At 38.5% G+C, this 1153433-nt stretch overlaps 1 protein-coding gene across 3 annotated transcripts; it reads right to left on the reverse strand.

Moving 5' to 3' along the window:
• Positions 1-12145: 12145 nt before the first annotated feature.
• On the reverse strand, positions 12146-926713 carry SGCD (sarcoglycan delta). Of its 3 annotated transcripts, XM_077895751.1 has the most exons (9): positions 926462-926713; positions 571586-571739; positions 378491-378679; positions 228986-229087; positions 154741-154828; positions 149046-149165; positions 113379-113451; positions 22152-22275; positions 12146-20768 (listed from the first exon to the last, which is right to left on the reverse strand). In XM_077895751.1, exons 3-9 carry the CDS (start codon positions 378677-378679, stop codon positions 20595-20597), a joined length of 870 nt encoding a protein of 289 aa, XP_077751877.1. In that variant the 5' UTR covers positions 571586-571739; positions 926462-926713; the 3' UTR covers positions 12146-20594. The 3 variants fall into 3 exon arrangements, with proteins under 3 accessions (XP_077751877.1, XP_077751878.1, XP_077751876.1); XM_077895752.1 differs by lacking the exons at positions 571586-571739; positions 926462-926713 and adding an exon at positions 397068-397087; XM_077895750.1 differs by lacking the exons at positions 571586-571739; positions 926462-926713 and adding an exon at positions 396453-396685.
• Positions 926714-1153433: the final 226720 nt, after the last annotated feature.

A 1153433-nucleotide genomic window follows, 5' to 3' on the forward strand; every position in this document is an offset into this window, starting at 1 on the left:
AGAAGAGTGCAAAGCCCGATGTGGGCCTTGATCCCAGGACCTCAAGATCATGACCTGAGCTGAAATCAAGAATCAGACACTTAACTGAGCCACCCGGGTGCCACATTATCACTTTCTTGATAGTGTCCTTTGTGTAACTGTTTTTTATTTTGATGAAGTTGAATTCATCTATTTTTCTTTTGTTGCTTGTGCTTTTGGTGCCATAGAATTACAAATACTTTGCTAAGAGTTTTTGCATCTGTCATCATGAGAGATGAAAATATTTTGGAAATAAAGTTGTGCTGGAATCATTAAAAAAGCATGCTACCTTCACTATTTTCTAAAAATTTCCATGGAAGATTGGAATTATTTCTTCCTTAGACATTTAAAAGAATTCAGTGGTGAACACCTCTCGGCCTTAGGTTTTCTTGGTGGGAAGTTTTCAATAATAGATTCAATTTCTTTAAGCAGCAGTGACTTATTAAGAATTTCTATTTCCTTTTGTCAGCTTTGGTAAACTGCATTTTTGAAGTATTTTCTATTTCATCCAGATATTCAATTTATTGGCAGAAAGTCACTCATAATTTCCTCTTGTTGATGTTTTCATCTGTGTAGATTCTGTAGTAGTGACCTCATTTGACTTTAAATGTTTTTAATTTGTGTTTTCTTTTTCTCCTAATTTTGTAAATTAGTTAATATGTTCATATTAATATTTCCATAAGAACAATTTTCATGATTTTTTGTATACATGTTTGTATTATATTTCATTGGTTTCTGGTTTTATTTCTCATGTTTGATTTATTGTTCTAGCTTCTTGTGGTAGATGTTTAGGTGTTTAGATTTCAGGCTTTTCTTTTTCTAATATATTAACATAAAATTACAAATCTCCATATGAACACTGTCTTAGCTGCATCCAGGCACCCTAAAACTTTTAAAATAACAGCTTTATTGAGATAATTCATATACCATAGAATTCACTTTTTGAAGTGTACAATTTAGTAGTTTCGTATAATCACAGAGTGTGCCACCATCACCACCATCTAATTCCAGAACATTTTCATTACCCCACAAAGAAACTCCCTACACATTAGCAGTCAATCTCCATTCTCTTCTTTTCCAGGCCCTGTTAATCACTAATCTACTTTCTGTTTCTATAGATTTGCCTGTTCTGGACCTTTTATAAAAATGGAATCATATGATATGTGATCTGCTGTGTCTAGCTTTTTTCATTTCACATAATTTTTTTGAGGTCCATCCATATTGTAGCATACACACTAAAGCATTCCTTATTATTGCCAAATATTCCATTACAGTATATACCACATCAATTTTGCCTGTTGACCAGTTGATGGACAATTGGTTTGGTTCTCCTTTTTGTCTATTAGAATAATGTTGCTGTGAACACTTGCATAACAATTTTTATGTGGTGTTTTTGTTTCTCTTGAGCATTCATTTCCCGGTACAATGGGTAGGTCATATGATACTGTGTTTAATATTTTGAGAAACTTCCAAAGGACTTTCCAAAGTGCAATCCCAACAGCAATGCTATGAGGGTTCTAATTTCTCCACATCCTTACTAACACTCACTATTGTCTATCATAGCCATTCTATTGGGTACAGAATGGTATCTTGTCGTGATTTTGATTTATATTTCCCTAATGACTAATGATAGTGAACATCTTTCAAGTACTTGCTGGTTATTTTTATATCTTGTTTAGAAAAATGTTTATTTGAAAACTGTAGTCATTTAGTAACTGGGTGCTCCATTCTTCCTTTTTTTCCTACCTTTTTTTCCTGCCTTCCTCCTAGGGTAACTTTTCTTTTTCTATGAGTTCATCATTTGATAGTTTTCCCAGAAAGGTCTTCTAGAGGGTTTCCCATCTTCTTAGTCTTTGTGTGTATAAAATTTTGTGTTAAAGTTTTTCCTGCCCTATCTCTAATGGCAGTTTTACTTTGTAAACAATTTTATCTTGACAATTATGTTCAACAAGCACTGTGGTACAAGTGATACAAGCTGATGATGTTTATCATCATTTTCTTATGCATTATAACACCTTTTTCACTTACCAGATAGTTTTATCTTTAGACCTAATTCCTGCAGTTTTATTTAAATATGTCTACATATGAATTTATTTTTATTTTCCTCAGGACTCTGCATGTTAAAGTGGAGAATTCTTATCTTTTATTCTAGAACATCTAGAGTGTATATCTTTTTGAATATTCCTTCTCCAGAATCCTCTTCTATTCTTCTGATGCTCCATTCAAACATTGGAATACCTCTGCCTCTAATGTCCATCTCTCCCTAGCACTTTAAGAATTGTTACTCTGTTTTCCTACTGCATTCTACCTGAATTCACTTATACTATTGTCGAATTTACTGACTGTTTTTGTCTGTGTTCATTCCAGAGTTTATCTTTTCCATTAACTATTTACTTCATGATTATTTTTTATTTCCAAAGTTCTACCTAATAATTTCATATAGATAGATAACTTTTCTTTTTGCTTCATGTTTTTCCATTTTAAGTATATTTTTATTTTAAAGATCTTATCATTACTTATTTTAAAGTCTCTTTCAGACTATTCTATAATATTAATTCATCAGCATTGAATTTTGTAAGTTGTTGAATTATTGCCTGCCTATTTTAAAATTCACTTCCTTCATATGTTTTAGATTCACCCCACTCCCACCCCCCTCCGATTGAGATTTTTGTTTTGGTAATTTTCCCTGACTGAAATGATTTTTTTTTAATGATTTTTTTTTTAATTTGAGTTTTCCTAAGACCTCTAAAAGTTTTTAGTCCAGAACTAGTTTTTATATTACCTGCTAAGGTTTCTCTCCCAGGGTAACATCAGGGAAATTCTGAATACTTCTAGGTACTGGTAATGAGGTTGTATCTAATCTTTTTTATGCTGTAGGCAGGAAGCTTCTCATTACCTATTATGCAGACAGCAATCAACTGCAGGCTCTTCTCCTCTCCTTTATCCTTCTTTCCTTAGTTTGAAGCAGTGAGCATATTGCCCTTAGATAACCCTTGTCTGCTGGTCCTATTTCAGCAACTCCAAAGTGTTAACCTTACATGGTTTGCATTTCCACTAGTTTCTGCTTTACACTGTTTGCCTTGTTTTAGAGGCCATCTTAAAACTTTTTATATTTTTAATTTATGTTTAATTTTGATATATGTTTAAATCAAACTGTGGGCCTTAAGATTATGTTATATCACCTTGACTGGATGTCAAAGCATATGAATCTCTTCTAGGTGGGGATTCTTCTCCCTGTGGTGTGGACTCATTTGGAAATTCATGCTATACCATATCTTGGCTTCTGAAACTTTGGCCCCTTTCGGGCATGGAGCAGTATGAAATGTCTGCTACTGCTAGTGACCTCCGACTTCTGTCCCTTTCCTATTAACCTTACAGGATCTCTATACTGTCCTGTCTTGTTAGCCTCAAAGATACTCCCTGTATCCTTTGGTTCTTTCATTATAGTCCTTGATGGTTGATTAAAAAAGCCATCTGAGCACCTAAAAAAGTGTACTCCTGGAGGACAGATTAATATTCACAACCTCCCAGTAGGTTAAAGGCAATAATTACATCCCATATGTCTAATTCACAGAAGAAAATGAAGAAGAACAAAGCAGTTTAGTGTTGAGCCTCCCTAAGTAATGAAACTAATGACATGCCACACTTTTCTAAGAACTCTGTTTCCTCTGCTGGCACATTTTTCTCTTTATGTGCCTGCCTTCTCATTGAATGTTTGCTCAGATGTCATGTCCTCAAGGAAGTAGTTAATTGAATGACTATACTTTTTAGTGTCTGGAAATTATCTTGATCCTTAAAATATTTTTGCATTGTCCCTTCCCACTAGATTGGAAGCTCCATAACAGTGAAAACATGGCTGCCTTGTTATTTCTTATAATTCCAAACACCTAAAAACATATCCAGCACTCATATGTTCATTAAATGTTTGGCCAATGAACTAGTCTTGTCCATGATTCAGAACTGGTCATTTGGATGATAGTTTACAGAACACTGTGTGAAATCACCAGATGTGAGGGATAGTGGAGATTATTCATCTGACACCGTTATTTTATAGAGGAAGGAGCTGAGGCTTAAGGTATAACATAGTTACCTAATTAGTAGCCAGACAGGAAATGAAGTTGACTTTCTTTTATCTATGCTGTATGACAGATTTTGAAAGTAGGGTTGGAACCCCTGCTGCATGGCTGGTGCTCAAGAAATATAGATGCCCTGAACAGATTCTAGATCTGCCTCTGTTGCTTTTACACCTGTAAATTTGGATAGTCACCAGTTTTCTGGGACTCAGTTTCCCTATCAGCAAGATGATATGTGTGTCTTATTTTATAGGGTTACTGTGACAGTTAAGTGGGATACTTTTAAAGGATTGTTTGGCAATCCTTGTGAAGATCCTGCTTGGCATTCACAGAAAGAAAAGCGTAAAAGGAGGTCACCACCCTTGTTCTAACTGCAGTTACTATAAAGACAAAGAAAGATTGATGTCCAAGTGCTGGAACGAGATATACTGAGCTAAAGAAAGAGTTAGGAGGCAAGGAGAAAGTATGAAGAGAGACTGCTGTTATAAACTTATCATCATATCAGAAAGAGTCAGAGAGTGGGCCCCTTTTTCTCTGCAAAAATAATTTTGTAACTATCAGAATCATGATAGAGCTGTCAGAGGAATGACATTAATAATGTAAAATATAAGGCCTATGTCAGAGATCTGAGATGCTATGAAATCACCGAATTTTCATCAAAATGGGGGTGGGGGGTGGGGTGGGAAACTAAGGAGTTCTGAGTTTAATTTATCTAATATTCATTGGTAACAGTTCGTGTTTCCCTGAGTCATATGGATGTCATGCGGCTATCCAGGTATGTGAGTCAGATGACGGTCTGGAAGGAAATGGGATGGGTCAGTGGATCCTGAGTAGGTCAACAACCACAGTCTTCTATAGTATGGATTTATGACTGAGTGGTGTCAAAATGGAGAAATAACTGCTGGAAAATGTTGATTTGACCACTGAGAAGTCAATGGCAGCTTTTTTAGAGAGCAGCATCATATTAAAGAAAGGGGCAAAATTTAGATTAAAGGATATTTGTAAGTGTGCAAACTAAAGAAAAGAGTATAGACTGCTTTCACAAATATGAGTGGTGAATTTTCTTGAGGTGGGCAGAGTTGAGAGAACACTCTTGCATCTAACAGGGAAGATTTGGCAAAATCTGGCAAGATCTAGTGGAAAAGAGAGGCTCAAAAAAAATTTTTTTTTCTTCAAGGAAGAGAATCCTAAGGAAGACAGGGAAAAGCTGAGTGGGGATGGTTGAAGGTATCAGGAACTCAGTTTGTTCAGATCAGAATTTGTTGGCATTCTTTATGGGAACCTGGTTCTAGACAGTGGTCTAACTTATACACAGATCTAGGTGACACCAAAACCAATGTCCTTCCTCAATGTCTGCATCTGTCACTCTATGTTAAGTGCCTCTCCTATTAAGAAACACAATTTGGCTGGAGAATACTCATTTGGCCAGAGAGGGAAAGATGAGGAAGATAAATTAGTTGGACCAGATTATAGTGTATCTCAGAGATTTAGCTTTTAAAAAATAGAGAAAGAACTTTGTGGAAATTAGCCAAAGTACTGGAGAAGGGGTTAATTATTGGGTTCTGGAGACCTTGGTGGATTACATTTTATACAGTCTTTTATAGAAAGCAGAAGGATTAGTCAGATGGTGGAGGAGAAATCATGAATTGCAGTATCATGTGAGCTAAGGGAAGTGGGTTATGATGCCTAGAAATCATGGGAGGGATGGTTTGTTGATATACCAAATCTGTATGAAACTATTTGAAATTAGAGAATATAAGGTCTAACTTTACAAACAAATCTGGAATGTTGAGTTGAGGCAGGAAGGAATTATGGGAGTTTGAGGGGTGAGAGTGAATGATGGTAGTGATGATCAGAAATAATCTTCAAGAATGCACAGCATCAATTACTACTGTCATAAATTAACTATCCAACTCAAGTTGTAGCAAAAGTTTTCTTTGGTTTCCTTTTATGTGCCTTAAAAGGGGGAAGGGTTGGGCCCTTGCTCACCTGGTCCTTGCTTGAAATCCAGTAGGGGAGCCACATCTTTATAACCTTGGTGTCCAAATAGAGCTTAGATGTGTGGCCTGTTCTTTGATGTCAAATCTGTGGTAGAGCTTTGTAACCATCACAGAGACCTGAAGAACATTTTCAAAGATCTTGTTCTTCTGTGGAATGGAAGAAGAGGCCACCTTAAATCCCTGGCTATCCTCTGTGTTCAGAGGTCTTTTCAAATTTGACCCACTGGTAGACTTGAATAAATGGACTGAAAATTGAAATTTAGTTTTTTTTGGCTAAGCTTAAAAATGATTTTTCTTTATCCATTTTGTAAAATTAATGGTTATCAAGTGACTTAAGAAAGTTTAGGAAAACAGATATGAATAGCCAAATTAATATTACCTGAACACCATAACTTTAAATTATCAGTGGTCCCTTGTTGCTTTTGATATAGCAGCAATTAGCTTTCATGTAACACTAGGTCTTTTTAACTCATTTGAAACATGTTACATTGTTCTATGGTTTCCAGTGTTATTTTAATATGTATAATATTCCTTTGCCTGATGTGCCATGATTTATTTACCTATTATTGCCTCTATTGTTGGGGAAAAGGCAAATTCCAGATTTTTTTCTTTAAAAATAATGCACTACAGTAAATAATTTTGAATCTATAAATTTTCCTTCTTGTAGACTATTTGTGGGATCAAAGTATGTGATATTAATTCTATTTTATAGAAAAAGAGCAGATACTAGTCTTTTTTGAAAAAGTTTATTATACAAATATTATAAACACAAGAATGATAATACGAAAAATATACCTATAATACCATCATCCAAATAAATCATCTTCATTTTTCAGTTTTTCTGGAAGTCTTGATTTACGTTTTACAACATTTTTATATATTTAACATTATCTTTTGCCATACCGAAACAAAATCCTTATAACTTTTTTTTAAAGGCAGCATGATATTTCATAAAGTTGAAATAACCATGAGCTAATTAGCCTTCCATTTCACCTGGTTAGGTAGTGTTGCAATTTTTTTCCATCTTAAAATTCAAATCTACAATGCTTATCACTGTTGCCAACAACTTTTTTCTATTTAAATATTATTGCTTGGATAGATTTTGAAAGTGGATTACTGGGCCAAAGGTTATGAACATTTTTATAACCTTCTACTTCCTGAAAGTATACACCAATGTCTACTGCACCAGTGTGCAGATATGTGTTTGTCTCAACCCCTTTTCATAATAAACGTAGGCAGCTTCATAAAATGGAAAGTATTTTAATTGAAGTTGAAACTCAGTGTCAACATTTGTTAGTAGAATTGCCATAGGTAAGTTACTTAATTTCTTTGAACATTATTTCTGTAAAATGGAGATATCTACTTAATAGGGCTAAATATAGACTATAAAACACAGCCTTTTTACAGGGTCCTCAAAATGGTCACTATATATTTAATCCATCCTGTAGGTTAAAGAAAAAATCTCATTGATTTAATTCTATTTTCTTTGCAAAGCTATGAGCATGTTTAACTACCTTTATTTGATAGATTTAACAATACTTTATTTAGGAGGATCTAAGTTGGACTTTTTAACATTTCTGAAAGCAGATTGTATTTTGCAGTCAAGGTAAATAATGTAGCAGGCATTCTTTTGTTCCCCTTGAAAAGTGGGTATTCTTTGTTACCTCTTCCAGCGTTTTAGAATGAGAAGAGTGTATTTTTTGCTTGTGTGAATAGAGTGCTTATTTTCTCTTTTGTTCATTTATTTAGTGATTTCTTGATGATTTTCTTATTAATTTGAACTTCTAAAAGCACAACATTTTAAAACTATTTCTTCAATTTCCTGCTATTACATTATTCTTTTTCTAAGAAAGTTCTCGTGGGTTTGGAGGTGGGCAGCAGAAGCAAGAACTACAGAACTGCATATGGTTCAATTCATTAATCCTATCTCCTCTTTGCAATTTCTTTTGTCATTCTGTTTTAGATCATGGGTAGGTTGTTACTCAATTTCCTGTTATTTTTTTCTTACGTTTTTCACAGCTCTTCATACTACGCTGTAATTGGCCTTTTTAGATCTCTGTTCCCCCCCCCCACCCCCTGCACTAGACTCTGAGATATTCAAGGGCAAGGAGAGTGTGTTACTTATTTAGAAGAGAATAATATTTAATAGATGTTAGATGAACAAATATATTTAATGCTGGTCCACTGGAGGTAATTAAAGGTGGAACTCTGAAGATCCCTCTCCGTACCCTCACACAAAAATTTACTAATTAGTTATCCTAATAACAAATAATCGGTACATTTTTCACTGGTTTCTAATAGCATTCCAGCTACCTGCTTCCCTGGCACCATGTACACTCCATCATTGTTTATTTAATACCTGCAGCTGTTTGTTTCATTGTCAAGATTGCCCATTTGTGAGCTAAATGAGCAGATAAAGAAACAAGTAGGGTGTTTTCCTAACAAGGAAATAATACTAAATGCAATTGATCTGTGTTTCTGGTTTTGAAACATCAGTAGCTTCATTATTGCTGTTTTGTACCTTGAAATAGTCCTTCATTTTAGTGCCTTTTTGTAGAGAATATTCCTTAACTTTTTCTCCTATTTTATTTTGCCCAATAAACTTTAGATTTATTTTGTTCACTTCCCAGAAAATTTCTGTTGGTATTTTGATGAAATTTTGTTAAATGTGTAAATTAACTTGTAATGTGTAAATAAAATCTTTACCAATGTTATTCTATTCAGTTAAGAGTTGGTCTCTTCATTTTAGATTTCTCTCTCTCAAAGTATTTTAAATTTTTTGCATAGGTTATAGTAGATCTCATGGTATTTTTCCTGTGTGGATAAATTTTCAAATATGTTTGCATATATATTATAAATATATGCAATATTTTGTTAATTAATATTAGAAAAGTTATATCTTAAAGAATTTCCTACACAAAATATTTCACTTGTGCTTAAGAAACCAGCACTAATTTCTTTTACTTTGTTAATTCTGGCTATTTTTAAAAATTGTATATTTCATGGAATTATTCTACTTTTTATCATAGGGAAAAACATGTTATAAAGTATGCTAGAACATATTTTAAATTTTACATGTGTATCTCAAACTTATTTTTATGTTTTCAATTTTTCCGATCAGTTTTGTCTTAGATATTTATTTTCAATTTTTTTGAGAGGTAAGATTTAGAATTATTTGTCACCTTATATTTATTGTTGATTTTCGTTCTTTTGTTGATTTTTCTGGCATCTTAGGCTGAATGCTTTGTTTATTCATTTCTTCATTGATATGTTTAAATGCTTTTATCATGTCAGAAGTCTGCTTTGGCAAAATTTCATAATTTCTAGTGTTTTTAATTATTAATTCTTAAATAGGCTGGTGTCCTTTCTCAAATCACTGATTAGATTTTCAATTCATGGACGCCTGGGTGGCTCAGCAGTCAAGTGCCTGCCTTTGGCTCAGGGCATGATCTAGGACCAGGGATCGAGTCTCACATTGGGCTCCCTGTGAGGAGACTGCTTCTCCCTCTGCCTATGTCTCTGCCCCTCTCTCTCTCTCTCTCTCTCTCTCTATCATGGATAAATAAAATGTCTTTTAAAAAGAAAAAAAGATTTTCAATTCAGAAATTCCTGAGAATTTTTGGTAACATAAATCATCTATTTCTATGTTCAGAAAACATAGCCTGAGAAGAAAGATTGCTTTAATTATTTTCACTTTGAGATTGTATTTATTTCTTTTATATGATCATGGATGGTCAAAGAGCAGTTGCTTTCTTTGGTGCCACGTGTAAGGGAATATGTATATGTTCATTTATTTATGCTTTGCCAAATTGCAAGTTAGAAGATAACAAGTGGTACAAAATTCCCACTACAATTATATTTGTCAATTTTCTTCTTATATTTTGAAGTTGTGGACTTCTGGTTTTTATTACTTGTCTGCTCATTATATAGGTTTAATCCTATATATCAGTAAGACTAATTTCATCATCACATGTTGTTCATCTGAATCTCTCTTAATGTTTTATACCATAAACTCTACTTTAAAAAAAAAAAGATTTTCCTTTTGAGTTGTATGGGTTAATTTTTGCCCAACCTATTTTTAAATGCAACTCTTGACAATGGTACAATAATAGATTAAAACAGACAATTTAGTGTTATAGCTTCTACTTTTGATTATTTATTTCCTAAATTTTGCCACCTCAAAATTGTTACTTCCTATTAAAATATAATTTGGAAGATTCTATTTTCATGTTTTAGATATCCACTTTAAGTTCTAATAAGAGTTATCTTGAAATATCTCACAAGCATTCTATAATCATGTCTGATTACTTGTGCTAGGAAGTTCTGAAGGCTGATCTGCTGTCTGTCCACTGATATGTCATGAGTCTTCCTTGGGGGCTGTAAATTAATCAACTATAAGTGTTTGATGTTATTGAGGGTAATTAAAATTTGTCATTCTCCAACTAAAATTAACCTGTTATCAGACTTAGAGAAGCTGATTCAAACGTTGTTCACAATGTGTTCATGTCTCTGCACTGTGATCCCTGTTCACTAGCTTTGGGTTCATTTCCTCTGACAAAGCAAGGCTGGGTTATTAAGTAGGTTATGGAATCTCACATCTTTTTTAAAGGAGTCAAGATTGGAGGAAATCTAAAAGTTACTGATTGATATCTATTGGCCACTTAAAAATTGTTTCTTTCAAAGTGAAGGAATAAGGCTCTTTTTAAATTTCTGGTATTTCTTCTGCTAATTATGTGTAAACATTGATGTCAGTTAATTTGACTTATCAGTAACAGCCTATCCCTCTCATAGTGTTTCTTTATTATTTTAGGGACACTTCAACATTTTGTCCATCAATGCATCAGGTCTCTTGAATGGTGATTTCTCTGTTTCATTCTCTTTGATTTAGGTTTTTTTCTGATATAGTCACACTGCCCCCTTCTCCTCCCCCCCCTTCCCAGATAAATTGCACCTTGCCTGGGAATGAAATTTTTATTATAGCTTTTTACCTTGAGGATTCTGTAATACTTCTTTAGTGTCATTCGTAATCAGAAGTTAAATTTGATGAGATGTAGCCTACCATGAAAATATGGTTGGGAATGGCCACTGGTTCTATCATGTTCTGGATATGTAAAATTTATCTTAGATTTTCTAGATGATGAAATGACTTACCTACCTTATAACATGAGGATCAATTTAGATGTCATTACTCTTTTACAAATTTTAAAAATGAACAGAAGCATTCTAGGGTCCCGGGTTGATAGGTAAATTGATAAAGCATAGTACAATGTAGAATTATGGAAGAAATCAGAACAAATTAATAGGGAAATTGAGGAAGAATGATCAAGACCACTGAGACAAGGTGATAAGAGAATAGGATCCTGAAGAGGATGATATGCTGGCATAAGGTGGTGCTAGATGGAAGGGCATTCTAGGTGGATGGAATAGTATGTGCAAAAACAGCAGTGTGGAAGGCCAGGAGATGTGAGACGCTCAACAAGGAGGATTGATTGTGATGGGTAGATTAGAGTGGTTCTTTCATGATGCTTTCATAGATTGTTTCACTCATGACACCATGTAGGGCAGCAATGCTAGGTTATTCTTTGGATGACAATGAAAGCTGATTGGACCAAGAATGGCCCCCTGGCCCAAAGGTGGCTCATCTGTAGGCTGACCAGGAATGCTAAGGTAGCATGATTAAAAATATTTTACCTAAAATTGACCAGTTGGATAGGCATCTTCACTGATTCAGAGAGGGCTGTGGTAAAATGTAGCAAAAGGAACCTATGCAGGTCGTTAGGAGAGCAGCAGAGGCTGGCTGTTTTCCTGACCTCCAAATACTGGGGACTCTTCCCAATTCTAGGCCATGTAGTACCTTAAAATAAGCTCTCTTTTATGAGGCAGCCTGTGTAAATCTCTTCCAGAGAGGCAAAAGTGGCTTAATCAATGTGCCACTGATCAAAGAAATTTGGAAGAGAAGTTAATCTGAAAATTTATTTCTGAGGTAGAGTCAGTAGGAGTGACTGACTTATTAACTGTGAAAGAGGAATTCCCTGAAGAAGTGGACAAGGGTGCTTTCCTTCTTACCAATCATTATTTTTATTAATATATTTTACAAGACTGCAATTGAAATAATATTAAATACAAATTTTTTATACAGAAAGTGTAATAAAGTTAAAATAGTTCCTTGTAGTTCATAGCATTATTGCAATGCTTACAAAATTTTTGCATAGAGTGTGCAAGGATTGATGTTATTTAAAACAAAACAAAACTAAAAATCTCTTTCTCTTACATCACACCCAAACCCAGAGAAAAACAAAACAAACCCAAAAATAACCCAAAGGCTGAACTCAATTGCTTTATGGGAATGGGGTTCCTTTTACAAAATCTCCAAGCAAATGGGACTTCTATGACCTCATCTTTTCTGTTAAAAGCACCAGAATCTGGCTTCTCCAGAAGCACAGCTAGCCAGCACAATGATGGATGTCCTCTACCTTTTCCTTTTAAAACATGCCCTTCTTAAGAGATGTGTTTCTCCTTCTTAGCGTCCTCCAAAAGGGAGAAACTTGATTGAGGATGTGGTTTTTTAAAATTAAAAAAAAATTTTTTTATATATATTTTGAGGATGTGGTTAATGCATAAAAACTCCATTCCCTTACTAAAACACTAGATACGAATTAGGTTAATTTTGTGTCCACCCCAAATTTGGGTGTGCCAGTTCTTCCCTTTATTTTGCTTACTTATCCCCTTCTTACCGGAGAACCTGATTTCTGGCTCTGGTGATATTAGTTCCATAAGGCTCATAAAGGGTACCCATTTCTGATTTGCCACTGGAAGACAGACACCAGTAAACGAAAATTCCTGAATTATCCTAAAACAAGGTTTTGACATTTTTGAGCTTATCCCTTTACTGAGGTTTTATGGGGTGACTGAGCCAGAGGAGCATTATAGGACCCTGGCTGGCACTGGGGCTGTATCTGTTGGGACCAGTGGGAAGCTCTGTTAACTACCCAGTGGATCAGATATGTGCTGTTGTGAAAGCAAGAAAGCAGGATGAACCTCAGTCTCTGTGGCTGTGGTCTCTCAGCATTGGGTGGGGGTAGATGGACAGTAGGACCTTAACAGGGGCACACTGGTTTATAACCTGTTCAGTTGGTCCCTGGATGAGTTAATTCTTCAAAATGCTTTTAGGTCTTTTAACTCTTACATATCAAACCCTAGTCCCTTTGCTCAGAAGATGAAAGTGCTCCAAAGCCACCAAGTTGTAAGGAACTTCAGATGTACTCATCTTCTCCTTTAGTAGTTGGAAAGACACCAACCTCATTGCTGAATCTAGGACACCAGTTAAAATGTATAAGTTCAAGGTTAAAGGGAGCCACTGTTTAGACAAGAATTGGCAAATGGGTCCCATTTCCTACTCCAATCAATTGGTAGTAATGGCCTGAATACTTTGGCAAGAAGAAATCTGGTCATGGAGGCGGGTATGGCCTATTAGTGATGATGGACAAGGTATGGGTATGGGTCTCAAGCCATTATTAGAGCCAAAGTGGCCAGGTTGGGTACTGAATACATAATGCTAACTGAGTTCTTGCTATTCCTATCTTCTTAAAAGGATAATGGGGACAACAACAGAGATTGAGCTCCCTTCCATTTGATTCTTCCCTTACATTTTGCCACAAATAAAGTTCAGGAAATATGATAACCAAGACCTCACCTAAAATCAGTTATTTGTTCTTTAAGTGAAGAATAGGAGAAGGATGTGTATGTATGCAGAAATGCTGACTTGTTTAGCCCATGCCTATAGATCACTATTATAATTTTCTCTTCAATGTAAGGCTGACAACCTGGGAATCTTTCTACTTGTAAGGACAGGAAGTCTGACTTGATAAGAATCACACACAGAACAAATGAATTACTTTTTTTTTGGGTGGGTGGGGGGGTTCCAGATTCTATTTTTCAGACAAATCACTTATACTTTTACCTAGATATTTCTACTTTAGTACTAGATACTGTCATGGATGAGAGATTACAGAGGGAAGGGAGATGCAAATTCTATAGCCTTATCCACCCAAGAAAGTCTAGTCTAAAAGCCGATAGGAGTCACTTCTCAACAGCTTGAAACATAGTTTGACGTATTGGTGGCTTCATAGATAGTGGGCTGGAATTAGACCCACATTCTAGCTCTGCCATTGTCTAGTTAGTGGCTTTGGACAAGTTTCCTAATCTCTTTAAGCCTCAGTTTCCAAATCTGTAAATTGGAATCCAAAGTAGAAGTTAACTCAAAGGATTGTGTCGAGGGTGAAATAAGTGAATGCATATAAAATACTGAGCATAATGCTTAGCATATAGTGCTTAATGAATACCAGTTAATAAACATTATTAGAAAATGGAATACAGCTTTTGCCATATCTTAAAATGGGCTTCAAGTCCAAGAAAATTGCTTTGATTTTATGTAAAGTTTTGTGGGTGATTCTTTTTTGGGAGAAGGTTGAGTATTCGGATTCTCAAAAGAAGAACCTATGACTTTCAAATTTAGAATCTCCTGAATTGGATGAATATGGGAACTAACGCACCAATGTCTTCCTTCTCAACAAATAGCATCTCCCTGCCTTAGGACACTCCTTTGCTCTACTGCTCCTATGTAACCTAACTGATCAGTTGGGAATTTTTCACATTATGGAGTCTGAGCTAACTCTGATTCCACCAACATAACCCAAGCGTAGAAGTAGGCTGTGAAAACATTGGAAGCAGAGGGACTACTAGCCTCATATGTGAAGAGTAAACTTTAGGTAAAACAATGTTTCCTTTGCCACGTTTGCTGTATTTATCTGACTTCAGCTAGCACTTAGTGATGAAGCCAAACCCCCTCATTCACTACTGAGGGGTCAAGATGCCTAATGAGGCATTTGGGGCTACTCTGGCTTCCCATTTATGTAGACAGGTGGATTTGGACTCTAAAAATACTTCTTGCCTACAGCAAGTTCTTTGTTCTATCCCAATTGTAAAACTCATGGATGTGGAACCGCTATTACCACTTGCTGGGCTGCAATGGAAGAAGAGCAGTTAGCATTGCTGTGGGACAGCTGAGACTATTTAGTGATGGATTTGATACCATCAACACTGTTAGGACATCACACCTTCTATTGCATCAAAGGGCCCCAGATTCTGCAATTGCTTTCTTTTCTCAAAAGAAGATGCTAATTTCTTACTCTGTCAGTATCTATAACAGGAAGTGTATGTGTATCTGTGTGTGTGTGTGGGGGGGGGAAGGAATATGGTTAAAACCAAAGCAAATAGCATATATGAGCATGGGTCACCCTAACTAGAGAATTTTTTCACATTTATGCTCTAACAATCAAAACAAGGACTTCCTGCAAATAATGATTTTTCCTTTGCCATTCAGACTTGCCTGAAGAAATTTCAAGGACTCCGTTATGAAGAAAGCTTTTAAGAACCATAGAAATCCCATTGCTTTTGAAAGGGCTAATGTGTGTGGTGTGGTGTGCTAGCTGAAGCAGCAGGCTTCAGACTGCTTTATCTCTTATCAGTGGTTTTAGCTTTGTGAATGAGAAATTCAGAGGCAACTGTATAATTTTAAATTCAGATTGCCACAAAGAAAGAGATGCATCTGACATCCCAATGCAGTAGTTTTGACTATTTTAATGGAAATACGTTAGAAGTAGGGGAACCTTCCCCTGAGGAGAAAGTGATGAAAGACCAAAAGAGAGACATTTTTATCTTTGAGATAAAAGGCCTGTTTTCTCAGATTGTTTCTTTTAACTTTTCCCCCCACCTGCTACTGGGGCACCATGCAAAAGTATCATTCCAGGAACTGCTTCATTATCCTTTTTGTGCCTAAGATTTCCTGGTGCAGGGGAAAGAGAGCAAACGGTTTTGTTTACAACTTACTTAAATGAGATTCTCCTCTCACAGAGCCTTAAAAAACAAGGATCAGGTGCTTACATGGATCTTTTCACCTATTTCGTTCAAACATCATGCTACCTTTTGCCTAAAATAAACAAAAGCAAGATATTCTCATGTAGTTGCTTCTGTGGAGGGCAGTGTTGCCAATTTAATCCTCTTGGTTGAATCCAGATAAAATGCAAAAGGGCTCTTTAAGTGATGTTGATTAGGTTCTGGTAAGTGGTGGCTGTTTTTATTAAAAAACACAACTTTCTTTTCCGACATATGAACACTCATGCTTACAAAGACTGTCATTACTGATGCTGTTTTAATAATATTGAATAGAAGTATGGATTTAGCAGTAGGGATGTTGACTATAAAGACAAATCTCTGGTAGGAACTTGCCATACTACACAGAGGCAGAGATACTGGAATTCAAAATAGATCTTTTTTTTTTTTCACTCTTGCTACACCAAAGAACAAAGACCAAATTCTTGAAAACAAAATCAAACTGGCATTGATCTCATTTCCCCACTAAACACCTTCATGAAAGACGTTTATTATATTTTTTTCTTCCTACATATTTTAAAATGCTGCTTCCAATATTTCTTTTTTCCCAATATTTATTATTCTTCCAATATTATTTATTGGTCCCACCAACCCTTCAGGCTGGGGAGGGACATAGGAATGGCAAGTGCACTGGAGGTGTAAATAACTGAGTTGATGAATGTCAACAAGACCTGCTTGGTTAAAAATAGTCTCTGGAGGACCATGGAATGGGCATCTTTCTGGAATATGTGATGGTGAAGTGGAAAACCTGTGACATTGCAGAAACAGTCTCTTCAGGAGAAAGATTGTAAATATAAATCATAGGACTTCCATTTCTCTTCTGGTCCTATAAGATGGTGACCAGGGAACCACTTCTCTGTTAAGGGTCCTAAGGAAAAAAAAAAACTCTTGGAGGATCACAGCTTTCCTTTTGCACTAAGTCTCCCCCTGATTCCATCCTCCCTTTTTGCAAGAATCCTGTGAACCTGCATTTCTCAGACAAGTGGATCACTTTTACATGTAACATAAGACTAACCTTTTCTTCTATAGGCAAGTATCTATATTCCTAAGTACACATATACATGTAGGGCTACTCCATGCTACTGTGGAGTTTACTTTCTTTCCAGCGGTGTCCAACACATAGCACAAATGACCTCTTTGTTGGGGCCAGCAAACTTTTCTGGAAAGGTCCAAATAGCATTTTATGCTTTGCAGGCGATGAGGTCTCTGGCACAGTTACCCGACCCTACTGTTAAAGAATGAAATCAGCCACAGACAACGTGGAAATGAATGGATATGTCTGTGTTACAATAAAACTTTATTTACAAAGACTGGTGATGAGCCAGGTTTGGTCTAGGGACCACAGTTTGCTGACCCCTGCTCTAGAGTTAAACTTTAAGCAATCTTTGGTCTATGGTTGCTGGATATACAATGAAAATCATCCAAAGAAACTGACCTAAAGGAAGTTAAAGCCAATTCAAGTTGATAAGATCTATCCCTTGGGTAACAGAGCAATTAGAAAGCCTCATACCAAGTTTCCACCTACAGAGATGCCACCATAAGGGCTTTTGAAAACCTTAGTCATATGCTAGTAGTTTCTTAAGACTGAACTTTTATGACTTATTGAACAAATAACAAATAGTACTGAGGGCTAAACATATTTGGAGATCACTTTTTAATTTTTAAAAATCTGAAGAATATTAGTATACTAGAACTTCTATAAAAGATTCACTTGAACTCTTTTTTACGCCACCTGCTGCTTAATATACTGGAGTGTGATTGTCCAGAATATATTATATATAAAGATTAGAAAGAATCCCAGTTTTTAAAATTAAAGTTTATAGAATTTTAATGTAGATTTCTTTCCCTAGAATTAAAACCTTGTCTCATAACCACTGACCACAGACAAATATTCTAGTTGGAGGAAGTTGGGAGAACAAAACTTTGATTGCATTATACTGAATTCTATAGTCTGAACTGAAATATATAATTTAGACGATGCTAAGTTTCCTGCCTATTATGTGGTATATTACGTGGTCACTTAGCACAAATGAAAATCAGAAGTTTTGATCATGTCTGTCCCTCATAGGTGCTTGATTTCTATTCTTGGTTTGCTATTATTATCTTATTTGTGATCTGATTACCTTGAAGATTAAATTCTGCAAGTGGGATCACCTCAATTTTTTATGGGCATAAAATCACCAAGGTTCTGATCTCAGAATTTCATATGATGATTAGAACAAAATCAGAGGAAAGAGGTTCAGGGAACCTTGTTTTCTTATTATCCATTGATTATGTACTTGAGATGGCAAAATGCAAAGATGGTCTGTCTGCTTAAAAATACTGTGTTAAGGTATTTAGCCATGGAGAGCCTCATAGCTACTACTGTCTGAATGATATGGGGTAGGTGTTCCTTATAGCCAAGGAGGGGGGGGGGGCTCTCCTATTTGACAAAACCCTGTATGTAGAACATGCAAATTCTGGCAGTATGATCCTACAGCATATAAATAATACCAATCCAGAGCAACTTGATATCTTCTTAGGGTTTTCCTTTTTAGACTCTAATGTTACAAACTAAGTAGTTTTGCCGTTGAACAACTCAATTCTTCTACATAGGATGCTGAGGAGGAGTGACTGGAGAGAGTATGGGGTCTGGAAGCCAGCAGGGCTGCTGATCAGGCTAGGAAACCTCTTCTCTCTCCAGGGCTCACCCACTCACTCCTAAGTGACTAAGCAACACCCAGCTTGCCTTTATATCCTTTGTATGCAAATCTCAGCCTGATGCTTGAGTGTCCTCTCAAAACTACCAAATCTCTTATTCATTTTCTATGTCAAATCTTCCCCTGCTTGTGAAGTAAGAAAAATTAAAACCTTGAAGAAAAAACAAATGCCATTCAGGCCTACAAATATGACTTCTTTTAGGATTGTGGGGCCAATGCTTGCCAAATGGCATCCAGGACTGTCTAAACCAGTTATCATTCCATTGGGCTCCTGAGAGTCCATGTCTGTTGGCCACTTGGTTTGTCTATGAGATTTTAAGATGTCCACTCATGACTAAACCATTCCCCTCCAATCACCCAAAATAAACTACAGGTAACAACAAGATAAATAGGATGTGCTTCTCCTTGCTGAGTGCATTGACTTAAGGCATAGGCACATTTCCCCCTCTTTGAACAGAGATGGTGTATCCCCTGTCCCAGCACAAGAGCTGGCCAGGGTGACCCTGGAGCACAATGATGAAGGTGAAGGGATGAGAGGTAGCTGATGGCGGGAACTAGGGAGCTGCTTCCACATATCAGGTAGTGGTGCTGCTGGGCCACGGGAACACTGCGAGTCTGAGAGAGATACGTAACTCAGTTTATGTTACTTTCTAGTGACCATTTCTGGGGGCATGTATTTTAGATTTGTGATTCTTGGGTCACTATTCTTAGAGAAAACATAATGATTTAGTAAAATGAATATCCCAACGAAAAATATATATAAGAAGATTGAAGCCAAAGTTTGTGCATGCCTTTAGAAATAAAAGGCATCTTTAAATTACCTGCAAATCTCAGGAAACATAAAAATTAATTAGGCTTTCCATGCTACTCTTAATTAGGTTTCCATCCCTAAATGGCTTCTCTTGGGATGGGGGTTCCAGTCTTAAGGATTTTGATTGACCTGATCATTTGGGGCTACTGAATAAAGTCAAAAGCGAGGATGGAACAGATCTTGAGCCATTTTTTCCTTTAAACAGAGACCTATCACCCATTTATTCTTTGCCTGTCAGGCCACTGAGTAGCTTCCAGCCAACTGAGAAGCAGCTGTTAGCCTATTTTTGTGCTGATTTACAACTCCTATTTTGACTGTGGGATAATATGTGATTTTGAAGGAAGATAGCAGGCATTGGGTGAGCACTTCAAACTTCACTAATATTCATCCTCCACATTCATCCAACTAACAAAAGCCCCAATACATTTGGCTATGAAGGGAGAACAACCACTTTGAGTTCCTACAGCTGACTTCTATGGCACTGCCCCCATCCCTCACTTGAAGAGGGGAAAGTTGGCCAGTCTTCCTAAAGCTAAAAATGGAAATGAAATGTCTATTTCAATACGAGAGTCTCAGTGCTTGAGTGTGACTCGGAGATTCCCGCCATCACTGCCCTGTAAATGACACTAAAGTGCAAGATATGCAGCTACTCAAATATATCGGTGAATATTCAGTAAGTGTCTGACACACTGTGTGACTTTGAAGGGAATACTGGGCCTCAATCGGTGTTTTGATTTTATCATGTATGTGGTGGGGTTGACATGGAAATGACAGTGGATATCACAGGGTCACCCATGGTTCCTTTTGTACTGAAACCTCATTTTATACAGAGGATATATATATTTATTTATATATATTTATATATATTTATATCCACCCACACACATACACACACGTGCACGCACGTGCACACACACACACACACACACACACACAAGGTCTTTGATAGGCTTTCTGTGTTCTAGTAAAAATAGCTGGCAGCCAGTGTCTAAAGCCAAAAACGGCCTTAATGCTACCAGCAACGTCCACTATGGATGGTCTCTCAAAGGCAGACACTTGTGTTTATCTGACAAGTGGAACCAGTTCCTGCCTGGGACAGGAATAATCTCCCATTGGCGCAGACGCAGATCTCGAAGACCTTCTGCCTCGTTCCTGTAGGTGTGTAGGATCCGTGAGGCAGTCTAGGTAGTTGGATTTTCGCAGCATCTAACTTAATCTAAAGAAACCGAATAGGAAGGAAAGACAGTTAGAACCTGCCATTTATTTTCTTGACATTCAGACAGTAGATGTGTGTTCAGCCTAAGTGAGCACCTACCATATGTTGAGTACTCTGGGCACTGGGAATTCAGAGATGAACAGGACAGAGAGTCTCTACCCTGAGGCTTATAATCTACCAAGACAACATTGCACTGGTCTATATGAGCATTGTGCAAAAGTATATCATGTAAGATATGAATTGAGTCCTAGACTGAAATGAATTTGGAAATGCTGGGTTAACCATTTCTTTACTATGGGCCTTCAGACCCCCATCTAGGTCTGAGTGCATGGGATGACTTTAAGAATATGCAGTATTTTCCACTCTTACATGACTCTGAAGATTATAATCAATTTCTCCAGAGTCTGGATTCTGCAAGCTATAATCTGCATAGGTTATGTAGTCACTATATCAAAATGTGTGTGATTTGTGGCTGTTTGAAGAGAGTGTTTTGATAAATGAATGCTTTATCTGACTAGCTCTTTTAAAACAAATATTGCAAATGCCAAACCAATCAAAAGGTGTGTATTTGGTGCACAGAAGCAGGTGGAGATGGATAATCTCTAAGCAGATATGAAAAGTGGGAAAGAGTTTTGCTTTTAAAAAATGACATTTTCCCCTCTATTTAAAAACTCTTAAATAGAAAAGTTCACTTATGAATGTGATGAAGACATTTTTAAAAGTTTGCAGTTTAATCTAACTTCCTTGGGGGTTTGGCTTACCTTGTCTACACAAATGCAAGCGGCTATTCTATTCACTAAAGTGGGATTATGTCAGGTGGAAGAAGGAATATATGTGCAGTCCTCCATCCTCTTGTTGTTGCCTGCTCTTAACCCTATTTAGGTTTTGTCTTGTTCTGATTTGGGATAACTGTTGGGTCCCACTCTACATTCTCAAAGGAGAAACATACAACATAAGCTTTAAAAATGACTACGAGTAAATTACGTTCAGCTTGTGCCAGATGCATGTGACATACAGCTCAATTAAGCTGGCTACCTAAATCTTGCTTTTGGGTCATGAGAGAGAGAGAGAGAGAGAGAGAGAGAGAGAGAATGAATTCAGAAATAGCATTCATTTTCATAGCTGTTTGTATAATTCTGGACTTGGAGTATATGCTATTACCTCAGCACTTTACAAATAATGAGTCATAACTCTTATATATTGTGGGTTAGGCTTATAACTGTGCTGTTCAACATATTTGTTCTGGACATAAAACCTTCTGATTGGCTCCTCTTGTTAGAAATGTAGGATCAGATTTGATGCCAAGGGAGTCTGGGAAAGTTGTGGGAAAGGTTGTCTTATTGGAGCTGTAGCTCTCCGGACCTGTGTCCTTTGTACCCTTACCTCTCCATCTTTGGACTCCAGCCTCAGCTCTGTTCTGCAGGTAGCTTCCATGTTGCCAGCTTCTGCATTTATTTCTACTCCTTTTGGGGCCTCCATCACCAAAGACCGGGTTGGGGACTCCAACCTGAAATACATGTAAGATGAGGATTAAAAGTCCCATTTTGCCTTTTTTCTTTTGTAAATTTGAGAGGAAGTTGCTGCTCAAAGCATTGACACAAAATGGCATTTCAGTATTCGATCAGGATCTTTTTTTAGTTTTGCTTTACAAACCTGTCAAGTTTATGAGGGAGGAAGTAACATATCTGGGCTCTATCTTCATTGCACATCGAAAAGATTGTAGGAAAGGTGTTCTAGGATCCTGGCTTCATTTTATCTTACACCTACTCAATTATTGCTTTATTGGTATAATTAACCAAATTCTTACATAAGTTTTGTTTTTTTTTTTTTTTTTTTAGAGTAAGGCGGTCCCAGGTCTCAACTGAGCTTTCTAAAATTGATAGATAGATATCCCTTCTACTTTGTCAAAAGGAGCAGAATCAGATAGAGATTATAAAAAGAGACCTAGGAGTTAGATAGACCTGACTCAAGCCCTGGGGCTGACACTCTGTGACCCTGGCGAGACTCTTCTTCCCTCCTGTCTTCTTTGCTTTCCAGAATTTCCCGAATCCTCAGTTTTCTCAACTATAAAGTGTCACAAGTGGTGCTTGACACATTGAAAATCATTATATATATTAACTATTATTAATACTGCTGTTACTAGTGTTATTATACCAGCAAATCATAAAGAAATCTTGTGCCCTCTTCAACTAGTTGTCAAAAGAAGAGAGAAACAGATCATTGGTTGTGGAGGGTTAGAGAGGGTAAGGGATTTGACTGTAAAGGAGCAGCATGGGAAGGGGAGGTATAGGTGATAGAACTATTCTGGATCTTGATTGCAGTGGTGGTTACACAACCCTCTGTGTTTGTGAAAACTCACATAACTGTACCACCAAAGAGTAGATTTTATTGTATGTAATTAAGAAAGGGGAGAAGGTGAATCAGCTACACTCCATGTTAATTATGATAGCAAAACAGGATAATATTCCTTAGAAGGGCCTTTGCTTAACTCATTTAATGTGAAAAATATTAACCACCCCCTGAATAGTCTAGATATTAACATTATCATCAAATAGCAGTGGATCAAGATCTTCTCTCTTTACAACAAGAATATCCTAACTTAGGAAGCACAGACCTCAGCATGGTTTTCAAACTGCTCTGACTCAGATGAGTTTCCTGAGTTTTATTTCTGTGTCCCCAGCTTCTAGACACTTAGAACATTAGGGACAACAGCCTCTCTGCCAACTTTTGGCTCCCTGTTCTGCTTCCACCACTTCTTGCAAACCCTTTTGGGTTTCAGTAAGTGGCAGGAACAATGAGCTGACCAGTAGGGACACCACCACCCAGAGATCCTAAGCCCCATCAAAGATGCCAAGAGTCAGGTCTTTCACACTTCTTTATTGATGTCTGCATTCCCCCTACAGTGACCCAACCAGAGTCCTACAGAGGAATGGTCCTACAGAGGAGTCCTACAGGTCTATAGTCCTGGTGAGAGACAGGCCTGAGCTTCTGTTGAACTTATTCTCTCCTTTCTGACCCCATCCCTTGTGATGGCGAGAATCCCCCTCTCCTACTGGCTCCTCATAAGACCTTCACCACTTTGGTGCTGGGCTAGGGTGGTTCCACCTCTAATTATGACTTACTTAATTTGCATGTGGTTTCTCTCACTAAACAGAGCAATAGAGAGTGATGTCTATGTAGTGCAGTCTTGCCTAGAACCTTCATCCAATCAGTTCAGCTCCTCCTGTGCTCTTGATTCTCTCACTTTTGAAATATGAGGATGCTTTTGTGCCATTTGGTTTCTCTCCTATAAAGTCTGGCTGGCTTACACAGTTATCCAGCATTTTCTAATGGCTTCGGTGTTTACTAGTGTTGATACTTTCCCCCTTATGGCATAAGTATCCCTTCTGGTAATATTTCTGCTCAACTCCAACTTTGTTCACCCCTTCTCAATGGCACTGCTGTCATCCACCCTCCTCAGGTGACAGTCTTCATGCCATCTTCTCCTTCCCCTTGTTCCTTCCCTCTTTTATATGATCAGTTAACTCACAACTTCTCCCTTCTCAGTGTACTAATTCATCTCTAACCTGGACTATATGAGTGCCTCACAAGTTTTGTTTCTCCTTCTTCCTTCTTCCCAGTGTACTTCACACATGAGTCTAGCTCCTGAAGTACATTTTGAATATATCACTTTTTTTCTCAGTAGGTGATGGATGCCACGCCAAGTGCTTTACATGTATTACTTCATTTAAACCTCATAAAAATCCTATGACTCTGGTACTCTTTAGTCTTGATTGTGCACACAAGGTCACAAAGGTGAGAGGCTTGCCCAGGGTTGTACATCTAGTAAAAGGGCAGAGACAAGATGTGAACCCAGGTTTAGCCAGTATATTGTCCAGTATATCTTATCACTTCCAGAAAAACTGGACTTCTTTCCTAACATATCTTCATGCCATTCTTTGTTGTTAAAGGCCACCTTTTCATGAAATTAGCACCTGTATTTCTGAAACCAGTATCTGTAAATGAGGGTAGGATGATAGTACTGCATACGGCTCAGTGATGACAGTAGGCAATATTTCTCGAAACTTAAACAATTGATGTCAGTGACATCAAATTCAGGATATGGTGAATGTGTTCGTATTTGTTATGTAGCATTTAAACTGAAGGATTCATACAAAAAGATAGCTGAGGTTAAAAAAAAAAAAGCTTGACACAGAAAAAAAAAAAATGTCTGGACCTAGGAGAATGTTATCAGGTGAAGCACTTGCATTTCAGATGGACATTAGAATTCACTTTACTTGTATTCATTTCCTAAGGGCTCTGAGATCAGCAGGAGGGCTCCAAGGCTGGAGAACTGGACACAGAATGACTGCTGTCTTCCCTCCCCCCAACCCCCCCCCCCCCCCAGCCTGGGAAGTAGTAGGGAGCCGAGAAAGGGAGCTATGCTGAAACTGTCTCCTATTGTGAAAAATGACAATTTCTTGGAAGCAGAGACAAAAAGGTAACTGCATTCTGTTTCCCAGCCTATCTTAACGTCTTTTGCTGTTAGGCAGACTTAGTAGTTCGTTAAGACAGATACTCTTTACTGTTAATACTAATCTTTCTATTGTGGAAAAAAGCTCCTACAACAGCCCTGTTGGGATAAGGCAGGCAGAGCACTCCTACGATGTCAATTTCTGACCCTAGAGAACCAGTCACAGCACAATGGCTAAAATGCATTGATTGAGACAAAGTGGGAGGAGGCTCCCTTCAGATGTGGGGCAGCTGAGGGTCCTGCTGGCTCTTGGAAAGGACTACTGCTTCCGCTAGAAGAAAGTGCAGCCCTGCTATAGCAGGACTGAAAAGACTCAGAGTGGAAGGATGACCAGGCAGGAGGTCCAGGGCCTGGGCCAGGTCCTTAAGAACAAAAGTTCTCAAGGTGAGCTTCAGAATCCCTGGGAGGGCTTGCTAAAACACAGACTGCTGGCCTCCACCCCTAGAGTTTGGATACAGTAGGCCTAGGGTGGGACCTAAACACTCGGCACTTATGGCAAGTTGAAGCTGCTGGTTCTGGGACCACACTGAGAACCACTGCCCTAAAGAAAAGTCATAATCTCAAGTGTCCACGAAGACTAAGATAGGTGCTGGAGGTCAGTGACCCAGAAGGAAGCTGGGAGGAAAACAACAGTCTCTGGACAACAGCACATGGCAAGTGATGGAAATGCTTTCTGCAGGGGGCAGCTTCTATTCTAATCTGGCTGATTACTGATGATCTTTGTCATGTCCTGAGCTCCTTTTTCTCTTTCCACCATTTCCTTTTCTCAAGAGTAACTACTATTATGAAATTTGTGTGGACTGTTTTCTTGCTTTTCTTTATAATATTACTGTAGGTTTGCCTCCTTATACGATATATTAGTTACCATTGCCGGTTTTTGAATTTGACGTATAGAACAATTCCACTTAAGTGTTCTCCATTGACTTCTTCCCCTCAACATTCTATTCCTGAGATGCCTCCATGCTGTAGCACATAGCTGTCATTAATTCAGTCTCCCTGGTGTCCTCTATAGTGATTGGTTCATCCCTTTGTGAGACATGTGGGTTGCTTCCAGGTTTTTGTTTCTATAAACAGTGCATCTATGCACATACTACATGTGGTTCCTGGTGCACACATGTAATTTTCTTTAGGACACATATATGAAGAGTGGAGTTGCTGGCTCCTGGGGTATGTGTAACTGCAGCTTGATTAGATACCAGTAGGGCATAGTAGTGTACTGTATACAGTTCCCACTAGTAGGATATAGAGTTCTGGTTATACTACTTTCTTGCTAGCATTTGATAATGTCTTAGTATGGAACAAGTGTGAAATGGGATGCTATTGTCTTTTAAATTTGCATTTCCCAGATTAGTAATGGAGTTAAGCATCTTTTCATTTGTTTGTAAACCATTTGGGATTCTCCTTCAGTGAAATGTCTTTTGTCCATTTTAATTGTTTTCTATTATTGTTATTTTATGTGTGTGAATTGTAGCAGTACTTTCTATTCTGAAAAATAATTATTTAGCAGGTCTATGTACTTAAAATTTCTTCTTCGAGTCTGTGGTTGTATCTTTTCAGTCTGTGCTCAGTATCTTTTTAAGATCTTAACATTTCTTTTTAAGATTTTTACATTTTAATGGCAAAAAATTTATGATCTTTTCTCGAGGGTGTGAGCTTTCTGTGTCTTACCTGAGCAATCCTTTCCTACATTAATGTCATAAAGATCTAATATACTGTTTTCAAGACTTTCAAGTTTTGCTTTTTTCATTAAGTTTCTAATTCATCAGGTATTACTTTTTGTGAATGGCCTGAGGTTGGGGTCGAAACATATGTTAAATCGATGGGATCATCATGTATTGAAAAGTCCTTACTTGGCTCTGTCATATGGCATTGCCATATACCTATGGGTCTCTTTGGGGGCTTTCCAGTCTGTTTCACTATTCTATTTATCTATCCCTGTGACAATAAATCATTTTAGCTTACTTGTTACACTTTAAAAAAACATTTAAAGTGTTTTATTTCATAAGGCATGTCCTCTTATCTTGGTCTTCATGAATGTCTTGGCTATTCTTGGTCTTCCACATACATTTAAGAATGAACTTAAATTTTACAAGGAAGCCCTGTATAGAATTTGATTGGATTTATGTTCACTCCATTAACATTGCATTTGTCTCTAGTTACTTATGTTTTCTTCGATGTATTTCAATAAAGTTTAACAATATTCTCTATGTGGGTTTAGCATACTTTTGTGGCTATCCAATATTTTTTGTTGATCTTATAGTCAACATGTAGGTGTAGATTATATTGTTTTTCATATTTTGTGCTGCAGTTGTTCCAAGTCTTTTTTCATAGGCGCTAATTATTTTAATTTATGAAAGTTTTACATCTTTTGATTTCTTATACCTTTCCTTTTTCTTTTCATATTGTACTGTTTAGGACTACCCCATATACTGTTGACTAGAAGTCAAAAAAGTCAAGTCGGTGTCCTGACTTTAAAGGGAAAACTTTGAACAATTTATGTATGATATTTTGTTCTGAGCTTTTTTTAAAAAAATACTTTTTATCAAGATAAGAGAGTTCCCTTTTATTCTTATTTTGCTAATCGTTTCTGTCGTTCATTAATATGAATTTTATCAAGTGATATTTCTCAATATATTAATGTGAATTATATTTTCTAATAATAATCCAGTTGTTTTTTTTGCATTAACTGAACATCATTATTACAGAGCATCTTTTCTATTTCTGAAACTATTTAGTATTTTTTAGGCTTTTGTACCTGTGTTCATAAGTGAGTTTATCCTATCATTTTTCTTTTTTTCTTTTTTTATTTGTTCGTTTTTTGTTTTTAAGTAGGCTTCACACCTTGTGTGGACCCCGGTGCAGGGTTGGAACTCATGAGCCTGAGATCAACACCCAAACTGAGATCAAGAGTAAGATGCTTAACTGACTGAGCCACCCAGGAACCCGTTTTTCTTTCTTAAAATATCTTTGTCAGGTTCCAATGCTTTTCTATATTCTAGAATTTCTTACAGACTAGATTGACTTGTCCCTTGTATATTTAAACTCATTGATAAACCTGAGCATAGAGAGACATCTTTATTTATTTATTTATTTATTTATTTATTTATTTATTTTAGAAAGACATCTTATTTTATTAAAAAAATTACAAGATTATCTAGGTTTTGTGTTTCTTTGCGTATTGGCTTTGGCAAGTTATCTTATTTCTTGGTATTTTTCCATTTCATATAAAGACTTAAATTGGTTGGCAAAACTTTTCATAATATCTTCAAGTGCCTTTACAGTTGTAGTTATGTATCTCTCGTTCCAAATATTTTTTTCATGTCTTTTTTTCCCCTTAAACAGTACTGCCAATTATTACTCTTTTCAAAGAACTAACTTTTGGGTTTCTCTTTTTTCTTTTTTTTAATTTCTAGTTCTTGAACAAAACAAGGATAATTCTACAGTTTTCTAAATGTTTTGCCTTTCTTGATTTTTCATATATGTATCTATGGTTATGTAGGGTTTTTTTTGTGCAGGATCCTAGAAGAGTATTTATGATATGGGTGCAAATATTTTTTAATTTTAGTGAGTTTATCCTATCATTTTTCTTTTTTGTGTGTTTGTTTTTAAGTAGGCTTCACACCTTGTGTGGACCCTGTGGTTTATATGTTTTATAGAGGGGTTTTCCTTAATTTCTAAATATGTAAGATTTTCTAAGATAAATTTCTTGTATATATTTTTTTCATTGGTTTTGAGCTGATAATCTTACAACAGAAAATATTTCCTTCATAAAATCAATTCTTTAAAAAATCAAGACTAGGTATCTGGCCTAGTATGTGTCAATTCATATAAACATTCATGCCGGTCTGAAAAGAGTGTGTATTATTACAGTTGTTGGTGTTATGTTTTATGTTCATGTCATGGTTATTAATTCAAGATATATATATTTATATTTGAGTAGAACAATTAAACACACATATACCTGTTTGATCTATTAATTACTAAAAGAGATATATTATTAAATACATAGCAGATTAGAACTATTCTATTTTATTTTTCTTATACCATGTAGTTGCCCTCATTTTGCCTATTAGTATAGTTGTTCTCACTCTGTTTCTATTAGTTTCAACCCTGTGCATATTTTTTTCATATTTTTATCTTTTTCATACTTTTAAATACCAACTATTCTTTATGGTTATGTTTTAGGTTTTCCCATATAACTGGATTATTATTTCTGATTTTTTTAAGGTAAAATTTATATATAGTGAATTGCATGGGTATTTTTATTTTATTGACAAATAACATTACATATTTAAGGTGTACAGTGTGACTTAGAGGGCTCATGTGCTTTTTTATTAATTAAGGTATAGTTAACACACTATGTTACAGTGGTTTCAGGTGTACAACACAGTGATGCCAAGCCTATGTCATGTTATACTTACAAATGTAGTTACCATCTGTCACCATACAGCACTGTTAGAACACCACTGACTCTATTTCCTATTCTGTATCTTTCATCTCTGTGAACTATTCATTTCATAACTACTGGATGCCTTTATCTCCTCCTCCCCTTGACCCAGTCTATCCATCCTCCCACTCGTCTGCCCTCTGGCAGCCATCAGTTAGCTGTATTTATGGGTCTGATTTTGCTTTCTGTTTGTTCATTCGTTTTGTTTTTTAGATTCCTCATATACATGAAATCGCATATATGTCTTTCTCTGACTTAACTCACTTGGTATAATACCCTCTAAGTCCATTCATGTCAGAAATGGCAATGTCTCATCCTTTTTTGGTGGCCAAGTCATATTCCACTGTGTATGTGTGTGTATGTATGTGTGCGTGTGCCTGTGTATTACATCTTTTTTATCCATTTATCTATGGATAGATACTTGGGCTCCTTTTATATCTTGGTTATTGTAAATAATGCTGCAATAAACAAAGGGGTGCATTTTCAAATTGCTGTTTTCATTTTCTTTGCATAAATAACCAGTAGTGGAATTACTGGATCATACAGTATTCCTATTTTTAATTTTTTGAGGAACCTTCATACTGTTTTCCACAGGGGCTGTATCAATTTACATTCTTACCAATAGTACATGAGGGTTCCCTTTTCTCGACATCCGTGCCAACAGTTGTTATTTATTGTCATTTTGATAGGTGCAAGGCCATGTCTCATTGTGGTTTTGATTTGTATTTCCCTGATGATTAGCGATGTTGAGTATTTCTCACATGACTGTTGATCATCGGTATGTCTTTTTTAGAATAATGTTTATTCAGGTCCTTTGCTCACTTTTAAAATTGGATTTTTTTGGCTTTCTTTGGTATCGAGTTGTGTAAAGTTATTTATATATTTTAGATATTAACCTCTTATCAGATATATCATTTGCAAATATTTCTCCCACTAAGTTGCCTTTTCATTTTGTTGATGGTTTCCTTTCCTGTACAAAAGCTTTTTAGTTTGATGTAGTCCCAATAGTTTATTTTGTTTTGCTTCTTTTGCATTGAGGAGACATAGTTAGGAAAATGTTAGTAAAGGTGATTTCAAGAAAATTACTGCTTATGTTTTCTTCAGGATTTTTATGGTTTCATGTCTCACATTTAGATCTTTAATCTATTTTGAGTTTATTTTTGTGTATGGTGTAAGAAAGTGGTTTAGTTCATTATTGTGCATGAAACTGTCCAGTATTCCCAGCACCATTTATTGAAGAAATTGTCTTTTATCCCATTGTATATTCTTGCCTCCTTTGTCATTGATCAACTGACCATGTAAACATGAATTTACTTTTGGGCTTTTTATTCTTTTCCATTGATCTAAATGTCTATTTTTGTGCCAGTACTATATTGTTTTGAATACTACAGCTTTGTAGTATATCTGAAATTTGGTGATGTAATACTTACAGCTTTGTTATTAAGATTGGTTTGGATATTTGGGGTCTTTTGTGGTTCCATACAAATTTTAGAATTATTTTAGTTCTGTGAAAAATGCTGTTGGTATTTTCATACAGATTGCATCAAATCTGTAGATTGCTTGGGGGCAGTATGGGCATTTTAACAATACTAATTCTTCCAACCCATAAACATAGTATGTCTTTCTCTTTGTGTCATCTTTTACTTTTTCAATTCATTCTTTTGTTTCTTCACTCAAACATATTTATTTTCTTTCTCTGATAATTCTTGTATTGAAAGCTTCCATGGGTCTACATTGGCTGCCTTATTTGCCTGCTTGCTCTCCTGTACATGGTGCCTGATTTGAGTGTTTCATATTTCTCAACTGTGGGTTTATGTTTTTCTTTATCTGAAAACATTACTTGAGACCTATATTTAGGGTGCCTTTTTATCCAGAGAAGATTTGCATTTGTTGCCATCAGTCATTGGTGCTACCACCACCTTTGGCCCAATGTAAACTAATTTCTTTGCTTGAGCTTTTATAACCTCCTAGGTAACATACATTCAGGTTATAAATCAGAGTGAGGGCCAGTTTGGAGTTACCAAACTTTGGAAAAATGTTTTCTTTCTCTTCCTTTCAGTGCTGAGATTCAAAATATGTAACTTCCCTTGCAATCTTGTAAGTGGAAGGGTCAGGGTGGAGAAGATTACTTAGGTTGAATTCTATTTTGTCCTTACACTGAGGGTTTGGTACATTGGGATCCAAATTTCATTGTGGGATCTCTAATTAGACTGCTTGCTTCAGGTGGGCCCTGACATGGTTTTGCTCCCATTAAAACTGTAGCTGAATTTCATCTAGTTTATCTAAATCTGTAAAGTTATGGTTGAACTTGATGCTCAGATTACTTCTCTAAACTCCCATGCTATTTTAGCTCTTAGACTCTGAAAAATCCCAAATTTTAGCTCAAAACATTTAAAATATTTTAAAGATATTTTTACATTGTAGTTTTAGTTTTTTTCAGTGGCTGAGCTAGTCAGGGTACTAAGACTACCATCCTATTGCATTAGAGGTCCAAGTTTCTAATTTTTCAAAAGAAGATGGGAATTGAAATTTTATAGTGAAATCACCTCAACTTTAAAACTTGGTAGCTTATTACTATTTGATACTATGAATGTGCCAACTCTTCAAGATCCAGATCTAGTCTAAGGGTTGCCAATTTGCTAGAAAACTGTCTAGAGGTTTATTGATCAATGTTCAATCAGAGAAAGAGAACCTCTGTGAAATACACACACACACACACACACACACTCTATAGGACTTTAATGTGACTTTCTGTCTTATCCTGGGTCTGAAGTGAGCAGGACAGGCAGTCAGGAAGGGAGGATGCATGTGAGGTGGGGGGAGAGGAAGAGCTGGAACCCACAATGAAGAAGTGATAAGAGACTGTCACAGGTAGCAGTTCAAAGTCTCTGATTCAGTGGAGGAAAAGCTGCTGCTCTTCTTTATGAAGCAAAGTATGGACCTGGCATATGAGTTGGAGGGGTTAAAGACTTGACAGCTGCCCCACACGAAGAAGGTGAGCTGGCTGGTGATCTCCAACTGTGTCTAGTGCCCTCTACTGACCATCTAGAATAAAAGGAGTATGCATGTTATTTAACTCCCACTAAGCCTCAGGCAGCCATGCTAATTCAGTGAAGGGAATTCCAGAAAACGTAGTTCTAACTTATCTGAATTAGTACGATACAAATCCACCCCACATCATCATGTTTTAATGGCTGGTTTGGCTTGAACATACTGTACTCAGTGAAATCAACTTCCAGTACAGAAACTGGTTGAAATAAAATAAGCACCTGTAAAAAGTGAGAAACATGGGCTTTTCTAATTATATAGGATCTACTTTTAAGTTGAGTGAGTTACTTTGAATTCAAGTTCCTCATATCTGCAGTTGGTATTTAAATTTTACCCAAGTGTTATGCTATATGTTGGCAAATTAAGCTTCAATAAAATAAAAAAAATTATAAATTTTACCCATGAAGCTGCTGAATTTTTAGAGATTGCTCTGTCTTTAAATCCTAAATTGAAAGATCTTCTTTTTTTTAATTTTAATTTTTTATTTATTTATGATAGTCACAGAGAAAGAGAGAGAGGCAGAGACATAGGCAGAGGGAGAAGCAGGCTCCATGCACCGGGAGCCCGACGTGGGATTCGATTCCGGGTCTCCAGGATCACGCCCTAGGCCAAAGGCAGGCGCCAAACCACTGCGCCACCCAGGGATCCCCTAAATTGAAAGATCTAAGCAGAATATTCTAGGGTTCTGCTCTGAAGATTTAAGAAATGGATTGGATATTCTCATTTGAAGGCCATTTCTCTCAGAAAAGCAGTGATATTCTGTCCTCTAGAACAAAACTATTTTGAAGTTTGCTTGTATAAAAGGCAAGCCAGACCATCACAAAACATCCTTTTGAATCAACCCTTCTTTTCCAGTGAAGAGCTTGTTGATATATTTAATAAACATTTAAGGCCAACATGCACATGAGAAAATGCTCTGCATCACTTGCCATCCGGGAAATACAAATGAAAACTACAATGAGATACCACCTCACACCAGTGAGAATGGGGAAAATTAACAAGGCAGGAAACAACAAATGTTGGAGAGGATGCGGAGAAAAGGGAACCCTCTTACACTGTTGGTGGGACTGTGAACTGGTGCAGCCACTCTGGAAAACTGTGTGGAGGTTCCTCAAACAGTTAAAAATAGACCTGCCCTACGACCCAGCAATTGCACTGTTGGGGATTTACCCCAAAGATACAAATGCAATGAAACGCCGGGACACCTGCACCCCGATGTTTCTAGCAGCAATGGCCACGATAGCCAAACTGTGGAAGGAGCCTCGGTGTCCAACGAAAGATGAATGGATAAAGAAGATGTGGTTTATGTATACAATGGAATATTACTCAGCTATTAGAAATGACAAATACCCACCATTTGCTTCAACGTGGATGGAACTGGAGGGTATTATGCTGAGTGAAGTAAGTCAGTCAGAGAAGGACAAACATTATATGTTCTCATTCATTTGGGGAATATAAATAATAGTGAAAGGGAAAATAAGGGAAGGGAGAAGAAATGTGTGGGAAATATCAGAAAGGGAGACAGAACGTAAAGACTGCTAACTCTGGGAAACGAACTAGGGGTGGTAGAAGGGGAGGAGGGCGGGGGGTGGGAGTGAATGGGTGACGGGCACTGGGTGTTATTCTGTATGTTAGTAAATTGAACACCAATAAAAAGAAAAAAAAAAAAACCAAAAGTAAAAAAAAATAAAAAAAAAAAAAAAAAAAAAAAAACATTTATTACTCTACGCCTAAGGGGACACAGTGAAGTGACCTGTATCCAAGACTGGTAGAGTCTGGGTTGGTCTTGAAGTTCTATTAGGAATTGGCTCATTTATTTGGTTAACAAACATTTATTGAATTCCCAGTATATGCAAAGTTCTGGGGTTACAGTTGCAAACAAGATAGCCCTAATCCTTGCCTAGTGGGTTTATGTACTATTAAAGATGAGAGACATTAAGCAACTTGTTTCTGGTGGTGAAGAGTCCTTGATGGAAAAGTCATAAGAACCTTATAACTGGGAACTGGGTCATGGAAGAGATGGAGCCTACGAAGGCTTATGATGACATTTTGAAGGATGAGAAGGGGTTATCCTAGTGAAAGATGAGTGTGTCAAGCAGAGGGAACAGCATGCCTAAAGACTTCTAGGACAAAATAGTTTTTTTTAGGTGAAAAGAAATTGTAAAAAGGCTGATAGAGAATAGGGTATTAATACGAAGAGGTAAATCAGGCAGAGACTTGCAGAATATTGTGAGATAATAAAGGATTTAAAATGGAGAGGTGGTGTAGGGGAGTAAAAAGATAACAGACAATATGACCAAATGTCCATGCTGCACAGATGATGGTGATGATTAATTTTACATGTCAACCTGACTGGGCTGTGGCATGCCCAGACAGTTGGACAAATATTATTCTGAATGAGCATGTAAAGGTGTTTCTGGATGATTTCAATGTTTAAATCAGTAGACTGAATAGACTGGCCTCCCTAATGTGGGTAGGCCTCATCCAATCAGCTAAGGACCTGAATGGAACAAGAAGGCTAAGAGGGAACTTTTCTTGCCCTCAGACTGGAACTTATATCACTGACTCTCTTGAGTTTCCAGCTTGCTGACTGGAGATCTTGGGACTCCTCAGCCTCCATAATCCTGTGAACCAATTCCTTATAATACATAAATATAATATTGGATATATGTTTCCTCTTGATTCTGTTTATCTAGAGACCCTAATATATACATACATACACATACATATACATATACATATACATATACATATACATATACATATACATATATATAATTTGTATATATGGCTACAGAGTGGATGTAAGAGGGGCAAGAGGCCTGCAAAGAGAGTAGACAGGGGTTGTCCAGGTGGGAGAAGATGATGACTTGGATTTGATGATGGAGTGACTCAAAGACATGTTAAATTGAATGAGTTTGAGATGGAAATGTGGACATGCAGGGCTAGAGACAAAAAAGTTGGAGGTATGTTTGATCATCATCATTGACAGTATATTTCTGTAGTGCTGAAATAATGGTACTGTGTATATACAACTCAAAAGATATATTTGAAAACCGAGTCAGATTCTATGGACTTAACAGGTGAGACTAGGCAGGTGCACTCCGAGAAGTGGCCATCTCAGCCAAGTAATGATGGTGGCATCCTCTCACAGTGAACATTTCAGAGGGATGTTTTCTATAGCCAGAGACAAAGCAAAGTCTGGACCAGAGTTCCAAAGTGCCCAGACTCTGTTACCCTTTGAGGTGGTTTCATAGCTCTTGTGTGGCCCAGGGAATATGACAGGGAGAAATGTGGTTGTGTCTCCTAGCTTTATAAAGCTCCAGAGAAATGTTTTCTTTATTGAACCATCATTTCCTGGCACATTTCTACATTCATTTGTAACCTTTCCTTCTCTACTCAAATTCCATTTCAAGTACCTGTAAAACATGGGGCAGTAACCATGTCCCTTTCTTCCTTGGTTACACTCAGAAGTGTCATGAATCAAAAAACCCCACAAAACTTTAAATGCTATCACAAGGTCTGTTTTTAAAACTCAGAGAATAATTTATTTGCTGTTGGCATTATCAGTTTGTTCTCTCCGTTTCAAGCTCATTTTTTGTTGAAATTGTTTTTGTGGAAACAGTGATTACTTATCCAGATTTCTCGTTTTCATTTCCTTCATCATAAGAATCTACATTAATCACTTCCAAACCTAGACAAGCTTTTAGATCATATTTTGCTCCCATCCTCAGAGAATGGAGACAATGGCTTTTGTTACTCTGGGGAGCGACCTTCAAAACATCATAAAAACCAAGTAATATATGTGGTAACTCAAATAAATGAGGGTTAATGCCAGCCTCTCCTAGGAAAGAACATATTCCCGCTAACATCAATACCTAGGATTACTGTGTGTGTTCTCAGTTTGAGGGAGAAAAAAAGAAATAGAAACAGTTATGATTGAAAGGGACACAATTTAGAAAAAACTGGTGGGTGGGGTTTTGAAGTTGCTGGTGTTTTCGTTCATTATAGTGGCTGCTTTTGGGGAGTTCTTGAGGCCACGGCTGGGAAATTTCAATTCAGTCAGAATCACATGGGGAGTGTTCAATGCTTGAGACACATCCCACACAAACTAAATAAAGTGCCAGGGCACCTATATATTTAAAAAAAATTCTCTATGTGGTGATGGTTGAAAACTACTGGCTTAGACTGACTTAGCAGATCTCTGTGTGTGTTATAGGTATAGAAACTTTAATATGGAATACTATCATCCCACTGTTGGGAATACAATGATTATGGTATTGCTTCTGGTTGAAAAGTAACCCAAGCTGTGAGACAGCAGCTCAGTTAATATATTTGGTAAAATGAAGACCTGCAGTACATACTCTCAGTCTAATGTACTTCCCTGTCCAACTATATTTCTGTGTTGTGATGTGATGATACTGTGCATATAAAACTTTAGCAAATCAGTGGGATTCTTTACTCAAGTATGTGTATATTTCTTGATCAATTTCTTCACCGATCTTAAGTTCACCGCTCTCTGAAATCTTCAAGAGCTCAAAGACGAATTCCTATTTCAAGAAAAGTTCTTTAAAAATTGCTCTCATATTTTACTTGTGTATTTGATAAACACTAATAAACCAACAGCCACTCTGGTGAACTTGACTTGTATCAGTGTAGAGGACCATTTAAAGTAATGTTGAGTGAGATTTTGATGCCAGAAAACCTTTAGAGCATGGTACTGGTTACCATTATGTTTAACACCATGGCTCCTTCATTTTCAGTTTAAAAATGTGGGGCACCGGGGGAGGGCTCAGTTGGTTAAGAGTCTGACTTTAGCTCAAGTTGTGATCTTGGGGTCCTGGGATGGAGCCCCATGTGATCAAGCTCCTCAGTCAGCAGGAAGTCTGCTTTTCCCTTTCTTCTTGCCTCTTCCCCTTGCTTCTGCTCTCTAAGAGGAAAAAATGCATAGTGCTCCCTCAGACCTCATTCTCCTACACCCTTGTGATTCATCCTGTATTTCTGAGTTAAGCTTTTATTAGTGTGATTCAAAGGAACCTCAGAGATCTCAAGTGAAAGCCCCATGTCCTGTTCCAGGGACAGAGTTAGAATCACCTACCATTAGTGAATGTGTTATCATATGCTCTGCACATTGGGTGCTTTTCATTTTGTTCCATTTGGTATTCAGTACCAGCCCCACTGGTGAAAGAAAGCCATGGAGATTCAGAGAGGTTAAATGTCATGGTCTAGATCACATGCCTAAAGACTTGTATATCAAGTCCAAGCACCCTGATTCCTAGACAGTATGTTTTATAATATTCCATGGTTCTGATTGTTGAAAAGTAGTTCCCCATATTGGGTGGAAGTCTCATTCTCTTACCTGTTATGGGATTTGGAACTTTGATGGGTTATTATTCCAAATTTATAAAGATAAGCACCCTAGTTATTTTGAGGTTTTCTTTATCTGGGCTAAAGAAAATCTTTAGCAGATGCTCCAGAGAGTGTACTGGTATAACCCTCCTGGTCATCCTGCCTGGAGCAGATGGTAGGTCCACCTGCTCCATCCTCTGATCTTTCTCTTGGTATGTCTGGTTTCATTTAAATACCACTTCTTTAGAGAGGCCTTCTCTGACCCCTTCTATCACTCAGTGACTTTCCTTCATGCCACTGAACACAGTTTGCAATAATTTGTCTGTTTACTTGACTTAATCTTTTCCTCTAGAATAAGCTCTGTTAGGGCAGTAATTCCACGAGATTTATGTCTAGAATCAAGGATACTGCCTGTTGTTCAATAACTTTTTGTTGAATGGATGTCCCTCTGAGATTCTGTTACCTATCACTAAACACAGTGCTCCTGTTACATTCTGAGCAAGGTCCAGGACCAAAAGAATCAATCTCTCCCCTTACCTTCTTGGTGTGATACTGGACAACTTAGTGCAGTATAATGGCATTACAATTTGTGGTCATGTTAGTGTTACTGCATACTGAGTTTGGAACAGAAAAAAAAAAGTGTCACTTGTTTTGCTGGTAATCACCTCATTCTGTATTTGTGATTTTCAGGACATATTTTGCCCGTTGTAATATGTTACTTTTTAGATTTTATATGAGGGGCACAGCCTCTCCCCCACCCCCCAAATATATTCATCTAGATCTTTTGGGAAAGCATATAGTATAGTGATTTATAGCTTAAGATCAGCATCAGGATTTAAGTCCAAGCACCGCCATCTGCTGGATGTTTGGTCCTGGAATGGGGGCAGAGGAGTTCAGTAGAGATAACAATTCATCTCTGAAAGGATTGTTACAAAACTGCAATGTGGAATATAGGTGATGCCTTAGTAAAGTATATGATACACAGAAAGTGGTGACAAGTGATAGTTTTATTACTTTAGTCATCCATATAAAAACTCTTTCGCACCTGTTCATTCCCTCTTACACTGGTTAGGATGGGTGATCACTTTTCTTCTCCATCTCTAATCACCTCTGGCGTTCTTAACATTTTACCATTCACAAGAGGCATCCTGGTTAACACAGTGGCAATATAACAGACTTCACAAAAAGCTTACATACAAAGGGTAATTTAAATACAAGATGTTCAGGGGCAGGTGGCTGAAGAAGTCCATTCTTTCTGCACAGTATGTTTCTGTTACAAGATTTACTAAAATGCCAATAACTTGGAGAGGGGAAAATCTTGACAGATCCTATAGAATCCATCAATTACTTTTGCTAGGGGGAAAACTGATCACAAACACTGTGCCTTGGTAGCCTAGCAGGGGCTTCCAGTGATTAAAAGCTTAGCTCTTGCAGGAAATCCTATTTCTCAGAACCTGGGGTTTCCAGCGTGACTACATATGAAACTACAGACATCATAACTGCAGGTTTCATCAGACTTCTCTCCCCAGTTCCTCCGGTGCCCATTCTTCAAACTTTCTCAAGTAAGATAGAAACTAAGTAATTGATTTGAATATCAAAGAAATGATGTACATTTCCACACTCCCACTTCTCATTAATGACTTTCAACTCTTGGCAATGAGACCAAATGCGTTCAGAACATTTAATGACCCATGTAACTAACCTCACTCCATGTGTAACAGAGTTAGGCTGTCAATTCTCTTAATATAAAAATTAAGTAATTAACAAATGTTATTTAGATTTCTCCATGAAATGGAATTTCTAGTTTTGAAGTCAGTTCAGCTCCAGAAGGATTACTGGACCAGTATGGAGCCTAAATAGGTGAAATTTCTCACTCTAAGAGAGCTGAAAAGTGAAAATTAATGCCTCATATATGAATAATTATATTTCATTCAAATTCAGTATTATGTTATTTGATAAAAATTATTGCATACTTGTACATACAAGGCACTGAGGTAATTAAAACAATTTTAGGAGGAAGTTGCAGAGTGGGTATTCTTTATTTATTTATTTATTTATTTATTTATTTATTTATTTTTATTGGTGTTCAATTTACTAACATACAGAATAACACCCAGTGCCCGTCACCCATTCACTCCCACCCCCCGCCCTCCTCCCCTTCTACCACCCCTAGTTCGTTTCCCAGAGTTAGCAGTCTTTACGTTCTGTCTCCCTTTCTGATATTTCCCACACATTTCTTCTCCCTTCCCTTATTTTCCCTTTCACTATTATTTATATTCCCCAAATGAATGAGAACATATAATGTTTGTCCTTCTCCGACTGACTTACTTCACTCAGCATAATACCCTCCAGTTCCATCCACGTTGAAGCAAATGGTGGGTATTTGTCATTTCTAATAGCTGAGTAATATTCCATTGTATACATAAACCACATCTTCTTTATCCATTCATCTTTTGTTGGACACCGAGGCTCCTTCCACAGTTTGGCTATCGTAGCCATTGCTGCTAGAAACATCGGGGTGCAGGTGTCCCGGCGTTTCATTGCATTTGTATCTTTGGGGTAAATCCCCAACAGTGCAATTGCTGGGTCGTAGGGCAGGTATATTTTTAACTGTTTGAGGAACCTCCACACAGTTTTCCAGAGTGGCTGCACCAGTTCACATTCCCACCAACAGTGTAAGAGGGTTCCCTTTTCTCCGCATCCTCTCCAACATTTGTTGTTTCCTGCCTTGTTAATTTTCCCCATTCTCACTGGTGTGAGGTGGTATCTCATTGTGGTTTTGATTTGTATTTCCCTGATGGCAAGTGATGCAGAGCATTTTCTCATATGCATGTTGGCCATGTCTATGTCTTCCTCTGTGAGATTTCTGTTCATGTCTTTTGCCCATTTCATGATTGGATTGTTTGTTTCTTTGGTGTTGAGTTTAAGAAGTTCTTTATAGAGCTTGGAAACTAGCCCTTTATCTGATATGTCATTTGCAAATATCTTCTCCCATTCTGTAGGTTGTCTTTGAGTTTTGTTGACTGTATCCTTTGCTGTGCAAAAGCTTCTTATCTTGATGAAGTCCCAATAGTTCATTTTTGCTTTTGTTTCTTTTGCCTTCGTGGATGTATCTTGCAAGAAGTTACTATGGCCGAGTTCAAAAAGGGTGTTGCCTGTGTTCTTCTCTAGGATTTTGATGGAATCTTGTCTCACATTTAGATCTTTCATCCATTTTGAGTTTATCTTTGTGTATGGTGAAAGAGAGTGGTCTAGTTTCATTCTTCTGCATGTGGATGTCCAATTTTCCCAGCACCATTTATTGAAGAGACTGTCTTTCTTCCAATGGATAGTCTTTCCTCCTTTATCGAATATTAGTTGCCCATAAAGTTCAGGGTCCACTTCTGGATTCTCTATTCTGTTCCACTGATCTATGTGTCTGTTTTTGTGCCAGTACCACACTGTCTTGATGACCACAGCTTTGTAGTACAACCTGAAATCTGGCATTGTGATGCCCCCAGCTATGGTTTTCTTTTTTAAAATTCCCCTGGCTATTCGGGGTCTTTTCTGATTCCACACAAATCTTAAAATAATTTGTTCTAACTCTCTGAAGAAAGTCCATGGTATTTTGATAGGGATTGCATTAAACGTGTATATTGCCCTGGGTAACATTGACATTTTCACTATATTAATTCTGCCAATCCATGAGCATGGAATATTTTTCCATCTCTTTGTGTCTTCCTCAATTTCTTTCAGAAGTGTTCTATAGTTTTGAGGGTATAGATCCTTTACATCTTTGGTGAGGTTTATTCCTAGGTATCTTATGCTTTTGGGTGCAATTGTAAATGGGATTGACTCCTTAATTTCTCTTTCTTCAGTCTCATTGTTAGTGTATAGAAATGCCACTGACTTCTGGGCATTGATTTTGTATCCTGCCACGCTACCGAATTGCTGTATGAGTTCTAGCAATCTTGGGGTGGAGACTTTTGGGTTTTCTATGTAGAGTATCATGTCATCGGCGAAGAGGGAGAGTTTGACTTCTTCTTTGCCAATTTGAATGCCTTTAATGTCTTTTTGTTGTCTGATTGCTGAGGCTAGGACTTCCAATACTATGTTGAATAGCAGTGGTGAGAGTGGACATCCCTGTCTTGTTCCTGATCTTAGGGGAAAGGCTCCCAGTGCTTCCCCATTGAGAATGATATTTGCTGTGGGCTTTTCATAGATGGCTTTTAAGATGTCGAGGAATGTTCCCTCTATCCCTACACTCTGAAGAGTTTTGATCAGGAATGGATGCTGTATTTTGTCAAATGCTTTCTCTGCATCCAATGAGAGGATCATATGGTTCTTGGTTTTTCTCTTGCTGATATGATGAATCACATTGATTGTTTTACGGGTGTTGAACCAGCCTTGTGTCCCAGGGATAAATCCTACTTGGTCATGGTGAATAATTTTCTTAATGTATTGTTGGATCCTATTGGCCAGTATCTTGTTGAGAATTTTTGCATCCATGTTCATCAGGGATATTGGTCTGTAATTCTCCTTTTTGGTGGGGTCTTTGTCTGGCTTTGGAATTAAGGTGATGCTGGCTTCATAGAACGAATTTGGAAGTACTCCATCTCTTTCTATCTTTCCAAACAGCTTTAGGAGAATAGGTATGATTTCTTCTTTAAACGTTTGATAAAATTCTCCTGGGAAGCCATCTGGCCCTGGACTCTTGTGTCTTGGGAGGTTTTTGATGACTGCTTCAATTTCCTCCCTGGTTATTGGCCTGTTCAGGTTTTCTATTTCTTCCTGTTCCAGTTTTGGTAGTTTGGGGCTTTCCAGGAATGCGTCCATTTCTTCTAGATTGCCTAATTTATTGGCGTATAGCTGTTCATAATATGTTTTTAAAATCGTTTGTATTTCCTTGGTGTTGGTAGTGATCTCTCCTTTCTCATTCATGATTTTATTAATTTGAGTCTTCTCTCTCTTCTTTTTAATAAGGCTGGCTAATGGTTTATCTATCTTATTAATTCTTTCAAAGAACCAACTCCTGGTTCTGTTGATCTGTTCCACAGTTCTTCTGGTCTCGATTTCGTTGAGTTCTGCTCGAATCTTTATTAACTCCCTTCTTCTCTTGGGTGTAGGATCTATTTGCTGTTTTTTCTCTAGCTCCTTTAAGTGTAAGGTTAGCTTTTGTATTTGAGTTCTTTCCAGTTTTTGAATGGATGCTTGTATTGCGATGTATTTCCCCCTTAGGACTGCTTTTGCTGCATCCCAAAGATTTTGAACGGTTGTATCTTCATTCTCATTAGTTTCCATGAATCTTTTTAATTCTTCCTTAATTTCCTGGTTGACCTTTCATCTTTTAGCAGGATGGTCCTTAACCTCCACATGTTTGAGGTCCTTCCAAACTTCTTGTTGTGATTTAGTTCTAATTTCAAGGCATTATGGTCCGAGAATATGCAGGGGACAATCCCAATCTTTTGGTATCGGTTCAGACCCGATTTGTGACCCAATATGTGGTCTATTCTGGAGAAAGTTCCATGTGCGCTTGAGAAGAATGTGTATTCAGTTGAGTTTGGATGTAAAGTTCTGTAGATATCTGTGAAATCCATCTGGTCCAGTGTATCATTTAAAGCTCTCGTTTCTTTGGAGATGTTTTGCTTAGAAGACCTATCGAGTATAGAAAGAGCTAGATTGAAGTCACCAAGTATAAGTGTATTATTATCTAAGTATTTCTTCACTTTGGTTAATAATTGATTTATATATTTGGCAGCTCCCACATTCGGAGCATATATATTGAGGATTGTTAAGTCCTCTTGTTGAATAGATCCTTTAAGTATGATATAGTGTCCCTCTTCATCTCTCACTACAGTCTTTGGGGTAAATTTTAGTTTATCTGATATAAGGATGGCTACCCCTGCTTTCTTTTGAGGACCATTCGAATGGTAAATGGTTCTCCAACCTTTTATTTTCAGGCTGTAGGTGTCCTTCTGTCTAAAATGAGTCTCTTGTAGACAGCAAATAGATGGGTCCTGCTTTTTTATCCAGTCTGAAACCCTGCGCCTTTTGATGGGGTCATTAAGCCCGTTCACGTTCAGAGTTACTATTGAGAGATATGAGTTTAGTGTCATCATGCTATCTATTCAGTCTTTGTTTTTGTGGACTGTTCCACTGAACTTCTTCTTAAAGGGGAATTTTAAGAGGCCCCCTTAAAATTTCTTGCAGAGCTGGTTTGGAGGTCACATATTCTTTTAGTTGCTGCCTGTCTTGGAAGCTCTTTATCTCTCCTTCCATTTTGAATGAGAGCCTTGCTGGATAAAGTATTCTTGGTTGCATGTTCTTCTCATTTAGGACCCTGAATATATCCTGCCAGCCCTTTCTGGCCTGCCAGGTCTCTGTGGAGAGGTCTGCTGTTACCCTAATACTCCTCCCCATAAAAGTCAGGGATTTCTTGTCTCTTGCTGCTTTAAGGATCTTCTCCTTATCTTTGGAATTTGCAAGCTTCACAATTAAATGTCGAGGTGTTGAACGGTTTTTATTGATTTTAGGGGGGCATCTCTCTATTTCCTGGATCTGAATGCCTGTTTCCCTTCCCAGATTAGGAAAGTTTTCAGCTAGAATTTGTTCAAATACATATTCTGGCCCTCTGTCCCTTTCGGCGCCCTCGGGAACACCAATTAAACGTAGGTTTTTCTTCCTCAGGCTGTCGTTTATTTCCCTTAATCTATCTTCATGGTCTTTTAATTGTTTGTCTCTTTTTTCCTCAGTTTCCCTCTTTGCTATCAACTTGTCTTCTAGGTCACTCACTCGTTCTTCCACCTCGTTAACCCTCGTCGTTAGGACTTCTAGTTTGGATTGCATCTCATTCAATTGATTTTTAATTTCTGCCTGATTAGCTCTAAATTCTGCAGTCATGAAGTCTCTTGAGTCCTTTATACTTTTTTCTAGAGCCACCAGTAGCTGTATAATAGTGCTTCTGAATTGGCTTTCTGACATTGAATTGTAATCCAGATTTTGTAACTCTGTGGGAGAGAGGACTGTTTCTGATTCTTTCTTTTGAGGTGAGGTTTTCCTTCTAGTCATTTTTCTCAGTGCAGAGTGGCCAAAAGCAAGTTGTATTGGGAAAAAGAGAAAAAGAGAGGAGAGAAAGAAGGAAAGAAAAGAGAAAGAGGAAAAAAAAGGGAAGAGAAAAAAAAACGAAAAGAAAAGAGAGAAGAAAAAGAGAAAGAAAAAGAAAGGAGAAAAAAAGGGGGTGGGGGAAGGAAACAAATCAAAAAGCAAAACAAAACAAAACAAAACAAAACAAAACAAAACAAAACAAAACAAAAAGAAGAACCACCGGGGAGTATCTTCTGATTCTGTGTACTTTAAGTCCCTTGGCTTCTCCTGGAAGTTGTCCGTCTAGCTGGTGTTCTGGGGGAGGGGCCTGTTGTGCTGATTTTCAGGTGTTAGCAGTTGGGGGAGCTGCTGTGCCCCTGCCTGGTGCAGGGCTCGGTGGGGGTTGTTTACCCCGTGAGGCCGCAGGAGGAACAGCCCCAGTGGCGGGGCAGCTCTGGAAACCTGGATTCAGCTCCGGCAGGAACTCCGTCTGCAGGGCCTGGAGGCTCCGGGCGGGGCCGCTGATCTGCTCAGCTGGGGCAGGAGCGTCCTCGCTGTCCTGGGCCCTCCTGGCCTCTGCCTGTCCCGGGGGAGGCGGGATCCTGGGCTGTGTCCCGGCGCCCTGTGCTCCGGGGCCTGCGCTGGTGGATTCGCGCTCCCGCCCCGCAGCCCCCTCCGCGGAGCTGCCGCCCAAGCCCCTCCGAGCTGCTCCTGGAACCGCGCCGCCCCCTCGGAGCCTCTTCCTCTGCCCGAGCCCCTCCGAGCTGCTCCCGGGGCCGCGCAGCCCCCTCCGCGGAGCCGCCGCCCGAGCCCCTTCAGCTGCTCCGGGTCCCGCCGTGCGCGCTGCAGCCCTTAGGGAGCTCGGCGCACTCTCCTGGGCGCGCAGTTGCTGTTACTGTCCCGGGGAACCCCAGGGCATCCCCGCCCTCCTGGGTCCTGCTCCAACTCCCTGCGAGCCCCTTTCCCCCGGGAAGGTCGGTGCAGCTCCTGCGTCTCCGGGACGGGGCTCTCCTGTCCTGGGGACACTCGCCCCGGCTCCTCGCGGGGCCCCTCCCCCTTGGAGGCCTTTGTTCCTTTATTTCTTTTTCCCCGTCTTCCTACCTTGATAGATGCGCGAACTCTTCTCACTGTTGCATTCCAGCTGGTCTCTCTTTAAATCTCAGGCCGAATTCATAGATTTTCAGGATAATTTGAAGGTTTTCTAGGTAGTTTGGTGGAGACAGGTGATTTGGAGACCCTACTCTTCCGCCGTCTTGCTCCTCCCTCCCAGAGTGGGTATTCTAATCACAGCTCTTACCAGAACCCATTCTTTTAAATGTTACCCTAAAACTGCCTCTATTTACCAAGAATGAGCAAATGTTAGAGTGATGAGAGTAGGTTTTAGGGCTCTAGAGGAAAAGTAAATTACAATACAACTTAAGGAGTACCTTATTTGTGCTAGAAGACACTTTGGATGACATGAATTGGAAAATGAATGTGTTCATTGAAAATGAAGGTAGATGGTATCCAAATTTCTATTTTGGGATGCCTAGGGTTTGAATCTACATAGAAGCTCACGAAGTTGCAAAACTCTGACAATAAGTCTTGATTTGTTTTTACTCAGAGCCTGTAGTGCAGGGGATGGGGATTGGAAATCTATTTCATTAGTGACCATAGCTGGTAATGAGAATATTGCACTTTTTTTCCTCATGTGTTTGTCAGTTTTATCACAAAATAAATGAAAGTGCAGACAAAAATGCTTTTATGCTTACTCTTGCTTTTACCATGAGATTTAAATAAAAGCTCACCCTAGAACTCAGAATCTTTCCTTAAAGGAGTTAGAGTAGGGAGATACTGTAGAGATGATAATTGTACTATTTATAATATTCACTGAGTGCTTCTTTATTCCAAGTATTGGCTTAAATCCTTTTTTTTTTTTTTTTTTTTTTTTTTTTTTTTTTTTTTTTGGCTTAAATCCTTTATGTGTTTCATCCCATTTAATGCTTGCTACAGCCCTAAGAGATTTGTCCTATCGTCATCTCCATTTAGCCAAAGTGATGGACTTCACAGCCCAGAATTGTTGTCTCTTAGGGCTTTGCTCCAAACATTTCTGTTTATACACGTAAGAGATTTTCATTTGAGAAATGTAGAATAAGCCAGAGTCTTGTTGCAAGGCAAATTATGAGAATAGTAAAGGCATGTGGCCATAAAGAGAAGGTCTTATTCTCAAAGGAAAGATCATAGTATAATAATGTGCTTTCCTTTACTCAGAGTCACAACAAAGTAAGTAAAAGCTTCTCAGAAAAATCCAAGAATGATATATAGTATATACCATATTTTGATGTAAAGAAAATTCTTTACATGGTGCAGATATCTCTGCTAACAATGGTATTTATCAAGATTATTTATTACAAGGCATTAAAATAAATCTTTTTTTCAATTACTTTCTAATGAAATGTTCCAATTACCTTTTGAATGGTGACATATGGCTGTAATCTATTCCAGTGGGGATAAATCTTGCTTATACAAGGTTTCAAGGGCTCCCTCCTGAACTACATTAATTACTGATGTAAACAAAGATAGAGGATTATTATCATATTTATCGATAAATCCTGAACCTCATTGCAATATAGTTCTCTGGGTTAGATGACATTAATCATCAGGTAATTTCCAACAGTTATGGTGCAAGTCTGCTATAAAAGGGATGCTTCTGCAAGCTAGCTGATTTTGGAGCATATTTATTAATGCAGTTGAATTCTGAGGTAACCAGGGAAAGAAGTCCTACTCCCATTGTACACAATGACATCGGCAAAATAATGCTCTTAAGCAACTGCTGGGCTATCTGTTGGTTAACAAATGAATAACTACTACAGGAAAACGTCAACCAGTATTTCAAAGAGATTTATCTGGGGCTGATGCTGAATTAGGCTTGCTGTTGAGGCCACTTTTTTCCCATTCTGTAACACTATGTCACAATTGGCTTCAAAACCAGGATTTGCCATGAAGTTGTTGAGACCACTTCCTTCCCAGTCTATAACACCATGTCACTGTTGGTTTCAAAACAGGGATTTCCCATGAAGTCATTCTTCCTCATTTCTCTTCACATTTTAGTTTTTAAAAACTTCCCCCAACTTTGGTTTACCCATCTGCTATGTGTGGATAATACTAGTACTGATCTCATAGGATTTGGGGGAATTGAATGTAAGATACTTCATCAATGATGAAATAGCTAACATCTTAGAACTATTGAAATGGGCTAGGCCTGGAGTCAAACAATTTAATATTCATGAGACAGAGAAAACTTGTACCTATACTTATTTCCTCAAACAACCTTCTATATTTTACACTGAAAGGGAACTCATGTAGAAGACAGAAGGTGCTTTATCAATGGAAATACATCGATCACCTTGCCTGTTTACCATGGTGATGAGTAATTTATACACACACTGTACTTAGTCCATGGGTTATAATCTTAGTTTATTCCCATTTCGTGTGTGAAGAAATTGAGGCAGAGAAAAAAAAGGTTATATTATGGAACACAGAGAAGTAGCAGTGATGAATTTCAAACCTAAATCTAATTTCATAGTTTGTATTCTTTCCAGTGTGCTTAAGAATTTAGTTTCAATGGGATGCCGGGTGGCTCAGCAGTTGAGCGTCTGTCTTTGGCTCAGGACGTGATCCTGGAGTTCCAAGATCGAGTCCCGCATCAGGTGCCTGCATGGAGCCTGGTTCTCTTCCCTCTGCCTATGTCTCTGCCTCTCTCATGAATAAATTAATAACATCTTTTAAAAAAAGAATTTAGTTTTGAAGGGGGTGGCTCCGTTGGTTAAGCATCCAATTCTTGATTTCAGCTCAGGTCTCAGAGTTGTAAGATTGAGCCCGGTGTTGGGCTCTGCACAGAGTCTGCTTGAGATTCTTGCTCTCCCTCTGCCCCTCCTCATGCTTGCATGCTCTCCTTCTCTCTCTGAATAAAATCTTAAAAAATAAAAATATGCTGACATTCTTTTGTCAATCTCTGCTGAATGTTTACCAATAGTTTGAATCACTCTAAGAACTTGGGGTTCTTGAGTTCTTTGGTATTAAAGAATTGACCAGAAGGTAGTATGGGTCTATGTACATTCTATCACATTGACCTTTACCTGTATGACTCAAATGTTGAACGTTGACTGTCAGTTGTCTCTCCTCCAGGTATTTATTCAGGCCTTGCTATGCATGATGTATTATATTGAGAATATAGTAAGATACTTTTTAAGAGATTTTATTACTCCTTTTTTGCATGAAGGAAACTGAAGCACAGAATGGTTAAGTAACTTGCCAACATCCACACAGCTAGGTAAGTAGCAAAACTTGGATTCGAACCTTGGCAATGTGGTTCTAAAGTTGGTGCTCACTATACTCGTCTCCTGAAGAAGACAAACCTGTATACTAACAATTGAAAAGCAGAAAGCATACACTGTAAGAGAAATGGAATGAAATGGGTGATATGAGCTGTGGGTAGAGGCACCTTAGAAAAATCCCCCAAGGAGACAGTCACAGGATATGGGAGGGAAGGGGACTTCTCCAGGTGGAGTGAGCACAGGGACTTTATTACCCATGGAGAATAGGGTAGGGTAGGAATGGCGTAGAAGTGAAAGACCCTCAAGACCTTGTGGACCAAGAAAAGGAATGTGAAATGTGTCCTCTAAAAGGGGTTAAATGGGAAGTGACATGGTAAGACTGTTTAGAGAGACTCTGATTTCAGGCCACAGAAAACACTGCAAGCAGTGACAGATAAGATGGGAAGTGGTCAGACAGGTTAGGGGTTAGTGTGGAGGGAGAGGACAGCCAGGCTTATGTCTGTCTTCATGTTGCCATAGACTAAGCATGAGAAGCAGAGATAAGAGATGGGTGGAGCTAAGGTGCTGGCCTGTGGTACTCTCAGGAAAGATGAAAAGTAAATGCTCATCTTAGTGGGCAGTTGTCTTAGGAGCTAGGTTTAGCACCCTCATACTTAACTGTGACAGGCAAGGTCTCTGAAAAAGAAATAAGGATGCAAATAGGTCTGAAATATTTCAGGGATTTTTCAGAACTTTTAAGCATAGCCATCTTCAAGATGCACTGCATGAAGTTAACACTTAGAAAACAAAATCAAATGGATATAAATTTAATTGAGAAGCAGAAACTCTGGGGAGAGGACAAAAATTTGAAAAGAAAATCTTCAGATCTGGTACTGGATTTTATTAGATGCCAAGTCAGTGACTGTTAGAAAACAGAGTAGACAGAAAGCCTAAGATTAATAATTAACCAAGGAGAGATATGGAAATGCAAATTAATAACCATCAAAATAATTAAGAGTTGATTATAAAGGAGAGTTTTTTTCTTCAAAGATTGGAAGATCATTAATTATACTGTGTTGCAGACATGTTAGTCCCTTGTTCAGGGCTGCCCATATCTGCTCCTACAATCTCTGCTGTGGGCCATGTGAAGTCTCCCTGCAAGGAGGTATTTGGAGTGGGGGTGGGCCACTTTGTATCATCTACAGAGAAAGGGATAATTGCCTTATTTCCAGATTGAGCCCCAATTCCTATTCATTGACCCTATCAATCAAGCTAAAATGTCTTGATTCTGATACTCCTGTTTCTTTTTAATACATTTCCATAACCTGCCTAGAATAGACTTGTTTCTTTATAGCCAATTGATTCTATGCTAAGACAGCTTTAATTAGATGCCCCAGTGGTTCTAAAACCATCTATTAGTCTTAGTCCAGTCTTTCTTGGATAAATGGTTTTATAAGACCATGCTTCTAATATGCAGTACTTCTCAACCAAGCTTGACCCTTCCCTGAGATAGCCTATCATTCTTGGCAATACCATGCCAGACAATTCCTTAGAACTCCAGATTTAAATTATTTATCAGCACTTCCATTATTGTGTTTAATCTCTGACATCCAGACTCAACAAATCCCCAGTTTAGGCATGGTATTTCCTCCCCAAGTCTGGTTCTCTTACAGTGCTCCTTATCCCAGTGAGTGGCACCACCATTCTTAGTCACCAGCTAGGATCCATTCCTGACATTGCAGAAGTCCTGCAGAGTACCATGTGAAAGGCTTAGTAAAAATGAGCACCCTAGCATATGAATCTCAAAGAGGGTATAGTCTACTGTGATGTGCACAAAGGACACATCCTCAGGAAACCTCATGTGAGATCTCAAGCTGGAGGATGTTTAAGAAGAGAGACTTTTTAAGTTTCTCCAGATCACCCATAGAGGATAGGCTGAACACTCTCTGTTCAGGGTGAGGTCCTACCTATAAGGAGGAAGAAAGCCCCAGATGGGAACTTAAATACTTATATCCTCTAAATATTATCACTCTAAAACTCCAGCACAATTAACTTGCCTATTTGAAGAGGGCTTTTAGAAAATCTTATCAACTAGATTAACATCCAGTTATCCTATTTTCCTACGCTACAGTTCCATCCTGCTCCTCATCCAGAAGTTACACAACAGTGGTAAAGCCTCCTAGATGAGTGTCACATTCAGTTCTGTACCAACGACCAGTGCCTGGGGTAAGCAGTTGGTTATCTTCCATGATAGATGACTGTTGGGATAGGGGTGTACGTGGGCTAGGCCTGGTGAGGGATTACTACAGCCATCTTATTCTCTCTTGACTTCTAAATTAAAATCACATGATACCCATTGGTTTTATTTTCTAAATCTCTTTAAATCTGATCTCTTGTTTCTATACCTACTGCTAGTATCCTGATCAAAGTCACTAAAATCTTTCCTGTGGACCACTGTATAGTTTCCTAACTGTCTTCACGTTGGTCCCCTCCAGTCCATTCTCTACATTGCATGGAGAGTGATATCTTCTAAATAGAAACTAGATCATGTATATACATACATTCTTGGCTTGAAACACTGTCAGTGGATCCTCACTGCTTGTAGGTTAAAGATGGAAATTCTTTTTTTTTTTTTAAAAAAAGATGGAAATTCTTAATATGCCCACTCATCTCTGCATCATCTGGATACTTCTTATCTCTCAAGTTTCACTTTTGACCTTGATCTTCCTTCCAGCTCTCACACTTGCCATGCTACTTTTCCACAGACTGCTTACCAATGTGCTCCTCTGCCAGGGACCTTTCCAACACATTCTGAGAGCCCAACTCAGCATTCTTTCCTCATGGTAGGCTTCTCTAATCATGGGACTAGCCTAGTTCCCTATTACATACTGATGTAGCTTCTTGAATCTTTTCTTCATGCTCTTTGTAACTTAATACAGTTTTATATATATATTTGTGGAATTATGTTTTCACTCATTTACTAGAATATTAGGTGTAAAAGGAGATGGATTTTTGCCTGATTATTTATTCACTGCTATAATTCTTTGGGAAGATCTTGTATGCCTCAAATCAATATTTGTTGAATAGAAGTGAAGAGAGATGCTCATTGTTGAAACCCTATCACCCAGCTCATAGATTGGAATCTGCAAGGACTGGATAGATATGTGAAGGAAGAAAGACTGAGATTACTGTCTAGTGGGATGAATGTGGATGACTCCCTCCCTAATTTTTGCCTCTCAATTTCAGATAATCATGATGTGCCTTCCCTTTCATATCTTGTAGAAATCTGGGGGATGGAACATTTAAAAACATGATTTCATCATGCTCTATTGATTTGATTTGATAGTGCTGGCATTCAAGGAGCTTTAAATCCTAAATAAAGGCTACTTTGAACTCTACTATAGTAGGTATATTCTTTCTTTAATGTTTAATTTACTAGCAGGTAAGAACTATGCAAAAAGCTTTTACTCTGTGGATGTTATTTGTGATTCAGAAGCTGACTGGACATTTAGTGGGCAAGGTGGAAGGAACAGGATGGATTTCTGGTTCTCTGCCAAAAGGGGATAGAATGTGTTTCCTCTGTATAGCCCTGGAGGTTAGTCAGAGAATAAGGGTTAGAAGTAGAAGGAAGAGATTTAGTTTGTTGTAACATAAAACATTCCATAAATGGAATGGGCTGCCTTATGATGTGGTGAGACCTACAGCTGAGGTTGTTTATAAAGTCTGAATGGCTAGTTGTCAGGGAAGTGACAAGAATAATTCCAGAACTGGATGTAACATTGGATAACATGACCTCCACACTTCCTCTCTGAGATTCTATATTTGGTATAAAGTACATGTTGCATTTTAAGCTTGGGAAGAGGTAGTAAAACAGAGTATGATAACGAGAGCTGAATATCCACAGAATTTATTGTGGTGAATTCTGAGCTTGTAGCCCAGGAAAAAGAGTAAAACCCAAAGCCCAGAGTAGTGGCTATATAGATTTTATGACAATACTGTCATCAAGGCTGTGATTATAGTTGTGACAAGACAAAACTTATTAATGTGTGAATGTTCACAGCTTTCCTTCCTCCCCATATCTTCCCAAAAATAAACTTGGCCTTACCTGCTTAGATTTTTCTACTCCATCCTGTTCCCTTCCCTAACAGAATTCATCATAGCTAATAAAGACCAGACAGAGAGGGGTGGAGAAGGATCAACCACTGTGTAGACTGTAGTGTTGGCAGAATGGGTTGGAAATAGGTGTGGATTAGTTGCCTCATGGGGTGACAACCTATGATGGTGTAGACCATGAGTGGGGTTCCCCATGTGGAATTCCTTCTCAATTACTCTTGCCTGTCCAACGTGATTCCATTCCAGGAATAAGCTATAGTGTATGTAAGGCTTATAAGGATCATACAGGCATTCTCAAAATAATAATTGCTTCTGTGATCAATCACTCCTATTTTTCAGATGCCTATTACTTTTGTGACTAGTGGCTCCTGTTCTTCAGAAATCCAGCATGGGAAATACTGGAATCAAAAGAGAGAATCTTCTTTTTCTTTGCTAATAACTTTGTTGTCTTATTTTTAGTGAAATAGGAAGCAATCAGAAGGCAACTTCTATATATTTTCACCCGTTCAACTAACCTACATCTGTACTCACACTGTCTTTCCTGCTTTCACTGTGCCTGGACTCTCTATGCTCCCAGGGTTAACCTTGAACTTAATCTCTAGATCTCTCCCCTACTTAAGTAAATCATCTTGCTATTCTTTCTCTTCTATAGCATTAATTTTTCTTTCCCTCATGCATCATTTTCATTAGCATATGAACTTGCTGCTTAATCTCTCTTCCTTTGATATCAAAGCTCCTAAACTATTTGTTTATGCTTGCTCCGTTTCCATCCTGAAGACAAAGTAAGCGGTCCACTACCTCTCAGCAGTGTCAGTGGTCATCCCTCCCTCCTTCTCCAGTGTTCCAACACTTGGCTTCCAGGACATCTCTCTCTTTCTCAGTCTCTTAATTTTTATCTCACTGGAAGTTTCTCCTCCTCTCTCTGACCTCAAGACTCATTGCCCAGATGATTTTAACCAGTGTCTTGGCCTGGTTACCACCTGAGTGGAAGACTCTCACAACATCTCCTGCCCAGGCCCCTACTCTGAACTTCAGACTTATCTACCTGGCTACAGAATTTCTCCACCTGAATAGCCACAGACATCTCAAACATTAACACAACTGAAACTCTTTGTTTCTATCCCCCCATTCCTGTGCTGTTCCCCTCTTGCTTCCCCATCTCTGTTAACTGACTGCAATCTCATTTTTCCAGTTATTCCAGCCTTAATCATTGGGGTTATCCACTAATTCCTTTCTAGGTCTTACTCTCATACACTACTCTATTGGGAAATGCGGCTTATCTCTGCTTTCAACATATATTCAGAATCCAAGCTCTCCTCAAAATACTTGGCGCTACCACTCTTGCCATGTCTTCCCTGGATTTTGCAAGATCCTCTTCACCTAGTCTTCTTGCTTTCCTCCCTGTGCCCTTCAGAGTCTTTTCACAGAAGCCAAAAATTTTTAAAGGTGGTGGCACATCTGGGCCAAAGCAATCCTTGGAATGCCAGCCTTATGAGCCAAAGGTACCTTTGAGTGAATTTAGAAAATAAACAAATCTTTCTTTAGGAGAATACAGCCCTCTGTTGGATTGCCTTCAATTCTTAGTAGCCTTCATTTCACTGAGTGGCTTAAAACCCCCAAGTGGTAAGCATGTGGGCCAAAGTAAAAGCTGCAGTCTTTATAACCATCCAGAATGCCTCTGAGCACCTGGCCCCTTGCTGACTCTCTGTTAGCTACATCAGTTACCTGCTGTTCTTTAAACAAAGCATGCAAGCTTAACGGGCTTTGGACCCTGTAATGCAAGCTCAGTGGGCTTTTGGACCCTGTTTTCTGTGATTGGACCACATCTGCCCCCACCTCAATATATACTGGCTTATGTCTTTTATTTCATTCCTTCCAGTCCCTGCTCAAAATGCCAGGTGGACTAGAGGGCTCCCCTGACCACCACTCACAACAGAATTCTCCCTAGGTGCTCACCATCCTGCTTATCCTACTATTTTTTTCTACTACTTACCTGACATCTGTTTATTAGTTTCATGGTCTGTCGCTTCTACTTGGCACATAATGTTCAATAAATATTTGTCGAAGTAATGCTCAGTGGCTGTTCATTGAAAGGCTTTGATAAAATTAATGGATACAAATGTGATATCTCAAAGTTCTGCCTCTCTTCATCCCCTCTCACAAAGAAGTTAGGCAGTGGAGCTTCTGGGATTACCAGAATAGGGGCCAAGATATGTGGACTCAGTGTGGCTAGAGCTATAACATCTGAACCTCCTCTCTTGGAAAGTGTTTCTCTCTTAGGTAGGACTCTGGAAAAAAAGAATTCAAAGGGAACCCTGTAATTCAGAGGTAAATAAGGGATCTTGTGACCCAACTGTGATCCAATTATGCTTCTTAAAGTCTAATTTTGGGTTTGGAAACAAAAACTTACAGCTAGCAATAAAATGTTCCTTGTCCTGTGTGCCTAGGGCCTATGCTAACAGGTCTCCTGACTGTATCTATCCCATCCATTCCCCACTCCCTACCTTCCTTAGAGACCTTATGGGGGAGAGCTGTAATAGTGTATGTTGTGAGAACTCTCCTCTAATTGTATGACACTTCTTTAAAATCCTGGGCCCTGGCTATCTCCTATCTATTTGTATCTTAACACTTCTAAAAGTTGTGGTTGTAATGAAGACTACCATCTACCACTGCTTGTGCATTTAGGTAGGGTACCTTGCAGACCCTATCTTCACTCCTACTTCAACAGGTAGTACTATTAGACTGAACCCTGCTCTCATATCTTTAGGTTAATATACTAGTAGACTCTAAGTAGATTACCCTTTATGAGTGGGCCTTATCTAATCATCAATGACCTTAATAGAAAAATACTGATCTCCCCAGAAGATGAGGGAATTTTGCCAGCAGACTGCCTTTGGACTTTAACTATAATTCCCCTGGGTCTCCTACCTTTTAGCCTACCCTGCAAATTTTGAAATTATCAAGCCTCCACAACTGTGTGAACCAATAGTTAAAAATACCCCTCTCTCTATATTTGCATGCACATACATCCTGTTGGTTCTGTTTCTCTGGAGAACGTTGACTCATACACAGTCGGATAGGAAAGATATGTATTATTCAAAAGTTACAAATGTCAATGAAGAATTATGACAGCAAATACCACTAAGGAGAAGTACACGGGGAGATTATCCCTAGTTAAGAAAGTCTGAGGTTTTCCCTAAAGGAGTGGCTTTTGAGTTGTGATGCCAAGGGTAAGGAGAGCTCACAATAACAGAAAACAACATTCTAGGCAGAAGTAAGAGTTTGTAAAAAGACTTGAGGACCTCTTCTTTTTAATCATTCTGGCACTTGAAGATAGATACTATTATTGTCCTTATTTTATAGATGAGAAAACCAAAGCATGTGGAGGTGAAATATGCTGTACAAAGCCATGTAGCTAGGATGACAGGATTGGGATTGGGGGGTAGATTCTGGACACCAGGCTTGTGCTGGTAGCCATCAATCTGCAGTGCCCCAATCATACAAGAGAACCCATCAGGACAGCATGCATACTGAACTGTTTCCATACTCACCTGCTACTGATGGACTCAGATGCAAAGGCTGAGTTATTGGCAATTCAGCCACTTATTCCTTGTGTGTACTATACATAAAAATATCCTGGGCCTTTTGCTAAATGTTGGGAATTGAGACAAATATGACATAGAATCTAGGAAAGCTCAGTCACATGAAGGAACAGACATGTTTGCCTGCATAGAAGTAACCTCATTTTCAAGGGGAAGGCATCAAAAAAAAAGTGCCTTTTGAGCTGTGCTTTGAAAGATGCTGTCTTAATCAGGTATGGAGACATAGAAATGACAGTCATAAAGGAAGGGTTTGTTTTACTCACAGATCCCTAGAAACATGAGACATGCTATGCAGAGGGGCCATATGGGGAAGCATCAGGATCACCCTGGGGGCAAGAGCCTTTAGTGTGCTTTCCATGGGAAGGAATAGTCTAGGTGGGGTAGGCTTAGCTAGCTTGAATAACTAGAGCAGGCTATGGGGCATACGCACTGTCCTTTGCTGTCTGGTCCTGGCCCTGGAGTGATATGGCAGGGAAATAATGGTCCAGAGTGTGAAAGCCTAACAAAGGAGGTGGCAGGGAGTATGGACTCTGCATTAGTTGGTTTGCACATGACGGGTATGCCTGCAGGCAGGTGAGTTGTGTGCTGTCCTTAAGAATTAGCTATGTCTTGTGGGGCAGTCCCTCCTAGCAAGGCCTCTTGAGGTCAAAATATCAGGATACTGAAAAAGACAGGGTTAATATACACATAGCCATGTGTTTGAAGGAGAGGCATATATCAGGAAGAGATGGGATGGGACTATGTGGGAAAGGCCATACCATGGACAGAGCCACGGAGGCATAAGGGAGCCTGATGGTTTGGGGAATGACAGAGCTAGAGGACAGTCTGCATGAGGTTAGGGGGAGATGAAATTGGAGTTAAAATACCTTGAGGAGGAATTCTGATTTTACCTCTAAGCAGTGAAGCACCATCAAAGGTGGCATGATCCGAGGTACTGGTTAAGAGATAAAGGGCATGTCTTCGAGGCATCACACATACAGTGACCATTGAAAACCAGACTGGCTATTCCCAGCATTGCTTCAAGTGGGTCTGCCTTGACCTATACATTTGTTGGCAAGCTAAAGCCCAGGTAAAATGTTTTAGATGTTTTCCTTTTTAAAATATTCCATGTATTAATTTCACACATGAGGAGAAACCATATTCAATCTCACTACATAATTAGCTAAACCACAAATACATTTTCAGAAACAAAGATGACTCATGTCACTTCCTAATTAAACCTTGAAAGGTTTAATTAAAAAGCGTAATTTGGAGAAAACTAGTTTAGGAGGAATTGGGGCTTGGCACCATGAATGTGTAGGTAGCAGGGCTGCCCTGTTCTCTCCCCCCACTGAGGTTGGAAGCAGCAACCACAGGAACAACAGGAACAGCCCTTTGCAGAGGGATGGGCCATGCTCTCCTTGTGCATGTACGCCGTCTCAGAGACAACAAGGAAGCCAGTCAATGGTAAAGAGCAGCCTTTTAAGGAGACAAAATCCTACTACTTCAGCACACTAGAAGCCAAGAACACATTGGTGGATTGGCAACACAGCAAAACACGGAGAACGGCGAAAGATGTGCCGAATGCTTCATCTACATCGAGCACTGTGCTGGCCGCTTTGTAATAATACTGCAGCAGTCCCTCATGACAAGTCTGTGAAAAGGCAGCATTATTCCCATTTTTCAAACATGGAAACAGAGCCACGAAGGTGCAAGGCAGAGCTAAGACAGCTTGTCTGACTTTGGGGCCCTCTCTTCAAGTTGCCTCTGGAAGTCAATGAGAAGCCAGTGAGGCCTGGAGCCAAAACCCACGTGGCACCCCAGCTGTGGGATTTCAAGCCTCAGGTGCTCATCCATGTAAAGGGGGATAGTCTGACCTTGGAACATAGTAGTGAGGTTTGAATAGACGAATGCATGCATGTGAGCCTGATACAGTGAGGCACGCTACGAACAGCAGCTCCATCTACTGGTACCTATGACAGTACTACCAGCATCACTATGAGGCAAGGTTAGTGAGTGCCAGTGGAATTTTACAATGGAGTATTTAGGAGCACTATGGAGGAGTAGCTCAGCGGCCAATCAGCACTGAAGGGGAATCACAACATTGAGGCTGTGGTGCAAATTTTTCTGGTTAAAAAAAGACCATGTATTGCAGAAATTATATTTAGAACACTGTTTTCTTCTAAACAATGTTGTCAGTGCCCTACTTAAAACCACGCAAAGGTTTCCTAAATGCACTTAAGAATTAAATTTAAAATCCTTACCTTGGCTACCTGTAAGGCCCTGTAAGAGTTGGCTCATCTACCTCATCTTGTAACACTCCTTCTTTGCTAAGGAGATCTTGGCATAGTGACCACCCTTCTGCTACTCAGACAAGGACTCCATCTATGCCAGGCATTGTGCGAAGCTCCGATATGCAGATTAGTTCATTTAATCCTCAAAATAGCCTGATGAGGTGGGTACTAGTGTTATCTCTGCTTTACAGTGGTGGAAAGTGAGGCCCTGACAGGTTAACTAACTGGCCTAAGACCACATAGTTGATGGATGGCAAAGCTGTAATTCAGACCCAGCCACTCTTGCACCATGGTCCAAACACTCCAAATCTCCACTTTACCATATCCCCCAAGTTTGAACTGGCCTGGCTCTCCTATCCACTCCAAGGAAATGTTTGTTGAATGAGACCGGCTTGATGGTGATGCACGAACGTGGCTTAGTCACTGAGGATTGAGAGAAGCCAGCATGATGAACAAGCCCCATCTGGCCCACAAAGGAAACAGTTTGTGAATCCTAAATATGCCTATGTGATGTGTCTACCTTTCTCATCAGTTGTCCCCTCATATGGTCCTCATTGATTTTGAAGTTTGACTGGAGCAACAACCAAATTGCCCTTTGCTGATGAGCTTCTATGAGCCTTAAAGGCTCTAATCTCTTGTCCTTTCCATTTAGTCTAGAGTCAGTCAATTTATAATAATTCCGTTGAATTTAATCTTCATTATTCATCTTATCTATTCCTACCTTTCCCTTTCCATGATTGCTTCTTAATTAATTTTCAGTCAGTCCAAGACAAATGACAGGCAATACGATGAGTGACCAGACGTGTTAGAATGAATGTAGTAACATGCTTTCGTGGCACTTCACTACCATGAAGGCTGAGTGGCTGTGTATCAAATGTCAACTGTCACAGCTCAGTGAGCCCTTTCCTGGGCCTGTCAACAGTGAACTCTAAGAAATACAAGCTCTTTTTCTCCAGTAAGCAGAACAGCTTAGATGTTCAGCCCCAAGTATTCATGGATGTATATATAGTTCTCACAAGCCTGACATCAATGATCTGAGATTAATTTATGATAAGCAGTAAAAAAAAAAATGTGTTGAAAGGATGCACATTCTTCATCAAAGATTTGTGTTCTGAATGGCTTATTTTGAAAAAAAAAATATGCTTCAAGTGAACCTCTTTCTATATGCCTATATATACTTATTGACTATATCATAAATGTGATATGATATATTCAATCAAACAGGTTTGAAAATCTCAAAGTCTCACTAAAACGTGCAGTCTATTCTCATTATTCACAAGAGTTATGTTCTATAATGTCACTGTGAACACTGAAATAGCAAATACTGAACTGTCGCTTTTAGGGGAAATATAGGTTAGGTTCTTATGAGCCTCTAGTCCCACCATTTTTGTCAACTGATCATTTAAAGACATTTAATATGCATATTGTTGATTCACTAACAGTGAACTCACAGAGAGCACCATAACTCTTGTCTGATGAAGCTTATTAACACACATATTTTCTCCATAAAACATAGCACAGCCCTCTTTTGCTGAGGAATACCAGATAGCAGTTCAACACTATGCTTGCATGCCATTTTAAAGGGCAAAAACCTAAAAATAAGTGTCAGTAAACAAGCCACAAGAAGGACACATGTTAATTGCATGAGTTGAAACACTTAGGCAGAGTTTCCCTGTTAAACCTCAGATGGGAACATGCACACACTGAATGCCTCAAATTTTCCATCTTTCTGCCCATGTCCATGAATGGCCAGAAAAACAACAAGTATTTATTTGTGGGTTACAAATTTCTTTGTACTCTTTGTATTTATTTTGTATTCATTTTTTTGGTATGTATTTGGAGAGACATATTTTTGAGGTACTTCTCTTTGGGAGGCTTCAGAAAGTCATTTCAGTGAGTAGGCAAGTTAACAAATACAGGATCTGTGAATAATGAAAATTGACTGTAAATGTTAATCTTGTGCTGTTCGTTTGAGATTCCCATATATGTTGGAGTGAATAGGTAATTGGAACTTATTATTTTTTTTTTGACATAAGCTTGGACCCACACCCTCTTCCCCTGTGAATGGCATAATTATTTAGCTTCTTGAACTGAAGTTGGTTGGTACAGGGATTAGGATCAATTGGTGCGTGATGCCTGACCTCCTGCTTAATTGAGAAAATATTAGAAATTGGTTAAGGTAGCCAAGTGGTAGCTGACATTGTGGGGAGTCTCTTCTAGCCCACAATGGTCTCCTTTAACTACCTGGTCACCCTAGCTGGGGCTAAGCCTATATTTATATATTAATTCAGCTGATGAGGATATAGTAGTAAACAAGCTACTCATGAAACTTAGAGTCAAATTTCTGGGGTAGATCATTTTAGGTGCTATGAAAGAAACAATGAGAGGACAGAGACCAACTGGAAAACTAAGCTATTCCAGAGGAAAAAAAAAATGTGGGGAAATGCCTATCTGACGGAGCCCACGAAAGTGTGAACCCAAAGGAAGAAAATGTACAATGCAGAAAGAAGAGATAGTGCTCAGTGCCCATCACCAAGACATGGGCTCATTATGCCATGCAGACTGAGGACGTTGGGGGTGGGGGGAGGGTAGTGCAGATGGAGCAGAGCCCAGACCACCCTGGCCCTAGTTGTTTCCTAAGAGACTGGATGCTGGTTGGTGGATTCTATGAGGAAACCCAGGAAGTTTATAATATTTCGCCCCCATAACCTGAGTCTGTCTAGTTTGTTTTTTTTCTTTTCTTTACTTTTCTCTTTAAGATTTTATTTATTTGAGAGACAGAGCATGAGTAGGAGGAGGGGGGGAGGGAGGGAGAGAGAGAGAGAGAGAAGCAGACTCTCCACTGAATAGGGAGCCCCATTCAGGGCTTGATCCCAGGACTCTGAGGCTATGACCTGAGCCAGTCAAATGCTTAACCGAATAATCTACCCAGGCAGCCCAAATCTGTCCAGTTTCTAAGAATTGCATCTGATGCTTCTTATCTAATAGGGAAGTTGGAATAGGTAAGTAAAAACATTACCTTGGCTGGAAAAATAAACTTTAACTTATCAAATATAAATTGATAAAATAATGACTATCTTATCTGATTTCTATAGCATACCTATACCGCAGCTCATCTTTAATATTTCTTAAAGATCTGCTAAGCCTGTGGTGTTACTCTCTTCTGCAACAACTGGCCAGACTATTAGGCTATCACACCTCTGCAGAGATACATATTTTTGATGTATTTGACTTTGGGGAGTTTCAGGAAGTCATTAAAATATAAAACCTGATAAAAAAAAAAGTGCATGTACTGGATTAAAGCTAAAATAGTAGCTCCCAGGGATCTCTCACTAAGCAAAATCAGGTCAGGGCCTGGGGACAACCTTTCCCTGGAGTCACAGCAAGAAGTAAAGTTCAGCAATTACCACTCCTAACAGAGAGGGTCATCCTCTGGCAAAATGCAGTGGATTAAAAAGCACTTATGTTGATGCTGATGGCTGCCAGAGCTGCTTGCATCAAAATTCATTTTTTTTTCCCCCAGCTTCATTTTCCCTCTTATCTCTGACTTCTCTGTGAGGGAGATACTGGAAGATACATTTGCAGGAACTTAATGTTAACTTGGCAGGAAGCCATCCATACTGCCTTAGCTGTGTTTACTAAAGTAGGACATTCTATAATTCTACCTTTATGGGACAAATTCTGTAAAGCCTCTTAAAGTATTGCTCAGATTTTGGAAAGTAAAGGTATATTTTTATTTTTTTAGATTAGTTTATTTATTTTAGAAAGAGAGAACACACACAGCAGGGGAAGAGGGAGGCAAAGAGAGAATCTCATGCAGACCCCACACTGAGCGCAGAGCCTGACATGGGGCTTGATCCCAGGACCCTGATATCATGACCTGAGCTGAAACCAAGACGCTTAAACAACTGCAGAAGATGTGTCTTGTTTACATTCTGAAGCGTATTTTATCACTTTGCACTCTGGTTCGTAAGCTGAAGGGGGAGAACTAGCTTATACCAGGCTGTCTTTCACCTTTACCCATACCAGGATAAAACAAAACAAACTGGACTCTTTCAAAAAGTCCTTTTAGATCACTCAGCCAATGGTGCCAAAGTTTATTATGCACATTATACCCGCCCTCATATTTACTTATTATTTTTTAATGAATACTTTTCTTAAATTTTAAAAGGCTATTCCATTCTACTACTATTAATGGAAGTCAATATTCCTTGCCTCAAAGAAGATAACCAAAGAATTAATACAATAAAAAACACAATGTTTTATCCAGAAACTAATACATACTAAAAAGTTCTGAATTTAAAGATCTCTTTGTTTAAAAAGTAGACATATACAAGGAATATTACTCAGCCATAAAAAGAATGAGCTCTTGCCATTTACAAAGATGTGTGGACCTAGAAAGTGTTATGCTAAGTGAAATAAGTCAGAGAAAGACAGATACCATATAGTTACATTTTTATGTGGAAGCTACAAAACAAAACAAAGTAGAAATAGACCCACAAATAGAGAACAAAATGTTGGTTGCCAGAAGTGAGGGAGGATGGATAAAATGGGTGAAGGGGAGTGGGAGGTATAGGCTTCCAGTTATAGAATGAATAAGGCATGGAGATAAAAGGCACAGCATAGGGAATAGAGCCAATGGTACTATAATGGTATTGTGTGGTAACAGACGTGAGCTACCTTGTGGTGAGCAGAGCAGAACATATAGACTTGTAGAATCACTATGTTGTTTATCTGAAACTAATCATATATTAACTATAATTCAATTAAAAAAAGTAGAAGTTGGGCAGCCTAGGTGGCTCAGTGGTTTAGCGCAGCCTTCAGTCCAGGGTGTGATCCTGGAGGCCCGGGATCAAGTCCCACATCGGGTTTCCTGCATGGAGCCTGCTTCTCGCTCTGCCTGTATCTCTGCCTCTCTCTCTCTGTGTCTCTCATGAATAAGTAAATAAAATATAAAAAAAAGTCTATTTCATATACCACCTACCATTATCTCCAATGACACCAGTGGTATGCTTTCTACACTTTGAGAAACACTGATAGTGCTATTCCTTCCTCTATTTTGGAAGAAAATAACAGCTCAGAGAAGTTAAATGATTTGCTTATTAATGACAGAACCAAACTTAGAATCCCTTTTAGGCCCTTAATTAAGTGCTTTTTCAAGTACACAACAATTTTCATTTAGGAAAAAAAATGACAATTAAACATTATTTCTTGGTCTCCCTGTCACAATCATTTATCATATTGATTCAATCTACATCATTAATAAATAGCTTGTCCAATAATCTAGCTCAGAATTCTTCTCATGTTATGATCATCTCTAAAAGGTGAGGAACACTTGTGTATTTTCAAAGATAAATATTCATAAACAAGGTACTAATTCACATTAACTTGATTGTGTTCATTTTGGTTTTGTTGTTTTGTGGTAGCTCAAGGGCCTGTTATCTAGAATAACCATGGAACTTTTATTTTTAAAAGAGAAAAGGTAGGGCATGCTGTAAGATCTGATAATGCACTAAAATGTGTAAAATTTGAGTAAATTCAAATATTCTTTACTGAGAGTCATAATCACAATGAGTGAAGAGGATGTGGGTCTACAGAAATAACTTTATTGAATAGGCATGAAACCAGACAACTGTTCCATGATGTGCTGATTGGTTTAGGCTTATATTCTGAAACAGTCTGCAGATAGGAATAGATGGAAAGACAAGTGAAAACAAATACTAATTTTCATATAAAAATGTCTGGCCTTTGATCAAAAGATGCTCTACCAAGACCCTAAAATCTGTGTTTTGTTTATGACTATATCTATATCTATATCTATCTATATATATCTGTGATATAATAATTTCTTAATATAATAATGGTAGTGCTTTTTTGGAACACTTATTACTTACTGTTATTCTGTAGCTCTTCTCCCTATTCAGGTCACAGATATTGTATTCTATGCAAACTACTTCAAGTAAGAAATGATACAGCAGCATGCAGGTAATGAGACAGTCAAGTTCTTGGCTTTTGGATCTCAAAAGGGCTAGATCAGGGTATAAACAATGGGTTCTTAAAGACCAGTTAAAGAGTCAAAGTAACATATCATCAAACTTGATCAATACTCTCTCAGATGAAGAAAAGAAAGGTGTAAGTCACAAGAGAAGAAGAAAGTGTAGACAATGAAGAATTTCTGAGAATGGGCCCTAGTACCTATTTCATACCCCAGGAAAGTCTAAGTGCAAGAAGGGGAAGCCCACTGAAACCTCCAGTTCAGTGTGGAGACGTTGAGAGCATGTACCCTCATCCTTTCCCCATGAAATGCTAGTAAAGTGTCAAGAACCCAAGAAGAAATGGTTGCCTGATGGGTCCAACAGACAGAGTAGGGGCATTTCAGTGTGCCTCTGAGCAGAGCACAGAAAGGAATAAAATTTTTTCCACCATGTAAGTGCAGTAGGAAAGTGACTTAGAGAATGGACAGAGTGTAGGGTCTTATTGTCAGGATTAGGGGGATGCAGTAAGATACAGCCAAAACGTAAAGATCAGGAGAAATAAAGCCTTCTTGGCAAATGTCAGTGCAACTGGAGAAGGACAAGGATTCAAGTGCCCCCTACCCAGAAACCTCGTTATGACATTAGTACTCATGCCAAAACTGAAACCTACAACCAGAGTGAGAAGGATGGAGGATGGTGGTATATTGAATTAAATAACAGATCTATGCTATCTAGAAAAATAGATGTTCTACTTTTAGAAAGTAGAACATTTCCATTTCTACTAAATGGAAAAAAAAAGGCCCATTTGTTTTTTTATTCCAGGTTGGAATTGCATCAGCTATGGATAGATATAATTTGAGATTTTACACCCATAAAATACATATTACATTATACTACTGGATCCTTCATAGAAATGGGAGAAAATATATCCTTCAAGTGACGTTTACTTTAGAATTTCTGACAAAATTGAATATTATTGTACCAGCTTGATTGGAGTATTTTAGTAAACATATCTGAACTCACCCCGAATAAAAACAAGGTACAACAAAATAGTGGTGAAGGGCAAGATCTAAGTCACATCACTATTAAAGGACTGGCCAAGACACAAAATCAAATACTAGAGTTCTTTAAAGGAAATTAATAAGGTACTATTCAATACCTGTGATCACGGAGTCATGACAAAGAAACTCATCTTCTTTGAGAGGTATGCAATGCCTAGGCAGAATCAATGCAAACTAGTCACACACAGCTCAATGCCAGCACTCAAAATATTGAGTTCTTCCTAATTAGTACAGGCTATAGCTCTCTGACTTTCTGGCGGGAGGGGCTAAAAAGGCCCTTTTGATTTCTAGATCAAAATGGTAATCACATTTAAGCTGATACAATATCCTTTTAAATCTTTGTATTTGTTATCAATTGGTTTAAGTTAAGGTATGCCACAGTAACAAAGACCCAAAATTTCAATGGCTTACAAACACAATGCGCTAAGATCATGGCAGAGTGGAAGAGAGAGGGGCGCCTGGGTGGCTTAGTGGGTTGAGCATCAGACTCTTGGTCTCAGCTCAAGCCTTGATCTCTCAGGGTTGTCAGTGCGAGCCCTATGTTGGGTTCTGCACTGGGTGCGGAGCCTCCTAAAAGGAGAGAGAGAGAGAGACAGAGAGAGAGATAATGGCAGAACCAATCAATGGCTCCTGAAGTTTATTCATGCTTCAGTGGTCAAAGCAAATCCTGTGATTCCTGATATGGGCAGGGCAGTGTAAATCTTCTCCAGCGAAAGTAACATATTTTTTTACAATAATATAATCTATCATAATATTCTTATTTCTATTATTACAAGTGAATTTTTAAACAACCTATTAAATTTTATTATAAGAAGAAGGTGGCTTGATTTATAAATTAGCACTTTAACTTGTGGGAAAAGAAATAGGTACTTAATTAATTAATTAATTGATATTACTAAGGATGCCTATAACAGCATTTGATGTTATAAGTTTTTAGTAAAAGTTTGCTGAATCATTACTATGCATGGGTTATTACAAATTAAGGATCTTTAAGGAAGGACTGAAATGTCATTTCTTTTCTTCCACTCTATCTCAAACTTTCACATCAGGTTTGGTTCTTTGGGTTGATGTTAACAGAAAACACCTGTGTTGTGTTTTTGAGGGTAGCACCTCATATATATATTTTTTAAAACCTAGGTAAGTTATCACCAAATGGTAGTATCTGAAGGGCAACTACATAGACATCCTACAGGCACTGTTAGCTGCATTAAAAAAATGTGGGAAATGTACAGCCAGCTTTCACTATATTTGAATGATGTTATGCAATTTAGACCAACATTTAAAGCAAAATAAACTTGAAGACACTGTTCTTTATCATGTCAATCATTGTTTAACTGATACCTGCTTTACTAACAGACTCAAGTAACCTATTTTCCTATTATAACTACTTGGTGATTTCAAGACTTGTTTAAAGTTTCTACATTTAAACATTTTTAATAAAAAAATAAAAGACCTTGAGGTAGACAATAGACATTTGTTGTTTCTGTTTGCCTCCATTCATCTAGTTACAGTGACCAGAATTTCTTTGGGTTTCTATCCCTCATGTATATTCAGGAAACATGATTTGGATGGCTATACCTTTCCTTCCAACCCAGGAAGAGTCATGTGGGCCATATCTGGCCACTCAGTATGGTACTCTCTTGGCTACTCATTATTGGTTCAGGAATAAGTATGTGATCCAAGTCAGGCTAGTGGGGTTTATTAGAATGGTTGAGAAAAGATTCTTTTTTTCTTCTGGAGTGAATTAAAGGGTGAGATGGAAGCCTGGGAAGCATCTTGACAGAACTATAGGAGAGCCTACCTAAGAATGGAACCCATACAAGAGAAAATAGCTAAAAAATGGAAAGAGTAAAGTGGAGTTTTGGTTATTCATTTGGGTTCCTGGATCCAAAAATATGTCTGCAGCATATTACTCTCTGTACTTTTCAGTTCTGTGAGCCAGTCATTACTACTCTCCCCTCCTTACCATCCTTTTAAAAGTCTGTTTGAGTTAGGTGTTCTTCCACTTGCAACTACGGTTCTTAGTAATACACTTGTCCTGCTGGTAGACATGGTTCATTCCTCACTCTGTATAGGAAAATGATCCAAGAGGGGATGGTGGGTCAGAATCCCAGGGTACCTTATCATTTTATGTAAATCACAAAAGCAGTACATAGCCATGGTTTCTGGAGACCTTGCTCCCTGTGAAATATTAATGGTGGAAGAATATAACAAAATCCATACTGGCATGGATATTGTCTCATATTTACCGCATTATATTGTATTAATTTATTCCTGTGCTTTATAGTAACAAAAATTTCCTATTTCTGTAGCCTCAAGATCTAACACTGTACCTGGCACAAATTAGGTATGTGATAAATGCTTGAGCAAAGGAATGCATGAATAGTCCTTATTAAAATTGATGCCTAGCATACCAAATAATGCTATTAAAGTTGAATTCTCTTATTTCAATAAGTTTTATAGCATGAGCCATTGACTTATTAAATGTATTTTGAGTTGTAATCCTATTCACAAAACTTCCCAAATGCACCTGTTGAGTGATTTAGAAAATATGTAGAAGGCAAGAAATTCTAGGTAGAAGGGACAGCCTGAGTAAAATAAAGAAGCCTAGGCATGTTCCAGAATATAAAATTTTAAAGAGTATTTTTTTCCTTTTTCAAACATTATTTAAAAGTGTCTTTCCCATATATGTCAATAACTACATGTCTGAGATTTCACCCCAATTTCAAACTAATAAGATAGCCTGCTTCAGTTTCATGGACGCTGGCAGAAGACATGAGATTCTTAGGTCAGAGACAAGGAACTCTCTTACTAATGGCACAAGCAGCATAAGCATCATCGTGCCATTGTCAGCTTTCCTTGCCCCAAATCCCATGTGTGTGGAGCAACAAAGATGGGCCCAGATGCATATCTACAAATGTAGTGGCTTACATTACAGGAGGGGGATTCTCAACTTAGGGAGCCCAAACTTTTTTTAAATTTTAATGAGCAATACTTTGCCTGTGCTTTGCTTTGGAGAGAGATATGGTTATTATACTGGAGTGTAAGTATGGCTGCTCTCTGCTCTGGAGGAGATGCTATTTATTTCCTAAAGCTGTTCACCATATAAACTTCCTTGAGAAGAGAGTTTGAAATCAAAAGCTAAACACAAGACATGCAGTAACACAGGAGACCCATGAGAATTGCCTCTTGCCAATAATAAGAGAAATAACGGAAAATCTAAATTAAAATAGTAAAGTCTGACTCTATTAAACTTTGGATATTTAACTTCCCCTCAAATAGAACTCCTACCACCTCAGAAGGGGAAGCTATACAAAGCCAATTTGACTCTGAAGTGTCCAGAAGAATAAAAAGCAAACAACATATTGCTTTTTTTTTTTCTTATTGAGAATCATTTTCCAAAGAAAGTTAGATTCTTTTGGGTTTGTTTTCACTAGATTGAGTTTCAATACATTTCTTCCTGAGTTTGTTTGGGGAGGATTTTAGGGAGGGAAAATATCCATATTTTTGCTGGGACATTAACTTGATGCCCAGGTGGAATTTATGATAAAAGGGTAAAAGAATTCATGGGGAAAAGGAGGTTGAGCTGAGAAATGAGTTAAGAGGACTAGAAATGCAGGCCTTTACCTTTAGGAGGGGAAAATTAATCTAAAGCAGAGGACCCATTGGCATGAATGAAGTAAATTTTAGTTACCTAGCCCTTAAAACACAGTTTTAAACAGAGTTGAATTGTAAGGCAACATTTTACTACTAATAGTACTCTGTAAAACCCAACACGAATGCTTCTAGAGCCAGAGAAGAATCAGGAGATTTTAACTGAGAGGAGCCTTACCCCAAAATGCCTTGTTCATAAGTAAGGCAAACAGAGGGCACAAGATCACTGGGGTTTTGAGACTCAAATCACAGACACAACCCTAATATAATTAAGGAAAAGGCTAAATTGCTTCTATGTATTTCAACTTATCTATGTGATTTTTTTTTGTATGTTACCTTTTTGTAAAAGTACAATTAGGAGAGAGTGAATCTATTTAACATCACATTATTTACAAAACAAACATAGGCAACACATACAAATACTATCGATTTTAGCTTTCTTTGTAAACATAAATGACCACAGTAGTTACTGCGTATCTCCACATTCTCAAATTCTAGAGGGTACTAGAAATCCTGTTCTTCCAGGTCACTGTATTATCAAAACATCATTTTAAAATGAAAATCTGGGGTAAGTCACCTTTAAATCTCTTCAGAGGCTTTCCATTTCACTGAAGATAAAAACCTTCCTCCTTAAAAGCATTTATGGGCCCTTCTACCAGCTGATCTTCTCCGGGTGCCCTGCCTCACCTTAATTAGATGATTTGGGGTAAATAAGGGATATGATTAGACTTTAAAATAGAGAATATACAAGATACACACTTGTAAAGCAGTAGGATGAGTTCCCAGGCTATTACAATAACCCAGGCAAGAGATGATGGCAGATGATGGGGCAGAAGAGCAGTGGTGGCAATGATGGGAGCTGGACATTATTTTTAAGAGAAGTGACAGGATTTTTCTGACAAAATCAATGTAAAGCATGAAAAAAAGAAAAGTTTTTATTTGTTTAGTTTTTGTTGTTTTGTTTTGATTTTGGCTTGAGCAACTGGAAGAATGGAATTTCTACTTACTAAGACAAGAAAGATCATAGGAGTTCAGGCTGGTGTAAAAAATCAGGAGTTCAAAGTTAGTATCTGAGATAGCTATTAGATAACTCAACAGGGAAACAAGAAACTACTTAGGCATAAAATCTGGAATTTAGGGGAAAAGTCTGGGCTAGAGGTAAATAATTGAGAGTCATCAGCATAGAGATGGCATTTACAACCAAGAAATTGGATGAAACCATCAAGGGAATGAATGGAGATAATGACCTGGGTTGAGTCCTGGGGAACATAAGAGGACAAGGAAATAAGGAGAAATAGCCAAAGACACTGAGGAGAGACCAGCAAAATAGGAGGGAAACCTAGAGAAGGAGCAGCTGCAGCAAGAAAAACTTTAAGAATGAAGGAGCCATATCATGTCAAATGCTGCTGACAGATTAGTAAGAAAAGGACTAAAGACACTGACTATTAGATATGGCAACATAGCAGTGAGGTGGGGAATCCAGGTTTTGTGGGATCCAAAGTATATGCAATTTGGGGACTCTCATACTTACATATAGAGCCTTGTCTCTTGGGACCTAGGTATAGAGCTAGAAAGGGCTTGTGAAAATGAGGATCACTGAAGCATAAGCTTTATTAGTTTCATAGTAAAGCTGCCTGTGGTAATGGTCACTGATGCAAGTAGTAAGTATGCTCCGTAGTGGTCAAGAGAACCTACTAGTGTGAAGCAAGAAAAATGGGAGGGGAAAAAAATGAAGACAGAGTAGAAACAACGTTTTCAAGGAATTTTCTTACAGGGGGGAAATGAAAAGGTGGTAGTAGCCAGGAGTAATATGGAGGTTAAAGGAAGGTTTCTTTTTCTTTTGTTTTTCTTTGCTAGGAGATGAGAGCATAAAAGTTGAAGATTCAGGTGAGGAAGTGGTAGTCAGTTGTTGGACTAATATCCCTGAATTGGTACAAGGGAAATGGGATCCATTGCAGGAGTGGAGAGGATGCACTAGAGAGAAGCATGTTGTCCTAGTAACTGGAGGAAGGTAAATGATAAACACACAGCTAGATGTGGTCAGAATGTGTGGAAGTTCTCTTTTTATTGTCTATTTTTATTTATCTATTTTTTTCCCAGGTAAAAGGAAACAAAGCCAGAATAAAAGGAGGCATAGAGAGGGATCTGTTAAAGGTTTAGAGAGAAAGACATATGAGGTAATTCTCTAGGGGACTATGACAGGGAATGGACTGCAGACAGGTTGGAGGATTTCTGGACTGTACTTACAATCCACTTGAAGTTAGAGCTCATGACCTTGAAGAAAGACTGGTTACTATGACTGTGTATTTTTCGCTAGCTATTGTTTGCTGTCTCAGTGAAGACAGAAGGTAGGTAGATTGTTAGATTAACCAAAGATGAGGTTTAGTAAGGCACTAATGATAGGGTGGGAGAGGCAAAGGTCAAGCCCACATTCAACATTCCAAACAGATTAGACTTCTTTCATTTCATCATGATATTTTCTCTAGATCTTCCTCTACTCCCCTACTAAACTCTGTCTCCCACTGTGTCTTGGCTAATTATTACTTATCTTAACACTACTTCCTTAAGTAAGTCTTTACTTTCATAGACCACTGTAGAGGGTTCTCTGCCACTCTGACTTCTTCCATAAAAGACACTCCTTATTCAATCTATGTTTTTCATACATGACCAAGAATTTCCCAAGGCCAGAGATATGCCTGCCTCACCCACCCATCTTGTCTCCATGGCTGGCAAAGAGCATGGCTACACGTGGTCCAGTCACATGATTTGTGAATCCAACATAAACACTGTCATTGGAACCAAACTCCTAGTTCTTGGGTTCCGAGGTGCTAAGGCCCAGAATTAATAGTGGCAGCTAGGGAAGTCACTGTACCAATGACCAAGAAGTCAGTAGCTACCTTCTTTTCTATAATTTTCTGAAATAGTTTCAATCAAGTAAGATTTAAATTTAAGTTGAGCAAACATTTATTGAGCATTCACATACTAGGACCTATGCTATGTGTTTTTATGATTATTATATCATTTAATTCCTAACTATCCTTATGTATTAGGACTATAGAGACTTAACATTAAAAAGAAACCCTCAGGTGAGCAGGAACATTATATTCAGTAACTGACTCACCTTTAGGAATTTAATAGTTACCTAAATGCTGAATAGTTTGGTTGCCTAGATCTGTGCATTTAGATAGCCTTTGTTCCTTCTTTTAACTCAGTGGATATCAAACATTTGAGTGCATTAGAATTATTGCACAGGTTTGAACATATAAAACCTGTACTACAGGTACAATTTGAGAGATTTCCAAGGGTAATTTTTTTTTACTATAATTTGCTCTCTCAGTTCTGCTGACTTTGAAACCTCATTCCTTTATAATTTTTTATTCCTTAGGTATAATAACTCCTATGTGTTGAGTGAAAAAAAAAATACTTGAATTGGGTAGTTTGCTTTCTATCAGAAGTACTCAACAAATCCATTATTGGGAAATTATTAAAGGCCATGAACTTAAGGGTACAAAGGTGGAGCTCATAGTCTCCTGGAAACAGGTGGGCAAGCATGTAAGTTACAAGATAACAGTGCAGGCTACCTACAAAGGTACAGAACTAAGATGTTGGAGGAAGTGCAGGAATGGATGGTGTTTCAGGGTAAGTAGGAGTTATCTTGATAAAGAGAATCAGGGAATGGGTAATGGGATCCAAAGGACAGGGTTAAGGAGAGATAAAACCAGCCATCACAATTGTTCTAGGAATCAGCTTCATTCATTGAAGAAAATAAACCTGGGTTTCCCTAAGGTTCTTCCATTTAAAAAGAAAAAAGAATAGAAAGAAAGAAAGAAAAGAACAGAAAAGCTTTCATCTTTTTCCTGAGCTTGAAAATGCCTCCATCCAAAACAATCAGACCCAAATGATTTTTTTCAGTTGAATCCAGTGATGTAACAAAATGAAAAGTTGGTGACTAGAAAGTAATGACCTCATGGTCCTACAAAAAACATCATCCCCCCTCACTCTTGGATTATTGGGAAATCCATTTCATGTCAACCTTATGTTCAGCCCACATGCACAAGACATACTTTAAATTAGATAAGTAACTTTGACTGAGATCTGGATCAGTGCCACTGAGAGAAAGGCTGAGAAGTCCTTGGCCACTTAAGAAGTACTCTCACATATTTCTCAAGAGCTCTTTCCCCTATAGCACATAGTCACTTTGAGGAAACAGGTTTAGGTCCTAACTCATCTTTCATCAAAACCTTATTCCTTTCTTGGTTTGCTGAGTTGAGAGCTAGGCCCTAACCCTTGGCCCTTTTACTTGTAAGGATAACTCTTGATTGTAATGCAAGATAATTCAGAAAAATCATGAACAATGGTCTTTTGTTTGAGAAGAAGCAGCCAACTGCTTTTAGAAATTAGGCAGAAATTCCAATTATCACCCTGACGAGCTAGAAGTAGAAAAAACAAAACAAAACAAAACAAAACCCCAAACCACAATTAAAGTCATCAAACTCTGCATGAAGGTACTGCTAATAAAGAAAGGTCTTTTCTTTCAAACAAATTGATCTGTGTGATTTTATGTCGTGTAGTGGTACTTACTATCTGGTACAGTAGGAACAGGGGCTTGGCAAGCAAGGTGACCAAGAGGCACAGATCGAACCTTTCAGAAGTTATCACCTTTTTCTGTTCCACTTCTTCTTAAGAAAAGGGTAGCCCATTCTATGTCATGATTCACACGCGTGTGTATACACACATACACACTACCTACACAACTATCAAATGAATTCCCATGTATCACTGTCTCTGCTTAGTAATTCCTCATTCCTAAATTTCCTTAATTTGGATGAGTTTAGGGTCCTTTATTTCAAATCCAGGTATAGTCATGAGATGGTACACATGTTAGAGTGAGATACTACCATGACAATCATGGTAGCTGTAGCTTATTCTGCTCTTCACCTTTATATGCAACTATTAGTCTTAGAACCTTCTGAGAATATTTTTGTTTGATTTTTAAGCTACTACTTGCTGGATATTTCCCTATGTGCCAGGCAACACACTGAATGTTTTGTATATACTTTCTCATTTAATCATCATAATATAACAAGTTAAATATGATTGACCCCCCCTCCTTTTTGTATAGTTAGAAAAATAAGGCTTATAGATATTAAGTAACTTGCCCAAGGACACCCAGCTAGTCAGGAGCAGTGCCACGACTCCAAGGCTTGTGTGTCTCCAGACTCATGTACTTTAAGGCTCTGTTCCACTGAAATGAACTTTCTATGCCATCATCCAACAGGGAAGTCAGTTGTCTCCCACAATAATGAGTAATCATTGCTAGAGATGCACAAAGAATAAAATGAATCCCACAGAACACTGTGGAAGGCACTCTCTTACATTAAGAAGCATGTTGTACCGCAGTATCTGAAATACTTTCCAGCTGATATACTATGGTAAAAGGTTGGCATCTTTTTGAAGTTAGTTTTGGGATCCTGAGTTGGTCACCCTATTAGACCATTGCAGGTGTCATTAGGGAAGGAACAGATGGGAAGGAAAGAAGCAGTCACTCAGGGAATTCCTCAATTTTTCACCATGTTATCCATGCTTCTAGCCTGGTTAAAAATTGTCAGTCCTGCAAATAAGCTCTCATTCTGTTTGGTCCTGTCCTCATGAGTGATTTTATGTCTTGAAAGAAAATGTGGGGCACCCCCTTTGAGCTGCAATGATGTCTCTAAATGGTCCTATACATCTTGCCACCTTACTGTTCTGTGTGAGAATGCAGCTCCCCCACCAAGTTGAAAGATGTTCTCTAATTTATAAACAAGTAGGGAGAACAGCAGGACAGCAGAGCTAGGTCAATTATAATAGCAAATGTGGATGAGCCACTATCCCCAGAGAAAACCTTCATTACACACCACTCAAAAAAATTTAAGATTCTGAAAAAACAAAATGACCGATTTAAATACTAACATCCTCACCTCTCTCTTTCTCCTCACTTAAGTGGGAAAACTATCTTCTTTGTAACTTCTGTCAGTTTTTATTCCATGAAAGTAAAATTCTAAACTGTCTATTAGTAGTTAGTTCATCCATCCATCTATCCATCCACCCATCTACCCTCTCTGTACAATCTTGTAGGCACTGATCTGGGCCCTGAGGATATAATTGTGGGACATGATGAAAATGACTTCTATTCTTACAAAGATCACTTCTAAAGAGGAGGCAATTATAGTCAATAATGAAATAGGCTGTGGTAGGGATATGTCATGATATAAATACATGGCAGGGGCTCTTAACTCATATTTAGCTGATCAAATAAAACTTTATGGAAATAGCTAATGTCTAAATTGTTTCCCAAAGATGAGCTGGAATTCTCTAGGCCAACTACATATGTATGAGATTTCAGGGCAAGGTTAGGGGGTGCCTAGCGAATTTTGTAGTATAGGAAACATGAGGAAGACAACAAAGTACAGGGTTCGGGGAACAGAACACCTCCTGGTAGTTTTTATGCATCTCTTCAGACACACAGTCAAGGGTCCCAGAGAACTAGGTCATTTCCTTCTAAAACTTTTTTTTAAACAGCTATACTGAGATATAATTCACATACCATATAATTCACTGATTTAAAGTGTACAATTCAATGGCTTTTATTATATTTACAGAATTGTACAACCATCACCATAATCACTTTTAGAACATTTTGATCATTCCAAAAAGAAATCCTGTCCTCTTTAGCTGTCATTCCCTAAGGCAATCGGTTTTTAAACATGCAAGTGACCTTCAGAAGTAAAAAAAAAAGCATAACTGTCAATTGCCATCTGTTGTCCAGAAAATAAGCAGCCAGAAACCCAACTTGTGGAATCAAGAATGGCTTTCTAAGTCTTCTGTGATGGTGAAGTCTGTGTGTGTATATGTGTGTGGTGAATAAGGGGCAGGGGAGAGAAGAGAGTTCTAAGAGACCTGAGAATAATGAGTCAGATGCTCCATTTTTAGCACAAAATAGGCTCATGAAAAAAGAGGCATTTATTTTCTAGAGCTGATCCTTTGAGAAAGGGGTTTTGTTTTTTGTTTGTTGGTCTGTATATTAAGCCAAAATCATGGAGTAGTTACGAGGGAGTTTGGAAAGCTTGAATAAGGTCAGTTTTCCTATCCAAAACAACAGAACAAATGGCTGTCAAAACAAGAAGTAGAAGGGAAACATATTCAAAATTTAGAACTTGCCTATGGCTCAGGACTCCAGGATGCTGGGCCAAGGTGCGTAGGGTCAAGCTAACTAGAATTCCACATAGGTCTTGGAGAGGGTTCACCAAACAAAATTAAGTATAGCTTAGTTTTACAGATGGTACTAGAGTAAGCTAAAGATATCAGTGAGAAATTCTAGGTCTTCCTGGTGTCTGAGTGGCAGTGACCAAATGGTCTAACTGTGGAAATAATTTCCTGCCTTCCTGGCCACGCTAGGACAGTTCCATAGAGTCTCAAGGAGAGGAGCATTTTAAAATTTCCCAAGTACCCCAAAGAGGGGGTATATAGTGAATAATTGACTGATATTACTTGAGAGGTCTCTGGTTGAAGAAAATAGAAATGTTTCCGGTTCTTGGGATAGGTACTGGTAACTAAAACTAATGGCTCATCTCAAGTGACTGGACACATTCTGATGGCCATGGATCAGACATCTTCCTCTAAGATAGGAAGATACAGAATTCCTCCTCATAAATTATATGTCCCTGCCAACCGAATCCTATTAATTCAGTCTTTGAAGACTGAACTTAACTACAATTTCTTTATGAAAGCTTTACCCTAATTCATGGTAATATCTGCTTTCTACAAACTTGTAGCCCTTGACTATCCCACTTCTTCGCCACCAAGAGACTACTCTGTATTGCTCATTTTCCTTTGATACTCACAAACCAATTGTGACTCCTCAGATTGTAGTCCACTGCAACAGAACGTCCTGTGTAAATACTGGATTAACATAACTCACTGGAGGTTTAGAATCCTGGCTTTGAAGTCAGGATGACATTCTTTTCGATTCTTAGATCTACTGTATCAGCAAACAGTTCAGTTTTACTCAATTCTAGTTTTCTAGTTCTATAGAATAGGTATGGTTATTTACTTTTCTTTGGGTGTTGTGAGGATTCAATGTGACAGGATAGTATTGTCAAATGTTTCCCAGTGTTGGATATTTTCTTTCTCACTCCAGCCATTCCTCAAATCTAGGAACCAGGCCTGTTTTGCTCACTGCTTCAGAGAAGAGATACCATGAGAGAAAGCTGAGAAAACTAGAGTCTTCTGGTAACTTTTGAGTTTGAAAACCTTAGTAGAGAGGGTATTGGGAATGACTCAAGAAAAGATGAGAAAAAGTGAGATTTTCTCATTTCTGAACCAGAAAAAAAGTTGATCACACTTGAAAAGGGATGAAAGACAGATAGGGGGTGACAAAGTAGGCATTGGCCAGTTCCTACACCCTGCTTCATGAGCTGAGGCTAGAGAAGAGGGAAACAAAGATAGAGAAAAGTTTGTGATATCCATGGTATCCCAATGTTGGAAAGATCCCAGGAGGGGCAAAACTCTGAGTAACATCAACTAACTAGTATATTCTGGTATGAAGACCACAAACTGTTTTAAGTTTTCTCTGCCCTCATGTAATGCAAGAATAGAACCATTATCAAGAGTGGTATGTAGACAGCAGAAAGCATCTTTGGACATGAAAGAGCCTTGCAGACCAGAACTCAGGATATCTCACTAGTGATCTGTGATGACCAGGAATCATGAGATAATAGGCACCACAGTGGATATCAGTGGGATGAAGGTATCAAGTACCACATGGACATATTCCCTTTGTATAGGGTAAACCCTGAGGAAATTATTCTGGCTGTCCCAGCTGGTAGTTTAAGTTCTGTCACTCTGCTCCACTCTGGTGGAATGAGAGCTAAAATTAGCTATTAAATTGTTACACAAAAATAAGGATTCTATATCTTATATATTTGAGTTGTGGTTAAAATGTATACACATTACATGCCATAAAATGCTTGGGTATGTGATGAGTTCTCAATATTTTATTCATCAATCAATCACTGTTACAATGGTTACACAACACCTCTGGAGTGTAGACAGGAGGTCTGCAAGCTATGGCACGTCAAATCTGTTTCACTCTCCATCTTTACAAACAACATTTTATTGAAACACAGTCATGCCCACTTTCTTTCACATTTTCTACAACTGCTTTTGAGCTACAACAGAGCTGAGTAGTTGTAACAGAGATCCTATGCCCCTCAAAACCTTTCGCCCCTTACAGAAAATGTTTGCCAGCTCCTGGTTTAGAGTCTTAATTGCTCATACATGGGCAGCCCGGGTGGCTCAGCAATTTAGCGCTGCCTTCAGCCCAGGACCTGATCCTGGAGACCTGGGATCGAATCCCATGTCAGGCTTCCTGCACGGAGCCTGCTTCTCCCTCTGTCTGTGTCTCTGCCTCTCTCTCTCTCTCTCTCGTCTCTCATGAGTGAATAAGTAAATAAAAGTCTTAAAAAAATTGCTCATACATGGAATATAAGAAATAGTGAAAGGGATCATAAGTGAAGGGGGAACTGAGTGGGAAAAATTAGAGAGGGAGACAAACCATGAGAGATTTCTAACTCTGGGAAACAAACAAAGGGTTTGGAAGGGGAGGTAGGCGGGGGGTTGGGGGTGACTGGGTGACGGGCACTGAGGAGAGCACTTGACGGGGTGAGCACTGGGTGCTATACTATATGTTGGCAAATCAAACTTAAATAAAAAGAAATGTAAAAAATTTTTTAAAAAATAAAAGAAAAAGGATTTTAAAAAATAGGGTCTTAATTGTTTTAGGATAGAACACACAGATATATACACACACACAGTTGCATATACTGTATTAGTCATTAGGTTTCTTCAGAGAAAAGAACCAATAGGGTGTGTGTGTGTGTGTGTGTGTGTGTGTGTGTGATTAAGGAACTGGCTCATAAGATTATGAAGGCTGGCAAGGTCAAACTCTGCAGGGTTGGCAGGAGAGGCAGTCTGTTGACAGGATTCTTTTTTTTTTTTTTTTTGAGGGGGGGCAGGTCATTCCTTTTCTGTTAAGGCCTTTGACTGATTAGATGAGGCCCACCCACATTATGGAAGATGAACTGCTTTATTCACAGTCTACCGATTTAAATGTCAATCTCATCTAAAAATATATCTTCATAGGAACATCTAGAATAATGTTTGACCAAATATCCGGGTATCATGGCCCAGCCGAGTTGACACTTAAATTTAACCAACGTGGGTTAATGCATGCATGTGTGCACATGAACACCCCCACCTCCAGAAGAGCCCTATGTAAACCAGAAAGAGGGCACTCTACCATCTGATTCCTTCTGACAATCCACTTAACTTCTTTTGGTTGGTTTGTAGTCAATCAGGAAAAGAGTACACAATCCTGCCTAGTACTCATTCCTCAGTGCTCTGACAAAGAATATATTTTTTACTACAAAGTTCAAATTTTCTTTAAGAGAATGAAATAAAGGTAAATGTTTCACATTTCACTCCCTGGTCTTTCTGTGTAGCACCAGCATGAAAGTTCTAAATCCAAACGGATTTTTATTTAAATCAGCTGGCATAAAAGATGATGCATTCCTTTTTTCTCTGTGGGAAAACCAGACAGGCCTAATTAATAAAATGTATCATATCAATCTTCAATTACATCTCAGTGGGGAAGGAGAAGAGTGCAGCCTGGAAGTCTTTAGGCCTTGGAGAATGATGTTTTAATTAAATAAATACGTTTTTATTTTTGTATTTAGGAAACAGCTTTATAAACAATGTGTCGGGGTTTGATTTTAAGGGACAAGGCCAAAATGTAAAAATCTTTTTAAAGAACATGCTATATTCCTCTTAGGTTTGTAAAAATAGGTCCAGCCATACATGCCCTATCTCTCTCACAGGATTAGTATGAAAGGCAAATGATATCTCAGGGAAGTTTTTGAAAATGGTAGAAGCCTATACAGAGGATGATAAAGCAAGCGGTCAGAACACTCCAGCTTGCTATAGTTTAGATTTGAATATTAGTACCCAAGAAGTTAAAAAAAATCTTCTGTGAATGGCTGAATACCAAGGCAAAGCAAAAGCAGGGAGATGTAATTAAACAGAATGCAGAACCCTACCACGCTCACCTAACCTCTCAGATCCAGGAGTCAGCATTTCCTCTGAAAATTACAGTGACCTGGGTGAAAAGGTGAGTCCTGCAGTTTGGACACCAAAGCTCCCACTGCTGGAAAACTTTAATGAGACAACATATTGCAACCTTAGCTGATGTTATATTTTACCAGAAAACCACAGAACCTCAGAGACCTTAGAGTTCATAAAGTCCAGGTTATAATTGCAAATGTCTCTGGGGATGAGGCAAGGAATGTGAGCAAAATATGTCAGAAGTCACGTAAGTGCAGGGATTCAGCCTCATTGTTGGGAAGACAGTAAGGAATGGTGGGGAATGGGGAGAGTAAGAAGCCACTCGTCCTCCCCCCCTCCCTCATCCTTTCTGAAGTCAGCAGCTCTATTTGGAGATTCTCAACTCTTGCCATGTTGAAATAAGGGTCCAAAAAGGATTTGGAACCTCCCCAATTTTCAAATACTGGCAGTTACTTTGAATTTTAAAAACCACAAACCTCCCCCCACATAATCCATGTTAAACCAAACATTGACAAGCTGCCAATTGCAATTTTTTAAAATAAATAAGTCACGGGGAAGTAATATACAGCATAGTGACTACACTTAATAATACTGCACTGTATATTTAGAAGTTGCTAAGAGAGTAGATCTTCTTTTTTAAGATTTTATTTATTTGAGAGAGAGCATGTGTGAGACAGCATGAGCAGGGGGAGGGGCAGAGGGAGGGGCAGAGGGAGATAGATAGACTCCCCCACTGAGGAGAGCCTGATGCCCTGGGGCGATCCCAGGACCATGTGACCATGACCTGAGTCAAAGACAGACACTTAACAGACTGAGCCACTGAGATGCCTCAGAAGAGTAGATCTTAAAAGTTCTTATCACAAGAAAAATAAGTTCTAGCTATGTAGGGTGACAGATGTTAACTAGACTTACTGTGGTGATTTTGCGATATATACACATACAAATCATTATGTTGTATGGTTGAAACTAATATAATGCTATATATCAATTATACCTCATTTAAAAATTGCAATTTCTGATAGTCTGTCCTTCTGATTTTCGTGACATGAAATAAGAGCAGAGACAAGTGACCAGGCAGGGGCAACCAGTCAGTCAGTGGCCAGGTGTTCCTACCTCTAAACCATTTCCTTGTCATCACTACACTGTGCTGGCAGATGCACTGATGTTCCCAACATTTTGATTATTCAATGTAGATGTTTAACTGCCTCCAAACCTTCCTGAGGTTGAGAATATTTTTTCACTCTCATTTCCATCTTCCTACCCATTTCTCAAGATAGAAATGAAACTATCGTGGAAGATCCTAAAGGTGATTTTGAGTTTAGATTCATGCACTTCTTTTTTTTTCTTTTTTTGCCTTCAAAGAAAAGGTCTCACATATTTATTATGGAACCAACCTACTGATGCAGAAGCAAGGTGACAGAAAAACTACTTCCCCCAATAAAATAAATCTATTGTTCAGGTAGTAGTAGTGTTTACAGAGTGATAGGATAGGAGTACGTGATCTTCATGCATTATAAATACGCAGGCCATCTCACATGTGATCCCTTTTAGACCAGTTTGGTTCTTCTCCAATGTCTCCTCTTGGAGGTGTATCTGATTTTATTACCAGTTTTCATCCAAATCCACTGGGGAAAGGGATGATTCTGCTTTTGTTTCTTGGTCAGGAATCGCTTGATCCTGAAAGTCTCATGAAGAGACATGGTGAGGAACAGTAAACCTCATACACCACAATGGCAACGAAAAGGAAGAGAGATGCATACATTTCTTTGCTCAAGTCTGGGGATGTAGGATGCACCAGTCTCTTTTTCTCCAGGTTGTCAGAACATGTAACAAGATTTCCTGCCTTCCTTATTGCCATGGTCAGAAATACTAGCCCTGAACTTGCTTGTTCCCTCAGTATCTCTTTTCATGGATTTTGTCAGAAGAATTCAAATTTTATGTAGTAACTGGACTCAAGTTTCAAAAACAACTTGGGTAGAACAAGTAAAATCTCTGAAAGGGAGTATCAGAGTTATGGTGAATAAGGTAGATGAAGCTTAGGTCTACTGGAAGCCATGTTTCATTAAAACAGTAAATTATTCCTTTAATTGCTGCCCCCCACACCACCCACCCACCTGGCTAACTGGCTATCACTACACACACTGGTGCCTCAGCCTGCTTTGTGACAACAACACCTCACCAAGATCTGGATGAAAGGAGGTGACTATGCTGAGCATGGTATCTGGCATGTGGTTGGCACTTGGTAACTGCTGGTTGAGCCTGAGGATACAGCATACTCAGAACCGCACATATTATAAATCATGTCTTTGGACATGTACATGCAAGCATGATAGGCTCAAGTTTCTTTTTAAATCAACCATTTTAACCCTTTCAAAAATATCTCCCTCTGATTTTGCCTTATCACACACTAAACAACACTGAGCGATTTAAAAGCATTTCTTGTATAACAGCAGAAGCAAACTAGGCAGGATTAGAAATGGGTCCAAAGAAACCCTCGAATGCTATGATATCTGTGATTTGCTTCTAAATAACATGGGGATGGGAAAGTGAAGTAAGGATTGGCTACGAGTTGATAATTGTTGAAGTTGAGTGATAGGTACACAGAGGCTCATACCATTGTCTCTTCTGTATATATTTACATTTTTCTGTAATAAAAGGCAAAAATATAAGCTAAAAATAATAGAGTCAAATCTTCAAATATTTCAAAATTTACTATTTTTTCACCCTCTATGTCATGGTGTTCATATAAGAATGGCAAATACTTGTGCCACATATCCCCACTTGGTCACCCATGGCAAACATTAACAGGCAATCATGAGACTTCTCATCTCCTGACTCTCAGCAGCTACTATCAATTAGTGGAAGTTGGTAGAATAAAAGAAAACTCTTTACTACCAATGACTTAAAACAAGGAAGGTCATTAGTGTACTTAACTGAATTTGTTTTTCTTTTTTGAGGATCTTGTTGAGTCTTGGCACAATTAGTGGTTAAGAGGGCAGATGATACTGATATTTCAGGAAATTGGGCTAAATAGGAGAATTTTCTTTTTTCCGCATCAAACACCTAATTTGATTTCTATACAGCAACAGATCTAGTTAGCTAGTCACAAGCTGAAATTCCAGCATATTAATGTGAATGCCACACATCAAAATTTCCTTTTCATCATTATATATGAACAATCTCCCCTTTTATATTCTAATGCAGCTCATGCAATTTTGATGTGTGTTTTTATCTGACTTGCATTATCTACTTGGATGATGAGAAGTAGAGGAACTCAAGGCTGATATGTACTTATTTTAATACTTAGTTCTTGTCCAGCCAATCTCACACACACAGATGCTCAGGCATGTGCTGCTTCTGTTTCTGAGACCCACAGACTAGAAGCTGGTAGACTGCAGCCCATTGGCTAAATTTGACCAGACATCTATGTTTGTATGGCACACAAGTGAAGAATGGAGTTTACATTTTTAAATGGTTAAAATGAAATTGAAAGGGGAGTAATATGTAATGACACAAAAATGAAATTCAGGTATTGCTGTCCAAAAATAAAGCTTTACTGCAACACAGTTACTCTCATTTGTTTGTGTATTTACTATGACCGTTTTCAAGCTACAGTGGGAAAGTTGAGTAACTATGACACAGACAGCGTGGCCCGCTGAGCCTAGAATATTTACTTACCTGACCCTTTACAGGAAAAAAGTTTCCTGACCCATATTTCAGTTCAAGTATTTATATTAGGACTTTGTGCAATGATGAAAATTGTATCTGTGTGGTCCAGTAGTCACATGTAGCTACTGAGCACTTGAAATGTGCTTCGTGTGCCTGAGGAGCTGAATTTTTAATTTTATTTAATTGTATTTATTTTATTTTTTTAATTTTTATTTATTTATTTATGATAGTCACAGAGAGAGAGAGAGAGAGAGAGACAGAGACAGAGACACAGGCAGAGGGAGAAGCAGGCTCCATGCACCGGGAGCCCGATGTGGGATTCGATCCCGGGTCTCCGGGATCACGCCCTGGGCCAAAGGCAGGCACCAAACCGCTGCGCCACCCAGGGATCCCAATTGTACTTATTTTAAAGTTAAGTAGCCACATGGACTTAGCGGACACTACAGTTCTTATCTATCCATAATGGCAATTTGGGTCTCATTTTGACCTACAAAGATTATAGTATCCTGCCATCTCCTTAACCTTCTGACTTTATCACTCACCCTATTTTCCCCCCATACAACTGACCTTCAGTTACGAAATGCAGTGCACCATTCTTGATACTCCTTTTCCTTGGCATTTCTTCCACTTGAAACCAATGATTTTCTCCTTCCTGTGCTTCTGAAATTTCTTCCTATCTCTACTTATTGTGGGCTCTTCTTCTTCTTAAAAAAGTAGGCATTCACTAACGGCTTGGCCATGTCTTCTATTTATAATTGTTTTACTGACAATAACTTCTACTCTTGAGGCACCAGCTGTAATGACTAAGCAGATGGCTTTCATATCTGAGTGGTGTTCCCACAAGTCTGCCTGCTGTATGTCTCTATTTAAACAACTCACCAGCGCACAAGCTCAAGCTCATTTTTGGCTACCCCTTATCCATCTCCCTGAGCACACCATATTTTCTTAACTTTCCAGAAAGACTTCCAGTTGCAAGGCTCACATGCTTGGGGTCACCCTGTTGTACTCCCTCCTGCAGTCCCATCTTCCTTCAAGGAGTTGCCATACTCTATATATTCTCCTCCCTCCCATCCATTCCTCCTCTCTGCCCACTGTTGTTTGAGCATGATCTATTTCTTCTCATCACAACTTTTAAATTATCAAATGAAACAGTGTGTTAAGAGCAAGGACTCAAGCCAGGACAGCTGGGTTTGAATTTTAGCTCTACTCTTTTCTTTACTAGCTCTGTGACCTTAGGTAAGTTACTTAAACTCTCTGTTCGTTGGTTCCCTTACCTGCAGAATAGGGCTAATATGGTAGTTCCTTCATAAGAGCACACAGTATGAGGATCGAATGGCTACATATTTGCAAAACAATCTACCTATCTTGTAGGCTCTATGCCCAGCACATCGCCCAGTACAAGGGCTTGAACTCACAACCCAAGATCAAGACCTGAGCTGAGATCAAGAGTCAGATGCTTAACTGACTGAGCCAGGCAGGCGCTCTTCAAAATTCCCTATTTTTTTAAATGTAAGAATTATGTTTTGAGAATGATAACAGCTATTTGATACAATAAAAGGGGGGATTATCTTTTGGCAATCTTTTACCAAGTTATCATAGATGACTACAAGCAATGAGCCAAATTCCACATCCAGTTTGCTTCTCTAAGCTGCCATAAATAACAGCAAATGTTTAGTGCCTCCTCCAGATAGTTCTGGTTATTGGGATAAATAGACTTTCACTGATAACTATTTCTGTGCTTAAGACACAGAACTGATTTGAATTGTCTCTTGTGTTTGAATCATTTTCCCACCCTCTTTCCTGCTTGCTGCTTCTCTATTCAGAATCTCTCCTACACATCAGGTTGGAATATGCTTTCCAGAAACAGCTCTGATGACATCATCTGACTGCCAACAGAGAGGAGGAAACTCCACATTTTCAGTCTGCACGGTCAGGTCTTCCATGTCCTATCTCATTCAGTATCATTCTTTTCTTATGATCCAGAGACTAGGCTTCCTACTTCCATCTTCTTGGAGATCCAAATTCCACTCTTTTCCATGACCGACTCCAATGCCACCTTTGCCACAACTCTGTCCCCAAATTTTCTTGCCTTGTCTGAGCTTCCTAAATATATTATTGGTCCCCCCTATTCCTTTCTGGTATAGTGACTGTGACTGCTTTTTCTGAACAATTTCTTTCTTTGGTACGGTGGCTGGGATTTCCAGTTTTGTGAATTCCACACTGCCTTGCATAGGGAAGGTGATACATCTATAAACGTGTGTCACTTCATCCCAAACAAGCCTGAGGAGAGCTATCACTCAATAAAGATTTGAATACCAAATATCTATTTGTGCCAGAACTGTGCTAACAATAGCAAACCTTTCAAAATAATTATCAACACAATTCAAGGCTGAAACATTCTGTAGTGAGGAGTTGAGTGTATGAGTGTGCGTGTGTGCATGCTGGGGGCACTGGGAAGGGCTGGGAGGGGATGTCAGCAGAATTTTTCAAGCTTCCTATAGTGGCTGAATCACTCTCTTCTGGTCACTAATGTGCTGAAATGCACATCCGGGAATTAGTCTTGTAATGATGATGGTTATCACCTTTCTTCCCTCTGTTAGGCAGCAAAACGGTGATCAGGTTGGGATGGGTAGGACCCAAAGTCCCCAGCGCTAAGTGAATGACATATTTCTCCTGTGCTGGACCAGCCTTGAGTTCGTATCAGCACAACCTGTCAGCAAATAGCGATTTATGACACACACTGATGATGCAGAGGGAACGGAGGGTCACTGAATGGAAGTGTTATATATTCTCCTGGCTGGGGCTGCCTGTTTTACCAGACACATTATCTCTGTCTTCTTCAATGCGCAGCTTTGATAACAGTGACATTTTGGGTCCATTCTAAGTTGAGGGAAGAGAGAGCTATTCAGTTCAGTGAAATAATGCCAGCACAAGTTGGATTTTCTACCTCCAATAAACAGCCCACCACCCTCTCTTTGTTCTGTTTCATGATCATTGCTAAATGGTGTTTAAAGAGGAAAAGAAAACAACATGGAATGAAAAGATGGAAAGCAAGGAAAGTTTGTTCCTATGTCTTTTTAATTCTGACTTCCAGATTTCCTCAATCCAGATCTGAGGCCGTTCTGTAGTCCCTGAGACCCAATCCCACCTGCCCCACACCCTGGGGTACTCAAATATTAACTCTTCTTGCTAGGTAGGGGGATAAGGTGGGAGAACATGGCAAGATGCCACAGCTACGTAAGGTGCTACATTGTGTGGGTTTCCTGAAATCTCATCTCTGTGTTCCTTGGCCTCTGGGCATCCCTGCCTTTCCTATTAATCTGCCTTCTCTCTTTGTCACAGGAACACATTTCTCTAAATCCATTATTCCTCTGTGAGCCAGCTCCTAGGAAACTGTTGCATTGTCTGGGGAGGTGTGAGCACATCTGGAGCTGCTGATTGCTGGAGCAGGTATCTCTGATGGACGGTCCCTGCAAAGAGCTGCCTGGAGTGTGGGATATCTTTAAAAATGGGACTGCCCCCAGAAGGAACCAGACACGTTAATAAATCACAGCCACAGTTGTTAAATCCTGACAGAGGTTCACAATGAGAAGAAGAAATGGTCAGTTTTAAGGACTGGTCCTGGGAAGTCCTTCAGATCAAATTCCCTAAAGCATAGCTAAGCAGAGATTTAAGAAAAGCCATCCCCACTTACTCAGAGGAGTTAATTAAATTTGTTAATCTCGAAGCACCGTGCTTATATCGCTCAGTGAATCTAAAGCAAATTGAGTGATCAGCTAGTGCTTTGTCCCCTGGACACTCATAAACCCGTTAGCAACTGGGTAAGCTTTGTGTCAAGAACGGTGGCTGCTGTGTGTTCAGCAGGGATGCTGTTTCAGGATGAAGACAGCTGAGGACCGCTGGTATTTAAGATACTAGCCTGCGTAGACAGACTATCAGCATTCTCCTGACAAATGAGGCAGTGTCCGTGCTAAATACACCAGCAACTTTGGCTTCTGTGAGGGCCGGCAGGCAAATGAGGACAAAGGTAGGAGTAAAGTTCCCTTGCAGATTATCATAATCCTGATTTTCTCTGGGTATATGCCTTATGGAGATGCTGAGAGAAGAGTTCATCATAGGAGGAGTAGTCAAGCCTAGCCGTCCTTGGACTCAGACAAGCCTGGGTCCAAATGGCAGCTGAGCCATTTACTTACAGCATGACCTTAAAAAGCTCCTTCAGCTCGCAGTGTTCTTATCAGTGAAATTGGGATACAAATGGTGCCTCTGAGAATTGTTTTAAAGATGCAGTGTTTCATACGGTGCTTAGTGTATAGTGGCCACTATTCTTAGCAATTCGTGGAAGAGTAATCTTCTTTCTAAAGTGTTTTTCAGGGGATCCCTGGGTGGCTCAGCAGTTTAGCACCCACTCCTGGCCCAGGGCGTGATCCTGGAGTCCTGGATCATCTTGCATCAGGCTCCCTGCACGGAGCCTGCTTCTCCCTCTGTCTATGTCTCTGCCTCTGTGTCTCTCATGAATAAATAAATAAAATCTTAAAAAAAAATAGTGTTTTTCATCCATGTGGAAGAAAAGATGTGCAAGTTAAGCCTCATGGCATAAAAGAACATCAGCCCAGCTTGACTTCACTTTCGTGAGCATCCATTAAGTAGCTAATGTGGAAACTGGTTACTGCCAGACACTAAAGTCAATGACAATATCCCTGTTGTCTCCCCAGCTGTACTAGAAACTTCTTGACAAGGGACATATGCACCATGGAAACAAAAGGGTTCCGAGGCAGCACGCAAGCAGGCTGGCAGTTCGGTAGACATGGAAATACCAAAATTCCTAGGAGCTACACAACCAAGCACAAAGATATTCATAGGGAGTGCTAATGGCTTTTTCCTCTCCAACCATGCCACAGCATGCTTGGTCAAATGTTTGGGAAACCACAAATATGTTCTTTGTGACAACATACCCAACTCGGCTTCCCTGTAAGGAAGAAGCAGAAGAAACAAAGAGGATTCATGGACAGAAGAACAACAGTGACTTGCTGGCTCATACCTCACACCCTTGGTGTCCTCTCTACTGTCTTCCATCTCTCCGTTTTCATTGCTGTTCACAGGTGGAGCTCTAACTTGTCTCTACTACATTTGCCCTTGGCCGAGTAGCCCAATCCAGTTCTGATGCAGCCCCTCACCTCACTCTGGCGTGTTAGGGTGGTTGTCTCCACTGCAGCACCCACTTCCTGCAGCACATGGCCTTTGCTTTAATGGCTTTTTAAAATTCCACTTGCAGCGTTTGACCATGTTTCTCTTTTGAGAAACATTTTTTCTTTTCTGGCTTCTGTAACTTAACTCCTCTGTCAGCTCCTTTTAAGTGTATGTATGTCTTTTTTCACCCTTTGTTCTTCTCCGGAGATGTCATCCACTGCAGCCCCGCCTTCTCTCTTCTGCCCTTCTGTTCTATTGCTTACTGAGTATTTTTATTCATCTGACCCTCTGTTCCTTCAAAGAAAACTAAAAACTGAAGTTATTCCACTTTAAGCCCTAACCATCCCCAATCTTCTTATTTCTCTTAGAACATTCTGATAACTCTTTTAGGCTTTACACCTTAGAATGATATTATTCATTCGATATGATTACTAGGTCCCAGACACTGGTTAGTGTGAATGAGGCATGAACTGGCTCTGTCTCTCTCTGGCCCACTAGGAGGGAAAAGAACGTTTCAGTATGGACACACACACAAACATAATTGCAATGACCGTATTAAAGACTGGAACTAGTTTGAGGCTTCAGAGTAGCTGTACAGGAGGAAATGATGTCTAAACTCAGACACAGGGGCACCTGGGTGGCTCAGTTGTTGAGCATCTACCTTTGGCTCAGGTTGTGAGTCTTAACTTAGGTGTGTATGAGCCCAAAGCTGATACTTGTGCAGGTGTTTTGGTGCTTCGTAAGTGGCTGGCTTTGTTCTTGTTAATTTTCAAGGAGTTGGCTTTTTTGGTTGAGTAAAGACATTTGGACCCATGTCAGGCATGATGAAATATGTTCTGAAGAGGTTCTATAATTTAGCAAAATATAATTCTGTCCATATGATTGCCTATCTCCTTTCTTAGGGTTAACTGCACCAGCTGGTTCTGATTAATTCTCCTTTGTTTATCTTGCATTCAACAAGTATTTAGTGAAAAACTATTATGTGTTAGGCACTGTGTTAGACACTCTTGGTAAAAAAGAAAGTAGGGCAGCCCTGGTGGCGCAGCGGTTTAGTGCCGCCTGCAGCCCAGGGTGTGATCCTGGAGACCCGGGATCGAGTCCCGCGTTGGGCTCCCTGCGTGGAGCCTGCTTCTCTCTCTGCCTGTGTCTCTGCCTCTCTTTTGCTCTCTCTGAATGAATAAATAAATAAATAAATCTGAAAAAAAAAAAAAAAAGAAAGTAGCCCTGCCTTTATGGTGCTTTTGGCTCACCAAAAGGGGGATACAAAGATGAGTAAAACATGCCTAAAAGTGAATGTGTAAGAGGAAATAGAAGTAAATGCTATGGAGGAGAAATGTAGGGGCTGTAAAAGTTTAGGACACAGGGTGGAGTATAAGGAGGGGATGCTTAAGCTCAGTACGGAATTTAGTTAGGCAAAAGGAAGGGAATCTTGAAGTACTCAGTAGGAAGATCTGTGTCTGTTTCATGAGCTCACATGGCTTATTGAGTCAATCAAACCTTACAGAATGAAGATATTCAGGTATTTCCTACAGTCCCCTGTGGTTCCTTTACTAGATGTAAACTTCTCTATATACTGGGCAGAAATACTTTTGAGACTTGTGCTTAACTGTCATTCACTCAGATGCCCCCACTCCCTGCTATCAGGGAAACACAAATAGAATTGTGCCTTTTCTTTCTATATTTTATCACAGGCTTTGGCACTTATCGCCTGCACTGAAATGTGTCAATTGTTTTAATACCTTTTGACTTTTTGGGATTCTAAATTAAACCTATGTAAATGTGTGCTGTGAGGAGGATGCCCAGGGAAGGGAAGGACTTTAAACACCCATTAATCCACCACGTGCATGTGTACATTCTGTGTCAATGCTTTAGAGACACTTGGCATTGATAATGCACCCCAAGTCATTAAGTGTTGTCGAGAGTAAAACTAAGCTTCCCCCAGTCCATGACCCCCGATACCTCAAAGCCACAGAGACCCCAGCCTGTGCTGGTCAAATGATGTCCTCTCTTTTCACAGTTGGACATGCTGGTTTCTTCCTTCATCTCCCATTAGTTTTTTGCCTAGTACTTTAACATTCCATGCCCATGTCTTGGTCACTGTGCCAAAACTAAAAAGTAGTTATGGTATAGCCTGAAGATACTGCCTTTTTGGCAGAAGCTGAAAAGATTTCTGCATTTATGCAGTTTGACTTTGGAGAACAGGAGTGAAACAAAAGTCAACAACTTTTTCTCTTTTACTATTCCAGCATAAGTGTTTGCTACAGAGTTCTTTGTTGCTACTGGCCCACACTTGAAGCTATTCAACATGTACACTTGTACAGATGCCTTCCAAAATTTTATTTTAGGAATTTCCATGGGCCCATCCCATCCTATGAGAAAACATAGCATTTTATTTCTCAATGGGAAGGGATCTACCAACTTACAACTTAAGTGTTTCATGTCATTATAACTGTGGTGCTGCATCTGTTTCTGACACCTGTTTTTGACTGACATTTCACAATTTTCTTTTTTTAAAATTACATATTCTTGAATAAATCGGCAACGTGTGTCACATTTGATCCTCAGTAAGTAAAGTCCTGGGAAATGTACCAGAGAGAAAATGCACCTAGCTTTTCACTCTTTTTATATATACTTTAAGCAGGTTTTCATTAAATCCAGTTGCAGGAAACATGTTATTTTAGCTACAGTGAACTCCTTCATTATGCAAGCCCTCAATTAAATAAAAGCCTGCTGAGATTATATTTTCACCCTCGTGACAGCATTTGCTTTGGCTACTTTATTTGAGGCAATCCATTTTCAGGTGGACAGCTTAGAACTAGAATATTTTTCATCAGTAATCCCAAATTGAGAAATAAATCAAGAACATGGATAACAGTCAAACATTAAAAACATCACTGCAATGATTAATATTGTAGTGCTTCCTTTATTTTATGATTATGTTTGCTCTCCCCCATCATCTATAGGTTAAAATCCAAATTTATTACCATGGCATTCAATTCTTTGCATCATCCATTCCTAGCGCATCCCTCCAGCACAGTCTCTGATTGTTCCTTGTCCCAAATGCTCTGTTGACATTATCATCACACTTCTCTCATACCATCCAAGTACTTTCATGTCTCCATGCTCTACCAAGTGCTGCTACCTCACCCTGTTGGATGGCTCTCACCTCTTTCTAGTGACTTCTTATCATCTTTGAGACCCAGGACAGTCCATCTGTGTTGTTTTGGTACCTTTTAGATAGGCCTATTATAAAACTGGCTTTCACATTTAGTAGGTGATGTATTCATTGAGTTGGGGACTATTATTTATTCATCTTTGCATTCTGAATATCCAGGCATATGTTAACTTGGTTGAGAGAATGAAGTACAGGACTCTAAAACACCAAAAGCCTTCTGAAACCTAAAGAGTGCATTTCAACCTGGATTTTCTTACTTAATGGTGTTAGCACACCCATTTTGCAAATGGGAAAACAGAAAGCCAGAGAGGGCAAATCCCTGGTCAAAGTGGCAGGCTCATGACTGTCTTAGTCTAATGTGAAGATTCTAATAGTTATAGCAGGCTGGCATGTGAGCAGAATATAAGGTATGGATTAAAAGTTTTAAGAGGTGGTCTAGTACCAAGAAGTATCCAGGCCTGGAAATCGGGATATTTCATTTCCAGTACTGAGCACTCCTCTTCGCTGTGGGACTTGAGGTAGGCCACTCTCTCTATCTGGGCCTGGACTTGCCTGTTCAAAACATGACAGGACTGGACCTGGTAGTTTCCATGGGCCACCTGCATCTTCAACTCATATGTATTCTCTGTCCTGAATGGTTCCTATTTATAGCCTACAGAATGTTTGTCAAGAAGAAACCAGCTTCACACTGAACAACTCCTAATTCCAGATTAAATATGTGTGGCAATACTAAAAACAAAAAATCTTAGCGCTTGCTCTGTAATTTATCTTAGGGAAGGAATTTTCTTTGGGAAAATACTTTGATATGAAATTGAGGGAAAGACAAGACCTCAAGGGTGCAGGTCCATAGGACCTTGAGTTACCAAGAGTATAATTAAACTGATCAATAGGCATCAGTATTCAGAGAGTTGGGTGTGGGGAGTAGAGGGTAGAGAGAGCAGAAAGAAGGAAAGAGAGGGAGAAAGCAGATAGAAGGAAGATAGAGACACCATGAGATGTGGTCTGGGGACTTTTGGGAAAAAGAATATTCACGTATTATTGAATTTTAGTGTGTTTTGCTTTCTTAAAATTTTGGTAAAATCTGTACATACCAGAGCCATGTATGAGTAGTATTTTTTGTGAAAATTAAATGAAAAATGTTGAGATCCAAATTTAAATCACACAGATTATGTGTGTTATGACACAGAAAACTTAAGCAGGATGGGGAGATGCCCTTTCGGAATATGTGGTATGCAGGTCATGCATTGCTCAAGGGTGACAAACGTGCATGCATATGTGGAGGGGCAATTCAAATCCTAGGCATCATAAGTTTGTGCACTTAAAATTTTCCAATACATGGCAGTAAGTGTTTTGTCCTAAAAAAAAAAAAAAAATCACCATATTAGGGGCAGCCCAGGTGGCTCAGCGGTTTAGCACCGCCTTTGGCCCAGGGTGTGATCCTGGAGGCCCGGGATCGAGTCCCACATCGGGTTCCCGCCATGGAGCCTGCTTCTCCCTCTGCCTGTCTCTCTCTCTCTCTCTCTCTCTGTGTCTCTCATGAATGAATGAATGAATGAATGAATGAATAAATAAATAAATAAATAAATAAATAACACTGTTAAAAAAATCACCATATTATGACAATTTTTTGACAGATGAATGTGACATGAAGAAGGGGCACCTTTTTCTAATCTGCACAACACTGTATGGTCCATTGGTGGTACTCAGTCTTAAACCAAATATATTCATAGAATAGGAGTTCAAAATCAGAGGTGATCAGAGGGCATCGGGACACTTGGCAGGACCTTAGGATGGACATTACATTTTGCTTAGGCTGTCAAAAGGAGTTTTTGCAATAATCGTTCTTAGGTAGATATTACAGATATTACATTAATTTTAGCACACTTCCAAGTAGCATATTGACAAAGCGGTACTAGATACATCAACAGAAATTTTCTACACTGTTCTTAGTATACATACATATTTGCTTCAACTTTTACATGAATAAGAGCTAGAAGAAAAATTGGTGTGTCCAACATGGCACTGGCATTCCACAGAATTATCCAGGGGTGTGATCAAGGCTGTAACATGGAAATTGTGGGTTGCCCAGGTGTGGAAGATACTTCAGTGTCTTTCTCCCGTCCCCAATTAAAATGTGAATAGGGCATAACAGCTCCCTCTGTGCTTTTTCTGCATTTGGAGGACAGAGAAAGAATTCTCAATTGCTTGCATACATTTTCCTTTTACTGCTTGGTTTACAAGCAATCATATCACCCCACACAAACTATAATTTCCTCTTTGTTATCTTTGCTTCCTTCAGACAAACATGATTCACTGAAGAAATAATAATGAACCATTACCTTTGATGTAACGGCTGCCTGCACTGTCAAGATGGGAGTGTGCCAAGACTGGAGATTAATGCAGTATTAAGGAAGGCAATGTAAATTCCACTTCTGGATGATGTGAGCATCCTGCAGTCTACTGTTTACTTTTCATATACTTATCTAAAACCTTGGGCTATTCTTTGATTTTTGGCACCGTAGTATATAGAAACCAAACTATTAGAAGGTCAGCTGTAAACTATTATCTAATAGTTACTGTAAGAACTTCCTCAATTCCAGTAATTGTTATAATCATTAGTTTCTTTATTCACTCACTCATTCACCCATCCTTCCATCTCTCCACCTACTCACTTATTCAGCAAACATTTATTGATTATCCGCTAATGGGCAAGGCAAGGTTTCAGTTTGTAATACTCAGAACATGCACAGCAATGAGGGCACATGATATAGGACCTGTCCTTTTGGAACTCAGTGCTCAACCATGGCTACACTCTGGAATCATCAGGCATGTTCTAAACAAGACCAACATTTAAGCGGCACCTCTAGAGAATCTGATTTAATTTTTCTGGGATGGCAAATAGGAGTCAGGATTATTTTTTTGAACTTCTCAGGTGGTTTTAATATGAAGCAAAGGCTGAAGATCACTGGTTTAGAGTTTACAACTCAGGCAGACAAAGAATAAATAAGTGAACCAAATAATAACAATTACATGAAACAAAAGGCCGTGAAGAGTGGTGCTTTATGCTTTCTGATTAGTTCTAACAAATCTCCATTCTGAGATAAAGGTCAAGGGTTGGTAGACTGTGACTGAAAAGTAAATTTTGTTGATCTGTGTTTTCTTACATTTTTTCCATGGTGGGGTTGTGTTTGTAATAGACATTTCCCTTGTGGTAGATTTTCAGTGAGGCAATGGACAGAAAGCTAAACCTTCAGCTTTTTTTTTACTGTGTCAAGTTACTTTTCCTGATCAGAAAATCTGAAAGCCTTCTTAAATGAATCCAGTTGAAGGCATGAGAAATAGAATATGGACATTGAAATTTCTTTTGTCCCCTGAGAGCAGATTCCTTTTTAAAAAATTAATTAAGGGCAGCCCAGGTGGCTCAGCGGTTTAGCGCTGCCTTCAGCCCAGGGCCTGATCCTAGAGACGGGGGATGGAGTCCCACATCGGGCTCCCTGTGTGGAGCCTGCTTCTCCCTCTGCCTGTGTCTCTGTCTCTCTGTCTCTGTGTGTGTGTCATGAATAAATAAAATCTTTACAAAAAATAAAAATAAAATAATTAATTTGAGAGAGAGAGAGAAGAGGCAGAGGGTAAGAATCTTCAAGCAGACTCCCTGCTGAGTGGGGAGTCTGATGTGGGGCTCGATCTCACAACCCATAAGATCATTACCTGAGCCAAAACCAAGAGTCGGATGCTTAACCAACTAAGTCACCCAGGCATCCCAAGAGAGCAGATTCCTTTTGCATGGTAGTATGGTTTAGCAGGAAGAGTATAAAGTCAGGCAAAAGTGGGATTGTTTTTTCTGGCTCCCTGAACACCTTTGTATAAGACCCTTGCATTGCTGTGAGTTTCTAGTCCCTTATCCATAAACTGGGGATGATTATGGAGTTCCCTCTCAGAGGTGCTTCTGATGTGAAGACTAAATGAGATAAGACACACAAAGGAGCTAGGCTGGTTCTAGGCATAGGAATGTGCTCTATCAAAGCTGATCCCTTAGCTTGGGTATTCAAGGTTTCGCCTTACAGACAATAAGTTCCATGAGGGCAAAGATCATATCTGTCTTGGTCCTCATGATATCCCTAGCACCTATGTCCAATGCACAGCAGGCATTTGAATATTTGTAGAAGGAATAAATTCATGTGAGTTATAGTTATGTAGCCTAGTAGGTCCAGGTAGAAACCTAGAAAGTGAAGTATCCAGATTCTAGTAGCAAATGTCATCTCAGAAACTCCTGAATGAGTTCAACTTGGGAAACAGCACCCTAAGCCTGCTTCCCATTGTCCTGTTTAAAGGTGGTATCCCCAGATCTTAGCAAGTTTTTCTGCTGGGATTTGGAAGTGTTGGCCAACCTGAAGGATCAACATTGCTCAAGGCTAATGCCCTTCAACTCCCTCTTAGGGCTACTCCAGAGAACACACAGAAATAGCATTTCAACCCATGTGCTATTCACCTATTAGACCTCATTAGCAGTCTCTGGTCAGGTGATGCCAGCCCTTTGAAAAATACTGCTGAGGTTTGCTTTTCACAGCCACAGGGGTGTCTAACTATTATTACCAAAGAGAATTAATTCTACTAGAAAAATCACAGCAACTACTCTGTCTTACAGGTTCATCAGGGCTGGAAAAGGGTTGCCGGTAAGAGGCAAGTGTTCAATGACAGCAACCTATGGTGATGAGATAAAAATCCACATAAGCCATGTGAAAAATAGGGACCCATTCTGGCCTTCAGCAAAAAGGAAACACTAGACCTTAAAAGAGAGCAATTTAATGGAAGAGCGAAACCTTTATGAATATAAAAAATAAGGGGCAAGGTCTAGTATGATACAAAAGAGTTAATGTGAAAAATTAAAAAAGAAACCTCATTAGGATTTCATGTGTCATTTCATTCTCCTGCTGGGGTTAGGAGAGAGCCATTGATTCCTTGTGGCATTCAACAACCAGGATGAAAGGTAAGCGGATGAGGTTTCTTGTTTCTGGGGTTTTCTGTCTGGTGTGTCCTCCAGGGAAGCTGGTCTAAACCTCTTTTTTCTAGAAATGGCTAAAGAAGTTAGGAGGGGGAGTATTTTGATCAGTATAGTGTGAGAGTTAGTGGATTTTTTTTTTTTTTTTTTTGAGAGAGAGTGTGTGTGTGAAGGGGGAGAGACAAAGGGAGGTGGACAGAATCTCAGACTCGCCACTGAGCACAGAGCCCCCTACATAGGGCAGGGGAGAGGGGGTCCTCCATCTCAGTACCCAGAAATAATGACCTGAGCCAAAATCAAGAGTCGGAAGCTTAACTGACTGAGCCACCCAGGCGCCCCAAGAGTTAGTGGATTTTAAAACATGTTGATATGTAAGCACTATTGTTTTTTGTTTTTAAGGAATGCTTCTACCCCTTTCCCTCACCATATTGCAACTAAATTCAGAAAAAGTTCAAAAGCTATTTGTGGTTTGAGTACTTAAAACATTCATCTTTTCACCCAAAACCACAACACTTACCACTTTATCAATGTCTATGTAGTACAAAGTCTCAGTTTTCCTTTCTTTTTTTTTTTTTAAAGACACACACACACAGAGAGAGAGAGAGAGAGAGAGGCAGAGACACAGGCAGAGGGAGGAGCAGGCTCCATGCAAGGAGCCTGACGTGGGACTTGATCCCAGGTCTCCAGGATCACGCCCTGGGCTGAAGGCAGGTGCTAAACCACTGAGCTACCCGGGCTGTCCACAGTTTTCCTTTCTTTAGGGTAAGGTTTGCCTCTCTCATGCCTTCATTAAATGGAAAGTGGCTTTGCTTTAAGAAAACTTCAAAAGATGGGTTAAGGTTCACTATTAATACTAGTGAAGGGATGCCTGGGTGGCTCAGTGTTTGAACATCTGCCTTTGGCTCAGGTCGTGATCCTGTGGTCCTGGGATCGAATCCTACATTCAGGGTCCCTGCTTCTCCCTCTGCCTATGTCTCTGCCTTTCTCTCTGTGCCTCTCATGAATAAATAAATAAAATCTAAAAAAAAATACTGGTCAATTTGAATGCCTCACCCTTTTATTGTTTTGATTATATTGACTGGTACAGAATAGGCTATTAACCCACGGCTGACCATTATCTCTGGGAGGCAAAAGATACAGAAAAATTATCCCTTCACTGGGACAGATCTCTTGGCCATAATCAAGAATGGGTAATAATCTGTTGCTTTAACAACAAAGTCCCCCAAACTATCATTTGAGCCTTACCTTCTAGTTGTTGGTTGAAGTTGTTTATATATGTCATGCTATTTGGTTCTCACAAGTCCTTCTGAGGGTGGTGTTGTCCCTATCCCCCTGTTTGCTAATGAGGGAACTGAAATAGAGGTTTTAAACCTTGCCCAGAGGCATACCTTAGCAGGTGACAAAAGTGGGATCTAAGGTCCAAACAGTCAGGCTCTAGAGTTCTGTCCCTAAACTTCACTCCATACTGCTGCCAGTGTGAGAGATTATGCCCAGAGACTAAAACCTCAAAATTTCACTGAGCTCTAAAAAAAGGATAAGGTCTATTCATTATGCCAAACAGAGGGGTGGTGTATATTAACCCCCAGTCTCCTCATCTATACAACTCCACCTGCCCCACTTCAGGGAGTTTTTAAGGGAGTATTTATGAAAATGCTTTGAAATTTACAAAGTACCACAAAGACTCTGAAGAATCTGAATTGTTCTCCAAACACCCATATTACAAGGGAAAACAAAAGGGATCCAATTAATGTTGGTCACAGACTCTGTCCTTCAAGGTTATATTCAACGTCAGCTCACTGAGTACAGCTTTTAAACAGAATTTAATGTAATGAGAGGTCCCTGGTAAAATCACATCCATGAGCCATACTTTGAAGCCTGAGTCTTAGAATCTTGACATAAGAGCAGATCTGAAAGGGCATATAGTTAAAATCTTCCTTCTGATGGATGACACACCTCTTTAATAGGGTATGACAGTCCCCCTCACCTTGAGTCTCTCAGTGGTGAGGAGCTCATGACTATTAAGGAAGATAATTCACCACTTCAGACAATTAGAAACTTTCTTATATTGCACTATCTCACTTTGGGCTCTGCTGCCCTCACTCCTTAGGCATTCTAGGTCATCAGAATAAATTGCAAAAATCTCTTTTTGTAAGAATACCACATCTTGCACAAAGAGAGGAAGACTGTGCCTTTACTTGTTCACTTAGTGTATGACTCAAGCTATAATATTATTATGTGACAAGAGGCAAAATCTACCTTCCATGGATCCTTCTCGAAGAAATGACTTCTAGCTTGAGAATGAGCCACGGAAGTGCTGAATGCTAATAGCCCCTCAAGTGCCAAGAGGGGGATGTGTCCAATCCATTATTGTTGTGTCTCACAAATGGTCCTCAGCGCACAGCCCAGTCATTTGCAGGGGTGGGTAATCAGTGGCCCGATGCCCCCTGCTCTCCATTTTGATCCCACTTGTCAAGCACATTTTCTTTTTTTTTTTTTTTTTAAATTTTTTTTTTAATTTTTATTTATTTATGATAGTCACACAGAGAGAAAGAGAGAGAGGCAGAGACACAGGCAGAGGGAGAAGCAGGCTCCATACACCGGGAGCCCGATGTGGGATTCGATCCCGGGTCTCCAGGATCACGCCCTGGGCCAAAGGCAGGCGCCAAACCGCTGCGCCACCCAGGGATCCCTTAAGCACATTTTCTACAGACATTTGCTCTCAAAGGATGAAGGGTATTTTCCTCATTTCCCAAAGAGCCTTCCATGAGGACCACAGGGAGAACCAAAAACTAATAGACAGATGCATCTTGTTAAGAAGGGTGTCAACACTTTCCTTTAATCAGTACACAGTCAATATTCTCCATCATGAATAACTAATAAGTTTCTGAACTCCTTTCCTCAGATGTCACTGTGAAAATCTATCTGAGGAATGTCATCTGCACTTAATGAAGGGACAAGCATTATAATTAAGTTTTAAGCTATTTCTTCAGCATGAAGCTGCCACGAAGTGTGAAATGACTATAATTCACATTTTTAAGACCCTGAATTTATTAGCATCTATGTTCTATTCAAGGTTAGGGGTATGGTGCTTGGACTGTCAAAAGATGCAAATTGCTCTGTGCTGTTATTCTGGACTGAGTGTGCCTGAGCTCAGATGCCAGGCAAGGAAAATAATCATTCATGACTCAGGCTGTATTTTTGAAAAAAACTCAAAGACCTGGAAACTCATTTCCCTTTGTGAATAGGAAGTGACGATGACATGCATAACTGGGTGAAAGAAGACTTCACATTCTTCTATGAATTATAATAACCATGGTTGAGAAAACGAATAGGAACTGCAGGCCAGGGGCTTCAAGTTAAGCACAGTTCTGCTGGCATGTGACTACAGTATAGCCCATGGGTGAAAAAGGAATCTAAAGTTTTGAAACTGCCTGTAAAAGAAAGAGGAATGAATTATTTTCTTTTGGAAATGACTTAGCCTGGCTAGAAGAAAGAAAGGCATGGGATAATAAGAGTCTTCTGAGACTTTGATGGCTCTCCTTGACAAACCAATGTGAAGGAAGCAATCACTCATGTGTTTGCTGGCTGAGCACATACTTTTGGAGAGAGTAAATTTATAAGGATCCATCTAACCTAAACCTCTCTGTGGTTGTGGGCCATGGGCAAACGTGGAAGACTTCTCAGCCAGTAAATCCTAAAAGGAAGGAGCATAGGGTCTATGTGTGTTTTAACAGTAGGCCATATGAACCAGAGGGCGCACCCAAAAGAGTTTCTTTAGGAAGTGCAGTTTAAGTTGAGACTAGCAATGTGATTATGTGGAAAGAGAGTACAAAGAATGTTTCCAGACAGGGGAGCAATAAGGCTCTAAGTGAAGATTTCAAGGGACTCGGGAGGACACGAAGAAAAGGGAGAATGGAAGAAGCCTACAAATGGAGGAGACAGGACTTCTGACTGGACTCAACACACAGACTACCTATGTTTCTCCCTAAAATGCTAATGCGATGATGATGAAAGGACCCCAGAAAGGCACAGACCTGCATGAGGACAAAGGAAAAGAGAAGCCACGCAGGTAGAAGCAAGATGTTGACAAAGTTTTGGAAGTTGAAAAGCAAACAACCAACAGTGACTTCATTAGCAGATGATAGAAAAGTGAAAGCTAAGAGCCCGCGGCTTTGGTGAAGACCAAACCAAAAGCAAACTCCAGCTGCATAATACTCACCAGGTGCAGGGACAGAAACAAGCTAGCACTTCTGGGGCTCAGAAAGTCTGGTGTAACTGCAATCAGAAGACTGGTTGAGGTCTCCATGGGAAAGTGTGGAGACTCCTAGGTTGCTTCTCCAGTGTATATACCCAGTGGCCGGGACACCCTTACTGTTATGGACTACATGTTTGTGTCCTCTTTTCCCTCCCCCCATCCCCATTCACATGTTGAAATCCTAATCCTCAATGTGATGGTAATAGGAAGTGGGGCTTTTGGGAGGTGAGCAGGCGAAGCCCTCATGAATGACATAAATACTCTTATAAAAGAGATGCCATAGTTCCCTAGCTGCTTCTGTCATGTGAACACACAGCAAGAAGATGGCTGTCTACAAACAGGAAGCAGACCCTAAATAGGAACCTGCCGGCACCTTGATCTTGGATTTCCCAGCTTCTAGAAATGTGAAAAATAAATTTCTGTTGTTTATCAGTCATCCAGTCTATGATATTCTATTATAGCAGCACAAACAGACTAGGATGCTCACTAGGGAAGAACTGAATACTGGGCTCTGTGAGACAAGAACAGCTAAGGGTGGCAGTGCTACCTTGAAAATAGGGAATTAAGTGAAAACCTACATATTAAAGAAGTCCTTATAGGCTCAGCCTGAACATACTGGCCTCCAGATTCATCCCTAATAAGGGATTAGGACACTAATAGGTATCCTGAGGAAACTGACTATTTCAACAGAAAAGGTATACAGATTCTCATATTTGGAGTCACCCACCTTAAAATTCCAGCCTGACCATCCTACCTTGAAGCCCACCATTCAATAAGGCTCATTCATGCACACAAATGTGCCAAAAGATTCTTAGTGCTTTACTCTTAAAAATAGACATCTCAGAATCACCAGCCATTTGAAAAAGTAGCAATCAAAAATCTAGAGACCTGATTTCAAAAACACAGAGAACAGAAGAAATTTCAATCACTAATATAATCAAAAAGTAGAGAGAAGATAACACATCTGTGAAATTAATACAGTGTGTTATAGAAGGGAACCACTATAGAATAAAGTATGTTTAGAAATTGAAATGTGAGAGCAGGGATTACAAGTTCAATGGGAGAAATGGCCAACAGAGAGGAGAAGAGCAGAGGGAGAAACAAAAATGAGAAAAGATTGGAAGGGGAGCAAGGGTGATGGGAAATGAGAAGTCGGGACATCACCCAGGACCACACCAATGATGTAGGTTACTTGTGAGTGCTTTGGGTTGGGAATTTTATTCTCAAGCCAATGGGAGCCACCAATGTGACATTTGGCCCAAGGTCACCCATAGTCAATGGCCAGGAAATTCAGTGAGGGTCTAGCATTGTTTCTGAGATCTGATGGTCTCTATCTCATTTCTATTCTATTCTAACATACTGGAGTAAGAAAAAAATGATATACACTGGCTGATTTTTGTTTTTAAATTATGATTCACTTCTAGCTCTCAACTTATTTCAGGTAAAAACTGTTGTCATCTTGTTCCTTTCTACTCCCATTACTCTTTGTTTTGAAAAGGTTATAATTGGAATAAAACAAGGCTGGCTTCAAGCCAAAATCATGAAGGGTGTAATTAAGCAAGATTTTCTGTCTATGCATCCAGCAGGGCCATCCTACTGAGGGGGAAAAAAATGAGAGATTCAAAAGCAATTGTGTGTTTTTCAAGAATAATAGAACAATCTACCCCACACACTTTACATAATAAATGGCAGCTGCTGACATTTTTAATCAAGATAAAAACAATAATAAAGTCACAGTGCTCCTTTGGAGGCAGAAGGTAGTCCCAACTCAGGAATTTTGGCAAACATACCCACATGCCCATTTTGTTTTACAAGACTGAGAGGTTAGTGCATAATTTATGATATCATGCCTGTCCTGACAACATGGATAAAAACGCAATTTTATCCTCTCCCTCTCCGTTATGAGTTTATATTTTGAATAATTTTTTTCACATTTGAGACCCTCTGTTAGAAATTAATTTAAAGGATATAAATTTAATTTTTAAGTAAAAGCTACTTGTCCTACATAATGTTAATGACGTGTCACATTGCCCTTCTCCAGTTCAGATGAAAATGGGCCAGCCATAAGGGACTATCACTTAGGCACTAAGATACCTCACTGCACATGGCTGACAGCTTTAGCTTTCAGAGATAGTCTAGCAATTATTTGGAGAGACATTTAAAATGTTTTGGTTATTAAGGAATTTCCTCCTATATTTTGTTGGTTTAAAAGATTACAAATCTAGGAACACTTTTGGGATGCATGTTTAAAGCATCAGGTCTGGATTATACTTTCAATCAATGCTAGCTCAAGACGTACAGAGAAACTAAATCACTAATAGCAGTTGCCTGATGATAGATTCTGAAAGCACTTTTTTTTTTCCTTTTGATCATACTCAATGGTTCCTACAAGATGCAGAGGGCATGACTCACACAGCCTTTGAAGCCTGGCAGTCAGCTAGGATGTTGTGACTGGCATAACACCTTATGTTGCAGGCTGCACAATTTATAAATTGTATTCATCAGTGAAAGCAAATGGCATTTCCTTATTGTTCTTACCTGACTTAATTTTTCTCTCAAACTTATCCTTATGGATTGTTAGGAAAAACTAAATTTATTGTGGCATCCTCTCTGTGATCAAAAACTTTTAACTTTCTCATGAGGATAAACAATTACCTTCTCCCTCTTTATGATATCATAACAGACATGGGAGGGATGGGGGTTTTGTAACATCCTGGTGACAGGAACAAAGAAAGTTCAGATTCCAGGAGATGTTGTCTTGATTGTCATCAGGCTAGCAGCCCACACTTCTAAGTCCTCCATGGGTGAATTCTGGTTATTTCTCACTGTGCTCACTTAGCAGCCACTGAGTCCGGTCTGAATGCTGTTTGTGGCATCTGAGGTCTGGGTATGTTTCCCCCTGCACCCCCAAATTGGACCATCTGCTTTGCAGCCCTCAGCCCCACTGCAGGGAAGCTGCCCAGGAGCCTGCCAGCCTGCACCACCATCAGTTAACCATCTGCATTGCCCAACAGGACACCACATGATTCTTTCCTGCATCCGCAGGAAAATCCCCCTCAACCCTCCCTGCTCTGCCAGAGGCTGAGGGAGATTTGACAGTGCTGACCCAAGTCCCCTCTTCCTCTCTAGCCACATGACAGTTCACCCTGAAAGTTGGTTTCCTCCTAGAATCCCAAATGAAAACGCACGATGACCCTTTGCTTCTGACTTTCCTTGAAATCTGATTGGTTTCTCCACTCCGTGACTCAGATAATAAAGGTCATCAGGCTGTATATTTTACCACTTGCTTTCCCTGAATTTTCTATCTTCTTCCTACAATTCACCAGAGACTAGAAGACATGGGTTTTTAACTTCCTCTCCCTATCCAAATGGGACTTCCTCTATGTCCTGGACTCCTTGTCTCCCTTGGACGTTATTCTCCATTTATCCCTCCCTGGCTTCTAATGGTAGAATTACACCGTACAGAGGACAGGCCTGTGGGACACAGAGGTTTGGTAGCTTTACTATATAATCTCTATCACATTTGTAAAATATGACCAAGGCCAAGGCAAAGCTGGAAATACCTCTAATACTGCAGTATTCCTTTTTCTTTACCCCTTTTTTTTTCCTCCTGTATGCTAAGAGAACCACTTCTTTAAGCACTAGCCTGTGGCTTTCAGATATCTGTATTTTTTTCTGGGCTGGCACTGCAGTGTGAGTGAAGGGTTATAGCACAGTCACTAGTGTCACTGGCAAAATGGGAAAATGGAGGAAACACAATGACACACTAATACCACTCAAGGCATGAAGCTTAGGCACTGTCTTCCAGTCTAAGGATAGAATATCCTGTTAGATAAAATATCCTCATCCTTTTATATAAAATGTTGTTAATGATAGATAGAGGTACACAACAGCTTTTTGGTTTTGCCCTTCACCAAAAAAATTGTCGGTCACCAAACTTTTTATGGGCTAATGACGTTGAAAACTCTGGGAACTCCTGTCTGAGGACTGGAGCCCCATGAAAATGAGCTGCTTGTTCCTCCCATGAGCTAACAATTGTTGAGTTAATGTCCACTGAGCTTTCCCCATGTTCTAGGCACTGGGCAAGGAGATCTTGGGCGACTTGCCCAAGTTCACAAGGCAAATAGGCTTTGGGACCAAATTCAAACCCAGTACACGACACCTTCAAAGCATGGCTCTTGATCACCATGGGCATTGCTTCATGACTCTTTTATTTTGGAAGGCCCTTGAATATCTGTGATATTATCAGGCCACTATATATTTTCATTTTTCCTTTGAATCACTTCAATATTCATGCTCTATGATCAAATAATTATGAGTCTCATACATGCAAAATAAACTAAAAACCTGAGTCTAACTACGTGGGATTGGAGGTAGAAGAGAGGGGAGATAGTTATAGAACATGTCTGCAAAATACTGAAAAAGAGAAAATTTAAAGATTTCTTTCACAGTGGTATTGCCTCATATACCAAGCACCCACCCATAGCTAAGGAACACCTCTCTCCCCACTCTCTCTGTCGCTTTCAATCTCTCTGTATGTATATATACGTAAAATATGTGTGTATATATGTTTTAATATATGTACATTATGCATGTGTACATATATGTAAAATATATTTGCATAAAATGATATAAATATGTGATTAAAATATTAACTGCCTCTCCAATATTTTTGCTATTGTGACTATTAAGGGGGGCAAGGGAAGAGAGAAGTATTACCAAGCCTCTAACTGAACTGTGATGCTCTGACAGACTATTCTGGTAGCTTCAATTTATGAATCACTGAGAATCCTGTAGTTAGTTGGCTGCAACCATTTAAAAATAAAACTAAAGAAATAAATTCATTTTTGTCAACTTGGAAGTGCTGTCTAATCCTTGTTTTCTTATGATATACACTGACTTTAAATCTCACACATTCTCAAAGGAGTTCAGATTAGTATCTATCCATTAAGAAAAAAATCCTATAGAATATTCAAGTGCATATTGAGAATACCAGCTACATCTTCAAATCTTTCTGCTTTATTATTAAAACTCTGGTAATGTTGTGGGCATAAAGATCCCAAAGTATCAAAGAAATGCCTATTTATTTGAGGCTATAGAATGGGTTTGATATTAGTGACTCTTTAGGTTCTGAATTAGGTACTGAACTTTGAAGCTTGTAACAATCATTTAAGTCTTGTGTGATCATATTTGAGATTGCCTTCACATAATTTATTAAAGGACACAATTGTCACAAGGAAATTACAGAACCTTATTTTTGTAAATGACACGGTAGTATTTTTGGGAGCTGTAGAAATACATTGGCCTATTTGTCTTTACATTAAGTGGACCTAGAGAATCATGTTTTAATTTTAAGGCCCCCTTCTTTTAATTCTAAGAAAAAAAACTTACTGTTTTTTTTTTCTTTCATCTTGCAACTAAAATGTCCCTTCTTTTGGCCAGTCTTACCTAACCCTTATCATTTATTATATACTACTCTGTATTTTGGTGTGCCTATCTTATTCTCCTGAACTATAAATTAGTTGAGTACTCATTCATTTATTTCTATATTCCAAGTATTTAGCACATGCCTCAACTCCTACCAAGTGTCAAAAAACAACAACAACAACAACAACAACAACAACAACAAAAAACCTGGCAAACAGTTTCTGAGCTGTGATTAAATGGAAATCAGGTCATAACCCTTGTCATAACTATATGTAGAGGAAGAACATGTCTGCACATTAGCTGATGAAGAATTCTTTTATAAAGGCCATTTGGGTTCTTGCTCTTCTGTGGTTCCTTCCAAGATTTTAGTGATATCTAGAGGAACAGAGTTGGTTATCTGTGTTCAGTGGTCTATGTAACTTTCTCCCATTTTTTACATTTCCCATGGCATATGTCTGGGAAATAAGATTTCACAGTCTATTTCCTATTCTTGTAGGATCAGAATCTTACAGGGAAGCTTCACAGTTGAAAAGAATCCTTACAGCAAGGTAGGCATTCAGAGATAGCTTTTGTTCTTACAGAAAATACATATGCAAAACTAAATGGCCTATTTCCTGTCTCAGATCATGCACCGCTTCAGATCAGGGATTTTTCCATTTGTCTTTATATACAGACACCAGGAAAAAGAAATAATGAACAAGTGAACATTTAATATATTCAGATTGTGAATTTCAGATTGTGAATTTATTAAAATCCAGTTTCTATTCTAAAGTAGTTTTTCTTATTTCAAGAGATATTCATAGTGCCTGGTAGATGTTTTCAGTAGAGTCTTGAATCTAGAGCAACATGTCATTATTTCAGAATTGTCCTGCAGGGACAGTCAACAAACTGCCCAAGTTGGATGTTGGGCTCAGACCTTGCTAAACACTCATTATTTGTCTAGAGAGAAGCAACTCTCTTTTGTGATTTTCAACTTAACCCTGGATTATTTACAAACATCTTAAGCAAACACTGTGAATACAGTAACTATAGTAACTCTGAAAAGGAAAGCAGTGAACCACAACTCAAACTCTAGCAGAGAGGAAGCTACCACTCTTTGAGCTGAGGGTTGAGATTTTCTAGGAAGATGTGTTGAAGGCCTAAAATTAGCTTCTCGTTAACAAGCAAACAAAAAACTAGAGAACAAACAAAAGCCCTTTAATAGCCAAAAGAGACATTGGAAGAAACAAGTTATCCCAACAGAGAAGGTCTCTGAAATAGATGTTATTTTCCATTTTCCATAGTTTGTTTTTTTGGGTAAGTGAAGGACATGGATGGATTTAAATTTTGCTCGTTCATTGCAGAAGATGGTTTATGTATAAATAACCTGTAGTCTTTTAACTAAATTTGCTTCCCATTGAGAAGTAAGACCAAGAAAATCTGGGTATAGAACATTATTTAAAAAAAAACAAAAACAAAAAAACACCTCTTATTACAAACATTCCAACCTAACTGCATTGGGAGTTTTAAAGATCCATTAATTCATGTCTCAACCAACAACTTTTCTGTTAAACATCTTTTTTTTTTAATACATATTTTCTAGATCTGTAAGGCATTCATGTGATTACACCCTTTTAAGCAGATCTTACATAAAATATTTTAGGTCTATGATGTTAATTCTTTAGTTTTGACAAATATACCATGGCTATGTAAAATGTTACCATCAGAAATACCAGGTCAAGTGTATGGGGGAATAATTGGTATGATTGCAATTCTTCTTTTAATCTAAAATTATTTTAAAATAAAAGGTAAAATAATGTCAGGGGATTAGCTGTTTGGAGCCTCAAGTAACCTAGCTTTTTACTGACATCAGGGCTCCAGGATTAGCTTAAGACCTCATAGTGTATTGGCTGTAGTCTTCTGTCTCCAAGCTCGATATTCTCCCACCTCTGTCTACTGCTACTGACGAGTGAACTACTTCTGCTTCACCTAAGCAGCTCACTCAGTGCTACCTGCTGGCACAAATCCAGGGATCTCCCTAAATTTATTCTACTTTCCTAAGACTAGAAGATACATGGGCACAAATGTGCTAGAACAGTAAAACTGATCTAACTGTAAAGCCAGAGGCTAGAAGACGTAGTCACCAGGTTCATTACCTATTTATTCAATATCCAAGGTCAATACCATTTAATTGCACAGAATAAAATGTGACACCATGAGTTGACAAATGTGAACCGTCCACAGATGCACTGATCTGGGATAATGTATCAACTATGTTTGATTACCCTTCAATTGGTGGGAGATCCTCCACAAAGTGCCATTAAAATAAAAAAATCATAAGGATAAAGGGGCTAATTATCACAGTCTCAGTTCAGGCTATCAACCATCAACTTGCTAGGGGCAAAGACAAAGTCAGTTGTAGAATTATGTATTACAGTGTTTTTATGGTTCCTATAAGAAAATTTTATTTCTAGTTTCTATAGAAAATACCTACATCTTTAGAATAAACAATGGAAATGCAGCAACGACCAGTGGTCCTTATTTTGTTGCACTCAGACTTAGGAGATTCACTTGTAAATTTTGGAGATTCAGCTTTTTTTAGGGCAAGGTCCTGGGGATTTCCATAGGGTCTACAGAAGAACATCATTATGGCTATAGAGTAATATGAGCAAATCATCTATTCTTATTTTTTCTTAACATGGATATCTAAAGTGGGCTGAGCGGTTGCTTGGAGAGTTGTCTTTTTGTTTGTTTGATGTGGGCTGGGTTTGGTTTTATCCACAGATTTACTTTTCTGTTTATTTTTTAAAAAGATTTTATTTATTTGACAGAGAGAAAAAAAGCACAAGCAGGGGGAGTGGGAGAAGGAGAAGCAGACTCCCTACTGAGCAGGGAGCCGATTTGGAACTTTATTCCAGGACCCTAGGATCATGAAACTGAGCTGAAGGCAGATGCTTAACTAACTGAGCCACCTAGGGGCCTCTAGTTTTCTGTTTAAAGCAAAGTTAGCCTAAATTCTTGACTCTTAAACTTTCCTGGTCTTCTAGGTAATGGAGAGCTTGCTCCATGGGGTGGGAGGTAACTGTATTATTTTTAGAGGTCAGTTTATTTCATTTTTAATTTATTAGTATTTTTTAAAATTTATTTTTAAAAATCATTTATTTTAGAGAGTGGGGAGGTGGAGGAACAGATGGAGAGGAACAAACAGACTCCTTGCTGAGTGCCCTCAATGTGGGGCTGGATTTCACGACCCTGGGATCATGACCTGAGTTCAAATCAAGCATTGGACGTTTAAACTACTGGGCCACCCAGGAGCCCCTAGGTCAGCTTCTTTTAGAGAGCATTTTTCTTTGGACTAATCAGGACTAACTACTGATTAGTTGTATTACAAAGAACCCTGCTCCCAAGGAGGTCTGTGAAAGGGAAGAGAACCAGGCCACATATTAGCTTGTCTCAAAAGGGCTCTCACATCATACATACGAGGATTCACCACAATCTCAGAGAATAAGCTTGCTCTTGGAGTCCTAAAATACAGGTTTCCTTTGGTGGAATTGCTGAAAAGATTCCAGCTTTAGTGCCTATTATGAAATAAAGGATCTAGCTGACAGAGTGGCAGGTAACTTCTGGCAGGTAGTAGCCCTGAGATGGAAGCAGCTGTTCTAGGGAAAAGTAAAGCTTTGCAATGTGGCATATAATGTGAAAACTATAGCCCACTGTATATGGGATTTTGATAAGAAAATGCTCTCTTTTTCCACCAATTAGCATCTTCTTTTAGCCCTATTTATTTCCCTATGTTTATAAAGACTTACAGGCTTAGCAAGAATGTCAGGGGCTTCATAATGAGGTGATAATCGTCCCCATTTACTGAGCGTGTGTTTCTGTTTAGGGAAACACAAACTCCAACATAGCTGTTGCTGTTTCAGCAAGACACAGATCTCGGGGCCGCGTCTCAGAAGAGTAGATACAGCTTGTGTAATACAAACACATTTGCTAATGTTTGATGTCTGCTATTAAACATTCAATGTTATTTATGATGATTTATGATTGGTTTTAGTTAAAAGAACTACAAGAAATGAAGAAAGCCATTATTCACTGAGTTCTTCATGGCTCTGAGCGAGGTAGGGAAGCTAAAGGGACTCCATTATAGAGTGGCTCCATCTCTGCTAGGCCCCATTTCTGAATAAGTCAAAGCAGCTAACTTCTCACTTCAAGGGGGAAGCTAGAAAGTTAATCATTCTTTGAGTTTTGTCCTAGGTTCCAAACACCTAAGAACTCCTAAGAAGAGCCAGATCCCAAACATTTCCCAGGACATTAGCTTCCACAAACCTCAGCTGACACTGGCATCAATGCTCCCTATATTGTGGAGTAACACCTGTTATTTACCTGACACTTGCCTTTGATCAGAACGTGCTCTGGATTCCTGGGGGAACACATACCCTAGACCCCTTTCCAATATTAGCCCCCAACCCCAAGTCATGTCGAAACTCATTCTCTTTCCTTTCTGAGTCTCTCCCAGACACCCTGTTTGCTATTTTATGTTGCTCATGCTATTCAGTAAATTATGCTTTCCCTCTCCTGGCTTACATTTGATTTCTATCCTGCATAAAGCCAAGGACCCTCTTAGCTAGTCTTGCAGGAGCCCCGACTGGGTCCCAGTCTGCCTGCATCATAAGTATATAGCAAAAAAATAGTTATATTAGTGTCAACATACCATTTTTTTAAATGTATCTCCTTTTTGGAACCAAGGATGGTCCTTTGGTGGCTGGAGTGGTTTTTAGGCCTGTTTGTCTGTATGTATCTATTGTTCTTTTTTGTTTTCCTTAGTTGTTGGTACTAAATATACAGCATCTCAGAGTCCTTTTCTGCTAAAGGCAGTACAATTAGGGATATTTGAAGATTAACACCAGTACATGGAATATCCACAGAAAGTAGCTCTAGTACCTTAATGCTTCAACTGATAGAGAGCTTGTTATATACAAACAAAAATCTGTATAGTATTTAGACTTTAGTTTCTTGTTCGTACCACTTTTCTTTGGACTGATCAGTACCAATTACTGACTAGTTTTGTAACTGCTTAGGTTTTTGGTACCACAAAATACAGGAGGAAACAAACGCTGTGAATGAGTGAATCCCAAATCTCATAATTACAAGGCTGGCAATCTCCTCCTCCAGACCCCCAATCTTCTTAAGTTCTCTGAGAAAATTTTCTCTTGGATGTAGCTTATCTTCGCATTCTTTCTAATCTCTCCAAGTTTGTATATTCATGTTGTGATGCCTATTACATTCCATACACTCAAAATGAATCATCAGTCAGTTGCTCAGACAAAGGAAATAGCCACTAATCAATGCAAACCATAGTCAGAAGTTTACCTTAGTTCCTTGAAGGGGTCTGCCCTGACATTAGGTGTCTCTATAGATTTAGGGAACACTGTGCCCTCCGCTCCTGTAAACAAAAGAAAAAAGTAAACAGAGGTTGGAGACTTTGGACATGTCACCTGGAGGCACAATCAACACAATGAGGGGAGCTAAATGTAGTGAATCCTTCATACAACCCAAAGCACGGATTTTGCCAGCGGCTTTAGCTCCATGATAGGGGAGCACTAAATCAACTCAGGCAAACAGCCTTTGAAAAAACAAGGAAATTCTTTTGAAAGTGTTCTTGATGAGATCAGAGTGAGGCCATGAGGCAAATACTATGTCGACTTCTTAAAAAAAAAAAAAAATGAAAAAAAAGAGAAGAAGATGCCTAAGAAATGGCACAGTTTAACTTGTGTCTCTCTTCAACTATTAATAGTCATCCAACTGGAAATGTTTTGAAAAACAGCAGCTGAAGCCTCTTATTGCAGCGCAGAGCACAAATCACAGAACACATCCAACATCTAGGTAGTGGGTGGATGGTGGAGAACACCGTTACACTGTGAGGTGTCCATCTAATGAAATTAAGCAAACAATTTTTCAGTAAATAAAATTCTACACTATTATCTTGAAAAGTTAAACAGAACACTACGAAAGATGATTTGAAGTTCACTGCTTTTACACTTTGAGTATTAACATTGATCCCCAGCCCAATCTAGACATTTAGCTCTTGACTTTGCAATAAGCTTTTATCTTTACAACTTGTCATCACCAGCTGAACCTTCCCAGCCATAAAGATGGTGATTATCTGATTGGTCTGCTCCCAGAGTGTTTTCAAATCATTTAAGCCTCAGTTTATCAAAGACAATTGCACTGGATATTAGTTTTTCAATTAAACTTAGCTAGGCAGTATCCTGTACTTTGAAGTAAAGGTGTTTATTTTTATACCTTATTTGGTGTATTTCTTTGATGCAACAAAAAGGGGCAGAGTAGTATCCTGTAATCAGGTTTGAATTTCTGGAATCCCCTTGCATTGTTAAAATGTCTAGAAATCCTCCATTAACCACTGTTATACCAAATCCAGATTTATCCTCGCATACTGATGAGTCTAGTGAAATGAACCTGTGTAGTAACTACAAAAGTATTTAATCTTTTGGGGGGAAGTATTTAATCTTTCTGATATGAGTAATAGACTACTGCAAATAAAATCAGAAAATAATGCCTCAACTTGACATTATATGTAGTCATTTAAAAGAATATCCTGGTGAATGATAACTATTAATCTAAGTTAACATTATCATTGATATCATTATGTCTACTTCATATGCACTAGCTCAATTATCCCTCGCAACAACCCTACAGACAGTTGCAGTATGCAGAGACATTTGGTGTAGGGACATTTAAGATCTTTTTCTGCATGTAGGTACTTCTACCTTTCAAGACCCCAAACCACATCATTTCAAATGGATCAAAATGTATCCATAGTTTCCATTAAACGCAACTTTTTGATGTAAATTTCCTAAGAATGTTGTTTCATTATACATAAATTATTTTGCCCTTGTGATTTAAGCTTTATTGTCTTTTTATAAATGTGGTGGTTAATTTATGTGTCAGCTTCACTTGGATCATAAGGTACCCAGATATTGGGCTAAACATGATTTCTGGGTGTGTCTGTAGGGTGTTTCCAGATGAAAGAGGCACGTGAATGAGTGGATACAGCAGAGCAATCCATCCTCCCCAGTGCTGGTGGGCATTAGCCAATTCTGTTGAGGGCCTGAACAGAACAAAAAGGTGGAGGAAGGAATAATTAGGCCCTTTATGCCTAACTGCTTGAGCTGGGATATCAATCTTTTCCTGCCCTCAGCATACCTTTTTCTCAAGCCTGCAGACCCAGACTGGAATCTACACCATTGACTCCACTGGTTCTTAGTGAGCCTTAGGACTCACTCTGATTTATGCCACCAGCCTTCCTGGGTCTCCACCTTACAGACAGCAGGTCATGGGACTTCTTAGCTTCTATAATGACATGAGCCAATTTCTTATAATGAATCTCTTCCTCCATGTATAACCATATTGGTTCTGTTTCTGAAGAACTCTGATACAATAACTGAATAAGATTGGGTTGGATTCTAGACTATAATGTAGCATTTGTTACCCATATATTAAATTTGGTTTGGCAGAGCATGCATTCCACATCTCCAACATTTCTGTGATCCTTTGAGGAAGACCTAGATCAAAGTTACTGTGGAGGATGCCTAGTGGGTAAAACAGGCTGGTAGAAGTCACAGGATGATGAGCAACACATTGGGATGTGGTTCTAAAGTGTCTGTGACTCAAGAGCATGGACTAAGCTACCACATCTCAGTACTATCCCAAACCTGTTACTAAACAGCTCCCATTTGTCACTACTGCAGTTAACATGGGCTTCCTTTGAGATTCTTTTCCTTTCTATTTCTTAGAAATGCTTAGTTCTTACCCTTTGGAACCTTTTTTTTTATTTATTTATTTATTTTAATGATGAAAAGGAACACATATACCTGATTAAAGCTAGAATGGTTATTTCTGTTTATTTACATTTTATACATTCTTGAGTCCCAGCTCATATCTCCCCTTCCTCTACTAAGAATTCTATGAAAACTGCAAGAGAAAGAGCATTATTACCTCTTATAAAATTAGCCTTAATTGTGTGACTTCCCCATATGACAATTAGTACTACTCATAGACAACCTTCATTATCTGAACCGGTATTAAAATGTTGTGAAGCTTTATGTTTTACTGATACCTCCTGCACCCTTCTATCATTTTATAAGGCCTCTGAAGCCAAAGAATACCTATTTCATAAATTTCAATTATGCAAAATATATACATACCTAAGGATATATGTTGCATTTATTCAGTCGAATTGTCCAAGAATGAGGAGTGGCATTTTTTTTTATGCAAAATGAACCTCAGAAGCCTGCACACCATTTTATTTATTCCATCCATACTTTTGCTGAGCCTGTTTTCCCCATTTGTCAGATACACTAACAAAAGTTCACTTGCTAACATCTGGCTGCACTGAGCTCAAGAAGGAATCACCCTACTGCAGCTGGTGGTCCCTAGCCTGGCCATCCTTTTAAAGCAATTCCAAGATGGATAAAGGAAGGTTACATAAAGTCATCCAATACATTGCACTGTATGTTTGTGGAAGGACCATGGTCTCTGAATAACTGAGCTTGGGTCCTCAGCTTTCTCAGATCTACAGTCCTATTTGCTGGGTGCCTTGGAGGCGTGTGCCTTGTTCTCTAACCTATCTCCATTGCCTAGCACAGTGTAGGTTCTCAATAAATATCTGTAATACAACTATAACACTAATGTAGCACTGAGCACACACTACCTGGGATTTTTATTTACCTTACTGACATTTTCCCCATCTCTTCAATAAGACCCTAAGCTCTATGTGAGCAGAGGCAAGGTCACAGACAGAATACAAACATTGAATTTTAGGTTCTGAAGACTTCTACTAGACTCATTTCTAGTTGGTACTACCACTTCTATGGGAGTGCTAATTTACTGTTATAAAATTCCTTATGTATTACATGACTAATTTAATAAATGTCCAAAATCCAACATATTTAACTGTACCTCTTAAAATAAAATATCTATGTTAATAAAAGGATATTATTTGGGCTAAATACAAATATCTCTTTAAAGTAAAATGAGATCAAGCCTTGTAGTGTCTTCCCCAGACCAAGAAAACTAATCAACAAGACAAGTGGGGCTAAAAAAACATGTGGCTCATGGTCACATGACTGCTAGAGTTGAGATTCAGATGCAGGCATCTAACTCCAGGACCCATTTGCAGCCATCATACCCTAGTGCCTTATTTTCTGAATGCCCAGACAATGTGGCACCTGCAAAATGGCAAGCCAGCAAAACCAAGAGGGCTGGGCTCTCATAGGTAGAGGATGTAGGAATGGGACAGGTTCTGGATGTGTGATGAAAGTGAAGGGCAAGACACTCAGGCTCCCTTAGCTCCCACTGTCCAACCAGGTGCCCTCTGATTTTGTTTTTGATGGACTTTGCTACAGGGGCCCATATGTGCCAGCCATGCTAGAAAATAAACCCATAGATATGACCTCTCAGGGGAATGTACCACAATTTCTCATGATCTGAGTGTCCTTGGGCATGAAACCCAATCTCTAAGATGCTCAGTTTCCTTCTTAGAAAAGAAGGGATATTAATAGTAACTTCATCTCCTAGGGGTCTTGGGAGATTGAATGAGATCTCTGGTACATAGCAATCAGCAAATCATAGTCGATTAAATACTTCTAGTAGTACTAAAATATTTGTGAATCCTATTCTTTCCTCCTCTTACCTTTATGACTCTTAAAAAAATAACATTTTTAAAGCACTTACTATGAAGTACAAACTATTGAAACTATTTTAAAGTTGATCATCAGAATACCCTATGAGGTAGGGATGTGCATATCTGTTGTTATGGATGTGGAATCTGAGACTCAGGGAAGTCAGGAAATTTTCCTATGGTTGAGTGGTGGAGACAGGGAGTCAGAATTTGAACTCTCTGCTCTGGAACCAGTGCCTGTGACCACTACTCTAGACCTCTTTAGCAGATCAAATCACTCCCTACTTGCTCATCTCTTTATGAAATATGAACAAATATCAATGTTTATACCCTCAAGTAACTTGCCAAATCTCCCATCACCGCTCTTTTAAAACCAATTCTCATGCACAATGAGAGGAGATATTAATACTTTCAAAAACACCATTTCTTTCCAAGTCCTATCAGGCTTCTGATTTTCACACCATTTTTCACTTTCTCAGAAGCTGCAGAGTGGACAAACATTCATCAGGATGAATTCTCCCATCCTATCCCCTATCCACTCTTAGATAATAAATTACTCTCAATTTTATTATTTCAAAAAGGTTTCTATTAAAGTCATACCTAGTGATTCCTTCTTTTGACACAATATAATTTACTGGCAATAAATGTTCATAAACAGTTTGAGTGAAAAATCCATAAAGCCATTTCAGCTTTATTTTAAGTTCCATTAATGTCCCTCAAAAATGATTTTGTCAATGTGTTTCCATTAGCTGGTTCTCTGCCCAATAACTTAATTCCACACAATCAATTAGGAACTTATAAAGCATGTGACAGGATCTATCTAAAGTGTTTTGAATCACCATAAAGATCAGCTCAATGGCTCTTTTTTCCTTGTAATACAGGTAGGGGGTAAACTTGTCAAAAAATTTCAAATGCACTCCATTGCCATGGTAACAAAAAGCCAGCTTCTCCTCTATGGAAAGTGTCCTCAACTTTGGTGACTTTCCCTTCAAATTGTCCTGGGTGTCAAGACACCTGAGTTCTAGTCCTATCTCTATCATCTCATGCAAATCAGAATTCTTCTCTGACCCTTAACTTTCTCAACTGTAAAATAAGGGATAGGATGAGAAGAATCAGGGCTAACCTGTTTTCCTCTCAAATCAAAAATTTCATCGGGTAACAATCTAAACAGTTGATTGTCTTGAGCCACCTCCATTTCCTACCAGAAAAAAAGAGTAACCCTGAAATATATATTAAAATAAAGAAAAAAAATCCTAAAAATTTTCTCAGTGTTTAAGGAAGAAACAAGTAAAAGCAAACAGACTTTTGTCCAATTCAAGCTGCATTTAAATGGAAGAACTATTCACCAGAAAATAAACCTCACAGGTAAAATGGTCGATGGAAAAATTTATTATAAATGAAACTAATTGAAAAAACAAAAACCTGGTTCATAACTCTTGAAGACTTCAAAAATTGGGGAAAATTCAGTTTTATAAAAAATAACAAACGCTAAAGTGCCTATAGCTGTATATGTTAAATACAGCCATGAACCAAATCCTGAAAGGCAGATTCACATCTGTAAAATGTGCTACAAGAAAACTGGACTGAAAGAAGCATTAGACATAAAGGAAGAAATACTATGCTAGAAGTTATGAATAGTGGCTGGAGCCAGAAAAATAGATGATGAATAAAATCTTTGTTGTACATGGAGAACTGATTTTTCAGATGATAATTTCTAGAAAAACTTTCAAAAAGGTCAGAAATGGCTTAAGTGTGCTATTTAGAACATTGATTAAGGAATTAAGCTAGCTTAATGGAGTTTGCTCTGGAAAGTTCTCTCTTGATGTACATTCATTAACGTTGGCATAATTATGATTAATGCTTTGTATTAGTGAACACAGACTAAAACTCATCTTTGGGCTTAAATATTGGGGCCAAAATATTCAACAAGTTCAAAATGCAGAGTTAAAATATCTAATCACCATTGTCTGAAGTCAAAACATTTTAAGTGTTCTAACTCCATGTTGCTTGGGTAGATATAACCTGAATGACAACCCGTAACAACAACCACATTTTACTTGGTAAGGATATATTTTAATACCAATATTAGATTAAAAAATAGACAAAGGATTTTAATCTAAAATGGTGATAAGACACTTAAGAATGATTTGATTTCTTAAAATATCAGAGAACTGAAAAACCAAAGACCTGATTTTTAGTGCTGATTTTCTATGAGCTTATTATGTGACTTTGGCAATTTGCCCTCTGGTCTTATTTCTCCATTTGTTATACAAAATGGGGGTGGAGATTAAACAATCTATAAGGCTGCTGCCAGCCCTGCAGTTTTACAATCCACCAGATAACCTGGTTGGATAAACCCCAGGGACTAGGAGAAGAGCATGATAAGTTTGATAAACCCAACATTCAATTTATTTAATAAATATGTTTTATGCAGGAGGCTCTAGAAGTGAGCCAGAGAGACATGGAGTCCATAGACTAGAAGAGTGCAGTGTACTCTAGTAGTGTATATTATTAGTTTAAATAACTATTTATTAAATAATTTTGCAAATAAAAATACATAATAGTTACAAATAGTGATAAAGACTTGAAAGGAAAATAAAAAAGGTCTTTGCAATACAACTTAGGGTCATATCCTGGCATGGCAAGTAAGTTTCCCTGAGAGAGTAAAGTTTTGTTATTTATTAAGCGATTAGGAATGAACTAGTTAAGAGAGGGAAGTGGCAGTAGATAAGATAATGTAAAGACATCAGGGTTGGGAAGTTAAAGTTAATAAAGATCAGTGTGGCTAGACCATATTTGCAAGGGGTGAGCAGCATAGGAGGAGGTTGGAGAGGTGAGTTAACCCAGGTAATTCAGAAACTTGTAGGTCATGGTGAAGGTTTTAAGCAGGAATCTGGCTTGATCAGAGTGGTCTTTTTTAAAGATCACTGTGGCAGCATGTTATGGTCTGCATGTTTGTATCCTCCTAAAATCATATGCTGAAAGTCTAATCATCATTGGAATGCCACCATGCTGGCACCTTGATCTCAGGCTCCCAGCCCCCAGAATCGTGAAAAATTCCTATTGATTAAGCCATCCAGTCTATGGTAGCCTGTTGTAAAAGCAGAAGCTGGCTGCAACGTTGTTATCATGGAAAAGACACTTGAGGAGGGCAAGGATAGATGAGATGGGACAGTGAGAGGGATAGTGGTAGGCTGGACTAAAGAACTGGCAGTACAGATGAAGAAATGTGGATGGGTTTAGGAGATACTTAAGTGGAAAGCCAATGGGATCTGATGAGGTGCTGGATAAGAAGAACGATGGGTACCAGAGGGCTCATGGGAAGAGCTGAAATGGATGGTCAAAGCCAAGTGATTAATACTCAAAGTCAGTGGTACCCATGGCAACCTTATACACCTCCAATGAAATCCAGCTTTTTTCATATTTGATATTTTAATTGCAATTGAAATTGCCTTTATTTAATAAAAACTGCTTCTCTGAATCCAACATTTTTCTTATGAGGGTATAGTGACAAAGAAACTTTAAATCTCCCAAAGTATTTATTAGCAAGAAATATTTTAAAAATTTTGAATAATGTAGTAAATTCTTGAATAATGAAGACTGTCCCCTGTGCAAGATAATTTTCTAGTGACTCTAAAGTTTTAGCTAAACACATATACATATATCCTTTTGTTATAAGCTTTCTAAGTACACGAGATACGGTTTTTGCCTAAGTCCAGGCTAGAGAACATAGTTACATGTTAATATTTAAATATCCTTTAATTTCTGAGGCCTATTTTCCTGAAACGCAATCTCTATAGCATGTTATCCATGGTATTATAAGAGTGTATCGTGGGAGCACTCATCACAAGAAATCCCTCAGAAATGGTGGTTTCTGTTTATTTCATAACACGAATTATTGGCTTTCTCCTAATTATAATGTGCAGTGAAAAATTCTTAAGATTTTTATTTATTTATTCATGAGAGACACAGAGAAAAAGAGAGAGAGACAGAGACAGAGACACAGGCAGAGAGAGAAGTAGGCTCCATGCAGGGAACTCGATCCTGGGACTCCAGACCACCCCCTGCGCTGAAGGCAGGCACTCAACCCTTGAGCCACCCAGCATCCCGAAAAATTCTTTTTAAGGAAGTGAGTTGGGTTATATCTAATCTGGGATTTAAAATGAGCTGAGTAATCAGTGAGGTTGCAGAGTTTCCACAAATTTCAAGGTTACATATTTTGAAGGTAGCTATCAGCTTCTGAAAACCTTCCCAAAATAAGCAACAGACATGTGAGACAGTAATTTTGAGTGGAAGAAATCACTTGAAGTAATTTAATCCCCTTGTGTTTCCCTGGCTGCTGGTGGCATTTAATAAATTCCTAATGCAAAAAATCTGTAGTCATTATAAGTCATTTCCAGGATACATAACAAATATTTTCTTTTTAGGAATTAGGGCAGATCTCCTGATCAAAAAAAGTACAGATAATTAATTCATTTAACCACTATTTATGGAGGGCCTACTGCATAAATGGTTTTGTGGGAAAAACAGATTCAGACTTTTTCTCTTTATGGACTCAGAAATAAAAATTTAAAAAAATATATACAATATTTAGCCATTTTAAGTGTTGTAACATTCACTGTCTATAAACATTGAACAATTATCTACTATGTACCTGGCACGGTACTAAGGCAATACCGAGTATGAAGATCTGATCTCTGCTCTTACGTACTTTTAGTGGCTAGACAGACAGATGCTAGAGGACATATTTAAACTGATTTTTGTAATGACAATTACTGTAAATCATGTATTCTCAATGGGGGCGATGTAGCCCCCAAGTGTACAAAAATTGGTACTTAAAGGCACTAGAAATCTTTCTCTGAGTACAAAGTACAGACATACATGCAATACATACGATGATATACAGTGTATCTGTGATAGTAAAGTTGCATGGCAGAAAAGGGATTAGAAAAAAAAGAAGTCTGAAATGATTCCTTAAAAGAGTGATACTGAAAAAAATGGTTGAGAAACACTATTGTAAATGCTCTGAGTAGGAGAGAGAGCTGCTAGAGCTCTGAGCAGGCATCTTGCCCAAGCATGGAGGACCCTGAGAACTTCTCTGGGGAAATGACAGGCAGTTGAGATTTGACAATGGAGCAGGGGTTAGTCCAGCAGTGGTGGTTTGGATGGAGCCAGGTGGAGAGAGGGCGCCAGGGAGGAGGAGGCATGTGAAAGCCCTGACACAAGAGCTGGCTTGCTGCTTTTAAAGAGATGTGTGTAGCTGGAGTAGAAAGACCAAGACTGGCATAAGATAAGGTTGGGGAGGTAGCTAGGGGCAAGGTCATGTAGGAATATTCAAGCCATGGCAAAATTTGAGAATTTTGTACTAATGGGAAAAAGAAATCATTGAAAGGATATAGACAGGAGAATGACTGTGCTCAGATATGTGTTTTTTAAAAATACTATGGTGGCAGATACCGTGGCTTGACTGCCCTAATTTTAAGCACAGTGCATCCTCCCTTGCATTTGCCTACCATAGAGGCTGGAAATCCAAACAGCTGAACTTCTCAGACTCCCTTTGCAGCATTAAGATACTGTGTGATACAGCCTTGGCCAGTGAAATGTAGGTACAAGTGTCTGGGGAGATATTTTCTTCACAAATAAGAAAAGCAAAGCCTAACAAGAAGGCTTTTTTTGTTCTTTACTATTCCTTTTCTGAAATACAGAAGCAATGCTTTGAGGCACAGCAGCCCTGTGTGACCACGAGAGCAAAAGCCATGTTGCTGAAGGTGTGCAAGGAAGAAGGTTGAAGGAACCTGATTCCTTCAGGACACTCTGCTCTATTGTGAGCCCTGGAGACCATGCCTCTGGAATTATTATCACATAATAAAAATAAACCCCTGACCTGTTTAAGACACTGTTCGTGGGTTTGTCTGTTATTTCCAACCAAATCTGATTCCCATACTTAGAGGATTGGACTACACTCTGTAAAGTGCAGAACAGGGGATTGAGAGCAAATGCATGCAGATCAGAGGACTATATCAGTAGCCAGGTAAGAAATTATGGTGCCCTAAACTAATTAATTTGTAATGTGAGAAATGGCAAGACTGAACATGAGAACTAGTGAGGAGGTAGAGTTGAAAGAAGTTAGTGGTGAGTATGGTATGAGGGGTGAGGGTAAGACATGTTCAGGTTTGGGGGCAGAGCATATATTCAATTTGGTCATGTTGGATTTAAGGTATCAATGGATTTAAGGTTCCAATGTTCATGTAGGCAACTGGATACACAAGTAAACAGTACTCAAGGCAGAGTATATAGACTTTTTGGAATACAGATGATTATGGAAACCAGCAGAATGAATGATATGATCCAAGATATGGTGAAAGGGATATAGAAAGAGAGCCACAGTCAGAAAGAGAACCACAGTCCGAATTTTAAAGGATTCCAACATTTCAAGTTGGGCATGGGAACATCAACTATCAAGGAAAGGGAAACTGTAAAGAAATGGCTAGAGAGGTAGGAAGGAGACCAGGAATGGGGTAACACCAGAAGCCAAGGGAAAAAAGTCCTTCAGAAAAGTAGAAGGAGTAACCTATGTTCACTGGTGCCTAAGAGTAGGAGAGGGGTTAAAATGCCCATGAAATTTAACAACACAGAGGTCACTTGTACCATTCTTGGAGCCATTCTACAAAGAACTGGACGCAGATTCTTGTGGGCAGGGGTAAGATGGAAGGGAAGAAATAGTTACATGCAAGAGCTACTACTTTTTCACAGAAGAACTACATAGTAAGACAGCTGAATATTAGATAGTGGATCAGAGTTTAAAGATCTAGCTCTGGTTAGTAACCAGACTTTTACAGGAATACCATTCTGCTCTATGGCACAGGCTTTGCAGAGGCACATGTGCTCAGTTACCTGGATGTAGGTACACATAATGTGAATATTTGGGTTCATGTAGAGTGGGGACTTTAGTAGACACGTACACTGAATAAAGTGTACCAAGTTCAGGGTGTACAGGAAGACTGTGAAGAGGAATACGATGTTGGACAAATTATTTAGCTTTTTTCTAGCCTCAATTCCCAGCTTTGTGGAATGGGGATAGTAACAGTACATTATTATGTATATATACCTATGTAGTATGGAATGGGGATAATAGTACTACATATATACTATAATAGTACTACATATAACATATAATTATATGTTATATAATGTATATATTATATAACATAATATATATAGTGTTACGTGTGCCTCATACATCAAAATGCTCACTAAATAATAAATATTTATTACAATAGATGACATTGAGGACAACAAGAGAGGATAAGGCCAGAAAGACAGAAGAATATTATTAAATAATTTGAATGGTAACCATGGAGAAGAACAAAGTAAGTCGTGCTCCCTTTCAAATACTCTAACAATTTAACTGGCCATACCGCCAAGGTGTACATTTTACATATTTTGGTAGAATGTGAAACTGCAGAGCAATTTAAAGATTCACATAGGAAAATATTCTGGCAAGATATGAAGAGACAAGTAGTTTAATTAAACAAACTCGACTCTTGAAACCAATAGACCAGAACTCATGCTCGGTGTATCATTAAGCCCAAACTGGGAAAAAAAATAAAAGGAATCATCCAAGCAGCAAGCAACCTCATTTCAGTTTCTTATGACTACACTATTTTTGATAGTAAATAAAACCACACAGTAAAACAAATAACTTCAACTCATTGGGTTTGTGTCACAGAGATGGGATGCTGGAACAGGCAGCCTTTAAGTTAGGAGGGTATATGAACACTGGAGCACAACAACAAGCTGAGAAGGCTGCTCAGCAAGAATGAGGAGCTGGGCGTGAGGGAGATGCCGTGTTCCCAAAGATGACACACTGTGTGTGTCCCACGAATGAGATGAATGTGGCACCCCACCCACATTCCCTCCAGGTCTTTGTAGGACGGGTGGCCAGAATCAGGGCAACAGTGCAGGGAGATGGGGGATGGAGTGGATATGAGCTGTGCAATGATGTTAAGGTCAGCACTGATTTTGCCTGGCCCTCCACCTGGGAGTGAGTATAAAATTGGAGCCCTGAACATAGGCAAGATCTTCCCTTCCTTAGGCAACATCTCGACTTCCAAGTGTCTTTCCCAGTGTGAGAGCAATCAGGACTCTTGAGACTCCATGGATGCTGGTGAGATCTAAGAAAACAACACATACATGATTTTAAGGGCTTCCTGGTCATTGAAAAACAAGTGGAACATTCTGTTCCTGTAGCCAAGTAGATGGGGGGGCGATGCTTTCCTATGGAGAAGGAAATTGAAACATTAATTGAAGACCATGGAGAAACATGGTCTAAAAAATAATTGGACAAACTTATAAAGTCATTTACAGGGGATGAAGATGATGAGGACTTGAAAAGTGAGGGCCAGCATGTTGAAATCGTAATAAAAGAGGTGGATGTCTCAATGCTCTAAAACACTTGAATGCTTTAATTTCAGAATACAATCTTATTGTGAAAGCAAGCTTCAAAATAGGCATACTTTACAGGTGACTTACAGGGTAATTTTGATTGAATGATTTTTATCTTATCCCTAGTATGGTCAGCATGTCATTTATCAACATCTGTTTTCCCCTGCCAACAAAATATTGTTACTCTTAGGGAAGCAAAGTACCCAGTTATATATTTACTTTCCCAGACTCCCTTGAAGCTAGGGGTGGCCTTTATGACATGGTTTTGTCTAATGACTTGTACATAGAAGGCTACTGGGGAGAGGCATCCAGTGAGCTATCTTTGTTTTATTTTAATTATTTTTATTTTTTAATTTTTATTTATTTACGATAGTCACACACACACACACACACACACACACACACAGAGAGAGGCAGAGACATAGGCAGAGGGAGAAGCAGGCTCCATGCACTGGGAACCCGACGTGGGATTCGATCCCGGGTCTCCAGGATCGTGCCCTGAGCCAAAGGCAGGCACTCAACCGCTGCGCCACCCAGGGATCCCGCTATCTTTGTTTTAATAGGAAGGTACAGATGTCGTTGGTTCCATCCTTTTTCTGATTATCAACATAATCTGGAGCTATGAGAGCCATCTTCCAACCATGAGACAAAGGCCAAGAGGATTTCAGATATGTTGACCCAGACACCACTAAACCACCAGCAATGGTCTATTACTGGACTTCTTTTTATTTTTTAAAGATTTTATTTATTTGAGAGAGAGAGAGAGGGAATGAACAGCGGGGAGGGGCAGAGGGAGGAGGAGAAACAGGCTCCCCACTGAGCAGAGAGCCAGAAGCAAGACTTGAATCCAGGACTCCAGGATCATGACCTGAGCTGATGACAGATGTTTAACTGATTGAGCCACCCAGGTGTCCCTCATTGGGTTATTCATTTGAGCCACCTTATGAGAATTCTGTTGCTCAGCCTTGCCTAAGGTATGATATCATTCCACCCAAGGTCTGGAAGAGATAAGCGAATTGACCCTTTACGAAGGCCATAATCTTCACCTAGAACTTTTTTGCCATAAGCCAAATTTTTGAAAGTTGGAAAGCACTCTTCCTATACCTGTACCTTCCTATGATTCTGAAGTGCTTTTTTTTTTTTTAAATATTTTATATATTTATTTGAGAGAAAGAGAGAGAGATCAGAGAGAGAGAGAGAAGCAAACTCCCCACTTTGGATGTGGGGCTCTATCCTAGGACCCTGAGATCATGACCTGAACCAAACGCAATGCTTAACTACCTGAGTCACCCAGGTGCCCCCTGAAGAACCTTTTAATCGACTGCGGAGTGGGGTTGGGTTTCCTGTTCCATCTTCTCAGCCAGAAAGTCCTTTTTTTCCTTTTTAGTGCATCAACTTCTTTAAGGCCCAGCTCCAATGCCTCCTCATAATGAAAATTTCCCTGGTTCTCTCTCAGTTATCGCTAATTGTTCCTTCTTCTGTGTTTTCTGTAATGCACAGCTGATATGCTGGACGAGCCGTCATTCTATCTTGTGAGATGGTTCGATGAGTGTCTGTTACCTTCACCATAATGTAAGGACCATGTCATTGGAGCCTTTGTTCTTTTCTAGACAAGGAGCACAGACTTAGATGTTTTGAATTCAATTTCACTTAGGCAGGAAAAGCTGTGTAATGAAGCCAAAACTTCCAGAGGGGAGAGGTCTGAGCTGGTCAGTATGAGCTAACACCACTGTGATAGGCTGATACATCTTTGTCCAGGAAAGTAAATGCTTAAGGCTCTGGCTCTGTGGTCTCAGTGGTAGAGTCTCCCTTCTTTCTAGCAGCTCTCTTGTAACCTCTCCAATTTATCCAGCCAGTGGAACTTTCCTAAACCCAAGTGTCCCAGGACTCCTGCCTGGTTTACAATCACTGATAAGTTCCTTTTTCCTACCACAAAAGCCCAACATTTTACCATGGCATGATCAGGCTTAGCCTGCCTCCTTATCTTTGTCTGTGCCTTGATAAATTTTTAAAATATTGATTTGTGTTTATTCTTCCCATATTTTTATCTCTCCTCCACTTGAAGCAGATAGCCAGGCCCTCTGCCTATCTCTGATGTTTGTTTGTTTCCATAAAGTAAAATGTACTATTTGTAGCACATAGTTCTGTAAGTTTTGATAAATATACGCAGTCATGTATCTACCACCATAAGCAAACACAGCACAATTTTATCACACTGGAAGTTTGCTTCCCCTGTGCTGCTCTTCTCTAGTCAATCTCTCCCTCAAGTCCTTACTCTTGGCTCCCACTGTTTTCAGGCCCTACAATGGTGCTTTTTCCAGAATGTCATGTAAATGGAATCACTCAGTACAAATTTTGGGGTTTGGCTTCTTTCACTTAGCAAAATGCATTTAAGTTGCATGATGGAAGGTTTTCAGTGGACCAAAAGCAGAGCTGCATTAAATCAACAGCTATTCCTGCCCTTGGCAAAGACCTACTCCTAGTGGAGAGTGTGCTGGCTACCCTCCCAGGGAGGGGAAAGAGAAGAGTGCTTTGGAGGGAAGCCAAAAGGAGGGGCAGATTTTGCCTCTGATTTAGAATAATTGCATGATGTAAGGTCTTTTGAGGACCAGAGTTTTCCTTAGGGAGGTGACAAACTCTCAGAGGGCACAGCTATGTCATGCCCCTGGAAGGCAGGACCCTTGGCACAGGAGTCTACAGCCTCAGCAGAGATTCCTGGGCCCTCTCCATGGCATGCAAGTTGAGAGCTGACATATTTTCAATGACCACATAGGCTGGAAAAGATAAGGATAGCAGAAATGATCTTAATGGACCAAGATCGGATAGGCTTGCTCATATTTTCTTGACACTAACTATATGTGCTTTCTGGATCTTGGGTAACCCAGTCATGATGGAGACAGAATTTCCTACCAGACTATTGTGGGAGTTCCATGTCACATTGAGGGAATAAAAGTCATTTCATTAGCTGATATCTATTTTTTTTTAAATTTTTTTTTTATTTATTTATGATAGTCACAGAGAGAGAGAGAGAGAGAGAGAGAGAGAGAGAGGCAGACACAGGCAGAGGGAGAAGCAGGCTCCATGCACCAGGAGCCCGACGTGGGACTCGATCCCGGGTCTCCAGGATCGCGCCCTGGGCCAAAGGCAGGCGCCAAACCGCTGCGCCACCCAGGGATCCCATTAGCTGATATCTATTAAGTGCTTACTATTTGTCAGGCATTTTTCTAAGTACCTCACATGGATTAACTCATTTAATTCTCATCGAACCCATGTGAGGCATACGCTATTATTATCTCCCTGTTTTCAGACGACAAGACTGAAACACAGAAAGGTCTCAGAGAGTGATTGTGGAAACCAGGATTGGAACTTTGGCAAATCTAGCTGCAGAGTATATCCTTAACTTCTTACTGAATGTGTCATTTCTTCTATCATGAGTTTGCGAACTGAGTCATATTCTCAAAATCTCTTCCTCCAGGAAAAAGACCACCAAGGAATAGTGATGGTTGGATATAGCTAATTCTCTGCTGAGGGGTTGTCTAGGTGGTCCTGTTTGAACTGCCACCTGTCCACACAAGACCAAGCAGATTCTAGCTTGAAAATTGAAACCAAGCAGCCCAGAGGACAGTTGCAGTGAGTGACAGGTACTAACTGGCCACTAAGAACTCACACTTAACTGACAATGATGCTATATGCTTTAACAGAGACAATCCTTCCCTTCCATCTTGATGACAACCCTATGGTTGAGAAATATAAGGCTTAGGATGCTAAGTAATAAATTACCCACTGTTACAAAACTAATTACTAATAGGACTGTGGAGAAACTAGACAAATTAGTCCCCTGGCTTCCATTTTTAACCTTCAAATAGAAATGTAGGGCTGGCAGCCATGTTGAAAGGTATGCAAGAAAGACCATCTCCATGTGAAAATGTGAGTGAGCAGAGCAGAGATAAAAGAGGTCACATGGCCTGTGAGGTGCAGGGGCAACACCTGCATTCTGGGAGCTTCCCTGACACAGATCTCAGAACACTTGACTGAATGTAGATCTGCAGCATGAAGTGAGGTCTGCCTCTTTGAAGAGAAAATACCACTCAGGAGGCAGTTCTTCACTTGTGAATGGTGGCTCAGACATTCCAGTTCACCTACTTTGCTACATTAAATCCAAGCGACGGCATCTGTAACAATCTTACTGCCCTTTGGCTTCAATGGTTTGTAACAGGCATCAAACCCTGACCAGGTACTCAAGCAGGGTTAGGCAATGGAGCTATGGAGAAAAGACAAGAGGAATAAAAAAAATGGAAGTTTCATTTTCATCTGTGCCCTTTGTCATTGCAGATCATTAAGACTTTAGCAAGAAATAAAGTCTAAAGGAAGAATTTCAAGAGATGTTCCACCTGCACATGAATCTAGGGAAAAAGGTTGAACGGGGACAATGTCTTTGTCTATTTAACATTCCCTCATTCTCATTTCAGTAGTAGAATAATTATTTGTTTTGGGTCAATCTACCAGGGATGTGATCACATGTTCCTCCCTACACATCCCACAAACACACAGAAGGGAATGTGACCTAGGGTGGCCAATCAGACTATCTGATTCTCTAGAAAGAGTGTTTGCTCCAAGAATATGCTACCCAAGCAGGGATGATCACTTCTCTTCCCCCAGTGACATCCCTGGCTGTCTGGACAAGGTGTTCCCATCTCTCCCTTGCAATACTGTCTGCTAAGGAGCTGCCCGAAGGAACTCTGTGTCTGGAATGAGATATTAAAAGCACCAGAGCTGGCCCTATCTGGAATTTTCAATGATGTGAGTGAGCAAGTTCCCTTTTTCCCTTCTTTTTTTTTTTCTTTAAAAAAAAAATACTTTCCTTAACCCTGATTAATTTTGCTTTCTGTCACATATAATTGGAAGCACCCTAAGTAATGCATTCTTTTCCTCTTGGGTGAAGAAGTTGATGTCATGACTTTCTATACCATGCCACATCACTAAAGCAAGAAGAACTGCTCTCTGGAGCCTACAAACAAGTCTGTCTTTTGCGAGAGATCATTATTCCTATATGACTTCACTTCAAACACCTGCTCAATATGAAATGGAAATCCACAGGGCAACAGAAGCCAGTCAATTTTCACTATCAGACAAGAGTTGTGAAAGCAAATGCGCTCAAGTGGCCTTCTGGGCTGAATTGGTGTAAGACAGCTTTGAGGGCATTTAGCATCTCTCTCTTTCTCTCTGTTTAACAATACAGGGGCAAGCACATTTTGTGAGCCTTTTGTAGTTTTTTCCTCTATTTCTGTAAACAGTGCCGTTGTCACACAGGAAAAACAACAACAATGGTGTCCATGAGGTCTGAATTATTCAGGACCAAAGAGTATGTTCTTAAATGTTGAACTGATTATCTTTTAGAGAAAAGAAAAAAAGCAAGTGTCAAAACCAAAATCTGCAGAGCTTTATAGCTCGGTTTGGGTGTTTGCTAAGTGTATCTTGTGCTGCTTTGTCAATCCAAGTGACAGTTAATCAATACTAATCTGATGCCAGTTGATTCTTCCCTTTCCATAAACAGGATTAAGGTATACTACCTATGAATATATTTTATCCCAGGCTGTAAATCCATATGCTTTAGTGTAAATGCATTAGCATCTCTTTTTAAATGGAATGCACCATGTATACAAGAAAATAAAGATGAATTACCAAGTTGTCCTGAAAAAATGCCTTTCTGATCCATTATGAAAATGTTTCGGCTTTCAAGGCAGTAGTAAGTAGATCAGGCATTTCCCATTATTTTATATTGTGATCTATATCCCCATCTCTGGGGCTACCTATTAAGTTAACACTCAGAATATTTTATGGACATATTGTCCTTCCTGGGTTGGGCAGGTGGATTTTTTTTTTTTTTTTTTACTTATTTTTTTCCTCTGCTTGTTAGTTTGTTTAAGCCTTCACTCCTCCTTTACATCAATATTTATTTAGTGCCCACTGTGGGTCAGGTGATGCCCTAGGGACGAGATAAGATGCTCAACAATAATCTACAGACCTCCATCTCTAATTTGCCCTAATATTGTCTAATTCTTCCATGGCCAGCTGGAGCAATACACACCTAGGGTCAAATACTCCTATGCTGGAGCACTTCAGTCTGTTTATGCACACCAGAGCTTGGTTAAGCAAAGACTCAATCTTCTAATGTCACTTTACAGTTGATGGGGAGTTTCATAGCTACTTTTAAATTCCAATAAACACCTATATGAAGGGAATGGAGACTCATTTAAGGGTGAGCATCTAACAAGTCCAGGACTACATGACAATAGTAATACTGGATGAGTGAGGAAAATATCTACCTCCTAGTTTGCTCTATAAGGCCTTGCTGCTCATGACAGAACACAGGTAAAACATTCTGCAAGGGCCTAGAACACAGAAAGAGTGCAATGAGTGTTAATGGTCATGATTCTGTCCCTGTTTAGCAACAGACATAAACCACTGTCAATCTGTCCATCCACCTACCTCAACGTCCCTTGGAATTTTAGGAATAAAAGGTGAGGGCTTGCCTTGTATGGGCCCATCAGCTTGCTTACATCTGATAAAGCCCTAAATGCAAAAAAAGGCCTTTATGATTTTGACACTACTGATTTTCCCAGAGGAAGTCTTTCTATTGCCTTCTATGGGCAGCTGGATAACCTTGTGAATATATTCTTCCAAAGCATGAACTCATTCTTCTGTGGTCCTACTACTCTCTTCCTACTTATTGTTTCCTTATGATGCCCCAAACGTTTCAGCAATCCTTAGCTTCCTTATGATCTCATGCTTGGCCCAACCTTTTCCCATTATGTGATCACTGGGCAAGGGAACACCATTCTTATGTTTCTTTGCTAGAATTCTTTTTTTTACCAGTATTACTTCGGCTTTTATTACTCAAGTTTGTGTGGGCTAATATATCGAGGAGTTAGAATTTCTTTTTTGTAAATATTATTTTGCATGGGTATTTTAAATATTAACTGTTGGCTTACAGGAAATGTTAAAGATTCTAAGAGCAACAGTAACATTACTTCAGGCACTTTGACTACATTATGCTATTTAATCACTGCAACAACAATGCAAGTTAGATACTATTATCAATCTTCATTTGCAGATGGGGAAACAGAAGTTTTGCCAGAGGTAATTTATTTTCTAAATGATAAAAACCAGTTAATTTATTGAGATTAGTATATCTCAGGAACATGGTAAGCTGTACATGGATATTACTTAATTCTTACAGACACTATCTGGAAAAGCAGGACTGCCCACCCATTCCCATTGTGCACAAAAGGCTCAGTGAGGTTGCTGACTTGCTTATGATCCTGCCTCAAGCAAGCAGGGGCACGAGGACTTGATAATGAGATCTGACTGAGATCTGGAAGGTGTGTTCTGAGAACTCCCATGGAAAGCCTATCCTGTGATAGATTCAAACATACCTATCTCCTCCCTTTTCCTCCCCACTGAATCAAATGTGGGGCCTAGATGTAGCTCCCTCATTTGAGTAAACAGACTTTAAAACATCTGGTTAGTTCCTTTTTGTGGTTTGGTGGCTGGAGTGGTAGAAGAGCTGAGAAAATGGCAGAAGGAAAAGATAAAACCTGTCATGGTGACACCTTCTGCTTAGTGAGAAGCAGATTTAAGCTCCCTGGGATGCCTGATTTCAGTTACTTTGTTATTATTATTATTATTATTATTATTATTATTATTATTATTATATATTCCTTTAAAAATAAACCCTAGTCTAAGTTCTCATCACTAATGGAAGAATAATATTGGAACTCCTGTATATTAAGAAATATATCCTCTACCATCCTCATCTTGGATTTCCCACCAAAGCTACTGTGTGATTCTGAACCTTTAACTGTTCTGGGCTTATTTTCTGTATCTATAAAGTAAAAGTAACCTGTTGCCCAACCGATGGATCAAGTTTATCATGAAGACCAGATGAGAGATGAAGGGGTTTTTCAACCTGCAGAGCAAAGTGCAAATACTAGTGACAAATGGTCCCAGATCAGAGAATTCCCCTGGATCAGATAAAGACTCTTTTTCACTCTTTAAAAACTGCTCCTTTTGTGTGTCCTCTTAAAGTCAGATTAGTAAACTAAATGTGATTAATTTAAGATTAAAAGCAAGACCTTCAACTAAGTCATTAAACTCTCTCTATACATATTCCAAAGCTCTCCAAAGGTCCCACCTCAAGGTCCCATTTAGGGACACTGGATGCTAACAAATCAATAAGCCCAGTGTCATTTTTGCTGAATGTTTTTACTCAGGCAATGCAAAAACTCTTTCCAGATTTTCATGACAAATGGAAACAGCTCAAGGAGAAAGCTCACTAAATGGATGAAGCTGACATACTTCTAATCCATTAGAGCAAAGGACTTTCAGAGACCCAGGGACCCCACAGAAATCATCCTCCCACAAGGCAATTGATCATAACTTGAGGAATTGAGGAATTATTTCAGGATTGGGCCAAAGCAGCCTTAGAGGAGGAGAAGGAAAAACCACCAATTTCAACACATCTCAGAATTTTAAAGAAACATATCTAACTATGAGATAACACATGTATTAATAGGGTAGTTTACAGGGCCTGCTTCTAACACATAATACACACCTTAACATTTGCCATTTGAGTGCCTCAGATGACAGATGCAGCCTGTCCTTTATCCCAATAATAGGTTTTTGTAATGGAGGAGACAACCCTGGTTCTCAATGGAAAGGAATGTAGGGGAAACATCAAAAACAAGCAATGTAATAAATGTGAAGGGCAGATAGCTAAGTACATATTAGAGCTAATACTTATTAGTGCTAGGCCCATATCAGTGCTAAGTACTTAGGTGCTTAACGATGTCAGTGATTCCATAAATGCCTTTTAAGGTCTACTTCGACTACAAGATTATATAATAAAGGAATGGATATCTATCCTATGTGACAGGCATAATTCATGCTATTATCAAGAAGAAACGGAGCTTCCTATTAGGGATGCCTTCTCTAGGCTGCTACATCTCTGACTTCACAAATAAAAGCAGGCCATCCTGCTGCTCTGATTAGGAGGCAGAGATTCAGACTCTACTGGTGTCATTTCCCTTTTCCCCATGCCAAAAAGCCATCTCCTGCAAAGCTCCCATCTTGAGTTCCTTGCTTCTGCCACTACTTTGGAGCCAAGCCCTGTTAGAAGGGCAGCAGGATCACCCTTCACCATTGGCTAACATGGTACACCCTGCTGTATGTACGTACGGCCTGACTTCAGGCACTGTGGAGGGGAGAAGAATGTAATCTACAACCTGGACACACACAAGTTATTTATAGTGGTATGTCAGTGTTCTCTACACCTTCCCTCTGGTACAGGGATTCTCAAACTCTATATTTGGGGCCAGGTAATTCTTTGCTGTGGCGGGCTGTCTTGTGCATCATGGGATGTTCAGTAGCTTCCTCATCTTCTGCCCATTAGATGCCAGTAGCAATCCACCCACCCAAGTTTGTGACCATCAAAGACGTCTCCTGATTATGTCATATTTCTCTGGGTTGAGGCAATGCAAAACTGCCAGAGCCATTGTCTGGTCCTAGTGTGTTGTAATATCCTCTTCCAACCAGCTCCAGGCTAACTCCATCCCCAGAATTTAATGAGAGAGCTCTGCTTGAGACAAACGGTCCGTGATTCCAAACAAGAAATGATATAGGCTTATCTCAGAGTTTGGAATCATGTCTGATTCTTGTTATATTCTAGCTAAATCCCCAACTTAACATAGAGTCTGTACATAAGTGCTAAGCATTAACATTAAGACAGGGGACCTTACTTAGAGATGCCAAGGACTCACAGATAGACAGAAGTCAGTAGGTCTGTGAACCCTGAAAAGGCAGATCTAACATCATTATTTTCACTAAACTTTAACTGAAATATAGCATTTCCTTTGATTAGGAAATAGAAAATGATCTGTAGTAATTATCATTCTGGGACTCTGTTACCAATAGAAATCACAGATTATTTCCTATCATAGTGAAGTTGTTACACACATCTGAAAACATTACTTATACTCATCACTACTTTGAAATGATGGTAATTATTCAGCCTATAGCTAGATCTTTTTATATGTTTGTAACAAAGAAAGACCTAAATTATTACATCACAGAATTGTATTTTATATTTGATAACTGTGTGACATTGGCTTTTTTTGGTCATCTCATATAAAGGGTTAAAAATATAATTCTGAAAAGAGGTCAAATGTCTTCAAAGGGGGCTATGACAGAAAAAAAAACCTCGTGCTTTAGAATGATAACTATTATAATTATCAGGCAAATGTTCAGAGAGCATAATCAATCTCTTAGAACTTTCTGTACCATCCCTAGTGGTCCTTGAGCAGGGAGGGCCATACTCACAGGAGAAATATAACTACTGCCAATGAGAGGTAGAACATGTGGCTGACTTATCTCACTGTAGGGCATCACATGGGGGGGGGGGGAGAAATCCACTCTTACTGTGTAACCTCAGATAAGTTGTTTTATTTCCACAGTCTTCTATCCCTTAATTTCTAAGGTGGTGATTTCTTTTATTTCTTTTTTTCTCCCTCATCCTAAGGGTCTTTAAGGGTAGATTTGGGCATCAAAGAAGATGGCAAAACCAAACCAAACCAAACCAAACCAACCAAACTAAAAACAACCACCGAAACAAAATAAAACAAAAAACCAACCCCAAAACCCTTTGCAAGAATTCCAGTCTAACTAAATGCTACTATGCAGAAGGGGATTACACATTCAGTTCTCAAGGACTGCATTAGTTCTTGTGTGTCAGCTCACTTGTGATTTGTGGTAGCAAAGACATTCCCCCATACTGGCTTCTCACACTTGTAATTAGTCTGTCTGAGGATCACAGAAGGAAAGAGAGCAGGAGAGAGAGAGAGAGAGAAAGAGGAAAGGGCTCATTTTAACAACCAATCAATTCAACTCCCATCCTGTAAGTCATTTTTTATCCCCCAATCATTCAAGTGATAGGACTAGGTTTTTCAACTGAAGTTCAGTTGCCAGGCTGTACTGCAAGAACAAGAATGGCTTTTGACATTATCTTTTCCTCCCAACAAGACCAGCTCCCCCTGCTTCCTCTAACTTCACCCACTGAAATCCTTCAAGGGCTAAGTGAAGTCTCTAATTCTCAGGGAAGGCCCCTCCTTGGAACATGTGTGGCCCCGATGTCCTAGGCCACTTTTAGAGTGCACAGCCTTGCACATGACGGTCTCTGGTACATTTCTCACATCTGATATTCCAACATAAGTTCCCATTCCCAAAGGCAAGTAGAGACCATGCCTTATAAATCCAAGGCCCCGGCATCCTTCCTTGCTCCATCAGACATCTGTGATCAGAATCTGCTAAAGAGACATATTTTCAGAGTCCTGGGGGGAAGAATTAGGCCGGAGGAACTTGCTTAGGCTATCATGCAAGGATGCTCTCATTAAACACAGCTGAAGCACTAGAGCCTGAACACTTCCCAATAACCAGTCAGCTAGACGGATAGGATGTTGAGAGGGAAAGTCATTTTCCTTGGCAGCTGAGATGCATTTAACAGCCAAAGAAGAAAAGCACATTACCTTCCTCCATAGCTCATAGGCACTCTGCATATTGATTTCATATCAGCTCTCTCTTTTGTTTGGTTAAATGCAATCTCTGCCACAAGCCTAGGATACAATACAAGTACTTTAAATGTGCTTTGACCTCCGATCAGCTCCCATCAAGCAAGTTAGTGGGAAGAACAATGGACCCCGTTCAGCATTCATCGGCCATGCTTGCACTCTGTCCAACTGGGATAATTCCACCCTTCCTCATACGCTCAGCCTGTTTCCTTAGGGCTGAGAGTAAAAATGGGCAAGGTGAGCTGTCTTGTGCACTGGAGGTCTGGGAGAGCAGGCTGCATAACTTTCTTTTGGGGATGTCTTTTTGAATTAAACTGCCAAGCAGAGACCTCACAGAGGTGTCTGGTCCCATAAACAGTGGATCTGTCTGACCACCCCCCAGATCATCCTCCCCATACCATCCTATAAATCACATATCAGATCCTGTCATTCCCGTTTGAAGCCCTTCAATGTCTTCCCATTATCCTTAAGTCTAAGTACCTTAATAGGATACACTGTGTCCAAGTTAACAATACAGTTCTATACTAGATGCATACACACACACACATCTCCACAATGATCCATGTATATGTGTATTTGTTGCTACATGTGTGTGATATATGCTAAAAGACTAGGCTCTTTATACTAAAATATGGAATTCCACACTTTAAATGGGTGGATTGTATGATCTGTGAATTACATCTTAACAAAGGTACAAAAACCAAACCAAGTAAAGACTCTAATAAAGTCTGATTATCTAGACTTATATCTCACTTCAGCTGTTGAACTTCTACATAACTTGCTTCTGCTTTGGTCAGTTTGTTCATCTGTAACATGAGCGTAATAATAAAACTTATCTTAGAGGGCTATCTTGAGAACTGAGTTAACACGTAAAGAGATTTGAATGGTATTGGGTAGGGAGTAAGTATTTAATAAATGTTGACTATCATAATTACGGCCTCTCTCTTTTCATGGCTGAGTACTCTGCTCCTTGACCTCCACTCCCTGGCTTTCCTGGAGTTGTAAAACTTTTTCTGAAAGAGCATGCTTCCCCGAGACTTTGTACATGTTGTTCCACACTCAGCCTTCCAATCCCATTTCCTGGACTAACCTCCATTTATCTTTCCAGTCTCAAATGAAAAATAATTTCCTTTGAGAACACTTCCTTGCTGGCTAAATAAATAAATAAATGAAAGAAAGATAAAAGAAAAAAAAAGTTAATATCTCCTAGTTTCATGTTTCCATGACATACTGTACTTTCTCCATGATAAGTCACATTCTTCTCATGTAAATTTTAACAATTGTCTTTCTTATTTGGCTGTGGATTCCAGAAAGGCAGTCACCGCACCCACCCCCCCAGCCCCCAACCCTAGCTCTTTGGTCAGCAAAGCAGCTGGCCACAGTAAGTGCTCAATTTGTTGAATGCAACTGAATATCTTTTTAAGTGAGAACTGCCTACACTATGGCTTAAATAATGCCAAGAACCTTCCTGTTGATGTCACTCCCTTTCTTTTTTTGGACCCATGAAATTTCTTGCATCATAAATAACTCCCATTTGTCTAAGTACACTTTTCTCTTTGGCTTGCAGAATCAAAATCATATCAAATACTTCCATTAACAATTCAGCCACAACCTGCACAGCACATTGCCTTAAGGGGAAAATCCCGAGGAGTCTCTGGCTGAACCCTCAGATGACTCCTTAACTCAGGCTTTGAGGGAAGTAAGTGATTTTTGTTTATTTGATGCTGATAACAACAATCTCTTCCCCCAAAATAAATCCTGATATGTTTATTTGCTGGAAAAAAACAAGCGCAGGTCACCCCACTTCCTCTGTCACCCAGAGCCATGCTCCTGGCTCTGCTGATCCTGCAGTTCAGGAGGCTGTAGGTCATTCCCCTGAATCTGCTAAGTCAATATCCCCCCTTACACTTTCCCTCAATTTCTCCTCTGAAAAGTTTCTCCGGGCCACTTCTGTTGGCTTGGTGTCCTACCCTTCTCTCCAGCATTTTGGGTAATCCTCTTAGTACATACTGCAGCCCAGTGCCAGCTTCTATATTCTATTTAACTTCATAAGAAATGTTTCCAGTGCTATTTAGTATTTCACAGAGAATGTGCTTTGACATTCCTACTAGCCTCTAACCTATTTGAGATCAAGGGAATTTTATGCTGTGTCCTTACATCCTCGCATTGGGCTTTGGTGATAGTTGCACAAATCATGCTCAATTGGAATCTGTAGAAGGAACAATAGTAATAGTCATTGATAAGAGTGGGCATTTATGTGCTTAGCAGTGTGCCAGGAAGTTTTCATACACTACATGGGTACTCTTACTACCCTCGTTTTACATATGGGCAACCTGAGATTTTCAGAATTTAGAGACTTACCCAAAGTTGTGCCTCTAGAACCATGAGAGGTATCCAGGCCATCTGTCTCCCAATCTCATACCCATCTAACCATTCTGCTGTCCTATATTACTGTTTTAAGGGAACTCAGACATTTGCTTCTATCCTGTGCCCTGAAGGGTTCTAAGTAATTTCTCTCTCCTAATTCCTTTTGTTTAGAGTCACCCTTGCCACCTGACCCATCATTCCTAGGGAAGGAAAGGTACAAAAGGGGTTAAGACTAGAAAAGTAGTATATAGCAAAAGCATAGAACAAGGTGGGAGGGAGAGTATAAGTCGCAGAGGGAAGTATTTTTAGCACTCTTTTCTCCCACTCAAATAAGCAGAATTAAATTCAAGTCCCTCCAATAAAGGAGAATGAAGTTAATTTCCTTCCCCAGTCTGCACACTGAGAGTTTCTTATTCACATTGTCATCTCATTAAATTCCTAGTGTCACTGTGAAACACCAACATTCTCCTTGGTCTCTGCTGAGAAGAAAGAAAAAAAAATCAACTCAGGTGACTTGTGGTTGAATAAGAATATTCTGCAACAGTGAATATAATTAATGAGAAAGGTGACAATACACCTAGCCTATATGGACAGCCTCTTGACATTGAAGATGTCCTGGGAGAACTTTATCCCCTCATTTGAAAATACTGTTCTCGGTATTAACTGCCAAGAAGAAAACTCTGATGATAAAAACAAACCAACAGATGCCTGAAAGCACATTAGCCAGTAGCTCAATGGAGAATTTTAAGTCGTGTTGGTTCCGCAGACAAAAAAAGCTGAAACATACCCCTCCCTCAATAAGTGCTGGAATTGGTTCTCTTGAAAGCAGCCAAATAGTGTACCTCATCAACTCTTTAATCAAACTAGAAAGCTCACAAATGTCCCCAACTGTCTTTTCTCCTCCTCTCTCCCTTCTACACACCCCTCCCCCCCCCCCCGCCTCATGTGCAAGTGCGGGAGACAATGGCTCAGCGACTGGGGAGGTCTGCTAAGGCAATGCTGCTGGGACAGCTGGCAACGTTTACACAGTACAATGAATCTATCGCGCTGATATTAAATCACATCTCCCTCTTGCCAAAGGGAAAAGTGTGCAGGGCCCAATGAATACGTTTGCATCAGGAATCAACCCCTCAAGCTTGGGGGATGAAGGTGCACCCAGAACCGTGGCAGCTTATGATGCCCGTGCACATGGGTGGATGGGTGCATGAAACAAGGTGGTGGAATCATGGAAGCTTTTGGATGGGCTTTTTTATTTTTTGGAAAATCATGACAATTTGTACTCTAGTAGCATTTCAGATGAAACCTCATTATTATTTCTCTATTGTAGAATTGTGCTTTTTCTCATTAAGTAGCTCTGGTTTATTAAGGTTGGGGTTGTTCATCTGAGACTCTTTTATACTCGGCTTTCTCGCTACATTATTTATGGGAAATGTATCTTTATGATCGAGTACATTATTTCTGCATTCCTGTAAATAATAAACCAGGTTTGGAATGAAATGCCGGAGAGGAACTCTACAACAGGCAATTCTTTTTAAATAGTTGAATGTCCTGTAGATTATCTCTGATCATGATAATAAAGAGCAGAAAGAGGGCCCTGGCAGGTTCCAGGCTCCTCTGATTTGTTACGCAAATGTTCCTATTAGACTGGTAGGCTCTCATCTCTTAAGGATCAATGTCTGAATTACTCAGTTTTCACCACCACATAGAAGGCACCATGTTCCATTTTTACTGTAACCCTTAGGCCTCTCTCATGTTTCTTCCTACTCACTGATGAGATACTTCAGAAAGGAAGAGAAACAGAAAAAATGGAGGGCAAAGAAAAAGGGGGAGAGGTTGTTTATTCAGAACCACACACACTGCCTAAGTGATTAGAGTCAAATAGCCAACATCACATGGCTAGTAAGTATGGTAGAACCAGTTTGTCACATTCTAAAGTGCTGAGTTCCTTCTCATGGAGAAAGACAGAGGAGATAAGGAAAAGCATAAGAACATAGGATGGGGACCTTAACATGTGAGGATGCCCCCAGGAGGGCAGTCACAGCCTTGATAAAGTTGCCCTGGAGGTTTGTTCAGTGGAAGAAATGGGGAAGGGGTTGTTGGATACACTCTATTTGAAGAGAATCTGTGAGTTCTTGCTCTGGGATGCCCTCTTAGGTCATCTCTTCGGAATCCTTGTGTTCAATCTGTATGGATGACTCTTTGACTCTCTGCTAGCGGACCATCTCTTGTGGGCTTTTTTGTTGGCATTTTCCACTAGACACCTGGCCTCTCTCTCAGGTGCTCAAGCAGCAAGACCCAGGGCATCTAAAGCTGAACCATTTATCTCCAATCCCAAACCTACTGTTGCTCCTCTATAGTTCTATTAATGATGCTACAAGTGTCTGTCTGACAAAGTACACAATACCAGAGCCGTCCCTGACTTCCGGAACCCTCTCGACTATCCACATGCACTTAGTTGTCAAGTTCCATCAATTCTTCTTCAAAATGCTCTTTCCCGTTTGTTCTCTTTTCTCTTTCCATTCTGGTTTAGGCCCTTATGAATCCTCAATGAAAGCATAATAATATTTTCTTAACTTAGGTGCACATTCTCCCTCCCTCCCATTCTCTACACACAAACATTCCAATGTTCAAAATCTTTCAATCTATTCTTGTAACAAATACTACTGAGCACTTGCTCTGCAAGCACTATTCTAGATTCTGAAAAACAAAAGTTCCTGCTGTCATAAAGCTTACATTCTAATGAGGAGGATATAATGAAAATAAACATATTTTACATAAAATAAACTCTTTATCACAACCACGCATATTGTGCTATCTGTCTGAAGAGGAATAAGGCAGAGTAAAGACACGAACCAGGAGTATGCAAACTTTTTCTGTAAAGTGCCAAATAATAAACATTGTAGGCTTTGTGGGCCATATGATCTGTCTCAACTACTCAACTCTGCAGTTGCAGTGTGAAAGCAATCATAGATGATACTTAAAGAAATGAGCACTGCTGTGTTCCAGTAAACATTACAAAACTAGGTGGTGCATTTAGACTCACTGGTCCACAGGCCTACGTTGTCAGCACTTGGTACAGACAATGAAATCAGGAGTGTGCTATTTTTAGAAGACAGCCAAGGAAGAACTGTGATGAAGTGACATTTAAGCCATAAAGGGAGAGGTCTTTTATGCATAGATTGGAAAAGAGCATTTTATGTATAGGGAAGAGTAACATAAATGCTGAGAGGTGAGAACGTGCTTGGTGATGAAGAAAGGAGGGCCACATCTGGGGAGCTGAGTGAGCAAGGGGATGAGAGGTTGTAAAGCATCTTCTGCTGATTGTCACAATTCTTGGGTACCATGGTCTCAGGCATGGCTGTCAGGATTTTCCATTGTCATACCTTTGATGACAATAATGAGTATTTCCTGTTTCTTGTCCAGCATCCATTCTTTCTCCTGGACACAACATCCCAATTTCCCTTTGGACAACTGTCCCCTTTAGCTCATTCTTGGTCATCTCCAACCTTAGCTCTAGCAGTGGAGATATGACCCAGGCCTTGCTCACCAGCTAACTCCATCACTGTGGTCACAACTAGTTCAGGGATGGGCATGTGGCCTGCACCAGTCTAGCCAGAGAAAAAAATCCAGGCCTTTGTTGGATATATATTCAAGATATAAAGAAGATAAGCACTTTCTGCTTTTGAAAACAAAATGCATGATTGTATAACAGAGTCCATAGGTGTTCAGGAAAAGGGACACCCTGAATTTTGGTTACATTATATGAGCCACTGAATCTAGCCTAAAGCCAACTACTGATGGACTTTTCTATCACATGAGTCAACCGGTCTCCCCACCCCCCCAACCAAGTGACTCTTGACTAATAAACATGTGTTGTTCCATTCACCAAGCAAATACTCCCCCTATGGGCTCTGATGCACCAACATGTACTCAAGGTCTGGTTCAAAGCTTCTCAATTAAGCAGCTATCTAAACTCTCTCTAGCATACCACCCCATCACAGTTGGCTTCTGTAATTCCAATCTCTTTGTTTCTATCCTTCTAAGCAGCTTGTTTTTTGCATGTGTGTTTCAACTCCCTGAAGGGACAAAGAACTCCCTAAGAGAGCAGGGATAGGGACTCACATCTGTGTATCTCCAGGACTCCAGCTGTGGTGACTTAGAGATTCAGGTCTATAAATGTATATTTGTGTATATGTATATGTCATACACACACACACACACACACACACACACACACGTATCTATTTAATGAATGACCACCACTAAAAACACCCCACTCCTTTCATCATAATTATCAATTGCCAAGTTGCAATAGAAAGTTTCATCAAAAACTAATTCAGAAGGCTAAATGTATCATCTGATGTCTTCCTAAAAAAATTAGCATCAGACCACATTTAAATTTCTATAAATCTTCTGCTAATTTCAATTGCTTTAGAATTAATTAAAAATGTTTTGCAATCGATAATACTGTAACTCAAATAATTAGCATCAAGTAGCATCTAAAGGACATATTTAAAAAACTAATCTAGAGTATAAATAGACCTAATTAACAATTAGAATAACGTTTTATAATTATGCTTTGTTTATAAGTGCTAGAATGTCCAATTCATTGTTCAATGAAATTGGTCATTAATGAAAATCAAAGTGATTTTTCCCTGATGTCTCCATGAAGATGCCTCTTCGATGCACTGACTGTTATGTTGCCTATTTTCTTGGTGATTTTTAAAGACTATTTCTGCTCAATATTTAATAACTTTGTTCTATAATTAAAGCTGAACAATATCATGCCTTATCTTGCACAGTAACTTACACCTTTTTGGTAATTAAACAGATGGGCCTGACTACAAATCTGAATTCTCTTATGTCTGACCCAAAGAGATAACTTTGCAGAATGGAAATCCCAAGGATGGCAAAGATATCAGGACCACATAAAGAGAGACAGGGCCTGGTACCTGCAAAGAGACTAGAGAACCAGGGCACTAGGAGACTAAGAGAATGACAGCCCTTATCAGCAGAGTTAGGGAAGTGGGCTCTGGAGAGGCAGGGAGTTTGCTAGAGGACTCCTAAGTTCAGCTGCAGAGAAGGGAGGGAGTGATGTCTATGCAGAAAAGTACAGGCTATTTGCTGGGAATTTGGAATTAGAATTGAGAAGGCAGTTCAAAGCAAACTGTGATTTGGGGTTATTTGAAAGGAAGCAAATGTTGAAGTCATATATAAGTGTGGAATTTCCCACAGAAATGTGAAAAGAGGAAAATGAGGGCAGAGCCTGGAGGGAGTCTACACCTGATGCCAAGTGTGAGTCCATGTTACTTGTGAGATGAAAGATGGGTTAGTGAGGGCAGCAGAGGAAAAGTCAGAGACCTGGGAGGACTATGGGGCAGCAGAGTATCTAGAAGCCAGAAAGGGAGGGATGGCTGGAAAGCAGTTGTCCAGTTCTTCTTCCCTCTCCTTGTGGTGGTCGTGTGTTAGGAAGCTCAATGAAATCTAATGTAATAGAAGTCACGCATATAGTGTGAAGACTGCCGAGATTCAGAGCCCGACTGCATCAGTTTCTCTCTATGCAGCTTTGGGCAATTTCACATCCCTCTGTGCCTCAGTTTGTTCCTCTGTATATCAAGATGATAAGCCAGGGCCCTCTCAACCAATGTGGTTATTCATAGTGATTAGTTGAGCATTTTACCCAGAGTAAACCCTCCACATATGTTGGCTATATTCATCTGTGTCATTTCTGGAGCAACATGGTAAAGGCTGAGCCTGAACTCACTGAAAGTTATCAGCAAAACTGGGGCAAAGTTGGGAGTGTCTTAGGTCAGTGGTTCTCAAACTTTCATGTGCATTATATTCACCCAGAAGGCTTATTCAAAGACAGTTTGCTGGGCCCCACTCATGAGTTTCTGGTTCAGTAGGTTTGGGTGAGGCTTGAGGGTTTGCAAAACTAACAAGTAGACTATAGCTGAAACTCACCATTCAGGGACTCGCATTTTCAGAACCAGTATCTTAGTGACTTGAAGAAGGGATCCTATAATGGGGAATTCAACCCAAGGCCTTCAACCCCTCCATCATGTAAGTCAACTTGAGAACACACAGGTAAGCAAGACTAGCCTTGTGTGCCCTTGGGTGACATGGACAGTGCAGTACTTCTTATCAATAAAACGCTCTTTCTCTGCTGGCCCTTCCTATGTCCCAGAAATTCACTAGTCTAAACTTAACTGATATATGCATACTTCTACAAGGTCTCTGCCAATTTCTAAGTACATTCTTACATGAACATACAGGATTGCATAAAATTTTAGAATGTCATGGGTCCCCTGAAGGCCAAGTGGACCAAGAGAAACTATCACCAACATGATGGTTAGCATGTACCAAGTGCTTATTGTATGCCACCCACTGTGCTATTCACTCTACATACACTGTGCCATCCAGTCCTTCCAACTACTGTGACCACCAAGCATTATCATACCATGTCACAGAGCAGAAGGATGCCTAGAAGGTGAAGTGACATCCTAAGGCCCTGGCTGATGAATGACAGAAACCAAGATTCTTGGCCAGTGTCAACTCTAAAACCTGTGCTCTCAGCTACTCATATATGTGGCTCTTGTCTGCTCTCTTTCCCTCAGGAAAGATGTGCATAGATAATAGATCAGCAACTATGGTCTATCTACCTTGATCCCCCCCATATATCTTCCGGGATAAAAACTTCCAGATAGTTGAACTATTCTTAATGAAGTAGGGCTTCTAGACCCTTGGTCATACTATTCAGGGTCCTTTGAATGTGCACAAGGAAGTCAATGACCTGAAAACTGAATAGGTGGATGTAGTTATGCAGAGAAGAATGTAAACAATTGAATTAAGTTGCTATATTCCGGAGGTATTATTCTCTTAGGCTTACTCCTTAATATTTTCTACTGATATTCTTACTCAACTATCGACAGAAATAACTAATTTATTTACATTATGTTTCTTATTATGTTTATTCATTCTCCCATTCTTCATTTTGTTCCATTCTCTTTGTTTCATATACTTGGAAACTAAAGCTTAGAGAGAAAAATAGACTTGAGTAGGGTCACTCAGATCCTAACTATTTGAGCAAGGATTCAAATCTAGCTATGTTAGAATCCACCAAGAAATATGCATCCAGATTCAAACATCCCAAGAGCTTGCTCAGTCTGATGACTCAAAAAGACAAACTTCTCATTAAGCTGAAAATGAAATTGCCTAAACTTCTCGTTCCACACCATATGGCTGAATCCCAGCTGACAGGAAGCTCATTTCTGCAACACACCAGGCTCATTTCACTGAGTAGGTTGATGCGAGATATGTGGGGTGGTCATTTCCTAATCTTTTTAGTATTGATAGCAGCAGTGGTATTTATTATGATGCGTCCTTTCTACATTTTAACATAAAAAAGCAAATGTTCCTAATGATGGAAAGAGACAAATTTTATCTTAAATCGTTCTCTAAGTAAAATAGCACAAGCATACACAATGACAACAACAACAATAACAAAAATATCTACCTCTTTTCAAGTGACCCAAAACTACAATAGTCTTCCAGTCCTTAGTCTACTGAACAGTAGGGTGGGGAAGGTTGGGGGGGGGGTGTTCTTAAGTGATACCATCCTAGTGTTTTTACACAAAGATTAAGCTGAAGTATTTGGACATCTAAAATTATCCTGAATCTTTCCAAAGATTCAGATTTTAAAGAAGCAAGGTGACTCACAAAGTGCCAAAGAACTAATGGGAAGTGCCAAACCACGTTTGTACAAAATGATCTTAGCATAAGATATCATCATTTTCCCCCCTGGGTAATTATTCTACAGCGGGTATAGAAAAATACTCTTGAACAAAAGGAGAGCCTGAAGTTTTCGTGTTTGTTTCCCCCACAACCCCCCAAAACCTAGAACAAATATGGAAAGTGCCATTTCTACAAATAATAGAGAAAAACATTAATTGTAAAGGTTGGCCAAGATCTTAGAACATATTTATGTGCATTTAGGTGTATTGAGGCTGGGGCCCAAGGGTAAGGATTTGAACCATCCTACCACTGGTGCTTGATCTTAGACAAGTTTCTTTATCTTTTCAAGCCCTAGTTTACTTATCTGAATATGGGACAAATTTGAGGAGGTAGCAAAGTATAGTGCTCTAAAGTGAAACATGCCAAATTCAAAATACCTGGTTGATGTAACATGAGCTCATTTAACCCGAGGGACCACTTGAGATGGTAGATGTTCTTGGCTCAACTGAGAAAAGAAAACCAGCTCAGTGATATCAGTACCTTGCCCAAAGCCACAGAACTAATTGGTGACAGAGAGCAGGGATAAATGACAGATTAGCTCCAGCACCAGGATTCCTAAATCACCATACTAGACCATATCAGTAGGCAGCCACAGAACACTACTTTGTTGAATGCTCAAATCTCAGGAGTCCATTGGTGGCACCATAGATATTCCTGCAAATGTTTTCACGAATATATTCTTGGGTCCTTTCACCAGAGCTTCTGATTCAGTGAGACATGGTTGGATCTGTGAATCTAGACTTTTCAGAAGTTTCCTAGGTGATTCTTAATTTACAACCAGGTTTAGAAATCTCTGAATCATGTATATGTCTTGACTGCTTCTACCAAGACTGCCAGTCTGTGAGGATAGGATATGCTCCATTATGCTTGTTGGCATGAACATGCATCCCCATCCAAAGCTAGGTGTTGGCAGTTATGCTACAAAAACTCATGATTTGAGATATTTTCATGGTTGGACCAGGTTCTGAGGTAGGGGGTAGGAGGAGTTCATCTACCTTAATTTAAGAGAATCTCGGTAATTGACCTAAATCTCTTCTAAGCACCATTTCACTTTTCCTCTAAAATGTATACATTGGCATCAAATCAATTAAATGATTAAAGTTTCCTTACCTAAAACTCTTAATCTCTCAGCTCCCACCACCACCTCATTGTTATCTGCAGAGAAAAGCAATTTTCCAGAAACTGTCTTTACTTCAAACTTTTTGCCATACGCTTCTACAGCTTTTGGACCTAGAAGGAAGAGATAGAGACACACACGCACATTAGTCTCATTGCATTCAATTACAAAGAGCTTTTCATAGAACATATACATCTGACAAGATTGTATTGGACTTTAATGTACGTGGATTGGTTTTCAGAAGCCAACCGTGAAAAATCAGTCTTGTGACTCTGGCCATGCCCTGTCAATTACTTTTAATCATATGCTCTCAGGCTATGATTTTAAAGACCATCATGTCCTTTCTTCAGACTAATCCTTGAATGAGGTTTCCCTTCACTAACCACTAAATTACTGTCAAATTCTTGTAGATTTTGGCTTGAATGTATCAAGGCACAGAAAGCTCACCACCTCTTGAAGTAATCAGGCTAACTCTGGCCAGCTCTAACTGTTGGAAAGGGTGTTTTTAAATTCGGTTGAAGTCTGTCTCACTCTGTACCCTTAACCCAGTAGCTGCATGTGACACCCGACAAGTCTACTTCCTCAGTATATAGATCATTTCCTGGCAGAAAAGGCTATAATATATTGCAACTAATTGTTAGAAAGTTGTTGAATCTTTTATGCTAGAATTTCATGCAATACATTTTAGAATGTTTATCATAAGACAACAGATGCTGTTCTTGAAGGGCTATAGTGGTGGCATCTTCTGATGGGGACAGATACAAGTTTAAACATTTATTAATGAATCAGAAAACTGCAGAGTTTTAAGTACGATGGAAAAAAATAAAACAAGTTAATGTGTTAGAATTTAAAACAAACAAACAAACAACAGGAGACATTTCAGTTTATCTGAGCTAGAGCTACCTGAATACCTCAAGTTCAGGTGGCTCTCAAAAGCTGCTTGGCAGAAATGCATCAGAATAACCTGGGGGTGTAATCATCCTCCCTAAACCTCATTCAGATCAAAAGGAATTTATCTTTTGGTCTGGAAGTTCAGAAAGAAAAAAAATTAAGGTTAGAGTCTAGAAATCTTATATTTTTATATTTTTCCAAAACTGCTCAGGGGAGTCTGATAGAGCATTTTTGTTTCTAGTTATTTTTCAAAACAGTGTCACTAAACCATAAAAAGCAGTAATGAAAGGGCCCTCAATGCCTTCCAGGCAAAGACCAACGGGAACACACATACAGGTGAACAAATTGGGCTTATTATTCATTGCTGTGATTGGCAACCACACAGGGCATATCAGTAAGAAAGAACTTATTACAGTATTTGGTATTATGTTATTTTGGGGCTAGGTTTAAGGAAGCAAGGCTTTGCTCTGCATTAGGTGCCGTTAGAAAGTAGGCGTAATTTTACAATTGGTGAGTTAATAAATTTTATCTGGAGGCAGAGAAGACCAGAGCAATGCTAAAACTGTAAGGGACAAAGAAACAGCAGTCACTGATATTAACCAGGACTGAGGAAGGTTCAGTCATTTTGATGGTTTGGATAAATGTTTCCATTTTTGTTTATTTTCAGACATGATTAGACTTGTCTTTGTTTTTTGATTTGTCTTGATCCTTCATGATGACCAAGTAGCCTTGTCTGGTGGTGATGTTCTACAAAATTATTTATGTTCAAACAGGGCAACACAGAGGCTAGGCTTTTGGTATCAGGCCTGGACATCTAGGGCTACTTTCCTCATTAGCAAGTCTACCAGACTAAGAATCAGAAGATAAGAACTATGTGCCAACTTCCTCATTTTTTGGTAATGTGACTTTGGGAAAATCCTTTGATCTTTCTGAACCTCATTTTCTGCATCTGTAAAATTGTACTATCACCATCTATCCTATTACCTTATAGAAAGGTTAAAAGGATCAAATTATATGATGTTTATAAAAAGAACTTTGTAGGTGGAAAAGTGGTGTGAAATGTTGGGGACTGCTCTCATGATTATCATCACTGTCATCATAACCCATCACCATTTTTCTAATGCAATGGTCCTAACACATTGAAAATAATTAATGACAATCACCTCTCAATGCACTCGCCTCATTCACTTAATCATGCCAATTTGGCAGCTAATACACCTGATCTCCTGCTAATACACCCACACTAGTCTTCTGACAAAACGAAGGGCATTGGAAAGGCTCCTGAAATGAGTGGGAAATTGTAACAGACATAGCAGAGACTTTCCAAATGGCATGGGACTTAGCCATGACTGCCTTCATGCTGTAGGTGAGAAGAACAAGTGGGAGCAGAGCTAAGGGCTCTCTCAAGGTCACAAGGTCAATTAATGGCAGATCTGGGTCTGGAACTAAAGAATTGTTCCATAGAAGAGGGATGTGTGTTTGTCTAGAGAGAGAAGAGGGTTAGAGTCAACACATAAGGAGCAGCTAGGAGGGGAGCTTTCGGGGGGTTGGAGGTGGCATAATGGAAAGCTGGAGATAAGGACCAGAGAGCAATTCTCAAAGAAAGGAGATGGGAAGTGAGGGCTTTGGATTAGATGATTCTGGGAGGGGTGAGATGTGATTGTCTTCTTGGTCATACCAAAATTTTAAATTAAATCTGTTAATACTTCGGGATTGTTACCCCTTTTCTAAGGGGGAGAGTGGAGATCAGGAGGTAAAGGAGTGTTAATAAATGAATGAATAACCTCAGGACAGGTATGGGTTTAAGTATAGTTTGCCACTCTGGATCTAGTTAATGGCATAATGGGGGTGACTGAGGTACAAAAATTCTTGCTTGGGCCTTGCCCCAGGGAGATGGGTAGTATCATGAGATAAGGCCCTTGAGGAATCAAGGACATCTGCCTACGTAATAAAGCAAGTCTGCTCTAAATTTACTACTGGTTTGTGAGACATGCAAGAGAATGTCCTAAAGACACTGAAGCAATCATAGAGTTCAAGACACAATTAAGTTATCTTGCTTTTCAGGGTTTCTTAGAACACAAAAAGGAATATATCTACGAATAGCCAGAGCCATTTGCACATATAAAGCTCTGTAGTTGGGGATTTTAGCCAAAATCTCACAGAACAACTACTGGCTCAATGGTGCAGATGGCTTGTCCTTTTGTTGATTTTACCTGGGGCTGCCAAATGGCCTAGACATGGCTGAAATCTTAAAAAAAAAAAAAAAAAAAAAAAAAAAGATTCTGGAGGGAAATGCAAATGGGGCTGGAGACTACTTAGGAGTTCCCTCAGTGAACCCACCGTTCCTCTCTGGGATGGAAAAAAATCATTATTTGTAATCTGTAACTACTCTCCAGTTAATCTCCCTCAGTGCATGGTGGTATATTTTGAGTACTTCCTTAATGCATCTCCTACACAGGGAGAACTGGAATCCATCAGGAAACACCAGCAGCCCCCACACCCAGCCCATGCCATGAAGCAGGGCTCATCCTGCCTAATTCTTCTTCCCAGCTCCCTTGAGCCTGAGACCCTTCCTCACTCTGGTTAGATGCTATGGAAGGTTTGCTTACAACCCCCCTCTTTGCAGGCCAGAGGGCTTCCCATATGGTTCACTACAGAGAGGACACTAAATCAGCAGCAAGGTGGGCCAGATGAGCTTTTGTGGCCTAATCTGACAATTTGGCTATCATTGAAAGCATTGTTCCATGAGGAAAATTTCCCTGAATTACTAACATTGGAATTTCTTCTGGGATTTTGAGACATTCTTGAGGTCAGAAATCCTGATCCTCAGGATTGCCTTCCTAAACCTGGCTACTTGGATGGAGAGTGGTCATTTGCTCTCAAATAGGTACCCCACCAACCATAACAAACTTTAGCAGATCCTGTCTCCTGGAACTGATCTGTGCTTTCCATCACGTGCATACATGCAAAAGGAGAGCCTAAAGGAAAACTTTACTGGGTGAGCATGCATGCGTATATGTACTTAGAATTATATTTTGAACCATCTATTATCCTCTCTAGAGAATCTTGAAAGGCTCCTCCCAGCTGGTGTTAGAGTAGCTTTTGGTCCATCTCATTTTAATATGAGCTATCTTGGGCCTCACTGTGAGAGCTCAGGCTAAGTGTATCAGCTGCCAGGAGGGCCTAACTTGGACAGAGGAGACAGGAAGACAGAAGACAAGGAAGGAAGAAAAGAGGAGAGAATGGAAGAGAAAAAGGAGAGAGAAAGAGAGAGAGAGAGAAGGGAGAGGGTGTGGGGAGAAGAAGGAAGGATGGAAGTAGGGTAGGGGAGATGAGAGGAAGGGGTAAGGAATTTGGGGAGAGAAGGGAGAGGAGGAGGTTGGGTTGGAGGGGAGAAGGGGAGAGACGCCAACTTAAGAGTAGTCACTTGGGGACTTCCAGCTTTATCAAAACTAAATTTCTCAAGTAAACCAAATCTCCCATGGCAAATAAATGGCAAATGATCAACAGGCTAAATAAGTTCCTTTCTGAACAGAAGAATCAGGGAACGAGAGGTTGGATTTATTTCCCTCCTGGAGGCAATTTTCACACATGCTGCTTAAATCACTGCTTACTGAAGCTGTTTATTTAATTATTTAGCATTGTGACTGCAGGCCAGATGTTCTGTAAGCAAGGCCGACAATCCAGTCACACACCGGAACAACATGTTTATGGATTATGGGCTTCGCCGTGCGGCAGTTCCATCCAACCCAGGTCGATGGTCCAAGTTACCCACTGGCCATGAGTCTCCAGCCATCAGATGCAGTGATCCGGCAGGGGACAGAGACGCTTTCCCCAGCAAGGCTCTGGGCACAGGGCACCTGTTTCCTTGTAGCGTGTTTATTAGCAGGGGCTCCAGATGTTTTAGGCACAGTAATGTTTCAGGGTATTTGGGCAACTGGCTTCTCACGATGTCCATCTGTATACTTCTCTCTTAGCCCCGAAGCCAAACAAATGGCATTCTCTCTTTGAAAGTGTAATAATGCCATTCAGACACATACCTCTTTTTCCCTTCCATTGTCGGGGTACATAATGGCTCTGTTCACTGCAGCTCATAACCTACACTGGGGCATTGGTCATACCACACAACACATTACCATGAACATAAAGCCCATGCTGATCATTATAATCATTATGTGAATAACCAACCCTTGTTTAAATTTTAGGAAGATGCAGCTTAAAATCCAGTGAGTGCTTTCCATGACTGTTAGGAACAGATCTGCTCTACTAAAAGAAACCACACAAACATCATCAGTGGAGATATATCTGCATTTTGCAGTTGAGTCAGGTTCAAAGTCAGCACATACCACAAACATGGCATGGATTTAAATTGCCTTTAAAAATCCCCTTTACACCCCATAAAGTCTGTGTGCAGGGTTTTGTGTATATTGTGCTTTCTCTCAATTAATCCAACACAGCCAAGCTTTTCCTCCAGCATTGGAGCAGAGAGCTTTTCTGTTGTTGAGCACCAGATGAAGCAGCTGGCTTATGTTTAGGGGCCATGTTACATGAAAAATAGTTTATTGCCCCTCTAAATGAGTATTGTTGGATTTGCCTAAGTTAAATGTGTGTGTATGATGAGACTCTACCCTTTAGTAGAATCATAGAACACATGCTACCTTCTCCTTCCCCATACTATAAAGCATGTTAGTGCACATTTCTTTGTTTAGTTCACATGGTATTTCATTCACTCTTTAGTTCTATGTTATCTGAGTGCTTAGTGTAGACCAGGTACTGACAAGTCCTTTGTTTTCTTACCTGTTATGAGCTGAGTTAGCACTTTAGTCTGGTCGTTGAGAATGTTCACTGTAACATTTCTGGCTGATTTGAAGTACAGGGCATTACCCTGTAATGACAAAATAAGAGAAAGACATGAAAATGGCAGATTTCTAAGCAACAACAACAACAACAAGAACAACAAACCCTATAACCACAACTCTCCAAGGCACTGAACTGGTCTTCGCCAAGTTCTAACTGATATGTCTTTATTTGAAAACTCCAAATGTTTAATCTTCCCCATATACGTGATAATTAATTGGCATTCATCCAAAATGGATCTCCGCCAAAGAGATCCACAGAGACCAACATACATTCAAAATAGATTTCCTTAACATACACACATAGTTGAAACAGAGACAACCCAGTGACAAAGAGTCTTTTAGATCTTACTCAGATGTTTGTTACCTTTGGTATACAGAACGATCAGGAATGATTGATAATCTCCTAATTTCACCCTTTCTAGTTCATAATTTCTCTCAAAGAACCATAGAGAGTCCTTAATGAAGAACAGAAAGCATGTATAAAATACCTGAGGTCAGCTCCTCTGGCCTATCCACTTGCTGTGAGAATCCAGGGCAACTCTCTGTGCTTTCAACCAATTCTCTGTGCTTTCATTCAATTCTTCCTTTGTCAAAAAGAGCACCCCAGTCCATTTTCACCCTGGGCTAGATATTTCTGAGAATGACTCAGAATAGGGGCAGGCACACTTTTTCTGCCAAGGGTCTAATAGTAAATATTTTAGCTTTTGTGGGATGTACAGTCTCTGTGGGTAACTACTCAATTGCTCATTGCTGTTTTGGTGCAAAACAGCCACAGACAGCATATAGACAAATGGGGATGGCTGTATTCCAGTAAAACTGTATTCATGGACAGTGATAATTGAATTTCAACAATTTTAAATTTAACATAATTTTACTGAATCATAAAACGTTCTTCCTTTTGTCCCCTAATCATTTAAGAAAGTAAAAACCATTCTTATGCCATTGGCCAAAAGAGAATAGGTACAGATGCTGGATTTAGCCCATAGGCCATAGTTTATCAACCCTTGGCTTTCGATGTTCTCCCTTTCCTGGAGTAAACTAAAGCCACAAAGTAAAGGGTGAATTGCTGCCAGAATATGTCAGTATCCAGATAGTTGTTATTAGAAAAAAGGAATGTGGGGGTAGTCATTATCATCTTTCTAAACCTAAATACCACATGGCATTTATCTGCCCCCAAAATTCTTTAATACCACAATGCATCAAGGCGCAAACCCAGAAAAGCCATCATCCTAAGAGCGGTGCAGAAAGTGAAGATAAGCAAGACTCCTCTTTACTTTTAAAGTCTTAGGATCTAATAGGAGGGATAAAATGGACACACAACACCAGCAGAGAACGATGGTGCGAGGGTGGGGGGGTGGATTAAGGAGCCCCAAACAAAGTGTGTGGGGGACCTTCCTGAAGCATAAGATTATTTATTGTTTGAGGCTGAGGAGTGGGAAGCAAAGGAGATGTTTGTTAATGCTTAAGCTGAGCCTTAAAAAGAACATAAATAGGTTTCACCAAGATGAAAGGAAAAAGGGAGGTCATGGAGGTAGGAAGGTTGTGGGATGAGTATCTAATGTCTCTTTCCTTCTAAAGCTGACAGGGCGTAGGAGGGGATTCGTGAGCTCAGCCTAGCATCTGCATGTGGGAGGGCAGCTGGCCAGCAGTGACAGGCAGCCACCACAAAGGCATTTTTCCTGTAGACTGAAGGTCTAGAATCATGGTCTCCCTCTCCCAAGCCACTGTGGGGGACTCCAGTGAATCAGGGGTTGCCCTGATGAAACAGTCACTGTCTCTCTCCCTGACACTACAACAGCAGCTCTGGCTCAAGGTGAACTTCTAAAATGGAGAACTTATACCTTATACCTGTGACCTGCCCACGCCCTGGAGAGTCAGTTCACCTTGGGCCAGAGCTGCTGTCCTAGCGTCAGCTAGAGAGACAGTGACTTCTGTCTCATCGGGGTAACTGCTGATTCTCTGGAATCCCCCACAATGGCTCAGAGTTAAAATTCTTCCTGATGGTAAACTTTTTGCTTTCTTTTGTTTTTTAATTAGGCAAGAGAAGAAGAAATTCAATATTGTCATAGGCTTCTGTCTTCTGTCCATTGCATAACAAATATTAGCCTAAACTAAAACAGTTTCTTTGGCATAGCTTTTGGCAGCGCTCAACAGTTCTACTTAAAGCCTAAAATCAATTCAAGTAATGTGAGGATTCAGAACCTGGAAGCCGGACAGGAGGTTATATGTTTCTAGAAGCTAATGTACTAATTCTTCTTATATTCAGCAAGCTGCCGCTGCAGAGAGAAAAGCTACATGGAGTGAGAGAATGGAATATGTTCTCCTGCCACTGACCAGTGTGTGATCTTGAGTGAATCACTTAACTGCTCTGTGGTTTATCTGTGCGCTCTTCACCATCAACACGGATATGAGCAGCAAGCTCACAGCTGACAGAACCGTGCACTCACTACGAGCCGTATGTACAACAGAAGCCCTGGGGTCAGCCCACCTAGTTTACCATCCCTGCTCTACCACCTGCTAGTTGGGTGACATTATGCAAATTAATGGTTCTAAGCCTCAGTTTCTTGATATGTATAATAGTGCAAATATTATTGAATTATTAAAATTCACATATTATTGAAATTATTAAATTTTATATGTAATTATTAAAGCACATGTGGTCCAGTGCCAGGCACACAGTAAGTCTTCCAGTAGTTATGGTAAACAGGGGTGGGGGTGGGATGGGGGAGTAATGACAGGCAGGAGGAGGAGGGGGAAGGAGGAGTGAGGGAAAGACAGAGGGAAATGAGGAAGACCTCTCTTTGTATTACCAATCTTCACAACCCATCTGGGCAGTGAGTCAGCGACTTCTTCTGTTTCCAGTAGCTTCCATCTCCATATTTCAAAGGAACTCCCTATATGTGACTGGCTCACCATTATTTTTCAAATCCCAGTTTCTTCAAATGCTACTTGCTTATCCTTAGTATTATTCAAAAAAATCCCACTGCAGAAAAAATCTCCTAACAGCTTTGTTCAAGATTTATAGCAAGAAATATAAGAAAGCCACCCATCCCTTTTTATTGTCACGTCAAAATATTATAATTTACCATTAACTGTGTTGATATGCTCAAATCCTGGGAAACACAGCCTTTGCTATGTCAGGGTTTAAACAAAAAGCCTCATTCTAGCCTAGAAAGTGTTGCTGTAATCCTCCCATACATCTTGATAACAAAAAAATCACCAGGTAAAATGCATGAACCACTAACAAACTCTGAAATGCCTCTCATGGCAGCTGGACAGTGTGACTTTTATTTGGCCATCTCTGCTTACTGACACTAAACCAGGAAAATACCAGTCAAGTGAAGCATCCCTGGGGTCTCTGCAGAACAAGGGAGGGAAATGCTCTCCAGTCTGTGTTCCTCCTTCACCACTGTAGCCTCTGCCCCTGGAGAGGTTAATTTCTGCCACAGAAGATTTTGCTCTGAGGCTGGTGACTTTCACTAACCGACCTCAGTGCAACCATCCAAAGATAAGGGGCTTGCAGGGAACTGCTGGCAGATTAGCTCTGCCTGCCAGAAAGGAGTCTGGTGGACCCATGACTTCTGATAAAGATCAGTGCTCTGAACCAGCTCAAGTCAGGCTGAGGCCAGTCCAGAAGACCTCGATTCTTCTGGACACAGAGTTAGCCTGACTGGGAGATGGGGAAGGGGGGCAAGCACCATTTTTCCCACACTGGGAGAGGAAGACAGTCTCCATCAGTTCTCTCCCCTAAATAACTAAAGCACATGGCATTTTGATGGAGAAGAATCCCTGTCACATTTGTTTCCCTAAAGCAGACATGCAGAACAAAATCAAACCTTTCCTTGATCACTCAAGACCACTGAAGTGAACATTATTTGTTCTACGATGCCCTACAGGGGCTACTGGATGCATGTGGCTACTTGAACACTAAATGGCTCCATCAGGGTGACATTTTAAAACTAGTGTGTCTTATTTTTTAAAATGTATTATTTATTCTCATATCAAAACAAATTTTAAATGTCAAATATTATAAAGCTTATAATCAAAGAGCAATAGCTCATACCTCTTACCACCGTAAGAGCTTTCAACTTGCCAGCATGTTCCTCCTGGAGTATTTCTCTCTCTGTGGCCCAAAATATTCTTCCACACTTTCTCCTGATTTATCAACTTTAGACGTTATCTACTGAATGTCTGCAATGGTATGGACTCTTCCATGCAACTTTGGTAAAATCAACATTCAGAATCTACATTACTATGATAATGTGTATACCGTTCACAGCTGAGCCAAGTAGTGTTCTTCAACTACATGTCCTTCACTTTCTTACACATTTCTTTCTCATAGAGCCAGTAAATGCTTCTTTAAAAAAAATAATTTTCTAAATTTTCTTTTTTTCCTCCTACTGTTTAATTCTTTTTCTTTAGCTTCTATTTTGGGGGTCATACTTTAAATCCCAATTTTTCTGTTATTTTTTTTAAACTTATACTACCATACTCTTAATTTTCAAGAGCATTTTCTTATTCTTGGACTCTTCCTTTTTATGCCATCCCTTCCTTGTTTGATTGATATGCTCTTCTCTCTTTCATGAGAATAAAAAGCTGGTTGGAAGCTCTGTGTTTCTAGAGGAGTAAACCTTGCCATAGGGTACTGTAGTGGGGCTTTGGTTAATTCAATGGAGAGAGTCCAGATGTCAGTACCAGTGGGCAGTCAGTACCCATGGGCTACTCTCATCAAAAAAGAATTCTCTAACTCCTGCCAGGAAAGTGGTGGGTGTAACTTTTGATATAGGAGTTCTGAGTGTTAGAGGGGAAGGGGGCTGGGCATTTTGATGTTCAGGGTCAGACTTGTAGTTAAATCTATTTTCATGCCTCATTCCTGATCTTATCTGTGCCTAATATGCAGAACCTAGTGGTTCTCTGGTCAAACTTTCTAGAAAACAATCTTCCTATCTTCTATGAGGTTGGGAAGAGGTACTTATTACCTAACTGAGTCAGCTAGGGATGGGAGCCAGGAATAGATGGAGAGTAGAAGTGAGAGGTCTTTGTGCAGATTTTTTGACCAGCCCAGTCCCTGTTGACTTCTGTGGGCCCCAGGCACTGTACTTAAAATAACTCGTGGATAAGTGGTCCTGTTCCACTCACTCTGTAGAGTGGCTTTCAATCCTACAGGCATGTATAGCCCTCATTTATCTGCTTTTTCCATCATTCTCTCTCCACTGTTTTCTCTCCCAGAGAAGGGACCAAGGGACCATGTGTGTCTACCCCTTTCACTTCTGTTCTCTATTTGTTGTCTTTTTCAAGGGGTTTTTGAACCTTTTTTTATGAGAGAGAGAGAATGAGAGATGATCTCACACAAGCTAGGGGAGAAGGGAAGAGGCAAGGGAGAAGGAGAAGGAGAAAAAGAGAATCTTGAGCAGGCTCCATGCCCATGAGCCCAACTCATGGCTGGATCTCATGATGCTGAGGATCATGACCTGAGCCAAAATTAAGAGTCAGATGCATGACTGACAGTGCCACCTGGGTGCCTCATCAGTGGGGTTTTTGAATGAAGCAGAGACCTACCATTTTTCATGGTTGCCAGTCTGTCTCCCTCTAGGGCCACCTCTTACTACTGCCTTCTCAAGAGGAAAACAGGTTAAAATTGTGTGTAAATCAAGAACACACAACCCAGGTTGTAGTCTCAACCTGGGACTCAAGAGTTTTCTTAAGTATTTAACACACACTATGTGAGTGCCTGGAACCTGTACACTGTCTTGGGCACCGGAGAATGGTCAAGATACAACCTCTATCTTTGAGAAGCTCCTTGACTAGGGGGAAACTGAATCGATGCAAAATAATCATGATAACAATATGATATCACTTTCAGTGGCGATCTATCCTTTCCTGGTATGACAGGCAATGATGTGAATATTTGCCTTTGATGGCAGCTCTATCACCCCAGTCTGTTTGAAGGGATATGGCCTCTGCAAGTTACTTCTTTTGATAATCTTACACGGTAGTAGATTTTCCTTGCTCTCTGAGGAGCTAATAATCTGATCTGGAAATTTAGATAAATGAGAAAAACCATAACACAGCACATAAGCACCTTCCACATTCAGGGAATGCTTTCAACTCTCAGTGGGAAGTTCAGAGAAGGAAGGGATCAGTGTGGCTCAAGTCCTGAGAGGTCTTCCAAAGTATGCTTCACTGGCTTCTATCTTTTTAGGGTGGTTTGCAACAGCATAGATTCCATCTGGTGTTAATTTAGCTAACAAGGGAGGCTGGCCCTTGTGCAGTCAGGCTTTAGGGTGTGAGCTTTAGAGTCAGATAGATTTGGGTGTGAATCACAACTCTTACTAACTGTGTGGCCCTGTGTAAGTCATTTATTTTCTTTGAGCCCTAGTTTCTATGCTTACAAAATTAAGCTGAAGACTGCACAATAGCATTGATATGAGGATTAAGAAAGACAGTATGTATCAAGTTCCTGGCATAGTGGCTACCAAAATACTTCATCAACTATAACAAAAACAAACCTACATAAGGAGGGCCCCTTGGAAAATGCTGATTCTAAAACTGAGGCAGGGAATATAAAAGATGAACTGGGAACATCTTGCACTGCCAGAAAGAAAGGAAGTTCTCAAAAAACAAATAAAAAACCAAACAGAAAAAAAAAAAAACCCTCATAATTATGGGAGCATATCAAAGGGACACAGGAGAGAAATGAAAAAGTCTGTAATCGCCAAAGCTGGATTACTTTCAACAAAACAAAGAAGGTAGTATTGAATTATAACCCAAAGCATAACATAAATATCCATTAGTCAAGACTGATATAAATAAGTGATTGAATAAATAAATGGGAGAGAATAAACACATCTCTCATGTACAAGAAATCCAAACAATTTTCATAGCTAACTCCCTACTCCTTAAAAGATGGATTGCACCTAAAGCCTTATTTTCAAAGAGTACAGCATGGAACGGGGAGTGGTAACTTCCCAGTGGGGAAATCTGACAAACACTATCAGCCAAGTAATAGTCCAGGTCAACATCAGAAGTGACTTACTATGTTGATAGCTTGACCCTCTGATATACATGAAAAAAAAAAAGAACTTTACCTCTGTGGTCTTTATCTTCAAAACCCATAACACCTACCTAATAATGAGGAAAACTTCAGACAAATCTCAGTTGAAAGTAATTTTATAAAATACTTGACTAGTACTCCTCAAAATTGGTAAGGTCATCAATACCAAGTAAAGTCTGAGAAACCACCACAGCCAAAAAGAGCCTTTTCAAGAAACATGAAAACTAAATGTGATGTGGCATTCTGGATGAGATCCTTGGGCATAAAAAGGAAATTAGCTAAAACTAAGGAAATCTGAATAAAGAATGGACTGTAGTTAGTAATAATGTATCAATCCTGGTTCATTAATTTTGACAAAAGTACCGTATTAATGATAGATACTAGTAATGAGGGAGACTATGAGGAATATAAGAATACTCTGCACAATCTTTACAACTTTTCTGCATATATACAACTATTTTAATTTTTAATTTTTATTTTTTTAAAGATTTTATTTATTTACTCATGAGAGACACAGAGCGAAAGAGAGAGAGAGAAAGAGAGAGAGAGAGAGAGGCAGAGGGAGAAGCAGGCTCCATGCAGAGAGCCCAACGTGGGACTTGATCCCAGGTCTCCAGGATCATGCCCTGGGCTGAAGGCAGGCGCCTAGCTGCTGAGCCACCCAGGCGTCCCTATACAACTATTTTTAAAAAGTTATAGTTTTTTGAAGGCTATATTAGGCTGCTAAATTCTAAGATCCAGAACTTTGGGGAGAGTCTTCAGGAAGCCAGCCATCTCTGAGTAGGCAGGAAGCTTACAACCATTACAGACATGTGATTTCACATTGGTGTTGATAATATTAATGAGAAATTCTCCCTTAAATCTTCTTTCATGGGATTTTGTCTTTTGGAATACTAAAATAAACACATAATCCTCCTTCCAGGGCTCTCTATACACTATCATTCTTCCTTGGTCAGCCTACAGAAAACATTGTAATTAGAAGGTACCAGTTCTTTGTGGTAGGTATCACAATATACTGGCTCCAGTGATTGATACTAAGTAATACTCTTGATATGACTAGAAAAAAAATGACACCAGCTTAGGTTTGTCATTAAAATCATCTTCAAAGGTTAGTTTGTAAGTTTATCTTTAGCAAGTTTCGAATGTCTCTATTATCACTATTAATCTGAACAGGATGCTTTAGTTGTCTCTAAATTGACCCTTTCAAAAGCATGACAAGTGTTTAAAAACAATAATAGAGTATGGTTATTTTTTATTTTACTTAAGGATATCTTTTCATAACGATGCTCGGGTAGATTTGTATTGTTTTGAAGTTTTCCAGTCATGAATAATGAAGCTCCACTCTGAAGCACTTACTCAAAATAAGTTGGGAACTGGTCCAGTTTTTCCATTGTAGTGTTCCTGTTCAGCCACTCTGCGCCGTGCCCAAATCTGGGTGCATTTAGGTCTCTCTCAATATTTAACTAAGTTGAGTTGCTCTGTTCAATGATTCCTTTGAGGTGTCATGTTAGCATGTCAATATTGGAAGGGGACTGCCAGATTTTCTAGTGTCTGGCACATTCCTGGCACCCACTAGGTTTTCAATAAATATTTGCTGAATAACTAAATGCTCAGATCAAATTAAGAGTCAACAGAGAGTGAGAGTTGTCAACAGGAGGAGTAATTAAATGAAGGTTGATGCCAACTGTCAAAGAGAGTTTTCAAAAGGCAAGTCATTAAGCATGGTTATTGTGATAGTCCAAATGTAGAAAACTGAGTGTGGTGGGAGGAAGCAGTATAGATATATAATCAACAAATATCAGTGTACCACTTAATGGAGTGCAAGGAACCACAGGTGATACAAATCAGAATTGAGTTGTTGAGTCTCCAGATGACAGGAAAAAGCCAGGGAGCAGTTACCCTAAATTCTTGCTGACATAAAGGTTAAAGCACGTCAGAATCTTCCCTATGCTTGCAGTACCCATCCAGCACATGGTATGGAATATGTCCTCTTTCAATTGCCCCTCATCAAAGCACCCTATTAACATTTTATTATTTTTATTTTTTTAATATTATATTTATTTATTCATGAGAGACACACACATACACACACAGAGGAAGGCTCCATGCAGGGAGCCTGATGTGGGACTTGATTCTGGGACTCCAGGATCACGCCCTGGGCCAAAGGCAGGAGCTAAATCGCTCGCTGAGCCACTGAGCCACCCAGGCATCCCTCTATTAACATATTAAAGTTATCTTCTAGGCATAGAGCACTGTGTCAAGTACTGGGCAGGGGGTCTCTGCTCTCCCAGAGCTTACATACCACCTAGTAAAGGAAGATGGATACGAAATTCAGAGTTCCATAAATGACATATACTTGTAACTCCAAGGAGGGCAATGAACACAAAGTAGAAGGTGAAAGGAGAATGCAATCAGAGAGGGCTTTTCTAAGGGAAAGACATCTTGGCTGAGATCACAGGGATGAAGAGCAATTAGGTGAATCGAGGAAAGAACTTTTTAGGCAGAGCAACAGGCAAGTATATCAGCCCCAAGTCAGGAAGGGGGTTGGTATATAAAAGGGACAGATAGAAAGGTCAATTTGATTGGAGACAGAAGGTCAGGGGATGGAGGGAAATGAGTCCCGTTCTGCTATTAGTGGTGTTAGCTCTGCCACGCTATCCTCTGGTGAATGGGAGAATTTAATTTTGACATAAGAAAATTTTTTTTTGTTTCTCCTTAAGGATAGTTTCTTGGGGTTTTGTAAAGAAATCCTTCCCTTCCCCACTTCATTCTTTATACTCCCTTCTAAAAAACACTTGAGTTTTACTTTTCATACTATGTCTTTATTGTCCATGAAATCCACTTTTGTACATCATTTAAGTGGGAATCTATACAAAAGCCCTTTTCCTCAATACTGTCTACCAAGAGAATGTTGTTTTTTCCACTGATATTTGGTGACAGCTTCATCTTATATCAATTCTTAAATATACATGAATCTGTCAGAGAGCCTTCAGGTCTGTTCCACTGTCTTCCTGTTCTTGCACCAACATGTACTGTTTTTTTTTTTTTTTTTTAATTCTGTAGTTTGTGATATGCCTAAATGGCTGATAGATCCATCCACCCTCTTTGCTCTTCTACACCATTTAAATGACACTTGCTGTATTTGGAAAGACACAGTAACACTCAAGCAATATTCTAAAAGTATTATGAGATCAGAGACAGACTCTGCAGGTGGCACTTGTCAATGTCCAGTGCACTCTTTTATATATTACCTTGGGTGACGATTTCACCCTCATGGTATATAAAATAATACTAGCTTAAGTAACTGCCTGAACTTTCCTTCTGATATTTCCCATGTTCTGTAGAATGTGAGTAAAAATTCTTAAAAATAAAAATCTGCCCCAAAAAGATTTTTTGGGCAAAAAAGCCTAGGAAATTGAACCTACTTTTCTTTTTCCTTCTAGCTGTATGTTGCGTAATAGGATATTAATAACTCTGAGAAGTCCAATATCAACATCATTTGGTTAGCTTTGTGTACCAACAATTCTGAGATTTACTTAGTCCTAGAATTTTTTTTCTTAAACCACATATTAATAGACAGCACTACAGGACCTATTTTGGAAAATACTACTTTATTGACTGCTTTATTTTAAAAAATATTTTATTTATTTATATGAGAGAGAGAGGGAGGGAGAGATAGAGACAGAGAGAAAAAAGAGCAGAGGAAGAGGACCTCCATTGAGCTCAGAGCCTGACTCAGGGCTCCATCTCGGGACCCTGAGATCACAACTTGAGCTGAAATCAAGATTTGGTTGCTTAACCAAATGAGCCACCCAGATACTCCTTGAATGCTTTAAATACATATGCTATGACTTAGATGTCTCTGGCTTTTTCTCTTTAAAACCATGAAAGGTGCCTAGCAGAGAATCTGGCACATGATGGGCTCTCAATACCTGTCGGATTGGATTGGCTAATGGCTACAATGTTAGTGAACAGATGTTATTGCCATTTTATAGATGAAAAGACTGAGCATAAGTGTGGAGGCCATGAGTTGCCTGAGCCTGCATATGTTGGTAAGTTATAGAGAGGACTCAGGGCTTAGGATTCCAGACCTGAGTACTTCACTTGTGTTCTACTGCCCTGGAAAATATAGTCTGAGCTATAATTGACATAAGTTGTGATGGAAGGAAGACTTTGGTGCTGGTTGGCACAGTTAGGGAAATCTTCACAGAAGGAGATGCAGGACACAGGGAGCAACTGTAGCGCAAGGAGGCAGCTCAGGCTTTTCCCTATGAGGGCAAGTTGATTGTAATATTATAGCATTGAAACTCAACAGCAACTGGAGCAAGACAGGCTTTCTTATACTATATTGTACAAAGTAACATAGATAAGAACTCTTCTGTACTGTTCTTTGCTGCAGAAACTCTGTAGGCCAAACTTGTCCAGCTTGGGCCACAACTGAAACAGTGTTCCTCCACCTATGGTGAACTTGCAGTGGCCCAAGAGGACCCCCAGATCTGGGAGCACAAGTCGGGGCTTTGTGGCTGGCCCCCACACATTCCTCAGCCATCTACCCACGTTTCCCTTCTAGCAGTGAGGGCCTTTTGTGTTGGATCTTGACCTTTCACAGAATGGCATGTAGCATTCTAGGAGTCGAAAAGCATCTCTCAGGGAGAGTCTGAGTGAAGATGACATGAGCCTTTCAGAGAAAAACCAGTGCAAGCAGAGGCTGGAGTTGTTAACATGGAGAGAAAGACAGTCGTTGCACAGGACTGGCTTCTGTTATGGGAGCACTGCGATGTGATTTTTTTTGAGATACATACTCAGCCTAATGTGGACTAACTTGGTGGAGCTTCACTTCTTAAAAAAAAATCAATGTGAGTGACATAGCCAAATTTCTAATTTTGGGGTGACTTGAGACTTTGGTGATAGAACCATGTGCTGTCATGGTTATGTTGGGGTTTGGAGGGACATGACCCCCCAGTGGAGACCCCATTTTTGCCATTTTTAAGATAGTAACCCTAGACCACATAGCCTCAACCTCCCAACTGGAAAATGAGAATAATAATATGCAACATAGGGATTATAACAATACATCCCGTATAGAGCAAAAAAGATAACTACAATAGCCCATATAAGGAATTTAGCATCATATTTGTATCTTCAAACATGTATTTTTTGAAAGGGTGTTAGATCATTGATGTTGTTGATTGATAAGCTTTTTCAGCCCCAAGAAAATGGAAGAGCTATCAGGATATGAAATGTTTCTGCTTTGTCTATGGTGGTGACAAGCCTGATTTGGGGCAGGTCAGCTGGGCATAGAACTTGGTGCTTCTCCATGCTGATAGTATAAAGCAGATAGGTAACTTAACCTGTGTCTTTGTCCCTCATGTAAAGTGCAGGGAGAAGAGTGCCCACCTCAAGTGGCTGTCAGTAGTAAGATAACAGAAGTCAAGACATAAGCATATAGTATGGTAGCATGTGGCAATGGTAACCAATAGTAAAGAACAAGAAGAGTGTCTCGCATAGCATTTTGTGCCTAGGCAGGGTAGATGGTTATCCAGTGTGGCTAAGGAGGTGTTGAAAGGCACCAAGACTACAAAAGATGTTTATTGTTTTATTATTTTTTAAATGTTTTTTTTTATTTTTATTTATTTATGATAGTCACAGAGAGAGAGAGAGAGAGAGAGAGAGAGAGAGGCAGAGACATAGGCAGAAGGAGAAGCAGGCTCCATGCACCGGGAGCCCGATGTGGGATTCGATCCCGGCTCTCCAGGATCGCGCCCTGGGCCAAAGGCAGGTGCTAAACCTCTGCGCCACCCAGGGATCCCTACAAAAGATGTTTAAAGAGCCTATGATAGAAGCTGCTTCTCACATGAAAGCCTTTCTCATGAGGTGCCATGGAGAGCCAACTTAGGGAGAATGGAAATAGGATAGGTACCTGTTGACTTAAAGTGAGGACAGAAAACACTAATTTCATGTGGAATCCTAGACCAAGTTTGCCTGGGTGGGGAATTCATGAAGGGTAGGCAGATTATAAAAGGGAGAGTTCAAACAAAATATTTCATACACAAAGCATAATGTCTGTACTATGTATTCATGTAATTATCAGATTCGCATAGAGGTGAAGCAATAATAATCCCCATGTCACACAGACCTGACCTAGGACCCAGGCTCATAATTCAAATGAAGTTCTGGGACCTTTATGCCATGACCCCCAAGTCCTTGCAGCACTTTAGAAGTGGCAGATAAAATGTGATTTCAATTTTCTTGCTCAAAAAATGTGATCATGTATTATTTTCATAACCATAAAGAAATCATGAATATACAATATGCTCACAATAACGAATATCATGAATATGAAACATAAAAATAAATTAATAAAAGAACATGACATTATTATATAAAAAGTATTGAAAACTATAGGAAATATGTGAGTTTCTAAGTTATTTTTGTGTGCTTTTAATTTCCTTCTTGGCAGGTCAGACATTTCTAATTTCTTGGGCAGGTCAAAAGAAGAGAAGAGAAGTGATTTTTGCCGTTGTCACTAATCCTCTGAAAAGAAAGCTCAATTCTTGTAGAAAAATCAAATGCATTTCCACTTCCTTCATTTAACTAAATAATGTCTGCATTTTACTAATTTGATTGCAAAAGGGATGTTAAAATTGGAAACACTGAAATAAGCTTTGATTAAATTGGTTTAAGTCTATACTAGCTTACTAATACATCTCTTTCTTCATTTTGTAGAAAAGTAACGGTATCAGGTAATCAGGTACATTGGCCGCTTAACTCAGTTGTCCACTGAAAACACGTGACTAGAATTGATATGAGGTTCTAATCAGAATGGGGACATTGGGTCATGCTTTGATTGTGCTACATTAGGATAGAACTATGCTGGTATAACAACAATAGTAAAAAAAAAAAAAAGAAAAAGAAACAGAAATGGAAAACAGGTAGGTCATAGTTGGATTAAAAAAAAAAGATAAATCTTCAGAGTCACTAGGATGGCAAACATCATCATCATTAACACCATCACCAACATGATCACACTAAAATCAGATAACACTTCATAGTCACTAGGATGGCACCCACCATCATCAATACCATCACCATCATGATCATATTAAAATAACAAGTATTGGCAAGGATGTGGAGAATTGGAACCTTCAGACATTGCTGGTGGGAATGTAAAATGGTGCAGCCTCTATCGAACAGTTTGTCAGTTCCTCCATTTAAGGTAAACATAGAATTACTGAATTACTCAGCACGTCCATTCCTAGGTGTGCTCCCAATAGAAATGAAAATAGGTGTTCAGACAAAAATCTGTAGACCCATATTCATAGTAGCACTATTCATAATAACTGAAGGTTGAAAACAACCCAAATGCCCATCAACAGAAGAATGAATCAACAAAAAGTGGTCTATCCATAAAATGAAATACTATTCTGACACAGCAAAGAATGATGTAGTGATAGATGTTACAACCTGAATGAACCTTGGAAACATGATGCTAAATGAAAAACCAGACACAAAAGGCCACATAGTATATGAGTCCATTGGTATAAAATTATAAAATGTCCAGAAGAGATAACTTTATAGAGACAAGAAAGTAGATTAGTGGTTTTCAGGGGCTGGTGGGAGAGATGACTGAGGAGTGACTTCTAAGGAATACAGGGATTCTGTTTGGGGTGATAAAGAAGTTGTGGACAGATGGTGCTGATGGTTGTATGACATCATGAATGTAATTAATGCCACTAAATTATACACTTTTTAAAAAAAGATTTTAGATTTAAGCAATCTTGACACCCAATGTGGGGCTTGAGCTTACAACCCCAAAATCAAGAGTTGCATGCTCTTCTGACTGAGCCAGCCAGGTGTACCTGAGTTGTACACTTTAAATTGATTAAAATAGTAAGTTTTATGTTGTATTATGTGTATTTTACCACAATAATGTGGATAATCATTTTCATGGACCAGAAACGGAGACACTAAATGTATAATGGGCTATAGCCACAGGCCTGCAGGCACAGAGGGCTGGGAGCAGGCCCTGGTGATTGTGTGCTTAGCCCAAGAGAGTAGAAGGACTCTAAAGAGTTTTCTATGACATAAGAGAGCACAGCCAAACTCCTGCTGGGAAGTTTTTGTATTTGGCGGGGAGGGGAAGAAGGACCACAGAAAAGAAGGAACATGTGCTAGGAAGATCAGGGGGTAGTAAAATGAACTGATGTCTGGATCATACTTAAGAGGGAAGATGTAATTACCTAATAAGTATATATGCTAAAAAAGAAAGTGGTCTAATAAAATGAAAGTGGCTATTGAATTAATTGCAATATAATATGTGGTCCTGAAACCAGGAGAGAGAGAAGAAATAGAAAAAAATATTAATCCACCAGAAAGATAAAAGTAAAAAAAAATAAAAGGCAAAGAGAAGAGATGAGACACAAACCAAGATGGTAGGAATTAAAATAAATCCATAGTATGTATATTAAAAAATCAAAGAAAATGCTGTTTATAAAAGAAACATTTAAGACAAAACCACATAGAAAGGTTGAAAATAAAGATATGGCCAACATACTCAACACAAATATTTAACCAAGAGAAAGCTCGTTTATCAATATTAATTCAGACAAAATGGTATATTAAGTAAACAACATTAACACATAAGTAGGAACTACATATAAAATTAAAAATCTAAAAAGAAGCTATACAAATCATGACCAGACATGTAATGATACACGGTACATGTAATTATGTAGCAAATTTGTAACTATTTAACAGGTAGCTTAAAAACATTAATTAAAAGTTGTCAGAAGCATGAGGTAAACTTGGCAAACTCTAGCTTGAGATTTTAATAAAAATCTATTAGAAAATTATAGACTCTGTCGACCAAATAATATCAAGGTTATGAATTATCTGAATAACAATATTTAACTAGTTTGAACTAATGGATATGAGGGCTCCATACCCAACAGAGGATCTACATTATTTTCAAATACACAAAAGCATTTGCAGAAGTTAATGTTAATTCACAAAGTCATTAAAAAAAAAAAACAGTGTCATATGGAACACATTTTCTGACTGCAGTGCAATTAAATTATAAATCAAAGACAACAGATAATTAAAAGCCAACCTATCTCGGACATATAAAGATAACTGATGTAGTCCATATTGATTTCCCTGCTCTCACTCTTGCTCTCTTAATGTCTATTAGCCCCAAAGCTGCCAGAGTAATCCTTTTCAAATTCAAACAGATTATGTCACTCTCATGGAATAACAACAAAAAAAATCCTTCAGTGGCTTTCTATCACAACTAAGGCTTGAATTAAGACTCCTTACTACAAGACTCTGCGTGATTTGGTCTGCTACTATCTCTCTAATCTTTATTCCCTACCAGGTTCTCCTCAATCCCATTGTCATTTTTACTACAGTGACACTGGCCCCCTTCTATTCTTCAAACAAATCAGGGGCAGCCTGGGGAGAGGTATTTGTACTTCCTATCCCTAGAGGCTGCAATTACCTCCACTCCCCTCCTCCCAAATGCCCACCTGGCTAACAGGGCAGCCTCTTCATTCTCTGTCCTTTGGAGAAAGAACAGAGATGCATTCTCTTTCTCTGTTTAATTTAGCACAATCTAATGTGTATTGTATATCTATTTGATCGTGTTTTTATAATATGTCTCCTCCTACTTCAATAAAAGATCCAGGAGGGCAGGGTCTTTGTTTTGTTCACCACTATGCTGTCAGTGCCTAAAAGAGTGTCTTGTACAAGGTAGGCATGAAAAATGTTTGCAGATGAATGGATATTAAAGTCAACCTGAATTCACTGAGATAAGTAATTGCCAGAAAGGTCAATACTCTTAGATTGTAGTATCTCAAATGTGAAGAACAGGAAAATGGTCTTATTTTACCATAGTCAGAGCACATCTGGAATACTGTATTCAGACCCAGGTCCCATACATCTAAGTGGGAGACAGACAAAGGCCAATAACCATGATGGTAAATACAGTATGTCCCTAAAGTATGTAAACATTGATGTATATACATAAAAATGGCATAGTATTATTTTACTATACATCATGTGCTCAATAACATTATGAAGGTTCAATGTGTTGTTCCTCACTAGCAAAGCAGAATTCAATGAACTGAAAAATTGCAATCAATGTGGTGTAGTAACACATTTCCTTAACCCTGCACTTGTATCTGTGAAGCATTGTTTCAGGTGATTTGTCTGTTTATTCTTGAATAAACCTGAACTTAGAACATATCAGAAGAGTCCATATCTGACATACAGGTAGTTCACTGCACATGTCTACACATCTAATCCAGCTTGAGACATGATTGACAAGGCAGTCCCTTGCCACCTCCAACAGGATCCTGTTGGAACTAATCTAAGTGGCCTTCTTACCAGGCAAATATGGGTATTAATTAGTCACTTAAATATTCAAATTATTAGTCATCTGTGTTTCCAGAATTTGTGGTCACCCTGTATATTCTACAATGCTTTTCATTGGTTCAGTGGGGGAAGAGTAGGGATCAGGGCCAACTAAACATGATATGGACTCTGGAATCAGATTACTTAAGTTTGTATTCTATCCTTATCTTTTAGAAGCTTCACATAAACTTGAACACATTACTTTTAACTCTCTATTGTGCAGCTTTTGCATCCATTCAATAGAAATGTGATGCTATTTTCTAGTTAATTATGAGGATTAGGTAATGTCAGAAAAGCAATGAAAATTATGCCTGATAGCACACTTCAAATTCATGTTAGCTATTTTTTTGACATGGTTAATAATAAATGTAATATTATTTTCATCCAACATCCATCAGTGACTGACCACCATTTCTGAGCTGCTTAGTTCAAATTCTCAGAATACTGAATTTGTCACATTCAGAGGTCTACATGTTCCACAAGGTTGTATCACATACTTTGAATACGTTGTTTACCTATTCTCAGCTTATTTTGTTAATCATGATGCTTAATGCACGAAGCTATACAAACTGCAGTGTGATGGTTAGCTTTATGTTAACATGGATGTTATTTTGGATGAAATTTATATTCAAAGTTTGGGACTCAGTTGTATGCAAGATGAGTTGGGGAGTCACAAAGCACAGCGATACATATATGAAAGTCACTGCCTTTCAACTCTCTTCTATCTTTCATGATGTTAAAAACAATGTCTCATTTTGGGTCCATAGTGGTGTTATTACCCCTGAAATAGTTCCACATTTCCATTTTTATCAAAGAGTTGGTCTCAAGCTTACTCGCTCACTATTTATAGTTGTTCTCTACGCCTTCCTTCTAATTCATGAGACATCATGCTGGTTTTTCACATAGTGTTAAATTTCTCTTTGAAAATATCAAAGGAAGATAGAGTCTTATAAAAGGAAAATATTAAGTAAAACTAGTAAGGAAGACTCATATCATGCTAGGGGTACATAGATGAGTAAAATTTGAGTAACACAGGACAGAGGGTGTTCTAGCAAAGGCTAAAAAAAGGACCACCACATGGATTCAGCCCAGGTTGAGTGTGGGGAGCAGATAAATTTTAAAACACATTTCTTCCATCTGAGATTTGATTCCATAACATGGTAGGTTCTGTAAAGTTGCTGCGATCTTAACCTAATAATAAAATAATATATTGTTATTTAAAACATGTAAAATAAGACATAAGTAACGTTCAGAGGTAAACACTAGAAAACTATTTTGGGAGTTATCTATTAGTTTTTTGAAACTGAGTTTGGGTAAATTTTATTTTAAAATAAAGTCTGAATAAAACACCAAATAAAAAAGAGATGCTCAGTCCTTTGATTCATGTAATTTGGTCAACAGGCATGTATGGGACTATAATGATGGACAGGTCTATGATATGAGTTGAAAGAGAATAATCCAGGGCTGGCAGGTTTTTCTTTAATTATTGAAATTGAAATGACTTTCACTTATAATTAGTTTTATATATTCTTTGAAGAACTGTCAAATCACATTCCCCAAGGTTAATATTTGAACAAATCTATTACTTGCTATGGAAAGTGATATTTTCACAAAACCTAAATACAACCTAAAAAAGTAAATTGTTTTGCAAACAAGATGATTAGTTTAATTTACAACAAATGAAACATAACAAATGAGATGAAAATGTATGGTGGGAAACCCTCTACATTTATGAGTCTGTGGAAGGAAAGTCAACAGAAGTTTCTGTTCTGTGAACTGTGGGACTTTCCCATTAACTTAGACAAATCAGTTGCTGAGTCTCTGAGGTTTCAGAACTCTCCTCTATAAGGTCTTGGAGCATGACAGAGACTTTCTAGTTTGAGTCCCTACTTGATTACAGAATGATGCAACCTCTATAATTCAAGCAGTTAAGTCATTGTGCTATAAATTCTTAAAATATGTTTTGACTCATCAACAGATACTTGGGCAACTAAATTGTAGTATATACCAACAATGATATATTATTCAACCTTTATAAGAAAGTTAATTCTGACACATACTGCAAAATGGATGAACCTTGAGGATATTAGGTTAATGAAATAAAATAGTTACAAAAAGGCAAATTCTATATGATTTTACTTTTATGAAGTACCTAGAGCCGTCAAATTCAGAGAGATAGGAAGTATAATGGTGGCTGCCAGCAGCTGAAGGAGGAGGATGGGTAATGTTTCATGGGTAGAGAGTTCCAGTTTTGCAAAATGAAGAGTCTGGAGATGGCTGGTGGAGGTGGCTGCATGACAATGTGGGTACACTTAATGCCACTTATGTGTACATTTCAAAATGGCTTATGTGTATTTTACCATGATTTAAAAAAATTTTTTAAAAAGATTTTATTTATTTATTCATGAGAGAGACAGAGAGAGAGAGTGAGAGGCAGAGGCGCAGGCAGAGGGAGAAGCAGGCTCCAACAGGGAGCCAGACGTGGGACTCGATGCCGGGTCTCCAGGATCACGCCGTGGGCTGAAGGCAGCGCTAAACCGCTGAGCCACCTGGGCTGCCCTGATTCAAAATTTTTTAAGAAGCAGTGACCCACATGATCTTGGGGTCCTGGGATGGAGCCCAAGTCAGGCCTCTCTGTTCAGTGGGGAGTCAGCTTCTCCCTCTCTCTGTGCCCCTCCCTCTCTCAAATAAATAAAATCTTAAAAAAAAAAAAAAAGCAATGTGACTTTGAAAGAGTTAAAAAAAAGTGTTTGATAGAATTCTTTGTTCCTTATTTTGTCTTATTTTCCAAAAAATCAATTTGCCAACCAACCAACACACCAACATCTCAAAGGACAAATTTCTTCTTGCCATTAAGCATCAATTTAACTTCCTCATTCTTTGATAATGATTCCAGACAAAGATAGTGAGAGTGGCAAGCCTTTCTTTGATTTAGTCTGAAAAACTTGAGGCAGTGAGAAGAGTCTTTAGAGAACTTTTCACAATGCATTAGACCATACTCATAGCAGAGCTCCAGATTCAAACTGAGTTTGATTCCCAGGTCCACCACTTAGGAGATGTGAGCCCTTGGCTATATCACTTGGTCTCTGTATGCCTCAGGTTCCTTATCTGTCAAAAAAGAGTTAAGAGGGTTTATGGGTGCTTCATACAGTGACTATTTTAGAGTAAGCGTTAATAATTGCCTATCATCACTAACGTCATCCTGTTAATAACTCTCTAAAAGTTAATTAGGTAAATATTACTACAATCTAAGAAATAAAGTGGAAAGACAGACCTGTATGTTTTATTTTGAATCTGATCCCTCCTTACCACCCATGGCTCAGGCCACCATCATCTGTTACCTGAAATTCTGGTCAGCCACTATCTGGTCTCCCTGCTTTTATCCTTGCCTCCCTCTTCCCAGTCCTTGTATCATTCTAGTCCTAAAACAGTAACCTGAGTGACTCTTTTGAAACTGTGTCAGATAACGTGTTTTCTTTACTCACAGTCTTTCAATGACTCCTCCCTCTTTACCCTCAGGATAAAAGCTAAACCCTTATGAATGGCCTGCAAAGCCCTACATGGATCTGGTCCCATTACTTGTTTGGCCTTGTCTCCTATTGCTGTCCCCTTGGTCACTCTGCTTCAGCCACAATGGCCTCCTTATTATTCCTCAATATGACAAGCATGCTCTGGCCTCAGGGCCTTTGCACCTCTCAGTCTGCAACTCTCTTCCAGGAAATATCTTCATAGCCATCACCTCCTTCCTGTCATTGCTCAAATGTCAACTTCTCAAGAGGACCACCATGACCATCCTACTTAATTCTACAACCTCTCTTATTCAACCTGGCCCTTCATAACCTGTATACTGTGCTACATTTTTCTTTTCTCCCCCACAGTAATTATTACTTTCTCACATAGTACACAATTTACTTATTTTTTTTAAAGATCTATTTATTTATTTATTTATTCATGATAGACAGAGAAAGAGAGAGAGAGGCAGAGACACAGGCAGAGGGAGAAGCAGGCTCCATGCCAGGAGCCCGATGTGGGACTTGGTCCCGGGACTCCAGGATCACACCCTGGGCCAAAGGCAGGTGCCAAACCGCTGAGCAACCCAGGAATTCCCCACAATTTACTTATTTTACTATGTTTATTTCTGTTCTGTCCACTAGAAGGTAAGTTTTATAGGTATAGGGTCTTGGTCTGTTTTGGTCTCTAATGTATTTCAAGTAGCTAAAACAGTGCCTGGCACATGATAAGTTTCCAGTACAAGCTTCTTGAATAAAAATAATAAATGTGTATCTATCTAATTCATCTATCCATATATCTTGCCAAGTACAACATGTATATGTGGGGCTCTGCACGAGCTGTCTTAATCCTTATGTTGGTCCTTTAACATGAGTAATATTATCCCTATTTTTAAGTTTGAATTCAGTGAGAGAGGTAAAATAACTTATTCAAGATCATGTATATGGGAGCTAGGATTTAGACCTAAGTTCTTGATTCTAAATTTAGCATTCTTTCCATAAGGCCACATCTTAATATGTCAATGGGAAATGTAGGTGACGTGTAGCAAAAATCAGTCCATTTGCAGATTGCACCCCTGCTGGAAAGACTGACCCAAGGAACCTCCTCAGACACTGGAAAACCACTTAAGTTCATTCAATACCATTAGATTGATTATTTCTACCTTTAGAGAAGCATGTGTCAGTGACCCCTATCCTAACAGGTGCAATTCTGATCTATGTTTCTAACTCATCATAACTAAGTTATCCAAGCCTGAATAGTCAGAAAATTCTTCATAAGAGTTTCACTACTTTGCTTATTGGACTAACATAAGGTCGGATAAATTCCAGCCTGGCTTTTGAGATTCTGTTAGTTAATTCTTCTCAAATGAAAATCCGTTCTTTCTTTTGACATATCAAGGCAAAGATGAGTGTTTCTCTTAATGTCTTCAAAAATGGCCTGGACCAATCCTGGGATAATCTACTAGAAGCCAGATGTGAAGGAGTCCTCGGGGGTTATCCATTCTGACCTTGCCATCTGCAGAGGGAAAACCTGAGGGCAAAAGTTGCCAAATTATTTCCACAAAGAACCAAATACAGAAGAATCAGATCTTGTCAACAGAAGGACTTCATGTGCTGTACACAGGTGGGAGTTATACAATGAAACATCTCTCCACATCTTTCTTAATTCATTCTTCTCCTTCCTTAAGCTTGGATTTACTTGTGTGTTTCTGTCTTCCTTGCCCCCCCAACTCCTGGAGTGCATACTAATTAATGAGGTTTTACTGAACCTCCACAGCTAATAAATAATTGTAATAGAAGTTATTGAATATATGCTATGTGCCAGAGTAAGAGCTAATAATTCTCATTAATTAGAGATATTATCCTGCATCTGCTTTCCAGATGAGAAGACAAAAGATCAAGGGGGTAAAGTGACTCATCTAAGTTCATCTGGAGAAACATGACTGGTCAGAAATCTAACTCCAAAGCCAATATTCATAATTAGTTTACTACTCTGATATGGGAAACAGAGGCAGAAGAGAATTTATTAAATTTCCTTATTACCTACAGCCCATTGACAAGTCTTTGAAACAGGCAAAGTGACTTTCCTCTAGGAACTTAGCTGTAATGTTAATACTTTGCTAAGAGCAAAAGGCAATCTTAGCCTGACCCGCAGGTTCCTGTAAGTCTACTTTAACATATAAAAATTCCTCTGGAAACTTCCTTTATCTCTACCCACCCCTTCCCCAAGATACATGTTGGCAATCATCCCCCCAAACATATGATCCACTGATCACTGATACACATCTGAAGGGTCTCATGACTCAGGTTTTATTAGATAGTTTTAATAAATGACCTTTTCCCAACAATACCTAGCCCCCTTAAGGTCTTGGAAACCTTGCTTACAAAATTTCTTAGAGACTTACACTATCCCTAACCCCCTCCCAATTTGAAAGTATATAATGGGCCACTCTTCATGATCTCAGAGCAGCTCTTTCTGTCCATGGGTCCTATCCCTGTGCTTTAATAAAGCCACTTTTTTTGCACCAAAGATATCTCAAGAATTTTTTCTTGGCTATTTGCTTCAAACCCTAATGTCTTTCCTACATCATATACTATACTGTTTCTTATTGAAATTACGTTAACTTCACTTGCCTGAAACACAGAGGATGGAAAAAAAATAAGTATTATTCTAAACTCTAACAATTTTCCAGTATTAACTTATTAATGTCTTGTATATCCATCTCTGAATTTCTATTATAAGTCTCTTGGTTTCATAGATTCCATGAGCCACCTTCATCATGGCACAGACACAGCCCACAGTTGCATTACTGCCACCACTAGGTAGAAAGGTATGTCAGCACCTAGCAGGATTTCTGGGTTAACCCACAGTAACTTTGAGAAAAGGGAAGCTTTCTTTCCAGATTCCCCTCTTCAACTGCCTGATGCAACATTATTTAAATTTAATTACATCCCATGAAGGATCAGGGCTTTTCCACTTCCTAGGGGTTTTGTTACTGCTCTGCAGCTGGGAATTTGGGGGAGGGTGGGGTTCTGGTGAAGTGAAGAAAAATTATATTACAGCTTGTTTGCTTCTATTATGAGATGTAAGAGAAAACTGTTACATCTGGCTCCATTTCCTTGCCAAATTCTTTAATTGTTTTGTAATTTGAGAAAAAACAAAGGTGATGAAAGAAAACTGACAGAAATAACTAACCATAAATAAAACAAGCTGATAACAGAATCCTAAGTTCATCACCATGGCAATGCATATGTAAGTCTCTCTCCCTCTTTTTTTTTTTTTTTTTTTTGCATATGTATATTTCTAACTTCTGACCTCTATTACCACTGGAGCCTTTTTATGGAAACTTCAGATATTGGCTTTGTTACTCACCTGTTGGTGGGAAAAATATAAAGAGACCCATAGTTTTTACTCCCTGGGCTTGATAAATATCATGAGACAGAAACATACACTGCTTTATAATAATGTGATGTTCTTAGTACCTTCAGATTCTAGAGCTAGAAATCCTCTCAGCATATACTGGGGAAGGCAAATTCCCTTAAAGAGGCACAGATCTCTGAGAGACTCAAAACTAGAAAGGGCACATATTTCGCAAGCAGGTTCAGGAAGCCAGTATTCTGCTTAACAACCACTGTTACTGAGAACCAAGCAGAACCCTTTCATTTTCACAGCACCCCAGAGAGAGAGGCATCTGCATTCCCACTTTACAGAGAAGACAACTGAGAAGTTAGGACTCTTGCTCTGTTATTATTGCTAGAAAATGGCAAATTTGAAACTTTTACTTTCAAGGTTGTAAGTTATTGTTCTCTTCTGCCTCTAGTGGAAATATTTGGGCCATCATAGATTTTTTTTTTTTCCATCATAGATTTTTATGCAGAAGTAGCCTTTACTTCTGCATAAAAGTGAGACAGCACTTTTTAAAATGTTTATTTATTTGAGAGAGAGAGAGAGAGCGCGCGCGCGAGAGCGCGAGAGAGTGAGAGTGAGAGAGAGAGCGAGCAGGAGAGGGAGAGAGAATCTGAAGTAGATTCCATGCTGAGCCCAGAGCCTGATGCTGGGTTTGATCCCCCAACTACGAGATCATGACCTGAGTCAAAACCAAGAGTCAGACAGTTAATGGAAAGAGCCACTCACGTGCTCCTATTTTTAATTTTTTTGTAATGTTCCAACATGTATTAAAGCCAAGTTGAACTTTGCAAGCTTCACAGTACCAATGAGCACTGCTGTCTGGCCCGCGGAGAGCCTTCTCACATCGCACAACCTGGAAAAGCCACACACAGACTAAGCCCAGGGATGGAGAGTGTGGCAGATGGGGGAGTCCCAGCTCACTGGCTTCATGATGTAAAACCTCCTGGTCTGAGAGATTCAGGGCAGCTTTTGAAAATGAATCAGTGTTCCTAAGGCTAGAAGCTCAAACCAAGACCACTGCTTAGCTTTCTTCCACTAGAAAAAGGCCCACCTTAATGCACTCCTACTTTGCACAACTAAACAAAATCTAGAAATGGCTTTTGTTCTCCTCATTTCAAAGTTAATGTTACTTAATTCTTACCATACACCAGGCACTATTATTAAACACTTCATGTTATCCTATTGAATCTCACAACTACCTGTAAAATTGATAAAATGATTGTTCACATTTTACAGATAGGAAAAGTTAAACAGAGAGAGGGAAAGGTGCTGCCCAAGGTCATCTAGTTTTGAAAAGTAGAGCTGGAATTTAACTGCTGTCTGTCAGATTCCAGAAAAGGAGTTCTTATTTTTGTATGGCATTGGCATCCTCTGCTAAATGCCTACTGTTAGTCACACACAATCAAAGATCAATGAGTACCAAACTTTTAATTAAGTCCAGATATCTGAGCCATTTTGTGGTGGTTGTTGTTATGTTTTACTAGGACCATCTGTAAGTGTGTACAGAAACAGCATCTCCAAGCACAGTGAGGATTTGGAGCTTTCTCTGTTAACAACACTGGGCTCCTTGGCTGCTATCTGAAATTCTTCAGGTAGGGCACCATTTCATTTGCTTAGTGTTTTCTTCTCTCATCTTATCAGAAAAATGTACCAGGAAAGGAAATCATCCTCAGTGATTATCAATTTCTGATGCCCCTACCCTCTTTGTGACTGAGCAGTATGCATCATTTGCCGAAAAATTTAAGCATCACAATGACATCAGATCCATCTCTCTATCCTCAGTTATTGCAGAGGTCAGTCTAACAAAGAATAGGAGACAAAACCTTCGCTTATTTGTGTAAGGGGATCTCTATACAAAAATACACAAGTATTTCTAGGGAAGTCATAACTTGGAGGTATCTGACATGATAGAGAGCTGACTTCTGATGAAAGGAAATGGTGAGAATCATCAGTCATGGCGACCATGTGAACATTATATATATGTCAGGCGCTGTGCTGAAACTTTACATGGATAATATAATTTGTACTCCTCAATGACATAGGAGGGACATAATATTGCCATCACCATCTTACAGGTAAGGAAATTTTAGTGTGAGAAGATAAGCAACTTAACCAAAGACTCAGAGCTCTCAATGGTGGAAACGAAGTTTTAGGTCAAGTAATTGGAATCAAGAGACCACACATTTAGCCACTGCCTTTAAAAGAGAGTCACATAATAGCTTGTTATTTTTATTAATAACTCATTCAATCCACTTCTTCATTCATTCAATAATTTTTTGAGTGCATTCTTTGCTTTAGGTACTAATAGGGATATAAATTAGGTAGAGCCCTCCCCCAAGAATGATAATGTTTCCTTTTTTGCTGGACTACTATCTAAATCAGAATATAATATGAGAATTTTCACAGGTTTAGAGAAAATAGCAGTCACAGAAATCATTTGCTTTAGATATTAAGTTATTAAGGGTAATAAGATATATGCAGTAATTGGGACCTGGTCACAGTATTAGAGGACAATAGGAAAAGGGCTTTCTGCTCAATTTGATGGAGCACACAGGGAAATGTCAAGGGAGACTTCCTGGAGGTGGTGATACTGTGTTGTTAGTATGCTGCAAATCTAAAATGGACACGGACTTCATATAAAGGTCATACAGATCTAGTGACAGTATAAAATTTTTTTCTAAATCATTTTCTAGTACAAGGATAGAAAAACTTTGTAAAGGGTCAGATAGGAAATATTTTAGGCTCTAATGCCATATAGTTTCTGTCATAACTATTCAGTTCTGCTATGTGCTGAAAGCAGTCATAGACAAAATAAAAACAAATGAGCATGGCTGTGTTCCAATAAAACTTGACTTCTAAAACCAGGCCACAGGCTGAATTTGCCTGTAGTCTGTAGTTTGTTGATGCCTGTGGCAGCATGAAAAACCAGAACTCATGATAGTTGTATTAGTTTTACCTTCCCTTAAATTTAGGAATACCCACATGGCCAGTAGTACTTATTTGGGTAAGAAATTCTGGTAAATCAGATCAGCTTCTGATCCCAGCATGCAATGTGCCTAATTATGACTAACGCCTCCCATTTTTATCTGAGAGAAAACATTCTGTGAACAACAGATGGTGCTGCTATGGAGTCTTCAACATCCTCCTCAGCTGCAGATGTAACTTATATGGGTTGCAGGCTGAAAATGATCAACCAAGTGATGGCTTCTTGGGAAAATATTTAAAGATAGAAATATTCTGCAGATGGGAAATTCAGAACCATAGTTGATTTTCTCAAATAAAGAGTACCCACTAGTAAAAAAAAAAAAAAATCAAAGGCACTCATATGATACAGCTAGAAAAACCACTATAAGTGGGGGAAGCATAAGCAATTAAAAGTAGACACACCATGACAGCATTATCATTCCCAGAGTCCTCTTAAATTAAGACCCTGTGAAATTGGTTATCTAAACTATAAAAATTATTATAGAGTAAAATCATACAATTCTGTATTTATAAACACACTGGTGTAGAACCTGTAATTGCAGTTGCAGAAAGGTACAAATTTCCTCTAAGTTTTCAAAATCTCTCATATCAAGCCCTTGTTTTTGTGGCTGTCCATCAAAAAATGTTTACAAAAGGTCTAATAAATTTCTCAGCCAAGCCAAGAACAAAGTGTACATAGTTTGACTTCACATTAATTCTTACCTTAAACTAGCTTGGGTCCATAGAGATGACTCTTTGTTCATTTCACAAATATTTTATTTAGGACACACTCTAACAAAAGAGAGGAGCTACAGGGGTGCAAACATTAACTCAATAAAGTCATAACCATGAGAACATCCCCATTAGCTGGATGCCATTTTAAGCCGTTGTTAACCATGTGTTAACCCCTGCTCTGGAGATTAGCATTAGATTCCTTTGGTACAAAGAGGCATACAGCGAAGGAGGGAAAACTCTGGAACATGGCAGTAGGAGGGCATCAAGGAAGGGCAGACCTTAGATATCAGGAGAATGGGAGTCTGAAAAATCATAGGAAAGGACAAATTCTGGTAAAGGATCCTTCAAAGGAGAAGCAGTGACAAAAAAAGAGAAGTTTTTTGGTGACAAATAACCATGAACAATTTAGTCTTACAGTGTTCTCTACTCTAAGGAATAACAGTAAGACTGATTCGGCTTAGCTTACTTGGAGGGAGGTAACATGAGTTTATGGAGCTGACTCTGGGCTCATCTCTGGTATGTGCCTTGTTCTGTTTTTCCTCATTATCTATATTAAAGTGTTTTTTAACATTTTTAAAAGATTTTATTTGTTTATTTGAGAAAGAATGAGTGAGAAAGGGAGAGAGACAGAGAGCATGAGCTGAGGGAGGGGCAGAAGAAGAAGCAGACTTCCCACTGAGCAGGGAACCTAAGGTAGGGCTTGATCCCAGGATACTGGGATCATGATCTGAATCAAAGGCAGATGCCTAACTGACTGAGCCACTCAGGCGCCCCTATAATGAGGTGTTTTAGGTAAAACATGCATAAGTGTAAGTCACTGTTCAGGCAATTAAAAAAACATGCTATTGACTTAAGAGATGGGAAGTTTCAAGCAGAAAAGATGAACCTTCAAAAGGACAAATACCTAAAGCATAAAGGAATATAGAAAACAATTCCTCTGATAATAGAATAATAATAATAATAAACCACTTAGTACTAAATATAACCAAAGAAGTTTAAGACATGTACACTGAAAACTATAAAACACTGCTGAAAGAAATTAAAGATCTAAATAAATGAAAAAATCTGATTTTCATTAATTGGAAGATTGGATATTGTTGAGATGGCAACACTCTCCAACTTGATCTATAGTTTCCACACAATCCCTATTGGAAGCCAGCTGTTTTTTTTTTTTTTTAAATCAGAAATAGATACATAAAATTCATTACAAAAGGCAAAAGATTCCTAATTGTCCAAATAACCCTGAAAAACAACAACAAATGTGGAGGCCTCATACTTCTCTATCTCAAAACTTACTGCAAAACTACTATAACCTAATGTGGTGTTGGTACGAGAACAGACATGTAGACTGAGGGAACAGAATTGAGAGACAAGAAATAAGCCCATACACTGTGGCTGTTTTCCAACAAGGATGTTCAAACCATTCAGTGGGGGAAGAAGTATCTTTTCCACAAAAGGTGCCAAGACAATTGAATATCCACATGCAAAAGAATGAAATTGGCTCCCCATGTCATAACATATACAAAAATGGACTGAAAACCTAATTGGAAGGGCTGAAATTATAAATAATTATAACAAACCATAAGGTCTAAATGTAAATTACAAGTTATTAGGCTTCTTAGACAGGACACTAGAAACGCAAGCAATCAAAGAAAAATCAGATACATTGGACCTCATCAAAAAGCAAAAATGTTTTTGTGCCAAAGTACACTATCAAGATAACTCACAGAATAAGAATAAATAATTCAAAGACATGTTTCTTAAAAGGGCCCTTCCTATATCCAGAACATATACAAACTTTTATAACTGAACAATAAAATGACAAGCCAATTAAAAAAGCAAAGGGTTTGAATACACATTTCTCCAGAGAAGATATACACATGTGTAATAAGCACACAAAAAAGATGCTCAATATCATTAGTCACTAGGGAAATACATATAGAAACTGCAATGAGATACCTCTTTATACTCAGTTGGCTATTATAAGAATAACCATCAGAAAATATGAGGTGGTGTTGAGGACACAACAACTGGAAGCTCATAAGTTACTGGCAGGAATGCCAAGCAGTACAGCCACTTTTAAAAATAGCTTGGTGGGCAGCCCGGGTGGCTCAGCGGTTTAGTGCCACCTTCAGTCCAGAGCCTGATCCTGCAGACCAGGATTGAGTCCCACATCAGGCTCCCTGCATGGAGCCTGCTTCTCCCTCTGCCTGCATCTCTGCCTCTCTCTCTCTCTTTCTCTCTCTCATGAATAAATAAATAAAATCCTTAAAAAAAAAAAAAAACAGCTTGGCGTGTGGTTCCTTAATGAGTTAAACATAAAATTATTGTATTGCCCAGTAATTCCACTCCTAGGTATATACCCAAGAAGACTAAAAACATATGTTCACAAAAAACTTGCACATGAATATGTGTAGCAATGTTGTTGATGTTGTTGTTGTTTTTAATTTTGTTTTTTTTTTTAGCAATGTTGTTTAACACAACCAAGAAGTGGAAATAACTAAAAAATATCCATGAAGTGATGATCAATAAATAAAATGTGGTACATGCAAACAACAGAATATTTAATTTAGCCATAAAAAGGAATGAAGTACTGGTACATGCTATAATATGAATGAACCTTGAGAGCATTATACTAAGGGAGAGAAGCCAGACACTAAAAGCCATAGATGGTATGTTTCCATTCATACGAAATATAGAGAATAGACAAATCTATTGAGACCCAAGGCAGATTAGTAGTTGCCAGGGAGTTGGGAGAGGAGTCAGGAGAGAACAGATAGTAACTGTTGATGAATACGGGGTTGCTTTTTTGGGATGATGGAAATGTACTAGAATAGGATAATGGCAATGGTTACACAATCTAATAAATATACTAAAAACCATTGAAGTGTATGCTTTAAAATGTAAACTTTTATGTTATGTGGCTGGTATCTTTATAAATAGGACTATGATGATATGAATGGGATGATCATGGGCTCGAACGTATGAAGTCTAAGTATGCTAACAAGTGACTTTAGGGTATCTAAAAAAATAAATACATTTGTATAGCTTGATATCCTTTAAAGTGGAATAACCTAAATATGAAGCTTGATAAGGGTTTAGATAAACATATTGAAAAGGGATTCTGAAAAAATAAGCAAACAAACAAACAAACAAACAAAAACCCCCCAAAAACTAAAATATTGGAGCCTCGGGGCAAACACAGGGGACAGTGGTGCTCTACTGTGAAATGTCCTGTGCTATTCTCATTATCATCAGTCATATTATTGCTGCCTCAGAGAGAAGTAAGAGATGGGGATATCCTAGGTGGACAGTGGGAGGATATTCTTTTTTTTTTCTGATGAGCTGATCCTTATTCTTAACATAGGTTAGGAGCCTTTCTCTATTCACAGAGCCGCTAAATCCATTTGTACTTGAATCATCTATATATGGTGGATAGGAAAAGTTCTGTTTGGAATTTTGGTTGGTGGTGTAGTGCCTATCAGCATGCATCGATGGAGAGGTTGCTAGACCAGGAGAGGTGTCTCTAGAAGAGACTAGAAGTCACTGTGACATGGACAGCTTAATGAACATGTATTGTTTCTTTCTTCCTTTTTCTTTACTTCTTCCTTTCCTTGTGTCTTTCATTTCTTTCCATTTGACACTTGTATTCATAAAATGACTACCAGATTTCACTATGTGCCAGGCACTGTTCTAGGCAGTGGAGATCAAGAACACAAAACAGTAAAGTCCCTGCCTTCTTCCCCATGGAGGGATATATCAAGGGGAGGAGCCAGGAAAGACAGACTTGACTGAGGCATCATAAGAGCAATAGAAGATCAGAGAAGATCCAGGAGCTGTGTGTGTGTGTATGTAAGTGTGTGTGTGTGTGTGTGTGTGTGTGTGTGTGTGTGTGTAGGAAGGAGATGAGACTTCAGAAAATATGTAAATATTAGTATGCCCAGTAGTGATTAAGCACAAAGAAGACAAAGTCAACAAGGTTCAAATATTAGGAATGGCATTTTTCGCACTGGAAGGGCACTGAGGTTATGAGAATTTGAGCAGAGATCTGGATGAAGGAAGGGATAAGACTGACAGATGTCACAGTTACAATCTTCCAGGCAGCAAGAAAGTGCAAAGACCCTGGGGATGGTGGTGCGTTGCTTGTGCTACTGGAGGGGTTAGGGCTAAGGACTTAGGAAGTGGGTATAGGGACAAGGTCAGAAAAGATCTGGGGGAGCGGTCATGTTCAGGGATGAAGAACAAGTGTAATGGTTGAGTACAAGGATAAAGAGTGCAAGGGCAAGATGGCCAACTCACGAAAGAACACGGATACTATCTCATGACTGTTTTCTTCGTTGAAGCAAAGAAGATGACTCACAAAGGCAGAAAAACAACATGAAAAGTCGAGTGCAATCTTTATGTGGCACGCTAATTCCTGAGTCTTCCATACTGCACTTCAAAAGTATTGTACACCAATTATTAAGTCCCTGCTTGCTAAAAAAGGACCTTTTTTGCTCCATGGAGAAGTTCTCAGGCAGGCCCTGGTTTGGGCTTAAGTCAAAGGCAACCATGGGCCAAAAAGATGGAATCTATTAGTGATGTGTTATTTCAAATGACTCCTCCACAACCGAAGCCACTTGTCTGCACAAGCAAACAAATAAAATTGAGTCATAAACCTCCCTTCACTGACTCTGGGAGCAGGAGTGCTTGGTGATGTATCTGTGGTCTGAGGAATCTGAGGATAAATCAATGGACATAAAGTCAGCTCTCACAGGGCTGCCAGTGTGTCCCAGGCTCGCCCTCCTCAGACATTAGTGATGGCAGTAGGGTTGGGGGTGGGTGGGGGGAGGGAAGCCATCCTATAGCTTATCACCAAAGCAACTAGAGTGTGAAACAATTACTAGCATCTCTTCTCTGTCTGTTCACAGTTAACATCCTCACCTGGAATGCCCACTTCCCAGCTCTGTACAACTAAATCCTCCCTGTTCCTTTAAAGACTGGATCAGGGATGCCTGGCTAGCTCAGTGGTTGAGCGTCTGCCTTTGGCTCAGATGGTGATCTTGGGGTCCCGGGATCGAGTCCCACATTAGGCTCCCCATGGGAAGCCTGCTTCTCCCTCTGCCTAGGTCTCTGCCTCTTTCTCTGTATCTCTCAGGAATAAATAAGATCTTTAAAAAAATATAAAAGTAAAAAGACTAGATCAAATCCCGCTCCCCCCACCCCTGCCCCAGGCCTTCCCTATTTACACAGATAAGAAATACAACTTATCTGTACTTCTTTCTTAGGATCTGTGCAGCTGTAACCTTGTAGAACAGTTATGAGATGAAGCACAGTGGTTATGAGCTATAAGAGAGACTTAGTGGTTTTAAGTCCTGGATTCATCTCTGATTTGGTGTATCATCTTTTACTTATATTTTCTGTACCTAAGTTTTCCCCATCTGTAAAACTGATCTAATAATGATAGAAACCTTATCGGGCTTGTTGTGAAGACGGAATGAGTTAATGTATGTAGAACACTTAGAATGCTTCCTGGCTTCAATATGCTTATTGTTTCTATAACGATGATAATGGATATTTGTGTTTGGTTTCCACTTGACTATGAGACTGTAAAGTTCTTGATGGCAGTGATTACTTCTTGCCTGCCTGGGAAGTAGGGTTATTTAGCAGAAAGTCAGAATTAGACATAAGATTTTCAGTCCAATCACCTTTGAGTTTAGGCAATGGTGTAGAAAGCAAAGAACTTGAGCAGCAATTAATGAAAATTTAGCTCTTGAACAAAGTACCTAAAGATCATGCAACCAAAGAAAAACTGATGCCTCCAATAATATTAGACACAGTGAATGTGGCATACTGCAATGAGGTAGCTACAGAAATTAGGCAAAATAACACACATATTTCTATCTAGCATATCCTATTTCGAGCTCATTTTACTTGAGGATACAAGTACTATCAGATGATAGTACTTTACTTGATACAAGCCTATCAGATGCTAACCCTTCTAAGTCTCTATCCTCTACCCCACTCAGGAATGTCTTTATAGGCACCAAGCCAAGACCATGCCCTGCATGTAATAGGTGCTTGACAAATGTGTGTTTGATGGAATGAATGAAAAATTTGTAGCCAAGTATGTTAAATAGTAAATAGGTTTATAAAATCCAGGGCTATAAAATACCACGACATTTGCATCTAGGCTGACAATCTGAGCACATCCTGTTTTGCTGATGGACAAACATACTCTACATCCTATTTTACTGAAAAAAAAAAAATCCCATGGAACAGATGTTTTCCTTTAGCAACAGTCTGTGATCAAAGATGATACTGTACCTTGTGCAAGGTAATACCGTATTTAAATGCTCCTGGGATATTAAATATTCCCCAAAGCATTACGCATAGTTCCTGTATTTGGGTTTATGTATTTACTTAGGACTTTAAACACCTGATTTTTGTCTTTTGACACTGGGAAGGGAATGGGGTGGTGAAAAAGGACACATGGTCTAAACTTCTGGTCTGAGCTGGCAATTTTCTAGGTTGAAAGCACCTCTAAATAGCTCAGGGCAGAAGTAAATTTTGGTATGCTGTGATGCTTACCCAGAGAGGGAATTTTAGAACATTATTTAAAGTTCTTCTAGATGTTCTGGAGCAGTCACCACCTCCTGCAGGATCACAGGATCTGCTCTACTGGTCAGTAGCCTCTTTCTACTCCCCAGTCAGTGATAGTCATGTCACCCACCACCACCAGCGACCATTCATTAAAGCTCTTTGATGATCATCATTTATGAGGGCTCACCTCCTCATCTGATCCTCCCACCAGAGTTAAGAGGCAGGGCTTATTCTCCCAATCTTATATATATGGGAGACCAATTGAGAGGGACAGTGACTTGGCTAAGATAACATGCCCAGTGGGTGGCCAAGCCAGCTCCGTTTACAAGCAAGACCAAACCTCTCAAACCATAACTTAATTCCAATATTCAATTTCCTCTACAATTATAGTCTTTGGCTTTTATGCTTTTTTTTTTTTTTCTCCTTTGCTTGCTCAGCAAGCTCTTCCTTTCGGTTTTTTCATGAACCAGCTTCGATTCAATTTGGAATTTTCACTAATCAAAACACTAAATCTATTTGAATCGTGGTTAGCTCAAAATGCATGAAGTACTACCTCAAATTTACCATGTGCCACACCTATCTGATGGTGTCTTTTCCCTTCAAAGACTTTGCAGGGTATGCCATGGCTAAAAACCCAATATCCATTCCACGAAGCTGATCTTATCCATAGTGTCAGTGAGAGGCTCAGGGACTGGGGTATAGGGTAGGGTGCAAAAGTAACTGGGGTCAGTAATATATTAATATAGGGCTTCTTATGGTTTCTGGGGGAAAAACATTATTTGGGGAGTCAGGCTATTTGTCTGTCACTGGACACAAATAAGGAAGCAGTTAGACGCAGTTGCTCCTGGTCACCATCCTATAGCCTGGAAGGGAACCAGCACAATGCTATGGGTGAGAGACCCAAAGTCCAAAAAGAAGTAAGTCCATGATGACACAAAGAGCTACTGAATTAACCAAATATGGTTTGTGACTTGCCTCAGGATCATCTGTCAGATGAGAAAATAGGTTTCCTTCTTGGCCAAATCAGTTTAAATCTGAATATTTGATACTTCCCACCAAAAGCATCATAATCATCAAAGATTTTAGTCGTTTTTCATTTACAAAGGCCTGAGTCCTTGAAGCTAATTTTCAGTTTTCCTATTCTTTATTTATTTAAAAATCCTATCAACATTGACTCCGTCTTTTAGTACAGCAATTCCTCTTTAGAAAACATCTCTGTAAGAGTGGTTCTCAATCAGGGTGATTTTTCTCCTCCTGGGGCAATCTGGGACATCTGCCATTGTCAATAATTATTTTCAGTTGTCACAACTGAGGAGGGGAGGGTGCTACTGGCATCTCATGGCTAAGGAGGCTGCTAAATATCCTCTAATGCACAGACTGTCCCTACAACAATGACATCCATCCTCAAAGGTCAATAGTGCTGAGGTTGAGAAACTTGCTCTTGAAAGATGCACAAGACTGGTCATCGTAATTGCCTCTGTGGAGGTGAAATGGGTAGCTGCAGCAGTCAGTACCCAAAACTAAACAATTACCTTTAAATAAATCATTACATTAATTATATAGTGTTAATAAAGGTGGGTAATTTTTTAATTAAAAAAAGTAAGACACAAATGCAATTTTTCTTGTTGGAAATACGATGTATTTCTTCCTGCAAGATAATGCCATACTTCAACCAGTCACTTGTCCTAGGATTATACCAAAGATCTCCTGTTGATTTTACCTCTTAGATTTCTCTCCACTAAAATGCATTTTCCCTGTGCTATTTCTTTGCTTAAAGCTTATGATGGCTACTAGTGTCCACTAGGCTAGATACTTTTCCTGCCCTTCAAATCATGGCTCCATTTATGTCTGTCCCATATTATTCCTACCTGACAACATCATATTTCACAAATTTTCAAGGTCTAGACAAAATTTCATTTCTTCCATAAAGTTTTTTCTAATCACTTCAGTCCATGATGATGATGATGGCGATGAATGATTTTGCCTTCTATTGCATTTAGTGCCAGAGAACTCAATGGAATCATCTGAAAATCAATCAGCATTAGGACTTCCCTCAAGGATAATGGAATCTACAATGGAGGTTAAAGAGCCATATTCTGTATTGTTCTTCCACTACCCATAGAATCTACCAAAGTAGTATGTACACTGGCATTCAAAATACTTGCTAATAAAATACACACATGCACATACAGATGTATATATGGCTGCTGGCCCTCTAACTAAGGACATTAATGTTCTGAGAGGGAAGAAGAGGAGAAGAAAAATGACCCCCTCCTCCCCCAGCACTTGTATATGTAACACAGATTCTGACAACAGATCCATCAGAATCCCCTTCTATAAGTAATGTCTCAGAGAACCACACTATCTGACCCCGAATTTCCCAATTATATTTTATGAGATGTTAACAAGGATTCCAGAGAGATGAGCACCATGGTCAACCTAATTGGGCAAATAAGTTAAATAAGATAAAATAATGTTTCTCTACTGCAGAAATTCTCAGAATATGCTAATGCTAACATCTAAGAGGGGGGTAGAGTATGCTGTGTTTTTAAAATGGATACCACTCAGACATTTTGAAGAATCCTTGACAGTTTTTAAAATGCTGACCTAGACTAACGCTCCCATTTTTCAAATCAAGAAACTGGCACTGATGGGACACACTGGCTAATTAGCTACAGAACCAGGAGCTGAAGCTGGGTTTCCTGCTGTGGACTCCTTCCTCACAGCCTTTATTTTGTGACCTCAACATTCAAACTCTCTACACCCCCCATGCAGGATTCTACTGTCCACACAAGTTTCCCTTTTCAAATCTTGGATGATAAGCTGAGCGTGTGTGATCCCCATTTGCTGGATGGAAAAACTGAGGTCTCAAGAGGCTTAGTGTCTTGGTCCCAACCATGGCTCAGGGGCAAGGCTGAGACTAGGAACCTGAGGCTCTTGACTCCATGTTAATCCACTGCTCTTAGTACATTTCTTTTTCTTTTCTCTGTAGCAACAGAAGTGACTTTTTGATAAAGCCTGGGTATAGGGAGGCATAATCTACTGTCCCTTGGTATTAAAACACACAGGACTCTCATTATATTATTAAGTATTTCATTTCAAGGGATACATACCTAAATAAAAAATATATATATTATCTAGAACGATGGGATACTAAAGCAAGGAGGGACTTGAAGAACTATATGGTTCAACCTCCTTATTACATAAAGGAACTGATGTGCTAAAAGGAGAAACGGAAGATACAGAGTTAGTGGCAGATCCAGCACCTGACCACGTCACCCAGTCAGAAGATTCCATGTGCCAGCTGTGTGACCCTAAGCAGGTCATTTCACCTTGCTCAGATCTTCCCTTTCCTAAAATGGGAGGCTATTCATATCCAGTTCTCAGTGTTAAGATTAAGGGAGACAAAGGAAAGGTAATTTAACACAGTGATAATAGCAGTGATCAGTATTACTGGTACTATTATTAGCTTTATGCATGTACATGTTGAAATTCATAACTCAGAATATTATCATTGGTTATCATCATTGCCATCACTTCCTGATAAAACATCCCTGAGCTCATATTTATGGGGAATATGTTGTCCTTGTCTAGCATAGTTACTTTTCTCCTTGGCCTTTTCACAAACCCACGTTTTACCCTCTTGGCCAAGTGTAAAACCAGGCTGACCTTTATTTTTGTTTTGTTACCGCCAACACTGTACTTATTTCTCACTGGGTGGGAACAAAACTCAAATATCTCCATGGGCCAAACGGTGAGTGGTGATGCCTAGGGTGATGGCAGCATACACACGTACCCAAAAACCTTTCAATTCAACATTCTCAAGACTGTGGGATGGCAAACACACTTCATGAGATGCCCACATGCCCAATAATGCAGAATAAGTAATTTTTAACGTTCACCCTTAATAAATGTCCTTTTGTTCTCTCCCAATCCTTTGCTGGATTCTTCTAGTCGCTAGGCAATGCTATAATGATAATGTCCTATCCCCTTCTGAGGAAAGCGGAGTTGTTACAATTCAGAAAATACTACTTTCAGGAAATGAAGAACGTGTCCTCTCTGGTCACACACAGCCCACCCTTTGCTCTGAAACCTTCAGAAGCTCTTACATTGGTTTATTTGGAAGGATTAGACTGAGAAATGTGGGTTGTAGGGAGACTACCATCCAGGTCTGGATATTCCAGACTTGCAGGGGGAAAATGACAAAATTGAATCTCATAGTCTGGTAGCTTAAGTAATTCTCTTCCTTGAAAGTTAAACTGACATCCAGGTAGGGTGAGTAATCTGTGCAAAGTTCCCACAGGAGATTAGTTATGGGGCTGAGGATCAGAAGCCCAGTCTTTACTAGTGAGGTTAGCTTTTCACTGCACAACATTCAGATTTCTCCTCTGACTAGGGAAAGGAAAGATAATGATACAACTTGCCTGTTGCTTCTCTTTGATATTCTTGCTAATACCAACTAGACCAGGGGATATCACTTTGAGTAAGTAACCACTCCTTGTTTACTTGAAGTTGAGGTCACCCTTTTTACTTCTGTAATACACACACATCTTGTTCCCCAAAAAGAATTAATTTAGAAAATCCCACTTCACTGGAATATACGCAGCTGAGCTTTCCAAGCTGCTCCTTGAAGAGATGTTGTTAATCTCTTAAATCCTTTAATGACAAAATTGTAGTGGAAATGGAGCCAGTCCACCTTTTGGACAGACTCCACAGGGTCTTCCAGAATTTGTACAAGTTTCCCTACATTCACAGAAAATCCACTTCGTTGGCCACTTTTTGGATGCTTGTCCTGACAGTAGAGCCATAGAAGTGGGTTCAGCAACTGCCAGCTCAGAGCATCAAAGACTATCTTTGGGTCCCTAGTGGATATGACAGACATCACCTACGATAAGGATCACTCGAGTACTTACTGTGTGTGAAGTCATGAGACTGGCACTTGGCCTAGCCTCTTACTTTTATTATCCTATTTAATCCTCACAACAAACCCATCTGTTAGGTATTATTATTATCTCTAGTTTGCAGAAAGGGATCCTGTGGCTCAGAGAGAGTTAGTGACTTGCCCAGAATAAAGATGCCCAAACTCTAAATGGATTAGACTCCCAGCACATGTCCTTCACAATGTTGCAATGCTGTCCCAAGTTTCCAGACAAGTACTATAAACCAGGAGTGCTGTTTTACTGAACTTTCCAATGAAAAGGACCTGCAATCACATGATATTTAAAACTGAGTAGCACATAGCAAGCATCTGTTGAATGAATGAATGGATTCTTTTACATTCTTTCATCTACATCATGCTTGTCGGAGGGGGCACCCGGTTGTCATGACTGATGTATATGTGTGTTGCTACGTACATGTATTGGGTAAAGGTCAGTGATCTTACACTGTGCTGGACAGCTCCTTACAGGGAAGGATTTTCTGATTCAAAACATAAATTGTGCTGAGGTTGAGAAATCCTAGTCTACATGTAACCAGTGAGGGTTCTTGCTGATATAAAAGCAGCTATTTCTATCTAGAGATGTATCTTAGAATTAGAATCTCATTTGATTTCTGTATCTGTGACCTGGCCTTGCCTTCATCTGGACTTCAGGCTTTGGTCTACATCTTGGATACCTGCTTCTATTTTCCTGAATTCACATACCTAGTCACATGGTCCACAGATTCTACTTTCCAAAGATGGAGGACTAGTACCTAGATCTCCTATTTTGGAATTCTTGCTCTGTTGTTGCCCTGATTTGCTGTGATTCCCTGGACAATTCTTTCTTTTGAGTCAGTGCTTTCAGGTAGCCAAGTAGAGGTCATGAGGTCAGTTATTATTAAGGAGATAGCATAGAGTAGAGGTTAAGGTTTGCTCTAAATTCAGACCAAGTGGGAGTGCTAGTTGTGTAGCTTATTAGCTTCAAGACAAGTTACTCCATCTCTCTGAGGCTCACCTTACATTTTTTCCTACCTGTAATAGAGGGATAATAACAGTGCCTACTTCCGCTGGGTTTCTAGAAGCAATACCTGAATTAATACGTGTAATGCACATTACCTGACAGTATATGAAAGAGTGTTTAACTTAATCTTTTCCAGAAAGCTGGTCACATTTATACAAGCTGGTTTCAGAAAGTCAGGTTGCACTCATATAATGCAGATAAATCATTCTGATAAATTCTGGCATTTGGATGTAAAATTCAAAGGTTCTTATGTTTAATATATCCACTGCAAACTAAAATATCTTGAAAGGCAAGCCAGTTATTGTAAATAGGAGAAATGGTTGGGTTAGGACAAAATGAAGTGGCGAGGGTATGTCCATCTGGGGATGGTGTATTTTGCCAAAAGGCATTAAAAATAAACATCCTCTGCTTCCCAAAACACACACACACACACACACACACACACACACACACAGACATTTACATATGCCTGTATGTATGTGCACGCACACGCGCACGCACACACACACAAATCCCTCCAAAGTGAACTTGTTGTCTTATAATTTGTTAACACCTCGCCAAAGTTTTAGTAACTTTTAGTCTATAAAGGTATCCTCTTTTCCATATAAGTTACATATAGTCACTAGTATACAGTGAATTCTCTCCCTTCCCCTCATCTCTTCCAACATCAACTATTTGGCACTCAATCCTGGAACTTCTATTAGTATGGCTTGTGTTTAAAGTTTTAAATACTCTGTGGGGATCGGGAAAATATATGTTTTACATCACCAATTTGGCTGTAGGTATGCTGGGGAGGAGAGGGAGTGCCTGCACACAGTAGGCATGCAAATAAACCTGATTTCCCCCCTAACTTTGCCATTAATATTTTCTCTACTCTTGTGATCAACCTATCTTGAAATATACTGTACTTTTTATGTTCACCAGCCTTTGAAACCTTTGGCATTTCAATAAAGGCAAATGTTTGCACTGATGATTAAAATCTATCACTTAACCAGTATATAATGAATATTCAACAGATGCCTGGCATAATGTTAGTCACTTTTCAAGGAATAAAATATGGAGCTATATAGCACTATCTCAGTCCTCAGAAACAGCATGCTATTATAGAAAGAAATGTGACTTTAGGAACAGAAAGATCTGGTTTCAATTTCTGGTTTCCTCATTTGCCAAGTCTGTGACCTTTGGTGAGTTATTTAACTTTTCTAAGGCTTCATTTTCTTGTATGTAAAGTGTGTATGTCATGATTTTTACTTTGTATGGTTGCTATAAAGAAGATTAAATGGCATATGCAAGGTTAGCAGAGTTCCTGACACACTTTAGGGATGCCATAAGTGGGAGATTTCATTTCCCCTTCCTTCTTATAGTGCCTTCCTCCACTGCCCTCTATCCATGCTAAGGATTGAATTTATGATCTCTGCAAGACCAACACACTTAAAAAAAAAAAAGTTCCAACAGAAATCCAAGAATCACAACTGATTCCTCTCTATCTCTTTTCCCTATACTCTCAGTGGTTATCTCAGCAACTCTAGTCAACTATACCTCCAAAATACTTCCCATATCTCTCTATTCCCCATCTTCTCTGCTACCAACCCAGTTCACAGTTGTCATCATATTTCTCTCTTGAACCACAGAGCAGGTCTCCCCAATCTCCCTGTGGTCCATTTTTTTACATATCAGTGGCAAAAAAACAACATAGGTCCTTTCTCATCTTAAAATCCTCCCCTGAGGGGCACCTGGGTAGCTTAGTCAGTTAAGTGTGAGATTCTTGATTTTGGCTTGGGTCATGATCTCGGGGTCATGAGATCAAGTCCTACATCCAGTTCTACACTGGGCATGGAGCCTGCTTAAGATTCTCTCTCTCTCTCTCTCTCTCTGAAAACAAAAATCTTAAAAAATTCTCCTCTGACTCCCTAGCTCATTTAGGATAAAGCCCCAGCCTATCAACATTACCTACACAGTTTAGCTCATAGTTGTCATAATTAACAAATTGTACTTAGCTTGTACAACTCTTTCCTTTCCAACCACATTAGCCTTATTTGGGCTCCTTGAGAATATCAAGCTGATTGCCTTAGAACCTGTATTCATATTTCTTCAGTTTGAAAGATCTTCCTCTTTATTCTTACCATGGTTAACTCCTTTGGGTCTCAGAAATATTCTCTATGACAACATCCTATCAATTAGACCCTCCTCTGTCATCTGTCTTCTTCACAGCTCTTAAAAAATAATCGATACTTGTTTTTTGTTGTTTACCTCCCTGACTAGACTGGTAACTCAATGGAAACAAGAAAATGTTGATCTTTGGAAAAAATGTATTACTGAGCTTATAGTCTCCCACCCAGCACCTACGGGGTGCTCAAGACATCCTTGTGGAAAATGTGAACTGACTGCCATCAAAACTGTGTATGGTCAGCATGCTGGTGACAAGGCAAATGGGTAAATACACATTTCTGCATGACTGTTTCTATGATGGAGAATGTGGCCCATCAGGATTTGACCAGCACTTTCGTATCTGATAAGACCAAGCAGCAAACTATTATGCAAAGTAAGGATCAATGCTTTTTAAACCAATCATGAGTTTAAAGTCCACCAAGGCACAGAAGCATTTAAGGTCTAGGATTATTAACTAAATATTCAGGGAGAAGAAGTAGGAGTTAAACGTCAACTTAAGTGATGTGGCTTGGGGACTCCTGGCTGGCTTAGTTGGTAGAATATGCAACTCTTAATCTCGTATCACGTGGTTGTGAGTAGGAGCCCCACGTTAGGCAGAGAGATTAAGAAAATGTAAAAAGAGTAAAATTACATAACAGGGCTTGGCTAAGGCTATACATACAAAAGGGAAGACCTCTCTTGGAAGATATCCACAGTACTGCCACAAACATAGGTATAGAGGAGGAAACAAAGCAAAACAAAAAACATTTAGTGTAACAATTACTTCCCTCAAAGAAAATTTTAGAATTCTTACCCTTAAATAATTTGCTATTAAATAGAGGGATAAATCATAAATAAAATATTTATTTATTATACTAGTTTCCTATCACCTGAATGCTGAGCATCTGCTAGAGACTGTGCTAACTGCTTTACAAACACACATAAGTTCTTCCTCATTTGTAGCCATACCAAGTGTGGAATAATGAAACAATATGACATCATGGTCAGGCATATGAACTTGGGAGCCGGGAGTCTAGGGTCAAAATTCTAGATGTTTATAAAGCTTTGGCCAAATTAGAAACCTCTCAGAACTTGTTAGTCATATTTTAAAAGGATGCTGTATATGTAAAATAGAAAATATATTATTCACTTAATGTTCTGCATGGTGCTTATATGATTCTTGACTCCATGAGCTCATATTCACATTTTATAATTGAGGAAAATGAAGCTTTGACAGGTTCAGCAATTTATCTGAGACCTATGTGGTCCCAAAGACTCTGGTTTTTCCAATATACCTTGTTGCCCTTCAAATGGAATCAATCTTTTGAAATGTGTCAGATCAGGAACTCATAAAAAGAGACAGGCCCAAGTGTGCCAAGTTTGGCAGACACATTTCTCTTTTTTCCTACAGCTCTCAGAAGCACCACTCAACACAAAAAGGTCAGACACAAATATGGGTAGAGTAAGTGGTGTCTTTTTACTACAATTTTTGAAGGACGGTGTGGAAGTCTTCATCGGGGTCTCCCCAAAGGCTCTATTTAAGGGCCAAAAATTATTATTTTGATTTTTGAGTCCCCTACAGTCCTTTGTCATAATACACACACCAACTGAGTTTAATATGTGAAATTATTAGCTGTTACTTACAGCTTGATTAGAATTAAATTCCAATTAGGAGTTACTTAGAAAAGAATTAAGAATGGAACAGAGAAATTGAAAAAGATAAAAGGATAGTACAGACCTTGAAAAATTGGGCTAGGGCAAGACATTACAATAGAGGGCATGTCTGTCTTCCAATTCCTTCCTTCCTTCCTCTCCTTCCTCCATTACTGCCCTCCTTTTCTCTTTTTCTCTATTCATGCATTCAATAATAATTTATGGAGCACCTGCTCTGGGCCATAAAACTTATCCAAATGTTTAACACAATGCTAAACAAACAGAAGCAGCTCAGAAACATTTTTAAAAAGTGTTACATAAGAGGTGATGCAGGGCAAGAAGAAATGAAGGTGGCTTAATTCACATGAAGTTTGCAAACTTAATTCAAATTAAGTCCGCAAACACTTGCTAAGTGCCTGTTTTATATAAGAAACTGAGAACAGGGCAATCACAGAGCTCTGAGAATAGAGATGAGAGATTGAAATGATAGGAAACTCACAGGGGATATTGCCTGTCAGTCATGAAAGGGAAGTCTCTAGGTACATGAAGTAAAAGTCATTCTGGACCCTCATCCTTGAATATTCCAAGATATTGGAGTTAGTGAAGTAAGGTATTAAAAAGAAGGCAACAAACACAAAAGAAGGGCATATTCAATGCCAAATGCTGGTCAGTTCTATTTGAAATACCAACTTTCCATTGCAATTTTTCTCATCTGCTCTTCAAATACTTATTTTCTTCCCTTACTTGTTGAAAAAGATTGATTATTTATTTATTTATTGGGGGGGAGGAGAGAGAGAAAGAAAGAGAGCACGCATTTGTGTGCAAGTGTGAGCAGGGCGAGGGGCAGAGAGAGAGGGAGAAAGAGAATCCCAAACCAATTCCCTGCTGTGCAGGGAGCCTGAAATGGGCCTCTATCCCACAATCCCAAGCTCATGTGAACCAAAATCAAGAGCTAGACGCTTAACCAAATTAGCCACCCAGGTGCCAAACCCTTCTTTTTAAAAAAGACTTATTTATTTGAGAGAGAGAGAGAGAGAGAGAGAGAGCAGGCACACAAGCTTGCTTTCTTCCTTAAAAAAAAAAAAAATAATAATAATAAAGTGAATTGCTCTAAATGACATCACTCTAACATCCAGTGGAATCACCTTAAGCCAATCACTTAACTTACCTTATTCAAGGACAATTATGTCAAATATATTATTCTAAAGACCCTGAAGATCTGAAAAGCCAAGGAAAATTTGTTAACCAAGATTCCTCTGGAAGCATACCAAAGCAGGCCCACAGAAACTCAATAGCAAGGAAAAACACATAATATCTCCTTTAAGTTAGATCTTACAAGAAGAAAGGTCAGCATACTTCTCCAGGCCTAGAGCAGGGTAGTGGCAAGGAAAGGCATGAAAGCAGAAATGCCTCTCTTCTGGCCACTGACTTTACTGTTTCACTTTCTACTCATTTGGGCATCCCAAATGGGCATAAACATTTTCTTCCTTCCATCATGTTGTCAATAACCTATTTGCAGCATAAAATAGAACAAGTTAAGGCAGCACTCCTACTCATTTTACCCTGAAAGTCAGTCAAAGAAAATTTTTAGGAAGATACTAAAAATAAGGTTTTATAAAAAATGAAAAATCTGAGTAGACCAATTAGTAGTATAGAGATTGAATTTCCCAACAAACAAAAGTTCAGAACCAGATGGCTTCACATCACTGGTGAATTCTACTAAATAGCCAAAGGATATTTAATACCTATCTTTCTCAAACTCTTCTAAAAAACTGAAGAGGAGAAAATTCTTCCAGAGTCATCATCTTTGGCTAGTATTACCCTGATACCAAAACCAGACAAGTATCCCATAAAAAAATTATAGGCCAATATTCATGATGGACATAGTTGCAAAAATTTTCAACAAAATATCATCAAACCAAATTCAAAAAGACAATTCAACAATTAAAGGGATCTTTCACAAATGTGATTTATTCCAGTGATGCAAAGGTAGTTCAACATCCACAACCAAACAACGTGATACACTATGATAACATAATGAAGGATAAAAGCTACATAATTTTCTTAATAAAAGCAGAAAAAAATTTGACAGAATTCAACATCCATTCTAAAAACTCCCAAAAAAGCAGATGTAAACAGTATATACCTTAACATAATAAAAGCCATATATGACAGGCCCACAGCTAATATCATACTCAGTGGCAAATAGCTGAAAACTTTAGCTCAGGAATGAGAAAAGGATGCATACCCATGCCACTTTTATTCAATATAGTATTGGAAGTCCTAGCCATATCTATTAATTAGCCAGGAAAAAGACCAAAAAAAGGTATCCAAATTTAAAAGGAAGTAAAAATGCCACTATTTGAGGATGACATGCTTTGATATATGAAACCCTAAAGACTCCACTGAAAAACTATTAGAACTTCTAAACAAATATGGTAAAGCTGTAGGGTAAAAATCAATATACAAAACTTTTGGTGCCTTTATACACAAACAATGAACTCTTAGAGAAATTAAGAAACCAATTTCATTTACTATTATAAGAAAAGAAATAAAATGCCTAGGGATAAATTTAACCAAGGAGATGGAAGACCCATATATCAAAAACTATATGACATTAATGATAGTAAGTAAAGGCACAGATAAATGGAAAAATATTTCATGATCATTAATCAAAAGAATATTATTAAAAAGATCATATTAACCCAAAGGAATTAGCAGATTCCAATCCCTATCAAAAGTCCAGTGGCTTTTTTCACAAAATTAAACAAACAATCTTAAAATCTGTATGGAGCCACAAAAGGTCCTGAATAGCCAAAGCAAAGTGGAAAATGATGAACAAATCTGGAGGCATCATGCCCCCTGATTTCAAACTATAATACAAAGCTATAGTCATAAAATCACTATGGGATTGGCCTAAAAATATATATCAATGGAACAGAAGAGAGAGCCCAAAAATAAACCCACGGATATATAGTCAATTAATTTATTAGGAATAAAGGAATCAAGAATATAAAATGGAAAGGACAGTGTCTTCAGTAAATGGTGTTGGGAAAACTAGACAGCTATACGTAAAAGAATGAAATTGGACTGCTATCTCATACCATACACAAAATGAACTTAAAATGGATTAAAGACTTCAATGAAAGACATGAAACCTAGAAGGAAATATAAGCAGTAAGCTCCCTGATATTGGTCTTGGTAATGATTTTTGTGGAAGGGCAACAGAGGCAAAATAAACAAGTGAGGCTACATCAAACTAAAAAGCTTCTTCACAGAGAAGGAAACCATCAATACAATGAAAAGGCAATCTACTGAACAGGAGAAGATATTTTCAAATCATGTTTCTGATAAAGGATTAATGTTCAAAATATATGAAGAACTCATGCAACTCAGCAATAAAAAAATCTGATTAAAAATGGACAGATGATGTGAGTGAAAATTTTTCCAAAGAAGACACACAGAGGGCCAATAGGTCCATGAAAAGGTGCTGAACATCACTAGTCATCAAGGAAATGCAAGTCAAAACCACAATGAAATATCACCTTATACCTGCCAGAATGGCTATTATCATTAAGAAATAACAAGTGTTGGTGACAATGTAAAGAAAAGGGAGCCCTCATGCACTGTTGGTAGAAATGTAAATCAGCACAGCCACTATGGAGATGGTGCCTCAAAAAATAATAAGAAGAAATACATTATCTGATTTCACTTATATGTGGACTTTAAGAAGCAAAACAGATGAGCCTAGGGGAAAGGAGGGAAAAACAAAATACAAAATCAGAGAGGGAGACAAACCATAAGAGATTCTTAATCATAGGAAACAAAGTGAGGGTTGCTGAAGTGGAAGCGGGTGAGGGAATGGCGTAACTGGGTGATGGGCATTAGGGAGAGGGCACGTGGTATGATGAGCACTGGGTGTTATATACAACTGATGAATCACTAACCTCTACTTCGGAGACTAATGATATACTATATGTTAATTAACTAAATTTAAATAAAAATAAAAGTTAAGTAAAAAGAAAATAAATATATGATCTACTAATTTTCCTTTTGAGTATTTATAAAAAAAAAGACAGAGACACTAATACAAAAAGATATATGCACCCCTGTGTTCACTGCAGCATTATTTATGCTAGCCAAGATAGGGAAGTAACCTAAGTGCCCACTGATGGATGCACAGATAAAGAAGATGAGATATGTATTTATAGTGGAAAACTACTCAACCATAAAGAAGAACAAAGTTTTACATTTATCAAAACATGGATGAACCTTGAAGACATCATGCTAAGTAAAATAAGTCAGACAGAGAAAGACAAATACCATGATTCACTTATATGTGGAATTTAGAAAATAAAACAAATAAACAGAAAAGAAATCATAGATACAGTGATAAATTGGTGGTTACCAGAGATGAAGATCGTTGGGGGATAAGTGAAGGGGATCAAGAGGTATAAACTTCCGGTTATAAATAAGTCATAGAGATGTAATATAGTGCATGGTGACCACAGTCACTAGTATTGTATTGTATATTTGAAAGTTGCTAAGAGTATAAATCATAAAAATTCTCATCACAAGAAAATAAGTTGTGACTTTGCATGGTCACCAATGATACCCAGATTTACTGTGGTGATGACTTGGCAATGTACACAAATGTCAAATCAATATGGTGTATGCTTGAAACTAATGCTACATGTCAATTATACTTCAGTAAAAATATAAATATTCAACCAGGCATCAAGATGTAATTGATGTGAGATTCCAAAATAAGAGATCAGATCAAAATAAGCCAAATTTATGGAGGAAATATCCACGAACACACTCACTGGTTTCAAGAAGATGCAAACATCAAGGAAGTGGAAGAGAGGGCATTTGCAAATGGAAATTTTTGGAGGGGGCTGCTACTTTCTAACCTCAAGTCCATTGAAACGAGGTTTGAATGAATTGGATCTGAGATCTTGCTATGTGTTTCCTATGACCAGGGGAATATGGAGAGTAGTGGAAGTAGAAGAGAGCTGCTCTTAGAATCTGTCAGGGAAAGGGTGTAGATTACTTTTCAGAAATAAGACATGGTTCAAGTGGGATAGAGATTGCTGTGCTTGGTGATATCAGAAGCCCTCTCCAAAGGGACTTCTTGGAAGACAAGAGGTTTCTGTGCAGAATGGAAGGGAGTCAGTGAAGCACCCTCTCCAGGGATGGAATGCTTTGCCTCTTTCTGTTCATAGGAGTTGTGAGAGACGTACTGTGCTTCCAGAACTGAGAAGCTTAAAACAATCCAGAAGATGCCCCATGAGGAAAGAAGTCAGCTAAATCACCTACTGGTCCTAGATGGCATAAAGTCACCCAGACAAGTAACAGCTGTCCCAGCCTCAACCACCACTAACTACCCTAAGTAAGTTCTAAAACTATAGCCAACAGCTAGCAAAAACCTCTGAAAGAGGTTTAAAACGTTGATCAGTATCTTAGATGAGATATTTAAAATTTCCAAACTGAGTCTGTATTTGTCTCTTTAAATACTACCATGATGCTTATAATTTTTAAGTGGGTAGAAAATCCACTAGGAATTGCCCAAGTTTTCATGAGAGGGATAGAGGAAAAAAGCATCCTTAACTTATGTTCCAAAGAATAGTGCAGACTATTAAGTTGCATTTTAATGATGAGTTGTGCTTATTTAACATATCAGTTACATATGTGTTCAACAAATATTTGTTGGGTACCAAGTCTGTGGTAGACAAATGAATACAATGGTGAATAAATCCTACAACAGCACTCCTGCCTGCAAGGAGCTCAAAAGGCAGTGGGATAGGATGGGCACTGCCTTGATATAATCTGTACTCTAAAGCAGATTAAAATTGAGATAGAAAACAGGCTTTGGGATAGTTCATATCTGGATTTGATTTCTGACTGCTCGACATAGTAGCTGGAAGGAATTACCTAATTATTTTGCGCTCTAGCTCTCACCTATGAAATGAAGATCAAATGATGTACCTTTAAAGACTGCCAAGAGGATTTAATGAAAATATAGAGTAAACACATATGGCTAGTAATCCCTTAGAATCAAATGGACAAAATGATGGATATTACTATGAAAAAGCCCCATCCTAGAAGTTAAAATGTAAGATTTACCAGAATTAATTTTTCCTAAATAACTTGTGTCTCACTACTCATCTTTCTTATAATCTATAAAAATTCCCACTCGACTGACTGTAATATTTTTTATTTTTTGAACATTTATTGTATAAATCATCAGGATTTATAATCTAGGATTTAATCATCTCATTTCCTATGCTTTAATTGTCTTCTTGAACAATGTCTTATTTCCCAAATTATATTTTAAGAGCTCACTGAAGAGGGGGCCAGCAACAACATTTTGAATATTTGCTAAAATATTTCAGATATTCAACAAATAGAATTGAATAGAAAGGACCTAAGTTTTGAAATCTGTAAGCATGTGAAAACGCAGGCTCTTCTGAACATCCTAAGCACAAACACAAACCAGGCAGTGTTTGTAATCTCCTCTCAAGCTGGGAAACACTCTTACGGCCAAAGCAGAAACACTTCATGATACTCACAAATCATCCTCTGACTGATGAGAAACTAAGGTGGATTCCATACATTACAAAGACAGGTAGGTAGAGAACAAACTTTCTCAAACAATTCTTCAAGTTGAATTTCAACATGGAATCTTAGTGTCTTAGTGAGTCTGCCGATGGCATTTTGAAAAGAATTTCATTAAATGTTGCTAACATGTCATAAGCTCCCTTAAATGGAAGGGTAATGGCTCATAACATTTGTAAGCTTTTTAATTTCATGGAATATGAGCAGCATAATCAGGACCTATTAAAGTCAATCAACTGTGCCAAGTGGGGCTACCTACCTTTGCTTTTGTTTCTATTTTTCCTTGTGGGTACACCCCGTGAACCAGGAGGCAACAGCCCCAGTATCATTCTTTAAGGCTAATATTGGTGTGTAATATTCTGAACAACCTCTGATGAAACCATCACAGAAGCATTTGCATGTATTGGTTGGACAGACACCTCTTGGGAAATGGCTTTTGGCTTCTGGGAAAGAGAGATTTCCCTTTCTATTTGCTTCAGCTCAGAGGGTGCAATTTTTGGTAGGATTCAAAACCAGTCATCTGACCAATGTAAGCAGCATTAATAAATGGAGAGGAATCTAAGGAACCTTATTTATATTTTCAATGGTGCCTACACTACCAATCCTTCAACACCTCTCTCCAGGTTTTCTTCTACCCTGAAGCTTTTAATTATAATAGTGCCTATTGAGAGGGGCTAAGTGTCAAGTACCACTCTAAGAACCCTGTCTGTCTTCTTATTTAATTTTTAAGACAACTGTATAATACTCCATACAGTTACTCCATGTCATGGAGAGAGAAACTGAGGTTTGAGACATCAGGTAATAAGGCTTAAGTTACAAAGTAGTGAGTAGCAGAGCTAAGCTTCAAATCCAGTTTTAGTCTGACTTAAATCATAGGTAGTTTGCTACTATGCTATATTACCTTCACCATCACCCTGTTTCCATTTTCTGATGGGACGGAGACATCCAGAGAGAGCATTTCCACATTGGGACTAGAGGAGACCAGGGAGGATGATAATCCAGGGTGGCTGAAGGCTACAGAATCAAATAAAGAGAAACATCCGCCCCACCGCAGTAAAGGGCGGATGTGTACATCAAAGTTGGAGAAGCAGAAGCGAGCTAATGAAGCAGCTTAGGGCAAGGCCATAAAAGAAGGATGATTTAGAAGTGAGAGAGGCCAAGAGCAGATTCAGAAATGAGTAGAGGATGGGCCAGGGTAAGCCAGTGTGAGGCTAAGAACACAGAGAAAAGTTAGATATACCAAGGCTATGATCACAGAGAAAAGTGAGAGTTCCACTTTTGTACACTGCTGGTGTGGTGCAGGGGACACCAGACGGCTAGATGGAGGTGGGCAGGACAAGACAAGTTCATCATGTGAACTTTCACTGTAAAAAAATCCTAGAATGATGGACATGTCAATGGTGTCCAAATACAGTGTATTTCATTATAAATTATACAAATGGTCAGGAAGATATTCCGTTATTCTCTAGGCTGCCATGAATGACTACTGGATCAAGAAAATGTATAAATTATAAGTGTTACACTGACTGGCAGGCACAACCACCATAATACTTAAAGAAGATGAAAGAAAAGTGCTCATCTTACAAGAAGAAGAAAAATTTGTCCCAAAGCACTTAAAGCACTTGTAGGGGTACGACTGCAAATATGTCAGTTTCGGTTGATAAGAAGACACAACTCAAGGAATAAGAATGGTAGTGTGATCTTGTACTTATTATATTTGAAGTATTTGTAAGAGAAGTTGAATTTAGGATGAAGATGACATAATCCTTTCTCCAAAGGGGTTCCCAGAGGCAATTAAGTTCCAATGCCCTAAGACATCCATTATATATAATAAATTAACTTCTCTCCAATGAATCTAGGATGCTACCAGCTGTTTGAAGAACTGGAAGAATTGATACAATAGTCACTCATATTTTCTGTGCTCTGGAGTTTCAGATAAGGAACCAGAGTTAAGAGAGTCCAGATCTTTGGTTGGAATTTCTATAGATCTTTAGAACTTTCTATTTGTTTCATTTTTATGGGCTCAGAATGAGAAACCAGTAACTCATAGTCTAAGGTTTTAGACAAAATCATAGCTATTGAACCTAATATATTTGGACCTTCATGGGCATTTTCCCAGAGTCAGACCTAATCTACACATGGATCCTTGCTTATTTTTAAATAGATAAAATAATACCATTCTAACAGAAGACACGGCCAGAGAAAAGAAATGGTATAGAGGGAGACTGGTGATTTGAATGGGAGAAAAAACAATGACATCCAAAGGAAGGCCACTGTATGATGCAGACCTATAGAACAGAGGCCATCTGAAGGGGTTTAAGGAATAGCCAGAGAAAGCAATTGACAGCAAAAGTAAATAAGATGCTCTCCTTTTCACGGAACTGGCAAGGGTTCTGCATTTTTTTAAGGGTTTCAGGGAAAGCAGGTCAGGTAAAAAGCATAGGCCAACAACTAAGTACTATTTACTATCCTAAGGTAATATGCATCCGAGTTGAGAATACAGGTGTTCATGATAATATGGGTTGGAACGTGAGGGATGTGTTCTCCCTTGACCCTTGTATTTGCTCCTCTCTAAAGAGAAGATCAAAATGATAGGTTTCTTCTAAGGTTATTATAAGGAATAAATGAGAAAATGTTACGTGAGAACTGCAGCCATTAGCTTTTACAACATGAGGGCCTAATCACACATTATTTATATTCAAATTCAACACTCATTTATGAGCAATTACCATGGGCAAGGATCTCTGCTAGGTGATTTTGCACCTATTAGTTCATTTAATCTCCAGAACAGCAAATCTTTCAACATGTATTAGAGTTACATATATTCAATATTAAAAGAACACAGCAAAACCCTGCGGACACTCAGCAATGCTTTAAAATTTTCTAATCACACCCCATCTCCTGGTAGCAATTTGTTCCTACTTCGACAGAACAGTGCAGGCAATTGTGGATTCTTTCATTCCTCCAACCAGCCTAGCCCCAGTGGTTTTCTTGTACTTTAGTTTACTGTATAAGATTGTACACACAAAGCCATGGAGACTATACTCTGTGGTGATATAAGGACCTTTCAGGAGTGATTTAAACAGGCATATGAGCCAACTCCTATGGCTCAACAGTTGCCATATGAGCCAACTTTAAAAATCAAAACCATGTAACCTTACCAGATAATCAACATTGCTGGATCCCCCGTGATCAAGAGTCCTATGGGCAGTGGTGGTGGTAGGAACCCTGATAGAAACAGTTCCCCCTACCTTCACCCAAAGAGAGTGGGTAATTGTCTTGCATAGACCACAACTCTGCTGGCTCTGGCCATCTTTTTATATTAACTCTGTTGTAATGGCATCAGATTTGGTTTTCTTTTCATTAAACTTCTTCCTGTATCTCCCCAACCAGAGTGCTGTTAAGATAGGATGCAAGAAACTTTTGGTGATTCAGTGAACTCTTTGTGGCAGCACTCAAAAGCACAGGGTGATTTCCACCTTTCAGGAAACTCACATGGTAAGACTAGTCAAAAATTATTGAGAATGCTAAGAAATGAAAAACTTTGGTTTGTTAACAACTAATGTGAGAAACAAACATGGAAACTCTATATCCATCCAATGGAATGAATACTCATGCATTTCTCATCTGTTAATGGGGTGCTACTTAAGGAAAATTCATCTTCCCATATCATTCCTCTCATATTTCTTAACATAACTGCCGGAGCCTTAACCAAGTGCTAAAACCAATCTACACAGTTTGAAATTGGAAAACTGCAATTATCAGACCATCTGTACTTATCTATTACTGTAGAGAGATGTCACTTTTTGTTTCCATGACTCTTGATGTTACAAAATGAAAGCTGTGGCTTACTAGGGAGAGAAATCTACCTTCACTGCACATAGCCAGGGGAAAAACAGAGTAGCCTGCTTGTCTCATTCTTTCAACACAGTGGGTTTTATCAGTCTACCTCTTCTTCATCTTTCTCCAAAATGCAACAAGTTCATCTGCAAAATATTTATTAGTCTTAAAAGCCTCATTTACTTCGAGGGCCTTTTGGTATTTGCCTAGAGGCAGAATCTCTGCTGATAAAAACAGAATCATTCATGGAAGTGGAAAGTCCCACACTCATAATTTAGGCAACTGCCATTTAAAACATCACTGGTGATAATTTACAGAGCACTGCATCACAGGCTACACTCAACTGCTGATGGGGATCACAAAATCAAAGTAAGAGTAACTATTTACTTATAATTTCATATGGCAAAGACATATATATTTTTCAGCCTCTGAAATCACATGTCCTCAAAAATTATCACTGATTTTACAAATGAAAAAGTTCTTAAAAATTAAGACTAACAGTGCAACACACCCACGGCAATATAAACTTCTGGGTATGACAAAAGTTGCCAGGAGATGAGTATGTTTTGACTGAAGCAATTTTTTTAAGGTGATATTTTTGCCAGCCCTTTTGGAGTGAAGAACAATACAACTTTTAAGAATGTATTAAAACATCCTTCTTCCTTAAAGTTGCCTTCTCTCTCCATTATACTCCCCAAATCCTCAGCAGGTATCATTGGCTGTGAGATGCCACCTAACTGAAGTAGGACTCTTTCTACCATTAAAGGAACATAAACCAAAGCACAGTAGACTCTGGTGGGCACTTTTCCCTCTTAAATGTTATTTAGGAGATAAGCAAGAAGCAGTCTTGCACCAAACAGTCATTATAAGCAGCTGGAATGTTCCTGAAACCGGGAGTTAGACAATGCTGATATGCCATAGTGATGATGAAGAGGAGCTCAAGGATGTGAAGGGCTGGCAGTGCTAATTTTATTCTCTTAAACTTTCCTTTCTGTAATACAGAGCTCCACTCTTGGGAGCTTTCATCAGCCTGTAGATGGCAGGAATCAAGACTTATAGCAGGACCAAACTGCAAAGTAGGGAAAGATGGGCTTTTAGTACCTTTCATACCGCTTTTATTTCTTCCACTTAGTCTGTTCCACTTCCCCATGGCCTCATGCCACATAGCTATTCATGTCCTCTTCAACATAATAGAATTTGTGGTGGGTGGCTGGTACAGATAATCAATCTGGAAGGTCTATAAAAGAGAACTTGTCTTTGTCTCTCTACCCGAGATGAGAAGCTTTTATGGAATCTTTGAGCCAGAAGTACCCTAAGAGAACATTCATTTATTCATTTAAACACACACACATACACACTCACAATTTGCTTTACTTCCATGTGACATGCACTACTCTAGAACAGGCATGCAGTGGTAAACAAGGCAAATAATGAATTACTGTATTGAAATTTCATATAATGCTCTACACTCAAGAGCACTATACACTGTACACACAATAGTGTACACTCTATTCTATAAGCAGTAAATTTTATGTAATTATGTAAAATAAATGAACTCTTCTGATTCTGTAATAAGCTTGAGGTAGTGCTATTATTATGCCCATTATACAAATGAGGAAGTGAGGCACAGAAAAAGTCAAGGGATTTGCTTAAGAGTCAGGATATTATTCTAGGAAGTTGGTGCTTTAGAGCCTGCTCTTAAACATCACTTAGTAACTATCTTTCTATGTCCCTGCCATCATGGAGATTATATAGTAATAGGGGATGCAAATTGGTAAATACATAAATATAAAATTATATAGTAGAGTACATATACTAGATAGACGAAAATAAATATACCTATGTAATTTGTATGATAATATAACGAAGGAAAATTAAACTGCTAGGTAAGGGATATATTTTTGATGGAGTGGTCAAGGAAGGTGTTCATGTGAAAGTGCCATCTGAGCAAAGACCTAGATACAGCAAGGTTAGGTTTTCATCTAATCTGGTAGTTCTCAGACTGTGGTGTATTGAACCTCGCCAGGGCCTAGGCAACCTGTGGCTGTTGACAGGAAGACTGGGCAGGCAAGGCAACAGGCTGCAGAGCTCAGGCCTGGCTCAGGCACAGCAGCTGAGCTTCCATCTTATCTGAATTTTGGTGTCTCAGATAAATTTGGCTTCAAAAGGATTCTATGATTTAAAGAAAAGTTTAGAAAACCATTGATCATATTCCATTTTTTAGTTCAGAGATGAAGAAATTGAGGGAGAAGAGGAATGACTTGATAAGTGTTCATGGCTGATGTAGGACAATAAGAAGAAAATTCAGATTCCTTAACTTTGAATCCAGTGTACTTTCTGGAACACTGAACTGCCAGCTTTAACTCTCCTGCCCATCCAGGACATTGTATAATCTCTGGAGGGTAAACACAGATCTTAGGCAAAGGTTTCTCTCTTTGGAAACTTCATAATCAACTCCAGGCTTAGCAAGAGCCCATCTCCTGTGTTTTATTACACTGTCCCTAGCTCTGCTTTTTACTGTAATTTATATTTTTCCTGATCGTAATCCATTATATCAGTTGTTACTGTATTATTATAAATAGTTCGCATAAGCTACCTCAAATCCTTGTGGAAGTATGTATGTGCACAAGAGGAGGAGTATTTGCAGTAGGGGCTTGGTATTAATACACATTTCTGAGTCTTCGGGTAAATAAGATCTGAATCGTGGATCTGTGGGCATCATCAAAGGCAATATAGAAGAATTTGGGGCAGCCTCCCTGACCAAAGGCCCTCAAATCATACAGCCAGACATCCGTCCCTAGCCTCATGTGGCATTTGGAACTACTACTACCAAAACTGGCTGTTACAGTTCTTTTTTTTTTTTTTTTATAAATTTTTTTTTTGGCTGTTACAGTTCTAAGTGAGATCTGACCACAGCCCTCAGTAAACTCATAATTTCCAGCATGACCCTTATTTAAGAAAAGTACACACAGTCAGTTTCTCCCAAATTAAAGGAAGAACAAAAACCCTATCAGCCCATTTTAATTCTACAGCAACCAAAAGCCTCTGAACAACTATCTCTGTTTCCCAGGATAAACAAACAAACCAACCATAGTATGAAGCCTTGATCTATTCAAGATTGTTTGCTTAAAAAAAATGAGTAAGCAGCTGCTTCATACTCTTGTCCACAATAAATTACAATATGCAAAAAGATAGATACATTTCAGGAATGGCAATGAGCTCCACAGTGCAGATGGGCTTATAGATGACCCTTCCATTTTTTAATAATCTCCATAATTTATGTGTGAACAAAGAAATGCAAAGATGCCGTATGCACCCCTCTGACTTAGTACAAATCACTTTTATTTACTTGGGCAATACTTCATGGTCCAGTTAACTTCTTAATTAAAGACAGCAAGATGCTCATGTTCCATGCAAGCAGCATGGAACATACTGTTTTATGTGCAATATGTTCAGCTGGGAGTTGAAGCTGTTTTGCTTACTGAGGAGAAGCCACCGCAGCCTTCATTTGGTTTCTAAACTAACCAGAGACACGGCTCCTCTCATTGCCACTAAATTGTCAATGGAGCCTCTTCAGACAAAGCTCGTACTTGTCTGCCATCCCACATTACTTTTTTTTTTTTTTTTTTTTGTCTCATGCCGAGAATGCTGAATCCAAATTTTCAATGTTCTTTTCTCAATCTGCCTCCTCCTCAGTCATGCTCTGTAGTGGTTAGGAAGCAAGACGAAAAGAAGGCATGTTCTAGGAGACTCAGGAAGGGAGGGGCATGGCTGGAGTGGGCCAGAGCCTCCGCTTCCAGAAACTCTGACCCTGCTAACCCACACTGCCAAGTTGGCATACAATTTCAAACCCACAGGAATCATACCATTAGGAGAAATTGGGGCAAATAAGAAAGAAACAAAACACAAAGTAAGGAACAGTGAGTTATGAGTGACTATGAATCCCTTTTTTAATTTCAGTGACTATGAATCTTAAGAAGCCAACCTAATTTCTAAACTCTTGCACGACAAGATACACACATTCTCAATTCGATAAACAAGGGGCTGTGCTCTGAAGGGTTTCAGGGACCCATCACATAAGTGACTTAAGCAGTTTGCGTATGAGACGATAATGCCTGGTGGAGACTGTGGCCAACCAGAGAACAAATGCCCATCTAAAGGAGGTATCTTTTATTCAGATCCAGCCTTTATTTTATTTTATTTTTTTAATTTATTTTTTATTGGTGTTCAATTTACTAACATACAGAATAACACCCAGTGCCCGTCACCCATTCACTCCCACCCCCCGCCCTCCTCCCCTTCTACCACCCCTAGTTCGTTTCCCAGAGTTAGCAGTCTTTACGTTCTGTCTCCCTTTCTGATATTTCCCACACATTTCTTCTCCCTTCCCTTATATTCCCTTTCACTATTATTTATATTCCCCAAATGAATGAGAACATATGTTTGTCCTTCTCCGACTGGCTTACTTCACTCAGCATAATACCCTCCAGTTCCATCCACGTTGAAGCAAATGGTGGGTATTTTTTTATTTTATTTTTTTTATGTTTTTGTATGTTTTAATTCTACTACATTTTTTAAAGTGTTGCATACTATTCCACCTGATGTATATGTCACAGGTGTCTAGTCCATTCTTTTTTTTTTTTGTTTTATTTATTTATTTATTTATTTATTTTATTGGTGTTCAATTTACTAACATACAGAATAACCCCCAGTGCCCGTCACCCATTCACTCCCACCCCCCGCCCTCCTCCCCTTCCAACACCCCTAGTTCGTTTCCCAGAGTTAGCAGTCTTTACGTTCTGTCTCCCTTTCTGATATTTCTCACACATTTCTTCCCCCTTCCCTTATATTCCCTTTCACTATTATTTATATTCCCCAAATGAATGAGAACATATAATGTTTGTCCTTCTCCGACTGGCTTACTTCACTCAGCATAATACCCTCCAGTTCCATCCACGTTGAAGCAAATGGTGGGTATTTGTCATTTCTAATAGCTGAGTAATATTCCATTGTATACATAAACCACATCTTCTTTATCCATTCATCTTTCGTTGGACACCGAGGCTCCTTCCACAGTTTGGCTATCGTGGCCATTGCTGCTATAAACATCGGGGTGCAAGTGTCCTGACGTTTCACTGCATCTGTATCTTTGGGGTAAATCCCCAGCAGTGCAATTGCTGGGTCATAGGGCAGTTTTATTTTTAACTCTTTGAGGAACCTCCACACAGTTTTCCAGAGTGGCTGCACCAGTTCACATTCCCACCAACAGTGTATGAGGGTTCCCTTTTCTCCACATCCTCTCCAACATTTGTTGTTTCCTGCCTTGTTAATTTTCCCCATTCTCACTGGTGTGAGGTGGTATCTCATTGTGGTTTTGATTTGTATTTCCCTGATGGCAAGTGATGCAGAGCATTTTCTCATGTGCATGTTGGCCATGTCTACGTCTTCCTCTGTGAGATTTCTGTTCATGTCTTTTGCCCATTTCATGATTGGATTGTTTGTTTCTCTGGTGTGGAGTTTAAGAAGTTCTTTATAGATCTTGGAAACTAGCCCTTTATCTGATAAGATCCAGCCTTTAGAAATATCAAACCACTCTCCAGAGTTTGTTTTCTTTTTTTGTTTGCGTTTTAATTTTTTATGAGAATCATAAAATGTAGATTTTTTAAAATGTGAAATCTTCAGCTATTTCAATATCTAAAAAATTCATCTTAAAAGAAAAAAATACTGTATTATGCAAGTAGATTGTATCTATGGGATGCATTCAGTTTGCAACTTCTGTTGTAAGTTCTCATTCCAAGAGCTCGGGTAATAGTTTATAAAGTGGGTCACTGAAGTTACTACATTTAGCCCTCACAATAAATTTCTGAAGTAGACACTATCAGCTCAGTGACTAGATCAGGCATAGTGAAGCTTGTTCTTTTTGTATTATCCACTGTTGTTTCTAATTTCCTTTTTTTTTTTTTTTTTCAGTGCTTTTGAATTTTCTCTGGAACTTAACATACCTTCCAGGAAATAATTCCACAGGAGAGGCAAATGGCTATGCACAACTCAGCTTATTGTTCCAAACAATGTCATGAGAAAAATCATTTACCATACAATGCGGTGGGATGGAAGAAGACTGCAATTCTGGATTTTCATTCTGACATTTACTTGGTAGAACTTAGGTACATCTTCCCTCCTTTCTGAGCTTTGGGACTCTGTTAAATGAGGTGATTGGTCTAACTGACTTCTTGGGGGCTTTCAACTTTTGGCCTACATGTGCCTTGATAATTCGGACTGGTGGAATAAAACTTGATTCACATCATACTAAAATCAAATAGAGGAATTTAAGAAACTCATCCTTCCCTAAAACAAGAGATTACATATCCCAATGTAAAAATGTACAGTGAGGATGTTCTGCTCTGACTTTCAAGGTGAATGCAGGAGTTTCTCAACTTTCATAATTTGGAAACTTCCAAACCCCATTTTATATGTGGCATACAGACTTTCATATGAACCAACCCTTAGCCTTGTTTTTGTATAGCACTGGCGGCTGTGTACACTTTATTATTGAAATATTTTATTATGTTTGGCTCTTTGTAGATTGAAAATGAGTGGAAATATCATTCCCGGATCAAAGTGTATAAACATTTTTAATGTACTTGACATGTACTATAAAACTATTTTTTTTCAGAAAGATTGGAAAAAAATAAAAGGAAAGACTGTGCCAGTAATAAAACATTTTAAGCAGAAGGATGAGGAAAAAGTGAGTTGAACACTGGAAGACTGTAATTCAGTGAAAGAAATATTTAAAGCTAAAAGCTATTTTTTATGAAATTGGTTTCCTTGGAGGGCACTGAGTTTGACATTAAGATGACGTTCAAGAAGAAGAGAAAGACCATCTGGTTCAGAACAAGTTCAAACATCAGGTGAGATGTGGGCCACATGATGATGCTGCTGATGGTGAAAATATCTGTCACTGTCATGGTTATCATTACTGTCACTGTCCTTGTCAGAAGGGAATGAGAGCAGGAGTTACCATTTCAGAAATACTCACTTCATGTCAAGTTCTGTATTAAGGACTTTATAAATATTATCTTACTTATAACCACCACAATGTAGGTATTAATATCAATTTTACAGGCAAGGAAGCAAGACTTGCCAAATTAAGAAACTTCTCAAGGGTCACTCATCTGTCAACTGGTAGCACTTGTTGCCATCTGAACTCAACAATACAGCACATGGGTTTAACCATGGTGCAATACTGTATCTTGGTGCAGGCAACTTTTAAAGCCCCACTTTAAATACTGTAATTATAACACAGGTCTTAGTAAGTGAGACCATCTTAAAATATGAGAGTTTTTATAGGATAGGGACATTTAAGACTTATAAATCTCAAGTCTTTTATGATAATTTTCTACTTTGCTCTTTAAAGTAAGTTCATATCTTTATCCCCCTCCAACTTATTTTTCTATCCCTCCTTTCCTAAACTTCTAAATTCCATATAGCAATGGGCTAGAACCACTATACCCACCAGAAGTATAGTTTGAAGTGAGTATAGAAATAAACTCACCACACAACGTTCTTACTGCTATAGGCCTGGCACAACATACCCATAGTAGCTGCCCAAGAAATGTTAGTTTCCCTTCCAATGTCACTTCACATTAAATCATATAAAAGCACCATCTACTTGCAGCATCATGGAAAGTAAGGTAAACAGTCTCTCCAAAGTAGGGATGGGCCACTTTTATTCAAAATGAGACTTTGTGGTTAAAAGTCTCCTTTCATATTCATTCATTCAACCTACCTACTAATAGCTCTTGCCACAATTTTGTAGTTGTATTTGGGAACTAAAAAAGATACCTTGCACACAGAAATGTGGATTTAGACACAGAGGTTTTTTTTTTTTGGCATTATATCTCCTAACTTTACAATATTCTGTGCTAATGCATTCAAGTAGTATTTCTAGAGACAGACTGGTCTTTAGATGTCATGGAAGAGTAGTTAATTTAGTGCGTGTCCTTTTCAATCTATTTTCTGAGCTGCACGATACTTATAGAATCTATGCATCCATGTGGCTAAAGCTAGCACATCCTGGGACTTGCACTCAATTCCCACGTGGAAGTTTTTGTAGCAATGAACATTTTCTCATTAATATATCTTCCAGAGTGAGTGCTCTCATACTAATCATTTGTAGTGACTCTACAGGATTGCAACCTTCAGTAATGAAATCCGATACAGTATTGAACACTGTGTGGGTTGCTTAACCAACCCCAATTCCGCTCAGATCAATGAAACACAGAAGCAGAATGAACTATTGCTTCATTAGTTATCCTCACTGAGAGGGGCTGAGTAATCTTATTCAAATGGACACTGATATCTCTTCAATGGGATGAAGAAATAAAGGCAGCTGTGACCTATGGGGAAATGATACTGCAGATGTTTCTTCTGAGAGAAGTCGCCCAAGGGTGGTCTATGGTCAGGTGCATCAGAAAAAAACCCAGTAAGCTGACATTGCCAGAGGGGAGGGGGAAAATGCTACACGTGAGGGTCATGTGAGCACCGTGTGAGGTTATGAGTCAGTCAGTATGGCAAATTCTACTGTCACCTGCTCAACCATCCTTCTCCACCTTCTGTGCTATCAGAACCCGGTTCTGTTCAGCAGGCAATTACTCTGTGCTTGAGGGTAGGTGAGCCCTAGGGACTAAGTTACCAGCTCCGTATTGCATTCTGCCTTTTTGATCCAGCATATCTGTTTTTACTTTTTGTGAAAATCCAAAGAGACAAATTCTACCCTGGCTGCCATGCCTAGAGTGCTATTTTCTAGTCCCTTCTCAGTGCTCTGATGGCATCTAAAAGGGAAATAGTCAAGATCTGAGCCACTTCTGCTATCTCTCCCCAGCCAAGCCAAGATGGCCCAATTACAGGCAAAATTCTTCGGTTGGATATTAAATAAATGGTTATGAGATCTTGATGAAGCAATTTAGACAATGTATTTTTAAAACTATTCACATATGCAAATTATACGATTCCATTTATGTAAAGTTCTAAGAAATGCAAAGTAATGTGCAGGGCAGAAAGTACAGGACAGAAAGTTGGGTTGGGAACAGGGTGGGTGTGACTAATAAGCAGCACGGGAGAAACTCTCAGGGGTGACACATATGCTCATTATCTTGATTGTGGTGAGGATTTCATGTATAAAATACATTTGCAGAAATGTATCATAGTACACATTTTAAATAGGTATGATCTATTCCATGTCAATTATGCCTCACAAAAGGTCTTAAACTTTTAGATATTATTTAGATACAGAAAATTTACTGTTTACATCTTCTTTGGAGGAAAACAAGTACTGAAGAGTATGCTAAGTATGGTTTTATTTATAAAAATATGCTTATGGGAAATGGCTAACTGAACTGTTAACCATGCTTACCCCTGCAAAGCAGATGTAGGTGACACTTTATTTTTAATGATTTATTTTTTAATTTCACAAGCATCTACTGAGCACATATTATGTGCTAGATACTGCAGTAGGGCTCAGGAATACAGGAAGCAAAAATCTGCACAATCTTCTGCTCTGCCAATCTATATTCTTGAGCAAACAAGAATGTCAAATGATGACAGTTACAAGGGGTGGGGGGAAACTAGGATGATATTTTATATATGGTTGTTGTGCTAAATGAGGAAGGTCTTTCTAGAATGGCAACATTTAAACTGAGAACAGGATGACCACAAGGAGCCCTTGATGAAAAACATTTAGGAGAGAGTTTTACAGGTCTTTGTGAGGAGTTAGGATTTTATTTCCAGTGCAATGGGAAGTTAACAGAGAATCCTTGGTAAAGGGTAGAGAGACCTGATATTTCAAAAAGTCTACTTTGGCTTTGACTTGGATTATGAGGCTAAGAGAGAAAGTTAGCAGAGAGGAAGGAGGCTGTCACGATGGTGCAGATGAGAGAAGGTGCTGGCTGGAGCCCACAGGGTGTGTGTGATGGAGAAGAGGGGATGGATATGGGCACTGTTTCAGAACTCATGGGACTTACGGGTAGATTTTGCTATATATGCATATCTGTATCTCTTTTTTTTTTCTTCAGTGAGGAGATATTTATTTTGTTGTCAGAAACATTTAAATTAAAGAGCTTTATTCACTATTTTTGGAAGGAAAATACTTTCTTAAGAACAATGAAAAACAGTAAATTCTGAAACTTTATTTTCCTTAAATGATGTGAAAGCATTGAATTTAACTCACTGATTTTTCAAGATTAGATTATGCTTTTTAAAAAATTTGAGAAAAAGCAGAGAGAGAGAGGAAGTGCACACATGAGTGTGGGGAAGGGTGGAAGATGAGGGACAAGCAGACTTCCTGTTGAGTCAATGCAGGGCTCCATCCCAGGACTCTGAGATCATGACCTGAGCTGAAGACAGATGCTTAACCCACTGAGGCACCAAGGTAGCCCCAAATAAGCTTTCTGATATTATCATTACTTTTTAAGCTTTCGATCAAGGGTATTTTTGAGTTGGGGTCAGATGACCACTGATTTTCAGATACACTGGCTGAATATTTGCAAAAAGTTCAATTCCTGCATATTGGCCTAAGAGATGTAATCCCGTATCCCCTTTCAAGTCTTCTAAACACATTTCTCAATTCCTTTTTAAAATTATTTTTCCATTTTTAAAAACTTTAACATTTTTTTTCAATTCTTTTATAGGACTCTAACTGTATGCCAAGGAAACTTATCTCAGGGCATTTTATGTAACACATCAACTATTCTACCCAAATATGCTCCCTTATACCACATGCAATTTAGCTGATCATCTACATATTTATAGAAGTATCACTAATATAGGCTAGAAGGTTTGGCAAACTATAGGCTACAGCCTATTTTTTTGGTGGCCCTCAAGATAAGAACATTTTTTATATTTTTAGAGAGTTATAAAAAATAAAAGTATAAAATATTTGCTATTTGGCCCTTTACAAAAAAGGGGCCAACACCAGTTAAAGGAAATTATCACTCTGAAATAATGAGTTAAATAACTTTAATACAGAATAGGAGGATGTGGTATACACACACACACACACAGGACTATTACATAGCCATAAAAAGAATGAGATAGTGCCATTTTCAACAACATGGATGGACTTGAGAGTATTATGATGTCCGATAAGAAAGACAAATACCATATGATTTCATTCACATGTGGAATCTGAAAAAAAATAAACTAACAAAAAAATCAGACCTAGAAATACAGAGAACAGAGGGGAGGTGAGTTGGCAAAAATGGGTGGAGGGGAGTGTGAGATACAGGCTTCTAGTTTTGGAATGAATAAGTCAGAGGAATAAAAGACACAGCATATGTAATATAGTCAATGATATTATAAGAATGTTGTATGGTGGGAGGAGGGGCAAGACGGCGGAAGAGTAGGGTCCCCAAATCACCTGTCCCCACCAAATTACCTAGATAACCCTCAAATTATCCTGAAAATCTACGAATTTGGCCTGAGATTTAAAGAGAGAACAGCTGAAACGCTACAGTGAGAAGAGTTCGCGCTTCTATCAAGGTAGGAAGACGGGGAAAAAGAAATAAAGAAACAAAGGCCTCCAAGGGGGAGGGGCCCCGCGAGGAGCCGGGCTGAGGCCGGGGCGAGTGTCCCCAGGACAGGAGAGCCCCGTCCCGGAGGAGCAGGAGCTGCACCGACCTTCCCGGGCGGAAAGGGGCTCGCGGGGAGTTGGAGCAGGACCCAGGAGGGCGGGGGTGCCCTCGGGCTCCCCGGGACAGTAACAGAGCAACTGCGCGCCCAGGAGAGTGCGCCGAGCTCCCTAAGGGCTGCAGCGCGCACTGCGGACCCGGAGCAGCTCGGAGGGGCTCGGGCGGAGGGAGAGGCTCCGTGCGGAGGGGGCTGCGGGGCGGGAGCAGCTCGGCCGGGCTCGGGCAGAGGAAGAGGCTCCGTGCGGAGGGGGCTGCGCGGTTCCAGGAGCAGCTCGGGGGGCTCGGGTGGCCGCTCCGCGGGGCTCGGGTGGCGGCTCCGCGGAGGGGGCTGCGGCCCGGGAGCGCGAATCCAACAGCGCAGGCCCCGGAGCACAGGGCGCCGGGACACAGCCCAGGATCCCACCTCCCCCGGGACAGGCAGAGGCCGGGAGGGCCCAGGACAGCGAGGACGCTCCTGCCCCAGCTGAGCAGATCAGCGGCCCCGCCCCGGAGCCCCCAGACCCTGCAGACTGAGAGCTCTGGAGCTACTGCGGGGGCTGAATCCAGGGCTCCAGAGCTGGCCCCGCCACTAGGGCTGTTGCTCCTGGGGCCTCACGGGGTAAACAACCCCCACTGAGCCCTGCACCAGGCAGGGGCACAGCAGCTCCCCCAAGTGCTAACACCTGAAAATCACAACAGGCCCCTCCCCCAGAAGACCAGCTAGATGGACAATTTCCAGGGGAAGCCAAGGGACTTAAAGTACACAGAATCAGAAGATACTCCCCCATGGTTCTTTTTGTTTTGTTTTGTTTTGTTTTGCTTTTTGATTTGTTTCCTTCCCCCACCCTTTTTTTTCCTTTCTTTCTTTTTCTTTCTCTTTTTCTTTTTTTTTTTTTTCGTTTTTTTCTTCCTTTTTTTTCTCTTTCTCTTTTCTTTCCTTCTTTATCTCCTCTCTTTTTCTCCTTTTCCCAATACAACTTGCTTTTGGCCACTGCACTGAGCAAAATGACTAGAAGGAAAACCTCACCTCAAAAGAAAGAATCAGAAACAGTCCTCTCTCCCACAGAGTTACAAAATCTGGATTACAATTCAGTGTCAGAAAGCCAATTCAGAAGCACTATTATACAGCTACTGGTGGCTCTAGAAAAAAGCATAAAGGACTCAAGAGACTTCATGACTGCAGAATTTAGAGCTAATCAGGCAGAAATTAAAAATCAATTGAATGAGATGCAATCCAAACTAGAAGTCCTAACGACGAGGGTTAACGAGGTGGAAGAACGAGTGAGTGACATAGAAGACAAGTTGATAGCAAAGAGGGAAACTGAGGAAAAAAGAGACAAACAATTAAAAGACCATGAAGATAGATTAAGGGAAATAAACGACAGCCTGAGGAAGAAAAACTTACGTTTAATTGGTGTTCCCGAGGGCGCCGAAAGGGCCAGAGGGCCAGAATATGTATTTGAACAAATTCTAGCTGAAAACTTTCCTAATCTGGGAAGGGAAACAGGCATTCAGATCCAGGAAATAGAGAGATTCCCCCCCTAAAATAAATAAAAACCGTTCAACACCTCGACATTTAATAGTGAAGCTTGCAAATTCCAAAGATAAAGAGAAGATCCTTAAAGCAGCAAGAGACAAGAAATCCCTGACTTTTATGGGGAGGAGTATTAGGGTAATAGCAGACCTCTCCACAGAGACCTGGCAGGCCAGAAAGGGCTGGCAGGATATATTCAGGGTCCCTAAATGAGAAGAATATGCAACCAAGAATACTTTATCCAGCAAGGCTCTCATTCAAAATGGAAGGAGAGATAAAGAGCTTCCAAGACAGGCAGGAACTGAAAGAATATGTGACCTCCAAACCAGCTCTGCAAGAAATTTTAAGGGGGACTCTTAAAATTCCCCTTTAAGAAGTTCAGTGGAACAATCCACAAAAACAAGGACTGAATAGATATCATGGTGACACTAAACTCATATCTCTCAATAGTAACTCTGAACGTGAACGGGCTTAATGACCCCATCAAAAGGCGCAGGGTTTCAGATTGTATAAAAAAGCAGGACCCATCTATTTGCTGTCTACAAGAGACTCATTTTAGACAGGACACCTACAGCCTGAAAATAAAAGGTTGGAGAACCATTTACCATTCCAATGGTCCTCAAAAGAAAGCAGGGATAGCCATCCTTATATCAGATAAACTAAAATTTACCCCGAAGACTGTAGTGAGAGATGAAGAGGGACACTATATCATACTTAAAGGATCTATCCAACAAGAGGACTTAACAATACTCAATATATATGCCCCGAATGTGGGAGCTGCCAAATATATCAATCACTTAATTAATAACCAAAGTGAAGAAATACTTAGATAATAATACACTTACACTTGGTGACTTCAATCTAGATCTTTCTATACTCGATAGGTCTTCTAAGCACAACATCTCCAAAGAAACGAGAGCTTTAAGTGATACACTGGACCAGATGGATTTCACAGATATCTACAGAACTTTACATCCAAACTCAACTGAATACACATTCTTCTCAAGTGCACATGGAACTTTCTCCAGAATAGGCCACATACTGGGTCACAAATCGGGTCTGAACCGATACCAAAACATTGGGATCATCCCCTGCATATTCTCAGACCATAATGCCTTGAAATTAGAACTAAATCACAACAAGAAGTTTGGAAGGACCTCAAACATGTGGAGGTTAAGGACCATCCTGCTAAAAGATGAAAGGTCAACCAGGAAATTAAGGAAGAATTAAAAAGATTCATGGAAACTAATGAGAATGAAGATACAACCATTCAAAATCTTTGGGATGCAGCAAAAGCAGTCCTAAGGGGGAAATACGTCGCAATACAAGCATCCATTCAAAAACTGGAAAGAACTCAAATACAAAAGCTAACCTTACACATAAACCAGCTAGAGAAAAAAACAGCAAATAGATCCTACACCCAGCAGAAGAAGAGAGTTAATAAAGATTTGAGCAGAACTCAACGAAATCGAGACCAGAAGAACTGTGGAACAGATCAACAGAACCAGGAGTTGGTTCTTTGAAAGAATTAATAAGATAGATAAACCATTAGCCAGCCTTATTAAAAAGAAGAGAGAGAAGACTCAAATTAATAAAATCATGAATGAGAAAGGAGAGATCACTACCAACACCAAGGAAATACAAACGATTTTAAAAACATATTATGAACAGCTATACGCCAATAAATTAGGCAATCTAGAAGAAATGGACGCATTCCTGGAAAGCCACAAACTACCAAAACTAGAACAGGAAGAAATAGAAAACCTCAACAGGCCAATAACCAGGGAGGAAATTGAAGCAGTCATCAAAAACCTCCCAAGACACAAAAATCCAGGGCCAGATGGCTTCCCAGGGGAATTCTATCAAATGCTTAAAGAAGAAACCATACCTATTCTACTAAAGCTGTTTGGAAAGATAGAAAGAGATGGAGTACTTCCAAATTCGTTCTATGAGGCCAGCATCACCTTAATTCCAAAACCAGACGAAGACCCCACCAAAAAGGAGAATTACAGACCAATATCCCTGATGAACAGGGATGCAAAAATTCTCAAAAAGATAGTAGCCAATAGGATCCAACAGTACATTAAGAAAATTATTCACCAAGACCAAGTAGGATTTATCCCCAGGACACAAGGCTGGTTCAACACTCGTAAAACAATCAATGTGATTCATCATATCAGCAAGAGAAAACCCAAGAACCATATGATCCTCTCATTAGATGCAGAGAAAGCATTTGACAAAATACAGCATCCATTCCTGATCAAAACTCTTCAGAGTGTATGGATAGAGGGAACATTCCTCGACATCTTAAAAGCCATCTACAAAAAGCCCACAGCAAATATCATTCTCAATGGGGAAGCACTGGGAGCCTTTCCCCTAAGATCAGGAACAAGACAGGGATGTCCACTCTCACCACTGCTATTCAATGTAGTACTGGAAGTCCTAGCCTCAGCAATCAGACAACAAAAAGACATTAAAGGCATTCAAATTGGCAAAGAAGAAGTCAAACTCTCCCTCTTTGCCGATGACATGATACTCTACATAGAAAACACAAAAGCCTCCATCCCAAGATTGCTAGAACTCATACAGCAATTAGGTAGCATGGCAGGATACAAAATCAATGCCCAGAAATCAGTGGCATTTCTATACACTAACAATGAGACTGAAGAAAGAGAAATTAAGGAGTCAATCCCATTTACAATTGCACCGAAAAGCATAAGATACCTAGGAATAAACCTAACCAAAGAGGTAAAGGATCTATACCCTAAAAACTATAGAAAACTTCTGAAAGAAATTGAGGAAGACACAAAGAGATGGAAAAATATTCCATGCTCATGGATTGGCAGAATTAATATTGTGAAAATGTCAATGTTACCCAGGGCAATTTACACGTTTAATGCAATCCCTATCAAAATACCATGGACTTTCTTCAGAGAGTTAGAACAAATTATTTTAAGATTTGTGTGCAATCAGAAAAGACCCCGAATAGCCAGGGGAATTTTAAAAAAGAAAACCATATCTGGGGGCATCACAATGCCAGATTTCAGGTTGTACTACAAAGCTGTGGTCATCAAGACAGTGTGGTACTGGCACAAAAACAGACACATAGATCAATGGAACAGAATAGAGAACCCAGAAGTGGACTCTCAACTTTATGGTCAACTAATATTCGATAAAGGAGGAAAGACTATCCATTGGAAGAAAGACAGTCTCTTCAATAAATGGTGCTGGGAAAACTGGACATCCAGATGCAGAAAAATGAAACTAGACCACTCTCTTTCACCATACACAAAGATAAACTCAAAATGGATGAAAGATCTAAATGTGAGACAAGATTCCATCAAAATCCTAGAGGAGAACACAGGCAACACCCTTTTTGAACTCGGCCACAGTAACTTCTTGCAAGATACATCCACGAAGGCAAAAGAAACAAAAGCAAAAATGAACTATTGGGACTTCATCAAGATAAGAAGCTTTCGCACAGCAAAGGATACAGTCAACAAAACTAAAAGACAACCTACAGAATGGGAGAAGATATTTGCAAATGACGTATCAGATAAAGGGCTAGTTTCCAAGATCTATAAAGAACTTATTAAACTCAACAGCAAAGAAATAAACAATCCAATCATGAAATGGGCAAAAGACATAAAGAGAAATCTCACAGAGGAAGACATAGACATGGCCAACACGCACATGAGAAAATGCTCTGCATCACTTGCCATCAGGGAAATACAAATCAAAACCACAATGAGATACCACCTCACACCAGTGAGAATGGGGCAAATTAACAAGGCAGGAAACCACAAATGTTGGAGAGGATGCGGAGAAAAGGGAACCCTCTTACACTGTTGGTGGGAATGTGAACTGGTGCAAGCACTCTGGAAAACTGTGTGGAGGTTCCTCAAAGAGTTAAAAATAGACCTGCCCTACGACCCAGCAATTGCACTGTTGGGGCTTTACCCCAAAGATACAGATGCAATGAAACGCCGGGACACCTGCACCCCAATGTTTATAGCAGCAATGTCCACAATAGCCAAACTGTGGAAGGAGCCTCGGTGTCCATCGAAAGATGAATGGATAAAGAAGATGTGGTCTATGTATACAATGGAATATTACTCAGCCATTAGAAACGACAAATACCCACGATTTGCTTCAACATGGATGGATCTGGAGGGTATTATGCTGAGTGAAATGAGTCAATCGGAGAAGGACAAACATTATATGTTCTCATTCATTTGGGGAATATAAATAATAGTGAAAGGGAATATAAAGGAAGGGAGAAGAAATGTGTGGGAAATATCAGAAAGGGAGACAGAACACAAAGACTCCTAACTCTGGGAAACGAACTAGGGGTGGTGGAAGGGGAGGAGGGCGGGGGGTGGGGGTGAATGGGTGACGGGCTGAGGGGGGCTCTTGACGGTATGAGCACTGGGTGTTATTCTGTATGTTGGTAAATTGAACACCAATAAAAAATAAATTTATTAAAAAGAAAAAAGAATGTTGTATGGTGATGAATAGTATCTATACTTGTGAGCATAGCATAATGTTCCAATTTGTTGAATTATGTTGTACACCTGAAGCTAATACAACACTGTGTCAATAATACTCAAAAATAGTTTAATAAAGACAAGATTAATTTAAAGTACAACTAATAACTCAAAAGATAATTTAACTAACCTACTTACCAGGTTGGGAGAAATATAGATTGAAGCAATGCTCATAAAAGTGAATTCTTAAATGCTTGAAATTGGCAATCTCCATTTAACATTGAATCATCACTTGACTCTTCTTTTATTATAGTTTTATCCCATGATTCCTTCTAGGATATTTCTTCAAGGCAACGGATGCATTTACAGTACTCTTAGAACATTAGTGCCTAACCCAGTATGTGATGGCTTACAGTTAAATTTTATAATCACTGATAGGGTACCTGAACTGATTGCTCTTTTTGATAATTTTAACATCATGGCTCCCACCCTTTTACTAGGCACACAAGGAAGCAAATGTATTGGCAATTTGGTAGCTTACGAGAATTCAGTTTAATAGAATTCAGTAGTTTAGATAACATTCAGATAAAATTACCCACTGCCTCAAGTTGCTGAATTTTATTAATTATGCTCATTAATGCACACTGTGCAAATAATGCTTTGGGGACCTTTCACATACTTTTTGTTTGCATGTGGACATGAACCAAATCTAGGAAGAGCAAATTCATTACTAATCTTCAACCAGCAAATTCCACCACTCCACCAACAAACAAAAAACCAAAGAAACAACCAAAACAAACAAAAAAACCCACTCAGAAACAGAAATTAATTTTGACAATATCAGTTAATAAAAGCAAAATATCTAGAAATCACTTCTATCATGACTAAAAGAAAGAATGAGAGAAAAAGGCTAGGTATCCGACTCTGGTTAACAGAAAAGCTTTAGAACTAGATTTCCTGCATTGAAGTTCTTGCCCTTCTACATACTTTGAACATAGTAGTTCTCTAAGTCTCAATTCTTTAATCTGTAGAATTGAGGCAATCATAATTGCCAACCCTGTGGACCAACCTATGGATTAAATTAAGAAATGATAAGGCACACAAAGCAGCAAAATACATGGAACAAAGCACATATGCTGGAGTGATTATTTAAATACCATTTCAGAACATAGTTGTTGACATATTGAAATGATTTTAACAAACCTTGGCTACAATGTTCAAATTCTTAATGAAAAACAAAATTCTAGTTCTTTAATTCTGTTTCCACAGATAGCATTTAAAGCACCTGACAATTAAAAAAGATAGCAATAATTTCTTGGACTTGCATAGTACTTAAGCACTTTCACATTTACTTTCTTGCCTTATATTTGCAACATAATCTAGAATAGTTCTTTAACAGAGGTTATTACCCTCCATTTGGCAGGAACAGTGAAAGGCTCAGACAGGTCATCACAGTTTCATACAGTACCACACCAGTGATTATAATCAAGACTTCAGATTTGATCATATCTCACTACCTACATTACCATTCCCTCCCATGATGCTCTATACTCAGTTGATGGCTGATGATAAATTTCTCCAGATTTAGATTCCAGATAAACCACCATTCCTTTTTTTCCCCCCCACAGCAGTACTTACTGGTCGGGACTGGATTTCTTTGGCGTAGAGAGGTTGCAAGAATTCGGAGTCTCCTTCTAGTTTTAGACCTTTGTCTGTGATTCTCAAATTCCCCATTCCATCCTGAAATAGATGCACGGAGATAACAGAAAATGCAATTAGCTAATATTTCAAAAAAAATCTCAGGCTTTCAAGAATTGAAACAAAGTTACTGCCTTTTTTTTTTTTTTTTTTGAGAGGTGGGTTGAGAGAGGGTCCAATAAAATACTGAGAGGTATTGTTCAATGCACTTAAGCATATCATCCTCTTTGCTCACTTATTCTAAGGAAATTCTAATTCAAGCAAACTAATGCCCCCTACTCATTCACTAGCACAAATGAAGAAAGTCCTTTTGCTAGGCATTGCAGACAGAATGGAGACAGGAGGTAAGCAGGAAAACATAAAAGGATAATTTTCTGGTTTCCAAAACTTTATGCAAAAACTGTAAAGTGGTAGTCTGTTGGTTGACTCCAGTTCTTGGACACAATGTGTTTTGCTCACAAAATGTTCAAGAGGTCAAATTAGTTGTTGACATCTTTACTGACATTCTATTAAATATTAAAATATATACAAAAATAGAAAGGATAAATAGCAAATACCTGTGTACTATCATTCGTCTTCAACAATGATCCATGTATGGTTATTGTTATCTGCAATGCTCACCACACCCACCTCATTTGATTAAATATAACTATAATACCATCACTACCACCACCACAAAAAATAATAAAATCATTAGTATCATCTAATAGCCAGAGTCAGTGTTCAAATTTCATTCATTTTTATTTTCTCTTCTCAGATTTGCTTATTTGAATCAGGTTCCCTATAGTTGGTTGATACATGAAATTGTAGGTCATTTCCTAAAAATCTTCAAAGTCAGTCAGGTTCTCTCTCATAGATCTACACACATAAACGTACTTTATTTAATGAACAGAACAAACCATTTTTTTCTAACAGCAATGCCCAGCATTTATATTTTGCTGAACATTCCTATAATTTAATACAATGTATTCTGTCTCCTATGCTGCTTGTAAATTGGTAGTTAGAACAAGAAGATTGATGAGATTTAGGCTCAGTTTTCTAGGAAGAACACATTCCAGGAAATGGAATATATTATTATTCTATTGCTACCATCACAAATAACCACAAACTCAATGGCTTACAACAACACAAACTTATTATGTCATAATTCTGTATAAGTCTGACACAAGACTCAAAGGCAAAAATCAAGGTGCCAGCAGCGCTGCTGTACATTTTTCTAGAAGTTCAAAGGCAGCGGGGGGAATGCATTTTTTGACTTTTTCTAGCCTCTTGAGCCTACCCACATTCCTGGACTTGTGGCCTCTTTCATCTCCAAGGTCCACAATGACTGGTTGAATTTGGCTCATATTTATCACTCTGATGATGAGTCTTCTACCTCCCTCTTCAACTTTTGTTCATTAGACATACCTGGATAATCCAGATAATCTCTCCATTTTAAAGTCACCTGATTGGCAAATACAATTCTGTCCATAGTGTTAATTCTCCTTTGTTACATGATGTTACATATTCAGGGGTTCTGAGATTAGGACATTGACATCTTTGAAGTGGATCGCATTTTTCTGTCTACTGCATATTCTTTCAGGAGACATACAATGTCTTCTGCTGTGATGTCATCAGACATTGGTGATCTTTGCCTAGAGGATCTATGATTTCAACCAGAGATTTCAAATTGGTAAAAAAAAAAAAAAATTCTATCATTTCTTAATTAGCTGGGATATTCCATCAAGAGAAATTACATTTCATCCACTGTTTACCCTAAATTATAGTTTACAAAACTTGAAAGGTGTTTGATTTTTCCTCCTTTATTTATTGATTCTCAAAACACTGGTTACCTAGTATCTTCCAATAGGTTTCTAAACCTATTGGTTTAAAACTTATTTTTTAAAAAATATCATTACAGACATTTTTTTATTTGTTTCATTCCAATGTAGTTTCTATTGCTATTCAAGTTTTAATTTTCTTACCCTTGCTCAGTGGGAACCTCTTCAAGTTGGTCCCTAAGTCCTTTTAATATTCTTCAGTAGTCCTTGATGGCCCTTTTGCTTCTGGTATGACAACATGATCCAGGGTTATTGCATTCATGTCTTGTTCCAGGCTGGAGCCAGCCATTTCTAGTAAGAATGCTTGGCTTATTTTTGTGGCAACTAGTATTTAGAGACCACAAACTGATAGCTTTGGGTGCTCATGGCTACTGGATTGACCCATTTTTGAGGATGGAGCTAGAAAATAAGTTCTGTGTTTTTTAAATAGAATATACCATGAATTCCCATTAAACTTCAATTCAAACTGAAGATATGAATGTTTCCATTTAATCTCATGGATCTTAAAGTGTTAGTAACTTTCTTACATAACAAAAAACTATGTTCTCAACACCAAAATGATTACTCATCTGATTTAACCCACAATATACAGAGCCGGTACTATTCTAACATTATAATTAAGAAAAACAATTTAAAATTTGTCTTAAAAAAGCTCTAGAGTGAATCCTTCTAGGCAGGCACAAATGACTGGATTTCAAAGCTACTTGAGTTGATTCCATCCTGTATAGTTGGTAGCATTACCAACTTTCTGTCCAGTCAGGTTTACTTGTTTCATTCCTCCCCACCTCTCAAATTTTCATGACTGCTTTCTTAAGGCTTAGTTTTGTGAACTATTTAGATGGCACCAAAGTCAAATCTACAAAATAAGATATATTAAAAGAAGTCTAGCTTCTATACTTGTTCCTCCACCATGTTTCCTCTTCTCCAAATAAGTGTGGTTGTGTGCCCATATCAGTCAGGGTTCTCCAGGGAAATAAAAAAGGATGTGTGTGTGTGTGTGTGTGTGTGTGTGTGTGTGTGTGTACACATACACATTCATTTTAAGGAGCTGGTTTCACCAATTGTGGAGGCTAAGTTTCAAGATCTGCAGCTAGAAAGCTAGAGACCCATCTTAATAAAACACATCATATATACATATACACACACACATACATATAAATACACACACACATGCACACACAGTGTTTACCAATTGATTCCTACATTTTCCCAAATACATTTGAAAATGGAAAGATCTGAAAAAAAAATAATTCAGGTTATCAGCTTCTTGTGAAACTGGAAGCTCTAGGAAATCTGAACCTGGTTTCTCACGTGGCCACCACTATCTGGAATTGAATAGCTGCTACCCTATGCTACTCTATGAATCATATACTCTACAGTTCACCAGTTCCCATCCAGCCTATTTTACTAAGCTACATTTTCTCAGACTCCTGAGGCTTCTCACCAGAGACTACCATTTCTTCTTCCTGGCACTGCCATGTACTCTGTACATCAATACGTTCAGGACAGACACCACATTGGGGGGTACTGAATGACCAAGTGAGAAATGGGCACTTTTCCCCATCCCTCCTTCATAACAGCACTTCAGCCTATGTATGAGAACAGATTTTTCAGGTCAATGTTGTCCTTTCATAGATAGTGTGCCATCTGTATATTTCTATTTTTGGTACTTGTGAAGACAACTCTGCCAAAAGGACCCCAGACTAGGCATTCAAACCCAGTGAGAGAGGCATTGGGCTGGAGGGTATGTTCGTAACACACTAGTAGCATGTAGAATCCACAACAAAAGGAAAAAAGAAAAAGCAAATATCCATCTAATCCATCTCTGTGCCCAACTGCAATGGATATGTCAATTATCTTGCTTTAGATTATTCTAAAACAAGACTTTTGTTAGTGTGGAGAAGCAGACCTTTACATAGAAACATATACTAAACCTGAATCTATAAACTCTTACATAGAAGATTATATTTGGAGTAATTAGCTAGCATATTCCAAATAAAATATATCTCCCTCCCCTCTTACAGCATATAGATCTGCTATCCTTAACATTTAAGGATGACTTACTAGATGCTCATTACTACATTACTATACTCTGTGCTTTTCATGCTGTATTTCATTTTCTTGATTGTCACTGAAAACTACCATGTTACTTCTTGAATGTAATCATAACAAAATAATCCTATGAATGTGAAATTATTTGGCTATAGAGTTGTTTATCACCAAGCCAGTTATGAGGGAAAAAATTAAAACTTAAAAACTACCTAAAAATCTCAAGTGAAACAGATAACTGAATATGATAAAATAGAACATGATGTATCTTCTGCAGAGATATTTAATAACATAGGCAAATGTAGATAATCCACTATTAATGAAATAATAAATGTAGATAATCCACTATTAATGAAATCACCTATACATACATTTTATTCCATTTTTTAAAAGATTGATTGATTGATTGATTATGAGTCAGGGGAAGGGCAGAGGGACGTGAAAGTGAGAATCTCAAGCAGACCACTCCTCATGGAGTGTGGAATCTGATGCAAGGCCCAATCCCACAACCCCAAGATCACCACCCAAGCCAAAATCAAGAGTTGGATACAGACTGAGCAACCCAGCACCCCTCTTTTATGCCATTTTTTATGTAAATATATATAAATATTCATACACATGCATACATATAATCGTATGTGCACACAAAAAAGATCTGGAAGAGGGATCCCTGGGTGGTGCAGCGGTTTGGCGCCTGCCTTTGGCCCAGGGCGTGATCCTGGAGACCCGGGATCGAATCCCACGTCGGGCTCCCGGTGCATGGAGCCTGCTTCTCCCTCAGCCTGTGTCTCTGCCTCTCTCTCTCTCTGTGTGACTATCATAAATAAATAAAAATAAAAAAAAAGAAAATCTTTAAAAAAAAATCTGGAAGAAATTTCATAGGAGAAAAATTCCAGAAGGAAATTTACTTCATACTGAAAATCTTTGAAGTATTTAGCAGTATCTTAGTAGTTGCCTAAGATACGATTGCTTTTTATTTTCTTCTTTTTACTTGTCTGTACTTATCATTTTTTTGTAAATAGCATTTGCAATTTAAAAACTTGTTATAAATTATTAAGTTCTTTTAACTTAATTTTATATTCTAAAATAAATTAAGATTTATTTTAAAAAGCAACATTTGTCAAGAATCTATGTCATATACTAAGTGCTATACACATATTATCTCATGCCATCTTCTCAATGATCCTATGAGATAGTTTTTATTTTCCCTATTTCACAAGTGAGAAAATTTACTGGTAAATAGCTTGCCTCACAACTGCACAACTAGTCAATGACGGGATCAGGAATATGAACACAAGTCTTTCCAATTCAAGCTATATGCTCTTACTCATTATTTTAACCTAACCTAATGTAAGTGAAAGCAATATGCTATAAGGTATTTGCTGCACTTTGTAGGGTCACTTTGATTTTCATTTTCTCGGGAGGGCACTTAGCAATGGGAGAGAGGGCCCTCTCCAACCACAAGAATAATGCCATCTGTTCTTATGTTCTAAAACTTCTACTTCACTTTTTTGGGGTCCAGAGGTTCTTTATTACAACCCCACCTGCTTCCCATGCCACAGAACATAAGCAAAATGAATCATCTGCTATTTCTGGAAAGACAACTGTGTACACAATTGTGTGCTACAAGCCATGAGGAGTCAGAAAAAAAGGTTCCTCCTCATCCTGTCCTCTGAAACAGTTTGCAAAACAGGTGGCACACAGCCAGAGAATAGTGAAGGAGAAACCAGAAGGATCAACGTTTGAGAAACACTCCTGTAATCCAAGAGGCAATGGATTCCTTTGCAATAGTAATTTAACCTTTACTTAAGTACCTCTTTTGGTAGGAAACTCACCACAAATTTGCCAAATCTCTACCATTTCATTCAGTTATAGGTTCTTTCTATTCTTGAGAACCATCACTTCATTTTTCCAGCCTCTTTCTCAGTCTCTGGGTCTGCCCAATGGTATTGGTGGGAAAGCTCAATCACATAGTATGAATTTATGCTACTGGTCTCTATTTCCTAAATATAATACAAAGCAGATTAGAGTGGCCAACGACTTATGTTCCCATATTAGAATCTCCTTTCTGGCTCTGAAACAGTCAGACTGGATCGGATACACATCAAAACAATTTGAGAATTGCCTTATTTAAAACCATTTCACCTTTAACTGCCGACATAAGAAGCTATCAGTATTATTAATATAGGAGCTTTAGGTCAGTTTTAAAGGAAAATTTCCCTCCCAGTAAGATGCAAAAGAGACATTTAGAAGATTCACAGTCAATCCTAAAGTGATTAGGAGGAAAGAGACCTTTTTTTTCTTTCCTTCCCTGTTCAAATGGTAAAACTTCAATGTTCTTAAAGACAACCATAAAAATTCTAGCAGCCAGAAAGCTGGGCTTAACGGAGCCAATCTTACCCAGTAAGTGTCCTAAAGTCTATAAAGTACTTTTGAAACAAAAGTGGAGGTCAGGATCTTGCAGTCCTCCTGGCGAGGGAAGGGCCCCAGCTGTCCTGTATACTGCAGTACACCAGGGCCTACCTGCAAGACTGGCACACAGGAGTTTTCATAAATACATGAGGAAATCTCATTATTTTCCCAGTCCAATTTAGAATGGCCTCCCTGTAAGGTCTTTTGGGGGAGAGAGGACCGAAGGAGGGAGGGGGTGGTGGTATGGGAGCAGAGGTGGGGGGAATCTGAGAATCTCCCTTTGGGCTAGTCCAAGGATGATGGCATCAGCTCTCTATTTTTTATCTGGTCCACACTGTTTGGTTGGTTGTTTCAAATGCAGTTTTCTACAAAATGAGTACAGAATAAATAGGGGTTTCAAAGTGGCAGGGCAATGGACTGAAATATTAATTTGTTTTTTCTATCTCTCATGTTGGCCTCTGGCCCCTTTTCATAACCATTTCAAATAGGTTCCTAGGCTTTGTCATTATGAGGCTTAGAGATTTGGGGAGCAAAGAAGCAGAGATTTCTTTTGTAAAAGGTAACTCCCACTGAATGGATAAAACTACGTGAGTTAGGGAGGGAGGCAAGAAGGAGAGGATAGGTTTTCCAACTGGGGAGTGGACAAAAGATTTGTGAATCCCATGAATTCCAGAGATCACTGTCCTGACCCTGTCCCCAGGAGGGGACAACCCCTGGGGGGTTGTGGGGCCCCAGCTTCCCCAAAGTCTCCCTTCTACAGGAATGGCAGATAGATCCCTTTCGCAGACTTAAAATGAACCACGGGCTTGGGGGCACAGTTCTCTAGGCCACTGCCCATGAAAGGCAGAGACCAGTGCCCCCAGAGCCCTTCTCACTGGTGTTGGCAAAACACTGTGCTGTCCAAAAAATCCTGTAATGTAAAATGCTCTGCTGGCCTTTGTGGGAGAGGAGCTGGGAATTAGTATTATGCTGATTTAAAGAAAGTATTATTTCTTGCTCCTCTGATTTTGCTTCCACATTAGCATCAAACAGGTTTTTGATCTCTTCAGCCTCTTTCCAGGCTGGAAGTAATGCCAAGTCCTATTTCAGTACACGTGTTGCGAGTCTCTCTCTTGCTGGGCAGTTTTAATGGCAGGCATTACTTAATTTGGATTAAAGAGTGAACTGATGTTATCTACAGAGATTGCTTTAGAACATTAACTTTGTGAGGGGTGGGAGTTTTGCTCACTGTTGTCTCAATTCTTAAAACACTGTTTGGCCCATAGTATGCACTCAGCAAATATTTCTTAAATGACAGAATTTCTTCATTCTAAATGCTGTGTTTTGAAGGGTACTGAGGGGAATATAAAATGTTAGAACCAAGGCTTATCCCTCAAGCAGATGACAATGTATCAGAACATGCATTCTCAACCAGGGTGATACAGTCCCCATCGGGCAAAAATTAGTGATTGAGGGAGAGGTGAGAAAAAATCTCACTTTTTTATTTATAAATAAAAAAATGCTTAGGTATAGACTGTGTGCACAGTAGATCTGTAGTACTAAAATTTCATCTGGAGGGGAATAGAAATTGCTCTAATTAATGTGTCTAAAAATGGTCTCAGGGGAGGGGAGGCAATAAAAAAAGAGGCTGAGAAACAATGCTTCAGAGTGTCAGAGACTTTTGAGACCACTCTAACTTTTTTCGCTTTAATCTATAAATGGTCTCTTCTGTCATTCAGGTATTGAACCATCTTGTTTGGAGCTCCCCTACCTGTAAAATGTGACAGAACAGAGCAGCACAGGTAAAGAGTAAACTCCTTAATGTAATATTTCACACCATCCTCATCTGGCACCTGCACACTTCTCCAGCCTCATCTCCTGCCAGTCTCCCTTTAGTCCACACAAAACACAGTAGCAACTTCTCCAAACTCTTTCACTTACCAAGCCCTTGCAAATGTCCTTCCCTTGGCTAGTAATGTTCTTTCTAGCCCTTCTGTCCTTCTCTCCAGTCCTTTGGTTCTGGTTAGATGTCCTTTCTGGGTCTGGGGTCCCTATCTGAGGTCTCTTATACCCCATGTCCCTTTCTATGAGAGCATTTTTCATGTGCACTGCAGTGATCAATTTACATTTATGTCCTTTCTTGCTAGACTTCAAATTCTTTGAGATCAGGAATAGTGTGTCACTCATTATTCAATCCTCATGGCCCAGTACATTGTATCTCCTTCCTTCCTTCCTCCCTCCCTCCCTCCTTCTCTTCCTTCCTTTCTCTTTCTTTCTTTTTCTTTCCCTCTTTCTTTCTTCTCTTTTTCCTTCCTTCCTTCCTTCCCTCTCTTTCTTTTTCTTTTCTTTTCTTTTCTTTTCTTCTTTCCTCTCTCTCTCTCTTTCTTTCTTTCGACAGAGAGAATCTTAAAGCAGGCATGCCGAGTGAGGAGCCTGATGTGGGGCTTGATCTCACAACCTTGAGATCATGACCTGAGCCAAAACCAAGAGTTGGATGCTTAACCAACTGAGCCATGCAGATGTCCCACACATCTAAATATGTGACTGTAAGAGCGAAAAAGAAATAGGCTAAACTAGAGATGGTTCAGAAAGCATGCATTCATACAAATAAAACAGTAATATCAAAGCTACTGTTTCCATATGCACTTGACAAAGCACTTCATTGACATTATGTCCATTAATCCTCACTGGCGGTAGGCACTGTTAGCCCATTTCACAGTTGAAGACTCTGTTGCTCAGACATCCTGACACACCAACTCCAAAACAGAAGTCCTTCACCACCATGCTTCATATGGCACTGCTAAGCTCTAAGTGTGTAGCCAGCCCTGTGCTGAATGTCAAGTAAGGAGGCATAAAGAGTCTTTCTTCTAGGCACTCCTAGGCTACTGGGGGAAAAAAAAAAACAAAAAAACATGAGTAACACACATGATGGCAAGGATATGGGTATATAGGAACTTTCGTATACCCCTAGTGGGAACACAGCATAGGGCAGAATTTTGAGGAATGGTTTGACTGTGAAAAAGTTAAACCTAGAGTTACCATATGACCCAGAAATTCCACTCTGAGCTACTTGCCAAAGATGAATAAAAACACATGTTCACCCAAAGACTTGAATGTAAATGTCCACTGGAGTAAAATTCACCTTAACCTAAGAGTAGAAACAAGTATCTATTAACTGATGAACAGATGTATAAAATATTCTGTATCTGTGCAATGGAACAACGCTCAGCAATAAAAAGGATTAAATGCTGGCACATGTGACAACATGGATAAGCCTCAAAAAACATTATGCCAAGAGAAAGAAGTCAGACACAAAAGACCACATACATATGACTTTGTTTCTATATAACACCCAGTGAAGCAAACTGATGTGGAATGTAGATGAGTGGTTGTCTGAGACTGGCAGTGAAGAGTGACCAGAAGTAGGCCTGACAAATTTATTGAGGTGACAGAAATGCTCCCAAATTGGATTGTGGTCATAGTTGCATAAGTCAGTAAATTCACTAAAAATCATTGAAATGTATATTTAAAAGGGTGAATCTTAACAGTATGTAAATTTAACAAGGTTGTTTTAAAAAAAGGAGTAACAGACATGTAGTAGTGTTCATAGAAAAGATGAATCTAGTTCTGGAGACCTGGTGTTACATGCTGTGGAATTCCCAAAATCTTCAAAGAGAAGCGGTTTAGAGATGTGTGCTAGGGAAAAGAGCAGGTTAGCGACAGTACCAGTATGAGCCAACCCTATTATTTGCCTTTACCCAGTATGGAGTTGCTAAAGATACAGGTTGGGCTTGTATGTACTAAAGATGGGGGCAGCCCGGTGGCTCAGCGGTTTAGCACCACCTTCGGCCCAGGGTGTGATCCTGGAGACCCAGGATCGAGTCCTGTGTCAGGCTTCCTGCATGGAGCCTGTTTCTCCCTCTTCCTGTTTCTCTGTCTCTGTCTCTCTCTCTCTGTCTCTCATGAATAAATAAATAAAATCTTTAAAAAATAATAATAAATAAATAAAGATGGTCCTGATGTAGTAAGGATACATCAAGGACCAAGCACAGGGGAGGAGGAGTGGCATAAAGGAAGATAGAGCTGAATTAAACACAGGACCTGTTTCTGTGGTCAAGGCAATTACACTGTGGGCTAGGTCATAGTGGTAGCTAGTGATCTTTTCCAGAGCATTAATAATGGGACCAATCAACAGTGCTGGATGATTAAAACAGCAGCAAAAGAGAAGACCAGATGACCCCTCAATGTCTAGGTCATAGCTTCTGATTCTTTGGGTCAGATGCTATATAATCTCAACTTCATCCATATTCCCTTTCTTGTAAAGGAATGATATTAATTTATCATATAGCTTTTCTTTCTTCTCCTTATTACTGCCAAGTTACCATAAAGCTAGAAGTTCATAGATTGGTTAGAATATTATATGTGTGTGTGTGTGTGTGTGTGTGAGAGAGAGAGAGAGAGAGAGAGAGAGAGAGAGAGAGAAGAGGAGAGGATGGGAGGAAGGAAAGGGAGAGAGGGGGAGGGGGAGAGGCCAGGGGGAGAAAGAAGGAGAGGGGGAGAAACAGGGAAGGAGACAGAGAGGGAGGGAGAAAGAGAGAAGGAGGGAGAAAGAAGCAGAGGAGACAGGGAGAGAGAAGGCAGGATATAAGACAAACAAAGCTGTCAAATTGCCTTGGTGCCTCAAGGGTAAGAATTGTGGGTAAGAATTGTGATTTCTCACATTTTATAACATCTCATAAAGTTTCTTTTAATGATATATAGATCCAAGGCTATGGTATCTGAAGCATTCAATATTTCCTGGTTGCCAGTAGTAATACATGGATGGACATTCTTTGCTGTATACTTTTCCTGGAGGTGAGTTAATCAGCCGGAGGGGGGAGGGGCGCTCATCCCACACAAATACACACAGTGAATAAGACTAATTCTCTTTATTTTCAAATTTCTTTATTCCTACTTGTCTTTTGGGACATACCTACCAGTTTCTTTGGGAAACCCTCCTTGATTGTCTTCAATTCTTTAGAAATAAGCTTTCCTCAGTAACTGGAACATACAGACACTGACACACACAGAGCTTTTCAGTATAGGGCTAAAAAATATGAGTTCTGCTATCAGAATGCACGGATTAAATGCTAGTTATTCCACTTAGCTTATTGGTGGCCTTTCTGCATCTCACTCTTATAGAGCCAAGATAATTAGCTCCTCTAAATTGAGGATTAAATCAGACAAATCACGTGTATTGTTCAGGAGAGGTTAGGTTACATCATGGTGACAACAACAAAATTCTCAGTGGCTTCAAACAACAAAGATTCATTTCTCACCCAAGCTATAAGTCCACAGAGGCATAACAGTGAAGTCAGCCAGGGATATCAGATGATCGAGCAGCCATGATTTTAAGACTGTGCTGCTCTCTGTCTTTGGGTACATGTAGGATTATATTTCCCCACCCACTTATGATGGTTTGGGCCGCGAGATTTGTTGTAGCTCGTGAAATGTGAGCATAATTCAATTCTGAGCAGATGCTGGAACAGCCAAGGCATGCTTGACCATGTTCTATTTTTTTTTCTCTCTCTCTAGATTGAAAGCTTCTAGCAGGCAAGGGCAGTATTTTAACTGTCTTTTTATCCTAGTCACCTGTCATAATCCTTACACAGAGTAGATAGACAGTAAATTTTGACTGACTGGATGAAAAGTCTTCTGTCAGCCACAAAGAACTGTGAGCATTGTTCCCAAATGAAGTCAGGTCTGGAAGAAAAGTCAAACAGCCCTAGCTAGATACCACCTACCCAGACCAGTATGGTGCTTGTTAGCCATCCAGGAAAACAGCTAGATCACCATGGGGATTGTTGTGCGCCTCTAGATATTAATTAAAGAGTATCCTTCAAGAATGTTTGCAAGGAAATGTTAGCACATCTTATGGAATCCTAATATTGTAGTACTTGGGTTCTGGTCTTGAGCCCTCTGCTAGCTCTCCAAGCAAACATGGATAAGCCTGTTTCCTCCTAGTTCATGATGGGTAGTTGGACAACATAAGCATTAAAATCTCCTCCACTTAAAAAAAAAGTCCTGTATTATGATGCGCAGGAAACGGGATGCTCTCTGGCCAACAACAAATCACAGCTGTCACTGCGAACTGGTGCCCAAGACTCTGAGAAGCTGCAATTAGGGCATCTTGTATGATTTCCTTTTTGGCAAGGAAATTCTTGCAAAAACTCTTACAAATTACTCCCACCCTGTTTTGGGGAGGATTTAGGCATGAAAACTACTGCCAGCACATCGTTCTGAAACAGAAACTTGTAAGCAACCTTTAAAAAAGTGATCTCGATGGAGAATTTATCGATTGTTTGAAAGGTAGAAAATGAGAGATGGATAATAAAGCACAGGTTGCTACATCCCTGTCCCTGGTGAAATATGTGAGCTTATGAATCCTGAGCTATTGTTGATAAAGGAGGGGGCTCATTTATCTTAAGCAGATGCATAAAAGGAAATAAGTGAAATATGATTAGGCCTATGCCAAATGTTCAGATGAAATTCCTGCCACGGCAATCCCTGCTGCTCCATGAGCACTTCCCACCATCAAAGCCCGATTAAGATGCTGGCCTGAGTGATATTTAAAATGCATGCTGCGAAAATCCCTCCCAAAATAGATTCTTCCATCAGGGTATCCACCATGAGGGAGCTACCTGTCCTGCCTTCTCTCTACTTCATTAGGAAAAGTTGTCAGTTGTACACGACAGTGTCTTTTATGAGACTTCAAGTTACAGCTTCAAAGGACCCAGGGCCTTTTTGATACTTGTGAGAAAGGTTCTGAGGATAAGTTCAGAAAAACAAAGGCAGGTATGTGCACTCCAGGCACTGGAGCTGTCTTACCTATTAATTTGGCCCTCTGTTCAAGTTTTGATGTCCAAATTGGCTTTCTGAAGGATGGTACCACATATACTCTGCCCTTTTCAGATGTCTTACCAACTTACACAATTACCTTTAGCCTTAAACTAACAAGAAAAAGCAGTGGTCTAGAGGTGATGTCTGTTGCTGCCTCCTTCATGTGTACCCCTAAGGCCTTATATTCTTCCCACATTTTATGCATGTATTCTCAAAAGAGTAAAACAACTGAACACAGCACAGGGAATCACGGAACCCTTGGAAAATCCTGTCTGCTCAGAGAACAAAGGCAGGTACTTGTTTCTTTTTACTGGAGCATTACCCAGCTAGAGCCAGGAAGTACTGGGAAGAAGGAGGCAGTGCAAGAAGCTGTGTGGGGGGATGTACTTTTGACAGGATGTTCAAGAAGTTGTCTCTGAGCAGAAATCCAGATGAAGTCAGGGAGCGAGTCACAGGATGATCCAAGGCAAGGGGGACCAGTGTGGCCCAATAATTTAGATATATTCCAATAAGACTTTCATGAAAGTATTAAACCCAACTTTGATAAGTTCACTACCTCAGAATTAATTCCAAAAATAATTTTCTAATAAAGAACTTGTTGATAATAGATTCTGTGATTTTGTTCAACTTAAAAAATGTTTTGGAATGCACTCCCTTCTTCCTTTGCCTGTCTAAATTTCAGAGAGCACAATGAACATGACCATGGGTTTTGTAATCAAAAAGACCTATTTGGGGGTTCAGATCACTTACTAGTCATTGGACCTTCCCTGAGCCTTTTAATTCTGTGAAATGGAGATCAGGGTATCCCTTTTTGAGGACTGTGTGTGTGTGTGTGTGTGTGTGTGTGCGCGTGCATGTGCGCGTGCATGTGCGCGCATTTGATCTGCTCAGCACAGTGCCTGGCACACTGTAAATACTCAATAATGCCCTCTACTGAACCACCCCCAGCCCATCCCCTAGCTCCCACATCCACTTCCTCCTTCCTTTTCTGACTACCTTCTCTGATTTATGGCAGTCACACTCTGCCACATACAATTTAGCACTTAGTTGATTTGATATGCTTTGAGAGGCTTGTGCAAGAAGAAGGAGAAAGAGGGTCAATGGTAGAACTGCCAATGTCGAGTGGATGGAAAATGAAGGAGGTGAGGGACAGGATGAAGAAGCAAAAAGAGTTTGCCGCTGAATTTGAAGAAAGGGAAGGGATTAGCATTCACTCAGTGTTGCCCAGCTAGCAATAAGGGAGGGAAGGAAAGGAGAAGGGGTGTTCTACGGCTTGCCAGAATTGAGAGTGCTTCCCTCTCTGGACAAGACAGTACTTGAATAATTTTAACTGCAAATAATCAAATCATCAAATAATAAGACACTGAAATTGGCTAAAAGATTCCATTTACTTCTTATTCCCTTTGAATCATCATGTAGATATTATCCATATCCCTCCATCTACATCTGAAGAAGGGAATCCTTAAAGTCTAAACAGCTTCAGAGACCAAGAACTATGATAATTCTCTGGACAAGAATAGCAGAGAGCAGAGGAGATTAAAAACCCATAGCAAACTGAATCACAACCATTCTTTAAACCTTATTTAGGAGAGTAGTTGTGACAGTTAATTTTATACAACAACTTGATTGGGCTGTGGGGTGACCAGATAGATATTTAGTCAAACATTATTCTGGGTGTATCTGTGAGAGGGCTTCTGTATGCAATTAGCATTTGAAGTGCAACACCAAGTAAAGCAGAATGTTCTCCCTAAGGTGGATAGGCCTCTTCTAATCAGGTGAGGGCCTGAACAGAGCAAAAAGGCTCACTGCTCTCTCAAGGAAGGGGGAGTTTTTTCAAATTCAGATGGAAACACTGGCTCTTCCTGAATCTCCAGCCTGCTGGCCTTTAGACTGGAACTTGAAATATCAGCTCTCCTGGATCTCAAGCCTTAGGACTCAGATGAAAACTACATCATTGACTCTCCTGGGTCTCCAGCTTGCTAACTGCAGATCTTGGGACTGGTCAGTCTCCATTGTTGTGTGAGCCAATTCCTTATAATAAAATCTCCTTCTATATACACATACATACACGCAAATGTGCACACAGCCTATTGTTTCTCTGAACATGGACTAATATAGAAATAGAGAAGCTTATCCCTAAATTTAGATTATTCAAGTGTCACAACAAAGCAAGTAGGCATGACTTGGAATTAAAAGTAACCTTCAAAAAGAATTCATCCATGTTATATAGTCTCTACCTGCACACTCACCTCTTAAAGATGGAGCCACTCTCTTGGAGAGGACATAAGACTTTCTTAGCCCTTGCATGGGAACAATAGCCACCACTGTCCCTTCTCCTTCCCATAAGAGGGAAACCCCATTATGTGACACTATCAGGAGTTCTCAAGCACTAAGTTAGAACTTTACCATGGATCTTTCCCAGAATTGGATGCCAGGATCAAGATGACAATGTAGTCAGGTAAGAATGAGCAATGTTGCAACAGCAAAGAGCTCAGGGTAATCTTGACCTTGATGGGAATGGAACTTCCACAGGCACTAAGAAATTAACTACTTAATATAATGTAAACTTGTTGGGCATTGTTTATCAGAGTTTATATTTATGGCAGTCATCTAGAAGTTGGAAGCAAGGTGCTTCTTGATCTGTGTGGATTCAACGTGCTTATACAAGAGTCTTGAGAGATTTGCCTTTTGTTATTAATGGCTCTCTATAGGCTTTGATTATGAGAAACACATAGTAAGATTCACTTTTCCTGCATTCTCTGTAACACAAGTTGTGTCTGAGAGGTCAGCAAGAAAGCATCCTCCCTTGTACTCAAAACACAGGAAGAAAGAGATGCCTAAGATGAGTAGAAAGAATACAGCATCCCTCAGGTCACACCTAAAAGATACAATGGAGAGATCTAACGTCAACTGGAAAACGTTCATCTGAGGTGCACTTCTGGTTTTCAGGAACCTCAGATACAAAGCAATATGGTGAGGACTTCTTACACTTGTAAAACTCTTTATATTAAACGAAACAAAAGAACTTGTTCCCAAAGGTTATGTGGCAGATATTCCTCATTTACTTTACTAGCACTTTCAATTTTGGCTCAAATCCTATTATTCAGGAGATATGAATTGGCCAGTGGGAACATTTCCAGCAACAATATTTCAGAATTAAAATCTAATTTAACCAAGATGACCCTGGAAATTACCAAGCTCAGGTAAAAGGAAACCTTTTAACATAAACGGACATGCGTTATTCATTCCATCCAGAGGGTGCTGGGAAAACTCGCCAATCATTTTTTTTTTTTTTAATCATCTAAGCCACCTTTCTCATCAAACAATACCCTGTAATGGGCAAGCTTTAAAAAAAAAATGGATATGTCACCCATTACTGATGTAAGTGTAAGAATAAGACCGGGTCCAGGAAACACAAAAAAGCCATTCCGGAGTGGCTGAGTAAGAGGGGAGTATGAATAGTTCAAAAAAATGCACAGTCTAACAAGTAATTATACAATGAAGATATTAGTTTATGGAATAACTCAATGCCTTCTTCCTTAACTTCAGATTTAAAAATGTCTTTTTCTTTTTTTAACAGAGAAGCATAGTAGCAGCTGGAGTATCCCCAGACCCTTACTTGTATGCCAGTTCTACTCTTTTATTACCTGTGTGACTTTGGGCAGGTCACTTGTTCTTTTGCACCTCAGTTCCTCTTCCATAAAATATGAACATGTTGCCTAGGTGGATGGGTATAAGCACTCAACAACATATTTAAGTTGCTTGGTAAAGAAAGTGGAAAGCTGTGGGTGCTTTGTAAATGTTATTTCTCTTTCAGTTAAAAGTAGAAAGAGATTTGGCCTTAACATGCTCTGTCTTTTTAGGAAGAAAAAAAAAAAAAAAGCTTTCTGTTAAGGTTAGAGATTTTTAAGGTTAGGATTATTTCAGGTTTTCCCTTTCTATCATAATAACGTCATGCACTAGAGAAGGAGTTCTTTAGTGGATCCAGACTAAAGCCTATGGAGTTATTTCCCTTAGGGCCAGGTCTGACATGTGGGACTCACCAGAGTTAGTTTCTGTATATTACAAAGACCTAGCTTTTGGGATGTCAATTTCAGACTGGCGGATGCATTCACAAATTTTCTTTCTGTTGCCTTAGATTTAAGCTTCAAATCCTGAAACACATAACATCTAGGTCCAGAAGGCCATTCTAACTAGCATCAAGTTATCCTCTCTTCCACCTGGATTTAGCTCCAAAGTCTAAGTTATAGTGCAATGACACTTATCTAAGCTCTGTCCCTAGGTTGATAAGAATGTTAGCAGAGATGCCCCAAAACTCACTGTAATCTCCTGGATGATGCCAATTTCACAATTTTGAAATAGAGAAACACTATTATGAACAGCAGGGCTTTACTGAAATCCCATACCTAGAAATGTGCTTGCTCTATTAGTTGTTTCAAAAAACAAAAGTACCATCAAAACTAGACATGGGAAACAAAGTGGTTGGCCTGGCAGGTAGAGAAGAGTGCCTTCCAGTTCAAATGGATGAGGTGGCATGTGGATTTTATTTTGAGAGTCACAACATACTTTATTCACTAAACAGCACATACTAGGTGCTAGGCTAGGTACAAAGGCTGCTTCTCTCAAGAAAGAGGTTAAAAAAATTACTGAAGAAAAGAAAGAACCTGAATTTCCCCTGAGGTTGACTCCATATATAGATGAAACTGTGGAATTCCTGAACTTCTTTCTCCCTTCGCTTATGCATGCACAAGGACAAAAGAGACATAACATATGAACAACCTTTGTGAGCAGTAGAAGTCAGTAAGCATTTAAGATGGGCATACTGTGTCAACTGCAATTTGTATCAGTTCCTTCTCCTCAACCTCAGGGTGACTCCTTTCACAGTCAGACATTTAAGATTTGTTGTCTTCTAAAAATGTCACAGTCTGATTCCTGTTAAATATCAAGCAGGCATAAAAGAAAAGAAACTCTTCTGTCTAAGGCCAGCCCATGATCTTGGGGACTCCAAGGCAAAGTCAGAAGGACCAAAGTCTACTGCTGCCACACTGTTTATCCTCTGAATACATCAAATAGATCCAACCACAGGGTCTTTGTGCTTGCTGTTCCCTCTGCCTGGAATGCTCTTCCCCAAGTTCTCTGCACAGCTGGCTTCTTTGGGTCTCTGCTCAAACATCTTCCTCATGAGGCCTTCCCTGATCATGCTATCTAAAATAGCACCCTTGCTCTATCTATGCCAGTCCACTCCTCAATATCTAATGTTCGTTTTGCTCATGTGTGTATGGTTGGTACCCCATCTAGATCACAGCTCCATGGAGAGAAAGACATTGCTTCACTTACTACTGGAATAATACCTACCACAGAGTAGGAGATCAATACATAATTTTTCAAAGTAAATGTGTTATCCTTGACAAAATGGTAAAGCCAAGTCATTTTTTCTCCTTTATAAACTGAAATAATATCTAACATCATAAATTTTTGCAAATTAACTAATATACTTTGAAAAACTACCCAAGAAACCATAAAATGCACTGAAATGTTAGTAATTTCTATTATCCTCATTACCATGAACTAGCTCTTCCATCAAAGCACCAGGTAGTGATGGATTTTGAAGCTGTGGCCTGATTTATAAACTTGTCCAAGTGTGGGTGAGCTCCTTGAAAGTAGTGATAATATGTCATTGTTTTTTCTTTAGGGCTGACTTACAGTAGACACAATAAATTCTTGTTGGATAAATGGAGGGATAGAGTAAATAAAGTGCCTTAGCAAAGGAAAGGAGATGGGGCCAAATGTCCAGTTTTGACTCATAAAACTAAGGATGAAGACAACACAGTGGCTAGGGTATTAGACTAGCATCCTGAAGAGTATTAGGACTGGACCCTGGTCCAGAGGTCCAAGCTGAATCACTGGCCCCAAATCAATAAAACTGTCATGATTAATCAAATCTTCATAAATAGGAGGTCAAACCTGAGCTGTGAATCCACTCTGTTAGATGAATACAGATACAAGGCCTTAGGGAGAGACAGGAATTCCTGAACCTAAGTACAGTCAGCCCAAGGCCTAAAGCCATCAGCAGGGGCATTTCACTAGGATGGAAATAAATAAGCTGCTATAACTGGGATTACCAATATGCAGTCAGAAATGGCAGTGGGTTCAGCCATGGGTGGGTCTAGGCATCACAGAACTGATGCAGGAAAATGCACATCTCTCTGATCACTTTTACTTCTCATGTTTTGTGAAATCCATAGGAAATTGGACAGACTCACTGAGGCAAACAAGACATAGTCAGTGATTCTGTTTCATAAAGATAGATGAGATCAGAAATTAAGTCAACATATATATATAGACATAAAACTAAAGCAATTCAGAACCAGAAGAAACATTGGAGGTCATAGAACCCAAACTTGCCATTTAACAGAAAAGGAAATTGGAGCACTGGGTCTACCATGACTTGTTCACAGTCACCCAAGGAGTTAGTGGCAGGACTGGAATCAAGATTTAAGTCTCCTGACTCCTCATCCAGTGCTCTTTCCACTTTTCCAGTCTGTTAGTACTGAACAATGACTCAGTCAGCCAGACCCTTTGAAAGTGACCATGGAAAAGAATGATCCAGAATGTCAAGCAATGAATTAAAATAGGGTCTTTCCCTCACTCTAGAGTTGTGTTTGCAGAAACCCAGACATCTAAGTCATTAAGAACATCCCAGACATAAAGATCTCAACATTCCTCCAATAATTTTAAACTTACTTTAAAGCCAGGAGGCCCCTTAGCAATCATTAACTACAATTCCCTAATTTTATAGATGATGAGTTGAGCCTTAGAGACATTAGTTTCTCAGTAGCATATATCCTGTTAAAATGACCCAATGCTTTCCTAAAATGATTCTTACTCTATTCTATATAGTTGGTCTCGACTGTCTCAACCCTGGAATGGGTCCCAGGGATGCTTTGAAAAAAAGCTTTGTCATTCTCATCAAATCAAATGGACATGCTTGCAGAAAATGATACAGTGGAAGCAAGGGCACTTAGCATCTAGAAAAACACTCTCGAGGTGATGTCATTTGCTTTATAACAACTGAAAAAAAATTTATATTTTATCTGACATATGAAACACACCTAGGTCAAATGTATTTCCCCAAACCAGTATTTAATATGGGGCACAAGGCATTGAGGGGACTGGCCCAGGGCCTGACATAGAGTAGACAATAAATTCTTCTTGGATGGATGGATAAGTGGGTGAACAGAGTAAGTAAAAGGCCTATGGTAGAGATAGAAAAGAAAAGTAAATGGGCCCAAGTGTATAGCTTTGATTCATGAAGCTTGTAATTAAAACAAAACACTCAGGGAAAAACACACTAGGTTAAGGTAACAAAGACCCCAAATCAGACACCTTGCATAGTGTCCCCAACAAGGGATTCAAGCTTTATAAACCCTTAATTCAAATGAAGAACTAAGGTCTGTAATATAACAACTGATATGGTACATGGAAGAGAGGGGGAACAAAGGAAAAACCTTGCTAGGGTAAATCTAACCCTTACATTTAGTAAGAAAATAGGCTCTGAAAGTCACTTTGGACCAGATTTTCTGAAATCACTTTAAGTTGCCTTGGGCTGTAGAATTTTGGACAAGGAAGCAACCTTGTTCCAAAGTGTTCTAATATTTGAATATATAAATTGTACTTGGTAGCCATAAGACTAAGATTTTGAAACAAAATCCAGTTAGTGGGGTAAATTAGTGTGGACTGTTCAGAAGGCCTGGGTAGGCCAACTAAACAATGATGACAAGCATGGATGCCTAATTGGCTGAGACGATCCTGGAAGAGCTGGTTTGCATCAAATTCTAGAGGCCACCCACAACAAATGTGGTTACAAATGTTAGTAAGACTCCAGGCAAAAACTTGTACATATTATACAAATTTAGTTGTCACTGATGGCTTGTAAAACATTACTCAAGATACAAACACTTCTAGCCCAAGTTTTTAACAGAAATGCACTTATCCGTTTGCTTAGTGGCATTACCTTTTCCCCAGTCATTCTCCTTTCTGGAAAATTCTCCTCCTCTTTCCCTGCATATATCCCTTCTACTAGCCCACCATACCCAAATCACAGTACTCTTCTTGCCTTTTCATTCCCACCCCATTTTACTCCTATGAAAATCAAAGGAAAGAGAATGGCTTCTATGACAAGCTCATCTACTGACTATGGTATGGCCCTATATAAATGGTTCTCAACCAGGGGTAATTTTGCTCCCCAGATAGAAATTTGGCAGTGTCTGGAAACATTTTGGATTGTCACAATTGGGGAAGGGGTCCTTAATGTAGAATTAATGGTATTTAGTGGATACCATTAGAGGCCAGAGTTGCCATTGAATAGCTGAGATGTATAGAACAGCCCCCAACAATAAAGAATTATTTGGTTCAAAATGTCCAAAGTTCTGAGGTTGAGAAACCCTGTCCTAGATGATTCAAATATTGCTAAGTCTCAGGTTTCTACCTGACCAAAAAGATAATACTTGTTCTTCCTAACTCACCCTCTTGCATGGAGCACAGATTGGTAATGTGCGTAATGTGTTTTGAAAAGTACTTTATAAATGTTACTTTTTTGTTTTTTTACCTCTTGATACTTTCTCAGATTATTCAAGGAGGCTGGTAAGGTGCTTATAATCCTACTCATTTACAATAGAATCTTTGTACTTTGACTTTAGAGAGGTCCTTTATTTTAAAGAGAACAAAGAGAAGAGCTCTTTATTTATCAAAGCCTACTGAGCAAGCATTACCATCCCTGTTTTTGTGATAAAAGAATTGGCAGAAGGAATACCTGACCCTTTCCACAGGAAAAAAGAAACAAACAACAACAATAGGAGTCAGAGTTACTTTGTTCATTGATTCAATAATTATTTGATATTAATATGTGTAAAATAGTAACAATAATATAATGAAAAATATTATCAATCCCTTACAATATCCCAGACAATGAGATAAATGCTTTATACACACTGACTGCTTATCACAACAACCCCTGAGGAAGGTCCTATTATTATCCACATACGTAAAAGATAAAAGTAAGTCTTGGAAACAAACTATTTGCCCAAGGGCAAATAACCAGTAAATGGTGAGGTTTGGATTGAAATCAAGCCCTATCTGACTTGAATAGCTGTGCTGGTAAACACTATGCCACATTGTGCTTGGCACCAAATGTGCATCCTAGGGGTTCAGAGAAAAAGAATAAAAATATCAATCAGATATGGATGCTAGCAGTTTCCTAGAGGAGATCAAAGGCAAACACAAGGGAGAGAGTAATAAGTGTCAAAGATGTACCAATGACCTTCCAAAAAGAGATTCTAAAATTTAGAACTTGAGATATATGGATTCAAAGTACTCAAATCGGTACTTTTTAGGAAGAAAATAAAGTGATGGAAAGGAGGTACCCAGGCAAGCTGGGTTCCTCAAGTGGACATCAATGCTTTGGTATTTTTAGTACTTATAGAATGGTTCTAAACTTTGAAAGTCTATCCTATACTGATCAGAACAATATGATGATAAGATCAGAGTTTCTGGTCACCTTCCCAGTGGTTAAATTTCTTCTGCTACAATTAAAGATCATACACTCTATCAAGGATGTCAAATGTGGCTGGCCATGTGTGATGCCACCCCTCTGCTGAAATGCTGATCAAATGTCATAAATAGGCCACAGCACCTTTTCTTGTGTTGTTTGGAAAAGCCTCAGAGTCCTTCTTAACCCTCTGCCCCAGTCCTTAATGTAGACGAATGGCACATGAAATAAACCTATATCACCTCTCTAGGGCTCTTCTATCTGTATGCTATACTCACTTACAAAACATATTTGTAGGTAGGGTATAAATTACATCAGATAAAGCAAGAGGTCTGTACCACATGGAGTGGCATGGAGTCCCTGAAACATGACAGTTAAAATTAGGTGAAAAAAGATCCAAATGCTAAAGAAGATGTGAGATACACATACACACACACACACACACACACACACACACACACACTGGAATATTAGTCATAAAAAAGAATGAAATCTTGCCATTTGCAGCAACATGGATGGATATAGAGAGTATAAAGCTAAGTGAAATAAGTCAGAGAAAGACAAATATGATTTCATTCATACATGGAATTTAAGAAACAAAACAGATGAATAGGGGGGAAAAATGAGAGATCAACAAAAATCCAGACTCTTAACTACAAAGAACAAATGGGTTACTGGGGAGGGAGAAAGGAGAGATGGGTTAAATATGTGATGAGCACTGAGTAATACATGGAATTGCTGAATCACTATATAACATTATTTGTTAACTACACTGGAATTAAAATTTAAAAAAAATTAAAAAGAAAGGTAGCCTGCAAAGTATTTACAAAATAGTATCTGAGGCATGCTAGTTTTTCTAATGCATAGTACAATAAACTCTGACTAAAATTCAAGAAAAAAGATCCATATCTTTCTATCAGAGGATGATTTCCTGTTAAACTTAAGAGGTTACTAAAACTAAGAACTGGATTTACCTCTCAGTTTCCTGGCAGTCATGGCAAAAAGGGAAATACTGCTAGAGAATATCACTGCCATTTTCTTAAAAAGAAAAGGGTCATAATTACATTTTTTTTTATTCTTAGAGGACACTGCATCACACAAGAATGCTGCTGCATGGCTCCTTATTTAAGGCTCACTGAGTAACTCTTAATATAGGGCATGTGTTTTAGAAAGTAGTATTTGAGGTGACTTGATGAACAAAAGAGATGGACTCAGGGCAGTTGCATTATGACATGTGTTTTTGGCCATGAGGAGGCCATCTTTGAGAGTGTGTATATGGCTCACTTCAAACTCATTCCTAATAGTGGAAAAAATAGCTATAGAACTTGCTTTTGGAAGGTAGGCCTATAGATCAAGGAATATTTTTAGACACTTAACACCTGATACAATGCTCTTTCTGATGGACAAGAGTGATGTTAATTTCTAAGGTCGATGCATAAAGTGAGATTAAGTCAAGAAATAAAAATTGCTTGGTCACCTGGGTGGATCAGTCAGTTAAGTCGCTGCCTTTGGCCTAAGTCACGGAGCCCCTGCTTCTTCCTCTCCTCTCTGCTTATGCTCTCTCTCAGTCTCTCTCTCTCTCAAATAAATAAATAAAATTAAAATCTTACAATAAATAAATTATTATTACTCTTAGAAACTTCCTTAGTTGCTAGGTGCCTGGGTGGCGCAGTACATTAAGCATCTGACTCTTGGTTTCAGCTCAGGTCATGATCTTGGGGTCCTGGGATGAAGCCCTACATCAAGCTCTGAACTCAACAGGGAGTCGCTTAAGTTCTCTTTCCCTCTCCTTCTGCCCCTCTCCCTGAGCTCTCTCTCTAAAATAAATAAATATTTTAAAAAAGAAAATTTCTTTAGTAGTCCATAAAGTAAAATACGGTATGCACAATATTTGTTTATGACCTTATACAATATGTGCATATAAATATAGGATGCCGGGGTGGCTCAGTGGTTGAGCATCTGCCTTCGGCTCAGGGAGTGATCCCAGGGTCCCGGGATCAAGTCCCACATCGGGCTCCCTGCATGGAGCCTGCTTCTCTCTCTGCCTATGTCTCTGCCTGCCTCTCTCTCTGTGTCTCTCATGAATAATAAAATCTTTAAAAAAAAATAGGATGCCTACTACAGTGTATAATATAAATATTACATAAAATAATTAGATTGTTCTTAATTACATGAGAGTCTGAATAATTAATGTGAATTAAAAGTACATGTGAAATAACTTCTCTGTATAGATAGGTCTAAATCAGTGTTGTCCAACAGAAACATACAAGCCTATATGTAATAAAAATTTTTGGAATAGCTACTTTAAAAAGGAAAAAGAAACAGGTAAAATAAAACATTTGATTTAATCCAATATAGCCAAACTTATCATTTCGTGATGTAACCAGACTAAAAAATATGAAATATTCGAGGTTTTTTTTTGTATTAAGACTTCAAAATCTGGTGTATATTTTATACTTATAGCACATCTAGATGTGGAGAAGTTATAGTTCAAGCACTCCAGAGCTTCACATGTAGCCACTGGATACCATATTTACCATATAAACACAGATTTAAGCCTTTTCTACCTTTGACATTCTTCTCCTGAGATTTTAATTAATAAAAACTTCCAGCAAGAACCCAAATCACTGTGATCCGTTGGGCTATGGTGATCTGCACAGCTTCCTCCTTCACCTCATGGCACTTGGAGGCTAAGACTCAATCCCCTGGAGTTGATCTTGTCTCAAAGACTGATATTCAGTGCCAGCAGCTGTTCTGATCTCCCCAATTCAACACCTCATTAAAGCCTAGGGGGTGAAACTGCGGTGGCCAAGCTTGGAAGTAAGAAGACGGAAGTGTCTCCTTCAAGAGGCCTGGGACCAGATGGCTTGCTCTGTGGGTTGTCCTGGTTTGAGTCCCAGATGCAGTGCCTCCAGCAGGGAGCCCAAGGAGGTGGTATGTGATAAGTCAGGGTTAATAAGGCAGAAGAACGCCTAGGCTTCTTCACAGACTTCCTGGTAGAGGCCAAGGGGAGCAGAGAAAGCTGACCTTGGGGCCCCGCCCTGGGTTCTGTGCCTCTTACCTCAGGTTCTCTGTAACAGGTGCCTCTTTAGCAGTGTCTGCTCTGATTTGCCTTTGGAACAGATCTGAGACTAACTGTAGAAACATTTCTACTCTTCTTCTGCCCTAAATTCCTGTGGGGGCAGCTACTATTATTATCTCCCTCTTCTGACAGATACAGATAAGAAACCCCCAGGCTTGTGTATATCAAGAGATATAAAATAGCAAAATTTCAAAGTAGGTGTGCCTGTGGGCTATTTTGGGCCAGCAGATGTAGTTTTTTTGGATGCACCTAGAGTTTTAAATTATAAATAAATAAATAAATAAATAAATAAATAAATAAATAAGGCATTTGAATTGTGAGTTCCTTTTGTAAATCACAATATTTAGCATCAAGGCCCCATATTTCTACATGATTACAATTGGCCGAGCCTAAGTAGTCCCTTTCCTCTTCACACAGGAACTCCAGGTCCGGAGCATCACAAACCCCTGAGCCCCCAACAGTCTTACCCCCTGTCTATTTATTCATTGATTGCCAGTCCTGCTAGATTTTTTATTTTGAGGCCTTAGCTTGGTGAATTACACTTTAAGGGTATGTGCATTTTTTAAATGGAGGAAACAAGCTACAGAAATAAAGGTCCATAGTGTAATTTCAAATATCAATGCTCTAGGGGAAAGAAAAATATCTCAAACGCCAATACTCTAGGGGAAAGAAAAAATATTCCTTCTCTAGACTTTGATACCATGGGCATCATTTCCATTTTCTTCTCAACATTAGGGAATCCATCCTAGTATGTTCTCAATGTATCAGATGACAAAACCAATGCTCAGAGAGATTGAGAACTAGGTTCAAAACCATGATCACATAAACTGTTAGTAAGTGGGTTGGATTTAGCCATCCAAGCCATCTTTCTATTACTTTATAGTGTTCCTCTCACTCAATTCTTGGGAAATAGTGTGACCTTTTGCCTACATAGTGTTCCATAGGTATAGCCCTTGAAAGTAATACAATCTGAATGTTAATCTGATGGGCCTCTTAAAACCTTAAGCAAGTTCTTTAATCTCTTGAGAATCAGAATTTTCTAAATGAACCACACATTTTCAGCAGTGGAAATTGCCTGGTAAGTGAAATACTCAGCATTATTCCTGGGGAAGAGTTGAGTTTCAGAAAATGTTGATTTCTATCCCCCCAAATCTAGTTAACTAAATAAGCTATTAAAGCACTGAACACTTGTGTTCGCAGTCATGCAGGGTGAATAGATTTGACTCCTTTTCAGTTCCAAGGGAAGACCCTGATGGACTCAAGCCCATCAAAATCATCTGATCCCCCTTGCACAGTGTTTGGCTTAGGTTAGGTATCAGGAATAAGTTGGTCCAACCAGAGTGAAGTTCCGGTTTTTTTTTTTTTTTTTTTTTTTTTTGATATGGGGTGGGGGGAGAGAATCTATTTTTATGCTCTGGATGTGTAGTACACAACTGAAACAGCTGCTGCCATTTTACTTCCATGAGTGAAACCATTTGAGGATAAGACAACTTCAAGTTTCTACAAAACCAAAGGAGTCCCAGAAAAAAATAGAATCAAACCTCCCATTAAAGCCTCAGTTTCTTTGGACTTTTATATTATCTACCAGCTAAGAGCATTGTGTCTCATCCATGCACAGCTGTTACATATAGTTGAAAGCACTCTTAGGATGCTTTTAATTTATTTAAGTCCAAAATGATGACTAGTAGGCAACTCTTGGAATCAAGGAAGCATGGTCACCAGAGTACTACTATTGACTAGTCAGTGTATTTGTAATGGCAACTTGTCTAGCCTGTGTTTCAGCCATCCCAGTGGGGATGATGGGGGAACATGAGGCACAGCAGCTGCAGGGCTGGCCCTTCCATTCACAGGGACTCCTCCTAGGCTACCACACTCATCAAGACAGCAGCTGGTGGTGTCGGCTTTGGTTTGAAATTAGAGTGACCTCATAGATTTGGGTCAAAGTGGGACTTTCTTCATGCAAAGTGTTGGGAGAGCCAGGAGACCAGAATTTGGCACTTGCTGTAATAGCAGTCAGTGACCTATGAATGGTGGTTTGTGTCAAATGTGCCTTCTAGAATAACATAATTATGCAATGAAAGAAAAGTAGTGAATCATGCCAAGACTTTCAGAAAAGCCCGGACTGCTTCCCGAGTGCTTTTTCTATATTATCTATTCTTATGCCATTGTACTGGGGTGAAAAGGGAGCTGTAGGGGCTCTTGGAGCTGTGAGCACAGGTAAGGTACCACAATGGATATGAGCAAAAGGAACGAATCCTCCTCAGGTCTTAGCGCTTTAAAGTATAAGGCAGGGGTCCCAAACTCAAATGCTGACAGAGGCTGGCAGGTGACTTTAATGAATGGACACCCAAGTAGAAGTCCGGAGACTGGAGATCCTGTGAGGGACATGTCTGCTCAGCCCCAGTTGAACATTGTTGAAAATAATTTTGGATTTTTTTTTAATACAAAATATCCTCAACTTTAAATTTTCATTCCTTTTTGTCTCTCAACACCTAGAAGATCAAATAAAACAACCTAGGTGGGTGGATTTGGCTCTTAGGCTAAAGACAATTGAGGGGGCTGGCTGGATTACCACAAAGGAATCATAGGTGGTAAACTTTTTGGTTCCAAAGACTCCAAGTGGAGAGTGACTGAACAAGGAGGGGAAAGTAGATGGAGAACTGTGCCATGTGGGTCAAATACAGATCCTCAGGGGATGGGGTTTCCAAAGGGATGGCTACATTGATTCCTGTCAGGACTGAAGCTAACCTCAGTAGTTTTGAGAACTTCCACAAAGATTCCAGTGGCTGACAGTAGCAGTAAGGGAACAGAATGGCCAGCACAGTTACCTGATCTCGAAAAGGACCTCAAGGGTTGATAGCACCAGTGGCCACTGTCAGAGCCTATAGCCGAGGCTGGCTCCCAGCTTGGGAAGGGAGCCCACTCAAATTCCTGATATGTACTTCTCATCAATCTCAGGGAAGTACTCTCAGAAATTGAAGGTAACAAAAATAGAGAAAGCTGATATTGCATGGAGTAGTCATAACTGTTATGTTTGGGATTGTCGTTTCTATGTGAGAAATAAGGAACAGAAGTATTCTACAATACTCAAGGTTCACACAGCTGGTACTGAAGGTTCACACAGCTGGTAAAGGACATCATTTGCACTCAAATCCTAGACTCCAGTCCCAAATCTCCCCCAATTATCCAGGCTGCTTCTCCAGTACTGAAACCTTCACTTTTTTTTTTAACTGTCCTTTATATTTTGTATACTACCTAGATCCAGTGGCAGTTTGATCCAGAGTTTCCAAGCATATATGGCTAAAAATTTTTTTCTCTATTGTCAACTATGGAATGAGTATTCCAGACAACACACTTAGAGAAATGCTGCATTATATACCTAATGACTTAGAAAATAAATGATTTCAAGGTAAATGTCCACTGACCATTTTACCTTCATCACTATTAGTTCAGTTCATTAAAACAAAATTTTTATATAAATTTATTTTTTATTGGTGTTCAATTTGCCAACATATAGAATAACACCCAGTGCTCATCCCATCAAGTGCCCCCCTCAATGCCCGTCACCCAGTCACCCCCACCCACCTCCCCTTCCACCACCCCTAGTTCGTTTCCCAGAGTTAGGAGTCTCTCATGTTCTGTCTCCCTTTCTGATATTTCCCACTCATTTTTTCTCCTTTCCCTTATATTCCCTTTAACTATTTTTTATATTCCCCAAACAAATGAGACCATATGTTTGTCTTTCTCCAATGGACTTATTTCACTCAGCATAATACCCTCCAGTTCCATCCATGTTGAAGCAAATGGTGGGTATTTGTCGTTTCTAATGGCTGAGTAATATTCCATTGTATACATAGACCACATCTTCTTTATCCATTCATCTTTCGATGGACAGCAAGGCTCCTTCCACAGTTTGGCTATTGTGGCCATTGCTGCTATAAACATTGGGGTACAGGTGTCCTGGCGTTTCACTGCATCTGTATCTTTGGGGTAAATCCCCAACAGTGCAATTGCTGGGTCGTAGGGCAGGTCTATTTTTAACTCTTTGAGGAACCTCCACACAGTTTTCCAGAGTGGCTACACCAGTTCAACATTCCCACCAACAGTGCAGGAGGGATCCCCTTTCTCCACATCCTCTCCAACATTTGTGGTTTCCTGCCTTGTTAATTTTCCCCATTCTCACTGGTGTGAGGTGGCATCTCATTGTGGTTTTGATTTGTATTTCCCTGATGGCAAGTGATGCGGAGCATTTTTTCATGTGCTTGTTGGCCATGTCTACGTCTTCCTCTGTGAGATTTCTGTTCATGTCTTTTGCCCATTTTATGATTGGATTGTTTGTTTCTTTGCTGTTGAGTTTAATAAGTTCTTTATAGATCTTGGATACTAGCCCTTTATCTGATATGTTATTAAAACAAAATTTAGATGAAGTGTCTATGGCTATGATATCATACTCTTTGGTTGCTCTTGAATATTTTTAAACTCTGCTGTGAGATTCCAAGTCTAGTTGCTACGTCATCAAAGCCAGTTTCTGGCAGAAGCTCTCTCAAATTGTGGAATACCATCTGCTCTGAAATTTGTACCCATGGGTATTATTTTACAGAGGTGACGAACTGATGACCTGAAGAGGCCAGAGCCATCTTCTGAGAGAAAGGGGCACACACGAAGCTACAAAGGGCCATAAGGAGAAGCACCAGGTTTGATTGGGTGGAGGAGACAGGGCTAAAGCCCTCAGTAGGTTTTCCTCAGGAAAGGAAAGGCCAAAGCAGGGTCAATAGATTAGGACTGGTCAGTTTGAATGATTCTGATGATCTTTGGGCTAGAGGGGTGGTCTCCGGTTACCTGGTATCTGGCTGTTGAATGATTTAGGGCAGGGACACTGGACTAGTGTGATGAGAGTTAGCTAAGGAGGTGGCTAGGACTTGACTTGGGATTGGTTGATTTGTCTATGACAGGCATACTCCTAGGCAAGTTGTTACCATCTTTAGGAATTAGCTAGCTCTGGAAGGGTGGTCTCTCCCAGGATCTGTAAAGTCCCCAAATGCCATAACATTAAGAATAGTGGAAATAAAATATAGTTCATAGAACTGGCCTTGTTTTTTAAATGGATGCCAAGGAGACCAACACAAAATCTAAAACACAATGTTAGAAAGTCATAGCAATAAGGAAAATGCAGTTTTTAGTATGAAGGAAACAGCTAGCAAGAGATCCCCAGGAGTTCTTCCTGAAAGAAAGCCTTATTAGCAGAGTCTAAGTGCAGAGAATCAACTACACCAGCTCTAACAGTCCTAGTCAAGAGCGGCTTTGTCAGTGCTTTTTCCTCTTCTCCTTTGGAGTTACTGAAATGAAATTGTTTTCATGACTCAAAATGTCCAGATGACTCTTCATTACCTGACTGTGACTAGAAAGGTCATAGGACCTGCCCTATATTTAGTCAAGGACAGGGGAAACACTGGGTGGATTGAGGGGGATCTAGCAGGTTATATTATGTTTGAGAGAATAATCTTGCTGTCTGATTACATCTTATGATCTTACTTGTTCAATGGACCGGTTCCACTATAGTATTGTACAAAAACATAGACATAACTAAACAAATACCATATTTTGTTGGTTCCATTCTATTCAATGGAGCTCAACAATACCAAAGGATTCCTTAAAAGTAAAAACAGAATATAGAAAGCACTGAGTCTGAAATGTTCTTTCAAACTACTTTTCAGTTCATTTAACATTGACAATTGTATGGGTTTTCCTTTTTTTTTTTTTTCCTTTTTCTTTTTTCCTTCTAAGTTCACTGAATTAACACTCAATGTCTAAAATGGCTGTTGCTTGCAGTTCCAGGATATTGTGAGTTCCAACAAAGCTTCCTGTAGGCCCATAAAATAGCTTTCATCAAAAAAATTAAAAAAAATAAAAATAAAATCCCTGCTGAGATCACAGTGCTAAGATCTATTTTGGGACTAATTTGTTACTTAAATTGGCAATTTCAGCTGGTCTGGGTGTATATTTTTAAAACAAAAGGATTTAGTTTACCTATCAGATGGTACTCGATTAGGATTCCCAGAGTCATCGTTATAACTGAAGCAGCCAGGATGGGTTCCTCCCTCGGGTGCCAATTTTCCTCTACAACGATCCTGCTGAAGAAGTTCGGGATTTACCATTCACTGCATTCCAATTCCCCTGTGTGCGACATTTAGCTACAGAAGCATTCTACTATGCCCTATTTTCTTGAAATTATTTTTCTTTTCTCCAGTTCCAGATATGGTTCTTCTATGCCTTCCTCTCAAAATTAATTTCAAAGACCTCTGTCCAAAAGTTTTAAACTTCAGGTCTCCTTATGGCTATGTTTGAATGTAACAATTACACCAGAATTTGGTCTCTCCTGATGCTGGGGTGAAAACTGATGATTGTGGAGTGTTTTAATGCTTCTAATCCACTCCCTGCTTCAGCTACTCTATCAAATTAATTCTATTTCTACTTTGGTTGCTCCTGCCTATGCACATTCAGTCCATATCTGGAATGCCTCGCCCCACATATTTATGGATTTTTACCAATTTTTCAAAGATTAGCTCAAAACCCACTGTTTTTATTGGGTTAAGATGCAAATCAAGAAAAGATAGACAAGTCTGCAGATCCCCAGGCTATCCTCCCACACCTCAAGTTCAAGAATCAGTCACGCAGGGGAATTCTTGGAAGCTATCCAGTTCTTGCCTTGGTTTGATGATAAATTATAGGGAGACTGGGGCTAGCCCAATCTGCTCGGACATTAGAGATGAGGAAGAGGCCACAGCTGACCGTTGCCTGAAGGCAAGACAAATCACAGCTACGCAGATGGACTGCCTCTCTCCCTCTGATTTTTCACTCTGTGGCCCTGGGGATCTTACCCTTCAGGACCCAGCACATCCTACTCCAAGACACAAGCTGCTTCTCCTGAATGACTTTGTTTTCTCCTTTCTGCCTTTCCCAGATTTGGCCATCTTCTTTCCCAAGGGCTACTTGGTTCCCTTTCCTGTGCCCCTGCCTCAATCCTCTCAGATTCTAGCAGGTCCTCATAATTTTACCATGCTGAATTGGGGGCCTGCAGCTGCCAGGGAAATACCCACTGCTCCAGGAATTGTTTTCAGCTGTCTGAATGTCTGCGAGTGTTTGTTTTGTTGCCATGGGATAAGCTACCAGTGCTAGCTGCAGAAGGAACTAGAAGACAGGGGAGTTGTAGAGTATCTTGTCCTCTCCTATCTTTTGGATGGATTGAAGTCCCTTTGGGGAGATAAGCTAGAGGAATAAGCCGGTAGAACAAGTCAGCACAGGTTTCTAAGTAAGAGATAGGCTGCTTTGTGGTCCATAAGGAACAAAGAAGATAAAGAGCTGCAAGGAGATTTTCCTCCTTTTGCATGGATCTCAGATGCGCTCTGACTTCTTCCATCACCATGCAGCCTCAGGAGAAGCCAAAGTCTGAACCACCAATATGAGCTTTGACATCTGAAGGCATGCCATGACAAGGGGTACATCTCCAAATGGGTCTGTGGGTAGAGGAGGTCAGCTTAAGTGAGACAGGACATAGTTAGGGGTAATGGTGGCTGCAGCTGAAAGACTGGGGACAATGGAGTGACTCCTTTGTAGATGATTAAAATAATGGATGAGGGTACCTTGAAAAGAGCCTATAACTTGCAGGAATTAAGGCAGGAAGACCCTGTGCCAACCTACTGTTAGTATACAAAAGAAGTGGGAGAGATGTCCTGCATCACCAGAGGCTGGTGGAGCCTGGCATATTTTGCAAGGTAATGGTTCAGGATAATAATAGCTAATAGCTATCATTTAGTTAGTGCTTACTGCATGCCGGTCACTATACTGCAATCTTTATTTATGCATTAGCTTATTTAATTTTTGTAACAACCCTATGGCATTGACACTATTATTCTCACCATCTTGTAGTTGGGGGGACTAAAGCTTAGAGCAGTTCAGTAAATTACCGAGGTTATATAACTAGTAAGAACTGAACCCCTGAGACCCAAGGCACATATAGCAAGTTGATATTACCCTAACAGCACAGCAAGATAGGCCAAATGGGCTCTGGGCACACAGTGAGCATCCATCCTTCCTTATATCCTGAGTTATGAGGTTTACTTTCTACCTGTTACTCCAATTATCCTTTTAAGAATCACAAATTAGAGAGGGCACATCTCTAAACTGGTTTCAGCTTCACTCAAGACCAAAATTAAATCTGTTTCCTTTCAAATCCAGCTGGCAGTTCTTACTGTGACCAGCTGGAGCATACCCTGCCTCACCAGAGAGGGCTGTCAGCAGGGCTGGGGTGGCCCATATTCATGACTCCCTGGCCTGTTGCTGGCAGATGCTGTGTCAAAAGAGATGATACAAATTGCCATGGGAGTGTTAAGGAGTCAGTCTGAGCTGCCTATAGGAGAGGAATGTCTGCAGTTAGTCCTCAGGTTTAGACAAGCATGCAAAAGCATACAGTGTAGCCACCACAGTGGTTTGTGGGAAATCCTGACACATGGTGCTTACACAAGGCTGAATCATTTTGAAGACTATCTGGGACTACATACCCACAATGACTACCTTATAGTTTCTCCACCTGGCACTGATGCCATTTAGGGGGCTAACAGTTCTTTGCTGTGGGGGCTTTCCTGTGCACTGGAGGGCATCTAGAAGCATCCGTGTCCTCTATGCACTAAATGGTAGTCACCACTCCCTCTGCCTCAACTTGTGATACCCCAAAATATCCTCAGACATTGCCCAATGTCCCTTAAGGGAAAAAAATCACCACCACCACCCCGCTGAGAAGATTTCACTTTCCCATCTTGACAAAGCAGTGGTTGGATAGGGAGAACTGGATGAGGTTAGGAATTGGGAGATACGAGTTCACCTCTCACTAAATGGCCTTGAGAAACCCTCTGTTGTTCTCTGTAAAATTAAAGGGTCAGGGAAAATTATCTTTTAATTTAGGATACCTTCTCTCATTGCTATCTGAAGTGTCATACAAAACAAAATAAAACAACTAGCTACAGTTCAAAGCAGGTCTTAGAGGGAGTCATTCAAACTCATCTAGTTTATTTAACAGTTTATTTCTTGGCAAACACAACTTAAGCCTTGTGGATACCACAGAAATGATTCAAATGAGATACAGATCAGTGTTTGTCACAAGCTGGTCATTGGACAATCATCTGGAAAGCTATATAAAAACATAGATTCCTTGGTCAGTGCCAAATCTAACAAACCATTCTAGCTGAAGGGTGAGCCTGGCAATCTGTATTTTAATAAACTCCCCGGGTAATTTTTGTGCATATTAAAGTTTGACAACCACCGATATAGTTGACATTCCCAAGGAATCTGCTCTCTCTTTGAAGAGACAGAAACCAATTTTAAAAACCTAAAAAGCCATACATCTTTAAAGGTGGTAAACGTTGGAAAGTTTCTGGAAGGAGAGGAAATGGCTGAAATACCACCTAAACCTGCAATGAAACTTTAGGTGGCATTATCAAATTTAGGCACTGGGCAAATGGAGATGGTGATGATGATAGATGGCTATGTGAATTCTCCCAGCCATCTTACCTGTTTTTCCTTTTTAACTTAGGAAGGTTTATATTTAGTAAAATGCACAGATTGTAAATTTATAATTTAAGTCATTTTGATGAACACACACACTGATCAAACAGCCATCTCAACAACTAATATCCTCACTCTTAAAAGTCTCCTCGTTTTCTTTTTGGTCAATGCCTACAGCCTACAAACATTGTTTGGTTTCTATCACAGATTTGCTTTGCCTGGTATTGAAATTTATATAAATGGATTCATATGGTATGTCCTTTTGTGTGTCTTTTACTCAACATGGTATTTTTTTATTCACCTGTGTTGTTGCATCAGTAGTTCTGCATTCTTTTATTGCTTATTGCTGAGTAGCTGAGTGTATATATATATATATATATATATATATATATATAAATTTACCCATTCTTTTGTTGATGAATATTTCCATTTTTCAGTTATTTTTAAAAGCTGGTATAAATATCCTTTAAAAGTGTCTCCTTGTGGATATATGTTTTCATTTCTCTTAACTATTTAGAAAGAGAATTGCTGGGTCATGGAAGGATATATGTTTAAGTTCATAGGAAAATACAAAATAGTTTCTCTCTGAGTGATTTCTATGAGTGTTTACACTCACATCAACACCATAGGAGAGTTCCAGTTACTCCAGACCTTTAATATTTGATAATTCTTGTAGAATATGTGTAGAAGATGATCTCACTGGTGTTTTAATTTGGACACCACTAATGACTAATGATATTGAAGACATTTTCATGTGCTTAATAGCCATTTACAAATCTTCTTTTGTTTAATGTTTAGGTTTTTCTGTCCATTTTTGAGTTGTCTTTTATTGCTGGTAGTAGCAATTCTTCATGTATACATAGTTGTCATATATATGTATATATATATTGCAAATATTTTGTTTCTTGCTTGTTTTTCATCTTTCTTAATGTTATGTTTTGATGAGAAGTTTTTATTTTGGTGAGTCCAATTAATTGTATATTCTTTTATGTTTATGTGTTTTTTTATGTCCTAGCAATTCTTGCTATGACAAACTCATAAAGATAATCTTGTATGCGTTCTTCTAGAAATTTAATAGTTTTAGTCCATGATCCATTTCAAATTAATTTTGCTGTGCAGGGTGAGGCAGGGCCTGAATTTCCTCTGTTTAAAAACTAAGTTTGTTTTTGCCAGCACCATTTATACAAAAGACTTTCCCCTCCCCAGTGGTCTTGGCATCCTTGTCAAAAATCAATTAACTGTATAGATGTTGACTACATATGCTTGAGTCAATTTCTGGACTTTCTTTTCTGTCCTTCATGCAGTTTGTCAGTTCTTTTGCCAATATCATACCATGTTAATTTTGCAGCTTTCTATTAAACTTGGTATTGTGAGATCTTCAACTTTTTTCAAGGCTGTTTTGGCTATTCTTACTCTTCTGCATTTCCAAAAAAATTTAGAAATAATGTGTCAGTATCATAAAAAAAAATGTCTCTGGCACTAAGTCTCTGGATTGTGATTGCATTAAAAATATAAATCAATTTGAGGGGAAATGGAGAAATAGCATTAAAATACATAGTAGTCAGTTTTCCACTCCACAGATAAGGTACATCTATTTAATTTCTCTTCTAAAGAGTAGTCTCTCTCCTCTTCCAGGCAGGTCCTGCTGTGTTTATCTATCGTAATGACATTCATAGCTTAGCAAAGGGTGGGAAGTCTCCCAACTAACATCATCCAATTAATTCCTTCTTTTAGGAATTTGAGGAGGTGAATTCTTCAGATTCAATATCCAAAAACTAAGGTTTAGGGCGTTTTGACTGAGCTCTAGAGATAATCAAGCTCCTGTATTCTATAGATGTTAGCTATTAAGCTTTTTCTTGAATTTAGTGAGTTATTCAGTATCCTTTCAAATATTTTCCTCAGGAAGGTAAATTGTTGCTTGTGACCAAAAGCTCTAATACAACATTTGACATTATTATAGATGAACATAATTTGAATCAAATTAATCCTTATTATGGTTTCTTTTGAGATATTCTATGTTGGTTCATGATCAAATGTTTGGATAAGATACAAATTTATACCTGGGCAAAAAGACTTTTTGAAAAAATTCAGAGCAACAGAAATGACAGAAAAAAATCTTAAAACATCAGCCACTTCATGAATTTTATAGTAATCATTCAGAGTTAATTGGAAGCATAGCCTGTGGAATAATTCTATTTGAGTATTCTTCTCAAATAATATCCTGGAAGTAAGCTAAGAAGATAATAGTGAACATAAAATTATTTTCATTTCTTCTAAGGTGCTCAAGAAATAAATTAATTTTAATTTAAAAAGAGCTTGATCACATCCAGAAAGAGGGTATTTCCCTATATAAGCCAACTTCTTTTCTCAAAGCCCTCAGCTCCCCAGCCTGGCTTCAAAGTAGTGCATATAACTCATAGGTAATTCCCTAGTGGCTGATTACTTCAGAAAATGTGCCTCCCTTTATGACCATCATACTTTCTGGATTTATTAAACCAGACAAACTTAGGAGACTCCACACCTAGCAGCATTAGAGAACTCCAGTTGACCTGCCATGTCTGTACTTCTCTGAATAGGTTTTTCTACATCTTGGGTCCTTAGAGCCTTCTCTCTCCTTACAGTAAGCTGAGTCAAATCATCATTACTAATAATAGCTGATGGAGTCACTTCTGTTCTTTGCAGCTGCTTTCCAATCCCCTTTAAATGGATTTCTAGTGCCATTTGATAGCAACTCACAAAAGGACTGATTTCAATCAAGAAACCAGGCACAATTGTGAATTATCCCAGGGTTGAGACAAGGACCAAATGGCATAGTACATATAAGTTACTCTTCAGAGACTACCCTGGAAAATGGTAAACATATATTAGCTATTGGATTTTATGTTTTCACCATGGTGATAATCACCCGGAATGAGCAAGGAATGAGTTATTTCACTTATATTGATTTTCCAAAGTACTGAAATTCACATCCCTAGATTAACTTCATTCTTTTACATGAAAATTGGTTCCGTAGTATCTGGAAATCTCATTAAAATATATCACTATATATTCTTGGGCATCTTCTTAAATATGGAATACCATTTAAAAGAACAAGTTATAGATAACTAGGATCATCATTATAAGCACTTAAGATACAGGCAATAGCAGAGGCCCTGAAAGCACATGAATATGAACTGTAAAGTCTTTTGGGTGTGGATCCCTTTGAGAAGTGGATGGAAACTATGAATGTTTACTTAAGAAAAATGCACACATGGACAAAAAAATTAAAAAACAAAAAAGTAAGTTCTGGTATATACATGTTTTAAGAGGATTCATTTGTTCCTAAAGGGCACATGTCTCAAATGGACCCCCCAAAAAATCATGACACCCAATAAACAATGAGGAGGAAAAAAGGAGGAGGGAGATAAAACTATAATATACCAGCATTTTGCACTATATCAGGCTTTATGTGTGTTATCATATGTAATATTCCTAACAGCCTCATGAGGAATTTCTATTTATACCCACTTATACTAATTTATCAGATGAGGAAACTCGGGTTCAGAATAATGTGCAGTATAGGGGCGCCTGGGTGGTTCAGCCTTTTAAGCATCTGACTCTTGATTTCAGCTCAAGTCATGATCTCAGGGTCCTGGGATTGGTCCTATATTGGGCTCCACACTCATGGAGTGTCTGCTTGAAGATTCTCTCCCTCTGTTTGCATTCTCTCTCTCTCTCTCTCTAATAAATAAATAAATGAAGAAGAAGAGGAAGAAAAGGAAGAGGAAGAAGAAGAAGAAGAAGAATGTGTAGTATAATACAACTAATAATTGGAAAGAGGGGGAAATTCAAATTCTAGAGGCGAATGTTTTAGCACCTGTGTTTTCTAGGTCATTCCTGCCCTGCTGTCCTTTCTCCCAGCAGTGATTATTCCTACTTCTGGTAGGAGTTAAAGTGCAACCATTCATTGGACACCTATTTCAAGTCAGTCAATAGGGGGCCTTCACAGTAAAATCTCAGTTAACCTTCTCACTTGCCATGCATTATGTATAAATATGTATTCTTAATCCCAGGCGATAATTACAAAAACTGAGACTGACTCTGCCTAACACCAGAGTAAGTGGCAGATTCTGGATGCGAGTTCAAATTTCCTCCTAAAGGCTATGTCCTATGTCCTTTCCCCTTTTGCTTCCTTTTAGAAGCCATCCCTATTTCATATATACTACCAACAAATGTAGCCATTTGTTTCTTAGGCCCAAACTGATGTGAACTAAGATTCTGGCATCAAGAAACTGGATAGTGGCTTTTTTTTTTTTTTTTACTATAGTCAAGTACATATGTTTAATGCATGGGTCTTGTCCACCTCTTCAGGGGCTCACTGAGCTAAGGCTAGTCTCTGGGAAGATCTTCCTGCCCCCCTACATAATTATTAAACAGTCTCTGTCTTTAAGCAACTACCTGATCTGTCAAAAGAATCACAGGGAGAGTGGCTTCAAATTACAATGGAGAGCTGCAGAGCATAACTAGATATGTTGTCACATACCATTTCTGTTTATGGATTTGTATACACACATACATTACTTCTCCATAGAGACTGTTTGCTTGATGAGTGTTTTATTTTTCCATACAAAGTGGTCTCTGGGAACACTGAGGTGTGACCATAGATTTTGTTACCTTACGCTTGACTTCTTTCTTTTGGATAGTGAAGAAAACTGTGATGGCCTGTTTTAGTCAGAGGGATCCTGAATAAATGAGACTTTAATGAGATTCTTCTACTTGGGTGTCTTGAATACCCCAAGGAATATCACTTATTTCTTCCCCCTTTTGCTCACATTGTCCACAGACAACTGAATAAATAAAATAAAAATTCATTTAAATAGTATCAGTAATTTAGTCAGCAGTCAGTAAAGTAAGACCTAAAAACCAAATCCAGACTTTGCCTTTATAAACAAAGTTTTATTGGAACACAGTCATGCCCATTAGTTTATATATTATCTATGGGTGCTTCTGTACCAGCACCGCAGGACTGAGTACTTACAACAAAGACCATCTGGCCTGCAAAGCCTAACATATTTACTATCTGGCCTTATGCAGAAAACGTCTGCCAACCCCCAACATGTTTCCCATGTGATGGTCACTGTGCTAAATGATTTACATACATTAAGGGCTCATTGTGACTTTTTTTTTGGGGGGGGGGGGGTTCTAGGCATTTTTGCCTTCGTGGCTCCTCCTTCCATAAGAAATAATCAAAATTATATTTTGTGACTACATTGATACAAACGTAAATGCATCACATATGAAAATGTAACGTTGATATTTAAAGCTCATTTTCTTCTGATTTTAAAAGAAATTAAAATATTTTTGTGGTGCTCCAAAAATATCATGGGCACTGTGCTCCCATGCCTAGAGAAGTCAGCCCTACCTACATCATTTATGCCTCAGCAGCCCCTGTCAGAGAGATGAGGAAACCAAATGAGACAGCATCCGTGCTATGCAAGCCCACTCAGCTAGCAAGAACTCAGGCCCAGGTCTTATTCAACCCATGTGGGCAAACTCTTAAACCCTTTGAAACACATTTTTGTTGCCTTGCCTTGCCCTACTGACCATAGAGAGAGTTAGGTAAATGACTCCAGAACCACCAGAAAGAGAGAAAAGCTTTTCCATTAAAGTACTTGGGCTAATTGAGTGCTTTGTGGTCCTCATTATTCCTAAAGCTGGTAGGCAGGTTAATTAGTGTTTGTAAAATGCTGTGAAAATAAATAGTTGTGGACAAAGGTTAAATATGTTTATTTCATGGGATGTTTTTGCTCCCTGGAGTCTTTACCAGGAGCAGAGATAAGATGACTTCCCTTGTCATCTAGTCCCTCCCCTATACTTCTCCAGTTAAGGAAACACTGAATTTTTATAGTTATATCTGTTCACTAAAATATATGACTTGGCGTTTTCACCCTCAGAATATATTGAAAAATAATTTAAGCTGCCTTCTGGTGTTATCTACAACTTGTATAGGACATTGCTGGCTTCAGAGAAAGCTCAAGAGACTACACAGAAATGAGAGATTTGAAAGATATTGTCCCAAAGGGGAAGGAATAAGTCTATTACTTTCTTTTTCTTTACAAACATGTACCAACTAAGAATTTCTGAAACAAGAAGAAAATCTGGGTTAGCATGAAAGCCTGATAGTTTAGAATAGCAAGTACGAGGGACTGTCTGCTGAGCAGAGAGAGCCATTCTTCAGTGAGCCCTGTCAGTATATACCTTAACCAACATCCAAGTGGCATCTCAGGGATTCCAGAAATTTCCTCGGCTCCCAAATCCCTCTCCATCTGATTTCTTCAAATCATTTGTTTTTCAGTCAAGGCTTTGAACTGGTTAGAATGGCACCAGCATGAACATAAGGTGTGAGAGTTTGAGGCAGGCCACAGATAACTTTTGAGATGGGTTAAGAAAGAAAAAGGGAGAAATCTTAGAAATATGGGAAAGGACGAGAGATGTTCTCAGAGCCTCTGGAAGAGAAGAGCCCGAACACTTAATAACTTGGGGAATAAGAGTTATTGAGAGAGAGAGAGAGAGAGAGAGAGAGAAAGAGAGAGAGAGAGAGAGGTGTCCATGTGGGGTATGTATGTTTGTATTTCAGGAGATGTTTACCATAAATTTTGCCAATATCCTAATATTCCTGTGGACCTTACTACAACTAGCTATATAGTAAGTTGCCCAATAATTCTTTTTCCCAAGTTGACATGCTACATCAATTCATTCTACTAGGATAGAGAAATGTCCTTCAACTATCTTGGTTCTCAAAATGCAGCAAGTAGACCAGCAGTATCAGCATAACTTGGCTTCAGCCCAGACCCACTGAATTCGAATCTGCATTTCACTGGCTCCTGGTAACTGATGCATACATTACTGTTTCCTGTTTCAGAAGGACACACTTGAAGCACTGCAGAGCAGTGGGTGAGTCATTCCCCTAGAGGGAGTAACCCTGACCCCCCCCTCTTAAACATGTGCCTCCATAAATTTCCTACAGTATGGGTAAGCATCCAGTAACATCCAAGTCACACTCATATTGCAGCTGAGAAAATGGAGACTGCTTCAAACAGAGCTCAACAAATCTAAAATGTGCAGAATGACCTTATCCTATGTACCATTTCAGTTCAACTGCAGAAAAATACTGTAATTAATATTAAAGCCAGGAACTGTTAGAGCTTTGACTTTAAAAAAATCAATAGCAATACAAAAGCCTTTCAAGTATTTGGGGGCCCAAACACCTCTGGTACACTCTGCCCACTCCTAAATGTCATTACATTATTTGACAAACATAACATGGAACATTCATGAACTGTAGTGGGTTATACAAGTCATATTTGCTCAGGGGAAAGATAGCTGGAGGAAGAAATAAAAGCGAATGACAAATCTGTAATCAGGTTCTATGGCAATTAGGCTTCCAGGCACCGTTTTTCTATTATTTCCAAGTTGCTCTAAAAAAGAGATCAGGTCAATCAAATAATGTTTTTTGCCACTGCTTTGGTTTCAACAAGAGTATTTGAGAGTGTTGCAAAGAAAGATTTCCCTACATTTCTGTAGATGTCTATTCCCAAATGCTTTCATATACAACATGGTGGTTATAAGCATGATTCAAATCTGGGTCTTCCACTCCCTAGCAGCATGATTTGGATGCAAACAATATCATTTTTGTCTCAGCTCCTTCACCTGTAAAATGAATATCATAGTAGTAGCTACTTCACAGATTTGTTGTGAGTTTTAAAGATTTTATTTATTTGCTTATTTATTTAGAGAACGTTCACATGCATGCACAAGCAGAGGGAAGAACAGAGAGGGAGAGAGAGTCCCCAAGCAGACTCTGTGCTGAGTGTGGAGCCCGAGGCGGGCCTCCATCTCACAACTCTGAGATTATGACCTGAGCTGAAACAAAGAGTCAAACGCTTAACCAACTGAACCACTTTAGCATCCCTTGTTGTGAGTTTTAAGTGAGATAGTGCACGTAAAGCGATAAGCATGATACCTGACACATAATAAATGTAGCTTAGATTTATTGTCATCACTGTCATCAGCTAAGCAACTTTTTACCCTCACTTTAGGTAAGGAGGGTGAAACAGAGAGAAGCTCAGTGAATCCTGCCAGGTCCTATGCTTTTAGGAAGGAGTGGGGGAAACAAAGATCTGACTTCTTCCCAGTTGTTCCCTCTGGTAAACACCATCTGACCTCATTGAAAACTATATCATCTTTATGTAAATTCATCCAAAGAGATATGCAGTTAGGGTAAAAAAAATTGTGCCTCCAAGCCTATATAGAACCCTATTACAAACTTGTTGTTTGCTTGGGGACCAAGAATTGTATGTCTGCTCCCTGAAAAGGACTTCTCTGGGAAAAGTCAACACATTTTCTTTGCCACTGTTAATACACATTTTACTCTGATGTTTCCCAGGGCCAGTCACTCTCTTCTAACATGTCTGTACAATCTTTCTAAGTGAAGGGAAGCATTTGAAAGGAGAGACATATGGACTTAATACTAAGGGCTTCTCGGGGCTAACTTTTCTCAAAAATGATAAACTCTCAATGAATCAGAATATAAGAATGTATATCACGTAATTGTCTATTATTCACAACTCTGTATAAGCCCAAAAATTACATTATAGCCTTCTTTTCTTTGGGAACATTTCTTTGAAAATAAAGTATATATATTCTTTTTTTTTATTCTAAACACTTATGCTTTATTCATATGAGAATGCATTCCTTATTACTATATCTCGGCTGCCACTGCTATCCCAGACACTCAAAGTCCACTTGACATTCCTTTATACCAAATTCTAACAAGCTTGGTACCTGATTTCTAAACTCAGTGGAAAGGACATTGGAATTAAGGAGTCAAAAATTCTATCTACCTTCCTCAGAGGGGGAAAAACTTAAGTCATTTCCTCCATGTGAGTCTTCATTTTCCCAACAGTGAAAAAGGATGGTTAAACTAAATAATCTCCTGGGTTTCCTTTGATTCTATAATTATGCAATCCTATGAATTTCAGTAGAGTTACTATCTCAAGGAGGGAAATGTATCAGAAGTGAGCAGATAAGATGAAAATAAAAAATATACACGTATGTCTGAGGTAACTCTGAAATTTCCTTAAATTTCCCCGTAAAGCCAGGAGCTGGACTTTTAGTAACATACAAGTTCAGAATTAGCTTTTTTCATTTCCATTTGTATTTTGACAGTGGATTCCTGTTCTATAGAACCACAAAGGCCGAAGTCTCATTTGAACAGGGAGAGGAACACAGACTATTTGTTTTCTTCTTCTCACCTCCTCCCCTAACCCTGTCCCTCTCTTCCTCTCTCAGCATTACATAGTTGACTTGGCTATATAAAATTTGTGTATGATAGTATTCTACTATATACAGTTTTTCACATATTTCCTCCTTCACCTCAGTTCTATCCTTGGTCCAAATCTATAATATTTGTAACAACTATATGGATGGATCGCTCAAGGTCTCAAGTACAATTAGGGCCCAAACTTTCTTGATTTAATATAGAGCTCTAAGGGCAATGCAAAATGGATTTATCTAAGAAGGAAGGAAACAGGAAGCACACTTGGTCAATCACAAAGGATATTTTCAGGAGAAGAAAGTCAAGTTAAGTATGAGATTCCCACTCTATGACTCCCTCCCTCTTAAGTGGAACTGAAGGGCCCAAAGGATATTACAATAAAGGTGACTTGAGATTTAATTATTTGAAATATGATTGTGAAAACAACTCCAGAGTAGAGGCTCTGTCTGCCCTAGAAGTTAGAAGGCAAGTGACTAAGAAAAATAGAGTGAAAAACCAAGGACAAAAATGGATTTCCTAACAGTATCTTTTACACAAAAAGTAATTTGTAAGATGGAAGCTTTTTGTCCTAAGGTAATTTAATTTCATTATAGCTGTCTTTATTCAAAAATTAAAATTATTTTATCAGCTGATTTTTTTGCTATACTAAAGTTTACTCTCATTTGATAGTAATAGAAAGGTTTCATTTTCTGTCTTCCAGAATTTCTGATAATGCTATGCTGTTATAGAAACTCCAATGAGAATAGGGTGTTTATTTTGACAGGTGTTGGGTTAACTAGACAAGAAAGCCCAGACACATCAAATTGCTGAATTACATATTATGGTTTTACCATTAAAAAAAATATATGTTTTGAGAATGGAATGCACATTGTATGCCACAGATTCTGACATTTTCAGAAGATTCTTAGAATTGACATAATGAAGGGGAAGAATTGTCATAAGAAATGAAAAATCTGGACTAGGAGAAACCTTACACTGAAAGGTACTTGGAGATTTAGTAACAGCCTAAGTGAAAGGAAACTTTTTTGTGAGCACTTCTCAAAGTATTCCCTGGAAACATTTCCCTATGAAATGCCTTGAAAAAATGAAATCCGTATTGTGTATTTATCTACCTATCCATATAGCTATCTATAAATACACAAATATATAATTACTTTCTTTCTTGGCAAATCATCTGGGAAATGCTCTATATTCTATCAACTTCTTAGAAAATGACAAGGCATAATAGTCTGTTCAAAGTTCTCAGAGGGCTAAAAGTGATCTGTTTAACTTTTCCCCAGTGCTTTGAAAATGTATTTGGCTACAGAACTTCTTTTCATGAACCATCTCTTTATCCTACAGAGCATACCACAGAAAATACTATTATGAGATACCTCATAATTTAGAAATCTGAGGTTATAGTCCTAGATTGAACAATCTCTTAGCTCAACCACTTTAGACTACGGAATGAATGATTCCTAGGATAGCTATCATTCATTCATTCACTCACTCACTCACTCAACAAAACTGACCCTTGCCCCTTCTCATTCTTTAATGTCCTGGTCAGATCCCATTTCTTCAGTGAATTCTAGGGCACTACCTATTATAGAATGGATCCTTCTCCTCTTTGAACTCCAAAAGCATTTAGCATATCTGTAATTATGATAATGAATTCTAAATCTTAATATTTTTAGGTCTTGATTTGATACCTACATTTTTAAAGTTCTTCAAAGGCAGGGACTATATTTCATATACTTCAGACTTATAGACCTAAAATGGTACTGTTTTAATAAATTGTCGTTCACTTGACATATACAGAACACTGAACTCTCTAACTTTATGAATGACATCATCCTGGACTGCCCACAGTTGAGGACAGCTGTCCCCCTCCTTGAAATGCAGCAATCAATAGTGCATTTCCTAGTCTGTATTTATAAACAGGAAATTAACTGCCTTCCATCATTGTTCTAATTGACCTTCAGCTCAGGTTTGAAAGAAAAGACCTCAGCCAAATAGGAAGTTTTATTGATGGTATCAATCCATTAGTGGTACCTTTGGTTTCATTATGATGATGCTATATGCAATAAAGAAACACATTTCAGTAGTGTGGGTTGGGGGAAGGGTGGTATCTCTAAAATAGGTTTCCCTCTATAGGAGCAGGGAACCTTTCAGGCCAAAGCTTATTTCTTACTTGAATTCAAATCTCCAGGGAACATAGAAAGGAAATCCTAGTTAACCTGTAGTAGGAAAGAGAAGTACGTAAACACATGCTATCCAATTGAACCTAGGCCTTTCCAAATCAGTGTAGTTAATCTTAAAAACGACCTCACTTTAAGAAAAATTGTCAAGATGTTAACTGGCCTGTGCTAACTTACAATACAGTCATGGTGCATTAAATGCATTTTATCTTCTCCTTTAAATCACCAAGTGGTTATCAAAGAGCTAATACTTATTTGCCAACAGTTCTTGAGAACACAGATACAGCTGGGAAAAGACAAGAGAAATAGAGAAACTTTAAAGACATACAAAAGGCTCCTAGTTTCTTCCTGTGTAATATGTGGCCACTGAGTTAGGTTCTGAGGCCCAGAGCAGACAAGTTCTCCAAGGACTCATAGATACAATGGAAAATGCCTGCTACATCTCTTGACTCTCACTTTGACCAATGTCTCTTAAGTTAAGGCACATTATTTTTTTTAATAATAAATTTATTTTTTATTGGTGTTCAATTTGCCAACATACAGAATAACACCCAGTGCTCATCCCATCAGGTGCCCACCTCAGTAAGGCACATTATTTTTAAACAAGTTTTCCAAGTGATTCTCATACACACCAATATTTGAGATGCATTATTTTAAAGACTCTGAATGACTGAGAGGGTAAAATGGAATATAAACTCTCCACTTAGACTATAACCTTTCTGGACAATAGGACACTGACACCATGTGCCAGTCACTGGGTAACACTTTGCGAAGATTCTCCCATATGATAGTCATCAATGCCTTTGAGGGTAAATCATGATTGTCTGTGTTTTACATAGGATGGTGATGATGATGAAGAGTGTATTCTTATAAGGAAGCTGTGTTTATCCTTTATATAAATCATCTAATCTAATTTGTACATCTACATATATATTTTTATATATACACATATACATACAGAGTATTTTACAAATAAAAATCTGAACATTAGACATGTTTATCAAGGTACCGAAAGCCACCTAACTAGGTCATACAAAAGCCTGGTGCAGACTGCGGGTCTAACTGCATTTCTTGCACACACACACACCCCAAATGAGAAAACAAGGTGATAAGGGGTCAGTGGTCTCCCAGATCCTAAGCTCCCAAATGAGATATGTACATCTCACAACCAGCCATGAAATACCCTTTTTTTTTTTAATCACTCTCTAAGAGAATCATAGGGCAAGGATTCTCTTATTTGAATTTTCTTTTTTTTTTTAATTTTTTTTTTAATTTATTTATGATAGTCATACAGAGAGAGAGAGAGAGAGGCAGAGACACAGGCAGAGGGAGAGGGAGAAGCAGGCTCCATGCACCGGGAGCCCGACGTGGGACTCGATCCCGGGTCACCAGGATCACGCCCTGGGCCAAAGGCAGGCGCTAAACCGCTGCGCCACCCAGGGTTCCCTCTTATTTGAATTTTCTGAGGTTCTCTTTGTGTGTCCCAGGCTTAGATACCACAGGGCAAGGGACTTTGAGGCAAAGGTAGATATGACAGTAGGGTTAAAATGGAAAGAATTTTATCTTGCATCTGTGTTTTCTTCAGTAGATGCCAAAAAAAAAAAAAATGGTTTCAAGGACAGTATATCACATCCCCCTCCAGGGTTGTGATATTTGATACATTTTTGGATGAATGTGTCAAAATGTACTGTTTTATGCTTTTCATTGGAATGATTTCTATTGGAATTAACTTTTTAAGATTGTAAAACTAATTAAAATTCCCCAGAATAACTACTCTATATTTAATCAGTAAATGTCAAGTCAGCTTTTTACATATGCCAGAAATTAGAGGACTAAAAGTATAGCAATAGTGACTTAACTTGAAGAAAGTAAGCGGGTTTAAAGAAAAAAAAAAAAAGATCTTTACAGAACTATTTGTATTATTCAACAAAAACAAGGTGTCCATTCCGAAGTCTTTACTATTTAGAAAAAAATACAGCTTCTAAATGGGGTATAATCATTAAACACAGACTGTCACACATGAGAAAGCAAATAAGAAAGTTAACAAATGTGCCTTTGGTCTATGTTCCAGTAAATTGTAGATAAATGAGCAATGCAAAAACCTAGGAACTAAAAATAACTGCAAATATTTCCTCAGGCAGAGGCTCCAATCAAGACATGTTCACTAGGACCAAATTATTTTTGGATTGATGTAGTTTTTATTACAATATATAAAATGCAATTTTGCCTATATTCTAACAAAGCAAATGTAATTACTAAATGTGTTTTAATTCCAAATTTGGATTGATAAATGAAACTTGCCACGTGTATTTGTTTCCTGGAGCTGCCAGAACAAAGTAAACTACTAAGCTGGGTGCCTTAAAACAACACAAATGAGTCATCTCACAGTTTGGAGAGTCTAAGTCGAAAATGAAGGTGTTAGCAGGACCATGCTCCTTCTGAAACCTCTAGGGGAGAAGATTCCTTGCCTCTTCTGGCTTCCACTTACCCTAGAAGCTCTGTTTGCCTCATGGTTCATTCCTTGGTTTATTTCCTTTTGCATTTTAGTACAGGCAAACCATGCTGCACTTTCCCATATTTTGCTTGGAAATCTCTTCACCTACATATCCAAGCTTAATGCTTTTAAGTTCTACTTTCCTTCCAGTGGCAGAACATAATTCAGCTGAGTTCCTCATCATTTTATGGCAAGAATCATCTTCCCTGTAGTGTTCAATGGTATGTCCCTCATTTCTGAGATCTCACCAGAAGCACCTTTAACATTCATATTTCCAGCAACACTGTTCATGACAATATAGGCATTTTCTAAGACAGTAAAAGCTTTTTCTAGCTCTCCTTTCTTCCATCTGAGCTCTCACAGGGGTCATCTTTAACATCCCTAATTTCTACCACCATTTTCTTCGACGCAGTCTAGACTTTTTGTATCAAGTGCCTCAAACTTCTTCTAGCCCCTACCTATTACCTAATTCTAAAGCTACCCTTGAAGTTTGAGATACTTGTTACATCAGCATCTCACTTACTGCTACCAAATCTGTATTGCTTTTCCAGGGCTGTTGTAACAAAGTAACATGAACTAGGTGGCTTAAAACAACAGAAATTTATTTCCATGGTTTTAGAAACTAGAGGTCCAAATTCAAAGTGTCAGAAAAAAACATGTCTCCTCGGAGACTCTGTGTAGATTCCTCCCATAGTTCTGGTGGTGAGCCTCCATCCACAGCATGAGTCCAATTCCTGCCTCCGTTGACACATGGTGTTCTTCCTGTATGACTGTCTTCACAGAGCATTTTTATCTCTTTATAAGGATACCAGGCATATTCGATTAGGGCCTACCCTGAAGACCTCAGCTAAACTTGATTACATTCTCAAAGATCACATTTCCAAATAAGGTCCCAATTACTGGTACTGGGAGTTAGGACTTCAACATAACTTTTTGGAAGGGTACAATTCAGCCCATAACAATGAGTCTGCCAAGTATCAATTAAGTCTCTCAGCTCCACATATATTTGCTCTTTGGTATGTGCTTTTTAATAATGGCCACAATTTCTTTAGGCATCCCTTCTTTATGATGAAGATGTTGTTGAGTTTTTCTTCCTGAAGGGACCATGAGGGAGGAAGATATTTTGCTCTTTTGGCCTGTTTCACAGTGCATCAGCACTGTGGGTGTGAGGACTTCCAGTGGAGTTCTGACTCAGCCATATACCTAGAGTACCTAGTCCCTTGGCAATACTGTATCCTCTCCCTGACCTGACAATAACCCATCATTGGCTCCCTTGACAGGAACACTCTATGCTCCAGGTCTCCGGTCCTCAAAAAGCCCTGGTTGTCTTTGTGGCCCACATTCAGCTTTCTTGAGGTCTCCACTCTTACTACTGTACCATCATTCCTTCTATACATCCATGATTAGCTCCCTAGTACTCTACAACCTCCTCTCCGTGTATATTCACATCACCAGCTATTGAATGACTGCACCCTATCTATACTCCAGGAGGTTGCCTGTTGCTTGACCAGTGACTATAGACCAGTTGTGATTTGGACCAACAGGCAAACCTCTGCTATTCAGTGATCTGAACTATACTTTGCCCTACAAAGTCTGACCCTAGCCTTGGGGAGATGGTTCCCTTCCAAGTTTGGCCTTCCTTAGGTGCTCTCCTTCAGTCCTAGGGGGTACCATTTCCTTATGTCTTTGAGTTTGTCTTTCATCAGCATTTAATAAAGTTTTTTTTTTAATTTTTATTTATTTATTCATAGAGATGCAGACAGAGAGAGGCAGAAGCACAGGCAGAGGGAGAAGCAGGCTCCATGCAGAGAGCCTGATGTGGGACTCGATCCAGGGTCTCCAGGATCACTCCCTGGGCTGCAGGTGGCGCTAAACCACTGCGCCACCGGAGCATTTAATAATTCTTTACATTATACTTCTCTTTAACTTCTTGCATGGTCTTCATCTCCTGATTGGACCCATACTGATATAACAAGCTTTTATACACATTTCTTACAAGTCCACTAGATGTGCAACACAATGGATATGAACAATAAAATAATAGCATCTTAAAGTTGGGAAGCAAAAGATCTTGAGTTTAGTCCCTCTCATGTAACATTTACCTTTTTTAAAAATAATTTTATTCAAGTATGTATGATTTGAATTTACTCAAGTTCATCTTTTTTTTAAATTTTTTAAAAAGATTTTATTTATTTATTCATGAGAGACACATACAGAGAGAGAGAGGCAGAGAGAGAAGCAGGCTCCATGCAGGGAGCCCGATGTAGGACTCGATCCTGGGACTCCAGGATCACACCCTGAGCCAAAGGCAGATGCTCAACTGCTGAGTCATCCAGGTGTCCCAAGTTCATATTTTTTAAAGTACACAATGCTGTGAATTTAGACAATTCTATGTACCTGTGAAAACATCACCACAATCAAGATGCAGAACATTTCGATCCCAATAGATTCTTCATGACCCTTTGCCATCCATTCCCTCCCACCATCCTCAACCCCAGGCAACCACTGATGTGCTGTCACTATACATTAGTTTTCATTTTCTAGCATTTTGTGCAAATAAAATCGTGTAATATGTTTTACTCTTTTGTGTCTGGCGGCTTTTGTACAGTGTGTAATTTGGGGATTCCTCCATGTTGTTGCACATATCAGCAGTTTGTTACTTTTTATTGCTGAGCAACTCTGCTGTACGGATGCACCATCTTTTGTTCATCCTGGAGTCTTTCACCCTTGGTCCTACTGCCCTGTGGGCTGGATAATTCTTATCCTCCGTATCACAGGATGGTTAGCAGTCACCCCAGTCTCAAACCAATGGATGCTAATAGCATTCCCTTTCCCTTCTAGGATAAACAAAAATGTCTCAAATTGCCAACAACTCCCTGGAGAGCAAAACCACCCCTGGTTGGGAAAATTGACTTATCCATCCAACTAAATGATGGACTTTAAGATGGTCTCCAGTTTTCAGCTACAGTGAACGTTCATGTTCGAGTATAACACTTCCTTTCATAGCACTCATGATACACAATTTTCCAGTCTCTAATTGAACACTTTTGATGGTGGGATACTCACTACTTTGCAAAACAGCAAGTTCTATAACTGGACACTGAATGTGGTTCCTCCGATGGGGAAATCTATTCATTTGCTCTACACTAGAGGCTTCTATGGATGATCCTCTTTCCTTTTCTATGTGACAGTGCATCTTATGGTAGACTATGTTATTTCTCCTCTGACTTTTTTTTTTTCTCTTCAGGATAAAAAGTTCTCGTTTCTTCAGCCTTCCCTCATATACCATAGTGCTATTCTGTTTGCCTTCTCCAGGACACAGCTTCAACTTGGCAAGGATACTATTAGTATGCAATATTAAAAATGAAGTAAAAAACTCCAACTACTATTTAACAGTATAAATAAAAGGATGAATGTTCAGAGTCATTAAATAAAAGTATCCTACTTAATGTAGTTCAGGATTGAGATGGTTCATAATAATTTATGGTTAAATCAGTCTACCTAATTTTTTCCACATAAAGTACTATTAATCAGGGTCTCTTTTATCTTATTCTTGTACTATTTTGGAGACAGCATAAATGCAAGATTTCATATTTCTCTAAATAACCTTTCACCTTGTTCATATGCACCCTCATTTCAACAAGTCATTGTTCACGTGAATCTTGTGTCATTCAGTGCAGTATCCTGACTTTGTGGCACTCAGACATCATTTAAAATAATTTCTAAATCTTCTATAATTCAAGATAAATGTTGAAGATGAAGGGCCAAGGCCCCTGTTGGCTTCTGCTGATCTGGTGTGTTTTCTGAAAACCATGGTGGCTATAGAAAGGAAAGGCTGTTGTCAGGATCACTTAGAAACTATCACAGAACACTACAGAATTAGGAGCTGTTTTCCATGTATAAGCCAGAGAGGGAACTTTTTTTCTTCCTGTCAAAAAACTAGTAGCTTAAAAAGCCTGCTAACTGTATAGCACAATCTGAAAAAAATAGGTATAAAGCAAGTTGCTAGCATGGTCAGAGAGGAATGCAGACTTGTAGCTTGTGTTACACAAACAGTAAACATTGTGTGAGAAGGAAATGCCAGAAAAACTTCATGAGAGCTTGTACTTAGGGCCCGGCTTCTGAAGGACTGCAGGGACCATGAACTTTCTGCATTGAGAATGAAATACTATGATGACAAGAAGCAGACTTTGGGACCCAGATGAGCACCTGACTAGCCCCTCCAGCAGTGGGAACACAGAAGAACAGTAAGGCATCATGAGGCAGTAAGGGGAAGGTAGTGTTCCTATACCTAGTGACCTATGCCTGGGTTCAAATTTGTACCAGCGAGGTGACCTCTAGCAACATAAGCAGCCTCTCTCTGCCCTAGTTCTCTCATCTATAAATCCAGAATACCTGCCCTGCAGGGGTTTTGGGAGAACAAATGAGATGAGTCATTAAAGTTTTCAGCAGTGCCTGGTACAGATTAAAAGCTCAATAAAGGTCAAGTGTTTTATTATCCACTAAGGAACAAGGTACAGACATTCTTGTTAGCCATACCTAGCTGAGTGTGTCAATGATTTTTCTGTGCAGATAAAACTGAGTGTAAATAATCACCATGTACTATGTTGTAGTTTGATGTTCTAGTTCACAGTCAGGTTAATTATTTATTAAACTCAGTACTACATTCAGCCCCAATGCAACTATAACTTTTCAGTCCTTTGTCTTATTGGTAGAATCCTTTATTCTAAAAGCTCCTCCAGATTTTGTACCAAGTCAGCAAATTCCACAGCACCTGTGCCTGTAACTGTGTCCATGGCAATTCCAGCCCACCAGTCCTACACTTTTAGGATTCCATTCTTAGAAGACTACTCTATCACTGGCTACTGGACTTTTACTAAAAACTGCTGTGAAGGTTTTGGAATTCAGAGTGGACAGATGCAACACTTCTCAAAAATCCCTTCAGAAGGTATATTCTTGGGCAGTGACTAAGCATAATATCTGCTAAACATCCTTGTACAAACACTATTGGGACCTCCTTGTTGGTTGACATCCATGCATTAATCAAGACCCTTGGGGTACAACTGTTCAGCCAACTGTGAACTCACCTAATTGTTCTGCCATCTAGACCATATTTCTCCATCTTATCCACAAGTAGGTAGTAACAGGCTTTGTCAAATGCTTCACTAGGCCTAGACCCAAAATATCTATGGCATTAAACTGATCTACTAATCAAGTTCATCAATTCTTAGCTGAAAAATGTTGTTGGAAAATAGTATGACCCCACTTAAGAAAAAAGAAAGGAAGGAAATAGAGGAAAAGTAGATTACACCAATCCATCTGCCTCCTTCTGGAAGACTGGGGAAAAAAAGAGGCTAATTTCAGGAATGATGAAATTTTAAGTAAATTTATATTTATGTTTTGCTCATTTGTTCTTCAAAATTTTCTACAGTATGTCTGAATTATCTTACTATAAAAACAAAGTTTCCTCTAAATTCTAAATACATATATAGAATTTGCTTCTATCATTAAGTTCCAGCTACACTCCTCTTAGTTTTTGTTTAAAAACTTAAATTCCACAAAATACCTAAATTATATGATTTGAAAACCAATGTCAGTGCTTTGTGAGTGAGGAGATTCCCCTAGGCTCTCAATAATAACAGAAAACAATGAGAATACTGTTTTTTTTTTTTTTTAAATCTCTTAATCTGGAACACAAGAATTCTTTCCAAAGAGGAGTCACAGTTAATTCAAGGGATCTTTTGGTGAATGTCTCAGCTTGCTGTATACTCTTTGTTATCTGACTTATCTGCATTTGCAGGGAAAATGGAGAGTAAGTTTTGGATGACTTTTTAACACAGGATTAAGAACTCTGAATCAACTGTCCTGTCTTTAGCAGCTTTATTCTCATTAAGCCTTTCTATCCAGCATGCAAATTGCACCATATGAAACCCCCGTCAGTCTTAAACACCTGTCTGCATTTTCTTGCTCTGCACCTGGGTTCTCATTGATGGTGTGGACATGAAAAATGGACTGTTTTGGGCACTCAAAATAGCCAGGCTGCCAGCAAAGGAAGCAAATCCAATCTCCAGGAAAAAAAAAAGAAGGGCAATCCAAGTTGCAAGTCACCTAAATTTTCTGAAAGGAATAAGACAGAACAATATTGAAATATAGTAGCAAGTGTTTACAGGGCTCATCTGACCAGCTGCCAGGGTGTGAAGGGTAGTGAAAAGAGCAAGCTCGCAGTAAGTTGGCTCCCAGATGCTCTCATCCTCCCTCCCATCTGGAGAACACACCATTTCAGGCTTTCATAACCTAAAAATAAATATAACCATCCATCTTAACGAATCTAAATAATTCCATCCTTGAACACACACAATTTGGAGTAGGCCTAGCTTTGGAGAAGTTACGAAGTTGGTCAAGTTTCCTTTTTATTTTCTTCATGTTTCTTTCTTCCTGGTGGATTAGTAGGCCTCCTCCTTATCCTTCCTTGTCTAACTCCCTTTTCTTCGTTCCTTTAATAAGTCATTCAGTCATTTAATTTGCAAATACATATTGAATGTGCCTGGTGTCATACAAGGTACTGGAGACTCACTGGTGAGGAAATTCAGACTTAGTTCTGCCCTTATAAAACTCATGGTCTAGTTTGAAATGAACATGACCCAAATAATCTGACAAAGGAAGATAAATTAGAAATTGGGAAGAAGAAATCAGTTCTATTTAATCAACTTATCCCATCATACAACTCTTTTTAGAATAAAACCTATTCAATCCTACTGACCTGATCTTTTGGATGTACTATTAGCAACTGAGAACTCAATCATGTACAGACTTTTTAAAAAAGATTTTATTTATTTATTCATGAAAGACAGGGAGAGGCAGAGACATAAGTAGAGAGAAAAGCAGGCTCCCTACAGCGAGCCTGATGTGGGACTCGATCCCAGGACCCTGGATCATGACCTGAGACAAAGGCAGATGCTCAACCACTGAGCCACCCAGGTGCCCCCATGTACAGACATTTTGAGTGCTTTGATAAGGCCCTTACAGAAAAGGAAAGTAAAGGACTTGAAGCCTTCTCGCATATTTGAAGCAGTCCTGTGAATGAGGTTGCTTCTGCCCATTTACATCGCCATGGCAGTTGCCTATCCTTAGAATGGGCAACTTTTAAGTTTTTGTATACACTGAAATGTCCTGAAAATGTCCAGGCAATGGGAGGTTATTTTAAGCATATCTTTCCAGTTCATGTTGCTATACTGTGTAAAAAGATAGCATTGCTGGGGTGTCCCATGGACAGCTTGCTGTTTAGTGTTGTACCACAGACCATACTAATAAAGAAATTAAATAACTGCTTTCCATCATCATGCTCTGATTGAGAAATCAATATAATTCATCCCTAAGAGAGTGTTCTAACTAATGTGATCTCATCATACTTTGTGCAGACTTTGTGTAGCTGGTCAAACTGAAACTGAGGTCTATGCAACAGGTACAACACAGGGCTTAGTGCACAGAACTGGAAAGTGAATGGATGGCATTTGGGAGTGTGAAATTAGGACATACTTTGGAACAGTTGGAACCATTCAATGATAGTTGTGCTTCAGGAAGTTTCAAGTTCCAGTCACTGGGGGACTGCAAACAGAGAAAGGATGCATTGTGTTGAGGGGCTATAGAATGAGATTTTTCAAAGTCAGAACAGAGTGGACATCAAATGTGTAGACTTATATTCAGAGAGACATGGGTTTGAATTTTATCTCCTAGGTTTGAAAAGTAGTGTGACCTTGAGCAAAGGTGCTTAATCGCATGGACCCTCATATTTTCCTCTCCTGTGAAATGGAGATTAAAAGCAATACCTGAGAAAACAACCTGATTAAAAAATGGGCCGAAGACCTTAACAGGCATGAAATAAGATAGATGGCAAATAAGCATATGAAAAGAGGGATCCCTGGGTGGCGCAGCGGTTTGGCGCCTGCCTTTGGCCCAGGGCGCGATCCTGGAGACCCGGGATCGAATCCCACATCAGGCTCCCGGTGCATGGAGCCTGCTTCTCCCTCTGCCTGTGTCTCTGCCTCTCTCTCTCTCTCTCTCTCTCTCTCTCTGTGACTATCATAAATAAATAAATAAATAAAATTTAAAAAAAAAAAAAAAGAAAAGATACTCCACATCATATGTCATCAGAGAAATGAAAATGAAAAAAAAATTAACAAGATACCACTACATGCCTATTAGAACAGCCAAATTCCGAAGACTGACAGGCTCAATTAATAGCAAGAATGTAGAGTAACAAAAAATGTCATTCATTGCTGGAAGGAATATAAAATGTCAGAGCCACTTTGGAAGATAGTCGGGTAGGTTCTTAAAAAACAACTAAACATACTCTTATTGTATGTGGTTCAGCAATGATGCTTCATAGTGTTTACCCAAAGGAGTAACAAACCTACACACACACACACACACACACAAATTAGCACAAGGATGTTTATAGCATCTTTATTCACAACTGTCAAATCTTGGAAGCAACTAAGATGTCCTTCAGTAGATGAGTGGATAAAGAAACTGTGATACATTCAGACAATAGAATATTATTCAGCCCTAAAAAGGGATAAGCTATCAAACCCTGAAAGACATGGAGGAAACTTCCATTCATATTACTAAATGAAAGAAGTTGATCTGAAAAGGCTACATACTGTGATTCCAACTCTATGACATTGTATTAAAGAGCATTAATGTGGAAAGAGTAAAAAGATCAGTGGTTGCCAGGGGTCTGGAGTGGGAAGAGGTGAGGGATGAAAAGGAAGACTATAGGAGTGTTTTAGGGCAGTGATACCATATATACATCATTACACATTTGTTCAAACTCATGGAATATACAACACCAAGAATGAACCTGTATCAAAAACTATGGACTTTAGGGGACTATGATGTGTGAATGTAGGTTCATTAATTACAACAAATATAACCTCTGGTGGAGGATGTTGATAGTGGGTGGGGGGAAGCTATACAAGTATGGGGGCACAGGTATACAGGAAATTTCTACACCTTCTGCTCAGTTTTATTGTGAATCTTAGATGGTCCTAAAAAATAAAGTCATAAAAATATATCTATACCTCATGGGTCCAGTAGTAAAAATTAAATACAATTGTGTAGATAAAGCATTTACCATGATACATGACTTATGGTAGGTACTCAATAAAGGGTAGTGATTACGATTTTCAAGAAATTTTTTTAATGTGATTACCTTAAAAAAATAACATCTGGGCTGTCCATTAGGGTATTTATATTCGACAAGGCATGTCAATATTACAAGAGAAAGACAAATTTCCATTAAGGCAATATGATCATAGCAGCACTAGAAAATTTGGTTAGGGGATTCAGGAAGTATGAATTATTCCTGGTCACACTGCTGTGTTCTTAGAATACCAAATAAGTACTCATTTGTGTGTTATGTGGCATTAGATTCAATGTTACAAGAATTTCCATTTCTGTAGGTCCAAAGTGGTCAGATACTGACAATTTTCTATCTCTATGGGGACAATATGCCCAAAATCATACCTCTCCAATCTTATGTTCTAAAGAGAGATTTGACGGTGGGTAGAAGTAAATTAACTTCATTGAAATATTTATCTGTGTAATTCCATAGGACTCCCAATAAAACACTGTAGAATTCTTTGTGGGCATTTAAAAAGTTACTTTATCTCATCTCTGGAATCTTACCTATATTTGTTCAATACCTGTCATGTGTTCTGGATACTGTCCTGGGAACAGTTTATTAGGTCTCTGCCACTGCTTGTGGAGACCTGGGGGCTAAAGCCCTAGGTCTGCCATTATTTGATATATAACCTTGATACATATTTACCCAGGCTTCAGTTTCTTAACCTATAAAATGAAGGAGTTGGAGTGGAGGCCTCCCAGATTTTGGTAAACTCTACCATTCCTTAATTCTATAGCTTGGCTTTCATGTGAGAAGCCTGGGATTCATATATATTTTTAAATTATGCCATCCCTTTATTTTTTATTGTTATTTTCAAAGTAAGCTCTACACCCAATGCAGGGCTTGAACTCATGACCCTGAGGTCAAGAGTTAACATGCTTTACTGACTGAGCCAGTCAGGTGCCTCTGGGATTCATATTCTTTCTCACACTATCTCATCCTCATAAAATCATTCCATCTCATGAATTTTACCAAGGGCTAATTTGCACAACAATTATTCCTACCCAGCTAGCCTTTTTCTGGATCCAGCTCTCTCTACCAAGGAAAGGAGATAGAACTCTGGCCATCTGTCCCTCTCCACTGTAGACTGTTTCTGAGTGGGTGCCTACACCAAATTTAATTAGGAAAGCAAGCCTGCTGGGGAAAATCACAAAATATGTTGCAAAACCAGAAAATAAAAGGGGATTTTGAATAAGTTTTGTCCTGTCCAAGGACAAAGACAGCAGACAGTAGAAGGGGGATTTAAATCAGTAGTCTAGCTCCTTAGACCAGATTCACAATCATGCTGCTGTGTTGCCTCATTCCCCATCATGGACACCAGACTGAGGGTAGTGACAATACAATAAAGGTCTTCCCCTCCTTTCCCATCTGAAAGGTGATGTTTGGTATTTTACATTTTCTCCTCATCCTCAAATAAATACACTTCAAAGTAAATTTCTATTTTGTAGCCATTTTGACTCTAAGGTCCACATTTTACCAGGACGATGGGAGGTCAAGATCTAAAGATCTCTCATTTGGGCCAGATGTAGTAATTTTAATAAAAGTATAAAAGGAATGACCTACAGGAGAGATCAAAACACACCATCAGTACATAATATACACTGACACTTAAACGCATAACACAAAGTGAATGTTTGCCGCCTCCTTCGGAAGCCCCACAACATCTAAAATCCTCTGGCTCACAGAAGTCAAAGATAAGGCCTAGAAACCAGGAGAGTTTCTAAAGTAACCTTTTAAGTTAGGGCCTCTCTGTGGCAAAGAAAATTCATCAGTTAGCATTCCATGGAGTCCTGTTTACAGTCTGCAGGAACATTCATTGGGCTATTATGAAGAACGCTAATGCTCTCAATTACACCTAAATTAAGATAAAGCAGTAACCTAGTTACTGTAAAAGTGGTTTTATTTATAGACAGCAATTTAATCTTTAATATGCAACTACCATCTGTAAAACTACTTAGCCCCATCTATCCCATTTATGTCTTTATTATCCTCTTGTAAAAACACATGGAGCATTCTCGGTTATACATGCGAAATGAGTTCTTTCTGCAACACTTTTTTTAAGCTTAAAAATGTTGATGTAATTACAGCAGATAGATACATTTTCATGCTGAATGTTCTTCATCCATTATATACGATAATGAAATTAACCACAATCTCCACAGAAAGGAAAAGCGATTTATGGAAGCTAGAGAGGAAGACCATTTCCCTCCTCTAATAGAAGCATTTGTTTGGGTGGCAGGGATGTCTGAAGGAGCGGGTGGAGGTGGAGGAGGCATAGAGAGATTTCCATTCCAACTAAAATCATCTCTCAGAGGAGAGCAAGCCTGTGGAGCTGGCTGTGTTCTTTTGGCTGGCACTGGTGTAGGCCCAGCTCTGCAAGTGCAAACTGTCTCCTGTGACAGAACACATCTGGAAGACTAGCCAGCTTCTAAGTTAAGCATTTCAGCAGAGGTAGCCAGTCTATCCCAAAGGAGAGAAACGTTATTTTCTGAGCAGGGTTCCCAGGCTCTTGAGAGGCTTTCCAAAGCCTGAAAGTTATAGTAACCCCTTTAATAATGATTAGTTGACAGCTAGAAAGAAAAGCCAACTGACGCATACAACAGAAAGAAAAACTTTTGAAAACCTGGTGGGGTATTCAGAAATCAGCAAGTATCTGTTTAGTTGAGGCCAATTGTTAAAAATGCAGAAAATCTCAATGAACTGGGACTCTTACTATCCTAGAGGTAAAAGATTTCTGTAGCTAGATGAGGACTAGAAAGATGATCTAATCTAGGGTCAGCAAATGCAAGTCGGGAGTATAAACTTCACCTCTCCCCTACCTGTGGTGATATAATCAACTGTGGCAGTCTCTCTCACTGGGCCCCAATTCAGGGTTCCATACTACCGATGGCTCAAGGGACAAAAACTAGAAGCCACTGCATGTCAAACAATACCCTCTTATATATCTGAGGAGCTGAATCCCTCCTTCCTAGTTCTTGAGTCTTTACATGTCACAATATTATTATTGACATACAATCAGCAATGACACATAGTGTAGGAAAACTCGAGCCTGCAAATAGAACTGAAAGAGATGATCACAAGTTCAGTCTCTAGTCAGCCTGACCCACTCTTTAGCCCTCACCATCCCGGGCAATGGCAACATAGGCTTGGTCCAATGATTCCCCCCAGGTGGGGCCACTGCACAACCAGGTATTGCCATGGCTGACTCATGCTGGCAAGACTATTTACAATAGGAATTTAGTCATGCGTTCTACCAAGGGTCTGGGAAATTGTTACTATCATTTGCAATATTAGTCTTAAATTTGAGCATATATTATAAGCAAATAGTCTACAAGAAGGTGGAAAGAAGGCTACATACATCACTATGTACATCTCTATAGAGTGTGTCCACTCTCTCTTTTACTTCATCACAGATGTCCATTTCCTTCAGAAATGCCACCTATTCTGAAATCGCTTTAATTGTTGTCCTGTTTACTGTCTGGCTTCTCTTCTAGAACGTAAACCCCATGAGGGTAAGGACATTTTCTGTTTTCTTCTCTATCATCTTCCCAGCACCTTGTAGGGTACCTGAGTCAAGGTAAGTGCTCAGATCATATCTGTTAACTTAAATAATGAATAAAATTTAGAACATTTTTAATAAAAGACAAAGGACTTTTACATAGATGGTTAGGGAAGGAGGGCTTATAAGGCATGAATATAAATGATCATTATAAAGATGACTTGAAAACTTAGGAAAATGCTCATTACGTAGAATGGAAAGAGACAGGTACAGGCCATAAAGCTGCTCACATACTGTAGGCTGAAATACAATCTTGTACCTTTGAATTTTATCCTATGGTGCCTCTGAGTTGCCATTGGAAAATGAAATAATTGAACTACAAAGGCAATTTTTTCACTCCAATTTTCTCATTACACAGTTAAGAAAACTAACTTCCAGAGATGTGGAGACATGTGAAAATGTCTAGAAGTAAGGAATGGTAGAGATGAGGTTTAAAACAGGGTAGCCCAATTCTACTGGAATACTTTCTACTCTATTAGCCAGACTCCTTGGGTGAGGAATACTGGAACAGTCTTCCTTAACTCAGTCACACTTGCAGATCATAGATAACTGTTTGGTATGTATTTCATTAGCTCAGAAAATAAAGAAACACAATACACAATTTCTTAGCAATTAGACTCAATCAGTATCTGCTCCCCTCCCGCCCCCCCCCAAAAAAAACCTTGGTGCCATATCATGAGCTAAATCTGTTCTTTCTTCCTACCGAACACAGTTCAATTGTTTCTGATATCCAAGAGAGTGCACCATGAGTTGGGGCCAAAGTGGACTGCTGCATAGAAGCTTTCTACTCTTAAATAGCAACCTGTTCCCTCCCTCCTTGGAGAAGAGTTCATTTCACAGTTAGGAAGGTGCCCTTATGACAGTGCACAGTCACAAGTCATACCGTCCATCCAAATCAGCCATTTCTAATGTGGGTGACTGTGAGCAACTCGCCCATTTGCAGAACTCAGGGAGTGCATAAAATTAACCTCAGGGCTGATGACAGCCTACTAATACACTGCAGGGAGCTGAGGTCAGAGAATAGCCTTGGCTGGATTCTACACACGTTTCTAGGTGAACTTTCCCTGTACCTATACAGGTGACCAATAGGTTTCCTATTTTAAAATCCACAGGGAAAGACACTGAGCTACATGTCAACGGCAAATTTTGATTGCAAATGTAGGAGGTTTATCTGTGCAATCATCTTTCAATTAGTCACAGTAAAAGAGAAGAACAGTTGCATGGATAATGCAGAACCACTGAATGTGGGAATGATCATTGCAGTCATTCTGGTTTTGTATAATATGTAATGATTAGTAAAGAATAAAGTAATACCTATTAATATAATAGCTAACAATAACATTTATCAAGCAGGCACTATGTACCACATGCTATTAAGCTATTTATAAAATGTCCTTATGAAGGAGAGTATTATCATCCTTCCTTTATAGAACAAGACAACCAGAAGGTTCATTAACTTGCCCAAGGACACAGAGCTGGTGAGTAAGTGCTGGATTCAAACTAAGATCTGTTTGCTTCCAAAGCTGTACCCATGACCAGTATGCTATACTTCTCAGGGATTCATTTCTACATGCTCAGAGCAGCTTTATTACGTTCCGAGTAGGTGGCTAATCATGTGACAACTTGAAATACATTGTTACAAGGCCACTCTCACCAAAACTAGTAATGACCCATCTTACTACAGAGCCTTGAAGTCTCAATTTTTCAGGTTAAGGATTGAATAGCTACAAGAAGCCCATTAAAATGCCAGCATCTTAGTTAGATGTAATACCAAAAGCACAGCAACAAAAGGAAAGGATCCATAAATTGTACTTCACCAAAATTAAAAATTATTCTTCTTCAAAGTATACCATGAAGAAAGTGAAGAGACAAATGTACAGAATGAAAGAAACTATTTGGAAATCAGACTTTGGAAATCAGATAAAATCTGATAAGGATTTAGTATCAAGAATGTATAGCCAATTCTTACAATAAAAAGATAAAAAATTTGAATTTTAAAAAATGAGGAAGGATTTGAAAAGACATTTCCCTAAGGAAGATATATGAAATGGCCAATGAGCACATGAAATACTTTTCAACATCATCAGTCTTTAGGGAAATGCAAACCAAAACGACAATGACATATCACTTCAAGTTAGGAGGGCACTAATAAAAAGGTGAACATTGAGTGTTGGTAAAGATGCGGAAAAATTGGACACCTCTTACATTGCTAGTGGAAAGGCAAAATAGTATGGCTACAATGCAGAGTTTGGCAGTTACTCAAAATGTTAAACTCAGAGTTTCCATGTGATCTATAAATTCTCCTCTATACCCAAGAGAACTGAAAACACACCCGCACAAAAATTCATCAACAGATTATTCAGCAGCATGATTCCTAATAGCTAAATGTGGAAACAACCCATATGGCTATCAACTAATAAATGGATAAACAAAATGTGGCATTAGCCATGATAAGGAATACCATCCAACCACAAAGAGAAATAAAATACTGATATAGGTTATAACATGGAAGGAACCTGCTAGGTTGAGGAAACCAGACACAAAGGCCACATACTAAATGACTGCATTCATACGACACATTTGGAAGAGGTAAATACATAGAGACGGATGCAGAATGGTAGTTGCCAGGGGCTGGAAGGGAGAGGGAATGAGAAATGATTGCTTAATGGGTACAGGGGTTTTTCTTTGAGAAGAATGTTTTAGAATTCGACAGAAATGGCAGTTGTGCAACATTTTGAATATACTAAATGTCATTGAATTGTTCACTTTGAAATGGTTGGTTTTAGGTTATGTGAATTTGACCTCAATAAAAATAAAAGCAAATGACCTTCTGTAGGATGGGTTTCCTATGAGTTCTGCACCTCAAAAGATTGAGTGAAAGGCACTGAAGGCAAATCTAGCTCACTTCTATTTTTTTTTTTTTTCAGAACAATCTGATACACAGGCAAGGTATTTAGTAAGGGCACAAGCCTAAAGGATTCTTGGCTAATTAGGTGGAGCCTCCTGGACAGTGAGCTTTTAGTTGATTCAAAATTTTACCATGGATTGCTTTTCAAGAGCTCATGCCAAATAGCTTAAAAGTGGGGGCCTGGAAAGACTCGACCACGTGTTCTAATTGGAGGAGAGATGGTATATGACTGCTGACAGAATGAAAATTGGTTTGTGGTAGCTTACATTTATTACTCTTTGAATGCATAAAGCAGAGGTATGCATATAGTACATAAACAAATATATAGTATATCCGTGGTATTGACACAGATTGGGGGTGATTATGTAAAAAGACTTGGATAGGCTCCCTAATGGAGCAATAATGAGAAAATAATTGAGAAGCCCCACCTTAGATAAAGGAAACCAGGAAAAATTCATCTCTCTTGAGAAATGGGTAAGCTTCCCCATGAAAGAATCTTCAAGTAAATGATATTTGTTTATCATCCAGGTAAATATCAAGTATGTCCTAAAGACAAATGTCTTCTTAATGGTGTTTAAGAGAACAGCACCCCAGCTGGTCCATTTACTAACTGCATGACACTGAGCAACTCACTCACAACCTTTTTAAACCTAAGCTTACAATAATCAAACTATGGAAGAGCCCAGATATTTATCAACAGATGAATGGATAAAGAAGATGTACATGCATACACACATACATACACACACACACACACACACACACACACACACACACACTGGAATACTACTCAGGCATCAAAAGATTGGTATCTTGCCATTTGCAATGACATGGATGGAAATAAGAGGATATTATGCTAAGCAAAATAAGTGAGAGAAAGATAATTATCATATGATCTCACTCATATGTGGAATTTAAGAAACAAAACAAAGGATCATGATGAAGAGAAGAAAAAATAAAATGAGATGAAATCAGAAAGGGAGACAAAGCATAAGAGACTCTTAATCATAGGAAACAAACTGAGGGTCCCTGGATGGGAGGGGGGTGGGGCAATGGGGTAATGGGTGAAGGACATTAAGGAGGGCATATGATTTTATGAGCATTGGACGTTATATAAGACTGATGAATCACTGATCTCTACCTCTGAAGCCAATAATATATGTTAATTAACTGAATTTAAATATATTAAGAAAAAATAAACCTAAACTTCCTCAATGGAAAAGGGGGCTGAAAAAAGCTCCCCCGCCTTGATTGGGTTATTGTATTAATTTGGATGATACCTCAAAGAGCCTTGGCACAGCACCCATAACAGTCTACCTTCCCTATAAAGATGAGTTGCTGTTCCTCATCTTCCACTATGGAAAGAGCCCAGATGTCTACTGACAGATGAATGGATAAAGAAGATGTTGTATGTACATACAATAGAATATTAGTTGGCTAACAAAAAGAATGAAATCTTGCCATTTGCCATCTTGAAATCTTGCCATGGATGGAGCTAGAGGGTATTATGCTAAATGAAATAGGTCAGTCAGAGAAAGACAAATATCATATGATCTCACTCATGTGGAAACAAAACATATAAACATAGGGGAAAGGAAGGAAAAATAAAATAAGATAAAAACAGAAGGAGGTAAACATAAGAGATTCTTAACTCTAGGGAACAAACTAGGGTTGCAGCCGAGGAGGTTGTGGGGAGGAGGTAACTGGGTGATGGGCATTAAGGAGGGGACATGATGTAATGAGCACTGGGTTACATGCAACTGATAAATCACTAAATTCTACCCCTAAAACTAATAATGCACTATACATTAACTAAACTGAATTTAAATAAAAAATTAAAAAGAAAGCAAGCCCAGAGGTTAAAAAGAGAGAGAGGGACAAAGAGACTGATTACCTAGGCTTAAGTATTCTGATTTCGGACCACTTACTTAACATTCCTTGTCTTCAATGCCTCTTCAATGAAGGAAATAAAAATAACTCTCAGGGTTATTGAAGATTAAATAAGGAGTCTATTCCTGGAAATGGTGAAAGGTGAAATGGTGTCTACCATCTAAAATGCATTTAATAAATGGAAGCTGTTATGAACAGTGTTACTGCCACGATTACTCTGGCAGTGATTATGATCATTAGCCTATCTGCCCATCATAACCGAATTCAGTGCAATAAGGAATACAAAAGACTTTCAAAACTGTAGACCATTTAAAATGGGAACATTTGGTTAGGGTTCCCTGTGAGAAATGAGAAGGAGAAAAGAGAACTTAATTGAATAATATCACAGTAGAGATAAGTGGGAATCCACAACTCTATCAGCAGAAGAGCACACATTGAGCTGGGGTAGCTCAGGAAAGCTTCCTGTGAGAGAAGATTGCTGAGGTGAACTCTCCTTTCTATTACTCACAAATATAAACACTTCTCTTTACTTCTGGTCCCCTTGGTGCTGCACACGAAAATTTTTTAAAAGTATCTTTCCACCTTTACTTAACTTCCAACAGGCTTCCCTCTCTTGCTGCAAATTGCCCACCTGAAAGCCACATAGGAAACAGAGCCAAAGTCCACCTCACAGAATAATAGGTCCTTAAGCTTCAGTGACTGCTAGAAAATGCCAGCTCTCAGAGCAGGAACATATGGTGAAAATGGCCAAAAAGGCAGTGGTAATTTTTACAGCAGGTTATTACTACAAACCTCCTTTGAATGGCCAATTCACAGCTTGTCCTGAACACTACATTAACTCATTTATGGTTTTCCAAAAACACTCAATTTCCCACTATCCCTAAATCTGACAAATAAGCTCTCCTAATTCAAAACCCTCATGGAGATCCTTAAACTCCCAAGCGAATGTAGTGCCATTTCCAGGTTGAAAATCCAGCCTTCTGGATGCAGCCTCTAGGTAGCACGCTTTGGCATAAGCCCTCAAGCCCTCTAAATGGAATTTCCTTTCAGCTGCCAGGACTCTTCCAGGCTTCTCTGTGTCAAACCTAGAAAATGTGCAGCTGGAAACAATTTGGAGTGCTCATTCAAACTTCCCCTTGTAGAAGGGAGAAGAAATGTGTGGGAAATATCAGAAAGGGAGACAGAACATAAAGACTGCTAACTCTGGGAAACGAACTAGGGGTGGTAGAAGGGGAGGAGGGCGGGGGGGTGGGAGTGAATGGGTGATGGGCACTGGGGGGTTATTCTGTATGTTAGTAAATTGAACACCAATAAAAAATAAATTAAAAAAAAAAAACTTCCCCTTGTATAGTCCAAGCGGTGATTCTAAACCTTGAACTTGCTCATCCGTTTCAAAAGTTAAAATATATATACAAATACAAAAATATGAATATGTATATATATAATTTGAAATCCATATATATTTTCTATTTATTCATATATACACATACATATAACAGGATATACACACACATACATGTACATACACAGTTCTTCCTTCTCCAAAAGAGTGATATAAGCTATCTCTTCTTCGTCTTTTCCTAAACTGCCTTCTCCTCTTAGTCCAGATTCAAACATCTAGCAAATTAGGATTCCCCTTTGTCGCTAGATGACTATCAATCATTTCCATCTGTTACCAAGTCTCTGTTTTCTTGAAAATAATGTAAAATTTAGATGCGAATGTAACACTGTCTGCACTGTTTAATCACAGCAATGAAACAGCCTTTATATGCTATAAAATTTGCCAGACATACAAAGAAACTTTAATTTCTACCTTAGCAACCTCTGTGCCATCTGTCATTTCTTTAAAATAACCAAATAGCTCTGGGCGTGATATTAACATAGAAGATTGTCAAATGTGCCTTGCCGGAGATAATACTGAAGAGGAATTAAGATGACTCTGGGATAGTGTCTTTATTTTCATTTAAATTAGACTATAAAAAGAGTTCTTTTGGAAGTTTATGAATGCTCCCCTTCGGGGTATAATGGGAAGATCACAGAATCCAACTAAAATAACGAGGAGGTTGTATCCCAAAGTGCAATGCACGTACAACTGATTATACATAAGATGACTTACATGGTACAAGGATGGCATTTAAAATAATAATTTTAAGTGTGCAGGTCAAAAAACCCCTAAATAATATTTTCAAGTGTGCATTAAAGGAACAAAAAAAAACTAGCACATCAAACCTGAGATTCCATACATACTACCATTCAGGATGAACCCAATATTTTTTTTTAAGTTCATGCAAAGAAAAATGTTTAGTATTTGAATATAGCAAATATTGTGACAAATAAATGGGAATAAATAAAAGATGGGCACAGTGGATGAAATGATAGTAGACTAAGCTCTAGGAGGCAAGGCTTTCTAACTGTGACAACTTGCAATCATCAGCACTCCTGACATTTTGATAAGAACCTCTCCTTGAATTAGACTCAGCTCAGTTGTTTAGTTATAAAGGAGAAATCTCTCCAGGGGCAGGTGGATGTTAGTTATCTGGGCACTATAAAAAATTGAATTTGTTCCTCATTCTTAATAAAACAAGAGAGAGTTTGGATCTTTTCTTGAGAGGTAGGGGCAGCAAGACTAGCTTCGCTCCCTACCGGGTAGACCACAGTAATGGAAGCATGGTGTAACAGGAAAGGCAATGAACTTGTTGGAAAGCACAGGTTCTGATTTGGTCTCTGCCATGAATGTGCTTGGTGACCTCAGGCAAGTCTCTTTCCATCTGCTCTTCTGAGTCACAGTAGTCAATTGGAAGATCTTCAAGAAGGCTTCTAACTTCTAAAATGTATTACCTCTAAACTTCTGCAGCAACAGGTATAAGAAATGGGATCCTAGCTTAGCAAAACTGTAAGTTGAAGTCTTTAGGAATACTCTTACTACATGATTTTACTTTTTTCTCTTATGATCAGAATTCATTTATTCATGCATTCATTCATCCCCTAGGTGCAAATTGGGTACTTTGTGTGCCTGTTCTTCAGCAAGCTGAGAGGATCAGAAAGTGTTTTCAAAATTCCCAGTGTATAAGAATCACCTAAGAAACTTGCTAAAAATCCAATTTATATTTCTTCCCCTCTGATTAAATCTGGGTAACAGCCAAGAGATTTAAATGTTTAACAGACAATCCAGGTGATTTTGATGTGAGTGTGCCTGGACCACATTTTGAGATACTTACTGTAGGCTGGTGAGAAAGGCAGGTAATCAAGCAGGCCATTTAAAATCTGAAAGATAGTTGCCCTGAAAAATTTAGGGTTATGGCACTGAGACAGGTACACAGGCTCCCTGTGTGGCATGGGATTCATGGAAAAAATATTCAAACAAACAAAGATGAATAAAATTTCACCAGGTCAAGGTGAGGATGAAAGACATTTTGGACAGGAAAGAGCTTAGGCAAACATCAGGACCCATGTGTCTCCTTTTCAACCCAGGGAGAAGTCTCCAAAGGCCTCAATTAACAGTATTTCTCACTTCGAACTCCTCTTCAGAAGTATTTGGAAGATTAATAAATGAGTAGAGGAATGGACAAATAACTTAAGTGGTTAACAACTCATGGATGTTAGCATATTTGGAGTCCAGTGACATATAGTGGTAACAGGATACAGAACTTATGAAGGAATGCCTGTATCGCTACATTGCCTGCCAGAGACACTCAAGAGTACAAACAGAAAATAATGTTAGTACTTGCTGTAGCAGGAGGTGACATCTAAATAGCCCTCATTTCTTTCAGCACTTTCACATGTACCATCCCACGCCATGAAATAAAGTCTAATTGTATTTGTCCATCAGATCTTTCATTGTCCTCACAATTACAAGACTAGATCATAATCTTTTGAGATAACTGCCTCTCTGTAAAAAATGTCACAGGATGTCTTTAGCCTAGTGACACAAGGAGGTGATACATTTTGCAACATTTAATTTACCAGTTACACACCACTGACCATACAGAGAGACTTGTGTCAAAGGCACGAATTAAAGTGCGCTAAACTGTGCGGTCTTGAGCAAGTGGTACAGCCTCTCTGTGCCTCATTTTTCTTCATGAAAATAGAGTGGCATGAATCAGATACCTCCTAAGAACGGTTTCTGTTCTGACAGTCCATGAATCAAAGTAAAAGAACACTTCTAGAGGAATTAATTAACCCTCTGGGGATAAAATGAGATAAGCATTGACTTTTATTCTACATTGCTCTGCAGATGATCTCTGCTTTACAATAATCAGATCTGAAGGAAAAAAGAGCCAGGTGATATGCTCAAGTGTAACCAGACTGTTTTCTAAGAGATACAGTAAATTGAGGAATGATTTTGCGAAGCCCAGATGACTCGCTTGGCAGCTATAATTTTACCTCCTCAATGACTGAGCCAATTTTCTCCTCCAGCTCTCTTACACACCTTTAATGAATACATGTTTCTTTGATTAAATTAACATTTTTGTCTAGCTAATTAGCCTGAAAAACCTATGCTGAACTGATCTGGTAGCAACTTCATTACTGCTCATCGGTGCATGTTTGCGACCAATCACTGTCAGCTCAATCGCCTAATGATTAGGGGAACATTAAGTTTGGCTAATTTGGCTTTCTGTGGCCATCATCACGTTCCCAGTGAGGAGCCAATGCCCACCCTGAATCGACCCTGCCTGACAGTGACAGATGTTTTAATCACAGGGTTTCATTCATTAATGTCCATCAGCACTGCTAGCCAGGTTTGCAGCAAATACCTTGATTTGAAACCAAAACTAATTAAATACTATCTTCATAATTACCTTATATAGTTACCCTTCCCTAAGTGGGCCAATATGACAAGAGCTGAAAAATAAGCCCTAAATGAGGTTGGAGAGGGAGGGAGTCCCTGCATTGCTGAATCGCACTTCCTGTCTGCATGTTTAAGAAGTAGTGTGAGTCTATGGGGGAGCTGTCCCGCCCTCTAAATACAGCATGCAGAAATGCATTTCTCAGTTTTGCCTGTTACAGACCAGCCGGGTTGTAGAGCACATTGCTTTCTTAGATCTATGATGTTTTAATATGATTATTTTGTACACACAGAGCACTGAGAGGATGCCACTAAATCTTCATTTCCAATGTAATCAGCCTTCTTATGTGTTGGCCACTTGGAGACCCACAGCTCCCACGTTGCCTTTCCAAGTGGTTCTGATGGTGCTGGCTCCACCAGCAGCTGCAAGGGTGGCATGAAGCTGGGTCATAGCCAGTAAGTATCGCACATGTCCTAGTAAAAGTGATTTATGGCCAGGCATATTATCCAATGAAGCCAATCACAGGCAATGACTCTTAATTCTGGGACTCTCAGTTTGAGTTGCCCCTGTCTTTCCTGAGACATTTAACGCTCAAAGACATCAAGGTCTTGGAGTGTTATAGCCATCCTGTAAGCACAAATGGAGACACTTTTGAGAAAGGCATTTATGAGGGAAAATGGAGCCTGAAAGCTGGTCAGGAAATAACCACCTTGTCAACATAATTTCAGCCTTTTTATCCAAGCTCCCTATGGTGATAGACCTACTCTTGGAATTTTTGGTTTTATTCCCTTGATTATTTTGCCAAAAGACACATACAACTGGGGCACCTGGGCAGCTCAGTGGTTGAGCATCTGCCTTTGGCTCAGGTTATGATCTTGGGGTCCTGGGATTGAGTCCCACATCAGGCTCCTGCAGGGAGCCTGCTTCTCCCTCTGCCTATATCCCTGCCTGCCTCTCATGAATAAATAAAAAAAATCTTAAAAAAAAAAAAACACAACACACACACACAACCCCAAAGGCAATACCTGATATGGGCCCTTTTTAGCTATTCAACATACTCTTATATTTGATATCTTATATATCCAGAATAATACTTACACAGTTGGGAGGGAAGGCACTGTTAGCCTTATTTTTGGAAATAAGAGGTCTAAAGCACAAAGAGACAGAGGCTCACTAACGCACACAAAGCCAGTGTTAAACTTGGTCTACCAACTTGGTCCTTTATTCTCCTGCTTAGTTCATGGCAACTTGTTTTCCCACCTGGCTCACTCTGGATGGGCATTAGAATGGTGTTTGGGGATGACAGTAGGACGCATGGATAAGTCATGATTTTGCCACCTGTTTGATTCAAATCCCTGCTCCACTGTTTATTAGCTAGATGACATTTAGAAAGTTTAACACATATAAGCACTGGTGTCCATATCTACAATGGGAGTAAAGCACATAGCATGCTCAGCACAGAAAGCCTAGAGGAAATGCTGAAAAGAGGGAGCATTTTTAAAATTGACTCCAACACAGGAATTAGCCCAACTTCGTATTCCTTGTAACAAAAATTTTAGGTTTTGCTCTCTGTGGTTCAAAATCTCCATCACCTAGGCAGTTTAAGAGAAATGCCTCTTGCTCTAGACTGTAGTGTTGGCCACACCCTGTACTTATGTCCATTTAATTAAAAATTTTTCCCAGAAACTTCTTCCAACATAAGAAAATAACAGGTCAAGCTATTTTCAGCAAAGAAAGAGATGGTCAAATCCTCTGTGTCTAATTACCAGAACAAACCTAAATTAATGGCAGAGACTGTGCCAATTTATAAAGGCGATCGAGAAGAAATTGCTTTCTAGAAGATTTGAGGAACGCTTTGGCTCTCTTTTTAGCTCTGTGATCTGGGGCAGGCTACCTCTGTAAGCCTCAATTTCCTCCTCATTTTAAAAAGAGATACTCTCATCTGCTTTCCTGTCAATGTATGCACAGACAGACAACGAAAACAAACATGCAGCAGAGTTAAGTAGTCCCAACTGCTACCATTTAGAAGATCTGCTGATAAGGTTAGCTCTTGCCTGGTGTCTGGGAACTTGTCATTGGGGAGGGTTCCCACCATTCCCAGGATTGATAAGAATGTGTTACTATTTCTAAACAGTTTGTACAGGCAAAAGGGTTTTCCTTCTGGAATTTTGGTATATCCCACCCCATCCCCCACCTCTAGGTTGCCTATGTGACCAATCCCTATAAAAGCCCTGTTCACTGAATCTCTAGTGAGCTTTCCTGACTGGGAACATATTTAGGTGTGGTCAGTGCTGGTGGCTGGGAGAAGTCAGTCTGGTGGGGACTTCCTTGAGAGAGAACTCTGGATGCTGGCATCTGGTGTCCTTTGGACTTTGCTCCAAGCATCTTTTCCCTTGCTGATTTCATGGGCTTAATGTGCTTTTGCTGAAATACAACACAGTTATGTGTTTGACTGTATGCTGCATCCTCCTAGGGAATTACCAAACCTAAGGGCCATCTTGGGGACCCCCAACGCATTAAACATCTTGCATAATACACAGCATATGAAAACATACAACAAACTGATGTGTTTAGCACTGTCATCTTCCTGCTATCTTGACGTTCTTGCTCTGAATGAAACTGCAAGCAATAGTGGTCTCGATGCAACAAGATGGAAAATTTGAAATTCTCCTATTTCAGCTGCTGTTGGACAGTAATGTGTGAAGAGTACATATCCAGATAAATTCACACATGCTTCTTAAAGGTTTATAAAGGAGGCTATTCGTGATGATGTTATTTGTGGAGAGCCAGAGACGCGTGGGTTCTCATTACCAGGAGATCGCAAAGGCAGAATGTGTTGAAGGACATCACTGGCCATCTTGTCAGTATAAAGGAATATAAGAACAAGCAGCAAAAGGCTGAATGAAGAGGAGGAAAAAAACGAATATAGCACAGTATCACTGAACATACATTAATGGTAAGTGCGCACAAAACAATATCCATTTTGTAAGAACACATCGACAAAAAGACATTCAAAAACTACTTTAGAATGATTTTCTACAGTGGGGGAAGAAGGATAGAAGTAGGGTGTGGCAATGAAAGTAAGTACAAGCTTAAAATAAGGGGAGAACCTTGCACAGACCCACAGTGAAAATGTGCCATTTAGAAAGGAGTATGATTAACTTAGCTTTCTGCACCTGGGATCTTAGATAAACCTATTTCACACTCTCTGATGACAATGACAATGCTGACAATACTCTTATGAGTTAACTCCAATTGGGTATCATGTAGCAGGTCCACACTTCTCAGTATTTCTTTATGTAATCCTCACCACAAATCCTAGTAGGCACGTACCACTGGTAGGCCCACCTTACAGATGAGGAAGCCAAGGCACAGAAGAGAAAAGGAGCTTGCCAAAGTGACACAGCTCAGGGACTTTCAGAGTCAAACATGAAACCAGCTCAGCATACAACCATCAAGTTAATTCAAGGATGCTGAGGTTCATCCCATACCTACAGGACTGCTGGTTTTGGTGGTATTCCTGAAATGCCATCCTCCTCTTTTTCTTTCTCTTTAACATTTTTGTAGTAGATATCAAGAGCCAGGCAATATTCCAGAATGAGAGAGAAAATCTTCACAATTCAAATTGTGACATTCAAGAAAGAAAGGATGTAGGATATTATACATACTTTCACCGCCAAGGTGCCTGGGACACTAGGAGACCCAGACCCTCTGCCAGTTTAATAGTTCCTGTTTCAAAAGTGTCTGAAGACCCTTGTGAAATGGAGCCTTATGTACTGCACTAAGACCAATCCTGCATCATGAGCTTTGTGTCTGTGTAAATCAATCACTTTGTGAGTAAACACCGTTGGCCTCTTAGTATTCACAGCATGCAGATTTCTTGGTCTCACCTTGCACACAATTTCCTATAAGCCCAGCAACCTACAGAAGGGCACGTTAGCCTTACTTTACATCAATGGTTCTCAACTAGCACAAGGGAGGAATTTGTCCCACAGAGACATTTGGCAATGTCTGGACACAACAATTTCGGTTATCACAACTGGGGAGGAGGCTGTGCTATTGTGCATCTAGTGGAATAGAGGTTAGGGATGCTGCTTAATATGCTCTAATGTACAGGGCACTCCCTATAACCAAGAATCCCCCAGCATTGACTATTAATAATGCTGCCGAGATATTATGCTTTATCATAAGCAAACTGAAGAAATTCTATCCTGTGGTATTCGTGAATTTGGAGATTTGGGAACATATCAAGTTATCTTGCTTATGAATACTAAGGGTCTAAGCTGCTTATACATTTTCAGTGATTGCCTTTCTATCTCAAGTGTGGATTCTTTTAAAAGGCTGCTGCCATGCTGCTACCATCAATTACATTTGAATGGAAGGTGAGAAAAGCAAAAGAGGGTCCCTTTGCTAGCTACCTGTTGGAAAACAGGCTTCATTCTCTGATATCTGTGAAACAGGAACCAAAGACAGAAGAAAAAAAAATGGTGACTTTGTTATTGGATGACATCACTGACAGAAACAGATGGGTCAAATTCCACATTTGGGGAGCCAACTGTGATATTGTTTCAGACATTGTGTTCCTGCCTTCCATGGCTTGATTTTTATTTTTACTTAGGTTCCTACTTGCTGCAAACAGTTCCCCAAGTGAGCAGTTCTAAGTCCTTGAAAAGCAATTGGAATGGGAAAAAGAGGCCCAGTGATAAGATCAAGATATGAACTATCAACCCTGGCTTCTGGGTGATAAGTTTAACTTTCTGACCTTCATTGGAAACCACATTAGCAAAGTGCTGATAAAACACTTTGAGGTGGGGGAGTGGAAGGTGTAGGTTTCCAAAAGCACTTTGTGGACTCACTGGCCAAGCATCCTACCAGGCTGTACTTATCTCTGTAATTTGCAGAGGGCAGGCACTGTCATTGCACATTTATCCCAAGTGGTAGACCTGGTAAAGCCTCCCTCATTGGGTATTAGGGTTTATCTTTAAACTGGGGCCTACTCAGAAAACTTTCCAAAGGTAATACAGAGTACGTGAAGGAATTCCCCAGGTTTCTGTAAGTAGCATCTGTGATTTCACAGTGGGCCTTTTCAGGCCATAGCAGAGGACTTCAAGTGCTACCAAAGACTCTCATTTACTTAAGGGCCATTTTAGCAATTCAAACTCTATGGCTATTGAGATGTGACCCATGTGCTCATGTGGTTACCCACTCTCCTGCTCTCAAGTGATGTCCTTCATACGACATTTCCAAGTCTCCACTTCAGAGGCTATTGTACAAATAGGAAGATGATGGTATGGGAATAAAATCACACGTGTGGCCGCGTGCCTTTTGTTGCAGGGACAGTCCTACTGAGCCACATTTGTAAAATTCCTTGGCTGTTGTGAGGAGGGCAGTCAGCAGTTTTAGAATAAAACAAAGATAACTCAGTCATCCATAGTGCCAAACACCAACACCAACAGAACAAACAGGAAGGGGAAAAACTGTTATTTTAACAACAGGTACCAGAGTTGCTCTCAACAAGATGAGTATCTATTTGTGAGATGATGCTCAGTTGACTGCTGTGCGCGGGCAGGGCAGGCCTCAAGCATCTGGATGGAAGTAGAGTGGGGCTTAGCCATATGCGGGAAGGCAGATCCCACAGAGAAACCGTGCCAGCTGGGAATTTCTGGTAGGGCTCCAGCCAAGGACTTTTCACCATGACAAAACAAAAACTAAAGTTTAAGTAACTTGTGATGGAAGCTATTTCTGTCCTCCTAAATCACACACCACAATTTGCGTGACTCCTAGTCTCATGTTGGTGATACTTTGGGAACTGAATTTGTTTGTTTGTTTTTTTAAAGATTTTATTTATTTATTTATTTATTTATTTATTTATTTATTAAATTTATTTATGATTGACACACAGTGAGAGAGAGAGAGAGAGAGAGAGAGAGGCAGAGACACAGGCAGAGGGAGAAGCAGACTCCATGCACCGGGAGCCCGACGTGGGATTCGATCCCGGGTCTCCAGGATCGTGCCCTGGGCCAAAGGCAGGCGCCAAACCGCTGCGCCACCCAGGGATCCCTAAAGATTTTATTTATTCATGAGAGACACACAGAGAGAGGCAGAGACACAGGCAGAAGGAGAAGCAGGCTCCATGCAGGAAGCCCGACGTGGGACTTGATCCTGGGTCTCCAGGATCACGCCCTGGGCCGAAGGCAGGCGCTAAAATGCTGAGCCATCCAGGGATCCCCTGGGGACTGAGTTTGAAATGTGTTGGGCATACAGAACAGGGACAGTAGGAGTTTCAAAGTGAAGAAGGCTAGGGCGCCTGGGTGGCTCAGTTGGCTGAGCAGCCACCTCTTGCTATCGGCTCAGGTCATGACCTCTGGGTTCTGGGATCAAGCCCCAAGTTGGGCTCCATGCTCAGTGCAGAGTCTGCTTCAGATTCTGTCTCCCCCCACCTCACCCCTCCTCCTGTTCACACACACTCTCTCTAAAATAAATAAAATCTTTAAAAAATAATAAAAGTGAGAAGATCCATTAACTATACTAAATAGCAAAAGCAGGAATTCAAAGCTAGAAGTGGAAAAAAATAAAGCTAACTCTTTTTACCCTAGAACTCATAAGGATATCAAAAGAGATGTTGAATTCCTCAGTGGGTGTGTAACGGGAGGTTTTATTTAATTTATATCTCAAAGGGCAGTTTGCTTCAGCAGACAATGGGGATACAAAAACAATACTTACTGCAGTTAAGCCTTTTTAGAATATAAGCTTCTGAAGGGCAAGAATAGGACCAGATTTTTGTTTTGTCACCTGAATCCCCAAAGATTTATGCAGTGCCACATGCATAGCACACACTCAACAAATATTTGTGTAGATATGAACAGTTCCTTAATTTAACAGAGGTACCCTAACTTACAGATATAGTAGCCAATGCTAATATGAGATCAGCAACTCATCCAAGGTTATAGTGTTTGTAGATTTGTAGATTCATGGTGTCAAAGTGTTGCTCTGTTGCACCACAAAAAGGTCTAGCTCTGGGACGCCTGGGGGGCTCAGCAGTTGGGAGCCTGCCTTCGGGCCAGAGTGTGATCCCGGAATGATTGAGTGCCACATCGGGCTCCTTGCAGGGAACCTACTTCTCTCCTTGCCTATGTCTCTGCCTCTCTCTCTCTCTCTCTGTGTCCCTCATGAATAAATATATATTAAAAAAATAAAAGGTCTAGTGCTGCAACCTAATTATTACGATGCTTTAACTTGCCCAATCTAGTAGAAAACCCTTGAAGACACTATGTAATCTAGGCTACATTATTAACCTATTTATTAATAACAGTTTAAAGTACATGAGACAAATTAGGATATTTTCATTCTAAAACTCTCCATGTACTTTTCTTTGTGCCTTTTTATAAGTTTTCTGTCAAGTGTCCCTTTGGGACCATTTGAGGGTTTTGGTTTGTTTCTTTTTAAAGGCTTTGCTGAACTAAGTATTTGTTATTTAGGGGAAATAATAGATTTCAATGAAAGTTATTGGGAAATTTAAACTTAACAGATGCTTGTTTGCAGACACCTGATGGAACAGAATTGAAAGCCCCCGTCTAGATCCTAAAAGCCATAAATGTCAGTTGACTAGAATTAAATCAAAACCGCTTTGAAGAAAGGATCACCAATAGATAGCCATTTTAGAATCATAACATCCAGAATGGCTCTTCGTCTTGTCAACACCACTGAGGAATAACATAATTCTTACAGTGGGAAGGAGCTTTCATTTCTAAGAGGTAGTAACTGTAGATTGCAGCTAATTGTCTTGGCAATCACACAGCATAGAATCTCTTTAAAAAAAACATGATGGAAATACCATATTGGTCTCTCACCTCAGCAAAATCCTAAATACCATTGTGCCAGTATGTTTAGAAAAGGCAGAATAAGTTTCTTTGTAAAGTAGAAATTGAAATTAGAATCTGGCCTCAGTTGAAATGGAGTTTTATCTAAATTATATAGAAATTATCAGGCAAAGAAATTCACAGCCCTGTGAAATTCACACAGATTAGTAACGTGAGTTTCTGGAACATTATAGAACATTCTTCTAATATTCTCTAAACTCCTAATGGTCTGGGCTTAGTAAAAATGGCCCAAGAACAAATTTCATTTTGTACTTCCCTCATGCTTCACATGTATAGTATGCACTTCACCTCTGAAGTCGCTCTCCATGCATTTATAATATACTAAACATTTTCATATGTCAAGTCACATGGCAGGGATTTCTTGGACATTTTATATTGGACTCTATTCAAACTGTAATGATATATCCATCAGCGCTCTGGACTCAAACTGAAGTATAAGTAATGCTTAGAAGACTTGAGCATTGTAAAGAAAAAAAATGGTGAGGTTAAGGGCCAAGCTGAGTAAATATTTTGGCAGCATTACTGTGGGAAGAAGTTGAGAAGATTAAAGCAAGATGTGCTAGGACCAATGGACCTTATTCAAGTGTTTGGGAGGAGAGACACTAAAGTGGGGGATAAGGAGAAAGCCATGTCACAAGAGTCCCATCTGCTGGTGTGGTGTTATGTTTGGCAGGGATAAAGAGAACTAGACCACTCTTTTAGTGTACAAGTTTATTGTCAATGTTTAATGCACACTCACACATATGCTCACCTTGGCAACAATCAGTTATGGAAATGGGAAAACCGTTCTGTTGTGTAACCATGGGAATGGACCTAGGTCTTAGTCCAGGAAGATGTGTTAAAACTTGTTCAGTAAAAGATCAAGAACATGGATCAAGATAGCTGTTTTTTCTTGTCTATTTATGAAACCAATAAATGTTACAAATGACAGCCATCAATCCCTAACTCCCCTTGCTTCTTGAGGGCTAGCCCATTGCTGACCCATAACCATCTTGTCATTACTTCTTGTCAGCAACTAGGGCAATTTTATCACATTCTTAAACTGATCCACAAATAGCAGCCAGATGCCATTCTGAGTGGCGGTATTCCTGTTTCATAAAAACTATAAATCTGATCCTAAAGAAGAAAGTGATGGAGGTGCATGTGTCATGGATTATATAAAGAACCCTATGATATCTCACCAACGGAACATAAGTTTCTGAACTTCAGCTGCCTTTTGTGGCTACACTCTTGGAGATGGTTGATGGCTATTGGTTGTGCAGCCAAAGGTAGGATGATAAGAATTCTCCACAGGCACATAATCTGGGACCATAACATTGCTGTCAACAAGCCCTCATTCTTTTGGTTAAGGTAAATACACCTCTTGCTGTTTAAGGGACAGGTAATTATAATTGTTACTTCTATTTAAGTCAAGTTCACAAGTGAAAAAGTGAACCTTTGTGATCAAATTATCATCTTTTGGTAGCAAGATCAAGAGTGACATATGTGTCTGAATTCTGTGGGTGGCTGGAAAAAGAGCCAAAAGAATGCAGTGAGATGCGCCTTTTAAACATAGTAAGCTAACAAAGTAGGTTAATAAAGTTTACTTTTCTTCTGAAGCATCCACGTTGCTATGCATTTCCAGAACTAACAATGGAAATAGAAGGCTGGAATCAACACGTATAAAAGCAGAGAATTCAACATGAGATTTCATTCTGAATGGGAACATAATGGGAAAATAAATGATAATGCCAAATGTGCACTGGTTGCGCAGTACACCAGAGGCCCCTAGGGAAAGCTGAAGCATGAACTTGAGATGAACTTACCTCAGCACAAAATATTTTCAACTGTAGAAGCTCTTAGGTTAGGAACTGTAGCTGATATTAGTTTTGGTTTTGTTTTTTGGATATCCTACACCTAACCACTTTCTATTTTGAAGTATCCCCCGTTTATATGAGGAGACAGGGTCCATGAATCTCCTTCCTGGGACTCTAATAAGACAAAGGACAGCCTGAATTTACCCCAAGTGATGGTGGTGGAGACTGTGCCCTGCAGCAGCAGGGATGAGTGTCCTGTAAGTGATGTTGGAGGTACTTCCCACTCTGTAGCTGTTGGGAATCACACCCCTAGTCACCAAACCAAGTCCTCTTTACTGATTCTGTGAGCCCCCGATATCCTTTTGATTAGGATCAGAGTCAATTTATATTTTTTTGCAACAACAAATATCCTGATATTGGCTTATCCCATAAAGATGGAATTCATTTCCATACAAATTTCACTTGAAATACAACCCATCCATTACCAAACTGAGCACACTGACACTTGTCAGAGACCTCTAGGATCATATCCATAATTGATTACCAGAATGACCTATGGAAAGGCTCCCCAACTCTTTGAATCTTAGCTTCTTCACCTAAATATCTGGGTGTAAGTTGTGCGGGGGTGATTTTTGAGATCTGTGAGTCTATGATCTTGTCTGATCCTCATTACTGCCTTTTATGTTGACAAGTCAGTGGACAGAAGTCATCCAAACCCAGTCTTGAATTTTTCCATCTATTTCATGCTTCTCATAGTAGAGAAGATTAGGAGCACTTGTGAATACTTGTGGAACAATGATGACAAAGGGTCAGGACAAGAAAGCACATTGTGAAATTGACAAATGAGCTCCAGACTAGTAGTAATTCAATTTTGGAGTGTACACTGCTAGGAACTGAACTGTGAGTCTCCCCAAATCCGTAAGCTGAACCCTGCCCCACTCCCCTCAGACACACGACTGTATAGAAAACTGGACATATAGGAGGTGATTATGATTAGATGAAGACATAAGCATGGAGCTCTGATCCTAGAAAACTGGTGCCCTTATAACAAAAAGAGACAGAAATATCAGAGCTCTCTGTTCCTCCTCTGTCATGTGAGGACACAGCAGGATGGCTGCCATGTGCAAGTCAGGAAGGTCTCACCAGACACCAAGCTCTGTTGGACCTGGACCTTGGACTTCTAGCCTCCAAACTGTGACAAAACAAATTTCTATTAAGTCATCCAGTCAGTGATATTTTGTTACAGCAACCCAAGCTGCCTAAGACAACATCCAAGGCAATCTCTGAAAATACTAAGCAAACTTCAAATAGTTCATCTGCTTTCTCCATTTCCCCATGAGATATTCTTGTAGTTATTTTTTTTTAAGATTTTATTTATTTATTCATGAGAGACACACACACTCACACAGAGGTAGAGACACAGGCAGAGGGAGAAGCAGGCTCCATGCAGGGAGCCTGACGTGGAACTCGATCCTGGGTCTCCAGGATCATGCCCTAGACTGAAGGTGGTGCTAAACCGCTGAGCCACTGGGGCTGCCCATATTCTTGTAATTATTATCTCAAAGTATTTATATAGCATTTTGCCTTGAGAAGCACTCACAATCATTTATTAATGAGTAGAGATGTATGCTACTGCCTTTTTGCTTGATATTATCTCCAACAGTGAAACGAGGATGGAAATGAGCGTGTGGCATTTGAAACAAAGGTAAAAAGAGAGAAACTGAGGATTTTATATGGGGAATGAGATGAAGTAATTCAATTGAAACATTGGAACCACTGCTGCATTATCAATGTGCAATGTGTTGTGGAAATAGTTTTCTCAAATAGTTTTCTCTCCTAAAATGAATTTTTAAAAACAGCATTGTTCTCCTCTGCCCTTTCTTCTATTTCCTATCACTACAAAATAGTTTTTTCTTTTTTTAAGCAAAGAAAATCTAAGAACATGATATAGAATTGAAACCATATTTGACTTCGAGCCAAAATTGTGCATTCTTCAAACTTGGTAATAATGTCAGAAGGAAAAAATAAACCAGGTGCCACTTTTCACTCATTTCAATGACTAAAATTTTAAAAGGACACAAAGCCCTTGCTGGTAAACATTATGATGTCATTAGTGTACTCAAAGACTGCTGATAGCATTGCAAATTTGCCTAAAGCTTTTGCAAAGCAACTTGATAATATGTATTCCCAGGGTCTGCCTGAAGCTGAGAACTTCTTGTAAATGATTTTCTTAGAAGATCAACAGGACAAGGGAGACCAGAGACATGAAGTGGTTTGCCCAAGATCACACGACAAGTTAGTGATTCCTGTATTCATAACACGTAGCATAGGAATTGTCACATTTTGGGCCACTTCTTAAATATTTGGGAATGAACAAATTTAGACATTAAAACACTTTATCCCACTCCTAGAAATTCCTCCAGGAGAGTTGAAAGGAGGAAAAGCTTATATGCATAGTGATGTTTAATGGAAAGTTCATTATAACTGTGGAAAGATAATGGGATGATTATAATTTCTCTAAAATAGGAAAATAATTAATTTCTTTTTAGCAACTTGATAAGCAATTAGCCATATACTGCCTAAATATATATTTGCCAGCCCATGAGTCTGCATTTGAAAATACAAAGCAATTTCATTTGAAAGTTTTAAGGAGAATTTTCTCTAGGAATGAATTAGAAACCATAGCCTTACTTCTTTTAACTGCTTTTTAAAATCCCTGGAATGCAGACTTCATTGTTACAGAAACATTATAAGATGGGGGAGTGTTTGCCTGGGTACTCTGGCATCAAGCAGGGGGCAGGACATTCAATGCCTAAAAGTTGAGTTCCTGCTTCCATTCTCATTAAAGTAAGCTCTGAACCTGAACTATGCATTAATTCTCCTGTTCTCTCAGCTAGACCTGGATGAGGAACTTCAAATATAAATTATGTCCATTCATTTCACCTCGAGAACAGTCAAGGATTTGCATGTTACAAAGTACTCTCGGTCTGATCAACAGTTGAATTGTGAAATCAGAAGGAGCCTTAGAATCACAAGAGACGTATGGTGTCAGTCATTTCCAACTGCTTATCCAGTCATATTCCAACTACTCAAATCCCATCTTTAACACTGCTATCAGGCAAAAGAGAGAATCACGTAAAAAGCCTGATTAGATGATTAGAAAGCCTGCTTTCTCCTTTCAGTTGTGTGTATTAATGCCATTTGATAGAAGAAAGTACAGATACCTTCTAATTTAGCACAATATCATGCAAAAGATGCCCAATGCTTTGCTAATACAAAATTCAAGTTGCAAAGAAATAGCAGACCAGTTACATTCCTCAGGTTTTGTTATATTTTAAAATTTGCATTCCCTAAGGATTTGTATCAACGTTTATCTTTTTCTAGAGTATGAGATCAGAGTATAACTAAAGCCAGAACTTTCACCTGTTATCCAAATACTCCTCAGGACTCAAAACTTGCTCTTGATTGAGGGTAATTGCACTCTGTTCTAGTGTAAATTTAACTAGTTTAATTCTATACTGGCTGCTGTCTCCAAAGAATAGAATATGAGCAACTGCTCTAAAGCCATAGTAAGAATATAGTTAAAGATGATTTTTTTAGACTGAACCACCCAGAATTAGTGTAAAGCCTGATTTTTTTTTTCTTCAATATGGAAGTAACTTTGTGGTTTTTGATGATTATAAAGGCAATTATTGCTTATATGAAGATATCAAATGCTGGAAAAATCACTCCATTATTCCATTTCTAAAATAGAATCAACATTAAACAATCTGGTATACATCCTTCCAAATATTTAATTATTGCTTACTAACAAATTATGTCACTCCCTCCGTAGTTTATAATAAGGGCCTGTGAAAAACAGCCTATGGGCCCACTGCCTGTTTTCATAAATAAAAGTTATATTGGAATGCTGCCACACTCATTTGTTTACATATCATCTATGGCTGCTTTCACACCAGCATAGCAGAGAAGAGGAGTGGTGACAGAGACCATATGGCTTGCAAAGCCTAAAACATTTACTATCCAGTCCTTTACAGAAAAATGTATGCTGGCCCCTCCTATAGAACCTGTATTTTCTGTCAACATTATATCAGGAATATCCTTTATGATAATGTTATCTCATCTAGCTCGTTCTTTTAAAAAAAAGATGTATTATCAACCTGTATAGAATTTTAATAGTCTAACAAATACCCAACTGATCGACATTTAAAATTATTTTCATAGATCAAGTTTTTAAATTAAAGAAATGGAATCAATGAAGCATCTAAAAGTGGTGGGTGGCAGAAATGCACAAGCAACATGCTTTTAGAAAACTAGAAAACTAGAAAACCAGAGCTGGGGGAATCACAATGCTGGATTTCAAGTTGTACTACAAAGCTGTGGTCATCAAGACAGTGTGGTACTGGCACAAAAACAGACACATAGATCAATGGAACCGAAGAGAGAACCCAGAAATGGACCCTCAACTCTATGGTCAACTAATCTTCGACAAAGCAGGAAAGACAATCCACTGGAAAAAGGACAGTCTCTTCAACAAATGGTGCTGGGAAAATTGGACAGCCACATGGAGAAGAATGAAACTAGACCATTCTCTTACACCATGCACAGAAATAAACTCAAAATGGATGAAAGATCTAAATGTGAGACAAGAATCCATCAAAATCCTAGAGAAGAGCACAGGTAACACCCTTTTTGCACTTGGCCACAGCAACTTCTTGCAAGATACATTCATGAAGGCAAGGGAAACAAAAGCAAAAATGAATTATTGGGACTTCATCAAGATCAAAAGCTTCTGCACAGCAAAAGAAACAGTTAACTAAAAGACAACCTACAGAATGGGAGAAGATATGTGCAAATGATATATTAGATAAAGGGCTAGTATCCAAGATCTATAAAGAACTTATTAAACTCAACAGCAAAAAAACAAACAATCCAATCATGAAATGGGCAAAAGACATGAACAGAAATTTCACCAAAGAAGACATACACCTGGCCAACAAGCACATGAGAAAATGCTCCGCATCCCTTGCCATCAGGGAAATACAAATCAAAACCACAATGAGATACCACCTCACATCAGTGAGAATGAGGAAAATTAGCAAGACAGGAAACAACAAATGTTGGAGAGGATGTAGAGAAAGGGGAAGGAACCCTCTTGCACTGTTGGTGGGAATGTGAACTGGTGCAGCCACTCTGGAAAACTGTGTGGAGGTTCCTCAAAGAGTTAAAATAGATCTGCCCCACAACCCAGCAATTGCACTACTGGGGATTTACCCCAAGATACAGATGCAGTGAAAAGCTTAGACACCTGCACCCCGATGTTTATAGCAGCAATGTCCACAATAGCCAAACTGTGGAAGGAGCCTCGGTGTCCATCGAAAGATGAATGGATAAAGATGTGGTATATATATACAATGGAATATTCCTCAGCCATTAGAAACAACGAATACCCACCATTTCCTTCAATGTGGATGGAACTGGAAGGTATTATGCTGAGTGAAGTAAGTCAATCAGAGAAAGATAATGATCATATGGTTTCACTCATAGGGGGGATATAAAAATAGTGAAAGGATTAAAGGGGAAATGAAAGAAAATGAGTGGGAAAAATCAGAGGGTGACAAAAGATGAGAGACTCCTAACTCTGGGAAACAAACAAGGGGTAGTGGTAGGGGAGGTGGGCGGGGTGATGGGGTGACTGGGTGATCGGCACTGAGAGGGGCACTTGATGGGATAAGCACTTGGTGTTATACTCTATGTTGGAAAATCGAATAAAAAATATACAGAAAAAAAGAGAAAAAGCATAGAGTTAATACATTTGATTTCCAGGTCTTTCTATTAAAAGTTTTCACAGTAAGAAAAAAAGAAAGAAAACTAGACAACTAATGAAAAATGTCTGTGGAGCCAGCGGCAAATGGGTTTCCCCTTCAGTTCTCAGGAATAGTATAATACTAATATTACTTAAAGTATTTAGAATATTCTTTCAGAAATCCTGGGAGCAGAGAAAGGGACTGCCAGGACACCATATATTATACCCCCTATGAAGGAAATGTGTTGCCAGGCAAAGTTTGAAACTTAGCCTTTCTGGAAGTTACAGATTTCGCATTACTTAAGTCTAAAGGAAGAACTTTTCTCTCTCATCCAGCACCATTTTAAAGCAGCAGCCCATCTGACCCCCATCTTTGAATTCTTATATAGTGTGTTCTCCATTTCTAATTTCCAAGATCTTTGCAAAGATACTTACTTCTATAAAAAAGGCTTCCTTTCCCCAATTCTCTTGCTTCAGTCCTGGGAGGCTAACCTGTAAGGAATCCATTTTGAGTGTCCTGGCCAGCAAAGACAACATCTGCTGTACACCCTGAGAAGGCTCAAGAACGAGGTAAATGCTAGGGATGTGATTCTGCAGCTACTGCAAGAAATTCAAGGTTTCACATGTAAGGAGAGAATCCTCCACCCTCCATCCTGCTGGCAGATGCTTGGTCTGCCTTTCTGGATTTAAAGGGTGAAATGTCTTCAGAAACCAACATGATATGTTACATTTGGTCTTCTCTCCATCCAGTGTTTCTATTTAAGAGCTAGATGTGTGAGGCTACCTTTTTATCTCTTGGGTTTTAGGTTAAATGTTATCCCTTCCAAGAAGTCTTCCTTGATCATCCAATACATATAGAGACCTCCTCTGACCCTTTTTTCTCTATCACAGCATCTGCCAGTTTTAGTTACAGCATCTATCACAGGTCCAATTCTAGATCTCCTCATTCAAGTGTTTATTCAACTACTCACTAGGCAATGAACTCCAGGAGAGTAAGAACCAAGCCTGGCTAGTTCCCTCTGACAACCCCCTCCCCCCATGATTTCTCCCTCCTGACATACAGTCAATAAGTAATACATAGTGCTACAGTAAGGAATGAGTAAATAGAATGTGGAATTTCTCCATATAGCCATTAAGTTCATGAACTGTGGAGACAGACTCACCACATATGAAAACTGTCACCTCTCATTATTACCCAGGACTTCAGCCAAAAGTAATTTAAGATCTCTGTGCCTCCCTGCCCTCATTCAGAAAAGGAAAAAGAAAGAACTTAGCTCATAGGATTCTTTGAAGATCAAATTAGTTAAGTCATAAAGCACAAAATATCTATGTCTGTTATTATTTTTATTATTAGGTTGTTTTCCAGTTTAGAAATGCAAGTAGAAAAAAGTCACTGTTACATTGTATATACTCAGAGTACTACAGTTTTTAGAAGTACTTTCATATATGTACACTATTTTTTAAAATATTTTATTTATTTATTCATGAGAGACAGAGAGAGAGAGAGAGAGAGAGAGAGAGAGAGAGGCAGGCAGAGGGAGAAGCAGGCTCCATGCAGGAAGCCTGATGCAGGACTCGATCCCAGGACTCCAGGATCATGCCCTGGGCCGAAGGCAGGCTCTAAACCACTGAGCCACCCAGGGATCCCCTGTACACTAATTTTATAAGTAAGAAATCCTTGTAAGTCTGGTAAGCTGAGGGCCATGCTAAGCATTCTGAGTGGAAACTAAAGGCCTCCACACTGGTGTGTCTAACTCAGGTAGGATGTGGCCAAGTTCAGTGCTACTTGACTCCCATCTAGTCTAATGTTTTGACATTCCATTCCCATGAGTCACTTTAAAAAGGTGAACCAAGGGGCACCTGGGTGGCTCAGTCAGTTAAGCATCTGACTCTTGGTTTCAGCTCAGGTCATCATCTCAGGGTCCTGGGATTAAGCCCTGTGTTGGGTTCCCTGCTCAACAGGAACTCTGCTTGACATTCTCTCTCTCCCTCTCAAATCAATAAATAAAATCGTTTGAAAAAATTAAAAAGGGGGTGCCTGGGTGGCTCAGTCAATTAACCATCTGCCTTTAGCTCAGGTCATGATCTCAGGGTCCTGGGACAGCATCGGGTTCCCTACTCAGTGGGGAGTCTTCTTCTTCCTCTCCTGCCCTCCCCTACTCATGCTCTCTCTCTCTCAAACAGATAAATGAAATCTAAAGAAAATTAAAACTAAAATTAAAAAGTGAACAGAAAACACAAAGGCAAAACAAATATCCTGTCAACGGCCATTCTGAAGGCTCAGCTCAAAAATGTTAGTCAAATTCCAGACTGTCTTATTGAATTCTCCTCTTTAGGGAATATAAAAATTGATCGGTTCTTGGAAATTCAAAGTAAAGGGACAATGGTAACTTTCAGACGTTTTCTACCTGCTATCAGGGAGGAAATAACAAAAACAGCCCTAACTCACAGGTGGACTTTATTACATTTTCCTCCTGTTAAGCAAGAACAAAATAATCAATTTTTAATGGGCCTGAACATAGATGAGAAGTTGTTCGTCAAGTGTTTGGCATATGAATCAATAATTTTGGCAACATTCTCTTTGGGAGGCATCCCCACACCACTGGGACTGAAGAAAATTCATATTCAATGTCCATAATGGGCCAGGAACCATGCTAGGAGCTTTTTATACAATCTCTTGAACCTTAGAATAGTCAGTAGGGAGAGATTATTATCTCTCCACTTTCAAGATTGAGAAGCAAAGATTCAGAGAGAAGGACTGACTTGTCCCAGGTCTCCAAGCACATAACAGGCAGAGCCAGGATCTGAGCCCAGTCTTGTCTGGCTCCAAACCTCCTTATTCCTTCCACCATACAGAGCTCTTCTTGCTTCATTTCTCAATGTGCCTTGGGGGATCATAATCTGAACTGAGAATTGACAAACCTGAGCCTCCTTTCTACTCCCCAGTACTCCATCTGACCCTACTTCCCACCCACCCCAGAGGGGCTGCCCACCTGCTTTCACAGTTTACAAGGAGGGCGGGAAAGGAAATGACTCATGAGCTAATTTCTGCAAAGCAGATGGAACCTCTTGGAGGGAAAAGTTCTGTGCAGGGGCCAAGGAATAAATGGTGCGACCTAAGGATCAGATGGTACATAAGCTGAAAATTCCATGAAAATCAACCTAGGAAAATCATCAGTGAGAGTTTATTGAGCTTTCAGTGTATAATAGCTCAATATCCATCTCAGCATAACAGAGGCAACAAAGAAAAAAACATAAAAAATGTGTGTTTATATATATAAACAATAATATTTTTAAATAATGTCAAATACTGTAAAATCATTTGTTAAATGTAATGCATTTATACATACTGAACATGACAGAGTTCCAATTAAACTGGCAAAGTCGGGTCTAGATCCCTTCTATCTCTTTATTTCATCAAGTTAGATTTGATAGGGTCCTGGGAGAATTAAAGGGATTGGTCAAGAGGGAAGGGGAAGGGACTGGGATTCCAGAAAGGAAGACTTGGAAAAATAGCAGGGCAGAGGATGAGCAAAAGGAGGCCCCTTACATGGGTCAAATGGCTCATTAGGAGGATTCTAGGAAGTAAGACAGCAATGGTAGCTAAAAGGTCAGGTTGTGGCCAGACTGTGGATGAACCCTGTCTATCCAGCTAAGCTTTTGGAGTGCATTCTGGGTTACAGAGAGGGGATTAATATAATATCCTGCTACTATCATTTCTTGAGTGTGACCTCTGCACTGAACATTGTACTAGGGGCCTGGTACTTTTAATGCCTGCACCACTCTGCATGGTATCTGTGACTATTTTATGTTTAAGTTGAGAAAATTGAAACTCAAAGAGTTTCAGAAGTCAGACCCAAGTTACCCAGCTAATCAGGAGCAGAATGGAAGATTTAAGCACAGGTCTGCCAACTCCAAAGTCTACACACTTGTCATAACATCTTACTTCCTGAACCTTCACAACTGCACTGGTGTAAACCTGATCTAGTATTTGTGTGAAGGATCTAGAGTAAGAGATGGGAAGTTGGAAGACACACAATAGGATTAAAAATGAGACCACTGACTCTTGTCCTGGTAAAACAAAACAAAACAAAACAAAAATCAAACAAGAAAATGTAACCCAGGGGTTGGGGTGGTGTGGATCAGATAAAAGAACTGTTTAGTACATGAAGAGATAAGACTATCTACTATTTTTATTTAATCTTCACAATAACTCTTGGAGGTAGAAACTATTATGATTATGATCCCTATTACAGATGAGGAAATCAAAGCTTAGATCAGTTTAGTTGCCAAAGGCTACACAAATCTTAAGAAACTGCACCCAGAGACAATCAACTAATCTGTCTGCAGAGGAGGAAGTGGGGGAGGCAGGGAAAATCCTGCAAGCAAGGATCTATAGGGCCTGGAGACTGGTTGGGAGTAGGCAAATAAAAGCAATGAGCAACTCAAAGTTTATGCTATGCTCTGAAGCTCAGGAGACCAGTAGTGTGCTACCTTCAAAACAAAACAACAAAACAAAGCAAAACAAAACAAAACAAAGCAGGAAGCCCTTAGTTGGACAGAGACCATGTCCCAAAATGTTCATAGCTGTTTTAAAACACAAGTGTTTTACCAATGCTGCATAAAATACTACAGAGACAGCAAGAAGGAAAAATGAACAAAGGCTATTAGATGTGGATAGGTCACTGGTGACCCTTAAGAGAACAATTTCAGCAGATAGAGGAAGGAAGGATGAGGTTTGTAGTGGTTTAGGAGGTAAATGAATAAGTGGTGAGTAAGACATTTGGGACTGGGAAGAAGGGCCTCTCTCACTCCATAGACAAAGTAGAGAAAGAAAGTAAGCATAGCTTCAAGACCCAGAGACAGAGTCAAGGAAAGTTTGTTTCTTTCTAAGGATAAGAGAACCTCAAGTACAGTTTTAGGTAGTTTTTATTATGGTAATGTTTGCTGTTTGTCTTCCTACTGCCAAGAGGCTATAAACTCCATTCACTGGGGAGAAATACGGAGCAGCAGAGACTAGGAGTGCCAGCAAGAGAGGAATCAGTCTCCTTTCTATAGATGTGGAAACTAAGACACAGCAAGGGACGTGCCTAAAACCACTGTGTGCATGCGATGCACCTGGCCAGGAAGCTCTCAGTTTGCACCTGTACTTCTTCCCTAGACACAGATGTTTTGGCCCTGGAAAGGCAGGGCACAGTTTCCTCTGGAATGGAAAAGAAGGAGTGAATGCCTCAAGGTAAGGGATGCTGTGAGGATGGAAGGAGAAGGTGAGCACAGAGAAGAAGGGGAAGCAAAAATAACAAAGGGTGTTGAGCAAATAAAATCAAGTGTGGACTCCTGCTCGGGAAGCAGATTCACTAAATACAAAGCTTCCAGGGTCTGTTCCATTGTAAGTTCCATATGTGTATGTCCAGAGAGTGCAGAGGTGGCCGCTTCAGCTTGCTTTTACTGGCTGCCTCTTACCCCTTGTAAAATGCTGAAATCACCGAGAAACATTCATACTTAAAACTGAAAGGATAAAAGGGTTAAGGGGGCAGTGATGAACTTTTATTAGGTTGTGTCTGACTTTATAGTCTCACATCACTTATTCAATGGTAAATATCTAGGAGCATGTATGTATTCCTTTGTACCCTTCCTCTCTCCTCACATCACCATCCCTGAGCTGGACATTTATATGCCCCCAACCAAGCATTAAATGCCATCAGCCTTTGCTTCGAGGCAAAGATCTTTCTTCCGTACATGTGTTATATATGATGCCATAAGGCAGAAAGTTTGTGAAAATGAGCTTTGGGAGTGGAATGTCTTAAAACCATCCCTCTGAATGCCCACAATGGCAGAGAGTAGACTTCATCCAATATTTATTAAATAAGTGGAATTAAACATCGATGATCCAATAAAGCCCATATAGCTGAGAAAGAAATGAACTTACTCTGTGTCTCCTTTATTTCTCCCACTCTGTATATCACTTTTTTCTTGCAGTTTTCCTTTTCCCTTCTAGGAAAGGAAAGTGGAAATAAGGCCCTTTTAATGAGGCTATTATTGACTTTACCATAGGAAATTTAATTATGGGATTAGAATTTCTCTTAGATGTTTCTTTCCTTCGTACTTGTTTCCTTTTGCTATTTTTTAAATTTCTCATTTATGAAACTCAGGTGTGTCCCACATTTTATGAGATGCTAAGGATATGCATTAGGGTGATGGGGATGTCACCCTGACCTCATGCACAAACCAACAAGGGAGACAGTTTTAGATAAACAGCAACAGGAAAGCCTGAGAGCTCCCGCAGAGCCCAGGTAGAAGCTGTGCAGATCCAGGTGGCAACATAGCCCAGAGGTAAAACAAAGGGCCTTGACACTGTAAGCAGGGGCATTGGGCAGGTAACAACCTCCTAAAGACCTGGATTCAGCCTCTGTAAAAATAAGGATAGTGCCCACCTCACCAGGCTGTTGTGAGCACTACCTAAGATAATGCCTATAAAGTGCTCTCCGCACAGGGAGTGTATTCAGTCAATGTGTGTGAAGGAGTCCCCTGCCAGGAGGTCTGGAGAGGGTGTGTGGAGGTACTGCTTGAACAGAGTCTTACAGAATAATTGCAGAATCACTGGCTAAATCGGATTGAGGGGAGAGGCTGTAGGAAAGTTTGCTCCAGAACAGGTAAATATGTGGGCCAAGGTTGGAGGGGAGGAAGAGTCTGGGAGAAGGCTCCTAGGTGAGTGAAAGTGGATCAGAAGCCTGCACAAGGACAGCGCTGTGAGGGGCTGAGAGCCCAGTGTGCATGTGATGTTGGAGGTTTTCCTGCGGTTAATGAGAAGCCATTGAAGGGTGTCTGTGCTAACGGCCCAGGAATTATAACAGGACGCCTCAAGGAAGGACGCCACCACTGACAATCCTCTTCCCCGCTGTGTCCAAGGCCTGTGGCTCTCAGGTTATTTCTTGCCTTACACAGTACTCCTAACAAGCCAACCATGTTCTGAACACATTACAGTCATTCAATCTTTAATGCCACGGACCAGCTGCTGCTCAAATTATTTCTCTCTCTGAAAGAGGGATTTATGCCCAGAGGTCTTTACTTTTTCTTTCTTTTTTTTTCTTTAACAAAGATGGGGCCAAATACAGCAGGTGATATCTAAACACAGGAGTGGGTAAAGAATAAAAAGGTGACTTGATTGACTCTATTTAGTAGAGAGTGTAAAATCAACCAATCCAAGAGTATGTAGGAGCACTCCCCATGCCTTAGGGACTTGGCTAGGCTCAGTTAGGGGACAGGGGACATGGTCCTGCCTCCCGCCAGGGAGGCAAGATGAAAAGTGGGGAGCAATGAACTACACAGGATTCAAAGCCACCCTGACAACAAAATCAGAGTCATTTCTCAGGTTTCAAGAACTGACTGTTAGGGGGAAGGAGATTTCTCAGGGGCAGGACATACCTAGAAACCATTGTGAAGATGGTAATTTGAGCTTTGGGGAAAGAAAAAATTCAATGACTGAAGGGGATATATTCTCACTCTGATTTCTAGACTTAGCGATTTCACTGTTCATAGGCAAACCATATAAGGCAGGTTACAGCTGACTCAGATGTATAAATTTCTTATTTTGCCAAAGAAAGAACATTTTGTTAAACATATGAAAACTTATCCTCTACCACCACCATAATTTCAAAAAGCCATGACTATTCTAACAAGCACAATGAAAGGAAAACCAGCCCCAAATAAAAGTCACCTAGTAACTGCCTGTGGTTGTGTAATGGATGACCAGAATTTAGTGGCTTAAATCAACATGTATTTGCTATCTCACAGTTCTGGAGCTTAGAAATCCAGGCACAGAATTGGGTTCACTTTCTGGGGTCTCACAAGGCTGAAACCAAGCTGGGATGCATCCCTTTCTGTGACTCATAATTTTCAACTCAGGTGGTTGTGAAGGAAGTCAGCACTTGGTAACTATAGAACCAAAGCTCCTGTTTTCTTGTGAGCTGACTGCTGGGGGACTACTCTCAGGTCCTGAAAGCTAGGAGGTCCACTTTGCTATGTGGAGGTGTTGCCTCATCTCACACTTCCAATCTCTCCCGGCCTCAGTCTCTGACCTCCATACTTCAACTTAAAGGGCTCATGAGATTGGGTCAGTTCCACCTAGTTTTCTAAAATGTTTCATCAAAATGTCCCTTTTGATGAACTCAGAGCCAAATGATTAGTAACCTGCATTACATCTGCAAAATCCCTTAGGTTATGTAAAATAATATAACATGATCATAGAGGTGATAGCTCATCACATATCATAAGTCCTTTCCTCAGTGAAACAGAGAAAATTATACAAGGCATGTAGCCAGGGTGAAGATCTTGGGGACATCTTGGATTTCTACCAGCATGCATTTCTTTCCAAAAAGGAAGTGGCGCATTTATATCAAGATATTAGAAAGGCGAGCTTTAAAAATTCTTCAATACATAAAAATCATCACATTTTTGCATAAATCCATTTTTTACATATGTAAAAGAAAAATATATGAAATCTACCACTGCCTTCAGAGAGAGGGTACAGATGGAAAAGTCCTTTGAGGTGGAAGCCAGGATCATCGAGCTGCTGTACGTGATACACGGAGTGGCAGGGAGGGGGAATTTGAGATGAAAGAGGTGAATGCAGGAGGGAGGAAATTTAGAAGAGAGATCTTGGGTGTGCCAGGGGAGAAGGGCAGGGGAGAGGGGTAGTCCCCAGTGTGATTTCAAGGGGGATGATCTGACTTAGGAGGGAAGCCAGAGCTGATGCAAACATCAAGGTCCGGGCTACAGGAGATGCTCCTCACTCAGCTCCCCTATAAAATCTTTAGTAGGATTTGAATTCCTCTCTAATGCTCTCTGCGTGACTGGAATTTCCCTGAAAAATGCAAAGAAGTGCTAAGCTCTGCATCAAGGATGGATGGTAAGTGAAAAACAGAGAGCACACATGAAGACAGTGACACTGCACATGCACACAGGCACATGCACAGGGAAGCTGAAGGGAATGGAAACAGCATTCTTAATATGATCTGGGCTCAGTTTTGAATATTTTGGGAAAAAGAAAGATGACAGACCACCTTAAGCCATTCTCCTCTAGGTGCTTCTCCATCCTCTCCCCAAAGATTGGTAAGAAAAAACATCCTTAGATCAGAAGTTGAAGTGCAAGGACTACAGATGAAAGACTAGAGCTCAATCCCCACGAAGCAGTAAGGAATTCAGCTGGGAGCAACACACTTGAGGATCACTGCTCTAGATACAGACACAAAGACACAGGATCAAGAAAGTCAAATCTAAGTCTTTTGCAGCCAAGTGAACATCTGACAAAAGGCTTTGCAACCCCCACCGCCTTATTCTATCATGATGCATTTCCCTACCACTAGCTCCAAAGGGAGGTTATTACCATCATTTCAGTGAGTCAGAAGATAGGGGAAATTGTGGAGGTTAAATGACCTGCCTGGGGCTGCCGCACAATATGGAGCAAAGTTGAGATTAGAACTCCCCAGTGTCTATGCCCCAGGCCTTTGCTGAATCTTCACAGAGTTCGAGTTCTCTAAAATCAGCAGTTTTTCCTCTGGGGCATGGCAATAGGATTATGGAAAATTGTACCAGGATAGAGGAACTGTGATTCAGAGGGACACGTTTGAGGCCACCTGACCCCAGGCTTGAAATCCTGTCTCAATTTCTTATTCTGGAGACTGAAGTGCAGGGCTGTGGCTTTTCTTCACCGAAGACAATGGACTGAAGAAGGAACAGGGGGAAATATGGCGAGGAGCTTATTTCCTCAAATAGTTAAACAGACAATTACCATATAATCCAGTAGTTCCACATCTAGGGATATACTCAAAAGAATGTATTGCAGGAGCCAGAACAGTTATTTGTATACAAATGTTCACGGTAACATTATGTACAATAGCCAACAATGGTGATGGCTCAAGTGTCCACTGGTGGATGAACAAAATGTGGAACGTGCACACAGTGGAATATTATTCAGCCTTAAAAAGGAAGGAAATCCAGACCCATGGTATAACATAGATGAACCTGAAGGCATTAGGCTGAATGAAACAAGCCAATCACAAAAGGGCAAATATTGCATTATCTTACTTTATATGAGGTTCCTAGAGTAGTCAAATTTATGGAGACAAGAAGCAGAATGGTGGTTGTCAGGGGCTGGGAGGGGGAGAAATAGGGAGTTATCATTTAATGGGAATAGAGTTTCAGTTTGGAATGATGGAAAAACTCTGGAGATGGGTAGTGATGATGGTTACACAACACTAGAAATCAACTTAATGCCACTGAATTATACAGTTGCAAATAATGAACCAACCCTGGCCCACTCTTTTTTTTTTATTTTTAAAAAAGATTTTATTTTTTTATTCATGAGAGACGTAGAGAGAGGCAAAGACATAGGCAGAGGGAGAAGCAGGCTCCCTGCAGTGAGCCTGATGCGGGACTCAATTCCCAAGACCCCAGAATCGCGACCTGAGCTGAAGGCAGATGCTCAACCACTGAGCCCCCCAGGTGTCCCAACCCTGGCCCACGCTTGTGGACTGACATCACCTGTGGCTTCCTCTGTCACAGTACCTTGCTTTACAAGAATTTAATCACTGTCCCTTAGCTCAATTTGTAGCTTGCCTTCTCTAGCCTAGGCAGCTCTCTGTAGCTGGATTAATAAGGGCTTGGCCCAGCTTCCTTGCCTTTCAGTCTAACTGGCAAATAAGAGAAAAAGATCTGATAGACTCTACAAACTAGGACATCTGAACTAAAAAGAACTTATTGCAATAGTGTACAATAGAGCACTGTAATATTCAAGAATTTCAAAGATATCCAGTGGATTCCAGTTCTATCTGGTCATCTGCATCAGCTGGAGAGCTTATTAAAATACTCTCTGGTATCACCATTCTGATATCTGATTTAGTAGGTCTAGGATGGGCCCTGGGAATCTGAATGTTTGTTTGCTTAAACTGCTATGCAAACAGATTTGGAAACCTCTGCTCTAATTACTTCATGGGGATGTCTTGCTTCCTAAAAGAGAAGCTCCATGAGGGCAAGAAATATGTCTTATATGTTTTGTGCATCACCCAAAAGGTCAAGGTGGAAGTTGAGTGATTAATAAGATCCCTGGTAAGCATAACAGAGCACAGAGCACTGGGCTATCCTACAGCCACTGCTACCCTTCCAGTATCTTTAAACCTAAAGACCGAGATACAGCTCTTCATTATAACACATTAAAATACATAAATACAAATATACATAAAGATACTGCCTTTTGGAGCAATATCAGCAAGACTTGATTATTCCTCTAGGTCCACATCTGTTCTTTCAAATACTTGGAACTCAGCAGACTTATGAATAACACATTTCAAATCACCGGAGAGTCCAAGAGGCAAAAAGCTGCACGTTGTCAGGGCCAAGCAATGTGTGTTTAAACCAGAACAGCTGCAGATACAAAGCACCAGCATTGCTTTAAACAATAATAATGTCAATGATCTGAGTTATAAACAGGTTCTTTTCCAGGCAGTATAGAGTTGTGATCAACTCTGCCTAATAACTAGGAGGAGTAGCTGTTTTGTTTTTTTTTTATATACTCCACCCCAAAAGTGTGTCATTATTTTGGAATGAGGCCTAAATTCCACCAGCAGCAACATGTTATTTGTGCTTCAGATAGTTCTCTGCCTATATGCCCTTTTTAGAATGTGGGTGCTTGAATTTATAATTCGTTGACACTTGAGTATGAACGAGGTCAGCATATCCTAAAGTTAGCCAGAACTCCAGATTTAAGAAGACCTTCAGTTGTATAGTTTTGGGAATTAGTGAAAACAATATCTTTTCTCCAAGAGTCAAAAATGACCCTTTACAGTGTTTCTCAAAGAGCAGTCACTGGACCAAACAAACATTGGCATCACGTGCCAATAACAAGTCTTTGTTAGCAATGCAAATTTTCAGGCCCATCCCAGGTCTACTGAGTCAGAAACTCTGGAGGTGGAGTCAGTGATCTGTGTTTTAATGGTCTTTTAGGTGAGTCTGATGCTCACAGAAGTCTGAGAACCACTGTATTACCACATTAATGGTACAAGAACATCTACAGTAATGAAACCTGCTTATTGAGAGCAGCATTACTCAAACATATTTGCCTCCACACCTCCTTTTAATGTAACAGCTGTCAATTTCCAAGGATTTTGTGGTTGATGAGATACACATTAGAAATCACAAATCACTATGTAAGATTATAGAAAAGTTAAATATATTCATGGCATAATTGGCAATGTAGAATGTGAAGAGCAAATATTTATTGCATTACACTATATACCAGACCCCAGGAATACTGTGGGTGATCTGACACACATGATCCCTTCATCCCCAGGATATATGGTCTAGTGGTAAAGACAGACAAGCAGTGAACATATGGAAATACTATGTATGAAGTCCACACAGGGTGGGAAGATGTAAGGGCACACTAAGAGGGACAATGAACAATTCACCCAAGGTCATTAAATTTGCTTTGTAAGCCATTCTCATCATTCTCTTGTCCATACTGCCTAGACCATGGTGACTAAAGTACCTGGTACAGCATATATAATCAGACTACTTCACTTCAGATGTACTTATAGCAAGTCCCACATACAAGGGCTTTAGAATCATCATGGTTATCAATAAGGCTGATGCTATGGTCTGGATATGTGTATCCCTGCCCAAATTCTTATGTTGAAATGCTAATGCTGAAAAAGTGATGGTTTTAGTACATGGAGCTTCTGGGAGGTGCTATTCATGAATAAATTTGTATCCTGTAAGAGTCCACAGAGATGGTTAGCTTCTTCTTCCATGTGAGGAAATAGCCCAACATTGCCAGTCTATAACCAAAAATCTTTCACCAGACACCAAATCGGTCAGCACCATAATCCTGAACATCCCAGCCTTCAGAACTACGACAAATAAACTTCTAATGTTTATAAACCTCCCAGTCTCCGGTATTTTGTCCAAATACGGTAGCCCAAATAGACTGGCCAGCAAAGCTACAGCACAGGCTCACAGACCTATATGTCTTCTCTTAGGCTGCTGTTACTCACTGGATTTTCTGAACCTCCAAAATCAGGTCTCTGGTTTGGTGGGCCTGCTGCTTCAAATATAGTTGAGCTTTGGGGAACTAGTGAAAAATAATATTGTTCCTAAAAAGACAACAAAAGCCTAGACAACAGAAGCATTCAGCAGTGCTCTCACTGAAGGCAAAGAATTTTATCTGTGGTGTTCAATAACACATACCCAGACTCCAGAACAGGGAATGGCACGCAGTAGGCACCCATGAAATACTTGCCTTTTATGGTTCAGCAAATCCTCTGTGTCAACCTTGCTCTGACTTATATGTTAGTAGGAGTAGGCTAATTGTTAAAATAGTGTGAAAATTTATAAAAGCTCAATACAATATAGAGGAGACAACCAATAGAACTTTCTACAGAAGTGGAAATGTTCTCTATGTGTTGACTGATATGACAGTCACTAGCCACATGTAGCTATCAAACACCTGAAATGTGGCTAGGGTGATTGAGGAATTGGAGTTTTAATTATAATTAATTTAATTAATTTAGACAGTCTTACAGGGTTAGTGTAAAGACAACACACGGAAAGAGGTATATGACGCAGACTTACAAGACTCTGCTATCCTCAGCATAGAATACTAGAAGTGGATAAAAACTAATTGATTATCTCATTCAGTTGTCAATCAGATATTCATGCTAGAATATTCCACGTGACAGCTCTTCTAGTTCTAAACAGGTAGGTTTCCGAAGTACCTGCAGGGAGGTCTTTCACTCCAGCCCTCTATTTCTCTTTTCCTTCAAGTTCAATATAACTGCATGTTCTCTCAGAGCCTGTTGGGATGGCAGTACTATCAGACGAACATTCACAGGTGAATGAGAATACCAGGGATCCTGTAACTTGATCCTGGAACAGGGCTGCATAATAAATCAAGGACTTTAATGCTTAAGCAGAAGGAATGACCCAAGAGGGGAACTTCATGTTGGGCCATGGGGAGATATTTATCTAACCAGTAGGACTAGCTCTTAAGTTTCCTGGAATGCTTGTAAAAAGGGGCTAAAAAGGTTTGAATGTTGGCTCAAAACTAGAAGGGCATTATGATAATAAATCCTTCCTGGGCCAGCCTCCCGATAGATTCCAAACCATTTCTCAACAGACAGGATGAAAAGAGAGCAACAGATCTCTGCGCCCAGAAACTCAACAAAGGTACTCCTGCCCTTGGTTAGGAGAGCGCAGAAATCACTTCACCCTGCTCCACTGGAACTTAGCATTTAAAGTGTCAATCACTTTCCTGGCAATAATGTATGCACTACTTTTGGGGAAGGTTCTATATTGCTGTTGGGTCTGGGTCTTGTCTGTGTAGACTCTAAGCTGCTAGTGAAGGCAGGGACCTCATTTACTGTGTGAATCACCCAGCTGCCTAGTTCTATGGCTGGTAAGCCATTGTACACAGAGACCTTCTACGTGGTCAGTTTGGTCAACAGGGTCCATTACGCTTTTCTAGGCACTGTGAGATTCCATCCTGGATCAGTGTAGGCAAATCACTTTCCTTTTCTAAATTTGGCTTTATCTTCTAAAATAGAGTTCAGCAAACTAACTACCAGCAGTAGGCCAAATCATGTTTCTGCTCTGTTTTTGTACAGCTTATGAGCTAAGGATGATTTTTATACCTTTAAAGATTTATAAAAATGAGAAGAGGGATGCCTGGGTGGCTCAAAGGTTGAGTGTCTGCCTTTGGCTCAAGGAATGATCCTGGAAATCCTGGGATCGAGTGGCACATCAGGCTCCCTACATGAAACCTGCTTCTCCCTCTGCCTATGTCTCTGCCTCTCTCTCTCAGTGTCTCTTATGAATAAATAAATAAAATATTAAAACAAAACAACAACAACAAAAAAAAAAAACAAGAAGATGCAACTGATACCACGTGTGGGCCTCAGAGTCTCAAAGTGTTACTATCTAGCTTTTTAGAGAAAAAGTCTGCCAACTTCTGCACTAAAATGAAGACAATAAACTAGAAAAAAAATATTTTTCTTCTTTTTCAAATTTGTTTTTTAACCCCCCACCATCTAAAGAAAACAATCTCTCTAAAGAATTGACAGGGAATGGAAACAGTGAGTGTATAACCCAAGGACAAGCCACTGAGGTTGGTGCAAGGGTGAGAATTTGACCAATAACTCTCCTTCCTTTAAGGAAAACCCCTGAAGCTCCTGTAGTACAGTTTGAAAGCCTCAGGCAAGGGTGATGCTTGAAATCCTGTTTTGGCCATACTATGTTTCGGGGAGTCAGTAGAGTTAGAAGTTGTGCTTATGCTTCTGATCCAGAATATTCAGGCTGAGCCCTGGATTTATCTCTTATGACCTGTGGGCACTGGTAAGTTATTTAGTCTTTCCAAACCTCAATTATCTTAAGCAGGAGTCACAATAGTAACTTAACTCTATAAAGGCTGTGAAAGTTCCATGAAATGTTGCATAGACAGCGTTTAGCAGAAGGCCTGGCAACATGCTAATACAGCAATAGAAACCATCATTGTTATTGTGATAATCTACCCTTATCTCTCACACATGTCTGCCTCTTGAAACAGCCTCAGCAGTACCATCCAGAGGTCAGAAAGACCTACGTGGTAAAGTACCCTATACCACGCTCTACTCCAGGGAACACTCAATGCATATTAACCAATCAATACTGTTGGCAAAAGGCTCAGCATCCCACAGTTGAAAAGCCCAACAAGGCCATGAAATATTTTCCCTGAGTGTCTCTTTATTGCCTGGCTTACCTAAGCCCAAAACCCTCCAGGTACCCTCCACGCTGCAGTAATAACAATGCACACAAAACTACATATATAAATAAAATATTTTGCTGCTAATGAGAGGCGACCCAGCAGTTTTCTCGTCACCTCAGTGACAAGTTTATGTGCTCTAAAATTGCAGTCGAAATATTTTTGCTATTTTCATGATTTTCTTGGCTTCCCTCCCAAAGAATTAATCATTTCTACAGCACTGGTGATAGGCTGAGAACTCGGAGACAAGACTGAATGACATGACAGTGCATTCTCTTCGCCCACATCCGATCTCTCTCTGTGCATGAAATTAAATCATTCCGGGGAAAATGGCTTGCTGTGGTAGGGAAGGTATGGAAGCATAACTCCTCCAGGGCTCTGGCTTTGTGGCAAGTGTTCAGTGGGCCAGGCAGGTTGATTTCTGTTCTTGTGAGATTCTCAAATTCTAGGTGAAGCAATAGGAACGCACTCAACACTCAAGGTCCTGTGACTTTGCCTAAATTAAACGCATGGCATCATGGTGTCCTTGGGGTGGCTGGAAATGGCTGCTCTGGTGGGCCAACTAATTTATGACTGAAAGGAAAAACTCCTGAGATCAAGTTTTGAATAAAAAAAAAAAATTCCACCTGAGGAGACTCCACAGATCATCCTCGTTCACCTCCTCATTTTGGGAGCAAGAAAGCTATAAACCCACAGGCTTTGGAAACAGATGCCCATGTATTTGCAACTCTGCTCCTTGTTACCAAGTCACCAAACCCGTCTATGATCCAGTTCTTCTCTGCAAATGTTAATGTGGGTGAAGAGAATGCACCTTCTTCACTGGGTTAGTAATGGGATTGGAGATACAGGGTAGCACAGAACTTGACACATATGTACCAAAGATGGAATATGTATGTATGTATGGCCAGACCATACATACAAACATGACTTTGACCCACATTTGCAGCAACTTGCCCAGAAGACCAACCCCTTGACTACAATAAACTCAGGAAGCCAATCTGCTCTCTTGAGTGACAATACAGGAGGCTAAACAGTAATTTCTTTGACCATTAGCCCCAAATGATCGGAACTTCATTAATGACTGACAGCTTCCCTGATTTTGTTCCTGCTTCCAACTTAGAGTGAATCAGGGAAAATCAAATATACACTTTTCTAACCAATTGCAGAGACACCCCACTTCTAGTTAGTCCAGCAACTTCCCCATGCCAACAGCCTGCCATCAGTGCCCACCTGAAGATTTCCTACTCCTCTCTCTCTCTTCCTTTGAGTCTCCCTAACACAAGTCTCTGATCCCTTTTCTGTTGCCAGCTCTGAATAAACACGCTTTGCTTGCTCCCACTTAATTGGTCTTCCTGTACTTCTACAACGCACACACATACCTGCACAACCACACATTATCATATGGTGAACAGAGAAAAGACACATTTCTTGAAAGCCCATATTGTGCTTTTCAATCTGCTGATATACCCAATTAACAAAGGAAGTAATCACCACAGTATGATTACTCAAGCTTGTTCTATCCAACAGGAATGCTAAAAAGGCTCTAAGTATGTATAATGTTTAATCTTCTAAGAGCTTACCCAACTGTTCCCCTATTTGTTCACTGACTTTATGAATGGAGCAGAGACAGAGGCAACTTCTCCATTAAGAACAGTAGGCATCAAGCCCAGGGCCCATAATACTTTTGAGGCACACAAAAATGGTTTCATTTCTTATAAAATGAACTTTTAGGTGGAAGAAAATAATTTATACATACTATTAGTATCCTGGACTTTATACCAATAGAGGTGTAAAACCTAATTTTAATGCATTTTTGTGCAGGAAGGGACCCACCAAAACAAAAGTGCCTAGAGACTTCAAAAGTCATAGTGTGGCCCTGGTGAGAAAAAATATTTCCTCTTTTTGTGGATGGATAAAACAATGGTCAGCCAACACTTATTTCTTTCAGGATCACCATACACCCCATAATCTCTCTTCTCTATTTTGATAATTCTGAGATTGGTCTTCCATTTATTTTTTGGTGACTGATCCTTTGAATTCATCCTTTCTGCAGCTGTCAAAATTAACATGTTCAACATACAGAAGAGATTACGCAACTTGCAGAAAAAAAAATTAAAAATTTTGTTGGTACTCCACTTTTAGGGTAAAAATCTGATTCTAATTTATAATCCTGTTTTAACCCACTAGCACTAACCCCTAGAGGTTCCCCATCCTTGACTCAGGCATGACTCTGTCACACCTGCCAGCTGTTCCTCCACCTACTGAGAGCCAGTGCATTCTCTCACATCCTGCTTCACCTATCACATTCTAAATGGATGCCTCTCAGGTGTCCCATATGACACTGGTCTTATTTTTCTTACCCTCAAAGCACCATTAGACCAGAAGTAATTGTAATTAGATATATGGCTGTCTTAGAATATGGCCTTGTTGAGGGCGGGAATCTGATCTTATCCATACCATTTTTGATGCCAAGAACTGACATTCCTAAATGCAAAACTCACCAGCAGCAAAGTTGGTATTAGAAGCTAAGTCACCAGGTCCCTGGGTTTGCCTCCTTTCAGTTCATCATACAGTGTCTTGACACCAACCCACCAGATTAAGAAGGGACAGATTGATGCTCTGGATGTCAGGCACTTAAGTACAACAGTGATGTACTAATAAATATTTAAAAACAGGCCTACCAAGAAAAAACACAAGACAAAAATACAAACAAAAAAACACAAAAAAACCCACAACTCCTCTGATTTATAGCGTCTGCCAATTTCCATGGTGTAAATAGTCCCATCATGGCCAATTTTAAGTTATCAGCTATCAACATGACTTCACTGAACACAGAGCTGGGAAGAGTTGTGCATAGGGCCATACCATTATGTAATATTTCCACTTTGTAGATGCCACAGTCTGAACAACCACAAAATCTAGTAAAAATGAGTAAGAAGCAATGATTTTTTGAGTCCCTGTTATCTTTATTTCAATTAATTTAACTGTACACTTATAGATAATTTTATTTTAATAATGGGTTCATAACTGACTCAGCTGGCAAAATTTTTAAAAATTTAACAACTGGCTTACATGAACCAGTACAGACATGCTGTCTCCTCTGCACCACAGACAGCATGGAATTTGTTTGGATGTAGCCAACAGGAGTGCTATGAAGACAAACAACCCTAACATTTGTGGGTTTAGATCAATAACAGAGTAAAAGGCACCACTTAGATTCATTTTGTTTGTTTAAATAAGTTTTCCCTGTCCCTTTGCTGTGCTTTCCTACAACATGCTGTGTGTTATCCTATGTGTTCTGTGCCTACCTGTCTCAGCAAACCACAGGCTCTGCAGAGTGGAAGACTCTATTCCTCATCACTGTATTTCTGGTGTCAGGACCTCAGTAAACGTTTGTTGAATGTGTTGATGGAGTAAATATGTGGCCATATTATTGCCACTCGATGATTTATACTGACATGATACGGGTAATGCTGTAAGCCCTATGTCAAGTGACATGGGGTTTGAAACAGAAACCATAAAAGGATACGTCTTTACTCACTGTGACCTAATACTGCTCACATTTGAGAAATCCCCAAGATAACACTCAGTATATGCGTGCTAAAGTGCCAAGGCTAAAAATAGGAGTTATCTGCTACACTTTCTTGATCAGTTTATACAAAGCACTAGATATTAACTATGAATTAAAAGGCAGAAGAGCAAATAATAACAAGCAAACTAAAGCAATACTGCACAAAACACTCATTTTGTCCACGATTTGAGAAAGAAGTGTCATTAAAGAACACGTAAGACTTTGATTTTTTTTAAAGATTTTTTTTTTTTCCTTTTGAGAGAGGGAGAGTGTATGAGCATAGAGACAGAGGGAGAAGCAGGCTCCCCACTGAAAAGAGAGCCCAATGTGGGGCTCTATCCCAGGACCCTGAGATCATGACCTGAGCCAAAGGCAGAGGCTCAACTGACTGAACCACCCAAGTGCCCCAAGACTTAGATTTTCACAAATGTTCTGCCCTGCACAATTTCAAAAAAATTGTAATAATAACATATTGTGTGTGTGTGTGTATTTATATAACTATTGTGTGCCAGGAACTATGAATACATTTAGTCATATAACAACCCTCTAATGTATGCACTGTTATTATCATAACAAAACTGAGACACTAGGAATTTAAATAACTTGCCCAAGGTCACATAGTTAGAAAGTAATGGTAGTCTGGCTCCAGAGTTTCTGCTCTTAATCATGATGCTATACTACAGTGGACAAAACAATGTCCAGAATGTCCAAAATGTCCTTGGAGCTGTATCCTTCTGGAGTTAGTCCCAGTTGTCATAAGCAAGAGTTTTTGTATTCTTCTTAGGAGATCTCTGGAGTAGGCATCCACTCTCTGGATGAGATGAGGAACAACCCTAGTTTGGGGACACGTAAATATTTCCCCTAACCAGTAGAACAAGGATCAGGAATTCCTGCTAGCTACCCAGCTTTGGGAAAGACCTTCAGGGCATCATCTTGGATAGAGATATGTTTTACAGAAGGGAGAATTTGCTAAGCCTCTATATCCACTCAGATTAGATAGCCAACAGAAGGCCTATAGTAATAAGACACAGAAAAGCTTATCTTTGAAGAGCTCGGAGAGAGGAGGCTTCAGAAATTTGTGCCTCTTCAAATATGTGTTTGCCTGCATGCCTTTGTGGAAGGGTGGTGGGAGGGAATGTGCAAGTATTGTGACAGGCTCATCTAGATAAGAACCATGACTTCCTTCCTCTTTCATGCATATTGCAGAGTCAAATCAACATTTCAGGTATGCATATGTGATGAGATTTTAGTAGGTTTGCAAATAACATTATTCTTCACAAGGCTAGCATTGGGACCTTGTGGTTTCAGTATTTTATATTATAAAATAATGTATGTATTAGGTTTTTACATCCAGAAATGTTTAGGGAATTACTTAAAATACAAATAGGTCTCCATCATTCCTTTTCAGCTGCTTGAAGTTATAGATTAATAAAATCATGAAAGGATACCAAGACTGGGAGTGAGGAAAACTTAAAGTTATACTTATTTTATTAAGAAAATCCAGAGCTTTTCTGGAGGAAGAGGAGGAGGAATTGCTCTAATTAACAGATCCAAGCTCCTAGCTGTATTTTAATGTGGTCCATGTGTGGATTCTGGCAAAATAGAGTCTTCAGGCTGCCAAATCCAAAATTAATTCGTAGAAGAAACAGGAATCAGTCATTAATTGATTTCTGATTCCATTCAGCTTTAAATTAAAGGACACCTCCATGTCCTTGCAAATAAAATAATGATCAGTGATTGGGCACATCTGATAGCGATTTGATTGCTGTACGTATCAGGCTGCTGGGTTTGCCAAAGGCTGCCATTTGCCTGGCACCTGGTCATTGAATGAATCTGCCTTCCATATTTAATTCACCGACTGTCTTTCTGTTGATGATCCAGGGTCCATGGCACAAACAGAAGTGTTCACAGAAACTATCATTAGGAGCCTTTTTAAGGAGCAGATAGTTCTTGAATTCACAGCTTCTATTCCTCAATAGCCACCTCACTTATCATGCAATTGTTTCTAATGGCAGTTCAGAATTATGTTGGTGGTGCTGATAACAAAAAAATGGGTTCACTCCAAAATTGATATATATATATATGACTTCTTTGAAGACTCAGAATGTGAAATCCAACTTACATAGCTTTTCTTGCTAGAGAATCCATCAATATCCCACTGATCCTGAAAAGATAACTTAGCCCAACTTCATATCTACTGAGTCTTAGAATCTCTCTCCCTTCTTCCTCTCTGCCTTTCTAAAAGTTAGAATGGAAAGAACAGAACACAAGACTTGTAGTTAAAGGAGTCTTTGCTGTCAGAGATATCGTAATTGATGAGGTCAGTTTTAGACTGCAATGTGAATGTGAGCAATGGGTAACTAATGTCCTCCACCATTTTGTTTATTGTATTTCATGCTAAAGACAATGCTCATTTCTCCAACAGCATGTACATTCTTCTAAAACAGGGAACTGTTCTTGGGATTGTTTGGGGGCACTTTTTTCTTGTTGAAAATGCATTTTCTCTCCAACATTACAGAAAGTTATTTAGAGACCATACTCTATGCCAAACAGTAATTCTGCTTTTATAAAGTAATGCCATGCTTCAACATCTATTTTTCATCTGCTAAGACAGAGTTAGGAAAGAATATTTTATCTTCAGTTGGGCCCTGTTAGTCCTTCAACTCAGCTTATAGGTGCAATACATCATGCCTGGAGGCCCTGTGGTATTATATAACCTCCCATGCATAACTTGAATTAGCAAGGAAATGACATATTTATATAGCAATTAAAAATATGTTTAGCATTCCCTGAGGTGCCACCCCTCCCAAATATTTAAGCTAAAAGCACATTAATCATCCTGCAGGGTGTAGTACAATAGAGACAGCAGTTGTTTCTGTATCCAGTGTTTAATACTGCACATGAAAATGTAATCTGAATTTCTACAACCTTGACATGTCACCATACATTGATTATACTCACACTTAAACACAGCATGCTCTTTTTTAAACAACACCATTTGGAGCTGTCACATACCCAAAAGCATGAGGCTCATGTGCTTTCATGTTAAGCCATTTCACAATAAGATCATTTATTACTGAGTATGAACAAGAGGGAAAGGAGAGTCAAGCTCATTCCCATAAGCCTTCCTGATTTGAAAGTATATGACAGTTCCCCCACGTGGTTAGACCCCAGAATCTGTTAGATATCTGGAATGTCTATTCCTGACTGCTCACAAAAGACATTTCTTGAAAAGCACACTTTGAAGGGCTGTGTACATCCCCAAACATAACAAAAATGAAAAACAATAGATAAAGTACCCTATTTTGGTGGACCATTTTGACATACTTTTAGCGCCCTAAATTTTTTTGAAATAATAGGATGACCCTGAGATGGTTTTGGCTGATTCCCAAGTAATGACAACCAAATACAGAGCAACCATCACTCTATTACGGGTGCACTCCACCTCTCCATGACCTGGAACACTCCCAAATTATCAATAGTGGAAGAACCCTAGGCAGCTCATCATTGGCAAGGTATCACCACTATCTGTACAGGGCTTCGTGTTTCAGAGACCATTTCTACATACTTCATTTCATTTGGGCATATATACAGTCTGAGGAGTTATTATGACCTCTTATTTATAGCTGAGACACCAAATTTCTGGAATTTTATCTGGCTTTTTCAACAATGCACATTTTATAAGTCACAAACTCAGATATTTATACTTAAATCCATCAAATGTGATAATGTGATGATGATTATAATAATTGTTTATGTGTTGTATTTTCACTGCATGCTATGTAATACTGTATTAAATGTTTAAATGCATTAACTCATTAATTCTTACCACTCCTTTTCTGGTTAGGAAAATATAAACTCAAGAGGCAAGGGGGCTTGTCTTAGGTCACACAGTCAGAAGCCATAAGGTAACCCCTGACAATCTTGGCTGCAGAGCTTCTACCTCCCTCTACCTCACACACTACATGGTCCCCAGATCATACAGTTGCCTGACCACTGGACTTAGTATAAGACCTTCAAGAATATTCATGAATGTGTAAACCCAGGGAAGTCAAATTAACTGTAGTATCACTAACACTCACGGGGAGGTTTTGTGACCCATTTTATACCTAGGAGGAATAAAAAACATGTTAGTCATCATCCCCTGCTGGAAGATCTTCTGGATCTAAGCATTTGGAGTTCACATTCTAACTTTAATTAGCTTTATGTTCCTGGGAAAATCACTCTCTTGCCCAAATTCTTCATTTTTCCTCATCATACAATGGAGGCAGGGATGAAAAGACCCGGAGGGTAGTTTGGGCAACTGTATGAGATCATATATGAAAACCACTTAGCACAGTGCCTGGTGACTATCAAGTACTCAGCAGGTGGGGATGTCTGCAGCTTTTTTTTTTTCTTTTTAATTTAATGATACATCTAAATCCATAATGCTGAGCATATAAAGCACTAGTTCTATGCTCAAGGTGTTCCCAAAACCCAAAAGAGGAAATCTGATTCTATTCCCACCTAAACAATCATTGGTCAAAGCCCTTTCTTTTCTTGCAGGCTAAGGTCAGCTCTTACCTCCTCCAAAGAGAATGCTCAGATGGCCCTGACCGCTCCTTTGGCTCTGATATTCCCAGACACTTTTCTGGATCACTCTTCCAGACCTTGACCCAAATATATTGTGACAACACCAATAATGTTGTCCAATTTTTGAAAGATTTTATTTGAGAGAGAGAGAGAGAGCCTCAGCAGGGGGAAGGGCAGAGGCAGAAGGAGAAACAGACTCTCCTCTGAGCAAGGATTCCCAATGTTAAATCCCAGGACCCTGGGACCATGACCTAAGCTGAAGGCAGATGCTTAACCAACTGAACGACCCCAGGTACCCCTTGATTGTTCAATTTAAAGCACTCCCCCCACCACTGATTTTAATTTTGAATTCTTGTGAAGAACTATGTGACTTCATAGTAGCTCCTTCCCCAACCTCACTTCCCCATTCACTTTATTCTCCCCTACTCCTGTGCTCTAGACTGCCCAAACTTGAGACTCACTTGGGCTGCAAACAGAAAGGGTTGTTTATGGAGTTCCCTCTTCAAAAGCTCCCATTGGCCAGCAAGCAGCTGTGATGTCCCATTGTCTACTGCCCAGAGAGAAGCTGAGACTTTACATTTAGGAGGGTGAGCCAATCTGCTCATTTTGCAGGTAGAGAAAATGGAGCTCCGCAAGTGAGGTGGTTTGCCCAGGGTCACAGTACTGGTTACTTGTAGGCAAGTTGGAATTAGACCTCCTGAATTCCTAGGTTATTGCTTTATCCACTGCAGGTCACTATCTGAGCACAGATCCCTGATTATCCAGACTTTTAAGCAAGCTCTTGGTATTCTCAATAGTCTACATTCTGGCTGGATTCCTAAGTCCTCCCACTGGGCACCAAAAGGCATTCTGTTTGCCCAGACTTAGTGTGCTTTCTTTCCCTGTCTCCCTTACCTGCTGTCTCCCCTTACTCCGTCCCCACCCCGACTCTTCCTACCTCACCTAAGAACTCCAGCTCCACCTCTGGTCCACTTGTTTTTGACAATTACAAGCCCTTCCACTCAAACCTGACTTGTTGTACAGGCCAGACTATGCCCCTTCTCCCATCACCCAAGACCTAGAGCGACCATCAAAGTTTGCACATGAACATGGAACAACTTGTGTTTAAATAGTCTTATATTTAAGAACATTATCCTAGAATCTAGTATTCTTAGGATCTACCCCATCACATCTGATGCCATTGATGGTTAACAGTGGAGGGGGAAAAAACTGGACAGTTTGTTAAGATGCATTTTTTTTTTAAATTGCATTTATTAAGGGATCCTTTTTAGTGCTCTTCCCCATAGATAAAACTGAAGATTGTGTTGTTTCTGGGATTTAAAATTTAAAAAATTTTCTTTGTGCATTTATTTAATTACTAAATGTATGTTTACTATTCTATCTTCCTGCCCAGAACAGTGTCTGGCACAGAAGAGCAGCTCAGTAAATGGAATAGATAAGGTTCTTAATCTCATGGAATTCCTCTCCTAGTGGCGAAGGGCTGAGTCACCAGTTACCCTTAAGTGTGAGAAAGGCTTTGAAAAGAAATACCTATGATGCTAGAGGAGCCTACAAGAGGGACATCTATCTTAGATATAAGGGGTCAAGCAAGGCTTCCTGGCAGGAGGTACTTCTATGCTAAGAGCTAGTGGAAGAATAAGAGCTAAGGAAGCAAAGAAAAAAAAAATCAAGCAAACCATTATTATCAGAAGAGAGATCACATACTCAAAGGGTTACAAGTAAGGAAGAACATGGTACATTTGGGTACTAGAAGATTCTATCCCCCTTGGCCCCTCTTCCTTGGCTCTGAGGTCTACTGCAAGTACACATATTTAGTTGGTGTTTTGATCCAAATATCCCAACCTCAGCCACTAAATATGTACCCACAGACATGCACATAAATGTACACCCTTATAGGCTATAAACACCATGCACTCCAGAACTAGAAAGAGAGATAAGAGATTTGATACCCAGGTGATCTCAGTCCCCACATCTTTCTCACACATATTGAGCCTCTTGCCACATCCGTACAATTCTGGCATTTAAAAATATATTTTTTAAAAAAAATATAAGACCCCCCAAACACAAGCCAATTTGCTACATCTTGCATCTGGTGCATATTATGAGAAACAATGATATGCTCCATTACTGGAGGAATTAATTGCTATTACTGACCACTGGAGAGGTGACATGTAAGTTTCCAATCTGAAGGGACAGTCAAAGGACCATTTGGAGAACATCTATGTTTTGCATTATGGGCCTCACTTGAGACTCTGTTGAAAAGTTCTCATTTAAAGACCAGAGAATCAAGACTGCTAGGAGGAACGGTGACTTGTCCAAGCAGACCGGGGGCAGTACAGCCCCAGGAATCTTGTCTTTCCGGGAAATATCTTACCCTCCAAGCATCCTATTCCTCTTCTGGATGAATTCTAGTGGCAAGCACAGAATGCCTTAGCTCAAACTTCATGATAGGATCATAGTTAACCTTTCAGACCCCATGTATTCCTTTTTTACTAAAATATCATCAGCCTTTAGAATCAGGTGGCATTCACAAATGCTTATCTTCTCTGTAACAGCCCCTAATAAAATGGCTGGTGGGCTTGTTACCCACAGGAAAGAGCTCTGTGGTTGCTGTGAATGTAATCAAGTATACTAAATACAGCTCTTCACCATGAGAGCTCAGTGCCTGGAATGTCCTTATCAACTAGATGTAAATGTAATGATGTTTTCCTCCCCAAATTGTACTATAATCTTTGAAAGTCCACACAATTTCTTATGTAAATCACCAGTTCTAGCAACCTAGGATAAGAGGAGAGAAACTTTTGTTTACATGCTTCAGCGAACAGACTTTGGCAAGGTAGCAACCAAATCAGGAGCATCAATATATCCTCAACTGGATTTAGAAGACATTATGTTCCTACTGATGTGATTATAAGTGAAGCTGAATGTTCCTAATTGGAATTCCTTTCTCTTTTAACACCAACCCCCCTACTCCCAGCCCCTTTATAGTTCTTGGAAAGCACAATTCTTAGGTTTAGGTTTTGAGTAACCACCACTTGACATTGGAATTAAATCAGACAGAATCACTCCATAAAATTCAACCCTGATTTGCTTGAGAATCAAGACATAAAAGAGACCTTCCCATTATTCTATTAAACCTGGTCCTCAGCACTTTCTTGGTTTTTATGTTTGTGCATTATCTTGATAGACATCTTACTTGTTTCTGACATGCAGCCACAGGAGTGAGCTCCTGCAAGTCTTTGAAGGCTGCAAAACAATGGTGGCATTTTTTAGCTAACTTCTTTTGGCAGAGGGAAGTTGACAGAAAAGGACATGAAAATGTTCTAGATAAACATCTAAAAGGCACTAATTAAACAAACACTTGGACAGTGAACACCGTGCGGTCCAAGAACATGGGTTTTGGAATGAGACCTGCCTGAGTTTGCTTCTTGAGACTACAATTATTGCTTATGTAATGTAACATTCCTGATACCTTGGTTTAGCAGGTGTAAAGATGAAGACCATGCATACTTTAACTTGTTGTGGGACCTAAAGGAGATAAAATAAAAATAGTGTCTATGATAATAATAAAAAACATACATTGAGTGGTTATTATGTGCTAAGTGTTGTACACAGATTATACTGTTCAGTCCTTCCAAGAAGCCTAGGAGAAACACACTCTTATTATTCCATTTTATGGATGAGAAAACTGAGGCAAAGAGAGTAACTTAGCCAAAATCAAAGAGGCTTAAATGGAAGAGCTGGGATCTACTCCTGAGCAGACTGCCTCTAGAGTCACACTCACAACTATTAATTGTGCTCCCCTACTGTTAAGTACCAAACTCTTGATGGGTCCCCTTCAGCTCTAAAATGCTATGACCCAATGACATCTATAACAAAGTGTACCTCTTAACAAAGACCAGGACAACCTAGCTAGTTGCAGCATAGAGCAGTACAAAATGTGAAGGATACCCTTTGAACCTAAATAGATACATGCATGTTTACCCGAAGGCATAGATCTCTCTGAGCAAGCACTACACACATGTTGGAAGTTAATGCTTATAGGTGAATTGTAATGGAAATTTTTCTTCCATGTGCCATGCTCAGCCACCCAAATCTCCTAAGGTACTGAAATGGTACCCCAACTCCAGGGATGTTGCAGCGCAGGCAACGATTCCAGAAAGCATATCACTTCTACTCAGCTTGGCAGAAAAAGAGATGCACCACTACAGCCCTCATCCTTGCCTTTTCCGTGCATACTTCCTCAAAATCTAAGATTGAAATAAAAACCACAACAAGTCTATCTACAACTTTGGGCTCTGCTGCACACTTCCTTTGCATTAATTCCTTTGCTTCACTCAAAAATCTTGTGAGATTGGTACACCCCTTCCCATTTTACAGATAAGGAAACTGAAGTCCATAGAACTTGAAAGATGTACTTAATACCAACACAGGACTAGGGAGCAGCTGAAATGGAGCTTAATAACCCACACCCATCTTAACAGCTAAGCCATATTCTAAATGCCTGCTTCTCAAGTGTTAGCACTAGTAAACACAAAAAATAAACCTTCTAGCCTTATAAATCACAACTTCGTAGAAGTTATTTGGTAAGATTTTCTTTGGATGAGTGAGTGCCTGAAAAACATGTTCCTACAGCTTTTATAAATTTGGCCTGGTCAACCCCTTCTGCTCTAAGTTGGAAGAGGGTTGTGTTTAGGCTGTTTTTGTTTTAATGAGAAAAGGAAATATAAACAACAAACTATGCACTGATCAAGCTGTGGATCTCAAAGGTATGGTTATGTAGAGGAGAATTTTTGACACCTGAATCTGACTTTGGTCGAGTCCTCTTTATTACTGCAGCAATTCTCTTTGAAACCCAGAGGGAAGAGAGGTGAACCCACAGACTCTGCAAGGAGAGTAGAAAGCAAATGTTTGCCATATAATTTCCACTGAGAACAGAAAATTAATGGGTAGGGTTCAAGATTTAACCACCAATAACTTTAGGGAACACACAAGACCACAAATGTGGCACCTGGAATTGGCTCTAGACCTGGATAAGCCCAAATTTTGGAACTCTTTACTTTTGTCCAAACGTAGGGAAGTTATTTTAAGCCAGAGATGCATTAACCCTAAAACAAGTTCTTTCAATGGAAAGTTGTTATTTGTACTCAGGTGTTGTTTTTTCTTTTTATCTAAGATGATATTCTCAACTATTCTGAAGAAACCTTCAAAATAAAGAGACTAGTGTGTGTCATCTTGGATTGCTCTTTTTTTTCCCTCACAACCAACATCCTATCCAGCAGCAAATCCTGCCAACTCTACTAAAATATATCTCCCTCCCTATTTTGCCATTGCCCTGGTACACATCACTATTACTTCACACCTGAATTATTGTAATAACCTCCTACCTCCTCCCTGTTTCTTCCCTGCTCCTCTGTGGTGCATTCTTATCCCAGCAACTGTAGCCATGCTGGTAAATAAAACATCTGGCCATTGTTCTGCTTAAGAAGTGGCTTAGAAGTAACTTTCCAGAATAAAAGTTCAGACCTTGTACTGATTTACAGACGCTCCATGATTTGACCCCTGCTAACTCTTTGATCTTATCCCTCCTATTCAATCTGTCATCCACTGCATCATGACAGTAAAACACTCCTCTTTGCTTCTTGAGCTTGGTATCTGTACTCTATTACAGGGCCTTTGCACATGCTGGTTCCTATGATGGCATGCTCTTTGCCCAGACATCTACATGCTTAACTCCCCTACTTCTTGCAGATCTTTACTCAAAATCATCTAAATAAGGCTTTTCTGGACTAGTTAAACTTTTTTAAAAATATTATTCATTCATTCATTCATTCATTCATTCATTCATGAGACACACAAAGAGGGAGGCAGAGACACAGGCAGAGGGAGAAGCAGGCTCCCCATAGAGAGCCCAATGGGGGACTCAACCCTGGGACTCCAGGATCATACCCTGAACCGAGGACAGATACTCAACCACTGAGCCACCCAGGTATCCCTGGACTAGCTAAACTTTTAACTCCATTCCTCCAATGACATTTTCTAATCTTCTTCTAGGAGTTATTTTTCTTTCTTAGTAATTATCAATATCAAAAACATTTTTATCTTGCTTAATGTAAAATACCATATGAGTATGCAAGCTATATTCAGGGAAAGTTTTTTTTTTTTTTTCTCTTTTATCTATTTTGTATCTTGGGAACCTAGAACACTGTGTGACACATGATACTCACTCTTAATAATTAATTGGTAAAAGAATAACTGAATAAAATAATAAATGTATAGGTTTATGGGCAAAAAAAGTGAATGGAATGGAAGTAGATATAAATATTGATACACAGTAGACACCTCAGTGACTTAAAAGATTAAAAAAAGGGATAAATCATAACACAGTAGTATCTGGGAATGTGATATTATAGGTGATTTTATTTTATTCTTTAGGGTTATCTCTATCACACATTTATGTATGATAAAAGTCTACAATTATTTTTCAGTTATATAGAAGTTTAGTTAATAAAAATTTTCCACATACCACATCTTGTTTTGTTTTCTGGGTGGTACACCAAATAAGATTATATTGCCTTTTACATGAGAAGAACAGAGGCCAAGAGAACATAAACTGATTATCCATGAGCTCACAGCTAGTAAGTGACAAGGATGGAAAAATCAGAAGGGATTTATTCTTTTGTTTATGTAAAGTGATGGGAAAATGACAGGAAAAAGATTTTCTTTTTTTTTTAATATAGGTTTATATCAGAATTTCTACACACTAGGAGCTTATTGCCAGTAATAAGGTTAGAGCGTCTAGACTTGAGGCTGAATTTATATAATACTGGACAGAAATTGAAAAAAATGTTATTTTAAACTGTGGTAAAATACACATAAAAAGGTTAAGATGGTAAATTTTATGTTCTGTGTACAGTTCAGTGGTATCAAGTACACTGACACTGTCATGCAATTACCACCACCAGACACCCCCAGAATGCTTTTTATCTTGCAAAAGTGAAACTCTATACCCATTAAATAGTAACTGCTCATTCCCCCTTCCCAATACCCTCTAGCAGTCACAATTCTACTTTCTTTCTCTTAGGAATCTATGTACTTTATTTAAATGGAATCAGATTTGTCTTTTTGTGACCAACTTATTTCACTTAGCATATCTTCAAGGCTCATCCATGTCTCAGTGTCAGAATTGCTTTACTTCCTAAGGCTGAATGATATTCTATTGTATGTATATACAATCTTTTGTTTATCCATTTATCTGTGGATGGGCACTTACTTCTATCCCGAGGCTACTGTAAATAAAGCTACTATGAACACTGGTGTACAGATATCTATTTGAGGTGCCTGTTTTCAGTCCTTTTGTGTATATACCTAGAAGGGGAATTGTGTTATTGTATCATAATTAAAAGTTTATCTCTAAGACATTCTTGCTAGGGAGTGGCTGCTTAAGCCTACATTTCTCTGAGCTTGAATACTAGTATACACCAGTACACACTGTTTCCGTCCCAAACTGCATCACTGGCTTTAGTTCAGCAAGAACAGCCATTCATGTAGTCCATTATCTCCTGAATGCCTTCCATTCACTGGGCTTGGTAGTGACCAAGACAGAAGCAATCCTTGCTTTCATGAGGATTGCTATCATTTAGAAAAGTCAGGAAGATATTGTATAAATCATAACAAATCATTACTTTAGGACTGTGATACATGTTTTAGTGAGAAACACAGTATGTTGTGAGAGTACTGAATTGGTTGGCCATCAGGACTGAGAAAGCGGAGGCTTCTGCAGGAATCAGGAATAAGTTTTTTTTTATGTAAATAGAAGTTCAGCACCCATTAAGTATTAAATTTATTTTGCGGAACAAACAACTGATGTTGAGCATCATTAGATTACTCCCTCCAAATTTCAAAACCATATTCTGAAGATTCAGAATAATGTTGGCAATATTCATATGCTCATCAGATGAATTAATTAGACTAATTAGCTTAAAGTTTAATTAAATATTAGCTATTAAGTTCATTATCCCCATAACACTGATTTATTTTTTAAAGTAGTGGCTTGGGATTTTACATATAATTATTTTCCTCTATAATGTTTTATTTTCTATTTCAGTTATTTAAAGATATGTATATGTCTTGGGAAACTGCTGGAGAGGTGAGCTCTGCCTTTTTCTCTGTCATTATTTTTCAATGATAATCAGTTTTGGTTCTCATCTGTTACAAGTCCAGTATGTGACCAAAGTAAAACCTAGAGATTCAAAAGCTGCATATTTCCTACTTTTGTTATCATCTGTCAACAAATGGAAATTAAAAATTAATTTAAAAAAGCTTCTATTTTTTAAAATATTATTTCAATAGACAGTACCTTGAGACACTGGTAATTCCTTAATAAACTAGAAGAATTTTTAAAAAATATTTTATTTATTTATTCATGAGAGACACACACACGCAGAGAGAGAGAGAGAGAGAGAGAGGCAGAGACACAGGCAGAGGGAGAAGCAGGCTCCACACAGGGAGCCTGATGTGGGACTCGATCCCAGGACTCTAGGATCATGCCCTGGGCCAAAGGCAGGAGCTAAACCACTGAGCCACCCAGGGATCCCCTAGAGGAATGTTTCAATAAATTCCTTCTCCCTAAAGTACTAATTTCCCTCAAAACGTATAATTCAGTTTAAAAAGATTTTTTCAAAGATTTTATTTAATTGATAGAGAAAGAGAGAGAGAGAGCACACAAGCAGGGGACAGGCAGCAGGCAAAGGGAGAGGGAGAAGCAGACTCCCTGCCCAGCATGTGGAGGGCTCCATCCTAGAACCCTGGGATCATGACCTGAGCAGAAGGCAGAAGCTTAAGCAAGTGAGCCACCCAGGCATCCCCAGGTTAAAAATATTTTTATTTTATTTTTTTTTAAGATTTAATTTATTTATTCATGGGAGACACAGAGAGAGAGAGAGAGAGAGAGAGAGAGAGGCAGAGACACAGGCAGAGGGAGAAGCAGGCTTTATGCAGGGAGCCCGATGTGGAACTTGATCCCAGGTCTCCAGGATCAAACCCCGGGCTGACGGCAGCGCTAAACCGCTAAGCCACCGGGGCTGCCCAATATTTTTATTTTTAATTACAAAAATACTTCTTGATTAAGAACCCTCCAAAACAAATCTGACACACAGAAGCCATTTTATTCCACTTCAATGAGTTATGCTGGGACTCAGCTACTCCATTTGTAAAATCTGGGTATTTATACTTGCCCTACTAATCTCAATGGAGTCCATGCAAGAACCAAATGAGATGACATAATATTAACACAAAATGACTAAATCAAACTGCATGAATTATATAGCCACAAATGCAGGTTTTAGAGATAGCTAGTTGTTCACCAACATGTATATTCACTTTTCATATTTTGCAGTTGCTACTTGAAAGCAGGACCCTACCAGCAACAACACTCCCCAGCCTTTCCTGCCAGTCAGACCCCTGCAGCTGATCCTTGTCAGTGGAATGTGCATGTAAATACAGTCCAGTCCCATACAAATTTCCCTCATGATTCTTTATACTCTATTGCTTCCCTTTTGCTGGCTGGATGCAACATCCAAGGTGATTTGGGGAGCCACTGAAATAAAAAGACAAAACTGCCTTCAGCCTGGTTGTTGAGTAAATGTGAGGCTCAGAGCCCTCATCCCTGCTCTGCCACTATACTCCAGGTGAGTGGGAAACTAGCTGTTTTGTTCATCACTGATAGGGGGTTTGTCTCTTACAGATTCTAGATTTTGCTTCATGCAGTAAGATACTACTGTGACACATGGATCTTATATCTATTACAGCATTTATAGAAAAAAATCAAGAATATTTTAAACACAAATTTTACTTTTTTTTCGTTGTATTGCAATTATTTTCCAAGTTCCAAAAAAAAAAAGGCTGACTAGCCTGCAATTGAAAATAATAATAATAATGAGGAGCACCTAGGTGGCTGAGCATCTGCCTTCGGCTTAGGTTGTAATCCCGAGGTCCTGGAATTGAGTCCCACATCAGGCTCCCCATAGGGAGCCTGCATCTCCCTCGGCCTATGTCTCTGCCTCTCTCTCCATGTCTCTCATGAATAAATAAATAAAATCTTAAAAAAATAATGAGAAAGGAATTTTTGAACTGAAATAAATATTGTGGAAATATATGTAACAGCATTTCCCCAACTGGACTATATAGATATATATAAAATTGAGGACATCAGATGGTCTGTGGTCACCAAGTTAGGGAAATTCTGGATTAAACAAATAAGGAGGTCTCCTCATGGCATAATATGCTAATAGTCAGAGCCTTTTATAAGCCAATGCATTCTGTAAACCTCCAAGGAGTGAACAGAATGGAGGTGCATTAAGTACTGTTCAAGGTTTTCTCCAACTTTGAACTCAAAATCTTTACTTTCCAAAGCACTTCCTGGAACAAACATTTTATGGAGCATGCCTTGGAAGATGGTGACATAACATATAATCTTGAGATTATTATTATAGAAGAGTGACCCTCTTGCTTGCTCTCATGGTTTCTGAATCTTTATAAGGAGCCAGGCTAGGGGACAGGTAACATTACCAATGTTTTCAGAAGTGCTTGACAAAACATGAACGATTATTCCTGGGACAATGGTGTGGATTAGATAATAGAATTAAAGCAATTTTCAGTATCCTGATGTCTGATTATTTTGTCATATTTATGTAAGGGAATGCTCCTTTTATTAGGCAATATGAAATCAAATTTTTAAGAGCAAAGAGGCATGATATTTTCAGGTTACTCTCAAGTTGTTGTTTTGAAAAAAACATATACAGGGGGTGGAGAGAAACAGAGGGAGTGGAAAAGAAAGAGAGAGAAAGAGAAAGAAATACAAAGGTAGGGAAGAGAGGGGAAGGGAAGGGAGCATGATAACCAAATGGGGTAAAAAATAAATACTTGGTGAATTGTGGTTAAGCAACTTCAGAAATTTCTACTCTTGTTATTTTGCTATGTTTTATTTTACACATGAGCATGTGCTACTAGAGAAAGTATAGAGTAATGTCCTTTAGTGAGTGAGTTCAGAGCTCAGTTTGGTTGTCTCATTTCAAACTGCCACACATGATTATTTAAAGCTGCCCTTCTCAGGGCTGAATGGCACCTGAATCTGTGAGTTTTGACTTAAAATGGCTCTTATCTTTGGATGGAGGGGTGGTATGCTGTCACTGGTTAGTGGGCAAAAAGTAAGTGTTGCTTTGCATTATTTATTCGTTCAGGAGACTTCTGCTCTAAGAAACAGTTCAGACTTTTGTTTGTTTGTTTTTTAACAAAAATGAAGTTCTCTCTCTTTCTGTCTATCAATGAATAAGCCACATGCTGAAAATAAAGGTCAGAGACAATTTGCTAGGTTTCTGTTGCTCCTGGAGGAAAAGTATTGGAAACTCAGTAGCTGTTGATCAAGGAAACTATTGATATTTTGCCAAGTCAAGCTGACTGGCAGTAATTACCCCACAGATTACTTTTGTGTTGTGCTGTAGTTGCTCATGTGTTACTTTCCCCAAAGCTCTAAAGATGCCGAATGCCAGTTATTGATATCAAGCCAGACGTGAGTGGGTTTGCTCCTTAGATGCTGTGATGCAATTTCTGGGTAAGGCAGCTCCTTAGAATCAAACCCGTATCTTCTCTCACCCTGCTACCCCCACCAGATACTGGATTCGGCACACTTACTGCCTACCTCAAATAAACATATCAGTTCACAGCACTTCTCCTCCTCTAGTTTCTATTAAATATTTGTAGTCCCCTAATCAGAAAACTATCTTGAAAGGGAAGTACCTAATGTCCTGGCACCTTCTTTCTCAGCAATACAGCAGCAATCTGATTGGTCTCTCCACCTATCCCTCCATGTTGACCACTGCGGGATGTGTTGTTCTAAACAGCAACTAACAGGACACAAATACTAACAAAACTATCTATGGAAGGATGACACCTCTTGGTCTAAGTTAATAATAACCCCTATGTCTGTGCCTCATTTGACTGTTGAAATGGTTTTAAGATATTGGAAAGAGGTAACAGCCTCATTACAACAGCTTTCCATTCACTTTCAGTGCTAAAATTCTGCGAATTTTAAACATTATTATAATCAGAGCCATGGCCATTTCTGGAAATTTAAAGAAGTTTTGCTCACTGTGGCATTCTCTAAAATTAGGCCTAATTTCTTCAGGATAATAAATGCTTTCACAGAGATGGAAAGAATCCTGGTGAATTTCCAAGGAAAATGTGTAATAGGTTTTTGCTAAACTAATTCTTAAATGGAGTGATTTTTCCAAATATAGGCTAGCCTTGGGCGGTCTTAATGCATTACTTACTTTAAAGTGATTAAAGGTAACTCCTACCAAATCAATAGAAGAGGTACTAAAGAGGGAGCATTAAAACCAAAATTAGCACTTACTGAGGATACATATAAAAATAATATGAGATCATGTTTTTATTTAAAAGTCCAACAAAATTATTGGAGGTTAAAGAAAAAGAAATGAGAAATTGGAGATGTGATTGGATTGGCAAGTGTCCTCTCTTACAGATATCTGTTAGAGGAAATCATACTCTTCCCCTGAAAATTATCTAAAAGGCATAAATGCTAACACCAACATAAATGAAACCTGTTCTAATGTCTAGACAGCTAAATTACAATCAACTCTTAACTGTTCATTTAAACACCAAATACCTTTAATGATCAAGAATCACTATTATTTTCCTCTGGGATGGTACAAAAGAAGATGGAAATCGCTACATTTCTGTACATTTTATAAAATGTCATCTTCATTAGGGTATCTCAGGCTGGTAACACAAGGGCTAAGGAGTGATACATAATTGGAATCCAGAAAGACCTGAAGGGAACAGAAGGGGGCATAAAACGCACAAGGTCTTTTAGTTTGAAAGAGATGAACTGAGAATGAACAAAACAAATTTGAACACCTAATCCATAGTAAACTGAAGGTATCTAGTACCATGACAGAATGATGAATGCTGCTTTCAAAGCTTCGAGATATTTAATTCACAGGAAGCAAGTTAAGTCCCAGAGTTCTCAGGTAACTAGCTAAAATATCCCTATGTTCCCCAGAGCAGACATTTTTCTGGGTAAATTGGTTGATATATACACATTGTTGGCAAGAAATACATACAAAAGAGTCAGCAAGTAAATATGAATTTGATGATATATGCTGCTATGATTTCTAAGCAGCCCAAAGGGAGGAGGTAAAAGGAAATCAAAAGGCAATTGAAGACGACTTCTTGGGGAAGGTAAATCAAATGAGCCCTGACCAATGGCTTAATGGGCTGAGGAGAGTGGGCTATTATAGGTGAGAACAATAGTAAAAGCTACCCAGCGTTGATGACTACAGACCATCTCCTCTTATTGCATCACCCATCTGTTAAAGGGTACACCAAAGTAAATTATGCTGCTCAAAGAACAGGTTAACACAGCATAAAGACACTACAAAACATAAAGCCCATTATGCCACACCTTGTGAACAATCTTCAGTGATACATTGCCTACAGTGCACCACATTCTTTAATTTTGCTCTTTTCCATTAGAATTTCACACAATCAGCTAGCTCAAGTTCAAAGAGGACCTAAAAGAGAATACAGTTGCACCGCTGTCAACACACGTCAAAATGCTCCACCTTGCCTCAACTTTCTTGAGACCTCTGCTGTTTATTTGTGAATATTGCTTTATTTCCTGATTATTTAGAGAACTGAGGAAAACCTGGGGCATTTCTGCAATGATGAGGAAATGGAAGTGGCAGTCATCCTATGATAACTTGAAACAACAAAAGCCAAAATACAACATACGCGAGGCAGATGAGTATAGTTGCTGCATGTCCTGTATCTTTTGTTAAATAAAAGTCAAAGGCTGTAAGCATCAAGCTCAAAGGCACGGAGACTAGAAGAGCACATTCATGCATGGGACAGTGATCAGGCCAGCCAAAGGGAAAAGGAGGAGCATCCCTTGTAAAGTCTGAAAAGCCCAGGAGACAGTTGGAAGGACAGCATGATTAGAGACCTCTCCAAGTTACACAGAGGAAATTCCTCTTTATATAGCTAGCAGTTGGGAACCGATGACCATTTTGAGGGGTGGGGGGAGGGTGACACACAAAAGCAGCATTCAATAAGGATTTGTTGGGCAAGGCTGGGCCCCACAGGAGCCAGTAGGGGTTAGAGGAAAAAAGTGGGCCCAAATTACAGTGGTGGCCATGAAAATGGAGGAGGAATGCAAGAAGGAACAAGAAAATCCTTTAAAAGGAGATAAATTTCTCCAGTGCTATGGGAGTTAAAATGTTAACTCAGAGTCAGCAGTGCACACCTTGGGTTCTTGAGCAAGTTGTGAGAGCCCAGGGAGGAAGCTTCTACTCTGTATCCAGGCTTTCACCTTCCCCCTTTACTACCGGGACCTTTCCACCCCTGTCAGACACCTGACACTGGGACTCCCTTTTCTCTCCAGCTCCCAAGAAGGAACCTTAACTGGTGTCTTAGACTTCTGCTCTTCTACTTGTGACTCTGTAAGAGGAATTAACAGTGTTCCCTACATCAATCCTAAAACTATTTGCCTCAATATAACACAATGTTAAAAATTATTTTTCCTCCAATATATATTACAAAAGATTATCCCTGAAAATAAACACTTCCAGGTTGAGTAAGAAAAAAGAAAACCTAGGTGTACCTTGGTGGCTCAGTTGGTTAAGCAGCTGCCTTCAGCTCAGGTCATGATCCTGGGGTCGAGTCCTATATTGGGCTCCCTGCTCTGCATGGAGCCTACTTCTCCCTCTCCCTCTGCCCTCCCCCACTTGCGCTCCCTCTCTAATAAATAACAATCTTTTTTAAAAAAATCTGGTTTTGCGTGATATCAACACCAGAGGACCAGCTTTGTGAACTGTTCTCAATTCTGTTTAAAATAATCCCTAGGGATGGCAATATAGGCATTGTTCTCTATATTTAGCAGAAAGGTAAGAAAATGAATCGAGCATATTTGTAGTTGCAGGTTTCCTAAATAAGGGAAAAACATGCTCAGAGACCAGGATAGAGTAAAAATAGAAAGCTAAGCTGGTAACTAAATGTCATAAAAAAAATCATTGTTTCTCTCCCCCTATTATATGAATCATCTACTTGCTGGTTTTTAAGCGGAAAAAGTACAATAAATCCTTTATTGGCCTCCCACAGAATATTAGGAATTAGAGTCCAATTACTTTTAACTGCATACCACTTTGCTGACTACTTTAGTATTCCACTTTCTCATCACTCTTGTTCTATTGGCTCACAATATCTCCCCTACCCCCTTCCTTTTTTATGTTTCTATTAATGTCATGAGATAATCTCTTCCTAAAAATTTCAATAAATACCTAAATAAAACATTCTGCAAGCATCTGCACTGGCTCTTGGAATGTGATGTTTCAGCCTTGTAGATTTCATGCAGGTGACAAAAGGGTTCTCATGTCAACATTTACGGGAAGCTTATTTTCAGACATCCTAACATCATAATAAATGAATAAAATGCATAAATCATTCATCAGGCTCCAGTGTGCAGAGAATAGTTATATGCCCTTCGTGAAACCTGTGCAAACCCTCAAATCTCTCTTAGCCAGACAGATTCCCTCACCTCCCAAGTCTTAGTTTCCTTGTCTGTTACATTGTGATAACAGTGTTTACATCCTCAGCCTTTTCTTGTAAGGTTGAAATAAGGTAAGGGACATGCAACCCCTAACTGTGTTTGGCCAACAAGGAGCTCTCATCGGCAGCAACATGCATCCTTTTTTTAGAGCAAGATCCTTAGTCCCACAGTCCTCACCTCTCCCAGCACTCCTGGTTTTCACCAGCCTCTCTGCTTTTCCTGGTTTCCCCAACCAAAGGTCTCCCACTAAACTGCTGTGCCTTCTGAGTCCTGTATCGAATAAATAATTATTCTCCCAAGGTCACTGAGCAGAATCTGCAATCTTAATCTTGGATGTTGATTTCTGGAGAGTGAGTGACCTTTAAGGAAGGCGCCCTCTGAGAGCACCTGACTCCAGCCGTGAAATGCTGAATCATTAACAATTTAAAGCATAAAAGAATTTAACTAAGTTAGACAACCTGTAATAGCAGTTGCGACTGGGGCCATTATGATCGTTTTGGTGTCATTCAGGCCAAATTAATGGCTACGAAGAAAAAGGCACCCGAAAACAAGTAGAAGGATTCAGCTCTCCTCTTCCCATTTTCAAGCCCTTTTGGAATTTCTCTGGTGTGTCTTTCTAGGTTGACTTCCCCCCGCCCCCCCCCGCATCAATCCATTCTAATCACTCAAATAGTTTCAACTTCCAAAGTCTACTAAAAACAAAAAACCTTTGCACACTGACCATCCTGAGTCTGCAGAGCAGAAAAGCTAATGTTAGAAACAAAATCAAATCCTCCTCTCTCTCTTTTTTGTTTAGGTTACAAATGCCTGTAAAAGCCAACAAGGCAAGCATCAATGGTTAGTGTCCACCAGCGCACGGTAACTGGGAGGGGTGAGGGCTGTGGCAGGATGCAGGGCACATGCACCTCCTATAAAGGCTTTTCATGTTAATGACAACTGTCAACACCCTGGTGCCCTAGTAACACACCCTGCTTGGCAGCTGGGCCAACTAGCAGTCCATAACTCCTAATCTAATTAAAATCTTTCCATTTGCAAGCAGAAATGCAGCCCAGAAAATGCTAAGTTGACTGTCTTAGGCCGCATTAGATGCAGAGCTGCCAGTGGGATTTCATGACTCCAGATCCAAAGCCCCCAATTTCCTCTTCAACTTACTCCTATCTCCTTAGGTGATGTGAGGAAATACACCTCCATAAACCCAGGTCTCTATAGAGTATCAACTATGTTCATGACTCGGTTCTAAGCCCTGGGGTGGATAAAGAAATCATCAATTTATAGCCATTGTCCTGAAGACAGTAATAATCTTTTACCTCTTTTGTTAAATCTAAATCCTCTCTCAGACACACAGACATCCACAAACATAGATCTTAAAGATCTTAACATAGATCTTAAAGGCATCTCGGAATCATCTGGTTTACCCCCTGCCTTTAGGGAGATAAAGTATTAGCTGCCTTTTAAAAGAATGAAGTTACAAAGGCCCTTAAAAAAGAGAGAGAGAGAGAGAGAGAGAGAGAGAGAGAGAGAGAGAATCTGTAACAAAGAAGTTAGTCTTGGTTTTTAGTATAGAGGTTCTCCCTGGAAGAGATATTTCAAACCCTAAGATAAGAAATAATAAAGATAAACATGTGCTAAAGCATACAACATAGACTATACATGCTGAAGACATTGAAGACAAGCCCCAACTTCTGGTCAGTAGAAGCTGGAACAGTTCTTTAGCACTTCGTGGGAAGCTCCTCATTTAAGAAAAAAAAAAAAAAAAAAAGTATTTAAGCACCTGCCTTCAGCTGAGGTCATAATTCTGTGGTCCTGGGGCCCCATGGTGGACTCCAGGCTCAGTGGGGAGCCTGCTTCTCCCTTTCCCCCTGCTCATGCTATTTCTTATCTCTTTCCCTCTCAAAAAAAATAAAATCTTAAAAAAAAATAAAGTGTCAAAAAACTAAAAACACTGGTTTCCCCATATGGGTAAAGATTCCACAGCATTTCTCAAGGTGAAACTTAGATAAGTTCATGCTATTCAACCCTGGCACAATGCTCATGCTGCGTCACCAAGCTCACATGGCACCACCAGAAACTATTTTGTTTACAACAGCAACCATAGCAAAGTGGAAAACATTGGACTCCACTGCCAGAGTGGCTCCACCCTAGCCATGCCTACCTCTAAGTGCCTGCTTGGTTGTAGTTAGGACCAATCACCAGGGCTGGTGCATAGTACAATCCAGTGGGGACTGAGCATATTGTATGAGGGAGTGGTAAGGGGATATCTACATGTCCTTGTCAAATATCTAAAAATAAGCTATATACTGCATGTTCACAAGTGCCATGAAGTTATATGATGGTTTCCTTGTTAGAAGCCATGAAGTTATATGATGGTTTCCTTGTTAGAATTAGCAAAATAGATGGAGTCTTTTACATTAATCTGAATACCTTTCATGCTTGTTTGTCCATTTAGTGCTGTTGCTTTTGAGTCATGATTTTCTTCTTCCCTGACCTCAGGTTTAGAAGAAATATGCTCTTAAGGTTTGTTCATCCATCTGTCCATCTGTCCTTTCTTCCAAGATTTTATATATTTATTTATGGGGGGGGGGAGATTGAGAGAGAGAGAGGGAGGGAGGGAGGGAGGGAGGAAGGGAAAATGGGTATGGGGGGGGAGGTACAGAGGGAGAGGGAGAGAGAGAATCCCAAGCCGACTCCTCACTGAGCTCAGAGCCCGACAAAGGGGCTCAATCCCAGGACCCTGAGATCATGACCTGAGCTGAAATCAAGAGTTGGACACTCAACAACTGAACCACCCAGGTGCCCTAAGGTTTTCTTTTCTTCCTTTTAAAAAAAAAAAAAATTCTCTTGTTCACTTTGGTTTTACTATTAAAGTAAAACCAGAAATGGTAGTTTTTTATTGCTTGTATATAATACACAGAATTGCACACAAATTTACATCTTTATGCTCCTACCTCTGCACCCCTAATTTACATCTCTTTTGGTCTTTGTGGATGTAATCTGGTGTCTTGAATATTGGTTTTTAGATTATTTAACATACTGTATCTCTTTTTATTTGTTCATAATTACATTTTATAATTTTCAGCAGATGTTTAGAAATCTTTCATATGTAAATGGTTCCAAAGCTTACTCAGCAGCCATTGTGTTATGGCCTTCTCATTCAGGTTAATTTGTCTAAGTTTTCACTCGGCTGGAGCAAATAGGGGAGGGAAGGTATGTCTTGTGAGGCTTAGAACATGAGAGTAAGCATTTTCATTTTCTTGTCAGAAAGTAGACAATTTCTCTGACTGTAACATTCATAGGATTCACTTTTCCCTTCCACTCCTTTTTGCAGTACTCTAAAGGAGAATTCTTTGATCAACATAACTTCTGTCCTTTTATAAGATTTTTCTGTTCTTACACTGGAAACATATATTTTTCCTGGGTGTTGAGTGTCATTGTCTTTTTACTTATTTTATGTGGCTCTCAATGAAATCTTTCAATAAATCCAGCTCAGAAAAATGTTCTTCAATTGTGTCTTTGAAGTGTTAGTCTCAGTTCTAGTCTTCCTCAGGAATCTCCAGAGTTCGTAGAAATTTCTATAACTCAGTCACTTCCCCCGTAGTAATCATCTTAATTTTCTTGTGCTTTATCACTTTGCTTCCTCCTTCATTTCCAGGAAAGCACTTCAATTTTATTCTTCACTTCACTGATTTGCTTTTTCTCGGTATGAATTCTGCAATGATTCCGAAGTGGGTTTTAATTCTGTTAGTGCCTTTTCAGTTCCCTTACAGTGTTTCCTGTGTCATTTCCCCTGGTTTTCTGACCTTTTTGTCCACCTGACCTGTCTTTATGGATTTCCATTCTTCTGCGAAGGAGAAAACACAATGACCTTTCCCTGTTCTACCAATTCCCGCCCTTTAGTTTTCTAAATCTTTCTTCTTATGTGTAAAATAAATCATTTTTAGAAGTGTGTTTTTTTCTCCACATCTTCTGGATTATGTTTCTGTCCCTCACTTTATAGTTTTGCCCATGGGACCTGTATTGTCTCTCCTGACACCAAGAGGAAAGAGCGGTGTAGACGCACTGCCGCTCTGGGGTGCGCGCTGTCCCCACAACCACTGATGGGATGCCCTTCTTGCACGGCTGCATAGCTGTTCCTCTGGGGGTCGGGAAGGTGCCCATCTCTCACACTCTGGACAGGTGCAATCCATGAAGGACATTTCCCAGTTTACATGGCTACTCTCATTCCCTGAACCTTCTCTTGCTTGAGGAGCTCTATACCTGGAAACTGCGCCTCCCAAGATGCGGATGTCTTGGCTCCTATTTCTGGCTATTGTGATTTTGGGATTGTAGCCTCACAGTAGTGTGTGTGTGTGTGTGTGTGTATCATATATGGGAATAAATATGTGCACATATGCATATGTATTCGTGCATGTATGTATATATGTGCATATACTAAATAAGCATGTGTATGTATCTAAACAGACATGAAGATTTATTACCTGAGAGGGAAGATGATTGAAAGGCATCCTGACTCTGAAACAGCATCCACAAGGGACAGAGGAGGATATGGTTGTCTTCTCAGTTACTGCCCATATTGGCCTTTGCATCCAAGGCACAGATATGAGTTCAGGGGTAAAGCATCTCCCTTCTGGTGAGGAGATGAATTCTGTTTTTTCAATGGCCTAAAATGGCCTAAAAGGCACCTTTAACTGTGCCCCTTTATGCAGTTTCATAGACCCTGAAGGTTCCTGACAATCCCTCCAAGAACTTGGTAAGAGACCGATTGCCATTCCTAGCTTCTGATGATGGAATAATTCCTCATTCTCTGTTTTATCTCCTACATTTTAGGAGATTGTTTAGAGACTAAGTTAGATGCCATTTTTAATCCACAAGTCCTTGTTTTACATCCTCCCACTCCAGATGTTTACAACTTTAAAGATAAAAGCTATCTGAGATGCGATGTGGTTCTGTGTGCCTTTGAAACTCTCCATTTTATCAACATGTACCATGATGCCTGGAGGGGATGAGGACTGTGCCCCAAGGTCCCAGAGCTTGCGACAAAGCCCAGACCATAACTCAAGTATCCTGACTTTAATAATGATGAGACTTTACATGGTTCTGGGGAGAAAATGATAATGATAGGTATTTAAAAAAAGCTACCAAGTCTGTGTGTACCTTTGCTTTCCCAATCCTTAGGGAAAGAAGGAGTGACTCTCATTATTCTTGAAGTACTGTCCTGTCACTAACAATAGCCAGTTCCCATTTCTTATTCTCTGAAATGAGCAAAACCCCCACAAAGGTAGAGAGGCTGACTTCATACACATAGGGGAAAATGACCTTCCTATAGTCTGTGTACAAGATTAAAAAGGTACTGAACCTCTATAGATCCTCTGAAATCATGAACTAGATTTCTTTTTTTTTTCTTTCTTTTTTTTTTTCTTTTACAACTGCTTACGGCTAACTGCAGCCTAGAGACGGACCAAAGGTTTTTCAATTCATGCAATTGCCAGATACTTTTCCTTCCCGCTGTAAGCCATGCACAGCCCCCAAAGCCAATTTTGCAAAGTGCCACAGTCTTTCTAAATATTCCATGGATTTCATTATGCATTTAAAAAAATGTAGCCCTGAAGCTAATAATAAGATAGGCACTGAAAACATGTTCCTTTTGAATTGGTTCTATAATACTGGTTGTTAATGAACCTTAGAGAGATCTAGCAAGGAAGAGCACTTTTCATATTCAAAATGCACATACACTGACCATCATGAAGCAAAAGTCACTCTAAAGTCAAGAGGTTCCCCAGGCTTCTGCTGTTACAATTCCATTAAAATGCAGTACATTCAGCTCTGTGAGATGCACCTGTGATTGCCTTCCCAATATTTCCAACCCTTCACTTGGTAGGACCCTAATTTTCTTTCTGCTCCTATACCTCTCTGCACAGCTTATACACCCTGGGTACTAGTCTCTGGACTTGTGACTCTGGCCCAAGCCAATGATCATAATCACACTCCATGGCCACAGTTACTGGTCCAGAGATGAGCAATATTCCATTCAGGCCAGTAAGGCAGGTGGTGAGTTCTGGCTGATGCTCCTGGAAAAGAACTCCCTCTAGGTCTGATGCTCTAAAAGCAGCATTCACCCCTTCTGGAAAATGAACAAGGAACAGAGAATCAAGGGAGAATTTCACCACGCTTGATTTATATGCAAGACTTATTGGGGAAATGATAAGGAACTAATAAGAAAGTTTAATTGCCAATCAAGTGAGAAGGCATGTTTTCAGAGAATAATTCCTTAGGATTAAATGGTTTTCTAAAGATTTCTGCAAAGGGTATAGCTTTTGCAGCAAGAGAATCTGGCTCAGTGTATGGTAAAGTTATCATTCTTCTCAGGAAGACAAATCCTGGAAGTATCAGGAGATTTTAAAAATAATAGCTATTCCTTTTGACAGTTAGCTGATCAATGTAATTTGAACTGTCATTCAAATAGACTAAAAAAGCCTAGGTAACTTTATGAGAAGTAGTAGGCTTTGGAAAACATATCAAAATGGTACTTCTAATTTTTCTTTTTGGCTTTCATCAAAACAAAAGCAATGTTATTCTAGCACACTTCTTTCGTTGCATTTTCAAAACATGAAACACGGGTTGTAGAGGTAATCACTGACTTCTGTGATAAAAGTCATAAATCAAAGGGAAGAGTAATACTTTGAGAATTATGCAAGTTGATTTAATATTACCAGGGAAGGTAGAAATGTAGATAACTGGAAATCTGACGTTTAGAGGTCAGCACAGAAAAGGTTACTGTTTGAATGGAAAAGCTACTTAATGCCATTAACTGAAATTAATTATGCTTGCATAAATTTTATGAACATATCACAGATCTGGATTTTTGGCTAATTAAGCTTTAATTTAGTTGAGAAAACTAAACCCTATAAGCTTTTATGGGAAACCACCGCTTACCCATTGAAAGGAAAGAGGTAAAACTGCAGTTTTAGGAAACATCTGGAGAAATAATTTAGAAAAGCTGTAAAAACAGAAATTATAGTCAATTATCCAAGATGCAAAGCCATATTTTAAGGTTACATTGTCCTTCATTTTCTCAAGAGTTCCCCTTAATTAAATGCAAATAATCAGAAATGGCAATTAATAGATTGCTATAATTCCCTGATTAGATAGTGGAGCCCATTACAGTACTTTAAGGTTGCCATGGACTCTGAGAAAAACCAGACAGAGTGTATATTCATATACAGTCCTCCAACATATCTATTGTTGAATGATTTTCTACAGTGGCGCCATCTCCAAGACTAGCTATGAGGTCAGCAGCTATCATGCCATCATCACAATTTCTAGGGCATTTAAACAATTGATCTTCATTTACAGACAGGGATATTGGCTCTGACTAGGTCAGTGATGGGTACAGGGCTTCCAAGAGGCTAGGACTTTCGAGCTGCCTTATGTAAGCATCATACCAATCAGGAACATGTCATTAAAGGTCAACTGGCCTCTCATGAATGACACGGCACAGAGCAGGGACCTGAGTGCCAAGTGTATTGTTCCTTCTCTGTTTCCTCGCCTTCTTCCTCAACAAGGAGTGATAACTCCTTGTTGTCACCATAGGGATGCTGTCAATGCCACACTGTTCCCCATCAGGGCCTTTGCTCTTGCCTCTCCCTCAGCCTTCAATCTCCCTCAGTCCTTTCCATTGCTTCCTCAAACCCATTCTTCAGGTTTCTACCAAAATCCACCTCTCTGAAGAGACATATGCTCATCTGTGTCTCCAGCACATTGTTGCATTTCTTCATTTTGTTCAGAAGACATCTCTGGATACACAATTTCTTTGCCTATTTAGTAGTTTGCTCCTTTATAGGCTGTCTCATCCATTAGAAGGGTTATAATTTCTTGTGTTTCATACAGTTCTAAGTTGAATCAGGAATAATGTGTACATGTAAAATACTGCAATGACTGTAATTCTTACAGTCATTTTTTTCAGCCACACCCAAGTTAAATATGCTTTTAAGACGCCATTAGTCATTCCTTTAAAAGTCAGCTTATGACTGACTCTATGCTAAATTTTAGCAACCAAATCATCTTCTCCTCTTTGCAAGGCAATTCTCCAAGTGCTCAAACTGACATTAATAATGGCAAGCTTTTACTGGTGTCTACCAAGCTCTACCTTCTGTTTACATCTTCATCATAACTCCACAAAGCAGGTGTTATGAATCTCATTACTATGAACGAGTAAATCAAGGCCCAGAGAAGTTAAGCTGCTTTGCTAATACTACCTGGCTCATCAGTAGCAGACCTGATGTTTGAATCCAGGTCCATCTTCTCTACACTCATTAAACCACACTGCCTCTAACATTACATTTTTTTTCCAAACATCAGGATCTCTCTTAAGCATCAGTTGGCACCATGGCTTCAGATCAACTCTGGACAATGAGAGTGTGATGGAAAATGAGCAAAGCAGCTGGGCAGTCTGGAGTAAGAGGATTTGTTCCAACGTAATTAAGTCTTCTGGTTGTGAGGCCTCTTAACCTCTCTAAGTTCAATAAGTGATTTGTCCAATATGAGAGAAGAGAATCAATAAAGTCCATTAGAAAACAGAAAGAGAAGACAATTTCTCAATAAACTGTGTGGGAGGCACACCACCAGTTGAGAATAAGAAGTATTCATCCAAATGTACAGGCATTTAGAAGGTTCTAGAAATCAGCTCATTTTGGGGATATTGCAGACCTTCAGCATTCTTCATATACTGAGCTGCTAACTCTTTGTGACATTATTGGAATGGCTCAGGCGTGGAGACTGGGGGCTCTGAGGAACAAAGATAGTGATCTCTCAGCCTAAAGGGTATCAAGGGAGGAAGTATGGCACAGTTATTAGGAGTTCTGGGTTCATAGTGACTTCATGTTCCAGGTCTGTCACTTATTGCAACCATGGGCAAGTGACTTCTGTTTGAAGCTTCAACTTCCTCATCTGGGAAAAGGGGATCATTAGAAGTACTCAATAAGTGCCCATGTTAAGTGCTCAGTACCATGCCTGGCACAGATAAGAACAAAATCTCAATACATGCCATCCTTCTAATGACAATAATCCATTTGGAAATCCTGCAGTCGATGAATCCTGCAGGAAATCCTGCAGCTGCCAAATACTGTTTTGTGTCAATGAAGAAAGCAAAGCTCTACTGTAAACAAGCTTCTTATTTCTAATGCAGAAGATATTTGTATCAAGTGTGGGGAATTACAATCTGTATTCACCACAAAGGTGAGGTCTCTAATTCAGCCATGATGAAGCTAAATGGTTTTTTAAAGAAAGCAAGTATCATTCTAATCTTTCTTTTATATTTATGATTTTTCTTTCTCCTGTTAGCTCATTTTACTTTTTTTGAACCCCTCAAATGCTACATAAGCTCACACTCCTTGCAAAATATTCAATAAAATAGTGTGACAAGGGAAAGGTATCTTCCATTAGCCTCTCCCACCTACCTCACCACCCTACCCCCTACCACCATCCAGCACTTCTCCCAAAGGGAACTAAGGTTTTCAGATTTTCTAGGGATCCACATACAACATTAGTAAATTGTCTTCATCTCTTTTTCCTTTGTCTTTCTTTGTTCAGTTTCACCTTTGGCATCTATTTAAACATCTCATCTTTAAAGTCCCCTCTTTAATGATACAAATCACCCTTTCTGCATTCTTATAGCATCCACTTGTCACAGTGGCACATTTACTTTTATTTGTTTGATCAGTGATCACTACTTGTCTCTTCCACTGGACAGCAAGCTCCTTGAGGAAGGAGCTGCAGTTGCGTTTGTTCACCCTTATACCTCCAGCACCTAGTATAGTGCTTAAACAACAGCAAGAGATCAATAAACATGTGTTGAGTACATGACTGCTATTCATTCATTAGGCTATAACCAGATAGTAACAAGATTAACAACAGATTTGAAGAGCTGAGAATTTCAAATAGTGACCATTCATCCAATTGGGACCAAGAAACTATTTGTCAAAGAAAACCATGAAATTCAGAAGTACAAAGCTCTCCACAGTGAATAAACAAGACACAAATTATCCCTGTTCTCATGAAATCCTCCTTGCCAAACTGCAATGCAGGTTTCAACTGAGAATATCTGAAATTGCTTATGTGAAAGCAAGCATTCATTTCTAAGACAGCAACCAACTACAAACAGTATGAAACTGGTTTAACCCAGTGAGTGACTAAGTGACCAAATGATCATTTTCCTCTATTTTGGGGTTTTAGGAACACATTTCCCCTCTGATCTTGTAATTAAGAGATAAGCCAGGGAGAGAGAATATGCTTACTTAACATGGCTGAGTACAGTCTTGTGCATTAATGGCCCAAACTCCTTGATAGTGGCCAACTCAAATTTAATGGCCTGCTAAAGAACAAGATTGTGCTGCTTTTCCCATGTATCCCATAAACAATGGCTCCATGACTTGCCTAAGTCTGGAAAAGGCAACTGCTATCAAATTCTATTGCTCATTGTTCTTAGATGTATTTACTCATTTTAGAGAGAGTACACACAAGAGGTGGAGATGGAGGCAGAGGGAGACCCCAATGCTAGGCTATCACACTTACTAGACATGAGACCTGCAACAGATCTCTGAACCTCAGCTGCCCCTTCAATCAAAAGGGTAAAATTAAATTATTCCTTCCATGTCTCTCCCATTTGTAAAGAATCACATAATGCAATAGATGTGAACTGGCTTTCTAAGGTGCAAAGAACTTTTACGAGAGTAAGAATGTGTGTCATTTTGGAATACAGTAGGCACCTAAAATTACCTGATGAAATGAAATGACAATTATGTCAACATGGTAAAGATAATGATTTCATAGATCTTTTCACTGTTAGTTTTTTGAGAAGGGAATCACACATCAGAGGCTCCATCACATTGTCTGGTCATATCAAGTACTTGGTAAGTGGATATTATTAAATGTCCCACATCCTACCATATTATTTTAAACTAAAAAAGGCTTAAATTGCTCCCAAATTCCACTACTCAGTCTTTAACAGTAAACACAGAAGGCCGCCTGTGTGGTTCAATCAGTTAAGCATTGGGCTCTTGACTTTGGCTTAGGTCATGATCTCTGGGTCCTAGAATTAAGCCCATGGTCCTGGGATCAAGCCTAGCATTGGGCTCTCCCTCTGCCTCCATCCCCACCTCTTAGTGTGCACTCTCTTTCTCTAAAATGAATAAATACATCTTTATATTTTTTAAAGCAATATGGGGTTCCTAGGTGGCTCAGTTGGTTAAACATCAGCCTTTGGTTCAGGTTATGATCCTGGGGACCAGGGATCAAGCCCTGCATCAGGCTCCCTGCTCAGCCAGAGCCTACTTCTCCCTCTCCTTCTGATACTCCCCCTGCTCGTGCTCTAGCATGCTCTCTCTAATGAATAAATTTAAAAATCTTTAAAAAATAAACTTTAAAAAAATTTAAAAAGCAATAAACACAGACCACCTACTATTAGAAAAGCAAATTTAAGAGATGCTAAAGAGTCTTCCATTTAATAAATTTTGTTGATAATTAAAATCTGGCCAAAATGCATAATTTTACCTACATAAGCATTCCAACTAGAAGGCTTCTCTATGAAATAGAAGGGCTATGCTCCTACCAAGGAATTTCTTTCTAGTCTTTAACGCCTAATTTATCAATACAACAAGTGGTTAGATATTTACATGTGATTTAGGAAAGGCAAAAAAGTAACTCAAAAAGCAAACAAACCATGATTCCTAGAACATAAGAACCAGTTATGTAGTTAGTATGATTCCTTAAAATATTCATGAGGATAAAACTACTTGAGTAGTTAATGGCTGAAACAGTACTAAAGTAGTTGTGTTTTGTTTTGAGAGAGAGAGAGAGAGTAAGCAAGTAGGGAAAGGGAAGAAGAGGAGGAAGAGAGAGAGAATCTTAAGCAGATTCCATGCTCAGCATGGAGTCTGACATGGAGTTTGATCTCATGCCCCTGAGATCATGACCTGAGCCAAAATCAATTCTGACACTTAACAGACTAAGCCATCCAGGCTTTCCTACTGAAGTAGTTTCAAAATGCCCATTCCTCATTACTCTTAGCTACACACTATCATTGCCATTAGATATTATAAACTAAATACATTACCAGCTAATGACATGTGTATTTTTTTGACAGTAAACATCTATAGAGAAAGCTAAAATCCAAAACTTTTTTTTTTTCATATTTTATTTATATATTCACGAGAGACACAGAGAGAGGCAGAGACACAGGCAGAGGGAGAAGCAGGCTCCATGCAAGGAGCCCAACGTGGGACTCGATCCGGGACTCCAGGATCATGCCCTGGGCCCAAGGCAGGCACTAAACTGCCGAGCCACCCAGGGATTCCTAAAATCCAAAACTTTGACACACCATGACTTATATACTACCCTTGCTACTTACCAGCTAACAAAGTCAGGCAGGTTAAGCAGGCAGTCTGTACTTTAGTTTCCTCATTAAAGGGGTGATAACAGTACCTCCTTAAAGGGTCATGTTGAAGAAGGAAAGAGGTAACACAGATAGGTACTTCACACTGTGCTCAATATAGGGTGTCGAGTTTGCAAGGCTATTAGCAGGTGGTGTTGGTATTGTTGTGGCAGACTAGCCTCCAAAGAAGGCCACAACGCAGTCTCTGTACTGGTTTCTTGTGACTGGCACAGCAAATTACCATAAAACTGGTGGCTCAAAAAAATTCTCTCACAGTTCTGGAAGCCTGAAGTTTGAAATCAAGTTATCAGTAGGGCCGTCCTTCCTCTGAAGGCTCTAGAGGAGAATCTGTTTTTTAACTTTTTCATCTTCCATAAGCTACCAGACATCCCAGGTATGGCATCCTCTTTATCTCTGCTTCTGCGGTCATACTGCCTGCTCCCCTTCTCCATGTGTCAAGTCTTACTCTGTTTGACTCTTATAAGGATACTTATTATTGGATGTAGAGCCTAACTAGGTAAGCCAGGATGATCTCCTCATATCAAGATCCTTAATTTAAAAAAAAAATCCGGGCAGCCCAGGTGGCTCAGCAGTTTAGCGTTGCCATCAGTCCAGGGCCTGATATTGGAGACCTGGGATTGAGTTCTACATCAGGCTCCCTGCATGGAGCCTGCTTCTCCCTCTGCCTGTGTCTCTGCCTCTCTCTCTCTCTCTCTCTGTTTCTCATGAATAAATAAATAAAATATTTTTTTAAAAAAGATCCTTAATTTAGATAAGGCCAAATATGGTAACATGAACAGGTTCCATGGATTAAGACAAGGATATATCTTTTTGGGAGCCACCATTCAACTTACGATAATCTCCCATCTCACATGTTTTTCTAGAACCTTCAACTCCCTCATGGAGAGGTAGAGTCCAGGTGCTCTTCCCTCGAATCTAGATAAGATTTTGTGTCTGCCTTCAACAGACAAAATCAGAAGTAATGCTGGCAGACTCCTAAGTCTAGGTTATAAAAGCATTATGCACTCCCACCTTATGTAAGTGAAACATACATTCTGGAATCCAGCTGCCATGCAGATAGGAAGCCCAACTTATATGGTGGGCCATGTGCAAATTTTCTGGGTTTCACAGAACCCATTTCAGAGATGTGCCCACATATGTAAGTAAACATGCCTATAGATGATTCTAGCCTTAGTTTTTGAGCCAATCTCAGTCTTCGAGTCTTCTCAAATCAGGTGCCAGACATCAAGGAACAGAGAGAATCCACTCCCACTGAGCTTCACCCAAATTAGGGATTCTTGAACAAAATTAATTACTGCTGTTACATCAAGCCATTAGGTTTGGGAGTAGTTTGATGGGCAACAATGGATAGTGAGACAAATTACTCATTAAATAATTGAACAGATTAAAGTTTTAATACTTTTAAATGGCACGTGATATATACTTCCTGGCATATAGCATCTTGGATTTTTATCTAAATATAGTGTGAGTAGGCACACACACAAACACACACACTTATTTCTAGAGGAAAAAAATGATTGAATCTCTCTTATTCTGAGTCAGAGTATGGGAGGATCCAGTAATTAGACACGGAAACTCTTTAAGCTCTGGAGGGAGGATCTTGTATTTCATCTGGTCCAAACTGTGAATTTTTACAAGATTGAGAGAATATGGCTCAGAAATTGTCCCTGACTCTCCTCCCTCAATAGAGCTGTATGCCCAATAAAGAACCACCTTGTTCCTCAATTGCAAGGTGAAAAATTTATCACAGTCTCACTACCCTCCCAGTGAGGAATATTGAAAGAAAGAGAGGGGACTGAGAATGGGTGTATGGAAAAGGAACAAGCCATTAAAACCAGTTATTTTGGGCCATCTGTTCATGAGATTCAAAGAAACTTTTTTCTCCTTCTGATAAATTGAGTTTTGTTTGCTTTTTCTTTTCTACCTTAATCCCATGGCTCCAGGTCCTAAAAACTATCAAGGACATAAAAAGAAAATGCAAAAATTATTGTATGGAGAGAAATGAAAACTTTTTGTTCAAAGGTCTGAGTGTACCCACTAAGACCTAAGAGGTAGGTTAGTAGGGTCCAGACCTGTTTTGTAACAGAGAACTTTCTGCAGTGGTGGAAATGTCTTCTATCTGTTCTGCTCAGAAGAGTAACTGTTGAATATTTGTAATGTGGCTAATGTGACTGAGGAACTGCATTTTTCATGTTATTTAATTTTAATTTCATATTAGACAGTAAATGTCTAGACAAAGTATTTACAAAGCCACTCCGAGCTTAGAAACCCTAACTAATGACTCTCAGGCGACTCAAATGACCTGAAACCTCCTCATCTTTGCTGTTTCTTTCTACAGTCTGAATAACCCCTGCCTGCTGTGGAAGGATTGATTTTCAAGTTCTCTGTGGTAACACACCCGTTCGGATTCGGAACATCTCTCTTACCATTGCTTCATGGCTCAATGAGAGTGAGAGAGCTGGTCACAACTTCCAATTTTGCGAGTAAGTCAAAGTTCTGAGTAACAGAACACATGACCCAGAAGATCTAAAATTCCATGTGTGAGCAGCTACATGTGATGTATGAAGAGAAAAATATTTCCAGGGAGTTGGCTGACATTCTTTGTTTTTCTCAATTCTAGAATCATAAAAAAGGAATCTTTATGGGCACCTGGGTGGCTCAGTGGTTGAGCATCTGCTTTCGGCTCAGGGCATGATCCTGGGGTTCTGAGATTGAGTCCCACATCAGGCTTCCGCAGGGAGCCTGCTTCTCCCTCTCCCTGTGTCTCTGCCTCTCTCTCTTTCATGAATAAACAAAATGTTTAATAAAAAAAAATTTAAAGGAATTTTTAAGTATATGGAAAAAAATAATAAGTGGCAAAAATCATGGATATTGTCCAAATAATAGGTTAACATTGTGGAGTCATTTGTTTATAATTAGAGCTCAAGTTTCTCAGTCTGACTTCTCAAGCCTGCCTATGACTTGCATTCTTTTTGGCTTTATTAGTGTCAGCTTCCACATTTCTCCTGTCCCACCTGATTATTTTTCTCCAGGAGCCTGGGGTCTCAATATTGGAATTCCAGTGTCTGAGGCTTCCCAACCAAGTTTAACACACTACTTCCATTCCAGGCTACAATCATGGTGCTTTCTCTGCTTTAAACATAACTCAAAAGATTTTACCCATCCTTTAAGATTCAAGCCTTCCAGTGCCATCAAGCTTTAGCCAATTTCTTCTTTGGTGCTCCCTTAAAGTATTTGTCATTTTTAGAACAGATTAATATCATGCATGCATTTTTTTTACTTCCTAGTAAAATATGATCTATTAAAGTACAGGATTTTCTTTATTATGATCTTCACTGCCCAAACAAAGCACAGTGTACTGCACAAATAGTGTGCTTAAGAAATACTGATTGAAGTAAATATACCCAATAAATTGTATAAATTTGTAACAAGCCTGGTTCACAGCACTTTGCAGCAGTTACATTGATTAAAATCATCCTTGAAGATTTTCTTTCTTATAAAGGAACAAAACACAGTAGGCTTCAATGTAAATAGGACACTGCAGAGCCATATTGCAGGATGGCTCCGATCATGGAACAGAATGAACTTTTGTCTTTTGTTTACCTACATTATAATATTCATGCCTCCTTAAAAAATGACATTTTGGCAGTTTTTCAGGTTGATGAATTTTAGCTAATGAATAAAAAGTGGTCACAAGAGTTGAGGCACCCAGGGTCAGAAGCATGATGCTTCAATGTGGAAGCTAAAGTGAATGCTGCTCACACACACAACATTCATTAACAGTATTAAATGAAAAGTCTAACTAAAGCCAGTAATATCATTTTCTTTCATTTGCTGAGCAAATCTGTATATTAACTAGGATGACATCTCTTGTTTCAATTCTGTTTCACACTCCATTATTACCCTTCTTTTCTCACGTAATTAAAATGTAGCAGGTAGTTGATACACAGGAGGGAGTGTCTGTATTAAAAATACTTTCTCATAATCAAATTCAAGTACTCATCTCATTTATGATCTGTCTACCTTAATAAATGAACTAATAGTTCATTTAAAAAGCTATATAAAGCTCTATTAACCCATCTTTACACATTTTAATTTAAAGTGACAGGCTATTCATGATTTTTCCCCATTCATTTATTCAATAAACATTCTAAATACTATGTGCTAAGTAAGGTACATAAACTTGTGGATTCAAATATAAACAGTTTAAGGTTCTTGTCTCTGGAGCTCACAGCCTAGCAAGGGAAAGGGCCAAAAAAAAAAAAGTAGTACTGAATGTGCCCCCCCTGCCCCTGCATGACAGCAGGTGCAGCAAAACACAGAAGATGGTGTCATCAGCTTAATCTGGGAAGACTTCAGAGAATAAATGAGAAGAAAGAGAAACATTTTTAAAAAGGCAATGTTTATAGAAGATCAAATGTAGACATTATTTTCAAGTTTATTTCTCACCTAATGGGAGGGAAGGCTGGCCAGGCTGCTCAGAGACAAGGACTTCAATACTGTGACTTTGTCCTGCCAGCCCATGGCTGATGAGGCATCTTACCCAAGTCTCTTTGCATGCAAACAAGTCACAATGTGATGTGCAGCATGTGGGCTAATGAGGTTCTCCCCTGGGATTTCACCTGGGTAACAAGGTGGGAGCTGGAGAGGAAAGGTCATCATTGTAAAGGGAAGGTCAAGGGCAGATATTTGCAAAAAGTGGAAAACAAAGGATTAACACAGACTGTTAGTTGAAGAAAAGAGCAGAAAAAACCTGGCCTGCAAACAGAAGCAAATGTCCCAGGGCATGATGCCCACATGGTCGAGGAAAGCCAGAAGGTGCGTGTTCCCCAAGCAGCCTCAGTTCCTGCCAGTGCTCTGGGTCCCTGCTGCGAGATGCTCCCACGTACCCATGAGATTGCTCTCCCCATCCCCAGGCACATGTATCCTCACTCCCCTCTACTTGAGTTAGTTTGACTGGGTCGCGATTCCTTGAGCCTTCTCCAAACAGATGGTATGTCAGTGCTCTGAGTTATGGGACACACTGTCCATTCTCTCTGGCTCTGACTGTTTTACAGTGTGTCCAATTTACAAGCATTAGAATGTCTTTCTCTGACCCTCAGTGGATCTTTACCTTACTTTAGGGTAAATAAATCATGTTTTAGACATTGCACTGAACAAATTCAATTTGTCTTCATGAAAAATAGCACTTAGAAAATGGGCAGCGTAGTGCACTGATTAAGAGGCTAGGCTCTAGAGCCAGACTCTCTGTGACCTGATCACAGCTTCAATGTTCATTGGCGGCATGACCTTGGGCAAGTTATCTTACTTCTCCAATCTTCCGTTTCTCTACCTGTAAAATATGGGCAATGGTGGTGCCTTCCTCATAGGGTTTTTATGAGGATTATATGGGGAAATCATTAAGTTCTGAGTTTTTATTAAACAAATAGATGTTCATTTCTTATGTAACCACAAATGGTTGGAATTTTATAATTTTAATGAATGGAGAAACAGAAGTTAGGTTATCTCTTAAACAAGGTATAGAAAACTATCACTTACTGAGGACTTTTCATGTGACCTGTACTGACCAGGTACTGGACATCCAGTATCTCATGCATGTGATCTGCACAAAGGCAACTGACAATCGACAAGCACATATTGGAAGCCTACTGCGTACTGGCACTGAGTTAGAGCTACAAAGATAAATAGAGCATAATCCCTGTTCCTAAGAAGTTTCTGGCATGGTTAGGGCAATAGAGTTGGGTCAGGCAACCTCACCATTCATTTTGATTCCATCATCTGCAAAATGAGGGGATGTGATGAGGTGACTCCTAAGCTTCTCTTTTGTCTAACAATGAATGATTTCATACTCAACTATGCTAAGAGATCACGCCATCTATTGATAATTCCCAAACCTGTAAAATTTTATCACTTAATAACCACTTGTGCTAAATGATATTGTAGATGATCAATATGGAGTATTTAGAGAGGACTTTGAGGCCACATTATTTGGACTGTGTTGCTAGAATGTGTTGGCAGGAGCAGCCGCCTTCCACAGAGTGAGATCACACATGGGGAAGGCAAAGACCAAAAGATAATACCATAGTGTTCCAACAGGAACACCTAGTTCAATGCATTCATTTTTATAATGAATCATTTTATAATGAATCAAAGAAAAAAGGTGATGTAGTTCATGGCCATTTTCTGACATGATTCATGTTAGGACTATTTTTTGTTTGTTTTTGAGTAAGCTCAACACCCATCGTGGGCCTTGAACTACTCACAACCTGGAGATCAAGAGTTGCACACTCCACCGACTGCACCAGCTAACACCTCACTCTGCCCCAGTGCTAGGACTTTCTATGCTGCTCCACAATGTATCACAGTGACTAACAGACCAGATTCTAGAGAGACTGCTTGGATTAAAATCTTTACTCTGCCACCTAAGAGCTATGTGATCACAAATCAAGTTATTGAGCTTCTCCCTTGCCTTAGAAAGTTAGTACCATAATATTACCTACTTGCATAAGGATTAAGTTAGATAATACTTAAAATTTGGTGGCACAAAATAAGCCTTCAAAAAGTTATGATGGCAATGATGATAGCAAACACAAACATAGCTTGCTACATGTCAAGCTCCACTCTAAATAGTTTATATTCATCACTTCATGTATTCTTCACAATTCAATAAATAGGTAGGTATTTCTATTACTCCCAGGTAACCACAGAAAAGAGAGGCTGAGGAACTTGACAAATTAAGTAGCAGAAGCCAGATCTGTATCTACAGCATCCATCTCTAGAGTATGAACCCTTAAACACCACACTATGGTGTTCGTATCAAGTCTTCCTATGGGTCAGAGACTACCATAAATGCTCAACACAAATTAACGCACTGAATCTCCATGTCAACCTATGACACAGAAGTAATTATTAAGTTTATATTAAATGTTTACATGAATACAAAATGGAGATCAAACAGAAAGCTGAGACAGTGGAGGGAGAGGGTCATCACATAGTGCAAAGAGAAATGACACGAGTACTGAACATCCTGAACAATCAGGCAACTACTCTATGCAGAAAATCTCAATGGCTATTTCAGATGGGAGAGACATTTGTGACCAGATGAAAGCCACAAAGACAGTGACCATCGTGGCAGCTGTACAGTTTTGTTGAAGAGCCAGATCATTATAGCAATTAGGGAGAGGATTACACTGTAGTGGAAAGGGTTGAGTTTTGAAGTCAAATTTTACTTATTAGCTGACTTTTCTGAGTGCTTTTTATTAAAATGGAGATAACGCCTAATTTATAAAGTTGTTGTGAAAATTAAACAAGTTGTATTTTAAGAGCCAAGCACGGTGACTCATACAATCAACTAACAGAATTAACACTTAGCAAATAGTAATCCACTTGAATAGCACAATGTGTGATTAAACAGGATAATCTGAATTATAGGTGTTCATAGTTTAAGGAGACCACATATTCCCCCATGTAGGTAAAATTGAGAATAAAAAGTATAATATTGCTCTCCTGCCTTGTAACAGACACCAGAATATTCTGTGAAGAACACAGGAGAGTAAAATCATTTGTCTTTTGACTTACCTCTGGGACCAAGAAAGCTTGGTTGGATGTTTGTCCAGATTGTTCTAATGGAAGGGCTCTTCCAGCATATATCCTTGGGGATGGCACAGAATACAGATCTGACCACAAAGTAAAATTCTAGATATCCAGGCTTGGATAAATTGCCAAGTCCTCCCAAATACTTTTATGTGACATCATTCACTTGGTTCATTATTACGCAGAGGGCTTGATTATACTGTGAACTTTCCCAAATTGCAAATTATTGAACATTCCAGATGTACAAAAAAAATCACTCTTGTCTGTTGACGATATTTTAAAATTCCTGCATAAAATGCTTAACTGTTATCCCATTGATTTCCTTGCTCTTTCACCCAACATACTCCAATATAAAATTGGTTAATACCTTATTCTTTTTCAAGATCTTCACTGTCGGTAAATTACTATTTGTGGAATAGAATTATAATTCTAAAAGAATATGTTTTATACTGTGATTGATGGAAAAATATGCTTTTAACTTGCAGGGAAAGATCAATTTTCTGACACTTCAGCTCTATTTGCTCAAATGCATTATGATTATAAAGCACCAATTATGGCTAATAATGGCATTATTCTCACCTCAGTAAGTACTTGGTTTGGTAAAGCTTTAAGAACTCTTAACTTTGGCGATCAATTTAGTTAACTACAGGAAATAGTCTATTTCAAATAGATTATTACCTTACTGTCATATTGCTCCCCAAGCTCACATACAATCAAAGTGAATTGTCACTCAATATATATTTACATATACCTCTCACTATTAAGCTTGCCAGATAAAACACACTCTAGAAGTCATATTTGTATGATTTGTATGAACTCAAGATTTGAGTTCATATTCTCTATTATATTCACCTCCAATCTTTCAGGTTCTATAAATTAAACTTCACACCAGATTAGGTAAAAAATCATAGAAATAGCCCAAATAGGGGACTAGAAGGCACATGAATTCCAGCTAAGTTCCAAGGGAGAAAGTAATAAATTCTATTTTGCTTTTTGTACCCTACTATCCAACTCTCACCAGCCAGAACCTTGGAATGTTCTAGAATCTCTTCCAATCCCTCATCTCCTACATCTTCATTGAGGTATGCCAACATCATCTTTTAAATGTCTTTTTTATCTTTATTCTCCATTCTACTGCCCTAGTTTCGGTCTTTTCTCATTTAATACTGCAAAAAGCTTTACTACTTTATAAGTTCATGAAACATTTAAAAAAAACATCATAGGAGCACCTGGGTGGCTCATTCAGTTAAGTGGTCAGTTCTTGATTTCAGCTCAGATCATGTCTCAGGGTGCTGGGATCCAGCCCCATGTAGGGCTCTGTACTCAGCAGGGAGTCTGCTTACAGATTCACTCTCTCCCTCTCCCTTGGCCCCTCACATAACTTGTGCATGTATGTGCTCTCTCTCTCAAATAAATAAATCAATCTTTAAAAAATGAACACATCAGATAACATGCATCTCAACAGATGGGACTTGTGGTCACTTGGACTTGGGAGCAGATGGACTCTGTACACCTCTCAGGGTCATAAGCTCTTAAAAGATGCATTCTTCTCCAAGTTTGTCTGTGAAACACAGGTAAAAATTACTCTCCAGGCTGAGGAGGATAATAAGATAGAGATAAATGGAGCTACAAGAGGATCAACGGTTTTCCCAGGCAGCTATAGGAATACCAAGCAGATGGAGAAAAGCAGCCTAAGCAGAAAACACTGCCCCAGCAAAGGCAGACAAGTACAACTACACAGAGTGTGTTAAAGATAAAAATGAACTTTATAATCCGGAAAAGACAAAAATCCGCTATCCTACTGAGGACTTTCACATGAAAACTTTACAGTTAGTTGCATTATGGTCACATTTCTTTATCAAAAGGGATTTGTCTTTATTGTCAACCTAATTATTTACTTTTGACATCACAAGAAAGGAAAGGAAAGGAATCTCAGGGCAGCAGATTACTACCCATCATACATTCACTGAGAGTGAAGGTGCGTGTATTGCCAGAATCTCTAAGAAATCTGGGGGGTAGGGGGGGGAACCTTGGGATAATATCAGAAATCCTATTTCCAGGATTTTCTTTTCATTTAAACTTTAACAAGTAAATGTGTAGAGTGCCCCTAACTACAAAAAGCAAGAATTTCTTCAAAGAAGCATAAACACAGGTTCTGAAAAAAAGGGAGAGTGGCCACCCTCCTCTCATTTCCATCCTGCTCAGGCAGTGGTAAAGAAAATTGGCATCCTAAAAATCAAGGAGAATCTCAGTTGACCACAGTAATTAGTTACCAGGCATATATAGACACAGTTAAAACTCAGATAATTCACAAAACTTCATTCTACTCAGATACTGCTACCCTCTATCTCACAAACCCTTTCACAATCACTACCAAAATTTGGGTAAAGTTGGTACTTTGATTTTGGCCCCTATGTCTTCCTGCATAATATACTCCAAGGGCTTAAAGACTATAGGATACAGAAACCTGGTTATCAAAACGGAGGGAAAGCATACAAGAGACTGGAAAGGAAGGAAATGCCTCTAAACTGGATACCCAGCTACTGAGGAGTAAAGATTAGACAGAGGAAGATCCCCACAAGGAACCGAACAGAAATATTTTTTAACCAAATGCCAGGCTGCAAGAGATTTTTAAACCAACTACCACCATTTTTCCCATTCCTTCTTCTTGCTGCATGCTTTCCCTTCCCCCAAGAAGAGCTAAAGAAACGTGTCTTTTTACTTACAATTGTGAAGTTCATGACTTTGAGAATCCAGATGGTCATGGCCAAGTTCACCAGTATTAAGATCATCAGGAGTAGGACAAAGAAATACAGGCATCTTTTCCTCCAGCCATAAATGCCCACCTTGTATACCTGTGGCCCCTCAGAGCTGGGCATGGTGCTCCGGTGGTGTGTGTACTGTTCCTGAGGCATCTGAAATAAACGAGGTGAGAGAGAAGCACTCACATTAAACTGCTGAGAGGGGAGAAAAAAAAAAAAGAAGAAAAAAAAAATCAACTGATGAAGAGATATGGCTGGCTGCTGTCTGTACGTTTCCACCCTCCTGACAACTCCAAAAATCTGTTTCCTCTGGACAAAAGTGGCTCCTCTGGACGCTGCATGAGTCCTCTCATTTTACACAGCTATCTCTCGTGATGCGTACTGAGACATCCACAGGCACACATACCATGAGAGGAACAGGACTCCTAGGAAGCCATTTTCCAAATAACTCTTAGATTCCAACATCTTTGTGAGGGAGACAAACTAAATCACCTACCCAACTACTAAGGGTAAAATTTAGATTTTGAGAAAATAAATAAACCCCAGCAGTTTAACGTGATGGTATGATAAATACTATTCAGACAATTTATTTTGGGGGGTAAATGATCTCAAATGCAATCATTCTGTTCTGCCAAAAAATCAGAGGAGGAAGTAATAACTCTGATCTTCCGCCTATTTCAGAATTGAAAGGGACGTTGATGGACACAGATTAAGCCTCACTGGATTTAGGAGTCTTCAAATGGTAACTTATGCTTAAATGCCTCCCATGACAGAAACCTCATTATGTGTTGGCTTAGTCCTTAGGTATTATACAGTTCCAATTGTAGTCAATCAACTTATTTACTTACTTGTTATTTTTATTTTATGTTATTTTATTTTGTAAGAATTTATTTATTCATGAGAGACACACAGAGAGAGGCAGAGACATCGGCAGAGGGAGGAGAAGCAGGCTCCATGCAGGGAGCCCTATGTGGGACTCAATCCCAGGACCCCCAGGTCATGCCCTGAGCCAAAGGGACATGCTTAACCACTGAACCACCCAGGTGTCTCTTTATTTATTACGTTTAATCAACTCATTTAATAAACATAAAGGAGGCTCAAAGTCAAGGAAAATGTGAATATGCCTTCCAGGAGCTTGCAGGCTAATGGGAGGAATGAACTCATTAAACAGTGATTATAGTACAATGAGATAAGTTAGAAAAATATTTGTCAATATTAAGTAATATACTAATCCCCTTTAAAGTAAGAAAGCATTCCCTAATCCCTGTTGTTGACACAAATGATCTTTATACTAGCACTACTAATTGGATATCAACACAAATCTCAGTAAACTTATCACTTCTATAAAATTCTAAAACCAAAACAAATTTTAAAATTAAATACAAACAAAGCTACTAACGTGTATCATTCAAAATGGACAATAATGGTCTACTGCAAAGGATGAGGATTTCCTAAAACTAAGTGGCATAACGTGGTACTCAGGGCTTAGCACAGCATCTAGGGGTGAGTAGATCATCCCTACTCTGTCATGAGACACATGACAACACAGCCCCTTCTACTTTACTCTATGCAAATATGTGCAACCTTTGAGATCTTTACTTCATTTGGCCCTCTCGTAGGCATACTGCATTCCCTAAGAATAAAGATTACATTTATTGGGATCCCTGGGTGGCGCAGCGGTTTGGCGCCTGCCTTTGGCCCAGGGCGCGATCCTGGAGACCCGGGATCGAGTCCCACGTCGGGCTCCCGGTGCATGGAGCCTGCTTCTCCCTCTGCCTGTGTCTCTGCCTCTCTCTCTCTCTCTCTCTCTCTCTCTCTCTGTGACTATCATAAAAAAAAAAAAAGATTACATTTATTTATTTTCATCTTTGTCAATAACAATTTGTGGGGTACCTGGGTAGCTCAGTCATGTAAGCCTCTAACTCTTGGTTTTGGCTCAGGTCCCAATCTCACTGTCCTGAGATCAAGTTCCATAGGAAGCTCTGCACTCAGCAAGGAGTTGGCCTCAAATTCTCTCTTTCCTCTTCGTCCTTCCTGCTTGCTCTCTCTCTCAAATAAATAAAATCTTTTAAAAAATAGCAATTAAATTTGTTACATGTGGTGCCAAAGTGAACATGATGACAAACAAAATATGAGTCCTAAAATCACATCTTTGGCTATAAGGTCATCTTCCAGATGGGTTGGAATGTGATTATTTTAGTTTTTAGATAATTATTAAAATGGATGCAAAAAATCTAAAAATCCCCTTGAGAACTCAAGGCCTTTGGACATAAGTGGAATTCCATTGAAAATCCCAACGAATTCTTTTTTATGGTCAGTGGGAATGCTGTGAAGTTCTACATGACATATGTTTTGTTCTGGATACTACCCTAGTACCATAATCAGGTCTTCACATGAGTATTTATTTGAATATACATGTATGGCATGAATGAGTAAAAACCAAATACATAGATGATGAATGAATGAATGATTTTCTGTCTGCTATAAAAGCTTCTTCTGTATGGGGGTGTATGGAGGTGTAAGCCAAACACCACATGAGAATTCATTTTTAGTATCCTTGCACATTTTCACTTTAGTGAAACCCAAGTACTGGGTTCCCAAGTAAGCACTGAACTTCATGCTACAAGAGGATCTCCATTTCATAACTCAGCTCCTTAGAATATTGTAGATCAGGGCTGGGCTGTAACAACATGGAAACACAACAAAGTCTTCGCTCACTGGCTTCTTTTAATACATCAAGATCAATTGGAAGGGGGAAAAAGGATCTTATAAGTTGGAAGGAAATTAGGCCTTTCTTTTCCATATAAAACATATTCTGTAAGTTAAGGAAATGAGTACGGAATTTTAAAATCCTATCTGTAAGGTCCCTTAATCCCAATGAACTAATTTTATGAATGAGCTGATTTAAGACTAGAGTTGACCCTCTTGTGCATGGACACGGGGCCTGTGTGGTAGGGCAAGGACAAGAATAACAGTATTGGACTCTTGCAGGGATGATGAACAATGAGAAATTCTTCACCAACGAGGGTGCAGACCCTGGAGATGTCGCCCCCCCCACACACACACACAACAACATGGTACTCTTTCTTTGACATTTGCCCCAACCAATATAGGAATTACATAATTTAGCTATAAAGAGGAGATGACATGTTCAATAAACACTTATAAAGAGACAAGGGATATGGATATCAAACTTGTCATTTTTTTTTTCATAAAGATTGTTAGACCTTGACAGAATGCAATGATCGTGTCTCTATTAGGGTTTCTCAATCCCAGGTGTGCATCAAAGACAGCTGTGGAGATTTTAAAAACCTGTATGCTCATGTTGATTCAGTAATAATCACAAAAGTAGAATCCAGGCATCAGCATTTTTGAAGGATCCCATGTAAACTTAAAGTATAGACAAGGTTGCACACCACTGGTCCAGAATATCTCTCAACCCTGACTATGCATCAGGCTCCAAAGTAAACCTCTGATAAATACAAATTCTGAGCTCGACCATGGAATCAGAATTGCTTAAAAAAAAAAATCCCTACATATTCCAAGCGTTTGGGTCTACTCCTCTTAAAAAAAAAAATGGGCTTTGGTAATTTTTTTAATAGTATGACCATTTCAATACAAAAGGCTTGAAACAAATTCTAGAATACTAAACAGCAAAAAAGTAGAGCTTCTCTGAAGGCTTGGAAGAACACTTGGACTCCTAGGAACCACAGATTTTGTTCACTGTGTTAAATGACTAATTTAAGTACTCAAAGACAGGAAGCATAAGCGAGTCTCTTTCAAGGCACACAACAAATTAAAAGCTGAGTGAAAATTAGAATTCAGATCCCTCATGCATGGTGTAGTAGCCTACTCTGTATGTCATAAGGGCTCTTGCATCACCACCACAGCACCTGCCTGATTTAATGAGCCACATACAACAAAATCCTCCAGTTTACTGCTCAGAAGAAAAGGAAAAAAGAAAGAACAGGGAAGGGAGCGAGTAATTTCATACAAATGGTTACAACAGGAAGCTATGCCAACTAAACATAGGAAATGGGTATGTCTGTTAATAATGCACAGAAAAGGAAAATTTAGACATGCTGACATTAATTTTTCTAGGCAAAACTGAAACATGTTGAGATGATAAAAACCTCAGAAGAAAGATAATCTCCAACCTGTGTTTCTTTTTGATCCTCCCCAGCAGAAAACCCTCTGGGCAATGAAGTTGAAGTTTTAAGTTCTCTGTTTGGTCAGGCCTCTTTCATGACTCTGGGAGGCGCTCTAGTAATGCATTAACAGTATCATCCATTTTTATAAAATTGGCTAAAAGACGTTTTAATTACTACGAGTTAAGACCTTGTATTTTTCAAACTCCCCTTTTGTTGGGTGGCTTTGGAGGATTTACATTAGTTTTGGAGGTCTAACTAACAGGAAGGTAAACTGGGGGTTTCTATGGTTTGGTTGCAGTAGTATTTATATCATATGCAGACAATTCCCTGTAGAGGTACATTATTTCTAGTCCTCCTAGTGTAGGAATCTCTTCTACCCTTTGTGTGAACTCACCAAGCAGAGTGTCATGAAGGTACAGGACCTAAGCACACAGTGTGATATAAACGTGTCGTATGATGGCCAGCACCAGAAATATATGGGTAGTGCAAAAGCCAGAATGTAGTTGGATTTTTTTTCAAAAAAAAAAAAAAAAGAATCAGATATCAGATTTTACATATCAGATATGTAAAATTTCAAGTAAGATTCAATTCTGACACCTAGTCAAAACATAGATTCTCTCCTGACAAGAGTATATTCAATTCAGCATATAAAATGATAAATGCTCCACAGTTTTTTTTTTTTATGGGAATCATGGAAAATAGAATTGGAATTTTTATGTTTGCAGGCTATGTACACTATGTGTTTATCTTCTGTGTGTGTGTAAAGTTTCATGCTTTACACATCACAACCAGCAATAATAAAAAATTCAGTTCTGTTGAAATTGCCATAAGAGACAACAATCTTTCTATTGTCTATACCAGAAAGTGATAGTGCCAAACAGCTGTCATATAAAGAGGTAATCAAAGGCTATGCAACCAAAAAGTGTAGAAAAAGTATGTCAATTAATCACAATATTATTTTTCTAGATTTTATGATTGGCCTTTTAAAAATAATAATTTAATTTCCTTTCTCATTATAAGCATATTTCATGTTTTTAATTTGTATTTCTCATTGTTTAGGTCTCCCCCTCCTTAAACAGCCCAACAAATTGTTTAGGCTTCAGGCCTCACAAAACCTGGATCCTCCTCTAGTCCCTCCCATAAAGGACCCCATGGCATATACAGCAAGACCTCAGTATAACAACATCATGATGAGACATCATCACTTGGCTGAGCAGAGTGGACTGCATTGTTATCTGTCTTTCACTGGGAGTAATTTTTGGACTTTTGAGCAGATAAGAACACTATGTGGAAATTGATTCAATGAACATTCCTAGGGCCCACACCAAGAAATCCTAAGTCTACAGTTCATCCCAGGAATCTGTTCTTAACAAGCACCAAAACTGATTTCGATCTCTGTGGCCCAGAGACCATGCTTTGAGAACATGAATTTAGATCTAACAGATACATTCCTGGCCCAATCTTTGCCTCTACTTGCATTGTTTCTCATGAGATCACCCATTTTCCTCCCATATGTGTGTGTGTGTGTGTGTGTGTGTGTGTGTGTGTATTTTATAAGAATATGGAAACATATATATGTAATAACTACACACACAAGTACATTTTTAAAAAATCTTTGCCATCCTTCACATTTTCACTGTGTTCCTACCCTGGAGCTTTCATTTCCACTGTCCTCTTTCAGCAGTATATTGAATATTATGCCTTTTGCAATCTTTGGTGTCTTGGTTCTTGGTTTTTAAACATGCAGAGATGTTTTCTGCCATGAAAAAGAAATCTCAGCTTACCTGCATCTGTTGGCATGCACTAGGCATGTGAATTTTACAAAGGAGTCCCTCTATATCCCCAAACACTCTCTTCTTGGGAATCATAAGACTAATACTTTCCACCAGTCTTTGGGAACTTCTTTACATTGTTATACAACATATTTTACAGTGAGATATGTCATTTCTCTGAATATATCCTAAACACTTTTAAGTATTTAAAAGTTCTTTAAAATAAAGTAGCACCTAAACCACGGTGTATTTATGCGTATAATTACATGAAATTATATGTGTGCATAGATACACATAGATTTGATGAATGAACAAAAATAAAGCCAAGACCAAGTAACAAAACACATCCTCCAATGTCAAAAAGCTATAAGGTCACAAGGAAAGAATAAAAATTTACACAACTTGGCTCCCTTTCCGAATGCACAGGAAATTATACTGATGTAAAGTAGGCTTAAATCCAAAGCATTATTCAACTCCTTCATGGGGCTATTTTCAGTGTTTACCTGTTTATAAAACAAACAAATAGCTACTAGACAATCCTGTATTGCCCCAGTTCTTGCATTTCATCAGTTGACATAAGGATGATGGAAGGTCCTGGGGCAGAAATTCACATAGCTGGCACACTGTGTGAGGCAGAGTGCATATTCTAGGCTAATACTGCTATAAGCCATTGCTTTGTCTATATTCAGTATTTTATTTCAGCAGGTTTCTTCTTCAGGAAGAGAACATATGTTTTCCTATTCTCCCCCCAAATAAAAGAGTTACCTAGAGAATAGTTACAAAATCTGCATTATCAATTTGTTACAGAAGAACACATTATGTTTTGAGAGATGATTAAAAAATAATCAGCAAACTTTCTAAAGACACATATAATGCCATCAAGTTTCCTGATGATTTTTCTCTTAGACCTATAAAATTTTATGGGCCATGATCTGCTCTACTAGTAAGGTAGAGTTACGAACAAGGAGGCATTGATGTGCATTTTACTAATACTTGCTAGACTTTTCAGCCCACTAGCCTTTAGAAATATCTTGTTCCATAAGAGCATTTAAGGGAGTGCCAATGAGTGCAATTCTCTGTAAAGTTACAGAGGAGAGCACAGGTCTAGCCTTTAAGGAAATCCCCAATCGCAATCTATTTTTTTCAGTCAAGGAAAAAAATATTTTTAATGACCTATTATGTGCCAAGTACCACAGCAGAGTCTAGAGCTATGTCGGGCTTCAAAAGAATGAGTAGGATTGGGTTTCTGGTTTCTTCAAGCTTGTACTTTCATGGGAGAGATGGACCATACTCAAGTAAATCAATTAAGCCATTGTAACTAAGTGAGGCGCTAAGAAGGAAATGAAGAGGATTCCACAGTTGAGAATGGAGGGGACTCATTCTGGCCGGGGAAGGCCAATCCGACAAAGTGACAATTAAGGTGGGGGCCGGAGGTTGAACGGGTTTTTCAGCAGAGGGCACAGCAAGCATTCTGGCCTCAAAGACCTGCTTAAATGAATCAGGGTGGTTGGCAAGGCTGGCACTGAGTGAGCTTAGAGGACAGAGTAAGGGACCAGTTTGCAGAGAGAGTCAGTGGCCTACCTGTACCGTCCATATCTTGTAAGTTATAATAAGGAGTAATGAATAAAAATGGCCTGACTTATAAATCTATCATCTTCTCCCAAAATAAGACAAACAATACAAATCAAAAGAGCAAGGGATTGTGGATAATGACGCTGCATGTTAATATTTCCAGTGCATTTATAAGTAAACATGAATCAGATCTCTGTAGATGATTATAACCAGTTTATGTAAAATAACAGGCATCCATTCCCACACCACTGTATCACAGTATCTGGATCCCAGACTGCAGGATCACAGTCATTTTGGATTATTTTGGCACGTAAGTGGTTTTCCATTAGCTGTGGAAATTCCATTAGCTTCAAAATTCTTAATTTTGAAGTCTCTGATTTAAAACTATCTGCTTTCCAGGGTTGTTTTCATTCAGCCATCCGTATGACACATTAGTCTTGGTTTGTTAATATTTGGCACAATTTAGACAATTGTAACAAACTCGTTACTTTTAGTTGTGATATAACAATCAACACTTCTTTTCTTGTAAAATTCATCCAGAAGAGCAAGGGCTTGTTCATGTGAAATGGTCTAAGAATGGTATCTTTTTTTTTTTTTTTTTTTTAAAAAGCACATATGTGGATTACTTTAAAAGTGTGGTATTCCATGTTTTAGTTTTCTAAGAATTTGAGTGAGTGTTGAACAATTTTTACTGAAAAAAATTAGACAAGTGCGTGTATTTTTTTTTTAAAGCCTAAGAGTATATAGTCAGGAAAAATTAAAGACTTTTTATTTGAGGGAGACTGAGTGTGTGTGCACGAGAGGGAGGAGGGACTGAAGCAGAGGAAGATACAGAATCTCAAGCAGACTCCATGTTGACAGTGGGGTCCAGTGAGGGCTCGATCTCACAACTCTGAGATCGTAACCTGAGCCAAAACCAAGAGTCAGACACTTAACCGACTGAGCCACCCAGTTGCCCCTCAAGGTTTTTCATTTGCACTTTTAGCTTCTCTCTGCAGAATCAATTACCAGTTTTTAAAAATCTTTATAGAGGGATCCCTGGGTGGTGCAGCAGTTTGGCACCTGCCTTTGGCCCAGGGCACGATCCTGGAGACCCGGGATCGAATCCCACGTCGGGCTCCCGGTACATGGAGCCTGCTTCCCCCTCTGCCTGTGTCTCGGCCTCTCTCTCTCTCTCTCTCTCTGTGCTATCATAAAAAATAAACATTAAAAAAAATCTTTATAGAAATGTTCAATACTAAGGCTTAATTCAACATGTACATTCAACATATACCCATTTAAATTTTCCTTTTTTACCCAAAGAAGGGCATATTTACTGCTTTTGGTTGTTCTCAGTGCACTTAATATAGCTAAGCGATAGTCCCATGAAAATATACAGACACTTGTTTTATTTTTAAGTTCAAACAGTTTTAAATTATAGGGATGTATGATATTTAACTTAGCCAATTCCCTAGTTGTTAACATTGATTGAGGTTGTTTCCCATAATTTTTTGTAACCAGGGCTTATTTTAACAAATACTTATCAGATACTATCATGTATGACACAAGATACTAGCAGTAAAAAGATGCTCTGTTTCTTGGACCTTCCAGTCTAATGGGGGAAACAATAAACAGAAAAACAAACAAATATGGAATTTTAAACTCAGCCTTGGGAAGAAGTCTCAGGAAAGAAAAAAAAAGGAAAGCAGGAAAAGGGGACGAACCATGAGTGAGAGGCTCCTGTTTCTTAGATGGTCAGGGAAAACCTTTTTAGTGGAGAGATTTGTGGCCGGGGGGCAGGGGCAAAGCATCAACAAGTAAGAAAGTAAATTATAAAGACATCTAAGGGAAGCACTATGGCCAGAGGAAACAATATAAGCAAGTGCAAAGGCCCTGAGGTGGGATTTCACTGTGGAAGGTTGAAGGACAAAGTGGCTAGACCAGAGCAAAGAAAGGGGAAAGTGTTTGAAAATCAGCTTAGGAGTACAGGCAGAAGGAGTGCACACTGGGTCTTACAAACCACAATCAAAACCTGAAAAAAGGATACAGATTGTGATGGTAAACTATCAGAGAACTGAAGAATCAGAGGAAGAGGATCTGATCTTCACTTCGCATCATTTCAGCAGATCTGTAAGGAACGGACTGCTGGGACAAGAATGCAGGTGGAGAAATCAGGCTCCTGTGACTACTGCTATCACCTCAGGTTGGGGGACAGGAGCCCAAACCAGGGCAGTGGTATAAGAGAAATACAGTATTTGGAAAGTAGAGCTAATGGGACTTACCCAAACTTCCTTGGTGTGTTAAAGACAGCAAGAATTTGAACCCAGAATGTCTAGCTTAAATACCAATTCTCTTACTTCTTACGTTAAATGCTTCCACATCCATGTGTATATGTGCTCAGAACAGCATGATGACTCATTCAAAACATGTTTTGGTAACAGTGTGAGCTCGAATTTCTCAATACAAATATTAATTTTAAGACAATTTATCAATACTACAAATCCTATAGCAACTACTATATTTCAGGCAGGGTACATGTTCCCTAAGTACAGGCAGTTTTCCCAGGTAATAAGCCAACTTTGATAGGTCTATGAAACCCACCAAATTTTACAGCATCATAAAAAAAGAGCTATAACAAATTAGGCACATCCTTTTATAGCGATTCGACAGTTGCATAAAATTAGCATTGATCCAGATCTTCCTTGACAGTTGTATTTGGTAAGGATCTTTAGCTGTGCTCTCTAATATTTGCAATGAAATCTGTGGTCTGAAAGGAAATGTTCATCTCATTTTTACTCATGTAATTTTTTCTAAAATCAAGGTGTCCAGAAACAAACATGCTAACAATAATAATGAAGTTATTATGTACTTAGCTAAGTACCTTACATGCCTCCACATATGTATATAGCTATGTCTATTGAGCTATAACTTAGTTCCAGGGAAATACACAGAAGTTAACTACCAAGCTCTGATTTTACAAAAATCTGTACATCTGTGTAAATGCTATTCAAAGTAAGTAAAAAAAAAAAACAAAAAAACAAAACAAAACAAAAAACAAAGTAGGTAATGTTTCCATAATCCTAGAAAGTTCCCTCTTGGCCTTCCTAATTAATCCCCATCCCCAGAGGCAGTGACTATTGTGATTTCCATCACATTTAAAATTTTATTTTATTTTTATTTTTTTTTTTTAACAGTGGAAACCAAATCACTGATTCCACAAGGTTTTTTTTTTTTTTTTTTTTTTTTTTTTTTTTTGATAGTCACATAGAGAGAGTGAGAGAGAGAGAAAGAGAGGCAGAGACACAGGCAGAGGGAGAAGCAGGCTCCATGCACCGGGAGCCCGACGTGGGATTCGATCCCGGGTCTCCAGGATCGCGCCCTGGGCCAAAGGCAGGCGCCCAAACCGCTGCACCACCCAGGGATCCCACATTTAAAATTTTAAATCTCATGTACAGTTCTATGATGTGATTACTCCAAGGAATATCTGACTTTGAAACCTGTGCTCTACGCATGCTGTCCTATTGCATTTTTGCTAATACCTATCCATCTCAACTGTGCCCTCTAAGAGAATCAGGTTATAATGCCTTACTTTCTTTCCTATTCATCTAGAATGGTACTTTATGTACCACCTTTAAAAGAATTGGGGGAAAAATAACAGTCTTTCAAATAATTTTCTATCTTCTGTGGTTCAGACAAGAAATCCTACAGGAAAGACTGTTATTGTAAACACCAGATTGGGGTTAGTGAATAGTGGACACAAGCCTTCTCAAAGGAACAGGAACTGTTCAGATTGTACTAACTGCCATGCCCTGGGAAACGAGACCAAGGATGCCCTTTGTTAGCACCTTCTAGATTATCTAGATTTGTACATAATATCTCAAAATGTCAAATGCTTTGTAATTGATTAAAAAAAGAAAAATAGGGATCCCTGGGTGGCGCAGCGGTTTGGCGCCTGCCTTTGGCCCGGGGCACGATCCTGGAGACCCAGGATCGAATCCCACGTCGGGCTCCCGGTGCATGGAGCCTGCTTCTCCCTCTGCCTGTGTCTCTGCCTCTCTGTCTCTCTCTGTGTGACTATCATGAATAAATAAATAAAATCTTTAAAAAAAAAAATATAAGCACCACTCTGTGACCCAAAATGTGCCTTTAGGTCAGCCCTCAGACTTCTAGTTTGTGATCTGCAGTTTATATCCTCAGCCTAGGAAACACCAGGTGTAGCTTTGTCCACAACAGCAGTGATGCCACAGATCTCTGAAGTTCAGGTTCAACTTTCAGAGTTAATATCTGTCACTACAGGGTCCAAGTTATAAGCTGACTGGTTTGTCCCTGGCATTTCTGACCACCAAGGGAAGCAAATGACCTGGGTCTGAACTGAACCAACAAACAGAGAAGAAACTTTCTCAATAGAAAAACTGGCAACAGGAAGATAGGATGAAATTTAAAAGAGAGAGAAAAGGAGAGAGTGCTAGAAAGAGTACAGGACAAGAGAGATGATGGCAGACAACCCCAGGTATGAGCATGAAGAAAAGCAGCACAGTATGGCACTGCTCCTCAGATATTTAAGCAATCCTCTCACCAAATATGCCATGACCAGGATCATGACCCTAACCAGAGTTAGGACAATGGGGTGGTGTTGAATGCTTGCTCAGACAAAAGAGCCAACAATTGATATTTATTTACTCAGAGCTCCAGAAAAACAGCTTCAGTGGCTAAAGACTTCAACCTCAGCAACTGGCTAACGGCAGGGTTTCCAGGAATTCAGAAATATGTTATTTGGAAGTCAGGGTGCTCATGAAAGAGTCTGATGCTATCATCTAGCAAAGGTAAGTGGTCTGAACAAGTAGGGAGTTTCTAATCCCCGGCAATATAGTTTTTATCGGGAAACTCTGCTTGTGTTAATAGGTGCCACTGCATTATCGGTCAAAAAAGAATAAAGCCATAGCTTCCACATCCACCTGCACACCCAGAACTCCATTAGGACAACTACCAGCAAAGATTTCTGAGCAAACCAATCTCACAGGATTTATACACTTGGTGAACTGTAGTGACATGTTCCTCCCTGAGTCCTGCAAACCTCTCTGACAGCAGGCCAGGGGCCACAGATTACATGGTTTCCTTTATATAAGGCGATTCACACTTGGCAACAGAAATGTGAAACAGTAATGAAGACGATCACCTTTCTGTGTGGCACCAAAGGTGAAAGAAAGAGGAGAGTAGAATCTTTCGAGAAATCCAGGCAATACAAAAAAGTAACTTGGATCAATCAACATAAAACATTCTCCCCTCTGCTGATTATGCCCATACTTCTTTTCATTTGCCTCTTTCATTCTTTGCCAGTTTATCTCATGCTCTCTCAGTTAATATTAAATATGTGTGTGTGTGTCCCCTTCTGCTATAAGATCTGCCCACCTTTCATTCTTCTTTCCTACTGTACTGCTTCTCCCATAAAATCGCTCTCTCCCCCTTTGGTTAATAGATGTTCGGTGCTCTGTTCACGGAATATGCACTTGGCAGATGAGTGGAATGGAGTCCAGGGAATCATATTTTTGTCAGGAGGAAGTTAACTGGAATGTATTCAAGAAGGATAAAGATAACAGCACAGGAAAAGATGAAGGACAGATGAAATAATTCAAGATGCCCAGCCTTGAGAAAGGGAGAGAAAGACATTCATAAGAAAATGGGAGAACTTTAGAATTACAAAAATCATACATTCTGAGAAACAGAGAACACTCTAGAGGCATCTGATCCCATTTTACAGGTGGTCAAACCGAGATCCAGTCATTAGTGAAGCCAGGACTTATCCCAGGCTTTCTGACCACCTCTACGTCTCTTCTCTTTCTTTACCACGCTTCTGTACCAAGTATCATCACCAATTTCAAATGTGGCTCCAGAGACCGTGACAATGGCCACAAATCACAAAGTATAGGAATCCAATTTGGCTCAGTTTGAGGACACCTGAGGTGGGAAACAACACCCCAGCTGCCTCGCAGTGTAGTGAGGTTCTCCGTCACTGGAGGCACTGCCATCACCTCTGGCTGACACCTGTCTGCAACGCTATACATGGCATCCCTGCAGTGGATACTGATTTAGCCGTGGTGGCGGGGGGGGGGGGGGGGGGGGGAACAAATTCAGCTCTCTGCACCAGTGTCTTGCTTCAAAATAATCACTCAGAGAGCTTTTAAAAATATAGAGGCTCTCCAACTCTAGTTTCTGAAGTTCTGATTTAGGAGGTTTTGAGAAACCATGGAAGCTGGTGATTTCTGAGGAATCTTCTAATACTAAGATTCCATTATAATTTTACTTTCCCTTTTTTTGGAAGCAGGTTTCCAAAGTATTCCTTAAGCTATCATTGCTGAGACAATGCATGTATCATGTAGTCCACACCAGACTTATGGTCAAGGGACAAGAAACATTACCAATGTCTCAGAGTGCCTGTGCCCCTTAGGCCATCCTTTGATCTCAGTGTTCACTTTTCTGATCTCAGTGTTCCCTCCTTTAAAGTGGAAGAAATGGATTATTAGAACAGTGTTTTTCAAATGTATTTGTTTGTTTGTTTGTTTTTTTAAACATTTGTGGCCAAAACTGTCCATTCCTATCCTACAAACATCCTTTCTGGCATTCACTGGTGATAGAACATGGAGAGAAAATAATAAAAAAATAATTTAAAAAATTTAAAAATAACATGGAGAGGCTCATTCTCCATCAGAAAACTCTTGATCTGAATTTTTTTGGACTTCTACTTCATATCCAGAGGGTAATACGTGGTTGGCTTTAACTCATTATAGTAATATCATTGCATGGGGCCAGTGAGTACATGATCCAGTACTGGGGGTGTATTCTGAGATGTGAGGCAAAGTCTCATAGGAGAGGTATTTTCCCCTTTATGCCTTGCTACCTTTGCTCTGACTTGAAAAGGATACGTGGACATGAGCACAGGAAGTTCAGCTGAAGAGCTCAGGACAGTGAAGCAGAAAGTTGGCTTTGGTCACTGGGGACATTGCTCAGCTGCTGAAACAGCTCTGACTGCCTAGGTATAGTCTACACCTCTCTACACCTAAAGCAATGTGAGCATTAAGACTTCTGTGAGCAGAGTTTCTATCATCACTTGCAACCAAACAAGTTTCACCTATACTGCACTAAAATTCTCTTTTCAGATGAAATCTCCTGCAAAACTCCAATATATGGAGCAAGTAAAAGTGGCGGGGCTCCATTAGAAATGCTAGAAATGCAGTTGGGGTGTTTTCATCCGCCCCCCCCCCGCCCCAGATTCCTGTAGAGGTTCTTCAAGGAGCCAGAACCAGCCAGGATCAGCATGTTGACCCCAGGAGGGATCCTCAGATCTTCCCTGAGATCTGAGAGTTCTGCATCAAATTTGTTCTTGTGTTTTTCTTTTGATGTGCTTATTTGTGCAAATTTTGTCCTAGAAAATACAGATCCCATTCCTGACCAATGTCTACTACCATAGAGCTCTGGTGTCTGTGTTTGCATTAACTTGTGTTATCATGTGGGCAGCAAGTGATTCCATTATCATTGTCATGAAGAGAGAAAGGAGTAGAGTGTGAGAGAACATAAAATGGCACATTCCTTCAAGGAGCAAATATAAGGACATAGTGAAGGTAGATATGAAGAGAAAAAAGCCATGGAAGAATCAAGTGTCCAACCAGGATACAAGAATGTAAGAGTGCTGAAATCAAAGTAATTTCCAAAGTCACTGTTAGTCCCACGTTCATGGCATAAACCTTATTAAATTCTAATAATACATTTTCTACATAAAAAAAATGTTGATCATCTAGATGTTATTAGATGAGTTTCTTTGTATTTATTTCAAAAATCTGTTTTAGTGCTCTATCTGTTCAAGAATGATGAAGATAAGAGGCAATATCTAGGTAGTTATTTCTGGTTTGTGTCTATTTAAATGACAGTATAATGAAATCATTAGATCAACCATGAGAAAATCAATCCCCACTCTGCTATAAAAGGGGTCTTCATATTACTCATACTCAAGAAGTTCTGAACTACAGGAGGGCCCAAATCCCTTCCAGATGGTCAAAGTCATAATTCTATAAACCTCCCAACCTCATGAAACTAGTATTAAATACTTTCACCAATAATGTGGTATATGACCTTGGAGATGTTTCTTAAAAAAAAAAAAAAAAAATCATTCATCAAAATGAAGCAGATGTATTCACTTTATATTATTTTGAAAAAGTGTGTCTTTCTGATAAAGTATCCATGGGCAGGGCCTAGAACAAAGTGCTCCCTGCAATCACTCAACATCTCCACCTGGTCCTTTCACTCAACACCCCCAGGGGGAATATCTCTACATGGAAACATATGGGTTAAAAATAAAGCCTGAAGAGCCGGCTCCCTCCTTGCTTAGGAAATTTGAACCCTCGGGTGTTGCCATTCTTACAAAATGCGCTGATTGCTTCCAGAAGGCACAGCAGGGCAGACTGACCATGGGGTCTCCCATTGTGTCAAGGGTAAAACAATTCTCCTCACCGAGGCCACGGTTTATCCACACACTTCAAGCCGAATGGATCAGTGCCTGCTGGTTTGCACTGTTTCTAGAATATGTGCTTCCTTCCCGCGCAAGATCTCCTCCCTCTGCCCTGGCTGCCCAGTGCGTGGTATGGCCACTCCTCTCTCCTGTTACCCACACCTCAGCCCCGGATTTCTCCCTGTCCACCTTCCCACCCCCTTCTTTTTCCTTTCAAATGTCAAGGGAGCTTGATTGGCCCCTCCTCTACTTCTAAAAAAAGGGAAACTATAAAGTTTCTTCCAAGTTTTAGGCACTGCCGTTCATAATCCTGCAACCCGGAGCTGCCATTTCACGCCTGCTCCACTCAGTGCTTGACGCGCACTAAATTTAGACGAATATGACATTAGAGCTCACTTGAGTCTCCTTTTTCACCGGCAGTGGGCTTGGCTATGGTTCACGTCGGTTCCTAATCTGTCTTGGCATTTTGCTCACCCAGTAGGCACTTAGGAAAAACACAAATGTAGTCACTGTCTATGCTGGTGTCCAACCGCACTCCCAAAAGTCCCAAGCCTGCTCCACCCAACCCAACACAAAGACGAGGCTGATGAAGAAAATATTTGTGTGCCATGTCTTGGAGTAAGAAACCCTGCTGCCAGGCATTTCCCAATCCCCTCCTCCAACTGCAAAGCTGTGGAGAAAATGAAATTGCTGGCAAAGAGGGATGACTTTCCACCAACAGGACACAAGGTCTGCCTGCTTGTGTGTTTTACACAGAAAAAGATCTGAAGAACTCCAGCCTTTTATTCTTCATTCACCCATTAATCTTTACTATTAGCTACTCGCGGAGAGATTTTAACGCTGAAGTAAACACACACCTGAATCCATTCATTCATCTACTTCCCCAAAGAGACTCTTGGCCAAGCCCCCTTTGGAGAACACCAGGGCTGTCACTGATTGCTCTGCCAGTAATCACAGAGCTGTAGTGAGATTTAGTCTAGCCCTTTCTGAGCCAAACCACTTTCTTAAATGCAGTTATGCTGTGTATCTTCTACATGCTGAACATAGACTAAGGCAGAACTTTCCTGGGGGAAGGGGGTAAAAATCTATATTGCATTATAGCTGATATGCATGGGAAAGGATTATTTAAAATTTGTGGAGTCTCTTAAAGCACTCTTTTCCGGTAGGGTGCAAAATCAAAATCAATGAACTAAAATTCCCACCATAACATTTCTATCTTTTGACAATGATTTTGAATGAACTACTGTTTTCTGTTATTCTTTGATTCTATTTCCAAAATACAGACAGACTGTTTCAGGGTAAAACTGCCAGTTACTTTTCAACTCAGAAAAGTTGAAAATTATCATAGAAACAGAATTACAAATGTTGATCCAGCATATTTCTGGGCAAACACAGCACTGGGCTCCTTAATGACAGCCCAAATCCCCTATAATAATAAAAGTTGCCAAGAATACGGGCACACGTATCTGCTCCCACACTCTGAAAGTATAACCCAAGATAGAAACTTCAAACTCTGATTCCTTCCTCGAATGAAAGCTATTTTGTGCTAAAAATGCCCCTCTCAAAAACTCTCACGAAGCAAAGAACACAATTTCATCTAAAATGATCTTTTCTGCCCATGAACTGTCCTTCCATGCAGAGAAGTTACAGAAGCCTGGAGCGGGGTGACCATACAAGAACATACTTTGCCTTCTCCTATTTGTGTTGCCGGCTAAACCCTAACTTTCCAAAGTGTCTCTGCCCTGCTGAAAATCCGATCTGGAAGAGGGCTGGGGGAGAAAAAGGATTAGCACTAGCACTCAGTGATGGAATTCTAACTTGCACACACACACACACACATGCACACACACACATGCACGCACGCACAAACTCAGGGTACTTGCACACCAAACAGCAGGCTGAGAAAGTGAAGAGAAGCTTGGAAATACAGGAACTGAAGAGCAGGGCCCTACCTCTCCCGTCTGCTCCACAAAGCGGCTGAGGAAAAGCACCCGGAGCCCCCGAGCACGGGGCGGCTCTGGAGGAGGCGGCGGCTCAGCCCGCCAGCGGGAGCAGGCCCAGCCTGCGTTCAGGAGCTGCCCCAGTCAGATTTTCCAACTGCAGAATTGCAGCCAAGTCCCTGCCCATGCCTGAAGAATTTCCTGAACAGCATTCCCGTTCTTTTTCTGCCTGCTTTGAAACCGTACTCTGTCTGGACTTCAATACGGCTTTGTCAGGCCAACTCGGAGCCACTGGGCTGTCTCCAGCGATCAATGGGAAACACATGTGTCAAGCACAGACCCGCTCCCCAGCGGCAGCGGGCCCACGGCTTCTGCCGGGCTCATATGCACAACCCCAAAGGAGAGAGCTTCTAGGACCAACTCTGATCGTTCAGCCATTCTCCAGGTTCTGCTCTGCGGTGCTAGGTGCCCGGAGAGGAATCTCCTCCTCCTGCTCAACACTGCTCCTTTTTCACTTCTCCCACTGGCAGTCCCGGGCTAGCCCCCGTGAGCCCACTGAGTGCCTGCCAGCCCTGAAACCCAGCCTACCACAGCTGACAGACATGAATCCTAATTTAATTTCCCTACCTGCCTCTGCCTCAGTCATTGCTCACCATTTCAATTGCTGGAGTGGGAACAATATTTTTAGCATTTCTACATTGGTTCAGTACTTCGGAGTTGCCCCCCCCCCCTACATCCTATTAGGTGCATCCAGTGCAGCTGCAACTAAAAATAATGCCATTATTTTTGGGCACTCTTGTTGCTCTCTGCTCTGTAACTGCACTGGTCCAGGAATGTAACATTTCACATGCTCTTCCAGATGTGTGATGGTTAGAGAAAATAGAAAGGAGAAAACAATGTGACTATAATCAGAGTATGTCCTAATTCTGTGCACCTGTGATTGCTTCTGGATGACACTCCATCAAGGTGTCCTGAGTACATTCTGCTGGATCGTGTGGGCTACCTTTGATATTTCCTCTTACCATGAAACAAGAGGAAATCTCTAAAGATACAAAGAGAATACCCCTCTTCTCCCACACTGAAAACCCCACCTATTAAGAGTCAAAAGCTAAGTTGTCAAGGTAACATTGTAAAATAGAGACGACTTATAGAAAGCCTCATTTGTTTTGAGGTGGGGTCTTTTTGTGTTAATATTTTACTTCCTGGGATCCCTGGGTGGCGCAGCGGTTTGGCGCCTGCCTTTGGCCCAGGGCGCGATCCTGGAGACCCGGGATCGAGTCCCACGTCGGGCTCCCGGTGCATGGAGCCTGCTTCTCCCTCTGCCTGTGTCTGCCTCTCTCTCTCTCTCTCTCTCTCTCTGTGTGTGTGTGACTATCATAAATAAATAAAAATTAAAAAAAATATATTTTACTTCCTAAAAACGCACTCTAGTAGCAACTTATTTTAAAGAATGGGTTTGCCAGATTTTTTAAAATGTGTGTCCCTCATGGGCTGTCGTAAATGATAGGATTTGGTGGCGTCTTGAGTTTAGCATCAAAGTGCAATGGGCACTTAGAGCAGGATTAGATTTTTGCCTTGGGAAGCAGTGTATGTGTGGTGGGGGAGGGGAGAATGTGCCTCTCTAAGGTCAGGATGCAATTACAGAATCAGAGAACTTTAGAGTTGGAAGGAACCCCAGAGACCATCCAATCCAAATTGTTTCTACCCTTCATTTTACAGAGGGAAATGAAGGCCCAGACAGATGAGATGACTCACCCAGAGTTGCAAAGACAGTTAATGCTGGATCTGAGGTTAGAAAATGGGATTTTGGCTAATTTTCTATGTGCTTTCTCCCGGCATCATGTGAGAAAGGCGATGACATTTGACCTTCACAGAAGTAGGCTTGTCATCAGTTGGCCTGGGTCTAATCTTCATTCTACCTCTCTTACCGGCTGTGAATCTTGGCTAGCTTACTTAGCCCCTGTGAACCTCAGTTTCCTGAATCCATAAAATGGAGACAATGGTATACTCTACCTCATGGAATTGCTAAGGACTTGGTGAGATAACCCATGTAAAGTGGCCCATAAATTACATTAAATATCATACACTATATTTGCTAAATGATGTGTTATTACAGAGCCTATAAATTTCAGCTTAGCTTTCTCCCAATGGAGCAAATATCAGACCCTTCCTCTTAACTAAAAAGCAAAAATTGTACTCTCACATCTAGTTTGAGTTCCTAAAATAAACCATTTGACTGACTAGTTTTCTGCCACTTTACCTTTACTAATAGGGGTCTATCACCTTAAATACAGAGAAGTTCCTTTTGCCTTAATGAAACATTAAGCCAACCATACAGCTACTTTTCGTTTATCCTGAAAACCTAACACTGAAGTCTTTCCTCAAGATTAACTCACAGGAAAGGAAAACAGTGAGACCAAGTCTGCAGTTAGTTACATGAGGCTGAACAAAGTGCCATTTGCAGAGGACTGGACCTTCTCTCTAAACCTTAAGAGCTCAAGATTACCATGCTAAAAACAGAAGACCATCAGTAATGCCCTAAAATAACAACAATCACACACACACACATACACACACACACACAATCCCATAAACTGACAGAGAAATCTTATTGAGGAAACAGCTGCAATAAATTCTAAAGAGTCAGATTTCTACCTGGGATTCCAGAGCCTCTGTCTTCTAGCCAACAGTAGCAAGTGGTTAATGAACTACTAGCTACTTATCATTCATGTTTGGTATGCCAAACCACTTTTGCAGGAACAAAATAGGAGAAGAGGTTAATTTGGAGTGGTTTACAAATGTTTTAGGAATCAAATAAACAAACATAAAGCAACTGGAAAAAACAAGCTCAGACATATAAAAAGGCAGAACAATGGTGATGGGATTCAAAAGATGCTTCCCTAATATCTCCCCCCAGATATTTGCTGCATGGCTCATTTCAGTATGGGTATTTGGAGAAAGGTCAGTTATGACCTGGCCTCATTATTAGAGCTTGAAAATCCTGAAAAGTTGCTTAACTCTTCCAATGTTAAGAATAATCATCCAAAACTTGAAAATAAGGCCAAAAGAAAATCATGTTCATTCCAAGTTTCATGTGCCAATTGTGTAACATGCTCTCTCAAGAATTACCTAAGAGACACAGGAAACAACAGATGTTGGCGAAGGTGCTAAGAAAGGGGAACCCTCCTACACTACTAGTGGGAATGCAAACTGCTGCAGTCACTCTGGAAAATAGTATGGAGGTTCCTTAGAGAGATAAAAATAGAACTACTCATGACCCAGCAATTGCACCACTAAGCATACACCCAAAGGATACACAAATAACAGATTTGAAGGGGCACATGCACTCTGATATTTATAGCAGCATTATCAATACTAGCCAAACTATGGAAAGGGCCTATGTCCATCAACTGACGAATGGATACAGGAGATGTGGTGTGTGTGCACACACACACACACACACACACACTGGAATATTACTTAGCCATCAAAAATAATGAAATCTTGCCATTTACAGCAACATGGATGGAGCTAGAGTGTATTATGCTAAGTGTAATTAGAGAAAGACAAATACCATACGATTTCGCTCATATGTGGAATTTAGGAAACAAAACAGATGAACGTGCAGGGAAGGGAAAAAAGGAGAGAGAAGGAGGGAAACAATAGGCTTCTTAACAAAAGAGAACAAACAGAGTTGATGGAGGAAGGTGGGTGGGGGTTGGGCTATTGGGGGAATGGGTGTTAAGGAGGGCACTTGTGATGAGCACTGAGTGTTATATGCAAGTGATGAATCACTATATTCTACTTCTGAAACCAAAAGAAAAAAAAAAAGGAAAAAAATACCTAATGAACTGTGCTTTGTTAACTTCACTATTCACTACGAAATAAAGATCCCAAAATTAGTGAAGTTGCATTACCCTGCAGGCTTTGTCTATTAAAGATACAAATTATATCTTTCCAGGAGAAAAAATAATCCCAAGTGTGATGGTTTATTGCCCTATAAAACATTAATCAGTTTTTTATCCAATCTAGTAATCTTGTACTAACGTACTTTTACTAACACACCTATAAACAAAGAACTCCCTCAACTGTTCATGGAACCAACCTTACCATCATATGTACATCTTCATTAATTACTGAGTCAATTTTTTTACATCTTTTTGCTTTATATTTGTAGAAGTCACATTTTTAACTTCTAAAAAGTATAATTTGATATAGTTTCATTTTCCTCATCTGCATGATGTGTGTTATAAATCTCACATGAGATAGTGCATAATAAAGCACTTAAGGTGTATGGCATATGGTAAATGTTCAAACCATGTAAGAGCTGCTATTAATACCATAATATTTGTTTTTCAGCTTTGTAAAAGACTCTAGAGATCGCTAGACCAGATCACTCAACAGTCATCTTCCTATTACATCTTCCAGTCCTTGCCCTTAGATCCTACAGGGCCACCTTAGAATCCTTCCACAGATGTTAATCTCGCTTTTCAGAGATTTCCTACTTTTAATGTTCTAAAATTCATAACTGAAATGCATCTCCCTGTAACACATACAGATTCTAAAGGTGCTAACCATAAAGGTCAGGTTAAAATTCTGACCTTAAGGATCAGATGAGCAAGAAAACTTCATTCTCAACTGGAACAAAAGCTCCAGGAGGACAAGGATTCTTGTCTGCACCATCTCCTGCCATTGTTTCCAATGTCTAACACTGGAAAGTAGTTGGACCTTATATTTACCCAATGAATGAATAAGAGCCTTTGACTTACTTGAAATCAGAGGACCAAAATCATCCTTTGTAAAGGATTATTTGATTACACTTTCAAGATATCTGCTGCCCCTGGATCATTTCTGCTCATTATGGTTCAGATTCCTTTTATCATCTTCTAGGAATGTTTTAGTGTGGCTAATTTCCTCTTGAAATTTGATCCTGAGAGGTGACAAACTTTTCAGGTGTGCTGGGTCTAATTTGGGGGCAGGGGAACAAATCTCTCACTTAAGAAGTTCATTTTCATTAAGGCAATTCACAATATTAGGTTTGGGGTGCAGAGGGGTGGTGATAACCTCAAGTCATACTAAAAAGCCAGCTTGCAGAGACTCTTTATCACAGGTGCTCCTACATCTCCTACCTGGTTTACATCTGCAATTCTCAAGCCTAGCTTTCTGTTAGAATCATCCAAGGGAGGTTTTAAAATGACCAGAGCAAGGGGCCCACACTTTGGTTCTACCTGAATGGAATAGGAACCTGGTAATCCAGGTGATTCTTGTACCAGCCGATTTAACATCATGAAGTTGCAGTGATAACTTTTATAACATAAACCTAATTGTGTCATTCTGTGAACTAAACTCCTTAAATGTCTTTCTTACCATTGCCTGAAAGGTAAAGACAGCAACTGTCACCAGGACTTGAAAGGCCTGGCTTTCTCTGGTCCCTTGTCTATGTCCCCTGTCTTATCTGCTGCCACTGTCTCTTCTTCAAAGAGATCCCGTATCTTTCCACCTGAGAATCTTTTACAAAGCTGTTTTCTCCTTCTGGAAAGATTTTTCTTTTTCATGGAACTTACCTTCACTCTCATGTTTTCAGCTCTTTAACTCCTATTCAACCTTCAAATTTATACTCCATTATCATTTCTTCTGGGATTTAATTATCTCTAAACACCCAGAACCAACAGCCTCCTGCTACACAGGCCCCAAAACCAGTACTTACCATGGATGTGATTACATATTTATTTGTATTTTTACTTGATTCATGTCAAAATGTCCTGATAGAAAATGATTATTTTCCAAGAGAGCAGAAACTGCTTACTCTGTACTGTGTCCTATTTCTTCCCACCACACCTTGCTAATAGCAAATGCACAATAGGTATTTTTAAGTGAATGCAGGTTTTTTTTTTTTTAAACCCAAGACCAAGAAGGTACATACAACTCCATTTTCTTTACCTTGAGTTTTCAGACTTCATTTAATCTTTCTGACAGGTTAAGATATTGTATTGTACTTTGGATACTGAGTTCTCTTACCAATGTAAATACTTCTCAAAACTAACAAGCCCTTTGTAAGACTTTGTGAGAGATTACCAAATCAGATTCCTGGCAAAGACGTTAAGGTCTGAGGTACAAGGCAGGATGGCTATGATTACAGAGGACAGTGTTTGCTGTGTCAGGGCAGGTTAAACTGAGATACTACTGCAGGGCCATCATGAGGCACAAAGTAGTCAATGGCACAAATATGAAAAGAGGCATTCACCAGGAACCTTCTGATTATAGCAGTCAAAACTCATCCAAAGTACCCTAAGGAAAAAAGGGGGTAGGGGGTTCCTAAATCATGTAACTCTAACCCCAAGAGATGAATCATAGGTGGGATGGAGTGCAGCAGTTAAAATACAATGAAGGCTCTATCTCCCTTTCTTCTCTAGGCTTCTCTTGGTTTAATTCTCACTTTTGCTCTCTCTGTTGGGTAGTAAGATGTCCACAGGTGGTCTCAAGCTCACTTCCATAGGAAAAGTAAAAGATCTTTTCCAGAAAAGGATTCTAAGCTTGAGCTGCACGTTAATCCCTGAACAAATCTTTATGACGAGGGAATGAGGTCCTCATGTTGGCCATATTGGGCTCATATGATAGTCCTGGGGACTAAAAGGAAGCAATCAGCAAAATCTGCACCACATGAACTGAGTAGACCAACTTGGGAATTGAGAAAAAATGAAGACAGACAGAAGTCCCACGTGTGCTGTGGATGATAGGGCACCAAGACACGTTCATAATCTCACCCAAGTTCTTGAAAAAACATTGTGATGCAATATTTAATTAAAGGATAGAAAAGTATGTAGTATAGACAAGCCAAAGACAGTTGAAATTGATTTAAACTAATAGCAGGTAATTATGACAGTAACATTATGCCAGCCATTCATTTCACAAATAATACCTGATGCAAAATTACACTCAGCCAGCTTTAGCTCTTTGAAACAGAACAATCCAACCATGTTTTTCACTGGCCAAAGGCAATATTATGTGGTTTATTTAGAAGAGACTTTTTCTGTGAAGGAAGTCTGGCTCAGTGACAAATCGGTGACCCACGGTTTTGAGAATATCTCCATTGGCCAGACATAGTGTCTAAGAAGAAGTCATTTTCTGCTTTGGAAATTCAAATATATGCACGGTACAAAATGAAGGATTCTCAAGCTATGTCAGTATTTTGAAAAGGAATTGACACACTTGATAATTAATATGACTACCAATAAAACATGCCGTAAATATATCTTTTTAAAAAACTTAGTTAAATACAGTAAAGCAAATACTGGTATAATTACACAGATGGTCCCATGTATTATTTCCCTTTCAGCAAAAAACACTGATCAATTCATCAAAAATCCTTTCTGGTCCATAATTTCTCATTGTATTATAGGCTTGCTGAAAGTAAAACTCTGGAAATATCGCATTTTTATTTGGAAATAAAATTTATTGATCAATAAAGATGGGCCAGACTTCATGATAGGTACCCCATACTAGGCAAAATAAATAAGGCCTGTACTTGGAAAATATGAGCACTGCTCATCTTTATTTTTATAGTCCCATCAGTGCTCAGTGGTACAAAATATAACTGCTGGATACAGGAATTCCAAGCTAATTATAAGCCCTCTGAATGAGGAGTACTGCTTGAAATCAAAAGCCAATCCCCAAAATCCCCAAAATTCAACACCAAATTCCAGCAACTGTGCACCAAAAAAATTAAAAGTTGCCAACAGGAAAAAATGCAGTGTTATACATTTCTAATTATTTGATCTTTAGAAGGAATTCATTTACATATATGAAAATGACATAGTTGGGCAAACTCCCAGCCAGCATGTGTCTCATATATAACAGTTGCTTTATAACTGTTTAGTGTTTTACTAATAATGAACATTGCTAGTGATAAATAAGATTCTGATGCTGCTAACAAAAAGCTGAGGGAGTTCATCACCACTAAACCTGCCTTGCAAGAAATGATAATCAGAATTGAGGTAGAAACAAAAGGATGATAGCTAACAATGTGAAAAATGGAAGTAAAAAATAACTGATAAAGGGAAATACATAGTCAAAGTCAGAATACTCTAATACTACGATGGTGGCACAAAAAAAAATGCCTCTTAGCTCTCATTTCAAAATTAAAAGATAGAAGCATTGAAAACAGCTATAGCTACAATAGTTTGTTAATTGATGAACAATATAAAAATGTCAAGAATGACACCAAAAGCTTAAAATGGGGGGAGAAGTAAAAGCATAGAGTGATTTTGTATGCATTTAAAGTTAAGTAGTTATCACCTTAAAATAGGCTATTATAACTATAAGATGTTTTTTATAAGCTATGTGGTAAAGAGAAAAAAAAACTCTACTAGATACACAAAAGATAAAAACGAATCAAAGCACACTATCACACACATACATCATAAAAGGAGACGGTAAGACAGGAAGAACAAAGGAACTAAAAAAATTAAAAAGTGTCAAAAAAAACAACAAATAATAAGTCTCTATCAACAATCACTTTAAATGTACATGAATTAAATTCTCTAATAAGGAGACACAGAATGGCTGGATAGACAGAAAAAGACAAGATGCAGCAATACGCTGCTGGCAAGAGATTCATTTTAGCTTTAAGGATATACATATGTGGATAGTGAAGGGACTGAAAAAAGATACTCCATATAAACAGCAACCAAAAGACATCAGGAGTGATTATAGTCACATAAGACAAATAGATTTCTAGTCAAAATCTGTTACAGAAGACAAAGTCACTATATAATAATAAAGAGGTCTATTTAATTATCAGAGTATAACAATTGTAAACATATATACACCCAACATTGGGACATCTAAATATGTAAGTGTAAAACTATTAACAGAACTTCTGAGAGAAATAAACAGCAATACAATAATAGCAGACCTTCAATACTCCACTTTCAATAATGAATAAATTATCCAGACAGAAAATCAATAAGGAAACAGTGGTTTTGAATAACATTATAAGTCAAATGGACCCAACAGAACATTTCAGCCAGCAGCAAAATACACGTTCTTCTCATGTGTACATGGAACATTTTCCAGGATATATCATATGTTGGGTCATAAAACTAGTCTTAATAAATTTAAAAGGATTAAATAAATATCAAGTATCTTTTCTGACCACAATGGTATGAAATTCAAAACCAGTAACAGGGGTTGCCTGGGTGGCTCAGTCAGTTAAGCATCCAACTCTTGATTTCAGCTCAGGGTTGTGAGATTGAGCCCCATGTTAGGCTCAGTACTTGGTGTAAAGCCTACTTAAGATTCTCTTTCTCCCCCTCTGCCCCTCCCCCCTCTTGCACAAGTGCTCTCATCTTCTCTCTCTCTCTCTCTCTCTCTCCCCCCCCAAAAAAATATCAATAACAAGATAAAAACTGAAAAACTCTCACACATATAGAAATTAAACACACTCCTGAGGAACTAATTGGTGAAAGAAGAATTCAAAAGGAAAAACAAAAAAGTATCTTGAGGCAAATAATAACAGAACCACAACATACTAAAATTTATAGGATGCAGGAAAGCAATTCTTTTTTTTAATAAAGATTTTTTTTATTTATTCACAAGAGACACAGACTCCCACGGGGAGCCTGATGCAGGACTCTATTGGGGCTCCAGGATCACACCATGAGCCACCCAGGGATCCCAGGAAGGCAATTCTTAGAGAAAAGTTTAGAGTGCTAAATATCTATATTAGGGGTAAAAAATCTCAAACAACCTAACTTTAAAAATAAAGGGACTAGAAAAAGAACAAACTAAGCCCAAAGTTAACAGAAGGAAAGAAATAATAAAGATTTTAACACATATAAATGAAAGACCAGAAAAACAATAGAAACAGCAATGAAACTTTTTTTCAAAAAAAAAAAAAAAAAAAAAAGAGGGATCCCTGGATGGCTCAGTGGTTTGGCGCCTGCCTTTGGCCCCGGGTGCGATCCTGGAGTCCCGGGATCGAGTCCCACATCAGGCTCCCGGCATGGAGCCTGCTTCTCCCTCTGCCTTTGTCTCTGCCTCTCTCTATCATAAATAAATAAATAAATAAATAAATAAATAAATAAATAAATAAATAAATAAATAAATAAATAAATAAATAAATAATCTTTTTTTTTAAAAAAAGGAAAACTGAGAAACACTTAGCTAGACTAACATAGGACAAAAAGGGACTCAGATAAATAAAACAATAAATCAAAGAGGAGATATTACAACCAATCTTACAGAAATACAAAGGATAAGAGACCATAATGACCAAGTATGCACACAAACAAACTGGACAACCTCAAAGAAATAAATTCCTAGAAACATATGACCTACCAAGAATGAATCATAAAGAAAGAGAAAATCTGAACAGAGTAATTATTAGTGAAGAGAATGAAGTAGTAATCAAAACTTCTACAAAGAAAAGCCTGGGACCAGATGGTTTCATGGGTGAATTTTGCCAATCCTTAGCAACCCTTTCCAAAAAATTAGGGAGGGAGCACTTCCAAACTTATTTAACAAGTCCAGCATTACCCTCAAACCAAAGCCAGATAAGGCCACTGCAAGCAAAGAAACTTACAGGCCAAAACCCCTGATTAACAGAGATGTAAAAAATCCCCAACAAAATATAAGCAAACTGAACTCAACATCATATTAAAAGGACCATATACTATGATCAAGTGGGATTCATCCCTGGGATGCAAGAATGGTTCACCACAATAAATTAATGAATTTGATATACCCACTAATAGAATAAAGGATAAAAATCATATGATGATCTCAATAAATACAGAAAAAGCATTTGATGAAAATTCAGTATGCTTTCAGGATAAAAGCTCAACAAATTAAATATAAAAGCAATGTACCTCCACATAATAAAGGCTGCATATAACAAGTCTATAGTCAACATGACACTCAACAGCGAAAAACTGAAAGCTTTCCCTTAAAATTAGGAATAAGACAGGGGTGCCTAACCAGAGGGGAGGGGGTTGAAGGACAGGGAAATGGGTGAAGGGGAATGTGAGATACAGGTTTTCAGTTTTAAGTTATGGAGTAAAGAAGTCATGGAAATAAAAGGTATAGGATAGGGAAAAGAGTTAAAGGTGTTACAATAGTGATAACTACAGTAGCATGGTGACAGCTGGTAGATACACTGGTGGTGAGCAAAGCATCATGTACTGAGTTGTTGGTCACTGTGTTGTATACCTGAAACTAAAATAACATCAGGTGTCAACTATACTTGAATAAATCAGAGGGCTCCACTCTAAAAAAAACAAAACAAAACAAAACAAAAAACAAAAAACAAAAAACAAAAACAAAAAACACAAGACAAGGGTGCCCACTTGTAATAAACAGATTAAAGTCCTAGCCATAGTAATTAGGCAAGAAAAAGAAATAAAAGTCATCCAAATTGTACAGGAATAACTTAAACAGTATTGTTTGAAGATGACATAATCTTATGTATATTGTTTTCTTATCCTGAAGATTGTGACAAAACAAAATTGTTAGAATAAATTCAGTGAAGTTGCAGTATACAAAATCGATACACAAAAATCAGTTGTATTTATATACACTAACAAGTGATCGAAAATTAAGATAATAATCTGAATTACAATCACTAAAAAGAATAAAATGCTTAGAAACAAATTTAACCAAGGAAATGAAAGATGTAAATACTAAAAATACAAAACACTGATAAAAGAAACTGAAAAAGAAAAAAATAAATGGAAAGATACAGGTTTATGGTTTGGAAAAATTAATCTTGTTAAGATATCCATACTGCCTAAGGCATTCAGCTTATCTAATTAATCCTTATCAATATTCCAATGATATTTTTTACAGAAATAGAACAAATAATACTAAAATTTGTACAGAATCATGAAAAGCCCTGACAAACCAAAGCAGTGTGAGACAGAAGGACAAAGATGGAGGTATCACACTTCCTGATTTCAAACTATACTATAGAGTTGTAGTAATGAAAACAGTATGTAATGGAATAAAAACAGATGCACAGAACAATGGAGCAGAAAAGAGCACATAAATAAACCCACACATATACAGTCAACTAATCTTTGAAAAGGCTGTGAGGAATAGGATATTCTCTTCAATAAATGGGGCTGAGAAAACTGGATATCCATATGCAGAATGAAATTGAACTTAAACTTGTGTCTAAACAAAAATTAATTCTAAATGGATTAAAGACTTAAGTTTCATACCTGACAAGGTAAAACTCCTAAAGGAAAACATAGGGGAAAACCTCCTTTACTTTGGTCCTGGCTGCGATTTCACGGATAGGGCATTAGAAGCACAGGCAACAAAAGTAAAAATAAACAAGTGGGACTACATCAAACTAAAAAGCTTCTGTATAGCAAGTAAAATAAAATGGCAGCCTATGAAATGGATGGAAACATTTGCAAACCATTCATCTGGTCAAGAGTTATTATCTAAAGTATATAAGGAGTTTATGAAACTCAGTAGCAAAACACAACATGATTAAAAATTGGGCAAGACCTGAGCATACATTTTTCCAAAGATGATATACAAATGGTCACACATATGAAAAGCTGCTCAATGTCACTCATCAGGGAAATGCAAATCAAAACCACACTGAGAGAGAAGTTTACCAGTCTGGATGGCTATTATCAAAAAGACAAGTGTTGGTGAGGGTATGATGAAAAGGGTACCCTTGGACAGTGTTGGTGAGAACATGAGCTGATTCAGCTATTATGGAAAACATTAACAATTTCACCCCAAAATTGAACATATAATTGCCTTATAATCCGGCAATCACAATTCTGGGTATGTATACCAAGGAAATTATATCAAGGTCTTGAAGAGGTATCTGCACCTTCATGTTCATTGTACCCTTATTCACCACAGCAAAGACTCAAAAACAATCTAAGTGTCCAGAGGTGGATGAATGGACAAACCTGGAGGACACTGTGCTAAGTGAAATAAGCCAAAAACAGAGAGACATATATCACATGATCTCTCATATATGTTGAGTCCAGAAAAGTCAAACTTTCAGAAGCCATTAGTAGAATGGTGACAATTAATAATACTGCATTTTACACTTGAAACTTGCTAAAAGGGTAATCTTAAGTGTTCTCAACACACACGCACACACACACATACACACACACGGTAACTACATGAGGTGATGGATGTGTTAGTTCGATTGTAGTAATTATTTTGCAATGTATAGGTATATAAAATCATCATGTTGTATAACTTAAATAGATACAATTTTTTGTCAATTATACTTCACTAAAGCTGGGGGAAAAACACAAACCAAATATTCTAGTATCATTTTTGTAATAGATTGCAGAAAAAATAATTTTACATAATTTTTAAAGCTCACAAATGGTGGGCCGTCACATATTCTGATCTAGAAGGAGACCAGGGATCATCGGGTCCAACTTTTTCATCACTTACATGAAAAACTAATGTTACTTGAGTAACATGATGAAAATCATGGAGATGGGTAATATAGGAGTTGGCAAAAGATGCACATTTTCTAGGGCAGCCCCGGTGGCTCAGCAATTTAGTGCCACCTTCAGCCCAGGGCCTGATTCTGGAGACCCGGGATCAAGTCCCACGTCGGGCTTCCTGCGTGGAGCCTGCTTCTCCCTCTGCCCTGTGTCTCTCATGAATAAATAAATAAAATCTTAAAAAAAAAAAAGATGCACATTTTCTGATACCTCTCTTGCCTCCTAGAACCAATGATGTCATTCAAAGACATGGTTCACTCTTCCACTTCTTCACTTGGGTAATTTTTGCTGGGAGTCTGGTATTAAAATACAGTTTGTGCACCAAGTTGCATTGTCTGGTTATCTACTTTTCTCTTTACCTTTGCTTATGCATTTTAAGAATGTCTAAGTATTGTGTTAATAAAACTAAATGGAAATAAATAAGGCCATTTGAAAAATTAAAACATAAGTCCAAAGATAAAATGCTATCTTTCTAAGTTAAACGCAGGCAAACATTGTCTTATGTACCTACAACCTTGCCCTTAACACAGTAAGGGCTCATTAATTATCTGTGGAAATGGATGGAAGTGAAACACTTCTGTAACTTCAGTGGATGGCAGGGTTCAATGACAAGGTGATTTTCCCCAAAGCTTCCATCTTGATCATCTTCAACAGCCCTTTAATATCCTGACTCTCATCTCTTGTAATTAGCAGAAACTATTAGAAGCAATAGACTGGGCCAATCTGGCTGAACTGCATTACTACCCCATCTTAGAGAATAGCATAGAGTATTGATGTAACAGATTTGTAGAAAGAAACCTTAGGAACATGTACTTAGTGGTTGCGGTGACATACCCTGCTCCTCATTCCCCAAACTGGGAAGCAGAAGAATCATAAACACCAAATAGATGGAAATAGAAATTCACAAGTCAGCATAAAAAGGCAAATTGGCTACCTAATCAGTGTATTCATCCCCAACTATACTACTATCTAATGAAAGAATGTGGTATTCAAAAGGTCATCTATGGATTCATAGAAGAAAAGAGAGCCTCCAAAGGAGAAAAGTAGGTGGAATTCATTCCAACACTGAATGAAGGAGTCTTAGTCAATGGGCTGTAGTCTCATTTGACGAGTGGCCATTCTATGCCAGGCTGTGGAGAGATGACTGATATAAAGTAGATGGGGTCCTTACCCTCAAGGCATTTATAGTCTTTGCTGGGAGAACTCTGTCCTTTGATGCCACTGGTGATGCTGCCTCTGTTGGGCTAACAGCCTGCTGCCATGAAAAAATTCTTTCTATCTAACTCTTTTTGATTTCCAGTATATTAATTTTCTTTCTCATTATATTCCCTTTCTATATAGACTTTCTAAAGGGAGGGAAGATGTAGCTCTCTCGATCTACACACCACTTATTTTTCATTGCAAATTTACAAATTGGTATTTTTAATGTAAACCTTAATCTCATGAGTTTGGTTACAGGGAGTCTGCAATTGATAGATAAAACCTCTCTTGCTGAGCTGATAGAATCAGCTGCCTAAGACTGAAGTTATGAGAGACATTCTGTGAAGACTCTAAGGAAAATACTAACCCCATGAATAATCACTATAACATCTATAAATTTCCATGCCTAGATTGTAGAATAATGAATTGGCAAAGGTTTATATTTATAGTTAGAGAAATGGGTCAATTCTTTCAGCACTCCATTTAACACATTTATAAGAGATCGTGGGAACTGAGCCACTTCATTTAATCCTAAGATATTATCATACATCAATATTTTATTTTCAAGAAACATTTAAAGATTCTAGTTTCAGATGAGCTACAGCAGCACTGAGGCTCCACGTAAAAGGTGAAGTCAACCTTCTTGGGTTTGTAGTGATATAATACTGTCAATAAAATTTTCTCCATTTTTTAGGAACTTATGCCAAAATACAAACATTTACATTCTGAATAAATGCTTTTGAGGTTCTGGACAGATTTTTTTAAAGTTCATTGCATTTCAAGACTTTCTGTGAGTACTCTGTTGAATTTGAAACTGTAGTCTTTTAGTTTTAATGCCATGAATTTCAAAGTATTTTTACACCTAGCTATATGAAATTGAATTAGGGGAAAATTTCTACTTGCCATCGTGTTTATGATTTGCAGGAGTCAGAATTTCTTTTCCCTGGGATGCAATTCGACAGAGGTGCATTATCATCCTAGTGCTGTTACTCTTAGCCAGCAGAAGATGGGAAGTTACATAGCCTCTCTTATCCTTGAGTCCTCATGTATAAAGTAGGAAGAAGAGCAGCCAGCCCATGACACTGTACATAGGTGTAGCAAAATAATATCAGTAAAAGTGGCTTGAATATACATAGCAACAACTAACAAGCACTGAGTGCTTACTGTGGTTCTGCTTAGTAAGTGCACAAATATTAGTAGATATTGTTAAATTCTGCATGGGGATTTTTTTTTTTGAGCTATCCCATTATTTAGCATTTCCATTCAGAATATAGGTATGCTTTGGTAGCAAGAAACTACTTTCAAAATAAAATAGTCTACTATTACTTTTGCTAACTTCATAGTGACTTAATACAATTTCATTTCATCATAATGTAGTGGGTCCATTTATAGGCCTAAGCTCATTGTTATAACTATATAAAGCAGAAACTATGTCATTCTAGTTTACTTATTAAGTAAGAAGATCATATTTATACCAATTCCTCAATGGATCCTCCCTTAAAACCTAGTTTATAACCAGGCCTTCAATATCACTCATCTGAGTTTGGGTCACCACTTTCCGTCTCTGTCTCCAATCAGCCTCTTAACAGTGCATTCTTTCTTTTTTTAATAATCCAATTAAAAAATGGACAGAAGACAGCAACAGACATTTCTCCAAAGAAGACATCCAGATGGTCCACAGACACATGAAAAGATGCTCAACATCACTCATCATCAGGAAAATGCAAATCAAAACTACAATGAGATATCACCTCACACCTGTCAGGTTGGCTAAAATTAATAACACAAGAAACAACAGATGTTGGTAAGAGGAACGGTCTTACACTGTTAGTGGGAATACACACTGGTGCAGCCACTACGGAAAACAATATGGCGGTTCCTCAAAAAGTTAAAAATAGGATTACCCTATGACCCAGCAATTGCAGTAATGAGTATTTACCCCAACAATTCAAAATCACTAATTCAAAGGGATACATGCACCCCTATGTTTCTTACGGGACTACTAACAATTGCCAATTTATGCAAGTAGCCCTCATTTCCATTGATTAATAAGTGGATAAAGATGTGTACACACACGCACACACATACACTGAAATACTATTCAGCCATAAAAAGAATGAAATCTTGCCATTTGCAACAACACAGATGGAGCTAAAGAGTATAATGCTAAGCAAAAGAAGTCAGTCAGAGAAAGACAAATACCATGCAGTTTCATCCATATGTGTAACTTAAGTAACCAGATGAACAAAGGAAAAAAAAAGAGACAGATAAAACAAGAAATACTCTTAACTATAGAGAACAAACTGATGGTTGCTAGAGGGGATGTGGGTTGGGGAATGGGTAAAACAGGTGATGTGGATTATGATGTACACTTATGATGAGCAGAGTCATGTACAGAATTATTGAATCACTATATTGTACACCTGAAGCTAATGTAACACTATATGTTAACAATACTGGAATTAAAGTTTTACCTAAATAAAAAATCATTCTTTAATCTTTAGACACTGTAAGTTTCACTCTTGGCATAAATAATTCAAAGCTTCTCATTTCCCTTAGGATACAATGTGAAGTTCCTAACATGGCTTACAAGATATTGGATGACCTGGACCTTGCACCTCCTGTGTGACATCCGAGGAAACAGTTTACAGGTCCCCTCTTGTAGGAAGCTATGTCTTTCTTCTCCTCCTTATGCACTCTGCTCTATCTTAAGTCCCCTGTTCTAGGCTCCAAAAAAATTCGATTCCTTTATTGTCATACTACTTGCCATTCTTTATTGTTATTGCTTGGTTGTCTGACTGTTCAGCTACACTGCCAGCTCTTGAGGACATGCACATCTGTCCAGTTTACCAGTTCTCACAATAGCCACCACACTGTCTGAGCCAGAGTAGACACTATAGTAGTTGCTAGAATAAGGAAGAAGGGAGGAGCTGAAAACTATGCTCAGAAATAGTACTGGTTGATCAGAAATCTTAATATAAAATAGTATTTATAATACGGTTAATTTTATTCATAAAGTTTAATCTGAAAATTTTGATTTACTCTGGAAAGCAGCTATACTAACCGCTGTCCCACTAATGCCAGGTAAATGTTCATTTACTCCGTCCTCTGTCTGAACACCTAAAGTGCTTACTGATCAATGAAATTTCCACTGAACTTAATTCTCTGGCTTAGGCTTTGTAGACTAAGTTTCAAAATAAAACTTGCAAACTGCTACGCTAATTAATACCCTAAATACTGTATTTAAATAAATACTGTATCCTTGAATTTCAACTGAAGTAAACTCTAAATACTGTATCCTTGAAGTTCAACTGAAATAACCTCTAAATACTGTATCCTTGAAGTTCAATTGAAATAAACTCCTCACCAATACAGTGACCCTTCTCTAGACTGAAATTTTGATGTTTAATTAATTTGAAATTTTTGACTAATTTGGCTTTTTCCCCTAAGAACTCTTTGCTGTATGGAATTATGGAGAACCTAAGACATCTCATCACTGATTCAGTGATTATAGATTTGCTAGTTCTGAAGAGTTTCATGAAACATTAGCCAAGACTTCCAGGATGTATGGCAAGATGATGCTAGAACACCCCAAAGTGTTAAGAACCAACTTTATAAGCCATTGACATAACATCCTTCAGCCCTTCAGACTCGCAGAGCTTTACCACTTCAAAACTGATTTCCACAGCCATTCTGAGATACTCAGCTTTATTTCGGGAAACTTGACCTTATAGGACATTACATTTTGTAACCAGAATTGAATAGGATGCACAGACTCTTTTAATTAACATAATATTTACATATAATCCTAGCAGCCAAAATTTATTGAGTGCCCACTGTGTGCCAGATGCTTTAATTATAGTATCTCTCTTCATCTCCTGAAAACCCTATGTGGTTAGTCCGATCTCAGAGTTTGGCAGACATTTTCTGTAAAGGGTCAGAAAGGAAATATGTTAGGCTTTTCAGGCTGCACAGTCTGTGTTGCTATATTCCTCAGCTCTGCAGTTATGGCAGGAAAGCAACTGTAGATAATGCATAAATGAGTAGGCATGTCTCCTTCCCATCAAACTTTTTTTCTTATGAGCATTGACATTTTAATTTCATACATTTTTTTGTGTGCGTCAAGAATTTTTTTTTCTTTTTTCATTTTGTTTCAATTACTTTAAAACATAAAAACCATTCTTTGTTCATGAACCTTAAAACACAGAACGGGCTAGATTTGGCCCAGGGAAGGCCATGATTTGCCAACCTCTGCATTATCAAAATATTTGGAGCAGAGGATTGAAGCTCAGAGAGACAGTTACTAATAAGCAGAGAGATAATTCTGACTAGATGGCTCCTTCTCCTTTTGATTCATGTGCTCTGTGTTACAGTTTATACTTAATATAAAGGCTAAAATCTTCCCTAACCAAGATCTTAACATGACTGACAAATAAGTGGATTATGAACGAGCTGATAGCTTTCTTCTTCAAGTAACAATGAATTCAGCCACAGACTATTATCTTTAAGGGGAGCTTTTTGTCTCATTTGGAAAGGAAATGGTTCCAGCAAATCAAAACTAATAAATTATGCTTATATTTATTTATTGGTCCTTAAAATGAATAGTTAGTTTACCTATCACTCTATATTTTATTTATATATTCTAGAATTGGTAAGCAACTATTTTGGTTAAAAACTCAAGAGACTATTTGGACCAACTTCTACAGAAAAGGAGGAATATAAAGGAAGGAAGAAAAAGTGTGGGAAATCAAGTATAAATTAGGTTCCAGGGATGCCTGGGTGGCTCAGCAGTTGAGCATCTGCCTTTGGCTCAGGGCATGATCCTGGAGTCCTGGGATTGAGTCCCACATTAGGCTTCCTGCATGGAGCCTGCTTTTCCCTCTGTCTATGTCTCTGGCCCCGCCCCTGTATCTCTCATGAATAAATAAGTAATAAAATCTTTAAAAATAAATAAATAAATAATGTTCCATTTTAATATTGTCTTTTAAATTTGTGTCTCGTAAAATTCAAAAGCAATGTCTTTCCAGCTTCCAAGACAAAGCTCTATTTTTTTTTTTTCCAATCAGAAACTGCAAGCACCATGAATTAATCACTAGGCCTTATTTATTAAATGGGTATGATGTCAGGCAACACAATTCCAAGGAAGAGAATAAGAAGGAAAGTAGAGGAGAAGAAAAAGGAAAGGATGCTTTGGCCCTGAGAGGTGAAGTTAGATACACATGGATCTGGAACACATTGCTTAGAAGAGATGAGGGAGGAAACAAAGTCTGGAAATTGAAAACAATTCTAGATTGGAAGAGGGGAAATGTCAAGGGCTTCATAAACCAATTAAACTTGGGGCGCTTGGGTGGCTTATGATCTCAGGGTTGTTGGCGGGGGTAGGGGGGACTTGGGGCTTTCTCTTGCTCTCAAAGAAAAAATCTTAGAAAAAAGAAATTAAGTTTGTAAATCTTTGTAAAGAAACTTCAACTATGTATGGTGATGATGTGCACTTTAGTTGTGATCATTTCACAATGCTCAGGGATATCAAATTGTTCTGTTGTACATATGAAACAAATATAATGTTACATGTCAATTATACCTCAATTAAAAACAACATCAACAAGTTGAGCTTGAGGTTAAAGAATAAGGGTAGTACCCTCAACAGTGTCTATGGGAAAAGAGAGCTTAGACAATTCTTTATACAGTTAGTTAAATTAGTAGATGAATAAGATAAATATAATTCCATTTTTTTTTTAAGATCTAACTCTCCACCTGGCACTGTCTTATGTGTTTTTCACATACAATTTAATCTTTAGGACAACTCTATGAATTAGGTCCTGGAATTAGCTCCATTTTATAAATGAAGGTACTGAGGTACAAGAAGTTAAGTAACTGCCCCTAAATCACCCAGTGGGTAAAAGATAAAGAAGGGATTAACTCAGGCCTGTCTAATGACAAAGTCTGCATTCTTAATTGCTATGCTAAACTGCTTCTCATTCGTATTAATGAATATGAAATTGAAGTAGAGTGGTGTCACGATTTAATATTTTATGTGAGTAATGGACTAATATAATTTTAATAGCACTCACACACACAACTTTTCACTCAGTTCCACAATTTCCCCATGTAGTAGCTTAGGATTATCTTCTTCTAAGTATATCAGTGATGAAATTTATGTCCAAAGAAGTGACCTGTTCAAGGTTACAAGGCTGGAAAATATTGGCATGGCAGAAGGGAAAGAGCTGGTTGTATCTATGTATCTGGGAACTCTGGCTCTGCTACTTCCTAAATGAATGCTTTGGGACAAACAAAACCTTTCCAATTCCAGCACCTACAAGTGAAAAATGGAGATAGAATTTTTACTTCTCAGAGTCTTTTACAGCATAAAACTCTATAACCTACACAAGTGCCTTTGGTAAATGTAGGCATGCAACAAATGCAAATTTCCTTCAGCTGCCTGTGATACTGGGTGTCTAAAAAACAAAACAAACAAAAACTGAGTATACACATATCAAACCATCATGTTGTACATATACTTTAATTATATACATTATTTATTTGTCAATTATACTTCAATAAACCTAGAAAAAAAGTCCTTAAAAAGAGTTTAAAATCTAGGGTCTTTATTCAATGATGCCCTTAGCCATTGTGACTAAGGCTAAGCCACAGTGCCCTAAGCCACTATGACTTAGTATCGACAGACTGCATCCACTTGTATCCATGGGTTGATTAACTAACTGGCTTGGGTGTGGGGTGGGGGTACACCTTGTGTAATGTCAACATGAACTGAGAAGACCTGTATGCTCATCAGAGATATTTTCACCAATAACCCAGAACTGGCCCCAGCAAACCACCCAGCACAACTACAAGATTAGATCAGTATCTTTTCAAACAGTTTGTAAAAGGAGAAAACACTTTTTTCAGAGATGGTATTGAAAAGCTTTGAGTTAAAAATAAAACAGGAAAATAGGGTCTTCCAAAGAGTTCTCATAGCAAAAAAAAGGAATCAACAGAATTGGGATCCTTAGTCAAAAATCATGCGGAGGGCTAACAAATTAAACAGAATTTTTCAGAGTTTGTATCCAATGTGTATAATGAACCTCCAAAAATGGACTAACACACAGAGCATTTTCCAAGCCTTATATGACCAGAGACTTTTTTAATTGGGCATTTTATAGGACTAATGTTCTATAGAATGCATTTTGGAAAATTTCACTGCAGCGGAAATAAGATGAGCTAACAAGAACTCTAACTCCTCATTTTAATCAGTGCAATATAATTAAGTAATTACCAAACACCCATAATGTGCCCAATTCTGTACGAGGAGGACACACACACACACACACACACACACACACACAAGAACTCACTGCATGGCTTTTTCCTTAGGAGGAAAAAAATAGATGTGTCATGTAAAAGAGCAATGGTATAAGATCAGAAAATGGGATCCAAGGGGCCAGACTGCTTCGATTCTGACTACGAGTATATCACTCCCTGATTAAAACACATTTTGTATAGCAAATGTTGGACACCTGAAAAATATCAGTAAAAAAGAAGTGGACTAAAAACACATTTATCTTAGAATCCATATTGAAATTTTATTCATTTCTGGGGGGAAAAAAACTAAGGGCACTTGTTTTGATCTTCAATCTCACACAACCATAAACACCCTGAGATTACCATTCAATGTTTTTTACTATGTTGGAGGTACAATGGGTCTCAGAAATAAAAAGCCTAGTTGGTTCTCCTCTGGACAAACAGTAAACATGACAGTGCTCCCCAGGGTACCACATAATGCTTACTAGAAAAATAAACCCTCAGAACAGGCAACCAAACCCAGAAGCTTCAAAATAAAGTTAATTTCAGGTAGGCAGAAAAATGTTTCTTCCATCCTGGGATCCAGCTGGGAACAGAGAACAGCCCACATGGTCCAAATGAAAATGTGTGAAAACTGTTAGTTCTACTATGCTAGATATTATACGTGCCAAGTGATGAACTCAAAACTACTGGTTTCCTTAGGTCTTTGAAACAGACTCACAAAACACAGTGAAAGAAAATACAGTGGCAGAAAACTTCCAGGAGTTCTACCCAAATGACCATTTCCAAACTGTTTCTTATCATGACAACTTTCCTGACATATGCCTATATTGACAAAATATTCTGAGGCATACAACTGAGTGTCAAGATCCACCCTGTATAGCTTTTTTATGCTTCTGAGTCCTCTTTATCCTCATGTAATGTTTTGAGAATTTATCCTACCTCAGTTTCATATGCCTTCAAATCAGGATCATCACCACCACCATATATGGTCCAGGTGCAGGGTCTGGAATTTAGCACGTATAATCTGTAGTCACTAAACTGCCAACAATGAAGATAAATAAACATATGTGTACACACACACACACACACACACACACACACACACATATACACACACACGTATCCTCTTTGTGGAGCTAAGATTTCAAGAAGCTAAGTAACATGCCTAAGGCCACCCAGGTAAGGAAAGTTAAAATCACAGATAGGTCCCTCCCGCCCCACCACCTACAGTCTTTCCAACCAGGCAGTTTGCCTGAGCTTTTCACTACCTCTCTCCCAGAGAGATTTTAGTCTTCACTTCTTCTCTTTGTGTCTGTTATTTCAGGCCCCATCGGTCTTCTTTTCTAACTCTGTCTAGCTACATTGCTAGACCTTCTTACTACCCTCCAGCTCACTCTTTCTTAGACTCTGAAGTCCAAGTCCATTTGCTTTAGAAGTACCTTTCAGCCAATGGGCAACTCCCAGGCTCCAGTCCAGGCCGTAGATACAATAGGAATACCTTGGAGTGGAATATGGGAACCTGCATTTTGATTAAGCTCCCCAAGAGATTAGTCTAAGTAACTTCTTCATTTTACTTCTTACCTCAGAATGTACTGTGAGTTTATCCTGTTCTATTTTCCTTCTAGAAGGTAAACTCAACACAAGCATAGTTTTTTGTCGCTTTTCTTCACTCCTACCTCTCTCTACTAGCATCTGAGTGGTCAATAAATATTTGTTGAATAAATAAAGGAAAGGGGATCATTCTATATTTAAACTCCATCTGCAGCAGACTCCCACTGACTGGTCCTGTCAGCAATCTAAATGCTCTATCAATCATTTTTCATCATCCTTCTTTTATGTAATATTGTCAACTCAAAAGTATGTCACATTGTTCCTCACTTTCATCCTTACAGATGCCCTGAGAAGACATGCATGCATATCCACAAATTAATGATTGATAAACCCAAAGCACAATTAGTAAATTAGTAATCTGTTCCCTAGATGAAAGAACTGGTTGGAACTCAGCACTGATTTCATATTTCACTTTTTCCTCACAATGCCAAGCAGATTTGCATCATAACCAACTACTTCTTTGAGTTTGGGCAATGACTCTTAAAGTACAGTCCCCCACCATCAACATTACTTGAGTATTTGTTGCAAACCCAAATATTTAGACATGACCCCAGACATCGTAAGTCAGAAACTCTTGAGAATGAGCCCAGTGATTTATTTTAACAAGCCTTCTAAGTGACTCTGGTGCACGTTCAAGTTTAGAGCCACTGAGTTAGAAAAACAAAACAAAACAAAAGACAGTGTTAAAATGGAAAAGCTTTTTCTAAGGAAGAATGCACTAAGCAATCATCACTGACAATCAACACAGAGAAAGAACTTTATAAAATTAGCAGACATCATAACAGAAGGAGATGATGTGGTAAAATATTTGGCACAGTTTCTGTCACATGGTAAATGCTAAAAAAATGTTAGGAAGAATTGATAACAGAACAAATGAGGGTAAACAAATGTTTAAAAAGAGAGTAACCACAGATTGTAAAAAAAAAAAACAAAACTGCGGGATCCCTGGGTGGCGCAGAGGTTTGGCGCCTGCCTTTGGCCCAGGGCGCGATCCTGGAGACCCGGGATTGAATCCCACGTCGGGCTCCCTGCATGGAGCCTGCTTCTCCCTCTGCCTATATCTCTGCCTCTCTCTCTCTCTCTATCATAAATAAATAAAAATTTTTAAAAAAACATAAAATTAAAAAAAAAACTGCTATGAAAAACTACATGCCAACAAATTGGAGAACCTACAAGAATTGGATAAATTTCTAGAAACATACAATCTTCCAAAACTGAATCAGAAAGAAATAGAAAATCTGAATAGACCAATTATTGGAAATGAAATTGAATCACGGGTAACTGGGTGATGGGCACTGAAGAGGGCACTTTATGAGTATTATATTATATGTTGGCAAATTAAATTTAATAAAAAATGTAAAAAATTAAAAATAAAATCCTAAACCCTAGAATCTAAAACTTTTAGTCACCCTAACTCTTGGAGGATATATAGCATCCCCTAGAAATATGTGGGGTATGAGAATAACCAAAGTTAAGACATGGAAACATGAAGGGCTCTTCTACCTGCTGAATTTAAAGCTATTGTAGGCCTCTGTGACAATAAATAGTATCTGGGAGTTCCCTTCAATTCAGGAATATAATTCTATGCTTGTTGATCACTGGGGGGAAAAAATCTACCAAAAGACAAGTTAAGGACAAGAAAGATTAACAGGTGAATTCTAGCAAATATTTAAATATGAATTAATTTCTATTCTCCTCAAACTATTCCCAAAAATAGAAGGAAGAGAAGCTCCCAAATTTATTCTATGAGTCCAGCATTACCCTGATACCAAACCAAAGACACTACAAAAAAAAAAAAGAAAGAAAAAAAAACTACACACCAATATCCCTGATAAACATACATGCAAAAATTCTCAATAAAAATGTTAACAAATCACATTTAACAATACATTAAAAGTGTCATTCACCATGATCAGGTGGGATTTATTCTGAGAATGCAAGGATTGCTCAAAATTCACAAATTAATTAATGGGAAAATCCACTTTAACAAACTTAAAATTCATATAATCATCCAAATAGATGCAGAAACGGCATTTGACAAAATTCAACATCTGTTCATTATAAAAACTTTCAATAAAGTAGGTTTAGAAGAAATATACATCAGCATAATAAAGGCCATATATATATATGGCCTTTATATATATATATATATATATATATATATATATATATATATATATATATATATAACACAGCTAAAATTATTCTCAGTGGTGAAAAACAGAGCTTTTCCCATAAGGTCAAGAACAAGTCAAGGATGTCCACTCTCACCACTGTTATGTAACATAGAACTGGAACTCCTGGCCTCAGCAATCAGAGTAGAAATAAAAGTTATCCAAATTGGCAAAGAAGAAGTACAACTGTCACTATTTGCAAATGGCATACCATACAAAAAACCCTCAAGACTCCATCAAACAAAACAAAACATAACAAAAACAAAACACTGGAATAAGTAAATTCAGTGAAGTGGCAGGAAATAAAATTAATGTATATAAATCTGTTGCATTTATGTACATAAACAATGAAGTAGCAGAAAAAGAAGTTAAAGCGATTTCATTTACAATTGCACCAAAAAGAATAAAATACCTAAAAATATAAATTTCACCAAGTAGGTGAAAGACCCAAATATACAATGATGAAAGAAATTGAACATGATGCAGACAAATGGAAAGATATAACACAATCATGGACTGCAAGAATTGTTAAAATGTCCATACTACCCAAAGCAATATACAGATTCAATGCAATTGCCAACAAAATACCAACCTTATCTTTCACAGAACTAGAATAATCCTCAAATTTATATGGAACCAAAAAAAACAAATTTATATGGAATAGTCCACCTTGAGAAAGAAGAACTAAGCTGGAGGTATCACAATTCCAGATTTCAATATATACTACAAAGCTATTCTAAACAAAACAAGATGGCACTAGCACAAAAAGAGACACAGATCAGGAACAGCATAAAGAGCCCAGAAATAAAACCTTATTTTCATGGTCAGTCTATGACAAAGAAGGCCAGAATATGTCATGAGGGAAAAGACAGTCTCCCCAACAAATGGTACTGGGAAAACTGGACAGGTACATGCAAAAGAAAGAAATTAGATCACTTTCTTATACCATACACAAAAATAAACTAAAAATGGATGAAAGACCTAAATATGAGACCTGAAACCATAATATTCCTGCAAGATAATATAGGCAGTAATCTCTTTGACAGGCTTTTTTTCTAGGCAAATCTCCTCAGGCAAGGGAAACAAAAACAAAAATAAATTGTTGAGACTAGACCAAAATTAAAAAAACAAAAATAAAAACATTGGCACAGAAGAGGAAACACTATCAACAAAAGGAAAAGCAACCTACTGAATGAAAGAAGATATATGCAAATGATACATGTAAGAAGCGTTTAATATCCAAAATATATTAAGAACTGATAAAACTCAGTAACAAAAAAATAATTAAAAACTGAGATTTGAATACACATTTTTCTCAAAGATGACATACAGATGACCAAGAGATGAATGAAAAGATGCTCACATCACTAACCATTAGGAAAATGTTAAAGCAAAAATCAAAATGAGTTACCACGTTATATTTGGTAGAATGTCTATTATCTAACAGACAAGAAATAGCAAGTGTTGGCAAGGATGTGAAGAAAAAGGAACCCTCATGCATTGTTGGTGGAAATACAAATTGGTACAGCCACTGTGAAAAAAAGTGTGGAGATTCCTTCAAAAATTAAAAATAGAAATACCTTATGACCCAGTAAATCCACTACTGAATTTTATCCAAAGAAAACAAAAACACTAATTCAAAAAGATATGTTTACCCCTATGTTTATTGCAGCATTATTTACAATAGCTAACATATGGAAGTAACCTAAGTTTCCAATGTCAGATGGATGGATAAAGAAGATATAGTATGTATGTACACACACACACACACACACACACACAGCCCTATATACACATACACAATGGAATATTAGTTATTAAAAAGAATGAGATCTTGCCATTTGTAACAATATGGACAGAACCAGAGGGTGTTATGCTACATAAAATAAATCATACTGAGATAGATAAACCACATGTTTTCATGCATATTTGAAATCTACAAACAAACAAACAAATGGACAAACAGAAAGTAGACACAGACCCACGAATACAGTAAACAAACTGGTGGTTGCCAAAGGCGAAGATGTTGGGGAATGGGCAAAATAAGTAAAGAGGAGTGGAGATATGGGCTTCCAGTTATGGAATGATTAAGTCATGGGGATAAATGGTACAGCATAGTCAATGATATTGTAATAGTATTGTAGGGTGACAGATGGTAGCTATTCTTGTGTTGAGCACAGCATGACAAATAAATTTGTGGTATCAATATATTGTACACCTGAAACTAATGTAACATTGTGTGTTAACTATTCTTTAACAATACAAAGAAGCAAAAGAAGAAGAGAGGCAGGAGAATGATATATTAATAATGTCAAACCAGAGTAGAACCAAACTGGGGGCAAAAAAATACAAATTAGTTTTTCAGTTTCTAAATACCAGTTTTGAAAGAAATGAATATGCGGTTCTTCCTTAGGGCCAATGCTGATCACCTTCTCTTCAATAGATTTATATGACCATAGAGAAACAGTAACTACCTTCCCCTACAATCACCATGTGTGAATTTGCTGCTAATTAGTTAAATGTCCCTATTACACACAGTGTTCTCTGGAGAATAACTTAAGAAATGTGGAGGCTCTTTGGGTATAATGGAAAGTGTTCCCTCTTATCCTTCAAGCAACACTAGTGTAATCACCCCAAATATTTTTTGAAGTACATAAAATGGCTAGAATTTTCAGTGACATCATGTACAGAAATATCCAAAAACAATATATTTTCCTTACTTAAGATATTTACCAATTTAATCTATTATTATTAAAAATAAGTATTTTAATTGTAAATATTCAACTAAATGTCTCAGACACTGTAGACAGATAAAACCACAAAAATTTCCTTCTTTAAAGGATAATTTCATTTTCCTTTCTAAAAGAAAAATTAAGAATGAACTTAACCCCCCTCCCAAAAAAAAAACCCCTAACAATTCAGTCAAGAAATGGGCGGAAGACATGAAGAGACATTTCTCCAAAGACCACCTACACATGGCCAACAAGCACCTGAAAAAATGCTCCACATCACTCGTCATCAGGAAAATACAAATCAGAACCACAATGAGGTACCACTTTATACCAATAAGAATGGCTAAAATTAACAAGACAGGAAACAATACATGTTGGTGAGGATGTGGAGAAAGGGGAACCTTCTTACACTGTTGGTGAGAATGAAAACTGGTGTAGCCACTTTGAAAAACAGTGTGGAGATTCCTCCAGAAATTAAAAACAGAGCTACCTTACAATCCATTGATTGCGCTATTGGATATTTACTCCAAAGATACAGACTTCATGAAACGATGGGACACCTGTACCCCAATGTTCATGGTAGCAATGTCCACAATAGCCAACCTGTAGATATATAGAGAGGTGTATCCATATCTATATCTATATAATATACATACAATGGAATATTACTCAGCCATCAGAAAGGATGAATACCTACCATTTGCTTAAATATGGATGGAACTGGAGGGTATTATACTGAGTGAAATAAGGCAATTGGAGAAAGACAATCATCATATGCTCTCACTCATATATGGAATACAAGAAATAGTGAAAGGCACCATAAGAGAATGAGGTGAAACAGAGTGGGAAAAAATTAAGGAGGAAGGCAAACCACGAAACTCCTAACTCCAGGAAACAAACAAAGGTTTGAGGAAGGGGAGAGATGGGGTAATCTGGTGATAGGCATTAAGGAGGGCAAATGATGAGATAAGCACTGGGTATTATACTGTACATTGGCAAATTGAATTTAAATTAAAAAAAAAACCTAACACATACACACAAAAGAATTAATATAAACCACACACAGAGAATCAGAGTAAAGGATTAAAAACATCCCTTGGCCCAAACCAGTAATTATGCAATTGAGTATCTAATAGTACTCAACCATATTACAGCCAATTAAGTCACTTTTTGTTGCTCATCCGATAAGGCAGTTAAATACACACAGCTGCCTTACGATTTTCGTTGTGCTGGCAAGGAAAGAAATATTGAACCAGAGCAGTCACAATCATGTATCTAAGTCTTTCATTTATTCACTTATTTCTTTAGTAAAAATTTGAGTGCCTACCACATCCCAGGACTATTCTAACTATGGGGGATATAATGCTCCACAGAATAAATAGCCCTTCCCCCTACACATACAGTACATGCACTCTAACTTTATTTTCTGTTGCTTCAGAAAGAAAAACTATAAGTGAGTCAAAGTGTATCAGATGTCTATTGCTTTTGCCTTTCAAATACCTATTTTGCCTTCCTCTTATAGAACCTTCATTTTTTTTAGAAAGCAAGTCCTTCCATGTTTCAGTTTACAGGTCTGACTGTGCTGATTCCACTGCTTGGTGCCAGAATTGGTCACATGACCCAGCCCGTACTCTATCAACATATTCTCTTCTCCTGTGATGGATTCGTGTAAGATACACATCCCAAATCATGGTGAAGCTCATGTGTGTCTTAAAGTTATGGGCAGCCTGGGTGGCTCAGTGGTTTAGTGCTGCCTTCAGCCCAGGGCCTGATCCTGGAGTCCTGGGAGTGAGTCCCACATCGGGCTCCCTGCATGGAGCCTGCTTCTCCCTCTGCCTGTGTTTCTGCCTCTCTCTCTCTGTGTGTGTCTCTCATGAATAAATAAATAAAATCTTAAAAAAAAATAAAGTTAGAGCTACAGGAAAACAAGAAAAATGTTTAATCTGCTGAAATTGCTAGGTATATTTACAATGTAAGCTCAGAACTCTTCAAGTTACTATAATGAAACAACTTATGATACACTGAGGAAATTAACACAAGATGGAGAAATAAATGAAGAATGACATTATTTGATCCATTTCCTTAATCAAGCCATGCCTGAAGCCATGCCTATAACCTCTGGATTTACATTAGAAAGCACACATACTCCATATTATTCTTCCTGCTTTACTATTGTTTTTAAATCTGATACTCTATATACTTTAGATATATATTTTCTGTCAAGAACCTCTCACCCCCATACAATATAAGGTTCATGAAAACCTTATTTTTTTTTTGGTGGGGGGGGGTCTATTTTGTTCACTATCATATTTATGCATCTGGAATAAGGTCTAGAAAATGGCAGTCACTCAATGATGATTTTTCAAAAAATTAACAAGAATCAATAGCCAAGACATGGAAGCAACCAGTGTATACTGATAGATGAATGGATAAGGGAAATATGATACATGCACATACACATGGATATTCCACAGCCATTAAAAGATGAAATATTACCATTTGTGACAACAGAGATGGACCTAGAGAATATTATTCTAAGTGAAATAAGTCAGACTAACAAAGACAAATTGTGTATGATTTCACTTTTATGTGGAATCTAAACAAAAAGAAATCAACAAATAAAAGAGGTCTATAGATATGGAGAACAAACTGAAGATCTTCAGAAGAAAGAGAGGTGGGGGATCCCTGGGTGGCACAGCGGTTTGGCACCTGCCTGGAGACCCAGGATCGAATCCCACATCGGGCTCCCGGTGCATGGAGCCTGCTTCTCCCTCTGCCTGTGTCTCTGCCTCTCTCTCTCTCTCTCTCTCTCTCTCCGTGTGACTATCATAAATAAAAAAAATTTAAAAAAGAGAGGTGGGAGAATAGGCAAAATAGCTGAAGGGGAATGAAAAATAGAGGCTTCCAGCCATGGAATGAATAACTCATAAAAATAAAGCACGGGGAGTATGGTCAGTGATATTGTCATAGCACGGTGGACTGACAGGTGGCAGTTAACACTTGCAGTAAGCAAAGCAGAACATATAAAAAGATAGAATCACTATGTTCTACACCTGAAACTAATGTCACATTTCATGTCAGCTATATTCAAAATTAAAAATAAATCATAAAGAGGAATCACTTTCTTCCTAATCTTCCTTTCCACTATTACTACTACTCCCTTCCCTACACACATGCACACAGGATACCCGCTCATTGATTCTACTATGGCATTCTAAATCTCCACTAGGTACTCATTCTTTACATTCAATTTATAATTTTTCTTTTTGTCCTTGATCTTACTTACCACAAAAAATATGTAAGAAGTAAGTAGCCAGAAGGGCACCCGGGTGGCACAGCCGGTTAAGTATCAGATTCCTCCATTTCGGCTCAGGTGATGATGTTGGGGTCATGAGATAGAGCCCTTGCTAGGCTCTGCGTTCAGTTGGGCATCTGCTTATATCTCCCTCTGCCCTTCCCCCACTCACACCTGCTTGCTCTCTCTCTCTCTCTCTCTCCCGAAAAGAAAAGAAAAGAAAAGAAAAGAAAAGAAAAGAAAAGAAAAGAAAAAAGAATGCAGCCCAGGAGGCTCAGTGGTTTAGTGCTGCTTTCAACCCAGGTTGTGATCCTGGAGACCCAGGATCGAGTCTCATGTTGGGCTCCCTGCATGGAGCCTGCTTCTCCCTCTGCCTGTGTCTCTGCCTCTCCCTCTCTCTCTCTCTGTGTCTCTCATTAATAAATAAAAAAAATCTTTAAAAAAAAAAAAAGAAAAAGAAAAGAAGTAGCCAGATTACGTTTTTGGCATAAAGCACAAAAACCAGGCTTCTAAGAGTTAAATTAATAACCTAGTCTCTAAATGAATATGCTGGAATCAGAGCTCAACATTTGTATTTCTAACCTTCTGAAAAACACAAACATATAATATCCTCCGCCTCTCCCCCACTTTTATGTTTCCATCCACATCACCTAGATAGTCTCTACTCTTCTGTATGTACTCATTATGTCTGTTGGATGTTGAATAGATACAAATTAATTGGTTAAAATTTTACTCTGTAACACCACATGAAGTTTTTAGTAACGCCTATATCTTTAATACTTGGAACTGCCTCCTAATTAAACAACCCTGCTCCATGAGTTTGCTCTAATAATGACTTCTGATTCCAATTAATACAATGCAGTGGGAAAACTAATTCACTGTAAAAATTTCTCTGCATTAAAGGGTGGGGGGAAGGTGAAGCAGATTGGATCCAAAATGCTACTGGCAGGAACTGTATTCTTAATTCTTTCTTCCCCAACTCTGAAATGTGCCCCCTCTGTGAATTGCCTGTGCTTGTACTAACTATGTAAATATATCTATGATTGATTTTTAAAACAGCACACCAGGGTATATTCAGCCCCCGAACAAGAAAAATATCATCCAACTGTAAATATCCAGTGGAGCATTAAAACTATTTCTTCTCTGCCCTGTGTAACTGCAGAACCCAAAGAGGGAAGGAACATTTCCCCAAATCTGGCTTCCCATTACACTGAATAAACGTCAACTTGAAAACCAGGAAACAAAAATGCCATTATGAGGCCTTTCGAAATATAAAATATTCAAAAGTCTCTACAGGTCAGGAAGTATTCCTGAAACTGCCTTTCAGGCTTAAGCCTACAGGTGAATGTTTGTAAAAGTCTCCACTCTAATTGCACATCATTATGTGTGTGCTCTTATTCCCAAATCAGACACACTCTCTGGGTTTCCAGTGATAATGGTGCTGGATGCCTATTAATACAATGCTGTTGCAAACACAATCTGTTGAATGAACACTTCTCAGCATCACAAGATACAAACTGGGAGCACCTCACTCACTGTTGCCAGTTGTTGGCCAACATGGGTTTTTTTCATTCTCATTAAAATACAAACAACTGCTGAAGTTGGTCCACACTGGTCAATGCAGCATCCCAACTTATCTGGGAGAAAGAGAGGCTAGATAATGCCTTAGAGAAAATGCCAGAGGAATGAATACACACACACAGACATTTTAAGTAAAAGGAAGAGGGGTGTCTGGGTGGCTCAGTCAGTTAAGCATCTGCCTTCTGCTCAGGTCATGTTCCCAGGGTCCTGGGATCGAGCCCTGCTTTAGGCTTCCTGCCCAGCGTGTGATCCTGGAGACCTGGGATCGAGTCCCACATCAGGCTCCCTGCATGGAGCCTGCTTTTCCCTCTGTTCCTCTCCCCTGCTCATGCTTGCTCATTTTCTCTCTCTCCCAAAAAAATAACCTTTAAAAAAAAGGAAGGAAAAAGGAAGGAAAAAAATCCTTATTTTGGATGCTACTCAGTAGTACTCATTAGTACATAACTTAGGCCCCAACCATTTCACATCTGGATTATTTCTTGGACTGTTATCATGACATGGTCCTATCTGGGACCATAATGTTTATCTAAATGTGTAGCCACATTCTCCTCTTGGAGTAGCTTCTTTGAAATTCTCATTCAGGGGAATTAATATAGGATGGGTACCCTCTTTGCTTTCATCACTTTCTATCTCTGTATTCTCCAATAACAAGATGACTTTGGATATAGCCTAATATAGTCCTTTCTCATGAAATAGTTTGACACTTGCATTTTCCTCACAATTTTCATGACCACTGTTCCCAAAAGAAAGAAAAAATGGATTCTGGTAGATACAAAAAGCAAACATCAATCACTGCATCCTTTCCTACTCTTTAGATATTTTTGTTGTTTTTTTAATAAAAATGTAGGTGAACTTGATATCCAAAAACAGTTTGATTTTGCATCTCATATTACTGAAGCTCTTGAATACATTTTTCATGTTTGCTGGTTTTATGCTTTTCTTTTTTGAACTGTCTATTCATACACTTTGTCCATTTCGTCATTGGGTTATGTGGGGGAAGTATTTCTTATGATGTCATGTTAACAACTAGAAAAATTGCAGACATCTACTTTGGAAGAAATTTGAAGAAGGATCTATTGGGTATAGGCTCTAAGTGCTAGATTTGCTAACACCATTATATAAATTTGAAATACGAGTTATTAAATCTTTAAATTTTTATTAATAGAGTCTATAGCTCTACATTTGATTTTTCACATGTAACTTTTAGAATTTATATTGTAGGGACACCTGGATGGCTCAGTCAGATAAGCAGCAGAGTCGTGATTTCATCTCAGGTCATGGTCTCAGGGTCCTGGGATCAAGCCTTGCATCCAGCTCTGGAAGCTCAGTGGGGAGTCTGTGTCCCTCCCTTTCTCCTCCCTCTGCCCCTCCCCCCTGCTTGCACATGTGCTCTTGCTCTCTCTTTCTCAAATAAGTAAATATTTAAAGAATAGAAATAAACACTTAAAATAAAAAATATAAAGTCTATAGAATTGATTGCACAGGATAATGTTACAGGTTTCTGGATATTTATTTTTGAAGATTTTATTTTAGAGAGAGAGAGAGAGAGGTAGAAGAGCAGAGGGGGAGGGGGAGGGAGGGAGAGAGAGAGAGAGAATCCTTAAGCAGACTCCCTGCTGAGCACAGAGCCCTACTCAGGACTTGATTCCAAGACCCTGGCATCATGACTTGAGCTAAAATCAAGAGTCTGCTGATTAACCATTGGAGCCACCAGTAACCCTGAGGTTTCTTGGTATTTAAAAGAACTTAGGACCGGGATGACTGGATGGCTCAGGGGTTGAGCATCTGCCTTTGGCTCAGGTCGTGATCCTGGGGTCATGGATTGTGTCCCGCATCGGGCTCCCTGCAGGAAGCCTGCTTCTCCCTCTGCCTGTGTCTCTGCCTCTCTCGGTGTCTCTCATGAATAAATAAATAAAATCTTTAAAAAAATAATAAATAAAATAAAAGAACTTAGGATCCTTTGTGTTTCCTACCCTGCCTACAATGGAATATAATCAGTGACACAGGTTAAGCTTTGTCTAGCTATGTGCAGAATCATAAGCCAGTAAAAATCCTTTTAGTTCAAGTTTTCTTAAGCTTGGCATTACAGACATTTTAAACCGGGTAACTCTTTGTCCTGGGTTGGGGAGGGCGGGGGCTATCCTGTGTGTCCTGAGATGTTTAGCAGCATACCTGGCCTCTTCCCACTAGAAGCCTGTAGCACTTCCTCAGTTGTGAGAATCACCTTCAGACATTGCCCAAATGTCTGCTGAAAGATATATTCACCAATTGAAAAATACTGGTTTAGCCTATTCATAGAAATCTGTGATAGTTTCCAAACAAAATTGCCTCTACTTGAAAATGACTGGTTTAGTTTATACATGGAAGATAAATTTTTTATATCCTTCAAAATGAAAACTCAGTCTCTGTCATGGCAAGCCATTTTTCCAAATGCATGAGAAACACCAAAGTCAAGCAACATGACCATGGGAGGGAACACTAGAGTACAATTTTAGATGTATATTGCTCATAACTTTTAAAAAGTTAACTATAGTTGGCCATTGAACAACATGGGTTTGAACTGTGTGGGTCCACTTACATGTTAATTTTTCAATAAATATATTGGGGCATTTTATTGAGATTTGTGACAATGTAAAAAAAACTCACTGATGAACTGCATAGCCTAGAAATACTGAAAAATTTAAGAAAATTTAGCTATGTTATGAATTCTTATATGTACATACTAGTCTATTTTATCATTTGAAATGTAAGCAAAGGGAAAGATGCAGTATTAAATAACAACTCCATAAAATTAACTGTAGTAGACAGATACTTACTATTGTAATAATTTTGTAACCACCTCCTATTGCTATTGCTGTGAGCTCAAGTGTTACAAGTACCTGCATAAAATGCCATGTGACATTATCTCAGATATTTTCCCTCCAGTAAATTGTGCATTGCAGTAAAAAGATGAACCTTCCCAGTTCTTGCATATTTTTCATCATGTTTGGTGTAGTGACATAAACCTTAAAAAAACACCATGGGACATAAAAAGTGCCATTAGTGAAGCTAGGAGTACTCTAAGAAGCAGAGAAAATTCATGACATGACACAAAAAAAAGTTGAATTCCTTGGTATGTCCTATAGAATGAGATCTACAGTACAGTTTCTCATAAATGAATCCAGCCTATGGACCACTGTAAAAAAAGAAAAGGAAATTTGTGAAGCCATATTGTAACTACACCAGCAGACACAAAAGCCTCACACTTTTTGTGATATGCCTTTTAATCTCATATTGAAAATGCAGCTTTTATGTGGGTGCAGGATTGCTATAAGAAAGAGACACTTATAGAGTCTACTATGATTCAAGAAAAAGTGCAGGCACTTTATGTAAAGTAAAAGGAAAATTAAGGATCTAAAGCTGGAGAATTTAATGTCAGCAAAGGATGGCTTGATAATTTTATTAAAAAGTTAGTCTTAAAAAAGGTCAAGATAACAGAAGAAGCAGCTTCTGCCAACCAAGAGGCAGCAGACAAGTTCCCAGAAGCCATTAAGAAAATCATCGAAGAGAAAAGGTATCTGTCAGAACAAGTTTTTAATATAGATGAAGGTGTCATATTTTGGAGGGAAAAATGCCACAAAGGACACTTAGTAAGGAAGAAAAATGAGCACCAAGATTTAGGGCAAGAAGGGATAGGCTTTACTGTTTTATGCAAATGTGGTAGGTCTTATCTAAGAACTGCTAACCACTGAGCCTTGAGGAAAAGGCAAACATTATCTACTAGTCTTTTAGTTGTCCAATGAGAAGGTCTGGACAATGAGAGTCTTTTTTCTTGATTGGTTCTACTGATGCTTTGTCTTTGAAGTTAAGAAGTATTTGCCAGTAAGGGACTATCTCAAAGTTCTTTTCATATTGGACACTGACCCTGACCCCCCGAACCCCATGAATTCAACAATGAAAGTATGGAAGTGGTCTACCTCCCCCAAACACAAGGTCTCTAATTCAGCCTCTAGACTAGGGGATTTTTTTTTTAAGTTTTTAGTTACTTATTCATGAGAGAGAGAGAGAGGCAGAGATATAGGTAGAAAGAGAAGTATGTTCCCTGTGGGGAGCCTGATGTGGGACTCGATCCTAGAACCCGGGGATCATGACCTCAGCCAAAGGCAGACAGTCAACCACTGAGTCATCAGGTGTCCCTAGACCAGGGGATCTTAATGACTTTTAAGGTACTCTATGAAGAGGATTGTCAGAACTATGGAAGAGAAACTTGATGGAGAGAACGGTGTGAGTGTCTAGAAGGATTACAATCACTGAAGATGCTATTGTTGTTTCAGAAAAAGCCACCAAAGTAGTCAAGCCAAATGACTCCTGTGGGGGGAAAACTGTATCCAGATGTTGTATATGACTTGAAAGGACTTAAAACACAGCCAATCAAGGAAATCATAAAAAATCATGAAAAAGTGTGGATATGGAAAAAAAAAAGTGTGGGGGGGGGGATGAAGAGTTTAAGCTATGGATCTGGGATACTTCAAGAGTTAACAGACACTACACCAGAGGAATCAATGAAAGACAACTTGATGGGGAGGGATGACTGTGTCTGAACCCGTGTCAGACGATGAGAAATGAAATGACATTAGACACTCTGGCAGAAGGATTCTGATTATTCAAGACTGCTTTGACTTCTTTTATGACATGGACCCTTCTATGGTAAGGGCACTGAAAGTAAAGTAACTGGTAGCAGAAAGATCTGTACTGTATAGAAACATTTTTAGAGAAATGAAAAAGCAAAAAAAAAAAAAAAAGTCAGACCGAAATTACAATGTATTTCCATAAAATTACACCTAATGTGCCTGTCCTCCCCCCCCCCCCACCTCCTCCATCTCTTCTGCATCTGCCACCCCTGGAACAAGAACGCTGCCTTTTCCTACTCAACAGAAAGATGATGAGGATGAAGACCCTCATGATGATCTACTTCCACTTAATGAATAGTAAATAATCATCATGCTGTATAGTTAATAAACTTACCTGCTGTTAAGTATATTACATGTGTCTTCATGTGAAAATATTTTACCTGTATGGAAGGAACTGTATGAGATATTTCTGTATTATTATTATTACCTATGTACTCACCATGTAGAGCATCTTATGTGAGACTTATATGGAAGTAGGGTGCCTAGGTGGTTCAGTTAGGCAGCTGACTTGATTTTGGCTCAGGTCATAATCTCAGGGTTGTGGGATCAAGTCCCGTGTTGGGCTCTGCACTCAGCTGGGGAGTCTACTTGAGGATTCTCTCTTTCTCTCTCTCTGCCCCTCCCTGCCCCTCAAATAAATAAATAAAACCTAAAAAAAAAAAAAAAAAAGACTCACATGGAAGTAAACAGCCAATCTTTACATAGGCATAAGGTGAGTGGTATTTAATATAAAATTAATGTGTTAGTTTTCTTAGTCTCATAACTGTGCTTTCAAAGAATTACATTACCTACATTACCATACAGTATATGTCTCTTTTTCTTTCATAATTGGAACAATTGCACATCAGCCTATCATCACAGGTAAATGGCTTAAAAAAATTTAACAATGCTTTAAGTGCTATATTATGAATAGAACTATAATATTGTATGCCATAAAAATTTTATAACAATTCATTCACTAGTATATAGACTAGGCTACCATGAAACAATCATACTAATTATACTAGGCTACCACGAAGCAATCATATTGCTGCTTCATTATCAGTGTATCAATTGTTAGACCTGTAAATAAATGAGTTTATTTTTCATATATTCTTTTCATTTTTGATGTCTAATGTTAGTAATACAAATAATATCTACAGTGTGTTATATCATACATTGATATCAATAGGTACAAACAGATGACTCATCTTGTAAACAGAATACATAGACTTTTTTATTTTGAACATTTTCCTCTTTTTTAAAGATTTTATTTTTATTTATTTGAGTGAGAGCAAGAGAGTGCAAACATGAGGAACAGCAGAAGGAGAGGGAGAAGCAGGCTCCCCGCTGAACAGGGAACCCAATGCTAGGCTCAATCCCAGGACCCTGAGACCACAACCTGAGCCAAAGGCAGGTGTTTAACCAACTGAGCTACCCAGGTGCCCTCCAGAATATGTGAACTCATGGTATTAATAAATAGGGCCATGCATTTCTTCTTCCTTATGATATTCTTAATAAAATTTTCTTTTTTTAGCTTACTTTATTGTAAGAATGCAGTATATAATACATATACAAAATATGTTCTAACCAATTGTTTTTGTTATTGATAAGGGTTCTGATCAACAGTAGGCTATTAGCAGTTCAGTTTTGAGGAACAAAGTTTATACATGGATTTTTGACTGCATAAGGGGTGCCAACCCCTAACCTCTGCATTGTTCAAGAATCAACTGTATATTACACGGCGTGTCATGTGGTTATACTGCCATGAGAAAAGTAAGTAAAAAAAAGCAACCCACAATTTCCACGAGGACAGGTTTGAAAATTATTTGTGAAACTGCCACAAAATGACTGCATCAAGAATTACTTCATAAAATAACAGTTATTTGAGTTCCATGTCCCAGAAGGCCTCCTTCTTATTTACTTTTCACTTCTAACCCATAACCAACTCTTGCTTTGCCTGAAAAAAAATATTTTGAGCTGTTTCTGTTTCCCTGTCTTTTACCATGCTATTGGATAGAGCTCTCCTCACCATCTCTATGATAGAGAAAGCTTCCCAAGTAGTTATCTTGTATCTACCTCTGTTCCACTCCAGTCTATGCAGGCAAAAACAGCCAGAGGAACCTTAGAAAACATGTCATTTCATCATGTTAGCCCTGCATCGAAAAAGTTTTCAATAAAAACCCAATGCTTTAGAGTGAGGCCGTGGATCTCACCACAGGTCACCTCAGCATGTTACTTCTTGTCACCTTTTCCCTTGCTCACTATAGTCACAATGACCTTCTTCCAGTCTCTCCTCCATCTTAGTCCGCTGGACATATGCCCTCCCCTCTGCCAGAACGTTCTTGCTTCCACTCTTCACATGACTGGTGCCTTCTCATCTTCAAGTTTTAGCTTCAGCACCTCATTCCCTGATGTTCCAATCTAATGCTTTCTCCCATGTTTTTTCCTCTCTTACCCCCTCCCCATCCTTTCCCTCAATGCCACACAGTCCAATGCTTTATTTATCATGTATGTAACTGTATGCATAAGATCTTCAGATCTGACTGTGGTTCCATGAGGTCAGGGACCACATGTGTCTTGTTTATGGGGACAACACAGTGCCTCACCCACAGCACAGGTGAGATGCAAATGGCTGCAAATATGAATGATCCACAGATCCTCAATCACTCTTCCATCTCCTAAGCATAATATCAAAAGCTTGCTTGCCTATAAAGGTGAGCATCCCTCACTGCGATTAAAACCACCTAATTATCCCAAAGAAAAGAAAAGATCCAGCCTGCTGCTTCTCAAAGCAGACAGGGAAATAAATGAGCTTGATTGCAAAACCACTCAGTGTTCCCCCGCCTCTTAAAGGGTGACACTGATCTATCATTTGTGATAGATAAGTGTTCTCTTCTGCCCTCCTTCTACTCACCAGAGTTTTATTATGCTGTGGTCAACACTGCAGCAAATCCTGCAAAGGTTAACAGGCCAGCTCACACAGCCCACAACCCACTTTGCATTTTCATGTCCTTCATTACAACAAGTGGGTTATTTTTATACCTGTTAGCTGCTAGCAATCGGCGAAACCTCAGGCTCAGAATAAAATATGACAAGGGCCCAGGGAGGTAACAATAACATTGCTTGTACTGCAGCCAGCTTGCCATTAATAATAACAGGGAGAGAAGTGAGGAAGAGACAGGGAAGGGTGTTAGAAGGGAAAGGAGGCTCCTTGGAATCCAGCAAAGACGTTGTCCTGGGGTAGATGACACATGCCCAGCACTGTGACTCATCTCTCTCTCCAACCCTTTACCTTCTGGACTAAAATCCTTTAAGCTATTAAATTTTAGAAAAATCTCAGTGTGGCAAGGCATTACATTGATAAGGCCAAACAACCATCAGGTACTCATTTCTTATAAATAAAATGACCCAGCATTTTGAAACTTTTCAAAGTTCTTTCACAACATTTGTATATGGAAGGAAAGGGACATTGCAAGGATAATCACTGCTTCATGCATTATTAACAGAAGTCTGAAAACACTTCACTGTTCATCGAGAGAGGAACGTCATATAAATTTTGGCACATCTGTACCTTGGAATATTACTACATCACTATCACCGATTTTAGACATCAACAATTGTGAGCTGACATCGCATACATTTTATTATGCAGACCCACTATCCATTTTTAAGTGGACTTATTACTCATTCCATTACAGAAGTGTAAGTCCATGGGGAGAGAGCTTCCATTCCTAAAACAGTGTGAGGTGTGCAGAAAAAGTTTGTTGAATGTATGAAGAATGAATTGGTACATACTCCATCACCACTAAAAGAAGACAATGGATCCATACAAACTTATACTGAGGATTTTAAAACTGTTCTTAGTTGTTTAAAAAAATACAGGGGAAATATGGTACGTGATAACTTGGGAAATGCACCTTTGCAGCACTGAAGGGGCATCCCAGGATAGGAAAACTGGTGCAGAGTGCCAAGCTACCATATCCTTTGCAAGGTGAACTTACCCCCTCTGATGAAAAATTTAAAACTTTGGCTGAGGTTTTAAAATCCAAAGCTTTTTACAAAATCAAATAAATATTGCCAGTCTTCTTTTGTCATTTTGAGCTGCTTCTAAGTGAGCTGTTAACTACCTAACAATGGCATCAAGGTGTCTCTTAGAATGGAATGTACAATTCCAATAGGTGGTAAGCCTCTCTCTAGATCAGAAAGATTATGTTAGCTGCCAGGCACCTAGGTGTCTGTGCCTGGTGCTGAGCTGCCTGAGACAGAGAAGATGACAGAGTGGAATGGTTCTCAGAATGGGTTGACATTCTGGTGGAGCTGGCTTGAAACTACTTCTGCAGCTACAGGACCCAAGGCAAGTCCTTCATTCCCTCTGAGGCTCAGTGTCCCATACTAAAGAATGGGAAAAGGCCTCAAACTGACACTGGGTGATTTTAAGAATTGCCAGTGTACATAAGGAATCTAGAACAGCACCAGGCACATGGTTAAGTGTTGAATAAATTACAATCTTTTATTGGTCTTATTTGGATCTCGGACAAGGAGTTTTGCTTATTAAGTGCTGCTACCTTTTCAAGCCATTAACTGAACTAATATGGTACCTCAACAATGACGTCTATTCACAAAGAAGGGGCCAATATGAGCGGGGGCAGAGATGGCTCATTCAAACTTATTTTCATTTCTCAAAAGGAATGGCAAGCATGCTGGCTAGGACAGACTGCTTTGTCACCCCCAGCCTCATCTCCTTTCCATTCTGGAACTTGGTACCATGCATACTGAAGCTAGTGCAACAAAGTGGAACCTTTGGTAATGCCACCCAATAAAGCAGAGGAAACACTCTTTAAAGCATCATAATGTGCAAGAGGCATGCTAGCAGCAGGTAGGTGCAGGTAATGTGAAGCTCTTGTCTCATTCACTTTTGTCCCCTCAGCAATGGCTTTATGTACACCACTCCAATTCAAGGGTTGTAAGCATGTATATCCAACATATGGGTATTTATTTTAAGTTGTACACATGTACCCTGTACTAATACCTTGTGCACTATAAACTTTTAAAATAGACATTGTAAAGAGACGAGGAAAAGAACGTTGTTTTAGCTCATCCTCTCTAAGTTTTCTGCACCCTCAGGACAGAAAGCTGACCCATATCCCTTCCCCATCCTTGCTTCATCAGGGGAGGAAGAGCTGAGGGAACACAAGGTGAGGACAAGATGTCAAATCTGCCGTCACATGTTTTACTCAGCTTGAGCTATTTTTTTGTTTTAGTTGTCAACATTTTACAGTCAGGACATTTCTTTACCTCAAGAATTAGCAAGTCCAGAACACCAGGCCCCTGGGTCCACTAACACTTCATTGAACCTGAGTAGCAGGCACACCCCATCCCACAACACACTCCTCCTCCAACTTACTTCTCCCATTTCTAAAACTTGCTCTAACTCAATAGATATTTGAGCCTGTAGTGCTTTATAGAGTGTGGGGTCACAGGGCTACAGGAGAAGAAGAGGAACATGTCTATGATGAGGGAAATCTCTTGCCTGGCCAATTCTCCATGTCTGTTAAAACAAGAGCATGGTGGAGCTAAATGGCACAGAAGCCATGCTGAGTATCTTAGCCACTGTGATCTCTGTTCATGTTCCTAGGGCACTGAAATCCAGAATAAAGGATTATCTGACTGTTCTTCTTGACCTAGTGCTTGTGCTTGCCCAATTCAGAATAGGACTGGTTTGTTCTGACAGCATCATGCAGAGTTCTGCGGCCATAGTGGAGTCTGAGGCAAAGGAAAACTGTGTGTTCCTATACATACTTATCAATACAGCCTCTCGTGTTTTGAACCAGGTATAAAAAGCTAATGAGAGCTCTATAATTATAGAACATGACTGCATAAAATGTCCCACATTGCTTAGTCTCTTTACAAATATTTGACAGAGAGAGAAAGAGAAAGTGTTTGGGGCATGCTAAACATTATTTTTAAAATATGGCATTAAAATAGAATTTATTTGAGTAGCTGAGGTTTTTGGCATCTTCTGAAATTTTGTGCCTGAGCTGAGAGCTCCTTCCCTCCCCGTGGGCCTGAGCCTGACCCAGGTAACAAGTCTCCCTCTCCTGCTATGGGCCCACTGCTCAAGTCAGGCTTTGAATCTCACTCAAGACAGGCCTCCAGCAGCAACCCCACCCAGGCCAATGGAGTCAGCCCCCTGGAGATGCTGAGGGGGCTCCCACATGACCAGATTGGCCTACATTATATAGAGCCTTGAAATTACATTCAATCCTTCCTGAGGACAGAATTGGGTGTCCTCATTTACCTATGCTCCCAACAAGAACATGACAACCTTACAAATGCAGCAGCAGCTCTCAGGCTACTAATTTTAGCTATAGGGACTTTTAAAAAATGTTTTTTATCAATTTTTCTCACTCTTCTGGGATCCTGTGATAACCCCCAAGTGACTCACCTCCATTTGCTAGCAGTGAACACTTTCCCACTTCTAAAAATTCCAAAGCCAAATTTTCAATGTGTCCTGTGTAGCAAATAACCAAGACGACGCCTCTCCCATGGTAGAAAGGGTGCTAAAAATTATTTTCTTCTAGATGATTAGACCCTTTGAAAGGTCAGAGGAGAAATAAATTTAGCTCAGGCAGTAAAATGGAAAGATCCCATCACAGAGTTACACCAGAGCCCGATTAATAAGTTATGTTGGAGGAAGACTGCTTTATTGATCCAAAGTGTGAGAAGTCACAGGCATCTGAGAGCTGACCATGTGCTGGGAGGGAGATTCCCATGTTGTCAAAAGCTCTCTCTCACCGCTCATCTTGGCAGGGCTCCCTACTGACTTGCAAGAAAAATGAGTTCAAATCAGCCTGTTGTTGATTTTTTTCTTTCTTCTATATGTGAGGAAGGCTTACTATAAATATATATAACAAGCACAGCAATTATTTTACATTTGCTTCTTACAGGTTAAGGGAAAGCTATGATAAGAAGAGGACTTTAGGACTTGTCATTCTGAACAATGTATATGGGCAACTAATAAATGACCCTGTGTCCTCCTGTCTTCACTAGCTGCCCCCACCCCGATACCGTTCTTAATGGCCCCATTTTTGCCAATCTTCCAAATGGAGAAACTGGAGAAACTCATCCTCAAAAGGTTTAAGGAAAGAAAATATTCAAGTTCTCTAGGACAATCTTTCACTCTCTAAAGCAGGGGCCAGCAAACTATTTTTCTTCAAAGGGCCCCACACTAAATTTTTTTTGGCTTTGTGGGCTCTATCATCTCTTTGCAACATTAACATCACCATTATCATGCTCAAAAGTAGCCAGAGACAACAAATAAATGGATATAGCTGTGTTTAAAACAAAAACAAAGTTTTATTTACAAAAATAGGCTCTGGTTCACAGTTTAATTTTCCCCAATCTAAAACGCAACTGGCATTAAGTCCCCCTTGACTCTTGAACATTAAAAACAAGCAAGCAAGCAAGCATCCTACTGCTAACAGAAATATACTGTCTTTAGCAGAAAGCCAGGATCTGAGGTATTCCTGAGCTTTGGAACTGGTAAGTGCCTGTGCTTTTCTTATGGATGCCATTACATGGGGAGCTCATCTTTGGATTTGACTGGCAAATGCCAAGACAAGTGGAATTTTGCTTTTGCTAAAAAAAGGAAAACAAAACTTTTACCCTGGATCTCATCCTTTCTCTTTCAGTCATAAATTCAAATCAAAAGTTGCCATAAATCATATGTAGTGATGGTGTTTTGCCTGGGCATAAGCTATCTGGAAAACATTGCAGCTCATTGGCTTACCCACTGCACCTGTTACAGAATTTCCCTGAGCCACTGTTGCAAAAATCAAGCTAACTTTAGACTGTGAGGAAGGGAAGAACAGGAATCCATCATGTTCTCTGGAACATGCCCCATGGATCATGGTCTATTTACCAAAATAGCTTCCAAGGACTGTTCTCCTTGACGTCACACACACTTATATACATGTCTCTTATTTTTATGCTAAAGGACACTCCAAAATAGTATTTTTTAATACTCTGGAATCAGGGACTACTTCAAGTATTTGATAAAAGGTACCTACCATGCCAGTGAAATACAAATGCACACACATATTTATATATAATTTTAAAACACCCCTTCCTCCCTGCCCAGGCCAGCCCACAGATCCCAGGATAAGAGAGTCCTGCCTCAAACAGATTATGATTTTTGCCTGGCATCTGGTAAGACCAAAACAAAAGTCTAGGCCAACCCCCTTTTGTCTCCATAAGCTCAAAGGCTTCCCCTGACAGGATGGCAGCATGGCAATCCTTTTCCCACCATAAAAAGGTCACAGAATCTCAGGCCTAAGTGCTGAGAGCTTTCTCTGGCAGGTCTACAACCTCCCGACCCTTGATGTTCTCTAATAACATGCTGGAACTAGAAATATTTTCCTCAAAAAGCTGTTAGCCATAGACTTTTCATAAGGATGCCAGTTAGAGTAGGTGTTTACATGTATGGAGTCACTTGAAAGGAGTGGAAATGGTCTCCTTCTTTCCATAAAGTACCTCCATGAGAAATGACTTATTTTAGCTTAAGCTAGTTTATCAATGCCAATGATGGAGGCAGCATGTTTAAATCTAACTTATTTGAATATTGCTTGTGTTAGGCTGATATTAAGAAGAAGGAGCACCAGTGTTTTCTGTTTGTGCTTTTGGTTTTTGCTTTGATAAACGCAGTATGGAGAAAGTATGGAGAAACGCAGTATGGAGAAAGTATGGATCATGGTCTTTCCCATCATTAGGTGATTGTGGATCCAAACTAACAATAACTAACATATATTGAGTTCCAGGGGCTTTATAAAATGCTTTCACTCCACAAAATGACTTAGTTCTTCCCACAGCCCTACTCTAGAAGGTATTGTCACTGTCCCTATTGTACAGATGAGAACACTGAGGCTTTGGGACAGGGAGTAGTGATCTTTGCATTATACAACTACTAAGTGGAGCACTGGAGATTCAACCCAGCTCCTCTGGCTCTAGGGTACCAAGTCTTATTTTTAGCAAACACATTGTATGCTTGAGAAGTCTTCATCCTATTCTGGCCTCCACAAATAATTAGGTGACCACAGAGAGATCTCTCAACCTTATAGGGGAGGAAGGGTTTCCACTCTCAAGGTTGGCACTTGACAACCTTCAAGATACCAATAGTAACAGTACTCCAGCCGGTACCAAGGGTTAACCTGCTTCAAGTGAACACGATCTTTACTTGCTGACCTAAGTCCCTTGATCTGTAGCAGAACTAGTTCACTTTCTTTGATATTTACAGACCACTGGCCTTAAAGAGGGACCAGAACTTCCCCAGGCCACAGAAGCCAGTGAGTCTATTTGAAGCCCCCTCAGCTTTCTGAATAGCCCACTAATGTTTTTTAGCAATATGGGTTTTTTTCTTCTTTTTTTGGGTCACACAAATGATTTAACTGACCTCCCTTTGTAAATCTATAGACCTGGCCCTCCTGTGCAGAAAGAAGTCTTCCCGTACATCACAGGACAAGAACCAAACCCCTTTGCACACCTCTTGAGCACTGATACAACGTTTCAGCTGGCAACATCTAGTCTGCACATGATGGAGAAATGTTGCAGGCCACTGCACTCCCTTTGCTGATTAACTGCTCTAAACCGCTTCTAAAGCTTCTGGCCACACCAAAACCTGGGAGTTGACATTTGGACAAGAGTTTACCTTCTCCCCAGGTTGCCGGTCTCCTAAATAAAGCTCAAATTCCTTTCCAATCAAAAATTCTTGTGTAACGGATCTTTAAAGCGATGGCAACCAAACTTAGGTTCAGTAACACTACCAGCTAACTTATAATGTACGATCTTTTGATGATCTTCAGTGGTACTATTGTCTTGTTTTTCTTTTTTTTTTTTTTTAATTTTTATTTATTTATGATAGTCACACAGAGAGAGAGAGGGAGGCAGAGACACAGGCAGAGGGAGAAGCAGGCTCCATGCACCGGGAGCCTGATGTGGGATTCGATCCCGGGTCTCCAGGATCGCGCCCTGGGCCAAAGGCAGGCGCCAAACCGCTGCGCCACCCAGGGATCCCTTGTCTTGTTTTTCTTAATAAGATTGTGAATTTCAATAATCCCTAAGTAAAAATATGGAAAAGACAGGTTAAAAGATCCAACTCTAATGTGAACTTTTAAATTTGCCTTGGTAAAATTTGGCAGAATTAAATTTTATCATATGCATTAGGTTTTATCAATTTACTTGATGGAGACTATATCGGGATACCTACAACTTTATGAAGATATAGTTACATTCTTCCAGAGGTTTATGTCAAGTATGGTCTCTGGATCTGGCCTTGGTTGGGACTAGCAAAGGCAGAGGGGACAGGAGCATCAGAGTATCCAGCATCATGGTGTAGGGTGCCTCTCTATGTGCCCACAGAGGGAAGCTACAGCTATGCCTCTGGATGGAGATATATTAGGTACAGAGGCCAATCCTTCTGCCAAATGAGTTTTATGTTTTTGTTTGCCCTTCTGTTGGTGATAACTTATAACTATCTTCAGATATTTAGGGTAAGATTGAAGGCTTCAGAATAAAGAAACAATTTTAAAACATTTTATGGCCAAAAAGAAAACCAGGCTTCTAGTTTAAGGGATCTTAAGAGAAGCCTTGGAATAGGAAGAATGGTGAGGTTTCCACAATGGCAAAACCACAAAGACTTAATATGAAACAAGATAGAGTTACATTTATTGAAGAAACTATCACTTAATAGGTGATTAACCAAGTGTCAAGTCACCTGTTACTAACTTAGCTCTACACAATCAAGTGTTATTGTATTTATGAGAAAATCAAGATTAATAAAGCCTTTGACTTACTGAAGTGTGCACACATAGTAACAGAGCTAGGTGTTGAATAGGATTAGAATATTTTATTTTATTTTATTTTATTTTATTTTTTATTTTTTGGATTAGAATATTTTAATATCTTCATACCATTTTAAAAGGTCAAAAAAACATAGTACAAAGCATTTCATGAGAACAGCATGTTGTAGCTTATATTTCATATTTTGTTCTCTATTTAAAATATTACTGGCACTTCTAGATCATGGAATAAGGCAAGTAAAAGAAATTTTTAAAAAGTTTAGAAAAGTGGGGGATCCCTGGGTGGCTCAGCGGTTTAGGGCCTGCCTTCCGCCCATGGCATAATCCTGGAGTCCCGAGATCAAGTCCCGCACTCCCCCTGCCTGTTTCTCTGCCTCTCTCTCTGTGTCTCTCATGAATAAGTAAATAAAATATTTTTTTTTAAAAAGCAGTTGAACTGTTGGTTGTTTACTGATAATATGATTATAAAACTATCCAAAAAGAATTTACAATCTACTTCAACTAATAAGCAAATTTATCATTCTTATAGCTTAGAATATCAATATTTACCAACAATGAGCATTTGGAAATCAAACTAAAATATTTACAATAACACCAAAATAATCAAAGGCCTTGCGATAAATTAGCAAAATATATACAAGAAGTTTACACTGAAATTTATAAAATACTGCTGAATAAAAGCAAAAATACCTAAAAATGGCTATGAAAATAAAAGTTCATTATTTGCAACACTCAATCTTTAAGGTGTCACTCTCCTTAAGTTGGAATATAGATTCAATGTTATCTTTATCAAAATCCCTGAAAGCTATCTGGTAAACTAAATAAAACTATTCAAAAATTACTTTACAAATGAAAATAGTATTGGATAACCAAACAGTCTTTAAAAAGGAATAAATTGAGAAGACTTAGGCTGATTTCAAAACTTGTTAAAAGGCCATAATACACAAGACCATGTGGTATTAATATAAAATAGCTGCATACAAAAATAAAGAACAGACTTAAGCAACAGAAATTGCCATCAATTCAGTAAGAAAAGTTTATCTATTGCTAGAAAACTTGGATAGCCATATTAAAAAAAAACAAAAACAAAAACGCATCATTGTCCCTTATCTTGCTCCATACATAAAAAGTTAATTCAGTAAATCCAGAACCAGAAAGCTTTTAGAGAAAATAAACAATACATTTGCAGTAGACAAAGAGAAACCATTAAAAAAAATGACACATTAGATTTAATCAAATTTAAAAATATTGCTCCTCAAAAGAGATCATTAAGAAAACGAATAAAATATAGAATAGGAAAAAAAACACATTTATAGGATACATCTAAAGAAAAATTTATGTCCCGAATATATATAAAACTGTACAAAACAATAAAATGACTAATCCAATGAAACGATAGGCAAAATTTTGAATATACAAAGTATAAAAGATACAGGAATGGCTATTAGTCGTGAAAAGATGCTCACCGTCATTAGCAATCAGAGAAAACCAAACTGAAACTGAATTAAGATAAGACTTCACACCACCAGAATGTTGTTTTTTTTTTTTTTTTTTTGAAAGAAAAATAGCGAATGTTGGAGGAACATATAAAGAACAGAAACAGAAACTGCCAGTAAGAATAGAAAATGGTATAATCATACTGAAGACTAGTTGGGTAGTTTCTTATAAAACATTGGTTCTCAAAATTTTTAGTCAGGATCCCTTTACTTTCTTAGTTATTAATAAGCTCAAAGAGCCTTTGTTTATATATTACTTATAAATCAAAAGTTACTATATTAGAAATTTTAACAGATAAAATTTTTAAATATTTCCTTAGTAATGCACTTAAACATGACAATATATGTAATATCTTTAATGATAAATGACAGTATTTGTCAAAACAAAAAGTAAAAGTTTTACATTATTATAAATCTCTTAAAATCTGGCTTATGAGTAGAGCTGGATTCTTTTATCTTTCTCTACATTCTCTTAATATTATTTAAGTTGAAGTATATGAAGGAAATTGTGCCTTACGCAGAAAGTCAGTTGGAAAAGAAAGGACCATTTTAATAACCCTTTTCAGATAATTTCTTAATTATGGGTATTTTGTTGTTACTAAACCAACATCCAGTTGTAGATTTTTGGAAGTAGAATCAAATCACATCAATAAACTCTTTGTACTCAGTTACATTAAAATCCATCCGTCTATCTGGTACTATAGATTCATCTTTATCTCATGTATGATTTTCTAACACCAGGCAGGGACCGTTTGGAAAACACTGGTCTTCCGAACTATATGGATCTTCCAAATGTTGACTCATTTCATTATACTATCTTTTGATATTACATTTGTTAATATTACCCCCAATTTCATCAGAAAAGAGCGTAATCCTGAGAAGTTGTTAAGCTCATTGTGACTAATACATGTTTTTCGAAATTCTAATTTTCTGATTCCAATTTTTGCTTGAAACTTCCAATTTCATCACTAACAACAAACTTAGTAATTTTCCTTAAAGTGACAGGTGTATTTAGTTCATTTACACAAAAATGTCTGCAGAGTATACAAGACTGAACAATCAGTTTGTGTGTCAATAACAAATGATGCTCCATGAAAAAAGCAGCTAGTTCAGCTTGTAACTCAAACAATTGTACAACTATGTTTCCTTGAGCAAACTGGCCTACTTCAGTATGCCGAAGTGCCTTTTTGTAATACCCATTCCATTATACAAATTATTAAAAAGATGAATACACAAAAGTAGAGATTTAATAAAATTAATAATTTTTACTGATTCATCAAGGACTGTCTTAATTGAAACTGCTGTACTGAATGTTTGGTAGAGAACAGTATAGTAATACTGTGACTAAGCCTTCATTCATTTTTACCCAATACTGCTTTTCTGCATCCTTACTGTAAATGTCAACTCAATAAAAAAGGTAAACACCATGTTATTATTATCACAAAAATGCTTTGACCTTGTGAAACCCCTGCAATAGTTTTATGCTCCCCAGGAATCTGTGGACAAAATCCTGAGAACCACTGTTAAAAATTTAAGGATATATCTACCCTCTGACCCAGTCATTTCACTCTTGGATATTTAAACAAAAGAAATGAAAAGGTATGTCTACCAAAATGCTATAAAATAAGTTTATAGCAACCTCCTTCAAAATTGCTCAGAACTAAAAACAACCTAAATATCCATCAATAGGAGAGAAGATAAACAATGCCTCATATACCTATAAAATAGAATGATACTAGATATTTAAGGAAAAAAACAAGTGATAGCAGCAACAAATCCATGTTTTTGTCCAAGACATCAGGTTAAGTGAGAGAAGTAAGACATAAATGAGCATATACTGTATGGTTCCATTTGTAGAAAATTTAAATACAAGAAAAACTAATCTATGATGATAGAAACCACAGTGTCCTGAGGAGGTGAGACTGAAAAAGGGCCAAGGAAAAAGAAAACATAAATAAAAATCATTATGGATGAAAATGATATAACAACAGAAAAACAGAGTTGTGAAGGTAAAGAGAGTACCACCCATAACTGGTCAATAATTTTGAAAACCTAAATGAAATGTCTAGAAAAATAATTCATTGCATTTTAATAACCCACTTCTACTTCCTGAAAACAAACACAATCAGTGATTTCACAGATGAGTACTATTGAAATATCAGGAAACAGATCCAAATTTCACACATATGTTTCCAATGAACAGAAAAGGAGAAACAATCAGTGTGAGTCTGACACCAAATAGAAAAATATTATAAGCAACATTAGAGGTTCTTTATACTAACTAATACATATTTATTTTAAATTCTTTTGAAATAGCTTACTATAATGAACCCATCAGTACAATATAATAACCACACTAAAACTGGTTTTCTCCAGGCTGTGCAGGAATGGCTCAATAAGAGAAAATTCACAAATACTTTGTAAAACAATATCAGATTAAAAGAAAAGAATTCCTATATTTCTGATACCAAAAAATGACAGAATTTAACATATATTTAGGGGAAAAACAAAAAAAATAATTTATGCTGTTTCTAATTAGGAAAAAGTTCCTGGGACACCTGGGTGGCTCAGCAGTTAAGCGTCCATCTGCCTTCGGCTCAGCGTGTGATCCTGGAGTCCCGGGATCGAGTCCCACATCAGGCTCCCTCCATGGAGCCTGCTTCTCCCTCTGCCTGTGTCTCTGCCTCTCTCTCTGTATGTCTCTCATGAATACATAAATAAAATCTTTAAAAAAAAAAAAAGGAAAATTCCTTAACCTGATAAACAGCATCTATTAAAAAAGTAATTAGAACAAACATTGCCATCAATAGTTAAATGTTTGACACCTTGCCTTTAAAATCAGGAATGAGGCACACATGCCAAACATCAGTGTATTACTCAGTAGTGATATTGGGTTCTCAGCCATTATAATAAACTAAAGATTAAAAAAAGAATGAAAAGAATGTAAACTTATATGACTTGCAGATAATAGGATAGTTTACACAGACCTCTCCCTTCTCGAATATATTTAGAAACAATTCCTTGAAAATCATAGAAGAGTTTAGTAAGATGGCTCTTATTATTTTACTTGCAGAATGACTCATTGATCTTGCTTTTTATAGTTTAACCATTTGAAGAAAGGGTAGGTTCTTTTGGAGTTAGGGAAAACATTGATAAGTCTGCTCTTGAGCAAGTTGTCCAAGTATAAATCATAATTATTGCAGAAGTGCATTCAGAACCCCATACTGAACCTCACTATCAGCTAGAGGACAGGTGGGTTATGCCGTTTTTTTCTTTTTTAACCAAGGGTAGCTGACTAAATGCAGTTTCTGTGACCTGAGCAACCTGAATCATATAACACAGGCCAGACATGTTTTCAATGAATTTACTAGGCATTAGATACTTTAGGTGTTCAAACTAAGTAATGTGGATGGTGGGAAGTTCTACAACAATAGGAGGCAATGGAGTCAAATATAAGAGAGTGGAAATATGCTGAAAATACCTTTCTCATTTATGCAATTCTTTTGTTTTGAATTTTCACCCCCCATTCAAGGATCCCCATAACAGGGGACAGATTTGGACAGAAAATGTCTTGTTTGAGTATGTAAAACTGGGATTGAAAAATGCTAGTTTAGGGGCATCTGGACAGCTCAGTCATTGAGTGTCTGCCTTTGGCTCAGGTCATGATCCTGGGGTCCTGGGATCAAGTCCTGCATCAGGCTGCCCCCCCCCCCCCCCCGCAAGGAGCCTGCTTCTTTCTATGTCTCTGGCTCTCTCTGTGTCTTTCATGAATAAATAAAATCTTAAAAAAAAGAAAAATGCTAGTTTGTTTCTCTTGTTATTTGAATAGAGGGCACATTACTATAGAAGGTGTGGGGAGGTCTCACATACTGGGTGATAGCCAGCAAAGTATGTGCTGTATGCTCAGAGGAAAGACAAGGAGTCAGGCTCAGAAAGGCACAGAACCTAAGTCATGATTCTGTACCCTTTCCTGATCCAACTCTACTCTCTGACATCAATACTGTGAGATAACAAAGTCAGTCGTGTGGGTTCCTGCTACTTTCCAAGAATAAATCCTTGACAAAGGTATGTGGGAAAATAAGGTTTTAATGCATTATAAGGACGTTCTATTTGAAAAGACTAGGTATTAGTGATTTTCCCAGGTACTTCTCATCTGAGCACCTTCTAAGAGAGTATGTGGTATCTGTGCCTAACTAGGGCTCAAGGACTCCAGGGCATGTAGCAGCATGGGAGCGGGTATTCAAAGCCACAGGATAAACATGCTGCATCTTCCAGCAGTGTCAAATTTACTAGATATTATGTAATTTAAAACACCTCTTTTTTTTTTTTATTAAACTAAGACTTTGCATGAATATTTAAGATAAAATACCAGACTTCAAAGAAATTTCCTGCTTGTTGGCAGACTGCTTGAGGCTAAGTTTGAGCCTCATGGGGTCCCCTATTGCCTTCCTTTGCATTAGGGGTTCTTTAGAAGAAAAGTTTGAATACTCGTGCATTATAATACCAATAACTAGAACAGTCCAAAAAGTAATTTCCATTTGCCAGCATGTATAATTTAGCCTCAGATTTTCTTCACAATTAAAGTTCTCTTTACTACTTGTTTTTAAAAAGAACAAAATATTTGGAGGTCCATAGCAGCCTCTGTGCAACATTCTGCATTATTTACTCACTCCCATCCACATATTTGCATTACTGGATCCAAAATACTAATATAAAAATGAATGTAATATTAATATACATAAACATACACAAACTAGAATTCTTTTTTTTTTGAAGGTTCATAGCTTTTATTACTTTTTACTTTCCTTTTTTTTTTTTTTGGTATATTTTTAAATTGGAGTTCAATTTGCTAATATATAGCATAACACCCAGTGCTCATCCCGTCAAGTGCCCCCCTCAGTCACCCCATCCCCCAGTCCACCTCCCCATCCCCCAGTCCACCTCCCCTTCCACTACCCCTCATTCATTTCCCAGAGTTAGAAGTCTCTCATGTTCTGTCACCCTCACTGATATTTCCCACTCATTTTCTCTCCTTTCCCCTTTATTCCCTTTCATCATTTTTTACATTCCCCAAATGAATGAAACCATGTAATGTTTGTCCTTCTCTGATTGACTTACTTCACTCCGCATAATACCCTCCAGTTCCATTCACGTTGAAGCAAATGGTGGGTATTCGTCGTTTCTAATGGCTGATTAATATTCCATTGCATATATAGACCACATCTCCTTTATCCATTCATCTTTTGATGGACACCGAGGCTTCCTCCACAGTTTGGCTATTGTGGACATTGCTGCTATAAACATTGAGGTGCAGGTGTCCCGGCATTTCATTGCATCTGTATCTTTGGGGTAAATCCCCAGCAGTGCAATTGCTGGGTCATAGGGGAGCTCTATTACAAACTAGAATTCTGAAGCAAAACAAGGTCACTAACTTTTTGTCTAAACTTAAGGTCATTTTCAAACACAGATCTTACCGAAAAGTGAGGTTAAAACAACTACGGTTTAAGGATAGTGGGGAATAGTATAAACAGAATAAGGTAAATCTTACTGGATAAGTTGGATACACAGTACTGAGCTAAAAAAAAAAAAAAAAAAAAAAAAAAAAAAAAAAAAAACCTATAGCAAAAGGTCTGAAAAGACTCACTTCCAACTGATAAATAGTTACCTCTGAGAATAAAAGAGGTCTAGGGGAAAGACCAAAACATCTATTAACATCTTCTTCACATTCCTTTGCATACAAAAATGGTTTTCCCCTCTAAAAGCAATAAAGGGGCACCTCAGTGGCTCAATTGGTTAAGCCTCTGCCTTTGGCTCATGTCAGGATCCCAGAGTTCTGGGATCCAGCCTTTCATAGGACTCTCTGCTCAGCAGGGAGGCCTGATTCTCCCTCTGCTTCTGCTCCTGTCCTCTCTCTCAAATAAACAAAATCTTCTTAAAAAAATAAATAAAATCAATTGTTATTCAACCACAATGTTTCTAGATCTGCTTTGGGCACTGGAAGAGAGAGGAAAAAAAAGTGTAATGTTGCTGCCTACAATACACAAATACAAACTATATAGAAGAAAGAAACAAAGAAAAAAATGTGACACGTGGTTGCTTTTTTAAGTCATTAAGAGATCCTTTAATGATTTGCTTTTCCAATTTATACTAAAAGTTTATTAATATAAAATGGGTTTATATTTTAATAACATTTTAACCTAAGTTTTCTGCGATAAGAGTAATTTCGTAGAACATAACATTAAGCTAAATTCAATAAACTAAAGCAAAAGAAATCATTAAACTCTCTCCAGAGCAATGCCTGTTTTCAAGCTCTTGGTTAAGTGTCTATAAAAAGAGCAACAAGATATTTAGTTGTCTCTTTATTACCATTACTTCCCCATTGACTTACTTGGTAATTTCAGATATGCTTTATTTTCTGTCTGGATTCATTTTCTGTTGGAATTGACTACAAACAAAAAGAGTTTTAATTTTCCCTGATCGCTAACTCACAACTTCCAGTTCTATGTCAGACAGTTAATAATCTGTAAACAAACATTAAAACACACTTGAGTCTTCCTTAAAGAGCCTTAAAGAGATTTCTAGGTTTTGTACAGAATCATAGAGTTGGTGAATTTTACAGACAAAATGAACACTGGTTAAGCCCCTTTTATTTTTTATTTTTACTTTATCTTATTTATCTTCCTTCTCCCCCCCTCCCCTCCCCCAGCAAATAGAACTGGAGCAGTGAGAATTTTGTTCTGGGTCTCATAGCTCATTAGTAGGAGGACAGGATCTGGACACCCAATCTCAGTCCAGAATATTCTTTCTATGCTCCCTGACCCTGGGTAAAGCAAATTATTTGGAGTTTTATGTATTGGATTTTATATTTATTATTTATATACTGTATTTTATATATTGGATTTATACATCATTAATTTTCTCTGTGGTCCTTGTGAGGTTTGCACCTTTTCCATATTTATCCTAAGATCTATCACATCCTTTGTATAAACATCAAATTTCATTATATAAAGGTCCCTCACTGTCTGAGAAATAACAGTGGTGACAAAGGTAGTCTTCAGTTTCTTCATAAATTATGTCTGACTTTCAAGTAAATTCAAAAGAAAAAGAGGAAATTCAAATTGACACTGTTGATTTTCATGGTCATATAAGAATATTCAAGCAGGAGAATGAATCAAAGCTTCAACGTGCATTAGAGTTACAAAATTCCAGAAGAGCCTAGAGATAACCACATCATATAAAATGGTTCTTAATCTTATCATTTTTAAATGTGTAACATCTATAGGCATGCAATTTAAAACCTGGATGGGCACTTGGCCAGGAAATGTTTCTTACCAAGCAGACAGTTGTATATGTCACACGTATATTTTGTTATACATTTCCTTCCTAAAAATAACCTTATGATTCTGGTTTTTCTCTGATTAAAAGAGTATTAATGTGTTTTTTAGAGAATTTGGAAAAATGTGCATCTCTATATCTTCAATTGATTATGTTCTTTGCATGAACCAAACACTGAGATACCTCCTCTATTTTTGTAATAGCTTTATGAAGCAGTTTTTATACTAATTCCTACAGAACTACATTCATTATTGAGGCTAGAAGAGAGAATTACTTGTGCAAGATCACACAGTTGATAAATAAAACACCAGGACTTGAATTCAAGTCTTCCACTATAAGATCCAAAGTTTTTTGCCTTGTATGATTTGTCTGTCTTGCAACTTCTAGGCTCAGAACATAGGGAACATCAAAGGTTCTAGAAATTCGCTCAGTACCAACCAGAGAAGCAGGATTATTACTGTACTGCAACCTGGTATCCATTTCGATCAAAACTGGCATTGACTTGCTGCTACTCTAATGTATTTTTCAGTCCTCACCCTGCCTGACTTCCTCTCAAGGGCATCTGATGCTGCTACCCTTTTTCCTTAATTGAAACGCTCTCATCCCTTTTTCCATGATTTCTAGTTGGCTACTCATTTCTTTTTTTTTTTTTTTTCGGCTACTCATTTCTTATTTCTCTGTCCATCCTTCCTTCTCACCATCACACATTCCCCACCCCACCCCCAATTCAATCATGAATGTGAAAGCTCCCAGAGGCTGAGTCTGAGCATCCTTTCTCTTGACAGTTTGTATGTTACCATTCACACCCAAAGCTGCGATTTTTACTTATCCACATGGGTGCACCCAGGAGCTCTTATCTGCACTCTGAGCATACATACCCAAAGATTTTCAAAATTTTGATTCAATGTCTCAAATGTACCTTAGAATTCACTAAGTCTTAAAAATACTGATGTCTCCCTTCTCCAGACCTGGTCTCCTTCCAGGCTTAAAGAACTGGTGAGCTGCAACTTCTTACCTTCTATTTCACATGAAGACTGGATCACTTCGAACGGTGGCTTTGCCAAGCCACCAGCCCTACCTTTGTGTCATCCCAGGACCTTTCAAAGTGGCTCCTCCCCTTCTCATCTGCTCCCACCCTTGTCTCCTCCATCTTCATCCTCTGCCCAAGGCCTTCCACTGTGTCCTCACTGATCTCCCAGCCACATTCCAATTCATTTTCCACCCAGCGACCTGGGTCATCTTTTACATGTTGGGGGCTTGATGAATCCTAAATATCTATTACTGTCCTTACAAAGCTCAAAATGAGTTAATTTCTACTTCTCCTGAGGTTCCTCCTGTACTTTTCTCTTACTCTCTGCATTTCACAGACCTAGGTTTTAATTTCTGGAAGTCATACTTCCTTTAGGCCAAAGGGTCTTAGCAGATTCTGGTCCCTCTACCTGGAATATTCCAGTCCTACCCATCCTACTCACATTCTCTCTTTTTTCTGTCTCTGTCTCTCTTACATACACACACATGGATGCCCATGCACCTACACTATACTACACACTTTATTCTACTTAACTCTTACCCTTTAGAACTGAGCTCAAAAGATACTTCCTCAGGGAAGCCATTCCAACATGCCCACTTTACCCCTGCATCTGGCAGGTTTATTTATTACAGACTCCCAGAAAACCATGTTCTGTTCCTTCAGGACACGTATTTCAGCTTACAATTATGGTTTTATTAGTGTAGCTATTTGTCTAATGTCCACTTCCTCCACGAAGGAGGGGCTGGATCCCCAGGGTCTATTGAGGCACAAAGCATTGTAGGTACTCAATAAGTATGAATGAATGAATCAATTTCTGCTTTAGAAAGGATTCCATGTGAGAACCAGGGAAAAAGTACAGCACTAAAAATGTAAAGGTTAATTGCTTCCAAATTTCTATTTTAAATTACTAACCTCCCTTTGGGTATTTTTATTGCATGGGTAGTGCCATCATGTACCAAGTTGTCTATGCTAGAAGACTAACAATCATTTTAATTCCTTCCTTTTCCTAGATCAGCTAATCCTGTTGCATTTAGCATACAGGCAGGGTCCCTCTTTTTCCCTCTTCCCTAGCATCCTTGAAATCACCCAGTCTAAGGCACCATATCTCCTGCTGAAGTGTTTGCAATACCCTCTTAACTAGTCTTCCTAGTTTCTGCTTATTCTCCTAAAATTATTTCTCTACTCAAAGGCTAAAATGATTCTTGAAAATGAGTAAAACCGACTGCTTCAATTCCCTGTTTAAAAATCCATAATAAGGGCACCTAGGTGGCTCAGTCAGTTAAGTGTCTGCCTTTGTTTTTTTTTTTTAATAAATTTATTTTTTATTGGTGTTCAATTTACCAACATACAGAATAACACCCAGTGCTCATCCCATCAAGTGCCCCCCTCAGTGCCCGTCACCCATTCACCCCCACCCCTCGCCCTCCTCCCCTTCCACCACCCCTAGTTCGTTTCCCAGAGTTAGGAGTCTTTATGTTCTATCTCCCTTTCTGATATTCTTCTCCCTTCCCTTATATTCCCTTTCCCTATTATTTATATTCCCCAAATGAATGAGAACATATAATGTTTGTCCTTCTCCGACTGACTTACTTCACTCAGCATAATACCCTCCAGTTCCATCCACGTTGAAGCAAATGGTGGGTATTTGTCGTTTCTAATGGCTGAGTAATATTCCATTGTATACATAAACCACATCTTCTTTATCCATTCATCTTTCGATGGACACCGAGGCTCCTTCCACAGTTTGGCAAGTGCCTGCCTTGGGGTCAGGTCATGATCTCAGGATCCTGGGATTGAGCCCTACATCCCTACATCAGGGTCCCGGCTTAGTGGGGAGTCTGCTTTTCTCCCTTGAACCACTCCTACCCCCTGGTGCTCTCTCTCTCAAATAAATAAATAAAGTCTTTTAAAGTTTTTTTTTTAATTTTAAAAACCCTTAAAAAACAACAACAACTTCTTCCAAGCCTATCATTCTCTGTCATGCCACCAATTCATTCTTCTTATCACAAGACACTGACTATTTTCTGTCCAGTTCCAACAAGAATGTAAACCTCATGAGGACAAGCACCAGCTGCATGTACCTTTTATGAAGGTCACTTAGTAGGTATTAAGAGCTACTGTTAAATTATTGAGTGCATGTTAACTGTAATCTATTTTGCGAAAAATTATCTTTCAGGAAATTTTGGAAAACTTTGCTTATTGACTCAAGTCAGGGGCCCCCTTTACCCTGAGTGTTACTGTGAGTTTCAAGGACCCCAGGAAGCTCAAGTAGGAACTGAGAAATGACTTCTAATGATTAGGCCCCCACAGTATGCTTATTATATCTTGAATAAATCTACTTAACAATTCATGACTTTCAGAATTCATATGAAAGAAGGATAATGTGATCCTCTAATTTCTTGTTCATTCCAGTCCTAACTTACCATGAAGACTAGAAAGTGTGGCTAACAGGGCAACAGGGTAATCATCTTCATTATCTCTTCTTCTTTTCAAAATTGCTCATGAAGTGCTTCAAATGAAAAGGGACCCACTGGTGCCCCAGGACTGTGGGTCTAAGTGGTGCTTTTTTTGTTTATGCTAATTAAGTAGGTTGCAGACTGGTTACTTAGCAATATCCTTCATTGAGATGCTCAGTACTCGAGCTTAATTATATGTTTTAGGCCTAAAGTGGTCATTACTAAGATGTGAGCAGGCGATATCCAGGGATTGGATGCTATTCTCAGCGTTTCTGGGGTCTGGGGCACGCTGAAACTCCTGGAATGTTCAAAGCCATTTTTACAAAAAGATATGCTGAATTATATCGTGGCATTTTACTATCCTATCAGCTCAAATAAAGCACACAAAAAAAGACATTCTCTTTTAAACAAAACTATTTTAAATATATCTTCACATATTTAAGCTTACTGGAATATAGTGATACTATATCTTTGCACGTGGGTTTGAAAAAGTTCTCTTAGCGTTAGCATATCCCTTGTTTGCATTCCCACACTTGCCCTGAGTTGGTGTGAATAACAACTTCCTAAATCAATCTGCTCAGCATATGTGAAAGAACAACTCCATTAAAAATCAAATTTCTCATGGGCTTTAATGGAACCCATCAATATTGTGTGTTACTGGGGAAAAAAATCCATAACCCTATTTTTTCCCAAACAGAAAACAAACTATTGATTTTTTTCCAACAGATTTTTACTCTGTTAGAGTTCTTTTCCCTTGCAAACATCAGTCTGCTGCCACTGTCTATGAGGCAGAGATGAAAATGTGCTGATTTTATGCAAGCACAGCTGACTAGGGAGTACTCTGTGGAAGCAGAGCAAACAAATGTAAACAACATGAAATATTTAGATCACAGAAACATTAAGAGCGATTTTGGTGATGGGCATGAATTATGTTTAGTGGACAGGTCATCTCTGTAACAGTGATAAGCTGATAATCCTTCAATGTTTTTTTGTTTTGTTTTGTTTTTTTCTCAGACAATAGAGACAAACCACAATTCAGAATAAAAAGCTAGAAATTTGGCAGGTTGGAAAGGCAGCCACCATTTAAATGTATCAGATATAAACATAATCTGAATCCTGTCACTGTGATTGTATGAGTGATTTGCATTTTTCCCCAAGCTTCACACTGTTCAATATCCATTTTGTCCCACATTAATAAAGTCTTAAATATTTAACTTAGAGAATACATGTACCCATGCTTTTCTTGAAAGCTGATGGAGGACACGGATTTGGTTCACCAACATATCCCTAGTAAGAGTGACAGTCAGGTGCTAACATCAAGGAAGGGGAAGGGTGAGAGGAGCATGGCTATATATTGGGAGGCTAGCTAATGAGATAGTAAGTCCATAAAAATAAAAAAATAAAAGACATCAAGAAATCTTTCATAGTCTTCTCTCTGGTATTTACTTTAAGCTAGTATAGTCTTCTAGTATATTTTCATCAATTGTAACAAATATTTTATAATTACATTATTTTTTAAAAATCTGATGATGATCCATAAAGGGAAAGTCAAATATTTATTCTTTGTCTGAATGACACCTTAGGGTAATCAAATAGTTGTTCAAAAAAAGTTATTCTTTAGAGAAAAATCTCAGCTAATAAATGAATGAGAAGTGATATATTTGAAAGCCACTATTTTGCATTTCCTATTGAAATAATAGAGCCAGGTAATAATGATGGCTTATATGGGGCACCTGGGTGGCCCAGCTGGTCAAGCTTCTGATTTCTGATTTCAGCTCAGGTAATGATCTCAGGGTCATGAGATCAAACCCCGAGTTGAGCTCCATGTTTAAGTAGTATGCTTGTCACTCCCTCTTTTTCCTTCTCCTCCTCCCCATGCACTATCTCTATCTCTCAAATAAATAAATAAATAAATAAATAAATAAATAAATAAATAAATAAATAAATATTTAAAAATAATAATGGCTTATAAAACCATAAGGGGAAAACCTTATGAGGAGTCTAAAATGGAGAGATTGAACTGATAATATAAAAACCTGATGGCTAATTTTAGCAAAAGATACCCAGACAACCAGACATTATCTAACTTCTAACATAGAGCAATAAAATATACATGAACCACTTTCACAATAAGCACATTAAGAAACATTATGGAGATGAAACCATAAAAATCTAGAAGGTGAAAAATTCTAGAACAAATCACCTTTCAAAAAAATAAAGAGGAAATGGTTACAGATTAAATATCTAAGTAATATACCAAGCAAGAGTAGTATGTGGACCTTGATTATTTTGAACAAGGCAGCTGTAATGTTCATTTATGCAACAAATGAAGAAATTTTAACACTGTGTACTTGAATATACTGAGAAATTACAACCTTACATTTAAAGTGTGGTAGTTGTATTATGGTTACTTGGAAAATATATGAGACATTACTATATAGAGATGTACAACAGAATATTTGCTGGTGATATGATGTCTGGATTTGCTTTTAAATAATTCTCTTGGGTGAAAGAGGAGGATTAGATGAAATAAGATTGTCCATGTGGTTATAACTGTTGAAGTCAGATAATGGGTACATTGTGCTTCCTTAGACTACTTCTCATACTATGATTAAAATTTTCTTCAGAGAGTTAGAACAAATTATTTTAAGATTTGTGTGGAATCAGAAAAGACCCCGAATAGCCAGGGGAATTTTAAAAAAGAAAACCATATCTGGGGGCATCACAATGCCAGATTTCAGGTTGTGCTACAAAGGTGTGGTCATCAAGAGAGTGTGGTACTGGCACAAAAACAGACACATAGAGAAATGGAACAGAATAGAGAACCCAGAAGTGGACCCTCAACTTTATGGTCAACTAATATTCGATAAAGGAGGAAAGGTTATCCACTGGAAGAAAGACAGCCTCTTCAATAAATGGTGCTGGGAAAATTGGACATCCACATGCAGAAGAATGAAACTAGACCACTCTCTTTCACCATACACAAAGATAAACTCAAAATGGATGAAAGATCTAAATGTGAGACAAGATTCCATCAAAATCCTAGAGGAGAACACAGGCAACACCCTTTTTGAACTCGGCCACAGTAACTTCTTGCAAGATACATCCACAAACGCAAAAGAAACAAAAGCAAAAATGAACTATTGGGACTTCATCAAGATAAGAAGCTTTTGCACAGCAAAGGATACAGTCAACAAAACTAAAAGACAACCTACAGAATGGGAGAGGATATTTGTAAACGACGTATCAGATAAAGGGCTAGTTTCCAAAATCTATAAAGAACTTATTAAATTCAACAGCAAAGAAACAAACAATCCAATCATGAAATGGGCAAAAGACATGAACAGAAATCTCGCAGAGGAAGACATAGACATGGCCAACAAGCACATGAGAAAATGCTCCGCATCACTTGCCATCAGGGAAATACAAATCAAAACCACAATGAGATCCCACCTCACACCAGTGAGAATGGGGAAAATTAACAAGGCAGGAAGCCACAAATGTTGGAGAGGATGTGGAGAAAGGGGAACCCTCTTGCACTGTTGGTGGGAATGTGAACTGGTGCAGCCACTCTGGAAAACTGTGTGGAGGTTCCTCAAAGAGTTAAAAATAGACCTGCCCTACGACCCAGCAATTGCACTGCTGGGGATTTACCCCAAAGATGCAGATGCAACGAAACGCCAGGACACCTGCACCCTGATGTTTATAGCAGCAATGTCCACAATAGCCAAACTGTGGAAGGAGCCTCAGTGTCCATCGAAAGATGAATGGATAAAGAAGATGTGGTCTATGTATACAATGGAATATTACTCAGCTATTAGAAACGACAAATACCCACCATTTGCTTCAACGTGGATGGAACTGGAGGGTATTATGCTGAGTGAAATGAGTCAATCGGAGAAGGACAAACATTATATGTTCTCATTCATTTGGGGAATATAAATAATAGTGAAAGGGAATAGAAGGGAAGGGAGAAGAAATGGGTAGGAAATATCAGAAAGGGAGACAGAACATAAAGACTCCTAACTCTGGGAAATGAACTAGGGGTGGTGGAAGGGGAGGAGGGTGGGGGGTGGGGGTGAATGGGTGACGGGCACTGAGGGGGGCACTTGACAGGATGAGCACTGGGTGTTATTCTGTATGTTGGCAAATTGAACACCAATAAAAAAATAAATTTATTATAAAAAAATTCTGCCAATAGTGGAATACAAACTGGTTTAGCTGCTCTGGAAAACAGAATGTAAGTTCCTCAAAAAGTTAAAAAAAAAAAAAAAGAGCTATCCTACAATTCAGCAATTGCACAACTGGATATACCCAAAGAATATACAAAATACTGATCTGAAGGAATAAATGCACCCCAATGTTTATAGCAGCATTATCAACAACAGCCAGATTATGGAAAGAGCCTAAACATTCATCAGCTGATGAATGGATAAGAAGTGATGTGTGTATACACACACATGTATACACACACACACATATACATGCCATGGAATATTACTTATTCATCAAAAAGAATGAAATCTTGCCACTTGCAATGACATGGATAGAGCCAGAGAGTATTATGCTAAGCAAAATAAGTCAGAAAAACAAATACCATAGGATTTCACTCATATGTGGAATTTAAGAAACAAAACAGATGAACATGGGAAAAAAAGAGAAAGGTAAACCAGAAAACAGACTCTTAACTATAGAAAACAAACTGAGGGTTACTGGAGGGGAGGTGGGCGAGGGGATGGTTTAAATGGGTGATGGGTATGGAGGAGGGCACTTTTGCTGAGCACAGGGTGTTAGACCTATGTGCTGAATCACTAAATCCTACACCTGAAACTAAGATTACACTGTATGTTAACCAGCTGGAATTTAAATTTAATAAATTTAAATAAAAACTTGAAAAAAGCACATGTGAAGAAAAACAAGAAATTTTCCTTAACAGTTTAAGAGAGATTATGTCACAGGTTCACAACTACAAAGCACAAAAATTTTGTTTCATGCTAATATTTATAACTCTTAATATCTAAGAATGAGCTATTAAGGGACGCCTGGGTGGCTTATCAGTTGAGCACCTGCCTTCAGCCCAGGGTGTGATCCTGGGGTCCCAGGATCGAGTCCTGCATTGGGCTCCCTGCATGGAGCCTATTTCTCTGCCTCTCTCTGTGTGTCTCTCATGAATAAATAAATAAAATCTTAAAGAGAGAGAGAGAGAGAGAGAGAGAGAGAATGAGATATTAAGATCATCCTGAGTATTTCTGCATCTTTTACGTTTCTTACCTATGTAAGATTTAAAAATCTCAAAATTGAAGAAGTATTACAAATATGGGGAAAATAACTTAAAAAAAAAACACAACACAACCATTTGGAGGTAAAGTTGCCAATGCAATAACCCATGACTGTGGAGTACTTCACTGTATATTTGCTACACACTCCTCTATTACTTCAGTAAATTAATATTGATACATTTCTATCATTTAATCCTCAGATTCTAGTTTCTCCAACTGTTCCAATTGTTCCAAAAAGCCTTTTGTAGCATGTGTCTTTAGTATCCCTCAAACTGAAAGAGTGCCTCAATGTTTTACTTGACTTTCAGAATGTTTTGAAGACTATATTCTTCAATTTGGGTTTGTCTGACACTTTCTCTTCGTTAGATTAAGATCTGCGTCTTTGGCAGTAATATCACAGAAGAGATGCTCTGTTCTTATTGTATTCTACTGGGTGGCACACAATTTTGATTCATCCCATTACTAATTTTGGTTCTTGGCTGACTTAATTAGGGTGGCTTCCGCCAGGCTTCTACACTGAAAAATGACATTTTAAAGTCAGTACGTAGTTTAGGAGGAGATACTGTGAAGCAACGTAAATATTCTCTTCCTCACTATACATCAAATTTAGCAATTTACTCATTTGTATCAGTATGGGCTCACTTGTGTGTGTGCGTTTTTATTCAATGAGTTATAACCCATTATGGTCATTTATTCTGTTGATACTACTGTCCCAGATTTATTCAGTACAAGCCTCTTTGAGCTGGCCTCCGGAAGACCCTGTGATTTGGCCTCTGTGTGTTTTCAGCATTCTACTATCATTATTTGAGCACCTGCCTGCTTTATTGCAAAGCAAGATGCTTAAGGCTCATCTTATGCTTTCCTTGCTCTAGGCTTAGAATCAGCCATCTCTTCAGGCAGCCCTAGTTCTTAGGAACCATATGCAGGAGCCAAGAGCTGGGTGATATGTGTGTCTAGAGCTATTGGGCTGTCTGCTTCTTGGCCATCTCAGGAGACAGAAATAGGAAATACATATTTATTTATAAATATGGCATAAATTATAGTATTACTTCCAATCCTAATACAATACCAATGGGTTCATTTTAATGTTCTCCTTTTCCTTATTTTTAAGTCCTGTCTTCAGCAGTAAAAAAATCTAGTTCTTATTATCCTTAATATATTCACTTCTTTGACAATTTTCCTGATTGTAACCAATATCCCATCACTGCCCCAGCTTTCTCCCCCATGTGGATGACATCCTCACACTATACCTAGCTGCTGGTTGCCCAGTCTCCTACCTTACTTGGCATATACCACTATACTACATGGAAGTCTTCCTCACAAGATTTCCAATTCCAAGCCACCCTCCCACAAAGACACACTCTTCACCTCGCTAGGGCTTCACGTCCCATGCCAGGCAGTCCCTTTGCATGGACATAGTCCTCATCCTGCTCAAGTTCTGACATCTTCTCATGGACTACCTTCACCCTTCCCACATGTAAGGCCACCTGTGTGAACCTTCCTTACCTTGCTTACCACACCCAGCCATCTCCTTCATGGGAACAACTTTCTCACCTTGCTTCTACTTTACATACCCTCCTTTTGCCTCTTAGGCTCTGATTCGTGTACAGAGCCATCTCTGTCCCTGGCCAATAGAGACTTCTTTCTCATCTTCTCAGGCCCTGAAACCACATGTGAGGCAGTCTTTCTATTCAATGTCCTCCATGGCTTACTTGATTCTGACACCCTGCACTGGGCAACCTTCCTACATGAATACCCTCCTCACCCTAGCTGGCTCTTCTTTTACTTCAACATCTTATTTTATGGCCATTATCAAGAAGACAAGAGGCAAAAAAATGTTGACAAGGCTTTAGAGAAAAGGGAACTCTGGTACACTGTTGATGGGGATGTAGAATGGCGTACACATGGTAAAAAACAGTAATGCGGATTCCTCAAAAATTAAAAATAGACCTACTACATGATTAAGCAATTCTACTTCTGAGAATAGATGCAAAGAAAATGAAATCACTATCTTGAAGAGATATCTGCACTACCAATGTTTAATACAGAGTTATTCATGAATGCCAGGATATGAAAACAACCTAGATGTCTACTGACAGGTGAATTATTAAAGGAAATATATTAAGTACACACTGTGGAATATTATTCAGCCATAAAAATTAAATCCTGCCATTTGTGACAACATGCATTGCCCCTGATGAAATTACACTAAGTGAAATAAACCAAAGACAACTACTGTATGAAACCACTTTTATATAGGATCTTAAAAAGTCAAATTCATAAATAAAGTAGAATGGTGGTTACCAGGGCTGAGAGGTGATGGAAAATGAGAAAATATTGGTCAAAGGATACAAACATTGAGCTATAAGATGGATAAGTTCTAGAAATCTATGTACAGTAGGGTAGTTATAATTAACAACACTGTGTTATATACTGGAAAGTTGTTAGGAAAGTAAATTTTTAATGTTTCCACCACACACTATACACAAATGATAATTATGTGAGTGCTGTTAAAGTATGAAATAACCTTATTGTAGTAATCATTTCACAGTATTTATCTGTAGCAAATCACTATATTGTTTACCTCAAACTTACATACATATATATCAATACTATGTTAATAAAGCTGCAAAATGTTTTAAGATAATTACAGATTCACATATACAGCTATAAGTATTACAGAGATCCCACATAACCTTTACTCAATTTTCCCTGAAAGTAACAGTTCACTGAGCTATAGTATTACAAAATAGAAGACATATTAATATAACGCATCAGCCCTATTCAGATTTCTCAAATTTTATGTGCATTTGCATATGTATTTAGCTCCATGCAACTTTGTCACATAAATTCATGCAAATACCACCACCACCATCAACACAGAACATACTCATGTTATCCTTTTAGAATCCCAGACATCTTCCACCCACTCTCTCCCTCCACCACATCTAACCCCTGACAACCACAAATCTGACCTCCTCATCTAAGGTTTTGTTACATCAAGTATGTTGTATAAATGGTATCATAAAACATGTAGCCATTTGGGATTGGCTTTTTTTACTCAGTCTAATTCCTCCGAGATCCATCAGAGTTGCTTCTTTTTTATTAAGTCTATCCCAAAATATAAATGTGTCAAAGTTTATTTAACCAGTAACTTGTTGAAGAATATCTGAGTTGTTTATTGTTTTTGGCTATTATGAATAAAGCTTCTATGAACATGTGATTCCGGGCTTTTTGTGTGAAGACTCTACTTGGCTTCTGACACCCTGCCCTGGCCTGCACTCGACACAAGAACCCTCAGAGTGGGTTTGAGTCCTCACACCCACCATGGGGTCACCACGTGGAGACATAGCCCATTCCTCTTAGCCTCAAGCAGTAGGATCTTTGCTCTGCCCTACTTACTGAATTTAGGACAGAACAAAACGAAAGGGAATATGGAGGAGCTTAAGTAATTATAAACACTGTGCAAAGGCTACTTCGGAGAACATATTTCCAGAACCTACTACTATAGTGACTGGAGCCAGGTAAGCATTCAGTGGATGTCTGTGAATAAGTGAAGGCACATTTGAGAATTTGCTTCCTCAACAAACAAAATGGAAGTTTCTTTTTTTAAGGATTTTATTTATTTATTCATGAGAGGGACAGAGAGAGAGGCAGAGACACAGGCAGAGGGAGAAGCAGGTTCCCTGTAGGGAGCCTGATGCAGGATTCCATCCCAGGACCCTAAGATCATGACCTGAGTCAAAGGCAGATGCTCAACCACTGAGCCATCCAGGTGCCCTCAAAATGGAAGTTTCTTAATTTAATAATTGATGAATGTTAAATTCTTAGGAGTAGGAACAAATGATGCCATAAAAGAATGGAAAAAAATTTTAGGAAAATTTTTAAGTAAGAAAAAATTGGAATGGCCAACAGTGCAGAACCAACCCATGGTTCAATCCTAGCTACTTCCTCCCTCTATCTATACCTCACATCTGGTGCATATGTATTCCCTGTAAGCCCACAGTGAGTTAGTCATCCTCCATGACAACATAGTAAGGAAAGAAATTTATGATCTACCTTATCCTCTTAGTAAAGCTTTCTCTAATACCAGAATAAAGAATAAAGTTAAACTGCTGAAAATCAACTTGCTGAATGATTACTTTTCTGATCCACTAGCTAAATAATTAAGGACCCTCCTCCTCCCCCAATTGAACTCACTATGAATTTCTAATAGCCAGTTAGCTATGAACTCATCAGTGTCACTGAGCTGAATGTCTGTTTTTCAAATGTTTCAAATTTCCAACTTTTGGCTGATCTCAATTTCTCAATGGTTTAATAAGTAATTGGTCACGTTTTCCCTTAAATGCCACTGACTATCTTTGTATCTGTCAGTTGATGCTGCTTCTCAGTGTGAAGCACCTTTGATAAACTATCATAAACCCATTATAAGGTGATTCTTCTTCGTTAGCTTTTCAATTATCAATCCAGGGATGCCTGGGTGGCTTAGTGGTTAAGTGTCTACCTTTGGCTCAGGGCATGATCCCAGAGTCCCGGGATCAAGTCCCACCTCGAGCTCCCTGCATGGAGCCTGCTTCTCCCTCTGCCCATGTCTCTGCCTCACTCTCTGTGTCTCTCATGAATAAATAAATAAAATCTTTAAAAACAAACAAATAAAATAATCAACCCATTTAGTGAAATAATCTAGAGTCAACAATTCACATTAAATAGAAAATTATCTGTTTTCTAACTTTTCAAATCCTGGTATCTATCACTGATTCCCAACAGATCCATGGTGAAGTATCAACAATTAGTTGTTTGCCTTTTTTTTTTTTTTAAGCCAACTTGTCCCTGATTAATAGTTTGGTAAAATATAATGATATGAATTATAATGAAAATGAAAATTAAGAAATAAAGCAAAGATCTATAAAGTATAAACCTTGTTTTTTATTAGATTCAATGGACAAAAACACACTCTGCCAACTTGGTCTGGAAGTTTCGAAGCACTTACTCTGAATTTCGGTTCTTATCTCATCTGGAATGAGTAACAAACAGCGCAGCCTGGCGCCAGTCTACAGACTACACTTTGAGTGGCACTAGTCTATACTGACCCTCATCTCACATCTAATTACATCTTGGCTTTTTCTCATTCTCTAAGACTTCATGCATTTGCATGTATCTCTAGGGACTCTATGTGTTCTTTGAGGTCAAAGACAATGTTTTCTATTTTGTTAGCATCTCCCAAAGCATTCAGCCTGATAGAGCTTAATAAATTCTTATTGATCAATAGAAAACAGCTTATTCTACTCCTTTGATTCCCTCATCTACTTTTCTCTGTTTGAATATAATTCATTTAAAATCCTTTTTGGAAGAAGGCACAAGTTGCAAACTAGTGGTCTGCAGACTAGCTATGGACAATAAATGAGCTTTATTTGTCTCACAGAAACGATGAGAACTCAGCCTTTAACTTATTAAACATGCAATGGTAACTCTGGGCCCTATACCCACAACACAGCAACAGAATGGCACTGGGCAGAGCTACCCCGTCCAAACTGGATGAGCTTCTCCAGCTCCCCACAACCTTACTTGGTTGATCCACTTACTTAGGTTTCCTGCTTAGAACTTTTAGCTTTTTGAAATTGTAACAACCCAGATTAATTAAATCAAAGTTAATAAACCCTACAGAGCACAAAGAACAAACAAAAGAGCCCCAATACACTTTTACAGAGGCTTGTTTCCCAAACAGTGCATAGGACCAAAACATTACCCCATTCAAATATTACAAAACCACATGAGAGGACTTGATAAAATAATTATTTCCATTCATCAGTAAGAAAGCTTAGGTTCAGAGGATAACTAATTGTCTTCAGACACCACAGTAGCAGGTGAAAAAGCCTGGACTCAAAGCCAGTGTCTCTATGCCACACTGTACTACACACTCATGAACTAGTTTCAGTGGTTTTAAATCCTGAGCATTTTCTATACACACAGCAATAAGAACATTTTTGTCTCTAATGTACACAAATCTATTTCCATATGTAGCTAATCAATGTTCATAGTAGACCTGTGATAGCAGTTTTGTTGTTGTTGTTTTTTAGTTTCATACTAAGCAGATTCTTTTTAACAAAGATTCATCTACTAGTCTGTTCTATACTGTTCTCCAGTGTACTAAACAAATCTGATTCTTTATTTCCAAATCAAAGATGTTCCATTGGAGTGGTTCCAGGAATGGATGATGTCCTTAAAGAGGCCTTGCATTTTCATATTTTTTTGGAAAAATGTTCTAGGCTGTCACACAGAATATGTTTGGCCCAAGAGAAATGTCACTTTCCTTACAGATCAAACCCTAGTATCTCATTCAAAAGGTCCAGGAAACCACTGATCAGAAATCCTTCTGTAAGCCTAATATCATAGCAAAATAATCAACTCAAATTTCCATTTACCATCCTCTAGAATAGACTGTAGGATATTAACACTTTGAGATCATAACACATGGACCATCAAACCACAGTTCAGCTCCAGTCTAAATAAGATCTCTTGGTTCTTGATGACGGCCCTGGGGGGGGGGGGGGTCACTTTAGTAAGTGGAGAAACTTTTTATTAGAAAAGTACCTCTTTGATAAGGTAGTCACCATCTACATGTGGCTATTAAAATTTTAATTGATATTAGTGAAGATCAAAAATTTATTTCCTAGCCACACCTCAAACACTCAATAGTAATAAGGAGCGATATCACATGAAGTTTAGCCTTGGTCTAACCAAGGGAGAGGGCCTGAGCCACAAAGGTCAGCCTTATGTGGGTGCAGACACTCAGGCAGTTATGAGCCATGAGCTGCTGACGTGCCTGGGAGACGGCTGCTACATCCAGAGGAGAGGATCTAGTCTCTAGTACTATCTACTACAGAAGGCTGTAGGTTGTCTTATTTCACCAAGTAAAACAAACAAAAATGTAAAATCATGAAATACTGGGCTGGTAAAATCATTCCTCTTATTCTCTATTAGTATTTCCTTCTGAAAGTGGGAATTTTATGAGTTCTTAACTTCCTTGCCTATAATTTCGTGGAAGGTTTGAGCTGCTCTGCTCTTTCATACGTTGGCATCCCCAGTATCTGGCCCATGTCACATGCTCAGTAAGTATTTACTGAATGAATACGGAATATAACAACTATCTTTAAAAGCATTATACTTAAGGTGAACACAGATCCAATTTTGCCTCCTTCATTCTAGTTTATGCCAGTTGTTCTAACATAACAGAATACAACCTTCCTTTCAAAGGTGTCCTAGCGTCCCATTTTATACAGTATATGGTTGCTCTGAGTTAAAGGACATCTAGTCAAGGTGCCAGGAAAACAGTAATAGACTGAGTGATGTTACTAGCTACTTTGGTTAACTTTTTTACTGGGCCTATACATCAGACATTTATCAGGGCAGAAGCTCCCTTTAGAGATAAAATGCCTAGATTTTATTAAAAATTGTTTTAAAATTTTGGCTCAGATGTGCATTCATTGCCCTCCTGGTTATAATCTTGTTTCTTTGTTTTGGGAGGGAGACATTCAAAATAAACATATATAAAATTAGCAACATAGGGATCCCTGGGTGGCGCAGCGGTTTGGCGCCTGCCTTTGGCCCAGGGCACGATCCTGGAGACCCGGGATCGAATCCCACGTCGGGTTCCCTGCATGGAGCCTGCTTCTCCCTCTGCCTGTGTCTCTGCCTCTCTGTCTCTCTCTCTCTGTGTGACTATCATGAATAAATAAATAAAATCTTTAAAAAAAAATTAGCAACATACACTTGTAATCAAGTTGTATGTATAAAATGATCAGTTGGTATTAACTTCAGGTGGTACCAAAGTTAACTACTGCAGACTAAGAACTCACTAGAGCTGAAATGACTGCCCTGGTACTCAACCCAAAGCAGTAACACTGCAAATTAAATGAGGTTTGCCTGGAGTGTATAATAGAACACACACTGACTTTGTCTCATTACCTAGTACACTGTGAAGAACAAAATACTACTCATATTTTAATCAATTAGTGAACTGTACATCTCTGGGTGGGGGTGAAGAGGATGAGAAAGGACGTATTTCTAAAGATAATATCAATCAGATTTTGCTCCTTTAGTCATTTTTTTCTAAAATGATTTTTCTATTCTAAAAAGGTGGTTGGGTATATTACAGAATCAAGTATGTGTTTTTTTTTTCCCACAAAAGAAGAATTTCAGACTATATTTCTGTCTTATGGATTAAATTGTTTTCTTCAAGAAACACTGAATGCAAAGGTTAGATAGAATAAACTGATTTCATGAAAACCTCTCTCCTTCTTTGTAGATTTCCTAATTTCCCTAATAGAGGAAATAAAGGGGAAACCATTGAATTCTCAGATTCATCAAGAATTCAGGAAAATTAAATACCTCACACAAAATAAAACAGTCTCCAATTTATAATCATGTTCTTTGAAGCACATCCAGCTTTCTAATGAACTTTTACATAATAGATCCATGTTAATCAAAGTCCTTAAGACTCTGAATTATTTAATTACAATGGCTTTCACTGAAGGCCAGACAGGGTTGCACTTTAACCTAGATTATCTGTAGAGGAAAGAAGAAGAAAAGAGAGCTGCTTCTTTTATTAAGAAATGAAGTTAATTCATAATCAATAGAAGACTCTTATCTCTCACAAAGTTCTGAACCACATTTGTGCTCAGCAAATACATATTTACACTCAATTTCTCTAGTCCTATTTCCTCACTTTCCTGTTGGCAAGTACCTTACAGAGGTAAGTTAAACCAAAGTATCACAATACATTTTTAACATATGGATAACTACGTTCCCTTGCTTGCTCATTTCTTTTTCTTTTTTTTCTTTCCTTTTGCTCTGATATAAATTATCCAAGAGTTACATGGTACAACATGATTGATCTTCTACCTGAGAACAAAGCTGTGTACCAAAGTTAATTATAAAGCCCAGGTCAACTAGGCCACATTCACAGTTAATCTAAATTTGATTTGCAATAATGGCCATGTTATTTTTCCCAACTGGGTGTTTCAGTCACTGCCAATGATTGTTCCTCCTGCTCATTAAATGTTTTCTCTATGTAAAACCTACCAGAGAGGGCTAGGGAGGGGAGAGGCTATATGTTATTAAGGTATAGACTTTAGTTTATAAATAATTCTCAATGGTATTCTAGAATAATCTATTCAGATCCATAAATCTCCTTTATCAGAGACAGTTATACACTGGAAAAATACACCTATCTGTTCTTGTATCAGGATTCCCTTGGGAGTGGCAGAAAGATCAAATATAAGTGTTGCCCAAGGAACCAGATGATGATAACCCGGCCGGGTACCTCTATTCCTTGGCTTCGTTCCTCTCCAAAAGGCTACCACACTATGGTGTCCAGAAGACAATAACATTTGTCCAGGGCTAAATCCAGCAGAAATGTATGAGTTCTTAAAGTTCTCTAGCAAGAGTCCAGAAATTATCACTGATTGACCATATTCCCATCTATAAGCCAATCACTGAAGCAAACAGAATCAAATACTGTGACTGTGACAGCCAAACTTGAGTACCATGCTTGTATTAATCCCATTGACTGAAAGCAGAGATAGGATGTTCTTGCAAACTGAAATCAGCTCTTAGCACAATAATTGATAACTGACACTGAAGACATTCTATAAATGTATCACACTTCAGATCTGAGGAAAGTTTTCTTTCCCTTGAATCACTATGTGCTTCAGTTCTCTTTTTTGATAATGCCTAATATCAGAAATTACTACTGAAAAATCCCCCACTAATGAATATATTGCTATCTTTTAGATGAAATGAAGATGCTCATTAATAGGGACACTGAAACCATGACTGTTTTTTTTTTAATGCATTTATATTAGGTCACTCAGATTCTTCAAGAGAGGTTGAGAATGTGAGGACAGAAATAATCCTAATCACTTGAAAGATACTTGAAAGTACTCTTCTGAAGCCTGGAACTCAAGATTTCTACCCAAAGGACACTCAACTCTGCACATGCCTAAGACTAAAATGTATCTAGCACTAGGGTTGCCAGAAAAAATAGTAAGTCTAGTTAAACAGGAATTTCAAACAAATAATGACTATAGGGACACCCGGGTGGCTCAGTGATTGAGCATTTGCCTTCAGCTCAGGGCGTGATCCTGGAGTCCCAGGATCGAGTCCCACATTGGGCTCTCTGCATGGAACCTGCTTCTCCCTCTACCTGTGTCTCTGCCTCTCTGTGTCTCTCATGAATAAATAAATAACATCTTTTTTTTTTTAATTTATTTATGATAGTCACAGAGAGAGAGAGAGAGGCAGAGACACAGGCAGTGGGAGAAGCAGGCTCCATGCACCGGGAGCCCGACGTGGGACTCGATCCCGGGTCTCCAAGATCGCGCCCCGGGCCAAAGGCAGGCGCTAAACCACTGCGCCACCCAGGGATCCCAATAAATAACATCTTTTAAAAAAACAAATAATGACTGTATTTTAGTTTAAATATGATCCAAATATTGCATGGGGCATGCTTATCCTAAAAACTTATTTGCTGTACCTTTGTACCTCCAGTGTAAATGAGATATCTCCATTTTATTCGCTATATCTGGCTATCCCCTATCCACTATCTAGAACTACCAGCCCCTTTTTGCATTAGTCTGACAGTTTAATAAAAGTTCTTCCTTATGCCAAGGCTTAACTTTGCAGAAAAGACTTCTAGCTATCAAGATGAATTCTCTTCAAATAGTTTCCTCATTAAATGCTTACAGGAGTATTGTTATTTTTCTTTCCAATCTGTGTGGCCCAATGCAAGGTTGTAATGATTCCCCCATGGAGGAGGTGGGGTGGAGCACTATTGGGTAGGGCTCATGCCTCCCATCCAGGCTTCTGCTTTAATCTAGGATATTAATTTAAGCTTCTGATTCAGAATTTACTATTTTAAAATTATTCCCAAAAATTGGGTTAAGAGAATGAAAGGATAATCCGTAGTTTAGGAGAAAATATTTGCAAAGCACCTATCTCATAAAAGACTGGAGTCTAACATACACAAAGAAAATTTAGAACTCAACATTAATAGAACAGGTCAATTATTAGAATAATACTGTATTGCATATTTGAAATTTGCTAAACAGAAGTTTTAAGTTCTCATTATAAGAAATATTTTGTAACTGTGCAAGGTAGTGCATGTTAACTAGACTTATTCTAATTAATTCATGATATATACAAATATTGAATCTTTATTGTATACACATAAAGTTAATATGTCAAAAACATAAATATATACAAATATATAAATATATAATTATGTAAATATATTTATACAGGAAATATGTTTATAGTATATATATTAGGATATACACATGTATCAATATGACATTGCATATGTACTCATATGTATGTATATATACTATAAATATTTATACTATAAATATTTATATAAACCAATAATACTATATATACAAAGAAAATGGACAAGCTGACTAAAAACTGGGCAAAAAATATGAACATTCAGCTCATTGAAGAAGACATGCAAATTGTAAATAATCATATGAAAAGATAACATTATGTGTCATTAGGGAACTGCAAACTGAAATAGCAGTGAGATACCATTGCACATTCACTAGAATGGCTAAAATCCAAAGCACTGACAACAACAAATGCTAGCTAGGCTATGGGGCATAGGAAAACTCATCCTCTGCTGTTAAGAATACCAGATGGCACAGTCACTTTGGAAAAAAGTTTCACAATCTCTTATAAATAATTTTGGTAGAACAAACACACTTGCCTTTTGAAAACTTGAGCACCCACTTTGTTTTTGAGACTTTTAAAATTTATTTGAGAGAACGCATGAGCCAGGGGGAGGAACAGAGGAAGAAGGAGAAGCAGACTCCCCACTGAGCAGAAAGCCTGACATAATACTTGATCTCAGGACCCTGAGATCTTAACCTGAGCAGAAAATAGATGCTTAACCGACTGAGTGTCCCAGGTGCACCTTGAGCATCCACTTCAAAGCTCCTTTGAAGCAGGGCACTGTGTTCTTATCTGACTGAATCAACCCAAGGCCACATGTTCCCTTGTTGTTATACACACAAATACTGCTTCCAATTTCCCTTCTCAATTTCTTGCATCTATTAAGGATTTGACTAGCTTTAAGTTGAATAAATACTCAGAAGTACCTTTAAACACCTTCTAAACCTTTTATTTCCTTTCATTAGTACTAAATACATTGGTTTTTTAATGCTTGCCTCTTGAATACAACCTTGTTCATCAACAGATGTAGCTGAAGTAAGTGGAAATCCATACACAGATAAACTGACAGTCAAGTTACGGTCGGAGAACTCCATTATAATGTTTAATTACTGGAAGTTATAGGAGCTTTCAAATATAACATTTATTATTCCATTTTATTATACTTTATTGCAAAGGTATTGTGCAAATAATTGCCTTTCTCTGAATAAAATCTGGAGCAAATCTTAGAATTTTAGGCAATGGGTATAGACTATATTCATCTTTGCTATGTGGTATGATCTTGCTTGGCTACAAATTTTTCCATGTTTCCATGAGGATAGGCAAAGTAAACTGCAACTTAGCAAATTTTCTCTGGTTTCCTATTGTCAAGAAAATATACATACTATCTTCCAAAGAGGAAAACAATGCATCAAAAAATCCTTTCAGAAAAAAAAAAATCCTTTCAGGTAATCCCACGTCAGTTCTTCAGCTCCAGCTACCGTACATCAGAGATGAGTTAAAAGGCATTTATTTTGTGTACATAAAGAAAGAATTCCTGTATCTTTGCCTTTATACTTTTCTGATGGGATAAATGGTCCTTTTAATGGGAGAGAAAACACTGGGGAGCTAGGGGAAATGTAGAGGAAGAACCCCAGACAATATGACTCAATAAATATACGTGGAGTGAATTGTGAATAAAGGCAATACAAAGTCCCAGAACTGCCTAAACTACAATGTGACATATTTCTTACAGGAGATCCTAATAGGCACACAAATATACTAAGAAGGGGCTACAATTTCATTAAGGTTTCATGGTCTGCCAAATCATTCCAGGTTTGGGCAGCCCAGGTGGCTCAGTGGTTTAGCACCACTGTCAGCCCAGGGCCTGATCCTGGAGACCTGGGATCGAGTTCCACATCAGGCTCCCTGCATGGAGCCTGCTTCTCCCTCTGCAGAGGCACACTCCCTCTGTGTCTCTGCCTCTCTCTCTGTCTCTCTCTCATAACTAAATGAATGAATGAATGAATGAATGAATGAATGCATACATACATACATACATACTTAAAAAAAAATTAAAAAAATCATTCCAGGTTTGAAATAAGTAGAGTCTTAATGATACATTGTATATGTCAGTCATAACACAGCTTGTATAAGTTAAAGAAACAGTTTGTTGCCATTAGTTTCTCAGGGAAGCAGAGTTAATAACATTAAATCATCAGATGGGATGTGGGGATGTGAAAGACTGGCTAGTATCATATGGGTTGTTAAATTGTGACCTCAAAAGAGGCAGAACAAGAACTCATGGTAGGTACAGAGAGGTGGGTTTCTGCTTCAATTTTAGCCATCTGCCCAACAGCTCAAACTGAGGGTGAAAGTTTTTAGAAGCAGATACTTGAAGCATCCAAGCAAATTTATGTAAGCAGGGATGCTGAAGGGTTTCACTCATTGCATAGGTGCTTCATCTCAGACAGTTCTATTCTTGAGGATTTTTAAAAACCATGAATACTTAAGCTAATTGTAGCAGAACATGAAAATTTTCAATGGAAGTTTTAAAGGAAACTTTGAGATACATTCAACTACTTTAGATGTTGGCTCTACTCTTGGTTTTCATTTTCCTTGGAAGAATCTTTTGACAAACCCCAACTACTCTATTAGCTAAGATTAGGGGACTTCCTTTTTTCTGCTTCCTAGACTAATGCTCTAATGGCTACTGATATCGCCTCTGAGGGGCATTTCTAAAGCTACTAATAGTGCCTCTGAAGGTCATTACTGAAGCTATACCTCAAGCTGTCAAGAAAAGACAGTGATACCTAGAAACCCAAGATAGGAGGTTGAGGGTGATCTATGAGAACTGGAATGGGGAACAGCAAAAGATCCAAGTTCTAAAACAATCCTTCCATTCTTCTGATTGTTATGTCTGTATGACATATAAGTCTTGCTCCCACCAAACAGAACTAATTAAGGTTACAAAATACTAACCCTTTTCTCAAATTCATATGAATCTATAGCTCTTGTACCCTTTCCTATGGATCTAGTTTCTAACTCTTAGTCCAAATTACCAAGATAATCTGAGCAGTTTATCCTGACCTAGTAAATCCTCTAGTCCAATAAACTTTCCCAACATTACCTTGCATTCAATTTTTTTTAATTTTTATTTATTTATGATAGTCACACAGAGAGAGAGAGAGAGAGGCAGAGACACAGGCAGAGGGAGAAGCAGGCTCCATGCACCGGAAGCCCGACGTGGGATTCGATCCCGAGTCTCCAGGATCGCGCCCTGGGCCAAAGGCAGGCGCTAAACCGCTGCGCCACCCAGGGATCCCTTGCATTCAATTTTATTAATAGGTTCCCAGGACCCACCTTTCAACAAAGCATAGAAGGGCATTTCCATGGAAGGGACCTAAGCTATCTCAATTATTGCTAATTCTAACCATCAGTAACCATCTACCAGTTTTTTCTCCATGGATATCACGATGACATCTCACATTCGTTGTGCCCCAAATCAAATTCATTTATCCTGCCCTACCATCATTTATCCTATATCTTCCCAATCGAAACAACCCCCTTCCAGGCTACTTGTTTCCTTGTCTATTCTCAATCATTTCCACTCAAAACCCCAAATTCAGCTTGACTTCTATTTTCTTCATCCCTTGCTTAAACGGGGCAAATTGTATACAGCTGATTATTTCTATGAAATGGATACTCATAAGCTGATACTTAAGGAAATATTTGCATATCTAAATTTCTTGCATGAGTATTAGGAATATTGATGATAAGGGTGATAATTAGTAACTATGCTCAGCTTACATAACTCATTTATTTGACCACTGAACATTTACTAAGTGCATACTATAAACCCAGTATTGTGCAAAGCACTGGAGATAAAGCAAGTGGATATTGCTGCTGATAATCCGGATTCTAGTACTTGTAAATGAAATCTTTTCAAATAAATGACCTAAACACCCAGAAGTTTTCATTTATTTCCCTTATCAAAGTAGAAATCATTTGGGGTCCCTGAGTAGCTCAGTCAGTTGGGCATCCAACTCTTGGTTTCAGCTCAGGTCATGATGCCAGGGTTGTGAGACTGAGCCTCATGTCCAACTCTGTGTTGGGCATGGAGCTTGCTTCAGATTCTTTCCCCCTCCCATTGCCCCCCCCACCACCACCACTCACATGCAGGTATGCATGTTTTCTCTCTAAAACATACACACAAAGTAGAAATCATTCAATTGTGTAGATCATCATGTGGTATAGATATTGCTTTTCTGCAAAACTGTGGCGAACTCTTCTGAGTAAGAAGATGAGAGAGCCTGTCCCAGCTTTCTAGTTTTCTTATATTATTTCTGCTTTGCTCCCTATATTGGAGATATAAAATTATCTTCTGTCAGTTATAGGAGGTATTCAGCAAATACTGATTCTGAATCCCTTTAATTCAGTAGAAATTTTAATTATACCATTGAAAAAATAAAAAATCAAGTTATAGTTTGGAATTTATAGGCAAACTTGGCATCCATTCTCTTAAATTGCTTATTTCTGACCTAGCAACAGCAGCAAGCATGTAGGATGCAGAGTAAGTGGTCCTGAAGACAAATTAAGAGAGACTCAAAATGTCATTTCATGGTCCTGTATATTCTTCTGCTTAAGATTCTCAAATGGCAGTGTGTATTCTTTAATATCTGAGATAAGTGATAATTCTAATGATAATAAAAGTATTAGTCCCTTCAACAGATTGTGCTCATAAGAGATTTTTTATAGTCTCATGTGCTTAGCAAACACCCTATTAATATTCAAGTTTTATGTGTATTAATAAATTAATATTTCAAGGTAGCTAGATAGCTAGATTTCTTATCACCAAGGAATATTTTCAGTCAATAAGGAGGTCTCTCATTGGATACTGAAGTTCAACAAGCTCTGAACTCTGAAACACCAAGGAAAAGAAGAAAACTGTCAAACTAAGGGTTCCTTTGGCACCTGGCTGGTGCTATATTAGTTTCCAGTGGCTTTGACAGGCTTGCATTGGAGGTTCTCATTTAGCTGGGCAGTGATGAAGATATTTTCACAAAGATGATAAAATAGAGACCAAGAGGTTAAGTCACTTGCTCACTAACAACCAAAGAGCCTAACATAGAATATAATTTATCCTTATTTTCTGGTTTGAATTATAACTCATTAAGAGATTTCTACCAGGAACTGAAGTCATGCGGACTTTTCATTCCATCTGTTTTCTTCTTGATAACAAAATCTTTCCCCCATAGCAATTTCTGTGGTCCATTTGAAATAGACTAGTTACAACAAGACCTATTGTTTCTTATAAAACTGCCATTTCACAAAATGAAAATTTTGCCAATTGAGGCTAAAATATAATTTGAAAATAAATCTTACTGGAGTGTATATATTATTAATAACGATGAGGTCATGTTGGAACACTAAAAATCTATTGATTCTTCTGATTGTTGGTATCCTTGTTTTTTGGCTGAAATATCTTCCACTTTTGTCTGGGACACTATTCTTCATGCTATGTCCACTTCAAAAGCTAATTGAAGAATAATGGTTTTGCCTCCAGGGTAGGTCATGATCAGAAAGTTAATTATGAGGTAGGCTGCAAAATTCTTAAGAGAATGGATCTGGGTCTGACGGATGAAGTTTGAACTCTGGCCCTACCATTTACTGGCTGTGTAACATTGGACAAGTGTCTCTACCTCCCCAAATCTCAATGTTGTTATCCATACATTGGAGTCAAAAACTGTACCTAAACAGACTAAATAAACCAATGCATTAAAAAAAAAAAAAAAAACTACTTAGCACAGTGCCTATTTTATAGTAAGTGAGCAGCCAATAAAGGAGAACAATTCCTAACCTCTCTGTGTTGAAATTTGTTACAAAAGCCCAGAATTTAAAGATACAGATAATAATTGGATTAATTAATTTATACACCAATTTTAATTTTACCTTCATTGGATGCATACTTTGCCACATATGTTGATTTATCTAGAAAGACATGCCCTGTTGTGATTACTGTTCCATTTGTGGCTGTCCTTGGACAGAAAGCAACTGTCACACAATCTACATCCTGCTGCTTTGTTGTCACGTTAGCCACAAGCCAATAATGTCATTTAGGTTCCCCCTCTGCATTCAATCTGTCACCACATCCTGCTATTTACTCTTCCATGGCATCACTAATGTTAGCCCCATGCTATCTGTTCTTGTAAACACAGCATTCCAGCCCCTGTCAGCACAAACTAAATCTAACTTCTTTCCCGTGAGCCTACCTCACCTGCACCAACTATTGCTTTAGAAAACCAACAGGTCCAAAATCTTGCCCAATTTCTAAAACCCTACTTTATGGACTTTCAACTCAAAGCTGAGCAAAGACCATATACTCATGTTCCCTAAAAGCCTCATTTTAGAATTCTGGGTCATGTTCTTCCTTGTTAAATCATACCAATGTAACTCAGTTTGCTTACACCATAGCAGCCTTCCTTATTTAAAGAGGGGGCTTTCCACATGGTACTAATCATCTCTCATAACATCTACTTGCTACATACTTCTACTACTCTCATCATCCATACAGCATTTACCATTGATCATTTAAGAGAATGGAACTTCTTCAGTCAACTATCCAACTGGCCCTGAGTTTTCACAACCCAATACTGTGAATGCTATTACTTTCAGTTCATTCAAAGAGTAAACCTTCCTTACTACCCATAAACTTTATCAACTCTTTCTCTCTCATCTGATAAACTTACACATTCAGAGTAAGGAGAAACTGCCCATTGTCAACCACTCACACCCTCTTTACATTCTTCCAAATAAATACAAAGGCTACTTCCATAGTTATCATAATTGTTGTATTATTTACACTGAGATCAGAAAATCTCAGTAATACTATATGAGAGGCTTGGGAAGTGTTGGTAGTGGTTGACCAGGGAGGCATATAAGAATCTTCAAGATGGAGGAAGCCCATTAAAAAAAATAAGTAAAACATGAATGACAAGGAAGGTGACCTAAATGATCTTTTATTTTTCATACTATGTAGAAAAAATATATTAAGCAGATGGGCCCAACAATTTCCAATGAAATCAAATGATACATATTTTTTACTACTTATGTATCTTTGAAAGTCAAGTAACTCTACCTTCTTCTTGCTTATTAGTATGTATTTAAAAATGTTATTTGCTTTGAAGTTTCAATTAACATTAAAGGAGAGCAGTCCACTTTTATGTTCCCCAAGAAGATGTACAGTTTATAAAATTTTCAGAAAAAACAAATCCAGAATGAATCCCATTTCAAAAGCTCACTTCACTTGAGGGCTCTTTAAAATACCATCGGAAATAAAATACTACCTGAAATTATCTATTACCAAAAGAATCAAATGTGCCTCACTTCCCACAGCATAATCTCCAGTAAAAACTAAAAGAAGATGTGGAGTGAAAGAACTTGTTAAAACTTGCCCCTCCTTTCCTCCAAAAGAAAATATTGACAAATTCAATAGAGTACTATAAGGTGAAATCTCTCTATGTAGGAATCTCAAGAGGTAGAAATTATTAATAGTTTTTGGTTTGTCTCCATCAATAAACACTTGCAAATCCTTAACATTTAAAATGGGGAATCTTGGCAGTTGATAGAAATTTAGAAATCATCTAGAACAATATCTCTGTTCCCATGGGAACCTCTTCTATTTGACTTTTGTCTGCAGTCTATGCATAATCATTTCTAATGGGTGAGCCCATTCCTTCTGAAAGAAGCTCCCACCCACCTTTTTCTAATAGAAATATCAGAACTGAAATTTTACTGCTTGCAACATCTGCTCACAGGTCCTAGTCATGCCATACAAAGCCATGAACAATTATCTCAATGGTTTCAACATCCTGGATCCTATAACACTTCCAGTTCACACAAACTTCAAACTCTTCAGTTGTCTGGTTGCCAGTTGTTTCAGCCTTTTTTTTTTTTTTTCTTTTTTTGAGAAAATGAGAGGAGTTAAAATAATGCAGTTGAAAGTCAATCTGATCTAGCTCTCAGTACCAGCCCTGTCCTATAGTAGTTGCAGGTCCTTGGGCAAGTTATTTAATCTCTATGAAACTTGCTTGCATCCAGGAATAACACCATTTAATCACAATTTTCTTATGAAGATTAGTAGATACTGTATTTAACTTGCTTAAAACACACATGAAAACTTAAAAAAAAAGGTTCGATATCATCCTAATGGTTTTATTTTACCATTATCTCTAGGGATTTTATTATCTATAATCTGATAAATCTCCAAAAAGAAGTATGAGTATAATAAATATAATGCAGTTCCCATTACTGTTGTGCTTACTGTAGTTATTATATATCTGTGACTGGCATATCTAGTCCACCATTCATAACATCACTTACTAATGCTTTTCTTTTAAAGAAACAATTCTATTTTCTGATTATTTTCAATAGATACTTCATGCCCGTACCTGAAGCTTTTAATTTACAGTGATAAAACCACAAAAAAAACTGGTCTGGTCGATAGTCTGTGGGACACATGAGTGAACTCACAACTGGGCTTGTTAAGATTTAAGCATATTCAAACACTCACAATACCAAAATAGAATAAACTCCCATACCCAGCTAGGACCCTGAAGTATGAATCGGAAACCTAAGGTACACATTCTATAGCAATAAAACTCCAAAAATATGTACTCATAAAGGCCAAGCTTTGAAAAGCAAATAACAAAACTGGAAATGTTCCTTCCTCAAACTTTGAATCACCATGACAGCTCCAGTATGTGTGAATTCTCAAATAGTTATAAAATGATACCAGATTTTAACTGAAGGCAGCAAAGTGTGAGTATTTATTTTGTCCTATATTCTGCTTCCAGAATTCATTAAAATCTAAGAGGAATTGAACCAGCCTAGGACTTCAAAGATAGTAAGCCTACCCCTGGGAATTTAAAGACAAAGATCATGTTCTAAATTGGCATTGTTGCTACCATAGCAAAATGTGCATTAGGTGCCTTGGTATTTTGTGAATTGTACCTCTACATGTTTTGATATAAAATACTTCTCTAATATAGGGCTAAAACTTGAAAGCTACAGAATCAGACAAGATAACTATTTCCAGCATTAGCAAATCTTATGGCTTGCCTTACTTGTCATTCAATCCACTAAGGCCTAAGTTGCAGAAATGGTATTTGTAGCCATGTTACTAAGAGATAGCAACATAAATAAGGCCTTGTCTTCTATTTTTAGTCTGACCTCAAAAAAGTATTACAGAGTTGCAGCCACTTCTCAATGAAGCTTAGCTATTCAAATCACAAGGTCTCATTTTAACAAACATGGTGATCCTAAAGCTTGTGTGAAGTATTTGTTTTCTCAGTGAAGGAATTATGCAAAAAAAGAAAAAGAAAGAAAGAAAAAGAAATCAGCTTCAGAATGCTTTTCTAACACAGTAAATCAGTTTAACTTAGGATCTGACTACCAAAATGGAAACTCTGTCTCAACTAAAGAACTTTCCATATATATATATGGAACAACATATATATATGTTGTTATATATAACAACAATAGCCATTTCAGCAAAATTCCATAAATTTCCATATATATATGTGTGTTTATGTCTATGTATACAATCAATATGTTTAGCTTTTTAATTTTACCAATTTTTTAATTTGCCTTTTTAAAAAGTATTTTCACAACTCTTCACTAATTGTATCCTTACTCTGCTCTTATAGGGAAAGGTAAATATGAAGAAATTAAAATAGATAAGGATCCAGTACATTTCACAAGGCCACAAAGGAAGAACCTAGGTCTCTTGAACTACAGCTTTGAAAATCTTGACTAAATAGTGTTACAAAAGAAACAGAGACAGAGAGAGAGACAGAGAGAGGGAGGGAAGGGGGAGAAAGAGAGAAAAAGAGGAAAGGAAGGAGAGAGAAACTACCCAGAAACATGTATATAATTAAAATTCATTTCTTTCTTATGGCTCTCATCTCTTTTGACCTAGCATCCATTATTAGGGTAATTACAAGACAGGATAGTGAGTAAGTGCATCAATGAGTAAAGAGAGGCGAGTACGCTACATGGAAAATACTCTGCTAGGTCCTATGGAATGAGGATGGAAATATGAGTGGTTTAAATAGAAAAAAAAAAAACATGCATCTTTGACAACATGAAGGACCTTGAGGACACTCTGCTAAATAAAATAATTCAGAGAAAGACAAACACTGTGTCATATCACTTATACGTAGAATCTAACAAAGCTGAACTCAGAGAGTAGAATGGTGGTTATAGGGGCAGGGAGGTGGGGGAAATAGGGGGATGTTGGTCAAAGATTACAAACTTCCAGTTATAAGAAGAATAAGATCTGGATAGCTAACATATGGCATGGTGATTATAGTTAATAATACTGGGTTATACACTTGAAAGTTACTAAGAAAATAAATCTTAAATTTCTTTAAATTTGCTAAGAAAATAAATCTTAAATGATCATTTCTCAAATAAGAAATGGTAATTATTTGATGTGCCTGGATGTTAATGTTATGATGGTTAACTTTACAGAACAGGGCAGCCCGGTGGCTCAGCGGTTTAGCGCCGCCTGGAGCCCGGGGTGTGATCCTGGAGACCTGGGATCGAGTCCCACAAGGGCTCCCTGCATGGAGCCTGCTTCTCCCTCTGCCTGTGTCTCTGCCTCTCTCTCTTTCTCTCTCTCTCTCTCTCTCTCTGTCTCTCATGAATAAATAAAAAATAAAATCTTAAAAAAAAAACTTTACAAAACATATGTGTATCAAATCAACATGATGTACACCTTGAACTTACACAATGTTACATGTTAATCAGAGTTCAATGAAGCTGGGAGAAAAAAATAGGACATGGCTCTCTTCTTTCATGAAATTTATTATCTGACAGGAATAAGCACAAAAACCATATAAATATACTAATGCACTCATTATTTTATTGGCAGAATGAATGTATGCACAGAGAGAATAGAGAATAAGCCATTCTTTCACCCACTGGCAGACAGAGTTTTAAAAATTACAAAATAGGGGATCCCTGGGTGGCTAAGTGTTTTAGTACCTGTCTTCAGCCCAGGGCATGATCCTGGAGTCCCGGGATCAAGTCCCATGTCGGGCTCCCTGCATGGAGCCTGCTTATCCCTCTGCCTGTGTCTCTACCTCACTCTCTTTCTCTCTGTGTCTCTCATGAATAAATAAATAAAATCTTTTAAAAAAAATAAAAATTACAAATTACAAAATAAAAGCTGCAGGTAGCTGTACAAATAGTGATTAAGGAATAGAATAAGTTTCAACTCATGACTCTGGCCTTTTTCACACTTAGGTAAGCCTCACCAAGACTGCAGAAAAGCATTTAGACAACAATAGCCATTTCAGCAAAATTCCAATTTAGTAAACTGAAGTTGGCTAAACTAAGTTTTGCCAACTAGAAATTGTTGCCATAATGTTATCCCACCCCAGCCTCAGAATTTGATAAGGTTAAGTTCTATTAAACTATTGCCATTGTAGAGTCAGGTGCTAGCAAATGTATGGCAATTTTCTTTCTGGCCAGCCTTAAAGTAAATACAACTTATCTTGTCTCTTTTTTCCTTTTTTCTTCTTCAGACAGTGGTTGATGTAATATCTCCCATGTTATTTAAATGACAATATCAAAACATCATTTTAGTAAATAGAATATTGTCATTAGTGTTAACATTCTATTAATATATTCATTTCTTTATTAGGCTAATCATTACAATATTTTGGCCAGTATTTTTATGATAAATAGATAAAATATGTAGATGAAGAATTAGCAAAAAAAAAAATAAAATAAACAAACGAAAAACCTCTCCTCTCCCACACATATACCTATAGAGATACATATTTATTTTTCATTATTAAGGTAGCTGTTACTCTCTCTGTTGCTTGGTATGTATGGGTCAAAATATTAACATCTCTATTTTTACATTTATTTATATTCTGCCTCACTGAAAAAAATCTGAGGGAGTTAAATTTATCAGAGTTCAAAAGGTCATGCATCTCTAGTTTAAGGCTTTCTTAGCTGTTACCTATACAAATAGAGATAAACCAGAACTGATTTTTGTGCAAAAATAATGATATTTAAAGTTAAGGTAATTTAAAATCCCTTGTAAGTTTACTCCACACCTATTCCTTCTACTAGAAATTCAATAGGAGAAGAAAAGCCAAAAGAAAAAAAAGTATGCAGTTAGCTTAGAAAACTCATGGCTAGTACTGTTTCTTGCTGATCTGTGAATTTGTGGTAACATTATACTCTTAAAAGATTCAAGTTTTATTTTTAGGTAACCTTTAAAACCAAAATATGTTTCACTACAGTATTAAAAATCAATTTTTTTCTTCATGATTGAATAAATTAAGCCTTACATCAAGATACTTTACAGAAGTATATTTATAATACCATTCCACTTTGAGAGATGCCATTGTTTAAAAAAATATGCATTCTGTTTTCAATCATGTTAATATTTGTCAGAGATCCCTTAATATTAAAATATTACATTGATTATACTGCCTTCCTTTTTTTTTTTTTTTTTCCGGAACTCACATCATCATGGTATTCTTTTTTTTTTTTTTGAATTCCTCAAAATATATTTACCTCATGCCTATGACAAAATGTGTTTAAGAGCCTGAGACTAGTACAACAGAATACAAGTCATAAAACTGCATCAAATGCATGTCTTTTTTGGAAAAGCTCATACATCATTTTGAAGGTGCTAGGTACGAGGTAGAAGACTCATGGGTGGTGGTATAAGAGACAAATGGGAATAAAATAAGTATTGCCTTGGCTTTACAAAGATGCTTACATAAACAAACCAATCTAGCATTTCAAATTTAGGAGTCTATCTGTATAAAAATAAAAGCAATAGGGCAGAAGAATATATGTACAAAAATAACTAGTGAAGAAATAACTGTAAGAGCAATAACAGTGAAATGATATTTATCAGTAGAGGAATCTTTAAATATTTTAAGACACATTTAAAGTTGTTGAGTATAAAGAGTCAGAAGAAACTGTCCTTCAAGAAGTCCAGTCAACATTTTCGATGGACCAGATAGTTTCAAATCCTGTGAGTGGCTAATGGATAAAACTACACAACCACCATTTGCTGGTAGCTCTCCATGGTGCTGAAATAGAAGTGCTGGTAATGATTCCTAGAAACTACTTAAAATCATACTACTACAATACAAGTGATAAATTATTGAACACTACATCTGAAGCTATGTACTATAAATAGGTTGGCTAATTGAATTTAATTAAAAAATTAAAAGATGGTTATGTCAGTCAATTCCAAAAGTCAGAAGATGTACAGGAAATCACAGGAATTTCAGAGTCACTTAACACAAATGATCTTATTTTGATAATTTATCAGTATATAATAACTAAAAGCTACAACAGGTCTGGATTTGACTGCATTTGCTTTCTACTGGATCACTTTATAACCAAACTCTAGAGGAGAGACAAAAATGGAGCTTCAAGTAATCCAAACTGTTCACATTTTCGAAGTGGGAAAAATTAAGATCCAGAAATATATTGTGACTAGCTTTAGATTAAAAAGTGCTAGGACCAAAAATCATGTCTCTTCCTTGCTACTTTACTGAATTTTTGTCCTGATATAATTCCTTGCTTTTTAAAAAGTTATATTGACTGAATCAAATGTATCTTAAGCTATCAGATCTGAAGAGCAAAAGGTGTCATTTTTACTCATTTGGCTGTTTTTTGCCTTTTTAAAAATGCTGGGAACTAAAATGTCCAAAAGACATCTGCAAACAGAGGTTTCCCTGAACTAAATCATTCTTTAAAAAAAAGATTTTATTTATTTATTCATGAGAGACAGAGAGAGAGACAGAGAGAGAGAGAGATAGAGAGAGAGAGACAGGCAGAGGGAGAAGCAGGCTCCATGCAGGGAGCCTGACGTGGGACTCGATCCCAGGTCTCCAGGATCAGGCCCTGGGCTGAAGGTGGCGCCAAACTGCTGAGCCACCCAGGCTGCCTTAATTATTCTTTCTAACCACATTTCAAACAAAACACAGTTGGCAAGCTCCAAGCAGTATGTTCACTAATAAAAGTATGTTTTATTAAAATCTTTTTGATACAATAAACATTTCAGTTTAGGTTTATCATTCATTTGTCCTGATAATAATGCCTATAAACATGTGATTAAGGGCTTTAAAACAAACAAACAAAAGGAAACTATCAATCTTTTCAAGAGCCTAGGGAGTCACCTTTGAATAATATGATGCATTTTCATGTAAAAACTCATTTGTTCCTTTTGCATATTAACTATATGATATACACCACAAAAATACTCTAAGAAAAACTGACATAAAGTCAAAGCCTGTCTTTAAATGAACAAACTTACCTATTTTCAAAGCTATAGGACACAAGATCTATTTCACTTTCAGGTTGAATGCAGAGATGTCCTCTGCCTGGCAAAAATTTAATTTCTAAAATACTACATAAAGCCATTTAACCACACTCATCTTCTGTTAATTAAAAATATTTTTAATATTTATGTTACTGAGGCCAGTAGGGAAACCAATAATCTTATATATTATCCATTGGAATTTATAATGATTCCACTTCTATGAAGAAGAATTTTGCTTATCTACCAGAACTCCTTATGCATTCATCTTCTGACCCAGAAATCTAAGAGTTTATCTAAAAATTTATTTCGACAAGAATTAAACACAGGCACAAAACCTTGTGGCATACTGATTGTGGCATTGTGACAGCAGAATATTGGGAATAACTGAAATGTCTGACCACAGAAGACTAGTTGAACATACTGAAACAACTTCATATTGTAGAGTATTAGATAGCCATTAAACAGAAACAAGAAAATCTTTATGAACAAATACGGAGTGATTTCCAAAATATACTGTTAAGTAGAAATATCAAGATGTGAATGAATATCAATCATGTTTACTTTTTGAGTAAAAAAATAAGGGTAAAATGTAAGTGCGTATATACATTTAAATATATATAAATGCATGTAATCATATGTTTTACGCACATAAGTATATGCATAAATATAGGTATATATTTCTAGCACACACTTGAATATACACTCTATCAATATATTAGAAAATAATAAAATAATGGGATGCCTGGGTGGCTCAGCGGTTGAGTGTCTGCCTTTGGCTCTGGGTGTGATCCCTGAGTCTCAGGATGGAGTCCCACATCGGGCTTCCTGCATGGAGCCTGCTTCTCCTTCTGTCTATGTCTCTGCCTATCTCTGTGTCTCTCATGAATAAATAAATAAAATCTTTAAAAAAAGAAAATAATAAAATACTTATGGGAATGTTGGAACAAGGTAGAAAAAATAAAAATGAAAAAGACTTTGCTCAGTACGTTTTTAGTTTTAATTCTAAACCTAGAAGTATTTTACATTTTCAAAAAATTAACTTAAAAAGATTTAAAAGCCATACCTTGTATAAAAGACAAAGAACAAATAAATTTGTCTGTATCAAATTGATGACATATCTATAGATATAAAGTAGCTAATCTAATTAATTTTCTCAGTGAGAAACAATCTAAAGACAAAATCACTACAAAAAAATCTTAAAAAAAAAAAAAGAATTTTATTTATTCATGAGAGACACACAGAGAGAGAGGCAGAGACACAAGCAGAGGGTGAAGCAGGCTCCCTGCAAGGTGGGGGATTCGATCCCGATACTGGCATCATGCCCTGAGTGGAAGGCAGATGTTCAACCACTGAGCCACCCAGGTGTTACACTACAAGGAAGTCTTAAACTTAGTATCAATAACGAGAGGACCAATCCATCTCATATATTTGTACTTAGAATTACACTAAAAAAAATGTACAAGATAAGGTTAACTGTATGTGGGGTATATGAGAATCCTCTATACTATCAATACAATTCTTCAGAAATCTAAAATTATTCTAAACTAAGGCAATTTATTTAAAGAAATAAGGTTTTTTTAAGGAAAGATAAGTGTATTTGCAGAGCTAAGCATAATATCTGACATAGAGAAATAACTTATTTGAAAAAACCTCACCAAGCATCTCAAAGATAGTGAACACTGACCGAGCCCTTGATATTGTCATTATTACTGTTCTGTTGTTGTATTCTGATAGATTTGAGGGGTGAGGGAATTAAATTTTGTGAGACATAGTACCTTAAACAGTTTCTGAGTCATAGGATCAAGTATCCTAAGGTCATTCAACCATACTGAGAGATCATGGAACATTTACCAAATTATCTTATAATTACACTCTCTACAAGGTGTTTGTATTTACACATATACACACATATATACAGAGAGAAGTAGCTTCTTATAGTTTTCAAGGTAGATTCACACATTACGCTACAAAAGCCTCACTATGACTCAGCAAAACAGGACAGATCAGGTCATCTCCCTTGAACAAATAAGCAGAGGTCTAGAGATGATTAAAGACTTGTCCTTGTTCACACAGCTCTTCTGTAATGAAGCAACCAGTAGAATCCTGCTTCCTAGCACATTGTTTTTTCTTGACACATGATACATCCTCATCTATACATAGGGGATTAGGATCTATTTAAGTTAATAAGGTACTGACATTGCAAAAATGTTACAAATTTGTTGTATTTCACTGTGGGTAAAGGTGACTATCCTATATCTTTATAGAAAGTATATTCAAGTTACAGTCTTGGAAGATAATAGTTTCCTCTACAGAATTTAGGCCATCGTGTATATTGATTAGGAAACTCACAGACACAGGGAAAAATAAAATTTATAGACATTTATGCTCTCGATACATTTCTGACATTATAAGAGAGTACTGTTGTATAAAATCAAGCCTATGTGATTATCTTATGAAGTCCTAAAGAATCTAGCTTCATCTGACTTTTTAAACCTTCTCTTCTACTATTCTTCAAAATGAATTCTGCGTATTACCCTGATCTACTCATTAGAACTTTTCAATTTTTTGCCTTTGTACTACTCCCTTTGCCTTCTTCGTTTTTGTGGCTTCCAACAAAAGAATCCTCTCACTAATCTAACCTCAAAAAGAATTGATGAAATATCATGGGGTAGCCCTCAGAATCTAAGGCTTTAGAAAGTAAGTAACCAAGATGGCTGGGGAAGACTGGGTATCTGAAAGTTCTGAACAGTCTATATTGAGTGTGTATTATGAGCTTTTTCTTCACCTCCTATTGTGATGGGGGAAGGGCAACTGACCAAAACAAAAATCCATGAGCAATTATAAAAGAGAGAAATGAATATAACGTCGGTAAAATCCATATGTCCTGAGAATATCTTAAGATTTAGTATTCCTATGTATTCTGGGATTTCTCCTCTGGTCTTTAAAGATCACAGTGCTAGAAATACTAATTTCTATTCCTATATCATTCATTGCCAAACAACACACCTGACACAAATTTGTACTCTCATTATAAATCTCTTCCAATGATTTTTGAGTGGTTACTTAAGCCATACTTTCTATTGCATTGAGATGTCTTTCCAATTCTAAGTTCCTTTACAGGTAAAGGAAAAGGGAATCCAAAGTTTATTGATGAATATCAAACATGTCATATATGAACATCTGTATAACTACATCTATTGTTTTCTTTAAAAGATTTTACTTATTTATTTATTTCAGAGAGAGAAAGAAAGAGAATCCACTAGGAGGGTTTGGGGAAGGGAGCAGAGGGAGATGGAGAAGCAGATTCCCCACTGAGCAAGGAGTCCAAAGTGGGGCTTGATTCCAGGACCCTGGGATCATAACCTGAACCAAAAGCAGATGCTTAACCGACTGTGCCACCCAGGTGCTGCTACATTTGTTCTTCATAGTAATTCCATGAGACAGTGATTGCTATTCCTTTTTCTCAGATAAAGAAACTGAGGCTCATGGGAGTAATATAACTTGTCAAGATGACTTTGGCTGACATGCACCTATAAGGTTTTAACAATGTAGAAAATTAAATTCAATCCACTGTCCACATCATTTTTTTTTACTATGTGATCATGTGGTATCAATCCAGGAGCCACTCATGTTCATGTGATATATAGCATGTGGATGTTTTAGCTCATTGGTTAAAGTGTGATCTTTTTCAATAAGATACCTTGTATACACACTTATAAACCCTACCATGCTGAGCATATTGCTGAACACATCACAAGTTCTTAGGAGATGATTCTGATTGACTAATACATAATTCACATGAGCTATAAAGTGAGCATCATAACCATATTTTTGGAATGGAATTTCTATTCTAACTATATAACACAGATATCTTCGCTGGTCATCCTTGTTAGAGGTTAAAATCCTTGTTTTTGAGTGGATTTATCTTCTGAAGACACAGGCTTAATCACAGTTCATTTTTTAAAATATTTTATTTATTTATTCATGAGAGATACACAGAGAGAGGCAGAGACACAGGTAGAGGTGGAAGCAGGCTTCCAGGACCCTAGGATCACAACCTGAGCCAAAGGCAGATGTTCAACCACTGAGCCACCCAGGCACTCAATCACAGTTGTTTAGGTGGAAAAAACCACTTCACTGTCCATTACCCAGTAAATTAGAATATACAATGAGATGATAACTTCCCACAAACCACACTTTTTGCTTTTATGAATATCTCCAGTAGTCATCAATGTAGTCATGAGATTAAGTCTATAGTTGTAAGCAATTTGAAAGCCTCTAGAAAGTAAGCTCAATGGGGACTTAGTCTTGAAAATAGCACAGGATAAATATTCTTATTTGGGATCTTTCTTGGTATTTTTTCCAACTTGGAGAAGTTTCTATTTCCAGTCATACAAACTTAATCACTACAAAAAAAAAAAAAAAACCTACCCCTTCATGTTTATGTCCCAGTACTAGGTGGGGCAATGGGCTCAAATCCAAATATGTAGGTCCTATACTCTACACTTCCATTAGTTAACTATTGTATCACGCAAGTTATTTCATTATTTGACTTTTTAGTTTCATAATGGGTAAATTGAGACATTTGCACCAAAAAAACTGAAAACCTTACTTCTAACTGGAAGTCTTCCTGAATTCTATATTTAAGAAAGTTCATGAATCAGATGGAAATAGAAATTATGTTTTTTCCACCTTCGTTTTTCTAGTGCAAAGCATAATGTCTGACGCATATGTTCAATAAAGGCAGGATAACAACATAAGTGATTATATATTATATATATATTATAATAATATATATATCCCTTAAAGATCTTTATAATTTCATGAATTTATGACTGTGTAGTCTCACAATCAAGTAAACATCTACAAACCTGTCCTTTTGATGCTACCCTTTATCCATGTCCAATATCAAACTACACAAGAACTACTGCTTTGTACTTCTACACTTATGGTCAACAGAAGATGATTACAATGCAGTCCTATCTAACTTACTGATTGAGGAAATTTTAAATTCTTAGTACCTACAATTTAAGCTTGATGTCCAAATACATATCTTTAAAAGGAGAGTATAGGGATCCCTGGGTGGCGCAGCGGTTTGGCGCCTGCCTTTGGCCCAGGGCGCGATCCTGGAGACCCGGGATCGAATCCCACGTCGGGCTCCCAGTGCATGGAGCCTGCTTCTCCCTCTGCCTATGTCTCTGCCTCTCTCTCTCACTGTGTGCCTATCATAAATAAAAAAAAAAAAAAAAAAAAAAAAAAAAAGGAGAGTATAGACATAATGCAATTAAACAAATGGTAGTGGGAATGTCAGAGAAAATATATGCAGATAAAAGTATATGTGCATTTATATTCAAAATTATAGTATGGTTTCCCCAGGTAGCTTCTATAACATACTATTTCTGAAAAATTCCCATAAAAAATATATCCCAATATCAATTCATTGGGAAATGATAATTATTTGTCACTCTTCTAGAAAGTCCTGAAGCATCTAAGTGTATCAAAGCTTTGAAAAATATCTTACTTTGTTAAATACATCATTTCCCAAACTTACTTGACCATATAATCTACTTTCTATATAAAACATCAATTAAAACACTTGTAAACACTATTTAATAAAACACACTACTAAACACAGGACATAGAAGAATCTAACAGAGCACAGCCTTGCCCATGACCAAATGCATTAAAGCCAACCACTTTTAAACTGCAGTCTTTTTAATTAAAAACAAACAAAAGAACCTCTATTGCATTATTATCATCCAGGAACACATCTAGTACTCTGCTTTGTATCTTGATCTTGACACTTCTGGGTGACCCTACATGATATAGCCAGTTGATCTGTGTCTTCAAAACCCTGGAGATGTAACCTTATTATTTGGAACCACAAGCCTCTTCTCTAAATGGAATGCTTTACAGGAGACTTTGAAGGGCTCTTCCAAAATGAATGTTTCTCTATAGCCTTAGCTTGATCACTGAAGGTCAAGGAATCTCAGTGCTAAAAACAAACCATAACACTTTATCATTAGCCTTACACCTCTTTCAATTAACTCAAGAGCCATAATAAAGGTCAGAATCATTCAAAACTCAGAGGCTAGATAAGTAATAATCATAGTGATAAACTCAAACATGTAAGCCACTCTGCCTTTTTTTTTTTAATTTTTTTTAATTCATTTATGATAGTCACAGAGAGAGAGAGAGAGTGAGAGAGAGGCAGAGACATAGGCCGAGGGAGAAGCAGGCTCCATGCACCGGGAGCCCGACGTGGGATTCGATCCCAGGTCTCCAGGATCGCGTCCTGGGCCAAAGGCAGGCGCCAAACCGCTGTGCCACCCAAGGATCCCGCCACTCTGCCTTTCATTCATTCACTGCAGAAGTATTTATTTTAAGCTTAGTGTGTGCTGGGAACTAAACTGAAAACTACTAAATTCTGCAGAACTAAAGAATACTTAATATAGTATAAGGAACTGGCCCAGGATAAGTCCAACATTGGGTGGAGTCCTAATCAGAGATTGTTTTAATAGTAAGGCTTAAAAAGAACCCCCTAGGGGATGTATTTCCTCTAACAAGGAGGTACCCAATGAATAATGTTTTTAAGGTAAATATAAATGAGTGATGCTTAGAATTAGGTAATTTCAACCTGGATACTGATTGCAATACAACAACAACAATGTGAAATTCTTTTCACTGAGTGGACCCAGAGAGCTGTTTGGAAGTCAGGACCACTCCGGGAGTCACTGAGACGGCGGCTCTCCTGTGGCCTCATTAGCTGCCTCTCACAAGGTACACGCTGAAGCAGTGTCCTAGATTCCCACACACCAACTCTGACATTTATAAAGCACTTTCAGTCCTGACAAGATCAAAAACTCAGCATTCTTTCAAATCTCATAATAACTCCCAAACATGCCTGGCTCAGACTGAGAAAACTGAAAATGATAAAGCACTCATTAGATTTAAAAAAAAAAAAAAACAACAACAAACTGGGGGATGATGGGCTTGTCCACTTCCCTCCTGCAGCATGAAGCATTTATTTGATTTTAATAACACATTTTCTCCTTAGAAAACACTCACTGCATTTTACCTCCCAAACTGGACTCATTTGCAATTACCATGGACCTATGATGTTGGCACATACACCAACAGAATATGGTTTTCCCGTTAAACTGTGGGCTTCCAACCAAAACCTCCCATGGTCATACTCTCATGCCAGCGTGAGATATCTTGGCATTGTGCATTGATCAGAGCTTTCCTTGTTGCTATGGTGGAGGTGAAGAACGTATGTCAATATGTTTACTAAAACTATGTTCTGGGCTATAGCTTGCACAGAGATGATACTCTTGGATTCTCAGTTTTTCAAAAAAGCTATCATACCATTTTTAAACATAAAAGCTGAAATATATGTGTACTTTTAAGTCATGCTGCATATTTTTATCATGCTAAAAAAGCACATTAAATTTACCTTCTTAATTTCTAGATTACAATTCAATAAAGTATATTCACATTGTTGTGAAGTAGATCTCTAAAACTTGTTCATCTGGTAAAACTCAAACTATACCCATTATTTACTAATTACCTCTTCGTCTCCTCTAGCCCCTGGAAATCATCTTTCTACTTTTTGTTTCTATGACTTAGGGAACTTTAGATATATCGTATGAATGGAATAATACATTATTTGGCCTTTTGTGACTGACTTGTTTTACTTAGCATATTGTCCTCAAGTTTCCTTTATATTATTGCATGTAACGGAATGTTTTACTCTCCTACTTTTTAAAGGCTTATATAATATCAATGTATGTGTGTGGTATATATATCATGATCTACATACACACCTCCCACAGGAATACTATGCATACTATATATATATATATATATATATATATATATATATATATATATATATATAGTATACCATATGTATCATATATATACACATAGATACTTGCATATACATACATATATAAATATTATATCTTTTCTTTATCCATTCATCTGCCAATGAATATTTGGATTGTTTCCACCTTAAGGCTATTATGAACAATGCTGCAATGAACATAGGCCTATAAATATCTCTTCAAGCCTGTGCTTTGAATTATTTGCTTATATACCCAGAAGTAACATTGCTAGAGCATATGGTAATTCTATTTTTAGTTTTCCAAGGAAACTCCATGTTGTTTTCCATAATGGCTGCACCATTTTCTACTCTCATCAGTAGTCCAGGATTCTAATACATATGCATCTTCACCAACATTTGGTATTTTTGTCCTCTAGATAGTGGCCATCATAAGGGTATAAAAAGATACCTCTCTGTGGTTTTGATTTCTATTTCTCTTATGATTAGTCACGTAAGGCATCTTTTCATACAGTTTTGGCCATTTATATATCTTCTTTGGAGAAGTGTTTGCTCAAGTCCATTGCCCATTTTTTAAGTCTGGATATACTTTCTGTTGTTATTATCAAGTTGCAGAAGTTTCTTATAAATTCTGGATACTGATTCATGAGAAATATAATTTTCAAATATTTTCTCCCACATCATAGGTTTCCTTTTCATGCTCTTAATATTTTCTTTGATGCAAAGACATTTTAAGTTTCATACAGTTCCATTTGTTTACTATTTGTTTGTTTTGGTGTCATATCCAAAAAAATCACTGCTAAACCCAAAGTCCTAAAATTTCCCCTACATTTTTTTCTAGGATTTTTATAGTTTCAGGTCTTAGTTCAGTTCTTTAATACATGTGAATCTGCCATAAGGTAAGGATCCAATTTCATTTTTCTGCATACAGATACCCAATTTTTTCAGCACCATTTGTTAAAGAAATCTTCCTTCCCCATTGTATAGTCTTGGTACCTTATTGAAAATAACTTAGCCATATGTGTGAAGGTTTGTTTCTGGGCTCTCTATTCTGTTCCATCTGTCTATAGATCTATCTTCATGCCACTACCAATCTTTACTATTGTTGTTGTATTTGAGGTTTGAAATCAGCAAGTCTGAGGCCTCCAACTTTGTTCTTCTCTTTCAAGATTGTTTGGATTATTTGGGGATTGCTTGAGATTGATTCCTTATGAATTTTCGGATGCTTTTCTCTATTTCTGCAAAGTACATTACCGGGATTTTGGTAGGCATTGCACTGAATCTGTAGATCATTTTGATAATAAGGACTTTTTAACATTAAGTCTTTTAATCCATGAGCACAGGTTGTTGTCTTCTCATTTATTTATATTTTCTGTTATCTTATTTACATCATGCGATTTTAAGAAGCCTTCAGTAGACTGATAGAAGATTAAATAAACCTGCTGAATGAATGAATAAATAAATAAACAGACAAACAAACCTGCAGGCAGTATGTTTCTTAATCTGAAGCCCAATTACCCAAAGTCCAAGAAGCTTTGAAAACCTGGGTGGCTCAGTGGTTGAGCGTCTGCCTTTGGCTAGGTCATGATCCTGGAGTCCTGGGATTGAGTTCCTCATCAGGCTTCCTGCAGGGAGCCTGCTTCTTCCTCTGCCTATGTCTCTGTCTCTCTCTGTGTCTCTCTCATGAATAAATAAATAAAATCTTAAAAAAAAAAAAAGGGATCGATGAACACATGCACAGACACACACACAAAGAAAAGGGACACAAGTTTTGAATTTATGTTTCCTATGGAGTAAGATAGAAAGATCAACGACATTCATTAATGAGTCACTTACTCACTCAGCACTAGAGCATCCAATATATGCATGACACCAAGGATACTTAAGAAAAACTGAAAGAGAGCCCTGCCTTCATAAAGTTTCTAGATTTTTGGTGGGGAAATCATCTATAAAAGCTTAAAATTATTGCTAATCCAATGACTTTTTTTTTAAATAAACTGTTGCTTTTATTGGAAGTAAAATGTCTTTTTTTTCCATGCAATCACCAACAACTATCACTGTTCTTGGCTTTAAATTACGCAAATTTAAGTTGAATTCCCTTTTCTGATGCTTCTTCCTCTTCTCTTGCTCCTCTCTCTTCTTCCTTGAATCCACACACATTGTAGTAGTCTTTAATTCTCTAATGTTATTATATCAAAAAGGAAGGAATCAAGCCATGGTGAGGTAATTTCCAAAAGATGAAAAAGCCGAAAGACAGCAGTCAAACTTGGAACTGAGGAGTTCCCAGACTCCCAGCTCAGTGTTCTTTCTTTCTTTTACCCACGCCTCTACTAACAGGACTACTCACAATGAAGCGGAGGCAGCGACTTGCCTTATAGATGGCCATTTTCTGAAAACCAAGCATGGATGATTAATACCCCATTTAATTTATTCCTTCAAGAATCTGTGAGACAGTTTCTGTTCTTGAGTCAAAAATTGTCTTAAGGCTGCTTTTGAGTCAAGAGTCAAAGCAAATGATTCAGAATCTCCTTGGGTCTGAAGCTGATAAACTTCTTTGGAAGTGATTGTACAACACAAAGGAAAACAAACCAGCTTCTCAAGCTCTTGCCACACTCAAGTGGCAAAGTGCTCTAAGACTAAGTTTGAAAAGCCTTCAAAGATCATGTCTAGACTCATAGGCATTTTTTCCCCATGGAAACTGGAAGAGGTGTGTGTGCAAGTATATGGGTATGCACGTGTCTATGTCGAGGTAGTAGAGTTACTGCCCATGTGCTACACTTGCTCCATGTCAAGGAGATATCACAGTATGCATTCACTGGAAAGTCCTGATTCTAAATACATTTGACACGTTCCATGTATCACAAGTCTTTAACTTTCTAAAAATTGAAGCATAAAAGAGGACTCTATCACACCTCAAATAAGACTGAAAATTTTCCTAGTAATGTCAATTAAAATGCCAATAATTATAATTATTTGTGCCATTTGAGTTCTCCATGAACAACTAAAAAGAAACCATTAGCCCTTTCACATCGAGGAACATGTGCCACAGAAAGCAATTTCTGGAAGGTAACTGAGTAAAAAAACAAGAATCTAACACTACAGCCAAATCCCAGTCAAACTACTCATTCACTATTTCCAAGCACTCCAATCCCTATATTTCTAATCAACACAATGGGGAATGTAATAGTATCTATTCCATAGACAGTCAGGAAAATTAAGTGAACTAATAAATACAAAGTGTTAAAACAGTGTCTCACAATCCAAGGACTCCATAAACTACTACTGAGTGAAAAATAAATCATTGAGTTTATTTCTCATGTGAATACAAGAAACATCATCTATACCAAATTTATACAATTCCACAGGGCCAAGTTTCTACTTGGATCTGCTCTAAGAAGTCCTAGACTACTTATATACTCCCTGCACCTGTTCTTATTAGTAAAGATCTCTTTATGTTTCCTTTGTTTCTTCCATGCACATACACAGTTGTCTTAAGAATGAATGTAAGAATAAACACAGCTCTGAAGAGGGGAAAAAAACTAATTTGGGTGTCCTTAACATAGGAAATAGCTAACCAAATTTTAATATTTGTGTTATATTTAAAAAGGGAATCTAAGAGGAACTGGGTGGGGTGGTGGGCGGGGGGCAGTGAGGTGATGAGGTAAGAAGTAAAAGCCAGCATGTTTGGCATCAGAAAAAAGGATAGGTTTTCCTTCCTCCTTTCTCTCCTTCCTCCCCTTATCTTTCCTGTCTTGCTAAGCTCTGTCCCACACAAGCTCATACACTGAAATCCTAGCCCCCAAAGATGATGGTATTAGGAGATGAGATCTTTTAGAGATGTTTATATCGTAAGAGTGAAGCCCTACTAAATGGGATTAATGCTCTTATAAAAGAGACATCACAGAGCTCCCTAGACCCTTCCACCATGTAAGAGCACAGCAGGAAGGCACAGTTAGGAACCAGAAAGAGAGCTCTCACCTTGTGCCTGGTGCCTTGATCTTGGACTTCCAGCCACCAGAACTATAAGATACAATTTTCTGTTTTTTTATAAACTACCAAGTCTGTGGTGTTATGTTATAGCAGCCTCATGTGACTTCCTCCCTCACTTGTTCCTTCCTTTCTGGCTGAGTCTTGGGGGGTAATCTAGGTTGATAATTTAAGAATAAATGAGAAAGAAAGAGAACATGAGATAATAACCAATATGATAAAGTAAATAGGGACCAGAAAATCATACATAATTAATATTTACAAGGGAAAGAAAAATATACACAATTTTCATAGCATTAGGCTTAAAATACATTTAACAACTTAGTGCTTCATCCCTCTGTTTGGCCTTGATTTTCTATTCCCCGTTTCATATTAAGCACTTTTACTCCCTTGGCTCTCTTTCAACTCTATACAGCTATTAAAAGAAAAGAAATAAAAGGGGAAAAAAGAAACATGGAAATAAAAATGATTCAATTCTAAATAATTAATGGAGATTTTAATATGTGGGAATAAATGCGACTTCAACAGATAATTTTAAAAATATAATCCAAGAGAGTGCTGTAATTCAGGTGAGAAAACTGTTTTCCAACTCTTTATACAGTGGTTTCGAATTAATTAGTGAGGGCTGGGAAATGCATATCCTTATTCATTGCTAGTGGAAATGTCACTGGGACAGTTTCTTGAGGGCAAATTAGTAGTGTACATCAAAAGGCTAAAAAAAAAGATCTATACATTTTGACCCCTCAATTATACTTTTAGGGCAAATCTTCTAAGGAATCCTTAAGAATTTATGCAAAGATTTACCTACAAGTGATTTAAAAGGCTTCATTTTTATATTGGAAAACTAGAAGCAATATAAATATCTGACATTGGGGGAATATTTAAATAAATGGCTATTCAGAATCATTCATTGAGAGAGGATTAATGGCATGTGTAGATGGTCATACTGGATTAAGTATACCGGTAGATTAAGAAGCACTACACAGTCCACATACGTTTTTTTTTATTTTTTTAAATTTTTTTTCAATTTTTATTTATTTATGATAGTCACAGAGAGAGAGAGAGAGAGGGAGAGACATAGGCCGAGGGAGAAGCAGGCTCCATGCACCAGGACCCCGATGTGGGATTCGATCCCGGGTCCCCAGGATCGCGCCCTGGGCCAAAGGCAGGCGCCAAACCGCTGCGCCACCCAGGGATCCCTCCACATACATTTTAATTTAAAAAATATAGAAAGCTCCTTCTTTGATAAATGCAAAATGCATGCAAGACTTAAGTGTGACAAGCCATTTTGGCCATATTTAGGTGTGCTAAAATAGGTTTTATCTCCAAAGAATGAAAATATGTAATACATTCCTAATTATATCTAGTCTTTCAGATATAATCTTTGATAATATATTTCTAGATTTTGGGTCATATGACTAATTCTTTCTTTCCCTCATAATATAATTTTTACATTTTCCTGAGTTTCACATTCTCCTCAAATTACACTTAAACTCATGACCAACAGGTGTATGTTTCATCTCAACACCTTTACCTTTTCTTTTAATTTTTGTCCTTTTTTTTTAAAGATTTTACTTATTTATTCATGAAAGACACAGAGAGAGAGAGAGGCAGAGACACAGGCAGAGGGAGCAGCAGGCTCTCTGCAGGGAGCCTGATATGGCACTTGATCCTGGGACTCCAGGTCACTCCCTGGGCCAAAGGGAGGCGCTCAACCACTGAGACACCCAAGCATCCCAGTCTTTCTCGTTTTTTTAATGAGCACTAGACACCTATAATATCAAACAGCTGCATCAGAATATGGTGTGCAGAGATTCCAATATGCGAAGGGCTTACCAGTTGGCAAGTAGACGGCATCCTAATCCTATCATCTATATGTCAGCACTTCGGGGATGCAGCAAGTGTACATTTGGCTTGTAAAGATACTTTGGGGTCTTGTGAGCAATGTTCAAGCAAAGGATGAAAACTGAACGAAACAGCTAAGAAACTTGATGCGTGAGCATATCAAGATCCATCAATTCTTTTAACGCATAGAACCTAATCTGTAAAAATTGTTCAGGAGATATGGAGGCAGTAGAGATGGAAAGGGTGTCAGGCACGTATCACAATGGTAGTGACCACGTTGAACAGTGGCAACCTCTAAGGCAAGAGAAACAAAGGAATGGAATTGGCTTTATCAGAAATGAGAATGCCCGAGGAAGCCCAAGGATGTGGGATCTAGAATCCTGAGAAGGGGGACCCACCTTCACTGGTGCTGGTGCTTTTAAAGCTCTGGGGAGAGGCTCCATAGAGCTACAAAACACAACCCTCAGAAAAGGTGAATGAATTTCACTCTGGGACTGTGGGAATCATACGGAAACTAACAGGAATCATCACAGTAATGAATGCTGCCACAGGTAGTAAGCCCTTGGTGAGGTACAGTTGACAGAATAATGAGGAAATATAAAAAAGGAATTCCTTTACCCACCGGCATCCTCCAATTTACCTCTTACTGTCCCGGTTGGCAAGAGCTATCAGGAAACCAAAGGCAAAGGAGGAGTACGGTTTGCCAAGTTTTAGCCACAGCATCACAAAACAAAGTACACAAGAACAGATTTGGAGTTCAGTGACAAGAACTTATAAAAAACCTAAGTATATATACTAATAGGGAGGAAAAAAAACAGCATATTCATCAGTGTGCTGGCCGTGGTTATTACTGGATGGTAAGAGGCTATGAATGGTTTAATTCTCTTGGTGCTTTCCTTCATTTTCCAATTCTTCCACAAAAAAATAAGTCATAACAATTTTCTTATACAAAAAAGCTGACTTCTGATTAAAAGAATGTTAAATGATATTATGTAACATTTGGATGTGGAAGCCTCTGGTACGTTTGAGAGATTTTTAGAATGAAATTTCTCATTTACACTAATTTCCCTAATGGCATTAAGAATAAAATGCAAGCTCCTGTTTACCCAGCCAAACAATGATTAATGCTAAGTATATGGAAACACATGGTAAGACTAATGAATGGTTTTCTGTTTGAACATGGTAATGGTTTCGTGAAATAGGCTAGCACAGGGTTTGAATGAGGTTGCTAGGTCAAAACCAAAGATTAATCAACTGATTAATAATTTTGACAACAACCATTTGCAACAAAACTAGGATAAACGAATTACTAGAGATAACCATTCCCTAAAGAACACTAAATGCAGCAATAATGGGTATTATCTTATTCTGTTTCTGTGGCATGTTTTGGTTTTCCCTGTGACTTCATAATTGTAATCATCATCACCTCTGCCAGCACCACTATCAATTTTGAGCACTTACTATGTGCTCAATATGTGTTACAGGATTACTTCATTACTTCCTATGGAATTTGTGCGATAATTTCCATTTTTGAGTTTACAAAACTGCCATAAATGGTCTAACTGTCTTGCTCAAAATCAAGGCAGAGCCAGGATTTTAAAGGAGTTGAATTTCTTCAGGTTATTATCAATTCAGAGTAATATTACTAATAAATTTAAGTACTATTATAATATTAATCACTTCAAGGTATATCAATTCAAATTCCAATTATTTATTTTGCATTGTGTTAGTTTATCTGTGGTCCAAATATGTGAAAGACCTTAAATTTCTAAAATAAAATATCTTTGTCTCTCCCCATGCAAATGTATATTATTTAAATTACAATATGGCTGATAATATCCCAACAATAATAAACAAAGGAGAGCTTCATTTGTTAAACATACCTTTCACAGAGAGTATTAATGATCAAATATTTTACATCAAATGAATGCCTATTTAAAAATGTAAATCTTAACATGTTCAGGGAATGGTGTATCTTTTTTTATATATGATCTTACTTGAAATTGAAAGCCTCTGGTACCCGCCTTTTTTGGGTGTCCTGTTTTTCATAATAGTAGTTTCTTAAGGGTTGGGATGTCTGCAGCATAAGTGCTGCTGTTCTTCTATTCTGCACCCATTAAAATGAATCACTGAACTCATTTGCAACTTTAAAATGTAACAACACATGTAGCTTCTAGGTTGAGGTGCTAGAATAGGATGCCCTCACCTCACCCCGCATATTATTCTATGATTCTCTTCTATTTGGATATTCCTGAGTTTTTATCCTTTTAAATAAACTAGTAAACATACTGGCGGAAATAAAAGCCTATTTGGAGAAGGGTTTGACTATAGACCAAGATGGCAATGTAAGAGGCTACTGAATTTCCCTCCTCCAAAAACACCCCAAAATTATAGCCACACATGGAAAAATTTTCTCTGAGAGAATTTCAGAGGCTAACTCAGTAATTCTGACACATTAGACAAATGAGAAAATACCTACATCAAAATGGATAAGAAAGGCTGAGGCACATTCTTGCCATAAACCCAACTTATGGTATAGCACCACACAATCATGAGGGAACATTCAACTCCCAGCTTCTCTTTGAAGAGGAAAGAGTTTGGATCACATATCTAGGACCCAAACCTTCAAGGCCCCCAACTAAGAGATGGGTCCTCAAAATACCTAACTGTAAAAAACAATATGACTTGCATTCACAAGTCCATCAGGACTATAGCAAGCAAAAAAAAAAAATACTGTTATGAGGTGTGTAAAAGCAATTGCATGACTCCCCACAGGGCTCAGTACATAGGGAGCAGGCAAAAATGCCCATCTCTGAATCTTTCTCTAAAAAATGTCTGAATGGCTGATTTATAAGCTGCTGCCTGAGGATTCAGCTCCTAATTGGAAAATATCTAGGTGCTGCAATGAGATCCTCCTTGGAGTCTAAAAGAGCCAGGAGGCAATTCCCATAACGTTACCCTCCAACTCACTACATAAATAAAACCACTTGCAAATATCTTCATGTAAGGAGTTTTTCCACATATCTAGTGACCCAACTTTTAAAGCAGCCACCCCAAAAGCAAGCCCTGAAATTACTGAGCTGGAAAAGCCAACAGGGCTTGCATTCATAATTACAACAGGACTATAGCAAACAAGCACTTCTTAAGTAGACACAGGAACACCCCCCACATCTCTACACTGAGACTCAGCACAGAGACAGCAGGCAAAAATGTTCATATCCAGTTTCACCCTGGGAGGGATTTAACTGCATACTTTGTTAGATGCTACCTGGGGATATGCCTTCTAATCAGCCTGCATCTAGTCACTGACTTCCTCACCTCTGGGTCACACCATCAACTACTGGGAGCCACTAAAAATAAAGATGGTTACTTGAAATTGTTCAAACCAAGGTTTGAGTGGGAAGCAGAAGCTCAGGCCAGGCTTATTGATGAGATACATCTCCTTCATTTGACTAGTCTGTCAAGACTAGAAGCGGTGGCTATTTTATCTAATATGCAGAAAACAATAGAGTCAAAGAAAATGAACAAACTTGGGAATATACTCCAAACAAAAGAACAGAATAAACCTCCAGAAACCCATCTTAATGAAACAAATGTGATTACTTGAGTTTTCAAAATAATGGTCATAAAGGTGCTTGCCAATGCATAACAAAACAATGCATAAACAAAGGGAAAATTTCAACAAAAAGAAAATATAAGAAAGTATCAAACAAATTATAAAACTGAAGAATATAACTAACTAAACTGAAAATTCAAAAGCTAGTGGAGAGGTTTCAACAACAGTCTAGATCAAGTAAAAGAATCCATGAAATTAAAGACCAGGCAGTGGAAGTCCTCCAATCAGATGAGCAAAGTGAAAAGAATAAAAATGTAATGATAGCTTAAGGGACTTGTAGGATACCACCCTACAGACCAACATATGCATTACAGGGGTCCCAGAAGAAGATAAAGGGGCAGAAAACATATTCAAAGAAAGATGGCTGAAAATTACTATCTGGGGAAAGATTACTAATTACTAATTACTAATCTGGGGAAAGAAAAAGACATCCAGATCCAAGAAGTACAGAAAGATTCAAATAGGATGAGTCCAAAAAGATCTACCCTGAACATATTATAGTTAAATGTCCAAAAGTTAAAGACGAGGAGAGAATCTTAAAAGCTGTAAGTAGAAAAAATATATAGGTACGTATAAAGCCCCTCACCCTAAGATAACCAGCAGAGGTTTCTTTAGCAGAAACTTTGCAAGCCAGAAGAGAATGGCATGACACAAAGAAAAAGAATGCCAACCAAAATACTGTACAAATACTCTGTCAACAGAGTTGTCTTTCAGAAGTCAAAGAGATATAGTTATAGAGAAACAAAAGCTCAAAGACTTTATTACCACTAGACCAGCTTTACAAGAAATGTTAATAGAATTCTTCAAGCTAAAATAAAAGTTGCTAATTAGTAGCAGGAAAACATGAAAGCATAAAACTTGTTAATAAAGGTAAAAATACAATTAAAATCAGAATATTCTATATTGTTGACAAGTAAACCAATTAAATAGTGACAAGCAAAGTGTAACTCTAGTATAAAGACTCTAAGAGAAAAGTATTAAAAGATAATCCTAATTACAATAATTTGTTAGTAGATACACAGTTTAAGTATAAAATTTATGAGATACAGCAATCCTAAGAGAGAAGTTTGAAGGGATAAATGCCTAATTAAGAGGGGAAAAGGTCTGAAATAAACAACCTAACTCTATACCTAAAGTACTAGAAAAACAAGAACAAAGTGACCCTAAAGTTAGTAGGAAATAAAGTTGAGGATGGAAATCATTGAAATATAGACTAGAACGGTAACAGAAAAGATAAAGATAAAATTTGTCTTTAACAATAAACAAAATAGACAAAACTTCAATTTGATTCAGAGAAGACAAAGTGCTCAAATAAAATCAGAAATGAGGTATCTGTTTGATTCAGTTGGTTGAGGATCTGACTCTTGGTTTCTGCTTAGGTCATGATCTCAGGGTCATGAGATCAAGCCCTGCATCAGCTCTCCACTGGGTGTGGGGCCTGCTTAGGATTCTCTCTCTCCCTCCCTCCCTCCCTTCCTGCCTCTTTCTCCCTCTCCCTATACACCCCCTTTCCCCTTCTACTCCCACTCTCTAAAAAAATCAGAAATCAAAGAGGAGACTTTACAATTCATATTACAGAAATACAAAGGATCATAAAAGATATTATGAACAATTATAGGCCAATTGTTTGGACAACCTGGAGTCATTGGATAAATTATTAGAAATATATAACCTACCACAACTGAATCATGAATAAATAGAAAATCTGACAGACTGATCATTAGTAAAAACGTAGAATAAGTACGCCAAACCTCCCAACAAACAAAGGCAGGACCAGATGACTTCACTGATAAATTTTACCAAACATTTAAAGAATAATTAATATCAAACCTTCTCAGAGAAGAGAGAAAGGAATACTTCCAAACCTATTTTATGAGTGAGCATTACACTGATATCAAAACCAGACAAGGATATAAGAAAATTAGAGGCAATAACCCTGATGAACATAGATGCAAGAATCTTCAACAAAATCAGGAAACCAAATTCAACAATACATTAAAAGAATCATAGAGGGATAAAGTGGGCTTTATTCCAGGGAAGCAAGGATGGTTTATCATCTACAAATTGAAGTGATGTACTACCTTAACAAAGCAAGGGTTAAAATCATATCATCATCCCAATAGATGACAAAAAAGCATTTAACAAAATTCAATATCCATTTATAATACAAATACTTAACAAAGTGGGTATAGAGGGAATGTACCTCAAATCATAAAGTACATATATCACTGGCCTATAGCTAATATCCTACTCAACTGGGAAAAGCTAGAAGCTTTTCTCTTAAGATTGAGAACAAGACAAGGATGTCTATTCTTACCATTTTATTCAACATTGCAATAGAGGCCATAGCCAGAGCTATACAGCAAGAAAGATTAAAGAAAGGCACCAAATTAGAACAGAAAAACTGTCACTATTTGCAAAAAACAGTATTACATATAAAAACAGCCCTAAGACTCCATCACTGTAACTGTACAATTAATAAACAAATTAAGTGAAGGTACAGGATACAAAATCAACATACAAAAATCAGTTCCATTTCCATACACTAAAAATGAACTACTAGAAAGAGAAATTAAGGAAATAATCTCATTTACAATTGCATCAAAAAAGAATAAAATACCTAGGAAGAAATCAAACCAAGGAGGTAAAAAGACCTACACACCAAAAGCTATACAACACTGATAAAAGAAATCCAAGATGACACAAATAAATGGAAAGATATTCTGTGTTCATGCTCTAGAAGAATACTCTTAAGATGTCTATAGCTACCTAATGTAATACACAGATTCAATGCAATCTCTGCCAAAAGTCTCATGGCATTCTTCATAGAAATAGGAAGAACAATCCTAAAATTTGTATGGAACCACACCCTAAATAGCCAAAGCAATCTTGAGAAAAAAAGAACAAAGCTGGAAGCATCATGCTTCCTAAATTTTAACCTATATTGTGAAGCTATAGTAATCAAAAGAGTATGGTATTGGCATCAAAATAGATTCATATAGATCAACAGAACTGAACTGAGAGCCCAAAGTTAAACCTATGCATAATAAATTTAATTCAAAGGAGTGAAGTATATGCAGAGGGGAAAGGATAACTTTTTTTTTTTTTTATTTATTTATGATAGTCACAGAGAGAGAGAGAGAGAGGCAGAGACACAGGCAGAGGGAGAAGCAGGCTCCATGCGCCGGGAGCCCGACATGGGATTCGATCCAGGGTCTCCAGGATCGCGCCCTGGGCCAAAGGCAGGCGCCAAACCGCTGCGCCACCCAGGGATCCCGAAAGGATAGCTTTTTAAATAAATGGTGCTGGGAACACTGGATAACCATAAGCAAAAAAATTAAATTGGGACCCCCCTTCTTATACCATACACAAAACTCAACTCAAGTAGATTAAAGATTTAAACCCTAGACCAGAAACCAAAAAATTCCTAAAAAAAAAAACAAAAACAAAAACAAAAACCAAAAAAAACACATGGGGGTAAGCCCTGTGACATTGGTCTTTTTTTTTTTTTTTTTCCTAATATGGGTTCCATGCCCAATGTGGGGCTTTAACCCATGACCCTGAGATCAGGAAATGAACGTTCTAATGATTTAACCAGCCAGGTGCCACTGTGACATTTAGTCTTGATGAAGACTTTTTTTTTTTTTTGACACCAAAAGCAAAGGTAACAAAAGCAAAAATTAAAAAGCAGGACTATATCAAACTAAAAACCTTCATCACAGCAAAGGAAATCTTCAACAAAACGACAACTTATGGAATGGGAGAAAATATTTGCAAGTTGCTTTGCCAATAAGGGACTAATTTCTAAAATATATCAGAAACTCCTACAACTCAATAGCATAAAACAATCTAATTAGAAAATGAACAAAAGATCTGAATAGATATTTTTACAAAGATGACAGAGAATTGGCCAATAGGTACATGCAAAGATGCTCAATCAACACTAGGGAAATACAATCAAATCCACAATGAGATATTACTTCATACCTGTTAGGATAGCAAGAGATAAGAAATGCTGGTGAGGATGTGGAGAAAAGAGAACCATGAGGCGCTGTTGGTGGGAATGTAAACTGGTACAGCACTAGGGAAAACAATATGGGAGTAGCTCAAAAAATTAAAAATAGAACTACCATAGGAGCCAGCAGTTCCACTTCTCGGTATGTGTGTGTGTGTGTGTGTGTGTGTGTGTGTGTGTATGACAAAAAGGAAAAGATAAAGCACTATCTCAAAGAAATATCCGTATTCCCACATTCATTGTTATTCACAATAGTCAACACATGGAACCAACTAAGTGTTGACAGATGAATGGAAAGAAAACGTGGCATATACACACACATGTATTATGTAGTCTTAAAAAAAGAAGAAAATCCTGCCATTTGTGAGAACATAGATGGCCCTGGAGGGAATTATGCTAAGTGAAATAAGCCAGAAAAAAACAAATACTATGGGGCATAGCTTACATATAGAACCTTAAAAAAATTACAAATTTAAAAAGCTGAATTCATAGAAATAGAATAAAATAATCATTGCCTAGGAATGGTAGGTGGGGGGAACAGGAGAGGCTAGTAAAAGGAAACAAACTTTCAGTTTTATGTGAATAAGGTCTGAGGTTCTAATGGAAAACCTGGTGACTACACTGTAATGTATAACGGGAGTTTGCTGACAGTGGGACTAAAACGTTCTCACACAAAAGGAGTAAATATATGAGGTGATGGGTATGTTAATTAACTCAATGCTGGGAATCCTTTCACCATGTATATACATATTAAATCAGTACATTGTACTCTAAATATATTACAATTTCATTTGTCAATTATAACTCGAAAAAATAATAAAATCAATATGCAACACAATGTTCCCAGGAAAGCACTCTTGATTAATCAGATTAAGTATAAAAGATTAAACTTCTTAGTTGTTCAGATCAAAGAATGAGGATACTTCTCTGTGGGTGGGTGATTGGGTTTTCTCTGAAGGGACTGGACATTCTGGAATATCTGGTAAAAAGAAGATCCTGTGACAAGAGTAGGAAACTAAGCCTTAAATTGGTGGCCAAGGGGACAAGCTTCTCTTCTCTGAGAAGCTATTATGACTAGCCTGTAAGGTGCTCAGACATACTGGGACATATAGAGTGAGCAGAAGGAATGTGTTCTTTGCCACACAGAGACAAGGGCGGGGGGTGGGGGGAGACAGGCATCCCGCAGAGAGGACTAAACTGAAGAGCAAGGTTATCTATTTTCAAAAAATAACAAAGAAAATTGGAGAAGAGGATAAAATGTAGCTTAATCATTCAAATTGAGCAGGGAAACTGGGGAGGAGCCATGTGCTCCTGAATGGCTAGGCTATTGAGATGTCGGTGACTTGAGAACACCCTTTAAAAAAAAAAAGAATCATGAACCATAAAACTCTAGGTACCTTTCTGCATGAACATGCCTGAAGAATTAGACTTCCATTATACTGGGAACATATATATTGTGTTGATTAGATTGTGTAAGGCAGGAATCAGCAAATTACTACCTAAGAACTAATAATAGATTTTACATTTTTATATAGTTAAAAAAATCTTTTATGACATGTTGAAGTTATAGGAAATTAAAATTTCAGTGTTTGTAAATCACATTTTATTGGAATACAGTCCTGGTCATTAGTATAGATATAATCTATTGTTCCTTTTACAATGACAGCATAGTTGCAACATAGGTCACATGGCCATGAAGTCTAAGATATATACTATTGGGCCTATTCTAGAAAAAAAATTAGTCAATTCCTACTAACATAGATAACCAAAAGAGCTCTTTAGGAATGTGTACCCATTATTACAATTTTCTGATTGAGAATCCTAAAATTTCACAACTATATCACCTCTACAACATCTGTCAAGTATCCAAATGCATCACCATCAGATAATGAAATCAATCCTTTTTTGGAGAAATTGCCCCAGAGTGATCAAATATCTCCCTTAGGCTTATCTTTCTTACAGAATAGAAACACACTGAAATAGAATTAGAGCTGTTAGGGTTTTTTCTGTCTTGAATCCTTAGAAGTCATTTTCTACAATTTATATAATCTGACAACTTTCTCCATTATGATTCACTTTTAAATTTATTAAAGCATATAATTTTGTTTATTGTTACAATTTTTGTTAGGAGAGACAGATGGAACTTAAACAGGGAATCCCAAACCCCTATGTTGGTTGCTGGTTGCCAGCCAGGCGCTTCTGCAGCTGAGCTGTGAAAGTGATTGGCTGGTTCCCACTGAGCCCCAAGACCCATTGGTTGATCCCCACTGAGCTGTGATCCTGATTGACAGCTTCACTATCTCTCTCCCTGAGCCTTGCCTGTAATTTTCTTGTGTCTAGTGGTGCACTTGCATAGCTGCTAAGAGTGGAAATGAGAGTCATGAGCCACATCTTAAATTTTGGTGTCCTTTGTGTTCTCTCAAGGAAATAGGTGGAAGAGGAATGGAACTCTAAGAATAAGAAAAGGAGAGAACTAGACATGCAAAACAAATTATTGGGCATATGAAATTAATATCCTACAAACTTGGGGTTTTAGACTCAACCCAATAACATACCTAACATATTTTAACTGACTTAAGAGTCTCAGGAAGAAAGTTTCTGGGAACCTAGACACACATATTCTGGAAATTGCAAATATGTAGTCATATTATAAATCAATAAATGGTCACCCTTATTAATCCACCTTTTGTTACTTTGATAGGGAGAAATCCATCCCTCAGTGCTTAAGCCCTCACTAGTAAGTTAAGTGATAAAAATCTAGAGCTGTTGGTTTTTTTTTTTTTTTTTTTTTTTTTTGGAGAAAAAAACTCAAACCTGGGATTATAATTTGATGTCTTCAAGATCCGTACTTTGGGATCTTGATTTCAAGAGCCCGAAGATCTTGTCTTTTCCCATCTTCACAAAGTATAGCTTTCATTATTGTAATAGGAATCAAGTGGTTCTAAATGATCACCCTGAACATCACCTACTCTATGAAACCAAGATTCCACCACTTAGTTCCCATCTACTAAATAAAAATTAGTTTATCTTTCTTAACCAAAGAAGTAAAAGATTTGTACAATAAAAACTATAAAGCACTACTAAAACAAAGAAAACCTCAATAAATCAAAACACAACATATTAATGTGTGGAATGACTTGATAGTGTTAATACTGTTGGCCATCAACACTACGCAAAGCAATCTATGGAGTCAGTGTAATCCCTATCCAAATCCCAGTAACTACTATTTGCAGAAATGAAAAAAAATCCCATCCCAAAATTCATGTGGGACCTCAAGGGACCTCCAAGAGCCAAAATAATCTTGAAAAAGAACAACACAGAAAAACTTCCTCTTGCTGATTTCAAATTGTACTACGATACTATAATAAAGCAGTGTGGTGTGTTAGCAAAAAGATTAACATTTAGACCAATGGAACAGAATAGAGTCTAGAATTAAGCCCCGACATATAGAATCAAATGATTTTTGACAGAGTGCCAAGATAATTCAACAGGAGAAAGAATGGTCATTTCATAAAACGGTGCTAGAAAAACTAAACATCAGCATACAGAAGTGTAAGGCGGATCCTTAAATGATACCATATATAAAAACTAACTCAAAATGGACCAAAGGCTCAAATGTAAGACCAGAAACTACAAAACTCTTGGAAGAAAACATAGGCAAAAGCTTCACACCGTTGGATTTGGCAAGAATTTCTTGGATAGGACACTGAAGGCACAGGCAAGAAAAGTCAAGAAATTGGACTTCAAGAAAATGAAAAATTTTGTGCATTAGAAGACAGTCTCAACAGAGCAAAAAGGCAACCCATGAAAAGAGAGAAAACATTTTCATACCATGTATCTGATAGGGGATTAATACCTAGAACATAGAACTCCTAAAACCCAACAAGAAAACACACAATTTTAAAATGGGTAAAGACTTCAATAAACAAATGCAAATCAAAACTACAGTGAGAGATGACCTCACACCTATTGGGAAAGGTATTACTTTTTCAAATGTGTTAGCAAGGAAATGCAGAAATTGGAACATTGTACACTGTTGGTGGGAATGTAAAAAGTATACTCACTGTGGACAACAGTTAGATGAGTTCCTCAAATAATAAAATTACCCTATGATCCAGCAATTCTACTCTTGGGTATATACCCCAAAGAATTGAAGGTAGAGCCTCAAATATTTGTATTTGCACACCTATGGTATCTGTATACCTATGTTTGTAGCCACATTATTCACGGTAGTGAAAATATGAAAGCAACCTAAGTGCCCATGAACAGATGAATGGATTTAAAAATGTGGTACATACTACAATGATGATTCAGCCTTAAAAAGGAAATATATTACAGTATATATAGATGAACCTGAACATTACACTGAGTGAAATAATCCAGTCATAAAGGAACAAATCTTGTATAATCCCACTTATGTGAGGTACTTAGAATAGTCAAAATGATAGAGAAAAAAGTGGAATGGTGCTTGCCAGAGATTGGGGGAGGGAAGAATGGAGTCAGTAGTTAATGAGTACAGCACTTCAGTTTTACTAGATGAAGAGAGGATGGAGATGGATGATGATGATGAGTGCACATCACTGTGAATGTATTTAATGCCGATGAACTGTGCACGTAATAGTTAAGATGCTAAGTTTTTTGTTACGTGTATTTTGCCATGACAAAAAAATAATGGGATAAAATGAATTTATCTTCTGATATGTCTAATTCGTATGACTATTGTGGAAATCAATGATCCTTTATTTTGTGTAGGACATTCCCATGGAAAGCATAAAAATCATACATATCCAAAGTATTATTTGAAGAAACATTTTTTTCTGAAGTTAACTCTACCAGGTTTTCCATTTTTATTAGGTTTTCAATTCTAAAGAAAGCTACAGCAGTAACCACCCCTGATAGATTTGAATTCGTACAGGAGACAAATTCTTAGAACTGACCTGGGTCCTCCTGTAAAATGGAGCATCTTAAAGTGTGAACTACCATCTTGTCCCGTTCTACCTCTTTTTCCACAATACATATCACCTTCTAACATAATAGGATTTACTTAGTAATTATGTCTTTTAGTTTTTTGTTGCTTCTGTTGAGCTTCTCAAGAATTGGTATCTTTGTCTGCTGTGTTCACTGGTAAGTGCCAAGCACCTGGAATAATGCCAGGCATATCGTAGGTATTATAGCAGACATAACTGATTTAGACAGTTTTTATCTACCCCAAGATAGGGTCTTTATAAACCTATTACCTTACAAATAAGTTATTTCTAGGCTGTTTTTTTTTGTTTGTTTGTTTTCTTTTTTTTCTTTTTTTTTCTTTTTTTTTTGCATCTGTCTAAAATACATAGCGGATAGGTCACCAGCTTACTGAATTACTTAACAAATATTTATTAAGCACCTACTATATGCTAAGCACTCTTCTAGATGATTTCCCCAGCTTGCATTCTTTCTGGCCAAGCCTGATTATGGACTCTTGGGTTACTACTAATAATGAAGATTTACATTTTAAGACAAAACTTTCCAGGTCCATATAACCATTTAGACAAGATAACTCACCTATTCAGGCCATGTAATCCTATCTGAGGTCGATTCCACTCTAGGTAACAGAATGTTGTGAAAAGCCTAAATGCTGGTCTTTCATAAATACCAGAAAGGAAACCAACTACACCTAGACTTGCGTAGACTGCAGGTCTGGTTTTCTTTCTGTCAATATCTTCTAAAGGAAACCTCGCTGCTGTGCAACGAATAACTGTTGAATGAATGAGAAAATGCTCTAATGCCTTTTCCCCAATGCTCCCGACCATAAAATCAGCAGCCTTTAATTGTGGCTCATTTACTTAATGCAGTATTCAAAAAAAAAAAAAATATTGCTGTCATGTGGAGCTTTAAGATATCCTGCACTCAATAACATGTTCTTCTGTTTGTACATTAGAAATGGCATAAAACAGAACCTAACGAATTTCAAAACTCCAGTTCTTTATGTCTCTCTTTCTATTTTTTATTTTTTGGCTCATTTATTTTCCTGATTTATTCTTGTCCTTTTGTGCCCTTAGTCTCCTCCGCTTTGTCTTCAAACATCTAATTGCCATGTGTTCTGATGGATAAGGCTGGCTGTGTGCTCCTGTTTTCAGTAATAGCGGCTCTCTCCCTTTATCACTCGTTTTACAAAGGAGATTTTCTTAATTAACTGATCTTTGCACTCATCATTTCCTAACTTTCATTTCATATCTGCTTTGCTAGATGATCGCCAAGGTCCCCTTCTAGTTCTAAGATTCTATGACATTTGTGTGTGACAAATGCTAAGTAGATCATAGAATTCATTCTTCTCTAAATTTTTTGGTATTACAGTCTGCTTTCTCATTTCAGTGATATTTTACAGTCAATTTGCCTTTAGCTTTTCCTCACAGAATCTTTTCCAACAACTGGAGGTTCTTTAGCTTCCAAAAAAGCAGAACATCTGTGTCACTGGCAAGTATACCATAGGCCACCTTAATGCTAGTTATTGAAAGAGCTCAAACTTTTGGTGTATTGTATGTTAGAGGAAGCAAATAGATGGAAATGATAACCCCTTCTCCCTGACTGAACCCATGGCAAACAGTGCCAGTGGCTTATTTCCAGCTGAGGAAAGAGGTAGTCTCAGAATGCTTTTCCAACATAGGAGACTTTAGGAAGCCATTCCTTTTCTTTTTTAAGATTTTTATTTATTTATTCATGAGATACATAGAGAGAGGCAGAGACACAGGCAGAAGGAGAAGCAGGCTCCCTGCAGGAAGCCCAACTTGGGACTCGATCCCGGGGTCTCCAGGATCCCACCCTGGGCTGAAGGTGGCGCTATATCGCTGTGCCGACAGGGCTACCCCATAGGAAAACATTCCTGATGAATGTGAGTAGGTACTGGAAATTGGACCTCCGAAGTGGCTTTAGCCTTCCTTTAAAATACAGTCTCTGTAAGCATGAGTGAATAGCCTTATCAGGCTCCATTTTTACTTTTTTCCACAGAACAAATTCTTACAAACTATACACAATTTACTTAGTTATTATGTTTTTTATTCTGTCTCTGCTGCTAAATCTCTGTCCGTTGAGGTCACTGATGCAGGCCAAAAGTCTGGAATAGTGCCAGCAGGTACTCAAGAAACAGGTCTAATGAAACAATCATTTCTTCCTTCACCAGCGTCAGAAATCTCAGTGTCCAGACCAGAATGAAGTGCATGAGGCATCCACGGTGCAAAACTGACTGAGGCACTCACTCTCAGGGTCACCACTGTACAAACAGGGAGGTGAGAGGACACCTTCAATTTTCCATCTTAGGTCTCTAACTTGCCTCACTCCCATCCCAGATCTGACAACTATCACTAAAAACTCACATCTTTTTAGGGCATCTGTGTGGCTCAGTTAGTTGAACATCTGACTTGATTTTGGCTCAGGTCAAGGTCTCAGCATCTGGAGATGGAGCCCCATGTTGGGCTCCACGCTCAGTGTGGAATCTGCTTGTCCCTCTCCCTTTGCTCCTCCTCCCTACTAGCACTCTCTCTAAAATAAGTAAAATCTTTTGAAAATAATAATTTTAAAAACCTCACATTCTTCACCACACACTGTACCTACTAAATCACAACCACCGTAGAGGGAAATGGTGACTTGCAATCTCATATAGAATGAACTACTTGGTCATTCCTACACACAATACTATTTGAGAATCATGAGTTCAGCAGCTTGCCCAGATTAATTTGTCCCTAAGCCATCTTGAGCCAGTTTGTTAATCTCACTCAAGGCTCTTCATGAATCTTCTGTAGCTTAGCTTTCTCTTCTTTTACCTGATAAAATTCTAATGGTAGCTAATGCATAGTGTTTTCTAGGTTCCAAGCACTGCTCCAAACATTACTGAGTATAATGCACCTTATTGTCACATGATGCCATATGATAGGTTCTATCATTATTGCCACTCACATGTGAGAAAAGTGTGGCACAGAAAGCTTAAGTCACCTGTGATCACACAGCAGGTAAGGACATATCTGTAGAGACTGTGTTCTAGACAGAATGCATTCAAGATTCCAGCCCTATGGAAACTGCTGTCGTGCAAGTCCTAGATCCTCTCGGATTTCTTCTCTTTATTCAGATATTCTCTTTATTGGGAAAGTCTTTTCCAGTCATTCTTCTGCCAAGATCTTTTCCACTGAAATCACACCCATTTTCCATTATCAAAGTAAACTTCCATTTCCTTCACCAAGTCATCTTCAAACACTGTCGTGTGAAGTACACTTCACTCTCTTGTGGTCAATTAATGTTGTTTCTTTACATAAAAGGAAGCAAATACATACATAAATACTTTACATAAAACAGTGGAGTGTTTTATGTAGTGTTTTATGTAAAGTAGGTTTGGAGCAGAACTAACCAGATCTGATTAAATATTTTGAAACATGAATGCTTATTAAACCTTATATCCTGTACCTATTGTCTCTCATTAAAGTACTGCCCATGCCATTCTATACTTCATGCTTCTGAGGAAAAACACATCATGAAGGAAGAAAATAAACTCTCGGCTCTTGAGTTTCAAAAGTCTAACACACTCTCCTAGACAAGAAGTAAGTAAAGGCCACAGCTATATGGATGACTTCCAATTCCACTCACTTGATTAGATTAAAAAACCCCAACTGGGATGAAGAGCAAAGGGGAAGGTAAGGAGTAGACAGAGATTTTTAGGGTCATACAGAATGGGGAGCCCTCCAACAAGTGCAGATGTGACAAACTTGTATTAGTTTGCAGACAGGAGAGCAGAGATGATCTATTTATCAAACACTGGCACCCAAGAAAGTAACAGAACGCTAGAGAAAACCTGCTGCCATATATGTAGGCAGAGAGGGCATTGTGCACAAAGAGCATGACTTGGGGCAATAAAACAACTGATTTGCCAAAAAGCATCCTCAAACCAGACAGAACCTTAGTGCTAAAGGTGTTTTCTGAGGTTAAAGTGGCATTTGAGCATGAGGATGATTTCACATGCCCCAAAGCAGTTTATGGAGATCTGAGGAAAAGCTGTACTTGAACTGTAGGGATAATGGGTGATTCAAGCAGTGTCTTCCAACAGCCAATAGACCACATGGCAACAAGAGTTATCATGCATGTATCAGCACAGATACATCATGACCACTCTTCACCACCCACCTATCACCAACTGTGATCCTGATATCTAATAACTCAGAGAGTCGTCCCCATTTTTATGGGGTGCAAACTGCACTTTGCACCACAAAGTTTCCTTTGATTATGATTAGCTCCCTAGTTCAAGTCCTGCCATAGGGGGTGGTCAACATATATTTGTAAATAAAATGAACTATAATCAATCTCATAAATTTGAAAATGGCCCTTTTTTGCCAGGAAAACTCTCCAGTGACACTGCTAGTCATCAGAGTGGCCAGTTACAAGAATTGAGAAGCGGATGCTTTTATAATGGCTCATTATTCCCTGTCTAATCACAGCTATTTTGTGCAGATCAAAAACACCCCCAAGTCCTGAGTGAGTTCTGGAACACATAGCAGTAATGAACAGTGAGAAGAAAGCACATTAGAGAAACAGCTATTTTATTTTGGTTTGTAAAAATCAGTCTACTGAGTTCTTAAAAGACCCACAAAAGAGGTGACATTTGTTGAGTTCCCATCAGAGAGGGCCTTTGTGAAATTTGTTATAAATGAAACACACTGTTTCTCGCAAGTTTTCCTTGGGGAAAGTTAGATGTTGGAATATCCTGAACTTCAAGTTAATTTGTACATACCAGACAACTGCAGGACTTCATTTTTGATCAAGGGCAAAAAAGAATATCAATGTATAGATTTAAAAAAAAAAAAGAATACATAGCTGAAGACTTAGGATAGAAAAAAAATGAAAGGAAAACGTAACATAGTATAATAAAGCAAGTCATTTTGCCATCTGACCACCACCACTGTTGGAACATTTGAACCAAAGGAACTTAGATTTCAATTTTACAAAAAAAAAAAAAAATTCAGAAAGACCGAGTTAAAAAGAACAAAAAGTATGTAAAAAGTGAGAATCCATGGGGGATAGTAATTCCTTGGATGAGTGTTTGAAGGCTTATCAGAGGACATAAGAATACTGAATATTAGAGTATGCAACCCAAATCCAGTTAATTTTGTAAATTTATTGTTTACAATAAATAAGCTCATCCAAAGAAACAAAAGGCAGGACCCAATCTCAGCCTTAGGGCAATGGCAGGCAGCACTGGGTCACTTAAATGTTTTGGATGTAGCTGGCATTACCATAAGCTGGTGATCCTTAAATTGTTTGTGTTTTCATCCTGGTGGTTTTGTATTCTGCTTACATAGTGAACTCTTGGCTGTAGCACACGAGCTGGAATGGAGGGATTCAAGGGGTAGGGATGGCATGGTTTTCAGAACCAGATGTACTCTTTCATTCATTATTACTAATGAATCAAAGCTTTATTAGTAAGACTCTAGATTTGGGATGTTTTAAGAAAGCTCATTGGGATGCCTGGATGGCTCAGCGGTTGAGCATCTGTCTTTGGTTCAGGGTGTGATCCCGGAGTCCTGGGATGGAGCCCCATGGTGGGCTCCCAATCGGGAGCCTGCTTCTCCCTCTGCCTATGTCTCTTCCTCTCTCTGTGTGTCTCTCATGAATGAATAACGTCTTAAAAAAATAAATAAATAAAAGAAGGCTCATGAATTTCAGACAGGGGAGGAAAAAGGGAATCAATAAACACATGAGCTTGCAATACAATAGCAAGGTATTAGGAGAGTTTAGGTAGGGATAGCTTCTGATACCAACTCTTTAAAAAAAAAAAAAAAATATATATATATATATCTTATCCAGGTACTATTTTTATATCATTAAAAGATCAACTAATAAGATGACTTAAAATGAAAGACATCTGTCCCCTGGTCATCCTTCCCAAGCCTCCCAGACCCCAGAGACACTATTTTCAACCCTTTTAGTTCTTCTTTCTGGTATTTGCCTTCATATTTTCAATTCACATGATGGATCTTCCATGTTTTTCTATTACTCACTGATTTGTTACTATGAAAGATGATGATTTAACCCTCTTCTCTCATCAGCCACCTCCCCCCCTCACCTAACTTCACTTCCGTTTTCCTCTTGATATAATTTCATCACATCTTTAATAAGATCCATATGTGACTTTTAAAACTGTTACTATGACTATGTAAATATTTTTCATTACTAAGCCAAATTCAGTACTATTTCAATTTCATTCCACTTTAACTTTTCATTTTGCCTTGAGTTATTTGCCTCTTTTATCCCTTAAATGTTTGTCTTTCCACAAGATGTGATTAACACTTGCTTGACACTCCAGTTTTCCACCTCTAGAAGATGGCCCCAGCTGGGACAACTGGAGTACCAGAGCACTGTTGTACCTATCTCTTCCAACAGATTAGCCTAAATGTGTACTCTTGGTGCTGGCCAAAACAGACATAGAAATGTGCAACTGCTGTGAGGTATTGTTTTTGTTTTTTCCCCTAGTCTTTGCATAGGTTATATTTGCTAACATCTCACTGGCCAAGGCAAGTCATGCAGCTGAACTCAGATTCAAGGGGCAGGGAGACAGACTTTGAATTTTTGGTGGGAAAACTTCAGTCATGTGGCAAAGAACTATGGAAAAAGGAAGGGGGGAAAAATCAGAGCCATTACTTTAATCAGTCTTTCTAAGTCATTAATCAGGGACTGTAACATGAATGGATCTGTTTCTGATTCCCTAGCCTTTTCTTTTCATTTGTCCTACTCATGCCAATACTCTACTGTCTTAATTAGCAGAGCTTTTGTAATATGTCTTGATAATTTGTATTTAAAAACAGAAAAGAAAAACTCACAGGCCAAAAATGCTATCACTTAAACCAAGTTCTCAAATAGTTCTGAATACATCATCAGTTTCAAACTCCCTCAGAAATGGTCTTAAGAGTTGGTCAGGAATTGCTCAGCAGCACCAATGAGTCTGTCCCATGGACCCTCTCCATCCCTCAAAGGAAGAAAAGGTCATCTGCACCCAACAAGATCCCTTGGCTGGAACAACTCTTCTTTTGCTATCAACTTCCTTGCCCCCACCTTCCCTCTATAAAAACCTTCCATTTCGTTCAAGTTCTTAGACTGTCTACTTGCTAGATGGGGAGCTATTGGATTCATGAATCATTTAATAAAGCCAATTATATATTTACATTTGCTTGGCTAAATTTTGTTATTTAATACTGGTAATGTTTAATTTTAGAATAACAACAGTTCTTCATAATTGCCTTGACTATATTTGGCTCTTTGCATTTCCATACACATTTCAGAATCCAGTTTGCTAATTTCCACAAAAAAATATATGTTGGGATTTTAACTGGGATTGCATTTAACTAACAGTGTGGAACTTAACCTGAACCCTGTGCTCCTGAAAAGAACAAAGATAAAGAAATCTCCCTACCCTCTTGTGTTCCAGAAAAGAGCTTATTGCAGAAAAATATCCTCTCTCATATGACTTAGAGAAGACTCAAAGATGCCCACCTTGTTTATGTAGGACAAATCCAGATACAAGCCCTCTAAATTGCCATTCTTTGGCTCAGAAATGATTAGCTGGTCTCTTTGTATTCACTGACTAATCTGGAAAAAATGAATATATCCTCTTGTGTTTTTTTTATGTTTGCATGCTCAACTATAGCAGCATATGAAAAAGTTGGAAAATCAGGAACTTATTAATATGCATCCATTCAAGTGGGAGGGGTAGAATAAATTGCACAATCTTTAGAGAGGACAACTCATGAATATCATTAAAAGCCTTACACACCCATAATTTTACCCTACAATATTTTCTTAGAAGTGATGTTTTTAGGCACCAAATCCACTAAGTATGCAATTATCTATATACAATAAGGTTTATAGAAGCATTGTTTTTAATAGAGAAAAAAATAATTCAAATACCTAGCAAAAGAGGAATGGATAAATAAAACTACATGTATTGCCAAATGTTATCAGTACACTAGATTTTAAAAAAATAAGTCCACACATGTGGTATAAATCATTTTTGTCAAAAAATGTATATGTATATACATGTACCTAAAGTATAAAAGTACATATTAAAATGTTAATAGTTGACGTCTAATGAACTACAGAAAACGCCTTTAAAATGTAAGCTAATACATGTGTTAAAAATAGCACCACAAGGAAGCAATGATAACAGCAGGAAAGATGTCAACAGCTTTTATTTCTATTTGACTTGAAGGATTGTTATTTATTAGCCTAAGACTGAGCTCTGGCCTTGATTATTCACTTCTACAATGAGTGACTGAGCATTGGATCCTTTAGAGAAATATCAGTGTGAAATTTGAGACACTGCTAGAAGTTCAAACTATATTGACAATAATTAATAAATTCAATAAAGTGTGGGATCTGATCTCTGCTAGACCACCTAACTGTCTTAATGATGATTATCCTTTGTTAAATAAACACGTATATGGCCTGACATTTGCTAAGTATTTTGCACCCATGAGCTGTGCCCAGCATTCTGTAGAAGAGGAAAACAAAGGCTCTGGAGATTAACATTTATCATTTACCTAAATAGATAAAATCATATTAAGAAATTCACTTACACATTTGTAGTATATATACAGCAGGTCATAGAAAATTGACTTGAGATGTGTATGTATAGAGAGGCCTACCTCTCGAATTTGTAAAAGGGGATTGTTGTGATTGCTTTCATATTCATCTATTTCTGTTTTGAAGTATACTCAAAGAACTAAGCTTCCTACATCCCGGTGATTATGTTATAATAGAACATGCGAGCTATTTCATTATAAGTCTTCTCATTCCATGTTGATGTCCTTGAAGCATTATCAAATAGCAACATCTTTAGTTACTATTAAGACAAAGGATATATAATTCATGCCAAGCCCTCCCTTCCCTTAATGTCATTGCTCTTCTCTGTATCTTGTCAAACTGGTCAATGTTCTGTGTTGAACAAATATTGTGTACTTACATGACTGCCCTGCCAAGTTAATCTACAGTGATAAGAATCCATTCACTGGTCCCCGGGGATTCAGAGAGGAGTAGGCTGCATAAGGAGGTAAGGAATCTTTGGGGTATGGTGGAAATGTGCTCTATCTTGATAGTGCTAGTGGTAATTTCATGCATGTGTACATCTGACAAAACCAAAGTGAGCACTTAAAATGAAAGCAGTGCATTGCATGTAAACTATATCTTAATAAAGTTGATTAAACAAACAAATTCCCTAGATAACTGGCATACAATACCCTCAGGAGAACTTAATGATCAAGTAACCAACTCTTTCTCTGTTTTCTGAAGCTTCTATTTTCTAGTTCAATAGAAGACCCACCAGCCACTTTCCAGACCATCCAGGCATATTCCATTTTAAACATCTCAATTTAGAAAAGGTCATCTGGAATTCATTCACTTTTGTTTTAAAGCCGGCATTCAAACACCTGTTCATAGTATATAACGTTGGTCAGAGATAAAGAACTAAAGGGTCCTAGAATCTTTTTTTAGGTATCATTCTTGACAACTTGGCACCTTATAACTATCCCAAGGTGAAGGCAAATAAAGGGAGTGTGTATTGAAGGAGAACTAATATTTTTTGAAGGCATACATATTTAGAATGAAAAAAAGAACACGATTAACAGACTTTTTTTTTTCCCCACATATGATTACAAAACATTTGACTACAATCTTTTGCAGCCTCTAAAAGGATAAAGAAAGACTTCAGACCTCTAAAGGCCTGTGAAATCAGAAAAATTATTACTTTATACTGCAAATAATTCCTGAGTCTAGAAGGATAAACACATGGAGTTCTTCACCTGTTCTCCAAAGTAAAAAAAAAAAAAAAAAAAATAGCTCACATTTCTTTAAAAAAGTAATCCCAGTAACTAAAACATTAGAACTACATTGAAATTAAGATTTCAAACACAAAACATAGCTTGCTATGGGAGAGAAAGATTTTTTTCCTTCAAGATTCTTTATCTCCAGGCATGCATGCGTGTGTGTGTGTGTCTCCAGGTTTTCCTTGGAGATGTCTCTTACCTATTTTTCTTGTCATTCTTCGTATCTATAGTATATTTCTATTTGAACAAAGCTATGAGTAAATACCTCTAAGTATTTTGTACTTTGTCCTAAGCTTTGACTCTGGCATCTCTAAGTACAAAAGCTAGGCAGTTTTGTCTGGTTAGAGACGATAAAATAGAAGAATGCACAAGTGATATCCCGAATCTATTAACTCAGGCAAGTTAGCCATGCTGTCACCAAGCATTAAGCCTACTACCACCACTAAAAATAATATTTCTTAACTGAATTCCATACCTATCACACTAAGCTAAAACCAAGAGAAATCAACAAGACTGCAACCAACTGTCTGAAAGTGATTAATGTAGCATGGGACAGTAGTTATACTAATCAAGTAATTTCTTTTACTTATCACCAAAATAAGAAAAATGACCAGTGAAAAATAGCCACCTGAGTGAATATTTAACTAAGAATGTGTCCATTTGAGATGAGCACTAACCGTTACTCTTCCAATTAAGAGCAAAGTAATTTTGTATCCTTTAAATATAATCTAATTTATTTTCCTCATTATTGATTAATACCAACAAAATGATATTAATTAACCTTCATAAGAAGTCTAAATTATGGCGTATCTTTTGGAGCCCATGATTTCCAAGTGAATTTATTTGGGGCATATTTCCATTTTTCTTTTACATCCAAGTAGTTACTGGCTCTTTATTTTTTTTCAAAAGATAAATTAAAAACAAATTCCTTGTGCCTTTTTCTTTTTTTTTCCATTGAGTCAGTCTTTTAGAATGATACATTTTCCTAGATTAATTACTACATCTTTGGATAATATTCTTTGCTGGAGAACAAGAAAATGATTGATTAAAACTGGCTCCATGTGCACAACAGAAATGAGCCTATATTGGTGATAAAAAACCTATTGTAGTTGATGATTTGGTAGACAGTAAGACACACAAAATATTTTTTTCTGAATAGAATGCTCTCACAAAGTAAGAGCTAGATGCATTTGTAATATTTGTAATTTTTTCTCTCTTCAGCTGACTTTGTTCCTATTTGTTTTACAGGTTTTTGTTTTTCTCTGTATTCAGAATGGACTGACATGCATAGCAAACCCTTCAAGGACTACCTAAATAGCAGGAAAGTGCAGGGTTATATGACTGATGAATACTTAGTGATTAGACCTAAATACAAGTCACTCTAAGTATACTTGGATATTTTTATAGTGTCTTTCCCCTACTGACCAGTCAAATCAATTCTGGACTACCTAATATGGTGGTATTATCGACATAATGGTCTATCATCAACTGATTTTATACTGTTGCTTCATTCAATACATCCCATTTTAACTAAACCATGCTCTTTTCCTAGACCTACTGATCTCTCCTGGTAGGTTCACTGTTTTTCTTCCCTCATCATGTTTTGATTTTTTCACTCCTACTCCTAAACCCCTGGCAGGAGGCAGCTCCCAAGAGTCAATTTTCAGCCATAACTCATCCTTCATCTGTGTTCCCTACCACAAAAGCTATTCCATTCTTACAACCTCAAGTGTTATCTGTGTCCCTCTGGAATTTCAGGTGAGAAACCATGAAGCCTTGCTGGACATCTTTTTTTCACCACTCACTCACATGTGAAATTCTAAGGTTTCCCTGGTGAGCTCTTCACAACATCATTGTGACCTTGTTCTTTCCATTCTCCCCACTCTAGGTATCATAACTCCATACAGTGCTGCCATCTAAAACTCAAAATATACCAGAAATTCCAAAATTTCAGAGTTTAAACTACATCTCTCAATTTGTGTCTCACACCTAAATTATCAACAATTATCACCATTTTAACATTGCATGAAAAATGCAATATACGTGGATCAAAAGGCATGTCCAACCCAGAGGCAAAGCCCATGGTTGGACAAGGTAGGCGGCAGGAAGCTACAGAGATAGGATTTTTGGCAAGATCTTGAGATGTGGAGAATACCGTCACTGGAATACCCATCCTTCGGATTTACAGAATGGATTGGATATTTATTGACAAGTGTAAAAGCCAGACTACCACAGAGGAATCTACACAGAATACAATGAGGCCTGGAGATAATGTTTGATAATCATGTTCTCATTATTGATTCATATGATTCATTATTCTACTAAGATTAATTTCAAAGGCTGCTACCCCAGACTCCTAATTGCTCTGCTGTTCCATCCCAGTAACCTACTTTTATCCACCTCCCCATTCACAAGGAATGTCCCTATTCCCTACCACACCCCCCCCCCCTTTTCTTTTGAAATGACAAGCTTGATTTTTACATCTTCTCAAAACCTGTGTCAGGTCTTAACCTCCTCCAGGATGGTTTCACAGAAGCAATGGAGCAAAGAAGTTATAAGCTAGAGCTGTGTAGCAGAATGCCTGGGTTCAAAAGTTGTCCACCCTCATGTTCTACAGTGTAGTGTTGGGCAAATTGTTGGACTTCTCTGAGTTTCTAACTTTTTATCTGTTACAAAAAATGTGGCAAAGATAGAGGGGTACAAAGAGTACCAATTCCAAGGGTTACTACAAATATTCAATGAGATAATCCATGTGAAAAGCTGAGCATGGAGCCAGGCACAGAATATATAAACTATTAAGCTAGATATCATCATTAGTATCATTATTTTTCTCCTTATCCCTGAGTGTTTTTCTTCTTTTCTGAATTGCTGTAATACATCAAAATTTTGAAGTATTCTGGAACTTCCTAATTCAAAATCAGGTAGGCTGATAATTCATTGTGTACACATATCTTGCTCTGCCAGTGAGTTTAAGTTTTAAGGGCAGAAACCATGTCCTCAATTCTTTGTTGTTCCTCCTAATGATTACATTATTAGTGCTGTTAGTGACAATAGTCATGAAGCGGAGTACTTATCATTTTTAACACAGTGGATGCAGGGGGTCATTTTAACATTGCCAGAAAGGGGTTACCATCTACTTTTTAGGGGTAAGGAAACAAAAGCAGAATAGGTTATTAAACAGAGAGCAATGCACAAAACACGTGCTTTCATGCTTTCAAAATTCACTTCTATAACCTAGCCAGAGCCAACGACATAATAGAATGATCTAAAATGCAACCCATCACTAAACATTGTTTAACAGCTTGTTTTGTGATAGCACTGCACGAGGTACTACTGCCATAAAGATAAGCAGAACCTGGTTCCTAACCTTGAAGGGCTTATGGTTTTAAGTGGCAAAGCAAGAAAAATTAAGCAAACAACAAGCATATTTGATTATTACATTAGATCCCTGATGCTCTGAAAACACAGAAGAACAGCATTTGGGGAGGTAAATGGACATTCACAAAGCTTTCTGGGCAGAAGGAAGAAATATACAGAGGTGTGGGATGGGGTGGGAAGGGCATAGTATGCCACTTAGGGAAGCACAAAAAGAGTCCAAATAAATGTCTGGGGGAGGTGACAAATGTCAGTGGTGACAGCTCATTAGTGATGAGAAAGCACACAAGGGTTTTAAGCAGTTGGGAAGGGGTGGGCCTGCATGAATGGAGAAGGCAACAGCATGATCAGATTTGAATCTAGAACCAAGTACTTCAGAAGTCATTTGGAAGACAGATTGCAAAGAGCAACTTTGGACTCTATATTAGTATAAGAGAGAAATGATGATGACCTAAACCAAGATACTGGTAGGGGGAATTAAAATAGGGGGAAAGGTGAGAGATTTTTAAATTTAAATTCCATTTAGTTAACACATATCGTCTTACTAGCTTTAGTCGTAGAATTTGGTGATCATCAGTTGCTCATAATGTCCAGTGCTCATTACATCAAGTGCCCTTCTTACTGCCCATTACCCAGTTGCCCCATCCGCTGACCCACTTCCCCTCCAGCAACCCTCAGTTTGTTCCCTAGAGTTAAGAGTTTCTTAAGGTTTGCCTCCCTCTCTGCTCTGTTTTTATCTTATTTTTCCTTCCTTTCCCGTGTTTATCTATTTTGTTTCTTAAATTCCACATACGAGTGAAATCACATGGTATTTGTCTTTCTCTGACTTATTTTGCTTAGCATAATACCCTCAGTTCCACTCATGTCAAAATGATTTCATTCTTTTGATGGCTATGTAATATTCCACTGTACGTGTATACTACAACTTCTTTATCCATTCATAAAGAGAAATTTAAAGATATAAACAACTATGAATTATGATGGATAAATCTAGAAAGAGGCCAAATAATTATCTTGGAATATTCTGCTTTCATCCATAGATTATATCTCTAATTTTGCGGCTATTATGAAATAAAGTATTAATAGAAAAAAATTCTTGAACAACTCAAGAAAGCCAACTGCCACACATGACTATTACCTCTTAACTTTGCTTCTTAAAATAATAACAAAGCTTATCCAGGACTCCAGAACAGCCTGGTGTAGATGGCTCAGTAGGATATGGCCCGTGCCCACATTCTTGCTCCACCTTGAATTCCTCTTCCATATAATTCAGCATGCTCTAGCTGCCCTCACCTTCTGTTTGTTCCTTCAATTTAGCTAGTTCCTCCTCTGGAATGCTCTTTGCATATATTCCCTTATTTCTGGCTCTTAATTCAAAGTTCACCTTCTCAGGGAAGCTTTCTGCGACCATTTACCTAAAGTAGGCCTCTCTCTTCTGCCAACCCATTACCCTCCTCATTTAATTTCACATTTCTCCTCTCTACCTGAAAGTATCTTAGTTGTCTTCCCTAATTGTAATTTCAATCCCATGAGTACAGATAATTTTTAAAGTTATTTTACTTATTTATTCATTTATATATATATTTTTTAAGATTTTATTTATTTATTCATGAGAGACACAGAGAGAGAGGCAGAGACACAGGCAGAGGGAGAAGCAGGCTCCATGCAGGGAGCCTGATGTGGGACTCCATCCTGGATCTCCAGGATCATGCCCTGGGCTGAAGGCAGCACTAAATCTCTGAGCCACCAGGGCTGCCCTATTTATTTATTTTTGCTTCGCTAACTGCTATGCCATGAAAGCAGTGCTTGGCACATAGTAAGCACACAATAAATACTGAATGAACTGTTTTAACTGCCCGGGTTAAAGCTCTGGGTACTTTACAATGCACTTTAAAATCCATTAAGCCCCTGATGTAAATTCACCAAGAATTTAAGCTCATTGTATGCATTAGAAAACTGCGACTTAACAAGGTTTCCTGACTTTGTAAAGTCACAGAACTATTAATTGCAGGTGCAATACAAAGAACTTAATTTTCCATATGATTGATCATCATTTAAAAACTACAGAGTGTTTTTTTTAATTTACTATCAAAGGGATAATGATTAAAGGTCAAGTTAACTATAAAAGAAGTTATTACTTCATTATTCTAAAGAAAAGGAAATAAATTTAGATATTTAACATAGTTTGGGGAATTTTAGGATTTCACTAGACTTATGCATCAAATTAGTTAAAAGGGCATTAGAATGTGGGAATCAGAAAGGATTCTATGCATGGAAGCAATACTGTATGAAGACATCACTTTAATCTGTATATTAAAACAAATGTAAATGTTCAGGTACTCACTCAGTTAATTCATCCTCTTTTTCCTGGATGTTACAACAGCATTTAGCAAAATGACGATTACTTTTCCTTTCAATTTTATCCCTTTCAGTTAAATAATTGCTTATTTGCTTCTTTCATGCATTTTTGTCAAGAAAAGAAATGACATTAATTTAGGGTTTTGTGTATTTGTGTGTGCCCCCATCCATTGAAGAACCCTAACTATCCTCAAGATCTTGCAAAGAAGATCAGTAAAAAACATTGAAAAATAATTTTATATTGCATACCAGGAAATGATGTCTTTGGCAAGTGAATATGATTCTTTTTTTTAATTTTATTTTGGTTTTATAGAACAAAGTAGGTCATCACCAAGTAGTATTGATATTTTAAAAATCTATCCACATTGGCTAAATTTTTTTCTAGAATTCAGATGTTTCAATTTTTAATACTAGTCCATCCTAATTTGATTAATATTGATTGGCCAATGTCAAAGATTATAAGAGTAGCTAAGAAGTTATTAAGATATGATACTTGAACTTAAATAAACAGGATCAAACTCATGTTAATCTATGAATCAGAAAGTCTTTCTGATTAATTCATATAAAGTTTCATAAGGTAAGAGTGATTTTTCTGTTATGAACCAACCTATGATATGTGACTCCTTTCAGAATAGCTTATCTTTATCAATGTCTCCTCATTCCTGTCAATAATATGTTAAAGATAAAAAATAAATATATACAAACACATGCAAAAGTCACTATTGAAATTTACGATAAATCATTTATGAAAAAAATTCTCTTACAAGCACTCACACTTCCTGGGATTGGTAGATGTTTAGTTGGAAGGAGTTGGAGGATTATTCAGAGAAAAAAAATTAATGTAGATGAGAGCTCACATGTCACATAAGCCCCCTACAGATCCAAAGGTTATTTTCCATAAATCTTGAAAGGATTTTCACTGGATAGAAAAGTTAAATGGTAACATTTCAATTAAAAAGTACTTTATATGTAGGTCAGCAAGTCAGAGAATTTTGAAGCTGGAAAAAATCCTTAAGGGTAATGAAGCCAAATCTCCTTATTTTATAATGAGGAAATAGACAACCAGAAAAGTTTAGGAATTTGTCAATATCACGGTTAATAAATAGCAGGGCCATGATTGAAACAAATGCATTCAAATTTCCTGGGTGAGAGCAGGTGTGTTCATCAAGGAGGAGGGGCTACAATTCTGAGTCTACTGTCACCAACTGTGCACTTTGGAGGACTTACTTCCCTACTTTATGTCCTCATCCATGCACTGCAGATCCAACCATACTGGCCATGCAGCATTACTTACCTCTTATGGCTTGGGCCACATGGCTTCTAGAGTTGCCGCCGTTATTCTCCCACAGGTGTTTCTCACTGAACTGTAAGTGCCCTGGGACATGGCCTCTAGGGGTAGATTTGAAAAGCCCAAAAAAGATCTACAAACCATGTCCTTCTATATTATACCTATTTTTGTTTAACTTTCTACTTTGAAAAAAATGTAGACTTCTAGGAAAGTTAGACAATACAGTGTGCTACTATATACCTGTCACCCAGCTTCTTGTACTGTTCATATCTCACGTAACTGTTATATTCAATGAAACTAACAAGCGTTGGTACAATACTTTTCAATTGAGATGTTACCATTAACTAAAGAAATTGTTGGTATTTCCCCCAATTTATCTACTATTGTCCTTCTGTTCCAAGACTCAATCCAGGATGTCATACTTTGTTTAGTATAACCTCAGTCTTAATTTAGACCCTATCTTGATCTAATTAAGAATGTAGCAGCTTAGATCTACTGATCAAAATCAAGGACTTCACAGGTAAGCAGAGAACATTGTGAAAGGCACCACTTCATCATTACAGTGAGTGCCACGGGCTTGCATTAGGTTTGTTAATGCACAAACCTATGAGTGACTAAAATTGCAATGCCATCAGTTCTTCGAGAACCCACTTAGCACAGCACAAAGCTATGCTTGGTCTTTTGTTTTTAAGTCATGAAGCATCATGTTTACAAAGGCAAATATGGGCACTCTGGCTAACATGTTTTGGTAACCGATCATCATCCATGAGGCATTACATATTTCTGTTTCTAATGCCCAAGCCATAAAGACATAACCTTTAAATAAAGAAAAAAGTCCTGCCCAAAGAAATCAGACAGATCCTAAGACAGGCCACTCACTCACAAAGGAGAAGGTTATTCCCCAGCTTGGAGATGGCTTAAGAGCCATACCTAATGGATAGTGTCTGGCAACATTTTGTAAATGCCTATAGTCTTCCAAATACTTATTCCAAGCACTGCAAAGAGAAAGCACTTCTGGAGAACTCTGGAAAAGCAGCAATTTCTTCTCCTGAGAGAGCCACATGGGGATTTATGGGGAGATGGAATGTGATTATGGCCTGGACCTGAGCCAGGGCAAGAGGATAACAGCGTGCTGGTCTCTGCCTACGTTAACGAATGGCTTTCCTGATGTGACTGATGCTCCATCGCACCTCCTCTTTATTTGTTTTACCAGTACTGCCCTGTAGCTACCGAGTAGCAAGAAGGACTACAAATGGGCTTTCTGGCACCCTTTGATTATCAGAAATTAGAGAGAGAACACCAAGGACATTTCCTAATTCTGGGAGTCCTATCCCACAAAAGCACTGCCTCTCTGGGGAAGTTCTGATGAGTGGCATCATCCGCTCATCATTCCATTCTTTCATTACTGTTGTATGAGCCCAAGCAATAATATTTACTATGCACTAACTGCGCTCAGACTCCCTGACAAAACCTTTTATTACTCATCAGGGTCCAAATGTACCCACTACAAATTGGGTGGGCAAAAGGAAATTTGGCTATTTTTCATTATTAATCTCATCTTGTTTCCAATCCCTACCCCCCAAGAACAGTACCAAATCTTTCTTTGTGATAGAAATTCATCTTCTGGGATGTCTGGGTGGCTCAGTGGTTGAGCATCTGCTTTTGGCTCAGGACATGATCCCGGGGTCCTGGGGTCAAGTCCCACATCAGGCTTCCTACAGGACATCTGTTTCTCCTTCTGCCTGTATCTCTGCCTCTCTATGTCTCTCACGAATAAATAAAATCTTTAAAAAAGAGAGAGAGAAATTTGTCTCCCTCTGGTTTGAAACTTAGTTTTCCTTAAGCAATTATAACTTATTTCAGAGATTTTCCTTCATCATGGACTGGATCCAGAAGAACCCTTACTTAACAACACAACAGAGAGGGTGCTTCCTCCCAGGACCCTTAGTGTGTCCAGTGGTGTCCTATAAGGACTGTTCATTAACAGGCCCAAGCCCTGGTAGCTCCTGCTTTGTGACTCTACCTCCCTTCAGACTTTAGCTGTGATTTTCTGGGCCCTGGTTCTAATGCCCCTGGCAATCCACCTGTGGGGAGCATAGCAACTAATACATATATCCATCTCTAGCTCTCTGAAACCCTTAGAAGTTTTGCATTCCCATTAGACTTCTCCATTTAACATCTCAGAAACCGAATATCTATCACACGCACAAAAACTGCTCTATTTTGCTTCCTCACAGTATGCTTCCCACCCAACAGGAGAGTGCTACCTTTATTCTTTGTTTTATTTTATTTTTGATAGAGAGAGAGAGAGAGAGAATATCTCAAGCAGACTCTGCACTAAGCCCGATGCAGGGCTCAATCTCATGACCCTGAGATCATAACCTGAGCAAAAATCAAGAATCAGACATTTAACAGACTGAGCCTCCCTGGTGCCCCCAGAGTGATACTTTTAAACATCAATCAGATCATGTCACACCACTGCCCAGAACCCTCCATGCCTCTCCACTTAACTTAGAATGAAACCCATAATTCTTGCCAAGGCCTGTAAGGTTCACTATGGTCTGAGCCTACCCTGTACCTCCTTTATCTCTTAATGACTAACCTACCAACTCCCCATTGCTCATTCAGCTCCAGCTACATAAACTTCCTTCTTACTTTTCCAAAAGGCCAAACATACTCCCACCATAGGGCCTTTGCATGAACTGCTATTTTTTTTTAGATCCACTTTGAACATTTCCCTCCAGAGCACCCACACTGATAGGTTGCTGTCTCAGGGTGACCTTCTGTGCAACAGCACCCTGGCCTCTTCTCTCCAGCCCTTGCTTCATTGCTTGCACAGCAGTTCACCATCGAACATCTTATATAGTCATCTGTTTGTTTATAGTTTGTCCCCCTCCAAGGAGAATATAAATCAAGGGGGAGGGGGAGTGGATACTGCATTATTGATCCACTATCAACAACCCCTAGAGCTGGATTTTAAGATTGCTATTATTTTCATTGTACAGATGAAGAAATTAAGTTCAGTAAGTTAAAGTGATTTGCAGAAGCTCAAATAATGAAATTTGTTGTCTTTCTATTTCAAGGGAGAAAAAAAGTTTACAAAATGTATGGCTATATAAAGAAGGAAATGGGATAAGAAGACTGCTAACAACTTGGTCACAGAACACCAGGGGCTCAAGAGGAGGGCTGACCAGGTACAGTAAGCAGGTGGGTACCTATTCAGCAGTAATTCTACCATTTCCTGGAAACAAACCTCCTTTGGGGAGGCCTGTTCATTTTTCAAGTGGTCAAAGCAGCAGCTGGGTTGCAGATAATCAAGGAGCCTAGGGGCAATTAGTTTTAATGTTTTGACAGCGAGGAAGTGGGAAAGCCTCAGCGATTTAGGAATTGTTGTCATGCTCGGAAAGTTCTTTATTAGGCCTGAAGATCAGATGTTCCTTGTGTCAGCCATTTTGATACCCACTTACAAGGGCCGCAGCTCTTAGCCTCATTTCCTTCAGGAACATGCTTACTGCTTCCAGGACACATGGAGGGTGGGGGTGGGGGCCGTGCAGTGGGGGAGGCTCTAAGCAACCCTGTGACTGCACACTACATGTGTATATACCTTCCTGCTGAACCTCAACAACTTGGGAGCCCAACCAGAGCTTAGTCTTCTTTCTATCTCTCAGAGCACCTGGCACAGAGCAAGTGGTTAATAAATCTCTGTTATATTGAATTGGCAGTTCATTTAATCAGTCCAGGTCTGGTTTTCTTATCTGTCAAATGGGAAGAGTGAAGCTCCCTACAAGGATTATTGGATGAACAAATAAAATCAAATGGATTTTTTTTTCTTAATAGCAAACACAAGATGTATTGGTTTTCTTTAAGTTTAAAAGGTAAAACAAATATGCTCTGAGCCTTTCGGGGGGGGCATGGTGTTATCTCACTTGTCATAAAATGCAGTTTCAGAAAGGGAAGAGTTCGGTTTCTATTGGAGCTATTTATTTCATTGGGGGGCGGAGGTGACACTTAACATGAGAGGAAGGAAATTAAATTCTACATTCACCAAGAAATTAATAAATATTCTAATTTGCTCAATCTGATTACAAAAAAGAAACATGTTGCAAATTTAATTAATAATATTGTCCTACATTAATCTAATACCTAGATTTACTTATTGTAACCAGAGTCTGAAAAATGACTTTAGTTACCATTTTTGTTTGTTTAGAGAGTGTCTGTGCATAGGAGGGACAGCAACTGGAGGCAGGGGACCAAGGGAAAGGGCTAGCGAGAATCTCAGGCTGACTCTGCACTGAGCACTGAGCCTGATATGGGGCTTGATCTCATGACCCTGAGGTCATGACCTGAGCTTAAATCAAGACTTGGACATTTAACCAACTGAGCCACTCAGGCACCCCTATCCCTATCTGAGTTGCCCTTTTATAATTTACTATGTGCTAGGTACTCTTTTAAATGATTGATACGGATGATCTCCTTGTTCTTCAAAATCATCCTGTTGTGTGTTTCTTCCATTTCTCTGAGGCACAGAGAACTTAAACCACTTGCTCAAGGTCATACAGTGAAGAGAGGCAGCTGTTCATAAAGCCATGTGCTGTGGTACGACAAATACAGCACACCCTGCCTCCCTGATATTAGCCATGCTGAACCATTCATCCACCCTTCCATCGAGGCACCCGTGCATACATTCATCCACCCATGCAACAAAGATCTATAAGTGCCTACCACGTACAAGGCCCAGCAGTAGCTGCAGAGAGAAAAGAGAAACAGTTCTGCCCTGAAGGAGCTCGAAATCTAGTGTAGGGTAAGAGCATTAAACAACCAAACCAAGCAAAGGCGCACATAATGACTAATTACAGTACATGCTGAGAAGGAAAATGTCAGGGCACTCTGAGAATACTGGGCACCACAAGGATGAGTAACCAGGGCCCAAATGTGGCTTGTCAGTCAGGGAAGGGCCCTCTCAAATGTACCTGATGTGTGAGCTGAGACAGCAGGCTGCATGTTTCTGGTAGTCAGTGACTTGGACATGGAGAAAGGGCCCAGCCCCCGAATGACAGAAGCAAACAGCAGAGATCAGGGACAAGTGGTAAAAAGCCTGAATATAGAATCAGAGTGGGGCATGCGCAGCCAGCTAGAGAAACGCCTGCAGATTGCTGGATGACGTTGGGCTGTGATTGCCTTCATGGTGCAGGTATGGGAACTGTTTACATTGGGGGAATGGGACATAATGGCCAGGAGGAACACTATTCTCTGGGTGTGACTAAATTCATTTTTCACTGGAAGGGATTTGAGTAATGTATGGATAAGCATTAAAGGTAGAGAAAGTCCAGAGTTGTCTAAAATTTCTTCCCCAGACCTTCCTGTAGGTTTACTTCCTCAGTCCATGGGACAGGTTGGGCATACATCTTTGTTCAGTTCAGAAGCAGAATGTGACTGAGTTCTGCTGTGGGGTGGCTAGGGATCATCTCAGCTTTATCCATACATCCTGGACACTGTGCGCACTAGTCTTTCCTAAGTGGTTGACTTTATGTCCCTATAAAGCAACAACTGGTATTTTTTTAAAAAGAGACATTCAAGTGATGTACTTCTCTGACATATTAAGGAAAATAAGGTACCTGTGATGTGAGAAACAAAAGCAGATGGATAGGTCAATAAAATTCAATATCCTTATCACCTGCAGCCCAATGACAAATACTCAAGGCAGTCAGAGTATAACATTCCTCCAGGAAGCTCCCAATTGTCTTACTGTTAATGCCTTGCTACCAGGAAGGACAACCTTAGCGTGACAATAGCAAGGATCCCTTATCCTATGAGTCTTTAGCACATGAAAGTCCTTTCAGAACTTCCCTTTGTCTTTCCTTAACCCTGACCCCAAAGTTTATCATCAGTTGCCAATCCAGGGCCAGCATCTCTTTCTGCCCATGGGTCCTGCCCTCGTGCTTTAATACAACCAACCACCTTTTTGTACCAAAGATTTCTCAAGAGTTCTTTTTTGGCCTTTGGCTCTGGACCTCAACAGCACTACTCTAAGAAAACACATCACATGTAATTAAAAAAAAAAAAATTAAATTCCAGGACCCTCTGATAATCCCGAAAAGGCAATACAAGTAATAGACACTGAAAGAGAAAGAGAAGCTAGGATCTAAGAATTTGAGAAATCACCAAGAGCAGATTACTAGGGAAACATTTTCATACAGGCATTTTTCATGCTAAGTCAAAGAGGAAAAAAAAAATATTTCCTTGCCATACTTTTAGGATCTCTCTCCAGAATGTTTTTGCTACTTCCTGAATGTTGTGCCCAAGATTGCGAATCCGAGAAACCACCAAGGAGCCGACACTGATGCAAGCGCAGGAGGGTTTATTAGCAAGCTCGAGCTTTGGTCCGAGTATACCCCACACAGCGGAGCAGGGACTTGGACCTCGAAGTGGATTACAGCTGGGTTTTTTATAGGCTGGTCTAGGGAACCTCCAGAAGGGGTGGAGGAATTTCTCAAGTTCTGTTTACATTCTGATATGGGGCTTTCAAGGGAATTGAGCTCTGTTCTCATTCTAATATGGGACTTTCTACCACTGGCAGGGGCGTGGCTCTGGCTTTCTGATATGGGATTCTCTGCCTAGGGCAATTCTGAGCTCTGTTGTCTTTCTGATATGGGATTCCCTGCCAAGGACATTGAGGACATTCTGCAGTTTTTCCTGTAAAGTTCAGCTCTTATTCACAGGGGCCTAAAATGGCTGTACTTGTGCTAATGCTAAACTTTAGGTGGGATGGCCTTAATTTTTCTCGGCCTCCACACTGAACTCTTTCTGAAAACCTTGTAAGATGTATTAGTCCTAAATTCTTCAGGCGCACCAAAGTTGTTGGGTTTTTTCCCTCCTTCTGTTAAAAAAATATCTATTACTACATTTTCACAATCAAGCAATACTGGAGACAAAAGACAGTAAGTAAACTAGAGAATATAATGACATGTCTTCCTCAAGTTGTCTGCCTACAACTTTCAAGCAGTTTGAAGCATTTACTCTTAGAGACCAAAACTTGGAAGATATCTAAAACTCATACATGAAGGCCAAAGGCAACTATTGATACCATCCAGGTCTGGAGCACTCTTACAACTTCATCCACCTATAGGCTTGCATGCACAACCAGAAAGATCAACACATTTCCAGGCAGTATTATGTTGTATGCACCGAAGCACTTGTGTTCCATCGTCTTGCATTTTGGGCAATGCAAATATAAAGTCCTAAGGTCAAGGAAAGAAGTGTTAAAATGGAACAGGGCTACCTTTCTTAGAGGATACAGGCTGAACAATTGCCTTGCTAAACTAAACTGGTTCTCTCTGAAAAAGATTCTATTAGTCCTTCCCCTGCCCGAGTTTTCATTTCACACTATGCTGAGAAACCAGAGGAAAAGCCAAAAGGAACTTAGGGGGATATTGTGCCCCTGCTCGGAATGTCCACTGGCAAATCTTCTCTCTGCCTCTCCTTATTGCAAATCATACTTCATGGCCCAGCTAAATTTCTATGACCTACACAAAACCCACAAAAGGGTCTCCATAAAAACACTTTCCTCTTGAATTCCTGAAGTATAACCATTTAACTCTTAAGCTATTTGGTGCAGTCTCTTGGATAAAAAATGTGCATGCAGACATCACAATAAACTATAAAATTTCCATTCTACCTTCATCCGAATACGTTTTACATATATATATATATATATATATATATATATATATATATATATATACATACACACACATGCACACACATATATACATACACATATAAAATGTATTGAGCAGTTACTATATTTTAGGTCCTAATCCAACATTCTCACATTTTTAATTAATTAGCATAACTCTAAGAAATAGAACATTATCTTGTCCATTTTCCAGAGGACTTAAGAAATTAACTTATCAGCCATTTTAACCTTTAGTTATTTATGAATTTATGAAGACAGGTGCACCTGTCCTGTCTCTTCAAACAGCACTGAGACTTTGGAGAGCTGGGACCTGTTCTGTCTGATTCTATGTCCCTCGGAAAGCCCAGCACACTGTCTTGCACACAACATGAAATTGCATATGCTGATGTGTCCTGATTTGATATTGAAAAGACCAGAGAGGTAATGCTTACTTAAAATGTACCCTCTACAAATGACTGACATTTGAGTTCAATATTGACTTGGAAATAAAATTCAATACCCATTCATATTCGGTACTAGAACCAAATACCAAATGAATATAAATGGGAGTCATTTCCATGTCTGCCATTCTTTTGGTATTTCCAGCATGGGCAGGAGGAGAGTGGAAACAGTCAGAAACAGGGGCCCCTCATTGTAAAACAATGACGCTGACACCAGGGTTCAGTGCCATTTCATGAAGGGAGCAGCAGGGGCAGGAGTGGGAAACAAAGCTGAAAAGGCAAAGAGAAAAGAAAGGAAAAAAAAAAAAAAAAACAGACATTCACATCCTGTGGATTAAAAATCCAACGAAAGGAGAATAAGAAGCCAGTCCAACAATTGATAGAATTTTCAATGCAGTCAACCTAAGCTTCAATATTTATTTCAGCAGGAAAATTGAACCTAAGTCCAAAATCGACTCTCAGCCCCCATTCTCTGCCCAAATACACATACATTTACATTTATGGGTGACTATGTGGCTATATTTAAATTCTCAGCTCTAAGAGCTGCAGGACTGTAAATAGACTCATTTTAGCCATTTTATCAAATTGTATTAGCTTTCCTTCCCTGCCATTCTCCAAGGCAGGCAAAGTTCAGACGTGCAGAAAATGTAAATGATTTCTTTTGATAATAGCGCTGGTAGATTCCAAACCCAGAAATCAGCTCATGCTTATTTCTGAGAGCTTGTTGAGTGATGCCTGGTCATGACTTTGTGCTAAGGGAGTAAATTTCAGCACAAGGAATCAATGGAATATAGTACCTGAGGTTAGAAATGGGGTTGGGGGGTTGGGAGGGGTGGGTGAAGAAGCCATTATGCTAGCACCATATGTGCCTCATACCCAACAGACTTTATATGCTGGGTGGAGAAAGCACCGCAAAAATGCGAACTGAAGGGCAGCCATGATGGCCCAGCGGTTTGGTGTCACCTTCAGCCCGGGGTATGAACTTGGAGACTCAGGATCGAGTCCCACGTCAGGCTCCCTGCATGGAGCCTGCTTCTCCCTCTGCCTGTGTCTCTGCCTCTCTGTCTCTCTCTCTGTCTGTCATGAATAAATAAATAAAATGTTTAAAAAAAAAAAAAAAGGAATGAGAACTGAAGACATCTCCCTATGGACTGAATTGTGTGTAGTTAATTAATGATGGTGTCTGTCATGGACTCTGAGACAGGAAGTCAAGGTCATTGCCAAACTAGAGATTCTTCCAGGTATAATGATGGGTTCCCATGGAAGCATGAGCCTGAACCCAGTTTCTCAATAGGAATGGGCTTTACTCCTCAATTTGCATGCACAAGTGGTGAGATTATATATATCCTAACTATTCATTATCTCCCTAAACTCCAACTATCTTGGTATTTTCTTATGATCTGTCATCAGGAAAATGGAAATCATGCATTCTGCAAATGGAAGATAGTATACCATAATCTTTGAGAAGAAAAATCATTAAAAAGTTTGACTGTTGAGTTTAAAAGTCTCTGAAATCTATCTTATAACAGGAAAAATTTAGAGAGAAGCTTGACTACGTTTCCACCCCAATATCCAATGGCCAAATCTAGAAAAGTGACTGTCTGAACTGAGAAGAATGGAAGTCTGATTAAAAAAAAAAAAACCAAAAAAAAAACACAACAACAACAACAACAACAAAAAAAAAACAAAAAACAATACCACCACCACCACCCACCACCACCAAAAAAGCAAGTGGTTGATGTGATAATAAACTCCTGCCTGGACCCTCTCTCAGGCCCCATAGGTGTGGAGATTACAGAATCCAATTTAGTTTTCAAAATTTAAGGTAGAGGACAATTGTGGCCCATAACCTGCATGGAATTAGGCTGGCAGAATGTTTTGGTTCTGCCCTAAAACCAGTGTTGTGATGTGCACATGAGTCACCTCCCATACATCCAGAGCAACTTGGAGAAACAGTATAACCTTCCCACCCCGAGCAGGTAAGAGGCATCAAGTAAGAGAGAAACTGGAGGTCCCTATAGTCCTCCTGGTCAAAACGCAGGAGGAAAGGTAATAGGTAACATGCACCATTTCTTCAGAGACTATGGTAGGACTTGAAACAATGATTATATATCTCGACAGAACAAGCCAGAATTTAAAAAAAAAAAAAAAAAAAAAAAAAAACAAGAGTCCAACCTAAAAATGGATCTGGCTACTTTTCTGCAAATGCCGAGGTACGTGGAAAGTCCTGGTTATCAGACCAGGTGGTCTGATATGGTCCTCGTCAGGTTACTCAGCCCTGCCTGCCTCCCCATTATTGGCTCAACAGAGAGCTGTGTCCATAACAATCTGGCCTCACCTATCAACACCCAACCTCATCCCCCATGAAGGCCAAACTATAACATACCCTCCATCACATTACATCCACGAAGCTCCTACATCTCTGGCTCTCAAGCCCAATGCCATCAGCTCATAGAGAGCTCTGCCTCTTCTCTTCCAGATGCACATGAAACACTGCTCATGAGACATGGGATGTAGATTCCCCAACAGTTGTCTGGTGAGGGGCTTTGACAAAACCAGAAGGGTAGACAAAGCTTTGGCTAATAAGAGGAAGTCATCTGTGTTTATTTGCCAAACCATAACCGGTTCCATAGTCTTCTAATTTGTATTTGCTTCCTTCCTTCCTTGGGCTCTATCTTTTCCCCCTCACTCCTACCACCCTGTGACTGCACATGCTCTAGTCATTAATATGTAAGATTTTGTCTCACACTTCCTTTCCTAGAGAATGTGGGCCAAGTAGTAGTACTTAACATTAACTCCAGGAAGGAACAGAAGAGGGAAGAAAACATCTAAAGTTGACTTGAAATTAACAAGAAATGGCTAAATTTGACTAAATTTAACAGGCTAGACTAGATTGGGAAGCTGACAAAGGAAATTAAGGCCACAGAACAAAATAGTTACATCTTTATACGTCTAAATTTGTACTTATGAATTAAATAGCCGGTGTATTCAGAAATATTAAAAAATTCAAACTTTATGAAAACCCATTGCCTAAAGGCTTGAAACATGATCCAAAATTCAGAACCATAAAGGAAAGAGAAAAGGAAAGTGTTTATTTCTACAGTACACACATACAGTAGCTTCCCCACCTCCTCTATATCACTCATTCCTCGTTTAGAGTACAACAGGGAAGTATATGCAGTAGCTTAGCATGGAAGAACATGGATTTTTACGTCAAAGACAGTCTTAGTATCGTTTCTGCAATTCACCATCTTTGTGCCCTTGGGCAATTAACACTCTGTTTCCTTATCCATAAAATACAGACAAGAACACATACCTATGAGTTCTACTTTGAGTGCAAACACATACTCCCTAGTACTGGGTCTAGAAAAGAGTTAGCACTTAATGAATATGTGCTATAATTATTATTATCATCAAGATGTTTAGTTGTGCACAAGTTGAAAAATTCATCAATTAACTCAATAAAGAAAATATTCCTTTTCGGGATTAGAAGTAGAAATAAAGCTTTTCTTGCTCTCCACCCTTATGAGGTTGTCCCTCCTCTCTGCAACAAAACAGTCAGTAGGGTTTCTTCAGGATAAAACACAACCCCCCCAACCTTTGGTATATTTGGCCATTGACTTCCTTAGTTTCAAAACTCTCCACAGTAGGCATAGAAAGTAAGAGGTATTCATATATAAAAAAATACACGTGGTAAAGGAACATTATGCCAATATCTACGACAAAGCCTAAAGGTAAATACAGTGTTCTGTGTGTCTTTGCAAACAGAACTCAGACACATCACTCATTTACATTGTGTCTGTGACTCCTCTCACACAAAGAGAAAGACTGTAGTCCACAAAGCCTAAAACACTTACTATTAGGCTCTTTAGAGAGAAAGTTCGCTGACCTCTGATAGAAGGGGAAAACTTAAGAGGCAAAAATCATAGAGACATACTGAAAACAAAAGTTGAAAAAATAAGGGAGGCGCTTTCAAATGATAAGTGACTATTTCATCGCTGAGGATGGGTACAAATGGAGAAGAGGCCAAGAAACAATTCACAAAAATCAAGCTCAATATTAGCAAAAGACTAAGGGCATAAATGCTACTTACAGCTAAATGTTGAAGCCAAGAATGTTCATGTATTTCCTCCCCAGGGTCTTAAAGCAAAAATGTTGCATCCCAGGAAATATAGTTTTAAAAAACACATATAAGTTAAGAGACCGCCTCGTATGTGAACTGAATGCAACAATAACTGGATTTCATTTGTCTGGATTGTTGATTTATATGATTATTATCACAACATCTTTGAGACTATAAAGATACCTTGAAATGAATGTAATTCTGTAGCATTTTTACTTTATTACTTCAATAAATGAATTGAAGGAATAAAACACAGGAAGTGGAGGGTGTTTTTTAAATAGAAAAACTCATAAGATCAATTATTTAACACTTCTAAATTAGTATATATAAGATTGATGCTGGACCAGATCTTCATCTGCACATTGATATGCCCCCATTAAAAAGATAGTTTATTTCCTTTTAGTTTCATATTATGAGCTTTCAAATTTTAGATTAAGATGATGACACATTTTTTTCTGAGATAGTTTTATTCTTTATGTAATTATTGTATCTTATTGTGAGGCACTTACAGAAAATGAGTTAAAGATTTAATAATATGTCTAAACTGATCTAACGCAGGGAATCACACTGACTCAAACATTTACTGAAAACTAAATTTGAAGAACTCATTCATTTGTTTTAAAAAATACAATTTCCTATTGTTTCTCAAGCTCCAGTCTTCCATAAGTACTTAATAAATTAAAAATATCAACTTTTCTTGATCATCAAAGACACTTTTCAAAAATCTACACATATAGCAGCATGAGATTGGTTCAAGAAATTAAGAAATTCTCATAACAGCCATTGTAGTTATGTTGTAATATTGAAGAACATAGAAAATATGTTTACAATATTAAATGAAAATGTTACAATGAATTCCTATTTCATAAGAAAAGTGTGTGTAAATATTTAATACAGTGTGGTCCTTTCTGGACCTGGCAGATTATCAGTGACTTAATTTCCCTTATTTTCATAGTTTATGGATTTTACTTGTTCAATGTTTATTCCATCTGTGGTTAACAGGAAGAATAATTCTACTAAACATTTCATAAACAGTATTTAGATACCAAAAGAAAATGATTATTACAAACTAAAAAATTAACACCTCTCCTGAAGCAAAAGGTATGATAGGTTTCATTTGTAATGGGTAATTGGGAGAGTAAGCATATAATATATACAGTGATTGGATTCTAACTTTTGTAGCTTGACTTTTCATTTGCCTAAAACCTAATATCAAAGGATAATTAAAAATATTATCTTTTTAAAATTTAAAGTTGAAAGTATTCCAACTACTCAACAGATAATCCAGAGCATAAGAAAAAAAAAATCAGTGAATTTTGCATATTTTCATTAACAAAGTTTCATGGTTTTACTTATGATTCTATTCTGATGATTAAGAACTATAATATTTTTTGTATAAATAGCACATGACATTTTATAAGACTAATTATTTGATCTTCCAAATAATCTTGTGAAATAGGCAGGACAGGTATTACCATTCTTTTAATGGTAGAAATGAGGCTTAGAGTAATTGTCTGTATGGACATCATCAATGCACCTTCTGGTCCTCAACACTTCTGGTTGGGTTTGCTCAATGTGGGGCATTAGCAGGAGATCAGGGAGAAAAGAAGAGTAGGGTTAACTAGTCTTTTGACCTCCTTTCCCAGTTCTTCCAGGGCTAGAAGCAAACCCTGCTGTTGCTGGGCCCAGCATATAGCACTCTCTACCATTTCTCTAAATCTTCCCACATTCTCAGTTCAAGTATGCCATCTGTGTCTTGATTGTAATTTGGAAACACAAGGGAAATTCATTCTTTGACCAATTTGACTCCATAGGAAAAAAACAAACAAAAAAAACTTCTTTCCTAAATGGGGGATGTCATACAGTACCCAGGATTGATAGGGATTCCTAGAAGGGTAGAGAAAGAAGTCGTCCTGGAGACTAGGCAATGCACTCAACACCCTTGTTCTACAGATGTTGAAATGGTGGAACAGAGTGTAAGTCAGTTCAGAACTCCAGCCTTTGTATCCATGTGGATCACCAACTTTGTTATTATGTACTTCTTGAGGAATAATGGGTGATTTATGTGATTTCAAACTTTGAATATAAATTCAGAATATATTTGGAATATAAATATATTTTCATATATTATTTCAAAATCCTCAAATTCAAATGCTCAAAGGACTGATTGTATCATATTTCCTGGCGACAAGAAGTTATACAAAGGACCCAGTGAATGCACTTAACTATTATACTAATTATAGTTCCTTTTAATATATCCTTAATTAAAAGTTCCATTTTCAAAACCCATTGTGTTGCAGCACGAATTATAAAAGTTATGAATAGGTTAGTGAAACAAAGCTACAGAAGAACGCTTTGCTTCCACAATGAAGACATCCAGAATGAAGTCTCTTGTTTATATTCTACAGACAACAGCATTTATTTCTGATTGCCTACTTATTAGAAAAATGGTTTTCCTCTTACTAAATACTACATTCTGGTAGTTGTAGAGTCCATGGCCAAGTGAGAGTAAGGGATAGTGATGGAGGTTTTGAGCAGATAACATCGAAGGTCTTTTGAAAAGAAGTTGAGTGGACAATCACCCTCTAGATTGCGGCACAGGGCTAAGGGATCAGCTTTCAAACTCAGCACTGGTTCTGCATATTGTTAACTGCGTTTCTTTGAGCAAATTTTACAGTTGGAGTCTTAGTTTTCTCATATGCAAAATGGTGAACATGATACATTTCAGAGTCCATGTGAGGATTAGATCAGATGTTTCTAACAGCATTTAGTCCAGTACCAGCACCTGGTCTAGACTCTGTAAACTTTACTGCTTGTTTAATTACCTTTACTACGATCACAACAGCTAATCATTCATAGCCAGAGAAGACATTAAAAATCTCAGGGACCAAAGTTAAGCATCTTATAAAAAATTTGCTTTCCAGTAACTTTGGTATATTTTGTTATTCTTGCCTTTGAGAGAGATTCTAGGAATGTTGTTCACATAACCATTTAGAATATCAAATGCAATAAATCTTTGAGCATGCTTTCACTAAAGTTTGTCAAGCATCAGGGAACCATGAGAACCATCTTTATACAATGTGTAATAATTTCTATACTCTTGAATTGATCTCTAAAGGCAAAAGTAAACTCATCTACCTTAGAACCAAGTATTACCAAGAAACATGAACATCAAGAGTTCAAAGAATGTCTTCACTGGAATTCAGTTGTGATTCACCTGGCTGTGGAGTCCAGAAGAAGCCAATGAGTCTCAACTACTTGTCCATGGAAGGATTACCTGAGTGTCATCCAGGGACTGGGGAAAACACACATTTCTAGTTCTCAGCCCTGGAATTATAAATCAGTAGGCCTGGGATGAGCTGCATACCTGGATTTTAATGCTTTTCATAGTATTCTGTTGCACCGCCAGATTTGAGAATCCCTGAAAAATTAATGAACTAGGAGTCTTGAATAATCAGTTCTAGTATGGCTAACTTTAGAGTACCCTTTACAACTTTGTTCTCTTTTGGCCTCAATTCACAAAATTTGTTACACAAAGGGGCTGCATTACTAGCATCTTTAAGATCTTTTCTGGGATCTGCTATTTTACTGGGAAGGTTAAAAGTAACTGGAAATAGCTAGAAATAGGAAATATCATGGTAAATGTGAAAAAGGTCAATGCACATTTGGCCAATCAGATAGAATTTTGGCAGGTCAAGTGAATTTTTTTTTTTTTTTCGGGGGTAGTGGCTCTTTGAATGGCTTTCCTGCCACTCAAAGCAAAAACATGACCCACAACCTTCTGTTTCCTCTTATCTCAGAAGCTTGCTGCCCCTTCATCAAAGCTTCCACTTTTCTTCATTTACCAAAGTGATTATCGAGTTAAAATTAATGAGAAACTGAGCCATGGCAAAAGCCCACTGCCACCTCAACTCTTCTTGTCACTGGCAAAAGAGCACAAGTCAGTCTGCAGAGAGGGATGAGAGCCATTTGGCTCCATAAGCTGCCTGTTGACACTGACACAGAACAGCCAAGAAGCTGATAGATGTACCGGAAATAGCAGAAATTATGCAGGAGCAAAACCTGTGCACTTTTGGGTCTAGGCCTAGCTTAGGACATTAATAGATCTATCCTGCTTTTCAATATTTGGTTTTTGTCAGTTTCTTCCCCGTTGAAAGTAAAGCTTGTGATCTATAGGCTCAGACCCAGAACTAGTTTAAAAACACAATTTGTTTGGCCTCTGCAGGGTTTTTAAACCATTTGAGTCAACTTTGGAAAACTGGAATATTCCACATAAAAATCCAATTTTCCAGATTATTCTGAAAAATCCTAAGTGTCTGGCAACAAAGGTCCACCCATAATCTTTTAGAGCTGAATTACTGACTGTTCTCATTGAGAGGGAACGTGTATACTCCAGACTACTCCCAGACCCTACTGGGGGTACTGTCTTCCAGGCATAGAAGTCTATTGTCTGTGTCCAGTTACTGCCTGGCTCCAGGTATCTTCTGTTTGTTTTTCAATAGGCAAATACTTTGGCTACAGTTCCAACAAAAGCAGGGGTGTGGGTAAAGGGCTGGTCTCAGAGATTTTTGGTTTTTGTTTTTATAAGATTTTATTTATTTATTTATTTATTTATTTATTTATTTATTTATTTATTTAGAGAGACATACATACAGAGAGAGAGAGAGAGAGAGGGAGAGGCAGAGGCAGAGGGAGAAGCAGGCTCCATGCTGGAAGGGACTTAATCCCAGGATTCTGGGATCACGCCCTGAGCCAAAGGCAGACATTCAACTGCTGAGATCCCCAGGTGTCCTGATCTTAGAGACTGTTATGTTTCAGAAACCTAGGATGAGGCTACAGAACTTTTGTAAGTGCTTAAAATGCAAACCTGACCCATTTCACTCATTAGCATTCCCTACTTTGTCCCTATAGATGCTGTGGATTTATAACCCCTCCCTTAATAAGAAGGTTGAGCCAAGGATAGTCAGGGACCTGGGGAACACACCCCTGTGCACTCCAAGCTGGCTGTTACCACTTTTCTTGAAGTGTAAAACACATAACAAGGAGTAAGCTCAGGCTAGTGCAGACTAGTCCAAGATAAGATGGCCACCAAATCTGACCTTTCACTAACTTTTTTTAACTATAATGCTAAAATCATGCCTTATAAGGTTTATTAATACTGCCATTATTGATAGATAAAATGCAGAGTGACATAAACCTGGGATATGTACATTACTTGGAAATAGGTTTATTTTCCATTAATCCCAGTGGCACCTGCATGCATATGACAAATAGTAGCATGTGTATGTATCAAACAGTATTTATTCAGTACACCAACCCATACTTGGTATTTTGGCAGTTCGGTCTTCCTCACTGCCTCCATGGGTGTTGAGGTCAAAGGTGAAGAGGATGAAGACAGATAAGGTCACTATTCCAATTCATGACATCAGGCTTGAATTGTTTCTGCTCCCAAACTGGCTGCCATTCTCTCTTACAGGAGACCAAGTGGAGATGGAAAGAGAAAAGGGAGAAGAGATAGGTATCCTCAGACAAGTCACTGAACAGGGATGAGCTGATAAAGTATGGATTTCAAATTAGATCCAGGACTTTCTATCAGTGTTCCCCAGGGACCACTCGAGGACAGACCAAGGGGCAGGCCAAGTGGGTGGCTACCAGGCTCAGTCTTCTTGCATTAGAAAGCAGAACAGGCTTTTACAGGGGATTCCTACTAATATTGCATGTGTGAAAAGTGTTTTGGGGCTTCCCAAGTGTTTCAAACAATGGGGCTTGATAACCTTAAAAGCAGTGGTTCTCAATCTTGGCAGCATGTTGGAGTCACTCCAAGGAGCTAAGAAAATATTGATGTATGGAGATATAGCTCAGGGGTTAATTTAAATGGTCATAAAAGTGACCTGGATGTCCAGATGTGCAAATGCCTCTCCATTGATTTGGCCTTGAAAATATTTGCCAAGACAAGGCCAAGGTTATCCACTGGTTTGCCCTCAGTTTTTTTCAATGCAAAGATACCATGAAGCATAAGGAAATAAAAAAATCCAATCCCATAAGGAGCAGTCCAGATCCTTCAAGAATGCCAATGATGTTTACTTATTTTCCTGAAGAGTTGATTTCTAATTGCTTTCCTTTGTGGAGACAGTAAAAGAAAATGTAAATGCAGTTTTAAAAGAGTTATATAAAACCATGGTCCACATTAAACAACAACAACAAAATACATCACAGCCTAGATTCCTACTCAGTCTACTAGGAACTGAAGCCCTGCTTTTGCCAGAAAGAAAAAAATAATAATTTTGATTCACTTCACTATGACAGTTCCTTTAACAGGTTATTTTAGTAGGACTTTGTGGCAAAATGAAACATTTCAGTTCATAGAACAAATAGAAAGGTATACTCCAGCAGGTCTACAAAAACATTGTTTGAAACATTTGAACAAGATAATACAGCAACTTAGCTATGAAAAATTAACTGCCAAATATGTATTAACTTATGTTTATACCAAGTGAGGTTTGTCATCTTTGGAAAAGGGAGATTACAGCATTTTCCTTCCTCTGCTTTTGCTAATCAAAACCCACCAAGATCATTTCCTAACTGTCTCAGAGAGAAAGAGAGAGAGAGATCTCTTGACATATTTTTGGTAAATAATACAAGAGGAGTAGCAGACCTGTGAAATTTCTACTTTCGAGAAGGGTATGCATTGCATTTTCTTCAATAAATCATAAACTCACAAGCCATTATTTAAGTCAGTGCTGTCAAACAGAAATACACCATGAGAGACATTTTAAATTTTTGAACAGCTATATTAAAATGCAAAAAGAAAAGGTAAAATTAGTTTTGATATATTTTAACTTGATGTATTAAAAAATTACCATTTCAACATGCATTCAATATTTATAAGAAATAGGTAAATTATACAGTAGGTGAATTATATATCAATATGTTGAAATTATTACAAATATTTTACATTGTTTAAATATGAAGTCTTAGAAATCTTATGTGTATTTTTCACTACTTATCAGTTTAGACTTGTCACATTCATTTCAAGTATTTGATAGCCATACATGGCCAGTGGCCACTGCACCAGATATGTGGTTTAAGTGATTCATGTGTGCAATCATAACTTATGCTAAAGAACTATCACATGCATTTAGGCTATCTCCTTTTTAACTCACTTCTCTATCCCATGATGTTGTCAGTAAACACTACTTGAAATTGTCAGAACTTCAGGCCTTCATATTCTATGTCACTCACAGGAGCAAAGAGATTAAAACAAAAACAGAAACAAAAGCAAGAAAAAGCAAGAATTTCTTGTATCTGTCTCTGGGCTTCTCTCTGGCTCTGCTTCTGTTTACCACGTTTCCCCCATTGGCTGCCCTTGATGTGTCTCTGCTCATATTATTGTGTGTCTGAATGGTTTATGGTCTTCTCTGTTCTCAGTTTAAATGCCAAGTAATGAAATGTTTTATGTTTCTTTTTTCAAGAAATGTTTACCTACTGACAGCATCGTATTTTTCTATTCCAGTTATGTTAAGAGCCCTTGAGGCACAGAAGTTTTTAACCACTAGCCTACGTGAAATTAGATGATGCAGCTGAGTTTTTGAGAGTCCCGCCAGTTCTTCATTTATGTCACAAAGGAACCTAAAGATCAGTGAGAGACTTTCAGAAAAGAAAAAAAATATTAACAACCTATCGTTTGGAAAGGAAGACAAATTCATTATCAGAAACAGCAAAATCACTGCATGGAACTGTCTCCTCTCTGAAAATCAGAGCTCTTTAACAGACTCAGAAATCACCAGGCTGAAGATCATCTTTCCCTTTTTATAAAATCCTACATACTCACAGTATTCCACGCTTCCCACAGGCAATGTTAATTTAATGCCGAAACAATGCCTACTTAACAAACTCTATACTGTGTACATGACATTGTACCTGGGGCTAAAGATAAAGCATGAACAAGACAAACATCATCTTGTCTGTTAAGGAAAACTATAGTGTAGGTAGGAAACTATGATTATAATTTAAGGTTTGATGTACATGATGATGGAGGACAATCAGGTCACATTGGCTGCAAATAAAGGAAATGGAACCAGTCCCATGAAGGGGGTTAATAAAGGTCCCTTAGAGCATAAGCTGAGCCTTGAAAGGTGTCAAAAAGTTCCATTAAAGAACAAGTAGGGCAGCCCAGGTGGCTCAGTGGTTTAGCACTGCCTTCGGTCCAAGGTGTGATCCTGGAGTCCCAGGATTGAGTCCCATGTCGGGCTCCCTGCATGGAGCCTGCTTCTCCCTCTGCCTGTGTCTCTGCCTCTCTCTCTCTCTCTCTCTCTCTCTCTCTCTGTGTGTCTCTCATGAATAAGTAAATAAAACCTTTAAAAACAAAACAAAACAAAACAACAAAAAAACGAACAAGTAGAGAAGAGCAGAGAAGCATCCCAAGTGGCAGGCTAGCACTGGCAAAAGCTGGACATGCTGGTGTGGTGGTTCACATGAGCCAAAAGGAGTCACTGAGAGGGGATGGAAAGAATGAGGTGACATGTGGTGACAGGGGTATAACCCTGAAGACCACAAAGAGCCCCATAAACCATGATAAAGCCTCTGGCATTTACCCCAGCTCTAAAACAAAGAAAAAAACACAATTAGGTCTGCATTTTAAAAAGATGATTCTAGCTGCAGTGTGGAGAAGAGAGAGAACTAGGATGGTTGCAAGAGGACCAATTAGAAATCTAGAAGGGTCCTTTCTTTAAAGGCCCAGGCTTGGGTGGTAAACTGGCTCCTGAGTGCATGGAACTTGTCAGTATGTCTCATTTAGTCCACAAACCATTCTGAAAATTAGATGATTGCATATAAAAATCTGCATTTCCAGCAATTCATATCTTGGAAACTGTAGGCTCACTTAGGTATCCCCAACAACCAGCTGTTGCTGAGGAGCACTATCCTCTTTCAGGCAGGGCACTAGCCCCATTTCCCAAGGTCCCTGCTCATCACACCACCTCACTTCTGGCTCCTAGATACAAACTACAGTTCTTGACCTCCAGGGGAAAATCTTCTAGTGATCAAACTCAAAACAGGAAGAAATTAAAGAGCATGTGCTTCAAGGATAAATTGGTGAGCCGTCCATCACCAGGCTACTTAGGACTGGGAATGGGGTGCCCAGGAGTCATCATAGACTCTGGCATCCTGAGAAAAGCTGAAACACTTTATCCAAGGATCATGCAACAGATCATTTGAACGGTAACATCTAGATCATGGTGCAGTACCACGTGTACTCTTATTAGAGTACACTGCAAACTTAACTTGAAAGACCGTGGTCCAGCTGTATAGATAGGAGGCAATTTCTAAGCAGCTTCAAATAAAGACGCTGGATATGTGGTGTAGAAGTCATCTACTAGTAAGACAGACAAAAATGTAGAAGCCAAACAGCGGCCAGGACCATGCTACTTCTCCTCAGTGGATAAACTCTTGAGGTTGGACAGAAACCCCAACATCCTTTGAAACAAGACTATCCAACATTTGCATATATGGTCTGTGTAGGATAGAGGCCATTCTAGCAGCAGGGGGAAAAAAAAAAGGCTTATGATTATGGGTTTTCAGAATGTGCCAGTGGCAACCATTTCCTAACCCCAAGTAGGAAATAAATGGAAGGGCATTTTCTCCCTGAAATCTTCCCTTTTGTTTCATTCAGGAGTATGTTTGGCATGAAGATGAAAAGTTTATGAAAGATCAAAGAAATAGAGGAAGCCTTAATAAGTCATTTAACCTGAGAGTACTTCTCTCTGAATTCTATTTTCTGTAACATCTAAACGTAACTGCATTAAAACACAGAGTTTCTCCCAGCTATTTATTGGACAACTTATAAACTGCCACATCAACAGATTTTGTAGATTTAAGTTTTCCCCTTCTGGCTATTTATTTACTGATCTTTCTCTTCTTCTGTTCTTATCTCTAATTTCCTGTCTCTGCATTATAAACTCAGCCAATATTTTTTTTTAAGTTAAATTATTAATTCAACCAGTATCTTGAGAATCTACTACGTAGAAGGCCTGTGTGTAGAAAACTTGCTTTCTAGCAGGAGAGTGAAGCAAGCAAAGTACAACTAACATTCTTTAGAGTTGTCATTAGTTGTAATAGAGGTATGCTGTGAAAACAGACGAGAGAGAGAGAGAGAGAGAGAGAGAGAGAGAGAGAAGTCAGGTATTAAGAGGGTTAGGGGAAGAGGGAATTGAAAAATTGAATATTTGAGATCTTTTAGAAACAAAGGCTATCTAAAACGAGTAACTTACCATTTACAAGGTAAGGTAACACACATTGTTCAACAAATTCACCCAAGGATTATTTAACCCTCCAGGAGAATTCACCAGTGTTTGACTTTGCTATTTAGTAGTTCATTAGGGCTCAGACTTTGAGAAGCTACTTGTTAACATGTAGACTTATGACCTGCAGAAAAGGTAATTCCAAGGTTGCAGTTTGATTTCTGTATAGGACTAATCCTGTTATCTCTGATAAAATTCATTCCCAAATACCTTTTTTGGCATACTACAGATACACTGCTCTTTAAAATGCTCCTTGATCTAGCTTTTCTATCTTCCTTTTATTCATATTTATTAATAAGTTGAATATAACCTTGACATATATTTATTACCTATTTGGGTAAGAGTCTTGCTTATACTTTTTGGATACTATACTTTGACAAAGTGAATCTTTAAAAGATCACTAAATATCTACCCGGAAGTCAGAGTAAATTCCTTCTTTTTAATGTTTTCCCCAAAAGAACACAAGCACAGAGCAAAAAAAAAAAAAAAAAAAAAAATAGATGTTGAAACAACAGTTGACTTCCTCACTCTCTCAACCTGGGCTTCCCAGAAGCATATCAACTATTTTTAGCTGCCTTGGTGCTTAATTCTCTTGTGGTTATCCCATGCTCCTTTTTAGGCTTATTTTCCTCTCTCATAATTTACCTTTTTATGATCTCATCTATTAACTCTGAAATATAAAAATGTAGCTTATTATTCCCACCCCCAGCTTTTCTTCTGTGGTTTTACTTGTAACTGAAGTAATACATCTAAACTTTGTTTTGTTTCATTAACCTTAGAGGAAAAACAAAATCTCCTCTTCCCATTTTGTTTAAGATATTCATACTTCCACATTCCCCTTAAGCTCTCCTTCTCTTGCCTCTGTATTTACTATTACCTGTTAAACCTTGCTCTTACTTTCACTGTCAAGGTTTATAACATTTGGTTAACTTGCTTGTATGTGGGGGACCTGGGTGGCAGGGTGGTTGAGTGCCTTTGGCTCAGGTCATGATCCCAGGGTCCTGATATCGAGTCCTGCATCAGGCTCCCCACAAGGAGCCTGCACCCCGCTGCCTATGTCTCTGCTCTTCTCTCTGTGTCTCTCATGAATAAATAAATATTTAAAAAAAAAACTTTCTTGTAGGTTTGCTTTATAAAAGGATGATTCTAAAGTTGGAAAAGACTTTATTATGATATGAATTGTCCACTGGAGAACCAGGGAGTATATTAAAATGCCATTTATTCTTCTTTGAATTAAATGCCAGACCCCCAAACTATCATATAGTCAAATAGATACTTTCTTGATTTTATGCTTCTTTTTGGGTCATGCTTTCCGCATTTAGTTTTTGCTACTGTTCTTGTTGAGTATGATTTCTAAATGTCTTTTCTTTAGAGGAGACTCACATGGTTTTTTCACATCACTTGGTTCATTGTCAAAACTTTAATCTGCTCCAATTTTCTTCTTGAAGATATCCCTCCTTCTTAAAGTTCTTGATTTCTTTAATTTTGACCAAACACTTTCTAGACCTGCTGTATGCCTTACCTTCCACTTTTGGAAAGGGCTTGTTTTCTTCAGTATCACCATTTTTTGAGTATTGTTAAGAAATATTAAATTTCATTGTCAATTCACAGGAATATATCCAGAAAGGGTGTATGAGAGGCCTAGATATCTTCATGTTTTTAAATGCCTTTATCTTGTTCTCACTTATAGCTTGGCTCAGAACTGAATTCTAGACTCAAAATAGTTTTCCCTCAGAAATTGTTCAATATCTTCTTGACTCTAGTGTTACTGATGGAAAGTTTGATACCAGTTTAAAAATACTTTCTTGTTGTATGAAGTTTTCTTTCCTCTTTCCCATCCAGAAGCTTTTAAGATAGTTTTATTCTTAGAATTTTGAAAATTGAGTCTTATAACATCAAGTATCTGTGCTTAATTCCCATTTAGATCACTTGGCTTGTGACATATAAATTCAACTTATTGTCTCCCTTGAATAATATTTTAAAATCTCTTTGATAATCGAATACCTCCACCTCCCAAATTTATCTAGTATCTCTCAAGACCGTTCAATGGGATTCATCTACTATATTTGACTATTTCCACTAAATAGGCTCTTTCCTATGTCCTAGATCTATACTTTATTTCACAACCCCTTCATTAATTAAAAAAAACTTAATTTACAAGAGGTATTTCTTATTCTGTTTTTTTAAATTCTGTTCTGTATGCATCTTATGAATTACCTTTTACTATTTTTAAGGATACTAAAAGGTTTTAAATACACTCCTTTGTCCCTCACATTATCTATTTTTGCAATGGCTATACATTTTAGTAATTGTCTTTCTTTCATGATTTCTCCTATGCAAGGGACTTTCTTCATTGGTATGATTATCTTTTTTTTTTTTTTTTTGGTGTAATAATGGGAAACAATGTTTTATTTATAGTTATGATATAGAAGAACCTAAATAAGTCACTCCTGCTATAATTATATAAACTAGCCAGATAAACCCAATGCATACCTTTCTTTAAAGATCTTCACTGAATAGCTGTAGATTCAAAGAAATCTAAAAGAATCAAAGTCCAGAGAATGGTTTCATATTTGAGAGTAGGTGCAAAGGTCAGAAAGAGGGTGAGCAGAGCAACAAGCCTGCTTAAGAAGGATAAAATAGATGTGGTCTCTATATACAATAGAATATGACTCAGCCATTAGAAATGGCAAATATCCACCATTTGCTTCGACATGGATGGAACTGGAGAGTATTATGCTGAGTGAGGTAAGTTAATCAAAGAAGGACAAACATTATATGGTTTCACTCATACAGGGAATATAAAAAATAGTGAAAGGGATTATAGGTGAAAGGAGATAAAATGAGTGGGAAAAATCAGAGAAGGTGACAGAACATGAGAGACTCCTACTCTGGGAAACAAACAAGGGGTGGTGGAAAGGGAGGTCGTGGGGGGTGGGGGTGACTGGGTGTTGGCCATCCCGTCTCACTTGATGGGATGAGCACCAGGTATTATGCTATATGTTGGCAAATTGAACTCCTATAAAAAAACATGCAAAAAAACCCCAAAAAAACAAAAACAAAAACAAAAAACAACCTTGCTGTTCTGGGCAGGTAAAGAAAAAAAAAATGTATGGCAAATAAAATTGTCAAACAAAAAAAGGAAAAAGAAGGGAGGAGAAGAAGGAAGAAGGAAGAAGGAAGAAGAAGAAGAAGAACAGCCTTTGTTTGACCAGGAGAAAGAGGCCAACTCTGGTTGGAGTAAGCTACCATGTTGGAAATTAAACTGGATATACCCAAAATGCAAAGATTCATTCCATAGTCCTAAATGTAAGAGCTAGAACCATAGAATTTATAGAAGAAAGCTCAGAAGAATATGTTTGTGATTTTAAGTCAGGCAAAGATTCCATATATAGGACACAAAATCATGGACCATAAAATGAAATTTCATAAAATGAAAATGCAAATAAATGGATACTTCCTCAAAATTAAAAACTGCCCTTCAGAAGGTATCACAAAGAAAAAGAAAAGTCAAGTGACAAACTGAAAGAACCTTCTGTAAGATAGAAAAGACACAGAATTTACATCCAGAACATTTAAATAATGCCTACAGTTTAACAATTAAAAAGACAATGCAATTAAAAATCGGGCAAAAGACTTGAACAAAGTCTTTACCAAAAAATATAAATGACCAATAAACAAAAGGTAAAGTGCTTAACACTTAGTCAACACAGACATGCAAGTTAAAACAAAAAGATATCATTTCATACTGACTAAAATAGTTAAAACTAAGAAGGATAACGATAGAATTGTTAGCAGACAGAACTGGATCTCACACGTCTTGTGAGAATATAAAATAAGAATGAAATACACTGGAGAACGATTGGGTGGTTTCTTAAAAAAAATAAGTATACACCTATCCCATGACTCATCAATTCCACTCCTTGATATTTACTCTAAGAAATTAAATGTTATATTCACAAATGTTTATAAGAGCTTAAGTCTTTAATATTCCCAGCATGGAATTGGCCCAGATATCCACCAAAAAAAAAAAAAAAAAAAAAAAAGAACAAAAACAGGATATATTCATTCAATGATACTGGTGAGAAATAATAGTGAACCATCTACTAATACACTCAAAAACATGGCATTTCCCCCAAACCACCATGCTGAATGAAAGAACAAAGGACAATATCATGGATGGCTATTTATAGGAAGTATTCAAAGATAAAGATCACTGCTGCCTCAGAAACATGAGGAGGAAAACATTAGGATTGAGGGAACTTTCAGGTGAGGGAAATGTTCCATGTCTTGACTTTGTCTGTAGTTACAGGAACATATATGTTTGTCAAAATTCAAACTATACACTTACAATCTGTTACCTCAGGAAAATTAATTTTTAAAAAAGGAATGAGGATATTGAGTTATTTTATTATAGATGAAATTTCCTTTGCTGTTTCAGAGTGTAGTCATCTCACATAAGGATTAAAATTTACAATGACCCATATTTGAGGCAAAAATTACCTATAGTCAAAATGACCCTTGAAATTTCAGTAGAAAAGTGTCTAGTATTTCACAATAGATATATCACAAAGCTCTTCCTCTGGGGAAGAAATCAAATTGAACACAATATGAAATATTTACCTTACGTATTTTTAATATATTATTATGGTGAGCATATTCATATAGTCAAGTTGCATTTAATACAGTGAGATGGTCACCTTATGAAAAGCATGAAAGAACTAAAATGAGCAAATATGTGTTCCATATCACCATCAGCCTACAACATGCACTCACGGAGTAGAAGAACAGATACTTAAACTATTTTTCTCAATATTCTTATCAATCATATATAATTGAATTGAACTAAGTTAAATGTACATACTGTACAATAGTCTTTTACATGCAGGTCTTAACACAAGGTTTCTACCCAGGAGTAAAATGGCAACCTGGATGGACATTCTGTGGGTGTGACAGAGCTGTAACACTGACTGACCTTCCCCAAAGATGGACAGGCAAGAAGCTAATCTCAGCCCTGGAATGCCCTGGAAAGGTACAAGCAAAGTCCTTTACTAGGACACCCACACAACTCAACACCTAAGCTCTTCATCTTCCCTTAGGAAGTTCACTCATTATCTTCAGAAAAGACCCTTCTGGTTTATTTTGCCTAGGGGTAAAATTATTTCTAAGCTCCATTAATGAGAAGCAATGGAGAAGAGATGGATCATCATTCACACCAAAGGCAGAATTTTTAATTAATCCTTTCTCTTTTCCTTCTTTCCTCCTTTATGCCCACACTTTGTCATATTTCTCAATTTTAGAGCATTTATTGAGTGGTTTCCTCTGATGTCTTTACTGAGCTATGTTCTATGTTTCATAAAATGGCATCTCCTTTATATATCTTCCAAAGATATTTTGAAGTTTTATCTATTGTTTATACCTTCCCCCATCCTTTTTACCAGTTGAGGTTTAACCAAAAACTATATAGAAGGAAATAGAAACATTTGCTTGAGTTCAATCCCACAGCTTCAAGTAAAATCTCATCTATCAGTGCCATGAACATCATTAATGCCAAAGATTATTTCTGGTTGTTTTCTATGTTTATAATCTCTCCTACAGGTCACATACCTGCTTATATGGAAACTTGGCCTGTCTTCTTATTTTGTGGGTGTACTGTATCTCCTAAAAGGGAGTGAGAATAAAGCCAGAGACTAATTAAAACTAGGGTGAGAATGCTTTCTATGTCATTACAGGAGGAATTCTTAACTTTTAATCCATGGATGCAGTTAAGTGGATCAAATACATCCTGAAATTGTTTATATACCAAGGATGTTTATATGTGGTCACTGTTTTGGGAGAAGAAACTCTGTGGTTTCATTATAGACATAGATAGAAGGTAATGTGATGGAAGAAAGATGCCAGAAAATTAGTGGCCGCAATAAATAGCTTCTATTTCTGTTTCTGGGGAAAGGAGTTTTTTAACTTATTTTATGGTTATAAATCAATTTTTCATCAGACTTTCCTATATCCTTTGTTAGACCAACAATAATGACATCAAAACATTATTTGCAGGAAAGACGTCACCTGTCAGAAAACACAATCAAGAGGTCTATGCCACTAAATCTAGCCTTCAGGAGTCTAAAATATTTTGAAAATCCTCTGTTAAAAAAGTAAGTTTTTTCAAAAACCTAAATAATCTCCAAGGACATTAACATTGATTTATATCAAATTCAAACTGTAGACATAGCTCTTCAGACATTCCATTTGCAGTAAATTGTTGCACAAATGATTCTTGGCTTCTCCAGTCTAATGGATCAAATTGATAACATGTTAAAACTTTCCCAAAATCCTAATACAAGACCCATAATCAAAAAAATAATAATAATCTCTCAAGGAAGGAGTTACACTTTGGATACAGGAAAGGCAAAGGGTACCTAAATGTACTCACTATGTAAGAAACCAAGTCCTGACTTTGGAAAGAATAACTGGAAGTTCTGGAAAGTAAATCTTCCAGTCCAGAAATGGCACATAGGTTTTGCTTTCTATGCTACAATCAGTGATATTCTGGAGTGATGTATTAGGAAGATTCTAGGGCTCCTAAGCTGGGATTGATGAATGATGTTTGCACAGGACACAGGAGAGGGGGGAGTGTAGAACATGCCAGATAGGCATCAGCTCTGTAGTCAGGGTGAGGACTTAATAAAAGCTATAAAGCACTGTGTTATTTAAGAGAGACAGATAAGAAGAGTGGATAGTGGAGCTAGAAAGAAAATAAGAATAGAAGGCCTTGAAGGGTCCCTGGGTGGCTCAGACAGTTAAGTGTCTGACTCTTCATTTTGGCTCAAGTCATGATTTCAGGGTTATGAGATGGAGCCCTGTGTTGGGCTCCATGCCCAGCAGGAGGATTGGCACATGCCCATCTTCATGCTCTTCATGCTTGAGATTCTCTCTCTCCCTCTGCCCCCCTCAAACCCCCACATGCACACCCTAAAAAAAATAAAGAAAACCTCTGAAATAGATGATAAAGATGGAAAAATCAGGAGCAGATAGAAACCAAAAACAAAAATAGAAAGCAGCCAAAAATAAAATTTAGAAATCTAAAAAAAATCCAATAAATCAGGAGAAACTGACATTATTTTTAAAATGAATCCATTCTACAGTATATTTAAGCACCCTCTGTTCCAATGTTTGTGGAGTACCGACTATTTTCCAGGAAAAGTTGAGAACTAGAAGGAGAGTGATTTCTAAATACAAGTATAATGACCTCTCTTTAGCCTAATAGTTACAATGAAGGTTTAGGGGAAAAAAGTCATGAAGCCAGAGGGAAGAAGTGACTCATGGCTCAGGGGAGTCCCAGAAGGCTTCCAGTGAATTGGATCTTAAAATGTGAATTTTTTCATTTTTCTTTTTGTTTTTTGTTTGTTTTTTTTGTTTTGTTTTTTTTTTTTTTTTTTTTTTTTTTTTTTGGCGGGGGAGTAGAGATGAGAGCACTATGGACAAAGGGACCAACAGGTATAAAGGAGTAATGATTTAAAAGGACATAGTATATTTCTCAAAAAATGGAGAAGTTCACTTCAGTGGGTGCAAAGGCTGAGGGGTACAGGGTGGGAGGACAGGAGACAGAGCTGAATGAAATGGGAAGATTTTGGGGTGGGTGGGGAGGGGTTGTGGGGCTGGGGCCTCGCTTCCCCCTCCACCCCCCTCCCCTGGTTCCCTATCCCTGGGGCCATTTGTTAAAAAAGAGTAATAAAAGGATTAAAAAAAAAAAAAAGAAATGGGAAGATTATATATTGGACATAAAGGTCTTTGGACAGCTCTTCAAAGGTGACTTTCTAAGTGTTTTCATAATTATTCCCATCTGTTCCTCAGAACAAAAAAAAAATGGGATGAGTATCCATCAACTCTGCAACACGAGCTAAAGATGAAGACTATCCTGGTGTGAACATTTAAAAAATTGTCATGAAGAAGAAATGGCAAAGTAGGGGTGAGTTTAGCAGCAAAAGGGAAGAATAAGCAAGTTAAAGTCTGTGAATTTGCAGTTCATAGTGTTTTTTTTTTTTCAGTTCATATTTTTTTAACCTAGGCTATATTTGAATAGTTATAAAAACAACATATCCAGTTGCAGGAAAAATTAAAATGGGCATTTTGTCATTGTCATCATCGTTTGTGGGAGTGGTGAGGTTGTGTATTTGTTTTAACCTGGCAAATAAGACCTCAATCTGTACAAGTTTTTGAACACAGCAACAACTCAAATTTTGTTAGTTTCAAAGGCCTTGGGTAAAATTCAGCCCAAGTAAACAAACAGACTGCAAAATATCATGCTCAAGGGGAAAAATACACATCTTTTCTTCAGAAACTGTCAAAAGGAGACTATTCCTAAAATGGTAGTTCTTTGAATTAAAAACAAAACATACAGGCAAAAAGGTACTATCACATTGGGAAGCAGAATCAAAGAACATTGAAGCAGGCTTCCTGTAGTCAGGATGCTTCAGGGCAGGATAAAACATTCGGTGAATGGAGTTGGGCTCGTTACCTGCATTTTAAGAGCCTAACCCAAAGATCAGAGAGTTTCTTCTTTGACCAGGGTGGTTTTCAGAAAGTTGCTTACTATCTCTATTCCTCAATTTCCCCGTGTATAAAATGGGATAGCCTCATAAGAGCCGCTATTTGAGGTAGAAAGGAAAAAAAAAAAAAAAAAAAAAAAAGGATCTCTAGAATAAAAGAAAAAAATTAGACCGTACCTCAAAAAAGACTTTCTGAATGGTGTTCTAACATCCCATGGTATACAATGAGTATGAAAACTCAACAAGCAGAGTACCCATTCACCATGGTGACACAAGATTCTGAACTTACCTCCTGCCGTGAATACAGTCTATAGCTACATATAGAACAATTTCTTCTTAAAATACCCAAAGGCCGGTGGTGTTATGACCACACATCAGGCTAGTGAAAAGAAACTGCATTAAAGCCAGTAGGAGAGGCTGGGATGCTGTCTCACCATAAACGTTGTATCTGGCAGTGTGACCCACAATGAGGGAACTCAAAACCCAGAACTTTGCCCTGAGCAGCAAAGGATTCAAACCACATTGTGAACACCAACCTTTAAGACATGTACTTGAGAAAAAAGGCCCTCAAGATGTCTCATTTTGAAATCCAACAAGACTCACATCCAAAGACTCTTCAGCTATTAGCATCTGAGAAACATCTCTTGAGCTCAGAGTCATCTGCCCCAGGGCCCGACTCAGAGGCAACTGATAGCACCCAGACTTCAAGTGAAGGAAGTTCACCTGCTTATACTAAACCCTTGGCTTGAGGGGAAGCATCTAATTTAACACACACATCTGGGAGTCTGCTGGGACACTCTTTGGACTGGGACTGGCAGGTGTCCATCTTCATGCTCTCCCTTTGCTATACTGAGCACCTGGAAGGATACCTTTATATGCATCTGGTACCCCAATTTTGGCAGCTGCTGTTCAGGGAAGAAATCACCCAGCACTGGATGCCAGGGGAGCTTGTGTTCCTGGTCACTTGAGACTATAATTGGCATTTCCCAGAAAGGAGCTTATACCTGTCTGGTACCTCAATTTTTGTGACTGCTGCCAGGGGACCACTCTATAAGACCTGGCTTGTGGCCAGTGGGGCTTCTGCTTGTAGGTCCCATTGGACTATAACCCAAAGAGAAAGAGCTCATGAAGATACCAGCCCAGATTCAGCAGCCTGGTCTTTCTGGGGAGGTCTACTGTTACTCATCATGCCTACAGCCTGAGGGGCAGGCTTCTAATTAAACATACAACAAGGGGCTCACTGGAACTCTTCCCCAGACTTCAGAGGGTGAGCAGAATCTCATGCTCATCCCGTTGGGTTCTAGGACATATCTATGGAAGAGGAAATTTTTTTTAAAGATTTTATTTATTTATTCATGATAGTCACACAGAGAGAGACAGAGAGGCAGAGACACAGGCAGAGGGAGAAGCAGGCTCCACGCAGGGAGCCCAACGTGGGATTCGATCCCGGGTCTCCAGGATCGCGCCCTGGGCCAAAGGCAGGCGCCAAACCGCTGCGCCACCCAGGGATCCCGGAAGAGGAGATTTATGTGCATCTGGTGCCTGTTTTTTATAGCTAGCACCCAGGAGATTTCCTTTGATTACATGGTTTTCTAGTGGCCAGAGGAATTTTCCTCCCTGGGTCTCACAGGACTGTGGCAATTGGCAAGATGGTTCTTGGCAGGCTACCACTCTGAGGGCACTGCATAGACAGTAGGCTAAGGCATGACCCTTAAGTCTTTCTAGAAAGAAGCCCACTTTGCTTGTTCTGGAGCCTCAGGCTGAGAGAGAGGCTTCAAGTTTGGCACAATGGAGTGGCCCACAGAGCTGGTCTTATAGGCTGTGATACCATCTTGATGCTTTCTGGTCTTGTTCCAGCTCACCAGTATCTTCCAGGAGGGAGCTTATGTACTAGGTCAGAGCCCAATTTTTGCAATTGCCACCCAATAGACATCTTGACATAGATGCTGGTGATGATTTTTCAAATCTTGCACCAAGAACAAATGCAATGAAATAAAAAGCAAGTGGGATTCCTTCAAGTTTAAAAGTTTCTGCACAGCAAAAGAAATCATCAACACAATAACACAGCAACAGACTGAATGGGAGAAAAAGTCAGCGCAGATCATCACTTAATTGATATGGGGCTAATATTCAAAATATATTTTTTAAAAATTCCAACTCAATAACAGCAGCAACACAATCTGATTTTAAAAATGGGCAGAAGACCTGAATATACATTCTTCCAAAGAAGACATCTGGATGGCCAACAGGGCCTGAATACATCCTCAACATCACTAATCATCAGGGAAATGCAAATCAAAGCCACAATGAGAAGTCACCTTACACCTGTTAGAATGTCTAGAACCAAAAAGACAAGAAATAATCGGTGTTGATAAAGATGTGAACCCTCATGCAATGTTGGTGGGAAAGTAAGTTGGTGCAAACTCTATGGAAAACAGTATGGAGGTTGCTGAAAAATTCAAGATAAAACTATCATATGATCCAGCAATTCTACTTCTGAGTTTATTTAAAGAAAACAAAAATGTCAATTTGAATAGAGATATCCACCCTCATGTTCTCTGCAGCATTATTTACAATAGCCAAAATCAGGAAACAGCCTAAGTGGCTGTCAATGGATGAACAGATAAAAAGGCTGAGGTATATAAGCTCAATGGAACATCATTCAGCCATATAAAAGAATGATATCTTGTCACTGCAACAACATAGATAGAGACTGAGGGCATTATACTAAGTGAAAATAATTGAGACCGAGAAAGACAAACACTGTGTGGTCTCACTTAAAAAATTTAAAAGAAAAAAAAAAAAAAAAAAAACAAGCTCATGGAGAACAGAACGATTATTGTAAGAGGTGGGCAGTGGGAGGTGGGAGAAATGGGTGAACTGTTTTTACTGTAAATAAACTGAACAAAAAAATTTTAACAATTTATACAAAAATAAAATTCAATAAGAAGTTTTGTGCAGAATTTTTATCATTTCTTTAGCCCAATCTGTTTGGATTCTCATGTTCCATGTTTGAATTGATCCTTACAGGCAGGTGTCAAACATGCCCAGAGTATACAGCTGTAGTACCATTAATTACTAATTTATTTGGAATTATGTGAAACTTGACTATTTGTTGAAATCTAGGATAATCTCAGGTTTGTGTGATCTAAACTCCCATTTTCCATAGGAGGCAACTGAGAACCAAAAGAGTGGGTAGGAGAGTCATACAGACACCAAGATGCAACCCCTAGGCTCATGATTGTGGTTGGCATATATTGCTTAAATGAAGAAACAAAGCCATCTGTAGAAAGCAACACTGTGGATTCCCCAGCAAGATTCTCTGCTTTTCACAAGGAAGCAGTTCTGCTGATGCTTTCATGACCGGCACTATGATTTTTATTATCAGAGATGAAATGTTGATGCATGATGAATTTCAGGGGAAATCCAGTGAGGGCTGAAGAAAACCATGAGAAGGGCCATCATATGATGGTCCCACACTGAGTGGTAAAGATCAGAAACAATGACAAAACAACTATCCTCAAAGGCAGTTTTAAATTTTTCTTTCATAATATCTTTTGGAGGCATGTAGAGATTTTCTACTTACATAGCAGGTTGGTAATAAACTGATTAATTTGTACTTTATAGGGAAAACACTGTTTGCTTGCACTGATGTGTAATAGCTCTGGATTTTAAGTTTTACCATGGAAATGGAGACTGTAAAAAGCACAGCTAAAATAAAGACAGATGCCCAAGTGTCATGAAAAATAATATGACAGTATCACAAATCAGGGAAGTACACAAAGGCATTCAGCTCCTCTGTGTTCCCAAGATAATTAACCTTGCTGATATCCATTAACCATGTTAAGTAGTTTCCCACTCCCTTTCAATCACCCTGGACAGATAAACCATAACATGCAACTTTAATGACAGTTCTCCCTCAACAGAATTTCCTGCATATTATTTAAACTCTTTTTCTTTTTGGCAACAGGCTCAACTTTTTCCAGTGTTTCTAAATTTTCATAATGGAACAGACACAGTAGTTAGAGAATTATAGTATTTTGCTTTTGGTTTTAGTGAAGTGAACACACTGAATATGCACACGTGAATATGCACGCTGACTCAGAAAGGCCACATGAAATGGACCCAGGACAAGAATTCTTTTGCTCAGGAGTGGCATTGCTCAGGTGAACTCTAAACCAAAACCAGCAGCTTCACATTTATCCAGGAATTAACAGGAACCAGCACATATCAGCACCTTACAAGCAGAATTTAATTTAATCTTTCCTGTAATTCTATCAAGTGTGCATGAGAATCATCCCCGTCCTACAAGCAAAGATGCCGAGGCTGGGAGTTCAGTTGATTTGGAATGAAAAATGGAGCCAGGGACACTTTATGCTGAAGGTATAACATGATGGTTAAGACATGTTTTGGAGACAAAAGGACCTACTCTTGAATTCAGTTTCTGGAACCTAGCAATGGGACTTAGAGCTAGTTATCATTTCTCAGTACCTACTTCCACATCTGTCAATTAGGAAAAGTCACATCCACCCTAAGATGGCTTCAAGGATTAAAGGAGTTGATACATATTAAAAATAGAACTTTTTTTTTTAAGTAGCACTTTTTGACAAAGCGCTCAATAAATGGGAGTTTTAAAAATTATGTATTTTTATATACATCATTTACATGCAATAAGATGCTTAGTGAACTTGCCATTTAATCAGTTTTGACAAGTGTTGGTCAAGCTACAGAACATTTCTGTCACTCCAGAAATTTCCTTCTTGTGCCTTCCCCAGGTAATCATGTCACACCAGAACCAGCACTGACCTATTTCTACCATCATAGAGGAGTTTGACTACTCTATGATTTCATATAAATCATACAATAAATATTTTTCTTATCTAATTTTGATCATTCTATTTTTAAGATTCATTCACGTTACTATGTTTCTCTGTAGAATGTTTCTCTTTATTGTTACAAAGCAATATTTAATTTTGCAAAATATAGCAGAGTTCCTCCATTTTCCTGTTCGTAGACATCTGAGTAACTTTTAGGAAGAAGAAGGGGGGGTAGGACGAGGAGAAGAAGGTGAAAGAGAAGGAGAAGGAGAAAAAGAAGAAGAGAAAGAAGAAAGAAAAAGGAAGAAGAGCTCCTACAAACACATGTGGACAAAGGTTCTCCAGCCTCACGGATCAATACCTATGACTAGAATTGCTGGCTCTTAGGTAAGGCAGTTGTGTCACTCTCTAAGGAACTGCCAGATCATTCATCAATGTGCCCAGAACATTCTACATCTCTACTAGTTTCCTGTGAGTTCCAGTTGTTTGCATCCTTAGAGATTTTGGTGTTGGCCCTACTTTGCATTTTAGCCATGCTGATAGGCGTGTACAGGCATCTTGTGTGTTTTCAATTAGCATCCCCTGAAGGCAGGCTAAACACCATGCTTCTGTCCATCAGCCCTTCTGTACCCTGTGGTATGAAGTGCCTCTTCACATACAGGTTGGATATAGGAGTTATAAATATTCTTTCCCCATCTGTGGGGCATCTCTATCTTAGTGGTGGATTTTTTTTATTTTTTTTTATTTTTATTTATTTATTTATTTTTTTTAGTGAATAGATATTTTTAATTTTCATGAAGTTCAGGGTATTTTTTCCCCTCTTATGGCTTGTGCTTGTGTGTCCTTTATAAAAAGCCTTTGCTTTCTAAAGTGACAAAGGTCTTCTCATTTTTCTTCTACTACCTTTGTTGCTTTAGCTTTCGTGTCTCAGTGTGCAATTTCACTCACATTGATTTGTATGTATGGGATGAGGTAGGGGTTTAGAGTCTTTCTTTTTCAAGTAAATATCCAGTTGTTCCAACACTCTTTACTGAAGTAGCGTTTTTATGCCACTGAATTGATGTGGTGCTCTTGCTTGAAAGCTAGCAGACTCTACATGTGTGTGTCTAATGCAGAGTTCCATTCTGTTTCATCGATCCATTTATTTATAAAGGCAGCTATTCTAACACTACTTTTTATTATTATTTTTGTACTTTTCATTATTTCAGAGGCCATGGTTCAAACCTCAATAACTTTGCTTTGGCATTTGAAAAAGTTTTCATTTTCCTGTTCACTGATATATATATATATATATTTTTTTTTAATTTATTTATTTATTATGTGTGTGTGTTTATGTACACATATACACCTGAACTTAGGCATATTCATTTTTTTTAGAGTGTCCAAGATTTTAGACCTAAGGTTTCCTAAAATCTCTCTTCTTTTCCAGGTACCAGGATTAGCAGTGGCTTTTAAATTTCAGCAACACAGAGGAATTATCTTGAGAGCTTGTTTAAACAGATTCCTTGGACTTCCCCTCAAGAGGTTCTGATTCAGTAAGTCTGGGGAAAAGCTTGAGAATTTGCATGCCTCATGAACTCAGGTGATGCTGATGCTGTGGGTTTCTGGACTATACTTTGAGCAGCATTGGTTCAAAAAAAGTAAATGGCTTTTCTAATGTTCATATGGAGGCTTGATTTGCCTTTTCTAAAGTCTGCAAACATAGCCACTAATTTATACTGTCTTCACTTGAAAGGACACCTGAAAAATCTGCTGAATGCACTGGAGCATAGAAGCCAGGCAACATTAGGGTAGATTGATGTACCAACATTGCCTCATTTCCTCCTTCCTTCCTGGAAATGGAGTTTTGGTCTGTGAACAGGGGCATGCACATCACCTGTGTATACTACAGCGGAATCTATCCCTGGGATGAACGTGCCCTGCTTCTTCTCCCTATAGCCTCTGCCAACAATCAGGGAAAGCTTTATTGTCCTCTTAAGGGTTGATTGGTCTCTAAACCAGGAACATTTTTATGACCGAGTCCTTTAAAACTTTCTCTGCTGAATTTATGTTTTAAGTAGTTAGCATCTAGGTGAATATTCCTGACAGAACATAGGCATTCTGAATTAAAGATCAACACGCTCAAAGCAAAGCACTCAGTCATCAAAATCCCAGTCCCAACCCCTAAGCTTCTCTTGATTTTTATGACAAGCACAGAACAGCTTTTTAGCTTTCTTTTTCAACAGATCAAGAACATGTGGGCAGAGGGACTGCACCACGACCATGTGTCTCTTAAGCAGAATATTGAGATTTGTGTGACGACTCAAGAAAGGGGCACTATTTTTTTCCTGATTGTTAAATCACCTATTTAGCCTCTGAAACCATGTTAGTGGGAAATGAATTCATAAGTAATATTTAGACAAACTGCTTTAAAGGTGCCCTTTGGAAAGGAGATAAATTATTTTCCTCTTTGAGAAAAATTAAAAATTCCCTGAATAGAGGGAAGAGAGGGGTTTCAAATGCCACCTTCACATTGTCACCAATCCCGTAGCACTCTTTTCAGAGGTACTATGAGCAGTGTGAACATCAGAGCTCAATCATTTCTGCATGGGCCTTGGAGGATTTTACAAAAAACTAGAAAGTAGATGTGCTTCCTCCTGAAAGGAAGGGCTCTTCATAATCAACGAAAAGTATATACCACATTTCTTTCAACACTGAGAAAGTCAGAGATAAAATGAAAACAGGCCTGAAGTGACAATGTATTTCATTTCTATCAGCTCTGGACCTCTCCCTTGCACTACCGATGACACACGGGAGGCCTCTGTGCCTGAGAAGGGAGCCAGCCAGTACCTTAGCTACAATTGTTCTCCCAATTTCCAGAGCTTTGGGGTGATGAGGGTCTTCTTTTTTCTTTGAAGGAAATTAAAAGGACAGCAAATGAGCTATAGATGGAGATGTTCTAGAATTTCTCTTAAATTTGTCATGTGGTTCTACGCTGTTAAACCACATTTCCTCACGGCTGGTAACCAGTGGTGTATGCAGGACTACTATTCTGTACAGGAGTTAAGTCTAGAGATGTCAACTCTAATATTGTTGAGACTGAGTCTGCCCCCTGACCCTTCTTTGCTAGAGTCTCAGAAAACCTTTTTACTTATATCTCCTTTGGTTCCCAGAACAGAAATCCCTATTCCAGATGGCTGGCATTAGTTGTATTTGTAATTTTTGCCCTCAAGCTTACATCACAATGCCTGAGCCACAATAAACGTGCCATTCTGTAGGATTCTCTCTGCCCTCCTTCCATCTGTCCCTCTCTCTCCACCTAGAGAGTGTGAAAGAGATTACACAACACTCAGTGAATTTTATATATACCCACATATAATACATATGCATTATACATATGCATGTATGTGTACACACACACACACACACACACACACACACACACACACAGTGGATTCTCACTGCAACCAGAAAAAAAACAAATGGAACCTCCTTACCCAAACTCAGTCTCCCCCAACATGGGTATATATCCAAAAGAAATATCAAGATAGACCCTTCCTAAGACCTTAAGAAATAATACAAAGCTTTGGCACACAGAAAGTGAAAATTAACCGCATATTTCATAGTGTCACTTCTTTACTCATCTCTGTACCTGAAAGTCCCATCACATAGGCACCAACTTCCATTTCACTTTTCTTTCTATCAGAAATACCTGCAAAAGCCTCCCCCCATGCCTTGTCTTACTCCCCTCAGGTCACTTCCATTATTATTGAGATAATGTGGACTTCAGTTTCTCTTACTGTACAGCTTTATTTATCCCACCACATCCCAAAAGTTGGTAGCAAAAATGTTAAAATCATTGCTTAAAAGAGGAAGGGAGAAAGGAAAGAGAAACAGGGCATGAAGAAGATAAATGGCTGTGAAAATGATTAAGCATCTTTAAATGCATTTGTCTTAAGGAAAAAAAAAAGATTATACATATCTGTATACATTACATATATATCATCTCTCAAAATCAAATGTCCATACCTTAGCAGTCCTAATCTTCTTGAATCTTGAACACCAATTTCAGGGCAACATTGAGGTTGAGATAATCTCCTCAAGCCACCACCAAGGGGATAGTTTTCTTAACCTCCACACGGGTTCCAGCACTGCCTTCTGAGGACAGAGGTTTCTTCCACGTCTAGAAAAATCACAAGAGAAAGAAGGTATTCACAAATAAAAACTAAACCAAAACTTGGATGGGGATATGAAATTTCAGGCCATTTGGCTTGGAGGAACTAAACAGAAGACACACACACTACACTCTGATTGGCATAAATACAAATAATAGCTGTATGGATTCAGTCTTCATTAGACTCAGGCCATCATACAAAAGCAGAAAAAGTCACTACATCCAGGCTGGCGAATGTTTTAGGACATGACTAGTCAAATTTGCTCATTTAACTTTCAGGGAAACTTAAGATCATAGAGGAAAAAAGATTTTTCCATGATAATTCATGACCTGTGGCCTAATTCCACTAGTGAATAAACACAAACAACATGACTAACACTGTAGTCTATGTTAGAATGAGACAGGGGACCATGCATCACTTCCTTACCTTGAGATCATTCCCTCACTTGGCTTTCAAGATACCAAACTTGCCAATCATTACTGGCTGCTCCCTCTTGGCTACCTCTCTGAGATCCTCTCTGTCTCAAAATGTTCAAGGTGAGAGCATCCTGGGACTCAGTCCTGAGCCTATTCATTCTCTCTGGGCACTCACTCATCAGGGGGCATCTCCCAGCTCCATGGCTTGAGAAACTATTTATACACTGACAACTCTGAGATTGTCTCCAGGCCCAGATACTTCACTGAACTCCAGACTCCCATATCAACTGACTATCCAACAAATCTGCTTGGAATTCTAATAGCCATGTCAGGACATGCCCGAAGTGAAGTCCTGATTCTATCACTAACAAACACCCTCTGAATAAAAAAAAGGAAGGCTCACACTCTTCCTAATTTATTCTTTTTCAATGGCAATTTTATTCACCCCTCTGGTCAGGTGCAAACCCTGCCAGTCAACCTTTACTCTTCTCTCTCATATATACCCCATGCCTTCTTCAAAATTCAGTGGCTTTCTCACCAGAATGAATACAAAAGCTGACCACTTTTACCTGCTCCTTCACTAACATTCTGGTTCAAGGCATCATTATAGATCTATATGGCTACACAGCAGGCATGCTCAAACCATGGCTGTCACTCTCAACTTGTCCCCTGGGTAAGAGAGTGACACTCTCCTGCTCAATACCTTCCACCCCACTCAGGATCAAAGTCAAAGTCATTACAGCGGCCAAAAAAGGCACCACATGACATAGCTGTGTTACCACTCTCTTTGTCCCCTACCTTCTCTCTCACGAGCCCTGCTGGCCTCCCATCAATTCCTCTATCTCTACCTGAGCTTTGGGACTTACTATTCCCTTCACCTAGAAGGCTGTTTTCCCCCTCACTACTTTCTATCTTTCTTCCACTGTGACCTTGTCACAATTACTTGAAATAGTAAACACTGACTACATCTCCACATTCCCCCTTCCCTGTTTCCAACCAAGACTTGCTCATATACTATATGGTATACCTGTTTATCTACCTTTCCCCAGTAAAACAGAAGCTTCATGCAGGCAAGGAATTTTATCTCTGGTGTCCTGCTGTACTTCCAGCAGGTCACTCACCACCTAGCACCGATGTGGAGCTCAATACGTATCTTTGAACAAATGGACAAACAGGAAGTTTATGTAAAACTTCTCAAGAGCACTCAGATGATAAGTGGCCGAGCCAGGCTTAATGCAAAAGCATCTGTCTCCAGCATTCCTGGCTGAAACAAAAATGGTATGAAGACCTATTAGTGTTGGTAGAAGGAATAGGTTCTGTACAGTTTGGCATGTGACACAGAAGATGTATCTTTGAAAAGCCAAAAATGATTTCTAGAAACTCCTAAAGAGAAAATATTGCATAGAGTGGGATGGATCTGCTTGAATTCTTATGTTGCAAACTCCCTATTAATGCTCACCTTGTCTTTCTTAGTTTTCACTGCTCTTTCTTCGACACTTCAGACACTTCATTCTTGTCCCTCTCTCAAATCTCAGTCCCTGCCTCAACTGAGTGAACAGGAGGAAAGAGATCCAAGATTAGATAAAGAGGTTTAGGGAAGAGATATGAAGCAGGAATCACAGGACCACTGATCTAATTGGGCCACCAACAGACCAGGTGCCTTTAGAGAGATCTCTTTACCTTCCTGAGAGCCTACTGCTCGCTGGGCTAAAATGCATGCCCTCCAAAGAGTTCCCAGCTAGAGAGTGAGTGAGTGAGTGAGTGAGTGAGTGAGTGAGTGAGTGAGATTACTCAGAATGAGGGAGACTTTTGCCAATTACAAGGTAAAAGTAGTCTTAAGACTGGTTAGGAAGTAGGGAACAATGTTTAAGAACTAGGCTTAGGACAGTCCTAATATTATTCACATCCTGGTTCCATCACTATGAACTGACCAAGACACTCCACCTATCACATTTTTATGTCAGAGTGAGAAGTTAGAAACACCTGTCTCTTTCAAGGGTTTATGAAAATCAAACAAGGTAACAGAGGTAAATCACTTGTTACTGTGCATGGCCTAAGTACTCAATAGATATTTGTTCCTCTTAATTCTCATTTTTTATTGTTGCAGGCTGACACTCTGCATGAAATTTCATGATTTTATCTACCTGTCTGCAGAGTCTGAATCTTTTCTACCTTTCTGCATATATAACCGCTTTCATGGCCCTTAATGTCTTTCTCTGGAAATCGTTACCTCAACTGCCCCCACATTCTAAGGGCAGATGGCAGAGCTTTGTAACATGAGAAACTCAAATTCTTTGGTTCATTTCTTGTCCTCTCACTGATGACCAGCAATTTGAGATGATCTTGGCCCTAGTATTATAGCAGGCTGATAATCAGAAACCCACAATCTACAATTATTCCTGCATTCCAAAGCCAAGAAACACAACGTTGAAAGCAAACAATACTATCATTCAGCACAATGATATATGGAGTTATTAAAGAAATTTTGCTGACTGCTTTGAGAATTCAAGTCCCAGTCTATCCAGATGCATCTTTCTTTCTTTACTCCTTAACTGATATTAAGAAACTGTCTATGTCTATGTAGCAACAACAGAAAAATATGTCACCTACTTTTCAGGTTTAGCTACACCACACCTAATAAAAAGTTAAGATGCTTCAGGGAAAAATCACTGCTACCCCATGGTAGGCCACTGAGGGACTTGCTCAAAAATGCATTTACCATCAAATGTTTTTCGAGTACATAAAATTTACTATGCACTCTGTTAAGGGTAGGGACTACTAATGACTTTATCCCTACCCTCTCAAAGCTTTATTCCAGTGGTTTTTCGTTGTCTTTCATAATTTCCTAACTTCTGCCCAGATACAGGAAGACATAAACCCCTAGGAAGCTGTTGAGTCACTCAAATAGTGACATAGAGTGTGCTGTTATAAATAGCCTGATCTCTGCTTGGTATAGGGAGAGAACTCTGTAATCCCTGGTTTTCTCAAGAGACAATCCAATTTCCTCAGTTTGTTCCCAGGCCCCCATCCAACACATACCTTCTCTTCATTGATCCTGGTTTATTTCCCTCCTTCAGCAAAGAAATGAAAAGTAGTCACTAAATTCACAAGTACACATCTATCCATTAACAAGACGCTTTGTGGATGGGATGGTATAGAAGGCACTGGGCTCAGATAACACAGCTGCAGAAATCAGCTCTTTTGAAATCTTTGGAAACACGAGGAGATTAATGCTGTTCTGTGGCAAAATAAACGAAGAAAGGATATTTGAGGAATATTGTCAAAGGGAATAATGTCAAGAAAGAACATGTGTCTTCCATCACCAGCGTCTGCATGGTTACAGTTCTAATCATAGAGGTGGGTATAATCTTTGCCTGTTGGGCAGCCTTGAATGCTTCAGGGAATAGGTCATTTTTCAAAAGGTATCAATTAGCGGCTGGTTTGATGGCAGAGTGTGAACCACACCTCTCTAATGATTGGGCTGTGTTAACAATAATTCCTGTCAGTATAGAACACACACAGGCACTGATCTGCAAAGGGCACACTCCCCACAGAGGGCAGGATGAGGGAGAGTAAGAGAAGGACTTAAAGATCCTGGAAACTCTAAAATGGATCTTGATTAAGATCTCTGGATGGTGCATGCTAGGGGGAAGGGATGAACTGTGAATTGAAATCTATCAAACTAGGCTGGTTTTTACGAGAGAGTACTGCCATAGGACTTAACTTTCCAGGAGAAGCACTGTGATGATACATAAACCATGTATGTGTCCAAGGCTTTGCCTCACAGACCTACACACAGCATCTGTATTGTCAGCAACGCTTCACTGCATGTTCATTTCCTCCATTTGTATATGAGGAAGTCATTAAGTAATTTGTGTGAAGTCACACAATGAGAAAGTGACAGTCAGGATTTAAACTCAAGGTTTTGAGCTTATTGCTCTTACCCAAATATGCTGAAAAATCACAAAGGATTCTTTCCTAGATTTTCTGATTCAACTGAGTTCTGACACTTGGAAATGCTGCAGTTTTAACTCCAAAAGAAGAATTTGGTCAGTCTCCTAAGAATGTAACTGTGAAAATGGGCCCAGCCCCACCTCTGTCAAGGAGAGTGAAAGCAGACGGCAGGTTTCTTCCAAAGCCACAGAGGAGGTCATATTACACCTCCACTATTGGAATAGTTGCTTCCTGAGCAGCAGATTCAGTGAACCGAATCACCACTGGTAGTGGGACTCAGTTTGTAAAATATTACATTTCCTACCAGCTGACATTATGAAACAATGTTGGGTCCATAAAACATAGAATACTTTGAAGATCTGGGTGCTCATCTATAACTGCAATCACTACCTTTGGGCTAAGTCTGCAAGCCTTCTATTTATTCCTAATCTGGACACCAAATAAACTACTAGGGAACAAAAGAAAATTTGTGTCACTGGATTTTAAGGATTACAGAAAACATCTAATGACTTTTAGATACCTGATCTCTTGCCAATTCATTAGCACCTTATTTCCTTACCTAGTTAGCCTTTTAAGTTGAACTGAGAAATCAAAAGGACTCTAGAAGAAATGTCACTGAACATTGTAATGAAACTTCAAAGAGTTTGCTAGCATCTGGGCTAATTGTTGAATTTGCTAGTTAACAAATGATTTATCTCAAAGTTCATCAAGTGGGTCAGACACTGACAGACTATAGGGAGAAAGAGAGCAGTGGTTCACAAGATGTGCTTTTAAAATTTAACAATCATAGAAGGATGGATGCCCACTCGCACTCCTTTCCATATGCACCTACCCACCATTCCTCCCAGTCTGACATTTGCTATTTTCAACATCCTTACATACAGATACGCCTTTGCTTTAGGAAATTGATCACTGTCATCAGAGAGGCAGTCCTTGTTCCCAGCCTAATAGCAAATACATGCACAACACATACACACACACACACACACACACACACACACGATTCCTTAAATATATCTGCCCTTCGAATGATTTGGCTATCCGGCCAAATTCTCCAACTTCCACACATGCCCATTGGCCATAGATAGCTACAGAATTCATAGTGGTAGCATGCTATCTCACATGGCCTCAAATCCAGTCAGTGAGCTTTCTGTGCCACCTCAAACAGACAATGTTAAGTTTACCACACCTCCCTTATATGTTAGCTGGAGATACATACTCCATGAACCAGTGATTAAATTATCAGGGGCATTTTAAGTGGCGGCTTGCCATATATCTCTAGACACTAACCCCACAAAGAATATATCAGAGAGGGATCCCTGGGTGGCTCAGCAGTTTAGCACCTGCCTTTGGCCCAAGGAGTGATCCTGGAGTCCTGGGATCGAGTCCACATCGGGCTCCCTGCATGGAGCCTGCCTCTCCCTCTGCCTGTGTCTCTGCCTGTTTCTCTCTCTCTCTCTCTCTCTCACTCTCACTCTCTCATTAACAAATAAAATCTAAAATATATATATATATCTCTCTCAGAGACCTTCATCCCTGGGACTTGGTGCTCTTGGTGACATATTTAAGCTAGATTCACAATATCATGTCACTATGAGCATCAAAGGATGCCCAGCAAAAACGGATCATTCTGGGTGTTGGTCAACATGGACACCATTTTGCCTCGATACTATCAACTGCAAAGGTCATACAGGCTAAAAGTATTAGACCCGTGCCTGAGGTTGATTCCCAGCTCAGCTGCCCACTCTCTGTGTCATTGGGCATGATTTTCCACCTCTCAGTGCTTCATCTGCAAGACAGAAGGCATAATACATATTTCAAAGAGTTCTTTTTGAGGAATAATTTTAATACAATGATGTTATGTTTGAGTTAATATAATGTATTTATGTTAAAACTCATAGTGGTATGAATTTTCTATTAAATGAGCATAACAACACCTCAATGGCTCTTAACAAGGAATTTAGGAGGTGAAAAATAGTAATATGTGCAATAGTATGGGTTTTGCCTACTAGACCAAGTTGCTGAGAACATCAAATCTATGTCATGTTTCTTTTTTGGAGGCACAGAGTAAGCACAGAATGGGGAGCCATTGCATAATGTCTGTGTGTGGACATAAAATAATCATATATGTTTGATTTCCTTCACTGATTGATCTCCAAAGCAAGCTACACTATTCCTTTGCTAATTCTGTGGTGCAAAGAGGGAAGGGCAGTCTAGGGAAGGACTGAGGAGCGGGGAAAAAACAAATCAACTAAGGATGAGAGGGGCAGTATTACTGTCCAACTTCCAAGCCATTAATAAAAATGTAATAGATTATCAGGGTTTTTGGTAAGTAACAAAAGTCTCAATAGCTCTTAGTTATTGAGCTTGTGTGTACCAGCACTGTACTGAGCCTACATTTGCTCAAGAAATGCCCCTAATAACCTACTGGAGAAGTGCTATGAGGATTTGCATCTTACATACAGCGAAGGAGAAGGCACAGAGTATTCAAGAGCCTCATATACAACACTCTCCTAGGTGGATTAGAACCCAGAAGAGGGGGTCCAGGCTCTGGGCTTCTAATCACTGCTATGGTCTTTCCTGCTGAGTCATGAACTCACTCTTGTCTGTGATAAAAACTGCAAATGTTTTCCCTGTTTATTGTCTCACACTGCTTATGTGAATTTTTGAGGGGTGATGTTTTCATTTTGTAAGATAAAAGAGTTAATATTCCTAAAGACAGGAAAGAATATCCTAGAAAATAAAAATACTAATAAATGCCTAGAAAAATACTCAAGGATATCAACAGGAAGCTTACAGAAAAAGAATTGCAAACAGCCTATGAACTCAGCGACACTCGTGTTAAGAAATCCAAATTATGCATGAGAAAATTAGAGCATCAATGATGCTAAAACTGGAAAGAATTCAAATACCACAAGTATATTTAAATCAATGAGTTTACAATGAGACCGAGAAGAAGAAGAAAAAATTCTCACTGGTCACCTTTGGAAGGTGCTAGAGAACCAAATCATTATTTTGAAAATAGTAAATAAATGGAAACCAACCTTCTATCCTGTTTTTCCTTAGGACCTATAATCAAATACTGAAGAAAGGAAGTTTCCATTTGTAGAAGTCTCTTACCAAAAACTGAAAACAACATAATAAATTTGGAATGCCACCAATGTTTAACTCCTAATGAAATAATGCACCTAGGTAATAATTATCCATGACTACTAACATCATCAAAGAAAGATTTGGAGGCACAATAGCTTCACCTAGGAAGCAGTCTAGCCAAACCATGCAACCTGAATGAAAGCAGCTAGCTTACAGAAAATGCAGGGATAGGAATTTGCTTACACAACACAGGATACAATCAGCAACATCCAGGCTGTGGAACTGTCTGCAGGATAAAGAACCGGATCATCTTCAACAAATAAATCACAGGGATAATAATGAAGAGGGATGGGAACCTACAGATTAGAGAGACTTAAGAAACACACAGTCACTCCTAATGGATGAAAGGGATTTAGATGTTGATATACAAACAAGATGAAAGAAACAATTATGAGCAGTAATCTCAAAAAAGACTAGATATTTTCCAGTACAAAATAATTATTAACACATTTGGTATAATAATGACATTGTTTTATTTACAAAAAGGATGCCACCTTTTAGAGATGAATACTGCAGTATTTAAAGAAGAGATGTTATGGGAAGGAATTTACTCTAGTGGGGCCTGAGTGATGCATACAACCAGACTGGTAAGTCTTACAGCTGATTTATGCTTACCTAGGATTTCATTACCCTGTTCCCTTTACTTTAAAAATATTTTAAAAATTTTTTTAAAGATTTAATTTATTTATTCGAGATTGAGAGAGAGAGAGAGAGAGAGAGGGAGGGAGGGAGAGAGGGAGACAGGGGCAGAGACACAGGCAGAGGGAGAAGCAGGCTCCATTCCATGCAGGGAGCCTGACATGGGACTCGATCCCAGGTCTCCAGAACCACACTCTGGGCTGAAGGCAGCACTAAACCACTGAGCTACCTGGGCTGCCCTAAATTTTCCATAATAAAGTAAACTGGTTGCCAGATTTTTTAAAAAGCACATAGAGCAAATGTTTAACAAAGAAAGAAGATGATAAAATGGTAATAGTTGTCTCTAGGTGGTAAAATTATGTAGGATTTTGACCTCTTTAGGATCCATTATTTTTTGCTCTTCATGAGCAAGTGACACTCTTACAGATAGAAATGGGAAATTTGTTTTAAAAACACTTTTTTCCTATATTAAGCTTTAACCATTAGTGTTTTATTACTTAAACATTTGGGAAGCAAATATGTAAGATCTTAGGATTTACCAACCTGGATGGTGGACACAAAACCATTCATTTTATCATTGCCCTTAATTTAAAAAAATGTATGTATAATAAAATATTATAAAAACTGAAAATAAATGGACTGTCCTATTCTCTCTGTTAGGTCATATTGATTGCTTTCTCCAAAGTGACATCTAGAGGTAAAGAGTGTCCCAAAATTACTTTACTTTAACCATAAATCTAGGAAGGATTTTTGCAACCATTTTCAGGGAACTGTGTAAGAGATGCTAGGAATCTGCCCTCCAGGGAAGACCACAGAACAGCTCACTAGGAGTCTGTTGATCTATGTATTTTTAATTATTTTTTATTTTTAAAGGAATTAAGATATGACCTATAATTCATGACTTTGAAGGGATTTTACTGTAATAATGTTAAAGATTTAGTACCAAGTTCCAATAATTCAATTAAAAACATTTCAAAGAAAAGAACTGGACAGGATCACAGGAGCCAGACAGTCGAACTGTACTATTTTGCAGATGAGGAAAGTGGCTTGTCCAAAGTCACGAAACGATTGGGGTCAAATGAGTGACAAGAATCCAGCTTTCTAATGCTCGATTCCCATCTTTCAGAACTATGCCACCCTAAACAGCATCTTCCCAAATACTTCTATAATCTGGCACAACTACACACCTGCATTATATCTATTATCAAAAAACCAATAAGAACATATAGGACACAGATGGAGTCATGGTTTACATGGGGGTTCCTGAGAGGAGAACAAGGGGTTTATTTTTATATAGGTTATTACAGCAGTTTTGGGTTGATAGCAAACTGGAGCAGAAAGTACAGGGAGTTTTCATATGCTTCCTGTCCCTAAGCATGCACGGCCACTTCCATCATCAACATCCTGGACCACTGCTATATCTGCTACAATCAATGAACCATTACAATGATCCATCATCATCACTGAAGGTCAACAGCTTACCTTAGGGTTTCCTCTTGGTTTTACACATTCTATGGGTTTTGACCAATGTTTATTGGCAGGTCTTCACTGAAACTGTATTATAGTTTCTGTGCCCTAAAAATCCTCTGCACTCTATCTGTTCCTGCCTCCATTCCCTCTAATCTCTGACAATTACTAATCTTTTGAAATATTTCTATAGTTTTGCCTTTTCCAGAAGGTCATATAGTTTGAATCTCCTAGTATGCAGCCTTTTTCAGATTGCTTTCTTTCATTTAGCAATACACTTTTAAGTTTCTCCAGGTCTTTCAGTGGTTTGACAACTCCTCTCTTTCAGCACTGTATAATATTCCACTGTCTGGATGGACCTCAGTTTCTTTACCCATTTACCTACTGAAATACCTTAGTTGCTTCCAAGTTTTGAAAATTATGAATAAATCTCTTCTAAACATTCATGAGTAGGTTTCTGTATGGACATAAGTTTTCAACTCCTTTGGGTAAATATCAAGGAGCACAATCACTAGATCATCAAATAAGAGGATGTTTAGCTTTCTAAGAAACTGCTAAAGTGTCTTCAAAGTGGCTTCAAAGAGTGGTTGCAAGGTAAAAATCAGTAAAGTGAAAATCACATAAAACCAACATCATTCTTCAAAATATCTTAGGAAGGCAGTATGTTAACTGACAGATTTCAGAAGACACTAAGCTCTAAGTTCTGTGAGGGTGAGTAATCTTTCAGTAGTTCACCATATCTTTGGTAGCATTTCTAGTACCTAGCATGGTGCTACATAATAAATGCTCATTTCTTCGTTAAATGAACAGACCCAGAGGGGAAAATCTTTTTTTCCCATTTTGTAGCACATATTTCTTTGGTTGAACAATAAACAAAAGGAAGACTTGGCTTAGGTGCCCTGTAGTTTGAAAAGTAAGTAGTATTAAGGCACAGAACTTCACTCACACCAAATCCTTACCGTATAGGGGCATCAAACACTGAGTCAGACACCGAGGAAAGCAGAATTCAGCTTCTCTTACTCGGGAGCATGTGCTTATTGCATGGACAGAACCCTCTGTGCTATGGAAATGGTTCTCTGTTATTTGCCATGCACGTACAGTTGAATTTGCATAAATTAAATGCACATAAGCTGAGACTCCACTATAATTGCAAAACCATTGCATTGGAAAAAGGCTTTCACTGAAATCACATTAGAAACCAGAAAGATTAGATTTAAAAACATATTTAGCCCCATCAAGAGGTAGATTATGGAATGTTTATAAAACAACACAGATATACATTGTAGGCCAGCAAAGAGCCCGGCTAGGGAAAGGAATAGCCTTGTCACCTCAACAAGGAGAAGACAGCTGTCATCTAACTTCAAAACAAGGACTATGGAGTCCCTCAAACCTTTGAACCAAATTCTTGTTCTGCAAACTTGAAGCAATCCATCTACTCATCTGGCTTCAGTGTTCCATGCTGTGAAAGGAGAAAAGATTATAGGACAGGTCTTGTACCCTGCTTTGATTTTCAAAACACATACAAAATCATAATAACAATTCCTTAAACCTAGGTATGAAGTACTGGGAAATACAGGTTTGCTGATCCTAAACCTTCCAGAATCATCTGTTTTCCCACCATAACACAAGCTAAGTTACAACTCAATATTTATTAAGAACCCACAGAGTTGTATGAATTACATAATGGTGCCTCAGATAGCTGGCTATTATTTTTCCCTCACTTCTTACTAGGCAAATGTGAAGTTAAATTAGTCACTTATCATAAAGTTCTCTGAAAACATTAAAGTTGAAAGAAATGCCAGATAATTGTTCTTAACCATCTGGCACCAAGGGATGCTCATGGATTTACACGAACCATTTAGCTGAAGTCCAAAAACGTCTATCTTAATTTTATATCTCACTCAAAGTTCTAAGTTGAGAAATTTCTAAGAGGAGAAGAAGGTTTATTTTTGTTTAAACGGGTCAATCCTTAAACTTGTTCACAATTACACGAAAGCATAAAAATAATTTTACCTCTAGCCTCTGGTTTTAACAAATAAACTTAAGGCAATGTCACACACTCTACCTGTCAATACGCACATGCATGTACATGCACACAGACTACACATTGTAATGGTAAGCTGTGGTTGCTTTTCTAAACCATTTCACAGGAAGAGCCACACATCATCTTGCTAAGAAGCCAGCACAGCTGCCACTAAGCAGCTCTACTGTAATACCTCTCACAGTGGCCCCTCCAGCCACTCTGGGCTATTCTCTTCTCCTAGATGGAGCCCCTAAAAGCACAACTCCACTTATCTGGAATATTTCTACAACCTCTTCACTGGTCTTTAATCAACCCATCTTGGGCTGCTCCCACTCCTTTTTCTTTCTTTTTTTTTTTTTAATTTTTTTTTATTTTATTTATTTATGATAGTCACAGAGAGAGAGAGAGAGGCAGAGACACAGGCAGAGGGAGAAGCAGGCTCCATGCACCGGGAGCCTGATGTGGGATTCGATCCCGGGTCTCCAGGATCGTGCCCTGGGCCAAAGGCAGGCGCCAAACCACTGCGCCACCCAGGGATCCCCTACTCCCACTCCTTTTTCAATGAGGTTTTAAAAATAAGCCATTTCTACTCCTCAGCCTAAACTTTCCAAAGGTTTTCACTGTTTTTAGAATAGGATCTCAAAATCCTTGATGCAGTTTAGAAGATCTGAGATCTGGCCCATTTCACTGGTCTCACTGTGTGTTCTACACCTCCACCTCCTAACGTGCACCAGCCATACTGGTCACACTTCTGTTTGTGTGAAGCATCAACTATTCTCCTTCTGACCTTCAGTCTTGAATACACTGGAAATAGAAAGGCTGATCTTTCCTCCGCACAATCTCAAAAAAGGTATCAAAATAGACGTGGACTCTCTCCCCTCCCAGCACCATTCATGAGGAAGGTTGGTTCACCAGCCCAGGGAAGTTCCATATGTCCCATGGATCTCAAAGTAATGACCTTCCTTCAGTAGTAGAAGTATGTCCTGTTTCCTGGAACTGTATTTTCTAATAAGTTTTTCTCATTGACATATTATCTTTCTTATTCTTCCTTCCCCACCACAAATCTCAGACATTTCATTACACATTTATCGTTCCTGTGTGTATCAACTGGCAAACTGCATGCTAAACTCACTTCTCAAGCACGAATGGAATCAATTGAGCTACTCTCCTGGAACAGTGAGAAGAAAATTACTTATCTTTCAATGATTTTATGACAAGCTCCAGCTTCTGAAAATTACTGGATATTACTCTAAAAATAAAACATTACATATAATTGCCCCTTAGAATGGAACAAATCATTATATTAATTTGAAAAGTTATTTTGGAGATGGGGAAAGAGTACTTATTTGAAAGATAAAATTGCCAATGTACATGAAGAAGCTCAATTGGAGAGGAAATAGGAGAAATGGCTCCATGCTTTCTCAAAGTCATTGCATTAATGCTGCTCACCAACCCAATGCTGTAGTCTTCCACGGAGGGAATTAACATGAAGTATGCTGAAAGGAGAGGAGAGAAAGAACATTATAGGTGAGTGAAAAAGATATAAGTCCTATTCATAGCTATTGACTCTGTTTTTCTTCCTAACTTGATAGGGAGATTCTGTTATCATCCCCACTAAACAGGAGAGGAAAACAAGCAACTTGCCCAAAGTAGTAATGCTGGGATTTGTATTTAGATGGCTTAAATCCAGGGGCACCTGTGGCTTAGTTGGTTAAGCTGTCTTTGGCTTAGGTCATGATCCCTGGGTCCTGGATGGAGTCCCTCATCAGGCTCCCTGTTCTACAGGGGGCCTACTTCTCCTTCTCTTTCTGCCTGCTGCTCCCCCTGCTTGTGCTCTCTGTCAAATAAATAAATAATATCTTTAAAAAAAAAAAAAGATGGCTTAAATCCAGAGTCTACACTTACAACCATGGCACAACACTGCTTCTCAAGTCTTAAAGGAAGTCAGACAAAAAGGGATATGTTAAATATTACACTTTGACACTGATCTCCAAAGAACAGGTAAGTTAGCAGTTTCCAATAATGCAAGAACAGAAATGCACAAAAAATGAAGAAAACTAAGTCTTAAAGATCTTCTGACTGGCCCCAAATGATGCAAGATCTCCTGATTCCTAATCTGTAAGTGCCCTCAAAACCATGGTTTCTCATTTGGCTAATATATAGGTAGTACTTTTTTTTTTTAAGATTTTTTTTTCTATTCTTTTACTTATAAGTGACACACACACACACACACACAGAGAGGCTGAGATATAGGCAGAGGGAGAAGCAGGCTCCCCATGGAGAGCCTGATGTGGGACTCAATCCCAGGACACTGGGTTCACACCCTGAGCCAAAGACAGTTGCTCATCTACTGAGCCACCCAGGTGCCCCATAAGTAGTACCTTTCAAACACTTGTCTCTATGTTGACAAATGCGTGAGACATAAAGGATGGTTTGAGAGAATTAAGTACCAGACTATGTGCAATCATCAAAACATAACCTTCATCTGGATCATCACAGGGAGGGTAATGTCCATGAGCTCTGAGGCTGAAAAGTGTTCACCTGGATGAAAATCTAAAAGGAGGGGAAGATATGTGAAGACCTTTCTAGGCAAAATAAAACTCCTCCTAGGAAAGCCTGGAAGAAAGAACATTGTGCTTTCCAGGATCTTAAAGAAGTCCTATAGGGATGGAGTTATGCATTTTCAGGATGGAGCATTAAAACCATTATAATGGAGAAATAAATTGGGATGAGACCACATAGAGCCATGCAGGCTACATTAAGGAGTCAGAACAGATTACACACTCTGTAAAGTTAAGGAAAGAGCAAGATTTCTACCTTGCATGGTTCCCCTACTGAAACCATCCCACTACACCACACCCCTACCACTGAAAAATCAGACAAGAATCAAAACTGAGTGAATGAAATCTGTACAGGGTCAGACAGGAAGCCCATAAAAACAGCAAGTCTAGATGTGAAGAAAGAGAAGAGAAAAGGGTGCCCAAAAGGGGAATTTTACTTCCTAAAAAGGCAAGCAACTAAAGGGTGGCTCAGAGAGATGAGATCAAAAGATCTATCATGGTATGCTGAAGTCAGCAAGAGTCATGCTCCTTATCCAGGAATTTTGTGAGCTGGTTGTTAAATCATATACCTTGACGCCAAACATGTTGGGAATATTTACACTCTTAATCTTGGCCAACACTGTAAGACAAGGTGTTCTTTTCTGGAGAGCTGGTTTATCAGTACACCACCACCTATACTCACTGGTATTATTGCTGTTGTTGTTGGAAAATAACTAGACTACTACAAAGGAGTCATTCTCAATATTTCCCTATTACCTTATGGACTCCTTAAGTATTAAAGGCTAATAAACCTGAAAAAAAATCAGCGATGGTGCATTTCATCACTCCTTCATGTTGGCTGACTCACTCACAGTGAAGTAAATACTAAGCTGGATGAACCCTTATATCCTTGAATGTCTATTTGTGTAGATACACAGCTCAACAAAATGTATTAAATAAAAACAATACATTTCTTAGAAAGGCAGTAGGACTTGAGATAAATTTCATCTGTGGATCTTAACACTGCCCAAGGTATTAAATGCCCTTAAGATCCCTAAGGGAACTATAATTAGGAATTTTGAAAGTCTGTTTCAAATGAATAAAATTAAGGACACAACATAAAGATATGTTGCATAGAATTATAGAAAGTAAATATCCAGCCACTTTCCCTATTAATATTTATAACGGATCATATTTATTTAATGTTTGGTAAATGTACAAGGCATCCAGTCTCATAACACACTATACCCAGTTATAACTATTATCCCCATTTTGCAGATGAGAAAATTCAGGCCTATAAATTAGACAGTTTGCCCAAAATCATATAGCTATTAAGAGGCAAGAGCTCCCAGTTACTGATCCCATAGCAAAAGTTCTTAAAATCTATACACAGCTGCCTCACAAAGTTAAAGTCATTAGCTAATACTACAGAATGCAAATAGTAAAAAGTAATTAACTTTTAACTTTCAAAATTAATATTAAAATTAAACAACATTTACTAAAAGGCATAAATCTTGTTTACTCCCATTTTTCTGTCAAAATAACTGGTAGGCTCAGAATTAGTTTCCCTATTGCAAAACAAACTCTCTAAAGTGGCCTACAATACACCAATTCATCAAATTAGACAATACTCTTCATTATTTTTTTTTTACTCTTCATTATTTTTATAAAATATAGCAACCAGTGCTCACATCATGATAAACAATTGAAGCTGCTCATCTACTTTTATTCTATCTCACACGTTTCTATCCCAGCAAGCTGAGCAGTGCACATTCTGAGAGGTGACCATGTCAGTTCCCAAACCTGCTCATTTCAGTTATGCTTGTTTAAAAAAGCACATTTCTGCAGTATTTACTAGTAATATTATATAAATAAAAATATGTGGTAAAAAAAAAAAAGAACCCAGAACTTGTTTCCATAAAGAAGTTGAAAAATCACGGTAGAAATACAACTGTAACATAGTAGAACTTAGGAACTTGTATGAAAGATCCATCTATAAAATGGGATAGTTGATTGTGGGAAGGACAGAATGGTTGTCTACTTTGGTTCACTTTAGAATTCAAAGACTGAGAGCTTCATGGAACAAGTGGTGTTTGGTTTAACTTTAAAAAATTACTAGCATTTTACAAACCAGAAATCACACAAATTTAAGTTACTATGACCAATATGGACCATTAATAGAGTCTAATTTAGGACAATAAGAGTTTTAATTTAGAACATTTTACAGAGAACTATTGAATTGGAACAGAATAACAAGGGGAGAACTGCCAGTACTGGTAATTCTGATTATAGAGGTTTCAACTTGAAACCAGGGATTAGAGGATGAGCTTCAAGGGGGTTCCATTAACCTCTGAAATTTAAGCACAACATTTTCTTATTTCTATGTTCCTAAGGAGAAGGACCACAGTTTCTGATCCAAAATAAGACTTAGAATTGGTGACTTACAGACTTATTCCAAGGTAATTTTAGGGCTAGTGAGAAGTATGTTAGTTGTGATTTCCAATTTTATTTGTTTTTAAATGTCAATAATAAGTATCAGAAGTAATAGGCAGTGACTCTGGAAAGAAAATAAATGCTGTCCAGCATTTTTTTGCTGTCCAAATAAAATGGAGTGACCATATACTGCATTTAGAAAAATTCTGAATTGGACCTAAGCTAACAAGGACCATGTCACATGGTAATCAAGGGGAACAAATGCATTCTGTAACCAAAAAAGAGCATAACAAATAGGATACACATTTTCCAAAAGTTACTAACCAAGAATTGAAGTCTTTCACCCTGAAGGTATTTCATGCTAAAATAATGCATCACTGGAGAGTGAACTAATTAAAGATAAATATACAAATGTGTTTTAATAAACAACATCACTAAAGGGGGGGATTAACCTTACAGATGTATCAGTGAGCAAAGAGAAGCAGTGGTGCTTATCTCCAAAGAGAGAGTAATGGGATACACATGCTCATTCTAATACGCCCCAGAATTTTACTTTTAGTAGTGTGCTTCAAAGTGGTTGAGCTGTTAAATATAGATCATTAGTCAGTGCATGTTTAATTATATACCAGTATTTCTTGGAAGATTAAAAATGTCTACAGTTCAATTATCCCCACATAGCAGGTCCCCTTTTCTGTTCATTCAGCTTGTAACAATGTAGTCACAAAATATATTGTCTTAGATTAAAATCTGTTTGATAGTACCCCACAGGGCTGATTTCAAAGGGGAAAAATATACCTACTTCACTTCTCAGGGAGAACACAAGCTACTGCTTTGTATCTTTCTACAGTCAGTGGATTCTAGAGCACAGCAGTGACCCCCTCAGACCCTCCTCTTCATCACCAGTGCCACACAACTAACACACAGCTGGCTTTTCAAATCCAAGTCATGCAAAATGGCTAATATTTCATATAAAAGATTTCAACTCTGGTTTTGAGGTCCTCTCTCCATATAATAAGCCTTTCCTCTTTAGAGATTTGGATTACTGTAGGTAGTTAACAAGCACAGTAACATTCTGATGAAAAACTAAGTGATCTTTTACAAGAAGAGACCATTCTTCAGAATAGAAAAAGAAAAGAAAAGAAAAGAAAAGAAAAGAAAAGAAAAGAAAAGAAAAGAAAAGAAAAGAAAAGGAAGAAAGAAAGAAAGAAAGAGAGAGAGAGAGAGAGAGAGAGAGAAAGAAAGAAAGAAAGAAAGAAAGAAAGAAAGAAAGAAAGAAAGAAAGAAAGAAAGAAAGAAAGAAAGAAAGAAAAAGAAAGAAAGAAAGAAATGACAGTGTTTAAGTCCTCAGTTTAAGGCAGAAGACCCAGAAAAAACAATTTATGGTGCTTGGAATAATTTACTTGATTACACGTACTACAAGTATTTTCCTTCATGTTTTTGTAATGAACCTGACCATGAAAAAACAAATTTACGTCTGTCGTCTGTCTCATTATGAGCTGAGCTCATTTGGTGCAGAAAACCTACAGTTTAATTGCTTGATTTAAATTTGGCTAGTAGAATGCATACAGAAACATTACTCTTTTAATTATGTTAATTTATAACTGAAAAACTAAATTTACAAAGGCAATAACATTAATTATTTACTTGCCCATTAAAGCTGAATATATATTACCAAGCTAATTGGTTTCATAAGTCTGCCAAAACATTAAAAACAAGTTTGTTCACTGATTTATATGGGAAGGTACACATATTCTCAGTAGGTTATTGGATTACATGAAAATATGTGTAAAATACTTCATCTATACAATATTCCACATATATTCTTCCTTTCTGGGTTAAAACACATTTTACAGTAGAAATAGAGGCAATGAACATTTATTCAATGTTAATTTTATCTCATACTATATATGAATTATCCAATTTAATCTCAGAACTGAATACTAACTAGCATTATTTCCTTTGTAAAGTTGAAGAAAAAAAAAAAAGTTTGGAGAGATTAAAAAGTTTGCCAAGGCAAGGACCAAGATAATCAAATTGAGGCCTTGCCCTAGAAAGAATCAACAATTTACCATTTATGCTCTATTGTTCTAATACCTGTTATTCACAGCATATGGGACACTTGCTAACTCAATATGATTCCCCAAGGAAAAAACTTGCTTTAATATCAAAATCAACTACTTCAATGAAAAAATTAATCATAACCTCATATGGATATTGGCATAAAAAACAACCATAAAGCACAGAAATTACAGATTAGTCTGTACCCCTAGTGACCTTAAATCAGAAAGGCACAAGGATAAAGTCCAGAAAATACACTTGAACCTTATCTCTACAGTAGGATTCAATATTAGGCAGGTTCCTCTTAGACCACAACTCAACAAGGGGATTACAAATTAGAGAGGATAATACCCATCTTACTACCCTCTTGGGTATAGTGTGAAGATCAAATGTGAAATGGGATAAGAAAGAGCTATGAAAATTACTGAGCATTATGCAAATCCAAGTGAGTACAATTAGTGTTAGACAGTCTTGCACCTAAGGAATTCCCATGGAATTTAGTCTGAATTTATATGGAGACTAAAATTTAACTATATTCTCATGTAACTTGAAAGGCTTCTAAAATTTCTCTAATATAAAATTTAGCCAGTATCTTGTCCAGCAAAAATTTCATTAATGTATCACCTTAACAAGGTACAATTAGCAGTTTCTAATTAATATGCAATAAAATAATTGTGAAATGTCTTCAAAAGGCTTTGGGTCATTGTATATTTTTGATATCCACCAAAAAAAAAAAAAAACAAAAACAAAACAAAATAGTAAGCATGTATTTATTCATGCATACTTTAAATCATACAACTGAACTGCTAATAGTTACAGAGCAATTAGGGCCATATTCATATGTAATTAAAAGTGAATGTTAGCATTTTCTAAGAGATTTAAATTATTCTTTGAATGTCCACAAGTGTACTGGAAGGAAAACAATATTCCACCTTAGCTGACTTCCTGAAACATTTCCAAACTTGGCCCAATGATTTTAGGAAATTTCTATAGCAGTTCAGGATGTATTATAGCATATTAAATTATGTCCTAATATTGCTGTGGAATACCTCATATCATTCATTTTGACGGAGTTTTGCTGAGGGCCAGAGGACTGAAATCATCTAATCAAGTTTAAATAACACCTTGAGGGGTACCTGGCTGGCTCATTAGTTGGGCATCTGCCTTTGGCTCAGGTCATGATCCAGGGGTTCTGGGATCGAGTCCTGCATCAGGCTCCCTGCAGGAAGCCTGCTTCTCCCTCTGCCTGTGTCTTTGCCTCTCTCTCTCTGTCTCTCATGAATAAATAAATAAAATCTTTAAATAAATAAATGACACTTTGGGTTTTTTTATTCAATATTTAAGCACTATTATGTTAAGTCTGTGGAAAGACACAGGGTATTTCTCAATAGAGGGAAGAGACATGTACACATCTTATATCCCTTACATTATTAAAATGGAAAAAAATTATTGTGTCAAACTATGAAATAAATACATGAATGCATGCATCCAGCATCTCTTTAGAGCCCACAAAGTGTTAAAAGAAATTTCAAATCCTGAAATTTCAAATAAAAGAAGTTCTTCAGAATGCCAAGGTATCTTACCACCACCACCCACAGCAGAATAACATTATTCAACATCAGAACTGGACAGGACATCCTATGGGCCAATATTTCACTTCTCATTTATGAAGTCTAGAGTAGACATGGGGAGCTGACAACTCAGCTAATTATTCTGACATCAATGGAATCTGGATTTGTAATAAAAAGTTCTTGAGATTCAACTAGAAGCATCTAAAAACTTACCAAATCAAGAAAATCCAATCCAATTATTGAGTTTTATATACTGATTTCTTTGAAGAATTGCACAGAAAACTTGTCATGAATTAAAGTAGTAAATATGGCCTTTGAGTGAACTACTAAATCACATTTTACTTGCTAAAACAGGTTGAGCATTGGTGAAAAAATAGCATTTAATTCAACATAGTTTTGCCTCCTTTGAATTATAAACATTCATCAAAGGAGAACTGTCGTAGAGGAAAATACACACACACACACACACACACACACACACTTAGTGGGCTCTCACTGAGTTCCTAAAGGAAATGTTGATTAAAACTCTGTGTATTTCTCTCGGGGTACCAGGCTGGTTCATTCAGTAGAACATGTGACTCTTGATGTCAGAGTTGTAAGTTCAAGCCCCATGTTGGGTGTAGACATTACTTAAAAATAATTAAAATCTTTAAAGTTTCACATATTACTCAATTAAACTATAATGGCATGCTGGAAAAGAAATAGAAAAAAATAGCCTAATAGACAAAGCACTAGCAGTGCAAAGGATCTATAGAATTGATGTAAAACTGATTTGCTAAGCAAATAAGCATCAACATTTGTTACACGTGTGACTTCTGAAAATTCTCAGAAACTGCTGAAATCTGCATGTATACATCAGCTGGCTTGAGTCACCAAACATCACAATATACAGAACTATTTCAGTTACGAATTGCTGTGTAATTTAAGCAATTAAAGTACACTTACCAAAATGCCACAATAGTAGGCTTCAGAAACTTTTGTTTTCAAATATAGAAGATAAAGACATTTATAAGTAACTCAAAGAAGAAATAAAGATTCATCAAAGGAGAACATCTCTAGCTAAGGCAAAGGCATATTCCCATACTCTGGGTACCATTTTTGTGCTAAAACAAAATTCTCTCCAACCAAACACACAGCTTTCCCTGGCTTCTCACCTAGAATATTCCTATTCTACTCCTGGCACATCAAAGAGGTAAGAGCCTATATTAAACAAGAGATTTCACTGCATGAACCCAAATAGATTTCATCCTGTGTATCCTAAGTTGATTAGATAGAAATGACACATGCTGCATCATAGGAAAATGTCTAATGGAATCTTCAACAGGCTAGTCCATCATCTGAACATTTCTGTTTAGACACAGAAAGAATTTCAGTGCTTTGCATCTAAAATCAAGGTAGACTGTGGCAATCCTTGAGCAATCTACTAGCGTAAGGGCTGCTTTGAAAAGATATTCAAAAATCTTATTAAAAAATATCAGAAAATATTCTTTAAAAAAAATCTCTCAAATACCAGCATAGCCTATCTTTATATCCTCCCTCCTTTGTAGGATGCTCAATTAATATTTGTTGAAAAATGATCAGCCAATTCCTAATTTATCTTTTGTAAAAGCTGTGGTTTTGATCTAATAGTCATGGCTAAAGAAAAACACTATTGTACCAGGGACAAATGAAGATGCTGAGTAATTACACCAGAATCATAATCATTTTTGGATTTCTAATAGCAAAAGGGAAAGTTCTATAAGAAATCCAAATACTTCATACTATCCATGCTATGGTAAAAAAAAAAAATTTAAAAACACATCCACATACACATGCATTAGAGACATCTGCTTATATGTTGGACATATTTCTCATCTCCTTGGTAATAATTAGAATTTTTGACATTCCCAGGTGATAACCATCTGATAAAGTATAAAAAAACCATATCACTTTTCATGCTTTTTCTGTTTTAAGCCAATCCTATTCTTTCCTAAGGGAATTAAGAAAGAGTGAGGGTTTTCATTGGCTCTAGACTGATCAATATAGTCAGTTGTACCATTACTTAACCTAATAATGCTCTCATGTGAACAAATCTGAATAAATACAATCATTTCAGATTTTTACTCCTTACCTTTTTTCCATTATTTTGTAGTATGTCAATGCATCATTTGGAGCCTGTTCTGCTTCAATATGGTGCTATGCAGATTAGACACAAGGAGTCGAAATATACATACAATTACATATATGTGAACATCTCCTTATGAAAAATATATATTCTTGTGAACTCTTTACCACATAAAAAGTTACAAAGTAAAAACTTACAACTTTCCACTGCTTATACTAATATAAAAAACAGAGAGGTATCTTAGTTATCGAATGCTGCCTAACAAATTATTAAAAACTTAGTGGCTTAAAACAACCACCATTCATAGTCTCACAAATTTCAGGGGTCAGGGATATGGGCACAGCTTAACTGAGTCCTCTGCTTCAGCATCTTTACAGGGCTCTAATTACAATTTTGGTCAGGTCTGGGAATCTCATTTGACACTCAACAGGGGTAGGATCCATTCCAAGCTCAGGTGTAGTTTGCATGATTCACTTTCAGGCTATTGAACTTCCCTGTCATGTGCATATGGTGGTTTGCTTCACCAAAGCCATCAAAGGACAGAGTCAACACAGAAAGTAGCAAGACAAAAGTTCCAATTTCTTGTTTTTTAACCATAGTGGTTACATCCCACTATGTTTAGACATACTATGGGTTTAGGAGCAAGTCACTAGGGCAGCCCATACTGAAAGGGAAGGAATCACACACAGAATACAGGAGCATTACACATTATCTTAGCTCTGCATACCATAGTGGGTCCGTAAACAAATATGGAAGTTCATTTTCTAGATGCACTGTGGCAATTCTGTTTTATTCATTTATTTTATTGTGGCTATTTTACCATCCTAGTACAGACCAATCTACTTTATTCTTTTAAATAGTCACATGCTACTTACTTTATATATTTAATTCCCAATGCTTTATCTTTTCAAATGTTTCCATTTCTCCTTGGTTTTTTGTCTTCAGCCCCCAAAATTATAGATGATCTTTTATTTGGGGGGTTATAGAAGACTACTTCCATCAGAAAACTTAATGTTACTATTTCAACTTACTAAGGATCCAGTAGACCCACAGAATGGCTCCAAACATCACAGAAAGGTACAAATATTTGTCAAGTTTATTTTATTCAGAAATTTCTACAGGAATGATATGAACAGACTGAAAAAGAGACCTGGTGATCCCACAAGTCCACTTGATTTAATTCAAACATAAGTTTTGATAAAACTGTAGGAAAATAAAAAAGGGAGCAGCTCAAGGAAGGACTTCCCTTTTCCTCAGGGAAGTGACTACTAATATATTCCTTCAAAGAATTTTAGGCTTTACACACTAGAGAAGGTACATAGTCTTCTGTCTAGGGGAAGGCAATTGTTCACTTGGTAAAATTATAGACTGGTTCCAAAGGCCCCATTTGGCCATTACCAGACCTAAGTGTCTAATTACAGACCTGATTTCACAAACATAAGTGTTCCTTCAACTTCATTACAAAAGTTTTTACTGAGAATATACTATAAGTCAATACTATATTAGGCACTAGCAAAAAGTTGCATGGTAAATAAGTTATAATAATTATCTGTGAGCTATGGAGAAATGTGTTTAGACATAAATCTGACAAGTAAACAAGAAAACTATAGTGCATATTTCTTCTCAGGACAAGATGGTATAAACCTATTTCTCCATGCTCCATTCATGCAAAGCACAAACTTAGAAATCCAGTGAACTGTAAACGCTGCTAGGAGAGACAACCAAAGGGGAACTCTGACAGGCAATAAAAAGACAGAAAGCAAGACCCCAGGATAAGAGGGACAGCACAATGGTCAGATATCTAATTTCCTCACTATACTGAAGAAGGAAGACCTTGCAGACATGGCATTCACAAGAACCCCCAATCTGGGGAGAGAGAGACCGAGACAGAGAGATAGAGACAGCGAGAGAGAAAAGTATCCAGGTAAACTCATTCTTCCCTAGAATCAAAGGAGGGTTTTTTGTTGTTGTTGTTGTTTGTTGTTGGTGGTGGTTTTTCTGACAGTATAAAGTAAACACAAAGCAAATGGCAAGGGGATCCACTGGGAGTCCAACCAAAAACAAGCAGCCAAGGGAGACATGAGCCTGAGACATCTTCTCCCCACCAAAATATACCAAGTCAGGGCACAGAACTATCAGGAAAAACAGCTACAGCAAACAGGCATGATCCAGGAAATCTCTCTGTCCTCTTAGGCCCTTACCCTCTCCCCTAGTCAGAAACCACCAGGATGAGTAGTCAGAACTAGGAAAAGGGAAACAATCACAAAGAGGCTCATATTGAGAAGCTGTTTTATTCCTGTGGACCCAATGACCCTCAATTGCCTACGGACACTGGGTAGAGATACCAAAAAGGGCATACCATAAACTCCTAGCTCCTCTGAAAAAGACTAAGTCGAGTAGTGAGGCAGCCCAACCTGGAGAAATCCCTTCTTACCCCAGGAATTGGGATGAGTGGGAATATCAGTGGTACCAGACAAATCAAGCAGAGCAGGGTATTACCACAAAGGCTCTGAAAATTCAGCCACCTTTGAACTATAGCCCACAAAATTTAACCAAGACTTATGTGCTAAAACAAACCAAAGTAACTGCCTACTAAATTAAACAATTAAACAGGACCTAGAGTCTCCTGACCTATTGACAAAACATCTAGGATACAATAAAAAACTACCCATCTTAGCAAGAAAATCAGAACTTGAATGAGAAGAGACCATCAAATGATGCTAACAAAAAGGACAAATCAAAGGTTGGAGTTGTAGGACAAGGATTTTAAAGTGGTTGTGATTAAAAAAAAAAAAAAAAAAAAACCTTCAACTATCAATTACAAATTTTCAAAACAGATAGGAAATCTCAAAGAAATTATAGAACAGAATCAACAGAAATTATAGCGCTGAAAAAAATATAGTAATAGAAACAAAAAATTCTGCGTGGATAGAATGGAAATGACAAAGGACAGAATCTATGACCTTGAGGGCAAATAACAGAATTCACCCCATCTAAACAATAAAAAAAGAATAGGTAAAAAAAAAAAAAAAAAAAAATGCCTCAGGGACCCAATACCTAAAGAGTAATGAAGAAAGGGCCAACATTTTTATTGCTGGAGTCCTGAAGTAGAATTGATGGAGTATATGGGGGAAAAAATAAAGCTCAAATTTCTCAAATTTGGGTAAAGATGCGAAACAACCTATCTACGAAGTAAGAACACTCTATACAGAGTAAAAAGATCAAAGAAATTAAGAATAAGACATGTCATAATTAAACTTGTGTAAATTCAATATAAAATCTTAAAAACAGCCAGAGAGAAGCATTACATTGCCTAGAGGGAAATATCAGGCAGAGTAACAGATTTTTCACCTGAAACCATGAAGGCCAACAGGTTTTCAAAAACAATTAACCGTGAAATTTCTATCATGCACAAAGATCCTTTGAGAAAAAAAAAGGGGGAAATAAGAACATTATAAAATGAAGGAAAACCAAAATATTTTGTTAGCAAAGATACCCTCAAAGAATGACTAAAGGAAGTTTCAAAGAGAATGGAAAGGAATAAGAAGAAATCTTCGAGTAGCAGGGAAGTATCAGGAAGAAGGATTAAGAACACAAAGATGGGATACAGTGAACTAGCCCTTTCTTAAGTTTCATCAACAAGGTGGAATAACATCTGAAATGCAAGATAATGCTATTTGAAAGTGGTAAAGTTAAAGAGACCAAAACAGAAGTGAAGTTCCCACATTTCACTCTAAGTGGTAAGACGCTAACAGCAGTAGACTGTTGTAAGTCTACTTTTTTCTGCGTATAATAATGAGACTACCACAAAAACTACACAGAAAAAAAAAACTACACAGAAAGATGCACTCCAACACACTATAAACAAATCAAGATGAAAAATTTTAAAAATAGAAAAAGATCAATTACACTATAGGAAGGCAAGAAAAAAATATGAAAAATAAGTTATAAAATGGCATACTTAAGCACTAAGTATTAACTTCTGAAAATTCCTATGCATTTAACAGCTTTATTAAGATATAGTTTACACATCAACCTTATCCTGTTAAAGCATATAATCCAATGGGTATTAGTATATTCAGAGTTATGTATCTATTACAGTTTTAAAATATTTTAATTGCTCCAAAAAAGCCCTCCAGACCACCTGGCTGTCTTTCCCCCAAATCCTCATCTTCCCTAGCCCTAGGCAACCACTAATCTGTGTCTGTAAATTTTCATATTCTGGAAATTTCATCATTGGCATTATGCAACATATCATCCTTTGTGACTGGATTCTTTCAGTTAGTGTAACAATTCCAAGGTTCATCCATGTTGTAGCATATATCAGTATGCTTAATTACTTAATTACTAATTAAGGTACTGATATATACAATAATATTCAGTACCTTAATATAAAGTATTAATATATTAATAATATATTAATATATATTAAGTACCTTAATAATATCCCATTGTATTGATATACTACTACATTTTATTCATCTCATCATCAGTTAATAAATGTTCAGGTTGTGTCTACTTTTAGGCTATTATAAATAATGCTATGAGCATTGTATAGTTTTTATAAAGACATGTTTTATGTTTTCATTCTCTTTGATATACACATACCTAAGAGTAGAGTTGTTGGATCATATGGTAACTATGTTTAACCACTTGAGAAAATGCCAAACTACTTTCCAAAGCAGATGTACCATTTTAAATTCTTATGAGCAGTGTGTGAGGCTTCCAATTTCTCCATATCCTTGCCAAAACTTGTCATTTCTGGGTTTTTGTTTTGTTTTGTTACTAATTATTGCCTTTCTAGTGGGTATGAAGCATTATCTTACTTTGGTTCTCATTTAAAATTCCCTGATGATAAGCATTTTTCATGTGCTTACTGGCTATCTTTATATTTTTATTCAAATAGTTTGACCATTTTAAACTTGCTTTTATCGTTGAGTTGCTATACTTCTTATACATTCTAGATACAAGTTCTTTTCAGATAGGAATTTAAAAAAATCTTTTTCTCCATTCTGCAGGTGGTTATCTCACTTTCTTTTGAAAGTATGTGTTTTGAAGCACAGAAGTTTCAAATTTTGACACAAAGCACAGAAGTTTCAAATTTTGACAATGTCCACTCTTACCAACCTTAATGAGCAGTGCTAGCAGTTCTAGTCACTGCAACAAGTGAAAGATATAAACAGCAGACAGATTGGAAAATAAGAGATAAAATGAAGAAATCTCAAGGAACCTCCCCTATTCCTCCCCCCAAAATACCAGAAGTGCAAAGGCATAGATTTTAAGATCTATACAAAAAAATCAATCACATTTCTATATGTTAACAAGAACATGCAGTAATTGAAGTTGAACACACATCATCATCTACAATCACTCCAAAGAAAATAAATGATGTGGCACAGTCTTTTGCCCATTATCTATATTTTTAAAAAACTACAATTTGCTGAAAAAAAAATTGAAGAGGTCTTAAATAAATTTTAAAAATACAGGGATCCCTGGGTGGCGCAGCAGTTTGGTGCCTGCCTTTTGCCCAGGGCGTGATCCTGGAGACCCGGGATTGAATCCCACATCGGGCTCTCAGTGCATGGAGCCTGCTTCTCCCTCTGCCTGTGTCTCTGCCTCTCTCTCTCTCTCTCTCTCTCTCTCTCTCTCTGTGACTATCATAAATAAATAAAAATTAAAAAAAAATACTGTATTCATGGACTGGAATATTAAATATAGTAAAGGTGAAAATTCTCCCCATATTCATCAGTAGGTTTAGCACAACCTCTATCAAACTCTAAGCAAGTTCTTTTTTTATAAACATAGGCAAGCTTATTTTAAAATTTAATTGAGAAGACAAAGGCTCTTGGGTATCTAAAAAAATGATGAAGTAAAAGTAGAAAGAATTACTCTACCTTACAGCAAGTCTACTACACAGTTATAGTAATCATGACAATGTAGTATTTCTGGGGGGATAGACCACTGATCATCAGCACAGAGAACTCAGAAAAAGATCCATAGAAATAACCTTAACTGATTTTTGACCAAAGCACAACTAAAAGGTGTGGGGGGATAGCCTTTTTACCAAACATTACTGAAACAATAGAATATCCATAAGAAAAAATAATCTTGACCTAAACTTCACAATTTTACAAAAATTACTCAAAATGGATTACAGCCTGAAATGTAAAACAATTCTGTAAAACTTTCAGGAAAAAAGGAAAAAAATCTTTGGAGTCTATGATGAAGAATAGTTGGAAGAAAGGCAGGCAGGGACAAGAGGTCCTCTACCATAAGAAGAAACCACCCTTAAAATGATTTTTATTATCCTGGAAGGAGCCCTCCACCCTTGCCCACATGACAGATAGATGATAAACATTTTACTGGGTGACAGGCATCTGGAGGGTTAATCAGATTAAACAGCCTGCCAATAAGCCCCCAAAATTCCGAAACTTAGAGACTCCAGTGGCAACCCTCTTGAATCCCTTCCCTCTTTGGGAGTTTTGTATTACCACTCAAACATTACTATCAATCAACTTTGCTTTGCTGCCCACCGTCTTCATTTGGCTGCCACTTCATTCATTGAAGTGGTGTGACCAAGAACTGCGAACACTGGAGGAAAGAAATCCTGTGGATTTCTGGGACAGGGAGTTCTTAAACAGATACCAAAAACACAAGCCATAGATGGAAAAATTGGTATGATGGACCCCATTAAAACTAATAGCTTTGGATACATGAAATTACATTTGAAAGAGGATTGAAAGACAAAGGATAGAAACCACCTATCCCCCAAAAAAGACACATATCTTAAATATAAGTCTCATAAATAAACAGTAAACACACATGCCAGAAAATACAACTAGAAAATGGGCAAAAGACAGTTATTTCACCAAAAAAGGTGTACAGATGGCAAATAAGCATATGAAAAGATGTTCAACACCATTAGCCATTAGGAAAATACAAATAAAAGCACAATGAGGTAACACTTAGACATGTATGAGGTAGCCACAAATAAATAAATAAAAAGGTGACAATACTGAATTCTGGCAAAGATGCTGAGGAACTGAACCACTCAGACATTGCTGGTGGGATTTTAAATTGGCATGGCTACTTTGGAAAAACAGTTTTGGGTTAAAAAACATTCAACATACAACTATTACATGACCCAGCAACTCTCCTGGGCATTTATCTCCTTTATATACCTTGCATACTCTAGAGAATTCAAAACATATGCTCATATAAACTCATACATAAATATTTACAGTGGCTTTGTTGGTAATAGCCCTATTGGTAATAGCTATAAGTAGCTATAAATTAGAATCCTAAGGGACTAATGGTTCTACAAACTATGGTACATACTGTAGCATGCTACTCAGCAATGAAAAGAAACAGTAATAAAATGAATATATCCAACAACTTGTATGAATCTATAGGGAATTATGCTGAAATAGAACCAATCACAAATGTCTCAAACTATAGGATTCAATTTTTAATTAATTAATTAGTTAACTTATAGAATGACTATGTAAGTGGGAGGAGGGGCAGGAGGAGAGAATCACAAGCAGCCTCCCCACTGAGCATGGAGCCTGACACAGGTCCATCCAACAACCGACCCTGAGATCACGACCTGAGCAGAAATCAAGAGTTGGACACTCAACCCACTGAGCCACCCAGGTGTCCATATATGATTCAATTGATTTGAAATGACAAAGGTTTTAGAAATGGAGGACAGATCAATAGTTACCAGGGGTGAAGTACAGGGGGCCATGGAGGGAACAGGTTATGGTTATTTTTAAAAAATATTTTATTTATTTATTCATGAGAGACACAGAGAGGGAGGCAGACACATAGGCAGAGGGAGAAGCAGGCTCCCTGCAGGGAGCCTGATGCAGGACTAGATCCCAGGACCCCAGGATCACTATCTAAGCCAAAGGCAGACACTCAACCACGGAGCCACTCAGGTGCCCCAGAGGTTATGATTATAGAAGGGCAACATGAGGGACTATGGGGAGGGTGAAACAGTTCAGCAAATGTTGTGGAGCTGGTATATGAACTCATTCATGTGATCAAACTGTACAGAACTTAGTGTATGCATGGACACACACACACACACACACACACACACAAATGAGTTCCAGTTAAACTGCAGAAGTCTAGGTAAGATTGCCTATATCCTTGCTGTAAAATCATACTACAGTTTTGAAAAATAACACTGGTGAATGGAAATGGGCAAAGTGTACAGGGGATCACTGCGTTGTATCTTTTTTTTTTTAAGATTTTATTCATTTATTCATGAGAGACAGAGAGAGAGAGAGAGAGAGAGAGTCAGGGACACAGGCAGAGGGAGAAGCAGGCTCCATGCAAGGAGCCCAATGTGGGACTCAATCCCAGGACTCCAGGACCACGCCCTGAGCCGAAGGCAGGCGCCAAACCGCTGAGCCTCCCAGGGATCCCCCACTGCATTGTATCTTATAACTGCATGGGCATTTAGTTATCTTCATAAAATTTTCACATATAAAAGTAAACTACAATTTCCCAACGATAATACGGTGAAGTGCTTCAAGAGACACAAGGCCAGGAATGTTCTCTTTTGCTACCTTACCTAGAATTTGGCACTATCTAGAATAAGGTAAGAAAGGACAATTGTTTTTGTTTTTTTTCCCTTTGAGGCAGTAACTCAAAGCTGAAAAAGACACCCAGATGTTTAATGTAAGAAGGTATATTTAAAATGACAGTGAAAAGTTAATCTTTCTAACTTCTAAAGATTAGTTGTCTTTTAGATGCTTCACCCTGAAGCCACACCATGGAAACCTTACAAATCATGTCAAAACGTAAAGCTGCTTCTTTACTGCCGACACTCACAGCCAATCCTCTGTCCAAGAACAGAAAGTGACCTGACTGAGGATGCCTGGGTCACCCAGTAGTGGTAAGACACAAAGAGAGATGCCAATTCAGGGAAGAGGAGTTCTTAGAAAGCATAGAATGGCCAGAGGCATGCGAATGAGTCAGGAGGACGAATGAAGATCTGAAGACGCTGATGAAGAGGGGAACATGAAAAGCCTCTGCTGATCTCGTATTGGAAGCATGTAATGGCAGTTGTTGCTGAACTATTCTTCTATTTCAATAATAAGAATACGGGACTGGGGTTATAGACATCAGTTACTGGGAAAGAAGGAAGAGGGCAATGGATTGTGCTCTGAAGTACCCATCTGGAGGGCTTCCCAGAGCACCAATGTCTGAGATGGGTCTTTAAGGACAGGAAGGAGTTTGCCAGGTGGTGACTTAATCTTACTACCTCGTTTCAGTATGGCAGTTGCTCAAGCCCAAATATTATTGGAGAGAAGTCACATTAAGCCACTGATGTATCTAGAATCTGCTTCATTGGCTTCTGTAACCTGAAGATCCCGAAAAGATCCAAAAGAGGGAGTGAGGGGAGAGGGAAGGGCCATTATCCAAGTGTTTCCATTGACTTTTTCTACCTTTAATCCTTTTTTCCTTTCAGGCATGGTCATATTATGTAGGTATTCCACTTCCCTTCTGGAAAATAAAACATGGACACTCAGTGGTGGGAAAATGACTTGCCCAATGTCACACCGCTTAAAGTGGAATATTTAAAATGCAGGTTGGACTCCAGACTCTATGCTTTTTCCAGGACCATCACACTGGGACTATAAGAGATGTTATTACAGGAAGGGATAGGTCATATGTTTGATGCATAGCAATTAAGAGAACAGGGGTGAATGGGAGCTGAACCAAGGCCCTGAGCACAGCAAAAGGGAAAGGATGGCTCAGAGAGAACTGAAGGTGACCTTCACCTAAGTTACATTCTGTCAAGATAGATGACACTTCAAATGCATCCCAGAAGAGCAAATCTAGGGAGTCCAATACTGCTCTTAACATAACAATGTATCATGGTGAAGTAAACAGGATTTGGAATCAGACCAGCTGGGGTTCAAAACTTGGCTGTCTTGGAACCAGCTGTACCAGGTTCTGTGAACTACAACGCAACCTCTTCACCCATCTTTTATTCCAGCCATGGCTGGCACCCTCTCAAGCAGCCTTCAGCCAGCTTTACAGTGGTACAAACTGGCAGCATATTACCTTGGGCCCTGGACACCATGTTGTTCTCAATACCTGTCCCAGCACTTCTCTGACACCATGCTGGGGAACGCCAATGAAAAACTGCTTGGCCCTTGGAAATGTACTATGTGAAGTCAGTGTAGGACAATAGCTCATGAAAAAAAATGTTTCCTTTTCATCCTCAAGGTGGATGGTCCTGAGATACCTGTCCTAGAGCCCGTCATGACATCCTTCTGACAAGACCAGGCAACCAACTTCTAGTACTGTCCAAATAAGTAACATTCCTTATACTAATTCTCTCCCTCATTCCTTGTCATTCCACTCCTCCTCCATAGAATTTCCCAAGGAAAAGATTCACATATCAGCCTTTGTCTCTGGTGCTGTTTTCAGCAGAACACAGGCCAAGAAACTAGCTGTGCAGCTTCAGCAGCCTTACCCATTTTTTTTCTGCCCCAAGTCCATCAGAATTCCACTGTCATATTATCATTGTCCGTATCAATAGAATTTTTTCACCTCTCTATTCAATAACTTTCAACAGGTTAATTCTAAACCCTGAATGCTGGTGATCCTGATCCCTCCTGACCTAATGGCAACAGTCCAGTCTAACTTTCATCAATGCCCTACATTCAGTCTTTCATCCATACCACAAGATCCTCTGTGTCCACTGGGCTAGGCGCTTGGGCTACCATCAGCATATGCATGGTCACTGAGTGCCATGTTATTTACATTATGGCTGCAGGAAACAGACAATAAGTAAGTAATTAGACAAACCAGACAATTTCAGAGAGGACCAAGGCCATTAAGACAGTACGCCCATTTGGTCGTGTCATCCCTCTACTCCCCGTCCTTGTTGTCTTCTTAGGCTCTGATAAGAATGTCTCTATTTACCTGAATCCTACCACTGTTTGAGACCTAGCAAGTCCTCTTTCTTCCAAGAAATGTCTCTTAAAACCTTCCTCTTCTCCAGTCCAATCCTTGGTAACTTTTCTCTCCTCTAAGGTTTTAGACTTTACAGGCCACGTTCCACAGAGTCTCTAAACAGCTCCTTCCCCCTGAACATACAGGGCTTTCAAGCGAGGAGTCATGAAGAGAACAGTTGTGGCTAAAAGCACAGGCAAAATTGCCTTCTCCTCTTTCATTTCTATATCTTGGCTGCTCATTTGGACGATATGCTCTTCATGGGTAGAAAACAGGTCTCATTCTCTTGTATTTATCACAGCAGTAAGCAACAACAGCTGGATCCCTAATCTTCCCAGCCAGTTGATCTGTCCAAGGATAGAACCTTGGGCAGCAGTGTGATGTAACGGAGAGGAGATCAGAGGAGATACAGGAGGTAAGTCACCTGCTCCCTCCAGAATTTTCTCCAAACTAGGCTTTTGAATTTCATTTCTGAAATGAGACAAAAGGAAAGGTGAGGGCATTATGGCCCTTTCTTATGAAATTTTACAGTTCAAGAGGCATTGAGGGGAGAAGTAAAAAACGAAGGCTGTTGGTTAGACATCTGTTTCAATGGAATTTTTTGAGATACAATTGATAAATCACATGAATTTATGTTGTACAACACCATGATCTGGTATTTGTTGATCAACGAGATTTATAAAGAAAGAATTAAAAAAAAAAAGAAAGAAAGCATTCTACCAGTTAATAAAAATTGAAAATGCTGATATCCGATGATCACCCGATGATATAGAAATGAATCTTCCATCTCCAAGTTTCTACGGAGAAGTTATTCTAAAACACATTTTGAGGTAGCTTGGAAGAGCACCCCAATGCATGTCCCCAAATCTGTTAAATCATCTATGTAATCATCCAGATAACCCATTAAATATTTCTTGCTTTTGCTTTTTATTTTGCCTTTACTTTGAAAATGAATTTCTCTAGTTCCTAGTTTTCTATTTCTTATCAATTATTTAACAGCAGTTATTTCTTCTACCACTACCTGGTAGAGCTCAAATTTATACGAATTCCTACATTTTAACATCACTCTCTGAAAATAGCTTTATTTTTCTACTCAGGGGTCCAATTCACTAATATGCGTGCAATGTGTTCATTTTTAGATTTTTTTTCTGCCCATCCTTTAAGGCAGAAACTAAAACTATGGGAAATCCTGGTTCTCAGGATACTCGTTCTATTCTGTGAATTTCAACACATCCTGTAGCCAGCTCTATTGGGTTTCTCTAGTCTGTAACAGCAGTTAGGCAGTGTAAGGGTATAGCAAGACAGAGCTGTAAAGCACCTGTAATCTATAGACATAACACAAATGGTGCTTGCTCCCTCAACCTCAATTAATAGATAAAAGAACTTTCCTTGCAAAGAAGGCCCCTTCTTCCTTTTACTTCTTTCATTATGAATACTGAAAATAAAAAAGTTCACATTCTAGACTCAGGTTCAGATGTGGAAAAAATCATCTCTCTAGCTTTGCTACTCTGAGGAAAGCTTTAGTTCAACCTTAAAGGGTCAAGCCTGAAAAGAAATAAGTAAATCCTAAGAGAAATTGGGAAGCAAGCCTCTAGGATGCCAGCACAATACCTAACAGATTTAATTAACCTCCTGTCTCTGTCTCTTTTACTAGTTGTTTGTTTTTTCTGCCCACCCCACCCCCAGTGTTTTTTGTTTTATACTAGTTTGGGCAGTTATTTTTTTATTTTTTTTAAACTCCAAGGTCCTCAGATAAAGGCCAAGGATTATGTGCTCTTAGCCTTAAAGAATAACAGATAAAGCAGTCTGTACAGTCTGGAATAATATGAACTCTTGAAAACTTTTATTAAGAAAACATAATATTTTTGCAGGGAGTACAGTTCTTATGGACATATTTTATAGGAAATTTTATTTTCTACCAACAATCACACAAAAATTAAAAATGTGTCTATATAAGACTAGTGTTTTGGTTTGGGTGAGAATGAAGTCTTGAACAGATTTTAAATCAACTCTTCTGAAAGTCCATACATAGTACAGAGACACAGGGAGTGTTTGTCGTGGTGGCTGTTTCTTACAGCTTTTTGTTCCCAGAGAAACATCGTGACACCACCAATTTTCTACCACCATTAAGTGCATTTAACCAAAATTATTATAGGTCACTCATTTCTTGGTATAAAAAAATATCTCCGGTTTTTATACTTATAACACCCAGATTATACGTATTAAGACTCACAGCTGTATTCAGGCTACAGTTGAATCCACTTTGAATTCATCATATTGCCCCCACTTCCAAACAGACTTCTTGATCTTACTATTTCCATTCATTAAACCAACATATATTCCAGCATTAACAAAGCTATATAATTTTCCTTGCCAGGACCTATTCTCCATATGCCCATTGCCATCAGTGTCACTCCCAAGAAGTCTCTTATAGAAAACATCTTTAAAAAAAACAAAATAAAATAAAACAAACTACATATTTGAATGACCTCAGATATGACTTAAGTAATCCTCTCTTCTATCATTTTACTTTGGGTCTACTACAAGTCCTCTGGCCTCAGAGGTAGGGATACTTTACCTCTAGAGGTTTGTTCCAAACCTTCTCTATAATCAAGCCATCCAAAAACCCAATACCAAAGAAATCTCACCTTCAATTCTTATCAGATTATATTCCTGCTCAAAATTTTTCCATAGGTACCTCACTGTGTACCTATGGAAGCAGTATGAAATCCTTACTACTTCATACCGTATTCAAGACTCTGTAAGGATCTGACCCCAGATTTCCCATCTATTCTCACTTGCCACTGCTTCTATTCCTGCCCACTCTATAGTTCAGGAAGTTACTTAAGCAGGCAATTGGACTGCATAGTGCTCCCAAAATCTAACTTTTAAAATTATTTAAACTATAAGCCCAAGCTAATAGTTCAGGATAATTTTTCTGTAACAAGAGTTTCAGTTTCACATAGGATTTTATTTACTAACTCGGGAGCTTCGTGGTAGAATATATGACCTGAACGGTTTTGTGACAACCATATGCGTAAAGATAACCAATGGTCTAAGAACATCTCAGCACTCCTGGGGAGAAGAGCCAAGTTTGGGGTCCATTAGCAACTGAAAAGGAGAAAGCAAGAGAAACAAATGATAAAAAGCCAGTGAAGTGGGAAATGATTCAAAGATTGGTTGAAATGACAGGTGTGCAGGTTTTCTTTTCTACTGACAATAACCTCAAAAACAACTTCTATTTATTGCATGGGAAATATTTCCAGGCTGTGTGCTCCTAAACCTGTGAAGTAGAGTTATTGCTTCTTTGTTTTGCAAATGGAGTTCAGGCTTAAAGAAGGCAAAGCCCTTTGCCATCACCACAAAACAGCTCCACTTCAAAGTTGGGATTTGAACTCAAAGCAGGTTGCCTCCAAAGTCTGTGGGGCTTAAAAATAGGAGACTCTCTTACCTCGCTGGCCTTGCAGAGCCACGCCAACACAAGCATGAAGACAGCCGAATCCAGATGGTGCTCCCTGCCAGCAGAGTCTGATGTCTGCTCATGTTTGCATTTCTAAGACACCTCTTCTGACACAACTTTAAAATAGCTCGATTCAGATTCCCCAAGCTTTCTCCCCCAGCTCTCCAGTTATTAGTTCTGAAGGGCTGCGTCCTCAAAATGCCCCTCAAATTTCTCTACAGGCACACCTGCTAAGGAGAAATGAAATAAACTTGCACTCCCTTTCCTGCTCACTCTCTCTTTCTCCTTTGGGAAACCATGTTATTAGTTTATTTAACTTGCATTCCTCTAGCCAGGTTGTGGTTTTGCTTGTGACACCTAGTCATTTTCAGCTGGGCCAGCAATTAGTGGAATCTCCCTTAATACAACGAGACAATTTTCTTGATTTTCAAGATAACACACACACTTGTAGAAATTTAGACACTATGGGGCAGCATAAAGAAGATAATAAAGATCATCTACAACCACCCTCACATTTTGCAGTGTATACTCCTAATCTTTTGTTTCCATGTGTAGGCAATAGATATTTGTAAACTAACTTTTCTCATGGCAAATCTCAAAAACACACAGAAGTACGCAGACTGGTATAAAGAAATCCAATGTGCCCATCACTCACCACAATTAATATTAACCATGGCCAATCTCATTTCATCTACATTTCTACCATTATCCCCCTTCCTTGATCCCAGACATCATATCATTTCAACTGTAAATGTTCCATTATGTATTTGATAAAGTAAATGTGATTATGATTATGATTATCATAATCTAATACTATTAGTTTACCTGCAAATTTAACAATGGTTCCTTCATATCATTAAATATCCACTTTTAAGGTCCATATTTCCAATTTTTCATGCATGTTTTTAGGTTACTTGTGTGAATCAGAATACAATTTAGATCTACACATTGCTATGGGTCAATACATGTCTTAAATCTTACCTCCTGAAAATGTGTTGGTGGTGGTGGTAGGGAGTAGCACAGGCATCTCCAGGGAGCTTGTCAACCTCACCCTACCCCACCCCACTCAGACCAATCAAAGCAGAATTGCATCTTAACAAGACCACAGGTGATTTACATTCACATGAACTAAAGATTGAGGCTCACTCACTGCTTTTACGTCTCATTTAATCTATGGCTTCCCACTCTCACTTTGTCTTTTTTTTAAAAAAGATTTTATTTATTTATTTGAGAGAATGTATGTTCATGCACATGGAAAGGGAGTGGGGGAGAGGGAAAGGGAGATGGAGAGAGAGAATCCCAAACAGACTCCATGCCCAGCAGAGAGCATAACCTGGGGCTCATCCCATGTTCCTGAAATGAGGACCTGAGCCAAAATCAAGAGTCAGATGCTCAATGGACTGACCTACCCAGGTGCCCCTATTTCATAAATCTTTCTAGAAAAAAAACTAGCTTGCAGATCTCCTCAAATTTTGCATAGTGTAGCTATTACTAATATTATCCTCATGGTATTCTTTAACTGGTCCCTCTGTCTCCTGTGTTTAATTTAATACAAATGAGGAATTTATCTAAAGGCTTGATGAGAATCAGGTTCAATTTTGGAGAGAAGGAATACATAAATGGTGGGACTTTTTCTATCAAGAGGCACATAAAGTTTGGTTGCCCCTTTTTTGAACATTAGTAATCTTAATGATCTTCTGTAGATCTGTTATATCATTAGGCATTGTTAAATGGTGATATTCTATCTTCCTCTTGTACAGCGTTACCATTTCCAAGAGCATCTTTTCCTTATCAGCTATTGGATTCCTCTGAGGCATCATCTGTATAAGAAAGACAAGATGACTGCTTGCTTCTTTCCCTTTATTAGTTTTCAGAATGAGTTGGTTCTCAATCATATTCCAAAGGTGACCAATGAACTTTTGGGATATTTTTAGCATTCTTAGGAATGCATGGATTTAAACATATTTGATATTTTCCAATCACCCCACCTATTATCCTTATAGAAGCTAAAATCCTTCTATCTTTGGCTGGCAAGAGCCTTTTTAAGCAGGGTCCTCCTGGCTTTCTGACGTATTGTCAGGAGCCTTTGAGAGCGGGCCTGCTTTCTGGTACAACAAGATGCTGTACATTCAGTTCACACATTTTCTGCCTCAGACCTGGATCCCTCACATCTCCAAGAAGCCTGACTTAACTTAATGGCAGTCATTTTTTTCTAGCTCTTTTCAGAAGGCAGACCGATTAAATATGTTTTCTTTCCAGAGAAAGTCATCTTAAGTTCAAAATGATACTTACAAATAAAATATCAGAATGATTGTGATTTTATTTAAACCCATCTGTCTTAGAGCCATTTTTCATTTCTCATACGTCAAATACCCTGGATCTCAGTAACATCAACATAATTCCTCATTTGTCCCTAATGATGGACTTTGAGATTGTTTCCTGTCTTTTGTTATTACACTATTGCAATGAATAGCTTTTTGTTTGTCTCTTTATTGTTTGGCAAATTTATCTTAGGATAGGTTTGAAGAAGTGATTGCTGTATCAGATGATAGGCAATATATATACTAATGAGATGCTATTATAAGTTAGTGTATATTTTTACATAATATTACATCGTGAACATTTTTCTACATCATTAAATATTCTTCAGTTTCATTTTTGATGGCTATGAGATGGTCCCTAAAAAAAAAAAAGATGGTTTTAACAATCATCCATGTAAATAAGCCATTTGCACTATTTCAAACCTACTTGGTTATGAGCTGGTTTCCACCTTTGCTTGAAGAAATTGCTTGGAACAACCTTTTACTCTAAGCAGGTATCAGTTATCACATCCCATGGATACAGCAACAAGAATACTTTCAAAAGTTACCTTCAAAGAAAACCCAATTGATATAATTGAATAGTGGATGAATGGCAGCCCTCGACCTCAACTTTATGACTAATTCTGATGGATGAATCTACATTGTCCTACATTGTCATTTCTAAAAGTGAAGCATTAGATTAGGTGATTTTATAAATTTCCTTCCAGTCTTAAAATCAAATATAATTCTAAGGAATTTTGAATGCTTTAGCATTCTTTAGTATTCTTTAGAAGTCAGAGCTGTTATTCTACCTATTTATTCTTTTTTTTTTTATTCCACTAAGCATCTAATATCATGCTTTACTCATGGCAAGTTTTATTTCCTGCATGCTGAATTAACTTTTCAGACTCCCTCCTGGCTACTGAACTAGACTGTATGGCTCTGAGTCTAGAAAAGATTCATGCCTAATTTAAGTACTACAAATATTTACTGACTGCCTCTTATTTACAAGCCATCATGCTTGTTCAAATCTAATTTTTAGATAAATTAAGCCTGTTAGAGGAATAAGTTCACTATAAAATATATAGTCGAAAAATTGTTCTCTGAAACATCCTCTTTATCATCTAAAAACAGTAGAGGTACCAGAAACAGGTAGTTCTTTAAAACTAGGCCACTAGGACTGGTTGAACATAGTTAACAATCTTCAAACCCATATTCATCTGCAGGAAGAAATTCATCTTTAACATAACTTCTAATTATGTCCCTGCTCTCAATGGGCTGCCTGACGCATTAACTGGAAGCAGAGACAACAATGATAATCTAGGGCCTTCAATAAGCACATTTCTAGTTTTTTTCTGACGTCATTTGGAAGAGACCCAATTTAGAGGTGCCCTGCACAAATAATCAAAGACACAGTCACACTGCAATGAGGAGTATCTCCATAATCCATCTTTCAGAGGTCTGGTCTACCCTGTCTGTCTAGTGTCTATCAGACACCACTTTATTTTGTTCTTTAAGAAAATAAAGGAAGGAAAAAAGAGAAAAAAGAAAAGAAATAGCCTAGGGGCTGAATCCTTCTGTGATGGGGGTGGGAATAGATAAATGGAAGTTGGCACTGCTACAGGCAAAGCACTGGCGAAGGGTTTTTCTCACACATCACTGGAAGGCACACATCTCCCAACTCCTTTGTGCATAGAACTCTTACTTTAAAATTTAGACTCCTTCTCACATATAACAGGAGAAAGGAAAAGTGGTCAAAATAGCTTATTTTTGAAATATACTAAGTGAGGAAAAAAATAAAAATAAAAACAAGGATGGTGGCTAGCATGTTCTAGCTTAAACTATATTTGAGACAAGAGAATCTGGCCCAGATGCATATTTTTATTCTATTTTAAGATAAAAGAAAAGTCCAGTGTTGCCCTATGTGTATTCATAATGTAACAGAGAATTCCATTTATGGAAAATCAGAATAATTCAAGGTAATATTTACTTGAGAAACACAAATACTATCTAGAAATCAGAAATTGTCTAGAATAATAAAAATGGAAAATGAATATAGATATATCAAAAAGAAAGACTTTTAAAAATGCATTTTTTAAAGATTTTATTTATTGGAGAGGGAGAGAGAATGTGAGAGAGAGAGTGAAGATGAGCAGGGGGATAGCAGAGTTAGAGGGAAATGCAGACTCCCTGCTGAGCAGGGAGCCCAATATGCTGCTCAATCCTAGGACCCTGAGATCATGACCTGAGCTGAAGGCAGATGCTGAACTGACTGAGCCCCCCAGGTGCCCTGAAAATGCATTTATGTGTCGTCAAATAAATTAAAAGTTTTGCCAAAAATATTTGAGATAGTCAAATATAGTTGATCCTTGAACAACACAGTTTCAACTATGCATGTCACTTCTATGTGGATTTTTTTCAATAAATACAGTACAACACTATAAATGTAACTTTCTCTTCCCTATGATTTTCTTAAAGACATCTTTTTTCCTCTAGCTTATTTTTATAAGAATATAGTATATAATATATACAACATAAAAAATCCTTGTTAACCAACTGTTTGTTATTTGTAAGGCTTCTGGTCAACTGTGGCCTATTAGTATTTAAGTTGTGGGGACTCAAAAGTTATATGTGGATTTTCAAGAGCACAGTACCCAAACCCTGACGTTGTTCAGCTATACAGAAAATTTGTGTTTACCTAGAATCCAACATCTAGATCTTTGGAGTTGTTCTTTACTTCTTCTTTTTTTTTTTTTTTTTTTGTTCTTTACTTTTGTGAAAAAAAGTTGATGAAATTATCAGACTAGGACCCTGAACATTTCAAACCCGCAAGACCTTCTATAACCTCTAGCCTTCTATTTACAATCCCTTCCTTGATATCTTCCCCCACATACATCAAAGGCATCTGGAATTTAGCATGAAGAACTGGTTTGCCCTTGCAAAATGGTTGGTTTTCAGTCTCCTCTTATCTCAGAACATGGCTCCGATATTTATCAAGATGCTTCAGTCAAAAACCCAGGAATCTGGGCCAGCTTCATGGGTATGTGCCCAGCACCATCATACACAGCCCCACACTTCCAAAGGTCCTGCGCCTGGAGTTGAATGCTCTGTGATTACTGTCTTGAATTTCTTAATTGAATCTTCTAAATCTGTGCTTTATAAGTGGAGTGCAATGGAGCACACCAGGGGCTTAGAATTAGGTTCTCAAGTGGTCCTGCCTCCCACCACTCCCCTGCTTCCCAGGACAGGTTCCCAGCCTCCTGTTGCCTGTCCCCTAGCATCCTAAGTCTCACCCAACCTTCCCCTTCCTGTCACTGCACAGTGGCAAGTGCTCCCCTCAACCCAGGATGGTGACCAGATCACCCTGGTGTCAGGTAGGGGCACTGCGTTTTGCTGTAACCCTTCACCCTTAAAGGGGACCCAAGTTCTAGCACTAAGGCTCTAGTTCAGACCAATGTAATCAAAAAGGTTTTTATACAGAGAGAGGCAAGAAGGTCCAATGCAGAGAGATTGGAAGATGCTACCCTGCTGATTTTGAAGATGGAAGATGCTGAGGAATGAAAGTGATCTCTCAAAGCTAGAAAGGGCAAGAAAATGGATTTTCCCCTCAAGCCTCCAGAAGGAAGGCGGCCTTACTGAGACCTTGATTTTAGGAATTCTGCCCCCCAGAACTGTTGCTATTGTTCTAAGCCACCAAATTTGTGGCGCATTATTACAGAAGCCATAAAAAACGAATCTGCTTTGTGATAAGGAGAATTGTATAGTTTATGCCTTTATTCGCAGTATGGAGCAGAAGCACAGGTTAAAAACAAGTCATAAAATATTATCTACCCTACTATTTCCTAAATTTGCCTAGGGATCAGAGTCAGGAGAGGAATTTATTGGAAATGTGATACCTCATGCCCTTCTTTAGACTTTCTGATTCAAAAATTCTGGTCCAATACAGAAAATGAAGCCTAAGAAAGTGAAATGATGTTCCTACGGCCACAAAAAGTCAGTAGCTGGACAGGAACAAAACTCTGATTTTCAGCTGTTAGTCTCAAGACTACAGTTCCACATTGACAATGCTTCTATACTAATCACAAGGACCTCATAAGCAATTGATAGGGATCAAAGCATAATTTCATGATTTTTAAAGGTTAAGAAGTTTCAACAAATCAGGTTCTAAATAGAAGTGGGAGGAGGCTATATTAGACTAATGAGTCTTAAGGACCTACTATGTACTCAGTGTTTGGGTCCCCCCAGAATTAGTATTGAAGCCCTAACCACATTGTGGCTGTATTTGGAGCTGGGACTTCTAAATAATTGAAGTTAAATTATATCATATGGGTATCCTTATAAGAGACACTAGTGAGCTAGAGACTGGGCTCTCTTCCTTCCTGCACATGTAGAAAGGCCATGTGAGCACACAGAAAGAAAGTAACCATTTGCGAGCCAGGAAGAGAGCCACCATCAGAAACTGACCCTATCTAATCTCGATCTGGACTTCTAACCTCCAGAACTGTAAAAAAATAAAGTCCTGTTGCTTAGGACATCCATCCTGTGGTATTTTGTTATGCCAGCCTGAGCTAAGACAGGATTGCAATAACCAGATGCATGTATGGTCCTGAACTGGATACTGATTTAGGAAAACCAGCCTCAAAGGACATTTTTTTTTAATTTTTTAAATTTTTTTTATTATTTATGATAGTCACACACACAGAGAGAGAGAGAGAGAGAGAGAGAGGCAGAGACATAGGCAGAGGGAAAAGCAGGCTCCATGCACTGGGAGCCCGATGTGGGATTCGATCCCAGGTCTCCAGGATCGCACCCTGGGCCAAAGGCAGGCGCTAAACCGCTGCACCACCCAGGGATCCCTCAAAGGACATTTTTGACACAATTGGGGAAATCAGAATGACATCTGGGTGTTAGATTAGATGAAAATTTACATGAGAAGTGAAGATTATGAGCTGAAAATGCAAGATACCAAACAATATGTATGGTATCATGCTGTGAAAAAAATTTTAAAATGTATATATATATATATATATACACACATATACATTTTTTATATACATTTTTTATATCTATAAAATACACCTGGAAGGATATACACTAGTTTGGAGCTTTCAGTGGTAGGGATGTGTTAAATTTTTATTTTGCTTATCTGTGTTCTCAAAGTTTCTGAAAGACACATGTACTGTTTCCAAAAATATGAAATATTATTCAAAAAATTGATGCTAAGTCCTTATTTAGGAAAAATAACCCTCAATTTATGGAATGCTTCTAATTTTCTTCATGTGTTACCCTGAACCACTTTGATTGTCCCATCTTTCTCCCAGTGAATTGGCCATAGTTATGATCCAAGGGCTGTCAGTAAGGAGAACAGCTAATAGATACACCCCTTCATAAAAAAAGAAAAGCAATAAGCACGTTTTGTCCATTGGGTCCTACACTTCCATTCATTTATAGTTGAGCCACCTCACGATTCAATCTAATTCAAATAAAACTTGATAGGTAAACTAATCCACTCTCTGGATGACCAGATTTCTTTAAATACTAAAAAGCATGTCATATCATCTTTTGATCTCACATGAAAGTATTTAGGAAACCATGAGACATGGCAGGAGAAGAGCATAGCTAAAATATAAAGCTTTAATTTTAATCCATTCAACAGTCTTTACTGAGCTTCTAATGTGCCCAAAGCTCTAGGCTGGGACACAACACTCCTTCTTACATGAAACTTTTCTCTTCATTCCTCCTCACCAAATATCTGAATTTTACCTCTTCTCAAAGACCCAATTCTGATTTCTCCAAGATGTCTTATCTGATTTTTCCAGGCTAGAGCAAATAAATATCCCCCTTGTTTGAAAATGCAGAGTACCTAGCATCTCTTTGAGCACATAAAAACACTGAGTCCTCGGTTATTGCAATATGTTTAACTACTCTCCCCAGACAGACTGCAGAGCCCTGCGGGTTACTGTCCTCTTTAAAAATCCTCAGTGTTCTCTACTGTGTTTTCCACTTGGTAGACACTGAATAAATGTTTGTTGATTAACTGACAGATCTGGGATTTGCCTTGCTCTTGCTCCAAGGCTGTAGTACAAAACTGCTAGGGTACAGTTAATATTTATCGAAATGGATGCCAATCCTTGGTCCCCAAACGTGGTAATGATCCCTTTCTAAAGAGTCTTGGATCTTACCCTTTTTTTCTAACTGGCTCTAAAAAACCGGTAGGGCCAGTTTGTTAATTTGCAATACAAAGAAGGAATCTCTTCCTTCTAGTTTGTGCCAGATGGGTTGAAATACCAAATGAGAACTGAAGGTCTCCACACTCATGCTTCGGGTGACAAGAAAGGAGTTTTTTTCCAAGTAGTGACACTGCTCTTTCCCTGCTAAGACACGGTCCTAAGAAGCAAGAAACAGCAGGCCTCACAGTTGTGTCTTTGCCCCCACTCTTCTGGTCCGGAGCCAGGAAAATGAGATCCCAGAGAAGTGAAATTTTGCCAAACCCATGAGAAATGAGGCATTTGCTGCTGGGGACGCAAGAAGGTTGGTGACATTTAATTGAGGAATTGCCCAATTTTCCATCTGGTTGAGGAAAAAAAAATCAAGGTGAAACAGTTGGGTCCCGATTTGTGTGACTGAGCGAGAGGCAGGTGCCATCCAATTTCATTTTCTTAAGGCGATAGATCTTTGCAACAACATGGCTCTGTTCCACAGTCTGAGGGTGCAATTAGAAACACAGGAAGCATTGTGTCTTGACTCTTTCTTGTTCTTTCAGAAAAACACTTAAGAGTATATTAACTTTTAACCTATTCTATCGTGTAACAAAAACTGGTCACAGGTAAGACATGGGCTGTAGAGTCACAGATTTGGGTTAAATTCCTGGCTCTGCCCTTTATTAGCCATGTGACCCTGCAAAAGTAGTCTCTGTGCCTCAGTTTTGTCATCTGTGAAATGAACACTATAATAGTGACTTACACACATAAATACATGTAAATATATATATATATATATATATATATATATACACACATATATATATTATATATACTCACCACAATGGTTGGCTAAGGTAACACTCCTTTCAGGGCATCTGATATACAATTCATAAAAAGTAGTTTCTATTGTTATTCTCTACAACAAGAAAACTTTTTTTTTAAGATTTTATTTTATTTTGGAGAGAATGCAAGCAGGGAGGGGCAGAGAGGGAGGAGGAGGAGAGGGAGAAAGAATATGAAGCAGATACTGCAGTGAATGTGGCCCTGGACACTGGGCTCGATCCCACAATCGCAGGACTATGACCTGAGCTAAAATCAAGAGTCAGGACACTCCAACAACTGAGCCACCCAGGCAGCCCCAAGAGAACTCTTCTAACTATAAATTCAAGATGCTGATTCCTCTAACTCCCACATGTGGAGGAAATGGTCTACCTGGGATAGTTCTACAGAAGACCAGAGCACATTAGTATCATTGGAACAGGTGCATCCAAGACTCTTGGAGTTGCCTCACTTCATTTCAACAAATGCACTAGACTAGTTGTTATTCCTTATTTTGATCAAGTCCTTCATATCTCTGTCTGCTCAGCTATTTATTCCCCATCCCTAGCATGCCACTGGCTGCCACAGTCAATCTAGCCAAATCCCATCACTCTCGAAGGCTATGTCTAAAGGTTACTGCCTCCATGAAATGATGTAATCCATATCAGAAGCTACCATTTTTTTCTAGGCCTTTCTGCTCCCTGTATTTAGATATTTCCTCCATCTAATGTTTATTTCATGCTATTTTTCATTAGATGATCTCTTTTATAGGAAACTTTTTGTATCCCCAGCAGTAAATGCTTCATTGATCAAGAATGTAGCTTTTTATAGAAAGCATACCCTTGTCAAATGTGTATCTTTCACACCTAGAAAGTGTTAAAAGATATACAAGTCTAGAAAATTCTACATGATAGGTACTCAAATAAATAGTTGAGGAATGAATAAATAAATGAGTAGCTTCAAGCCTATTCTTGAATCAAATAAAGAACTTGATCTATAGTATAGGAGCAACATCCTCCCACCACTCTTAATTTCTATCATTTTTCTGATGTTTTTATCTTTCTCCATAAAATGGCAACATCTGCTCCTTTGGAAATATCAGTAAGAAAAATTCTGTCTGTCCTACTCCCACCTCTCCTTACTCATTCATGTCCAAATGAGGAGGATGGAGTAATCTCACCAGTAAGGTTAAGAGAGAGAGGCCCAACTATAAGGCAATCAACTCATTCCAGAGACTCAGCATGCTACCATATGGGTAAATCTCCCTGATTTGGAGGCACTATTGGTCTAGGCCAACAATACTGGTTTAGCTTATCTATGAATACTTGGTGGATTTATTAATTTATTCATTATTTATAGAAGGATAATGAGAGTGCCCTGCCCCCACATACATATCTGATAATACTCTTAACAAATCCTAATAGTGAGCTGGTCCTGGAAAGTATACCATGAAAAAACAATATTTCGAAATATGATACTTCAAAAGGAAATATAGAACATTCTGCAATTTAGGGGCATCTGGGTGGCTCAGTTGGTTAGATGTCTGCCTTTGATTCAGGTCATGATTCCAAGGTCCTGGGATGGAGCAGGGTACCTGCTTCTCCTTCTCCCTCTGCCCCTTTGGCTGCTTATGCACATGCTGTTTTTCCTTTCTCTCTAAATTAAATAAATTTTTAAAATCTTAAAAAAAAAGAGCATTCTACAGTTTATACATCAGAGGTATCAGAGAAAAATCCCAAGAAGCTATAATACTTCTTTGAATTGAGATTCTAAGTCTGCTGATGTTTTATTAATAGGCTACTATAAAACGGAAATGGGCCTCCAGCCAGTGCATTCCTAAATGAGAAGCTTACACGTCATTGGAACAAGCTGCACCAGCATGGCATTAGGTTCAGCAGAGGATGTTAAAAGCCCTAAAATAATTTGATTTGAGATGTAACAGTAGATGTCCCATTACAAGAGATTAAAACTGTCATCCAAATAGAAATGAAGGCATACATCTCCCCACATTCATGGGAGGATCACAAACAGCTCAATGAGAGATACTGAGCACAGCAACACACCATCTAGATCTCTGAATTCAGTTACCCTGATAGCAATTGCAGACGAGTGCAAAGTGGTAGCTTTTTACCATCACTGGTTTTAATTTCACAAGGATCTAATAAATGTCTACTTGGTACATAGCATGCTAGCAGACGAGGCTCCCCCAAGGCATAAAATCATGTCATCCAGTCTATTGTATCTTTAATACAGACACTTTTGTTTGAGTTCCTCTTTTGAATAATTACAATTTGATATATAATTTTATATATATGTCCTCTAAGATTACAAATACAAAATCAGGGCACCTGGGTAGCTCAGTCAGTTCAGCATCCAACTCCAGATTTTGACTCATGTTATGATCTCAGGGTGGAATTGAGCCTCAAGTTGGGCTCAGAGCTCAGCAGAGAGTTGGCTTGGTATTCTTTCTCTCCCTCTTCCTCTGCTCTCTCTCTCTCTCTCTCAAGTAAATAAATAAATATAAGGGGGGAAAAAAAGAAAAAGAATACAAAATTATAAACACAAAATCAAGTGGACATTCTTGAAAGAAGCTCTTGTAAGACATCTACCACTTTACTCTGAAGCTTAAGATTCATAAACCTCAGAAACCCCCCTCTGCACAGTGTGCTTGTCCCAGTAGAACCTCCTAGTTAATGGTCTGCTCAGAGTTTGTCAAAAGACTGTGTAAGTGATAAAACAAATGATGATGAAGATAATGGTGATGATTGTGATGGTGGTGATGATGATGGTGGTGGGGATGAGGATAATGATGATGGTGATGATGATGAAGGAGTAGGAGGGGGAGAAGGAAGAGAAGAATTGTTGCAACACATACCTACGTATCTCTTCATGCTCTTGCCATTGGCCAGTGGAAACCCCATCGGAAACCTAGATGACAGTCCTCTCCATTGTCTTGTGGCTCTGCTCTCCGCTTCTCTCTCACACACACAAATAACCCCTTGTCTGGAACCTGCTGGTCCTACAAATGGTCTGACACTCACTGTAACTTATCTTCACAAGGGCACTGTTCAGAAGAATCTGAAAGGAGTGCATATCAATCTCTTTCATTTCTAGATTGGTTTAGAGAATTTTTTTTTCTTTTATACAGGAGTCATGACAAGAGTCAGCTGAAGCTTTTCTGCTGTAATATGTTATTTCCTTTTCTCTTTCATGACTGTGAAAAACTACTCTCTCTGTAGTAAAAGGAGATTCAATGGATACCCAAAAAAGTGTAAGGGCCAAAAGGAGAAAACATGATTATTACAGTCTAGTTAAGTTGGATTTCCAAATATTACTTTTCCTTAACTGCCCAGCTGGTTTTCAGACAATTGTTTCAACTGTCTAGTTTTTATCTCATAATTTATTTATTCAATAGATAGTTTAAATGTCTATTATGTGCCTGTACTCTGGCAGAGACCTGGAATCTAGCCATGAATTTATGATAAATGGCACATGCCTAAATACCATCATGCAAAAAGAAAACTCTCCCATAAAACATACTACTCACTTTATCAAGGTAGGCACATTGCATGCACTTTTGACTTCAGGATGCGGAAGGGTGGAGATGAAGGCATACCAGGATTTAAAACAACAAATAGTATTTGAGATGCTGTTTTGAAATGGGGAATAAAGGGGCACTTGGGTGGCTCAGTCAGTTGAGCACCCAACTTCTGAATTCTGCTCTAGTCCCGATCTCATGGCTTGTGAGACTGCACCCCACATCAGGCTCTGCACTCAGCAGGAATCTGCTTGGACAGTCTCTCCCTTTGCCTCTTCGCCCCACTCGTTCTTGCTCTCTCTCAAATAAATAAATAAATCTTTTTAAAAATGGGGAATAAAGATAGTCAGCTGCAAATGTATATATTAATAGTGGTATTATAGACAGCAAAAAATTGAACATATAGGACAAACTGTGTTGGTTGCTTCATTAGGCACAGGATACCACAGAAGGGGGAAAAAAGCAAGTCATGGACTAATTGGTTCTTAGAGGTAGAAGGTAGAGAAGACCATAATGGAAGCCTCTCTCTGGGAAGGTGTGACCTGAAGATGGAATGGGGGCAGGGACTCCACTCCGCAGGCAGATAAAAGGATCCTGAGGCAGAAAAGTACAAGACACATTTGGGGAATGACTACAATGGCTGGATTCTAGAGAAGTAAGTCTGGGAAGATGGTCAGAGGCCAAAGATGAAACATTCAGTAGACTGTGCTAAAGATCTGGCCTTTTATCTAGTACATATCACTTTGTACATTTGTAAAAACTATAAATAGAAAAAAATATTAAAACAGTCTCAACGCATAGTATGGTGGAAAGGCCCCTTTAGGATCTTCCAAGCCTTTAGTAGTAAACCCAGAATAGATGCCCTAGGATGGGAAATATTTATATCTCTATATTCTCTAAATAACCAAGTAAGGCTTTAGGGGACCATGTTGCCTCTGTTAAGTTTCAGTCTTCTTATCTATAACATAAAAGCTTTGGCCAGATGGCTTTTATGTGTGCATGACCATCATTTCTTAACTTGGTATCTTGAAGTAACTTTTAGATTTACAGGATATCTGTAGATACAGACCAGGATTCCGTACGTACTCTGCCCCGCTTCCCTTAATATCTACATCTTACATAACCATGGTACATGTATGAAAACTGAGAAATCAATATTGGCATAATACCCTTCATGACACTACAAACTTTATGCAATTGTCATTAGTTTTTCCACTGACACCTCTTCTGGGCTCTGAGACCCAATACAGTTCATCTCGTTGCATTTAGTTGTCCTATCTCCTTAGTCTCCCACAAAGCAAAGATAGCTTCTCCATCTTTCCTTGTCTCTTATGACCTTGACACTTTCAAAAAGCAGTGGTCAGGTATTTTGTAGACAGAATGTTTTTCCCCTTGGGATTTTCTAACGTTTTCTCATAGTTACACTCAGGATATGACTTTGGGGAAGAACACCCTCTCATTATCCATATGATTCTAAATATGGTACCAACTCTAAACTTTATTTTTAAAAGTCAGTTTTCCTAGTCTCTATCCTCTTCATTCGTCCAGGCCCATCATAATCTGCACATCAGACCTGAAAGAAGCTTAAGGCATAATAGTAGAAAGTCCTGTGTCCTACCTCATTTTCTTTTTAGGAGACTCATTAATCTTTAACCCTCCTCAAACAGTGTTTGTTCAAGTCATTTCTTGCATTTCCCCCTTCCCTCTGTCCCCTGAAGACACTACAGATGCAATATGTCTCCTACAATGACAAGATAAGTATTACATTCCTTAGAAGCATTTTCTTTTAACATGATTATTTTTGGTCTCTGATACCCCCAGGACATCCCTTTCTACATAGCATACTCTATCTACATTGGCAGGGAATTAGCACGTGCAAGACCTATGTCTGCAAATTTTCTAAATCTCACTGTTTGCTTTTTAAAAAGACAATGACTCATTCCCAATTATCTCTTCTCTTCAAGACAGAGCTGTCTCCCTGAATTTAAATCACACCAATCAACCTGCTACCTAATCTATGGATGGAATCTGCTAAAATGGAACACAATAGAAGCAAGATTTCTTTGTGCCCTAAGTTAAGTCTCTAAGTAAGTTTGTATAGGCACTTTTCATTTTAGATAAATTTGACAGGCAGAAATGCCAGCTTACAGAGTTAGGAAATTAGGATCTGAGAACTGTAAAGGTGCCAACAGGGGAAATCAAAGACTTGGAGAAAAGCCTGGTGCTGAGGAAACATAGTGGAGAAAATTATTGCAAGTCTTCTGATTTTACTAGCTCCATCACATTTGCATCAATCAGGTTCTTCATATGTTTTCACAATGTCGTGTGCCTTTCTTTCATAGCACTTAACAAAATTCATACTTACTTGTCTGTGTTGTAATCTAATAAAAATAATGTCAACTAATAACTACTGAGCACTCTCTCTATACGTCAAGCACTATACCTTTCATTCAGTTTTCAAAATAAAACTCTGAGGAGTTGGAGGTACAACTAGGTTAATGCCTGATACTCCAGGACTCTAGAAGGGACATGTGGGCAGATTCTATATTTATTTTGCTATCCCCAGAATCATGAGTATCGGCAAAGATCTTAGTAGAAAGAAAACTCATGGTACATATTTATTAAACTAATGACTGCAGCACGATTTAGCAGGAAAAACATGCTTCACAATCAAACACAGTAAAGTTCAAATCTAAATTTGTGATTGGCTAGCTCTGGAAACTGGGCAATTTATTTAATTTCTCTCAGTCTTCATGTCTTCATCCACTTGAGATAAGAAAACAAACCTCATCACAAAAACCTGTAAGAGAATTAAATGAGATAATATAGCACAAAGCACATCACCATGTACTGCATAAATTATATGCTGAATAAATAATAGCTTCCCTATTCTATTAAAAAGCCTATTCTTAGAGATCTAATACTTCTTTAAACAATTCCTCTTAACTATACTACCAGTACTCTTAGACATGATTTGGATAGCTTGCAAACCAAGATGCTGTGCTTCAAGATAAATATTTTGGGTTCCTTTGATGCTATTTCAAGAATGAAGATGGGTTTATTAATGGGCAGGGGAACATATGCCCAATGGAAATCAATAGGAAATAATCGCTTCACAGTTCATTGTATTAGACTATTAGAGAAGGAAACTGCATTTCTGTTCTGTTCTTACAGAACACCCAAATTGTCACCTCATTCTACTCTTCTGGCTTAGAAACTTACCTGCTTAGCCACTTTGATAAAGCTTCAGCAGCAGGTTTAGGTTGTACAGATAACTGGTAGAATTGAAACCCAAATTAAAAGATGCACAAAAGAGAATCATGACATTAGCATTTCAAAGCAGGAAAGCAAACAGAAAGCCTCACAAAGGAAAAGTATAAGAAACACCTTAAGATAGAATTCCTTTGAAGTTTCTTAATCCCCCAAATAACAGAATAGTTATCTAATGCTATCCATTATGTCCTACTAATTACCTTATAAAATTTAGATTGGAAACATGTAGAACGCAGTCACGAGAAATAAAGGTTGCCAATAAAATATGTGAGACTATAGAGTGCTCACAGAAAGAGCAAAACAAAACTCATATTTATTAAGCATTTATGATATGCTCTCCCCTGAACTAGGCATTTTAACTAATTTAATCCCCATTGCATTTATTCAACAAATATTTATCAAATGCTTACAATGGGTCAGGCACTGTGGTCAGAGCCAGAAAGACCTGATCCCTGCCCACACAAAGCATACAGCCCAGCACGGGCGGAAAAGGGCAGATACAGTACAGAATTCCTGTTTATACCCTACCTTGCTTCCTCTAATATGGACATCTTACATAACCACGGTAACGTATGAAAACTGAGAAATCAACCTTGGCAGGATACTTTTCACTCCACTACTAACTTTACACAGATGTCATTCGTTTTCCACTAACACCTCTTTTGTGTTCCAGGGCCCTGTGCAGCTCATCTCATTGCATTTAGTTGTCATATCTCAGTTTCCTACAATCAAAAAATGGTTTCTACAATCTTTCCTTATCTCTCATGACCTTGACACCGTACACATTAAACAGTTGCTTAATGTTTACTGCCTAGCTTAGGTAATTAAGTAATCAACACATCCTGATTTGCTTGGGACATTCCTGGTTTTAGCACTGAAATTTTCAAATCTCTTGAAATACTCCCTCAGATCTGGGCAAAGGGGAAGAGCTGGTCACCTAGCAAAGTGATGCAGGATGTAATAAAATATAGTAAGCGCTATTATTAAAAAGTTCAGGGACGCCTGGGTGGCTCAGCAGTTGAACATCTGCCTTTGGCTCAGGGCCTGATCCCAGGGTCCTGGGATGGAGTCCCATGTTGGGCTCCCCACAGGGATCCTACTTCTCACTCTGCCTATGTCTCTACTTCTCTGTGTCTCTCATGAATAAGTAAATAAAATCTTTTAAAAAATTAAAAAATAAAAAAAGCTAATACACCTGTGTCGGCTGGTATTCAGTAAAGTAGGGATCTGAAACCCATTGGTTCTGACTCCAAATTACATGGTCTGATGTATAAGTCACTAAAATTTTTTGATACCTTAAACTTAAGAATACATATCTAGACTTACACTAATTGATGAAATGCTTCCAAAAGGTTTGGGGGAGAGAATGTTCTTCGGAACAAAGAAGGAAAGATTTCAGAGCAAATCTCTTGGGTCTGGATTCTGAACACAATTCTATCCCTGATGGAAATGTGTGAAAAAAGAAACACCTGCATCTCCTCTGCCATCCCCATCTTTCAGCTGTGGGTCACTCATGGACAGACAAAAGAAAGCATTTTTCAGCTTGACTTCAGTCTTTTGTGACAAACAAATTACGTTTCTTCAAGTGTGAGGAGTTGGGTAAGAGAGAACGACTGTTAAAAATTGGCAGGGCATACCTAAATACCTCGAGAAAGTGGATGAAAAATGCCCCAGAAAGGGGGTGTTTCAGCACACTACACCAGCTCATTTGGGTAAGAAAGATGTAGCTTTCCCTTGGTTGAAATTCAGTAAAGAAAAGATCATGTCTAGCATTGAGCAGCTTTATTTAGCTGGCATCCTTGATATGAGATATGAAATCAAGCAGTCTCAGAAACGGGCAACAATCACCAATAAAAAAGAGACTGGGTTAGCAATACTCCTCCCCGCCATCATGTCAGCTCCAATGCTGGAAGGGTCTTTGGTTTGTTGTGGTCACTGCTGTATTCCCTGTATACAAAATAGTACCTTGCACATAGTATATGGCCATTAATATTTACTGGGTGGGTGGGAGGAGAATGGAGGGATGGATGGATGGATGGATATATGGCAGGCAGGTAAGATAATCATTCCCATTCTAGTTTGTGAACGTAGGGAAGCTACTTAACCTTCCTGGACCTTGGCTTTCTCATCTACTACATGGGAGAATTCGAATGCATGACTTTTATCCCTTCCAACAAAATTCAGAGTTCTATGTTCCAAGGTGTGTACTTCAGGTTAAGAATCCATTCATAGAATGAGTCTCAGTGTCAAGACTATATTTCTAGATGTCCATCTAGCAAAAAAACAGTTAAATAAATATGGCATAAAAAATAAATCATCAGAGGGATGCTTGGGTGGCTCAGCAGTTAGTTGAGTGTCTGCCTTTGGTTCAGGTCATGGTCCTGAGGTCCTGGGATCAAGTCCCACACCAGACTCCCCGCAGGGAACCTGCTTCTCCCTCTGCTTATGTCTCTGCCTCTCTCTCCATGTTTCTCATGAATAAATAAATAAAATCTTTAGAAAAAATAATAAAAATAAAAATAAAATAAAATAAAATAATAAATCATCATTATCATTGACATTACAGGAATATATTGACAAGGAAATTGCTCAGAGTGTTGCTCATTTTTAAAAGTTGCAAAACAGCATACATAGTACACTTTTATCCATACATGTATAAATATGCAGGCTCAGAGAGAGATCTGAAAAGATATACACTAGCACGTTAGCAGGGCCTATTACTGGGTAGTGAATTTATGGATGAATTATTATTTATTATTATCATCATCATCATCATCTAATTTTCCTTCTCTTCCTCCTTATCATCATCTAATTTTCCTCTATCATCATTATCATCATCATCATCATCATCATCATCATCATCATCATCTAATTTTCCTCTATAATACAAATAGATATAAAGACCCAGCATCTATTAGGCACCTCACTCTTCACTAATGAGGTGCTATAATGTAGGGGTTATTAGCACATGGACTCTGGAATCACACAGCCTAGTCCAAATCCTGGTTGAGCCCTTTGGTTACCGTATGACTTCAGATAAGCCACTCAACTTCTCTTAGCTTCAGTTTCCTCCTGTATAAAACAAATAGCAACACCCAACAATTGACTGGTGGTAAAGTTTAAAATATTATTAAAAAATAATATTCATAATCTCCTCTCTCTGTATCTCTCATGAATAAATAAACAAAATCTTAAAAAATAAAGTAAAACAAAATGTAAAATAGGTAATCTACTGAAAGTGTCTGGCATACATTATACATTAGATAAATGTTATTTATTATTATACCAAATACAAAGAGGTAGTTTTTCTGTGTGTGTGCATGTGTGTGTGTGTGTTTTATAAACCTGCCAAAATGACATAGTCATTATTCTCAGGAAGCTTTTAATTTGATGAGAATAAGACTAACACGTAAGAAACAGAGAGCATTCTGATAAATTCTCAGAGTCAAGGATTTAGAACAAGGATTGCCTTTTCTCTCCTTGAACTCTTCCATTCAATGAGATGCCTGAGACCCACCTGCTGGAAATCTCTTGCCTTGTCTTCATGCCTGCTGACACTCCTCGAGCTCATGTTTATCTTTTGTCTGCTCATTACATCAAGCTCCAAAGGGTTTTCTGGCCTTGTATCTCTCCAAGTTCCCATCTCTCTACACCAGTGGTTCTCAAGGGTGGTTCCTAGACTGATAGTATCAAGATTACCTGAGAAATTGCTAGAAATGCAAAGATTTGGGCCTACCACAGAGCTAGTGGATCAGAAACTCTAAGGATAGAGCCCTGAAATCTGTGTTACAAGTCTTCCAGGGGGTCATGGTGCACATACTCAAGCTTGAGAAACTTCCCTGTCAGATCAGTCTTCCCAAAGCATGCATACGTCTGTCACTCTCTGCTCTACAATTCTCTCTAGCTACCAAGTAAATGGTGATACATATTAATATGCTGCCACTGATGCTCTTCCTTCCATGGTCTAAGCTCAGACTCTTTTGCCAGGTTGATCTGCCACTACTTCCACTGTTCACAGAATTCTCTAGCAAAACTAATGCACCTAATTCTCTCTGGATGCAATCCATGTTATGATTCTATTAATATGTTTCTAGGCCTTTACTCCTACTAATTCCTAAAAGTGTAATATAATTTCAACTTTCTTCCTATCTTAGATGTTCACACTCTGCTGCATCTCATGACCCAGGGCCCATGCATGGAACTTCTCTCAATATACCATCAACCCCTGACAAAAATGGCTGCTTTCTCCTCAGAACATCCATAGCATTAAACAAGCCCATTTTCCCCTAATGTCCTTTCTTGGTATCATCATGGTGTGTATTAGTTTCCCAGGGCTGCTATAACAAACTACCACAAACCGAGTGGCTTAAAATCACACATATCCCTCACAGTTCTGTAAATGGGATGTTTGAAGTCAGGGTGTTCTTAGGGTCATGTCTTTTCTCTTAGTATTTGGTGTTGCCAGCGATTCTTAGCATTCCTTGGCTCATAGACACATCACTCCAACCTTCGTCTCCATAGTTACATGGCATTTCCTTAATGTTTCTACATCTGATTCTCCTTTTCTAAGAACACCAGTCATATTTGACCAATATGACCTCATTTCAACTTGATTACATCTGCAAAGACCCTATTTACAAATCAGGTCACATTCTTTAATACTGAAGGTTAGGATTTAAACCTATCTTTTTGGGGAACACAGTTTAATTCATTATAATTTACATATATGACATATGGCCCCTAATCAATAGCAAGCTCTATAGACAGATACTTCTCTAGCTCATTCCTATTTTCCTTTCTCTGTGCATCTCTCTCACCCACCCACCCAATCTCCCCAGACACCTAATTGAGAAAAAGACCTCTTTTAGCATATTACAGTTTCATGAATAGAAAACTCAAAAAATGGTAGAATGTGACTAAGCACTTGTTACAATGACTAGCAATTATACACTAAATTGTGTGATATGTTCTATTCAATTGTGGGGAATTGGGAGGTTGAAAGAGAGGTCCATGAGGCTAGAAGTGCTTAGCTAAGGCTTCGTGGAGGCAAAGGGGCTTTTTAATGAATGGACAGGATTTAGGGATAGAGAAAAAATAAAGTACAACATTCCAGGTAGGGAAACAGTACAAACAAAAGATTGTGGAAAATGTAGTGTGTGTGTGTGTGTGTGTGTGTGTGTGTGTAAAATGTAATTTAAAAAAAATCTGGGTTAGTAGAGTCAGAGCCCTAGCAAGTAGATCTGGAAAGGAAGGTGGATAGCGGGCAGATCTTCTTGTTAGTTCAATGATCATTGTTTGTTCTCTTTTCTATTTTTCCCACTTGTTTACCTACCATTCCCTAGCTGGCTTCAAAATTCATTTCTGGTGGAAGATAATTGAGTTGGCAGCTAAATGTGCCCATAGAATCCTGGACTTCATTCTCCTGACACTGATCATCTTCCTGTGCTAGAGGGCAATCTGAGAGTAGGACAGAGACTGTCTGCTTTGGTTACTCTAGTATCTCCAACACCATGCAAAATAGGCTCGGTGAATACATCCTGAATGAACAAACACATGACAAAGGACATCTATTGGAATGTATGTACATCTGTATGTATGTATGCAATCATGTATGTGTATATGTGTGTATTTATCAGTAGTTATTTCATTCCATTCCATTAATTAGAGCCTCCTGATCACTGGAAAAGAACCACTCAACTGGGTTCCTAAACACTGTTAATTGCTTATTTAACTCAACTTTTTCCTGCATTGTCCCCATCTTGTTTATATTGGCTCATTAGGACTTGTGCTTATTTCTGTTTCATATTCATTTGAGCACAGTACTATGTTTAACTGACACGAAATATACCAGACAATACTAATGCAGAATCTGCTGAGGATGAAAATGGTGGCCTTAATAAAGTCATTCTTAAATTGTGGTATAAAAAATGTCAGAATCGCCTAAAGGCTATGTGGAAAATGTGTGATATTTTCCACATTCCACATTCCACTCCTCCAATATATACATAGTAAAGTAAACAAGCAGTATATACAGCTTGTGCCTTTGTGCTGAGTGGCGAATCTTCTGATGGGTGGCATTAACATTGACAGTCTTTCTTTGATAAGCAATAGTAGGTTTGGGACAGCATCATGCTTTATTCTCTTCCTTGTGAAGGAGGATTATTAAATTTTTATCTTGTGATTCAGATGAAATATTAAATCTCTTTCAAGGAAAAAAAATTCTCCAACACTTTCTCAGATCTTATATTATGTGGTACATACATTTTAATGACTCATCTAGTATCAATGCCTTCATTATGTACAGAAGCTTAAGAAAGTAAAAAATAATATTCTGATTGCTAGGACTCACCATAATTATCATCATAGCAAATATTTATTGAGCAATTACTACATTCTCGGCAGAGTTTTTAGCACTCATTAAGGCAAAGCATCAAGTTCTCTAATTTAAACATCATAATAATGGTATGAGCTAAAAATTGTGATTACTATCATTTCACACATGAAAAAAAGCCTGAGATGTTAGAGGAAAAAACTTGTGTAAGGTCACATACCTAGTAATTTAAAGAATCAGATTTTAATTCAGTTATGGCCGACTCTAGAACACATGTGCTATGTACTAAGTCATTTTGCCCTCATTTTTTTTTTAACAGAGAAAGGTAAACTTTAAGAAATCAGCTGATTTTACAAAATGATAATCACAGAGAAATGTTCATGGGCCATTTCTAGGCTGAGTGCACATTCCATGCCATCTTTCGTACTGCCATCATGGCCATCAACAACAGTCACTGAACCTAGAAATTACAGCAGATTCAGAAGAAACTGAAGTAAAAATACATTGTCCTTCTAGACAGCCAAGTTGATCTGTTATTAAATATACACTTACATGTGTATATACATATACATATACACGTGTATATATATATGTATATTAGTCAGCAAGTACAACTATTTCTTTTCACCTGAATTTTGAATAGTTACTGATACTGTAGCACAGCCTTTGCCTTATCTGTTCATTCATTCACTTATTAATTTCTAAAATATATATTCAGCATATTGAGTACCTACCATGAGTGAGGTTTTATGGGGAATGCATAGCAATTTGAAATGTGATCCTCCCCATCTAAGAAGAAGCTGAAATAACTATAATCATGGTATTTGCTATTTAACTGTCATCGTATACTAGCAAAATAGGAATCAGTGTCAGAACCATAAAAGCTGTGGAGCAAGAGCCATACTCCTACTGGCAACATTCCATTTCATCTTACCCAGGATGGACAGGTCTTCAGAAAGTCTTTCCATTCATTCAAAACTCATTCTTAAAGCCTTTTTTCATATGAAGGTGTTAAAGCTAAACTATCTTAAAGTACCTCCCTTTCAGAAAACTTGGGTGTCCAACTTGGATTTGAATACTTAAAATAGATAATGTACCAGAAGGGGAGTTTGTAATATCATATGAAAATGAATAAGGATTATTTGTGATGGAAAGTGCCAAAATCCTTTCTGATGTTCTTAAAATTGCATTGCATTTGCTGACCTGCTTAAAATATCAAAGGGATGTCACCAAATGCCTTTCTTCATTTCAGAAAAAATATCCCACTGGTTGATAGCAGATAAAAATCAGGTATATATGGATTGTGGATTACACTGGGGTCTGCAAACTATGATCCTTGAGCCAAATCCAGCCTGCCATTTGATTTTATAAGTAAATTTTTATTGGTAGCCACACCAATTCATTTATGCATTGTCTATCACTATTTTTGTACTACAATGGCAGAGCTGAGTCATGGCTATATGACAGGCAAAGTCTAAAATGCTTACTATCTGGCCTTAAAAATTTTTTTGCCAAACTCTGGTCTAAATCATTAGTCAGATTCTTCCCAAAGAGCTATATTCCACTATGCATGGACCCTCTTGCAGTTGCCCCTTCAGGTAGGTTACCGTGGGAACTCTAATAGAACCAGGTATTAGGGAGGACATAGCAACATTATTCCTGGAATTGGTTGTGATTTGGACTTGATACCATCAAGTGGCCCATGAGTGAACGTAACTGATTTCACTTGGGTCTTTCTAACGGCAAAGTCCCTGAATAGCTTAGGCTCAAAAACTCTTTCATATAAAAGGATAGATTTGCATAATTTAAAATGTATAATTTCACAAAGTAATAAGTTTAAATTCTGGCCTTGCCACCTCTGAGATTGCTGGCTCTTCCATTCCTTGGAGCTCAGACTTAATATTACATCCCTATGCTCCATCAGGCTTATGGGGGGGTTTCAGGTATCTCTTTCACCCAGAACATTTATCTCAAGTTATTTATATACACTTGTGATTGATTAACACGTGTCTCTAATAAACTGTAACCTTTATTAGAATTATCACCATGTTTATTTCCTGTTCCCTGACATTCCTAGTTTATTACAGTTTGGGATACATAGTAGATCCTCAATAAACACCTGTTGACTGGTATTTACTATCCATCTAGCAATTAGTATTCACTGCTGCTTATCACATGCAAAACTAAGTTGTATATTTTTTGTGTCCTCCCCAGAGCCCCGCAATGGAACTTCCATTTACCAGGAAATCAGCAACTTTACTTGGATGAATTGAAAGCCCAACCAAATTTGATCTAACAACAACTGACTAGGGCCACCATCTCCACTACTTACTTTATAGATGATGATGTCACTTAGCAGTTCAAATAAACTTGGTGACAGCTATTATTTCACATGAGCGATAGTATTTTCATCTCCTATCCTTCTAAAGTAAAGGGCCAGTGGACTGTTAAAACAACATGAACAAAACTACCAGCAGACAGCGATTCTTTCCTTGTCATCTACCCAGTAATCATTTCTGCTGCATTCCAACAGTCTGTTTGCTTTGCCTTTCTGAATGTTCTTTGCAGACACTGAGTTCCAGTTAAGAATTTTAGTTGCAAGTGGCACACTTATAATTTTCATGATAATAAAGTTTACAGATAAGACCACCACAAGGGAGATGAAGAAAACTGTTATTTATAACAGCCATGACAAAGGTCATGTATAAAGTATCTATTGCAATGCTGATCAAAATATGTTCCATGGAATAGCACTGTTGCAAAGTGTTCCATGAAGGAAGAGTTCTATGTGTAAATGAATTTGGGAAAAACTGGAAAGAATGAACCAATCTTGAAGATGGGTACTCTTTTACCTATTTCAAAGCTTCAAAAAAGAAAAAACCTCCCTGCAGTTATAAAAATATGATACAATTTGACTCAGAACAGTAGAGATTGACAGTACTGTGTGCCCCCACACAGAAAATTTCTTATAGGGAAACATTTTGGGAATCACTACGCCATCTAAAATAGTTTTCCAAGGAACCATGGCTCCAGAATTTTGGGATTCTTTAAACAAACAAAATTAGTCCAATCTGCAAGAGAGTTTAAAGGGAGAATCCAGACAGCCAATTCAAAAGTAGAAGTTGGATACAAAAAAACAGTCAAGGGGCTCAGTGGTTGAGCATCTGCCTTTGGCTCAGCTCATGATCCCAGGGTCCTAGGATTGAGTCCCACATCAGGCTCCCTACGGGAAGCCTCCTTTTCCTTCTGCCTATTTTTATGTCTCTCATGAATAAATAAATAAAATGTTAAAAAAAAAAGAATAAAAACAAGTCAAGTAGGTTGGAAATCTCTAGAGTTTTCTTTGCTTCTTTCTCCTCTACTAACTCTGTCAATGTTGTAGCCCAAATATCTCTTCCTTCAACAATTCACTTAGAAAACATTTATTAAATGTATCCTGAGGGCACTGCCCTGCCATGAGATGCAGTTTGTGATTTATACTCTACTCCCTTCCCCCTTGATGACTTTCCCTGGTGAGCCATCTTCTCTACAAGGCATGTATTGACTATCTTAATCTCTTGACATTTAGCTCAAACTACCCTCTATTGATAGTTATCCATTCACTTCTGCAGAGAAAAGTCTGGATGTTTAGGCTTCTTACACCTCCAAGTACTCAGGTTGCCAGGCTTGGAACCCAGAGCCTCTCCTTCCTTGGCCACAGCTGATTGAATCATGATTACTGGGGAAGCAAAGGTAGCAGCAGGAAACCAGAAGGGACCTGTCCTGAGAATCCTTCCTTCAGGGATGTTCAACACTGGATTCTAACCCAAAAGCCAGCTAGACCTTCTCTCTTGAGAGGAGTCTAAGTCAGAAAAATAGCCAGATAAGTGATCAACAGAAGAAGCAATTGTGATCAGAGTGGAAGCTGAGATGAAGACAGAAGACGTGAGCATGGCAAAGCCTCTTAAAAAGTCCACCTTGTTAGACAGTTAAAGATACATTGTGCATCCTGAATCATGGTCCAATTCTCCATGGCCCTTGCTAGGCATCTCTCAGCTGCCTCAAAGTTCTCACACTTCTAGGTAATTTGAGCCCATCTCAATTCCTGAAGGAGCCTAGCCAATGCTACTCAAACTCATATTCCAAGTTGCTTGAGAATAGTGACTAGGTGCTAGTCCATTTCATTATGTCTTCCATAGTGCTAACCACAGAGCCTGGTACTCAGAAGATGCACAACTCATTGATTTCTGTGATATTTATTGAGATACCTATTCAAATCTCAGCTGTAGGCAGCATTTCACAAGGCAGAAAAAATAATAACATAATATTTTCATAATATTCTATTATATATTCTAATTCTAATACTTTAATCTTTCATTTTAACTTTTTTAATACTGGATTGGTTGGGTGACAGGAATATTAAGCTTAATGTTTGGCAGTATAGGGGCATTATTTTTACATGAAAGGCAAGGCCTAAAACAACAAAAAACACTTTGTGTACCATGGAGTTAAAATCTTCCTTATTGAATAATTGCCCTATTGTGAGCTCCTACTGTGTGCCAGGCACACTACTGCTTGCTTACAGATGCTATGTAATTTAGTCCTTCCAAGAATCCCATGATAGAGATGTCGTCATTCCTAATTCACATGTGAGGAAGTGGAGGCTCAGAGAGTTTAAGTAACTTGCCCAAAGCCTCACAATGTGTGGGCAGAGAGTCATAATTCAAATTCTGTTTTTCTCTGCTCTTTCTAGGCATGTGCTCTTCCCACTACGATGCACTTAGGGAAAAAGGATGAGCTTTTTAGCCAAGGAACAAAGAAGTGACAGCCGAGGTGGCAAAGTATACTGTTGTACTCTATTTTCACTGTGCAATTCATAGTAATCTGACAGCAGAAGATTATTTTCTAGAGTGAGTTTTCCATATAGCAAGGAAAGAAAAGTAATTACTATCTGATTCTTCCTCTATCTTTTTATTTTGGCATGATCAAAAAAAAAGGAAATAAAAAAACTGACAAGATTATAGTACTATGTTCTAAAACAACTAAAAACATTAACTGGAAGGTAACTTCATTCCACTTATTTATGCCGAACAGAATAGGTTTCAAATGACTCCCACAAAAAATTCCCTACATACTGCCCCTAAAACAAATCTCTGTTACTGAGAAAATATACCAATTCTATGTAAATCCTTGCTCTTTAATTGAAGTTATAAAATGTGTCATGTTTACATGCTCTGATAATACTGCAAAAAAATGAAGCACTGAAAATCATGCTGGAGTTATTATTTCTTCAAAAGAGAAAATATGTATTATCCTATTTTGCAATAGGCATTTGCAATAATTCTATTGCATGATATTTAAATGTTTTAAGAATAACAATTAATAACTGGGATATAATTTCATGTTTCTACTGCCCTCAAGGTGAGCTTGTTTTAGGACTTAAAGTCTCTGAAGTACTTTGGAAGCTGCTGAAATCACTCCACAACAAAGATAAAACATCACGAACATTTACTCACAATAAAATTCAGGAATTATTTGGCAAAAATAAAAAGGAAGGAAGTACTGATATAAGCTGTAACATGGCTGAATCGGAAGATATGATGTTGTGTGAAAGAAGCCAGGGCAGCCCAGGTGGCTCAGCGGTTTAGTGCTGCATTCAGCCCAGGAAGTGATCCTGGAGATCCGTGATCGAGTCCCATGTTGGACTCCCTGCATGGAGCCTGCTTTTCCCTCTGCCTCTCTCTCTCTCCCTCTCTCTCTCTCTCTGTGTCTCTCATGAATAAATAAATAATCTTTAAAAAAAAGAAGGCAGACACAAAGGTCACGTACTGCTTCTATGTATATGAAATGTCCAAAGTAGGCAAATCCAAAGAGAAAGAATGCATGTTAGTGGTGGCAAAGGGGTTGGGGGAGCGAGTAGTTGGGAACGGGGAATGACAAGCAATGAGTACTGGGTTTCCTTTTGGGATAATGAAAATATTCTGGAATTGACTGAGATGATGGTTGCACAACTCTATAAACCACTGAATTGTGCATTTTAAATGGGTAAAACTATAGGGCATGTGAATTCCATGTCAATAAAGCTACCGTACTAAAAATCAGGGGATCCCTGGGTGGCGCAGCGGTTTGGCACCTGCCTTTGGCCCAGGGCGCAATCCTGGAGACCTGGGATCGAATCCCACGTCGGGCTCCTGGTGCATGGAGCCTGCTTCTCCCTCTGCCTATGTCTCTGCCTCTCTCTCTCTCTCTCTCTCTCTCTCTCTCTCTGTGACTATCATAAATAAATAAAAATTTTTAAAAAATCTAAAAAAAAAAAGTACAATTAAAAACAAATCATTACCTGCAGTACCCAAAAGCAGCCTCCCCTTGTACCATTCTTCTCATCCTTAGTTCCAAGATCACATGCCTTCCTCTAGTTCCTGAGATGAACTCAGACCCCACACCAGGCCTCTGTACATGCCATTTCTGCTGTTCCCAGTGTCCAGCCTCCCCCTTCCACCCTCCTCTGTTACCTCTAACCCACCACACTTATGTCAGCCAGACCCGAGTCACTCTCACCCTTTAATACCAGATTGCTACTCTCATGTGACAATCCACAATGCTTCCCCTGATGCTCCAGAATAATCTCTGAAGAGCACTCATGGTCACCTGGTACATCTACACATTGATTTAAATTTTTCTTTTTGTTTCAGATGTTTCTGCTCCTGCTTGTTCCTCCAGCTGGTAGCACAACACCTGGCATGCAATGCAAGCTCAGTAAATATTTTAGAAATAAATAAATTTCTTAGTCAAGCTTGTATTTTTAATCAAAAAAGGCTTCCCTCTCTCTATCTGCTTTTCTATCATAGAAGTATAGTTAGAATTTCTCTTAAAAACTTGCAAATAAACGGTTTATACAGGGATGTACTAATGGAATCATGGGTATTAACCAAACACAAAACAGATTTTTTAAGTGATTTCTTCCAGAAGATAAATGCCCTCAAGGAAAATAACCAATAGAATTGCTAGCATAATTTGTGGTTGAAGGAAGAAATGCTTTTTCTTTATATGAACAACATGTGTTTTCTTTTCTGTGCAAGTTTGCCTTTTGCTTTGTTCCAGGCACAATCACTGAGCAAATATGTCAGAGGACCAGCTGCAAGTCTGAGTGCACAGACTGAGAGCACTGTGCTTACAAGGGAGTTCATAGGCAGCCTTCTGAACCCAGTTCAAATACAACCTCCTCTTGCAAGTAACTTCACTTCTTGAAGCTTCAGTCTTCTCATCTGTGGAATGAAAATAACAATCCCCAGCACCATCGGGTTGTTCTGAGGACTGAATGGCATACATCTATGGAGCACTCTCCACAGAGCCTGATCAATAAATGGACGATGATGGCAATGGTAATGATTCAAGCTACAGTTAAGAAGGCAACAGGTCTCCAGGAGATGGGATGGTGGTGAAAGGACGCCACTATAAATCATTACAATTCAAGATAGAAAACAATCTCACTGCTAGGAATTAATCCTACCGAAACCCTTGCCAAGAATTCTCCAATATAAACATTTAAGAATGTGTATAATAGATGCTATTTTTAATGGGTTTTTTGAAAAGACCACAACTAGGAACAGCTAACATATCCATTATGATTGGATGGGTTAATTAAATTATGGCGTGTCCATGCCATGTGATAGAATGTGGCTGTTAAAAATACTAAGCAAGCTTTTTAAAAACTAAGGAGCAATGCAGCCCTTTTCTCAGCTCTCTTGATTTTCTCTAAGGCTTTAGTTTCATCTTTAATTAAGGAGAAAAAAGGAATAGCATTCCTCATTTATTCTTGAAAATCATTGAGTAAAGACATGCATATTAAAAAATGAAGAAGAGGTATATGCACTCAGTTGATATTTAAAAATTATTAAATTGAAAGAGTAAAGAATAAAGCAATATGTACAACATAAATCCCTGTGTCTACGAAAAAATGTAAAGATAAGCACATATAGTGGTCAAATCAGGTCGGAAAAATCAGGGACTATTTTGCAGAGGCTTTGGGGAATCAGAGATGGAAAATTTGAGAAGGGAATGAACTTCAGGGTAAGGAGAGAGTGAGCACCTGGCTTGGAGGTGGACAGGGAGATATTAAGAGTTTGTAGTTCCCAGAGGCAAGAGTCAGAGAAGGTGCACAGGGAGCAGGATGTGAGATTCCAGGCAAGAATCAGGTTGATTGAGTAGGATTTTAAGTGAGATCTAGGCATCTGGACTTTGTCTAGTAAGTGTGGGGAAGGGGAAGTTATAAAGATTTGGAAAGACAGGAATGAGAGGATCAGAGTTGCACATTAGGGATGGTCAGGTGGAGAGGTACGTGGTAAGGGACATGGAGGGCACAAAGCATGAAGTCAGGCATTTAGGACACTACCACTAAGTTGCCCAGGTTTCTCTCTGCATTTTACAACTGCCATGTGGATACAGCTTCAATTTTACTTCCAGATCTAATGTTTTGTGGCTTTCGTAAGAAATAAGTCACATGAATAGAGCTGGTGATTCCTTTCCAAAATTCCTGACAGATGTTCCACACATTGAAAAATTACTGATCTCCATTCAATAATCAAATTTTGGGCAGATACCATTTTTCAAAGAAATGTGATTTTGTCTGTTTAATGAAAGGAAGTGAGATCATTAAAAGACTTCCCTAAGTAATGCATTTTAAATGAAAGGCCTTTTTAAGTCTTTGGGAAAAAAATATCAAAAGTTAAACTGAAACATCCAGGAAAAGCTTAAATTAATATGTTAATTCTGTCAACATCCAAGGTTCCGCGTCCAAGCCTGGAAGGAACAGAGCATATGGTGATTTACTGCTCCCTAGCTAAAATTTTAACTATGCTTATTGAAATCACAAAATAAATGTCTGAAGTGAAGTTTTCATCACTCTTTCAATGTGAAATATGTAAGTATTATAACTTCTCTGTTTTGTTTTAGAGATTAGTTTATGATACTAGGAGCTATCAGTGATTTTCATTAAATGTGTCAAATGGGGATGAGCTAGGGAAATGGGTGATGGATTAATATGCAGTAATTTTGTCTTTACAGTGAAAAATTTAATGCCTCTCTGTGGGTATTATGTATTTCCCTGTCTGACACATTTTTTTCCATAAAAAAGACAATGAACCTTTGAATTATAGGTAAATGAAATTACATGGTTACAACTCGATGAAACTCTTGGAAATATTATGCAGCATCAACTGCTAAGATTTAAGTTTTCTATTTATCTGTTACCACTAGGGAAATTGCCATCAGTGCTTTGGCGATAATAAAAAGGTAAATGTCTGCATATTAATGCTGAGGTAGAGCCAGAGATAGGGAATTTGCTATGACACGCAAAATTATACATATTCCAGCTTTCTTGAGGTTAAAAGAGTTTTAAAATCATTAGATGTTAGCTTTGTGTCCAACATTTACAAGGTGAATGCAAATCAGAGCCACAATGAGATATCACCTTACACTTGTCAGAATGGTTAGTATCAAAAAGACAAGAAGTAACAAGTGTTGGCAAGGAAGCAGAGAAAAAGTAACCCTCACACACTGATTGTGGGAATGTAAACTGGTACAGCCACTAGAGAAAATAGTATGGAGGTTCTGCAAAAAATAAAAAAAACAGGAATACCACATGATCCAGTAATTTCATTACTGATTATTTACCTGAAGGAAACAAAAACATTAATTTAGAAAGGTATCTGCACCCCTATGTTCATTGCAGCATTATTTACAATAGTCAAAATAGGAAACTACCTACATGTGTACACACACATACAAGAATACTACTCAACCATATAAAAGGATGAGAATTTGCCATTTGCGACAACATTAAGGGACCTAGGATATTATGTTAAGTGAAATAAATCAGGGAAAGACAAATACCATAGGATTTCACTTACGTATGGAATCTAAAAAAAACAAAACAAATGAACAAACAAACAAAAGGTAGAAACAGACCCATAAACACGGAAAACTGGTTGTATACCTGAAGTAATATAACATTGTATGTCAACTATACTTCAATTAAAAAAAAAACCAAGAGATCGGTTCATTTGAGTACATAAAATAGAGTTTTCATTTGTCAGTTACATCTCAACAAAACTGGGAAAATATTTTCTCATGCAATAACAAAACCATTCTAAGTGAAGTCAAAATGCAAATGAAAAATTAGGAGAAAGTATTTGCAATAGTACCTCATTACTATTTTTTAACATTTTTTATTTTCAAACATTGAGGAAATGTTCATAACATTTATTTAAAGTATCAATGTTCATTTGGGGAAAAAACATAGGATATTTCTTTTTTACTTCTAAAATTAGATTATCTACCAAATAAACTTATAGAATAAAAAAACTGAGGAAATGAAAAAACAAAGATTATAGAAAAGGCCAAAGATATTTTATAAGAAGATTTCAAAATAATTTTTAAACATATAAAAAGATGTTCAGCTTCACTTGTAATGAGAGAAATGAAAATTTCTCACTATGTTTATATAGTGATGGTGGAAATTCAAGGGTATCACTCCAACAGAGGAGAATATACACAGATATTATAAACTCTATATGCTTTTGTTATTTGATCCAGCAATCACATATCTGAAAATACACCTGAACAAACATCTAACAATACAAAAGCACTTATGCACAGGGTCATTCACTACAGCATTATGTGTAATTTAAAAATACTGATGATTATCTAACATGCCTGTACAGGTGATTAATTGAGTAAACTATGGTACATACATGAGTGGAAAGCCCAGTACCCATAAGGAAGACCAAGGAAGGTCTCTAAGAACTGCATGGAGAATAATTATCAAGATGCATTTCAGTAAATAGAGCAAAGTAAAAGAGCTTATAAATAATATGCTACCTTTGTGTAAGAAACAAACGAAAATAAGAAAACATATGTGCATCTGCTTATTTAAAAAAAAGTAAAATAGATGAAAATTAACCATAAACCAATCAAACTGGTTACCTATCAAGGGCTGGGAGGGGCTACAGATAAGAGATAAGGGATGGAGAGACCCTTCAAGATTACTTCTTTTCTGGTACAGTTTTGAATCATGTTAATATTCTATATGTGTAAAAAATAAAATTAAATAAACTCAGCAAGAATGAAAATAAAACACTGAACCTAAACACAAATAAAAATAAATAAACCCAACTGAATTTTAAATGAATAATAACACTGAAGGAAGCAAAGAAAACAAATCCAGGTAACTTTTAAACACAGTACTTTGACATACATCTTCAACCTAGTGAAAAAAAAAAAAAAAAAGAAGTGCTCATATGTTGAACTCTTTTTAGAAGGTTTGGTTTTTACAGAGGTATGGTTCTGCAAATACTTTACATGGATTGTAGAACTGAGCAAATTAATGAGTATGTTAATGATGGGATCAGGGTTCACACTGTGAAAGAAGGGAGATTAAAATATGTGAAATATCAAAGTGTTATAGGGACCCTGCTTTGTTTCAAAAATCGGCTTATTGTACTAGAGGACATCAGTGATTTGTCAAAGTAAGAAATCTCTGGAACTGAGTTGGTTTTGAATAGGCTTAAAAACAATAATGCCCAGTACTAATGAGCCAGCCAGAAGCCAGATTTGTTTGTTAAATATCGTTCCCCAAACCAGGACGCTTTGAAGAAATATCTGACTCCAGAGCCAGAACATCTGGTGCCAGAATGTTAGAAAATATATGCTCTGATTTCAAAAAATTCCATGAATATAAAGAAATGCAACCTAATTGACTTTGTTATCACAAACTTATTTGGGAGAATAATAGTTAACTAAGTAGAATTATATATCTCTTTCTATAGTGCCAATATCATTAACCATTTATTGTGCAGTGAATATTATCCATATGTATTTTTCTTACAAGTGTAGTTACCATCTGACAACACACAATGTTATTATAATACCACTGAATGTATTCCTCAAGCTGTATTCTTTAACCCCGTAACTTACACATATCCTTAGACACTTTTAAAAAGTTACAATTAAAAAAAAAAAGGTACAATATATATTTTTTCCAATTTCTGGGATCAGCCTATAGTAAGAAACTTTATTATAAAGTATTTGATTGAACAGTTAATTATTATAGGATAGAAGACAAATGCTTTAACAATTTTAATTTATATTTTTTCCCAAAGGTTGTGACATTCGTATGGTTCAAAATAATTTTGCAAAAGAGATATTAGTATAAAAATTTCACTACCACATTTGTCTCCATCGGTTATTTGTCTGTAACCTGTGGGTAACCACTTTTTATATTCTTGACGGATATCTTTAGAGAATTTCCTTGTGAAGAAATAAGCAAATAAGTATATTATGTTTCCCATTTTCTTCATACTGTAGAATACTATATTTTTTGTACCTTGCTTTCTATTGCTTAGCAATAAATCATGAAACTTTTTCATGATCACCATATACATGTCTAATTATTAAGAAAAAATACGTGTACAAAGAATGCCAGAAATGTAACAAAAGGATGCAAAAATCACCTTCAACTGGTTCCGACTGGCTGAGTCTGGGGCAAATTTAGCATCAAAATGATTAAGATAACTGAGATATTTTAATCTACTGAGTAAATAAGAATTCATGGATCCTCCTTGAAAATAAATGGGTAAATCAAAAAACAAAAGTGAGGGCTTATCCTTCTGTTCAAGTATCAGCTAATAAATATGGAGGGGAGGGGTTTAGAAAATCTCTGTTTGGCATCCAAGTGAAGGTTTTGTTCAGACCAGCATCATCAAGGATAAATAGTTTGAAGTGTCCCCTTGAAGAATGCTTCTTAGTTGCAAGGTGAAAAGTACTGAACATGTAGTGGAGAAATGGATGATACCCTGCCTGATGCCACCATCAACATTATCCAGATAGGGCAGATGCTCATTAAATGCCCTTGGTGTAATATTCTGGAAGGAACACATTACTTACATAGTATTCTGATGAGAAATGCATAATATGAATCTTTCTTACAAACAACCATCTTCAAACCACAAATGCAGAACACTATAGAAAATGACTGACCTGTGTTAATCAAAAAATGTCAATTTCATGAAAGCCAAAGAAAGATTGAAGGACTGTTCTAGACTGAAGGAGACTAAGCTGACAGAACAAATGATAATAGTCCAGACTACATTCTCTACTGGAGGAAAAAAATGTGATAAAGGAGATTATTGGGACAATATTGGACAGTTTGGGACAAATCTGAAATATAGAGTCTACATAAGATAAAAACATTGTGTATGAAATTTCCTAAAGTTGATAAATTATATACTATGGTTATAAAAGAATATTCTGGTTCTTAGAAAGTAAACACTGTAATATTAAGGGGTGTAATATACACAATCTACCTAAGTGAAAAATATAAATCATAAATCACATCATTTTCTCAAATGAAAAAAAATAACATAAGCTTGTGGGTAATAAAGCAAAAGGGAAATTGCTAAAAACAACTGAATCTGGGGAAAAGGCATACACTTCTTTGTATTATTCTTGTAACTTTCTAGATATTTAAAATGATTTAAAATAAAAAAGAAAAAAGATTCTACATTTCACTTGAAGGAATAAATAGTAAGACAAGCTAGGGAAGCTTTGAAAGAGTAGAGTAACAAGGAGAGTTATGCTCTACCAGTATTGAATCTCATTATAAAGTTCTAAAATATTAGTCTTGTACTACTCCAAGGATTGAAAAATAGATCAAAGAAAGAGACCTAACAGCCCCCCAAAAGATGCCGCAAATACATACGTTAGTTGGAATTTCTATCTCTTGGCAAAAGATTCATACTTCCAATACGGAAAGCCAAAACAATTTTCTAAAATTGTTCCAGCATTTAGAAAAACAATTTGAGAAAAAAAATCAAAGTAGACTTTATTTCATAAAATAACCAAAACATATGTCAGGTACAAATAAGTAAGCAGAAACAAATGAAAACACATCCACATGCAATGGAAGAAAAATGCTGAAGAAAAACTAACTTAAGAATGAGCAATGTCTTTTTTTTTTAATTTTATTTATTTATGAGAGACACAGAGATGCATAGGTCAGTAGTTTGAGGCATGCCTGAGATTTGCATTTCTCATAAGCTCTCAGGTGATACAATAGGTCCCTGGACCATACTTTGAGTAGCAATGACTTAGGATGACTGAATGCAAGTTAGGTCAAGTAGAGGTCCTCTGTCCCCTTGGTCTCTGAGGCAGAATTCCTCATTTACCAGTGAGTCTCTGTATTCTCATTTACCAGGATACAGAGAAATAGAGAAGCAGAGACACAGGCAGAGGGAGAAGCAGGCTCCATGCAGGGAGCCTGATGTGGGACTCAATCCGGGGACTCCAGGATCACGCCCTGAGCCGAAGGCAGATGATTAACTGCTGAGCCACCCAGGAATCCCTGAGCAATGTCTTTTAAAGAAGAGAGACAAGTGATAAAACTATTAAGGAAAATGTTCATCGGGCACAGATATAACAGATTACTGTCTGTAAAAGAAATATCATAAATAGAAATAAAGGCAAATAAAAAAACTGAAAAAAAAAACCCTATCAGTCATGGCTGATAAAAGCTTAACCAATAGTGATATAATGTCCCATCATTAAATTGGCAAAAATCTAAAACACAGTGTCCCCCTTTTAAACACAGTAACATAAAAGTAAGTTGACACAAAGTCTCTTGAATAAATTTTGATATATGTTAATAGCCTTAAAATTTTCTAATCTCATTTTGATTTTAAATCAAACATGAAGGAAGACAGCAACATATGAAAAACACAGAGATGTCAGCTATTGGGCAATGGAAAATAAATGTATGGCCATATATATGAGGGATGCTACAAACCCATTAAAAATAAACTTTCATGTATACTGAGTGATCTGGAAAATGCTCTTTCTCTATAGATAATAGATATAATCTTTACTGTGTTATTTGATTTAACATGATTATCTGCTAAAAGAGTATATAACAGGTGGAGAACCATGGTAAAAAGGAGCAAATAGAAATCAGACACAAATGTATAAATAAAAGTAGGCAATATATATGGTCTTTATAACGTACACAGTTGATGGTGTCATCTCTCTCCTCTCTCAAGTTCCTAATGTGGTATTCAATAAACACTAAATAATTAAGCTCCACCTCCTTATAAGGTAAAATATATTTGAGAGGGATATGTTTTTATATATACATTAGAATGGAACCTTCCTAGGGATAGAGCTAGAGTTTATTATAAATGGGGGCAATATTTTAAAAGTTATTAATGTGCTTTTGTCTTCTGCCTTCCTATGTATATGACCTTTGTACTCATCAGTCTAAAGCAATTGCCTGCTGAGAAATCCAGATTTACAGAAAAAAATAATGCAGAGAATGATCTAATTATTATTTAGATTTTACATGTAAAAATATAATTATGCAGATGAGTTCTCAAGTAGTGTATCAAACACTACATCTAGAGAACTCAACCTATGCATACCCCTCATGGTACGGATCAGAGTAGGCACTTTTTCTTTAAAAGTCCATGTAGTGAATATTTTGCTTTATGGGACAGTCTTTGCTGTAGCTATCTGATTCTGTACTTTGAGGTGTGGTAGTATTTCAGGTAAGTTGAGATCTGTGCAAGGTAGTGGGGACAGGGGGCTCTGGGACTCCCGCCTAATATGATACCCTTGAAAGAGGTCCCTTGTAAATGCCCTCTAAAATCCTGAAATATAGTTACATCAAATTAAACATGTGGTTCATTGTGCTCAGATGGAAGGTTTAATTTACCAAACTACCTTCAGTTCTCTAGTGGCATGGACTCTAAGTCGAGAGTCAGTGAGAGGGCAAAATGCCTGCTGTTTCAGGCAAGAGTGAGTTGATATGAGGCAGCACGGAGAGCTGGGAATCCTTAGCAAAGAGCCAACAGGGGCTCATCCAGTCATAAAGCTTCATGAGCTCTTTACCAAGGCAAGAGAGACCAGGATACAAATTACACCAACCAAAGACTCTAACACCAAGCCCAGGTAAGTGACTTTAATACCAAATCCATTACAGAAACTGGTAAATGAGGAATTCTGCCTCAGAGACCAAGGGGACAGAGGACCTCTACTTGACCTAACCTGCATTCAGTCATCCTAAGTCATTGCTACTCAAAGTACTCAAAGTATGGTCCAGGGACCTATTGTATCACCTGAGAGCTTATGAGAGATGCAAATCTCAGGCATGCCTCATACCTACTGACCTATTTAATACATTTTAATAAGATCCCAGGTGATTTGTAAGCATCTTAAAATTTGAGTACTGAATGAGGCCACTCCCTCAACTCCTACCTCCTGGCACTACCTTCGAAAGAGAAATGTGGGACAAGGTGACATGATACAGAACACTACAATCCAGGAGAGATCAGCTCCATTACTGGTTAGCTGAGGAAACTATTAACTAAATATCTAATCTAATGGAAACCCTAGATCATGAAATAATCTAGATTAAGGGTCCTGGGATCAAGCCCCATAACTCATTGGGCTTCCTGCTCAGTGGGAAGTCTGCTTCTCCCTCTGCTTGCTGCTCCCCCTGCTTGTGCTTTCTCTCTCTCCCTCTCAAATAAGTAAATTTTTTAAAATCTTAAAAAAAAAAAAAAAAAAAAAAAAGGAACATGAGATTTGGTATCAGGAAACTCTGGGTTCAAGACCAGGCTTTGTTTTGAACCATCTCCCTGAGAGCAGCAAGCTACTTAGATTATTAAATTAACTTCACAGAACCTCAGTCTCCTAAGCTATAAAATAGGTATTAAATTTGTACTTCCATCCCAAGTTTATGCCAAAGATTAAATGAGATGATGTAGGTACAGCACTTAGCACAATGCTTGTCAAATTCCTACATGGTAATAGTAATAACTTCACAATTGAAGCAATTATTATTACAGACTAAAGCTACAGTTGGCTTGATACTAAATCACTTAGACTCATTAGACATCAACAGTCTGAAAAATTCTTTCAGTTACACATTTGATTGTAACAAGACAAAACATATTTAAAGTTAATTTATAAATTAACTGGATTTTAACACTAACAAACAAGTTGTAAGAGCTGCCTAACATGTTTTGACATGCTAACAGCTACAGGGTATATTCTCACACTAAATTATAATTCGTAAATATTTAGTTTGTCAAAAGCCACAAAATAATTACTATATGAGACTTCCAACTGTTAAATCTTAACCTGAAGATTAATATAGTATGTAATAAACAGAGAATCTAATTGCTACTTTACACAGAATTTGTACAACACCCCCAAAGTTATGGTAAATACCAGTAATTCATTTCATCTAAACTTGGGGAAAATTAAGAAACCATTGGTGCACATTTGATTTTACACATTAGCACATTCTAATTAAATCTCTCTCAGAGTCTATAATAATATATGTGGGTCTAATTAACTAAGTCATCAAGCTTCTAAGTGGACCAAAGAGTAAAATATTTGAACTTAAGCAAACCAAAATCATTAAGAGGAAAATTTGCCAAAACTTGCTTGAGTCTGTAAGGAAAACCGGCCTTTTAGACTCTGCTGATTCTTGGCTTTCTACAAATATGCGTTCCTAGTTTGAGAAGCCTGAGGATGTTCATTTCAAAGCTAGTGGATTAACAATGTAGACAGTTGTTAGCCTATGAATAGACTGTGATTCCAAAGTTCAAAGAGGTGTCAGAGCCAGAACTCAGAGGACAGACTGGGCCAGTTTAGTTCAAGAGAGCGATAAAAGCCTGCCAAGGAGAAGCTGGCAATTCTTAAAGATTTGTGTCAAAGATAAGAGTCTGAAGAAGCAATCGGATTATTGGTAGCATCTGGGTCAACTCAACCATAACCTGCTTGTTCCTCTATTCAAATAGTTATTGTGTCTCTAGTGTGTCTCTGGACACTTTACTAGCAATGAATATCCAGGAGGTCTTGGAGCAGGGAATATGAGACCAAGCCATAGGAGCCAAAGAACACAAGGATGAACATACCCAAGGATCTGAGCTAGGAGGCCAAGGACTAAATTGAGCTATAAGAAGTGCAGCCCAGCAGCAGGAAAACAGCCTGGGGCACTTGGCTAAGATCTTGCATATGTATAGCTAAGTAGAATGACAGAGGTCAAGCTATGTCAGCATGCCCAGCCATGGCAACTGGAGGGCTGAGAGGCTGGACAATTTGGTAAGGCATTACATTTTATGAATTTTATTGGTTTGGGACCCACAAGGTCATTTTACCTGTGGAAAAGTCCACAAACATAAATATCCCACAATAAAACTCATGTAGTAATCTAGTAATGATATTAATGAGCCTTCCTCATGTTTACAAAGGTGCTATAGGAAAGAAGATATATGTGGTATCAGGGGACACATCTTCTACTTTCTGCTGAACAGACCTGACTGTGGGGTTGGAAACATCTCTTCCTTCTCTCCAGTCACTGGTCAAGATCCAATATCCACAAGAGTTTCAGGCTGATCTCATATCTGCCCTTCATTCCAACATTCTTACTAACCTCCAAAGATGGTCAAGGTATAGTTTCCAAAATGTTAAACATGATTCTCATATAAACATAGAATTAACATATACTAAAGACATCATTTAATTCATTAATGAGAGGACAAGCAAGATGGTGGCTATGGGTCCTTTCCCACAAAATGATATATTGAAGTCCAAACCCTAAGTACCTTACTGGGAAATAGGGTCATTGCAGATATAATTAGCTGAAGTGAGACCACACTGGAGTAGGGGAGCCCTTAATCCACTGTGACTACTGTCCTTCTAAGGAAACACTCTGAGAGCACAGATAGAATACCAAGTAACAATGGAAGCAAAGGATGGAGTGATAGAGCTCAAGCCAAGAAACACCAAGGACTGCTGGGCACCCACCAGAAGCCAGCAAGAGGCAAGAAAACCCTTCTTGACAGGTTTCAGAGGGAGCGTGACTCTGTTGACACCTTGATTTGAGACAATGAGAACATGATTTTGGACTTCAGAGCATAACACAATAAAGTTCTGTTGTGTTAAGTCACCCAAGTTGTAGTAATTTGTTATGGCAGTCCTAAGAAATTATTTTCTGGGTAAGCGGCCCAAAGACTATTGGAGAAATAGGGTATTTACCATTATTTTGAAAAAATTAAAACTTGGAATAACATTGTTAAAGATACACAACTGGAGAACACCTGGGTGGCTCAGTCAATTAAGCATCTGACTCTCAATTTTGGCTCAGGTCATGATCTCAGAGTCCTGGGATCCAGCCCAGCATAGGGCTCTGCACTCAGCAGGGAGTCTGCCTGAGACTTTTTTCCTCTCCCTCTGCCCCTCCCCATGCTTGTGCATACATGAGCATGCTTGTTCTCTCTCACACTCACTCGAAAAAATTAATTTTTTAAAGAGGTGCGAAACTGGTTTATGTCCTAGAGAGCAGTTGGATCATCACCTTGGGAGATAGAAACCATCTCTCCTGAACAAATATCTATCATTTATCGCATAACTTCACCACGCCTGACCTTTTAATCAAATATGAATGACAACTCAAACAAAAGTACCATTCCCTTGGATAATTCAAAAGCCCATGGGGTGGCCCATTAAATAATGTTCTAATATGACATATTGAAAGGACCTACTCCCCACGCTTACCCTTTTTGCATGACCCTCAAAGATTTGTACCAATTTCTTTTTTGGGCAAGTCCCTTACACGCCTGCCCACTCGAATTTGTGGTTTTACTAGCATGGCTTACCTATTTGCTGACTGTTTGCAGATGAAGTTTGTCATATTATGTACCACTTCTAGAACTCTATTCTTGTCCCAGTTCTGACAATAACCAAACTCCTCTAATTTTAATACACCAGTGCTTTAATGATTCTGTTCCACTACTCTGCCAGAGTAGAGGCTTAGTGAGAAGCAGATCACTTTAGTAGAAAACAAACAAGCTCCTCCGACAGAATTTCAAAGGAAGTTCAGACAACTTTAATATGAAAACTTAACTGCTTTGTTGTTTGCTGCACTAGAAAGGAGAAATGAAATATTTTACCTCCTAGGAGGGTTTAAAGACTAAGCCCACCCTGCTTCCCAACAAAGGAGACAGAAATCCTACCTTGCTAAGAATTTGGACCCAAGATTTAATAGGCCAAAAGGTCTTCATGAAAGAAGAAACAGGTGTGGGGTATAATCCACCTATGTAGCTCCATATGGCAAGAGAACATACAAAGCAGAATGGAGCTGGTGCTGCAGAGCTGAAGCAGGGTCTAGAGGTCTCCTGCCATGCCAGAGGTCAACATTTTAGTTAAAGTATTGAAGGGGGGAGCAGGGGATTCTGGGAAAGAGATCAGGGCAGGGAATAGAAGGGGCACTTGAATGGGGTGGGTTCTTAGAATAGAGGCTATTGATCAACCACTGTGAGACTATTTCAATAGATCTAAAAATGTATAGCTGGATCAGCATGCACCTGCAAAGTATCAGCCCTGAAAGAGACAAAGGTTGAGCAGAAATAGGAAAAAAAATGACTTATTGAAACTAAGAAGAAAAAAGAACAGCCTTCCTGGATTCCCCCAGGACAGCCAAGAATCCAAGAGAAGGTCTTAGAGCCCTTGACTCCTTTGGGGAGGGTATCAGAACTCCCCCAATCCAAATATTCCAACAAGTTCTAGAACCCCTTAGCTGGAAGAATGTTAAATGACACCCTGGTACAGATTTCCATTTAAAGCTTAAAATTAAGTAGAATACAACTCAAATTGAAGGGTGACTATCTAGGAATATATGTTTATATTTTATCTCAGAGTGGCAAATTTAGGGAGAATTATTTCTCCTTTCTAGCATCAAGTGAACAGAACCAAATTTTTTCTGGCTCTCAGCTATGGTAAATGATTAGATACATGGCCTGGCTCAGAAAAGTGGTGCAGTTTCATTTCCTGAAAGGAAGAGAGGTTTAAATCCAGCAGACAACTCATTTGTAACAAGCTTCCAAGTGCCCCTGAGAATGCAGTAACTATCCACCCTGCTTGAATAAGTCAGTGAATGAAAGAAAGGCTTTGACCTCCAATGGAAAAAAAATTAAAGGGATTTGTCACTTTGATTTTGGTTCTGAATTCAAAATCAATGCCAAGATAGAAAATGCCATAATACATAGAAATGCTGCCAGTGACCTTCTTTAGAAAACGGAGTGAAATATTAGCAGTCACTGGATGAACTTGGGTCCTACACACAATCAATAGGGATCCTTCATTCCAACAATAACAACAACATAATAATAATAGCAGATCACATTGACTGAATGTTCACTCTGTGCTAGAGATGTGCTAAGGGATAAATCTGCATTCTCTCAATTGATCTTCACAACAGCCACCTGAAGTACTTATCATCCCTACCCTGGTTTACAGAGGAGGAAAGCACAGCTACAAGAGGTTATGTAACTTGCCATCAATAAATGGAAAAGCTGGAGTTCAAATCCAGGCCCACCTGACACCATAGCCCATGCCATCTTATCATTTAATAGCCCAGAAAAAAATGTGGGGAAGGGCACTCAATAATGCATCCTGGACTCTGAGTCCAAGAGGCTTTGTGAACCAGAGAACCTGCCCATGAAGATTATAAAAACAAAAAACAAATAATAAACAACCCCCCCCCAAAAAAAACCAGCAACAAGAGAAAAATGAAGACTATTCTTGAAAGCTACCTAATTTTTATTTTAGTGTGATTTGATTTCCTTCCTTGAGAGCTTCTTTAATTGTGTTAGAATACCCTCAGTGAAATATAGACTAGGCCAAAACTGCCCTAATGCAGGCTGGAAAGCAAGATCAATCAGGAGGCCATTAGAAGAAGGATGAAGGGCAAGTGGCTGAATGCGGCCAATGCCAAGAATGTATCGGGATCCTTCTCAAGTGTTTCAGATGTCTTCAGTGTCAGTTGCTTCCTGAAATGCTGTAACTCTGGAGTCAATTTCCCATTATCTACCTGTGAATTCCCCGCTCTGCAGATTTATCTTGAGGTCTTTGAAGCTTTATGCCTAAAGTGGCTCCACTTTCTATGTAGCCGACTTCAGGGCTGCTGCTCCCACCTTTCAGTTAGGCTCACTGCTGAATGGAATGCCAGCTAACTAGGCTGTGATTCCCCTAATGCTCCAGTTATCCCTCAACTTTATCTCTGTTCAGGTGTGTGCCACAAGTGCTGCCAGAACCAGAAGCAGGAATGGCCATAATCTGGGAAACAGGGATTAATTCAAGTCGGCTGGAGCCAATAATATATGTATTTTAGCTTAAGAGGTAGGTTCATTCACCAGCTTTTTTTTTTTTTTTTAATTTTTATTTATTTATGATAGTCACAGAGAGAGAGAGAGAGGCAGAGACACTGGCAGAGGAGAAGCAGGCTCCATGCTCGACGTGAGATTCGATACCGGGTCTCCAGGATCGCACCCTGGGCCAAAGGCAGGCGCCAAACCGCCGCACCACCCAGGGATCCCTCATTCACCAGCTTTTAGAGCATTTGTATTACATAAAAATGGTTCAAAACCTTTGAGAAGTTAGCATGACAAAAAGGATAAAGGAAGATGAAACACCAAACTTTATATAAGTGTTGTTATTTGTCTTTTCTATTAAAGATAGCATGCAGGACTTGAAGGAGCTTGAGCTTTTTACTGAAGCTGATCTGGGCATGAGTTGGGTTTCCACCACTCACTGCCTGGGTGACCTTGAGCTAATTACTACCTCTTTCTGCCACTTTCTTGGAGTGCATAAGGACTTACCTTATGGGTTGTTGTATCTATACAAACACCCATTAAGACTAGGAACACTGCAGTTGTTTAAGTAAATTGCAGGGATTATCATGACCATGATCATTAATAGTAGTAATAGCACCAGGATTACTAATAGTAGAAGTGATGGTGGTGGCAATGGTGGTAATAGTAATAGCAGTAGTGGAAGTAGTATGTTTTTTTTAAGATTTTATTTATTTGAAATAAAGAGAGGGAGAGAGCATGCACAAGCAGGGGGAGTGCTAGGCAGAGGGAAGGGAGAAGCAGGCTCAGGGAGCCTGACATGGGGCTGGATCCCAGGGTCCTGGGATCATGACCTGAGCTGAAGCCAGATGCTTCACTGCTTAACCATCACCCAGGTGCCCCAGTAGTAGAAGTATTAACAGAGTTGCAACAGTGCTATTATAGAAAGGAGCAAGTTATAACTATTGGATCCATTTTGAATAAGAGTTACCCAAAACACAAATATTATGTTTAAGAACTACATATATTTGTGTTTTTTTTTAATGCTTTGCCTCTAGCTATGAATATCAAATAGCATCTTATCCTGAAATAAGGACTGGCATAACTAATTAAGATGCTTTCCATTTATTTATTCTCTGAAGATATTAATTCAAGAGAATTGCTTAATCTTCCTCTTTCTTAATCTATTTAAGCATGCAAAACATAAATGTACTTCCCTGAGACCCTAATAACATGAAATATAAGATAAGGCCGCTTGCTTTCAAATTAAAACAAAATCTATGTTTCTATCTTTGTTCCTAATATAGTGACTAATGGAGCCTTAATGCTTTGATCTTCCACTTGAAAAATATCAAAACATCTTTAATATGCAAATCAAGGCAAGAGCTTGTGGGGTCATCTGCAGCAGGTCCCCCCCCCCCTTATAATAGTAATTGGAAAATCTATGGGGCCCTGAGGATCATTATTTTAAAAATAATTCTACGTCTAACAAAAATCCACTAGCTTATCCTTAGTCACATTTTGAAATGAAATTTAGATATTAAATAGTATTGATTTCAATTCAAAAGCTGCTTTGACCATCTCTCTATCAATCCCACTGACTTGGAATGAGAATTGGTGGAAATCATTAAGTCATTTATCTTGTCAAAAATCTCGGCAATGTGCCCAGATGTATCAAACACTGGACAAGGCTACTTTCGGTTCCCATTTCTACTGGGTAACTGACTTCCCGTAAGCCCTTCGGCTAGCCTTTGCCCAGGTCAGACAGCTCTGAGGAGGAGGGAAAGGGAATTTGAAAATACACATCATCAGAAATGATGAGAAGGACCTTTCAAGATGGACATGAGGTGGGGATGGTAATCACATTTCCTTCCAAGGGATGTGACAACCTCCAAAACCCTTGCTCAAGCTCCCTGGGGTTTTCAGCACATATTTCTTTCTGTCTCCATTCAGCAAACACTCACATAGCTTTTATCTTGTGCCAGACACGCTACTAAGTGCTGGATGACAGTGATGAACCCACACAAAAGAAAGCCCTGTAGAGTTTATAGGCCATGGGGGCGGGCGTGGGGGAAGGGAGTCAAGAAGTAAAGTATCGATTGTGCAAATAAATACACAAGTGTAAGTTATGACACCTACTATGGAGGAAAACATTAAGAGTGCTGTGAGAGAGAAGAATAGGGGAAATGATTAGGTGGGAGGAAATGACATTTAAGCTAAATTATGGGGAAAGTGGAATTTGGCTGGAAAGGAAAAGCATTCTAGACGGAGGGAACATATGTGGCAAAGGATTGGAAGTCAGAAAAGGCTGCCTTCTTGATTCCACAGGGATGATATCACTTCATGATTAGGGTGTTTGGGTGTAGACTCTTCTGCAGAGCTTCCTTGGTCATGGCAAAGACTGCGGAGTTTATTCTAAGTGCAATGGAATGATTTTAAGCATAAGTGAAACAATAAAAATCTAATAAAAGTATACCAGAATGCCCCATTTGTTTCTGTTTTTGTTTTTCTGGATAATTGGATAATTTCTAGGATTAAGTTTTTCCTTTTGCTGTGTGGTCTAAGGCAGTTTTTAATCAAGAGTAGTTCCCCTGGATCTCCTGCAGAATCAGCCAAGGTGGTTGCTAAAAATGCAGAACCTCACTGCAGACCTATTGAATCAGAATCTTTGTAAAAGTCTAAGAATCTGCTTCTTAAAGTATCATTTTGATTCCAGTGTACTCTGCACTGGCGTGGACCCACCAGGTACACCATGGAGTGGGCAGAGAAGAGTCAGAGGGGAAGCAGGGCATATTTAGGGCACGCTGGCATCACAGGGATGATATGACAAAAGCCAGAAGGTCATAAACAGACAAGCACTACAGGAGGGGCCTGAGGGGGAGGGGGGCATGCTCTCCTCAGTGAGCAAGGAGGGAACATGAAATATTTCATCCCTAAAACAACCTCTAGGATAACCATCTGTATTAGTTTCTAGAGCTGCCATAACAAAGTGCTGCAGGACTGGGTAGCTGAACATCAGAAAATTACTTTCTCAAAGTTTTTGGAGACTACAAGTGCAAGATCAAGGTGTTGGCAGAGTTGTTTCTCCCGAGAGCTTTCTTTGGCTTGTAGATAGATGCCACCTTCTCCCTGCATCTCCACGCGGTCTTCCCTCTGTATCTATGTCCTAGTCTCTTCTTCTAACAAAAGCACCACTCTTATTGGATTAGGACCCAACCTAATTCACCTCATTTAAACTAAAAAACCTCTCTAAAGATCCGTTCTCCAAATGCATTCATATTCTGAAGTACTGAGGTTAGGACTTCAAAAGAGGAACGTGGGGTGGGGTCAGTGGGGCATAATTTTTCCCACAATACCATCTTACTTCTCTTTCCATTTATTCCTAGCTTATTTTTTTAATATTTTATTTGTTTGTTTGTTTGTTTATTTGGAAGACACACACACACACACAGAAAACACAAGTAGGGGGAGGGGCAGACAGAGAGGGAGAAGCAGACTCCCAGATGAGCAGGGAGCCTGATGCGGGACTGTACCCCAGGATTCTGGCTATCATGATAGGAGTCGAAGGCAGATACTTAACTGACTGAGCCATCCAGGCACCCCTATTCCAAGTTTAGACCCTGTACAGCAAGAGAATCTTCCTGTGTCTCTTTCAGTTTGGGGGCTTTATGTCAGGTAAACCAGCCCTATCATCTCATTTAACTTAGGCTCCTTAGAAATACAGAGCTGTAGAGGGCCTGACCGGCTGCCTTGGGGGTGCTTTCTAACCAGTACCTTCATCCTCAATTGGCCTTCTGGGTCAGCCATGAAGATGCAGTTCTGCCTTTGTCCTGGCACATGATATGTGTTTTTATTTTTATTCAAATAAGTTGCTTCTGCTATTTCTTTCTTTAAAAAAAAAAGATTTTATTTATCTATTCATGAGAGACACAGACAGAGAGAGAAGCAAAGACACAGGCAGAGGGAGAAGCAGAGACACAGGCAGAGGGAGAAGCAGGCTCCATGCAGGGAGCCTGATGTGGGACTCGATCCCGGGACTCCAGGATCACGCCCTGGCCCAAATGCAGGCACCAAACCACTAAGCCACCCAGGGATCCCCAATATATTGCACTTTAAAAATGTAATTGCTGGCCAAAACAATACGTTTATCTAATAGAAAAATAATACTCAACTAAAGCAAATTAAACGTTCAGTAATAACTCTTACAGAACATAAGTATCTGGAAATTGGATTGTTAATTAACAAGAATATTGTTTAAATGGAACACATTAACAGTTCAAAATTGAGACTATGAGCTAAAGATACACGATTCAGACCCCAAGTTGTTCTCAACAATATGAAAGTAAAATATAATTATAACATTTTTCAATGAATTGATGGAATATACAACATTGCTAAAAAGAAAATTTTCACGTATCATTGACAAGATTTTGAAATTCAGCCAGTTCCCCATAAAACAAATTGGTCTCCTTTCTTAACTTAAAAAGCAGTGACAAAAAACATTTCTCTCTGTTCAAGTGCATTTCATCTTGAAGACTTTTTTCCCCAGTATCAAAATAATTTATTTAAACAGCTGTTTCAGATGTTTTACTCTAAACGCAGACTGTAGTGGCCTTCCTCAACAGCTACACGTAACCATTTGTACATCAGCTCCCACTGTCACTGGGGTCCAGAAACAAGATGATGAGAAAAATGCTATGTCAAATACCACCTAAGTAGCAGACCTTGCAGTTTCCCCAAGACAGCACTTTCCTATTATATTATTTCTGCATGGCATCTAAACAATAGGCACCATTTGGATTGGTCCAGTGAAAGACAATCTCCAAAAGTTTGAGTGAGAATTAGCACTAGCTGGATTCTGAGTCATCACTGACCCAGTGGTCCTCAAAATCTGGTCTCTGGATCAGCAGCCCCATCACAGTCTACGGATTTATTAGAAATGCAAATTCTCAGGCTCGATCCCAGAGTTTCTGAAATGGAAACTCAGGGGTGGGGAGGGCAGCCATATGCATTTTCATAAGCCCTCCAGTAGATTCTGATTTCTGCTCAAGTGTCAGAACCACTGATCTAATCCAAAGACAGAGCCCTAGCGTTCCACAAAGGCACATCTGGCATTGAGTATGGGAATGGGGTGGGAGTAAGAATGTAGGGAAAGACACAGAAAGAGAAGACAGAAGGCAGAATGTGGACTCAGGGAAGAAACCCAATCAGGGCTCATTTTGAGCTTCTAGTACTGATATCAACGAGTACCTTTCTCTTACCTGTTTCACATATTAGAGTCTCATATATGGCTCTGTTGAAAATATCAGTTTTCTGCTGATTTTTAAACATAAAAACCACTGTTACAGGGAGACTTCCCTTAGAATAGAGAAAGAAGAGCTTCATGCTTTAGAGGTCTTCTGCTGAGACCCCTCCAAGGACATGCCTTTTCACAGGGACAACGGAATGTGTCCATCTGGGGCCCAAGATCTTCCAGACTCTGCTCTACTTTTGGGGTCCCAGAACTGCCTGCTTAAATATGCCCAAGTCCATAGCTCAGGCTTGTGCTTCTGGTCTCTTCCCCAGAACCATCTTCTGGAAGGTGGACTGTGCAATATTATGTACTCTAGGCCCAATACATCATGTGTTGGATGTCATTTAATTTTTTTAATATTCTGTATATTATGATATTTTGACATCTAGAGAGACAATCTCTCTTGAGGCTGGCCAGTTCCTAGAGATAACAAAGGGCCCAGCTGGGAGCATGCCTTTGACAAGCAAACCAATCAATCCTAAGTTTATACTCCAAACACTTCCTTATCTAACTCTTACACACTATGCCCTAAATCATCCCGGGGTCAGGTGCCAGGAGACTAGAGACCATTTCTATAGCTTAGAGCCCTTGGAAATTATTCAAACTAACCAATCCCAAACTGCTTACCTGGTCCTGACTTGCCTTTCCTGAGAAAACTTCAATAAAGGCCATGGTTAGTTTAAGCTCTCCTTTTCACTTCTATATTCTGCTTCCTGGCCACTCTGGTGTTTTCCCCTGTGGCTTTGCAGAGTATGTGGTGACTCCTTCTCCAGGCTCTTGCAAACCTTGCAAGCCTCAGTTTCATATTCACCTGCAGCCCCACCAGCTCTACCTGCATTCTTAGTACAGGGCACCAAAGAGCAGCTGTATAGAGGGAAAGGGGGTGGCACAGGCCACCAGAACCTAGAAGCATAATGGCCAAGGGTGTTCACATATGGGCATACAAGGTCCCTCACAGAGTAAGATGTACCCAAGCTGGAAGAAGCAGCCTGTGACCCCAGGCTGAAACAACATGCATCTCCATGGTCCAGGTTCCAAACTCCAAGGAGTCTGAGAACCTAAATTTAGACCTGGCCCTTCAAGTCATTTTGAAAACATATTTGTCAAAGTAGAAAAATCAAACCAATTGTAATGAACAGTTTGTTCACCTGACTTATAACTTTGAATCTTTACACACTTAGTGGGTGGACCTCCATGTGTACTTTTGCTTCAAGTACCCAAAGGTTAAGAGAGAACGTGTTCACAGGGTATGAAAAGTCAACGCACTTTGGTTGGTTGCTCATAATGCCATTTTATTTTATTTATTTTGTTTCATTTCATTTCATTTCATTTATGTAGTAGCAGAAAGTTTTCCCACCTATCTTGAGGAAAAGTGAGTAACTAGAAGAAATTAAAACATTTCTGTGTTCTTCCTGTACCATTTTACTTTTAAGGAAGAGTAAAAGTACTTTTGTGTTGTCGAAGATTTGAAGTTAAGTTCTAATGAGTTAGTCAGTTCTTCAGAGGACCCACAGAATTCCAATACAGAGATTCTTTTTATCACTATACCCTTAGTGTCTAGCCAGGAACCTAGCACAGAATAAGTTCCTTATTTTTCCCCTCCTAATCCATTTATTATTATTACTATTATTATTAATATTTAAATCACTTTTGAGATATAATTGACATGTAAAAACCTATTTGTATACAACTCAAGAGCTTGCGAATATATACCCTACACACATGAAACCATCACCACCATCAAGGCCATAAACCTGTTAATCGCCTCCAAAAGTTTCCTCCCATCTCCTTATATTATTATTATTTTTGTGTACATGGTAAGAACATTTAACATAAGATCTGCCATCTTAGATTTTAAGTATACAATACAGTACTGTTCCCTGGGCACTATGTTGTCTAGTGGATCTCCAGAACTTATTTATCTTGTATCTGAAAATCTATATCCTTTGACCATCACCTTCCCATTAGACCCCTACCTCCAGGCCCTGGCAACCACCATTCTATCCTTTATTTTTATGACTTTGATTATTTTAGACTCTACATATTAGTGAGATCATAGAGTATTTTGTTTTTCTGTGTCTGGCTTATTTCACTTAGCAGTGTTTTCAGGCCCATGCATTTGCTGCAAAAGGCAGGATTTTCTTCTCTTTAAAAGCTGAATAATATTCCAATATATGTATATATATCACAGTTTCTTTATCAATTCATCCAGTGATGGAAACCTATGTTGTTTTTATATCTTGACTACTGTGAATAATATTGCAGGTATCTCTTTAAGATCCTGACTTCCATTCCTTGGGATATATGTCCCAAAATGGCATTGCTGAATAATATAGTAGTTTTGAGGACCCTCCATACCATTTTTTCATGATGGCTGTATCAGTTTACATTCCTACCAGCAGTGCACAGCATTCCCTTTTCTCTACATCCTTACCAACACTTATTATCTCATTTTCCTTTTTTGTTTTTTTGTTTTTTTATTTTTTTATGATAGTCATCCTAACAGGTGTGAAATGATAGCTCATTGTCATTGTGATTTGCTTTTACCTGATGATTAGTTATGTTCTCAATAAATGTTTGTTGAATAAATGAAAGAAAAACAAATCATTGAAGAACCAGTTTTAAAAAATCAAATTTCCCAAATTACATTAAGCCACCTGAAGAATCATTTATTGACCTCCTGCTGTATGCTGGGCAGGAGGCACCCAAATTCTTCATCCTTGAAGAATTTATAGTTTAGAAGGGTGGAATGAGCATGCAAAATGAGAATTTCCACAGGAGCTGGTGAAGGCACAGCTGTTTATCTGGTCTTTCCAAGGCAATTGCTTATCAGAGTTTTTGTATTTAAAATTTACTGGAAGGGAATTAAGTGGGCAGGACCCCAAAATGTTGGCAAACTAGTCACAGACACTAAAGTTTCTCTTTATCCAGCAGAAATATCTGTTGACTTGCTCATCTGGCGCCTGGGATGACAGTGTTAGCTGCAGGGGAAGGCATCATTGAAACAGAGACACCACATTTCTATGTGCAGGACTTATTTCACATTATTCACTTACTTCACTTCAGAGGTGTGAGCCTACAGCTATACATAAGACATGGTCATTGCTCAGATTTTACTTTCTAATGAGATCACCAAAGAAGAACTAACAAAGAATGTCTGCACTTTGTCCATTTTACAGCCATTCTCCATTGTACGCCCCATCATTAGGGGATCCCAGCATCCCTTAAGTTGTAAATAGTATGAGCTGGTGTTTTTACTAAGCTTTCTTCAAAATTCCAGGGCTTAGCAAGCCTGAGAATGTAGAAAGGCATTTTACATCCACTGACTTGTACACCACATGAAGCCCTGCACGATGCAGTTACACAAAAGGCCAGACCTACAATTTAAGGTCCATAAGACAAACCAACACTACAGAGTATGATGTACCACCAAGACATAATGAAATCAGTAGATCATATTTTGTGGTGATGCTATCAATGCAAATCCTTAACATTTTTCTGATTATAATGGAAGCCAACAGAAGAGCCCAGCAAACAGAGGGAAATTGCACTAGTCAGCAATTTTCTCAGGAAACATGCACATGGAATTTTAAATAAGCTTTGAGTTCAACTAAAAATCACCTCTTCCTAAGTTATTTCATTGCTGACAATAAAAGGTATTTTTAAAATTATTTTTGAAATCAGACTACGTGTAGGCAACATGACCAGATTTGTCACGCCAGGTGACATAGCTGATTAGCTGACATTACAATTCTATATTTTGATTTGTTGATTGATTTTTTTGTTGATTTTTTAAATGGAGGACATTATTTTCATGAAGTTGATTCTTTTAAACTTCATTTTTAATTTTTTTTAAATGGAGGACATTATTGTTGATTGTCCTGTTGATCAACCCCTCTTGATTTTTTTAAATGGAGGACATTACTTTTCATGAAGTTTGCTTATTGTGTTAAACTGCAATAATGTCATCATTTTGTAAAATTATTATGTTACACAGATCTTCATATTTATGAAAAACACCCAGCATCTTCAACACTTGAGGCAATGATTGTCATCGTAACACATAAGACAATCTAGTCCTACTTAGAGGCAGCCCCTGACACGTGCACAATCAAGGCTTGTAAGTTTCCTTCTAAACCATATATCCTCAGATTTTGTGAGTGATCTGTAAGTGATCTGTACTGTGCATGGACGATAGGAAAGTTCAAATTTAATGTAACACGCTGCAATGATTGACATAATGGGGAAGGACTCTCTGTAATGGAACCATAGAGTCAACAACCAGTTGGAAGTCTGAAAAGCATTTTTCCATAGTGTGTCCAGATGGTACTAGGGGAAGTAGATGCATTCTTGGTAGCTCTAATTAGAAATTATAACATTCTCCCCATGGGGAGATGTCTTCAAAGATCCAAACAAATGACTTATACTCTGGAACACAGAGCATTTGTATGTTGGTTGAAAACAAGTTCTAGTCATGTTAGGATTCTTTTTCATGGGGGATACACAATGCCTTTCTGGCAGAAAGAGTAAATTCTCTGCTAAAGGCTGAGAGAGCCCATTTAAAATGAAGACGGGGACAAATCCCCATACAGTCTACTTTTTGTTGTTGAAGTGTAGTCCATGTTGAATGGTGTGCTCCATGATGAAAAATTCACTTCTAGGAATATTGTTCTAACTCCTGTATCCTTAAACAGGCTGATGATGAAACTCTGAGGGACACTGAAGTCACTCATGCAAGTCTCCCAAATTTAACAATCAAATGCAGATATCTCTAATTCTTGGGGTAGAATGGATAAAAGCCAGTACTCTGGCTCTTGTACTATACTTAAGTTGGCACAGAACAGTGAAAATGAAACAGAGACTCTAGACTCTTCCCCTTACTAGCTGTATGACCTTCAACTTTCTTGCTGTGAAGTGAGATTAATAATATCAATCCAGACTCTATCCCCCAATGGCTGTGTAGTCTTCAATAAGTTATTCTGCATGCCCCAACTCTCCCATCTAAAATATGACTGTGAATAAGAATGGCACCCACAGTCAATCTGAATCCAGTGAAGAGCTCAGCACAGCTCCTGGTACCAGGTCAGTGTCAGTATAAGTTCTGGGGTCTCACCTGTACTGCTTCTGCCTTGTTGACCCTGTTGTACCAAGATTCCCATGACAGGATGCATTAGCATAATTATAAAACAGTTATAGAACCATTTATGAATTATATCCAGATTCAAAGTTCATTCAAGGATAGAGGACAGGGAAGTGATTATTGATTATATCTTACAAATAAAGAAACCAGGTGGTTGGCTAGTTAACAGTAGGGCTAGAACTTGGTTCCAAGAATTGTGACTTGATTCCCAGTGGCACACAGTTAGAAGAGCCAGAATTTAAATTCAAGTCTTTCTGGACTCCAGAGTTCTTAATCAAGATATATTAGGTCTCACATGCTTCTAATGTGTAGTGATCCTTTCTATTCTCCCATTAATATGGCCTCCATTACTTCTCAGGAAAGATATATGGAGTGAAAACCTTGGGGTAGACTCTATTTTCTAAAGATGGATCACTATCATATCTCTCTTTCTTCCTTTTTCAATGTAATCTGATACTTTTCTCATTTAGTAATAGAACCTATGTTCCCTCCACTTGAACACTCCACCTGTGTGGACCTTGTGTCCCATTCAGCCAGAAGTGGCAACATGATCCAGAAGTGAAGCTGTGTTACTTTCATGGCTAGATCGTAAAATGTCATATACTTCTGCCTTGTTCTCCAAAGAAGCTTGCTCTAGGTACTCAGCCACCATGCTGAGAGAAAATCCAAATTGGCACATGCATTACAACCATAGAGGGTCCATGGGCAAGATATTCTGATCCACAGCCAATATCAACCTCTAGACTTGTAAGTGAAGCCACATTCAGATTGCTTTAAAACGTATGCAGGATTTGTTTTAACCAAGTATGCTAAGACACACAGACATGGAAATGACCGTCATCAGGGAAGAAGCTTACACTCAGGAATCCGTAGAAACAGGAGGTGTGGTCATACCATGCTCCTGCTCCTCGCAGGCCATATGGGGAAGCATCAGAGTTGCTCAAGTGGCAGAGGGAGTGAGGGGGAAATGTGAGAAAGAACTTTTATGATGGTTTCTGCAGAAGGAACAGATAAGGCAGACTAAGCAGGTTTAGGATTGGCCAGTTGGAACAATTCACTCAGAATGGTGGGTTCAGAAGTATAAAGATTGTCTCTAGTTGTCTGATACTCTATATCATGCCTGAGGTGAGAATTTGATAAACCAGGGGGTTGGACTATGGACTCTGGATTGGTTAGTTTGCATATGAAAGGGGCACTTTGGGGTGGGACAAGTGTCTGCTATCTCTAGTTCTGAGCTAAGAGGGGCAGTATCAGGAAGGGTTCAAGATGTCAAAGCATCACAAATATAGAAGTTAAAAAGGCATGATTCCACATATTATTCCAGCCCTAGCCATCAATTCAACCTTAAATTTACAACCCTTCCAGGTGAGGTTCTAGATATTTTACAGCAGAGAAAATTGATCCTTATTTTGTTCTGTCTGAATTCAGAACCATGAGTATAATAAACTGGTTGTTTTAGAGTGGTTTGTTATGCAGTGATAGGTGACCAACACAAAGTGTTGGCTTGTGTGATGATTCCAATCAACTCTAGTTCATTTTACCTTATAGAAGGGGGAATTCCTGATTGTTCTATGTCTCTTGGCATTCCTTTTCATCAATGAGTGCTTATGAATGATATGAAAGAGTGTTTAGACTCCTTTTCCCTATCTGAAGGATTCAGAGATTAGTGATGCTAATTTTTCAATGTTCTCATGAAATTTTCCTTTATTAGGAGACAAGTTGCATTCCTATATCTGTGCCACCTGAAGCTGCCCTAGTGAAAAACATGTATCCTGCCTTTCCTCTGCAAAAAGAACAGAGTTTCCATCATTTGTATAGTAACTTGTACCCAGCCAAAAGGACCAATTCTTCTGAGTGTGCACAGAATGGTAAGAAAGAGATGAGTAAGGTTTCAAGAGTCCTATTCCTATCTGATTCAGTTTGCTTTCTATAATGACAGAACTCTGGTCTTAATTTGAAAGTAGCATCCAGCCCAGAAGAGGGAAAAAAATCATGTATTTTGTGGGAAGATGACAAAAATTAAAATTCAGAGGCATATTGCCAATTTGAAAAGAGACTCTGAGGGCTTTGAATACTGAATCACAAGGGAGGTGGAAAAGTGACATAACAATGCCCACATTCACACAGAAATGAGGCAAGGTAGAAAAGTTAAGAGAGAAAGGTGGAATTCTTATCACTCAACCTTATCAACAAACATGCCTCTGGAGAGTGCAGGATACTACCCCTTATGAAAGAGCTGCTTTACATGAAAGGAAGAAAACCTCCTTCTGGAGTGTATGGTAAGTGATGGCAGGCACAGGGTATCGAGGCCCCAGCCAGAAAGCAATGACAGGTATATAACGATGTACGACATCTATTTTATTTAAACAATATTTAGTTTATGTGTAGCAATATTTTTGGTTATGAAATCCCTAAGTTGTTTTGGGGGTTAGGACAAAAAAGTATGAATCAATGATGACTGCAAACTGTGATTTTATTCACATTTGCAATAGTCGCTCAATGAATTTTTATTGAGCACCTACTATGTACACAGCATTGTGATATGATGGGCATTTCACTCCCACTCAGAGCATATTTTCTGCTCCTGAGAACTGAAGTGAGGATTGACCCATCCAAGACTAATTCATCAGTTTGCTCATTCACAAACTTTAACTGTGACTTTGGTATGTGCCCAAACTGCTTACGTTCAGTGATTCTCAAATGTTGGTATGTCATATGGATCATCAGGAAATCTTACTGAAAGGGACCTTTAAACAGATACTGGTTCCCACTCAGTACAGATGAGATGAGCTATAATTTTCAGAACAATCATCTTCTACATCAAGAGAAACCAAATTAACAATAATAACAGTAGTAGCAAGGTCTAGATTAAAAAACAGAACTTTTCAGCACAGTGATGATAGCTAGTAATACTGTGTTATACACTGGAATGTCGCAAAAAGAGTAGATGTTCTCGAATGTCCTCACTACAAAAAAGGAATGGTAATCATGTGATGAGATGGAGGTGTTAGCTACGTGATGTAATCATTTTGCTATAAATATTTTATACATATATAAAATCAACATATGGTATACCTTTAACTTGTCAATTATATCTTAATAAAGCTAAAAAAAAATAAATAAAAAATAGACCTTTTAGACCACCCCATACCTAAAAGTCCCCTGAAGACTGCTAACTACATTTTTTTTTCCTCCTCCTCAAGTCTGTATCTCACTTTATATGATGCCCAACTTGGCCCTGCTTACCTTTCAGCCTCCTCCTCCTCTTCGTCTAGCAACACAGGCTTCCTTTTACTTCCTCTGAAGCACTCAACTCCTCCGGTCTTAAGGCTTTATTCCTTCTAGAATTTCTTCTCTCACCAGTGATCCAGCCAACTGTCCCTGCTTTCTTTAGGTCTCAGCTTGGGCCAGAATCCTTCTGATCCCAGAGTTTAGGTCATACTCTCACTCCTCTATGTTGTCATAGGGCCTTGTATTTCCTTTTTATTTTTATCTGTCTCGTATTATGATAGGAATATAATCATTATTTCAGGGAGAGGTGGGGGTGGGGCGTAGACAGAAAATCCCAAGCAGGCTCCATGTTCAGTGTAGAGCCCAACACGGACTTCATCTCATGACCCTGAGATCATGACCTGAGCCAAAATCAGGAGTCAGATGCCTAATTGACTGCACCACCCAGGTGCCCCTATTTGTGGAATTTTTTGTCTGAACTCCAAAATGGCAGATACCACAGCTTATAACCTATTTATCCCATAACTGGAAACAGCACATAGCCTCCTATTAGATGCTCAATAAATATCTCCTGATGGATGGAAAATGAACCAAAAACCCTTCTTCTTGAGCCACATCAATTTTTGCTTACTTTCCAGACTCAGTTCAAATTCTGTCTTCTCTGGAAAGCTTTTATTAATAATCCTCTATAGAAAACCTCAAATCCCTTAGGTTCAGACCCTGTGTACAGGAAAAGAACCTAAAACATCTATTTAAGGGCAGTGTCTGCCACAGTCCATGACATTTTGGTAAGAGCTCAATAAATGTTTGATATACCTAGACAATAATTTAGATTTTTCAATTAAAGAACAACTGACATACAATATTGCATTAGTTTCAGGTATACAACTAATGATTCAGTACTTATATACCTTATGAAATGCTCATCACAATAATCTAGCAAAGGAAACCATCAACAAAATGAAAAGACAACCTACAAAAGGGAAGAAGATATCTGCAAATGACATTTCCAATAAGGGGTTAATATCCAAACTATAGAAAAACTCATACAGCTCAACACCAAAAAACCCCCCAAATAATCCTAACTAAAAATGAGACAAGGATTCCAGTAGGCATTTTTTCAAAGAAGACATACTGATGGCCAACTGACACATGAAAAGATACTCAACATCACTCACTGGAAATCAGAACTGTAATGAGACATCACCTCACAACTGTCAGAATGGCTAGTATTAAAAAACAAACAAACAAACAAAAATCAATATAAATAACCAATGTTGATCTTGTATAACTGGAGGGAATGTGAAATGGTGCAGCCCCTGTGGAAAACAGTATAGAGATTCCTCAAAAAATTAAAAATAGAAATATCATATGACCCAATAATTCCACTATTGGGTATTTATCCAGGGAAAACAAAAACACTAACTCAGAAAGATATATGCACCCCTATGTGTGTAGCAGCATTATTTGCAACAGCCAGAATATGGATGTAACTTGAGTGTCAAACAGATATCAAATAAAGAAAATATGGCACATGTGTACACACACGCACACACGCGCACACACACGATGGAATATATTCAGCCATAAAAAATAATGATATCTTCTCATTTGTAACAACATGGATAGACCTAGAAGGAATCATGTTAAGTGAAATAAGTCAGTCAAATAATGATCAATACCATATCATTTCACTGATATATGGAATCCAAAAAACAAAACAAACCAACAAAAAACAGAAATAGACACTCAAATATAGAGACCTGGTGGTTGCCAGAGGGGAGGGGCTTAGAGAATGAGAGAAATAATTGAATAGGATGAAGAGGTACAAACTTCCAGTTACAAAATAAGTCATGGGGATATAATGTACAGCACAGGGAATATTGTCAATAATACCGTAATAACTTTGTATGCTGACAGATGGTAACTACACTTATCATGGTAAACACTACATAATGCACAGAATTGTGGAATCACTACGTGGTACACCTGAAACTGATAAAATACTGTATGCCAAGTATACTTCATAAATAAATAAATAAAAATTTAAAAAGTCAAAATATTTGTCTGCCTTGGCTGACACTTAACATTTTCTCTCTCCTTTTTTAATATTTTATTTATTTATTCATGAGAGACAGAGAGAGAGAGAGAGAGAGAGAGACAGGCAGAGGGAGACAGACTCCATGCAGGGAGCCCAACATGGGACTCGATCCCGGGTATCCAGGATCAGGCCCTGGGCTGAAGGCTGCACTAAACTGCTGAGCCACAGGGCTGCCCTGACCCTTAACATTTTCAATGTATGCAGCAAAAATGGAAAGCAATGAAGCATATAATCATCTTTTTTTTTTTTTTTACCACCTCAGAGGTTATTTCCAGCGTTCTATAACTGAATATAAAGAAAAATTTCTGAAAGAAGGTAGACAATGGTTATACATGAACAGAGAGTCTAAAAGAATGCTTATCATCACGCATTGGGCATCACCTGTGAAAAATAATCTTTATTCAAAAGAGTTTCTACTCAGGCATTGCTTTTCTTCCCTTTTAGCATATCATGTAATCTTTCTTAGCATCCTGATCACACTTCCTGCTCCCTCCTGAGCTCAGGGTTCCATCTGTGAAACAGCAATCTTCTCTGGCAGCAGCCCGCTGCTGGCTGTGAACTCCCTTCACTGTGATCTCTTTGAGTCTGAATTCACACTCAGGGCCATGCATCTCACTGTACTGATTCCAACAAACAGCTTGGTTCTTAAGAGATTAACCTGCCAATCCCAGGAAGATGCCTCATACTCCCTTGGCACAAGTAAGCCATACAAAGCAGTGAAAGCCTTTAAATGGAACTCTAAAGTATCAGACCCTTTGTGTGTGTGTGTCTGTGTATCCACATATATACATACACATAGTGCATTCCCATGAAATGGCACCTACTTGGCTTAAATAATGCTCTAAAGAACACAGTGTGCTTTTTTAACATTTTGGTAGCATGTTATACCTCCAAAGCCTTTGCACAGATATTAAACAAAGACATAGAGAACAACATCATCAACCTGATAAGTGTCTTAAACTGTGGTTCTCAATATGTGGGCCTAGAAGCAAAAGCATCAACCTTACCTGGGAACTTATTAGAAATGCAGACCCCTAGGTCCTCGGCCTGAACTGCTAAATCACCAACTTTGGAGGTGGGATCTACCAGTAGTCCATGTGATTCTGAGACATTCTCAAATTTGAGAACTGCTGTTTTGAGAAAGAAGCACAGAAAATTGGGTGCAGTAGTGGTAAGCACACACACACACACACACACACACACAAATGGTCACGGAGAGCTAGGGTTGAAACCCGGCTTCTCTATTTACTTCAGCAAATTATTCACTGACACTGTCTCAGCTTTCCCATCTGAAAAATGGGAATAGTAATACTAATGATCACAAAAGGGTGTTGCCAGAATTAACTGGTAAGATGCACTGAGTACTTGGTGTCACATTCAATAAATGTCAGCAAGTGCTGATGGGGCAGGTCCATTAAACACCGAGGCTGGAAACCCAGCGAAGCCTTATGGCTAAGAGGATAGAAGATGTCTAAAACTATATATAACTAAAAAAGGATAGAAGTCAACAAATAAGTAAAATGATAAGGCATGCATGCATTGCCATAAGTCTTATTTTCTTATTGATTCATGTGTAAATCCCACTCTACCCCAGAAACATCAAATTATCTATAATAATACCATATTAGATCACACGTGTACTTTCCTCCTCTAATACGAAGGAAGAATACGCAAAAACTGATATATCTTTACGTCTTTATGAAAGCACTGCTATTTTTCAAATCTTTGTATGTCATATTCAGAAATTCTGCAGCTGCCTTGTTTCAGTACCACTGTTGATACTAAACACAATGTTGTAGCTGCAGGAAAAATAAAACAGGCATGTTTTTGTGCAAAACAGTTTAGAGGAAAGAAACTCTCACAGCTGCTTAGAACCCTTAGTTGAAGAAATGGTGAATCCCTCAATTGTACACCTTGCAAGCATGCTTTTTTTTTGCTACATGGAAACAAGTCAAAGGCATCAAATGCTGGCTCTGACAGCTGTTGTCTCTCATTTTCAACCTGACATAATGAGTTTCAAGACTTCAAGGCTGCTGCCCAGAAGTAGTGGTAGGGTCTGAGTAATTGGTTTGGAAGAGTGAAGAAATTGAACAAAAAGAAGGAACAAACATGGTCTCATTTTTATTCTCGAGCTATCAGTCTGGCATTTATTTACTCTCAGTGGAATTCTGCAAGTCAAACCATGATTCTTCATGGTGCAAAATATGCAAGGGAATTTGGTCTTTCATTATACAGGCCCAGCCTAACAACACAAGAGATGAGGTGGACACAGAGGGGTGGCTAATCAGACAAATCGTGCTCACCACCTGTTGAGAGTGTGAGATTATTTCTTGCTTCCTCATAAACTGAGAACATTCTAATTATATTGCTATGTTTATTTAAAGCTACATTATCATACTTACAGATGCAAAATAAATTTCATTGCTTTTTAATCCTGTGCTATCATTCCAATAATAGGAGTTAGTAATTTGTGCATTAAAATTCCATTTGGCAATATTAAAATCCACAGTATTTAATTAGGAAGTAGGTTCTGGGGGTGACAGAGGGAATGATAACTTTAACCTAGTATGATAGACAAGATTGCAATGACATTAAGTAAAACCAAGGGTTGGTGTAAAACAGCCCATAGCCCAAATTGAGCTAGGCAGGCTTTTCACATGGCCCATGAGCTAAAAGTGGTTTCTACATTTTTAAATGGTTAAAAAAATACATGAATATTTCATTACTCATGAAAATTATATGAAAGTCACATTTCTTTGTCCATAAAGTTTTATCAGAATGTATACATATTGTCTATAGCCACTTCAATGTTATAATGACGGAGACAGTAGAGCCTACAAAGCCTAGATATTTACTATTTGGCTCTTTATAGAAAAAATTTATCAACCGAGTTAAATTGCAACTGACTTCAGCAGGCTTGACTCTTACTACACATAAATGGATATTTTGCTTAGGATTAGTAAATCAACAAAATAGACAAAAGTTCAAATACCACCAGAAGAATGGAGCATCTTGGCAGACAGTCAATAAGTACTCAACATTCTTATATATTTAACAATGGGAAGAGGGAGATAGGTCTACTGGTTCTATCTTTCACAATAAACTTCTGTCAATTGGAGAAACAATGTATTCTTCAAGAACTATAAAAATTGGAATAATGTCAACAACTAAGATAATTGTTCTGAGTGAATGTGCATTATTTCTCTGAATCCTGACATTAATCTTATGATGTCATCATTATCATTCCCATTTTACACAGGAGGAAACCGGAGCTTAAAGAATTTATATAACCTGCCTACTTAATGATTAGGGCTCATTCATAACCCCATAAACATTATCAAATCTTCAAAATACTGCTCACTCCATCTGTTATTGCGTATCTCCTTTCTTGGACAATAGGCTATTTGGAAGTACAATACAATGGCAGCTGAAGATTGAAGTCAGCTTGGCCACTTGAGAAGAGCAGCACATATGCTATAGCTGGCACAATTAGTAGTCTATGTATTATGTAGCTCCTCTCACTTTCTGTTTACAGAACTTGACCTCATTCAAGGTGAATCTGTACTTAGTCCCAGGTAGGGTACATTTTCCAGATCTCCCTGAGAGCCAGGGTGTTTCTAGGACATGTTTCTGACCAATAAAATGTGGGTAGGGGTTTTTCAGGGACTCTTATAAAACACTTTTTCCTAATAAAAAGTGAAGATATAGTTAAAACCACCCTTGTTTCCTCCTTCTCCATGCTTTAAAAGTGGATGTGAGGGACATCTGGGTGGCTCAGTGTTTGAGTGTCTGCCTTTGGCTCAGGTTGTGATCCAGGGGTCCTGGGACAGAGTCTTGCATGGGGCTCCCCGCAGGGAGCCTGGCTTCTCCCTCTGGCTATGTCTCTACTTCTCTCTCTATGTCTCTCATGAATAAATAAATAAAAACTTTTTAAAAATAAAATAAAAATGGCTGTGATGTCTGGAGTTATAGTAGTCATCTTGTGATCATGAGGCAACATGCACAGGTGTAAAACAAAGAATTGTAGAGATGCTGTTCCTGAACTGATGACAGCAATTGCTATCTCTACATCTCTTCATGTAGTAGTTGCTTTTAGCCATTCCTAACTCATAGAAATACACAACAAAGAAATATAAATTGAGTTCATCTCTGCATTTAGCCCTTCCTGTTTCCTGGATGGACTGCTTCCAGCACAAAATAATCAAATTTATATGATATTTCATAACAATAAATATATAAACTCTATACTTAACCCAACTAAGCTTTTATTAAATTCTAACAGTCATGTCTTTGTTCTTACATTCTCTCACTCAAAAAAATACCCTTTAAGAATCTGTTACTATGGACTATGCACTGTAACAGAAGATTGAGGAAGGGAACACATCAGAACTCAGAGAAGGAGAAAGGCATTTGCACCAGAAAGTCTAATTGCCAGAGATTATTTCTGTTATCATATGTTGTGGAAGGCCATTTGAAGCAGTGTAATCATGGTGCCCAGGACAGCTGGACACAAGGGCGATTAACAGAAGCTGCCATTATTTTTATTGTCATCAGCGCACCAGGATATGAACAACATATACTTAAATCTTGATGAGGGAAAGGAAATGTGGAGGGGAAGGCAGACATGACCCAGAGAAGGCTATCTGGGAAGATGATTAGGAGTTTTCTGGAGAAGAGAGGGAGAATGGAACATTTTGAGCATAGATAACTGCCTTAGGGGGAGTGTTTGGCAGAGGTGACAGATGGAGTAGAGACTGGGGTGAGCCGTGAGTGCTGGCAGGCAATAGAAATGAAAGGCCAGGTTGGAGCCAGATCTTGAAGGACCTCATAAAATAGTGGGCTGAGTCTGGTGCTTTATCTCACAAGCGAGAAGTCTCTGAGGCGTTGTAAGCAAGGAAGTGACATAATCAGGTCTCTGTTTCAGGTGGATAATTGGCAGCAAAATGGAAGATGGGCTGGAGTTGGTAGAAAGTGTAAGTAACAAGAACCATTAGAGGTGTTTTCTATAAACCAGCTATGGGATATGGGATAATGAGGAACCAAACCCGGACAGTGATGCCAGAGCACAGGGAGGAGGGTAGTTTTTAGGGACATTTTGGAGGGAAAGAAGGATCAGTGAGCTTTGGAAGGTTAGGAAAACTGAAGACTCAAAACTGACTCTTAGTTGTTTTGATTGAAGGGCTGAGGGCCTATTAAATGCCATTACAGAGACCTGAACATTCAGGAAGTGTATTAATAAATCAAAGTTCAAATTATAAGAACATGGTCTTTCTGGAAGTTAGCTGTTTCTGTCAAGTCCTTCCTAAAGTCTCACCAACTCTCCTTCAGTACCACTCAAGCCTTCTTGCTAACATCAGTGCACAGGAATAAGGACTGGCCATGTTCTGTTCTTAACAAGCCATTATAAACAGCTGTGAATCACCTTTATGAGAAATAGGATCTCTAACCTTTTTACCAACAATCCTATTAAGACTTGGCAGTCAGGATACATGGTTCAATGTTACTATTATCCACCTCCCCAACCAACCTGCTGTCATGCCCAGTGTAGGGCCTGCAAATGTAAGTGCTAAAAAAAAAAAAAAAAAAAAAAAAAAAAGTTGTTCCTTTGATTCGATATAAAATCACATTTCTTAAGAGCCAACTTTAAAGTCTTTGATGATCACTGTGGAAGCTCCAAAGAGTCCACTGTGGAAGGAGTCTCAGAAGGCAAGGGCATGGAGTTCTTTGCATGAATCTAGGTTCTTGGTGATTTGGCTATTCCATCATAGAGATAAAATATGGCATTCTGTAGCCTGAGCCCCCTACTTTTTAAGGTCTCTACTCAGGGTCAGGTCTCAACCTTTGACCCAGCTTTGCTTGCTCTTCACCATTTATATCCTTCCTATCCCTCAAAATGGTGCATAAGTGTTGCAAGTCGTTTCATGGCATGCATGGCACACATGCATCAATCCTAGCAGGTTTGATGCCCTTCTGGTCTCAGGCTTCCAGGAATTCTCCCGTGCTTTCTGGCAGACTTAACCCTACTTGTTCTGTATTCTCACCCACCATGTCCCATCTGCTCCCTAGAATCCTGGCTCCATGTGTGTTAACTAGTGTCACATAGGCTAGGTAAGTGTGGTCATTGTGAAATAAGTTTGGTAAATAGTTGTTGCCTTTAATATACTAACATGCACTGAAAATAATTAGAAGCAGAAGAACCTTTATAATATTTCCCACACTGACCTGATAATGGATATTCTAAGTGAATGCAACATCTCCAGGATGGGTAAACAAAAGAGTAAAACAAAAAGTATTTTCCAATCTTTGGTCATAAGATTCATACAGGAAATGAATGAATGAATGAAGGAATGAAATTTACAAAATCAATGGAATGAACAAATTACCTACATGTTTTCTCTGAAGTAATTACCTCCATGTGGTGCCTTCATACTCTAGTCTTGACTGCATCAAGAAAAGAGGAAGAGCACTAGGGCTTTGAGAACACAAGAAGGAAATTCTGACGTGTCCAAAGTAAGGAGATTCCTTTTTAGAGAAAGAGGACTGCCTTGGGCAAACACCCAAGGAAGTATTCATGTGAAAGAGAGAAAGCATTTACAAGTAAGTAAGGGTTGACTCCAAAGGGACAACTGTCTATTGAGGCTTGCAGCCGTCTGCCACAAAATATTTTTCTGCTTTGTCCATTTCATGAATCTCATTCAATCAGCATTCCTGCTCCACAAGGAATGAGCTCATTAATGTGAACTGCTACCACTCAAAAGTAATGGAGTGGGAACACCATTATTTTAAGTTGTTTGAAGCCATGCAGTCCCCAATTTCATTAGCTTCATTTCTATGGAACCTATCTACCAAATTCTATGGCATCTGGAGAAGCGGGGGGAAATCCATACAAATGCCTTTCTACCACAAATGCCATTCTCTTCATTATGATGAATCATACAACTTCATAGACACTTTGGATTTATGGTAGGCAGAAAAATGGTTCCCCAAATATGTCCATGTCCTAATTTCTAGGATACATCAATATGATGAGATTATCCTAGAGTGTCCTGGTAGGTCCAGTGTAAGTCACATGAGCTCTGAGAAGCAGAGAAGGAGGAAAGAAGAGGAAGACAGAGAGATGAGGCAGAAGGGGAGGGCAAGAGATAACAAGCACAGAGAGAAATTTCATCATGGGCTGAGGAATACTGGCTCCAGGAACTGAGAGTGGCCTCTGGCCAACAGCCAGCAGCCACATGGAACTGAATTCTACCAACAGCCTGAACAAGCCTAGAAGTAGATCCTCCCACAGATAATAGCACAGGCCTGTCAACACCTTGACTTTGATCTTATGAGACCCAACGCAGAGAACCCAACTGAGTCACCCTGTGCCCAGGCTTCGTGACCCATAGAAACAGTGGGACAGTAAATGAGTGTTGTTTTAGACCATGAAATTTATGCTAATGTTACTGCAGCATTAGAAAATTAATACAAGATTTGTTCACTTAACCTCATAACATTAAAGTTCCAACATTGGTGAGCATTATTTTGATTCACCCACCCAAATATCTGTTTTTGGAGCAACTCACCTACTCTGGTCAGATATATGGTAACCTTTATAAAAGCTAAGTTCACAGTGATGAGCAAAAATGGGCATCTCCTCCAGTGCTTTCATGACAGTTGGGGTCATAAATATTAAAGAATATTATTCACATAAATACATATGTAATATTAAACTATGATCAATAAAATGGAAAGGAGGTGCTTGGTGCCAAGAGAGCCGATATCAGAGGTTCTGGTGGGTCTGTGCTAAAGAAGACTTCCCTGTGGTCTTGACAATGAAACTAAGGTCTGCAGTATAGGCAGGAAGGATGAGAAGGTGCCAGGATTTGGGAGTAGAAAGAACAGTGAAGGCGTTGAAGCAAGAGGGAACATAAGGAGTGTGAGACAGTGAAAATGCTGGGGTAGCTGTGTTGAGCTGAAAAGGGAGGTAATGATGGCTAGATTGTGAGTGCTTTGTGACTCATTCTAAGGATTTTCTTTTTTTTTTTTTTTTTTTTTTTTTATTCTAAGGATTTTCCATGAGGAAAATAAAAACATGCATAATGCTTTAAAGAAAAAAAGAACTGTTATTTAATGCAATAGAATTACTTGATGATTAATGATTATAGAAACTGTTACATACATGAAATGATACTCAGACTGTCCCTGTGAACTGAAGGCTTTTAAGATTGTAATCCACAACTTAGGAAATTGAGTACAGGACATGCCTTTCAAATTTCAGATCATTGACAGGTTTAGAAAAACCCCAAACTTGGCATTATAAGGCCGAGAGACCTATAGAAAGTGATTTATTCTCTCTGAGACTCAATTTACTAACCTGGGGAATGGAAATGATACTTTAATGCAAATAGGAGACACACAACAAAAACTTGCTGAATAAATAGTAAATAAATTTTTGCCCTGCTTGACTCAAGATCAAATGAAACCAAGGACATGAATGTGCCTTGTACAGTGAAGTATGTTTTACAAATGTGACTAATTACTGTTACTATTAAGCCAACAATGTCTTCATAAAAGAAGAAATGGCTTATGTTTCTAAAGAAAAATAAGAGCTAGTACGAATAATACTGACAAATGGACTGGAACAGGTGAGTGAAGAAGGTCATGGAATGTTCACCCACTTACCTGGAATAGCAGCTAATGGCTATTGACAGATTAGGGGGATATCGGTAGAGGGAATAGGAATCAGATCAGACGAGGCATCCTGAGCCCTAGGTTTCTATGTAAACCTGCTCTAACTAGAACAATACAAGGGCCCAGTGACTCTGGCAGCTACTAATGCAACATGTGGTTATCATTAGAGTCAAATCTGCCAAAAATTGCAATCAGCACTAATTTGACATTCTTTTAAAACAGAATGTTTGTATGTTTGCCAGAACCCTTCCTTGGAAACCTGAGAAAATTTTGTTTCTGTGGGGGCTCCTTTTCTGAGATCCTAAATCTAGCTAAGAACGAGTGCCTATGTTGTTCCATATCGCAGCAACGAAAGCATGAGCTCTGGCGGTCCAAAGAACCGTGTTTGAGTCACAGCCCTGACTGATAGCAGGGAAGTTACTTGCCACAAAGACTCAGTTTTCTCACCAGGAAAATAGGAATGGTAAGATGACCTAATGTGTATGGTTGGGCTTTATGCAGTGCCTAGTGCATTAAAATGTTTGGCAAAGATTTTTATCACTGTTGATCCACATTTCCTGTGAGAATCTAAAAGCTTGAATCACTTTAAGACAAAACAACAAAAACAACATTTCAGAAACACAAGCAGTATCTCACTAATTGTTCAGCAGCCTATTTCTTTTCTCCTTACTACTAACAAAGGAAAACAAAAATGAACTGAAATCTGCCTACAGAAGATGTCTTAGCTGGCTATTTGTCTTTGCTGGGGAGCCAAAGGGGTTGTCCGTTCAAGGCAGAAATGAAACAGCAAAAATCAAGGGAGTGTTAAGTACGGAAAGCAGAACATCTTTACTTCAGAAACTAATCTCAACTGCTGGCATTTGAAATACTTTGGCGATAGGAGTCCACCTAATTTCAAAAAAAGACTTACCTCGAGAAAGCAGAGCTGACCAAGTCATTCATCCGCAGTATCATAGAGGAGGCCTCAAAGCAAAGCCCAGAGTTCAGGCATGTGGTAATTAGATCTCTAAATTTACTCAAATGACTGGGAAACCTGTCAAAGAAATTCTTATCATGGGTAGTGTTAATTACACCTAAAGCGACAGAGCAGACACACTGGGAGTCAAGCGGGAACCTGGAGACGGCCAGAGGAAAGGCAGCAAGGAGCCGTGTCCACAGCTGGTCTCTGCACACCCTACCAGCCCCCCAAGTGCAAACGAGTCTGCTGGAATCAGAAGACTGTTTTCAGTGCCCAAGTAGACGTATGTTGGGTTCATTTACAGAAAGCTGAAATATACTATAAAACTGGCAACTGGGAACTTTCTAAGGTTTGATTTACTTACTCACCAAGGCAAGAAGTTCTTTATAGTCTGCTTTCATTTCACTCATTCATTTAAACATTTATAGAAAAAGAGCATGCATCAGACACAAAATCTAGCATGCAGAGACCATCAGTATCCCAAGGTACCCAACATGTGGTACTGATATCTTCTAGGGAAATAATTTGATTGGTTTCTGTTTCTTTGGAGAATTATTTTCGCATCCTCCAATCAAATATAATGAAGCTATTTTTCAAGTCTAAGTTTTATATAGGTTAAAAGGAATTATGAAATCAGTGATCACACTTGCAGTCCATGCTCTTAAGTTCATGCCCTTGAGGCACATCTGTGCAGTTGATAAGAATCTTGAGAGGTCCAAATCAATCATGATCACCAGCAGTGCATGTCCTGGTCATAATCACTCTCATCTGAGCCAGCCCCAGTGGGTACCCCAGCACCAGCACAGAGCATGCCACGATGGGCACTACAGATCCCCTTTTAGGAAGGAACAATTTATTCCTCTATCTGCAAGGAGACAGGCCAGCAGACAGCCCTCAGCTGTAAATCCTCTCTAAGAATTGTCCTTGTGGGGCATCTGTGTGTCTCAGTGGTTGACCATCTGCTCTTGGCTCAGGTCATGATCTTGGGGTCCTGGGATCAAGTCCCACAACAAGCTCCCCATGGGGAGTCTGCTTCTCCCTCTGCCTATGTCTCTACCTCTCTCTGTTTGTATCTCATGAATAAATAAATAAAATATTTTTTAAAAAATTGTCCTTGTGAGCCAACATATATCCAATGGCTGGTCCAGGCAGGGGGGCAAAGGCTCAGTTTCCTAATCTCAACTAGGGATAAGTGTAGAAAAGCTTCCTAGCTTCACAGATCCCCATGGGGTCAGCAAAGGCTTCTTGAAAACTGCACTGCATCCCAACTTCTCCTTGCAATCCTTTCAATGTCGAGCACTTTCTTCTCCCTTCCACAGATATTGATTCCACAGCCCTGCTAATTTCCTACCTCAAAGTCTGCTTCCTAGAATACCTGAGCTGTCCTAACTAGACACTGTTGGAACAGTAATGTGGATTCACCCACAGCATTCATCATACACCTCAGGCATTTATTGAGCACTGTTGTGTGCCGGCCACTGTGTCCCCTTAAGAAGCTTACAGTGCCACTCTAGAACACAGAGTCTTTTTCACAGGTGTATATACATTAGACACTTCTCTACAAAGCCTAATGCACAAGTTGTTATTCCAAAGAGTTTGATCTTTAATATCCAAGGTAGTTGCAATGATTCAATGTGGACCATCTGTTGTTGCGTCAATCTGTTCAGGCAAGAGACTTAAAATCCTGGGAGAGTCTGGAATCACAAGTTTCTGCATTCAAAAATAATGTGGCAGCATTTTCAGCCCAGCTGTGAAGCACTGCCTGACTAAGAAAATACAAGTCCCCGAGGAGACACCCTGTGCTACATGCTAATGAAATCAGGAAGAGGCCAGCTGTATGATCTAATTGGTCATCTGAGAGGCCAGGTATTTTTTTTTTTCTTTTTAACCAGGTCTTTAAGTAGTGATTTTTTTTTTTTTTTTTGCTGTAAATACACTGTCTTCTTAAGGCAGCTGTGTAGTTCTTTCATTTTTTACCTTAACTCTGTTTTTTCACCTCCAACTTTTTTTTCCCTCATATTATTTCCAAAGAAACAGTTTTGCTCCTAAAGATTAACTTGGAAAAATGACATCAAATGCTTATGTTTATACAGGTTTGCAGATTAATAATAACTCTTGTTTTAGAGGTTAATTAAGAAGGAGTCAGTATGCGAGGCCAGGGGTGCTCCTGACACCATGTGAGGGTTCAGACTAGACAAGGGGAGTAAAATCAGCATTAATCCTGGTCATCTAGAAGTTAAAAGCAGGAGCCACCATGCACGACAGGCTACATAGATGCAACAACTGACATCATCCTTCCCACTTAAAGGGAGTCCATTGACATAGTCACCACAATGTCATTAAGATGCTCACCATGACTTGGGTTTTCATTAGTTCAAAAGATTGTAGGGGCACCTAGATCGCTCAGTGGTTGAGAATCTGCCTTCAGCTCAGGGTGTGGTCCCGGAGTCCCGGGATTTTAGTCCTAAATCGGGCTCCCTCCAGGGAACCTGCTTCTCTCTCTGCCTTATATCTCTGCCTCTCTCTCATGAATGAATAAATGAAATCTTAAAAAAAAAAAAAAAAGACTGTAATGGACCAGGGATTTTTAAACTGTTTGTTCTTCTCTCTACCCTCTCCCCCTTTGCCCTCCCAACCCAACTCTCTAGTTTACTCTTATACTGCAGACCCCTGGGATCTGTTCTGATCCTTCTTATTCAGAATGGTTATCTAGAGATGCTCAAGAAACTATATTTTTAGCAAGCACAGCGCGATTATTATGCACAGTAATGTTTGGGACTAACTCTTCTGACAAGTGAAATCACAACTGGTACCCCCAAATACAAATGAACTATACCACCTTTTGGTCTTGTCATAGATGTGTGCATTCTGGCCACTTTATATGCAGCGGCTCTACCCATGAAAACATCCACCTTTACCTATAGCTCTTCACTGTTTACTTCCTGGTTCCCTGGCCCACAAGGCTCCACAAGTTGACTCCTAAGAGCAACCTGACGCTCCCTTTCCTGGTAGCCATTCTAGACTAGCTTTTCATCCCTCCAACCCAGGCACCATGACACCACTAAGAGACAAACTCAGGCTGTGCAAATAATGGAAGAGCTGAGTCCTGTTCCGGCCATGTCACCACATCAATAGAGAAAAACATTCACTCACTTACTCATTTATTCCTTCACTTATTCAATATGCATTAATTGAATACCAATTACATGCCAGCAACTGTGCTGTGCCCTGAGGATACAGCAATAAAAAAAGGGGGGCTTGGAACTCATGTTATGGTGTTATACTTGAGCAAACTTTAAAGTGATTATGTAATGAGTTGTTTCTTTAAACCTGAGTGTTCTGAATGATTATGATGTCCTATGGGGAGCATACAGTAGTGGATCTACCTAGATTTGGAAGGGACAGAAAAGTCCCTGAGGAAATAACACTTGACATGAACACTAAACAGTTGGCCAGAATCAACAACTTGGCCAAAGGCATGAGATGTGGATGGTGTGGGACCAGAGACATCGTCAAGGTGATTCCCTGTGTAGGGAAGCAGTGTATGTGTCAAGATCCAGAGCTGTGTCAAGATCCAGAGGTGTGACAGTGCTCAGCCAAGCTCTGAGAAGAAGGTATCCTAGGACCATGCTTGATCATAAAGTTCACTAATGGTTGTCTTCTTACTCTACAAACTATAAGGAGCCCTGAGCAGGGGAGTGAGGAAATCCAAAATGCATTTCAAATCCCTCTTCTTGGATATAGGAGACAAACAGAAGGGGAAGCAGAGGAGCTGACAAGAAGCAAGAGAAGGCCAACAGTAATGAGACTTGAGATGTGGAGGTAAAGGAGTGAACCAGGAAGATGTGGTGGTTGATGAAAATATGAGAGGAGGGGAAGGCAGTGTACAGCATGACGCCCAGAGAATGGATGTAGTACTGTTTCCTTGGTCCTTGTGAATCCTGATTTGTGGTCTCTTCCCTGGAGAAGAAGAGGAGAAAGAAACTAAGTGTACATATTCCAAAGGCATGTGGTCTGTATGTGTCTCTGTGTCTTCATTTATAATAAGAAGAAAATAAGAGTAGAGAGCTTCCTGGGCTTAAAATGCAGTGATGTCCCAATATACCCAGCATACATAGAAAATATTGTAAGTCAAAGATGTACTTAATATACCTAACCTACTGAACATCAGAACTGAGCCTAGCCTACCTTAAACATGCATAAGACATTTAAATTAGCCCACAGTTGGGCAAAATTATCTAATGCAAAGTGTATTTTATAATACAGTGCTGAAGGTCTCATGTAATTTACTGAATTCTGTACTGATAGTGAAAAACGGGATGGTCGTACAGGTGCAGCATGATTGGAAGTGTTTGACCCTTGTGATTTCAAGGCTGACCATGAGCTGCCACTGTCATTGCCCCATAGCATGAGAGAGGATCATACAGAATATATCACCAGCCTGGTAAAAGCTCAAAATTCACAATTTGAAGTATGGTATCTGAGGAATGCATATCCATTTTGCAGCATCATATAGTTGAAAAATCTTAGGTTGAAACATCAGATGTTGGGGACAGCCTGTACTTAACAGTAGATTTCTAGGGAAATCAAATGAGTTAATACATGAGCTACTTAAAAAAAAAAACAAAAAACAAAAATACATGAGCTACTGAGAACAGTGTCTGGCAGACCATGAGCTCCTGTTCCTCTGACCTCATCCTGCATTGGCTCCTAGGGTAGAAGTAGCATGGTATGGTAATTCCAAGTGTGGGCTCTAGAGACATTTATATCTAACTGAGTCCGATCTCATATTTAGTTACTATTTACTATTTACTCATTTATATCATTTTAGCTCTGCTTTTTGAAAAAAAAAATTAGCCCTAGGTTTTTGTTTCTAAATATAAAGTATTTCAAATATCCAAAGATACAGAAAATAATGTTTCAGGCACCCCATGCTCACTCCCAGATTTAACAACTATTTACATTGTGCTTCAGATCTATTTTTAAAGAATAAAATGGTGTAAGATCCTGTTAAAGAACTCTCTCCATTAATTTCCATTTCTTTCCTTCACAGAAGTGACCATTATTCTCAAATTGGCACATATCTCTCTCCTGGGGGTTTTTAATACTTTTACTACCTATGCAAATGTCCATAAAATATACATAGCATTTTTTTTGGTATGCTTAAAATTTTCATATAAATGACATCAAACTGGATGGACTAAGTAGAATTCATCCTGAGAATGAAAGAATAGTTTTAACATTTAAAATTCTATTGCTAGAATTTATCACATAAAGAGATTAATAAGGAAATAACATATGATTATTTGGATATAATACAAGGATTTGATAAATATTTACCACTCATTCACAAAAAAAAGCCTCTTCAACTTACTAATGTATCATATTAGGCCACAGTTTCTTAACCTGGGCATCACTGACATTTTGGGTTAGAAGATTCCTCATTGGAGAGGTTAAGTGTATATTGCAGAATGTTTAGCCTATAGCACCCTTGCATTCTTAACCATAAAAAAAAGTCCCAGACATTGCTAAATGTCCCCTAGGAACATGTCTCTTGATTGAAAACCACTGAGTTAGGCAAGTTATTAATCCCTATAAGATTCCATTTTATCACTTACAAAATTGAGAAAATATTAAGAACAACACTATAGGGAATCTGCAATAATATGATATAATGTATTTATTATATTTTCTGGCAATTTCACAGTAAAATGTCAATACATGTACTTGCTCAATGGTGGTTGTGGTGATGGAGAGGATGTCAATGTTGATGAGGACAGGAGGGATATTGTTGAAATACACACAACCGTATTTTTGTTCTCAGGATTCTCCTCTTTCTCTGGGGCCCTCTAAATTCATCACTGAGGCCTTCCACAGTCATTTCCTCCAGGATGGATGATATAGCAGAAATGCCTAGAGGCCACGAAGAGGAGTCAACCACCAGCCCCAGGGAATGGTTGGTGTCTCAAGGACATAGTAAATAGATTTAGGAGAAGGTATGCTAAATTAGAGAAAAAATTTCCCACTGTGGTCTAGAACTGACATCCTGGGCTAAAAAGGAGAGATGGGTGTTCCAAGGAAGATAAGAAGCCAGAGAGATCAGACCAAAATGGTAGAAGCTACCTTCAAAGGCCTCCTATTTTCTGTGGGGGATCCCATCAGGGGTCCACCATCCATTCCCCATATCCCCAGGGAACAATGAACCTCTCACATCCTATCGACTCTGTTACCATGAACAGTGCTTATCATGTCATGGAGGCTTCTGGGAGCTGGGCTCCCAGGCTGTGTCTATCAGGGAACACCATACTTAATACTAGCACACTGTGCACTCACTCAACGCTGCTGGTTAGCCAGTGGGAGCTGCACAGATATGTGACCTGGACATGGTTAGATGGCCCAGGTATTGTGACCTGTGGAACCCTTCCTGCATACCTAGATGGCCCTTGACGCCCTGTTAGAAGAGACTGTGTGGAAGACAAAGTCATCTTGTACCTGTACCTCACCCTAAACGTGGGATACAATAGAACCAAGCCAAGACTCCCATGTTGCATAATAATTTTGTAGAAGTTACTTTTTATCACTATTACTCATATTTGATGCTAGGAAAGTAATGTAACTTGCCTGAGTCTCAATTTCCTCTACTGTACGTGAGCCTGAAATCACTCAGTTCTAAAATTTTATGATTCCTCTCTCTTTACTTTGGTACAGATTAACTGTTCTTCATAAATATGTAGTAACTGCTTGAGAAATATTCAGATGTCATCAGTTTTAAGTTGCGAAAGATTGAGATGTAAAAAATAAAATAAAAATGAAAAGTTGGGCTACTTTAGCAGACAGCATGAATCGAGAGCCACAGAGAACTTGCTTATAAAATGCCAAATTAATGGCAGTTCTACTCAGTTTTTATTCACCTCTCTCACTTTCTTCTGCTATGATTTTTAAATAGTGTCTAAACTTGAGGCCAGAGCACACTTATGTTGAAACAGATCACTCAGATTTTTATAATCAACAGTGAAACGAACGTCAAAAATGATAAAATAAGTGCTCTTTAGGTAATGGCAGTTGCATGCATGATCCCGTTTCATGGATATGGAAACTGAGTCTTTGAGAAGCCAAGTAATTTGTCCCACATAAATATTAAGTGGAGAAGCCAGAATTCAAGGCCAGGCCTTCAGGATTTCAAAGACCACACTCATAATGAGAGAATACCCAGAGACAAAGTATCTCTGTTTTCTTCCATGTGTCATTTATATTCATATTGTCTCGGTAACTTGCAGATTTAGTTGAATGGTCAAATACCAAATCCTTTCTTTTTTCTCTTGCCTAATCATTTTTTAAAAGATTTTATTTATTTGAGAGAGAAAAAGCAAGAGAGAACACAAGCAGAGGGAGAGATAGTGGGAGAAGCAGACTCCCTGGTAAGCAGAGAGCCCAATAAGGGATTTGATCCCAGGACCCTGGGATTATGACCTGGACCAAAGGCAGATGCTTAACTGACTGAGTTACCCAGCTGTCCCTCTCACCTAATCATGTTTATTCCCATCCCCTTCACTTAGAAAACCCATCACCATTGACAAGTTTTGGATTAAGCCTACAATTTTATTCATTAGAGAGAACATCTAGGCAAAACAAAAGCCAGAAACTTCCCAAGAAGTTCAGTTACACCTATGCTGTTGTAACTGAGCCTCTGACTCTCCCTTAAAAACCTTCTCAGGGTATAGCTGGATTCAAAGGGGACTCTATTGAAAAATAAGTCGTTCATTTCTCAGAACTAATTTTAAATGGTTAGAAAATGAGAAAGTCTGTGCAAATATGCTATGGGTTATTAAATCCTGGTTTGGACTACACGGCAAATGGGTGTGGGTAAATATCAGCCACGTAATGATAATTACTCAACTCTGACAAGGCCTCACGGTATCAAAGCTCCATGCTAAGTAGATATCCAACTCAAAATACCATATAGTCAGACTGTTTTTGACTTTTCACTTCAATAAGGCAAGAAACTAAGAAAGTAAAAGATAACACGTTTGACTACAGGAACATTTTTAAATTTGGATGGCAAAAGAGACCATAAACACAATTAAAAGACAACAGAGAAGCAAAGATTGACAACATAGGTGCCCCATGAAGGGTTAATAGCTATACTATCTAAAAAAGAGTTCAACAAAACATAAAATAACCTAGTTGAAAAGTGGGCAAAAGTGTAAAGATGAATAAGAAATAGTGACCAACAACCATAAGAAAGATTACTGAAATCGCAATTTATCTAATTAATGCAAATCAAAACAAACACATAATTGTTTTGTCTTTCAGATTAACAAGGACACAAAATGCATGCTACCTAGTGCTGATAACAATGTAGAGAAATAGGCACTCTTGCACACTACTGATGGAAGGTAATCTTGTAATACCCACAATCTCTTAAATCTGCCTACCTTCTAATTAATCAGCACCATGTCTGGGTGTTGTTCCTATGGAAATAATAAATATCTGCTTAGGGATCCCTGGGTGGCGCAGCGGTTTGGCGCCTGCCTTTGGTCCAGGGCACGATCCTGGAGACCCGGGATCGAATCCCACGTCGGGCTCCCGGTGCGTGGAGCCTGCTTCTCCCTCTGCCTGTGTCTCTGCCTCTCTCTCTCTCTCTGTGTGACTATCATAAATAAATTAAAAAAAAATAATTATCTGCTTAAAGACACATACAATGTTCAAGAATGCCTATTACGATATTAAACATTTTGGAAATGTTCATTTGGGGAAAAAATGAAAATGAAATTATCAGGTGGTTGGCTACAAGAATTGTAATTCATTCTTAAATAATACTACATAGCTGTTCAAAATAATTAGGTGCATGTAGATATACCGGTATGGAAAGATGACAATATATTGTTCATAATAAACTGTTAGGCAATGAAAGCTATAACGCACTATCATATTCCATTAATGATGATAACCAGAATAATTACAAAAATAATAACCACTACAAATAGTTATTGAAAAATGTTTGAAAGGATGCAAACTAATCTCTAACAGTAGTTATCTTTTGGAGTTATGACCAAAGAAAACTTTCACTGTGTCTTGTAAACATTTCTGTATTGTTTGTATATTGGACAATTAGCATCCGTTATTCTCTCCTCCAATTATAAAATGTCAGAAAGTATTTTTAAGACTTGATGATCTAATCACTTCAAAGAGCTTTAAGAATAGGCTAGAACAAATCATTACATGAATATTGCCACAATGGTGATTCTCCACCTAACCAACGAAAGTTCAGAATTTCTATATAGGACAGAATTTGGGGCAGTCACCTGTTTGAAGTGGGTAATTGAATCTGCTTCAGTAGTGTGTTTTTGTTTATAAGAGTGAGGAACATATGATTAGGAAATATTAAGCTTGTTTTACCATTTTAAGTCATTTTGATTTTTCTAAGTGTCACTTTACCCATGTAAGAATGGCAGTAAGGACTCCTGCTTTATCTCCCAGGAACAAGATGCAAAGTAGATGAATCAATGCAGGAAAAACAATTTTTAAACTGAAGGACACTCATCAGGAATGAAGGATTCTGTTACTTTGGACAACTCCCAAATAACAGCATATCATTATTTCCTCAGAAGATAAATTTGATATTTCAGTATTTTCCCTATGATCCAGGATCTAAATTGCATATGCAACATGTTTTTGGCCTCTGGATTTGCAACAAACTATGCATGATTTGTGGGCAAACTCTTATGAAACAGTAGGCTGATCAGAGGAAAAGTTGGGCCAAATTCCAATGCCTGGAAAGAACAGAGAGTGATATCGCCAATATTAGCCACACAGCACCCACTGGTGCTGCTGCTAATATTTTAGAAGGAGCTGTCACTGACATCAGTCACCTCCTTTAGGTCCTGTAAGAGACAATGACAATTCGAAAGGAATCAGACAAGGATAGATTAGAAGAGTAGAGCTTTGCTGTCGGACAAGACTTGGTTTACTAGAGGTATACCACAGGGAATATAACTCAGGGCAAAGTAAACATGAGGCCAGCGCTTACTTTTACTTTCTTCCTCACTTCAACTAGAGAATGTGTAAGAACGAAACACTCACTTCCTCAGTCTTCCTCATAGCCAATGGCAGCCAGGGGACACTGATCTCAACTATATGGGGATCTGTCTACTCTTCTTTCTTTCCCGATAAAAGGGACAGATGGAACAGGTGCCTCTGCTCCTTCCTTGCTCCTGCCTGGGATGCTGACATGCTGCCTGGGAAAGCCTCACTAAAACCACCAGGAGAAGGCTGAGAAAATCACAGAGCTGCCAGTGTGGATGTCACTGAGCTGCTTAATCAGAGCCAGGAGCTGCCTCCTTCCCCAAAGTTCTTGTCATGTTAGGAAAATCACCTGCTGCTTGTTTAGGTCAGTGTTCCATGGATGCTCCATTACTTGCTACTGAGAAACATGTAGAATGCATACTTAACCTCCCTAAGCATGTGCGTATGTGTAGATAATCTATGATATACTCACATTCAAATCATCATTCAAGTCATAGTGTTCAGAGAGGTCCTACTTGACAACCCTCTATATCCATTGTATATTTCCTCCTATTAACTTATACTAAAAAAATTTTAGTAACAGTTATTTATTTGTTTTCTGGGACTCTCCACAAAAATGGATCTTTCATAAGGCCAGAAACTTTGTTATTTCCACAACTCCAGCACTTAGAATTGGGTTTAGCACATAAATTACATTCCATGAATAATTGTCAACTAATGAATGAACAGATTAGTGTATGTAAAATGTTTGGAATATAAATGTGCTAATAAATGATAGTGGTTTCTTTGTTGTTGTAAAGTAGAGAGTAATGGTTATTACACAAGCAACACCCACTGGGAGAGACAGAGCTGAGAGCATAGGTCATTATGTCCACCCTAGAGATCTAGCACACGCATGCATATAAACAGCAACATTTCTTTTGTAGCAACAAAAGAATGCAACTCAAGTGTTCATCAGTATGCTAAATAAACTGTGGCCCATCCATATCAAGAAATACTTGGTCATTCTGACAGAGGATGAGTGAGCTGAAGGGTGGAAAGGGATGAGGGTTTGCAGAGAGGGGGAGGCTCTTTTAACAGATCACCTTTTGTCCCTATGTAGAGAATCTCTCACACTCAGATTGCTCTAAATTGGGACTGTCAGTCCTTGACTCTTTTGAGGCTCTGTCTTGAAGAGCTAAAACTTACGGTGTTGTCAGCCTAATCTATATTGTGTGTGACTGTGTCCTGTTAACTAAGAGGCTTACAAAAACAATGAACAAATTCTCAGTTTTTCAAAAGGAAGAACTATTTCTTTTGCAATGGATCTTTGAGATGATCCAATTTGGCTTCCTTTTTATTATGGAATAAATTCATAATATTATTATATTTATATTTATTATTGTACAAACAGCAAACTTTGTGAGATTGAAGTAAATTGGCCAACATCATAATGACGATGTTTAGAATAATAATACTTTCTAAACAATATAATGCTGATGGCCCACTGGGTGGCAGGCCCACCTAGACATTTTATATACACTATCTCCTAACATACTCATGGCCACTCCAAGAGGTAGACTATGGTTAACTCCCTTGTAAAGAAGCTTAGAAATACCGAATGACCAGAGACCTCAAAGCCTCCCATGTCTGGGTCAAGGGTTCAAATCCAGACTATTCAGCTTCACATATCATTCTCATAAATCCAGCATGTGATCCTCACACTATACTTTCTCTGTATAATATATGAAAACAATTTAAACTCGATATCCCTTGAACATTCTTAAACACATACTCATTTTCACTTTAATGGAAAATGATCCAAAAGTTGATTACCATAGATTCTTTAATTTACTTTTTTTCTAAAATAAATTTTCACAGTTCTCTCACATTTGAAGTGTGCATGCTCAGCTCTGCAGGATTTCTTACAGGCAAACAAACACTTGCAAATCACCAGTATGTTTTAATTTAATGTAACACCTTTGCCCAACACAAAATTCACATGCTTTTGCAAATTTATATCGGTTAGCACAGTCTACATAAGCCATCCTTAGTCCATCATTAGGATGACCAACCAGTAGGTTCCAATAATGTAATGTTGCAATAAAAACTTCATGTCTACACTGGAGATGTATAGCACCACATGTATACATAAACAGACAAATACACAGATGTTCATAGCTACATCTTTTTTGCAAAAGGAAAATAATGCAATCTAAATGTCCATCAATATGGTAAATAAATTGCAGTACATCCATAACATGGAATAATAATCAACTCTTAGACAGAATGACTTAGGTCTATATGTACTGATGTGGACAGAGCTGCAAAATACAGCATTAAGTGAAAAAAAAAACCTACAAAAATAATAATGAAATATGATCTCATTTACTTAAAATAATCACAAAGCAAAACTATATATTACTCTTTGTACCAATTTATATATATATGCATTCATGCAAAACATCTGGAAGATACATATACACACACACTAACTGGTATTAATGGGGCAAAGAATAGGTTGAAGGGTGGAAATGCAAGTGTAAAATTCCTCTGTTCTTTATTATGGAAATTTTACAAAAAGAATGGCTTCATTTGCATTGGTACAGCAAAAGAAATTACTAAAACCATTAGTAATTCAAGAATAGATTCAAAAAGCATCAACATGGAGTACAACTGAAGCAAATCCCCCACCTAATTCCAAGCATCTTTTCAGGAGAAATGTCTCAAATATAACTGATCGACTATTATCATTGATGAAACTCAACCATTTATTTTTAAGTTTAGTACCACCACAAAAAATACACATTTTGATCAGCCTCCTACGCTGCCTTGGCTTCGCTTTGAGAACGCGATGATCACTTTCAGGACTGGATCACATAAAAATGAACACAATCACCACCACCACTTCATCCCACCAGCCTGTAACACTGAGGCAGTTAGCCATTTGTGAATTGTCCCAGGCAAACAAATTATAATTATTTACATTCCTGCTTGAAAAGAAAACAGTAATGCTCCTTGGAAAACTACAATGTACTGAAGGAAGAAGGCGAGACACAGAAATCACTTCTGACAATGTTCAATTACAAGGAAGAAGAAAGGTGTCTTAGAGCTTTCCTCCTTAAAGCATCTGTGTGACTCCGATTTCCAGAAGCTCCACACCATCTCCACCAAATTAAGAGGAAATGGGTTGAGGGAGATGAAGGCAGTGAAAGCAAATTGTTCATTCCCTCCTGGCCGCCTCAGAAGTCATTACTGAACGTATTCCACAGGATAATAAATAAAACTGATTGGGTGTGTGGTTAAGAACATTAGAGAAACCTGGAGCGCCTTTAAAGAGCGTTGTGCTGAGAGAGGAGAATTAAAAAGTGAGGCATTTCCTCGCCTCACATTTAAATGTGGTGGCTTGGGAGAGAAACCATACTTGAAATGGATAGGAGTAATTTTCCATCATTATAGAAACCTTAAACAACCTCTGACTGCTTCTACCTTCATCTCTTAGCATCCTAGTAAATTGCAGTTATTTGTTCCAAACAAACAGAAAAGCCCATGGTAAAATGGAGCAATTTAAGGCTGGAAGAACACAACACCTGTAATTCAATTTCATGGCAGCTGGTTTCACAACATGCTCCTCTCCCTTCACGTATGACACAGGAAACTTCCCTCGAAGTGCAGCAAGTCTTCCCTGGCTGAGCCAAGGGCTCGAGATGAGCAGGTGACCTTCCATGGGCAGAGACTCTCATCACGGGCAAGGTGTAATTCAGCCTGGGTTCCTTGGGCAGTGTGCCACCCATTGGGTACTCAGGCCAACAGCGAACTCTTACTCTCTCAACTCTGTGTGTGTGAAGTGAGCAAGTATTCTAGAAGAAAGAAGTGCTCTGGGAAAAAGGGCCCACCAATTATCACAGCCAATATCTGACACATAAGGCAATAAAGTCAGAGCCACACGAAATCTATTACAGATTTAGATCTATATATAGAGATAATTAGAACACCTAAACCTTCCCTTAGCAAAGAACTGAAAACACAAGCCTGCTAAAAGCAATGACTGGTTAAATGTACTTAATAGATTGAACCATAGGAAGCTAACTTTTGGTGACTGTCTGCTGCAGCCTGGTGCAATTTGATGCAAACTGGGATTAGATGGATATTAATATTTATATTGGGCAGCTGTGACCTAGCAGTTACCCTTGTGCTAAACAACTTCAGTGAATTCTCACAACTCCAAGAGTTTAGAACCATTACTGTCATTCTCCATTTAGAAATGTGAGAAGTGAGGTTCAGAGAGGTTTCATACCATGCAAAGTCACACAGCTGGCCAGAGGTTGAACAGGCAAATCAAACCGGCAGGCAGAGTGATCGGGAGTCTGCACATTCCCACAGTCTCCTGCAACTTGCTGATATTGCTCAGAAGGCTATTCTCAAAATGCTTTCATGAAAACTTCTGGCTACTGCACTGTCCCACACATTGCCTTATTAGTTTATTGTTTCAGCCCCATTAGTAAGCAAGGGGTATGATCCTCATTTTGTAGATGAGGACACTGAGACTCAAATACGTTAAGAGAGTTGCCCAGAGTTCCACAACTGGCAAAGGAAGATACAAGAGTTGAACTCGGAGCTGGATACCAAAATTTGCTTTCTCTGTAGCTCAAATTGCAATGCATGATGACACTCAGGAAGCTGAAGTCAAGGGGGATTCACCTGACTCAGTGCACATTTATTAAAAGGGTGGTGATTCTATTTGCATTTGACAAAAATATATGGAATGCAGGACTTCCAGATGTTTCTCCTGGCATCCAGAAATTTCTTGAGGTTTGTGATTTAGGTGAGTACATGCTGTTTTAAGAAGTTTATAAGATTTGCAAGGATTCAATGATTTTAAAAGTGCTTTTATTCAAAGAGGTAAATCTGTCATCTCACGAAGAAAGCACCAAGCAGAGAAACTGCCTTTTTCTCAAGTCCTTCTATTTATATTTATTAAAATCAGCTAAGAGATGTAGAAAGAGAATTAGAGGGAGACACAAGGAAGGACTTCCCTAGTTTGATGTCTGAGGCGTGGTATCAATTGGGCAGCATTAGCCACAGGCAGGATCTAAACTGTGACAGATGTAGAAATGAAGACCATCCTTAAGCAGGGAAGCTCCCTCCTCAGCTGGGGATAGACCAGGGTAATGGATGGGCAAGTGCCTCTGATACTGATGAAGTAGGATAAGGATGAGGATGCATGAAAGGAAGGAGCCATGGGCCCTAGGGCTCCTAGCAGCAACATGTACCACAGAAGTATACTTAAGACAAAGGGAAGGATTCTGAAGCAAGGTCTAACTTCAGGTTCATGGAAATCAGAAAGAATTTAGGACTACCACACTCAATTTTTCCTGTTGTACAGGAAAGAGATGCACCAAATCAAGTGTCTGAGCACTGTGAGAGTGGAGAATGGGGACTCTGGGCCCATTCACTGAGAGCTGCTCTCAATAATCTTCACTTGTATTCAGGCAGCCATGAACAATTCTAGAACTCATTTGGCCAGAGGGATCCGCTACAGTGCCCTAGGGCTCGGTATCTTGGGGCCTGGGAGGAATGCAAATTTGCACTGATATTCACCTATATGAGTAGCTAGGGTATGCTCATACAGGCAGGGGTTGAATGGCCTTTCTTTAGCAGAGTTGCACCAATATCCCAGCTATCGACTCATCAACAGAAATGCAGGCATTCTGGTCACACAGTGTAAGGGAATTGGGGCTTGGAATCATAAGTTCAGCATGCCATCCTAGCTCTGTCACAGATGCACTGTGCATTCTTAGTTCCCTTCTTGGAGGCCCAGCACTCTAATCTAGGCAATGAGGAACCATAATGGAGTGTTTACGGATTAGACTGACAAATCTCTATTGCTGAATATAAAAGCTAGCCCATCACAGATTACCAAGAAAAGTGTGTTTCTCTTCCTTCCTTCCCTTTTTGCCTTCATGGTGAAAAAGAAGATGCAGGCCAAAAGGAAATGCCCAACTGGTCAAGGGGAAACACCACCCTAGTCATAAAATCGCAGCAAAGCAAAACAGATCTAAAAATACGTGCAGATGGTTTTCTCGGACAATAGTAATGAGTAACTGTAAGACAGTAGCTTTTGTAGATACCTTCACAAACAGCTCCTGTGGAAATGAGGTCCGGCACGATGAATGTCGTGGGGTATGAAATAGAAACAAACACTGATTATCTGCAGTGACACACACCAAAGCATCAACTTTTTGGTGCTTCCATTTCAGGTAATTTTTTTAGGCTCAGTTTTTAATATGAGGAAGATGAATCATTTATATAAAATAGAATAAAACAATAAACTTTTAGTTTTTTTTTTTTTAACATAGCACCTACTGAATACATCACTGCAATAGCCAAGAGGAGAATAAGGAAATATGGGGTTCTCCTTGAGGACCAGAGCATCTTCACCAGTCATGGAATTCTGTAAGGCCACTCCCCGAGTCTTTGAGTTCTTAGCTCCAGAACGAGAAGCTAAGAATGATTTTTTTCATCATATGGTGATTGTAAAGATTAAATGAAAAAACACACGACATTTAATTAGAACAACGCCTAGTATGGAGTGAGTGCTAGAAAATGTCATCAGCATCACCACAGTTATTGGTTATTGTTCTCAATCATCTTGGGAGCCAATGAAGACAATGCTTGAGCCAAACAAAAAGACTCTGGGAGGCATCCGTAGTATAGGAGATTTAAAGACTGTCTAATTTTCAACAGGTATGGTTATAACTAGATAATTGTTTCAGGGAGATATCAAATAATGGATGTAATAAAATTATAAATGTAAATTTCAAACTTTGTGAATGAAAAGTATTTGCCTTAAGATACTAGGTTATTCCAGAGATAATACCAGCATTTAGAAAACAAAATTTTTGGTTTCTTTTATTTTTCAATTCACGCCAATAAACTTTTGCTGAATATTTTTGATAAGCTGGCTGAATGGGCTTGTCGCTACAAAGAATACCAAGACAAGCTTAGGAATTGCCTTAATGGTGCATAAGGCACTCTTGTCCATACCCATGATGATGGAAAGCCTTTGTCCTTAAATGTCAGCATTGATTATTGGAAACAGTTCAAATTAGTTCATGGCCAAATCCAGGCAGGTGGGTAATAAAACCAAGGTCTGCTCTGAATGGAGGCAGATTTCCTTGCGTGCCTCCACATAATTCTGAAAGTAATTTTCAAAGGGCTTTTGCAATGGAGCTTTGGCAGCAATGGTGAAATGAGTGCATGGATCACTAAGGTGACTACTTTGAAAAAGACAGCATTATGATTTCAATATGTAATACCTGGTGGTTTTGTCAGAAATCAGTCTCTTAAAACACTCTCTGCAGCACAGCCAAGATTTTCTGTCCCTTTCTGTCTTCCTGTTTCACTTAGTACAGTTTTGCACACATGGTGCAAGCTCAATCAAGCACCTATTGTACCAACTGTGAAAGATGCCCCCAGGTGGTGACCCATGCCTTTGCCCCCCCTAATTTCTCTGGATGGTTCATGACACTTTCTCATTTCAGTCTTGCCACACTCAAGTGAAGCATAACCCATTGCCTTCTGCTAAAATTATATTTCCTGCTGTTCCTGCTACTACCTCCGAAGGCTTCCTACAATGCAAGCTTGCAAGGTTCCTTCGAGGTACAGTAGTTGTGAAGAAACCACTGGAACAGTATCTAGTGGGGGGCACTGGGAGTCATCACTATGATGCAGTTCAGTGGAAGGACAGGAAGAGTCATGTCAGTGCCTTTTGAAAGCCAAAGCCCAGATACACTCTAGACTAGTAATAAGGTGAGGACACTGGAGAGAATGACTCAGAACCATCTCCAAAGGTAAATATACTTTTTAGGCTCTCACAGACACCTGACAGAATGATTTACCTAAGCTCCCTAGGCACCATGGGCTTATAGCCAGTAAAAAGTGGTGATTTAAAAAAAACAGCTCTTAGACAGATTTGGGTTTAAATTCTGACACTACCTTCTAATTGCTATCTGACCAGACACAGATCATTTACCTCTGGAAACCTCAGTTTTCTTAGAGATTTCATAGAGATTCTCAGAGTCCTTAATTCATTAGATATTACAATGATTTACAATGATTACATGCAATAAAGTATCTGACGCATAGTAACCACTTAACAACAGTTATGGTTATCACCATTATCATTGATTAGAAAGTATTCAGACCAAAAAGAAAGTGTTCAGACCGTAAGTATTTGCTTACCCTCTTTATCAATCTGTGAAACTACTGCAGGAGTTTTTCTTCATAAGAAATATGCACTTACTGGGATGCCTGGGTGGCTTAGTGGTTGAGTGTCCGCCTTCGGCTCAGGGTGTGATCCCAGGATCCAGGATGGAGCCCCGAGTCCCACATCGGGCTCCCTGCAAGAAGCCTGCTTCTCCTTCTGCCTATGTCTCTGCCTCTCTCTCTCTGTGTCTCTCATGAATAAATAAATAAATCTTAAAAAAAAAGAAATATGCACTTAATATGCATATTATGCATATGCATATAATATGCAAATATATGTGCATAAAGCCTCTATCATATCAAGTAATATTGTATTCGTGTGTTTTAAAAAAAATACTCTTTTCATTGAAAACCTGCAATTTTCCAAAAAGGTTTGGATTAAAGTGAGGATTTAAAAAGTGATTCTGCAACAGACCTAAAAACATCCAAACAAAACAAAACACCCACATTTGGTTTAATAAATGCCTTACTTGCCTACTTTATGAAGTAACTGATAATTCTTGGTCTTCATTTCTGCCCAATGGAGATTAAAGCTTGCCAGGTGATAGTGGGTGAGCAACATATAAGATGGCTAATTGGATTTTTAATCTTCACTAGTCTTGAGCAACAAACATCCAACAATGTTTATTTGTGAGTCACCACGTTAAATTGCCAGCCAATTAAATGCCAAAGGGAGCAAGTGGTTACCTGGATACTTTTAGTGAGATTAAAACTTTGTTTTCAGGGCAACATTTTAAATTATTTCCCATCTAAAGCATACAAATTAAAGCTGCTGTTGAATTAAAATAAGAAATGTAAATACTCATCAGCCATGGAAGATCATTTTTAAAGACTAATTGAGATGTAATTGCTCAAAAATTAAAATAAAATATACAGAATAATAAAATAGAAAACAAAGATAAATTTTAAAGCAGATAAAGGGGAGTATATTTATTTGTGTCCTTGGGCAAAGCCTAATTCCTCAAATAGTAGTAATTTAACAACAGACACTAGAGGGAGGAATCTACAGCAAGCAAAAGGAAAGTTTGGTTGCTATTTGATAATCCTGATACATGAATGTAACATCAGAAATTTCAGTTAGGGGAACTGATAGAAAAAGGTTTATAATAATTGTGTTCCTGAAAGTTCTAATTATTGATTTCTTACTTAGAATCATTCTTAGCCCCCATCATAATTTTGCAATTATCACAACCTCAAAATGCTTGAGTTCTCCCAAGCAGAAGATTCCAGGTTATAGTAAAGGGGGCAAGGGGGCCCCCAAACCCAGAGCGGAAGTTGAGAACCACTGCTCATTATGTGTGTCACTTTCAGAATCTTGGGAAAGAAGCTGGAGCTTCCTTGGTAGATTACAACTCTGTCCTATAGGGAATCTCTTGTCTGAGCGCATTTAGATATCAGATATAAGGAAAGTACCTACTTACTATTTCCGCATAAGACTATCAGAAGTCTTAAATGTGTGATGCAACCCAAATGCAGGTGGCCCTCAGATGTCAGGCTTTCAGCTTAGTGAGCTAAAATGGGTTCATCTTTATCAGCACTCCCTCCTTTTGGCTACATTTAATTTCTTCCTGACTATGAATTCTAACTAGACTGTCTTAAAAATTGTTTGGGGTGAGGTGGGTAGATGTGTATAGGCTCTTACTATTTTCATCAGAGGACTCACTCAGAGAAGATCATAAATCTGGAACCTGACAGGAGGCAGATGTAAACCCAAACTCTCTTCACCTCATGCTGGGAAAAGTTCACAAGGCTGCGGGGGGTGGGGTGGGGGGGCTGATGTCAGACCAGAGCCAAAACTATTGGTGTCCTACCTCTCAGAGGTGAATGAATGTTGTGTCAGCACCTGTGAGGACCTCCCCCTGGGCCTTAGCAGACCAGGTCAGGAAGTGGCAGGGTTCCCAGAGGGAAATGGATGTGATCACTGTCACTTGTTGGAGCAACAGAGAGGAGGTGGAAACAAAAGGGGGGAGAAAGGGAGAGAGAGAAAAAAAAGGAAGGAAGAAAAAGAAGGAAGAGGAGGGAAGAGAAAAACAGAGGAGGGGAACAGAGGGGAGGGAAGAGAAAGTCAGATCTTATATTATGTCCTGGGAAATTCTGCCACAAAAATCATAGTTTCTGATCCATAATTTCTGATTTTTTTTTTTCTCTCTCTCTCTTGTCCTGGGGTTAGAGCAAGGACTTTGGAGTTGAATGTCACAGTCTGAGAGTCCAGATGAGAGCCTTCTGAAACCAACTACTATATGACCTTGATATGATCAGTTAATCTGAGTTTCAGTTTCATCAAATGAAAAAAAGATAATAAATCCATTTTACTTGAAGCTGTTATGAGTGTTAACCAAGTGAATATATATCATGCTTAGTGTATTATCTGATACATAGTACATGGTGCTAATCAGGAAAGAGCTCTATGATAAGTATACTACTAATACTTTCAAATTTTATTTTTAAAAATATCTCCTGGGACACCTGAGTGGCTCAGTGGTTGAGCATCTGCCTTTGGCTCAGGTCGTGATCCCGGGATCGAGTCCCACATCAGCCTCCCTTCAGGGAGCCTGCTTCTCCCTCTGCCTATGGCTCTGCCTCTTTGTGTCTCTCATGAATAGATAAATAAAATCTTTAGGAAAAAAATCTTCTAAAACAGTGATTGCATCCATAAAATGTTATTCGTCATTTACTTAAGTTCTAGTAATCAAAAGTTACTTGAAAGGCAACTCAACAAAATTTCCTCAAAAACCCAAACAAGGAAACAAAATACGTCTTTCTATACCATAAAGCTGGACCATCTCGGGACAACACAGACTACCTGAAGAGAAAGATTCCACCAAGAGAAGTCAGTCCCCGGGCCCTTCTACATGAACTGGATGAAATCTGGGACATACTAAGAAAGGTCACTGTTGTGCTCTCCAGCCTGAACTCATGATTAAAGCTTGGAGAAAGCCCAGGGTGGCAGCTGAAGATGGGGATGTACAGTGCAGTGTGGTGCAGTGGTGCTGGCTCAGGGCACCCGGTGAAGAGCCTGGCTCATAAATATAAGGGAGATAAATAAATGAACGAGGGGATAGGAAGAAAAACTATAGGTGACTGAGAGAGGCTGATTGATGTGTTAAACTATATCGCATTAAACTGAGAAATGAGGCCAGAGACCCATAAATGACCTCACCGTAACTAAGTGGTACAATACGTTGTCCAGTTTGCAGCAAATGTGTATTTTGGCTGACCTCGACTTACACTCACTGAGGTTCTGTTGAGGAAAATGAAGTACAGAGAGAAGAATGAAGGATATGGTTTTGGAGAATAAACTCCCAAACTGTGGGGGACTAGGAGACGAGCAAGGTGCCAGTGTGAGATTGTGTGAAGAGCTCTGCTTGGCATTAGGATGAGCAATCTCCTCCTCAACACAGCATTTATTTATCAAAATAGGACCTCACGCTTATACATGCTTTCCTGGTGCCAGGCACAGGATTCCTCAGGTGCCTGATTTCATTTCAACCTCACAGCAACCCTTGGAGGCAGATATGATGATCTCTACCTCACAGATGAAGACACCCAGGCTTGGACTTGCTGAATGCACAGTATTTCTAGCAAATGCTTGAACGAGGACTCCAGTGGTGCCCTCAAGATTGATGGTTTTAACTATTCTTATTATTGTTGCCATGCTTATATACATCAGAGAAATTCACTGTCTGCCTCTGTTAATTGCAGTAACATCACTTCCCTGTAAATGGAAGACACTGGTCTTACTCCTTAAGGCACACAAACTCTGGTTGGGAATTGGACATGAGAATCGGATGGGAGGAGTGGAATATCTCAGTTTCTGACTCAGTTTATTCCCTGTTTCTGCCCTTCCCCAGTTGTGGGGACCTTGGGCATGGTACCTCACTTATCTCATCTGTAAAATGGGGACAATAACAATATCTAACTCCTTGCCTTTTGTGAAGATTAGTTTAGTTCCTACATTTAAAATACACCGAACAGAAACTAGCCCAGGACAAGCAATGGATGTTAGCTTTTATTAACACAGCACTTCAGAGTTTAAAGAGTGCTTCTATACATGTTGTTCATCGCAGGCCTCACAACGGTCCTGGGTGGCAGGGAAGAGAGATCGGAGCCTGCAGGATTGCCTAGTGATGCTATAGTCCTGGCCAACTCTTGCGTCACTTCTCTCTTCTCAAGCCCTTGATAGCTCTCAGCTCTTGACCTTCCTTGTTACTTTACTAAGAAAAGTGAAGTCATCAAAAAAGGCCTTCTCTACGTTCCCGATATCCAATTGAACGACCTCTCTGCATCTGTGCCCACTCTTGCCTTCCATGTTAGCAGGGCAAAGTGTTCACATTCCCATCTACGATAGGCAGAAGATGGGCCTCCCAAAGATGTCCTCATACCCCCCCAACCCTGTGACTGCGTTATCTTATGTGACAAAGAGGAGCTAAGAGAGCAGGTGGAGTTAAGGTTATCATTCCGCTGACCTTAATATAGGGACATTACTCTTGGTTACCTGGGTAGAGCCAGTGTAATCACAAGGGTCCTTAAAGTGGGAAGGAGGGAGACAGAAGAGCCAGGGCAGAGTAGTCTGATGTCAGAAGGGCTAGCCCCACTCTCACTGTCCTTGAAGATGAAAGAGGAGAGCCACTGCAAAGGAAGGCAGGCAGGCAGTCATCAGAGCTGGAAAACACGAGGAACTAGATTCTCCCCTGGAGCCCCCAGAAAGGGACGCGGCCCTGCTGACACCTCAGGTTGGGCCCAGGGAATCCCATTTCAGACATCTGAACTCCAGAAACATAATCCTGCCTTGAGGCAAGGGAACCCGGCTTTATACCCCTCAATGAACTAGTGCTAACATGCAGGCTGCCCCAGGGAAGGCAGAGTGACCTTGGAGGAGACTGCTCTCTTCCTCTCTTCCTCTCTCCTCTCTCCAGTCAAGAGCATTTCCCAAAAGATTCAGAGAGTTCCCAGAAGCTTCGGGAGGGAGTGCCTTGCTCACAAAGGGAGAATCTGCAAGGCACAGCACAGCACCCAGGACAGGCACCTCCCATCAATCTTTCCCCCACCTGAAACGCTACCCCCCAGATACATGCAAACCCCTCTTTTCAACTCCTCAGCGATGCCTCCCTTGACTACCTTACTCAAAACAACATCACCTCTCTACTCCAGGAGTTCTCTATCCCCTTCCTGATCTCTTTTCCCCATTGCACTCATCTGATGCACTTTAATATTTTATTATTTTTGTGTATATAGTCTCCTTCCTTCCACTAGGTTGACATCTTTGAGAGCAAGGACTCTGGTCTCTATTATTCACTGCTTTATGCCCAACCCACAGAACAGCACCTGGCCTCTAGCAGAAACACAATAAATATTTGTTGAGTGAGTGGATGAGAGATATGGGAACGCAGAGGATGAGAGACACTGAGTACTCACCCAAGGTTGCAGGCAAGTGTAAAAACTAGCGAGATTCTACACAGAAATCAAAGTTTTTAGACTCTATACCCAGTGCTCTAAAATTTCACTGAGCAACTAAGGTACCCTCCCTGATCTCTCTCCGTATATTGTAACTAAAGAACAAAATCAAGTATGTGGAATTGATCAAAGTGGCTGTGCAGATCTCCAAGTGAAGAGCAAAACAGATGGGTGGGGGGAGACAATACTGGAGTATAATCAATAACGAGTAGCCATATTTTGACTCAAGATACACCATTTAATCAATTTGAAAATATGATCTTCACAGAACATTATTCATCCAGTGAAAGTACTGAGTATCAATTTTATGTCAGGCACTGTATTAGGCTCTGGGGATACAGTTGATGAAACAAGGTAGATGTGTCTGTCACTTCTGTGGACTTTTGACAGCCTTGTCCTAATATACATTCAGGCAATAAGATACATGTGAATCAGATGGAAAAATGTTACTCATCAGAAATCAAATTCCTCTTAATATTTGATATCTAATGGAGGAAAGAAATACAGATTTCACAGCTCATGTTCTAGATGTTATCTCAAGTAATGAAGAGACCTAGGATTTTGGCAAAAATAGAAAGTCACTGAATGTCTTGATAAAATGTTAATTTAAAAGAATTTGAATTATAAAGACTGGAAAATGTTTTTGCTTGTCATGTTCAATGTGGCCTTTACACAGACCTTCCCCAGCAATAGAGGAGCAACTAACAAAAAATTTTTAAAAGATATTCTAAAAAAAAAGATTTAAAAGATCCACTTAGTTAAAACCCTCTCATGTCATCCCACGTATGTTGTTTAACATCCGGGTCTCAGCAAGGTGGTGCTTGCAACAGGGCAGCTCCCCTCCACAGTCTGCATGGACCAAAAAGCAGGGAGAACAAGTGGATAGGGTTCAACTGTAGCTCCCCAAAGATTTACCCAAGTTCTGATCCTTGGTACCTGTGAATGTGACCTTATTTGGAAGAGGAGTCTTTACAGATGTAATTAAGTGAAGGATCTCAAGAGGAGATTATCCTGGATTTACCAGATGGACCCTGACTCCAATGACAAATGTCTTTACAAAAAGGAGAGAAGACAGAGCATCTTCTGAGGGGGAGGCCTCAGTGAGGAGAAACAGGGAGACGCACAGAGAAAGCCAACTGAAGACAGAGGCAGACATGAAGTTAGTCTGCTACCACCAAAGGATGCCTGAAGCCACGTGAGCTGAAGGAGACAAGGGAGGATTCTTTCCTGTAGCCTTAACATAGAGCACAGCCCTGCAGACACATCTTACTTCTGGACTTCTAGCCCCCAGAACTTATGGAAGAATAAATTTCTGTTGTTTTAACCAATCAATGTTGCAATGAATTATTAAGGCAGCCTGAGAAGACTAATATAGTAAGTATTCTGGGGAAGAGAAAAAGTAAACATCAGTGCCTTCCTTACTCTCTATGCAAGCTCAAGATATGAGCAACTGTCACTTGTCACAGAAGAGTCTCCATGTATGTAGAGTTTTGATTTATTTTCCTCAGAGTTGATTAAATGCAGTTTTGATTTTTTTTTTTAGTTTTGATTTTTTTTTAATTCAATGTTCCATTGGTCATAGTGGTTCCTAACTTCAAAAATAACCTAGTCTTAAACAAGTCAGATGCCAAGTCAATGAACTCAACCTCTTGCAAGCTAGTAACATCTGTGATAGATTTACAAGAAACAGCAAGAAGTATCTAAATCATGAACACACACACTTCAGCCTATGGCACACCCACCCCTGATGAACCAGAGGGAATGCCCAGGCTGCAGAGGTGTTTTGAAAAATTGAGAAAAGAATAGCAAGCAGGCAAGTTCAGTGGGATACTGAAAACAGCGTTATAAATTTTTAAAGTAGAAATGCAATTATTTCAACGTTTGCCTCTTCCAATATTACAAGTAATAGTGATTCCTGCTCTTTTGAATTATATTGGTGCTTGCCATCAGTGTTTTACGTTTTATACTTAATTCCCTGTAGTTTTGCACAACTGCCTTTATAGTTAATGCAGTAAGCTGTTTTAGGCTAGGGGACTATTTCATGTTTTTTTTTTTTTTTCTTACACCCCCCAGTTTCTTTTCAGGGCTGAGTAAAGAGGAGATAATTATGAGATAACTATTAATTGATTTTTGTCTTTATTTTCCTGTTCAGAAGCTTCCCTCCTAATACTATAACTACTTTGACTAATGAATGTCAAAGTGTTGCTATATCAGTGCATGAGCAGATCACAAAAATGACAGAGGCAGCATATTTATATATGTGTGTCTACACAATCCCCCCTACACACATGCTAACATGCAGCAGAAATATTTGACCCAAATCAATTCTGGTAACAACTAGAGTCATATCTGAGAGTTCTAGTAATATGTGAGGCAATTATTTTTCACAAAGGAGAACCAGAAAGATGAAAATGTCTCCAAAATAACAGACAATAGAGTGTTTGCATAGATAATATTAGAACCAAAATGCTTCCGCCAAATGTCTCAATCTGAAATATTACATGTTGTATATAATTAGCTATAAGCCAACCCTGGTTCAAGAATGCTTCAAATAATTAATAATAATAACATTAATTTAGCAGTTAATCTGGTCCAGCCACTGTTCTAAATGCTTTATGTTCACTGAACTCACTTATTAAGTCATCAAATACTTACAGAGCGCATGATGGCTAATTTCATGTCAACCTAACTGAGCCAAGGGAAGCTCAGACATTTAGTCAAACAAAATCCATGTCTCGGAAGCTTTACTATCTATCATTTAATCTTAAAAGAAAACCATAATATACCCCAGGAATAGCCTTTTATCCCTGTTTTAGAGACAAGGCACTAAGAATTGCTTTAGCCCCTGACCTGGGTCACTAACCAAGTGGATTCCAGTTGCTATCACTTAGACCTAGTACATCTTAGCAGGGTCCATTTTATCGATTCATGTCTCATCAGTTTAGCCACTACATGCTGTGTGTGTGTGTGTGTATGTGTGCACGTGTTAGGATACATCCTTCTTCAAGTTCAGTCAAATGCTGATTTATGTGGTGGGAAGCAAAAGTGGACCGATTCTTCAGGAGGCAAAGTCAAGAAGCAATAAACTACCCAAAACTGTATAAAATTACTGATGAGAAAGAGATACTATCAAACTCTTTGAAATAATACTTTCTTTCCTTTCACCCTCAGAGGAGTGGGGCAGGACATCTGTAGTCCACATGATAGAGAGAAATGAGATTTAGCAGCCAGCAGTCATGGTTTTAGGTGTCCATTTGACCAGATTTATGAAACTGGCCTATGTGCTTACCCCAACAGTGCCTACACAGTGGGGATAATAAAAATATCTGCCTCCAAAGGCATTAGCTATTTGATGAGGCAACAGATGTAAAGTTCTGGGCACAATGCCTAGACCAGATTAAGCCCTCACTTGATACAGGTAAAAATAATGAATGGAGATAATGAGGTTAAACTTAAGCATCAATTTAATATTTTAATGCATATGGGAAAAATTGATTTCAAGCCTAGCAGACAGGAAAAACATGAATTTGTGGGTGCAAATCCCATAACAAGAAGACGTGATTGTCAAGGTGTCAGGGTGGGAGCATAGATATTCAGGAAATGAGCATTTACAAAGTACCTGGTCCATACCAGGTACTCCATGGACAACACAGCTCCATCAGCACACCTAATTCCATAGCTGCAAATGCAGCTGATGTTTGCCTAAGTAGCTTCAGTGATTTGGGCCCCTGCTGGGTGCCAGGGAGTCAGTGATGAGCAAAATAAGGAGTTCCTGGCCTCATAGAACTTATAGTCATGAACTAGTTGGGTAACAACCCAACTGAACGAAATGCTTATCTGGGCAAGCTTTTCCTGTAAGGAGCCATACAGTAAATATTTGGGCTTTGGAGGCAGTGGTCTCTGATGCAACCATTCTACTTTGCCACTGCGACACAAGGTGGCCCTGGACAATATGTAAATAAATGAGCACAGCAGTGTTCCAATAAAACTATTTGCCAAAACAGGAGACAGGCCGGCAGTAGTCTGATGATGTCTAGATAGTGGAAGAAGCAACTAACTCACAGTCTTGGGGAATTAAGAGGAGCTTTAATCAACGGAGGGGTGGCTAAGGGAGCTGTGCTTTGAAGAAACAACAGGCTCCCTAGAAAGTCAGAAGGGAGAAGAGAAAAAGTAGCTCTGGGCAGCAGGAACAACAGGGCAAAGTCATGGAAGCTTTCAAGGACACGGCTTGTTCTGGAAGAGGTGCCATGAGAACTGGGAGAATGGGGTCAGAGAAAAATGAACAGGGATTTAGGAGGAAAAAAAAAGCCTTTCTGTACATAGCTCTGTGGTGGTTGGAAGCAAAGTTCATATTATCTTTCAGTATTTCTAAAGGTCGAGCTGCGTTTCCCCTCCCAAAGCTAAATGATAACATGATGCAGTTCAAAAGCTGGTCATATCAAATTGCCATCTAATCATTTAATTAAAGCCCCATGCTGGCACCAGCCATCCTCAGGGCCCATTTTTCATTTGGGCACATTTCATTACACTTTTCAAAGCAAATTTGCCTTTTCAAAGGCGAAAAATGCAAATGACTAGGTTTGAAAGGAAACGCATAACACTCTGCATAATGACAGGGATTTTCTTGGAAAGCAGTGATGCACAGACAGAGCTATCTTTAGGGGCTGAGGGTGGCTTATCAGCCCTATAGGAACTCTACATGATACTTCATTACAGCACCAGGATGCAAACGGAAGTGAAATACCAAATAGCAGAAAGCAAACATCTATCCCCTGTCTCTTTTTTCAGCATCATTGAAACCACATTTTGAAACAGGATGCATCCTCTGGACCAGCAAGACCAAGGCAGGCATTGATAAATGGAGGACATTTACAGTGTGGCCAAGAAAATGATGAAAAGCTAGGAGGGACTGACCTGTTCAAAGACAATAAAAGGAACACCTAAAGGCCAATTAACATAAAGCATTCATAGGCAAATTACAGTAGGTTCAAAAAAAAATTCTCAGGAATCAGAAAACATCCATTTTGATGCGGCATAATGTATGTTGGGGGTATTCAAAACAAGACAATGAAAGTGACCTTAATTATAAATCAGCATCTTCCTCCTCAGTTCTCAGAAACTCTCAGAAGCACTGCATCCCAATTACTTGAGTCTTTCACCTTGGAAGATGAAGGCACGGCATGCATTTTATGAATCCACAGACCCCAAAGTGAAAAGCAATAGTCCAAAGGGGAGAGAGTGGTACATAATGAACACCTGTTAATTTCTCATTGTTTACCATCAAGGAAAGAAGAAAAGCTTAACTTTGGAATGTCAGATAAATCATTTCATCCTATGAAAGAACCACCAACAGCACGGTGAGGTTTAGCTTTCAACAAAGTCCAAGGTTGCAGACAGGTTTGATTTGTGGACAGAGTACATGTGGATATTTCAAACAAGAGCTTCTGACCAGGGAAGTTCACTAGCACTTGAACCATAACTGGTTAGCTCAGCAAAGACATCAGTCTGGAGTAAGCCAAAGTCCTCATTCTATTCCTCATATGAGAAAGATGCCCAGGGCAGCCTGGGTGGCTCAGCCAAAGCAGGCCTTGGCGTTGCCTTCAGTCCAGGGCCTGATCCTAGAGACCCGGGATCGAGTCCCATGTTAGGCTCCCTGCATGGAGCCTGCTTCTCCCTCTGCCTATGTCTCTGCCTCTCTCTCTCTCTCTTTCTCTCTGTTTCTCATGAATAAATAATAAAATTAAATTTAAAAAAAAAAAAAAGAAGGATGCTCATTCCTAGACAGGCTGCCTACAGACCCAGGCAGATCAAACCCTATCTCAAACGTAGCATTAAGTTCAGGGGCAAGGAGAAAAACCAGGACACAAGGGGATGTTTTGATATAGCTTGACATGGGTATTTTTTTTCCATTTTAATTTCAGTGATATAAAAATAAAATACACACATGGAAAAACAACACCTATCATGATCATCTGAAACACACCTGTGCAGCAAACAATTAGGTAAATAAACAAATAGAATTACTAGCACCTAGAAGCTAACCTCATACCTTCTTTTAGGATAACTACTGCCCTGACTTCTAACAATATAAGGTAGTTTTGCATGGCTTGTATTTTTGTATAAATGGAGTCATACCGTATATACTATTATGTCTCGATTCTTTGGGCCCAAATTAAATTTGTGAGATTTACCCATATCATTAAGTCTAGTTGTAGCTTGTTCTTCCTCATTGCTGTATAGATTTCCATTATGTAAATATACCACAATTTATTCATCTAATCTACTATCAATGGTGGCTTGTGTTATTTCCTGCTTTGGGCTATCAGAAACAGTACTACAATGCCTTTTGGTGAACATGGCAGATTTTAATTTTGCCACTTTGGTGTGGAAAAAAAATGGTGGTGTGCCATTTTGACAAGATTATGTCAAATTTGTCCTGTTAAAATGTGAAATCCCCATCTTTTATTTAAGGTAATGTATGAAGGAGATATTCCTGATTCACATTCCATCTCTGACCCTTCTACCATCCTTAACTCCGTCCTTGGCCCTCACCAACCTGTCTAGTTCAAGAGGCTGAGATTAGGGAGAAATACATAGAAATGAACACGAAAGAAGCCTGACAGATCGCATGCAATGTTAATCACCTATCTAAAAGAGACAACAAAATTTTCTTTTAAAACACATAAGGATTCCTTAAAAGAGAAATTTTAGGTAGGTGGGTTTCCTGCCTAGCACAAGAATCAATAATTATAACAGACTCTGACAATTTGAAGAGTATCATGTGCTAGCAGTTGTTGAAAGAGAGAATATATACAACTCACTATAATTCAAGCATTCAGACAGGAAAGGCAATAGAAATAGAGAGGGAAGAAAGATAAATTCTGCCTGCCAGAAGCCGGCACAGGTAGACAGAAATGTGGAAGGCTTTGGGACAGGAAGATGCAGTGGGCATTTGGGCGGGGGGGGGGGGGGGGGGGCTTCCAAGCAATGATTCTCCCATTCTTTCTTAATCACATCCAAAATTTCTCATCTATATGAATGCAATGGTGCTCACTCAACCCCTCGCTTGAAACATGGACACTGACTTAATCCAACCAGGCTATCTCATCTTTACAGCCTGGTTCAGGGATGGGTTTAATCCACTTCCAATCAGCATAATTCCTTCTCTTGGTCACAGACATTAGCCTGAGGACAGGAGGACATGTGACCTAGATGATCCAATCGATCATCATGACACCAATCTTTCTGCTGAAGGTTAAAACACAGACTCTCTTTACTAGTCCATTCTGGGCTAAATGGTATGAAATAGGAGCTGTGAAGAGAAAAGCTGGCTATGACAGGAGGGGCATGAATCATGTTCTGATAATCCCATTTTTGTCTTAGAAGGAATTGCATGTGATGTGAGATGAATTTCTGGATGTGTCTTACACAAGGTAATGGATTCTCCTCTTAAAAATCCAATTTGAGTTTGGTTTTCTGCTTGCTTGTAACCTAAACTTCCACAAGCAAAATAAGTGATGCCTTATCTGAACCTGGAAAGGATAAGGGGCATTCAACAGGTAGAGTGGGCATTAAATTTTGTTCCAGGAGCAAGCACAGTAGGAATTAAGGATGTAAAGGAAGATCTGTGGGCAAATTGAAGTCAAGAAAGGTATCACAGCATGGTGGAGATGGTATTATGTATTGGGTTAAGACAGATTAGAGGTCAGCAAAATTTTTGGTGTTTGTAAATATTTTCAGTTTTGCAAGCCAGATGATTTGTGTCACAATTAGTCGGCTCTGCCACTGTAATATGATATCAGCCATAGTCAATACATAAACAAATGAGCGTGTTCCAATAAAACTTCATTTATGAACACTGGTTGAATTTCACGTAATTGCCACATACCACAAAATACTGTCCTCATTTTGATTTTTTCACTCATTTAAAAATATAGAATCATTCTTAGCTCATAGGCCATAATTTGCTGATCCCTAAGGTAGAGTGAACACAGAATTCCTACATTCACATTCTTCCACCATATGCTATCTACTTAGTTAACGCTGACGAATTACTTAATCTTTCTAAACCTGCAATTTCATTGATACAAAAGGGAGTTATTTTGTTCCAAGAATTAAATACTCTAATCCATACAGAAATGCTTAGTAAAATGTCCAATACACCACATCCAATAAAAATGAGCCATCTTTCTTATGATTAATTATAAAAGTCCTTTGATACTAAGTTATGTACCTTAAAAATAGAAAACCATCAGTGCTCTCTGAGCAGAAAATTTACACACATAAACTTTGGAAGTTTACAAAGGCATCTGTCAGAAGGACGGATTAGAAAATGAGTACCTATTTAAAGTAACTTAGTGCGCACCATTTCTAGCTTAGGGAACTCAGATGTTTATTAGCATTTTACTTTTCATTTCAGTGCAACATTCATTTTTTTTTTTTTAAAGGCAGGATTCTTTTTTAGAGGAGGGTACCATGTTTCCAGTCCCATGTAATGCATTTTTTTTGCAATGCATTTCTTTGAAAAAAAATTATTTCACAGAGACTCAGCTGAACTAATAAAAATTTTAAAACCCATGGTCACTTCTGTTTTGAACTGCATTTGTCGGTTTGATAATTTATTCATTGACTAATTAGTTCAGCCAAATCTTAGAGTCTATGTCTCTTTTTATAAGCCCAGATGGTACCCCATCACACAGATGATGGGGAATAAGACCCCATACTGTATTTGTCAGACACCCCACCAGGTAACAGATAACCAAAAAATGGTTCAGTAAAGATTTGCATTTAAGGTTTCTTAAGGTCCTCTGATTCTCTCTAGCACACATTAAAGAGGCTAACCCCATTTAAGATCATTAGCAAATCCCAGTCTTCATAAATATATCACAGGGGAGCTAATGAGATGACTTAGAGAGGGTTTGCAGCTCATTGTAGAAGATGGCACCAAGCCAGTTTGATTTCTCTGGTCCATGCTACAGGGAAACCAGAGTGTGCTTCTGCTTGAATGATGCAAACAAACAACAACAACACAACAACAAACAGTATAATTCAGTTGAATAAATGTGTTAAGACAAGAGATTGGGATTAATAGCAATAATAATAAATCTGCAATAGAAGGTATTTTTCTCAACTTCTGCCCCTTAGGTGAGCAGTCACCAAGTAAGCAACATGTCTTTATTCAGTATGTAAGTCAGGCACTGCACTAGAATTTAAAACGTATCACCTTACGAAATCTTTGCAATTACCCTATGAAGCAAGTCCCATTTTCCCAGCTGTATAGGTGAAAAAGGCCAGGCTCAGAAAGATCATGCTCTCACTCCAGTTCCTAGACCTGATGAGCCTGTGCTTCTAGCCTTTCCTCTCTCCTCTCTCCAGTGTCTCTCTTTGCCCACTCTTGGGGTAGCAGCAAACTGTGCAGCACCATGTTTAAAAGCAACGCATGCCTGCAGGGTGGGAGGGTGGTAGTAGGCAGTAGTAGGCAGAGTTGAAAATGCATCCTGTTGCTCTTTTCCACCTCCATCTCTGCCATGCTATTCTTTAACTTAGTCTTGATTGCATTAATTTTCAAAAGTACCTCTTTAAGAGGTTTCTCTCCCTCTGGGAGCTGAATACTTTTTTTTTTTTTTTTTTTTTTTTAGGAGAGGGAGTATAGGCATGGAGTTGGGGAGGGTGCCATGGAAAGGGGCAGAGAGAGAGAGAATCTTAAGCAGGCTCCATGCTGGGCACGGAGCACCGTGGCAGGAGGCTGGATCTCATAATCCTGAGATCATGACTTGAGTGGAAATCAAGAGTTGCTCACTTAAGGGACTGAGTCACCCAGGCATTCCTGGGAGCTGAGAACTTTTATACTCATTTGACTGATGAAGAAACTAAGACTGGGGGAGGGAAAGTCACTTGCTCAAAGTCCAAAACTAGTGGATGAATGAGCCCTAATTCTTACCTAGATCTGGATTCAAAGATCACAGTGTTTCTAAGACTTTGAGGAAAGTCATAAAGGTTCCTTGTGCATTCCCATTCTTATATAGAAAGTTCTATCTCTATGTTGGCAAATTGAATTTAGGTAGAAAGAAAGAAAGAAAGAAAGAAAGAAAGAAAGAAAGAAAGAAAGAAAGAAAGAAAGAAAGAAAGAAAGGAAGAAAGTTCCATCTTTTTTGTATACAACTGTATAAAAACAAATACAAATTAAAAGTTGTTTCCAAGATCCTTAAAAATGCATGATTTATAAATTATATACATAACATTTAGGTGGTTATGGTAATACTAAACAATAATTTGAGCCTCAGTTTCTTCATCTGCTACCTGGGGCTAATAGTACCAATACCACTAGACTGTCAGAAAAATTAAATAAGAAAATACAAGCAAAGCAACAATACTCTAATACCTATTAAAAAGAAGCCTATCTTTCCATCTGTGTCCATCTGTCCCGCTCATATTTACGTCTCCCTCTTGCTATCTACCCATATCATATGTTTGCTGACAGAATGAAGAGGCAATGTGCTAAGGAAAGGTGGATTTCTGGCCCAATTCTATTACTAGATCTACCACTCTAGTGATTTTCCCTGCCAGGTTGTGTGGCCCCCTTTGGTAAAAGGAAAGGTTTTGCTGGACCACCTCTAAAATGCCCAATATTCTCAGAGTCCACACAAGTCCATCATCACTATAGTTCATCAACTATCCTAGTTGTAGGTGACAAGTACATCCCGTTTCCCAGTTCAATAGGCGAAAGAACAAAATCATGAAATCACGTACAGTTCTGTCCTAAAGATTTGGCTGGTTTGGCTGGCCACACGTTTTGTGGAAAGCTATTACTACTCTGCACAGTGGCTGATGAATTTCACATGATGACTTTACCATGCTTATATAAACAGTCACTTTCAAGTCACTGAGGCTGTGTTGTTTTGGCATGAAAACCAGCTCTGATTAAGCTAGGAGTATCAATCTCTCGTTATTTAAATCTTTAGAAAGATTGAGAAAGGAGAAATTAGGGAGGACATAACCCTATTAGTATTAAAATAATGTTATTTTTTTTAAGGTTTCAAAATACGATTAGAAAAAGAGCCTTCATACTTATCAACAATATAACTACTTGGCAAACATTTGATTAAACTCTCAGCAAGTAAAATAGAGTAGAAATCAGAGACTTGAGAGTTGGCTAGACCCAGCTTCAAACCCCAGCTCTGCCGTAAGCCACTGAATGACTTTGGCTTATTAATCTAATCTTTAGTACCTTGATATCCTTAATTAGAACACGAGTATAATGATATCTAACTTAAAAGATGATTATGATAATGAATTAAATAAAATATGCAAAGAATCCAACAGTGCCTATGACTCAGAGTACCTTAAAGTCAACATACCCTAAACAGAAATCAGGATTTTTTTTTCTTCTTCAAGCCTGCAGTTTGTAATTCAGTGTTTCCTGCCTCAGTGGACACCATCAGTCACTCAGATGCACCAACCAAGTCTTAGAGTTCTCCTTGTTGACCTCCTACTGCTGCAAACATCCCCTTCTCATCTGCTGTGTCACGATGCCGTGCTCATCTTACCTGTTAAATTTCTCAAATGCACCCCCTTCTACCTATCCTCAGTGTCACATCTTCATGCTCCCACCCTGAACTATCCCACCTAAACTGGCCTCTGCACATCTGCCTCTGTCTCCTCTCCAGATGACTCCCCATAACACAACTAAAACAATCTTGTAAAAAGCAAATCTCTGTGTTCCCTTCTGCCATTCAGCCCTTCTGGGTTCCTTCCTACTCCTAGGATGAGACCAAATTTCTCACTTTGATCTCCAAGGCTCTTCCTGAGCTTACTGCCAGCCACCTCCTCAGCTCCATCTTAACTCACCATCCACTTCTTTCTCTGGGTGTTGGCAACACTGGCGTTTCTTGTATGCCTTGAGGGTTGCCAGTGATCTCCAGCTACACAATCTGTACTGATGCTTGAACATTCCCCTCACCAGCTCCCACATCCACCTCTATTCTTAAGAGTAGTCACTCCTGACACCTCAGGCTAGGTTTGCCCCCAACACATGCTTCCAGAACTTCCCAGGCTTTTCCTTTAGAACCTACAACCTTCAGTTAAACCTTTGTGTGATTCTTTGCTTGTCTGTGACCCTTGCTAAATATAAATTCAGTGGGTAGGTGGAATCACTTCTGTTTTTACTATCGTTTTTCTGATAACTAATACAGAGCTAGGCCCACAGTAGGTGTTCAATAAATATTTTTGAATGGATGAAGATTCTCTCCCTTTCTTGTCTTCCTCTTTTTGTTTCTTTCCCTTTCAACCTTCTACAAATATTTACTGACTGTTCGCTATATGCCAGTCACTCCATTTGGTACTCTTCACATTCTTTTCCAAGCTCTGAATGTCTCGAGTAACATGGACCTCATTACTCCCCCAAATCTTCATTTGTAGATAGTTCTGATAGTTCTTTTTCAAAACAAGAACTTTATAAAATTTCTCTCTATGCAACTTCTATTCATTTGTACATGTGGCTTATGTTTCACATTCAAAGTCAAAATAAAAGCATTCGTTTTTACGAAACTCAGTATGTGTTTGTTACCTCAGGCTAGCACCTACATGGTGAGATTCATACTCCATTTGCATGGTTCCTGCATCTTTAATAGCATGTCCAAAGGCAGATAAATGGTAATCTATTTAAAAATGTGCCTAACTTCATACATTTATGTTACATACCAGTTTACAAAGACAGAAAAAAAGGAGAACCAAATGTAACAGAAATTTAGGGACAAATTAAATGCAATCATAGATTCATCATACTCTTGAAATTTTTGGTTAGAGTATCCATCTTTGCCACTAAACCATGAGTTTCTTGAGGGTAAGTTCATGTCTTCATATAGTATATCTGTATCCTAGCACTTACTACAGTATACCCTCAATTCATATTTGTTGAACAAATGAAACAATAATGCCTACTATTACAAAAGCCTTGATTCTAAGTTGAATAAAGAAAACTTGTGTTTTATTCTGGACTCTAACTTTTGATGCCAGGTAGGAGAATGAGGTAATCAACTGCCTGAGATAGAACAATGTCTATAACATATTATGCCTTTTAAAGTTATAAAACAGTACACATAGTGTGATTCCATCTGAGAATGGAAAAAAAAACAAAACAAAACCACGTACGTGTACACAGATAAATGCACAGCATATGCCTAGACATTGTCTGGCATTCACAAACCTTTAACAATTGTTTATAGGAATGTGAGGCTCACAAATACATTTACTTTTCATTTCATACAGAACTGTAGAGTTTTGGAGTTGTTTGGGTTTTGGGTTGATTTTACCTTAATTTGCAGTAAGTATCTATTACTTTTGTGATTAAAGTAAACAACTTACAGAGTTATTATATAGAGCGAAGTGATCGAGCTGATAAAGGGTCTGGATTCCATAGGAAAGGAATAACCACCAAGAAAAATGGAAACATCCAGCCTGGAGAAGGCCAAAGCGGAACACAATAACTGCCTTCAAATTCTTGGAGGGCTGTTTGCACGCAAAAGGCAATAGACTGCCCTCTGCAGGGGAGAATGAGGACCACTGAATGCACAGAAAGCTCAAAGATGCAAATCTCTGGAAAGAAAAGTAAGTTCCTTCCCACCTTGAGAAAAGTTTTCTTCCCAGTATAGAGTCTGCTTCAGTAAAATGGGCTGCTTTGAGGTAGCCAGTATCACATCACAGAAATAGAGATCTCTGCAACAGAGAGTCTGAATAGATTTCAGGGGTCAGCAAGCCCCTCACAACCCGTTCCAAAGCTGTGCAGGCATTTACATTTTTCAGGAGCAGTTCTATAACTTGCTTCAATTTCCTATAGGATTCAGTGGTCCCCAAATAAAGGGGCACTAACAGGGACAGTTAGTCCTGATAATGACTATGTATCGTTACTGACATCAAGGGGATTCATACACTCTTGAAATCTTCATCATCTCATCTATACCAAAGATTAAAAACTAGAAAAAAATGCAGTTCTAGAGTTTCTTGGTTCTCCCTCTACACAAATTGTGTAAAGTTTAAAATTACTTATTCCAGTTTATTGAGGGCAAGGACAATGTCTTTTATAGGGTTATATTTCCTCTATGTCAAGCACAGCTTTTTGTGCAATGTAGATACTTAGTAAATGTTGAATACATACAGGAAGCAATACAGGAGCAGATTTTTATGACAGAATTTTCCCTTTTGACTGTTTGATGTAGTAATTACAACAGCAAGGCAGGATTCCATATAGGAGTCAGTGCGCAATGATAATGATGATGGTGATGATAACTAAAATGTTATTAGGCACGTACTATGTGTCAAGCACTTCATTAAGCATTTTATTTGTAATAGCATGAATAATTCTCACAGCAACTATTTAAGGAAAATGAGGCTTAGATGAATTAAATGACTTATCAAGGTTATATAGCTAGGAAGTGATTCAAATCAAGGCAGATCAACTATAGCATGTGAGCTCTTCACTTCAATGGAAAATTCTACTGAGTATAATAGTAATACCTGGGCTTTCGTGTCAACTTTGTCATAGCTGTGTGAAGAATTAAAGCAAGGTGCTTCTCTATCCTTTATTGTTCAAACCTGTTATGTGGAAAATAGTATACTAATTAAAATCTGGGAGGCAGCATAGCATGATGATGAAGAGCATGGACTGGGTTTATACATTATGAGCACATTTTACTCTATATACCTGAAGATAATTGTAACACTTGCTTTAACATCCTTGTCTGCCAATTCTAACATTTGGGTCACCTTGAGATTATCTCTGTTTATTGCCTTGAGTATGTCCACATTGTCCTGTTTCCTTACATGTCTGTATCTAGTAATTTTGGAGAGTATCCTGGATATTGTGCATGATAATTTGTGTTGGGTTCTATTATGTTCCTCTGAATGGGTGTGTTTGCTGTTGCTGCCATTTGCTTCTTTTAGCAGACATTTCAATTTGACTTAAACTCCAAATTCTGCCTCTACTGTGGTATCAGCTGAAATCTGTTTGATTTTTTAGCTTTCACACTTGCATAGCTCAGGGGTCACCCAGTGATTTGGGCAGAGCTTATTACAAGGATTCCCCTTATGGTGCTCTCCTTTCTAGATTTTACCTTCCTCTTTCCGGCTTCTCAAGTTGCTTCAAATTCTTTCTTTCAATCCTTCATGCCAATAAGATTGCTACTCATGTAGCAGTAAAAAAATAAAGTAAATAAAAAAGTAAATAAAATCATAAAAACAGGAAACTCACCCAGTGCCATTCCCTTCTTCCATGTATCAACTCCCTCCCAATTTCTGTCTTCTCTCTGTCTTCTTTAGATCACTCCCCATTGTATTCACATAGTATATATATATATATATATATATATATATATATATATATATACACACACACACACACTAAATATGCACTATATATATATACACAAACACACACACATATATGTATATATGTATATATAAATGCTACACACACACACATACATACCCCTATCCCATCATTTGTAATGATCTAGGAGAGTCGGTCTGATGGAAGCTATTCCACCAAGAGCATGGACTTTGAAGTCTGGTAGATTTGAGTCACTGCTCTGCCTCTCCCTTAGAACAGAGAATTCTAACCATCATGCTGATAATGGGTTAAAAGTGACTCTCAGCTTTTAAGGTCATTTATCTCCACCACAGTTTAGCTCAATATATTTTCATTTTCCAAGTATGCTACAACATGAAAAAGATTAAAAAACAGTCTTAAAGCTATTTTACCACTTACCTCTTTTATAGCCTTTTTTCCCCCATCCGTCAAAGAGGGTAAAAATGATACCTACGTGAAAGAGTTATTATATGATCTAAAATAAGATGGGGCACCTGGATGGCTCAGCCAGTTAAGCATCTGATTCTTGGTTTCAGCTCAGGTTGTAATTTCATGGTCATGAGATCAAGTCCAATGTCCGGGAACTCAGTATAGAGTCTGCTTCGGATTATTTCTCCCTCTCTCTCCCCTACTGCCCCTCTTTGCTTGTACACGTCCCCCCTTCTCTCTAAAATAAATAAATAAAATCTTTTTAAAAATTAAATAAGATAATGTAGGTAATGGTAGGTAATGTGTGAGATAATAAATGTAGAGGCATTCAGAAAAACCTTGGTAATACTAATATTGTTGCCTTTTAAATTTTTAATAACTATTAATGCCAATGTAACTATGACTTTGGTGATTTAACCAATATCAATGATTATTAATGGTACCATACGTATGATAGGAGTGCCCCACCCCAAATTACATGAGACTATTCAATGTTTTCTCCTCCACCAACTTGTAAGGAAAATATGCCTGCTATGGGTTCCTGTACTTGGCTCTTAATGAAGTGATCAAGACAAAAACAGTAAGAACGATAGCTAATTTTCCAACACTAGCTAATTTTCTATTGCTTTGCTATATCACTGTTCTAAGCACTTTACATATATAAACTTATTTATTCCTCCAATCAGTCCCATGGTGCTAGTATTATTATCTCTCCCTAACCAAAGAGGAAACTGAGATTCAGACTGGTCAAATATCTTGCCCATGATTATATAGCTAGAAAGGGCTGGAGCCAAGGCTTGAATCCAAGGAGCATGTTACCAAGATCTGTTTTCTCAACAACCATAATTAGGGAAGTCAGTAAAGAAAACCGGGAAAAGTTAAAAGGTTAAAATAATTTGCCCTCAAAGAAGCAAGGGACCCCCTGATGGACAAAACCTGGATCTGTAAAAGAGGAAGAAGGAAAAAGGAAAGTCCAGAATGGGATGAATTTTGGAGTGAGATCTCTCAGGAGTCTGGGGCACTCAAATGAGAACTTTGGGGATGAAAAAATTGGGGGAAGATAAATGGAATGTATCTCTTTAGATATGTTACTATGCAACATGCTTTGGTTTCCTTCTTAGGAGTGTTTTAAGACTCAAGATAAAGACTTAAATCACATTAAATTCTCTTTGGTTTGGGGACATGCTATATTCTTATCTCTGCTAAATGTGATACCACACTGACACTGACTCTCAAATAGTACAGCTCCAGCTGTGTGATGATAGTGACACTGACTATAAAACTGATAATGAGAACCATGAGGTATGACAGTAAAAGGGGGAAAATAATAGGATTTCAAGTTTAAATCCCAATTTTGATATTTATTAGTTGGATCCTTAGACAAACTATTTAAACAAGGGGACAGTTCTCTCATCAATGAAATGGGAATCATAATGTCTAGTTCTCAAGTGTAATTGTAAGGTTAAATGAGATAGTACATGGATATATAATACATAGAATAGTGTGCCCAGCATTATGAGGAAACAAAACTGTCCAATTTCTTTCCCCTTCCCCTTCTTTATCAAACTCAAATCAAAACATCCCCTGAAGAGAACAGCTACTGACTTACGAGAAAAATCATTGCCAGAGTACCAGCACTTTGGTTAGTGGCCCAATTACGCTAATGCCTATTAAATTCATGTATATTTCAATAGACCATACATGACACCAGGACCAATAGAGGAGAGAAAAAGGCACAGTGATTAATGAAGCCCCAGCAACAGCCAGCCTGATGCCTCATAAACAACCACATGTTTGTTTACTCATCCATAATTTGTTTATTTTTCCATTTTGAGTCCCAAATTCAGAAAGGGCTGTCAGATGAGAAATTTAATCTGAAGCGATTCCCTAGGCACACTTATCCTGGGGCAGACCCCACTTTATTTCAGGCTGACAGCTGGCACCTGTGGCCTGCAGTGAAATACTCTCTGACACTGATGAAAAGAGACAGGTGGCAGGGCTGCCACCAAATGCCACGTTTGATTGATAAAGTGATCTAAGTATCACAGGCACCAAGAATGTCATTAGCAATCACCGCTTCCCCTGTAGAAAGCACCCCACAGGCCAAGGAGGCAACAGAGAATGTAGCCCTTGGGTGTCCATATATGCAAATGTGTATGTATGTGTCTCTGTGTGAGTGGAAATAGTTCCCATCACTGTGGCTCAAAGAAAAGAGCACTGGATCTGGAGAACAGGAGGGCTACATTCCAATCCTGACTTGGCCATTAATGAGCTATAGGGCCAAGGGTAAGTCATTAATCTTGTGAAACTTGGCTTGCATCCTTCTCATCTCCTTCCTATATTCTGAGCAGTTAAATGCCACTGCCTCAGAGAATCCTTCCCTGATCACCTCCACTCCCAGACAAGGTCTAGTCCCCTCACGATATAGTTGAATTACACCTTGCAGGGTATTTACATTATACTTGTAATTAGGTAAGTGCTGATTACTTATTAATTCAATGTCCATCTTCCCACTAAATTGTAAACTCCATGAGAGCTGAGACTGCATCTTGCTTGTCAAAGCCGATCTGCCCTGCACATTCATCTTCTCTCAGTCTGCTCATCCCCAAATATCTCATTTCATGTGCTCTGGCCTCCCGAAAGACCTTTCTCCAAAACTCATCCTTTTCTGGGTTTTTCTTTTCTCCCTCTTCTTCTTTCACAGATTCATGCTTTTCCATACCATGGTATCCCCCTGCCCTTTTTAGTGAAAATCAGTTTAAATCCCAATTCTTCCCTGGTTCTGTTTTCTCTATTTTCCAAATCACAGATTTTGAGAAAATAAATCGTGGTAGGTGATTACCCAGATTCAAACCTAGGCCGAGCATTTCCTAGACATATGACCTTGGGCAAGGTGTTGGACATGCTGGCCCTTTGTTTCACCTTTATGGTCAGCTAGTTTGCACTTGGTGTTCCTGTGCCTGCAATGCCCTTCACCTGAATCTTTTCCTGGCTGTCTCTAAGGTTCAGGTCATGTGCCTTCAGAAAGCCTTTCTCTGAGCCTGCACCCATCACCTGCTATCTCACTATTTTTTTTTAAGATTTTATTTATTTATTTGACAGAGAGAAAGACAGCACAAGTGGAGGGAATGGCAGAAGGAGGAGAAGGCGGCTCCCTGCTAAGCAGGAAGTCTGATTCTGGGCTCGATCCCTGGACCCTGGGATCATGACCTGAGCCTTGGGCAGATGCTTAACTGACTGATCCACCCAGGTGCCCCTCCCACTATCCTTTTAAGTGGCTTCCATGCCACTTACTGCTGGCTCATATGATCTCTTCTGTTTCATTCTTCACATATCCCCCCTGCAATGAAGTTCCATGTGGACTGTAGCCTCCTTCACTGTAACGACCTACACTCAGGAGCCCAGCCCTGAGGACAGTCCCTGGCAGGAACTATCCTTTCAATACATATATTTTGAATAAATGCATTAAGCAATAATGAATTCATAAGTAAATGAATGAATGAACAAAAGTCACTAGAGTGTGGTGTCAGCCAAGGTTTTCATTTGCAAACAACAGAAGCCAATTGCGGCTGATGTAAGCACAAAGGGAATTTGACTGAAGGGTATTAGTTAACTCAAAGAATTCTTGGGAGGATTCAAAATCGGCTATGGGCTGAACACCAAGTATTTATAGCCTAACCTAAAATCCAGTCACAGAAAGCTAGAGTAAGAATGTCACTGCTGCTACCGTCCCCAGGCACTAGACAGGGCTGCTTGCACCAGGAGCATGTCACATGGCTGGTGGCAGCAGCAGCAGTGAACAGTGGGTGCCCATGCTGCTGCTCCAGATGCCCTCTCCACACAACAGGAACCCTGCCCCCATAGCAGTCCCCGGGCCCCAGCAGCATCATGTCATTTGCTCACGGTCCAGGTCTGCGACCAGCACAGCCAACTGGCAGACTGAAGGCCAGATGCCCACCATATCATAAGGGTGGGGGGAAAGCAAGTAGCCATGGATTTCAGCTTCTGTGATGGAAGAAAGGTTGTCACTCCAACCTGGAATCATAAAGTGAGTTTTTCCAAATGGGAATAAGGTTCAGACGCTGAACAGTCAAAACTAATGACAAATTTCCACTACAATGCTCAATAAATATTAACCACAAAACAATCCAATTACCAAGAGGTCCCCTTTTACAAAACAACTGACAGTCAATTTTTTGAAAAGAGAAGACACAGAAAAACCTACTGCTTAATTCTCTACTGCTGTACCAAGGTGGAAACACACATTTGACAACTTTTTCATGAGTTATTCAGTTTGTCAACTAGCTGGATATTAAATGTGCTTGAGTATTGATTTGAGGAAACTCTTGTCCTGCATAGTTCAGAGCTACACACACACACACACACACACACACACGATCTTTAAAGAGGTTTCTTGCCGACACAGCTCTGGGGATGTGAGTTTGTTGCCAAATCAGCCAGGCCATTTCATAGCTTGCTGTTCACCAAGGAAAAGAAACTTTCAGCTGCTTTCCAAAAATGCAGATGTCAAAGACTTTTTACTGAGGCGGTTGCAGACTTAATGGGTCTCTGAGCTGTGCAACATTCTCTAACATGAGTTGGTGATTTGGTTTGGGTTGGTGTCCTATGTGACACACTTGATCAATCTGAGTCACTCTCCCTGGAATTTGAATCTGGACACAGGTCGTAGAAAAACAACAACAAAATGGAGATGGTATTCCCTAAAGTTCCTGGTACCTAAATCGAGGTTCCATTCAAATTCCCATTCTTTAACTTGGTTCCTGGCTTTTCCGTTCTGTGAATTTTTCACATAGCATCACATCCTGTTGCTTTAAACAATAAACTATTTTGTGCATGCGTGTGCGTGTATGTGCGTTAAAACATCTAGATCTGCATTCATAGCAACTTTCAAGTCTATAATATCATTAACTGGAGTTAATGCTGTACATTAGACTCCCCAATACTTACTTGCCTTGTAACTCTAAGTTCATACGCTTGACCATCATCTCTCCAATCTCCCCACCCCCAGCCCTTGGCAACCACCATTCTATTTTCTGTTTCTAGGAGTTCAGTTTTTTGAATTCCACATAAAAGTGATATTTTGCAGTATTTGTCTTTCTTCATCTGACATATTTCACTTGGCATAATGCTTTCAACTTTCATCCATGTTGTTGCAAATTGCAGAACCTCACTGCTTTTTATGGCTGAATAATATTCCATTGAGTGTGTGTGTACATGTGTGTGTCACAGGAACATGAGTAGAGGGACGTAGATATCTGCCTGATAGAGTGACTTTATTTCCTTTGAATATATAATCAGAAGAGGTACTGCTGGATCATATGACAGTTCTATGCTTAATTTTTGACAAACCTCAATACTGTTTGCCATAGCAGTTACGCCAATGTACATTCCTACCAACGGTACACAAAGCTTGTCTTTTCTCCACATCTTCACCAGCACTAATTATGTCTTGTCTTTTTGATGACAGCCATTTTAAGTGTGAGCTGTCTTTTCATTTTTGTTTTCATTTGCATTTTCCTGATGATTTGTGATGTGCGCATCTTTTTATGTATCTGTTGGCTACTTGTCTATCTCCTTTAGAAAAAAAGTCCATGCAGGTCCTTTACTCGTTTTTTAATCTGATTGTTTTTCTGCTGTTGAGTTATAGTTGTTCTTTAATATATTTTGGATATTAACCCCTCATCAGATATATGGCTTACAAATATTTTCTTCCATGCTATAAGGTGACTTTTCATTTTGTTGACAGTTTCTTTGGCGTGCAGAGCTTTTTAAATTGATGTAGTGCCATTTGTTTATTTTGCAGTTGTTGCTTGTTTTTGGTGTCATATCTAAAAAATCATTGTGTATTCCAATGTCAAGCTTTTCCGCTCTGTTTACTTCTAGGAGTTTTATGGTTTCCAGTCTTACATTGAAGTCTTTAATCCAATTCTAGTTATTTCTTATTAATAGTGTAAGATAGGGGCCCAATTTTATTCTTCCACATATGGATGCCCAACCTTCTAAACACCATTTATTGAGAGACTGTCTTTTCTCCATTAAATATTGATGGTTCCTTGTCAAAGATTAGTTGGCTATATATGCCTGGGTTTCTTTCTGGGCTTTTTAAAAAGATTTTATTTATTTATTCATGAAAGACACAGAAAGAGAGAGAGAGAGAGGGGAGAGACACAGGCAGAGGGAGAAGCAGGCTCCATGCAGGGAGCCTGACGTGGGACTCGATCCTGGGTCTCCAGGATGACGCCCTGGGCTGAAGGCAGTGCTAAACCTCTGAGCCACCCGGGCCACTCTCTTTCTGGGCTCTTAATCCTGTTCCATTGGTCTTTGTGTTCTTTCATGCCCATACCATACTGTTTTTGATTACTATAGCTTTGCAATATAGTTTACAATCAAGAAGTGTGATGCCTTTAACCTTTTCTTTTTCAGGATGGCCTTGGCTCTGAAAGTGCTTGTGTGGTTCCAGACACATTTTAGGACTGTTTTTTTTCTATTTCTTAAAAAACTGCCATTCGAATTTTGATAGGAATTGCACTGGGTCTACAGATGGCATTGGAAATTATGGACATTTAAACAGTATTAATTATTCCAATCTATGAATACAGGATATCTTTCCATTTATTTGTCTTTTTCAACTTCATTCTTCAGTGTCTTGCAGTTTTGAGTGTATGAATCTTATACCTCCTTATCGAAGTTTATTCCAAGTATTTTATTGGTTTTTGTTTCTGATGCTATTTGACGTAAATGGGATTGTTTGTTTCTTTTATTTCTTTTTTGAATAATTCATTGTTAGTGTGTAAAAATGCAACCAATTTGTGTATGTTGGTTTTCCTATCCTGCACCTTTATTGAATTTCCACCTTTGCTAGGATTTCTACTACTATGTTGAATTGGGCACTGACAGGCATCCTTACCTTCTTCCTGACCCTAGAGGAAATGCTTTCAAACATTCACTTTTGAGTATGATGTTAGCTGTATGTTTGTCACATATGGCTTTTACTGAGGTGCATTCCTTTACTGAGGTGCATTCCATGTCCATTTGTTGAGTTTTTATGATGAAAAGGTACTGAATATTTTCAAATACTTTTTCTGCATCTACTGGGATTTTCTGCATTTATGTTTCATTCTATTAATATGATGTTATCACATTTCTTGATTTGTGTATACTGAACCATCCTTAAGGATAAGTCCCATTTTATGATGGTGTATGGTCCTTTTAATTCACTGTTTAATTCGATTTACTTGTATTTTGTCAAAAATGTTTCCACCCATATTCACCAGGGATAGTGGCTCACAGTATTCTTTTCTGTTAGTATCCTCACCTGGCTTTAGTATCAGGGTAAGGCTGGCCTCATAAAATGAACTTGGGAGTGTTCTCTCTTCTTTAGTGTTTTTGAAAGGGTTTGGGAAAGGATCAGAATTAACTGTGCTGTAATGTTTGGTAAAATTCACCTGTGATGCCATCAGGCCCTGGGTGTTGGGAGATGTTTTATTGTACATTCAATCTCTTTACTCATATTGGTCTGTCCAGATTTTCTATTCTCCATAATTCAGTCTTACTAGGTTATATGATTCCAGGAATTTAACTATTCCTTTTGGTTATCCAATCTGTTGGCATATAATTGTTCACAGTAGTCTCTTAAGATCTTCTTTATTTTTGTGGTATTGGTTGTGGTGTCTCTTCATTTATTTATAATTTTATTATCTGATCTCAGTTTTTCTTATTAATATGAAAGGTTTGTCAATTTTGTTTATGATTTCAAAAAGCCAACTCTACTTTCACTGATCTTTTCTATTGTTTTCCTACTCTCCGTTTCATTTATTTCTACTGTGGTATTTGTTATCTCTTCCTTCTGCTAATTTTGGGCTTAATTTGTTCTTTTTCTAGTTCCTTAAGGTATAAAGTTAGGTTGTTTATTTGACAGCTCTTTTTTTAAAAGATTTATTTATTTATTTATTTATTTATTTATTTATGAGAGACAGAGAGACAGAGAGAGAGAGAGAGAGAGGGGCAGAGACACAGGCAGAGGGAGAAGCAGGTTCCATCTGGGAGCCTGATGCCTGCATCCCCAGGATCACGCCTTGGGCTGAAGGCAGTGCTAAACTGCTGAGCCACTGGGCTGCCTGAGAGCTCTTTTTTTCTTAATGTAGGCTTCAGGATAGAAATACTTTCTGTCAGCCTTGTTAGGGACTCTGAGGTTGTCTCAGAACCTTTCTATTGATACTTTTTGTTCCCTCTTAGGTGGAAATTCTTAAGATTTTTGCCATCTCTCTATCCTGCAAAGACAGGTTAGGTGCTGACAGCCTCCTATTTGTTTCCCTAGGACAATGCTAAACACTCAGGGGAGTGTGTTTTCACCCAATCCCACAGAGTAGGGGGATCTTTCTGTGCATATTGACCAGTCAGTCATCTGCAAAGCCTGGCGCTTGCCACCCTTGGAGGCTCATACAGGGAACTAGCCTAGGGTAGTGAGTAAGCATTAGGCAGGAGGGATAATTGGCCTTCATGCCAACTGGGGTGATCTACAGATGAGGTGTCCCCAGAGGCTCATGGATGGGCTTCCTGATGAAGTCTGCAAACTGGTTAGTAGGCCTTTCCAGAGCCCTGGCAGCTGTTCTCCCAGGCCCTCCCCCACTCTCAGTTTTACAGCACAACTCCATCTTCTGGATGAGGCAAAAATAAAAGGAGCCCCATTGGCAGCATTTCACACAGCTGGAGAAGCCAGGCACTCACTAAGTTTTGCCCGTGGGAAAAACTGGGGTGAGAAGGTCTCTCTTGGCCATGAGCCATGCCATTCCAAGGGAGAAGTGACAGAGGTATAATAAAACCATTCCTCGCACCTCTTTAATGCATTCAATCTTGGATTGTTTTTGTTCCAACAGTGCATTGGAACTTCCCTGCTGAACCCTTAAACTTCTCTCCAAAGGCATTCTCAACCTTGGCTGACTGTCAGAATCAGTGCACTCTGAGAAGGAAGACAATAGAAAACTCCTTTTCTGCCATTTTGCGGATGTCATCTCATCATGAGCTTTAAATTATATAGCCTCCTCTGGAAATCAACTGAAGATGACTTATAGAATAATATTAGGGATTAAAATTTAGTTAAACACATATTATGTCACAGCCTTTGGGACAAATGCTTTTTAAGTATCATATCATTTTAGCCTTCACAAAACCTTCAAGGTAGATACTGATCTTATATCCATTTTGCAGCTAAGAAAGTTGCTACTTAGATTGTATATCTGCCTAGCCAACGATGTACTCGTGGAAGTAGCTAAGTTACCGGTTCCATCTTAAGCCAAAGCCTAGGCACTTGACACCTATGCACTAGGCTCTAAGACTGGGATTCATTCATTCACTCATTCATTCATTTCATCATTATTGACTGGACATGTACATTTTGCCAGATTCTGCTCTAGACCCGAGGGTGAAAGAAAAACAAGATTCTCTGTGCTTATATTATAAAATTACATTCCAATGGTAGAGACAAACAATAATAAGTAAACAACAAATAAAACAGTATAGGTTCTAATGATAAGTACAAAACAGGAGACTAAAGACTAAAGGAACAGAGTGGATCAGAAGCAGTATTAATATGGATAAAACAATTAGGAGCCATGCAAACATCTAGCACAGAGCATTCAAGACAGACACAAATGCAAGTGCTATCATCCATGAGGCAGAGGTAAGTCTAAGGTGGGCAAAGCAGAAGAAGCCTTGCATGGCTACAGTGAAATGAGAGGGTATAAATGAGAAGCAACTGAAATCAGGTTGACGGATGTTATGGGAACTTCAGGGTTTGGCTTCCAACCTTAGAGTGCCAACTCTAATAGTAGTTTGTCCTCTGGACACTCACTAACCCTGCCTGGGTTGTTTCCTTATTTGTAAAAAGAGAATGTCAAAAGAGGAGGGGACCTGAAAGGTCTTTCCTTGTCCTGACATTCTGTAGTGAGCAAGAGAACATGATGGATGACAGGAAAAGGCAAAAACTGAATAATGAGTCCAGCCTCACCTGGTGGTCACCTTGAATGTCTCCATCTTTTTGTGTGCGAGTCAATGTGAGGGTTTGTAGATAAAGCCACTCTTTCCAAATATTGTAGGCCCATCTGATAACATGTTTGTTTCATCATTCATTAAATACACGGAGATAAGCCAAATGCCTCTGACATTTAAATCAAGGAAATTAGAAACATTTTGGGTATCAGTGAAATGCTCCACCACTCTGATTAGACAATTTAATCTGATGAAGGTCCAGTGTGAGGTATTTATTAGACTCTTCTACTTCACAAAATTGTTCCAGAAAAACAGCTCTTAGAACCAGCTATTTTAGAAGTGAGTAGGTCAAATCATCTTTGAATGAAAACAAGTCAAAATAGTGCATGAAAGTCAGTCACATACAGAATATAAAGCTAACCTAGACACATTTCTCATGATTATCCCAAGTGACGTAATATATGCATAGGAGAATACCTTTGGATGACAACAATCTGATAAGTAAAGCCACAGATAACATCTGGAGTCAAGCTTGCTACCCAGTGTGTCCAAGTTCAAGAAAATCTATTTATTCCTATAAGAAACTTTTATCCTAGAGAAAACCTACAGTCAGGAAGTAATTACTCAATTGAGTATATGAGTCAAAAGTGTGGAAAATGCTACAAACAGAATAGCATCATGGAAGTCCATGATAGGGTGATGAAGCTGTCACATTTTTGAGTCATATGGGAAGGAAGTGAACTGCATAATGACAGGCAGTAAGTGGTTGAAAGCAAATCTGAACCCAGGTTTTCTGGTTTTGAAGGTAGATATCATCTTGCCAAACAAAATACTAAGAATAGCTAACATATTTCCAGACTTAATATTAACCTGGAATTTACTTAGTGCCAAAATGCTAACAATACTTGTTTATGTTAATTAAGAAAATGTATTATTTAGTGGGATACCAGAAACACCTGCTCAGCACAACTGGATAATCTTGCTTATCTCTTTAATAGCTCCTTAGCAATTAAAAAGCAAAAACTGCACAACCTTTATGTCTCATATAGAAATAATTATATAAATGACATTGAATGAAGATGACTACAAAGAATTTGGAATATTTCCGGTGCATGTATAACTGAATCTGTTTAGGTTGAAATATAGTCACAGGCCAGCATTTATAATAGAATATAAATAGAAAAAATAATCCATTTAGGTTTGAAGCAATTTTGAATAAAATGATTATTTGAACGGTCCCTACTTCTTTCTGATTTCTTATAAGCAAGCCCCCATGCAACTCAGAATATAGATGCATATAATATATTTCATCCACTAAAAATAACAAAAAAAACCTTTTGATTTTAAAAGCTTCAAGAAAATTGGGGCACCTGGGTGGCTCAGTAGGTTAAGCATCTGACTCTTGGTTTCAGCTCAGGTCAAGATCTCAGTGACATGAGATATAGCCTCATGTAGAGCCCTGCTGGGGATTCTCTGTGTCTTCCTCTGCCCTTCCCCCGCTCTCTCTCACTCTCTCTCTCTAAAATAAGATAAAATAATAAAATCTTTAAGAACTTCAAGAAAACTAAAAGGAATGAGAAGAGCTTTTCTGTGGTGTTTAGCAATTTTACTTTTCGTGTGACTTGTTTCAAATACCATATGATAATTCAGGTTAGTAACATATTCCAGCTGCACACACACACAAAAATCCATGTGCAACCATCTGCAAATGTTAACTTATTCTAACCCCATGGAACATCAGAGTACTTTGACAACATTAAATAAGAAGAAAGGAGGAACATAAAAACAAGTAACCCTAGACTTATAACCTCAAAACAAGATTATATGCTTTTTATATGCTCAAAATAAGCTTTAGTATAAAACTTAACATAAAACCTGATGCAATGTCGGAATTATGTTGCTTATGCTGGTTTTCATGCAAACATGATATTTCACCTCAAAATTATTCCTAGTAATGAGGGCAGAGTATCTTAACCCTAATGTTTTCAATAACTCTCAATAGTTATAAATGTAACTGTAAATAGTATCTGATGGCAGAACCTCTGAATTGGAAGGGACCCTTTGGGTCATCTCTTCCTATGTCCTAATTAATGATATTTTGCCAGTGTTATTTTCAGACCATCAGAACACATGTAGAACAGTACTTGTTCATTATGAAAAGTCCATGAGCTAGAGTGAGACCACACTCCTTGCTGCCCTCCATTGATGCTACCACACAGGCTTCTATCTCACTCTTCGAGGATAGGGCACAATGACCCATGGAAGTGAGATTCAAAAGACCATTTACACTGACCACAGCACTCCAGCAATATCACAGAACCTAGTGTATGCTTTGCTAATATTCTCTCCTGCCCTCTCTCTATCATCTGGACATAGGAAACACACTTTACCTCTACAGTATGACCAACCAATGAGAAAACTGTTTACCTCAGCTGCTGAACTTGTTCAACTTATTTACCTCAGCTCTTCACCATCTCCTGCACATTCTCAAACCACCCACCACTGGCTCAGAATAATGTATGACCATTTTCCCATGCAGAAGTCCCTCCTCCTACAGAGGGACTTGCCAGGCATCTGGCACTTGCTACGTGGAATGAGAAATATGAAGATGAACAGAGGAATGAAAGAATCTCTTACATTCAAAAAGTTTCCACCGGCAAGAAAGGAAGGGAAAAGACAAAGGCATAGGGAAGATGTATGTATCCCATACCTTCCAAACAGAGGGACAGCATATATGTGCAATAAGCAAAATACCATCAGCACAAAGAAAGCAGAGCAAGGTCAACCTGGAGAACCCTGGGAATTTTGCAAAGAGAGGACCTTTGGGCTTTAAAGGGCACATAGATTTTTCCTAATAGAAAACAGAGAGAATGACATTCTGAAGAGGGAACGAAATAAGTGAACGCAAGTATGCAGTGAATGTGGGAAATGGAGCGGAAATGACACATAATCAGGCAGCACAATAGGCACACAAATACAACTGGTAGAATGAATGATTATTAGGGCAAAGGCTTTTGAAGAGTGGGGAAGGGTGAATACACCTAGGGAAAGAAGTTAAGAGTAAGCAGACAAGAACTTTTGAGTCTGTGCTACAAAGTGAAGACTACATCTTGGAAGCAATGAGACTCATCTGAAGTCTTAGAGAGGAGAAGGATCCAGATTCATGTTTTAGAAAAATAACTTAGAAAAGAATAAACCTGGGACTGTTTGGAGGATAAGAAATTAGGGAGGGAGACTATCTCAAGAGCTGAGCTACTTTAAGAATTGAGACTAAATGTGATGAGTGAGTGAAAGAGACCAGTGGTGGAAGGGGAGAAAAAAAAAAAAAAGTACTTGGAAGAGAATATGAGGCTAAATTGCAAAGTCTCTATGAAAAGATAAGGGACAAGATAAAATGTTTCTTAATCACTAGTACACACAAAAGCATTACCTGAGAGAAAAAAAAAAAATCCTGCAGTTCCATTGGAGGAGTCCTCTCATTCAAATGCTGAGCAAGTATATATGGCGCTAGGGACCAAGGATGCTGCAGTGGAGAGGAAAAGCAGTCATGATCCTGGCCTCATGAAACATACCGCCTTCTCACATCAAACTGAAGACCAATATTTCAGGTATGGAAGTAAATGTATTCATACCAATTAAAACCAGAAAAAAAATCAATAAAACCTGTGACAATTTAGAATTAGATGAGAACTGGAATGACTCTAGGGATTAAAATTAGACAAAAGATTTTACCATTTACTTTATGCCCTTTAGATCATTTGAAATTACTATAATGGGGAAATGCTATTTTTAACATTTAAAAATTCAAAAGATTAAAAAGTAACTAAAGCTATAAAATTCAATAGACCCCCAAACCCAATTTCAAAAGGATTCAGAATATAAAGAGAATTCATGTATATTTTAAAGATGTCCCTGAAGATTCTTGCTTTGGGTTGTTGCATAAATAGGTTTAATTTAATTTATTTGCCTTGAATGTTACTGAAAAATTTGAAAGAGAGAAAATCCAATTTTTTTCTTTGCTTGTTATTGAATGTGAGACCCTGAAGACATTCATATATTCTTTCACATGTACCGTCTGTTTTTTCTCTCTCCTTTAAAATAATAAAGACAAAGCACATTTTGTTTTCTATAAATCAAGATTCAATTGATTGATACATAATGCCATCTAAACTTGATATCCCCCTTTGAAGAAGCCAGTCAATTTCTGTATGTGTAATTCATTTAAAAAGCCATTACCACAAAGAACCTTTCTTACAGCTTCTATATATTACATAAAGAGAACCACCGAAGGAGTGGGCATCAAAAATAACATTTTGGGGCACCTGTGTGGCTCAGTTGGTTAAGCGTCTGCCTTCAGCTCAGATCCTTGGGTCCTGGGATCAAGTCCCACACCAGGCTCCCTGCTCGACAGGGACTTTGTTTCTCCCTCTACCCCCCACCCCACCCCGCTCGTGTTCTCTCTCTCTCTCTCTCTCTTATTCTTTCTCATGTTCTCTGTCTCTCAAATGAATCAATAAAATCTTTTTAAAAATTAGCTACATTTCTTTTTTTTCCCAAGCTCTTTAATAGCAAAGATCATGAAATATTTTTGGGAAAAGTGTAAATTACTTATAATTTGTCCATTATTACTAATAATATGTCTCCTCCTCCTAAAAAATGCCTATTTTACAGATGAGATTCCATTCTACAATGTTGTGGGCTTGACTCCTTTTTCTGTGAGCATGCTTTTTATTCTTTTTAAATTAACATGTACTCGTTCTTATTACAAAAGTAATAGAAGTTCAAGGTAGAAAGATTCAAAATATTTAAAAGTGATAAGAAAACTAAAAGGACTAAGAAAGAAAAGAGTAACTAACTGATATTCAGAAGTTGGCCCGCCACTCATAGCTGACCATGCTATTCTCCTGTTGGAGATAGACCACCTTACAGAGTACCAGCCTCAGACATGATTAGACTGAGACCATGACAAAATGACACAGAGCATGCACATCATAGTTTTGTGTGGGCATAGACTGTGCCTCCCACAAAAAAATCAAGTACTCCTTCTCTCAGCCAAAATGGATGAGAGTTACTTTGTTTTTGTTTTTTTTTAACCAATTACAGCTCTGTACTCACCCTAGTCTGCTCTCCCTAGAGGTAAGGTGAATTAAGATATCCAATCACAGGGATGCCTGGGTGGCTCAGTGGCTGAGTGTCTGCCTTCAGCTCAGGGAGTGATCCCGGGGTCCCAGGATCAAATCCTGCATTGGGTTCCCTGCATGGAGCCTGCTTCTCCCTCTGTCTATTTCTCTGCTCTCTCTCTGTCTCTCATGAATAAATAAATAAAATCTTTAAAAAAAAAAGATGCCTAATCACAGACCCACTTTCTGATAGCACCCAATCTAGCATGAACCCCTTGCTTCCTTAGACCCACCCACAAGTCACTCTGCCAAAGCTGAAACTCTATAATAATAGGTCATTTCTAACACACTCATGCCAAGACACCCCATGATTTTATTTGGCTTGTGTCCTCTCTGGCTGTAACTTGTTCAACTATCAAAATATTCCCAAAGACCTGTGGCTGGAAGGCACTGACAATACCTATAGTATAGTGTTATCACTGTCATATTTTGCTGTATCTCCTCTTTCTTTGCACTATGACATATAATAGTGAACAACTAGCACATACTGAATGATTAACTGTTTTCCAGTGGCTGTTTTAGTGTTTTACTTATATTAGCCAACTATTGTCACCATAACCCTATGAAGTAGGTATTATTATTTCTACTTTAAAGATGACAGACAGAAATGGAAAGATGAAGCAGTTATGTTTCAAATCAAGGCTTCTCAACCATGGCATTAGGGGCTGGATATGTTTTTGTTGTGGGGAGCTGACATGTACATTAGAGGATGTTCAGCAGCATCCTTGACCTCCAACCACTAGATGCCAGCATCATGCTCCCCACCCCCCAGCTATAATAATCAAAAATGTCTCTGGACACCACAAATGTGCCTGGAGACAAAACTGTCCCCAATTGAGAACCACTAACATTTTTTAAGAAAAGATTTTATTTATTCATGAGAGACACAGAGAAAGAGAGGCAGAGACATAGGCAGAGGGAGAAGCAGGCTCTGTGTGGACAGCCTGATTCAGAACTCGATCCCAGGACCCCGGGATCATGACCTGAGCCGAAGGCAGACGCTCAACCACTGAGCCACCCAGGTGCCCCTAATGTTGTATTTCTATAGCAAAAGGAAGACAACAGTAAAAAGGCAAAGGTAAGTGGTAGGATGGGTTGGGGAAGAGAATGTAGGCACTTATTTCTGGTCTCAGCAGAGAACTCTTTCTTAATCATCTACTTTGTACTGCTCTTTCCCTGAAGTCTGATACATCAGAAAATACCTGAGTCAAGAGCTCTACAGACTTCTGTTTAAGTTTGAATAAGGTTCTTAATTTTCCTAAGACTTAGTCTATTCATTCTTAGGCAATGTGGAACTGAGCCTATTTACTTAGCAGGGTGTTTGTCAGGATGAAATATCACAAAAATGGCCAATAAACAATAGGCGTTACATGAAAAAAATCATCATCTTACTAGTGAAAATGGGTAACTCCTACTGAGAAAAACAAACAAAATCCCTAAAATAAAAGGCACAAAACAAACACTAAGCATCCCTGGTAAAGAAATATTGCTTGCGTTAGCCAAATCCATTTGTCCAATTTCCTTGCTTCCTTTTCTTGCTTCTCTGTAACTCTAATTGAAAGTGCAATGACATTCTTCAATTGGCAGGGCCTGTCACATTAACATATCGATCAAGTGATGGTTTTTCCAAGGGCCTTGTGTGGAAATGTCCATTCACAAGAAACCTACTATAACAACAGCACAAAATAAGTAATTATCAATGTCCATCTTTGCCATATTTTAGTTCTCTTTGCTGAAGTAAGAAATATGGACTTAGGGTTCACGGTCTAACAACCTTTGATTTTAACCATCAAGACTGTAAAAAGATTGGGGTTCCACAAATTTCCTGTCAAAGCACAGAAAGTTATTCCAGGGACATGTCCCTAGAGCTTTTTGATAATGCAGCCATTAATAAAGTGAATTTGAGATATATTCCTAACACATGCACTTTTTGGTAAATCTACATGTTCCATTATGTTTACATATTATACATTTTAGAAAATATACAAAAAGTTAAAAGGATGAAGTAGAAATATATCAAAAAAACACTTTTACAGTTTGTCTCCAGCATCTCAATGGTCTTGCTGACTTTCATCCAGTGTGAGAACCCCACCTAGAAACTATAGTTCTATCATACTGAGATAGACTGTCAGTAGTGGTGAGCATTATCTGCTTGTGCCCTGTCCTGTCCCAGATAATAACTATGTTTCATGCCGTATGGCTATGTTAATAGGGCTCATCTAGAAATCGATTTATTCACCATTGTACACATTTGTTCATTACCCACTGGAGCACTTGGGGCATTGCCTGATGTCCAAATTTTTCAGTAGGCATTGATTGGGCCGGAGCCTCTGGTGATTTATTGCTCTTCCCAGATGGAATAGTCAACCTCTCATGCCCTCTTCTTCTCCAACTTACTTTTCTTTGAGGGCTGAAAACATTGCAGTTTTATTGAAAGTATTTGCAAGTTTTTGAACCAAAATATCTGCACTAGCAGGAGAGTGGGGGGTGTCCTCACAGCCTGGGATTGTAACCTGAGAGTCAGTGCTGAAAAATACCCATGCACATCTACACTTTCTCTGAAGCCATTAGAAAATACTTACCAAATGTAATTTGTAAATTGTAAAATTTCTTTGAAGTTTCATTTTTACCTGAATCATCTATTTTTTTCTTTATTAAGCCATTTTAATTGTAATACAAAAACAATGTTTTAAAATCATGAACACCACATAAATGGATGCCTCCTGGGAGACAGTCCATGTTTACCCTTTTGCTATCCCTATTCTGCTTAGGATCATGCTCCCCCAGCTTTAGCAACTCAAAAATAAAGGATGGGGCCGCCACCTAAGGTTGAGGATTCAGCCACATGCCCACCTTATTGCTCACCACCCACCTAGGGAACTTTGGCCAACCACTTAATTTATCTAAACCTCATCTAAGGGCAAACTCCCATGATAAAAAACTAGGGACAATTTATATGTGCCAAAATCCTTCCTTCTAAGTTACACCCAAAAGATCTCATCTTGTAAATCCAAAGCATGAGAACTCAAAGAAGGCCTAGAAAAGGAGAGTGGAAGCCACAGACTTCCGGATACAGAATACAGAATAAGTAAGTCACAGAGATGAAGGGTCCAGCCTAGGGAATATATAGTCAGTGGTAATAGGCTTGTATGGGGACAGATGGGAGCTACACTCATCATGAGCATAGTATAATGTGTAGAATTCTTGAATCACGCTTGCTATACACCTGCAACTAATACAACACTGTGTGTCAACAATACTTACATTTAAAAAAAAAAAAAGATTTAAAAAAAGGAGGCCTAGAGATCATCAAAGAACAGTTTGAAGATAAGGAAATTGAGGGTCAGAAAGGCTGACTTGCCAAACTCATGGAGTTAATCTTTTTCAACACCAGAAATGATTTTGACTCAAGGAGAAAAACCACCTCACGAAAGAAAGGAATTTTCCCTGAGCGTCCTCAGTGTATCAGGGACAGAACCTTGCCTCCCAAGTACAAGCCCTCCACCCTCTCTGCAGTATATGTTTCTAGTCTTCACATGCAGTAGGTGCATAAAGCATACTCCTTAAAATAAACTGACTTATTCTAGCTAGGGGACGACTTCCCGGAAGTCACTCCAGATGGCATTCTTAGTACTGCCACTTTAATCTTAAAACATTTTCTAAGTTTTCCAATGGCTTCAGAGAGGTTTGTGTGTGGGGTTGGGTATTTTTCAGCACTGCCTCTGATTATGGAGATTTTAACCAAACTCCATCTGCCAATATACCCAATGTTTATCATGGAGTTCTCAAAAGAGCTGCTCACTACATGAATTCAGGTTTCTTCCCACTTTTCAACAGCTAAAATCCTCAGAGGCCTCACACTCCACTCATGCTTTAAATCTGACCCCCATCCTCTTCAGCCTCCTCATCTCACCTCATCTCTTTTCAAATTCTTAGCTTGCTACCCTGCTACCGCTACTCCCTATCAGCACTCTCACATGCTCAATTCTTTCCCTACTTAAAATAAAACAAGGCAGAACCTTCCATCCTGTGCACTCCCTCTACTTCACTCTACCTCCTTCCTTCAAGAGCTAAACTTCTGAGGAGGGCTGCCTGTACGCACTGTGTCACACATTCTCATTTTCTCTTTTATTCTTCTCTTTCTTCTCTACCACAACCTGGCTTCTGCCTCCAGATTTCCACAGAAGCTTCTCTCCCTCAAATAACAATGAATCTCTTGTGGACATCTTCAAGCCACACTGGACCTCGGAGATGTGCCTACCTTCCTGGCTTCTAGAACCAATCTCCCTTGAGTTTCCAACCTCTGTAGACACTTTTTCTTCATGTCTGGGGCTTCCTTTTCTTCACCTTACCTACTGAGTTTTGGTATTACCCAAGGTTCTGTTCTAGTCCTTCTTCTTTCTTCATTGTTATCACTGTTATCCATGACTTCAAGCAACTTCGACACTGTAATGAATGCCAAGTTCGCTTCTAGGCCTCTCTTCTGACCTCCACATCCATGTGTAAATTGCCTCCCTGAAAGCTTCACTTAGCAGAATGGTGGATTCTCCAGGGCTCTACCTAGATCCCATCTTCGCAGCTGCCTGTCCATCCCACTCTGCCCTGGCTGCCAGGAGTACTAGCTGTTGACAGCTATGGTCCGCACTGGACCCTGTACCATCAAGGTGACATTCTCTCCCAGCAGGAAGCCCACAGTAAATGACTAGTTAGTGAGTAAAAAAGGCCAGACCCTCTAGACACAATTTTTAGGACTCAGAAGTGCTATCCAGAGCTCTGGGTAGAGCTGACTGACATCTCAGTTACAACTGCATTTCTCACCTTGTCTCTGCTCATTCCTCCATTCATTGCTTCCTGTAGGGTCATCTCCTCTGAGAACTCCCCAGTACATCTTCAGCATTCAACTCCCCATCTCAAGGAATCACAGCCCACATCAAAAGAAAACTCATTACACTCCCCTAAAAACTTATAAACATTTTTTTACTTATTTAAAATTCGATTCTTTAATTCTCAACCGTATAATAAATAGTCACATCAGGGCTTAGAGGCAAAGGCAGAAATTCCAAAAGAGCTGGCTTTTCCTTAACGTGTCAGACTTGAGAGTTTAAACAAAGCTAGATCCACTCAAGCTCAAACTGCACCCTACTCTATCCACATTCTGGTTCCAGTTGCATTGGCTGCATACTGGCTGCACATCACCCAAGGGCCTGGTTCAAGGGTAATCATGGCTTCTTCCTCCTCCTTTTCCACTCCCTCCAATATTCACCATCTTAGTAAATAGCACCATCATCTTCATATTTTCCCCCTATCTATGAGTAACTCACCAAATCATATTAATTCTTCCTCCCAAATATCTTCCAGGTTAATGTTTTTCTCCACTTTATTTCTCCACTATAATTTCCCCATCCCAGGAAATTTCCCCATCCCATCTCCTCTCTCCAATTATTGCAGAGAAGCCCAAACCACTGATTATCTTATCCCTGAGGTAGCTGTATAGAGCCAAGACAGCCAGGTAGACTACTCATTTGCCTCTATCCAAGAATAACCTCATCCAGGGGCACTTGGGTGGCTCAGTCAGTTAAGTGGCTGATTTTTGATTTGGGCTCAGGTCATGATCTCAGGGTCTTTGGGTGAAGCCCGGTGTCAGGCTCTGTGCTTAGTGGGGAGTCTGCTTGAAGATTCTCTCCCTCTCCCCCTTCCCTTGCTCTCTTTCTCTCTAAAACAAATAAATATTTTAAGTATTGTTTTAAAAAGGAATATTTTTTAAATAATGAAATAATATATTTTATTTATATTTATTATGCACATATACATATTTATAAAAATATTTTTTTAAAAAAAGGAATAACCTCATCCAGAATTCCAAATTCCAGGGCTCCACAATGTCTCATGCAATATTATCATTGTCTGTGTATGTCATGCTGTGAAAAACACAGAAAACACGTCTATTGCCATAGGTCCTAACTGGTTACCCTGCCAAGTGTCTTTCTTTTCCTATGCTAGATGGTAAGCCCTTTGAGGACAGGGACTCTGTATTTCCTGTCTTTCTGTTTCTCAGGGTTTAGCCTAAGACTAACATATAGTTGATACCTTATATTTGTTAAAGAAATCAATAAACTCGTCAATCAGTCCTCTATCAGAAGTAATGAATGAAAGGGGAAGGAAAGGAGGCAACAGTGAAAAGAAGAAAGGGGAAGAACAAGAAGTCAGTTTTTCATCCTTCCAGGAGTCTCGTCCCTGAGATTGAATTGAGGGTCATGAGAAACAATCTATGTTAGAAGATAAGAGGAATATTGGTAACATTCTGAAGAACAAGGTTTTAAATTATAGCTACATTTTCTCATTTTGTTCTTTTTAGTTTGTAATCTCCAAGAGGGCTAATACCAGGTTGTGCTGTGAAGTAGTTTACCAAACAAGGAGAGACCAATAAATCCTAATTGATGATAATAGTTAGGGAGGAATTAGTAGGTGGAGGACAGAACCAGAATGGCTAAATAAGCAAACCTTTCCTTGGAATGGAAGTTTTATACTACTGGTCCCGCCTGTTGCTTTATAATTATTTTTGAAAGTGGAAAAACAGAGTCAACAAGTGGGAAAATAGGTGATTGTCTCTCAGCTCAATCACATACTAGGGGTGTGACCTTGGCAGAGGCACTTAAATCCTATGAACTTGCACTTCTCTGTCTGTAGGAAGAAAGAACTGAACTCCATGATGTTCGTGTCCACTTCTAGCTCCAAAATTCTATTCCATTCTGTTCTATGTCATTTTAACTCTTTCAATGTCTGTCAATCCAGTGTTTTCTGCAAACTGGAAAATGGATTCAAACTGGCTACTGTTTTATTAGAGTTAGCCAAAAATAAGTTTTAAAACAGGAAGCTAGTCTGTGAAAACAATTCATATCAGCAAGCTGGAAGCTTTCTGGAGGACCATTTTCAGCTTTCTTCTTCCTTACCTCTGAAAGCATATGCTTTAAATAGGAAATAGATAACGAGCAAACATACATACTTACTTAGCAAGTTGACCTATGGAGAGGAGGGCAAAGACAGAACATGGACCTGTAGGCAACTGTTCACTTGCTAGGGATGCACAGAAAAGTCTGAGAAAGAAACTGGATGAGAAAGGCAATCCAGTGACTATTGGAAGGCACTGCTTGGATCTATCCAATAATTCACCTCTCTCCCACCACCTTGCTTAAATACAAGAAGAAAAACATATATAATGAAGTGTGAAGCCTAGTTTGGTGTTCTAGTAAATATAGTGCCATAATGTCCTGGATGTATTAAATCACCCCACACACTTTTTTTTTTAAGATTTTATTTATTTATTTGAGAGACAGTGCATGAGAGAGAGCATGAGCAAGGAAGGAGGAGTAGAGGGAGAGGGAGAAGCAGGCTCCCCGCTGAGCAGGGAGCCCGATGCTCCCTGCTCAGTGACTCAATCCCAGGACTCTGGGATCATGACGTGAGCTGAAGACAGATGCTTCACTGACTGAGCCACCCCAGGTACCCCCTTACCCCCTTTCAAACTCTATTCTGGTGATCTTCATTTATTGATTAGCTTCCAAGATACCATTCTTACTATTTCTCTTTTTCTCTTGTTTAAAGGAGAGGGACATTCATATCAGAGTTTTAATCTCATGGGCTGATTCATTTTCTATTCTTTTCAGGTGGGCAGAATATGAAAGAAAATCACCTGAATTAAAAAAAAAAATCAGACCGTTTGTAATATTTGGCCATTTAGCAAATGCCCCAAGGTATTAGAGATCGAAGAAGCACAGTGAGTTGGAGATCAAGAGAAATGGAGCCAAACATATAACAAGCATATGCTGTTCTTAACAAAGTAAGTGAAACTGTTAATTCCTACTTCAAGGTAATTCTTCTCTGTGACCAGATCCAGTGAAATAAGCCCAAGGGCTCTTTGAAAAAATCTTATCAGTGGTCACATTAGAACAGTCCTAACCCTTTAGAAAAATAGGCCCTTCTTGGAAACAGATGTACCTCCCAGCCAGCATTTGTAGAGATACACACTCTTTGCCATCCTTCCAGCAGTGCAGGCTTTCTGCTGTAAGAGCAGATGAGTCCTTTCCTCTGAGCCTGACATCTCAGTAGTATTCTGGGAGCTGAGTTCCTGGGGACATTCTGTTTGCTCTCTAGGAAAGTTTGCTTTCCAACTGACTAGGCTACAGGTAGTATTTCCACTAAAAACTCATTCTTTAATTCTCAATTTTGCCTGGTAACACTATTCTAAGTTCCAATACTGTCTAATAAGAATGCCCAGCATTAAATTGCTTAATTACTGTGAGCCAGAGTCCATGTTAGATGTTTCATGTGCAAATAAATTTCCTTCCACTCCTCGCCACAGTCCTGTGAGGTCTGTAGATAGTACAGTCAACCTCATTTAACACAGGGGCCACCCAAGCAGCCCTTCATGTATGTTCCATCATTTGCCTGTAGCGAGTCAAGGTTACCCCTCTGCAGGAGTAGTATGTAAAAAACTCTCCACTTGGCGCTGATCGAATAGAGTGCAAGGTAAGAAGGGCAACAAAAGATCACTGGAAATTTAAGAGGGGTATATGCCTAGGGGTTGGAAGATAAAGTTAGGGCCAAATGTCAAATTCAAATGCAAGTCACCTTTTATGCATTACTTTCATTATATTACCTTTGGAAATACTCGATATAAATATACTTTTTAATAGGACAAGACGGAATATAGGAGAGCAAGAAAGTCCTAGTTTAAAAAAAAAAAAAAATCAAATAGAAGGAATTCAAGAGACAAGCCAGCTAAGTAGTTTTAGGTAAGTTACTTCACTGCCATGGTTACTTTTTACTGGATCTAGAATTCACAAATGACACCTTGCCTTTTCCACTGCTGGGGACATTTGCAAGATGTATATAAGATAACAAAACTCAAAGAGTTTCAGGAAAGTCGGAAAGACCCATAACTGCAAGCTATTATTGTCACCATCTTTCTAATTCAGTTCAACTCCATTTACCTGAAATTCTATGATAGGAAACTCCGATAACAATCACAGCAAACTTTCTACGCTTTTCTCAAACACAATGCATCCTTTGTACCTTAGCCATAAAATTACAATCCTCCCAGAAATAACATAAAAAAAAACTCAGAAATAAGGTTCGAACAATGAATATCAATATAGACCCAATATTCCGACTTAAATCAAGTTCAATTTGGGACAATTGTCACACTCCATCTGTCAAAAACAGGATTACCTCAGGTCATGATGACCAGGGCACTCGGGCAATCCCCGGTAAAAACTCAAGATCAAAGACCTCATATCAAACTGTACTAAAAATTGGGACTTGTAATTTTTAGGAACTTTAGAATAAATACTAAAGTAGTCCACTAAAATATAAGTAGAATAAAGCCAAGAGTTTTTTCTGAAAGAAATTAGCTTATATCCAACTTTTCTTTTATCTCTTGTCAGAGATCGTAAGATTTTTCACTTCTCCCCAAAACTTTCCCTAATGAGAAACAACCTTTCAATAGCACTTGTGGGAAGTAACAGGATTCTGTTGGGAAACACACAACGAGACTTACTTATTCTCTTTGCTGACATGGTAGGTCTGTGTGTACAACTTCGTATGTTTCACACTTACTAAGAACTAGTTTGTGCAATGAACATATGGCCTTCCGAGGTTTGTAAGAAGAGCTGCTTAACTGAAGATAATTCTGTCAAGCATTTTTTTTTTACATATGTATAAAGATAACAACAAAAGCCACCTTTTTGCTTTTTATCCTTTCTCTCTCTCTCTCTCTCTCTCTCTCTCTCTCTCTCTCTCTCATCTTTGTACCATTGCTGGCACATGGGCAGTCAGGATGTATTCAGATTTCACTATTATCAGAAAACCTTTCCGAGCCTATTTTTAGAAGGGCCACCTAACGTTATCTCCCACATATTAAATGTACTCATATACCACCTTAAATATATTTTTTTTGCTATAAAGCTTTTGAAATGTTTCAATGATTTAGCTTCTGAGCTTCTTCGGTTACGAGTACCTCATTCGATAAGCTTGGGAATCTGATTCAGGCTCAGGGATTATTAAGAAGTGAAAAAAATCTAACCTACAAATTATTTTCAAATGTAACCCAATTTTCAAGAGCTTAAGATGGAAATGAAATCGATACAATGTTTTATACATATTTAATTAAATATTGATTAATTTTGATTTTGCAGATTTCACCTTGCATTCCGTAGCCATTGACTTACAATTTTTTCTTTCAGGCCCTATGTCTATTACTATGATCCTTTAGGATCTTGTATATAATTAATGTCTTTTATTCTATTATCATATATTTGAGCATGGATTATGCTAATCATACGTCCTCAATGAGGGAATAATGCTCCTATGAGGACAAAAATTGGTTCATGGGGAAAGAAAAATCTTATTCTAACTCTGGGTGTAGCACAGATATATACACACAGTCCATAAGCAGATATCCAGTATATCTGTGGTACATATTTTCAGAGGGCAGAAGGGCAATTAAGGGAAAAATAAGTCTGAAAGGCTCTTTAAAGGGGCGATAATGGCATAAAGAATGAGAAACATTGCTTTGGATTGTTTTCATATGCTTTATATGTATCTGTTTGGTTTTGCTAACAGAATTGAAGCTATTTAAGAACAAGGATTATATCTTCTACTTCTGAATGTTTACACCACCTGCTCGAAGTTCCCAACATTTTTTGTTTTTCACCCTCCTGGGAAAACACTGTGGTCTAATTTTATGCAACTCTGAATTATGCAAATTTGAAATAATGTCATAATAAATACCCAGGGTTCAAAATGTGAAATAATGCAAATTTCTTCAAATTAGAAATTTGCCAGAATTGCCTGATTTCAAAGCTGGCAAGGCAAGTGAATTGTTAATTGTGTTTACTGCCAGGTGGTAGCATTGTAGGCACAGAAAGTCCCTTCATCCTTTGTAGGGAACAAATTATGTGAAGTCTGTAGAAACACTTCTCTCCAATAAAATGAATTTGCATACTAGAATCTGTTGAAGCATACCTATAGGAACCTGATATATAACCACTGTATGTGTATATATAATTATATACATAATACACAAATATATACATGAAGAATATATATATGAGAGAGAGAGAGAAAGTTTGGAGTTATTTGAAAAAATCTGTTTAACTGTTAGGGGTAGATTTTGATCATTACATTATCATATTCATATCTCTTTATTGCCTGTGATCAGTAAAATAAATATCACTGTGGCCAGTCTATATTCTATTTGGAATACAAATCTGAACAGACTTTATGATACATCTAGCACTGGAAACCATCAGCAGAAGAGGCAAGAGACCTTAATGTCATCTAGAACATCAGGCTCTCAGCACGTGGCCTAGTTCATGGCACATAGAAATGAAAATGAATTATTTGTTAAATGGATATAAGATCTTGGTCATGCTGAAAAACAACCAAATACCCATTGTGATGACAATATACATCCCGATTTATTACATACAAACATTATTTACAACTTCATCAAAATTTGATGGCAAACATGTGAAGCACTCCTAGTGCACCATGAAAACCACAACAGTAAAATAAGGCATAACAATGGGAAAGTAATGAGAAGGTCAGAGTTCAAGGGTTTCTCCATTCACTAATACTGACACTTTAGGGGAGTTGCTTATGTCCCTGTATCTTGATTTCCCCATTAATGAAATCAAGGCACTGGATAAGTGACACCAAAAAGCCAACATTTTAACTGTAAAGTTGTATGAGTTTCATGCTCTATAAAAGCTCACCAGCAGTTTCTTAGAGCCTGTCCTGAGTTTGAAATTGCAAGCCCATATTCCTGTGCTAGAAAAGGTTAGCATCAAGGAAACTGTCTCAACAGTCTTAATATCAACAGTCTTAATATCTCTGCTTCTGAATTTTGCATGGTGAGCGCAGGCTATGCAAGGAGCTTCCACTCATCAGGGCATGCCTGCTAAATTCAACCATATTTCCACAATATTATGGCCTTTGATCTATTTTTTTAAAAAACAAAAGAAACCCTACTTCAAATATAACTCAAAATAAGAAGTCTAAGTTTTGCTTAAAGAAAAAAAATGAGAATTTCCTAACTCTCAACGTGCTTTTAATTATTGGAGAAACAAAAAGCAGGCATAAAACCATTAAATAACAAGAAGGGATAATATGTATTCAACATTTTTAATGAATGTGCTCAGGAGCAAAGATATAATGTGCAAATAACTGGTGCAAAGCATGGTCAGAATGGGAAGAGATTAAAGTTAACAGAATTCCTGAGAGGTTCAGTGAAGGGTGGCAGTGCCTTGGAATGATAGCATCCTGGACTATAAGGGGTCTTAGAGGTAAGTTAAACCATGCTCCCTATAGCAATTCATCCCCATAGACCATCCAGCAGCATTACCATCCAGCTCCATTATCCAGATAAATATTGCTACTGATGGAGAAGTCAACAGTTTACTAGATAATCCATTTCTTTCTCACTCAATCCTTCTTATTTCACAGTTGGCCTTACATTGACCTAAAGCTGACTTTCCTTTTACTCTTCTGGTTCCTATTCCACTCTCTGGAGTCCCACTGATGAAGGAGAATTCTCCTCCAAATGAAATCTCTTAAGTCACTAATAGGCAGGGCTCATCCCAACTCTCTCTTCACCTGGGCGATCATTCCCAGTTCCATCTACCAGTTCTCTTCCATGACCTTGTCTGGTCTATGCCCATCCCACCCCCACTCCTCATCCTTGTCCCAGTTCAAAAGGCAACCCTCTTTCCTAAGTCTCTTTGATACAAGTAACCCAACGTTGAATAACCCAGGAGTAGGAAAACTGCCAGGAATCTCATTAAGAAAAGAAATTTGGAAAGATACCTATCATATCACCACTATAAAAATACCACAATACAATAATATGAAGAAATCCATGAGAATATAGATTCAGATCTGAAAGGGTATTTAAGAGAAAAATTCTTAGAAATTATTTTTCTAAAATTAAGTGTCGGGCAGCCCCGGTGGTGCAGCGGTTTGGCGCCGCCTGCAGCCTGGGGTGTGATCCTGGAGACCCGGGATTGAGTCCCACATCGGGCTCCCTGCATGGAGCCTGCTTCTCCCTCTGCCTCTCTCTCTCTCTCTCTCTGAATAAATAAATAAAATCTTTTAAAAAGATCTAAAATTAAGTGCCAAAAACAAAGGAAGGGTGGAAGGAATAAAATTAAGAAAGCAAGGAATTTGGAAAGAAATAGTTAAGGCATTGAGGACACTAGAAATAAAAACGTTAGGAAGGGAAATGGGATGGAAGGAAGCTAGGAGAGAAGGACATGATTGGAAAGAAAGAGAAAGAAAAAAGAAAAAAGAAAAGAAAAGAAGAAAGAAAAGAAAAGAAAAGAAAAGAAAAGAAAAGAAAAGAAAAGAAAAGAAAAGAAGAAAAGAAAAGAAAAGAAAGAAAGAAAGATAGATAGTAGGGAGAGGCCAGGAGGGAGGAAGGAAAGTACGCCAGCCAAGATGAAGATGAATTGGCTATCTCACAGCCTTCCAGAGAAAATTAGTGTGAACAAATAAAGACCACATAATAAGGGAAAAATACAGTCAACACAACAACGTGGCTTCCAAGTTATACTTAAAATACAGCCACAAAAGCCATGTAAACTGGAACAAAATGACTTACTGTGTGGTTACTGTGCACAGAGCAGGCTGTACTGCTTCAACCTGGCACTATCTGAAGAAACTTGTTCTGAACACCATTTGGACAGAAGCCAAAGGTGTTCATGCCCCAAGAAGAAGCGCAAATCATTAAAAGAAAAATGTGGAAGGCAGTTTCCGTGTTGGTGTGTGATTTCCCAATGTTCTTGCCAGCACGAGAAATGCTTTGAAGGTGAACAAAAGCTAAGGGAGTAGAGCAATAAACACTAGCAGAACTTGCTCCCACCTCTGCCTCTCCTCTAGCTTGCCAAGGCTCTTGAGTCCCATCTACACCTCACTCTGTGGAGATGGCATGTGTGAGCACACCTGGGGTTTCAGCCAGGTGTGGCATCTTTCCAGTCCTCTACCATAGTAAGCTCAAGAGCCTTCCTATTACATACTAATTGTGAAATTCCAGAGACAAGGAAGGTACAAGCTCCATCACAGCTGAGGATGAGTAAGTGAAGTCACTGCTGACACTTTCCATCTATGTCTAATCCGCTGGCAGGAAAGGCACTTGGGAAGAGGAAGTTTTTATGTACAAAATCCTTGGGCCTGAGATTGAGTGGGTAGTATGGTGAAGCCTGTCAGGCTCCCCACATTAGAGAGCAAGCTGTGGGCAGTAGCAGAGGAAGTTGTTCATTGTTTTCACACGAGACCCTGAGAGGCACTGGGCACAACAAAGCAGGTGTCTCCCAGGTGACAGAAGGGACACTGGTGGAGAGGGCCATTCTGATTTTTTTTCATGTCACATATCTCTGATCTAATCCCTTGACAAGATACTTCCAGAGTTCCAGGACACACCACTCTGAAACACTTCTTGCTCTTGTGGTGGATGCTAGCAGTAGTGAAGGAGAGAGGCAGCAACAAATGAATTCACCAGTAGAGGACACCAACATCAGAGCAGGAGCAAGAGAAGAAGAACATGGCACTACTGTATCATGAATGTAGCTGGGTGAGAATCCACTGAAGTACTTTCAGAACTCTCCAGAAAAGACTTTCCAGCAGACAAAGATGCTGGCCACAAACAGATGTGAGCAGGAATCAGCGTGTCTGAAATATAAATCCCACTGTGAACTTATTTGTACCCAGAGACTATCAAAGTCAAGAAGATGTTTAGATACCATTCCACTTTTCCTTACTTATGACTTAGTAATCTGAGGTAGGCCCTAGTAAAGACTGCAATTCCGGATCCCTGGGTGGCGCAGCGGTTTAGCGCCTGCCTTTGGCCCAGGGCGCGATTCTGGAGACCCGGGATCGAATCCCACATCGGGCTCCCAGTGCATGGAGCCTGCTTCTCCCTCTGCCTATGTCTCTGCCTCTCTCTCTCTCTGTGTGACTATCATAAATAAATAAAAATTTAAAAAAAAAAAAGACTGCAATTCCTCCAGGGGAACATGTGATATACAAATAAGAGTACCTTCTATAAATTAAAAAAATAAAAACTGAATGAAGCTGTCAGAAAAGATTTGGAAATTCACATGCAATAAACAATATTTGAAGATGGCAGTTAAAATTCAAGAACCTGGATATTCTGATATCCTAAAAATCTTGGATTTTATGGATTGAGATGGGTTGTGGCCCTTCTGGAAACAGCAGCATCATGTTTGTGATCATACAGGTAATTAAAAATAATGCAGCCCCTATTCAGCCAACATTCAACCTACCTACATTTGAGTTGAGAGCTAAGGAAGTCTGCTGTGTGATAGAACAGGCAGCTAAATGCCAAATTAGGCCCTGAAACCATCCTTTCAATTCCCCACAAAGAAGATGTACAGCTGTCTCTTCTGAGCAACAAAGCTCAAATATTTATGTAGCAGGCCATAACGCAATTGAAGGAACAGAAAGCAAGTGTACCAACAGGTTGGGGGTATCTTCCATTTTGATAGCATACTCCCCTAAAATTGGGAAATTTCTGTGTACACATGATTCATTTTCTCTTCTCTATTACCAAGTGACAGATTAGTTCCCATTTATTCCCCTTGTCTTTAAGGAGAAAAAATAATTCTCTCAGAGGCAGGGTAGAGACAGTCTTTCTGTCAATTCTTTTGTACAGACTCACATAAATTTGTCATCCTACTGTTGTACCTCTTCAGGGTCCTTTGTGGATAATTTTTACTATCAAGATTGACATGATACACAACCACCAAGCTACTACTTTGGCTAAAAGTCCCTGTGCTGGGGGATCTAATGACTTTATTGGGACCAAAGCCCAAGACTGGCTTTCTTCCCTAATTCCACCTGTCTGTCATCTACCCTCACACTACTGGGTTTCTTACACAGCTTCTTTTACTGAAATATGTTACTAGAATCCTGCAACTCTAGTACTGAAAAAGGAAAAAGGAAGATTTAAGTTCCTCACATTTTTCTCTTAATCACTGTTTTTTAAACTTCCTGAGTAAACGTTTTGTTCTTAATGACATAGCGGGCAGAAACCCATCCTATAAAATGGTAAAAAGAGATGTTATGTTAGCCAAGAATATTGGGGAAGGGGCTGAGAAGGTGATGATAATGGGTCTGGACCACCAGCCACAAGATATTTCTCCTCCTCACCCAACTGTCACCTTCTGTATCTTCTGGAGTATGCAATGTGAAAACCACTAACTCATAACACTATACAACTTTCTGTTTTAAAGAATATTTAAGTTGAAAATTGTTGAATATATTTCATCTGAAACAAAATGAGTACACGTGACATCAACCTGCTCCAAATATGGCTACTGATTATCTCCTGTTCCTAGACTACTGAAGCATCATACTGTGATTTAATCCTAATAATATTACAAATGGTAAAGTGTAAGATTTTTATCTAAAATTCCCTGGGTGGAGGGAAGTCCTAAAATTTGGAAAAATGTTGCCTTCATCTGCTAAACTATTGAAGAAACTGAAGGCACTCAATACTGGTAAGAATTTTAATATTTTTGCCTAAGGTCTACTACAAAAAGATTTAAGACAGAGTTCAAGTGCCTCTCACTTTGTTAAGGGCTTGGGAAACCTGAAGGAAGTGCACAGTGATTCTTGGAAGCTGAAGAGTTTGCGAGGTCTCTAAAAAGAGAGGCGCTTTTCGATGCCCTTGGAAGCACTTGCTATTATTCATTCATCCCCGTCGAAAAGACTTTATAATCTCAGCTTTAGTTCTTATAATCTTATTTTTCAAATGCATGCCATCCTAGAAGTGGCATTCTGGTGATCCTCAGACAGATTCTTAACTACCTGATAAAGCTCTTCTTCAATAACATGAGCATGTTCTCCGCATAAAGGCATTGTGCAAAGCGATGAATAAAGGAGAAAATGGTGGTTATTTATAGAGAAATTTACACCACTGTTCCATCAGGACCCCACTTATCACCAAGTAATAAAGAAGATTCCTTTTGAAAATGCACACTTTCTATCTTCTGAATATTTACTAAGCAAACCAACTGTTTTTAGGGTTTATTGGAAAAAGATAGCTACGGTATAAAAGGCACTTAATGATTCACAGGCTGAAACCAGACTTCCTTTTAGAGACGAGAGAAGGAAGATACACTTTGTTCCTTAAGAGTTCAGCGGGGGACCTGTTTGGAGCATCTGGAGGAGAATTGCACACAATTGCAGAAAGATTATCACTCACCTTCTCAGAGCCTAATAGTCACCACATGATTAGCCTCAAGCTAATCAATGATTTAAAAAATGAAATCATGCTTCCTGTGTCCTTCATGAATGAAGAAGCCACTAATGATTTATCAGCAGTAGGTCATGTGTTCTATTATAACACATTTGAGAAGTATGTTATCTATCCATTCCTTTATTCATCTGACACTTCTTTACTGAAGACCTATGATGGTACAAGATCAGTTGATCTACTGAAGTTTTAAGACACAGAGCTGCCACCTGACAAAGTGGACAGACACACCCACAAGGTGACTAATCTGGTGAATTTGCCACAGGCTGAGGTTGGACTCTAAGCCCAAAGAAATTCAGAAATGATGCTGCCCAATTCCTAGATTTATTTGCACTTATTGATGCTGGGATACAGAAGCAAAGCTGATGTATAGACCAGTAAGAAAAATAATTGCAAAGTGGACCAATGATTTATAAAATGTATCCCAACCAATGTGTTCTCTAGAATTATATGAGAAAAGGTTCAAAATCGGTCACTTACTGTCTGACTTCGTGCAAGTTCACCATATTCTTAGATTCTCAAAGAATCAAAAATTACTCCATAAAATTGTTGCTATTAAGTGAATTAACTTTTACTTAGTGCTTATCCCTTATTCAGTAAATATTTACTGAGCACACACTATGTACCAGATATCATACTAAACAGTGGGGATATAGCAGTGAATTAACCAAATGTCTCCATGGGCTTTTGGAGACAAGGGGAGTGAAATAAAGAGAATGCTGGAGTGCATTAGTAAGTGGGGAGCTAGCTGTATGCTTCACTGAGCCAGGTGTAGTCAGAGGGATTATCTGTCAGGTAAGCAGGTTGGATCCTGCCAAAGTTCCCTCTATGATTCATTTTCTAAACTTTTTTTGTCATCCAGTGTCCCTTTTGATTGGCAGCTGCACTCAACGTGCATATCCAAAAAGCTAATACTAGCTAATAATTACTAAGCATGTCCCACTTCACTCTGACTGGGGATGTGGTCTTCTCCCTAACATAATCTTTCCATCTGTTTTCTTTAATCCAGTTAATACTGTGGGATATTTGTTTGTGCACCAAATAAACTAAACAAGAATTATGCTACCCAGAATGCCCATCCCTGCAGCACTGGCTACATGAGACATCTCCCCTGGAGAGTGGGAAACAAGAAACCTATGTGGGTCTCTCTGCTCTCATGGACACTGGCCCATCCTGCAGGTTCCAGTTTGTCCCTGCTTCCCCTACTTTTGCATCTATCTTTCCTTCTTGATTCCCTGCATGGCCATCTCAGACTGCAACACAAGACATTAAAGCAACAGCTTCCCATGTAACCAACTCTTCACAATTGCGAAAGTGGGATCTCATCATATCACTGAGGGTTTCTGCTTCTCGGAATTCTGATAGAGTGTTAATTTGAAAACATTTCTCTAAGGGTAGTGCTCTCCTTTAAAAGTTTCTACAAAGATGGATGAAAGGTAAAGCACTGTGAGGAATTTCTATCTTTATTTGTTTTTAGAGTTTTTTGAATTAAGACATAACTCACATACCATAAAAGTTCCCTTTTAAACTCTACAACTCCTACGACTCTGTGGTTTTTTATATGTTCACAAAGTTGTGAAGCCATCAGCATGTCAAACTCCAGGGAATTTCCATCACCCCCCAAAGAACCCCTGTACCCACTGGCAGATACTCCTCATTTCTACCTCCCCTTAACCATGGCTATCATCAACCTGCTTTCTGTGTCTGTAAATTTGCCTGTCTTGGATATTACATATACAGGACATAATACAGTTTACAGCCTTTTGTGTCTGGCTTTCTTTGCTTCAACATAATATTTTCAAAGTTTAACCATATTATAGCATGCATCAGTACTTCATTTCTTTTCATTATTACATAACAATCCATTGAATGGATATAGTCTATTTTATTTACTCATTCAACAGCAGATGGACATTTGGATTATATCCCATATTTGTCTGTTATGAATAATGCTGCTATGAACATTCATTGTCAAGTGCTTATGTGAGCATATGTCTTCAATTCTCTTGAGTATATTTACTGAAGAGTGAATTTCTGGGTCTTAGGGTAACTCTACACTTAACATATGGAAGAACTGACAACCCAAGGGTTCTAGTATGTTCACATCTTCACCAATACTTCCTATTTTCTGTTTTGTTTTGTTTAGAGAGAGAAAAAGCACACAAACAGGGAGCAAGCTGCAGAGGAGAGAGAGAGAGAGAGAGAGAGAGAGAGAGAGAGAGACTCTGAAGCAGGTTCCAAACTCAACACAGAGCCCAGTGTGGGGTTCAATCGCACCACCCTAAGATCATGACCGGAGTCAAAAATCAAGTCAGACGCTTAACAGACTGAGCTACCCAAGTGCTCCAATTACCTGTCTTTTTGATGACAGCCATCCTAGTGGATGTGAAGGTCACCTAGGAATTATGTATATCCTTATACAAGGATTTTAGGTGGCCAAAGTGAAGGGAATCACCTCTATTGTCTTGGGGCGAAGTTTTTGTCATCTTTTTTTTTTCTTTTTCACGTTTAAACTTACAGAAGGAATAATAATGATGATGATCAGTAGCATACTTTGTGTCAGCACAATGCTATCTTATGAAGAAATCCCTTCATTGTAACACAGTTTTCTTCAAAACCCTTCAAGAAAGACAGCATAAATACTGCTATTTTCTCAGTATCTCCAATGTATGATGTAGAGCCGCCAGGCACACAGTCCAATGTTTTTTGAGTGGCTAAAGCTCATTTATTTTATAAAGGAGGAAATTGAGACTAGAGAAGGAAATTTTCATACTCAAAGATGTCCAAACAATAAGTGGTAGAGTTTCCTAACTTCTATGTGGGTGCTCTTTGCACAGGAAGATTAAATATGATATGATCACTAGTTAAAATGGAGGGTGGTGTTCAACACATAAGTAAAGTATATTAGGTCAAACGATAAGAGGCTACTTTACACAATTTCTTTGAGAGCATGGTTTTATTTAAAAAAAAAACTATAATTATAAAAATCACAAGTCAAAAAGCAAGGCCACAGTCAATGCCTCTCTCTCTCTCTCTCTCTCTCTCTCTCTCTCTCTTTTCTCCCCCTCTCTCTCAGCTTGGTAGATCATAAGCACAACCCTTTACATGAAAAAATTGTCTATAACATTTCTTCACCCATACCCTATAGAACAATTTAGGAGGTACTACTCTAAAAAATGTTCCACAATACATATAAAAATAAAACATATGACTAAACATAAAAGAAAGGTAAATAAAGTATGGTTTCTTTAACCATTAAAAAAAGGGTAGAATAATGATAGTTGTACAATATAGTAAATATACTAAATGTCACTGAATTATGCACTTTTATATGTGCATAATTGCAGAAACCATGCATAATTTTAAATTAACCATATAAAACGGTTAATTTTATGTTATATGAATTCTGCCACAATAAGAGAAAAGAAGGTTTAAATTCTTTAAAGAAGCCTATTCACTTTTTAGTGGTGAGTTCTATCAAGATTGGGCAAGACCACAAGAAGTGACTTACAACATGGTTGCCAAGGAAACCAGCTTCTCATTGGAAGAAGATATCCAACAGCTGCAGAAATATATCATGAATGTTTCCCAAAACCCTTTCTTCTTTTAACTTAAGCCAGAGAAACAAAGAAAGACATTCTTTTCAAAGGCAATTGTATATACAGATTTTCACATGTTCTCACACACGTGCACAGTCCCACATTAGCAGTCACATGCACCAGGATGAGAAATTCACTGGGAGTAATCAGGGCATTGCCTCTCTGATAGCTAGTGAGTCAAGGCTGGAATGAAGTCAGCTGCAAAAGTCCTTCTGACACAAAGCTAAAGCTCCAAAGCCCTGCTGAGGTCTTTGTGCTGCCGAAGCTCCCAAAGTCTTTTGATTCTAAGAGAACCTCCACAGTGAGTTGAAAGTTGTTTCCTATTCAAGCCAAGGAGAAACTATATGTTTTACTGAAACTGAATTAGGTAAGAGAAACAAATGCATTGTGCCCAGGATTTATATCTCTATAGCTTCTTTGTAGCCCTAAACCTCACCCATGATAGGTGTTTTAATAATTATTTACTAAATTTTATTCTACCATTATCAATGATTATAAATTAGCTCATAATCAATTGGGTAGTCCAAAGAAGTTTGGGTTTGTTTTAATTTTCAAGTATGTAATTCATGCCCATCAGAGCCCCAACTTTACTCATTGCCCCAAGGGTGGGAAGCTGCTTCACCTAGAGTCTCCTGCTTATTAAAAAAGCACTCAGGGTTCTCCTTGAACAATGGATAGTCCCTGGTTGAACAAATGGACTTTAACCCCTTCAAGGTCAACCAAAGGACAGGTTATTTAGAGACCTAGGAGGAGCACCTGTTGGAAACACAGCAAAACAACCACACAAAGCTCTCTCCCATGAAAACAGTGGTAATTAGCTGGTCCAAAAAGATTTTCTCCTTTAAAATTTGTAGAATATACGGAAGGAACGAGCCAGTTGCTAATAAAAGGATAAAGGAGAAACAGAAGAAATTACAGGAGAGAAAGAAAAAGAAAGAGACTGAGAACCCAGAAAAGCTCATGGGAAGGAAGCACAGAGAAACACAGATTGCAGCATTTTTGGGAAGAGCTGGCATGACGTCCTTATAGAAATACCTTCTTTGTTTCTTGTAACATAGAACATGTGAATTCATACAATTAACAAAATCTGATTGTGAGAAAAATTCTAATCTTAATTTTTAATGTTCCAGTAATGCTTAAATGGTCCAACTACATACATGCTCATAGTCCAAAGACTTGGTTGAAAGTGCAGACAGGGCTCAGGAGAAATAAGGTTGCCTGTAAATAACTCTTTTCTACAAAATACTCTCCAATAGCTTGACACTGAATGGAACTTTCTCATGCATTGGGTATGGAGAACAAAACAAATCTGGCCACCTATCTAGAGAATTCTACTGCTGCAAATGCTTATAAATGAGCAGCTGTAACATCCTTAATTTCAAGAAAATGAAGGAACAGCAGAGTAATAGTTAATGTTTACTGAGCACGATGCTAAATTATCAAATTTAATCTTGATAATAATTCCATAAGGACCATTATCATCTCCAAACTGAAAATTAGAATATGGAGGGTGAAGAAGTGAAGTCAGCAGCCCAGGTCACAGAACAACGAAGGGGCCAGGCTGGGGATCCTGACCTGGTTTGCATGTCTTTAAGGACCATATTTTAATGGTTATACTCATCTGCCAATTATGTACTGTATGACCCTGAGAAACCAATTAACCACCCTGTGCTTCCTCAACTGTAAAATGAGAGTATTGGCATAGATAATGACCAAAATTGCTTCTGGCTTGAAAAAGCTATTGTTCAAATAAATAACTTTTGGGTTTAGAAAGGGAATATTATTACCAATACCAACTAACATTTTCATAAGCATTCACTATGAGCACAGCTTCACATGCAGTAGGTGTCCAATAAATGTCAGTTGAATTAATAAGAAAATATACTAGCCTGATTAAATACATTATCTTATTTACTCCTTACACCCCTAAGACAGTTACTGCTATCAGTCCCTTTTACAAATGCAGGAATTAATCTTTAGAAAAAGTGACTCGCCTAAAAGGCACACAATAACTGATGGGAGCAGCTTCAAGGCAAGAAGTCTCAAATCAAAACATGGGACCTGGACAGAGAAGATAAAAACTTGGAGTTGACAATTTCAAGTTGGTTAAATCTTTAGTATTGGATTGTTTATAGTAATCTATGAACAAAGAGGCAGGAAAGATTCTGGGAAATCTACAAACAGTTGTAAATGAGAAATCTGTTATTTTGGGTAAAATCCTACTAAGCCATTACCATCTCCTTTCTGTTCCTGGATCCACAGAGCAGAGATAAACTACCAGTTACAAGTAGGTAATAAGGTCCATAAGCAAGAAGTTAAATGTTAAAGTAGGTATGGAAGCCATTTGAGAGTCACAGTTCAATACAAATGCAAAGGTTTCTTTTTCAATGTTCTATAAAGTTCATCCTCCTGGCTAGATGCCAAATAAGACACTCCTGAAGCTTTCAGATGTGTGAGGTTAGGCCTGTTTTAAAAACTAAATGTGCATTTATTCCCTTACCAGGTGGCTTTATTCTAAGAGCACTGAACTTAGGTAACCTTCTTACCATATTTAGAAGTGCTCCATACATGATCTAGATCTGCCACTTATGATTCAAAAAACAGGGCAAAATCACTGAGTTTCCCCAGACTCCATTTTCCCAGATTGGTGCTGAGTATCTAGTCTCCTCCAGCCCAGAGTTTCAGATTCAATTTCTGAATCTCAATTTCAGAGGTCCAAGAAAACTTAGCAATTTCATTTATATTGTTACTTTTTGATTGGCATATCCAACTAACCATTTAAAACTAACTCAGTTTCTATGTTTCTTTTGTATTTTATACCAACTTTTGAAACTCAAATTCCAGCATTTGGTGATAGAATGCAGTTCTCAATAGTTCCTTAAGCCCTTTGTTGAAAAGTGAAAACATAATTTAGTTGCTATTCATATTTTCAAAGGGTTTAGGATACTCTTGTAAAACACTCTATTAAAAATCTTATTTCTACATTTTGAACTGGAATTATTACTGGAACAGGTACTAACATCTATTAAAAGGCTACTTGCAGAAAAAAAAAGAAATTGTGTGTGGGGTCATTGATGGAAGAGCAATGGTTATCTTCTTGCTGCTGTTATTTTAATCACATTTCTCTGTATTGTTTTTTATGGGGCCTTCATTAATTGATATGAAGGGGAAGCATCTACCAGGTCTCAATTGCAAGAATCTTCTAGAAAAGTTTAATTACAGGCTTTTAAAGACTAGGAAAAATTTATAGTGGTTTGATTATTCTGCATTGTGAACATCAAATGAAAATCTGCAAAATCATGGAAGATACCAAATAAACAAAGCAAATTTACTTTTAGTAGATCATGTGTGGGTAATAAGGAAAGGGGTACCATTTTTTGACCAAGTTAGGAAAAAACAACTTAAATTAGTAAAAAGTGAAACATAAATCTTACAAAGAAAATTCACAGATTCAAGGATAAACAACAGTTAAACCATGCTATACTTTTCCTTGTTAGGGTTTTTTTGATAACTCTGATTTTATAATAGTTAATAATTCTTTCTATATTCCACGTGAACTGCCTGCAAAAGGGCATTTCCAAAATGTTTAGAACTTTATTCTCCTTAGTATTTACGATAGTTCTCCTACATTTTTTGTGTACCATTTAATTGGATATGAAATTATTTTTCAAAGATCTTACAAAAGTTAAGTTTCAGCCTCATTGCCCTACATAAAGCAGATCATAAATTCTAACTAGTTGTCATCTGAAAAAAATCTAAACAGGAAATTACGTGCAGCAAAGAACATTTTTAAATGATCCTTATTTATTTTTGAGGTTTCTAATCTAAAACATGCTTCTTTCCATTCCCAGTGCATGGAAAGAAACACATTCTTTTACGGTGGAAGTGTTAATTAATGTGCATGACATAGAGAGAACAAGGAAAAGGTTAGAGCTGATGGTTTCACTAATAGCATTTCTAAAAATAGAGGATTTTTGAAACAATGCTCTTTCATGTTAGTTAACTTTCTCAAAGCCCTAGGATTAGAGCTAAAATACATTGATTGGTTAAAATAAAATCATCTGTTACACAAATATTATTTACCTGTATTCCCATTACAACTAACTGAATCATTTACTTCTCATCAAAATTGATTTCTAGGAGTGCCTGAGTGGCTCAGTGGTTGAGCCTCTGCCTTCAGCTCAGGGCATGATCCCAGGGTCCTAGGATCGAGTCCCACATCAGGCTCCCTGCATGGAGCCTGCTTCTCCCTGTGCCTCTGACTTATTCTGTCTCTGTGTCTCTCATGAATAAGTAAATAAAATCTTTTTTAATAAATTGATTTCTAGGGGCAAGCTCTGATGTTTTTCTTTTTTTCCACATAATTTCCCCAAACGGGGAGGTTATCAACAGCAGCAGATTTGACTTTGAAGTTACAACCAAAATGGCCTGTAAAGTCATTAGCACAGTACACAAGTCAATGTATCTCTCTTTTTTGTTGTGTTGTTTCATGCCATCTTCCCCATGGCAACCTCTCATAGCCACACTTGACTTTCTTCTGGTTCTCAAACACATGGAGACTTTCTATAACCCCATATCCTTGTGAGTCTCTCCATTTAGAGAAAGGTTCCCTTATTTTCCTCCAGGCAAGCTCTACTAGAAAGTCCTTCAAAACAAACCAAATATCACCTTTTCTGGTAATATCTTCTCTGACTTTTCTAATTTGGCAGATCTGAGCAATTGTCTGCTCAAGAGCCATTTCCAATCTTTCTTCCTTGCTGGCTTCCCATATAAGAAACTAAAAATTAGGGGCACCTGGGTGGCTCAGATGGTTAAGCATCTGCCTTAGGCTGGGCCCCATGATCTCCAGTTCTTCCAGTTGAGCCCATAAGCTCTGGGCTTATCAGGGAATCTGCTTCTCCCTCTCCCTCTGCCTCTGCCTTTCTCCCCCACTCATTCTCTCTCTCTCAAGTGAATAAATTAAAATCTAAGAAAGAAGGGAGGGAGGGGAAGAAAGGGGAGGGAACGGAAGGGAAAAAAAACATTAGCCACTCAGTTTCCCAGTTTCCCCTGCAGCTTGAGGTAGTTAAGACCCAGTTCTATCCAATGAGACATGAGGGATATCTGCTTAGAGGCATCCAGGAGTAACCGTGCATGCAATTAAGAAGTGTGTCCAGAGAACTTCCTCAGTTCACCACCCTGGCTGCTCTGTCTTCTAAAGCAACCTTCAAAGCTTGGTATTCCTAAGCTTCAGGAGCCATTCTGCAACTCTGAGAAGAGACTGTTGAAATGGGGAGGGTGGCAGAGGGGAAGAATGGGGGAAATGCATGTTTATAATATCATGTCGGATACCGGACCCACCTGGCTTACCTACCCAAAAAGACTGGAATTGTTTAAGCATTATTGGCAAACTGTTTTTGAGAGCATCTAACATATTCCTAGCCAGGAGAAATATTCACCTGTGGCTCCCAAAGCATTTTTACACTATCCCTCTAAAGGCATCTGTTCACACTGGAACAATATCTTTGCAAATGTGTGCCTCGTTAAAAGACTGTGTAGAGAAAACAAGCGCTGGCCAGGATGTGAAGATAAATGAGCCCTTGTGCACTGCTGGTGAGGATGCAAATCAGTGTAGCCACTGTGGAAAACATGACGGTGGGTCCTCAAAATATTAAGAATAGGACTACCCTATGATCCAGCAATGCCACTTCTGGATATACATCCAAAGTAAATGAAAATAGGATATTGAGGAGATATCTGCACTGCCATGTTCACTGCATTAGTCACAGTTGCCAAAATATGGAAACAACCTAAGTGTGTATCAACGGATGAATGGATGAAGACATTGTTTTACACACACACACACACACACACACACACACAGTGGAGTATTATTCAGCCATGAGAAAGAAGAAAATCTTGCCTTTTGTGACAATATGGTTAGGTTTTGGAGACATTATGCTAAGTGAAATAAGAGGAAAACAAATACTATATGATATCATTTATACATGGACTCTTAAAAAGCTGAACTCCTAAAAACGGAGAGTAGAATGGTGCTTACCAGGAGCTGGGGATAGGAGAAATGGGGAGATACTGTTTAAGGGTACAAATTTGCAACTCGTAAATAAATAAGTCCTGCAGGTCTAATGCACAGCATGATTATAGACAACAATACTGTTTTATAAACTTTAAAGTTACTAAGAGACTAGATCGTAACTGTTCACATCACAAAAAAGAAATGACAGCTCTGCAATGTGATAGAGATGTTAGCTACACCATGGTGGAAATCATCCTGCAATATATAAATGTATCAAATCAATACACTGTACACCTTAAAATTATGTGCTATCATATGGCAATTATATGCCAATAGAAATAAATTTAAAAACAAAGACTATTGGGGCCCCTGGGTGGTGCAGTCGGTTAAGCATCCAACTTTTGTTTTCGGTAAGATCATGATCTTAGGGTCCTTGAGTCAGTCTCCATGCTCAGCAGGAAGTCTGCTTCAGGATTCTCTCTCTTTCTCTGTCCCTCCCCCTGCTCATGCACACTCTTTCTTTCTCAAATAAATCCAGAAAGAAAGGAAAGAAAGAAAGAAAGAAAGAAAGAAAGAAAGAAAGAAAGAAAGAAAGAAAGAAAGAAAGAAAGAAAGAAAAATTTTAAAATAATAAAAAATAAAACAAATACAAAGACTGTGAACTCCCCATTCCCAGGCATAGGATCAAGTACAGAGAAGAAAATAAAAGTTATTAAATGAGTAAATGAATGAATAAATGAACAGATAGATTAATAAACATATACAGAGACACAGGAAAAGTAGTAGGTGCTGTTCTTATCACATTTACTTCTCCATTACATTTGTTCATATCTGCTATTAAGGAAAAGTATTACCACGTTGTAGCTTACATTGGTTCCAAAGTATTCTGATACTCACCTAGGACATCTGGGAGAGTTCACCCACAGGCAATTGCTGCAAGGTATCCCTGGCACAATTCTTAGAAGTTACCAACTTCTAAGAGAACAGAAGGAAAAGGGGCTGATAGAAAGTGTCAACGGAAGAGGCTTCAGAGTTGAATATAGGAATTCAAACCAAAAATATCAGAAGGGGTTTGTGTTTTCATGCAACTACCTACCTATTCATTCATCCATCTAGAATTTATTGAGCATCTGCTATGTATTATGTTATGGAATAGATGCCAGCAACTCAGCATGATTCACATAGACATGATCCTTGCCCCCACAGACCTTTCAGAGTAGAAGGAATAAGTCATTACAAGTATGACATCACCTCTGAGGACATGTGCCATACAATAGCATCAACACTTTGCATAAATACACACCACTAACAACATGTGGTTTTGCTGAAAATTGTTTTTATGAAAAAGCAAAGAACATAGTTCTTCCATGTTGAACTTAGAGGAAATTCTCATAGATTACTCAAGATTCTGATTTTCAAACTTTAAGTTTGGGGGGGACACAAACTTAAGTGGCAGCTAGGGGAGAGACCCTGCCTGTTAGGCTAGCAAACCCTACAGTGACCAATAGGCTGTCTAAGAAAAACCCTGGGACTCCAGGGAGCATAGTATGCAAATGTCTAATTTACACTCCTTAATTTGAAAAGGGAGGAAAATAAAATTCAACATATAAGATGTTCAACTTAATACCCCCAACTGGTGATAGAGCTGGAATTGGATCCTTTGTCTCTCCATTCCTCTACATTCTCTTTTATTCCATTATCAATTGACTTAGTCAATATGAAAATCAAAAAAGATCTGATGTGGTGTGGATGTTGAAACTTTAGAATTCTGGAACATATTAATATTTCACAAGGAAAAATTGAGTGGAACATAAGAAAACCAAATCAGGGATCCCTGGGTGGCGCAGTGGTTTAGCGCCTGCCTTTGGCCCAGGGCGCGATCCTGGAGACCCGGGATCGAATCCCACGTCAGGCTCCCGGTGCATGGAGCCTGCTTCTCCCTCTGCCTATGTCTCTGCCTCTCTCTCTCTCTCTCTCTCTGTGACTATCATAAATAAATAAAAATTAAAAAAAAAAATCTTTAAAAAAAAAAAAAGAAAAAAAGAAAACCAAATCAGTTTGGGAAAATTGAAGATTTATAGTTGTTTCACCAGACAAACCAAAATGTGTGAGAGAGAATGTGTTAAAGCCAAAGGCCATACATCTCAGACAATGCTATAGGTCAGTTCTCTCATGGAAATGGGGTAGTTCAACTAAAATAATATCAACAGTTTTAATTTTCTGAGCTCTGTAAGGCTTCACTATGCCTATTACTCCCTGAGATACCACTTTATACTCCCATCCTTGCAATATAAAAGCCAAAGGGAAAGTAATCTCTAAATGGGTCTGCATCCCACAGAGAATTTACTTAGATGACATTCAAATCTGTTTTTCAGGGTTTTTTTTTTTTTTTTTTTGGTGCTATTACAAGAAATCATATAGTCATTATACTTCAAATTTGACAGTTCTTTCACAGCGTGAAAGGCAGAAATTAGTCCAAATGTATTTATTTAAATGCAAGGTTTCACTGACCACCAGGACATTTGTGAGAACTGAAAGATGACAGCAGAGTGTGATGTCTGCACTATTGTTATTTCAGGAACCCCTGATGATAGAGTATCATGCTCAAATATTTTAAATTCAAACAATGAACCCATTAAAGAGAAATTCCAACTACTATCTCTCCTTCCAGTCATTCAAAGAACTGAATTTAATTCACTTAGCAATCACATTAAAGAATGGAAGAAAAACATTTGCTATGAACAGGTTTTAAATGTATTTGAAGACAAAGGACCCAATCAGTCAGCACTTAATTAACTGGATCTCAAAACCTTGCCCAGAGTGTCAGCTACCTAAGAACCGAACCCAAAGTGTCCATCTGACTTGTGGAGAGTACACACTCATGTGGATGTGGCATTCTTGCACATTATTTTTAAGGGCAGGAAGACTATTTTCCCATGCAGCTTCAAAGGCCGAAGGCAGGCACTAAACTGCTGAACCACCCAGGGATCCCCCCGCTCCGTGCACTTTTTTTTTTTTTTTAAGGCTTTGCAAACTTTTAATAGTCATGGAACTGATCTTCAAACAAAACTTTATACTGAAGTCCAGTATAAATCTAATACAAGTTGAAATATGGAATAGATTCCTCATTTAATCCTCTTTGTCTCTTGCAAGTTCCCTTAAACAAATTGATAAAACTATCAGGGCTCCAAAGAGGAAGTTTGAAAAACACTCTTTCAGACAAAATGTGGATTATACATATATAATTATACATATATAATGTACACTATACATATATAATGAATTCATTCATGGATAATAATGACTGATATTTTGAAGCATTTTCATTCTGAGTATGATATTAAATGGTTTCCCATTACTTAAATAAGCAGTTGTTAATATACAAGAAATAAAGCATGTTTGGTAGATATTATGATGCATTCAGTTGGTAAATAAAATCTTTTTTATTTTATTTTATTTTATTTTATTTTATTTTATTTTATTTTATTTTATTTTTATTTATTTTTTATTGGTGTTCAATTTACTAACATACAGAATAACCCCCAGTGCCCGTCACCCATTCACTCCCACCCCCCCGCCCTCCTCCCCTTCTACCACCCCTAGTTCGCTTCCCAGAGTTAGGAGTCTTTACGTTCTGTCTCCCTTTCTGATATTTCCCACACATTTCTTCTCCCTTCCCTTATATTCCCTTTCACTATTATTTATATTCCCCAAATGAATGAGAACATACAATGTTTGTCCTTCTCCGACTGACTTACTTCACTCAGCATAATACCCTCCAGTTCCATCCACGTTGAAGCAAATGGTGGGTATTTGTCATTTCTAATAGCTGAGTAATATTCCATTGTATACATAGACCACATCTTCTTTATCCATTCATCTTTCGTTGGACACCGAGGCTCCTTCCACAGTTTGGCTATCGTGGCCATTGCTGCTATAAACATCGGGGTGCAGGTGTCCCAGCGTTTCATTGCATTTGTATCTTTGGGGTAAATCCCCAACAGTGCAATTGCTGGGTCGTAGGGCAGGTCTATTTTTAACTGTTTGAGGAACCTCCACACAGTCTTCCAGAGTGGCTGCACCCGTTCACATTCCCACCAACAGTGTATGAGGGTTCCCTTTTCTCTGCATCCTCTCCAACATTTGTTGTTTCCTGCCTTGTTAATTTGCCCCATTCTCACTGGTGTGAGGTGGTATCTCATTGTGGTTTTGATTTGTATTTCCCTGATGGCAAGTGATGCGGAGCATTTTCTCATGTGCATGTTGGCCATGTCTATGTCTTCCTCTGTGAGATTTCTCTTCATGTCTTTTGCCCATTTCATGATTGGATTGTTTGTTTCTTTGGTGTTGAGTTTAATAAGTTCTTTATAGATCTTGGAAACTAGCCCTTTATCTGATAGGTCATTTGCAAATATCTTCTCCCATTCTGTAGGTTGTCTTTGAGTTTTGTTGACTGTATCCTTTGCTGTGCAAAAGCTTCTTATCTTGATGAAGTCCCAATAGTTCATTTTTGCTTTTGTTTCTTTTGCCTTCGTGGATGTATCTTGCAAGAAGTTACTGTGGCCAAGTTCAAAAAGGGTGTTGCCTGTGTTCTTCTCTAGGATTTGGATGGACTCTTGTCTCCCATTTAGATCTTTCATCCATTTTGAGTTTATCTTTGTGTATGGTGAAAGAGAGTGGTCTAGTTTCATTCTCCTGCATGTGGATGTCCAATTTTCCCAGCACCATTTATTGAAGAGACTGTCTTTCTTCCAATGGATAGTCTTTCCTCCTTTATCGAATATTAGTTGACCATAAAGTTCAGGGTCCACTTCTGGGTTCTCTATTCTGTTCCATTGATCTATGTGTCTGTTTTTGTGCCAGTACCACACTGTCTTGATGACCACAGCTTTGTAGTATAACCTGAAATCTGGCATTGTGATGCCCCCAGATATGGTTTTCTTTTTTAAAATTCCCCTGGCTATTCGGGGTCTTTTCTGATTCCACACAAATCTTAAAATGATTTGTTCTAACTCTCTGAAGAAAGTCCATGGTATTTTGATAGGGATTGCATTAAACGTGTATATTGCCCTGGGTAGCATTGACATTTTCACAATATTAATTCTGCCAATCCATGAGCATGGAATATTTTTCCATCTCTTTTTGTCTTCCGTGCACTTTAAAAAAAAAAAAAAACTGCTTGAGCCCACTTCTCTTACCAGCAAATAATTCCCTTTATTGCAAAACTCTTCAAAGCTGTCACTACTGTTTTCTCCAATCCTTCTCTCCCTATTTTCTTAAATCCAATCAGCCTTGTGATTCCTTCTCCACTGGTTAATGCCTCCCATAATGGTAAATCCAGAAGTCCATACTCAGCCATCATATAATGTGACCTATTATCAGCATTTGACCCTAAATGACATCCTGTCTTACTGGAAGCACTGAAAGGTTTTTGTAGGAAAGCTCTGAAGTTCAATTCAGCTTCAGACATGTAAAATTTTAGATGCATATTATTAGATAGCTAAAGGAAGATGTTAAGTAAACAGTGTGGAGTTCAGGACATGGGTCCAGCTAGAGATCAACACTGGGGAGTAACCACTAGGAAATCTATAATTAAAAGCTCAAAATTGATGCGATAACTCAGGGAGTGAACCCCTCAAATAAGCTGCATGCAGGTCTCAGGGGGAAAAGGAATATACAGTTCAAAGAAGGAGGGAAAAGACAGAATGTAGAGAATCATGTAGGAATGGTGAGAACATTGGGAAGTCAATCAAGGTTCAAATGGAAAAACATTTTAATCATCAGAGTTCCAGAGGAGTTGGGGAAGCTAGCCAGATAGCCACATGAGGCCGTCTTCTGTGTGGAGAAAAAAAACAAAAACAAAAACAAAAACAAAAAGGAGGAGGGATTATACCTCCCAGGATCTGCATATGATGGGGTGAGTCAGGGGTAAGGTACAAGGGCTCAAGGAGGTAGATGAGATGGAGAATAAGAGACAAAGGAATGGGGTAGTATATGTGAGTCCTGGCCTGGGACCTCTAAATATCTGTATCAAAGTTACCAAGCTACAGAATGTTAAATGTGATTGGGTTTTTAAGGAAAATAGAGAAGAATCAGGTTCTGTTTCTGGGCACAATATAAGTCTAAGAGGGAGAAGGCCATGGTGACTCAGACCTGTTGGAATAAAAGCACAATAAAGGGAGTTTGATGATCTCGAGTTGGGGTAAGTTGGGGTGCACTTTGAGTTAGCCCAGATTTTAGAAATGGAGTCAGGCCAAGGGCAGAAAGGTTTACATGGCATTCAAGCTGTACATATATTATCTCATTTAATGTTTACTTATATGTATATAATGCTCGAACTATTGTCACATTTTACAAATAAAGAAAAAAATAATGAAGTCATGTCAGTTGCCCTTGTTCATCTAGCTAATTTACGGTCTGCTGGGACTCAGATCCAGGCCTTGGTATTATAAAGGCTAATATATGTTTCTCTTTCATTATGCTTTTCTCTGATAACTGATCTCAATAATCAAATGCAAAAAAAAAAAAAAAACCAACATAGCCAACCATTCACATAATTCAACTGAATTATGCTGACCATCCAGATAGTTAGAAATAATTCAGGCTTTTCTTTTTTAATTCAAATATTATTAACCTACAGTGTTAGGTTAGTTTCAGGTATATTACATAATGATTCAATAATTCTATACATTACTCAGTGCTCATCACGGTAAGTATACTCTTAATTTCCATGAGTTAAGTTTTAAAACCATTTATCTCAACATTTGGAAGGCTGAAGTCTTTTTCATTCTTCTACTCCACATATTAGGGGTCCCTTCAGAAACGAGTTTAAAATTCATGATATCCAGACTATGGATTGTGTTATTCCACCTACATATTCCACCGTTTTAAGTAAAATAGATGCCAACATTTAAAAATCACAAAAATTTATACAAATATCCCAAATTCTAAGTCATCTTGAAAAATCAGAAGATGGCACAATACTTAACCTTTATTTTCAAAGTGAAAGAATTGACTAGTGGTAGGGGCACCTGGGTGGTACAATTAGTTAAGCATCTGACTCCTAGTTTCAGTTCAGGTTGTGATCTCAGGGTCATGTGATGGAGTCCTACGTCACACTCAGCACAGAGTCTCCTTGAGATTCTTTCTCCTTCCACCTCTGCTCCTCCCACTTATGCTCCCTCTTTCTTCTTTAAAAGAAATAAATAAGTCTAAAAAAAAAAAAAAAAAGAATTGACTAGTGCTGAATCTCAGGCATTCATTTACAAGGGGTATGTGTCCTCCACAGTCCTATCCACTTCCTGTAGCAACAACTAGTTTATTCTTTCATGTCCTGCCTAGCCCCTGTAAGTGTCAAAGTTTATAATTCCTGCCTCAGACACAAGACATATCCCATGACTACTTCATTCCTCCAAAGAGCTCAAAATATAGTTAAAAAAAAAAGTAACGACCTGTGTTCAAAAACTTAAGTGAGCTAAGTAATCTTTCAGTCCCCCAAACAAGTGTACTTTCCCAAGAGAAACTCAAGAAGCAGATATAGGTCTCAAATCTGTTGCCACTAAAAGCAGAGAAAAAATATTTAAGATTTTTTTCTCATTAGCTGGAAAAATACAAATAAGCATTGCATAAGTAGATTGCACCTTGGCACTGGGGTGACTAATGGGGGTTTTAGTTCCTAAGACTTCTCCAAGATGGGAATACTATAGGCATTTATATCCAATGTGAATACCATTTATCTGCCAGACATGGAGCATGTATGCCAAAGTACTTAAGGTCATCCTGGAGAACTGCCATATTGTTTTCATTTCTGTTTTGAAGGACAAATTGAGAGTGTACCCACCTAATAGCAAATACGCTTATCAAATGCATATTCAAAACAAAACAAGAAACCCTAAAGTTATTTTTCTCCTGGGACGCCTGGGTGGTTCAGCAGTTGAGCGTCTGCCTTTGGCCCAGGATGTGATCATGGAGTCCTGGGATCAAGTTCCGCATCCAGCACCCTGCATGGGGCCTGCTTCTCTCTCTGCCTATGTCTTGCCTCTCTCTGTGTGTGTGTCTCTCATGAATAAATAAAATCTTTAAAAAAATTACTTTCCTCTTGAATTTGGTACACCTTTACTGCATCTATAGACATTGTGAATAGCAAGATGAAGGGGAAAAGGGGGAGATAAGTAGTATTATTGCAGAGATTAGAGTCGGAGGGTGCTTAATAAGTCTACCTCCTCATTGGTACAAATGGAAAAAACCAGGCTAGAGGCGATAGACATTTACTGCCTATGGTCACTCAGCAATTTAAGATACAGTTCAAAAGTTTTATTTCACTTTTAGCCACAACAAACTGAAGAGGAACCCTTGGGCTGAATGAATGGCAACCAGAATGAGACACATATCTGAAAAATAAGGAAAAGCTGAACATGAGGTCTCTAAAATAGCAAGCCCCAGGGGTTGGTTTTATACCCAAAATCTATCTAGGTACATTAGGAGTAAGAATTTGAAGACCTCTGTTTCCTAATATTAATCTCCATGTATTGGCCTCTCTCTTTTCTCTTCCAATATGAATTTTGATCCTCCACGGGATATTTGTTGTTTTAAGAGATATTTAAAAAAAAAAAAAAAAAAGAGATATTTAGTAACCTTTTTCTTATACTTTTGGGATACTGCCTAAAATCTTTTGGAGGGAAAACCTATCCTACACGGTGGGTAGAAATAATGAGGCTGATAATCAGGTTGTTCTGTCCTCTCTTGACAGTGGGATGGGCATATGACCTGAGGTTGGCCAATATAAACTCCTGTCTGATTTAACCAGTCTATAGAATAGGTTAGGTGACTACTCTCTGCCCAACTGGCCATGACATGGGGAACAGGGGTGGCACAAGGGGGCAGGGGACCACAAGGTCCTCGTGGAGCCATCCCTGACGTAGGATCTGTGGTATGACTTTACTCACAAGATGCTATGAGTGGCAGACAACATATCCGATGTTGCAAGATCCCTGAATAAGAAAGCAGGTTCCTAACCACCCTTCCAGTACTTTTTCCTCTGACCACTCTCCATTTACAAGGCCTCTCCAACATAATTCATCTTTTGAAAATAAGATCCAAGATATAATGAAATGTGTTTAAATTAACAATTCTCCTATCTAGGAGGTACAGGACTCTAATGAATAATTGGTATGCTGATTACTTAAACACCCGTATTCTCTTGTTAATCACTTTAATTACCACCTCCTGGATCTTCTGTGCAGCAAAAACACACACGCACACACAAAAAACCCTACCTCTCAGAGAATGATGATGCTTTCATGTCGAGTCCCAAACTTCTTTACAGAAACATTAGGTCTTAGATTACTAGACTAGATCCCATTTTTAAGGAAATATAGGATCAAAAGCACCCAAACTTACAAAGATTACAAATGAGGAAGGAAAACTTATTTTTAAAAATCACTCTATAAAAAATATATAGATCTGCCTTGGGAGTTTACTTAATCAGTCTCTACATAGGTGAGTTCATTTACTGGCTTCCTTCTGCATACAATGCTTATGAGAGCTTAGGACAGGAGAACAGGGTCTGATAGGACCAGCAAGTTTAACCCAGTGGGGAGAGTGGAGGCCAGTTAAGACAGACCCAACAGTCTGTGCAAGAGAACAGAAGTGAAGTAGAGAGCACAGATAGTAGAAGAATCGATGACAATCTGGTAAGACTGAATGAGAAGGGTGAAATTGGGAATAATGGTTGTGAAGGGCTGACATGTTTCATAAATGGAGAATCACTGATAGCTTGTAATCTACTAAATGTTATAGAAAAATAACTTTGAGAGGAAGTTGGAGGATGGTTCGAGGAAGGCAAAGCTGGGGGCAGGTGAGAGCATACAGAAAACTGTCTTAAGATCAGAAGAGAGATCTGTAGAACCTGAATGGAGAGAAGGGAACTATTTCAGAGATATTGCAGAACCAAAATGGGCTGTGTTTGGTTAAAGAGGCTTATAGTTGTTAATAGTATGAGTTTTGGAATCAGATGGCCCCAAATATAAGCTGAAACTCAGCCACTTACTAGTTAATGTCACACAAGTTATCTCGTATCTCTGAGCTTCCTCTTCCTCATCTTTAAAATGAAGACAATGTTATCTAGAGGATTAAATAAGCTAATGCTGTAAAGTGCCCAATATAATTAAAGCACAAACTAAATGCTCAATATTCACTGAGTACTGATATTATTACTACCATTATTATTACAAATATTGTAAAGAATCATTGATGGAGAGATGTCAGGGAAGATAATCTGAAAGAACTGTCTAGCTTGGAAGTCTGGCATATGATGGTGCCATTAATTGAAATACGTCATTAATTGAAAAAACTAACATTTATTGAAAGTTTGCCATACGTCAGGCAGTGTCTTAGGAGGTGATCTCTTTTAATATTTATAAGAAACTCGGTTATCATTATTCACAGAGGTAAAAACTGGAGAAGTAGCTTGAGTGAGACAGCTAATGGAGAAGCATGGAGAAGTAGCTTGAGTGAGACAGGTAATAAGTAAAGGAACATAGAACCTGAATGCCACCACTCGTGGAAGGCCAGGGAAGTTCTGAGGTAGGGTGAAGGGACTTTGGTGAGGGGAGAGAGGAATCAGTTTAACACGCTCAGAGACATGAAAATGAAGTAAAGCGGTAGTGAAGTTGGATATGCAGTGTGTTCATAAATCATTTTTCTACTCAAAAGACCAAGGAACAGAGAACATGAGATAGTAAAGCATGAAGAGCTATTGCTAGCAAAAGATTAATCAGAAATGCAGAAGTGTCTTAAAAATTACTTTGTAAGGCAGAAAGAAAATACAACCAGAATAATACAAGTTTGATTTCTGTGCAGCTTCTCAGGAAGCAATCCATGTGTGAAGGAGAGAAGTATCCTTATGATTCCATTCTCCCAACACTTGTGTCCCCAATGTCAACCGTGATATGCGGTCACAGCCCTAGTGTTGTTCCTTGAGCGGCAGTGTCTCAGTGAAATAAAAGAGGAACCAGGAACTTTCCTACCAGGACTGCCCCATCAGATTTCAGGTGGCAGAGAAAGGAAGAATGTGGCTTTCCTGCCAAGGGCTTCACCAGAGGTTTCTGGGAAATCTGCAGCCAGCATGTTCTATCTGGTTCTGAATGACAGAGCTAACTCGGCAGCTGCTTCTGAGGAGAACATCCGGAATCAGTGAGCCTTCCTACTGAGTGATTTGGCTGGTCCTTGGGCACACTCCCTGACAAAGCACTCACAGAAGGCTGAAGGGAAGCTGGAGTCTCAGCTGCTAGTCCTGGAAGCTTGCCTAATAAATCCCTTCCCACCCTGAACTTGTCTTTATTCTTTAATGCCTACATATTTTCCTTCCATCTTTAGTGCGGGAACATCCTTCTGTAACTATGCCCGGTAACTAGAATGTTTTTCTCTGGAGGAGAAAACATCTGGGTCATCTGCCTTGCCCATGACCTACTCACACTTTCTAAGTCTGTGCACACATGTGTGTACTTTCTCACACACACACACACACACACACACACACACCTCCACCATCATGTTTGTGCCAAATGAACCCATCTCTCTGGTTCTCATTGAACCAGGGACAGATACATGACTCAAGATCCATCCATCAGATATTCTAATCTGGGAATTTGGAATCTCTGGCTGGTGTGTGCTAATATGAACTGGGAGCCAATGGAACCATTTGGGGGAGCCCCTTTCAGCTCTAGAAAGAAAGATGGCAGGAAGCAGATACACACGGGAGGTGCAGATCTCCATCCAGCCCCTTCCAAGGACTAACTGAACTTCCTGCTTTTTTTTCAAGATTTTATTTATTTATTCATGATAGACACACAAAGAGAGGCAGAGTCATAGGCAGAGGGACAAATAGGATCCCTCTAGGGAGTTCCATCCCAGGAACCTGGGATCACAACCTGAGCCAAAGACAGACACTCAACCACGAATCCCTGAACTTCATGCTTTTAAATTGTATGAAATACCCCTGTATTTTTCCAATAAATTACCTCTTCTGGGACTAAGTTAAAATCAGCATCTGTTATTTATAACCTAAAAAGCCTCTACTAAGACATGCAGCAAAGGAATCTTATGTCAATGCATATATTGCTGGAAATGGCACTCTCCAGAAGCCCAAAATAAGGCAGAAATGAGGACTTTCTCTCTGTAATAAATTTGTAGGAAAAAATAATCATGATGATAAACAGTCATTTTTTTTTATTTTTCAAAGTATGCCTACAAATAGTTTACTCAGGACTGTTGGTGTGGCATTTCCAACTCTGCTCATAGATGGTGAAACAAAAGCACAAGAAAACACCCTCACCTATCCCAACTTTTCTGCATTCTTGGACATCCTAACACATCCATTCTGGAATAAGTGGGTTTGGACATTTATTGTGTTTTTTTTTAATTTTTATTTATTTATGATAGTCACACACACAGAGAGAGAGAGAGAGGCAGAGACATAGGCAGAGGGAGAAGCAGGCTCCATGCACCGGAAGCCCGACGTGGGATTTGATCCCGGGTCTCCAGGATCGCGCCCTGGGCCAAAGGTAGGCGCTAAACCGCTGCGCCACCCAGGGATCCCATTTATTGTGTTTTTGAGATGGACAGATCATTGATTATGAAAAACTAATCATCACTTATTCATTTCCTTTTTTGAAAGTAACACTGAAAGTTAAATTCCTCTGGACCTGCTTATAGCAAAAATGACACACATTCAAGTTTCCCATTCAGAGAGTGGTTGTTCATGTTGTCAAACATCAGAGCTGGCATTTAATACACAAAATTACTGGTTGCACACAATTCAAATTACAAAAAAATAAGCACTTCGTTCATAACATTTGCAAGAGCAAGAATGTATGCACCCTATCATCACTATTATTTTTTATTTGATCACACCTAGACATAATGCCACATCTCCTAACTCAATAATCTGTATATTTTCAAGTGGTTTCTCTTCACCTATCAACCACCCTTCATTCCCCACTTCCTACCTCACTTCTCTGGGCTTTCATAACACCTGATTTTTTATGCTTGCTTCTATGTCAACAAATATTATCTTGCATTAACATCTACTTAGCTATACAAGGTTGGGAACTTACTGAGAGCAAGATATTTGTCCTTTGTCTCTGCATTTTCAACACCTAATACAATGTCTAGTATATAAGCAAATATTAACTGTTTGCTGTATGGTAAAAAGGGGGCATATTTTATCCACCCAAATAAATTCCAAGTATGTCACTTTGGACGCTATGGATATAAATTCATGTTTATTAACTAAGTACATGCTCTTTCATCCATGATATGCATCTATGCTAGGCGCTGGAGGGGTCAGAAGGGAAAAAAAAAAAGCATAAGGCATTATTCTTACTTTGATGAAGGCTAGAGAGAAAGTACTTATATAAACCATGACTATTTTTCCTGAATTACTGAGATACAGCTGGCTAAGAAAAATTATATATATTTAAGGTATACACTATGAAGTGATTACCACAACCCATCACCTCACATAGCTACTCTTTCACTGGCTGTATGGTGAGAATGCCTGAAATCTACACTCTTCACAAATTTCAAGTGTATACTATATGACTACCTAGGATAGTCACCATGTTGTACATCACGTCTCCAGAACTTACTCATCTTATAACTGAAAGTTTATATCCTTTGAAACATATCAGAACTAAACTATCATCAGTAGTAGTATCAGCCTATTAATTGATCACTTCTTATATATTGGGAATGGTGTTAAGTTCTTTACAATTATTATTTCATTTTATGATCACAAGCTTCTACCAGATAGGTGCTGTTACTATTCCTGCCCCACAGATTGAGAAGCTGAGGTCCACAATGTTTTAGGTAATTTGCTCAAGATCACACAGCTAATAAGAGGCAGAACAGAATTGTGAACTCAAGTTCTATCTCTACAGTTAGTATCTACTTGATGCCAGAGAGAACCATGTCAGATCTAAGGGTATTAATTGTATGGAGAAGGGAAAGAGCAATGAAGCCCAATAAAGAAAACGCTTGCTATATATCTCAGAGTATTCAACCTGAGAATCTCTACTTAGACATAAGGCATATACACATAATATAAAATTGTAAGAGTTCTAAGCAATTTTTTCTTAAGGAAAAGCCCTTAAGTAACAGTACAAAACAGTTTCTATGGTAGTTGAAAGTTGATGATGAGCTGAATTTACTGCCAAAGGTTACATTGGAAGGCTCCCAGGCATCACAGCAGAGAATGGGGCAGGCCTTGTGTGGGATTTATTGTTCCTGAGGACAGCAGCAGCCCCAGCACCGCTAATCAGATCATACATCAGCAGAGTGATTACTGTTGACTCTTCCAGACACACAGAAAGACAAACAAGTGGCTTGAAAGTAAACGAAAGCCGAGCCTCTCAAGCTCCCTCATCTCGCACAAAAGAGCTATGAATCACCTTGGTAAAGGATTCATCATCTTTAGGTGTCACCTGGGTCATAACGGAGGTTTTTAGTTGTGTGCAGGATGGCTTAGATCAGAGATACAGAAAGCCAAGAAGAATAGGGCAATAACGGCGTTCAAAAGCTATTGGTGAGAGTGAATTCCCATTAGAGGCACATTTACATAAACTATGCAATTGGAGAGAGCACTGAAATAGGAGTCTAGAAATCTCGATTGAACTCCCATTTCTGCTATTAACTATCCTGTAGGATTCTGTTGAAATGCTCTGAGCTTCCATTTCTCCATTTATTAAATAAGTGGCTGGCTGAGGAATCCTTTAATCCTTAATTTTTAACTGGTATTAACTACAGGTAGAAGCATGTTAATTATGGAAATGCTGGTAAATTAAAAGTCAGGACACCTGGTCCTAGTCTGACTGCCTAACTAAGAACTATCCCTCTCCCCACCTGAGCCTCAGTCTCCCCATCTCTAAAATAGACATCTCATTAGATGGTCTCCAAAGCCTCTTTTAGCTACTGAGGCCTTTGACTCTATCTTTTAATCTCGGAATATGAACTTTTGGAAATACCAGGGGTGATCATTTTGCCTCTAAGAAGAATGAATCTTTTCTGCTTACCCAGGAGTCAAATAAAAGTAAAATTCTGAAATAAAAACAGCAGAAGGATAGATCAGGTTCAGACAAGACTAACAAACCTACGTGCTTATCCACAGGGGAAATGTATAGGCTGGATTTTCAGGGACAGAAACACACACACACACACACACACACACACACACACACACACAGATTTCTAAAACTTTCCTGGTGAGAATAGAAATGCAGGTTTGCTGACTGGAGTTCAGCTGTGTAGAATCACAAGGTCAGAGCAGAGCGCCTGGAAGAACTGCATGAGTGCGAACTCAAGCATAATGACACCATAAACACTTCTTTATCCCACCTTCTCCTTTCCTATAACATGGCATGCATATGTGCCCACCATGTGCGTGTATGTGCCTCATGTGTGTTTAAAGCATCACTGGATATCTCTGACTGACAGGTTTTGGCAGTGCTTTGTGACAGATTCCAAGTATAAGTGAGATAGGTGTTCGAGTATCAAAGTGAATTTTCAAACCTCCTAGTAAGTAGCAAAATTTAAGATTTATGCACATGCCATTATCCCCATATCTGTGGGAAACTCCACCCATTCAATAGTTAAGTCAAAATACCAGCTACTGCTAAGAGGATTCTAACTTCAAGAACAGTGTCTCTAAACATTTTTACAGCAATGGTGTTGCTGGAAACTTCAGAGGTACCTAGCACGTAGGGAGATTTCCATAGGCCATGCAATGTGCTAAACACATCTAGGCATGTTCTCATTAAATCCTAACAATCATCTAGAGGGTTGGTATGAACTTATTCCCATTTTAAAGGTAAGAAAACTGAAACCCAGAGTCATTCAGTTCATTGCTCCAGGACACACATGTTCTGCAGCAGGCCTGGCTTTGAACTGAGGTGTGGCTAATTTCAGAGGTCTTAAATACCATAGTTGCTATTCTCTTAGAGTCCCTTACAGTTCTCTTATTTGGTTGCTATACAAATCTGGATAAGTTACTGCAAAACTCCTAATTCAGCCTTTCCAACAAGAAAATAGGTACAAAAAATGACGATAAAATCTCTTTGTCTTTCTTACTATAAAAGACAACATAAAATAAAAATTTAAATTAAACGAAACTATGCAATACCTCTGAGAGTAGAGGTAAACCTATTTCTATTTTAACACCTGGGTTTTCTAATCTATCAATTTGTTAAAACTTCCTTATTTTACAGAGTTGTGGTAAGGATAACATTTTTTAATGTGAAAATTATTTGGAAAATTGAAAAGCTATATCTAATTTGCTTTCATTATTTTCATCATCATTTGAACATAATAAGACAAAATGTAGTGGTTGGAATAGGAAAAATTCTTTTACTCCTATATTTAATTTAAAAAATATCTACCTTTGGGGTGCCTGGGTAGTTCCGTTGATTAAGCATCTGACTCTTGGTTTCAGCCCGGGACATGATCTCTTGAGTTATGGGAACAAGCCCCACACAGGGCAGCCCGGGTGGCTCAGCGGTTTAGCGCTGCCTTCAGTCCAGGACGTGATCCTGGAGACCCGGGATCGAGTCCCAGGTTGGGCTCCCTTCATGGAGCCTGCTTCTCCCTCTGCCTATGTCTCTGCCTCTTTCTGTGTGTGTGTGTGTGTGTCTATCATGAATAAATAAATAAAGTTTTTTAAAAAAAAAAGAAGAAGCCCCACACATCCCACTCTGAGCTCTATTTGCTTGGGATTTCCCCCCTTCCCCTTCCCCCTCCTCCCCCATTGCACTAGCGCCCTTCCTCTCTTCCTCTCTTAATAAATAAAATCTTGAAAAAGAATTAAAAATATCATCCTTCAAAACGGTACTTCACATGATAAGGAACTTTTGAAACCAGAAACAGTGTTTTTTGCAAGAAAGAACATTTGTGGGCAGCCTGGGTGGCTCAGCAGTTTAGCGCTGCCTTCAGCCAGGGTGTGATCCTGGAGACCTGGGAACGAGTCCCACGTCTGGGTTCTGGCATGGGGCCTGCTTCTCCCTCTGCCTGTGTCTCTGCCTCTCTCTCTATCTCTGTCTCTCATGAATAAATAAATAAATAGTTAAAAAAAAAAAGAAAGAAAGAATATTTGCATCCAAAGGAAATTCTGTGATTACTTGATTGTCTCAACCCCCCACCTCTGAAGGGTAGACTTGGAGGGCATAACACCTATCAGCAGAAGCTGTCAGAAAATATTTTCCATCACATCATTTTGACACTGACAGTGATACAACCAGCAATGCCTAACTCAGAAAGCAGTGAGCATTCGTACCCATTTCACAGATGGAAGCATGGAAAATCCACTGCACAGAAAGAGAAATCACTCCAGTATAGGAAAGGAGTAGTTTATAGTTTCAGAAATAAAGCTTTCTGTTTTATATATTTAATTAAATACATGCCACATTCTCAGGGCATGATCCCAGGGTCCTGGGATCAAGTCCCACTCTGGGCTCCCTGCAGGGAGCCTGCTTCTCCCTCTGCCTGTGTCTCTCTCTCTTTGTGTCTCTCATAAATAAATAAATAAAATCTTTTAAAAATTAATTAATTAATTAATTACATGCCACATTCATGAGTTCTGACTTTGAAGGTTATACACACTAGGACATTTGATAGTTAGAATGGCAAGTATACAAGTTTTGGCTAGAAGCCATGTAGTTTTTACAGTAGGAGAGAAAAGATTAGTGAATTCAATCTGTCTAGCCTCCAGCCTCAAAGACTTTTTCTAAGTTTTGCCAATGTAGTGCCTGATGATCATAGCTAGTTCCCTGTGAGTATTGAGTGGGTTTGGCTCTTCTGTGCTGTGAAATGCAAAACATACATATCTTCAACTTAATGACAAAAACACAAACTCAATTTTGTATCTTAATAGTCACTAATAAACTCAAACCATCAAGCTTGCTAGAGGTGGTAAAAATTAAGAACATGTTCTTCGGTTTAAAGTATAAAATGAGGCTCAATATTGAACTTGCTTCTTACCTCCTCAAATATGACAGAGTCCATTTTTATATATTCTCGTATGACTATTTTAATTCTACTGGATCTGAAAATAGCACCCGAGATTTAATATGGGTTAACAAAATCAGACTCCTATGCAACATTGTAACATTAGTTAGCAAATTTAAGTCCTTTCTTCCTTTAGTCTACTATCCTCTACATGGCAACATCCTTCAGGGAGGCTGGACTACCCCCCTAGATGCGGAAAGAAATCTTGATTATTCCAAGCCAGGCAGAGCGCTTTTGTTCTCCTAGCAAAGCAACTGCTTTAAGGCATGGACTGGTGACCCAATTTTGACCAACAAAATATAAAGCAACATCTTTTTGAGGACTTCTGGAAATAACTTTTCAGTTTGAATAAAGAAAAAAAATACTAGATGCTCCAGTTTTCTAATTGGCACTGGTTTTCCTTTGCGTGTTTTGAACTGCTTTGAACTTGGCAGCCAACATAGGAGGACATGCCAACATGCTAAGGATGGTAGAGAGGAAAAATGGAAAAAACCTGGGTCCATGGTAACTCACTTTACTGCTGGATTAGCCAATTTTGGAACCTGTCCCTAGACTTCTTACAAAATGGGATAATAAATACTCTTTGCAGTTTGTCTTTTTGATTATTTGTTTCAGTTACTTGCATCCAAAAGAAACTGAACTGCTACCAGCTTCCATTTCCACACTAAAAATTCCACTTCTTAAATAAATAAATAAATAAATAAATAAATAAATAAATAAATAAATATTCCGCTTCTGCCATAAGCCCACTGCTGAACATACATAGTCTCAAATTAATTCAGAGCCACCCACATCCATGGGTTACATTATATAATCCGTTATATTACAAGACTGGGGAAATATGGGGTCATTGAAGATACTATGTTTTAGTAATTGTCCCTTGTCTGCTAAATGAAATGTGATTCTAACTTTTTTAAGGTACCAGGAAAGACAAATAGTTCTAGAGAGAGTTTTTACCTCAACACATATATTCTACATAACAACCCCTTTGAATGGCTCTACTGCTTACTGTCATCATCAAGGTTCTGAGAAGTCTTGCAGCAATAAAGCCTAATTAACTCTACTGTGCTCAAGCAGAGGTGTGTTTCCCAACCTCATTTAATCACAGAACTCTTTTATCCCACATAAAATGTATTAATTGACTGAGCAGGATGAATGCTGCTCAAAACAGTTTGAGAAGCCTTAACTTACCCCAAGAATTTTTATATAAGTACATGGGAACAAAAGGTATTGAAAAAACTTTACCATTTAAGCTTGCCTAGTTGTAGTAAAAAATGTTTTTAAGTTTTTAATTGTAGGGATATCGGGTGGTTCAGCAGTTGAGCGTCTGCCTTCGGCTCAGGGCTTGATCCCGGAGTTCTGGGATCGGGTCCCGCATTGGGCTCTCTGCATGGAACCTGCTTCTCCCTCTGCCTGTGTCTCTGCTTCTCTCTCTGTGTCTCTCATGAATAAATAAGTAAAATATTTTTTTAAAAAGTTTTTAATTATAAGAGTAACTCACAATTATTGAATGCTTACTCTGTCTGGACTGGGCACCATCAGAAACATTTAACTCATCAATTGCAGATACTGTTATAAACCTGACTTCACAGATGAGAAAAGTGAGGCACAGAAAATCAACAGGCCCTGTGATGCTCTAATTTACATCACTCACCCTCTTCACAGTTCCTGAAAAGAACTTTATCTTAAACTTAAAACTACTAGCCAAATCCTATTGCTAGACATGCGTTCCTCTCACTGACTGAAATTGGCCATGAGTAACTTGGCAAACCCCATGAGAAAGCTATGTGGGAATTCAGTGTCAGCTAGCATCTTAAAACATAGGTTGATGGCCTCAGGATGTGGGAGTGTTGATATGATCGGGAGACACTTCTAATTAAAGACACAGTTGGATTTAATTTAATCCTGGCACAAACAGCCACAGCCTCCCTCTTAACAATATTTGCATTTACAGAAATCCTTTGGGATTCTTTAGGCTTTAATTTTTTTTTAAGCCCATGAGACCTTGGCAGATCATTCACAAATGAAAGATCATCGAAGTTGAGGTTTTCTGAGCGTCTGAGTACAACCATAAGATTCTTGAAGACAGCGAAAGATTCCAGAATGCTGACTGTATAGTGGTCATAAAAATTAAAATTTGTCTTAGATTCCACTGTTACATGTTTTTATCAAAATCACTCAAACTAGTATATCCTTTACCTAGTATTTTCACATAACTGTTATGCAGAAATAAATCTTATTTAAGTACAGTGAAGACCATACAAAGAATATCTGTGTCCTTAAAATGTCTTTAAAAAATGTTTTTAAGGATTTTATTTATTTATTCATGAGAGACACAGAGAGAGAGAGAGAGGCAGGGACACAGGCAGAGGGAGAAGCAGGCCCCATGCAGGGAGCCGGCCGTGGGACTCGATCCCGGGTCTCCAGGATCACACCCTGCTCCGAAGAAGGCACTAAACCACTGAGACACCTGGACTGCCTCTTTAAATATTTTTATTTTATTTATTTTATTTTTTTAAAGATTTATTTATTTATTTATGATAGACCTAGAGAGAGAGACAGAGAGAGAGGCAGAGACACGGGAGGAGGGAGAAGCAGGCTCCATGAAGGGAGCCCGACATGGGACTCGATCCCAGGACTCCAGGATCGCGCCCTGGGCCAAAGGCAGGCGCTAAACCACTAAGCCACCCAGGGTCCCCCTCTTTAAAAATTTTTAATAGCCTCTTATCGTTTGACTAGCAATCAAGTGACAAAATGTCATTTTAATATTCTAAAGTAAAACCTACATGGCCAAACACGGAGTGGGGTATCCGCCCAAGGATTCATATTATCACAGAGGACATTAAGAAAGATGGCTAAGTTGTAGATGAAAACAAAAAAAACATAACTTTTAATAAAATGTAAATTTTTTTCTAAGGTCAAAAGGTTTGGCTTAGGAAGTGCATTACTTTTCAAATTCTAAAAATGTCTTTCACACAAAGCGTTATTAAGGCACTTCAGAAAGAAGGTACATTTTACATAAATACAACCTCCATTCATGTGGTGCTTTTCAATGTGTTCTGCGGGGTGTTTTTTTTTTTTTTATTTTTAAAAAGTGCGATACTGTTCCTAAAATGGGAAGGTATACAGATGTTCTTAGACTGATGTCATTCCAAATATAGAGAGGGATGAAGTGTTCTTATCCATGTCAGCCTCAAAACATCTCTACAAGTCAAGCTGGAGGCTAGGGATGGTGTGGAGATCTTCAGACCTAGTTTGCAGACGATGTCTAATATGCTTTCAATTTTTATTCGCCCATCAATCCTTGGAACATTGCAATAATGTGTATTCCTTATTAGTCACATCTCTCCAACCCTATAGGGCCACCCCAAGTGTCATCAATTTATCACAGACAGCGGTGGGTGTTAGGAGATCCTGCCCACTCCTCAGAGGCTGTGACAGATGTGTCACAGGACCGCCAGACATGCCTGCCTCTGGCCCGGGAAACTGCCATCATGGCTTTGAAGGGGAGGTAAAAAAGCCATTAATGACTTAAAAAGAAGACAAGCCATCTTGACTAAACTCTAAATTCTGGTTAAAAATAATACATTGGTGTCTGAGAATACAGAAACATCTTTAAATTGCCACAGCGTGGTGGAATGGAGATGGAGATCTAGAGAAATACCACAAGTTTTGCAAAAGTCCTTAAGAGCAAATGTACCAGGTTGTCAAATCTGATAGAAGTTTCTCAAGTTAAATGTTCTACGAAGTGCTCGTTTCTAGCACTCTTATTTACATTATTTGGATTTTTTAAAAGAGATCTGTTGAGTTATAATTGACATAAACTAAACCACATATATTCCAAGGGTGGAGTTTGGTGATTCTTCACATACATTCATGCCACTTCACTTCCACAATGAGGATGATGAACACGTCCATCAAACCCAATCATTTCCTTGTATCCCTCTGTAATCTCCCTTTCCTATCAATCCCCAATCACCCACTTTCAAACCAGGTAATCACTGACACGAATTAAACATTTCTATAGGTTAACTTGTATTTTCCCCTATTATATATAAAGGGAATTCCACAGTATGTACTCACGTATTTGTCTGGCTTCTCTCAGTGATCATAAGCATTTTCATTTTCATCCACAGTGTTGTGTGTATTAATAGTTTGTTCTATTGCCAACAAGTTCTCCATTGTATGGATATATCACAATTTGTTTATCCATTCATCTCTTGCTGGGCCTTTCTGTTGTTTGCCGGTTTGGGCTACTACAAGTAAAGCTCTCTGAATATTCATGTGGACATATGCTTTCTTTACTCTTGGGTAAATACCTAGCGGTACAATGGCTGGGCCATATGCTAAGTAAATGTATGTTTAACTTCTTAGGAAACTGTTAAAGTCTTTTCCAAAACAGCAGTGCCATTTTGCATTCCCAGTGGTTATGAAGGCTTCCAGTTGCTCACATGTTCAAAAATACTTGGTATTTTCACTTTTTGCCTTTTTTTTTTTTTAAACTTTAGCCTTTCTAGGGATATGTAATGATGCTCCTTGTGGCTTAAATATGCATTTCCCCCAATGGCTAATGATATTGAGCACTTTTTTTACATGCTTATTTTCCATTTGTGTATGTTCTTTGGTGAACCCTGTTTAAATCTTTGTCCCATATTCATTGATTTGCTTTTCTTATTGTTATTGAATTGTAAAATTTCTTTACCTAGTCTAGATACAAGTCCTTTGTTTGATACCTGTTGCACAAATATTTTCTCTCAGTCTGTGTCCCACCTCTTCATTTTCTTAACCATGCTTTTTCAGAAGAGCAAAAATGGTTTTCTTCTCTTCTTTTATACTCTTTAACTTTTTTGTATCATATTAAAATTTTTTTGACAAACCCAAAGTCACTAAAATGCTTCTCCTTTTTCAAGAAGTTTCTAACAAATCCAATAAGTTTTGTTGTTGCTATTACTTTTAATATATATTTGTACTCACACTGTGGTAAATTGTTAAAAATGTTCTTTCCTTTTTTTTCATATCATCATGAAAATGTGTTCCTACAATTCAGTTAGGCCAGAGGGTGATGTTCATTTTTAATAAGATCAGGAGTGTTCCTCTCCCCTTCTTTTGAAAACCTAAGGCAGAATAAGAAGGAAAAAATGCGCAACATTGTATAAAACATATATGGTCACAGAAATTGCTGTGGGATTCCAAGAAGCCTCCTGCTGATAGGAGCAATGGGGTAAATGTTCAAAGAAGTCTATGGTATAGTGAACTATTTCCTTGCAGTGTGTTAGGATGATATAAAAATTGATCCTGGCTGAAAAGAAGAACAATTTTAAAGATTAAAAATAGATGCCACATTAAATTTTCCAAGATGGTATTTAAAACTGAAGACTAAATAATTTAAAACTTTGGATGAGTTGCTTCCTCTCTTCCTTTTAGAAGTACTTTTTCCCCCGGTGAGTCATAAAATTATAACTGCAAAGTGATATGCTTTTTTAACCTTTTAAGAGATGTGCTTTTACTGAAATACAAATATTATGTGTATATTCTTTTAGTAATGACTTTTCAAAGAGAAATGGTGGTACATGATTTAAAAAGAGAAAAGAAAAAAAATAAAAAGAAAGAAAATAAATTAAAAAATTTAAAAAATTTAAAAATAAATAAAAAGAGAAAAGAATAGGGCCACCTGAGTTAGGAATAGGGCTCATTCAGTTAAACTTGGGACCCTTGATTTCCGCTCAGGTTATGATCTCAAGGTCATGAGATCAAGCCCCATGTCAAGCTCCATGCTGGGTGAGAAGCCTGCTTAAGATTCTCTCTCTCCCTCTCCCTTTGCCCCTCCTCTATCTCATGTGAGCACATGCACACTCAGTCTCTCTCTCTCTAAGAAAAGAGGAAGGAATAGTATTTCAATTAAATTTAATGAAAATGTTATTGGTTTCCTACTATAGTTATACCCAAGTGATATGCAAAACAGCAATGGTGGCCATGAGATAGAGAGCTGAATGATGAATAAACTCTGCCGTTAAAAATATTAACTTCTCACAGGTGTCCTGTTAGTTGAAAAGATGTATGTCCTCATGTATACCACTGCATCTAATGCAAAGATCAGGAAATGGAGAAATGATTTGTACCTGGAAGCAATAAATATTTATATCAAGAGGTATTAGAAAGTTAGGATTAACAAAGCATAACTAAGGTTTAAGGATTTGAGGTTTAAGGATTACCTCAAAAGTAACTAGGAGGAGCTTGAACATGAAGTACTGGATAAAGGGACCAAATAAAGAGTTCTTTAATTATATGCAAGGTGTCAATGAAAACTAAGCATGACATACTCCATGAGCCATTGTGCTAGAGCCTGTATCAACAAGGATGGAGAATACACTAATAATTGTCCTTAGAAGATTAGCCAGACAGTAGTAGAAAAAAATGGCTCAGAGAAATGAAGGAATAAAGCAGAGAAATGTTTGCAGAAAGTTGAGTATGAAATGAAGAGAGACCAGGCTAGAGAGGACCAATGGAAATAGGGGGAAAAAAACCAACCAGGTAACTCAGAGGTATTTTAAGGATGCACCCTGTGATTCACTGTATGCTCCATAATTACAGGAGCCACATTTTCCTTATTCATCTTTGCATCTCCAGCAAGTAGCACTATGAAGTACCGAATAAATGAATATTACCTGTACATTAAAAACACTACTGTTCAATCCACAATTATAGCCAGAGCTCAAAACTCCCCTCTCAGTAAATGATAGAATAGGTAGAAATCAGTTATACTATAGAAGACACGAACAATGCTATAAACCGACCTGACCTAATTAATATTTATAGAACATTTCATCCAACAATAGGAGAATACACTTTCTTCTTGAGGGCACACAAAACATGTACCAAGATAGACTGTATTTGGGCCATTTAAAGATCTGAATAAATTTAAAGGGATGCAAGTCGCACCAAGTATATTTTCTGACTAAGAATTCAATTAATAACAGAAAGGTAACTGAAAGTTCCCCAAATATTTGGAAATTCAATTGTATATTTCTAGATAACTCTTTATTAAAAAAAAGAAATTGAAAATAAATTTTAAAAGTAGCTTTAGGGATCCCTGGGTGGCGCAGCAGTTTGGCGCCTGCCTTTGGCCCAGGGTGCGATCCTGGAGACCCGGGATCGAGTCCCACGTCGGGCTCCCGGTGCATGGAGCCTGCTTCTCCTTCTGCCTGTGTCTCTGCCTCTCTCTCTCTCTCTCTCTCTCTCTCTCTCTGACTATCATAAATAATAAATAAAAGAAAAAAATTAAAAGTAGCTTTAGGGGTGCCTGGATGACTCAGTTGGTAGGTGCCTGCCTTCTGCTCAGATCATGATCCCAGAGTCCTGGGATCGAGTCCCATGCCAGTCTCTCTGTTCACTGGGGAGCCTGCTTCTCCCTCTCCCTCTGTCTGCTGCTCCTCCTGCTTGTGTTCTCCCTTTCACACTCGCTCTCAAATCAATAACATCTTTTTTTTTAAAGCAGTTTTAAATGGATGAAAAGGAAAACCAGTGTGTCACAATTTGTGGGATACATCCATAACAATACTGAGAGGGAAATCTATAGCACAAAACACCTACATTAGAAAATAAAGGTCTCAAATCAGTGACCACAACTTCCATCATTATGAACTAAAAAAATCAGTAAACAATACCAAAGCAAACAGAAGAAAGAAAATAGTAAGAAAATAAATTTTAAGAGGGCAAAAATTTAATAAGCAGAGAGCCAACAATGGTGCAACTGCTTTGGAAAAAATTGTCAATCAGTTCGTTAAAAAGTTGAACACAGAGTTACCATATGAACCTGCAACTGTAATCCTAGGTATACATCCAAGAGAAATAGAAACATGTCCACACAAAAGCTCATATACAATTGTTCACAACAGCATTATTCATAATAGGCAAACATGGAAACAACCCAAATGTCAATAAGCTCGTAAATCGATAAATGAAACATGGTATATCCATATGATGGAATATAATCCAGTCATGACAAGGAATAAAGTACTGATAACTATTAAAACATATGTGAACCTTGAGAATATCATACTAAGTTAAAGAAGTCAATTGTACAAGATTACATACTTATAAATATGTCTATACAAAATGTCCAGGCAAATCTAGAGAGACATGAAGAAGATTAGTGGTTGCCAGGGGCTTAGAGTGGGGAGGAAAGTGGGGAGTGATGACTAATGGGTATGGAGTGTCCTTTTGGGGTAATGAAAATAGTTGTACAACTGTGAATATACCACTCAACTCTACACTTTTTAAATGAGTGAACTGCGTGTGTTATGTGAATTAAATCTTAATCTGCTATATTAAAAATAATACATAAACATGCTTAGCAGGCAGTGTTTGTTTCTTTTATTCCCCCATTGTGACCTATATTATTAGGTAGTTTTGCCTGTTTTCAGCCATCTCCCAGTGATATGTTTTACAAAAGAACCATTACTAGGAATTGCCCAAAGAGAGAAGCTCAGAAACTCGTGAGCTCTAGCAGGAAACCACTCATCACTTACCATTCGGATTTGCCAATATGTAAAAATATGGCCACATTGTAGGAGTGAGGATAAATAAGAGTACCTCACACTTGTGTCATGCTTCCAATATAGAACATGGACCTGATAATCCAAAAGGTCTTTTTCAGCTCCAGCATCTTACAAGTTTGGAATGCCATTTAACCTCACAACAACTCCAAAGAGAAAGCAGGTTTATATTACTATATGATTGCTGTCATTTAACAATTGGTAAACCTGAAGCTCAAATACTTGAATACATATTTAGTCCATAAATCTAAGGAAATCATTGATACTGCAAGTTGATTTGCAGGCAATCCTATGGTTAATGCTATTTAATTTATAGGCCAAAATGAAGGTCAAGATGTATAAATATGTTTTCAAAGATATATGGAAATAAAGATATAAGCAAAGATTGACTTCATTAATGATCTAGAATGTTTTCTTAAGCCTTGGTTTTAAAAAGTAGAAAATCACTACTGTACAGATGATTTTGTCACTAGCATTAGAAGCCAAACATGAATGCAAACTTCTCTTTGTGATCATGCCTTCATTTGCAAGCCCCACCTCATAGGGAGAGTCCCCAGACAACAACCTCATCAGTCCACTACTCCTTCATTTCTCCCTAACAATTCCGTCATGTCACAAAATAAGGTAGTCTGAACTCATCTTGTATTGTCTTGGCTTGTCTCTTTTTTTCTTTCCTTTGTTACTATAAATGCATAATACCTTAGGCTTGACCTGCCTTTATAGGTTCCCAAATGCCTCTCTCCAAAAGAATATAAAGTCCATTGTAGAGTCTGGCAGGAGGCAGTGCTTTATAAATCTCCAGTATACAGTAGAGAAAATACATCCCTTTAAAGTTTAAAGATTCCCCCCCCCCACAAAAGATACTTAGAGAAAAAAGCTCCTTTTAAAATCCTTGCCCTGTCACTTCATTAATATTTATAGTTTCTCATATGCTGGTGGCTACTCACTGGGTATCTGAGCATGTTTCTACTGTAAGGGGCAATTTTCCCCCAGCTCTGTCATGGTCAATATTCAAATAGTATTTCAATATTCTACTCAATGGGTTTACAGTCCTTGAAGATATCTAATTGCCTTTGGTTCTTCTTTCTAAAATATTTTGTTTTATTGTGATCTTCCTTTGGACTCCACTTGCTAAGGAATGGGTCTATGCTCCCTCTCCAACCTTCTTACCTCCTGCCTCTTGGGATTTCAGGTTCTTCGTGCTGACAGAGTGCTGGACAGCATGAATGGGAAATGAGCTTTTGCTGGCTGCTGCCCACCGGGTTCCTCTGTGCAAACAAGAATATGGTGCCCATCCCCGTGGTTGCCATGGGCCGGCAAGTGCTCAGCCTAGTGAGCAGAGTAGGAGCAAGACTCAGTATCTCTCACCGCCTCAAGCAGGTATCCCTGGGTAGAACATACACACAACTTTCACAAAGGCCTTGCAAGTGATCACCACCCACATCTGTCTGCCATTCAGCCATCCTTCCCAAAAGCCTTGTATAGCATCTGGCTCCATTCAACCCCTACCCAGACTCCAATTGCATCTACAACCTGACCCAGGCTGAAATCCCATACAGAGTAGCCCCTGGCCTATAGGTACCTCTCTCTGCAGTCCTGAGTACAAAACAGAGGTTCGGTAGGTAAGAAAGGATCACACATTTTGTCATTCAAGTCTTACTTTTGTTATCTATATGACTTAAAGCCATCTCCCCAGCCTCTCTGAACCTAGGGTCCCTTATCTGTAAAACTGAGTGAGGAACCCCTATCTCACCATGTTGCAGAGAATAAGTGAGAAGTTGTATGTAAAGAGTTTAGCACATGCCTAGAGCAGAAAAGACTCTCAAAAATGGCAGTTGCTGTAACTCTCATGCATGTTATTTTTAAGAACATTTATTGATGGATAAACTGCCAAAAATCAACAAGATATTTCCTCTACTGAACTTGTTGCCATAATAAGGCACTTTGCCTCACCAGCATGGCATTCTACAAAGCTAAAATTCTTGAAGCCCAAAGGACAACTGTGAATGGATATTTAGAAGTCTCCAGCTCAATTGATCTGTTAACTCTGAATTCAGGCTTCTTTCCAAAGAAATCTGACATTCGTAGCATAGGAAGCTCGGAAAGAATTTTCACCTTGATTCTCTAACATGCAAATCCTTAGACAGGTATTTTTTTTTAACTCTTTGTGAGTCAACATATGTTGAGGAACTACATGGGCCTTTAGTCAGTCTAGCAGCTCATATATACAGTATCTCATGTAAAATTCTCGACACCCTTGAGTCCTAGGCATCATTATTATCCACATCGCAGAAGTGATCAAACGGGGACTCAGAAGGGTTTTCCTTGTCCAAGGTTACACAGCTAATAAGTCTCATCGGAATTCAGCTTTTATTACTCTTAAAGAATTTTTTGCCATCACGCCACTACAATTTTCATCTCCATAAGATCCTGATTATACAGGCAATATCAGGTGCTAAGAGAGAAGTCCCAGGGGTAGAGCAGATAGGCACTAACATTCCTGAGTGGAGAAGCAAGACTCCTAATGGAAATCTTGGCTAAACTAAAGCATGTTGGAATGGTGGTAACTGACTTAGACATCTACCAAGTGAGGCTTAGAATTCTCCTGGGGAGGGAAGGCCCAACTGAGGATGGCTGAAATCAAAGATGTCCTAGAGGCATGTCGCCTTTGCTCAGGCAACCAAAGGAGTATCCAGTACACTGCTCCTGACTGGCGTAAGGACAAGATCTGATGGAGCTGTAACAACCTCTTGGAGATCTGCCCAGAGATTGGTTTCTGGGAAGGCAAAACTTTTACTCAGTTTTGAAAAACATGCCCAAGCTTTTTTCACAACAGATTTCATTTTATACATAAAGTTTGGATTTGGATTTGTTGCTCTAATTATGAGACCATTTCAAGTAACAGCAAATGCTGGATTTCATCATTTTCCTGGACTGCATTATGAACCTAAATCTTACCCACAACAGACCAGCCATGTTTTCAATGTTAATGGCAGTCCACTAACAGACCAGGAAAAGTATTTCATGGCGATGGCAGTTAATTCTCTTGGAACAGCATCTGGCATTACATGGTACTTAGATAAGTCCTTAATAAAAAATTTAGGACAAACCACTCAATACTTGGCAAAAGAAATGTACACGATGTACATTACCATTTTCTTACAAACACAGAGCAACCTTTAGATTTCCTCCAATATTCTGGGAAAAAAATTCTATTCAAAGTCTTTTGTATGTTGGCTGTCTCCCTTTCTTAACAGCAATGTTTTTGTACCTTAGCAATTATGTTGCATGCATTAAAAATATGATTAAATATGGGGCAGGATTTTAAAGATGTCAATAAGCTATAGTCTTCTGCATGTGTGTGTGTATGGGGGGGGGGTGTGAATTTGAAGATAAGACAATGTGTACTCGGAGGTATCATGTCCTAGGCATCATGCTAGAGATTTCAAATAAACTATCTCATTTCACTCTCACAACCATCATTCTCACACTCGTTGTAGGGATGGAAACTAACACTACAAGAACCCACTCCCCCAGGACATGGTGACTTATTAAGTTCTCCTTCTCCTTCCCCAGCCTCATCTTTCTTAAGTAGCTGCATCATCACATACATGATGTGTGGGTGCTAGAAAAGGCTCATGGTTCTCCCCCTTCTTCAGGGGCATTATGAGTCTGTTACATGTCCCGTAGCTTCAATCCACTGTCCTTGCCTTCCTCTCCCCTAACACAACTGTCCTGCTCTCATTGTTTCTTGCCTAGGCAACTGTCATTTTCTCCTAAGGAGACTTTCTAACTGGTGCTTCCACCCTCTGCCTCATCGTCCATGCTACCCTCAGGGCTTTCAGATCATAAATCTTGAGATGTGGGTGGTTCCCACTTAGGGGCAGAATAATACCCAAAGTCTTCTCAGCTTCACCTCCAGCCCTTTGTTCCCAGCCCTCCCTCAGCACCCCATGCCCTGGCCAACTGTTCTTAAACATGTTCACCTCTGGGTGAAATTTCCATCACAGCCTAGCTTCCTACCAAACGCCCCATGTCCTACACCTTTCTCTCAGTCCCCCACTCAACAGTACCATTCCTAGCTCACAGCAAATGCTCAAAACAGCAATTCCTCTTCTTCTTACCTTCTTACTTTGTTTTCCCACAGCATTGTGTTTATGATCCGACACACCATTAAATCACAGTTGTTCACTTACCTGGCTCCTCAGGTAGACAGAGATTCCAATCCAGGCATTTACCTTCTCATTGTCTAGCATCAGTTCAGCATATTACAGTCCCTAGTAAAGGTTTTTTTGAATAAATAATGACTTTTACAGATAGGTAGTACATCTTCAAGACACAAACATGGGCCCTGGACTTCCTGGACCACATTCTGGAGATACTTGAGCCGTGCAGTTTCAGCAATGGTCTCTGACAACAAACATCTCATTTGTATTGGAGACACTCATTCTACTAAAAGATTTTTGTACCAAAACATTATAATTCTGTAAATGAGGGCTCCAAATATCAAGAGGGATGTCACTTCGGTTGGCAATGAACAGCCTCACATACAATGTAGTAGTAGTTCACAACAAATGCCTCCATTGGGCTGCCCCCTCTGACTCCAGACATTTTGCTACCAGTGCCTCTGCATAGGTTGCAAAGCTAAATCAACAGCACACTATACTCCATCGCTACCTTTACATCCTGCTGAGAATATTTATCTGTTTTTCTGACCCTGCAAAGATTTTTGTCCCAGGTAATTTATTTTGAAAGCAACAATTGTGAAAATGGACTCTATTCATTCTGTTGATAGTGATAAGCTAAAATAATAATCGGGTGCAGCAACCTCTGGATTGAACCAGCAGAGATAGAACAAGGGTCACCTACAAAAAAGGCATCATCTTTGAGAGAATTTCAACAGGATGTTTTCACATGTCTACTCTGAAACCACTTTGGGTGTTTTGTTTTGTTTTGTTTTTTACATGGGAGCAGGACACCTGCGTGGTAGGTTTCTCAGTATTAAGAATTCAGGGCAGGTGGAGAAGGAGTCTAATGAAGTGAGGTTTAGGGCAAATATTCATTTTAAGATAGCCTTTACAAAGATGGAGCAGATGACATAATCATCAGAAAATACTAAAATTCCGGATGCTTCTCCTTTTCTGCCCATCATTAGACATTTTGGGGCTCCTTTTGGCAAGCAAAGTCATAAAAGACAGAAAGGGACATGAAAATCATGCTTACTAAATAACATACTCTTGTAAAGTCTCTGGCAAGGCATGAGGCAAAAGCAAATAATGTAAATAAGATTTGGGGAGTTAGGGGATCCCTGGGTGGCTCAGCGGTTTAGCGCCTGACATTGGCTCAGGGCATGATCCTGGAGTCCCGGAATCGAGTTCTGCATCAGGCTCCCTGCATGGAGCCTGCTTCTCTCTCTCCCTGTGTCTCTTCCTCTCTCTGTGTGTGTGTCTCTTATGAATAAATAAATAAAATCTTTAAAAAAAAAGACTTGGGGAGTTAATTATGATTCAGCAATGATGGTCAAGGAGAAATCAGGAGACAATTCACTGAGCCTAATGATTATAATACATACCTTGTACTAACAAACACTTCAAGTACTTGCATATGCCAGGCACTATTCTGAGCATCTTGTAGATATTAATTCACTTAACCTTCATGACAACTACGAGTTAGGTGATGTTATCATAGCCCCTATTTTGCAGGTGAGAAAACTGAGACACTGAAAGTTTAAGTAACTTGCCCAAGGTCACACAGCAGCCAGATGAAGAGCTAAGGTTCAAACCCAGGCCATCTGGCTTCACAGTCTGTGCTCAACCACTATATAAACTACCCCAGAATTCTTATGTTCTCTTCAGTTTTATGTTACATAGTTTATAGGCACTATGTTATTTCATTTTTTCGATCACTGTACAAGACAGGAGAGGTAAAACACTTGACAAAGGAATGTAGCTTTTAAATGGCAGAGTTGGTGCTCAGACTGGGTCTGACTCCAAAGCCCAGGTTCTAAACAACCACACTGTGCTATAACCTTAGATGAGATAGTATCCGCATATATCAAACTGGTATGATAACAGTGTTCCCGAGTCACAGTATCATGATACTGTGTCTGAAAAAATTAAAATCACTTCACAAATTGCAGAGCTTTACCCAAATGTAAGGAAAGGGTTGAGTGACAAAGAGAGAGGAAGCATCAGATGACTACGTTACACTACATCCATTCATTCATGCAACAACTGGTTCTGAGCCCCTACCATGTATCAGGCTGTAGTCTGGGTGCTCAGCCCCCAAGAGCGTCCAGAAATAATCAGCATGGTCTTTGCCCTTAAAAGTGGATGATGAAATAAGTAATTACCATATAAAGGGATAATCTAAAGTGCTGACATCCAAAGTCCCCTTCAACTCTGAGATTGACAACTCCATTTTAGCTTTATAACAAGAGATAATCTCCATCTTTCCTTAAGTCCCTGAGACCACCAGCCTTGCCAGGCTTTTTTTCTTTTTTTTTTTTATCCTTATTAGCCAATTCTAGTTTCTGTAGTAATTACTCTTCACTCTTCCTGCTGTTTCAGGAGAAGGGCCTGAAGTTGTTCCTCAACCTGCACCCTGTGTCCTGTTTCCTCCACCTGCCTCTCCCAGATCCAGCTCCCCTCACACCAACCTGTACATTTTTTCACTTCCATCATCAACCACATCATTCACATCCCCATTCAACTAACCCCAGCCTCCTCTCACAGAGACCTTCAGTTAATAATCCATGCCAACTTTAAGTTATTTTAGGATTTTTTTCCTTTTATGCACAAATCTCTCCCACAAGCAGTCCATTTTGCTACATTTATTTAGGCACAGTCCCCACTTCCTGCCATTTGCTTCCAACATCATCTGTCTGCTGACACCTCACATAAAGTCCCATGAAGCCAGTCTCCCTCAGTCCTCGTAGCTCTGACCTCACTGGTGAATTTTACACAGACCTTTTTGAACACGGCACATGCCTGGCTTTCCCTGAGATCTCATCAGGATGGAGGAGAGGTGCTGGAGTCAGAGGGATTGGGGGTCCAAGGCTAGCTAGACCAGCTTCCTAGTGGTACAGATCTTTATAATGTTTCTCTACTCCAATTTCTTCATCTCAAAAACCTCTTCTCCAAAAACTCTTCTGAGTCATGAAAGTGTCCTGACAATTCAATAACCCCCTGCATGTCAAGCCTGGCATATAATGAGATCTTGGTGTCAGCCTCTACCATTATTACCATCACTGATGTATGGTGATGGTGACAATGATGATAGCTACAGCTCCTGTGGCTGCTGCTACTACTGTGCATCTACCTTCAAGTCACAACCTCCTTCTCCTCAACTGGATCTTCTTTGTCCCTTCCTCACACCAGACATCCTCCATCATAAAGCTGTTGGCCACCCACTCTCAAGGAATCCACCTATACACTTACTATAACCTCAACACAATGCCACACACATGAAAAATAAAAAACACATTTTGAGAACATCTTTAGATAGCTACACTGACATCACCATGAGTTCACCATAACCATTAGCATACTCACCACCAATTTCTGAGAAATGTCGCACCTCCCCTGAAGCCTCACATTTGAAAGCTGGGAATCCCATGAGATCACTTTCCTCTGCATTTCCCCATTACTGATTGCTACACTCTGGGTGCTTTATCTGGGCTTTTATTTTTCTGATCCTTCTTTCTCTTTGACTGTGGTTCAAGCCATTACCACATACTGATTAACTGCAATGACCTTCAAGACTTTCTCTGACCCTGTTCTCTTTTCTTTGGTGAAACATCCACCAATGATGCTAGTTGAATGCTACTTTCATCATTGGGCTCTGTTTAAGAACTTAAAAGCTTCTCTCTTTTTTTGAGTTAAGATTAGACTCCTCACTCTGATATTCAGGTCCTCAATCAATTCATCCATCCTCCCTTCTCACTGTCTTTAGACATGCCCAATGAGGGGTACCTGGGTGGCTCAGCAATTGAACGTCTGCCTTTCACTCAGGTCATGATCCGGAGTCCTGGGATCAGGTCCCACATCAGGCTCCTCACAGGGAGCCTGATTCTCTCTCTGCACATGTCTCTGCCTCTCTCTCTGCATCTCTCATGAATAAATGAATAATAAAATCTTAAAAAAAAAAAAGAAAGAAATGGCCAATGGTGTTTCCACTTCAGTCTCCGTCTTTATCTGCCACACAAGCCATGCTCATTTCGGTCCTCGTTTACACTTTTTGAATTCTTCTTATCCAGATCACTGTGTCCTTCTGAACAATCAAGTTCATAATTCCTTTAAAGTTCTATGTAAATTATACTCCTGGGTGTGTAACCAGAGGGAGGGGAGCAGGGGGGACCAACTTTCCGGACTAACTTTGGGTCTGACAAGGCTTGAGTTAGAGTCCTCATTCTGCCTCTGACAACCCATGTGATCTGAGACAAGTCCCCTCACTTCTCTAGGGCTCAGTATCTTCATTTATAAAACACATACTGCACATAGCAGTTCTCAAGGTGTGGCCCCAGGCCCATGAGGCTGGGGGTTGGTGGCTGGGCACAGTATCCCCAGATCCTATCAAGGAGTCTTTAGTAACAAAACTACTGTATAATAACACAGAGATGTGTGTGCCTTTGTCATTGTGTTGACATTTGCCCTCAAAGTGCAAAAGCACAGGAAGGTAAAACTGCTGGCACTTCAGCCCGAATCTAGGTAGTGACAGCAAACTATCAGAGTAATTCTGATAGAGTAATTCAGAGTATTTCAGAGTAATTCAGTTGTATTCTCCCCACTTAGGGCTGAGAGAGAGAGAGAAGAAGAAGAAAGTTTTGTTTCACAAATGCTTTGAGTGAAGGCAGTAAATAGGATTAATAATACTAAATATGGACCCTTAGATGCTCATTTTTTAAATATTTTCTGTGACAAAATATATGGTACAGGAAGCACTTCCTCTGCCCACTGAAGTACAATGGCCATCCCAAGGAAAAGCATCTGGGCAACTGTCTGAGGTGCGAGGTAAACTGGCAGTCTTTTCCACAGACCCTCCTTTGCACTTGAAATAGAGTCTGGCGTGCCCTGAGACTTGGATATGTAGTAGAAATCTTCTTGCAAATGAAAGAAGCAAGCCTGTCACTTCAGGGAAAACAAATGACAACATTCATTACCAATTTTGGAAAACTTACATTTGACACCATAATGGCTTAAGAGCTTCGTAAAATACAAAGACTTTCCTGATGAGACTGGTAGTGAGACTAACACATGTGACATTTAAAAAATATATAATGAAATGTGTCAACAATTGGATATCTGCATAATTCAGTGAGTTAATATTTTCCAGGTGATAAACGCATGATGTTACAACACCATGCATGGGTAACATGCACGGTGATCAATGGATTGTAAGTTAATAGAATAAAAAGTTAGTATTATCTCAGAGTCCACATTACAACTAACTTTCTAGAAGCCTCCACATGTTGGGTTTTAGGTTAGCATTAAAGGACAATATCTACAATTATCAAAAAAGAATATGAAAGCGCTCCTTCCTTTTCTGCTATTTATTTGTATGAGGTCATTATTTTCTTCATGTACTTCAACTACAACAATACATCCCAACAGATCGAATATAGAAGCAAACACGACAATCCAGATGTCTTCTATTAAGCCAGACATTAACGAGACACACAAAAATGTGAATCAATGCTGTTCTTAGCACCTTTTAAAATTTTGTAAATAATATTTTCATAGAATATAGCTGTTTGTTAACATATAATGGGTTATTATTTTTAATTAATCATTGTTAAATGTTTTAGTTTTAATTATTAATATAGTAAACATCAGTATATATAGCCCACATAAACAAGAGCTTTTTTTGCTTATGGACAATGCCCATCACCAACTCTGGCAGCTGGTAGACATTCAATACCATTAGGTTTCTCACAAACATTTAAGCATAATTTATACTAGACCATATGTTCATATGTTTTTGTAGTTTATGCAATGAGAAGAAAGTGACTTCTTCACAGAAGATTTTCTAGAACCCTACCATTTAGCTGGGTGTTTATAGGTGCTTCATTAACACTTTTTGTGGTTAAATCTCTATACAGATTCCATTTTTAAAATAGTCATTTGTCAAGATTGCAATGGTGAATTTCAAATACCCCTGTGTTTGAAACATTTTCATTTGACTTAAAGATAATAAATACTTCCAATCACCCCAATAACACAGCCCTGGAAACCACTTTTCCATTTTATTAATCCAAGCCAAACCCAATCTCTTGCCGGAATTACCTCAACCAGCTCCTAAACAACCCCCTTGCTTTCACCCATGCCACCCTTCAGCATCCCCAACACAGTGATCACAGCCATCCTGTTAAAACATAACTGAGATCATGCCTCTACTCTGCATGAAATTTTCCTATGGCTTTGAAGCACAGACATTAGGGAGGAGCACCGTCTTTTAGCACACCCATCTAGCTCATGGCACAGCCAGTGTCCTTGCCATGAAGGCTACATACATCTTGCTCTCATCACCTCTCTAAACTCCTTTCCTACTGCTCTCCCTCCTGATCAGATCCCTCTGCTCTGACCACCCTGGTCTCTGAGCTATTCTCCTGCCGCACCAGACCTCTTGCACTTACTATCCTCGTCTCTGGAAAATGTTCCTCTAGCTCCTCTAGGAGCTCTAGGGAGCTCTCACTTTCTTCTGGGAAACTCTCCAGGGAGACCTACCTAAAATTTCCATTAGCCAGCAGCCCTCACTCCCACACCCCCTCATACCACCTGACTGTCCCCGTTCTCTTTGGCAGTCACCCCTAGCTAACATTCACCTTTGATTATTTGTTTGGTGTCCATCACCCCAGTTGAGGTACAAGTTCATTGAACGTAGGATTTTTGTCTCTTTTGTCCATTATGTACCTGACACACAGTAGATGCTCAATCTGTATTTGTTGAATGGATCAGCTGAATGAATAAACAAATGGCAACTATTCAGACCTTACCGATTCTGATCCCTTCTCCAAAGTGTAAGAGAAGAAGGTATTTTTATGAACAAGATCCCCGGGATACATTTACGGGGGATCTTGACCCTCATCTCCAAATCTCCCATGGAGAGTACATTTCAGTATCCATGGAAAATGCAATCGTTTCAAGAAGATGGGCAATTTTGTTGGAGGTAGGAATTTTTTTGTTCTGCGAATGAAGACTAAAAATGCCTCAGGGAGAGAAGGGTAATTGACTTAGGCCAACCCAGCAGGGAAAGCAAAATCACTTGAGCAAATAAAAACTGTGATTGGTCAAAACGCAGCATCTTTGAGTTAAACTTAAAGGTAAGAAAATAATACATTTTTTTTCTCATCAGGTTGGATCCCTCATTTTACCCTGAGAACCTTTGCATTGCCACTGAAGATCTTAAAGAAAACCCACCAGGAAGTCATTTCAAAATCAACACACACCATGAAGGAAGCAAATTTAATTCAATTTCAAGAACACATTTAAAAAAAAATTAAAGCATAATGAGAACCTGCTGCTTCAAACTGCAGCCAGGTGGGAGCCAGGCTGCAAGGAGACACCATGACAACAGCTCTGCATCTGGATGGAGCCTCCATGCCCTGGGGGGATAACTCAGGCTCAATATTGTTATAATTTGTCTGGCTGCTGGCTTCAGCTGGCAACTCCCACCCCCTCTCCTTCAGTCAAGCCAGAGTACACCAATTGTCCAGTCCAAAATACATTCAGATCTCTCCATGGTTCTTTCGAAACTTCCCTGTTCAGCAGAGATGGAGCTCATTGCTTCCCTGATAACATTTTCTAAAAGGGTACCAAAGGGCATCTCCCCTCTGGATTTTCTCTCTCTACTGTGTGAAAAGCAGTATTAATTAGTGTTCCAAACAAAAATCTCCAGGCTTCCTAACAAATTGCTGATGGTAAGAAAGTAGGATCACACAGACTACACCTTAGGGATCTGAGGGGTGTAAATCTTGCCTCTGCCACTTACTGGGTTTATAGACAAGTTATTTAACTTCTCTGCCATATTTCCACTGCCCCTCAAAATAGAGATCATACATGTCCCTATCTTATAGAATTGCTGGAAGAATTAACTGAAATAAGGCAATAAGTGGGGTGTGAGCAACAAGGGCTGTGTTCCAATGTTAGTTAATAAAGGGAAAATTTGCATAGGTCAAAATATCATTTGCACCCTAGAAATCACACACACTTCTCAGCAAGATGCCCAAAGTACGCAGGTGCCAAGTCGCTTAAGTGTGTCTCTCTAGACCAGTACTCACTGAGAAGAATCACTAGCAGCATCACCCATGTCATTGACATTTTTATTTCTTGCTGTCTCCTTTTCTTGGGAGGAGTTGGGAAGAACCACAAGTACATACAGTTAAAGGCACATACACCATGGGACCTCTCTCTAATGTGCACAACTTAGTGGCTGGTATAAGGCAAACACTAAATAGGCTAGCCATTGCTATTAATTATTGTTTCTGATTATTTAACTATTTAACATAACACTGAGGGGGGCGGCGGGGAGGAAGGACTCATGGCACCTGTAGGAATCAGGAAGCAACTCTTCTCCTAGTGGGAAAATAAGGAGAGACATCCAGGAGTGAGGAGGAATCTATGGATTCCATCAGGGAACTTAAACTGCCTGCAAAATCTTCTAGCTCTCAGATCTTGTTCCCATGGAATTTAAAATAAGCTAGAAAGACCCAACATAGAGAGGCAGGGTTTGTTCCGACAGGTCCCACAGGAACAGAAGTGAAGCCCTGAACTACCGTCCCCACTCCCCAAGGAGTTGGAAGTTAAATAAGATGAAGATATTAGGCAGGAACAATACATTTAAACACCGTTTCTTCAAGGAGGCTTTTTTGACTCCTAAGCTAAGCCATGTCCTCCTGATACAGGTTCCTGTGTTAGCAAGCACCACCCTGGTCATAATATTTATCAGACTCGTTTCAATTACTTGTTTATTGTAAGTCTTTCCCACTACAATGTAAGTTCAACAAGAGCCAGGTCTACGTTTGGCACGTTAAAGGTATGTGACAAACATTTGTTAGGTAAATGATAAATGATTGCTCTATGTATGTGTATACGTGTATCCTGAAAAATGTATGTATATATTAGCTATCCCATATGTGCACATTCGCTGCTCTTTTCCTCAACTCAAGTTTTCAAATTAAACCATTTCTAGACTCAGAACTCATTTTTTATTTGCCAAAGAGTAACCTGCAAGTTGGAGTTTATAAAAACTTTGAATTATACTTTAGGGCTTTAGCTGCTTTGTCTGTGACAGTCATCAAACTGTTTTTGTTTCAGACTTTCCACTTCAAAAGCTATATTCCCTAGATTTTATTTTACTCTTTAAAAATATCTAGTGCAGAAATCTTGAAAATCTTAGGTGCATCTCTTGAGAGGCTCTAAGTAGGCTCTCCAATACGGGGCACTCCAAAATACCAAAATAGGTATTTCCAAATACGGGGGGTGGGGGAATCATTCCTGTGATGTATTGCATTTCATCAAGAATACTCTGCAAAGTATCTAGGAAAGTGAGATTTCAACAGCTTGCAAATAGAAATGAATTTTTCAAAGACAGACCTCAAATTTGGTATCTTAATTATCTGCAAATCCTTTGGTTATTTCCATCTTTCTTATTTCGGTATTGATCTTGTACTCCTGCTATGGTTGTTCAGTGGCTAATTATTATCACTACAAGAGAGTGCTAGGGAAAGTAAATTTAAGACTTTAGTGAACCTGAATTGATGTTTGACTAAGTTTCTCAACTGAAAATCATGATGAAACCCAGATGCAACTCTTACAAGACGAGGAAATGTACCAATAGGATGAAAAATGTTTAAATGTCAGGATTGTCAGTTAAAACCAGGAAATAATGTTTTTTCCTGCATCCTATTTTGTTCCTTTTCTTGGAAATTCATATTCTGTAGCAATGATATACCACACTCTTGTTTATCTGCTCACCTGCCGAGAGACATGGAGTTGTTCCCCATTTTTGTCCATAACAAATAAGCTGTCATGAACATTTCTGTACCACATTTCCATTAACATATGTTTTGATGTCCTCTGAGTAAACACTGAGGAGTTGTATGACTGACTCACATTGTGGATACCTGTTGAACTTCTTTTGAAACTGCCAAACTGGTTTCCAAAGTGGTTACACCATTTCACCCTGAGAGTGTATGAAAGTTCTGTTGCTACATGTCCTTGACAATAATTGGTACAGTCATTCTTTTTTATTTTTTTTCAGTCATTCTTTTTTAAATTTTGCCACTCTCATATGGATGTAGAGGTACCTCACAGTTTTAATTTGCATTTCTCTAAGGACTAAACCAATAATGTTTTCATATCCTTATTTGCTTCCCTTATACATTTTTTGGTGGACTGTCTGTTCAAATCATTTGCCTATGTGTTAACTGAGTGTTTTGTTTTCTTATTATTAATATTTAAGAGACTTTTATATATTCTGCTTACAGATCCTTAATCATATATGCAATTTACAAATATTTTCTCCTACTCCAGATTGTTTTTACACTCTCTTAATGGTGTCTTTCAAACAGAAGTAGTTTTTAGTTTTAAGAAATCTAATTTTTTCTTCCTTTTTTTTTTCTGAGTTTCTTCCTTTTGGGTGTTTTATTTAAAGTGGTTTTCTTGGGGTGCCTGCGTGGGTCATTTAGTTAAGCATCTGCCTTCCACTCAGGTTCTGATCTCAGGATCCTGGGATAAGCCCCACATCAGGCTTTCAGCTCCACAGGAAGTCTGCTTCTCCCTCTCCTTCTGTGTTCATGCTCTCTCAAACAAATAACTAAAATCTTTAAAAAAGAAATAAAGTGAGGACACCTGAGTGGCTCAGCAGTTGAGCATCTACCTTTAGCTCAGGTCGAGATCTCAGGGCCCTGAGATCGAGTCCCACACCAGGCTCCCACTAGGGAGGCCTCTTTCTCCATCTGCCTATGTCTCTGCCTCTCTCTCTCTCTCTCTCTCTTTCTCTATGACTCTCATAAATAAATAAATAAATAAATAAATAAATAAATAAATAAAGTGGGTTTTCTGCAGGTAGTATGAAGTTGGATATTACTTTTTAAACCCAAGCTTACAATGTCTGTCTTTGAATTGGAGTTTTTAGACAACTTAATATTTAATATGATTATTAATATGGTTGAATTTAAATATACCATCTTACTATTTGTGTCATCCATTCTTTGTTATTATTTCCCTCTTTTTCTGTTTTTTTTTTTTGATAAATGTTTTTGATGATTCTATTTTATCTCTTGTGCTGCCTTCTTAACTGTAACGTGATATTTTAGTTGTTTTGTTAAAATGTATAGTGTGTATATATGTGTGGGGGGGGTGGGCGCTATTTCAATTTATTTTTTAGTATATTTTCTCTGTTTCATTTTAGATAATTTTGTTTTTATTGCTATATTTAAGTTCATTAATATTTTTTCTACCATGTTTAATCTGTTGCTAATCCCATCCATTACATTTTTCATTTCCAATACTTTAATTTCCTTATCTCCAAGTTTTGGTTATATGATATACATAATATAATGTTAAATTGTGTTTTATATTGTTAATTATAGAGTATATAACATAATTTAAATAATATACAATGTATATACTAATATAATATATAACATATTATAGATTTATAAAATATTTTCCATATCTTAACATGATTAATCTTTTCCCTTGCTTCTTGAACATACGGAGTACAGTTACAACTGTTTTAATGGACTTGTCTACTCAAGATCCCTGGAGTTTTGCCCTCTTTGTGCAACTCTCTCCTATCCTGTACTCTACCCTTCAAATTTGAGCTGCCTTGGCCTCACTGGTCTCCTGGTTCTCTCTCCTTACTGCTCACTCTGCCTAGTTTTTCCCTCCCTTAAGTTCAGCCCAAAAACTCACTTCAGGTATAAGCTAGGACAAATGTAGGGCTACTTGTTTCCTGTTTCTCCAAGATCATCATTGTTCACTGCCTAATGTTTAACATCTTAAAAACCCATTTCATATATTGGGAGAGTTAATCTCACTCCTGTTACTCTATCTTGGCTGGTATTGGAGTTTTCATAAATGTCTTAATTTTTTTGCTGCACTTTAAGACACCAAAGCTGAACATCATATATGATTCATTATGGATATGGTATGTGCAAGAACAAGAAACCCCTGTGCCCTGATAAACAGATGTATCCTTGTGTATCTAAAGAATGGTAAGTATATGTACATTTATAGGCTTCAAGGTAAGTTAAAATATTTAATGCATCAGTATAGATATATTTGATTATTTCATCAACTGTTGTTGATTATGTCAGATGAAAGTTTTTAAACATTTATCAAGTATTTTGCAAAAATTATATCTAATTCACATATAGGGTCTAGTAAGTTACTAAATCAGTAGTTCACAGCTGTGGTTGCACATTAGCATTCCCAGGAGAACCTTAAAAAGATGTTTCAATGCCTGAGCCCTACCTCAAACCACTTGAATTAAAATCTGATGGCTAGCCCTAGCATTTGTGCTTTTTAAAGGTCCCCAGGTGATTTGGATACACTTCTAGAGTTTAGATTTATGGACTTAGATCTTAGTAGGTGCTCAGTGAGTGAGAATTATTCATATTTATATCATTTACTCTGGAAAGTAAATTGTCATGTACAGAAATTACTTATTATTGGGCAAAAGTATTGGTGGGTTCTAATCCACCATCTGCAATCAAGTAGTATGGTATTGACCAAGTCACTTGACATTCTTGGGTCTGAGTGTGTAAGATAAGAAAACAATCATAATAATTTTTCTGTTTACAGCTCAATATGGTTAAGAGAAATAAGAAAGGATCTCAGAGCTGAGACTTCTAAATAAAACTTTTTTTATAGATGAGAAAGTTGAGGCCAGAGAAGCTAATGGACTTTCCCAAGGCAACCACGGCTACCTAAAAACAGAGGTGGAACCACAACTCAGGTGTTAGGGGTTAAAACATGCCCCCCAAAATAAGATGTGTTCAAGTCCTAACCCTCACTACTTCAAACTGTGACCTTGTTTGGACAAAATGCTGCAGATACAATTAGTTAAGATGAAGTATATGGAGTAGAGCTAGTGTCCTTAGAAGAGGGCCATGTGAAGACAAGAACACAAAGAGAATGCCATGTGACAGTAAAGGATTGGAGTGGTGCATCAATAAGCCAAGATTGCTGGCAAATCACCAGAAGCTAGGAAGAAGCCAGATAGGACTCTCCCCTAGAGCCTTCAGAGACAGCATGGCTCTGCCAATAGCATGATTTTGGACTTCTAGACTCCAAAACTATGAGGCAATAAATTATTGTGTTTTAAACCACCTAATTTGTGCTCTTTTGTTACAGCAGCCCTAGGAAACTAATATATGAGGCTGCTGCCCAGGAGTCTTTCCATTATACAGTTGGCTTCTCTAACACTACATGTGTTTTATAAATTATAAAACTTGAAAATTTTATGTCATTACTCATATTGTTCTTCAATTTTCTTCAAGACTACAAACTTTGTTTCCTGTATTTGGTTGTAAGCTTCTTAAGGAGTAAAGAGCCCACAACACCCAGCACACTCTTTGAATGAGTTAGTTGAAAACATAATATGTATACAGATACTATGGACTGAAATAGGATATAAATAGAGCTTATAAAAAGTGTAAAGGTCACCAAAGACCTTATGGAAGTTGAGAAACTGATTGTTAATGAGACCAAGTCTCCATATGGCATTTAGGCTACACATAAGGATATACACATGGGGAGATTACATTTCAATGTAATATAAAAATATAACATAAGAAACACATTGTGATACATTAGCTGAAAATATTTCAATGGGTGCTCTATCAGTATATGAATGTAAAAGTTTTTTATTCCCATTAATGTTGAACTCTAGTATGGGTTCAAAATCAATCATCAAAGCAACTTAGTTTGGGTTTCCCCAGAAATTGACCTTGAGATAAAGGATTCCAGGGCAAGTAGTTTACTTGGGAAGTGAAGGCAGGTAATAAAGGGTATATTCACAAGCAAGTACACTATTATCATGGGCTTAATGCTTCTGGGAAACTCTGGAATCCAGGATAGCAGCTCAGGGGTACTCAACTTAGAGTTGAAGGACTGAGGGTATATATGTATACAACCAATCCCACCAGTCATTAACTGAGAGTTGCTGAAGGAGCAAGGGTGTTAATTCTCTGAAACATCTTGCTTTAAGTGTGGGTGAGGCAGGAGTAAAGCAGGAAGAGTTAAGGCTGACCCTCAACCCAAGATACAGATAGTGGCAGTTAATGGGAGTCCCCAGTGTTTTACAATGGTTAGCCCGAGGAAATGCCTCAATGAAAAGAAAAGTGGTGGGCAGAACAACACAGAAATTAAGAGCAGGATCTTTAAGAATCAGAAACCCTTCATTCAAGTCCTAGTTCCAATCTTGACCAATAGTTGACCCTGGCTAAGTGACTAAACTTTCTTAAACTTTCTTTATTCTCTCTACATAAAATAATGACAACAATAATACTGGCCTCAGGGTACCTACAAGCATTAAATGACTCAATGAAAGTAAAACTGTGTTACAGTGCCTGGCACAATCAATGCTTGATGAATACCAGCCACCATTATAATAATTTCTATTATTATTGTATTCCAAATCATGAATTATGTATGATGCATGATATTCACATTCGGAGATAATGGTACATCAATATGGGAAGTTCCTCATTAGAGCATCTTTATTCTGGGTTTCGATTTAAACATTACCAAATGTACTACACAGAAGTTTTCACTATATAGGAATAATTTATTGTTTTGTTCTTAATAGCTAAAACATTCTTTCTAAAAACTTGAATCTGTATAATCTACCTACAATCAAAACAGCTTAAATAAAATATAAGAGCTATACTTCTAGGTGAATTATCAGTAGAGATTAAAACTATTTTTTTTTTTTACCCAAGAAAGAGAATCAATTCTTAGAGGAAAACTCTGTAAGTCTTAGCTATGTCATAGAAACACACCAAAAGTGTAACAAAAATGGAATGAAATAATAAAATAAAATCTGGATAAAATTATAATTTTGAGCTGTGTTTCTCAATCTAGGGTGCTTCTTTTCCCACCTCTCCAGAGGACATTTGGCAATGTCTGGTGACATATTTTACTGTCAAAATTAGGGGTCGGGGAATATGCTACTGGTATTTAGTGATTAAAAGGCCAGAGATGCTGCCAAACATCCTAAAATACAAACAGCCCCCCAAAACTGAGGGCCATGCCTAATTTGTTGTTTATATTATATGGCCATAAATCACTGGAGTCTCTAAAGAATAAACACTTCTGATATGCAGGTGTTTTTTTAAATCATAAAATATAGTATACTTTTTCAATGTTACCATAAAAGGGTTTCCTACAACAAGAAGCACACATCTAGAAGCCCTGAATGCTGAGTAGCTCTCCCTATCATAAATTTGTGTTTCCACCTGCCAGATGAAAGCAATTTCAACAAGCTATCAACAAAGCCAGGTAATTAAGATGTTGGTATAGATATGACCTTGGTTAATTCACCCCAACTTGTCATCGCTAAAATAATGACAGAAAGGAACCCAGAGATTCTAAGGTCAAAGCTAAGGCACAGGGGGCTAAAATTTTCATTTTTCAAATTATTTTAAGCAAAATGATACCTTATTGCAACAACACATATTGCCTTTTGGTTTTCATTAGTAAACCGTCTGGGAACTTTAACACGAATACAAGCTAAACCTGATTACTTGGTTTATAGAACACAGAGAACATTATCAAAGAGCTAATGACAATGTCTATTCACTTAGAACTCTGAGCAACCTGCCGACTTTTAATCAAGTTTTAAAGGTACAAGAACAAAATAAAAATTGAGAATGAATGTTTCTACTCCCAACTACTGAAAGGCCTGTCGACAATTGTTCAAATAACATCAGAACCAAGATTAGAACATGTAAGCAGAGAAGCAAACACATTTTCAGCAAGGCATTTTTTTTCCTAACCGACAAATTCCACCAAACTCAACAAGAAACTGTGATCTAAATCCATTTTTTCTACTAAAATTGCTTTGTTACAGCACAGTTGTAGCAAGACTAAAGAGCTCAAAACACATTTTCTTCTCTAAACAAGCTAAATAAGATGAGATCCAAGCATGTAAGCACACAGAGTTTTCAATTTACTAAATATATGTTAATACATGCTAATAATAAAATCTTAAATAATGGTACTAAAACTGTTTTCATTTCCCTGATGTTTCTATCCATTACACTATATTCGAAATTCTTCCAATCTTCAGGTTTGGACATTTCGCATTCCAAAACCTAAAATGAAATCAACTGATTCAAGTCAGAGAAGAATTACTAAAAGCATCTGTCAATTCATATGAAACGTAAATAACAGTGAGAAGAAAACTGTCATTCTGAAATGAAGATTCCGACCCTATAAAATGGGACTTTTCCCCTATTATCCTGAGGACTCTGCCTCACGCACTTAAAAATGCACTGAGTTGTGATTTAGCATCTGTGATATAAGACGTCAGGACATCAAGGCCTATGAACAGAAATGAGAAGAAGTATGCAGAAAGTTTATTATCCTACCACAGTAAGGGGATGAATTTAATTTTCTAAATTCCTCTCTCCTTCACTTATTTTCCCCAAAGACAACAGTCATTCATTTGACCAGAACAGTCTTCAGTGAACTGTATTTTAACTTTTCTATTTTGGGAAAAATTAACATCTGAATTTGTTCCATTCTCCTTTGTTTTTGACATTAATCCTTATAATCAGGGAAGGGGAAAATGTTTCTTTAAAATAATCTTATTTACAGTAGAAAAATCATGATAAAAGTTCTGCTAATACCTTCAAGAAGGCCCCATCACAAATGTATATGCCAAAAAACATGAATCATATGAGTTGGCAAGTCTTCGACTTGACAAAAAGAACTACCTCCACCAAACAAAAACATTAAATTAATAAGGCAATAATTGCTATGGAATCAAGTCTACTAATAATCTCCAAAGGGTTGGACTATCTGAAACACTTTGCATTCATTCAATAATCTGAATGCCCAGTTACAGCACATTTGGGCAAATAAATATTATAGGGGAAAAAGCAGTTTGAGAAATAATGGGATTATTTTTAGGTGGAAGCCAACATAGTTCTTTAAACATCAAACTATGAAAATATTTTTTCATTCAACTTTGAAGAGTCTAGACAGAACATGAACAATGCCATATCTGCTCTGCTGCAAGTCATGTCATTATCCAGGACAGGAGCTCTTTCATTCAGTTCTCTGAGTCCTATTATGACCCAGACTCTGGGTGAGCAGCTGAGGTTGCCCAAATGAAAATGACAACTCAAAGAGCTCCCAAGATTCTCAGATAATTGAGAGCAGATACAGGCAGATTGATAAGAACAAATGAGTGTGGTCACGACAGATGATGGGCATGTGAACAGGATGCTAAGAGGTAGTGTTGATGGAGCTAGGATACAAACCCAAGAAGTCTGCCTCTAGATGCCATCCAGTTCAACACTATGTGAAGCTATTTCCCATCGATTCGTACTGAGGAAGGAAGATGTGGCTCTCCAAAGTAAAATCAAAATGGTGGTACAGGAAGGAGGGATAGATTCTAGGCAGGCAAATCAGCAGATGTCCATGAATCCAGAATGATTTCTTTATGTAGAATATGTAGGGAAGAACTTTATGGGCAAAGGGATAATACTTTATAATTTTTCTTTTGCAACAGTAGCATTCCATTTTTCATTGACATGTGGGTAGGCTGCTAGCACCAGAACCTCACAACTAGCAGAGTCACCACTGACCATTATCATTGGTCATTAACACTGTATTTCTCGACTGGCTGATGTTTCTGTCACATGAAAAACCAAAGGCACTGCTGGACCCTCTAATGATGAATGGCTCAAAGCAGCCAGGAAAACAAAAAAGAAAAAAAGAGTATCAGCTCACAATTGAAACTGCCTTTGCTTTGTCCTCACAACAAACTTCTCTCTCTCTCATCCAAGAACACAATGAGTTTCCCAGGTACTCCTGTGTTCCTCCAGAAACCTGGAAGATGCAGTCTTTTCCTAAGCCCTGATCATTCAACTGATGTGGATCTTGAAAATATTACAAATTAATCCCCAAGAATACACTGTGTTTTCCCATCTTCATGTCAGATTTGTAAGTCAAAGCTTTAAGTTGAGATGTGTGACTAACATAGGCAAAGGATGGGATGGAAAATGAATTTCTCAGAAAGAAAAAGATACCAGCTGCTTGGAACTGTAATTAGTAAAGCTTCTAATTAACTGGTACTCTAAAAATAGGTGAAATCAGATTTAATATATATCCTCTGACAATAATAAAAATCGCAGCTCATTTATTAATGTAACAAGGTCTCTACACCCCATTGATTTCCCATGATTTTATCAGAATCTGCTTTCAAGCAACACAAAAAAATACAAATAAACATTTCCAGTTCTACTTCCATCTCTCCCAACAGATTGAGACTTCCTTGAAGGCAGGAATTGGGTCTCATGCATCTCTGTAGCCCCCAGAATGTGGTGACATCCATGCAAAAGGAAGGAGAAAGGCAAGGGCAAAGTCAAGAAAAAAGGCAAGAAGAGCATGGGAATACTGGCCTAGTGAGTGTTATCGCTGTACCTGCCACGTACCACCTACTATGGCTTCTCCATAATCACTCAGCAAACGTTTGTGGAGCTGCTCCCCAGTGGACACGAGTCCCGTGACTGATCAGCAGTACAGTCTCCTTTGATATTTCTTAGTTGGCCTGCAATGTCACTTTTGATCATTTTATCAATTCACCATCCTTTCATCGGCCAAAGCAGAACAGGCCTACTCTCATCCTCTTATTTTGGCACAGACTGCTGCATGAGTGAATTCTGATTTTTTTTTTCTTGAGGTCATTGCAAAAAAATTTCCCTTGTTTCTTTCTCCCTGCAGGCTCTTAAGTCAAGGCAGGTTTCAGCAGTATCACCAGCCCAGTAAGGGCTCCTGGATAAAAGAGCTGTCTGCCCAAGCTCCTCAATTTATCAGTCTTCAGACATGAAAGAGTAAACCAATTCCTAGTCAGCAAAGTTGCACTACAGAAAAAAGCAAATAAAACCATCAAATGGATTACATACAAGCCTTGAATCCAAAATTAAAGAATATGAGCAAACAAGGTACTTAATCAATTAGAATGAGTCCAATATTCTCTTATGGCCAGAAATGAACCAATTAAACAAATAGCAAATAACAAGCATTCAATTCCTGATATTTATATTGCAAATGATATGGTCATTCATTCTAATGTCCCAGTTTAAAGTTTCTGGCTTAATTCTTCAAATGTATTGAATCAGAATCATTATTTTTTTTTAAACTCTGTCAACTCATTCAAGGTCATTTTCTTCCACTGAATCAGGCATTAGTTTTGTACTTTCACTAAGATTTGTACTTCAGCCAGTTAGGGTATTTAAAAGGGAGAGGCTGCATTTGGGGTGTCTATTAACATATCAAGACTGTTCTGTGCTGACATAATGGAATGATATACACAAAATCCATGTCCATTCTAATGCAGAAACAACGTATCTGTGCCTTTTTACCATACTCTACCCTCCACGCTATGTAATCCAAATTGCTACTCAAAAATTGTACAGTTAATGCCATTATGTTCTCCTGATTAATCAACAACTTTCTCAAAACCTATGTAAGAAAGCAGTTTTAAGTGTAGCCATTACCTATAAAGAGACCACAGGCATGTGTGAGGAAAATGTATTTTTGAAATTCTTTCTTTGGATCATATCTAAATAGGATAGATAGATTATCTCACATAAGGCACCTCATTCCATCAAGTGTCTCCTAGATTTAAACTGGGGACTTTCAGTACTAAAAATTAGCATTTTCTGGGGCACCTGGGTGGCTCAGTGGTTGAGTGCCTGTCTTTGGTTCCGGTTGTAATCTTGGGATCCTGGGATGGAGATCTGCATTGGTCTCCCCGCAGGGAGCCTGCTTCTCCTTCTACCTATATCTATCTCTGCCTCTCTCTCTCTCTCTGTCCCTCATAAATAAATAAATCTTTAAAATAAAAATTAGTATTTTCTGTTCAGTGATATTTTATTTAGTGGGATTAACTAGTTACAGGTTATGTCTTGATAGTACATATGAGAAAGGGTAGGTCTTTTTCATCCATTGTAACTACACTACTTGCAGAAATACATTTGCCATTAGGAATTTAATGAGAGAGTCTTATATAAAAGTGAACTTGTTCATGATTAAAAATACTGAAAATGGTGCTATGTTAGCCATGCCAGACCTTATATAAATAAAGTTAAGGAGACATGGCCTGTTCCCTCCTTATTTCTTTCCTCTGTTTCTTGCTTTGAACAGGCATCTATCAAGGGTTAAGCAAAGCCCTACAGTAAGTGCCACAGTGGATATGATGGTAAGACACACATTCCTTACTCTCACTGCTTTCTCAACCAGCTGGGGAAAATGCTCTATAAACAGCTTTTATATTAAAGAGGATGAGCAAGCATTAGAGAAAGGTGGTGTCAAAGCAACGATCTGTAAGGCAATGGAGGAAGACATTCACGTAACTGAGAATGGAACACTGACTGAATCTAACCAGAAAAAAGTGAAAAGGTTTTGAGTAGCAAAGAACATTCCATGAGAAGGACTACATTTGCGAGAGCATTGGAAGTGTGAGGTTGCATGTGTTCAGGGAGCAATTCTATTGAGCAATGGCCTCACCAATGCTTTTTCCAACCAGACTTCTTTTTTGCTCTGGCACCATGCCCTTCTCAGGCCATGAGAGGTGCTACTGCCAACGGACGAGGAGTGTATGGAAACAGAAAACAAAGATGCCAAACTCATGGTTTTTAGCACCAAAGCCACAGTTCAGGTGACACCTAGGTCCTGTTTGACTTGTTCAGTCTCTGCAGAAGCATCCTCTTATGCTACCTTATTTTCCTTCAAAGCACACACCTGACCCTCAGGGTATTTCTTTGTTTATTATCTGTCTCCCTGCAAACAGTCTAGAACAGAAGCTCCATGAGGCTAGTGTGCCTGTCTTTCCCATACATTCATTCCATCCATTTATTTGCTCATTTAATCACTTAGAATCAATTGAGCTTCAGCTACACAAATGATACTATACTAGGAAGTATAAAGACAAATGAGACGGTATCCCTGTTTTTAAAGAGTGTGTCATTCATAAAGGTGGGATTTCATTATCTAGTCTTCTATTACAATCTACTCCAAAACTTAATGGCTTGATACAAATTATTATCATTATATTTCATGATTCTACTGATCAAGAATTAGGACAGATGATATCAGGAATAAGCTCATTTCTGCTCCATAAAGTCTGGGATTAGAGTGAAAATGGTTTATAGGGTCAGGGTCGGGAACAGCTGCAGACTGACTGGGCAGCCTTCCCTGTTCATATCTCCTTTCCACTACCGTAGCTTGAGCCTCCTTACAGCAAGGAGGCCTCGGGTACTTGGATCTCTAACACTGTCTCAGAGCTCCTGGAGGTCAACGTGGAACCTGCCAACCCTTTAGATGGTGAGGCCAGAACTGCCCTAACATCACTCCCATCACACTTGGTCAATGAAATCACATGCAAGTCCAAGTTGGAGGAAAGGGAAGAGACCCATCCCTCAATGGGAAGAGTGTCACAGAATTCATGGCATCTTTAATCCATTATGGTGAGCCACGCCTGTTCCCAAACTACTGTGCCATAAATTAAAATACAAAATATCAACAAGACAGTGCACTGTAATTAAAAGTATGACCTTGTTGTCTGACAAACATGATTTTGAGTACTGATTCTACTGTGGACTAGGCATGTAGCACTGTAAAAAGGGATAATAACACCCAGCTTCACAGATCTTTTATAAGAATTAAATGAGATTCAATTCATACACACATACACACACACACACACACACACACACACACATACACACTTGCAGACACACATATATCCACAGAGCACACAACTGGCCCAGACGTTGGGTCATGGCAAACATTCAAGGAAGGTTAGTTACTGTTCTCATTAACAATGATACAATTAAAGTAAAAATGACTATTTCATGTCTCCATAATGTTATACTTCACATTTTCAAATATGTGCTTTTGATGTAATCACATCTACAAAGGTGACTGAGAACAATGGAAATTCTTTTTGAGCAAAAAATCAAACCCCGTTACCACCAACTCAAGGAGAGGTTGAAGGTTAAACAGAAAAGAAAAGAAAAAAATGTAAGAGGCAAGAAAATAATTACTAGTTCACATACCGGGGTCCTAGAAGAAATAAAATGGATCTAAGCAGGCAGTAGCATTATAAGCAAAATATTATTTCCCATATCTCTATAAGCAAAATATTATTTCCCATATCTCTTTACTCTGTGTTGTGCAGAGATTCTGCATCAGTTCTCTTAGAGATTTAAAAAAAAATGGTAAAATTAGATGGCAGTTGTGGGTTTGTGGCCAAAGGGAGTATAAACTCTTAAAACCAGAGAGAAATCTCTTTGGTGAATCAGAAAAATGACTTTTAAAAATCACCTTCAGGTTTTGCAGGGAATCAGAACATAACAACATGGATGGAAGGCCTTCACTAACCACAGGTGATGACAATGGGTGAAACAGAGAAGAAATAGCTAGAAAAGGCCCCACCCAATTTTTAAAAATTTTATTTAAATTCAATTTGCCAACATACAGTATAACACCCAGTGCTCATCCCATCAAGTGCCCTCCTTAATGCCCGTTGCCCAGTTACCCCCACCCTCTCACCCACCTCCCCTTTCACAACCCTTTGTTTCCCAGAGTTAGTAGTCTCTCATGGTTTGTCTCCCTCTCTAATTTTTCCCTACTAAGTTTCTCTCCTTTCCTTTATAATCCTTTTTTACTATTTCTTATATTCTATGTATGAGTGAAACCATATGGTTATTGTCCTTCTCCGATTTATATCTGTTAGCACAACAAACACATAAAGGGACTCAAAGAGTGATAAAGTGTATGCCTTTCATTTTAGAATTTTACTCACTTTTTAAGATCTATATGATCAAAAACCTAAAGGAAACCACTATAAAGTGGCTGATTTCACATTTTTAGATTGAAGGGTGTGTCTGGGCAAATAGGTCAATCGATTGATTGTCTAGTATATACTCTAATTGTGGTTGAACTTACAATATAATTAACATCACTAAATTCTTAACTTAATGAAAAATACTCTGATTTCCTCAAGTCACTAAAAGTTATAATCAATAAAATTCTTGAGAAGTTGCAAAGTTCTAGTTATTACTTCCTGCCAGAGATGATGCTCAGAATGCCTGTTATATGCACAGGCATTATCTTTCATGGAAGGCCACAGAACTGATTGCTTTGCCAACCAGAAAACTTGCTCCATTCTACTCAGGTTTATACGTGAAATTTAAAAAAAAAAAAAAAAAAAAAAAAAGCAGACTTATGCAGACCAAAGCACATGAGCAAGATGTCAAGAAAAGTGAAGAATTAGAAGAAATGGATAAATTCCTAGAAACATAACCTTTCAAAACTGAATCAGAAAGAAACAGAAAATCTGAACAGACCAATTACCATCAATAAAATTGAATCAGTAATCAAAAAAGTCCCAACAAACAAAAGTCTAGGACCAAATGGCTTCACAGGTAAATTCTACCAAACATTTAAAAAAGAGTTAATATCTATTTCCTCAAACTATTCCAAAGAATAGAAGGAAAAGCTTCCAGATATATTCTATGATGCCAGCATTGCCCTGATAGCAAAACCACATAAAAACACTACAAAAAAAGAGAACTACAGGCCAATATCCCTGATGAACACAGATGTAAAAATCCTCAACAAAATATTGGCAAACTGGGGTGCCAGGTTGGCTCAAACGATTAAGCATCTGACTCTTGATTTCAACCCAGGTCATGATCTCAGGATTGTGGGATTGAGCCCAGTGTTGGCTCCATGCTCAACACAGGATCTGCTTGAGATTCTCTCTTTCTTTCTCCATTTACGCCTCCCACCAGCTCAAACTCTCTCTCTTTCTTTCATAGATAGATAGATAGATAGATAGATAGATAGATAGATAGATAGATATTAGCAAACCAAATCCAACAATACATTTAAAAAATCATTTACCATAATCAAGTAGAATTTATTCCTAGGATGCAAGGGTATTCAATATTCACAAATCAATCAGCTGTGATATATCACAGAAAGAGAAAAGATTAAAAACTATATGATCATTTCAATAGATATGGAAAAAGCACTTGATAAAGTACAACATCCATTCATGATAGCCCTCAGCAAAGTAGGTTTAGAGGGAACATTCCACAACATAATAAAGCCTAGATATTAAAATCCTATAGTTAATATACTCAGTGGGAAAAAATTAAGAACTTTTTTCCTAAGGTCAGAAATAAGACAAAGATGTCCACTCTCATCAGTTTTTTTCTTAAGATTAATTTATGTATTTATTCATGATAGACATAGAGAGAGAGAGAGATGCAGAGACACAGGCAGAGGGAGAAGCAGGCTCCATGCCGGGAGCCTGATGCGGGACTCAATCCTGTGACCCCAGATCGCGCCCTGGGCCAAAGGCAGGTGCCAAACTGCTGAGCCACCCAGGGATCCCCCACTCTTACCAGTTTTACTCAGTACTAGAAGTCTGATTGCCATGGCAATCAGAATACAACAACAACAAAAAAAGACATCCAAGTTAGTAACAAAAGAAAATTTTCACTATTTGCAAATGATGTGATACTATATACATAAAATACTAAAGACTCCACCAAAAAACTACTAGAACTGGTCATTGAATTCACTAAGGTTGTAGGATACAATAATCATTGTACAGAAATCTGTTACATTTTTATACACTAATAATGAAGTCACAGAAAGAGAAATTAAGAAAACAACCCTCTTTCCAACTACACCAAAAATATTAAGATACCTAGGAATAAACCTAACCAAAGAGGTGAAAAACCTACACCCTGAAAACTATAAAACACTGATGAAAGAAGTTAAAGACCACACAAACAAATGGAATGATATCCATGCTCACAGGTTGGAAGAATAAATAGTGTTAAAATGTCCATTCTACCCAAAGCAATCTATAGAGTTAATGTAATTTCTATCAAAATACCAACAGCACTTTTCATAGAACTATAACAAATAATCCTAAAATTTGTATGGAACCACAAAAGATCCCAAACAGCCAAAGCAATCTTGCAAAAGAAAAATAAAACTGCAAACATCAAAATCTCAGATTTCAAGATGTACTACAAAGCTATAATAATCAAAACAATATGGTACGGACACAAAAATAGACACATAGATCAATGGAACAGAACAGAAAGTCCAGAAATAAACCTATGATTATATGGTCAATTAATCTTCAGCAATGGAGAAAGAATATGCAATGGAAAAAAAATCTCTTCAAGAAATGGTGTTGGGGAAACTGGACAGCTACATGCAAAAGAATGAAATTGGACCACTTTCTTACATGATATATAAAAATAAATCAAAATTGATTAAGAACATAAACATGAGAACTGGAACCATAAGAATCCTAGAAAGGAGCATAGGCTCTAATTTCTCTGACATTGGCCATATCAACATTTTTCTAGATATGTTTCCTGAGACAAGAGAAACAAAAGCAAAAATAAAATATTGGAGGTACATCAAAATATAAAGCTCTGCACAGAAAAAATATTTAACAAAACTCAAAGACAACCTACTGAATCCAGAAGATATTTGCAATGTCAAATCTGATAAAGGTTTAGTATCCAAAATATACAAAGAACTTATATAAGTCAACACACACAAAAAACAAATAATCTAATTTAGAAATAGGCAGAAGACTTAAATAGACACTTCTCCAAAGGAGACATAAAGATGGCCAAAAGACACAAAAAAAGTTTCTCAATATCATTCATCATCAGGAAATGCAAATCAAAACCACAATGGGATATCACTTCACACCTGTCAGAATGGCTAAATTCAAAAACACAGAAACAGCAAGTATTGGCAAGAATGTGGAGAAAAATAAACCCTTGTGTACTACTGGCAGGAATGCAAACTGGTGAAACCACTGTAGAAAACAGTATGAAAGTTCCTCAAAACATTAAAAACAGGATTATCATATGATCTAGTAATTGCAATATTGGATATATACCCAAAGAATATGAAAACACTAATTTGAAAAGATACATGCACCCTTATGTTTAATGCAGCATTGCCTACAATAGCCAAATTATAGAAGCAGCCCAAGTAACCATTGATAGATGAATGGATAAAGAAGTGGTATATATATTCAATGGAATATTACTCAGCCATAAAAAGAATGAAATCTTGCCATTTACGACAACTTGGATAGAGCTAAAGAGTATAATACTAAGTAAAAGAGATCAGAGAAAGATAAATACCATATGATTTCATTCATATGTGGAATTTAATAAACAAAACAAAGAAAAAAAGAAAGAAACAAAGAAACACTCTTAACTATAAAGAACAAACTGACAGTTACCAGTGGGAAGGCAGGGTGGGGAGATGAGGTGGGGAATGGGTAAAATAGGTAAAGGGGATTAAGAATACACTTATTATTTTGAGCACTGGGTACTGTATAGAATTGTTGAATCACTATGTTGTATATCTGAAACTAATATACACAACATGCTAGTTATTCTGGAAATAAGATATTATTTTTAAAAAGGTAAAGTGAGGACAGATATTAGAATATTAAAGATAAGAAAGAGACAGCAATGCCCTAAAGAGTCAACATAATTCATATAGGAGTCTTCCCTGGTCATCTCCCTTGGGTTTGCACAAAACAAAAACAAAAACAAAAACAAAAACAAAAACAAAAACAAAACAAAACAAAAAGGGTTTGCAGACAATTACTTAGCTTTGCCAGGGACTTTGAACCTATACTGCTTGGGAGGCTATGTGAAACACAAAAAGCTATTTGATATCTTCCTAGAAGTCTCCCGTCTTATCACCACAATGATTACATCTGTGGAATATTTCTGAGCTGTTTTTCAGTGGAAAGTTAAGTGAGGTGGAAAGGTTACACATTTATGGAGAAAGGGGTTATAATAAAATTGTTCATTGTTATAGCCTCATTTGGGCAAAATGAAACAGAAGCGAAGGTAATGTGTAAAACCCGGTATGAGCCTTACAGCTTGACCCCTTAATTTTTCTTCAAAATCCAGTGAGAGGAAGGTACACATCCCACACTTTTCTTCTATAATCATCAAATTACTCAGCCACCAAGTCAACATGAAAGACAGCAGGGATGTGCAATTTTTGGATTGAAATTTGGTAATAGCTGTAAGACTGAAAAATGACCATGCCAAGTGCTTCATATGTTATCTCATTGAAGCCAAGACAAGTTAGTACTAAAGATAAGGTGATGGAAACACAGAAAGGTAAAATAACTAATATCACCCAGCCATCAAGTAGCTCGGATTGGATGACCTAGCTTTAACCATTCCAATAATACTTTTAGGGTGTAAAAACCTACTCCTTTTGATGCTGTTTTTAAGCGGGCAGGTGAACTTAGGTGAGTCACCGCCCTTTACTTCCTTATGTTCTGTTTAACAATGTGAGGATGGCAGCACCAAACTTCCCCAATTAAATTTTGGTAAAAAGCAATTAAGAAGTGACTAGATGAGGGATGCTTGGATGGCTCAGTGGTTGAGCGTCCGTCTTTGGCTCAGGTCATGATCCTGGGGTCCTGGGATTGAGTTCCATATCGGGCTCCCTGCAGGGAGCCTGCTTCTCCCTCTGCCTCTGTCTCAGCCTCTCTCTGTGTGTCTCTCATGAATAAATAAATAAAATCTTAAGAATATAAAAGTGACTAGATGACAGTGCTATAAGGTCATTGCTTTTTCTTTTATAGCTGCTGTATCATCTACTCTTTCCCTGCATCATTGTAAGAAAGGTTTTATTAATAAATTATGCCTCTTTCCAGGATTCCTGAGTCACAACCTTCTTCTAGTATGTTATAAACATCCTTGTTTATAATAATAAAACTACAGACTAAGTATTAGCAACACCTCTGGCAATTCACAAACTTGCTTAAGATTAGTTTTTATGCACCAAGTGTAGGAAGAACCTAATTAAGGAAAATGGAGAATTTACAATTAAGAGGGGAAATATAGGACAACATAATTTTGCTTAAAAAAATACAAGATTTTAGAAATCCAGAAAAGTGGGAAGCTGCCATATCCCATTAAAGGAGCAGGGCTATGTGCAAAGAAGAAATGTAAAGTCAAGGGAAATACAAACTCAAAATCAACACACAAAGCCTTCATAAACTGACTGTTTTTTGATTCATAATATTGCCATTGAAAGATTTTTTTTTTATTGTGAGAGACAGAGAGAGGGGCAGAGACATAAAAAGAGAAGGAGGCTCCTTACAGGGGGCCGAACGCAGATGTTCAACTGCTGAGCCACCCAGGCATTCCCATAATATTGCCGTTTATTCAAAATTGCAGAGGAAATTAATTTTGAGTCTCAAAATATCAGTCCTACTAGAAGGTATTTGTGCCACTATAAGAACAATTTGTTGTGTTTGTTCCAGGTGTGGTTGGGACATAAGAGAAACTCACTTCAAGTCAGTGTGAGCTGAACTATGTGTGTGGGAAGAAGAGATGAGGATGCAAGATTTACTAGAAGGATATACAGGTGTCCAGTGGAACTAAGTCAAGGGAAGAAACGTTTTTGTGTTTTGTGAGAGACTGGAACAGAAGACTAGGAAGCCAGTAAGAGTCAAAGGTACAGGTGAGCCTTGGGACCACATCATGCCCTAGCTGTAGCACCTCCTGGTCAATGTTTACCTTCTTAATTCCCAGATCTACATCTTCAGGCAAGAGTTTCAGACTGTTTTGCCTTGAGTCAGAAGCCATCTCTTCTGTTCTATTTTGGTCTTGCTCTGGGTAGAAGGAATGAGTCACATAGTTCAACTAATTCATATCACTTGTCTTAGTTTGGGCTGTCATAACAAAATATTATAGACTGAGGGGCTTAAGCAACAGTAATATGTTCTTCACAGTGCTGAGGGTGGAAGTCTGAGATCAGGGTGTAAACACATTGGGTTCTGATAAGAGCTTTCTTCCTGCCTTCTCTCTGTGTGCTCACATAGCCTTTCCTCAGTGTATGTATAAGGATCTCTCTCTCTTCCTCTGAAGGCCACTAATCCCATCATGAGTACCCCATCCTCATGAACTCATTTAACCCTAATTACTTTCAAAAGGTCCCATCTCAGGGCACCTGGGTGGCCCAATAGTTGAGCATCTCCCTTTGGGAGATCATGATCCCGGGGTCCTGGATCAAGTCCTGCACCAGGCTCCTCTCCACCTCTCTCTGTGTGTCTCTCATGAATAAATAAATACAATTTTATAAGAAAAATAAGAAGGTCCCATCTATAAATATCATGGCATTGGGGGTTAGGGTTTCTACATATGACCTGGGATTTGGGGGGACTCACAACCATTCAATCCATAAGACTTAAGAATATAAATTTGAGACTTCAAATGTACACACTTGACAGAAACATAACAATTTTAAAATTGAAGATTCTGCGTGCTGACTCAATGAGCATATGCCCCCAGTGTATGCATAATTTGGAAAACACAAGTCTGCTGTTACCTCAGTGTGAGCATCTCACTGTGTGCTACTCTAGTATTTAAAGATATGAAGTTTTCCTAAAACACACCCCTTAGACAATGCTAAGTATTTCATCTAGTCAAGGAAATAGCTACCTGGTGCAAAACTTAAGGAAAAATTGGCTATGCCCAACCCATTGAAGGGTAATTCATTATTTTCCAAATGGTAACTTTCTATTTGTTTTTCAAGGTAAATTATGAGCATATGTGTTTTTTTTTTTTTTACCTTATGTGTAGACCTTCTAACATAATCCTCACATAAGACATACTATCTTTGTACAAACATCTCTCTTTAACCAGACCTGTTCTCAAGGATAGAAGTTGAAAATTATTTGAAAATTGGAACAAGTGAGAAAGACACAGCTTTCAAGGTGACTACGAAAAATATGGACTCTGGGTAACCGGAAGCTTTTACAGGGAGTTTATAAATCTAGGATCAGTTTGGAGAAAAGATTCACATAACAACTGATGAGACATCATTACAATCAAAGTGTTAGCAGAAGTAGAAGATAAATGATGTTCTGATATTCATAATTAATCATTTTTTACAGAAGAACAAGCAAGTAGTTTGGAGATTTCTATTTTGTTTTTGTTTTACTTTCATAGTTACCAAAAAGCTGAATTAATGACAAACATAATTAGACATTTCTACCCATTAATTGGAAGACTTTTTGTGATGCTGTGTTAATTTTATTAAAATTCTACATGTCATTTAGTTTCCATGATTATACAGTTGCTTATTTGAGCCAATATTACCTAACACCAGTAGATAGCAACAAGCATCCTTTGAAAACAAGCAACTTTGTCTTAGTTGGTCATATTTTGGTTACTATGAAAAAAAACTCAAACTAGTTTAAGCAAAATGGATTTCTCTGGCTCATGTGATAAAGTCTAAATGGAGGGACGGCTCAATTCAGAGGTTCAAAAATTATCTTCAGGCATCTTTCACTCTTTCTTCACCTGCCTCTCTTCTCTTCTTTCTGCTATTTTGGCTTCATTTCAAGCTGACTCTTTCAAAGAGACAGAAGACATTTCTCCCAACAGCCCTGGCTCATGATGATAAAGTCAGGGAGGCCTTTCCAACAGCATTTCACTAATCCCAAAAGGATTCCCACTAATCTCAGTGAAACCATGCCCCACTCCACTGCCAGAAAAACTAATGGGTCTAGAAGGATGTGCTACCTGATTGGCCAGGCCAACAGAAATCACATAACCTGGGTTATGGGTTTTCTTTCTTACCTCTGACCTTTGGGAGAAAAAGGGTAGTCACATATTAAACCACACAGACTACACAAGAGTATTATAAAATGACAAAGGGATACGTCTCTCACAGGATTTATGGAATGAAAAAAATGTGCATGTTATAAGCATCAAGATAAACTTTCAGAAGTGACACACTGTGAAAAAAATATTTGCAATATGCCTGACTGACAGATGGTTGATATCCCTAATAAATAAAAAGCTTATAAAATAAAAAAGAACAAGACCACCAACATAGAAAAATGAGCAGAGCTATAAACAGAGAATTCACAAAAATAAAATGCAAATGGACTTTAAACATTTGAATAGATGTTCAATCTTGCTCATAAGAGAGATGTGAATTACAACTACACTGAGATGCTGTTTCCCACCTACCAAATTGGAAAAAATCCCGAAGCTTGCAAAGGGTATTGGCAAAGTAGTGAGGAAAGACACTGGCATGTATACACAAACACACGCACACAGAGACACACACACACATATTATGTGTATGTATTTAAATATATCTACTAGGACAAAGAACAAAAAAGAGTGGAGGGGACAAAAGCGGTGTTTTCTAGATTTGACTTTTGAATCACATGAATGTTGTATAGGGTTTTTTTTTAATTATAAAACATAATCTTGAAACAGAACCTTTTTTATTCTAAGTTTAATGGGAAGGCAAAAGATCCAGAATATCTATTACAATACTAAAGAAGAACAAAGTTGGAAGATTGACACCACCCAATTTCAAGACTTACTATTAAGCTATCATAATCAAGATGGCACTGTATCGACACACAAATCAATGGAACATAATAGAAAGCCCAGAAATAGACACACACAAATATAGCCAACTGATATTTGACAAAAGAGCAAAGGACAAAGACAGTTTTTTCAACAAAAGATGGCAGAACAACCGGATGTGCATATACAAAAACTGAATCTACACTCTGACCTTCCACTTTTATGAAAGTTAACTCAAAATGGATCACAGACTTAAATATAAAGTGCAATATTATGAAACTTTTGGGAGAAACAGGAGAAATTCTATATGATCTTAGATTTGGCAATGAGTTTTTAGATACAACACCAAAAGCATAATAATCCGGGATCCCTGGGTGGCGCAGCGGTTTGGCGCCTGCCTTTGGCCCAGGGCGCGATCCTGGAGACCTGGGATCGAGTCCCACATCGGGCTCCCGGTGCATGGAGCCTGCTTCTCCCTCTGCCTGTGTCTCTGCCTCTCTCTCTCTCTCTGTGACTATTATAAATAAATAAAAATTTAAAAAAAAAAGCATAATAATCCAAGCAAGAAATGACTGATAACTTAGACTCTATTACAGTTAAAATTTCTACTCTGTGGAAGACATTGTTAAAAGAAATCAAAAGACAGTCCACAAGCTTGGAGAAAATATTTGCAAACTATCTATCTATGTGGTAAACAAAAGGTGGCAAAGGTTAAATAGTTGAAATACAGTGGATTTTTACAGTGCTGAAACTATGTTGTGTGACACCGTGGTGGTGGATACATGCCATCTATTTATCAAAACCCACAGATCTTACAGCATAGAGAGTGAACCTTAATGTATATAAATGTATATAAATTTCCAGAGATCCCTGGGTAGCGCAGCGGTTTGGCGCCTGCCTTTGGCCCAGGGCGCGATCCTGGAGACCGGGGATCGAATCCCACATCGGGCTCCCGGTGCATGGAGCCTGCTTCTCCCTCTGCCTGTGTCTCTGCCTCTCTCTCTCTCTCTGTGACTATCATAAATAAATAAAAAATTTAAAAAAATGTATATAAATTTCCAAAAAATCATTTAGGAAGTTGGGGGATCCCAGGAAACAATGCATTCTGTGACAAGAGAATCTAATTGTATTATAAATATCTGAAACCTCCCTAAAGGGACCTGGGAGGAAAGGTGTCTTCTGCAAGACTGAGGGTCAAAGGAACTGTGCATAAAGCACTGCACTCTAGTTGGTAAAGTTGTTTCCCAAAAGACTGTGGGTTATTTCTGGTACAGCTACATGTGTATATGGAACAATTAAGTAAGTGGATGGTCGGTGTTAGGAGCCAAGTTTCTCATGTTAGAGTGGGAATTTACAGATAAGCAGAGGGTGAGGACTAGAATGATCCACATGAAAACAGAATTGAAGACACCAGTATAAAACTCATGTTTCGAGTAATGCAAGTGCAGATGGTTACATGAAGAAATATTTAGGGGATCCCTGGGTGGCGCAGCGGTTTGGTGCCTGCCTTTGGCTCAGGGCGCGATCCTGGAGACCCGGGATCGAATCCCACATCGGGCTCCCGGTGCATGGAGCCTGCTTCTCCCTCTGCCTGTGTCTCTGCCTTTCTCTCTCTCTGTGACTATCATAAATAAATAAAAATTAAAAAAAAAAAAAGAAATATTTAGCTACATGTATATATACAGGTTATATAGCTAGCACACCTAGCACCCAGACTGTGGTTTTTAATACCATTCTCCAATAAAAGGAACAAGAACTCTTCAGAGAAATGGCTAATCCCAGAACTGGAGCAAGAAATATGTGAGCCTAAAGAATCACACAGTAGTAAGGAAGTGCTAAATAAATAAAACCTTTATAGAAGTGTGTCAAAGGGACATAGGAGCCAATTGAAATAAATCCCAATAGCCAAAGGTAGAAAATTGTGAGCAAAAAAAATATATAAAATAGTATTGGAATGTAATCTCAAGTATAAAGTAAATATTCATGAATCTATACTGATATAAACAATTAACTGAAAAATTAATAAATGATAAAAGACAAATGTATTAAAATATTCATTTACTAATTTATTTTAAAATAACAATAATGAATCTATCACATATTAATGTAAATAGCATATTTTTATGGAAAATAGCTATTTTTCAAAAACAAAAAAAAGTTTAATGAGAAGATTGGATTGTTTTACATTTTTACAAGTCTCTTTAACATCTGGCTCTATAGAAAAGAACTTGATTCTCATATCTGCCTCTGCACCCAATCTGTTGTAATATCACCTGTCAAACAGATTCTGGAAAACTCCACTGCCTACTTGTGAGAGAATGAGAATTTAAAAGGCAACTTACATCTTAGTATTATTATGAAACCAGTCAAGGTCCCACATATCCCCTGAAAGTGTCTAAGAGACCCCCTGCCATATGTCCCCAGACCACATTTTGAGAATTGCTGCAATTGAACTACCAATTTACAAGAATACAGAGGAACATATCAAATGACACCATAGAGTGTCCGCAAAATACAGAATATGGGCAACAACAGGACGAAACAGTTACAGATAAGATGATGCGACACTCAGGACTTACTTCAAAATAATGCAGCGCAATAGAGGATAGAAGGTGAGGAGGAGCCAAGATTGGGTCATGTGGTCACAAATCTCACTCCACTATTTTCCCTAATTTTGTATGTTTCCATTTTTTCGCAATAAAAAAAGAAAAAGAAAGAAACAAGATGATGTCTCCAGATATGTCCACTGGAACTTGGTGCTCGGAAGGGCCAGATGCCTTTTTGAAATCTCCAAGTACAATTCTAAATGAGAGCTGGGACAGTTCAACAATCCACAAAACAGCCACTAATTCAGAAATAACAATTCAAGGAGACATAAGAGAGCTTTTGCTGATTTCTGCATAAGGAAAGCAGGCTGAATTATGTTCCATGAAAGCTTTTATTCTGATTGTTTTTATGACAATAGGCATTCTAAGCATTTCTGTTCTGTGCTTACAGTCCAGGAGGTGGGACTTGTGTGGGGTTGTGTGACTGTGGGGTGCAAGGCTGTGAATGCCATGATGAGGTCTCTCCTTGTGTAGATTCTGAGAAGCCCTGGATTATCAGAACATTTGACTATGCCCCCTGCCAAATCAAAAATTCCAGATTTGGGATCCCTGGGTGGCGCAGCGGTTTGGCGCCTGCCTTTGGCCCAGGGCACGATCCTGGAGACCCGGGATCGAATCCCACATCGGGCTCCCGGTGCATGGAGCCTGCTTCTCCCTCTGCCTGTGTCTCTGCCTCTCTCTCTCTGTGACTATCATGAATAAATAATAAATAAAATCTTTAAAAAAAAAAAAAAACAAAAAAAAAAAACAAAAATTCCAGATTTAAAAATTTTATATGATGAAAACTATCACAATTTTTTAATCAAGTGACAGATAAGAAACCAGTATTAAAACATTTGTAATAAATAGTTAATATTCACCCTAGAGGAGACCATTATCATGTTGCACATTAAGTGCTATGGACTGAACTGTGTCTCCCCAAAATTCATGTATTGAAGGCCTAATGCACAATGTGATTGTTATTTAGAGACAGGGCCTATAAGGAGGTAATGAAAGTTATATGAGGTCATAAAGGTGGGGGTCCTGATCCAGGAGAAGAAGAGACCCTGGAGAGCTCCCTCTCTGTGGGCACTCAAGAAAGTCTAAGTGACTGCGCATGAGCCAGCAAGAGGGATCTCACCAGAAATCAAGCCCTGCTGTGCCTTGATCTGGGCTTCTTGCTTCCAGAACTGTGAGAGGGTAAATTCCTGTGATTTTAACCACAGGGAATATAGGATTTTTGTTATGACCATCTGCACAGGCTAATACACTAAGAAATACTGTCCAGCAATTAAAATACATTCATGATATATCACTAAAGAAAAAAAACAGCACATCACAGACAATATACTAAGTAGGATTCCATTTAGGCAAAGAGCCAACAGAAACTTAACAGTAAAAACATGATGTATGTGTGCCTATGTGTCTTACGTGGGTCTGGATGATTCTGTGAGCAGTCAATGAGTATGCTTCCCCCCGCAAACTCCTTTTTGTGACATATCCCCACTTTGGGTGCTCCATTGCTGTAAAGGTAAAGATGTCACTGCAGAACTGCAGATAGAAAAAGATATCCACTTCCTGACATTTCAGTTTTTAAAGGCTGAGATCCATGTATATACAATGCTTGCAAAATTATTTTTCGTTTGTTTACTATCCCAAAAGATGTGGGTGGATGGAACACCTTGCCCTGGGTAGAAGAACACAAAAGTATGACAAACTAGTCCTACCTCTGAGGGCCCTGTCTCCCCTAAGGTTACCTTCAAGGGTACAGGAGAAATAGAACCTTCTGACAAGTACAGGGTTGAGAGCAGGGATGCCTATTGCCTGCTTTCCCTCAACTAGGGTGAGCACTTTCGAGGGAGGTTCTCACTCCATCAAGGAAAGAGGGATCTTGAGTAGGAATGGCTGTATGGAGAGGGGGAGTGTGAGAGGGAAACACAGCCCCACCTAGCTCCCCGTATCTTGAAGAGCTATTCGTTATCAACAAAGAAGAAAGAAAGTCGATATACCTGAAGCCTCTTGTATAGACAACCAGATAGTGACATAAACAGCACAGCCAAGGACCAAATGGGATTGCCAGCACCTTACTGGGTGCCCAGGGAACCAGGAACCAGGGAGGATGATCCCTGCCCTAGAAAATTCTAGGGTGAACATACCCCTTTGAGTCCAGCTGTTTTTTTCACTCCAGAAACCATGACTCTCCTTCAAATCCCGGCCTTTAGACAAGCCACAGGGAACCTGAACTATCAGGACTTAAACTTGTAAAAAGAGTTTTTCTCAGATTGACTATAATCATATTTTCTGTCATTAGATAAAATGGGAGCTCAAAATATGGAGTATAAAGAAAAAGTGTGTGTGTGTGTGTGTGTGTGTGTGTGTGTAAACATTGCTAAATGGCTAGGAACAGTGGTTCTCTGGGGGGTCAGAGTAGGGTTGGAGAAGAGGTACAAGAAAAGAATCTCACTTTTCAACCCATCTGTACTTTTATAAATTGTTTCAGCTTTTCACATTGAGCATGTGTTCCCTTTGTGATAAAGGTTTTTTTTTGTTTGTTTGTTTGGAAGAAACAATGATGAAAGCTAAAGGTTCTCCCAAACACTTCCAGGGATGACTGGTGGGGGCATCTGCCACAGTCCATTTGCTGTATGATGCTAGGGCTTCATTGTAAACATGGTGTCAGGGAAGAGTAACAGGGAGGACTGGGTGACTTGTCATGTCACAAAGAATAAAAGGTGTAACTGTGAAAAAACATTAAAGAATTGTCAAAAGTACCTGGCAAGAGCTATATAGGGTGTAAAACATGTCACAGCACTGCCTTTTCTGCAACCATCCAAACACTAATTTTTCATGAAAACAGAAAACATACATTAGTAAGTAAAACTGCAGAGTACCAGTCTTAGGCAGAGTCTACAAAGACCATCTCCTAAATTGGAGTTCCACCTCTACCCTCACCACAAAATCAGTCATATTTCAGCTATCATTTACTTTTTTATCCTTTTTCTTTTTATCAATACATATAGACAAATGCATTTCTAAAAATTCCATAGAGCCTGTGACGATTTAATTACTCTAAATTCCATGTTTGTATGTGGTATGGTCCTCAGAAACATGCATTTCCAATCGGCAAATGTTTATTGGGCACCTGTGATATGCATTCTTGGTGCCAGACAAGTAAGACCCAGATTCCACCATGGGGCAGTCACAGTCTTAAAGGAGAGACAGATATGTAAACAGCTGATAATTGTAGAAGGCAAAATAAAGCAAATGTCATTAATAATTGCAAGAAAGTAGCTGAGGAGTACATGGGACTGAGTAATTCTACATGGGTGTTTGGGCTGGCTGTCAGAGAACCGTGAGGATGCAGCAGGCAGAGAAGGGGCAAGGGCAGTCAAGGCCAACAGAACAGCACGAACAAAAGTGAGGAAGCGTGAAAGGAAGTCTGAGGTCCTTCCACACCTCAGCGCCGGGTCTCTAGGAAAATGCACTCTCCAGACTATTCACCGAAACTATTAATCATGTACATTCCATATTCACTTTCCTCCTGTAGCCAGAGGCCAAGTAGGCAGACCTAGCCTAAAATTATTAGAAAGAGAAAGCAAAGTAGAAATGCGCTCAGCAAATGTGGGTTCCTTGAAAGGGAGAGGTACTCATGCATCATGCAGGGCCAACGTGGGGGGCTCTTCCACATGGCTCGGTGAGGCACTGTGGTTTCCCTCACTTGACCTGAAAAGTGCTGCAACGTAGCACGTAACAAGACTGGAGCTTGCAGAATGAGCTGGTAGGCTTTTTCCCCCTTGGTTAAAAATTCTTCAAATTGGGCTCCAGCTGAACATAAATCATAATTTCAAGTAGCCAGCTGTGATGCATTTAGACCAATTCTTTTGATGTCTTTATCTGTTGGGGTCCATCATAGCTTGTGGAGTAGCAGCGCCCTCTGTTGGAAAGGAGGTCTCTTGAATGCCCAACACTACTAGAAAAACCCCTCCAGTTTGCAAGTAAAAGGGGTTGCTGCTCTATATGATTCATCTACCTTTTCCCCAGGGACGAGATTTTCTTACTCATTTGTTTTGATATTACAAATACAAAACCTGTTTTTTTTCTACAGAATAGTTATTTCTTTATATAAACTATTAAATTTTAGTTCATTACCTTCTGACTTTCTTAAAAACTGATGCACATGTTCATTGACAATACTCCATGAGATGTACGTAAGATTCCTCAAAGTACATACAAGAGAAAACTAGGTACTGTAAAGCAAAAAAAAAAAAAAAAAAAAATGTCTTACTGAACTATTCAGCACTAATCAAAATAATGACTCTTAAAAATCTGTAGTTTTATATACACAAAAGAATCAGTTGCTGCTTTGTTTCATTCACATATTCAACAACATTTTTCATTAAGTTTGTCACACCCTTGACACATGATTTACAAAATAAATAGGGGGCAGCCCCGGTGACGTAGCGGTATAGCACCACCTGCAGCCTGGAGTGTGATCCTGAAGACACGGGATCGAGTCCCACGTCAGGCTTCCTGCATGGAGCCTGCTTCTCCCTCTGTGTCTCTGCCCCTCTGTCTGTGTGTCTCTATGAATAAATAAATAAAATTTTAAAAAATAAATCAATAAATTCATCATTGTCATTGATCTCACATAGGGGAAAAGAATAAGCCAGCCAAAACTTAGGAAACAATGTGACTGGTACTACAGTAGAGGTACACCAGTAAAAAGAGTAGAGCCTCTAAACTCGATCCTCAAGATAGGTGTTCATATACAGAAAGGTGGTAATGCTTGGGTTGTATCCTAAAGACTAACTAGGAATCAACCACACAGAAGAGCAGAGAAAACAGTTTCCCAGAGATACCAAAGAAACTAGAGTATTAAGGGATCATCAGGTTCATAAATACTAGTGAGGTGCAGGCTGCTACCATACAGGGAATGTAGTAGGTAAAGCTGAGAGTGGAGGATGACCCTGAATCTCAGGAGTTGAAAAGGTATTATAGGTCATCCAGGTTTAAATTCTGGAACATTTTCAGTAACCTGACACTGACCACCCACATGGCTGCGCTGGCCCTCATTTTACACCCTGTGGTCTCTCAATATAAAACTAATCCCCTCTCTCATTTGCGAAACTAAAATCAATTTAACTCTTTTGAGATGAAACATGAAATACTGAAGAACTGGCTAAACATTAAGTTTTCACCAATAAATATAATCAGAACTAAGCTGAGGTTGACTTAGAATATTCAGTTAATATGGTCCCTTTGCAGCATCTGTGAGCCATAATAAATAACCAAGTCTCTGAATGTATCCTGACTCTAAAGAAGACACTTCCAATAGCAGGGCCCTTCATAGCTTTTGTAAATGCCATAAGACTTCTGAGTGCAAGTGAAAAGGAATAGCTCTCTTTAATCCCCAAGATCATTGCCTAAAGCGCCTTTTGTACCTCCCTGGAGAACCTCCATTCTCCTCATCAGGCCGAGCACTGCTGATAGCCACTCTCCCTACAGACTCCGTGGAAGCAATTACTAAGTGCGGTCATGATTCTACTGATCAGGCGAGTTTGCAGTACAAGGAAACAAAATCAACCATGTTAATTTCAGCTGAGCAAAGTGGGGGGAGCTGTGGTACTTGCCAAATAGAGAAATCGGAGCTCCTCAGAGAAAGCAATTCAATTTGCAAGCTCTAATTGTAAGCTGAAATTAAAAATAATGGAAGGTACAAAGCAATTGCATACAAAAGTCCAGGTAATGTCAGTGAAAAACGAAAGCATCCTTCAAAAAGCAACTGCACTTCTCAACCTGCTTTCTCCTATAAATCTGACAATGGTTTCTATGTTTGCCACTATTTAATTGGCAAGAGGTTAAAGCAGGCAATGCAATTAAATTTGGGAGTGAAACAGAGGCAGAACTTCCTCTTTCATACTGTATACATCCTATAAGATGAAATGGACTAGGAGAGGGAAGAAAGGGGACAAGAAGAGGTGCAGACCTCCAGAAGAGGTCGTGAATAGGAACAAAAATCGAAGCCACAGAACACGTGAAGGCATAAGAGTCTTTACAAGAGCACAAGAGGCAGTTCATCTCAATGGCTTAAGAGCTAAAGACCCAGGCTTTCGAATCAGACTTGAAGTCAAATACTAGCTCTACCCTTTCTACCTGACTGACCTTAGGCCAATTATTTAAGCACCAAAAAGTTCAATTTCCCCACCTGCACAACGATATAAGCTTATTAAAAGACTAAATCAGATACAACGAACGGATGGCCTTCGAAGTGTGTCTCACATATAACAAGCATCAGTGAGTTTAAGCTTGAAGAAAGAATGCCTGGCATACATCAAATAAGCAATAATTGTTTCCTAGATAAAGGCATAAACAAGCAAGAAGAAAAATTAACTTCTTTTGTGTCTGAAAAACAGAGTGGCCAATGACACCACGGGAAGATGGTAATTACAGAGTGAAGTAACAACATGGCCCCAAAGGAGGTCACAATACTTTCCTACTTTCCAAAGAGTTACCATTAGAAGGGACCCATTTTATTTTATTTATTTATTTTCTTTTTTTTTTAAGATTTTATTTATTTATTCATGATAGACAGAGAGAGAGAGGCAGAGACACAGGCAGAGAGAGAAGCAGGCTCCATTCAGGGAGCCCAATGCAGGACTCAATCCTGAGTCTGCAGGATCACACCCTGGGCCAAAGGTGGCGCTAAACCGCTGGGCCATTGGGGCTGCCCTATTTATTTATTTTCTATGTATGTATGTATGTATGTATGTATGTATTTATTTATTTATTTTTTTTTTATAATAAATTTATTTTTTACTGGTGTTCAATTTACCAACATACAGAATAACACCCAGTGCTCATCCCATCAAGTGCCCCCCTCAGTGCCCGTCACCCATTCACCCCTTCTTAAGAAAGCTCCACGCTCAGCATGAAGCCCATCATGGAGCTTGAACTCACAACTCTGAGATCAAGACTTGAGTTGAGATCAAGAGTCAGATGCTTAACCAATTGAGCCACTCAGAAACCCTAGAGAATGGCCCCATTTTAATTTTATACCAATAATATCTGAATTTGTTGATGAATTATACAGTCTTTCTTAACTGTAATTTGTTAGAATGAGAAAAGTCTTTAAAAACTGAATAATCATTGCAATTTTTATAGTTTATCAATAATACCTCAATAAAGTTATTTTAAAAAGCAAGATTCTTTTTTTTTTTTTTTTATCCATGACAGACTTGGGGCCAGAGAAGTTATAATGATTTTGATCAAAGTCCTATTATCAGAATAGCTGAGGACACTCATTAAGTTCATTGGCTCTAGTTATGGACTGAAATGGGTCCACACTCCCCTCCAAATTCATACACTAAAGCCCTAACCCCCAATGTGACTGTATTTGGAAATCAGGCCGTTAGGAAGGTAATGAAGATTAAATGAGATCACTAATGGAGCCCTTATGAAATAGGGCTAGTGTCCTTAGATGAAAAGAAAGACAGACCTAGAGTGTACAGGCACAGAGAAAAGGCCATGTGAGCACATAGTGAGAAGGTTGCCATCTACGAATTGAGGAGAGAAGCACGAGAGAAACATACCCTACACCTTGATCCTGGTTCCTCCATAACTGAAAGGAAATACATTTCTGTTGTTTCAGTGACTCCATCTGGGGTACTGTGTATTATGACAATCCAGGCAGACTAATATATACTACAATTCCTTGGCAGACAAAAGCAGGTCTAAATCTAGTTACAGCCACTTGCTAATAGAGTGGCTCGGGGCAATGCATGAAGCCACTTTGGGCCTCCACTCCCTCATCTATGAATAGAAATGATATCACTGTCTTCTACACATCATTATTTTTTGGCTATGTGGAGAATTAAGTGAGAGAATGTATTTAAAGATCTTTGCACAATGTCAGGTAAGTATTCACTTTAATTATGATTTTTATGATTCAAATCACTGATATAACTTAAGATTGCATTCCAGGGCTTTTCTCACTCAGTTATCTTTTTGCATGAAATTTTACCCCTAAGATTATGGGTCACCCACATTTTTTTTCTTAAACCAAGAAAGCATTTTTTTTTTTTAAAGGAAAATGATAGTAGACAAGGTAGAGAAATTGCTACTTTGGCTTCTAAGTCTTCCATTCAATTTCCTCCAAAGTGGACTCCTAATCAGGCTATGAGTCAGCTTACCAAGTTTTCTTTGGTCTTTGATTCACTTGTTAGCAGCCTCCTTTGAGGCCCAAGAATGTGTATATTCTCTCTGCTTTCTTCTTATTTATTATTCCCTGGAAATACATACAACCATCACTCTCTGAAATGGAGTTCAATGTGTCTAGGGGAAATCCATCATAAAGGCTTTGGAATAAGAAAGTCTGGTGCATTTTAGAGGACTCAAACATCAGCTATTTACAAACATTATTAGGGAGAATAATGCTTTATAGCAGGTTTCAGGAAAAAAGCTCTTTCAAAACTTCACGCATTTTCAAAAACTTGACCTCCTTGAACATGGAGCAAAGGAAAGACTGTTAGGCTACAGGCTCAGAGGCACACGAAGGCCAAGGGGATGCATTGCATTACCTAAATGTTTATGGCCAGTGCTAAGGGAAGGAAATGGTTCATCCACCCCCAGTACCAGCAAATTTTCATCTCCTTTGAACAGTTCAGTGACTTCCACCACCTCTCAATTACTTTGAAAGAGGAAAGAGTGAGAAATGACTTGATCATTCCCTTCAAGTGGCATTTCAAAAATAGTGGCCAGGTCTTCCAGTTTTCCAAATTCAAAAACAACAACAAAAAATACAACCAAAAACAGTTTGTACAAATTCAAGAAGCACTTCTTGGTAGGAAGAGTTTTTTAACACCAGAAGAGGCTGGGGTAGAGAAAGGAGGCGTTGTGCATTAGATTCATTTGGTTGACAGATGACATCAAAACATTCTCTATATGCATCTACCACGGACATTTTCTTTTTATTTTTTTTAACATTTTATTTATTTATTTATTTATTTATTTATTTGTTTGTTTGTTTGTTTATTTATGTTAGAGAGTGTGTGCACATATGAGTGAGGGGAGAAGCAGAGGAGGAGGGAGAGGAAGAGAAAGTCTCAAGCTGACTCTGCACTGAGCATGGAGCTCACATGGGGCTCCATCTCAAGACCCTGAGATCATGACTTGAGCCAACACCAAGAGTCAGACACTCGACTAACTGAACTGCCCAAGCATCCCATACCATGAACATTTTCTTGTAGAAAACACAAAAATGTCTTCTTTTTTAAAAATTTTTTTTATTGGAGTTCAGTTTGCCAACATATAGCATAAGACCCAGTGCTCATCCCGCCAAGTGCCCCCCTCATTGCCCATCACCCAGTCACCCCAACCCCCTGCCCACTTCCCCTTCCACTACCCCTTGTTCATTTCCCAGAGTTAGGTGTCTCTCATGTTTTGTCACCCTCTCTGATATTTTCACTCATTTTCTCTCCTTTCCCTTTATTCCCTTTCACTAATTTTTATATTTTCCAAATGAATGACACCACAAAAATGTCTTCTTTACAGAGATATTGCTTTGATACACTTCAGAAATGTACATGTCAAGCAGTTCAATTCACATTCAGTTTCTCATTTCATCTCTATAGCCAATGAGGTAGAACCGCGAAGGGTAAGAGAAAGAATGCAGGTTGAGTCCAACCACTCTGGGTTTAAATTCCAGATTTAGCTCCACCTGCTAACCTCACTCTTCTCATCTAAATGAGGATAGTAACACACCCCTTGTAAAATTACTGTATGTAAGATGACTCATAAGTAATGGAACCCAACATATAGGTAGTCAGCCCTTGCTATTACTGTTGTTTTCATGACCACAGTACAGACCTAGAAATAGGCACAGAGAAATGAAGCAACCTTCATGAAGTCACAACATCAATAAAGTAATGAATCCAGATATGGAGGAAGCTGCTAACTGCCTATGACTCATTAACCAGTCTCTCTCTCTCTCTCTCTCTCTCTCTCTCTCTCAGTAACATGTTACTAAGAATTGTTCAGAGGCAATCTGCCCAGCAAAAAAATCATCTCATATTATCCAGTCTCTCTTTTAGCTACAGTGAGCCAGTGAAATGCAAACACAAGATTTTAGAAAGAACACACCAGAAGTCTCCTTATCTCCTTAAGAGGACAGATAGTTGTCACAATGCCTGTCTAGACTATAGATGTGATGGCTGAAGGCTTCAAGAAGCCACAGTAGAAAAGGAGGTTACTCTGAAAATGAACATCATGTACTAGGGTGAAGTTCTCAAACCCAAGAAGGAATCTGGGTCACTGATGATCTTGAAGTTTCCATGCAGATCACATGTGACCTGGCGTGCCCACATGTGAAAGCATTTTATGTGAAAGAATAATCTCTTAATGTTTAAAATAATGTTACTTCTGGATTCTGTTATTAGCAGCTAAATATAATTCCTGATTGATGCATATTAGGTCTTCCTGACTCTAAAGCAAGGGAAAGCATGTAGGGTAATCTAATAACCTTGCATCCTAGAAATCAATTCCGGGCAACCTGGAATGGTTAGTTACCCAGAAAGCAAGTTTCTTCCCTGAAGAGTACTTCAAAACATATTTTTAAATTTCCTGTAACACTTTTTGCCACTGAACAGGAAAATAAATTTCTTAGTTGAATCCAAATCAACAGACACTGTCTGAGCACCTATATGCAAAATAGTCCAGAGGAAACAGACAAGGCCCAGATCCTGCCCTGAGGCTCCTGCAGTCTAGTTATGATCATTCATTCATTCAGGGATCCCTGTAGTCTAGTTGTATTCATTCATTCATTCAGCAGGTGAGCACATATTCTTGAGAATGCTTTCTAAATACCGGGCATGGCAACAGCAAGACATAAACGTCATTCTTACTCTCATGGAGACTGCATTATGGCTGAGGGAAAGAGAGATAATAAACAAGTGAATAAATGAACAATAGAACTTCACTTAGGGTTCTTCAGAAAAAATTCTTTTTTTTTTTTTCTTCAGAAAAAAATTCTTGACACTGAGCAGAAAGGCAGATCTATCTGAACGGGTGACACATAGACCGAGAGCAGCAAAGGTAAAGACGTGAGCCAGGACATCTGGCCAATTTAAAGATTAGCCAAGGATTAAAATGAAAGCTAAAGGAGGGAGGAATCTGTGGAGCAAAGTTGAGAATAGTAAGAGGGAAGTCAGAGAGAAAGAAGGGTCAGAATTCTGTCAGATGGTGTAGACCATGACAGCAGACTTAGATTTTATTGTACATGTAATAAGAAAAATAGGAAGCCACTGGAAGATTCTAATGCAGAGAAGAAGATTTATGTTAATAAAAGATCACTCCAACTCCTGGCTGGAAAATGAATGATGAAGACTGAAAAAGTAGTCCCGGGGAGTCCAGTTGGCAGCCCAACGTTATTATTCAGTGGAGAAACAAAGATGGCCGGCATGGTGGGGCAGCACCCAACCTGGAGAGTGACAGGCAGATCTGGGGGACATTTTAGAGCTAGAGTCACATGACTGGCTAATGGATGGCATTTTACACAAGCAACAGGATTCACCTTTTCAGTGGGAGCTTCCTTTATCCTTTTTTTTTTCTTTTTGAAGTAAAGTTGACACATAATGCAACATTAATTTCAGGTGTAGGACATAGTGAATCAACTTCTCTATATATTATGCTGTCTCACCACAAGTGTAGCTACCATCTGTCACCATACAAAGCTTTACAATATCACCAACTACATTCCCTAGGCTGTACCTCTCAGCCCTATAACTTATTCATTCTATAACTGGAAGCCTGTACTCCCAATGCCCCTTTGCCCATTCTGCCCATCTCTCTGCCCCCATCCCCTCGGGCAACCACCAGTTTGTTCTCTGAATTTATAGATCTATTCACGGGAGCTTCCTTCAAAATTCACTGTTATTTAGAAAAATCAAGTGTCTCAGAAATAATTTACTTGCTTTTCTAGATCCACTATAAACCTCCCCCCAAAAAATCAATGTACAAAATCAACTCCATTGTATGAACAGCCAACACCTTGTACCTCTCTGACATGTTTCTAGCACCTCTAACACTCTCTTGCTCTTTCTGTCATTTCACCTTAAAATTCTAGCACCATATGTTAATAAAGAACCAGAAGTACACCATCTAATCCAAAGACCCCTTAGACAAGCAGTTGTTTCAACAGCAAATATTAATTCTGAACAAATTAGAAAATATCACCAGGATAGTGTAGTACAATGCACCATTTACCCACCAAGACATGTTCTCGCCTTTCTATTTTTTATTTTTATTTTATTTTTATTTTTTCTATTTGATTTTTATATCTAGACACCTAGTTTGTAGGACCAAAGAGATAAAGTCACTGTTTAGGGAACTTTCCCCTTGCTGCTTAGCCACTACTGAATTTTACAAGTTCCCTAAGACTAGAGGAGGTCAGCTTTTCTTTCTCTGCTCCTTCTTACTTTCATTCCCCTCTTCACAGAAGTGCATTAATCATCATAAGTGGCTGGGAATGGAATCATATGGATCACAAGATGTCTTGGTTGCAATTGGAATCAAACTCTGACATAGGCTCTCATTGATGAAATATTCATTTGATAGAGAAAAAAGATTTTAGTGCTATGCCTCGTACATTTTCAATGCTAAAGAAATGAAGGCAGATATTGTCTCTTTTTTTTTTCTCCCAGAAACTGTCTTTTACCATGTAGTGGCCATGGAGCTGGAGCTGGGCTAGCACATCTCCTATATGTGATCTGCTTGGTTTTTCATCTACACAGCAAGTCTAGAGAAGGTATGGTCCTCTAACTTTTACAGATAAGGAAACTGAGGCTTAATGAAACTAGGCAATTTGTTAACCACAATCCATAGTAAGTGGCAGCCCTACAACTTAAAGCAAGATTCTAACAACTCAAAAGCCTTCTGCACTTTTGCTCTCTCAGGCTCCCCTTTCCTCAGCATAACAGAGAGAAGAATGTGGGGTCTGAAGACATGGGTTCATGTCCTAATGGCTCACCACTTCAGAGACTGTCAATTAAATAACCCAATTTCTCAGGGCCTCGGCTTCAGTGTCCCACTGGGGCTTAGTGAGAGAGTAATGCATGTGAAGGTATTTTATTAAATGTAAATTCTGTGACAAATCATTATAAATCTTGAAAACAAAATAAAATTCAAACAAGCAAATGATGGTGCATATAGAATTAACTGAATTTATTTTCCCTACAAGGCCCTTGCATTTGAATAAGTGTTTTCTCAGGTATTTAATAATATAAAAATTTTAATAGTGGGAGATTTGATACTAATGAAATTCTACCAGTATTGGAAAGCTTCAACCTATTCTAATAATGACAATAATTATAATGTCACATTTACTGAGTGCTTGGCCTTTGCAAGATTCTGTTTCAAGATTCTATTCAAGTTCTGATTCTTGTCATTAATTCTCCAAAATCTCTGATACTATAGTCCCCATTTTACAGATAAGCAAACAGAGGTACAGAGAGGTGAAGTTAACTGGTCAAGTGAAACATTAAGATGTGAATCCAGACAGCCTTGCTCCCCTGTCCACATTTAATTACAATGCAGGAGTATAATGCACAACAAAAATCCATTTTCAAAAAGTCCAGGGGTTCTTTTTTTGTTTTTACAAAAAAGTATCAGTTCTTGAACAGGGGACACCACCCCTGTGCCTGTGGTGAATGCTAAAACACTCCCAAGCAAGTTTAGTGGAATGGAAATATCCAAGATTAATACTCCAGCGGCACATCACAGGCTTCCTTTGGCAGCTTAAACCCTTCCTAATCGGACTTTTCTCAGTCCTGATGACTCACGACAGGCTAATGATTTCCTCTGCCCGATGAATTTCTCTCTTTCAGGCCGTTCCAGCTGTCCTGGTATGGTAATCTGGGATTCAAACAGGAACACCAACCGTGAATTTGCAGCTGAAGAGTTCTGAACTCCCAGGTGGAAAGGGTCAGATACGAGCAAACTGGTAATGATGACACCCTAAGGAAGAAGAACCAGGGGATGCTTTCTCTAGTGTCCTGAGGCCAGTGTGTATAGACTCTGCTTACATTTGTTAAAGCAAAAAAGTGAATGCACCGCTAGCTACCAGAAAAGATCCTGCCTCTGCACTGGGCACCTTACTTAGACTTTTGTCCAGAACCCTGTGCTAACATCCATTGTATCCCAGGGGAGCCACATCATCTGCCATTTAGCTCATGGGTTGATTCCCTAACTTTGGAGAAAGAGGAGACAGATGGCTAAGCGCTTGGGAGTGATTGCTACTCAGAGTTATTTAGCAGGACGTCAATGAGGAGAGACAGAAAGCAGGAGGCAATCTCTTCTCTATGAGTTTTCAAAGAACAATCTGGTTTTGGATGTGATCAAGCAAGTTTGAGATTTAGATCAATTAATATTTAGTAAACATCTACTATGTGCCAGTCCCTGAGCTAGATGCTTTTCTATGTATTATTTTATGCAATGCTCATAAGAACAAGTAAAATATCAATGTGCATTCAAGTTACAGAGACTGAATATTAAAACATAATGGATAAAATCCTGCAGTTGAGCAGAAACACTTTAGAATTCTGCATCCATCTCTCACTCAGTGCTAGGGATTATCCAGACAACTGCCTATAGATTTTTTTCTTTGTTCCATTTTTTAATCTAGTTCAGTATTTCTCAAACCTCAGTGTGCAAAATAATCATCGTCTAGGGTTATAGACACCATGAAGCATGGTCAATTTCAGGACATTTCAAGGTTATTTTCAGGGCTTCTGCGTATAAGCTTAAGCAGGTTGAAAGCAGCACGAACATACCCGCTTGAGAGGGCAAGGCAAGGGGGGGGGCAAAACTCAACCTGTTTAACCTGTTTCCTACTGTTTAGCTGATACCTTTCTGCAATTCATGTGTCCAACGAGGGGCCATTTAGAAGCTGACTTATAAATTTAAATAGTTAGATCTAAACCCACTGCTTTTTTATTTTTATGCCTCTCCCCGCCTCACTGGAATGTGAGTTTCTCAGCCCAGAGGCCCTGTTTTATCATTTTTGTATTCCCAGCATCTTATTCAGTGCCTGGCACATAATAGATATTCGGTAAAGAATAGTTAAGCTGAGGCATTTAAATAAAATTAAGTATTATTAATTTCCTTAAATAATCACTGAAGGAAAATAATTTAAATTCAGCCAACATGCAATGATAGAACTAATATGAGTTATGTGTAAGGAATGTAGTAGTCATCATACAGTCCCCACCAAATCCCTTTAATATAGGCATCACCATTACTATTTTAACCCCATTTCTAGCTGAGGAACAAAAATGCATTTAAATATATTTATTTACATATTTAACTAATATTAATATATTAAACAGTATTAAAATTATAGTATGATCTTGCCTTTTCTCTGAAATATTAAACAATAAATACTGCTCCTTGTCATTTACATATCCTTTTGAATTATACCTTTTTTAATATTCTAGAAAATAAATATCCTATCATATTAAAGTTGTATTCTCATGCATTAAAGCATTCGCCTATGGCTGGACATTTGGACTCTTTCTATTGTCATTGTTAAAAATAACTTTCAAAGACTATTTTAGTATATAAGCCTTTGTCTTAATCCCTGATTATTAATTTAGAACAGAGTCCTCGATGTGGGGGAAAAAATAAACTGGGTCAAAGAGAATGAGCTTCTAAAGACTCAGGACATATCTTTGTTTTCTTAAAATTTGCCTTGTATGTTTTTTCTGCTTAAAAGTGATAGACTTAGTTTCAGGTATGTGCTGGGTAATCTACTCAATTGTTCTATTGCTTTTTCTGGCTTTTGCTTTAGAATGATATTTCTATTACTATAGCCACCACTACCATTAAAAGCTAAGATTTATGCAGTATTGGTGGGGCTGGGCTCAACAATTTGCATGCACTATCCCATTTAAGCTTTACAAGCCTCTGGGGCCAGCGAACATATTAATCTCATTTTGTCCATGACATGCAAATGTTAAGAACAAAGTTAGGAACTGAAGTTTTGGCCTGTTCATTGTCAAAGCTGTGATCTTGGCCACTCAACCAGCACCTTTAAACACAGGAAACTCACAAGTAATGGTCACTTGAAGTATAAATTCTAAGGCTGCTATAATTATAACCCTTTTATCTTTATGGAAGTTTATAGGACACAAAGCACATTCATGTGTATTATTTTAACAAATCAGTTAAAGACTAGACCTTTCTTTCCATTGTTGCCTATCTGTGATAGGCTGAAGAGCCAAACTCAGAGAAGATAAAAGCAAAGTAGTATTTCTCAGGGATTCTGTGGCTTAACTATTACGCGGAGGGAACTGGCAAAAGATTAGTGCTTTGATTACAGTTTGACCTTTCAAAGAGCAGTGCTGGGAAATGCATAAAGGAGCACTGGCCCCAGAATATGACCCAGGACTGCAAAACAACTGATGTTGCTCATTCTCACAGCTGTAATGCTTGGACATTCTGGCCTTGTTCAAAATAACAACCAAATCCATGCAATTGCAGACCCAAGTGAAATCAATGCAGGCTACTGCTGTAGAACTATGTTTCTATAATTTAAAATACAGTTCAGATAAGAGAAAGGCTTATGATATCCTGATCAGTTGTAATTATACTTCTGATAGCAACATTTCTGAGCAAAATTTGAAGTCACAAGAGTATCACTGGCACATTTGTATCTTCCCTTTCAAAAATCTACTCCATTTCCCATGGAGACTACAATCTTTGTGCTTTCCATGGACAGAATCTAGTTACACAGATGTTTCTCTCCACAGACCCTCAAGAAGAAGTACCATATGGCGGATAAAAATATAGACTCTCAATCAGGATTCCTAGGTTCAAATCCTGGCTCTGCCCCTAATGAGCTGGGTGTCTTTAAGGAAGTGATTAGGTCTGTATGCCTCAATATCCTCATCTTAAAATGAGGATTATAATAGTACAGATGTTGTAGGATTATTGTGATTAAACAATTCAGTACATGGGAATGCACATGATAAGTGCCATATAAGTGTTTCATTGTTTATTATTCCCTCCTGTCAATAGTCCTTTCCCACATGACACATCCCTACTCCTCCAGCTGTCATCTGAAAAAATGGTTAATGTAGTTAAATCCTTCTAAACTTATAATAGTCAAATGTTTTGGCATATTACCCTTGGGTTGTTTTTATATGGGGAAAAAACTAGTGACTATTGAAAAGCTGCAATACAATGAACTTAAACACTCAAGATAAAATTTCAGATATATATATCTGTGTGTATATATATATATATATATATATATATGTGTGTGTGTGTGTGTGTGTGATAGGTAGACAAATAGAAAGATATTTTAAGGTTTCCCAAAGCACATTTGGGATTTTTTATTTTTTTAAGATTTTATTTATTTATTCATGAGAGACACACAGAGAGAGCAAGAGAGGCAAAGACACAGGCAGAGGGAAAAGCAGGCTCCATGCAGGAAGCCTGACACGGGACTCAATTCTGGGATCCCAGGATCATGCCCCAGGTGGAAGGCAGGCACTAAACTTCTGAGCCACCCAGGGATCCTACATTTGGGATTTTAGAACATTCAAGTTACAAGGAACTTTGAAAAATACACAATCTATTCTTCCTCTTATGTGTGGAAAAGTTGGCAGTACCTGGCTGGCTCAGTTGGCAGAGCATGCAACTCTTGATCTCTGGATTATGAGTTCAAGCCCACTTTGGGCATGGAGCCTACTTTAGATAGATAGATAGATAGATAGATAGATAGATAGATAGATAGATGATAGATAGATAGATAGATAGATAGATAGATAGATAGATAGGTAGATCGTACAATACATGTGGAAAAGCTGAAACCCAGAGAGATCGTGTCATCCCCCCCCCCAAAGACCCAGTATGTTGTCATTATAATCCAGCTCCATGACTCAGTCGGATTCTCTTTTCACTACATCACATTATTCTTTCTCATGTCTCTAACAATTTACAGAGCATTCTTGAAAAACTGTGTAAACATGTAAGCTGCAAAAGAAAAATCTACTATCTCCAAGAAAGAAATTGCTAGAAGTGCTGGAAAGATAGCTCTGACTTTGGTACCCTCCTCCTCCTCTTCATTCCCAAAACAAGGAATGAAAATTAAAATTCCTAAACTACACCTCTCCCTCTGCCTTCCCATGACTATTCCTGCCTTGGTGCTTTCCGCTGAGGAATGTCCAGCCTAATACGAACTCTGTCCACCCTTTCCATCTCCCCTCCTCACACCCATTGCCACAACCTGTGTCTTGCCTCTTCCTCTTCTCTTGGAACACCCTCCTCTCACCTGAATTCTGCCTCCTGAAATTTTGTTAACACTTGAAGATAACCTCTGCTTCTACTGGAATCTTATTAATACTTTGAGATAATCTCTGCTCCCCCCCCCCAACATACACACACCTGCTCTTGTATATGTAAATAAAATTTACTTGCCCTCTAGTTAGAGAATTTTCTCATAATCGTGTATGTTGCTGTGTATATATCTTATCTCCACTATGATATAGAAAGCTTGTTCAGAGTTTAATCATAACCTGGTTCACTTTTGTATCCTTCCCAGCAATCAACATGTTTTCTTTATAAAGTGTTCACTGAACTGAGTAAAGAAAAATATATTCTGCATGCCTGATTCTTCAGAAAATCTACAGTGAAAATTTCTTTATAGTCTCTCTATTCTAAAACATCTTTAACTTATGATCTGAATATCAGTCATAGGCTATTTTTTCAAATATGTGCATCTCCTACCATAAAATAATGTTAATGTCCATTCTTCTGAGCTGTTTCTGCAGCCAAGAGAGGGAGAAGTCCAAGGAAGTGGATCCACTATCAGCCATTTCAATCAGACATGGCACTAGCATATTTATTTATTTATTATGTATTAAGATATGTTCAGGCTTCATGTGGGAACAACAAAAAAGTTTTCCAGGTATGACCTTGAGCTAATGATTTCCTTTGGCCCTACATAAAATCTTATGCCCTTTAAATAATTCTCATATCTGTGAAAGAAAAGAGTTCATTAGCCAAAAAGCCAATGATAGGAACACCTAATTTACATGAATGAGAATACAAATAATAAACAAATTAAGAAACTTACCATCTTCACAAGGAAGAAAGAAACCATAATTAAATCAAACTTAAAGTATAATTTTAAGCCTATCAATTAACAAACACATTTCTAATGATTAAGCCTATTTTGACACAGATAGGAGGACAAGCATCTCCTATATACATTTGTTAGCAGCAGAGTAAAATTGGCAGATCCTTCCAAAATCAGAATGGCAAGCAGCAAGTGCTATAAAAATGTTCTAACCTTCAGATCCAATAAATCTATTTTTGTGAATATGTACCCTAAAAATAATTGAATGGAAGGAAAAATAGTATATGTACAGCAGTATTTATTGCAGCATTACTAAAAATAAAATAAAACCAGGAGGCAATCTAAATATTCAACAATAAGGCAATGATTTAGTAAATTGCAACAGATCAACATGATGTAATTTTATACTATTAAATTATTGTAACTAGAAGGAAATGTAGAAAATGTTTATGACGTACAGTTAAATGAGAAATGGAAAATACAAAGTCCTACATGCACTATGATAGCAACAGCATAAAATATACATAGGTAATGGGATTTGAGGAGCAATATATAAAAAGGCAAGCAGGTACACAATAGTTGTGTTCAGGCATGATATGAATGAGGGACTTACTACTTACATGTATAAATCCTCAAAACTTCTTAAAAATTAATAATTGTTATTATCCAACCTACTATCACATCAACCATTTGTTCAGCCAGCCCTCATTATTTTCTCAGTGTTTTTCCACCATTACCTTATTAGTTAAGCTAATATGCTTACTGAGACCTGTATATGAATTACTTATTCCATTAAAGGTAAGTTCAAGAAGGCACAGCTCTACTTTGTTCCTATAAGCTCTTACATAATCTATAAGCTCTTGCATTTCCAACATTTTGCTCAAAACTCATCTCTAGGAAGCTTTCCTTAGTGATTTATCACAGAATCATTTACCCACTATCTTTGTGAAAATGGTTTCCACTAGTTAATACATCATTTTCTAAGCATCCACCAAGTGTTAGATACTGTGTGTTTTTACCATTCTAAACAAATTTCCAATTCTCAAAAGAAAAGACCAGTCATCTTCCTTTTTTTTCCTCTCACTATTTCCAACCCAGGACAAAGGTTTTTTACATGGGGAATACTCAGTCAGCTTGCTCAATGAACAGAACCCTAAATCTTCCAACTTCAAAATATCTAGTCAGTTTGCTTATAAATACAACTATCAGTAAATGTTTTCCAGTGTGCTAAGTCTGCCTATATTTGGCTTGTCTCTTTGCCTGTCAATCTTTACTTATTGCCAATTTTTATTAATGACTGACATGTCTGTGATAACCTGGAGGAATGGTTCAAATGAGTATGTTTTATAATGTATCATGTATATATCTTCATAATATTGTCCAACTAATATTCTAGATAGATCCTTTGGATTCTAACTTTATGTTGAGAGCAGTAAAGGTCTCAACTTCATGAATCTGGATTATAGTTTTCTCTATGAGCTACTTTAACAGATATATAACAAACAGGCAACAATGGATAAAGAACAAAAATGAGAAAGACCGTTGTCAATTTAAAGAGTAAGAGAACAGAGAAGATTGAAATATATATTCTGCTTAGACTATGATTTGAAATTACGGACAATAGTACAGATATGTTTAAAAAATAAATGAGATAAGTTACAGCAGGTATACTATTACAAAATTAAGATTAAATGAAGCAGATAATAACACTAGTCTTTAAGAATTGTGCTAAAGTTATTAAATTGGGTAGTAAAAGGTTTACTTAATATCAGAAAGGATTATTTGTAAATTGATGAGCCATAAGAAATAACCATTGATTATGTTGTTTACTCTCTAGGAAATGTCCATAGACTAAAAACTTTTGGTTATTTTATTTTCTTATAATTAGGATTTATATGCAAAACAATTTGGTTTTACCCTTCATGGATATTCTTTCTAAAATAGTAGTAGATTTTACTATCTTAGTAAATACAGTCAATAGGGTTTAGTCTGTGGTTGATGATTTAGGATCTTGAAGAGATGCAGGGCATTATTTTGCTTGGTATGTAGATATTAGGTTTATAGTTTTGGCATCAAGGTCTTCCCTGATCCTTCTAAAACTGAGTTTGGTATGCCATTCCTATGTTCTATACATATGCAGTGACTGCCCTTCCCACCTTATATTCATTCATTAATTCATTCAATTATCCAAACAATGCCTACAGAGTGCCATTTATGGACCTGGCAGTAGGTTCAGGTTACTGCAATGAATGACTTAAGCTTCCATCCCCTCTCACATGCAGCTTAGAGTCTAGAATAAAAAATAGAAATATAGCAACACTCATAAAAACAATCAATTATATTGCTGATAAGTTCTATGAAAGGAAAACACAGAGAGTGATGAGAATATACAGCAAGAGGTAAACATCGAGTCTTGGAGGACAAAGAAAGGACCCTAGAAAAAGTCACAGTTTAAGGCTAACACTAAAGGAGGAGCGGAGTCTGGCCAGACAAATGGGAGATGGAAGGACACTCCTGGAAACAGAATGGGCAAACTGGACAGCTCTGAAGTAGAGAGGATGTTGGCATGTATGAGGTGCTGGTGGAACCAAGAGCAGTGTGGCTGGCATATCTAACATTAAGAGGGTAGAACAAGATGTACTTGGAAACTATGTAGGAGATAGGAGCCTTGGGATCCAAGAAGCCAGATGAAAAATGTGTGATGTCACCCTAAGAACAATGGTAACTAATAGTTAGCCATGTAAATGGCGGTCCCTCCACATTTGACAGCTAATGTTCTCATTTCATAATCCCATATTCCCAATATCTTGGGGAGCACCTGACATCCAGTGGGTGTTCAACATTTGTTGGAGGACTGAAAAATGAATGAATGAATGATCCTTTGTCTCTCATCAAAGAATTAAGAGATTCTAAGTTACTGAGGACTGATTTAATGTAAGTAGGAGAAGGAAGATTCTAGCCACTACAGTTTCACTACCTTACCCTTTTCCAGTGGCATTTAAAAATACATACATTGCAAATGATGTCCAAAGGAATGTGATAAGAGGCTACCAGACAAGTGAACTGCTCCATAATCAAAGCAAAAGTCTGGCCAGGGCAGGATCCCAAGAAAGTCTCCCTGGAAAACTATCAAATCACAAGCAAATGTTCTGAGGTCACAGAGTCAACCAACAAGCCTTCAGAAGAATCCCAAAGAGGATACCAGCTCAACAACACAGAAAATGTCTAGAGGAAAACTGCTGTCCTCCAACAGTAACCTGGAAGTGTGATGAGAAGTGATGAAATTGAAGGCTTTGATTAGGACCTGCTCATAGGGTGTTCTTCTGACCTGGGGATGTTTTGTTTTTATTCTCTAGCTAGCCCTTTGCTCTCAGTTGAATTCACGCATGCACAGGCCTTTTCTTTTAAGCATGCAAACAAAAATCTCTTGCAGTTTCAAATGTATTGCCCTCTCCCTTGTAGTCCACTTGATAGTTTGCCTTTCTTGCTTTGCTTTTTGAAGACAAGCTTTGATCATCTCACTCCGCTGCTCCACCTTCAGTGGCTCACCATGGCCGGAAGAATGAAATAAAAACTTCTAAGCTTGCACATAACATCCCATACCTCCTACCCATCAAACATGCTTCTGTAACCCCTTCTCATTTCCCTTCCACATATTCACTGTGATCAAGACATTGTTTTGCTTATTAAATGCAATAACAAAGACAACCAGTTTCAAGCATCCAATGTCCCTATGTCCTTCGTTTCTTCCCCTCATTTGTTTTTTAATCCCACCATCAGTCTCCTCTGCAACTAAAATCAAGATGCCTAAAGACACAGGGGTCATTGAAATCTAAAACAAACTTCTTGGTTCTCCCATTAAAAACATTACTTTCTTTTACAAAACACAATTGTGATGATGCCTAGTTTATTCCCAGGGTGGCTACACAACTAAAACCACAGTAATGGTTCTCCTTGGGGATGGTTGTTTAAGCAACTGAAGACATCCTGGGAGAACATTTAAAATATACAGATTTCTGAATGTGTTTTCAAATATTATGTTGAAATAGTCTGGTGGATTCTGAGAATCCACCTTATAATTAACATCATACCTGCTTCTGATTTCAAAGGCCCAAAGGTGATGATACTCTGAGAAACACTTCAGTGTCTCTGTAGCATTGAAGTGGACTTCCTATGTTTCAAACAGACTGCTCTTCTAATTAATTCTTTCTCTGCTGACATGCTAAAGGCAGAATTCAGCTGAATACCTGATTTTGGTGATGGAAATTTTTTACGGAAATTAAGAACTGGCAATAACATTAGAGTATAAATATATGATGGTTTATTTGTTTTTTCCTGGTCTGACGATGCTCATCCCCAGCTTGCTGCCTTCAAGAAGAAATTATCATGGTGAGATCAAACTGACATTCAGCAGCTTTCTCACCAATAGGCCCAGGATCAGTATTTCTTTCTTGGCCCAATTTATTCTGTAAGGAACATGTCTATTCATAAGTATCCAGGTTTATTTCACAAATACCTTTCAAGTGACTATCAATTTCCAGGCATGGAACTGAATGTTAGTTTTTAAAATCCTGACATCATTTCTGGTTCTGTGCAATAGACATCCTCTTCCATAATTTCACAGATGAGCATTATATCCAGCATCGGCTAAATGACAAACAGAAAGGGGCATTGTTGGAAAACATAATGATTTATTTGTAGTCCCTTGGGATCTACAATCTAGCACTTAATGGAATTTATCAGTAAAAAGCAGACATTAAAGGAATATTACTCAGAGAAAATCTCTTTGCCCCCCAAAATCAAATAATTGATATTTTAAGCCAAATCTTTTTATCCATGCTTTACTGCAAAAGTTTTTATATATCTAACTTTCATGGGGCTATTGTTTTCCCATTCCCAACATTTTTTATGGATTTTATCAACTTTTAATATTTATTGAATTTAGGAAGGTTAATTGTAACTGTATGAAAGTAAACTAACATAATTGATTCAACCAATAAAAAAAGATACCTCTGTTATTATTAGATAGACAGACAGACAGAGGTATCTACAACCCTTTAAAATGCTCCTAAAGTTGGTCCGAGGGTTGTGGGTTATCGTTAAGCTGTTTAAAATGCTCCTAAAATTGGCTTGACATTTGGAAGAAAAGGGAAAACAACACTAAAATAACATACACAATCTTCTAGAAGTAAATATCTTGCAAAGCTTTTGTTTTAGTTTTAAAGAGCAAGACCAAAGCCCAAATTATTAAAAGGTGTGTTGGCTTCTGCATAGAAATTAAGGAACATAAGAAAAGAGCATCTGATAAGAAAAAAAAATAAGTGCAGGAACACATGGTGTAGTAAGTTTAAAGCAATGACATTAAAATTATAATGACTTATTTTATTGGAGATTGTACAATCTTAAATTAATATCCCCATTATCTTTAGTGAAAATAAAAATATCAAAGTATCTGCATTCTTTGTTAATTACATCTAATGAAAGTAATAACCCTGGATAAATTAACTCATACAGCAATAAATGACCAACTTTTAAGCCAAGAGGAAGGAAACAGAGAAGAGAATATTAGCATGGAAAAGGGAGGTTTATTTCATTGTACCCTTTCATTTTATACAAGAGACAACCAAGGCTTAAAGACATCTATTCACTTGCCAGGATCACACATTCCAGAAAGTCTTCCAACAAATGATTCTTACAGAGTTATGTTTTCATTTAAGAACTCTTTGGGAAAGAAAGATAATGCTTTCCTGAAGTAATCATAAATATCCATTGCCACATTTATGCATACTTGATGTTCATTCAGGACCCAAGATGTTCACACAATTCTTTTACCAATTGTGTATCCTTTTCTTCTCTTTGCCTCTATTCTTCTGTCCCTTCCCACTCTTCATTCTTTCTGTCAACTGAGAATGCACAATCATACATTCAGGAATCAGGAAATAGAAGCAAGTCAGCAAGATCATTCACCCACCCAAAGAATCAGTGATATTAAGACTCTTGTTGAAAAAGGCTGGTGACACTAACCTCAAAGTTTAGCCAAGAATGTCTCTAAATAGGCTAGTTTCCTCAATAACCTACTATATTCATCACCTCCTGGTTCTTCTCAATAATTTTAAACACACAGCCAGAATAAGTTCTGTTCTTGCCCTTTGCAATTAACAGTGTGCTACAGGCCAGAATGTTCATGTCTCCCAAAATTCCTATGTTGAAACCTAATGCCCAATGTGATAGCATTAGAAGGTGAACCTTCAGAAGGTAATTTGATCATGAGGGCAGAACCCTCATGATTTAGTGCCCTTATAAATAGGACCCCAGGGAGCTCCCCTGTCCCTTTCCTCATGTGAAGAAACAGGGAGAAGACAACCATCTACAAATTAGGAAGCTGACTTTCTCCTGACACCAACTCTGCAGACACCTTGATCTTGAACTTCCTAGACTCCAGAACTGAGAAATAAATGTCTGCTGCTTACAAGCCTATGTGCATCTGTGATTCTTTGTTATATGGACTAAAGCACAATGAGATGGACAAACATTCTTTTTCTACATATTCTCTCTCTTACTTCCTGATATAACCACTCTAATCAAAACGTATCACATCATCCCTGGCACCAGTCTGTGAGCTTCCTGAGATTGGCAGAGATAGACCTCAGCTCTTAGCACTGTGCCTGGCTGGCTCTCAGAAACAGTTCAGGGACTTGCAGCTAACTGGCCAATTATCAGCTCTACACTTATGAGTTCACAACAGGATAGCCAAGTTCTCTTAAAATATACTTAAAATGTATCCAGCTCATATAAGATACCAGAGTGGCAACAGCTAATGCAATAATGTGTAATGGACCTAGTTATCAAAGTAAAGACGTCTACAAATAGAGAGTTCCAGAGTTGGTGAAGGTGACTCTATGACAGCCAAGACCCAGATCTATCTCTCAATAACTATGTGACTTTAGCACGTACATTATTTTTCAAATCCTCCCAGTTTCTTACAAGAACAATATGGCACTTGAAAGCACTCAGTAAGTTTTTCTATCATTATCATTATTGTCTCAAACATCACTATTTTATGAAAGACATTACCTGCTCAAGAGTTCTGCTAAAGTCAAAATGACAACCCATGAGCTAGATAATCTCTATACTTCTTTCATTTTCAAGTAAATGACTCTGTGTCTTATCTACTTCTCACCAATGGGTCAGATTGTCCAGCATCCTATCGCCACTGGACTTTCCTGAGTGAGGAGGAGTTATGGGACAGAAAAGTTACCTGGTAGGTACTGTATGAAGAGAGCAAATTCTTCAGGACAGCAGAGTGTCAGCACCTCTGTCTGCCTCACATGAGCCTTCTTCACTCTCCCTACCAATGGGGGCGAGTACAAAGGGTTAATGAAAACAAAATGCAACCAGATTGATTTACCATCCAGCAACTGTTTATGCTACACAAGAACCTTTTAAAATAGCACTTTGGTGGGTGTTGCTATTCAGTGGCCAGAAAGAAGATCTGGAAATAAATGAAAATTTTTTAAATGCCAAAAACAAGGCAAAAAAAAAAAAAAAAGAAGAAGATAAATCACCAAGTGGCAAGATACCAACTATAAGTTCTCACTCTGAGTAGAAAGAAGGAAGCCCAGGGGATATGTGGCCTAACTGTAAACAAGTCTGGGAAATGAAATTATAAAAGCAGGACAGCACCCTCAGAACTCCTAGAGAAGTCTTCAAGTGCCAGTGGCAGCTTCATTCATTCATATCTTAAATTTTATTCATCCAAATTTTTATCTGATATAGAAATTTCAGTTAAATACATCCAAAGAGCCAACATGTTACTAATACAAGGTGCTATTTTTGTCTCTTATAATAAATCCAGCTTTCTTTCCAAATTACCTATCTTTGGTCCATAAGAACCTACTCACCCAACCCCAGGATAAGCCTAAGAGGTAAAAAAGAAAACTATCCTCTCTCAATAAAAGGAGTCTTTTGGGAGGAGCGTCTTGCATTCTAAAGGGTCTGAAACATCTTACACTGAAAACAAACAAATAAATAGATAAGTACCTGTTTCCCATAAGAATACACCAAATGCTTTATATTACAAAACAAGGAAAACTTTCTTTTGAACAAAAATACTTGAAATGACCAAGAAATATTTTATGGGCTGCACTTAAAAAATATAATCTAAGAAAGCTCGGAGGGAATGTTTCATGGGATTTATGAACTTATTTCAAGCAACGGATCACAGTTCTACCATAAAAAACACAATTCTCTGACAGTTTGGCATTTGGCTTTGTTTTAATATCTATACACACAACCTACTGGCTGGACCAACACTGAAGTATATTAACTACAAGCTGGAGCATAGGAGAAAATAAAACACAAATGAATCCAAATTTGTTTTCTAGAAAATTCATGTAAGAACATACTGGAGATGGTCTCAGCCTTCAAGGAGCTTACTCTCTTATTGTAGAAGCACCATCACTCTAAAGGAAGTAATGATCCCAAACACACTTTCTTTGAATGGCAATCTATACAGTACATGGGTTCACTTCACAAGGATTTAAATGAACAAGATAGAATAAATTAAGAGCTAATAAACCACTGGACTAATGGGAAAGGGATGGGAATTCAGTCAGGAAAGGCTGCACTTCATGCCATTAAGCATTTAAATCTCAGAAAAGAGAAACATCTCTAGAGACATTTCTTTTTTGCACTTAACCTAAGTAAATCAAGCAGATATTTTTGTTTGTATATATAATGTATGTATCTATATACCATGCACATGTGTTATTTATCCATTCACTTGTTGATTCACTGCTACAGTCTCAATGTTGATATTGTATGTTCCCTAGAGATCAATCTAGCCCTGAATATTCAGAATCTCAGCTTATAAGCCCTCTGTACTAATTACTGTATGTTCTAAATTACAGTAGATGGTTTAAATGAACTAATCACATGACTTACAAGTGAAATTAACACAATAGCAAAATGTTTTCTAAGAGAAGCAGTGAACTAAAAACCACAGAATTTCTATCCTTTCACTGCTGTCTTCTATGGTTTAAGACATTTATATCAAGTAATTACAAGCATTATTCCCCAATACTCAAACTGTTCATCATAATAGCTAGCATTTATCATACTATACCCACATAACACAATATAAGTACATATATATTCAAATTCATCAGAATTTCTTATAAATTAAGATGAAAATCGTATTTTTACCTACTCTGTCTGTCTCAATATAGCAATAAACATGAAAGTAGGAAAAATAATATTTTCTGATGCTTAATTCAACAAGTGAACACATAAAATCACTCTGGAAAAGAGTTTCCTTTCTAATGAGAATATAAAATGCAGAACACAGAGTTTTTTAAAAAATCACATAAATGTCTTCAAAGTCTGTCATTCCAAGGATGTTTTGTCAGTTCTTATGTTAGTCAAGACATCACTGAAAGACTTGATTTATTTAAATGTTGTTGAGTAGCTATGCCAACCTCTTCCCCTTTTCAGCTATCACAACCTTTGGCCAAGGCCTCACTAGGTGCTGGCACAAGCCATGGCATCAGCCCTGGTATAATATGCTTCCAATTGCTCCTCAACCTAGCTTGTTTCCCACTTGGCACTATGTGCTGGAGAACGCTCCACTTAAGGTTTGCCTTCCAAAATAACAAATCCATCCTCTTGCTCTTCTACCATAAAAGTCTCCACTGGCTTTCTGTTGCTTACAACATAGCTTGTACTCCATGGATGTTGTCTGAGGCTTTATCATATTTGATGCCACACCGAGCAATGTGCTCACTCTCATTAGCCCCATCCTCTCCACCCATGCTCCCACCTTAAATGACTGACACTCCCATATTTAACACCTATGGTTTTCACACAGCATTTCCTCTACATTAAGGGTTCTCAACCAGAGCTTATTCCTTCAGAGACTATTTCTCAAGAACAGGAGACATTTTGGGGTAACAGAAATGAGGGTTATGGTGCTATTGGCATCTAGTGAGTAGAGGCCTGGGCAGCTGCTAAATGTTCTACAATGCAAAGAGGACAGCCACCCCTGCAAAGAATTATCCAATCCAAAATACCTATTACTAAAATATTACCTATAGCCCAAAGTAGTACCCAGATTGAGAAACTCTGCCCTACCAGATATGCTGTCCCTCCATCAGCCAACTCTTCCATTTCTCAAGGTCAAACTCAGAATTCCCCTTGTCCTTGAAACAGCCCCTAATTTTCCAGGTTACCAGTCACTCCCTCACTTTCCCCGAACCTGTTTGCTTTAAATTATGTTTCAACCTACACACATAATAGATATCTATTTAAATGTTGGTATCCTCCCCTTCTGTGGACTCCAATCAGCCAAGTCTTATTCTTCTTTCTATCCCTTGATTTGCCTATTACAGGTAGTCCATAACGTTAAATGAGCATATATCCTTTTTCATAATATTATATTTTCCCCTCTAGATCTGCACTGTCCAAATACAGTATTTAAATTTTAAATGTAACAAAATGAAAAATTTCATTTTTCAGTTCTACTAGCCACATTGCAGTAGCTCAAGAAACCCATGTGGCTAGTGGCTAATGCACTGGACGGTGTTGAAGGCTCCACTGGGCAGCACAGCATCTGGAGTATAAACTTCATGGGAATGAGAGGCTCTATCTATGTTTGTACACATGCCTGGTACACAGTGGGTATTTCATAAATATTTATGTGAATGAATGACAGTATAGGGCTCCTGGGTGTGCTAATTTCCATTTGCTCTATTTGCATGAAGAATAAAAGCACATCCAAGACAAAAACTTTCTGAAAATTTCAGTTTGCTAGTGGTCAGCATAGAGCACTCAGTCATGAGTGGCAAAAGATGGTCAGGGTGAGTAATGAATAAACTCCAGGGCATCAGGACAAACAACAGGGTCATATGTCAGGAAATTAACATTCCAGAAGCCAAGTGATAGTTGCCTAATCTGAGTCTCTCCTGAATAGCTTCCTGGACCAGCTGAGCCCTAACCACCAACAACCACAACTAGAGGCACACAGATGATACAATTATAATGCATAACATAGATCCCAAGGGGAAAATTCAAAACCTGGAGAGACAAGGATAGCATAGGAACTAGAACAGGGAAGCCTCAGAGCATATTGACTGACTAAGGACTCAGATTTTAAAGTCAGGCAGATCTGGATCCCTGTTCCTCCTCCATCACTTTCTAATAGAGCAATTTGGGCAAGTCAGTTGACTCCTTTGAACTTTAGTTTCCTTATCTATAAAATGTGTGTAACAGTATTATTTATCTTCCTCACTGTTTTATTGAAGGAATTATGAGATAATGTATAACGCATTCAACACAAAGCTGATACATAACAGGCAATGAATAAATGTCGTTGTTTTCATAATTACCAAAAATAATCTTTAAATATAGAAGAGACTGAGAGGTCAAGCCCAACTCCAACCCCATTTTCTGTCCTCACTATCTGAGTTCTTTATCCTCTTTACAATATTCCTGCCAAGGGCTATTCAGGCTTTAACTGACATCCTTTAATGACCATGCACTTATTGCTTCTTGAGCCAGCTCTTTCCACTTCAGATGACTGGAACATAAAATCACCATGTTTCTCCATGGGGCACAACTGGCATGTGGATGAGGCGATTTTTTCATGGCACTGTCCCATGCATTGTAATCCTTTAGATACCAGTATCTTGTGCACACACACACACACACACACACACACAATCATTTTAGAAACAACAACAAATGACCTTATATATTTCCTATGTTCCCTATTAAGGTAGTACCATCACCTGCTAAAAACTATTTCCAAAGCTAAAATCTCCCTCCTGGAGATTTACCTTGAAAATATATAAATAGAAAGATTCAGTTATGACTGATATTTCAATCATTCCAGGAGCTATCTGGTGGACTTTGCCTGCTAGCTCTCAGATCCATTTCCTGTCCTTCCCCTGCTCTGCATCTCAAGGAACTACATTTCATGGGCTCTTTGGCCAATTGCCTTGGAGGTAGGTTCATCCAATGACAGGTACTAGAATGTGGGAAAAGGAGATAAGTCAGAGTATTTATTTCTCTTTTACTCTGCATTGTGTAATGTCTCTTCTCTGGAAAGCATCTGTCCTTCATGGATCCAAGCACCCTCTCTCCATAGTCCAATTTCCTATAAGTGTATCCCTACCCATGTTCTTGCTCCTGTGGACTCTGACATCAGGACTTTGATAATACTCCCTCCTCTGGTCTCTTTAAGCTTCCTATTAATCCCTGGATGGCCTCGTGCCCCTTGAAGCTCTTTCAACTTTTCTGTCACCCATGTAATGAATTTTCTACACCATTAAATCCCTTCTGTTGAAATACATTGAGCAATTTCTGTTTTCCTGATTGGACACTGACTGACGTGAAGTTAGGGATGATGTTTCTTCCTATTTTCATCTTGGATAAATGACTTAAAAGAGAGAGGAAGGGATTATTCCTGGCTATTGTTTTTCATGGCTTGTGGAACACTAATGTAGAGACTCTTAAGGAAATAATGAATTTTGCAATGTTTTCTTTCCTAGGGATACAAGCTTCAGAGAAACTGTCAAAGTTGAAACTACTTCTTTTTCTATGGATACACTTTCCCTTTATGGAAAAATACACTATTTTCCCAAAGGAGACAGATCCCTCAAGCAGGAAATACCTGTGAGTAGTAGATGGAGGCTGGATTTCAAAGAGACAGCATATTGGCTATTTCCACCACTTTCACTGTAAATCTGGAAATACTGGAGAAATACTGATTCCAAAATGTGACCAAAGTTCATCTCAATTATTTGCTAAAAAATGCTCCAACTTCTGACTGGAACACCTTGGAGACAAGACTAATGGCCCATTTTAAAGTGGAGATGCTGATAAAATATATACAAATAAAACATAAATGAATAAAAATACACATAAATTATTTAAATTACAGATATTTAAGCAAATATATTTGTCCAGGAGAATAGGGAGAAGTTGGGTCTTTATTATTTTGATTATTTTTAACATATTTTTTTCATTATCATTTTCTATGCATACTCACTTGGCCAGTTATAAGGAGAAGTGTCTTACGAATCCTCTAATTCAGACCAGCAGAAACTCACCTAAAATAACTTAATGACACAGAAAAGTAGAAATAAATCTAATATAGAAGCAAACTCATGAATTCCAAGAAGAGAAAATTCAGTCAAGCCTATGGGGAAGAATAAAGCCAAGAACTAGAAAACCTCCAGGAACCAAGGAAATACTCTTCCTATGTCATTCTCTCTCAATCTGGGATTTATCTGCTATCATCTCTGTGCCAGCGGACTCTGACTTCTCCCTACATGTGGCTGAGATGGCTGGCCACCCGACAATAATATCCTTAGCATCTAATGTTAGCCTGCCCTTGGCTCAGGTGGCATGCTGGGACTAAAAGAATCTCTAAAATCCCCAATTCTGGGCAAATTACTTTCATCTAATCCAGCATGTCTACTCCTAACCCCACCAGCTGTTCCTGGGGAAAGGAGGTCCTATGGTACAAGTAGAACTGCTAGACTAGCCCTGTTGGCAAAGCAATTCCAAGAGACAAAGTTAGTGGAAGAAGAGAGTAATGGGCTAGGTATCTACCCCTTAAGTATCTCAACTTCAAAAGAGCATTACTATAATTATTCTCATTTTTCAGAAAAGAAACAGGTACAAAGGGGTTAAATTGCCTATCTAATAACTCACAGTTGATTAATGTCAGAGCCACTACTTGAATCCAAGTCTCTAGAATTCTTTCTCCACAATTCTAAGTTAACACCTATATAATGCAATCTGTGGCAGGTAGAATATGGAAATTTGGGCAGCCCGGGTGGCTCAGCAGTTTAGTGCTGCCTTCTACCCAGGGTGTGATCCTGGAGACCCGAGATCGAGTCCCTCATCAGGCTCCTTGCATGGAGCCTGCTTCTCCCTCTGCCTGTGTCTCTGCCTCTCTCTCTCTCTCTCTCTGTGACTATCATAAATAAATAAAATTTAAAAAAATTAAAAATATGGAAATTTATAGCCTACTACTAGTAGTACTTATTGTACATATTATTTTCATACTAGTTTTTATTTTAATAAAATTATAAATTTATAAATTTTTATTATTATAAAGGAACTGAACAAGTGTTCTAAAAACATGACCTATACTATTTGTCCACCACCATCAGCTTAGCCTTCTGCCTCTCTAAATTCTGTAACTACTATCAGATGTTTAGCAGGACTCAGAATCTAGTGAAATCCCAGGGCAACGAACTTGAAACAAATTTGGCACAAGTGCCAGAGAGCTTCAGAGCCCTATATAAAGCATGGTGATTCCAGATCTTTAGAGCTCAGCAGTGTAGGGTGAGGGAAGTTCAACTTTATCTGTTTTGAGAATGCTAAGTCTCCCTGATGACTCAATGTCCAGGAGGGATCTAAATGGATATAATACATCTTCCCTACTCTCATGGCTTGGAGTGCAGAGGGAGATCAGATTGTGAAGTGGTTTCCTACTACTGTAGTAAAAGGAGTTTAATAGTCCTAAGCCCTTTACTCGCAAGGCAAGAAATCGCTTTTATTTTCCCACCACCACCAAATACAGATGACCTACAATTAAGAATATTCTCACAACTAAACTTGAGTCCCAGTGAATCAACCAAGAAAAATACCTTCCCTTCTTGGGAGGCCAAGCAACTGGAAAAGTGAACCAGGTAAACGGGCACTCCTGGAAGAGAGGAATGCACTTCAATGCAAAATAATTAAGTTTCTAGAAAGATTCAAGTGCAAATATCAAAAGACTTCCTAGAACTTAAAAACACAATTCTGAACTACAAATTTTTTTTTTTTTTTTTTTATGATAGTCACACAGAGAGAGAGAGAGGCAGAGACACAGGCAGAGGGAGAAGCAGGCTCCATGCACTGGGAGCCCGACGTGGGATTCGATCCCGGGTCTCCAGGATCACGCCCTGGGCCAAAGGCAGGCGCCAAACCGCTGCGCCACCCAGGGATCCCCTGAACTACAAAATTAAATAAAAGAACTAAAAATGAGAATAAACTTATTGCTGAGATAATAATGAGCAGCCCAGAAGATGGAATATAGAAATTATTTCAAGGTTCAAAACAAAGAGAAAATAACAAAATGTGGAGATCACAAAGGAAAGTACTAAGAAACTAGATGAAAGATGTAACATAATACAAATGGAAAATGAGGACAGATGACAGAAAGGCTATCATAGCAATTAATGCCTAGGAACCAATACTAGGAAAAGCAAGACACACGCAAAACCAAAAATACTTCCCTGGACTGGGCAAAGATCTCAACCTGAAATTGAAAGGGCTTGTGGGGCTTGTGAGTTCTAAGCAGCACTATGGAAAAAAAGCAAAACAAAACAAAACAAAAAACTACCACCACAACACACACACACACACACAATCCCAGGCTTATTCTGATAAAATGTATGAAGTTTAAGAATTTAAAAAGTATTACAAACTGTCAGGAAAAACAAAACAGTTCACCTAAAAAGAAAACAAAACTCAGATCGGCATCAGACTTTTCATCTGCAGTACTGGAAGCCAAAGCATCAACTGACTATGTTTATAAAAGATCTGTGACTCAAGAACTTTCTACCCACCAAGGTATAATTCACCAATCACAGTGGAAGAAAGAACATCTAGGACTTGCAGTAACTGAGAAAGTATATCACACTCATGCCTAATCTGGAATACCTGAAAAAAATACTCTAAGCAAACAACAAAGGCACCCAAGCTGAAGAAAAGAATAGAAAAGGGAAGATAAACTAAAGGGGATATAGCACTAAGCATTGAAAAGTAACGAGAAAGCTCTCAGGGCATGTGGAATATGAATGCTAAGGAGGGACTTAGGAAACATGACAGGCACCTATAAAGGAGATTCATTTTCTTAAACTATTCCAGAAAAAAAAATTAAAAAGGAAGTAGGAGGTAGAAATAAGGAGCTGATATAAGCATTTGGAAAGAGTTATGTTGCAGGTATGGAAGGCAAAGAAGATAGGGAAATAAAAGTTATTGTCCTTTGTAGGAAGTAACAGGAAAGTAGAAAGGGAACAATGTTATGCTTATAATGAAGAAAAGAATGCATTTTGGTTGGGATTGTATTTTGCTACCAGAGAATAGCAGTCATCTATATTTGAAATAGCAGAACAGGGATTAGTAATTATTATTAGAATGAAAGTAGAACCTCTATGTTAATTAGGCAATTGTTCGGATTTCAATTTTAATCCTTTTGGTATAAAATGCATATCGGATATGTGAATCATGGGCTGCTTATTAAACATATTTTTAAAAGGTACACTGACAGATGTCTGGCCAAAGAGAGAGGCCTCTGTCCCTTTGAACAATGATGATGTAGAGACTACCATGATGAGCTGTTCATCAAATTAATATAAGAAGTAATTTAATTATTGTGGGTAAAGTAACATCTAAAAATCGCTCAGGAATTACCTAGAAAACAAAGAAAAAGACAAACTAATGTTTACATACATGCATGAATTTATTCCCTACGTTTCCTCTACAGATCATTTATTCAATAGGCATTTGGAATGAACAGAAGTATCACACGCATGTCATCACAATGGTTTACGAATCATGGTGAAGCTGTTTTCCCCTAAAAATCCCCAAGGCAAGGTTGCAGTATGCAGAAAAAGAGCATAGCCAAAATCATCTCATTTCCTTAGCTTTAAATGTACTCTTCTGAAAGCATCCCTCATGCAGCTGTTTTTGGCACCCCCACGTCTATCGCCTCCCACAGACAGAGGCTGAGATCATTGATGAAAACAGTGCCAACATGGCATGTGTCATTAGAAAAGAAAATTTGTCTAAGGAAGGCAATTTAGTAATGCATATTCTGATTATGGAACAGATTCTAGAGTAAACTGGTAAAATGAGTTAAAATACACACCATACAACTACTACTATTTTAAAAACTGATGTTAAAAAATAATAATAAAAAAATAATAATAAAAACTGATATTAAAACTTATGTAATTTGTTCCAGAGAAAGAGTATGATACATGGTATTTGTTGAAGGTAAATATATTGTACTGAAGTTGGAAAAAGTATTAAGTTAAATAATTGATCAAATAATTTTGGTTAGAGTATCATTAAGGAAAATGTATAACCACATGGTTCTGGTATGTTTGGAAATACTTTGTGTCACTTAGTTCAAAATAAAATATCTGAAAAAAAGTGAATATTAGTCAGCTATAACAGGTGGCTGTCAGCAAGGTACTTGAGGACACTGGCATAATAAAAATGAGAGACTCAATAGTTTTGACATTCTTATGACAACAACAGGAAAAGAAGAATTGTGTGTGGCAGTATGGGAGGTTTATGGACAGAGATTAAGTCTGAGAACATACAGAGAAGGGTTTAAGTCAAAGTAGGTATCTAAAGGTGGTGACCTAGAGAATGTGTTGCCTTCAGGGCCTGCCTGTTTTCCACTGGCTTAGTAACAACTAGGGAAAGAAACCAAGAGTTTGTGAATTCACACTTCTCTCAAGGCCCACCTGTTGGCCTTGCTGTATAGAGCAAATCAGTAGTATCACTCATAGGATGGCTTTCGTGGGGTGATAATAATTATGGCAACTCAATGCCTACAAAAATCACTCTACATCTTGCCATTTTCCTCTCTCAATAAGATAGAATGAAAAGACAGCTCGGATTTCATCAGTTTTACCCAGAGTCTTTTTTTTTTTTAAGATTTTATTTATTTATTCATGAGAGACACAGAAAGAGAGAGAGAGAGGCAGAGTCATAGGCAGAGAGAGAAGCAGGCTCCATGCAGGGAGCCCAATGTGGGACTTGATCCTGAGACTCTGGGATCATGCCCTGGGCCGAAGGCAAGCCCTCAACTGCTGAGCCACCCGGGCGTCTCTACATGGAGTATTAATGATCTTCAAGCCCAACGTCCTCATTGGACATATAAAGAAACACTGGCTCTAAGATATTAGCTTTTTTGTCTTAGGTCACAGGTAATTTGCACCAAAATGTTTACCCAGTTCTAAATCCTAATGTATTTTTTACTCTTAGACATTCATCATCAAAAGACCTTTAAATCATAGAACTCAATGGAAGTACAGTTCTCTGTACTTCTGACCACTTATATAAAAATTTACTGAAGTTCAATAATAGTTATATTGGCTCCTCTTTAAGATGACAGACACAAATCAGTCTTCAGTATGATTATGTATTTCAAATACATATAAGGAATTAATTTTTCATTCTTCTAACAAAAATTGTTATAAAGGTTAAAATTCCTTTTGAATTATTTTATAGTACAGTAGAATACCTAGGTTCCTAACTTTATTAAAAGTCCTTATACTCTTTGCATTAAAGAATCATGAAACCAGGATAATGTTCCTTTTTTCCTTTTATCTAGAAAATATTATAGATATTCATCAGTTTGTTTTGTTTGTTCATTTCTTGCTGGTTTCTTTTTAGATTCCATATATAAGTGAAATCACATAGTGTTTGTTTCCATCTGGGTTATTGTACTTACCACAATACCATCAAGGTCCATCCATGTTGTTGCAAACAGCAAGATTTCCTCCTATTTATGACTAATATATACATATATATGTATATATAGTCTATGCCTTTTTTTCATATATATATTTGCATATATCACATCATTATCTATTCATCCATCAGTGAACATTTAGGTTCTTTTCATATGTTAGCTATTGTAAATAATGATGCTATTAACATAGGAGTGTATATATCTCTTTGAATTCGTGTTTTCATATTCTTTGGATAAATACTCAGCAGTGGAATAGCAATTTTCTAAATTATTTGAGGACTCTCTATACTGTTTTCCACAGTGGCTACACTAATTTACATTCTCACCAACAGTGTACAATGGTTCCCTCTTCTCCACATCCTTGCCAACATTTATCTGTCTCTTTGAGAATAGTCAAATTCTAACAGGTGTGAAGTGATATCTCATTGTGGTTTTGATTTGCATTTCCCTGATAATTAGTGATGTTGACCATCTTTTCCTGTGCCTATTGAATCTATGTATTATTTGGAAAAATGTCTATTCAGATTTTCCATCTATTTAATTGGATTGTTTGTTTTCTATAGTTGTTGTTGAGTTGAGGAGTTCTTTTTTTTTTTTTTTTTTTAAGATTTCCTGTATTTATTCATGAGAGATGGGGTGGGCAGAGGGAGAAGCAGACTCCACACAGGGAGCCCGACATGGGACTCAATCCCAGAACTCAAGGATCATGCCCTGGGCCGAAGGGAGGTGCTAAACCGCTGAGCCACTCGGGAATCCCCTGTAGGAGTTCTTTATACATTTTGTATATATGATTTGCATAAATCGTCCATTCAGTAGGATTGCTTTTTCATGTTGCTGATGGTTTCCTTCACTATGCAAAGATGCAGAGCCTTTTTAGTTTGACATTGGCCCTTGTTTATTTTTTATTTCCCTTGCCTTTGAAGTTTCAAAAAAATATATAGCTAAGATTTATATCAAGAAGCTTACTGCCTATGTTTTCTTCTAGGAGTGTTATGATTTCAAGTATTACATGTCAGTCTTTAATTCATTTTGGGTTAGTTTTGTGTAGAGGATAGTGATCTAATTTTATTCTCTTACATGTAGGTGTCCAGTTTTCCCAACACCATTTACTGTAGAGACTATTTCTTCCCTAGTGTATACTCCTGCCTCTTGTGTCATACATTAATTGACCATATATATCTGGGTTTATTTCTGGACTCTCTTGTCTGTTCCATTGACCTATGTGTCTATTTTTATGTCAATACCATACTGTTTTGATTACTAGATCTTTGTAGTATTCATTGAAATCAGAAAGTGTGATGCCTCCACTTTTAATAGGGATTGCATTGAATCTATAGACTATTTTGAGTAGTATGAACATTTTAACAATGTTAATTCTTCTAACCCATGAAAATGAAATATCATTCAATTTATTTGTGTCTTTTTTGTCAGTGTCTTGTAGCTTTCAATGTACAGATTTTTCACTCATTAAATTTAACCCTAGGTATTCTATTCTTTTTTATGCAATTGTAAATTGGATTGTTTTCTGAATTTCTCTAATAGAGAACTTTCTTGTATTTCTGTACACTAATTTTTTATCCTGCAACTTTACTGGAAAAAATCTTTTTGCTGCATCCCATAGATTTTTTACTTCTGTATTTCCATTTTCACAGCTTTCTTATTTCCAGGTTTTTTAAAATTCCTCTTTTGATTTCTTCATTGATCCATGGGTTGTTCAGTAGCATGTTGTTTAATCTCTACCTTCTTATTTTCCAATTTTGTTTCCATAATTGATTTCTAGTTTCATACCATTGCAACTGGAAAATGCTAGATATGATTTTAATCCTCATAAACTTACTGAGAACTGTTTAATGCCTAGCAGATGATCTATCCAAAAGAATATTCCAAAAAAAAACCCCAAACAAACAAAAAGAATACTCCATGTGTACTGAAGAAGAATGTGTATGGAATTCTGCTTTTTGGATGGAATGTTCTATATATACCTATTAAGTCCATTTGGTCTAATGTGCAATTTAAGGTCAATGTTTCCATACTGGTTTTCTGTCTAGATGATTTATCATTGATGTAAGTGGGGTATTAAGTTCCCCTACTACTATTGTATTGCTTTTAATTTCTTCCTTTAAGTCTGTTAATATTTGCTTTATACATTTAGATGCTTCTATGCTGCATGCATAAATATATACAATTGTTCTATCCTCTTATTATTTCCTTATATTATATCCCCTTTATTATTATGTAACGTTCTTCCTTGTCTTTCATTAGAGTCTTTGCTTTAAATCTACTTTGTCCAACAGAAGTATAGCTACACCAGCTTTCTTTTTCCTTCCATTTGCATCAAGCATCTTTTCTATCCATTAACTGTCACCCTTACTTTATCCTCAATTCTGAAGTGAGTCTCTTAAAGACAGCATATAACTGAGGAGCATTTTTTAAACCACTCAGCCACTCTGTCTTTTGATTGGAGAATTTAGTCCATTTACATTTAAAGTAATGATTGATAGACATGTACTTATTGCCATTTTCTTGATTGTTTCCTGCCTGTTCTTAATAGTTCCTCTCTGTTCCTTTCTTCTTCTCGTGCTCTCTTCCTTTGTGGTTTGATGATTTTCTTTAGTGTTATGTTTTGTTTTGTGGTTATCATGAGATTCACCTATAACATCATATATGTCTATTTTAAGTTAAAAATAACTTAAGTTTGAGCACATTCTAAAAACTCTACATTTTTATTCCCCGTGAACATGCTTTGTTTTTCTACAAAAAACAAAGCAAAGCATGCTTTGCTTCCTACTCATATTTTACAGCTTTTTATTAGGTGTATCCCTTAATTGTTATGTTATTGTTAACTTTACTACTTTTGTTTTTACCTTCATATTAACTTTATTAGTAACTAATATATTAACTTTACTATGCATATATAAAATGCATATAAAATGCATATATTTGCATTTACAGTGAGATCTTTCACATATTTTCTTGTAACTAATTAGTGCCATTTCTTTTCAGCTTAATGAAGTCACTTTAACATTTCTTGAAGGTTGGTTTAGTAGTGATGAACTCCTTTAGTTTTTGCTTGTCTGGAAAACCTTTTATCTCTTCTTCAATTCCAAATGATAGCCTTGCTGAGTATAGTATTCTTACTTGGAGGTTTTTTCCTTTCAGCGCTTTCAATATATCATACTATTCTCTTCTGGACTGCACAGTTACTGCTGAAAATCACCTCATATCCCTATACATAACAAGTTTTTTTTTCTCCTTCTGCTTTTAATATTCTTGGTTTTAAAATTTCAAGTGTACCATCTCTTGATATGGATCTCTTTGGGTTCATCTTATTTAGAACTCTCTGTGCTTCCTGGATCTGGATGTCTGTTTTCTTCTCCAGGTTAGAAAATTTTCCAGCCATTACTTTTTCAAAAGTTTCCAGCCATTACAGTTTTCTACACCTTTCTCTCTCTTCTCCTTCTCCTGGCACACTAATTATACAAACGTTATTCTGCTTGATGTTCTCCTACAGGTCCCTTAAGCTATCTTCACTTTAAGAAAAAACAAAAATTTGGCTACTCTGATGGGGTGATTTCCACTGCCCTATCTTCCAGGCTGCTAATCCATTCTTCTGCTTCAAGTACCATTTGGTACTTTTTCATATTCTCTATCTCTGTTGAAATTCTCCTTTCACTCATCTTTTCTTCTCCCAAGTTCAGTGACCATCGTTATGACCATTACTTTGAACTCTTTATCAGGTAGTTTACTTCTCTCCATATCATAAGGTTCTTTTCTGAGCTCTTGTCTATTCTTTCCTTTGGAAAATATTCCTGTCTTCTCATTTTGCTTGACTCTCTGTGTTTCGTTCTATTAGGCAAAACAACTATTTCTCTAGTCTTGAAGGAGTAGACTTGTATAGGAGATGAACCTTATCATTCAGCCCTGCCCTAGTCTGGTTGTTTCTCAAACCTCTGTTATTGTCTAAATAGCCTGATTTGTTCTTGATAGTGCTCAGTTGTTGAGGGTGTGCTAAAATGAGTCAGTGTTCCAAAGGCAGAGATCTCAAATACTGCCTAGTTTCAGGCTAACTATAAGCCAGATCTGTAGGCAGCAGCTTTTAAGGTATATAAATAAGTAGAGTCATGCAAGTCCACACTGCTGGCCTCACACCAGGAGGTGTGAAGTTATCTCCTGAGTAATAGTTGAAAAAATCATGGCTTTAGATATAAGCTTCTTTCTTGGAAGTATCAATGAACTATGGAAAAGCCAAGGGGTTGGGGGATAGATGCTAATGTGGTGTGTCCCTGCCCATGTTCCCTGGGGCCACTTCTGTAGCTTCTGGGATATACGGCAAACCTGAAGCCTGTCCCCCAGGCTAAAGCTCCAGGACAAGAAAATAATGAAGAAATGAAGAATGGAGGTAAGTTTCAGTCTGTTATTTGTATACAATTGTTTCAAACCCATGGGGCCCACAAACACAATCTCCCCTGGCCACCAGAGGTAGCACTCAAGGAGCATCCCATGGGTAGGCTGTACATACTCACCATCTGTGGTGGGGCAGGCTGTGGCTGTGGCATGCAGGGCGGGGTACTCCCACCAGAGCTAGCAGGCCAGAGAGTGGGTTATGAAAATGGCCTTAGTGGTGCCAGCACTAACTAGGCAAAAGAAGAATGCAAAAATAGCACCCATCAGCATCTCTATTCCTAGCAAAAGACCTAACAGGTACCTCACTGTCAGGCAAACACTTTAAGATTAACAAGTAAATCTCCTTCTCATATGGTCTAGGTGCTTTTCAAACTGTTGCTTTTGTTTTGGGTCTATGTGGAAGGCCTTTAATAGTGGAATTTCCATTCCCTGTAGTCCTATGGTTCCCCTGGAAGTAAGCTCCATTTTTTTCATAGCCACAGGCTTTGGGGGTTCATCTATCCAATGCAGTTCCCAAGGATTAGAATATCTATTGTGGAGTACAAACCTCAGGGTCAAGCTTCATATTATGAGATCTCTTCTAAATGTGGATGACTACACGTGGTGTAGGGTTTCTTGCAAGACCATGGGGCTGCTTCCCCTATCTGTCTCATTGTGGCTTGTGGCCCCCTTTAATCCTTTGTTATAGGGGTGTTGTTCTCCTGGCTTTTGGGTCATTTTCAGAGAGAACTGTTTCATATGTAGCCATGTATTTGTTGTGTTCTTGGGAAGAGGTGAGTTCAGGATTTTTCTATATCACCATCTTGAAATGTCTTTCTCTGTTTTACTACTGGCACTGCAATTACTTGTATGTTAGATATTTACATTATATTCTACAATTCTTATCCTTACTTTACCTATTACACATTCTTCTATTTCCTCACTGTGTTTTAGTTGAACAGGTTCTATTGAGCTGTCTACCAGATTATTGTCCCTGTATTCTACTGTAAAATGCATTTACTGAGTACTTAAGATATCATACTGTTTGGTTCTATAATTTCCATTTGATTCTTTTTATGGATGTTCCTTCTGTGGTAAAAGTATCCATGTTTTTATCCATTGCCACTCAGTATCTCTATCTTCTTGAACACATGAATCACAGCCACTTTTTTTTTTATAATAAATTTATTTTTTATTGGTGTTCAATTTGCCAACATACAGAATAACACCCAGTGCTCATCCCGTCAAGTCCCCACTCAGTGCCCGTCACCCATTCACCCCCACCTCCTGCCCTCCTCCCCTTCCACCACCCCTAGTTTGTTTCCCAGAGTTAGGAGTCTTTATGTTCTGTCTCCCTTTCTGATATTTCCCACACACTTCTTCTCCCTTCCCTTATATTCCCTTTCACTATTATTTATATTTCCCAAATGAATGAGAACATATAATGTTTGTCCTTTTCCGACTGACTTACTTCACTCAGCATAATACCCTCCAGTTCCATCCACATTGAAGCAAATGGTGGGTATTTGTCATTTCTAATGGCTGAGTAATATTCCATTGTATACATAAACCACATCCTCTTTATCCATTCATCTTTCGATGGACACCGAGGCTCCTTCCACAGTTTGGCTATTGTGGACATTGCTGCTAGAAACATCGGGGTGCAGGTGTCCCGGCATTTCATTGCATCTGTATCTTTGGGGTAAATCCCCAACAGTTCACAGCCACTTTTAAATCTTTGTCTTATAACACCAATTTCCAGATCGCCAGTGAATATATTCTATTGATGGATTTTTTTGTCTTGATATTTTTTCTCAGTTATAGTTAAATGAATGTTAGACACTGTGTTAAAAATTGTAGAGGTTCCAGATTATGCTATCTTCCTCTAGAGAAAATTTACCCTTTTTTCTGCTAAGCAGAAAGAGTCACAGTTGATCACCTTTATTCAACCAAAGAATAATCAGCTCTGAGACTGGCTGTAGTTTTACTAAGGCTCAATCAACCTCTAGAAGTCTGCTCCCTCTAGGGTGCAGTCTTGTATGCTTCCAACTGAATAGCTAATATGATCACCAGGATCATTATCCCAATAGTTCTTGAACACTAATCTCTGATGTTTCAATGATACTTCCCAGAAGTTCCTGACTTTTTGTTTTGTTTTGTTTCTTGCCCCCCCATTCCACTGATTTTCATAATTTATCAAAGGTAATGAGCAAAAAGCAGGCTGTGTTTTGAGTCACCATTTTTTTTTATTTTTTATTTCACTTCATAAGACTACCAAAAGTTCTATAAGTTTTCTTTTACATTACTAGCATCCCTCTGTCTGGGAAGAGGCCCCATCCTCTACTTCCTACCTATGGCCAGAAGTAGGGCATCTCCCCAGAGAAAAAGCAGATATCAGTCATCAGCTCAGCTTTCTATAGTGTTACCATCTCTGAAATTTTTGCCATTCTAGTTCTTATTACTTCAAAACTTCTCTGATGCATTTAAGCATAACATTTTCAACGGCTATCCATATTTTCTGGTTGTCCTCAACAAAAGCATTATTCTACCACAACTCACTCCACTCCATCCTATCCAGAACCCTAATCATATATTTGTTCATTGTAAAATAAATTCCACTAGTCCCTTCAAAAGTTGTCATGGAAGACAGACAGATGGGAAAGTATTATATTAAATAGCTTAGAAGAGCTTTGTGCAGTGCAAAGAAATTTAAAATGCTACTTAGAACACTGCAAAATCACTGTATTGCAGCCTAAGCATAATGCTGCAATGAGTATGCATGTCACCAGCTTTTATATAAAAGACATATAAGAACAAGCAATATACCTATTATTTCCATCAGCAAATCTTAATGCATAGACCTGAAGGAAGAGGTTTTTATGCCAATTCTCTAATATAACAAGGAAATGATACAGTGATGTTCCATGTTGCTCATGTTTTTAGGGAATTGAGTTGCCTTTTTTTTTTTTTTTTGATCTATATATTTGGGAAAAAAACAGCAATGTTTTTATTTAAACATGTAAAATCACTTTGATAATAACTGTCATTGGGATCCCTGGGTGGCGCAGCGGTTTGGCGCCTGCCTTTGGCCCAGGGCGCGATCCTGGAGACCCGGGATCGAATCCCACGTCGGGCTCCTGGTGCATGGAGCCTGCTTCTCCCTCTGCCTATGTCTCTGCTTCTCCCTCTGCCTATGTCTCTGCCTCTCTCTCTCTCTCTGTGACTATCATAAATAAATAAAAATTAAAAAAAAATAACTGTCATTATATTTATGAAATTCTTTAAAATATATCAATGTGAAGTGTCTTATATCTTATTACTTAACTTTGCAATAGTGGATCTGATCAGTCTCCAGATTCGTATCTAACTGCAATGCCGAAAATCATTGCAATCCTCTGAAAGTTACACTTTCCCATATTCACTCATGAAAGTAACCAATGAAGAGTAAGAATATAAAGTTATCTCTTTCTTTCTGGGGTATATTCTAAACAACTATGATATTTTCTACCTCACTAATAACTGAAAACCTATGGTGATACCTTCTAAAACTAGAAAATGCCAACTTAATCTTAAAAACACAGGAGTAAAGCTTTGTTTTTAGAATTTAGGTGTTATGGGTTTGATTAAAATTACTGAGGCAGTAATAAGGGAAGACCATACCATAACATGTTGTTTTTAGAAATATAATCAAGGCTCCTGGATCCTTATTGCTTCCTGAATTTATGCAAAGTCCAAAACACATGGTACTAGTGGTCATTTATACTACAGCAGAAAACAGAGGAAATTCTAAGAAAATTAATAGTATAAGCTGAGATATAAAACAATAGACTAATAATCAAAGGCCCTAGGCCCTAGGCCCAGTTCCATCAATTACTAATTTTGTGACCTACGGCAAATTATTTAACTTCCATGTCTCTGTGACTTCTTATCTATAAAATGAGGCTAAAAATTCCTAACATATTTTATGCAGATCATAATTGTTGTGAGAATCAAATGAGAAGGTGTTTTTTTAAGTATTATACTCAAAAAATGAGAAAGCACCATGCAAATGCAAGAATCAGTATTTGTATAACTCTAAAAGGTATTTTTATCCTATTTCAGAAAACAAACTATCTTCAGGCACTTGAAAACCTCGTCAGCTCTCATTTGCATAAAATTATTATTCTAATTACAAATTATTTTCATGTATTTATTAAAGCAGGTTCATCAGGACATCTATTAAGCAATTCTTTATTAGCTTAATTCAAATTATGTATATGAAAGTAATAAAGCTGCATTTCTCTTTCAATAATAATTTCAAAGAGTCTCCATTAATCCAGCTAACTGAAGTATTACTCTAAATTTTATGCTTTTTGATTGTGAGAGAGGAAAGCCTAAATTTGCAAAATAGGTTCAGTGCAAACTCTAACAGTTACTGATATGCTCTTTGGTGACAATATCTAAATATTATGGACATGCTTTACATTTTATTTTGCTATTTCCATTCACCCTTAAGAAACAGAGCCTAAATTTTAAAAAAGACAGTTAAGATCAAGAGACAGTAGTATATATAAAGGGGAAAGGAGGAAAAATAAGTGGGAAATATCAGAAAGGGAGACAGAACATGAAAGGCTCCTGACTCTGGGAAATGAGCTAGGGGTGGTGGAGGGGGAGGTGGGCGGGGGGTGGGGGTGACTGGGTGACGGGCACTGAGGTGGGCACTTGACGGGATGAGCACTGGGTGTTATTCTATATGTTGGCAAATTGATCACCAATAAAAAATAAATTTATAAAAATAAAAAAAAGAGACGGTAGTATATAACATTAAGTAACATGAAGAGACTAGAACTTACAACTCCCTGGTCTCCAGCTCATTCTACAGTCTTGATAATCCGTCATTGCCTACCTGAATGATGGACATGAGCAGAATCAGGAAAGAAGATATTTCTCTCTTTGAATTTAAATATGGAAAATAAAAGCAGTATATCTTTATGGTTTGACATCTCTTGTTTCTCTCCTTCTGCATTTTCCTTTTCCCAAATACAACAGCATTCCTCAAGCACTATCAATATCTTGACTCTTCTGTGTCTTTGCTATTCTCTTGGCCTGGAGTGTCCAATCAGTGGCCATCAAAATCCTCCATCAAAATCCTCCTTTATCTTCAGACTGTGAAGGGTTTCATCTTTAAGTCCATCATTGAACAAGGCAATTTCTGGTACATCTCCTAAAGAAGCTTCCCTAATTCTCATTCAGCCAAATACGATTGATGATGAATATTAGTGTGGGAAAGGAGAGTCTCACCTGGGGAAAGGCCATTCATTCCTAGGAGTCAATTATGCTTCAGCAAGCCATGCTTTGCCATTATTCCATGTTCTGCTCTGCCTTATAGTGGTGAATTGTTCACTTAACTGATTCTTTTTTTTAAATAAAGATTTTATTTATTTATTCATGAGAGACACAGAGAAAGAGAGGCAGAGACACAGGCAGAGGGAGAGAAGCAGGCTCCATGCAGGGAGCCTGACGTGGGACTCGATCCCGGGTCTCGGGATCATGCTCTGAGCTGAAGGCAGACACTCAACCGCTGAGCCACCCAGGTGTCCCCACTTAACTGATTCTTCAACTGAAGTATAAACTGACAAAGGAAAAGATGATGCCATATTCATCTTTCATGTGTCCATAAGCACTCTGGTGCTTCGCATATGCTTAGAAGGCAAGGATTTGAAAGAAAAAACACAAAACAAAACAGATAAATGAATGAATTAATGAATGAATGGCTGCTATAGAAGGCCAAGTGATAGACATAGTATTTTAAAGTTATAGAGACTGATACTTATATATCTAGCATACACTTGGCAGGAGAGCAAATTCAAATCATAAAAAAATCTACTTAACTTATAAATCTATCTTGATGTAGAAATAATATTATCCAATCTTATCTGGTACAAAAATCTTGGATATTATCACATAAAACTTGATTCAATTGTTCACATAAAACTACTCTGGATATGAAACATTAAAAAAATTTATGTTCCATCAATAATCTGTCATTTTTCATGTGTCTCCAAAGTCATTTTTTACTTTCAAAAGTCTTTAGTATCTGGACCCAAGGGAAAAAAGGACCAGTAATAAAACAGTAGTGGAATAATTAAGCAGATTATTAATGATTAAGCAAATTATTAAAGAGCCATATCATTTCAACATAGCAAAAAAATTAAAAAATCATGCCTTTGAAAAATCTTCCCAAGAAATGTACTAAGTGAATAAAAAACAATTTATTAAGTGAATAAAAAGTATTTCTTACTTTTCTAAGGAAATAGTTTTACCTATATTTCTTCATGCACATAGGTAAAAGGCTGGAAAGATACATAATAATATAATGTTAAAAGTGGTTATCTCTGGTGAGATTTTAGATGAATTTCTTTTCAATTTACTTCAAAATATTCTTTGGAATTTCTAGATGTTCTAAAAAAGAATCTTTTTTTATTAAAATCAGGAAAAAATACCTATATATTGTTTCCATTTTAATAGAAGAAAACCTTTAAAGTTTTAGGTAGAAGGACAGAACAGGGCATGATTATCCTTGAAGGAGGATCCAGTGTCTCCTTACCTTACTGTGTAAACCTAAGCAAGTCACTTAATGCTTGCAGGCTCAGCTTGTTTATTTTTAAAAGGTGGTGCTGGGGTATATGAGGGTTAAAGTGCCATGTAGTCATAAAATCCCGGAACCCTAAGCAAAAAGTAGATAGCTTTCAACAGCCTCAGAAATCTGTTCTATCAGACAGGATATAAACATGAACCAAGTAAATAAGGAAACCAAAGTAGCAACTACAAGAACCACAGAAATCTCCAAAAGACCCAATACTATCACATTACAATACTGTCACCCAAACTCCTTAAACTCACAGCATGGCCCACTGTCTCTTGAGTTCATCCCCTTGAAGGTTAATTAATTGTTTGCTGTCTGGGGGTATTCTCAAGATGCTAAGGAGTCATTTGGGGAGGGAACATAAAAGTTATACTAAACAATAATATGCAATTTATAGTCTGGATGTGGCACATACTGTATTGGCTTACTTTTATTTCACAGTTAATCTCCCAGCTCACAAAAGTTTTATCGGATTGGAGGCATGTGCAGTATTCCCTTTATAAAATTTTATAGTCCCTTGCTATTTTCAGGGGTTTGTTTTATAGGCACAATTTGCTGCTTTAATCTCACCCAATTGTCATGTTCTAAATCATGGTGAATAAAAATGTCTTAAAAGGAGAGCTATGCTGAGGGTAGTACTTAATTACACTTAGTGCCTGATTTAAATGTTATCCGGGCATTGCCAAGTGCTGGGCACAGAGTAACCCAGCAGTGCAAATCTGCATAAACCGACACAAGTCATTACTGGACTTTTAATAGCAAAGCTCACTTGCACTCAGATCACACCCTGGCAGCATTCTGATGAAGGTGGGTCCTCCCGTCTTCCATCAGTATCTGTGCAAATTAAGGCAGCTAATGAACTAGCTCTGATCGCTAATGTTCTCAAAGTGGGAAAGCACGGGTTTCATCTTTAAGCCCATCATTGAACAAGGCAATTTCTGGTACATCTCTTAGAGGAGCTTCCCTAATTCTCATTCAGCCAAATGCGATTGATGATGAATATTAGCGTGGGAAAGGAGAGTCTCACCTGGGGAAAGGCCATTCATTCCTAGGAGTCAATTATGCTTCAGCAAAACTCAAGAACACTTAAAACACACATTGCCTATCTCTTACACGGTTTCTTTAGGGGTGTGAAGGAGAAAACTGAATAAAAGAGAACTAAAGGTGTTCTGTGGCATCTACAGTTTTAGCATGCCTCCTTGACCTAGCCCCTGACCACATCACTCCACAGTCCCTTTAATGAACTACTCCATCCTTATTCCTTCCTTAAAAAAAAAAAAAAGAAAAGAAAGAGATATTTATTTTTATTTATTTTATTTATTCATAAGAGATACAGAGACAGAGAGAGACAGAGACAGAGACATAGGCAGAGAGAGAAACAGACTCCTCACAGGAAGCCTGATGCAAGATCCCAGGACCCTAGGATCATGCTCTGAGCTGAAGGTAGATGCTCAACCACTGAATCACCCAGGTGTCCCCATCCTTATTCCTTCTAATTTGTGCCTCAAACTTCCTTTGCCTGACCAGATCCCAACTAATTTCTGTACCATGGTGATTATTTCAGAAAGGGGCCTGTGACTCAAAGCAAACCGATCCAAAGCCTCCTCAAGACTTTCCTGCAGGAGAGATGGTCTCTGATCGCTTACTGGGAGGATGTGAGTCTGGGGCTGTCTGCTCAGAAGTGATGCCAGAGAGACAGATCTTACAATGAAGTGTTAAGTGTCTGTATCTGACCATGACTAAGAAAACATCATCCAGGTTTTCAGGAGTCAAGCCGATAATCCTCATTTTGTCTTAAGCCAGGGGGACTTCAGTTTCTGACATTTGTGACAGAATGGATCCAGACTAAAATGAGACATTATTGCAAATGGAACACTGCAGTTTGTTCAGAAAAGCACTATCTGCCCTCTTTTTTCTTTATTGAACATTTCCTAAGCAGCACATTTCTAGAAAAAGAGAAAAAATGATCACCTATTCCAAACAGGTGCTGTCATCAATGACAAACACTGCTTTCACATCCCCCAAGGTAGCATTAGCTAACTCCCAAAGGGCCAGTCCAGCATATAAATGGAAAAGTATATGGGAAGCACTAAATATGTGGAAACTAGCAGTAATCATAGTAATATCTGGAACATTCAGGTTTTTTATACTGAGAAAGGCTTAATTTACAGCTCTATCGATCTTCTGGTAGAACTTTATCTTGCTATTTATAGATAAATATACTAAAGACTACAAGGATACTTTTAAAGAGACTGGTGTAGAAGTTGTCTCAGTTTTCTCATGCCTTTGTGTACATTTTATCACACACGTACACATGCATAAGTAATAAAAATATATTGGTTTACGAGTTCTAAAATTTCCAAACTATCATAGTATATTCTTTTAAAATTTCCCTTGTTTTGGCCTGAATTGATGTTTTTTTTTTTAAAAATTTGTCCATGTACACAGAAATATATATCTATTTCATTTCAAGATTTCTTTAGCATTTTATTGTGTGAATCAATCACAACTTATTTATCAGTTTCTCTATAATGGCCTGTGAGGTGGTTTCATCAATCATTCATTACTACAAACAGTAGCATGATAAATACCCCAGCATTATACACATCTCTTATGCAAACTGTTGTGAGACTTTCTCTGAGGCACATAGCCGGAAGTGGACATGGGGCCAGGGAATATATATACAACTTCAAACTCACTATGTCACATAATAAATTGGTCTCCAAAGTGGGCAGACCCATTTATATTCCCACCAGCAATTTAAATATCTTGACTATTGAGAAAATTAGAATCCTATATTAATAAATAAAAAAATGCATGTGAAAAATATCACAACAGTAGAAGAGCTAGGAATACCAGACTTAAAAGTACTATATGTAACCTGACCAATTTCATCCTTCTGTCTTATTAATAGCTGATATTTGTGTCTCTATAATTTTCAAACTACTTTTTTTTGAAGATTTAATTTATTTATTCATGAGACACACACACACACACAGAGATTGAGAGAGAGAGAGAGAGAGAGAGAGAGAGAGAGACAGGCACAGACACAGGCAGAAGGAAAAGCAGGCTCCATTCCATGCACGGAGCCTGACATGGGACTCGACCCCGGGTCTCCAGGATCACGCTCTTGGCTGAAGGCGGCGCTAAACTGCTGAGCCACCCGGACTGCCCTTTCAAACTACTTTTAACATATAACTTTTTTGTAGATACTGGAGATAAGGGATTAGGAAAAAGGATGAAAAACATGAATAAAAAATGGGTTCTGGCCTCTAATTTTACAACCAGGACCAACACTTGCCCCCAAAAAACATCACACTTCACACTTCCAGATGACAACAACCACCTTTGAACTGGTCTCTCCCAGCTGTAGTCACTGGTCCTGATACAGCTGGATCAGGAGTCTCCCCTGCTTCAAACACCTAACTACCCCCTCCTTCTAAATCCTATTAACATTGCTGGTACTGTCTGCCCAGCACGTTTACCTTTCTAGCATCAGCTCTAGCTTCCACCCTTTAACTCTCCATGCTCTGACATTATTCAATAGCCCTTAGTTCTGCTCTCTTTTTCTACCTCAGGACTTCAGACTTGCCTAGAAATCCCTCCCTGTCCACTTCCAATCACAACCCCCCACCCTACTTCGACTAGCTTCAGGCTAACTTCCATCCCCTTTTGAGGTAACAGCTCAGATAGGACTCCCTCCAGGAAACCTACTGCAACTCTCAGCATCTGGGGAAGTGTCAAAAGCACATAGAGCACTCTGCTTCTGCAACCATGGCACCTGGTCCCTGTACAGCACACTGCCTCATCTGTATTTACTTCCCCCTCACTAGACTGGAAACCTTTCCAAAGCAGGAACTGAAGCTGGTTTACTCACTACAATATCTTATACTCATGACTGGCAAATATCTCTGTGATCTAAAGTAACTGAGAGCAGAGCCTGGAGCCACAGAGAAGACATCATGATGCAAAACCAAAGGATGATGCTAAGTCAATTCTCTCTCTTTTGTGTTCCACTTTTCTTGTTTCTTCTGTTTGTCACATATACAGCTACAGATAATTCCTGTAGCTTTGTTATTACCACGTGCTGTATTCCAAACAATTCACGCTCTTCATTTCCACCCACGGGACAGAATGCTTTAGCTCAGCTTTTCTGGTATTTGAGGATTGTAGAGGGAGATGTTTGATGACATTGTTGCAATGTTATTTTCAGCATGAATTAATTCTAGAATGAACAAGCGTTGTTGTTATTAATCTGGGACAATTAATCTGTCTTATTCTGGGTTGCTTAGTTTCATCATGTTCTAGGAGTTCCCACTGTGACAAATACAGAATACCTTCAGTGACTCTGTTTTTAGAGTCTATCAAAAAAGTCCTCTCTAGATCCTAACTTTTAAGAATATAGGAATTCTGTACTAGGTCAAATAAGTCACCAAGCAGCAAGATTGCCTGTCCTCAAGAGCAACCCCAAATGTCACTGGAATCAGGAATGTGACTCTAGTACCATTTAACAGTTCAATATTCATCTGTGAATTCCTATAAACTGCCCTTCAATGTATTTATATTGTAAGTCTATATCACTTAAAAATTTTTAAAGTCCCGGGCACCTGGATGGCTCAGTGATTGAGCATCTGCCTTCGGCTCAGGTTGTGATCTCGGGGTCTCGAGTTCTGTATCGGTCTCTCCATAGAGGGCCTGCTTCTCCTTCTGCCTATGACTCTGCCTCTCTCTGTGTGTCTCTCATGAATAAATAAAAAAAGATTTTTTAAAAAATAAATAAAAATAAAACTTTTAAAGTCTTTTAAATTAAATTATGCTGAAATTTCTGTTATTTCTCCTTCTTTGCCTCTTCAAGCTTTAATAGGATGGGGTGTGGTACTTTGAATTTCCCACCAAGGGCATTCCCACTGATGGAGTTCCTTCCATACATACTGGCACTTCCATACACAATTTACATACACTGTATCATTTCATCTTTAGAATGCCTCACGATAACAGATCTATGAATTTTCAGATGACAGATGTCTGACAGACAGAGGTCACAAGATCTCTCTCTTTCTAATCCCCTTCTTCCTTCCCTCCCTCCATCTATTCCTTTCTGTCTACTCCTTCTAGCTCTGGGATGAATCCTTTGATTTTGGATAATTCTTTTACTTACATGGAACTAGAGTCTTTTGACCTGGTATCCTTTTCCCAAACAATGAGACTTAAGGTCTTAGTTTATCCCTTAGAACAGTTAGAGGCACGATCCTCATCCGTAGAAGAGCTCTTGCCATATAAGAGATCCATACTCGCTAACCTGAAACACTTGCTAAAATTACTACTAATAATGAACTAGTCTCTGTTTGTTCAACTTACCTGCTCCCTAAATGAACTTTAGCAGTTTTTCAAAATTTGTGTGGCAACCAAATTCTTTATAAAATAAAATCCAAATGCAAGTTAAAAAAAAAGAAAGAAAGAAAGAAAAAAAAAAGAAGAAGAAGAAGAAGAAGAAGAAGAAGAAGAAGAAGAAGAAGAAGAAGAAGAAGAAGAAGAAGAAGAAGGGTGCCGGGTGGCTCAGTTGGTTGAGCAACAGATTCTTGATTTCAGCTGAGGTCATGATCTCCAGGTCCTGAAATGAGCTCTAAGTGGGGTTCTGTGCTGGGTGTGGATCCTGGATGGGATTCTCTCTCTCTCTCTCTCTCTCTCTCTCTCTCTCCCTCCCTCCCTCCACAGCACCCCTCCCCTGAAAACCTCACCTTGCCCTGCTTTGGCATTCTCTTTCTCTCTTAAAAAAAACAGTATGGATCTAACTGAAACAAATGTGAATAATGTGGAGTTATTCTCTTTGACTCCTCCTTCTCCATCCACTTAGCCCTTCCTCTCCATGGGACCACCATTTCAAGTAACCCATAAGGAATCCCTGGACTTCATGGTAAGCAGGTATAAGCCAATAACTACAACTAATACTCTTTTCTTTTTCTTTTGGGTTTGTTTTTGTTTTATTGAGAGAGAGAGAAAGAGAGTACACATGTGAGCAGGGGGTAGGGAGGGGAAGAGGGAGAGAGAAAAAGAATCTTAAGCAGACTCCATGCCCAGCCCCACATGGGGCTCAATCTCACAACCTTGAGATCATGACCTGAACTGAAATCAAGAGTTGGATGCTTAGCTGACTAAGCCACCCAGGTGCTCCTAACTACTAATACTCTCCGTTTTTCTTTATCTAGGAAGATACACTGGACTAACTCTAATGATCAAGTAGTCTAAGGAATATGACCATTTAGAATAATTAATTGAAAATATCTATTAGTTTATCAGTTGATTTATAAAATATCCAGAAACAGACAAACTAAAAATCACACCAAAGAACCACTTATTTCCATGTCTTTTTCATTTGAGGGTTTGTTGGTCTCTTATGATGGATGGAAATTACCAAAGAACCTGAGATAAGAAGACCCATATGACTCCATGGCCTATTTATCAGGAAGGTCTCCAGAAAAACTGGAGGAAGGAAGTATTTCTCTTTTGAGAGTTTCCTAAAACTTGAGAAGCTGATCAACAATGATTCTTCAGTTTTAGGAAATGTTGTTTCTCAGAGTCTCAGATTCTTCATTTCTAACATGATCTAGCTAGATGATGTAGAGGGTCATTTCTAGAACTAACAGTGCATCATTTCATTGAATTGAAAGTTAAACTTTACCCCTTAAGGAAGCTAAATACAAAATAAAAGCAAAAGTCATCATACAACTTTATTCTAAATATACAGACAGATAAGCCAGAAGCATGTGAACCTTAACTCAAACTATAGCACTGGGGGGATCCCTGGGTGGTGCAGCGGTTTGGCGCCTGCCTTTGGCCCAGGGCGCGATCCTGGAGACCCGGGATCGAATCCCACATCGGGCTCCCGGTGCATGGAGCCTGCTTCTCCCTCTGCCTATGTCTGCCTCTCTCTCTCTCTCTCTCTGTGTGTGTGTGTGTGTGACTATCATAAATAAATAAAAAAAATTAAAAAAAAACTATAGCACTGGGCTAAAGAATGGACAAGTTAATCAGGTGCTAATTCTGGGTGCTTTAGAAAGTCTGTAAGACATTTTGATCAGTGAAACCGATTATTTCATATAGTGTTATCTTGCTCAAAGTCATTTGGGGTCTTTTATTCTCTTCCAATGATGGATAAGAATAAATATTCCAAAGTGCCCCGTGAACACAGAAAGTTTCAGAATCAATGCTATAAATCATGTTAATGATTTACTATTAATTCATCCTGTACTGTGCTTTTATAAAAATTATGTTCTCCCCTTTGCACCCAATGAAACTGCATTCCCCCCTGCCCATCACTGTGGATTGCTACCTCATCTGAAGTAGTACTGCCCTCATCAATTCAAATGACACTGCACCTCAGCTCCCAACGAGGAGCAAGACAAGTAATTTTCAACAATCATTGTAAAGGCACCAGATGGAAATTCATGGGATAAATAAGTACAATTATAGTGCAGTGGGGGATTTCAAAATATCCTTTCAAACAGAGCCAATTAAGATACAGGAATGCTGACAGAAGTTCCACTCCAGAGGAAGAAAAATAATGTACTATCCATGTCACTATTTTAATTGGCTCCACAAAGAAAGCATTTTCTAACCATTTGAAATCAAATCCTGCCAGAACACATAAAATTTACTCAGTTATGCAGACAATACAATATGACTCTGAATGCCACAAAGCTTCCCAAGTGTCTTTTCCAAAGTGACAGTGTCAAGTGGTTTAGGGGAAAGAACTTAGAGTCAGACAATGAAATAATCCTCCATGCTGTAATCAGATAGAGAAACAATGAATCCAGAATTTGTCTATACTGTTGCTATACAGATAGGAAAAACTTGGACATAATGACCAAATCTACTGAGAGATCATCTACATTTTATTTCGGTGTCTTAATCCCACAAGTCTAAAGGTAGCATTTTTCTTTAGTGAATTAACATATGTCCTTTAAGAATATACCCAAAAGTATGTGAAAAGAAAACCCACAAAAAATAAAACTTGAGTGTCCACTAAATACGAGAAAGTACTCAGACTTATCCTTAATCAGAAAAGTGCAAATTAAAATAATAATATGATACTCGTTCTTACCCACTGTAAAGACAAATATGGAAAATAAAATCATATCAGGCATTGGCAAGGTGTAAGAGGACAAGCATGATTTGGAGAGTGTAAATTAGAATAGCTATATCAAAAGTCAATCTGGTCATTTTTAGATAAATTAAGTATAAATATGCACTATGGGTCAGAAGTCTCACATCTAAGTATCTGGCCCATAGAATCTCTCACACTGGTTCCTAAGAGGCTTAAAATGTGACGTGTACAAGGGTATTAAACAAAGACACCATTATTTTTGGCAAGAGTGATTTGGAGAGAAGCTGAAGGTCTATCAGTAAGAAAGTGGATAATTTAAGCTGTGGAAAACTTATTATGGAAAAGAATTCAGAAAAAACATAGTAGGTTTACAACAATAACTTGGACATATCTCAAAAACATTGTTGATTTAAAAAAAAAAAAGAACAAGAAACAAGATACAGAATAGCATATGATTTTTATGTGAATTAAAACTCAACAGCCTCCAAACTAGTACTATGTACTTCATAAGAATACATGCAAATATAGGGACACATAGAAGGCACTTTAGAGTGAGTCTCTTCAAGAGCAGTGGAATAAGCCAGGGTTTGGAGCTAAAAAGGAAATAATATACTGAAACAAGAAACAAGGGTTGCTGGGCCCAATAATGGAATTTTGCTATGTGCTGAAGTGCTTATAAGCTCGCATTTCTGTAACCAAGATTCAAAAGAAGGAAACAAAAGACAAAACAAAAATTCCTTTTATCTCACTGATTGCCTCACTTAAATATAATCCTACCTACTTAAAAAATACTATATTTAGAAAAAAAATACCATATTCAACAATAAAAGAAAAGATTCATAGCATCAGATTTCACTGAGTAATGTCTATGCATAGGAAACCTCTAGAAAGACACCAACAAAGCAGCCAAGTAGGTAATCATCAGTTGTGTACTCCCTTTGTACGAGATACCAGACTGGACATTGTTACATGAACAAAGGATTAAAATATGGACCCACTCTTCAAATATTTTCACTTTTATTTACTTGGGAAGGAATAAAATCTTAGAAATATACATGGAAATTATAAAATGGTAAAAGTAAACATACATTACAGTAGAGATCAAGGAAGTTTATTCAAACTAAGCTTGCAATACAACTTCTCCCAACAAAGTTCAATTCATTTTAAGAGCTTTCCTTTAGGAACTAACTTCAGAGCCTCTTCCACTTTATTTTGGGAATCCTCAATGGTGGCAAAGCTTATATTTGAAAGATATGGTTCATGTTTAAGTTAACTATTGCCGGGTCATAAAGTAACAACTTGTATTAGTGTAATCCTTTACAGCTTATAGAGTATTCTCATAAACTCTCTTTTGGCAATTTGTTTCTTAATCAGAAAAAAAAATAATGATCAGGTAGGGATACTTGTTAGAGACTTAGTAATTAAATAGTGAAAATGATTTTTAATATGCCATGAAATGGCTCTATAGGCAAGGGCAAGGGCAAGGGCAAAACTATTCCAAATGCATTTTAAACAATGACTGCAATAGCCCAAAAATAAATGTAAAGACTTATAAGCTCCAAGGATGACAATACTAGACACTTTGGCTCTGAAAGTCCTGTATTAATTTCATCATATTTGAAACCAAGTGTTCACACAACTGCTAGCCTTCATAACACTACTGTGTAGAGCAAAAAGTGGCAGTTAGAAGTTCTAGTTTCATTTTTCTCTTCTCTTCCAATTACAGTCAGTTCTTCTATAATACTTGTTTTGAAAAGGCAGATTGATATATCAATCAGAAAACAATTTGAGTATAACATAAGTTTGGTATTTGCATATACACAATTTTTTCCACCAAAAACACTACACTAGGTAAACACAGAAATTCCATCCAGATGAACCAGCCATGCAAGAACACACAAAAGACACACACATCTCAAATATCTAACAGTAACCAGTTCACTGTGTACTATCCTACAATGCTGTGTTTCACTCTTCTTTCATACTCATGAACCTGCCTATGTGAGAAAACACTCTTTCAACATCTATTTATGCAAAGTATCTATATTCAAAAATGCTAGGAAGTACATGCAAAATGAGAGTTTTAAATCCTGAGTAAAAATTTTAGATAAGAATTTGAAAGAAGAGAATATGCTGCTCCCCTGAGCAATGGGCATAGAGAAATCAATATTGCAGACCATCAGAGACAATGTGAGAAAAAAAATGTTTAGGACTACAACAATTCAACTATTGGAAATTCAATAAGGACACAGCCTAAAGACAGAAGAACTGAAGAGATTATTGAGCATCTAGAATGAATAATAAACAGCGAGAAAGAAAGAGAAAGAAAGAAAGAAAGAAAGAAAGAAAGAAAGAAAGAAAGAAAGAAGAAAGAAAGAGAAAGAAAGAAAGAAAGAAAGAAAGAAAGAAAGAAAGAAGAAAGAAAAAAGAAAGAAAGAAAACCCTTTCACAATCAAAGAGAAAGCACCATCTATATAAGAAGACCTTAAGCAGAAATTGCCAACTCCTACATATAAATGTCCCGTTTTGCTAGTAATGGTAGGTTTGGTGGTTTCAAACATCTCTAAAAAGTTCCAAAACCTTTTGGGTGAAGATACAAGTTAAGATAAGAGAGCTATAAAATAATTTGTAGCAGTTCTATTGAAATGAATTAAAGAAAAAGAAGCTATACATTGTATCAAATTTTCAATTTGATGAAACAAGTATCAATTATAAATGTATGCCTCTAAGGACTATTCTCAACAGCAGAAAAACATGCTCCAGAATTTAAGGCTCCAAAGGACAGCAAATTTGTATTACCCTTCTTCTACCCCTTCACAATAACTCATAAGGAGGAGCCCATTCTTTGTCCACTTCCAAAAGCAAACTCCAGATCTTTTTCAAGGTAGAGTGCTATATTTACTGAAGTATTTATGGACACAGCTGTGCTACCATTTTTATTAGGTTTCTTTTGTTTCATGTGCCACCAAAAGGCTTTTTTGTACTGTTCCTAATCCCATTTTTTACCCACAGGCCATGTCGTTTTTATTGCTTGACTTTGTACAGTGTGGTGATTTTGAGAAACATGTAGTTCATGTTATTGCATATCTGCCTGTACTATGTGACCCTGTAGGGTATACCAGTTAATTCACTCAACTTAATAAATTTTCCCTTCAGAAAACTCTCCCTCTCCCAATATCAAGCAGGAAACTTGATTTCTCCACAGAGGAGAAAGAGTCACATGACCCCATCCAGCCAGAATATCTTGAACCCAGTGCCATCATTGTATTTGAACATGTGGTCCAAACAGAGCCAAACTGAGTCCTCCTAAAGAACTATGTTTCCTGGAGCTACCAGAAAAGAACTATCCTCTTTACTTCTGGGTCTCTAACAGTAAGAAAAATAAAAAATCTCACTCCCTAGTAGCCATCTTTGTAACCAGGGATAAAGAATAAATCCAACACAGAGTTTAAATAACGTCGGATAAACTTACAGATCTAATCTATGTGCATAGATTTTTTTTCAGCAATATGACCCAATATACATGAGTGTTTTAGCTATTTTAAATAGAGTTACTATTTCTGGGAAACTAAAAGTACATTGATTAATATACCTTGCTAAGAGAAGCCTTTTGTGATGCCATAGATTTGGTCCTCTATTATCTATTCTACAAAACACTACTTCTCCTGTAGAAGAGTCATGGCACAGGTAATACAGGATTTCCCAGAGAACCATATATTCCTTGAGGGTACAGACTTTTCTCTGTTTACCACTGTTTCCTAAAACCTCACCGAGCATTAGCACCTCGTGGAAGTTCAGTGAATGTCTCTTTAATGAATGAAGATTGAATGAGTGAACACACTTCACCACACTGAGCCTGTTTGCTCATCTCTAAAATAAAGAAGCCAGTGATTGCTGCCTCTTTTTTAAAATGGGTATCTAATAATCTAATGTATGTGAAAGTGCTGTGCTAGCTACAAAGCAATAATTATTCATTCAGCATATACTTTGGTGCAATATAAAGAGGAACATAATGGAGTTGATAAAGCATAAGAGCAGGAGTCAGAGTGGGGTGGAATATTATCGCTGTATCTTAAACTGTTCAATTTGGGACGAGTAATATATCTTCTCTGAGCCTCTGTCTCAGGTTTTTGTGAGCATTAAATAGTTAACACATGCAAAGCACCTAATTATATTTCAGGTAGGCTACATGATCCATAAGATACACTAATAAATCAAAAAAGGACTCTGTTCCCAAAAAGCTTACAGTCTAGAGAAGATAAATCAGGTATATAAACAACTTTAACATAAGAGAGAGTGCATGCCCTAAAAGAGATATACTGTAAGACATCATGGAGGATCATGAGAAATTAATCACTCTAGTTCTTTTTTTTAATTTATTATTGAAATATAGATGACATGCAATGTTACATGAGTTGTAGGTGTACCACATAGTGATTTTATACATTTCACAACACTCACCAGGATAAGTATAGTTATATCTGTTACCATGCAATGTTATTACAATATTATGGACTATGTTCATATCCTCATGACTTATTTATCTTATATCTTTTAATCCCTACCACCTATTTCACTTATTTTTTCACTTTATTTATGAGTCTGATTTTCCATTGCTGTTGTTTATTTGCTTGTTTGTTTTAGATTCCACATACAAGTAAACTGATACAGTATTTATCTTTAGGTATAGACTTACTTTATTTAGCAAAATAACCTCTGGTCCATTCATGTTGTCACAAATGGCAAGGTCTCATTCTTTTTTAGAGCTGAGTAATATACCATTATAATTATATATATATATAATTATATATATATATAATTATATATATAATGTATACACACACACATCTCTCTATATATATATCCTTTATCTATCTATTCTTATATCCTCTATTCCTTTATCTATTTTCTTTATTCCTCTATCATTGGAAATTTTGGTTGCTTCCATATTTTGGTTATTATAAATAATACTACAATAAACATAGGAGTACATATATTTTTTTGAATTAGTGTTTTCATTTCCTTTGGGTAAGTAACCATAGTGAGTCACTTGTGTACTTTAAAAGTAAACATTTCTCTCTCTCTAAAGTTACTAAAGTATCTCCATACTAACCAATATCTTAATTTTTAGGCAAGTCATAAAAAACTCTTACAAACAGGGGCACCTGGGTGGTTCAGTAGATTAAGTGCCCAATTCTTGGTTTTGTCAGGTCATTATCTTAGGGTCATGAAATTGAGCCCAACATCAGGCTCTGCACTCAGCATGGAGTCTGCCTGAGATTCTTTCCCTCTCCCTCTGTCCGACTCTCCACTCATGCCCGCTCTCTCTAAGACAAATAAATAAAATCTTTAAAAAAAAAAAAAACCTCTTACAAGCAATGATATTAAATTTCAATCACTGAATTTCTTATTTGCGTTGTTCTATACAATAAATCCAAAAGCACTTAGGTGCAAACTAGAAAAAAAATCATATACAAACTTTCAACCATAGAAATGTGCAATATGCATGGCTTCAATATGGTCAAGAAGGTAACAGGAGTTTTGTTTTGTTTTGTTTTGTTTTGTTTTTTTAAAGAAAGGTAACAGGAGTTGAACTGCTACCACCAAAGGATTCATAAACTGGTAGGGGACCTTGGCAGGCTTAGATAATATCTTCCCAAAAAAGTCCTCTATCTAATCCTGAAACCTGTGGATATTACCCTACATGGCAACAAGGATTTTGCAATGTGACGAAGTTAAGGATTAGAAATGGGGAGATTATCATGGATCATCTGAGTGGGTCTGATATAATCATAGGGCCCTTATAAGACAAACACAGGAATCAAAAGAAAAGGCCATGTGGTAATGGGAGCAGAGATTATAGTAATGTGTTTTAAATGTAGGAAGAAAACATAAGCCAAGGAATACAGGTGCCCACTAGATTCAGAAGTAATCACAAGTAATCAAATTTTCTCTTCTGAGTATCTGGAAGAAACCAGCCCTATTGACACCTTAACTTTAGCTCAGTGAAACCGGGACTTCTGACCTCCAGAACTGTAAGAGAGTCAATCTGTGTTGTTCAACTCCCTAAATTTGCAGTGATTCCTTAAAACAACCACAGGGACAGAGGAAAAAATGGCCCCTATTCTTTGATTTCTGCTCTTATTTTTAATGAGAAAGAATGTTACAAAGCACCCAGATGACCCTACTTGAGAGTTCATTTACAGATCAGTAGCAACTTTGTGAAAATTGTGAGAAGAGCTTTTTACCACAACAATCCTCTAAAAAAGCTAAAAGGCTAACTAAAAAAATCCAAAAGCACAAAAATATCCTGGCCCAGGATTTTGAACAAAGTGAAAACCTGACATCCTGGAGTTTGAAGAAAAGTTATTCATTGTCTCCATTCTTACATGTTAATTTTATGGCAAAATGAATTCAAAACGGAAGTTAAAAACTTAAGAGTTAGAGCATAATTTTTACTGAGCATTATTCTAGAGGTTCATCACCCATGTACATGTTGGAATCTTTAAAGGTGACTCTGGAGTGAGAAGATAGATCACACTCATTCTATTTTTGTACCACCATCACCTCTTCATTCACATCCCATGCTTTAGTTGCATGATCACCTTTCCCACTGCCTGTCCTTTGCACATGCTATTTCCTGGCTTGCAGTATCCCTCTTCTATTTACCACCCCAAGACCTAGAAAAAAAGGTCTTCAAGACTTATTCTTCAAGACTCAAGCCAAATGTTGTGTCCTTCAGTAGGTTCTCTTTGACCACCCCTAGACAAGCTTCCTGATTTTTTGTATCATGTGCCATAGTGGGAGAGAGTATCATTAGTAGTCATGCCACTGTTGTAATTACTTGTTTATGCATCTGTTTCCCCAACTACCTGGAGGTCTCTCCTGGGTAATGACTATGCCCTACTCACCACTGAATCCTAGATGCTTACAACTGTGCCTGGAACAAAACAGGCATTAAAAATGTTTGTGAAAGAAATCAATGCATAGATGTGGTAACTTCAGAAAACCAGTGTCAACACTTGTTACTTATCTTGAAGACTTAACTCAAAAAACATTTGTCTCTAAAAATCAAATGTACACTTCAAGAAAAGTTGCTAGAGAAGGGTCTATAAAACAATATGTGAATAAAAGCAGAGATTCCAGACTTAGACCTATGCTCCAACCCACCCCTGCCACAGCCTACCTGATCTGCTCTTCTGACATCCTTTTGACTTCATCTCCTACTACTTACTCATTCCCTCATCTACTTGTGTCCAGCCAAATTGCTGTCCCTCCTGGAAACCTACTGGATTTTTCTGAAGATACAATGAGAAAACATACACAAAAGCATTTGGAAATATCAAAGTGTTACACAGATATTTGCTCTCATGATTGCTAGTCCAAATAGCTAGTCTTTACAATATGGAGTCTCCAACATTTAGGTCGTGTCTGTTCCCCTGGAAGCAGCATCTTCTTCTTCCCTGGCAATGAACTGCTCCCCTCTCCCTCTCTATTCATTGGTCCAAACAAAGAGGAGGTGCTGCCTTTTCCAAGGCAGAAACCAGAGCCAAAGAGGGCAGGCAGGTTCTGAAGCGTTGGGGACCCTACAGCACCTGAGGCCAGCTCTACCTCCCATGGCTTACCAATGCACTCCAATATATCCCTGATTTTGAATTTGGTTTCTGTTTCTAGGAACAGAGATTCCTGACTACTGCATGTCCTTAACCACAAAGTAAAGAGGAGCAAATTTCTCAAATTACTTCTTCATAAAAATCACATGAATAGGTTTTTCAAGCTACTTTTTAAGGAGCATAATACAAATATTTATCAGGCACTGTGCTTATCAACATTATACTGTATTACAGATGAATCTAGAGAAAGCTGAACATTTCCATATAAGAGGAGCAACACGGCAGAGCATGGTAAGGATCCAGGAAATCTGAATGTTAAGTAACAAGATGCCTTTGGACAGGGAATTGACCCTCTGGACCCCACTTCATCCGCGAGTTGCCAGGGTCCACCAAAGTTCTAAACCAACAGCAAACGTATATTGTGTGGTTCAGAACACAGCAGCACTCTAATGATTTTCCATGTCAAAAATTTAAATATATTTTAATAAAGAAAAACTAAAGAATTTCTCTATGGAATTTAAATGAAAGTTCAAATATCCAGAATACTTAAGAGATCATTTTGCAGTTTTTTTTTTAAAGCAAAGCCAGAGTCATCATTCAGTATATGATTAATGAACTGAAAATAGGAGATTACCAGGAAAGTTACCTTTTTATGAACTTATCCAGCTTGCTGGATAAAAACTGATAAAGAGAACTAAATTCATCCTCTGCTGAAGTGCGACTAATTCTATAATCAATCACAGGCACATCACTCAATATGGCAACAAGTACTCAGTGAGCAGCAATTATATGCAGGACATTGTGACAGGGGCTGAGGGGAGTGCAGGACGGGATAAACTAGATTTATCATCTCACATCCCTGCCTAAAACCCTGCAACAGCATTGCACTTGGACCAAAATCCCAATTCATCACATGATCTTTAAGGCCCAACTCTGAAGACTCCTACCTTCCCAGCATCTTCCGCCACTCTCTCACTCACCCTCCTTCCTCCGAAGTCTTATTTGAGATCCTGGTGCAGCCAAGCATTTTCTTGCTTCAGGAACTTTGAATATACTCCTACTTGATATTCCATCTGCCTGGAATGTTCTACTCCCACTCACACCATGGCTGGCTGGCTCCTTTCTGGTTTTGAGGTGGAACTTAAATGCAACTTTTCTCCAATCACTCCCTCCCTCCTCCTGCACCCCATCATCACCACAATTATTCTCCTTCTCAGCCCCATGTCTGTTCTCTTCCCAGGGCTTCTCCCAAGTGGCACTTGTATTTGTTTGTCTCCTTTAGCTCTGCCTGGGTCTGGGAAGAGACTAGGGTGTGGGAGTCTGTTTTATATCTTCAGTCCCCAGCACAATACCAAGAACACAGAAGTCATGCTATGAAGATTCACTGAATTAATGAATGAATGAAAAAAGGAGATTCGTATAACTATAATAGCTATAACACAAAGTATTCTAGGTTAGGTGTTAAATGGTAGCATAAAAAGGAGAAGCAAGGGTTACAAACAAAAACATGAAAGAGAAGAGCGCAAAACATGGTCTTCTGTCAGGTATAGGGAAGGACACAAATCATGTAGGGTCTTGAAGGCTAAACAAGGGAATTTGTATTTATTCCATGAGCAATGGGGCTGAGATAAGGAGAGTAAATGGTTATCTCTGTGTTTTAGAAGAATCAGAGCAGTCCAGGTGGCTCAGCAGTTTAGCGCCACCTTCAGCCCAGGGCGTGATCCTGGAGACCCGGGATCAAGTCCCATGTCAAGCTCCCTGCATGGAGCCTGCTTCTCCCTCTGCCTGTAGCTCTCTCTCTCTCTCTCTCTCTCTCTCTCTCTCTCTCTCTTATAAATAAATAAAATATATATATAAAAAAAAAGTTTTAGAAGAATCAGTCCGGGGGACCCAGAGACCTCATTTGGTTGAATGTCTGACTCTTGGTTTTAGTTCAGGTCATGATCTCCTGGGTTGTGGGAGGGAACCTGGTGTCAGGCTCCTGACTAAGTGTGGAGTCTGCTTAAGAGACCTCTCCCTCTGTCCCTCCCCCTGCTCACTCTCTCTCTTTCTCTCTCTCAAAATTAAAAAGAAAAAAAGCTTATAAAAAATAAAGAAGAAGAATCAGTCGGCTATCAGCACAAATGTATAAAGGACAGGACCAGAAGAGAGTCACCCCAATAGGCCAGGCCAGCATATCACAAAAGAATGAAAGAGTCAAAGGAAAAAATGAAAACACACAAAAGACCTTTTGTAATTGGTTGGAGAATAGAAAGCAGAGAATGAGGAGAAGGAGAGTCTTCCAGGGCTACACCAAGGTTGAAAACTGGAGAATCTGGGTAGAGTGAAGGTTTTAGGGTAGAGGAAGGAGATGGTAGGGCTCAACACTGGCTACCATTTAAAGCCAAAGGAAGAACCAGAGTCTGTGAGCTTGTTACCTGCAGCCATGTCCTCCTTCTGCTATGCAAGTCTCCCTTCTAAATTTCCTTTTCTTTCTGCAATTGAATATGCCTTTAGGTTTTTTTTTTTTTTGGCTCTATAAAAATAACTAAAAATGTATGAAATACAGATGTGCTTAAAAGAGAAAGTGAAATCCCCTTCCAGGCACCTCATATACCACCTCCTCCACAGCAGCCTCTATTCATAGGTTGGAACCCATCCCAGTAGATTTTTTGTGCATATATTAATTCATTTTTTAAAAAAACAAACAATATAATACTACATTCAGTTCTATGACCTATAACCTATTTTAACTTTATGTATTGTGAACACTCTTCCTGGTTAATATGTACAGATCCTACTCATCTTTTTAAAAGGACAGTTTGGTATTTCATTGTGGTGTGGTCTTTAATGTATTTAGTCAATCTCTTATTGATGGATATTTATGACATTTTAATTTGTTATTATTATAAGCAATACCTCAGTGAACACCCTTGAATACATGTATTTGTGCAGCTATCTGACTTATTTCTGCAAGTACGTGGCAGAAGCAGTAAATGGGACCACCTTTCTGGAAAGGTGGGTCAACAGAGCTAAGAAGGGCCTCAGGGATACAGGCCAGCAACTCAAGCTTTCCTTTATGGAAGGACAACATGCAAATCAAGAGGAACTTCTGGGATGATTCCACTCAAGATCAAATAGGTCTTTCTATACAAAAGATATGTCATTCATCACCCAGCCCTTCAGGAGTTCTTTTCTTTTCTTTTCTTTTCTTTTCTTTTCTTTTCTTTTCTTTTCTTTTCTTTTCTTTTCTTTTCTTTTCTTTTTTTCTTCTTCTTCTTTTTTTTTTTTTTTTTTGGTTTTCTAATTTAGGCCCGACACCATGACTAACACAGTCTGACATTCCTGAACACTCCAAGTTACCTGCTCTTGGGTGCTCTTGCCACGTTTGGTTCACACTTCAATTTAGTACTTTTCCCACGACAGCATGACAAGTGATTTACTTACCTGCTTCCCAGTATAGATTCTGAGCTCCCCAGAAACAGGGAACTCCCCAATCCATGGCTGTATCTCAGTGTCTAATGCAGAGTAGACTCTCCACCAGCATCTAGTGTGAACAAAGGCCTGGACAAATGTGTAAGCGAGTGAGTGCAAGAAAGGCTATTTGGTAAAACTATTTCCAGTATTATTAGAAAGTTTTTTGGGAAAGAGAGCTGCTGCTGTTGCTTTAATGCTCTGCCACTGTTAAATTCTCACTGCATCTCATAAAATTCAAGGAACTAGAGATCTATATAAAGAGGCAATTGCTCTGCCTTCCACAGGCTGCCACCTGGAGGGGCTGCCTCAGACACTCTGGTGAAAATCACAGCAGGGGATCCTGTGCAAAGTGCATCCAGCAGGCCCTAGCCTACTTCCACGCAATCGCTGATGGTCAGCTACTGAAGCATCTGCTAAGTCACAATGTATGTGATCAAATACAATCTTTAGCATTCACACATGCACAGGGACCACACATGCACAGGGACCACACATGACTTGTGGGAATAAGGTCAGGAGAGTGAGTAGGATGGGTGAAGTACCCACACCCTAAGAAGTACCTGAAGAATCTAGTTCTGCTTGGCCTGGAGGGTGGAAAGGGAGCCAGAGTAGGTGTGGTCACTTCCTCCATATACTGCAGATGCTACTCTCAGGGAAAGAAATCAGATCTACTAAGAACACAGACTCTGAAATCAGATGGACTGGACATGAGCTGAATCCCACTTTGACATCAATTATGCTTGGACCTGGACAATCACTTAATCTCCCCTTGGCTTCAATTGTGCTCATCTGTAAAATGGTCACAATGATGATTACCTTACAGAGTTCTTGAGAATGCAATATCTCCAAAACTCTTAACACAATGCTTCAAGCTCTAACTTTTAATAAATGTGAATGCAATCAGTAGGTTGGACAAGATTCAAAGGATGAAATCATAAAAGCAAATTATTTTTGACTGTTACTGCCCCTAAACTCTGCTCTATGGTTTAGCTGAAACGCTACCTTGGATAAAAATGTAAGCAGTCCAGCGACACTTCTGACCACTCTTAGAAAGCTTTATCATCACTCTAACTCAGTGATTTCTCTTGACTGAGAAATTAGCAAGTGTAGTACAGCAGACAAACACACAATTTATTCTTCTCTCAAAGTTGGGCCTCTCTCTTTTCACCCAGCAGCCACAGCCTGCTGTGGATGGGCCACCTGCCTTTGAGAATGGGCTGTGGCTGCCCTCGGCTTCTCTCCCCTCTTGCTTACCTACTTCCCTTCCAGTAGCTGCTGTGTATGCCCTGTTTAAAGTCCATGTGGGAGGAGTTAGGGAGTTAAGAGGGATAAGAATTCTTCCATGAATTGTACTGTCCTATGGTGGCTTCCTGTTCCTTGGACCTGGCATATTTTAAAAGTAGGCTCTCTCTCTCTCATGGACATGGTCATGGGTCTCCCAGTTAAGTGCCTCTGCCGTGACTTCCTTTGGCTGGCTGAGCATTTATTTCATAGCTTCTGTCTCTGGGGAAACATCCCAGCCTCTTCCAGTAGGGCTCCCCTCACCTTGGTGTGTTGTCCTCTTGGGCAGGAATATTTTTAAATTACCTCTGGCCAATTGGCATACCACAAGTTCTATACGTGGCTCCAGGAATTTGTACACCTTTGACCCGCATAGGAGAGGAGTGCAGTCATACCCATTAGCAGCCCCTCCTCCACAGGCTGTTTGAGTTTTCATAGGTGTGGATCTGCCTCCAGACAACCACATTCCTCAATTTCTGCCCCAGGTGGTACCACTGATAACTTTCCTGCTGCACTTGAGGTGAGGGGGAGACATTCTCTACCACTCCCACTTGGTCATAGAAGGGAGCTAAGAATATCAGCACATTTTAAAGGAAACCCTCACAAAACCATCTTTTTATTGCTTTTAAAATTAACCCTCCTTTTGAGTAGTAATAGTCATCTGATTCTTGATTATCTACTTTGGAATCCTGTATATGGTTCCAGTTGCATCCTGGTAACTCCAAATTGTTGAATTTCATGTCCTGCTACGTTAATGATCATAAATGCTCTTCTATGTAGAAAATTAGATAGCCTATAGGGCTCTAGATTCGGTGTTTCTTAGAGCTTTTTCAACACATACTATTCCATTCTGAATGAACATTTAATTGCATTTACTCTTATGAAAAAGTTCAAGGAAAAAAATGGCCTACGATCTGATCTGTCAATTCCAGTCGACAGTTTAGATGAGAATTCTGTGCATTTATTGTCTTCTCTCCCTAGAAAGATTCCCTCACCGTGACTCTTAGATCTTAGCATGGTCTTACATATGTCTGGCTCACTGATGTTTAGTTTCCAGCTCAACTATCACACTGGCCTTGACTAATAGCATCAATTACTTTGCAGCAATATTCACTTCCATGCACTGTTCCCATGAGTGGAGCATAATTCTCCACACCCTGTCCCTAGGCTTTGGCAGTGAGACCTTAGCAGACAATGAAGCAAAGGAAGGCCTCCAAGGGGCTTGCACAGTTTGACTTGGCTCTTTTGCACTCTAGTGATTGAATATGAAAACAGCCTCCCAGAGTAGCTGTTGTGCTTTCAGCCTGGGACTCACAGTGAACAAATACAGAGTGGACCTGAGCTGAACCTACAACCTACAAACCCAGATGATTGGCCTACAGCTTCCCAGACACATCTCATGTACATCTGCTGAGTCACAGTTGACTAGCAGAACTGAGTAATGGGATAAATGCTTGTGATGAGGCATCATTCAGGGTGTTCTACTTGTTTGTTTGTTTTTTTAATTATTATTTTATGGAGCATTTAAAAGGCAATAGCTGATGGCTATGCTATCTAAAATGGTCCTCCCCCTATTAATATTTATTTTTTTTATTCTTCTTAGCTCTTAGAATTCTCCAAATTCTTTTTTCTTTCTTATTACTCTTTGTTTCTTCAGTAGACGTAGCTTTCTGAAAGTTGGGATCTTGCCATTGTTATAGAGAGCATTATGCTGCCTGGCACAGTAACTTTTCAACCAATGTTTGTTGAATAAATGACTGGATAATTCATTCAGCAATTTTTAAAAAAAAGTAAAAAGTACTAAGTAAAAACTTAAGCTTCTCTTCTCTCCTGCCAAAGCTAACCTTTCTAGCATAATTTTTATGTGTCCTTCCAAAAGAAGAGTGAAGTCTATGCACATGTATAACACAAGGGAGAGAGAGTTTATAATAGAGAAAGAGAGAGAGAGAGATGTTTATTGTTTTTGTAAGGCTTAGGGCTGTTTTTATACTAACAGGATCACATTATTGTTAAAATGGCAAAAATCCAACTGAGTGATTTTTAAGGATCTAATTGGCTTGATTAATCGATTCATGAATCCAGTAGCAAGCCTGTCTAGCAAGTGAAGGAGAGCTCCAAATGGCAACAGAAAAGAAAAGGCTTTTAAAGATAGAGAGAGGGTGGAAAAAAAGAAATTATTAGCAAAGAATCCATTGTTTTAGGTAAGGTCACCCTCTTAAGGGGAACGTTAGGGTCTATGAGTAAATTTCCTAATGCTGACCAGGAAACTCCCATGCTGACTTGTTACAGGTTACATTTCTGGGGGTTGCTGAAACTGCAGCCCAGTTAAGCATTAATTGGTTTACTGATTTGATGCCTTAATGTGATGCCATCTGGGGCCTGTCATTTTCTTTTTAACACTATTCACTGTACCCTTCATATTGTTACTTTAACTCAAAATATATGTTGGAGATCTTCCAATATCTGCACCACTGGTCTTTCATATCAATGGCACCATGATACCCCACTCTATGATAGCCCACAAACTAATTTCAGGCACTCTCCCTCGGATGGGTCTTTTTTTTTCTGGCCCTGTTTGGTTCTGCTATTACAAACAATGCTTCTGAAAATAATCTTAGCTATTTATCCAGAATGGAGATATAGTCCATCACATCATTGACATTTTGAAACCCTGACCTGGAGAGAGAAACACATCTGGTTGAGCATACCTTAACTTATGCCCTACTTGTCAAAAATATTTTACATAGCTTAACTGTCTATAGCCTGGCTAACAAAACTCTATTCATGGTTTCTCATTTATCAGCTATACCATTATTTTTAGAATTTGCATATGAGTCTTTTCATCAATTGGCTGCCCTCTCATCCTCTAAGAAGCCACTCTCCCTGGTTGAGAATTATCATTCTGAAACATCAGGTTCCATGGTAATTCCTTCAGCCCCGAGATTAGAAAGTTCAGTACTATTACGTTTTCAAAGAGCAAGATGATCAGAAACTAGGGGCAGTTACAATGATCTTACTCCCAATAACAAGAGAGTTTAATTGAAGAATTAAATGACCACAAAACAAAACTAAGGAAAAAGAAAAAGAATAAATTCTACTGCTCTTAAACAAATGCAGAGTAGATTTCTGCTTTCTGCACATTTTTCTTTTAGCACCAGTTATGCAAGTCCAGGGTGCCAATTCAGCTCCCCTACTAAGAGTGTCTGCAGGAAGGCAAGGCTAAGATAAACCACAAATCAACAATGTTCGCTCCACTTTGCTTTGCTTCTGACAATATGAATCTCATTCACCTACTCTGGCTGGGTCCTCCTGATGCCTAATGAAATACATGTTGCTGGTACAAAGTCAGAAATAGAAGAAAAAAAAAGAACTAAGTATTGGAAGGGCAGCTGTAATACAATGAACTGGATCATGAGACACAGGTAGGTTTCAAGAAAGTGTACAGGTGAAGACAAACCTTCAGAGCCACCATGAAGATTAAATGAGTCTCTGGCACATGGTAAGTGCTAAATAGGTGATACCTGTTATTATGCTTACTACTGTTATTATTATTAAAATAAGCAAAGGTGTGTTGCAAACTGTGAAGTAACATAGCTGATAATGTTAGTACTATCAGAGAGCAATTTTAGGAAAATCAAAGATATTGCCATTGTTTTTTAGATTGGGTTAGCAGAGAGGTCAGAAAAAAATCACCAAAATTTTTATGGGAAGGGACATTAAGCATCATTTAATCCAAACATCTATTTTTTTTTTCAGGTGGGGAACCTATAGTCCAGATGTGACTTGCACATCACCACCAACTGGTAAGTGCTTCAGCTAGATGTTATTCTTTCATAGCTGTCAGGCCTCGGATGTGTTTTGTCCCTCCTCAACGAGCCTGGGTGTCCCCAGGAAAGGGAAGGGAATGGTCAGGAGGAAGATGAAGAATATAATTATAGAGGGACACCTTGGCATAAGCTTCAGAACCAAAGCACCAATACTGTGGATTTCCAGGAAATCCTAAATAATTAATAAATATAAGCATCAGTATCTTGCATCATTATAACCTGTAACTAACGTGTTACATTCTGGAAGGAAGAAGAGATAAGTAAAATAAATATGCACTCAAGAGGAAAAGAGGCAGGAGATGAGACACAGAGAGAGGTGATACGAATCACCTATAACACGGTAATGTCCTGTATGACACATAACTAAAACATTAATTTCAGCCTCCTGGCTATGATACGGAAAATATTTTTTCCTCCAAGGTTAATATGTAAATCATACAATGGAAATTCAGTTCGAGAAAGTTTTGGACAAATTGGAGACTTTATCATATCTTGGAAAAGTTTCTCAAGCATAGGCCCATGACCAAATACCACAGTAAACTGACCAACAACTTACCTGAAGACAATGGAAGCATAAAATAGAAGGCTAATTAGCCATCCAGAATTGGTCCTATCCATAAGGAGAGAGAAAAAAAGCCACAATCACTCCAATTGCATGAACTGAGAAACTGCACTTGCAAAACCTCTTTTTGCATATTTCACTCAGGTAATGATAAAATTCTCCATGACTTGGATCAAGTTGAAGGCAGAGACTGTCCTTGCCCCTGGTAACAGTGTAAGGAAATAGTCAGGAGTAAACACATGTCTGTAGAGGTGATTAGCCATCAGGAAAGTCATTTTGTCATGGATGTTATATCCTGGCTCTACTTATAACTCAGAATGAAACTATACATTATGAGGAGCTCCAATTCAAGGTGTTCATTTAGGAGACTAAACAGCTGAATTAGGAGCAGACCTACAATACCATCCCAGAGCCACAAGGGCTCTGGAGATCTTGCAAATCTACACAGAGAGAGTGAGAACATGGAAAGAGCTCAGATCCTGAAGAAGACCCACCCAACATCTTGTACTTGGGGCATGTTCCTTACAGCCGTTGGTGTCAGCCACAGTAAGCAAAAGATGAGACAGGGGATAGCCATGTTTGTGTTTTGCTCTCAGAGACACTTGATTTCACCACCTGGATCTGCCACTTAGTTACTATTTGTGACTGAATGAGTCACCTGAGTGCTCCAAGGTTTAATCTTTCCAAGTTCAATATCACCAGCCCCATTGACAGTTATAAAGATTAAATGGGGTAATATAAACAAAACCTTCATGTATCTGGCACATAGGAAGATGGGTAAAATATTGTTTAATTTGCAGGGCTATTGCAAGACTTAAATAAGTTATAATATATGAAAAGCACTTAGTGCAGCGCTTACCCTATGGTAGATACTCAATAAATACTAGTTCATTGTTACTACAGACTAATAAGCCCTTGACATGCCTTCTAGCTCTAGGCTTTCCATGATTAAATTACGTTTTTCTTGTTATTTAAACTTCAACCTGGGTTTCCTGTCTCCCTGCCCAGAATGTTGGCTTAGAAACTGAATCAGAATACACAACCCCACATCAGAAGCCCAGGGAGGAGCTGAGCCCATCCACCCCACATGGCCTTCCACCTCAGCCCGCCATCCACAGCTAGCAGACAGCCCTGGCATCAGGCACATCCTGTGGAAAAGGACTGAAAGACACACATGTCCAACTCTGGCATTGACTGCAGAAACCTGAGATGGAATTGAGGTCTGAGATGCTTTGAGGTAGGGTCAGTTTGATACTAAACCTGTGTCATCTTTGCAGTGACATCTTCCTCTCACCAGTGTGCATAACCCAGGCCTAAGGTGGCTAAAGTTTCAAAGTCACCATTCGAAGTAAGGTAAAGACTGTTCTTTGGACAGCTTCTCAAGGACGTGCTTAATATTAATGAGCTACATCTAAAAATGCTCTGCATTTCTCATAAACCAGTAATGTTTTTATACCAATTCTAGTCACATACAATTGCACCTGTAGACGGGACACAGTGAAAAATATGACAGCAAATGCTTACTGAATGGTTAATTATGTGCTGGGAACTTTATTTTAAACATAATACCACTCAATCCCTGCAACAACTCCGGGCCACTTGTTGAAGTTTACTGGGCTTCATGTGACATTTGCAGTGTCTCTCTTTTATTGGCCAACATATTAACAATTTTGGGAGGGAGTGTAAGATGCTTCCCCCCACCATGGGGGAGCCACCCAGGGAGAAATGGGAAGGGGAGAAAAGACCAACCTATTCAATAAATCACTATCATCCAGCAACAAGGCAAGGGCATTTTCTGATAAAATTAAGTCTCATTCCAAGTTCACTCGGAACTCCCCTGCCCCTTTCTGGACCTCCAAGTGATTTTCTTATGTGTCTGAAACAGTGCACTCCACTTCGCAGAAAAGCACCTCAAGCCACTTACCCTTCTGAATGCTGATCTAAGACCGGCCAGGGGTGTTTTATATAAGTGAGATCAGTGTTCTTTATTACTGTTGCCTCCATTTTAGTGATGAGAAAACAGAGGCAGTGGAATTCACAAAGTCACAAAGCTGGTAGGCGCCAGGAGCACCTGAACCCAGGTGCAGTTGGCTCCAGAGCCTAAGCTCCTTTTTTTCTTTTTTTTGTTTTTTAATGTGGATGAAATTCTTTTTTCCTTAAAGATTTTATTTATTTATTCATGAGAGACACACAGAGAGGGTGGGGGGGAGCAGAGATACAGGCAGAGGGAGAAGCAGGCTCCATGTAAGGCCTGACGTGGGAATTGATCCCGGGTCTCCAGGATCACACCATGGAGCCACCAGACTGAGCCACCAGGGCTGTCCAAGAGCCTAAGCTCTTAATCATTATATACACATTTTGTAATCTAACAAATGGCAAAATGTGAATACCAGCCAGGTGATGAAGTTATTCCTAAGTTTAAATCACTAAATTGTAGTTCTAATTGTTTTTTTCTCCAGTGTGACTATGGAAAGGAAAAATACAAAACCATTGCTGTATTTAACCATCATCAGTTGTACACCAACTATCTACCCAGCCCTCTGCTCCTATTAGGATCATAAACATTAATGAATTGAGTGCTAGCTCCTGAGTAATTCACAGTATAGAGGTGGGGAAATGGCTATTTTTTTAAAATAATAAATTTATTTTTTATTGGTGTTCAATTTAAAACTAAAAGACAACCTACAGAATGGGAGAAGATATTTGCAAATGACGTATCAGATAAAGGGCTAGTTTCCAAGATCTATAAAGAACTTATTAAACTCAACACCAAAGAAACAAACAATCCAATCATGAAATGGGCAAAAGACATGAAGAGAAATCTCACAGAGGAAGACAGACATGGCCAACATGCACATGGGGAAATGGCTATTTAAAAAAGTGTTATGTAAAAGGGAAACTGCATTCTCAGAGATAGTGCCAAGGCTACCAGAACATAGAAGGACCTGGCCTACCACATGGGCATTCCCGTGAACACATGAAGAAAAGAAAGGCACAGTGCAATTCCTACCATAAAAGAAAGAATTCGAAGAGACAGTCCTTTTTAATTTACCAATCACTATGCATTAGCAAGAATAACATTCTCAGCTATGACAACATGCTGGATGATCCCCTGATTTACAAGGAAGGGCCAACTCTATGTTTCCCCACAAATTAAGTGACTCCACAATAAAATGTTTTATGATGTTAGATTTGAGAGGTCTGATGGTTCTATTAGTTTCATAGAATTGGTCTCAGAACAGTACAAACAGAAATAAAATAAAATATCAAGTCCCAGGTTGTGAGAATGTTATTTTCATAGTCTATGTGAATCCACCCAGGTAGGGCACAGTTAGTTACTAATCTTTTTGTTTTAATAAATGTGTTTACCAGCCAGGAGAATGCAGCTTGATTCAATGTCTCATAGAGCACTCAATTTTGGTAAATTAAAGTTAATAACGTTTCTCCATGAGCTACGATAACATCTCATGGTGAATAACAAAGAATATGCACCAAGTTGTATAGAAGCGTGGCAAACAGGGGCCTCATGCATCCTGCCAGTCTCTCTCAAAGGTTAATGTGTGTCCCCATCATAGCTCAGAGTTACGGGCTGTGCATTACCCATTTCTCTGGATTCTAGACAGTTTTCATGGCTGCAAAATTAGGCTGACAATAAGCCAAAAATTGTATCTAGAAAGACATTGAATGCACAAAGTCAAGGGAGAATTATAAGTAGGAGGTTAGAAATAATTGCAAGTGCATAAATCGTCAGCAGACAACTCTGTAACTACTACTAAGCATGAAATTAAGCCTTATGAAATAAAATGCATTATCGATAAACTCTCAGTTATAAATTAAGGGGAGAAAAACTACATTTCCTCTCTCTTGTCTGTTGAAAAAAATAAATGAAGCTCACTTTTGGACAAAGTTTTTTAACACTATGAAGTGGTTTAAAAATAGAATGTTTAATGGTCCACTTTATAATGGATGCCATAACATACTGCTCCAGAACAACACAATACAATGCAGTATGATTATTTGCATAATTGTATAGTTCTCTGGGACTCCATTCAAACTAATATTACCTCCTCTCTCCTCCTCCCTCATGCTGGTGATTGGAAGCAGGGGGTCTTCTCCCTCTGTGCCTCTGTGTCATAACTCTGTAACTCTTGCCCTTTTAATTAGCCCTTTTTTTGTGGTGGGTGCCAAAAATTATAGGGCAGGCTGTCCTTGGCTGGCTTGCTCTGTCTGAAGCCAAATTCCCTCTTAATTATAGCCCCTTCTACTTGAAAAACATTTTCCCATTTACTCAATGTTCTCTTGTCCATTATCTCATTTGGTTTTCACAACATCTCTGAGAGAAAGATAGAGTAGAGGTTCCTAGTCTCAGTTTAGAGATGAGGAAACAGAATCAGAGAAGCACTCAAGGCCACACTAGGTGAAGAGCAAGCTTGCAATTCCAAAGGCTAGTTCAGTTCTCTTTTCCAGAATATGTTGGTTGCTCCCCAGCCCAAGAAGGTTCTACCGTGGTACTTTATACACGGTCAGCCAACTCAAAAGGGATCAGGTAATTAATATCAATGAGTGAATCACATCAGTGCAAGACAGCAGGAAATGGTAGGGGCTATGGCAAAGTGGTAGGCATTTGGGGGGAATTCTGCATAAAAACATGTCAACTCAAAACCATTTTAAACATGATGTGGGCCAAAAAATACACATGGAGTGATGGGTGGGAGAGGCAGTAAATCTGGACCTTGGGCATGCAGTAGTGACTCCTGCATTATACATATTTGTCAACATATATCTAATGAATAAAAGCACCCATACACACAGGGGCACACCTGGGAACCATATTCCTCCAGCAACTGAGAAATGAATTTACTAAAGGAAATTTGTCTTTGGTCTTGAGGACCTCACAGTCTACTAAGAAATGACAGACAATTCCCATCAAAACATCACTTCCTCAGTGAGGCCTCTCATCAGCTCCAGTTCACCATCAGAGGTAGGCAGGCTTTCTCATAAATTCTCACCGTCCTTTGCACATATAGCAAGGAGAAAGAATTTTCTGTGCAATTTTGTGTGCAATTGTGAGAAACCGTGTAGCAATTTCACTCCTAAACTTACCATAGCATAAAGCCTGATCCTTCTTAGCGCTCAGTAACGTTTGACTCTGAATTACAGAAGGCTTTGATAAAACTCATGTACTCTAAAGGCACACAAACAAAATAGAAGAGAGGTAGTTGAAATGAGACAGAGTCTAACTGTAACAAGAGCAACCACACTGAGCATTTACACTTAGTCCTTCAAGAGGCAGCAAAGGCTAGAGGTTAAGAGCACAGGATCAGATGCAAGGTAGCTTGAATGTAAATTACAGCACTACTACCAATGTACTGCGTTGTGTTAAGCAAAGACTTTAAAAATGCTCTGAATCTCATTTTCCTCTTCCATAAGAAAGGAAGATGCCCACCTCACAGTGCCACTATAAGGATTCATTGTAAAGAGGGTAAGTATTCTCTGTTATCTGCAATTTAATTCATTCAACAAATATTGATAGAGGGTCTGTGATCATAAGGCATCTACTAGGTGCAGGGGATACAGACCTAGTCCTTGACCTCATGGAGTTTTCATTCTAGCAAGTAAGATGGAGATTGATTAAATAATCACAGAAGTCAATATAAAATTTTAACTGTGCCAAGTGTTTTGAAGGATAAGTTTATGGCATGAGGAGATTGAGGGTGGGGAAACCAGACCTGACTAGGGAGGCTAACGATCAGGGAAAAAAGGGAGGTAGCTGGAGAGGAGGAGAAATCTGCAAAACAAGTAGGTATTAAGCAGCTGGGAACAGGGGAAAAGGCTCTGAGCAGAAAGACTGACCTGAGTGAGGGTCCCCTGGGGAAGGAGACAGTGAGTCAGAGCAGGACACATAAAAGAAATAATAGCAAAGGATGCCTTGAGTGATGAGAACCATGGGGAGCATAGCTGATGAGGCTGAGGTGGCAGCAGGGGCCACACCATGCCGAAACTTGTAGACTGTTTCTAAGAGCAATAGAGAGCCTTTGAACTGGTCAGATGATATTTACTTTCAAAATATGTCACTCTAGCTGTAAGGCATGTGGAGAATAAGGCAATGCAGGGGGAAGTTAAATGGATATTATGTTCCACCAGATAAGACCAAATTGTCTATTAGGCCACAGGTTTGGCAATGACATGAAGGAAAATGGGAGAATAGTGCTTAGTGTTATTTAAATAACTCACGTTGCTATTATTGTTACTATTATTATTATTATTATCATTACAGACATTACATGCATTGTCTCATTTAATCCTCATGAAACCTCAGTAGAGAAGGCCATTAGGCTCATTAAGTATAGAGAAAACAAGGTCTGGAGGACATCATGTGGTTTGGCCAGGGTCAAATGATTGATTGGCCATAGGCTTGACTTCAAAGTACTTTGTACTATCCCCAAATGCCTTTGGACAGTCAGGCTACAAAATAAAGGTAGTAATGCATTAAAAGGTGGCATCAACTGAGTCAAAAATGTAACACAAAAAAGGACTGAACCTTGGTTTTTGAAGAATGTTTTCATTTTTTAAAATTTTTGAGCCCGATATCGAATCTTTACCACAAACAAATACAGTCATTTCAAAGTTACATGGCAACTTCAAGCCAGAAGCTGTCAAGGTGCTCATGTACATAGATAAAAGAGTATATTTAAAAATGTGCATGCTTATCCACTGATAATTTGTCAAACTCAAAAATGTAGAGCATATTCCTACAGGCAAGTACTTTTACTAATCACTTTCCTAAAACCATTCCACACAATGGTTTCTTATGATCATCATTGCAAATAAATAAATCCATTATTTGATTTTGTGTATATATTTAACTAATACATTTTGTACTTGTATTTACATAGTTAGGTGCTAATCAGTTCTAAAATTAGCAAAGAACCACATTTGTTCAGAAAAATAATTCAAAAATGCGGTAAATTCGAAATATGGAACCTACGGGGTTTGCAATTATTCCACAGAAGTGTTGCCACCTCATCTCAATTACATCCACAAGACCACCCTTCCTCCTTTTTACCCCAGGGGTTACAAAATGAAATTCCTACAGAGGCTCATCAGGAACAGCAAATGTATACAAATTACGAAGGAGTAAGGGCTGTTATAAATCAGGGAGCACACTCCCTACGTAAAGGGCAATCCCATTACACTGAAAAACACTGACACTCAACAGATTCTTGGACTCACATTCCACTTTGGCCAAGGGCCAGAAGTAGCCCACAGACACCTCAGAGTTTACTCTTCAATAAAAAAAGACCCCTAACTGTTCACAAATTAAGTTCAGTATCTTTTAAAATCCTGCCTTACAAAGTATGGTATGAAGCTTTTTTGAAGTTTGCATTCTCAAGAAAACTGTCATTTTAAGATGCTATTCTATAAATACAGACTAGAAATGGAATCTTTGGAGAAATATTGTTCTTCATACACTAATTAAAAGGGACAAATACAGGGTTTTTTTCCCCTCCCAGATGAAATACAGCTTTTAATGCAACTCTCCAGGGTGGTTTCCTTTTACCACCCAGCAGATATAGGAAAATTATATGGAACATGCGAGCTCTGGTCTATGTTTAAATAAACCCTCTGCCCTATGGTGGGACAAAATGCAAAGGAATGAGTAATGCATTTACTTTCTGTACAATCTTAGAACAATCCTCCCACACCAAAACTATTATTTATCTAAATCATGTAAAAATATCTTTTCTATTTGCAGTACATCTGTACATTTATTTTGATGACACTTGATTATACAAAATTGTTAACAAGTGCCCAGATTCTAATTGTAACAACTATGGTTTACTTCAGAACTTTGCAGGCTTCTAGTCCTTGTCTTCTCCCTGAAGTCAGTTTAAAAGTTGAAATCATTTTAGAATCTTTAAGTGAAAGAAATGTCACTTCTCTCAAGCCAAGTAAGAATGAGTCAATATTAGAAAGCAGTGATAACTAAAGTCATTATAAGTTCAACAAAAACAATTTATGCCAAAGTCACCTGAATTTTAAATAAGCCTACTAGTCTTGCAGAGTAGAAGAATTCTGTAATTGTAGGATCTATGGGTTTTGGTAAAGAATCTGCCAAAATACTTCTTAATAAACCTATGAATGAGAAGCAAAACATGTAAAATAGATTAGGCTAAGATTAGGACGGTAAACGTATGTTAGGTCAGCCCACCATATACAAAAAAAACTTCAACTCATGATTGATACAAAGATAGGAACTTCCAAGAATGAAAGTATCTCTCAGAGTTTGCCCCAAGGCTCTCTCTGCTTTGCTGCCTCCCCCTTTTTTGTGTCCCTTTCAAAAATCTATTCATCAGAAACTAGGAAAAAGTCCTAGAAGTCTAACATCACTTGTCAAATGTGCAAGTGGCACAAGTTTGATACAATGAATAAAATTCTGGAGTTTCAGTGTGATTCAAATGGACTAGAATATAGGGCCAATATCACAAATAAATGTTTAACAAGGATAAACATGTATTTCTGCATCTGAGTTCAAAATTAAATCCACTGCCAAATCACCACACAAAGAAATAATCTGACAATAATTCAGAAGGAACAACGGATTATACCCCAATTCCAAGTCTATCTTCAATTGCAAGGGGAAAAGTAGCATGAAGGAGAGGGTGGGGCACATGGTGTAATGTTTAAGTCCCTAGGCTCTGATGTTTGCAAGCTGTATAGTCCCAGAACTTCATCTAAGTCTGTTTCCTTCTCTATAAAATGGCAATAATAAATACCTCTTAGGGAATTATACCAATCAAATAACATGTTGAACATACTAATGATATTGATAATAACATCTATCACTTATTTGAATCATTAACCACAGGCACTATCGTATTCATCTGTCTTCTATTATAGTGTTTGGCATATAGCAGGTTTCTAATAAACTATGGCTCTGATTATGCACAAGTTGGCCTTACAACATTATCTAGGAGAATCACTGACAGGCATGTAATTGAAACTCCCCACAGTTCCTGACTCTAGACTCCAGAGTTTAGTATCTGCAGCAAGCCACAAAGACCCTTGCCCTTGTGAGGACCAGCTCCACCACAAGTCGTATCTATAATTTATGAACCTTTTAAAGTAAGACCCTTCTTTAGAACTATTTGTTTTCTCTGCTCATGATGTCTCAAGTGTGGTGACTCTTTCCCAAGTGGATGATGACCCATGCCTCTTGACCTTCATCATCTTGGGTCACATGGAAGACTGAATTTAATATTGTGACATAGACCACATTTTTGGTCATATTACTCCAAACATAACCTCAAAAATATTTCAAAAATCTGTGTGTTTTTGCGTGATATTGTAACGGTAAATCAAAACCTAATTTTATCTCTTGGATAAGAGATGTTATTATGGAACACTATGAATTACTCTGATTAGGAGAAATTTAACAGATTTAAGGAACACCCAGAAGAAGGTAGCTGGGATTATAAACACTCTAAATACCATGCCTTAGGACAAACAGTGGAAAGACTATTTGAATGTTTGGCTTATAAAGATTGGGGAGGTGAGCTGAGGAAAAAAAAAAAAAAGGTGCTCTCTCATGGTACCTGGGTAGCTCAGTTGGTTAAGCGTCTGTCTTTGGCTGAGATCATGATCTCAGAGTCCTAGAATCAAGCCCCGCATCAGGCTCCCTGCTCAGTGGAGAACCTGCTTTTCCCTCTCCTCACTTGTGCCTTCTGCCACTATCTCTCAAATAAATAAAGTCTTTAAAAAAATTTTTTAAAAGGTGCTCTCTTGAAATGTCTGAAAGGATTCCCTTTCATGGAATCATGAATAGAAGCAGGATATAAGTAGGATGAAGGAACTCAGGATAAGTAACCTAAGAACAGTGAAATGACCAACAATGAACCCAACCACATTAAGTTATAGAAAATTATACATCATGGAGCATCTGCGTGGCCCATTCCATTCAGCATTCTACTCTTGATTTCAGTTCAGCTCATGATCACAGGGTCATGATATTGAGCCCTACATAGGGCTCCATGCTCAGTTCGGAGTCTGCATCTCTCCCTTTGGCCCTCCCCCCTCTTGTGTGCTCTCTCTCTCTCTCTCTCTTTCTCTTTCTCTGTCTCAGTCTCTCTCTAAAATAAGTAAATAAATCTTTTTTCAAAAAAAGAAAAGAAAATTCCACATCATTAGACATACCTAAGCAAAGGACAAACTACCAGATGCTAAGACTGTTGTAGAAGGAATACCTCCCACCTGCAATATAATTTTAGATCTCAGGTTTCAGACTAACACCCCCACAGACAAATCAGACATGTTAAATTTGGCCCTAGATAGTATTTTCCTTCTAATGTGAGTTGTATAAACATCTTCAAATTTAAAATATATAACTAAAACTCCATATTTTCAGCTTCCTTTGAAAATCAGAAGATAAGGCAATACTTACAGCTATACCATGATGAACAGCTGGAATCTGATTTTGATGGTCTGTATTATACTCTATGACTGATATCATTTGTTTTCACGTCTCCTTGGAACTCTTAAGTTATCTCTGGAGATTTTTCAACCATCATGATTCTCTGATCCAAAGGAGAATGACTCTGGGTTTTAAAGCAGAAGGTCCATATATGGTCCAACTTGACTGAGTTTGTGTCCTTGGACAAACTGCTTGAGTCCTCTAGTTCTCCCTTCTCTAAAAGAGGAACAAATGTGTTTCCTAACCATCTCGCAGGGTTGTAGTTAAGAACAACATGAAATCGGGGCACCTGGGTGATTCAGTAGATTGAGCCTCTGCCTTCAGGTCACAGTCTTGGGGTTCTGGGATTGAGTCCCCTGTCGGGCTCTCTGCTGGAGAGAGAGATTCCTCCCTCAGTGGGGAGGCTGCTTCTCCCTCTCACTCTGTGCACTGTGTCTCTCGCTCTCTTTCAAATAAATAAATAATCTTTAAAAAAAGAAAAAGAATGATGTGAAATCATTTGTGCAAGCAATACCACAACACTTGTAAATGTAAGATACTATCACCAAACACACATATGGTTTCCTTATTCATTTCAGGAATACAATGATATTGCTTCAGATATTTTCTTAAAATAAAAACAGATGTGATAAATATCTGAAATACCTACAGTTTGAAAGAACATAGATGAAATCATATACTGCCTGATGAAAACAATAAAAATCCAACAGTAAATTGTGTGTTTGGATATGTATGTGTTTAGCACCTTACCCCTAAGCTGAACCAACCTTATTAATGTATTTTATATCTGCTTCTATAACACTTTGCCTACAAGAGCTTAATAATTCCACTTTTTTTAAGTTAGACAAATACATATAGATAAAAGAAGTTAGAACAGTGTGACAATTCCCAGAAATTTCAAACAAACTTGACACAGAGAAAATAACACCACTCCTGAATGACTCATCCTAATTGCTGGATGCATCACATGCATTGGATCATTACAAAATTCTCCATTTTCTTACATCTGATCAGAGATAGGGTTTGTCTATCTAATCAAGATAGATTAGTTTGTTTCTCTAATCAAGAATCATTGGAGTGAAGCTACTAGAAGAAGGAAATGATCTACAGAGTTAGAACATGGCAGTTAGAGAGTAAGGTGTTGGAATTCAGATCGTGGGAATAGTGCAGTTGTTGAAAAGAACAACCACAGTGAGGACAGGGTGGTCCTCAGGTCAGCAGCATCAGCATCACTCTGAAGCTGTTAGAAATGTCAATTCTCCAGTCTCACTCCAGATTTACTAAGTCTAAGGGTGGGGCACAGCATGCTAAATTGAAAAAGTCTCCCAGGTTATTCTGATACATGCCCAAACTTGAGAACCAGAAGACTAAGATAGGCCCAGGGTAGTAATGAGATGAGAGAATAAGATCACTGAAGGATGATAATTAAATAGATTGGCCAGGAATTTGGGGAAATTATCTGCAGAGAAACTGCAATTGTCAAGAATTATGACCAGAGTTGTTTTAAGTAAAGAGAGAGTGAACCAGGAGTTAAAATCTTCAAGAATTTAGGAAGCATGACCTAGGGGTTTGTAGACTACTATAACCAGCAATATAGTCAAGTGTTACAATTTTAAATCAAACAGCACATAGAAAGACCCTGTGCCCAGAAAGAATAAGAGACAGAAAGAAAAAAGCACAAACAGTGAGAGGTGAGACAGGTGTGAGCTAAGATGGAAAAGAGGGAAGGATTTGAGTCTTATCCTAAGACAAAATGAAAAGAACAGAATAATTTTAAAGTAGCCAAAAGTGACAGGATGAAATCTGCCTTTCTTAAAGACAGAGGTAAATGGTCAAGTCATACGGGTGTTTAGGAATGCTAAGCCTCTGGTGTTTAGGAATGCTAAGTTGTTAGAGGTAGGGGGAATACTGAGAAATGTCTGGGAGAAGCCTGGGTCTTTGGTCTCTGTAACTGGAAGCAGTTTACCAAGATAGAGAAGTGAAGAGCATCATCAGTAAGCTAGGGAATAACCTTATTACAACCTTACAACATGGAATATAATAGGTACTACAATTCAGATATAAACTCTCTTATGTTATGCCAACTTGTGAAGCCATAGAGCTGAGCTTCAATTCCCAGCTTTACCACTATGTAGCTGGTAACTCTTGAGCAAGTAGTTAACTCTAACAACTTTAAAATGGAAATCATGGGCACCTGAGTGGCTCAGTTGGTTAAACACCTGCCTTAGGCTCAGGTCATGATCCCCAATGCCTCGGATTGAGCCCTGCATGAGGCTCACTGCTCAGTGGGGAGTCTGCTTCTCCCTCTGCCCCTCCCCTTCCCCCCTTTCCCCTCTCTCTGCTGGTGTACCTTACTCTCTCTACCCACCTCAAATAAATAAATTAAATTAAAAATTAAATGGAAATCATAAGACTTACTTTACAAGTAAAAATAAAAGATGCCTACCCTCCTAGGAAAAGACTAATTATTTGCATCCATCATCTCAAGGAACTGGTTTTAAACTCATACAAATGGAGCACACAAAATCTAAAAGCCAGCTATTCAAGCGAGAGTCTCTCCTTCCCAAAGTCAATCAATTCCAATAACCGCACTTCCTCAGGTAAAGGGCAGCCAAAATCCCTAGACCCTCTGCTTCTGAAAATCACGCAATCTCTGGACTCCTCTTGCCATGCACCTCTCCTCTTGCATCCTCCTACTCCCTCCTCAAGAAGACCACTGTCATACACTACTTTGAACTTTGTTTCTAGTTCTTCTTCTCAAATAGATATATATGTACATATATACATACACTTGACTATATTACTAGCTACCCTCCCTGGTTATATATAACATATACAGGTATAAACAATAAAAGTTGAGTGCTGCTTATTTTTTAGCAAAATGCAAAAATGTTATAAATAATATTTCATAAATAATGTAATTATTGAGCCTAATATTTATCTCAAGGTTAGTGTATATAGTCATGAGTCACTCATTTTCTCTGCTATTTCATCCACTGCATAAATATCCTACAACTTATTTATTCACCCCTAATGATGGGCATTTTGGTTATTTCTATTTTCTTACTATTATAAATAATGATTTTATGAATACTCTGGTATGTGTCAACTGGAGCACATATGCAAGAGAATCTGGAAGACATATACAGAGTAGCAGAATTACTGAGTCATAGAGTACACCAATGTCTAACTTCACAAGAAAATGCCAAATTTCTAAATGATGCCCAATTTACACTCTCAAAGCAATAATAATAAAATAATAATAAATAATAATAGTAATAAATTCTAATAATAAATAAATAATAAATAAAATAGTAATAAATAGTAAAAAATACTAAATAAAAATAGTAATAAAATTCTCTCCAATGCTTCATGTTTTCAGACATCTTCATCTGTTCTAATCTAGGAAGCACAAACAATATTTCACTTACGTCTCATTCTTCATTCCCCCAATTACTAATGAGGTTTTGCAACTTTTATTTTTATTATTTTTTTGGGTTTTGCGACTTTTAATACATTTCTTGATCACATGTTCTTCCTTTTCAGAGCAACTCTTACTGAAGCACTTACTGAAGTCTGTTTTTCCATTAGGTTGTCTTATCTTTGTTTTTTGTAGTAGCTTTTTATATATTCCACTCACTACTCACTTCATCACCTACCTGTGTAGAAAAAAAAAAGCTATCCAGTTTGTAGCTTATTTCTTCACTTTATGTACCTTTTGAAGAGAAAAATAGAAAATAAAGGATCTGTAAAGTCATTGGGTTTTTGGTTTTGGTTTTGGTTTTTGCAATGTCTAATAAAATGGATAAGCCTCTAATGAGATCAATCAGAAAAAGAAAGAGGGCAAGAGGGAAGAAGGCGGCAGATTGTGATGTTGTTTGGGAGTTTAGTTTATGCTTCTGTGATTGATTAGACATATGCTCTTATTGTCTGGCCTTTTATTTTCTTCAAAAAAATACACGTTAGAAAAAATATACTATGATGCAGATAATATTTAGCCTTATTTCATTTTACCTATTTATTTTACTTATCGTTCCTCCCTCTATATCAAATCTTCTTTTAGTATTACTTTTCTTTTGTTATTTCCATTGCCAAGCTCAATTTGTCTGAAAATGTGTTTATTTTGTTATTATTAAAAGGGAAACAAGTCTACCTTGACAGTTTCTATCAGATCTCTGAAGATACTATTCCAGATCTTCTGTCCTCTACTGGTGTCTGTGAGCAACTGGTAATTAATTGTGAGTCCTTTGTAGATGATCTGTCTTTGCTCTCTAGAGGCTTCTAAGACCTTCTCTTTATGTTTTATATGTTTATGTTGTTTGTTGTGTTTTGCAATTTCACTACAAGTATAAGTATGGATTAATTTTATTTAATGTATCTTGCTTGTACTTTATGTGTCTGTGGATTAACATCATCTATCAGCTTTAGAAAACTCCCAGATTTTACCTCTTCAACTGTTAGGTCTCCTCCATTTTGCTCCCCTTCTGGGGCTCTGATTAAACATATTAAAAACTTAAATCTGTTGTCACAGGCTAACATTTTAAATAACTGCCTATACTTCTTTAAGTATTCATACCTCTTTATTTTATGTTCCATATGCGATAATTCCAGCAACTAAAAATCTCAAGGAGTTAAGCATGTTTTCTGTTTTGTTTTCTTTATATCTTTGACTGATAATGGCTGGTTTTCTTTTTTTTAAGATTTTATTTATTTATTCATGAGAGACACAGAGAGAGAGAGAGTCAGATACATAGGCAGAGAGAGAAGCAGGCTCCATGCAGGGAGTCCAATGTGGGACTCAATCCCTGGACTCCAGGATCATGCCCTGAGCTGAAGGCAGATGCTTAATCACTGAGCCACCCAGGCATCCCAATGTATTTTTATCATCTTTGATTGTGGGATCACTTTTTTATCTTTTTTATGGGATTCCTGTAGTCTCATATAGGGTATGCTTTCCTCTATAGAGAATGTGTGGTTGCTTTTGCTAGAAGCCACAGGAGGCTACCAACCTAGGATCACTTGGTCTCATTCCAGGTCATGATTTCATGTAGGAGTCAAGTTTAGTTTCCTTCCCTTCTGGTTTCCAACTGGCAGGCTCAAGCCTGATTGGTCCTCAGATACAGAGCTATTTGGGTATTTGCCTCAGAACAGTTCTGGTCTTTCTCACTTGTTCTTTGCTCAGTACTTCCTACCTGAGTTTCTGCTCAAGGTTTGTTTTTGTTTTCTCTGAGTGAGATGGATAGGCACTTGGAGGGTTAGAGATGTCCTTTACCTCAAATCAGTAGTGCACTGACACCTAGGTTTAACCACAATCTAGATATTTTAAAGCACTGGGATAGTCTTCCAAGTGAAAGTATAAGATAATTATTTTTAATTTCTTATTTTAAGAGTTCAGTTGATATAATTAGAGTCACATAAAACTATTCATCTCCATTATATGATAGTTCTCTGATGACATGTTGGAAACACCATCCAATTATATTGCTCCTACCAAATCACTTCCTTTCTGGATCCTAGTAGATTTACTATCTACAGCATCCAGTTTAAGTCTTAATTACATACAAGAGTTTTATCATTCTCATTCTGCTCTGAGTAAGTGCTGTCTCTAGATTCTCCAAAGACACAAAGCATTGTCTTTCCTTGTCTTCTATTCTCCCAGCACCCCAAGGACAAAAAGTCCTTGATGAAAAAAACAATTGTTGGCAATTTCAATGTGTAAAAAAAAAAAAAAAGTTCATACAATTGAATTAAAAACAGAATTCTTGAAAACAAGCACAAGAGATATACAATTACAAGTCCTCTCTCCCAAAATAATTCCCCCCATTTATCACAAGTAAAATCAGTGATGAGAAATATAAATACCCAATACCCTGCTTGAAACTACAATTTAAACTGTTCAAGCAAAACTTCCAGGAGGAAGTGGGAGGGGAAATGCTATCATCACTGCCTTGAGGAAAATTGAAACTCTTAATTTTGCATATAATAAATTGCATTTGTTTCTGTTTGAGTCTCCCTCTCTATCACATTCTTAAACAAGAGAGGGGAATCAGAAATATATTTCCTCCTCCAGGTTTCAAAACCAAGACAGACCTAATGATACAAGCACAATCCCTTAGTGAATAAAATTACAAACAGTCTAGCTACTCAGGACCAATTTGTAATCAGAGCATCAAGTCATACTATACGAAAATGTCAATTCTGGCGCAGCCTTGATGAGCTAAGATTGAATGCGTGGGCCAGTTTATCATATTATCCCAAATGCCCTCTTTTAAAGCTGGCAGGTCCAATTCGCGAACAAAAAGGATTTCAGTTTGAGGGATTTTGCATCTGAAAAAGAACCACCCGGACTGGATAGTGTTTTTCATTGCTATTTTATTTTCTTAACAGAAATAAATGCACAGAAAACATCCAACACAAGTATGTTCTCACAATCAACTGGTCCTACATATATGCTTCCACAACACTCTTCATTATGATGTATAAAAATAAAAATCTTATGCAGACGTAGGAGACACTTTTGCTGGGGTGCCTGGGCGGCTCAGCTGGTTAAGCATCTGCCTTCAGTTCAGGTCATGATCTCAGGGTCCCAGGATTGAGCCCCAGTGCTGCCTCCCCTGCTCAGCACGGAGTTGTTTCTCCTTCTCCCTCCTCCACTGTGCTCATACCCTGTCTCTGTCTCTCTCAAATAAATAAAATATTAAAAAAAAGAAGGGATACTTTTGCTGTTAAAAATATGTCATTCAATAAAAATATATTAATACATGTCAAGCATTTTGATACCATCTGTCTCATCTCTCCCTTTGAGCTGGTGGAAGTAATGCTGGAACATGCACATTAAAAGCTTCATTAAAGTAGGGTAAGGGGAGGGGGAGCGAAGACCTGGCTCTTATTAACTCTCAGGGCTGTTTCAGTTCATTCTGTTTCATTCAAGACACCTGATCTTAAAACTGACAAAAACTTACAGTTGGAATACAAAGTAAAATTTCCTCCCTCCTTTGGATGGTATGGACATTCCCAACTGACCATTTAAAACCAGCTTCTTTCATAAATTTCCTGAGTACTCTGCTCATCGGGAGGCAGCTGCCTCTATCTCTTACAACTGTTTTCACACTAGCCAAACCAGTGAATTCACTTTCTAATTCATTCATTTATTCAAGTGTATGGTATGTGCCTTCACTGAACAATTGTTTCCTGACTACATTTCCTTCAAACTCACTAGGATTATAGGCAAGGGAGCTTCACTGAAAAATCCTGAGCTCTATATGTTTATATAAAGGAAAATCTATTTTATTGTTATTGAGAAATAGCCATTTACCCTCTTCAAGCCTTCTACAGAACCCTGGCTGGGGCAGCTTAGATGGAACATTATATTTCTGCCACATACTCATATGCTGGCCTTAAGCTAGGAAAACATGAACTACTACAGTCTCTACTTCAAGAACCACTAGTTTCCTTGCTGGTTCTCCTTGTGAAACTCCAAATCCCTCCTCAGGGCCTGTGTACTCGCTCTCCCTTCTGCATGGAATGTTCTTTTAGCAGTTATCTTCTAGACAGCATCTGGCTTAAGTCTCAATAACACACAATTGTTTATCATTCCCAACCTGTTTTGATTAAGTAAATGCTGTTTACAGATTCATCAAGGACAGGAAGCATTGTCTTTATTTATCTCCTATCCTCTCAGGATCCCAGAGATAAAAGATCCTCAACAAATAATTGTTGGTAGTTTTATTGGTATAAAAAAAGTTCACACAGTAGTAAAAATTCATTTCTTAAAAACATGCACAAATTCAACTCGATTTAGTGGGGCCTTCCCTGGCTCCACTTCTCTCTCTCTCTCTCTCACAAACACACACATACATGCACGTGCGCACACCACACATGCACACACATACACACACACACACACACACACACACACAAAGGTAGGTTCACCCCAGAGTTTAGTCACCAGACTTTACCACAGCTAAATAATTCCCAGTGCATCCATATGGCGTCACACTATACAGCTCAGAAAAATAACAAGGCAGCTCAATATAAACTTATGTTAACATTCCTGAAGATGTGCCATTTAAATTTAAAAGAACAAGATATGTTGCATGCTGTCATTCATATGAGAAGAGGAAAAATATGTGCATCCTGTCCCCATGCATGGTAGGGAAAATGCAGAATACCCTGGAAACATGGTTGTACCAGGAAAGAGGGAACTTGGGACTTGGGATCAGAAATAGAAGAATGCTTCCTTTTCACCCATTTATACTGGTTAGCCTGTTACCATTCATACACAGTGTTAAATTAAAACTTATCACATTTTAAAAATTCTGCCACCAGTCTTAGGTCCCATCATCTTTCCAGAAAGAGTCCTTTGTACACCAAGTATGGCAAAGCCAGACTGTCATAAGATCCTCATATTAATAATGCCTTTAAACCTAGGAGTAGCTAATACCCTCTGAGTTGAGAAAGGGAGGAGTGGGCCAGAGAGAGACCGGTATTGAGAGAAAGAACAGCCTAGTTGGCATCAATGCTTCTTCCATCCTTCAGTATCTTATCCTTAATCATACAATCAATGCATCTGTAGAGGCCTACAGAGGAGCCAAAGGGCCCTCACCACCATCCCTGCTGCTCCACAGACCCATGAAACCACAAATACCCACCACCAAACTCATGCATCACAAATCAACTGTCACTGAAATCTCACAAAAAAATCTCTACTTGGAGTGAGGTAAAGTCAAGGTCAAGTCAAAAGGCAGAAATTATGAACAATCAATGACAACAATTTGCTATCAGATTGAAGCTAAGTAATGGCCCAACATCCACAATCAAAAATGCTTTTACTCATAGTGGGAGTGGATCCTGGGAGCCTGGGTCTAACACTGGCTCTGCACTAGCTTGCCATGGTACCTTGGATCAGAAAAAGTGGCTCTGCCTCTGCAGGCCTCACTATCTCCACTCTAAAATCTATATTTGCCAATTAGGTAAGAGCTTTGCAGATGAAGAGTGTCACACCATCAGAGTCATGGGATCAATTTTGCGTGTCGTAGTATAATTTTTTAAAAATTAACTAGAAGAGAATGGAAAACATCAGAGTATATCACCCAGAGTAAGGGTAAATATTTTTTGAAACTTTTGTTTCACTTATATTTGTATGTTGTGTCTGTACTTGGGTATGTGTACAGCTATAGACTAAAATCAGAAGTATCAGAAAAACATAGTAAAAGTGTTATTTTTTAAAACCTTTGTATCAGTTACGTATGGATGTGTATACTAGATAAGCACGTGAAATATGTTTCTTAATGTACATTACAATCATCTGAAAGCCACAGGACAAGTGAGATATTCTCTAAGCTCCTTTCAATCCAGGGATTTTCTAAGTCAACTGGAGACAGTATTACCTAGTGAAGTTTGAAAATAAGAAAAGTCTGGGTTCAAAGCACTGCTCTGCACTGTTGGTGGTGAAGATTTGATGCCCATTAACCTTTCAACCCTCAGCTTCCTTAGTTCCCTAAAGATCCTACTTGGAGATTTGGGTGTCTGGGAATAGGGAAAAGGATGATCACTTTCCCTCCTACCCATTTGCACTGCTATTCCACAATATTTTCCTTCTTAGACTACCACCTTTTTTTCTTACTATTCTAGTTGTATCCTGCCCTGACTTTTCAGCATATTTATCATTTCTATGGTAATATAATGATTGCCCTACCCATAACTATAATTGCTGGGCTAGTGGGCATATGAAATGAGAAAAAAACATGAAAGGAACTTAGGAGCATGTCAGTTTACATCGTAGGACCTCAATACATGGTGATAGTAATAGTGGAAGAAGTCATATGAACAGGTGGTGGTGGTGGTAATGGTAGTATTTATCCTCAATGCCTATCAAAATGCAGGAAGCTCAAACATATAAATGAGATAATAGGTCTAAACAGCTAATGTAGCTAAACTATATCCTATTCAGAAAATAATAGTGAATCACAGAAAATTCCAAATTATCTGAAGCCCAAAGTAATTATTCTTTAATGAAGGGATTTTAGAAACCCAGATGAAGTAGGAAAAGGAGGAATTCATTCTGGTAGTAGAGGTACAAAGAAAGGTGCCTCTTCCTTGCACCCAGTCCTTGAAGACCAAATCATAAATAGCACCAATAATCTCAGACTGATTATGGCTGAGAGGAAAAAGAATTCTCATCTGGGCCTTCCCTCCTTAAATAATCACAATTTCGTTACTTTGGGTAGGTTTGGTAAGATTTGGGGATGCAGGGAAGGTGCTATGTTGAGATATTTCTGCTGCCTTCTCAGCACTGATTATAATGTTTCCAAAAGATCATCCACAATATATCGCATCAATGATCTGTGTCTTACTGTCTCCATAATATTGACACCATGTGATAAAGATCTGTGTGTTAACAATGTCAGAGTAGACTGCACACATTTCTGTGCCTGAGGATGTATTTAGGCTGGTCCATTTAGTCAGACATCAAAGCACCTCAGAGGGAGAGAGAAGGGTCCCAAGGTGACCATGTCCCATCTAAAAAAAAGCGTCAAGAAGAAAGGGGAACCTGATCTGAAACACTACTTGCCAACAAATCCTCAGCTAGAGGCTTGGCAATGCACTTCCATATATCCTTAAATCTCCTTGAAATATCACACTTGAACATCAAAGAAAGATCCCTGTCAAGTCACATTTCCTTGTTTGAAAAGCAGACTGAGAATCCCAGAAGCCCATAGGACCTGGACAACATAGGACATGTTGACATGATCTCACAAACTTCTCTGAAACGTGGGGTTTGCCCTAGTAGCACAGCACTTCAGTCCTGCTTCCTTCCTTTTCAGCATGAGCTTTAACTTGGAATTTTGCAAAGGCCAAGCTGTGTCCATGCAGGAAGGCTTCCAAGCATGCCTTCGAAGCAAACAAGTAGCTTACCACAGATGTGTTAACCACTCTCAGCTGTGCAGGAAGACTCCAGGGCTAGCAACCTCTGGCTCTCATGATGGCTCTGGCACTTATCTGCTGGATGACCTGGGAAAAGGCCCTTTCCTTCTCTGAGCCTGTCCTCTCTTCTCTTGACAAGCTGGTAGAACTAGATTATCTCTAACTTTGGTTCTAACTCCACAAGTCTATTAATTTTTAAAACTTTTGGGCTGAGAAACAAGTATCTTTCTGAGCAACTAATTAAATGTACAGATAAAATCACATTAACTTATAAATCAGAATGTCCCTTCTAATTACATCTTAAGCAACATCACAATGGAATTTGCCCAAAGCTACCAAAGTAGTTAATCAACAACTACCGATACCATTACATTCCTCCTTCCATCTGAAGGACTGGTGCCTCTGGGGACACATTATACCTCCTGCTTTTCAATTCCAACGGTTGGATACTTGTCTCTTAGAGTTTAAGGACAATGACCACTTTTTCTGGGCCACCAAGAGTTAGTTCAAAGTTTCAATTGGTCACTCAAAGGTATTGTGTCAGTTTTCTATCTGTCATGCATTGTCCTGGCCACTGTAAGTACAACTTCAATTAAGAACAGATTCCTGATCTCAAGAAGTTTATACACAGACTAAATAGCATATATAGAGAAGTAAGTAGACATGTACATTACAGTTTAAGTAGAAGAACACACTACAAAGACTTCTAACCCAGCCCTTGAGGAGTCAAAGGAAATTTCCCAAAGAAGCAATATCTATGCCAAGATCTTAAAAATAGGTAGAAATTAACCAAACAAAAGTAGTGGGGAACTCTTTTTTTTTTTTAAGATTTTATTTATTTACTTGAGAGAGATGGGTGAGCAAGAGAGTGAGAGAAAAGGAGCTAGGGGAGGAGTAGACTCCCCACTGAGCAGGGAGCCTGATGTGGGGCTCAATCCCAGTACCCTGAGATCATGACCTGAGCCAAAGGCAGATGCTTACCCAACTGAGCCACCCAGGTACCCACAGTTGAACTCTTACCAATCCACGAGACTCTTACCAGTTTCTGGAAAAGCAAAACCATATTTTTGGAGGTGATGTAACAACCTAAAAATTATCCCCCCAAATTCAAAAGATCCCCATCTAGAATTGCTCTCCTTAATGTTCTATGTAATGGGTTTAATTAAAATCCAAACCAGAATATGTTGCATATCCAACACTGTTTCTTAATGTATAAGAAGAGAACAGCGAGTTAAATCAATGCAACAGTAAGAGTCTGTGGGGGTTTAAAAGGGCAGATGTGGCTTTCAAGTCTCCCGCTGTTACTTAGGATCTGGGTGACACTGCAAGTTGCTTAACCTCTGTGTTGTCAGTGTCATCCTCAGTTAAATGAAGCCTGGCACAGGACAAATGTGTAACAAATACTACCTAATAGAGGAGTCCTTACCACATGCCAATGCTGTGCTCAGCACTTCAGTCACTGACGAAGGTAAGTCCTGGCCGCATACACAGAAGGGGCACCCTGTTCGTGTCTCCGACGTCAAGGTGAAGACACGGAGGCTTGGAGGTGTTCAACAAGCAGACCCAGGCTACAACAGCTAGCAAGGTGAAGGTAGGCCTTGACCCTAGATGTCTGCATTCCAAGCCCTAGTCTTAAGCACTAACAGTGTTTCTTTCTACCTTCTACTTCGCCACTGAGAGCTCTGCCAGCAACGTAGGTTTTCACCACCGAAATGGCAAAACATTCCCAGCGTATTAAAGATGCAGACGTTGTAAATGGAGGTATTCCTTGGTTTGTGTGCTATTCGAATGGCTGTCATTATTTAAAACACATGTTATTGGACAATTGCTTATCAAAGCTACCTGAGGCTCAATTACCATCCTTGAATAAGAGGTCAGGGTTAAAAGCATCGGATTCAGAAAATAAATCTGGATCTGAAAAGGGAAAAGATGACAAAACAGTTTGCTGGACAAGATGTCTGGCACCTTTGGCCACTTTTCAATGAAATAGAAGGGAAAAGATGTTGAGGTCACCGAGAAAACAATTTAAGTGGGCCAGAAAGAGACAGAGTGTGTGTGATGGCTCCTTTTTCCCTGCAGGAAACACTGACATAGTCTGAGGGAGTCAAAAGTGTAATAATGAAGAGGAGGCAAGGGGTTTTTCTCACACCACAGCTAGATCCACTAAATTGGGAGATGGAACTTGACACTTTTGACATAGCAGCACATTGGCCTGGCTCATGGTGTCATTTTGTGTCAAGTATTAGTACAAACACCGTCACTGATGCACTGAAGGAGCATTTGATGTTTCTTTAAATGGCTTCCAACTTGGCACAGGAAAAAACCGAGTATCATAAACATCAATGTGATTGCTATACCTCTCAAAGAGCTTTCAAAGTTGCCTCTGGGTTGACCAGCTTGTTTCTTTACCTGTGGCACATTAGCAAGAGCTACAGAACACATAGAGCATACTACTTTTTGTGTGTTTTTTTGATTGGAAGCAGGAGGGACTTGGAGTGCTCTTGAAGCTGTCTGAAAGAGACCCACAGTGTCAGAATCCAGGAGTTATGACCGGGGTGAATGGTAATGTGTGGATGCAGACTTGGCGCATAGACAAAAATGGGCTCTTTGCCCCAAGGTTTGGATTTGGGAAGCCTTTAGTGGGGTCCAGGAACTTGTGTTCCAATTGAGATGCTCATGTGACCTTGGTGATAAGCTAGATGCAACCACATTGGTCTGATGGGGACAAGTCTGGACTGAGATTCAAGCTATCAGGGCGCTGGCCCCAGTTCTGACACCTACTGGGTGTAGGATCTCTGGCAAGTCACTTTTTTGTTTTTTCTGCTACTTCTCCTTTTCCTCCATTGATAAAGTGAGAGAGAGAGAGACAGAGAGACAGAGAGTCTCAGGAAAGCTCTCCGAGGATCTTTGGCTCCACCATTCTCTAACAGAGTGTTGGGGTTAGGAGCCACTACAGTACATAAGTAGGACCTTAGACTCAAGTCCCTAAACCTAGGTTCTGACTTTAGCACTGCTACTCTCCAGTTGCTGGACAACTAATATGATTTCTCTGGGAACAAGAATATGTATTTATATTATTATAATTAATACATTTATAATAAGTATTCTAATTATTACAATTAATAGATCTATCATTTTGAAGCTTCTGTTTCCTCAACTCTAAAAGACCGGTGATAGAAAAAAAAAAGGGGGGGGCCCATGGAATAGTTTTAATTATTAAATAGTTTTTGTGTTGGGATGCCTGTGTGGCTCAGCAGTTGAGCATCTGCCTTTGGCTTAGGGCATGATCCCAGGTACAGGGATGGAGTCCCATATCCAGCTCCCTGTGAGGAACCTGTTTCTCCCTCTATGTCTCTGCCTCTCTCTGTGTGTCTCTCATGAATAAATAAAATATTTTTTAAAAATAGTTTTTGTGTTAAATAGGCAGTGTCTAAGGAGTGCCCAGGATGGTGCCCTGCTGAGTGCTCAATACCTGGTAGTTGTGGATAGCCCTGACAAGGTCAACCAGAAGCGCTTTCTGCTGTCCCCTGGAGCTACTGTGATTAATGAGGTTCATGGAAAGGTAACCCTGGCTGAGCAATCCTTGGGCTTGTCCTTATAGCAAGAGAAAATCACAAGAAATGAGCACTTTTGGCAAGGGTGGGCTGCTGGAGAGAGGCATGAAGCTACGTCTCTTAGGAGGAAATATGGGAACAAATGAGAGAAGGGCATTGCCCACTCTACACCACGTTTATCAAAGTGTGGGTCCAGGATGACCTGCTGGAGGAGGGCCCGGGCGGTCATTATAGCACCTTCTTGTCCCTGCTGGCTCAGATTCCCAAGGGAGTGGGTCCTGTAATTTGTTTTTCTCAGAGGCTAGACAGGAGATTCTTCCAAGCTGGGGTTAGAGCATCACTGGCTAAAACAGTTAAGGAAACAACCTTCTCCCCAATTCTCCAGTCCTGTGTTTACCCAGGAAAGAAAAAATAAATAAAGTCAGGGAAGGCAAATGAACTCGTGCACCTGTGCATATACCAAGCATCTGAACTTACACTCTTGTCATCTCCAGTACAGCTGGGTTCCAAGCCAGTGTCCAATTTCTGCATAATTCACGACTCCCCAGAGAAACAAACGCTGGCGAAGGGCTACCTAAGGATGTGGATTATGTCAACTTCCTTAGACTGTCGGAGTGGTTTGTAAAAATTAGATACAAGAAGCAAGTGCCTCCCCTCTTCCTCGGCCCACTCTGTTCTCCCACCCTTTTCTTTCTTGCCCCCTGACTTTGCCACCCTGGTTCCCATTCCTGTCCCTTTGAGGCTTTCCTTCTCATGCTCTTTTCTCCTGATTTATTTTCTCTTTCTTCCTTCTTTCCACTCCTCTCTCCTATTTTTGCTCCCTCTACCCTATAGCTTTCTTTCTCTTTTTCGTCTCTTTCTCCTTTTGCCTCCGTGTGTGTGTGTGTGTGTGTGTGTGTGTGTGTGTGTGTCTGATTCCCCTCGTGTTCGGCCTCTGTGTGTCTCTCTACTCTGTCAAACAGCGCACCTCACTGCCCATCCCTGCTCTTGACGCCTGCTCCTGAGTCCCCTGAACAAGGAGCCCCTAGGGGGCACACTCCTGGCTAGGAAGCCCGAGGCCCACGCTCAATCAGCCAGCGCCCTCTACAAGAGGCTCCCTCTAGTTACAAGTTCTTGGAGACCCGCTGTCAGAGACCCCCAGGGAGGAGTGTCCCTCATGGTAAGGGACATGGAATCCCGCCTGGGAAGACGCAGCAGGGTTAGGGAATAGAAACAGTAAGGCCACAGGGGTCTAGTCCCCAGACCTTCCCCTGGACGGGAAGCCACGGGGCCAAGCCTGGCAGTGAAGAGTTCTTTTGCATTGTGGAATGTCTGTCACCTCATTTCCCTGACACAGCCATACCCCAAGAGCTGGCAGTGGAGTGGCAGCGCCAAGGGGCTGCTGGGAAAGCTTCAGCATCTTAAAATGCCCATCAGTCTTCATCAGCCCATTAACAAAATCTAAGTAAAAACTGAGCCTCTGCTTTGCATGTAGACTCTCCCCCCAACATCCCCTCCCCCAAGCTGCTCCTCCATCTACCAACCCCAGCCCATCTCTGGTTCCTAGACATACCAGAGCCTCTGCCATGAGCAGAGGTAACTTTCCAGATCTACAGTTAGGCAACCGGAGGGATAGAGAAGTTACACAGCAGGCTCTGGAAGATGCTACTTCGGAGGGCCACCGCTATCAGGACCCAGGGTATTTTGCACACTCGAAAACACCGAAGGATGCAGAGTTCAGATGAAACTTTTTCAAAGCTGAACCACAGCCTCTCCCAATTCCAATCTCCGTGGGCAGGTGCAGAACTTTGTCTCTCTCTAGTTTCTTTCCCTACAGCTCTCAAGCTCGACCTGCCCGCACACTCATCCCCGCACACCACCTATACACGCCAGTACCTGGAGCCCTCCGTCTGAGTCTTAGGATGAAAGTGCAGGAGCCAGCCAGGTAAAGAAGAATGAACTCAGGCCGAGGCTCATCGCCATGCTCCCGCAACTCCCCCTCCCCTTAGGGGAGTATAGAGGAGCAAAACGCTGACGTTTGGCTCCCTGCCCAGCCCGGGAGCTGGAATACCCGCCACCAGGGACTGAAGAAGGCAGGGGCTCGCGTCCCAGGACCAGCCAAGTCCACGTCGCCCCAGCTGAATGGCCCCTCAGTTGCCTGCAAGTTGAAACCTCAGTCAGGCACACAATGAGGCCGCTGTTTTCCGACAGGAGGCATTTGGATGCCTCACACACTCAGCGCAAACCGGGCCTGAGAGCAGAGCGCGTTTCCTTACCCATGTTCAGATGCGCCCCTAGATGCGGTTCAGGTGCGGTTCCCTTCCCGCGTGCCTGGCCACAGGGAGCCCGTGCAGGCCACCTGTTGGACTCTGTCCGGCCACCCTAGATCTTGCGCCCACAAACCCGCACTGAGGAGCGGGTCATCCAGGGTACCCAATCCATCAGCAACAGAGAAATTGCACTTGCGCCTCCTCCTATGCTACCTTCCCTGCTCCCAGTCACACACATACACACTTGCTTCATATCCCGGCAGTCACTACTGTTTTAGGAAGCGCGCTCAGCCTCCCCGAGGGGCCCGGGCTGCCCACGATCTCCGAGCGCGCCCAGGCGGCAGCGGATCTCCAAGCGCTCAGCCGGGTGTCTGCTTAATGCGCGGGCGGCGGAAAAGCCCCCAAGGCCACCCTGCTGGGGGAGAGTCAGTGGCCTGCTCTAGGGAGCCCCCTTTCTCCTATGGAAGCGGAAGGGGTCTCCTTCCTTGGTTCAGACGTGAAGGCAATCGGGGAAACCCCGAAGGCAATCGGACCGGGGGAACCAATGTTGCGTTTCGCTGCCAAATCCCAGGATAGGTGCAAAGGGTCTCAACTTTCCCGTGTCTCCCTGCCATACCTGCAAGCAACTAGCCGGGGGGACGGTTCGCCTCCGCGAACGGGCTACTCACCCCTGGGCGTGAACGCCGCCCCCGGAGGGGACCCCGCAGACTGGCGCGCGTGGAATCCGTGCAACGCCTGGGCGTCTCGCTCGTCTCCCGGGCCACGCGGCTAAGGCTACGCGCTCCAAGCGGGGCAGCCGAGGGCAGTCGATCCCATGGGTGGCGACTTGGCAGAGGGCGCGCCGCCCGGCTGGGGGCGCATCGCTCCCAGCGCTGCGCAGGCTGCAGCGGGGCGAGGGGCTCCCGGGGAAGTTGGCGGCGCCGGGGGTGGACTTCGGACTTCGCGCTCGCTTCGGCTCGAGCGGCCCGGCGAATCCTCTGGGATAGGCAAGGGACTCGCCGGCGGAATGGGGGCCGCCGCGGGCCGAGAGGCTGCGGGAAGCCTCCGCTGGCCGCCGCCTAGAAGGAGCCCAGCGGCATCGCGCTGCCTGGAGCCCCCAGCCGCGGCGGGAGCGGAGAGCTGGCGAGACCGGGCTGCACCCCTCGCTCAGAGCCCGGCTCGCCCCGGCCCGCCGCGCCCCTCCTCCCGTCCGAGTCCTCCTCCCGTCCGCGGTTTCACTGGCTCGCAGGGCTCGCGGGGCTGGGCTTGGGCCAGAGGCTGAGCGGAAGGCGACCGCAGAGCCCGCAGCATGGAGGGCGATCTCGCCGGCTCGCTCGGGCTCCGGCTCGGGCTCGGGCTCGGGCTCCGGCTCGGGCTCCGGCTCGGGCTCCGGCTCGGGCTCGGGCTCCGGCAGCGGCAGCAGCGGCCGCCGCCTCCCGCGCGCCCACGTGCCGGAGCCCCGGTGTGCGCGCTCCGGCCGGCCGGGCTGGAGGGAGGGAGCTAGGGCGAGCCGCGGGTGGGGGTGGCGGGGAGAGCCCGCACGCCCGCGCAGCCGAGGAGGGGAAGCCGCCCAGAGGCTCCCCAGGGCGCAGGGCTCCTCGTCTGCAGCTCCGGGAAGACTGGCGTGCAAGGCTCCCCTCGCTCCCCCCTCCCTTTGCAGAACGGAGGGAGCCGGAGCGAAACCCGGGTCGCGGGGGGTGGGGGCGCTCCACTCCGCAGGATCAGCCGGGAGCGGCGGCCAGAGGCGGATGCGCGTCTCCACCAAAGGGACAGGTTCCAAGTACCCTTGAACCCCCTCACCTCTCCCAGGCGAAGAATGGGGTTCGGAAACACCGAGTGAGGGAATATGCGGGCTCCCAGCGAGAGCTCGTTCCGGCTTGCCCCGCCTTCCTCCCAGAGTAAGCACTTTTCCCGTTAACCAACGGACTCTAAGGGGCTCCTCCTTCCAGGGAGAAAGGAGTTGTCTTGCAAGATGGGCCTGACAACCTCCAGTCAAGTGACAGATAATGACTGAGCGCTCACTCTAGGAGATGCCCGGCGGTGCCCTGGATCCGAGGGCCCTCCCTGGCTGCAGGCTGTGTCGTTAGGGCCCTCCGTGGGCCTCCTGGCTCCAACCATTAAACGAGGCTCCTTCCTGATAGGAGTGAGGAAGACAAAACAAATACATATGAGAATTTTTAGATTAGCAGACACTTCAGGATGGGTAATAAATAATTCGTATTAACAAGAAACCTTACTTTTTATTTTAAAAAAGTTACAGAACAGAAACATCTCTAGGGACACACAAAAACTAGCAAAATGTACATATTACTGAGTATGTGTGCAGACACTTAGAGATCTCTGTCTCCAAGCTTCTCATTATTTTAAAGGAAGCATTGAGGCTCAGAAGAGACAAATGGCTTGTCCAAGGTCACACATATCCAATTTGGTTAGGCACATCCATTTTGGTTAGCTCTGGTCCTCTACTGCCAAACATGTCCCTTCTCTGCCACACATCAGGACACAAATTATACTCAGCAGTTTTGTGATGAGCATCAGCAAAAGGAGAGGCATTTATTTCCTCTGGGGCTTAAAAAAAAAAAGACTTCATGAAAGAGACCGGATTTAAGCGAAATCCTAAGGAGTGGGCAGGATCCAGAAATCTGGAAAAGCAAGATCATGCAAGGGAAGGGAGAGAGGTCACGATGAGAGATGAAGAAGGACATGTTACAAGAGCAGCAAACATGTTTGGCAAGAGCAGAGAGCTTGCCTAGGTGATGGGGATCCATTGAAGGGTTTTAAGCAGCAAAAGAAAATAGTGAAAGCTGCTTTTTAGGATGATCAATACATCCCTGTACAGAATGGATTTGAAGGGGGAAGAGATGAGGAAAGGGGAAGGCCAGGGGGAGGAAAGAAAGGGAAGGAACTGCAGGCATAGCAAACCATTAGGAGGTCAAGGCAGCTATCAGGATGCAAGTGATGAAAGCCTAATGAAATGTGGTGGCAGGTAAAGCTGAAATCAATGAAGCTCTTCCCAACCCTGTTCTTTTAAGCCTGTTTTATAGGAAGTAGTCTGCTGTTAATTGCAGGGGACACTGTATGGAAAGGCACATGTGTCTGAGATATAATGGAAAATTGGGGGCCAATCCTCAGAGACTGCAGTGGAGCTTTTCACAGTAAATGGTCTGAAGTTTCCCTGGTCCCTTGGTTTCAACATTCAGCACCCAGGAGCTGGATGGCCACAGGCTTTGGGGAAGAATGGGCTCAATTAGGATTTCTATCAATCAACCAAAACCAAAAACCAGGAAGAGAAGGGGAAATCCTGTTTCCTTTCATTCCTTTGGAGGCTCTTAAAGTCTCAAATGAATGGCTTTGGGGACTTCCTTAGGTTCTTGAAATAGAGTTTCTCTTTGTAACACTCCAGCTCCTTACAAGGACCAGCACCAGCAGCACCACAGGGCATCTGAGTCCCCTGCCCTATGCGACTGAATCAGAATCTTTGTATGAAGATTCCTAGCTGATTCACATGTATAAGTTAGAGACACATTTCTCTATTCCTCTCCTAATCTAGTGTTCTTCAAACTTTTGAGTGTTTGAGTTTTTAAGCCATATATTACACCTTACCTACACACACACACACTTTCCTAATAATTTATTTTTTTCTTTCCTTATAATTTAAATAAAAGTTTCATAAAACAACACATCTTTAATGTGTGATTCCCTTCAATATTTTCTATCCAATTTATTTCATTTAAAAAAATGTTGGTCATGACCTGCTAATTGATTCCATGACTTGCTAATGGGCTGCAATTTGTGGTTTGAGAAATATTGAGCCAAGCTATTAAATATTTTATCTTGGGTTTTGTTTCCATGTGTGTGTATCTTATCACCTCTATTAGACCATGAGTTCCTTGAGGGCAAGGTTCAGATATTTTTTATCAGTGAAATATAGATCAGAGTTAATAGAGAGTTTTGTAGGTAGCAGCAACTCAGTAACTCTTCAACAAGTAAATCAATCCATTAAGGCATAAGTGGATGGAAGCCCAGGGATTGGGGGCAAGCTGGAAGAAGAAGAGACTGAAGCTTGGAGTATAGGAAAAGTCTAAGCCAGGAAAATATTTACCTAAAACTCCAGGTCCCTGAAGCAGTATCAATGGACTATGAGCAGAAAAGGACGTTTCTAAAACACTCATGCATTCCAAATGCTCCAGTGCAGGCCAGAATCTTATTTTCCAATAGAGTTCATCTTTATTGCTTCACAAAATTCCAAACTTTGGGGACTTAAGTAGGAAGGAAAGCAGCTGAACAGCTAACATAGATTCTTAGACAAGGAAAAGAAATGGAGAAATGACAAGGACATGTCTGTGCAAATCTGACAAGAAAAGAGGGAAACCTCTCATGCATGGTCTTGTTCTGGGACCAGTGCCACTGACCAAAAGGAGGGAAGAGCTGGGACTGAATACTCGGTTGGAAGCAGATTCGTCCGGCTCTACAGAGATGCTTGGCAATTATATCTTTCCAAAACTCGAAATAGCTTCTTTTGGAGGCAGTAATATCCCTGCTGCAGGAAAGAGACCACAAGGAATGAAGAAGTCCTTATTGTTTACCAACCAACAAAATGAGGGGAGAGTATTGATTTATTTAAAATAAATAAAGTCACACCTAGAGTGTGAACAGAAGAGTTACAGTATCTCATATTATAAAGTCATCTCAAATGTCCACCAGTTCAACCTTTCATTTTAAAAGAATCTGTAGAAATTGTCACAGATTTCCTTATCATGAGATTTATAAGAAAGCTATAGATCAAGGATTTCATCTTAGACTTTCAAATTCAGGCATATATATTTTACATAGGAAAGCTATAGATGACACATTATAGGCATCTCTAATTCATTGTGAAGATAATCAATGAGTTCCTGGAAAAGGCTGTCAGTGGATATATTTATTGAGTATCTACTATAGATTAGGCACTGTAGCAGGTATTTTGCATGCTTTCATTTCATAAAATCCTCTTTTAAAAAATTCCATAAAGTAGGAGGTTTTAATCACCGTTTTCCAAATGAGGAAAGGCAGGATCAAAGAGAATAAATAACTTGCCGGAAGATTTTAAGGTTAGAAAGTTCCAGAACAGGATCTGAACAAAAGCCTGTGTTACTCCTAAGTCCATACCCTTTCTTTTTCTATGCTTTGCTTCCCAACCACGGAAGATTTAGAGCAAAAACTGATGGAAAGTTGGAAGGACAGAATTCTGATTGGGGTAAAGGATTAAATCACTGACTTGATATTACCACGGTGTGCTGAGATTCTGGGATTCCATGAAGAGTTGTTCACATTGAGGTGGAAATACTATTAAGTACTTTTGAGTACCCCCTGCTGTGCAGAATCCACAAACTGACTCAGTGGTGGTCCATTACACTTGAAAGTTAATGCTGCTGTTGAAAGCTGCTTTAGCTGCAGCTCACTAGGAAGTTTTTGCATCCGGAGAATTTCACTCCCAGTGTAAATTAGAATACTTCGTTTTTTTTTTTTTTTTTTTTTTTCAGAGTAACAGAAACCAACCTAAGTTAGCTTAAGGGGTGAGGCAGGAAACTGATTTTAAAGAATCAAGGAGACTCAAGAAATACATGGAAAGTAATGAGGCAAGATGGGAAGGTAGGAATGGAATCCTGCTAGATCTCATATTCTTTCTCTCTTTTTGTATCTCTTTTTCATCTCATTGTCTTGCTATGCTTCTACTTCTTTCCTTTCTTGCTGCAAAAGAGCTCCCTGCTTTTCTGCTTCGGTAGAAGATAATATCTGCCCCATGCATTTCTTAACTTGTCTTTGGGCCTCAACTCTGTTTATCAGGGTATCTCGTTGGTCAAATGTCCACCTGTGGCCCATCAGACAGAAGCAGGAGGATGTAGTCACAGTCCTAACAAAGCTGCTAAGAACTTAACCCTGTGCCTGAGATATGAAGTGGGGAAGGAAGGTTGGTGTAGACAGAGTGCAGAAATGTGGCTACTAGACTCCTTAACGTGAGCAATGGAATGCTTTAGAAGCAGTGTGAGGGATGTCAGTATGCACACACTAGATTGTATGTCGGAGATCACTAGGATGACATGAAGGTTGGTGATGTTACTGCTGATTTAAAGCCCTAAAATGCAACGGAGAGTATTTAAAGATCCCTGCCACCCATGAACCTATATAGATGAACCAGAATTGATAGGAACCAACGACTATCCCAGGCGTGTTGATCTGGATATTCATTCTGTTTCAATTCATTCTGATTTATTCTAGTTTACTGGGAAAAGCACTGAATCAGTTTGCAGAGAACCTAGATTCAAACCCTGCTCTGCCTTTACCTGTCATGCAAGTTATCTCACTTCACCAAAATTGGGGGTTAATAAGCATGCCCTGCCTACCTCAGAAAACTGTTTCAAGAAGCAAATGAGATAAAATCTGTGAAGCTAGCACTATGTAAAATCTAAAGCACTGAGCAAATGTAAGAAATTATTAGAAATACAAGAAATAACAGGAAGCCAATGAGTTGTAACACTTAGGTTACCTTTGCAAATATCTATTCCACCATGCTCTTTGGAGTAGAAAAAAAAAATCATGCTGCAAGAAATGTAATGAATGTGAAGTGTGTTTATTCTATTTTTATGAGGTATGGTTGGGTGAAAATGATCAGTGCACCTCAAAAATGACGGATTGAAAATGTACGGTTTTTAAGAAATAACGAGAGCCTTCAGTAGCAGTAGTAGGACTAACATTACCAAGAATAACAATATCAGCAAAACAGTAATAACAATAATAACCATATATTTGCCGTGTTCTGCGCCCTGTGCTACATGCTTTCCACCAATTCACTCACTGAATTCATATAACCTTTCCAGCTGAGTTCCATTTCTGTCCCTGTCTTAAAGACAAGGAAACTGAAGCAAGGCAAGTTCATAACTTACCCACAGTCTCAAAAATGACAAGTGGCAGAGTCCAGATTAAGACTCTATTTACTTAATTCCAAAATTAAGGTAAGTAACCAATATACTATTCTGCATTTTATATATACCCTTAGAAAAAATGAGATAAATGGAAAGTTTTGGTGATACAAAAAAGTATTATAAAAAGGGAAACTTCTAACAATCAAAATGATTCCATCATAATCCACATATATTTGGGATGTGTGTGTTTTTCCATTGAATATGGATGGTCACTAAACCAAATTTAATTTAATGACTACACAATCTATTAAAATGGATTTTTATTTTTTAATAAAGGGCAGAGAGAGAAAGAGAGAGAGAATCCCAAGCAGACTCTATGTTCAGTGCAGAGCCCGACATGGGGCTTGATCTCACAACCCTGAGATCATAATCAACAATCAGGCGCCTAACTGACTGAGCCACCCAGGTGCCCCCCAAATGGATTTTTAAATGGCAAACCAATTATTGGTGAAGATGGTAGGTAACAAGAATGCCCATTCATTGCTAATGGAAACACAAAATGGTATAGCTACTTGGAAAACAGTTTCACAGGTCCTTAAAAGCTAAACATAGTGTCACCATACAATTGAGAAATTGCACTCATATATTTACCCAAATAATTTGAAGATATGTCCACACAAAAACCTGCAGGCATATGTTTATCACAGCTTCATTCATCACCAAAAACTGGAAGCAACCAAAATGTCCTTCAGTAGGGAAATAGATAGGAATCCCTGGGTGACTCAGTGGTTTAGCACCTGCCTTCACACCCAGGGCATGATCCTAGAGTCCCGGGATCGAGTCCCACATCAGGCTCCCTGCATGGAGCCTGCTTCTCCCTCTGCCTGTGTCTCTGCCTCTCTCTCTCTCTCTCTGCGTCTCTCATGAATAAATAAAGAAAATCTTTTAAAAAATAGGGAAATGGATAAACAAACTGTACTATATCCATATAATATATACAATACAACAATATTCATCAATCAAAAGGAATGAGCTATCAATTTATGCAAAGACACAGTAGAACCTTAAATGCATACTGATAAGTGAAAGAAGATAGTTTGAAAGGGCTATACACTATATAATTCCATTTATGTAACATTCTGGAGAAGGTAAAACTGCAGGATGGTAAACAGATGAATGGTTGCCAGGAGCTTTGGTGGGAGGAGGAGGATTGAAGAGTGAAGCAGAGAGGATTATTTTTAGGTTGGTGAAACTATAGTGTAGGATACAATAAAGGTAGATAAATGACACTGTGCATTTGTCAAAACCCATAGAAGGTTATAGCACAAATAATAAATCTTACTACATGCAAATTTAATTTATTTAATAAATTAGGAGACCAGGTGATCCAGGAAGGAATACAGACTCTTAATTACAAACGTGTGAAACACTCTCACTGAAAGAAGTGGAGAAAGAAGATGCTGACTTAAGTAACTACAAATGAGTGGGGCATATATGACTAACAGCTAAAGGAACTGTACATAAGCACAATTCTATAGCTGATAAAGTTGTTTCTCATGAGGGCATGTGTTAACAATTAAGAAACCACTATAAATGTCTACTGGAACTGAACAAATATCTAAAGGAATGATTGTGGGAATCTGGTTTCTCACTTTTGGAGTGGGAGTTTCAGATAAGCCATGAGAGAAGGCTAGAATGATCTATGTAATAATGGAGTTGGAGAGATCATTATGAACTCATGCAGATACAGATGGATATATATAGAAATTATTGTATGTGAACATGCATACATGTATATACATGCATATATTTCTTTGTTTTGTCATCTGAGGACTAAAACATACATATATTTTCTTGTTTTTTCATCTGAGAAGGACTAAAAGCAAAGACATGCTGTAACAATGAGTATGCCTAGCACCCAGATCCTAGTTTCTGATACCATTTTCCAATTAAAGGAAAAAAAGCAGAACATCTTCAAGAAATGGCTGATTCTAGAATTAAGGCTAGAAATATACAAAATGAGGCTGGAGCATCTTGTAGTGTCAGAAAGTAAGGAAGTGCTCAAAATACACACACACACACACACACACAGTATTGGGGGTATGTCAAATGGAGAAAGGAGCTAACTAAAAGAGTTCCCCGCAGCCAAAGGTAGAACAACTGGAAAAACTAAATAAAGTAATATTAAGTTACAACCCAAAGTCTGAAATAAATATTAAAGTGTCCACACTGATATAAATAAATGATAAATAAAAAAATAAAAAAATAAATGATTGACCTAATAAATAAATAAGTAGATACAAATCTCCCATATAGAAGAATTCCAAACATTTTATGTACATACTCCCGCCTCAAGGAGATAAAGCATAACTCTTCATCCCATAAGCATGGGCAGGGCATCTATGTCACTTTCTTCCAAGAGCACAGTATGTAAGGAAGGATAAAAGAGGAACTTTATAATGGAGAAAGCTCAAAAACCCTGCCTCAGCCAAGTGATCAAGGTTAAGATGAGCAGTGATGTCATGTTGAGAGTATGCACTCTTGATGTGATGTGATGAGAACAGCATTTTACATCTATGATCTTCCTCCCAAGGACCCATAACCACAGTCTAAACATGAGGAAAACATAGAACAAATCCCATTTGAGGGATATTCTACAAAATGCCTGAGCAGTGCACCTAAAACTGTCAAAAATGATCGAAAACAGAGTTTGAGAAGCTATCACAGCCAAGATGCATCTAAGGAAACATGACAACTAAATGCAATGTGGTATCTTAATGGAATCTTGGAACAGAAAAAAGACATTAGATTAAAAACTAAGATGTCTGAATAAAACGGACTTTAGTTAACCATAATATATTATTGGTTCATTAATTGTGACAAACCTATCATACTAATTTAAGATGCTAATAATAGGGGGAAGTAGATATGATGTATGTGTGTATATGGGAACTCTCTTACTAGTTCAGTAATTTTTCTAGAAATATAAAACCATTCTAAAGTAAAAAGTTTGGGCAGCCTAGGTGGCTCAGTGGTTTAGCACCACCTTCAGCCCAAGGCCTGATCCTGGAGACCTGGGATCAAGTCCCATGTCGGGCTCCCTGCATGGAGCCTACTCCTCCCTCTGCCTGTGTCTCTGCCTGTCTCTGTCTCTCATGAATAAATAAATAAATAAAATCTAAATAAATAAATAAATAAAGTAAAAAGCTTTTCAAAAGAAGTAAATAAACAAAAGCCCCAAAAATGTGAAGCCCCGGGAGATAGGCTACAGGAAATACATAGCATTCTTTTCTCAAATAATAAAATATATATTTATTTATTTTAGAGAGAGTAGGGGGAAGGGGAGAGGGAGAGACATAATCCTAAGCAGACTCCCTGCTGAGCAAAGAGTCCAGCCTGGGGCGTGGGGGAAGGAGGGGGGACCTGATTCCACAACCTTGAGATCATGACCTGAGCCAAAATTAAGAGTCAGATGCCCAATCGACTGAGCCACCCAAGTGCCCCTCGGATAATAAAATATTTAAGGCAGAGAAAAAATCCATAACAAAACAAAAATGAAAACAAAACTAATTTAGACTCATCAGTGAGAAAAAAATAACAGTTAATTTTCCAGACAGGCCAATGTCCCATTCAGAATCATTAGAAGCCTCATGTTGTTGTCAAAAACAATCTTCTTTCTCATTTTTCTGCTTGCTAGACCTGTTCTGTTCATATTTAATGGCTATTTAGACATCCCCAAGATAATATTGATCTGTGTCTTAAAGTGGAATTGATTATTCAGCGTGCCGCTATTAAAATGTCCCTTCATTGCATAGGCATTTGCCTGAGTGCACATTAATGTTATTTTGTCAACAGCATGTATTCAGTAGCTATTAGATTCGATCTCTACTAAGCAGATAAAATCAAACTTCATGAGGAGAGTTTGATTTAGGTTTAGAAACCAATAACAAAATGCAAGTGTGGATGTAGAAGACCGTGTGCCAGTTTATTTATGGGACAGAAACAGAGGCAATGAGGAAATCCTTTAAAAAGATGACTGTTTTCTATCATCTTGGGGATTCCTTCATAGAGAAAAATGTGTGTATGGTAACTGTGGCCATTTGAACTGAGTAAAACAATTAGGAGGTGATTCAAGTACTCATTTCCATCCATTTTCCTCATCTATTCATTGGCTTGTTGGAGGAAAGAACAGCAAAATGAAGATTGCCAGCCAGTTCCAAATTGCTAAAAGAAAAGACGCTGCTTTCCATTATTCACTGGCTATGGTGAACTAGACAGAGTTCAGCTATTCTTTTGGATTTCAAAAGCTGTATAATTTTTTCACCAATGCTTTCTCCATACAGTATTTTCTTTGGAAAACATGTTTTATGTGAGTCCTTTTTGTTGTTGTTGCTGTTTTGAGTCACACAGATATTACCTCAATGCAAGATATTTGGTCTCAGAGAAAATGTTCCCAGGATGAAAATGTGAGACCCAGCATACCAATAGAACCAAATATTTACCACTCTGGAATCTCATGACATTAAATTATATATGTGAGAGGAATTCTGTGAGTTTAGAAAACCTAACTGTAACAAAATATTAAAGTGCAATCTCATAGAGTATGACCCAGCAATTCAATCCCTAACTGTACACCCCAAAATTGGTATTAGAACAAAAATGTGTACAGGAATGTTCACAGCAGGGCTATTCCCCATAGCCAGAAGGTGGGATCAACTCAGATGTTCATCAGTTGAGTGGATAAACAAAATGTGGTATATCTATACAATGGAATATTATTCAGCCATAAAAGGAATGCTATGTGCTACAGCATGGATGAACCTTGAAAACATAGCACTAAATGAAAGAAATCAGACACAAAATGTCATGTATTATATTATTTCACTTATATGAAGCATCCAGAATAGGAAAATCCATGGAGACTCAAAGCAGATGGTGATTTTGACGGGACTAGGCAAATGGGAAATGATAAATTATTTCTTCCAGTGGGAGGATAAAAATATTCTACAACTATATAGTCGTGATGGTTGCAAAACAGTGTGAATGAACTAAGTCACTAAATTATATGTTTTAAAATGGTTGAAATGGTGAATTGTATGTTATGTGAATTTTATACCAATAAAAAGTTATGAGTGCCTGGGTAGCTCAGTCAGTTGAGCGACTGACTCTTGGTTTCACCTCAGATCATGATCTCAGTGTCCTCAGATAGAGCCCCGTGTTGGGCTCTTCACTGGGTGGGGAATCTGCTTGAGATTCTTACCCCATCATTTCTCTCTTCCTCTGCTCCTCTCCCCTACTGTGTTCTCTCTCTCTCTCAAATAAATAAATAAATAAATAATATATAATAAATAAATAATATATAATAAATATATATAATAATAAATATATATAATAAATAAATAAAGCCTTTAAAAATTTTTTATATGTATGTCATGAGGACACATGCTGAGGAGCACCTGTACACTGAACCACCAGCTTGCATAATTGTAACTACAGATAAAATTCATGTGGAAAGCAGCAGGAATTAGAAAACAAAAAGCATAGACACTGTACAGGCAAAAGAACACCAAGAAAAAGAGCTGCTTTGTTCCCAGGACAATCAACTCCCTATTGACACTCTGCCACTCATCTGTTCTTTGCTACCACAAACATCAAAAGTAGAAATAAAAAAAGCAACCTCCCATCAGGCAGAGGAGCAGATGGAATTAGGATGGTCTGTCAGGTCAAGAAGAGGCTGTGGTGAGTACATGGACCATAGATGGCATCTGAGAAGTGCATCCAGAATATCCAGTGTGGTCTGCAGAGCCAATGGCAGATCTGGCCAGATTGCAGATGGAGGTGCTTAGCAGACCCATAGATATCAGAACTTGACTGGAGGGACATTAGACAGGTGGAGAAGACTCAGAGACAGCTGATCAGTGAAGAAGCATAAACGTGAGAAGGATACAGGGTGTAAACAGAAATCACAAAGGAAGTCAAGTCACAGTAGCATTTGCCAAATACATTGGGTGTCAAAGTTTCTTTTTTTTGACTGTGGTAGGACCTCTCTTATTACCTCCCGAGGCACTAGCATTTCATGAGTCAGAGCAATGGACAGATGAGTTAAAGCCAATGATGGTTCACAGAGTTAGAAGATAAATACTGATTATAAGAGCCAAACTTCCATTTGTATGGTGCTGACAATGGGCCGGACCTGAGTGAAGAACATCACAAGGATTGTCTCATTTAATGCTCACAATTACCCCTACAGGACAGATATTGTCCCCATTGGATGGGTCCTTGAAACTGATGTTTGGAGGGGTCAGGAAATTCTCTCAAGGTCTCACATGCAGCTAGTGGCCTAGCTGGGGTTTGAAAAGCCAGAAGTCTGAGTGCAGCACCTGCTCTTTTACTCACAGAGCTATCTTCTGTAGCTGCCCTCCTCACAGAAAGTGCTCAGGGTAAAGCTAGTGGGCCCTGCAATAATCTGACTCAAGAAATTTTCAAAGGGATTTTGAAAGACTCATAGCTCACCAGTGATGATAGCACCAAAACCAGGATGTGAACCCATGTGAAGCAAGAAAGAGATACCAAAAATAGACCTAATATTCTTCATTGCAATCTACCAGTTACACAATCATCACCCTTACTCAACAAAGAACCCCTAGGAGGTAAGAACCCTGAGTTTTCCACCACAGTGATGAGCACAGTATGTGGTATACAGTAAGCCTTTAATAAACATTTTTTTAAGAAACATAACTGTATTGCTGGTATAGTGAGTGATAGGAATAATAATAGTTGCAATAATAGTATAAAAAATTTAACCTAGGCTTAGAGATGTGCACTTTGGGATGCCTGAGTGGCTCAGTGTTTGAGCATCTGCCTCCTGCTCAGGGAGTGGTCCTGGGTCCCAGGATTGAGTCCTGCATCAGGCTCCCCATGGGGAGTCTACTACTCCCTCTACTTATGTCTCTGCCTCTCTGTGTCTCTCATGAATAAATAAATAAAATCTTAAAAAAAGAAATGTGCATTTTAGGGAACATACATCCCATCTACCTCCCAGCACATGAGAACATGCCATTACTGCATATTACGGACAAAGAAACAGAGGTGTAAATAAGTTTGCCAAATTCAGCCATCTAGCAAAAAGTGAGCTGGGTTTTAAACCCTAATTTCTATGACTCCAAATGCAGATGTTTCCACCTCTTCTGTTTTCTATAATATATTACCCATTCTTTAGTGAGGAAAGAGTGGAATATTGTTGGATTATGTACATTTTGAGGAAAAAATTGAAAATTGTAATCTAACGTTAGGCTTAAAAAAAGAATGCAAATTATACATGTGCTTTGATTACAACTGTAGGAAAATGCACACACACACACACACACATACAAATGAACCAGCAGGAAGCCTGGAGAATAAAACAGTTGTATAAGAATGATGAGACTATGGATAATTTTTTAAACATTTTGCTTAATTTTGCTATAAAATTATTTTAAGAATAACTAAAACTTGAACAAATACAAGTGTAGTAAAACAAATTATAATGTGCCCACAAACTGATTGCTTTAGGCAGAATGATTGCTTCCTGGGCTGTAGATCCAGGATAATTATATGACATCTCTGGTACCACATTTTCTTCAAGATACAGTAGAGCTCTATGAAACGGGAATTTTGAGGCTTCCTGAATTCTCCAGTTATGATTAAAATTTTGAAAATATGATCTACTATTCTCCTCAGTGGAACATTCAAAAATATCACTTGCTGTAAATGTAACTTCAAACCAGTTTCTTCTTTCATATAATCTATGAAATATTCTCTATATCCATGTATATTAAGTTTTATTTCTCCTGAAAACGTCAACTCTGCCATCAGTCATTCATCCTGGGGCCAGTTATCTTTTTAAAAGTCAGGTCAATATATGGCACTTCCCTCCTCAAAAACCTTCCAGCACTTGCCATATAAACAGGGAATAGTCACAACTCCAAGCCATGATCTCTATTCCCTCCTACCATCCTCTATAGGCTATATGCTCTGCTCACAATTTGCCATCTACATTCATGATTTCATGCCTTTCTTGTAAAAGAGACTTGGTCTCTAATGCCTTCTCTCATTTGTCAAGTTTTTACCCAAGACTCAAGATAACTGCCTCTGTTAAACCTTTAATAATACCCTGCACTCCGCATCCTGGTATAAATGACTCACAGTGTTGCAATCCCAATGTATAATATTTGTATCACTCATAGCTTAATATACCGTTGTTTATGATATGATAATAGTAGATAAGATTTATCAAATACATTAGTTGGACATTTTACATGTATCAGCTCATTTAAAATAATAGCTCTAGGAGCTAAGTACTATTAGCACAATTTTAGAAAAAGGAAACAGAGGCTCAGGATGATGAGGTGTGTCCCCCAAGAGCACAGTGGGTCAGCATCAGAGATGATCTTTGAACTCAGGTGTGTCTGAGACAGAAACTTGTGCTTTTAACCACTACATTAAAGAAAAACCTTTTTTCTCCAAATTTCCAGTTGTCTGCCTGAGAAATTAATCGGAGGCAAGTGGTTTGGATGGCAGAAACATATGCATTTGATGTATATGTCAAGTGTTCAGCTTCAGTGCCATGCTGAGCCCAAGACAAAAGGAAAAATCAGTAATACTTATTCTGTCTTTATTTAAAATTTGGTATTTTTTCCATCATGGAATTCCTTGCATTTGTTTTGATTTTCAGAATATTACATAAAATATTGTTTGTCTTGAATACTGACTTTGGGGCATCCTGTGAACTTTACACTCACAATGAGTGCCTAACTTTGATGACTCTGGTCCTGGTCCTCCTTACCACAGTGTCTGAAACACAGAGGCCACTCAAAAATTAGCTTAGTTATTTAATTTATGTGTCAGTCTTTTCCACAAGACCTCAAATTCCTAGAAGACAGTGATTGTAAGTTTTTCCTTTTAGGATTCTTGCTAGCTTCCACAATGTATCTTTTCACAGATCCTCAAAAAAAAAATATTTTGAATGAAACTCTACCATGGTACAGTCCTATTTCTCAATGCTCATTAGAAGGTAACCTTTTTAATGAAAAACCTGAAATATGACTATAGTTTTAATTTTCCATCAGCTGTCAGATCAAACAGTCTGTGACCAAAAATACCGAAGTAAAATTAAAGGTCAACATTGTTTCCTATAAATCCTTCCTCAAAGTTTTTCTTCACTGAAAGTCTTGAAGAACCACTTTTCCTTTCTCTCAAAGATACCTTATAACACTATAACTAATCTTGCAAACATGAGGGGACTCCTGTTATTAATGAGTCATGATACTTTTATGACTAGAAATACAGGCCAAGGAGTTGTTTCCAAGTTTCCAAGTTTTGAAAGATAGTTAAAATTAGTTTTCTCCTATAGTTTTTGTGTTGGCAAAGCCATTGAATAACCTAAGATGCTCCATAGTGTAAAGTAGTTGTTAAATCAAACAGCCTTGGTTTATATTCTAGCTCCATCACAAATTGTGTGGCATTAACAAGCAATAGAATCTCCTCAAACTACATCTGAATAATGGAGATCGGAGTAGTACCTCCTATCAAGGGATTGTTATAGGTTTTAAGTGAGAAAATGCTATGTCTATCTCCCATCCAGTAATTGCTCAGTAATTATTAAGAAGTTTTCCATTGAATACATGTATATTGAGAAATAATATATGTTCGTTGCTGGGTTAGGCATTAGGAATGCAGGTTAGAACAAGCACACAATCAGTGGTTGTTAAAATAAGCTGTATTCATTGAGCATCAACTGTATGAATCACTCTCCTAGACACTGTAGAACAGAGAGGAAAAAGACAAAATCTCAGCCTTCAAAACCGGAGTCTAGAAATGGTATTCATTTAAAATTAAAGAGGAAAGGCTAGGGAGCCTGGGTTGCTCAGTGGTTAAGCATCTGCCTTTGGCTCAGGTTGTGATCCTGGGGTCCTGGGGACCTGGGGTCCTGGGGTCCTGGGGTCCTGGGGTCCTGGGATCCAGTCCCACATCAGGCTCCTTGCAGGGAGTCTGCTTCTCCTCTGCCTATCTCTGTCTCTTTCTCTGTGTCTCTCATGAATAAATAAATAAAATCTTTTTTAAAAAGGGAAAGGCTACTAGTAATTAAAGTACAGAAAATGATAAATAAACGTGAATTTGTTAAAGATGCACCAAACTATATGACATTATTGCCAATTCAGTGTAAGAAGGCTTGGAGGGAAAATTTTGCATCTTTGCTCAATTATGTGAAACAAATATTTTACTCCAGGAAAATATAGAAAAAAAACTGCATTAGCCTGAGAGAAGATGCAGATTCTGGCGACAATCTGTGCTAGTAATGATATCTTATTGAAGTTATTTCACTTTTCACTTCTAAAACTTCTAGATGTTGAGAAAATTAGGGGGAATCATCTTTGTTAGTTTGTCACTTAGGTCCTGGGAGCAGATGCATGACAGCATGAGAAGCACAAGAAGAGATTTACTGAAGGACATTCCAGTAAAGGTGCTGTGGGGTGAACTGTGTTCTTCCCAAATTCATATGTTGAAGTCCTATCCCCAGTACCCCAGACCATAACTCAATTGGGACATAGGATCTTAAAAAAACAAAAAACAAAAAACAACAACAACAACAAAAAAGATTTATTTATTTATTTATTTATTTATTTATTTATTTATTTATTTTATGAGAGAGAGCACAAGCAGGAGGAGAGGAAGGGGAAGGGCAGAGGGAGAGGGAGAAGAAGATTCCCTGCTGAGCAGGGAGCCAAGCAAGCAGGGCTCAATCCCAGGACCCTCTGGATCATGGGATCCTGGGATCATAATCTGAGCCAAAGGCAGATGCTTAACCTCCTGAGCCACCCAGGTGCCCCTCGATATAGGCTCTTTAAAGAGATAATTAAGGTCATTAGCCTGGGCCCTAATCCAAGCTGTCTGTTGTCCTTATAAGAATAGGAGATTAGCACCCACACACATGCACAGAAGGAAGACCTTATGAGAATATAGTGACAAGGCTGCTATCTACAAGACAAAGAGAGACAGGAGAAGAAACCAATCCTTCCAATATCTTGATTTTAGAGTTCAAGCCTCTAGACTGTGGAAGAACAAGCTTCTGCTGTATAATCCACTCAGTCTGTTGTACTTTGTTAGGACAGCCCTGAAAACTAATACAGAAGGATAAAGCAGAAAGAGAACAAGAGTGGTCAAGAAAAGCCATTAGGCTCCAGTGTAAGCTGGACACCTATAAAAGGGAAGATAGAAGAAAGGCCACTTGTGTAGAAAGAGCCTCATACTGCAGTGCAGTTCTGAAAAAGTCTCAGGCAGGCCAGTGGAGAGCTGGAGCACAGACTGCCCGTTAGAGAAGTGCCCCATTGGGCAGGAGTGGCCTGGCTATACTGCTGTGTCCAGATCCCAAAAGGTATGCAGCTGGAGTTTATTGTACTTCTCAGAGGAACTTCTCACCTGAAAGGGGATCTCCGTGGCATGCCTCTATAGCAGTCACAGTGAAGGTATTTTGAAAATGCTAAACAAAGTTATTATTATGGCTTGATACTGTTGCTACTGCTACTACCACTAAATTTGTTCTTTCCCTAAATGAAGGACAAAGACTTGGAGGCCTCTGCTGGGTTAGACTCCAGTAGACTCCAGAACCTCAGTCCTTACAAGAGTACTAGAACATAGGCCCCTGCTATATAAAGATATACTGTGAGGTGACTTCTCCATATAAAACACCCATAATTGACCTACCACCTTCCCAATATTTCACCATTAGAAATGTATTAGTGTTGTTTAAGATGTGTGTATGTAGTAATCTCTAATTAATCCAGATCCATTAGCACCAAGTCTGTGTTCTTCATCCTTGTACTGTACTGAAAAAAATTCTCCATGGGAGGAAGAGGGAAAGGATAGATGAAGAGGATCATATAAAGCTATTATTCTTATAATGTTTAGTAAAGTTGATGGTCAGTAAAGGTCAGCAAAGTCTTTTTGGCTGGTAAAAAATATATAGAGTATAAAATGAGGAAAACCACTAGGGTCCATAAATTTTGAAAGGCTAAGAAACATTAGTGTAGTACAAACCAGATCTGAAATTTTAATTCCTCTTACAAGCTTGAAATTAGGTCCCTGGTCAGCTGCCTTCCTTTGAGGCCCTCTGGTTTCAGAGAATTTATTATTCTTTTAGCAGTGTCATGTTTCTTAACTAAAAAGGTAGTCTGGTTAGTCAAATATGTTCTTATTAATAGGAAGTTTATTTTTTTAATAGGAAGTTTAAATAGAATCTATATAAAGTCAAATAATTTTCAAATATCTTAAATTAAACAAAATATGCTTCTCACCAAATTTTACACAATTTCATTTTTGCCCTATGATTCAGTAGCCCCTTAGGAAGATTTTATTGCTCCCAAACTTATCACTAAGAGAGAAACTACAAAGAGAAAGTCAGAAGGAATTAGCACTCATTGGGAATCAACTTTATAGAAAGGACTGGACAGGGTACTCCCTATATATTAGCTCACTGACACCTCAGAGCAACCCAATAACATAGGCACTCCAATTTTATATGTAATAATAAAGAATCTTGGCAATGTAAAGGATGGACTTAGAACTTCATACCTAGAGAGGCATAGAACCAAGAGATTTTAACCAGGTTGAATCTTATTTTTACTGGATAAGAAATGTGTTTGGCTGATAGTAATACAGACAGTGACTTTAAAAAAAAAAAAAAGGTGTTTTTTTTAAATTTTTTAAATTATTTTATTTTATTTTTTAGAGTAGTAGTTTACTTTCATGGAAAAAAGAGTCTAGAGGTAAGCTACAAAGTGCTGGTAGAGCAGCTTCATGAAGTCATCAAGGACCTAGAATCTATCTTTCTGTTTAGCTATCCATAGCTTTATCTTCAAGGACAAAGATAACTGCAAGAGTTCCAGCCATCACCTCCAAATTCCAGGGAGGAAAAAAAGGAGAACAGCAAGGTACAAAAAGGACAAACCTCCCAGGTGAGTCAGTTCCTTTTAAGATACTTTTCTTTTAAGTTCCACATATAAACTTCCCCTTGCTTTGTCTACCTCCAGCTACAAAGGGCACTTCACTTCCAGAATCTAACAGGAGGAAGAAAGGAAGAGCGGATATTATGTAGTCTGCCCTAGATACAAAACCCATGCCATTTCCATTTTGCCTAGCTGCTAAAGGATAAAGAAGTACAATGGGCTAAAATAATGATTTTCAACTGGTGAGTATGCCCTCTCCTCAGTTAAGAACAGTATTCTTAGTGAAGATTTGTTGCTTACAGGAGTAAATTGTAATCATTAGGTGCTTTGGTGGGGAGACAAAAGAAAACTGATCAGATATTTGAGCTGGAATTTGAGTGACCTTGATGTATGAAAAAGTAACCTAAAACTTAAATTCCTTGAACAATCTCCAAACCTTTAAATTGACTAGGTAGCCAAGGAGGTTTTGAGAAAATGCCTAGAAAAATAACTGAGACTAGAGTTCTTTCACTTTATAAATTAAAATATTTAAATAATCTTACTTGTAACCTTATGTTTCTCCTTATGAACACGAGGGTGAGTTTATTTATTAGCTTGAAAATCAGATAAACCAGGTTATTTATATAAATGCACACACGTGTGTTTTCTAGTACGTACATCAATGTGATACTAAAAGGATTTAGACAAATTTATAAAATCATATGAAAGAGTTTCATAAATATCAATTTTATGTGTCCATGTGCTCTAAATGCAAAGACATGTTCTTGTTAGGATCATTAAAGCAATGTATGTGAGAGCTAGAGGCTTCTTAGAGATTATCTTGATTACTTCATTTGAGCACTAGGCTTCTACTGTCTATAGCTCTCCATTTTCTGGTATATTCTTGTCATATGTGTGACCATTCAGCACCATTTAAAGCCTTCCTTTGCATGTGGGCTTTCCTACATTACGAATCTTGCCTTCCCAGGGTAGAAACAAGAACCAAAAAAGAAGAAGAAGAAAGAAGAAGAAGAAGAAGAAGAAGAAGAAGAAGAAGAAGAAGAAGAAGAAGAAGAAGAAGGAGAAGAAAAGAAACTAGAACCATTTTTTCCAGACTTCCTAGCAACTAGGACATAGTCATTTTATCCAGGTTTCTCTAGTCAGTCATTCTCCCTTGGGACTTATGTTCAGGAAGGAGCAATGTGTAGGCATAGGCATGTAGAATCTACTTTCTGGTGACCATGAAGAATAAACAAGTGCTGAAGACATGGGTAGCACTGTACACATTATCTGTGATGTCAAATTTCATGTCTGTTTCCAGCAATTGTGGCAGCAAAAGAGTCTCTAGTAGAAGACACAGAGAAATTTGGGCATTTTTCTCTATAGTCGCCAAGCCTAGGTCTCTGCCCTCTATAAAGATTCTGTCTTTTAACAAATCCTTTTCTGCCAAAATGACTTAGCACAGGAGTTCTGTTATTCTCAAATAAATATCATGGAGGATATACATTATTTTACAGATGGAAAATTGAGACTTGTAGAGATTATGGTTTATCACATCTGATGATTTGATAGGTAACTGGGTAAAATAGGCATGAATTAAGGAATCATAATCATCATGATAGCCAACAGGCATCAGCAGGAATTGGGAGAATATATGTGGTGACAAATCCTGGGGTTGCTAATAAGGGGGAATAGGACATTAAGTTGGATAAAAGGGAGTTTCTGTCATAGAAGTCCTCTCCTGCGACAGAGGATCACATATGCTGGCAAAGACTCCAGGAGACAGTGATAACACAGAATTAGGATGGCTCTTAGCAGTTTGGCCTAAACTAAGTGAAGTAGAAATGCCAGAACTATCATGGCAGATGATCAAAGAAGAGATCAAAAGGCTAAAAAAAAAGTGGATACATGCCTAGAGTATACTTATTATATAAGGCTAAAAACCAACAGTGTTCTGGGAGGGTACCACATTTTATAATTCACTTGGGAATACTGGTGAGCCGAGAAGCTCAGTGGTGTCTGTCCTTTCATAGACCAGAATGAATAGGAAATTATTTTACAAACCAGACTCTGTAATAGCACTGAGGATGATAGGAAATATAAGGGGTGTTGCTTGACTATTAGAATTAAGTCACAATTATCATATTGCAATTACAGTCATAGTGCAGCCAAGGAAGTCTGACCTGCAGAAAGCTACAAAATCAGTTAAAAGAACACAGCATCTCTAGGAACAAGATAGATGGACAGCCAACAATGGCAGTGCTTAAACCATGGGTCGGCAAACTAAGGCCTCCAGGTCAAATCCAACCTGTTTTTGTATAGTTCATGAGCCAAGATTGTTTTTCACACCTTTTAATGACTGAAAAAAATCCAAAGACTATTTCATGACATGTGAAAATTATATGACTTGAATTCAGTATCTGTAAACAAAGTTTTATTAAGCACAGCCATGCTTAGTTATTTACATATTATTGTCTGTGGCCACTTTTGTCCTACAATGGATGAACTTACTAGTTGTGATAGTCACCTTATTGCTCATAAAGCCTAAAATATTGGCTATCTAGCCCTTCACAGAATAAGTTTGCCAACTCCTGGATTATAATTATACAATCAAAAGAATATCAAAAAGACTGAAAAAAAAAAAAAGACTGAGGCCCACTCTACAAATAAAACCTAAACTATTCCCTTCCTAGTTTCCTGATACAAACTAGTTTTGAGGGACACCTGGGTGGCTCAGCAGTTGAGCATCTGCCTTTGGCTCAGGGCGTGATCCTGGAGTCCTGGGATCAAGTCCCACATCAGGCTTCCCCCATGGAGCCTGCTTCTCCCTCTGCCTGTGTCTCTGCCTCTGTGTGTGTGTGTGTGTGTGTGTGTGTGTGTCATGAATAAATAAATAAAATAAAATCTTTAAAAAAAAACTAGTTTTGAGAAAGGAATGAATTGTTGGATAGTGCCAGGGCCCCAGGAGGAAGGATAGAGCAACACTTCAGTAAGTGTTGGGAGTAAGGGGCACTCCTTGCCCCTCAAAGATCTATCATTATTTAATCCAGCAAACCAAGAAAAGAGTAATACTCAGATATTTCAAGAATTGTTGGACACAGGATCTGAGTTGGCACTGATATCTAGGAACGTCAAGTGTCATCACGTCCCCATTTTTGAGTGGGAGCATATTGAGAGAATCAGGTAATAAATGGTGTATTGGCCAGGATCTGGTTACCAATAAATCTACTTGTTCCATGATCCAACCAATGGACATTTCTAAAATCTGTGACCGTATGATTGGCATAGGCATACTTGGTACCTGGGAGAGACCCCCATATTAGTTTCTTGTCCTGTCACAGTTTGAGGAAAGCCAGTTGAAAACTTCTGAAACAGGTTAAGGCAATAAATAAAAAATTGTATGAAAGGAATGGGTCAGTTGGGGTCCCATAGCAAAGATTAATGCCAAAATTAAAATCTTTTTTTTCCAAAATTAAAATCTCAAGTATGCAAAGATAATGCACTCATTATTCCCATCTAATTCATAAGTTTAAGTTTGGCCCCTATAAAAACTATGTGGATTCTGGAGAATGAGAATGGACTACCACAGATTCAAACAAGCATTAGTTCCATTGTACCTGCTGTGCCAAAAGTGGAAACTGTAATAGAAGAGATCAAGACAGCCCCAGGTACAAGTTATGTAGCCAGTGGACTGGTGAGTGCATTCTTTTCCATCCCTATCAGGAAGGAAGATCAGGAGAAGTTCAAATTTGGATAAAATGACTGTATACATTTATAGTTTTGCCTCAGAGTCACATTAACTCTTCTGCCCACTGTTGGATCTAAACTATTTGGACATTCTGCAGAGTATGACACTGGTCCACTATATGGCTGACATCATATTAGCTTTTCCAGATAAGCAAGAATTAAGTATGTATATTTGACGACTTGATAGGACAGGTTCTGGAGGCGGTAGATTCTAAACCTAATATATTTGTTAGGATTCAGTCAGGCAAATTTTATATAGGGAATTAGCTATTGACAGGATTTTGGCTACTAACAACTAAAGAGAACTTGCAAGAATACAGGAAGCACGGAAGCAGCCACTACTTAGCTAGAACAGAGGCAAGTACCCAAGTACTTAGAAAAGAGCCACCTAAGTTGCAATTCTGATATCATTGGAGCTGTGACCCTTTGGATGGCAGAGAAATTTGCGTCTGAAATGCTGCAGTCCAAGACTAAGGAGAAACTGCCTCCTGGGCTACCAAGAAAGCTTGCTGGGAAGCTGCCAATAGGAAGCATTGCTGAATTCACTGAGAAATTGGCTGGAGCCAGTGGAATTTACCAGATGTTTCCTGTAAGTTTTAGCTGAAACTCACTGGGAGGGAGCTCTATTAGGTGTCCTACATATCTGCTCTGCCGCCTAGAAGCTAATAACAAGGAATGTATACCAGAACCCCAGAAAAAGAAGCCCCTTTCTCCTGCAGTGACTCTCTAGGTACTAAAGTTTAACAACATGCTCGCTGGCAAAGAAATGTCTGTGACATGCAACTCCAGTATTAGAAACAGGGCAGTTATAAGTAGATTTGGAGCTGACAGGCAATAAGTTAGTATCAGGCACAGTCCACTCCTTTGAATGTTCAGCTTCTCTATGCATCGTTCTATATACATTTGAATTTAGGTACAATGAATCAGATGCACTCCACCTTACAAGATAGAGCAATCCTTTGTACAAATGAAGAAGTCCTCACTTTCCCCAAGAAAAAGAGGCATAAAATCTCAAAACCTTTGTATCTATGTCAGACTATATTAATTACTCCTCAAATTTAGAGTCTTGGTGAATATTTTGTTAACTGTACATTTACCTCAAAAAGTCATATACATTTACCTCAAGAAGTCATATAAACATTAGTAATGAACAAAAAAAGAAAAGAAGAAAGTCATAAGCATATGCAAATATAACAAACAAAGAGAAAATAGTCCTTGTTTCTGTAAGTGGTCACAGAGGCTGGAATTGATGTCTGTACTTCTTTCTTCCACTTTTCATTCTATATTTTCCTGGCCCTCAGTCAGGACCTAACCTGGTCAGAGTTCTCACCTGGTGGAGTAAACAAACATTTATTTCTAAGGGTTCAAATCCTAAATGAGTAAGGACTTTGAAGATATTTGTTTCTCATGTGAGTGGCCCCCAAAGGGCATCCACTACAGAGAAGACTGTATAACTCCCCCTAAGAGCATACACATGGATTTTGGGAGAGGAGACAATGCAACAGGAGTAATTCTTGCCATTACTCTTGCTATCTGAGCATGATTTACTTGTACCTTTTTCACATGTTTGAACTCTGCCTCTCATTCATTATTCCACTTGATTGATTGTATGCACACTCAACCTAAGGCAAAGTGTGCCAGACACACCTGGTTGATAACAAGAAGCTCAGGTCACATGGAGATCTGATGTACCATCATTAGGCATATAGTCTCCACTGAGGACCAGCAACAAGCAAGAAGTTGTTTCTCAAAAATAGTAATAGTTATTAGAAAAAGAGAGCAGAGATTTGCTTCAAAATTATAGATATCTATGCTGTGATCTTTTGGTGCTTGTCAGAGATGCTATACAGCATTCCTAGTGGCCACAGATAATTCAAGTATAATTGAATCATAGGATCATAAGGCCCAAGTGATAGAGCAGCTTATAATGCAGTTTTGTTTTTTTGGGTTTTTTTTTTTTTTTTGACAGAAAAAAAGAAAGACAAAAGTCTCTTAATTTATTTGATACAAGGCTGGGGAAGAAGAGGACTGTGGAATTACGGCAGAGGCTTTTATATTTGCTCTCTCAGTTGAGATTGGCAACTCTACAAGGTGACTTTGTAGATAGGTTGAAGTAGCACCCTCAAATGTGGCATATATTGACTCAATATATAGCCGAGTCCGAAAGGTCTACCAAGCATTGTGCCTCTTGTTTCATCATGTGTGGTACAAGATTGAGCAGCCTATATTTTCCCTTGGAGGATATATCATGACATATTCCAAGTGAGTGAATCCAAAAAAAAACTTCACTGAAGCAGTGGGGCCCTGAAATTTTATGTGCTTTATTTCCTACACCCCTTCATTCATATATTTTTTCCCAAGGCATCAAATTACTTTCTACACCCTGCTTGTTAGATAAAAATAGCATAATATAACCAATGTAGTATACCAGTGTGGTATTTCGTAGAGGTCAAGATGATCAAGATCATTGCAGACTATATTATAGCAGAGAGCAGAGTTAATGTAACCCTGAGGCAAGATGTAAAGATATACTGTTGGCTGTCCAGAGAGAAACATACTGCTCTTGGTGGCCCCTGAAAATTGGTATGGAGAAAACATCATAGCCCAGGTTAATAGCTGCATACCAGATGCAAGGGCCATGTCATTTTGCCCTAGTGAAAACACTGTATATGAGGTGAAAATTTGCAACTAGAAATCAAAACCTGATTAAATTTATGATAGTCCACAGTGCTTCAAGATCCACTCAACTTCTGCATCAGTCCACCAGATGGGTTAAATGAAGATGTGATATGTATTACACGCTCATATCTTTCAAATCTTTGGTGGTGTCATCAATCTCTGCAAATCCATCAGGGATACTGTATTGCTTCTGGTTAACTGTCTTGGTATTGGGAAGTTCCAGGGGCTTCCACTTGGCCCTTCCTACCATAATAGTTCTTACTTGATGTGTCAGAGAAATAGGTGGATATTCTCAGTATATCTCTTCAGATTATATATTATGGAACTGAAGCAAATAATCATGGAATTGGTCTGGTTGGGGGGAGGTAAACTAGTCTATGTATGATTCAGACATGAACTAAGAGTTCATCTATAACTTGATTGCCATAAGCCTCTTACTTTGTGTCTCAGGAATGAGACTTCATTCAAAGCCATTGTCTAGTAATCTCTGAAAGTTCTGTACATTTCCTTTTCCTCCAATGCTTAGTCTTTCTAGTATGGCTACAGATTCCTTGCAGAAGGCTTGGAGGAAGATTTATAATAGGTACTTGTGGTGATGTTACAAGGTCTTTCCTCAAGGGGACCCAGACTTCATTTCAATCAAGGAACCTAAGAGTCTGCTAATTAGTATAGGTCTGGAAAGGTGGCTATAACTAACCACTGTGGTAATACCAGTAAGATTTTCTGTTACCAGAGGTAGAGGTTTCTTTAGTTATATGGATCAAGCAATATGCTAGAAAGTTGTCCATAAATTTTGTTACTGAGACAACACAATCAGTTAAATACTTCTAAAAGGCTGTATAGGCCAAGGCCTTCTAATTACCAGTATGTCCCTGCTGCTCTTTATGGTTGCAAGGTGTGGCCAGCTTATATTTAGAAGTCTTGCCATTTGGCTTCTGCTCCTCCATAATACCATCATCCTTTTTGAAATCAAGGAATGTCTTGGTTGTCACACATGCTAGGTAAGAGCCAGAGGATGAAAGAAGCAAGGAAAGCACACCAGAAGTAGACAAAAAAGAAAACAAAAAAGCCAAAGAGACCTTCCAGCATCCTCTACTGGCAAAGGTTTAACTACATGTGAGCTAGCAAAAAAAAATTATGAAATATAGCTCTAGTATCATAAGTAGGGTAATAAAAGGTAAATTTGGAGCTGATAGACAATAAAATGATAGCTGTCACACTTAAGAATGTTACCTTGAACAATTTATCAATTAAAATGGAAGACTGCCTCCATTGAGTGGGCTCAGAGCAGTAAAAGTCTCTATTGCAGGTTCATGATATGGTGCAAACAGCCCTGACTTGTGGGCTATATATCATATCAGTCTTTAGGTTTTAAAGATATTTAAGTAGGAAGCTATTGTATAGTGTTATGATACACCTAAAAAAGAATCACATTGTCAACACTACAGGGTAGTGGAGAAAGGCCATATTATTTGAAACAGAAGACTATCCACCATTAAAAAAAGCTTTTCTTGGTATTCAACTAGATGCTGGTAAAGACAAAGAACCTAATCACAGAACATCAAATGACCATGTGGAAAGAACTGCCCATCATGAGCTGGGTTCTTTCAGACCTACCAAATCATAAGTTTAGAAGGGTCCTAAAACAACCCACCATAAAGTATAAGTTTTTGGTCATTACTTCTTCAAATAAACTTTCTGTCCCTTTCTCTTCCTCTTCTCCTTCTGGGCATTCCCCCCACCCTGCCCACTCAAACCTTAGGAAAAAGACAGATATCTAGATCTAGGAACCCCAGTGAGTTCCAAAAAAGAGATACCCCAAAATACCCACAACAAGACACATTGTAATTAAAAACTCAAAAGTTAGAGATAAGGAAAGAATCTTAAACGCATCAGAAGAAAAGAAAAGCGTTATAGACAAGAGACTACCATAAAACCATCAGCAGATTTTTCAGCAGAAACTTTGCTGGCCAGGGATCCCTGGGTGGTGCAGCGGTTTAGCCCCTGCCTTTGGCCCAGGACGTGATTCTGGAGACCCGGGATCGAATCCCACATCGGGCTCCCAGTTCATGGAGCCTGCTTCTCCCTCTGCCTATGTCTCTGCCTCTCTCTCTCTCTCTCTCTCTACCTCTCTGTGACTATCATAAAAAAATAAAAAAAAATTAAAAAAAGAAACTTTGCAGGCCAGATGAAAATGGTATCACATATTCAAAGTGATGGAAGGAAGAAAACCTCCAACCTAGAATATTCTACCTGGCAAAGTTAACATTCAGGATTGAAGGGGAGATAAAGAGTTCCTAAGACAAGGAAAGGCTATAGGAATTCATCACCACTAAACTAGCATTCCAAGAAATGTCAAAGGGATTTCTTTAAGCTGAAAAGAGAGGGTACATATTAGCAACAAGAAAATATATGAAAGGATAAATCTCACTCTAAAGGTAAATATATAGTAAAAGCAGTGGAGTAATGACTTATAAAGTTAGTACAGCAGTGTTTACTACTAGTGTTTTAACTAGTAGTGAAAACAACCATGATTACAATAATTAGGTAAGGGATACACAAGATAAAAAACATGAAATGTGACATCAAAAATATAAAGCATGAAGGATAGAGTGAAAGAGAGCTTTAAAATGTAGACATAAGTTATTATCATCTTAAACTGTTACAGGTATATTATTATAGGTAAAACTCATAGTAACTAAAAAGCAAAAAATTGTTACAAATACAAAAGCTAAAGAGAAAAGTAAGCATACCACTAAGGAAAATCTTCAAAGCACAAAGAAAGAGAAATAGAAGAAGGCACAGAGAGGAACTACAACCAAAGCCAGGAAATAATTAACAAAATGGCAATAAACACATACCTATTCCTATCAATAATTATTTTATTTTTTAAAAGATTTTATTTATTTATTTGAGAGAGAGACAGAACAAGCAGGAGGAGTAGGAGAGGGAGAAGCAGGCTCCCCACTGAGCAGGGAGCCCAATGTAGGGCTCTAAGTAACTGAGCCACCCAGGCACCCCTCAATAATTACTTTAAATGTAAAGAAACTATATTCTTCAAACAAAAGACATAGAGTGGCTGAATGGGTAAAGCAAAACAAAACAAAATTTTAAAAATATGCCCCATTTATGTGTTGTCTATAAGAGATTCACTTTCAAATTTTTTTTAATTTTTATTTATTTGTGATAGTCACAGAGAGAGAGAGAATGAGGCAGAGACACAGGCAGAGGGAGAAGCAGGCTCCATGCACCGGGAGCCCGACATGGGATTCAATCCCGGGTCTCCAGGATTGGGTGGCACGCGCCAAACCGCTGTGCCACCCAGGGATCCCAGAGATTCACTTTCAATGTAAGGACACACACACACTGAAAATGAAGGGATGAAAAAAAGATATTCCATTCAAACAGAAAACAAAAGAAAGCTTCAGTAGCTATCCCTATACCAGACACAATAGACTTTAAAACAAAGACTGTAATAAAAGACAAAGAAGGGCATTACATAATGATTAAGGAGTTAAATGAATGAGAGGATATAACATTTGTAAATATATATGCATACAACATAGAAACATCTAAATATATAACGCAAATATTAACAAACTTAAAGGGAGAAATAGATAGCAATACACTAATAGTACAAGACTCTAATATACCACTTAATCAATGGATAGATCATCTAGACAGAAAATCAATAAGGAGACATCAGCCTTAAATGACACATTAGACCAGATAGACTTAACAAATACATATCAAACATTCCAACCAAAAGCAACAAATTAACATTCCTCTCAAGTGTATCTAGAATACTTTTCAGGATTGATCATATATTAAGCCATAAAATAATGCTTAATAAATTTATCAGGAATGAATTCGTGTTTTTAATTAATTTATTTATTTGAGAGAGAGAAAGATAGCATGAGCAAAAGAGAAAGGGAGAGAGAAAATCCCCAAGCAGATTCCCCGCTGAGCATGGACCCTGACACAGGGCTTTATTCCAGGACCCTGAGATCATTACTCAAGTTGAAATCAAGAGCTAGCCACTTAACAGACTGAGCCACCCAGGTGATCCAACAGGAATGAAATTGTATCAAGCATCATTCCCAACTACAATTATAGGAAACTAAAAACCAATTACACAAAGAAAACTAGAAAATTCACAAATATATGGAAATTGTACAACATGCTACTAAACAATCAATGAAAAAAAACAATCAATGAATCAAAGAAATATTGAAAGAGAAATAAAGAATATGTGGAGACAAACGAAAATGGAACCATAACGTACTAAAATTTATGGAAAGTAGCAAAAGCAGTTCTGAGAGAGAAATTCATGGTGACAGAAGTCACCCATCCCATTCCCATCAAGAAATGGGAGAAAGCTCAAATAAACCACCTTACATTACATTTCAGGAACTCAAAAAACAAGAACAAGCAAGTCCAAAGTTAGTAGAAGGAAGAAAACAACAAAGATTAGAGCAGAAATAAATGAAAGGGAGACTAAAAACACAATAGAAAAGATCAATGAAGCTAGGATTTTTTAAATAAAATTGAAAAACCTCAGCTAGATTTACCAAGAAAAAAAAGGGAGACGGTTCAAATAAATAAATTCAGATCTGAAAGGGATGTTACAGCTGGTACCATAGAAATACAAAGGATCATTAAGAGATGATTGTGAACAATTATATACCAACAAACTGGACAACCTGGTGGAAATAGATAAATTCCTAAAAACATGTAACCTACCAACACTGACTCATGAAGAAATAGAAATCTGAACAGACTGATTACTAGTAAAGAGTCTGAATCAGCAGTCAACACTTCCCAACAGACAAAAGTCCAGAACCAGATGGATTCATTGTGAATTCTAGCACACATTCAAAGAATTATTACCAATCCTCAAGCTCTTCCAAAAAACAGAAGAGGGGGTACTCTCCCCAACTCATTTTATGAGGCCAGCATCACCCTGATAGCAAACCAAACAAGGATGCCACAAGAAAATAATATTAGAGGCCAATGTCTCTGATGAACATAGAAGCAAAAATTCTCAACAAAATATTAACAAACTAAATTCAACAACACATTAAAAAGATCATACACCATGACCAAGTGGGATTTATTCTAGGGATGCAAGGATGGTTCAATAGCTGCAAATCAATCAATGTGATATACCATATTAACAAAATGAAGGGTAAAAATCATATAAGTATCTTAATACATTAAGAAAAAAGCATGACAAAATTCAACATCCATTTAATGTTTAGATAAAAAGTCTCAAAAGATTACATATAGAGGAAATATACCTCAATGTAATAAACGGCATATATGATGATCTCACAGGTAATATCATACCCATACTTTAAGATCAGGAACAAGACAAGGATGACCACTCTCACCAATTTTGTTTAACATCAAATTGGAAGTCCTAGCCAAAGTAATTAAGTAAGAAAAAGAAATAAAAGTCATCCAAATTGAAAAGAAACAAAACTGTCACTTTTTTGCAGATGGTATTATTTATAGAAAACCCTAAACATTCCATCAAAAATTGTTAGAATTAATAAATGAATTCAATAAAGCTGCAGAACACAAAATCAATACACAAAAATCTGTTGCATTTTATATGCTAATAATGAACTATCAGAAAGAAAAAATTAAGAAAAAGTCCTTTATATAATTACATCAAAAAGAATAAAATATCTAGAAATAAGCCTAACCAAGAGGTGAAAGACCTGCATGTTGAAAACTGTAAGACATAAAGAAAAAAATTGAAGACAATACAAATACATGGAAAAATATTCCACGGTCATGGATTGGAAGAATTAACGTTAGAGTGTCCATACTACCCTATATACAGACTCAATGCAATCTCCAAAAAATGCCAGTGGCATTCTTCACATATACAGAACAATCAATCCTAAAATTTGTATGGGACCGCAAAAAAACCTTGAATAGCCAAAGAAATCCTGAGAAAGAGAAACAAAGCTGGAGGCATCACACTACCTGATTTCAAACTCTATTACAAAGCTATAGTAACCAAAATTATATGGTATTGGCATAAAAAATACATGGACACATCGATCAATGGAATTGAGTAGAGACCCCAGAAATAAACCCATACATATACAGTCAATTAATCTACAACAAAGGAGCCAAGAATACACAATGGGGAAAGGACAGTCTCTTCAATAAATAGTGTTGGGAAAACTGGACAGGCATGTGAGTATAAAATTTGGGCACTATCTTAACACCATAAACAATAATTCAAAATGGATTGAAGACTTAAATATAAGACCTGAATCCATAAAACTCCTGAAAGAAAACAGAGGCATTAAGCCCCTTGACAGGTCTTGGTGACAATATTAAAAATGGGCAGAAGATCTGCATAAACATTTTTCCAAAGATGACATACAGATGGCCCCCAAGTACATTAAAAGATACTCAGAATCATTAATTATCAGAGAAATGCTAATAAAAACCACAATGAGATATTATTTCACATCTATTGGAATGACTGTTACCAAAAAGACAAGAAATAACAAGTATGGGCAAGGATATGGAGGGAAGGGAACGCTTGTGCATTGTTGGTGGTCATATATATACTAGTGCAACCACTATGGAAAACTATATGGCAGTTTCTTAAAAAATTAAAAATAGAACTACCATGCAATTCAGCAATTCCACTTCTGGGTATTTATCCAGAGAAAATGAAAACACTACCTTAAAAAGATATATGCCACCCCATGTTCATTATTTACCAAAGCCAATATATGGAAACAATCTAAATGTCCATTAATGAATAAATAGCTAAAGAAATTGACAAGATATATATATATATATATCACATTTTATATATATATATGATAATTATATATACATTTATATTATATATAAAATATATTTATGGCATATATTGTATATTATTAATTATTATATCTATTAATGTCATATACTATATAAATATTATTCGGCTATGAAAAAGGAATGAAATTTTGCCATTTGCAAAAACGTGGATGGACTTCAAGGGCATAAATGCTAAGTGAAATAGTCAGAGAAGGAATGATGCCATGTAATCTCTTTTATATGTGGAACCTAAAAACAAAACAAAACAAAATAAAACTAAAGTCATAACTATAGAGAACAGAGTAGTGATTGCCAGAAGCAGGGGGTGGGGAGTGAGAGAAATTAGAAAGTGTTATTAAATAGTAAAGAAAAAAATCAATAGAATAAAGGACAAGGAGATGAATAGAAAAAAAAACACAAAAATTTTAAAAAATTAAAAAAAACGATAAATGGCCATTTATGTTCAGGTCTACTAGAACTCAGAGTAATACAACACATAATAAAATTGAGATACACACACCTTATTGTATTGCAATTCTTTTTTAGGTATATACTATTAGAGAGGCCCTTGCATATTTGAACAAATAGATTTATACTAAGAATCCCAGCAAAATTGTAATTGGAAAAACCCAAGTTCCCATAAAAGGGAAATGTATAAGTAAATTGTGGTATTTTTTTAGTCTGAATTTTATTTTTAATTTCTTTTAGTTATTTGTATTTATTTTTTCTTCAAATTATTATTTAAGTTCTGGTTAGTTAATACAGTGCAATATTGGTTTCAAGAGTAGAATTCAGTGATTCATCAATTACATACAATACCCAGTGCTCATCACATCAAGTGCGCTCCTTAGTACCCATCACCCATCTAGTCCATCCCCTACCCATCTCTCTCCATTACCCCTCAATTTGTTCTCTATCTTTAAAAGTTTCTTATGGTTTGTTTCCCTCTCTCTTTTTCTCTTTTTCTCTCCCTTCCATATGTTCATCTATTTTGTTTCTTAAATTCCACATATGAGTGAAATCATATGTATTGGTCTTTCTGTGACTGAGTGACTTTGATTTTGCTTAGCATAATACACTCTAGCTAAATTGTGATGTATTTAAGAAAGAAGGAAAGGAAGGGAAGAAAGAAGGAAGGAGGAAAGGATGGAAGGAAGGGAAGGATGGAAGGATGGAAGGAAGGGAAGGAAGGGAAAGAAGGGAAGAAGGGAAGGAGGAAGGAAACCAAGCAAGCAGTATATATGGAACCAAGCATGAACAGGGCCAGAAGGCATAAGTAAGAAGTGCAAGCTGATAGCTGATAACCCAGATTTCCACAATGTCCACATGTGTTATACTGACTCTTCTCCCTCTACTCACATGTATGGCCATGTTGCAGGGTGGTCCCTTATGACCAGCTAGCAGAGGAGAAATAGACCAAACATGGTTCATGGGCCAAACAGCTCATTATGTGAATACAAGCTGAAAATGGACTGCCATATTACTGCATCACTCTGAAATGTCCTAGAAAGTCAATGGTGAGAGGCAGTCCCCTCAGTGGGCAGAGTTTTGGGTGGATGCTAATAGTCACCCACTTTGTGTGGGAAGAAAGTAGGCTGGAAAAAGAAAGATTCAAAGATCAGGAACAAAGGGGTCCAAGGGAGAAGTATGTAGATGAACTATAGGTGTGAGAACCCAGAGTAAATGTCTTTGATTCAGATGTTAATAACCACCAGAGAATATCAACAATAGAAGTGGTACTGGCAAGCAAATAGACCAGATGACTTGGCAAGGGGACATCATCCAACCTCTGTTGTTGACCACTGCAGGGCTTTACAATGTGACCACAAAGGGAATAGTCATGGTGGTTGGGATGGAGGCTAGGCATTAGCCCAGTAGTAAGGGCAGCCCCTCTGGAAGGCAGATCTAGCAACTATCAATGCCAAATGTACAACTTCCCAGCAAAAGACATCATACTGAGCCCCCAATCTAGATATATAATTCCAGGAGATTAGCCAACTATTTGGTGATAAGTTGATTATATTGGATTCCTTTCATCCTGGAAGGGATAGCATTTCATCCTGATGCAAATTGAAAAATTCTCTTGGTATGGATTTGCCTTTCTTTCCCATAAGATCTCAACCAGCACTGCTATATGAGGGCTCAGGGTGTTTGATCCATTAGCGGAGGATTCCATTAACACTGCCTCAGACCAATGAAGAAAGGCAATGGGCAAATGTCCATGGTTTTGTCCCGTACCTTACTCTTAGAAGCTGATGGCCTGATAGAGTAATAGAATGGCCTTTTGAAGGTATGCCTGAGGGACCAGTGTGGAGATGCTACACTGATTATGGGAATTACACTCTAACTCAATGATTCTCAATGATTTTTATATGCTGCTATGCCCACAACAGCAGAAAACATGGGTCCTGGAACCAAGAAATGGAATTGGAGTGGTTCTGCTATCATTCCCAGAGACCAACCTGGGGAATTTGTGTATACTATTTTCAAGAATCTATGCTTTGCCAACCTAAGGATGCTAATTTCAAGAGTGCAAGACTTCTACCAGAAAACACTGCACATACTGTTAGACTTTAAGTTATGATTGACACTGTGTTGTTTTAGTCTTCTTATACCAACAAACCAGCATGTAAAGAAGTGTCACCATTCTGCAAATGCTCATCAGGAGGAGGTATATTTGGTACCCAGATGATCTCCAAGAGCATCTCTTGGTACTCTTGCCGGTTTTGAAGGCCAATAGACAAGTACAGCTGCACACCTGAAAATAGTGAGCAGAGGCTCAGAATACTCAAAGAAGGTCTGAGTCACCTCACTAGGTAACCTAGGCAAAAGAGGTACTACCTGAAGGAGAAAAGAGGGGAAAATAACGGAGTTTCCATTGATTCTGAGACTAGCTACCATATCAGAGACTGCAATCCACTCAACTCATACTGCTTTTTTTTTTTTTTTTTTTATTTCCCCAGGAAAAAGAACAAAGAATCCTGGAGGAATTGGTACCAGATTTAATGAGTTTATTATCTGAAGCAAGCGGGTCTGCATAGTGCATACAATTAACCAGTGGATGCTGTGGTGTATTATCCATTTTCACTTTTCAATATCGAGCTAGCCATTCCAGCAGTTTCTAGAAGTGTTGCCTGCTGATGGCTCAGAGCTGTGTCCCTTCGCAAGAATTACTCTCAGCTCAAGTATATGGCCTTCTTCTTGGGAGTAATCTGGTAGATGCAGGATTATGGGGTCAGATGCCAGATAACCCTACCCCCATTGGGACATTTCTGAAGTGTAATTCCTGGCTGTATGATCTTTTTGTAACTATGTAAGAGATTTCCTTTTTTTTTTCTTTTTCAGATTTCTTTTTAAAGTAAGTTACATTTAATAATACAAAGGAAATTAAATATAAAAAGTAAAACTATGAAAAAGGAAACATTAGGAAAAATAAAAGAATCCTAGAACTATATTTTGTAGATAAATTAGACATTAGGCAAAAAGTATATTAATAAAGATAAAAGAGGGTCACTATTAATAAATGGTTCTACTCACCAGAAAGACATAATTCTAAACTGATATGGATGTAATTAATAGCTTCAAAATGTATACAGTCAAAATGTGCAGAATTACAAAGGATGTTATATAACTACCATAATGAAGAATATTCTCAGTAATTGGTAGATTGAGTATACTAAAAAGAAAATTAGGATATAGGTCTAAACAACACAATTAGCATGAAAGTCAACAAATTAAAAGGATTAGTTTGCTACCAATCCTCTGACCACAATGCAACTAAATTAAAATTCCAAACATTTTTTAAAAGCTCAGTAAAACATAAAATGTCCATATATTTGAAAATTCAAAAGCACATTAAGAACATTAATGGTCCATGTAAAATCATAATAGAAATCAGAAAAATTTTAAATTTAAAACTATATGTCAATTAAAATATTACATATAAAAATTCTGGGATATAGAAAGAGCAGTATTTACTAGGAAAATATGTAACCAGCTTTAAATACACATTTTGTTTATTTTTCTTCTCGTTCCTTTTTTTTTTTTTTTTTTTTAGGTGAGCTCTTCACTCAACATGGGGCTTGAACTCACAACCCTGAGATCAAAGAGTTGCATGCTTTGTGGATTTAACCAGTCAGGTGCCTCTAAATACACATTTTGGAAATAAAGGCTAGAAGTAAATGAATTAGGCATCCAGTTTAAGAAACCAGGACTAAGTTGTGATATCCTCTTAGGGAGGAATTCAAGGGTAACTCAACATTAAACTTCAATTAATGTAGTTGCTTATATTGACCAATTAAAAGAGAAAAATCACATGACTCATCTTAATAGATGCAGGAAAAAAAAGATGAAAGTCACCATCCATTCTGAACCTTGAAAACATTATACTAAGTGAAGAAGCCAGATACAAAAGATTCCATGATTGTATAACTGCATGTATCTGATGTGTACAGAAGAGGCAACCCATAAAGATAGAAAGTAGATTAGTGGTTGTCAGGGGATATAGGAGGAGGGGTAATGGCGAGTGACTGCTAACGGGTAGGAGGTGTCTTTCTGGGGTGATGAAATGTTCTGGAACAGTGGAGACAGTTGCACAACACAGTTACTATAGTAAAAACCATTGAATTGTACACTTTAAAATGGTGAATTTTATGTGAATTATATCTAAAAAAATTTTTAAAGTAAATTACTTTTAAAATAAACTGCTGGCACGAATAACACATGGTTGAATGCTTAAAAACCTTATACTGATGAAAAGAAGCCAGACGGGGTGCCTGGGCTGCTCAGTGGTTGAGCATCTGCCTTCTACTCAGGTCTTGATCCTGGGGTCCTAGGATTAAATCCTAAATCAAGGATCCCCTCAGGGAGCCTGCTTCTCCCTCTACCTATGTCTCTGCCTTTCCCAACCCCCCCCCCCCCAAAAAAGAAAAGAAGTCAGACGTAAGAGAGTACAACTTATACAACTCTATTCATGTTAAATGCTAAGTGCAGTGACAGGAATCAGTGCCTACCTAAGGCAATAAGACAGAGGGAAACCTTTCAAGGTGAAAAAATTAAGATAAATAATACTCAGCATCTATTCATGTTAAGCATACAGGAGTAGAAAGAACTTTTGCCTGATAAGGCACATATAAAAAAAACCAAACAGGCAAAAAAAAAAAAAAAAAAAAAAAAAACCTCACAAAGTTTTAAGATAATGGTAAAATGTTAAAGTATTCCACTTAAGGTCAGCTTTGGCCATCACCACTTTCATTTGATCTGGTGCTAAAGATCCTATTCTATGTACTCAGGTGATAAAAAGCATAAAAGGTATACAAAAGCATGAAAACTGAAAAGGAAAAAAACAAAATACCTGGTATTTGAAGACAACATAATTGTCTCCAGATAAAACTCCAAATAATCCGCAGATAAATTATTTTAATTAATTAGAGAGTAATGTATTTCGCCTAAGACTTATAATGGAAGTCCATTTTTTCAGTCAACCAGCTAGAAAAGAAAGCTTGGCTGCTGAGAATTCCACTTGGATCATTTCACCAAAGATATTGACAGTGTTGATGGTTTGTAAAATCCTCCATGCCCTTCTCCATCCTGACGGGAAGTCATTGCAGGGGAGGGAGTGGTAGCCTCAGAACCCTGAAACTGTAACTTTTTTCACAATGCAGTCAAATTCCATCTTTATTGGGCATTTTCTCTGCATGGAGCCCCGAGCAGGGCCAAGGTGCGGCCAAGAGCACCAAGGCTTTCGTAGGTGGAACTGAACCTGGTGCATCTGAACTCAGGAATTTGTCCTTTACCTTTTTGGTGCCTGGGAAGGTCTTTGCTGCACAGCCTTTGTAGAGCACAATGCAGGAGGAAACTATACCCTTGGAATAGCTATGATTTTAGGATTATAGAGGATCCTCAGAGGTCGTAGGAAGATAAAACTGTGTTAAAATGATGTCAAGGTTCTGATTTAACCCCACTAAACCCAAAGATTTCCAAGTGCTTAAACAGTTTTATGTGTAAGTAACTATCCATTTAACTTGGTGTAAATTCTCACACAGAGAGACACTGACATTTTTGTAGGCATCTATGATTTATCATTATTTTGCTCCCAGGAGTAAAAACGGACTATCAGCAACATAAGAACACAAACTGAAAAAGAGGAAAAATACATATTTGAAGCTTTTAAAAAAAAATCCTTATATGATTGAACCAATTCTCAATCAGTCTTATTTAGTACTAGTGCAAAATTCTAGATTTTAAAAAGTGAATGAATATGTAACTGGTCCAACTTGGAACATTCCATCCAACCTCGCCTTCTTACAGGTGAGGGCACTGATTACAAAGTGCATAATTTAAATGTGCAAAATGAATGGGTGAATTCTGTGATGAACTGGAGAGCATATGTCTCACCCAAAGGAAGCAGTGGATACCCAGCTACCACTGATTGTTGCATTAAGGAATTGCAGGCCCAGTGGGGCCACATATTCTGATGTTTTCATGATAAACCAGGAATCAAACAATTTTTAATGAAATCCCTTGTTTTTAAAGGTTGGTTCATGGGACACCTGGGTGGCTCAGTGGTTGAATGTCTGCCTTTGACCCTGGGGTCCTGGGATTGAGTCCTGCATCAGGCTCCCCGCAGGGAGTCTGCTTCTCCCTCTGCCTATCTCTCTGTCTCTTTCTCTGTGTCACTCATGAATAAATAAATAAAATCTTAAAAAAATATATTGGTTCATTTCCCTCCCCACAAATACTGTACATGTCATAATAGAGACATCTGTCATCTGTCAGAATTGGGATTTAAGCTGCCATTTTATGGCTTCAGGATAAAATGATTGGCCCAGTTAGCTGCAGGACTAGATAAAAAATCCAGTCTCTCCAAAGAAGACATAAAATAGTCAACAGGTACATGAAAAGGTTCTCAAATCATTAATTATCAGGGAAAGACAAATCAAAACCACAATGAGATATCACCTCATACCTGTCAGAAAGGCTACTATGGAAAAGATAAGAAAATAAGTATTGGAGGTAGAGAAGAAAGAGCCCTTGTGTACTGCTGGTGGGAATGTAAATTCGTACAGCCACTCTGGAAAGCAGTATGGAGGTTTCTCAAAAAATTAAATATAGAATTACCATATGATCCAGCAATTCCACGTCTGGGTATTTATCCACAGGAAAAGAAATCATTGTCTTGAAAAGACATCTTCACCTCAAGTTCGCTGCAGTATTATTTACAATAGCTAAGACATGGAAAGAGCCTAAGTGTCCATGGAAGGATGAATGAATAAAGAAAATTATGTGTGTGTATGTTTGTGGTGTGGTGGAATGTTGTTCACTCACAAAAAAGAATAAAATCCTGCCATTAGCAACCATATGGGTGGATCTTGAGGGCGTTATGCTAAATGAAATAAGTTAGACAGAAAAAGATGTGTCCTGTATGATCTCATATATATGTGGAATCTAAAATAAATCTAAAATAAGCTAACTCATAGACACAGAGAACAGATTGGTGGTTGCCAGAGGCAAGGGGTGGGCGAAATGTGTTAAGATGGCCAAAAAGTACAAACTTTTAGTCATAAGATAGGTAAGTCCTGGGGATGTAATGTATAGCATGGTGACCATAATTAACAGTACTGTACTGTATGTTTGAAAGTTGCTTAGAGAGTAGATCTTAAAAGCTCTAATCACAAAACAGAAAACAACATTTCTAACTATATGTGGTGATAAATGTTAACTTATTGTGGCGATCACTTTGCAATATATACATAGATTGAATCATTATGTTGTACACCTAAAACTAATACAATGTTATATGTCAATTACCTGTTGTTGTTGTTGTTGTTGTTGTTGTTGTTGTTGTTTTAATCCATTAATGTTGTTTAATCATTTAAAACATGATCCCACACCAGCACTCTCTTGACCCTAGATTGCCTGTCTAGAACACTCTAGATTTTAAATTCATCATTGTTTCCCTTATTGTATTTCCTAAGTGAGATATGTCTTTCTTAACCATGTATATTAGAATAGAATATCTAAAGTTGGGTGGGAAACCCTATAGGAAGGGAAAGGAAAGAAAAAAAATGTTAAGGAAAAGAAAATAATACTGCACTGAATTACAATTAGCAAAGAAGTGTCTGACTTAATTTTCTATGTATTTAGAAATATAGAGCATATATTTCCGGAGAGTGTTTTGTATTTACAGCATGTCTGTCTAGTTATACGGCTGCAATATAATTGTTTTCCTGCTGAGAATTATGGCAGTGAAGTTACTCTGGGTCCTATTACAGCTAATTATAGTCTTGCTCTGGAATTTAAGAGCTCCCCTGCAAAGCTCCCTGCTCTCCAGTTATACACAATGGACCTGGAGAGCACTCTGATTCTACACGTGATTGTCATTCTCAGGCTCCCGCTAGAAATATGACATTTGGATGTTTAAGGGTATAAATTACCAGAAATGAGTCCAAGTTTATTAGAATAATTCTGACTTTCAATCATATGAAAAAGGAACACCATTGTGTAAAGAAAAAAACATATATATATATATTTCAAACTAGGTCCAGAGAATGACAGCTACCGATTCTCTCTGGTCTGATGTCTACAAAGATGCAAGGGTGTGAGGTGGGTACACAGCTGCTCTGGGCTATCATAGTTTGAGCAGAAGCATGTAAGTTCACCACAACAAAGGTAAAAAAACTCTCTCTTTAATTGATAAACTTCCATGGGGCTCAGAGTTGAAAGACCAGAGTTGTTTCTAGCAATGTCACTTACTACCCTAGGGATATTTTAACAAAACATTCAACTTATTGAAATTTCATTTTTCGGGGCACCTGGGTGGCTCAGCGGCTGAGCATCTGCCTTCAGCTTAGGTCGTGATCCCAGGGTCCTGGAATCGAGTCCCGGCAAGGCTCTCCACAGGGAGTCTGCTTCTCCCTCTGCCTCTGTCTCTGCCTCTGACTCTGTGTCACTTCTGAAATCAATAAAATCTTACAAAAGAAAGAAGGAAATAAAGAGAGAAAGAAAGAAATAGAGAAAGAAAGAAAAAGAAAGAAAGAAAGAAAGAAAGAAAGAAAGAAAGAAAGAGAAAGAAAGAAAGAAAGAGAAAGAAAGAAAGAGAAAGAAAGAAAGAAAGAAAGAAAGAAAGAAAGAAAGAAAGAACGAACGAACGAGCTTGGCTCAGTGTCTCCCTCATAGAAAGACGTTAATAGCCTTTCTCTTCTGCATTCATATTATACTGAATTATTGAATCTTTTTTATCGTATTACCAGAGGGCTATTTGCACACGCAAAACATTGACTGACTAAGATCATCCCTTCTATTTTTATGGTTGTGATCATTGATTTTTTTTCACCAAAAATTGAAAGATTTTTGTTTAAAAAAATCAAACAGTGCACAAAAAGTTTCGTGGATTTTAGAAACAAAGCAAAGAAGCTAAATTCAGAACTTTTGATCTTGAAAGGGTCTGTTTTACTGTCTTCCCTAGAGCACATCAGAAGAGGAATGAAGGGATAAAGAAGTTGGAAATTTTTACCTCGAAAAATCCTCTGTGGCAGGGAGAGATATTTCTCCCCTCATTTTTCTAATCCATACCTTTATAACATTTATTTCTTAATTTTATCAAAGTAGTTTTTTGTGTGACTTAGAAGGTGAAGAAGACCACGGGGCTTAGACATGGAATAAGCTGTTCCCCACTCAGCCTTGCTGTCCCCCAATTCTATTATTATTTATTGACTTACTACTACGCAAGATGATGCTCTAGCTCTCCAAAACCTTCTCTTCCTATACCAGTCCCTCCTCTCAACCTTTCAGTGAAATCATATAATACTTTTTAGGTTAATCAATATGAGTGTTCACCTAATTTTGGCTCCAATTATTTGTTCATAGCTGTGCCACACAGTGTTTCATATCCCTTTCTGATATAAAATTTGTATTTTCAGGAGTTGGTAACAGCTGCTTTCATTTGTTTGCTTAGCTTTTTACAGAGTATTTCCAACTCTGCCCCCAGATCTTTCATCCTCAATAGAACTGAACATATCAGTAAATCTATCCAATTCACTGTTCGCTTGTTTTTTCTCTTGGATATATGGCTCCTGAACCCCCCCACCCTCACCCCTCCCTCTAAATTCTAATCTCAGCTGGTTCTTTTCCCAGCTTGTTATATGGCTGGTGCCCTGTTTCATTTTCCTTCTCCATCATCTGAGAATTCTTCACTCCTGTGTTGAATTCCCTGCTTCATTTCTGTTTCTTGATTTACTCTTTCATTTGGGGGAGCATGCTTTCCAATAGCTTCCTGACAAAGAGTTCTTGGTAGATAAATTTTTTGAGAACTTGCTTCACTAAAAATATTGCTGCTTTACATGTTCACTTGTGGTCTCATTGGGTATACAATTCTAGGTTGTCAACCACTTTTTTTTTTTGCATTGTTTTATTTTATTCAAAATCAATTAATTAACATATATTATTGGTTTCAGAGGTAGAAATCAGTGATTCATCAGTCCTATATAAACACCCAGTGATCATTACAACATGTGCTCTCCTTAATGTCCATCACCCAGTTACCCCATCCCCCATCCCCTTCCGCTCCAGTGACCCTCCATTTGTTTCCTGTGACTGAGTCTTTTATGATTTGTCTCCCTCTCTGATTTCATCTTGTTTTATTTTTCCTCTCTTCTCCAACCACTTTTGCTGAGAATTTTAAAATTATTATTCTATTGCCATCTAACTTGCAATTATGTTGGTGAACAGTTTTAACCCAAAATGTTCCCAATTCCTTCATGGAAGCTGAGAAAACGTCCACTAATCCTCTCTGTTCTAAAGCCTGTATGTATGTCTGGCAATTGTTACGCTTGACACTCAGGGGAACTTCGAATCTGGAATGTTAGGCATACTTGTTTTATGGACAACCTTTTTATGTTTCTTTCTTACTTCCTCCCCTCAATTTATCTGTTTTCCCATTTGGAGTTTGTTGATGTCAGATGTTAGTCCTCTTACACAAATTCTCTGTTTATAAATCTTCTTTCATATTTTCTATCTCTTTTTGTCCTAGTTTATGGGAAAATCCCATAGCTGTATCTCAAAAAAACTCTTTTATTGAAATAATAATTTCTGCTATGCAATTTTATTTTTATTTTTTTTTAATTTTATTTATTTATGATAGTCACATAGAGAGAGAGAGAGGCAGAGACACAGGCAGAGGGAGAAGCAGGCTCCATGCACCGGGAGCCCGACGTGGGATTCGATCCCGGGTCTCCAGGATCGCGCCCTGGGCCAAAGGCAGGCGCCAAACCGCTGCGCCACCCAGGGATCCCTGCTATGCAATTTTAAACTTGCATTACTTTTTTCTTCTTTGAAGTTTTCTTTATTTTTTAAATGGTTGTTTAATGATCACCGTTCCTTTTCTTTTCCAAGAATTTTAGTTATGATTGGGTTTATTTAGGTGTTATTCTGCTCTCTTACCATATCTCTGTTTTCCCTTACATTCCTTTTTTTATATTATTTTGTTTCATGTGTTTGTGTCTGGCTGACCTTGGTTTTTTAGCCATACTTAAGAGATAAGTATAAAAAAGCTGATAGAAAACTATGTGTGACTGAGCAGAGCATTAAAGGGTGAATGAGCAAGGGCCTTGAATTTCCTTGGGGGACCTCTTGATGTCAGTACCACTTTATTTTTTTCATACACAAGTTTTTCCAAGAGAAAGTCTCCAGTCTCCTGCCTGTATCACATAAGGCTGGTGCCAGCATTCTGGAAACCTAATGGTAGGAGAGTGGTAGAAATTCTCACGTTTTCACCTATGCAGACATTCTTCTGTATTCAAGGTGCCTGAGGTCCCAGGGGTAGAGAGCCTTTCTGAATTAAAAGCTTAAATCTCTTTCCTTCCTAGCTGGGAGGAATGAAGATCTTATGACCTGTCATAAATGTTCCTTATTCAGACTTGCCATCAGCCCCCTCATTTTAGCCCCATTCTGAATGACAAGCTTGAGGGATCCATGGTGCTGCTAATTCCAGACTTTCTGGAATTCTTCAGCTTAAATCACATGCTTCCCACTGTAGCCTATGTGGCAGAGAGGTTATAGCATTCTCCACTCTGCTAAATCATTTACTACTCATTTGTCTACTTTCCATCTTCCAAACTATGCAAAGATCACTGAAATCCCTGTTCCTGTTGCCATTGTTTTGGGGATTTAAATCTTGTTTATACCTTGTGTCAGCTCAGGCCCTTTGAGAAGCAGGTGACAAGATAGAATCAGACTTGCAAGCAATGAGAGGAAATATCTGTACAGGGTAAGGGAGAGGGAGAAATGGAGCCAGAGTAGGTAGGGAGAGCCTTTGAACTGTGCTGGCATACTGGCACCTCTGAAAGAAGAGAGGGAGGCAGCAGGAGTGGGTAAGAAGAGCACAGACCATGCGCTGTTCTAACAGAGCCTTGGCCAGGCTGCTGGGGAACCCACAGGTGGAGAAGCCCACAGGTGAAGTCCTGCACTGGGCATAAATGGCCTGGCTCCACTTCCTTCACCACCCTCAGTCATGGCTGGGGAGCATCCCAGCAGGAATGTGATCTGAGCGTAAATGACACAGTGGATCTGAAAGTACAACATCCGGTACCTGTTGGCCAGAGACACTGTTCACACCAGGTCCTCTGAAGGGAGATCCGGGTGGTGCACCTCCTTTGCCACTATATTCAGTTATATTTGTATTTGCCTTATTTAGTCATATTTGTGTGATTTTTTTTTTTTTTGGAAATAACAGAGGTAAGTCCTAATGTTCAATCTATTCCATTGAAAGCCATTCAACTTTCTAAAGAGCTGTTGAAGTTGGCAAGTGACAGGTAACTCACCTGAAATCACAATATGGCTCCAACAGCAGTATAATTACCCTAGCCCAGCTAATGGCATATACTATCCAGCCAGCTCTCTAAAATTATATGCAAAGGTCCCATGAAAAAACCTTACTGAGAAAGCTTTTCCTCTAATGAGAAAACAATTTTATCATAATACTGATATGTTATTGGTAATTTGCATTTTCTCCTAGCCATTTCAGTATGAGAAGACAAAGAAAGGAAGCTCTTTGGGGTCTAGAGTAAAACTTTGGTTTTCTGAATATGCAACCATGCTATATATTTCAAGGTCCAGTGGGCTAACTGTGTCCTACCCCTGACCCCAAATTCAAATGCTGAACTCCTAGCCCTCAGTGTGATGGTGTTAGGAGGCAGGCCCTTGGGGTGATTAGATCATGAGGGCGGAACCCTAGTGAATGGGATAGTGTCCTTATAAAGAGACCTCAGAAATTTCTCTAGCCCTCTTTCTGCCCTGTGAGGATACAACAGGGTCAGTAGTCTGCAACCCAGAAGAAGGCCCACACCAGAACCCCATCAAGCTAACACCTGATCTTAGACTTCCCACCTCCAGAACAAGGAGAAGTAAATTTCTGTTATTTTTCAATGGTGCTTTGTTATAGCAGCCCTAACTGACTGAGATAAAGAGCTTGGATTCCTCTGTTACCTCTGAATAATAAGTGTTCTTCACTGTAACATATGAGATGAAATAGTTTTTATTTTTAGTTCTATGAGCAAAAAAATTAAAAAAATACAGATAAAGCAGAACCTTTAACTGTTACATTTATGTTGACCTCCCACCTTTCCCCGCCAACTAGCAAATATAATCTCTGAGACCATTTTTTAGTGTATGTGGGAGCGTGTCTGACTTTCTGTATGTAAATATGTATCTCTTGATAGATATATACTCATACACAAACATATATATTATTGTTTCCCTGATCTTTTTTAATATCAGTTCTATCTACTATAAGCATTTTTCTCTTTCTATATGACAATAAGCTTTGGAAATCTTGATATGTCACTGCATAGAGATTTACCTCATTCTTCTATTTCTTGCATAATATTCCTCCACTTGTGTTTATTCTAACATAGATCATTTAACTGAGAACATTAAAGATGTTCATAGAAATTAAATAAATATTGGTGCCATGTATAAATGAATCAATGAATATAAAAAAATGTTCGATACTATTCTGAAAAGATGAACTTCATTGTTTTTGTCAGCTGAACTGATATTAAAAATACTAGCAATATCACTGGATTCATAGGCCAGATCTTTTGTTTCTATTTCCTGTCATGGAACCAGAGAATTACAAAATAGTAATAGTAACAGAGCAGAATGGAATTCAACAGATCTTGTAGTCAGAAGTCAATGGTTCAAATCTTGGATCTTCTGGGACCTAATGACAAGAACTTAAGCATGTCACATCTTTCCTGCATGTCAATTTCCACATTTGTCATGGATAATAGACTCCAAATTCAAATGAAAGATAGTACGCAATAGCCTGTATAAACTACAGCACAGTATGAATGTTAGTTTTTATTACCTCCTAAAGTGCCATATTGATAAGTAAATAGTTGAGTTATGAAAATATTTGATTCAGCCTGGACCACAGCTGAATCAGTGCTTTCTGCCTCCACACTTCTGATCCTCTTTGCCCCCCATCTTGATATGCTCTACTCCCTAAGTGGCCACACTGCAACACAGCACTCCAGGTCTTACCAACATGAAATGTCAATGAGATTTCCAGATTAAAATATTAAAAATGTATGAAGAACTACTGTCATGCAAAGAAGCTAATAATACTCACAATTTTTTATAAGTGAGCTGTTCATTTCAATAGCAACATGTATTACTATAATCAGTAAAAATGATTCTAATACCTCCTATTGGTGCACACAACAGGAAACAGGCATTTTAATATCTATCTCAATTTTTACGTGCTAAAGTACAACTGTGTTTATTCTACCAACATATTGCTCTAGTTTTTAAAAAGATATGAAACATACTGCACCAGCTGTAAGCCAATTTATTATATGGAAGTTGCACAGTTACATAATTTTCTTTAAATGCCAGCTAATGTTCGGCAGGAAAGGGAGGCATTTGCTCTATGAAACGTTCAGATGTTTTAACCTTCTTTTTTTTTTCTTCTCTCCTGCTTTGTCTCTGCCCACCCTGCCAACTTGGGAGCAATAGTCTATCATCCTGTCAGCCCCCTGCTGGAGTGAAGCACATCTGTTACAAGATGCTAACTTCAACCCACAGCGGGCCAAACACAGTGCTGCTTTTGGCTATAGACTTAGCCCCAACAGGCAACCACCAATTCCACATTATGCAGCACTTCATACCAATGATAATCACCGACATTTTTCATAGCATTTAGACACGCATTCTTAGGGGTTCAGAGCTTGGATTTTGGAATTACAATTCTTACTCAGATAAGATATCAAACTTCTCTGTGCCTCAGTTTCTTCATAAGGTTTTGAGGAGCAGTAAATGAGACAATTCATTTCATTCCTTTTGTGCAGAGCTTGGCACACAGATAGGATTTATTCACATGAGCTAAGACTAATATAATAGCTATTTAAGCCTCAAACCAGCCCTGTGAAAAAAAAAAGGGGGAAGCCCCCCGACATTTTACAGGTAAGAAGACAGACTTTGAATGGCTAACTGGCCTACAATAGGGCCTTCCCACCAGCAGCTGGCAGGGACTGAACAGACTCAAAGCCAGATTTGCTCTTTCTAGATTTATGCTTTTCTTACTCAAAAGGGCCAGTTCTCCAAGAAAGAGCAAAAGTGAAGAGTGAAGAATGATAAAGAAAAGAAGGAAACAAAATAGAGATCAGATTGATTTCAGGACACCACCCTGCCTAATCACCTTTTCCTCCACACAGCTAATTTTGTGAGCTTCTATCTATTATCTACTACTTACCACCAGAAATATGGTGGGAGACAGGGCAAATCAATATACTCACATTCACAGGGTGCAAATGTCCTGGGGAGACAGGACAGATAACCAACCAGAATCAAACAAAGAAGGCAAATTCAGATAGTGATAAATGCTGTGGATGTGTAATAAGAACAGTGTAATGCGACCTTGAGCTCAGGACTGAACATTAGGAAGGAGAGGCAGCATGGTATGAGTTGAGGGCATGGGTGCCAGAGCTAGACTATCTGGGTCTAAATCCTGGCTTTATCCCATAGCAGCTGTGTGACCCTGGGCAAGTGACTCAACCTCTCTGTGCCTCAGGGTCCTTAGATGATTGTGAAGGCTTAAAAAAGTGAATATATATAAAGGGTTAAGACAGTGCCTGGTATACAGCACGTGTTCTATAAGTGACAGCTAAGGGAAGAAATCCAGCTGGGAAGGTGTGGATGAAGAGTACTCTGGGTATAAGAAATAGCAATTGCAGGGATCCCCGGGTTGCTCAGTGGTTTGGTGCCTGCCTTCAGCCCAGGGCGTGATCCTGGAGTCCCAGGATTGAGTCCCACGTCGGGCTCTCTGCATGGAGCCTCCTTTTCCCTCTGTCTGTGTCTCTGCCTCTCTCTCCCTCTCTCTGCGTATCTCATGAATAAATAAATAGAATCTTAAAAAAAAAGAAAAGAAAAAAGAAATAGCAATTGCCAAGGCTGTAGTGAAGGCCCAGGCTTGAGGTTTTTGAGAAAGAGAAGGAAGGCCAGTGTGTTGTAGAGCAGTGAGCAACAGAGAGAGTAGTGGCTGATGAGGTCTACAAAACATCCACAGGAGAATGTTAAAAGTAGTTTGCTTATCTGAAATTAAGGGTCTGGAAAAATCACTACTTAATGTCCATTTATCTTTGAGACCCTTTGAAGATAACTCCGTAGTTCACCTACCAAGAGTAAATACGTAGGCTCAGATTCACATGTCCCCAGTGAGCAAGAGTCAGCATGCACCAACCACCTTCTTCACCTCCATGGCAACCAATCTAGGAATTAGTAGATAGAGGGAGTCCTGCTTCTTGAGCACCAAGCTTCTCAGGGTGTTGGCAGTTTGACCACAGGGAAGAAAATGAGTGACCTTGGTGGCACAAGAAGCAGCCTGCCCAGGTTCTGCTGAAACCAGCTCCTCACATAGGCTAAGACTAGTAGCATCCACATAATCTGTACTGCATACAGATTATGCAGGGAACTCATGGGTCTACTTATCCTGAGGACTTGTCAGAACAAGACCTGTATGGGTCTAATCCAGTCTTGGTGAGCCAGCTGGGTGATCTCGGGCCTAACCTGTAAAAAGAAGAAAGATTACAGTACATCTCTCACAGATCGTGGTGAATATTTAAAGAGATAAAGCAGAGAGCCTGGCACAGAAAATTGTTCAATAAATGCTAGTGATCATGATTTGAGATGATCACTTCTTGCTTTCAGCTCAAAACAATCTGGAAATCAAGATCTGAGAGCTAATTCATATTTTTGACTGCTGAATGACAACATACCCTTCTGAGCTGGCATAAGAATGTAATTTGGGCAGTATTCAGCCCCCAAAAAATGAAGTATTAAAGTCAATACCTCATGTATCAGGGGAGGCCCTCAGGAAAGATGGGCCAAGGAGGGTGTGTATTGCCATGGAAAGACCATGAGCTCCAATCTCATTCACACTTGGACTCACATCCAAATCCCTATTTTGTTATATTTTATGATTTTGTGGATCAGAAATTTGAGCATGGCTTAACTGGATGATCCTTATGTTCCATGTGGCATCAACTGGGCTACCCAGGGCTATTCAGCTGGCAGCTGGACTGATCTAGAGCTCCAAGAAGGTCCACAAAAGCTTCACTCGCATACTTGGTCTCTTGATGACTACACTGTATATAGTCACAGGATGTGTTCACTTGAACAGTCCAGCAAAACTAGTGGGAGTTCTTACATGATAGCCCTGGGCTCCCTGACACCAAGACAAATGCTGTTAATCCTCTGGCTTCAAGACTAGGCTCTCCTTCATGTCCCTTTCACCATACTCTAGTAGTTGAAGTGATCACAGGCCAGCCCAGGTTCAAGGGAAGGGGGAATGCTTCTTGATAGGAAGATAATCAAAGAATTTGTGGCTATCTTTAATCTGCCACAGTTCCTAACATTGAAGGATAACTTTGAAGGATAGTCAATTGGACTGAAAAGCTGTTATCTCCATGGAATAGCCATTCTCCAGCCCCTTATTTCTTCCTCTCCCTATGTCTATAGCACCTTCTCTATTAGGACTCACCCAGTATGCAATGACAGGTGTAAGACATCCTGCTAACTGACATGCAAAATGATATTTTGCACAGCACCCTGATTGTGCCATTCATCCAAGAATACTCAAGTCTTCTGCAAACAATAATTAAGCCTCTGTACCCCCGTAATGCTCCATTATCTTCTCTTTATAGATGAAGAAGCACTGAGCCCAAGAGATGAATTTGTCAAGGTCACAGGAGTTAGTGACTGAGCTGAGAAGGAACCCACTGCATCAGCAGCTTGGTCAGCGCCTACAGTCTGCGCTGCCAGCGGTGGCAGAGCTAGAAATATGGGGGAAGCCCCACCCACCTGTTTCCCCGGTGGCTCAGTCTCACCTTGCCCCTCAACAGTGTTACTGTCCTTGCTTACGATGGTAGCTTTGAATCCAAGCCTCCTCAAAGCCAGATGGAGACCGTTGAGAGAGCTGGAGAATCTGCACATTCCTCACTTCACATCCAACATCTCCAATCACTCAGGAAGTCATGCACGATTACAGAGAGGCAGCGAGCGAAGCAAGGTACAGGAGTTGTGCTTTCACTCTTCACTGAGCATAGCTCATTTGCTTTGCTGTCAGATAGCAAGAAATTCCAGAGCAAGGAGACAAAAAAATATGGGTGGGGAGGAAGGGAAATGAGAGAGAGTGACTGTAAATGATATGCCACATTCAGAATATATCATTTAGCTTTTGGCAAACGATTGACTCCTTCCTGATCTTTGTCAAATCTTATAAAGCAAGTGCTATGCCAGCTGCTAAGGCTTGCTTGAGTCATTTAACTCTTTGGATAAGTTGGAATGAGAACAGACACAACACCTTTTATGAGTGGACCTTCTTACTGCCAGCCCCATCCCCTGGCCCTCATCCTAGACCTGCAACATTATCATCATTTTTAGTTTGATCTTTCTAACCACCCCTACCCCAGCCACTCTATTTTACTAGTTCCAGTTTAATATCAGAATTGCAGACTTTTACAAAGTAGGACTTCGAAGAGATCTCAAAAGTTACCTAGTTTAATAGCTTCACGTGATAGGTAGGGAAACTGAGGCATCACTATAGTGTGATTTGAATATTGTGTGAACTTGGACCCATTATTTAACCTCTGAGTCTTAGTCTTCTCCTCTATATGATGTGGATAACAAATAGCACTCATCTGCTCTCGGGCCATGGTGAGAACTAAATAGAAATCAGGCACATAAAACATTTGCAGCTGTGAACTATTTTATAGAAGAAAACATTTGCCCAAGGTCACTCAGCAAGTCAATGATGGAGTTGGGCCTAAGACCCAAGCCTTTTAATTTCCACTTCAAGGATTCGTTCAATAAATATTTACTGTGAGACTACCATGTTCCAAGCACTGTCATGAGCACAGAAAACTAAGTGATGAACGTGACAGTCTTGGTTACTGCTCTCACTGGAGTTTACAACGTAGGGGACGATGGGATTTACATTTATTACAGCTGCAATAAGAGTCATGCAGGACAAGTGGAGGGTGCCATAGAAGTGAATGAGAGCAAGACAACCTGGCAAGGGGAGTGAGGGAAGACTTCCCTAAGGAAGAGACATTTAAGCTGTGACTGAAAGGTGAGCAGACTTTGGACAGAAGAGAGAGGGCCATGAGGCAGGTAGGAAGAGGGAGAGAGGTGGCCTCAGAACTGAAAAAGAATGGCTGCATGTAGTAGGGGAGGTGGGTAGGGGAATAGGGTAACTAGATGATGGGCACTAAGGAGGGCACATGATGAGATGAGCACTGGGTGTTATACTATATGTTGGTAAATTGAATTTCAATTTTAAAAAATAGGGACACCTGGGTGGCTCAGCAGTTTAGCACCTGCCTTTGGCCCAGGGCATGATCCTGGAGTCCCGGGATCGAGTCCCACATCGGGCTCCTTTCATGGAGCCCTGCTTCTTCCTCTGCCTATGTCTCTGCCTCTCTCTCTCTCATAAATAAATAAAGTCTTTAAAATAAAATAAATAAATTTTAAAAAATAAAATACGAAAAAAAAGAATGGTTGCATTTGGAACATATATATCCCACTGTCAGAGGTCTTTCCCTGTCTCCAGCATCCCCTTTGACCCTGTTTCTGCCAATAGGAAAAAAAGCCCCCTTCCTGATGCCTCTTGGAAGTCTTGTGTCAGGGATGAGCAGGAGATAAAGTCACAACCCTCTGCTGCCGTCTGCTGCCCCATATTTCCCAATGTAACCGAGCTCCATGGCTAAAACTCTTCACTTACTTAAAAAATAAATCAGGGGGAGGGGAGGGAGTGAGGTAATGAGAATTTGTTTGCATTAATATGTTCCTCTCTCTGTCTTGTTTTACTGCTCTGATCTCTAGGTGGCAAATTGGAGAGTCAGCTAGTTACTTAGGAGCAGAGAGAAGAGAGAGATGTATTTTCTGCCCAGAGTCCACTGAAATTATACCAGTGAACTATTCTTTAAAAAGAAGGGCAGGGCACAGGATTCCTGTAAATGAACAGCTTTTACTCTGTCTTCAGCTCATTTCTCACTTCTCTTTGCTCCTCTGTCAATCAGTGTGGGACCCAGGAAATTGAACAAAATCCCCTACCCCTGGACAAGCAGAGCAGGACTGACTCTATTTTGGGCTGCACCCGCCTTGTGCTGACCTGCTTATTACTTAGGGCACTGCCCCGCCCTAGTCAGAGACCAGGACACACCCTAACTGGAAATCGGGCTCAGCGGACCAGCATGACTGTGCAACTTTCTGTGTATCTCATGGGCCACTGGCCCCTATAAAGTTGCTAAACCTCTTCGTCTCGGGGTCCAAGTCCCTGCTCCGCTGCGTCGGGTATACTTGGTCCCAGGCTCGAGCTTGTAAATAAACCCTCGTGTGATTGCATCGGTGTCGGCTCCTTGGTGGTTGCTCGGATTCGCGATCTTGGGCACAACATGTGTCCCACATGGTCCTGTTTCTTATCAGGTCCTGCCTCTGCTTAACTTTCTATTTGGACTGTTTCTTTTTCTTTTTTATCTTAACACAGAAAAGAGGAAAGCTATCCTCGGTAAACTCAGGTGCAGCCCTAGTGATGGATTTGTCCTGGATCAAGAATCAGTATTTGGGAAACTGGAAGAGTTTATTCACTGACCTAAGTGAGCAGTTTATTTTCTCAAAGGGATATGCACTTACCTTATGCTCCAGTTTTAGAGACCATCATTAGGAAAGATACTGAAGTCTTACTCATACCTCACCACTACCAAGAAAGTTCTGATAAATAACTCTAATTCATATGGCCCTGGGGATACAAGGAAGGATGAGGCATAGAACTATGCACTATTATCAGTTGCTTCAAGGGTCATACGAACCAGTCAAGGAAGTTGAATAATTACAATCATGATAATAAATAATATTTACTATGTCCTGCACCAGGCAATATGGCAAGAAATGTATACACATTAACTCATTTAGTCCTTCCAACAATGTATTTGTCCTGTTTTACAAATAAAAAAGTGTTTCAGAAAAGTTAAATAATATGCCTAAGATCATGTAGATAGAACTGAAAATGAAATCCATGCTGTGTAATTCCAAAACCTATGCACACAATAGTGTCAGAATAGATAAAACAGTGAAACATTGTATGGTCCACACAATTCAGAGAATCAGTAGGGTGGGGTATGGGGTTTAGGAAAGTTGTACAAAGGAAGCTCTGACTTTGAAGAATGAGGAGGTGTTAGAACAGGCTCTAGCAACCTCCGTATTATTGACATGTTGGTCCAAATAATTATTTGTGGTGGGCGGCTGTCCTGTGCATCAGAGAATGTTTAGCAGCATCCCTGGCCTCTATCCACTAAATGCCAGTAGAAATCCCCAAATGTAACAACCAAAAAAGTCTGGAGACATTGCCAACTATGCCTTGGGGGCAAAGCTCCTCACAGTTGAGAGCCACTACCCTAGAGAAAGTTAGGGAGCCCAGAGGTCATGGGGGACCCTGAGGGAGGGAGCCCATGCAAAGTGAGGGGATGTCAGCTGGACCTCAGCTTTCATGTTAAAGTTGAGAAAAAATCAATGTGGAATTTGGAACCAGATTGTAAAAGGCTTTAAATGCCAGGTTAAGGAATTGGGGAGCTGGAAGCAGGTACAAATTTTTGTTTTGAGGAATAAAGAAAGCATATACCCCATACTTCCTATGCATCCACCCCCAGCTTCTGTGCTGTCCTCTGAGTATGCCAAGCACACTCTGGCCTCAGAGCTTTTGCATCTGCTATTTCCTCTTCCCAAGATTGCCTTCTCTCTGTAGAGCCTCTCTCTCTCACTGCTGTCATGTCTGTTTTCAAACATCACTTTATGAGGAAGACCGGCTCCATCTGTAACTCTCTGTCACCTTACTCTGCTGAAGTTCCTTCCATATACCTGCTTTTCCTGTGTACCAGACTCACCATATCATCAACTGATGTGTTTATCGTGGTTCTGCCCACCTCCCCTATTAGGACGTCAGCTCCATGAGGGCAAGCGTGGGCACTACTTGAATCCCCAGCACCAAGAATGATTCCTGGCACATAGTATGTACTCAATAAATACTTGTTTAATTAGTGAATTTATGTTCAAGGGAGTGTTTTATGAAGGGTGTTTCCTTAGAAGCCAGGCATCCTTGGGTCTAATCTGTGAAGCGAAGATCTTGAACAAGATGAGAGATTCAAAGGATGGTTTGAGTTTTCTCTGAATCCAATTAACTAGAGTGGGGAGGAGGGATCTGTTAAAGTGTTAGACACCTGTTGCCCAGTTTAGAGTCTAGTAGGCGGAGTTCCTAGATGGTAGAACCCAGAAGCAGCCTCTTAACACATTCCAAAGTTCATAAGGCATGTGGCAGCTCTAATATTCTCTGAGACATTACTCTTTCTGTTTAACTTCACTTCTTAGGAAGACATGAATCAGGTACTCAGTGATTAATAAACACAGGATTATAATATAGAACATTCTGAGCTTCCACATGAGTGTCCCTCTGGCTTATAGAAATATAAATGCTCACAGTTTGCTTATATAGAGCTTAAAGTTTCCCAGCTCTTTACTATATCCACAACATTTCACATTCTCAATTTTTTTTTGATCCTTATAACAACCTTCAAGAACTATAGACTGACAGGAATTTCCTCTATTTTGTCAGTTGACTAAATATATGAAATATATTTAGTTAAGTAGGTTTATCTACATTTTCAGATTAGCCAATGGAAAGATATTGTGTAGCACTGTGGTTAAATTCTCATGCTATGGCCTGAATGTCCTATTCAACTACTTGCTCCATGCTCTTGAATAAATTACCTAATTTACCTAAGCCCCCATTTCCCTCTCAGCAAAATGGAGATAACAATAACTCCCTTAGGGTTTAAGTGTCATAATTTACATAGAATGTGCATGGCCTGACACACAGAATTCAACAAATGCCAACTAGTATAAATGGTAATTAGGGTTCGGAGTTTAATAAAAACAGGAAGAATGTCTCATTGTAATCTTGGTGCTTATGGATGGCATAACAGTAATTCAATATATACCTGCTCAACCAAATATTCAAGGAATGAATGATAGAGGTTAAATGATTTCCCAGTGGGCAGCCCACGTGGCTCAGCGGTTTAGCACCGCCTTTGGCCTGGTATGTGATCCTGGAGTCCCAGGATCGAGTCCCGCATTGTGCGTGGAGCCTGCTTCTCCCTCTGCCTGTGTCTCTGCCTCTCTCTGTGTCTCTCATGAATAAATAAATAAAATCTTTAAATTAAAAAAATGATTTCCCAGGATCATATGTTTGGTAAATAACAGAGCAAGACCCAACCTCCTGTTTTCTAACAACAGGTCCAATGTTCCTTATACTACAGCGGTCCTCCAGCCTTCTTAACTGAGTGAAGAGGTGAGGGCAACAATTTATCTCTGAGATAATGGTGCAAGCACGGTCTGAGAAAGGTTTCTAATCGTGAATGTGGAACTGTGAAATTTGTCTATGAAGAAAATGCACTGGACCCAGTAGGCCAATCTAGGCTTTGTCCTTATCATCCTATCTTCCTCCTTGATGCCTGGGTGCCAGGAGCTGTGCATGAAACAACAGCAGATGCTCCCTTCCAATTAAAAGATGCTGTCTCTGTCTGCATGCCCCTCTGGTTCAGAAGTGGATTTGAAACGTGAATAGCTAGCATGTTCTGATCTAAACATGAAGAGAGATTTGGGTAATAGTAATTGTACTGTCACATGAGGTTAGTAAATCCCCATCCTTCTTTCCAAACCACTACCACAGCCAACTTTTCCACCCCCACCTCTTAGTAGAGAATACATGCACTTGGACCCTAATGCATTTTCAACCACTTCTGATATGAAAAATGCATTCCCCAAACTCCTTAGTTTATGGTTGGTGTCAAATCTGCCTTGAACAGCAACCACTAATCAATGTTAATTTATTGATAGTTCAAGAGCTAATTTCTTTGTAGCCACAATGAATCATGCAACAAACTTTATAGTACTCCTAACTCAATTTAAATGTGATCATTATTTTGAAAGAAAAAACATGAAGAATGCAGAATCAATGCATATTTCGGAGTGCAAGGAATTGGGTTTTCTTAACAACAAAAACTTGTTTGTGATCTAGACACCTGGAATATTAAAATTGAAAGAGACTTTAGAAACAATCTGATCCAACCCTCTCAATTGTGAAAATTGAGGCCAGAGGGAGAGATGAAAGACTTGCTCAGGGCCAAGCAACTTCCTTTTCTAGAGGTAGCATTGTGTCTTCCTGGCCTGCCCCTCACAGATATGTTTCTAAACAAATTCTAACATACACACCAGGAAGCTCTATTTAATACAATTGTCAAGTGGCAAGCATAGAGGGCTATTAGAGTTGATTAGAAGATAACAAGATGGCCCAGGAGTTGACCCTCTGCTGCCTCCTGGAGAGATGCTCTAGCCCAGGAGATTGCAGGTGGAGGGAAATTTGCCAAGTCAGAGTGTGAGGGGGGAACAGAACTGCAAGTCAGATGGCAAAGATTAGAAGCACATGATAAAGCTTCTCTATTAACTTAAGCGATTGGACATACTCAATCAGGAATCCCAGCTCTATCAGTTATAGATTATCAGTGACATCAGGCACTTACATATGAAGCTGTCCTGGGCACTCAATGCCAAACTCTGGAAGATAAGAATTGGAAATCCAAATGCTTAAAGCCCAGCCTTCTGTGGCTGTGAGATACTGGCAGAGAAGCTTGGAAGATCGCCATGCTCACACACACACACACACACACACACACACACGCACACACACACAGTAGCAATGGTAATTCTTATTAGCTTTTGGAAAACATCCTCAGAGTAAAGATGCACAGGACCTCTCAAAAGTCTTTCTCTTAATCTATTCTGTTGAACCTTCTTCCAAGGTGAAACAACAAGGGAACAGTAGGATCAGAGATTCTAGATGGAGCTAAATCAGTTACACTGGGGTATTGTAGAACAGTGGCCTCTGTTTGTTGAGGGCACTGATGAACAACTTGCTCCTTACCTAGCCCTAGGATATGATTTCAGGATAAAATATCACAGTGCTGCCTCCATGGTGTTATTTCTCAAAATGTCCTGATAGTAACATTTTTAAGGTTTAAAATACAAGACTAATTTTTTAGTTGATATTGTTCTCTTTAATAAGATAGTAGTACAGAGCAGAGAAAGAGCAACAGAAACATCAGCTGAATGTTACTGAGCTCTTACCATGCACCAAGTACTGTGCTAAGTGCCAGGCAGGTACTCTTATTGAATTTTTCCTACCATGTGACAGGTGTCATTATTCTCTCCAGTTTACAAATGAGAAAACTGAAGGTAAGCAGTCACTCCAAATTCTCCCAGGGGATGGATTGCAAAGCTAAATCTAATGCCAGATGAGTCTGGCTCCAAAGCTCTTGAGAGTCAAGAAACCTGTTTTACTTTTGTAGTTTATTTAAAAATTAATTTACAGTAAATTCCCTTTTTTGCTGTAAAATTCTAGGAATTTTAACACATGTATAGATTTTCATAACCACAGCAATATGAATACAGAACAGTTTCATCACCCCTAAAACTTTCAGCTATCCCTTTGTTGTCACATATTATTCCTAATCCTAACCTGTGACAACCAGAGATCTGTTCTCCTTCATTGTAATTTTGTCTCTTCAAGAATGGCATGTAAGGAAGAAATCTAGGTTTCCATTAAAAGATGAATGGATAAGGAAGAAAGATACACACACGCACAGGAATATTACTCAGCCATAAAAAGAGTGACATCTTGACATTTGCAACAATATAGACCTAGAGGATATAATGTTAAGTGAAATAAGTCAGATGGAGAAAGACAAATTCCATATTATTTCTCTCATATGTGGAATTTGTGAAATGAAACAAACAAATAAATAAATAAAGATTTTTAAAAACCAGACTCTTAAATATAGAGGACAAACAGTGGTTTCGCAGAGGGGAGGTGGGTGGAGGGATGGGTGAAATAGTTAAAGTTAAAGGTGAAATAGTAAAAGTACACTTATAATGGGCACTGAGTAATGCATAGAATTATTGACACATTGTATTGTATACTTTAATGTAATACTGAATGTTAACTATACTTCAATAAAAAAATTAGAGAAGAATGTTATAGAAATGAAATGATATAACATGTAACCTTTGAGCCCAGCTTTCACCCAAGCAGGATGCCTTTGAGATCAATCCACATTGTTGTATTTATCACTAGTTTGTTAATTGCTGCACTGTATTCCACTGTACGGATATACTAGTTTGTTTACTCATTCACTCACTAAAGGGCTTTGAATTGCTTCCAATTTTGAGTAATTATGAATAAAGCTGCCATAAACATTCATGAGGAGGTTTTCGTGTGAACACAGTTTTCATTTCTCTATGGTAAATACTCAAGAGTAGGACTGATGGGTCATATGATTAACTTGTAAGAAAACTGCCAAACTGTTTTCCAAATGACTGATTATTTTTCACTACCACAAGCAATGTAAGACAGTTCTGGTTGCTCTCGTTGCCATTTGATATTTTTCAGTATTTTAATTTTAGTTATTCTAACAGGTGTGTGATTCTCTATCACATTGGAGTTTTAATTCGTTTCCTCAATGACTAATGATGTTGAACATCTCTTCATTTGTTTATTTGCCATTTGTATGTCCCCTTTGGTAAAGTTTAAGTCCTTCACTCTTTTTAAAATTTGTTTTCCTTTTCTTTTTTTTTTTTTTCTTAACTGTTGAGTTATGAGAGTTCTTCATATATTATGGATACAAGTCTTGGGCCAAATGTGTGTTTTGCAAACATTTCTCCCAAATCTCTAGCCTGTGTTTTCATTCTTGAAAGTATCTTTCATAGAGTAAAAAGGTTTGCATTTTTATGAAATAAAAATTACCATTTTTTAGCGGGTCATACTTTTGATGTCAGATCTAAGAACTCTTTGACTAACTCCAGGTCTGGAAGAATTTTTTTGTGTATTTTCTTGTAATTTTTTTTTTTTTTTTAGTTTACATTGTATATTTAGATTGATGATGTCATTGTGATTTAACTATTGTATAAGGTGTGAGGCTTAGGTCAAGAGTCATTTTTATTTCATATGAATGTTCAGTTGCTTCAACACCATTTACTGCAGAGATTATACGTTCTCCATTCAATTGCTTTTGCACCCTTGTAAAAACTTAATTGACCAAAGAGTGAAATGAAGAGCAATTGGTAACTGGCATGAGATTTCTTTCTGGATGATGAACGTCTTTAAAAGGTTAGGATGATGATCAGACAACTTTGTAAACATTCCAAAAGCACTAAATTGGGAGTTTGAATGAATGGATTTTGTAGTATGCAAATTATATCTTGATAAACCTACTAATTAAAGACAATAAATTAGCCATGGTAGTGTGGGTCTACTTCTGGACTCTATGCCATTACATCAGCCTATATATCTATTCTTTCTCTAATACCACACTCTCAATTACTGATACTTTCTAGGTGGTCTTAAAACAGGTGGTATGATTCCTCCAACTTCACTTTTCTTTGTCAAAATTGTTTTAGCTTTTCTAGTTCTCTTTCTTTCCATATAACTTTTAGAATTAGCTTGCCAATACGTATAAAAAGTCTTTTATGATTTTCATAGAATTATATTAAACTATAACTGAATTTGGACAAAATTGACACATTTATTATATTGAGTTCTTCAAACCATGAAAACATGTCTTCATTTATTTGGATCTTTCATTTCTTTCATCTACACTTCTTGGGGTAGTTTTCTGCAAAGAGACCCTAAACATGTTTTCTTGTATTAATACATACATATTCCATTTTTGAGAACCATTGTAAATGCTGTTTTTAAAATTTGTCTATTGTCCATGGCTAGTATATAGAAATTCAATTAATTTTTATGCATTCACTTATATTCTATGACCTTGTTAAATTCATTTATTTAGTTCTAAGAGTTGTTTTTATAAATTCCTTGGGATGTTTGCTATAGACAATCATGCTGTCTGCAAATAGAAACAGTCTTATTTCTTTTTTTTTTTTAACAGTCTTATTTCTTTCCCTCCCTTCTATCCTTCTATTCTGAGCCCTAAGACTTTCTTTTTGTGGATTATTTTTTTCCTCCAGGTAAACTTTTTGAAATGAATTCTTGATAAAAATTTAGGAGAGAGAAAATGAGAATGTTGGGTGCAGTTTTAATTGTACTAGGCTTTATACCTTCTAGAAATATATTAAACAGCTTTAATGCTATCAACTACTGGCTCAGATCAATTCACTGCATATTTATTCAGTTCCTATTGTGTGCAGATATTTTAACTATAGGGAAGCAAAATATAAGAGCCAAGTCTTTCACCACAAGCTTACAGTGTTTTAAGGGAGACAGACAGCTATATGGATCATGTCAGTGCAATGCCCTAAGTATTAATGATGTACATAGGCAAATGGGAATAAATGAGAGAAATATTTATTTGGCTTGGGCTTACTATAATGGATGGGGTGACCAGATTACCCTTGTCCAAGCCACCACCATCTGCCAGTTGGACAACAGCAACAGTCTTCTAATTTAGTTACATATCTCTAGTCTTGCTCTGTTGACAATGGTTATTAGGGAGGGCACTTGTGATGAGCATTGAGTGTTGTGTGTAAGTGATGAATCTATACCTGATAAATTTATCTACACCTTTAGATAAATTCTATGCTTGAAACTAGTATTACACTGTATGTTAACTAACTGGAATTTAAATAAAAACTTGGGGGTAAACCATCTTCATTGAGATATAATTCATACACCATAGAATTCATCCACTTTAAGTACACAATTCAGTGACACATTATATACACATTATATGATATATACCATCATCACAAACTATTTTAGGACATTTTGATCATGTCAGAAAGAAATCCTTCTTCCCTCAACCATAATCACCCAAACTCCTATTTCCCTCAGCTCAAGGCAACCACTCATCTACCTTCTATCTCTACAGATTTGTCTATTTTGGATATTTCATATACATATAACCATATAATACATGGTCCTTTGAAACTGGTTTCTTTTACTTAATATTTTCCAAGTTCATATGTGTTCTATCATGTGCCAACATTACATTTATTTTTATTGCCAAATAATATTTTGTTGTATATGTATACCACATTTTATATATCCATTCATCATGTGATGAACATTTGGGTTATTTCTACTTTTGGGGGGTATCATGAAAAACATTGTGTAAACGTTTGTGTGGCCGTGTTTTCAATTTTCTTGAGTATATTCTTAGAAGTGGGATTGCTGAAACAAATGGTACCTCTACATTTAACACTTGAGAAGCTGCCAGACTCTTTTTCCAAAGTGGCTGCACCATTTTACATTTTCATCAGCAATGCATGAGGATTCCAATTTTTTCACATCCTATCCAACACTTGTTATTATCTATGTTTTTTTTATTATAACCATCCTAGTCAGTGTGAAGTGGTTGTCTCATTGAGGTTTTGATTTACCTTTCTCTTGGGGATAATGATACTGAGCATTTTTTCCTGTTCTTATTGGCCATCTGTATATCTTTGAAGGAATGTATATTCATGTCTATTGCCCATTTTTAAAATTAGTTGTTTTTATGTTGCAGAGTTATAAAGTTTCTTGCACCTGCCTTTCCCTCTGCTCATGGTACTTTTCCTCTCAGCTCTATCCATAGCCATCCCACCCCAATATTCAGTTTTTCGCTCAAATGCCATTTCAGAAAGGCATCACAACTTATCTTCTTCCTTCATAGAAATGATCACTTTCTGTAAACATTTTTTATATCTTGCTTATTGGTTTACTTCTTATCTGTCTCTCTAATAAAATGCAAATCTCATAAGAGGAAGGACCTTGTTCAAGCTTTCCACCAGTCTTTTCTATGGTAGGTCTTCAGTAAATATGTATTAAATTGTATAAATACATGAATGAATGAGTGAATTAATGAATAAACAGCCAAGTCATTCTGGAGTAGGTGGAAGTTGAGATAAGTCCATAAAAAACCTAAACAAGACTCACTGTCATCTCTGAGTTAACTACACCTTGAACGGAACCATTTTACAAATCCCTCAAGAACAAGATCTATAGTTGGTCAAAGACAACATCAAAAGAGAAGTTAATGTCTGTTGTATTTAATAACATGATCAAAAGCATACATTAGTAAATTGGAGATTAGTAGCTAGGCATAGCAACTTTTATTAGTCAAAAAGTAATAAAGTTTCATTTCTCTTTTGCCTGCTTTTCAGACTGTATTCTGAGCCCACCATATCTCTGGTTGTAGTTTTTCAGCTTCATATTTGTGAATCAAATCAAATGGTTTCTGGGCTGAATTGTGGTGCCAACTTCGAGGCATTCCTTGCTACCAAGACCAGCTGTCACATGAGCAAAATGCAGCCCACTTCCAACTGGCACATAACAATGCTTAACAGCTAGACTGAGTAATACTCCTGCACAGGCAGCTGGACCGTGGTGGAATTTTGCAGTACTTTTTTCCCTCCCTGACCCAACTCTTACAGGGAAACAACATGGTATTTACCCTCTTGCCTTAATTCCTTTCAGGACTTCTATCCCAAGTGTTTATGCTGCTTGTCAAAATTCACCATTAATGGAAAGACAGTTGCAGCATAGCATGGAACAGAATGGACTTTGGAGTCATATGGTCATATGGTCTTGGTGGCAAATCACAATTCTGCTCCTTACCAGATGTTTGACCTTGCGCAAGGAACTTACTCTCTAGTCAGATTCCTTATTCATGAAATGGAGAATATATATCATATCTGAGTTGTTGGAAGACATTATTCATGCTCTCATTCAACTAATACTTACAGAGTGGCTGTAAATAATACTGTAGTTGCTATGTTCTAAGAGTGCATCATAGGCCAAGCATCGTTCTTTTATCCTCAAGCCATTTTAAGACCTAGGCATTATCATTATCATGTCCATTTTACAAATGAGGAAACAGAGTCCAAAAGATATGAAATAACTTCCTAAAGTACATGGTTAATCAGTGGCAAAGAGAATTTAAACCTGCATCCAGTCTTCATCCTTAAGGAACATCCTATGTTCCATGGGAGTAAGGGTTTTTGCATATTCTATGCACTGCAAATTCCATAGTACTGAGAATCAACGTCTATTGGTCAAGTTGTTCCAGCACATAGTGATACTCCATAAATACATGCTGGAGGAATTCATAGACATCTCTACAACTGTACAACAGGCACTACACTAGACATCGAGAATATTGCATCACACAGTGAAGGTTTGGTCTCTGTCCTCCTGTAGTTTATAGTCTAGTGGTTATTAACTAAGATCATGTCTATAAAGCACCTCGCACAGTATCTAGCATATAGTACCTAAAAAAACCCAACCATGCTATTGCTATATTTTATAAGACACTATTTTTTCTTTACTCAACCCAAACTCAAATACCCATATTCTCATGCACAATAAGAGAATAACTTTTATAATTAATAATATTCGAGCATTCATTTTTAGGAGCTGTCATAATTTATTCTTGTTCTTCTCAAAGGTATTTACTGAACATATACTCTGAGCTAAAAATTACCAATTCTATAAAAATCCACAGAAATCTGTCAGAGAACTTGGTCTCATTCACTTGGCTACTTTCTTCCATGATTCCATCAGCTCTGGCTGAAGATTAAGGAGAGGTGTATCTCAATACCCAGCAACCCAGCTGTTGTATATAGTGCCTTTCAGGAAATCCAAGAGCAGATCAGACCTGTTTTTAATCCTTTTCTTCTCAAACTAGAAGAGGAGACAGTACCCAGGGAGGTGGATATGAATGAAAAGAACTGTGGGATTGGGTGGCTGTGAGCACAAATAGCCTAGAACAGAGAGTAGGCTGGCCCAAAGCAGGAAAAGTCTGTCTTCAGCATCTCTCTATCTTCTCTTCCAAACTGGCAAGCTTTAAGAGGCTGACCCGAGGAATCAGGTTTAGATTTGCCATGTGGGGCTCCTAGCAAAAGATGCAGAAACCTTCACAGACAAAACTTCCTAATAACTAGAAATGAACCCAAGTGAAGCAGTGAGCCACCTGACCAACAGATGCAGGATGACACTTCTCTGAGATATTTTTGTTTTCTTAAGATTTTATATATTTGAGAGAGAGAAAGAGAGAGAGCTTGAGTGAGAGAGAGAGAGAGCTTGAGTGAGAGAGTAGGAGCAGAAGGGCAGATGGAGTGGAAGAAGCAGGCTCCCCACTGAGCAGGGACCCTGAAATTATGACCTGAGCTGAAGGCAGACACTTAACTAACAGATATTTTTGTAGGGATGGTAGTATCCCGCCCTATCTGCATTCAGGGACTTTTTAGAGATGAGCTTCTAATATTCCATCTATCTTTGGATATGTTTCCTCAAAAAGCTATTTTTTTCTGACTTTCTTCACCTTTCCATACCTGTAAGAGTTGGCAGTTCATCAGGGCACCTCCTTCTTTCACATCCATACCAAACATTCCCTTCTGCATACCTTTCTTTCCTTGTCCCAATACAGAATACAAGCCATGGTTAACTGCCATGTGTACTCTCTCTTTTTAGATGATATTTGCATTTTTATAAAGTTTTTCCAGTTATGAGGAAGCACAAAGTATTTTTCTCTACTGGAGATGGAAGCAGAGCATCAAGAAAAGAAAAAGAGTTTGGAGTAACAGAGGGGTGTTCCACTGCCTAATTTTGCTGCACAGAGGTAGAGAAGAAACAGGCTCATTGCCATTGACTAGAAAAAAGAGAAACGTAATGAGAAAAATCTGAAACTTTTTCTTGTGGATGGTCAAATTATTTTCTGCCAAACTAGTTTTTGTGGGCTTTTATATTTTGCTTTGCATTTTCTGATACTGATACTAAAAACCACACTTCATGCCAAATTAAGTAATAAAATATCATTATATTTAAATTTGCAAATCTTTTACAACAATCTTTTGAGAAAATTACTACTACTACTGCCACTACTCTCCCATCTTAAGAGTAAATGACACTCAGAGAGGTCAAGTAAGTTGCCCAAAGCCACTTGTCAATCAGAGACAGAATTTAAAACCAAGGAGTCTATCCTAAAGTTTGACCTACTAGCACATGCTTGTGGTCAGGAGAATTCTAAGTAGGTACCCAATATTGCCAGCCCTCTGCTGCTCATACGTCATCTCACAGTTATTTAATTGAACACTTATCTAAGTATTGCTATGAAGGGACTTGGCAGTTGTAATTAAATTTCCAAATCAGTTGTCTTTGAGACAGGGAAATTATCCAGGTGGACCTGACCTAGCTACCTGAGTCCTTTAAAAGCAAAGAATTTTCTCCAGCTGGTCACAGGGGATTCGTGCACTCTAGCTCACCTGAAAGAAAGCAGAGTACCTTCAGGGCCACATGGAAAATAACCATGAGAAGCAAGAGTGGTCCCTGGTTGACAACCAGCAAGGGAACAGGGGCCTATGTCCTACAATCTCAGGAACTGAATTCTGCCAACAACATGAATGAGATTAAAGGAGAACTCTGGGCTCTAGGTGAGAGTTCATCCTACCTGGCCCCCTTTTTTCAGCCTTGTGAGACTTTAGGCAGAGAATCCAGCTAAGCCAGCCTCAGTCTTCTGAATTGCAGAAGCTAAGAAGTCATACATGGTGTTGTTTTCAACCACTAAGGGTGTGGTAATTTGTTGTGTAGTGATAGAAAACTAATTCAGTGCTTCCTGTAGAAATTTGGGACACCTAAAAGATTTCAATAGAAAAAAATAAATATCACCCATTATCTCAACATAAGAGGTAACCATACTAAAAAAAAAAAGAGAGAGAGAGAGAGAGAGAGAGAGAGAACCATACTGACATTTTTGTGTATTTGTTTCTAGAATTTACAGATTTGTGTTCAATATTGGCAACAAACTGTTAATAAATGTTGTTCTCCTTTCATTTTCTATTTTGTTAATCAGCATTTTAACAAGAGTATTTTTTATGTTATCAAATATTACTTAAATTTTAACTTCTAGTAATTACTATACTCTATGCGTATATAAAAATTTATTTGACCGTGTACTTTGGAAGCAGACTGTTTTCATATTTCTTTTATAATAAACTTCATTGAGAAAATCATTCTTTACATAAATCTTTGCGTTCTTCTCTTTTATCTTTAAGACAGATTCCTAGAAGTGCTATCGATGAATCAAAGAGCTTTTGAATTCCTTCACCATCTTAACACAAATTGTCTGTTTGCTTCTAGAGTGTTGCAGAAATACTGTCCTTACTAGCAGTGTGTCAAACTACTCACCTCACAAGCTCTCATCCCCTGTATATTATCACTTTTAAGAAATCTTGGCAAATCTGACAGGAAAATGTGGCATATTTTTTTCTTTTCTTCTATTCATACTTTTATTAGCCATTTATGCTTTTTAAAAAAGATTTATTTATTTATTAGAGAGATAGAGCTCGCATGCATGTGGGTGGGAGGGGCAGAGGGAGAGAATCTTCAAGCAGACTCCTCAAACTGTGTAGAGTTCACAGCAGGGCTTGCTGTGTGTGATTGTGTGATGACCCAGGAGATCGTGATCCATGAGATTACGACCTGAGCCAAAACCAAGAGTCAGACGCCTAACCTACTGAGCCACCCAGGTGCCCCATCATTTTACTTTTAATTAAAGACTTATTTTCTCACACTCTTTACTCATTCTTGTTTTCTTGTGTATTTTTTGTGAGTATTTTTGTAGTTGATTAGTAAGATTTCTTTATAAGCTCAGGAAGTTAACCAAGTTTTTCTTTCAAATATTTTCCTCAGATTGTCATTTCCTTTTTTATTTAGATTTATGACTTACAGTAGCTTTTTGTTCCCTCATATACAAACTCTCATCTCTTACCTTTGTGAATTTTTCCACTGTTTTTAGAGAAAAATGATTGCCTATCATGGTATCAAATACTGACATGTGTTTTCTTCCACATTTAAACTGTTCTCATTTTTATTTTTAACTTAACTGTAATCAATCCAGTGTGAAGTAAAGCTTCCCATCCAGTGATGAGGTATCTGACTAATGACTATCAGGAAAACCATGAACTATGCCTTGCTCAGGTCTCTTCCATGGTCCCAACACAGACATACACACACCTTACATGCTGCAAAAATGTCTTTTGAATTGACGTGGATTAGACTGATTCAAATGGTATCTCAGAAGCACCATGGACATGGACACATGATCCCAGGATCCTCATATTGATTAACATGCTTCGGTATAATCTTGTATCCCGTAGTAAACTCACTGGATAGCAGTGGGAGAAAACAGCTTTAATAAAATCATTTATTCCAGCTCTCCCAACTCAGTGGCAGATGCTTCTGGTTCCAGACCTCTTTCCTCCTGCCAAATTTGTCAGATGAAGCTGCAGACGTGGGGGTCTGTTGCCATTTCAGGATCAAAAGGCACACTTCCACCTGCTGTCATACGTCTGATCCTAAACAGGCACCAGGTGATTGGATATGACAGACATCACATCCAACAGAGAAATAATTTCCAATCACCTGAGGACTATCCCCTCCCCTTCACCTCATGTTCACACCAGATAGAATCTAGAGCTTACCTCAGGCAAAATCTCTGCGGTAGTGTCTTTTTCCAGGTGACGTACATTCCTAACCAAATGTACGTAGATTACTAATGTTAAAGCACAAACAACTACCTTTAAAATGGGTATTATGCTGAGTGAAGTAAGTCAGTAGAAGAAGGACAAACACTGTATGGTCTCACTGATACGGGGAATATAAAAAATCGTGAAAGGGAATAAAGGGGAAAGGATAGAAAATGACTGGGAAATATTAGAAAGGGAGACAGAACATGAGAGACTCCTAACTCTGGGAAACGAACAAGGGGTAGTGGAAGGGGAGGTGAGCTGGGTGTGGGAGTGACCGGGTGATGGGCACTGAGGGGGGCACTTGACGGGATGAGCACCAGGTGTTATGCTAAATGTTGGCAAATCGAACTCCAATAAAAAATATATATATACAAAAATAAAGAGATACCATTTCACACCCACTAGGAGGCCTATAATCAAATAATAAATAAATAAATAAATAAATACATACATACATACATACATAAATAAATACATAAATAAATACAACAACAAAAAAAATAAAATGGGAAAACTGTTGAAAACTTCTTAGCCAGTGACCCCTTGGTAGTCCTTTTGTAATTTATTAGCCTAGTTCAGACCATGTGACTTCCTGAAAGTCAATGTTCTTAGATAATATCAGTTGAGCCTGGTCCTATTTTGGGAGAAAGATGGTACACAGACTACACACCTTTTTTTAAAAAAAGAAAAAGATTTTATTTATTTACTTGAGAAAGAGAGCATGGGGAGGGGCAGAAGGAGGGATAAGCAGACTCCTGGGGAGCCCAAGATGGGACCCAACCCCAGGACTCTAAGATCATGACCTGAGTTGAAGTCAGATGCTTAACCAACTGAGCCACCAGGCACCCCACACTTTTTTTTTCAAATAAAGCATATCACCTCTACATGGTAGAAAATAATTGAGCTGTATCCTATCCTTTGATGAGTTATTTCATAGTCCAATTTTCAACTATCTTGCAAATGTTCATGATATTTTGACCATGTAAGTCAAAACTCACTTAAGTCAATGTTCTGGTTCCCACCCCAAAATTTGGTAGCGTAAAACAACCATTTTATTATGTTCATGGATTCTGTAGGCTGGAAATTCAGTCAGTGCACAGTGGAGATAGCTTGTCTCTGTTCCATGATGTCTAGGAATTCAACAGAGAAGACTAGGATGGCTGTGGGTGACTCCTATATCAAAGCCTGAAATCATCCAGAGGTTCTTCACTCATATATGTCGCGCACCTCAACTGGAATGACATAAAGAGCTAGGGGCTTACTGGGCATCTCATTATATGCACAGAATCTCCAGACTCTTCTTGTGGTCTTTCATTGTGGCAACTCCAGCAGGCAGCCTCAAGCAAACTGGATTCCTTACATGGTTGCTCAGAGCTCCACTTGCAAATGTTTCAGTGAACAAGACAGAAGCTACATGATCATTTATGACCCATGCTCAAAAATCACATGGCATTACTTCTACCACAATCTACAGGTTAAAATTCAGCCAGACTCAATGGGATCTAAATCCCATCTCTTGATGAAGGCCATGTCAGAATTTGTAGCCATGTTTACAGGCTGCCACAGAATAGCCCCTGAGACAACAATTCAAGTGCAAGAATTCAGAGCAACTTAACCAGCAGAGTAGTCCCATGGGCAAGTAAGGCTCAATCTCAAAGACAACTATGTGATACATAGTAGAATATGCCTCACTATTATCCCAACTGTGAAGCAGGGTTGAGGAGCCATTTATCTACTAACCCCTTGCAGTAATTGGCAGAGAGTTCCTTGTGGGGAGGTAGTGATAACCTCCTGACATTTTCAGAGGGTTTCCACTGCCAGAGTAGTCCCCTGCCAAAGTGGCAAGTATTTGAAGTTGGAATTTATGGGGTTGATATGCACAGTAATGTTGAGAGCTGAGTAGATATGTATGTTGGACATGAACAGGGTCTGCTATAGGACATTAATCATACTTTAATTACACTGCTAATTATCTAGACAAGAAATTCAGATGGGTTGATGTATCCCCTGGCCTAAACTATGACCTCCTTCAGGGCAAGAGCTGGGTCTTTTTCATTTTATGTCATAAGCATCTATAGTGGAAACTTGCAATTAGGAACCCTACCCCCACCAAATTATGACAGACTAAAATAAAGACTGCATCCATATTTTAAGTTCAAATCCCTCTCCAAAAAATTCCCCAGATTTTCTTACTATCTAATCTTTTGCTAACTTGGAAGCCTCTAAGTTTGCACACATATAGTCTAATGCTGTCTTTTTCATACTGTACTCTAAGACTTTATGCCTGCTTCTCCTCCTATATTTACTCACTCAGTAAATGGCTCCATCATCTATTCAGTCCCCATGTAAAAACTCTTGATTCACCTTTTACCTCATTTCTCCCCAGAACCCTCCACATGCATGTTTGCCACATCTATCTCTTTGGAGTCACCATCTCCCATTTTGCTATGTCTTTTTGTTACTGCTTCTAGATCAAATGCTCATCATCTCTTGCTAGACTATTGCTACAACTACCTGATTGGTCTTATTGCCTCAAATGTATCCTGAAAATTCAATGTATTAAAGCATTCCCCAACTTAAAACCCTTTAGTTGTTCCAATATCAGGTGAAAATAAATGCTCTTAGCTTTCAATTCTCAGCCAATATAAAGTAAAACATGTAGGTTTTCAAATTCATCCCCCGTCATATCTATAAAACCCACCTAGTTCATCTAAACATTTTGCAAAGCCTCAAAACCTCCCAAACTCATGCTCTGTGTTTGGGTCATTTCTCACTATTCTCTCTCCCCAGAATATCCTCTATGTCAGTCTCCATCTGACAGAGTTTCAACTATACTTAAACGTCTAGTAGATGCCACTTTCTCTATTAGAATAACTACACCACTAATCCTAGTTTAACTAACCATTCAGCATTAGTTAAAAGTACCATATATCCTCAATTCTAAGACACTACAAATTACATGATGCCTTATAGATTTACCACTACATTCTTATAAGTGGTAAGAAACTAAATGGCCTTTGCAAATTTTAGAATCATTAAATGTGAAAAAACTAAAGCATCTTAGAATGTTGGAAATTGTAGGGATTCAGAGCATGTCACCCAAAAATATACTGCCTTGGTATATTGGCTATTTTTAAGTTAAAAGCACTTAAAAAACAGCAGATACAAAATGTGTACTCCAAACTTCTTTTTGTTCTTCTTGAAAGCAGGAGATATAACTCCCATGTGAAAGATGCCTTCCCTGTACCAGGAAGAAAAAAGACATGGGTATCACTAAAGATGGAGAACAGAGGTCATGAGAAATCTGTACAAACAAACCACATTAAATTAACCTTTATTTTTCTAGTTTTCCACAATTAAGTGCACTAGCCCAAACCCCTTCGTGTTGTCACGATTTACTACTTTTTGTCCAATCTGGCATATAAACTTTGGACCCTAACTGCTTCTTTGGGTCTTTACTTTTCTTGTGAAGTCTCTCCTATGTACATGCAAAAATTACTTTTAAAATTTTTGTAAGCTTTTCTCCTGTTAACCTCTCTTTTGTCAATCCCAGCTAGAGACCCTAAATATAGAAAAAAAATGTACTTCCCTTATGAAATATAGTCACTGCTTCTTCTTCTATATTCCCAGAATTCCTTTATGGCCAGCCATACCTCCAATTGGAAGTCGTATGCATGCTCTGAGAAAGCCAGACTTCTAAATGAAATTTCTTGAAATGTCTTTCAATATTTTTATTGCCATCGAGTATTCTAGGTTAACTCAAAACAGATAACCAGCCACATTCCTCAAATTACAGAGGACAAAAGAAGACGGTGGGTCAGAATTTCAAACCAGACTATAATTGGTGTTCAGATAAACCTGAGAATAAGGTGCTCCTGGAATAGGTCAGCATGGGAGAAGGGGCAGTGAAGACCTCAGAGAAAAGAATCCTGAGGAAGCATCCCAAAGAGTGACTGTTATTATCTTTCGAGACGATGAGTCAGGTTCTGCCACAGAGGAGACCATGGAAACGCTCAGGAAAAAGCAAGGTTTAATATATTTACAGTTCCTGGAGACCAAAGACACAGCACACCTCATGGGGACCCATGGGAAAGACACTGAAGTGATCAGAAAGCAGAAGATAGGAATAAGGAGAATGGTCAGGCCACAGCCTTTATTGGAGTTTCTCTGGGAAAGGCAAGGCAGGACAGGGTTTGAGTAGTTTCAGTAAGATTTCGGCTATAGGGGTAGCACCTACTTGTCTTGTACATGATCACAGATGCACCTCCTGGTGTGCATGGGCCACATAGATGATGTATGGCTCTGGATTAGTTAGTCTGCATATCAAAGACTGGGCTCTTTGTTGTCCCAGGAAAATAGTAAATTGGCTAGCGCAGGGAGTGGTATTCTCTCCACAGCCAGAAAGATTTTCAAAAATGTCAAAACATCATAACACAGAGGGGAAAAAAATGTGCTCCCCTGAACACACACGCGCACACACACACACACACACACACACACACATTACATTGACCCAGACTGAACAGCAGACTTGCCACCTGAGAGTCTGGCTCTCACCAAACTCCAATCCATTCTTTGCTCCACTACTCCTCTGTGCCCTCTTATAGGGCAAGAACTGTAGTATAAATGAAAAAACTAGATTACTAACAATCCAACAACTATGCTGTGGGAACTCCCTCTGGAGGAGTGGTCATACAAAGGGGTGAAAACTTTCCTATTAACTGAAGAAAGATAAAAGTAGGTACACTCTGTGGCCTGGGGGAATTAAGTTGTTCCAAGGCAGTGGTGGCCTTGGGGCTCAATGATACAATAGAAGTTGACAGTGGTGCAGGCAGTAGAAGGACAGAAAACTAATCAACTTAATAAATAATAGAGATCATGAAAAAGAAGAATGTCAGAAGCAGAGCACACCATAAATTGGGATATACCTATAAATGTGACACATATATTCAGATAGACAAGTTCATGGATGATATATTGTAATACTTTATTCATTATGGTTAGGAACAAAAATACATCAGTAGCCACTGTATGTTTTCAGTCATTCATTCATGTATACTCAATCTCTTACTCAAAATGCTATTACCTAGGGCGTCAAAATTTGAGCATCAAACTTAACAAAGGAGGTATAAGAACTATACTCTGAAAACTATAGAACATTGATGAAAGAAACTGAAGACACAAACAAATGGAAATATATTCCATGCTCACAGACTGGAAGAACAAATATTGTTAAAATGTCCATACTATGCAAAGCAATGTAATGCAATTCCTATCAAAATACCAACAGCAGGGCTGCCTGGGTGGCTCATTTAGTTAAGTGTCTGTCTTTGACTCAGGTCATGATCTCAGGGTCCAGGGATGGAACCCTGCATTGGGAATCCCTGTTCAGCGGGGAGTCTGCCTCTCCCTCTGACCCTCCTCCTTGCTTGTTCTTTCTGTCTCAAATAAATAAATAAAAATCTTTTTAAAAATACCGACAGCATTTTTCACAGAACTAGAACAAATAATCCTAAAATTTGGATGGAACCACAAAAGACCCCGACCGAACGCTAGCCAAAGCAATATTGAAAAAGAATAAAACTAGAAGTTTCACAATCTCAGATTTCAAGACATGCTACAAAACTGTAGTAATCAAAACAATATTGCACTGGCACAAAAACAGACACATAGATCAGTGAACAGAATAGAGACCCTATAAATAAACCCATGATTCTATGGTCAATTAACCTTTGACAAAGGAGACAAGGATATACAATGGGAAAAAGATAGTCTCTTCAAGAAATGGTGTTGGGAAAACTGGACAGCTACATGCAAAAGAATTAAATGAACACTTTCTTACATCATACACAAAAATAATCTCAAAATGGATTAACAACTTAAAATGAGACCTGAAGCCATAAAAATACTAAAAGAGAACACAGGCAATAATTTCTCTGATATTAACCACAGTAATATTTTTCTAGATCTGTCTCCTGAGGCAATGGAACCAAAAGTAAAAATAAACTATTGGGACTACATCAAAATAAAAAGCTTCTGCACAGCAAAGGAAACAATCAATAAAACTAAAAGACAACCAACTGAATGAGAGAAGATATTTGCAAATGACATATCCAGTAAATGGTTTGTATCTAAAACATATAATGAACTGAAACCAAAAAAACCAATTCAACATCCCAAAACAAGTAATACAATTTAAAAATAGGCACAAGACATATACAAACATTTCTCCAAAAAAAGGTGTACAGATGGCTAAGAGACACATGAAAAGATGCTCAACATTACTCATCATCAGTGAAATGCAAATCAAAACTACAATGAGATATCACATCACATTGGTCAGAATGACTAAAATCACATAAGGAAGAAGTGCTGACAAGGATGACATTAAAAAAAAAAGGAACCATCATGCGCTATTGATGAAAATGCAAACTGGTGCAGCCACTCTGGAAAACAGTATGGAAGTTCCTCAAAAATTAAAAGTAGAATTACCATATGATCTAGTAATTCTGCTACTGGGTCTTTACGCAAAGAATATTAAAACACTAATTAAAAAAGATATATGTACCCCTATGTTAATTGCAGCCTTATTTAAAATAGTCAAATTATGGAAGCCACCCAAGTGTCCACCAAAAAAATAAATGGATAAGGAAATGTGGCATATATACACAATAGAATTTTACTCGGCTATTAAAAAAGAATGAAATCTTGCCATTTACAATGATGTGGATAGAGCTAGAAAGTATAATGCTAAATGAAATAAGTCAGTCAGAGAAAGACAAATACCATATGATTCACTCATATGTGGAATTTAAGGAGCAAAATAAATGAAGATAAAGGAAACAAACCAAAAGCAAACACTTAACTATAGAGAACAAACTCTTGGTTACCAGGATAGAGGTTGATGGGGGGAGATGGGTGACATAGGTAATGGGGATTAAAAAGTATGTTAAAGAGTATGCTTATTATGATGAGCACTGAATAATGTATACAATTGTTGAATCACTATATTGTACACCTGAAACTAATAGAACACTGTACGTTAATTGTACTAGAATTAAAATTAAAAAACTGAGTCTCAATTCTTATGGCACTCCTGGACAATAAGCAAAAACAAGATCCAGATAGGCTTAGAGAAAAGAGGAGAAGAGAAGAGAAAGGAGAAAAAGGGGTGAAAAACAGGAAAGAAAAAACTTTTAGGTAGATATTGGTGGAAATTTGGGCAGTCTGGAAGCTGAAAGTGAGATAGAAAAGAGAAGAACATTTTGGGCAGATATTGCCAACCATGTGGAGAACTGAGAGAGGCAACAAATAAAAGGAAAGGAAAGATTGTAAAAATGTTTTTATGACTTGGGAATACATATTTAGTATTTTAGTATTTTTTTCCATGAAAGTAAAAGATTTACATTAAATATGAGAATGTTTCTTACTTGTATATTTAATTTCAGATTTGTTATTTTATTTTTTATTTAAATTCAATTAGTCAACATATAGTACACATTAGTTTGAGATGTAGTATTCAATAATTTATCAGTTGCATATAACAACCAGTGTTCATCATATCATGTGGCCTCCTTGCTATTTTAGTTTTAAAATTTCAATTTGGCTTTTTCTTATACTGTCTATTTAACTGCTGAGATTTTCCATCTTTTCATTCACAAATATATTTTCCTTTACCTTATTAGTTATAGTCATAATAGCTGGTTTAAAACGTCTGCTAATTCTGACATTGGAGACATTTTCAGGTTGGCCTCTATTGATTGTCATTTCTCTTCAGGATTGGTCATGTTTTCCTATTCTTTCTATCAAATAATTTTGGATTGTATTTTGGGCATTGTAATATTATGATGTGGAGACTGAATTCTGTTACATTACTCCAAAAATTATTGACATTTTTGATTTGTTTATTTTAGGAGACAATTTTCTTGATTGGAATATAACTTCAAGCTGCATCTCTGGGGCTATGGTTCAAATCTGTTTAGTTCTTTTACTCCTACTTGAGCAGTTTGCAGTATGACAGGGATATGTGTGGTTCAGGGATAAGCCAGAGATCTGGACAAGTTTACGTAAAAAATTTTCTTTCTTCCTCCCCTTTTGAGTCTCTCTTTTCCAGGATCCCCACTACTTCTTAATGATTATGGTTGCCATGCACTCTGTCCTCTGATTCTTCAGAGGACAGATAAGGGTTCCTATCAAAGGTTTAGATGCTGCATATGGCACCAACCTTGCCTGCATTCAGGCTTGAATTCATATTAACAGGAAATTTATCCTATGTTAGTCCTTTTTTGCAAGTATCTATCACTCTTTAGAATCTGCCAGCTTTTATTTATTCTCAGACCCTTAAAGTAGCTGGGTTCTATATTTTGTCCAGAATTTATTATCTGCAGCAAAATGACTAGGATCTTACTTCACCATACTTGAACTTAATTGATTTTTGATCATTGGATCCCTTTCTTTCTTTCTTTCTTTCTTTCTTTCTTTCTTTCTTTCTTTCTTTCTTTCTTTCTTTCTTTCTAGAAAACCACATTCAGACTAGTCCTCCCCAATGACTGGGTTTTTTTTCATGCAGCAGGTTCCCAGACACATCCTTCAATTTACTGTGTGTGAGAACTTAGATTAAAACTGAGGCTTATAAATGTTTCTTAAAATGAATTAGATTTTAAAGTTGATAATAGAAATATAAACATAATTCCAATTAATGAATTTAATGGTGGAATTTATTAAGAGAAAACAAGAGCTATAATATTATTAAAGCACCAACAAGTGTCATGAACTATACTAGACCCCTAACAAGGCATTTTATTAAATCATTTTGGTTATGAACAATAGCTCATTTTGTCATTGCCCTGCAGTCCACCTCTATGATTAACGTTTGTTAATATAACAACTCTTGTTTTTTTTTTAAAGATTTATTTATTTATTTTAGAAATAGAGCATTGAGCAGGGGCAGGGGTAGATGGAAAGGGAGAGAGAGAATCCTTAAGCGGACTCCCCCTGAACACAGAGTCTGACCTGGGGTTCAATGTCAGGACCTTGAGATCCCGACCTGAGCCAAAATCAGGAGTCAGATTCTCAACTGACTGAGCCACCCTGACACCCCACAACTCTTGTTTTTTAATACTCAAATTCATAGAACTTATGTATTTCTGAATACAATGGTTTCCACTACTGTTTATATATGAAAATATTACATTTAAGTCTTGAGTACTCAAAACAACATTTTTTAAAGGTCCAAAGTTTTATTGTTTTGAATACATTCTCCAGCAGCCCCCAACTTCCCTCCCCCCCATAAACAACATTTTTAACAAAACAATCTGTGGAGGAAACTCTCAAGTTACATTCCAGTTACAAATAGTTGAACATCAGAAGCATATTTTTAATAGATGCTGATTATCATCAAAGGGAATGTTGCTAGTGCAAAGAGGCATTAGACTATTATCTTCTGTACATAAACTGTTTGCTAACAATCATATTGACAATTTGGTTATCAGGAAGTGATGTTTTAGGCATTCGATATCCTAAGTGATAATTTGTTACATGTATATGTGTGTGCTTAAATTATGTTTTTGTAAATTTAGGGTTGATGAATAATGCATTATCATTTTCCCCATTTAAAATAATAGCAAATACACTCTTGGTTAGCATTTTTGTGTAGAACACCATATTTTTCAAGAATCAGATTAGTGATTTGATGCTAAGCAGAAGACACTTTAATTATATTTTTACATGGATATACAGAGGAGTTAAATATTAGAGAAAAACATTTTCCATTTTTCAAGTGTATTCCACAAAACTGGAGCAGGATGTTAATAGGTATTCCTAAGCCTTTTCCCATCATTCTTGAAGAAGCCACAAACAGAGGTATTAATAGAAATGCAAACATTTCTGACAAAGAGGTTAAACCTTCTGTTTAATAATATAAATTGCTTTCTTGAGTAAGCTGAGGTCAAGGTTAAAAACTCAAGGACATTCTAGTTTGGTAATATATCACATATCCATACTTGTGCATATGTAACTATATTGATATGTATCTCTGATGTGTTATGTTATGGCCTGCACAGTGTTGTTTTTTTAAGATTAATTGTTTTGAGAGAGAAAGAGATTCAACATGGGGTAGAGAGAAACTCTCAAGCAGACTCCATGCTGAGCATAGAGGCCATTGTAGGGCACAGAGACCCACATGGGGCTCGATCTCACAACCCTGAGATCACAACCTGAGTGGAAATCGAGCCTGATGTTTAACCGACCGTGCCATCCAGGCACCCCAAAGCCTGAACAGTGTTTAAGAAATACCCTTCCATTTTCCTCTGTCCCAACCTGGTTGATACACTAAGTCATCTGCCTGGACCAGGTAGATGTTTGAGTTTGGGATCTCAGACGTTGCATTTGGAAGCAGAAAGTTGGGGCAGAGTACAATAGCTCAGACTGAGGGGAAGAGGGGACCTGTTTCTCTTTTGGCTCTGAATATCAGTTGAATTCTCCTGTTAATAGTTCAGCGCCTTCCCTTCCCCAAATGTTTCCTATTATAAGGACGTTCTTCTCTTTTACTATTTAATAGAGTAAAGCATTTTCCAAAACAGAAACAAATATAAAACAAAACAAAAAAAGATGAAGTTGTGAAATCAAATTGCAAGTGAACAGGATTTAAAAAAAAAAAAAAAAAACAAGCTACAACTAAAAAAGCAACTAGTTCTTTTTTGCCTTCCCATCCTTTCCCAGCCCTGTCAAATGTAAACAAACTCCCACAAAGCCTCCTGTTGAGAGATATTTTAAAAAGAGAAGAAATCAGACTTCTCTCAAGGCATCAATTAGAGTATTAGATAATTTATTTTAATAATACCTTCCCATGAGATTGTTGAGGAGATGCTTTTAAGTGTGAAGTGTGCCCCTCGAACATTTTCCTCCAGATGAATTCCCTCACTCAGCTGGTGTAATGCCATGTAGCCTCTAATGAAGGAAGGAAGGACCCACAAGTATGTATCCCAGGATCTGGACTCAGGCTATAGAAGAGTAGTACTGTCACAGAAAACTTTAACTTGATAATGTGTACAATCGTAGATTGCAGGATCGGGAGGCAGACTGGTTAGAGGGCTGAGATCTACTCAGTCATACTGTGAGATGTCCAATTTATTCCAAAAGTCACTATTGGCATGAATTGAATCTGAAACTAGAATAATTTACATTCATCATGAAAATGTGCATGTAAATACAGTTAAGTGCTTCTATCTATCACCTCATTTAAATGACCTGTTCAGTCTCGGAATTGCTATAGTGTTTCCAATTGAAAAATGCCTATAAATATTTACACATAAAGATGTCCCTCTCAGTGCTCTTTATAAAAGAAAATAACTGAAAACCACCTAATTATTCACCTTGAGGGAAATTAGTGTGCTATGATATATACACATAAGGTAATAAAGCTATGACAGTGAAGTTTTCCGAGTTTTTCTGTTTGTTTTCTGAAGAATTCTTATGAAATGGGGTGCTTAACAATACAAAATGTATTAAAAACACAATGAAAGACACCAAAGTGCAGAACCCTGGGATAAGAAAGGAGTCTGAATTTTATTCTAAGTAGGAACTATTTAAGCATGTTAAGCAGCACAATGACATGACTGAATTTGCATGTTAGAACAATTGCTGTTTCCTCTATAGCTTCTCGATTCTTTCAAATTTTCTGCAATAAAGATTAATATTTTAGTTTGTAAAAGTTAAGAACAAAACAGGATGAGAAATAAACTTCCAGTCCTTGCTTTGGAATCTATCAGATAATTCCCTAAAACAAGCCCAAACCAGGGAACAAACATCAGTTTCAGGATCCCCAAAAGAAGGCACTGCAGGGGATCTCAAACACCCCCTGGCTTGTGCTCTTCAATGCAAAGTTATTGTTGTGGTACAGACAAAATCTCTCTTGCATGCCTGTAACATGCTTAGTTGCTGTTAGGAACATGCTAAATAAACTCCTACCTATGTAAGAGCTGCTCTAATGAAGGGATGGGGAGAAAGAGCTGACCTCTAGCAACTTGGTCTCCTCTTTTGGAGCAACCAGTGCTGCTCAGTGACTCTTGTCATTCTAAGGAGGCAAAGTCTCAGTCCCATTAAAAACTGAGAGCTCTGGGACATGATGTATAGCAAGAAACTCTTGGCAACTTCCCCTGGAACACCCAATTTTGTATATGGAATAGGTTGGGTTGTATATATGGTGGTATTTGGGATAGGGAAAATATTTGGGCATGAGGAAGGTAACCCCAAATGCTCTTGACCTTTCTACCATTATGACACACTTTGCCCTAATAAAGTAGGTTGTGCTTCTCTGTATGGCTGCTTCCAAAATGGGAAGATCCTCAGATTAGAGCTAGCTGGCACTGGGTCCTGAGATAGTAGCTGTTATGTGGGGACAGTTTTTAGCATGATTCATTACACGAAGAGGGCAAGCCAAAGCCAGAATCTTTCTGGACACAGGGGCCAGTGGGAAAAAAAAAGCAAAGTTGCAAGAAATCACTGAAACTTGACAACTGTGAAGCCAGGGGAAAGAAGTATAGAGAAAAAGCACAGGCTCTGAATTCGCTGCAGGCTTTATTCTCCACTCACTTGATGACCTGGGGCAGGACATGCAGCCTCACCAGCCTTAGTTTCTACATGTACAAAATAAGGAGGATCATAACCACCTCCTAGATGGTGTGATGGTTTGGAAATACAATCTTAAACCATCTCAGGCTGTGTGTGATACATAGGAAGCTGAGGGCTCTCCACAACGTTCCCTCCTTGTACAAGAAGAAACCTGAGCGTTGGAGTCCTCGCTCACTTAATGGAACTCCCACAATTTCATTCTGCTGTTATTATTACCTTAAATAAGGAAATGCATTTTCCAAATAGTCCCTAAATCTTCAGATCCTGAATCATGAGAACACAATTATCTTTCCCAGCGTTATGAAGACAGAGAAACATATTCATACATTCTGGAAGATTTTTCAACAGAAGCTGAAGAGGAAGATTCTATTTAAACTCTCAATCAGGAAAATAAAATCACTAAAATGCTATTCTTAAGAGTCCTTTAGTTAAGTGAGATTTTACTATATTTAGCAGTTAAATACAATGAATTGTCAATGCATGAGACTCCATATACTATATATATTCAATTGATTTTTTTTTAATTTAGGGAGGGGAAGAAGGAAAGGGTTATTTTAGATATGGAAGGGTGAATTATTCAATTTCCTTAGCTGATAACATACATGATATTTCTAAATGATATATTGCTCTTCTTTTGTTTTCCCCTCCTGGCTTTGCTAATTATTTTTCAAATCTTTTCAATAAAATGCAGGTTTTATTTTATTTTATTTTAATTTTTTTTATTTATTCATGATAGTCACACAGAGAGAGAGAGAGAGGCAGAGACATAGGCAGAGGGAGAAGCAGGCTCCATGCACCGGGAACCCGACGTGGGATTCGATCCCGGGTCTCCAGGATCGTGCCCTGGGCCAAAGGCAGGCGCCAAACCGCTGCGCCACCCAGGGACCCTAAAATGCAGGCTTTAATACCCCATTCCCATCCAGCAGATCACACACATACACCCATGTTCTCCACTAGAGGACAAAATTTTCAATCAATATTTTAGCTGTGTTTTTGAAGTAAGGATGGAGAGATTAAACCCAAAGCTTAAATATAGAGAAGCACAAAATTGCAGTGGTAATGGTATTTGAATAAAACTTGGTTAAGATACCTATTTCAAGCAACACAGTTCTCAGCTGGAGCCTACATTCCGATGAAAGCTGCTTTTGGATTCTCTTTCTATGGATGGATTCCTACCTTCCATATGGCCAGCGTTCCGAATACTGAGAAGGAAGGTCTCAGGTCTCTGCAAATCCTTGTGGTTGAAGCAGTAGTTCCAAAGTGGAGAGAATGCATGAGAGAGAACACCTATTTGGGAGTCCCATGTCTGGTGACTTGTCAGATGTCCTAAATTTCATGTTTGCTGACTACAGAAAGGAAGTTTGGGAAACAGAAGCGGTCTCATGTGACTGTTCTTGCCATATTGTACCAGCCATCTGTTACTATCTGAGAAGTTCTGATTAAGGAGGGAAGCCAAAGAAAACTTCTCAGGTGTGACTCTGGAGAGTCTATTGGCCAGCCCACCTTATGCTGCTGCTGGCTTGTGTCCTCGTGGAGCAATAATCATTTCTAATTTGCTTCAGTCAATTCTACTCAATTGAGGTACATGTTCCAGAGACATAGAGAGGATAGATGGGACTCATTGTCCTAGTATTAAGTTTACTTGGATTTTGGGGGGGGGGGGGTTAAGAAAGAGAGTAAAGAAAAACATTCTGTTTTATATTAAATCAAATAGTATATGGTTGAATAAAATGCAAAAGTCTCATGAATTTTTAACATAAAAACATGTCACTACATTTTCACTCTCCTCTGCTATAAGGGAATTGGGTAAGGGTAGGAGTTTAGGAAGAAATGGTACCATACAGCAGTGCAGGGTATGGAGGAAGAGAACTGGATTGGGACTAAGGCTACGGTCAGCGCTAGCCCTGGATTGGATATTGCCTTGCTGTGTGACCTGGGACAAGTGCTGTACCTTCATTGAAGGAATTACATCACCTTCACATAAAGTTACAATAATTAAGGCAATATAGTATGGGTCCAAAGATATAGGTTAATGGGACAGGATAGTCCAGAAATAGGCCCGTACTTACATAATCAATTAATATGCAATAAAATTATTCAAGAATTTAGTGGGGGAAGGGATAATCTTTTTTTTTAATTTTTTTTTTTTATTAATGATAGTCACAGAGAGAGAGAGAGGCAGAGACATAGGCAGAGGGAGAAGCAGGCTCCATGCACCAGGAGCCTGATGTGGGATTCGATCCTGGGTCTCCAGGATCGTGCCCTGGGCCAAAGTCAGGCGTCAAACCGCTGCACCACCCAGGGATCCCCTTTGCTAAAAGTGGCTGCAAGTATTGGAGATGCAAAATAACAAATCTTAACTCTTATGTTGCACCATATGTAAAAAATTACCTTGAAATCAGTCACAGACTTAAATGGAAAAGCTAAAGTTATAACATTTCTTGAGGAAAATATAAGAAGCTTTGGGTTAGGCCAAGTGTTATGCTGTTGTTGTTTTTAAGGTAGCAAAAGGCACAAAGAGACTAGAGGTGAAAACACTGACAAATTGGGTATCATTAAGATTAATAGTTTTCCTTTTTAAAAGATGATATAAGGAAGATGAAAAGGTATGTCATAGGATGGGAAAAATAATTGAGAAACATACATATGATAAAGGACCTATTTCCAGAATATATAAAATATGTCTACAACTCAGTAAGAAGACAAAACAAGATAACTTTTCAAAAGTACGCAAAATATTTGAACAGAACCCTCACCAAAAGTTGGGCACTAAGCTCATGAGAGCATGTTAAACATTATTAGTCATCAGGGAAATGCAAATTAAAATCACAAATGAGACATCATTATATACCCCCCTACAGTTGAAAAAATGAATAGTAATAAGTGTTGGTGAAGGTGTGGACCAATTGCAATACTCATAGATTTCCAAAGGGAATGCAAAAACAGTATAATAGTATAACACTTTACCATTTTAAAAAATAAAGTTAAAACATATTACTGTATAACCCAGTAATCCTACCCCGATTTACCTTTTTAAAAAAATATATGTTTTACACAACTTTTTATGTTTATATCCATAGCAGCTTTGATCACAATAGCCAAAAACTGGCAATAATCTGAATGGCCCTCAACTGGTGAATGGATAAACAAGTTGATGTATATGCATATACTGCTTCTCAGCAAATAAAAACAAAATACTCATGAACCACTGATCCACACCAAAGCATAGGTAGAACTCAAATGCAATCTTCCAAGTGAAAGAGAGGAGACAGGACACTGTACCATTCCATCTATACAGACTCTCAGAAGAGGCAAAGTTGTGAACAAAGAAAGAAGACTGTGATGACCAGGGGCAAGAGGTTTAGGAGAGGAAATTAACTGCAGAGCTGCAGGAAGAACATTTTGAGGGTGAAGGAAATGCTCTATCCTTGATTATGTTGATAGTGACAGTATTGGATGGATTTGATGAAACCCATCAAATTGTACATTTAAAATTGGTAAACTTTACTGTGTTTAAATTATATCTCAATAAAGCAGCTTTTTAAAAGGGGGGTTAGGGATGCCTGGGTGGCTCAGCAGTTGAGCATCTGCTTTCAGCTCAGGGCATGATCTCGGGTCAGGGGATCGAGTTCTGCATCAGGCTCCCTGTGAGGAACCTTCTTCTCCTTCTGTCTATGTCTCTGCCTCTCTCTGTGTGTCTCTCATGAATAAATAAATAAAATCATTGAAAATTATAAATAAAAGGGGGTTAGATTGTAGAACTTTTAATATCCCTTCAATCCATAAAGTGTGATTTTCATGGAATATGATCCTTTTGGAAGGAGACTGACCTGTTGCCCTAGAGAAAGACATTATCCTTACTGCACTGGCCAGTAAACAAACCTATCCTGTGCTCATGAGGGGGACACAATCCATGTCTTTCAAGGCTCTGTGCTCTACTAGCATCCTTGAAAAGATGGTCTAGAACAAAGGCAATCAGTGTCTCTATATGCCAGGCACTAAAAAATTGGAGGGACCTGTTGTCTTCCAACACTAATCGCTTTATACCTCCTCTGAATTTCTGTGGTTAGAGTTCAAACCCAGGCTAAGCCAGTATGGAGCTGGAGCTATTTTACTTCATTGAGGCCTCAGTTTCCTTGACTCGTAGATTGCTATCATAATCTTTGTCTTAAAGTAATTGAGTGAGTCAAATAAGAGTGTATTTTAAAGTGCTTTTTAAGCTACAAGGAACTAGATAAATAATTACTCCCCTGTGCACTTTTTATGCTATTTCATTCTTTTACACTGTCAGGTTTGTTGTCAGATCCTTCTACTTCTTTTTTTTCCCACTGCACTTAACACAAAACTGAGCAGTTAATAAGTATTCAGTTAACATTTAATGGTTGCCTAGTGCTGGAAATAGCTAGGTATAACTGAACTTTCCAACTTCCTCTTAAAAACTTCATGGTTTCTCTTTTACTTTTCTCCTCTGATCACCTGTCCCAAATTACATTTAAGTTGTGGGGGAAAAAAAAGCTAGTCTATTTTCCTGAAAAAAATCACTTTAGATTCTGTTCCAGCACTTAACAGGTGGTTACTTTTACCTATGACAGGCCCTCAGCAAATAAAGAGCTAAGATGTTATGATGCAGGGGTGCCTGGGTGGCTCAGTGGTTGAGTAGCCTCAAGTCGTGATCCTAGGGTCCTGGCATTGAGTCCCACATCGGGCTCACTGCATGGAGCCTGCTTCTCCCTCTGCTTATGTTTCTGCTTCTCTCTGTGTGTCTCTCATGGATAAATAAATAAAATCTTTAGAAAAAAAAAAGATGTTATGATGCACTCAGTATGGTCCCCAAGAAAGGAACATGTTCCTATGAATGGTCAGCATTTGGCATGATGTTCATGTTCAATGGAGAATAAAAATGGCATATGAGAAATTAGAAGAAAATAATCATCCACTGTAGAATTCTCTCTCTCTCTCTCTTTTTTTTTTTTTTTTTTTTTTTTTTTTAGTGCTCTGATGAATCAACCCAAGAAAGCAGTCTCTTTGGTGTCTTTTCCAGGATGAATGATAGCAACATACTGTTTAGAAAGAAAGAGGTGAATTGGCCCATCTGTGTGGGTCCAGTAATGGTTGAGGTTATCATGATGATGATGATGATGATGATGATGATGATGGCTGAGAATGACAGAGTAGATTGCAGAAAATATCTCAACAGGGTAGGTTCTAAAGTCAGCATATAAAGTGAAAAAGGTCAAGTTTATCCCTGAAAAAAAATATCTTAGGAAGGTGTCACAATGGGCATCAAAATATTATGCTTAATAAGGCTTTATACATTTATGTAACAGCTTATGCAATATCCAGATTGCCCCTATGGAGCATCAAATAATGATTTAGCTTGCAATTACGGGTCATGTTTTTTTTAAAAAATAGAGAATTTTAAATTTCATATTCTCCATAAGATGCACACATTGAAAGCACATGCTCACATTAATGAACTGAACAGAAGCAGATTCCCCTCTGCCTTCACTCCTTCTTGGTTGAGATCAAAATGACAGGCAGGACTTTCTCCTTAAGCTTTCTCCCTCTCTTTCCCACAAAGACTAAATCCACCCAAGTTAAATGGGATTATGATGACACTGCTCTATCCTTAAAAGGTTTTAATTTCCTTTCTCAACTTCCCATTTCCATTTCTTATTTGATTTACCTAAATTCTCATGGAAAATACCGGACACATCTGCAGACAGCTTTTTCACATATAGGATATATCTAAACTCAATACAAAAGAAGGTCATAATAAGTCTTTTCTTGGTTACATGATTAATGTACTCTGAGGCTTAGGAAAAAGCCAGTAATTGGGAAGGTTTAAGAGTACATTGAGTGAATTCATTGCTGTCAGAGACAATTCACCATTTCACTGATAGAGCCAGCAGCAGCCCTTCTGAGAGCAAGAAATAGCCATAAATCTAAACAGGAAAATATCCGAGTTTTGCTACCATGTCACATAAAATATCTCTTCTCAGAGCTGGAGGTATTTTTCAAAACTAAGCTAGAGCCACGGCTGTGAATAAAACCAGGCTTCTTCAAGAATGAGTAATAGAGACAACATTTTATAAGATTCCAAATTTGACCTTTCTTGGAAATTCTAATATCTAGCAAGAACTTGTCTTTGAGCTCATAAACACATAATTTGTTTGCTTTTTCTCCCAAATTTTCACTAGGCTAAGATTGAATTTGGAGGAAAAGAAGTCGGACATGTGAACTGGAGAAGAACACAGTGATTCCCCTTGAACAGAGGCCATAACCAGAGGCCAGCAGACTAGATGGTCCCACAAATGTGTTTGGACGACACAGTGGTGGCCTAGGAAGAGTTTATAAAATGTTTGAGTGAATTGCTAATAAAAAGAATGGAAGTTTCACATTGAAAAATCCCTAGAGCAATTTACACATTTAATGCAATCCCTCTCAAAATACCATGGACTTTCTTCAGAGAGTTGGAACAAATCATCTTAAGAATTTTGTAGAATCAGAAAAGACCTTGAATAGCCAGGGGAGTATTAAAAAAAGAAAACCAGAGCTGGGGGCGCCACAATGCCAGATTTCAGGTTGTACTACAAAGCTGTGGTCATCAAGACAGTGTGGTACTGGCACAAAAACAGACACATAGATCAATGGAACAGAATAGAGAACCCAGAAGTCCCTCAACTTTATGGTCAACTAATATTCGACAAAGAAGGAAACACTATCCACTGGAAGAAAGACAGTCTCTTCAATAAATGGTGCTGGGAAAATTGGACAGCCACATGCAGAAGAATGAAACTAGACCATTCTCCTACACCATACACAAAGATAAACTCAAAATGGATGAAAGATCTAAACGTGAGACAAGTTTCCATCAAAATCCTAGAGAACACAGGCAACACCCTTTTCGAACTTGGCCACAGCAACTTATTGCAAGATACATCCATGAAGGCAAGAGAAACAAAAGCAAAAATGAATTACTGGACTTCATCAAGAGAAGAAGCTTCTGCACAGCAAAAGAAGCAGTCAACAAAACTAAAAGACAACCTACAGAATGGGAGAAGATATTTGCAAATGACATTTCAGATAAAGGGTTAGTATCCAAGATCTATATATAAAAAATTTATTAAACTCAACAGCAAAGAAACAAACAATCCAATCATGAAATGGGCAAAAGACATGAACAGAAATCTCACAGAGGAAGACATAGACATGGCCAACAAGCACAGGAGAAAATGCTCCGCATCACTTGCCATCAGGGAAATGCAAATCAAAACCACAATGAGATACCACCTCACACCAGTGAGGATGGGGAAAATTAACAAGACAGGAAACCACAAATGTTGGAGAGGATGTGGAGAAAGGGGAACCCTCTTGCACTGTTGGTGGGAATGTGAACTGGTGCAGCCACTCTGGAAAACTGTGTGAAGGTTCCTCAGAGAGTTAAAAATAGATCTGCTCTATGACCCAGCAATTTCACTGCTGGGGATTTACCCCAAAGATACAGATGCAGTGAAACACCGGGACACCTGCACCCCCTTGTTTCTAGCAGCAATGTCCACAGTAGCCAAACTGTGGAAGGAGCCTCGGTGTCCATCGAAAGATAAATGGATAAAGAAGATGTGGTCTATGTATACAATGGAATATTACTCAGCCATTAGAAATGACAAATACCCACTATTTGCTTCGACATGGAGGGACCTGGAGGGTATTATAGTGAGTGAAATAAGTCAATCGGAAAAGGACAAACTTTGTATAGTCTCATTCATTTGGGGAATATAAAAATTAGTGAAAGGGAATAAAGGGAAAGGAGAGAAAATGAGTGAAGATATCAGTGAGGGTGACAAAACATGAGAGACACCTAACTCTGGGAAATGAACAAAGGGTAGTGGAAAGGCAGGTGGGCAGGAGGTTGGGGTGACTGGGTAATGGGTACTGAGTGGGGGCACTTGGTGGGATGAGCAGTGGGTGTTATGCTATATGTTGGCAAATTGAACTCCAATAAAAACATTAAAAAGAAAAAAGAAAAATCCCTAGAATTCCACCTCCTCTTTGAAAAAATGGAATGATCTGGCAATATTAGGTTGACACTGCTTCAAGCAAAAATCAGCTGGGGCTGGGTAGAGATTGCCCCTTTAGGTCCCAGGCAATCTCCTATTCACCATAGTGTCCATCACTCCTTGTTGCTTCCCCTTCCCAGAAACTGAGGTCAAGTGTCAGCTGTTGTTTTACGTAATAGCATGGTTAGAAGAAAAGAAAAAATTTTCTACTTATATGTCTACCAAATGTCTTGGGGAAAAAGACAGAATGAGTTCATATATTTAGGTTACCTGGTTGGCCCCTGTGAACATCTGAGTTTGGAGCTACTACTTTAAAGTCTGGAGTTGCTACCTCCTTCAGGAAGATTGCCTGATTTAGCTTCCAGGGTTATACAACTTGAAATGTTGTCCACCAAAGGGTTCCATTAGATACTAATACAAATGAGGTTTTAGATGCAACATTTTAATTGTCGTTGTACAAAACATCCCATAATAAATAATTTCGAAAGAAAAACATTTTCAGTGTCTTAGGTTAGCACATGGGCTCTCTCATTAAATGACCATCCCAATAATTTACCACAAATGTTGACATTCTTCTCAGAGCTTTTTTAGTTTCTCATTGAAGAATTTGGGAAAAGGGAACGAGCATGGTTATGATCTCTAATATGTAAAGCTCTGAGTGAGGACAGTTTTACTGGAATAATTATGTAATTAGTTTTTAAAAATATTTTATTTATTTATTAATGAGAGACACAGAAAGAAAGAGAGAGAGGCAGAGACAGAAGCAGGCTTTATGCAGCAAGCCTGACGTGGGACTCGATCCCAGGTCTCCAGGATCAGGCCCTGGGCTGAAGGCAGTGCTAAACCGCTAAGCCACCTGGGCTGCCCTAATTATGTAATTATTGCAACAAAATATAACTTACCTCACTACCCCATGAAAAAGTAATTTTTTCTAAAGTCTATGAAAAAGTAATTTTTTCTTTATTGAAAGGACCGGACTTTTTAAAAGATTAAAGGTAGTTACTGCACTATTTCTGAAATAAAGGAAAAAAATTAAGAAATAAACATTGCTTTTAGCACAGCCATGGAACTAAAATGATCTGGTTGTTGCAAGGACATTGTTCAGAATATTAGATGACTCTAAAGAGCAACAGACTTTCCATATTTAATATGAGTCTTTGAACAAAATTAAATTTTAGAGCAGTATAAGGTCACACAGTCAATATGCCAACCCTTTTTACATTTATTTTAATCTCATCTCCCAGCATTGTCACCAGATCCTTGCCTTCTCTCTATCTCCATAAATAAACTGTGTTGACTCTTGGACCTGCTCTCACTCTCTTGGCTTAATTACCTTCCATGATAAGGAATTCACTTTCCATTTCCATAAAGTGGTCCATATGGGCACCTCACTTGTTTCCCTGGCTGCTCTGCTCATCTTTGCAATACGCCTTAGGGAGAATAGAAAGAATCCTCTGCCCCCTCCCCGCTCCATTTACTAGCCCCCCCACCCCTCTTTCTCTCAAGCTAAAGAGTGCCTAATACTCTTCAGCCTCTAAATCCCTTACCATGAACCTGTGCCTGCATTTCCTCCTCTCTTTCATTGTACCCTAGCCAGGAGGGCCTCTTTCTTTTTCTGGAGCAAAGAACTTTCTCCTTTTAACTCTCAGGTCTGATATCAGGTTCTACCTTGTTTCTCCATGGCTTCCTCAAAGAGGGTGCTCTGACTCTGACTCTGACTCTGACTGTACTCCTTGTCCCTCCCCTAAGTCACTTAACTGTCACCTCTGGGTTCCTTTACTTCATAGTGCTGTCACACCTTAGCTGTCTTGTTCTTTTTTTCTTTTCTTGTCTTCCCCAACTAGAATGTAAGCTCAGGGAGGTCTAGAGCTGAGTCTGCCTTGTTCTCTGCTGAAGCCCAGTTCCTAGTACATTGTCTAGCTTTTCAGGAACTCAGTTAATACCTATTGATGAGGAAGGGAGGAAGGGAGAAAAAAAAAAAAAGAGGTCAATTTACCTTTTGAATATGAACCAGTTGAGTACACCTTTTAGTTACAGAGTTGAAAACCAAGCACCACCAGTACCACCAGGTCTCTTTTGTGGTAAGAATATAGAATCCTATAATCATTATAATTTTATGTGGTGGTAATGGTCTAAGATCATGCTTTTCAAATGTTTCATATGCATAGTGAACACCCAGTGCAATAAACAAAGCTCCAGTGCCCTCCTCCAGAGATTCAGTTCTGAGGTAAAGCCAAAGTATTTCAAACAAGAACATGAGGACTTTGATAGCTCATGGATCCCATTTTGAAAAACATCACTCGGGGATCCTTGAGTGGCTTAGCGGTTTAGCACTTGCCTTTGGCCCAGGGCGTGATCCTGGAGTTCCGAGATCGAGTCCCATATCAGGCTCCCTGCATGGAGCCTGCTTTTCCCTCTGCCTATGTATCTGCTTTTCTCTTTCTCTATATCTCTCATGAATAAATATATAAAATCTTTAAAAAATTAAGAAAATAAAAAACATCATTCTAGGGCCTAGAATATAGGTGTAGAATCAACTTATTTGCACACGAGTTTACAAAGGAATCAAGGAGGCTTCTTGAAGGAAGGAGAATGAGGCACCTTCCCTTCAAAGTTTAATGTTATTAGGTATCTGATGGAAGATGGTTCATTATTACTGAGACCAAGTGGATTAGCAGAGGATCACCATTGCCCCAGAGAAGAACCCCTGCAGGAAGACTGGATCAGAGGTCTGAGCACACATGAATGAACAGAATGTGACTTCATATGACATTGATACCCTTCCTGAGAGCCTCCCTGGCAGCCTCCCTGGCAGATCTCAACTGAGAGAACTCTTCCTAAGAGTTCCATGTCAAAGCTCTAGAGCAGAGTTTTTGCTTGCTTTCCTTTTAATTGTGGGAAATAATTACTTGAATGCAGAATAAAACCTTTCTGCAAAGCCTGGGGAGGAATGCTGTGAAGGGAATGGGTGACCCTGATCAGGGCTCTAGGTCCTTTTTGTGAGAGGTATCTTTCTCATCTGTGGCCAGATGATTCTCAGAGTATGCATCTGGGGAATATTTTAGGTGAGAAATTTCAGGACCAGACTGCATCTGAGTATGATTCAGAGTTAGTGTGATTTGAGCATTAAAAGAAATATGATCTTATTTTGTTATCATAAGTTTCTAAAGTCTGGGAGGATTTGTTAACATTTAGGATCATAGAATCCTAATGCTAGAAAGATCCAAAATGCATGTAAACAAACAGACTTGCCATTGGAGAGGTAGGAAAATTGAGGATCAGAGGCCAACATCACATGCTTATACAGCGGAAGATCCAAAATGAGTGATCATTCATTCAGTCTTTTAAATATTTTTTGAGCAGCCACCACAGGGCCAGCTCTCATTGATAAACACATGAATTCAAGTCATTAAACATTTACAAACTTCCCACAATAAGCCTGGCACTGTGATGGATTTAGGAGATAAAAAATAAATCAGACATAGACTTTTTCTTGAGGTGCTCACTGTCTAGTAGAGAAGAGGCAGTTTTATATAAAGAAAAGCTTGTACAATATGATAAATGTCACTCTTGATGAGTATTTATAGGGGGATCACATCATACACATGTAAAGAGCCATTCCCTTATCTTATTCATGATAACAAACCTAATAACATGTATTACTGTAATTAAAGAACTTTATTATTAAAACTGAATGGAATCAACCCTGTAAACAAGCAGGGACGCTTTAAAGTGCACATAATTAGTCACTTGAGAAATGCAAATAAAGCCGCAATGAGATACTACTACATGCCTATGTAAATATTTAAAATTTGAAAGACCATATCAGGGGTGCCTGGGTGGCTCAGTCAGTTAAGTGTCTGCCTTCAGCTCAGGTCATGATTTCAGGATCCTCAGATAGAGTCCTGCATTGGGCTCCCTGCTCAGTGGGGAGTCTGCTTCTTCCTCTCCTTCTACCCCTCCCCCTGCTCATGCTCTCTCTCTCTCTCTCTCTCTCTCCCTGTCTCTCTTTCTCTTACACATGCTTTCTCTCTTTCTCAAATAAATAAATAAAATCTTAAAAAAAAAAAAAATCTCACACACAAACAAGACCATAGCAAGCATTGGCAAAGATGTAGAGGAACCGGAACTCCCACACCCTGCAGGTAGGATAGCTAAGTAGGAAAAACACTTTGTAAAACAGTTTAGAAAATAGGTAAATTCCACTGTTTAAAAAGTGGGACTTACACCTACTCTACAATCTAGCCACTCAACTGCTAGGTATTTATCCAAGAGAAAACAAAGTCAAGGCCTATAAATGTGAACATGAATGTTCATAACAGCTTTATTTGTGATCACCCCAAACTGGAAGCCACCCAAATGTTTACCAACAGGTGACTGGATAGCCAAATGATGACATGTCCACATAATGGATTACTGTTCAGCAATAAAGAGGAATGAACTAATGATATACACCACACCATGGGTAAGTCGCAAAACCATTATGCTGAGTGAAAGAAGCATAAAAAATAGCACAGATACTGTATGATTCCATTTTTATTCAATTCTAGAAAATTTAAAGTACTCCATAGTGATGAGACACAGGTCAGTGATTGCCTGGTGAGGGGTTGTAGTGCATGGAGGAGAAGGTGGAGGGGGCTGAGAGGGCCATAAGGAAACTTTTAGGAGTGATGATTGCCCAGGTATGTTTTTATACCACAAGTTATTAAACTATACACTTCATGATCAGTTTATCAATAAGGCTGCTAAAATATAAAGCAGCAAATCATAAATGGGCATAGAAAAAAAATTTAGGAGTTTGGAGTTATAGGACCTGAGCTGTGCACAGTGTGAGCCCCACTACCCATCATCTGCACAGCCATGCATAAATCTCTAGACTTTTGTGGAGCTGTTTTCTTATCTAGCAAATGTGGATAATAATTCTTGTCCTGCTTATTTTATGGGACTATAATGAGGATCTAATAGAGGAACAAATGCAAATGGGCTTCGTAAAATTTTAAAACATTATATATTGGGTAGTGGTTATCCTTGTTGGCAGACACAAGAATCTATGGAGGCAGGAAATCTCTCTGAGGGCTGGTTAGGGGAAGGATGGCTGGAAGATGAGAGAACCCAACACATGTATGAGGACAATAAAGCCAGGGCAGAGAGGCTGCAGATGAAGGTAGGGAGAAGGTGCCTCAGAGAAATGAAAGGGTAGCAAGGAGAAAGGCAGGTCTGATTCTGGAGTCTGGAAAGCAGGGGACAAACTGGATTGGTAAGGAAAAGGAAGGCAGAAGGCGGAGTCTGGACCTCACACTGAGGACAGCAGAACTCTTGAGAACACAGGCTTGTGAAGAGACCCTGTTGTCCTTACTGCTGCCATTCTGATCTTTATGGAACTCAGTCACTCACTTGCCCTTGCGGTGAGGATAACAAATCCTTAGCATGGCCATGCCCCTAGCCTGGCCCCTGCCTATCCCTCTAAACTCACCGCCTGCCAGTTTACCAAGCACTGCACCTTGCCCCTCTCCCAGCAGGCACCGTGAAGACTTATGCTATTTCCCCAGCTTACACCACTCTGCTCTCTCCTGCTTGCCCAAACTTCTACTCACATATCAGATCTCAGATCAGCTGTTGCTCCTTCAGAAATCCTTCCTGCCCTCTCAAACTTAATCAGATTCCCATCTGATGCCCCTCACGGCAGCTGGAACTGTTCCTCCAGAGCACACACCACTATTGCACTTACGGTACTTGGTGTGGTGAGTTCATCAGGCTCTGTCTCTCCCATCAAGTCTCAATCCATGGGGATGGAGAGCATGTCTATTTTTGCTCTCCTTTGGCACCACCTACCACAGGTGTAAAGGAGATGATAAGTGAAAGGATGAATTAAAGTCTTGTGAGGAAAGGACTTTGTTTGAACCCTTAAGAATTAGAGACCCAGTTGAGGTACCTGGGTGACTTAGTTGGTTAAGTATCTGACTATTGGATTGGTCATGATCTCAGGTTGTGAGATGGAGCCCCATATTGAGCCCTGCATCAGACTCATGCTGGACATGGAGCCTGCTTGGGATTCTCTTCTTCTCTGTCACATGCTCTCTCTTTCTCTCTGTCTCTCTCTCTCAAAAAAAAAAAAAAAAAAAAAAAAAAAAAGAATTAGAGAACTAATTTGTGTGTTTGGGACTAATCTACAAGTATAATCTATAATGTGCACCTTTTTATTATGTCCATTGTATAGATGCAGACATGGTTCTGAGAGGTTCAGAGAGGTAAGGTAATTTGCCTAATATCACACTTCCATTGAGTGGCAGAGCTAAGAGATGTCCTAACCCTGACCTTTTGACCAGCCCTATCCTTCCAATTTTAGAGGGAAGGTTGATCACTAAGGCCCTGTCCAGCTCCAATTTTCTCCAATCCTATAATCTCCAGAAAATTAACTGGTGATCCTCCAAAAATTTAGCCCCCATCAATGGCCTGCAATAACCTTTTAGACCTCCAAGGCCCCTGGCAACAACATGTTCTTCCACTTTGAGCTAAGAACTGACAATACAATCTACTTGACTCCAGAGGCAAAAAGGTGTGCTTGTTTACTTTATATCCCACCACTGCTGACTCTAAATTAATAGTTTGACATCAATCCTCCTTCTTTATATGGCCCACTCAGAGCTGTATCCTCCCTGCGTGAGCCTGATGGAGCAGGATCCAGGGAGGCAGAAGGGTCAGAGGAGGGTCAGCTTCCAGGAGTCTAATGAATTGCTTTGCTGGGTGAGAGACTGCTGCTCAGAGAGCTTCTGCTCTCAAGTGCACAAGCTGACTCCATCCCTGACACCTGTGTCTCCAGTTGGATGGTATAAAAGTGAATTTTCCCCCACAATCAGAAGTGTTTAAGCACTGGTGAGTCAGTCATCAGAACCAGTGTTATGGTTTTATGGGGGGGTCTATCCACTGTGCCAGTTGACATATCTCTTGTTATGGCCATAAGCAGTCTAGTTTGGTATCTATGGGTAGAGTGGGGGTAGCTAGGAATCAAAATTTGAGTACCTGCAAGGTACCAGACATCCTTGTCTCATTGAATCCTGACAATAATCCACCCAGGTAAGTATTATGATCTCCATTCCATTGATCGTAGAATAGGCCCAGAGAAATTGTTTCTTAAGTTTACACAAATAGTCAGGGTTAGATTTGATTCCAGACTTGTCTGGCTTCAGGTCTGCCTAATGTTTATGGGTTTAACAACGAATATTTGGAGCAAGAGGTTTAACAAATTCTATGAAGAAATAAAAATTCAATTATATCTAAATAGACATTTGAGTAATCATATTATTGAAAAGAATGCAATTAGACCAGTGCTATTCAAAGCGTGGCCCATAGACTAGTGCCAACTCATGAACTGTTGATTATTAGCCTACTGGGCTAAGTACAAAAATTAAGAGAAAGCATTTAGAGAGTTTGATGACAAGTTGACGTAGGCATGACATCGAGGCATGTGATTGCATAATTCATTGTTATTGTATTTTATGGAAGTATCAATCCATAATAGGTAACAAATAAAATTTATAAGTGGCCCTCCTCTACAGAGAGGTTTTGAATAGGACTTAATTAGATAAAATTGGGTCTGGCAGGGGCACCTGAGTGGCTCTGTCGGTTGGCAACTGACTCTTGGTTTTGGCTCAGATCATGATCTTGTGGGTAGTGAGATCACACCCCACATCAGGTTCCACACTCAGTGGGGAGTCTGTTGGAGATTCTCTCCCCCTCTTCCTTTGCCCCTCCTTACTCTCTTTCTCTCTCTTTCCATCTCTCTCTCTCTGTCTCGCGCGCGCGCACGCACTTTCTCTAAAATAAATAAATAAATAAATCTTTAAAAAAATTGGATCTGGCAGTATGGTATCATCTGAGGGATACTACAATCAGTACCATGTCAAACTCAAAGGTAAAGGCTCTTGGAGGTTCATTGTTGCCAATAAAATTTCTGCTCCTTCACATAATAGCTGTGTGACCTTAGGAAAACCACTCAACCTCTCATGTCTATAGAGAGACATAATGATGGTGCCAACTGTGTAGGATTACTGGGAGAATCAAGTGGAATATCTATGTGAAGCACTTAGCAGAATGTTAGGCATAAAGTAAGCACTCGATAAATGCTAGTTGCTGTGTTTATGGGATGCCTAGCTAAGTTGGTGGTGGTATTATTACTAACCTTATTACTTGCCTTTTATTGATCCCTATTCTGTCATTAGAAAGTCTTCCTTTCAGTTAAGCTAGGAGTCCTGCTGTGAAATGTGAATATTCCCCTAGAACTGTGAGTTACTTCATCCTCCCAGCTCAATATATCAAATATCACTAAGGCAGTGCTAACCGGGCAAAGTGAAGGCAGGGGATGGGAAGGGCCACAGGAGGTCATGAGTGGGCTGAGGGAGAGGGAGCTGATGAGCATGGACTATGAAAAATAAACTTGGTAGGGAGGGGTCTTGAGGAATAGGATTCTGGAGGCACAGGGAAATGGATGGAACCAGGTGGTGATTTGAGAGAGTTCTGTCCCAGAAGGTAGAGGAGGGAAGACATATTCAAACCAGCAGTGCAGAATATGGTTAAAAGCCAGGAATCTAGAGCCAGAATGCCTAGGTTTAAATCTGGTCTTTGCTATTTAAGAACAGTGTGACTCTAGGACAAGTTACATTGCCTCTCTGTGCTTCAAATTTTTAGTCTTTAAAATGAGGATAATAATAGAAACAACTTCAGAGTGCTCATGAAAAGTCAATGAGAGTATATAGATACAGATACAGATTTATCTTAGTGCCTGGCACATAGTAGGAGTTATAGAGCATTTGCTCTATCAGTAGTAGTAGTAGTAGTAGTAGTAGTAGTAGTAGTCGTTGTTGTCATCATTGTAGTAGTAGTAGTAGTAGTAGTAGTAGTAGTAGTAGTCATAGTAGTCATAGTACTAGCAGCATCAGAACATTCCAGCCCTGGGCAGCTCTATTGAAAGTCCTTGCTATTAATTTTAAGACACCCCAGGTGAGGTTATGAAGATGACTCAGCACATCCCAATCTCACTGCTGGAAAATTAGCATGTGACAAGTTGGTAAACCCAGCTCTGCACACTAATGACAAGGCTCTTAAAAAATTAAAATCAGTCATCCTAAAGCAGTGTCCTCCTAATTACTCCCTAAGATCCTTTGAGTATTATAGCCTGAGACTTTGGCAGGCAAGAAATCTCGTTTGCCAAGTGAGCACTGGGCACTGTTTGCCCTGAGCCTTGCTGGCTGCAGTAGGCTCCTGCCTCCTCTTCCTACCCACAGGGCTGCTCTCTCCCACATGGGGAACCAATGTGACCCCAACGTCATCGTCATAAAAAAAAACATACAGCAGATCATGTTAAGAATATTTAGGAGTTCCTGGTGACCTATATGACACAGCCCAAACTCTAGAAGAATCCCTGAGTACAACTCTACCAGGCACATTGCAAGTTTGGTGAATGAATAAATGAATCATCCAGTCTGGCCCAAGCTTTTACTTTGCAGATGATCAAATGTGATGCCAGTGGAGGGATGTGATTTAAATTTTAAAAGGGAATAAAGGTAAGTTTTAATGAAACAAAGTATGATTTTATTTTAATTGGAAACTATTTTAAAAGACTGAAGGGTTGGGATTTCAATGCAGAAATCTCAGGCATCCTATATTTAGAAAGGGAGATATTTTGGAGTTGGGTAGGAAAAAAGGAAGTCTTATGGCCGCCTTCCTAGCCATGTTCCATAGACAATATTCTGTCTACTTGTAAGGTCAGCTCCAACTGGGAGAATGTGAAGTTGTCCTTACCCCCAACTTGTCAATACCTTCACACCCCCAATCCAGTCACTTGGTGACCTCTGCTGGCATCCCCTGGGTAATACACAATAGGTTAGGTACAGGTGGCACATAAACCCTCCTGGAAGAATACTTTTGCCCCCCTAATGTGTCTTTGGTCACCTATTGCCCACGTCCAGCTTTCTCTAACTACCACTCACCAATAAAAGGAAGCAAGGCTCCTTGGAGAAATAGCTTAGACTAGGGCTGGGCAGAGAAAACACAAGATGAGCCTGAAGAATCTTGCAATGCCTGCAAGTGAAGATCTGCTCAAAAACAGAAAAGTTGGGGGTGTGTCAAAGGGACACAGGATTCAACCTAAAAGAACTCTCAATGGCCAAAGCTGGAGTCATTGGAAGCAAAAATAAGTGGTGTAGTATTGGATTATATAACCCAAAGTATAAAATATATGTGAGTTCATTCTGACTTTTATTGATATAAATAAATGAATGATAAATTCGTGAGAAGGACAAAACTTGCTCTAGGAGGCAGAGCATAATCCCCCACCTTCCCTGAATGTGGGCTAGACTCTGTGATTTGCATCCAAAGAAAAAAATACAGAAAGTGGAGAAACCCAGCAGATACTACCTTAACCAAGAGATTGAAATTAACATCACCAACCAGAATGTCACATCACGTGCTCCCTGATGTGATATGACGAGAAGGACACTTCAACTCTGTGGCATTTCCCCCCCAAAAGAAAAAAAGACCAAAAAAAAAAATCCAAGAAAAAAAAGACACCAACCCACCAGTCTAATCACAAAGAAAGCATCAGACAAGCACACATTGAGCTCCATTTTCTGAAGTGTGAAACCGACTGGTATTCCTCAACACTGCCACAGTCAAGTAAAATATAAAAAGACTAAGAAGCTGTCATAGACCAGAGGAGACTGGGGAGACATGACGACTGAATACAATGTGATGCCCCGGCTTCTATCCTGGAATGAAGAAAAGAGCACTAGTGGACACATGAGGTAAAATCTGAATCAAGCTTTGACTTTAGTTAAAGGTATATGGCAATGCTGATTTGTTCATTCTGACAAATGTACCATGACAATGGGAGATGCTAACATGAAGGGAAAATGGATGAGGCATACATGAAAATTTGCTCTTCTACCTTTACAATTTTTCCATAGATCTGAAATTATTCCAAAATTCATAATTTATTTTAAAAAGTCTTTGAGGAGGTTCACACCGAGAGAGCTGAGCTCCATAAGTACGGGGAGATTTCTGAATGGACTGCCAGGTAATTCACTCATCGAGCTTGTGCGAGTCTGGGGGTGAGGGACTGAGTGGTGGACCAGCAATGATATGAGAGGATGGCCGTGAATTCACGCCAATGAAAGAGTGAAAACAAGGAGGAAGTTCTATGCCATTAGGTCAGCTCACTGCAAAATCCTTCTACTAGAAAAATAAAAACCTCATCAGAGATACAAGGAGGAATACACACAGGATACATACAGAACTTCTAGTTTTGGCTCAAATCATAGTGTCACCAGATAAATTATAGGATATCCACTAATATCTGAATTTTGGGTAAGTGGTGACATAGGATATGCAGTATTTGGGACATACAATATTTAGGACATTTACTTTGGGGACACATGCTAAAATGTGTCTTTGTTGTTTAACTAAAATTCAAATTTAACTGGGCCACTGATATTTTTATTTGCTAAATCTGGCAACTCTCCTCAAACATCATCTCATCACTGACATCTACCTTCATCTTTCTCTTTAAAATTACAACCTACCAGGATGCCTGGGTGGCTCAGTGGGTTGGGCAACTGCCTTGGACTCAGGGCGTGATCCAGGGATCCGGGGTCGAGTTCCGCATTAAGCTCCTCCCAGGGAGCTTGCTTCTCCCTCTGCCTATGTTTCTGCTTCTCTCTCTCTCTGTCCCTGATGAATAAATAAATAAATATTTAAAATAAATAAATAAATAATTTACAACCTACCATTCCTGCACATCTTGCTCTCCTTTTCTTCCTTCATACACAACCTAACATGTTACATATTTTATCTATTTATCATAGTTACTGTTTATCTTCTGTCTCCCTATGCAGTTATGTAAGCTTCCTGAGGGAAGGGATCATTGATCCTAAGCACATGGCAAGCACATAGGAGGCACTCAATAATTATTCGTTAAATAAGTACATATCTTAAGGGAGTAGGATTTAATCGAGGTTCTCCATTAGAGCTGGCATTGTAGTAGGTGCTTGGAAAATTCGAGGAAATGATCCTCAGATTGTCGTTTTTGGTTTGCACCAAATGGCATTTCGCAGATGTATGGGACAGAATGCAAGTGATCACTCTCCACCGCTCTGCGGGCCCCTGTCCTACATCAAAGCCGCTTGGATTCACTTGCCTCCTCTCACGCTCAGAGCACACATTTGTTAAATTGTTTCGAGATGTCTCCAAGGTACAATTTTGTTTTATAGTCACTGTCAACCCAAACCATTTAATGTTAATTTCTTACAACCGACTCCACTGTCAGCTTTCCTCATCGTCGATATTTATTTCCCAGCTAAATGTGCATTTATTTGTTGACATTTTTATTAAATTAGACTGTAATAAATCTGTCTTCTCTTATATCTATTTTCCCTTTGTGCTCAAGAATTCAAAGTAAGTTGATGTGTTTATTAACTGCCTGACCAATTGCCCAGAGCAGCTGATGAAGGGTAAGTGCCGTGATATTAAATCATGAGGAGGCTGGGCCTGAAAAGCCCCTTCGTGGTGCTTTGGCTCGTCTTGAGATCGAGGATTGGTTCCGACGCCTGAACCACTTGGATAGGCACCGCTGAGAGGTATACAAAGAGGACATATCGTTCTCTGTCCCATTAATCTCTGAGATCCTGGAAAGGGGGATGGGATGTCAGGGAGACCTTGATGAGTGAGTAGGGAGCTTTGGGAAATGATTTCAATCTCCTGGTGCCTCGTCAGCAAGTGTAATCGAATGATTAAGAGCTCAGGCTCGGGAGTCAGACAGAGCTTGCATCCCAGCCTGCCAGCTTCCTGTCTAACTGTGGGCAAGTTACTTAACCTCTCTAGGCCTGAAATGTCTCCTGTAGAAAATGGGGGTAATTATAATATCAAGTGCATAGGGTAATTATGAAGATCTAACAAGATAATGCCCATATATGCTGAACACTTTGCTAACCTATTGTAACTGCTCCAAGAATAGTGCATGACTACCATCAGAATGTCCCTGCTTGGCTCCAGATTCCAGTTCCTTCTTCTACTTGGTTTGTCTGGCTTCCGCTGCCATTCTGTATTACTATTTTATTTGCCTATCCTGAGTTCTCAGGGGGGAGCCATGATTCAAAAATGTGACCGAGCCAAGTCAAACTGGAGTGCCTTCTTCTCATTCAGGTTTAGAAATTCCCAGTGCACCTAAGAGAACCCAGGAGCTCCAGCAGCACAAAATAATAGAGCAGTCTCAAACTTCGAAGCCAGAGGACCTCTCTCAGAGACCCCAGTGATTTTTGCTAGAACTACAATGGCTTAGACAAGCTGGTTTGATTTCCCAGAAACTCAGTGAGCTAATCCAAAAGATGGGGACAATATGTTATCAAGCTCCCAACCTCCCATGTGACTGTTCAGGAAGCTACCACGTATTGAACAGATGTTCAACAGATGTTCATAAATATCTTTTTTCATCAATCAAGGTTTTATGGGAAATGAGGGAAGAAAAACTTTTGTAGAATCTAAATTTGAGGGAGAAGTAAAGAGAAGAAAAAATTATGTTTTGTGGTTACTAAGATGATCTTGGCTGGCTCCAGTTCCTGGGGGCAGCAGAATTAAATGATAGTGTCTCCTCTGGGAAGATCAGAGATTTCCATCACATTATTAGGGACATCTTCCAATTTGACCTAAAATGAAAAACACAATTTGTAATAACTGCCTTCTAGGAGTTTTACTGTAATTTTCTCCTAACTAAACAATATAATGCACAAAGTTATATAGAATTAGTGCAGCCAAAACAGCATGTTACTGCTCCATCAAATGGACCATATTAATCTACCTAGGCCCAACAATGAGGATATGATTGATGCAATAAAAGACGAGCTTCCTTAGCTCTAACTAGGTGTGAGTCATTGCCTAGCAAATTGCCTGCTTAAAAACACATGTGCCAGCATTAGGTCCTGAAATCTAAACTATAAATAAGATTTCCATAAAACGGAGGAGCAAGATGGCGGAAGAGTAGGGTCTCCAAATCACCTGTCACCACCAAATTACCTAGAAAACCTTCCAATCATCCTGAAAACCTATGAATTCGGCCTGAGAATTAAAGAGAGACCAGCTGGAATGCAACAGTGAGAAGAGTTCGCGCTTCTATCAAGGTAGGAAGACGGGGAAAAAGAAATAAAGGAACAAAGGCCTCCAAGGGGGAGGGGCCCCATGAGGAGCCGGGCTGAGGCCGGGGCGAGTGTCCCCAGGACAGGAGAGCCCCGTCCCGGAGACGCAGGAGCTGCACCGACCTTCCCGGGGGAAAGGGGCTCGCGGGGAGGTGGAGCAGGACCCAGGAGGGCGGGGATGCCCTCGGGTTCCCCGGGACAGTAACAGCAACTGCGCGCCCAGGAGAGTGCGCCGAGCTCCCTAAGGGCTGCAGCGCGCACGGGGGACCCGGCGGGACCCGGAGCAGCTCGGAGGGGCTCGGGCGGCGGCTCCGCGGAGGGGGCTGCACGGCCCCGGGAGCAGCTCGGAGGGACTCGGGCGGAGGAAGAGGCTCCGCGGAGGGGGCGGCGCGGTTCCAGGAGCAGCTCGGAGGGGCTCGGGCGGCGGCTCCGCGGAGGGGGCTGCGCGGCCCGGGAGCGCGAATCCACCAGCGCAGGCTCCGGAGCACAGGGCGCCGGGACACAGCCCAGGATCCCGCCTCCCCCGGGACAGGCAGAGGCCGGGAGGGCCCAGGACAGCGAGGACGCTCCTGCCCCAGCTGAGCAGAGCAGCGGCCCCGCCCGGAGCCTCCAGGCCCTGCAGACGGAGTTCCTGCCGGAGCTGAATCCAGGTTTCCAGAGCTGCCCCGCCACTGGGGCTGTTCCTCCTGCGGCCTCACGGGGTAAACAACCCCCACTGAGCCCTGCACCAGGCAGGGGCACAGCAGCTCCCCCAACTGCTAACACCTGAAAATCAGCACAACAGGCCCCTCCCCCAGAACACCAGCTAGACGGACAACCTCCAGGAGAAGCCAAGGGACTTAAAGTACACAGAATCAGAAGATACTCCCGGTGGTTCTTCCTTTTTTTTTTTTTTTTTGTTTTTTGTTTTTTGTTTTTTTGTTTTTTTGTTTTTTTTTGTTTTGTTTTGTTTTGCTTTTTGATTTGTTTCCTTCCCCCACCCCCTTTTTTTCTCCTTTCTTTTTCTTTCTCTTTTTCTTCTCTCTTTTTTTTTCTTTTCGTTTTTTTTCTTCCCTTTTTTTTCCTCTTTCTCCTTTCTTTCCTTCTCTCTCTCCTCTCTTTTTCCCAATACAACTTGCTTTTGGCCACTCTGCACTGAGCAAAATGACTAGAAGGAAAACCTCACCTCAAAAGAAAGAATCAGAAACAGTCCTCTCTCCCACAGAGTCACAAAATCTGGATTACAATTCAATGTCAGAAAGCCAATTCAGAAGCACTATTATACAGCTACTGGTGGCTCTAGAAAAAAGTATAAAGGACTCAAGAGACTTCATGACTGCAGAATTTAGAGCTAATCAGGCAGAAATTAAAAATCAATTGAATGAGATGCAATCCAAACTAGAAGTCCTAACGACGAGGGTTAATGAGGTGGAAGAACGAGTGAGTGACCTAGAAGACAAGTTGATAGCAAAGAGGGAAACTGAGGAAAAAAGAGACAAACAATTAAAAGACCATGAAGATAGATTAAGGGAAATAAACGACAGCCTGAGGAAGAAAAACCTACGTTTAATTGGGGTTCCCGAGGGCGCCGAAAGGGCCAGAGGGCCAGAATATGTATTTGAACAAATTCTAGCTGAAAACTTTCCTAATCTGGGAAGGGAAACAGGCATTCAGATCCAGGAAATAGAGAGATCCCCCCCCTAAAATCAATAAAAACCGTTCAACACCTCGACATTTAATAGTGAAGCTTGCAAATTCCAAAGATAAAGAGATGATCCTTAAAGCAGCAAGAGACAAGAAATCCCTGACTTTTATGGGGAGGAGTATTAGGGTAACAGCAGACCTCTCCACAGAGACCTGGCAGGCCAGAAAGGGCTGGCAGGATATATTCAGGGTCCTAAATGAAAAGAACATGCAACCAAGAATACTTTATCCAGCAAGGCTCTCATTCAAAATGGAAGGAGAGATAAAGAGCTTCCAAGACAGGCAGCAACTAAAAGAATATGTGACCTCCAAACCAGCTCTGCAAGAAATTTTAAGGGGGACTCTTAAAATTCCCCTTTAAGAAGAAGTTCAGTGGAACAGTCCACAAAAACAAGGACTGAATAGATAACATGATGACACTAAACTCATATCTCTCAATAGTAACTCTGAATGTGAACGGGCTTAATGACCCCATCAAAAGGCGCAGGGTTTCAGACTGGATAAAAAAGCAGGACCCATCTATTTGCTGTCTACAAGAGACTCATTTTAGACAGAAGGACACCTACAGCCTGAAAATAAAAGGTTGGAGAACCATTTACCATTCGAATGGTCCTCAAAAGAAAGCAGGGGTAGCCATCCTTATATCAGATAAACTAAAATTTACCCCAAAGACTGTAGTGAGAGATGAAGAGGGACACTATATCATACTTAAAGGATCTATTCAACAAGAGGACTTAACAATCCTCAATATATATGCCCCGAATGTGGGAGCTGCCAAATATATAAATCAATTATTAACCAAAGTGAAGAAATACTTAGATAATAATACACTTATACTTGGTGACTTCAATCTAGCTCTTTCTATACTCGATAGGTCTTCTAAGCACAACATCTCCAAAGAAACGAGAGCTTTAAATGATACACTGGACCAGATGGATTTCACAGATATCTACAGAACTTTACATCCAAACTCAACTGAATACACATTCTTCTCAAGCGCACATGGAACTTTCTCCAGAATAGACCACATATTGGGTCACAAATCGGGTCTGAACCGATACCAAAAGATTGGGATCGTCCCCTGCATATTCTCAGACCATAATGCCTTGAAATTAGAACTAAATCACAACAAGAAGTTTGGAAGGACCTCAAACACGTGGAGGTTAAGGACCATCCTGCTAAAAGATAAAAGGGTCAACCAGGAAATTAAGGAAGAATTAAAAAGATTCATGGAAACTAATGAGAATGAAGATACAACCGTTCAAAATCTTTGGGATGCAGCAAAAGCAGTCCTAAGGGGGAAATACATCGCAATACAAGCATCCATTCAAAAACTGGAAAGAACTCAAATACAAAAGCTAACCTTACACATAAAGGAGCTAGAGAAAAAACAGCAAATAGATCCTACACCCAAGAGAAGAAGGGAGTTAATAAAGATTCGAGCAGAACTCAACGAAATCGAGACCAGAAGAACTGTGGAACAGATCAACAAAACCAGGAGTTGGTTCTTTGAAAGAATTAACAAGATAGATAAACCATTAGCCAGCCTTATTAAAAAGAAGAGAGAGAAGACTCAAATTAATAAAATCATGAATGAGAAAGGAGAGATCACTACCAACACCAAGGAAATACAAACGATTTTAAAAACATATTATGAACAGCTATACGCCAATAAATTAGGCAATCTAGAAGAAATGGACGCATTCCTGGAAAGCCCCAAACTACCAAAACTGGAACAGGAAGAAATAGAAAACCTGAACAGGCCAATAACCAGGGAGGAAATTGAAGCAGTCATCAAAAACCTCCCAAGACACAAGAGTCCAGGGCGAGATGGCTTCCCAGGGGAATTCTATCAAACATTTAAAGAAGAAATCATACCTATTCTCCTAAAGCTGTTTGGAAAGATAGAAAGAGATGGAGTACTTCCAAATTCATTCTATGAGGCCAGCATCACCTTAATTCCAAAACCAGACAAAGACCCCACCAAAAAGGAGAATTACAGACCAATATCCCTGATGAACATGGATGCAAAAATTCTCAACAAGATACTGGCCAATAGGATCCAACAGTACATTAAGAAAATTATTCACCATGACCAAGTAGGATTTATCCCTGGGACACAAGGCTGGTTCAACACCCGTAAAACAATCAATGTGATTCATCATATCAGCAAGAGAAAAACCAAGAACCATATGATCCTCTCATTGGATGCAGAGAAAGCATTTGACAAAATACAGCATCCATTCCTGATCAAAACTCTTCAGAGTGTAGGGATAGAGGGAACATTCCTCGACATCTTAAAAGCCATCTATGAAAAGCCCACAGCAAATATCATTCTCAATGGGGAAGCACTGGGAGCCTTTCCCCTAAGATCAGGAACAAGACAGGGATGTCCACTCTCACCACTGCTGTTCAACATAGTACTGGAAATCCTAGCCTCAGCAATCAGACAACAAAAAGACATTAAAGGCATTCAAATTGGCAAAGAAGAAGTCAAACTCTCCCTCTTCGCCGATGACATGATACTCTACATAGAAAACCCAAAAGTCTCCACCCCAAGATTGCTAGAACTCATACAGCAATTCGGTAGCGTGGCCGGATACAAAATCAATGCCCAGAAGTCAGTGGCATTTCTATACACTAACAATGAGACTGAAGAAAGAGAAATTAAGGAGTCAATCCCATTTACAATTGCACCCAAAAGCATAAGATACCTAGGAATAAACCTAACCAAAAATGTAAAGGATCTATACCCTCAAAACTATAGAACACTTCTGAAAGAAATTGAGGAAGACACAAAGAGATGGAAAAATATTCCATGCTCATGGATTGGCAGAATTAATATTGTGAAAATGTCAATGTTACCCAGGGCAATATACACGTTTAATGCAATCCCTATCAAAATACCATGGACTTTCTTCAGAGAGTTAGAACAAATTATTTTAAGATTTGTGTGGAATCAGAAAAGACCCCGAATAGCCAGGGGAATTTTAAAAAAGAAAACCATATCTGGGGGCATCACAATGCCAGATTTCAGGTTGTACTACAAAGCTGTGGTCATCAAGACAGTGTGGTACTGGCACAAAAACAGACACATAGATCAGTGGAACAGAATAGAGAATCCAGAAGTAGACCCTGAACTTTATGGGCAACTAATATTCGATAAAGGAGGAAAGACTATCCATTGGAAGAAAGACAGTCTCTTCAATAAATGGTGCTGGGAAAATTGGACATCCACATGCAGAAGAATGAAACTAGACCACTCTCTTGCACCATACACAAAGATAAACTCAAAATGGATGAAAGATCTAAATGTGAGACAAGATTCCATCAAAATCCTAGAGAAGAACACAGGCAACACCCTTTTTGAACTTGGCCATAGTAACTTCTTGCAAGATACATCCACGAAGGCAAAAGAAACAAAAGCAAAAATGAACTATTGGGACTTCATCAAGATAAGAAGCTTTTGCACAGCAAAGGATACAGTCAACAAAACTCAAAGACAACCTACAGAATGGGAGAAGATATTTGCAAATGACAGATCAGATAAAGGGCTAGTTTCCAAGATCTATAAAGAACTTCTTAAACTCAACACCAAAGAAACAAACAATCCAATCATGAAATGGGCAAAAGACATGAAGAGAAATCTCACAGAGGAAGACATAGACATGGCCAACATGCACATGAGAAAATGCTCTGCATCACTTGCCATCAGGGAAATACAAATCAAAACCACAATGAGATACCACCTCACACCAGTGAGAATGGGGAAAATTAACAAGGCAGGAAACAACAAATGTTGGAGAGGATGTGGAGAAAAGGGAACCCTCATACACTGTTGGTGGGAATGTGAACTGGTGCAGCCACTCTGGAAAACTGTGTGGAGGTTCCTCAAACAGTTAAAAATATACCTGCCCTACGACCCAGCAATTGCACTGCTGGGGATTTACCCCAAAGATACAGATGCAGTGAAACGCCGGGACACCTGCACCCCGATGTTTCTAGCAGCAATGGCCACGATAGCCAAACTATGGAAGGAACCTCGGTGTCCAACGAAAGATGAATGGATAAAGAAGATGTGGTTTATGTATACAATGGAATGTTACTCAGCTATTAGAAATGACAAATACCCACCATTTGCTTCAACGTGGATGGAACTGGAGGGTATTATGCTGAGTGAAGTAAGCCAGTCGGAGAAGGACAAACATTATATGTTCTCATTCATTTGGGGAATATAAATAATAGTGAAAGGGAATATAAGGGAAGGGGGAAGAAATGTGTGGGAAATATCAGAAAGGGAGACAGAACGTAAAGACTGCTAACTCTGGGAAACGAACTAGGGGTGTTGGAAGGGGAGGAGGGCGGGGGGTGGGAGTGAATGGGTGACGGGCACTGGGGGTTATTCTGTATGTTAGTAAATTGAACACCAATAAAAAAAAAAGATTTCCATAAAACAAATATGAATGGAAAGGAAACTCTAGAATAAAAAGCCTTGAGACACAGTATAACATCAGAAAAAAGCCACTGGGTTCTGAGTTAGAAGCCTCACTCCATGGGACCTCACACCAGCCCTGAGCCTGGGTTTCTCCATCCATGAAAGGGACTCTACCCCTCTCTGGGGTTCTTGGAAGGATCAAATATATGGGAAAATATTTCAGAAAATCCAAATCATCACACAAATGTAAGGAATTGTTGGGAACAGATGAAATAAATGAAAAAGTCAAGATCTTGGTTGAGAAGATCTCCAAACCTCCATCTTTTTACCAGATGGGCTTCCTACATGTGGAGACAGCCTAGGGTCAGGAGCAGAAAGCCAGGGATGCAGCCAACATCCATCAATTAATGGGTGTGGGACTTTGGATCTATCCCTGGGGGCAGGTTCCTCCTTTGGAAAATGGGAACAACCCTTGTCTACTTCTTAAGACTCAGGAACACTATATGGAGGTAAGATATGTAAAAAAAAAAAAAATTCTGCAAAGCCCTCTACAACATAAGAAAACAATTTTTAGTGACAACATCATAAACATTACTTTTTAAAAATAAAGATATATTTGTTTGACCAAAGGTGGGGAGAGGAGGAGAGAATCTCAAGCAGACTCCCCACTGAGCACAGAGCCTGTTGAAAGAATCCAATAGAAAACTACTTGACCTTTTCTTTTTCTTTCATTTTCTTTATCTTTTCTTATTCTGTTTACTCCCTTTCTTTCCTTCAGTTTAGCTTTGCTTGTGATCCATTGTCATTTCTGCATAAAAGCCAACTATCCAATTAACACACAAAGTTAATATGTCTTGTACTGATCACAGAAATCACTTTGAATTCATTTGTCTCTTGAACAAAGATCCATATGCTTTAGCACAACTTGCTAGCCTTCCACAGAAGGCTCTCCCTCTTCCTAGTCTCACCTCCCAACTCCTTCCCCTTGCTCCTAGCAACCTACTTACCTTAGCCAATTAGGACTGCAAAAACAAAAATGCCACCAACCACATGACTTTTTTTTTCTTTTTTCTTTTTTTTTTTTCACATGACTTTTAAATAACAAATATTTATGTCTCATAGGTCCAGAGGCCAAGAAGTCCAAGATCTCCTGCCAGCAAATTCTGTGTCTGGTGAGAACCCACTTCCTCACTGATGGCCATTATTTCACACACAGTAGGGGAAGGGAGCTCTCTGGGGTCTCTATTGCAAGGGCACTAATCCTATTCATGAGATTAGCTCTACCCTCACAACCTCATAACCTTTGCCAAAGAGCCAAAGCTTAACACCATCACTCTGAGGGTTAGGAGTCAACATCTGAATTTAGGGAGTGAGACATAAACATTCCATCCATCGGACTTCTCTTCCAATGCACCACATGTGTTCTTGCCTCAGGGCCTTTGCACACATTTCCTGAGCCTTTAACACACTTCCTGAATTTCACTAGCCCACCTCCTTCTTGTCATGTAGCCCCAGCTCCGGTCCCTCATTCTTGGAGAGGTCTCCCAGGGCATTCTCAGTGATACCCGCACCAGAACTCCAGTCTCTGTGCTATGTCACTCACCTCAGGGTCTTCTTGACACTTTATAGGATCCAAATCAGTATTTTTCAGCCAGTGGCAACATTGCCACCAGAGGCAGTGTCTGGAAATATGTGGGGAGAGTTCTGATTGAGCTACTAATAGAAGGCCACTATGGCATTCAGCAGATGGAGCTAAGGGATGCTGAATGTCCTACAAAGCCTGAACAATTCTAAACCACCAGAACCATCCCACCCAAAGTGTCAGTAGTGTCCCCATTGAGAAATTTGAAATGTAAGCTCCTGTATTAGTTTCCTATTGCTCCATAACAGAGAACTACAAACTTGGTAGCTTCAAACGACACGTATTTATTCTTTTATTGTTCTGGAAGTCAGAAGTCTAAAATCAGGGTGTCAACAGGGCTACATTCCTTTTGGAGACTTCAGGGAGGAATCCAGTTTCTTGCCTTTTTAGCTTCTATAAGTCACCTGCATTCCTTAACTCATGGCCACTTCCTCACATCATTTCATTCTCTTGCTTTCATTGTCATGTCTCCTACAAATGATTCTTATCCCCTTCCTCCATCTTCTAAGGACCCTTGTGATTACATCAAGCCCGCTGGATAATAAGGATAGTCTCTTTGGCTCAAGACCCTTAACCTGGGATGGCTCAGCAGTTGAGTGTCTGCCTTTGGCTCAGGGCGTGATCCTGGAGTCCTGGGAGCAAGTCCCACATTGGGGTCTCTGTGTGGAGCCTGCTTCTCCCTCTGCCTGTGTCTCTCCCTCTCTGTGTCTTTCATGAATAAATAAATAAAATCTTTAAAAAAAGACCCTTAACTTTATCACACCTGCAAAATCCCCTTTGCTATATAAGGTAACATTCAAAAATTCCAGGGATTAGGACACGTTTTTGGAGGCCCTTTATTCATCTGACCATATCTCCAAATGAGTAGACCTTATCTATGTTGTTCAGTGTTACTGGACCAGAACCTGGCACAGACTGTAGCACATGGTATGTACATACTCAGAAAATAATTGACATGGGATTAATGAACGTCAAGTCTGTTGTTCTATAGCCTGGTAAATTTGTCCATGGTGCGTGGGGGGCACTCATGTGAATACTGTCATATGAAACAAAGCTGCAGCTTAGAAGTGTTGGTGCCCTCATGGAATATGGCTTTATTCATGTTGAAAACTCTTTTACAAGCTGACCTTCCTCAGAATCACTATTGTGACTTTGTCAGCATCTGTCCCAACCCTGAACTTTCAGAGTAAATCTTCCCACAAGATACCTTCAGTCATAAATCTTTCCACTGGTTGTTTTCACAAGGAATTGGATCTAGATGAGGAAAGGGAGTTAATCCTAAATGCTCACCTTTACCAGCTAAATAATGCCTTACTTTAAAACAATGTAACTAATATCAATGCTTGAGGCAGTTGATGTTATATAGGTTTCCCCTTGGAGGCTGTATCTTGAAGAATATACAATATAATGCAGATTATTTGGAAAGGCTAGCAGGGAACCCGAACTGAAAACTAAAATACTTGTAAGCTTTGTCCTTTGGAAAATGTTTTCTTGGCTCCAACAAAGAGCAGTATGACATGCCATAAATTTCCTAAAGCCAGGCTGACACACACAATTTACAAACCCACACTTTACATTTGCAGGGCCTTGATGCTTGCATCTTATGTCCTTTGTGCTCAAAGGGCTGGGGGTCCCCACCATACAGATGAGAATCAGAGGCTCAGAAGGTGAGAATGAGACAGCGGAGGCAGCGCTGGTGTCAGCAATCAGGTCCCCTGGCTTTCCAGCGAGAGCTCTTCCTGTGCACTGCAGACCATCCATGCTCCCAGGACAGGATTTTCTGAGCCACAGGAAAGTCAGAGGAGGATTCTTTGCTAACAGGGTGTTTGCTCAACTGTAGAACTCAATTGTGGGGAAATTTCTGAGCTCGAGATTCTTAGACCTGACATAGAAAGGGGTACTAGACTCTTCCCATATCATTCTAACCCACACCCACCAGGGCTACCTTTGTGATTGGTTAAATGAATGTGGAAGTGGAAGGAAGAGAGTGATGTGGAGAAGGATGGGAGGGTGGAAGTGAATCACTGTCTTTATCAATGACTACATGTATCAAAGGGAAATTCTCATGTGTAGAGCAGATTACATTTGCTGCTGACTTCAGGCAGGGCTTCTGACAAGCCGAGGAAGGAATTACTTTTGTTTTTTTCCTATGGAAACTCAATTGAGTTTGATGCTGGGAAGCACGGATCCATCTAAAATGGTAAGTGACAGGCACGGCAATGTGTCAGGTATCTGCTCAGGCAAACAGTGGAGCTGCACGCCCGCCCATTTCCGCGTGTGCACTTGATGGTCAGCTCTGTTGCTGTCACCATGGAAGCAGTGGAAATCGTTAAAGCTTTTACAGACACTTCAGGGTAGGAGCTGGGAAATAACCTCTTCAAATTGTGTGTTGTAGACCCTTCATGGTTAATTCAGACCAGCACACTCGGCTGATGGACTGTGGGCCCTGTGCAGAGTCTGGGGGTTGGGAGGCTTATCTCATATTTGTGGCCTTGGAAACACATGCTCTACTCTTTTGCAAGGCAGCTGGGGCCCAGAGTAGAAAACAGGCATAAGAATAAAAGTGTCCAGCTTTGTGTCTTGACTGTAACGTTCCCATGGCTCCAGACCCCAGAAGACATTTCCTGTCTCCAAAGAGCATTTACTTGTCTGTCGTATGAGAGAAGTGGTGGCCTATGGTAGCTACTATTGTTCTGTCTTCCCAGAATGAACTCTTATCTCCTATGTTTTCATCACTTTCCTTTTCTTTTGGGGAATTTTTCTTCTCCATGAGAACCTAGTGGTCCTCTACACACACTTGCCCTTGACTTGGGTGTGCACATAAGGCAAAGGCTGGATCAGTCATGGCATCCCACCCCCTGGCTAGTGAGGAATTCAGGAAATAGGACCCTAGCAGAGCCAGTGAGACTGTGTGATTTCTAAATTCAGCTTTGTCAATTGCAGGCTGTGTTAACTTGAATAGCATACTTCTCCAGGTCTCGGTTTTCTAAGCAGAGATAATAACAGTGAATTTTCAAAGAATTGTGTAACCTAATGCAAGAATAAATGTAAAACCGGGAGCACAAAGTGAACACACAATGCCTGTTGGCTATGTTACTATTATTATTTCCTGGTATTATTATGCAAATATCAAGAGGAAACTCTTCTACCTTCTGGAGTTACAAAATGGTGAAGTTGAAGATGCCAGGACCATCTTGCCTGGCAGCATAAAAAAGCCATCAGCAGTAGGAGAGAACAAACATAGACAAAGAAAAACAAAGCTGAGTGATAGTCACGGAGACAGAGCTGGCAATTTTATAGGAATGACTTGATCCAACCAGACCTGAACCTCAGCCTCTGGAAATGCCAGTTACATTGATGAATATTTATTTTGTCCTAAAGGCAGTTTGAATTGTGTGTCTTCCACTTTCAAATCAATACAAGGGGATCTGATAAAACAATCTCCATGGATTTTCCCATTCTTCTTTTTTTAAAGTTTTTATTTAAGTAATTTCTACACCCAGTGTGGTCTTGAGCTCATGACCCTGAGATCAAGAGTCACAAGCTCTTTTGATGGAGCCAGCCAGGCACCCCAGGGTTTTCCCATTTCTGAAATTATTTGGCCCCATCATTTCATGTTAGTTATTCATCATGGAATTAGGGCTATCTGAAATGTACAGGGGCTTATCCTGACAAAGAAGATAGTATTAAGGTGCCCTCATTACAACAAAATTGCTTGTAGATGCCCAGAGTACAGAATATTTGGGGAACTGGCTTGGATTTGTGAGAGAAAAAATTTAAAAGGCCAATGTGAGGAAGTACACTTACATTGAACCTGAAGTTTGAGTAGGACTTAACAGGGAAAAATAGAAAGAATTCACCCTTTTTGGTGAGACTAGGAAATGTAAATGAAGATTGTAATAAAATACAAAATTTATGCAATTGCAATAGCACCAATCAAAGATACTATGTATTGTTGAACTTGTTGCTTTGTGCCAATGGAGAGAATAGGGCCAGGGATCTTTAATATATTGCTATGGTATATAAATTAGTGGATTAACTCTGGATAACAGCTATTATAGTATAAAGTGAATATTCACAGACCTACAATTCAGTACAATTCCTCTCCTAGGACATATACCAAAGAGAAAGTCTTACACAACAGTAAATCTGTGTAAGAATGTTCACAGTGGCCCTAATCATATAACAACAAAATCTTGTAAGGAGCCTAAATGCCCATTGGCAGTAGAATGGATAAACTCATTGTGGTAGGCTAATTCAACAGAGCAAGGCAGTCAAAATTAGTATAGGCAGTATAGGTACTTACAACCAGATGGGTGAACCTTAACAATATAGTGTTAAATGAAAAAAGTACAAAAAAAAAAAAAAGAAAAGAAAAAAGTGAAAAAAGAAAAAATTATAAATTATGTATACATTTATGTCATGATATTTTTTAGAAATCAAATAAGCTATAATTAAATAACATACATTTTAACAATACACCAACATGATAGAAAGAAAGGAGGAAGGAGAGAGAGAGAAGAAAGATCAATTAAAGTTTCTGATAGTTTCCTTTGGGTAGAGGGAAGCAGGGGATCAGAACAGTGGAGAATCTTGTGGGTAAATGTAAGTTATTGTAGGTATTCTAATTTCCCAACCAGTTCCAATGTAAAGAATGTTTTGTGAGTCAAGAATTATGATTATTCTAATTTGGGGCACCTGCATTTTAACAGGGAAAAAAAATGTCAGGAAGAGCATTAGAGACAGAGGAAAGGGCATTTTTTTAAAAGATTTATTTATTCATTCATTCAGAGAGAGCGAGAGAGAGGCAGAGACACAGGCAGAGGGAGAAGCAGGCTCCATGCAGGAAGCTGGGTCTCCAGGATCACACCCCTGGCTGCAGGCGGCGTTAAACCGCTGCGCCACCAGGGCTACCCGGAAAGGGCACTTTTTTTCTGTTTTGTTTTTTTTTTTTAATTTATTTTTTATTGGTGTTCAATTTACTAACATACAGAATAACCCCCAGTGCCCGTCACCCATTCACTTCCACCCCCCACCCTCCTCCCCTTCTACCACCCCTAGTTCGTTTCCCAGAGTTAGGAGTCTCTCATGTTCTGTCTCCCTTTCTGATATTTCCCACACATTTCTGCTCCCTTCCCTTATATTCCCTTTCACTATTATTTATATTCCCCAAATGAATGAGAACATACAATGTTTGTCCTTCTCCGACTGACTTACTTCACTCAGCATAATACCCTCCAGTTCCATCCACGTTGAAGCAAATGGTGGGTATTTGTCATTTCTAATGGCTGAGTAATATTCCATTGTATACATAAACCACATCTTCTTTATCCATTCATCTTTCGTTGGACACCGAGGCTCCTTCCACAGTTTGGCTATGGTGGCCATTGCTGCTATAAACATCGGGGTGCAGGTGTCCCGGCGTTTCATTGCATCTGTATCTTTGGGGTAAATCCCCAGCAGTGCAATTGCTGGGTCGTAGGGCAGGTATATTTTTAACTGTTTGAGGAACCTCCACACAGTTTTCCAGAGTGGCTGCACCAGTTCACATTCCCACCAACAGTGTAAGAGGGTTCCCTTTTCTCCGCATCCTCTCCAACATTTGTTGTTTCCTGCCTTGTTAATTTTCCCCATTCTCACTGGTGTGAGGTGGCATCTCATTGTGGTTTTGATTTGTATTTCCCTGATGGCAAGTGATGCGGAGCATTTCTCATATGCATGTTGGCCATGTCTATGTCTTCCTCTGTGAGATTTCTCTTCATGTCTTTTGCCCATTTCATGATTGGATTGTTTGTTTCTTTGGTGTTGAGTTTAAGAAGTTCTTTATAGATCTTGGAAACTAGCCCTTTATCTGATATGTCATTTGCAAATATCTTCTCCCATTCTGTAGGTTGTCTTTGAGTTTTGTTGACTGTATCCTTTGCTGTGCAAAAGCTTCTTATCTTGATGAAGTCCCAATAGTTCATTTTTGCTTTTGTTTCTTTTGCCTTCGTGGATGTATCTTGCAAGAAGTTACTATGGCCGAGTTCAAAAAGGGTGTTGCCTGTGTTCTTCTCTAGCATTTTGATGGAAGACACAAAGAGATGGAAAAATATTCCATGCTCATGGATTGGCAGAATTAATATTGTGAAAATGTCAATGTTACCCAGGGCAATATACACGTTTAATGCAATCCCTATCAAAATACCATGGACTTTCTTCAGAGAGTTAGAACAAATTATTTTAAGATTTGTGTGGAATCAGAAAAGACCCCGAATAGCCAGGGGAATTTTAAAAAAGAAAACCATATCTGGGGGCATCACAATGCCAGATTTCAGGTTGTACTACAAAGCTGTGGTCATCAAGACAGTGTGGTACTGGCACATAAACAGACGCATAGATCAGTGGAACAGAATAGAGAATCCAGAAGTGGACCCTGAACTTTATGGTCAACTAATATTCGATAAAGGAGGAAAGACTATCCATTGGAAGAAAGACAGTCTCTTCAATAAATGGTGCTGGGAAAATCGGACATCCACATGCAGAAGAATGAAACTAGACCACTCTCTTTCACCATACACAAAGATAAACTCAAAATGGATGAAAGATCTAAACGGAAAGGGCATTTTTGAAAACATTTTATTGCCCTGTCTCTGCATTCCCTCCTCCACGCCCATGGCTGAAATCTGTTTGTGCAGTTGTGATACATATATACACTTAGGATGTGAAAACACATGTTTTTTTGGTAAGGAACAGAAGGAAGTCAGAGTAGCAGTGTAGAGTCAAAAGAAGTCACAAGGTACATATCAGTTAAGGTACTTTAAGCCATAAGGACTTGAGCTTTTGTCCTAAATACCTAAATACCTAAATACCTAAATACAGGGAAGCCACAGAAGCCATGAACATGTGAATGTTCATTCACTCATTCATTTATTGTCACAAGGGATCATGTCACAAGGGAGACGTGATCATATTTAGATTGTAAAGGGTCACCTTGGCTTCATCATGAAGAATGGATGAGGGGACAGGAAGGCAATAGGAACAGAAGCAGAGAAAGGAGGTAAGCAGTTCCTGTACGTCACCTGATAAGGGAGATCTTGGTACCTAATGGCAGTGATGGAAACGTGGGGATGAATCTAAGAGAATGTTTGGAAATAGAAACTACACTTCTCTAAGTTTTCCACTTCTCCAAGAGACAAAGAAGAACCAAAGACATTCATTTATAAATCTCTGTTCATCATGTCGAATGACCAATTTACACACTCACCATTAGATATTCAAACAGATCCATTCAATTCAGGGCAGCTGCATTTCATTAAGAAGCCCTAACAAAAGAGGTGGCCTTTGAAAACAAGGACTAGCGATGCCAACAGTTGCTGCCCACCATACTACAGCAGAAATTGGGAAATATCTGATCCATGTACTCAGAAAAAAATGAATGGCTTCCCCACATTCTCCTGTCAAGTTCATGACTTATAAATCTAGACCATGGAATTAAACGCATCCCACAAAAACAAGGATCCAAAAAATGATCAGAAATTTTGATCACCATGTCCCTAGTAGGAAGGCGAGCCTCATCATCCCTACTTTCAGCCAGAATGCCTGGAACACCTAACAATTTTAATTTTCTATTCAAGTTTTTGTGACAATTAAATCAGATCTTGATGAATTTGGAGGAAAAAAAACCCAGCACAGTGATTATGAGTACTAATTAGGAAGCAAAATAGTGGCTTTGATGAATCTGTGCTTGGTTTGTCCCTTAATTAATTGACTGGCTGCTATTATACTTGGTGGCTGATTGGTTGAAATATTCCACTAAACTCCAATATAGTCAGGGTCTTTCATTCTGAAGAACCTTCCAAGGATAAGGAGTGAGTGGGAAATGGGGGTATGAAAGGCATTCATTCACTCATTCATTTATTGTTGCTTGCAGAGGGATTTTTTTGAGCAAGGTTCCAAGCATATGTCTTCATCCAAGTACAAGGTAACCTATATAATTCTGGGGAAAATGTGCTTTAGAAGTAACAAACAACTTGTTCGCTTTGCTAAGTGGAAGGGGCCCCTTGCAGTCCTCATGGCCTATTTTAAATACTTATTGTGCCCACAAATCTACATGGGAACATGGTAGTGCCGTGTGAAATGCCACAAGCTGGGCTGGCACATCCTTCCTGTTTTTGTGTCTAGGGAAATGGCTCTGGTTGCTGGACTAAAACATTACCAGGATAAGTCTCAGCAAAAGACAGAATGCAGGGAGGTATTTCCCTTGTCAAATCCTTCTTATTTTTTGGTAACCTTAACGCCTTTCCTCCTGCAAAATCTGGTGACACTGATCTAAATAGTATATAGCAGCAGCCAAGCTTAGGTTTTTTCCTGCTGCTTAGGAACCACGCCCTCCCTCCCTGGTACTAGAGAAACAAGTGTGTAGCATGTTTAGACTGATCAGAGAATAATTTTCTAAGGGTCATTCTGAAGAAATCATAAATCTGACTCAAAGCAAGAAACTATTGGAGTCACCTGTGTCAGGGATCTTACATCATGTCAGCTCACCATCAGAGCTCCAGCTTCTGAATTCTATGTCGACATCTGCATCCACTACCCAATATGACACCCACTCTTGACTCTGTGGCAAGGGGTAAGAGCAAAGGAGAGGCTGACTGTCCATAACCATGCTGGGCCCATTCGTACTGATCCAGAGGTAATTACCATTGTAATAATTATAATTGCATTTAAGAGCAATAAATATCTGTATGTTTAAGTGATGATGGAATTAAGAATATTCCTTTTTTTTTTTTTTTTCAGCAAACCCATGCTGATCGGGGTAAGAGTGGATAGAAACCTAGACAATTACAGGACCAGACCTCTGATTTCTTAGGTTCTATGAATGGAATGTTATGCAAAGTCAACAATGGACAATGGCTTTGACCTTCAAGATAGAAAAGAATCACAGACAGCCTATTTGGAAGCAGAGGACAGGAACCTACAGGCAACCTTCTTGTCATGTCTGCAAATGTCCTCCTCTCCTACCAGAGAGTTCAGAGCTTCTTTAGCAGGAATGGGATTGTTATATGGGGGAACACCCATATCTGCTGAAGGACATGGTGGTTCCCTAAGAGAATATTTGTCCTAAGAGATACTTGTGGAGTCATACCTAGGAGTAAAAAGATAAGAAACTTTTTTTTGAGTTTTCCTCGAATGGCCTATTGCTGCCATTGCCTCAGCTGGCAGAGCACTGGGCTGTAGGGAGTCCTTCCTGATCTGGCTCTCTGGCTCTTGCTTTTTCATCAACACCATGTGCAATATCACTATGACCCTGATAAGTGGGGAGAAAGACTGGTTTGCTTTAAAACCACTTCTAGGTGGAAATCTGAATTTTTGGTATTGTCAAATAGCCAGCTCTGTCTAAAGAACCAGCCCTACCATTTGGGACAACTCTGATGTTATTTTCTCAGACAGATGTAATATTTCCTCCCTTCGAAGATTTTTTCCTCATTCCTTGGCACAATTGTACGACACCAAGTTTTACTCCATGTTACAGCTTTTTACATTCTTACTTTCCTCCTCTCTACTAGAATATAAACACCCAGAGAGCAGCAAGCATCTTTTATTAATCTAAAGATACAAATCTGGTTTTATGTACCCAATGGGAGTTTAATAGAACACAGACTCTGCTTTTAGACGAACCTGAATTAGAACTCAAGCTCCTGGATGTACTATCAGCCCTATGACCTGGGAGAAGGCACCTGTATGCCTGGAGCCTCAGTTTCTTTAGCTGGAAGATGGAGATAATTGTAGCTTGTATTATAGGGCTTCATGCAGTATTAAATAAAATGATGTACAAATTATCTAGCACAGTTGCTGGCAGACAACCAGTGCTCAATAAGTGGGAGTTATTAACCTTACTGTAAAATTAAGCCCAATCTTACTTCCTGTCTTTTTTTTTAAGTGGGAGCACCTCCCAGTTGGAGGTAAGCTTTATTTCTATTTCCAATCCTAATATCTAACATTGTGCTTGGTCCACTATAAGTACTCAGTGTCTCTGGCGAAAGAGTAGATCTCATGTGTCTGGATTGCAAACTTCTGTCCTTCTGTTGCTTGTACAACTGGAGAATCTTTGATTCCACTGCTAACAGCAGAAAGAGAAAGCTAATTGGGCAGTGGGTAGCATCTGCAGGCCTCCGTTGTAAGAACCAGAGACCACTTCCCCTCCTTCACTAGCATGAAGTTACTGTTTTAGTTTTCTATTTTCTGCATCTCCCTCACCCCTTTTTGTTCTTAAAAAACAGAGTAGAAGTGAAGGGGAGAAAAAAAACAAGTATTATATTGAAATGCTAATCTCATTTTATTAAATGAATTGTGGAGGCTGAGATAGTGATCTGTATCCTCAAAGAATAATTTCTTTAAATACCTCAAGCTCAATATTCCCTTCTGGACAACTTTTTATCTTTCTTCTTAAAAAAAAAGCATTAAATTATGTTAAGGAGCCCCAATTAAGCCTGGATTTCAGAGCATTCAAGCTTAGGGGTATATAGTCAGTGGTAAGGGTGAAGTTTAAATGCACCCTGAAATCTCCACTTAAAAACAGCTCTGCCCTGCCTTCCCTGGCTGGCTTACATTGCCTCAAGCAACTCCCTGAAGCTGAGCAGGGCTTATTTCAGGAAACAGCAAATAAACACACCATTTCAGGTCAAGTCCATTACAAAGTTGGTCAGGGCACCTGCAAGCTTCTCTCAGAGGCTTTGGCCCCAAAAGCTTCCATATTTATTGGGAGCAAAGCTCTATCTAAAAGAGCATCCATTTTAATTCTCCAGGGAGGACTGCTGCTGATCCAAGTCACATCCTCTATAATGAGTTTGGGGTTGAGTTCCTGAAGGTGTTCAAGGCCAGGTCTATGTTGATGGGTTTGTACTTGAACTTGGGGAAGTCATATTCAAAGTTGTTTTTAATTACAATTCTTAAAAGACACTTTAACCTAGAATGAAAGGGTTGGGAGCCTGGAAGAAAAGAAGTACTTCTAGAAGGAGAGGAAAGCCAGGGAGGGAATTAAACTAAGCAGGTGATTTCACAAGAACTGCAAGGGACTAGGACAGATGGGAGAGAAGCTACAGTGCTTCTGAAGGCACAGAATTTTATCCTAGAATAGCAAGGTCTCTAGAAAATGTTGGTGGGGCAGAAGAGGAAAAAGGAGAGGCAAGAGGAACTATTAAGAGAATATAAATGATTATCTATATTCAGAAAGGTTCTAGTCCTTTGGCACTAGGGGACAAAGTAAGAAGCTAAGTCATTGTCTCTGGTTGTATGTATCAGAGAAGGCTCTGAGTTACCAGCAATAGAAACCAACTGTGTTCATGTAAGCAGAAAATTATTCATTAGAAGGATTTTGGGGACCCCTGATTACCAGGAGGGCTGGACAAGAGCTCAGAAGTCAAGCAGTTAGAAGCAAATTCACACAGCAGGCTGTGAATACCCCCTCTTGCTGTCACACTCAGGCCAGTGAGTGACAGTGCTGTCCAGTGCTAGCAAGTGTTCTCCTTGAGAACACCACCTTGCTACACCCACCCCCGTCAGCAGAGAGGAGTCTCAAGCCACTAGCTCCTATTCAAAGTCAGGGAAGGGGGGTGGGGGGTCTATGTTAGAGCTTAGCTCGTGTGCAGTGCACAGGCCCTGGCTGGAAAATTAACTTTCCAGCATCTTCAGCCTGTCCTGTCAGAGACAAGCCTTGTGTTTGGCAAATTCCTCAAACAGAGGGAAAAAGTTCAGGTAGGAAAGCAAAAAAGGATGACAAAAATTTACAAATGATGGAAACTTCTTTAAGTTTCTAAAAAAATAAGAACAATAGGATACCATAGCCCCCAGAAATAATCACCAGATGCTATTACAACTGGACATAATGGTGATAAGCGCACGTTCTGAAGACAGAGGGCTTAGTTAGGTTCAGTCTTGGTTTTGGTACTTCTTACCTATATGATCTTGGGAAAGATCTTTTAACCACCTCAAGCCTCTGTTTCCTCATCTGCAAAATGGGGTTAAAAATAACTTGCCAACCAACACTGATGCCATGATATCTACCATGACATCTGCTGTCTTTGCCTGCTTAGAGCTTCTTCCCAATCCTATTGTGTTAATAGGGCCCCTCTTTCCTATGGAGAACCTTTGTAGTATAATCAAATGGACCAATGCAACTTGCCCTCATTCACTAAAATGGATACTACAATCTGCTCCTACTCACAAAACTTCTGGCACCAAATATGTGGGTTTTCCATATGGAACAATTCTCCAATTCTCTACAGACATCAACTGGGTGTCCTATAATTTAATTCAATTCTCACACTAACTAGACAGCACAGACCCCACAGATTAAAAGCACAGTCCCACAAGACTGCCCCCCAGTTCAGATATGAATCACAAGTAGTGAATTTTCAGGTCACCCATACTTTTGCCTGACTTGGCTACAGATTGGGGGTTCCCATGACCCCCTCCTCAGGTTTGATAATTTGCTGTAACAGCTCAGAAAACTCAGGAAATATTTAACTTCCCATCCGCATTTGTTATAAGGGAGACTATAAAAGATACAAATGAACAGCCAGGTACATAAGAGATGCATAGAGTGAGGTCCAGAAGGATCCTGAGCACAAGGGCGTCTGTGCCTATGTAGTGTGAAATATACCACCCGCCTGGGATATGGTGCACTCACCAACCCAGATGCTTCTGAACCCCTTTGTCTAGAGTTTTAATACAGGTTCCTTTCCACAGGTCTGACTGATTAAATCGCTGGCCGCTGGTGGTTAACTCAAGCTGTAGGCTTTCTCCTAACCTTGGAGGTCTGGGATGAGGCTGAAAGTTCCAACCTTCTAACCACATGGTGGGTTCCTCTGTCAACTAGCCCTCATCCTGAAGCTATATAGGGGCTTCCAGTCCCCAGTGATCTCACTAACATAAACTCAGGTATGGTTGAAAGAGACTTATGAGGAAGAAAAGAGACTCCTCTCATACCCACCATTCAAGAAATTCCAAGGGCTTTAGAAGCTCTATGTAAGGACCAGGGATTAAGACCAAATACATATTTCTTATTATACCATAATATCACAGTGGCAGACTCACGTCCCACCAGTCACTGTACACCATATCTCTGTTCTCGGTGTTTGACTCAGGGTTGGGTATGGGACTCAAACTGAGCCAGTCAGAACTCTCCCTGGAATCTTCCTCTTGAGGATGCCTGGAGAGGCAATTTCTTTCCCCGGGGCGGCAACCCTGGTAGATGAGTAGGTGAGTGTGAGTCTGCAGGAGTCTATCTTTCCTACCTCAGAAGGAAAGCCTGCCTCAGGTAGAGAAAAAAGACAGTCTAATGACATTGTCTGGGCCCTCCATCCAGGTGGACACAAACTCCGCTCCACAGGTCTCTTAGTGATGAGAGTTAATACATTTCCTTTCAAGCTTAAGCTAGCTTGTCTTCAGTGCCACTCACAACCTAGAGTTAGGAAGAATCCAGTCATTGAAAAGATTACATGCAGTAATGCTAGAAATCTCGAAAGCTCAGCAAGGTGTCTGGTGGATATTTTGTTTCTGACCTTACTTGCCATAGGTGCAGGTATTCAACTTGACACCATTAAAAAATGTTACTTGTTATCATTTGCATTATCAAGACTGGCTGTATCTCTACTACTTGTCACACTCTAGGATAAATGCATTTTAATTTTCGTAATCATGTTCCCTCATTCCTGAATATATTTTACTTTGTCCTCATTCTACCCAAATCCTATACCTTTTAAAACTTAAGTGTGGCTATGTACAGAGGATCCTCCATAACTACCGCAGCCTTCATCAGCCTTCCCCTCTCTATGTAGAGCACATCACAGTATGTATCAGGTCATTTCTTAATTGGTTTCCTGCATTCCAAGCTGCATTGTATCTTCATCAAGAGTGAGAAACAAATCTTATGTTGTTGTTGTTGTTGTTTTAATTAATTTCACTGCACAAAGCAAGGGTAGCATTACTCTTTTCTGAAAATAGAGGGCAATTGACCATGTGAGCTTACAAAAAAATTGTTTTTGTGAGCATGGATGCTCAGAAAATATGTGTTGGTAAACTGATTTCATAGACTGAACTTAAAAGACTCTTTTCTTAACTCCTGGATCATTATGCACTTTCAATAAACAAATAGTTTGTGTCCTTGTTACCTCTGAAAACTCAGTGGAATCCTAAGACCTCAATAACTTTGACACATACCTTAATGCTCTAAAGAAACCAGAGCTTCAAGGCTGTGCTTCTGCCATTTTCATACTCCAGATGATGCAAGCACCTTGTTATAGCCATATCCCACATTTTGCTCATTTTTTAATGGAATGCTAATTTTATATGCATTCTCCATACCCAGATTTAGACAAGGCACTCAGTTGAGCATAGTTAGTTTTTATCTAGATGTGCCATATCCCAGGTGAAAAATGTGCTGCCTGCAATATAATTATGTATTCAGAATAATGTGTATGTCTGCTGGGGGCTTATAAGTCAATAGCTCACTGTGCAATATACTGTCCATTTTTCTTGGCCATAGACATATTTGAGGAAACTAAAACTTGTCAACTGGTTGTACATTAATGATGAATTTGAGGTTTAGACAAGAAAGTAGAATAAATCTGAGTCGACATTTGTTGACCAAGAAGATCTTGACGACTTTCTCATCTGTCTGCTGTACCCAAGACATGATCAAAGCCTAAAATTAGTTCACATTGTCACAGTAAGGTAAGAGCTGGTTCTTTGGTTTTCCAGAATAGCCATTCATTCTCCATTTAATAAACATTTATTAAATATCTCCACTGGCCCTATGGCTAGGTGGTGAATGAGACAAGGGCTCTGCTCTCTTAAGAGCTGGCATGTAAGTGGAAAGTGACAGACAAGGAAACAAATGCACAAGTTGACATGATTATTTCAAAAGTGACACATGTTATATAGAAAATAAAACTGGGGCACCTGGTGGCTCAGTTGGTTAAGTGTCCAACTCGTGATTTGGGCTCAGGTCATGATCTCAGGGTCATGAGTTGGAGCCCCCATTGGGCTCTGTGCACTGGGAATGGAGTCTGCTTAAGTTTTTCTCACTCCCTCTCCCTTTGCCCCTCCTCCTCTCCCTGCTTCCACCACAGCCACTCTCATTCTCTCACTCTCTTAAAAAAAAAAAAAAAAAAGAATCAGGAACTAATAAATGTTGGTGAGGATGAAGAGAAATGGCAACCATCTTACACTGTTGGTGGGAATGCAAGCTGGTGCAGCCACTCTGAAAACAGCATGGAGGTTCCTCAAGAGGTTAAATATAGAGCCACCATATGACCCAGCAATTGCACTACTAGATATTTACATCAAAGGTACAAATATAATGATCTTAGGGGGGCACATGCACTTCAATGTTTATTTTATTTTTTTTAAAGAACACATCTTTTTTAAAGATTATTTATTTATTTATTCATAGAGACACACAGAGAGCGAGAGAGAGAGAGGCAGAGACACAGGCAGAGGGAGAAGCAGGCTCCATGCAGGGAGCCTGACGTGGGACTCGATCCCCGGTCTCCAGGATCACCCCTAGGCTGCAGGCGGCGCTAAACCGCTGCACCACCAGGGCTGCCCTCACTTCAATGTTTATAGTAGCAATGTCTACAATACTCAAACTATGGAAAGAGCTGAGATGTCCATCGACAGATGAATGGATTAAGCAGATGTGGTATACATATACAATAGAATATTTCTCAGCCATCAGAAAGGATGACACCTTACTATTTACATTGACATGGATACAACTGGAGGATATTATGCTGAACAAACTATGTCATTCAGAGAAAGGCTTATGATTTCATTCATTTGAGGAGTATAAGAAACAGTACAGAGGATCAGAGGGAAGGGAGGGAAAAGGGAATGGAAAGAAATCAGAGATGGTGACAAACCATGAGAGACTCTTAACTATAAGAAATAAACAGGTTTGCTGGAGGGGAGATGGGTGGGGTGTGGGTGTAACAGGGTGATTGGCATTAAGGAGGTTCACTTGATGTAATGAGCACTGGCATTAGATGCAACTGATGAATTACTGAACTCTACATCTGAGACTAATGATGTACTATATGTTGGCTAATTGAATTTAAATTTAAAAAAGAAGAAGAAAAGAAAATAGAGTATTAAGATAGACCTGGAAACTGAGAAGTCAGCTATGCACAGATGAAAGGGAAAATATTCCAGGGATAGATAGGGCACAGCACATGCAAAGGCACAGTGTATGAAGAAGCAGGACAGTGTGACTGGAGAATACAAAGCAGAGGGGGAGGGGAGTATAGGTGATATTAGACAGGTGAGCCAAGATTTTGTCATGTAAGACCTGGCAGGCCATTGTAAGAACTTGGATTTTATTTTAAGTGTAGAGTGCAGCCATTGGAGGGATTTTAGCCAGAGAGTGATGTGGTCTGATTTATAAGCTTTCTGCCACTCCAGCTAAATTGCATGTACTTACTGCAAATTTAAAGTTCTGGAAGAAAAATTAGCTCTAAGCGAGAGCTGCCTGAGTACAAACTGTATTAAACTCTATAGATTTTTTTTTTTTCCCTGAGAGAGTGGGAAAATTCTTTCCCAATAGCCACATTCTTACAAGGCAAGTGCTTTTGAGAAGAGTTTTGCAGTATTCAAATAACCAATGGACTCCTGGAAAATTTACCCTTGATGTTACTGTTAAGAAGAGAGTTTTCTGAATGAACTAAGCTTCACTGAAAAGCATCCAGCAGGAAAGGCAGATGACCTTTCTTTGTAAATGTGATAAAGATTCCATCCTCAACCAGCCCAATAACATATCTACTCGGGGCTATGAACTGTGCTTCCTAAAACCCAACCCAAGGATGGACAGTCAACTGCCAATGGGCCAAATTGAGCCCATCCTTGTTGTAGCATGGCCTGTAAACTAAGAATGGTTTTTATACTTTTAAATAGTTAAACAAAATCAGAAGAAGAATTGGGTGGCATGTGAAAATGATATGAAATTGAAATGTCAGCGTAGATCCGTCTTTTTCTTGGAACGCAGCCACATTGGTGCTTTCATGCAGCATCCAGGGCTGTTTTCATACAAAACCAGTGGAGCAGAGTAGTTGCAGAAGAGCAAGCAAAGCCTGCAAAGCTGAAAATTGTTACTGCCGGGCCCTTTTCAGAAGTTTGCTGACCCCTTCTCTAACCAGCTCCACTGACTATACTAGAACTAACTAAATGTCCCCTCTGTTAATATTTCTTCTCCTTTACATTCAGGTTTCTTTTGACAAGACTGTAAACTCCCAGCTGGTGGTTAATTCCACCACCACCACCACCCCCGCCCCAGATATCTGGCCCGAGTTAGTTGGTGTGCATTACTCTGGGTGAACTGTAATGGGTGGGGACACCACAGTCATCCCACCTGTCACCTCGGCATAAATCAAATGAAGAGATTAATATGCATTTTCCTACTCAGTTACATTTTTAGTGGAGAAATTATTTATGAAAGCATTAACCAGAATCATCAGCTAATATCACAAACCATATTTAAAAAATTGATATAAGGCATGATTTAAAGGAACACAACCATAAATATTTACAGATAACTTCTCGCTAGGCATTAGAGTTTTCCACCAGTAATTAATATGATCTTGATTATATAGTCACACCTGAGAAGGAGAGTTCCATCTCCACATATGGAAGCCTTATATGGAAAGAAAAGAAACTCTACAGGATCTCTGGACCATCCTCTATCAAAAGACTGGGCAGGCATTCTTTTTCTAAGCTTTGATCTCCCTGTCAAAAGCAAATTTTTAAGCAAATGCCCTTCCAAGTTCCTTGCTCTTGATCTGTCTCTCCTTCTCAGAGAGTCAGGATAGATCTTTGCTTTAAAGAAAGAAAAATTATGTAAAAATGTTGGGCTGCTGGTGTATTTGAAACCTAATGAGTCTCTGTAATCAGAAATGCTCATGGTCTCTACCTGCCTTTCCTGTCCATATTTTTCTCTGTTAATAAGTCCCCACCTTCTCCTAACCCTTTCACACACAAAAAAAAGTACCTTTCCCTCAATATGCCAAAAATTATACTGCCTGCTTAATATGCATCATCTCTTTTAACCCTTATTCAATCCTGTGTGTGTTTTGTTCTTCATTTGGCAAGTATATACACTGACACTTGGAGAAAATAAGTCCTTTGCCTTGGGTCATGTAGCTGTTAAGTGACATACCTGGGATTTGAACCCAGGACTTCTCACCTCCAAACTGCTCTTAGAAACTACAATCCAGAATAGAGTTCCTTGCTTTGCCCCAGTTTTACTTTGATAGATCATTCAAGGTCCCCTTCCCAGAATTAGTCAAAGATAAATAAAAATCATACATGAAAAAGAGACTTGATGTTCATAATAAGAAAAAAAACGGATTAAAAAATAAAATGTTCTTTCCATGAGGCTTGCTTTGGGCAGTAGATTGCCAAGTCTGTGAACCAATGATGTATGTTTCATCTGTGTTGAGAATGATAGATTTGGGACAGTGCTAGGGTGTTTCTTACTCCTTAGGGATTTAGCAATCAATGAAAACATTCCACATCTGTGTTATTGGAACACAAGGCAATGAGAAGACATGGATTATCTTCCATATTCATTCCTTAGAGTTTATTCAAAACTACTGCAAGAATCTATGCTTCAAAGTCCAACTGCGTACCCAACTTGTTCATAATCTGATAAGGAATATAGAAGTAATGCCATTATTATTCAAAAACTCATTCTACTGTGCTTATGGTGTCTTAATGACATTTTTATTTTTAAATTAATTTTATTGAAGTATAATTTGCATACAACAAAATGCAACCATTTTAAGCACACATTGTGGTGCATTTTGACACATGCATATACCTTTGTAAACATCATCTCAATCAATATGAAGAACTTTTCTGTTACTCCACAAAGTTTACTCATGGTCCTCTTCAATCAATTCCCCTGTGAACCTCATCCCTAATGAGTATTAGTTCTGACTGTTGCAGAATTAGTACTACTAGTATTAGTTTTGACTACTGTAGAATTTCACATCAATGAACTCATACAGCATGTGTTCTTTTATTTCATATTTCTTCACTTGTCAAAGTGCCTTTGAGATTAATTTATGTTGTTGTGTGCATTGGTAATTTATTCCTTTCATTACTTAGTAGTGTTCTATGTTATGGATATGCAACAATGTGTTTAACCATTCATCTGCAATGTACCCTTTGGCTGTTTCCAGTTTGGAGCTATTACAGACAATGCTGTACATCAGTATAAAAATCTTTGGATGGGCGTATATTTTTATTTTTCTGTATGAATACCTTGGAGTGTGTATCTGGATTATAAGCTATGTCAATTCTGTAAGAAACTGCCACACATTTCTGCAAGGTGGCTGTACCATTTTATATTCCCACCAGAAATGTGTGAAAGTCCTAATGTCTTGATTGTGGATATAGGATAGTTACTAGATTTTAACTTCATGATCATTTAGGGCTTTCTCATTAGAAAAATTACTTTTGGGACCAGGAGAAAAATTGTCCCCAGTAGGCCAATTTTGATGATGCTGTAAAGGTAAATAATATCACCTCAACTGTTACAAACCTAATTTTCCTGGTTAATTTCTAAGAAAGAATGCTTACAGGTTTTCAAAGAATCAGACTCAAAATTCAGTCTGTTAAAAATTAAATTGACTTGGGTTTTCTCTTGCTTAGAGACAGGACCTGAATAAGTAACTACTGTTTGGACATTGGCCATAGAACTAAAGCAACTCAGGATTACCAATGACTTTAAAATGTGACCCACCACAAACCACTGTCCGACCTGCCGTCTGCCTTCGTTGGGTACCCAAGTGAGGCCTGTTTCTAGGGTATCATTAATACATGGGAACTGCTGCATGAGAGGAGAAACAGACTGAAACCTCAGAAAAAAGCTCAGGAAACCCAGTCTGTACCCACAATAGCGCTCCATGTTGTTTTCATAAGGGAGCATGGGAGCAAGATACATCCTGCAGCAAAATGAACTTCTGTTGTCCCCTGAACTCTGGGAGAGGCAGTCAGGAGCTGAACAAGGATCAGAAACTTCTCTCTTAGTAATGTGAAACAGAAAGGACTTTGATTTAACAGCCAAGGGTCATTAATTAACCAAATTAAACTGAATACTCCCAAATGCTGGCAGCTCAAGAATCACAAGGGAGTGGCACCAGAGGGAGAATCCAAGTGAAGAACACCCAGTGTTAGATAGAGATATCAAGTAACGAAGATGAAAAAATGACGAGATGTCTTAAATCTAATTGAGAACAGTGTGTATATAGTTTTTTGTCTTGTTGCTTGCTAAAGGTAGTTTTTTCTCAAAATATGATTTGAGTTTTAATGTATGTAGGTAGACATTGATATAAAGCATATGGTTATGTGTTAAAAAGTGGAGTCACAGTTCCTGATTTATGAAGCTTGGATGTGGAGGGCAGATGCAGAGTTCTTTGAAAAGCATAGCATCTATTGGTGGCCTGCTCAAGTTATAGCTACATATTCCCACAGCTTAAAAAGCCAGAAAACCAACTCGAAATTGTATGGAGTCTCAGGATAGGACTGTAAGAAGTAGATGGAAGTAGAGAAAGAACTTCAATAATGATTAATATCTACTTTTGTAAAATATTTTTCTGTCATATCATCTCTTTCAGCATACTATCTTATTAAACATTTACAACCTCATGAAATAAGTACATTTTTCAGTCCATTTGATAAAACTAAAGCTAAAGAAATTGAGTCACTCAGGGGCTTGTCCAGGTTTATACACCTAAAAAATGAACTTTTTTGTCACAAAATTGGCAAAACAAACATACCTCTCATGAAATAAACTACGGTGTTTGGTCCTGGCAAATAGTAGTAGCCTCTAGCCTTGTCTCAATGGCAGATAGAGATCAATTCCTGACCCTAAGGAAAGAAATGCTAGAATGATGGAGCACAGTTTAGCAGAAGCCCCTTGAAAAATGGCTAGCTCTTTATAAGGAGGCATTATTTACATTTGTGTAGCACTTCCTGACACATAAAGTATTTCATATATATGATCTCATTTAATCCCAACACTGTGAAGGGCTGGGGAGGGCCAAGGTAATCATAATTGCTGTTTGACAGAAAAGACTGTGAGGTTCAAAGTTTTCAAACAATTTGCCCCAATTCCCACAACTAGATTGGTAGAGGTGTACTAGTTTTCTGGTTCCAGTTTCTGGTTTTCAGTTTTAACTCTTCTTCCTCCCTATGGTGCATAAACTGGTTGACAAAAATATAACTTTATGAGCCTTCACCAAGATTCCTTGGACTAGATTAGTTTAATAATAATGATAAAAATAATGACAGCAGAGGCATTTATTAAAGACTGTTTGCCAGATACTGTGCTGAATATTTTACATAAATCCCCTCCTGAATCCTCTTCACATAAGTCCGTGAAGGACGAACTATTATTACGCCCATTTCACAGTGGAGGAAATTGAGTTAAAGTGGTGGTTAGTGGACCAGAGCCCAGGCCTGACTTCCTCCAGAGCCTCAGCCTTAATCAATGAGATATACTGCCTCCTGCTGTAAATTAAATTTCTTAGATTAATGTGGAGCACCTCCAACTTGATGAGATTTGGAGCTGTAACAAAGAGGCTGGAACACGAGCCCTCATTCTGAATGTACAGATCAAATTTCTACATCACCACTAACGAGAATCCATTGTCATAGCAACAGATATATCAGATATTCCAGCTCCAGCACCCAGAAGCAACATTGTCAAATGATCCACAAGAGCACACACCTCTACTCAGTGTCATCATTCCAGATTTCACGTGATTTTTTTAAAAATCCCATTTGTTTCATCTTTTAATTTAAGCAGAACAGCCAGGAAGCAGAGAAGGCATTCATGTGAGAAATTAAGACACAAAATCACTCAACGTAAGGGATATAGGACAAAAGAAAGTTTCACAACACGTGGGGCCATTTTCTTAATATGGAAAACTTAATATGTTTTATATTTTCTTTCACCATCTACTCCTAAATTCTACCCTGGTTTCCAGTCAGTCCTACAGTTTCCTATAAGAAACAAGAGTTCTGTTTCAATTTCATTTTCTCCAGGTGAATCTATTTTACCTGCTGAATCTAAAAGCTAATGGTAAAAAATATATTACCCATGGGACATACTTACAGTAAAATAATCAAAGTCTATCTAAAATTCTAATTTAATTTGTCATCCTGTATTTTTATTTGCTGATTGTAGCAACCCTATTTGGAGCCAGACAAAATAAAGTTCAACTTCTAGCTCTACTAGCTGCTTCCTCTGGTCAGTTACTATGAACCTGTATATGAACATGTCCAGTTATTTAAACATGTGCATCTTCTCATCTGTAAAATGGGGTTAATGTCTATATCTAACTCATAAGTACATGCTAAGATTTACAAATTTTAATTCTGGAACATAATAGACTCTCAAAATATGTTTTTTACTATTACTACTCTTATTACCAGTAATCTTTACAACTACCAAATATAAATAATCTCTGCCACATTCCTCCTAAGAATAATAAAAAAGTACCAAACTTCTTTCCAAAAAACCCAAATGATGTGATGAGTTAATGACACTTGACTAATAATAAATAGCAATTAACTAAATTCAACTCAGTAAACATTTATTAATTTCCTAATATATGCAAGGCACAGTGCTAGGTGCAAGAAGTACAAAAATCTAAGCTGTCAGAGCGAAAAGTAAACTTATAAGATGCTCACTCAGCGCTCCTCACTTTACAGATGAGGAAACAAGTCGAAGTGGGAGATGTGATTTACCCATCATCATAAGGCAAAATGGTGACAGAACCAGGACTGGAAGCCATCTATCTTCCTGACTGATTCCACAGCACCTCTTACTCATTTTCCTTGCCTGCGTATGTAGAGAGAGAGACCCTGGCCTCTGAACTATCCACTCTGGTATAGACATACCAAACAGACATAACCACTGCTTCATTTTGTTTTATTTTGTTTTGTTTTGTTGTTAACCCACAAAAATAGAGTCAACTTCACCTAATAATTTGACCCTCACAAAAATCTACTAAGTTAATAGGAAAAAAAAAGAAAGAAAATAAAAAATCAGGGATTGCAATTTATTTTTAGGAAAACAGAAGACCCTTGAAGTCAACTGACTGACTTAAGATTTGAAAGTGAGTTCGAGTCAGAGTTTAAAGTAGATGCTAGATCTCCTGGCTTCTTCCATGGGAGCAGGTCACCCTCACCCATGAAACAGAATCGAAACCTTGTGTGAAGCAAAGTGAGTCAAGCAGGTGTTTCTTAAAGAAGACATCTTTACACAAAACTGCATAGGAAATAAGAGTGAGCCAATTGAGATCTGCCTCTGAGACCAAGTAGAGGGTAGTAACCAAGGTTAGTCAAAATTCAGAAAAGCCCCCTCATTAAAAGCAAACAACTTGCTTGCCTAGATGACCCAGAAGAAAATCCAAATTGAAAGGCCAGGACAAAAAAAAAAAAAAAAGAAAGAAAGGCCAGGACAGTGGTCCAGACAGACTTGAACCCAGGTCTTCTGAAATTCAGTTTGCTTTCCACAGAGTCACATTGGCCCATGTCCCCAACTCCCCATGAAAATGGGATGGGGCATTGAACCTACTGATCTGTGAGATCCTTTCCAGTAATCTCATCTTATGATCCATTATCTTCTGCTCTGTTTTATTCCATCCTGGTCTTATCTGTTTCCATATCTCATCTGATTAATTCTTCCTGCATATTTGTAAATTTTATCTGCCATCTTAGCCATTTTAAGTGTACCATTCAGTGACACCATTCACAATATTGTGGAAGTATCACCAGTATCCATTTGCAGAACTTTTCTGTCATCCCAAAGAGAAATTATACTCATTAAAGAAAAACACCCTCTTCTCCCCTCCCCAAGCCTCAATTACCATTCTACTTTCTGTTTCTATGAATTTGCCTTTACTGGGTATCTGATATAAGTGGAATTAAATGACAGTTATCTTCTTGTGTCTGGCTTATTTCACTTAGCATCATGTTTTCAAGATTCATCTGTATTATAGCATGTACCAGAATTTCCATTCCTTTTTGTTAAGGCTGAGAAATGTTCTACTCTCTGTATGTACCACATTTTGGTTGTTCATTCTTCCACTGATGGACACTTAGGTTGCTTTCTAACTTTTATCTATTGCGAATACTGTTGGTAAGAACATGGGTGTACAAATATTCCTGAGACTCTGCTTTCAGTTCTTTGGTGTATATACCAAAAAGTGGAATTGCTGGATCATATGGTAATTCTGTATTCAACCTTTTAAGAAACCACCTTCTGCATATTTTTAAAACAGATTTAAGCATTGAGACTGTATGTATAGAAGCTCAAGAACCATGCTTAATTATTCTTGGATTCTCAAAAACAATTACTGAACATTGCTACATGCCAGGGTTGCATGAGGTACTTGAATCCAGTGTTGAGCAAATACAGACACAATCCTTAACCTCATGGAGTTTTCCATTTGGGGACCAGATATTAAAAAGTATATGCAAAGAGTTTAATCCTAAGTGGGAATACAGCTCAATTGGAAAAAAAAAACAGCAAGTAATCTCATTTTTAAAAATGTGCAACAGAAGACCTGAATAGACATTTCTCCAAAGAAAATGCAAATGGCCAACAGGTACATGGGAAGAGCTCAATATCACTAATCATCAGAAAAATGCAAATCCAAACCTTACCTCATTCTTATTAGAATGGCTATTATCCCAGTGAGAATGGGGAAAATTAACAAGGCAGGAAATAACAAATGTTGGAGAGGATGCGGAGAAAAGGGAACCCTCTTACACTGTTGGTGGGACTGTGAACTGGTGCAGCCACTCTGGAAAACTGTGTGGAGGTTCCTCAAACAGTTAAAAATAGACCTGCCCTACGACCCAGCAATTGCACTGTTGGGGATTTACCCCAAAGATACAGATGCAATGAAACGCCGGGACACCTGCACCCCGATGTTTATAGCAGCAATGGCCACGATAGCCAAACTGTGGAAGGAGCCTCGGTGTCCAACGAAAGATGAATGGATAAAGAAGATGTGGTTTATGTATACAATGGAATATTACTCAGCTATTAGAAATGACAAATACCCACCATTTGCGTCAACGTGGATGGAACTGGAGGGTATTATGCTGAGTGAAGTAAGTCAGTCGGAGAAGGACAAACATTATATGTTCTCATTCATTTGGGGAATATAAATAATAGTGAAAGGGAAAATAAGGGAAGGGAGAAGAAATGTGTGGGAAATATCAGAAAGGGAGACAGAACGTAAAGACTGCTAACTCTGGGAAACGAACTAGGGGTGGTAGAAGGGGAGGAGGGCGGGGGGTGGGAGTGAATGGGTGACGGGCACTGGGTGTTATTCTGTATGTTAGTAAATTGAACACCAATAAAAAAATAAATTAAAAAAAAAAGAATGGCTATTATCAAAAAACAAAAGATAAACAACCTAAGTGTCCACTGATGGATGAATGCATGAAAAAGTATTACACACACACACAATGGAATATTACTCAGTCATAAAAAGGAATGAAATATTGCCATTTGCAACAACATGGATGGACCTCGAGGGCATTATGCTAAGTGAAATAAGTCAGAGAAAGAAAGAGAAATACCATATGACCTCTGTTATATGTGGAATCTAAAAAGAGGCTCATAGATGTTAAGAACAGATTGGTAGTTACCAGAGGAAGTGGGTAGGTGATGGTAGAAATGAGTGAGGAGAGTCAAAAGATGAAAAATAATAAGAAAGTGAATTAATTTTTTTTAAAAAGACAAAGGATGACAAGTGTTGGTAAGGGTATGGTAAAAAGGGAACCCTGGTACATAGTTGGTAAGAAGGTGAAATGGTACAGTCACTATGGAAAATAGTATAGAGGTTCCTCAGAAACTAAAAATAAAACTACCATATAACCCAACAACCCCACTCCTGGATACATACTTGAAGAAAATGAAAGCAGGATCTCAAGGGTCTATCTGCACATTTGTGTTCAATGCATTATTATTCACAATAGCAAGATATGGAAACAAGAGTCCACCAACAGATGAAGGGATAAAGAAGTGCACACACATACACACACACAAAGAATATTATTCAGCCATAAAAAGAAGGAAATCCTGACATTTGCAACAACATGGATAGACTTTGAGGGCATGGAATGAACAAGTTATGGGGTTAAGGTATAGCATAGGGAATAGTGCTAATGGTATTGTAACAGTATTGTGTGCTATACTAATGGTGAGCACAACATGATGTACAGAGTTATTGAATCACTATGTTTTATACCTGAAACTAATGTAACAATGGGTGCCAACCATACTTCAATTAAAAATTAGAAAAAATAGAAGACAAACACTATATGATCTTGCTTGTATGTGGAATCTTTTTTAAAAAGCTGGACTCAGAAATAGATTAGAACAGTGGTTTACAAGGGGTAGGGGGTATAGGAAATGGAGAGATGTTGGTCAAAAGTACAAACTCAAGTTATAAGATGAATAAGTTATGGAGATCTAATGTACAGAATGGTGATTATAGTTAACATAACTATATTGTGTACTTGCAAGTTTCTAAGAAATTAGATCTCAAATGTTCTCATTACAAAAAAAAGGGTAATTATGTCAGATGATGGAGGTCTAACTATCTTGATTGGGGTAATCATTTCTCAATATATACATGTATCTAATTACTACATTGTACACCTTAAACTTACACAATATATGTCATTTATATTTCAGCATAGCTTGAAAATATACTCACAAGTGGGATAACTGATATAGAGACCTAAAGAGTTCAGGTGAACTTCCTGAAGAAATGATGTTTAAGCTGAGATCTGAAAAATAACCAAAAGCAGTGGTAAGCGAACTGATGTCCACAGGCAAATCTAGCCAAGCATCTACTTTTGTAAATAAAGTTTTACTGAAACAACCCTGCTCATTTGTGTATATGATACCTGCAACTGTTTTTATCATATGGCAGAGATGAGTAGTTGTGATAGAGACCACATGGCTCATAAAGCCTAAAAAATAATCTGGTCCTTTAGATAATGTTTTCTAAGAACTGATTAAAAGTCACTGAAGAGAGGGGATGGAAGAGGTGGGAGGTATAGCAGGAGAGGACACAGTAAGTGTACTGGCCCTGAGAAGTGAGAGTATGCAACAAAAAATTTTGGCTGCATTAGTAGCTAGAGCAGCTATTATAAATTATTATATATTTGGTTGTTTAAAAGAACAGAAGTTTATTCTCTCACAGTTCTGGAAGTTGTAAGTCTACAATACTTATGTCAATACAGTGTTAGCAGGATTGGCTCTTTCCTGAACCAATTCATATTGCTTCAGTATTGGTTTCTTTTTTTTAAGATTTTATTTCTTTATTCATGAGAGACACACACACAACAGAGGCAGAGACAGGTAGGGGGAGAAGCAGGCTTCCTTTGGAAAGCCTGATGCAAGCCTCAATCCCAGGACACCCTGAGCCAAAGGCAGAAGCTCAACCACTGAGCCACCGAGGTGCTCCTTTAACATTGGTGCTGAGGGAGAATCCATTCATTACCCCCTTCTTGGCTTCTGTTAGGAAATGTTGGCATTCTTTAGCATATAGACACATCACACCAATTTCTGCCTTCATCTTTGCATGGCTTCCTCCTCTTTTGTCTCTAAATCTTCTCCTTTTCTGTTTCTTACAAGGACACCTGTCATTGAATTTAGGGCCCACCCTAATCCAGATGGTTTCATCTCAAGATCCTTACTCTCATTAGGTCTACAAAGACCCTTAGTTCAAGTAAATACATTTTCTTCTTTTGTAAAAAGATTTATTTATTTATTTGAGAGACAGACAGACAGAGAGAGTGAGCAGAGGGAGAGGAAGATAAGCAGACTCCTCGCTGACAGGGAGTCTGATGCAGGGCTTGATCCCAGAACACCAGGATCATGACCTGAGCCAAAATAGAGTTGGACGCTTAACCAACTGAGCCATTCAGGAGCCCCAAGTAAGCCCACTTTCTGAAGTTCCACATGAACATATATTCTGTGGGTCCAAACTCAAAAAACTATAGTAATCAAAGAACTCATGAAGGCTACTGTGATGGAGAATAGGATGAGAAATTAAGAATGTCAGATGAGCCTTGAGAGACAGAGGATTCAATGTATGGGGCCCTTGAAGGACATACCAATGATAGAAGAGAATCCTCTAACCCTTTTTTGGGGGGTTGAGTAGGGAAGGATATTGTCATGCAATCCAACAGAAACGAGAGAGAGAGAGAGAGAGAGAGAGAGAGAGAGAAAGTACATGAAAAAGATTGTGTTTTACAAGATTGGATCAGCCCAAAAAGAACTCCAAAAATACTTTTCAGTCATACTTTCTTCCAAACTGAGCCCCCTTGCCAATGTCAGATTAGTAAATGCCAAAAATGCTTGACAGAAAAATTAATATTTTAATGATAAGACTCAAATTAAAACCAGCAAGAAGGGTGCTTGGATGGCTGGCAGTTAAGCAGACAACTCTTGATTTTAGCTCAGGTTATGATCTCAGGATCCTGGGATTGAGCCCTGAGTTGGGCCCTGCCCTCAGCCGGGAGTCTACTTGAGGATTTTTCTCTTTCCCTCTCCCTCTACTCCTCCTCCTCCTGCTCATGCAGGTGCATGCATGCGCACTGTCTCTCTTTCTCTAAAAATGAATAAATCTTGAAAAAAAACCTAGCAGACTGAGGGTTGCTGGAGGGAAGGTGGGTGGGGGGAAGGGGTAACTGGGTGATGAGCATTAAGGAGAGCTCATTGATGTAATGAGCACTGGGTGTTAATGAAACTGATAAATCACTAAATTCTACCATGGTAACTAATAATGCAGTATATGTTAACTAAATTGAATTTAAATAAAGAATTTTAGGGGCGCTTGGGTGGCTTAGTGCTTGAGTGTCTGCCTTCAGCTCAGGTTGTGATCCCGGGATTCTGGGATCAAATCCCACATCAGGTTCTTCTTGGGAGGTCTGCTTCTCCCTCTGTCTATGTCTCTGTCTCTCATGAATAAATAAATAAAATATTTTAAAAATAATTTTTAAAAGGCAGCAAGATTTTTTTAAATGCAATTTGAGTAGTGTGGACATTACTTTTATCTAATAATTCACATTGCCTGTTTTTTTTTTAATAAGATTCATTTGTCAAAGACTGAATCATTTAGACAAGTATTCTCAGGCTTCTAGTCCTTCTCTCCAGGACTGAGGCCATGTGACTCTCTCTCTAAACTCTGCCCATCTCATTCATTATGGCCATTAAAGGAACACCTTTAGCAGGTTATATCTCACACTCAGAGCACCACATGGGATCTCTGCCATTGCTAATTCAGGTTGATCTTGTCCCTGAGTTTGGGAACTCAACAACTTTATTTACTTCTCAGGCCCTGTCTGCTTCTTGCAACACAGTTCAGGTGTCAGGAATCCAGGCTTGCTCCTCAGGAATGAAGTTCTGAATTGATTATTTTTTTGTATACATCCATTCAGTACTGGAGTCAAACTTTGGTCCTATCAGTAACCCATTTAGGTATGCACAGCTTGCCCTTAACTTTGGGATTGTTGCTGAGATGCTCCTCGTATCTGACCAACTTCTGTAGAAACTATAAATAGTAAACCACAAGATTGGAGACAAGAAATATAACTGTTTTTCTTAAATTGAATTTAATTTCTATTCTGAGCTTTCTTCTTTGCAGTAGAAACTGAGCTCAAGGCAGAACGTACCCACCCTTCCTTTTGCCATAGTGTAAGTGGGGAGAAATTGATAAGGATCATTATCATCCATTCATGTTGGCATCTTCTGAGATAACTTCATTCCAGTCTAGTCTCACTGAGATCACTTTTGCATCCTCCTTTCCCCAATCCCAGACTTATTGCAGGTCTGGCTCTGCAAACTGTGGCCTTGCCTTGTTCTACCACATAGGAGTTACTATGCCATTCTGGGCCACTCTGAGGTCTGGGAAGCTTACTGGTTCTATCTAGACACTTCATGCAGTCATTTCTGCTCTGTTTTTCCTGTACCATTCCAGGTGAAAAAGAATGCTGGAATCTTACCTAATCCCTGGGGTTTGTCCAGAGATGGGAGATTACATTCCTATTTAGAGACTCTTTAGATCTTTCTCGGATGCTTTCTCTCCATCCAACCCACAACTCAACAGAGGGAAAGAAAATAGGAAGCTCCCCTCAGGGACCCTCCTAAGGCCACTCTGATCCTTATTTCTCTGCTTCTAGTCAAATGACCTTTGAATCTAGTGTAAGAGACATGGAAACTGGACATGACTGACTATATTTTTCTAAGTCTTTTTATTATAAACTTGAACCTTGGCTTTTGAAACTCCAAGGAATAAATTTTATTCTTGTATTTTCTGGTTCTGGTTGCCTTGGCCCTTTCTTTGAGGGCAGAAGAATATTCATTCTAGATGCTGTATAAATGGAAGGATTATAAAATAAGAGAAAGTAAAGGGGGGGGAACATAGATCTGTACATCAAAATATCAAAATAATAACCCACTACTCTTCATTTATGCCAACTGCCTGTGGGCTACATCAGAATTCATCACACCCAAGTTCTCGTAGCCTGATAGAGTCCCACATTAACCGGCAATGGCTCTTCGGGGACCCAGGTGATTACTGACACTCTACAAAATTGGGATCCAGTCTGCATTGTTCCTTCTGTTATCCATTCATGCATTCTTTTGGTCTCCACTTCTTTGATGCATGTATATTGAGCCCCAATGATATGTTAGGAACTGTGTCTGGCATTTGGGACACAAAGATGATCCTGAACACAAGGAAGCTTTCGTGAAGGAGCTCTCTGTGTAGGACAGGGCTACTCAATCTTGGCAATAATGAGATTTTGGGTTGATTACCATGATAGAGAGCTGTCCTGTGCATTGTAGGATTTTTAGCAGCATCCCAGCCTCTAAATGGCAGTAGTAACCCCCAGTGTGACAACCAAAAATGTCTAAAGATATTTTCAAATGTCCCTTGGGATTTGCCCCAGTTTGAGAATCAGTGCTCTAGCAGGAGAAAGAGACACATAAATATCATTATACTGCAATGAGATCAATGCCTGGATAGACACACATACAAGTTAGTATAGAATCCTAGAGAGGGCATCTAACCCGTCCTAGGGTGGGCTGGGGTGATGTGGTATAGTGATGCCTGAGAACATAATACTCCCATAATGTTCTGAACCATAGCCCATATTGCTGTTCCACATTTCTGCTCTGTCATTCACTACTTCCTTATTCAGTAAATATTTCTGAGAACTCCAGAAATGAGACACGGGGATACAGAAATTAATAAGACATGGCTCCTGCTTTAGCACAGAGGCCATGTATTATACAGTTAAGACGATAGGCTCTAGTGTCAGACTGCTTGATTTCAAACTCTCACTCTACCACTTACCAGTTCTGTGATCTTGGACATGTTACTTAACCTCTCTGATCTGTAGTTTCTAATTCTGAAAAATAAGGATAATAATGGCAACTACCTCTTAGAGTTAATGAGATTAAATGAGATAATTCTTGTAAACCTCTTAGCATCTGGCCTGGCAGACGGAAGGCATGGAATAAATGGTAGTTTTTTATCAGTGATTGTCCAAGTTATACATTATTGTAGGAAAGCCTTGTTTCAAACCACAGCCTCTCATCAGTGCCAGTGCAGTTAATTGGATTATGTTTAGTCATGTCCTAAGATGTGACAGGCAAAGATGCACTATCTTGTCCATCATTGGATTTCCATTAAAATGTCATTAAGATTAAAAGTACTATAAAATCTTAATTAGGACATTAATTTCCTCAGTAATAAATTAAAATTTACAGGTCAGCTACAGTAACTATAATAAACAAACAGAAAAAAAAAAGAGAAGAAAACTCCAAAAACCAAACCTCACAGTTTCAGATCTTAGCCTTATTTCTCAGTTGGTATTTTCAGTCAAAATTTGTTTTTCTTCAAATTTAATACACAAATGTTAGTTTGGAGACTCTATCTTCTCCCAGGCTTTTGCACAATTCCTAGAGCATGTCTGAGCATAACAATTACCCTGCAAAGAGAAGCTTGGGGATGGTTTAATAATAGTCTTCAAATATATGAAAAGTTATAACACAGAACATGATGACCAGCTGTTCCCTACTTCCACAGAGAACCAAGAAAAATAAATAGGATGAAAATTACAAGGGCTGACAATTTGAGGTAGATTCACTGAAGAACTTTGCAGAGTATAAAGTTACTGAACAAAACCAAAAAAAGGGGGAATTGGAAATAGGGTATAGCAGAAAGAGGCCTTGACAAATATCTAGATGATGTAAGTTCCTGTGTCAACTTGAAACCCATAACTTTCTGCAAGCCACTGACCCTCTGCAGCTGTTTTCCAATCTGTAAAATCTTCTATACACCCCTTATTTATACAATGGGTCATAGTAGAACCAGAAGTCTCCTGGGACTCAATAGCTATGGATACAAATAGGTCACTGTAGAGGAGTGGTTCTCAATTGGGGGCGATTTTGCCTCCCATGGGACTTTGGACAATGGGTCTAGACATTTTTACTCTTAACAACTGGAGGAGGCAAGGTACTACTGGAATCTAATGAACAGAGGTCAGGGATGCTGCTGAATACCCTATGATGCTCAGGATTCCCTCCCCACCCCATAACAAAGAATTATCTGGTTTAGTGTGTGATCAGTGGCAAGGTTGAGAAACCCTTCTCCAGAGTAAAGACCTAGTTTTCTTTAGTTGGTGCACCTCCCCATGTAACCTTATGTCTCTGTGCCTGGGTTTTGCCTGGGAGAGTCTTTGGGTGTGGTAACTACTGCTATTCATGGAATACTCCAGCTCCATGTACTTTTCTGTACTTTTCTATTCTCTTTGAATTAGGTATGGCCATATGACTTGATTTGGCCAATGAAATGTGAGTGCAAATGACATGCTTAATTTTTAAGGCTAATGGGTGATTCACTGTGTTCTCTTCCTACTACTGTGATAGTCTTGGAAACACATGCTAAAGGTCACAATGAAGCCCTTGTCTGCCTGACTTCCTCAGTTACTATGATGCATAGTTATAATCTGCTGGTTGTGTTGGACATACACTGTTAGTAAAATGGTTTCCTCATTGTTATGCAGATCCAAAAGTATGATCATTCTGAAGATGCAGAAATAGGATTTCAGAAGAGCATGATGTTAGGAATGTAGGTTAACAAATCAAACTTCCTTAATTCAAATCTGGCCTCTACTGCATACTAGCTACATGACCTTGAGAAAGTTACTTCTTTGACTTCCAGTTTTCTCATGTGTAAGATGGAATAACTATAGCATCTTCCTGTGACATCAAATGGGATTGTGCATGTAAAGCTCTTAGTAAAGTGCCTTGCTTATAAAATGCCTCATTATAATTGACTGACTGTTTAATTCTCCTAACAGCTGTGTGAGATAATTACTGTTGTCATCCCCATTGCATGGATGAGGAAACTGAGGCACTAATATGTAAAAAGACTTGTTTAAGCCCATAGAACCAGTAAATGACTGGGGAACCTGTGTGGCTTAGTCAGTTAAGCATCTGGCTTTTGGTTTTGGCTCAGGTCATGATCTCATGGGTCATGAGATTGAGCCTCACATTGGGCTCTGCACTCAGCAAAGTCTGCTTGTCTCTTCCCTCTGTTCCTCCCCAAGTGAGCTCTCTCTCTCTCTCTCTCTCTCATAAAAAAAATAAAATCTTAAAAAAAGAACCAGTGTATGCCAGAGGCAGTAACCCATTTCAGGCTGGCTGGCGACAGAGTCCATGCTAGTAGCCATGACACAATGATGATAATGTGATGATGATGATGACAACGAAAGTAGTGTAACTGTCTTAAAAATACTATATGTTGGGCCACACTGAGTTACAGACAAGTACAGGGCCCAAACTCTACCCTCAGAGGGTTCACAGTCTATTAGGAAAGATAGAATATGAACTCGAAAAATACCAAGGCAACATATTATGTGATAAGCGCCATAAAACAGATAAAGATAAGTACTTGGCAATTTTATTAAATCTCCCATTTAACCCTCAGTTAACCTGAAAATTCAATTAACCAGAAGCATTACCCATATGTTGCCATTAATCAAGGTTTTATAGTATCAGTTGAACTCATTTAACCTTAATAAGCAGATGATTGCGTATGGATTACGAGAGGATAGAGGAGCACAATAACTCAGACATCGGCTCTGTAGCTAAGTGTTTTCCTAAAAGCAAAAAGAATAATGCTGAGCAGAAAAGGAGGGAGAAAACAATGAGTGCTCACATAACATGGTAACAAAGGGGAGATGTTGAATTGTGGAAGACTAAGTAGGTCAGAGGAGAAAGAAAAGCCCTTGGCATTGCTGTCGTTATCTGGGGAACGTCTGTCAGAACAGATGGCCCTGCTTTTCCAGCAGACAGTGCAAAGGACAGTAACTGGCAAGACAAGGTGTGCCTACCTACATAAAATGAATTGTGAGGATGGAGAAGCCATCCATTCTTGAGCCCCAAGCATGATTATAAGGAATGGTTAAAGAATTTAAAAGGCAATGAGACTTAGGACATGTGCCGAGGAGCCATGGAGACCATGCTACTTACCCATATAAAATGACCTTCTTTCCTACCAACCCAGGAAAATCCAATTCATTCTTTAAGGTGCAACTCAAGTGTGCCCTGGGATCAGTTTACTAAAAACTCCAGAAATAATTAAGTTGTTCCTTTTTCTATATTCACATGGTTCTTTATGTCTTCTGCCTACTAGTTTTCACACTACAACTTATACAATAGACTCTTTGAGAAAGGAAAAACAACATGGTCTTGAGAATTATAGAAACTTCTGTCAATATCATTATATACTACTGAATGCAAAGGTCTGTATCATATCTGTCTCCAGACAACCATGGTCCTTTTCTACTTTCATGAACCATGTGTCAATGCTTGTGACTCTGTGGCACTCAATGAACATGTATCTCATTGTGAAATTAATTTTATCGTGTTCCTTCCTCAGGAAGACTATGCCCCAAAGACCTAGGCAGATAAGTGAAGCTTTGGTTAGTGGTAGAGATAGAGGAAAGGAAGTGTAACAATGTAGATTTCTCTTATGAGTAAGACTCACCCTATTGATAAGTGACAATAATGAACCAAAAATTCATCAAATTAAACCAATTTCTCCCAATTTGAGAGTATTCTAAGTCATGCCAATAATTGAATGGGAATGTATTTCTTGCAGATTTTTCTTCCCTATTCGCATTCTTCATGACATTTTGAGCCTCTATTTTTGTACTTTAATTTGCCATGGCAGTCTGTGCTTCCCCAACAAGATTGTGAAGCTTGTTTGGCCAAGAGTTAAATTTTACTTGTATCTCTTGAACTGAATTGGAAAGACAACCTTACCAATCAGTTTTTCTAATGACATTTTAAAAGATGAGCCAGACCTATTCTCTCTTTCTAGAGAGCAATGAAGGACTTAATTCTGATACAAGGGAGCAGATATAAGTTTGTCCATCCCTTTGTTAGAATCAAGGATTCAAGGTTATTTCTACTGTGGTCATCTCTTTGAGCTCTGCAGCCCCCAAATCATGGTAGCCAGAAACACTTGGAGAAGTGAAAGTCTCAAAATTAATATTAGCAAATCTGGGGCCATACCTTCACTTACAGATTAGAATCAATCTCATTTCCCAGTCACCTTCCTAAACAGATGTCATCCAAATAGTGCTATAAATATGTGGTCTTGGAGGACTATTGAACAATTAATTACTGGACTAGCATTCCCATTCTAAGATTTATAGCAGGTATATACTGAACACTGCAGATACTTGGAGCCAGTCACTGATGTCTCTTGCATGTGTGTTGGTGTGAGGGCGTGTGTGTGCATGTGACATGAATCATTCTACCTAAAATTGTTTCTGCTTCCTATAATGTCATCTTTACCTTCTCATGAAAAGACTTTTTATGACCAAGTGTACATTTCAGTCTATTAAATACTTAGTAATTAACTGATATTTAAGTTTAGACATAATGAACTTCACATCATATTTCCAGCCATAGCAAACAAAATCAGGCTGCAGAAGTACTGGTATCAATGTAACTCCAAATTCTAAAAGGTCATAATAAATTCTTTCCTCATTATTCCCTTTCCATGTATACCTTTACATGCTCCATATTTTACAATTCTCACTATTATTATGGGAGGAGGGGCAGCTGTGAGCAACTGGACTACCATTCTTAGGAGACTTTGGAGATAAGGCCTGTCAGTTCTCAAAGAGGACAATAAAACAGAAAAATTCACTTACAGATTAAAATATTTATTTTTTTTACTCAACCAGTATAAGAGGACTGCCACATAAAGAGAATCTTACAAGGTCACACGGCAGGCTTTTGCTCTTACTATGTGGTGCTTATAATGCAGAGCTAGAAGTTACCAAATTAATCATCTTCCCTCTTGCATTTTACATAAGTCATAACTGGGGCTTAATTTATGTGACTTGCCCAAGACCCTTGTCCAGTGAATAGGGTAGACCAAACATTTAATATAGAAGAAGTAATCACTTGGAAAATGTATTTGGTTTCCAGATATTTCTAACATCAGTATTGGCCAAAACTGTGAGTAGTTAAATTTGTCTTCACCACCTTTGTTAACTTCCTTCTATACTCCATTCATTGATCTCCTATGAAGGATATTTTAAATAAAGAGTATTTATCTTACTTATCCCAGGCACTATGTTTGATTTGAAGAGTTTAATAGAAGAGAATCCAAGAAGGAAATAAAGATTAGTGTACAGAGAAGAATTAGGAGACCTTGGTTTCCAATTAGGGGAAGGGGGCATGTTCTGGTATAGGTTGCAAAGTAACTCAGAGAAGTCCTCCAGCTGAGGAGAGTCAGAAAATACAGACAAAAATAAAGTGTCTGCTTAAAGGCATGAGAGAGGTACTAAGATTATGGTATCATACTAGACCAAGATGCTGCAGAAAAAAATCCAGAGATAAGTCAGACATGTAGGGCCACCTTTGACCTTAGGGCATTACAAACTAGAATATACATGAAAGGCTAAGTGGTACTTTGACACTCTCCTGGAGAGTGTTTACGTAGAAAACCCAAACAACCTATGGATAAATGTTTTAAAATTTAAGAAAGAGAATAGCAAGTCCATGGATACAAAGTCAATGTTAAAAATACCAAGAGTAGACAGAAAATAAAATTTAAACAAAATTATAATGCCTTGAAAAATTCCAAATACCTTAGCATTAGCTTAAAAATACATATACAAGACCAGTATTCTGGAAATCACAAATTAGTGGTTCTCAAAGTATGGTCCTAGGACCAGCATCATAAGCATCACCTGGGAACTTCTTTAAGTGCAAATACTTAGGTTACACCTCAGATGCACTCAGATCTGAGATGGTGACACAGCAATCAGGATTATAGCAAGCCATCTAGGTGATTCTGAGCATGCTAAAGTTTAAGGAGTTCTGCTTAAAAGCATCATTGAAGGAACTTACAGAAGACAAAATGGGAGATATACTGTATTTTTAATTTAAAAGTCTCATAATGTAATGAAGTTAATTTTATATTTGAGCTGTATGTTCAAAGTAATTCCAATCAAAATCCCAACTGATGTATGCGAGTGTATGTGTGTTTATAACTTGATAAGCTTATCTAAACATTGATATGGAAATGCAAAGGGCAAAGAATAGATAAGAATTTTTAATGAAGATATGTTGGGAAGACTTGCTTCACTAGATATCAAAACTTCTTTTAAAACTTCAGTAGTTAAAACAGTGTGGTAGACAGAGAGAAAGAAGAGCCCAGAGATAGACCCATACTTAACGAGACATTTGACTTTTTATCAAGTTTACACTGTAGAAAGTTTTCAATAAATAATGCTGGGTCAGTAGAAAAGTTATCTATGGAAGGAAATGAAACTTGAACTTACCTCACACCAGAAGCAAATATGTCTCTAAATATGAAAGCCCAAACAATAAAGCTTCTAGAAAGACAACCCCAAGGTAGGGAAAGATATCAAACAAAACTCAAAAGAAAGAGACTGATAAACGGTACTACATTAAGTTAGAATTTTCTACTCAAAGGATGCTATTAAAAGAGTAAAAATGTGAGCATAAGTTGAAGATATGTTTTACACTTCAATGAGGTTGAACAAGGATTTCATATCTTGAATATAAGTATATTTTAAAACTACAAATCCCTAAGACAATGTGCTCGCTTTGGCAGCACATATACAAATCCCTAAGACAATGATGACTAATTGAAAAATGAACAGATAAATTGAACAGGCACTGGGGTTGACAAAATGTCCAGTAACATATAAAAATATGTTTAGTCTCAGGGCACCTGGGTAGCTCAGTCAGTTAGGCATCCAACTCTTCATTTTGGCTCAGGTCATAATCTTGGCGTCATGAGATCAAGTCCTGCATGAGCCTGCTTGAGAATCTCTCTCCCTCTGCCCCTCCTCATCACTCTCTTTCTCTCTCTCAAAAAAAAAAACAAAAAACAAAAAACAAAAAAAAAGCTCAGCCTCTATAGTAATCAGGTGAATGCAAACTAAAACTACAAAGAGAAACCACTATATTGTCTCCAGACTGTCTAAAAATAAACTGAACATACCAAGTGTTGCACAGAATACAGAACAGTGGGAACTCTCATGTTCTGGTGGTGGGACTTGAAACTGGTAAAAGCCACTTTGGAAAGGTTGCTGGTATCCATGAAAGCTAGACATACACCTACCCTGTGATCTAGACTCTTCTATCTGTGAATCATCCAACTCAAATGTTTATGTATCTGCATCAAGAGATATGAAGAACAGTGACCATAGCAGCATTATGTGTAAGAGCTAAAAGCTATGGAACAAGTAAAATATCCACCAACAATAGAATGGATAAATACACTGTGATGTATCCAAACAATACTGCATGAAGATAAAGGTACATGTATATCATAAATGACTCTCCTCGTCAAAATAATGAGCAAAAGAAGACACAAATTATTCCATTTAAATGAAGTTTGAAAACAGAAAAAAATAGCCTGCAACATGTAGAGATGCATAAATTAGGTAATAACTATGTAAAATATTAGTGTATATCGTAAAAGTCAAAATAGTGCTTACCCTTGTGGAAGGAAGATTCTAATTAGGAAAGAATATGGGAGTCCTTATGATGTGGTAGAAATATTCTATTTCTTGATGTGGGAGGTGATTCTATAGATGGTGCTTTATAATAACTAAGCTATGTATTTATGTTTTATTATTTTTCTCTGTGTGATTTATTTCACAACAAAGAGGTTAATAATAAAGCCATTGATTTTAAAATAAATTGTAAGCCATAGTTACTGATTCCATATAATGTGCCAGATATTGTACTAAGACCTTTACATTAATTAAGTCACTTAATCATCAAACAACCTTAGGAGGTACGGACTGTTATTATCCTTATTTTAGGGATAAGAAGATGGAGCAGTGGTTCTCAACTTTGGCTGCACATTAGACTACTTGGGGAATTTTTATAATTCCTGATAGCCTGGCTGTTATCCAGACTTATTAAGCCAGAACTTCTGAAGGCAAGACCCAAGCATCATTCTTTTTTTTTTAAGATTTTATTATTTATTCATGAGAGAGAGAGAGAGAAGAGAGAGGCAGAAACACAGGCAGAGGGAGAAGCAGGCTCCATGCAGGGAGCCTGATGTGGGACTTGATCCGAGGACCCCAGGATCACACCGGGTTGAAGGCAGTGCTAAACCGCTGAACTACCCAGGGTGCCCAGCATCATTCTTTTTTAAAACTTTCCTTGTATTTCCAAAATGTGGCCAAGGCTGAGGATCACAAAATAACATCATAAGAAAATTATATAATTCGTCCATTAACAGAGAGCTTCACTAGAATTACAACTCAGGTACTATGATTCCAGGGCTCCTTCTCTTTAACTACTTTATCAGACTGCCCCTTGGGTGGATGAGATCACATTCCTCCCTCAAGAACCCCACAATCCAGTGGTGAGAACTAAGAAAGAGATGTGTAGAGAACCTGCTCCTCAGAATGCCTAGAGAAAGACATAGTGTTAGGGTCAGGGCCATGTTGCAGGTGAGCCTGAAAGGATAGATGAGTAATCAGGGACAGGGGCAGGTCTGTAATGCCAAGTAGTGGGGGCTTTATTCTTCTGGGAATGGAGAGTGTTATGCATCTTGGAGAGGGTGCTTTGACTACAGTGCCATGGATGCAGTGTGAAGAATAAGACAAGAGGGAGGAGAGGCACCTAAAGGACAATGGCAATCACCCACAAAATGGGTAAAGAGGATCTGAACCAAGCCATTGGGGTAGGAAGTAGTAGGAGAAAGGATTTGTAGAAATCCTTTTTTTTTTTTTTTAAGATTTTATTTATTTATTTATTTATTTATTTATTTATTTATTTATTTATTTATCTATTTATTCATTTATTTAATAAAGAGAGAGAGAAAGGCAGAGATGTAGGCGGAGGGAGAAACAGGCTCTAGGCAGGGAGCCTGATGTGGGACTCGATCCTGAGACCGCGGATCATGCCCTGAGCCAGGAGCAGGCGTTCAATCACTGAGCCACCCAGGCTTCCCTCTAGAAATACTTAAAGGGAAAGATTGGCATGACTTGATTACAGTATGGGATGAAGGATAGAGGGAATATAGGATGATGCTGATGCTGGCAGTGGATGATAACATTAATTGGAATCAAGAGAACAAGAGCAGAGGACATAGAGGAGAGAGTATTGAGATCCATTTGGGTTGAGTTGGCGGTGACTGTGGAGATTTCAAAAGGCAGCTGGAAATAAAAACCTAAAACTTAGGAGAGAGGCCACGATTTAGAAATACAGTTTGAGACACCATCAACATACGGATGATAGAAAAACTTTGAGGGATCCCTGGGTGGCGCAGCGGTTTGGCGCCTGCCTTTGGCCCAGGGCGCGATCCTGGAGACCCGGGATCGAATCCCACATCGGGCTCCCAGTGCATGGAGCCTGCTTCTCCCTCTGCCTGTGTCTCTGCCTCTCTCTCTCTCTGTGACTATGATAAATAAATAAATAAATAAATAAAATTTAAAAAAAAGAAAAAAGAAAAACTTTGAAAGTGGATGTGATTGTCCCAGCTACCACCACTCTGTGAAGAGTATATTCTTTTTTTTTCTAAAGATTTTATTTATTTATTCATGAGAGACACAGAGAGAGGCAGAGACATACGTAGAGGGAGATGAAGCAGGCTCCCTGTGAGGAGCCTGATGTGGGACTCCATCCCAGGACCCGGGGATCATGACCTGAGCCAAAGGCAGATGCTCAACCACTAAGCCACTTAGGTGCTCATGAAGTGTATATTCTTATATTTATTTTTTAAATATTTATTTTCTAGATCTTCACTGCATCTTTATCTCTACAGTAAGCAAAGGAGACGATGGCCCAAATGTCCCAGAACTCACCTTACAAACTGGCTAATTCCTGAATATGCCATTTAATCTCTTAGAATCTTACAGACAAGAAATTATCTTGAACTCTCTCACAAGTTTGCTCAGAGAATCACTTTAAAAGTACTGATACTTATGCATATTATAATATTCCTCATTTTTATAGCTACAGAGACCAAAGTACCAGGTTTTTTGTTTTTGTTTTTTATTTTATTTATTTATTTATTTATTTATTTATTTATTTATTTATTTTAAAGATTTATTTATTTATTCAGAGAGAGAGAGAGGCAGAGACACAGACAGAGGGAGAAGCAGGCTCCATGCAGGAAGCCCGACGTGGGACTCGATCCCAGGTCTCCAGGATCACGCCCTGGGCTGCAGGCGGCACTAAACTGCTGTGCCACCGGGGCTGCCCTGTGTTTTTTTTTTTTTTTCTTTTTTATGATAGTCACAGAGAGAGAGAGAGAGAGAGAGAGAGAGAGAGAGGCAGAGACATAGGCAGAGGGAGAAGCAGGCTCCATGCCCTGGGAGCCCGACGTGGGATTCGATCCCGGGTCTCCGTGATCACGCCCTGGGCCAAAGGCAGGCGCCAAACCTCTGCGCCACCCAGGGATCTCTGTTTTTGTTTTTTAAACAGCCTCCTGTCACATAAATAGGAATGGAAATAGTGATTAACATTCCTTCATTTTTATTGTGTTCATTTTTATGTCTACTTTCTATTTATGTCAACTGTTTTTTATTGGTGGTAATAAAAGGTTCTTTTCAAAGTAAATTTATGTAAGAAAAATGTAAATGTTTTAAAGAATTATTGTATAAAAAGTTATAAAGGTCATATACATGTATGGCAAAAAACCTGTGATGATAGTGTATGTAAGTGACCAAAATTGAGTCTTTTTCTAAATCCTTCAAAATAATCCATATTCTGACTTGGAACAGTGTCCTATCCTGCAGTGGTCAATCCATGACGGGAACATCGTGTCTATTTTTGGACATCTTTAAGATGTAAGCACCCTCTGTCTATACCCTTCTGTCACATAGATAGGAATGGAGTTTAGGAACTGAATTTCTAGTCCTGTGTTCTTTCCTTGGATAACTTCTTTCCTAATATTTTCTCTCCTACTCCTGGAAAAAAAAAGTGTAAATGAGAAATATTTCTTTAAGGAAATATGTAACTAGAAAAGTAAAGTAACTAAAGAATGACTAAAACAGAGCATAAAACAATAATCACAGCATAAGAACATGAGTATAATAGAGGCCTCTGCACTGGGGCATAAGGGTTTCTCTGAAGAATCTAAAGAACTGTCATGTTGATGGTCCTTTATGGGATTTGGTCTTTGTCTACAAAGGACAGACACAGTTCTATCTGTCTAGACATAGTCATGCTGAAGAAACAGGTTTTTGCATTCTACAGGTAGAATGTAGTAATCAGAGAAGAGGCCTAGGGACTGGAAGGTATGCCTGGACTCTAGTCTTCTCACAGATAATTCTCAGTAAATGAGAAATGAGATTGTAGACAGGAACATAGCTGAGTCTTGTGTTATCATGTACCAGATGAGAAGGTGAGACTAGACGAGGGAGGGTGAACAAGTCTTCTTGATAATGATGATTGCTTGGTATTTGCTGCAAGGAACTCCTCGTTTAGAGGAATTTTGAAGCTACATTCATGCTTAGTGGGAAAATGCACTGATTAGCAACATGCACATGGAAAAGAGAGGTGAGTTACCATGTTTCTGATTGCTGTGGACCAGATGATCACTATGATTCCTCCCAGCTCTGTAACACAATTTCAGTCTCACATCATTTTGCTTAATTTGCAAAGAGGTATGCTTCCAAAACAATCCTTGTCCAAAAAGGGATGCTGTGTTATCTTTTTTATTACTGCATTCATTAGTGTCAATTGCTTATGGATATCAATAATGCATTTTCTATTTTTATAGGGGTATTATGACAGTTGAAAATCGTGGATCCAATTGCACTATTCAGTGTTCTCAGGAGCAGACTGGTGGATCTCTAGGACCTTTATCAATTAAAATTAAATAATTGTTCAAAATTAACTGGTCTTTTGGGTTTTTATAAATGTACTGATTTAGTTGGCTTGCCAGATTAATGAAAGGAAAAATTTTCTACTTCCACTCCTCTAGGATTGACCTGAACTTCTTAAAGTGTGAAAAAAGCCTTCATTCACTGTAAAGAATATTTTTCACAAGCATGCCCTCTTGCAAGGGGATTTCCTCCCCCAGACGAACTGTGATGGTATCTAGTAAATCTGCCTTTACGATGATTATGTGAGTTCCATTACATTTTATTTCTCTCCTCATACATAACATGCAGAATAATAGATGATCCAGCACTCGAATGCCATGGAAAGATCTAAGAGAGAATGCATTTGTCAAGGGCCACAGCAGACTCTGCCTACTGCTAGTACTGCTAGATTGTGACCACACTTCATTTTTCATCAGCATTCCGCTTAATTTACCACGAGTGTCATCTCCCAGGGCTGTCAGCCTGGAAAGATGATGCCCTTGTTGTGTGGGCTTTACAGGTACTGCCTGTTGCAGGGCTGGGGCTGTAGGAAGAGGACCATCAGTCATAATTTCCCACTCTACTTAGTTGAGGCAGGCAGATGCCTTGGAGCTTGAGGAAAAGGAAGACTTGAAGCTAAGCAGATGGGCAGGAAAATATCTCAGCATCTGTTTCTGGCTGTGATGTTTCTAGCTACCTGTCTTCAAAAACAGATTTCATGCTAGTTGTTACTTACGGTAGAGCTCTGTGTTGTCCACATGTGGCCAATGAGCGCTTGGCCAATGTGGCAAGTTCAGACTGTGGGCACTCCAAATGTGGCTAGTCCAAACTGAAATGTGTTGTATATATAAAGAACACATCAGATTTTGAAGATTCAGTATATATATGTATATATGTGTATATATATATATATATATATATATATATATATGAATGCAATGATTTTATATTGATTGATGCCAAGATGATCATTTGGTGGATAAACTGGGTTAAATTATACATATGATCAAAATTAATTTTACTTAGTGGTTTTCACTTTTTTAATGCAACTATTAAATTTTTTAAAATTATATACATGGTTTGCATTGTGTTTGTATTAGAATTTACCACTCTAGAGTCAGAGTATTGCCAATCCCACCCCCTTCATTTTATGGAGAGAAAAACCAAGAACTTGATTATGTAAGTACTTTGATGGTGGTCACATAGCTGATGAATGAGAATTGGGATGAGTCCCCATATTTACAATGTCTGGTCTTGACCCTTTTTACTTTCCACCATCTCCTAAGGAGAAGCACACAATTCTAAAAGTAGGGAGACATGGAGATCATTTCATATTCAATCCCTTACTCACTGGTGACAGTGTAAACTTTCCTACGCTTCAGTTTCCATTTTGCTAAAAAGTGCAAACACATCCTACATGGGTGATGAGAAATTACAGAAATGAAAAACGGCTTTGGAAATCTTCAAGGACAACACAATATTAAGCAGTTTATAGTATAGAGATAATGAGCACAAACACTGGAGCAAGACCACCTATCTGGGTTTCAGTTTTGACACCACCATCGCCGCTGCCATTTTGGGTTAGTTATTTAAATTCTCTGGGTCTCAGTTTCCTCATCCATAATAGTATCTACCATATAGGGTGTCTGAGAGAATTAAATTAGTTAATACATATAATATACTTAAAACAGTGCCAGGAATGTAGTAAATATACAGGAAGTGTTAGTTGTTATTATTAGAGATGACACTACTCCACTTCTGTCATCCAAATTCCCATAAGTAAAACTCAGAGAAAGAATTGTTCTCAAATACAAGCTCATGAGTGATTACTCACTCTATGTGATTTAGGGATAGGTGAATGACCCAATGCCCCTAAAGGGAGAATCAATTTCAATGTTTCCAAAAAATTAATAATAATTGTGTTTAGCTTACTAAGTAGAGAGAATTAAATGCCCATTACACTGCCTGAAAATAAGTTTTAACATTCTACTTTAAACAACAGAAACCTTTCCTATCCACTAGTAGGCATCTAGCACCACCATTACAAATATTATCTCTTCAATTTAAAGCTTCGGTTTGGTTTGATTTCTATACCTGTCCTTCTTTCTCTCTCCAATCATATACAGAACCCCATCAACTCCAAATAATTATCTCTAGATCTGGCATTCCTCTAACTTCAGCCGTCTTTCCTTCTAAACCACTGCCCAACTTACATAATTAAACTTATAGCCTGTTTTCTTTCTGTTGATGGTGCTCTGATACTTCAAGTCCCTGGACTGAGTCCACACCACATCTCTCTTAAGTGAGTTTTTGAAGCATCACAAAACACCATATGGCACAGCACTGCCTTTTCTTTTTTTTTCTCAACTTTCCTGCACACTCTCCTTTTAATTCTTTGTTTTCCTGCTAAGTCTCTGACGATTCATCTTCTTCCATCTCTTAGTTCAGTCTTCCCCCCACCCCCCTCACCTGGACCTTTCTAAGGTCACTCTGTCCATTCTACTCTAGTGACTGGATTATCTTCCATGGCTTCAACCCACCTGCTATGCATATGCTACAAATCTTTTCCCTTCTCTCTCTTTCTTATACACACGCGTGCATACACTCACACAAATCTTGCCTTTCTCTCTCATTCTTTCTACCTCTGTTTGAATATTTCCAAGTAAATGGCCCCTTTTTATGTGGAACTTAAGACAAAATATCTTCTTCCTCCCTCAATTTCTATTCAAAAGCCCGAAATTTATTTCAGTTAATAATCTTACTTTTATCCCAGTTTTTCAAGATTAAAAACTGGGAGTTTTCTTAGACTCTTCACACTGCATTATGACAAATCTGAGCTTGAATCTCTACTTAATATCTGACTAGCTTTATTCGTCAGCGATCTCCAGGGAAACAGAGCCAATAGGACACACACACACACACACATTTATGTGAAGAACTGGCTCATGTGACAATGGAGGTTGAAATGTCCTACATTATATTGTCTGCAAACTAGAAACCCAGGAAAGCTGATGGTATAGTTCAGAGTAAGTCTGAAAGACTGAAAACCAGAGGAAATGATGGTTTAGGTCCCAATCTGAGTCCAAAGGCCTGAGAACCAAGGAAGCTAATGGTGTAATTTCCAGTCTAAGGACAGAAATTTGCTGTCCCAGCTCAAGTACTCAGGCAGAGAAAGGGAAAATTCTCCCTTCTTGGACTCTTTTGTTCTATTCAGACTCTCCATGATTTGGATGATATCCACCCATGCTGGGGAGAGCAAACAGTTTTTTTTTTTCTTTCAGTTTATTTGTTCAAATGCCAATCTTATCTAGCAACATCCCCATAGACACACCTGGAAAGAATGTTAACCTAATATCTGGGCACCCCATGACCCATCAAGTTCACACATAAATTTAATCATCACACTATCTGTATAATTTTGACAAAGTTGTTTGACCTATCTGAGCCACAGTTTTCTCATCGGTAAACCAAGGCTGTTGTGGGGATTATGTAACACCTTCAAGACACAGCATATCCTTTTGTCCACCATGAATATTGTACTACAACTAAATTATTACCCATTCATTAAGATGAATTGTCCATGGTGTTTCTTTTTTCCCTCACAAATAAAAAATATTGATGAAGTCCCCAAAGTTCATTTTTGCTTTTGTTTCTCTTGCCTTCGTGGATGTATCTTGCAAGAAGTTGCTGTGGCCAAGTTCAAAAAGGGTGTTGCCTGTGTTCTCCTCTAGGATTTTGATGGAATCTTGTCTCACATTTAGATCTTTCATCCATTTTGAGTTTATCTTTGTGTACGGTGAAAGAGAGTGGTCTAGTTTCATCCTTCTGCATGTGGATGTCCAATTTTCCCGGCACCATTTATTGAAGAGACTGTCTTTTTTCAAGTGGATAGTCTTTCCTCCTTTGTTGAATATTAGTTGAGCATAAAGTTGAGGGTCCACTTCTGGATTCTCTATTCTGTTCCATTGATCTATGTGTCTGTTTTTGTGCCAGTACCACACTGTCTTGATGACCACAGCTTTGTAGTACAACCTGAAATCTGGCATTGTGATGCCCCCAGCTATGGTTTTCTATTTTAATATTCCCCTGGCTATTCGGGGTCTTTTCTGATTCCACACAAATCTTAAAATAATTTGTTCCAACTCTCTGAAGAAAGTCCATGGTATTTTGATAGGGATCGCATTAAACATGTAAATTGCCCTGGGTAATATTGACATTTTCACAATATTAATTCTTCCAATCCATGAGCATGGAATATTTTTCCATGTCTTTGTGTCTTCCTCAATTTCTTTCAGAAGTGCTGTGTAGTTTTTAGGGTATAGATCCTTTACCTCTTTGGTTAGGTTTATTCCTAGCCAAGATCTATAAAGAACTTATTAAACTCAACAGCAAAGAAACAAACAATCCAATCATGTAATGGGCAAAAGACATGAACAGAAATCTCACAGAGGAAGACATAGACATGGCCAACAAGCACAGGAGAAAATGCTCCGCATCACTTGCCATCAGGGAAATACAAATCAAAACCACAATGAGATACCACCTCACACCAGTGAGAATGGGGAAAATTAACAAGGCAGGAAACCACAAATGTTGGAGAGGATGTGGAGAAAGGGGATCCCTCTTGCACTGTTGGTGGGAATGTGAACTGGTACAGCCACTCTGGAAAACTGTGTGGAGGTTCCTCAAAGAGTTAAAAATAGATCTGCCCTATGACCCAGCAATTGCACTGCTGGGGATTTACCCCAAAGATACAGATGCAGTGAAACACCGGGACACCTGCACCCTGATTGTATAGCAGCAATGTCCACAATAGCCAAACTGTGAAAGGAGCCTTGGTGTCCATCAAAAGATGAATGGATAAAGAAGATGTGGTCTATGTATACACTGGAATATTACTCAGCCATTAGAAACGACGAATACCTACCATTTGCTTCGATGTGGAATGAACTGGAGGGTATTATGCTGAGTGAAATGAGTCAATCGGAGAAGGACAAACATTATATGGTCTCATTCATTTGGGGAATATAAAAAATAGTGAAAGGGAATAAAGGGGAAAGAAGAAAAATGAGTGGGAAATATCAGAAAGGGAGACAGAACATAAGAAACTCCTAACTCTGGGAAATGAACTAGGGGTGGTGGAAGGGGAGGTGGGCGGGGGGTGGGGGTGACTGGGTGACGGGCACTGAGGGGGGCACTTGATGAGCACTGGGTGTTATTCTGAATGGTGACAAATTGAACACCAATAAAAAAATAAATTTATATAAAAAAACAAATAAAAAATACTTATTTGATGTCAAGAATTATTTTTATTATTATTACTCCTAAATTTAACTTGTAGCATTAAGCTGGATATAACTCATTATATTTACTCATCATGTAGTAATTGACTTACAGATTCTTCCTATGAATTTTTTTTGTGTCTCTATACTTTACTTTCTATCCCTATCATTTCCACAAGGCTTCTGTCATTTCATAACAAATCTACATCCAATTTCCAACAATGTCTTCTTCTGGTCCTTGTTTCTATTCATCTACTCTGCCTAATTTCCTTAAAACTCTGCTATTATCCTGTCATTTCTCTGTTAAAAGCTTCCATGGTGCCCCATTTCCTGCCCATAGTAAAAAAGTAGTAACACCTAAGCCCTTCATGTCTGACATTAAATTAATTTTCTAGTGTCATCTCTCATGATTGCCTACAATATCCTCCACTCCAGTCCCACTGATTTATTTCTTTTTTTAAAAAAAAATATTTTATTTATGTATGTATTTGAGAGAGAGAGAGAGAGAGAGAGAGCACACATGAGTAAGGGGGAGAGGCAGAGGGAAAGAGAGAAGCAGACTCCCTGCTGAGCAGGTAGCCCAACTCAGGGCTCAATCTCAGGACCCCAAGATCATGACCTGAGCCAAAGGCACCCACTTAACCAAGTAAGACACCCAGGCAGCCCTATTTCTTGATTTTAAAATAAACTTTGTTTTCCTACATCAAGGCCTTTGCTAACAATATCATCTTCTTGGACCATGTGCCAAGCTCCTCTCTATGTACACTTTTGAAATTCTGATTCCTTAAATCTTCTCTAGTCCACTGTGATTCATATCAGTTTCTGCTTCCTCTGAGCCCATAGCCATGTCTGTACTTCTTGATTGGTCGTAAATCCTACATTGCTTTGGTCAGTAAGTTCCTGGACGTTCAACTCAAGATTTAGTTTGGATTTAGCTCCTGCCTCTTACTAGCTGTATAAACTTGAACAAGCCATATAACTTCCATGACTATTTCCTCAGCTATAAAATGGGTATAATATTGCCTATTTAACAAAGATGCTATAAGATTAAACAATATATTGCATCTAATGTGTGTCAGCTTTCCAGGAAGTAAAATACAACCCAGACATGGGGAAAAAAGAGTATTTTCAAGTCCTATATTTGATAAGGGTCTGGAATCCAATATATTAACTTTTACAGCTCATCAACAACAACAAAAAATACAACCTAAAAGTGGGCAAAAGGATTTGAATAGAAATTTTCCCAAAGATATACAAATGGTCAATAAGCATGCACAAAGATACTCAACATCATTAGTGATTAGAAAAATTAAATAATGGAAATACAAATCAAAAACACAATAAGGTGCCTCTTCACACTCACCAGGATGACTATAATCAAAGTAAAAAAAAAGTAAAATAACAAATGTTAAGGAGGATGTGAAGGAATTAGAACCTTTACACATTGCTGATGGTAATGTAACATGATGTGACTGCAGTAAAAAATAGTTTGACCCTTCCTCACAAAGTTAACATAGAGTTACGTATGACTCACTATTTCTACTGGGAATACACTAAGAGAAATTAAAATATATTTCCACAAAAAATCTTGTACATGAATCTTCATAGCAGTATTATTTTCAAGAGCCAAAAAAGTAGAAACAAAAATGTCTATCAACAATGAATGGATAACTAATGTGGTGTAGCTATATAATGGAATATTATTCAGCCATAAAAAGGATGAAAAATTAACACATACTACAGCATGAATGAATCTTAAAAACATCATGCTAATGGGCACCTGGGTGGCTCAGTGGTTGAGTGTCTGCCTTAGGTTCAGGGTGTGATCCTGGGGTCCTGAGATCAAGTCTCACATTGGGAAGCCTGCTTCTCCCTCTGCCTATGTCTCTGCCTCTCTCTCTTTCTCTCTCATGAATAAATAAATAAAATCTTTAAAAAAAAACATGCTAAGCAAAAGAGATCAGACACGAGTTCATATATCACATGATTCCATTTATACAAAATGTCTAAAATAGGTACAGAAAACAGATTAGTGATTCTAGGTGCTGAAGAGTAATGGGGAGTGATTGTAACAAGTACAGAGTTTCTTTTGGGGGTGATGAAATTAGAAAAAAGAATTCTAATTTGGATGTCCTAGATTAGATCATCATCACGATGATGACTGCACAACCTTGTGAATGTACTAAAAATCACTGAATTGTAATGCCTTTAAATGGTGACTCTTTCAGTATGAATATCTCAAAAAATAAAAATTTAAAAAAGGGAGGAAAGTATGTCAGAGAGTGCTTAGGCTATAGACAATGAGAAATTTGCTGTTTCCCCTTGCCCCTCATTATGAATGGGAAATCCAGAATTCAAAATCAAGTCATTCTGAAATAAAAACTGGGCTTTTCTCACCCCACTGACCTTGACTCTCACAAGTGCTGAAGCAGAGGTCTCCTAGAAAACAGAAACAGTGAAACAAGACTTTCTGATGATTCTGCTTATTTGACAATGTTTGTTCAATCATGTGGCTAGCTTATGATGATTAAAGAAAACAATTATTCATTTCTTTTGTTCAACTAAATGGATCTGTTGAGACTGTCTTAATAAATCCAGCCAGGGGATTTACCCCAAAGATAGAAATGCAATGAAACGCTGGGACACCTGCACCCCGATGTTTATAGCAGCAATGGCCACGATAGCCAAACTGTGGAAGGAGCCTCGGTGTCCAACGAAAGATGAATGGATAAAGAAGATGTGGTTTATGTATACAATGGAATATTACTCAGCTATTAGAAATGACAAATACCCACCATTTGCTTCAACGTGGATGGAACTGGAGGGTATTATGCTGAGTGAAGTAAGCCAGTCGGAGAAGGACAAACATTATATGTTCTCATTCATTTGGGGAATATAAATAATAGTGAAAGGGAATATAAGGGAAGGGAGAAGAAATGTGTGGGAAATATCAGAAAGGGAGACAGAACGTAAAGACTGCTAACTCTGGGAAACGAACTAGGGGTGGTAGAAGGGGAGGAGGGCGGGGGGTGGGAGTGAATGGGTGACGGGCACTGGGGGTTATTCTGTATGTTAGTAAATTGAACACCAATAAAAAATAAATTAAAAAAAATAAAAAATAAATCCAGCCAAAGACACAAAAGATTCTGCATAGACAGTTTAGGGGAAGAAGTAAAAGAATAGGGAAGGCATAGGGAATATTTTTTTTTTTTTTTTTAAATTTTTATTTATTTATGATAGTCACAGAGAGAGAGAGAGGCGCAGAGACACAGGCAGAGGGAGAAGCAGGCTCAATGCACCGGGAGCCCGATGTGGGATTCGATCCCGGGTCTCCAGGATCACGCCCTGGGCCAAAGGCAGGCGCCAAACCTCTGCGCCACCCAGGGATCCCAGGCATAGGGAATATTAACACTGCTTTTGCCTAAACAAAATATTGTAAGTATTGCTTTTGCCAAAGAGGTTATGAAAGGAGTTAATGAAATCAAATTAAACTTGAGGGAAAACTGGTTTGACAAATAATTCTTCAGCTAGAGATTGTATTAAAGCAAGGATTAAAGGGAAATAGCAAATGTTTCTTGAGTGCCAACCATGATGTAATAAATCAGACACACATGGTTTCACAAGCCTTTTGTGCCACTTTCTTAGCCAAGTAACCTTGGTCAAGTTATTTAATTTCTCCAATCATCTTTTTTCCTCTTGCGTAACATACACATAGTAAAAAATTTCTTCATAAGATTATTATTGTTATATAAAGGGCAGCAAGTAGGTACACTAGATGGTAGCTCTAATCATTACATGTTGTACAGGGAAGGAATGATAGTACCCAACGGGGATCAAATGACAGTACCCACTTTTGAAGGAAGAACAGAATTTTTGTGTCAAGCACAAGCCCCTGAATATACACAGGTCATGCCCTAAATTCTCTATTGATTAGAGATTTTGTATTTGTAATTTTAAAAGTTCAGAAAAAAAAGTATCTTTGTTTACCATTGGTGGAAGAAAACATAATGTACAAAAAAATGAGATTCTTTTTCTCAAAATGGCAGACTAAAATGACATAGCAAATTCTCTATTCCATATCAAATAATTAGAAATATTTTTAAAATTTCTCTCTCATAAAGATTTCTAGGCCTGGACAGTTAGAAAGGAATTAGAAAGTTAGAAAGGAATTTAACAAATATTAAAAGACTTTTATAATTATAATTTAAATATTTAATGAAAAGTGTTTCAAAGATTAGAAAAAGAAGACAACTACCCAACTTATTTTCTAAGACTGGGATATTTTTATATTACTACTAGAAAGGGACCAACTTAATTTATATACATAGATATAAAATTTCTACATAAAATACCCATTAGTTGAATCCATCAGTATTTAATAAATCACATCTAGGCAGAGCTTATCCCTGGAATGCAAGATTGTTTCAATATCATATCACCTAAAAAAAAAAAAATCACCACACTAAAGACAACTATTGAGGTAAAGGGCCATATGGTCATCTCAATGTACACAGAAAAGGCAGTGGACAATATTTCACACATTCTCTTATTAAAAGTTTTTATCAAAGAATAGCAATAAAAATAGCAAGAAAAGATACAAAAACCTTTCAAAAACCGACAGCAAACATCATACTTGATAAACTTTAGAAGCATTCCCATTAAATTTAGGAACAAAACAAAGATTCTCATTATAATGCCTATGATTATTTTGCTGAAGGGCTTAGCCTATGGAATAAGACAGGGGGAAAAAACTAATACAAGAATTAGATATTTTTGTCATTCACTAATTATTTGTCTATATAGAAAATTAAAAGAAAAAAAAGAAACTGCCAGAACTTATGAAATAACCTTCAGCAAGGTTACTGGATATAAAATTAACCACAAAAATCAATAAGTATTTATGTATTATTAATAATCAATTAATAAATACAAGAGGAAAACTTATTCATAATAACATCAAGAAATAGGTCTAGTAAAAGGTGCTTAGCATTTCACAGAGATATTATTAAATGTATTTAATATATTATTAGAGAGAAGGAGAGAATCTAAGGGACAAAAGTTATAGAGAGCTCCCCGCTGAGGCAAAGTGTAAAGGAAAACGTAAAATTGATGATGGAGGTGACTCAGGAAAATGGTATTGAAAGTCACAAAAAGACCTGAATAAATGGAGAAATAATCAGGTTTGTAGATGGAAAGATTAAATTTCTTAGATATTGAAGATTTTCTCCAAATTAAAGACCATTATAATTAAAACAAATGAGAATTCCTATTAAAACAATAACTAGGAGTAAGGCATTCATGTATAGAAAAACCATAGATTGATTAAAAGAATAGAGAACCTAGAAACAGACTAAAGTATTGGCAACTTGAAAAGTAAGAAATATAAAATCACAAATTTTGAATGAAAGCAAGATTATTTAATAAATGGTATTTCCATTTGGGTAAAAACTAAAATTAAATCTTTATATCACACTATACACAAGAATTCCTAATGAGTTAGATTGAAATGTTAAGAAAAAATTTTGAATCTATTTGAAGAAGTGTAGGAGGAAGTCTTTTTGACACTGGGACCTGAAATGATTTGTTAAAGAAAACAAAAAGCATAATTAATAAAGGGAACAATTGTTAAATTTGCCCTTTACAATTCTGGGTGATAAAAGCACCATAAACAAATTTGAAAGATAAGTAGCTGGCTAGGAGGAGTTACAACACAGAATAAAGATTAGTGAAAATAATATGAAGGCCTACAAATTACTAAGAAAAAGAAAATGGAAAAAGTAGCAAAAGATATAAAGAGAAACTCAAAACAACCAATGACAATATGAAAAATGTACACTCTCACATCAAAGAAATTAAAATGTTATGGCATCATTTCACACACATCAGATTAATAAAATCAAAAGGTATAATAATACCAAACATCGGTGAGGTTGTGGGAAAACAGATGGATTATACTGCATTGTAATAGTTTCAGATACCAATTTGACATCATCTGGTGAAGTTTAAAATCTATGTAGAATAAGCTATGACTCAGCAATTCTGGTTTTAGGTGTATACCACAGAGAAATATTGGTACGAGATATTGCACACGAGGTCATTTATTGAAGCAAAGTTGTAATGGAGGTAAAAGGCTTTTAACAACCTACGTGTTCACTGAGAGAAAAATTGATAAATAAATTACGGTACCTTCACAGATGAAATACTATAAAGAGATTTTGCAATACCATAATTTAAATGAAGGAACTAGGTCTATATAGATGGATAGATTGATAAGCCGTAATGCTAAATGAAAAGAATAAGGTATATAGAGTTAGAATTGTGTCAATTAAAACACACAAATGAATATCACATAATATTTTTTGGAGATATATATATCAAAAATATTTATTGGATATATATAATATAGATATAGCTATAGATTTAGATAGGAAGGCATCCCAAACAGCATTACCTCTGGGAAGAAAAAGAAGAAATACAGGACAACAGTCTAACATGGCATATTGATAAGAGACCCAGAAGAAGCAGAGAGAAAGGATGAAGCAGAAGAAATATTTGAACAGATGATGGGATGGCTGAGAATTTTCCCAAACTGGAGAAAGATACCATGTACGGATTTAAGAAACCAATGAACTTCCAGTCCATTTGAAATATAGAGAGCACAAAAAAATATTTCTTCCTTACAATAATAACACAAAAGTCAGAAAAACTTCAAGGTCATGACTTTTCTTAAACCTATTAGAAAGATGAAGTCTTAGGGCAACAGCAAGTCTAAAATTAAGGAGAGACAGGTACTTGCAGGAGAGGATGGGACATGAGCACTTGCTTACTTGGAACAGACAAAGCCAGACACTAGTAAGAAGAGTTCAGCTGGAATTGTTCATGAATTAGTAAAGGTCAGATGTGGGAGGTGAGAATGAGGAGAGTCCCTTGAGGCTGCAAATACAGAAGTTAATGTGATGCAAGTATAGTTGCTTCTCTACAGCCCTCACTGGCCACCTGCCAAAATATTGGTAGGCTCCTGAGTGGACAACCCTCCTGGTGGACAGACCGAGGGAGGGGAACGGTACCCATAACTGCAGGGCCACCAAGCCTACCCAGATCCTTTTCCTTTTCTCCCCTATAAAACTGAGGTAGAGAGGAAACAATCTTGCCCCCAACCCATTACTCAGGTGAAATCTTGCTGAAACTGAGGGAAGGGAAAAGAAAAAAATTCATCTACACCTGAGCAAGAAACAGATACAGCTAAGTCCAGAACTACAGCTGGGGAAGAGGCAGGAGCTCTGAGAAGACCACACTCACAAGACCAATTGACATGATAGCTGCCAAAGACTCAAGCTTAATCAGAACAAAGAATGCTCCATATAGGACTCCGCCCCATCCTGGATTACCCTCTACTGGGTTTAGTGGGCAGGCCCTCTGTAACACAAGGCCTCAGTTACAGCTGAAGCAGATGCCAGTTGTGCCTCCCTGATGATCCCAGCACCTCTGAAATAGAGCCCCCACCTGGGATGTATAGATTTTCCTGTCTTCACTTGGCAGGGCTCCCTTCCCACTGGGGTCCATGTGACCCTCCCCACCACAGCCTGCCCACCACTGCTGCTGCCACGTCCAGCCCCTCCCTAAGCATATCTGAAGGACTGTCGGTCCCCAGCCAGCCGCTCACCCTGAGGTCAACGCCATAGACACCACTCTGTGGAGGCGCACTACTGCCCTTCAAGTCACATCTCCTGGGCCCTGCCCTCTCAGAGCTCCTGACTTCTAGCAGAGGGCCCAGCACAACTGTCTGCCAGTATGCCTTTACTCGTGGGTGTTTCCAGGTGTCTACTCCTAGAGCCCTATCCCTGTGGTGAACACAGCAAGAGCATCCTAGCTGTGAGGATGGCAATCTCGATTCAAGGATACATATGCTTGTGTAGAGGAAACAAGCTAAGAAGAATTTTAAAAAATTTATTTTAAATTTGATGTAGCTAACATATAATGTATTATTAGTTTCAGGGGTAGAAGTCAGTGATCAATAGGTTGCATGGAACAGCCAGTGCTCATTAAGTCATAATCCCTACTTAATGCCCATCCCTCAATTACCCCATTCCCCATCTACCTCCCCTCCATCAACTTTGTTTCCTAGAATTAAAAGTCTCCTATATTTGCTTTTGTCTCTGTTCTTTTTCATTCTGTCTTCCCTTCCCCTGTGTTCATATGGTTTTCTTCTTAAATTTCACATGCAACACAGATCATATGGTAGTTGAGTTTTGCTAAAGGTATATTCTATGAGTTTAGTAGACTTCCAATGTGTCATCTGATATGTGTGGAGTTTAGACATCATTAATCCTGTCATTGCAACAAGAGAAATGCCAAAGAAGCTGAAAAAAACAAATCCTCCCAAAATCCATCAGAGAACTGAGATCTGAGACCAAACTGTACCCAGAAAAACTGGAGAGACAAGTGAACACAGAAAAATGTCCACACATAGAGCCCTCCAGGTTTCTCTGTGGACCAAGGGACCCAACTCCAGCTCCCTCTGCTATTATTCTCTTACCTAATGAGAACAAAGTCTTGGAAGCACTTAAAGCCAATTCCCAGTGACACATGTTCACTAAACCATGAAAGCTACTCATACCACTACACAAGACTTCCTGTTCCAAACACATTTCTGCTGCATTAAAGGGCACCTAGTAACTGGGTGATGGTCACTACAGAGGGTGCTTGATGGAAAGAACACTGGGTATGATACTGTATGTTGGCAAATGGAATTTAAATAAAACATTCTCTTTAAAAAAAAAATAAAACATTCTTTTTTTCATTCTAAAAAAAAAAAAAAAAGAAGAAGAAGAATGCTCCTCAGCCAACCCTCACAAACAAGTGTACAGTAACCAGGAATAACAGAAACTTCTGGGAGACAGAAGGAGGGACTCAAAGAGACCAAAATGTGAGAGAGAGACTCCCTGAAGTGAAGTGTGAAATGAAACTTTAAGTTGGTGGTGGTGCTGACCTTGAGGAAAACCAGCTACCAAACTACCCCTTCTCCTAAATACAAGGTACAGAGAGAGGAATGTAAAACATGGTACACAGAATGTTACCACAGCAACTACACACCCCAAACCCAAGTTATCTCCTGACTATATTGGCTCAAAATCCTCAAGTAAAGTCAAAGATTTAATTCATGAGGAAGATCTAAATTACCTAATAATATGGCTTCAAAATGCACCAGAAAAAATCAGCATCATTACAAGGAAAAATAAACCAGTCGACAATCAGAGTAATTTAAATACATCCTTCTCAGTAATTGACATAACAAACAGGCAAAACATCAACAAAGGTATAGAAAATTTGAACACAAGTAGCAGTCACAGCCTAAGGGACATATACAGAAAATTGTGTTCAAGGACTACAGAACACACATTCATTTCAAGCACACATGGAACCCTTACAAAAACTGATCATGTCCTGATCCCAAAGGTGGTACAAATTTCAATAGATTAGAAGCACACAATTTCTGACTCCAATGCAATTAAACAAGGAACAAAAATAAGTAGAAAACTTCATCTGTAAATTAAGAAACACGCTTTAAACAGCCTGTGAATTAAAGAAAACATTGAAACACAAATTAGATAATATATGAACTGAATAATACCTAAAATGTCCCTTATCAAATGTGAGATTAAGCCAAAACTGTAATTAGAGGTAAAATTACAGTTTACAAACACACATTATTTCTAAAAGGAGACCACAAATTAATAAATAAGGATCCATCTTAAGAGGTTAGATCAAGAAGAGAAAAATAAAACCAAAGGAAATAGGAGAAAAACCATGTTTATATAATAACAGAAACCAGTGAAATAAATATTCAGTAAAATGAATCAACAAAGTATTAGTCTTTTGAAAAAAGGAATAAAATTCATAAGCCTCTGATGAGATGATTAAAGAAAATAAAGAAGAAGGAACAAATAAACACTATCAGGAATAAACGGGAGCCTATCACTACAGATCTGACAAAAATTAAAAAGACAGTAAGAGGGTATTGTGAACAACTTCAAGACAATAAACTTGAAAACTGTGGTTCAGTGGATCTATTCCTAGAAATATACAAATTAGGAATTTGAATCTAAAAGAAATAGAAAACCTGAATGGTTCTGTAACTGCCAAATAAATGGAATCCATAATTTAACAACCTACTCACAAAGACTTCTACCAAACATTGAAAGAACTATTGTGCTAATCTTTCACCAACTCCTCCAAAGATCAGAAAGGGAATGAAGTTCCCAAATTCATATTTTGATTATATTTTGATATAAAAACCTGGCTATGACAATATGAGAAAAGAAAATTTAAGCAAATCTTACTCATAAACATAAAAACATTTTTTAAAAACTTGACACATCCAGAAATATATAAAAAGTAAAAATTATAACCAGTTTGAAGTTTATTCTATTAAGTTTGGTCTAATTTTTCTTAAATATCCAATTTTCATTTTAATAAACACACCATGGTTTTAATATTAAAAGAAATTGGTGAATGCATATGGAAACATCTTGTACCATCTTTCCAACTCTTCTGTAATCTAAAATTATTCTAAAATACAGATTAAAAAAAATCAATGTAATTCATCACATTAATGTGATAAAGAAGAAAAAAATATATTTTAATAGTTGTGAAAAAGCTATTAAATAAAATTCAAAATCCATTCATGATTTTTAAAAACTCTTAAGAATCTACAATCAGAAGGAAAGAAAAGAATCTACAAGCAGAAATATAACATCCTTTATCTAATAAAGAATTTCTTTGGGGATCCCTGGGTGGCGCAGCGGTTTAGCACCTGCCTTTGGCCCACGGCGTGATCCTGGAGACCTGGGATCGAGTCCCACGTCAGGCTCCCGGTGCGTGGAGCCTGCTTCTCCCTCTGCCTGTGTCTCTGCCTCTCTCTCTCTCTCTCTGTGACTATCATAAATAAATAAAAAAAAATTCTTTTATAAAGTCTAATTAGCAACTTAATTGTGAATACTAAAATTCCCCCTTTGAGACTGGAAGAGCAAGCATGCCCACCATCATCCTTCCTTCCACGCTGTATTTGTTGGTCCTAGCCAGGACAGTAAGGTAAGAAAGAGCCATAATCATGCAGAGAGTGGAAAGGAGGAAACAAGACCATCATTATTCATGAATGCTGTGACTGCAATATGCAGAAAACCTAAATTATCTACAAATTATGACAATGTACTAATGAGTTTGGTAAAATCACTGGACATCAAAAAATCTTATTTCCCATATAACAGCAACAAAGTTAGAAAATTAAAAAACCAAATACCTAGAAATTTAACTAACAAAAGATGTATAAGACTTCTTTGCAGAAAAGTTAAAGAACATTATTTAGAATAATTAAATGATAAACTATGTTCATGAAAGCTTCAATGTTGTCAAGATGGCATTTCTCATTAAACTTATCTAGAGATTCAAGGTAATTTCTCCCCTTCCTTCCTCCCTTCCTTCCTTCCTTTCTTCCTTCCTTCGTTTCTTTTTCTTTCTTTCTTTCCTCTTCTTTTGATTCAAGGTAATTTCAATCAAAGTCCCAAAATGTTTGCTTGTGGGAGTGACAGGCTAACTCTAAAATGTACATAGAAGTGCAAACAACCATCACTCAACCATCACTCATCACTCATAAGGAGAACATTATCCACTGAGTAGAAAGACTTAGTATAAAGCTACAATTCTCAATAAAGTGTGGTATTAATTCAAATAGAGATAAATACATCAATGGATTTGAATAAGGACCCTTTTATAAATTACATGAAAATCCTCTCCATTACACCTTTAACTTCAGCCTGTTATTTCAACAACATGTTGGTCTTCACCAGCATCATGCACGTGCTGGTCACCATATCTTGCTTTTGATGCACACTGCAAACCTTTCTTCCTGTCCTAGGATTTCTCTAATGTCCACATTCAGCACTCACACATTTGCAACCTGGAGGTGTAGAGGAATTAATACCTGTGATGCCAGCTTTGGTCCCAGTGAAGAAGTGCCTTTTGTTCCCAGGCATACTGTTCTAAGTTGCATTTCATGTGGCTCCTTTAAAAAGACTGAGCACCGGTAACATATAGCAGTAGCCAGTTCTATTATGTAATCTGTACCGAGTCTGTTTTCTTGTTTCACTTTCCCAGTCTTGTACTTCTGCTACCTGGGGTTCTCAAATGAACAATATCCATGCACCTTTTGCCCCATGGCTCTGCTTTTAGAAAACCCAGATGAAGACGGTAGCACTATTGAGTAATGGGGAAAGAATGGCATTTGAAATATATGTCACTGGCACAAACAGATTACCCATATAGAAATAATAAAATTTGACCCCTACTATACTTCATTAAAAAAATCAATTTTAGGTAGATTATAGATTCTAGATCTAAATGTGTGAGGCAAATGACAAAACCTTGAGAAGATAATGTGAGAGAGTATCTTCCTGACCTCAGGGGTAAAAGAAGACTTCTAAAATGAACACATCAGTAACATAAAATAAAAGTTTGATAAATTTGACTACATCAAAATTAAGAACATCTATTCATCAAGACATCATTAAAAGAATGAAAATGCAAGGCAGAGAATAAGATATTTGCAACACATACAATCAATAAAGGGCTTTATCTAGAATATAAAATGAAGTCCTATAAATCAATAAAATGATAGCAAACCTGAGAAAAGTCAGGAAGAGAATTGAATAGTTACTAGGGAAGGCATCCAAATGACTATCAGACATAAGACAACGAGTTCATTAGCCATCATGCGGATACAAACTAAAACCACAAAAAGATACCACTACACACACACACACCAGATTAGCTGAATATTTTTTTAATTTTTTATTTATTTATGATAGTCACAGAGAGAGAGAGAGAAAGAGAGAGAGACAGAGACACAGGCAGAGGGAGAAGCAGGCTCCATGCACCGGGAGCCCGATGTGGGACTCGATCCCGGGTCTCCAGGATCGCGCCCTGGGCCAAAGGCAGGCGCCAAACCGCTGCACCACCCAGGGATCCCCTGAATATTTTTAAACCTACAATTCCAACTGTTGACAAGGATGTGGAATAAGGGAATTCTCAAATTCTGCTGAAGGGAGCGTAAATTGATACCACAACTCTAGGAAAATCAGGCAGTAGCTCCTTAAAGTAAACATGTTTATTACCCATGACCTAGTATTTCTGCTCCTAGAAATACATCCATCAGAAATGCATATTCACATACACCAAAGTAAATAGATAAGAATGTTCACAGCAGCATTACTTTAATAGGTCCAAATTAGAAAACACCCAGGAGTTTATCAACAATATCGGACAAATCAATCATTGTATATTCACATGACAGAGGACAGCAGTGAAAATCAAGCAACTATAGCTATACACAATAACAAGAATGATTATCCCAAATGCGATGCTGTAAAAGAAGTCAGACACAAGTCAAACATAATTGCCTGCATGGATTTGATTATTTAAAATCCCCAAACAGCCAAAATCACAGTGTTTATAGGATATATACTTTAATGCTGAAAATACAAAGAAAAGCAAATAAAGTGACCATCGTAAGGCCAGACTACTGATTACCCTTCATGGGAAAAAGGGAGTTGTTGTGGAGACAAGTCATTTTGGGGGTTCATGGGTGCTGGCAATGCTGTTGCCTGATCTAGATTATACTTAAACAGATAATTATAACGATTTATTAATCCACACATTTATGTTTTTTCTTTGGAAAATAATAGAAGAACTAAGAGAAAAATTAAGAGAGAGGGCAGTGCCTTCCTAACACTGAATTGATAGTGGGTTTTCACTAAATTTTAAGTCTCATGATTCTTATGAAGAGAAAGTTTAATAAGCAGCCAAAAGCTAAGGCATAGGACCTGGAAAAATTTAAGTCATAAAAATGCCTTCACTACTGACCACGTGGGAATTTTCATATTGCTTCATATACTTGATGACATTTTTGGAGTGGTGAAGAAAATGTGGCTCAGAATAGTCAAGGGACTTTTCAAGGGCAGAAGACTATGAATCGCCTTTAACAAGACTTGAACTTGGATGTTCTCCTTTGAGTCCAGCACTCTTTCTCCTAAATCCAGCAAGTGGTCTGTGTGGGGGAATAAGAAACTAGAGGAACAGAGGTTGGGATAGTAGGAAGTGGGGCACTGGGCTTTACCTATCCAGTCCTACAAAATGGTTGTTGTTTAAGGATTTGGACTTTTTGTGTGTGCGTGTGTGTATGTGTGTGTGCATGCATGTGCATGTATTTTGGATTTGTTTGTTTTGCTGATGACACTATTGCTAAGCCATTTAACTAGGGAGAAAGCAAAAATGGGAAGGATTATCATCATTTGCCATAAGAGACGTTTTCTTTTTTAGGTGCTGGCTGTGTGAACCTGTGTTAGGACTAGAAGGAGCTCATGCTGGATTCTTAATTTCAGTTTACCTCTTTTAATGACATCTATTGCTGCAATAACAATCATCCTCCGAGCTCTGGGTGCTGGAACTCACTCTTTGAGAGACTTCTTAAGAAACTGCCATATCTCACCTATGAATAAATTACCCATCATGGATGCACTTCAGCCCCAGAATAATGTGATTTGCCCTGACCCCATTAGATTACATCAATGTAACTACACAGATGCTAATTGTAATACTCTGTTATTTGCACACAGAATCAAGGGGCAATGTCCTGCCTTAAGAGTTTAATGGCTCTAAAGCAGCAAGAAGCAGACTTCGTTATCCCTCTCTGGCTTTTCAGCAGCTGGTGGTCTCTGTAGGAAAATGCAAATGCAGAAGCAGAGTAGTTGAACGCTGGGTATGTTTGCATTTATACCTGCTAATTAAACCAAAGGAAAAACCTTATCTTCCCAGCTGAAAACCTTCAAACCTGAAACTTAAGCCCAGGTATAAGCCAAGAGTGTGTTGTATACCTCACTTACAGCAGTGTTGTCCACTGGAAATATAGTGTGAGCTAAAACTGAGAACCACATATGTAATTTTAAACTTAACTAAATTTAAATTTAGTACATTAACAACAACAACAACAACAACAAAAACCCACATAAAATTAGTTTGAACAATATCATCTAGGCCAGTATGTCTGAAATATTGTGATTTCCATATATAATCGATTACTTTAAAAGTTGAGATATTTCACAGTGTGTTTTCTATATTAAATCTTCAAATCCTGGGATGCCTGGGTGGCTCAGCGGTTGAGCACCTCCCTTTGGCCCAGGGTGTGATCCTAGAGACCTGGGATCGAGTCCCACATCGGGCTCCCTGCAGGGAGCCTGCTTCTCCCTCTGCCTATGTGTCTCTCTCTCTCTCTGTCTGTCTCTCATGAATAAATAAATAAAATCTTTAAAAAAATAAAGATAAAAAAATAAATCTTCAAATCCTGATGTGTATTTTACACTTACAGCTATAGAGGATAGAAAACATTTTTCCTCTATCTTCTTATATTCGGTTACGAAATTATGTGAATTAAACTGACAGATGACAAATGAATAGGAGAAAGATATACACATTTTATTTGGTGATAGTATTTTAATTTTTATATGCACCAAGGTCTTCATAAGAAAGAAGTGAAGTCCTAGAGAGACGGTTAGATCTAGGAGCTTACATATCATTTAAACAAAGGCTGATCAATTGTCGAGAAGCAACTAGACTCATGAAAAGGAGTTCAGGCTTCTAGGCATGGTAAATTGTGGGAAGGTAAAGGCATGTGGAGGAAACTAACTGAAGATAAGGGTTATTTTAGTAAGGTTTGCTGGTAGAGACCCATCTCCCTGCCAACATTCTGTCTCCAATGGTAATGGATGTTTTCATCCTCCAGGTACCCAGGTACAGGAGAGGGGAGAAGAAACAACTTCATAAGGGGAAGTTTACGCCAGCTTTTGGCAGATGGGGAGAGCACAGAGCTCTCTGTGTCTATTGTTTCTCAAGTGCAATCACCTCAAGAAAACTTTTATGCCAAAGTGGTGTATTTTGGGGTGATATTCTGAACTCCTTCACAGTACATCTCAATTTGGACTCTGTATATTTCAGCTGTTCAATAGCCACAAGTGACTAGGGGCAACTATACAGTCCAGCTCAGATGTGTTGCTTCTTGGTGTTCCTCACAGAGCAGTTTCTCTAAGTGCAAATGAACCTAAGACTTAAATTAGGCCAGGAGTATAAAGTGCTTCACAATCTCTAAAACACGGTAAGCTGCAATAAATGATAACTATTATTATTAATATTATTGTTATTGATCTTGGATTGAATATATTCTGCTTGCCTTATGTAAAAGTCCACACCTGGGGGCACATGGCTGGCTCAGTCCATAAAGTGCAATTCTTGATCTTGTGTTGTGAGTTCAAGCCCCGTGCTGGGCATAGAGCTCACTTAAAAAAAAAAAAAAAAAGTCCACACCTGAATTTTTACACGCTTCTATTGCCCATATGTGCAAACACCAAAATGTTATTATATAAAGCATTTGTAAATGCCACGCATAATATTATCTTTAACTACAGGTTTTATGACATAACTGTCTCACACATACAACATTTTTACCATACATCTGATTTTACCCTATCTGCATAACACCTGTACTATTATTTTATATTTGTCTTCAAATCACCCTCTTTTTTTGAACTAGTATTTGGGAACTTAACTCTCATCCTAGGAATTTACAACCCTAAAATCAGGGGTTTGATATGCTAGATATATATTTTTCCTAGTATTAAAATTAATAAGTAACTTTAAAAAATTTCTTTGTGTGTCTGTCCTAAAGACATCATATATGCACAATAGTACACCTAACATACTTTGAGAAAAGAAATTTTATAATCAGTATATTTATACAGTGTTCTGTCCTGGCGCTGCTACCTTGAAGCTTTGTGGCCTTGCCAGGTTACTTAAGCCCTCTAACCATTAGTTGTTTTATCTGTAAAATGAGAATAGCAACAGTATCTACTGCATAGAGATTTTGAGTGTTAATGTATACAAAGTGTTTAACACAGTGCCTGGTTTTCCTGAGTGCCTTCATCAAGAAACATTTTCTCTATCTTTATTATAAGTGATTTATAGTATACAAAGCATTTCCCATGTATTAATTTCACAAGAATACACTAAAGAAACCAAGGATCATTATTTCTACTTTATAGATAAGGAAACCATGCCTGATAATTTTTCCAGGGCTAATGAACCAGTATGCAGCAAAGTTGGACTCCAATTCAAGTCTTTGAAGGCACATTCATTGCTTCTGCTAAACTACATTTGCTATAGTAGGAAATGTGTTTGCCTGTTTTTTTTATTATTGTCACCTACTGAAAAGGAAATTTCCTTCCCATGGGAAAAAAATTGAGTACAGGAAGCTAGAGAGTCATTTCATACATGACCATCAATAAGCATTTATTAAGCACCTAGACACACAGAGCCCTGCTCACCGAGATGGTATGATTTTCTCTGTTTCCTTAGCTGACCACAGAGCAAGCCTCTGTGGAATTTAGCCTCAAAGCAAACACTCAAATGTGCATTACACTGAAGTCATCACTTCAATTTGGACTACCTGTCACCAGGTGAATTCAAGAATCTGAGCAACTTTTCGGGCAATGTGGTTTTGGTGCCTAAAATAGTTTGGTCTCTCAGGTTGGAGGAGAGTAGAACGTTATTCTGGAATTTAATTTCAAGTCAAGGTCTAAATGCTTTGTTTCACTCTACAAAATTGTTAAGGCACACAGCCTCAGTGTCATCCACAGAGTAAGGGCAAATTCTGCCTTTCAACATCTCCAAGAAACCTTTTAAGGCAAATTTAAGTCAGAAAGTCATACCAGAAACTATCCTCCAGGTATGAGGCAGCTATAAAAAACTGTGAGTCCTATTTATAGGGACTAAAGAACTGCCACTATTGATGCCACATTTTCCTCTGCTTCCTTCTCCAATAAGATTTCTACAATTAAAGTAAAATATGGATTACTAACAATCACAACCCATATTTCCAGAAGAGGTACACCTATAAAAGCCTAACAATATAGAATCTGTAGCATATAATTTAGATTTTTACTCTTTTTAAAATTATTATACATATGTTGGCCAACTCCCCAGCAAAAATGCAAGATCTGTTGATGCAGATATATTGTTGAGATTTAAAAATAACTCCCAGAATTGCTTGTTCCATGTTGATCCTATTTCTGCAAAACAATAACTGCATCTTAAACATCTATTTCATCTGTATATCTTTATCTATCTACCTATCTACAAGAGAGTACAAAATATTAACAGTGTCCCCCTGGAGAAGGAGCAAATTGTGTTTTTTTTTTCTCTATACAGCTTTGTATTCTAACTTAGACAACGAACAGGTATTATTTGTGGTATTCTTTTCAAACTATTTTAAAATAACAACTCAGAAGCACTTTTGCCATTTGGTGACTTGTAGATTGCCAGCTCTTATAGGGAAGGAACAGACAAAGGAAGATGCTCAACATTCCATCAAGCCCATGATGCAGCATATCTTTGGGAGAAAAACATCCACATAGATCTCACATTAAGCAAGCTTCTGGAGAAACCAATAGGCTAGTTGGGAACTATTAACAAGCTTTCAATAACCAGGAATTCAGGTAACCTGACTGACATTCTTCCCATGACCCAGGAATTGAATATGAGTTTTCAGCCTGGCCTTATCACATGGGAACATTTTCTCATCCATTATAATGAAGTTAAGATGTGTCTATTTCATAGGACTACCTGAGGATGGGATAAAGTACAACGTGTAAGATGCCCGGCCCAATCAATAACTGGAAGAAAGCAGGGTTGTTTAATGAACAGGAGCTACCTACAGTCAAACCCAGATAAAATCCTTTCCCCAGGGGACGGGAGAGGAGGAGACATTAACTCCAAATTCCCAAATTTCCTCTTCCTTTTAAATAATACAGGAAGACTCTGAAACCTCTGCCTCTATCAGCATTAGATTCTCAAGTGTGACTGGTGAGCCTAGAGTTCCTGTTAGGATCCCAGGAACTATAAACAAGAAGAAACCCTCAGGGAAAACAAACTTATTCTTAACCATAAAGGTCAAGAGCTAGAATCCTGAATTTGTTCTGTTCACAGAAAGAAAATTAAAATTTTGATAACACAGTTCAGAAATGAGCACTAAAAATGGATAATGCAAATCCACTGAGGAGAAAGTAATTGTCTTAGAAGAAAATTTTACATAATAATAAGAGCTAGGCTTAGAGAGGCTAGCTTATCCAAATCCACAAGGGTAGGAAGTGGTGATACTGGGATTTGAAGTGGGTTTGAGTCTACCAGCTTCCTTGTCTTATTACAGTTATCAAATCCTCAGGTTTGAAATGAATGTTAGAAGCCACTAGTCAGTTTCTTCATCTCTAATAGGGTACAAATAATAGGAGATCAAGGAATTGTGCTGCAGATATAGAAAACAAAAAATACAGGATGCCCTGTAAATTTGAATTTTTGATAAATAATTTTTTAGTATTAGTGCACAGACATGCTTATACTAAAAGAAATTGCTATTTAATTGAAATTTAACAGGTGCCTTGTATTTTATCTGGCAACCTAAAATAAAATGTCAGCCTCGCATTTCACATATGATCTAAGCAAAAGAAGAGACTTTCTTGGAATGTTGAAAGGTGTAATTCAAGGCACAAGGGTGACATTTTAGAGTTTTTAAACCATAAAACACTGGTGAAGTATTTTATACTTGACTAATAACTTCCTTTGATTTCAGTCCTCCCAAACTGACGCTCAGAGAAATTATGCTACTTGCTCAATGTCACATAGCTAGTAAGTTAAAATGTCTGACATTAAATCTAAATAATCTAATGCTGCTGCTACTCTTACTACCATTGCTGATAATGGTAAGCAGAACTGTAATGTATGAAGTGCTTACTATATTGTCTGCCAGGTGCTATGATTAGACTTTACACATCTTTTTTATGAGGATGAACTTTTGTACAGAATAGATTCTCACTGAATGCTGCTTATAATTTTCCTCAAAAAATTTATCTCAAATTCCAAAATGATAATCAACTAAATTGAGTAGTAGTACATTCCAAAAAATTTAATACAAAATTTGACAAATTCCTGGGAAGTTATTCGAAGAGACACTATCTATTAATATTTACACATCTGTTCCTTCTCTTGGGTTTTGAGAACTTTGAGGACAGGGAATATATTTTGACCACCCCTAAATCACCCTTCTTTGAAACTGGCACTTTGCAAGAAAAAGAGATTAAAAAAAATCTTCATTACACAAGTGAACAGATGAATAATTAAAAGTCTACAGAATACCAATTTAAGATTCTAAAAGAGTTGAGAAGACATCTTTTTTTTTTCAGTAGACAATTTAAAACAACCACAGAGGTTTTCAAGAAAAAAAAAAAAGATAAATCTGTAAGTAGTGATCTGTAGAACAAGCCTTGCTTCTCTAAGCTTTGTTTGAAAAAATACTGTTAGAGAAGGAGAAAAATAAAGAACTAAAGGTTTTTGTTTAATTAGGCAGTATTATAGCTCTTCAATAGGCAACTTACTTCATTGTGCAGCCTACAAAATACACAGTGATCCCAGAAAGAGCCCACCATTGCCATATATAGTTCTGTGTTGAGAGACTATAAGGATTTGATTGGTAACAAGTACTAGGAGGTGGCTGAACTGAGTTTTGCTGAACTATCAAATAACCTAATGACAGAGGGTTCAATGGCTGCTTTACTTCTCTGGTACAGAAAAGCACAAGCGAGGAGGGGAGTAGAGGAGGAGGAAAGGAATGGAATAGAAGAATAGAGAAAGCAGCAACAAATAACGGGGGTAAAAAAGAACTAAATTCAGTAAGGGTAAAAAGGGTGAATTCTAGTCCTAACTCTACAACCTGCTAGGGACAGGATTAGATGGGGCCCTAAGTCCTTTCTTTCGTGGGCCTCAGTTTCTTTATCTGTAAAATGAAGGCACATAAGGGTTCAGACTATGTCATCCCAAATGTACCACTTCAGCATATTGGTTATTTTGAATTAAAGCTACTGGAGAAACACCCAGTGCAAGAAGGGCACTCCGACCATCTTCTGTGCCCCTGAAATCAGGAATAAATCTCCCACATGAAAGTTACCCTTGTAGTACCAAGAGGGTAGAAGATCTTATCACCAGGGATGGGAAATTAGGGCCAAGAAGGCTGTATGAACAAACCTTGTTACTCTCTCACCATGTTTCTACCTCTAGCCCAAACCCTTTGATCCTATAAATTCTTTACAAATTTATTGTTTCTTTATTGAGAAGGCAAAAAAGCTGCCTATTTTGGTCACTTCTTTGAATCTCACATCTCCGGGGGGAAGGGCTCCCTTATATGTATATGAAATTTTATTTCTTTTCCTCCCATTAATATGTTTTATGTCAATTATTGAACCAGCCACAGAACCAAGAATTAAAGAAGAAAAATTTTTTCCTCCCTTAGAGCCATTAGACTTGAACATTTCACGAAACATATTCATGGATTCATAGTATATCACTAGGTGGTATACAAAAGAAAAAATGCAATTCTGTGGTAAATTAAATTTGGAAAATGCTGGATTATGCAAAGCAAAATGGGTTTCTTTATTTCCATGATTTTCAAGTTCAAATATGCTTTCTTTTCTCATCTTTAAAAGGGGTTATAGTCGACACCTGGGTGGCTCCGTTGGGTAAGTGCCCGACTCTTAATTTTGGCTTGGGTCTCAGATCCCTGATCTCAGCTTTGATCTCAGAGCCATTAATCCTGCCAGAGTTGGGCTCCAGGTTCAGCATGGAGTCTGCTTAAGATTCCCTGTCTCATTCTCCCTGTGCCCCTCCCCACCAATCCTGTGCATGGGCTCTCAAGTGCCCTCTCTCTCTAAAATGAATGAATGAATGAATAAAATCTCTAAGTAAACAAAAACAAATAAAAAGGGTGATAATGCCTACTGTATAAAGTTTTTGTGAGGAATAAGTGAGTCGATTCTAAGAGTTAAATAGATACTAGCTTCTATTATTATGACTATTGTCATCATGATTATTATTAATCTAGAAAGTGAAGGGATTTAGAATGCAGCATACACCAAAACTAAGTGCAATAGACTTATTGATTGATTGATTGATTCATTTATTTGTGATTTTCTCACTGGGGCTAACATTCTTCATTATACTGCCTGAGAAATCTTGATCCAGGATTGATCCTAAGGCCCCTTCCATTTCTGATATCCTATGACTCCACAATAAATTAAGCTCCTAAACACAAGCTTCTATACCCTCAACAAGAGCACTAAAGCCCACAGTATCACTAAATGGAATGTACTGAACAAATTTTTTTTGAGTTGAGAACCCACAAACCCCACCCAGTTCACGAGGCCAGATTCCAGGCCCACCTTCCAGCTGCAAGAGTTTTTCAGAGCCTGTGGTTTTGATACTCCAAAAAGGAAATAGGAACTTCAGTGTATTGGTGAATGCTTAGTGCTATTCCTTCCCGGGCTAAATTTGCCCATAATCATCCAAGCCATTAGCTGTTGCATTCATTCACTCACATATTCATTCATTTACCAAATATCTACACAATTTCTTCCATGTTCCAAGCATTGTTCCAGCAATGAGGAGATTACAGTGATGAATCATTCATAGAAGAGGGCTTCACAGTAATTACAGTCTCCTTGAGGGGAAAAATTACATACAGCAATGGTAATTTAAGGTGAGTAGTGCTGAGAGCAGCAGCAGGTTAATGCAGTAACAGATTACAGTCAGCTTTGAGGAGCAGCTACGTTGTCAGGGGAAAAGCATGTGGCATTATAAGAGGACCCGGAAGGAGATAGGCATGTGGACATTTCAGGAAGAAGAAACTCACAGGCAAAGAATCAATACCACACCCTATCAACTGCCTATGTCCTAGTGTGTGGCCCATCACGTGGCACAACGTCACAGGATGCAAAGCCCCAGAATGACATCCCACGTCTACCACACACAGGTCACCTGATTAAGCAAGCAGCTTCTCCTATTTTCCTCATGATTTCCCAAGTGTAAATATGAATGTGAGATGAGTAAGCAATAGTACTGTTAAAATTTCTCTAGCCCTTACAAAGTGCCAAGTACTGTTTTAAGCACTTTGTATGTATTGGCTCATTTAATCTACACAACAAACCCATTTCTCAGGATGAAGTAATTTGAACCAATCAAAGAGGAATGAGAATTGAAGCCCAAAGTTTTCCCAATTCTTTCTGACACAGACCCAGACCAAACTCTAATCATTATTGTTATTATCTCTCTCTTACTGGTGAAGAAACTGAAGCCCAGCAAAGTTACAAAACTTGAAGGCTCCAGGTCACACAGTGAGTAAATGGCACATTCAGTCTTAGATCTGAACCTTGATTCATTCCGCATGTGCTCTCTAGGCCCATGCATGCTCTTACAACAACAGTACCATCAGCAACTATGCTTAGAATAACTTACTGTGTGCTAGGTACTGTTTTAATCATTTACATAGATTAACTCATTTAGGCCTTCTAAGGGCCCCATGAAGTCAGTAGGGGTGAGAGGAATAAAGTATGGAGGTATTAGGTAACTCACCCACAGACACAGCTAGGAATTGGTGCACCTAAGAGTTGAGTTTAAGCCAGCAGGTTTCCCAGTCTGAGCTCTTAACTATGACATCATACTTCCTCTTCTAAAAAAAAATAAATAAATAAAAAATAAAAAAAGGGAGAATGGAGCAAAGGGGGACACATTTTGAACATTCAGAACCTTTCTTCCCTTACTCTGAAGACACTTGAAATAATCTAAATTTTGAGGGTAACACGTCTAAACGACAAAGCGTTCCCTTAGGAATTACTCCTTTCCTGATCTGAATCATTCATATTTTCATTGCAGGAACTGTGTAGGAGTTGGGGAAGGATTTCATCAAATGAACCATGTGGCATTTTCTGTCTGTTCAGGTAAACTTTGTCTATACGTACCCTTACAGAAAACACTTGAAATCTTCAAAATCAGAGCATGTATGCAGTGTGTGATTGTGTTTGTGTGCACATGCACTAAATGGACAAACAAATGGAAAGAGCTTTTAAAGAATGAAAGCCAAGTAAGAAGATATGCTTTAAAATTAGAAGAGACTAGAGTGTCCAAAGCTTAAATGAAAGGAGTCTTATGGAGCCTTTTTATTTCTACCATTTCATGTGCTGTAACCTTCTTTTTAATAGTAGCTATCATCTCAAATGTGGTGGGCATTTTCATAAACTAGAAATGATCATTAGCTCTTAGAATTAAAAGACAGCAATAATTGACTGATAATCTGTCTCAGTTAAGCTATTTCCTACCGCTCTCTTTTGCTTGTTTTAATTCAGAGTGTGAAAAATGCCTAGCAGGTGGACATTCTGTTGAAAACTGAAGGAAAGATGTATTTTGGCTAATCACTTTGTGCAAGAGTTGGTTAGGAAATAAGAGCTGGCGTTAAAGGCAAGATAAGTGTGCAATTAATGACAACTGTGTAGGAATTAAAGAGCAGGAAAATATTACAGCCAGTCTACACTAATAGCATGAAAATAAAACCTCTCCACTTGAGAGGCAATCTCCTCTGCTTCCTTGTTTTATATCTTGAGCCTTTTTCAATTAGCTGCAGGTCATGGAAAAACAAATAACAAATCTATCATCCATCTTTTACTTGCATTTGAAACTGCAGCATGAGGTTATTGTTGATAAAAACAAAATCAGTCATTTTAAAAGTTTATTATGTATATAAGTGCACACAAAATATTAATTATGATATTTATTACAATATTACAATATGCTAATATTAACTAACAATTCCTGAGAGTTTCTATGTGCCAGACACTGTGCTGGTTTCATAAGGATTAACTTACTCAGTCCTTGCAAATTAGAGGGATAAGTGGTGATATTCAATGAGGAAATCATGGCTCAAAGAAGTTAAGTAATTTATCAAAGGTCCTGCAGATTATTGGTAGTATAGAAGTATTCCAACTCATGGCCATGTGACCAAAACTTGTTCTTTTGATGGCCATTTTTGTGCTAGTTTTGCCTGTTATTTCTCTAGTCTTAAGCAATTCACTTGAAACAGCGAAGAAACCCATTAATGGCTATCTTATTATCTGATGATTGTATCAAGTGGTGCTTCTCAGGCTGGAACCTGTGGAATACAGGGAAGCATCTCAGGCACTGAAGTCAGAGTATATTGAATGATATCCCTTCCTAGAATGTTAAACCTAGTCAATTGGTAATTAAACATTATTTTTACATTAATACACATATTATAGAGAATTCATATGAATTTTTAAGGTAAAACATGGTGAACATTAAAAGAAATTTGGGGTTCAGTTGTATCTTCCAGAAGGGCTAAGCCCAGACCTAAGTTTTGATTCATACTTCTGAAGTCATCATACACCTAGCCTACCCACCATCCCCCTTTCTTCTAGGGATGGCACTATGATTGTTCTCTAAGGGACCACCTTCATATATACCCTCACTCTCAGTGACTCAGTAGTGGACCCCATTCCTGACTCTAATGGAAGACTGTGATCTAGGACTGACCAAGGGGACCCTATTATAGGTAACTGGGAAAGAAAAATCCTTTTGTATTGACTTGAAGCTGGGAAGATAACTGCCTAGAGCTGCTCTGAGCCATCTGGCCTCTATGTGAACAGAGCTTGCCTGAGAAAGACGCCAATATGGAGCAAATCAGGGCCAAGAAGAGATGGAGCAGGACCAAGTCCCACTGAAATCATTTGAGCATTGGCCATGCTTGAGGCAAAATCCTGAACTCATTAGTTATGTGAGCCAGTAAATTATTTTTTGTATAAATGCATTTGTGCTCTTACTTGCAATGGAAAGTATCCTAATACAATGCCCATTAATCCCTTTGATCATTACAGGAACTCAGAAGTCAAAACACTGGCCACAACATGGAAGAGAAAATCCACACCTACTGGTAGTGTTTCCACAATCTAGTTCATCTGCATATAATGGGAGAGGAAGGATCAGAACCTCAGAAAAAGGAAAGGCTCATGGAAATGAATAGCCAGGACCCTCTACCTACACAAGTACATAAATCAAGCAATGAAATTAAAATAAGTTATTGAGAAAATGGGCAAAATTCCCAGAATAAATAATTCTTTCTGTTCCCATAATAATGTGATGGTGGATATGCCTGGGTAGGAATGACCTATGTGATGAGACAAAATAATAATAATAAATATAATTTATCACATCCTCCAAGAAAATCATTTGCCATGTTAGTAAAAAAAAGACAGATAATTAGAAACAATGCCCATATATATTTATAGATACCTGCTGTATTTTTTAAGAACCTGGATCTAAAATTAGCTGTAACTTTATTTGTTGGGCCTTCTAAATTTGAAACTTAATACCTATTAGCTCTACAAAAGGAGAGTGATATCCAACCATGATCAATGTCAAAGAAAGCCAAGATCTCTCAGGTCTAGTTTCAGCTCTGTTCTTTAATACTACATGGTCTTGGGAACCTCTTTGACATTGAAGGTATCCCCAAGTTTGGTCCCAGTGTAATGATCTCAGCTTCCTTCCCTATGGTCAACACCTAATCCCCTCTGCCAGACCAGTCTCCCTGTGCTCAGGTGACCAGATACTGCCATACTGGTTATGCTACATGCCCTTGTCCCAAGACTGCCTCCCTTTCAGCATCTATGTCAAGTCCTGCCTAATCTGCAAAGTCCTCTCTACTGTCCCAGTTTACCAAATTTTCAGAACATAGGATATCAAGAAAGATGCTTAAAATATCATCTAGTTTAATCCCACCTACTTTCTAAAAATTGGTGATTTATGTATTTAACCAGTGCAAACTCAAATTGCCTGCACGGAACCCAAGAAGTACAAGGTATAAGATGATAGGATGAAGGTGTATAATTGAAGATAACACTTGCCCAGTTACCAGGATTTCTAAAATATTAAACATATATAATAGCCGAACCAAATGCAATTGCAAACTATGTCAGACCAGTGGACCAGCACTGTAGACCTTGCCTTACATCATTTCAGCCATGACATGACTGATCATGAATGCTAATAAAAAATTACAGTGGTGCAAAACATGGTATTTCCTGTTCTGTATTATTTCAGTTCTATTAGAAATCCTACTTTAGGAATCAATTAATACTTGGAGTCTTTGCTACACTAGGAAGCACTCAATTATCTCAAATCTCTGGTATTTTCCCACAATTATTTCAAATGTATTATTACTGTTACTCCCCAAACATAAGCCCCTTGAGATGAGAACACAAGCCATTATATGGCACACAGGCTGAGTTAGAGATGGATTTTTTTTTTCACTTGACTCATGCACTCTGTACCTCTGGTCATGAGAACATCTTGTTTGAAGAGAATCTCTTCAGAGGCCTATTTTAGAGAATGACAAATGAAGTGGTGAAGCAATTAAATCCAAAATGCTCACCCACAGGATGTGGGAGAGGATCTTTCATTTCACCCAGAGATGTTGATTGTGGGATGATTTTTTGTTTTGGTGTGTCTGCAAAGTAAAAATTCCTCAAGCATTCATCACCCAGCAATTATGCATAAATGTTGCAATTAAGTTTCCTTTTTTCCCAAGCTGATAAGTGTCAGGAGAAAAAAACCACATTAAATCCTCTTAGGCAAGGCAGGTTTAAAAAAAAATACTTTAATGGACCAAAATTATGTCAACAATTCTCAGTTCCTGTTTGAAAGTAGAGAAATCATGATTAATTGACTGGTTTTCTGATCACTTCATGTCCTCAGTGTTCTCCCCTATGCTATCCACCAGGTTAGGTCCTTCTGGCTCTTAAGTGAGGCTCACTTCGGTCAAAGCAGCCAACCTGCATGGAGGATGCAGAACTCAAAAGTCCTTGGCATCCTTGGTAAGTGACCAGTGAAGAGCACACGCTTGCTCTCTGTTGCTGAAAATGGAATGAGGTAACTTTTAGGGCTTCACAAACTCCTTTCAAGAGAAACACCTGGATCCATGCGTAGGCCCTGACACTTCAGTACTCCTCTACAAATGTGTTGAATGAGCATACAATTTCCTAACTTGGTTAGGTTTTATATTTGTTAGTTTTGCAAAAAGAAGGAAAATAGAGGTAGGAAATGTAGAAAATGATAATCAAATGACATTTATTTATTTTATTGTGGAATGTAAATGAGACTTGCCATTATTTTGTCAAAGTTGTATATACATGTGTTTGTTTTACTGAGTTTATTCAATGAAAAATGTTTTCCCTAGAATCTTTTACCTTTTAAGCATGAGCTCATTAACATCAAGAAATAAAGCTTGACATTCTGGGAAAAAAATATTGACATATTTTAGGCTACTACTACTAATAATACTTATGGAGCACCTATCACATTCAAAGAACTTTACACACAATTTTACAATTAGTCCTAACAATCATATGATTTAACCAATATTATCCTCCATTTTACAGGTGAGATAACTGATACACAGACAGATGAAGTATCTCACCCACAAATATATAATTACTAAATAATGGAATTGGGATATGAACTCAGGCAACCTAAATTCAGAAAATATAAACAATCTTTCCCTATAATTTTAAATTTCACCTATGGTACATCAACCGGTGCCCCAGTGACCTCCTCTCATGGGGCATTTGTGTTCCTAAAGTAGCAACCACTTCATTTTTTTAATCTTTTAAGTTTTTATTTTAATTCCAGTTAGTGAACATACAGTGTTATATTAGTTTCAAGTGTACAATATAGTGATTCAACAGATCCATATATCACCCTATGCTCATCACAAGTCCACTTCTTATTTTCCATCCCCTGGAAAATATTGTCCTCTATAATTATATTGTAGATATACAATCTACAATCCTCATCATATTGTCCTCTATAATTAAAAGTCTATTTCTTGCTTTGACTCTTTCTCTCTTTCATTTCTCTCTTTCCTTGTTTTGTTTCTTAAATTCTACATTCCACACAGTGAAATCATATGATATTTGTCTTTTTCTGTCTGATTTATTTCACTTAGCATTATACTCTCTAGCTCCATCCATGTCATTGCAAATGACAAGATTTCAAGGTAATTACTTATCATGGATAAGTAATATTCCATTATATATATATACCACATCTGTATCCATTCATCAATTGATGGATACTTGGGTTGCTTCCATATCTTGGCTATGTTACAATAAACATAGGGGTACTTGTAACCCTTTGAATTAGTGCTTTTGTATACTTTGGGTAAATAACCAGTAATATGATTGCTGGATGGTAAGATAGTTCTATTTTTAATTTTTTGTGGAACCTCCACGCTGTTTTCCACAGGGGCTGCACCAATTTTCATTCCCACCAACAGTGCACAAGGGTTCCTTTTTCTCTACATCCTTGGAAACACCTGTTCTTGTGTTTTTTACTTTAGCCATTCTGATAGGTGTAGGTGATATCTCACTGTAGCTTTGACAAAGCAGGAAAGAATATCCAAAGGGAAAAGAACAGTGTCTTCAACAAATGGTGCTGAGAAAACTGGACAACAACATGCAAAAGAATGAAACTGGGCCATTTTTTTTTACACCATACACAAAAATAAATTCAAATGGATGAAAGATCTAAATATGAGACCTGAAACCACAAAAATCCTGGAAGAGAATACAGGCGGTAACTTCTTTGACATTAGCTATAGCAACTTTTTTCTAGCTATGTTTCCTGAGGCAAGGGAAACAAAAGCAAAAGTAAACTCTTGGGACTACATCAAAATACAAAGCTTTTGCACAGCAAAGGAAACAATCATCAAAACTAAAAGGCAACCTACAGAATGGAAGAAGGTATTTGCAAGTGACATATCCAATAAAGGGCTAGTATACAAAATAAAGAGCTTACAAAACCCAACACTCATAAAACAAATAACCCAATTAAAAAAATTGGACAGAAGACATGAGTAGACATTTCTCCAAAGAGGACATCCAGGTGGCTAATAGACACATGAGAAGATGCTCATCATCTCTTACCATCAGAGAAATGCAAGTAGCAACCATTTTAAATTTACAAATCAGCATCTCCGAGTCTGCCTTCCAGGGGACAAAATTGTTCTGTCAGATATCATTTATTAGCAGAGCAATTTGGTCAGATACATTTTGTAAACTTGGACATAGCCCAGTCAAACAGGCTGCTCTACCGCAGGACCCCTCAGAGCCTTCAACGTGCCAAAGTACACCACATTTGAAGTAAAATGTGACCTCCTCACCATTGCCTATCATGATCTGGTTTCTGCAGACCTTCCCAATCCCAAGACACTTCGCTCATCTCCAATCTCCATGCACCAATCACATTCTTCTACTCTTACTTCCTCCCACCAGCCAGCCTCTTTGCTGCTTCAGAGTCTTTCTTTGCACTTGCTGCTCCCTGTACTCTTCCAGTTACTTAGCTTTCTCTCTCACACTATTCAGGTCTCAGCTGAAATACTGGCTCTCTCAGAAAGCCTTTCGCATGGCGGCATTTGAAACCCAGATGGCCAATCCCAATTGTCTTTACCCTACTCCCTCTTTTATTTTCTTTGCTCACCTTCTTCATTTATTTACTTACTTGATTATTGGCCCTTTTTAAAATAAAAGGCCCTGGAGGACATGAGGACACAAGGTCCAGAAGGGCAAGGACACTATCTTATTCAGTGCTGGATCCTCACTAGTCAGCACAATCCCTGACACCTGCAGATGCCCAGTGAATGTTTGTTAAACCAGTGAATGAATCTCCAAGAAGTGGACCCAATTTATTCTATTTCCTAAAAAATCTGACACCTTTCCTCTTTAATATCTATTATATCTTACAGAGAGCTTGTACTTCACAGAACACAGTTTGTGAAAAGCAAAACTAAAGCAAATAAACTCTTATTATTAAAAAAAGGAAATTTAAATTATCCTATCTCTGGCCTACCTTAAAATAGCTATGCTTTAAATTAATATTGTGGAGTATTTGTGATGAAATGTTTAAATGCATCTAATTAGTATAATTATGTTCCATTAGATTAATTTAAATATGTCTAGCATTTTTTATGGCTTAAATTCAGGATATTCCATCCTCAAAATTACATGTAGGCAAATAGTAGCTCTAGAAGTGATTGATGCAGGTTTTATTTTTATTTTTTAAAAGATTTTATTTATTTTACTATGATTTTTAATTTGGTTTTGTTCTAATATCTTTAAAATTTTTTTAAATAAAATAGAAGACCAAACTTACAGAAAAAGAGACTAGAATTGTGGTTTACCAGAATTGGGGGATGGGACTAGGGGGAAGGGGATAGGAACCTGGAGGAAGGTCAAAAGGTACAAACTTCTAGTTATAAGATAAACAAGTATGAGGGATATAACCTACAACATACTAAGTACAGCTAATGCTGCTCTATGGTATTTAGAAAAGTTAAGAGGGTAAATCCTAATAGTTCATATCACAAGGAGAAAATTTGTTTCCTTTATTCTTTTCTTCTTTCTTTATATTGTTATCTATATGAGAAGATAGATGTTAGCTGAACCTATTGTGGTGATCATTTCACCATATATGTAAATCAAAGCATCATGTTATATGCCTTAAACTTATCAACTAGAAAAAGTTGATAACAAAATTTAAAACACGATAACTACCTTAAAGTATACAAAATTATCTACAATCTCAAAATCTTATACATTTTTTTAAAAATTTGTCTAATTTCAGATATTAAGTTCTGAAGACAAGAAATGATAAAGTAGCTCAGTATTGGAGAAAGATTGCATAAACAAGTGTCCTCCAATATATGATGGATATGGAAGTTTTTGGAAAAGATAAAGTGGTGTCTTGTGTCAATATCAACCTATCAGTACATGGTTGCAGTTCTAGGGTGGTACTCTGGAGTCTGTGAGGAGGGGCAGTACTAAAATCACATAAGATTAATACAAATGTAAAATACTATCATTAGGCTTCTGATGAATCCCAAACTTTCTTTCATTATGGTGTTAATGATTATTTACTTGTTAAGTGATTTAATTATTAAATGTGCTTACTAAAGTTCAGAGTCTTCACATTTTTGGATGTATGTTAAATACTGTCACATGTTCTACATGCTTTTGTCTACCTGACATATTATGTCCTAGAGTAATATTCATAGAGTACTTCTTTTCTGTATAATTTATTTTTTCTGGATTGAAGACCTCTTTGCCTCTTTAAATGTATCAGAGATAGTAAAGATATGTGATATATTTAAATATATGTTTAATAAATAACTTTATTTTTGTGGGTACACAAAAAAATTAAATAAAAGATTTTATTTATTTATTCATGAGAGACACAGAGAGAGAGAGAGGCAGAGATACAGGCAGAGGGAGAAGCGGGCTCCATGCAGAGAGCCTGACGTGGGACTCGATCTTGGGTCTCCAGGATCAGGCCCTGGGCTGAAGGCGGTGCTAAACTGCTGAGCCACCTGGGCTGCCCTGATGCAGGTTTTAAATGTAAATAGACTTACTGATATTCCTGAATTCTCTTGTATGTTAGCCCAGGTACTCCAAGAATGGCACACTCAAATGCATGCTGTGGTTTGAATTGCATCCCCTCCACTCAGAAAGATGATAAAGTCTTAACTCCCTATACCTGTGAAAGTGATCTTTTTTGGAACTAGAATCTTTGCAGATAATCAATTTAAGATGAGGTCATTAGAGTGAATCCTAATCTACTAATACTGTGTCCTTATTAAAAGGGGGAAGTTTGGTCACAAAGACAGACATGTACAGACAAAAGATGATGTAAAAGAGACACAGGGAGAAGACCATCCATAATTCAAGAGATACCTGAGGCTATTAGAAGTCAGGAAGGAAGAATAGAAGAGATCTTCCCTCAGTTTTTAGAAGGAAACAAACCTTAATCTTGGATTTCTAGCCTCCAGAAATGTGATGTGATAAGCTTATGCTGTTTAAGCCACACAAGTGGTGGAACTTTATTAGGGCAACCCTAGGAAACTAATACAATAAATCAGAACTAATTGTAATAGGTTAAGAGATTAATTAGGAAAAATACCTATGAAGGAAAAGGAGGATGGTGTAAAAGGTGGTTGGGAGAGCCATCATCAAAGTGCCATGAAGTTCTGTCCTATATGAACCAGAGAAGGATGCAAGGAAGGAAGTTATATTGGTTGAATGGAAGAGCCCTAGACTGCATTTCAGTTCCAAGAAAGTTACACGAAGCTGATATGGAGTCCTTGAACAAAAGTTGCCCTTAGTGGGCCTGCCTTAGTGTCTTTGCTATGCCCAGTCATTAGCCGGGAACAGTCCATGGGAAGTATGGATTTAGCATTAGCACCACTGCTGTGATATGTTTCAGAGAATGGCAACTGCGACAGTCAGAGATCTGAGCAACATGTTTTCACTACCTCCATATCCTACCCTTGCTATTATCATAGAGATCTTGCTGGAAGTCAAGTTGAAGAGTTTGGAGATCCTCCTAAGAAAATTACCAGTACATAGTTTTAAGAGCTTGCCACTCCAATTAGAAGACTAAACCTACATGGTAGGTCTGTACTGCAACTTAACAGCTCTGGGTTTCAGGCAGCTAATGAATCTCTTTGGACCTTAGTTTCCTCATCTGTAAAATAAGGGATAATAATAATAGCTAACTCAAAAGATCATTGTGAGTTTTTAATTAGATAATGTAAGTGTTCATCATAGTTTCTGGCACACTATTAGCAACCAATAAAATATAATGCATGGTTATTAACTGTTATTATTATAAATATTATCAATGCAGAAAACACTTTTGAAGTTTAGCTTGCATGTTTGTTTTGCTTGCACCACATGGCTTAACCTTTTAAAAAAATAATGAGTAAGTCTTTCCTGTGTAGAACCCAACTATTGATCAGCCTCCCCCACCTTCCCACATGTGAGATGATAGCAAATTCCAGGGAAAGTCAATTAATGGGTCTCATTCCCCTGCCATCATGACACAGCATGATGATGTGTCCTAAATGGGTTCATTTGTGGCCCTCCTCTTTACCTACATTCCCAGGGAAGATATTCTCTTTCTACAATGACTGTAAACTGAGATATGAAGTCCTAAATGTCTCTGCATGAGCTGGGTTCTTCTTGCCACCACCAGATCAACTTATGCCATTCTCTCTCTTGTTTACTACCCTCTAGCCACATAGGCCTTCTTAATCCCTGAGATGCCTAATGCCTACCCTGACCAAAGGTCTTTGCCCAGAATGCTCTCTCCTCTTCCCCTAGCCACTTCTGCACTTGATCAGCTCATCCTTCAAAACTTGGCTTAAACACCCTATCTGAGAGAGGACCTGTACCTTCCCTAAGGTCTCTAGAGCATCACTAAGTCAACATGTCCAAACCCAAATCCATGACCATTTTCCAAACCTGGATCCCTAGTTCTGCAAATATTTCCACCATTCATAAAGATGCAAGCTAGAATAATCACCCTTGACCTGAGAGTGATGATCATGCCTAGCCTGTAGATGGAATCATTTAAGAGCAGAAAATGCAGATCCCTGGCTCCAGCTGTTACTGGACTTGCTAGAGGAGTATAAAAGCAGTCCATCTGTTTTTGTTCTTAAGCTAGTCTGGGCAGAGTTTTTATTACCATATCAAAAAATAGTTCAAGTTAATAAATATCATCATAATCATCATCTTTATTACCATCATCACTATGTTTGTTGTTATTGCACCTACTTGGGAAAAGGAGGAAACCCATCTCTCCAGGAGACGTACCTGTGAATTTATTGACAAACAATAGGGTAGGCTTGAGGACAAGTCAGAGCTTAATCTAGATAAATGGGTTTAAGAGGTAGAACACCAGAGGTGAGTTTCCTTGTTCAGGTTTCAGTTGCCCTTAACCTTCAGAAATGCTCATTTTTCACATTCACCAAAACCATTTCACTAAACTTTGAGTACTCCATTCATCCATCCACCTGGGTGTCACTGAAAGTGATTTAGAAAGATTACAAATCTCCGTGCCTTTCTATTGTCCTTAGAATATAGACAAAATCAAGCCTTAGATCCAAGGGCAGCATGAACTGGGAACACTATGATATTAAGTCTTATTTCCATTGGGGGATGAATATGGTGTAGGGAAGACTGGGTGGAATTCAAGGCCTGGGCTGAGCCCATGAGCACATTCAATTATCCCAGCTACAGTACTGACACAGTGATAGGCATGTAAATTCAGTTTGACCAGTTAGCTTGAGAATCACAGAATATTTGCCAGGAATGCTGAGGCAAAGACTCTCTCTTTTCTGCTGGGGATATAAGATTATGTGTGAAAACACAGGAACTTATGATGACCATCCTGGGACCCCAAGGTAAGTCAGCCTTAGGACAAAGTTGAGTCTGGGGAAGGAAGAACAGAAATAGAAAAAAATACACAGCCTTCTGTCACATTGTTGAGTTATGAGATCAAGCTTTACCTGGAGCCAGGTTCTCCTGGAAATTTTGGTTACTGGAATCAATAAATTTCTTTAACAGTTTAAGCCTGTATCATAGGGTTTTCTATAACTTATAACTAAAGCCTCCTAAGGGATTTACTTTTATATACATATTTATTTCTGCAAGAAGTCTCAAAATTTCTATCAGATTCTCGAGTTATCTATGACCCCAAAGAAATATTTTAAAACCCCAGACTAAAAAATTTCCAACATTTCTTGCAACATTAGCCTTCTGTAATCTTCTGGTTGATTTTGTTTTAAATTCCAAGCTTAGCTGATAATGCATAAAGCTAGGCAATGTAAAAATATGTTTTCAAATAAAATTGGACTTTCTATTACAAAAAAAATCTTATTAGAAAAAAATATTTGAAAATATAAGAAAGTATAAAATAACAGAGAGCCACTGTTGATATTTGGGGGATTATTTTTCTATGCATTTTTACACACAATTTTATGGAAGTTTCAATGTGGTAAAGCCGATACTATATATACACATTTTTGGTTTACGTAAGAATTTCTTCAGATTATTAGAAACTTTTGGTAAACATTCTTCTTAATGGCTGCATAACTTTCTACTGGTCACTATAATTTCCTTAATGTTAGACAGAATGAAATTGTTGTTTTTGTGATCTTATACCCCTTTTCTGAAAAGGAATTCTTGCCTAACTTAAAAGAAGGAGTACATTGGTGAAAGTTTACATTGCTATGGCAGACCAAGCTATGGGGAAAGTTGGGGAAGAAGGCAGGATCACACCAGGCTGCTCCAGGTAACCTTTCCTCTCTATCATTATCACATCTCTCTTGCTGCAGAGTATCTTCCTCTGGTCCTGCAGCCACACTGAAGCTTATGGCCAATAGTGGCCTTCAAGTTCTGTGATCAATCACCTGGAGAATTTGACTCTAGATAAATCATGATTTCAATTGGCTTGAGTCAGGTGATCACCTTTAGTTCATTCAACTGCTAGGGTGGAGGATACAGTGTCACATGGTATAAAATGCCTGCTGGGAATTCACCAACATGGATTTGGGCCTCACCCATACTGATCAGAAGAACAAGCAGTACCCAGCAGGGAAGGGAAAAAAGAAAAGAAAAGAAAAGAAAAAAACAGAGCTCATTTACTCGTACTCTTGGAAAACATCCTCCAACTATTCACCATAACAGGTTATAAATATAACACTACATTCCCCGCACACCTGATCCTCAATTTCTCCATTATTCTTTGTACTAAACACCAACTTTTGTAGAAGATTTCCCCAACAACTGTGAGTTTTCCTGCTGAGCTCCATGCAGTGCTTGGATTAGAAGTTACATTTATCATATCCATGGCTTTTCTTAATCATTTTATGCCTGATTTCTTCAAGATCAGACTTAGCAGAGACTACATGAGCTTTCTCACTGTTTATAATACAAAACATTTCCCTCCTGGATCTGCCCTAACAAAGAGTAAAAAAGTCAGCTTATTCTGCATCCTGGATTCATTAGGCTTTGATGTCTTCTGCCAGCCTCAGCTACCCTACAGGTTTGGGGACAGGGAGGTGAAGGTGGAGCAAGCAGTGGGGGAAGCACAGGTGAGAGAAAAGGAACAAGGATTTAAACTACTCCTCTGGGTTCCACTGTGTGCCTTGTAAACATTCGCTGAGAACTCTCTGAAGTTTACACTCTTTTGAAGGGCACAGTTAATAAATGCGTATCTCTAAGGAGACATAAAAGGGCTGATGGAGCCTGTTGCTTGCTGATCTAATCAGTAGCTATACACGTCTCCCATTTTTTAACTGTTCACTGTCTAAATGGATTGAAGAACTCTTATTACTTCAACAGCCCTTCCTCCCCACCCCACCTCCCAAATTAATCAGTACCTGTACTGGGTGCTATAAATTTACACAAACAGAAATATGACATAACCCAGATCCTAAAGAAGTTTCCAGTGAGCAAAGGCTACAATGAAGTACAAAGTGTGATCTAAGTGTGGACAAAAGATGTGCCAATTCTGACTGTGAGATCAGAAAAATTCATGGAGAAAATGCAATTCACTCAAAGTCCATTAAATGTGGATATCATCTAGATGAGGGGAAAGGGTGAGGGGGGGATACCCACATAATAACACAAATAAAAGTGAAAGAGATAGTAAAAAAAAAAAATCAATGGGGCTGTTTGGAAACTACTGTATATTCCAGCAAGATTCTAGCAGACGGTGCAAAAGGTCAATTTAGAAGGAAAGCTAGAAAGATGGATTAGGGTCAGGCACCAGCAGACGCTAAAAGTTGGACTAGGACATTTAGGCTTCACCTTGTCCGCAATAGAAAGCCATTGAAGGTTTTCCAGTGAGGAAGGATATGGGGCCTCATTCTCAATGAAACAAAGTAACTTTGGAAGCAGCTAGAAGGAAGACTGGGGGAGGAAGTAGAGATTGGAGGTCAAGAGAGCAGTTAAGAAATTGTGCTACGTTCAAGGAAGAATGCCTAGGACCAGAATTTTGGCAGCAACCAAAGAAAAAAGAAAACTGCCCCCAAAGCTTTGCACCCACAACACACACTTGAAAGAGTTTCTTTGTTCAAGTCCTAGGAAGAAGGGATTCATGTGGGCTGGATTTGTCTGAGAAAGAGGAGACAGAACTTAAAGAAAAACAAAGAAGTCATTAAAACTATGATGAGACAGCCCTCTACTCAGTATCTCTACACATCTCTAACTTGCTTTAACATGAAGAATGTACAAAATCTGAACAATGGAATGATAAGGGGGAAGGGGAGGATCCTGGATGTCAGAAACACCATCAAGAGTGGCTCTGAGGCCTGATCAACAGTATATACTAGAAGAGCTTGGCAGGCCAGGTGGATGACCTTTAGTGGAACTTACAATCAGATGGATATGATAGAATGAATGGATGAGATCCCTGAATACCATCTAGGGAAATTTGGGAGTGGGCAAAATGCAGTGACAATCCACTGTGGTTTGTTACGCAGGCGAATGCGTGCTTGGAGATGCATCATGGGTCAAGTGATGTTAGGGCATCTGTAATCCATGGTATACAGGATAATCATCCCCGCCCTGGTTATTTCTTTCATCCACCAACCAAGAGCTTCCTTACTGTGTCATAGGTGGAAATGAGGAACATTTGCCACCAGGATGACTAACCAGAAGTTGGAACTGCAAGCTACAAACAAATCTCCTAAGAAAATCCCTGGCAATTTTTGTTCCCTATTTTCAACTGTATAACAGGGAAGATAATATTGGATGCAGGGAAGGACACCAGGCTGTTTTTGCAGGGATGCCGGTCTTTTTTGGCTTGGGTGTTTCTCCATGCATAAATAAGGATTAATTATCTTCTCATTCTTTGTAAAGGGGCTCTTGAAAGGACCTCATGCTGGAAGGTGTATGCAAATGCCTTGAAAGAAAAATGGGCAAAGTAAACTGCACACAGTCAAGATAATATTAGATTCAAAATTTCAGTCTGACTACATGGATAGCAACTGCAACAGAAAAAACAAACAAACAAAAACACCACACAACTGTTTTTTCTTGCACACATAACACCTAACATGTATCAGATATATGCTAGAGGTTTTACTTGGGTAATCTTACTTAACCTCCAAAGGATTCTGTGAGATTTTTTATTCCTCTTTTTCAAATAAGAACACAGATTCATAGAAGTTAAGGGCCAGGTCCAAGATCACACAGCTAGTAACAAAGCGGAATTTGAATACCTTCTGGCTGGACTGGAGCTCAGTCCACTTCTACTACACTGCCTCTGAAGTTACCCCAAGCCCAACAGAATACTTTAGAGCTGAGCTCAGGCCTGGACTGAGAAGAACAACCTAGTCCTGGATAGGTTGTTAGATCTGTCCTATATAGTCATAGCTAGAGCCCAAATCCCTCTGAAGGCACATGTCTAGACTAGTGCCAGCCTGTAGGATGCAAGGAGAAAGGAAGAGGAAAGTGACCATCAAAAACAAGAGAAATAAGGCATGGGATGAGTACATTACAAGTACAGTGCTATACACATAGCAGAAGAGTAGAAAATTGCTATGTGTAGTATGAATGGATGCATGGAGGATGGATGGACGGATAGATGGATGGATGGATAGATACATTTATATATTTACTAGTATGAAGGCCTCTCATTGTGTTGGCAAAGTGTCTTCTACTAACTTTTGTTATTTTTTCAAGTTATTATATAAGGAATATATGTTTGTTCTATATCCCCCTCCAAAACACATGAATGAGAATAAAGTTCTATTTTACCATAACTCCCATAAATCCCCGTCCCCCTTCCCTCCCTAGTCACTGTTATCAGTTTAGTGTACATTATTCTGGTTTTTCTTCTATTCGCTTACATAGATAGGTACCACAGTAAAACAGCATTGTTTTGAGGGCCTGTTTTTGCCTAAAAGAATGGCTAAATACGTATTGTTCTGCAACATGCATTTTGTTCTCCACTCCAAAATACGTCCTGGGGAACTTCCCATGTTCGTATAACAGTATTCCATAACTGGGTATTCCATAGTTAATCCAGCCATCCCCCTAACTGAAGGGGAAATTAGGTGTCTCCAATAGGTCAATATTGCAGACAACCTGAAAAACCACCTCTGTATCCAGTTTTTTTACAGGGACTTTTGCCACTAGTAGCTGTGATTTTAAACCCAGTCTTTAACCTCTGTCTCAGCTTCTTGGTGGAGAAGATTCTACTACCACCCAACCTTATGGGATGGCAGTAAGGATTAAACCCATTGATATATGTATGGTCAGCTCGTTTTAACAGTCAGCAGTGTTATCTTCTTTGATTAGGTCCGATCCTTTGGTCTTGGCTCTTAGGAGACTGGATTCTCGTTTCCATGCGCTGAGCGTGATCTTCCAAATCAGAGTTAAGTCTGAGGCTGGGGGGAGTGTCTGCCTCGGACATCCTTTATTCTCCCGCTTTGAGGTGTGATTTTCTGCCGGTTTCGGCTTCTCTTTCCAATGGTTAACTGGGGTGAGCTCCACGAGCATCCTCCAACATCCTACTCTTGGTCCACAAGCCGTTCCCTTCACGGGGTATCCACCCTGGCTGGTCGCCACCACGCCCGGGGCCGAGCCCTCTGCCTCGCCGCGCTCCGCCACGCGCTCCCGTGTCCGCAGCTGCCTCCCAGCATCTCCGACCGCGCGCGCTGGCCGCTGCCAAAGCACCCGGCAGCGAAGGGTTAACTTTTGTTATTTCAAAACTATTCCTTTTACAGTATTACTTATGAAAAGCTGAAAGAAGATTTTCAGGGAACAGACTCCCATAATTACTAGAACAAAACATCGTAGAGATTCAGAATGAGAGAATGCCTTGAAGCCAGCCCTGCATGCCTCAATTCTACCTATAGCTGATCTAAAACTCCCCAGTTAGCTATTATACTAACTATTCTATCCTTGAAGGCTGCAATGGAAAAGATCAGTCTCACAGCCTTCCAGAAAGCCATGTCCAGGGAAAACAGTAATAGCTAGATATTAACATGGCTCTGTCAAAAAGCAGTAAATGTCATCAAGGAATGCATTTCTGGTGCAGCTATATAGTCTGTATGTTCTGTATTCAGAGTAAAACTTCTCTACCTAATACTCCTTTATCTTTGAGAAGGGAGAAGTAGGTAGTAGAGCTGCAGTTCTACCACTAAGTGACAATAGGATCTGGTAAGGTCACCATCTCTCCAAGATTCAGTTTTCTGAATAGGAACAATAACAGTGCTTATTGTAACCCTAAGGAGGGTTATTCTAAAGATAAGTGAAATGATACGTTAAGTACTTAGCTTGGTGCCAGGAATATGGTCATATTCCATAAATGTTAACTGCTTTATAATTATTACTGTTATCATTAGTGATCCATTTACAATGGAGAACCTTCATGACCCATCCTCCAGCAGCAGAGGCAAAGAAACAACATGTCCTGTTTCATAATCATTAGGATGTTTCTCTTCAAAAATAAAAAAGGAGGAAACAGTATTTTTTCTTCTATCACTACTTTATCTGAAATGAAATTTTTATCAGGTATAACATACCCGATAAATAAAATATAAAAAATAAAATAAAATTTACCCCTCCACACAACTATAAATTCAGGTGGGGTGTTCACAGTGTCAGCATGTTATAGTACTTCCAAGGTACCAAGTGGAATGGCCTTCAGATAAATTGCAAGATACAGGTGGCCCAGAGGCAAGGGTGAGATTGTTTGAGGCAGATTAGAGCTCTGTCCTTCTAGTTGCTGATGGCTCCCCACCAGACAATACCATTGATTCTGGGATTATAATAGCATATCCTACTGTTAGCACAATACCCATGACTCAGGCGTTCCATACTTTCTCATGCCTTTTCCTTTTTGGCTCAAAGTTATAATCCCTAGCTAGAAGAATGATGTCTCACTTCATGGCCAGTTCCTTTTGGATCTCGGAGTTTCTTAGAACTTAAGGCCAAGTAACCGATCTGGCAGAGAGACTGCTTATAGCCTAAGGATAAGTTCCAAAGCGACAGGGCTAAGATGGTAATAGAGTCAGGGTCTGGACAGGGATTTATAAGAATGCTGAAATGCAGATCAGGAAGTGAGGGTGTAGGAACAGAAATTCTTGGCAGAGTATGAACTACAGCATATTTACTCTGGAGAGGCTTCTGGGAATTTTGTTATTTCAAGTTGGCAAACTGGGAGCTTAGAAATAAAAATAAACCCAGATGAGTTTTGTTTGATGTATATAGTCTTTAATTTGAAGAAGATACTAACATTTAAAAATTGGGAATTACAATAAAAGTCTGTATTTCACAGCTTGTCATACAGAATGTAAAGATTCTGATAACCCTGGGTCCAGTGGCAACAATCTGAGGTTCAGCTGCCCCTTCAAGGACTCACCAGGTTCCTCAGCCCCTCTGAAATCTCAACATCAGCGCTGAAAGAGAGCTGTCACTTACCACTGAGAATATGTAATATTTACTGTAAACATGCTTCTATCAAAAATAGAATACAAGATAAACTGAGAAAGCTTATTTTTTCAAAGAAGATGAGAGCAAGTCAATTTATATTCAGATGTGAGGGCAATTTCTTTTTATTTAATGTCTCAACAACAGAGTATGTCTTTGTAGAAAGAATACAATCTAAGACAGACATCACTTTGAAACAAACCTGGCCTGCTTTAATCATGATTTACCTATCTGGTCTTTATTGGCATCTGAGTGTGTAGCCCTGGGATAATACAATGCCTTCATTGTATAGGAGGAGAAATTGAGTCATAGAAAAGGCCTAGGATCTCAGACACACAGACTTCAGAGTGTCCGTGACCACTTTGGCATCAGGACATAAGCCTGTGGAAAAATAACTCACACAGTAAAATAGCAGGTGTCCAAGTGAATGGCTTGTGCTTTAAAAGCGAACAGCGTTTGGGGGGTCAAGAAACAGACAAAAGACATGAACAGATATTTCTCCAAAGAAGCCATAAAATGTCCAACAGACACATGAAAAAATGTTCAACATCACTCAGCATCATGGAAATACAAATCAAAACCACAATGAGATACCGCCTCACATGAGTCAGAATGGCTAAAATTAACAAGTCAGGAAATGGCAGATGTTGGTGAGGTATGGAGAAAGGGGAATCCTCTTACACTGTTGGTGGGGATGCAAGCTGGTATAGCCACTCTGGAAAACAGTATGGAAAAGTTAAAAATAGAACTACTCTATGACCTAGGTATTTATCTAAAAGAGAAAAACATAGGATTCGAAGGTGCACAAATCCCCCCAATGTTTATAGCAACAATATCCACGATAGCCAAAATATGGAAAAAGCCCAAATGTCCATCAACAGATGAATGAAGATATGGTAGATGTGGTATATATACACATATATACAATGGAATATTACTCAACCATCAAAAAGAATAAACTCTTGCTATTTGCAACGACGTGGATGGAACTGGAGGATATTATGCCAGGCAAAATAAATCAGTCAGAGAAAGACAAATGCCATATGATTTGCCAAACCCCACTCATGTGGAATTTATTTTTTTTTTCATGTGGAATTTAAATAAAACAGATAAGCATAGGGGAAGGGAAGGAAAAATAAAGTAAGACCAAAAAAGAGAGGGAGGCAGACCATAAGAACTCTTAATCATAGGTAAAAAAACTGAGAGTTGCTGGAGCAGAGATGGGTAGAGGGATGGATAACTGGAGATGGGCATTAAGGAGGGCACATGATTGTAATGAGCCCTGAATGTTGTATGTACCTGATGAATCACTGAATTCTACCTCTGAAACTAATATGGTATACGTTAATTAAGTTGAATTTAAATAGATTTTTTTTAAGCAGACAGTAGATGAAGCAGTCAGGGAGAGAAGACATAGATAGGAGCAGGGGTTGATTTAAATTCTGAAGGGAGGGGATCCCTGGGTGGCTCTGCGGTTTAGCACCTGCCTTCGGCCCAGGACGTGATCTTGGAGTCCCGGGATCAAGTCCCACATCAGGCTCCCTGCATGGAGCCTTCTTCTCCCTCTGCCTCTGTCTCTGCCACTGTGTGCGTGTGTGTGTGTGTGTGTGTGTGTGTGTGTGTGTGTGTGTCTTGTGAATAAATAAATAAAATCTTTTTTAAAAAATAAAAATAAATTCTGAAGGGAGGTATATTGGACTCTGTGTGCAACACTGCAAATCCTCTTGGTGGCAACCAGTTCAATGCAGGCTTCCATCAACTTGTGCAGGTCTTGGTGTTCACACATCCGCAACCCAGGAGTATAGGTGAATTGATGCTCCTTTGGTCTCTGACCAAAGGGGACAGGAGCTAATTATAAATGAGTTCCCTCTTTATTCCCTCAAAGTGTGCACTTCTAAGACAACTTCACATGGCTTCTCAAAATGTCCTGCAATATTGAGCAACAGGTTCCTGTAACGGTGGTCAATTTCATCACATATCCTCTTAATTCTCTTCCTCCTTCCCCAGTGTCTCAGTTCAGGCTGCTCTAAAAAAATACCATGGACTGGGTGGCTTAAACAATATTTAACTTCTCACCATTCCAGAGGATGGTAAGTCCAAGAGGAGGTTGCCAGCACATCTGGCATCTAGTGGAAGCCCACTTTCTGGTCTGTAGACAGCTGCCTTCTCACTGTACCACCACACAGATGACAGTGTATACAAGCATATAAGCTCTCTAGTGTCTCCACTTCAAGGGCACTAATTCCATTTGTAAAGGCTCTACTCTCATACCTAATCCCTTCCCAAACCCCTACCTCTAAATAACATCACACTGGGGATTAGGCTTCAATATATGGGTTTTAGGGATACAGACATTCAATACATAGAATTCAGTCACCCTAATCATCATTCATGATAACTAGAAACATGTCACCAAATAAACAACTCTCACAAAAGCCTTTGTTTCAGGCTTTACTTCAGGGGAACTTGAGCTAAAACACAAATTCAGTAGTAGATATTATTTCAGATAGGAAGGCAGGTGGTATCCAGGGGCAGGGCAGCATATTTCCAATGTAAGGCTTCTAGGCAAAGGAATACCTGGGAATAATTGATTTGCTCAGTATTACATCATACAAATCTGTGTGGACCTTAATTAAAGGCTATTAGAAATGTCCTAAGAATGCCCTGTTCAGTGGTCCATTGCCAAAAATAGTTGAAACAGAGTTGTAAGCTTAAAACAGCACAGGGCTTAGGAATGAAGTTTGTTTTGTTTTAGCTTTCAAGTCAAAATATTTAAGAATTTTTCAACTGAATAAAAGAGCCAAAATTTTTACCATACTGCCAAGATATGTCCCAAAACTCAATGTCATTATTTGAGAAAGCATTTTGTATTTTAAATGGGGGTGGATTCTATCATCTGGCTTCACTTTTCTTGATAATTTTGATGAGTGAAGTCTAGACTTAATCCTTTCAGGACTCCCAAGGTAAGGTTTAGGATTATTTCTGAAGGCATTTGGGCAGGAAAATGTGTGTGTGTGCTGTGTGGCATTAGACAAAGAGAGTTTTGGTCTAGTACTCATTCCCTGCATGATCTTAGCCCAGCACCTTTCCCTCTGATGCCTAAGTTCCCTCATGTGTAAACTGAGGGACCCTATCATGTTGTTGGGAGAAAGCCCACACATTTTGCAGTTCAACCCTAGGGTGTGATTCCTTTATTTGATATCCCAGAAATCTAAACATCTCATTTCAGCATGAATACCCCCAGTGACCTCCACTTCATGCTTCCTAAAATAGCCCATTTTAAGTTTTAGAGAGTGTTAACCTGTTTCTGATGTCCAAAGTGCTAGTTTAACATTTTTGTAAGTGAAGAAAAGATAGCTGTTTGTGTGTATGCTTGCTTGGTTGCTTACATGTCTGGTGTATAGTAAGCTTGCTCTGAGGATAATTCAATATGGCAAGGGGGTTTCACAAGCCCAAGAGACAGGAGTTCCCCAACAATGCTAATGATTTTCTTGCTGTCCCTTGTTTCTATTTCATTTTAGTTAGTTCTGAAATTCCGCACCCCCCCCCCCCCATAAAAAGTTCTTGGATTTTGTAGCTTTGATTAATTCCCCTGGAAGACTAAGAAACATTTTTCTCTAAATGCAACATGACTCCTGAGAGCACTGGAAGTGGCATAGCCTCACCGGTGGTAGACACACTCCTGAAAAATTCACCTCTGGCCACGCATGAGCTTAACTTTACTGACTTCTCTAGTCTTCAATCTACCATTTCATGTCCAGCATCAGTATGGGTGAGGCTGAGTATCAATTATTTTAATCTCACAGCCTTGGCTTCAGGAAAATGCTTCCAAAACTCTTCTCAGAAGCAGGTGCATGGCGGAGAGTTCTGACCTGGCCCTGTCTTTGATTCCTGCCTGGGAAGATCAGGAGTCAGGTGCCAACTACCACTGGCATTTCTGGGTCTTCTTGGTGTGGGTGCCATCTGATGAAGCATCTGTAGATGTCACGGCCTGGCTGACATCCCAATCTTTCCTTCTGGCTAGACTTCATTGGCCAACTGTGGCCTTTCAGCACACATCTGTCTTCTAGGCTGGTCCCACACTGGATACTAGCATTTTGGCCGACAATAAAAGCACCCCCATTACAGCTATCTCTGTGTGGTCCTGTACATCCAAACTCTTAATTAGATGACTTGCCTTAGGCTCATTATTCAGAATCTTGCCCCAGAACCCAGCAGCATAGTTTTACCCATAGAAGTTTTGCATATCTTTCATTAGATCTATTCCTAAGTACTTGATAATATGCTTACACTACTTACTCCTATAGTTATTCCTGTAATTATCTCAATTTCATTTTGTTTCTGGTGTATAGAACTACAATTGGATTTCTACAGTAAAACTCTGACAACATGCTCTGCAATGATGCAAATTTGGGTATAAAGCAGTTGGTTTTGAATCCTCTGTCTGGCCTCCATTCTCATAGGTATGTGGGATGAAGTTGGAGTCTTCTGGGGGTAGGAGGGACACAGAAAGTGATTGCTTTTGCTTTATGGCCATGTGGGGCTGTCTTTGGTCAACACATAATCAATTGGGTAGAGCTTAACTGTCATCATTTTTATATGTTACTTTGTGTGTCAATACAGAAAACCTGAATATTTTAGTTTACATTAACCTCACCAGAAATGAACCCTCTTATTTTACTGTTTGAATTTTTGGAGCCCAGTTGTAACGTTATGGTGTGGTGTAGTATATTGATTTCATTTCCAGTCATCTTGCTAAATTTGTCTATTCTCTCTGATTTGCTACAGATTCATTTAAATTTTCTGTATCAACTACAAATAAATTTTGTTTCTTTTCCTTATACCTCTTTCACTCTTATTTTACTTTATCTTTTTTCTTCTTTAAAGTCACTTCTTCACAGATTTTCAGTAGGCCAAGGACTGTTTTCATTAAAAACAAAAAAGAGTCTATTTTTTCTTGGGAAAACATGTTCTGCTTTCAAATGAACAAATGATATTAGGTACCCATTAAAGAAAATTATATAATTAGTGTGTATTAAATGATATCTTAAGAAAAGAATTTGAGACTTTGTTTTCCTTAGGTGAATACATATAGTTTAACGTGCTTTGAGTATTTTAATACTATAATGACAGGAACATAGAGGCATAAAATTGGTTTTCCAGGTATATAATGAAATGCGATTCTTTTCAGCTTTTTGAGGTATGATTGACCAAATCATTACACTTTTTAAAATGCACATTGTAATGATTTTATATATATATGACTTATATATATATGATTTTATACATATATATAATCAAAGGATTCCTCCAATTAGTTAATTAAAATCATTGTAATGATTTTATATATATATGATTTATATATATATGATTATATACATATATATATAATCAAAGGATTCCTCCAATTAGTTAATTATTATGCTCGTCACCTCACATTTCCTTCCTTCCTTCCTTCCTTCCTTCCTTCCTTCCTTCCTTCCTTCCTTCCCTCCCTCCCTCCCTCCCTCCCTCCCTCCCTCCCTCCCTCCCTCCTTCCTTCCTTCCTTCCTTCCTTCCTTCCTTCCTTCCTTCCTTCTTTGGTGAGACCATTTAAGTTCTATTCTCTCAGGAAATTTCAGTTATAGGATATAGTTCTATCTACTATAGTCACTATGTTATACATTAGATCCTGACACCTTATTCATTTTAAAACTGAAAGTTTGTGTCATTTTACTAGCCTCTCTTTATTTCCCCCACCTCCCAGCCTCTGGTAACCCCTTTTTGACTCTCTGTTTCTAGGAGTTTGACTTTGTTTTAGTTTTAATATATAAATGATACCATGCAATATTTGTCTTCTCTGTCTGGTTTATCTTACATAGCTCACTGCCCTCAAAGGCTATCCATGTTGTTGCAAAAGACAGTATTTTCTTCTTTCTCATAGCTGAATAGTATCCCCTTGTATATATATTCACATCTTCTTTATTCATTCAACTGTTGATGAAAACTTAGGTTGTTTCTATACCTTGGCTGTTTGTTAATAATGCTGCAATGAACATGGGAGCGCAGATCTCTCTTCAATATTTTACATTCATTTCCATCAGATCCAGATCCAGAAGTGGGATTGCAAGATCATAAGATAGTTTTGCTGCAGTTCATCAGAGAACAGAAGTGTTAATAGTGGACATTCTCATCATGTACCCAACATCAAAGGGAAAGTTTCAATATTTCACCATTAAATATAGTATTTGCTTTAAGTCTTTTATAGATACCCTTTACCAAATGAAGAAAATCCCTGTATTTTTTATTTGGTATGACTTTTTATTATAGGTGGATATTGAATTTTCCCAACACATTTTCTGCGTTGACTGAAATGACTATATGATTACTTCTCTAATGTTAAACATAACCTAATGTTCCTTGAATAAACACAAATTGGTTTTTATATAATATATAAATATTATATATAATATGTATCATATATATTATAATGCTTGTTTTAGCTTGCTGATGTTTTCTTGGGATTTTTGCATTTATAGTCAGTCATAGCCAAAATTATTAGTCTGCTTCTTATACTATGTCATAAAGTGAACTGGAGAGGATACTCTCCTTTCCTACTCTCTAGAAGAGTTGGCATAAAGCTAGAATTATTTCTTATTGAACATGGATAGTATTAACTATTGAAGCCATCAGGGTCTGGAGGTTTCTTTGAGGAGAGGTTTTGGAAAACTTATTATAGGGTTTTCAGATTTTCTTATATCCTCTTGTGTCAGTTTAATCTGTCTTTGCCTAAGAATTTGTCCACTTATTCTAAATTTTTGGCATGAAATTATTTTTAATATTTTCTCATTGTCTTTTAAAAATATCTGAAAACTCTGTACTTTTTTTTAAATCCCTGATATTGGTTATTTTGTAACTTTTCTTTTCTTGATCAGTTTTAACAGAGGTTATATTTCTTTTTCAAAAAAGCAAATTTGGGCTATGTTGATTCTCCCTATTGTCCAGGTCTTTTCAATTTCATTAGCTTCTATTTTCCCCCTTCAAATTTTCTTGCATTTTGCTGTTTATTGCATTCTTCATTTGTAGTGTATTTCCCCCTTTTATTGTCTGTTTCATCAGTTATGGAGAAAGGGTTGTTAAACATATATATATATATATATATATAAATTTATTTTTTATTGGTGTTCAATTTGCCAACATATAGCATAACACCCAGTGCTTGTCTCATCAAGTGTCCCCTTAGTGCCCGTTACCCAGTCACCCCCACCCCCCGCCCACCTCCCTTTCCACCACCCCTAGATCGTTTCCCAGAGTTAGGAGTCTCTCATGTTCTGTCTCCCTTTCTGATATTTCCCATTCTTTAATCATAGATTTGTTCTTCTTTCCTCACAGTCTATCATTTTTTGCTTTAGATATTTTGAAGCCATATTATTAGAAGGAAGCAAATATATCTTTCTGCTGAATGACATCTTTTACTATTATGCAGCTTTACCTCTAATAATATTTTCGTGCCTCACATTCTGGTCTGTCTGATATTAAGATGGCCACAACAGCTTTCTTTTGATTAAGACTGACATAGTGTATCTATTTCCATTCTCTTTTGTATTCTGGTTTTAGATATCTGTCATAAACATTATACAGTAGGATTTTTTAAAATCCTGGCAATTGGTTTCTATTAACTAGAGTTTCTAGTCCACTTACATTTAAGTAATTAATGACATATTTAAGTTTGGTCAACTGTCTAATTGGTGTTTTCTGTTTGTCACCACTGTTCTAGTATTGATTTCTCTCCATTTTTGCCTTCTTTTGGAGCAATTATTATCATTCCATTTTTTTAACCTTTTTAGTTTGGTGTAATATTCTTGGCATTGTTTTAATAGGTACATTAGAAACTAGAACATGAATCTTTAACTTACTAAAATCTAATATTAAACAATATATTTATTCTTCTTTGTAGACAATTCAAGAAACATATTGACTACCATTTTAACTTACATGCATTTATTATACAATTCTATATTTTTAAATTTCATATTACTCTTATTTTTTATAAAATTAATTTGTATTTTCCTTCTTCATTGTTTATTTCTTCTTGCATCTCAGACCCTTCTTTAGAGACCACTTTCTTTTGATTGAAATTTCTCCCATAGAAACTAGGACCTGATGGTAGCAAATGTATTCCATTCTTGAATGTTTAAATAATTTTCTTATGTTGCTTCCATCCTGAAAAGACATTTTCTTTTAACATAGAATTCCAGACTAGTAATTTTTTTTTATCACATTGAAGATATTATTCCACTGGCTTCTAGCTTATGCTCTATTGTTGAAAAAGTGGCTTTCACTTTAGTACAGGGTAAGCAAACTATATCTCATGGCCAAATCTAGTTCACAACCTGGTTTAATAAATAATGCTTTACTTCAATACAGCTATGTCATTCATTTATGTATCACCTATGGCTGCCCTCACACTACAATAGCAGATTTGAGTAGTTGTGACAAAAACCATGTGGCCCTCAAAGCTCAAAACAACTACTTGTTGGCCCTTTTAAGGAAAACTTTACCAACCCCTAATCAAGCAGGAATTCCCTTTAAGGGTAATTTATATTTTCTGGCTTCTTTGAATGTTTTTTCTTTGATTTTCTCCATTTTTAAAAAAGGATTTTATTTATTTATTAGAGAGAGAGAGAGAGAGGCAGAGGGAGAAGCAGGCTCCATGCAGAGAGCCTGATGTGGGACTCCATCCCGGGGCTCCAGGATCATGCCCTGGGCCAAAGGTGACACTAAACAGCTAAGCCACCAGGGCTGCCTGATTTTCTCCATTTTTACTATAATATGCTTCTTTTTATTTATTGTGCTTGAAATTTTTTGGAGATCTTGAATCTGCTGATTCATATCTATTATTGGTGCTTAAAAATTCTTAATTATTATCTAAATTATATATCAGTACAATTATTATCTCAATTATATATCAGTACAATTTCCTCCCTCTGGAAAGGAAATTTAAAAATGGCTTGACTGAGCAGTTCTGGCTCAGGATCTCTCACAAGGCTGCCTTTACACACACTCAGCAGTTGTGGCTACAGTCAACTTAAGGCTTGACTGGGGCTGGAGGGTTCAATTCCAAAGTGGCTAATTCACATGACTTGTAAGTTGATGCTGGCTGTTGGCAGGAAGCTTCAGTTCTCTTTACAAGGGCTTTCCATGTAGCATTGCATCCTCATGATCTGGTGGCTTACTTTATACAGAACGAGTAATCCAGGAGAAAGGGCCTAGCAGAAACCTCTCTTTTGAAACCTAGCTTTGGAAACCTAGAAACCTAGTTTTGGAGGTCACACAGAATCATTTACCCCACCTTCACTAGAAGAAAGTCATTAAATTTATCCTACACACACACAAAAAGTAAATTAGGCTCCAACTAGTAAAGGGAGCAGTATCAAAGAATATGGACATATTTCAAAACCACCACATTACCCTTTATAATATTTTCCTCATTCCTATTTTCTTTCATTCTACTTGCTCTGCTGCTCCAGTTAAAAATGGTAAGCCTTCTCACTGTATTATATCTCTTACCTTCTCTTCTGTATTTTTTTACTCTTTTTCTCTCTGTGCTATACAATTAGTAACTTCTTCTAACCAATTTTCCAGTTCCTTGATTCTATCAGCAACTAGGTCTGATCTGCTATTAACCCTGCTCATTCAGTTTTAAATTTCAGTCATTTTATTTCAAAAGTAAATTTTTTGTTGACTCAAATATAAGTTGTTTCTAGAAGTTCTATTTGGTCCATTTTCAAATCTACTAAATTACTTCCTACAATCTCATATTCCTTGCAAATAACTTCAATTTTGTGCTATATTTCTTTAAACATAATCAGTAATGTTTTCAGACATGCCTTTGTTAATGCCTATATCTGAAGTCTTTTTAGGCTTATTTTTGCTCTCTTGCTGATTTTTATTCTTAGAACTTACCTTTTTCATATGCCTGGATCTTTAGCTGTAATAAACATTGTATTTAAAAGTTGTTTTGTACTGCTATGCATCTGGGGAAGACTACAAGTCCAGAAATGGCTTTAAACAAGTTCAAGGTTTGAGACTCCCTGGAAAAACTCAGAAGATTAATTCTCTGACTATAATCCTCAAAAGAATTTTCCTAGTTTTTGTTCTCTTTCCCAGAGCATGTAGAGGCTTTGTGAGTTGCAGCTGAGCATGGTGAGAGGCTTGGTTAGACACTGGCTTTACAGGTGCCCTGGGTTTTAGGGTCCACCTTATCTCACAGAGTGATCAAGTAACCTCTCTGAGAAAACACATTATCTCACAGAGTGAACAAGTACCTTGTTCCTGAGAAAGCACAGTAAAAAGAGTTTAGGGTCAAGTCTTAAATCAAGGCTTCTGTGTTCCCCTTATGCTATATCTGATCTCTACAATCAATAACTAGTACTGTTAGATAGTGATGATAATGGTGGTGTTCTTTCTTTCCTTTTTCCACAACACAGCCTCCAGGGACAGAGTTTACTAGCAATGTCAAGTCATATAAGAACCTAGATATTCTGGCAAAAGACCAGCCCACATATGCTGAAGGCAGAAGAGCTGTCTTTTTACTATCTAGACCGTCAATGGTCAAAAGCAAAACTTTCAACTTGAGTAATTTGGGAGGTGCTAGCTGACTAGTAGGAGAGCAACTGTGTATTTTCAGTGTGAGTGCTGCCACTGTTGCAGAAATTTAACAATACTGTCCATAAAATAACAGGGTATCTTTTCATGGCACATGTCAGCAGGGCATCTGATTGATACACTGCATTGTTTTCAATCACAGTTTTATGAGGCCGACATTAAATATTAAAAACTGAGCTATATATTTGGAACAGTAATTAGTGAAGCAGCCTCTGTGCCTTATCCCCTGTTAAAGTTTTAAAGTAAACCAAGGATGATGAATATTTAATGTACTGTACCTCATTGTCATCTGATAATAAGATTTGTTATAGGGTTATAAAATGTTATGTTAGGTTCTTACAGCACATCATTAATATTGTAAAATGTAGCTGGGCTCCCAGGCAGAGCTGCCTGACAGAAAAACAATAGAAAGATAAGTGATATCAACCATTTCCTCCAAGGGCTTAGAAGACAACCAGCCAAGAGATGAAAAGTTGTATTTGAGAGTTAGATGTATTCGCCAAGCATTAAAGAGAAAGGATAATGAGGGAAGTAAAATAGAATAAGGGAAAGGATGGAGGAGAGAGAAGAAAAAAATAGGGACAACAAAGAGAAAAGGTAGAGAGGAGATTAGTTGTGAGGAGCATCCAAGGATCAGGTGGAAGTTTGGATGGAATGAATGCTAAAGAACTTTCCCACTTTTAGATTCTAGGATTCCATGCCTCCTCTGAAGATATCAGAATATTCAAACTTTAAGGTATGTCACTTTGGCATAAAGATTATTTTGAGCTTAAGGCAACTGAGAGAAAGACACAGGAAGAACTTTCTGCTCTCCCCTCTAGCTCTACGAAAGAAGGTCACAACTATCCTTTGTGAAGATGTCCCCCTTAGCCCATACTAAGATGAGGGGACCAACCCCAGTCACCAAAGACAGAGATGAACTGAGAGGAGTCTACCTAAAGAAGCCTTGCTAAATAAACCTTATTTATCATTAGTTCCCCCATATATTTCCTAGTCATCTTCCCATAATTTATTACTACTAAAAGCCTAACCTCTTTCCCTGTGTCTAGTCACACCCTTATAATTTATCTTCCTTTGTTAAAATTGTAATTAAGCCCAGTAGGCTAATCTCTTTTTTTTTGGGGGGGGGGTACTTCTTTTCTCTAAATCCCCATACACATAAAATTAAAAATATTAACATTAATACAAATTTTCTTTTTTTCCTTCTCCTCTTTCCTTTGTCAATTCAACTGACAGACTCCAACCACAAACCTACATGGGTAGAAAGGAAGTTTATCCTCCCCTATACCTCACAATCAAAAGCTTCTACAGCCATAGGAATCTCATGAGATCATTTATTCTATCGAGTGGATTCTCTTTATTCTAGCACTCCAGGAAGATTGTTCACAAAGTAAACTCTGAAAATAAAATAAGTATCATTAGGCAAAAGTAACAGTATAAAACAAGATTAGAGTTTAGACATGTTGTTTACTTAGCCTCCATTCTAATATGATATATTAGATATATCAAATCTAGTTTATATCATATCTAGTTTATATCATATCTGGTTTAGGACCACAAGTATCTAAACTATTAGCATAAAAGTTACCTTGACAATCACAACAGCATACAGGGTAGGAACATGACCTTAAAAGACTGGTAAATTCATGTTTGATTTCTACCATGCACTAGCTTGTGATCATAGACTTTTGGGTATCACTCTCATTCCACAGAGTTTGTGTTTAATAATAGCTACAATAATGCAAGTAATACACTTAGCACAATAACTTGATATTTTAAATAGCAATAAATATGAACAGTGAGTGATATTGAGAGTGATGAAAGAGGAAGAAGAGGAGAAATTCTTTTTTAGAAAGACGATTGAGGGCCAGGGAGAGATTGCTCATTAGAGACAGTAATAGCTCACTATTGTTGAAACTGAAGGTCCAGTCAAATATCCTTTTTTCACTTTAAGTAATTGTATATAGCTCTTATAATGTACCATTCCAGCAGTAGGTGCCAACGGATCAATACAAGAAGAAAAATAAAACATGAACTTTAACATCAAGGAACAAAATTTACCTATTGAATACTGAGGGATTAATACAAAATTTATGCCACAAATTACATTTATTTGATGAGAAGTATTGTAGAAATTAAATATGCCCCCCAAAAGTTTATGAGACCAGGAGGAAAATCCTTATGCTATAATGGAAAGTAAGAAAAGTAAAAAAAATAAAAGTATATATAGATATGCCTGGAGGAAAAGGATAAAATATACTATAAAATAATGACAGAGATTTTTCCCCAAGCAGTTGGATTATAAGCAGTTTTCTTCTTCTTCATACTTTTCCTATACTCTCTAAATTTTCTAGAATGGCCACATCCTACTTTTTAGAATTACAAGAAAGGAAAGTTTTCTTTTGCCAAAGAAATATATAGTGCAAAAATTTCTCATGATAGCAACTACAACATATATTTTTTTAAAAATCTACAAATAAAATTTTGAAAAAGGTTTATAAGACCTATATGAATAAAACTAATTAACCCAAAGTATATTATTATACTGTATTAATCCCAACAGAATTGTTTTCAGAATTTAACAGAGTTCTTCTAAACTTTATCTGGAAAATACAAAAGCTACAATTGTTAGAAACAATTTAAGATTTAAGAGAGATGAGTTTTTTAGTCGTCTAATTGGCCAGGATGAAATAGACTGACAATGCCCAATTTTGGTGGTTTTGGTGAACGTGAACATTAATACTACTTTTCTATAAGATAGTTTGCCAATATTCATGAAAATTTCAAAGGGGTATTCTCTATGACCTTGTGATTCTCAATGCCAGTAATTTAAAGGGATAATCACAGAAGTATACAAAGAGGTTCAGAGAAACATTTTGTTCTTACCAAGTGAGTTAAAGTGAAACAACTCTAAATATTCACTTTAGGGTATTAGGTAAACAAATTATAGTTTTTCCACAGCAAAGAATTGTATATAGCTACTAAAAATGCTATTGACTGAAATTCTTGGCATTTTGTTAAGTTAGAGGGGAGAAACAAAACAAAACCACCTGTGCAATATGATAACAAATAAAATAACGAATACACAGAAAAATATCTAGAGAAGGGGTCATTTAGGGACATTGAAATTTGGAGGATTTTTTTAAGTTTCTTATATGTATTTTTTTCCTCTTCACTTTTGTGCCCAATGTGCTTGATTTGTTTTCATAATCAGAAAAAAAACTGGGAAGCTCAAGAAAGTAGTATTTTTAATAGAAATAAAGACAATAGAGTGGGTCAATGCAATCCAGGAAGAAAGGATGAATCTAAAATCTTTATTTTATTGAATTGTTTCAATCTCCTACCTTATTAAAAACTCTTATGAAAGTCCAAGAGGCTGCGAAGCTGATGAACTAACAAATGGTCTTTTCCTCCTCTTGAATCTGTAGCAATGATAATGAGGAAAATGAGCAAAGAGGAGAAAAAAAAAGGTTATTCAATTCTGGGTAAGATGTGGCTAACCTCTGTGGGATCCCAAAGGAAGGAAAAGGAAGACGCTATGAATTCAAAGACAGATGGATCAGGGTTTGGCTTGAGAAAGGATATTGTAACAGTGCTAGTAAGCTCAAAATAACTGTATAAAGATATGCAGAGATCTTTAGGCAAGAACATACCATTCCCTGTCAAAAATGGTTTATAGAAAAGGGGCTTATCAGAGGAGACACTGTGCTAGATGACCTTTAAGTTACATTACAATCCAAAATTGACTTTATTTTCCTATGGCATTTAAAAAAAAAAGAAAGAAAGATAGTTTTCTAAGTAGTAACCTGGAAAGATGCACATAGGGGATTCCAGAAGAACAGCTACTTGAATGCAATTTCTTTACTCTTCATTTCAATTCAAATCTTTCTCTTTTAAATCAAAGCCTAGGGTTTTGGTAGCTGAATGCTGGGAAGAGAATCAATCAGAATCTTTCTTTCTCATAGACCAGGAAAACATATGTATGAGAAAACTGTGAGAAAGCTGGTGACAAGGATCCTTCCCAAGAAAACGTGGATTTGAGGAATTCTTGGCCTGAAGAGATCAGAGGACCTAGTGACAAATCAACATAGACTCCAATGTGTGCCAGATCTCTCAGGCCACCTGAGGTCTAGAAGTTTTCACAGGTGAGTGATGTACTCCCATCCTTCAGACTAGAAGAGTATAGAAGACATGGGAGCAGAGAGATTCACTTCAAGAAAACTGCATCAAGGGGCAGAGCAGCCTGAGACAAATACTAATTAAAACAAAAAGGACACAGAACTAGCCTTTGATAGAGTCTAGAAGAAATAGATAATGATTCAAATGTAAAATAAAAAGAAGTTAGGAATATCTGAATGCAGTCACCTACCCTTCTCACCCCACTTCCCACCAGAAAACTTTCCAGAGAGAAAAGGTATGGTTTCCAATCACATTATTTAGTACATGAATTTAGAGAGAGAGGATGTTCGAGATCACTGTTGAAACCTGATGTAGTGGGATCCCTGGGTGGCGCAGCGGTTTGGTGCCTGCCTTTGGCCTAGGGCACGATCCTGGAGACCCAGGATCGAATCCCACATCGGGCTCCCGGTGCATGGAGCCTGCTTCTCCCTCTGCCTGTGTCTCTGCCTCTCTCTCTCTCTCTGTGACTATCATAAATAAATAAAAATTTAAAAAAAAAAGAAACCTGATGTAGTGACTTAGCAACAACAACAACAAAAACCTTACAGTATGAAGAAATACATAAAAAGATTAAAATCCTCATTATTTTAATGATGATGAGATGATAATGAATTGGAGGATGAATGATGAAAGATTTAAGATACAAATAAAAAAACCTCCAGAAAAAAGAACAAAAACAAGAGAGGCAAAAGGAAAGCAAAAGACATGTATAAATTCAATGGATTCCCAATCAAAATTCCAGCGTGCTTTATGCAGAAATTGAAAAGCTCATTTTAAAATTTATATAGTAATGCAAACACTTTAGAATAATCAGTACAAATTTTAATAAGAACAAAGTTGGAAGACTTACACTATTTGATTTCGAGACTTACATGAAAATAAGTAAAGACCACCCAAATGAGAACAAGCAAAACCTATTTATTCAGAGCTTGCTTTGGCAAGGATGTCAGTCATCAAAACTTGCATTAAACAAAGACTCAAATGCAGGCAAGGAGAGCTGGAAAGCTTTATAGGGAAAAAAGGGAAGCCTTCATGTATGCTTTGATTAGAGAATGTTGGCATAGAGAATCTGAAAGTGAGTGCTTTTTTGACAAAAGTACCCAAGACAACCCAATGGGGAAATGATAAACTTTTCAAGAGTTAATACTGAAACAACTGTATATCAATATAGGGGAAAAAATCAACCATTACTTGACACCATACAAAAAAATTAAATAGATTGAAAGCTAAATATATTGAAATAGATTGTAGAGCTAAAGGGGAAAGCTAAAACTAAAAGATTCTTTAAAATAAACATTGAACAAAACCTATCCCTTTTAGTTAGGTTAAGGTTTCCTACATAAAATATAAAATGCATAATCCATAAAAAGAAAAAATGATATATTGGGTTTCATTAAAACTTGAAAGTTTTATCCTTTAAAATTCACCATTAAGAAACAGGTCAACCCACAGACTAGGAGAACATAATTCCACATTTATCAGACAAAAGTCTTGTAGCAAAAACATGGATAGAACTCTTCTATTTTGATATGTCAAACAACTCAATACTTTGGGTGTCAGTTTGGCAGTCACTTAAAAAGTTGAAACACAGGGGTGCCTAGGTGGCACAGGTGGTTAAGTGTCCAACTCTTGGTTTTGGCTCAGGTCATGATTTCAGGGTTGTGGAATCCAACCCCACATCAGACTCTGCACTCAGCACGGAGTTTGCTTGTGACTCTCTCCCTTTCCCTTGATCTAGCCCTGCACTCGCTCATGCTTTGTCTCTCTTTAAAAATAAGTAAGTAAGTAAGTAAGTAAATAAATAAATAAATAAATCTTTTAAAAAATAATTTAAAGGGTTTATTCATAGCACTACCAAAAAGAAATAGTATTAAGCATGAAGTAAGCAGAATGAAGAACATTCTTTTATATATATTTTTTTATTGGAGTTTGATTTGCCAACATATAGCATAACACCCAGTACTCAAAGTTGTGATCATCAAGACAGTATGGTACTGGCACAAAAACAGACACATAGATCAATGGAACAGAATAGAGAACCCAGAAATGGGCCCTCAACTCTATGGTCAACTAATATTTGACAAAGCAGCAGACTATCAATTGGAAAAAGGACAGTATCTTCAATAAATGGTGCTGGGAAAACTGGACAGCCACGTGTAAATAAATAAATATTTTAAAAATGTTAAAACACAAGCCTACTGTACAACCCAAACATTCTATTCCCAGATATTTACCAAAGATAAGTGAAAACATATTCACAAAGTATTATACATAAATGTTGAGTCAATTTATTTGTAATTACTAAAAATTGGAGAGATAAAATATTCTTCTTCATCAGATGAGAAAATAAATAAAATGTGTTATTTCCATACAATGGAACATTTCTTTTTGAAAAAAATATTTTATTTATTTATTCATGAGAGACACAGAGAGAGAGAGGCAGAGACACAGGCAGAGGGAGAAGCAGGCTCCTGCAGAGAGCCCAATGTGGGACTCGATTCTGACACCAGGATTATATCCTGAGTCAAAGGCAGATGCTCAACTGCTGAGCCACCCAGTCATCCCAGAACATTTCTTAATAGCAAAATAATAATAATAATAATAATAATAATAACAACAACAAACAATTGACACAAGTAACAATGTGAATAAATCTCAAATTTATTATTCTGCATGAAATAATGCATATCAAAAAATAGTACACACTTTATCATTTCATTTATATAAAATTTCATTTATATACAGTTCTAGTAACAGAAAACTGATTAGTGGTTGTCTGTAGCTAGGAGTGGAAAGGATAGATTCCAAAGGAAGAAACTTTGGGAGTGATGGAAATAGAAATAGTATCTTGATGGTGGTGATATTTGATATCTTCAAAATTCATCAAACTGTACATTTTAAGAACATGCTATTTACTGCATGCAAATTATAACTAAATAAAGTTTTAAAACATGAATAACAATGGTTAAAGATATACAGAGAATTTTACCTCCCATGACTAAGAAATAAGTATATATTTTTACATGCTATATAAAGTTTATAAAAAGAACAATTTGATGTTTTCACAATAAAAAATTATTTTTATTTTTTTAAATATTGTATTTATTTATTCATTAAAGACCCAGAGAGAGAGAGAAGCAGAGAGGTAGGCAGAGGGAGAAGCAGGAAGCCCCATGTAGGACTCATTGTGGGACTCCAGGATCATGCCCTGAGCCAAAGGCAGACGCTCAACCACTGAGCCACTCAGGCGTCCCAATAAAAAACTTTTAAATTCCAAAACAACTGTGCAACTAAAAGACACCCACATATTTCATAAGCTATATATGTTGGCAAATACTACTAACAATTCCTGGTAAATCCTTAAACCAAAATGAAATTACCAATTAAAAAAGAAACCTTTCGTTTGTTTCCCAGGGGAGGTGGGCAGAGGGATGGGGTGATTGGGTGATGGGCACTGAGGGGGGCACTTGACAGGATGAGCACTGGGTGTTATACTATATGTTGGCAAATCAAACTACAATAAAAAAATACATAAGAAGAGTGGTTAAGACGGTAAGTTTCATGCGTGTTTTACAACTAAAAGTAAAAACATACATATATATATATATAAAGAAAACTTTCACTTAACCGTTAGCACAAATTAAAAACTCTACTGAGAATACATTACTGCAAAGCCTTCATCATTAAAGAAATAATGAAAATAAAGGAAATTGGAATTCGTCTTTCAAAAAATACAAACCAAATAACACAATCAAACAAGGAAGTTGAAATTCATATGATTGAAAGGATTTGATGAAAACAAAAATTTGTAGGAAAAATAAACATGCTGATTTCAGGAAAAAAATTCACATGCATGCATACATAAATGATAAAGAATTAAAAGGGAAACCCAACCAGAAGCACAGGAGAGATTTTTTAAAATTACAGTAGGAAACATGTTATAGGCAAATATATGGCAATAAATTTGAAAACTTAGAGGAAATGGAGTAGCCAATATAAATTACCATGGTTGGCTCAAGAAATAATATATTTGACAATTTAATGTAGACAAATTGATGTTTTATTTCAGAGTGGGAAGGATAAGGATTTTTTTAAATGGCATTGACACAATTGGCTACTTTGGAATGAAAACAAGATTGAACCCCTACCTTACATTACACAAATAAGAAAATATAGAACAGTGGCAGGGGTGGAAGTGAAAGAGAAAAATAGAAATGCAAAAAAAAAAAAATTAAGGTGACTTCATGTATAATTTCACAGTAAAGCCGACTCTTATCCAAGATTAGAAAATAGGGTATTTTAAAAGCCATATTTAGCCATATAAAAATTTAAATATTTACAGCAAAATATAACAAATTCCAATGCTGAGGATGGAAATTCAGTACCTCTAATATATATTTTTAAAAGTCTTTTAAATTGACAAGAAGTAAACTCCTCAAGAGGAAAATAGGTGAAGTTATGAATAGGAATTCACAGGACAAATCCAAATAGCCAACAGAATATGGAAAAGGGCTTAAAATCACTAGCAGGAAAATATGAACTAATCTAACAAGTTATGGTTCTATTAACATATTGGAAAAGACCAATAACCCTCTTGCCAGTGGGAATATAGGAAGGACAGGGTTATTCTAGCACATTGTTGATAAAATCTAAAATGTTACTGTCTTTGTTGGAATACTTCTAGCAATAATTACTTTAAAAATATGTGCACCCAGTGATTCTCCTAAGAATTTATTCCGCAAAAATGAAAGTCTCTGTGTATGAAGATATACATTTTAAGGATGTTTAACACAATGTTTTTTGAAGTGGCCAAAAACAAAACAAATCAAGACAAAAGAAAAAATGACACTGGATATAAATTTAATATCCATCAATTAGGAAAAGACTTATAATAATTCTCACCATGAAACAGTGTGCTGTCATGATAAATTACCAGTTAGAACTTCAACAAAAACAAAATGCAGAAAAGTATATGTATCAGTTAAGAATGTGTTTGACTACATAGAAGGGAAAACCTGATGATCATGGCTTAAGCAAATAGTGTTTGTTTATTCTAAGAAATCCAGAGGCCAGCAGATGCTGGTTCTAATTCAACCACTCAAATGACAACAGGCACTTGGCTTCTTCTCTTCTTATCATGCCACCACTAATATTCTGCCTTTGTTCTCCCACCTGTCCCATCATGATTCAAAAATGGCATTGTTATTTCAAGTATCATTTCTACTTCCTAAGAAGGATGAAAGGAGAGGAATTAAAATTAGCAAAATCAAATTTACCCTATTTATTAGGAACTAATATTCTCCTAGAAATCTTACAATAGATTTCTCCTTGGATATAGTTATCCAGCACTGGGCTCTTGCCCTCCTCATTCCCAGGGACCTCCCATTTCTAAGAGCAAGGATATCTGCTGTGAATTCAAAGTTTAAGCTGATCAGCCTCCATTTGTAGAAAAAAAGTCCAGGAAATGGTGTTTTATAATCTGCAAATCTTGCAAAAATAAATTCTATTTGTATAATATAATCTTAATTTTGCAAACCAATGACAAATCTCTATGTGAATATTCATATGTACTTTTGTCTATGAGCATATGCACATGAAGAAAAATAAATACACACACATACTAAGCTTTTCAGTGGATTTCAACACAGGTCCTATGGATGGAGAAGTCATGAAGAGAGAGAGGAGAATCTAAAAAACGTTACTGAATTTTTCAGCAAGATGGCAGAAGAATAGAAGTCCTTGTTTCATCTGGTCCCCTAAATTTAGATAGATAACTATCAAACCATCCTGAACACCAATGAATTCAACCTAAGATGTAAAGAAAGAATGTCTGGAACTCTACAAATAGAAAAGTGAGCAAGGTAGGAGTGTGGAAAAGAGAAACAAAGGGGATATATATGGGAAGATAAACAGCAAGGGGAGGGAGGCTTTGTAAGCTGGCTGCAGGAAAACGACATAGCCCTGAAGCTCAAAACCGAGACCTTTGGAAATCTGCTCCTGTGAAAGATTTCCTTGCCTGAAATCTGTGGTGAAGTGGGGCAGTGGTGAAGTGGGGCAGAATCGCAGATGGGACAGTGGGGTCTCAATATTCCCAAAGACACAGAAAGAACAGGGGTGCTTGAGTCAGCAGAGTTCCCAAGCATTTGAGGTGGAAAAGGGGCTAAGTCAGCAAGCCTGGGAGAGGCTCAGCTTGTTGTGCCATAAAGCACAAACCATGGAGGATGAGATGACTGCTCTCTGTGTTGGGTTCCCATAAAGGACAGAAAGGGGTTGACCCTCTGCTTCTTCCAGGAAGGGTGGAGTGGGTTCACACACTAGTGGGCTGGGGCCCTGGAAATTGCACAAATCAGTTCCCCCACCTGCCTCTGAGGAGGATCTGAGTAGGTGGGCACCATAGGAGTCTGCAGAGTTTGGCCTGAGATCTCTCAGGCTCCATGGTTGGATCTGGGCCTGGCCGTTTTTTTTCCTTTCCCCCTCAAAAGAGGCACAGAAGGCCTCCAGGGAACAAAGGCCTCACATGGCAAATTGCTTACACTGAGTCTGGCCACCTGACAAGGGGAAGGATGTCTCTGCCCAGGCTCAGACACCTGAGAATCAGTGCAGCAGGCCCCTCCTCTAGAAGACCAGCTGGAAGAACAGATAAACTGGAAGTTTATTAACCAATCAGGCCTGGAAAACTCCAGGACTGAGCGAAAATAGTACATAGAACTCAAGGTTTCTCTCTTATGATTCCTTTATCTTTCAGGTTAAAATTTTCAAATATATTTTCTTTTTTCCCATCTCAACTAGTTTATTATTTTATCAAGTTTTCATGTTTAAGTTTTTACGCTTTTAACTTTCATATTTTATAATTACATGTTATAGATATTTTCTTAATTTATGGCTTCCTTTCACAGTATTCAATTTTATTTATATATATGTGTATGTACATATATATGTACACAAAATATATATATATATATATATATATATATATTGCTTTTTTAATAATTTTGGAATTTAGTACCTTCTAACATACAGACCAAAATACACTCAGAGCCAAGTGAATCACCATTTTGGTCAACTCTGTGAAACTACATTCTCTCTCCTCCTCATTCCCCTCCCCCCTTTAAAAATTTTTTTCCTTGGTCATTTTATTTTTTCTTTTATTTTCTGGCCCCTGATCTCTTTGGAATGGTCTAGTGTGTATTTTGCTTGGGTCATGGTTAATATTTTTGACTCTACTCATTCATACAACCATTATGCACTGAACAAAATGACTAGAAGGAAGAATTAACCACAAAAGAAAGAACCAGGGATCCCTGGGTGGCACAGTGGTTTAGCGCCTGCCTTTGGCCCAGGGTGCGATCCTGGAGACCCGGGATCGAATCCCACTTCAGGCTCCCGGTACATGGAGCCTGCTTCTCCCTCTGCCCATGTCTTTGCCTCTCTCTCTCTCTCTTTCTCTGACTATCATAAATAAATAAAAATTAAAAAAAAAAAAGAACCAGAGGTAATACTCTCTACCATAGATCTAATGGATATGGATTTAAGCAAAATGTCAGAGATAGAATTCAGGATTACAATTATAAAGTTACTAGTTGGACTTGAAAAAAGCATAGAAGACTCTAGAGAATCTCTTAGTGCAGAAATGAGATCTAATCAGGCCAAAATGTAAAATACTCTGAGATGCAGTCTAAACTGGATACTCTAACAACTAGGGTAAATGAGGCAGAAGAGGGAATAAGCGACATACACAAGTTGATGGAAAAGAAGGAGGCTAGGAAAAGAGAGAAAAGTAACTAAGAGCCTAAGAGAAGAGACTCTGAGAATTAAGTGGTAGTTTGAAAAAAAATAAATAACATCCATATTATTGGGATTCCAGAGAGAAAGAGAGCGAACGAGAGAGAGAACCAGAAGGTATGTTTGAACAAAGTATAGCTGAGAATGTCCCTAATCCGGGGAAAGAAACAGGCATTCAAATCCAAGAGATAGAGAGGACCCCTCCCCAAATCAACAAAAACCAATCAACACCCTGACATATAATAGTGAAGCTTGCAAATTTCAGAGATAAAGAGAAAATCCTGAAAGCAGCCTGAGACAAGAGATTCCTAACATATAAGGGAAGAAATGATAGATTAACACAGACCTATCCACAGAGACTTGGCAGGCCAGAAAGGGCCGGCATGATATATTTCAGGTACTAGATGAGAAAAACATGCAACCAAGAATACTTTATCCAGCAAGGCTCATTTAGAATGGAAGGAGAAATAGCTTCTAGGACAGACAGAAACTGAAAGAATATGTGACCACCAAGCCATCCCTGCAAGAAATATTAAAGGGGACCCTATAAGTGAAGAGGGAGCCTGAAGAAACAGAGATGATCTGAAGAAACAAGGAGTGTACAAGTAATTCAATGACACTAAATTCATATCTTTCAATAGTTACTCTGGACATGAATGGGCTAAATGCTCCAGACAAAAGACACAGGGTATCTATCTGGATAAAAAAGCAAGACTCATCCATATGCTATCTACAAGAGACTAATTTTAGACCTAAGGACCCCTTCAGAGTGAAAATGGGGGGCTGGAGAACAATTTACCATGCAAATGGACCTCAATAGAAAGCTGAGGTAGCAATCCTCACATCAGATAAATTAGATTTTAAATCAAACTGTAGCAAGAGATGAAGAGGGACACTACATCATACTTAAAAGGTCTATCCAACAAGAAAATCTAACAATTATGAATATTTATGCCTTAATGTGGGAGCAGCCACCTATATCAATCAATTAATAATCAAAGTAAAGAAACACATAGATAATAATACATTAATCATAGGAGACTTCAGCACTCCACTTTCAGCAAAGGACAGATATTCTAAGGGGAAGATCAACACAGAAACAAGGGCTTTTAATGATATGTTGGACCAGATGAACTTCATGGATATATACGGAACATTCCATCCTAATGCAATAAAATATACATTCTCCTCAACTACACATGGAACTTTCTCCAGAAAAGGTCAAATACTGGGATACAAATCAGGTCTCAACTGATACCAAAAGATTGGGATTATTCCCTGCATATTTTCAGACCACAATGCTTTAAAACTAGGACTCAATCACAAGAAGAAATTTGGAAGGAACTCAAGCAGTTGATGTTAAAGAGAATCCTACTAAAAAATGAATAGGTCAACCAGGAAATTTGAGAAGAATTAAAAAGATTCACGCAAACTAATGAAAATGAAACACAACTGTTCAAAACCTTTGGGATACAGAAAAGGCAGTCCTAAGAGGGAAGTACATTTCAATACAAGTCTCTCTCAAAAAATTAGTAAAATCTCAAATACACAAGCTAACCTTACACCTACAGGAACTGGAGAAAATAGCAAATAAAGCTTAAACCAAACAGAAGAAGGGCAGAACTCAATGAAATAGGGACCAGAACAGAACAGATTCATGAAACTAGGAACTGGTTCTTTGAAAAAATTAATAAAATAGATAAACCTCTAGCCATACTTATGCAAAAGAAAAGAGAAAACACTCAAATTAATGAAATCATGAATGAAAGAGGAGAGATTACAGTCAACACCAAGGAAATACAAACAATTTTAAGAATATATTATGAGAAACTATACACCAACAAATTAGACAATCTGGAAGAAATTGATGCATTCCTGGAAACTTACAAATCACTAACTGAAACAGAAATAAAAAACCTGAACACACCCATAACCAGGGAGGAAATTGGAGCAGTCATCAAAAACCTCCCAAGAAACAAGAATTCAGGGCCAGATGGCATCCCAGGGGAATTCTACCAAACACTTAAAGAAGTAATACTTATTTTACTGAGCAGTTTCAAAAGATGGGAATAGAAGGAAAACTTCAAAA

Source organism: Canis aureus, chromosome 4 (genome assembly GCF_053574225.1).
Source record: "Canis aureus isolate CA01 chromosome 4, VMU_Caureus_v.1.0, whole genome shotgun sequence".
In the NCBI taxonomy this organism is placed as follows: Eukaryota; Metazoa; Chordata; class Mammalia; order Carnivora; family Canidae; genus Canis; species Canis aureus.

Bases quoted from the DNA above. Each gene is read 5' to 3' on its own strand.
- SGCD (XM_077895751.1), bottom strand. From the start codon at position 378,679: ATGCCTCAGGAACAGTACACACACCACCGGAGCACCATGCCCAGCTCT. The intron at 154,829-228,985 runs GTAAGTACTGCT...TTGTCATTACAG, and splicing joins AAGAAATCCAGTCCCGACCA to GGTAATGCCCTGTACTTCAA. The intron at 149,166-154,740 runs GTAAGAAAACAA...TCTTCCTTCTAG, and splicing joins GCTAACTCAGCTCATAACAG to GTCCAAAAGCTGTAGAAGCG.